Genomic DNA, 826,252 nt, shown 5'->3' with positions numbered 1-826,252 from the left:
ACACTTAATCACTTATCATGTAGGAAACGTGTGTGAAATGTGGTTCACGTACAAAGTTTAGGAAAAAATTTCGCCGTTAATCTCCCGAGATCACAGTTCCATGTACAAAGTTCCCCTTCATGACGCAATTTAAGCGGTACAGAGAGTGTGTGGGTGTACATGGACGGCGTTTTGAACACATAACACAGGGAAGTTAATTTTGTTGTTTTAATGGAGTGATACTTGAATCGTGTCTGAAAAATCTTGTAGCGCGTGACGGTGAATCATGCAGTTTCTGCCGGAAGCCGGGGAGTGATTATTGCGTTTAACTTCGTCAGTGAACGTCAGTATATTAACGTTTACGGATAAGATTGTACAGAGGAGAACACGGGAAACGCAAAGAAATAGGATTAAAAACGAATAATTAGAGAGATTTTAATGATAAATTGCACTAGAAAATTAATACACAACAGAATAAGACGGCATGGCCACATGCTGGTCCTTTAAAACTCAAAAGAAACCACAATATACTGCATACGACAACAATTAATTATTGCATTTTACCCAAAGATTGTCACAATTTCATATCATTATCAGAACAAACAGCGATTGTTTCCTTAAACAGCATTAACCAATTAATCTTTGAAATGGAACAGAATTGTGCTTCCTTTCAGGAAGGGACTAAAGTTTTAGGTTTTGCTTAGGACAGATTCAGTTTCGAAGTGTTGACAACGAATAAAGGGAGACTCCCAAAGAAGGCGATCAACATACACTAAAAGAAAGACCCCGGAGACCAGAGATTCAGTTGGAAGCAATAGATTAACATCGATGTCACAGAGAATGGATGAAGGACGTGGGTAGAAACACAAGAGGAGGATTTATAGGAAGACAGAGTTAGATGGAGAGGCGACCCAAACGAAGTGAAAATGTAACCGAGAAAAAAGGATAATAAATAGCATAGCCATCGTAATTTAATCATTAATTATGAATCATTCAGAGCATTTAAAAAGACTAGAGCAGGGCGCTCCTTTCGGAGCGCATTCTCTAATCTGATATTTTACTTCTTTACCTCGCTGTTCTTGGTAAGTCAACTTTCTACGTCCAACTCTACCCTTGCAAATGTTCGTCTGTTTTTTTCCCCTTCTCTTCTTGTTAAATAAGTTTTTCTACGTTTATCAATGTAAGTCTTACTTAGCTTTCTTTCTTTGTTAATATTTTCTCTTCGCTTTTTTTTAATTGTTAGATAGGTCTGATGTTTAATTTTTTACTTCGCTATTTAAAGGCCAAATGTTCTTGGTCAGTCAACTTTCTACGATCTATTATTCGATGAAGACGTATTGTTTCTGTTAAGATACTATGAGTAATAACGGAAGGGAATTTTTGAAGGCAATATACCAACACAACAAAGAGAGTAAACAAATGACGTAACATTTTTTATTCTATGATTTTTTCGAATAATAAGAGTGTTACACTTTTACATTTATCGATAAATTTTCTAGATTTTGTAATGTGGTTATCGTCGAAGATAATCCATTCATCGTTATAACGTCGCCACGCCTTGAAATGTCCGTCGTTTCCAGTACCGTTAATGTCCACAAATTCTACCGCACTTTGCAATTTCCAATGTTTTCCATACATTAATTGGTTGTTTTGTCTCATTTTCATTATTTCAAATGTGCGTAGTCCATTTAGAGTCAATATATTTATTTCCAAAATCATGTACTTTTGACGGTCACCAACAACAATTTCTGTCGTTCCACGTATGTAGTGTTGTTGACATTCCGTACACGTTCCGTTCACATCTGTTTTGGTTTGATACTCCAATAAGTCTCTGAAGTTTATCACGTTCGTTTGTGGTAAGTTCATGAACAATATTTGATTTCTATAACGTTCTTGAAGTTGATGACCATTTCTACATGTTTTTGTATTCACCGTCTGATAGTCAAACATGTTTTGCATTTCAATTGGTAATTCCTCGAAAATGTTGTAGATCGTTTCGGACACACTTTGAAAACCTCTTCTCAAATGTTCTTTCAGTTTTTGTCGTATTGAAATGACATTATGTAAGTTTTGAGGATCTCTGTATCCGTTTGCAATCTCGGATATCAATTGTGCACCATTGTTATCGCTGTCGTATTCATTTAATATCATTTCTTTTAGACTTTCGACGAACGTAGTAGCTGAATGCAACATGTTTAGTGAGGAAATCAAAAAACAGTCTGATCCATTGGCATTCTCGAGTTTCAAATGTTCGACAGTTGGTACAATTTCACGTGTAGTCGTCGTTTCATTCCGCTTCACTCTCCGTATAGGTTGTTCATTTTCTTCATGAGTTATTGTTCTTTTTTCCCCTTCAACTTTTACACGTTTAACTGCATGTTCAACTGTTTCACTTTCAATTTTGTCAAGATTAATTTAAAGTTTTCGCTTTCCTTCTTTTATTTTAATGTCTTGTGTTCTCCTGTCACTCATACTCTGTTCGTTCAATATTTCTCTATAGACAACGTTTTTAATGAGATTATTTTTTCGTCCCTTTTTTAGATAAACAAATACACAATTGTCGCTTAGTGCACGTGAAAATGCGACGTAGATTTGTCCATGTGCGAAAGCATCCTGTTCCAAATAAATGCCAATTCTTTTAAACGTTTGGCCCTGAGCTTTGTTGATAGTGATTACGAAGGCAGGCGTTACGGGGAATTGGCGTCTCTACATAGTAAATGGGTATTCGCTGTCACAATACAGTTTTATACGTGGAATGAAAACAGTTTCCCCGCAATGATCTCCCGTTATGACCATACATTGAAGGAGGTTGTTGGTCATCTGCTGTACTAATAAACGTGTTCCGTTAACTAATCCTTCGCAAACGCTTAAGTTACGTACCAACATGACAATAGCGTTCTTACGTAGACGCAAATTATGTGGGGGCAGTGATCGTGGTCACAAAGTGTCTAAGTATTCGGGTGTCACCATTTCACTGAACTTTTCTTTGTCCGAGTCTTCGACACCATCAATGCTCGAGTAGATTCGCTCAGTCTTTTCGTCTAGTAAGTCAACAACTCTCTCATTTATTTCGTCGACGTCACAATTTCTTGCAGCAAGGATTGCGGTAGTTTCGATGTCATTGTTTCTTATGATATCTCCGCAAATCTTTTCGACTAAATCGTCCGTACAAACCATGTTTTCAGGCACTTCTACCATGTCGTCGTGGTCGTTGAGGCGTCCTTCGCCGAGGTCGAGTAAGAATTTAGTCCATTTTATAGCTTGGGGTGTGGCGCGCATGTTTTCAGACAATGACGTGACCTTAAAGTGTTTCCACAAAGGCGAATATTTTATTGTTGAATACAGTGTTGACGTTTTGTTTGAATTGCGTAAGACAGGTAAAATCTGTCTAAAGTCTCCACCGAGCAACATAACTTTACCTCCAAAGGGTAAGTTATAACGTGTGAAGTCTCGCAAAGTTCTATCGAGTATATCCATACAATACCGTGGTGCCATTGGTGCTTCGTCCCAAATAAATACGTCTGTATCTATCAATTCTTTTCCTCTGTTATCCGTTATCGAAATGTTGGTGTTAGAGTCTGGCAAAACAAAAACGGGCTTTTCTTTATTTGTTAAATATGTCTGATGTTTTAGTTCTTTACGTCGCTGTTCAGAGGCCAACTGTTCTTGGTCAGTCAACTTTCTACGCTCAATACCACCCTTGCAAATCTTCGTCTGTTTTTCTACATGTGTCGTTAATATGGTCTCGTCTATCGATGTAAGTTTTCTTTCGCTCTTCTTTATTTCTTAAATAGGTCTGATGTAGTAGTTCTTTACGTCGCTGTTCAGAGGCCAACTGTTCTAGTTCAGTCAACTTTCTACATTTATCAATGTAAGTTTTCTTTCGCTCTTCTTTATTTCTTAAATAGGTCTGATGTAGTAGTTCTTTACGTCGCTGTTCAGAGGCCAACTGTTCTTTTTCAGTCAACTTTTTACGTCCAGCCCCACCCTTGCAAATCTTCGTCTCAAAATCGATCATAATCATAATATATCGAATGAGTATCACTTTACCTTGTTGGAGTTGGTACTCCAAATACTTGATAACGTCTTCTTTCACTTTCCTGATGTTTTAGGACAACTGTTAGTCAATTCTTAAGAATGCGACGTGCTGTTTCTGGAGCAGTGATAATGCGACTGACTTGATATTCTTTGATTTCTTTTGTTGTGAAGCGTTATTTGTTTACTCGGCATTGTTGTGTCAACTTTAACAATGCCAACATATATTTGTTTACACGGCATTGTTGTGGAACACAACAATGCCGAGTAAACAAATATCTGTTGGCATTGTTGATTACGTCATTTTTTGAAGACAAATTGGTTGAAGACAACGACTAATCACAAATTTTTATAGTACTAGAGCAGGGCGCTCCTTTCGGAGCTCCTAGGGAGGGTTGCTCAAGTTTGTAAAACGCCACCAACCTTGTGTAAGAAACTAAACTAACCGCCCCGAATGGGGGGTTTAAACACTTGACCACCACTTGATAAGTTTTTCTACGTTTATCAATGTAAGTTTTACTTCGCTTTTCTTTATTTCTTAAATATGTCTGATGTTGTAGTTCTTTACGTCGCTGTTCAGAGACCAACAGTTCTTGTTCAGTCAACTACTTACGTCCAGCCCCACCCTTGCAAATCTTCGTCTTAAAATCGATCAAAAGTCATTTTAAATAATACTTTCGTAATCGTAATATATCGAATGAGTATCAGTTTACCTTGTAGGAGTTGGTACTTCAAATACTCGATAACTTCTTCTTTCACTTTTCTGATGGTTTAGCCCAAGTGTCAGTCAATATTCAAGAATGCGATGTGCTGCTTCTGGAGCAGTGATAATGCAACTGGGTTGATAGTTTTTGATTTCTTTGTTGTGAAGCGTTATTTGTTTACTCTGCATTGTTGTGTTGTACTCGGCATTGTTGTGGAACACAACAATGCCGAGTAAACAAATATCTGTTGACATTGTTGATGACGTAATATATTGACGACAACGAGGAATCACAAATTTTTATAATAGAAGACTAGAGCAGGGCGCTCCTTTCGGAGCTCCTAGGGAGGTTGGTCAAGTTTGTAAAACGCAACCAACCTTGGTTAGTCCCGAAGAGGAGTTAGTTTAGTGTCTCATTGAAGTGTTTTAACCCCTGAGTAAGAAACTAAATTAACCCACCCGAATGGGGGATTTAAACATTTGAACAACCCCCCCCCCCCGAAAAAGGTTGGTTGCGTTTTAAAATCTTGAGTAAGACACTAAACTAACCCACGTGTATAAACAAATATAAGGTGATATTGTTGATGACGTCATTTTTTGTCGACAACGATGGCTAATCCTTTCGGAGAGCTTCCTGTAATCTGATGTTTCAGTTCTTTACGTAGCTTTTCAGAGGCCAACTGTTCTTGATTAGTCAACTATCTACTTCAAACCCCACCCTTGCAAATCTTCTTTTTTTTCTCTTCTGTTTTTTGTTGAATAGTTCTGATGTTTTAGTTCTTTACGTCGCTGTTCAGAGGCCATCTGTTCTTGATCAGTCAACTTTCTATGTCCAGCAACACCATTGCTAATCTTCGTCTGTTTTATCTTTTTCTTTTTTTTCTCTTTTTCTCTTCTGTTCTTGTTGTATACGTTTTTCTATGTTTATCAATGTAACTCTCCCTTCGTTTTACTTTATTTGTTAAATAGGTCTGACGGTTTAGTTCTTTACGTCGCTTTTCAGAGGCCAACTGTTCTTGGTTAGTCAATAATCTACTTGCAACCCCACCCTTACAATTCTTCGTCTGTTTTTCTACGTGTGTCGTTAATATGGTCTCGTTTATCAATGTAAGTCTTCTTTCGCTTTTCTTTATTTCTTAAATGTCTGATGTTGTAGTTCTTTACGTCGCTGTTCAGAGGTCAAAAGTTCTTGTTCAGTCAACTTTTTACGTCCAGCCCCACCCCTGCAAATCTTCGTCTTAAAATCGATCATAAAGTCAGTATTCATAATAGTTTTCGTAATCGTAATATATCGAATGAGTATCAGTTTACCATGTTGGAGTTGTTGGAGTTGGTACTTCAAATACTTGATAACGTCTTCTTTCGCTTTTCTGATGTTTTAGGCCAACTGTCAGTCAATATTCAAGAATGCGGTCTGCTGGTTCTGGAGCAGTGATAATGCGACTGGCTTGATATTTTTTGATTTCTTTGTTGTGAAGCGTTATTTGTTTACTCGGCATTGTTGTGTTCCACAACAATGCCGTGTAAACAAATATATGTTGACATTGTTGATGACGTCATTTTTTGACGACAAATTGGTTGACGACAACGAGGAATCACAAATTTTTATAGTAAAAGAAAATATGTCTGATGTAGTTCCTTAAGTCGCTGTTCAGAGGCCAACTGTTCTTGGTCATTCAACTTTCTACGTCCAATCCCACCCTTGCAAATCTTAGTCTGTTTTTCTACATGTGTAGTTAATGTGGTCTCGTTTATCAATGTAAGTCTTCCTTCGCTTTTCTTTATTTCTTAAATATGTCTGATGTTTTAGTTCTTTACGTCGCTGTTCAGAGGCCAGCAGTTCTTGGTCAGTCAACTTTTTACGTCCAGCCCCACCCCTGCAAATCTTCGTCTTAAAATCGATCTTAAAGTCAGTTTTCATAATAGTTTTCGTAATCGTAATATATCGAATGAGTATCAGTTTACCTTGTTGGAGTTGGTACTTCAAATACTTGATAACGTCTTCTTTCACTTTTCTGATGTTTTAGGCCAACTGTGAGTCAATATTCAAGAATGCGGTCTGCTGGTTCTGGAGCAGTGATAATGCGACTGGCTTGATATTTTTTGATTTCTTTGTTGTGAAGCGTTATTTGTTTACACGGCGTTGTTGTGGAACACAACAATGCCGAGTAAACAAATATCTGTTGACATTGTTGATGACGTCATTTTTTGATGACAACGAGGAATCACAAATTTTTATAGTAAGACTAGAGCAGGGAGCTCCTTTCGGAGCTCCTAGGGGGGGTTGGTCAAGTTTGTAAAACGCAACCAACCTTGGTTAGTCCCGAAGAGGTGTTAGTTTAGTGTCTCATTCAAGTGTTTTAACCACAGAGTAAGAAACTTAATTAACCACAACGAATGGGGTGTTTAAACACTTGACCAACCTCCCGAAGTGGTTTGGTTGTGTTTTAAAATCTTAAGTAAGACAATAAACTAACCCCCGTGTATAAACAAATTTAAGGTGATATTGTTGATGACGTCATTTTTTGACGACAACGATGGCTAATCTTTTCGGAGCGCTTCCTGTAATCTGATATTTTACTTCTTTACGTCGCTGATCAGAGGCCAACAGTTCTTGGTTAGTCAACTTTCTACGTCCAACCCAACCCTTGCAAGTCTTCTTTTTTTCTCCTCTGTTTTTTGTTGAATAGTTCTGATGTTTTAGTTCTTTACGTCGCTGATCAGAGGCCAACAGTTCTTGGTTAGTCAACTTTCTACGTCCAACCCAACCCTTGCAAGTCTTCTTCTTTTTTCTCTTCTGTTTTTTGTTGAATAGTTCTGATGTTTTATTTTATTAAATCGCTGTTCAGAGGCCATCTGTTCTTGATCAGTCAACTTTCTACGTCCAGCAACACCTTTGCTAATCTTCGTCTGTTTTTATTTTCTTTTTTTTCCCTTCTGTTCATGTTGTATACGTTTTTCTATGTTTATCAATGTAACTCTCCCTTCGCTTTTCTTTATTTGTTAAATCGGTCTGATGGATTAGTTCTTTACGTCGCTTTTCAGATGCCAACAGTTCTTGGTTAGTCAACTTTCTACGTCCAACCCAACCCTTGCAAGTCTTCTTTTTTTTCTCCTCTGTTTTTTGTTGAATAGTTCTGATGTTTTAGTTCTTTACGTCGCTGATCAGAGGCCAACAGTTCTTGGTTAGTCAACTTTCTACGTCCAACCCAACCCTTGCAAGTCTTCTTCTTTTTTCTCTTCTGTTTTTTGTTGAATAGTTCTGATGTTTTATTTTATTAAATCGCTGTTCAGAGGCCATCTGTTCTTGATCAGTCAACTTTCTACGTCCAGCAACACCTTTGCTAATCTTCGTCTGTTTTTTATTTTCTCTTTTTCCCTTCTGTTCATGTTGTATACGTTTTTCTATGTTTATCAATGTAACTCTCCCTTCGCTTTTCTTTATTTGTTAAATCGGTCTGATGGATTAGTTCTTTACGTCGCTTTTCAGAGGCTAACTGTTCTTGGTTAGTCAACTTTCTACGTCCAGCAACACCATTGCTAATCTTCGTCTGTTTTTTTCTTTTTTTTCCCTTCTGTTCATGTTGTATACGTTTTCTATGTTTATCAATGTAACTCTCTCTTCGCTTTTCTTTATTTGTTAAATATATCTGATGGATTAGTTCTTTACGTCGCTTTTCAGATGCCAACAGTTCTTGGTTAGTCAACTTTCTACGTCCAACCCCACCCTTGCAAGTCTTTTTTTTTCTCTTCTGTTTTTTGTTGAATAGTTCTGATGTTTTAGTTCTTTACGTCGCTGTTCAGAGGCCAACTGTTCTTGGTCAGTCAACTTTCTACGTCCAATCCAACCCTTGCAAATCTTCGTCTGTTTCTCTACATGTGTTGTTAATATGGACTCGTTTATCAATGTAAGTCTTCTTTCGCTTTTCTTTATTTCTTAAATATGTCTCATGTTTTAGTTCTTCACGTCGCTGTTCAGAGGCCAAGTGTTCTTGGTTAGTCAACTATCTACGGGCAACCCAACCCTTGCAATTCTTCGTTTGCTTTTTTCCCTTCTGTTCTTGTTGAATTAGTTTTTTTAGGTTTATCAATGTAAGTCTTCCTTCGCTTTTTTTATTTGTTAGATAGTTCATATTTTTAAGATTATACGTCGCTATTCAGAGGCCAATAGTTCTTGGTTAGTCAACTTTCTACGTCCAACGCCACTCTTGCAACTCTCCGTTTTCTTTTTCCCCTTCTGTTCTTACCGAATACGTTTTTCTACGTGTGTCGTTAATATGGTCTCGTCTATCATTGTAAGTCTTACATCGCTTTGCTTCATTTGTTAAATAGTTCTGATGTTTTAGTTATTTACGTCACTATTCAGAGGCCAATTCTTCTTGGTCAGTCAAATTTCTACGTCCAACCCCACCCTTGCAAATCTTCGTTTGTTTTCTTCTGCTCTTCTGTTCTTGTTGAATAAGTTTTTCTGCGTTTATGAATGTAAGACTTCTTTCTCTTTTCTTCATTTGTTAGTTCAGATTCTTAAGATTTTTCATTGCTATTGAGAGGCCAATTGTTTTGGTTAGTGAACTATCTACGCCCAAACCCACCCTTGCAAGTTTTCGTTTGTTTTCTTCTGCTCTTCTTTTCTTGTTGAATAAGTTTTTCTATCTTTATTAATGTTAGTCTCCCTTCGCTTTTCTTTATTTGTTAAATAGGTCTGATGTTTAAGTTTTTACATCGCTGTTCAGAGACCAACTCTTCTTGGTCAGTCAACTTTCTACGTCCAACCCCACCTTTGCAAATCTTCGTCTGTTTCTTTCCCTTCTGTTCTTATTGAATAAGTTGTTCTATGTTTATCAATATAAGTCTTCCTTCGCTTCTCTTTATTTCTTAAATAGGTCTGATATTGTAGTTTTTACGTCGTAGTACAGAGGACAACTTTTCTAGGTCAGTCAATTTTCTACATTATTCAATATAAGTCTTCTTTCGCTTTCCTTTATTTCTTAAATAGGTCTCATGTTGTAGTTTTTTACGTCGCTGTTCAGAGGCCAACAGTTCTTGTTCAGTCAACCTTTTACGTCCAGCCCCACCCTTGCAAATCTTCGTCTCAAAATCGATCATAAAGTCAGTTTTTATAATAGTTTTCATCATCGTAATATATCGAATGAGTATCACTTTACCTTGTTGTAGTTGGTACTTCAAATACTTGATAACTTCTTCTTTCACTTTCCTGATGTTTTAGGCCAACTGTCAGTCAATTTTGAAGAATGCGACGTGCTGTTTCTGGAGCAGTGATAATGCGACTGACTTGATATTCTTTGATTTCCTTGTGAAGCGTTATTTGTTTACTCGGCATTGTTGTGTCGACTTCAACAATGCCAACATATTTGTTTACACGGCATTGTTGTGTTCCACAACAATGCCGAGTAAACAAATATCTGTTGGCATTGTTGATGACGTCATTTTTTGATGACAAATTGGTTGAAGACAACGACTAATCACAAATTTTTATAGTAAAGAAGAAACGTGCGGTGGTATCATAACGCGTAGGTATGCAATTTTACGTGTGTACGAAGTCAAGAATGTTACACTCTGTGTTGATGAAGAAGCAGATGTATTGGTAAGTAGAACGTGAAATGAATAAGGCTGAAACACACACGAAACAAAAAATGTTCCTCAGTTTTCTACAACGAAATTACAAACAAGTCTTCTCGTGTATATAAACTAGTGTCAGTTGGAGGGAATATCGGAAAATGCTTCTACAAATAATAGGGATTTATTGGGTTTCGCTTACACAGGCAGTGTGCACACCGAATGAATCTTTAATGACTGTTAAGACATGTTCTGCTGTCAGTCTTCTTAAACAGGCCATCTGTATATTTCATTTCAAAAACTCAGATCAGTAATTTACCCAGAAAGATCTTCACCACGCTGAAGAGTTAGCCAATGGAGATGGCTGTCTTCTGGATTGTTGCCCATGTAGTCTGGTAGAAGTTTACCGACGTTTCAGAGGCTTCTGGACCAATTTAGCAGACAACCATCTTCATGTTTGTCGCCGTTAGAACCTGAAATATCACAAGTTCTCTTGATCCTGATACATTTGAGTGACCAGAAATGTATTTGTGGATAACGAATTCTTCTCGGGCTACCAGCCGTGTAGCGTGGTTTGATGGAGAAAACACCAGGGAGGTCTATGAGGACGAGGGCGAAGATGGTTCTCGAAACTTTGTTGTTTTCTCCATTAAACCAACCTACACGGCCCGAGAAGAATTTATAATACTTAGTCGCCGTAAAAGCTACAGATCATACATGTATTTGTGTGTTTCTTGTGGTTTGGTTATGGTCAGTGAAAATTCTTGTTTAATCTCTGTAAAACCGTCTTTTGGTAAAGAACAATTTGTTCGTTGATGTGAGTGAGATTTGGGTTTCCATTGAAATTCTTGGAAATAACAGAGTCGGGTGAACTGAATACATGTCATCTGGTACAGCTTCCTGTAAGTGTGATATTGTTAGAAATTATGATATCCCCATTAAGACTGGACCGAATAAGATATTATCCCCAGAGAGGGAAATTATTTTGTTCCATATCAGTGACGTTTATTCTATTAGTATTAAAATTATAACACTGTTGCAGCTTAGTTAACTAATTATTTAGTCACTCGTGTTTATTAATTTAACTTATTTTGTAAGTCATTTATCAAATTGTTTACTTTGTCAGCTATTTTATTTAACTTATTGTTTATCTAGCGTGTATGTAGGTATTTATTTATCTCATTCAGTTAATTATTACTTCCTTAGATAATTAAAATCAGTTTCTTAGTCACATAACCAGTACGTGAGTCTGCCAGTTAAATTTTGTTAGCTAGTTAAAGTTATGACGTATGACCTTGCCCATTCTCACTGTCCAACCTGCCTGAATGGACTAGCTGCTTGTGTGATGCGAATTAACTTCAACCAAGACGAGCGTTAAACAAGCCACCAGTAAATTTAATGGTAATGGGGGAAAATGATCTACGTATACGCCGAGTCTAGTTATACTCGCAAAGAATTCCTCCACATAATAGCAAGCAGCTTCATGGCAATGCACAAGTAATATAATGTTTTACTGTCTCCATTCTGAGCGCCAAACCAATATTTCTGGGAGTAAAAGAAATTATCAAAGTAATGTGAGTAAACAAAAGATGAGGAAGAAGTTAGGAATACGATTCACTAAATTACTGCATTTAAACATGCAAGAGTCTAGAGCATATAAAACACTATAATTTCATCTACAAGGCCTGGCAATAAAGAGCAACGGAGTGGAATAATCGTTTGTCAAAGTTTGGTTGTCTGTTAAATTTCTTTCGACATTTTATATCCTTCATCTTCAACAGCATTTTATTCGCTAACTTTATACATTTTCATTAACCGAAGTTCCTCCGTCCTATTACAACATAACAGATAAATACTGAGACGTGATTTTAAAGCGAAAAAAACAAAACAATTTGCGTTGCCTTTAAACGAGTATAAATCCATAAATTACTCAAAGTTATTTTTATCTAAATTTAAAATTACTCAGATTGCTTTATGTACTTTATCACTTTCAATAACGTTCATATAGCAACTGCAAATTACATTTCACAAGCCGCTCATATGCTGTCGCTCATAAATGATCTTCATGAAGGAGTAAGATTATAAAACCTACAGATTTTGTGTATACGCAACGAAGAGGACCAGTTATAGAAGATAAGTGGTTCAACATCCTTTCTCCCCCTCCCCCATAAATACCCTTAGATTCGTCCAAGGAAGTAAATTATCCTAAAAAAGAAATTATTAGATGATAATGGACTAATGCTGGAAAGACGAAAATTTACACCGAATAATAAAATATTTTTTTGTACGTAACAACACGTTATTTTATTATTTATTTAGAGAAATACGTCCTAGGTAGCTCCTTACTGTGGTTACTGACAACACCTGAAATATTAAATAAAAAGTTCTTTGGATATTTTCCATTGTCTAGTAAAGTAATAAAATAGAAAACGATGTTTCGGAGATGGGACTCCGTCTTCAGGTACCTATTCTGTTGGGCCCAGTAGATAGAGCTAATCCCTATTTCCGGACTCCGGAGATAGAGCCCCATACTTCAAAGACTTTCGAGATGATGCAGTGTTTTAGAGCTGTTCTCCCAGCTGGAGGGTAGTTTAAGAAGATTACGTAAGGGTGGCGTCATTAAGGGAATGGCTACACTTCAATGAAGACAGCGAGATAAGACACACTGGAGATAACTCGATTACTTTTTCAAAACAGTTGGCAATAATATGAAGAGCATCCATCAAGGCAATGCCGTCTATACTCGAAAATGCACTTTATCGACCATAAGAAGGGAAAGTCCGTCTTCAATCACTTCACGTTATACAAAGGATATACAGCCACAAAGCTTTGCTTAATACCCCGCGATAGTAAAACCTCCCATTCACGAGAATCTCTTTCCAGGGTGGCTTTTGGAATATTGTTATCGGGATTAGACATTTCCTACGCGAGTCACACAGGCTTCGCCGAAGTCAGAGCATCGATCATGTTTCGAACAGCTCGTCACAGCACTGGGACGTTTGACATGTATCTGAGAGGTTCTCAGTAAGTTTCCTTGACAGGGAGGAGATTATTCAGAGAATATCTGTGATTACTCTCTTTCGAAGTAAACTGCGAGTCAGAAACCCCCCCCCCCCCCTCCCAAAAAAACTGACAACTTTCAAACCATTCTTTCAAATCAGCTAACTAGACCAATACACATTTTCATTTATATGCTACCCAGGGATTTAATTTGCCAAGACGTTACTAACATTTTAAAATATTTCAATATTATTGGTATTTTAAGTTTGTAACTAATTGTAATTCTAAGCCATAATACATAGAACATTATCTGTAGTGGAGGACAACGTAACAAGGTGTTATGGTGGGAAGATGCCGTAGACGGTCCATTAATGATGTTTTCCTCTTAACTTTTTTTTTTAATTTGTAGTGTTCTGTCTGACGACAGGTCCATATATCATGAACAGGATCCTTCCAACCTCTTCAGGTTGTCAGGGACCTGCTCATACATATATACATTCTTGGCAGAGATGATCAGAAGTGGTTTGCCATTGCCTTCTTCTGTGTGTGAGTGGAGTAATTGTTGGGATGCCACGGAGAAACCGGGGAAGCCCCCGGAGGAAAACTCCGTGATGCTTAGACCACGGCCTTGCCCAACACAAGTTATAAATTTGAGCACCACCGGGAATTGAACCCGGGACCCCAGGCTTACAAGGCTAGTGAAAAATAAACAGAGTGGCATTCTGTAATGATTGTTGGAATGGTATAAATATAGAAGTAAATTTATTTTATAAATAATTTTACATAAGAAGATGGATGTCTTCTGGGTTGTTGCACCGTGTAGTCTGGTAGAAGTTTACCAATATTTCAGAGGTCTTTGTTGTCTCCTTCATCAGGGCAATGAGTGACCAAGATGATGGTAAACTTCTATCAGACTAAACGGCGCAAGAATCCAAAAGACAGCCATCTTCGGACTCACCGAAGTGAAAACCTCGTATCCTACTTAATTTTTCATAATATTTCAATTATAATCCACGAGTTATAAAATTTACGGAGACGTATAGACCTTTTTCGTTATGAAATATCTTTTCTTACGGTGCATCAGTCCTGATATATGTAACAAAATTCGATTTGAACTTTTTACATAAAAGGAATACAGTTTTAGATATGAAACATTCTGGCGTACAAATAGAGACACGGACCAACATAATCTCCATTAGGCGTGAACATTAACATAAACAACACTTAAAAATATATCACTATTTACTAAAGTCAGATGGATGATGATTATTGTCTTTTCAAGCGTTTGTAAATGAAGAGGAGGTGTTGATGTTTTCTGTGGGTGATTGTCCTTGCTGCTGCCAAGACAGGGAAGAAACTGCTAGGGCTGGGAATTATCCTCCCTAAGCAGACTTCACACACAACCCCTTCCCCCGCCTCCCAAACCAAAATGTTTTGTCAAAGCTGAAATTTCCCACAAGACTTGTACAGTTTTCCCAAACATAATAAATTCATGAAATAATGTAAATTTACTGTACAAGGGCTACCCTGGAAATGGAAGAAAAGAATCTATTGTTAATAGTTGCGGCACTATGTGGACATTACTCAGAACAGAAAGCTGCATATCATGGGTATTAAAACAGACCCTAAGTAATTAATACATTTTTCCTTCTTCTTCTTTTTCCGGTTTAACAATGTTTATACATTTTCCGGTACCCTTCACAGGTCCTCAACTTTTCAGTTGGCTTGATCTATGGACATTCAGTAGGATTCCTTGGACGAGGGATCGGCCCGTCGCAAGGCCTCAATCTATTTACAGGACAGCACAACACAGAAAAACATTCATGGCTCGAGTGGGATTCGAACCCACGGTCCATGTGACCACGCCTCAAACCCCCACTGCGGACCCCACATTTTTCCTCTTATCACCATGTTTTCTCTGAAGATTTCATTCCGTGTTATAACAATTTACTAAAAACCTAGCTGAGTCCATAGAGAAATCAGCATCCTCCGACTAAGAATTATAAGTCAGTCTCAACCGAAGTGTCAGGCGAGCTCTTAACTGATGTAGCACAAACTTCAAGCTACAACTCAGTCTCACCTGAATGTGAGCCACAGCAAAGAAGATCAGTGGGTATGAAGTCAAGAATTTTAAGTCTCTTCTCAAAAGTCAATTAGATGCAAGTTTAAACAAATAACAGTAAATTTAAGTGCTGCAGTAACTCACTGTAAAATCAACATCAAGAAATAAAGATGGCTGTCTTCTGGGTTGTGCCGTGTAGTCCGGTAGAAGTTTACCGACATTTCAGAGGCCTCTGAAACATCGGAAAACTTCTACTGGACTACGTGGTGCAACAACCCAGAAGACGGCCATTTTCCGATTCACCGCCGTGAATTCCTCAAATCGTACAACTTCAAGACGTGGCAGCAACAGGTTTCCTGTCATTTTTCTGAATTTTGTCTCTTATCTGAATGGAAGGCACCAGAGCGCTCCGGTCAGACGACAGAATGAACTGTCCCGCATACAATACCCACCTAAAGATGACTGGATTGAATGCTGCGTCACAAATGGCGCAACATATCTAGTTCAAGCTTTGAAGGCAGGACATCAAACACGTTATATCTGAAAACTGACATCTGAGAAGCGATATTTCATGCTGGGATGATGTTGATTCAAAAAGTAAATGATCTTTCAGTCTACTTTTATTTCGAAATGTATACTAATTATGTATTTTAAACTTTATTTTTGTCAGTTTTCAAGACGTCTCATCGTACAACTTTAGCTTTTGGGGATGAGGCACGTCAAATTCTGAAAGTTTAACAACATTTTTGCAAAAATGCACTGCTGTTGCGATCTTCAGGACGAATGTGTGTTGGTTTTAGGAACAGGGATGTGAAGAATCTGATTGGTGGAACAGAAAAGCAAGCTTTTATGCAATCCAGGATGACCACGTGGTTCAGGAAAGGAGGTGAAAAAAACGTTTTTAGGGGCCACAAGCTGAGAAGTAACCAAATGATTTTAGCAACCACGTGGTTAGGAGACAAGGTTATAGAAAATGGCTCTTTCCAGGGCCGTGTGGCAGGAGAAAAGATGATAAAACAAGTTTGCTTAATCTTCATCTTAATTCACAGCTGCAGTTGTGGGGGTGTTTATTAATTTTAATTGCTACCCTGATTACGTGGGGATGGTATGAGCAGACGTTGGATACGACTTCTCCTCTGTGAAAGACGATGCTGTGTTTAGTTCCTGCACGATGTTTGGCTTCGACAGAACAGAAGTCACATCCAACATCCGCTCATTTCTCTGCTCCACGAATCAGATCCTCCCAACCAACACACTTTCACTTTAAAGGCTCATCCCCAAAAACTGATGTTCGCCAAACACCAGCCATCAAAACCGAAGGACAAGAATAATTTGTCATTATGTTTACATATGAAGGAAACTGTAGGTACCATTTTCCAACTCCATTTATGCCTACCTCACTTTTTCAACGCCTGTAACTGGTCGTCCAAACCAACAGTTCACTAAAATTTATAATTATGCGCATTTGTCCCACTTCTGCCACACACAGGCAGAAAGTACATATTTACCACATTTGAATGTTATGGCATTTATCGTTATCTTTATTTCTTTTCACGATACAAGCTGTTAACCAGAAAAAAACACGGACGAAAGTATTCGTAAATGAAAAATAATTAATACTGGGCCAGTATTTTAGCTTCCAGATGCTTCTCAAATGTAAATGAGCGCTACATCTCCTTTACTCTACAACTAATTGGTTATAATATTTCTCACTGACTGAATTTCATATGTTCATTTGTTTGCAACATTGATGAGTAAGAATTGAGTGAAACTGTCGTCTTTAGCTATTTCACTGATTTGTCTGTTTCTAATTTATTAGAAATTATTTTAATTCATCCAAGAATGTTTATTTTTTATGAAAAACTTCAATTCAGAACAATACTGGAAAGATGTACTCGTCAGAGTCCATGGCCTCCTCAATTCTCCTCTTCCATTCGGTACTCTGTTAGGTCTGTCTGTCCGAGGCTTTGATCGAGGTTTCGAAACATCTTCCTTTTTACAGTGCAAGGTTGTTAGCCTTGCGACCAACCCCCAACCTGGAGGACCAGGGTACATCTTTCCAATCATCAGAGTAGACATTTCAAATGTGTTCTTCGTGCCACATGTCATTGGGTCATTGTTTAGCAACAATATTCATGGGTCACTGTCGCACTGACGTGATCTGAAGCCATTGTTGCTCACGATGAGTCCCAACAATAAGACAATGATTACCACCCTGCACAACAATGACCCTTGTCATGTCAGCTGCCTACCTCTTATGAAAACACAACAGAAAAATATGGAGAGGCCTATAACGTGTTCTTTGTTCACGCTTGAGAGTAAAAAATACCTAAAGCAGTGGTCCCCAACGCGGTGCCCGCGGGCGCCAGCCAAGGCTTTTTTTGGATGCCCGCGTTGATACAGAAAGAGGTTATACTGAATAATGAAGGCCGTTCAACCACGAACATTATAAATCAAATCACAGATCTCGACCTACTGATGCCCATCTTGATGATTGTCTGCGAGCAGCAACATCATCCTACACTCCCAAATTTGAAAAACTGGCCAATGAAATGCAGCGCCAAATATCACACTAACTTCCCACTTGAGTAATAATAATTGTACTTATAAAAGTACATATCTTTGATTGCGTGGTTTCTTTTATCATTAAACATCATATTGTTTTGCGTATTATTTGGTGTCCATATCTTATTTGTCCAGAGATAAGAAAATTTGGCTTTGTTAATTGGTTGGTGCCCACCACGATCTCATAAACTCTCAAATGTGCCCATAGGCACAAAAAGGTTGGGAACCACTGACCTAAAGAGACTATTTCTATTCATCCAGAGGATTTTCTAAGATACAATTAATAAGAACACACATAGTAATTAATCGGTGAACGCAGAAATTATCTTTTCAACCACGTCCACAAATATGAGCTAGAAAGCTCTGTCGAGTAAAACACACAAAATTAACCCACTGGAGTCAAACAACGAGCTCTGCTTGTGGGTAGCCACGTCATCTGTAGAGCTACACCAGAACCAGAAGTAGTGTTCCCTTACGTTGACCCTGCAATTTAAGGCCCAACAGCAGACAACTTAATAGTCTCCAATGGGTTTACAAATAGGAAAGCCAGTGTTAGCTTTTTTAATATTTACGCTCACAATATTTCAGTCTTTCTTCTTTGGTTTCTTGGGGTTCCGGCTACGTGATTTGGCCTTACACAACGGACAGATTGGCGCATTGCGGTGAATCTGCTGATGACAACTAAGGCATGATTTCATGGGTGGTGGTTGCTGCCTGCAAGGACATGGAAAACAAACTTCAGTTTTTAAAACAACTATTTCTCAAGTGCGTGTCGCTATTAGAAAACAAACGAAAAAGGTAAAGATGTCCCAATACACACCATGTAAGCGCTTGGGGGAAGAGGCGGTATAGCTTCTACTCATTCTTAACCTTGGCACAAGACAGGGGTGAGTGGTCAGTGTCATGCCCCGGCAGCACTTTGCCCCCGGGAAGGGACCCCGGTACCCATTGGACAAGGAGGTTGGGTGGGCCCCAGAGCTGGTCTGGACATAGAGACTACAAGAAAAATCCTTTGACCCTTTCGGGGATCAAAGTCCAGTTATCCAGTCTGTAGTCAGTCACTTCCCTGGCTCATACTATTAAAATTAACTCAGTAAATTATGCTTCTATGGCCTCATATAAATTAGTATCAACGTACTGAAAAAATTAATATTAATTTCAAATATTTCATTAAGACAAATATGTACAGGGAAGACTTTCCTCCTCTTTCACAGGAAAGAACTCTCTCTGTTAAAGAAACTACGAGATTCTAGAACATTTTTACCATATTTACCCTACTCAACTCATTTTCATTCAAAAATTACGGGATAACCTAAATAAAAATCAAATACATGACATAAAGGTTGAGCAATGCGTTGTTACAAACTGACATATTCTTTCCTCAAAATAAATCATTGAACAATTAGTTTAGAGCTCACTCATCTGCCATTATTGTCGCAACTATCTATTTATCTAACATTCCAACCAAAAATAAAAGCCCAAGGAAGCATACTTCAAATCACACAAATAAAATAATGGAATTTTCTCCACATGAAATGTAATGTTTGTATTGCCCTGACTTGGGTTCAAAGTTCACCACAGAAAGTAAAATATAAGAAATTTCATGCCTTGTCATAATAAAAAGATAATTGTAACACAACAAATTTAAATGAGATTAAATTGGAACTTTCTTATATTCTAATGCTTGAGGACGTTCTACCACAAAAAGCTCGGATCACATTCTGATGCTTGCGTCTCTTACCTGAAAGTAGGCGCAGGACCTGGTGCAGGTGGCAGAGGACGTTGCTCGGGTTTATTTGAACTCTGCACCAACTGCATCGGAGGCTGAGTAGGGGCAAGAAACGCTGAAGCCGCTCCTTGATGCGCTAAAGCCAGAGTGGAGAGGGTCGGTTCTTCCCTCATTTCTGGACGCCAATCAGATTTGAAATGCTTCTCAAAGTAACTGCAGAAAGAAATCGTAGAATGAATAAATATTTTGAGCACAATTTCAACTTTAAAAATAGCTGTACTCTGGTTTACGAAACAGTGTGATCTGGCAGAAGTTTACCGACATTTCAGAAGCACATGTGTGATGAAATACAAATATTTCTGAAAGAAACAACTATTCAATGATATCTTATGGCTGGGTATGATGACATTTAAAATTTGTATCTACAGTAGGGCACCACATATACGGCAGGTTAGGGACCAGACCCCCACCGAAAAGCGGATCTTTGCCTTTTTTCAATTGCAAATGCATATCAAAGCCTAATAAGATGTTTACACTATCATATAGTAAGTGCACAATAGTGCTAGGCCTAAGAAAAACGATATGAAAGTAAAATGAATATCAGTAGTAGCTGTAAACAGACTGAATCAGCGACGTTAAAATGGTGCCGGACGCACTTCTCTGACTCAGCTGTTGAGCGCGTGGGGCATATGCACGCAATTGAAAAGCGCCGTATTAGCGGATCGCCGAAAAGTGGGGCCCTACTGTATCTGAATGGCCCGAATTTCAGCATTCGAAGATAAACTGTAACCCTTTTCATAGTTGAACGTACAATTATGAAATTAGACTTGTGTTCAAAACACTTCAGACATTCAGTGATTTTGTTACAGCATCCAATGACAACATCTCTGCAGGTTATGGTAGTTGAAGCGGCCCATCCACGTACGAGTTCGATTCGCGAGTCTGGCTCGGCGAGCTTGACTCTTGAGCCAGGCTCGGATATATTTCACCACACATGCATAGCGGACTCGGCTCGTGACACCCCACCCACAGATAAGTTTGGCTCAATGGAACCCGAGCCGAACCAGACTCGTACGTGGATGGACCACTTTAGATTCTTATATTATGTTAACTTTAAGCTTTCACAGTGAGTTAATTAAAGCTGATCCTGCTGACGGGTGTTTGTACCATGTAAATGCGAACTGAGTTACTAACATTTCAGAGAAATATCCTCCATCATCAGGACTTCAAACCTGATGATGGAGGGAGTGTGTTCATCAGAAACATCAGCAAAACTGCCCACATACATATGGTGCAAGCACCCAAAAGTAGGATCAGCATGACAACGGCTAAGGTTAGTTTCAGATTTTCAATGCATGCACAGTAACAGTAGCGCGTAAAAGTATTTAATGCCATTCCCCACGACATATTTAAGCAGCCTGTCTGAATAAAATCAAACTGCACAGACTGATTTTTGATTAAAACTATCACTTATCCTCTAATTTGGAGCATAATATCAGCAAACATTAAACATTTGAGTTTTTATTCCATAATTAATTATATGGGTATTTTACTTGATTGTGCAAGATGGCAGAACGAATTAAATTATTTAACAAATACAATTTGACATACAGATAAAATTGCTAAAAAATGGGATATGTGGAGCAAAAATAATAATTAAAGGGCTCCTTGGTGGTGAAGAGGTTCAAAACAATTATTATACTTCAAGTATATTCACTTCAAAAGGTACAAAATCGAGACAAGAGAAATCTACGTACAAGAAACGGTGTTTCTTACTCTGGTGTAATTAAGTCTCCCTCTTCTTCATGAAGTTCTGGAAGTCTTTCCAGACCTAAATACTCGCGCCTCATACGATCAATGTCTAATTTGAGCGGTCGATACTCTTCGTGTATACGTTTGGCTGTATCAAGCGCTCTGTTACGAGATTCTTCCGCCTGCTTTATTACAATCTCCATCTGTAAAAGAGAACCAAATTTAGGTTCCTACATGTATAAACATAACTTTTCTAATTACTCATAAAAATACTGGACATTATTACAAAATTTCTAGGTGCCACGCCAACCTGTAAAGTAAACTTGTCCCACTACATGTGATGGAAGCATTTGGGGGAGAGGAGATAAACATGCTCATCATTCTTGAACTCATCACTAGATGGAGGTAAGAGAGAAGTTAGACTTTACCCCCAGGGAAAAGAACCCTGGTACAGAATGAATAGGAGGTTGGGCAGACCCTAGAGCTGCTCTAAACATGAAGACTGGGGGGGGGGGGGGGGGGGGGGATTCTTTTACCCTGCTGGAGATCATACCCTAATCATCCAGTCCATAACCAGATGCTATACTGATGAGCTACCCCAGCTACTGCCAAGGCAAACTGACAACCAGGATTTGTCAAGCCTTGGACAACATGATAGTATTACTCACCGAATTTATATCTGCATGAATTTGTCTTAATTCTTCCACATGGGCCATCTTCTCTTGCATTAACAAATCCATCTCTTGTTTATACTCTGATAAACATTTGTCTTCCTGTTCTGTAGCTTCAACTTCATGTATTATTCTAAGTTTCATTTTCTCCAGCTGAAGTGTTTTAGCCCTGTAAGAAGCATTTTAAGGCAAGCATTCATTGTAACGTCTACTGAGCCGCTATTGTTGCTGCAATTATTACCACTGGCTGAAATATGCATGCTTTTGGTTTCCTGACATTGAGCTATTATCAACATACTGATAATAAAACTACAGAAAAGATATATGCTTTCTCTTCTCAGTGATGATGTGTTATGGTGTCAGAATATTTAATTATTATATTAATTACCAGAGTATACAGTAACACAAAATACGATGATTGCCATGTACTATCACAAATTTAACTTGTTGTATTGTTTATTTAATGTTTCATGAAGTCCACTATTCAACTACAGCCACAAATGTATTATCTGTTCCTATCAAAAATACCAAAATGGCAGCTATACAAACTTGTGAGGTGGAAACAAAAATAACAGAATTCAGTGTAGAATATGGTATTAAAACTGATTCTTTAAAAGATATTTCACAATGGTAAACTTATTAAAAGAATACTATGTTGGACACTGTACACTGTGTGAGGTATATTTAATAAACATGATGCTTCAGCTGGCTCTACCTTCATCTTCAGGTGAATGTCATTACACTGACAGATATTTTATTCTTAGTAATGGTGACTGGGATCAAACCCAGGTCCTTTCAAATATAAAATTGACCCGTGGTTAGCATACAGGCTTAGTATTTTAAAGGTCCCATATTAATTCCCAACCACTGTCTGGTTCTCACAGTGATGAATAAGAAGGGCTGTCATCTGGGTTGCAGTGCTGTGTAGTTTGGTAGAAATACAACCGTGATGCAGAGGTCCTTCCTGCCTCCATCATCCGGGCAATCAGGCCTGATAATGGAAGCAGCAAGGACCTCTGAAACATTGGTAAACTTCTACTAGACAACGCAGTGCTAAACTCCAGAAGGCAGTCACCTTCATGTTATGTGCAGATGAAAGAATCACGGCAAACAAAGGCCTCTCTTAACTACCGCCTAATCTTAAGCTTTCTTATGATAACTATGCACAACACACTCCCTTCTAACACATCAAAACCTACCAAATACAAAACAGTAGCCTGTATAAGACGTACTGGGTAAAAGCTTTAGAACGGGATACAATTTGTACATCGGTATGCAGAATGTTACACGTTACTCCTTTTCCATTAACTGTACTTCTGTATACTGATTAAATTAATCCTCTTTGTAAAGTGCATCTCTTTAGTAAACAAAATATTACTGTAACCTCGTAGTGGTCACTACGTAAAAAACAAACGCTATTACGGGCATCACTAATTTTGTTACCGGATAGAACAATGAACAATTTTCAGTGCTGCAAAGAAACGGATGTCTGCAGCATCCTGATTGTGCCCCTTAGTCTTTCAGTAATTTCTCACCTAATTTCCTTCAGTGCTTCCAGTTTTACGAATATAGTTCTTTCGTCAGTAGTCATATTTGTACAATCAACAAACAAGTATTTATTAAATACTTATTGCAATCAGTGTATACCACAAACAAACTTCCTACACACACATACAGAATATAATCATTTTCTTTCTCCTTCGTCCTAGGCAGGTTATCTATTGTCCTAGACTTCTGGTTTCCATCACTTCCGTATTACACTTTTCAATCAGAGAGAATGCGCAATGCACAATTTTCTTTGCTATAATCGATCAATGATTTCGTTCATTCCTGCCAACTAAACTATTCCTGGATCAGAGTCGTTTACAAGTTGGTAGTACAACACAAGCAATTCCCTTCTTTTATGGAATTTGTGTTCACAAGAACCCGTCGACAGTCCAAATCCTAAGCCATGTGAATCCAATAAACACCCTCCACCCCATTTTAATTTTAATGCCCATCTATGCCTACAATTTTTATGGACAGCCATCCAACACTTACATCTATAAACATAACCTACTGTTATCATTAACGCTCAACAAATTTGCTAATCGTCACCTCAAAGAAAAATAATATAATGCATTATGGCTATATTTTACATTATTCGTATAATACAATACGAATTGTGCTTCTGAGTTCATTTCTACATCTACTTGTATTTATGTATTCTACATTATCCTTCATGTTTTCTAAAACTGTATAGCAAGTCATAGTAGTGAGAGCAGCAATGACATGGAGGAGTTTTCAGAAATCAAGACACCACAATTAATCATGGCTATGAGTGTATTTCCTAAGTGAACAGAAAGTCAACTATGGAAATGAAGTTAATGCCTACTACTCTTGTTCCAATGGGGAATTTCACAACTGTGCTGGCAGTGTTTTCAAGCACTTATAATTCATTTCACTCCATTCTTTCCCACCTTAAATTTTGTAATTTACAGGCATCAAAAATTCCCCTACACACAAGCAACCAAATGCAGCAGACTCCTTCCACAAAAACCACTAGTGCACTCAGTAATAACATAAGACCATCCTTATTGCAAACACTCAGGAAATTACACATATACGGTGCACCTGCAGAAATATTTGCAAAATTCAGTAACACAAGTAATAGTCCATTAAATCTTTACAGTGCTTCACAATAAAAAAGACATACTGCTTTCCACCTAACCAGATACTGAATGCTAGATGGATCCACATATAGTATTTACTGGTTACAAATTTTTCCTAAGTCAGAATTAATTTAACACAGGCCTGAAGATGCAAATACTAAATATGGTCACAGCCATAGTTGAGCAACTACTTTAAAGGGCGAGTTCGGTAAACTCTAACATCAATTCAAACAACCCAGACTGAAAGAACATGCATACTAATAAGCACATTACTCATAAGCTTGTCATAAAGTGATTACAGACAAGTCCCTAAATAATCTACATTAGAAAGTCTGTACAATGAGTACTCATAGGTAATCCTTTTAACCCACTTCACAAAGCCAGACAAACCAGCAAACATAACAAAACAGAAACATAAAAATGAACCAACGTACACATAAGTCAAATATCCATTCACGCGTCCTGCAGTTTCTGAAATTATAAACAAAGCATTTTTATTCATACTAATGCACAATATCCACTTTCAGGAGTTAATAAAGGGGAAAGGGGGGGGGGGAAGCTAGAGTACCAACCTTCAGCCAGTGCTGCATGTAGGTAGGGTGTAGGACCAGTCAGATAGTTGTGCAAATGCTGCACCACACAGAGCAAAAATCATATATATCTGGTGTGCTCATATGGCAGATAAACAAACACTGGAACAGCCTGAAGGTAATCCATGACAAACCAACACGAAAATTCATCCCTACACCACATAAAGCCAAGTCATGTGCAAGACGCACAAGCGACTGGCAAGCCGAACCTGCTCTTTACCAGCAACCAAGCAACGATTGCCTGTTCTTGTTGCTCATATCTCAGGCAGGAACAAACAGACTTTGATCACGCTTCGTTCACTACCGCTGCAAGTTTGTCAGTACTGTTTTGAAAACTGCATACAAAATTAATTAGACTAGAAGATGATGTCCAACCAAATAGTGCTTATAAAAATTAGTCCTCAAGTTACCTGGTATATGAGAACCTCCTACATTCTATTAAGTGAGCAAGATATATCCACATATGAAAAACATCTTGCTTCATATCAATCTAGATAAGTGGTATTCAACCTGGGGTACTTGAAGACATCTTAAAGGGTATGTGAAATTTAAAAAAAAAATTATGATAAACACTGAATAATCAGGGCCAGATTTAATACATTATTTTAGATGTATAACTTGAATTATACACCAACATTGGGGGTACAAAGTTGAAGAGAAATTATATCTGGGGGTACGCAAACAAAAAAGGTTGAATACCACTGCACTAGATTATACTTCATAATGTTCTCTTCACAGACATGTCGCATTTCACTCCAAATTATAGTGACTTTCAAACAAAGACAATTTTTCTTCAGTACTTTATATTATAGAATCAAATATCACAATCAAGACACTTACATCACCACTTCGGGTGCACAGTTCAAAAGACAGGAACATAATACTTAAAACAGTAATTCACACAAGGGAAACCAATACCAACCAACAGCTGTTATGAAAGCAACGACTTCTCAGTCTCTCTGTACAAAATATACACTGTCCTAAAGTGAATCCTATTGCACATTTATGGAACAGATTTATCAAAAACAATGTATTTGGCAAGTAATAACATGGTAAATAAATTCTATACACAAATACAAATTATGTATGTGACACTTTACAATGGTTCAAAGTACAAATGGGAAAATTCTAAATGTGGGACTGTAACAGAACACTGACAGATATAAAAAGAACACAAAAATTGAAAAACCAACTCTGAATCTTGATTCAGAGTCCAACATTTTGTATCTTGCAGTAATTAAACCAATGGATAGCTTGCTTGACTAGCAATGCCACAGCTGTTATCACGGTTGCGGGCCATCTTCACATAGCCCAAATCGCCCCAAGTTGTGCCCCAGGAATTTTTAACCAACCAATAGTCCTCACCAGTTTCTATATCCGAGCCATATCCAACCACAAGCACGCCATGGTCAAGAGCTGTGCTGTTGCACTCTGGTTCAAAATAGACACCTAAGTGGAAAAACATATTTCAGAATATTACAGAAGTGAATGTTATATGCAGCAACTTAATGAACCTGATGACTAATTTTAGTCAAAACACAGTTTGATATCAATGAACACTTTAAAAGAGTGTAATAAAGTGACGGGGGTCCGCAGTGGCCACGCGGTCTGAGGCGTGGGCCTTGTGCCGCTTGGTCACTGGGACCGTGGGTTCGAATCCCACTCAAGCCATGGATGTTTGTCCGTGTTTCTGTGTTGTGCTGTCCTGTGTACAGGTAGAGGCCACACGACGGGCCGATCCCTCGTCCAAGGAGTCCTACCGAATGTGTACAGATCAAGCTAACGAAAAAGTTGGGACCCACAGTGCTTAGGCTCTTGAATTAACGGGTCGTTCCCAGTATCCCCCCAGTAATAAAGTGATAAAACACAATGATGTTAACAGGTAACAGGTGACTAACGAGCAAAAGTTATGTAGGCCAAAATTCTACAATGAGAAACACACATGGTAGATTTCTTTAACAAAAAAGTGAGGAAACTAGGCAATAGTGCAGCCTGCTTCAGAGCAACTTCATCAAACTTTAATTCATTCAATTTTATGACATTAGTAAAAATGGCTATGAAGAAAACTGTAAGAAATGAGAAGCCAGTAAAAAAAAATTCAATTCAAATTCTTCCTTTCAGGTAATTTTCTGGTCAAAAAAATTACAATAATAAAATCTAATATAACATATAACAAACAATTTTGTATATTTCAGAGTGCACATTTAAAGGTCACCAAGGGAACAATCTTATGCATAAAGTTCAAATTTTGAATATGTTTCTATTTGTTCACTTACAGTTTGAGAAGGAATAAACCAATCTGCACAAAACTCGGCATGCTTATTCCTTTAAACCAGTAAGAGAACATAGGAGGGTCAAAACTGGGAAAATGTCACGAGTTCACTGTAGCTCAGAAACCAAGCACAAATATTTTAAAAATGAGATTACAGAAACTAAGGTCACAAATTGAAGAACAGTCCTATGTTCATCATGGCAAATGTGTTGGGTTTAGGGATATTTTTCTATAATAATCAACATGTATCGAATAATCAGGCCTATGGAAAGCTTTTATGCAATACAGGCTGGCAAAAAGTATATTATTTCTCAAATTTCCCCACACTCTGGGCATTACTTTAGGTGAATCCCTTTGTTGTATTTTGTGAAATTCATATAAATAGTATGAATTGTACTTTATAATATGTATTGTATTGTATTGTGACGTGTCGTCGTGAGTGCCGCAGATTCGCGCAGGAGGGGAGGGGCCACCTGACTTCCAGGCTGCCTGGTCTGGATCTTTCAACATCTTGGGAGGGGGATTATAAACAAAGTCGCATTCCTGGGCACGGCCAAGTGCAAGCTAGTGAGTAGAGAGTAAGCTGGAGGGCACAGCGGCAGCTAGACTGAGCAAAGTACTGAGCATGTGAAAAGTGTGTTGGGTCGTATTCGAGGCAGCAGACTCCAAACAGCAAGGGTTGACAATAAAAGGCATAATTACCAACCTATGTCACAGTATTATTATTATGACTTTTTCCACATCCTATTGTCATCTGACTCGTGGATCCACGGAATGTAAGAAAGATGTATGTACTCTGCTAGTTTAATAAAATATTAAATCATACTCAGTTAAATATGGAGAAATGACACACAATTTGTTATTCCAAGAAGACATGCCAATACCGTGCACTTTCTCGGATGCTGAGGACATTGCTGCCACCTCTAAACTACATCTATTTACTTCTAAACAACGACTGTGGCAGGTCACGTATGCCAGATAATCATTAAAAAAGTCTTGAATAGATTTCTACATAACTTCTTAAAAGCCCAGATGTTTGGATGAAGACATCCTATACTGAAACGGCAACATTAACGGTGCATGTTTATCCACCTCATCTCCATTCGGAAAAAAGAGATGCGACTTTTTCAGGTTCCTATGTATTTCCTTTACATCAACAGAAAAAGAAAACCTTGCAACTGTGAAAGATCCGACCACAAAAAATATTTCGTTAAAAAAGAAATGCAATCTGTATGAGAATTACGTTGACTGTACTACAATGGACATCAAGCCATTTTACTTTAACAACACAAAATTTGTAGCATCCAAAGCATAATAATAAATATTTGTAAGTTTTGAAGGGAATATTGGAAAACATTTTCTACAACAAGGAGTTTGAAAGGAATAAACAATGTACGTGCCTTGCTTGGCACAGCAGTGACATACGCACCTTTTTTGTAGAACTGAAATGACTCGTGACTGGCATCAATAGCAACAGAAATAGGTCCAATAGTAGCCACAGCCTCTTTCAGCTGCTGCTCATTGCCTTCTTCTATGTCTGTGAAGCCAACATCAGTAGCTCCTGAAGCACCAGGATTGTATCTGCACTTATCATTCTGAAAGAAAATTATAATTAAAAGTTTTCCTTTATCACGCTTACCTCACACCTGCTATAAATACAATACAGGCACACTTTGATAATTGTCGCATTGTTTTCTAGACATAAAGCTATTGCACACTTAATACACTAGTGTAAAAATAACTTTTATATGCACTGGGAAACCAAAAAAATGTGACTCACTTTATTGCTGTGGTCTGGAACTGAACCCGCAATATCTCTGAGGTATGCCTGTACTACATTGCTATTACTTCTACCATTATAGACTTTTCTAACAAGACTAACCTCGGCTTCATATGGATAAGACACTTCAGTATCTATTCCCTTGTTGTCCCGCACATACTGGAAGGCCTGGTCCATTAAGCCGCCATTGCAACCTTCATTACCATACTTTCCAGAACAGTCTATTAGGTTCTGCTCACTCAGGGAAACGAGCACGCCAGTCTTTCTGAAGTGTTGACCTTCAAGAGATCCTGTCTGTAAAATAAACATATTTATTCTCCAGAACGCTGGTGTCAGTACGTCACAAAGTATGGGGCATATCATGTTTGTTACCGTCACAATTTCTATCGTTAAACGAATACCTACTTTCCTACATATTGCGTTCAACACTTCTTTTTAAAGAATAAACTTTATGAATTTCATTGATTGTAGAAATGGAAGTACACTCATGTGGAAAAATGGGAGGAGGGACATTTATGTGGCAGATTAATTTCTTTATTAAAAATAATTCAGCCTGAAACTAATCTTTCAATTGTCTACTGTCTACACTGACTTACAAATGTGTTTTCCAGAACATCATATTTTAGTCCTGATCATACATTTGATTCAAACCGAATGATTTTCTGAACTTCGAAATAAAACAGCAATGGATTTGATAAACAACATGAGTCATAAAATGCATCAATTATTCTTCTACAATGAAACATTTCTGAAAATCTGATCACACTTAATGTGAACTTCAAGAAAAGTAGAACAGATACAGAATAAAATTAAAATCCACCAGATAAATTGCAGTGCAGATGACAAATATACTAAATTTAAAAAATATGAAACACAAATGGACATACCTCAATGTGCGCTCCAAAGGACATAAGCGGGGCACTAATTATGGAATCTGATTGAGTGGAGATCTCAGTTAGTTATTACCTGCATTACTGATAAGCTCTAGACCTCTATGATCTAGAATAGTGTTCTGAAAGTATTTTTATAACCTTCACTATTAAAATTTCTTTTTTAAGGTATGCAACGCTTGTTCACCGGAAAAACTATAAAAACTGTGTGTTGCACTCAATATGATCATATTAACCTTTATCTTAATAGCGTTCCCAGCCTGGTAACGTAAGTTGTGTACTCAGCCCTACGAACGTTCCTGGAGGGGACCTCAAAACTTGCAACATTGTAAGGAGACTTCGCTACATCTTTTGGCCTCTTTTAGGGGCTGCAAATATTCTCTAGGGTTCTGACAAGTTCAACCTGAGCTGTCCACCTGGGAATTATAACCATAAACAGCAATAAACATTGTTATTGTCAAGTGGGTTTCGGCTATGTTTTCAGGCCCCTAATCAAAGCTACTCATATTCCTCGGCATGATGGGTGAGAATAATGTGTATCCACTGAAGTAGGGCATACAAATTTTTCTGTGTGACCATTAGTTCACAACCATGTCAAATGAGCTTCAAAAGAACAAAGTAAAGTTACTAAGGCCCATTTAGGCAATTAAGATATTAACTGCATTTTTAAAGAACTCTTATGTATTCTCTGTTCTATTCGAATAAATATGGCTTTTATTTTGTCAATTTATCATGTTTACTTTAGATAATATTAAAGTTTTCCGTAGAGCGTGCACAAAATTTTAAAAACCTGCAAAGAAACTCCGTAGGGCTGCTACCACTTTGCCATTTAAATCCCCGTCATTTAAAGGTTAAACATTTTACTGATAAGGTCTACATTTCCACTACAAATGTCACTTACAGCACTGAAGGACCAGCAGGAGCCACACTGTCCCTGATTTTTGACTGGCGTAACAGCACCCTTCTTACGCCAATCTACAGACTCAGGAAGTTTGACATTTGCAGGACTGATGAAGGTTGCTCCTGCTACACCCATCTGCCGCATATATTCTCCTCTTCGTATTGGGTTGAAACCATTCATAATGTGTGTAAATTCATGGTGAAGCTAAGGGCATAATCAATCCGCTAGGTATTAGTTCAGTATTTGGAAAAGTATTAAACCCTGATGAAAAATAAATCAATCTGCACAGTACTGAATATTCATTCAATTGGCAGAATTCAGACATTTAACTAATATTTCATCTACACACATACCTCACCTTTATAACACAATTCATTCTGAAAGCATAAATTTTGTTTATTTATTTTTATAGGATCTGAGGTTTTCATGGTGGATAGTACAAAGATGGCCATCTGCTGGGCTGTTGTGCTGCACAGTCTGGTAGATGTTTACCATCATTTCAGAGGTTCTTGTTGCCTCCATCATCACCCTGATAATGGAGGCAGCAAGGATTTTTGAAACATTGGTAAACTTCTATCATACCACATGGCACAACCCAAAGACAGTCATCTTTTAACTTAACTATTCCCTGTAGAATTTCTAAAAAATAAGAAATTATTACAAAACTATATCAGTGTTCCACAATTTTTTTTCACTTGTGGCACACCCTTATTCATCAGACAGAAAAGGGGGTACACAACTATAAAATATGTATCTAGATATAAATCCTTGGTACTTGTGGGTTATCGGGACACAAAATGGGGGAGTCAAATATCTGGAGTTGGATTTTCACGGAAAACTGCGCAAGCGTATTATTGAAATAAAATATAATAACTTTCAAGTATATGTCATTTATCCACACACACTGACCTAAGCTAACCTAACCTAACTTAACCTATTTTTAAAGCGATGTGTCCCGATAACCCACAAGTACCAAATTCTTTTCCTACAAGAGTATAGGCACATGAAAACAAAACAAAAAACATACTGGATAAAACTATCGATGAACCAGTGTGTATGCTGTGTGTGTGTTACTAATTCCAATTACGAAGCACAAGATAGTGCCTTTTTTGAACTAAGAAAAATTAAAGCTGTCCCACTTTTTAGTACTTTTTTAATTTTTCATATGCTACTACAGCACATATGGAAGAACACACGAAAATAAATTTTTGTCACTTAGTAAATAACAGCCCTCATTTATTTTCACGCAGAAATCAAATCCATGCTGAATTACCTAATGCAAATTATGCACAACCAGTATACAAAGAGATCTGATGATGACATTCACATCTGCAAATTGTTTCAGTTGTAGAAAAGTGTTACAAAAAGTCTATTTACAGAGTGTATGGTCTTCTGGCAGAAGAAGGGATTACTTATATATGTGATTTAAATCAGAGTGTATTATAACAAAAAACTACAGCCCATTATATTTACAAGGACTTCTTTTTTAATTGGTGAAGTAAATTATGAATAAAGATACCAGTAAGATATGAAAGAACACTGGGCAGAAGATTGCGGTCACATAAAAAAAAGGAAGATACTTTACTCATGAGGGAAAAAAGTGAAAGATTTATTAAAACTATGTCTAAGAAGCATTGATGAGGAAACCAAAGACAATCTTGGTGCAAGGTCTGAACCTGGTCAAAGTGCAACAAAGACAGCTAATGATGTTGATATTTCAACCAACAGACCTCAATACATGGCTTCAGTTTTTAAGACATCGTAAAACTATGTTTGTCAGAGCACTTTCTTCCTCTCTGCCCAAAAACTCCATCATCAGTGATGTGGTACTAATGTTTCCTAAACATTTCTTTGTTGTCAACATCAGTGATTTGACTATTTATAGTCTGTTCTCCAATTCATTAAGATTTCATCTATTAAGATGCTAGAGATAATTACAGATTATGATCATCTACAATAAAAAATGCTAAACTCTATGCCATATCAGAAAAATTCCCAGAAGAAACATTGCATCAGAAATATCCAACTGCAGTCCCAAATGTGTTAAACATGACTTTGAACTTCCTTTTATAAAGCGAGCCCGAGAAAGTACACATACTATACATCTAGCAGTGTGTTACAACTACACAGGACATCTGCTTTCACACTTGCAATAGAAATTACTCTACACACACCAGCTATAACTGACACACAAGTCGAGTTTAAAAGTTTAATTTTGGAATTATAATTTTTTAAGTTGCAACATTAAATGAAATTTTACAGTCAACGAGTTTCATTTACTGTGGTAGTTTTGAGAATTTTTTATCACATTTTGAACGCTTTCATGGCAATTTATTTGCATGTGGAACTTCTCAACCAAGATGCAGGTCACAACACTTAATAATTCATTATTTATCTTGTTGTATTCTAAAGTGTAATTAATTCGTGCCTCAAAATCTAATAAATTAAAACTTTTTTTATAATTCTCTAAGGTGAGACAAAAGTAATTTCATCTATAAAATGCAGTTATGGCCAGAAACAGCAATCATATGAAAAGTCATTCATCCAGAGTGAACTGTAACAATGAATTTGTTCAGAATTAAACCTGAAATAAAACAAAATTCACATAAAACCAAGGACCACATGACAAATGATCTGCAGCAATGGTGAGAATGCATTGATGAGATTATGAATTATATTTACCATGTCTCCAAATTCATTCAGTCCAAGCTTGAATTTTCGATTTCCTTGTTCAAAAGCTGCATTATGTTTCGCAATTTTATGTTTGTTTTCCATGTAGATCTTCATGCGAAACTTGTCTTCAACATCAGATTTATATTTCTTCCCATGTTCAAGCTAGAATATAAAAATTATCTGTCAAATAAAACCAGCTGCAAAGTTCTCATAGCAACAAACTGCATGATGTCTCCTTAATCACTCTTTTCAAAAATAAAACTCCACAATGTTACTCTGCAGATGTCACTGGTGAATATTTCATAGAAATAAATAATAATGATGATGCTAAACTGAGTGGCTGATTCATGTTTTGGGCACTGCATCAACTGCATAAGTTACTTAGCACTAAATGAGGTGATATAAACAGATACTTGGAAAAGAAGGGAGAGAAAGCAGTACTCGGCAAAAACTTGAAGGACTAATGTAAACAATTAAAATTAAATCCCCATTTTAAATAACTGGTTCTTGGCCAATACTTGAATACTGTACTTCACATATATAAATCAGACTGCTGCTGCTTGCTATATTGCTCATCATACTCTTTGCTCTATTTCTTAGGATGGTATCATGGCCATTCATACTGTGCTTATAAGTAATAGTGGTATATGAAACACAATAGCTCTCCAAATATGTTAGAATTCTGTGTAGCAAAGAAGCTGAAAATACAAGGTTCTAAAGCAATTCCTACTTCCAAACCATAGAGGCAGGGTAGGGGGGAGGTAAAACTAAATATTTTTAACAATTGCAAAGGAAAAAAATCTTCTTTCTTAAAACAGAATTAACTGAAAAACACTTTGTACAATAACCTCACACAGAACAAATATTTCAACTAGTTCAAATACCTGGTTTGAGCAAGTCAAAATTAAACAACATACACAGCCTTCATTCTAACATTCTAGCAACACAATTAAAGGATCTTACATTACAAAATTACATTTGTAGCAGTTCTACAATACTGTTTACATCATACCCGATCAAATGGCAATTCCGGACTGAATTTTTTGTGAATAAGTTGCTCTTATATGCCCCCCACAACCACAAAATTTCTATTCTCTTTACCAAGCAATCTCTTATCTATTCACATTACACAGTGGATTAACGCAAAAGAACAATTCATTATCAGAAATTATCCATATGTAAGAAAACAAACTTTTGACGTTTTTGTATTAATGTTTTTTCGATCTTCATATTGACAAACGCAAATGATATTCCAGTTTTCTCCTACAGTGGCAATATTAATAACTGGCATTGGAAGAACCGTTTTAGTGTAGACTAGTGCAGTGTTATTGGTTTTCTCGGTAAACTGTTCAATTTTCCGTCTCTTATAACAAAGGTATGAAAAGTAACTACGTTCTGATATAATTTATGACGACTATCCCGTGAATGACTCATCGTCACATGAATAAAGGAACAGACCTCATCACTCTGAAAATCCCTTCCCATGACATCATGATGCATTTTATTAAGCTAGTCTTTGAGGAAGGATTTTTATTATTGTTGCTTCTAAATGTCTGTGGACTTTCCCCTAGAATTAAAAACAACCGCAAAAAAAACATGCTTACCTTAAATGTTTCCCATTCCTCTAACACAAGGTCAATGAAAGAAATTGCCCGACAAGCTGCCACAATGAACAATAGGATTATGAGGAACTTCATTTCCGCAATTAAATCTGCAAAATTACAACAACAAAACTCATTTGGAGGCAAAAATTGTGTTACACTTCTTCGTCATACTATACTTCCTAAGTTCCGAAAAACAATTTTCAAACTTACTAACTTCCTTAACAGACTTACCGCTTATAAAACACAACTCAATACCACTGAAATCAACGAACAATAACTAGTAAACTACTGCGCCTTAAGCTTTTGTCTAGGCAGTCTCTTCCCCTTCCATAGACAGTCGGTCATGTGCTTCCTTGTTGCAATATTTGCTTTTACAACAGCTATTGACCAATCACAATTTAAATAGCCCCACACATCAATTTGTTTGTCTTCAGGAACTGTGTCACATTTATTGGACGTCATCCAGTTGTATATTTTCATCAGGTGGCAGCACTGAACCCTCAAATAAAAAATATTGGATGCTTTTTCCACGTATGGAACAAAATGATTAACAGTATAAATTGCACTTCAATTAATACTTCCCTAAAAATACGCCGTGTCGAAAAATATTTTCAACAAGAGTTCCATGTAGATCTCATGTATTTGCTTTGTAGTATAAAATTAATTAACTTACTTTTTATATTTGATGAGATTTAAACATTTTGAAATAGATTTCAAACCATGCAATATGTGCAGAACTTTTAGTTGCGATTTTAATGAACAAATGAACAGTTTATATGCCTCATATCATTCCGGCACGAATCTAATTTTGAAATCCCTCATAACTTCTCATCACCCCGATGATGGGGTTAGCAAGGTTCCCTGAAATGTTGGTAAACTCCTACCAGACTACACGGCGCAAGAGCCCAGAGGACACCGCCGTGAAAACTTTAAATCCTACTTCTAATAACATGCTTAGTTGTATGAGTATTGCAATGAAAGTTGCGTGTGTGAAATAAAAAAACGTTTCCTGAAAGTACAATTTATTCATATAATTTAACAATAAAAAATCCTAAATAATACAGGTGAGAAAGGGAATGTTTATTTTAAACGGGGAAATTAAATACGGTCACATACGGGATCTACGTACGTTGGTATTAGGTGTATAACCTATGGAAACTATCAACACCATTTACTTTGGATTGATTCCAGGCGATAGGAATTGTCGTGGAAGTTATTTAGCTGTTTTATGAATATTAGAAGTGATAAATACATATTTATTTGGAATTATCTATTCGTGTTCATATCAACGCAATGAGTATAACGATATCATCAATTCGTCTCAGGACGAGTATATTAGATAAGTCGTTGAGCAGGGGCAGGGGTGAGGTTAGCCTTAGTTGTTTTGCTTTGTTGTTTTCTGAGCTTGTGCAGTACTGTCAGAATCGCGTATATACTGTTCAGGAACTACAAAACAAGTAAGTTCCGAAAGGAGTTTTCTAGAATGGAAGCAGGATGGTACGTAGATTTCTGTCTTCTGAGTTGTTGCGCTGTGTAGACTGGTCGAAGTTAACATCGACCAGTCTACACAGCGAAACAACCCAGAAGACAGAAATCTTCATTCTCACCGCTGTGAAAACCTCAAATCTTACAGGATGGTACGTGTTCGGGATTAGGTCTGCTTTTGATCAGTTTGTCTATGAGTACCGAATCCGTATACTAAGCATTTCATGTTTACATTTAATAATGAGTTACATTTGATGTCAAAGTAATGTATGTTGTTTACATGGTATTAATTCTCCAAGGAATAATGATAAACTATTCTCTGCATTCGATATATACATTTAATCTCAGGCTAATACTTGCTGTTTACATGTTGTTAATAACAAATAATGGCCTTTAGTGGTGTTTTTATATTATTTCTGCATGTATTTGCACCCTGAACATATTTCCATTCTTTGACTAGTCAACATATACTAGTAACGATTTAGTAGAAACCAACATGTTAGAGGAATATACTGCCCAGTTGTCAGGGTAAAATACCAGCATCAACATCCTCACTGCTCTGAGAACCTCAAATCTTGTATAGTCATCCACTTCCATTTAAAAATTAATAGTAATCCCTGGATTGTTTCTTGAATTTATGACATGAATGTTTTATTTGAAACCATTCTTATCAGAAGATTGTTCACCCATTCAGGAACCTGAGGACATGCCATATCATGGTGTCAAGGGACACGCTTAACATGGCCAAACTATACTCATGTAATCTGAAAGATTTTACTGAAATTTTGTTCTTACTGGGACCATCACTACACTTGACATTGTTCCAGACTTGCTGATATGGGACGGGAAGTGGGTGTGAAGGTAATTGATCTTCTTTTTGTTCGAGAGCGGAACTGCAAACGGGAGATAAAGTTGTTAAACATGCTCCTTTTCATCAAATCAACGCTGTGGAAGGTAAGTTAAGTCACAGTATATTGTAACATGTGGTAATAGGTTGCGATCTATGAAAGTTATTAATTATTAGTACCGAGACCATCCAAATAACCTTTATTTTAGAGCTATTACTCCCAAACAATCATCATATATATGTATTTTAACCTCAACTTTTCTTTCTTAATACCACATGACAGTAAGATCTGCACTTGTTCACATTCCTCCATTGTAGGTATTCACAGTTGTTTTATTTGTACACCCATGCACTGGATCCAGCAGTGTAGATTATTTTCTTTTAAATGCATGTAACAGGCCATTCCCATTCCTGGCACTCTTAAATAACTATTTAAAGATGATGTAAGACTGAAAAATGTAGTAGTAGTTGTGTATATGGTCTTATTATTAAATAAATTCTACTGATCACAATGGGATACAAAAATTCAAGTTAGGTCATGATATATATTCTTAAGTTGGCAAACACCAAAAGTATTCAGTTCTAAAGCCTTACATTTAGGTAGCACTGAATCACCTATTAGTCATACGGCCAAAGGTTAATGATTCTCCTTGCTGATAGTTTACAGCATGCATTCTAAATGAAGCATAAATTTAAGTGGCACTGAATCACATATTGATCTTATGGTCAAAGGTTTATGATTCTGAAGATGTCCCTTACAGATTGTTTTCAATATATCACAGGAAAAGGTACAGTTCCTATCTTCTTATTAAATGGTTTCATTTACATAGTAAGTTAATTTAATTTCAGGTAACACAACATTGCCTCCCACTGGACAAGATCCTAATCAATTTTAATCTCTCTTCCTGTTTTAAAATTGGACAGTGTAGTGTAAAAGTCAATGTATGAAAATCTCATTAAGAGAGGAAAAAATTTATTTCACTTACACTGTTCAAGCTAAGACTCTGCCATCTTGCTCTCCCCTGCCCTTTCCAACTTCCATGTTTGTCTTTCAGTGATGTATGCGAAGCTCATACTTATTCTGCATCCAACATAAAGTTATGCATTTGTTATGTAATGTTCTCTATTCCATGCTCCTCAAGTCCTAATAATTTCCCTGAGAATCTTATTTCCAAAATACTTTGCAATTTACTGTCATCGTTTAAGTTCAAAATTTCTACACATTTATTTTTGTATATGACTCTTAATATCAACCTGAATGTTGTTTACATGTCTTCATGTCTGAGAACATACAAATGCATCAACTACTGATGTAACTGCCATTATCTTTTAATTTTCAGTCCCTATTTGGAAGGGAAGCTGACAAGTTGGAACATGCCAATGATGAAGAAAGAACATATTACATTATTGAGAAAGACCCTCTAGTGAACAAATTCATTTCCATACCCAAGGATAAAGGAAGTTTGAATTGCTCTGTATTCACAGCCGGTATAATTGAAGGTGTCCTTAATGGATGTGGATTTGTAAGTAACTGAAAAAACTCTTTAAAGACAGACATCAATAACATTTTCTCGAGTGATCAGCCACATCAGATGGCTAAACGATGAAACATCGGTTTCATCGTTTAGCCATCTGACGTGGCTGATCAGCTGAGAAAATTTTATTGAGTTATGTCGCCGCAAAAGCTTTGAAACAGAAAAATATTCTGAATCTTAGAAAAATTGATAAAATTTTTGCTGTCAGATTAAATAACAATGTTTTAAGTAACAACAAAGTAGACATGTTACCAGTACCTTCTTTTAATTTTATGAAATTTGATTTTCATCGAGCTCTTTTTTAAACCAAGAGAATTTTTTTATTGAAATTATTCTTATTTGCAGCCTGCGAAGGTAACTGCTCACTGGCATAAAGGAACTACATATATGGTTAAATTTGAAGATTCTGTGATTACCAGAGATAAACAACTAGAAGATAGATAATCAACAAGTTTGAAGAAACAAATGTCTGTTAGAGATCATGTTATATGCCAATTTACATACCAATAGAAAACAGTTTTGGAGAGGGGGAAAGAATTCGTTGATGGTAAAAGTATGAGGCCTAAAATGAACTCACTTTTTACTGTGGTGCATGATGTATTATTAAATTCAGCCATAAATCCTTCCCATTACTGTGTGGTATTTTTATTGAACACTAACAGCTCGCTGAGATATCTAGTTAAATGGGATAGAAGGTATAAATTCTGCTTTGCAGTATTTCCAAGCTATTGCACTATTTAAATCAGAACCACAGTCTTCCTTTTGATTCATTATCCTTCCACATTTTGATTAATACTACATAATCTCAGCTTTGTAAAATGACTAAACAAAATGATCCAAGTTTGTTTTTAGAATAAGTCTAAGGGTATGACCAGACCTGGATATTTTGTTATGATACACTGTATCGATTCTGTTGCAAGACATTTATTCCTGTGTCTGAGACATTTTGCACTTGTATATTGTTTTAAAATGGTCTAGAGATAGGATTTGAATGTCTCATATTTCCCATTCTGGATGGGAAACAACTCTATTGGAACAGAAATATTTTCAAACTTGAAACTGATGGACAGTAAATGAATAAGTTTTGATGAATTCATTAATTCTCTTCTTTAAGCGTGTTCAAATTGAAAAGCTGCAAAAATGTGTCTGTTCACGTTTCCACGTCTGTCTGTATGTAACATCTTGAGAATTGCTGAACAGATTTTCATGAAGTTTTGATATTGGGTAGTTTTATGAAAATTTGTCAACATATTCCTGTTTTGGTTGGACAATAACAACAGGCACTTCATATGAAAACCTCATGCTTTTTTGGGTAGAGAATATCCACTTGTGGATACCTTGGAATCCTGTCAGCTGCAGTCAAGGGGCAGAATCCTTCATGATGACTTTGTCACCAAGATCCCACACACACACAAACATCACTGGCATTATTCGCAAAGGTCAAATTCTGGGGAACTAGCCAGAATTATTATGCTATGCATTCGTTTCTTTTCATTACTATTAACTGTGAATTAACTTATTTTTATTAGAATAAGCTATGTTAATTGGTTCATTGGAAGCAGGTGGTCTGATAATTATAATTGGACAACTGAATGACTTTAAAGTCTTGACTGTGTACTTCAGGAATTTTCAACTTTTCCAGACCAAGGGCCAAATTCACACTTGCTCAGTATCAACTTGTAGCTCAGGAGGTTATAAATGAGGACAGTTTGTTGAAATTCATGATAATTTATGAAAATGCTATATAATGTAAAAGGTTGACATATCACTCAGTTTTCCTTCCATTCAAATGTTCATTAGGAAGTTCTCGATTTGACATTCTGCATTCAGCTGAACAGTTGCTCACACCATTAGTTATTGCTAAATACTGACGACATGAACAAAATATGAATTGAGAACCCCTAGTATACATTAACTAATGAATATGTCACACTGGCCAGATATCTCAATGTAACTGATACCTTATTTTTGGAATTTTGTAGTTTGATGTTTTATGAGCTACTGACAGAATTGTTAACTAAATTACAAATAAGTATTCTACAGATACTGAACCATGTTTTTAATTCCAGGTTCTCAGGACTGTAAACTTCTAGTCTCTCATATGTCATACCATTATCTTTATATCTAGTCCCTTCTAGAAATGTCCTCGTCCACTGATGTGTTTGCCTCACCTACAGCTTCCTTTTCCTGGACACAGCACAAACTGCACCAGTCATAAGCATTGTTTTATTAGCTGCTTTTCCTGCTGATAGGTGCAGACAAGCAACATCATTTAGCAACTGTATTCTGATTCTACTGTAGTAGTCCCAATACAAAATCATTGAAATGTGTGATACAACATTTTGAAACAAAGTATCCAGGTCTGTACATACCTTAAAATATATTAGGTCTAAGACTTTAAGACATACAGAGCATATTCAATCATACTAATGTGAATCACTTATGCAAACTTCTGCCTGGAACCATTATGGAATAAAACTGCTCATTATCAACACACAACTGGAATGTCACAGTTGTGCTGGATTTTGTGAGATCTTATCAGTTTGAGTATGAGACCAGCTGTAAAGTTTATTAAAAGCATTTGCCATTGATGTACAGTTTCTTCTTCTGTGGCTTCACGGTCCTTTTAATTTAACCTTAGCCTCTCTCTTGATAGCCATTCAACCATCTCAATTTCCGTCTTCCAATATCACGTCTACCTTCGGGTTTTGAGACGAACACCTTTTCAGCCGCGAAGGCTCCATCTCCTGACTTTTATCTCCGTTACATGCAGTTCCAAGTTAGTCCTTATTCTTCACACCCGTTGTTCACATTTTGGTCCGTATATTTTCCATAACATCTAATGTACAGTTTGGACACTAGAATTATAGTGTCAAGAGCAACATCATCTCCATTAACCCTTTGAAGCTGAAGCACATCTAAATATTTAAGAATTCAGTCTGCACCACAAAGAAAACACTACACTTCTCCATTACAAAGATCAATTGGTTAATGCTGTTTACGGAAATAATCCCTGTTAAAAATGAGAATTGTATGAAACCCATACATACAACATTAAAAATTACTTACTGTTGAAGTTGGTGGAACATAATTACCACTGGACTATAAATGTTCATGTGATTACCATGTTCTTTTTCCAGAATGAGATATAGTTTGAGTTTTATTTTATATTATAGTTTGAGTACTTTATCAGCCCATTTTAAAAAGTTTTGGGAGGGGAAAAAAATTGTACTTAGCCAGGAGATCTAAAAAAATGGACAGTGACTTTTAGTCTCCATACTTGTAATGCTGATGACAGGGAGAGTAAAAAAATACCCCAGTGAGTTGACTTTCAGTAGCATGATCAATTAGTCATAGTGAAATCTAAATTTTGAAATGATTGTAAAAAGAGAACAATATCTCTTCTAAATCCTAATATGAAGACTGGTAACTCCCATGATGGACCACTGTCTTATATATCATTCACCAATTTTTTTAGAAAACAATTTTGGTAGGGAAAAAATGCAGACATCATTTCAGGCCATATCTGAGCAAGAACCTCACGAATACAACAACAAAATTGGCCACTCAACTACAACATTTGACTGTATGTAGACACTGCCTCAGATGATATAGAAAATCCATATAAAAGTTGGAAAAAGGGTATGAAGGTAAAGCTTCAATGTAGCCCTATGCCTCTCACAGGTATAATTCACAAACAATTTTAGAAAACATTTTAAACCACAATGAAGTCCTGAAAGATGTGAAGTGCAACAACAAATTACATTTTCAGACTAGTTTCAGTTATGACTGAGGATAACATATTTTGATGTTTGCTCCCTTGGATCACTTGGTACTTCATTTAAGGGGGTTATAACCATTTAAGCGGTATATTTCTGGGTTATCACTCCTACAGTGGGTATCTAAAAGACGTCTGTTATAACAGCCATTTAACTTCAGTATTTCTTTTAAAATTCAGTATTGCAGTCATTTGTTATTACTACAAAATTGTAAAACAAAAACTCTTTACAAAACCAGTTTTTATCAGATCTTGTATATACATATTTTCAACTATAGAGCTTTTGCATAAAAGATGTTTTACTTTTTTTCTTTCCTAATCGAAACACTCAACACTTTTAAGTTCATACTTAATAACCAAGCCACTGACAATGTCAGTTGCAGTGTATAGTGGCCACAGATGTACTGCTGAATGATGCACACGTGTGTTATGTAGTCCTGACCAAAGTCTAGTATTTAGAAATGAAACAAAATAAGATCTTGGCAAATACATGGGTCAATAAACAAACTTATAAACACACTGCTGTAGCGGAGTCAATGATAACATTGTATAAGCTTTTGTGGGTCTTGGTCGTCTACTATTCAGAGGTTTCCTAATCTTTGAAGTATGCATCTGTGAGTAGTGAGTGACCAACCCACTAACTCTGCACAATCCTGATTTGACTGCAAGCCATCTAGCAGTTAATCAGGGGACTTGGGTGAGAAATGGCTGCTGAATTTTGCTTATGAAATATCTCGTTCATGCTCGTAAGGTTCTTTTACATGCCATAAATCTACGACATGGGACCGCTGGCTTTACTTCTCCTCTGAAGGAAGTTGTGATAAGGAATTTTATCACCCTTAAAAATCCATTGACCTCAGTCAGGTTTGAACCCTTGAACCTTGGGTACACTGGTGAGCATGCTAACCACTAGTCCACTGAGGGCAACTGTGTAAGCTTATACTATCACTTGTACTTCTTGCTCTATGTATGGAGCTGCTGTAGATGAACAAAAGAACTTATGTTCTTCATGATGTCTTGGTACTGAACTCTAGAATCATCATCAGCATTAACTCATAAGTCAAATATATTTCCTATTTCATTATCACCATGGACACTTTCTTTCTGTGCTTATTAGTTTGTCAATCTCAGGTATAACTGACAACTCACAATATTCAAGTGGCTCCTAAATCAACATTTAGGTATGATTTGTCACTAAGTGGAAAATGTTATCATTCAGTGCTGAACTTTCCAATGTACTTTGCTCCATGTCAACCTTCGTTATTTATTGACTTATCTTCAACATCAAAGCTGACTCTCTTAACTGTCAGAATTTTCATATTTGATCAGTATCACCATTATAATCCACCACTACATTAATATCTTGCAGTAGTACTTTTCACAGGCCCTACTATAATGTTAACTAGCACAGATTCAAATTCAGGACGGTCTGATCATACTAGTTGTTACTGCCGTGCTGAAGATTGTCATATCTACTTCAGTGAAGTTGTAGAAAAGGCATGGCATGCATAGACATCATACCGACAATAGTAAAAATAAGATGTCAAAAAGTCATACCCACTTTACTCGTTACAAGAACTCATTCAGTGCCACAGTATTGTGGCTGTGGTATTCCTTTGAACTATTATAACATAAACTTGTTGATTCACATACCCAAGGAGTGAGGGTGCTCATATTTAGTCTTAGCTACATTATTCTGGTATTAAATTTTCTTCCTCTAAAGTTCTGTTCTGTTGATCATTAAAAATTTTTACTCTTCAGAGAATGTTTCAATGTGGATAATATGATCAATATTCTCCCCATCCATGTTAGAGTATGCCAAATGTTTGTACAAAGGTCAAAAGTCAGAGTGACTCTAATCTGATCTTATCATAAGTAACCTTTGACAAACCAATCATACAGAAGAAATGTATTTATTTGGATAATACTTTCACTATTATGGTGCAACAAAACATAGCCTTACATAAGTATCTCTCTACAATCTGAAAGAAAATTTAAACAAATTTGAAACGTCTGTCCTTGTAGGCAACTTGACCAGTTCGGTACTTGTGCTCTTGAGCATCCTGTACAAAAAGAAGAAATAGTTCATTTAGAGTACATTTACAAACAACAGCTGTACATACTCTAGTCTCTTTACACAACAAAAGGTACAGCTTTGTTTTTGTAGTTAATATCAATAATGCCTTCTAAAATCCAGTATAAATAAAGAATAATGTTCGAATCATCTATAAAGTACTGAATTATTGATAATTTAAGGCAGTGGTATTCAACCTTCGCGTACCCCCAAAGTTGTTGTATAATTCAAGTTATACATAGTATATAATCTACATACAAAATAAATTAAATCCAAAATAATGTATTAAATAATAAGTTTTAAATAAGGAAAAGGAAAATCAAGCTATTAAATAACAAAAACATTACTGTCTATCATATAAAAATTAATAAAGGAACAAAGGTATTTTAGCAAAGCAAAATAATATGTTTAAATATTTTATAAATTATTAATTAATGTGGTTCAGACCTGTTAATGAGATGATTGAGCTTGTTTCTGCCGCCCAGATAAGAATTACATAAAGGAGAGAAAAAAATGGTGCTCCTTACGTCCGGTTCTCCTGTGGCTAACCCTAAATCTGGCCCTGATTATTCAGTGTTTATCATAAAATAATATATATACATTTTTTTTTTTAAATTTCATGTACCCCCTAAGATGACTTGGCGTACCCCAGGTTGAATACCACTGATTTAAGGCATGTTCTAAATTACAGTTACAACTTTCCTCTTGGGCAAAATGTCCAGGATGCAATGTTGTTGAAATGTTGGATAATTCTCAACATTCAACGTGGCTCACACCCAAAAGCCAAAGCTGAACTCCAGCCATGAAATCCTAGTGACAAGAATTCAACTCTATTTAGCCGCGTTTTATGTTTACGCTTTCCCAATGTTTTGGCAAACAACGCAGTTGCTATCTTGTCCCATTCCCTCTGCCACGTCACCATAAAGATGGTACCCGTAATGTCCACCAAAATGGAATAGCTTCAACACACAGCATGACTACACCCTGAAAGCTGGAGTTACCCAAAACATGTTTCTAGCGGGTGACTAAAAGCAAGTCTATATTACTTGACTCAAATATGTTTTTTAATGGTAAGTTTGTTTCACAGTACTACACTTTAATGAGATGTATAAAAAAGGAAGACAATGTAAATTATCAGTATGGCCAACATCAACTGGCAAATAAAATACCACTAAATAAATGAGTATGCTTCTGTAGATGACAGTTGAAGATTGAAGGGATCTTTTATCACTGAATAATCAAGTAAATAAAAAAATTATTCTTTGAAACTGTACTGTGATTTTAAATATATTTAAATGACTTTTCACCTCAAAAAGCTAGATATGTTAAAATAAATGATCTATCTATCTATATATATATATATATATATATATATATATATACACACACACACTATGCAGTTGCAATAATTAAAATTTCAAATCCAGTTAAAGAAAAAACTCTAACAAAAAGGCAGCGTTCTCATTTATTGGTATATGAAGGGAATTTATAATGAGAACATCCTAAATAAAATTCTAGTATGATCATGTTCACTTTCCTGTGGAACAGGTGAATTTAAATATGCAAGCCTCTACTGGTAACCGTCATAATAAAATTACAATATATTATTACCAAATTTCAGATATTGCAAATCCTTCTTAGGCAAACTTGGCATGCAAAATTATCACAGAATTTTTTAACAAGTATTTATGAAAGCCATATGGCTATTTTTATCAAATTTCTCTTACCAGAACACACTACAGGAGATGTAACATTTGCAAACAATGCAAATATTTATAGTTAAATACAATATTGACCAATGTGTGAATGAAAGCATTCATTCATGTTCCACCACTTTTCCCCAGCCTTCACTCTTCACTAATTGCTACAGTACAGTTTAATTTATCAATCAATCACCATGACCATATTTCAAAGACAACACACATACTACTTTTCATCATAACAAAACAAATGTTTCCATGGGAAAAATTAGGTTTACTCAAAACTACTGTAATGAAATAATGCATTAGTGTGCTTCTGATAACCTTTAACTTTTAAAAAATAAAAAGTCACAAGGAACACAATACTTATCTTGTGTCAAAGTTCAATAAATGTGGACCATAAAGCAACTACAGTACTATCTGTGTCCCAGCTCTAAGACCCCAGAAAGAATGCAGAAACTATGGGCAGTGTCGAAGAGAAGGAAATGCACATACTGTTCAAATAAAAATAATGGCCAAGTCTGCCTTTGCTCTGCAAAATCTACATGCTGATTACCAAGGCATTTTAATATGCACCTTCCATATTTGCTGTCTTCTGACTAGTCTCTTCCCTGCAGGCCTTCCTACCAAAATTCTGTACATGTTACTCACATACCTTATGCATATTGTTTTGACCACTGGTGAAGAGTACAAATTATGAAACTCCTCATGATGCAATTTTCTTCAGCCCCCTGTCACTTCAACCCCTTTTTGATTCAAATATTCTCCAAAGCACCCTGTTATAAACACCCTCGATACGTGTTCTTTGATTTTTTTTGCTTAATGTGAGAGACCAAGATTTACACGCATGCAACCCTGTGCATATATACACACACAAAACAACAGTTACAATTACAGTTTTGTACATTTGACTCTTTCTGAGCCGGAATAGCTCAGTCAGTATAGTGACTAGCTACGGATTGGACGGCCGGGGTTCGATCCCCGACGGGGGCAGAGGATTTTTCCTCTAGCCTCTGCATCCAGACCAGTTCTAGGGCCCACCCAGCCTCCTCTACAATGGGTACCGGGGTCCTTTCCCGGGGGTAAAGCCGGCCGGGGCGTGATGCTGACCACTCACCCCCATCTAGTGCCGAGGTCAAAGGAAGAGAGGAGCTATACCTCCATTCACTCCAAGTGCCTATACGGCACGTAGCAGGACAAACTTTACTTTACTTTACATTTGACTCTTTCTGTTTTTTGATATCAGATGGGATAACAGCTGATTCTGAACTGAATAGTAGCATTCCCCATACTTAATCTGTTCTTCAATAGTTCATGAATGTGCAATTTTGATTGGTATTGTTGTCACCAAATATTTTAAACTGACCACATTTCAAAGGATTTATTAGCTATGATTATGTTATGACTTTGTCATACTCTCTGGTGATGCCTTTAAGTCTCATGTGATATTATCAGTCAACTAATTAAATTGTGCAGGGATTGATGAATCATATGACAATAAGTTTTTCTGTTAACACTAGCATAGAAAATAGCCGAGTTAGCAACAAAAAACACTAATTTTACCACCCTATATAATTTTAAATGGCTTTCAGTACAGATGTAAACATACAGAGAGAACAGTTTATCTATGAGCCAAGTGTCATAAAAATGGTTTCATTGCCATACACTCTGACAGATCACAGCTAAGAAATCACTACTTCCTTTTCCCATGGAGTCAAAATAACTTCCACAACTTTACAGACAATCCTCGAAGTGCCAGTTTTCCGTTTCTCAGGAGGCCTCACATCTTGAGATAATAATTATAGACACATCAGCCTGATGGCTAAATTTAATTTATTGTATGGTAGGCGATTTACTAAACTGAGAACTCTAGACAGTGGTTGCTTAACATTTTATGAGGTTACGTAACCCTCAGAAGTTGAAGCTCGTCTAAGTGATATTTAAATCAGGGCTGTGGAGTCTGAGTCAGTTTTAGGTGGAGTCGGAGTCGGTAAAAATGTGCCGACTCCGTTATAAAATCTTAAGAAAATACCATTCTAACACTTTTGCTACCGTATAAGCCGCCCCCGGCCTCACGCTTAGGGAGATTCAATGACACGTTGAGCCACATGGTGTGGGAACTTTGGGTCTGGCACCTTAAGAATACAAACTGTCTACAAATCAAACGATTACTGCAATAACCATTAGACTTATTCTGTGAATCATACAAAATCCATAAACTGTGAACAAAATGCAGAGCTACTGATTGGTACAGTATGTGGTCTGTATAATTATTGTGGGTCCTCAAGGGTTAAACACAATCTGAAAACATAAAATTCTGTACAAATTTAGTTGTGTACGGGCTCAGTTTTAACAGTGCCATTGTAGTTTCAAAAGCAAAGCAGGATTGCTACGCTACATCATTTTGGTGTTTCCTTTTTGGTCATTATATGCTTTTTACAGAAAATACTGTATAAGAAAACCCTTTGAGATACGTGAAGTCTGGAATACAAAGTGATTAATGTACAAATACATGCTGTTCTTAGTAGCTACTGACAACACAGTAATCTGAGAGTAAAACCTGGTCGAATGATAAACTGTCCTCCTGTTATAGTGTTTCTCAGTAGAAGTGATGGCTGAGATGAGTTCTGCTCTTTGAGAGTGACTAATCAGTGCATAGGAGGTCCACTTCAGAAGCTGTATGACAGAAGTATCAGCAGCCAAACTACACTGTCAGTTCACACTTGTTCCTTGTGTTGTAACCTTATTTTCTGATACAGAAGAAAGTTGTGGATTTGTATAGCTAAGCTCACAAATTAAAAAACAGTATGAGTATTTGTTTATTTGCATTAATATACATGCAACAAAAAAATTGACATTCACTGGAAACCAATGTTCCAGTGCTACATTTGGCATCAATATGTTCTATGTTTCTGTGCCCCCTCCCCATTTGTTCCTTCCAATCAGAGTACATGTGATTAGTACATGCTTCAGTCACAAGTGCTACTGAATATCACTACTATAATAGTTTATTTTAATATGTTAATTTCATATCATGAATATCTTACCCTAGAACTCTTCAACATGTAGCCATATGCAATGATGGGAATCACAACGAAGCCTAAACCATACAATGAAGTTTTGGGAGTTGCTTTGAAGTGGTCATATTCCGTTGCCCTCATGGACATGAATCTCTGTATCCCCGAGTCAAACTGAAAAACACAAAATATGTCACTTCATGTTAAATGTGTTAATTCAAAATAAGATAACCGCTAATTCCAATAAAATGTCAAAAGAATTTTAATTTCAACCTAGACATGTTAATAATGAAAAGAAATGCCACAGCAAATAAAAGAGATACACTTTGCCCATCGTCTGGTATTCAAAGAACACATTTCTGAAAAACAGATCCAGTTTCCGAAACGTGTTATTTTGAATATCAGACAATGAAAAAGTTAAAGAATTTAGCAATCTCAATTGACAAGTAGAACTAACTCATTACAACACAGGAGGTAAGTATAATTCATAACAGACCATGTATTTACCAATTAAAATTAAAGCAAAAGAGTCTACTAATATTAAAAGGAACTATTTTGTTTCATAAGAAATACACCAGATGATCATTAGATAACTTTTCAGTCCAGTAAGAAACACACTCATTTTATTTATTAATGGTGGCCACAGTGACAGGGGCCCCCCCCCACAAGAGAGAGAGAGACATATTACACAATTCTGTCTTCTTTTACTATAACCACAGTTAAAAATGAAATTTTTAAAAGAGGGAATGAAGCAAATACTAGGGCTGTCATAAGTAGGACTTGAGGTTCTCTAGGTGGTAGGTACAAACATGGCTGTCTTCTGGGTTGTAATGTAATCTGGTAGATGTTTATCAACCTTTCAGAGGTCTTAACTGCCTCCATCATCAGGGTGTCCCAAATGGATTCAATAATTTATGATGTGGAAATGTATGGTATGTACAAGAATAAAAAAAATTTTCATCATAGGTTAGATGTCATCAAACTCATATTTTTGTATGGATTCAACATGGTGTAGGGGCACAATCAAAGTCAAGAAAGATGGGCACAACACCAAGCCTCTGCAAAATCATGCAATGATTATCAAAATCATTTTCTGCAATGGCTTGTCACATATTCATGAACAGTACATGTACATTGCACCTTGAAAATACATTTATTTACAATGAGTGTAAAATATATTTATGGCATTAAAGAAGTGTAAACTGACACAATTTTTCAGTTGTCAAAACAGAGAATTTGAAACAAAGATGAAACAGGCATTTAATGACCATACTTCAGGGTTTTTGTCTGTTGAACAAATCTGTGCATGCACAACCATGGATATTCTTCTGACTTCATTATCATAACTTGAAAATTTAACACCCGAATTTTATTCATTAAAATTTTTGATGTAAAAGATTTTATGAAGGAGCCAAAACTTGTGCAAACAGAATAGTTATCTTAATCTAATATTTTTCAAAATACACCCTCCCCCAGATACACTACTAGTTATAACTAAATCCATGATTGGTATGTAAACTTAACAAGAGTTGTTGCAATTATGACTATGAAGAATGAAAATTCAGAAATAAAGCTTTATTATGACTGTCTAAGTCAAAGAAAATTCTGCCTCATCATTGCTCATGCAATTACAAGTAGAAATTCATCATAGAAGATTTATCACTCTGACGTCACAGGATGAAATCAAAGTACACCATTTTTACATCACGTTCTTGGACAGTAAACTTACTGACGATCTGATTTTTAGTCAGGCATTATCTATGACTGATTAGCTTAAACATTCTGTATGAACACAAAACTGACTAGACCAAACCTGGGAGCCATGCATTCTAAGGTGCACATGTTTATTAATTGTTCAAGCAATGTAATCACTGGTTCAAATCACATATTTGTATAGGTAGAGGCCTAGAAACACTATGATCCACCAAGGAATTCTACCACTTGTCTGAATATAAATTAGGAAAGATTTTACATCATGTGGTCAAGGCAAAAACTAAGTTAGAAGGCCAAGGAGTGCTTATGCAAAAATATAGCAGTCCGAGAATAAGGTAATGATGTCCCATACCAGATGTTTCATATTTCAGTTTCAACCACCTCTGGTGTGGTTTGTATTTGCCAACCTCAAACAAATGCGCAAAAAAAATTTTTGTGAAAGTAGATATAAGGCTTCACTATGATATGGAGCCCATTATAAACTTTAGGTCCCCTATTCAAACTATTACAATAAATCAAAAATAATCTTAAGCTAAGGCACGTTTTGAGAATAGTAAAACACAGAGGTTGAATCTGTAAGTCTGAATACATCTCACTGCCCCATAACAATACAATTAAGTACAGCTATGATTCTACATCCCGTTATTACTCAAAAGCTTTAAGTTCTTAGGTATGCTTCCATGTAACACGCTCAGGTAACCAATACAAGCAGGTAGATTTATAGTTACATAATACAAAATGTGACTGAATATGGATTTATGAAAACCAACACATTTCGTGAAGACGATCTGTACTTCTATTCGAAACGGAAGAAAAATTATCACATGACCTATGTCTCATGAAGATTAAATATGGCACGACAGATTTTCCTTACTAATATTCCACCTTCTCCTGTTCCATGCCTATGAGGATTTGTTATCTGCTTAATATATTCCTCACGCAATGCTACTCTCCTTTTTGAATATGCTTCAACAGCTCTTTTCTCAGCCGGTTTAACGTCCAACTGCTTATCCGCCATATCCTTTCCGTACAACACAGATACCAACTGATAATCAACATACAGATCGGTTGGCAATGCACCACAGCTATGAACCTATAATAAAAGCGATCTGGCGGTAACAGTTAGTATCAAACTAAAGTAGCAGCCTATACCAGAAGCTCGATCGGTAACAATGTACACCACAACCCAACATCTTCAACCCTAACCACCTTACAATCTTAACACAGAATAACAAACTCTACAAATCTGAAGATGGCTATCGCCTTGGATATTGTGCAGTGCTGTTTGGTAGAAAGTTACTGAAGTTTCAGAGTTGCTTACTTTCGCCACCATCAGGGTGATGCCCTGATGATGGAGGCAGAAAGCACATCTGAAACGCCAGAGCAGTTAATACCAGACCACATGGTGTAGGATGCCAGAAGACAGTCATCTTCATACCCACCACTTTGAGAAACTGAAATCTGAGCTTTACAAATGTTTTTCCTGACACTGCAGAGGAACTTCCACAGCTTTTATAACTAAACGTATGTAAACCAATTTTATCAGTATCACCACACTCATAACCATCATAAGAAAGTTTTTGAGAAGTTCCATAACCTCCATCATTGAAACACCATGACTGAATACTGTACAAATTTGTTAAAGTTAGTTGCATAGCAGTGAATCATGGATATGTGAGAACTTCAACTTTATAAATGGTCATTCTGTAATCATATGTGAAAAATTGAATTCTATTCTAATTTGTTTTAAACAATTCCAACACCTCTGTTGCCATAATCTGACTGGAATCAAAAACCTCTAATTACCATGCATCCTCTGAAGAAAACAAAGCTATTCAATGATTTAACTTAATGCAAAATTTAAGTGAAAATGCATAAGTACACTTTTCACCTCAGAAATTTGCAAGACAGCCATTCTGATATTATGAAGGATATGGATTAAAAAGTATGAAGATGAATTGTCTCTCAACAGGATGTTGGTCATCACAAGTTAATAAAAAGAGAGAAATTAAAATTTAACGTCAATGGAAAGGATGGACAGACACAAACATGCAGTTAACCAAAAGGATTCTGAAGAAGAAATAGATAATAAAGAGCAATAATCCACTGACATACTAAGAGGCAACTTTAAGTATTTCGCTATTTACATTTTATATTTTGTTTGTGTGTCTACATGCCCTCTTAAATGTGTAGCATCCAACTTTTAAACACATATTTATTCTTTAGTCTAAGCAAATACATTCACATAGCATGATTTCTTACAACCACCACTACACAGTTAAATGGAGAACATTATATTTTCTTTTATAGGACCCATTCCCTAACTCAAATACAATTAAAAATTGGAAGATGCAACTACAGTAACACGTTATCTAGTCCTCACTTGATCCAGCCACTCAGTTTGTAATCATGAGCCACAAGTAATGAACTGACTGACACCATGTGCCCTAGTAGATAAGCAGCAGTTACACTAATGAGACGAGTAAAGCAAGCGATAGGAGAGAACATCACTGGAGAAAGCAAGTGACCACCATGCAATAAAAGCAACAAACAACTCCACCTGCTATTGCACTTGTTAGCAAACTCCACACCTGAGTACATTCACTACATCACCTCTGGTAAGTGATCATCTAATTTTTATTTGTGTCTGTTTCCACTAAACCCAGAAATATATACTGAGTAGTACCATTGGTCACAATGTAATTTCTTTCTGTCATCATACAACAAACTGTTATTACAGACACATGTATGATATATAAAAATTTGTGTACCATATATTATCTTGATTAAATTTCATGGAATACATATTGTTCTAAAAGTAGCACATTTTCTTCCCTTCTTCTTCTATGGCACAACAGTCCAAAATGGAGCCTTGGCCCTATCCCATGTGGGAGGTTTATTTGTCTTTCAAGTGTGCATTTTTGAGTAGTGAGTGACAAGCCCACTGCCACTGCACGATATCTACTCAATCTTGATTTGTCTGCTACAGCCGTCTAGTAGAGAATCAGAAGAGACTTGGCTGCTGAATTTTGTTTATGAAACATCTCGTTCATGCTTATAAGGTTCTTTTACATGCAGTAAATCTATGATATGGGAACGTCGGCTTTACTTCCCCTCCGAAGGAAGTTGTGTCACGGATTTTTATCACCCTTAAAAATCCATTTACCTTGGCCGGGACTAAACCAGTTAATCTTGGGGTCCGGTGTTGAACATGCTAAACACTAGTCCACCAAGGGTGACCATTTTCTTCCCTATAAGATGAAAAATGTTCTTGGGTTTAGGGATCATATTTCTTTCCATGATATTCAATGACAAGCCTATCTGTCAGATTATCAGACCTATGATAAGCTTTGCGGCCAGATAGCATGATAAGAAAATGTTAACACTTCTTAAATTTTCCACAGTAACACTTCAGGCACCGTGTTAGTTGTCAATATGTTCACCACAAATTTCACATGGCACAGGGTCTAAATCTAAGCTTCTAAAAAGCAAAGATATCCCCGGTACACACAATGAAGGCAATTCGGGGGGGGGGGGGGTTCCAGGAGGTACAGCTCCTAATCATTCTTGACCTTGGCACTTGATAGGGATGAGTAGTCAGTGTCATAGCCTGGCTGGATAGGAGGCTGGGTGGGTCTTACAGAAGCAGAGGCCCATCATCAAGGTTTATTAACGATTCACAAAATCCTGCCACCAGATTCTATCCTGAGCAAGTTGCATCTGTCGATTCCTATGTCTCTAAGATTCATCTTAATGTCAGGCTCCCACCTATGCCTAGTCTTCCCAGTGGTATCCTCCCATCATGCCTCCCATCCAATACCTTGTAAATACCCCTCCCCTCCCCCATGCATGCCACATGTCCTGCCCACTTCATCCTCCTCAATTTAATCACCCTAACAATATCAGGTGAGGAGTAGAGGCTGTGAAACTCATCATTATGCAGTTTTCTCCATGGTCCATCTCCCTCCCTTTTCGGTCCAAATATCTTCCTCAACACTCTGTTCTCAAAGACCCTTAATCCATGTTCTTCCCTCAAAGTGTGAGACCAAGTTCTGCACCCATACAGCACAACTGGCATTATTATACCTTTCTATATTTTAATGCTTAGTTTTTATATGAGATGGGAGGACAAAGGATTTTGGACTAAATGGTAGCGAGCATTCCCTGAATTTAATCTGCTCTCAATTTCATTATGAATATCATTCAGATTTGTTAGTGTCGTCCCCAAGTATTTGAATTTTTCAGTCAGACACTATACTAACTAAACTACTCCAACTGGAATCTTAGTTCCTGTGAGCACTTAACTACCTGAAAAATGGATTAGTGTTTACCCAGTAAAATACTACAGTCCACAGATCAGGAGAAAATCCCTGCCAGGAATTCGATATACGCGCATGCACAAGATTTCGCGGTGAGTGATGACCAATCCTAAAAGCATTCGTTCCACAACCACTGAACGAACAACAGACGACAGGCTTTCATGTGTTCTAATATGTACAGCTTTAAGATTACCACACAGCGGCACAGTGATTTAATCTAGAATATTATCGCAACACCCGCAGAACACATTAGAGGTGCACTCACTACACGCTACTCGTAATGGCTTGATGTTTTCAGTCTGTTGTAGTAGTGTAAAACTCTGATATATCACACTTCCCACCAATAGCAGCCCTCTAGTCCAGCTAATAAGTAACATTCCGCCTGCACCGCACCAGAAACGACTTCCCTCAGCAGGGTTTTTCTCGTGATCTGTGGACAGTAGTGTGGTGTGCTACACAGTCTACATTGAGGGGGAGGAGTATTTAAGTTTTAACTTTCATTATCTGTGCATTATAGCTTACATACAATTCTGATGACTGTGCATCACATCAGCATACTGCTAAACCATTAACCCTGAATTCTGAATTCAGCCAGCAGCCCCAGAATTCAGTAAGTTCATATATCATGTTCTCATCCAATAAAGGTTAAGATTTAGCTACATTTTACAACATAAGAAATGGCACTGCTCTCTTAAATTTACTATATTCCTTTATTACGAGAACTCTATTATCAAAAGGAGCAAGGAGTCAACATCTCAGCTGAAGAATTTTCAAGTATGAGGGTCTGATCATAAGATACTACAAATACCGATAATCAGCATCAACCAATACTGAGTTGGTCAATACACTTCATTAAATCCATTTTCATATGGTCTAGTTTAATATTATCTTCCCACGTCCATTTCATTCAAGGGATACTTCAACCAAAATTCCATTATTCACAATTAAAAATATACTCTGTAGTGACCTACTGCCATTTAAGATGATAAAACACACTCACAACTTGAAAACACAACAGAGACAATAAATTAAGAACAATGAATATATCTGACTTATTCCAAAGAGCAGTACTTGTTCAGCTAGCAAAATACTTCCTGCCTTTTATGAAATATGATAATTAATTACTGTTAACACAGGCTGCTACTGGTCCCAATCCTGATCCAGATGAATCCAGTTGACTTTCTTATGTCATCATCCATGATAAAACCATCACTCTTACATAAGTGATAAAAAAAACTGCATGTTAAGCTTCAAGAAAAAATAAAATAACAACAAAATACTGATAGCAGATGATAAATGTTAGTAACTGCTGTACACAAACATGCAAAGATATGTAAACCTGCGGGTGATATAGAAAAGTTCAAAATATCACTCCACTCATGTATTTTAAATGTCATGGTGTGAGATGATATTTGATAAACATTTCTGTAAAAATGTTTAACAGTAACTGCTCAAGCTGATTATAAATGTTTTCATATGTGGTCAATCAATCACCCAAACTCACAAAAAAAAAAATCAGGAAAGATTATGGACTGTACTTAGTCAAAGAAGAGTTTTCTTATTTATGAAGTGAAGGACATATACAGAAGATGCAAGCTACATTAGTTACTGCAGAAACTAGAAACAGAATCACTAATTTCTAGTGCAAATAAACAGGTTAACTTAGTTCACAACAAGCTTAAATACATTCATGATATTTAGATTTAAGCCTGCTTATGTTTTCCCCAAGTTCACTGTACTAAGCCTCTAATTATACTAGTTTGTGCTTCTGAATATAATTCGATCACTAGCTGTATCCAGAACACTGCACAAGAAACAAAATAACAGACCATCCTGTTGCACTTTTTTGGAACAAAAATGTATTTTTCATCAGTCATTATGCAACTCAAAAATCATTATATTATTGGCACTGCTTACTCCTTTAAGTGTTTAATTACAAAAAGCACATTTTTATGCTATGATGATGATATACATGTTCTGACCTTATTTAGCCATCTTCAGGTAAATAACTTACATGTTACTATAGTAGTTTTCTTCAGTTGTTTGACATCTATAGCATCAGCAGACTGAAGCCAGCCATGTTATGACTTTGGGCACCAGGGTTAATTGCCTGGGCAGCCTAGTACTAAAGTTAAAGAAGTTCTAGCAGACTGCATGAGACTTGGCTTCAATTACTTGACAAGATTACATTTTTTATTATACCTAAAATATCTTGTTCAGATTGTAAAAGTATATGCTCATATCAGGACCACTCTGATCTTGAGAAATTTCACAGCTAATCCAAAGTAGTGAATGCATTAAAAGAAACTCAGTCACAGAACAACAGATACTATGAAGATAACAAATTAGACTGAGCAAAATACTTGCATAAAGTAGTAACAATTTTGGTGTATTACTACATGTCAGAACTGTCTTTAATGTCTGTTCTATTAAGCAGGAAGATGTCTGGACCCAAAGTGGAAAAAATATCTGCACCTGTGAGCCTTGGCGAAGGGCCTCACTGGGACCACGATGCTGAAACATTGTATTATGTTGACATTAAAGGCCCTACAGTCCACAAGTATGTCCCAGCCACAAATAAACACACAGCAGTGAAAATTGGTATGTGTCACTACTGTTCCATAATAAAGAAGTATTAGTCAATAAACAAAAATGTAAAGAAGATGTACTATGTAAATGCTCACGACACAGCATCAGGAACAAAAATCATACCATTATCTGTCCAAGGACACACCAATCTCCCAAAATCTTAAAGTGTGTGTGGCACTGAACAGGAAGACATGACGGCAGTCAATATATGTCTACTGATTACCTATGTCAACAGTATATTTGTGAATGCAATAAATGAACATCAAAATGGATGAGGTACAAAATTTCAAAAATAATATAAATGGAAACTGTGGTTTTGAAGTGGAATGCATGACTGCATTCAGCTTACACTTCTCTCACTTGCTACAGTATTGTTACATCATACATTAATGTATTCTTCTGCTTTGAAGGCAGATTGATACAATTTGAAACGTTCTGCTTCATAATAAATGTTTCTATTCTTTCCCCCCAGCTTTTATGATCCTCTGCTACACTTTTCTCTTTACATTCAATATCATTCATTATACAGTTTAAAAATAAAGTGGAAATAAAATTCCATGTGTTCTTAACTCCAGTACTGAAGTGAGCATTCAGCTCATTTGACCACTAGGGACTGAGTCCCTGGTAACCACTGGATAGAAGGGTCGCTGGGATAGGGTGGCAAAAGTTATATCACGACAAATCATAAAACTAGCGATAGAATCACCTCAAAACCTTAAAATCACTGCATGAAATGCTGACACATACCTGCAAAACCAGAAATAAAATTAATCTTAATTTCCACAGCGATGTACATTTATACAGAGGTCTTCATTACATCACTTTTTAGACTTGGTAGCAATTATTGCTTCTATGACAGTTATACAGATCAGTGTGAAAATGAATACATTAAGGAACTCCAACAAAATATTTACCATGTAGTCCTATTCTTAAATTCTTTTAAATTACTGAATAATCCTTCAAATATGTATGCCACTGTAATTTGTATAAATGTTTGGACAATCCTTTAAATAATATTTGTAAGAACATTCTGAGTTGCCCAAAATCATAATCCAGTCCTGCTAAATAATATGGCCATAAGTCAAATCAGTGATACCAATACTTAGGTTTATTGACCTCATCCTGCCCATCCTGAACCGCATGGAAAAATAACACATAATCAATATGATGTATGAGATGTCTTGCATGATTAGTCATTTCCACTTTTATGATTCTTTCAGATGGTGTCCATGTCTCACTTGTCATTCCACTTGAAGGGACAAAAGACAAGTTCGTGATTACTGTAGGGCGTAATGTTGCTATACTGACATGGGATGGTGAAAGCAGCACTCCTACAGATGTGAAATATGTTAGTGCTGTTGACAATGAAAAAGAACTTCAGGGTAATAAGCTAAATGATGGCAAGGCAGATCCTACTGGTCGACTCTGGACAGGTATGGAATGAAGCCAGATGTATCATGCATAACATGCTGTTAATATGCACTGAATTTATAGTACTTACTTAGGCTACTTAGGCGACCCATTCTTCAGTTATTAATAATTAATATTCACACTATATGATAATATATAAATGTATCTACCTGTTCTGAACTTCACATTTTCCTAGCTTTTCAAAATTTAAAAGTCTGGAAATATTTGATATGATACATGTTATATAATGTATTTTATATTATCAGCTTGGCACTCATTCATCAGTCATTAATGCTCCAAATGTAGATAATAAAACAATGCTGAAATTCCTGATAGTAGCCTTCACCAAGCAATGAACTCAACTTGATACTATATGAAATGGAAAATCATATATTAACAATATGGGTTTAATAAGATAATCTTTAAAATCATGAAATGCATAATGATCTCACATGAAGTTCACAGCTTAATTTTCTAACACTCATTTATAATGATGTAGTTTAGTGTGGTAAATTCACTGACAGTCACCTTTCAACAGTAATAATATTATTTTTAAAAGGGTAGTGCTTCTAATAGATTTGCAGATGGCCTCTTTTGTCCACTCCCCCACATTACTCACTTCCAAGAAGCATTGGTTTTCTGAATTTGTTAGGTGAACATGCAATAAAATACATTCTCTAAGGTGAAATTATTAGAGATCAAGATTCAACAGAATTTCTGAAATCCAGAATGCAGTAGAAACATCGACAGTCCCCATAAGCAAATAACTTGGTAAGGAAATGGTTACCATGTACTTTGATCATCAGTGAACCCTAAATAAGCAATTTTCATATCTTCAGGCCTCTGAAGAAGGCGCCAATTCCAGATGTATACAAAAGTGAAGGAAGCTTGATTTCTATCGCATGTTATACACTTGTATCATTATTCAGTAACATTGGTTGCATAGCTGACACATGTACACTTCTATCTTGCTTCAGCTTATAAAATAGACATCATTCTGTTTCTTAACAGGATCTTTGGGCCCAGATACAGGTTCGATAACTGACCTTCCTCCAGTTGGGTCACTTTTCAGCTTCTCTAAGGATTGGAAACCAACAAAACATGTGACAAAAATAAAAGTTGCAAATGGACTGGCTTGGAATGAACACCTAAATTTAATGTACTACATTGATTCCCTAACAAGGAAAGTCGAGGCTTTTGACTTTGATGCTGAAAGTGGAAAAATTAGTAAGTAACCATGTTTTATAAATTTCTATAAGAATGTTAATATCCAATTTATAATCATATTACTCCTTCTCACTATACAAAATTTTATCATATTCACAGATTACTATAATCATATCAAATTCAAAAGTATTCTGCTTTCCATTTTGAATCACTGATATGATCATAACTCTTGACCACAAAGTTTTTATAGTTTACAAATTGAAAACAATATTTTTTAGTAGTCTGTGTGTGTCCACTGGGCAGAGAACGATTCGAAGAGAGAAAGCTTGGAGACAGATAGGTCTGCTTTTTGGGTTGTTTGATGTAACTAGTCGTTACCCCGACTGGAGCCTGAGCCTTGGGAGGTTTGAGGGATTTGTGTCAGTTTGTTCTCCTTTTGAATTTATATATTTTTTTAAATACATTTTGGTAATTTGGCAGTGGATTTATTTTGTATTTTGGTTAACCCCTGTGATAATCCTATGCTGTACCACCTCCCGGCCTCTGGGATTATTTTGATCCTGTCACGGTTGCCGGTAGGAGAGAAAGCCTGAGTAACACAGCTCCAAAAACAGGAAACACAAGGGGTTCAGGCTCCAATAAAGCAAGCATGCTGGGGAATGGCCTGGGTATGAGGGGTATTACCTGGGTCTGTTCCCAAGGGATTCAGTCCCTGGAAGCGGCCTAGCCCTGTTTGAGTCCTCTCTCTGAGGCCTGAATAATATACTCTGTACCACAGCATCAACAAGTGTGTTCAACATAGTGAAGCCAAAGACAAGGAATAACAACAAATGGAACAGCAATGAAAATATTATCTGCAACAATGACCCCTCGTCAAGCAGGTCTCCTACCTACCTCCTAGGAAATATGTGACCGACAGACATAGACAAGTCCATAACATGTTTTTCACTCATAGTAGAGCAGTAAGAACACCTAACAACAACTAGAGGAGTGTGTAGCATAGTCACAATTGCAACCAACCAAATATGTCCGACTTATGTAGGAGTTAATCTTATGACCACCTACATCCTAACTCAGGAATGAAACTGCATTTTATTAGTGAATTATAAACTAACATTACCTAGTATATAACAACACAAGGTCTGCAGGATTGGAAGTTTGTGCAATATGAAAGTAGGCTTTATGAGTTCTTCCTAGAACTACTTGTTTCAAAAGTTTAAAAGAGCAGTTAATGATAAAACAACCAAACTAAAACCTGTGTGTTCTCAGCAACAGAACTGATCAAGCCAGACATGAATGTGAGGCAAAGACATACATGGAATCACATATTTATATTGTTTGTTTTCTTGGCTCTACAAACCGGTTGTGGGTTTTCGTCGCCTCCTGTTTCAGAGGTTTCTTGGTCTTGAAGTGTGCATTTATGAGTAATGAGTGACCTGCACAATTTTTACTCAATCCTGATTTAAATACCAGAGACTTGGGTAAGAAATGGCCGCTGAATTTTGCTTACGAAACATCTCGCGCTCGTGAGGTTCTTAAACACGCTGTAAATCTACGACATGAGACTGCCGGCTTTTTGTCCCCTCTAAAGGAAATTGTGCTACAGATTTTTATCACCCTTAAAAATCCATCGACCTCGGCTGGAATTGAACCCGCGAACCTTGGGTCCAGTGGTAAGCATGCTAACCACTAGTCCACCGAGGGCGACACATATTTATATTAATACTAATATAAACATCACTTTCATTTTCAGCCAACAGACGCACAGCCTTTGATTTTGAGATAAATGAAGTCGATGGATTTCCAGATGGAATGGCTATTGATATTGAAGGAAAACTATGGGTTGCTTGCTTTGGAGGGAGTCAGGTAAAGCGACTAACATAGTATCAAGCTATTCAAATAGTTTTATCTGAAGCTTTCATGGTAACTAAGTATAATGAATTCTTCTTGGGTTACCAGTCATGTCAAGTGGTTGAAAGAAGAAAACACCAAGTTAGTAACTTCAGTACCTTGAGGATGATGACGAAGATCATTCTCAAAATGGTGGTGTTTTCTCCTTTTAACCACTTGACGTGGCTGGAAGCCCAAGAATAATTCATTGTATAAATAGTTTACAATGAAATGTTGCAGAATTTGGATGTATAATTCTTGTCATATAAGTGATAAAAAGATGGTCCTACATTTATTCTTTTTTCTTTACTGGTATCAGCAAGTTCATTAAACTTTGGAAGATACAAATATTTAAATTACTAATTCTTATCACAAGTAATTTGATGGTGGTTGCAGTGTCACATGACAACAGTGTACATTTAACCTTGGATGTTCAAATTAGTGAATGTTAATTTCTTACGGATATTTTTATCTAGATATTTTATCTACAAATATTCAAGTAGAACAATTTATCAGTAAAAGTATCATATGGGTCCTGTCTATATGTGTTTTAGGTGATTAGAGTGGATCCTGCAAGTGGGAAACTGTTAAGTCGCATCCCTATTCCAACACCACAAGTGACATCTGTTGCCTTTGGAGGACCACAACTTGATGAACTTTATGTCACCAGTGGAAATATTCTCTTGAATGAAGGACAGAAGGAAGCGTACCCAGAATCTGGTGCCACTTTCCGAGTCACAGGTCTTGGAGTCAAAGGGCTCCCTGGTCAACCTATCAAATTGTAAATAATTGTGTCTTCCAACATAAAACAATGTAAAAACCAGTGAATTCGCCACCACCTTGGCCTATAACTTGTACATCAATTTTCTGGGTACACTTTAGCCCTTTGAAACCAAAACTCACCTAAATAATATTTAACAATTAAGTTTATACCATAAAGAAAACCTACTCTTCACCATTACAAAAAACAACTTGTTAATGATGTTTAAATATAAAAGGAAATAATTGTAGTTTACAGTGAGAATTACACAAAATCTGTAAATATAAAATGAAGAGTTATTTATCTTTGAAGCAGGAGGGAAATAGAGTATCCACAATTTATTGATACTGTATTATCTATTATTTTGAAATGATCACTAACATCATTAAACTGGGCTTACACACAATAAAACAATTAAATCAATGATGACGAGCCTTTGTTTCACAGCTGAGGAATAGCAAAGCAAACAACCAATGTGCTGATAAAAACATGGGAGTTACAGTAAATAAAATGAAATGTTCTAATAACCTTGATTGGATTCATAACTTATTCCTTTGCTCAGGAAAAATGAGCAATGATTACGCTGATGATGGTGGCAGCAAACACCTCTGAAATATCTGAAAATTTCTACCGGACTACACACCACAATAACCAAGAAGACACCCATTTTGAACTTCTGATAATGTTTATTTCATGATGCTTTTTCTATTATATAAGCTACATAGATCCTAGACTTGACCAGCAAAGAAAATATGTTTCTTGTATTAAGATAAACTTACAAATTTTTCTAGAGGGACTGCAGGAAAATAAGTATAAACTTCAGGAGATCCTCTCTCCAGATTCTAATTTGAACGCTGTATCTAAACAACACGATGCCATACAAGTACACCCAACAAATGAAATCCATAATGAATAAGTTCAAGTGTCCTAACAGTATTGACATTATGTAAACTACTGGCAAAATATACAGAGTGATAAATGTGACAAAGTAGGTAGGATAGGAGATGACTATGAGTCACTAGCTTGTAGATCTTACAGTATTGTATTCAGCTCTTTGTTGTGATGCACAAGTCAATGAGTGCCCTGATCATGAAAGCAGCAGTCACCTCTGAAAAATAGAAAACGCTCTACCAAATACACAGAACCATAATCCAGAAGAAATCCATCTTCATATTAAGCATCACGATAACCAGAAAGCCTAATTAGTGAAAAAAGTTACTTGAGGTTAAGAAAGTCTGAAAGAACCAAGTATCACAAAAATATTATTTCTGTGACATTATGCACAGCCAATGGTTTATACGGTGATGGACACATCCATCAGTGCTTTTAATTGTGATCTTTCGCATACATGCATGTGGATCCCAATGCAACATATTTAATAAATTTGAAACTACATAATTCAGTTTCTCCTCAGTTAAAGCGGAAGTCACAGGCACTGTAATTCCCAGAAATTTATTGCATCTGAAGAAGTTTCTTTCCTACATTTTGTATGACATCTGCTTGAAAAATACATATGGTTACTCTACAATCCCGTTTCATTTACCATTGGCGTAGCATTTAATGAGGTACAGGGCAATTATAAATGAAAATTAGGACAATTATGTGAAGAAAGAGGAAGTAATCATGGCCTATTTTAGGACACTATTGTAGCATTCGCCTGGATGAAATTATGAATATCAAGAAAGATGCCTTAGCCTCCATTCCAAAATTTAAATTGTGTACCTTCTGAATGATAAACTCTACCTCTAACTTGATAACTGGTATATGTGTGAAGCAATCATGAAGTCAAACTTGATCCTTCAAGATATAGAACGATAAATCACTTTAATCAGCATCAGATATGTTATGTAACAGTAACACAGTAGTGATAAAAATACATTGTCAAGATTACTGAATGGTTTTGTATTGAAGCTGAGAAAAGATAACAGATTTTTCACATCAGAAGCAATCTTCCAAGGGTCAGAGAATATGAATACTTTAAGTTACTCTTGACAGAATACAAAATTATGATTTATAAAAACAAGGGCAATACCTAAAGATGGGAAGATTGGAAGTTGCTGAAAACTGAGTGGGAAAAAGAATGGAAACTTTAGCAAGCATTTTGCATAATTCTATGGAAGCACTAACCTTTACTAGTTGTGCATCACAGTTTATGTGTGGTCCAGGTGGCAGCCCCACAGTCGTGTGGTTTAACTAGTTAAATTAGTAGTCATCATCATGTTAAATAAAAGTGAAAATTTTTACTCTGATTTGGAATCTACAAAGTTTCAAAATGCATTCACTACAAGTTTCCACAACTCATAAATGTGCAATTTTATGTTAATTTAAAATAGTCTTGAATTAGGTCTGGTTTTTTTTAGCAATTCTTATGATATCCTAATTTTAGAATGTAAAAAATATTAAATTATCCGTGATAATGAAATTACTAAGTTTTTGAGACCATTTGACAAAATTTATCTTTCAAAGTTCTTTCTTCCAAGGAAATGTGTTTGTGTTTAGAAGAGTGCCTTAGGCTTTTCACAACATGTAGCTGTAAATTTAGCAGTCACTGAACCAATGGCATGATCATAATCAGTCCTCATGTTACTATCAGTCAGTAAAGTGACTGACTACAGACTAACAACCAGGTTTCAATCATCAATAGAGGCAGAGGATTTTTCTTCTAGCTTCTGCATCCAGACTGGCTCTGGGGCCCACCTAGCCTCCAGTCCATTGTGTACTGGGGTAAAGCACAGTCATGACCATTCACCCCATCTAGTGCCAAGGTTAAGAATGAGTAGACAGTATAGCTTCTCCTTATTAAAAGTTCCAAGGTTTATATCATATTCATTGAATCATGGTATTTTAAATTTATAAGCCTATGTGCTACAAGGATAAAAATTATATTAAAGGTTCAACATAACCAATTAAAATATATTACAAACTCTGTAAATCATCAAGAAAACAAAAATAACAGGGTTAAAATTATAATTTGCATAACTGAAAAAGAAGGGAATTCATATCACTATCATATTAATAAAAACTCCTTTATAATTAGTGTTCTGTCAATGTTCATGTATCTGTACAAGCAGTATGCCTTATCAATAAAATTTATCTCTCCACAAAACATGGTCTCAAACAAAATCTAACACACCTTACAGTCATGACTATAAGAATATCTTGTGGTACTTTCTATCATGAACCCTTAATTGGTCTAGTTTTATCAAAATAAAATTCCTAAATGCCAACAAATGTAATACTGCACCAACTATATCAATTTCTCAAGCCACTCATGGCTTGGTCACCCTTGTGCACTGTTCTGACCTCATGATGTGGTAGCTGGACAGTTGTTATACTAATGATAAGTGAAAGGAGGGGGAGGGAGAAAGAGAGAAGTTAAGAGAAAGTGACCATCATATACTGTGAGCAAGGACCAACTCCATCTTCCATTACACTTGCTTGCAAACTATATGCACTACTACCTCTGGTAAGTGATTATTAATTGTTTGTTACTTTCACAAAGCTCACCCAAGCAGTGAATGGCGCCTTTATACCAGTGTTTCTCAACTGCCAGTTAGCAGTACATTTTTGCCGAGCCACACACTTGTAACTACTAAAGATCTACAACTTCTTAAAACTGTTGGGGGGGGGAGGCTGATTCCAAGGTTAAAAATTAATGTGTGAGAAAGCACGGCAATCACATTATTGATTTGTACTTTATTTTGATTTGTTGAAGAAATAAATAAAACAGATGGCAAGAATAAAATTTATTGCGTATTTAAGAATTTTATATCTGCGAATTGTAATGTTGATGGCCCATGGTAGACATATTTTACCAGTCTGCAGTATAGTTTCGGTTCAGAAACACTGGTCTAAGCTACCAAATATGGAATGTAAAATAATAAACCAGGTGTTTCACAAAACAGATTTAGGGAGTAAAATTAAAAATGTAATCCCCGTTCTACTAGCTGTTCATAAAAACATTTCATCTTTATTGGATTACCATTCATCGCACAAGCTATTCTAGGTTAAGTTACGAGAATTGATTCTAAAATTATTTTATGACTGTTTCATCTGCCTGGTTTATATGCAAATAATTGCAAGAAATCTCAGTCAGGACAGCAGATGACTTTTCTGAGACTATATCCAGGAACATCGAGAATATAAATGGAAGCTGTTATGACTCTATGAACCTGTTTGCGAAATTCTGTGGAAGGGAGATTGAAATCTTTCTTTTTGAATATGGTAACTGTTTAGAGCATGAGATAAAGCAGTTGTCAAAAGAAAGGTCCATCAGACATGTAGCAATTCTTTAAATTTAAGGGAAGAATGATGATAAACACAAAACATTATCAGGCCAAAGAAAATATTTTAAAAGTTGCCGTGCCACTTGTTCATTTTGGAAATCATTGGAAATAATGTATCGTTCGGGAGTAGAGGAAAGACGAAGCCTTGTCGGCCATGTTCATCATAGGACTTCATGTAGTGCTTTGAAACAGAGCAACTTGCATTTATCTTACTTTGACTATGGAACAGCTCCCCCCCCCCCCCCCCATGGAGTTTTCTATTTGACATTCTTATTAGCCTGCATTTTCTGTTTCCCCGGCCAGTATTTAGGTCTTCTACGACATTCATTTTGAAAATGTATATGTCACTTGTTAGACATCGTCTTCTTTCAAAGAGGCATGTAAATCTTAGTTGTTGGTCTGTTAGAGAAAAGTCAGCTCGTAGAAAGCGTGGGAGAACTGCAGGTATCCGCTGCCATCAGTAGATTTGATGGAAAATGTTACCAGTGCAACTTTGCACTGGACAAATTTATCTCTAATTTGTATTATCAAGCAGTTCATTAATGTTTTGTCTGTCTGCATTGTATAAACGTTAAGATTAGATATGCCTTTGCGAAACAAACTCCACTTTTCTGAAATAGGTGTGAATTTTGGTTTCAGATTAAGGGTGTTTAAAAACATGGTGCTGGGGGAATATTTGGGCCTAAGAGGGGTGCCGTGACAGGAGGCTTCAGAAAATGAAGGCGCTCCATAAGTTGCAGTACACTTCACTGTTTTTTTTTCGATGACATAAAGGTCGATGAGATTGGGGATATGTAATTCGCTTCCGTAGTAGATGCGAACCGTTGGTATGAAATCCTAAAGGGATTATAGCGTTCGAAAGACCGAGACTTGTATGTGAGCCCAATATTAAAAAAGAGCACTGAGATGGTTAACTCTCCTACTTCGCATTCACGAAGACCCGGGTTCAAAGACCGGCTACAGTGACTGATATTTTTTGTGGTTTTCCTCACTCAATCCTTTCCAATTCATTACTCACTGCCATCCTCTTATTCGACGCTACATAGTCTGAGTTACATAAATAAACAAATATACACTAGCTCAAGTCATCAATATTTCTATTTAGTGGAGCTATCCCAAAATATGGGTGTACATGTTTGTGGAAATTATAAATTTGTAGAAATCCCAACTACTGCAGTGTTTTGGTTCCAGTGAAAACAATAATTCAGTTGAGCATTAAATTTGATTCTCCTGCTCTCTACTAGAATGCCTTAAAAACCAGTCAAATGAAGACATGCCCTCCTCCCCCACATTACAGTAATTTCATATCTTCAGGAGAGTTTCACTCAACTTAATTTAATATTGATGTCTGAGGTGTACACAAGCCGCAGCCTAGTAGTTATGATACTTGGATGTGAAAAAACCTATTACTGACTGAGATAACATGTTTTAACTGAAATACCTTCTCAGATTGTAAAAAGCTATGCTGGAACCACATCTGATGGTTGAAACAAATTTATCAAAATCAATTAAATGAAGGAAAAAAAAAAAGTATGACGTTAAGACACTATGGGAATGACAACCAGTGAGACAAAATAACTTATTTATTGTTTCTTCTATTATGCAGATAGATGTCTGTGCCTAAAATAGAGCAAATTTCTGCACCTGTGATACTTGGTGAAGGGCCTCACTGGGACCACGATGCTCAAGCACTATATTACATTGACATTAAAGGCTCTACCGTCCATAAGTATGTTCCTGCCACCAATACACACACGACAGTGAAAATTGGTAAGTACTGGTTGTTAATTAATAGTGTCAATAAATACAAATTTATTATGACTTTAACTATGTAGCTGCTAAAGACACAACAAGAGAAGGGAATTCTATAAACAGACATTACAAATTTTGTTCCATCACCTATGACCATAATGCACCACAATCTTCACACATATTTGTAATAATAATAATAATCCGTGGCGTAACAGCCCTCTGAGAGCCAAAGCCGACTAGCTTGACTGCTGGCCTCATGTTCACATGCCTAAGCAGAGGTGAACAATCATCCAACCAGATACAGGGTGACGTGTGGTCAGCACGACGAACCCCCAGCCATTGCTAGTTTTCATGACCGGATTACGCTACCCATTGTAGCTCCCCAATTCCCTCACGATGCTGGGTTGGCACCAGTCGAAAATCTCATGAGAAATTTCTTTCCCCCGAGACTCGAACCAGTGCGCATTCCGTGTCACCAGTCCGAAGCACGATGAATTTCACAGTCACAGTTAAAATGGCTAACAGATATTTGCATAAAACCATAACCTAATTATAGATTCTGCATGGCTAACAGAATTTTAAGTTACAAAATAATATATCATCAGAAAATTCTATATCCTATGTTACTAATATTTATCTAGTTTAATTTATAATTAAATGTGACATAAGGCAAAATGTATACAAATGCATATTCTGATATGCTTTTTGTTAGTTTGTCACAAAGTGTTGTTTAACTGAAGAAAAAACCCATCTGTAGTCACTGGAACTTGCTTTCAAATCTGCACTTGCCTAGGTATCCATGGTTTTTAACTAGATAAAGTCCCTATATAGAATAAATACATAGTCCCCTTACTGGAAAATGTTATGATCGATATGATGCATGTTTCTGTTTCCAACTTTCCAAACTTAGAATGTGGCATATGTATATTATTTGTACTGTTTTATAGACGGTGGTGAAGTCTCACTTGTCATTCCACTTGAAGGGACAAAAGACAAGTTTGTGATTACTGTAGGGCGTAATGTTGCTATACTGACATGGGATGGTGAAAGCAGCACTCCTACAGAAGTGAAATATGTTAGTGCTGTTGACAATGAAAAAGAACTTCAGGATAACAGGCTAAATGATGGCAAGGCAGATCCTATTGGTCGACTCTGGGCAGGTATGGTATGAAGTCACAAGTAAATATTGTAATGATTTTCAGGTAATAAACTGTGGGTTTTTGTTTGAAATCTGGGTTTATTCCACTCACTATTTGTATAACTTTGGGTTCTGGGGATGAAAACCATTGAATGTTTAAAATTACCCAGTGTTTCAGTTATCTTCAAGGTGAAAGTGTTCTGGTTGTGGGAGTGGGATATAATATACAGATTAGCTGAGAGGAAGAGCTGGCTGATATCAATTTGGTAACAAGCACATGGTAGAGGAAAAGGCTTTTAAGGGGCAACATGGTGATAAAAGAAGTTTTGGTGACTACATGAATTGGAAAAGGCGATAGAAGATGCTACTTAATTTTTAATATTATTATTTCCAGTTTTTTATTAATAAACCAAGAGGATGGGACAAGAAGTGATGGAGAACTGTAATTTCAGAGCCAGGTGGTAAAAGAAGAGGTGACAAAGACGTTCTGCTGAATGTTAGCAGAAAAAAAAATCTCTGAACTGGTACATGTTAATTTCTTTAATTCTGTTTTCCTATAGGAACGATGGGTGCAGAGTCAGATCCAGAAGACAAATTTCCACTAACCTTAGGATCACTTTTCAGTTTCTCTAAGGATTGGAAACCGACAAAACATCTGTCAAACATTACAGTATCCAATGGCCTGGCTTGGAGTGAAGACCTAAAGTCAATGTACTACATTGATTCCCCAACAAGGAAAGTTGAGGCTTTTGACTTTGATGCTGAAAGTGGCAAAATTTGTAAGTATTCATGCTTTCATAGACAGTATTACAATCCACATATTCTAATTCTTTACAGCATTATGTCCAAAGTGACTTTGGGGCATATCCGCTTCCATCTACTATGGTTCAGAATGTGTGCATTTTCTTTACTTCCACATAATCTGTGCACTTTCATGACATGGTGCTTAGACACAGGGACAACTTTATCTCTTATCTAACTACATGAAGCAGAGTACTTCTTGAGTAGCTAACAGTACAATCTGATAGTTAAGCAATTCCCTCCATTGTATGGAACCTGAATGTTCATTCCACGATACCAAAAGCCCACCACTGTGAGAAGAATCCAATCCATAATCTTCCAAATCCATCTCCCTTTTAACCATGTCTCAATCTTCCAAGTATTCCCTTCCTTACAGGCTCTCTGACATGCCTTCCCATCTAATCCTCCTTTATGTGATCATTGTAATAATACTTGGTGAAAAGTATAAATTATCGAGTTCCTCTTATCTTAGAGCCATAAATCACAATATACATGTCAATTAGCACCAAGAACTACTTAACAAATAAGCCTTAAAGTGTTGTAATATATTTTATACCTAAATAAATGCAACATTTTTTAAAATCACTGTTGTCTTAGTGCATATATATATATATATATATATATAAATATATATATATATATATATATATACACACACACACACACACACACACAAATATACACACCCGCCCAGAATCTGTTAAATCTTGCAACAAAAGTCATTTTTATATATGTCTAAACATTTCTTAATTTTTCTGTCAAATATTTTACATACGCAAGAGTTCACCGTCTGCTTAAAAGTATCTTTTACATTACAACAGAAGTGATAAAATATCAGTTCTAAGTGGTGAACAATGAACATGTTCGCCCCTATGAAATATGCAGAAAAAAAGAATTACTGACCTTGCAACTGCTGGTCAGATTCAAAAGTCAAGAGATGAAACACCAAGGCACTTTGCATCCTCATGTTGCAAATGGAGGCTGTAAATACACTGAATAAGAAGTAGCAAACAGTCAACAACTGGTGATCCTCCAGTTTGTGGGTTCAGTGGGGGCCAATAATGCCCATCATAAACGTGGCTGGAAGAGTGTACTCTTGGGAGTACACTGATTTTCCAAAGCTATTCCTCTCGCAAAATCATGTAGGTCACTGTTGCACTGCTGTGATTCAAAGCCAGTGTTAAACAACAGTGTCACATTGTAACCAGGCTAATGGTAGCAAAGGGGTGTCCAGGCCTGGTGGCCTGTGGGGCAAAGCACCTGGATCAACAATTACTGGGAACCAGGCCCCAACTAAGCAAGTATCCTGGGGTAGGGACTGAGAGATGAAGCCCCAGGTACCCCCAGTTGGGGAAACATGTAGGAAGCATTAAATGAGGTGCCCCAAAGTGGGATAGAAAGCCCAGAGGCAGAGCTCAAAGAACAGGAAGTTCAGGGGGCTAGGCCCCAACAAAGCAAGAATTATGAGGGCCTGGGTAGTAAAGCCAAAGGGGATAAATAACAAACCTCAGTTGGGACTAGGTGTGGGGGAAATTACCTGGGGGTGTTTCCAGGGGTTGTAGTCCCTAGAAGTGGCCTAGTCCCATTGAGGATGAAGCCCCTTGGGGGTAGTCTACAGTAAAGAAAAAGCCAGGGAATAACAACTGGAACAATAATAATAGTGATAGGAACAACAATAAAATTAACAATAACAATAAGTTTCCATTATTGTACAACATATCTCATAGGAAAAATGTAACAAACAGGCAAACATGGACAGACCCATAAGCTGTTCCTAACTCACATAAGAGCATGAATAATGCCTAATGACAACAGTAGTCTGTAACACATTTATAACTGCAAGCAACCAAAAAGGTCTTACTCCAGTAGCAATGTGGCAACATTAACATAATTTTTTACTACTGGAAATGCACAAAGTGTAATGCCATAACATCTTGTCCTAGGTAAAAAATTTCAACACCTGAAAATAGAAAGACATAATTTGCAAGAGCACTTCCCTCCTTACATTTTTCCATACTTTCCAAATAACAGAGTTCTCCTATGGTCTCAGACTTACATGACATTTGTATCTACAGTATTATAAATATCACTTTCATTTTCAGCCAACAGACGTACAGCTTTTGATTTTGACATACACGACGTTCTTGGATTTCCAGATGGAATGGCAACCGATACCAAGGGAAAATTGTGGGTGGCTTGCTTTGAAGGAAGTCAGGTAAAATAAATAACATAGAATTAAGTTCTACAAATAATTTATAATATAATTACAGAGTTTGGATACTCATGTGTATCAACAATGTTACAGTTCTGTATTTTTAAGGTATCTGTAACTTTTCCTTGTAACATTAATTTTTTTTTTTTTGTGGCATACAGTCAATACTAATAAAACTAAATATATGAACGCAACAAGATCACAAATTGCCAACATAGTCATAATTTAATTATATTTTATAATTTGACAATGCTTAAGAATATAAATAAGTTACATGGGAACAACAGTAACAAATAGAAATTAAGTTGAAGATTTCTGTCTTCTGGTTTGTTGCGCTGTGTAGTCTGGTCGATGCTAACCAACGTTTCAGAGGTCATACTGCCTCCGTCATCAGGGCGATGAATATTCAAATTCATCGCCCTGATGACGGAGGCGCAACAACCCAAAAGACAGAAATCTTCATACTCACCACTGTGAAAACCTCAAATCTTACAGAAATTAAGTTCATGATGAAATTAAGAGAAAAATAAATTATGGAAATGCTTAAACTAAAGCTGACCTGCTGTATGCCTTGTAGGCACTAGTGGGGAAAGGAGGTATAGAGCCTACTCATTCTTAACCTCGGCACTAGATAGGGGTGAGTGGTTTGGTCACGCCTCGGCTGCACTTTATCCCTAGGAAAAGACTCCGGTACCCATTGGACAGGAAGCTGGGTGGGCGCCAGAGCCAGTCTGGATGCAAAGGCTAGAGGAAAAATCCTCCACCCTGTAAGGGATTGAACCCCAGTACTCCAGTCCGTAGTCAGTTACTATACTGACTGAGCTACCATGGCTATATGGAAATGCTAATGCTTGTTCTCATTTAATTGAAAAACTGTCAGGTCTCTTACTTTGAGGAAAGAACATTTATTACAAGTGCAGTGCTGATGAAAACATTTGGAATTAAAAGGAATGAAGAAAATAGTTAGGATATTACATAAAATGGAAATTAATTATTTATATGTCACCAGTACCATTAGAATAGTAAAATCTAAGAGTGTTTAATGGGCTGGATATGAGATTAGTATTAAGGAGATTAGGAATGCACACAGCATTTTCAAGAGAAGCCCATCTTTGAAAATGAGCACTTTGAAGACCAAACAATAATTTATTCATGTAGATCTGGTTTGTATGTGTTTTAGGTGATTCGAGTGGATCCTGCAAATGGAAAACTGTTGAGGTGCATCCCTATTCCTGCATTAAAAGTGACATCTGTTGCATTTGGAGGACCACAACTTGATGAACTTTATGTCACTAGTGCAGATATTTTGACTGAGGAACAAAAGAAAATGTACCCAGAATCCGGTGCCACTTTCCGAGTGACAGGTCTTGGAGTCAAAGGATACCCTGGTCAAGCTGTCAAGTTGTAATCTTGTTTTCCAAAACAGTGCATAAGCATTGAACAGTGGATACACGATCATCTTCCTCTTTTCACTTGTGTAAAAGTGACCATGTTAATACTGCATATTATATCTAACTTGAATTTAGTGTTTATTCTCCACATCTGATTTATAGTTCAACAAGAATATTTTCAGGGCAAAATAAATGGTAGCAGTCGATCACTAAAGTTTACAAAAAGTGGGATATAGAAAAAAATTGATGTTGTTGAATGTACTATGGATGAAAATTAAAGTAATGAATGCTGCCAAAAGGAGTTGACAAATCCTAGGAAATATCTTTATATGAGAGTTAGTCAGAAAGTTTCCACAATGATTTATTTTACAGCTTGTTATGATGGCTGCACTGTTTATTCTGTGAGCGGATAGAAGCATGAACACACTATGTTACTGTTAAATACTTTTGACCTTAACCGGCCAGTTGTGGTGTCGTTTTAGTAGAGTTAACGTGGATGCTCCACTTTCTGTTTGCACCAAAGAACAGTCTGCTAAGGCCTACTGAACCGTTAACATAATGAAAGTCACACTTTTTGAGGCACAATGTCACTGGGGACAAGACGTGGATCCACCATTACGCCCCAGAAAGCAAACAACACAGTATGGAACGGAAACATCCGACATCACCAGTCACAAAAGTGTTATGTTGACACTTTTCTGGGATGTACAGGGGCCAATTTTGGAACACTACGTAGCAAAGGGCACAATAGTAAATGGTGTCCATTATACTGAAATGCTTTGGGACCAGTTGATGCCAGCTATTCAAACCACATGCAATTGAAAAGGGTGGGACTATATAAAAAAATAATGCCATGGAACATACTCGTTGTCACTGAATTATTTAATAAAAATTTAATTGCAGAAACTTTCTGACTCACCCTCATATACAGTTAAAGTGCAGAAATGAATTTTTTTATACCTTTAGGCATGCAAATATAAAACAAGCAAGTAACAAACATATGAATGTTATAGAAACATTAAGACTCGAGATTGTACACGGGATGAGAATCTGATTTTTGAATATTCATAAATGAATAAAGCATGACAAGTTGTTTTTTAATAAAAGCTGCCAAGACAAACTCTAATTACCAATCATGAATTCTTCCACCATCAATTTTAAATATGCATGACTTGTGCTGTTTTTAACTGAAGAGTTTAATGAATAGTGCAGTTTATTTGAGGTGTGGGTTGTTGATTCAGACCCTATATGGAATATCTGGCCCAAAATGGAAAACATGTTTCTGTAAAGAAACATTTGATGGTCAGGTTAATATGCTTATGTTAACTGTAGATTTCATTTGTGGATATATGTAATAAAAAACAGATCTTGTCAAATGATCTTTCAACAACCATACACTGAAACAAAATCGTAAATACATTACTGATAAAATAGTTTTATAGTTTCTGTTGAGGCTCAAGGAGATGATACTGCACATCAGGATTATGAACTGTGAATGAGGAAGGACACAGAATAAAGCTATTGTGATGAAATTTAAGGGACCATTTGAGCAGTGATCTATAAGGACTCAGAAGTCACATACAAAGTAACACAAAATGTTGCTTCATACATCCCTCTAAGCACCATTTCAAGAAAATTAACATATCAATTATAAAGATGTTCTGAATGAAAAGATTACGCACATTACCAACCTTTTTATCTAAAGATAAGTTGTTCTACAATTTACTCTACTGCAAGCCTCAAGTGGATACATGTTGAAACTCTGTTTCTCACATAACACATAAAACATTTTACAAGAGGGTGTGTTCAGATATTTCAGTGAGACGATATGACACCAAGACATAAAATATCTCAAACTTTGCATATAAAGAGTACTAAATGCAGAATTGTCTAATTCTATCGTTTCTGGTTCTGTTGAAAACTTACCAGTAGTTAAGCTGTTATTTTGTTACCTGTGGCACTAAGAACAATTCCTTCCTCTCCATTCTAAATACCGCACAATCAGCTAGCTTCCTTCACTGAACTGTATTGTGACAATCTCCATTCCTTTCCCATGAACACAAGCAGTGATACAAGAACTGCAACAAAACAGATTTTATATTAAGACTTACATTAGGTATGTATCATGGAAATTTTCTTCACTAAAATAGAACAGTGACTACAGAATATTACAGCTTTCAGAATATTTAGAAAAATGGAAATTTCTGCTGTGCCTTCTCATACTTTTGAGAATGGTGGACTGATTTTGCTAAAATTTTATATCAAAGGTCCTTGCTCATCCAACTTGTATGTTTATAAGAGAGCATCCAAAGTTAGCATTCATGAATTGAAAATCTAGAATGTGCCAGAAATTTTTAAGCTATACATATTGTAACCGCTCATCAATCCCCTTGCCGGGGTATGCTATTTTCTTTTGTTTGTACTTGTAAGAAACCCAAGTTTTGTCTGCTAGGTAATAAGGTTTTGGTATTATCCACTTATTGTCCTGCTACTCTTTTCTTAGTTTATGATTTCTGTGTATTTCATTTATATTCAGAACTATTGTAAGCTTGGGATCGACTATGGACAGCCGATGCTGAGTGATGTAGCGGTACTTGAAGTACGTGGGACCGCAGAGGTCTTGGGAGTTCCCAGACTTGGAAATTCCCTTGTATCTGAATTACCTGCTCTTAGCCTAAGTGGGTTTTGCAGCTAGTTAGCGATGCCCTTTTGGAATTAAAAGTGTGGGAGGGACTCCCTGAGGGTTGAGTGAGAAGGGGGAGGTCTTTCGAACCGAACCTGGACCCACACCAACAGGAGTTGAGGTTACGTTTCCTTTTGGGCAAAGCTGGGAATTTTGGTTGTGGAGCCGTAAAGGGGCCTATGGTATAAAAGGGACCATTTTGGCCGCAAGGAAAAAATATATATTCTTTCTTCGATTCAATTCCGTTCCATTCAATAAACATTCTATATTCCATATTAAAGATTATCACGATTTTATATTCAAGAGTTCTGATAGTAAGAAAGGAGGTAATTGTTAAGTCAGCATGTGGTTGTGCAGTTGAGAGAATTGTAAAATCTACAAAGTGTAAAACATCAAGGATCACGCAGGTCCTAAATAAATACTGTGTTACTACCAAACAATCTGAGTATTCAATACAGCTGTTACGAACTGGCCGTGACACCAAATGAGAGCCAGTCGATGCAGACCGACTAGCTGAGCCGAGCAACAAACCCTGAGAGATCCCAACAATCCCAACCAACAACATCGTAGTAGAGCTTCTTGTGGTCAGCGAGGAAGGAGGAGAACGGTTACAATATTTAACCTAACTAATTTTTCTACAACAAATTTATATTTATATAAAGACAATAAAAATACAGATTGCATAACAAATGAGAGACTTCCTGCTTTTTTTGTAACAATTATGATTTGCTGAGTATTTAATGACACAAACATACGAGGTGTGATCGGAAAGTTTCAAGACTGTGTCAATAGAGGGCGAACCAGATGTAGTACGAGCTTCTGCCGCTAGGGGGTGCGGCCTACATTCATAGTGAATCAGTGTGCCAGCCGGCATCATCGAATTAGCATTTGTTTCTTAGTTACGGGCGTTTTGGTAGTGCATTACACCGACCCTCCTGCGATTTCGGAATGGCGTGTGCATCAAATTTTGCCAAAGACTCGCCAAAACGGCTACGGAAACCTATGAAATGCTAAAGCAAGCATTTGGGGAGTCCGCAATGGGTCGTGCACAAACTTTTGTGTCGCATTCACCTTTTAAAAATGGCCGAACCTCTGTCGATGATGAGCGTTCTGGACGACCATCTTCGAGCACAACGCCCGAAAATGTTACGAACATTCGGCAGGCCATTCACTAAGATCGAAGTCGTACCATCAACGACTTGTGCGACATTGTTGGGATAGGCTATGGGACCTGTCAGCTGATTCTAAAGGAAGAACTCCACATGCGACGCATCATGACAACGCGCCAGTGCACACCGCCCTCAAAGTTCGGCAGTTTTTGGCCTCAAACACCATGGCCGTCATCCCGCACCCTCCTTATTCGCCGGATTTAGCTCCGTGTGACTTCTTCCTCTTCCCAAAGATGAAAATTCAGGAGATTTGAGACGATAGAAGAGATTCAGGCAGAATCGCAGATGGTGCTTGACAGGCTGACAAAGAAAGATTTCCAGGGATGCTTCCAGGCTTGGCAGCGGCGCTGGGATAGTTGTGTTCACTCCCAGGGGAACTACTTCGAGGGTGATGGATGAATTTAATACCTGAGATAAGTGTACGGGTTTTTATAGGCGCAGTCTTGAAACTTTCCGATCGCACCTCGTAACAGCTTACTTTGGCTTTCACACAAAACAACCAAAAGTGCCAGATAACATCATTTCAAATATGTATTTTTAAGAAATTCCGCATGACACATCAAGATACAGAGATGGAGTTTATGCTTTCCTTTCAGACATTAATATTTCATTCTTCATTTTAATAAATTCACTATTATGGGCAGAGCAGAAATGGATATAAAGGCTTTCATCAGCTATTCTCTTTAGTATTCAGTACCATGCTTAGAGATACAGTATTTTCATATTACATATGAAAACTTATTCTGAACATATGTAAAATAAACGGACAAGTAGTACATGAATTTCTACCTTGAATTCCATGTTAGAAGTCCTTGAATGTCTGCTACAGCACTGCAGTACCTTGTCTTAACAGAAGCAGACAAAGTGTGACCGTCTAGATTGCAATTCCAGTTCCATACCGTTATTCGTTGATCTATTGCTACACTTATCAGCACATTATTTCCAAGTTTAAGCCCTGTTAAAGACACATCAAACTAAGGTAAGTACATCAAAAATCACATTCACAGAGTCCAAAATGTTCTTGTTTGTGTAAAACAGAAGAGAGACCTCAGTTATAATGACAACCTGATTACAAAAACAGTAGCCATTCCTCAAACAAATACATCTTATAGAGTTCTTATTGATTTATTGTTAGAGTTAATATTAACATTACAGACATACAGTAACTAAATGTTCTGATGATGCATCATCACTAGGTATAAGGGTTCAATATATGGACAGATTGGATAATAGAAATTTTTATCTTCTAAAAACGCAAATATGGTGAACACAATTAAAACCAACCAGCTGAAATGGGCTGGGCATATTATTAGGGAGGATGATGGAAAATCAACTACACAAGTTAGGAAATACATGCACAATTACAACATGTTTGCTGCAATTTGATCTTTGTAAATGGCGCCAGTAATATCACACATGTATGGAAGGCTGGGAATTCCCCAGGTAACTACAGTAACCATGGTAATCAAGGTGATCCACTCTCACCTCTTCAACAACAGTCAAAAGGGGGAGGAGGTGTTCAGTTCTATATGTTGTTGGTTCGCTTGGCCCACGCCCCTGAAAAGGGAGTACAGTAGGGCCCCGCTTTACGGCGATTCGCTAATACGGCGCTCAACAGCTGAGTCAGAGAAGTGCGTCCGGCGCCATTTTCTCGTCGCTGATTCAATCTGTTTACAGCTTTTGTACGCTCCGCGTCTCCGTATTTCTGGCAATTTTTCAAAGTTATTACAAACTGTATATTTATGTAATATTTTTGTGTTTCTACAGTGTAATTACAATGGCGTCAAAGGGTAGTAGCGATAAAAAGAGGAGTCGTAAGCCTCTTACTTTAAATACCAAGTTAGATATAATAAAACTTCGTGAACAAGGCATGTCTATGGCCGAGATAGGACGTAAGCTAAGCTTAGCTCGCAAAACTGTTAGTGCCATCGTGAACGCTAAGGAGAAAGTGTTAAAGGAATTAAAAGTGCCACACGAATGAACTCTTAAAGTCATAAGAAAAAGAGATAGCCTTATTGCCGACATGGAAAAACTTTTAGTTGTGTGGATTGAAGATCAAACCAGCCACAATGTGTGTACTACTGATATTCATTTTATTTCATATCGTTTTCTTAGGCCTAGTGCTATTGTGCACTTACTATATGATAGTGTAACATCTTATTAGGCGTTGATATGCATTTGCAAGTGAAATAAGGCAAAGATCCGCTTTTCGGCGATTTTCGCTTTATGGCGGGGGTCTGGTCCCTAACCCGCCGTATAAGCGGTGCCCTACTGTACTCAAAACAGAGCCAAGTACAATCGAAAATAAAACCATTTACTGTCTTAAAACAAATTATAATACATGCACATTACACGGGGTCATATATTGCCCTACTACGAACAAAGAAACTAACAAACAAACATACAAGAACAAACCAAAAGCCTCACAACTCGGCTCGCTCTCAGCAACCCTCAAATTCATCTCCCCGGCCTTGACCACCCCGAGGGACCAATAATAACCGAAAACAACACGGTAGTTGCCCCGTCCACCAACACAACAAAATAAATACCTTCTGGACGGGCAACTACAACATGAAAACAAAATATAAACCACGGTAGCCTTGAAGGGGGGGCCCAGCCGGAGAGACGTTGCCGACCGGATCCGTAGCTACAGTCTGAGTGAGTCCGTGCGCTGGCGAGAAGAGTCCAGCCCAAATCAGTCCCCCTCTCCTGAACTGGCCTAACCTCCCCACACGCATGCGCACCCCTTTTGAAGTTTCGCCATCACAACATCAGAGTCGAATGTAGTCGGCTCAAAAGTATCCCAGGGATTCCCCACCTAGTCACTTCTACTCACATGTGGGTCTTCTTGTAAAGTTCCCTGCCATAATATTTTAATTAAAAATGGAATGTTTTGACACATTTTAGTAACACTATACCTTATATAAAACTTTGTTAAAATTCAATCTACCATTCTCAAATTATACATATAAACAGACAGGCAAGCTAGTAAGTGTATCTTTGAAACTTTAGTTGCAAACATGCCTAATAATTGATTGATAAACCTGACGGGAAAATTGTGTCTGTAAATCAAAAGCGAGACGTACAAAATGATCTAAGAAATCTGGGAATAGACACAGAGCTGTACTTGAGGAATACAACACTTGAAAAGAATTGTAGCATCACTCACCAGTTATCTGTGAAGCATGTGCGCAGTTGTCTCTCCACTGCAGAACAACTTCAGCCTGCATATTTTCCTGAAGAGTTGGTGAAATTATCTGAATTAAACTTAGTACTAAAGCTCTATCATCACCTCCTGTTGCTAGCAAATATTTGTCTCCTTGTAGCTGTAGCCAATCAAAACTATTGATTCCTGATTGATGTATTTTAACAAATGAGAATGGTCTATGGCTGTCAGCAACTACTTGCCCATTATTGCCATTGTCTGCCGATACTGCAGAGCTGCTGTTGGAATGTTCTGAGCCTACTAATTCTTCAACACATGTAGTCAAGTCCCACAGGGCCACTTTCCCATCAGTAGCCATTGTAAGAGCTATATGTCTGAAGTTTTCTGTCTGTATAAGAGAGACTTTCAAGATACAACGGTCATGAAAGGAATATTTACCTAAAAGTCTAAGTTCGCTGCAAAGCGTATAAAAACCAAATATCCTGTGAAAAAAGAAATGAGACAGTTGTACCATAAAATAAGCTGCTGCTGTTGCTGATTTGGTGTATACATTTAGAAAATTACACTTGTTGGCAATTATCACTATCAACTTCAAGCAAAAGGTAAACAGCAAAATCTCCATCTTACATTTCCATAATTTTAACTTCCATGTTAAAAGCAGTACCTGGGTCTCAGAAAGACACAATTCAATAAATTTCTAAAGATTTCAGTTATCACACACCAAAGTGAACTTATTTTCATGAAAACGATATGAAAGTAAAATGAATATCAGTAGTACACACATTGCTTACCTTAAATTAATATATATTTAAAATACCTTAAAATATTTGTAATTACACTGTAGTAACACAAAAATATTATATAAATATACAGTATGTAATAACGTTGAAAAATTGCCAGAAATACAGAGAGACGTGGAGAGCACAAAAGCTGTAAACAGACTGAATCAGCGATGATAAAATGGCGCTGGACGCACTTCTCTGACTCGGCTGTTGAGCGTATGGGGCCAAAAAAGCAGGGCTCTACTGTATATGTATGCAATTGAAAAGGGCCATATTAACGGATCGCCGAAAAGCGGTGCCCTACTGTACTCTACTTTTAAGAACAAATAATTTTGAAAAAAAAACTGTTATACATGAGTAAATATGGAATGGAAATATGGACCTTTTTCAAGATAATACTCTATTATACAATTTTTCATGTTAAGTTGTGAATATTGATGATTTTGTTTGTTTTTGTTTAAGTGACAAACTGGAGCATATTACACAAGGTCATTCATGATTTATACAGGCCACATAATATTTTCAAGCAGATTATGATCAATTGGAGAAGTAGCTCAGATTAGAAAAACAATAAATTCATACAGATTTTGATGAGAAAACATCTTGGAAAGTGGCCATTTAGAAAAAGAAAAAACACACACACAAAAGAAGGATGACTATATTAAAAGGGACCTTAGGGAAAAAGGTTGTGAGATATAGGTCTGGATGATATGCTAACCTACACATATCCCATGCACACAGCTTACACATCTGGTGGCAATGGGGTGGTTAAGGATGGTTGGCATGAGGCAGCCACATGACTTTCAGGCACTGAGGGCCTTAAGAAAATAGATTCAGCAGTAAGTCAGAGACAGTAAATGTAATGGTATGTCTCATAATGTTTAATCAGTTTTGTGTTTACTTGTAGGAATAATTATATAATGTATAACTTGAATACTGTATGTAACATTCTATTGAAGCTTTATAAAAAAAGTCATAAATTTAATGTTTCATAATGGTGGTTTAATTTGTGCTTATTTATGACAGGCATACTCTATCAATATTCCAAGAAAAGGATACCTGATACTTTTTTATGTGGGGGCAGGCACTGTATACCATATGTAGCATATAGCTTAAACATCTGGCTGCAATTGGTAAGTTAACAACAGACAGCACAAAGCAACTACGCAACTTCAGGCACTGAGGTTCAAAATTTATTTTTCTTTTATTTCTGAAAATATGAACATTAATCTAGAACAGGGGTCGTCAACCTTTTATACCTACCGCCCACTTTTGTATCTTTGTTGATGGTAAAATTTCCTTACCGCCCACCGGTGCCGCACATACTGCCCACCACCATGAAAGAAGTACAGCTCGAAGACTGAGTGATAAGCCCGCCGTCGTTATGTGCACTAAACTCGTGCCTTTGGCTACAGAGCTCATTTGTTGCTCCCTCATCCACGAGTATACTTCGAGAAGTGTCCGGTGAATTATTATCTATATTCAAAGTTTAGAGATGGAATTCCAAAGTAAATTGCAAAAGCATATTTTAAAAAGTCAAACTCGCGAAGTTGTTAGCAATGTATTCGATATATGGAAGAAGAACAAAATTTGTAACAATGGACAAAAATCCACATCGCCCACCATGAAAGCTTGAATCGCCCACTAGTGGGCGGTAGGGACCAGGTTGACGACCCCTGATCTAGAAGCTTCACTCTAAGGTTGTTTGATTAAAAAAATTAAATCCGTGGCGTAACAGCTACAGAGAGCCAAAGCCGGCTAGCCTGACTGCTGGCCTCACATTCACATGCCTAAGCAGAGGTGAATGATCATCCAACCAGATATAGGGTGACGTGTGGTCAGCATGACGAACCCCCAGCCATTGCTAGCTTTCCTGACTGGATTATGCTACTCATTGTAGCTCCCCAATTTCCTCAAGATGCTGGGTTGGCACCGGTCCCATACACTGGTCGAAAGCTCATGAGAAAATTTCTTCTCCCCGGCGACTAAGGTTGTCTGATATTTTTGTAAATTTCCACAGATATATCAGTAAAAGGTTAGTATTCCCTACCTGAGAAAACCATCTGAACATCCAGCAGCTAGGAGAACAGCTGTTCCTCTCTGATCTGTATCTCGAAGTTGTAGGGCTACAGCACACAGATCCATGTATCGAGTTTCAGGGTCCACAGTTCGTTCTACTGACAGCCATGGTTTCTTGTTTCTCTTACTAGGGTCCCTCAGCATGTGGGATGTTAACTCTTGGCATTTGACTATGGGTATAAATTCTGTAATTAAATACATCATGTATATTATTTAAATGACAAGTAAGACAAAAACATACTTGATAGAAAAAATGCATTTAAAAACTATGACAGATTTATTTTTTACTTTGTTGTTTAATAATGCTGTCTCAACTGCACAGATTATATAGCACTGAATAAGATGGAAAGATGATCATGAATTTGTAAGTAGGTAAAGGATATGGAAGAAGGCGTCACATCCCATTTCAGAGTACCTATTCATCATTCACATGAAGAGACACAGTAAAGCTACAAAAACCTTACAGTACAACCAGCAGCTTGGCCAAGATTCAAGCAAAATACCTTGCAAATACATGTGTTATTAGTACACCAATGAGGAAAATACACAGTTTCTGGACTGATTTAATTACTGATGAAAGGCTGGCTCCATCTGTTGAGTTTGTTCCTAAGGGCACAACTGTAAATGGAAAATATTAATTGAAAGTTTTGAAGCGTTTAATGGCAAGAATTCAAAGGGTTCACCCACAGTATCGAGAATAAGGCAGTTGTTCACTCTTGCATGACAATGCCCTGGCTCACAAAGCCGTTGTTGTTCGCAAGTTTTTGGCATCCAAAGGTGTCGTGGTTCTTAATCACCCCCCCTTACTTTCCTGATTTGTCACCTCGAGACTATTTTTTGTTCCCTAAACTAAAATTTAAAAAGAAAGGCATGAATTTTGATGACGTTGAAGACATTCAAAAATCTGCAACTGACTTCCTGGAGGCTATTCCTAAGTATGACTTTCAGCAATGCTTTGAAAAGTTTTATGATCATTGTAATAAGTGTATTGCTGCAGATGGAAAGTATTTAGAATAATATACAATAAAAATGTAATAACTTGAAGATAAGTGTTTTTTTTAAACCAGTCTGAAAATTTTTCAGACACTGTGTATAAGGCAATGTCCTACGTAAGCGATAACAAGCAAGCTATGCGAGCTGCATAAGCAGCATGGGGTGTCATATGAAGCGGGGAATCACTTGTTGTGTCCTACGTGAGAGATCGCAATAGAAGCACACGGCCTTCCTGCGCATGCACCTTCCGTGTACTGCACGGTCAGAGCTTTCTTGCGCATGTGCCTTACTGGCCAGCACAGCGACTCGCGCGAAAATATCAAAATATTTGATATCGGACTTTGGCCGCTGACCACTTCGCTGTAACCTAGGACAGCGCCATACAAACAGCCAGTTTGATATTTCCGCTTCACCCACGCAACTCGCACCGCTTGCATTTAGTCGCTCACGTAGGACACTGGGTAAGAGAAGGACTAAAATAAAAGAGTGAGAGGAGAAATAAGATTAAGAAGAAGATATGATAACATTTAAAATTCAGTTACTTTTGACTTTCGGTATTATTCATGAAGTAGCTGGTTGGTGGATAAACAGGAAATGCTGGTTTACTGCACACTTGCAGTCACCATCGTCCAGCTCACTGTAAGCGTAAAATCTACTTCACCAACTTTTACTTTCCTGTCATTCCTCGCCTTCCCTTCATTATAACTTCCCACCCACCTCATAAATTTTCATGAAACCTGTTAAGAAATCATGCCAGTAGATGTCTTCCCATCTTTCTTCACTTTACAGCAATGTATCATCAATAATACCATGTGGCTGTTTAGGGAATGTTCAAGAAGGGAGGGTACCTGCAATGATTAATTCTTAAATTTTATGTGGTGGTATAGGTTTGAAAATATGCAACTTTTTTAAATGAAATTTATTTGTTCAATATAAAACATCAACATGGCCACCATGCAAAATCTATATTTAGTATTCACTTTGATGGTAGTAACTAATGAATCATTGCAGCTGGACACATAATTTTGTAAGGACATAGATCACAAACATATCCACTTTGCTCATTTACTAGAAGGAAAAGCAGCATGTTCTCATGTTATGTTAACAGTTCCAAATATAGGAGCAATGTGAAACTCTGAGGTTATATCTGAATAGAAATTACAGACCAAAATGGGGCCTTAAATTATATAATTATTAATTCAGAATTCCTTCAGAATTTGAAGGAAAGTAGGTATCATAAGTTCCTTCCAGAATTTGTTGTTCTTAGTGATAAAATTTAAACCCTAATTTCACTTTTAACTAACCTTGTGTTGCATGTATAACAAGCTTCCACACTTTCAGTTGCGCTCTTCCACCGCCAGAGAACACCAGGACACTGTCATGTAACTGACAAACAGCTAATGTTCGCACACTTGAAATATGACTCTGAAGCACAGTCAAGGTCTGTGGAACATTGGAATGACTGATGACTGCCAATCGGATTGTTGTATCTTCACTTGCTGATAAAAGCAAACTATGATTGATGTTGGCTTTATCCTTCAGCAATACTTGTCTAACACAGGTAATATGCTTTGAATGGAATCCATTCTGAAACAAATTAGTACAAAACAAACACGTAGTATGAGGAGGTAAACAAGGTGAGATCTTTACACACACTCAACGATGAACAAACTTTCTCACAGAACCCAGAAGTCAATTTAAAGGAAAAATTAGTTGCTCATCTGTTTTTTGATACAGTTAGTCTCCGCATACCCACTAGGTCTATCAGTGACAACACTACCTTTACCGTACATTGTAACTTCAAGGCCATACATAATTCACAGTGCCTTTTATTTGCTGATGACTTAAAGATATTTCGTAGTATTAGCGATGTTGATGACTGCAAACTGTTATGGCACGACATCCATTCAGTGCAAAATTGGTGTCTTGTGAATGGGATACAACTTAACTTAAGTAAAACGACTGTTATATCGTTCACCCGAAAGACAAACAGTATTTACTTTAATCACAAATTGTATAACAACCTGGTGGCACACTCCCATTATGTTAGAGATCTTGGTGTTCTATTGGACTGTAAGCTTTATTTTCACCAGCATATCAACTATATATTCTCACAACGCTTACAAATGCTTGGTTTGATTCGGTACATTACTTCTTCCTTCTCCACTATTGATAGCTTTTTGGTTTTGTACCTTAGTCCATTCTAAAATTGAGTACGCATCCGTTGTTTGGAACTCTATTACTAATACTGACTCCTTTAAACTGGAAAGGATTCAAAGGAAATTTGTAGCTCTATGTTACACTAGATTTTTTAATGGCATTTGTGTCTATAATTATGATGATATATTAGTCAGATTAAATTTTTTATCGTTGCATTTAAGGAGGAGGCTTTTGAATGCGCCTTTCCTCCTTAATGTTTAAAGGCAAAATTAGTTGCTCATCTGTTTTTGATACAGTTGGTCTCTGCATAGCCACTAGGTCTATCAGAGACTGCTCTACCTTTTCGGTACAACATAATTTCATGGCAATCCCTCCACCAGATGTGTTTCTGCTGCCAATGCAGTCTGTAGGAGCGTCGGCATCTTTAACAAAGATCGTGTTTTGCTTACTGATGTCAGTCAGCTTTTTAAACAATAATCATTGTTTTTTTATTGTTTACTTAGTATAACATTTTATTTTGTATGTTGTTTGTCCAAAAAATTACTGTTTTTTTAAAAAGATGGCATAAGTATAGTTCCTGAATGAATAACAACAAAGCACTTGCTTATTCATCATTTTACCATGAACCTCATTTACATTTGATAATGTCATTCCCATATACATGAATCTTGAAACAAAAATAATTTGTTACAAATATCAGAAATTTGTTGCAGATTTGGTTGTATATTAACATATTTTTAGCTTATTTATATTTACTTATAGACCAGTTTCTAAGCTAGGATGTAAAATCATTGCATTACGAAAGTTTTACTGCAAATGTATTACAATTATTTATATGCAGTTTATTTAAGAATGCAGCAGCAAACCATGAAAAACTTCAGTCAGGATTATCAGCTAAGATTCAAATTGGTTGCCTCCAAATAAACTTTTGACATTACTGATAAGCAAGAACATATGAATTTATGAATTATTAATTCTTAGCACAATAACAAGAAAATAATATAATCCCTCACCTGTATGACTGGTTTTACAAACTCATCCATCATACATGTGTACATGTGGACCATCTTATCCTTCAGATAAATTAATCTGAATGTGTGTCCTTCAAATATCCAGTCCCAGGAACGATGTCCACCTCCACATGGTACGGTCAATAACGTGCGTCGTTCTGTATGACTCCACACTACAAAGTTAACCTGTATTAACAGATTAGAACAACATACACTTAATATTGAACAACAAAATCTCTGTATGGTAAAATTCATGGAATCCAAATCACTGCATTAATAATAAAGCTTTATATCACTGGTACTGTGTGTGTTTTCTATAGTAAAATACTGATATTATGCAATTACTCTGCTTCTGAAGGTCTTTGTTTCATTAGGAATGCCTTAACTTCCCTACTCAATTTCTTATCTCCTAATTTAGAACCTGATTTGTGGGTAAAGTGAAAGAACTAACCCACAATTCACACTCATCAACACTTTCTTCTTTGGCCACTTAAAATGTTTACCCAGTGTCTTTACACTAATCAGAACCGCCAACAGTGTGAACAACATACATTTTATCAATCAACTTTTTTTAACTCTAACATAAAATCTGTAAATAAATTGCAGAAAAATACATTCTCATTCCCAAGATTAGGCTGTGCATTTAGTTAAGTAATTAAAATAAATGTAATTTGCTAAAACATATATTTCTTTATGACAATTTATCATTTTGAAAGAAACATAGAACAAGACTAACAAGGACTCATCTGTTGAAAATGTGCCCATACTAAACACTATATACCTACTAATGATTAAAATCACCTGTAATAAAACCACCGAAATGGTGTGGTATTGAAGAGCTGGTCCCTTTCAAAGCCATATTCTGTGAACATTTTGCCATTGCTGACAAGATAAATCCCTGATGTACCTAGTTAAATTAAGGTCTACCTGTCCAATTCTCTGTCACTTCATTTGTTTTTATTGTTACAGTACTTTACTTAATGGTGCTGTGTCAATTACAGGTTAAACAACATTGAAGGAGGACTGGTGGTAAGATAATATAAGTAAATGATGAAGAATGTTCAGGGAAGTGGTTTTGGCAAGTGTAAGGTACTGTTCTGGCTTAGTATGGATTACCTAAAGAAAATGAGACAAGTTGTGATCAAGATAAATGAAGTCAGACTCCTGCCTGATATATGAAGCAGAATACTCTGAGATTCAGTCTGTTACATTACTGACTAGCTTCAAACAACTGTCTAACATTACTTAAGTGAAAATCCATATCTTAATAACACTTCATTTTGTACCAACACTTCCATGCTCAGAATCGAATCTGTAAATCTGTTTACATATTTTCACAAGGAATACTTCAAAATACGTACTGCTCTGAAACCAAGTACCAAGAGTCCAAAAGCTGACAAACTAGTAGCTGCAGGCCAATCAATCTGCAGTTTATCTGCATTCAGACATTCCAACCTACTCTCATTCTCCAACATCATATAACATCGCAGAGCTCCATCACGTCCAGTTGAATACAAGTAGTTTCCATACCAAGTCAGCGAGCTCACTCCTAGGTGACCGTGAATTTTATAGAAACTTTGAGATGGAAACTGTAAAACCCAAATCAATATTTTATAAAATATGCAAACAAGTGAGCTAGTTCAAAGAAACTTTATACATATTTTCCTTTTACAAAGTGCATACAATGAATGTATGTTGGCAAGATCATTTTTGTTCTTTAACAATCTTCCATCTCCCACATTCTGATTAAATATAAATTAGTACCAGTACTGGAGAGAGTCTATATTAAAATTTGTCAGAATTTAACTGTACAGTTACAAAATTGTTGATAAGAAAGAGATATTACTCACTGTTTCTAATGCCGGTATTTATTGTTCAAGTGACAAAGTTGGTACAGTTCATAAGATTTGAGGTTTTCACAGTGGTGAGTATGAAGATTTCTGTCTTCTGGGTTGTTGCGCTGTGTAGTCTGGTCGATGTTAACCAACATTTCAGAGGTCATACTGCCTCCGTCATCAGGGCGATGAATGTGACAATAGGGCGCGAGTAGTAGCAAATCCTCCAAGCGAGGGGATGAGTCTCAACAGATCGCAGCGTGACAACTGCTCCCATTGGCTCAGGGCAGGCTACACCATTCACATTCCGGCACCTATAAACCTAGCCCCACACACCCTATTGTATGGCCCTGATGATGGAGGCAGTATGACCTCTGAAACGTTGGTTAACATCAACCAGACTACACAGTGCAACAACCCAGAAGACAGAAATCTTGGTACAGTTTACCTAGTATAATACATTTTCGAAAATTTCTACCGTCAACATCAATGCACTTTGCAACTTGTGTGAGGACATGGCGTGTTGTTTGTCTCAGTGTATCTTGACGTTCGTTTATGCGGGCGATAACAGCCAATAGGGAAGGACAATATTGGGTGCCAAATCCAAACTACTATACAGTGAAACAGCTCTATCTGAGAAACCATTCAGAATAGGACACATGTACATATACACTTTTTTGCTTAGAATGACCGATACTATGACCTCCCAGAATATTGACCTTTCCTCCTGGGACACCTGTATTTTTGTTTAGTGTAACACATGCCTTGCATAAAGCACACCACTACAGAAGTTTGATGAAAACCAAAAGGAAGATATTGAAAAGACACCAACAGGGAGATAGTTCCTGCCACAAATATCATGATATATATCAACTAAGAAATCACAGAGACTGTCTGAGATTCAAACCAGGTACATCCAAAATATGAACCAGCTAACCACTACACAGAAAGTATTGGCCCTTGTGGAATAAGACACAAGAAACTATCAAGTTTTTCTGTAAGAGGGTAAAAAAAATGTCACACTCCTATTTTAAACATTCTTGTACATTAAATCATCTTGTTTGAGAAGTAATGAGTAAGAAGTTGAAAAACAAACTTGTATACCTGCACACTGCAGCTCTGGTCATCACTGACCTCAAAGAGATGAATACTACCATTTCTGTCACCACATACAAGAAACTTCTCCCTCAACGCAGCTGCTGAAATCCACTGTTCCTTGCTTCTTGGCAATTCAAACTCAGCAACCTTTTTCATCTGATGTGAAAAGCCTACAACAAAAATTAATTGAGCACAATAAAGTGAATGGGAATATGCATCACTTCAGAGTAAGTGATTTTTATTAACTATTATTTTATTATCACTTTACAAAAATCGCTTTTATTGAATGAATGGCAACTGATACTTCTTTAAGGGATTAAAGTCATGACCTTCACAGCTCAGCTCTTTACCCTTGATGTGTTATATTAGGTATTTTATAATGGTATCTCTCAACTGAAGGACCACAAGTTGTGCATAAGGGGTACATCAGTAAAGTAAAGTCTAATCGTTTATTTTTTAATGGTTTGAAGTTCATTTCATTGCATTTTCTACTTCCACAACTGAGCATAAAACATGATGAGAAAAACTATACCATCTACCTATATTTTAGTTAGTCTATATTTTATTTAATCAAAATGTGTAAGAAATTTTGTGGTTTGATCTGTGGTACCAAAAGGGTTGAAAACATTGTTTTACAAGCTGCAGATAATAAAATGTGACGGTTATATTTGACACACAAAGCATATGGCAGGCATGGACTGATGATGATTTAACAGAACTGAAACACTTCTACAGTATAGCAGAGCATTAAAAAAACTGTAAAGTTCTGATGGACCAATTATTACATAATAAATATTAATTATTAAATTAGACCAAAACTGACTTCTTTCCACAGCCTTTCCATTGAATCATTAAACAACTCATCATTCAATACCCCACAATCCTAGCTACTTATATTATTCAATAAACCATAACTAGCAATATTTACAGGCAATATTTATGGAATTAAAATTTACATTCATTTTGGACACAGCTGACAGAATTATTTGTATAATATATATAATGGAAGCTTAATGAACAGCTTTTAACCCTTTCCAGACTGAGTTACATTTACAAACAATTCTGTTGTTTGTACGTATCGACAGTAATTTATACATAGTTTTCGATGGCAAAATAATTCAAATATATATAAAGAGAAATGTACTTTTATAGACAATTTAAAAAATTAAATTTCCAAACCAAGTGGTCAGTCTATTCAAGTGTGTTATAGCATAGAAATAATTAATTTCCTGACAGTGAATATGTTACAGTACTAACCTAACAGCATGGACAAACTAAGGAACATCATGCAAAATCTTAAATCAGGCATGTTCTAATGTGAATCTGGAGTGCTAACCACTACATAGTGATGGTCAGTTAGCTTTAAATTGCTTACCTAACTTCCACATTTCCAGTAATCCATGAGGACCACAACTTAAAAGGTTGTCTGATGACAACCAACGAAGAGAGAAAATTCTTCCTGTTACTGCCTTTTCTTCATCACTGAGAATCAGATATTTCCCTTGTACAGAAGAACAATCTTCTGATATGAAAAGTAAAGAAACAAAATATCTGTATAAAGTGAAGCTTTCGCGGTGACTGAAGCTGATGAAAGACTCTCGGGTTACAAGTCGCATCAGGTGGCTGAATGCTGAATAAACCATATCTTCTGCCAACATTTTGAGAACAATCTCTGCTCTCATCCTCAGGGCTGCTGCACCTGACATGGCTTATAACCTGAGAGTCTTTCATCAAACAAAATGTCTTTTTTTAAACTGTCCATAACAACTGTACTGGTATGTCATACCAGTCGAATATTTCTAAACCTCGTCACTATTATCACGATGATGTCCATTTTGAAATTATCCACAACTGTTATACCAACAAATACATCTAAACATAAGGTTATTATTATCAAAGAATAGATTACCTTTAAAACTATATTCTCCTTATTTCCAAATGGACTAAAATGTTTCTTTTACTTTCAATTCTAAAAGAAGTCCAGAATTTAAATGAAGTACTTTCTATTTTTCCTTTTAGTCTGGTTTATAAAATTCAAACAGCCTCATATTATTATTATTTGGGAACAATCAATTACCACCTACATTTGCTTTTCCTTAATCCACTATCATCCATTTAAATTATTTCCATTCTTGCTCTACATAATTTGAAATTACTATATCATCAAATTAATTACATTTTTAATCTTATATCTTAATTGCATCATGCTTGTGTTCCTCAATACAGTACTTTTATTTTCCGTCGTTACACAAGCTTATTGTTAAAATCATATAAAATTTTCACATAAAATTGTTACATTTTAAAATTGACGACATGTTTCGATATACAATTCTATCATCGTCAGGTCTATCAAAATTAAAATTAAAATCTGGTGTATCTGTTGCTCTGCTTATATTGCTTATGTTTTATCCGTTTTTATTACATCTCCAGGCTTCTTTCATTTAATTTTGGAGACGCGTCTGGGTGCCTATATCGGGTTGTGTGTGAGGTGCGTGTCCGTTGTTATTGAATGGCAGACAGCAAGTTGCTGTCTGCCATTCAATAACAACGGACACGCACCTCACACACAACCCGATATAGGCACCCAGACGCGTCTCCAAAATTAAATGAAAGAAGCCTGGAGATGTAATAAAAACGGATAAAACATAAGCAATATAAGCAGAGCAACAGATACACCAGATTTTAATTTTAATTTTGATAGACCTGACGATGATAGAATTGTATATCGAAACATGTCGTCAATTTTAAAATGTAACAATTTTATGTGAAAATTTTATATGATTTTAACAATAAGCTTGTGTAACGACGGAAAATAAAAGTACTGTACATTTTTAATATATAATAATTTCAGACAATCCTCGTGTAGCAGTGTACTATGAATGCAGTTACAGCTTTCTGATAAAGTTGCTTTTTATTCATGATACTTTACATTTCATCTTACTAATGAAAGAAATATTATTTGGTAACATATCACAACTCTTTCACTTTATAAATGGTGTCATATAACAACCCTATCCTGGAAAATAATATGGCAGCCAGGTTCACCTCTGTCTGAGGAAGAATCAAGCTTTCTCTCTTCAATAACACATGCAACTGGAGAAAAAAAGGAACTGTGAACACTGATGTGTAATGAGGTCCTTAAAAGATTAAATAACCTGCCTACACATCAAACTGCAGAAGTACAAAATGCAGGATAAAGGTTAGCTCATAATACTCGAACTTACCTTTAAAAACAAGTATATATCCATCCATACTACCCAGGGCCACATATTGTCTGCAAGGGGACATTTCCAAAAGACAGTAGCTTGCCAACTTTTCATCTTGGTGAATGACCTTCCAGTTTCCTTGTCCACTGTCCAACAATGTACAGTATAACAGACATCCATTGCCTGTTATAGCAACAATATTATTCTTACTAGTCAGTCCAATTCTTCGAGGAAAGTTTTGATTATGTCCTTTCACACTAGTGAATTCTTGACCATATAAATGTTCATGGAAAGCCAGCAAATTTGGAACTGCTCTGTCTGTATGAAGTGGCCACAAGCTGATTCCTCCATCTGCTCCACCAGTGACCTGAGACAACACCTATATGCTTTAGAAAATATTATTATTAATTTTATAAAACTGTCTTTATCTTATATGATATTTGAAGTTCTCATAGTGATGAAACTGTTGACAGTTGTCTTCTGGGTTGTAACACTGTGTAGGTAGATACCAATGTTGAAGATTAAAGAAATATATTCCTCCAAAATGGTGGTATCTACTTGTAACTCCACATGGTGTTTGAATAAAAATTGTGACCTATCAACAGCACATACATGAGAGCAAACTCATTGTATATGGAATAACTTTTCATCATTTTTATTTATGTGACTATCCTGAAAAGCAGCAGTCAGAAATATTACACTAATATTTATCGCTAAATTGAGTGTGGGACAGCTGTTGACTGTATGCCATTTTCTTATTTATGATATACACCAATACCAACTGAGTATGCTGATAATCACTATTTACATATAATACACGTTCCATTTGTTTTCAAAGAAGAATTTAGAATTATTGAAATATTCACTGCCTAGTATTTAAATTGCCATTCAGAGGGTAGCACTGTTACATTCATCCATTAGATGAAGGGGCCATCTTAATTTTCCAAGGCATATCAATAACTTACATGACTACCAAAACAAATATTAGTTTCATTCCTATCTAACACATTAACATTATCAACATGCACAAATACCTAATAAAAACAACTAAATTTCAGCCTTTCCTTATGGGGTCATCTAAAAAAAATTAAAATGTAATGGGGATAAAGCAACTGTTTAGTCCATTCAGAATTATAATGCATCAAAGATAAACTATGCTGGACATCTTGTGCATCTCTAACAGATAAATCAGGATTGAATAGAAACTGTGCAGAGGCAGTGGGCTTGTCACTCACTACTCATAAATGCACACTTCAAAAGACAAAGAAACCTCCCACATGGGAGGAGGCCAAGGCTCGGCTTTGGGCTGCTGCGACACAGTCAGTCAATGAGGAAGTGTATGTGACAAGAAAAATGTCCACCATCATACAATGTCTACAGGTGAGATGCTCTGCAACACTGAAGGAACATTAGCACGATCACTGCAGAAATCTTTGAGAAGACTGTCCCAGCAAAGTGGATTATCTCAACTGCTTTGGTGTTTGGCCACCATGATCTCCAGATCTTACCCTACCAAACTTCTTTCTGTGGGGATTATCGAAAGAAAAGAGTTTTATTCGAATAACCCACAAAGCTTGAAATAAATGAAACCTAATATTGAACACTGAGTCAGAAACATTCCAGAAAGCCACAAGAAACATAGTTCACTGTGTAGATGGTGTCTTAAAGAAGTTGGCAGACATTTTCTGCATCTGCTATAAATATGCTGTGTAAGTTCTTCCTAACAAATGAAAACTTAAAAACAAACAAACAAATAATTTGTCTTGTTATATGTCAACAAAGCTTACAAATAATATGACAGTTAGGGTTGCATTTGAAATGGAACACTCTGTATATCTCCAATCACTTAGGGTTAAATCTTACTATTAAATTTTTCTCCTTACTACAGTCCACACTCCAGACACTTGCACCCTGATGAGTCTTCCAGTATTTCTGCAATGAACCATCAACACTCCACACACACAAACATGAATCCTGCAACACAATAAACTGTGCTTCAGTTCTTCACAAAGGCTTGTAAGTAACAAATGACAAAAGCAATGTGCACTGTAACAGCCACCATTCTGATCCGGGGCAGCCACCCTGTGCCTCTTCCAGGCCCTGTGAATGCCCACTATGGTCTATCAGGCCTTTCAATTACTGTCATCTATCCTTCCCTCTTGTTCTAACCAGCCACCCAGGATAGGAATTCACCAGAAGATTCCTGCCTGCTAGGTTTATTTCAAGCACTCCCTCTCCCAATAAGATAAGATCAGATCTGGAAAGGACCCCAGTACCCACTGGGCAGGAGACTGGGTGTCTGGATGCAGAGGCTAGAAGAAAATCCTCTGCCCCTGTCAAGAAGGATCTAGTCCACAGTCAGTAACTATATGACTGAGCTATCTTGGCTCCTCTGTATACGTAAACTATATGCTTTTTCACTGTTCCATTTACAGCAGTGAAGCATTAAAAACTTACCTCACCAACACTGATGATTACATCATCTACCATGATGTTCCTCCAAACACGAGCAGTATGACCATACATACTGCGCAACAAAGTAATTTTTGCCTCTTTCCATTGGGTCACACGATTACTACCATCAGACAGTTGTAAATCTACAGACCATAACCTCACACTGCGATCATCAGATGTTGAACAAATATACTGACTGGCAGCATCATATGACACTGAGAATATCACTCCCTATTGGAAACAAGATAAAGGCAATATTAATCCATCTGAACAAACTGTTATAGCTATAGGATTTACAGGAGGGTGGGGTAGTTTAATATTATTTAGTAAAATAATACTAACCCCATTTAATGGTACCTGCACCTTGTTGTGGTGGTGGGGCTTGAGTACCTCAGTGATCATAAGAGCTATGCTGGCAGTAGCATAGCTACTGGTAGGGCCTCCCTAGCCAGATTGGTCGAGGGGGAGAGGTCAGACCAAGACAGGTACCCTGTTCCTCCAGGTTGGGGGTTGGTCGCAAGGCTAACAACCTTGCACCTTAAAAAGGAAGATGTTTCGAAACCTCAATCAAAGTCTCAGACAGACGGACGTAACAAAGGACTGTGAGTGACAAGAAGTGCATACATGCGTATGTGGGTGACTTGGCTGAACTTCTGATCTTGTGAGTGTAGTTACTGTAGGCCAAGACACAGTTCATGATCATAAACAGCATGGCAGTGAAAGCATCGGTTCTGAACAAAGGGCTCTCTATCAGAAGATATAAATCACAAGCTGACATCCAGAAGGTACACTCTGTAACTTACAATAGCTACATCTATAGCGTAAGAAAAGTTTCAATCAGACCATTGTCTATAAAAAAACCATTTCCATGCTCTGACTTAGCCACTTGGCCAAGTGCATAGGGATGAAACAAAACAGCCATTTTAGGCCCTATGTCAGACTCAATTTTGACTTTTTGAAAGACGTATTCAAACCAACCACTGAAATTAGTCAACAATTTTAAAATCCAGAATCAATGATTGGAATTAAACCTTATGCTCAAATAGACCACGACTGGGGTCTTTTGTTATAACTCAGTAGCACATTCGGAAAATGTCAGATTGAAACCAAAAATTTTACAATTCAAACAAAATAAACTAAACATAGTCAGAAATCACATATTCAAATAAGCTGGCATGAGTCACTTAAACATCAATGAAAAGCATAAGGTGATGTATCAAGTATACCAGATACAAACATCTCATTTAAATTTCAGATCAATCTTCGGACTAACCATTCTGAATAAACTCTTCTTCTCATTTTATTATTCTGTGACAAACTTGGCCATGGTAAATGGTTCATAATCTATACTCATTCTTTGCATGGGGAAGTCTGTAAGGTATAATGTTTGGCAGTGTGCAATGTGGAAAAGGTGATTCGTTGTCTTCAGATATTTTCACTGACAAATAGTTATTTGTAACAATGGGTAGCAGTGTATAACACTTACCACTCACCCCATCTAGTGTTGAGGGCAAGAATGAGTAGCCTGTCCCTGTAACCAACTTAAAAGCGCTTAATGCAGGGAGAGGAAAATAAATCTGAGACTGTAACAGTTTTAGTAAAGAAATATAAAACAAGTTCAAACAACTGGAGTGAATACAAGTATGTATGAAATTTGAAACAGGTAATGATACGCAAGCAGGAGAAATATAGCTTCTAGTTATATGTTTTATATGACATAAATAAGTTGATCAGATGCTGTGCTGTTTACAAATTCCATATGGAGTATATATTCACTATCCTGTGATAGCAACTCCGTGTTTTCTTTTTTTTGTCTTATTGGGAAGTTAAATAATAAATCAAAGGAGATAAGACAGAAGTGTAAATATTCTTGAAAGAATTAAAAATTTTCCATTCTTATTAAGCGACACAATGCTGTTCAGTTCTCAATACATAACCATCACTTTATTTAAGTGTCTAGGTAGAGTTTACTTACTTTGAGATAATTCTCTGTCAAAATTGTTGTGTGAGAAACTGACCCTAGGCCTCAGATGTAAGGGCTTCATGAAATTTAGGCTTGTGGATTGAATACATAAGATAAGTGAAACAAATATTGGTACTGCAAACTTTTAGCAGTCCTTCGAGTAAAGTAATTAGTGACATACATCATGGCCTTTCAGAGTGTGAAGAACTGGGCTAGCCACTGTTTCTGTCTCCAGGCTTGTAGGAGCCCACACCAAAATTTGTTGAAATACTGTACCAGCAAACACCAGAAGCTCATTCCATGATGACCCATTGAGTAAGGCACAATATCTTATGTCTATTAAGGAAACATAAAATTCAGAGTTTTCACAGTGGTGAAACTTAGGGTTGAAATCTTCTAGGTTATGATGCAGTGTGGTCTGGTAGATGATTACCTATGCTATAGACGAACCTACTCTGAAGATGGAGACGAGAGATTCCTCCAAAATACTGATAACCACCTATAAGACTGAATGGTATCATAACCCAGAACACCACCATCCAAAATAAAATTTAAGTTTATAGATTAATTTTTACATCAAGTTAAATACAAAGTCAAGTGCATGTATAAAGTAGCTTTACAACTTTAAACATGTAAACATTTAGTGTGACAGGTATAATAAATTACATACATTATAACAACACAACACACCAAGGTTTAGTAGCTTCAGTGGCATTTAAATGTTGCCACTGGTTGTAAAGCTCTTTTGTACTCGTTCTGTACATTGTCAATATTCTGCTGGTACCAACCATCAGTAATAATGGACACTGTCTGCATGCATGTGTGTTTTTCCAAGGTGGGCATTAACTGATTATGAGCATGATGCAGAGCAGGCTAATCAGAAATATGATACACTATGAAAGTAATGGACAGGTTTCAATTATTTAAATATCACAATTCATTTGTATCTGTGCATTATTCACTTACTGTGCAAGAAAATATTTTAATTAACCAAATATTATGCAGGAAAATCCAAAATGTCCAAAACTACTTTCAATAAAACTCAGATAACTCTAAAATGCATACAAATAAACACAAAAATCTAATATCTTTACTTTTCTTGTTAACTTTCAGCTTTATCTTTAGAATCCTATTAGGAAGTTGCATATCTTTCCATTTATCTCTTCTGCCTTGAAAATTTATGGATGGTTGGTACAACCTACAAATTCACACAGCATCGCAACTCATCCATACCTTCAACATCATGAGAACCTCAAATGTCATATTAATATTAAATACTAACTGACCAGTTTTCATAAAACAGAATATGAAGGCACTGGATACCTTCCTAGCCTGTTAATTATTAACATTCTGTAATCAGCAACATTTACTGTATGTCCCCACTGGGACTCCATAATTGTAGGTGTCTTGGCATGACAAACACATTACAGTGATTGATGACATTGAGAATCTGCATGACGACACATATCTGAAAGACACACACACTCTGATATGTCAGACTTTTCCTCCACATCAATGCAGCTGACTGTCTGAGAAGACTACAACATCCTTTGAGGAGTTTAGAATAGGGGGTCCCTACAGGAGTGTTGCAACACTGTGGTGTGTCATGACCGTGCAATGTTACTGATGATAGTGAAATTTCTGTCTCCAGTTCAGATGTTGCGAATGAAAACATTAGATAAAAGTAATCCATAAACCTAAGCACCTTTTGTGAGGAAGTGTTTTGTCAAATCAATCAATGGTGCTGAATAAACTTAAACAGCATTTACAAGCTAACCATTCTGAGTGTTGTCATTCGAAAAAGGTTGGGAATCACTGGTTTACAACCTTCACACTAATATTGTGGTTGCATCAGTAGTGCTTTTGTTTTGTATTCAGAAGGTCTCTGGTGCAACCCTCAACCCAGAGACTGGCTATCTTCACTGAGGTTGTTTGTGGTTTTTCCTAGTCCTTCCAGTCAAATGCCAGAATAGCACCTTAAATTAGGACAGTACTACTTCCTTGCATATTATTTATAATTCATAATTCCTTATCACCTTTATATTGCAAACTAATTATATTCAAGAAACAGTTCCATATACAGTTTATTGAGGCAAATAACTTTACTTTTATGTAATCTAATACTTGACAGTCTTTAAAGGATACAAGATGGATTTCACCTCACAAAATATTTCCTTCACTTTCTCTCCTGTTCTGCTGTTCCACAGAGAGACAACATTATGTGCAGTGACAATGGCAATGTTGTCACAGTCAAGCCAATGCAAATACTGAATCCAGTCATCAATGGCCCATGCTGCAAATGATGAAAGCCTGTGAAAATCACATAATTATTAGCAAATGTCCATCCAACCATTACGGTCATAAACTCAATATACAAAATGGTTCCCAGAAAAATCTAAAACCCTGCAAATGCCATGAGTTTAAATCCTAGCAAAATTCTTATTTCATACTGTTTGCATCTTTGAAACATTAAGTCAAGGAGATAGATGGAAAAGATTAAACATTTTTTAATTAAATATTGAATATTTCACATACAGAGTGAGAAATGTTGATTACCTATTCTATCAGTCAATTAAAAAAGTGTTCATGAATTGACATTTCAGACCTGCAGAACTACACAAACATCAGAAATAAAAATATAAAACACATTAGTACTAAAATATTACGGGCTACCAGATGTCTTTTAATGATAACTTCAATTATGATATTTGTGTTCATAAGGGGTCTGTACCTTTCTAATGTAGCAAAGGCTTCATAAAGTATCAGTAAGATAAAAAGTAATTTGTCTCACTATACAGCTATTATTCAGACAATACACTGTTTAAATAACTGAAAATCAGAAACATACTCACTTAAAATTATCTTCTGTTTCAAGTTTAAATGTCTGGACCATCTTTCCTCCAATTATTGCTATATTCTGTTTTTTATCAACAAAAATATTATGGACCCTCCGTCCTTCAAAAATCTCTTCTTTGGTGATAAATTTGCCAGACTGTGTTTCAAAGACATAGACACACCCTCCAATACCTAAAGTGCCATCAAAAACAATCAAGAAAATATCATAAGCAGTCAAAACTAATCTACTTTTTGGTAATAGATCCTGAATATTCAATAGTACTAGGCAGTTCAAGCCGGTTCAGAACCTTACAACTTACTTTTCTTCTAAGACCCATTTTTATGTTAAACTCCCATCTCACTGGTATTCATAATAGCTAACTTCAAGAGGCTTTCGTATCAAAATTATGTAACCATGTCCTATTTATCCAATCTAAACACATGTGTGTACACACACATATTACAAATTTAAATTTATGAAGAACTTTCCTGACTGCATCACAATGATCATACAAAGGACTGACAAACAATTAATGTTGGTCAAAAATCTTTCATGACATAAAGAAGCAAAATCATAAAGAATTTCCACTGAACTTCAAACTCTATACAAAGTCAATTAGCAATGTGTAAGAGCAATCTGAAAGTATGATAGATTTATTTAACGACACTTTTTCAATAACTCTGACTATGCGGCGTCGAATGAGTGGATGATGGTGAAATGGAAGGGATGTGGAAGAAAGTGTGGTAGTTTCCAGTCAATAATTTCAGTATCAACCCATATGAAGATGTTGCCTCATGATACGCACAACAAACCAACTTTTGACTAATACTGGGAAGGATGTTAATGGTGCTTAATGTGAAGTCTGAAAACCAACTGCGTTTTTCAATCTCATTTTAGGTTAGGTTTGACTAGATTGTATACAAAGCTAAATTCACCATAGTAGCAATTACCTGCAAATATCCACTGTCCAATAAATTTCACGGTCGTAACGTCCGTTATTATGAATCGTGGTTTATATATCACCGTACTCATTTTAAGTTTCTACACGCCAAATTATACTGACATACCAACATTCTTTAGCACAAGAGCCTCCACATCTGAACTTAGCGGCATCTATCACTCGCGACATCCATGTAGTTATATGAACGAAGTACACACTACATACGAAAGCTGTCGCTGTCTCTTGGCGGAACTAATAAAGAAGCAGCAGCGTATTTCATTCTGAGCACATACCACACGTCAGTCATCTTCTTATTTTTAAAATTAAATGTTTCGGAATTATGGCGGAGACAGAATGAATGGTTAACGTTGTTACGGACTAACAATCAAAGTTTTTAAAGTAATTTCACTACAGCTACGGATAGGTGGAACTACTAGCATTGAGTTACCAATCTTTATGTTGGAATAATCTATAGTCGGCTTGTGCATGTCATGAACTCTGGTGGAAAAAAGTGGTAGTAGCATAAAACTACCATAATCGACCATAATTGTAATGGTGAATAATTGTTAGCTACATGTCATTGTTACCCAAAACACTTTCAGGGAGTTCAGGGGGACTGAACCTCCTTTGCAGGGAAAATTACATAATCGTCTTCCTTAATGATGGACTACGAATTCAAACTGAAAACAGCGTCAGAACGTGCCAAAGTAGAAGATTTGTTTGATTACGAGGGTTGTAAAGTTGGCCGCGGGACTTACGGTCATGTTTACAAAGCTCGGAGAAAAGATGGGTGCGATATTTTACTTTTCTTCATAAAATTATGTTATTTCAAGTTGTTATTACGGTAATGCTGCTATGTGCATTTAGGCAAAGCGTTTATATAGCTCGATACAAGAACATAACCTAAAGAAAGGTAACAACTTGTAAAATCCTACGTACGTAAAACGTGCCAAAACATATTCATTGGCATATATTTAAAACCTTGATTAGAAAATCTTATTATGTGTGCTCTAGCTGTAGGAACCTGCAACTATGTGCCTGGTCAGTCCAGTATTCAATGCTCTACAAATTCCTTTGCCCTCATTATGCTATGCCCGCCCATTGAGTATGTATGTAAGTATCGTAAAAGAGTATATCCGTTCACCTTCTGGCCCAAGTTTTATTTAGTAGTACACTTCATGTGATATTTGTGCAGAGATAGATTTTGTTAGGGTCCTATGTGTGTAGTTTTCATTCTACCATCATCATTCCATTAACATAAATCTTGGCAATTAAATGTGTCTTTTAACCAGATAGTACTTTATTGAGTTCTGTTTTATCATGCAATATTTTATGGCTTTGGTACGAACATTTATTCACAGTAATAATGGTAACACTAAAGAACTTTTTTTACAAGTTAGAAGTACAATGTACATTTTCAGACATTTTACAGAAACTTGTCATGGGATTGAAGTATTTGGTAAATTGTTGGTATTTTTATTTACTTTATAGGCCAAGCTTAGTAGTGTAACCATTGTTAACAAGAAAGTCACTATTTTATTATTAAATGAAGCTTTATATATGTTACAGGTCTGATCCAAGAGACTATGCCTTAAAACAAATAGAAGGGACAGGCTTATCCATGTCTGCTTGTAGAGAAATTGCTGTGAGTAATTATTTCTAGTGGTTTACAAACAAAATTAATCTGTTGAGTGATCAATACGAAGAGGATTAATATGGAGAGTGATAAATCATACCATTTAACATACTATAGCACTGTCCCGCAACTGGTGTGCTACCACAAGTTTTCAGATGTGCCACAGATTTTTATAAGGAATTGTATATTTGCACATTATAATTAGGAAAATGCAATATTTTATCTTCTGTAATTAGAATTTGTAATACATACACACACATACATATTGGTTCATCATCGACAGTTTTATTCAACATGTGTTTTGTTTCGCTATGCCTACATTCTTGTAAGGTAAGGATTTATATATAGAGACATATTTATGACCATGTATAGTTTGGTACCCCCATTTCGTGAGGTGAAATTCTGTGGTGTGCTGTCATATTTCTTTAACAAATTAGGGTGTGCCACAAGTGAAAAAAGGTTGTGGAACATTACTGTAGCATGATGTTGGAAAGCCATCATATAGTTAAACACAGAGTAGTTCAGAAGTACAGTAACAGCAGAAAAATAAAGACTAAGAAACTGCGTTACTTTTATTTTTAATCTCTACCGCCTTTCCTACAATACTGGGTGTAAAAATATCAATGTATGTTGTAGGACAAGTTCTGTAGTCACCAGTTTTGGTTAATGAATTACACTGAATATAACATAAAAATGCAACATATAAAGAAAGGAACTAATACTAATTTAGTACAGTGTGTTTGACCATGTGCATTTGTGGATTATGTTTTATTTGCCATATGCATTGTATCAAACAAGATGCCTGATGCAAATAATTCTCTTTTCAGTTGCTACGTGAATTAAAACATTCAAATGTGATAAACCTCATAAGAGTCTTCCTTTCTCATAATGACAGGAAAGTCTTTTTGCTGTTTGATTACGCTGAACATGATCTATGGGTATGTAAAATATATTTTCGTCTAATTTAATTACAAACTAGGACTATAAACACTTGTTATCACATAGTGTGGAGAGTATATTGTTTACATTTCTGTAGATTATTTAAATTTAATTTGGATTGTGGTCTTCTGGGTTAGGTAATTATGAACATTTCAGACAAACATACTCCCTTTCTGAAGATAGAGGTGATGTGTTCCTACTAAATGTTGGTAACCACCTCACAGTCAAGAAAAACACAATCTAAATGTTTACTACCATTAAAGCTCTTGTTTAGAATTATAAAGTTTTTGACTTCTGTGACCCTAAAAATCAGTAAATACCATGTCTCAATAACTATTCTTGATCTTGTTTTTCTCTTACTTATAACACATTTGTCAATGGTGGTTAATTAAACTTGGTAAAACAAATATTAAAAACCAGTACTTTTATTGTAAAAAATGCATACATTGTAAATTTTAAAAGCTGCATTAGCTGCTGATACACTATTGACTGTACTGTATGTGTGGAGAGAGATGCTTTGGGATTCCCCATGCAAGCTTACAGTGTTGCCAGTTCTGATAAATGAATTTATTACCAGCTAGCTACACAAACATAATAATCTGTATTTGTTAAATTTAATTGGCACAGAACATGTAGCATAAAAGACCAAAAATTTGCATCATCCTTTGAAAATGTTTTTAGCACCTGTGTTCTTTTTCTTAATATTTTTTTTATTTACTGGTCTAACATATAAAAGCTGTCAAAGGTGTAACAATAACTTTTAGATCGCTATCTAAAAACAGTGGGACTAGCAGAGTTGGCTTATGTGTAATTTCATATTTAACTATTACTTTCTGAACCTCACTTATTTTATTAATCATTGTTTATCTTGTCTTTCCATATTATATGGACCCTTTGTTACCATGTTATGGCACTGCACACCATGTCATTGGTCCTTAGATTATGGATGAAGAAACAGCTTATAGATACAGGGTAGCTGCAGATATATTGGCATTCTTAAGCCATGTCTACACTCGTGCCCTTTTACATTCGTCAAGGGCATGCGTTATAGAGCAAGCAATAGGGCACATAATGTATGCATCGACACATGCCTGAAAAAAGTTGAACAGAAACAGTTTTAGCAGCGCATGCCTCATTGCACGTGTTCCCAGCCTGAGTGGGTTTTGTTTCAACACGCCGTGCGTCTCGCGTCTCCTTCCTCTACAAGATGACATCTTCAGAAGAAGAAACTTTGTTGTTTATCGACATTTACAGGTCGTTTCAACTATTATGGGACCATTCGTGTAAAGGTTCTAAATATAACCTCTTCACCGACTTCCAAATCCTTCAGAATTCCAAAATTCCGTTTCTTTAAATAATCCTTCATCCATATGCGTCTTTGTTTTTCTTGCACCTGTGATAACTAAATATGCTGCACTTACACCAATAAGTAAAGTTGCGTCTGACATGTTCCTCTCTCCTATTAACAAAAATGCCCGACAAATGGCAGCGTAGTGTGGACAGCTAGGGGCATGCTTTTGACGCATTCAACAAAGGTATGCCCTAAACGAGAGTTGAATTGAATGTTGAAGCACAAGTTGAATTGAAAGTTGAAAACGAAAGCGCACGAGTGTAGACATGGCTTATGACCGTCAGCAAAGAATGATCCTCCAGTTAGAAAGGTTAACCTCAAACTCAGAAAAATTCTTATGCCCTGAAAACACCAGGGTTAATCTGCAAAGCTGAGATAGTCAAGAATCTGCCATAGCCTCAATGGATATTACTGTCAGGACTTTTACTTCTGTGACTGAAATGTTTATTCATTAAGTTCGACTTTAAAATTATAGTTTTTGTTTATGTATTTGTTTTTTCATAACAGTTACTACAACAGTCTTTTATGAGTTATATTTCTTTTCTAGCATATAATCAAGTTCCACAGAGCAGCTAAAGCAAACAAGAAACCGGTAATGGTTCCTAAAGGAATGGTGAAATCCCTTCTGTATCAGATCTTAGATGGAATTCACTATCTGCATTCCAATTGGGTGCTACACAGAGACCTGGTAACACGTTTAATATATGTACAGAGTGATTTGATGTAGTGCTTTTGGAAGTTTGGTAAGGTGTACCGAGTGTTGAATTTGCTCATTTCATATTTGTATGTACTGAAGAATAATTTAAGCAGCATTTTAACATTAAAAGTAAAGCCATTCAGCTACACGCCATGTAGATCATTTGGGGTGTAGCTCCTACTCTTTCTTGACCTCAGGTGAGCGGTCAGCATCACGCCCTGACTGTGCTTTACCCCCAGGAAAGGACCCTGGTACCCATTGGATAGGATCGAACCCCAGTCGTCCAAGTCCGTAGCTGACTGAGCTATCCCAGAACAGATCATTCTTAATGTAATGGAATATGCATTTGTAAGATTTGAGGTTTTCACAGCGGTGAGTATGAAGATTTCTGTCTTCTGGGTCGTTGCGCCGTGTAGTCTGGTCGATGCTAACCAACGTTTCAGAGGTCATCGCCCTGATGACGGAGGCAGTATGACCTCTGAAACGTTGGTTAACATCGACCAGACTACACAGCGCAACAACCCAGAAGACGGAAATCTTCATCGCCCTGATGACGGAGGCAGTATGACCTCTGAAGCGTTGGTAAACATCGACCAGACTACACAGCTCAACAACCCAGAAGACGAAAATCTTCATACTCACCACTGTGAAAACCTCAAATCTTACAAGAATTTATAAGGCACTATTCTTTGATCTTTGAAATGTGTATGATTATAATGATATGCAGTGAAGTTTCTTAATTGTTTTATTTCAGAAACCTGCAAATATTCTTGTGATGGGTGAAGGACCAGAAAGAGGCAGGGTAAAGATTGCAGACATGGGTTTTGCTAGACTCTTTAATGCACCATTGAAGCCACTGGCAGACCTGGATCCAGTAGTTGTAACATTCTGGTACAGGGCTCCTGAACTACTGTTGGGTGCTAGGCACTATACTAAAGCTATTGGTAAAGTACATGTTTTTATTTGGCCAAAACACTTAAGATGCATTTGCAGACACCAATAAATTATAGCTTAGTTCACCAAGCACTTAAAAATTTCACATGTAAGTAAATTTCCAAATATTTCAGTAGAAAATAAAAACAATGTATATATAGTACATGTACAGCATATAATGATTTAATATACTCTAGCCACAATTTTTCACTTGTCTTAGAAAATAAGAGAGTCCTCAGTGTGCACTATTGAACAGTTGAAAACAACATTATAAGTACACTGTGTGTATTTCACAGATATAATCATATGTAACAGTTATATCACTGCATAAATGACATAAGGCTAGATGTGCATGTGGGCGACAGAGTGTCTGGTATCTGTTGGCTTCCAGCTGTCAGTTTTATGTGTACAAACATTTCTGATATAATCTTAAAACAAATACCACACTTTAGAAAAATCATGTAAAAAACACTGGTGATATAAATTGTCTTTTTCAGACTTGACACTGCTACTAGAGGGTTATGCACTGAGGAGAGTAGCTGTGGGATGTGTGTATGAAAAATGGACTCAGAAGATGACTGTCTTCTGGGTTGTAGCATCGTGTAGTCTGGTAGGGGTTTACCAATGTTTCAGAGGCCCTTTCTGCCTCCATCACCAAGACATATGCTGATGATGGAGGCAGCAAGCATTCTTGGAAAACTTCTACCAGACTTCGTGGTGCTACAACCCAGAAGACAGCCATCTTTATACTCACTACCATGAAAACTGCAAATCCTACTTAAAAATGGAATCAGTTCTCTGAATTTTATGAAAATGGAAACATCTATGTGCTCTATACCATTCTACATTTCCCACCAGAGAACACGCACAGATTAGATCACTTTATGCATTACAAGCAAATTATCAAAATATGAAATAGAGACGACATAACTTTTACTTCGAAAGTTAAATTCATCCCTGTCTTCAATAAATGAACAGTGTTTATCTTAACTCTGCTTCACCTTATTAGTTATTGTAAATGTAGCACAAATTAATGCGCCACACTGAATAGGCTCAATCAATCACAGACGAACCGTCTGTGATTCTGAGATCTTCTGCAGTTGCTGTATTTTGCAGACACTAAGTGGTGGCATTACATGATAATGAATGGGTTGTGTTCTGCTCTCTTCTGACCTTAGAGATAAACAGACTTTCTGTTCAGAACCTTAAAGTTATTGACTTCATTATTTTTGCAGACATTTGGGCCATAGGATGCATATTTGCTGAGCTTTTAACTTCAGAACCTATATTTCATTGTCGACAAGAGGATATTAAAACTAGTAATCCATATCATCATGACCAACTAGATAGGATATTCAATGTGATGGGTTTTCCCTTAGAAAAAGACTGGGAAGATATCAAGAAAATGCCAGAACATCCAACACTGCTCAAAGACTTCAAAAGGGCTAAGTATGTTCATAGTACATGTATTTGATCCTTGTGATGATTTTGCATGTTTTACAAGGGTCATTCGGAAATCACTGGTACTTGCCTGAAATGCATGCTCGAGAGATAATGATAGCCACGTAATCATACTTCAGAACATACCATATATTCCCTGCTGAGATCACTGCACCATTGCCACCCTTCTGGGAACTTCCTGATGGATGCACAGCAACCAGTATTTCAGAACAATATGCACCTACTCATGGATACCACTCTGCAAGTTGTTGCTATTAGGAAATAAAAGCAAATCCATTCATGATGGAAGTCCTCGACCCAAGAAATTTCTGACAGCTGTTGACAAACATATGGCCATAGCCTTTTGAGACATGGAGGGCGCCCTGATGGTGGAATGGCTTCCTGAGGGGATGACAGTAAACAGTGTTGATTCCTGTGGCATCCTCACATGTCCTTGTCATCATCCTATTAACACAGTAACATTCACAAGTCGTTGCATACTGTCCCAAAAGACTGGTTTGCTACATCCATCAGAAAGTTACCAGAAAGATGGCAACAGTGCACTGACCTCAGTGGGAAGTATGTGGCTTGTGTCGAGGCGTGATATTCAGCTCGCAGCCTGTATTTCAGGCTAGTCCCAATCATCTCTGAATGACCTTGTACTTACAGCAGTGATACAAACCTTTCTCAAGCACCTGTAATGTTAAGAAGTTGCATCTGGCACCCAGAGAAGTCGTACTATAAGTGCTTTTGTACAAGAGAGGACATATTTTGTTACAATAGTGATATTTTTTGGGAATAACTTTACAGTATGATCATGTACTTGAATCTCTTAACCACACATCCATCAACCAAACTTGTCTCAGAATTTGTGTTTATGGTTATCAGACCCAACACAAACATAATGAATAAAAGGTAAAGATAAACTTGTTTCTGTACCTAAACACCACATTGTGTAAGTATAAAGGAGGCAGTAAAGTTTAAACTCCAAACATTCTTAAATTTCATGCTACTTGAATTTGAGTGGTCAGCTTTACATTTTGGCTGTTTTATCCTAGGCCCATTACTCATTGAATAAGAGGTTGGATGGACAAAAATCCAGTCTGGACATGGTAGTGAAAAGTTATGTGCTGGCCAGTCATCCAACATACATGTCACTGACTCGGCTTAGAGTGATTGGGGATTACCATTATAGTATGACTGGGTTCATTGTATCCCTGTCCCCATTTATAAATTTTTAAGTAAATGATCAATTTCCACAGAAATTTTGTATGAATGTTATGCCATTGGAGGCTAGCCATGCCTTGTGCTTTTTAATTTTCTGATATTGGTAATAACGACATAGCTGTACAAACTTACGAGGTGGGAGTGATGCTGGTGCCACTTAATGTAGGTTACTCAAATTATGTATGATAATAGAGTTTAAAAGAATTGCAGTTTATGTTATGGTAATCTTTTCGTGGGGATTTGGCAGACAAAGTGGCACTGGGACAGCTTTCTTTCCGAGTTCTTTGGATTTCCTCTGTCAGTATCATTTCAGTGCTGCTCCATATTTATTCATGTATAATTTGGGGGATGGACAAAGGTCCATTTCCATAGTCTCACCTCATTGCAACAATAGTGATAAAGCAACCTTTTCTTTTTTTTTGTAGAATTTAAACTGACAACATGGCAGCCATTTGAAAATTATCAAAAACTTTCAGGTTGTTAGCAATAATTAATGAACCACTGAAACTAGAAATTCAAAATTTGGTATAAAGATAAATTATAAACATTCACACAATTTATGTATTATATCTTGTTTGTGAGCAACAGAAATTACTGACTAATAGGATTGGATCTAATAACCATCTGCTCATAAGCCCAGCGTGCTGACTGAACACTAACATTGCATTTACTTTTTAGAATGTTAACTTAGAATTATCTAAATACCTCAGGAGAAATTATTTTTGCCCGTATTTTATTTTTTCTCTATTTAGAATTAATTTTATCCATAAGAATTTTATATTTCTTTCTCATTTTATGGAATTGTATTACTGCCTTATTTAAATTTATTATTTTAATTAATTTCATATGCATTCTAGAACACTGATATGATGCTTTAATTTTTCATTACAGTTACTCCAATTGTTCATTAGTAAAGTACATGGATAGGCATAAAATCAAACCAGATAGCAAAGCATTCCATTTGGTAAGTAATGAAGGAGATAATTATATTACTACCCTTGTAAATTTCTTTTGTTTAATTCATATCATTATGCCCCTTTGCTAATTGCCAGTTGTTGACAGACATAATGCAAGATTGATCAACCTGGTATATTCCTATTTTAGAATTGTAGGTAGTTCTATGGGCCCACCCTTGTCTGCCTATCATCTTTGATCATATTTTTTACCCTCTGCTTGGATATCTTTGTTGTCTTTTTTTTTCAGTTGCTTTACTGATGTCATCACTCCTGACATTTTAGTGTACTCTCACCTTTCCACTTGTTGAGGGTTATGTTGTCCTGATTGTTATATTTTGAATAACATTTCAATGATATTGATAACAGAACTCCTCCCACAGAAGATTTGGTCTAACTCAGAATTTGTCTACAACAGCATTTCACTTCATTTTATATTGCTTGAATCTAAAATAAGAAAAATCACAATGTGCAATGTCAGACAACCCACTTAATTCTTTGAATCTGAAGCTTGTCTAAATAATATTTAAGAATTCAGTTCATAGCACAAAAAGAAAACACTTCTCCATACAAAGATCAATTGGTTTTTGCTATTTAAGAATGTAATATACAGTTTACACTGAGAACCATTTGAAACTGAAAAATACAAAATTAAGAGTTAATGATTGTTTAAGCAGGTGGGACATATTGGGTTTTAAGGGAATAAGAAGAAGAAAAAGGAGGTGATGAAGAATAACACTGTGCAAGGTTCCTCCAATTCTTGATGTTCAAAAAATCTACAAATTTATTTCTATGATTGTGTTACAATACCTGTTGTTTCTTTATAATAAATTTTTCTAGGGCTACCAGCCGTGTGAGATGGCTTAATGTTTTCTTCGTTAAGCCACATTACATGGCTGGTAGGCAGAGAAGAATTTATTATACTGAACCCTACCGGCTCTCGTGACTATAACCAAATTATCCCAGAGGCTGGGTGGTGGTACGGCATAGGATTATCACAAGGGTTAACCTAAATACAAATAAAAGCACTCCCAAATTACCAACATGTATTTAAAATATATATATATAAATTGAAAGGAGAACAAACTTCCAAGGCTCAGGCTCTGGTCGGGGTTACGACTAGCTACGCCAACAACAACAAAAAAGAAGAAGAATAAGAGAGAGAGGGAGGAGAAGAAGAAGACCTATCTGTCTCCAAGCTCTCCCTCTTCGACTCATTCTCTGCCCTGCTGTCCCATTAGGGCCTTGAAGCCAGCGACTCCAAAGAACGTCGAGAGGGGAGATAGGCCACTTTGAGCCATGAGGCATGGCTCAATACTTAGTTGCCCTGAAAGCTTCAGATCATACACCTGTTGTTTGTTTATTTGTTTGTTGAACCCACCCTTCCTTTAGTACATTTCATTTGAGTATGTTCTGACTGTAGAGGCTTATCCATTGTTTTCAAAATATAATATATTTGTGATGAAATCTCAGTTATCCATCTATTAGCCATTATTTATGCATTTGTTATAATTAAGACACCAGGGTCATGGTAGATGGTATTGGGCAGGAGCTATGTCATTACTGTGGCGAGGCTATTGAAGAATGATTTCCCTAAAGGCCCGTCACCAGATATTCACAGGCGACAATCACATACTGATTGTACCGGTTGTGATACTGTGATGGAGAAAGCAACGGGAAACCACTCCATTATAATTCCCTAGTACAATCAAGCATGGCAGAACTCAAATTGCTATGCTGATCACCAACATCCGGAAAGGATAGGCACTTTAAGAAGAAGATAATTAAGACAGTGAAATTTTTCATTTTTGCACACACACACGAGATCATTTCAGAAATTTCCTTTATCAGTAATTAGTGCTATGGTACAAATACAATAAGTCCATAAAATGTATATTATTGAATAATACTTGAATTTATCCTCTACTCAGTGTAATCACTACTAAGTTTGATAGAATTCTATCATCCATCAGTGTGCTATCAATTACTATATCTCGCTGCCTTTGCTAATGTTTGAAATGGACATGGACACTGATCAATGTTCAACATGTGGAAACCAGTGTGCACAGGTCTTTTACTTTACCAAATATTCAATAAAAATACTAAGCACACTTGCTAGCATATTCACAGCCATTGTTAGCATTCATCCACCATCAAATAGTTTCATATGATGGGGCATGGTTCACTTAACCTTTCTTCATTAGATTATGACACATATGTGGTGTTTTATTGCAGACTGCAGGTGGGGATTGACCTAATCCACAGAATTCATGTTTTTTAAATTTGCTTATACTATTTCTTAGTGTATATCTTAGCGTCTAAAAGAAGTTGTTTTATGTGAACCATTATATACTGGAGCTACAATACTGGAAATTTCTGGAATTCTACTTGTAAATATTTGTTATCTCTAAAACTCAGTTTGTATCTAGAACTTCATTTACTTTTTTTCCACAGATAGGAGGAATTTCTCAAATGATCAGTGCTATATAGACTTAACAGTGTAATGAAATAAACTATAAATAAATATTTTCAAAAGAGAAATAATTTGGCATTTCATCACACTGTGGTTCTGGCTCAACATTGTACTGATCTGCATGCAGAATAGTTTAAATTAATAATGGAAACTCCTGCAATATTTCATAGTGTCCCTGGCCGTGGCTGTACATCTTACAAACAATGCATTTATTTGAGTTCTGCGTTACGAAATCAAGTTATTCTGTGTCGAAACATAATTTGCTGTTGCAGCTTCAGAAATTACTTCTGATGGATCCCACAAAAAGAATCACATCTGAACAAGCCATGCAAGATGCCTACTTCCAAGAAGAACCACTCCCAACTCAGGAGTAAGTTTGATCCTGTTCTAATAGACCAGATGCAAGGTTTATAAATCATAAATATATTACAGATATGGGTATGAATAATCCTGTTGCTTTTTTCTGTGTGTGGTCTGTACACTACAGATGTCAAATGGTTGATATATAATGTGTTGAAAGGGTTCTGGGTTTGATCCTGATCATTTCCTTATATCTTGAAAATAAAGTAAATAAAACTGTTAGTATATTGAAAACCAATAACCTGAATATGGGAGCACAGTTAACTCCTGAAATAGAGTGTATATCAGATTTACATAAGATAATTGGCAATGTTGAGCATAATTGTGGTATAATGTTATAAGATATGTAATTGCTTGGAATTGCAGTAAATAACAACCATTCTAAGTGAACTTCTGCCAGCTTACATCTATTGTAGAATGGGCCAGAAAAGGTCCAACCTTTTCTGTCAGTCTGTATGTCATGTCTTTCAGCTAGCCCCAAACTAATCACCCCTAGGAACTATGCATCCCCCAGGGGTTCCCCAAGTGGTGAAGTGATGAAGTGATCCAGGTTCTTTCACTCCCAGGGTTCTTTCAAACACACACCCCCCAGGCTTCTTGTGGGTTTTGCTCCAGTGAGGCTCTTTCTTCCCCAGGCCTGCCCCCTTTAGGGCTTTGCCTACAAGACTTGCTACCCTGTCACTTGGTCCCCCCTTTTCCCATGTATTTTATCACACTGACATCCCCTGCCATGTTTATTTCTCATGGATTGGCTTCCAGGGATGGCCCACCTCTGGGCTTTGTCAGCCCTCTCCCGAGGTTCTGTTGACAAACTCTGGCAGCTCGCTCCTACATTTTGCATTCTGGATATATATTCTTCTTTTTCTTCTTGCTAAGACATATCCATTTTAAATGGGCCAGTATTTTGCCAGGTGAATATTTTTCTTTATTGTTATAAGTTTACATTGTATTCATCTGTTAACCCTTTGAAGCTGAAGTTCACATAAATAGTATTTAATAATTCAGTTGTACTGCAAAGAAAATATACTTCACCATTACAGAGATAAGTTTGTTAATGCTGTTTAAGGAAATGCTGTTTACATTGAGAATCATATGAAACACAATAAAAATTCAGACTGACTTACTGTTAAAATCAGGTGGGGCATTATTTACTACTTGGCTTTAAAGGGTAAAATATGTTATGAAAAATGAATGTTGTGTGGTAGTCTAGTTTAGTTGTTTCATACACATGAGTTCCCAGGTTCAAATCTTGGTCATTCTGACTGAAATTTTAATGCTGTTCATCAGTTCTGATAGTATATAAAGAAACATTCACCTTTTGTTTTCAGTGTTTTTGCTGGATGTCAGATCCCTTACCCAAAGAGAGAATTTCTTACTGATGATGACAACGAAGACAAGTCAGAGAATAAAGCTCGACAGAATCAGCCTCAAAACGTGAGTTAAAAATTACTTGAAGTCATATAATGGGACAAAATTTAAACAACAGATCCAGATGAGACAGTTATAAATAAAAACTTTTCAGTTTCTGTTCTAATATATGTGCATCAAAATTCTGCTCAGAAGGCTTAACATCCAATGACATCCTTTATAGGAGCAAAAATTACCTCTTATACAAATATTAAAAATCCATTCTCTGAAAACTCCTAATATGCTTCTGCTGTCACATGTTTTCTTAGTTCTTTATGTACTGTCTCTTGTACCAGTAACCTTTCCATACTTAGTTGGAGTCTTATTAAAGTGAAGTTGAAAGGGCTGCCAATTTTTGTTGTAGTAAATGTCTATTTGTTCTGTTGAAAACTGGTGACTCTTGAGTATGTATTTGACCATAAAAATAGAGAAAGCACATAACAATTCTGTGTTCTATGAGGATTAATAACATTTAAAAAGTGAATTCAATTGGGATAAAGGCCTCCCCAAATGGACCTTCCCATGACTTAACGGCTGAGGGGTTCCCAGTTTCTTTCTTTTTCTTTTTTTGCTGCTTCTAGGATCTACTGTTTCCACACTTACAATATTGTTACAGTCAAGTGTTGACAGATACGGGGTTACTTCAAAAGTCATGGCAACTAATTTTTGGGGGACAAACACGTTATATTGAAGAAAGTTCAAAATATACATATGTAAGGGCACGATATACTCCTCCGATTGGCATAGTCAGATCAGGTAGGTGTGAATGGGTGTAGGTATAATAGGCAAGAAAAAAGGCAAATTGCGGAATGACCGTTTTAAGAACCTTTTACGACGTTGGAAAATGGAAGTATTTATTGCCTGAAACCAATGAAATGCTATGACGTAGCATACTAAAATATGTACAGTGAAAGCTGAAGATAAATCTGGAATCACAGCTACCGGAATGAAATGAATGGCTCAGATACCGGAATACACATGGAAACGCTACAGACGCAACCAAGATATTTTCGTTGAACTGAAGCTGGAATAATTATTTGAAAAGCTTTTAGACTGGAGACTGGAGTCAGCAGAATGCAGGGAGACAGAAATAATGATGAAGTACAGACCAGTTGGATCAAGATGCCAAAAAAACTTTCCATAATCACATCTTTCATTCATTACTCCACTTAAAGGAGTGATAAATATAGAATAGGTTACACACAGCTACAGCACCAGCGTTAGAGCAGTACATAGAGAAATCTAATTGGGCTTTTCAATGTCCAGTCAATCAGCAAAGTGATTAAGTACAAGAAGACTTTCTGTATAAGGGTCTATTACCACAACTTACAGTATTTAAAAGAATATAATTTAAGTAACTGGGAAAATATGTTATTATCTTCACAAGGTCTAGTTTATATCATGTGAGGCTATATAATAATCTTTTACAATCAAAATGTAGTCATATTTGCATAAATTAATGTACTGTGTGTGCGTGAGCGCACATGGGGGGGGGGGGGTGGAGGGGGACTTAATCAGGTCAGAAGAAAATTAAAGGATAACATTTTGTGTGTAAATGTTCACAAACGAGTCCGACTTTGCATTAATTTATGTGCGTGAAGTTAATTTTTGGTGACACTGGATGACAGATGTTTACTCTGAAACTACTACTGTTTGATCTTCCTTCATCGCTTTACGATTTACCAGGGTAATCAAGGAGGCCAAGGGGACCAAGGCAATCACAACCACAATCACGGCCCTAATGCCAAGCGTGTACGTCTGGCTCCGCCTCATCCTGTCAGCACGTCGTCTGGTATATCACAACAACAACAGCAGCAACAAACAGAATTCCATCATGTACAACAGCAGCAACAGCAACATGTGTCTCAGCCAGGCATGATCTACAACTCAACATCTAACACCCAACCAACACCTAATTTTGCACAGCGGTTCTAACATTGTTATCTCGTGACTCAGGTAATGTCCACAAAAGTGACTTTGCTATAATGAAAGAAGCCTTGCTTCCAGATGCCAGTAAGTGCCAAATATTGGACATTGGGTTAGCTGCATTCTTATTCTGCTGTCTGAGATATTTTCCAGATACAAGAGCTGTCCAGTTTGTGAATATAGGATTGTGAAATACATTTAATTTGTCACTGAATGGCAGTTATCAGCTGAAATTTATGCATTTATGTGTACAAAAAATACTTTAGTGAGCATGTTAGTTTTCTTCTTCTTCTATTTCCGGTTTAACAATGTTTATACATTTTCCGGTACCCTTTTACGGGTCCCAACTTTCTGTTGGCTTGATCTATGGACATTCGGTAGGACTCCATGGACGAGGGATTGGCCTTGTACGCAGGATAGCATAACACAGAGAGACGCGGACGAACATCCATGGCTTGAGTGGGATTCGAACCCACGGTCCCAGCGACCAAGCGGCACAAGGCTCATGTCTCAGACTGCGCGGCCACTGTGGACCCCGCATGTTAAAAATTTTGTCATTGGCATGATAGTGCTTATCAATATTTCTTTATACCATTAGACTTATATTCTGAAGAGACATTGGATGGAATCTTTGATTTATTCACTGCCATTTCGGTGTGGACTGCATTTTGGTTTGGTTTAGACAAACACTTCTATCAAATATGTTAGAAAACCAGTTGTGGAGGATTTACAGCAATAGAATGTTTTTGACAAAACATAAAATATTTCTGTGACTCATCCTATTTTAAGCATAGACTATTGCTTTTATAGCAGCAGCCCAGGTACAGTACAGACCAAAAGTTAAATGCACAGTGAGCATGATGCAAATGTATTATGATGATCAAAGGGAAAGCAGCTTAAAACAAAACAGCTAAAACTGTTATGTTTACTGTGATTCACTTCACTAATTTTTGTAGAAGAAACATAAATGCATCACAGGTGGGGTATGAAAATGGAGAATTATATTTTTTTATTGGTGTCTTCATTGGAAGTGAAAGCCCATAAGACGGCACTGTGTATTCTCAATGCTCGATGAACCACAGACTAAGCTATGATGTCATTGTCAGTGAATATGTTAAAGGAAGGAGCTGGAGTCATTAAATGCTTGGGAACTTTTGACACGAAGAGCTGAAAAAAAATTCTCCTTGTTCTCAAAAATTAAGTTTCACCCTTACAAGTTGTAACTACTGTATTAGGCTAATTTCAGTGACATATAATTTCTTATTACCTACTGAAACAGTCAAATGTACCTAGGTGTTCAATCATCCACTTTTGTAACAGTTCATTGGGTACAAAACTACAAGATAAAAATTATTGCATAACCTTAAAGTGATAGGTGCTAATTATTTTTTAATACTAATTGTGGCTCATGTTTTTCTGAACAAATGGGGCCAGTACCAATACAATCTACAGACCCTCCCCCCACCCCACGCATTTATTTAAAAAATGATAAATCTGCTCATTTAAATTTTCATTATTTTAAAAGTTCACAACAATAAAAGCCAGACAGCGACTTTCTTCTTTCACGTGCAATCAGACATGCCTTTTTTAGGTCACAGAGTACAAACATTTTTTATTTTCGTATTTTCTTTAGTTATTTCTGTATAGTCTGAAAAAAGCACTGACCTTTTTAATGTGTATCTTTTCTTCAGTTGTCAGATGGGAAAACAGAGTTTCTAATAAATTTTCAAGTGTATTACTACTTCAAAATCATCATTCAAATATAACCCCACATACATATATGTGCGCGTGCACACAAACAAACAAACAAACCAATCACACTGTCTTAATTACTTAAACAAAGATATTTTCATAGGGTAAATATCAGATGGTAAGACAATTCCAAGAGAGTAAAATATATGCAAACTTCTCGTTAGGTCTGTATGTCCTGGCCGTTGCAAGCAGAGGGCATGACATCTGTTGATGACCAAAAGCCAATGGAAGTAACTTTGATGGTAGACGGTGCTCAACTAGGGCCCATGACATAAAGCACTCCATGAACTTTTTGATAAAACCTTTCTATGCTATATTAAATCTAAACAAATTATTATGAATGTGTAACCCTATTTTTTATGCATCGACAAATTAAATGTTGTTCTTTATTTAAATATTTTATCATTGCATTCTGATAAAATACCCATAAATCAGAGATTTTGAAATGTTATTGTTTGCATCACAATCTCACGCCACCATAAAAGTGCAAAATGGAAAAGCTCTTTGCACTTCTGTCTTTCTAATAATTATATAACCACTATTAAATCATAATAATGTATACAGCATTAAGTTGAGATTTAAAACTTCTGTGTATAATATTTTTCACTCATATTTCTAACATCAGATCGTTCAAATAAATACAAAATTGATTTATTATTGCTTTGAGATTCATATTTCTAAAAGAAATTTGATCAGTAGGTCTTATTAAGGTTTTCAGAATACAAAGTCTTTTAAGCATAAAATATATTTACAATGATACTTATCAGCCACTGGATTATTTAGCACCAACAAATATAACATATAATGCGTAGGATAACTCGGTGAGTAGAGTTGCAAGAATTTCAGTACTAGAGCCAGAAGACTCGACACCTCTAGTTCCAAAGTTTGTCACTGAACATGATCCTGAACCAGTTCAGTCTAGTACACTTTCTGTCTCTCTGAGGTACAGTTTAATGTTATCCACCCTTCTCTTTCTAGGTCTTCAGGTGGCTGATTCCAAGAAGTATCCCCAACTAAATTCTGTATTTTCTTCATCCTCACTAGCTGAAAAACTGTCATAAAGTGACAAGCCTCGATGGTTTAATTATTTCTGAAGTTGACATATCATAACTCAAACATGAGATGTTGCAGTATGTGCAAGATGATATTTAAATAAGCGGTGTAGTTTGAAAGGTTTCCGTTTTATTTGTCAGAGACATTTTTTCTTTTATATTGTGTTATATATATATATATATATATATATATATATATATATAATTCATTAGTGACTGGAGTTGGTTTATGAGTTGGGGAAGTAAGAATTTTATTGATGGTGGTGTTGAAACCATTCTAGATCTAAGAATTAAACCAGAATAGTGCTGAATTTAGTACACTTTGATTTAAGAAGAGGGCAGAACAAGAAGAGTACCATAAAAAACCCCGCAAAGGTGGCTGTACTCAATTTTTTTTTTCTGTGGAAACAACAATTTTATTCTAGTATTTGAAGTTTTCACAGCGGTGGGTATGAAGATTTCTGTCTTCTGGGTTGTTGCGCCGTGTAGTATGGTAGACATCTACCAACGTTTCAGAGGTCATACTGCCTCCGTCGTCAGGGCGATGAATTGGCTAGGATTCGGCTACTCCATTCACTGTCTGGTCCCTATAAACCTAGCATTTTCCGATCAATTGGCTCATTCATTGCCCTGATGACTGAGGCAGTATGACCTCTGAAACATTGGTGGACGTCTACCATACTACACGGCGCAACAACCCAGAAGACAGAAATCTTCAAGAATTTTATTCAATCTGGAAGTGAAATATATACAAATGACTTTTTTTTTCTTAGCTCTGACATACATTACTTGTGTTAAAATATTTATTTTATTTTATATCATGATAAATATGCCCTGTTTTTTTGTCTTATTTTTACATAGTTTTGTTTTTGTCAAATCTGCTTGTTTTATTTGTGTACCTGCTCCTCGCACCAATGACTCTTGCATGTACGTGATGAAATACATTTTAATACAGAGTCACGCAATGAAGTTTTGGAATATTTGATGTCAAAAGAACAAAAAACGTAGCAAATCGTATAACTGGAAACGTGAGTTTTGCTGGCATGAGAATCTGGTGTAGTAATAAGCTAACTTTAACTTGTCCAGACTGTATACATTAAGCGGTCCATCCACGTACGAGTCCGGCTCGGCTCGGGTTCCATCGAGCCAAACTCATCTGTGGGTGGGGTGTCACGAGCCGAGTCCGCTATGCATGTGTGGTGAAATATATCCAAGCCCGGCTCACGAGTCAAGCTCGCCGAGCCAGAATCGAAAGTCAGACTCATGTGGATGGGCCGCTTTAGTAATAAACTCAATATTTATGGCTGTATGAAATGTTAAGTCCTCTTCTTTTTTACTCAAATAATAGTAAATTGTATATTTTAAAAATTATTAAGTAAAATTCTGCTATGAAATAAAGAACTGTAATTATACAAAAATAGTGTAGTTAAAATGCCTAGTGAGACTGCACAATGTTACCACTGCAAAAGAAAACATGTTTTGAGCACTCCTCGTAATTAAGCATTTGTGTGTGTGTGTGTGTGTGTGTGTAATTAAAGAATTTGTAAATATTCCCCAACTGCTCCGATGGCAACAGTGGAACAGACTTCAAAAATAATTCTCAAAATGTATGAGTCTGAAATCTGTTTAAAAATGTTATTTTACTATGTATTAGTGACAGAGAATTCTAGACTACTATTCTGAATTACCATTAAGTGAAGATGTATCTCAAGGCAGACGGAATGGCTCAGATAATAAATAATACGATGATGGTGTTTTATTCTTATTCCTTGTGTGTAGGTCAAGAATGCTTAATGGAAATGATAATTAACATTGTAGCGATACAGAAAACAATTGTGGGAACTGTAACCTCATAACTAGTTTTTTTTCTAAGTATTTTCTCTTATGTTAAGATAATGGGAACAACCCGTTCTTCAAGTGCCTGAGCACTGCAGGTCCCAACTTTTCGTTGGCTTGATCTATAGACATTTTGGTAGGACTCCTTGGACGATGGATCGGCCTGTCGCAAGGCCTCTACCTGTACACAGGACAACACAACACAGAAAAACGTGGACAAATATCCATGGCTTGAGTGGGATTCGAACCCAAGGTCCCAGTGACCAAGCAGCAGAAGGCCCATGCCTCAGACCGCGCGGCCACTGTGGACCTCGTTATGTGAACATATAATTAGAATAACATTCAAACTGAACCTTAAGTGAACGTTATGACATAACCTAGACAGCTGGTGGATGTTAAGCTTAAATTGCATTATTAGGATAATATTTTTTACTTTGTTTTCATACAAAAAAAATTGTATTATGAAGGAAAATTCATAAAAAAAACATGATTTTATGATTTATGGGAAAACATGTTTTGTCATCAAAATTGCATGCCCAAACAGTAATTTTATTAAACTTGTTCAGGAGTTTTTCTGAGCAAAGGAGTAGCCCAATTAAGAATAGTTCCCGTGGCCATGGAGGTAAACATGTACTTGAAGAACCAGCCAATGAATCACCATGCCCTTCCATAACATTAGCTAAAGTTACGTCTCTCTTTGACACCATAGGATTGACTATTTAAAATCTACATAGAACAAGCTTTAAGAAAGTGGAAGAGGAAATGTCGAGGTACGCGAAAAGAAAAGAGCAACAAAAATTATACAGGGCTATTCAAAAAGATTGTCGGGGTTTTGTGAATTTTTGTGGGGCAATGCATTAAACATACGTCTATTATCATTACACCCGCCCGCCATCCAGTAGTTACGCGTTTGGCCGCCAGGTGTCAGATTTTGCAATATGGCGGCTAACGGTAAGGAGAAGGCTTTTTGTACTCTCGAATATCACCAAAGTCGGTCCGTTACCATTGTCCAGTGGCACTTCCACACGAAATTTGGGAAGGATCAAGTCTTTGTCCTCCCTCTACCTGCGACTATCCTGGATCTGAAGGTGCGATCGGAAAGTTTCAAGACTGTGTCAATAGAGGGCGAACCGGATGTAGTACGAGCTTCTGCCTTTAGGGGGTGCGGCCTACATTCATAGTGAATCAGTGTGCCAGCCGACATCATCGAATTAGCATTTCTTTCTTAGTTACGGGCGTTTTGGAAGTGCATTACACCGACCCTCCTGCGATTTCGGAATGGCGGATTTTCATGGACAAAGAGAGTGCATCAAATTTTGCCAAAGACTCGCCAAAACGGCTACGGAAACCTATGAAATGCTAAAGCAAGCATTTGGGGAGTCCGCAATGGGTCGTGCACAAACTTTTGTGTGGCATTCACGTTTTAAAAATGGCCGAACCTCTGTCGATGATGAGCGTTCTGGACGACCATCTTCGAGCACAACGCCCGAAAATGTTACGAAGATTCGGCAGGCCATTCACGAAGATCGACGTCGTACCATCAACGACTTGTGCGACATTGTTGGGATAGGCTATGGGACCTGTCAGCTGATTCTAAAGGAAGAACTCCACATGCGACGCATCCTGTCTGAGGACCAGGAGCTCAAAGATCTTGCAAGAACCGACCCCAACTTCCTTTCTAAGCTCCGTGTGACTTCTTCCTCTTCCCAAAGATGAAAATTCAACTAAAGGGAAGGATATTTGAGACGATAGAAGAGATTCAGGCAGAATCGCAGATGGTGCTTGACAGGCTGACAAAGAAAGATTTCCAGGGATGCTTCCAGGCTTGGCAGCGGCGCTGGGATCGTTGTGTTCACTCAAGGGGAACTACTTCGAGGGTGATGGATGAATTTAATACCTGAGATAAGTGTACGGGTTTTTATACGCGCAGTCTGGAAACCTTTCGATCGCACCTCGTACGTATCAGAGCCGCCATTCTAAACATCACCGCTGACACGCTGGGGTGTGTGTGGGAAGAAATGGACTATCGTGTAGATGTCTGCAGATTGGCAGAAAGCGCACATATTGAGCATTTATAATGCATGTAAAACAACTTTGAGAGTTTTGCTACACAATAAAACAAGATTGGTATTCCTACATCAATTGTATTACGTGTAGTGATTTTTTAAAACCCCGACAATCTTTTTGAATAGCCCTGTATATGCTACAATGTGCTAACGTCCAGGTGTTAATAGCACAGGATAATGAAGACCTAGAATACATGACATGGAAACTGAAAGACGAATACATAGAATGGGAGTTTAACATAACCAAATATCTATGCATTGGAGGTCCATCATAGAACTTACATTTGAAAGAAAATGAAATAATATTACCAGCCGAAGAAAACAAATACCTGGGAATAAAAATACATAAAGATGGGAAAGATACACATGAAATAAAGCAACGAACAGCATATGGTAGAACCACAATCAGAAGAATCAGAAATCTTGGCCTATAATTTTCAACCTTTAGGCTACGCGAAACATCCTGATAAACTGCGGGGTGCTTCAAGCACAGAGCAAGTTCGTTTAAGTGAAATCTACAGAGGAATTTACGAATGACATTTATTGTTTACCAGAGTTTGAAATTTAAAAATGCTATATTCAGTGGACTGGAAGGGGATTGAACACACAGCCGGTAAGACGAACAAGCTACACCACAACGCTTATCAAACAATAACTTTCTCCCAAGATATCTGGGAAGTTATAAAAATTCTGAAGAGCTCACGACCTTTCTAATGATCTACAAGTAATTGCTGTACAACAACCAGAAACTGATCTATCAGCTAGACTCCGACTTTTTTACATTTGGGCACAATTTTTATTTTTTACTAACTGCGTTTATCACAAATACTCATACTTTAGGCAAATGTGTCAATGAGCTTTTGGAATGTCGGGTTGCTCATTCCCGCATAATAATCCGGGGACCTAATCCATGCATAGGGCAAGGCCGCTGTCTAGTGTTAGAAGTCCAGCCAATGAAATTTAAACCACCGAGTCTGCGAGGGGGAGGTTTTACTTGGTTCTTACAACAGATCGGAAGTGTCTCAAGTCTTAACTACTGGTAGTTACGTCGGCATTGAATTCTAAGTGATTATCAATGGGTGTAACCACGGCGGTCACTGCACCAGTGTTACCAATAAGGATCGACACTTGTGTGTAGTTATTGAAGAAAGGGAAGCAGTACCACCATCATTATCATTATCCCGCCACCGTCACCAGAAGACAGAAACCCCAAGTTCCTTCATGTATAACCCTGAGAAATACACGCTCCACGTCCTCACACAAAACCCTCTAGTCCAGCGGTATTCAACCTTTTTTGTTCGCGTACCCCCAGACATAATTTCCCTTCAACTCTGTACCCCCAAAGTTGTTGGTGTATAATTCAAGTTATGCATAGTATATAATCCACATCTAAAATAAATTAAATAAATTATATCCAAAATAATGTATTAAATAATTGATAAGTTTTAAATGAGAAAAAGGAGAATCAAAACTATTAATAACAAATATATTAATACCTATCATATAAAAATTAATAAAGGAACAAAGGTATTTTAGCAAAGCAAAATTATATGTTTAAATCCCGCCCAATAGTGTTCAGTCAGGTTCCAAAGCACTATGTGGAATAAAATGAAACTAGCCGCCTAGATAAGAATCGTATAAAGGAGAGAGAGAGAGATGGCGCTCCCAAATCGAATGTCCTTACGACTGGTTCTCGTGTGACTAACCCTAAATCTGGCCCTGGTTATTCAGTGTTTATCATAAAATAATATATATTTTTTAAAATTTCGCGTACCCCATGTTGAATACCACTGTTCTAGTCCATCCAGCCACTGAGCGCCAGCCGAGCATCCAACAAATCGTCTCTTAACATAACTACCCTTCAGCTGAAACATCAGCGAGCCGACGATATAGTGTGGACAAATCGCCTGTGAGCCAAGGGCCGCAATGGAGTGAGTTGGGAAACGAAACGGAGGTGAACTGTATTTAAAGTAGTTTAGGAATTAACCAAAATAAAATTAAGAAAGTAATAATAAACTCAGCAAAAGTAACCGATTCCTGTCGGCCTTCAAACTGCGTGCACAGATGCTTTCCAGAGATACCTAAATCCTCATTCATACACTTACAGCATTAATTTGACGCGAAGTTTAAGCAATGCTGTGTCACAAACCATTTTAAAATGAACCGGAGATAGTAGGCTTTCATCAAAGCTAATATATACCTCGAAAGATGTGAAAGGCCCTCATATTCTCATTATTTCCAAGTATTTTTGCATGGTGTACCACGCTTTACTTTGACTTCAGCTGGGATATCAGGTACAAAAAGTTTCAGAACCCCCGATCCAATCCATGAAAAAACGTTACACTTTGTTCTTCGTCAATTCAAGCAAATGGTGATTTCAAAGTGGCGTAACGCGCGTGCGCGGTGATGCGAATTTTAACTACAACACATTCCAATTTTGAGTAATTTCTTTCGCACCCTTGCACAGCATTTCGGCAGCTGAAATGTTGTGTACAATCATGACTAGATGGGCTCTGTAAAAACGAGCAAAATTTCAAGCGAGGTCTCGACATGACCAACCCTTGTGAGACAGCATATTGTTTGTGGAGGATGGAGAAGGCAGGTGGATTGATAGTTATATATGGGTACAATTGTGATATGTTGTCTCTAAAATCGTGTTATTATGCCTGTTGTATTCATTAATTTGTATTTGTTTTTTACTAATTATGAATATATTGTATTATTTTAATCTTCTAGTGGATAATTTTCACCTATTTAATCATCGACAAATCTATGCTCATAACTATTATTTGAATCGAAGATGTACAATGGCTTGGATATAATCTGAGTGAACCTGATGAACCATGAAATTCTGTATTAATGAACACTTGTAATTTTTCTTTCTTTCTTTCTCTATATCCTCTTTTACCCGCAGGTGTCGAGGTTTATTTATTCATTTTTATTGATGTTTGGACAATGGTAGGACTCCTTGGATGAGTGATCAGCCCGACGCAAGGCCTCTACCTATACAAACACAAAGACGCGGACAAACATCCATGCCTTGAGTGGGATTCGAACCCACGGTCGCAGCAGTCAGTCGCACCATGACCATGCCTCAGGCCGCGTGGCTCTGCGGCCGACTACACTTATAATGGAACAGTAAAAAGTTCATGAAGAAAAGAGGCAGTGTCAAAAAATCAAAAATACTTCATACGTAGAACATTTTACAGCGAGGGTTTTCAACTCTCGGGGCTGTGTTGTTTTGTGCGGACCGCGTACAATTTTCTCCACTGTGTCGCTCTATATGACTAAAAATAGTAATCTTATATCAGAAAGCGCGTTTTCTTAATGTCGTCAGTATCCATCGCTGCGAGAAAATGTACGCCACAGCTTAACGACCAACGTCAAATCAAGAACGATGACGCGTTTTACCTATGCACACTTGGAATGATGCATACGTATCACTGACTACGAGAAGAAGTGAAGTAGCCACTGAAAGGATGGTCATGCAGAAAAATTCACACACATCTTACGTACGATTTATTTGTCAGGAAAACGTTGAGTGATATGTGAATCGAAAGTATTGAGACAGTAGGTCGAATTCAGTAGCACTCTTAATAAATTGCCACAAAGTTTAAATAAATTGTCCTTTGTATAAATAACAGCGTTGTCGGCGATTCGTTAACAAAGGGTGAATATGGTTCCAGGTCTGGAAAAGGTTAAGAACCCCGGATTCTCAAAGTGCTGATCACAATTCTATTATGTGTGTGTATTCCATACAGGGTTGAATAGTATGGCAAGATTATCATGAACGTGGCATATGTCAAAGAACTATTCCATCTTTTACCTGCATAATCTACGGAAAACTCAAGTCAGGATAGAAGCTATCTTAGTTGAGGTTCAAATTGGGTAAGGTTAAAAGTAAAATTGTCCCTTCTGCTTAACTAAGCATCACGTCATGAAGACAGTGGAAGAATAGTTCCATTCTTTTTTGATCTCGGCACTAGACAGAGGTGAATGGTCAGCTTTATGCCCCACTATTTGGTCGGTAAACCAATTAATGGCATCACAAAACATATTTTGATAAGAAAGGTAATCCCAGTGTTTAACCCTCATGAGGACACATAAGAAAGTTGATGTAAACTCTGGGCTCACTACATACAACAAAAAGCATGCGTGAGGTCACATTAACAGTGTGACGCTCCAATGGTTGCATGCTTATGACCTGAGCTAAAAATATTTACCACTTACCTGCAGCTGTCTTAATCATTGATCTGTAGTCCGACGACCCCACATAATTCTCCATCACCGTCACGACTAAAAACACTATTCTTTCTGCATGCCACTAAACACACAACATGTCACGACAACTGCCAATGTCGAAGTGAATGATTTGTGACTACAGACCGCAGAACACATGCGCAGTACGATAACGCCCTCACAAGCGCTAGGTTTTGTAATGTTCCCGTGCTTCTAGATATAGTGGGCCAGCCCACTGCATCGTCACGTAGCCTGATTCATCCATGCTCTAGATGGGGGTAAATAGTGAAATTCGCACACCGACCACTTTAACAGCGAGGATTAGCTTCTGGTAAACAGTGGTTAGAAGTCAAATTAGATCCGCGAGCATGTTAGAACGTACCCACAAAAGTCGACGCCAGTGTATGCCTGTGAACTTGGTTTCCTGTGCTGAAGGAAAAACCGATTGGGACATGCAACACATGAATGCATAAAACTGACAACTCGTCCCCAGCCAGGCTGCTTTCTTTCTAGTCGCGGCACTCGGGCTTACCATGTCCTTTATCCCATTCGAAATCTGCACCCGTTTCAAAGTTAGTCGTTTTTATCACTTTCTTTCGGGTAAATACGACAATGTAGAGCCTTCACATAATTCGATGCCCACTTCATGTTGGAATACAATGGGGTTAACGTTTCAAACAATGAATATGGCGTTCTTGCTGATTTTCCTTTCTGTGGTCCGATACACCCGAAGTTAGGGTTGGCAAGACGCAATACGGTAACAGACTAGCTGTGTGAGATCTTTGTCTTGGGTCTTTAACGTGCAAGAGTGGCAATGGCGTATCCGTCAGAAAAATTCACTTGGGAACTCCGGAAAATGACATTCGGTGTAAGATTTGAGGTTTTCACAGCGGTGAGTACGAAGATTTCTGTCTTCTGGGTTGTTGCGCTATGTAGTCTGGTCGATGTTAACCAACGTTTCAGAGGTCATACTGCCTCCGTCTTCAGGGCGATGAAGATTTCTGTCTTCTGGGTTGTTGCGCTGTGTAGTCTGGTCGATGTTAACCAACGTTTCAGAGGTCATACTGCCTCCGTCATCAGGGCGATGAGTACGAAGATTTCTGTCTTCTGGGTAGCTGCGCTGTGTAGTCTGGTAGACGTTCACCAACGTTTCATAGGTCATACTGTCTCCGTCGTCAGGGCGATGCACTATGACCGTGGCAAACCCCGTTCTCCTGCTTTCTCAGCAAGTCAAATTCTCCCCTTAACAATCCGTAATGTTGGGTTATGTTACTATTTTCTGAATTGATGTCATTATGCTTACGTTCTCTCACACGTGTCGCCCACATTTTCGTGTTTTACTGTACACCGTTTGCTCTATCTGGAATATTCTCACCATCTTGAGCATTTTCTCCCAATATCTGCATATTTTCCACACATGTTAATGTTGTTACTTTTTTTCGTCAAACGCCACATCCTTTCACACGCTGCCCTACCTATTCCCATTCTGTATAATTTCATCTGAATTACAAACCTCATTATTTAAGGTAATTTCGTTTATAGAGTCCTGCAGTTCACACTGGGTGTCATTTCTTTTGTTGCTTTGCCTTTTACCAGATTTGAATTCATTTAGACAGCCAAAAACAATTATTTTCCACATGCATCTTCTAGCTAGGATTATATTTAAGCAAGCCTGCACAAACTGAAAGTACATGTGGGCACAATGAAAACTACAGAAGTGCTTTGGGCTGCAGTCTCGCATTTCTTGAATTATAATTACATCAGTTTAAACTATATAAACATTATGCATTGTGTAAATTAATACATCAATGCATTATATTAATTATTGCGTTAATTATTTTACTATTTCAATTTGCAACAGCATGAAATCAGTAACTAACAAGTCATAATTAATTAATACTTTGATTATTAGAAATTACAATTTTTTATGATAAAATGATTTATAAGGTTGCATCACACATGAACCAAAGGAAACCTTAAAAAAATGTTAATTTACTTTTATCATACCCTGTGCAACATTAATAACAGCATAAAAGTTTTTATGTTTACTTGTGATTTGTGAGACACATCACACATCTTGTCTGCAATTAATTTGTTATACTCACGAACCATATTTGTTGATGTCTTCAATGTATCTTCCAAATGTTAATCAGCTAAGAGAATATCGCTGTTTGGTTTTGTTCATGCTCATTATGGAAAACATTTGCTCGCATATGCATGTACTCCCAAATACACAACAAACTTGCAGAGTAGAAAATCTTATGTCTTTTAACTTGGTCACATCCAAGCTACTGTAGATCTCTGGAAGGATGGCTGCTTTCCCTATCTTTATTTCGGTAAGCTGACAAGCTCTGAAGTTCAATAAATTCCACCTGTAGATTAATCTGGGGTTCTTCTGCATCTGACGAGAAAGTTTATTAATTAACCTTAATAACGTGTCTTCCACTTTTTGGAAAAGTCAGTCTCAGTAATTCGATATCATTCGAGTATGTTTCCCACAACTCTGCAAGTTTGCACAGAAGAATACGTTTCTTACAAGTAGGAAAAAGATCCATTTCGCCTCTAGAGTTGACTTTTGAATACTTGCAATTTCATTTTGAAGGATGTGAGTGTTAAATTATAAGTCAAGCTTTTCTTTGAAGCTGTAAATGAAGCACATTTAAATGACTTGTAATGTCACAACGAAAATACGGGTCACTGTTCTACTACTCGTCGTGCAGCTCTGGCTACAAAACGTTCGAACATTCTTCTGCTGCCCAACCAGCGAACTTCGGTGCAATAGGTCAAGGCAATGAAGTTCGCGCTAACTACTTCGAGAAATGCTAGAAACAACCCGCGTGTCAGTCACCTAGATCGAATGAAGTTTACAACTTAAACCACCACAGACATCACATGCTCAAAATTTAAAACAATGCTACATAGTAATTGCTGCTGGATAATACAGTTGGTTTTCCACAAGCCACTGCAATATTTTTGCCTCGCACAGATGGAGCGCCATTAGCAAAAACGGCCACTTAGTTGTTGAATGTAAGACCTAATTTTTCAGTCACACACTTGTTAACTTCACCTGCAATTTCTCTCCTGGCTGCACAGCCCTTCATAGAACACAAACTCGCTGGTTCCTCGGTGACTGCAAAGTTTTCATCAGTGACACAAATTAGAATTAACAGTTGCGCAATCTGTCTCGTACATATAACAGCCGACCAATGTCGTTTGGTATTCAATCACTGCTGATAGTTCAGAAATACAAATGTTATAACTAGGTTACATTCCATCCTACCGTCAAAAGTAATCAATTTTAAATATGTTTCTTATTAGAAGAAAATAAATTTAAAAATAATTAAAAAAGGCATGAAGAAAAAAGCACAATTTCATCTGAACTTACTGTACAGCAACACAACACGTCACAATTACAAAAATTAATGGGTTAGTGCTGTGTATGGAAATAATGGCTGTTCATACTGAGAAATGTATGAAACACATAAGAACAAAGTGCTGAGTTATTGATCCTTGAAGCAAGTGGTACAAAAAGTTACCTTTGAGCTTTAAAGGGCTAACGTGCTATGTGAGAAGCATATTTTATAAATGGAATAGATGTGTTTCTTCTTAACAGTTTTTGACCTAATCAAATTTAATATGACCCAGTCCAGTGCTCAAGAATGTATAATTTTTCATCTTGTTTCAAAATAACATACATTTAAGTTACTAATTAAAGTGGTTCAACGTAAGGAATGTGACACTTGGAATAGTTACAGATACAAGTCATATATGCTACATCAGTGGTCCCCAACACGGTGCCCACGGGCGCCTGCCAAGCCTATTTTTTGGGTGCCCGCGTTGATACGGAAAGAGGTTATACTGAATAATGAAGGCCGTTCAACCATGAACGTTATAAAATCAAAGCACAGATCTCAACTTACTGATACCCATCTTGACGATTATTTGCGAGCAGCAACATCATCCTACACTCCCAAATTTGAAAAACTGGCCAATGAAATGCAGCGCCAAATATCACACTAACTTCCCACTTGAGTAATAATAATTGTACTTTCGTGTATTATTTGGTGTCCATATCTTATTTGTCCAGAGAAGAGAAAATTTGGCTTTGTTAATTGGTTTTTGTCCGCCACGATCTCATAAACTCTCAAATGTGCCCATAGGCACAAGAACGTTGGGGACCGCTGGACTACATTATACCTCAGATTGTGGCTAGTTTCCTCTTCAATCTGTTACATCTTTCTTCTCAACTCTTGGTGCTTGTAATCAGATGCGCATGTACAAACACTGGACTCGATAAATTACATCTTATACCAGCATCTGAAGAATACAAAGGATGCTGTGACTGCCACGTCAACAATGCAAAAACCAATAGGAATAAAGAATCCCCCCCTGTTATTCACTGAGGAATATCTCATCTAATAAAATTAACTAAATCTGCCAGAAAATTCTGTCAAGCACTACCCAAGTCAAGCGACAAACTATTTTAAAATATATCTTTCATTAAAATTTCTATTTTAAAGTGAGATTTCTGGATAGCTACAAGTTTCAAATTTTCTCATTCTATCAACAAATAAATATTACATAATTCTACTGTTCAAAAGCTGAAATAAAGAAAATGTTCTTGTCTATTCTACATAGAATTAAAGTCTATTATCTATTGTAAAACTTTCAGGATAAAAGGGTAACAAAAGATACACCATAGTCACCACTACACTGAATCCCGACAGTGTAATTAAATGAGCTTAGACATAAAAATAAACATCACCAGGGTAATCAAATTTGCAGCTTTGCAGATTATTAGTAGTTTTCATTAATTTAATGAGCCACGTTCTACCCCATGCACAAAGAATTTGTTTTTACAAGAAAAATTTCCATTTTTCTTGGTCATGATATGTTGATAATGCCAGAACAGATGCATCACAATTTGAGCTCACAGATAAACAGTTCTGAATTTTTAACGTACTGTGGTATTGTCTACAATGGATGGTATGGAAACTGCATACAGAGGAACCACAGCTCGACAGCTGCTGTTTTTGTAAACATAATATTTTCATATTTATATATATCTACCATTTCTTTATTCATGGAATCAATAATTTTACAAATAATTGCTATATGATGACCAGCTCCACTCCTACAACCAACAAATACTACACTTGACGTAAGAGGAGATTCCACATGCACTGTCCCAAACCGATGGTTCCTCCTTAAAAGCATAGCTACCAAATGTTCTATCTACAGCAACGAACAAATTTAAATGTACACCAGAACTTGAGGTTGAAATGGAGCTATCAAGTCTTTAAGTGGATAGAAAAGATTGTGGGTACTGTTCACACCCAATTAAAAACATCTGATAAATTGAGTTATAAGAAAATAAAATTGAAGTAATAAAAGATTATAAATCTAACTTAGAGTCATTTTAAGACTTTCTTGGTATCTCTATCATTACAGGGAAGGATATGTGCCTTTTAGTGACAAGTAGTCATCTCATGGGATTATGATTAGTGTTTAAAGTACCATGTTTGTGCAGTTCACGAAGGGAAAATACTCTTCTTTCAAAGAGGCGAGAGCGACTCGTAATCCACACTTGTAATTGTGTTTGTGTGTGAGACTACTCATTCATCCTGCAATCTTAAGTGTCTTGCTTATTTACATTCACTTGTTACATCGTAATTATAACAATTCCCTAAATATATTAACCAATCTGCCAATTGGCACGTTCAGATATGTCAAATAAGATGTGTATGGGAGTCAAGATCAAAGATACAAATTTTAAATTAGTGATATGGCAGTTGTGCAATTTCATTTTGCTCTTTTCTCTAAAATTGTCCACCACTGGAACTATCTCTTGATCTAGCAGTTCCATTATTTGGTCCTTTATCTTGTGCAGCACGTACTCTTCAAAAGCTCTTCAGACTGCTGACAACTCTTGCAGTAGTTGTACATGACATTTATCAAACACTGTCTGATGGTTTACCCAGACATCACAAAGATTGAATCTGCCTCTTGTCATGTAACTTTTAAGTGACCAGGTCAACATAGTATTTTCTGTCCCTAAAGCTTAATTTTCTACAAAGTTTTTTAATATAATTATCATCACTTACACTTATTTTTCTCTACCATTATGCAAAATGTAATAGCATTTTATAAAATCATATTTACTTAGTAATTTTAAACAAATATTGTTACACTCGTAAGTTGCGCCTATCATTACTGTGAATTTGTCAAGGGAAAACTCAATCTCTGAAATGCTAAAAACATTAGACATGTACCATGAATCATACTGCAATAATCAAAGGAAATCTGTGACTGAATGTGACTCGATATTTCACTCTACTTTGGGCTGAACCTTGCTGAGGCGTGCAGCTCCTCGTCACTGGGGCTGGCTGACTCAAAATGTTGGTCTTCATCAGTCATCACTGTCACCAACTCGCTTACAGCTTTGCCCAAGTCTCCTGGAGATGGCAGTCAAAACACATTTAGGAAAAGTACAGTTCATAAGGAAGACAACCTGTCTTCCTCATCAGATGACAAAACTAATATGAAGAACTATTATTATCTACACATGTTATCTTACCTTACATATTCCACCCCTCCATCAAATTCAGTTGCAGAAAAATCAGACACTATGCAAAAAGTTATATTCCTTAGATTTTTACATACTAAGACAGTCATGCTTGAAAGGAAATGTGATGTTCATGTTCAGTCTTTCTATGTTCACCTTATACTGACATGTCATATAATCAGAGAGTTTCAAGCAGAGTGGTCAGTTAAGTCCCACCAACTTCACAAACAATACATCCGATACATATAAAACGTGCACCGTTATTTTTTTAATGAAGAATTATGTGCCTCCAAGAGCAATGTAAGAATTGATACAGTACTGCCAGAGTGGGGCAGCAAATGCACATGAGACAGTTTGTTTTAGTTCCTGAAGTGTGTAGTAACATGTATGGACCATTTCTGTCTGGTACACCCCCATGATATACTCTCACAACACGAGAGGTTTTGGCTCGTCTCAGAACACATCGTTGAAGAAAGGTTGCACGCTGATATCAAAATGTGGGTGGCCGTCTTGTTCGTTGATGGAAACCTCGAAGAAATATAGATAAACCACATGTGTGTGGTAAATATTGCTGCTCAAATCAAAATACGGTTCAAGTTTTGTTCCAGTTCCATTACGCCATGTGGATAATCCTTGTTCCAGAAATAAAACATTTCTAATTTTTTAACTGAGAAAACTGCAGCCATGAGAAAAAATTTCTTTCACATGCAGTTATCACTGTGGATAACATGGAAAAGAATCAAACATATATGCAAGAAATGAACCAATCTTCAGACTCACTGCCATGAAAACCTCAAATCCTACATGAACATTACTTCCAAGTGCCAATGCTACCCTCACTATATGCCAGAAACAAGTGCTCTAAAGACAAATAAAAATTACTCAATAACCTTTAATCTACCATTAAGAGATTCTCTCTTATCTCACTCTTACTCTGCAGAAGAATGTACTTTGAATACCCTAAATATTTCTTTGGAGTAATTACATGCTCTGTTGATACAGTATCCTTATAAAATACAATGCCTTTTAGGTGTAACAACTGACTATGTTTGTTTATATTTATATTTGTGTGAAGTGTATCTGACATGCTTCATGAACTTGGGTCAACCATATGAAGAATCTAATTAAACCCACGAAAGACTCCTTTATGAGAATGTAAGAGTTACTCAGCTAGCCAAAAAATCTTCTGCCTTTTTGTGGATCGAAATGGCTAATTAATGTTCTCACAACAGAGTAACAATGACATAGAGGAACCATAGAATGTTAATACAATTTACTTCTAACTCTAAAAAATTAATTTAAAAATCTAAAATATTCTATACTGATATTACCACAGACAACACTACCCTACTTCAACACTGCATTTACAGAGAAGAGGCTGAACATATTCAGGAACGGATATGTGAAATAATTAATAAATTTTCACTTTCTACTTCTGCATTATTACTCTAACATGATGACATGTTTATACTTTACAAAAATGTTGAGAAATTATTCATGTAACTACTTCACATATAAAACTGTGACGTATCCGGTGATTTTTACATTGTACTAAAAGTAAAAAATGAGCCCAGAGATTTCATCTAGCGAAGTGGCTGATTATGGTCAGGATGATAATAAGCAGACCTGCTCTGGAGCCCATCCAGATAAGTACTATCAACAATTTCTCTAGTGGTGAAGTGGCCAGGGCATGAAGTTGATAATTCACCTCCATCTTCCATCTAGTTCCACTTCTACACATGTCTTCATAGCATGGCACTTAGACACGAGGATATCTTTATTGTACCTTACCTTCTTTTCCACCCCCAAATATTTCCATTTTATGTGGGTCACGCCTATGCATCTATCTGTGTCTTCTCACAACTCAAATTTTTCCTTACGGTCTTCCATCTCTCTTCATGATATCTTTCCTAAATTGTTGTTCTCACTGAATCTCAGCACCCTCTTGAGAATTTTTCATCCACTTTCATGCTCAAAACCTTTTATGGCAGGGGTTCTCACCATTTTTCACTGGCATACCACTAATTCTAATTTAACACATTAAATGTACCACTAACCAAATGCATTCAGGGAAAACTTATGTTAATATTATATTTTGATTTTCTTATTTACTTTGCATACCACTCAAAATTTGCTCGCGTACCACCAGCGGTATGTGTACCATAGGTTAATAAACACTGTTCTATGGAATTCCCTACTCATTTATATAATTAAATATGTCCATTACCATCTCATTATTTTTTTCAGTTTTTCCTTTCATACTTAAAATGTTTATCTCTGCTGGCAAAAACCTACTGATATTTGCCTTGGTCCATGTTCAAGTTTTTGCTCAATACATTAACAAGAGCTGCAGTAACTTTGAATAGTCAAATTCTCCTCTTTTTAAGCATTTCCACAATTTTCCTAAATTTCTTATTATTCACGAAATTCCTCCTTTCATACTTCCATTTGTCACTGTTTTACTTCCTAAGCACATACATCTGCTTCTTTTCTTTCATGATATACCATGATTTATCTTTAACATGATGACTGTCTTCCAACTTAATTTCTTAGCCACACATTTATCTGTATCAACTTTTAATCCAAAATCTTTAAATGCTGCAAAAAGCTTTTTTGGAATTTCTTCTGTAAGGTACTATGTTGTCTATATATACCATAATTTATGGTAATCCACTTTCTTGTCCTGTTATTCTTCCTTTCGTCTCATCCATTACCATGTTGAACAGCACAGAAAATAAAACAATTCCCAGTCTAATCGCTCTGTACATTTGAAAACTTTAAGATTTCTTGTCATCTATGACCACACTGCTTTCACATTTGTCATAAATACATGAAAAGTACAAACAACTGAAAGAACACTCTGTCATGCTAAGGCATGCAACTACTCAAGCAGAAGAGAAAAAATAAACTATCTGAGCGGCAAGCTGATTCTAATGTTGCAAGTGTTTCATGTCAGAGCCTATTCTAAGTGCAATTTAAAGATGCAGACAATTCATCAACTGACTGACCTATATCCTGCCTGCTGCTGAAACAGTTGAAAAAATAAGAAATAACACACTAGTAATATTGTTTAAATGCTGGTATTCTCTGACTCATCTCATATTAATCAGATAATAAAATTCCTGAACCAATGATCACATAACAACACTAATTATCACACATTTATAAAGAATAAGTGAGGTAGACGCAGAACTGTGTTTCCTTTACTGACTGACCACCAGCTGAGCATTATGCGGAATAATTAAGGAAACCATGACACACAGTGTAACAATGAATCTTGCAAGCTCTGCCTTCATAACTGAAAACTGTGATTTTTGTACATAATTTCTCACATAAATAATATTATACTTTGTGAACAGAAATTTCTTTTAAATAATGATAAATCTTAATATCTTGAAGAGTAAATAATTTTCACAGCATGAGAAGCCTGCATGTTACATGCAGATTCTATAAGCTTGTAGTTGGTTTCTATTTACCATTTACAAATATGAAGTATGAACATTATGCACAACCTTCATTAAAATAAAATTTTCACATTTATGTCAGTCACAGTATTTTATATTAATTACAACATAACAAGTTTTAACTGTTCCATCATCACATGTGCTATATAATAGTGACACATGTTTTTATTTCAACTTATTATGCTTAGACATTTATACTGTGTTAGCATTGGTGCAATATTTCATATTTCTCACATATACCCATACTGTTATCATATGTACACTACCATTCTACAACACTATCAACATTGTAAGATTTGGGGTTTTCACAGCGGTGAGTATAAAGATTTCTGTCTTCTGGGTAGTTGCGCTGTGTAATCTGGTCGATGTTAACCAACGTTTCAGAGGTCATACTGCCTCCGTCATCAGGGCAGTATGACCTCTAAAACGTTGGTTAACATCGATCAGACTACACAGCGCAACAACCCAGAAGACAGAAATCTTCACTATCAACATTCATTAACCATTAGAACGGAACATACAGTCTAGCACAGCTACACATATCTGAGCAAGGCTACTCATCCTACAAGAAAAATTAAGAAACATACTAAAATGCACGAATAATTCATAATTATAAGTGCAGAAATGTCACTGATGCTCAGTATTAAAAACAATAACAGAAGCAGATGGCTATCTTCTGGGTTGTAACGCCATGTAGTATGGTAGAAGTTTACTGTCACCCTGATGATGGAAACAGCAACAATCTCTGAAATGCTGGTGAACTTCTACCAGACCACATGACACTACAACCCAAAAGACAGCCATCTTCAAACCTCAAATCCTACTTAATAACAAATTCACATATTTTATATACAAATTTTGTAATGTAAGAAACAATTTTAAAGTTTAGACAAGGGGTTCTTAACCTTTTCCAGACCTGGAGCCACATTAATCCTTTCTTACTGATCTGCAGGTAGCACAGCACACAAGATAATTTTACTGAAACTTGATGGTAATTTAGTGCCTACTATTGCAATGGATTTGGGTCACACATTACTCAGTTTTCTCTAACAAAAACAGTCATGAGTTACATATTTAACCATACCTTGGTTCAGTAATCTTTTAATACCATGTTTAATTTCTACTTTTGCATTTCATATGCATTCCTCCAGCAAATGTTCTGGTTCTTGATTTGAAGTGTTTAAGCCTACAGCCGCTCACAGCGAAAGCTATTGCCAAATACTGATGACATTAACAAAATATGCTCTCTGATATCAGAAAGCTATTTGCAACTGTGTTACATAAAAGTACACAGCCTACACAAACACACTGATAGATTGCAGGCTGAGAACCCCTGGTTTAGACAGTAATGTTATGGTTAGTGGCAGCCGATAGTGCGATCCAATGGCGGTGCAAATATAGTAGTAATATGTTAAAAATATGAAATATTATACCTGTGCAACCATAGCAGTAATGTTTAAAGCATGTTAATTAAAAACCATAAAAATCAGATGAAAAATTATAAAACATGTGCTATAAATAATATAAAATACTGTAGTTGTATTAACTGACATAAACGTATATATTTGAATATGTACATTTAAAGATTATAAATGTAAATAACACTAGTTTGTCTACTAATTATGATAGATAAAATTTAGAACTGCCTTAATCTTAACTATAATATTTTTCATGGGAACAGATGTAAACCCCTGTACAATGGTTAAGCCACCCAGATGTAACTCTGGGGATAATGGTTTAGCAGTAAAGCACGGTCAGCTTGACCACGCGTAAGTAGTAACACTCAAATGATGATGCTTAAGTTCTCTTGGTACTGTGAATAAAATCATCAAACAATAGCAACTCTTAATATATCACATGACTGACCAGCATCACTGCAGTTTTGTGCACTTATTTCAGGTGACAGAATGGTACAATACAAAAACCATTGTTCAAGTATTTTGTGCTAATGCAGAACAGTGACGATGTTGAAGGGACAGAAAGTAATCACGCAGGTAAATAATTATCCTTTGGAAATTAAAGAACTGGAAAGCTTGGGCTGGAAACATTCAAGAGTTTTTTACATGAGAGACAGAAAGAGTGACATTCATGCAACATCTGGGCACAGGTTCTGAGACAAGTTGTATACACCTTCTTCAAATAAGAGGGAAAATGATTACTTTCACAAATAAATACAAGAATTTATAATTCAAAACTCATGCCATTGTAGTAGCAGTTACCATTAAACTTTCTAGTTCCTGACCCAGTAAAACAGTCTAGTTTTTCACATACAACTGTCCTTTAACCTCACCTCTACACATCTTTACTGTAAATTTTTTGCATTCGTTTCTACATGGGTCATCAACCAGTGACCTGAAGTCCGAAAGACTATACAAATGCATCTCTGAGGAATAAAAACAGAAATGCATCCTTGCCATATTTTGTGTGTGTGGGGGACAAATCACTGAAGTCCTGACAAGATACAAAATGTCCAGGTGCGGTTAACAATCATTCCATAAATCCAGTTCCTCCCTCAAAGAAAACATTATACACTTTTGACAACTTGCTCAACGCTGCTAAGAAATAAGGATATATCAATATATAAAGTGGTTATTAAAACTATTCAATCTATAAGAATGTTGAAATGCTTTGACAACTTTCTGTTAAAATCCCCCAAAATGAAATTTTGTGGTAACCTATTCAGCCATTCATATATTACATGCAGAAATACAGATGGCCAAATTGATGGATGGAGTAATTTAATAGGCATTCCGCAGGGTTTTCAACATGCCAACAAAATGTTTCAGATGAAAACTGTAGGTACGTTAAAAAAGTCGCATGCTAACTCCAATGATTCATCACGAAATCAAAAGCTAAATACATGTCGTGAATGGGTACCAGTTTGTTTTACAACCCTTATACTAAAATGACAAGAAGTTGTTATTTGTATAACTTGTCTGACAAAGGAATGCATCTGGTGGTGTGCCAGGTTACATAAGTTGATATTTGTGTAGGATACATTCCACACAACAAAAAGTAAATGTTGGGGAAATAATAAAAATACAATAATAATTGAAAGCACATACTTTATAGAGCTGACTGCTCTATCAGAGGTCTGCAATAAGTGCAAGGACCATGCAATAATGCAGTTTTAGTGCCTGAAGAAATGAAAAGAGAAGAGAGCCATTGGCAATTAGTTGCCAAATACGGACAGAACTTGTCACAATTACATGTGAGTGAATAGACTGAAATGCTTACATAAGCAGCTGAACCAGTGTTATTGCTGCAAACAAGTAAGGCCATTCATCCATATTCACAAATAAATAAAACATGAATAATGCTCAAGCAATGATTCTTGGAAACAGTAGGAAAACTTCTGTGGAAATTGCTGAAAGACTAGGCATTAATGCTGCTTGTCCTTGGTGCAAACCTCTGCTGTAGCAACCATCTTTGTCATACTCAACACAGACTACAACTGAACCACACTCAAACAGTAATATCAATAAAATTACATACTTAATCAAGAAGACACCATATTACCTTTTTAAATTTAAAACTGGGAAATATATTTAATAGCACCCAGAGAGAGAGAGAGGGGGGGGGGGGGGGGGTTTCAAAGACTCTTAAATTTTGAACATATTCCATCTTAAAATTATCATACTTATTACTGGAAGAATATTTATTATTTTGTTCACATGATCACAATTTATGGAAGAAATTTTCACATGCCATAATGACAAACACATGGTAGACACAATTTTTCTCGCAAATGATCAAAATTTCCAGTATCATTACAGAAATTAATAGAAAACACATCAAATAAAAGCACTGTCAAGGCCATCAAATAAGCACGTCATGAACATAATTACAGGATAATAAAATCTTCATAAATAAAGTATAATGTTTCTTGGATAAACTGTAATGCTAGTGTTTAATGACAAAAACAAATTCAGACAAGAAGAAAATGTAGTGGAAATCCATTACAACAAGAATTCATAACAGCATGAAAAAGTGACACCACAAAAACACTTGTTACAGGCAGCAGAACTTGGAAATATAAAAATCATTCCAAAAACTAAATGGCTAATATCTGAGGTTATCCCACTGTAACCAATCTGCCAGTGCAAAAAAATGATTTTGGGAAGAGATCAGAATGTAAAAACAAACAGGAGGAAAGGTGAGAAAGAGAAATGTCACAAATTATGCCTAAATCAACTCAAATAAATTCAATGAGTTGAGAGCTGAATGTTTAGTTTAAGAACTCCAGCCAAGCAATCCATATCTACACTATATGACTAAAGATTCTCTCTTCATTCCAAATACTGCAACACTTACTGTAGTAAGATTTTATATAATGTTGTGTCTGGGTCAATGAAAGTTATCCTGATTAACACAGAACATACAAGATGTAAGAAGGAACCGTACAGCACCCACCTGCCATGTGTAGCAGATTGCCTACATTCTGAGCAGCAGCAACAGAGGAAGATGTGCCGGTGGCTGCAGCTGCCATGTTGTGTGAAACTGGAGGAGGTGGTGGTCGCATATCGCCAACACGATCCAGCGTGCTCCTACCACCTTCCACCCAGCGCCCACCTACACACACGCATATGCAACAAGCACAGTGGGCTAACTAGCAAGCAATGGAAACCCAGCACTATCCACTACAACACTACTGAAGTGCCAATATGAACCCAGAAACAGATAGTTGCATACAGAACTAAACTGTGGAGCAGAGAATAAGAGGGGTTTCCACCAACCAGCCAGACCAGAAATAACTTCATTTTTATACGGAATAAGTTAGATATTAAGTGAGGAAGCATGGTACACAACAAGATATGATAACAAACATGAGAATTCTCAGAAAAACATTGGTTGATGGCTAAACAAAGACTGACGGAGATATAATTCTTGATAACAGAAACTTGCTCATTTTTTATTCCAACCAACATTATGAACAGGATCCTTCCATCCTCTTCAGGTTGACAGGAATCTGTTCACATGCTTATGAGGCAGGTGATACAGAAGTGGTTTGCCATTTCCTTCTTCTGTGTGAATGGAGTAATTGTTGGGATGCCACGGAGAAACCGGGAAGCCCCCCGGAGGAAAACTCCATGTTGCCTAGACCACGGCCTGGCCCAACACAAGTTATAAATCTGAGCACCACCGGGAATTAAACCCGGGACCCCAGGCTTACAAGGCTAGCGTTCTAACTGCTAGACCACCGTGGTGGTTCCAACCAACTTATCAAACCTCATAACCAACTTTCTATCCAACAATCGGTGCTTTTTGCATCATAGTGTTATTGCTGTATATTCTGCAACAGTTACAGTAGTATTTTCTGGGGGGTATAGGTAAAGAAGTAAAATCATGATTATCTTCATGCCTCTAACCATTAATTTAGGAAAGAAAACAGTTGCTTCAAGAGGCACAATGGAAGAAAACAAGAGCAACTGATTTATGTTAAAAATATGCTTCATGAATTCAAAATTTTACTGTTAAACAAATCAGGCTCTTGCAAATCCCCCTTGTAAAACTTGTTTTAAAATATAGCAATTTAAACAAATCTTATACATCAAAACCCATAAAAATACACAGTAACATAATTGCTCCATATTTTCAGAGTTTGTGAATGGTTGAGTGAATAAAAGTTCACTGCTGCTTTTGAGAACTCATTATATGCACATTTCAATCTACCATTCAACTATTCATAAACCTGTCTCACATTTTATACATTTTCTTGGCAACATTTTTTATTATACCTGGCTGATCAGCACATATTAATAAGTATGTCAACATTTCTGTACTTCTTACCTCCTGTAATGTACATTACAGAATGGATGCTTTTTGAATACAAATCCAGGCATGAATTATGTAAGCATATTCAGGTCAGAAGCAATTCTATAAATGTGACGTACTTTGAGTTTATTTCTGTCTAAAAACATGGAACAGACAATAAAAATAAACACTTTCAAGCATTTTTGGTATGCAAGCACCGATCAATCTCATAGGTGCTACAGCTAACACACCCTATATTAGAATTTTTTTTTATTACTTAAAAGTTTGTGCTTACTTCCAGAGTCATGATAATGCCCATTCATTTTAGCAGGTGAATCTGTGGCCAACTGAGATGCTGTCACAGATCGGGTCTGCAGAGTTCCTGTCTTGGAAGGAGAACTGGAACTCGGCTGTGGAAAGAACAGAACATTCATGTCTTGTGATCACCCTAATATCATAAATCAGAAAGAATAAATTTAAAACCTCAGTGCCATTCAAGAAACTCAGTTGTCAGGCTGACACAATCCAATACAATCAGTATATCAGTGACACCATAAACTTTGGCCTGAAAAGCAAAAATATGTACTTTCCATCCCATTTTTATAGTTACTGAGGGTAGCAAAAAAAGTTAAAATACATATTTAGCTGACAAAGTTTTCTATTCCACTATCAGGTAGCTTAACTGACACCAGACAGCTTTGAAGCTCGCAGATTATTTACCTGGATATTCTATAATGCTATATCAACTACTGTGATTAGGTAGTGCCAAATTATAAAATTATGTGTGACAAGTATGAATAATAAGGTGGGAAGAAGCAACCACAGTACACAAAACAGTAAGGTCACCTGGAGGGACAGAGGAAAATCACAAAAATCTGTCATCATAGCTCTCATCCACGCAAGATTAACCCCAAATCCTACTTCATTGGTGACTCACTCAGTAGATGGCAGATTGAGTGATGTTAATATTTCTTCAGCATCTGTATGTCTATATACAGTTATAGTGTGGACACGTCCTCAAAAGGAGATTACGTCCTTAAACCCAAACTTATAGTTTGTATACATTTACCTCGTCCAATAACTGTCTAAGTCGCTGAAGCTGAGCCTCCAACTGACGGTTATGGTCTTCTAATATCTGCATGCGAGCCTCGAGTCGGCCTTTGTGCTGGCGCAACAGCTTTGCTTCTGCCAGCAATTCACACTCAGGAGGCCTTGGGCCACCAGGCAGATGTGCGGACTCCTCAGGCGTTGATCCAGGTGTCTGCTTGGCTCGCAAGCGCTCATATTCTGCCTGAAGGGATGCATTTTCCTCCTCCAATTCACTGTGAAATTATATTCACAATAGTACTCTGTTTTATCAAAGTTAAAAACAATGAGATTAGTCCTTTTTAATGGACTCTGCATTAGGTTCCTAAAACAGGAAGAGAGCCAGTTTCTGGAATTTTCTTTATATAAAACAACCAAGACAATGGAAAAAGTCCAAAAATTCCATGCAAACTATAAAGCTTCATAAAATAATAATAATAAATATATAATTTTCCAAGCCACTGATTAATTGTATTATAAACCTGTGAATTTGGAGATTCCAACAAGTGCAGAACAGTGTTTGAATTCAAACCAGAAACTTACCTCTCCCTGTCACCTACCAACCTGCCCTCTGTTTCACTATGGCCTTACCCTGTTCCTAATTAATCCACTGAGTTAGCTAGGCACAAACAAAACCTATGAACCATAAAAGAGAACTCAGCAAGAGCTGAATAAGAGAATTTCAGAATTTTGTGGCCAATTGCAGTGTAATCAATAGCGGGGTTCTTCATGTGTGATCGACTACAGTTACTTGGTCACTCAACATAAGGTCAATTACAGATGTGACACACACAAGAATCAAGAATAAAAATTTATAAGAGAACCGTTAGACCAAATTAACACAATGAGGAAGACTGATGAGTAAAGACCAGCTGAAATCCATTTCATGAGATAGCAACATATATTTCTTAACCATGGCAAAAATGAAGTAAATAATTTATATACCACTACAACTTTGAAGAAACAAGTAATAACATTGTTAGGATTCCATCATGCCAAAAAATAAAATATCAAATAAGAGGAAAATGACGATTTAGAAGACTTCAGACAACTAGGCCCAATATTAAAAAAATTATGAAGGGTAATGGCCAAAAAATAACAACAAAAATATTAATTTATGAATGTATCATCTTAGCACATAAATCCAAAATAAATTTGATGATTGCACCAACTAGCTCATGTGACCTATACTTGGCAGAATTTAGAATGAGAAGAAATTTGGAAGCTGACTTGTCAAACTGTCTGTGTGACGTACTTACCGTATCATGGCTTCTAATTCCTCACGCTGTTCTTGGTCGATGGCAACCATAATCTGAACTGGACTGCGGGGCACTGGAACTGTATCACCTCCATTCAGTGACTGACAGTACTGGGCAATCAGCTGGTGCTCATCATCTCTGTGATATAAACAAAATAACTCTCAAAAAGATTGTATTGCTACTGCATGGTAACCTTGTGATGGTTATGTGTACATTCTGTGCAACAAAAATCAAGTATTTAAAATTTCAAAAAGTCCAAAACCTGAAGTGATGTAAACATACAGCTGGCATCATAATACCAATCATTCATAATTTATTTGTATTTGTCCATAAGTGGCTTTGCTCCACCTTCTGTTAATTGCATTTATTTATGTCATTATGTCTGTTAAGCAAAGGCACCAACATGTCTGTTATTTGGGGGGGGGGGGGGGACTTTTCCAAGATATGTGACTATAACATTATGAAGGCAAAGAAAGACTATACTTTGTTTGGACATCCATATTTGCTAGTACACAAGTTGATAGGATACATGATGTGAAGGTCAAATATACAAGTTCAAGTTGTAATTATCAGGATATGTATTTTTAATGCATATGCTATATTCAAACAACTCATAAACTCATAAACTATGAAGCTGTATGTTATCCGTCTAGGGCTATATGTTTCAAGGTTTCCACATCAAATTCACCAACAGCAACTGTAATAGATACTGAAATACGTAGATTTTAAATTCAACAGCAAATGTATAATCATCATTTGTCTGTAAAGCACGTTAAATCCAGTAACTTATGTTAACGAGAAATAAGCAAATGATATCAGCTTATTATCGTCCACATTATCACTGTATTATTTGTGCTTTACTGGTGAGGCTAGAAGTGTGTAGGAGGTAGGCATTGCGTTTCTTCTCTCGTGATTTCATGCTCATCGGCATTGAGACTTAAAAGGTTTTATGTTCAAACCAGACTGTGGACTAGTAATTTTATTTTTCAAAATATGAATTCGTAGGTTAGCGTCTTTAACAAGGTTTTCAGAATCCATCAGTCTACACTGAGAAGAATGACATCTGTGGCTGCAGCTCAACACCAGCCTCCTACTCCACCAACTTGTCTTCCAACTAATATAAATTTCAAAGAAAAGTAAAGTGTTCATTTTTCTCTTACCATCAATCCTAGTCTTATATCTGGGAAAAGTCATGAACATTAATTCATGCTTTTCTCCAAATTAGACAGGCATATTTGTGTCGCTACTTAACAGAATTGTTATAAATAACTGTAAGTAATAAAAGTTAGAGAAAACCCATGTTCTAAAAATTGGGATTATGATGTCACTTGTATTCTCTATCGCTTCTAGTTATATGAGCAAGAAAATTGTAACCACTTGTCTTTTGTTGCAGAGTGACGTACACAGCAAAGAAAAGTAAACTGTTTCAGAGGAAATAATATAGAAAGAATGGTATACAAAATTCAAAAAAGGTCTATATAAAAACTTCCTGTGCTCTGTGCAATTTATAATATACATACGAAGATGTAATCACCAATCCCACGATCTCTACCACATACATTCTATAAAAATATCATCAGTTAAAATGGATAATTACATTAAAAATTTAGAATTGATACCATTTCTACCACCGACACTTTCCTTACTACATTAACCACAGCAAGTGCAACATGTAAACAAACAAGTAATTATGAATTTATTTCACGTCATTCACACAATATGAAGTACATGAATAAGTTTTAAAGTTTTGTACTGCTTTCATCTTTCTGCAACACTTAGGCATCAAAGAAACATTTCTCTATGTATTTACCTCTTTGTTAAATCTTTATAATTTCTGTACATTACTGTGCAGGTGTGTGTTTATGTGATACATACGAGTCAGGGGTGGAATTACTCCTGGTGCGCAATTCCACCTCTGCGAGCCGCGATGCGTACATTTCTAGTCGTGAATGCATGTCCTGGCTGAGAGTGGAGTGTTGAGGTGAGGGAGCAGGACTCTCCAGGGCATCTCCTTCTAGCACTGTCTGCACAGGCAAGTAACCCACTCGAGGATGCTTCTTAAAGTAACGTTTTGACTTAAACTTGTTGCGGAGTGCTCTTGTGAAGTCCCTGACATCTTCACCAGAAGTAGTCTTTGTAAAACAACAAAGTGAACACATTTAATTTCTTACACATTTATTACAACATTATATAAACAATTGAGAAACAATAAGACCAACTTACAGCTGTGCAATATTCTTGCATAGGGTGCGTAAGTTTATGGTTCTTTGCTTTCCTCCCTGAGAAGAAACAATTCTGACACATGTCGAAGTTAAAACACTTCAAGCAGCGATATCTGAAACAGAACACAATGTGTGTAAAATAATTTTATCATTCTACCTGCAAATTCATACTTTTAATAATTTAAGTAAATTTATGCAGTTCACCTAATTACCACAATCTACTTTAAAACCCTAATTTTCTACCTTGACCTACAGTTGTGGTTCAGTATACACATTGAGAAAATACTGCATCACAAAAACCAAGCAACTACTTACAAACTATTTCTCAGAACAAACATCAGCTGTGTTTCTGATGTTTTGTGAACAAACTAAACAAAATATTTTGATTATAAATGTTTTTTTGATTATTTATGCATCTTCTCCCCTTCATTATCCCAGATACTCTGGAGTCTACTTTACTAATATTTTCACAGCTGAATATTTAAGTACAATTTAAACCTGCAAAATGTATGTCTAAAATTGGAATATACTAAGTTTTGTGAAGTTTCTGTGGAAACTGAGTGGCAATCGCTGGGCAGAATATTAGATTATTGACATCTAAATAAGACAATACGAATGATCAAAGTCACTTTGTGTAAAAGCTAATTTTAAGTGAAACAACAGGCCCATACCTAAACCCTACTATTGGGTATTCCTTGCAGATGTTGCACTTGGCCTGATGTTTCGCTGTCTCCGCAGCAGATAGCCTGTGAAGGACTGGAAGCCACACCATGCTCTGTGGCTCTTGCTGCAGCCAGTTGAGGAAATGGATGGCCTGTAGAATACATCCCATAAGCAGAACAATGGGAGAGATTAATGGCTGGAATCTGTTTTGTGGAACAACCTTTCTGATCAGAAAGTAAATGTAGACATACTTGCACTATTACATATTTAATACGTAACAGTTTTAAGACAACACTTCAAAATAAACTGGAATGCAAATGTTGAAAGGATGATTATGATGGAATGTAATTATTCCATTCCAGCCTTAACTTCAGAAGCATGACTAGTAGTTAAAAGAAACAATTTTGAATAAGACAGAGAGAAAGAAAGAAATCATTATCAAGGATAAAACTGTAAGTAATTCCCAAATTTTTAAAGGATCCCACAGAGTCCCTTGAACTTAATTATACATAAAATAAAATTCACCTCTATGGAAGTTTTATCTTTCCCTGCTTTTTCAAAACAGCTGCGAACTGATGGTTCTATATTGGAGCCTCCAAAAGCTGCTACTTCACCAAGTTGGCGTGGCACCTGAATGCAGTCATGCAAAAGAAGACCCAGTTTACGCTGGTCCACTAATCGGTTTGGATCCGCAATCAGCCGGAATAAATCTGCAAATCATACAATTTAAGTCGCTACAAAATTACTGTCACTGAAATAATAAGTTCTTGGAAATGAGAAATTTGATTTGTGGCTTGGGAAGGGTTAACTGATAGCTGTTAGAAGTACATCATACTCACATCTATACTTTTCTTCTAGATGTCCTTTGCAGAGTAAGACAAGTCCAACTTTGAAAGACAAAACTCGAATCTGTCCTGTGCGTTGGCTGAAAGGAAATAAGATGAAAGATATACACAAACATGACAAACTAATTTATTCATATTGAAAAATGATATTTACTTTATCTCATCATAGTCTGCAGAGAATACAAATGGCTCACCTGTCATAGACATTGAGCAGCCAGTTTATGGCGAGGTCGAGGCAGAGTGGCACATTAACAAGATTGGGGTTATCAGCCGCAATCAATTCATACAGGGAAGTCAGAACAGTCACCATATCAGGAACATCAATTAATTTGTCATTCTGCGCTCTCAAACCATGAGAGTCAAATGACTCCAGAGCAGCTGCTAGACTGAGGAGATCCACTAAAAACAAAAATAAAAAGCATAATACCAATAACCAGCAGTTCCATGAATGAATTAGTTTACAAAAAGTACATGGCATTATTATACTGTGTATCTGAATCAAGAAGACATATTCTGGGATATTGTGCCTTGTAGTTTCACAGGATACTGTGCTGTGTAGTCTCATAGACAATGACCAACGTTTCAGACGTGTTTATTGCCTCCATCATCAGGGCAATCATGATGGAGGCAGACTTGAAGAAGCCTAATTTCTATGATCAATCACCAAAAAGTTCACGACAATGGATAGATCATTAAATCATGTTTAATGAATTAATTTATGCTAATTTAATGTGACAGCCCTACAGATAAGGTTAAAAAGTGGCTAAGTGAGACTGGAAGTTCTCAGTGCAGCAACCATGAAGATAGCCGTCTTCTCGGTTTTTGTGTTATGTAGTCTGGTAGTAGTTTACTCTTCACTCTGATGATGGACGCAGCAAACACCTCAGAAAAATCAGTAAATTTCTACCAGACTACATGGCACAACAACCCAGAAGACAGCCATCTTTAAAAGTAGCTACTTGCATCATATACTTACAGCATAATCGTTTCTGCACGGTTCGAAGTTTCATAGCTGTTCTGTATGCTGAGAAGCGAACTTCATTCAGGTCAGAGAGAGAATTCATTAGCTCAATCATTTTGGGATGGTCCCAGTGTGTAGTTTCCAACTCATGACTGAAACAAACAATACATACAGGTCCATAGGTTTTCACAGCTGGAATTCAACATATAATTTCAGCTTTCAGGTGACATGATGTGGCACTCTCCCAAAAGCCAAAGTTATACAATACATACAAATATCAGTGTTGGTCTTGTGGGTTGTGATACCATGTGGACTTGTAGGTATGTACCAATGTTTCGGAGGACCACGTTTCCTTTGTCTTTAACCAACACACAACAGAAAACGATGCCAAAATGTTCTAAAAGTCATACTGTACTTCCGAGGAAAGTGGCAAACTAACCCTCAGACGTGGTTTTACGTGTACACACGCGGGCATTTAAATTAAAGTTCTTGTGGATTTACGTATAAACACGCGAGCCTCAAAGCCTAATTTAAAACGCCCATAAGTATGGAATAAATAACGCCAGCGCGATGTGGTTTGTTCTCGCCAGTTGTGGAAATAAAGCTCTATGTGTATACATGTGGCAACAGTGGGACATTGCAATGACCTGCAAGGGACAGTCTAAAAATAAACGCCTGACCTGGTAGTTTACAAGGGCTCTCTCCCTTCGACTAGTTGTCCTCTGATGGAGCTAGACCAAATACAAGTTTTAAATGAAGTTTTAGAAGATGATAGTATAAGTGAATATAGTTCGGACGATGATAGTGTATTTGACATTGATTACACACAGTTTGTGACACCGGGAACTGTCGTGTTTAGCGATAGTGATTGTGATAATGGTAGACGTGGTCGACAGGACGACATCGTACATGCAGGTGTGGTTTCCAACAAGATTTTGTGGGAAAATATAGACTCATTTCCTGCTTCACGAGAAGCATTTTGTAATGTATGTGGATTCCAGTTCGACACTGCTGAACTAGATGTCGTGAGTTTATTCGAAAATATTTTCGATATAGCACTTGTGCAGCACATTGCTGATCAAACCAACAGATATGCTCAGCAAGAAATATCAAAAAGTGCCAATCCTCTCACATTTCGCTCTAGGATTAGGAAGAGGCAAGATATTACAGTGGACGAAATTTACGTTCTTTTGGCTCTATTTATATTGATGGGCATTGTGCAAAAGCCTACACTTAGATCTTACTATTCAAAGAACCGGCTGTTGTACACTCCGTTTTTTTCTGAAACTAAACTTCTAATCGACTTGCTTCCACTGCTCACACATCTCATCTTATAAGGTAAGATTATAAAACCATCTTTTAAGAGGATTTCAGTGAAAAATTCATAATTATATCTCATATAGTTCAAAAGTTATGAAAAAAAGAGTATTTTACAGCAAAATTTAAACGGGCATTTAAAAAATACTACCGCAGGAACAGCACGACAGCAGTATATGCGGGTATTTAAACTACCACGTCGACGGGCTAATCAGCAATCAATAAGTATTCATGATGAAACTAGAAGGAAGAACATGTACAGGTTGACATTTTAATGATTTTATGATTAAACATAATAAGCCTTAACATAAGCCATAATGAACAGTGATAGTTCATAACAGTAACTTTCAGCTGGAAGACCAGGATTAATTTCCAGGCAGAAGAACTGTGACTATCTCTGACTTCACACCCAAAATTACTCCCTATCCAGCCTAGTATTAAATATGTATCACAGAATCTTCTCCAGAACTTTAAGGCTGCTATACAATGAAGCAGATCACTCAGCTCTATGGTGTTTCTGTCCAGAACTCTTGAACTCCCCTTCTATGCCTTCATATGCCTCATGGTATGGTATTTAGGAACATGACTATGCCTACTCGTTGGCTTATTTCACAATACGCTTATAAACAAGAAAACCTAACATCACCACACTCTAATTTACAAGTAAATCTGTGGTGTAGCACCACAGTGTGTTATGTTGATATTTAATGGATAATAACAACAATATACCCTGTATAATCATATTGTTTAACTTAGTGATACTGTACACAGAACGTCTGATTTATTAACTCACAATTCCAATGTACAAGAAAAATTATGACATATGGGGCTTGAATGTGAGTTCTATAGATTAAGATGACAGATGAGAAGAAGCTGTGCAATGGCACCCCCTTCAGAAAAAATTGCTGTAAACAAGTGATCGTAACTTATGTATCATATTATACTGGTATCTACTTCGAGGGAATGAGGAAAACAATGAGAAGCCTCAGTATGATATATTTCTTATGTAAGAAAATGAATAAAGGTAACCTTCTGATTCTTTATATCCAAATATGATGAATTCTCACTAAAAGATGGATTTGTTAAATCAATACCAAGCGAAAATATCAACACCATTTACCAAGTTCTACGGAAGGCAGCATGAACACATTCATTTTATATCTGAAAATACAGTTAATCAGTAGTGCTGTTAATTTTCATGTATGTTTAAACCGTATTTATAGTGATTTATTATAAATCTAACAGACCATTCAGTGAACACCTACTTACTGCTTTTGACTAAGAGCAAAACATCCAGAAAACTAAGAGAAACAGCAGGACGTAACCTTACAAATGCAATTCAGCAACATACTTAATGTAGTAAGGCACTTTGTTTGCAGTGATAGCTCGTTCCCATGGAGGCTCAACGGATGCTGACAGGAAGCCCTGGTTTGGTGGGGATCCCTCCTTCCCAAAATTATTGAGCTGCTTATAGCGGTCATCCACAGCCATTTGAAGGAATTTCCACCTAAAGCAAGAAACAGATAAGCAGAAATGACATCCTTTTAAGCAGTTCTTCAGAGGTTAGGAAATACAAAGTCAGACTGAAAGACATTGTGGGTTTTATATCAGAAGACCAAACGATGATTGGGATAAGAAGATAACAACTAGTCCAGTGACAGAGACTAGCCCTATCTAAGGGACCCAACAGAGTAGGTACCTCTCACCTGAGGACGGAGGCAGAACCAGCCTCCGAAATGTTATGAATTTTAAAGAACAAATGATGGAAAAAGTCCTGACAACAAATAATTTTAAGTGTAAACTACCGTCGTCAAAACCATTTAGAATTGAATCAATTGAACGGTTGAATGTACCTTGTATTGAGATCCTCTAATCGGTTCAGGTTGATATGTGAAACTAAAACGTTGTTGGAAGTAAATAAAGCTGCTTGGTCATTAACATCCTCTACTGTTCTCTGTATTGGCCCAAGTCGTTCACCAAATTTCTGTAAAAAGTCAAGATCATTATTTGTAATTATCTCTCATCACTTCATGAAGAAGAGTCCTTCTACAGGAGCTGACAGACATGCACAGCTAGTCAATAAATTCCACATCTTTTATGGAACACAGAGGTTCATTACTACATTCACAAGAACCCGCCAATGGTCCCTATCCTGAGCCAGATGAATCCAGTCCAGATCCTTCCATTTTATTTCCATAAGTTATATTTTAGTATTACTCTCCTACCAATGACTGGAACTTCTCAATGGTCTTACCCCCTCAGGCCTTCCAACCAAAACAATATGCATTTGTCAGCTCCCCATGTGTGCCACATGCAATGGCTATATCATAAAAAAAGTTGCATAACCCATATTAAAATATTTACTGATGGTTGCAATTCAATACAATTTCATTGGATTAATGAACATGCAACATTGCTGTGACTACGCAAGTCACATCACACTGTAACGCGCTCATGCCTCTCCGTCAACTGTGAAAGGATGTCTTTTTCACAAGTGCAACGCGTGTTCATTATCAAACATTACCTGGCATCTCGTTCTCAATTAACTTTCCAGACCGAGTTCAGGAAAACATTTCCCAATTCTCCCGCACCAAACAAATCAACAATATCTTGTAAGGTGAACCATTCCTGTGACACTAAAAGCATTCAGGACACCAACCATTCCTATTCCTGTCTGCCTTCAGTGTTAATGCATGCATCACTGAAAGTGGTGGACACTTCCAACACACAATATAACTTTTTTTTCCATTTATGATTTAAATGTAATTTATTTTTTGACAAATAGGATATGCTTCAGAAATGGGTTGTGTGACTTTTTGATTACCCTGTACAACTGAAGCAACTCAATTTTCTAATGCAAGCTAAAGTTCCCTTCTGAGGGAAAGAACCAAGTATACAAAAGAATAAAGTTGCTCAGTTCTTTATAATCAAATTGAACATTTATTATTCATGAATCCTCAGTTTTTTCCCTACTTTAAATTCTGGCCTAAGAAAGTAAGCTACAAAGAATATATTTGGAATGTGATGAAGAATGAATAATATGGACAGCAGCAAACTTTACAAAACAAATTTGTTCAAAGTCCGGTAATAAAACAGAACTTAAAATTGAGTGTGCGGTGATTCTCCTGACAGGAGGGAAGTCATTAAAGCTACTGAAGCAGCAGTTTGTTCAAAATTTAATTTAACTCTTGAAAATGTACAAGTCTTGGTCCTCACTTTTTGTGGTCAATGAGTTGTCTACCACTACAATTAAAACAAAGCAACATTTTCAACACTGCTACCACGCATGTTACCAACTAAGAAGAATAACTTAGAAAAGCACACTTTGATTATTAGGGTTCGATTATTGACAAAGCTGGCGGTAATAATTTTTCTCCCCATCAGTTCTGGGACCCATCCATTGGGTAAGTGGGGACAATGTTCCTACGTATGAAGAAGGCCACAATTTGAAAATTAACATTCACCTCTATTTAATGCTGAGGTCTAAGAATGTGAACAAACTAATAATTATTTGTACAATTTTCTGTGTATCCTGTAATATTTTAAGTGTTGGAAGAGAAAAAAAAAGTATTTGGACATTTTCCAACTGCACTGTATGCATAGTGTCAAGGGTAAGATGTTTGTAAATGATAAATTGAAAAGTGAGGTGAAGTAGTCAAGACATACTTTAAGGTACAATGCCAGCAATTCCCTGGAGGAACAGAAAAAAACAAAAATTCAGCCATAATAGTAAGTCTCTGAGCTGATACTTGAACCTGAGACCTACTGAATACAAAGCAGATTTGCTAACCACTCAACATCTGATTGTCGGAAAAATGAAGAATCAGACTGTACCCGTAGTTGTTCCAGCATTTCACCCACTTCAGTCATGTCATTTGGAGTCTGCCAGCTGTTTTTCATGGCATCGGCTGCTGATATACGACTGGACAAGTCCTCCAGATTCTTTTGGAATAAGCGCATTTTCTGGAAACAGATAAAAATTGCACATAATACACACAGCCTACACCACACAATTAATTTTCATTAGAAAAGCAACATTTCCAAGATAAATATGTCCAATGACTTTAGACTGGTTTTAATGGTAACATATAACTTGATTTGGGAGATGCGTGGTTAAAGTCCAGGAAGGATGAGGCACAGATAAATTCTGAGGCTTTCTCTAGGTTTCCTCAGACCCTTCAGGGGGAATGTTCTTTAAAGCAATGCTTCCAAATCATTCCCTCACCTTGTGTCATCCTGAAGTAGTTTTACTACATAACCTACAAAACAGCCAACAATGATTTTAAAGACAGGATGTCATTCATTTCCAGGTAAACTCAATAAATTAATGACTAATGATGGGGACAGTTTACTCCTCTGAAATGTCAGTCAGTATCTACCAGACTACATGGTGCAACATCCAAGAATACAGCCATCATCATGCCGACTAAACATCTAACAAATGTCATGGAACATCAAAGTCTTATCAGTGATCAATGAATGAGATGCATAAAATGAAGACAAGAACTCCTGGAAGGTGCAGTGTGTTTCTGTCTATCCATCTACCTCCTTCTTTCATGTATGAGACCTACATGAAACTGGATATTCAAGTCTACACTAAAGTTTCTCTATTTCCTCTCAAGACATTTTCACATTGATTGAGCCCATCTGGCAACCAGTCTCTTCATCTAGCTGTGTCTTGCCACAACTCCTGCTCCTTAATTTATTCCCATAGCCTTCCTTTTCTCTGTGACATCTTTCTTAACTTGTTGTTTCCATCTTGATCTCAGTTTCCCTCTCGGGTGCTTTCCTTCTACTTTTACATTCAAAGCCTTATATGGAATTCTGTCTTCATTCATTAAGACACCATCTCATACCTGTTACTTGTTTGTTTGCCTTCCAAGGTATTTATCACTAGTGTTCCTATTCCTTATACCATGTCCTTTGGTTTCTCCTCCCATATTTCTCAAAAATCTCATCTCTATTATGTGCTGACTTTCTAGTTCATACATTAATATGGATTATTTCTCCTTCTCAGGTATTTCCCATTTTGAGAGTACACCTCTCACCAGGTGATAAAATTTCCCTGTTTCTGCAATTTCTTCTGTAAAAATTTCATTTGCCACTATTTTGCTTCCAGAACACTTTAAGCTCTCCACTTCTATTATTTTGTGCCACGGTAGCTCAGTCAGTATAGTGACTGGCTACAGACTGGATGACACAGGGTTCAATCCCTGATGAGGGCAGAGAATTTTTCCTCTAGCCTCTGCATCCAGACTGGCTCTGGGGCCCACCCAGCTTCCTATCCAAAGGGTACTGGGAGTAAAGCGCGGCCGGGGCGTGATGCTGACCACTCACCCCCATCTAGTGCTGAGGACAAGAATGGGTAGGAGCTATACCACTGCCCCCTCCACCCAAGTGCCTACATGGGGCAGTTTTTTTTTTACTTTAATTTTACTTCTTTTATTTCATGATTATTACATTTTATCCTTACCATGACCACTGTCTTCTGACTTATTTTTATGACCACATATTCATCTAAACTGACTTTTAAACCAAAATCTACGCATACTGTAACAGCATTAACAGATAATAAATAGTAAAACTAATGAGTGCATGCAATGTAGTAACTCTATCGCTGATTGGATATACACCTAAAATAAACAAAATAACGAAGAATGCACTTGCAAAAAAGACATCTTGGAATATTGGTTCTCTAGATTATGGAAATGATTTGATCCTTTTTACCATGTTTAGTAACAAAACATGGAACAAAGTTAAAATGAAAACTGATCAAGAATAAGGTCTGTTTAAAGCATCTTTTGGATACCCAATGTTCCTCCTAGGAGTAATAGAAACAATAGCGAATAACAATATAATTTCATAACAAACTGACTAGTACTGAATGAATCCACATATTCAATGGGCATGATCTGACACTTGACAATTCCAGCCGCTTGTTAATATCAACTATTACCTTTGTCAAATGAAAAAAGGGAAAATCTGTAATAATACTAAAAGATTAAAACAACTAAAGAGAATCTAACAGCGACAAGGACTTAACACATGACATGGCTGTGCAATTAAAATTAAAATTAAAAATCCTTGATTACCGAGAAACATATTCACTGATATCGCGATTTTTAAGACAAATGTGAGCCTCCATTTTCATAATCTGCTTTCACTAGAAGCAAAAGAATAAATCTCTGAATTAACAGGATCAAGCACCGAAGATGAAAACAACAGCGCTAACAAGACTTCAACTGATCCCAGTGTCTGTGGTTTAATGCGTACATGAACTTGGTGACATAAATAATGTGGTCCCAGGATTGAATCCCTTCTCAGGCATGAATTCTCCCCGTCATAAAGAAAAATGTATATTTTCTATATCCTCAGATGTGAATTTGTGAAACGTATAAATACATCTTTATAAGAAGAGTGGATGGATGGCTAAAAACCATGTTTTCAAACATATTATTCATTAAACAGTAGCATTTTGCTTGTTTTCAGCAACAAAGAAAACCATTAGTGACAAAGAAGGCAGTTCTACTTCCTTGCGTCACGGAAACTGGCAGAAATAAGAAAAGGACCGGAAAGAGATAATGATGGATCAAAATCAATATAATAGTAGAATGGATAAAAAAGAGAAAAGCGCTGCTTACCACTGATAATGCCTCTTTTCAACTGAATTTGCAACAATACATGTAAAGTTAGTTTTTGCCACTGTACATTAAATTTTGGCCCAGCATTAGATAATGTGACGTCTGACATGTTCAAAGTATGACACAGGCAATCAGTTCGCGTACCACCAGTAACTTCTGTGAGTATATGAATGTACCAGACGTGGACAATGAGACAATCTGGGACTAGGGTGCACAATGGAGTCTTGTAACAGAATCTGTAAAATATTTCACAGGCCAGATCTTTTCTAAATGACGTGACTGCAGAAGAGAGACTGTGCATTGTGAATATTGCTCCCTAGATTTTATTAATTTCCCTCCTGGTTCTCCTACTCAAACCTGCCATCAAAAGAATGGTAGCCATATATTCAATTGAACTTCATACAATAAATTTCTTAAAGCACCATAAATTACATAAATTATTAACTGATTTATGTGTACCTGTTGCTCAAAAATAAATTTGTCCATCCATATTTTATTTCATTATAATGTAACAAACATAACAAAGCAAAAGAGTTGTATAGTACCTGGTCCATACAATGAAAAAATGAACTTGCAGTCAATTTCATGAAACTTTAAAGTTGGATTTCTGATGAAACCATTCACTTTCACTACAACACAAGTTTGTCAGCCTGGCTCTTACAACCATTTAGAGAAGCACAATGGAGTAAGAAGAGAATGGAAGAGAGATACTGTCACTCATTCAGTCAAGACAGCTTCTGGGGAAATTAACACGTCGTGGCGCAGCTTCAAATGATACCAGGCCACTCAATTTCCTCTCTGTGGCTTATCAACTGCCTTATATAACTTTACTAATCAACCCTACCTCTCCTGCTGATGTGAACACCAATCTCACAAACACAGGTCTGTGTACCAAATTTGCCATCAACTGTTTGATTTTGACTGCATAAAGTCACATCATGATTGCTATACTGAACCTCAAACATTTCTTAAAAACCAATACAGACAGTGGTATTTGATATGTTATGGATCTATCTCAGTATTCACGGAAAAGAGGGGCGGGAGGGGGAGTTGTGGCATGGTTATGTTTCTAAAATTTAAAAATGAGACTAGATAATAATAATAATAATGACAACAACGCATTCGCCCTTTGGACCATCAGTTCACCACTGAAGCCCACTTTTTTTCTCACGGCTTCTTCCCTACCTTTTTAAAATATTTTCCAATAAGTCCTTATTTTTATATTTCACTTTTGGAATATACCCGCAAAAATGAAATCATTATGTGTTTTGATACAAAATGTTTTTGTGTAATAATTTTTATATTATCTCCGGTCACTTTCCATTGTTTGTAAACAATGACTTCACATTCACAGCACAGAAAACAACACAGCAACTAGCACGAGAACTTACGACACGTGCTACAGACGCATAGCAGTCTTTCTACTCGCGTGCGATCTATCGTAGAAATACATAAACGCACGTAACTTATGAAAGTGCAGCGGTCCATCATTTACTGACATCTGTAGTCTGATACGTGTATTTAAACACCATTAAATATATACAAATAAACTGTGCTTGAATGAAAAAGACTGTGACGTTCCACATGGTCGAAAGTCTTCAACACCTCAATGTCAGGTATCACTATTACAATTGGGCGCAAAGATACAAACATACAATAGGACTCTAGCGAACGGACACTGGTGTCTGCTGTCACCTGAATTATTTTGAGATAATGTGTACAGCGAGAACTCTACCTGTGTATTGTATTAATCGGGGAATATACGGAGAACGCATGACACAGCCCAGGGAGCAGGTAACACGCCTCACATTCGGAGGTAGGCCCTACAAAGCCTAGACCCAGGCGGGAACTGCTTTGCTCCCTGAATTTTTTTCGATATTCATGGTTCCATTCGGCTAAGACAGCACTTAAGCCTAAAACAGACCACATCAGACATCGCTTCCGACTCATCGCGCATTATCATTCTTGTATTTGCTTTGACGTCCACGTCGTCGCAACAAAACGCACATGCCGTTTGCTGTGACGAAGGATATTTTGATATTCGTATTACCGAATTACATTTTACATCGTACGGAGCTGCAATCCGATCACAAAATGGCAGCAAGTCCACTCAATGCGTTGTAAATAGTTTCCATTTATTTCAAGCTTCGTAAGTATTTTCCTAGTTACGTTCGTTTTGTATGATTTTACCGACAAGGAAAAATATTCATTACGTAAATAAAAAGAACAAGTTGGTGAATAGTGGACAACGTGGGTGTAGCTCCAAAGAGATCGGATGTTTTCGTAGTGAAACAAAATACGAATTCAATAATGTATATAACATTTATGAACAAAGTTTTTATACTATTTCTTCTTCTTCTTCCTCCACATTGGTTTTACCGATTAGGATTCCTGGTCTGTTAAGATTCATAATTAACTGTGAAATTACAAATCATCAGGCGCCGTAGAGAATTAAAACAAAGTTCATAAAACAGATAATAACTTCGTCCGCCCTCTGTGTGGAAACACAGGAACCTACCGCTATACATGGCGCAACAACCCAAGTTAAATTTAAACTTTCATAAACAACAAAGGGATCTTTCCTCGCTAAAGACTACTCATGCACTTAAAAATATATTATTTTAAACCTTAATCTGTAGTTAGCTGTCGTCTTAAATTTACATAAATTTTTGAGCTAAATCTGCCCCAGGCCTGAACCGTGAGTGTTCCAACGTCTTGCCTGGTCCAGACCGCACGCTTCTGTTCAAACGACAACGAACTTTATTTTAAACGAAAGTCACACATTATTTTAACTACATGTATAACAATTCTGTGTGTTCAGTATGACACAAATTTAAATTTAAATTAATTATAATATAACACAAATGACCGTTACTGATATAATGATTTTCTTGGAGTTAACCGATTACATGAATGGTCAGAATGATATTTTATTATTAATATTAAAAATCAGCTAACTAATAATGAAAAGGTACTCAACAAGCGCCGGCTTACTTATCGCCCTGATAACAGAGGCAGCAACAACCTCAGAACTGGTCGTAAAATTCTCCCAGACTACGCGGCGCTACAACCCAGAAGACAGCCATCTTCATATACAAATACGGCCCATTCAATAAACATTAAGCTTACAGCCGCCCGTACAGTGCACCGACATCCTCCGATAGGGTAATTTAAATGCCTCACGAATTTATATGTTCATCCGCAAGCAAAGGTTAATTCCCAGCAGTAATCATTTTTAGCTCGCACTAAAAATTTGTATGGTGCAGTCTTAATAAATAATGAGTTATCTGAGCCTTTTAAAGCCAGAAGCGGACCAAAAGAGCGAGATGCACTACCGTGTACGTTATTTAACATTGCCCTTGAGAAAGCTGTACGAGCATCAGGTACAGAAAAGAGAGGCACAGAATACCACAAATCAGTGCAAATACTTGCCTATGTCGATGATACTGATATTGTCAGGTGACCAAAGAGGCGTTTGAAAATTTAGAAAGAACTGCAGGAGAGGTGGAAGTACGGGCAAATACATGAAAATAACAAGACCAACAAACCATTACGTGTTTAAGATGAAGAACTATGAGTTTGTGTGTGAACGAGTTTAAATACTTGGGCACCCTAGTCGCGAACAGTAACCGGGTAACTGCTGATATTAATCACAGGATAAGAATAGCAAATCGCTGCTACCACGGATTAAAAGAACATGCTAAAATCCAGATACCTTAAAGGGAAAACCAAAGGCAAGCTCTATAACACCCTAATGGAACCTGTACTTGCATATGGGACTGAGAGCTGAACTTTCACTAAAGGGGATTAGCAAAAATTGAGGATTTTTTAGAGAAATGTATTACGTAGAATTTATGGGCCAACAAGAGAAAATTAAGGATGATAAATGAAGTGTAATTGTGAGCTATAAGACTTATACAAAACCCCTGAAATAGTGAAGACTGTCAAATTGGGGAGGCTCAGATGGCTAGGAAACCTAACGAAAGCAAACGAAACATCTCCATGCGTCTCTGTACGCTTTTTTAAAAAAACATTCCGCAGAAATGTTGTGGATTCGTATTCCTCAAACAGTTTCATTTCTTCGGCAGTCCACATCTTCTTTGTTCTCTTTGCGTCTTCCAATTATGCTCTCGCGAGAGTGAATAAAAGTCCAGGTATGTTGAACTTCGTAGAGGAGCTCTATTTAGAGTTTAGAGTGGTCACGGGCTCCATCGTTGTATGGTCTACACGAGGAGTGCTGTCCTCTGCTTAGACTTTAGACTAAGCAAAATGCCTCCTTTCGCGACAGTTTACACAGACACCTGACTATAATCTCTAACTCTATTCTCTAAACTCTCGCCGTGTAAACGTAGATTAAGACAATGCGATCACAAAAGCCAGCTTTAAAATTACTTCAGTATGTATTGTTTCCAGCAGGTTCATAAAAATGATGCCACATCCGTTTCGCAACAAACCCTTCCACTGTAAAATAACGTGATTTAAAAACTACATTTAATTTCTGGGGGACCATAACTCAGAAAGCCAAGGAGGGAGGGTACAGCATACTGACATGACGAGGTCTCATTTCACAGTCTGGCCAACTGACTGGATTGCGGAGTAGGCGTGTGTGCGCGCTGTCTGCCAGATACAGTTACGGCAAAGAGAATTTAAAGCGACAGTGTGTAATTATGATTACGCTAGTGCATTAAATATGGTATGTTGACAATTTCCGAAACTGGCTTCCCTTATCTATACTTGACGCACACTCTGACAAAGCGGGGAAGAGGGGGAGAGAAAGCAGCAGCCATGAAGGTCTACAACCTATGACCACGAATATCAGTTTACATTTTAAAGGGCAAAACTCATCTGAAGTATATTTTAAAACACGGTTTTTCCCACCAGGAACATACACAGACTATCATTACAAATGCCAAGAATACTCACACCAAAGTTATAAAACAAATATTTAAACGATCTTTATGAAAAAAATTGTTCTCTATTCTTAAAATCGATTAAAACGTTGTGGAATTTGTAAGTGACATAGTCCTCAGACAACGTAAACTCAGATGGTATAATTGTATAGTTATTGAACGGCATTAAAGTCAGGCATATTAATTTTATTATCAGGATTTGGGGTCTTCATGGCGGTGAGTTCAAAGATGGCTGTCTTCTTGCTTGTATCGCCCTATAGTCTGGTGAAAGTTTCCAAATGTTTCAGAGGCCCTTGCTGCCTCCATCATCAGGGCGATGACTCATCGCCCTGATGGACCTTGAAACGTTGGTAAACTTCCACCATACTACGCGGCGCTACAACCCAGAAGACAGCCATCTTCCTTAATTTTATTATAGGCCTAAATCTATTTCGGCAGTATTCTTATCTTATCACCAAACTAAATTATTAAGGAACTGCATTATAACATGGCAGGGCCCGTAACTTTCATATTTAAGTCGCAGTTTACAGTCAAAATCAAAATGACAAATGAATGACGTTCCACCACAAAACATACACCCCCGGTTTCGAATCGATGTGCTCCGAGGATCGAGGATCCTATTTCATAACGACTATATTTTATGTTATATTTCATTGTAATGTTAATTTAATGTAAAACTACAGAGTGAAATCTGGGACTCTCATTAGACTTCTTCTCAGGGCTCGGTGCTGGGCAAACAACGTAGCTCTCTCTCTCTCTCCCACTGGAAGCGAAAAAAGCAAGCACGCTTTAGAAGGCAAATCTAAGAACAAAAATTACTGACACCCCTTCATAAAAAAACGGCATGCCGAAGATTCCCGTATGCAGAGCAGAAGCAAGGCAACAGACCGACACTACAAATCCATTACGTCTCACAAGCACGACACTGAGTCACAAAGCTCTGAGCTGTGAGTACTCCGGTTAAAACAAAGCCCAAAGCGACTATATTCGTTAGATAATATCAGTAATATCGATACACACATGCCTCAACTAAAGCTAACACAATGATCCAGCTATTTTCTGTAACAAGCATTACAGTACACAGAAAGTTTAATTGGATTGGAATTACAGCTAAAATAATGCCAGAATACTCTTCTCGATTGCCGACAAGAGATGTCACTGTATCCGCCCGTTATTGCGCCCATAAAGCCTTATTTCAAGTGATGGCCGGAATGTGAACCCCACCATCTAGTGGCGTGTAGCCACAGCTACATCTTCTCTATCCCACTGTCGAAGACCATGCTCTACCCCAGTGGTATTCAACCTGGGGTACGCGAAGACATCTTAGGGGGTACGTGAAATTTTAAAAAAATATATATTATTTTATGATAAACACTGAATAATCAGTAATGTAATTTATTATAGATGTAGATTATATACTATGTATAACTTGAATTATACACCAACAACTCTGGGGGTACAAAGTTGAAGAGAAATTATATCTGGGGGTACACGAACAAAAAGGTTGAATGCCACTGGTCTAGAACTCTGCTTCCCAAACTTTTTCCTTCATTACCCAAAACCGCTTATCAGTAAGTCCTTTTTACCTAATGTAGGTAAAAGACTAACTGCACAGAAAACATGCGACAAGTAAAAAATTAGGATTTGAATATTCATTATATTATTTTAAATAAACTAAAAACAATATAATGAGATTACCTTTTCCAAATGTGTACGGCGCGATTTATAAACACAGCCAGCGTGATACATACCTCACACCGCCATAGCTAGCAACACACTGCACCTAAAGTTTAGACTAGACAACTACACTCACTAACTTTAGTTTAGGGGGGCGGTACGTGTAGACGTATTTTTTAATTACCCACGTGCATGCGAGCGCGGCAAAAATGACTGAATTTAATAACAAGCATGGCGTATTTATTAATTAGCAAATAAATACTTGTTAGACTGTTTTAGAGTGCACAGTGACTGATCGCTTTCTTCAGAGTACTTTTACGGTAAATTTTAATGTGTATTCCGAGGTGTGTCGTTACCCAAAGAAAAACCATTTTTACCAGTTTTGGGTAATTTACCCAGGTTTGGGAACCACTGCTCTACCCTATGCGTCATTACATTGTTGTGCTTAAGTAAAAGACGAACTTCATCTATGTTTATATCATATACGCCTGAATGCAATCAATTTAACTTGCCAAGATGAAATAGCTCATTAGACACGACTATCTGGCCAAATCTTCAAGGGGTTGAAGAACTATTTGTAATTCCCCACTCTTCACAAACGTAGAACATTATTACAAGTTTTGGAAGCTGAGTTTCATGGCTCTATCGTAGTTTTCATCCCAATAGTTTGTGCTGTAGTTACAAAGCGCTAAGAATTATGTTGGAGAGTGTTTGAATGACGTGCGTATGCTGATACACAGTATCACGAAAATAAGCCAGTCAAAGTGCCTATAATATAAATTTACGTAACTGAATAGAAGCACGGACAGGAACATGTATTTCGTTAATAGGATTACATGACATTACGCATATATCTCGTTAAGATCAACAACGTTTGGGCCCGTTTAGAGCATATGTCGTTATGGTGAGTATTTAGCAAAATACAAGGAAACAATATTTGATTACGCAATATATCAGTAACTTTCCAAGAACGTTTTTGTATCTGCAATAAATACGCATGGCGGGTAATCAGGAATGCAAAATAGTGAAACACTTATTTGGAAACGTGTATAAGTTACGCCATGTAACAATTAATCCGACCCAAATAAAGCCGCGGTCTAAGGAGACGAAAAAACGTGGACCGCCCGAAAATTACACGTTTGGCGTGATACCATTTGAAAAAAAAGTATTTGAATAAACTAAAATCAACACCAAAAAGACATAGAGCAAGGAACACATCTGAAAAACGTCTGTCGTGGCCAATTTCAGTTTTGAGTAGACTTTTTAAATGTTCCTATTATTCCCCACTCTCACTACCTAATGTAGCCTCTCACTCAGTCATCAATGAAGGCAAAATAATAAAAAATCAATTACAGAACTCGATTAAATTATGAGCAAAGCAAGAACACCTAACATGAGAATGAGGTATAATAAAAACTTGGTAACTCTTCCAGGAGATTAATGCAATTTATAACACGTAATCTGAGTGCGGGTCAAGCCCGCGCTAGAGCACCAAAGTACCTCCATTTTCGTTCTGAAACGCTGATAAAGCGTGGTCAGGTGCAAACAGGCAAGGGAGGATAATTAATGCTGACGAATGGACCTTCTGCATAGTCCAAAGGCCCCTGTTTTATTCTGTTATCTCAACACGATATGTAAGAAATCTGCAGTCACGCGGGAAATGCGACTTCAGTTCTAAGAAACGTTGACGATTTATATAAATTAGAATTCACATTTAATTACCATAAAGTGTAATTCTTCACAAGAGGGAAAAGTGTAACCCAGTTTGGAACCCGTAAATTTTATTCTGCGACTTTGTATAACTTACTGTTTTAATATTAATTTACTGCAGACTCAGTTCTTGAAATAAACAAGCAACAGTAAGGAGACAATATTCTGATTGGAACCGTAAATTCGAACGTAGATAAAAAATAAACAAGACAGAACACAGTGCACAGAGAATGAAGAACCCTGTCCTTGTATTCCATCAAATACGCAACACAAAGAGAAATGCTTAAAATAAAAGTTCCGTATGTTAGTGAGCCACACACACCCTAAGGACCACCCATTCTGCTACCCAGAACGTGCAATAGGCTCCCTCCCCCCACGAGTCAAGAAGCACAAGGAAACTTCCCACCTCCATCTAACGCAGAGGTTAAAAAAGGAATCGTGCGGCTTGCCTCTTAAAGGTACTGTGCGAAGTACAGAGACAACGCTTACGGAGATCTGTAGTTTATGTCCTCAACAAAATCTTTGTTTGATGAGCTGTTCTATTAGACATTCCACGAACTCTGCGTTGAAATTCATGTAAAACTGAGATTATTATTGAGATTTGAGATTTTCATGCGACGAGTGTCAAAATATTTTCTTTCACTCGGCCACGACCACATCCTCCCTAATATTTCGTGTTCACTGTATACAATCGCCATCTCATCCAGCAGGCACTAAACGCTTGTGAAGTCGATGCAGCAGCGTTACACAAGCAAAAATTGCTTCTCCATTTATTTACGGAATTTCAAATGCGTTCCTCAGACGTTGCAATGGCGGGTGAGATAAGGTAAATCCGGGAGAGACGCCGCATTTTCTAATTCGGTGGGTTCCGTTAATTCTATTCCGATGTCAGTACATGTCCTTGTTCAGTGAGCCAAGAGAAATGTTGTGAGTGGACGCAATGAAAATCAGTGCTGTTTTGCGAGAGTTATAACTGATTTTATGCGGTGAGTTTGATAATTTTATGCTCGAAGTTATTTCTATTGTTCATAAGATGTGTCTTTATTAGTTCCAATCGAAGTAACTATGAAATCACGATACATTGCAGGTTCCCAGCGTTGCTGGTCTTGACTTTGCACGACGTGGCCGCCATGTTGGTCATTGGGTAAGGCAAGTGGGAGGGCGCGGCGTCTCTCCATGAAGATAAGGAGAGACGCCGCAAGAAATTAAGGGAGAGATGCCGCACTTAAAAAAATACCGCATCTGATTGAAAAAATCATACATATACAATATAGGGTACTCAAAAATGCCTGGTCTATTGCATTATCTTATATTATTGAGGAAAATTAGTCCAGTGTTGAAAATACCGAGAAAATAATCAACTGCAAGGAGGCAACTGGATTCTGTCCTCACTGAAACAACCAACATAGAGGAAATGCGAAAGAAGCAAAGAGGAAAAAAGCAAAGGTGAACAGTCCGAGTACTTCAGGTCTACAAGGTTGAAAAACTTAAAAAAGAGACCCCTGAAAACTGTAACACCAACAAGTGCTGTGAGTACTGGGAAAACTGTTGCAGAAACTGGCTGCATGAGTTCTGCTCTCCCTACAAATTTCATTGACTAACGCTTAGACTCTAAATTCACTGGTTTGCACTTAGACTCCAAGCAACCTCTGAAACATTTTTCTTTCAAGTTACTTGATAATTGAAAATTCATTTGAATATTCGTTAACTTTTCAATTTTAATTGGTATTCACATATTTTCTCCATTTTAATGTTCACATTAATTCATTAGTTTGAATAAAGTTCATCAGTTTTCATTTTCATATGTTTCTTTTTGAATTCAAGGATGTTTTCAAAGAGCGGCATCTCTCCCGGCATGTCCGGGAGAGACGCCGCAAAGACAACTTTTTTTTATCGCCCTGTATCTCTGAGAATTAATTTGCATTAGATATTTTGTTTAAGAATTGCTATAATAGAGGTCTTAAATATAATATCTCTGAATTTTCAGCCGTTTTGACCATTTTCGGATTGAGTTAGAACAAATGTTGTAAAAAGTGCGGCATCTCTCCCGGAATTACCTTATTCCTACAACGAAGCGCAATGCATATCTCCAAGACTCCATGACGTTTCTAGCCGAAAATACCAGAATGAATGACGCAGAATGGAATATGCGGTGTAGGGTCTATTCTATTCGGAGTTAGTCCAGTAATATATGCAAAGAAGATTTAGATATTCCTTCTTTCAAGACTTACGTCAGGCAAATGTCTGTATCGTTTCGTTTTTTATTCTGCAGAAATAAGGTTCATACTAACTAGATGGTAAAAGGTAGACCGATCATAATGTTAGACACTAAATATTACAGAAGGATTGAAGTGCCTTCTATAAGACTCCTCGTCCAAGGAGTCCTACCAAAATGTCTATAGATCAAAGCCAACGAAAGTTGGGACGTGCAGTGCTCAGGCACTTGAAGAACGAGTCGTCAAAGTATCAAGTATCTATGAGACTACACTAAAATGTAAGACAAAGTCCCGCCTGCTTCTCACGGCACGGCCTCGAGTTCAGCCAGCTCATGTAGGATTTAGTAAATCGACACCTCCGTATGACTATTATAGCACACAGAATGTGTTGTGTGTTAGTCTACGGTCAAAACGAACAAAAACGCTGCATAATATAAATATGAGTTCCCGTTTGGCTTCAGTCGTTACACGACCGAGGTCCACGTGTGACAACGCAAGCTGCCTGAAGTGGTTTGGTTAACACAAATCGGAAAACAAAAACAAAATAACATGGACATCCATGACAAACCGAAGGCTACGAGCGACGGTGCACTGCTGTTCATTGTAAAAGTCACACAGAATCGAGTCGATATGTCATTCAGTATCGATATATACCGTAGTTCTTTTTTACTTTGACGTTTTTTCAGCAACACAACGCAGTGAAGGGTTAACACAAGCCAAAAGATAACTATAAGACCGAGAAACTTACAGAAGATAACAAGATAAATTCAGAACAAATCCGTGGAGTAAACAGTCGACTGATGTGATGCAAACGAGAGTAAATGGAATACTGAGCGGCGTTTCTAAATTTTGTCACCTGATGGGATCGCCACAATATAAAACGGCGGGTTATGCAGTTATGCGAGGTTAGGTTCTCTCAAGAATACATGCATATGTTACTTCCTTGTAATTACCATTTACGTAAAATTCTAAATAATAACAAATAAAAGGAGTAACGAACAAACCATGACCGGACTTCCATACAATGCTTCAAAGTACATTTGTATTGCCACAGGAGTTCGCGGATGACGGCTTGCATGGCAGGCACTTTACCTTTAAAATTACATACATTCTAGTCTAAGCGTTCATGCCCGGAATAACAGAGTAGCTGTATATACAGGGTCCCTGTATCGGGGTTTGACTATAATATAAAATACAGGCCTAGGCTATAAAACCTAATCATACCTCGCTTAATTTTTTAAATCTATCACTTTACCGTGAAACCGGAGATTAAAAATTGTGCGGAAGTAAACGATCGTTGCCTAATTTAAAGTGTTACTTAGGTCTAGACAGCAGGATTCCATGCCAAAATTTTAACCCATGATATCAAAAATACGAAGCAGGAATGCTAACCACTCAGCCGTGTTAAACTTAGATTTAGATGGTAGGGCAATATTTTTAAAAATCTTGGAGACACAGAATGTGCTGTGTGGATTAGATTAAGGGTCACATGACACGCTTTTGTGTACATGGTGATGAGCCTTTGGGCTCAATAAAACAGAGAGTCTCTAGAACAGTGAAGTAAATATCAAGTGTTGAAGGAAGAGCTTAAACCGTGTAAATAGTAATTGTAAAAACTAATCTGAATCAGAATACTAAAACACAACGTATCAGCCCAGACGGAAGAAAAGTTTCCGAAAACCACCGGAGACATGGCATGAAGCAGGATCATGCCATGCGGCCTAATTCCTAGCAGGATAACGATAAATTTGGAATACAAGGTCACGCTACTAGGAGCGACTTCAAGCAAACTACCTTCAACCGACACGAAGCGCCCACTTACCAGCTCAAACACAGCATCCGCCCCTCCTAGTGCCTCCACCCACATTTACACACACATTATGGCCGCCCCGTGCCACAATCGAGACTGGTATGACCACCTAACACCCTCGACTCCAAGCTCTCGTATCGGCCCTTCGCTGCAAACACTCGCGTGAACGCCATCTACACAAGACTGAGGCACGCTTATTAGACCACTACACAAACTTAGTGGACGAGTTCTTCGACGTACGAAAATTGTTGCATGCCATTAAAGCACAGAAACTGTGCTGGTTCACGTGTCCGGACTGCAAACTCTTCAAAGCATCATTCTTAAAACACACAGACTATAGCTCCTATCATTTCTAAAGTTCGCCGTAATTTAGATTCTGTCATTATACGCAAGGAAGCTACAGTATTAAAACCGTATTAAACACGTTTCGACTTCGTTATAAAAACATTGCTCCAGGCAATATGCTATGTAAATGATAAAAAATGCAAAATAGCAATGAATTATCCATCACAGAAACACGTAATGTATTTCTGAACACTAAAATAAGCAGTAAGAACTACGAACGATGTGGTCTAGGTCACAAAAATTAAACTTACGACATTTTAAATTATTTTCAAGAAACTATCAGTGAAAAGCAAAATTGGAGACTAATAGAAGATTCTAGTGTATATAGTTTCCTTACGAAGCCCTGAATTCTACAACTGTTATGATAGAAATTTAATAGAGAACTAAATGTGTCTATCTTTCCGACCTTTCCGATTCGGAAACAATGTTGCAGACACTAAGAAAATTAATAAAAATTCAGTGTCAACATCAAGAAAATTGAGGTAAAAAAAGTCACCCTACACTTAAATTCCCCGTTTAAAGAAACATGTAAAGAAGTCTGGAAAGAGACCGGTGAGACCAAACAAAAAATGGTCGCGAAATTATACATGATACGATGGTAAACATCTTAAAAATATTCAAATTAATGCAGCTTCAGGGAAAACAGACAACAGAAAATTTATGATATAGTATACGGCAATTCCTGACGAACCGTAAACTTGGTATGTGAAATCTGAGTCGTGACATGTCAATGGCAGGTAGTACCAGCGATATTGACACTTTAGGACATTTCATGCCATTTATGTGCAAAATATAGCAGTGCGTCGTGCTTATTGTGTGTCGAACTGCCTCCGTCATCAGGGCGATTCATCGCCCTGATGACGGAGGCAGTATGACCTCTGAAACGTTGGTAAACATCGACCAGACTAAACAGCGCAACAACCCAGAAGACAGAAATCTTCATATTCATCGCCCTGATGACGGAGGCAGTATGACCTCTGAAACGTTGGTAAACATCGACCAGACTAAACAGCGCAACAACTCAGAAGACATAAATCTTCATCGCCCTGATGACGGAGGCAGTATGACCTCTGAAACGTTGGTAAACATCGACCAGACTACACAGCGCAACAACCCAGAAGACAGAAATCTTCATATTCATCGCCCTGATGACGGAGGCAGTATGACCTCTGAAACGTTGGTAAACATCGACCAGACTACACAGCGCAACAACCCAGAAGACAGAAATCTTCATACTCATCGCCCTGATGACGGAGGCAGTATGACCTCTGAAACTTTGTAAACATCTACCAGACTACACAGCGCAACAACCCAGAAGACAGAAATCTTCATACTCATCGCCCTGATGACGGAGGCAGTATGACCTCTGAAACGTTGGTTAACATCGATCAGACTACACAGCGCAACAACCAAGAAATCTTCATCGCCCTGATGACGGAGGCAGTATGGCCTCTGAAATGTTGGTAACATCGACCAGACTACACAGCGCAACAACCCAGAAGACAGAAATCTTCATACTCATCGCCCTGATGATGGAGGCAGTATGACCTCTGAAACGTTGGTTAACATCGACAAGACTGCACAGCGCAACAACCCAGAAGACAGTAATCTTCATATTCATCGCCTTGATGACGGAGGCAGTATGACCTCTGAAACGTTGGTAACCATCGACCATACTACACAGCGCAACAACCTAGAAGACAGAAATCTTCATACTCATCGCCCTGATGACGGAGGCAGTATGACCTCTGAAACCTTGGTTAACATCGACCAGACTACACAGCGCAACAACCCAAAAGACAGAAATCCTCATACTCATCGCCCTGATGATGGAGGCAGTATGACCTCTGAAACGTTGGTTAACATCGACCAGACTGCATAGCGCAACAACCCAGAAGACAGTAATCTTCATATTCATTGCCCTGATGACGGAGGCAGTATGACCTCTGAAACGTTGGTTAACATCCACCAGACTACACAGCGCAAGAACCCAGAAGACAGAAATCTTCATATTCATCGCCTTGATGACGGAGGCAGTATGACCTCTGAAACGTTGGTAAACATCGACCATACTACACAGCGCAACAACCTAGAAGACAGAAATCTTCATACTCACCGCCCTGATGATGGAGGCAGCATGACCTCTGAAACGTTGGTTAACATCGACCAGACTACACAGCGCAACAATCCAGAAGACGGAAATCTTCACACTCACCGCTGTGAAAACCTAAAATCATACAACTACCAAGTCTTTCAAGAGCGGAACCTACCATAGAGTTCGATACTTCGTAAGGGCTAGAAGGAGACTAAAACAAAGCAATGATATATGAAAAGGATGATAACGAAACGCGGATGTGACTGCAGCGGCCACATTGTCCCAGCTCCATATTCACCATCGTTCATCATCATTCACCCAAGAAATTCCACACAGTAGTTGTATATGGTCGGCTAGGACACCACTATTACCAATGTTACCAAAATGTAGTCCATTATGGCAAACGCTAATCTGGATATCTTTCATCCGGGCACACGCCGTGTGCTGTTTGTTCAACAAACTGACGTAACAGACGATATCTCGACACACAATAAGCATGACGCACTGCTATATTTTGTGCATAAATGGCATGAAATGTTCTGACGCTTTCCTGCAGACACCAACCATTTTAAATTTTTAAAGCACAGTGAGAACTAACCAATCAATAGCATTTTTTTTGTATTTATGGGTTTCGCATGATTCTCATTGTAAATGGGATTACTTCCGTAACCAAACATTAACAAATTAATCTTTGCAGTCGTGAATTGTGGTGTTTCTTTTGCGTTACCTATTAAATTCTTATATATTATTTATATAAGCTTCGGCTTCAGCTAGTGAAATAAATGTTACGAGTAACCCGATTCAACTAGTGAAATGTCAAACAATATTACCAGGCTTGTTTAGGTTGCTTCCAATTTCCCTCCACATTATTGTATCCGGTTGTTCAAGTTGAATATCCTGTTCTGAAATTAGGATTTCATGCTTCTATGTTATTTTTGCTATCTGAATTCTTAGTCAGCCGTAAGAATTTGCCGGTGGTGGATTGACTACAGACAAAACCCGAGGTTCTCACGGCAGTGAAGATTTGTATTGCATTCTTCTGGATAATGACTACAAGAACTTACTAATGCTTTCGCCGAGGAAATGACTGCCTCCATGTTTTTACAAAAGTTTTCTACGCCGGACATGGAGGCGATACTTCCTAACACTGGTAACCGGCTACAAGATCACATGGCGTCACAAGACCAGTAAACCACAATCAGAGTACATACTACAGTTATTTTAAATAATTTTTACTTGCGAGTCTTCGTTTGTTAAGAGCTCGCATCTGTGTAATATCCGAGAACGTATTACTAAATCGCGTCAACAACCAATGAAACATGAATTTACGTCCTATATTACGACAATAAGGCCTAAAACTCTGTAGGATTTGAGGTTTTCGCGGCGGTGAGGCTGAAGATGGCTGTCTTCTGGGTTTTCTACCAGACGACACAGCGCAACAACCCAGAAGACAGCCATCTTCAATGCCTAAAACTCGTTTGCCGACCCAGCACAATCCACGTATCTGAAAGACGTAACGTAAGGCTTGTTCACACGCCAGACAGCATTTCTGCTCCTGAAATTTGGTACAGAACAGTAAATATGCGAACTCGGATGAATAGTAACGGACTTGCTGGATCACAGATCAGTGCAGGAAGAGGCAGAACGATCCATGCGTGTTTGTTCGTCGTAATCTTCAGTGGACTCAGGTTTCATGTGAAGCCAGAGTTGACCGTTTCCGGGATCAAGAGTTCGAAACTCACTCACTAAACGCATACAACGACACATGAAGGTTTCATTTAACGTTTGACTATCTCGTTTCCACTTCGTCTCCCAATTTTGTGTCTGATGTACCGTAACACAAAAGCGTAAAACTGAATCCATACCGACTTCTGCACATACTGTTCACTCGTCTAAATTCCCACCACATTAATTTGTCAGATACAAGGTAACCTCAAAGTTTCCCACCGTCGGCCAAGAGTTAATAAACCTAGGCTTATATAAAATATCGGTGGTCTAGCGGTTAGAACGATGGCCGTGTAAACATGAGGTCCCGGGTTCGATTCCCGGCGGTGCCCGAATTTATAACTTGTGTTGGGCAAGGCCGTGGTCTAGGCAACACGGAGTTTTCCTCTGGGGCTTCCCCGGTTTCTCCGTGGCATCCCAACAATTACTCCATTCACACACAGAAGAAGGCAATGGCAAACCACTTCTGCATCATCTGCCAAGAACGTATATGAACAGGTCCTAGTCAGATAAAAGGATGGAAGGATCCTGTTCATAATGTCGCCAACCTCCTTTAAAGGAGACGGCGTAATAAAGCAGATATAAAATATCGGTCATACAAATTCTTCAGAAAGGCACATGCTTATATAATAACGACACACAACTATCACATACCTAGCCAACCAAACCAAGAACTACATATGAAATAATGCTGTCGTTTTACAATCTAAAAAATAAAATAAAAACCTTACTAGATGCTACGTGGTGACAGTGTCCTTCCCACCCGAGAAGTTCTGTGAATTGAGAAGATAAAGATGGCTGGACACATGGACAACATATGATACACATACCGTTCCTTATAAAACACGAAAGCTGGCGAACAATGTTCAGGAATGCATTATTATGATGCTATAAAATAACTATAATCTTGAAAGAAACACCATATAATCAATGGCAGAAGCCTGAACGACGTTAAGGTATGAGAATAACACATTACAGATTTACATTTGTATTTCGTACTTGTTGGTAAACCAGTGCACTTGCAGCGGTAAAGTGAAAACGGTGGCATATTGTGGCTTCTTCCTTCAGGGCACCCACAATATAGTGCCTCGATGGAAGAGCATGAAGACAATGTCGAAAGATGACTTTTGCCTGTTCTCATCAACATCAGTATAACAATTTACAGATTGTTGATCATTTTGAAATCATCCTTGCATTATAATTATCATCATCATCATTAACATATTAACGCAATTTTACAGTGTTGCTACGAACCAAGATCATCATACGTTTTTCCTCAGAGGCAGAGAGAACTTTACGAAATGTGATATTAAAAGCCATTCATATACAGTGCATCTGAACAGCTTAGTATCGTACTCAGTTTCAAGAGTTCTGATATCGGCAGGTGTCACGAATAGATATTGACTCACCGTAAGACTGTCGTCCAATTTCCGCTGCCACTGGTCCGAGCGGTCGATGAGTGCGTTCCATTTTTCGGACAGTTTGTTCACCTCTCTGCGAATACTTCGGGTTAGTTCGCGGGCCTGCTCCTCCGCGCTACGGTACCCGCGGGAGTCTGCCTCCACTTCCCGTCCCACTGAAACCAAAACCACAATGAAACATCGATACAAATCAAAATGGCACAAGAGCTGAAACGACGTCCAACACACCTGATATTCTGTGCTTGTTTAAAATCGTCCAGACTTAACATGCGACGATGGAGAAATCACATGTACACAGCACAGTCACACAAGACAGAGGAAGAGAATATTCAAACGGCGAAGCAGTAATTATATAAACACGCGTAGACATTCACGACATAAAGGCAAGGATGCCTAGCGTGTTCCCTTGCCACTTTCTTAATTATACGGCCTTTCAGTCTCCTGTTAGTATACTGTCCACTGCTCAACATCTGTCACAATCACCATGGCAACGAAGCGGCCAAATTCGCCCAACCTGCCGTTTACTTAGATTTGCTACGAAGCTGTAACAATAAAGTAATACTCAATTTAAAGCCTACTGCCTCTCCTGCATGACTATTGTGGTTTTCTCATTATCTCCAGACGAATTCCGGGCATAGTACTACCTTCTTTGAAATCTTTCAGTGCTCACCATTCTTGATCACATTCAAACCTACAGAGTTGAAATGCCACTTTTAAAAATAAACTAGTAATTTCCCCCGAAATGGCCCAGTGTGTGCTGTAGTGCAGTGGTATTGAACCTGGGGTACGCGAAGACATCTTAGGGGTACATGAAATTTAAAATATATATATATATATATATATATATATATTATATTTTGATAAACACTGAATAATCAGTAATGTAATTTATTTAATTTATTTTACATGTAGATTATATATTATGTATAACTTGAATTATACACCAAAAAATTTGGGGATACAAAGTTGAAGAGAAATTATATCTGGGGGTACGCGAACAAAAAAGATTGAATACCACTGCTGTAGTGGATCGGCTGGTCATTCTACTTCCTTGCAGTACAAGGAAATACGGAGCAGCGCTCCGTTTCTACAACCTCGTCGCGTATTAAAAAGTCCGTGCTCATATATCATTCCTGACCTTCGCCTCTCTACTTTAAAATAATCGATAATTTATTCTTCTCCTGCTCCGGCTTCCCGTCTTTTCACTATAGTCTTTCTCTCTCTCTATGGGTAACACACCAACATCCCCCAGAGTCAAATTTCTTAGCCTATATATATATTATCAAGAAATGTACTGACATAGATCAAATTTTCCATTTGACAAAACCTAATATTCAAATAAACACGGACATGTTTGAGAATAGACACATGTGTGAATCTTCAATTGACCTTGAAATTGTCTAAATCCATGGAACAGAGCCCTTGTTTAGAAGTAAGCTAATAGTCACTCAACTAAGTGGTCACGAAAATGTCCGCCATTTATACAAGCAGAAGGCTAATTACTGTGTTCACCCCAAAGACCCTAATATGACCCAATTTAATCTGGCCCACTTTATCACAACTAAATGTATTTAAACTTTAATATCTTCACAAGCACGCTTAGGTCTCGGAAACGATAGTTTCCCTTCAGGTTTTTCGACCAAAATCTTGTATACATCTCATGTAGAAGACGTGGTCAGTTATTTCACCGAGGTCGAAATATGATAACGAAGACGATGGGGTGCCGTCATCTGTATCATACTTGTAGCTACTCTTTCAGTAGATACTCTTTCCTACGATCACTTATTCGAGCGGTTCGAGACTACAGTGACCAGCAGAAACTTTCGTATCTTTTAATGAACCATTATATTAAATTCTCGACTAATGTCTGTGCAAAATTTACCTTTACACTGACATACAATGTATATAATATTAACTGTTTTCATTGTTATGAGATATGTCACATCCGTTAACCCGTGATCTAATATTTACGTTTAGCCAAAATAATTCTGTCTCAAACTTTATTTCTTAACACTGAAATCGAATTTTCCATTGCTAGTGCCTCCACTGTTTTATAAAACAATAATTTACATATTTATACTTTTCTCTCTTCGTTTATTTATTAGTCGTCTGAAGAAAAGTTTTGTGACAGGGAAAACGCACTTACCAATATCTAAATCAGATGTTTAATTACAAGCTTCATTTCTTATGAGTTGTGGGAACCACAGTATGATCACAGGAGCATTCCAACGTCACTGTGGTAAAAAGCTGCTTGTAATAAGATTATGTTCACTGTAGATTCACAAAAATTCAAGTTACTTTTCTATGCGTATCTTTAGTATCATTACGTTTCGTTGTGATTCCAAAAAGCTGTTCTAAACTAACAACTCCGAGATTCAAGTCATATTAAGAACGATAAATACCGAATACGACAACAGAGCGAAGAGATGAAAATAAAATAAGTACGAATCCAAGCATGGAAGAATCCATAAAAGCAGGGCATAGTCCCTGCTGTTTTCTTGCAGGTGGCAGAAATACATTGCTATGCATGTCCGATTGAGGAATAAGGGATCCGAGGTCAAACGCACAAGGAAAGCTGAAATGAAAGCAAACGACGATAATCTCTATACTATGCGAAATCATGGGAAAGTTAAAAAATCCTGCCACAGCCTTAGATGGAATTGATGTATGGGAAGAGACAGGTCGAGTGTGCTGGCCTCGAGCAGAAAAGCGTCTCACTTGCATATATTTTGAACCTTGGGTTTTAGTTGTGAATTTCTCATTCACCCTGTTCCTTCAAACAAGCAACAAATGCCACTCACACAATATCTAAACCGATACAAAATAACTTAGAAGTTGATATGGAGCCGTTAAACACCGAATAAGGAAACAAAAGTCCGATACTAATTGTGATCTACTGGAGCATTTCTATTGGGTGATATCAGTAAAAAAAATAGTGGGCTTAATATGGCTGTATTCTGGGTTGTTACATCATACAGTATGGTAGGCGTTCACCGCTGGAAGCACCATTGAAACGTCGGCTAACTTGCACCAGACAAAAGAACAGAGACGAAACAACCCAGACGACAGCCATCTTCACATTCGCCGAGTCAGTCTGGGCAATCCATATCCGCAAAGACGTACAGAAGCAACTCGCAAGAAGCGAAATACAGCAGTGATGACTGAAAGTCTGTGTTAACTGTTTCATGACTTGTGACGTTTCGCATTTTATGCGTCAAAGTGGTACTACACCTTTTACATGTTAAGACTACCCTCAACAAAGCTCCAGAGTCACGACGTAACTGAATCCACTTCAACAAAACGTCACAGTATGTTTCACGCAAGTAATTTATAGTTGCCACCGGTTTCTGTTATGCCGCACTGACTACAGGAAAAAAATATTTCTTGAGACCTGTATCTAATTTTTTGACTACACCAATTTAACATACATCACTCGCTATTAAAGCCAAAATACTTCTTAAGATGGCTGTCTTCTGGTTTGTTGCGCCGTGTATTCTGGTAGAAGTTTACCGACGTTTCAGAGGTCCTTGCTGCCTCCATCATCATGACAACAGGGCTACGAAGAGAGACCTTTATTCCTTCGGAGTACTTGATACATAGTCCGCTGCCTTACGCATTACAAAAGTATAGGTTTTCTGGCTTCTCCGGAATAAGGTAACCCATTTACTTGACTGGTTTCCACTCATTTGTAATACGAGCTTCTCTTGTTTCCACCAGCTGTTCAACGTTCCTCAATACATTGTCTATGGTATCTAGAAATGGAAAACGGAGGCAAGCCATCAACGAAGGCAGTCGATTACAACCGGTTCGTTACCGCGATCACAAGCGACAGCAGACAACAGAACATCAGAGTTCAATAAGTTGTACGTGCAATCCAAAGGGGTTTAAAACTCTTTGCTCTTGGATTTTAATTTTATAATGCCCGTTTCATCAATTCTCATAAAGAACTGGGTCCCATTCTTTTCTAGGACGACATCTAGTTGTTTTGTCATTGGGTTTATGGAATAGTTATTTATCTATTTCTTTGCGTTCTTTCTGTTTGCTTTTTTTTAAAATTTCATCCATGTTTACCTCGCAAACATGTGCTCTGATACTAATATTTTAAAAATTTTCAGCTTGCTAGTTTCAGAGCTTAATGAACACCAAAAGAAAATCATGTTCACATTTCCACAAAGTTTCAAACACCAAGCCATTTCTAGAACGTATACTCTTAGCCATTCTCGTATTTACATTTTTCATCGCTGGCTTAAAGTTTGCAAGATACATTTTTCGCGAAAATATTTCTGAAAAACAAATCCTGTGGTTAATACATTGAAGAAAGGTCTCAATCCACTTGAAGAAGATAAATAAAATAAACATATACGGTAAATTTTATTTTTATTTCCGACGTAAAATTTACTGTTCTGACGAGGGTACTATCCCATATTTCTACTCACTTTTACACATATAGTCGAAACATTAATATTTTCTACAGTTCACGGATTTTAAAGTATTCTGCATATTAATGTCTATTGTTCTCAAGCTGTAAGTGTATTAGAAACGCAAAACGAACGAGATGGAATTCGAAATTGCCGTAAAGAGTTTAAACATACAAATGAGAACATACACACATGTCGAAATTTGTCGGCCGTCACTATAGAAATCAATTCCTCTGCCAAGAACAACGAGGAAGTCAAAATTATTAAGAAAACACCGAAACTAAACGTCTTCTTCAGTTATCATATCTACTTATCTAACTTCAAACTCTCAAACAATCCTGTGTAGCTCACTTCAAAGTTTTGGGCCACAGATTCAATTTCTCATCAGTAGGGAATTATATTCATTTTGGATTCCTAAGACAGACTTCAGGCTAATTGTTAAAACGGGGCAAAGTAAATCATCACAAATACGCGAAATACTCGTAAATAGAATCGAATGATATCTGCTCCAAAAACAGGAATAAAGGTTGGAGGCGGTGAGCCCCTCCAAAATATTTGTCGATATCTACCAGACTACACGGTGCAACATCCCAGAAAACAGCCTAATTCTTTTTTTTTTATTTTTGTGAATCTCACTAATGCCAATTGTACCGGAAAAATACAAATATAAGACATGAAACTTTACTAGATTTATACTAAAACCATTACAATTCATTTCTAAGGTAAGCATTTTTTGCCAGTTTTGTTAAATTCAAGTTAAGAATCATGTAAAGTGGAGTTTTAGTGTATCGATAGGAGCCACGGATTAACTTTCCGACAACGGTTCTTATATATTAAAAATATCGTAAAAAGAACAAATATAAACATCGTGTTACGTAGAATTAAAAATAAAAATGAAATAATTAATTGAAAAATTTACATAACAATTATAACGATCAAAATGGGACGAAATGTCAGACAAGAAAGAAATATAATTATTCCTCAAAATCAAAAATAGTGTGTTCATGGTCTTGGTATCTCCAGAATGTCTGTGACCGGAATTATATTGCGCCGCCATCATGAAACGAAAAGAGACTGGAAAGAAGGTACTGAGCAAGTCCAACAGCAAAGCGGAAACTTTTAGTTTAATTTCCTTGCGTTCAAAGCCCCAATAAAGCTATAATTTGTGCAACGATGAAGTTATGGTAGATAAGCCACCATTATATGGCTGAGTATTAGTTTGATATCCAAGAGGCAAGCTTAAATACAAATCCCATGATTTAGTTGGCTTTGAAACTGCCCAGCGTCCAACTCAAACTTCTGAATATCTTCGACTGTTATATTCTCAGCGCATTGCAGTCATCCACACCAATAAGCACTACCCTGACGGCCTAATATTGGCATATCTGAAGATTATTTACGAAATGTTGTATCTTTGTAATTTCTCTGCATGTCAACAGAGTCTGCTACATCGCTTTCAGTTCAAACTTTGGAACTGTTCATTGTATGACTCATTGTTGAAATACTGGGGTTTAAATCTGACGACAGAGGCCACTAAATATGAAGATTTCCACAGCAATTTTTGTTTTATTGATAAACGTATTTGATTGCTATCGTTTCTAAATTTCAAATTCAGTGAAAGTTAATTTACATTGGGGATAATAAAATGAAGTTGCAAATGACTGAACTTTGAATCAAATATTTGCCTTTTCAGAAATAAGATCTGATTTGCGATTGGACGTCAAAACGAGACTGATGAGTGGTGACACAGAAATTCTGCTTTCAGTTCTCCGACAAAGCTAAAGATTTCGTGAAATTTCCCCTCAAACGAATTATCTCGAATTTTTGCCTACGTTCAGAATAGCTACGTTTAGCGGAAGAGTGATGCGGATATTTCGTGACGCCAGTCCACTTGTCACAGTGGAACGAGAAGGAAGCGATTTGTCCAGGGAATTGAAGCAGTCCGGACCTCCAGACCGTCCACCACAATCTTAGCTGGTATCCGCCGACAAGTCGAGACATCACACGCCAGTGCACAGCGCAGTAAAATTTTATTCCTTTTTGATCTATTTCGGCACTGAGACAACTGTAAATATCGGGATGATGACCAATGATTCTATTGGTTTGTGACAATGTCTGATTTATTAAACCAATATGTTGTAAACTGTCCACTATTAAAGGTATAAGCTTATTTTATATACAGGTCGTTTTGAAAGTTAACCGTACTTTTACCATCATCTCCGAAGCTCATACCACCAATACAATAACGACATTATATTTTGTTCTACTTTCACTGTGTAAATACAGCATTTATGACACAAGATTTGTAGAACTGAAAGTCTGCAATATGAACGCAGATTTTATGAGATCTCCCTGGAATTCTTGTTTTATATCCTATTCTACCCGTATGATGAAGACGTAATTTCAACTCATCATCAGCCGTCTTCGAATACATTTGGTATTCTTGATCACGTACACCTATATCCATGTCTGATGTTGATTTTGTTACCTACTTGCAACTTCCTGTACTCTGCCAGTCTTTCTTAAGTGGGACCTACACATATCCGAATAGACAAAGCATCCTAGTAATACCAACGGATAGAAATGTTGACAAGCTGGGATGTCATCCTAAAAACAAGACTCAAGATGATTCCAGACTGACAGAAACAAGCATGTATCATGATACAATGCATGTCCTCCGTGTTACTTAGTTGACAATTCCGCCTTAAACAGAGGTCGGAAATTAAAAATAAAACCAAGTTCTTTATGACTTGTAATACATAATTTATTCTTATATTTCTGGAGGTCAACAATCAGTACCTCGTGTTTTATACTAACGGACACAATTATTATTAGGACACGATGCCTGTTTTTGGCACCACTGTACTCAAAAAAAGAGTACCGATGCTCTCAAAAACACGAAGGGGCAGCTATGACTCCAATACACACATCGTCGAATCAAATAAAAAATTTTCTTCTACCACGTAATATCTGTTGTATCATGGTACCAAGTTCTCCATTCCTATCCGAAGAATTTAAACACTCCTAGCAGAAGTTAAGTTTGGATAGACTCATGCGTACTACCACAGTCCTAACTGAACTATCAGGTCCATGGTTGTGGCGGAGAGCTTGATTCAAGAAACACTGCTCCAATGGCGTATACAACATCATATGTAGCGGCGAACAGCAGTCAGCGGAAGATGGAACTTTCCCATGGGAACTGGAGACCAAGATTTACTGGTCTGTGTGATCAATGATACATTCTGGAATGTCAGCTCAAGGCTGAATATCTGGTCAGACTGTTGGATAAAATTATCAGATTTGCAGAGTTGATTGATTGAAGACGTTACGCGTGGATCGCGAAACTTCAGAGCTGACAACCATTACAGCGCAAAAAAAGGGTACAAGGTGTTTCACAACCGGTCTGCCAAACATCGGATGGTAATTTCGAGTAAAATATGTTGACAGGCCTAAAACATCGGTCCTATTTTCCGCTACAGCAAAACTCTGGCGATTTCAAGATGTGCGAAGGGAAAAATAAATTAGTATTAATCAGAAAAAAATATTGGTACATTTTATGAGATGCATCTCACTGTTTAAAATGTCCGACAAGGTTTCCAATGCACAGCCCTTCTCATTCCGAACAACAGTTTACTGCCTGATGAATTATTTCGGGGTGCTTCTTACACACAGCAGCAGTGCCAATAAACCAACTCACGGCATTGCGTATGTCGGTCCTGTAGGTCGTCTCATTTATTAGACGCCACAAAAAATAAAACGGAGTCAGGTCCTTGGCGATCAAGGTACTGGCCCTCGACGACCATTTCAACGATTTTCGTAAATCTGATTCAAGTTCCACCTTAATCTGAAGACCAAAACGCGGAGGCGCCCCGTTGTGGTCAAGAAGTTGCCCCGCCATGTCTCCGAAAGCACGAGTAAAACAGTGGACATATTCCTCAGTAAGTTTCACCAGTCTCATATTATCAAAACCTATTTTTACATGAATCAATTTAATGTCATCCAAACTCTCAGTTTTCTCACTTCTGGTTTGTCGCTTTGGAAATGGTTTCCCCACGCATATACTGTGTGCATTTAAAGTCTCCCCCACCTGAGCAGCATTTCCAACCTGACGACTTCCGTATTACGCGTTCATTTGTCCTTGAAGCAAAGAATGCATAATATTCCAAGTCATCAAACAGGCACTTTGCAAAGTAGCAATGACTAGAAGTGGAGTCGTAAAAACGACACACAGGTAAACTATTCTCTAAGGTCATAATGAGTGCGCATTCAAGCGACTTCTGGTCAAATTCGTATAGTTTAATGCAAATAAAACAAACGCATGAAACTTAATGGGAATGGCCACATTGCTTGCAGGCGAGTTATGAAAAATCCCGCACGACCAAATATATCTTTCAAAACCCTGCAACCGTCTCTATGAAATACGGTTTACGATAGTTTGATTCAATGTTTTGAACAAAGGAGTAACTGGGACCACAAAAAAAAACAAAAAAAAAACAAACAAACAAACCGCTACCCCAATACATTATTCAAAATATTTTTATTTAAATTAAACACATTATGTGATTTTGTAAGTCCAAAGTACTCTTTTCTAAAATATAACTAAAGTCCCATAGCTCACTCGGAAATATGCGAAAAAAATTTAGGGTTCTTTCATTGAATGCGGAAAAAGTTTCTCTCTTCATAAACAATTCATGAACCAAGAATTCCTTATCTTCTTGGAGAAGCAACAATTTAATAGCAGTATCCCCCAGAAATCCCACTCAACCATTACTTGCAGCCTTCACGCAGTGCGAACATCCTGGCCGTACGAATACGTAGGAGGAAACTGGAGCGACCAGTAATCGCATGAATTCGCTTCCGATGTAACTATGAATTAGGTAAGAGGAGCTATGGCCCACCTTCGCTGTCGCTGGTGTCAGAGAGCGGTGGCTCGTTGGCGATGTACTGACGTCCGCTCAGCAGGTTGTTCTCGATGACGGGTCGCTTGTCTTCCAGCTGACGCCGGAATGCGCGGTGGTCGTCCTGAAAAGCACAATCAATAGGTAACAAACGGATGGAAACTCAGGGCTCACCTTGTTTGGGGCGTGGGTAGGTAGAGACCGTGCGATAGGCCAAAGCAACACTTCAAAATACAAGGTTTCATTAAATACAAACGTCTACACCGACAACTAGAAGTGGTAGAAAGAAAAAAGGAAAAAAAAAATACAGAGAAACAGAAAAAACAAATAAAGAGGCGCACAAAGAACGAAATAAACATTATGAGCTGGTCTTCACGACATGCAATCATCGATCTTGTTATGAAAGTTTAAGATAAATCCTCAACTAAAATAAAGAAAATTAGACAAGCATGATATATATTTAATTTGGGTAACCTAAGGCAAAATGACCATACTGGCGTACAACACTGCTGACGACCCTTTGGGTTCGTAGCTTAAATATAAGATAATATATTTTTAACTGGTCACAAGACCACTGACAGATGGCAACACGAGTACTCCATATGGCCACTGTTAGATAGCAGCACGACTTTTCGGCTGAAACACGCGTCACACTGATGGAAATGAGGTGCCCTAAGACATTTTTTCGCTCACACTAAAGAAAAAGTCTGAATGCGATTGGTGTAAATGTTCTTAGATTTTACGTAACTCCGAAAGAATTATGGTAGATGGTATAAATCTATCGCTTTGCGGACTGCGAAGTATATAACACCAGACCACATTAAGTAAAATGAGAAACGTATGCAACTGAACGCTCCATAGTCTGCGCATGGGGTGAATAATACATTGTACTGAAAAGAATCTCTGGAATCACAACCAGATCACAGCCTCCGTAGAACACTTAAAAATAAAAAAATCATGGTTTAAACATTTTATCGGATTTCATATATGTTTATCTCCAGAGGGAAACGAGGAAACGAATTCCCAAACAGCAGATAAAAAAGGTGATCACAAAGCCATTCCGTTCAAACAAACAGCAAACGAAACGGGTTAATTCCCTTTAGATCGATACACAACACGTTTCCAAATTCGGTTGTTGAGTTACAGACATCCGAGGAAACTAGGCGCTACACACAGAATCGTACACTACAAATTTACATGTAACAGCACATTTCAGACCTTTAAAAAAGTTACTGCAAGGAATTAGTCCATATCTGTCTGCTACTTCAACAAATTCATAACTTTAATCTACAAGCCTTTGAAAACTAAACACATTGACACCTAAACGCGATGCAGTGCACTGGGTATTAGGATATTAGGGCCTACACACCTCGGGACTTCTTGATTTATGAACGCTGCATAAGGTTATCGGAAATCGAGAAGGTTAATGTCACCTAGTATTTGCCCTACTTATGACTTGAAAAACAAACATCAAACCAACATATTCACCCTGAAGATGGAAACTGCAATGTTTGCCGAAACGTTGGATAGCTTTCAACATTCGACGCGTCTCATACCCAAAACCTACGTTTCACAATGAACTACAGTCACAAAAACCTAAGGACAAGGACTAAACAAATATTATTTTTACATAACTGAAAAGAATTTTCCACTATTTTCCAGAAAACTCAGAAAATGTCTAATGTACTTTAGGAACATAAGACAACCGCAACATGAGACAGTCATTTTGGAGTAACCAACGAAGAGACCTTTGGTTTCATTAGCCTACTAGCACAGACACAACTACGCTTGTTTAATCACAGAATTAGGCAGCCGAACACAGCGGTGGGGCAGTTATCAACCCCGCTTTGTGGTCTGGTATCTTAACTAAACCATCCGCAACCCTTCCCCCCACGTCATCATTTATATATAATGCTCATTTTTGACGCAGTATAACACATGCAACATAGAAAACACTAATCCCTTGAAGCACGAAGATAATCTAATTAATAAGAACATCCAGTTCCTACCACAAAAAAAGACATCACTAATACATTACAGAGATCAATTGGTGAATTCAGTTTTGGAAAATAATCGCTGTTTATTCTGAGAATCACATGAAAACACTTTGTGAAAAAAACACTGAGTTGAAGATGGCTGTCTTATGGATTGCAGCGCCATTTAATCTGGTAAAAGTTTACCGACGTTTCGAGGGTTATTGCTACCTACATCACTGTTATGATAATAGAGGCAGGAAGTACCTCTGAAATGTCGGTAAACTTTTACCAGATTAAATGTCGCTACAATCCAGACGACAGCCATTTAAACAATCGACGCCGATAGAATCTCAAATCGTACAAATACAGAGTTACCGAATGTGCTTTAAAATGTCAGATAAGTTTACGGTAAAGTCCAAAGGAAAAATTGGCATGTTCTTACTAAATATCCAATAAACTATATCTTTCTGTTCAAGATCATGAACATTTTATCCGAAACAAGGGCCTTGGAGCAGTTCAGAAAACGCCTTCAAAAAGGATGCAACATCTACCAGCATTAGCCACGCTTTAGTAACGAAACCCACTGCACTGTGCGAAAATTCAATAATTTTCCCTCTCTAATTGAAATCCACAAGTTCATTACCGTGCGCACAGATGCCCACCACCTAATCGTAACTTGTTTCAATTTAATCCACAACCTCACACCGTACTTATTACGATCCATTTTTAATATTATCCCCTCATCTATGCCTACATCTCCCATGGGGCTTCTTCCTTTCCTCATGTTGCCCATGTCCCGCTTGCTCATCTTTGATTTAATCACGCTAATAAAATGATACGAACATTAGGAATTATGAAACTATCCTTTCTTATTTCCGCTATCTTAGAAACAAGGATTCTCAGCGTCCGGTTTAAAAACACCCTGAATCTCTGTTATACATTTAGAGTGAGAAACAAAGCACTTATTTGGTACGTCACCTACCTAAATCATACAGAGGAATGTTTGGGGGGAGGGGCAAAGCGGCCGAAGCAGACCACTCACTTCCACCTGGTACAGAGATCATCAATATGCGAACCAATACCTTAACTTCCGTCAAACGCCTTCAATACGGTGCTGAGACAAAGGACTTAACACAATGTCACAGTGATAACGCTTCAGTACCTCGTTTGGGAGGGACCCAGTTTGGATCCCGGCAAAGAACCGGCTATCGTCAATCGTACACACATTATTTTCCCCAAGTCCAGGTGAATGCTTTGATAATACCTTACAACAACCTATGATCACCATTCGATACCAATTCATATTCATCACAATAAAGTTGCACTTTCTTAATCGATACTACATAACCTCAGGCACTGACATGGCGTCATGGAGTAAAGGAATAAGTTAAAATTATGAACAAACGGAAGTTTACGTTTAAAATTTACCATCTCCAGTATTTTGATTACAAACACATTCACAAATATCAAGTGTGACATAACCCAATGGTATGAAATGCGTGGATTGGCGTCTCTGATTGCTCGGAAATGTAACGATTAGATTTCTTCATACCATTTACCGCTGCAAGACGCAAGTATCGTAATTACTTTTTAGACCATGTATAAAATTCTGTATATCTAAATTAATTCAATTCCAACAGCCAACTTCATTGATCGACGAGGCCTGATCCTCTTAAAGATAAAGAACAACTCGGGAGACGGAATAAAAAAGATTATGGATTCAGTTAACTGAAGGTGACAGAACGGGGCTTATAAGAGCTGCCTCTTCCCACGACGAAAATGAAAAGAATGTAAGGAAAGTGATGCTTTTTTCGTGTTACAAAAACCTTCAATTTGATTAAGAGCAGATATTGGAAGGAAGAATTGGCATATTACAAAAAGTTTTCCGTTTTAATCTATTCAGCAGCAATATAGAGCTCAGTTGTTTTACATCTCAACTTGAAGAAGTAGAAAGTAATTCACTTCATAAGAAAATTAAAAAGGATACGCATTCCACAATAAAATCACCAACTATAAGATGCAGTCAGTCACAATTTATAGTACATTTCAACACTGAATGGACCAGCAGATTCAACATTATTTTCAGATTGTTGATAACAATTAACCCAACTTATTTCAGTCATTAACGACCATCCTAAGGGGTTCCTTTACACTCATGGTAAGCCAACGCTTTAACACATTACTTCAACACTTACGTACTAAAATCTAAGAAGCAAAAGTGTCATGTCAAAAGCTGGATAATAAAATTATTTCTAATAATGCACCCCTTCTGCAATATAAAACGATCCATGGCAATTCTGTTCTATGCTGAGCACTAATTACCAACACAAAAATTAATAAAATATTCTACGTCATATTTCATTCAGTGTTGGAATACAAAAATAAAGACTGCTGCTGAGATGCGGTAAAACTAGGTCTCTGTTGAACCGGACCTCTAACGGGACTCTTTGTCCACCCCTCCCCGAGATGATCTATGAGCGAGTATGGAGCAGCGATAGAATGATATGACAGGGAAAAATCGAAGAACTTGAGGAAAAACCTGCCACAGTGCCACTCTGTCCACCACAAATCCCACATGGGCTGACCTGGGCGCGAAAACGGGCTTCGACGATGACAGGCGACTAACCATCAGAGCTCTGTCTGGGCCATACGACGGTACAGAATACTAAAGCATTCCCAAACCTCTTTATTAGATGACAAGTACTCAGCACGTCAAGAAATTATTTGTTTTTACATACGGTTCGTAACACTGAATTCAAAATATCACAACGGAACCCTATAACATGCCCTGTTCAATTTAGTCCACGCCTTGACAATATCCTAATTCAAATCCATTTTAATATTATCCTTCCGTCCGCGATTGGGTGTAACAAGTTTTATCTTCCCTTGAGGTTTTCCAATAGAAATATCGTATAAGTCGCACTTCTACATGCATGCTACACACCTGGCTCATCCCATGCTGAGGATATTGGGTAAAAACAGAAATTATAAAACTCCTCATTATGCAGTTTTCTCTGTCTCCCGGTTCCTTCCTCTTTCTTTGGTTCAAATAACCTCTTCACGCCTTTATGATCACATTACGTCTCAAGCCGCAAGACGAAATCACAACAAATACGAAGGCCTAGTTATTTAAAGCATATATATTTCTAATCAATACAAATTACGAAAGTCGCATAAGTATTTAATTCGAATTCCAACGGGAATCAGATTTAGAGACCGTTATTTTCTTGAATTTACTGCCAGGAAAATGAAGAGGTAGTGATTTACAAGGAAAAGTTACTACGCCCTCTTCCGGACTGATCAAAGACGCAGCTTCAAATTCATTCCTTCTCATTTTACGTGCTGACAAAAATTTACAATTTCAGGAACTGACACACATTACTCTCACCAACCACACAACCTCTTCTCATTACTACCAACTTAAATTCGGAACAGCACCATGCGGGCTGGACTATTTACCGCTATATAACCTGTGTAGTACAACAACCAATAAAGAATTATTATAAACACATCACTTTCTGTGTATTTTTTCTTAAACCAAGCTGAAGGTTGTTTTACATTGTTGAACATTTTGCATATCAGACTTTCATACGCCGATCGCCAACGTTGTCCTTTGTCACCCGTGAAAGTGGCTTAAACCTTAACTCTCGAATAAGGATTTACGAAAACTCTACAATTACATGCGGCCAAGTCTCCGAACGAGGCTGATACGTTTATGAAGAATGCCACATGGTTCGCGCAGTGGTAACTGTAAAGCCAGCTGCCATCAAATTACACAAGAGATTAGCGCTGGCGTTGAGATTATGTCGGGAGAGATAGAACGCAATGGGCTGGAAGAGCCATGCATGTGCGAAACAGTTTTCCTGGGACAGGGTCAATCAGTGAAACTTGGGCGATGTTAACTCTTTGTGTGTGTGTGGGGGGGGGGGGGGAAGAAGAAGAAGAAGAACAGTCACAATGCAACTAAACGAGAAAAACAACCATACAGGGAACAAAATGAAACTGATTAAGTCTGTGAGTAAGACAGAAAATTTGGAGATGCAAGGACGGAAGAATAAATTCAGTGTTAACTGATTCCTTTAGGAGATTGAATTTGTGCGTTGTTGTAGTCTGTTCTATGTCGAAACAAGAAAAAGTTAAGCAGAGGTGGAACACTTATTTCCTCAAAGAATAAACAGACGTCACAAATTTGGAGGAATCTGTAATCCCCCCCCCCCCAATTTCGTCTTCGACCCTTTTAACCGTAATTATTTTAACAAGCGAAAATATTTTGGCTTTTTTAAAAGTATGAAAGCACAGTGTACACCTCAAATACACAGTTACAGAAAGCTACAGAAACGTGTTTATAAAATAGGCGGAGCTTTAAAAATTAGACAACAAGCTACTAGTTTCGTCATGTCCGTCAGTAACAACACCCAAATGAAATGACCTTTTCCTTTCAAAACTTCGTACGACACGTCAATAGCAAATGTTATCAAATCATTTTTATTTTAGTTCAGTTGGGATTATTTTAAGAACAACTTTACCTAAAAGCCTAAATAACTGCGCACCGTTTTATCTCCTAATAGATTTCGATGAAACATGGTACTGACCACGCTTGTCTGACTGTTCGCGTGAGTCGACTAGATAACCGATGGACGGATTTAGACGAAACTTGGTATGAAATTTATGCCATTCGGGTCGCCTCTAAAGTCCTACGTTTTAATTTCCTATAAACGATAATACCAACATGGCGGACGAACGAACTTGTGAGGTGGGTACAAGAATAAAGGATAATAGATTAAAAAAATACACAACTTTGGAGAAATGATGCTTTGTATAATGCAAAATAACAACATGGCTGCTGCAAGAAACAAAAACGTTCACTAACGCAATTCTATAGCATGGCCTGATTCATACGAGTTCAATACGCTGTCTCAGACCTAACTTTCAATGAGTTAAATTCATACTCGTTAACATTACTTAAAATGACGGGAACAAAATCATTTGAATTGTTCGTAATTAAATTTTTCTAACTAATATAACTGTCGTATTTAATTAACAACTAACCTGGTCAAGATACATTTAAACATGCATCGTAAGTTACTCATTGCATTTATTGATCCGTTTGTTAACACAAAGATCTTTTACGACGTAAAACAACATGGCACATGCGCAAACTTTACACCAAACTCCCCACTTGATGGCGGTAACTACTCAAACATAGGAACTAGGCATGTAAAATTATTCTTGATAACAGATTATAAATATAACTACAAATTATTACAAAACATATGTTAAAAATTTCAAATACGAGGACACCGAGAATCTACTTAGGTTATATTTGTAAATGTTAAGAATGGAAAAAAATTACGTAAATTGGACAACTACACCGGAAATTATTAATTGCTGGCCCTTCACAGTTTCACCAAAGGAAAGAAATGCCTGAGGTAAAGCAGGGGCCATACGTCCTTCCCAGAACTCTTAATAAATTGATTCCGACAGATGGAATAAATAGGCTAATACAAAACTGGATACACTGCAACAAAGTCCTATTTACGAAAGCTCTCCCGCTAAGCTAATTTACTCTGTGAATTAAAGTTTCGTGAACAATCGCTCCAAAAAAGAACTTAATATTTAAGAAAGTTACCTCAACGGAAAACAGGAAGATAAAGGATTGTACCTTAAAATATAACAAAAGTGTTTACTTATAAATGGACCAATATCCTGTCTTGCCATACATAATAAATCTCGTCAGCTGAAACAGTGCAAAAAAGAGGCTAACTAAGCTGGAAACGCGTTCGTCACACAAATCCATAGTTCGTGAAAGCAACTGCGATTTCAGAACTGAAATGCATCCTCAGCCATGCCGCCACTGAACAGCAGTGAGCAGCAGCCATCTTAATTATCACTGAGCAATACAGAGCTTCAGAAGTGTGTAGCATCTCGTTCTAGCTCTCTCTCTCTGACAGACAGACAGACACAGGGCGGACTTCAAATGCAAATTCATCAACAGACAAAAAGCACAAAGCAAAACCACAGCCAAAAATTAATTACAAGAATGTTTTCAAAAAATCTTGGCAAGAACATGAAATGGATGGACTGTGAAAGACTTCTTTATTCGTTTCTTTTTGCACCAATCTGACAAAACACGACTTACGTACATCACGAATGTCGCTAAAGAAGTAATTTTAATACCTGTCAACTCAGTAACAGAATTCGCGTCAAACAGAACAAAGTGTTTAAGTTTAATACATGTACACGCAGCATACAACTTTCCTACGAACAGACCAACCCTTCGACAAAGACAAACGCATTCAAAGAAAGAAATTAATATTAAATTATTTTAATTTATTAATATTCTCTTCAGGGATCGGCAAGCTTTTCACTACCGAGGGACGCATTGGCTATTCACATCTTTGTTGACAGCAGCAGAAAAACGTCGTGTACATTAAAGAAATTTCTCAACTTAAAAAGTGTCAATCGAGAATGGGTAATGGCGGTATTTCTCCGTACAACTGAGTTTAATGCAAAACCGTCGTTTCTTAGCCATCAAACAGTTCTGATTTAAATTAATTGTTAATTTTATAGGACTTCAGTTGCTAATACCATATGATGCTTTGTTAAGTTTCTTGTACAGTGCGATCACTGACAAGGTTAAACAACTGTCACATCCCGGGTCCCGGCAGGAACTGCATGACTTACCGCCAACAACGGTCAATTTCTACCAGACTTCACGGTGCATATTCCAGAAGACGATAACCTTCATACTCGTCGCCTTGAGAACCTGAAATTTCAACTACCACTATGACTCATTACTGTTAATACTGAAACCCGAAATTACGACCCTGACAGACAATCCGAATTCTCTAAACCAGGGGTTCTCAACTTTTTACGCTGGTGTACCACTAATTATAATTTAACACATTAAGTGTACCACTAACCAAATGCGTTCAGGGAAATCTGTTATTTATGTTAATACAAACTTTTGATTTTCTTACTTAGTTCGCGTACCACTCAACACCGGCTCGCGTAACAGCAGTTGTACGAGTACCATAGGTTGAGAAGCGCTGCTCTAAACCAATCTTCTCATCCCGTCTGTCTTCGAAGTGAACACTCTGTAAGAAACTTTTCAAATAAAATTCTGTATGCATTCTTTGTCTCCCACACGCCATGTCCATAGCGGCCTCTTACATTTCACTGTGCTAATAACAGGCTACAAGGTGGCCTGCATTTCTTATAAGTTTCGGATGACTCTCAATGTTAAGAGCGATTATTTTTTTAAACATCGTTAACAAACTGATATTTTCATTGCTGAAGTGTTTTCTTTGCGGTGCGGACTGAATATTAAATACTATTAGACGAGCTTCGGCTTCTAAATATTCAAATAAGTTTCATACTTCCGTCACTTTGCAGTAACTGTACAACACAAAGATAAGACCAAGTATAACTAACCAACTAGATGGCTTACCGAACCCGATGTTCGTCACCGAATTAACCAAAGCCCTCCACCAGACCCTGTCCTGGGCCAACAAAGTCCAGTCTCCTTCAACTACTATCTCCCATAGATCCCGCCTGAGATTATCTTCCCATCTACGTCTAGGTCTCCCCAGCTGTCTCTTTCCTTCAGGCTTCCTGGACAATACCTGGTGCACACCTCTTGTCCCATCCATGCGCACTACATGCCCCATCCATCTCATTCTTCTCGACTTAATCACCCTGACAATACTGGGGGAGCAGTACAGATTTTTAAGCTCATCATTATGCAGTTTTCTCCATGCCCCATCGTCTTCTCTCCTATGCCCAAATATCCTCCTCAACACCCTATTCTCAAACATCTGCAATCTATGTTCCTCCGTCCAAGCATAACACTAAAAACATTTCTAAAATACGACAGCTGAAAACAACTACACAAGAAGTCGAGACAAAGCCTCGAGATAAATTCCCCGGACATTCCAGTAACTCAGAACTTGATTCATTTTTCAATAATAGCAGCTTCCACTGTCTGGGCCTGCCTGCAATTAAGATTTCCTGTTCAGTGTTCGCAGTTACTGGCGTGCGTGCTTTATTAAACCCGCTACTTCTGAAGCAGTAATAAGAGCCTTTGAAATTAAGTAACCAGGCATGCATAAACTGCTATTAGGACGAGGATTTCGGGGTACACCAGCGGTGATATTGCTCCCTGTGTAATTCAGTGATTTCTCACTTCATTTAAGAGCTACTTTACTGTAAGGAATTGGAAACTTGCCGCTGCAACTGTTTAAATGCGTGTTTGTGCATAATTTATTTATGATTCACATTTTACGTTATTAATTTATACAAGTGAACAGGATTCAACAAATATTGGTTCAGTTCTCCACCCAGACAATCTACATGCCAACATTTCCGTCACAAGAAAATCGACGCCAACCTCGGCCACTGCGATCGCCATGCTCCGGCCTTATTTACTATCTCAAAATATACAAAGTGCATAAAATACAATGATTTTTGTCGGAAAACAACTGATTTTCAACAGACCTGTTGAATGGAGAGTTAAGTAATTTGGTAGTATAAACACATTTTAGTAACTTACACGTTGAACAGTAGAAATGAAACAGCAACAATTAATTCACACAGCTATTTATAAAAATAAAAGAAGAACTGTATTTCCCTTTAATATTCTCCCTACACCCAAAAGTTCAATATGTCGCCATTTACGAATTCAATGGGGGGAAAACATGAACAAAACAATCAGCCTTTGAAGCGTCGGTCTTAATTTTCCATTAGTCACAGAAGAGCGGACGAATTAGGTTGTTAAATTCTGCACGTAAATAAACAAAACAGAGATCAAGAATTCTTATTACTTTTAATAAATTTGTTGGTCTCAATGTCAAACCTGTTGACAAGAGTGACATGATATATGAGGTTTCGACGGCAGTGAATATGTGGATTGTGGTGTTCCGCGAGGAAACAACCCAAAACACAATAGTAACAATCACAAATTTCAAGGTCACAGAAAATACAACTCCTTCAAAACAGTTTACGACCTGCGGGGCGTATAACTTACTGTCCACAGATGACGAGAAAAACCCTGCTGATGAAAGTCGTTTCTGGTGCGGTGCGAGGGGAATGTTACTTATCAGCTGGACTAGAGGCCTGCTATTGGTGGGAAGTGTGATACGTCAGAGTTTTACGCTACTACACACAGACTGAAAACATCAAGCAGTTAAGAGTGGCGTGTAGTGAGAGCACCTCTAATGTGTTCTGCGGGTGTTGCGATAATATTCTAGATTAAATCACTGTGCCGCTGTGAGGTAATCTTAAAGCTGTACCCATTAGAACACATGAAAGCCTGTCGTCTGTTGGTCGTTCAGTGGTTGTGGAACGAATGCTTTTAGGATCGTCGTCACTCACCGCGAAATCTTGCGCATGCGCGTATATTGAATTCCTAGCAGGGATTTTCTCCTGATCTGTGAACTGTAGCTGTTCCTTGTTCAATTACGGCAATCAACCTACGTTGACGATGCTGACAAAGCTAAGTTCCGTTCATGGCATGTTGTTCAAGACTTGATAAGATACGTTACATTTACTTAGCACTTTAACCTTGAAAACTACTTACGTTTCGGTGTGTATGAGGAAACTTAATACTTTTGTGGCTATGCCCTAACTACACTGATGTGGAAAAAATGAATTTAATATTACGTCGTTTCTTATCCATTGTCTAATCTTAATTAATTGCCTAATATAATATAATCTAATATTTATGCAGTTTAAACGTGTTTAACTTGTGTGATTTGAGGTTTTCACAGCGGTGAGTATGAAGATTTATGTCTTCTGGGTTGTTGCGCCGTGTTTAACTTGTTTTCACATACTACAGGTGGCATTAATGTCCTAGCACAAATTATTTCATGACTTATCTCTCGTTATTTACAACTGAAGGTTCTTCCGTGAAATTCGATGAGGATAACGAAATGGAGGCCTTACTATCTTTGTACTTTCAATGCCTTGTAATAACAAGAACATGGAAGCAGTGCGAACTTGGTGAAGTGAAACAACACTGGTATATATTGACATTCTGACCTAGCAGAAGCATTATTTATTGACACCAATAAGGTATAATCCTTCGAAACAATCACATGTACCAGCCGACGGTGGCTTTGACAGATCTCGCGGATGAAGTTTCAAACACTTTAATGATACCAGATAATTCATTATCAGACTGACCATTAGACTATCATGAATTGTTGAATCCACTCCGTATTTTCGAATCCTATTTCCCTAGAACTTGCGTACGTCTAATTCAGCTTAACGCTTTCATACATGAGCAATGTCCTACCTCATATTATTACTGGTATGCTGGAACATTACTTTGTAACTGCTGGATATATTAGTAATCATAAGGCTCAGCGTAGCTACAGTCGAAATTCAAAGGAAATGTTGGTAATGTAAGAACAAGACTAGCAAAACTAGACCCTTCATAACGAATAAATACCGTTGCTTTCGGTCGGTCTTCAAAGACAAAATTACAGCTGTAGCGTAAGAAGTCAGTTCACAAGTGAAGACATTCCCGTACATAAGGATCCAGTTTCCTCTGAAACAGTTCTGCGCAATACTCAAGAATTCGTAGCAACGTGCACTGCACACAAATGGAGATACGCAATAAATAAACATAACACGCTGTTCTTGTTTGCAATGTAAAGGAGTACTTGGAAGAAATTAAGATGCTTTCTTTCATCGAAATGTTTTCATCTCAGTGGAGAAGCAAAGGGAAATTATAAAACGAACATACAAAGCTTTGGCAACGATCTGTCTGCATGTAATTTTAATACACTAAAATGTTTACACCTGTTTCCAGGCGTACCACCACACACAGTTAGGGAACTGCAGGAGTTCATCAACAACCACAACTCGCGCTGAACGAAGACCGAAATGAAGAGCTCGTGTCGTTTCCTTATTTTGCCTTCAGTACAAATGTAACTTCAATAACAGCCTACCTTAGACTAAAGTATTTGAACCTGTGGTGATTTCAAGTCGAATGGCATTCAAAACAACTTTAAACAAGAATCGATCAATTGGCAGCGCATTCTCTAAGACGGAGAGACTGACACCTAAGCTCAAACAAGCACGACGTCTTCCGGTTTGCTAGAAATGCGACATCCCAGGTCTCTCAGGCATTTACTTAACTCATGCGTATAATGGCTTTGAGCAAAGTTTAGAATCCGTTTTTCTTTTAGGAAGATGGTGTCAGGATTATTTCCAGGGGCTTAAACTTGAAACAGCAAAAGGGATTCAGTTAAGTCAATGAATATCCGATGAAAAGAATGAATTGCCGATACGAAAATGAGTTGGGATGGTGTAGTTTAGCGTTTATCAACCTATGGTACTCGTACCACTGGTGGTACGCGAACTAAGTAAGAAAATCAAAAGTTAATATTACCATAAATAACAGTTTTCCCTAAACGCATTTAATGTGTTAAATTAGACGTAGTGGTACGCCAGCGAAAAAGGTTGAGAACCCCTGGTCTAGTCCATTCTTGCGATCTACACAGAGAACAGCATATGGATTGAGGTGAAAGTTTTTGTATTGTCAAACAATTCCGATTTATGGACTCTGTACGAAACAATGCATTTAAAAACACGATATTTCTACTGTTTCATTGGTCTCAAAAGACAATAATGTTACAATAATATATAATCAAAATAAAATTGTAAAACAAAGGACGCAATAACAAGACAACTATGGCTTTTGCTTCGAAGTACGAGAAGACGATGGGCAATTCACCACGAACTTTCATCTATCCCTGTGAAGATACACGGAAAAATGCTTATTTAAGGTGAAATTCTTTCTTCGTGCAAATGACAACACACAGTTTCCCCTGTGGTGCGTTTTAGACACAACTTGCTAAACATTAGTTCTACCCTGGTGTTGTTAATGTAACTGGACCTGCTAAATTAATTAGACATACGTATGTTGCAAACTGCTGTCCGGGAACTTGAAATAGTAAACATTCAAAGTGACAATATGATACAATCATAAGCGAAAGAGAACAACTTTTGGAAAACTGTAGGATTTGAAGTTCAAAGGCGATGAGTAAGAAGATGCCTATCTTCTGGGCTGTAGTGCCGTGAAATATAGTAAACTCTTACCAACGTCTCGGTCCTGATAATGGAGGCAGCAAGGACCTCTGAAATCTTCTGAAACTTATTGGCAGAATTAATTATCGTAGTCTATGAGAGGATAACAGTTAATTTGGGAATCCTGTCTCTGTAACACGCCCGTTTTCGAGTATTACAAATTAAATCATAATATAAATAGATTTACAGATTCTCTTCTGAACTATTGTCTGTGAGTTAAAGTTCATCACATGTTCCTTACTTCAACACAATGGGGAAAGAAGGAAGTCACTTGTCGCATAAATGGTAATTCAAGTGACTTACGACTCACTGATTACATTACGGAATTTATACATGGGAAAGCCTTATTTTGCGAGGCAGAATGTGTCGATGCATAATTACGAAAAAACAGCCATGGGAAAGTAAGTTCGGTAAATATTTAGGTAATATGTGAATGTCCTTTCAATCAGAAGAAGTAGTCATTTAAATCGACCACAGTTTTTAAAGCACACAGTGCCCGTTTTAAATACAAAATATTCTACTAGTTTCCCTCACCCAAAAGGAAGATGTGCGAACTCTAATCGACAATGGTCACTCTGTCGTAATCATCTGCCTATTGTACATCCTTCACCAAAGAATTAGCTGCATTTGTTCCATCAATTCCCAGGTGAGAATTCTTGCCTCCGAAAATTATAATTCGGAAAAGAACAAGACGGGCATGAGCATTTGGTCTGAGATACGAACATTATTACAGCTACACCTGAGCACACTAGATTTCACTACATCCGGGTTCAAAAAATGACTTCTAAATCGAAAAATAAACTCAAATAAATTTTGTTTGAGACATTGACAATCAGATTCCGAATCCAGATAATTAAAATTAAATTTCAACTTCTTGCAACAGCTTGGCCTTGTCAAGTCGAATAAAACAGCATGGCATGCTGTAACGTTTTCTCCATAACAGCAGTATTAAACCACATGCAGTCCCATTATCAGATCTGCATATTTCAAATATCGATAAATACACTCAACTAACTTAATTGTTTACTTGTAAATCTATATTTAACAACGTTTCTAAACAACACACAACTGAAAGTTCAATAGGATTATTCTGACTGACAAATTGGAAATAATGATTTATGTAAGGAAGCGATTATGAAATATCTATGTCAATATTCCAGCTATTTCTTCACAGGAACTGAGAAAAGTCACGAAAACCCTATCACAATAGTCGAACTCCGATCATGGGACCTCTGGTATATAAACTAATACGCAATGGGCATTATTTCGTTAATGTATTGAACATTTTAAATGGTCAGATTTGGCACACTCGTCAAATTAAGTTCTACATTTATTAAATTTGTGTTTATAATAATATTATAAATAACAAGCGTTTAATCAATGGCGATTATGTATCGGGTCACAGCTCGAAACCTTTTTGAAGGACTCTGATGTCAATGCACTGATAAGTCTAGTATAATTCACATCCAGCAAGAATATTCAAACGCGATGTTCAAAATCGGACGCTTCAAGCACAGATGATTACTCCGGGAGTCGTCATTACATATGTGTGGTGGCGGTGGTGGGGGGGAGGGAGAGGGATGACTGCCTACTATTACCAGCTGCATGCCAAAGCCAAAGATATATTTTTTGTTTCACTATTTTCCGAAAACCACACACAAATTTGAATTACTCTAAAACACATTTCCATTTCACTTAATTGAAATATAAAACAAAGCACAAGTACCTATTGTATTTCGAAATGTACCAGAAACTTACAAGTTATTAAAATTCGGACATTTTGGTCCACACGCTTTAATTCAAGAACCGAGTAGGGCATCATAAAACATAGAAGAGTGACGTATAATTGACATGCCTGACAAAAAATTAAAACGAATTACGAATGAGTAGTGATGATGTTCTTCGACGTACGCCGAAATCTGGTCTTCGTATTTTCACTCTGGAAAATAATAAACACGAAGGAGACGGAAGGGTTTTATACATGTAGGTATACAGGATGATTCAAAACGTTAGGGCCAAACTGAAGGAGCGTATGGAGGAACTCAGAGAGAACAATTTTCGAATAGGAATCTATGTCCTCCGAAGTTATCCTGAGTCAGTCGAGGCCATTGAAGGCAGGGAAGTCTGATAACATACCGCTAAAATAATTGTACTTTTCTATTCTCCTACTAGCTTAATTTTGTTTTTTATTAATGTACAAGGATTACATTAGCAATCTTATAAACCAAATTATTAGTTGTTTTCTCTGAGTCCCTCTATACGCTCCTTCAGTTTGGCCCTAACCTTTTGAATCATTCTGTATATCCCCTTGTAACGCCCAATAAACTAACAGTTAAGAAAAGACCAGTAAAGAATTTAGGGGTATAAAACGAGTCATGGATTTTGGCTATCATGTATAGGCGTCTTTCATCTTACATCGCCACTGCTTTCCATTAACAGGCCTACCTGCATCACTACAAAAACCAGTGACAGTGGGTAATGAATAGAAGAGGAAATGCTGTATGGGCGGTAACTAGAACCACTGAGGACATTAGCATGAACAGGTGTTCAGATTACACGACTAAATTCGAGTACTGGACTACACTTCACAGTTCACACGCACTCTCTCACGCTTTTAATTCTCCTTCTTTGCAACCCTTTTATCTAAACCTTTCGATTTATCTTGAGTTTCAATTAAACCTGTGGCCAGCAACAATATTAAGTCCGTCTCTTGTCACCACGTAACCGCGAGCCCTTAGCTTGCAGATGGAGTATATGGAAGTTAGTTGCGAATACATGAATAAGCAGTTGCGGTCAAGCATTCAGCCGCCATTTTGATATTTCACAAGCCGCCGCGTTGTTATGTGAAACTAAAGTTGTATATTTTTCAACGACAACATACAACATTCCCCAACTGTATATTAAGTATAGGGGTCGCTCATTTGATATTACCCTCACACTCTGTTAAAATTTGTATCACTTCTACTTCACAGGAAACATTAAATAATAGTAAGAATCTAGTATGATGGGCAAACGAATTTCTTTTCAAACAAGCGGCTATAGACAGTATAGGTTAGCATCCTCCAAACGATTGCCAAACACAAGACAGCCACTGAGGTTAGCTACTACAAATTAAATTATTCACGACGGTTTCCTCAGTCACGCCAAAGGAAAAGTTTACATAATATTCATATTGTATAACGCTCAGTGAGGAATAAAAGAACATTATTAATTCTTCAGCTCAAAGAACGCTGCCAATGACAAGCTCTACTGATCAACGTTTTTAAACGGTTAGTATCATAAAGCAGAAGGGAATGTGTAATGAAAGTGGCTTATGAAAGAAGCTTGGTGAAAAGGAAAGATTCCAGCTATGAAGTAAGGAAACTTTAGCGGCGCTATTATAAACTTTTGGCCGTTTACGCGAGGATATTGCAGTGTCAGATGACTTACGACCATCGAAGAAGCCAATGAAATTACCACCTTCTGACCCCGGACGTTTCCAACAACTAAACACGTCGTAAAACACGATGGGGTATACGTGAAAACCACAAAGAGGGAAACGTCAAATCCGTCGTTAAAAAAATTACGCTCGTACAATTTTAAAGACTTCGAAATGCAATATTGCTATTATATTTATATAGTTACGTGCACATAAATTATATTTAGAAATCTGATGGACGAATATTACAAACATCGAATAAGTTACTTGTTTTACAGAATATAATGTGTACATTTTTCATTGTTGAATTCACGTTATACTGTGCCCCTATGCATAAGCACTAGAAGATGAACTGAGGACCTCTGTACTGACAGAAACGAGATTTACTAATGTGCAATTTATTTATATTCCTACAGCATATACGATAATGTTATTATAAAGACAAAGAAATGTGTGCTTTAAGTCAGAATTTCTCAACGTTTAAAGACCCGAAGCCAAATTCACAGAATACTGACTCATGAGTCGTCAGATTATAAATAAAATCGGTCAAAACTTCATGGAAATTTATTAAAAATGCCATTAACAATGCCAATGTGGCTCACGTGTTACTCATCAATATCCTTAAACAACCCGGCTAATTTGTTATTTATATAAATTATTCTCAAAATTAAATATTTAATTTAGGTAGTAATACACGAAGTAATACAATATTCCACAAATTTAAGCTTTAGCGGGTCACACAAAAGACACTGGCTGGCCGTGGGTTTAGAGCCCACGGTCTAACTGCTACTGAGAAAGTTGTCTCAAGCGGTAACATCCTTAAAATCTTTTAAAGTTCACCAAACGCGATCACCGTATCATGTCATTCGTCGCTTAAGATCTGCAGCAGTTGATACAGCGTTAAATAACCTATTATCCATCCAGCGTATTACGCTGTTTCTGGGATTTTTTAAAATGGGCAAAGGCACTAAACATCCGTCTACCCAGAGCAGCTGGAAAAGTAGGTCCTGCTCCAATTCCCCCCCCCCCCCCCCCCAAAGCGTTGTTTGCAATTCTGCAGAAAAAATTCCTTATTTGTACAAAGCTAATCACAGTACAAATACCGTAATACTCTCACAAATTATTTCCTTGTATTTGATTAAGTACCCACAACAAGATTATATAAAATCTTTACAAATAAACAGTATTTCAGGTTCTGACGGAAGTTATTATGAAAATGGCCGCCAACATTAACTTTTCTGGTGTGCAAGAAATGAGGTGTGACGTGAAATAACTTTACAAATGTCTAATTGTAAAACCACAGATTTTGCTATTCACTTTCGACAGCGGGAGGATAACAGGGCCCCGTGTTACATTTTTATATTAAAAGAAATCTAAAAAGCCCTCGGTGGAATAGTGGTTAGCGTGCTCGCCACTGGTCGATGAATTTTTTAGGGTGATAAAAATCTGTAGCACAACTTCCTTCGGAGGGGAAGTAAAAGAACGTTGCGATCATGATAGGAGATGTTTCGTAAGCAAAATTCAGCGGCCATTTCTCACCCAAGTCTCCTGATTAACTGCTAGATGGCAGTCAAATCAGGACTGAGCAGAAAATGTGCAGATTCAGTGGTCTGGTCATTCACTACTGTAGAGCCAAGAAACAACAAAGAGTTTGAGCGGAGTCTGATAGCTGTTAAACAAAATGACGCAACATTGAAGTATATTAAGAGAACAAATACTTATTACTTCGGTGTATTTTACCTGTTGTTTCTGTAGACAGGCCACGTCCCCTCCAATGGGTCCCAGTCCAGTGAGTTCCGTATCCTTACGGATTACCCATTCGATGAGTTCCCTAAGAGACAGTAGCAGTGCGTTCCAGTGCTCGGAATTGCTTTCCAGCCTGTTCCTGGAACACAAAAATGCACTTCAGCAACGCCATCGAACCTGAATCACACACACCTGCACAAAAACCCAACGAGTACCTCACAACCCCACAATCTAATATTCTAAAATGCGTGTTAACTTATAATTCTTACAATGGATGCAGCAAATCAGAAACTGACCACAGCCAACCGACTCCGACAGTCACCAACTGACGCTGTGGGCAAATTTCGATTGAACTGTCCTGAACACATTTAATTTATTACACGGCTAACAGCCAGTAGCACGCTGAGAACAAAAATCAAGCGCTTAAATGTTTAACCATACAGCTGTAGACTGTTTAACGACATCTTCTGATACTGTTCATACATTCGTAAATGTGTACTGTGGGCCTGAAAGGAATGGGAGGAATGAGGAAGTGATCGTGGCCTATTCAAAGACTATCCCGATATTCGCATGCAAGTTCCGAAGAACACAGCAAGAACACGGACGCAGGTAAGACTTGAAGTAGGTACCTCACGAATGCAAGTCAAACGCGCAACCGATCCAGATGCATCGGTAAATCGTATGTACATCTAGTTTATATTCATGCAACACAGTAGCTCTCGCGCACTGCTTGATTCAAGCACAATGACCACGGGACTGTCAGTACACACTTCAATTACTAGAACTCTCACTCAGCGTCTATAGAAGTTAATTACGGCTTACAGCTATATCAGAGTTTGTGCACAGATCAGGAATTTACTGTTTGGAACTCTGAACAATTAATGCAGAGAGTGAAAATGAAAACCACAATTTATTGCTCTGTCTATAAGTGCCTGGGAATCATAAATCCAAATATTCGTTAAAATGAATTGCAGTGGAACATAAATATGACAAAAGAGACGCTGAATACCATGACCATTAAATGAGAATGGATTCGGTCAGCTCTGTGTGAAAATACAGATAAGGGAACAAGTCAAAGTGAAGTGTTAGAAAAGTACCATACTGTACGATGTTGGAGGCTTTCTTTGCCCTAGAAATCGTAAAGAGTCAATGTAGGTTAATGTTTTCAATCACAACATTGCCTCGATTTTAAGACGACGTCTAGTGCAATACGCATCCTTAGCTTAATAATAAGTTAGCTGGAAACAGGAATTGTTAATATTCAAATATAAAACGTCATCGTAAAATAAACCAAAATATTCTTTTTTTATATCTTTGTGTTTAACAGACATGAAGATTTACCTTGCACTTTAGTAATACGATATGAATTTCTGATATCAATTCTTAGACGTAAGATGCCCCTAAATTTCAGAAAATGTAAGATGTAGAAAGTGATTCTTAAAATCGAAGAAATGCGACTTGTGGAATTCCAAATAACTTAATAACTCAGTACAACAAACACTACTGGATACGCACTTCAGAGAGGGACATTTGAACACAGAAATCTAACGGCCTACGTTTGAGACAAAATAAAGGTCACTCAAAAGACCTTACACAGCGAGTGAAATAATTAATCATATGAATTTCATAACAGCGTAATTTACGCATTGGATTAAAATAATTGATATGCGTATGTCAACAAATCCACTGTTTTGGAATGGACTTCATGCTGTAGAGTTAAATTACACTAATTATTTTCAAAATAAGCTGTTAATATCCGATCTCCAAAAATCGAAATCATCACTGGACGTGTTTCCAAGCTGACACCTACAGAACTCCTGGCGGAATGATAAACTATGGGTCACACTGTCTTACAGTAATGTTAAGGGAAACCCTAAAAATACGAACCCACATACCGCACAAGAACTTTTAGGAAGAGTATTGGCAACATAAATTCTACGTCTGACACTGGGATATTATTTTATTTGAGTCATAACTATGAGCAGACAAGACAGTGCCACCTTGAATTTTAAACCGACGATAAAACGGAACATAAAACTGTCTGCACTTAATTCCCATCCATCAAGACAAGTCGAAGTTTCCTGACGTACAAAAACATTTACTGCAAAATGATGTGCAATGCGATGCAGTGGAGTAGTCACATGCTGTAACTGAATTAGACTATTTTATCCCCGTCATAAACGAGGATCTTAGTTCTGGAGTAACACGTAACGCCCGCTTCCTTCTAGTACGTAAAAATAGACATACAGATGGCGCAAAATTTAAGACACTCTGCCCATCCCTCGAATACAATCTCTCCGCGGAAGACGGCCATATTGGAAAACGGCACTTCAATTAAAATTTATGCGAGTGTTTGTTAAGATATTTATAGGGAGAGACATGAAAAACGATTAAATTAAATACAAAATCGCAAGGAAAATAACTCATACGCGTTTTTAATTCAAGACTTTTGCACAAACACATGTGTTCTACCGTCCGGTAATGCCCATGCCTCCAACACATTTTCAAACAGAATGAAGGTCATAATATATATATATATATTTATTTATTTTTATTTATTTATTTAGTGTTCTGTCTGACGACAGGTCCATATGAACAGGATCCTTCCATCCTTCTCTCGGACTGGGACCTGTTCATATACGTTCTTGGCAGATAATCCAGAAGTGGTTTGCCATTGCCTTCTTCTGTGTGTGAATGGAGTAATTGTTGGGATGCCACGGAGAAACCGGGGAAGCCCCCGGAGGAAAACTCCGTGTTGCCTAGACCACGGCATTGCCCAACACAAGTTATAAATTCGGGCACCGCCGGGAATCGAACCCGAGACCCCAGGATTACAAGGCCAGCGTTCTAACCGCTAGACCACCGTGGCTGTCCATATATATATATATATATAAAATTCATAAAATGCCTACATACGTTCCTCCGACAAGATGGTAACAAACTACAAGTCTACACGGCGTTATCACAGGACACCACAATCCAAAGTTTGCTAAAAGTAATTTCGCTTCCTATCGCTCTAACGCTATCTCAACTTTACATGAAATGCAGAACACAACAGTCAGAAGTTCATCAGATGAAATTTTGGTTCCCATCGCTCCGCTATAACATCCACTTTACATTAAATTCAAATCGCAACGTAATACATCCACAGCGCTGGGCACATAACATCTCTTTCACTAAGATTTTCACCTTCCCTTTGAAATGCTCCTCTATATGGTGCAAATTTAACAAGGTGGGGAGATTGTGTCTAATGTAACATAAGGAAATGGAGCAGGGGAACAAGTCTGTACAAAGTCGAAAGCCCAATACCGCTAATTTTAAAGCTAGCCACTGGAGAAAATATTTAGCAACTTCGTCAAGAGCCCATCTTCAGACTCTGTCTCCTGAAGACGTAACATCAAAAGCAGCGGTGGTGGTGTGTGATTCAAGGAAGGACTCCGAAGATGGAAACAGTATTTTCCTCCGAAACGGTGGTATCCACCTACAAGTCAATATGACGTTACAAACAAGACGATCACAATCGATACCTTCAACGTTTCGAGAATCTCAAATACCATATAAATGGGTGTTTTTAAGATAACAGACCTTTGATTCTTCTTGTATACATTGTCACGTTGGTAATAAAGAGAAATCATGACCTTGTTGCTGGTTCTGGTTTCGTGCTATCTAAACATATGAACGTGGCAGTATTCTTGCGTAAAAGTCTGTCCCTCTACGCTTCACACATTCTGCAGTTCTAGGCCGTAAACTTAAAATTGCCTTTTTTGCCTGTTTAGGCTACTATGTATCAAACGCAGGCGGCGCACATCTGCAGCCGGAGTGGCTTGGCTGCTCGGCAGACCATATATTCTGCACCGGACAGTTGAAACTACCCCGCGTTTCCTCCAACTGTGGTCCAGTGAATAGAGAGTTATGGGCGGAAGACAGAAAGGTAGAGAATACAGCCCTTAGTCCACAATTTTCACAATTGAACTATCTGAACTGGCACCTCTCACAGCTAGCCAAAAACTTATAACGCTTGTTACAGACCACACGAAGGAAACAAGAAAGACTGCCAAACCACGAAGGGTTGCTGCTGTCTAGTTAAACAGATGAGTACGGAAGGGACCTAAGTTTTCATTACAAAAATATTTAATTCTTACCGCAGAATAGCGGACAGTCTGATCATACCGAAACCACAGTTCTTTTTTCATAACTTCCGGTGGCCGCCCTCATGAACCAATCGGGGTGTGAGGTTCTTGAGTTCGAATCCTGTTCAGGCCCAGGTCTTATGCTCACGTTCCATATTCGAAAGCAAGCGACGGATTTCGAAAACTTCGTACCTGTGGGATGTGTATTATAATTTCTGGAAATCGTTTTAATTTTGGTTCAAATAATTTAAGAAGCATAACCCAAATTCATCTATTTACCAAAAAGGCCAGAAAGCATTAAACATCTCTTCATTACAAAAAGTAAAATGTTTAAGTTCCATTTGAAACATATTAGATTTCATGATATTTTACTTGGACATTGTCCAGTGTCTTTTATTCAAATGAGACAAATTATAAAAATTGGAAGATTCTAAAGTTCACTGTATTTCTGAGACTAGTTCTGTCTCCTTCAGCAATGACATAAATAATATATTGCTCTGTAGGTCCTTCAAGGGGCTAGACAAAACAGTTCTTCGTTAGCTGGCACAGAAGCAGCCAAGGACGATACATTTACACAGGAACAACCTTTTCATCCCCAAACGAACCCTTGCACTACTCCATCTATCTTGAACATATCATGCAGGATCCAAACCCATTTTCTGAACATATCTAAACCTGTTACATATTCAGAAGTTTCCAATAGCATTCAAGAATCCAGTACGTCGCTCATATTTTACAAAATTGTAAGATAATTTAAGATCTTTAACTTTTAAATTAGACATTTTCCATATGATGTGCATTTAATGAAACATGTTTAAAATTATCAATACTTCTATGTAATGTAATCTCTGTAAACGATGTAATTAATGATTCAATGACGTGTAGTATTTTCTCTGATGATTACTTATACAGAACACATCTCTATATGTAACAAATGAAGATCATGACTCCTAAGGTTCGAAAGAGGTGTTTTCAATTAAGGCAAAGTCAAAACAAAATGATCGATGCAATGGAGAAACCATGTTAATGGCATGTTTACCAATTTCCTTCTCTCCACGAACCATCTTAATGGAAGATCATTAATTAACTCCAGTTTACACAATGTTATCTTCTTCTTAACATAACTAACTTCAATCACAACACTTAATAAATTTTGCCTTCTTCACTGCAGTTAATCAACGACCTCCTTCTTTACCCACAAACCAGCAGCGGCAACAAAGCTTAGAGCGCAGACCACGAACACATTAAACGATCAGATTCGTGGAATTTCTTAGTCACATATTTTATAGTAAAACTCTAAATTTCGATATGCGCGATCAAGTGCCTCAAATCCCAGTCTATATATGCCAACTCGGTGGAGTATAATTCGCTCCAAATAGCCTTCCTCTTTACTGTTCCCTTCCTTGGAGCAGTCTTGATGCAAAGGTGATAGGCAAAAGATGTCGCTTCTGCAATTCTTCAATCACTAAGGCCCCTTTAGCGGGTTCGCCAGGCGTGATGGGGTGTACCTTGAGGTTAGAAGCATCTTTAGACAAATTGCTTTTGTACTTTCCGGTGCCTCTAGATTCTTCACCATCAGAAGGTCCTAAAGTCTCCACTTTATATATCAGAAAGCCTATTGAAGCAATTGTCACCGTGTACCGTCATTGCTGTTTCAAGGGATACGATATCCCGGCCAGTGTTAGACCCAAATAATTAAATGTATTGACTATTTCTCGTTTCTCTTGCTTGAAGAAGATTGTGCCATTTGCAACTATTCTGCCCTCGTCTCCTTTCGTGTACATCATTACTGGTTTCCTTTGGTTAAATTTAAACCCATCTGTATGAGTTTACAGAAACATTCTTGCAGACATTCTTTGGGCCTCGATGTACCATAGTCTACAAAGCCTACATGTGAGGTAATTTATGGCTGTGATCTCCTCCATCACATCGGCCGTTGCTATACTGAAGTAGAGAAGGTTGAATCATAATTTTTCTGCTTTTTTGCAATTGCTAATGTTACGTATTATAAATAATGCTAGTATATTTCTTACCATCCTTAACTAATGATTTTACGTATGATTTGAAGCTTTCACGTCGATTAAGTATAATAAATTCTTCTCTGGTTACCAGCCGTGTAAGGTGTTAAATGTGAAGACACCATTAAACCACCTTACACGGTAGCCGGAGGAGAATTCATTATAAGTTATCTTATCTTCCAATCTTGTCTTCAAGTTTACAGATTAGTTTGGTCCTGTTTAGGATGTCGAAAGGCTGTGCATACTCAACAAATATTGTATGAAACAGCCCTTTGTTCAGTCGCAAAGCTTCCTTCATGTCGGTCAGCTGATTGGCCACAGCATAAAACGTTGACTTTCCACTTTAGAATCCAGAACTGGGATTCTGGTACCATAACAACACAACAGCTTATACATCCCTGCCTTGAACGAGACCAGAACGCCTCAGACCAATCAGAGATTTAATCTGCTTGAGAAGTACTTACTGAATGTATGAATACATGATGTGTATTCCAAGGCCTAGCAAATCTAAGAGCTTAAGTGTGTTTCCGAACCATCTGCTAGTTTTTAATTTGTTTTGTTCACCTGTATCGTTCTACTAGATCTCTGGGTATTTATTAAATGAAATATTTTTATTATTTACACTTCAGAAACGGTGATGACAATCATACAGAGTTCTTGCAGATTTCTCTTGTGACAAAGAAAAGTGTTTTTTCGTCTTCGATGCAGAAACGTCCGTTTACTGAAGCATCGTTATCTACAATCTCTGGAGGCCGAGTCTACGTAGTCTAACCGCAAAATGCCAACAATTTAAATATGAAACGAAGCTAGCGGCACAGTCTCTAACTGCAACATAAAATTAGAAGCAGTCACAGAATCATCATGAGGAGAGACAGAGCTAAAGCTGAGAATCCAGTCCCAGTACATCGGATCCATTCACAACTTCAGGTAAGAACAAAGGCACTGAAGTTTAATTTGGGAGACAAACAAACGCTGCCTAGGGAGACAGACGCGTGTGCAACGATAATGCATTAAGTATGTCAGGTAGAAGAACAGACACCCAAAACCACAGCGCCACCTTTATTAAAGAAGCGGAAATGTATTTATGTGAAACTTGTAAAGGGAGACTAAAACTGACGGATGCCACTTGAATTCGACACAACATAAACAGAAACTGTAGTGAAATGGAAACTAAGTGATGAATATTAATGAGTTCGTTGCAACAGCCAGCGGGTGAAAGTTACAATTACCACGATATCACTAACACAGCACAGCATATCACTGGCATATGCACAGTGCACCGCGACTCGAAGTCAGTACTTCTGTGGCGTACTTTTTTTAGTCGCTTGGAGACAAAATTGTTCAATCCTCAACTCCTACTGAAGTATACTCATTCAAACCGCGCAGCTGCAATTACCTGGGTGGCCTACTTGGTGAGCATACTGCTGCGAAGAACTATTAGTCACTACTTTGAGCCAGTTCAATCCAGTTCACACACCACAACACTATCTTTAAAATCCATTTTAATATTATCCTCCAAACAGACTGTTCCATTCAGGTTTTCCGACCAAAACTTTATGTGTGGTTTTCATCTCTCCCATGCATTCTGCATGTCTTGCCAAACTCGTCGTAATTGAGTTGACAATCTTAACAGATATTTGGTAGAAAACTGAAACTTGTTTTTAGGAGTAAAGAGTAATGAACACTGGGCACTAATAAAATTCCAAGAGCAAAAACAGAAGAATAACAATGGCCGTTTCATACTTGCAGAATAACAGACCAGTCAGTATTTAACAATGTGCACCCGGCTATTGGGAGACAGAGGATTAAAAAATCCTGCGACCAAACGTGCAACGTGGCAAGGATATGGAGCTGACGGAAAAGCCATACTTGATGTGGCAGAATCCGGTCACCAGTCACAGTGGCCGCGCGGTCTGAGGTGTGGGCCTTGAGCCGCTTGGTCGCTGGGACCGTGGGTTCGAATCCCAATCAAACCATGGATGTTTGTCCGCGTCTTTCTGTGTTGTGCTATCCTGTGTACAGGTAGACGGGCTGATCACTCGTCCAAGGAGTCCTATCAACTGTCTAAACAGGCCAACAAACCTCCGAAAGGAGGATCGAAAATGATATAAGAAGAAGAAGAAGAATATCATGATGTTGCAAGAGGATGTCTATGAAATGTACGGGGACAAGCATCCTGCGAGGTATACGGCCAACCAACAAATTTAAAACCTGCATACGGACCAGAGAGCTTAGTTCGCTTTCGCAAGTTAAAGAATCTTGGATCTTATGGCGGTTGTACTATGCCCAATGCTAATGGAACTGGTTTCTTATCTCACACTGTAAACGACTTTGTTCAGCATGTTAATACAGTCTTCCGTACAAATTCAATCGCGTTAACTTTGATAACAGTGTGATCGAAAAGCGACGGCCAGTAGAAAAGAGCCTTTTCCCTAGAGCATGGGTGGAACTAGAATCGCCACTCAAGAGTCCACGTATTTTCCGGGGGTTTAGATCCGTTAGCTACGCTGTGAAGTGCAAGACAACCTAAACTTGGAGACGAAGTGTGTAAACATATAGTCCATTAGATTTAAGTTACTCCAAATGCCTTCTTTACGATTTTACATAATTTAATGGTCCCAATGCTCATTTACGCCACACACAAATCTAGCACAGTACGAAAATTTCCAACCGATTTCTTCCTGCGAAGTATAGAACCTAAATGTTCACGAATGGATATTTAGGCTTGACTGCCCGTACCGTGAAGTGAAGAAGCCAAGTCTATAACTGAAGATAGGCACCCACTGTTGCAAAGCTAATAGCACGACAGATAACACAATGTAACCCATAAGTAAAAATTGTTTGTCTTTGCATTCAGTTTTATATTTTCAAAATCGACTGTTTCAAGTAAATTCTGAAGATCATAATTAGACCCATATTTCACGTAACGTACCAATTTTTGTAACATAAGCCACATTTAAGTACATTAACAAGTTTCGTTTGAAATATATTCGCGCGACCAAGTTAAGTAGAGACATCCAGCTCAAATAAAGTGGTTTCGGAGGTGAAATATGCCATTGTTAGAGGGGGGGGGGGGCTACGAATTCCCCATTATGCATTTATTTCATATACTTTAAGCAACGAACTCATAATAACGAAGTACACAGGTAGTAACATCAGAGTTCTGAAAGCAGCTATCGCAAATGCTGAAGCCCCTTTTAAATATGAACTGGGCGGTTCACTTATTTTTCGACGCAACATCAACTGCGATACTGTAATCGGGACCAATGTGATAGACCGGGAACATTTTTCGGGTCGTGCATTTGCTGATAGCAGAAAAATGGACGCCATTAGCTTGTGCTCACGTAATAAATACACTCAGTATATATTAACATTTCCAGGAAGGCCTAAACGGATTTTCGACATGAAAATGGCTGTCTTCTAGGCTGTTGAGTCGTGTAGTCTGGCAGAAGCTTACAGACGTTTCAGAGGTGCCTACTGTCTCCATCACCAGGGAGATAATGGAGCCAGTAAGCACCTCTGAAATTCGGTCAATTTCTACCAGACTTACGCTCAAGCTACTTGTCTGATGTCTACGAAAAAGACAAAGAGGATATAAGAGAAAATTAAGACCGCAGAAAACTGAACATCTAAATTCAATACTATACCAGACTCTACGAGCCACAAAGAATTCAAATTTCGAGACAGGAAATGTGACTATTCTACCCACAGTGCACCTCTGGCGTTCGTTTATATAAACCAGGATCTTTAAAATGCGTCGTTAAATGCACAAAAATAAGAAATACTTTTAATAATTATCGAATACCTAATCAAACACCGAGTATTGTAGGGATGCAAAGAGAAACAGTAAATACCAGAGGAAAGTTGGTCGCGTTAAATATAACAAAGATTTGGGATGGGGCCAACTGACGATGGTGAAGATACAAGACAGTAAAATACGTCAGCGTTTATACATTCGCCTGAAATTAAGAATTAATGATCGGATGCGATCCGTGAAATTTTAATATGGCCTACACGGAATAAAATACGGTGTACGGTAACTGCAGTTCTAATAACGTTTTACTGGTTACTTGCACTTCCCAATGCAAACTTCTTCGTTTACTCAAATGCTGCATATACACAGCTGCAATAATCAGTTCTGCTTCCGTGAGCTGCGAAACTTGAATGTACTGAAACAGATGATAATGGATAATTTCTGTCTTAGAAACTTGTATTTACGAAACGACAGCTGACTTAATATGCGGCGCATAAATAAAGTTCTCCCGAAGCCCTACACTGAATCTAGTCGAAGTTTTCATGCTTTAACGGTTAACGTCGTATTACCCAGCAAAAGAGGCCTGCAGAGAACCATATTTCTTTTGCGCTATGCATCTTCCATACGGACCGATGGCTTAAAGTGGCTTCACCTCCAAACCACCAGAGAACATTTATCAACACAGAAATTGGGAGAGAAAACTCTTATTCGGGCCTTAAAGAACAGATAACAAGGTACGTGCGTCAGTTTTCCCGTTTACTGACTCATTTCAGGCACTAATTGACTAATTTTTATTCATTTACCAGAAAAACATCAATACTTTCACTATTTTAATTAATATTAATCTACAAGTATTCAATTATAAATTTTTAGTAACATTATTCTATATAGATCGCACATGTGTACCGCGTTTCTGTTCATATGTAGATTTTATAATATTATTTTATCTTACTCTGTTGTTTTTAGTGCTTGTTTGCAACTGGCTGTCGTCAAGATCATGAATAAATGAACTGAATTATTTTTGTTGTTAACCAGCTGGCCGTACTGCCGGTAGCCTGCCACTGGACACAATGGCCTAAGCCAGCTCGATTCAACTACCACCCTCACTCACAACTAATTTCTCTATGATCCATTTTTCATTTATTGTTACGATGGGGTGATGATCTGCGACGGCTAACGGGACCACTGCCCATGAACACAAGTGAATACGAAGCAACGATGGGACGATAGATAAAATAAAATCCTATTCCAGTTTCTATTTTTCCAACAAAAAATATCACATGGTCTGACCTGGGAGCAGCCTGGGGTCTGGCCTAAGAAATGAAAGGATAACATAAATGTCCCTTTTCATCATTCTCTAACAGATTTCCCACAAAAATTCCGTATGTGTTATTTTTGTCCCCCCTCCCAGCCACATGTCTAACCCATCATCGACTCCACGATTTCAATATTCGAACAACACGCTTACCAAATTACCTGTACCGGACTATAACACCTTAAGTTTAATTTATTTGAGTACAGAGCAAATATTTTTAATTAAGTTTACACGAAATGAGAACAAGCATGCCACTTAGCAGGCATATGATAAAAACACAATGATTGTACGGGAAAAATAATCATATACTAAAGGATAAAACTCACTTTACAACAATAGTAACAGATAAAATAACTTTAAATAAATTAATTTGGCTTAGGACATGGATATAAATGTTATCTTCTGAGAACAAAGTACCGAAATTCGGATTAAAGAAATGAAGGTTTTTATAACCGCCTATTTAACTCTCAACTTTTAAGGGACCACTTTCACCATGGAGAAACGTATCACAGACTGAAATCCTTTCTCACTTAAGGTCTTCTGGGCTATTACACCGTGTAGGTGTTTTGATAGGTGGTTACCAGCGTTTAAGGAAAGTGAATCGTCTTCGCCGAACCGATGGGTACCAACTAAAAGACAATGAGGCGCACATAACTCAAAGACCAGAATCGACATCTCCACCTTCATAAGAACCTCAGATCTGATACTCTTTCCCGAGTTTACGACAAGCTATTAACTTTAATAGACTAAGCAATAAACATACGACAAATGAAGACATCCAGCAAGAAACTTCCACCCTTGCATAATTAGTTCTGAAGCCTTTTTAACTGGATTACTACAGAAAGTTTTCGTGCTGCAGATGAGAACAGCTTCAGAAACGGCAAACGTGAGTGGTAAGGATAATTTTTCACTACTAATTTCAACAAGAACTGTTATCGCCCAATTTACATCAAGTGCTTTAACTCATATGTTGACATTATCTAATAATCTATTTATATGCATTATTTCCACTGGTAAAGTACCACGCTACCTTAAACGTATCAGATATACGCCAAATCTAAAACTCAGGCAGGCATCGGCGAAATGTTAGCAAATTGCTGACATGTAACTTTTAGACTATTTCAAACAGAACTGGACGGTATGCATATGATCTATCTGCATACAAACTTTCACAAGCCTAGCTCCAACGGTTTATTAGTAATCGTCATCAAACAGAAAGCTAAATTGTCTGTGGCCAACAGACTGTCCCTTTAAATCACACAATAATAATCTTTAGATAATCTGCACATTATTTATTTTATATTTATTTAGTGTTCTGTCTGATGACAGGTCCATATGAACAGGATCCTTCCGTCCTTTTCTCGGACTGGGACCTGTTCATATACGTTCTTGGCAGATGATCCAGAAGTGGTTTGCCATTGCCTTCTTCTGTGTGTGAATGGAGTAATTGTTAGGATGCCACGGAGAAACCGGGGAAGCCCCCGGAGGAAAACTCCGTGTTGCCTAGACCACGGCCTTGCCCAACACAAGTTATAAATTCGGGCACCGCCGGGAATCGAACCCGAGACCCCAGGATTACAAGGCCAGCGTTAGTATTTAGAACATGTAATTATTATCATAGAATTTCTGAACTCTATATTGTGTCGCTAATATACTCCATATACCTTAAAAAGTTAGCAAAGTTATCTTTTAAATATCCACTTACTGTAGAATGGGAAAGAAAGTTAAGTTGCCTCACTAGTCGCCTGATATTCGTACCGAGTTTCGTGAAAATTAGTGTGTTCGAACGTAACGTTATTAAGGTGGGGGGACACACGTGCATGAAGATACCACAGTCGTAACTCAAAACATCGGCGTTATATAGGCCTATCGTTATGGCCGTTCAGAAGAAAGAACAGAGCCCCAAATGCACGTACAATATCCGCGAAGATGTGTGAAAATTATGAAAACACATGACAATTTTACACAGACTAATATTTGCTACCACGAGCATGTCAGCCAGTGCATATAAATACACAGAGCTTAGAAGAGCCAATATGTTACTAAATGTTTTTGAAAATAATTGTTCTCCTCCAAAAATGAACAATTCTGTTAAATGATGGGTGGCAACAATATCTACAACCTTGACAGACTATGAATAACAATACGATAAGGTTCGGGGCATCTTACGAAAGGAGCCAGGCGTTTTGAATTCCAAGCAAAAAATTACACATAATGCAGGCTGCAGAATATGTCACAGGCAAAATAAGACGATATTACAAAGTCATCCGGAAACATTTATTATCTAAAACAAATTAATCAGTAAAATTAAAAGCTGAAATATACTAACAAATAAGTCTAACGCCGTTTCGAAACCAGGAATGACATTCTTTCCTGTCTGACACTAATTCTTTCGTGGCGCTAAAGTCGGATTCGATCGTAAAACAGATTTTTACCTACAGATTCCATAATTTAAGTTCAAACAATCCGTGGTCGGACACCTTATACTGGAGATCAGCTCACCGGAAGGCACAACAACAACAACAACAAAAAGTGCAGACCGCCACCGCTTTGCTTCCCATTGTACTCACCTAATAGCCATGCTCTTGGCTTTGAGATGATGCCACCGTTGGTTCATCTCATCCAGGCGTCGCTGGAGCATGACGGCATCGTCCTGAGATGCCAGACTGCTAAGCAGTTTCCTTCCAGTACCGTTGAGCGACGCAAACACATCCTTGTGGCTCTCGATTTCAGACTGCAGATCCTGCAACAACAGATGATAACAATGCAAAAACACTCTTTTATCAATATTTGTATAACATGAATAATTCATCAAATCATATCCTAGAATTAATTTCATACTTTTCATAAACGAATTTGTTGTAAGCCTATGTTACTGAATATTTATGCATGACGATAGGACCCAGCAACGCGGAAATATCGAACAGTGACTAGAACAGAATATATCGAAAACAGTAGGATTTATCACGCTGGCAATCACAATATAATTCCTGGTGTCATGGTAACGTCACATCAGCGTTATCCAGAGACCTCAAACTATTGTGTTGCAGGTCTTTCCTTTCAGTGAAAAGTTCTACATCGTCAAGCGGGTCTCAGGTGTTTCTAAAAATACTATAAAACGCCAAAAGTAACGAACTTCAAGATGACGGCCCACATCTTGAGACGTCTTTCTTCACGAACAACATAAATAAAATTAGTTCACTTATGTGATTCTGAAACCCCATAACTGAAGCTCCTTACTTATTTTTGAACATCCTCAAAAATGTTAGTCAAAGCTCAAGTGGCAACGGAACAATATACGAAAATAACCCAAAAATAAAACTCTATTCATAATGGAAGTTATTTAAAACTTTGTAGCTGTTTAGAGTTTCTGACTCGAGCCTTGGCCGGGACTAAAGTTCTTCGGAGATTTGCTCACTCTTATTTATCACTTGGTACATAAACGATTGTACGGAAACAATTCACGAAATTAGCCCATATGATTTAGTAAATGCTTGTTTTTCATTCGTGCTACAAAAGCCCGATTCACCCTTAGCCTTCTTTAATGGAAGCGTCAAACTCCTTGGACACCGGATAAAAACATATCCGCCATCACGAAAAATAAAAATCTTAAATGAAGATCGAAGTTGGGACATCGTGCTGTCGGCTCGGGTCTGTAGCATTACAGTACATTTCAGTGATGATGGTGGATTTATGATTAGCAGGCCGACTCGGCAGAAACCCTGCCTTGTGCCAATCTGTCCAAAAGAAATCCTTAATAGACTTCCTAGATTCAACCCGGTCCTTAGTGGTAAGAAGCCTCCTAAGTCTTAATGTACTTAAAAATGATGTATATTTAAAGATATACACAGGAAATAATACATAACCTCTGCATGTTGTGTACCCTAATATTCACGGGCACCGCTGATTAGATCTGTGAACAGGAGGACTTAAGAGTTTGTGAGTAATACAAGGGCAGCAAGATGAACGACGAAGCAGAATAGCAGAGTTCATCTTTCTGCCAAAAATGCAAAGAGCGTCGTGTCTTCTTCATGTCACTGGGTGAAGAATTCTTCGCGGTCTTCATTGTCTGGCGAACTCCTGTAACGTCGCTAGTAACTCTGTTGTAAATGCATGGGCGTCAAGAAGTTATACTTAGGTCTGCACTTTCAGCAGAACAATGCAGCCAGGACTCTGTGGCTCATCACAAAGGTTAAGGATAAATTGGCAAATTTACTGTTGCAGGCGACAGCAGAACGCTTGGATTCCGAACATTCATGTATTCTAGTTCTTGATAAAACCTGCAGATATTTCAGTAGTTTTACATAGCCATATTAAATGTATAAAGAGTGACATGTTTTCCACAGATTAAATTAGTCTACTTACAACTTCTATCTGCCTTAGCTACTAATATACATAGTTACAAGTACAAAGAAATGTCATGCCGTTGTTAATATACTGGATCGGCCTATATAGTAACAATATTTCGTCAAAATCTAACTTCTTGTGCGTAATTTATTCTACTAGCAGCCTACATGGCATTCTTAATATATTGGAGGCAGTAAGCTCCTCTGAAACATCGGTGAAAACCATTATATTCTACAATATCTATGGTAACTTTACCAGAAGACAGCCATCTTCATACGCGTAGCCGCGAAAACCTGAATCTCACGCATTGTCTCTTAGAACACTACTCCTACATATTTGAGTGAGGCATTGCGCTTGTGGCCACAGCATTGCGATATTTGCTAAACGCGCGTGGTGGTAGTTTGGCAGAAGCAAAATTACCCATTCTGCTGAAAAACACGAATTAACTTCAAGAAATCACCGACACCTCTTTTCTTTGGATAGCACAGTACTGCACTTCAAATAACCACATGCACAAGCCATGCATTTGCTGTAGTGGCTGTTCCTTCCACCATACACTACCCCGCTAATTATACAACAGAAATACTGGATGCAATTCAAACATTTAAATAAACTCTTCACACTAGTAATGTACTACAAATTGTTTAAAATACATTCTTACGAAACACAGTCGTACAACAACTCTCGGTTTTGTAAATGAAAACATATCCATAGAGGGTAGCAGAAATGGAAGTAAAAGCTCATAAGGACCCGTGCTTCACTCTTATCTGGATTGTTTATAGGTTCACTGCACTATGAGATTCCCTCAAACCCCTCAGTTGCCGCGTCATAGTTTGTTCTGTCTGTCTTGTGCGTGTGTCGCAAGCAGAGCACACAGGCTACGTAACGAAACAAAAGAAGACGCTAAAACAGCAGAGGAGAAGAGGGCAAGAGAAGATCCCATCATGCACTGGAACTAGCACGAGACAACAGAGGAATCAATGCGCACTAATATGAGCAATAACTTATACCCTTCTGTGTTACGTAAATTATGTACGTCAGGAGATAAGGCGTATAAACTTATATTAGAAACATACTCCTATAACGTTTTTAACAAACAGATCTGCAACCAAAATAACAGAGTTAATTTTTAATGTTGGAGTGAAGCTGCTGTGACAGCTGTTGAGAGCCTGATGATATAACTGACGAACAGAAACTGAATGACTGTGATAAAAAAATGTTTCTGATAGGCCTAATTCGCAAAAAAGGATAACAAGCCTACTTTTACGAGCAATAATTTACAAATAGAATCCTGGAATCCTTTCTGGTGTATTGTGTCTTATGAAATGATGCTGATACGCCTTCTGGGCTGCTATGGATTTAAACAGCATACACTAGTAGCAATATTAATGATAAAGAAGGTGTTTAATTATTTTTTCATATTAAATATATTAATTTCGGATTTTATCACGGTTCATGCTTTCCACACGTTTTTAAAATTGATTCCATTGAACTATACACAATCCATATTTCCGTAGCCTCCACCTAGAAGACTTCACATAGGCATAACCCAGGGAACTGCAATCCAAATTTTCATCACCCTGAAAAACAAAAATCCCGAAAGCAAAAATTGCTTTCAAAAGTACAATAATGTGATACCACATAAACTAATGCGAAGACAGACTTATTAAACGGAAGGCAATGACTGATTATAATAAGGTACTGATTTTGTTCGTCAGCACTCCTTAAAAAAATCTTCATATCTGAGTCTACACACGTTAACATCGGGAAAAGTACGAATATCTACAATAGAAATAGGAACACTCGGCTTTTACCTGTTCAAAAACTATAAGATCTGCGAGTAACCGGAAATTGATGTGGATGTAGCGAGCATCTTCCAACGACCGGGTCAGAAACGGACGCCTGCCGATGCTGGTGCCATCTTCTGAGGTCCCTACGAGATGCTGCCGCTGCTCCTGGCCATTTTGGCGCAGGCGCCCTGGCCACGTCTTCCTCTCCGGGCTGATGGCGTTTTGAGGGTTCAACTTTCACTTCACGCACCCCCGACACTACACCAACCCATGTGACAGGTCTTCAGTTAAACACAATCTTCACCACTCAATTCACCTTCGCTCCTACACGGCAAACACTACGGTTATTCATGACACTTAAAATCCGTCAAAAGATATTCTTAATTTCATACTCAATCAGAAAACAGGATCACAGTTATTCTTCCAAAACTGAGCACACACCCACATAAGTTCAGCCATTTCCAGGAATACCAGGACACATATACATCCGAAGTCATTTCGAGAAATATCCTCAGCAAAGATCAATCAAGGCTTCCAAAATTCTTCGTCCTTCCACCTGGATGTAGCACATACCGCATCTCCTGAGACCCCTAATGAACCAGAAGTTGGGGTAACTATAGCTACCACTAATTCATCAACAGACAATGAAACTATATCTGGCGTCTAAAAGGTTCAGCTAACAAGCGTACTTGGTTGGGAGCCCGCTCTCTCTCTCCTTCATTTACCAAGACACCATTCTCTGTATGAACAGGCTCTCAACCGTGAAAGCCTGCAACTCCCGCCTTTCCATTGTCCAATTTGCATACATTGAAGAAGACTTTAAACAAACACGCCCACTGCATTGCTGGTCGCTAGGAACCGATCAAATTAAGAACGCGACGAGAAGGCTGCCAGCCTTATTGAATTAGGTAATGGATAGCTCATTCCGTTTGTACTGCACACTTTAACGGATAAAAATTGCATTAGGCTTTACTGCCTTGAACAGGAACGATGCGTTAACAAGATACGAAGTATTCTCCGAACATTGGGGAATGACAAAACTGGTACGAGCCAGCAGCATATAAAAGACGTTCTACGATTGGCCCGTTTCTGACTTCTGCTTGGGAGAAACAGGATTCGAATCTCGGCCCGTATTTCTGCTATCTTGAGGTCTTTCGTGGTGTACCTCAGTCGTTATAAGAAAGTGGTGCGATATGTCTTGTAATACCAGGCAGCTTTTTCTATATTACCTTACAGTTCACTTACATTAATCATCCCCTAGTCGTATTTGACGCCAAATAACTTATTTCAGTTTGTAAAACGCTGTTACCAGTAACTAAATGATCATTTACAAAACTCTATTATGAAACAAAGATTACCGATATGAAATAATTTATGTTTGCGAGTACCAGGACGTGTGTATAGTAACAATATGAGACACATAACACTGAGCGTCCACATTTATATAATTGTAAAATTACAGGGAAGGATATTGTATTTAATAAACATTTGAATTAAATCGTCTGTGCATATTAACATAACTCTCTACATAAAGAGCGGATGTGAAGAAGAGTTTCGTCAGAAGAGAGAACTCCAGTCTGTTCTACTGCATTTCGAGATAAAACTTAATAAACCAGAAATACAACGGGACCGAAGTGATACATTTAACAAATGCAAATGTTTTCACGCAGAAAATATAACTTCGTTACTATAATTTCGGATCGTACTTGCCCTGATCCTCCTGTAAGTATGAACAAAATCTCTCACAAAAGAAAATCCATTTTCTGCCACACAAAATAATTTCCAAGTTCCGTACAGAGCAATATGGAATGTCTCACCTCTAACGAAACGAGAGGATAATCTAGTTTATCCCATCACTTAACAGACAGCTAAATGAAAGTTCCAACATTCACAGACTCTTAATCTACCACGAATAACGAATCAAAATACTGTAGGAGAGTTAAACTGTTGGTAAGTCTCAGTTGTACTTCAATCACAAGATCACACAATTAAAAAAGATAATTATTTACTTCTTAATTTGTCTACATAAATACTAGTCATAAAAGTAAATACAACATAAAGTCTGTATTTACATATGCGGTTGTAAATTAAGTACTCTGGTTTAAAATACGTGTGCCACAACAATTCCTCATCTAAAAAAAACAGTCTCCACTCAGCCGACAGCAACACGGACAGAAAGACATACAGCCAAAAATACTAACTTTTCCAACCAACCCTGAATATATTTTAACACAATGCAATTATTGACTCCAAGTATAAATGCAGGTACCAGACGCCAACAAACCATCTCATATGATACAGCAGCAGTTAGAATGCCACTATTGGCGTACCCAGTTCCGGTCATCTGTGCCATCGCTGTGAAAACTAGCTAGAGTTGTGAAACACATACTTTAACGACTGCTCTGTATCGGTCCTGTAAAATTCCATTCCATGAATATCCCAAAGCTGTCTCATTACAGGCAGCCATTACAAAGAATCAATACCTGCGACCCGGTAGACAGACACGTCGAGAAATAGCACATCGAATTTTCACTTCATCTTCCGTAAATTTTATTTGTGGTTTATTTAACGACGCTCAGTAGCTCAGATTATACAGCTTCAAATAATAGAAAGATTAATAAATACATTTTAATGTTTTCATTCCAACTCTGGTCTGTTTTTATGTTACCGGAAATATATGAAACGCATCTGACGTAGCTTGTCCTAGGCAAAACTAGAAAAGGTATTTCTTCCTGAAACGTAACGTAACCTAATGGTGACAAATGGTGTTCTTAGTAATATCTAAGTATTAACACATCCTTGGGAGAAAAAATACGCTGTGACAAACTAGTTTAGACGGATTTCCGGTAACAAACACGGGGAGAAAGTGCGGAAGAAAACACTTTCAAGCAACTTTCAAACTAACAGTCCCCGAAAGCAACAAAGCACAGGAGGAGAGCGTTAGAAACGAACTTTAATGGAACGGCTAACACAGCCAAAATGCTTTTAATCCCACCATCGCGTTAAAATTTCACTTCCACAATTCGAGGTATTGTGTTAAAAGCGGATCGTAGATATGCGTATAGAAGCAACAGCGCATCCATTAACATACTTAGCTTCAACCCAAACTGTCTCGAGAATGAAACTACATAAATGAACAATGTTTTATCATTATCAATGGGAAGTCTGATTTACGGTCGAAACATTCCACAGATTTGATTGCTGATTTAAAAATAACCGGGAATATGAAGCACAAAACAACACAAAGAATGGATATGAAAACGTTAAAAGATGTGTTCCTAAGTCAACTTTCAAGTTCGCTTGCCCATAATGATCGTATTCCCAAACACAGAAGTCATTATGGGGATAATCTTCAACTGGATGACTGCAATACTAAGTTTAATAAAAATTAGTCACTTAAACACAATCCCAGCACCCCAAAACAGGACAAATATTAACAATGAATCGCCTGGAAAGCTTAAAATCAGTTATTATATGAATAATTACTATCGTTATCATTGGAGCTACAGCCCACTACAAATCGCGGAAGGCCGGAAAAGCTTTCGGAACATTTTCTTTTTCAATATGTGATACGATTCAATGAACAGAAGACATTCCCCACGTTAGGCCCTGCCTATACAGAACAGACAGCAAAACACAAGAAAACAATATAAAATAAGTAAACAAACAACTATTAACACTGTAAAAAAGACATATTGCCATATGCGTTTCAACCTCAAGAGGTCATCATCAGTGGCATCAAGATGAGGTTGAAACGCGTATGGCACTAGTGTCTTTTTTATAGTGTTAATAGTTCGTTTGTTTGCTTATTTTATATTCTAAAGTAAAGTTTTAACAAAGAAAACAAGGATGTACAACGATGCATGCAGGATTCGAACACACAATCACAGTATTAGAGTGACCAACGCCCACGCCTTAAACCTCGAGACCATTGTGATTGGCGACAGCACATGTACGGCGCTAATACGATTCTAAGGGAGGTGTATTATTTGTTGGAAACCCTGAAAAAAATTCTAACCACGGAATATCTAACATAAAATCAATGCGTCTTGCTGCAAATTAATGGCAGAAGACCTCTCCGCGAAATGACCACGAATATTTAATTTAAAAAGGCAGCTGATACTTATAATGCTGCTCTCATCACCCAATTACAACTGATATTTCGAGACAAAATAAAGATCATAATAATAACATCATCCCATTCATAATGGTTTTCATAGGTTGTTGAAAAAATTGACAGTGGAACCACGGTTCCGGAGAATTTGACGTAAATACGTTTTTACCAGCACAAAATTACCTAGTCCACGACGCACTTCTTCTACAAACGATTCACAGCCCAGCTCTTGCCGCAATAACGAAAGTAATGTAACACAACAAGCAAACAGATGACGTTTCCTAGGTAACATAACAATGCATGCAAGCTGACCACTGTTGTCAGTCCATATTTACGAATTGTTGATATTTCCTAGGTAACCATCTTACACAATTTTCTTACACATTTTCCTGTCACTTTTTCGTTACACTTTTTTGCGGAATGACCCTTCCGTATAGACGTATTTACGTCAAAACGAAAAACATTAATTCTGATTCAGCCAATAATGCGTTATGAGAAATGATAGGCCACGTGCCTGTCCATGTTAGAGGCGGGTATCATATAACACACAGTGTTACCAACATGTTAATAAAATTACCGTCGACGACTCTACTTCCCAAAATGTAGCGTAACTTTCTCTTTCACTCGCTGCGGACAACGAAAGCGATGCAGTTATTCGTAATCAACCGTGTTAGTGGGATGGAAACCTTCACAAACCCTGTAGGCTAATTACCAGAAAGTTTACATTAATTTACGTAACTAATTTAATATATAAGTTAACATTTTTGAACACTGTTAAGTTGCAGCATTTCCTTCCTCCGTCCATCACGGCAATGCGCTAGTACATACAATTGGTATGCTTTTTTTAGACTTTGCATACGTCATTGGTCTAACTACCTAATAATGAAGCAAAGCTATGGTAACGGTACGTTAGTGTTCAGTTATTAATACGTAAAGATTCCCTGCTTTTATGGAATTCGGAGGCCTGTGACCATGATGAAGAAACTGGTACATGCCCTGAGCCAACTGCATGTAGGCCACGCCTCTATATCCTATTTCTCTTACAACATCCATTCTGACAATATAAACCTTGGTCTCTCAAGGTGTATTCCCTTTAGGCTACCCGGCGGACATTTTACATTTCCCTTGTTCCTGCTATATACGAGGCTCGTCCACAAAGTAAGTTTCCCTGGGGCCGTTTACAGAAACAAAACACAATTTCATGGAAATATTTATTGCAACAGATACAGCAAGTGTCCAGCTATTTTTCAACATATTCGCCACCGGAATTGAGACATTGGTCATACCGTGGGACCAACTTTTGAATACCGGTGTCGTAGAAGTCTGCCGCCTGGGATTGGAACCACTGTGTGACAACCATCTCCGCCTCTCTGTCATTCTCAAAACGCTGACGCTGACCGGACAGGAATTTCTTGAGGTGTAGGAAAAGATGGAAATCACTGGGAGCGAGGTCCGGGCTGTAGGGTGGATGATTAAACACCTCCCAGCTGAACTCCTGCAGGAGACTTGCTGTCCGTCGAGCCGTGTGCGGCCTAGCGTTATCACTGACCGCACTTCACAGTCGGCGGGAGCTGGAATAAGAACCTCCATCTTCAACAGATGCAACGATGCTACTGTGAGAACGCGGGAAGTACCGTTAGTGCATGCGCCATGCTACGTCATTGCTCTATCACGTACGCACAGTCGCTTCGCTCAATATAAGGTTTGCTAGCTGTGGGACGAGGGGGAAACTTACTTTGTGGACGCGCCTCGTACATCACGATCAGCCCATCTCATCCTTTCTCACTGCTTTCCTTGTTCATGTAGTGCAAATAATTACCGTTGGCGCAACTAAACAAATCAGACTTCGGTATGAGCGAATGTGCTTAACAGAAGAGATATTTCACTGTATAAAAGCAATGTCAATTATAGACACATTCTTAAAATCGGAACTAGATGGAGGTGAGAAATAAATTATTGGGGCGTCCTGTTGCCGAATATGATAAAATATTGTTAAATTGCCCTGTGTCCAAAGGACAATATAGTGCAAATTCATGTGAACACTTATTAATACACGGCATACTTTACATTACGGTATCAAATTCATCCTCCGACCAGTTTAGGTCTCGATAACAAGGCCAAAGTGTCCAGCTGAGAGGCGATGGGCTGGGTGGGCCCCAGAGCCGGTATGGGCGTTACAGTCGAAACAAGAACCCCTGCCATGAAGCCCGTGGCAGTAAATTTCCTGGCGAGCTATCACAAAATAAATAAAATGAACTATTAGACATAGTATGAACAGACGAAGCGTCCTCAAGTTGTGAGTCGAGATTTCACCGCGTGCGGTCTGCACAACGCGACTCCGCACTTCGGCACCCACTGTGATCCAGCGCCGGAAGCAGACACAAATCAGGGGCTCAAAAATGTATGTTCCCATGTTCATGCAACTGTCTGCATCTTCAGGGTTGATATAAATTTGTTCCTCCATTTCCAAAACATCGCCACTTCATCCCTGAAGATGGAGACAGTATATTTATCTGAAACGCTGACATCTACATGACGCCAAAACGCAAAACAACATTACACGGTGTTACATAGCAGACCAGCACCGATATCTTTACATCCGATCATTCATCTATACTAAGAATTACCTGATTATTCAGTTCACGGTCTCCATATTGCACACGGTCTACAACACACGAACTCAGCTTCCTGTATCGGGCAGACCACATAACAAAATTCTGATCCATCTATACAAACGAGCTTCATCATACAGAAAAGTCTTCAGCTACTCAGCTTGTCATTTCCTGCCTTTATGACTCACTGCTGTATTCAGATCCAGATGCAATCTTCATACCTGCATAATATTTCTAGACGCTATCCTCCGATCTACGTCTAGGTGTCTGACATTGACAATCCTCGACTAAATTTGTGTAAGCATTTCCCATGTTTGATAAATGTTCCTCGATTTAAATACCTAAATAAAATCAAGTTCGAGTACAAATTACTTAGCTCTTCAACAAGTAAGTTTTTCCACGAGGAAACTCAATAAGGATACCTGTCAGTTGGACCAATATTTGAACCGTGTATTTCTCAGCACGTCTGCGTCGTGACAGTTGTACCGTCCTAGAGGCCAAGACTGAGTCGGTTTCTAGCGCTATATACAGAGTGTCCCAGGAGGAAAAGTCAATATTCTGGGTCATAGTGTCGGTCATTATAAGCGAAAAAGTCTACATGTACATGTGTCATATTCTGAACGGTTTCCGAGTTAGAGTTATTTCGCTGTACAGTTGCAAAATTGTTGATAAGAAAGAGATATTACGTACTGTTTCTAATACTGGTATTTATTGTTCAAGTGACAAAGTTGGTACAGTTTACCTAGTAAAATACATTTGCTTAGAATGACCGATACTATGACCTCCCAGAATATTGACCTTTCATACTGGGACACCCTGTATTCTATCGACATGTAAGTGTTTACCCGAGTGTTAATCAGATGGAGATATTCGAATTCACTCCGGTGTCGCGTTACACGTGGCCAGCGTGAGTTAGAAACAGTATTCATGCTACACAGATTAAACACGATGACGTAAGGAAAAGGCAAACACCATTTTTCCACTATGACAATTTGTGGGATGGCACAGGCCCCTATAACATTGCCTGCCTTATGTTGCACTAACAAATACAAAATATCAAAACAAATGTAAAAAGCTCTAACCTAAAGTAACTTAACCTAACCTAACCTACCAAAACCTCAGCATATCGTAAGACTAACTGCATAAAAGGAAGGCTAAATCCGTTCGTCTGTTCATTACGTTACATCTGTACAAGTGAACGGAGTAGTCTAGAGTCGATCTGTATCGTTTAACTACGTCTCTACTTTACGCAAAGCTCAAATCAAATTTGTATTGCATTTCTAAAAAAATGGCTCATATTAGGGCATATAAAACACACGTAACAGCATAAATTAAACTATAAACCTCGTCATTATCGACAGATTTTATTTGGGACATTTTTAAAGAAGTGAGGAAGCAAACCAAATGTTAACAAAACCTTCTGAAAATAAGCCTATACTGGCATTTGGTATGGGCCAATACGACGTTTGTGTAGTTGGCTCGTATTTCCCCTTCAGATTTTACGGATTAGGCATTATGACCCGACAAACTGATCTGCTTTTATTAATTTTATATCACGATCAGTGGGTGACGGTTGGTATCGAAGAAAAATAATCTGTATAAACCGTTGTCACAAAAGTTTGGGGATCACATTCAAGCTTAATAGGCTACTAAATCATAAGAAGACATGAAATACTTTAACTCATATTTGATGGAAGTTCAAAACCGTACAACAAACGAGAATCGTAAAGACTGATATTAATTAAGCGACTTTTCACTTAACCGTTGCGGCTAAATTTGCGAAATAACGTTTTGCATTTTCCCGAGCTGTGGCTCAGAGAACTGCTGGCTTCCATTCCCGTTGGCTTATATTAAAATTCTAACAAATCTGTGCTCAATGGCCACTTGCGTGGTGCAGAAGTAGTCTTGCGACTGTCCGCTGCGGGCAGGCCTACAGTGTGTGTTATGCTACACACAGTTAATATGCACTATCAAATGCAGGAATCCAGAGATGAGCGACCCGCAGACGGTGAGAACCTAATTTGCGGAGACCAGAACACATCACATGTATCTCTGACCCGAGGATGTGACGTAAGGTCGGATCCAAACAAAATTGACTCTTCCGCCGAGACAAAACCGACAAAATTGTGATCTTCCATACCTCACTGGTCTTACTGTTCATTTATTAAGCCTTTTGTATTTAACTGGAACGAAGGCACAGTCTATACACAATAGTCTATTTTAACACCAATTGCTGATTGTACACAGTAAATTAGAATAAAATGCAATTCATTCCAGCGACATGTTTCGACTATACACGCACAATCTAGATGGAAATCTATAATAGTGTGACTAATTTTAAGTGCCACTTTATGTAAGTAACTCGATAAACTTTCGGGCGTATCTTTCAAAGTCTTTAAAGCTGCTTATCATGTAACTTCATAATCGCCAGGGTTCTGGACAGCTTTTACGTTATGCGTCAGCAAGTTTATCCCGTTTCAATAATAAACACAAATAATATTGGCGGAGTTAAGTATGTCCCCTTGTCAGCAAGGCATGGTGTGGGTATGGCGAGGGACTAATATCTCCTCACCGAAAGAGAGAGAGAGAGAGGGAGGGAGGGGGGGACAGGGCCTTGGATTCTTGAGAGTCACGTATCATGAATAGAAGAGACCAGATATCGTACAAAAGTTGATTGGAAAGCCCAAAGACAAGAGAAGATTCGGAAGGCCTAGACGAGTAGGAATTATGTTGAAATAAATGTTGAGGGAACAGGGCTTGAGAGTATATACTGGATTGGTGTGACTCAGAATATGGACACATGGCGGGCTCTTGTGAACAATGTAAAAAACGTTAGTGCTTCATAAAAGGTAGGATAAATTTCTTGACTATCTGAGCTACTAACAATATCCAAAGAACACTGATTCATGCAGTCAGTTTGTTGAAAACAAACCCTTTTTCGAAACAATCTGTAAAAAGAACATGATTCTGCAGACCACCCTGCTGTCAACAACACCAATATGCCAGTCACGCGCACTCATTTTAAGTTGGCAACAACATTAACAGCACTTAATGAAGGGGTTTTGAAACGGTAATCACAAACCCGATAATTGCATAACTGATTCGTGTTTCATTTTGTGCAGAATTTGTTTCAGAGCTGCATGCAACGCGGTGAGCACAAATTGTTCGTGTAAACTGTACTCAAAAACTGCAATCGCCTCGCAAATTAAGAGATCAGGGATTCTGTTCCAGATGACAACAAAATTAAAAAACCAAACCAGAAACGCTGGACGGGAAAAGAGTCCCAGCTTCTTAAAGAGAGGCCTACAGATAGCTCTGTAGTGGCCAGCATTCGGCTTCGTATTCCAGAGGTTTCTGGTTTGATTCTCCGCAGAGATTCCGACAAACTTCGTTGTCTTTCTTTCGTCTCTCCATGCAAATACAAGGATATTAACATCAAGTACGCCAAGATCATAACACTAGTTGCCAACTGCGCATTTGTAATTACCGTGCTATTTCTTACAGAGAATTGTTAGATAAATTAGGAATTACTAAGGCTCATTAAACGAACACCGACAACTTTCTTTGTGAATACATTTATAGCAACGAAGAACTAAACTTCCAGCGACATTATCGAGTATTTCAAGTCGTACATGATTACACAGGAAGTACAGTGAACAAATCAACGTCTGTAACAGTAGAAGCTGCTGTCTATATATATTATGCAAACTCCGTTAGCTGAATTAGACTTCTCTCTGCCCTTTTCCTCTTGGGTGTACTTTAATCCTGCATAAGGTTACAACGGACTCACACTTTACCTGAAACACTCTACATTTGTCATCTGTGTTAATTCAGAACTTTAAAATACGTTTAAATTTTAAATCATCTACACACAGAGCGACTGCACTCACAGTGCAGATTGGGTCAATGTGGCTGGTCCATCCTGTACATGGAGTTCATTTGTTTCTTTGCAGCTCACAGCCAACACGGACCGCGGCGCTGATTCACGAATTTTGAAGTTGAGCGCATTCACCTTCTGAACTTTAATTAGACGATATGGACCTTCTACTTAGAAACGTAAATATTTTTATAAAAATATAATTAACCACGTGTTTTTACGGGTGTAAAGTTTGAAGAGGATGTGCCATCTTGGCGATCTGGGCGAAAAAGATCTTATGGCGTAGATTTGAAGTGGATTTGACTGGTTCATGGGAAGAATCAGAGGTATGTCTTTCACACATATATTTCAAATTTTCGTATCAATACATTACAGAATTTATTCGCCAGCTGAGCGACTACCAGTTTCTCATAAAGGACTTCGTTCAATTAAATTAGCTAGGTTAGATCTATACAAAAGTCTATTAAATCCAAGGATGACTGTGAGTTGGGAATGATGTGGAAGGAAGTAGTCATATTGCATTTTAAAGTGATAAGTTAGAACTTCTATGGAGGATCTTGAAAAAATCACGACGCACCTCGCTCAATTTACCCGACATCTGGGGCGAGGTTCAAATACCTGGCCTCAGGAATACGAAACCGCAGCACTAAGCAGCCAACTTACCAAACGAGTCAGAGTAGGGTACATTGTTAAGCAATTCAGTATCCTTCACACTAAAATGGTGATCAACTGATGACCGAGCAATTTAGTCGCTGCATGAATATTCTCTGGTTACGAGTTTAAGACAAGGCGACTTGCAATTACAAATAGTGGCAGTGATTTGCAATGGAGATGTTAAGCGTAGAGAACTTGGTTCACAAGTGATAAAATCAACCAAGTCCTGTCAACATCATTGTCCCACATACTACAACGAATCTTACATGGAAATCCAGGCCAGAAATAACACCATCCTCTTCAATAAATTTACATCCAATGGCTTCAACGTGAAACCATTACAGTGTCGCTCATGAATCACCATGAACATCTTAGTAATCGGGGTTGGGGGAGGACTGTAACACCCCCGGAATTACAATACATCATTAAGTAAACGAAGCACACCCGTCCTTTCTCCCCTCGAAACCCTCAGAATGCCTATGGTATCTTCCTACGAGGGATGAACATAAATTATGCATACCGGTACCTGAAAATGTCTGTACCTTAAAGAGATGAAATGTATGGCGAATAGATGATATCGCATAATAAGGAACTTCAAAATTTATATAGCCCACTTACTACCAATAACGTAGGATGCTACGAATGGCTGCTGAAATCGATATCTTGGAAAGTGTCCACCTGAAGAACCTAAAGGATGATGGAAGGATACTATTACAAGTTTTGTGCTTCATTCATCAGTACATTTCTATCAGCTGGTACAGAAACGTAAATTATTAAACGCGTTGCATTATATCTCGAGGCTGTTAATGTAATTATTATTACATCATCACAACGTAACTAACACATGAGGAAAAATACAATGGCCAAACAAGATAATTTACCTAACACCTGCACTTCATGACGTACATCCCATAAGCTGTTCGAAGACCTCAGCAAAACAGTTCACAGCCACTAGATACCGGACAGCTCTAACGAACGGCTTTCCGTTCTAGCAAGCAGAGAGGCATTGTCGCCCCCTCACAAACACTGATCTTAAATTAAGAAGAGTAATTGCTTTCGGTTGACCTACTCGCCATTACCTGTCCTCTTCCCTTCTACTACCTGGACATGATCACAGCAACTGGAAGATCCTACACCAGAAAAAGCTGAGGAACTTCGTCACTACCCACTCAAGACAGAAACAAACCGTCTGTGGAATTTTTGGATGCTATGAAGATGGCTGTCCTCTGGGTAGGGCAACTACCCTGATGATGGAGGCAGCAAGAACCTTGAAACTTCGGTAAACTTCTACAAGAGTACACGGTGCATACGAATCAGAAGGCAGTCATCTTCATACTCGCAGCTGGGTGGACCTTAAATCTCACATTAGGGTGGTATATGGTATGAATTCTAGCCAAAAACCGCATGTCCTTCGGATTTTAGAGATTCATCGCCGTTCATTCAGGCCACGACATCATTCTTTCGATTCAGACCATCTTATTCTACGTCACATAGTAACACCAGCCGATACAGAAAACATTCCACTTTAAACAGAAATGGATGGAATCATTCTTATCGTGCCCACACACCATGCAAGCTACTGAACCGATGCCTCATCGCATCAAGAACTCGCAGTTATTGCAAAGACGTTTTAGAGTTTAGCAGGCATATGTTTTAAAATTTCAGTAACTAAATACCGTATAAAACACAAATTTCACATTTCAACTGACAATAAATCTTCATTTATAAACCAAAACATGTTGCTCGCTTCCTATTAAACTGAGCTGGGATACAAAAGTGATTGGCAATCAGGGTTCGCTTCCGAGAGGAAGCGGAATTTTTCTCTTTGCCACCAATTTCAGACCCCCTCCCACCCAAATGGTGCCAGCTTTTTCCGTTGGCCACTCACCACCATACAGTGTCGAGGGTGATTATGCATGGACCTTTACATTCACTTCCTCAACGTCTGCGATTAAACACAGGACCAACTTTACTTGTAGCTGGTCATAAAATTACCTCGATACAGGTTGTTTCGTTTAAAAAAAAATCAACTTGTTTCAAGTAGGGAAGACTTTGAGAGACAGAATCAGAAGCGAGGGCATTCGAGCAGGTTGTGACATACAGCCAGTATTTGCGTGGGTGTTGGGAGAAGATACTGGAGTGACCACATCAGATGAATGGATCCACAAAGAATCTGCAAAATTACAAAAGACAAGTCGCCACATGGAAAAAGGGACGTAGGGAGACACGCGAAGAGGTGGTCTTGAAGCTGTTGGAGTACCATCAACTGGAATATAAAATCAGTAAACTGATCTTATTTACGACACTTGGAAAATTTAAAATTTAGACTTTCTTAAAAGTAAATGTGTCAGCTGTAATTTTTTGTTTTTAGGCTGATGCCAAACTCGAAATTTTGTTGCTAGTGTTGCTAGTAATCGAATTTTCTAGCCTGTCCATATTAATGTGTTTGGAACTGGCTGCAATCCGAGAGCTTGGGTATAATACGCGAGGGGGCAAGGTGTCGGGATACGTTAATTGTAATTTCCCTCGGCATGGCCTCCGTCACGCATGGAATTTATGCTACAAGCAATTACAGAGCATGGTACACTGCAATTATAAGCAACAGACTGTAAACAGTAAGATATAGAACGGAAACAGGATACTGGGTAATGTGTGAGGTGCGGCAGTTGAAAATATTGGAAAAATAAAAAAATAAGGAGAAATGAACTTATTAAGAGATGTCGTAACTTCTCCATTTCGGCCTCTGGAAATGACTACTTCAAGGCGGACTTATTATTTACCCTTTACAGGAAGCTGAAGACAATATTTGGAGGAAGAATAATAAAGAGATAAGAGCCTGGATAAAACTGCATAATTAAGACCTCAATTATCTGTACTCTCTACCAAACGTTATTATGATGGGAAAGGATGGGCCTGGTATATAGCAAGAATGGGAGAGATTGTAAATTCTTATAAAACTTGGTTTAAAAACTTGAAGGTAACAGATCACTCGGAATACATATTGCTATATGGGAGGATAATATTAAAATTAATTTCAGGAGATGGGAGTCCAAGGACTGAACTACAACAGGGTAGGGACTGAAGGCGGGTTGCTATGGACTTGGTAATAAACAAGTTCCATAGAAGGCGATGAATTTATTGACTAGGTGGGCGATAAGCTATCCTTAAAAGGAGACGGATCAATGATGTAGTTAATGCAGAGATCGTCTGTATCTGCCTCCGTTCGTATGTTTCATCAGCTCCTCAAAATGGCCAATTATATAAATATATAATGGAAGAAAACATTAACAACCTTATTACGAGGACTCGTCTTCACCAACTAACTAACTAGATTGCTTAGGGAACCACAAAGTTCGTCACCGAATTAACCAAAGCCCTCCACTGGTCCAACAAAATCGTCTTCACCAACAGCCACGGACGTCCGAAACACGAACAATTATTTTATTATATTATATCAAAAGTGCCTATTAATATTTATTTAAGGAATTTCCTTTCAAATTAATAATTGCGACACACACATTTGCGAAATGCCCGAACACAAATTGAAATATTAAAACTCACCCATCGTAATACTGGAATATCATCAAAACACATCAAAGGACTCATGATAAATGTTCACGTAGTAGTTATTTAGGCCCTTAAATAAAATACCGTAAACTGGTTACAGCGAATAAAAACACGTGGCCAATACAGGTATAAAAGTGCCATGCATCGAATATGAACAAAATTCGTCGAATTATTAAAAATATAAACGTAAAGTTTAAATTAGGTCCTCAAGCAAGGAAGTAAAGTGGCCATCAGGCATAAAACAAATAAAGTGAATAAATCATAACAAACAACGGAAATCCTAGTACATACAAGTGTTTTTTATCAGACTGACAATTTTCAGAAGTGGCACATAAATGCTTTCTTAGGTCTTAAACTTTACAGAAGCAAACGAAAACCAAAATAGCTGGATAATCTTAGTGCAGACCTACCATACGGAATTTAATAGATATCGAATCAACAGTTTTGGCGGTCCTACATACGGATTAATGGACAAACATAACGAAACTAAATGTTAGTATTCATTTTATTTAGAAATACACGTAAAATGAACACTGAAAGAATCTTAATTCATTTTTCCAGTTATTTCTGTGACAGTCACGACAAAGGATATTCTACAGTAGGCGGGAGAACGTTTTTGTGATGGGCAGGTCTCGAAAACATCGCATCAGAATTTATAGTACCCGGGAGTGCCAGTTGCGGACATTTTCATTGCGTATAATCAATAGTAGAGGCCAGAAAGTCCCGAGGGGAGTATTAGAGCTTGCCATTTTCCGAAAAGCCGTCGGCCACAGTTAAATTACTCACGCCATGGGAGTCCAGACAGACCTGCTTCAGTCTGATGATCTGACACTTAGCATATCACTTGTATGTACCATCGTGCAACTGAAAGCCTACAGGTTAAAACAGATAAAACTATACATTTATTGGTTTATATGAGTGTGAAACTCCGCCTCTCGCTCTGCGGGATTTATATAGAAACTTCAGTGCGTGATAAAAATGTGCTGAAAAGATTGATTTTATTATGGTTTATTTAATGACGCCATTAGTACTCAGACTTTTCACCATCGAATAAAAAGATCGTTAATGAATTATATATGATGAGGGTAATGAAAGAAGCTATCGTGGCATTCACACGGACGTACTAAGGAAAACCACGAAACCCTATCAGAATAGCTGGTGTCCAGGTCGAGATTTCAACCAGGGGACCTACGAAGTACGAAGAAATACAAACAGCTAAGGTCTACTGAGAAGAATATTCCGGTTTAGTGAAAATAAATTTAACAGAGAAACAAGAAAATATGCCGTCACAGTGGCCACACGGTCTGAGGCGTGGGCCTTGTGCCGCTGGGACCGTTGGTTCGAATCACACTCAAGCCATGGATGTTTGTCCGCGTTTCTCTGTGTTGTGTTGTCCTGTGTACAGGCAGAGGCCTTGCGACGGGCCGATCCATCGTCCAATGAGTCCTACCAAAATGTCTATATATAAAGCCAACGAAAGTTGGGACCCGCAGATGCTCAAGGCACTGAAGAACGGGTCGCCTAAGTACTCTAAGTAAGCATGAGAAAATACATAACGATAAGTAGCATTGTTAATCTCATTATGTACATAGGAATTATAACGTCAATATATGTGAAAGAAACCGAAATACACACTACAATGTGTGAAGAAATCTCTTCGGGGACCAGTGAACAATGTCTTGACCTTTCATGTTTGCGTTTGAGAACACATAAGCTACGTACAGATTTTTATAACGAATGGCTGGTTTACAATTATGAAAGGTAGCAGCTCTCGCTTTGAAGACAATAAATGGATCTAAGCCGAGAGAAAACAGACTACAATCAACTGTTTCATTAACTATACCAAACCAACAGCAAAGTGTACGTACTTCTGATAATTACAAAGACGCAGCAAGATCGTAAAGAACCGAGTCCCTTGTCGTCAGGACGTGGATACAGGAGACAGCCTCCAGAAATGGAGCCGTCCCATTACACGCCATGGAAGCGTTTGGGAGGAGATTCGCAAAGGACATGTAAACGTTTTGTAAGTTTGTGATAACAGCGTTCACAAGTGTTATAAATGACTGAATCAATAGTTCTGTTACATCAAAATACCTGGCGTGCTTTATTGCATCGAACGTAACAGACGCGTTGTTGCGTGAGATTCTTTGCGGCCGTGCGATATCAAACACTAATCCAACCGAGTGGGCAGGTGTCACCGTAGCGACCCAGACCTAACGTTCTCTCAGGCCAACGCGGTATGATACAACGGTATAAAGTTATAGACAGCGTTAAATTCAGGCGTGCACACTGAACGCCAGATTGGCCTGATTTAACGCTGTAGCGCTGTATCGCATTGTACCACTACAGCTTCCGGATTCTGCGTTGGTTTCACTGAAAATTTACGCTCTGGGGGTAGTATAATTCAAGTCTCAACCGATTACCCCGAAGGTTTTCATTGACATCTACAGGCCTTCGAGGAAAATACTCTTCAAATCTTTATGTACAGGTATACCTCGTTTTATTGCGCTTAGCTTTATTGCTTCACCCCCCCCCCCCCCCCAATTGAAGGTTTGTGGCAACCCTGCGTCGATCAAGTCTATCGGCGCCATTTTTCTAACAGCATGTGCTCACTTCGTGTCTGTGTGTCACATTTTGGTAATTATCGCAATGTTTTTTTAGACATATGCTGTTTCACACTTAATAGACAAGTGTAAACATAACTTTTATATGCACTGGGAAACCAAAAAATTCGTGTGACTAGCTTTATTGCTGTGGTCTGGAACCGAACTCGCAATATCTCCGAGGTATGCCTGTACCTCATATTTATGATCCTACTTCCTCATTCAACGCTATGCAAGAATAGCGACGTTAAATAACAAGTGACGGTCATGCTGAGTACTGAAAGCAGATGTTCATGTGAATGAAGTGAAATGAATATTAAAAATTTTGTTTTTCACTCATTTCCTGTAGCACGTTTGTACTGCAAGGCGACCAGTGAACCAGACATCGGACTATACTGACCAGTAGTTACAGAAACTGATGTTCCAGCAGCGCTGAACAACCGAAATGTCGTCGAAGGTATATGCTACATAACGGCAACCTGCTGGAGTATGCTACAATTTAATTCAATTACTCTCCAGGGCTCGATGTGTAGTTGCTGGTCAGACATTACATGCTCTGCAACCTCGTAGCACTAAAATACAACCGAACCTCGTGGTCGACTGGTAAGCATATATTTCTGTTCAGGAGCTACTCGGCTATTCTGCGTCTGGGAGCCGGTTATGATTAACATATCGTGGTCTTCCTCAGTCCATCCAGGCAAAGCTTATACTATCTGAAAACGAGCATCGGCTACTGATGATGATGGAGGAAGCGAGTACCTCTGAAACGTTCGTAAACTCTATCATATTACACGGAGCTACAACCCATAAGACTTCTACTTCTTTCCAAGTTTCATGGTCATAATTCCATGTGAAGTAATGCAACTTAAGTATCTGTAAAAGTGTACTTAAATTAAATTAAGTTAAATTCATACTTAAACACAACGGTCAGCCGTTAAGAGGATTTAATACCTACTGAACAGCCCAAATGCTAGACGAAGTCATGCATATTCAGACTATACAAAAAATAAATTAGATTCGAAAAAACGATGTTACTAATCTAATTCGACCTGGTTTTCTGGAAGGCGAACTAATATAATTCTAACTACAGTTAACCATATCATTTAGTTCAAATCGAAAAAGCAAACTTCCTAATCATTAGATCCCTGAATGGGCAACTCGTTCCGATAATAGCTTCTATGTTTAGAAGGTGGTCCTGTGAGTTGTAACGCCGATGGACTTACAGGTGTACAGCGACACATATCTCATAGTTTCATGGCTTCTGAAGATAAGGACTACAACGATGTACCCCATATGCAGTCAAATTACTGTACGTTTACGCGCTATGATCGCTACCACTTTGTAAAGTGCGTGTGGTACGAGAACCAGCAGATCAGTTATTCCAATTTAACCTTCCCAGCTGACAATACGGTCCACACGCTCCTTCGTATCGCTAAACAGCACGCAACTCTAATAGGATGGCAGGAGAGACATTTAAGTATCACACACAGCCTATACGTTATTACACTAATCACATTACACCCAGACAAAAAGGCTATTTAACTATTACAATAACAACAATAATACGTAAAAAATTACACAGACAAAAGAGAAGAGGGAAGAAGATACCTGTCAAATACCTGTACAGCTTTGACTCCAGCCTTCTAACTCCAATCAAAGGGAAATATGCATGAAGAAAGTCCGGGCTACATGAAGTTAGCCAGTCGCTTTTAACGTTTTAATTCCGATAGATATTAAATTACAGACGAGAATGCAACATTCATACAGATAATAACTTGCTCTGCTAATTCGTTGACCACAATTTAAAATGCTTCTTTCTAGAAGGCTGACACGATACCTGTTTTCGAAATCTTGAAAACCATTAACAATGCTACAGGGGCACCATAATCCAAAACAGAACAATCTAGCCTCACCGTCGTGAAATTCTCACACTTCATCTTCCTGTTTGTTTAAGTACGTTTTCTGAACTGCAGTCTCTTCAATCTAGTCTACGGTTAAAAGGGGGTGTAAAACATGTAATAATGCCTCACGCGAAATCTGTTAAATGCATATAACACGTATTAAAAAAACAAAATGTATTTCAGAAATAGCTACCTACGTCAGGGGCAAGGTTTGTCTCAGGTGTAAAGAAGTAAATATCCTGTAAAATGGCGAATAGATGGAATAATTCATTTCAATTCTTTATTATTAGTGAACTGTATCAACATCCAGAAGGCCAATTACAGATACAGCACAGAAGATAAGCACACGAACACAATAATAAATATAGAAAGGTAATAAATAATAGTAATAATAATTACAAGAATACAGGAAATCGGAGCTCGCTCTGTGAAGTCAGCTCATGAACGGCTTCGTGGTTACAGCATCCTTCGTCATCTGCTTGGCTTATTCATATCGCATTAGTTGGTTTTGAATTATTTTACGCTACTTCTTCATTTGCTGACATTCGCGTATGTAATTGTGAAACCAGATATGATAATGAAATGTATTGCAAATGAAAAATTACGAACGATGTGAGGTAAAGAATTTGTGACCTGTTTTAAGTAGTTCCAGCATTTGCCTGGTTGAAATGCGATAGCTAACAAGGAGCGCCCGAGGTTCAAACCGAGTACCATCGGGGCACTATTCACTCAGACGCAATTAATTCCGTAAGCGTGCCGTTCAATAAGCGGCAAGTCTGTCTGTTGTACTACAGACAACGCATCGAAATTGTCTGCAAGTTGCTGGAAGTTGTTGCTGTTTGGGGACATGATGATGTTGGTCGTCATTTCCCCAGTTAGGTCATTACGGTAAATTATACACGAGATTAAGCTGTTACATACTCATACAGGAAGCTGACAATACGGAACCGCGGTTCGGTTACCTTTGTGGTGACGTATTGCAGTTGGGGACATTTCTAATCGTCTGTAAATGTAAAGGAAACAGTTCATCCGAGTAGTTTTAGTTTCAAATAACCTTGAAATAGGCTTGGTTACTGTTTTAGGTACCAGCAATGAAGGTTTCTTCAAAAGTGGCCCAAGTATGGAAAATACATACATACTGCAAATGCAAGTTATATTGGTTACTTGCTGAGGGACGAACGGAAAAAGATTACTGTAACACTCCGGCAGGAAACACCTGCATCTCACCGATTCGCTCAAAATACTGCATGCGGTGACACACGTCAGCAATGGCTGACACCAGTACAAGCAGGTTTAACAACTGAAGTCACAGAAGTAAAGACAGTGCGGTTAGGTTTACCTAACAGGTAGCAGAACAGCTACTCACGTGGCAGAAGAGACCACGCGACAACTAGGAAGGCAACTCTCAATATAATGTGGGTACAATACTAATGTGTTTTATTTCTTGTTTACACTTTGTTCATTTCTGCGTCAGAACAGACAGTGACTTCTATGTGCATGAGGTTCAGCGTTCAAGTATTTATATGTTACGACGTGACTCGTACAATGTGGGTCCAGGGTTAGAATGATAGCTAAATAATGACTTCTCTACGTGAAGGCAGTTAATACGGACAGTTTTGTTGTGGTCGTCCTCAGTGGCTCCAGATGAACACTGTTACATCGTCAATGCTGTGAGCATATAACCTTTCCCTGCGTCTGAAGTACTCTGCGCTAAATTACTCTTCAAATTAACTTACCATTCTGCTGGTGGGTTACCATGTTTAAAACTCATTGTGAATAGTAACCTCGTCATATATAATCAGATGATGTAGCATCGTTAAATGGCCTAAGAAGAAACCGAAACATTCGAATGATATACCTTCTTGTGAATGGCTTGGACCCCATTTCGTTTCTCCCCGCGCCACTTACGTCAGGCTCAAGAGAAATGACCGTAACCACTCAGGTTCAAACATCCGTTACGGCCCGGCCCTCTCCCATTCAAAGGCAGAAGAGTACGGCAATGAAGGAGGTGAAAAAGGAAGTAGGCAGCGCGGCCCCAATTACGAAGTACAGTATGATGGTCCATTTATTTGACGGGCGAAACTGCGGTTCCAAGTCCCTTTGTACATGTAAGATTTGAGGTTTTCACAGCGGTGAGTATGAAGATTTCTGTCTTTTGGGTTGTTGCGCCGTCTAGTATTGTAGGTGTTTTTCATCGCCCTGATGACGGAGGCAGTATGACCTCTGAAACGTTGGTAGACATCGACCAGACTACACAGCGCAACAACCCAGAAGACAGAAATCTTCCCTTTATACATGTTTGGGGCAGAAACTGAAACCAAATTTCAATACTGTTTTTATAGTGGCGTGTGCCTGGGTCAGCAAATATTCAGTAATTGATATTTTAAATCTGATTTCTTGAATGTGACACAGCTTGAACACCAGAAACCAAACAGTTTCTGATATTCTTCAGTGTGACGCCGTATAGTATTCTACGCTCAAGATAAAGACGTTAAATTCATCTAAAATGCTGGTTACCACGATCTATCGATGTTTTCCCTATTTCAAAGTCAAACATTGCAGTTGTTTTCAAAATGTTACTTGTTTCTGTAGAAGGCTGTTTGCTTTGCATCATCCACTCTTCTACACGCTGTAGCTGGCTGGCTGGTGTTTTCGGTTTCCAAAAGGTCTATCCTGGTATGCCGCATTCTGCTTTGCGTTAGTCGTTTCAATTATCCTACAAACTTGCCTCCTTCATAACGTTCTACTCCCTCTTCCATACGCTGTATGGCATATTTTTTGGTTCAATCTTTGGGTTTTCAGGATGTCTGTACTCGTTTTCCTTATTGTTTGCCTTAAAGTCATCATTTCTGCTGCTTTCGAAATGTGCCGCATTATCGAAATTTGTTCCATACACCAATACTGACGTGATGACCCTGCGGTTAACTCATTACTTTTGAGTTTCTACATAAATATTTATTCTTCTATACAACTGGCCAACAGCTGAGACCTACGGTTTTCCGCGGTTCTTGAATTTTATATCTAAATACATTTATTGTAAATATTTAGGACGGTTGTATGTGTTGATTGCTGGATCAGTTTGTGTGCCGAAGTGAGTGTCCTGTCAGTCAGCAAGCGGAGTGGTTAATTAGATGTTTAATGAGAGTCTGACACGCGGACGGACTGAGTCAGGGTGACGAGAAATGTAGTGTTATCTGTATTTACCGGTTGGTTTGAGGGAGATACATATGATTACTCTGGCTGCGATGTGCGCGGTGTTTATTATCAGCAGGGGTGCATGTACCTGAAACCAGGCATGTCGGCCTCAGCTTAGTTTGCATATAGATGGTGCATTGTCCCATAATCGACAAATCCGCCTTCAGGCTCTAGTCACGTACTCTTGATTTGTATTCGGTTATTCATCGACAGTTATTACAGTTTGATTAATTTAATTCGTTTATGAACGATGCTGTTAAATCGCAGACATTTATAGATTATGAAGAAATACATGCGACGTAGCTTACAAATTATCAGATTTTATTCCATTCTGAAATAATATAAAAATTGTGCCCTATGATTTATCTCATGTTTTTAAACTAGGCCGAAAAACCTCATTAAACTGAAGTTAAAATAATGTCCTTTCACATACATACGAGTACCTTTATCATGCCCAAAATTATGCGACATGATAAAAATTGTAATTAAATTAACTGAGTTGTATAGATAGTGAGCATAAAGTTCTGCTGTGTTGTTGAACACTGTAGATAGCATTAAGAAACGCAGGAAAGAATCAGATTGTGGTTCTACGAACTAACGTCTACGTGTTGTGGACTGTCACAAATTTACAGCCGAATGAAGTACGATGTGGCTGATATAAAAAGAATTCTATTTGAAATTACCAATTCGAAAATGCATACGGAGTATACCAGCAGGTTGATGCCAAACTTGTCGGAAATGTCTTTTTGGTAAATTTGAGTGGAAATATAAAACGTACCTCAATCCGAAGTTAAGCAGTCAGTGGACATACGGAAAGGAGAAGATTTAGAGTGCGCTGCTCCGTCCGAAAATGGACTTACTGCCACATGAGAATGTACAAGAATACATTCTTGAGATGAGGATGTTGGCCGTGTAGTCCGGTAGAAGTTTACCGACGTTTCGAAGGTACTTACTGCTTCCATCATCAGGGCGATGGAGTAGTAAGCACGTCTGAATCGTCGTTAAGCTTCTAGCAGTGAGAAGCTGATATCTCGCCTAGTTTTGAGTCATGGGGTGTTTTAAATTGTTGTTTTTATGACATTCACGCCTAGTGTGTGTTCTTATGATTGTGTTGCAGATTCGAAGGCGGTTTTACGGTTCTTTCCAACTCCATTAACAAGTAGTGTGTAGTCCATCCATTTTTGCAGCCTTCTGATTCGGATCGGGAACATTAATGTTTCAGGCAGTAACTGATTTTCATCAAACACTTTATAAACGTAATGTCACGGGAAGTGACCCGATCTTATTCTCCGTGTGAACAGTACCAACATGGCCTCTAATATACGGTTCTAAAGTATCGTGTGTTTAAAGGTTTCTTCAAAATGTTTACATTTTATTAGAACAATTTCTTATAAGAACTAAAAATAGCAATCTGGCAACCGCCTAAAATTTTTTGGTCCTACAACTTAAAAAAATGACGAACAATGGCTAAACTTCGAATAAAATTTTGCACGGTGACAAAAAGTGCTTGCAGTAGTAGGCCTGCTAATAGTAACGTTAAATCAATCACATGACGTCCATTGCTTCGTAATTTAAAAAATCTACTGTGCCAACAGCAACTGGGTTTAATACTGGATTCAATTTTCAATAATCAGCAAATAGACATTTAGTCTACCATTTCAGAAACAGGATGCAACAGTTTATAGGATTCTTCGTCATCACGACGGTGTGACTTTACATTGAGGTCTTCAGGATCGGACTGAAGTTTAAAAATGGAGGCAGAACGTTCGAAAACAAGCAAAGGCTGCACAGTGGAAGAACCCAGAATACCGCAGTCTGAATGTTGTAACTTTAGTTCCTTGAAGACAGGGAGAAGCGCCTCTGTCATGCCGCGCGGAGTGGCACATCTTATGTTGAATAGTGAAGGAAGTTGCAAGCCGACTGGTAATCCGTCTTGGTTAAGAAGCATTTTCGTGGAGTCAGAGTTGCTGTCTGTCTCCAAGTTTGGAACAACATTGCCTCCAGAGACGTTCTTGAAATATCTTGGTTCAACGAAACGTCGTGTGCAGCTGACGTAATATATTTCATCTGCACTTCGATTTTCCTTCTGTATTGACTGGCAGCTAGCCACTACTGCCACTACACCCGCTGGAAGAGGCAAGTGACAGTTTTCTTCATACAAACATTGGAACCGGTGATGTAAAGATGAAATAACTCAGCTTCAGTTTACGAATAAAACTATCACCTGAACAAATGGCGTATGTGTAAATACCAGGGAACAAAAACTGTTAGTTTCCAAATATGAACGGCTTATCTTAATAAAGTACATACAGTCCACAGAGCAGGAGAAAAGCCCTGCTAGGAATTCGATATACGCGCATGCGCAAGATTTCGCGGTGAGTGACGACCCATCCTACAAGCATTCGTTCCACAACCACTCAACGAACAACAGAATACAGGCTTTCATGTGTTCTAATATGTACAGCTTTAAGTTTACCTCACAGCGGCACAGTGATTTAATCTAGAATATTATCGCAACACCCGCAGAACACATTAGAGGTGCACTCACTACACGCCACTCTTAACTGTTTGATGTTTTCAGTCTGTGTGTAGTAGCGTAAAACTCTGACGTATCACACTTCCCACCAATAGCAGCCCTCTTAGTCCACCTGATAAGAAATATTTCCCCTGCGCCGCCCCAGAAACGACTTCCACCGCAGGGCTTTTCTCCTGATCTGTGGACAGTAGTAAGTGAAGATGGACTAATTAGATGAATTTGCTTTTGCCTGTGCTTAGTTGATTTAATATACTTAAAGTCTTCTGAGACCTTTCGCGAGTGATCATATACATAAACGTTGCCTAGACTGGGTATTCGACACTGGTCTGTGCCGGCTAGGGTTCCGAAGGTTTAATATTCGAAGACTTTACACTTCCATAATAGGATTTTTTTAGATACCCGAGTTGTCAACTGGTCAGAGTTTAGTATTTAAACTATACAGTTTGTTAGAAAACACTAAGGTTTAAGGTAAGATATTAAAGACAAAGATATTCCGCAGTGGTTAGACAGAGGCCTGTCTTGTTTCCTTCGTAATAATCCTGACTTCCAATCCGTTTATTCTTTGGGCCCTAAGCCATTCCCACTTTTTCTGTGACTACTGCTTATGTAAGGTCCGATTTCATCAGAGCCTATTATTCGATTGTCTCCGGTGCGCTGATCGATTCGCTTGTTGAAACGTTTATCTGCCATCTTCCTCAGTAATATTAACATCATACCATATGTTAACTAAAACGATGTTTTATTTTCTTTGCCTTCTGTATGCGACACTTAGCTTCTCTGTTTACTTCTAGTTAAACACAGTGAGTTTGCTGGTCGATTCGGAGAATAAGGATCTTAACCACCGACGTGTCGTAGGCTAATGCTATAGAATAAAGCCCTGTAACTTTTTTAGTTTGCCCTTTGACCTGTGTGCTGCAGGGGGAGTACCACGGAGCACTTGCCGCTAAGAGGTACCACGTGGTGTTGGTTGGATGGCTAAGTGCCCACTCTGCCAACTACCTGCTGACTGATCGTGCAAGGATCATTACCTCCACTCCACATTAAATCCAGAAATTCTCCTTTCCTGTGAGTCAGTTACAATAATTCACTTTTATTTTGCAACGGTCTGAACATGAGTCTGCATGATGGCCTCCTACTTCCAGATTTCGCCGTACCTACTCTGACCCTCCGATTTAAGATTTGATTTAAAGTACTCACACTTCGCACACATCCGATTACGCCTATAATTCACAGTTCTGAGAGCATATAAAATGATTTGTGACTGCAGAAAATAGAATCTTCTCTGGCGTACTATGTGAAAGAAGCAGAATATAGGCACAAACGGGTTTAAAAATATATGGAAACATCGGATGTTCAAAATGTCAATGTAGAAACACCACAGTAATTCTTTACAGGACATAGAAATTATCGATTGGCCCAGCCTCCTATTCAGTAGTTACCGGGGGATATTTATCCGTTGATAAAGCGGCCGGGGCGTGAAACTGTTGGTGCACTCCCGCAAACATATTCATAGCGTAATATTTAATTGCAGGAACAACTTTTCCTTTACTCTAGTTTTTCTTCGTGGTTATTTAGGACCCAAAGAGATACCGAATGGACTCTCAGGGGCTTCCTACTGACATTTTTTACGAAAGAATTATCTCGGCTACTGGAGAATGAGCCATTTGCAACGACTCTGTGGCTTGTGAATAACTGAGCTCTGTTCTTACTACCCCCAACGTAACGCACTTTTAAGCCTCGCCGGATAGAACGAAACGGGCTAGTTTTATGGCCATCGTGATCGCCCGATCTCACACCTGCGACTTTTACCGTTGAAGCCATCTGAAGGGCGTAGTTTACTAGGAAAAGGAGGAGTAGGGGCTTTGGCGTTTGGTTGAAGTTTCTGCGACAACAGTAGGACGCATGAGTGGAATTTTTCAGCAAGTCAGGAATTCTTGACGTCATAGCTTTTACAGCAACTTTTGTAAACAATGAAACTCTTATGTTTAGACTTAATAAGTAACTGCTGCTTAGTCGATATAAATGGAGAATAAAATTCGTAGCATGTAATTAATTATATGTCGCGGAAGAGGGCGGGCGCGCATGAAAATTAAGTTATTAAATTCTTGTATTGGAGTAGTAGAAGAGTAGTGTAAACAAAAATACATACACAAGAGCTGTGGACCGCAAAAAGTCGGCGTAAAGAGCACGCAGTCTTGCGCAAATACGTCAGAACTCAACTTAATAAATATTATAATTACAAAGTAAATAAGCGTACTACTTATGCTAACACGTCTTAATATGCTGTTGATAACATAAGTCAATAATCAGTAATGATGCACAGGGCTTACAAGTTTCTATCGTCCACAGTGAATGTACTTAAGTGCGTTTTGAAATAGAGGTATCTAATCATCGCACTGAAAAGGAGTGTGGAGGTCGTGGCGGTGAAGCTCCACCCAACACTCACACCGGCACCAGAGTGTTAAGCATCACACTCATGTCGCTTAATCCTGGGTAATAGGCATCCGGTTTATAAACGGCAAGAGGGTCTTTGAATACAAATGAAAGATTCTCCCTGGATTTGGCAGTGAAGAAAAAGTTCGAACGCTCCGACAGCAAATCGCCTTCCCATCATTTTATTGACTAAGCAATCACTTTTTTCAAGAACAAATAAAAGTTACAATCATCTCACAGATGTGTCGGGGAACGCAGAGGTTTCGTTAAAGATTGTAATCGATACTTTGACGCCAGTATATGTTTTTTATCCGCGACATATTATTGAATGAGATATTTCTGACGCGGAGTCGCACCGTCGTCAATAAATTGAGGACCCATTATTTTGCTTCGCGTTCCAAGTAATTAAATTTCTTCCGTAAGTCTTACAGTAGCAAAACAAAACCAAGACTCCGATACAATTAAAGGAAAAGTGAAAATCATAGCTCTCAGTTTTCTTTAAATGATTTGAAAGCATTATTCTGTTAACTGTGAAGTTTTCTCTGTACGCTTAATGAAGGCCTACGCCATGAAGACGTATTGCAAGAATGGAACCTCTGCTACATTATATATGCTTAATTAATAAATTGTAGGACATAATGTTATTTAGCTAGCTCTGACGGAACAAAGTTCATAATTTTGAAATGAGAAGTGCAGAAACTCCAGTTTGAAACACCCGTACGTACCCTTCATAATATTCGAGGTCCTCGCGCCTGTGAAGATGTTGATGTTGGTCTTCCGGGCTGTAACGTCGTGTGGACATATAGGTGCATACCAACGTTTCTGAGGAACATACTGCCTCCACCTTCAGTCAAGAAGATACGCATAAGCCTATCCGGCTTTCCAATCTATTTCTTTGCTTTTTTACATGTTCAGCCCCCACTTTTACCTCAAATCTTGTAGCTGTGAAGTTACATTTTGTTTCTTCTGGTTTCTGATACTTCTTTGAAAGATAGTGAGCTCATCTGCTTCAACGGTAGCTTGTATTTACATCGTTATGTTGCTTTATAAGCTAATACTGTATTGAATCGCGGCGGCAGACGTTCGTAGAGTCATTAACATCGATTAGGCCGGCGTAATTTCGATTTACGAAGTTAAGTCGCGTCGAAAGTTGCGTATTATTCGAAGTTTCAGTAAGAACTGCCGTTGTCATCTTCAGAGTGAATGTGTAGTAAGTAAAGCAAAAAGTAAAGTAAAGTTGTCCTAATATACGACATGTAGGCGCTTGGGAGGGAGTTGTGCTATAGCTCCTACTCATTCTTGACCTCGGCACTAGATGGAGATGAGTGTGCTGACCACGCCCCGGCCGTGCTTAACCCCCGGGAAAGTACCCCGGTACTCATTGGACAGGAGGTTCGGTGGGCCCCAGAGTTTATTCAACAACTCGTTACTACGCCTCGTAGTTTTGTACGAGGTTACTGTCATTTTGATGGAACGTATTGTCTCCATATCAAATAAGCTGATTGTGGATGATGAAACGACTGTGGCCTGTTTTAAGGTAGTAACTCTGTATTCGTTTGCAATGACTGAATAAAGAGTATCCGTTACTCGACCGAGATTCAAACCTGGTAGCTTACAGTGCGAGTCAGACGGTTTAACGCTCGATTACAGCACATAATATCGATAAAACTTTGTGTTTGTGTGTAGAGAGATATGAAAGAAGACAAAATGACACTAATTTGCAACACCCTTACTTTAATGTTTGCCGTTCTTTATAACACGCACATTGTTAGCGGCAATTGAAGCATGGATACGACACGGCACAGAAACCTGCGGTGAGCGAGCGTCAGTCAATGTTTTTAGGCGTTATGTTGGCTGTCTGGTAGTCGAATGGTTTGCGCGCTGCCATATGCAAGGCATTAAATCCCGTAGTTGGCTGCAATGGGGGTGAGGTCATTTGCCAATCACCGCCAAACATGTGACTACCCGACGATGCTGAACGAAACAGGATTAAATATTTCAAGCGGATAATCCTTTCCTCCGCAAATCGTTTGTTCCTGGCCTCAGTGCGCGCTCACAGATTAATGACTACCTGATATGTCGAGTGATGCTTAATACCACAGTTGTTTGTGTAGACGATCACAGAGGTTGGAAATAAAATTACGACATCGGCATTTCTTGATACCGTAGTTTATGGTCACCTTTCTTGTCTCTGACTGATTATTCTGTAGTTTTTAACATCGATACGGGTGCATTGGAGTAAAATCCTGTTCCATTTCATTCTACACGATTTCCAATCATCGAACATCGCGGTCGAGCAGTTAGCATTCCTGCTTCATATTTATGGAGTTCCTGGTTCCCTTCCCGGCTCGGATACCGATTATCCGGTCTGGTGTTATTCGTGCATTTGCTTACTTCCTCAAGGTAAGTGCTGGAATGGGTACTTTTATTAGGCCAATACCGTTTCCTTCCACATTCTTTGCAATACATTATTCGCTAATCAGCCCATCACTTGGCACTATATAATCTGACCTATTGACAGCGTCGTTAAACACACATACGGCAACAAAAATTGATCCACGGAACTCCGCCTCTTCTGTCTGTGTTAATCTGTGGATGATAAAAAGTGTGGAAGTAATCTATGTAGTTCACACAATAAACGTTTTCACTGCATTTACAGACATATTTGTCGGACCGCGTTGAACACCGAGTTCTCAGCCTAAAAGATAATTGTAGTCGATACTCAGTTGTGTTCATAATGGATCAAGCATATTATCGAAGTTGAGGAAATTAAAAGAATCCACCAGACAAACATATTTTAATTTTACCACTGGGCTTGTGTGTAAACCTATACAGTTGCTTTTCATGCGATCATTTGGACTTTACAACAAACGTGTAATGGGGAAATCATGTCTGCTATCTGCACGTTAAATTCCCCTAACCACTTAACACGTTTGGATAAGATTTGTTTTCGGTAGTTTGCACTATCATTGGTTGGATTTAACTGCTGGCCTTATCGGTTCTCTGCGAATTTGACCTACATGAAACTCAGATCCATCTTTATGGAGTTCTCTCAATATTGTTTATCGACTGAAATGGGTTCGTGCCAAAGTAATACATACCTCTCTCTACAGCTAAGGTTAGAATACTAATAGAATTTTTTTTAATACAATATGAATATCCACAACATCAGTGGCATTGGAATGGAATAAGCTACAGATGCACCATATTTTTCAGACTCATTTTTGTATAAAACGTTACAAAATAAAATAGGGCAGGTCTTTGTGCAGTGTGTTTAACCTATCTCGGCTGTTGGTCAACTGTATCATTAATATAATCTGCTGTAACTAAATACATGAAGATAATCGAGGGGTGGAACATGGCAAATGACGCGTTTGAAACTGTGTAACCCACACAGCAGTCTCTTTCATGCAGCGCGTGACAGCTGTCTGCAGATGCCAGACTTCTCATGACACCGTATTCTCACGTTACCAAATATTTGCTTCTGAGCACATGACGCACTCGGCCTTGTTCATGTTGCGCTGAGTTCTTCCTTAACGTGCTTCAAGTAACTTCGAGAAGATATCTTTGCTTGCTCATGAATTCGCAGAAGAGTTTCCCTCTCAAGTCGTGAATTTCTGCAAGCACTCAAATTTTGCAGATGATGGCCTGTCTTAGTTGCAGTTATAAACATCGTCTTATTTCCGCTACCGACTTCTCTCGTAACGGAAATTAGGTTCCTATCATAGGTCTACTTTTCTTTACTTTACTCCTATGCACCATTTGAAAGAAGTAAACCAAAAATGGGGAGAGTCGTTTAGGCCCAATGCATAAGACAATGTAAAAGTTTTAAAAAAATTATAAACAGCCCCACTTATAGATGACGTAATGGATATAATGTTCATTCAACAGGGCGATTTCTCTGGTGATGGAAGCAGCATGAACCTCTGAAACGTCGGTAAACTTTAACCTGAGTACAATGCTCAACAACCTAGAAGACAGCCATCTTTATACTGGCCACCTCGAGACCTCAAACCTCACTGCATGCATTTCTTACGCGTGGCGAAGTACATTTTTATTCCAAGCCACCGGTAATCGTGTATTATAGAAGACAAGACGTTTTAGGCAATTCCAAACCTGTGTTTGAAAATATTTTTAATATATCTTACGTATCTCTCCAGAGCAACAGCCTTCACGTAAGTCCTACGGGTTCCCGTCCTCGCGGTTTAAAATCCGTGACGTCATGTATAAACCGAGTGGTGGTAACGCCTCGTATGTGGGAACTAAGTGGTTCGAATCCCAGCCGAAATTTGCGGTCTTGCCAGATGTTTTCTCACCACAGGAATTCTGGGAAAGTGCTTTAATAAGCTGTAAGTGCTTCCACTTTCCCCAGTCGTTGTTCATAATCGGACTGTTTAACTTCGTTCAGTGTTACACAACGTCTGCAATTTATACAGTTTTGTAAAATTAGCAATCAAACTCTAGTACACATGTCTACACGTAAGGCCGAACAGAATGAGCTCTGTTGTTTTAGACAGATTTAATTACCTCACGAAGATGTACTGTTCTTGTTACAGGCTTTGCAACTCGTTTTGTGCCAAGAGGGTTAAATGGCAGGTGCTAGACTCCTTACAGGGCGGATCAGTAAACCGTGGGATATCCATCTTCTCATAACATCACAGAAAACCGTTCATACCCTCACCGGGAGTGGAAGGCAGGATCCTGACATGTAGGTTAGTATAGTCTACGAAAGGGAGGCTATGCGTGAACCACCTGAGTACGCAGGTTCATCGGTTGTCCTTGTACTGTGTAACATGTGATTCTCAGTCATCTTGTAGCACAGTCTAGACTTATGTTACAGGCAGAGCGTCAGCCGGCGGGGGAGGGGGCGTGTCACATACTCTGTTGTGACATCAGTCATCTGCCTGAGCACATTATTTTACACGTTCATTATCAAAAGAGAGTTGTTTCCTTATTCCGTGACGTGACAGCACCGTAATATGAAAGTACCACCAGTCAGTCACTGTTTACTGTTGTATGGTTATCAGGCAGACAGCGGCAGATGACTTAGAATTGTCGCTTCCCCTTTGTTAGTATCATAGTCAAGTTACTAGCATCATGTCTGACATCGGTATGATCACATGCCAACACGTGAATCATGCGAGAGTAAACGGATTGGCTGAAAGGAGTCGAAAAAATTGGTTTCTGCGTCGAAGCAGGAATTACTGGAATCTAATATACAATATGTAAGAGCACTCTCTCTTATTAAAGGGCCTCTTTCTTGTTGTAAATACTTCCCACCAAAACCACCGTCAAAACAGTACCTACAGTAATATTTCAAAATGTCTTCGCTTTCTCTGGTTCCTGGCACCTCTTTGCATTTTGTTTACATGCCACCTAATCTCATCTTAAATCCCCACTCGGTTTATAATATACTGTATATCCCAATCATCGCCCTGATTACGAAGGCAGCATGACCTCTGAAACGTTGGTAAACATCGACCAGACTACACAGCGCAACAACCCAGAAGACAGAAATCTTCATCGCCCTGATGACGGAGGCAGTATGACCTATGAAGCTTTGGTAAACATCGACCAGACTACACAGCGCAACAACCCAGAAGACAGAAATCTTCATACTCATCGCCCTGATGACGGGGGCAGTATGACCTCTGAAACGTTGGTAAACATCTACCAGACTACACAGCGCAACAACTCAGAAGACAGAAATCATCATACTCATCGCCCTGATGACGGAGGCAGTATGACCTCTGAAGCGTTGGTAAACATCGACCAGACTACACAGCGCAACAACCCAGAAGACGGAAATCTTCATACTCATCGCCCTGATGACGGAGGCAGTATGACCTCTGAAACGTTGGTAAACATCAACCAGACTACACAGCGCAACAACCCAGAAGACAGAAATTTTCATACTCATCGCCCTGATGACGAAGGCAGCATGATCTCTAAAACGTTGGTTAACATCGACCAGACTACACAGTGCAACAACCCAGAAGACAGAAATCTTCATCGCCCTGATGACGGAGGCAGTATGACCTCTGAAACGTTGGTTAACATCAACCAGACTACACAGCGCAACAACCCAGAAGACAGAAATCTTCATCGCCCTGATGACGGAGGCAGTATGACCTCTGAAACGTTGGTAAACATCAACCAGACCACACAGCGCAACAACCCAGAAGACAGAAATTTTCATACTCATCGCCCTGATGACGAAGGCAGCATGATCTCTAAAACGTTGGTTAACATCGACCAGACTACACAGTGCAACAACCCAGAAGACAGAAATCTTCATCGCCCTGATGACGGAGGCAGTATGACCTCTGAAACGTTGGTTAACATCAACCAGACTACACAGCGCAACAACCCAGAAGACAGAAATCTTCATCGCCCTGATGACGGAGGCAGTATGACCTCTGAAACGTTGGTTGACATCGACCAGACTACACAGCGCAACAACCCAGAAGACAGAAATCTTCATCGCCCTGATGACGGAGGCAGTATGACCTCTGAAACGTTGGTTAACATCAACCAGACTACACAGCGCAACAACCCAGAAGACAGAAATCTTCATCGCCGTGAAGACGGAGGCAGTATGACCTCTGAAACGTTGGTTAACATCAACCAGACTACGCAGCGCAACAACCCAGAAGACAGAAATCTTCATCGCCCTGATGACGGAGGCAGTATGACCTCTGAAACGTTGGTTATCATCGACCAGACTACACAGCGCAACCCAGAAGACAGAAATCTTCATACTCACAGCTGTGAAAACCTCAAATCATACATAAAAATATGTATCTTCCGACGCAAAACTTAGTTTCTGTGTTGGAACAGGGGCTCTGCCCCCGGAATAGGTCATGCAGAGAAACACGATAAAAACAGTTTCATAGAAAATGCCAGTTTTTTAAGTAGGGAGTCACGCACAGACACACAAGAAGCGGTTGTTACACAACTGTTAATACTAAACTATGGCTGGTCAAACGCAGAGGAAGCCATGAAATCGCTTGTGTCTACGTTTCACGTAAACAGTTTCTTGCTGATAGCATGTAGGAAAAAATGCCATGGTTCGTTCCACATCTCATCAAACAAGAATGTACTGATACTCTGGTGATAATGACTTCGACGTAAAGGAGAAGACGAAACTGGGTACATCAACTTGCGGCTCAGTGCACACATGTTGATAAATAATGTTAATGAATTTGGTGCTACAGAATGAGTGAGCACTCCTTTACAACTTTGTGTGTCTGGTTGGAGCAAAGTTGAAGAAACAGGACACCAGCTAGTTCCCAGGAGAGGCTTCAGATTGGGTGGGACATCATTTTTGCCTATTATTCAGTATGTCAATATACAGCACGTACCTCCACAGTAGCGTTGCATGTGAAACTAAAGTTGCATAGAACCTTTCGGGTTAGTTTCATGAAATCCTGTGCGTACAGCTTTAAATAACAGCATTTTCGTATGAAACTGTAATTTCCAGAGTTTTGTTACCCATTTCGTGCAACTTATTTCCTCTTGTGTGTGACCCGCCTTTGCATAATGGGTTCCAACAACTTTAGTTTTCGTCCGGAACTCTGCCGTGGATGTAATGTACGTGCTTTACAGTAGGAACCATTACATTCCAATAGGAACACATTGCAAACTGCCCCCTAGCGGGGCAAGTTGCAACATAATATTTAGATTCCTAATGGCTGTATTTACTTAGAATAAGCAGAGATTAAACATCAGATTAAACATGTACGTGTTTCCTAAATTTATATGTGAAAAGCGGTTAATTTGTTCCGTGTTCTATCAAAATTTATAAACAACGTCCTTCTATTACATTTACAAAGAGCGTTTCTGTTTCATTCAAGTATTTAAAACATTAATACATTAAATACGCATTTTAATACAAATTTAAACAACTAACTCCCTTACTTTACAGTACGTGCAAAGCCAGTCTCAACAATGCATGTTGCAACGTCACTGTTGTAGACTAAACCGAACGACTTACGCAAACGAAGAAGAAAAAGTCGTCTGTTGAGGCTACATATAAGACGCTCCTCAGGAACTATGAACAACGTTACATTGTGTGAACCATTGACAAGCTCTTCGACATTGAACAGGATAACCAAAGTTCGCTCGCCATGCGTTAAATTTGGAAAACTGTTAGAGAAACAACGAACGTAGCAAAGGTAAGTTTTGAGCACGTTATGTTGGAGGCACTGTGCCCCTCTTTACCGTATTATTTCATTGTTTATCAATATTAACTTCTTGTGGATTGTCGCCCATGCATTGTTCTCTTTATTCAGTTTTGAAATTGTAATTCTATACCGCATCTGCTTATTAAATTATTCATATTATAAACTCATATCTGTATTTCATCTTATGATCCCACAGCAAAATACTTAAAAGGAAATGTGGCTACAGCATATCGTCTGAGCCACCATACAGTGGTTTCAGTTTGAAGGTGGCTGTATTATGGGTTATTGGGCCTTGTAGTCTGGTACTCATCGACCTGATGATGGACGCAGTAAGGACCTCTGAAACGTCGGTAAACTTCAACCAGACTACACGGCACAACAGCCCAGAAGAAAGCCATCTTCAGACTCACCGCCGTGTAAACCTCAAATCCTAATTGGTTCCAGTCCTGATCGGCTACCGGCTGTTGTTAACATTTTACTACGAAGGAGTGGGTTTGGGTTCTAAATCCTTGTATTCGGACGTTGTAAAGCACTGAAGATAAATCATGGCTGCTTCCTCAATATCGGTGATTATCCATTCATATCTCATTCGATTTATAATTTGATCCTAAACAATGTAGTATCTTTGTTTATCACCTCTGTAAACAAATTTGTGTTAATTTAGCTTTGTAAAAAGGACACATTTTTCCAATGTATTAAATGGAACCATTCGGTCGGTTCCAGTTTAAGAAACCTGACTGTGAGGTTATTCATAGTCGGCAGTGCGGTAGATTGAACCGTAAAGTTCCTTATAAAAAATATTATAATCGTTTCCCTAAATCATGACCGTTCTGAAATTTATTTACCAGGCTCGGTCAGTTTCCAAATATCTTCAAGTTAAAAGCGTTTCTATGTACCTGCCCCAGCGAGAGGCTGCAAATCTCTTCCCACCTCAAAGGATTTTGTGGTAGACGGAGTGAAAGCACGGTCCCTCCCAGCACGAACCGCCCTCTTTTCATCTGCTGTCATATGTAACTGCCATCTAACCTCGGGTTGAATTTCGATCATATACAGTGATATTGCTTTCCTAATGAACACACACCTTTGTAATATTATTCCATCTATTCACCATTTATAGGGTATTTACTTCTATGTGCCTGAGACAAACCTTGCCCCTAAGGTACATAGTGCAGCACCTACTTCTGAAATTATTTTTTTTAATACGTGTTACATGCATTAAACAGACTTCGCGTGAGGCATTACATATTTTACATCAGCGTCTTTCGAATGATATATGATGTTCCTAGAATGACGATTTTGTGAAGTTCCCTAATGTCGTGGTCGCCCGGGATGTTGGCCAAATATTATTTGAGTGACTTGGAGACAGTTCCAGTTGCTCCTATAAGCGGTCTGTCTCAGGCTAATTGCCATTATTATTCCAAACTCAAGGGAGATGCCACCTACCTCAGACAACATATAGATACTGTTGGCAGCAGTGGTCTCCTAGACTTAGTATTTACAAACTTTAGTAAGTTACGTATTAATTTTATTGGCAATGGTATTGAAAAGTCTAATGTTTATCACCCGCTTTTGTAATTTATGTCTTCCTGCCCTTTGAAACAAGTAAAAGTAATTGTGAATATTCGTACCGCAAATTTGCATCTGGGAATTACACCTTGTTGCACAACACTCTCTGGAGTTATGAATGGTCTTTTATGTACAATGTCACCGCTGTTGATGATGCTTTCGACTGCCTGTACACGTTATAGATCTAAGTTCGAGTACGCCACGGTCGTTTGGAATTCTGTTACGACTACTGATGCCAACAAACTGGAATGTATCCAGCAGAAGTTTGCAGCCCTTTGCTATAATCGTTTCCTCCCCCAAGTGCATTACAGCTATTTTAATGCCTTAGAGCAGTGGTATTCAACCTTTTTTGTTCGTGAGCTCAGTCAGTATAGTGACTAGCTACGGGCTAAACGACCGGGGTTCGATCCCCGATGGGGCAGAGGATTTTTTCCTCTAGCCTCTGCGTTCAGACCGGCTCTGGAACCCACCCAGCCTCCTCTACAATGGGTACCGGGGGTAAAGCCGGCCGGGGCGTGATGCTGACCACTCACCCCATCTAGTGCCGAGGTCAAGAAAGCGAGGAGCTATACCTCCACTCACCCCAAGCGCCTGTATGGCACGTAGTGGGACAAACTTTACTTTACTTTACCCCCAGATATAATTTCTCTTCAACTTTGTACCCCCACAGTTGTTGGTGTATAATTCAAGTTATACATAGTATATAATCTACATCTACAGCAAATTAAAAAAATTACATCCAAAATAATGTATTAAATAATTGATAAGTTTTAAATGAGAAAAAGGAAAATCAAACTATTAATAACAAATATATTATTACCTATCATATAAAAATTAATAAAGGAACAAAGGTATGTTAGCAAAGCAAAATTATATGTTTAAATCCCGCCCAAGTGTTCAGTGTCCAAAGCACTATGTGGAATAAAATGAAACTAGCCGCCCAGATAAGAATCGCATAAAGGAGAGAGAGAGAGATGGCGCCCCCAAATCGAATGTCCTTACGTCCGGTTCTCCTGTGGCTAACCCTAAATCTGGCCCTGATTATTCAGTGTTTATCATATTTTTTTTTTTTTAATTTCACGTATCCCCTAAGATGTCTTCGCGTACCCCCGGCGGTACGCGTACCCCATGTTGAATACCACTGCTTTAAAGTATTTAAAACTCCAGACCCTGCGTAAGAGAAGGCATTGCAGTGATGCACTGTTCCTTGTTCAGGTTTACCGCGGCTTTAAATGCTGTCCTTCCCTTCTGGAAGCTGTCGGTCTCTGCATCTCTGCTCGGAATCCGAGATTTTTCATTGTTCAGTTGGAGCCCTTCGACTAAAAACAGTCCTCCTGCTAGATGTGCATCAGCTGCTAATGTCTGCAGGGACTTGGATACATTTGAAACAAAACTTGTCACACTTCATCACATTGTATATTAGTCCAATTTACCTAATTTATTTAAATTATTAATACAAATATACTAATATATTTAGTAGTGATTTTTCTTTGTGTATTAGCGTCCTCTGCGCTCGTGTATTTTTATATTCTCTTTGTTGTTGCCTTTCTATATTTATTATTTTGTTCGTGTGCTCATGTCTTGTGCTGTACCTGTAATTGGCCTTCTGGCTGATGATATAGCTCACTAATAATAAAGAATTGAATTATTATTATTAAAATTAGAATGTTTTATAATCCTTAGAATCTTCACACTTTCTGTGCAAGGTTGTTATTTTTTCGGTTAATTGTTACTAGTTTAAAAACTCCTCCCATTCAAAAACAACAGGAAGAAGAAGACGAACAACAATAGCGTTTCTATTTGGAATCTGGAAGATTTTCCAGCTAGGCACGATTCAGCTGCAAATGCCGTTGTAGAAATAATTTGCTTTACTAAAAAAATTTTCAAACTGAACTGTTATGGCGTGACTTTTCTATGTTTTAGCATGTAATACAGTATAATTATGTAATTTCTCTGTTATTTTATTATTATTTTATGCATTTTCTGTAATTTGCTTTACAAATGTCGAATTATCGCACTGATAATATAGACGTCAGGTTATTGTTGACTAGTTAAGAGCTTTCTCTTGCCACATGCAGATATGTAGAGAATGGGACTCATTAGATGATGGATCATCCCATCACAGGACCACTGCCTCCACATGACAAACAGAACAACCATGCCAAGAGGGAGGTTCGAACCGTCAGTGTTTACTCGGCGTAACACATCGTGGTCACCAGAATTGTTTACGAGCTGAATGCGCACAAACACACATATAATGTGGTCACAGAACTGTGTAAAGTACTTCGAATGTTCTAACCCATGTCCTTACGCAGGACATCTTGCTGCTTTTAAGAACTTCACTGTCATTCGTAAGACAGTTCTGTCGCAAATGTGCCTGTAGCTAAAGTTTACAACAGCCGAATCTGTCATTTCGCGTAAGCCGTTGATAATCCACAGGTTCTAACATGACTTCACAGCGCCAGGACGCCAGGGATTTAGTAGACAGATCGATGTGATGTGAGGTATTGATATTTGATATGCGTCTGGTGCAGCACTGTGTCACTTTGGTAGTAATTGGATTATGTTTCTTTGTGTCCTAACATGGAATACAGCCTGCCAGTATTTTATTTTTATAAGGATAAAGAGAACGTGTTCGGTTTCACTGAATACATACATAAAATCTTAGAAGAAAAACGAGTGACTGCCAAACCACCGGGCCCTTAGAAATACCGAAGTTGCAGGAAAGATGAAATATAATTTTCTACTGCTTACTGTATGCTTCAGTTGAAATACACAAGACAGTTCTTTTGAGAATCTCACAGTCTTTCAGCTGGTAAAGTAACTTTTCGCCGTTTGTGGGTATCTGATGGTTTATTATCATGTTCGCAAGAACCTGAAACTGGTCCCCACCCTGAGCCACTTGAATCAAGTCCCTTCCTCACAGACCATTTATTTTATAGCCATAACATTATCCCCAGTCTACGCCGAAGTCTCCCAGATGGCACTTTCATCTGGGTTTTCCAACCAACAACAATTTTAACTTTCATCTCTCATCTTTCCCATCCTCCTTTTTTTCAGTCACTCTTAATATCTGATGTCCTCGGTGGTTAGCGTGCTCGCCACTGGACCCAAGGTTCGTGGGTTCATACCCGGCCGAGGTCGATGGATTTTTAAGGGTGATAAAAATCCGTAGCACAACTTCCTTCCGAGGGAAGTAAAGTCGTTGGTCCCATGTCATAAATTTACGGCATGTAAAAAAACCTTACGAGCATGAACGAGATGTTTCATAAGCAAAATTCAGCGGTCATTTCCACCTAAGTCTCTCCTGATTCACTACTAGATGGCTCTAGCATACAAATCAGGATGGAGCAGAATTTGTGCAGAGGCAGTGGGCTTATCACTCATTACTCATAAATGCACACTTCAAAAAGAGACAAAGAAACCTCCAAATGGGAGGAGGCCTAGGCTCGGCTTCGGGCTGTTACGCCATAGAATCAGTCTTAATAACATTTGGTGAACATTACAAATTATGAAACTTCTCGTTTTCCACACTATCCTATTACATTATCATAATGTAATAAATATATTTCGTGTCAAAAGAGTCTGCCGAAGTCCCAGGCCTTTTGTAGCATTTCGTGACTTCATTTATAGTTCGACTGGTTTTCAGAGCCCCTAAGACAACCAGATAGATCACCCCTTGTCAGCAGTCACTCAGTGCTAAGTTCCAAATCAGAAAGTCGTTTCCTTCAACTGCAAACTAAGAACGCGTCATGCCTTGTAGCAAAGAGCGTCTACACACAACAATATTTTGTCCTGATAACGTAAAATGTTTCGGCCAAAGTAGTCATGAGATGGCCGTCCTCTGGGTTGTTGGGCCGTGTAGTCTGGTAGAAGTTTACCAAAGTTTCATAGGTTATTTTCTGCCTAGGGCGATGAGTAAGCGGCTTATTCATCGTCCTGATGATGGCGGCAGCAAGAACCTCTAAAACGTCGGTAAACGTTTGCTAGACTACACGGCGCAATAACCCAGAAGACGGCCATATTCAGACTCACCGCCGTGAAAACCTCAAATCCTATGAAGTAGTCGTCTTTGTGGCTTAGAAATATCAAGAACTTGAAATGCAAGCGAGTTAAATATAGGCCTATTACGTGAATTGATAAAGCAGTGTCCTCAGATGTACTAGACACTCTTAACACTATTTTCAGCTGATGCATTCACGACGATGGTGTTAAAGAAGCCAAATACGCATAATGAAAGCATTCATAATTAATTCGACGCGATTCGGTGCTCTGGAGATAGGAGCTACTTATTTTAGCGCAAAATGTGATATTAGTAGATACATTTACCACATTTCCCCATAGGTCAAATAACAGTGGTTTGTTATTTAACGGGTCTAAATTGTCTGCACGTTTGTATGTTTATGCTAATTTATTTCAGCTTTCTATTGTCCTGGAAATATTTGATGTGTTAATTTTTGTACATATGTGTATACAATACATGTTTTGAAATTCAATAAAAATACTTCATTTTGTTATGGCTTAGGTTTTTGCTGCATGGAGAACAGACTTGTATTCGAGAGGTACTCGGTTCGAGTCCTGCTAAACTGTTCATAGTTCTCGATTCTCAGTCAATGAATATCAGTCCTCAAGGTTTTATCCTGTAAACCCCATCATCTTCTACCACTGGGCGGTAACCATCTCGGTTCTGTCAGGGTCATTAAATCGGTTTACACTATTGAAATGTCTCCAAGGGCACTAACGAGATATGGACTTTACGTGAGAATTGATAAATAGTGTTATGTTACATCAACACATTTTCGACAGACGTATTTCACTCTTGAAAAGTGTACCACTGCCAGGGCACTATAGTAGCCGTTACCCTTCAAGGCCACGGAAGGACTTCTTCACCCTCTCATTAAACGCTGCCCTATGTCAGCAGTACAGCGTTGCTAGCTTTGCTATACTGAAAGTTCTGTACTGATTTCACTGGCATGGGCTCAGATGTTTGTGTTGCAACGTTGTACGATTTTACTGACCTTGAAACATGCAGTCTAGTGACTGCTATTATAACGTTAGCTCTCTTCATATCTGAAGGAGATACCTTCACAAGACAGGATTCGAATTCACGATCCTGGTGTTCGAGTGGTAAAATACCTTGAATGCCTTACACTTTGCGGCCACCGGGATCGGCTTGACTACCGATCAGGGTCAAGATATGAACTACGAACCGTAAGATCCGTATCCAGACAACTCTGACTCGTATTGCAGGAGCAGACTGTCCATTTGCGAACTCCCAGCTGTGGAGGTGCAAGACTACAAAATTTACTATTTCTGTGGACTTTTAACCATTATTATTCTTTTTGGTGAAATATTTCATTTGCCAGTAAATAACCCGAGCCCGTGAATTAGATTGGTCCGTGGCGTTCATTTCACGGTTACGTGGTCCTTGCGCTGTCAGCGTTCTCTCATGTTAACTGTTCCTGGTGATAACGATTTTAAAATTAGTCGCGTAATTGCGCCTTAATTATTTTCCACGTTATTATCGTGTTCACGACCGTAAGTTGAGTTGTTGGCGCCACAACTTTTGCACCTGGTGCCATCTGCTAACTCAATGCACAAAATGAAACTGTGCTTGTGGGGCGAGAAGGGAGGGCTCAGGAATTAATTGAGTCATAATTGTGGAGTGGATTAATAAGAGTGGAAGATGCACTGCTCGGAGTTTACAAATGCGTTAACTTCGATTTTACACACTTCAGTAATCTTAATTTTCATTTACTGCAGGTATAAACGTACTTCTTATACACAAGCGATATCAGAATTGTACTTCCGGAGAATTTTTAACCAGCTTTACGAAATCGTTGGTGAGAGGACACAGACAGCGCAAAACATTTTCATATGCGTGGCAGTACAACGGAGAAAAACGCGGTCACACATTTATGCTTCCTAATGAGATTCGAGGTGACCGTGGTCGACCAGACACAAACCTAATGCTAAAAGAAAAATCTATATTATAATTAGTTCAATGGTAAAATTTTTACCAAAAGTAATAAAGACGAAAGAATACTGAACTATTTTACACATTCTTACTATTCATCAATCTATCACATACAGCTTTAATTAGGCCATAGCTACAGTACGTCTCAGTCGTATGGAATTATATTATGTTGATTATAATGAACCGATAAACATGCAAAACACTGCTAATTTATTCCAATATCGTTTTTAACTTTCGTATTTCTTGTAATTATAATTCGATTTTCAACTGTGTAAACTCTCTAACACCAAATTTCGGACGAGAACATCTTGAGGATCAATTTCTTACTAATATTTTCAAGAGAGAAATTAACTGCCCACGAGCCGGGATAGCTCAGTGAGTATAGTGACTGGGTACGGGCTGGACGACTGGGGTTCGATCCCCGATGGGGACAGAGGATTTCTCTTCTAGCCTCTGCGTCCAGATCGTCTCCGTGGCCCACCCAGCCTCCTATCCAATGGGTACCGGGTCATTTCCCGGGGGTAAAGCCGTCCGGGGCGTGATGCTGACCACTCACCCCATCTAGTGCCGAGGTCAAGAATGAGTAAGAGCTATACAACTTCCCACCAAGCGACCTACACGTCGAGCAGCGGGACTGCTTTACTTTAATTATTATTATTATTATTATATCCCATGTATTCACCACTTTATGGGGTATGTACTCCCATGTACCCGAGACAGACCTTGTCCCTAAGGTACATAGGGCAGCAGCTATTTCCGGGATCCATATTGTTTTTAGCAAGTGCCACATGTATTATAAAATATTTTACAATACATGTGACACCACACTACTTCCTTCATTTCTTCTCTTGTCCAAGCCACTCTTGTTTTTCTTGATTGATTTTCTTGTGAGTCTTGGGAAAATTATTATTATTATCGTCGTCGTCATCATCATTATCTGTAACTTGCCATTCGGCTGTTGATGCAGCACTGAATTACCGTGCCCTCACTGAAAATAAGAGGATATTCTACTTTCAGCGTGAGCACTGCGTAAGAAAATAGTTCTTCAGCCAGTTGCATCACTGCTGCAAATAACGTATTCAGATTTTTGAACACTCCTATCAAAAAACATCTCTTCTGAGGACACTCCCTCGATACTAGAAAGTGTTTAGATGATAAAATGGTCTTAACTCAGTTTCATTTCTACAATTTTGTTGTTTCTTCATTTTACATTTATATTAATTTCTTGAAGTAAACGTTGTCATCAAATATCATCACTATAATGTATCTTTTCAGGACATTTTCTCGATTCCGAAAAGTGTAAAATTTGATTATATTTTAGTTTAATTTTGTTATAATATCAAACTGCTTCCATTTTGGTGCAATTTATTTGTATCGTACACCTTTATTAGTGTTTGCTGTTGGAAGACACTAATAAAGGAATTGAACTGAGTTATAGCAGTACTTAGTTCTTTAATTATCTGTAATTGGGCATTTGGCGTCTGATGCAGGACATTAAAATAAAGAACTGAATTCTTATTATTTCGAAGTCTACGCCCATGTTCGCCAAGACTGAGAATTAATTTCGAAATGGCGAATGTTTCTGACACGCACTGGGAATCGTGACCTTTCAATTGAAAACTGCCTTGGAGAACTGAGACAAGAAACCTCGCTATGGGCAATGTGCTCTGCAATCTACAAACCGAACAGCTGACCCGTTCACAATTCAGTGTATAAATAAAACGCCCCCGATTTGTGGACTCAACAGAGTGGATGAGTTTTAGACTTGAAGCAGGGAGATGATCACGGCATTTGTTACAGTTACAGTGTTGGAAACGACGCTAACCATGAAATATTTACGTTCCAACTCAATGCGCAACCAAAATGGTACACATTTAATCGGAAAAGTAAATTAAACAATCCATTGCTAGATTAAAAAGACAACGCAATATTGAAAGTGTAAACACAACTTGTTTAATATTAGTATAGAGCGTTAAATATGGAATGAAATATTGGATGAACGATATCAAAATGGAACACGAATCCAATATAACTCAGATACAAAATAATAATGCTGAAGACTCCTGCGTCAACGTCCGATTATGGCTCAAAGTATGCGTCGAATTATATGTTTCATATTCACGTCTACGTACACATTAAATAAGAGACAGCACATTTCATCTTCCATCAACGCTTAGTTTCCCAAGAGGCTTTTCCTTTCAGGAAGTCAACTGGAATTTTGTATATACCTCCGGCTGTGAATATTCACAATCACAGTTAAGACAGGCGACATTCTTTTAAGCATTCAAATATTAACCTTGGGGCTCATTCGTTTTATTATGATTCTTACTAATAAGCTACAGACACGACGCGAATTAATCAGTCTCGCTACAACAATTCAATATTTCTTGATATTTATCTAAAAATATTTCATCCGGCCGTCACGTATTTTTCTTGTTAACGTAAAGAAACTTGCACATTTCTCTGAAAATGGCCGATTAGATTTTCAAGACCTTCTCTCAGACCTCTTATCACACTTAACAAGTACACATGACATGAAACATCGCGAGAATTATCTATTAGGTGTGCATAATGCTAGGTGGTGGTGATGGAGGGGGGAAAGCGACACGCATGCGCAAAGGCGGAGGTCAATTCTTTCGAAGAAGAAAAGTAAAAATTAATATTTAGCAGCCTATACTAATAAACTGAACTACAATAGTGTCTGAATCGGTGTCGGGACTCAATTATTTAATTAAGCACAGACTTAATCTTCTTTTAAATCAACATTCTGATAACAAACAACGGTTGCTATTTTACGTGAAACCTGAACAGCTCAAATAGGCGATGATAAATAATTACACGAAAAACACAAATAATACAGAAAATTCATTCGTAAATGCAACCATGACAACTAGCAATTTAAAGTCGTGGGTTTCGACTGAGGCACCAAATCATTGAAACATAACCCGAAAGACAAAAGGTATAATCCCTTTGCAGTACAGTCTCTACATGCGCTCCTTAATGTTCATTTATTCAAGACCTAAGTGCTTATTAACAGCAGATAAATAATGTTGCATTCGGTTACACACTGTTTCCCTATGTTACGCTATGCAATATTGAAAAGTATTCAATTAAAATTACACACAGGAATGAAATATACAAGAGGTTCAAAAACAAATGAACAACTTTAAAAATGTACAACTCAGGAGCCAGTATTGACACAGTAATGAATTATAAGCTACAGATCGCGAAAAGGACTGATTTTGGTCGTATGATATGGACCCGTCCGAAGCACGCGCTAGAGGGGTGTCAGCTTCAGTCGATTTGTAGCTCTGGCTCTGTTTAGATCTTTGCGTCACCGTAGCAGATCCATCAGGACAGTGAATATTTTCGTCCGACACTTCTGGGGTTATGCAGCAACTATCGTAACTGGGGACAAGAACTTGACGGTTTTTACAAACCTGACTACGGATCGTTGAAAAACTTTCTGATTAGCAATACTGAAACTTATGGTCATATTAACAATCAATTACGAAGCAAAATGTTTGCTGCCAGAAATCCAATCAGTCATTTGTCATAATGAGGTTTTGATAACACTACACTGTCCCGAAGTATTAAGCGGGTAACACTGCAGCAAGCCAACTGCACTACTCCTGTGTAAGACCAGTAAAATAGCAAATGCGGTCGGGCAGTTCAACTTAAAACAAATTGGGTGTAAGGAAAGGACTTCTCGGACAGGGTAAGAGAATTTATAGAGTGCAAAATTTTAAAAAAAAAAAAACTGCTATAATACATTACCGCATAGGGAGCTGACAAATAAGTGAACATCACATTTTACTGAACAAATCTCCAAATTAACCCTGTTCTTCATATACCCCTTAGAATGATGAAGGTGCCTTGTGGTACCTTCATCACAATTAATCTAATCAAATACTGTCAGAAAAGAGGCCCCTTGGTGAAGAAGAGAGTCCTTAATCCTGCTAGAATATATTCAGTGTTTCAGTATTACACACCGGGGGGGGGGGGGGGGGGAAGCTGAAGGGTTGTTACACAAAAAGTCTTCATAGCTGGATCTCATCTTTTGCTCATGACAAATTCTGTGTAATTAAGCAGTTTGCGTTTGTGCTGCTGTTTCGTGCTGGTTTTTAGACTCTATTGCAGAGGGCCATCTTCACGGTGCAACACATGCAAACATTCAACACTTGAACGAAATTCGAAACCGCGATCCCAGAATGTATAAGTTCTAAACCCATGTGTGTCCTGAGGCCACATGAACTGCAAATGGCAGGTTGGTTCGGCAGTAAAGCAAGAATGAACGTACACATTAAAATGGGATCAAATCAGTAGCATAATCTACATGTTTCATTGCTTATAACTATAACGATAACCGTAAACCCTCTGTAATGAACGGAAACCAACTTTGAGTTTTATACTAAATTATACTCTGGGGACGTGATGGTTATATTTTGTGCTATGAAGGAAAAGTAACTTTGCAAAAAGAAAAAAAAACACTCCCCATTTGAGTTTACGGCGCAAAACTTTATGTTCTGTCGTCATTTTTAAGGCCTGAAGCTCTCAAAAACTACTTGTCCATGCGATATGCTCTACAATAAAATGAAGTAGGAATAAGATAACTTTGCATATATCTCTGGTCTGGCTGTTCATTTATTGCGGGCATAAATTTAAGTTCATCCTACTACAAATGTCACACTGCGCTGTCAGATACTGCTTTTGTTATCATTTCTTAAATACTCGTTATAAATATGGAGAACATACTTTTAATGTTACTGGCCTGTACTGATTTTCTGCACCAAGCCGTATTTTCGAGGAATATGACACATTTAAATTTGGACCTAACGTAAAACAGAGGAGAACAGTGCAAGCAAAAATTAAATTCGTAATTTAGTCACGATAATACACCAAATATCATCTGAATCAATCGAGTAGTTACGGTAGCGAAACATGAACACTGATTAAAACGGACTCTACGACTGTATTATGCGTTCATTTCATGCACTCTGTGCAAATAATGTATTCAGAGACACGCTATTCTTTCAACACACTGAGACAATTTAATCTTATCTCAGAACTGAGTATTTAAGAAATAATATATTAAAAATATTAAATACAATTACGGAGGCTGCTCTAGGAACAGCCACAGAGAACATTAGTAAGTAATGTGTAAGTTCATGTCTCGTATCCTGAATTCATGACAAAAATGTAAATATAAAAGCAGTCGCCCGAAAATGTGACAAAATTAAAATATTTGGCGAGAACAGTAAAGATCAAAATTACATTCACGACTAGGCAATGAACGGATACAATTCCGGGAATATTTGCTACCACTCCTCTCTAGCTAAAGACGTAAATATTAAAATACAGAGTTACAAAATTATAATTTCACCACTTTCTCCACACTGGTATAAAACTTGGTCTCTCATCCAGAAGAGCGGAGATAGAAGGTGGATGAGAACAAAGTACTGAGGAAAATTCATGGACCTATGACAGAGAAAATAATAGGATGACGGAGACATTTGCATAAGCTACAGAACAGTTTCGTCCTTTGTGTTCGTCATCAAATACTCTTAGAGTAATTAAAGCAACGAAAATTAAATTGGCGGGGCATTTAATAAACATCGGAGAGATAAGAAAAAAATACATAAAATTAATGGAAAACGTGAAGGGAAATACTACTTGAGAGAATATGTTAGATGAGAGGATGATATTAAAAAGGGTCTTAAAGAAATGTGACCTAATATAAAAAGAATTTATGTGGCTAAGAACAGGGCTCAGTGGCAGGTCCTTCTTAACATTGTAATGAAACTTAATTGTTTTATAAGAATACTTTATGAGGTCTCTGACACATTCGTTACATTAAGCAATCTCAGGCCAGTGTTTCAAGTTAGAAACACCTTTCACTATGTGCCCTACTAGACTAGGAGAGTTCGATATAATCTTACATGTCTTAACGATTTGTTAACTTGGACATTTAATGACGCCGTATTAACTGCTACGATTATAAATGTTGAATGAGGTATGAGTAAGAAGTTTCCTGTTGAACCGAGCTGAATACCTGCTGAATCCGAATGCGATACATTTATTTTCTAGTCAGTTCCACAGTACTGCCTATAAGAGTACAATACAAATTTGACTTGAACGAGTTCCTTAACTTGTAACTCGTTTAACAAAGTTGTGTTATTGTCAGGAGACGTGTTATCACAAACAATGTCAACTCAGATTCCGAACCGTGTCCTTAGGATTTTTTTCACACCTTCAAGCTCCAACTGCGCAATGGAGAACGTTATGCTAATTTAATTCCCCGTACCAAAACCAGAAACTAGAGTAGACTCTGTGTGCCTAAAACACAAAGACTCTATTACAAATGGATGCTATGTATAAGGGCAGTGCGCCACTCACGTCTTGTGTAAAACTAAACTAATTTCTCTGTTAAGTCGGTTACCGACGCCATGTCAACTGCATGTCACACAGCGGCAAGATATAAAAAGATTATTATGAATGTACTGGATTACGAGCTTGAAAGATGGCTGATGTGGCATATATGAGGTTCTATACCGGTATTCGTCTCGAGGGGGCCGGAAAAACCACAGGAAAGTCAATCAGAAAACTTGTTGATTACTGGTGTACAGCGTCACTTCTAACGAAAGTCCTGACTGAAGAATAGCAATAATTAATATTTCCAGACGCTGAAAGCAGGCACAGATAAATCTCCCGGGAGACACGCAGTAAGTTGCTACAAACTGCAAGATGCAATTTCTCTTAAAGTATTCGCAGGACTACAATGGAATCTGAATATAAATAAATCACTACTTCCATATACTTCATTTTCCGCTACGTGGCTGAAACGAAAATTCACATTATGTAAAAAGAATTAGACTGAAAACATCATGAATTCTGGGGAAAAAAATTATTTGAAGTAAGGCACCTTCTTCCCTCCTACACAGATAAAATGCAAAACCAGTTTAAACTAATTTTATTTCTGAAATAAACCCACTTAAATCATTTAAGAGATATAAGATTTTACGTTTTCAAGGCAGTGAAAATGTCGATGATGGTCTTTTGGGTTGTAACGCAATGTGGTTCCTAGGTAGATACAAACTTTCTATTTACAAGTCCATACCATTACGAGTAACAAGATCAACATCGTTAAATAAAGGATATCTTGGAATACCATGACGCAGCTGAGAGGATAATATTTAAAAGATTCTTCAATAAACGGGCTGTGCAGACTGCGTGGGATGTGACAACGATCTACCAGCGACTGGCCGGCCGGGAGTGTGAAGCTATTTCCTGCGTGTGACATGGTTTCATCGATTACCTGAACGGTGTTGGTTGGAGGGATGTGGGTCTTTCCACCCGAATGTGGCTTCGTTTTCATAGACAGGATACAAAAAGCAAACTGTAGAAACAGGAATCCACCCTAAACGCGATATCGTCCTGTTACATATTTCCAAGTAGCGAAGCTTCGTGGAAATCGGGTTTAGTAGAAGCAGATCTACGGATATCAGTTACTGAAACGTTCAGTATATTGACACGAGTATCACAGAAATGGTCCAAGATAAACGTGTAGCTTGTGGCTGGATGGCTACCACGAAAATGTCTGTAGTGGGAAACACAACATTAGCCTACAATTTCAATATTATAAAAACCAATAATTAAATACATAAAAATACAGCTCCTTTACCAATTTAAAGACACTAGAAAAACAATTTAAGTTCAGAAATTTTTGTTCTTATGGAGTGTGATATTCAGTACACTTATAGAGGAACATGCTGTTTTCGTTTTCAGATTGACTTCTACCTTGAATATGGAGGCAGAATGTTTCTCCGAGACGTTGGTAAACACCTGACGACATGGTATCATAACCCAGACGACCACAATGTAAAATATCATCATAGTGAAACCTCAAATCTGATTTTAACACGTCAATACAAGACAATACAAGGTAGACCACTAGGAGGGACGCCATTTACTCTCACTAAAAATGTTACATAAACTCAGTGTAATGTCTTTACTACACCGACGCAGTACGAATTATATGAAATAAAATCTAATATACAATCATTTTTTAAGCACTTTCAGCAATCCGAACTTGTTAATTTGTCGTTAATTGTAGTGTCGTTTAATTTAGTGGACGATTCGTCCGTTGGATATAATCGATTAAATACACATCACAGTGGCATTAAACAACAAAAATTAGTCCCAGTAAAATGCAGAAGGAACGAAAAAGCACAACTTACATTTATCGTTTATTTTTCGTGAGTACGTGATATTTAAATACTATCTTGGTTCTGATATAGATATCCAACAAATTCCAAGCGGCAACCCAATCTCATATATAGAAGCAGGATAATACTTCTTAGTTGTCATTCAACAAATGCGAGATATTTATTTATAACATAAAAAGGAGCAATACTCAATCAATGTGTACTACCACAGTTCAATTTATGAGGTTTCTATTAATTAAATAATATTTATATTTTAACAGCTGTTAAGGATTCTGTATAACTGTGCACTTGAGAATATTTCTAAAACAAGCCTACAAACTAACTAACTAAATGGCTTAGGGAACCCGAAGGTTCATAACCGAATTAACCAAAGCCCAAAGCCCTGCGCTTCCAGCAAACATCACCCCAAGTGTTCGGCGAGCAATGATTGGCTGAGATCTAGATCGGTGTTCCGTAAAGTATGTGTTGCGGGAAACTGGTGTTCGGCATTAGGTTTCAGAAGTGCATCAAATTGTTACAAGAAACTGTACATTCGCACTTTATAATTCGCAAAATGAAATATCTTAGTTTTAGTAATTACAATTCGTAACGCACGCGCACACAGTTTCATCATCGTCAGTTTTATTCAACACCTGTTATATATTTTGATATGCCTACACACTCACACGGAAAGTATTTATATGTTGATGCATATTTATGGTCATGTACAGTTTCATAGCCCCTTTTCGTGAGCGAAATTTCGTGGTGTGCCGTCAAGTGTCTGACAAATCAGGGTGTGTCTCGGGTGAAAAAAGTTCGCGAAACGCCGCCCTAGATGTAGGTGGCAAACAACCGTTGGTACCAACTGGACAGAGGGCAGGTCATCGTAATGGAGATGAAACGAAAAGTTCCTAATTCCCTTGCCCGGGTAATAAAAGTCAAGCTCTTAAATGAGCCTTCAGAGGTTCAATTTGATTGAACTAAATATTAGAGTGCAGGGCCGCTTGAATCAATTTAAACACTTTTAAAACCATTAAACGAACAAATTAACGAATCTATTTTGAACCTTTGTGATATACTGAAGCAGATGTCATTGAATTACCAGATGAATTTACCTCATGAAACGAAGAGTCGAGATTTTTAAAATTTACCATTTGTATCTGAACTTAAGTAATTTAGTAGCAAGGCAAGCCAACGTAAATCAGAATGGGGGGCGATACAGATAGTCCAAGTTGATCTTGAACCCAGCTCACTGTATCTCAGCATTATCAATGAACTATCTTTTTCAATAATACTCGTCCGTAGCTCTAAACTTTTAACATTAATCATTAATTCCTTTGTTGTCAATAAGAACGCAAGCCCGTAATGCATCGAGCTCGCCTTTTGAATTCCCATTTCCCAGAATTCCACCTTGTTATAGATATACAATGAAAATAAACACAAAACCATCGAATTTCAGCGGTAAAATAGACGGCGGGCTATTGATTTTCCTCCACAAATGACGAAGTTCAACCACACCGCAGATAAATAGCAGGTTAAGTTGTAAATACCAGACCCTTAACACGCAGGCGGCTAGCCTATTTGTTCCACAGCATACTGATGTACGGCCAGACACAAAGACCTCGGCGAAACAACATTATGACTGCATGAAAGACTCCACATTGCGACGGCTGAGTTAAAAGGCGGTCAATCGCGCTAAGCTGTGTCCTTACACTTCATTTGCAAGGAGATCATAAAGTACAACATGCATCACGGCACTGTCTGCCCGCATGGCTCATCTCCTGAACTATTTAACGGATTTAACAAGTTCACACCAGAAGTTGCCCAGCAAATTTCAATTTTATCCACACACGTGCAACAGGCTAGATTATATGTATGCTTACATGACAGGTTATCACCGTCTCAGTACAGTTTAACGCCGTATCACTAGTAATGGCGAATGAATAACGTTGAATAATTACTCAAGACGTAAATTAAATGACCGTGGGTTGGACGACCTGGGTTCGATTCACAGACGGGCAGAATGGTATGAAATCAATAAGGGCTAACTCGTACGAACCATAAAACATACCACGCCACTGCTAGTGATTTTAATACTGCCACTAATGTGTCAATTTATATAACAAGATTATAATTTTAATTAATTGATTAATGATTAGCAGCCTGTAGAGAATGTAGTCTGTTTCACGAAAGATAACTCTTCTGCGTTTGGCTCACTTTCGCTGTGCAGACACTATAGTCTAGAGTAAATTTAATCATTAATTTATATTCCACTAGCAAATTTGTTATGGCTACACGAAATGGTACACAAAGTCTGAGCAGTCTATATACATGTGCTCTGAAGCAAGACTCGAAATGCACCACATCCATCATCCTTGTCAAACCTGTGCGCTCGAGTTCCAAGATTTCCACATCCACAAACAGCACATCAATGGTTGTTACTCCGTGCAAACCTAGCCTCCGGTGTGATTACTCTTGGGCAGACAGACAGAAGACGAGGTACTGCAGAGAAACACGAGTGAGCCAGATTTCACCAGTAACTGTAAAGCTAATTTATCTTAGTGGCCACCGGCTAGTGATAGTTATCGTCTTCCCTTACGGTGAGAGCACTTCCTTTGTTTCATTCATGTAATTGGTAACTCTTAACGGTTAGCAAAATTGCAGAAAGCCTACTCGCTTTAGAAATCTAAGCCCATGGTAATACTGGACGGCTGCAGGAGACAGCCAGCCCTATTCCCAGAGCCGGATCTGTCAGATCGCACGCAAGGCTTCAGACTGCAGCTCACAATCGAATTCACTCTGCTCTTGCGGATCTAGAAGTCGGACAGCTCACAGCTGAAACTACTGGGAACACGAGAAGCGAAGACACCTGCACGATGGCTCAGAGGTAACGTGTCTTAACAGTGATCCAGGGGTGCCGGATTCATATTTCGACCGCTCTATCGTGTTTCTGCCTCAACCCTTCTCGATGAATGCCATTCAGCAGTGAGTTTTCCAGGAAGAGTAGCGGTTCGGCCCGACTTGACAGAATATTCCAACACTTCCGACTGAATTTGCATTCGCATAAAAACACTATGACCAAGACCAGTTCCTCGTTCATTCCAAATTACTGCATAGTACAGTGAAGAGTATAATACAGTACAACCACAAGTGCAATTAAATTACAGTGTATACACAAAAGAATGGTGCGGAAAGCTGGTTGTTACCCCAACTGAATGCCGATTAACTTTTGAAACCGCACCATTCTTTTGTGTATACCCTGTATATACGAACCCTCGTGAAGTGACACACACCAAACACTGAGATGCAGTATGTTACAAAGCATTCGGTTGCTTGATTTCGTATAGGCCCATAACGTAATACAGATAAATATGTTACAAGGAAACATGTTCTAGAACGTAATCCTAATTGTTAACGTTGAGTCTATGGAGTCTATTTACGCGGAGTTTTCAAGGAACGCAACCGGAGTGCTAAGGAAAATGTTTCGCCACAACTACCTCTTCTTTAATTTTTCACAAAATACCGTACATTGTAGGCTACAGAATCGACTGACATTACTAGGTTCCTGGGCTTTGCTCTTTGTCTAGTATTCCTGCATCTGTTTTCATTACGTCGGAATACTAGACGATGGACAAAGTCCAGAAACCCGGTAATACTAGCTGTAATATATCGTCATCAGAATCATTTACGACTGATATAACCTGCTATGCTGAGCCAGCCAGGCCCATGTTTCGAACTTCAACTGTCGCAACGGCTGGAAAAGATCGCTTCAGAGGCGGACTAAATGTACTACTTCACAAGCAACATTAAATAAAATATGGATACACGAATCGAAGCAAATTTTAAATAACTTCAGCAGGACTACAATTCTGTAAAATTTACCTGAAACAAAACGAAACACCCGACAGGCCGTTCACATTCTTAAAAATCTCAATACACGACTTCCCATCTAAAAGTATAAATTATTTTAGAAGGTGGTTTACTACAATCGCATAGTCTCAATGTCAAACGATGGCTCACATCACGTTTTGCGTTTGCATCATAAATGGAATACCACACATATAACTCTAAAATACAACAGAACAACCCAAATTATAATTTTTGGTAAAATTTTCTTATGATAATTTTGGATCACACAACATCCGTACCTCGCCGCCCAACCCTCTGGGACCTTTGGCGTTCACACCAGAGGCTTGCGAGCTGCATTATGGCAACCACTGCCCATGATTGGTTGATTCTTGGTATTTATAGCACTTTCTCAATTACAAAGCTTGTGTGGCGTCAATTATAAGAGTGATTATATAAATGCATTGGTCAGATGTGGATAAAAGCTGTTCTAGCCTATACTAAGGTATTACCGCAATAACTGCCTGGCGGAAATAACACCTCAGACACAAAATCCCGAAATGTGGCCGAGATTCGAAAACAGAATCTTTCGAATACGAGGCAGTTGGTTATTGAAACTGAACAAGGGACTAACTAGGACGAACAGAGCCGGGTTTTCCTCAAAAGGGTTGGAAAATATCGTATCTTACAGAACGGTCTATCATTTTACAGAAGAACTGAAAAGACAATAAAACAAAAACAACAAAGCATACGACACGGTTAGAACACTAAGAAACACTACCTCCATCAATATAATCCGAAGAAGGTTAGAAGTAGCCAAGGACAATGGGAAAACAGATAAAACCGTCTTAATCCTACCAAGCGGAAGAGATCCAAGAACTTAATTAGCGATGTTGACGATGAAGCTCATCATGATGAAATAAAACGGAAAACAAAAAATAGCCGACACCGATAATCGTTCGAATATGTCTGGTGGAAACCTGGTGGTACAAAACAAGAAACACCCCAACTACCATCCCGTTACATGCCAATGTTGGCAGTTGGGGGAGAGGACGTATAGCTCCTACTTATTCTCAACCTCGACGCTACAATGGGGTCGTCACGCCTAGGCCGTGCTTTACCCCCGGGAAAGGAACCCGGCGCCCACTAGACAGGAGGCTGGGTGGACCCCAACGAAATACGAGATGCTAGAAGAAAATCCTCTGCCTCGATCACCCAGACCGCAGCCAGTTACTATACCGATTGAGATAGCCGGCTCACACCACCGAACACACTACTGTATGGAAGAATACAGTAAACCATCGTTTGTCACGCGGGGAACATTCCTTGAAAGCGGCGCATTCGACGATATCGGGTTGTCCAAACTTAATATTGTGTGGGATTAGTAGGGATACATTGTGTAATATAATAAAGCGTAAACGGAAAGTTAAGCATTAAAGTAAAATACGTATCAAAGGAGTGTTGGGCCAACTGCACAATTTAGGCAGCAACGACCTCTGAAACATCGGTAAACTTCTCCCAGGCTACACAGCGCAACAATCCAGAAGACAGCCATCTTAACACGACACGAGTTAACACGGTAAATTTTAAAGCGAGATTGATACCGCGGGTTACATGCAGTTCGTGAGACGAATCGACGCGCGCGGGGGGTGGGGTGGGGCTGAAGATCGCGATATGACAGTTGAGCTGAGTATTTATACTTGTACATATGCTGAATAAAAAAACCAAGTTTGTTACGCAAAAGCTAAACAATCTTCAGCTACCTAACCAGCAGTAGTATTTTTCGTGCAAAACTAAAGCGTGTTTGGAAAACCGCGTATAATCGAATTTTCCAAGCTCGGCAAATAATTCTTCGCATTTACTATCACGAGTGTAACAGAATCCGCGTTGCAGGAGAGTTTACTGTACACCTTGCCGTCATGCATAAGTACACAACTCCCCACCGGCCGCCGCCATTTCGGTGGCAGTAAATCCAGCACCAAACATCATTTCAACAACCAACTGGACGCTATTTAATTATTTGTTGCGAGTGCTGTCCCATGCGGGTCGTTCCGCCAGTCCACTGCTGCGCGGTACCAACGGACGAGACGCAGCATATCAACTCTGCATTCTTGAGATGCTACAGGAAAGACGGAGTACAATCCGAAATGTCAAGTCATTTTCCACAAATGAAGTTGCAATGTTGACATGTTTAAATAAAGATGGCTGTCTTCTGGGTTGTACCGCCCTGTAGTCCGGTAGAAGTTTACCAACGTTTTAGAGGTCACTGCTGCCTCCATTTTCAGGGCCATGATGGAGAAAGCAAAGACGTTTATTACGCCACGGCCGTGAGAACCTTTAATCCTACATGCGGGATTACCCAAACCAAACATTTCCTCAGCGATGGGTCAGACGAGGAGGGTGGATAGCCTGGCCTCCACGCTCTCCAAATCTTACCCCTATGGATTTTTATTTGTGGCATGATGTGAAGCAACAAGTGTTCTATGTCCAAATAACAAATTTGGACCATATGAAAGAACGGATCACTGAAGCTGTTTCATCTATCACACCGGATGTTCTCGGTCGTGTATGGCAAGAGCTTGAATATCGTCTTGATGTCTGCAGGGCAACTAAAGGAGCGCATATCGAAATCTACTGAACAGGCAAGATTCTTGGAGAGTTTCTCTTTATTTTGAAGTTTATTTCATGTCTCTATCTTACTCTGTTCCAAAACTATGACTGTTTGTTACCCCACCATTATTTTACGGACATACTTTACATGTTAGGAATCACCTGAAAATACCTCATGGTCGTTCCTCCCGAAATTTTCCGTATTTTTTTACCGTTTTACATGTTCTAGTTCTAATTTTATTTCCGCACAACCATGCATACTGCTAACGTTTAGAAAATGATTGGCATGAACTTATTATCACTTACTTTCTTGAACTCCATTCTGGTGATAAGACATGAATATGGCGTTATGTTGGGATGTCTCATGTTTTCGTTTGTATTTATGTTTCTGCATATTGAATTAACATAATTATTACAGAACGCACGTTCATGTCGTGTGGGCATTGTTGTGCCGATGAGTCGTCGCCCTGATAATGGAGGCAACAAGGACCTTTGAAACGTTGGTTAACATCGACCAGACTACACAGTGCAACAACCCAGAAGACAGAAATCTTCATACTCATCGCCCTGATGACGGAGGCAGTATGACCTCTGAAACGTTGGTAAACATCGACCAGACTACACAGCGCAACAACCCAGAAAACAGAAATCTTCATACTAAGAATCGCCCTAATGACGGAGGCAGTATGACCTCTGAAACGTTGGTAAACATCGACCAGACTACACAGTGCAACAACCCAGAAGACAGAAATCTTCATACTCATCGCCCTGATGACGGAGGCAGTATGACCTCTGAAACGTTGGTTAACATCGACCAGACTACACAGTTCAACAACCCAGAAGACAGAAATCTTCATACTCATCGCCCTGATGACGAAGGCAGCATGACCTCTGAAACGTTGGTCAACATCGACCAGACTACACAGTTCAACAACCCAGAAGACAGAAATCTTCATACTCATCGCCCTGATGACGGAGGCAGTATGACCTCTGAAACGTTGGTAAACATCTACCAGACTACACAGTGCAACAACCCAGAAGACAGAAACCTTCATACTCATCGCCCTGATGACGGAGGCAGTATGACCTCTGAAACGTTGGTAAACATCTACCAGACTACACAGCGCAACAACCCAGAAGACAGAAATCTTCATACTCATTGCCCTGATGACGAAGGCAGCATGATCTCTGAAACGTTGGTAAACATCGACCAGACTACACAGTGCAACAACCCAGAAGACAGAAATTTTCATATATATATTGCTGCTGTAACTGAAAGGAGGAGGGGGGGGGGGGTTGAGGAGAGCAGCAAGATAGTTACAAGCCGCCTCTACGGTAGTCGTTTCACTTATGTGAATGGTCCATTAACGTTTTCAAAACAAGCACTGAGAAACTCGAGGGTGGGTGATGATGCTGGAAAGGAGGTTCTGTCTATATATAGGTATTTCATTAAATAAAATAAACAAAGAATAAACGTTAAAAAGGGAGAGAAAAATTGCTCTAGTACCCGTGTTTAAAATATTCTTAAAGGCGTAGGAATTAACCTCTCCAAAGAAGCATCTCACAAACATTTCGGACACATACAGCTAAAAAATCTTACACACAGGAATTCTGCAACATGTAAAGGAAGTTCTAATGGAGATGGATAAAATATGCACAAACTAGGTGGCGAGAAACCCAAGGAAACGAATGGAAGGATAATGTAAAGTAACGAGAACTTAAGCAGAACTTGAGATTCAGTGGTTCAGACTGTAATGATGTACGACGGGTCTCAAATCCAAGCAGCGATTTATGAATTTTTCACCATTCCATTAACAGCGTCAGAGTTGTTTAATTCCCAATTTACTTAACGGCTCTTTGTCAACTGTTATGGCTAAGTAGTGTGAATTTATAACTGCGGATGATGAATTGTAAAGGAAGTGCGAGGCAGTTGCTATTTCAGATATAATTTTACCATCAGCTTGCAGGGAATGAGACAAACAACGGAATCCTCTGCCAGAATAACGGATTTCTCGGCCCAGGATCGTTGGAGACCTTTACAATACGAATGCTAACCACTAAAAAGTAGCTGAAGATTAACTAATGATAATTAATAAAGTACGGCTGACGATCGGACTTATTCCCGCATTATTGTGAGAGAGAAGAAAATAAAATACTTTTATCGTTTGAAAGACGTCACGCCATTAAAGCAACAGGATTCACTGTTCTAAAACTCAGAGATAGACCTCAACACTAAGCAGAGATCAACGACCAATTTATTCGTAATCACAGGTACGCACTGTGTAGGAAAAATGGCCTCACAGCGAGCCTTGACGTGGTGGTGAGAAGAAGAATAATTTCTCAAACCTAGAACCGAACCCCAGCCACAAAGAAATAATCAGTGCTTAACGAATTTGTAGACAGAGAGGTAACCGGCTTGAAATATGGTTGAGCTCTAATAATAATAATGGAAGTTCGTATGCTAATCTATCTTCCAACTTCCATCTTGCACCGCAGTTCGAAACAACCGTGCACCTTACATTTCACACCACATAAACTGGCGGTCCGTGTACCATCAGCAGCAGGGACTACGTTTGAAAATTTCGACCTACCGATCCGTTCCGTTCCGTCCGTCCCTCTTTCCAACGAAATTTGGGCGTCCAGTGAGTCGTACTGCCCCACTGTTGCTTAAAAATGGCTTCTGGTTCCATTCTTTGCACATGACAGACCCAATCAAGTCTAAGTAGGTTTTGAGGTTTTCGCGGTGTTGAGTCCGAAGATGGCTGTCTTCTGGGTTGTTGCGTCGTGTGGTCTGGTAGAAGTTTACCAACATTTCAAAGGTCCTTGTTGCCTCCATTATCAGGGCGACGACTCATCGGCGCAACAACCCAGAAGACAACCATCTTTCCAATGAACTCTTACCCCGAAAAATATAATTTACATTAAACATGTTGAAGAAGTCAGTGGCAGCGCAGTCTAAGGCATGTCCTACGTAAGCGATAACAAGCGAGCTGCATAAGCAGCATGGGGTGTCATATGATATAAGGGAATCGCTTGTTGTGTCCTACGTGAGAGATCGCAATAGAAGCACACGGCCTTCCTGCGCATGCCCCTTCCGTGTACTGCACAGGCAGAGCTTTCTTGCGCATGCGCCTTACTGGCCAGCGCAGCGACCTGCGCGAAAATATCAAAATATTTGATCTCGGCTTTTACCGTTGACTGCTTCGCTGTAACATAGGACAGCGCCACACAAACAGCCAGTTTGATATTTCCGCTCCACCCACGCAACTCGCACCGCTCGCCATTTAATCGCTCACGTAGGACACCGGGTAAGGCGTGGATCTTGGCTACTCGAATACTGAGATCGCGGATTCGAATCCCGCTCAAGGTATAGATATTTTCTTTCCTTCGTCTTTCTGTGTTGTACCGTCCTGTTTGAGAAGAGGCTTACCGCCGGGACTCATTACTTATCCAACGAGTCTCCCAAATGTGTGAAGTGATTTATAATTTTAGAACTAATTCTTGATGATGATAAAATATGTTGAATTCATTTCTAATTCTTGTTTCCAGTTTGAACGTTTAATGTACAGCCAGTGAAATTACCAAATAAATTTAATTTCTGCAGTTTCCTTTTGCAAATATCCATATTTAAGAGCCGTATGCTGATGTTAGGCAGTACCCTAAAAATGGGCTTATCGTAGGGGTGAAGGGGGCTAGATGTTATATTTTAGTTTAAAATCACTCATTTGCAGCAGAATCTCACGAATCTCGTATCTATTGCGTCTCCATTGTAATTGGTATATTGTCTGTAATTAATTACTTAATAAAGGTCTGAATTGTTCCTTCTGTTTACTAATACAATGTGCTGTAACAATTTTCCCCTTCACTGTAACAACTAGCACCATAACAGGGCGCATTGTTACAAACCGCCTTCTCTTAAATAAACAAGTTTTGTGATGAAACAAAAATGAATAGGCCATTGAAAAAATGTTATTAATATAGTCGAAGAGCAGTAGTACCTGAAGCCATAATTGCTAACTTTGTAAATTTTAAGAATAAATGTACAAAAAATCGTAATTGAAAATTGTAAGAACTAGCACCCTTCTCCTATATACAACAATTTTTATCTTACACAGTGTTTTCCTCTAAACGTCACAATCATGATCTTGTTTATTGATATAGTTAAATTACAATCTTTAGCTTCTGTACTTATGTACCTTTTACCAATTTCTTGTTACTATCACCTGATCACGGGCAAATAACGCCGCAGTAGACACATAGAATAATTGAACAACAAAAATATAACTCAAGTTCCTAGGTTCAATTCTAGAGCATGACACCCACTCGAGAATCAAACCATGGAATGATAATTGCTTCGTTCTCCTATTTTCAGACTTCACTTCGGCTAGAAAGACCACGTGTGGAGACTTGAATCCTACAGATGTGGGATTTTAGAAAAATGGAGTTGTAATAACTTACACAGTTATTGGCTGTGAGACCAAAACTCGGATGATTCAAGTTTATCAAAGTCAGAGCTTGGTGTGGCCTACTTACAGATGAGTTTAATGCAGAGTTCAACTAAGGTACTTACTGGTAGAGGTCCGATATTATTTTCTATCCATTGACACGTTCTTTGAGTCAGGATTTCAGATAAAAGACAAATCTAAATAATAAGACAGGAGTCAGCCAGCCAGCCAATCAGATACTGCCTTTGGAGGGGAGAGGCTATAAGGTATAACATACCAAAAGACAGTTATCTTCAAATAAACATCGTGGGGGTATGGAATGGATTAATATGGCTCACAACAGGGTTTAATGGCGAGTTCCTCTGAAAATTATAATAAAACCGATTTCCAAACAATACCAGGAATTTACTGATTAGCTCAGTGACTGTAAGAATCTCCGCAACCAAATCCAACGATTTAAAAATAAAAGTAAAAAAAACAAAAAAAAAACACATATACCGCACACACCACAGAAAATTGAACAAAGAAAAACAGAACGCTTAACAATCTCGTCCTGAGCTTTTCTAAACTTATAGGGAGTTCGAATGGTCCACCGACATGCAAGGTCGTTGAGAGAGATCAACAGACCCCTTCCTGCAAGAGCACACTTTATTATACGCGGGATATTTGTTCCTTTCAAGCTGACACCACTGCTCACGAGCTCGGTCACGAGCACAATAACGGCGGCTACTGAACTACAAACGAAGCATCACGCAATACGTAGAAGGGAGGGAACAGTTCCTCGTCGATCATGAATAATATTCCTTGGCATTTACATCCAATAATTTATACACGCCTTCCTGATAATCAGAGAAGCCGCACACAGCCTCTGCTTGATACATAATTTAAAAACACCGTAACAAGTATCACTGTTAACATCGTAACATGTATAAAATGTGGTTACCTCCGGAAATGGCACCAATAGAGCCAGTACGTTAAGCACGAAGCGCGAAATGGACTAAGGTGGTTATAATCCAACATTTAAAAAAAAAGATTCAGAACAGACCCTGAAATTCAGCACAAATATGATCACATTATCCAAGATCTAACAACGTCATTACACCATCAGTGTGTGTTCCGGTCCATATGACCAAATTATCGTCGTTATTCACGGTTGTGACGTCACGTAGACTCGTAGGTAGATATCAACATTTCAGGAAACAAAGTGTCTACATCTTCAGGAGTGAAGATGGAGACAGCACCTTTCTTCGAAACGTTGGTGTCTACCTATGAGTCAACGCGGCATCAGAACCCAGAAGAACGTAGACATCTCAACCGCCACCAAGAACCTCAAATCTCATACAAGGCCAAATGGTTTCTAGCTTAAAAGGTGTTGGCACCAGTGGTCCGATACCCAGATGGACAGTAGGGATATCTTCGCCACGACGTACAGTGCCTCAGCAGAATCATTTTCAATGGCCAATCATTTATGATCTGGTATTTAGCCAAAGGAACAAAATAACATGTCTACTTAAACTGCATGTCTGCCTTCTTAATATGTCCACCCAAAGACACGCATTTAAGAGCAAATCGAATGACCAGAGTCAAAAAATGTTCGGAATGTGCAATGAAAAATTTTGCGACGGCTAGTTATAGAATCTGGATGAGAAACACGAAATACACACACTAATTCGTGGGGAAGACCGGAGGATAATATTAAAATGGGTCTTAGGAAAACAGGCTGCAACATAAAGCAGACTGAAATACCCAATGACAGGACAGTGTCAGTTGAACAGACATGATTGGGGCAAGTAAAATGCAAACTGTTTTGGCAAAAGAAAAATAATAGCTGAGGAATTTGACAATACAGTTGCTAAAAATGGCATTTCTTACCATCCGACTAATAGGTTACACTATGGGCATAAATGGTTAATCTGTTGAATTCTCAAATTTTAGAAAGACCCGAAGAGTCCGCATAAATATCGAAATGGACCACTATGACATTTACCAGTCAATAGGACGCGTTGTCGAACTATGAATTCCAGTTTCAACTGCTACGATCCCCTTTCCCCATTTCAGGGCCATTTTCCACATAGGTTTCCAAAATCAATATCTTTTATCAGTTTTCTTCATTTCTTCTGAACATGTGGTGGAACCAGATAAAATTACTTAGCTTTGCCACTTTTATGTCGTAAGTCACGTCACTGGCTCGGGGAGTACGCGAGTGTTTGTGAGAGGTTTGGGAGTGAGGAGTAAAGGTTAGGTTAGGTTAGGTTAGGTTATAGCTGGACTAACAGCAGTAAATGTAAATGTGTTATGACCACTCAGCGACAACGACTTCAGTCAGGATGGCCAGCCTCCGACATAAAATTTGAATCCGAGATCTACCGAATAGGAAAAAAAGACTCGCTAACAACTTTTTATACATTTCGATCTTTCATTTCATGTGAACCACACAATACAAATGACAAGAAATTACATATCTGTTCTGTTTAACTTCTGAAACGTTAAGTTGACTCCGTTGTTAGTACACGAAATATAAAATAATAAACATATTACCACTTCCAATTTTCTGTGTATGTGTGTATATAAATACACACATACACAGAATGGATTTCGTTACAAACGTCCATCCTATGATTGCTGAAAAGTAGTTCCCGAATAGGGACTTTCCTCCCCTACAACCTTAGCTATTCCATCTTGTTCTTTTGAGGAAATGTACGTAGTTTTTAATATTAGTATATTCTGCCTGGTGATCACGTAATAGGCTGTGCCGATTACAGACCATATCAGATTGCGACGTTCGGAGGGAAAATAGTATCTGTGCTCTAAAATGCAGAGTTTATGTTGTACTGTTCAGTATAACTACGTCTATTTGAAAAACTGTACGGTTTCTTCAAAGAAAAAAGATTACTTGAAGAAAATAACTGGATGGGGAATTGCGGCGCGTGCTATATGATACTCGGATTTTATTGGCAAGTCGATAGATATAAAAAGGCGTAGCGGATTTCAACGCCCGTAATTCACTGTTACCTCCTTCCGGAGAAGATAAAAGGGCATTTCATACTGACAACTGCAAGTACAGACGGACGTTATAAATTATTGTCCTAATACAGACGTCAAATAAAAGCCTACTGGAAAAACTAAATGGACAGTTGGACGTATTTCTTCTCTTATTTCGGCCTACAATCATATTTGGGTCAGCGTCTCTTCTACTGTAGAGTTGATCTACTGAACCATTCGGCGTAAGTTCGAACTCCAAACGTCAGGGATTCGAGTATCGGGTCGGCTACTGTGACTGAAGCATCAACGAGTTTCCTCAGTCACGTCCGATCCTTTAAACATTATTTTCAATTCAAAATCAGTTAGAGTTTTACAACCCATGCAGCGTAAGAATCGTAATATGAGTAAAAAAACAACATACAGTGTAATTTATTCTTAACAACAGCAATATAATATATTTTAGGTTGAAAATCAGTAGATCGCGATCCTCTGCCATTAGAGAACGCTTATAAATGCGGGTGTACATTCGAGACACGAGTTATTAAGATCTTAAATTTCCAGTTCATTACGTAATCCGTGAAAAATAATTTTACAGGTACTATGAGTGAAACACAATAAATAAACGTCAAACTCCTAACAGCAAACATCCAAATTCTTCTATGTTCATGCTGGTTCGGCTGTCTTTCTGACAGCGTGTGTGTCTGAGGGTATGAAATAAGCGCACTAACGAACACACTAGGAGAAAAAACACTAAAGAAATATGGAGTTGGAGATGACACAAGTCTCGTTGGGAAAATGACCGAGGACTAGAAACAGAAACACTCGGAAAGGTCGCACATACCCAGGATGTTTAATACAGAGGAAGATTCAAAAGTCTTCATACATAGGGAAAATCGTCAGTTTTTTAACAAACTGTCACTTTATTCACAAAACATGCTCTACATGGTTGCCATTTCTTTAAAAACACATACGGATGCGTCTCTCCGACTCATGGTGAACTCGCGTTAACACATCTGGTGTTACGCACGTAAATGCATTTCGAATGCGTTCCTTTGAGTGATTATTCCCTATGTATAGAGACTTTTGAATCACCCTGCATATTTTAGACAATGAGAAGCGGCCTATAAATAAATGTATCATTCGTATGCACAAACAATAAACTTAAGACACCTACTTACTCATCAACCGACGATAAACATGACAAACCGCAGGCCACCACAGCACACAAGGAATTGTAATTTTTGCACGAATCCGGTTAACTGGCTGGATGCAGTGGGTTTGTATGTACACAGTTCAATACAGTGTACGCAACAAAATTACGTAGAAATATATTATACAGTGTAAAAATTTAAGCATTTTAACTTAGCGTATTAAATATAAAATATAGTAATATTTCTCTCTTAATAAGAAACCCCTGCAGATGAACAAGTATCATGAAACAGACGACGTTTACACGGTCCGAAAGGTTGTATTATGGGAGTTGTTAATAAAGGTTTGTATGACAAAGAACGCGACAGCAAATACAAAAGGAACACGAAATAAACTATATGAAATAATTTAGAATTATTCTATTTATGATTCGAATATTTGTATTCATAAAATGCAAATTACTATCAACATCAATAATAGCAATCACATCACTGAATCTCTCAATTCATACTGAATTACTTCATGTGCATTCCACATGTACACAAAAACGCGAAGTCTCTAATACATTCATCAAAAAACACCGATTAATTAACACTTTTCGAAAATCAGAGTAGCTTTTCAAAACCATACGAACTTACTGATTTATTACTCCCTTCCTGATTATTATCGCCATAAAGCAATTGACGATGTTGTAAATAGAATAAGCGATCAACGAAAACGATAATAATTTTATCAGCAGCACAAATAAACTACTGCATAACACATGAATAGCACGCATAATGTACTTGAGCTTCAGTTATGTAATTAACTGTCTGCTGCAAACATCCGTCTATAATTAAGCAATAATTAACAAACTACAACGGACGGGCACGATCGACATCAAACGGCGACAACCACAATTACACACAAAATAAACGAAATTAAGTTATTTTAAAAGTGGAGTGTCCATCCACAAACATAAAAATGTGACAAATCCTCGGCCGACTGCAACTGTTACAAAGAGTCTCTGTAGCCAACGAAAATGCACCTTCACTTGAAGCTCCATCCTCGCCTTGTGGCCACACCCGTCCACACTATGTTAACTACAAAGCTAACAGAATAATTTATACCCTAACACCGTATCTTGCCGTTAAGGGTTTACTCTCAACTCATGCTTCATATTCGTGAGATTCGGGTTACAAACTCGGCCTGGGGACAGGATAATCTGATAATTTTCGTGGTATTCCTTACTTCTAGGTAAATTATCGCACAGTAGATTAAATTATGCTATGGCAGCTTCCTCTAATACCCTTTCCGACATAAATACAATTGTAGTGGCTACACTGGTTCGACAAATTACTTACCTTAATCCTGATGATATAAATCTACAAGATATTCACTACGATCCTATGTCACTGCAGAACAACTCAGCTCAAACTGCAAAGCTCCTCAGATGCACTCGAAGGGTAGCTGGTTGGAATCTCTGTTGGGGCATCATGACTGCTTTCGAGCGTATTCTCAGACCCTCAAAGCAGATGACGGGACATTACGTTCAAAAAGGTCATGACTGCTACCTACATAATCCTCTGAAGTTGATCAAACGTCGTCATTCTATCGTATTATTGACGCTGAATAACCCACTATCCACCATATTTTACTATTCCAGAAATAACAAGTAGTGGCATCTGAAATGTCCTTAAACCACAGCATGAGGAACCCAAAATATCTTTGTCTTGTTCCTCAGTATAAATTATTTCCGCGTGCCTGCAACTTCCAAGACAAGAGCACAAGCCGGAAGCCAAGAACACACATCTTCCGGCTGCAACGCTGTCTCTTTATGGCTTGTAATTAGAACATGGCTGTGTAATAAATTAAATAGAACTGGCATATCTTACAGGAGCTGATAAATATATTCAGTTCTACAGTACCCACTGACTCCTACAATTTACTGACGCTCTATTCAAGTTTTAACGCAGTTTGGCTGCAAAAGTGAACTTCAAGCACAGCGCCACATTTCAGGATATTTTCCGAACGCGCTCTGTAAAATTTCTCATACGTTATTCGTCTCCAATACATCCTGTCATATCGATAGCTTCTATACATCAATTCCTGAGCAGCGGTCAAAGCGACTAGTCGAATATAATCGAAACAACCCCACCCCCCACAAAAACATAACTATCAATTTTATATTTAGGACTTTATTTTTATCATACACATATTTTTTTCTTTTCTTTTCTGGGTTTCGTCGATTTTGAAACACGAATTGTATTTGCATAAAATAATAGCACAGTTTCAAAGCAAAACAAACTCGGTAGCATAAACCAGGGTGAAGACAGAATCCCTCAGATTTCCTGAGAGAACTATCATCACAATAAAGGCCTACAGACCATCCACCAGCATTACCATTCTACACTAACGCTCAATAATATGTCTGATTCTTTAAAAAAAATGGTGTTCTCATCTTTCGGTCGAATTTCATAATAAATGACATCGCTTCTCTCAGATCTGAAGCAAATTGCGCAAAAAAGAAGTTACATAGGACGAGGATATGATGTTCACCGACGCCTACCGTGTGTTCTGTAACAAGAAAGACCTGTGACGTCGCCCTAAAATGCTTCCACTCGTAAGGACACCTTCCTTCTGCAACAGTGACGCCGTCTAAAGGCTCAGATTTCTTGAACTACACGTAAGCAATTTCTGTCCACATGTCAATGCATGGTTTGGGACTGTGAGCTACGATACGCATACCGAGCTGCTGAGGAATCTACAAATTAATTGCATGAAAACACACTGACTGATTTCCACTTCGACATTTACACATGAGACAAGGAAGCGATCCACTGCATTCAAGCGTATTGGTTATATTGGTATGCTTTAATCTACAAAGGGTTTCATACAAGGCGAACAATTTGTTGTGTGGCTGAGCAGCTATTAACTTTCCAAAGGTGCACCAAACGTTTCGGTCCGATGGTTAACACTCCTACTTCGTATTCGGGAAGTCCCTGGTTAAAATCTTGATCCTCCGGCAGGCTATAATAAGTTATTTTTTCGTTAATTTCCTAGATCCAACGTGACAAATGACGGATTAATACCTTAAAGTTGGCCACAAACGTTTTCTTCCACATCCTTTGTAATTCAACTTCGAGTAATTTATCATCCTACCATTCACACCTACGTAGTTTGGGCTATTGGCTTCGTCGCTAAATAAACCATAAATAAGCACATATATAATTAAGGACACTTGTCCTTGCAGTTACGTATGTCTTAAAGGATAGCCACAGGACAATGCTACCGGTGATAGCTGCGAGCACAGTAATTCAAAAAATGATAAGGAGTGCATGTCAGTCCAATTCGTTACACGTTAAATATATGGAACTGTTTTATAACGTTGTTTCTCCTTATTTCTGACTCCGGCTGTCATGTTCTGAAGTGCAAGTTGCAGGCATTGGGATCGATAAGTCGAGACGGTGAACCGAGAGTGAAGCTGTCAGGAGAGAATGCCAGAATGCGTAAGATAGTGCATAGTGGAAGAGTAAGGTAGACAGAGCTAGAGTGAGTTTGAGAAACCCTCATATTCTTAATATTTCAAAGAATTATGGGACCGAGACAACAGACTTACTGAAGGAAAAAAGTGATGTACACGCCTGACGCCAGAAAAAGAATTCGAGAAGTTGAGAATCTTCTAAGTTCAATCTTATGTCTACAACGTAAAGATCGTAATGCAACTTAACAAAACTGTAACACCATCTGTTCTACACGAGTGCAAAATTTCACCTCTGATTTACTTACTTACTTACTTCCTTGTAAGTGGTTTATTTAACGACGCTTCCAGAAGCTTATACCATATAGTATCGAAAAATAAGACGATTCACGAATAAAAAATCTGGAGAAGATATGAAATAAATCGGCCGTGGCCTAGTTTAAGACACCATCCCAGCATTTACCTAGCAGGTCTCTGGGCCGAGATTTCAACCCCCACTCGGTCGTATATTTTTAAGACGAGGATGAACATACTGTTTAAACTTCTACCAGACTAAACGACGCAATAACCCAGAAGACAGCCATCTTCATACACTGTTTAGTTTCCTTCGATTTTACTTCTAGACCAGTCTTCTTACTAACGTCGTTTATATTTCATGATTCACAACTATCCCGCTATTCGATGCTGAACAACCTACGTAGTTTATAAAGCGTCGTTAAATAAACCAATACGTATCAGCTTATGGCGATACTGAGAAATTAGGCCTACAGCGAGGAGCGAGATTTCATATTATCATGGAGGCGAGTATGAAGCTGGATGTCTTATGGAATCTCGTAGGAATTAACCGACGTTTCTGAGGCCGTGGTACAGGGAGCAGGGACTTATGAAACGTCGATAAACTTCCACCAGACTATAAGGCGTTACAACCCAGAAGACAGCCAACTTCATAGAATAAGTATCGCCCCATCATGAACACTGCGAAATGTTGGGTAACTTACCGAAACGGTTGAAGAAGAAGAAGAAGCAGAAGAAGAAGAAGAATGAGGAGGATAGGAGTGATATTGGGATTCACGGGGAAAGTCTAACGAAACTACAAACAACTTTGGTGGTAAAAGGATGGAGATTCAACTAGAATACTACAGAGGTAAGAGTTTAGAACAAAGACAGATGATCTCTGCATCTAACAAATGATCCCATACGTAGATAACCAGCTATATCGCACAACTCTGTTTAGTTAGGTCCAATAATCGTGTTTTATCCTGAAATGGAAGTCTTCGTCATCAGCCATAATGGATTAGCCTCCATCCATCTTGCACCCAGTCTGCATGTACAGCCCGGCTGATGACCTGACGCTGAGAAATTAATTACCACCCAAAGTGCCCGATCCTAACAGCACAGAAACGGGCAGTTTCGATCGCGTAGGTAAGGAATGGTTGGGAAAACAACAGCGGAACTTGTAGTAGGCACAGGCTGTGGTCAGGAACAACGCGCCGCCTTGCACGGTAACAGTTTGTAAGAGAAAGTGATTCATAAATCAGTACACTGTCGTGCTAAATATTTCTGAGACAAAAATATATCTATATATTACATCAATCACGGCGATATGTTTCGTAACGTTCTGTTGTAAAACACTAAAAATATAAGTTATAGCGGGCGTTATACGTATACTCAAATACGTTTTCAGTCACACTAGACACTATTGCGCACTTATACTTATAATATGTGATTTTTTTTTAAATAATTAAAATTATCTATCACATCTTAAAACTTTGACTTTCTAAACAAATTAAAATATCTGAAAAATATTACATTTAAATTTCGCTAAAATTCTTCGGTTGTGGTACATTCTCATTTATTAAAACATATGCACTGGTTATTTAATTAATATGTGACACAGCTTATTTTACATAATCTTGTTATCACGTTCTAACTGCTCTTGGTTTACTTGTTTACAGCCTTCCTCATTGCTTTTATCAGAATGCGTCACTGGGATGGGAACCTTAGTGGCTTTTACGAGTAATAAACAAATTTCTATATTTACGTTCACTTTTTGTAACATATTACTACCAATTACGTACAATGTCATTACCAACATGAACATATTTCTACTACTCTTCTCTCCTGTTGTCCATCACGTGTTACGTATTTATATCTTTCACTTACTTATTTGCAAGTACAGTTTTATTTTGATGCGCGTATCGCCATAATGGCTTCGAGGAAACCTACTGACTGCTCACAGACTCTTAAGGTCACTGAAGTTGCATGCTGGCCATTTCTTTTGTTTTTATAAACGTGAACAATATCTGATGTAATTTAAAAGTATGACATACGTGAACACAAGCTAACTGCCAGACTACGTGACATGCAATAACCAGAGCACACTATCTTTCTCGTAAGAATTTCTAGTCGATCCTCTAATTAGTAAATTCCTCCATTTATGGTAGCCAAATGTTCATTACCGTGTTCAAAGCAGTCCGCTATTGGTCCCTATTCCTAGCCACATGAATGCATTAAACACAAACTATATTTCTCTACAAAGTCGTTTTAATATTTTCGATCTACCATTGAAGAAGTATTATATTCTCTTCAGATTTACTGTCTAAAATTTTGTATGAAACTCTCTTCCCGAGAAGTTTCGATCATATTCAACATTTCACATTTGTTTCTACCAGTTTGCTGATTACACGAAAGCTTCCCAGAACCTCTCGCAGTTGCTTTAGTAATCGGATGGGATGTGTCACAGCGGTACATGTAGCTATCAACCCGGAGGGTGCAACCCCTAAGCATATTCCTTATCCTGTATCGAGAAATGCCAATCAACCCTTCCATCCCTATCCCACGGCGGTGGTCAATGTTGGTGTACCGAGGACCAATATCACACTGAGTTATTTACCGGCCTGCACACGCAATAGCTGTGAAATTGTAGGTCTACCCATAAATATGATACCTTATAAAACCAGAAATAAAATAATGAATTGTGAAAACAACAGAAGTACAAACAAGATCGAATAGAATCGTCACGGTAATGCTTGGGCTGAAAGCTTCTCTCAACTTACCCTGCCCCTACCCGCCCTGATCACGGAGGCAGTATGACCTCTGAAGCGTTGGTAAACATCGACCAGACTACACAGCGCAACAACCCAGAAGACAGAAATCTTCATCGCCCTGAAGACGGAGGCAGTATGACCTCTGAAGCGTTGGTAAACATCGACCAGACTACACAGCGCAACAACCCAGAAGACAGAAATCTTCATCGCCCTGAAGACGGAGGCAGTATGACCTCTGAAGCGTTGGTAAACATCGACCAGACTACACAGCGCAACAGCCCAGAAAACAGTAATCTTCATCGCCCTGAAGACGGAGGCAGTATGACCTCTGAAACGTTTGTTACCATCGACCAGACTACACAGCGCGACAACCCAGAAGACAGAAATCTTCATACTCATCGCCCTGATGACGGAGGCAGTATGACCTCTGAAACGTTGGTTGACATCGACCAGACTATACAGCGCAACAACCCAGAAGACAGAAATTTCATACTCATCGCCCTGAAGACGGAGGCAGTATGACCTCTGAAACGTTGGTTGACATCGACCAGACTACACAGCGCAACAACCCAGAAGACAGAAATCTTCATCGCCCTGAAGACGGAAGCAGAATGACCTCTGAAACGTTGGTTGACATCGACCAGACTACACAGCGCAACAACCCAGAAGACAGAAATCTTCATACTCTGATGACGGAGGCAGTATGACCTCTGAAACGTTGGTAAACATCTACCAGACCACACAGCGCAACAACCTAGAAGACAGAAATCTTCATACTCATCGCCCTGATGACGGAGGCAGTATGACCTCTGAAACGTTGGTTAACATCGACCAGACTACACAGTGCAACAACCCAGAAGACAGAAATCTTCATACTCACCGCTGTGAAAACCTCAAATCTTACATATGTTAAAAATGTTAACTGGACTGAATCATTCCACGCCTGGGTAAAGTGACGGGAATGTTCATACTGTATTGAAACTGCAGGTTCCATAAAAGCGGAAAACTGTCACGCTGCAGATGGATACTCGCCACAAAGGGTCTAGTAATAACACAGACTTCAGCCGGACAGCTTCAGCGAGACGCAGTTGCATGAGGTTGCTTGCTTATACTACCACGCGCTGCACAACACAATGAATAGACGGACCTGATGTGACATTTAATCCCATTGTTGATGTCGTCTACATTCCACCAGTAAGTCAATTAGACGATGACATTAAAACATTGTTATACTACATGAATTACAGTGGTGGTATTTCACCAGTGCTATTCAATCTCGGTGCCACATCCCGGTATAAATCACATTTCTGGGCAGTTAGTTATCGGAAAGCTATTATAGACGAAACAGTGTCATTAGCATCTCATCTTCTATACAGAAAATTAAGAGGTTCAATAAACGATTGATCATTGAATAAACGATACCTAACTTAGTGGAGAACAAGTTTTTAAGATACGTTGGTGACAGTTTAGCTTGGCAAGATTCATTAGCGTGCTCACAACACCCAGCGACTGATCCATACACTCAGCCAGATAAATCCAATCCGGAATCTCACATCCATCCCCCCCTAATTCAATTCTCCTGGATCTTATTGCATTAATCATATCTGGTGACGAAAATAAATTACTGAATTCCTCATTAAGCAATTTTCTGTAGCCTGCATTTACTTCCCCACGAAAATTCCAAACATCCCCAATTCCTTCCTCACGGTGAGAGACGAAGTATCTATCACACATATTACAAGACAACACGTAAAATCACATGGATGCCAATTAGACTTACAAAGGAAATATTAGGAAATGTGTTAGCAAGTCAGAGCAGGAATAAGAATAGCAATCATTACGTTATTAGAGGACACTGTTTAAGCGTACGCGTCAGAAGTTATATAAAGCATTAATAATATCAAGAAGACAATGCATTTGGAAGGAGACGGCCGCGGTTTATTTTATGTTACTGTCCCAGCATACAGAAAGAAAACTGAAGAATATCACGAGTAGGAAAGCCAGTCACTCGGTAAAAATTCGAACTGGGGGCCTTTAAGCGTCTCCGGCACATCAATTAGCTTTGTGTAAATTGCAAGGGGGGTCTATGCAAAGGAAAGTAGGTGGACAAAAAGTTGTGTCATACCGGAGGTCTGTAAAACCAGAGAGTAACAGGTAAAATTAACACAGAAGAAATAAATTGTTTCAGATGTTTTACGGGTGACTAGGCGTAACCGGGTGTCAGATATAATCGATGGACGAAAGAGGTACATCATTACACTACGCACGGCAAGAGAAATAACACAGGAATAGGGTTCGCTGAAACAATTAATTGACCACTACATGACACACGTGAAAAAGTAGGGCAAAACATGTGACACCTTCAAGAAATAGGCCATGGAAGGAATGAGAAGAGAGGTGAGGTGTGTGTGAATGAACAACAGTTACGAAACTCGAGCACCGGAAATGTACAGAAATCAGAGAACCCAAAAGAATAAAGGCTCACTAACTAACTAGATGCCTTACAGAATCCGAAGGCTCATCACCGATTAACCAAAGCCCTCCACCGGACCCTGTCCTGGGCCAACAAAATCCAGTCTCTTTCAACTCCTATCTCCCATAGATCCCGCCTGACATTATACTCCCATCTACGTCTAGGTCTCCCCAGCGGTCTCTTCCCTTCAGGCTTCCCAACCAGTACCCGGTGCACACCTCTTGTCCCATCCATGCGCGCTACATGCCTCGCCCATCTCATACTTCCCGACTTAATCACCCTGACAATATTCGGGAGTACAATTTTTTAAGCTCGTCATTATGCAGTTTTCTCCATGTCCCATCGTCTTCTCTCTTAGGTCCAAATATCCTCCTCAACACCCTATTCTCAAACACCTGCAATCTATGTTCCTCCCTCAAGACCATGTTTCGCACCCATACAAAACAACAGAATGAAAAATTGTAACCATCGTACATACACATCTCGTTTGCAATCGAAGTGGTACGATGACTTTTTCACAAGTACAACGAATGCTTATTGTCGAACACTGCGCGACTGGTTTTTATTTAACTTGCCAGAATGAATTTAGGGATAAGTTTCCAGATTATCCTGTGCCAAACAAATCGACAATATCCGTGACACGAAGCCTTCGCTGAGTTGCATTAAACACGAGGAAAAGAGTTAACGCATGGATGGAAATTTCCAGCACTTAACTATAACATTGTTTTCTGTGCAGCAAGCCGGTGGAGACCACTCCACCTCGGTACATATCATTTCTCTTCAGTCTGCAATACCAACAATACGGTAGTGTGGACTTATGTGGGAACAATACTACCTTCGTAAACAGAGTCCAGAATCAATATTTAAGAGCAAACACGCCCTACAGCACAAAAAGAACTTTAACAGTTCAATATATATGACACAAAGTAAAAAAGTAAACGGAATTTAAATTTGCCTCAATAATGATGCTGAAAAATGGTGGATGTAAACAGTATAAACCGCCCCTCATATGCATATAATGCCCAGAAGGTCAGAGAACCAGCGAAATTTAGAAAAGAATTACAGATCAGTACAGCAATACTTATATGAGCCGGGATAGCTCAGTCAGTATAGTGACTAGCTACGGGCTGGACGACCGGGGTTCGATCCCCGACGGTGGCAGAGGATTTTTCCTCTAGCCTCTGCGTCCAGACCGGCTCTGGGGCCCACCCAGCCTCCTCTACAATGGGTACCGGGGTCCTTTCCCGGGGGTAAAGCCGGCCGAGGCGTGATGCTGACCACTCACCCCAATCTAGTGCCGAGGTCAAGGAAGAGAGGAGCTATATCTCCACTCACCCCAAACGCCTACATGGCGTATAGTGGGACAAACTTTACTTTTTACAGCAATACTTATAAACGAGCTATAAAAAAGTTTGTGAACGAGCGGAAAGAATAATACAAGACAAAGCTAGTGTTGTTGTCCCTTAGAGTCTTTTAAGTTTTGCTAATTCAAGAGGCAGGAAAACTTAGTTGGTGACACAAGCCGCCACAGATAACGGTAAATATCCGTGCTCCGAGGAAGATTCGAACCCGCGATCAAAGTGTGTGCGAACCTGGGGCTGGTGCAGCAAAATTCATGAAAGCACGCACCCAAAAGCACCTAAATACCTGAAAATGACAGATCTTTATGTATTTACAGTGTTCAGTACTTCAAAGAAAAACATACGAGGTGCGATCGGAAAGTTTCAAGACTGCGCCTATAAAAACCCGTACACTTATCTCAGGTATTAAATTCATCCATCACCCTCGAAGTAGTTCCCCTGGGAGTGAACACAACGATCCCAGCGCCGCTGCCAAGTCTGGAAGCATCCCTGGAAATCTTTCTTTGTCAGCCTGTCAAGCACCATCTGCGATTCTGCCTGAATCTCTTCTATCGTCCCAAATCTCCTTCCTTTTAGCTGAATTTTCATCTTTGGGAAGAGGAAGAAGTCACATGGAGTTAAGGAGGGTGCGGGATGACGGCCATGGTGTTTGAGGCCAAAAACTGCCGAACTTTGAGGGCGGTGTGCGCTGGCGCGTTGTCATGATGCAGCAGCCAGTCGTGGTTCCGCCACTTTGACGGCCGCTTCCGTCCTTTAGAATCAGCTGACAGGTCCCATAGCCTATCCCAATAATGTCGCACAAGTCGTTGATGGTACGACGTCGATCTTCGTGAATGGCCTGCCGAATCTTCGTAACATTTTCGGGCGTTGTGCTCGAAGATGGTCGTCCACAACGCTCGTCATCATCGACAGAGGTTCGGCCATTTTTAAAACGTGAATGCCACACAAAAGTTTCTGCACGACCCATTGCGGACTCCCCAAATGCTTGCTTTAGCATTTCATAGGTTTCCGTAGCCGTTTTGGCGAGTCTTTGGCAAAATTTGATGCACACGCCATTCCGAAATCGCAGGAGGGTCGGTGTAATGCACTACCAAAACGCCCGTAACTAAGAAACAAATGCTAATTCGATGATGCCGGCTGGCACACTGATTCACTATGAATGTAGGCCGCACCCCCTAGCGGCAGAAGCTCGTACTACATCCGGTTCGCCCTCTATTGGCACAGTCTTGAAACTTTCCGATCGCACCTCGTATTAGTCGTCAGGTTCGGCCTAATCCAAAGCTGAGAGATGAGAAATTTCCATTCCAGAACTAAGGAAACCAATTCCAACTGACTGCAATCCAGAAGTAACATTCACGTCTTTGGGATACACTGCTCTGTGTGTCACTCATGCTACCGTGATTATGTGCTACGTTAAGTTGTCACTGTGCCCTAATTTATGGCCCTGCTCTGCCCAACCCCAGGAGGCAGACACAGACAAGAACTAGCTTCAGAGGAAGCCGAGGCAAAAAACACGCTCTTCACAAACGTTTAATGGATGGGCTAAGCTCTAGAAAATAACGAAGGGCAAATGGGCGAGGGTGTAGCAAGAAGATTATTAACAGTGACTTTTACTGGACACAACGTTTGTAGCGCCGTCCTCTTCTCCATCAGCCGCACACTGTCCAGCTCAGTAACTAACGCAAATGGCTGACCATGAGAACATGCCTACAAGAGAAGAGGCACCTTATATATATAACCTCATGCGACGGAATAGTTTTGCAAAAAGGCCAGAATTAAAAGCGATGGCCCTAAACCGATTCTGATTTAGCCTACACACACTATAAGTTCGGTTCAAGACGAGTATGACCACCATGGAAGTGTTGGTATAGCGAATTTTTTTTAAAAAAAAACTCGTCGGAAATATTTGTTCTCGTTCCCTTTTGCGCTGTCTTGTGACAGTACAGGCCTCAACAAAGCTGTTGAAAATATTCCACACCTCAAAATTAATTCTGAAGCGAGAAATGCCAGAGTGTGTAATCCGAAGGAGGAGGAAGAGGTTATAAGTCTGAATCCAATATTGTAAAGTTTAAACAGACTTCCTGATCTCTAAATCAGCTCAAACTAACCTCAAACTCACTACCACTATATTTGCAAACCGTCGCAGACAAAAGTTTTTCGTTTGGTATTCCGGACGGGAAAATAAAGGAAACAGATACAGCATAAGCGAATGGTTAGATGAATTCTAAAACGACAACGTTGAAACAAGGTCACATAACAAAAAACGTTATGCTAAAATTGTGGCACGCTAAAACATGTCGTTTGAAAGCCCGACCCGAAGCGCAATCTGCTTTTCTCCAACTGGCAAACCGCATACACACACGATACGCCCAGCGCATTGGTCTGGAATGACATAATCTGAACACGGTTCAATATGACAACAAGCAGAACACAAAACGGGGTGTTAGGCGGGCGGATACATTACATATGCTCACACAGCTGATAGTACCAGTGTCTTACTGGTGCTACGAAACTTTTATTGTCATACTGCCCTGATGACGGTAGCAGTATGACCTCTGAAACGTTGGTTGACATCGACCAGACTACACAGCGCAACAACCCAGAAGAAAGAAATCTTCATACTCATCGCCCTGATGACGGAGGCAGTATGACCTCTGAAACGTTCGTAAACATCGACCAGACTACACAGCGCAACAACCCAGAAGACAGAAATCTTCATACTCATCACCCTGATGACGGAGGCAGTATGACCTCTGAAACGTTGGTTGACATCGACCAGACTACACAGCGCAACAACCCAGTAGACAGAAATCTTCATACTGATCGCCCTGATGACGGAGGCAGTATGACCTCTGAAACGTTGGTTAACATCGACCAGACTACACAGCGCAACAACCCAGAAGACAGAAATCTTCATACTCATCGCCCTGATGACGGAGGCAGTATGACCTCTGAAACGTTGGTTAACATCGACCAGACTACACAGAGCAACAACCCAGAAGACAGAAATCTTCATACTCATCGCTGTGAAAACCTCAAATCATACATAAAATAATAATAATAATAATCCGTGGAGTAATAGCCCTCAGAGAGCCAAAGCCGACAAGCTTGACTGCTGGCCTCACGTTCACATGCCTAAGCAGAGGTGAACGATCATCCAACCAGATATAGGGTGACGTGTGGTCAGCACGACGAACCCCCAGTCATTGCTAGTTTTCATGACCGGATTACGCTACTCATTGTAGCTCCCCAATTTCCTCACGATCCTGGGTTGGCAATGGTCCCATACACTGGGCGAAAGCTCATGAGAAAATTCTTTCCCCGAGACTCGAACCAGCGCGCATTCCGTATCGCCGGTCCGAAGCATGATGCCTCAGACCGCGCGGTTACTATCATTTATTTGAAAAGAAATCCACATGCAAAATGTAAATGGCGAAAAAGGTCATGGCGAATAAACAATTAAGTTTAAAATGATAACTTTTATTATCAACTACGAGACAGGCCCCTAATCAATCATCCTACAGTCAACGAGCGACCGCCTTTATATGTTGAAATAAACAACGCAAAGGATACGAAAACTGAAAACGGGAGGAAGTGGGTGTATTGCAAGACGAATGCCTGAAGAAAGAATTCAGATTTAATATAAAGAGAAATTCAGACGGAAGGCGAACGTATAAGCAAGGAACATCTAAACTAACAAACAGAAGTGAATGCACTACTTTGTATTTCTGAACCTCGGAAAATCCACAACTCATGCTGAGATATAAACAAATATTAGACCGACAAGCTCTCGTGGCTAATGGGAAGCGGTTTAAGATTGTGAAGGATTATAGTCTACACAGCAGAGACGATTTAAAACTAATCCTATCATTATATTTGAAACTCTATAAATCAATAACAATTAACTGCTGTTGAGTATTTATTCGGTTTCCGATAAAATGGAATTGTTAGCGATCTGCGTGTATGTCGGTCTGTACGTTGATTAACACAAAAAAATAATGATATACTAGACAATTGGCCGATTTTCGTGAACGTTCATGCTGGAAGCCACCTCATAGGCCTTTCCGTATTCTGAACTGTCTTAAGAAAACTGCTGGCTCGGTCTGAAACACGGTTCCCTATTGAAATACGATATGAAATATTGCAGGGACTGTGAAACCATTGTTATTTAAAGGCAGCCAACACTTTTATAACTAGTAAAATTCCACTATACGCCATGTAGGCGCTTGGGGGGAAAGGCGGTATAGCTCCTCATTCTTAACTTCAGCAATAGATGGGGTGAGTGGTCAGCATTACGCCCCAGCCGCGCTTTACCCCCGGGAAAAGACCCCGTTACTCATTGGATAGGAGGCTGGGTGGGCCTCAGAGCCGGTCTGGACGCAGAGGTTAGAAGAAAACTCCTCTGCCCCTGTCGGGGATCAGAACCCCGGTTGTCCACTCAGTATCCAGTCACTATATACTCACTGAGCTACGCCGGCTACTTTTATAACTAGATCTGAACAAAATGCACTTAATTAAAAGAGGCTGATGCTTCGGTGACAAGGAGAGAAGCCACAAATGAAATAAGCTGCAAGTTAGGCCCAATATATATCGAATATCTGTAAAACTTTTAATAAAAATACTTTTCGAAAGAGTGTAAAACAACGCTCGGACGTCAATGGCTCGACTACATACGTGGTGTCGACTTGAGAGCGGAGAATCACAACCGCGCTCGCTAGTCTGCTCTGAAGTTCTGTACGGTGACACATAGGAGTACATGAGAAATTTATCACTTTCATTAAAACAACTTTTCTTGGAAATATAGATTAACAACGCAGTAACCACTAAAATTGCCCTGGGGTACAAATGACGCCCCACATTAACTCGATATCTGAAGTTATACGATGCCACGATTAAACACAGTACTTTTAGTAGCCTACTAGCGATATTAAAATCCTGAACCTGTTATCTTCCAAAGCCTTATCAGGATTAACATCAGGATCGTCGAAGGTCGCAGTCTTGTGGTTAACAATGGCGTCGTGTTCGGAAGGTCCCATATTCAAATCTCAGCACAGATATCGGCTATCCTGACTGAGGTTTTCCGTTGCTTTCCTCAGCCACATCACACAAATTCCGTGATCGTTACTCAAATTAGGCTACGGTCGCTCCCTTAGATACCGTTTCCAATTAATTACTCATGAATCGACCTATAATTCGAGGCTACTGTCTAAACTACTGCAAGCGTCTTTAAATAAACCATGAACAGAAATAAACACCCGAGTTTCATTTTACAAGAGGATTCTGCTAGCTTCGGGAGAATCAAAGGAGTTCACCCACTTCAAGAACACAAAGACAAGTACGTCCACCCCCCAGCTTATCGAATACAAAGGCCAAACCGGAAGGATACATGATGCTCAAAAATATATGAGGGCGACGAGAGGAAGAATTTGCTTGTGAAGAATCCCACATATGTAGGGGGAAGGGAGGGATGTAGCAGAAGAAAGAAAGGACCCAGTCAGCAGAAGATCAACTTTCCATCGACAGCGTAATTAAAGTAAACACGACACGCGGCTTCTTGTAAGAATGAATATGAAAATTTGCTAAAATGAGTCTGTTTATTTATCTCAAAATATACCACTCTGTATAAACTATTCCAAATGCTCGTCAACACATTGCAGTATACGTTTGTTATTATTACTGTACTAAGATAACTGAGAACAGTGATTCGCAAATTACGGTATAGACTATAAGCCTGTGTACTATCTTAACGAAGCGGAGGCCTGTGTTATTCCTTTACCTATTCAAAGCTTCGGCTCCACACATCCACTTGCGTTGCTAATACCAAACTACTTTTTATTATGAAGATGTGGGTGCTCGAAAAAAAAGCAGACCGAAATACTAAACTTCGCGAGACAGACGCTGAAAACTGATGCAGCGAAACGTGGATTAGATGCAGAGACGCTAGGCCAAGCTCGCGAAGATTCACCACGGGATAACGGGCGGTTGACAGCAAAGTCGAGGATTTGCGCCTAGGCTAAGGAGGAGCGTCTTGTATACTTACCAAACTAATTAAAGCACAAACAAATGGACTATAGCTGTGCATTACACCCTGTTGTGTATTTAGGCTATTAAAAGTTAAGAATAATCGGTTATTCTCATATATATATTATTCTCATGTATATATTAAAAATGGACACTCATATTTAGCGAACACAAATGTCAAAGTAAAACACGCGAGCTATTAAACATTGGAATGAGGGTTGAACCAGAAATAAAACAAAGAAAAAACCCTTCGACATAATGTTTCGTATCTTCGTCAGAATGGAGAAAAAAATCATAATGTAAAATGAGACTAATAAATAAATACTCTGAAAAGGTATAAAAGCACAGATATTTAGAAACGACAATAATATATCATATCGCTAATTAAAATTCCGAACAAATTACTAGCAGTTAAATGCGAGGAATGATTGCTATTATTTATTAACTTTAAAATGTTTCTCTTTTCGGTGTCATACCTAGATATTAACGAGGAAAGACAGGCTGATGAGAATTTTGCAGTGGCAACCTTGACAGTCTGTATTGTTCACTGAGTATTATTAGGATAATTATCAAATCAAGGAGGATCGGTGGGCAGGGAATGTGGCACGAATAGGAATGATTAGAAACTAATAATAGTATTTGATTCGGAACGCCAGAAAGAAAGAAAGACAGCCCTTGGGAGACCCAGGGTTTGTGGGAGGATCTTGAAGGCTATAGTTAGTGGATAAGGACTGGATTAATTGGATTCAGGATGGCGTCGAGTGGCGGATCTTGGGAGCACGGGTCATACCGTTATCTATAAGTACGATATGTATTCTCAGATCACTTTTTCTCTATTATTATTTTATTTAGTGTTCTGTCTGACGACAGGTCCATATGAACAGGATCCTTCCATCCTTTTCTCGGACTGGGACCTGTTCATATACGTTCTTGGCAGATGATCCAGAAGTGGTTTGCCATTGCCTTCTCCTGTGTGTGAATGGAGTAACTGTTGGGATGCCCCGGAGGAAAACTCCGTGTTGGCCTAGACCACGGCCTTGCCCAACACAAGTTATAAATTCGGGCACCGCCGGGAATCGAACCCGAGACCCCAGGATTACATGGGCAGCGTTCTAACCGCTAGACCACCGTGGCAGGCTTACTTTTTCTCTATTAACCGTTAAAAGCTAAATGTAACTGGGTGTCCCGCCTGCTTCAACAATCAGTAACCTTTGTGTATTCATTGGTTTCGTGCGATTATCTGTGCATACAGCGATTATTTCATTGAACAGCATTAACTATTTGATCTTTGTAATGATGAAGTGTGATGTTTTCTTTGCAGTACGGAATGAATTCTCAAATGTTATATACACGAGTTTCGACTTCAAAAGGTTAAATTAAACAGCCATTCATTTTGCTTAACAAAAGGTTTTAAACAGTATGCAAACCTTTAGTAAAACGAGGAGTCACTGTAATTTCTTATAAATGTCATATATATTACGTATTAAATCACAGAATGTATGAACGTAGTATTAATTCAGAAGGCACAAATTATTATGATGACATAATCTCCAAGAAGAATGTAAACTTTAGCGAATGTAAAGAAAAGAAGAGACAGATATCTCTGCCACCTTGACGTGCTGCACGGAAACTTACCTCGCAGGTCAATTAAATGTGGAGTATTAAGACAAATAATCACAGAGTTAACAATAACGACATACCACACTGTCTCCGAGTTAATGTTTTTTAACTGAAACGTGCCACAGCATCTGTTTACTGCAAAGTCTAATTGCGATGCTTCATACACGTGTGAAGATGATTTTAACAGGTGTCGAACAATTAGGTGGGTGGAGTATCACATTTTAATCGACAAACAAATGAGTTAGCTCAAGAACTGCAACTTTCGAAGCGTGAGTAATGCTTTCAAGACAAATATGAAGGCCTTCACACAAAAAAACTCGTTACGCAAATTTGGCATCGAGCAAAGGGGAACAAAGGTGATATTTTGAAAGCAAAACCTGCGATTCTCATTGGCCTATAGTATTCATTCTTGGGTATTCGGTAAGAAGACTGCATTTGACTTAAGAACTTTTTACCAAGCACAAATAAAGGCTGAACTCAGATCGATGACATACCAACAGTTATTGAAAAGAGCTCGACACAAATCGATACGTATCACACCATAACTTATCGATCAAGCGATTTAACCTACAATGACACATTTATTCATACACAAACATACATGAATGCATGCATGCATAGATCAGAATTTTCACTTCCTACACTTAATTACTACGTCAGTAAACGAAATGTTTCATGTTTCATCCCACAAACAAACGTTACCATGACGATGAATCTATAATAGGACATCCAAACAGGTTCTACTAAATGGTGACTACCTTATATCCCTGACACATTCAACAATATCCTGCCATAACCATTCCAAAGAGCAGAACAATGTTGTCTGATATGCCGACAGAATTTCCAAGCTGAACAGCATTTACACTATTCACGTAACTTCGGCAATGCCATCTTGTTTCCACTACAACGAGCAAGGAATTAACAGTGACAAACACAACTTCTTCCTTTCTCTCACTTGGTAAGCTCACACACACTTCTCACTGAACACTTGTAAACAAGCTTTCTGGCGTGCCTGCACACCAGCACAACATTTAACGTAATCTGGTCGGTCTAAATGAACTAATGACTCCGTACGTTCCATAATTCTAATGTGTTATCACGCCACCTTTTTTAGTGGCCCCGTATATAATCAATAACAACTCTGTCCCTAATACACATGACGTATATTTTCATGATATTAACGAGAACGCTTCTCTTTATTTGAATATCGACACACCACAGCATGAGGTCACTAACACCGCTCTCAGGTGTCCGTAGGGAACGCGCAACAATACGGCCCGTCGCGGCTCGCAGGTCGCGTTGTACTAAGCGAGGTTGTACCTATCTCTCTTTCACTGTCATGACGTCTCAGCTCGTGCCTTCGTTCCTGTACATTACCTCTGATCCGCCACGGTTATTCTCACACACTCAGGATCTAGAACCAACGAATCTTCCAATGCTAAAACTTGCTGCAGCTGAGAGTCCAATGGGCGGGCACACTGTCTCCATCCTATTTCAGTTCTTCCCGTATCAAATTCAATCCAGCCACAACGAAATCTAAAACCGTAAAGTGACTGCAATTTAGGGAGTGGCGGTTTCTGCCGACCCAGCACTTTTGTCACAAAATGACACAGTTTAAAAAGTGCAGATGTACCTGTCATTTGGATACCAGGCAATGAAGACTTATGGGAGTGAGGAGGTAAATTTCCATGCGGGTTTAAAACCCGCTTGTCAAATGGATTGTCTGCGATTCCGTGATTTACGATGGTAAACCGTGCATCATATGCTGATTGTCACTGAAGCAGTGAATACACATTTAGAAATTATTCCTAGGTGGACAAATAGAACACTCTTTGTCCGCCACCAACATTGGTGTTAAATCGGGGGCACGGTAAATTAATTCTTTTGTGTATTTTAATTTCTTAGTGCATTATCGTGCCACATGGTGTAAGGCTTCATGTAGTTAGAATCTTTACGGATAAATGAAAAGGATAAACTGCAGTAATATCTGTATTATTTAATAGTAGTACCGTATACAGCTGGCCTATTCAGTTTTATTCCAATATCATTTTTTGAGTAAAATGCCAATATTTGTATACAAAAGTTGTCACTCATCTACTATCAAAGTATTTTCGTTCGCTGCTTAACAGGTTCATCAGTTGGCGTTCCTTTTATCGCATTCGCTTGCACTATCCAAACAAGTAACATATCCTCGAGTCCTTCTAGTTTTGCGCCCTTCAATCATGCCACACTTTCGTATCTCATCCTTCCACTTCTATTCATGGAGAATATCGCCAATAGAGTGGCGACTGGTGGATCGGTTTACTCCATAAAATAGTGAAATAATTAGCAATACTTTGCTAGCTTGGACCTAGATAATGTTCTTCGCAGGCCCACACGTCTTCTTTCAGCGAGATTAATACTCTACGTAAAATATCTGCGAGCCTGAGCTAAAGGACGGTGGATGGAAAGTTCTTGGAGGGGGGATCACGAAAACTTATGCGCTATAGCTTCCCCTCCTGCCCCTTACCTGGCAGGCTAGCCACCAAAGCATGTGTTTGTAACGGACAACAAAGCTCGGAGATATCTTGCGACAAGCATTCCACTGTCATTTTTCCTATGCCACAGACATGTAAATGAATGCAATTATACGTATCTTTATCTGTGAGTACTTTACTTCCATGTCAATGTGACCAGTCTGGCAATTATATTGAAATTGGAAGTGTATCTGTCCACTGTAATTAGTCATTCAATAAAAATGTGCTGGAAACACTTTTATTATCAAAGAATCTATTGGCCACTGAGTGGATCTGTAACTGTTGTACCAGAATTCTTGGAATTTTACCTGTCACTATAAGCAGCTTATTCTTGATAATTCTTTTTAAATTTTAAAATCACCGCCTCTTCTAGTAGAAGATTAATTTACTGAATGTCGCCATTTATATACCTGAACTCCAGAACGAGTAACAATCCAATTTCCCCCCCCCCCCCCCAAAGGACGCTACAGGTGGTTTCTTACCTCAAAATTTTTATTTCTTAATACCGAATCTGAAGTACAGTATTTTCACAATTAAACATTTAACGGAGTTGTCTGTAGAGCCAGTGGAAAGAAAAAGGTATGGCGCTGTACCGAACTTTGTTACGCTGCTTAACAGTACGTTGAAATTGCCAGATTCTGGCGGATGGCGGCTAGCAAGGGTTGCACATTATCGGTAGATTCACTTTGCAATTATACAGATAATATATATGTTCTGAGGCTTTCTTGGTCGTGGGTGACGGTATGTAGTGAGGCGCTGTACAGGAGCTTGACCTATATACACTTCCTACAGTTTAACACGTCGTTATATAACTAAAAACTAACTTTCTCCAACATAAATGAAGTACATCCGGCTATAATCTACTTACGCACAGATACATTCCAAGGAAAGGGTAATCATCAGTAGCGTCAAAGTTGTAGGTCTACCTGGAAACATCCGGATATGAAACACGTCCGACAACAAATGTAAATGTTTGCAAACCGAACGTGCTTCATACCATGAGAGCTGCTAAGTGTCCTGTACTGTTAATGATTTCGAAGGTTAAAACAACCATGCTAATTGTCATGGACAGTTCAACGTTTCAGCCGTCACACTAAGTAGGATTTGAGGTCTTCACAGTGGTGAGTACAAAGATGGCTGTCTTCTGCGTTGTTGCGCCGTGTAATCTGGTGAAAGATAACCAACGTTTCAGAGGTCCATGCTGCCTCCATTATCAGGGCGATCTACCACAATACACGACGCAACAACCCAGAAGATAGCCATCTGCAGAGGAACAATTTGTAAGTTAATCAACGACACAATATCGCTTATAAAGTATTGAATGAGATGGAAGGATGATATTATTCAAGACGAACTGGGAGGGACTGGAAAGAATATGAACGGCCATATTTCGTTTAGCTGGACGGACTGAGAAATACTACGGAATATCTCAAACAGGACAGTAGGCATCCAGCCCGAGAGTCTACATGAAGACGAAGACAGACAATTACTAACAGTAACGTATGCTGCATAGATATTCATTTATTCGCGTCCATGCACACGTGTGCTGAGAGAAGGGACCACATAACCCTTCACGATATACCATGGACATTGGCGTGTGGAAATATCCCAGGAAAACTGCCAAATCTATCGACTTGGGGAAGGTTATGAGGACGAAACAACGCACAGTTCGCCTACTTTCCTGTTAAGTCCGAAAATTCGCTAAAAGGAAGTTTGTTTGTCTGTTCAGGAGGTGAGATGCAACAGAAATATGAGCTCCAATGGCTAAAGGAGACGTAGTGACAGAGATTTCTTACGCCCCTAGAGTAAAGACTGTGAGGTTAATGTGAGATTTCCAGTGCTTCGCAAATGGACGTATCACTGGTCTCTGGTCGTTGAAGAATTTTGCCTCGTATTTATGTCACTCGGGACAGGGTACAGTAGCGGGCTCTGGTGAACACGGACATGAGAATCTGGGTTTCATAAAAAGCGAGGCATCTAACTATCTGTAGAAATAATGACCAAATATTACAAGAATGAAAACTAAGTCATACGGTTTACGTATTTGAATTGTGTGTAAAGATGATGGAACCAAACCATTACTGTTCAGAGCTTCCAAGCACATTAATTAACTGGATTTGAATAAAAACGGCGATGAATAAACTGGATATGAGATCAGAACACTTGAGACTTTAAAAAGTACATGAGCTACTTTCATAAAAGCGCCAACAGCAAACCAGAGACAAAAATTCAGAACCGACAGTGGGCACAGAAATCAGTGAATGCAAAAAGTTTAATTTGATTGAGAAAGACGGTTGTTACGTTGAAGAGGAAGAACGTTAAAATCGGCAATGTATATTAATAACTCCACATCAAAAGTAGAATAAGTCTAAGACTTCCAAGTCTTTGAAGAGAATACATTTCAAGCCAAGTGAAACGTTATACGAATATCTATTAGAACAGTAAACCCATCAAAATTTTAACAGGTTTATCAATTACTAATAGTCGATTAATCGAAAGACTCAGCGGTTAACAGAAAGTAAGTGCCACGAAAAGTAAGAGTAATAACAGAGGGAAAATTCACAACTTGCTTGAGTTGCAACGCCTCACATGGTGCAGGAGGTACAGAATCGTGTCTGCGAGAGGGTGACAGTGTATTTGCTCTCGTTTGTCCGCATAAATGTAGTGGAAACTCGGGGGATAACTACGTGAAAAAAATTATGATGTAGGCCGGCAGCGTTCAGACAGACATTCTCTGGTTATAATGAGCGAAGGTGTTTACCATAAAGCAACAATAATATGCAAGACGGTCCTTAGAGCTTCATCGAAACACAGACTAAGGTACGGAAAATACTGAACTCAAACACAGACATGGCATTTCGTTAGCAAATTTCTACCAGACTACACGGTGCAACAACCCAGAAGACAGCCATCTTCAGAAATTAAGACGTGTAAATAGAATTTACAGTAAATGACAAACATGCACATAGTACAGGTTTAGATTTTTCACCATTCCTCTGTAATAATAAACCCGAAACATTTTAAAACGGAAGCAATCAAAGCGGAACATTAAAGCATTAGCGGTTCGGAGAGTGCGGAAATTACACATACTAAATGCAAGAAAACAACACAAATGTATTTGTAGAAATCATGTTTTGTGCCAGAAATATACGAGAAAGACATAAGTAGGTCACTAGCCGCTTGCTTGGGAGTTTTTTAAGTTTCTAAAGTGTTAGAACTTGGGTTTCAATAACAGCACACACAAGAATAGATGCGGTATAGTCGGCGCAGTAGTTTTTGGCCGGTGGAATTTTCAAGGGAAAGGCTAGGAGCGAGTCTCTTTTGCGATAATGCTGACTGCGCTGAGGAGCTTATCGGACTGAACGCCCAAACAAAAGAAATGCACTGACCGTGCGGCCTCAGGTACACAGAGTAGGCCCGTCCGCCAGCTCCGCTAGCTTCTCCACCGGCCAAAAACTACTGCGCCGACTATAAAACCAGACGTCACACGCCATGCTACAACGATACATCTATAGCCATCAAACTACAGGACTTGATGGTACTGGCAGCCTGTTAAGTTTCCGTTATTTTAATAAACAATGTTTAAATATTAATACTTACCACGACACAAACTCCAGGCTGATACTTAACACGTACTCCGAATGAAGTGTCGTGTTTAGGACGTCAACATTCTAATCACTTTGCTATTGTTCAGTATTTGAGGTTAAAATGTAGTCTTAAAGCAACGTGGGGTGGTATTCCATGACATGGGTTCTGTTCACACCGTAAGTCATGACAAACGGTCGTCTTTAATATTGATCTCCAAAACAGACTTACAGCTACACCGAGATCGTTAAAACGTGACGAACACTGCCCTGGGCAAGCTACAGAGAACATACAAGCTGAAGAAACTAAGATGTCGAAGATAAAAGAACGTGGAAGCCTAGAGCCAGATAAGATATAAAGAAAAGCAATCCATAATCATAATTTGCATAACAGACTTGCTTCTCGGGTAACATGTTATAAATTTACATGTTTCCACATTTATTCCGCCTGAAACACGACCTGACCACTGCTTCAGAATTCGTCCTTCCATGGACAGGCAGCCGCCATCTTCACAACAAGCTGTGCGAAAAAAGTGTTCCCTCCCCTTTGTTTTCCCATACCCAAATCCGTTTCCAAAGGTTCTCGCTGTACCATGGTACGAAATGTCAAAGGGAAGGATGATTACAAAGAGGGGAAGGGAGAGAAAGAATGGAAAACATTAAACAAATGCTGACTATGAAACGAATATGGCGGAAGAAGTGGAAACCCCATCACGTCTGTGATGCTTTAGTGGATAAAAAATAAAGCAAGTCGACGCAAAGAAAGGCATAAAGGGAATGAATGGCCTGTAAGAAAATTTCTTTGCCCTTGTGTGGTACGCAATGCCATAACGCATGCGCCCATTAAGATTTAGAGTGCTACAGCCCCTGTTCATCATGCCCCCTACCAGGGTTGGCTGGAATTAGAACGAAACAGACCTCAAATTAGGGGCCAAGGATCTAGAGAATATCACATCAAAAGCGATAAAGGACATACTAGGAGCCTAGCACACAGACCAACAGAAAGAAGAATTTATTTACATACACAGCAGCACTACATCAAAGAACAGGCATTCGATTTCAAGTATTTTGTTGTCCTGGCAAGATTACAGAATTCGTGTTGAGAACCATCAATTATGTCCTGAAAAGGGTGTCCAAGCTTTTAAATTACAGTGTACGGAACTCTGGCACGCAGAAAATGTGGGCGGTAGTACCCATTACCATCCTCGGCCATGAGCTGTTTTGTATCTTTTCTCAGTGCCTTTAATAGGCCACGACTGATTCATCCCACATTCTCTTTTGACGATAAATACTTTCTGCAGTGAACACAACGTCGTTAAATAACCCACGAACCAACAATTAGTCAAACAAAACATAGCAGTGATCTGTGTTTTGGAAATAATAAGGAATATTTCCTAAATTTTTACCTTTTTCTTTACTTGGCCCAATTTTTGTTCAAGTGTAGCTCGTGTTATATTTTCAATAAACTACTGGTTGCAAAGCATTTTATTTCAGACCACTTTAATCTGGATGCTTCTGTTAAAGCCTCTGCTACCTCAATTACATCCTCATCTCCACATGATTAAAAAACGAGGTCCTTGCGACAAAGCCATGGTGCTACAGGGATATCAAAAGTCACAAAACCCATTCCTGACACATGTTATAATAAGTGTTGGAAATGTCGCCTGCGTTCAGTGACGCAACACCTTCAGAGGTCGGCCTAAACGGTTTCTGTCCTACGCGTCCAATACACAAAAACTGTTTACCAGAAGAGATGCTGTCGGCGTGTCTGGCACGGGAGAATGGGGTAACGTATGTCTAAAACTCATTGGGACAAGATAAGAAAGAACGAGGTGCCACTAGTAACAATGAACGCTGGTTGCACTTCTGAAAAAGACATCCTTGCACTTCGACTCTTTTGAGACAACTGACAGACTGGCGCGAGCAGATTACAACATGGCATGACCTGAATGCGCCCTTGTATAGTCACAGCGATACAGCACCTTTTTTAACACAATCTAATTGTGTAGAAATGCAACCGTAAAATATTTTAATATGGATTGCGTGACTTTCCGATCACTTTGTATAACCAATGTATCTGTAGCGAAAAGAAATCCCACAAACGCGATTTCGATTTTAATAAGGTACTTGTGAAGTTGCTACCCGAGACGACTACAAAATAATCCCACATCTTCGGATATGCACGTGACTGACGAGGTACAATCGGACGAAAAATTAGAGTCAAAACAAATGGATGTCAATAAATTTACGAAGCGTTGTAAGAAAAGGGGTTAGACTTATTATATTGACAATTACGGAGAAAAAGAATGGGAAACCTAAAAAATAAATAAATACAAAACAATACAATGAAATAAAATAAATGTTCAAGTCACTGGGCATTTGCTTCAGAGGAATGTAGTTAACAAAGAGAAGAGAGAAACTCTTAATTGTTCCTGGATGTAACCAACTAACACAAATGCGAAGCGAAAACGTTAACACTGAAGTTCATATTAAGTTACTCTGGCGGATTGTGTCCTACATAACATCATAGTCCACAAGCCCCGCACTAAAGCTCCATACAGCGGTATACAATTCCTGCGTCTGTCTGTTTGTGCGTGTGGACAAACTCTAATTACGAAAGACAAGACACTGCCTTCTTCTGACTATAGCGCGCGAATATGAAATTTCTTCCACAAATTCACGTGAAACACTGATATAGCACACAGATACCGCTCTGGTTACACCCCGCTGCGGTATTCAATTATTTTCAGAGAGCAAAAACGAAAGAGAAAAACATCTGAGAGATAAAAACGGAGATATATAGCAATACACAACGATTTAACAAAGTTCGCACAGGCTCTATCCATAATTCCTTGCGGAATTTAATTTCTGCTGGGCAAACAGCCAGCACACAACTGAGTTAGATTTAATAAATACTTTTTAATTTCCTTTTAACACTCTCCGTAAGCGAAGAAAAACAATTCAACCTTATCATACACCGACACTTTACTTGGTCCCCAATTAGGAGTTTGCGGTGCTTAAATTCAAATCGTTTCGCTCTCGGTGGACTAGTGGTTAACGTACTCGCCACTGGACCCAAGGTTCGCGGGTTCAAACCCAGTCGATGGATTTTAAGGGTAATAAAAATCCGTAGCACAACTTCCTTCGGAGGGGAAGTAAAGCCGGCGGTCCCATGTCGTAGATTTCTTAGACTATAACGTAGCAATATGGTGACCACCCGAAATACAAATATAGCTTCTGATTTGACGGTGATAAGTAATTAATCACGCACTGGCGTTAGGCATGTGACTACCTAAAGTTCAGCAGAACATACTGCTTACATGTCAACGATTATTCATATGTATCAGGCCAACAATACCTGATAAATGCAACACCATTTTGATCAGTCGACCTACTAATGGAAACTATGCACTTAAATTGACCATTAAACTGAATAATTATTAATAGAAGCCTATAAATGCTTATAGTCTCACCTTTCTCAAGAGCACCCATACTGTTAAATTCTTCCAGAACTTCTCAATATTGACTCAATTCACGGAAGGTTTCGATGACGAGTGTCTGTCTATGGTGGCCATTGTAAAATGATAACCAACAGAAAAGAGATTATTTCTTGGCTATTTTATGGTGTTTGCATCAGCTACCTGTCCAAAATGTGATCAAATGGAATTAAACTCAACATAGTATAGATAAGGCATGAAATATAAACTGCCGAAAAAATAGACGAATACATAAATATGCCACAAAGCGAAACATCTTATTGTACGTCCGTAAGGATGGTTTGTAGGGTAGGGTGGGGACAAAGAAAACAATGTTCATATTCCGTCACCTCGAAAAAAGTTATCATACAAAGACAACTAAAAGTGAATAAAATTTACTTCAAACTACAATATGTGGAAGTGAAAGAAATATAGTAAGAATAAACCACATTCATAGAAATGTCAAGATCCGATTGGACATAAATTCTGGGAATGTTTGCTGCCACGCAATGCAGAATCTTCTGTTTTCGGTCTCCTATCTACAAGAACGTAGAGAAAACTGATTCTCACAGCATACCAAAAACTCTGTAAGAAGAGCACAGGTGTTTTACAGTAGAGTGCTTAGGATAGTAATCTTTATAGATCTTGAGAGAGAAACTAACAAAATGGCTGATAAAGTGACGCCTGCACTATGATGATATTCATCAGATTATTGTGGTGATCGACTCAAGTAGACTTTTAGCACATGCGAGAGAGAAGTGAAAAATACATAAAAGATTTTCGTCGGAAAACATGAAGTTAAGGGACCACTTGAATGGACTAGGCATAGATGGGGACAAGTTATTAGATAAACAGGGCGTGGGCCATATTAATTTGGTTGAGGCTGGGTTTAGAGGTGGGCATCGGAAACGATACTGTATATTCAGGTCCATAAATGACGTTATTAACGTTACACATACTGAACTATTCGAAGATAACGCACCTCAACCAAACCTACTCATATAAGGACTGACCACTGCGCATGGTCGAATGCGCATTAGTGTTATTAACCTAACCTAACCATACTTCACCCAATTCGACCAAAACTACCAGTGACTACTGTGCCTGGTCGTGGTATAGTTTATAGCAGCTTCAGCTTGAAGATTCTGACAAAAACCATGAGAAACCTCAACCGGTACAGCCCGTCTCCGGACTGAACCTTGGATGTAATTTTGTTGAAACGAATTAGGAATCCATCATGGCCTAATTCAAATATCTGCCTACAGAAATTGAAGTAAACTACTAAACACTTTAGTAAGATTAGTCTACAGATGTTTTGACGAAGTTGTCATACTAAACTAATCTCTACTCTTGGACGTTTTCTTTCGTTCAGTTACAAACTACGTTTCTGTCCTAAGGTAAACATCATAATCAGGTGGATCCACTGGGGAATGATATTAGCTTCTTCAAATAAACCCAAATGACTGGGTTCTTCACCTGATGACAGGAACACCTTCCGAAATGTTGTGTACCCTTCCATAAGAAGACGAAGGAAAATATCCAAGATTAGTAAATAGTTTATCCTCAATAGGTATTTTAACCGTGGACCTCTTGAAAGCTAATGCGAAACGTTTTCCCTCAGTAGAGCGGGGCTGGATCGAATGCATTTGAACATTCGCGACGAACGGTGCCAGGGTTAACGGGTACCGTAACTTAAGAGAACTGCATCCTGTCTGACCGGACACGTCCTGGCGGAAGGAAGCCATGTAACCACCGCAGAACGGAAGTGTGGGTCAAATAATTAACACGGGCCGGTGTTGACGCGAATTAGGACGATACCAGCCGACGCTACCGCTCTAAATTGGTTGACATAGAACAGTGCTCATGCAAACTATTCGCAATTTATTTTGCATTTATTTATTTACACCTATAGGCGTACGTGCACACGGAAGAAGGCAACGCCAAACCACTTCTGGATCATTGTTCATAATGTCACCAGAGGTCGGCTCCAACCCGACGGTACAAAAAAAAAGGCGTTTCGCTTCGTGAACTCTTAATTATACAACTGCTGGTAAAATATATTATTAAAATAAATACAGTAAAGTCCCCGATTACTCGATCTAAGCGGGACCGAAGAACGGTCGAATAATACGGAAGACAAATGAAAGAGTGTAAACATCAACTAAATTCATATTTAAATTTACGATGTTATTAAATTATGAAGGAAATAAATCAAATGACAGAGCGCCGGATAAAACGGAGTGTGGATAACCGAAGGTCGGATAATCGTGACTCTACAGTAACATAATATCACGGAGAAGAATATTTCTTGAAAGGATATCACTCTGCTAGTCTGTAAATTTCTAGCCTTTCATGGAATATGTACGTTCACCACCATGTCCACATCAGCCCGCCATAGAACACTATCGTAAAATAGTTGAATCCAGCCCATATCTTCAAACACAACTTCTTCGAGATTCGTTATAACATTAGGTCCAGCCCCTCGATATGTCTGTTGCTTTCAGCGTTCTCGAATAAAAATGTTACATAAAATCATGTTACATCCAGACCTAGTCTCCATCAAAAACTTTCCTTAAAGAGAACTTCTACTTTCAAATCCTTAACAACATTAGGCCTGAATAAGTTTTTAGATGTATAATATGCCAAGATTCCTTTCCTTAATTCCGATGCCAACCACTTAAATCACAAAGCAGAATATTACATAAAAGTCTGTGTTAAAATCTTTCTTCACAAGCTAGATCATATTTTAAAATCTTAATATAACGCATACAACAATAATACGCTCCAGTATGGAGAATATATGAATCCGACGTAATGGTATCCAGCCACTTAGAAATGCAGTGTAATACTCAAAATCGGTCGTGTTAGATAACAGACCTGATAAGGTAGCAACATTACCTTCTTGGAAACGAGACATAGCTCAACAATTAACAATCCCAGTGCATATCCATACGAAATATATCAGACAGGAAAGCCCTACCTAGACACGAGGACTAGGAGATGTCAAAGTAGCTGTTCCAAATAACTCGCTCTGTTTCAGTCCGTGAGACAGCTCTGAACGAACTGATGATGCGATTTACGGCCACTGTAAGCACTGCGTGTTTCTACTACCTGCTGACGAAAGGATCGTTTAGCAGTAAATAGCACGGAACAGCTAAAAAAAAAAAACTTTTCTGTTCACAGCTCTCACCACTTACTCAGTCTCGATACATAAATTGTGGACGGCTGAGGAAAAACGGCTGAAAATATCTGGGTCTAAGGGAGATGAAGTGATCATCTCAGCAGCATGGACTAGCAACCTATTAGTCTATTGCAGTATCTCCCAAAGTGTAGTACGCGAAAGGATTTCAACGAGCACGACAAAACAGAGAAGAAATTATCTCCTATCAGATGAACTCTAACATAAAGAAAAATAAACAAGCGTCTTCAAGACTGATTACATTCGTACCTGACGCTTAATCACGTAATGACACTGCGCCATCTGACAGAAAACCCAAAGGCAGAGGTCGCTTGAGGACTTCATAGCAAGATAATACGTTTAAAAATGTACGCAAACGGTAACAACTGTCGCACGTCAGCCACAATTTGACTTCGATCTTTCCGGATGGGGCTTGTGACGTCAGAATTGTATCGGATTAATGCTGTTTGCGTGGGCAGTTTCCTAGCTCAATGACGTCATCACAGTAGACTCAAACTTGCATTCTGGGAATTTTTAACATGGGGATTCCCCACACAGTCTGAAGAAATGCAAGCAGTTCTTCGTGTGAAGTCCCCGTTACTGCAGCCCAGTTTCAACGAGAATTTAACAAATTTCAATTACAGCCTCCTCCCCCCAATATCAAATGTAATGAAAGTTCCTTCGATTTCTTACATGCCGACAGAAGAGATACACACAGGATGAATCTATTCGACACACTTTTGAAACGTTACTTGGGATCGAGACTAAACAGGCTGTGAAAGAGAGAACAGGATTAAACTGGCTCCGGATAACATCGAACGTAAATGAAGACGTTTATAAAACTTTGTACGCGGTGCAACAATTTTTTCTTTCGGTCGAATAAATATCGACAGCTTTAGGAAGACTTCAACCTAGCTGCCCTTTTTTATTCAACACCACGCCATAAGCGGATCATAAATTCGGTGTTTGTCACAAACATTTAGGGACTCTTGCGGATTTTAGAAGAAGACAAGCCACCATTTTCTTTTTTGTTTTCTGTTGTGTGAAGATACCTGTGTCCAATCAAATGAGTCTTATAGTTTGTCTAAATACAATTCACAAAACCTGTTTCCCCTTTGCGAAAGGCAAACATTATAATCAAGATTTAATGACACGACCAGGGAAAAAAGAGCGTCAAATGCGGCAGTCTGTCCCGTGCAGGACTCCAAACAAAGCGCACGTTAGGTACAAGAACAGCGCCCTGGTAACATTTTATATGTTCTGTTTGTTCAACTCCTCAACCGCGTGCCTTAATCTTCTGACACAATGAATAACCTTCATTACTGCAAAGTGAAAACCTGGGAACCGTGAGCGAGGTTTACGTTACAAAGACGAATCGGATAAAGTCATGGTGGATTCTCTACTGCAAGAAATGGACCATAGAAACAAGAATCAAGAATCTCTTACCCACTGTGTATAACTGCTGTTTACCATGTGATATTTGGGGATCTCAAGGAGGTGACGATAATGATGACCCTCCGGGTTGTGACGCCGCACGGCTTTTAATCAGACTCTAAAATGCATTTCACTTCTTATCCTTAACACCATCAGTACATATACAATAAGTTATTAAAGATAATAATTATTAATACGCATACTTATAACGTTTCCATTTTGGGTTTATAAAAACATTTGATCTACAAAATTACTTTCCTGAGAAACGTAGCCAATATCCTATCTCGCTTGCATGATATGAAATTAAACATAGTTTTGCCGTTGTCGAATCTATCATTCTACAAATTAAGAGCAGTATAGTCTTCAACGTTGTAACGCAGAGCAATGACAACTGGATTCATAAATCCCTTTACGTACGTATATAAATAAATAAGAATTAAAACTATAATCATGACGCCTTGGTTTGTACTTTGACTGTAAAATTGAATTAGATAATTTATTTTCCCCAACTCATGTAGCAAGCTTCTCGACTCGTCACAAAAAGTGTGAAACGTGATAGCAGCTCGGACACCATTTTATACGTAGGTATGCAAATGGCTCCCGAGTTCTATTTCAAGCCAGTTCTCTTTTAATAATAGAACAGAATAATGACCCAGACGACAGTGGTATCGATGCGGTCTGTAATGCACAGTGAACGCCCTTCTCCTGAAGAAGGGCCTCAGAGGATCTAGGTCTGGTATCACAGACGACAGATCATTAATATTCATGACCCGAACCGCAGCAGCGCGCAAACATTATAACACTTGTCTTTTGGCTTTTATTCGTTTTATTTACCTTCCCCCGTAATGCTTACATCTACTGTATTTAACAACTGGAACTACATTATTTCTACTCCAGCCTTCGTCTGACGGTCATACAACAAACTTGATTCACAGCCATAAGCTGTACGAGTAATTACAGTTTTTAAACACTACGGCCAGGCGAACGGAGCCAGATATGAGGTAGCTGCTACCAAAACTAAACAAATAGTTCTCTTCCTATGTTACAACTAGTTAACGCCCAAGTGGTAAATTTTAAGGCATGCGGGAACTCAAACATGGCTGCTGTGCCCGAGTAATCTCCACTCTTTCATCGAAGAGCCTTGGCTTGACCAGTATGGACTAGAGTCAGAATGAGGCGAGGCCCCGGGATCCAAGAGCAGCAGCAGTGACTGTCAGTCTCCTATAACTCAATCAGTTCCCAAGCACGCGGCTTACTTATCTCCCTGACGATGGAGGCAGTAAGGACCTCTGAAATGTTGGTAAACTTCTTCCAGACTGCACGGCCATCTTCAGACTCACCGCCGTGAAGACCTCAAATCCTACTCTTCTCAGTCTGGGCAGTGCAGTATCAACACCAGTGGTGACCATATTAACTTTATTCTTCCGGCTTGTGACGCCGTGTGTGATATAAACGTTGCAGAAAAAATACCGTATCCATCTTCACTTTAAAAAATCTGTATTCCTCCCCCAGTAATGTCAAGGTGTTTAAGTCGAGAAGAATGAGATGGGCGGGGCATGTAGCGCGCATGGATGGTACAAGAGGTGTGCACCGGGTATTGGATGGGAAGTCTGAGGGGAAGAGACCGCTGGGGAGACCTAGACGTAGATGGGAGGATAATGTCAGGCGGGATCTGTGGGAGATAGGAGTTGAAGGAGACTGGATTTTGTTGGCCCAGGACAGGGTCCGGTGAAGGGCTTTGGTTAATTCGGTGATGAACCTTCGGGTTCGGTAGCCATCTAGTTAGTTAGTTACTTAACCATCTTCAATCCTTAGCACCTCACAATCCGCACGTATCCTCTGAGATGCCTATCATCACGGCGCCTTTGAGAGACGCCACATTTACCGCAAGCGAACTTCCGGATTACATTGAGAGCGGCGCAGGAAAGCCGGAGCCGAGAAATGCAACGACGATCTCTGCGTGGCCGCCAAAACTAGGCCATAGTTAATATTGGTGAACCTCGGGATGCCATTTTACACTTAGTTGCAAAATCGACGACGATCGTCACCACGCCCCCACAGGACGCCACATTCGACACAAATAAACCTCGGAATGCCATCGGGCAGAGACGGTGGAAAACTGACAACACTCGCGACAGCAATCATCGTGAGAACGTGGCTACGCCTAAGAACACCATATTTAGCGCAGATGAGACTCGGAATGTCAGTGCACAATACGTCAGAAAAAGGATGCCGAGCGTCGCAAAGCCTAACGCCCTGAAACCGACTACTGAATGTAAGTGAAGCCAACAGAAGTTTCTTAACGGAATATAAGATTCTGGAAAATCGACGTCGAACGTCACGACCTCCGAAACCATACATCTCTAGAAAAAACCACGCCGAGCGTAGCGATGAAAAATGTGATGAGATGCGGGTAACCTTTAAAGGCCGCCATTCACGATCGCTCCAGATGGATGACATCCGAATGGATGGCGTCCAAACGGATGTCGTCCAAAGAGGTACTACATTCACGGTCGCGTCACGCCAGTCGCGGTTTGTTGTCACTCTGTGAAGTGCGTGGTGTTTGCGATGGACGAAGAATTGGTACTAGCTACGGCAGTATGCCTGTATATTAAATGGAAAAAACCAAAACGAAAGTGGTCAAAGCAATGGCTCTTAAATAGAAGCAATTTAAGTCCTTATGCTCCTTTCTGAAGCAACTTCTAAGGGAATTTTCTTTGTTGGCGGTAGGATCTTTGGTTTTAAATAAAACCACCAATTCTTCCATTGCTAAGCTTCTTTTAGCTTTATCATGATAGTCTTCATTACTTATCTGCCACAAACATGGCAACTCTCTATATTTCTCAATCACCTCAATGACAAACTCACGACCCGACATTATACAAGTTTGGACTTCACTGGACGAAGGCTCGTGGCAGACTGGCATGAGAATGGACCACGTTTCCGCCACTCACGATCCGATTTGGAGTGGCTCGATCGCCGATTCCCCCATTCACGATACGATGGCGCGATGGAGTGATGGAGCGATCGGATGGATTATGGCTCGACAGAATATCCAAACGAGCCCACCACGCCACGCCAATGGACTTCAGTTTCCGCATTCACGGTACAATTTTGGAGCGACACCGCGCCATTTGGACGAATGGAGCGATCGTGAATGGCGGCCTTAAGACACATAATGAAACGAATCCAACCAAAACCTAACCTAATCTAACCAAACCAACAGCAGCACGCGTGTATTCATAGAGAAAAAAATTGTTAAGTCCTGACAAATATATTTTAAATGAATTGCTGTAGATAATACTGTAACGAGACAGTATTTTTGTATGATATTCAACTATAGGTCTAAGTTTCGGATAATCAGGAACATGATAAGCTTTCGGGCAAGAAAAATTAAAGAGAAAAAACGTTCTAAGAATCTTCCCGCCGTAACTGTGAGGGCACTCCACTTTTATTTTAATAATTCACTCCGTACCGGAAAGAAAACACAACACTTCATCATTAAGAACATCAGTTTGTTAACGCTGTTGAGGAAATAATTGCAGTTTACCCTTAGAATTATATCAAATATAAAAATGTGCAGTCATAAATTGTCAAGAATGTGCGCCAAATATGAACCACTAAGCTTTAAGAGGTAAAACATAGTTTCTCAGTGGTTCAATGAGGACCTCGTACATACACCAGTGTAATTACGCAAATAGGTAACAATCAGTTTGAACATCTAGTCACCACCAAAATCAAAACTCCTCAATTTTGAATTTGACAGTGGTGGTGATGTAAATTTCGAAAATCACTAGCACAATTTAACAAACCTGTTGGTTATCACTTTTATAGATCAATTTTAACACACACACACACACACAAGCGCGACATTAAAAAAAAACATAAATACCATACGAAATATTTTCATAACGATGATGATAATGCTGATGAATCATAAGTTGACACACATTTAACTAAAATATAGTCAGAAAAGTATTAGATGCATCTACTAGTACGGTAGTATTAGCACGGCTTAATGTTAAAACCAATATTAAAACGATTACCCTCTACACTGCCCTGGACCTGAATGTAAATGTTACAATGAGAAAGAAAATAAATCCCCACAAAATGGAGCTTCAATTCATTGTTTTATGATAGTAACTTACTTGCGAACTGCAGAATGACCAACCCACTAGATGACGTTTTCTGTCCCTGTTCACTGCTTTTGTGAACTGCATTTGTCAGTCGCACTGGACTTATCGTACTTTCCTCTACACACACCATCCAACCGCATTCGCTTTTTAACAGGTTCGAAGTTGAAATCTGTCCATCCAACTTTCTATCGTCTAAAGCCCTCGCCCGCTTCCTTTCCTACCAGTACTGTAGAGTGGACAGGCGAACAACGCCCGTCTTACTACAATGCAAGGTTGTCTGCTTGGTCGGTTATCGGCTGCCAATCCCAACAGACACGTGAAGACGAGCCAACCCCTCCCCTCCATGCTTCAAGCCCAAAGCCTCACGGCCTTCAACCTCAGGTAAATTGCAGGTTAGAATTAAAGTTACGGGCGTACGAAGTTACAAACGTCACTCACGGTGAACAGAGGGTGACTATGTAAAATCTAACATTATAAATATCAATATTTTTATATTAATATCAATTTACCATTCGTAAAATGGATTCACCAAATAGGATGTACGGATCTTCAATTTATGCGGTAACGGCCATGCTTGCATTGCGTGCTCGGCCGGGTGCACTGTTGGTGTGGAAGAGAGAGATAGCGTGTTCTTCCCGTGAGTCACAGGCGAATCAGTTTCAGTGCCGCTAGTAACAGCGAACTACGAACATTTCTCATCACTAATACATGTTATTACATTAATTGTTATTACCTTAAATCACAAAAGATGTTCAAAGTGACTTACTTGTGCTTGCAGGTAAGCTTCACATCTCGTTAACATATTTCTAAATACTCGACGAAGCTCTTCTTGGGAAATTGCCGAAATGAATTGTCGTTTCCTGTTCTTCTTTTTATCCAAAACTGATCGCGTACTACGAATTTTTTTTACTAAGCTCTCTATCATGGGCCTGCTAGGAACACTTTCACCAGGAAAATGTCTGCGATATTTACGGCGGCATCTTCCGTAGGATGAATATTTGGCATATGTTTCGACTAAGAACACACGTTGCTTAATACTATACACCATATTATCAACGTCAATCCGCGACGAGAGACGCAATGAAACTGATTCGCCGGTGACTAACGGGAAGAACACGCACCAGTCTGCCGACGTCAACAGTGTACCGGCCGAGCACGCAATGCAAGCAAGGCCGTTACCGCATAAATTGAAGACCCGGTATGTACGATATGATAACACGTATGATAACACCTCGTGTTACGCAGAATTCGTCTATCTGATCGGCGAGTGTGACATGTGCTTATTCATTTCAGGATTATCATAATTCATGCGATATCAGGCGTGCCCCGTTAAAAGACAGAGACAGACAAGAAGAAAATAGTGGAAAGAAATATGTAAATAGAAGATAAAGATGCAAAAAGAAGAAACAAAGAACAGGGAGAGAGAAAATAAAGGATGGAAGAGTAAAACAATTGAAAGCGATAAGGGAATACGGTAAGAAATTCACAAAAGGAAAGAAGAATGAAATATTAACAAATACGTCTTAATGACACGACCACCGTGGAAATTATCCAGCCTGCATATGGTTAAGACATTTTCTTTTTCAACAACAGATAATAGCTTACTTGACACGTATTATCATGGCCCACGGCCATGATGAGAAACTATCTGACGCTTTGGCCCTACACAAAGCAATGCTCCTTTTAACTGCACAATCGCTTCCAGCAACGAGAGCTGGGCTTAAAGCTGTTTTAAGAAAGCGTATGGTAAAAGCCAGAGACTATGACAAGAAAGTAAATACTTCAGAGACCGCATTTGACTGACGTTCTGTATACTGGATCCACAATAACAAAACATCAGACGATCTACGTTCGCGTTTCAAAGTCAGCCTTTGAATTAGTCTCCAACTGTATGGATTTACTTCGCTTCCATTTATGCTAAATTAAATACAATTAAATTGCATGACCAGCGGTAATTTCAAACAAACGACACCCTCGCGTGTCGCCGGGCCAACAGCGTTCCTGCAGCTCGGATACCATTTAATCCAGGAATGATGAACATTCGGTCCGCGGATCGCATCGAGCCCAAAAGGTCCATGACGGGTTTCTTTAAAGACATTTTCAACTTTTACGCAACCATTCTGTTACTCGGTGGTTTTCCTTCAACTTCGCACTGCTAGATACACACTACTAGTCTAAAGTAAAGTAAAATTTGTCCCGCTGTGCGCCATGTAGGCGTTTGGGGTGAGAGGAGGTATAGCTCCTCTCTTCCTTGACCTCGGCACTGGATGGGGGTGAGTGGTCAGCATCACGCCCCGGCCGGCTTTACCCCCGGGAAAGGACCTCGGTACCCATTGTAGAGGAGGCTGGGTGGGCCCCAGAGCCGGTCTGGACGCAGAGGCTAGAGGAAAAATCCTCTGCCCCCGTCGGGGATCGAACCCCGGTCGTCCAGCCCGTAGCTAGTCACTATACTAACTGAGCTATCCCGGCTCTGCCGAGTGTATAAAACAGTTCATCACAAGATGGCTAAGACAAATTCGAAGGTTGGGGGAAAAAAAGACGGACGGAAATGATCAAAGCCGATTAAGAGTTGCGACATCTAACATTTCTGACGAAGAGTAGCAAATAATGACGGGCATTTTTCAACTGAGACGAGTACAGTGAAAGATACAGTTACCCCAGGAGAAAGAGCTCCCAGTAAACAGAGGATGGAGTCTAGAGTACCAGAGTCGGTCTATAAGAGACGGAATCAGTTGATAGGCAGTTAATTTACTGCCTGATATGTCCCTACTTATCATACACATGAATGACTTCACTGCTAATTACACGAGAAATTAATTACAAATTTATAATTAATTCACAACGCTACCACAATTTTAAGTCATTCATATCTGTCGATATATTTTTGTAATGAACCGTGTGACTTTTTTATTACGCTGTACAAGAAAAGATATCGATGATAACGTATGAGTGTGTCAGCTTGACCCTGACACGGCACTGGACATAAACATGATATCATTATATCACTACCCATTCCATACATAGGTCTAGAAGTTTGAATGTGGCTATGCTAAGACGTGCATGTTCTTGGACCGCTCAAACACTGGGATAATGACTTTCAATCCCAATCAAGGGAAGGATTTGGATCCATGTCAACGTGACTCTGCTGAAAGTTAAATTCTAGCAAGTATCACAAGACACAACATGTTACGCGCGCATAACAATGATTATCCATTTAAAATCGCGATAAATGTGACAGAGAACGCTACGTCAAGCAAGTAGCGTGTTAGCAGTCGAGGTTTGGCTAACTTAATAGTTTGGAAAGTCACGTAATACATCCTCTCCTCAAACCAGCACTACATCGTATATCTTTTATATGCGCATACGTAAACAAACGGGGGAACACAAACCTCGAACGAGGTGGCTAACATGGACTAGTTAGAGCTGTTAGACGATGGATTTTATGTGCTCGGTTCTGCCGTGTTCCAATGTATCGAGTACCAACAAACTACAAAACAAGATTATTATTCGTTTCTCAAGTGTTAGCCGGGCTAACATGGTTAACATGCATGTTCCACCCATGCTGTCCTGTATAGGTAAAGGCCTTGCGACAGTACATCCAACATTCATGAAGTCCTATAACATGTCTAAACGTATTTACAATTTCAAAAGTAAATTCTGAATTGGAAAAAGTTACAAATCCTAATCCGTAAGTCTGAATAATACCAAAACGACTCTGTGAGTAATTATCAGGTAGGGCCAACTGGTACAAAGTTACTAAGCATTTAAGATATTATATATTAGGAAAATACGTAATTTGTTGAGAGATTTTTGTTTTGTAACATGTAAAATTACAACACGGCTGCAGCGAGAAATGCATATATGCTTTCTATTTGACTGCGGTAACCAGCAAACCACTGAAGCTAAGAATATGATATTTGATACGAATATCGACCAAAAACATATTTACATATCTTCTATAAAGCGTAGGTATAATATTTTATGTTAAGATGAGCATATAGGGAGACGACACGAAAGTTTAAACTATATGGGGCACATTTGACATTCATGTAATCCGCATGTACAAAAATTAATAGTACGATAACATCCTTAATCCATATTAGCTTCAACACACTGGGCGTTCGTGAAGCAAATCGGTTCTTAGATCGTCTGGCAACACTCATTCTTTACAAGTAAACTAATCACTCATGTTGCACATTTTTATTTTTTTCCCGCCGTATCGTATTTAGACGACAAATTACATGGCATGCTGGATCTTGCGTAAACGGACGCTCCATTTTCAAGATTCCTCGTGCCCTTGGGTGGCCGAATGTATTGATTCACAGCCCCGTCATTGAAGCATACATTATGCACAGGGCACTAGGAGTGGATGAACGGATTCATCTGCCCCCACCACGTGATCACATCTAAAATGCATGACTTTAGCCCCACACATTGAAACAAAAATACAAACTAAGTTCACCCGCAAGAGACACCCCAAGCCTCACGAACTCAGCACTGATGACCACCAGCACATTTCTTTAAATTATGGGGCTTTCAAGTTGCATGCCGCTTACAGGCTTAAAAAAGAAAAATGAAACTACGGTAAACCAATCCATTTGCTGCAGCCTTCGTCTCAGTAACACGTACATTTTTTATGCGCTTCAGTTACAGAAATCTGACTGCTTGAACTCACTCTACATTAAATTAGACGCAATTCTGCCTGCTCATCGGCACTTAGCAAACACATGAAGGGCACTAATAAATTCTCTGATTCACATTCGTTTCAATTTGGACCAAAACTGATTACGAAAGTATTGAGTATACCGCTTACAACGACACCGAACCACAATGAGAAATGAAATCAGAAACAGGTCCTCCCTTGTGTATTAATAACAGAGTCTTTCCGAGACTCGAGTCAAGGTCATATCTGTTACTAGGCCGTTGCTAACGCCAGTTGCGTACAAGCTGTGCAGGTGCGAATATGGCGTGTGTTCATTCTCTAACATAACTTTGTTTGCTGCTTTTCATGAAGCATTTAGCAATGCAGAACCTAACAAGAAGTACCGAATAAGACAATACACCGATTGGTAAGACAATTACGGACACAGAAAGTGACAATGTGAAGAATGCTCATCGAGCGACAATGCGTGGAAATCAGTTGGATCACTGGGATACGACAGCAAGAATTCATATTGGCAATGGTTTCGTCTTTTGTAAGTGTAGGGGTTAATGTGTAATAGTTAGGGTAACGTTTTAAATGTAACGTCGTGTATTTGAGAAGAAATTTCTATATTTTTAAATAACAGGGCACAAGGATGAAGAATTGAATGGGAATGGCGGACACGTTATTCAACGGTGACAATCTTATCTGTTAAAGATAAAGGAGGTTATGACCGGCTGGACGTCTAGTTGTAATGGGGAAAGACACGCGTACAGAATTTCATCGCGAAATGTCTTGGAAATAAGTCACTTGAAAGAATGACATGGGAGTAAAAGAGACGTATTCAGGCGGATCTTAAAATAAATTACAGAATGGGAGATACAATGAAACAGCACAGGATGCTCTGAGTTGGAAAGATTTTGTATTCAAAATTTGGAGTCTACTGCTAGAACAGTGTGGGTCAGAGAGTAAAATGAAGAGAAACGAACATTCAGGTATTAAAGTGATTTGACAAAAGTTAAGCTAAGCTAAGCCCACTTCCTTGACTCGGATTTGTGAATTTTTGTTACATTTTCCTACAAAATGAAATATATTTAGTAAAAAGCATATCTCTCCTGATTCCCCGCTAGATGGCTCCAGCAGACAAAAGTGCAGAGGCAGTGGGCTTGTCACAGACTACTCACAGATGCACACTTTAAAGACTAGGAAACCTCCACATGCGTGAAGGCCAAGGCCGTAATCGGACTGTATTGTCATTGGATAGATGAAATTAAATTATACATATATCCATATATCAAGATCATGGCAATGTTATTATAGTCTATGTCTCAAATCCCCATACATTTTCACACCACGGTGCTTAGATAAGCACAAAGAGAGCTTTACGTTTTACCAATATCCTTATGTGATACTTATAATAACAATTTTTCTAATGACAGAAACCATAAGACTTCAACAACAATAAAACAACATACTGTTTCATCTCAGCCAAAAATCTACTTCAGTCTACGGCAGGGGTAGCCAACCCGCGGCCCGCCTTGAACATTTTTCCGGCCCGCGAGATTCATCACACTTTTACAAAATATATTTATTTTATAATGGCCAAAGTAGTGAAAACCAATGTATTAAAAAAATACATTATTTGTGCATCCATATATTCAATTTAAGAAATCAAAATGTAACAATTACATCAAATATGCAAAAGAAATAAGAAAACTTACAGCTGCTTTTGAAAGCCGATTCAGTAATTTAGAGTTAGACAAATACAACAAAATTTTTGAAATATATTCATATCCCTTTCATGTTAAAATCGAGTCGGCCCCAGAATATCTCCAAATGGAACTGGTTGACTTACAGTGCAATATTGAATTAAAACACATTTTTGAAACATCAGAATCAAAAATAGATTTTTATAACACTTACGTCACAAAAGAGAAATTTTCCAATTTGAGAAATCTGGCACAAAAAGTTGTTAGCGCTTTTGGTTCAACTTACACCTGCGAATCGTTTTTTTCGAAAATGAAATTGACCAAACACAAAACACGCTCAAACATAACGGACGCTAACCTGCAACACCAATTACGATGTGCAAATACCCAAATTGAGATCGATTTGCAAAAGCTAAGTGAAAGAGTGGAGAAACAAATATCGCACTAGTAAAATAAATATTTTTTAATGATTTCATTATTTTTATTTCATTCATATTTATATATTTAATTTTTAGTGCTATATATTTCTTTACAATGTACGCTTAGTATCATTATTATTATATTATCTATGTTTACATGTAAGAATAATAGTAAACACAATAATAATAACTCATTATGTTTCAATTTTTCACTCCAAAAAAATGTCTATAGTGTATCTAAATCTAATATGGGGATATATAATTTTATATGTGGCCAGCGGAGTTATGATGCATTTCCAAAGTGGCCCGAAAGATCATTTGGGTTGGCCACCCCTGGTCTACGGTAAAATCAATAATGGTCCTTGCTTCAAACATCAATAAAAATTCGGAAGCCACATCATGTCTGATAGTGACTTTAATTCGGCAAGAACACGTCTTTAATTTCTAACAATATGTTCTTTTCATGGTACTAAATTCGTTAGTAGTGCTTTCCTGAAATTTAATGGTTATTTGCAACAAAAGTAAAGGCAACTCTCGGTTTACGAACGAGTTCCGTTCCAAGACGTTGTTCGTTATACGTTTGTGTTCGTTATGTGTATCTTGCATTCCTGAGCTTTTACGGTACGTATCGTATACGTTAGCAGCCATTTTAAAGCATTAAAACCATGCACTAAACATAGAATGGTCTGTACAATACGTTTTCTTATAATGTATGCGAGAAAACATTCTACGCGGCGTGGCATGTAAACCAGCGTTTATATACTGGCTACGTTAGTTTTATTATCCAAGAACAGTTCCGTATAATTATCATATAATAATTTTCTGATAATTATTCCAATAAATACATTTATAAAAGTTGATTTATTTAAATCTTACAATTACGTTCATTATACGTTTGGCATTTCGTTTTATAATGAACTCTTATCTATTCGCGACTTCAAGAAATTTTGAATGAATTGTGACGTTCGTTATAGCAAATGTTCGTAAACCGAGAGTTGTCTGTATCACAGTAAACAGCACTTGTTGTAGTTCAGGCTAAGGTACTCACCAATGCAATGACGAAACTACAGCAACGTGGAGTAAAGGATTATGGGCTCTTACCTGAAAACAGAGAATTTACACGTTATAGATCGGAGCTACGTAAAAACTGCATTTCTTTATTTCGAATGAGTTTCAAAAAGGACTGCATTTCAAAGAATTAGTGTTCTGTACATTAACTGGAATCGAGTCTATTATTTACATGACTGCCTGGGGTGTCACGACTAGACCAGTCACGAAGGAGGCCTTCATTACAAGAAATAAATATAAGGGTTTAATCTCAGAGTCGGGCGTTCTCAAACATTCAAAGACGCTGAACGATCACGTCCATCTAAACCCATGGTTCAGAGGTTCTCAACTTCTTAAGCTCTAACCCTGTTCGTAACCTGCAGATGCCCTACAAAATCACTCCGTCCGTCCGTCTGTTTGCGCACATAAAACAACTTAATAGCTCAACAGATTTTAATGAGCTTTAACATTTAAGGAGGTTTACTAAACGTTTGTAAACATTCAAATTTTTGTCAACGCTGGACAGCAACAACGGATATTTTACATAACGACCAACATAAGTTTCTGCGCTCCAAAGACTGGATGAGAAATTCACAATTCACAAAAGATCAAATGTCAAACTCTAGCGAAAGAGCCAAAATTGTTGTTATTCATTTACACATTTATACATCCCCAACTTGTAACTCTACTGCATAATACACCATTACAAAAATATACACGCGGCGCATAAACCACATCGGCGGAACCCGGTCTGATAACCCCTGTAAGTCATTTAGCAAACTTTACAGTTTCTTCGTCAATGGAACAGCCCCCGAAATATAAGCCACTGACTGCCCAGTCACGCAGAAAAAAAAAATGACGTTGAACCAGGATAATCAGCAAAGTAATTGTGTGTGGGCCACCGAAACAGGGTCATTTCCAGCAGGTGCATTATATCACAGTCGTTCCCGGCAACGGGCAAGCCTCTTATCCTATTAATAGCAGGGGACATGCAGCCAGATCTTAAAGCTTACCATTCATTTCGATGATTAAGAATGCGAGGAGCTGTATTCCGCTCCTCAATACGCCCTCATGGCGCGGTATTCAAATAAATATAAACTAACTGCATAAACCAATAAAATCTTCTCGGGTAATCAGCCGTGTTAACTGGTTACCGTAGTAAACCGACGTTTCAGGAACAAATTCCGCCCCCCGGATCCTCGGAAGTCGCCTGGCGTCTTCCGAGGATCCAGTCACATCAGAACCCTGAAGATGGGAACAGAGTTTGTTCCCGAAACGTCGGTTTACTACGGTAACCAGTTAACGCGGCTTATTGCCCGGAAAGATTTTATTGATTGTACTCGCCGGGAAAGTCTCAAATCCTATAACTGTATAAAGTCTAGATCAATGTCAAACTGTGAAGTCAAGACCAATGGCAAATCGTGTGGCAATACCAAATCTAATACATAACTAGGCAACTAATTAACAGAGAAAATGGTTCGAAATGAGCCTCCGTAATATTTGGTCTTAGGCAGTCAGAGTTCTGGACTTGCGGGTCGTCATCTCACATGATGCAAATACGGTCCATTCTTGTATTCGTCTGCAATGCCAGAGGCCCTATAGGCTATCCTGTAGGCTTAAAACGTCTCATGGATTTGGAAAATTTCTACAACTACAAGGGACCAAGGCTCTAATTGGGATATGGGGAAAAAACAGAACGACAATGAGAAATTGGGAAATATTAAGAATTAAATGGATCAAGCTATGAGCATAATCAGTAATGAAAGAAACAGCAAAGTGTAAGTTGCATTTAAAAAAGAAATAAGGCATCAGAAGTTTAATGCAATCGGAAACTCCACATGTCGGAAGGATTTATTTTTTACTTGATCACTTGAAAATGTTAGAGAGCACAATGGTTACGATGTAAGCGTCAGCTAAAAAGTTCCCTAACGTTTTCAAACCAACCGGAAAACTGTAGAGACGGAAACAGATTTTACCAAACTGTAGAAAAACTGCTGCAATTAACGAACACGACATAACAACATCTATTTCAGTTGTGTGCAACAGTGCATTTAAACGTACTTACGATCGAAAACGGGGAAAAAAACCTCACAGAACGAACAGACGAGTATATTTCTTTATTTACGGTTTATTTAACGACGCTGCCAACAACTTTAAATTATGTGACAGGATCAGAGGCGGAACGTGACCTTTTCATAAGTGTTAGCCAAATTCAGAGGGAATTGTGAAGAATTTGGCATCTACACACTCAAAGACAGCTAAACAGATGAGCTAAAATGAATAAAGTTAAGGAATAAAAGAGAAACGAAAAGTGAACTGAAAAAAAGCAAACGACCGCCGATTTTACCCTTTTATTACACCTTGTATTTCAGTTCGGTGAAACAATTTTTTTCCCCAGTGAAAATATCTGTGACGGAATCACCGAAGTTCGAAATGTTTAAATTGTCTTCAAGTTCAGTTCTGTACACAGTATCAGAGAAAGGGCGTAATTTATTCTTTGAATGTTTCACCATTTTTGTGAGAAAACGAGTTGGTCTGCTATTTCAATTATATTCTCTTCCATAATGCACAATCACAAGTCATAACACGGCGTGCGCGTACAACAAAGTTCACGAAATTCAAATAGCGAGAAATGTGATGTAGAGCGCTAAGTCAAATTCTAGAACACAAGCAAGCAGCGTGTTAGCAGTCGAGGTTTAGTTGACATCTTTGTTGGAAAGTCAAGCATTCCCTTAGCCCCGAGAATCTGTTGCATCCTTGGATTTCAGTTGCCTCTTCTAAATGCACCTGCACCGGGGATAGGTACCTAACAGTCAGAACAGCTAAAATAAATACATTTTTATCTGATCGATTCCCTGTGTTCCAGTTTATGGAACATCAATGAACCACGAAAGACTCTAATTTCTGGTTTTTTAAAAGTGTTAGCCCGGCTAACACAGTTAACATGAGCACTTCGCCCCTTGACAGGATATCAGTGAAAATTAACTGAAAATGGAGGATAAGAAAGCGCTCGTGGTATTACAGCGACATTGCTAGAGGGACTGAGGAAACCCACAAAACTTCATACACGACAGCCTGTCACCCGGCCGAGATTTGGACCGGGGAGACCTCCCAATCTCGAAGCATGAGTGCTATCAGTCAACGCGATATTCACTGAGCCTATGAAATAATACAAACTATCACGTTTCAGAATACCTTTCGATGCCAAATGCAATTTCTCGTAAGGCCTGTAAACCTATGTGTAAATCCCATGGCGTTCCTTTTTCCTCTAATTGTAAAATATTTCTTTCACCTCATTAACACCTTTGATGAGAAACCAATAACCTGTAAATCCACCACATTCGCAGGACCGCCAAGCAACGGCGGAAAACCTTCCATTCCCTGAACGGATCAGAATCACCATGAATCAATCACCCCCCCCCCCCCCTGCTCCATACAACGCGCGGCTAACAACACCAGAGTTCCGCAGTCGAAGCACTGACTAAACCACAGTAAAAATCACAGGAACATGTTCATGGAAGGACATAACCCTGCCTCCTGCAAGTAAAAAAGCATGATCAGTTGGACGCACGTTGTCAAATATCTACCCACACATCAAAATAGACGATATTTAACCTTCCCTTACTCGTAACGCACGTTATAAATAACAAAGCACACAAAAAGAATTAGTAATAGCAATTTAGCAACGGCATTATATCCCCTCTTTGAATTCAGGAGATGAAACGAACCGATGATGAATGTTCTAATTTGTTTACATGTGGTATATGTAAAGACTTTACTGCACGTTCATATGCCAGTAAAATTTAACAGCGTTTATTCGAACGCTTTTTGAAGGTGTCTGTAAGTTTCTAAATACAAAAACTAATAACCATTGTCAAATACCATTACTGTTCATTAGTTTTCCGACTTCAGTTGAAAACTTTTCTAGTACAGTCGTCTCTTTATTTATCCATTATCTATAACCGCGTTCTGTTTACAGCTGATGAAGAATACCCTAGTCCCACTTCTTTATTTACGCATTTTAGTTCTAATTTAAACGCTGTCAGTAACAGGTAACATAGCGGACGACCGCACTAAGTGTCGAGCATGTAGAGAAATGGCGAAAGTCTCAAAATGTTAACATGACATTCGATAAAACTGTATAAACATAGCATAGATAAATGTCAATAATTCTTCACTATTTGGGAGACTAAAACCTGTAATGGAAAAACATATCTTCATTTATATGGTAAATAAGGAGATAAATCTAAAGTGTTAACAGATAATTACCTCTGTCGGCCAATCAGAGTTCACTTAACATGCAGTCTTTAATTTCAGAGATGTACTCCAGGACGTTGACGCCACTTAAGGCAAGACGCATTTCAAATTTTACATCGGAATCGTGGCCCTTAATAATCAAAATCATGTCGCCAAGAACAACACATGAACATTGATTCCCCTTTACAGTTTATAAAAATACTATACATGTATGTATGATAATTTTAAAATTTCGAATTGTCCGCAAAGCATGAAAAAAAAAATGATACTGCATGTGACAGGATTTATAGAAGATTCTGTTCATTACATTCACAACGAACAAACATGGCGGATATGTTGCCAGTTATTGTTTTATACAGTACAATGAAGTTTGCGTGCAACCGTTCTGAAGTCTGAACTTGGTTGGAGTTTAGATATAAACCACTCATTAGCAAATTTGAAACAGTGAGAAATACGGGTGAGAGGAATAGGAGGAGGGTAAATAGCTTGGATCGTATTCGCGTCACTATTAAAAAAAACCGAGAGAGGAATTCGTTTGCAAGATGTGTAGTTTTTTTTATACAGATTTGAAATATTTCAGCTCTAATCTACACTTGGATCGCTGTCACTCAGTCAACGTCACAGAACCGTGGCTGCTAAATAATAGGGACCGACATACACTGGGGTGTGAGGGGGTGGGGAGAGAAAAATAGTAACAGTGGGTCTATTACTGCGCGAACCTTTCAGTTTATACACATCTAGCCCTGCGAGTAAACGGAAATTAATTCGCCAAGTCAGACTTGCTCAATTTTTAACTGCCTACCCACTTTTGTATTCCCGTTTCGTAATTCAGCCCTCATTCTGAATTAATTCATCTGAACGAAAGACATTCCAGAGACTGCAGCTTCAGACGATTTTGGCAACAGCCGTCTTAGAGTAACTTATATACAGCCATTATATTTAATAAACCCTCGTTTATATAATGGCGCTTTGAATTACTAGCTTACATGTCGTCGAATAATAAAATGATTACTGAATTGGAGGGAATGTGGAACAAAGCGGTTGGGGTCTAATTTACGGTACTTCTCTGGCATTTACTTCAAGAAACTGCCGAAATTACGCAAAACGTAGGTCAGAACAACCAGTCTCGGGGACAGGATTCGAACCTGGACCCCAGTATACGAATCACTAAAATGCAACGTACATGCAAAAGTCTTTTGACTGCCTGATGTACACCCAATGAACCTATGTGATTGAAGTGTTTAAGGCCAAAATCGACCTGTGACCGCTGTCTGTTATGTAATACTTCAATTCATTTTAAGATGCTTTATCAACTGCACAAGTGTGGAAGAGGGTCTGAAGACAGCTGACATCTGAATTGCTGCGCAGAGTAGTTTGGTAGATATTAACCGACGTTTCAGAAACGCATGCTGCCATCATAAACTCCTCATCGCCCCCATGATAGGCGCTACAAGATCCTCTGAAACGTAGGTGAACATGTACCAGACTACGCAACACAAACCGGAAGACAACTATCTTTGAACAAATGTATGTTTGCACGTCTTAATACGCGGTAAAACTGAGAATTACACAAACCATGATCATTTACGATTTTATGCACACCCTTTCCAATTCATTATTCACTATCATCTCATTCGACGCTGCATAGCCTGAGCTATATGTAAAGCGTCTTTATATATATTATAAATATGCAGGTCTACAAGTTTCAACTTTGCAGTTTCTTCCGACTCGCTCCTTAGTTATAAAAATGCCTGCAGAAATTAAACTTGTTACACAAAGGCATAATTGTAAGATAATGGCCGCCTGAAGCATGTACTGTGTTAAAAGAAAGTAAACGTATCAGGATATTACACAGAAGTCTACACCAAATATCCTAAAAAACACTTTACTTCTACGGAAACCTTTTGGTAATAAACCATTTTCGCAAAACCCTTGAAATTAACAAATATTTTGTAAGTAGGCTTCTTATTTGTAATGTTCGACTCTATATGCAGAAATAAGGACATAACATCCATCTCATATTGCAGGAAGAAGTTTATGTTTTACTTACCCAATGATACAGATGGACCTGCTTCCTGGCCATAAGGAAGCTGATGTCAGGTATACTAGAGGCACGCTGTACCCTCATGTCGTCTACTGAACTAAGCTTATTTCGGTGTTCCACTTTTGTTGTTGCATGTCTTGAAAACGCAGTTTCACACATTAATGTACACGGAAACAGAAGTGACTTCTCAGACGCATGGAAACTCCTACTTCAGACCAGCCCAAAAGTCAATCAGAGTAATGCTTGTGTATCTGTCTTTCAAACCAGTGCCCGAGCATTGTCAATCTATCACACTTTTTTGTTTTATTAACAACATTCCCTCTGTCAGACGAAGATACATGGTAGGATTTGAGGTTTTCACAGCGGTACGATTGCTGCCTTCTAGGTTGTAGCGCTGTGTTGTCTTGTAGAAATTTACCAACGTTTCAGCAATCAACCTGGTTATGGGGGCAACACGGACCTCTAAAACGTTGGTAAACTTATTCCAGACTATACGGAGCTATAACTTTGAAGATACATGTGTTTGTAAACTGTATAAAGAATGTACACACATCTTCTGAACAAATCACCCTCCGTTTTTATGTAATACTGACGAGAATACGATCCAAGCTATCTGCCCCTTCTCCCAGGGATGAGTGGTATGTATGTATGTATATGTGTGTGTATATATATATATATACATATATATATATATATACACATATATATATAACGTAACCACGTCAAGGCTTCAGAATGTTTCTTATAGCCGCATGCACTCCACTGAACAAACAATTTCAACCCATCATCTTTAGTTCATTCCTGATAAAAGTTCTACCACAGGTGGAAAATATTCATTCACTGTAACTTACATATTTATATATCTCGTGCATGTCCCATTATATCGGCAATAACTTCATAGCTTCTCAGATTATGAAGTCATTTAATGAGAACATTCAATGTATTTTCGATGCGTCTTCAAAAATTCTACTTCGCAAAAGAAATGCTAAATTTGTTCACGTGCCGACATAAATACGGCTGTGGTATCACGGAGTGATAAACTTAATTCACTAATTTTTGTAAAAACGTCTGCTAGGTATGCTACCATCTTAAGCGACATAGTCTCACACAGACGTAAGGAAATTTGGGAGAGTGGTCAACAATGAATAACAAAACTTCAAAAATACACGAACAAAAACTCTGCCCCGAATCTGCATATGATTGAGTAACTGCAATCCATTTCCTCACCAAGTACACCGAAAATGTTTGAATTCAAACGTATTGATTTTATAGAATTTACAATCTTCACAGCCTCTTCAGATACCATTTTCAGTGAATTTTGAATGTTTTACACAGCCAGAACTTGACGAGGAACGACAGAGTGGCCACGAATGTATTCTGGTATAATAGCTGCGGTAAGAATTGCAATGAAACCTGGAGCAAATATCAACACATTGTTTCCAGCTAAGGCCTTTTCAGCCATGTGGAGGTCAATTCGATTAAAAACATCTCCTGTACTACGAGTAGCCAAAGGCTTTTATATAAGCACTCACTACTCAAATTCAGTGTCATCTCAAATGCATAGAGTACAGAGAGATTGACGACGTTGGTGCCTGTCAACTTACTCAGCAAAACCCATAATTTAAAAACGAAGCTTTTTAAATGCTTCACACACTTTTCCATTTTAACCTTTGTGAGATTAGTTTGAAAGTGCCTTAGTTAATCGTATTTACGATTGGAAACAAGATAATACGTTTCTTTTGTAATTTATCTGATAGAAAATTACTCGTGGTTATATTTCTTTTCTTGTTATCCTTACCGATCGTACTGTGTTTTCCATCCGTTTCCTTATAAACTTCCCAGTTTGAGCCACATATCAATTACAATTGTTCAAGAAATGAAAACGATATACTACATTCATTAGTACTCTCATTTATGCAAAATATTAATAAACAGTCAAAACAATTCAGTTACCAGTCCTAACTTTATTAAAACTGGACGCTGCCTGGCAAAATGGATAGGAAGAAGTATCATTCAACAGTAATTCCAAATGTTGTCACAAAAGTACTGCCGTGTTCTTCCTAAACGTGCATCAAGGTTAATTACACTATTTTGACGGAAAAGGCGTTGCTGTAAAGACAGTTTCGCAGAGTTTTGAGGACCACAGTTTGAAAAACATTAGTCTAAACCAAAACTGCCGGGTCACTTTGCCGTACCGGTCCGATATAATCAGTAATTTACAGGAAGCTAAAATCGAACTGTAGACCTATGGAATCTATCCGAAATCGCTCATCATAAAAAAATGGGAGCATGTCATGACATTTTAGATCTCATTAAGATCTACAATAACTAGGTCAGGCATTGGTTGATATGGCGTACTATCGATATACGGAAGTAGTAGAAGCGGATTGACTCCAAACAGTGTGATATCTACAATAAATCGACATCCGAAGAACTAAACTAAATTAACTTACCACCTAGTCAAGAAATTCCCCGTCTTTTATGCAACCCGTAGATTCATTGCCGTGTTCATTTGAGGGATTGGTCTGAATCCTCAGCCAGACGCATGTCCAAACCCACAAATCCTATTTTTGACTCGTCTCTCCCTAAAATGTTATATGTATTTTTCACGTCTCCCATGCGCTAGATGCTCCACTCAACTAAAGTAGCCTACATGTAAAAAATCCCTTTACACTTTCGTCTCTCGTTACAAAGAATTCTAAAACTACGCTACTGACATGCAAGAATTGTACCTCACAACACACTTCCTCTATTATAACCAAAGTTTCTAAAAGAAATTCTTCAATGCCTTGGATATTTTCTGGCGGCAAACGCTCTTTTAAATACGACGCTGCATGAAGACTAGAAATTGTCCAGAATTTCCCTGTTCTGGCTGCAGCAAAGAAGAAGGACCCCGGGGCGATGACATTTAGTTCAACCGCCACTTGCAGTTATTTCGCCGAGGCACAAATGGTAGATAAGGCAGTTCACCCGGTCGACAAGAGACTTTGGAAATAAACAGGAACCCACAACATGAATATGTAGGCTGTACACTTGACATCATCTAAGTCTTGGTCTCTCTATTCACAAATAATGACAGACTTTTCGAGAAAAAAAAAATTAAAACTACCGATTACTTTCGTCTTGTAAGTCCAGCAGCGCGCATACTACAAGACCGATTTCATTCAAAGTCCGTATGACTTTCCTACACTAAATGTCGTTAAACCACGTGGATCTTAAAGTACTTGTGTAAATTATAAGGACCACATTACGTAATGTAACAAATTATATTTTACGTATTGCCCCAATTGTAGAATCGTTTTAAATGTTTATGAAACTTTGTGTAGGCCCACGATACTAGCATTACACTTGTATCATCGTGTACCAGGTTTGTCCACCTTCTTTGTTTTGGGCTCAGATATCTTAAGGATCTAAATATATATATTGGACATATCAAGATGCGCAAAAACTGCACCCAACACATTTTGTAGCGAGCCACAAATATACGCATCAGTCACAGGCCTATACAATATTTACATAAAGTAATTTATTTAGAAAAAATCACGAGAAACATAACGTGCTACATGTTTATACAAGCAAAAATAAATGCGGAACATAAATGTCAATCTAGCACTTATTAGGTCACTTTACACTGCTAATCGGTAGAACCTTCCAGCTTAAGCTTAAGTTCTGATGCATGAGTTCAAATAGTGTTCAATGACTTTGCAACTCACTGCTGTGCCTCTGGACACGATAAACGCCTTTTTCTCTGAAGCTGCAACGTGTAACATGACGCAAGTGAGCACTGAGCACCATGAAATTCACTATCCACAGCACATGAGGAAGCCTGGGTTTGCTTACAGAGTAGCCTATGTGGTTCCCAGTGACTTAACTCTGTTATTTACGTCAACAGATCACGGGGACCTTAGATTAGTTGCTGACACCCGTAAAACCAGCAGTCGAAAAATAATACCTCTTACGGTAGTTTTCTTTCTTGAAGTCAGAGCGAAAGAATAATTACTAGTCTGTGGGGGATGACAGAAGACCGAGAAACTATTTTAAAAATTCCGTTCTGAATATCTTTAACACGGACATTCCCCTGAGTTACATTCTTTAATTTCATCATCAAATGCAGTTACACACTTTAATGCAAAGACAGCGAACATCTCAAGGGAAAAAACACGATAAATTGAGTTTTAGAATGGCGCTGTTCATAATGTATCTAGCAGGAACAGTACGCCTTAACTTTCCCTTAGATTTTATGCACAGGCCTTAAAAACTTCTATACAACTTTCTGGGTGTTTGTACAGGCACACAGCTATATCCAATATGCAGCCCGCAACACTCGGCCTATGAAAGATACCCGCTTTACAGGCAGCACTTTTTATATTATAAAAGTAGCTCTATGAAGATGATTAATTGCCCAAGTTTAAGCTGTCATACACTTCCAGCATACTTTATTAACTACCCTTAATTAACCAACTTCGCCATTTAATGTGTCACTCTTTGATAACGCAATTTGTTATTGATTATTTTGGTATTCCAGAAATTATGAGACTCGTGATGAGTTTTATGACATATGAACATTCAACTGTTTTTCACTGGGTTGCTGAATCTTACACTATCGATTCTCGATATGTAATGACGTCAGTTGCTATTCGCACAGACAAGCAATGTTTTTTCAACTACAACTTGTTCTCTTCTGTTAAGTAATCCCGTCTCAGAATCAGCTGCTCCGGAATAAATCCTCGTCCTTCGCTATTTCTTCCAATTCATCACCGCCCTTTCATTTCGAAGAATGCAAACAACAATGTAGCTGACACACAGCTGTCAAGCACACGAGGAAAAGTATTATATAAACATCCCTTTACTTAAATGCAGACATACTTCAGATACTTTTAATCAACTTTAAAAGGTGTCTAAGACCCCCGGCAACGCACAAAGAAGTGAGCTTATTTTAAGGTACAATGATATTGTGGAAAAGAAAAAAATTATGTTTCTGGATTACAGAAATTTCTATTGCTATCGTGTTCCAGAAGAAAATGCATGGATTCATAATCCCAGCAAAACCTGTGACACTGAGCTCTGTAATATTCGTTATCGCGGCACCCAGACCTGGCACCAATCAAGACGGCAGTGACACTTACAGGCGGGGGGGAATTTACTTTTGGTCACAAAGTCTACGGCTGCCATGCACCGGGGTTTAACGCCATACAGGACTACGCCAGTCTCTATTTCACTGCTAGTTCTTGATGTCAGTGTACAACAGAATAGTAACTTGTGTGTGTATACACATATTCACAATTTTGAAAATGGTATGAATCGTCCATGTTGGTTTTAATGTTCCAATAATGTTCTGCGTCCATGAAGTACAGTTCATGAGAAGGTTAGCGTATCAAGAAATCTCCTATGTTTTACTGAATCGACTATGCATTATTTTCACAAGATCTCGCCACTGTACCTATGAATCCAAACCCACCCCCACCCCCAAGACGTAATATACAATTTATTAAAGATATATTATTATTATCCTCCCGTGTAAGCCTAGTCATTTTCATTATGTCTCAAGTTAGGTAACCAACTAGCTTTCATTACACTTTGCAACAATACATAACTTGTGCGCTAGTCCGGAGGATTTCGACCTTTTGAGAAACCATCATCAGTGTCTTGTGCTTATGTTCATATGTCATAACACTGTAGTACTATTGGTATACCTATAACCTGGTGTTTATCCATTATCTATTAATATTAAATTTATAATTGACACAAACAATTCATGTCGGACAAAGTGACACGAAGAGAACGAAGTACAGTGACCAAGTTGTTGTATGTACACCAAGAAAGAAGAATATTATTACAAAAATATGGTGGGGCTGGCAGAATGAAAGAAGAGACAACACTGCAATTGATGCTAAATAAAATGTATTGGTATTTACAACTTAGTCTCTGGAAATACAGGTATGAACTGAATCTATCAAACTATTTTATTAATGAGACATTAGCAATTGTAAATACAATATTAACAGAATATTCATAAATGCCAGGTAATACGTAGACCAACTACAATAGACTGTTATGACAGGTATGAACATTAGCATGGGACATTGATAATGATCTGTCAGAAGGTCGAAACGCGGCTACCCAGTGTATTGAGATTTGAGGTTGCCATGGCGATGAACATGACGATCTTCTTCTGGGATCAAGCGTCTACCGAGTCTACACGGCGCCAAAACGCAGCAGATGAACATCTTCAAGTTATATACTGCTGACAGAGTGTAATAAAAGCTAATTGGTTAGCTGACTTGCGACACAGTATGAGAAATCACAGCTTTTCATGTTCTCCGACTGAAACGTGCCATTTCCCATTGCCTCTATACGCCCCACCAATAACATTCTTCTTTAATTAATCAGCTTGGACCTCTCTTTTACCGTACGAGCAGCGTCGAATGTTGACAGTTACCTAACGATTCGCAAACACTGCAGTTGCCATGCTTAATGTTAATATGTACAAATTCACACGCCTATGCCACATGCAACTTCAACGTTTGTCGAAACGTTGAACAAGTTTTAACATTCGACGCGGATGACTCCCTAAAGCCAGAGTTGTACAATGAATTCCAGCCGCAAGAAGCTAAGAACAAATATTTCACCCCAATGTCACTCGTAGTTTCTGAGTACAACCAATGAAGATCCTCGGAATCTAATTCTGCCCAGTATCTTACATCTCCTCTTTAGTGTTGTTGTTGTATCTTGGCTCTACAACCCGGTTGTGGGTTTTCGCCGCCTCCTTTTCGGACGAATCTGGGTCATCAAGTGTGCATTTATGAGTACTGAGTGACCAGCCCACTGCCTCTGCACAAATTCTGCTCAATCCTGATTTGTATGCTAGAGCCATCTAGTAGTGAATCAGGAGAGACTTATGTGAGAAATGACCGCTGAATTTTGCTTATGAAACATCTCGTTCATGCTCGTAAGGTTCTTTTACATGCCGTAAATCTACGACATGGGACCGCCGGCTTTACTTCCCCTCCGAAGGAAGTTGTGCTACGGATTTTTATTACCCTTAAAATCCATCGACCTCGGCCGGAATTGAACCCGCGAACCTTGGGTCCAGTGGCAAGCACCCTAACCGCTAGTCCGAGGGCAACCTTCCTCTCTATTACATCAAGATATTCTCCTCAGAACCTTGTTCTAAAACCCTCTATCTAGTAAGGTACAAACAGACCTATGAAAATATTTTTAAAATACTATCCTTGTAGCGATGTCACGAATTAGAACTTCTTGCCCGTTCCGAATTATAATTAACTCTGCAACCGTGAATCCATACCCATTTAATATTATTCCTTGCATGTACGATCGACACACAACAGAGAATTTTCTTGCAGGGTGGGATTCGAAGCCAGAAGTTCAGTACTCGAGAGGTTAAAGACCGTACGTGCCTCAAGGCCACACATTTTGGCGAGTAGGGGGAAGAACCGAGTAGTATGACAAAACCGTCAGAAACTTTGTTTAACTGTGAAACAATACCGTATCAGAATAAGATGGCTGCCTGAATACGCGGCGCAAAACCCCAGACGACAGCCATCTTCGGGTTCAACGCCGTGAAAACCTCAAATGCTACTGTCCACAGATGACGAGAAAAACCCTGCTGATGGGAGTCGTTTCTGGTGCGGTGCGGGGGGGGGGGGGGATGTCACTTATCAGCTGGACTAGAGGGCTGCTATTGGTGGGAAGTGTGATACGTCATAGTTTTACGCTACTACACACAGACTGAAAACATCAAGCATTTAAGAATGGCGAGTAGTAATGTGTTCTGAGGGTGTTGCGATAAAATTCTAGATTAAATCACTGTGCCACTGTGAGGTAATCTTAAAGCTGTACCCATTAGAACACACGAGAGACTGTCGTTTGTTGTTCGTTCAGTGGTTGTGGAACGAATGCTTGTAGGATGGGTCATCACTCACCGCGAAATCTTGCGCATGCGCGTATATCGAATTCCTAGCAGGGATTTTCTCCTGATCTGTGGACTGTACTTAGTACCGTATTACTTACAAGTACATAGCAAAATAAGCAGATTTTATACACCTTGATCACGATTCTCTGGATTTCTCTTTCATGCGGTTTCCACTCTACCCTGTTGACCGGCTTGCGTGAACATCCAGAGGGAACAATAAACTTGCTTCAAGCTTTCGTTATTCGGTCTAGACTGTTAGGTCGTCTGAGACGGCACATACAACAAACGTCTTAGTAACATGCAGTACCTTCCCCGAAATACACGTGACCAAAAGCGGGTCATAACATGAAGATACAACTTTATTACATTTCTTAAACGTCGCAGAACGCATTACAAATTTTTTTGCAACATTAATTATTAACCGGTGTTCTATAAATTAAGTCCGAAACTCACGCAGATATCATGAATACTTTATCAGAAAGGTACGAAACACAGAGACAAGTCGGTAGGTCACGTACGCAATGCGCATGCTCCGAATATCTCACAGTAATTAAAATATGCGATCCTAATTTTGTGCTCTGCTGTATGTCAAAACTGCAATGCGTAATCTGTCCATTATGAGGTAAACCGAACGGATACAGAATTTTGGAGAAGAAAATTCTCGAAAAGTGAGAACTCAGAAACTGTACTGTAAAAAGTAATACAGGGAGTAGTTTACAAGGATGGAAAGTTGATGACAATAAATCAGAAACGGAACTAATGACGGTCTTTGGTATTAGCGATGTTCAACTTTCCCAGTTCTGATAGAGATGATTTTGTTAGAATAAACGTCATGTAAAATTGGGTTCCCCCTTTAATCAACTTTCCTTTTATAGCCTATATTAGATAATTTTGGGTGCAGGTACAAATGCGTTTGTTTCCAGTAATAAGAGAATCTTAATGATTTTAATTAAGTTCGGTATGAACATCATGCTCCTGGAGGACATCTGATGAGCATCTCCTTAATAACAACGGCATAGTGGCCATGAGAAATCTGAGTGGACAGGAAAAATAATATATGATCCTACTTAGACCTCTGTAAGGTAAGAGACAGTTAAGTGCGTAATTCTCGAGGTGGTCAAGTCCTAACAGCTATACAAAAAAACAGCATTTTCGGAAGTTTCTCACAAATATTGTTAAATGATCTTCCCAAAAATGTATAGAAAAATAATTACACAATTTAAACTTAAACTTAAAGCTGAAGTGATAGTTTTGCTCCATTACAGATAGACTAAACGTATCAATCATGCTTCACTCGTAATGTTTGTACTTCCACCCCTTTACCCTGGCACGGTCCAGTTATTGCTTTTTAGTACGGAAACCTCCGTATATTGACAGGAGCACTTAAAAATGTATTTCTTGACACTTTCATTTTGTGACATCTACTATTGAATGATGGACTCTGAAATAGTGATTAGGGAGAGGAATGCATTAACGGATTATCTGAACATTCTCCGTTCTTAACAGCATACGACATTCCTGGTACTACGACGTAACCAACAGCAAGTTTCAGGGTCGTCACCGAATTCATGACAGGTGCTCAAATGGTTACGAAATCTTCGGTTTTTATTAAACTCAAAGGTTTAATACAGTGTTCTCAAAAGGTCCCCATTTGCCATTATTCCGAGCTAGCAGAATTCAATCACACCTTCACACTGCAATTCACTAACGTCCATTTAAACATTATTCTTCCATCTAGGTCTGCGTCTGAAAAGGTTCTCTTGAGTTTTCCGACAAGAATCGTGCACGCATTTCTCACCTGTTCCCCACCAAACCCTACTTGATTTATCTAATTATAAGAAAATAAATTAGTGCACAGTACAAACTAGATATACCTCTAATAATTCAATTCAACCCAATCGTGGTTCGAGCCGTGGCTACAGTTACACCTGGTCTGCAAGCAGTCGAGGTAGGACGGCCAAAGGTCCGAAGTTTGTGGCTGTTTGTGGACCGACCAACCAACCAAAGTAATTAACTAACTAACTAACTAACTACTACTACTAATAATAATAATCACGAAATAAAAAACAAAGTGTATTTCAAAAATAGCTGCTGCGCTATGTACCTCAGGGGAAAGGTTTGTTACAGGTACATACAAGTAAATACCCTGTAAAATGGCGAATAGATGAAATAATATTAATAATAGTTTCGCCATCCATTATCCTCAAGCCAGATTAGTACCAGAAATATGGGAAAAAATCGTGACTTTTTATTACTTGATCTTAACAAGGGCAAACGGGTTATTTAGTTTATATGCAAAGAACACGAGATGATGGTTTATGGGTCCCTACGGAGAAATCATTCTCGCGATACCAGCAAGTCAGTCGGTCAGTAATAACAGACGCTTCTGCCCCTTTGTTAAGAGATCTCAGCACTGTATCAAAACGCAAATGTAATGCAGAGAACAGTCTAACTACTAGACCTTCCCATCTCACGTTACAACGCTCGTCAAAAGACTCCATACAGATAAGGCAGCCAGTAGCAGGAATATCCCCCATGCAGCGTGTACGTGTAACACAGGACTTAACGATTCATGTCAAGTCATAGTAAAAAAAAGTTCAACACACAGTATTAGGCATAAATCCAGCGAAAAATCTATGAAAACCTGCACAGGCATAATGAATTGGAATACAGTTTCAGGCTAGACTGCGCGTTCACACAGTACTTTCATGTTTGCCCTGTGACAAATTCTTTTGGATATAGGACAGAGATAAATGTGCTTTATGATTCGATTCTGTATCCAACGATATCAATAAAGATAGGGATCTACGGAACATCCCAGTATAGGCCACAGTACCCCAGACTATACCTCGACAGTATTGCTATTGATTTATTCAAACACAACGATAGTGCTTATACGAATAATATAATTTGTAATTCATTGTGGTAGGATGACAGTTCTTGATTTGGTGTCAAGAATGCGCTTAGAAACGCGTCTAAGTTCTGGCTGGGTGCAAGTACAAACACAGACACTTGAAAATACTGTCGGCTCATTTAATGAGGTCTATAAGCTCAACACTTTAATTAATAATAACCGCCAAAACACGACGTATTCGGAATCCGCAAGCTGGTACTAACTTCTATGCTGTTTTTGACTGCCAAAACTAAATGCATAAGAAGATCAGCTGTATTTCTTTACTCATGTTACGTCTTAAAACCGAACAGATCTCAACCGATTACAATTAAATTTAGTATGGGATCTACATTAGAATATGACCATAAATTAATTTATATCTTAATTGCGTCATGTTTGTGTTATATCAATACATATATTTATTTTTCAGTCTATACACAAAACTTGTTTTAAAATAATGTTGTTTAAAATTTTATAACATTTACAATATAAATTGCATTATGTTATATTTTATATTTTATGGCGCTTTCTGTGTCGTATAATATTACATCTTTCCAGCGCTTTTGATTTTTGACGACATGTTTCGATGTTTACCACATCATCTTCAGGCTTATCAATACATTCATTTTAAAAACTATTGTACATTTTTGTGCATTATATTTATTGATTTTTAATTTTCTGTCTTCATCTTGATTTGGAGTATGCATTTAGATGTTCAGTTTATCGTCTCTTGATATCGAACGTGCGATACATCACAATATAACTCGATTTGAGACGATAGAAGAGATTCAGACAGAATCGCAGATGGCGCTTGACAGGCTGACAAAGAAAGATTTCCAGGGATGCTTCCAGGCTTGGCAGCGGCGCTGGGATCGTTGTGTTCACTCCCAGGAGAACTACTTCGAGGGTGATGGATGAATTTAATACCTGAGATAAGTGTACGGGTTTTTATAGGCGCAGTCTAGAAACTTTCCGATCGCACCTCGTATATTACAATATGAAGTGTACTTAACGAAGTACAACATGCTTTGTACACTGCGGTATATTTAATGATGATAAGATAGACCTATGACGCAAATACAATTTTAGACACTGAAAGGAGCACTGTATGCACGCCCATCAAATGAACAGCAAGGCCAAATAGTATTCGGAAATACGATATGAACGGAACTAGATAATACCTTCACTCATCTATAATCAAATCAAAGGCAAGGACTTTTATGTGTCTGTTTACAATCACCAGTCAATATACTTATCACGAATCGCCAGATTATGCTAACGAAGTAAGTGTTGGTTTCACTCTTCTGCGTAAATAACACAGTGGCTGCGGGCTTTAAAACAGAATGGGGCTGGTCTTTGGCTATTCACGGCTTTATCCCATAATTCGCCTGGCAGGATAGAGGAAACCCACAAAAGTTGTCAGTGGAACCACGGTTCCGGAGAATTTGACGTAAATACGTCTATACGGAAAGGAAGTTTATATATTGGCTTTATTCTAAATATTTCCTTTATACATGCTTTACAATTGAGATAAGTTTGATTAAGACATTGCTTATTCAACTTGAATTAGTTACGCTTAAGATGGGTCTGTGGTAGCTGAATGTAATGTAAAGTAATGTCTTGTAATGAAATGAAATGTAATGTAATGTAATGTAAGGTAATGTAATGTAATGTTTTATAAGTAACAACAATGCCGAGTAAACAGTTGACGTTTCCTAGGTAACAAAAATGCTTGAATGCTTAACTTCAATTAGTTACGCTTAAGATGGGTCTGTGGTAAATGAATGTAATGTAAAGTAATGTATTTTAATGTAATGTAATGTAACGTTTCCTAGGTAACAACAATGCTGAGTAAACAGATGACGTTTCCTAGGTAACAACAATGCCGAGTAAACACGACATTCCCTAGGTACACTTGTTTGCCGAATGACCCTTCCTTATAGACGTATTTACGTCAAAAAACATAAGACAGGATATAAGTCCTTGTCGAGATTCAAATCTAGTACGTTCAGAATAAATGTCGTAAGTGTTATAACCTGAGCAATACTGCACGTTATCAACACGATCTCACTAATAAAGAGTCGTCAAGTCGAATACGATTATACATGCGCCTGGTTTCGATCACTTTCCCGTCATCTTGAAAGATAAATTGCTGTGCATTACGAAAATATTCCATAACAAAGTCCACGGGGTTTTAAAGTAATGGACGACGAGACGAAGCTAAATATCGGCTGCATTAGAAATGCGCATACAAGAGAACTAAAGTTCGCATTTCTGTCGCCTCACCTACTACACAAAAATGGGGAAGCAGGCAGGCAGACAGACAGACGTTTTCGTTTCTTAAATAATGAATGTACGATCCTGCCACCGCCAACACACATAAAGGTTCAATTCGAATGTTGGCAGGGAGCTGTCGGGGAGAGGAGTAAAGAAAGTTTTTTACGCGTTCTTTGCACAAAGTCCTCGACGAGAAGGCAAACATGCAAGGTTGTACCCGTCTGTCCGCCCGTATGTTCACGTTTTTAATCTATAAAACTACTGGATGAAAACTTAAACCACACGTTTCCTTAAAAGATTGTTCGGCAAATTTAATTTTATCAACCTTGCAAGAAGCCCAAATAGAACGACAAAATTTTTATAAATAGCGAATAGCACAAAAAATTGACACATGCTGTTGCCCGTGTTATTTATCTTGGTTTCTTAAAGGAGACCGGGGCGGAGGGTGGTTAATATAACACGCATAGTACATAATACCGTCTAAAATAAAATTTCTCCGTTGTTGGTTATGCGCAGTTGCAGCAGCAGTGTGAACAAGTACACAGGAATAAACATTAGACAGCAGGACGTTATTTTATCGGTAAATACCGTTCAGAACGCAGTCCAATAAAAATCACGCGTAGTAATATATAACCTGCCCCGTGATATCCGAGTCAAGGTCATTCTGATTTCGGGGCCACTGCTCACACCAGTTGCGCAAACGCTCTGCACGTGGACACATAGTGAATTCACGAGCAAAACATGTGAACATTACTTCGCATCGAAATCATACGTTGTTGTTCGTAAATAATTTAGCAATTAGTGCCCTGACAAGAAAGTAATGAATAAGTCGAAGACAACATTTCGGGACATACGAATTGTACTGGAAATCTGCTGTAAAGCTGTTCTGTCAGTTCTCCACAACAAATAAGAACTCGTTTGTCTCGTTATGTTGTTGTCACAGAAGGTCTGAAATAGAACACTATGTAAACAAAGTAAAATCACTACTATGGAGTGGATACGCCAAGTAAACCGACGAGTGCAATAAACTAATAACTTTAATTGGAAACATTTTACAGTATAGCGAAAATATAACGAAATACAAATAATTTATGGCTCTTTCCATAGTGAGAGCATCTGCACTGTTTAATAGCTGTCGGCAACAAATAACCTCAAAGACTGGTGCATACAAAATAGTAAAACATTTATTCAGAAAATATGTGTGCATTTCTACGTTTGTTTGTGTTCCGTTGTGTGGTACAGAAACAAGACAGATGACCCATGAAGAACGCTCAACTTTAAGATGGCGAAAAGCGTCTTTTTCGACGCGATAGTACCATATATATTTAAATCCTTTCTCGTTTTTAATGAGAGTAGGCAGAATGTAGGGAGGGGTAAAGGGGTAGCAGCATTAAAAACGCGATCAATCTGGGCTTTAACCCAGCACAGCCTGGCTACAGAGCTCAACTGATGGAAGCAGAAAGACGACAACGACGACAACAACAATAATAATAATAAAAAAGACTTCCCTCCCTGCATGCGTATTGTGGTGCATACAACAAACTCTTGTCGTTGAGAAAAAACTAAACGCAAATCTTTATACATGATTTATAGCCTGAAACACTCTCTTCACCTCTCACGGGAAAGCAGAAATTGACAATTTTGTGAGTGGTCATATGTTTGTTTCACGTATGTCCAACTGCTACCACAGCGTCCCAGATTAACACCTTTAAAGGTGATAAAGCTATTTGCAGTTCCTTTCATTTACATGCCGTTCTTTAAGACAAACGACACTCCTGTGTTCCTTTAACAATTTTTATTAACAAACAGAAATACTTACATACTAGATGGTACATATATAACGTCGCAAATGAGCAGATAAAACTACTTCTTTATCTACTCCTGGAGTGTCTGAGTATACCATACAGGTAATACAATAGCCCGCCACTAGACACAATCCTCAGCCATACTTCAACGACTTGTCATATCACCAAGATCAGTCTTAAGGTTATCCTCCGATATATTTCTCGATCAAGGAGGAAATTTACCTATCAAAATTCACACCCCCTTCTTGTGACCTATCCTAGCTTCCTTGATGTAAAAATAACAACATATACGTCACGAAGTAAAAATAGTTACAAGCAGCCAATAGCCAACACTGGAGATGGCTGTCTTCTGGGTTGTTGCATCGCGTAGTCTGGTAAAACTTTACAGACCTTTCAGGGATTCTTGCTGCTTCCATCATCAAGTTGATCGCCCTAGAGCTCTACCACCCTACACGGGGCAACAACCCAGAAGGCAGACAGACACGCTCGCCGGCGTCAGAACCTCAAACCTCACTTGACTATGGTTATTCCTGGTTAAGTCAATCATGTCCACTTCAACTGTAAGATATCCCTGCATAATTCACCCATAAACATCCCAACACGCTACGTAACATAAATACAAAAATTTTCAAATTCTCTTAAAACTATATTGTTTAATATGCCAGGCATGATAATTACCTTCTCCTGTCACTAACGGTATTAAGCTGATTAGGGTGCGATGGTTCTGACGCCATAAACATCTTAAATGCACTGACGTAGCTATTTAAATGTACCCACTGTAACTAAACGGAGTCCTGCATCTAAATACTAGAGACGCACAGTACCTGTGGTACGATCTTCGAAACCTGTGTCATTGCACAGGCTAACGGCCGAATGCTTCCAATGTGCTTAAGGAAGAGATAATATTCACATATTAATACCCTTATGTTCCAATAGTTTATATGCCCTAAGGGAGAAAGGGCAGATGGCCTGCGGCCGCAAACACGAACACGAACACCAACCCAAACACACGAAGCAGTTTCTGGCATAAGTCGAAAAGCCTGGGTACTGCACACACTTCTAAATCCACAAATCTTGTGCTGATGTTACATTTACGTAATTAAGTCTATAATCCAACCACTACATGCAATTTAGTTCATCGGTTAGCGTATTGGGTTCAGGATAATGGCCATAGGAATGAAAGCGTCACGAGTCAGAATTATTTTACTCCTTAAAACTGTAAATACACTTGGATTATTATTATTAAATAACTTATTACGTAAATACAAGCTTTGTGTATGTCTGATTAATCGGAGAAAACCAAAAAGTTTCAAACTGCCGCCATGTCTGTAATTACTGACTTCAAACATCATATTTATAACAGAATTTGTATAACGGTTTAAAATCTATCTTCAAATCCAATTTCTTATCCCTAGCTCCAAATGGCCCATTAGTTATCGTTAACAAACTTAAAGCAATAGAAAACTTTCTCATCAGGTTGTTTTATATTATACAAAATAAAAAATACCCGAATGAAAGTTATCTATTACTATGCATCAATTCAGGACAATATTAAGTGGCGCTAGTGTCGCTTCTACCTCAAAAATCCGTGCATCCGCCATGTTGTTATTACTGATTATAGGAAATTGAATAGAATGATATTGGGGTGGCCTCAAATAGCATAACGTTCATACAAAATTTATTAAAATATGTTACATAGTTCACAATTGAAAATACTCACACAGCTTGGTGAACTCATGAGCCATTTTTGCATAACAATAAACCGCCTGGGATATCGGAAGAATAGCTAGTTTCTTGTTCAAATCATTTTCGCAACAGTTTGCTGCAAGAAACGAGAAACCAAGAAAATCGAACAAACAATGGGGCAGATATCTCCAGAACCCTTAATTTTAGACGGACGCGATACAGCGACACCATAATGCTCAAAACAGCATGAAATGAATGTAAATGTATAATGAAGAAAATATATGAATTAAATGACACTTTGTTTTAAAAATGGGTACAGAGAATTTAATCGGATTTCATTTAAGCGATTACCCTACACTGCATTTATCGCTTCCATTAAACATTTAATCGACGTTGTCAGAATCCACGTCATAAGGTGCAGAGCATAATTTCACATGCTGCTTTGGCCGGTCAGCTGACAGTTATAGCCGAGAATCAATAACGGCATATGCTAACACGTAACTAAGCCAAACTCTGACGCATTTAGGTCAATCAAACGATCATAGCATGCCTATAAAGTTCTCTCCACCGTACCTGTGCCAAATTATAGCGGCAATAAATGATTTGTGTGTCCTTTAAGCACTTAGGTTTTAAGTGATAGTTTCCTTCCAACACTATTCGTTCGCGAGGGCTAAAAATAAATTAAAGTTACATATTAGCGAAGTTGTTACAGTAATGAGCCGGAACACGAAACGAGGAATGAGTAACGATTTCTTAGTTAGTCAGAGGCTACTATGGTTCTTTCCTAGGGTATAAATCGGCCGGAGCGTGAAGATGTCCACTCACTCCCACCTAGCGCAGAAAAAAGAGTGTAGATTTATATCAATACTCCTTACACGCCTGGAAAGAGTGGTTCGTAGACACGGGGACAATTGTGCGTGACGTGACTATAATCGTACTAGAAGAAAGAAATGGGGCTAAAACTAAAGTATTAAAACAGGAGCCCAATTCTTATTTTATTTGACACAGATGTTACACAGCATTGAAAGAGAAGAGACGGTCGAGAGAGTAAGAATGTGAAAAAATCCGGTAGTGTCCTACAGAGGCACTAACCCAGTAACAGCCTGCAGAGAGAGGAAGACATTGGTTGTTCCGGTTTCGAAGCGCGTACCTCCAACAGCCAACCCGTTAGAGGACAAAGAGGGGTAAGGGGATGGGTGGAGAGTAGAATCAATAAACCCCGCTCTCTAAACACAGCCCTGCTTTCCCGGCTGTCACATTAGTTTTATTCTGTGTATAAAACATTCAAAGAGGGCGAGGTAAGACAGCCATAACAAAAATGTGATGAGGACTTACTGTGTACCGTTGGCACGAAGACAGTAAGTTCTGATCACCAACACACACGTACAGACTGCACATTGGCCGAAAGAACAGCGGAACGTAGAAGCACTATTTCAGGAAGTAGCACGACAACGAAATATCACGAGTAGCACAGTGGATTTTCGAAGAAAAGACAGCAGGCAATTGTTTGTTTTTCAAGCGAAGAGCCATGGAACAATCAGCAATAGCTACAGAACCAGAAATGTTCACTCACATATGAAAATGTAAATGGCATGACTCAGGCATACCTACGAACCTTCAAATAAACTAATTAATAAGGAGTTTTTTCATCATATATTTGTCATAAAACTATGAAGAACTTCACGACGTATCCTGTTAACTATAATCAGATATTTGTGAGCCATGATTATCAATAAGGATTAACAGATCATCACCAGCTAACTATTGCTGCTCCCTGAGCGACCATGTTGCTTATACACCCTTTCTAACAACTGCAAAATCAAAATTTCTGTTTATCACTCTAGACCTACTAATTAGATTTTCCCGTCGAAATTTTTCCAGTATTACATCACACAGAGATTAATTTTGAACTGTGTTCTAGCTTGTATTTAACAGTTAAATATACAGGTTAATTTCTATGATACCACATTATGTGAAAACATATCAGGAGATTAAACTTTAACCACAATATTCAATGTATAAAACTGCTCACCATAGGGGGGGATGGGAAAACTTAGGACTACATGGAGGTGAACAGACAACTTTACGATCCGGGAGCTTTAACACCCTCCACCCCAAAAAGAAAGAGCTGCCACTGTCCACTGAAGAGTATGAGTGGAACTCAGAGCTCATCTGGACGTTGTGGCGAAAAGAAAATTCCTAAATATATCTGTCTTCTGGATTGTGCACTGTGTAGTCTGGTAGAAGTTTACCGACATTTCAGAGGTTCTTCCTACCTCTATTATGATGGAAACGTCGGCAAACTTCTACCAGACTACACGACGCAAGAACCCAGAAGACGGCCATCTTCAGACTCACCGCCGTGAAAACCTCAAATCCTACAAGAAAATTCCTGCCGGGATACGATTTCCGGTCGTTCAGTCAATGGAAGTTACACCATGAACTCGACAATGAGCTCAGAAACGCACAGAACAATTCTGATGGGGAAACCGCTTGGAAAACAGTCACTCGGAAATAAAATTATCTGTGACTCACGACTGTGACAAATGGCGGACCATCGTATTATGAATGATGAGACTACGGATTCTGCCAGAGTAGCTCGTCAGTAGTCCTAAAGGTCAAGCATTTAAGAAACAGTCCTACTAATGGAGTTGGCGAGTTCATTATTTCGAAAGAGCATACACAAGACCCAAAAGTTTTAAGCAAAATCTGACGACAAAACGAAGCAGGAAATGAGACAGAAGTTGTTTCTAAGTTGCGGTGTTTTGGTTGCAGTCGGGCGGCTGAAACGGAGGGGTAATGGGAGTCAGCGGAGGTGACAGCATAATCATCGTCACGTCAGCTGGCCAACCAGAGCGTCCACGGAAACAATGTCGCTCCAAAACAATGCAGGGAAGGTACAGAAGATGCAATCAACATCCACCGGGCATTTAAGTAATTGTTTTCATACTCCTGTTGTCTCTCTATGACAAAGTATCTGACAATGGCATTCTCATTAGTGGTTCTTAAGGACTAGATCTTCTGAGGCCAACAACGCTACCACTACAATAATCCAGCAGCAATAAACTCACTAAAATATATTAGATGACTGCCACATTGAAATTTTCAAATTCCTATAAAATTACATAATTAAAAGTTGCACATTTTTTAATACGTGTCTATATACAAAATGTCAGTATGTCGCATTGAATTACCAGAGTAATGTACTCAAGTTCAAATTTCCCATGTTGCTACTGTTACAAAATGTATTCCAACAGAATACCGTCACAGTGGCCGCTTGGTCACTGGGACCGCGGGTTCGAATCTCACTCAAGGCATGGATGTTTGTCCGCGTCTTTCTGCGTTGTGTTGTCCTGTGTACAGGTAGAGGCCTTGCGACGGGCCGATCACTCGTCCAAGGAGTTCTACCAACTGTCTAATAGATCAAAGCCAACGAAAGTTGGGACATGCAGATGCTCAGGCACTGAAGTATCCTAACTAAGTAAGTATTCCAATAGAATAAAAATGACAAAAGTGAAGTAACGCAATACTGTCATTACTGCAAAGGCAATGGCAACCAAGTTAATGCAAATGAGAAAAGTTTAATATTAATTAATTCCACCAATGTTTCAACGCTGCCATCATCACATTTGAAATAACTAAAACTGACTTTGCGTACTTTTCCAAGCATACTAACGTACTGTACGCAGACTTCAGATTCGGGAGGTAGTTGTGGTCGGAAACAGGTGGTCTTGAGCAATCTACCACATCAACTTCGCTTGTGCTGTACAGCACAGACGCTCGTTGTCGTACTTAGCTTACCAACAGTAGTAGCAGACTGTAGAACAAACCTGCCTTAAATCTCTCATCACTCTGTGAACAACAACTGGTTCGATATTTCGATGTGTGGGTCCAGTGAGTAGTCACCAAGATTTTAAAATGGTACGCTGTCAATTTATAAGACATCAATTACTATAACGAAATCAATCACCACCCCGAATTGCAATTAACTGTAAAAAGAAGCGCCCGAAGATCACAAAGCCTGATAGATCTCGATCCTGCAAAACACAAACGCCTACCTCCACGAGTGACTCGCTCAACTGACGTGGCGGAGAAGTTGCCTAATACGCAAGGCGACAACACAACAAGCATTTGTCTATCAAGTCGTTTCTCTTATTTAATCCTGTACTAGCAACGATTTGAAATACGTTCAGCAATCCTATCGCTTTGTTCGCAGAGTAAATTTAATTTGGTTTCAGACTAAACAATTGTTTCCCTAAACATCATTAACAGACGAGTGTCTTATGGGTTATTGAGCCGTGTAGTCTGGTGGCACTTTACCGACATTCCAGAGATGTTTGCTCCCACCATCAAAAGGGCGATTAGTTGAAACTGGGGCTTTGTTTAACACAGGGACGAGATTTTGAAATTGGTTCCATTATGATAAAACAACTACACTGATCGAATTACCTATCACTTCACAATTACAGCAACACAAAAGCGTCAACATGTCATACTGTTTTAAACATTAAAATTAAAACTTTCTTGAATTTGTAGTAATGTTATTACATTGCAAGATCATAATTCTGCATATTATATCTGTTTTGTTTATTTGGGGTACGGATATTCGTTTCAAAGACAACAGTTTAAATGTTTCGAGTGAAACACATAAAATTTGTTTGATGTTCTGCTGGATAAATGCCATCTTGTTTCCACATCAAAGTAGCAAGGAAAATGAACGAAATATCGAAGATCTTCATACACTGCGTCAATTGTGAGCTGTAACTTCAAGAACTGGTACCTGCATCGCCCTGATGATGGAAGCAGTAAAAACCGCAGAAACGTCTGTAAATATCTATCACACTACACTATGGTACATCACAGAAGACAAATATTTTCATACACGTCACCACGAAAACCTCAAATATCACAACACGGAAATGATTCTAGAAGACTTGTATGTATTGTTGTTGTTATTATTATTATTATTATTTCTATTACTATTATTTCTACTACTACTACTACTACTACCACTTCATCTTCGAAGCCCGTAGCTAGTCACTATACTGACTGAGCTATTCCGGCTCATGTATTGTCAAGTATATCATAAATAAATAAATAAATAAAATAAATAAATAAATAAATATAGAAGTACATGAACAATACACCCATGTGTGTATGTACTATCTGCGTTTCCAAACAAATAACAATTGTTTTTGGGCAATTACTCATGCACGGTTTGTGAATAAGAAGTAGTGTCAGTTCATATGAAGGAGGCCTGAGATGATTAAACTATTCAATAATGTCATCCTGCTATACAATCTTATTATAAAAATTTGTGATTTCGTCGTCGTCAATAAATTACGCCATCAACAATGCCAACTATAAACAAACTCGGCATTGTTGTGGAACACAACAATGCCGAGTTTAGTGTCTTACTCAAGATTTTAAAACGCAACCAACCCCCCCCCCCCCGAAAGGGGGTTGGTCAAGTGTTTTAACCCTCCATTCGGGGGGTTTAGTTTAGTTTCTTACACAAGATTTTAAAACGTAACCAACCCCCCCGAAGGGGTTGGTTGCTTTTCAAAAACTTGACCAACCCCTCCGAGGAGCTCCGAAAGGAGCGTTCTGCCCTAGTATTTAATAAAACTCTGGAATTAAGGAACAGATTAGTAAAAATTTTCGACATATTAAATGCTGAATAAGCTCTGCAACTGATACGTCGTCATAAGATACCAAACCATTGAACTAAGTACATGGTGAAACGTCAGTATACATACAGTAAAGAACATTCAGTTAGAACAGGCTTTGTAACATCTAATGTTACAAAGTAAGTGTAAGTCCCCAGTCTTTTGGTAAAGCACATCTACAAACGTAATCAAAGACATAAGACACGATAAGCGTGCATTTTTAACCCACAACTAAAACGACTTCGTAGAAATGGTCCGAAATCGTCAAGAGGAAGCCAGTGCACTTTCAACACGCTCTGAAGGGATTGAAAACAGAATAATACACCAGACAAAAACATACATATAGTATAATTGAGGGAGTTTCCACGACAAAGGGCCTTAGAGTCTCTGGAATATCTCCTTACCCTGCATACACAAGAACAAGTTAGTGAAATAGGACTGCACTACAACACGGCGCATTAATATTCCTCTCATCTTGTTGTGGACGCCATCTGGTCGCGAAGGGCACAGAGCGTCCCGTGTCGAGTTTCCTCAGCGAACTGACCGTTAGGCGGAAGGCCTGGAGAAGACACTTTCCTGATAAAGGCAAACTACTACTAACTATTCAAGTTGTAATCGTGTTTCTTCAAACATTACGCTACAACGTGGAGCAGTTCATGTGTTCTTGTAGATTATGTTTAATCAGTTGTTTACTGTATCGATCCACTGTAAGGTCTGTATATTGTAACACAGTGGTACCCAACCTTTTTGTGCCTACGGGCGCATTTGAGAGTTTATGAGATCGTGGCGGGCACCAACCAATTAACAAAGCCAAATTTTCTTTTCTCTAGACAAATAAGATATGGACACCATATAATACGTAAAACAACACGACGTCTAATGATACAAGAAACCACGCAATCAAAAATACGTAGTTTTATAAGTACAATTATTATTGTGTAAGATTTGAGGTTTTCACAGCGGTGAGTATGAAGATTTCTGTCTTCTGTGTTGTTGCGCCGTGTAGTCTGGTCAATGTTTACCAACGTTTCAGAGGTCATACTGCCTCTGTCATCAGGGCATCGACCAGACTAAACGGCGCAATAACCCAGAAGACAGAAATCTTCACAATTATTATTACTCAAGTGGGAAGTTAGTGTGATGTTTGGCGCTGCATTTCATTGGCCAGTTTTTTTCAAATTTGGGAGTGTAGGGTGATGTTGCTGCTCGCAAACAATCGTCAAGATGGGTGTCAGTAGGTCGAGATCTGTGCTTTGATTTATAATGTTAATGGTTGAACGGTCTTCATTATTAAGTATAACCTCTTTCCGTAACAACGCGGGCACCCAAAAAAAGCCTTGGCGGGCGCCACGGCGCCCGCGGGCACCGTGTTGGGGACTACTGTTGTAACATATCTAAGTGTACAAGCACTAGCTATCTTTACATCACAACATGTGTATGACCGCAAGATGAACTTAAAAAATCAGAAAAAACGCATAGCCGGCGAGTTCGCCCTGTTACGGCCACATCAATTTCAATTTGCAAAGGTTTACTTCTGATGCTGTCAATTAATTTACAAATAGCGTATAATAGGCGGAACCGGCAAGCAAGAATCAGCAATATAAAATTGTATCAGTCTGGTCAACGGTTCTCAAGTTACGAGACGACACAGCATAAGAGTCCCGTCTGTTTAAACTAAGAAAATTACGGACAAATTGTACTGGGAACAAAGTACTTTTAATTTAACTCTACAAACAATTTCGAATCTATCTACATTTGGCGAGCTGCGTTCGAAAATTTTAGAAACGCGTGTAAGCCGTGTTACGCGTCCGTCACTGTTGTCGTATTTTACCGCAAACTGTCGCCGCATATTTCCGTGAACCTCCCAAATATATATTTCAGATAAAATCGTTATGCGATTCTCGGTTTATTACATGCTGATGGACGGACGGGCAGACACACTGATAAGCTGAGAAGTGAATTTTAACAATTTTCATTGGAACGTGCAAAAACATTGGGTTATATCTGTACGGTGCATTTTACAAAATCACGTATCTACTGTCGATTAGTGCATAATTCACTGACCTTACAGACGCTGTAATAAAATACAATCTGTGAATTAAGCAGTTAGCTGTTAGTTACAATGGGGTGAGACCACGTCTCTGTGAAAATGGATTCCTAACGAGTTCACTGTCCATTCCCCAGATGATATATGAGCAAATATGGAGAAGCGGATAAATGATACTGACAGGGGAAAACCGAATGATTCGCAGAAACACCTGCCCCAGTGCCATTTTGTCCACCACAAATCCCACATGCGCTGACCTGGGCGAGAACCCGGGTAGTGAGAAGCTGGAGTCTAACCACCTGAGCTATGGTACAGCCAAGCAGCCTTCTACAGTATCTTCAAAAAGATAACACAAAATAACATGTCCCAAGCACGATTCGAAGCAGCGGCCTCCTAAGAGCGAGCATCTCAGTACAATACGTATGGGTATAGCGTACAGTATTGGATACATTAAGCGTTGCGGCAAGAAATAATATCCAAACGCAGCTAACCCAGCACCTGACTGCGAGTAAATTAAAAGGGCACACCAACATTCACCCAGAAGAAATAGATTTTTTGTGTAGATGCTACAAGGGAGCATTTCTCTTGATCCATTATATTCCGCTGCAGATGAGAATCGACTGTCCCACTAGTAAATGTGGCGTCGCAGCGGGGATAACTGAGACCTCGCAGGGTCGCTGTACAATTTAACTGTAAACATCGTGAAATTAGTGACAACTCAGCGAAAGAAGTATGAAAGCAACACAAAGGAAAAGGAATGTTGAAGACCAGAGATAAACGGGACGTACACAAAACAACGGAAGAATTATGCCGTCTACAGATCTAAATAGAGAAACTGTATTCTAACAGTGTAGTATTTTTTTTCATTATGCACCAGAATGAAAAAGTGTCCAATATAAGCTACAGGTCTTGACGAAAAACTGATCATTTAAAATCGTAGACAAATACAAAACATTGCAATTTATATATCAGTGTACACTCAAAACATTTTTGTGTAGTGACCCAGGGCACATTTCGTGGACAGCTTCCGAGATCCGAGATCTGCCAGCCCACTACGGGTCTGGACGAGAATGGAAATAATGAAGGAATTCTTAGAAGACAGAAACATGTAGGTGGGATTTCAGCCATCCACAAACCTGGATGTGACCCTCGTCTTATTTTGTGAGATATTTTTCTTAAAAATACGAGGGTTACTTCAAAAGTCATGGCAACTAATTTTTTGGGGGCAAGCACGTTATCTTGAAGAAAGTTCAAAATATACATATGAAAGGTCACGATTTACTCTTCCGATTGTGGTAAGTCAGATCAGATAGGTGCGAATGGGTGTAGGTATAGTCGGCAAGAAGAAAGGCACATTACGGAATGACCTTTTTTTCCATTGTTTAATCCTTTTACGACGTTGGAGATGGGAAGTACTCCACCATACTCCATCCTTTCGCCATGTGACTATGACTTAATACCCAAATTGAAACAGCCATTGCGAGGGAAACGATTTCGTACACGAGAGGACATTACCAACGCAGTTCGGCGCGAGATGGCAATATTTGGAGATGGTGAAGCTGATGGTATTCGTTGGCATCGAGTACTTGATACACTCGGAGACTACTTTGAAGGTTGCTAGTCTTAAAGTAAGAATTCTGATTTAACTCACATTGAATTTTTTTTAAACACAACTGAATTTTAATCGGAGGAGTATATCGTGCCCTTTCATATGTATATGTTGAACGTTCTTCAATATAACGTGTTTGCCCCCCAAAATTAGTTGCCATGACTTTTGAAGTAACCCTCGTATGTATGTACGCACGTCTGTAAATCTGAAATTTAGTCACTGCATTCGCATATAACCTCAGTTACGATACAGAAACGATAACGATAAAGAAACGCAAATTACAGAAACAATCAATATAGTTTGTGACGCAGTGAGAAAATGACAAGCGAATAAGCATAGCCCCACAGCAAGAAATGAAACATAAAAACATTTTCCTAACGAGTTTTTATCAACAAGTGAATTTCAAAAATTGCACTAATAGATGTATTCCTTAAGTAAAAACCTGTCCCACTATACGCCATGTAGGCGCTTGGGGGGGAGGTATAGCTCCTACTCTTTCTTGACCTCGGCACTAGACGGGGGTGAGTGGTCAGCATCACGCCCCGGCCGCATTTTACCCCCGGGAAAGGACCCCGGTACCCATTGTAGAGGAGGCTGGGTGGGCCCCAGAGCCGGTCTGGACGCAGAGGCTAGAGGAAAAATCCTCTGCCGCCGTCGGGGATCGAACCCCGGTGGTCCAGTCCGTAGCCAGTCACTACACTTAAATTAAAGAGTTAAAGATATGCAGCAACAGAAATATCAAGAAAATATTTTAATTTCCAGTCGTAGCAATGCAAACAAAACAAGATGTTACCCGTTCGAGATATGGATCTTCGTCTGTATTTTACTGTGCTGCTCCGTTCTGTCACAATTTCGTGCAACTGACAGATCCGTCATACACAGTCCTACCACTGCCGTGAATAAAGATGTAGTGCACGGAAGCAACCAAAATTCCTTCTCGTAATAATTTCTTCATCGACTGACAACACACGTCAAGATTGAGCCCACGGATACCGAAGACGCTTCATTTTAAGCTATTTCAATTTGCACACGTTGCTTGTCTCAAAAAAAGACAATTTTATATCAGATTTGTATAATATTCATGACATACTGTGTCCAAAACTTGAAAGTATAATAGGTCCCATAAAGTTAAGACAAATAACAAAATTCATTAATCGTTTAAAGCCAAGATAGAATTAGGAAGGACAACAGAAGAGTATAAGCAAAGAGAACAATTATGGGGAGGAGAGGGGGAACCTTATTTCTGACGGGGGAAAAAGTTTTATTCTTAGAAGGTTCCCAGCCATTGTCCGTTCGTCTTTCTAATAAACATAGAATACTATTGAGGACGTTAGTGTGATAAAGCAGTGAGAGATTGATAATAGATAACTTAGACGTTCTTATTAACGAAAGTTCAAATTAAGAAACTCGTCAAAATAATATTTAAGAATTCAGTCCGTACCGCAAATAAAACCCGACACATCATTACTGAAAAGATCAATTCATTAATGCGGTTTAACAGAACAATCGTTCATAGCGAGACACACAAAACACACAAATACAAAACATTGATCAGACTACACAGCGCAACAACCCAGAAGACAGAAATCTTCATATTCATCGCCCTGATGACGGAGGCAGTATGACCTCTGAAACGTTGGTAAACATCGACCAGACTACACAGCGCAACAACCCAGAAGACAGAAATCTTCATATTCATCGCCCTGATGACGGAGGCAGTATGACCTCTGAAACGTTGGTAAACATCGACCAGACTACACAGCGCAACAACCCAGAAGACAGAAATCTTCATACTCATCGCCCTGATGACGGAGGCAGTATGACCTCTGAAACGTTGGTTAACATCGACCAGACTGCACAGCGCAACAACCCAGAAGACAGAAATCTTCATACTCATCGCCCTGATGACGGGGGCAGTATGACCTTTGAAACGTTGGTAAACATCGACCAGACTACACAGCGCAACAACCCAGAAGACAGAAATCTTCATACTCATCGCCCTGATGACGGAGGCAGTATGACCTCTGAAACGTTGATTAACATCGACCAGACTACACAGCGCAACAACCCAGAAGACAGAAATCTTCATACTCGTCGCCCTGATGACGGAGGCAGTATGACCTCTGAAACGTTGGTTAACATCGACCAGACTACACAGCGCAACAAACCAGAAGACAGAAATCTTCATACTCACTGCTGTGAAAACCTCGAACCTTACAAAATGCAGTTGCTGCTTATTAGAATAGCTGGAATATGTATTCAAAACACGGGTTAAAGGGTTTAATATTAAACAAGACACATAGATCGCGGTTATATTTTAAGCTCGTCCAGCTCCACACAGTGCAAGTAAACAGCTAAATTGACAGCAGAATTTCTGAAACACCACTTCAAAGGTGACCACAAACTGGGGCTCTTGATGGCTGCGCATCAATCTTGTGGTGCGTCGTATCCACAGTAAGACTATATTGCTCCGTGATGCAGCTTTCAAGATGTGGTTGTGTGTACTCCTCCCCTGCTAAACACAGCCATGATTAAATGATCCCTCTCTTTACGTTGCGAAAAGTTTCTGTGTTCACTGCTCGTTGTAACGAGTTTAAAATCCTTCAAAGCTTCTTTGTTGTAATAATAACAGCTGCATGCTTAAGCACACAAGGAAGAGAGAAAATGAAACTAGGCAGAAGAGCAAAGCACAAGACCATCCTTAGAAAGGACTAAGGAGAACTACTCTCACGATAACTAACAGATAACGGCAAAACTTTGGTGATGTCTCAGTAAGCTTATGTATGTGGATTCTATTATGATGTAAAATACGAAGTCAAAATAAAAGAAAACACCAGCACACGGCAAGTCAATCGCTGCGCTATTAAAGCAGTTTAGATATGCCTTTAATCAGATATAACTAACTTCATGGGAACAGAATCCTTCTTGAAAAGTTGACGGTCGCTAAGATAGGGAAAGAAAAAAAAAAGACTTTCACAAAACCCGGTGGCTCGTTACCATTCTTTCAAGAACGTGTAAGTACGGGGCCTTGTGTAATATCTCGTATTATTCTGAATTTATTTCTACGGAAAAGAGTTATCGCCCCTGTCCTAACCCCTAAGGTAGAGGACCTACACTTGTTGGCTCTTCGAGACAAAGTATTGAGTACAGTCGCAGTTATCCTCCACATCTGGAAGCATTTCCCCCCACCCGCAACCTGACGTCATGTCAAGCCATGGTGACAAGTGTCCCATTTAACATGTAGTCCACACAGTTATAACCGGTATTAGAAGCACTCACTGGTTGGAGTGGAGAAGTTTTAATGGATTAGTTATGCAGGCATCTAGTCTGGGGTCCGCAGTGGCCGCGCGGTCTGAGGCGTGGGCCTTGTGCCGCTTGGTCACTGGGACCGTGGGTTCGAATCCCACTCAAGCCATGGATGTCTCTCCGCGTTTTTCTGTGTTGTGCTGTCCTGTGTACCGGTAGAGGCCTTGCGACGGGCCAATCCCTCGCCCAAGGAGTCCTACCGAATGTCTATAGATCAAGCAGGAGTGCAGTGCAGTGCTCAGGCACTTGAAGAACGGGTCGTTCCCAGTATCCCAGTACCAGTATCTATCGTACCAGGACCTACCCATAAATACCAAGGTCAGCACATCATTCATCAGCGATCGACATTAAGTTACAGAGTTACGCCACATCGTTAATCAAAACTTTGTTAAAATACTAGTCCCAGAAACAGTATATTGACCTTTCCATACAACACTTTCGACAGTTCTCATGTTGGCATTGCATTGTTAATGATACAGAAATTACAAGATGGAGTAGTCTCTAAAGATGCAACACTGCTCAGTCAGTGTCCGTCTCTAAAACACGGATAAATGGGCAGAAGGTTAAGACGGGTCAGTTCATTACCGTTTCGAAGATAGACGGAAAGGCACAAATATTCTTGCGTATAAGCACCAATCCTTGAAGGCGTGCACAGAACGGGGGTAAAGCACCACGAACCTCGGCACTAGATCGAGGTGAGCATTCAGTAACACGTTCCGCCCGACTACAATCGGTGAAGAAGCCGTCGGGACAGATGCATGAGGCTGTTGGATCTCCATAGTCGGTCCGGGCGGAGGGGGGGGGGGGGGGGAAGAGAGAAAAATCTTGCCTTCCCAGAAAACCTATTCTATTCCCATAAGTCCAGTCCTTAGACAATCACTTTACCGACCGTGACATCAGTTCCTCGTAGCGCACTACCAGTCCAGTGAAAAGGGAAGTCGCAGATCGCTTTGTGTAATTATAATCGGGAAACAGTTTTAAAGATTTTTCAAAATAATGTCACTAAAAAGTTAGTTCTAAATTCGGGCTGTAAGAGGACGGTAGGGCAATTTAAGACACTCAGTATTCTGAAATGTCATAATGAAACTAAGAGAAGTCGATGGCAAAAGCCGTGACAAGACAATCAACTATATTTAAACAATGACATGTCTGTCAGAAAAAGGAAAATAAACGCACAATGTCGATCTACGTATGCAATATGGACGCCTACACCTATTTTGTTTACTGATCTGGTAAATGCATAAACAACTGTATTGGAAATTACCGATACACATGCATTTATTCACAAACAATTGTACATTCAGCATCAGGGAATAATCAGCAATCTGATGATCAGCTTTGACATGTTTTTTTTGACGGCAGCAAAGAACTGGCATGCGAGATCCACATGAGTCATAAGGACTAAATAATGAATTAATAAATGAGTAGATGGTCATGTCCCTTTTCAATGTGAGGACGGAAGCAGATTCAGCTTCCGAAACGTAGTGTTCTTTTCTTTAAAAATACAGAGACGATGGACACAATCTAAGAATTTAATGATCCCGATCAAAATTATGATATGTACGAGATCCCCTGCACCTGTGGGAAGGTGTGCATTGAACAAGCCAGCCGTCACATTTCCATCAGAATTTCGAAACACATCAGACACGCCAAATTGGAAAATTAGTGATCATCGTAAGCCTAGCATTGCAGCAACCCAACACAGCATCACTGGCTTCGACAGAACAAAGTCGGAGCCAACAGCAGGACCTACCACCCCCGCGCAATCAAGAAAGCGACTAAACTATCCCCAAGAATTTCAACCTGGAAGATGGATACAGATTAAGCAAAACCTGTTTTCCCCTTCAAGCCACCCACCCAACCACCTTTTGTACTGTGTCTGAGCGGAGAACTGACTCGACATAGATGCCATGACGTCAAGCTGAATGTTGTCCTAAGAACATTGCTCCTCCTGAAAACATTCCCACTGTTGGACCAATCTGCATGATATTTCATCATATCGGTATAGTATCAGTGACCCGAATAATATACTAAATTCTATATTCACCAAGAAATACAGAGAATATAAAAATGAGACGAAACACCAAAGAACTAAAAAGTAATGAAGAACTGAAAGTCAGTCTATCTTTCTTTTCCGCGCATTAGAACGGCTGTGCGCCTGCGCAGATGAGTACTGTCTCAAGACCGAGTCAATTCTCTGCTCACACACACGCACTCTTCATCGAATGGATAGCAGCCCGGTCTGTTCTGCTGATCAGATCCTTAACATTCACGTCACCATCCACTACCTGACCTATATAAGACTTCTCACAGTCCCCAATACAAAAATTCAACATTCGAATCGCCTTATCCACAAGAGCCTAAACTGTACAAATTAACACAGTGTAACATGCACAGCACTCCCTTCCTTTAGCCCAAAATGGCATTCTCACATCCAAACAACTCAAAATCTCAGCAAATGTTATCATTTTGAATCCCCTGACGACATTCACAGCGAAGTAACGGCAGTACTGAATGCACACTCGGATTTCTAGTGACAGACTGTCAGACATGCTGCACCTGAACGCAGGCACAATTAATAACGATTAATATTTTCAAAAATGCTTCACTTGCCACAACGGTCTACGGAGTGCACTTTTATTATCTCTGTAGCGTTTTGAAACGTAAATTTTCCTTTAGGAACCGAGTAAAAACCAAACCGAAGCGAGGAGACGTAAGATGTTGACTTTTAATGCCCGCCAGAAAGTCGCTTATCGCCCATGAGTTTTACGATTTTCCTCAGGCTCCAGGTATGTGCCGGGACAGAATATTAAACTATTCCAAGGTCTATTATAAATGCTTTTAAAATCACTAAAATTAATTTTGTGTTACCCGGTAGCTACACGCGTTCAGTCTCTGTAATGGAAACAGTGTCGTTAAGTACGATAATATATATATTGAGATTCTACTAATAGCATTCCTCATGTTTATTACATTTTCAGAAGCACAATAAGGATTTGCCTACCGTCATACAAACACACGTCGAGTTTGATCGGTCTCGCTTACAATGAAACGTTCAAAGCCTTGGCAGTAATGCGACAGAATTTTCAATAAAGCCTAATATATTTTCATGAGAATAAAACTATAAAGGATACTATCAGCAAGGGTTCTGTAATGCTGAAACCGATGACGTCTTCTGATCAAATGTCAGAGTTCTCTTGAAACACCCGCCTCGTTTAATTAAATACTTAACGAGTATCGTCACTGCCACTTCTATTCTGAAAATGAAATCGATGTCCCCTGTTTTATGAATACTGAATACATAATCCATAACTTAGTTAACTGGAAACATGTATTATTGTAATGAATGTTCCAATGAATATTTAAAACGTCACAGTTACACACCAAAGCTTACGAATGAGACTATCTCGCTGTAGATGGTTTTCTGTATCAAATACACGAGTTAACTAGCATCCTCGCAAACGAGATGACAAATACAAGGATAACTAATGTAAATACCCGCTCTTTCCTGGCGGTTTCTCAAAATAAACTGTAAAAATAATAAGAAAATTAATTATAAGAAGTTTTTAAAAAGTTCATTGCTTTATTATGTTATTATTATTATTAAGTGTTCTGTCTTACGACAGGTCCATTGCTCTGCCCAAATAGAGCTCTCCAGTTGTCCCTATTCTCGGCTTCTCGCTTTAATTCCTGGAACGTCATCTTCTTTCCTTGTTTAAGGTCGTCTTTATTATGTTACTACATATATGTAGTATATTATAAAAATGGTAAGGTGATAAATGAACGAGCAGTCAACCGTTGGCATTGACAAGGAAGGTGATAAAGCCTTAATACACATATTTAATAAACTCTTAATTAATTATTTTAATTACGTGTATGCTTAACTTATATCAAATTTTCCTTCTGCATGCATCTTTAATTAACGTCATAAACACTGTGTGCAACAATGGGGCACTTAAGGCTCTGAATTGACACACGAAATTTAATGCGACGGAAGCCAATGAGTTAAGCCATTCTTACCCATCACCAAATTCATATTCTAAAACGAAGACGCTGTTACATTACACATACTTGTACTGCCGTAGTACCTCATGGTGAAAAGGCTAATAAGTACTAAACGCGTCGTCTTATGCATTAAACCGCGTATGGATGCCCGGCAGGGAAATGGCGGCAGACATAAATCGCTTTATGCATTAAACCTTATATTGTCTCCCAGATATAAAACCTGTAAGACAGACTGAGGTAGCGGAGACGGAGGATTTAATACAACAAAGAGATGCACTGGGATGAAACACGGAGGATGAAAGCGTGGCCTAATTAAGGTCGGAATTTGACTGCATGGAATTAAAAATCAATAGCCGCCCTCAGACTCTACATTCCACGGCTTTGTAAATGCAGATTATACCTGCTTAAATAATCTTGTTTCCTTCAATTTGTCTGTTCTTTTGTACGTGAGTACAGTTCATATGTCTGTACATCCATCCGTTACATTCGCGTATCTTTCGTCCTTCTGAGGTGTAAAGTCTGCTAACTAACCAACTAACTACATGGCTTAGGGAACTCGAAGGTTCGTCACCCAATTAACCAAAGCCCTCCACCAGACCCTGTCCTGGGACAACAAAATCCAGTCTCTTTCAACTTCTATCTCCCATAGATCCCGCTTGATATTATCCTCCCATCTAGTCAGGTCTCCCCAGCTGTCTCTTCCCTTCAGGCTTCCTTACCAATACCCGATGCACAACTCTTGTCCCATCCATGCGCGCTACATGCCCCGCCCATCTCATTCTTCTCGACTTAATCACCCTGACAATACTGGGGGAGGAGTACAATTTTTTAAGCTCATCATTACACAGTTTTCTCCACGCCCCATCGTCTTCTCTCCTAGGCCTAAATATCCTCCTCAACACCCTATTCTCGAACACCTGCAATCTGTGTTCCTCCCTCAGAGTGAGAGACCATGTTTCACACATCAAGTCTGCTAGACTTCTAAAAAAATAATAGGCCTATAATATTCCTGTATTTAATTTAACTCTCCTTTTGTTAAAATCAATGTTTCCACTGAGTACTAGGGCACCCACTTATTTGAGTAGAGGGTATATTACTTTAAGTTACATTTTTCACAAGCAGCGTGTAATGTCAAACACAAAATATCAACGATAGAAAATTCTGGACATGAAACTACCCTGTAATCCATACGTAAGAAAGAATAGAATATAGATCTATCCTCCTTAGAAATAGCTCAGTATGATTGCTTCGTATTCCGGGTAACTTCAAACCACATAACCACTTTTCAATCAATATACACAACCTCGTCAACAGACATTTCATAAGCGACAGTATCCAGAGATCTGACATTTTGAAATTCCATTGTTAAAATGGTCACTGCGATAAGAACGTCATTCGGAGTTTCAGATATGGGCCCAGGACTGTCAGTACAACTGACATGACAATTATATTTACTGCAGTCATGCGACAGCGCTTTGTGAATTTGGAGGCGGTCATTTAAAGTCAATACGCTTACTCAAATGAAGCGATGAGTGAAAATGAGGAGATTCACTGAAAGCGAACAGCCAAATGCTGTCCACCTGTGAAAAGACCAACAGGAGTGTATGAAGAACCGAACAATTGAGGCAGGAGGACCAAGCCTATCTAAAAAACAAAAGCCATCGCAAGGCGACTTTGACATGGTACAGGCAGGACATGCGGGTAAAGGTAAGATAAGGGGGCAGTCCACCAAATGAAGTAACGCGTTAACAGACTTCTCAGCTCTTACAAATGTCAGAGGAAACAATGGAGTGCTGACAGAAAGTTTTGTGATGACTGCTTCTTCATAGTCTCTATTAAGCATAAAAGAGACGCTGGATTCAATTCCACTGTTAAAAAAGACCATCCAGCGTTTGCACAATCAGTTTCATAAAAGGAAATACGAAAACTGTGGTAGTCACACTTTTAGTTCAGAAATTCGCGGTTTTGCAGTAACGAACTTGCTGATGGATCCGTGGAACAGACGAAGAACGTAAAACTACGCGTATATTTTCAGAATCGTTTTAGTTGTTTGTATCATGCGTATTCTTGCTGTTGGCAACGATAAGCTGATTCCAGCACTTATTTATTTGTAGTTAATTAGAAACAGGGATATACAGGGTATACACAAAAGAATGGTGCGGTTTCAAAAGTTAATAAAAAATTTATTTCTCACATTACACGGGCACAACATACACCGTCAGCTGCCATAATAATTTTTTTATTAACTTTTGAAACCGCACCATTCTTTTGTGTATATCCTGTATAATACGATAATAATACAGTAAACAGAAAACAGTGGAAAGGCATTTAAAAGCAAATAATAAAACCACGCCCCAAAGGTGTCCATATACGAGCGGGTCTTGACCCGACTCGACTACGCTCACAGCACTGTTGGAACAAACAGTCCGAGTAGCGGTCGACAGACACCCTGCTAGAATCATAGTCAGACTACAGTCTATCCTGAGTTTCCTGTAGTTTACCTCAGTATCTCCAAGGGCAGGACGGAAAAGTACCTTTAAGTAGGCCACTTCTGCAACCTTTAAAATCCTTACCTATTCAATCTACATGACCACATATTTTAATAGAGTCTGCAGGGAACTTCTTTTCCAGGCTAAGACGACTGAAGCGAGACGGATAATCGGCCTTCTACCAGAGCTACCGAATAGCGGCGCGACATGCAAGACCTCCAAGAACAGACGAGTGGCTTAATTGTCTGCGAACGCGGCTGATCGAGAAGTGGCAATATGCTGCAACACGGTTCGTGATCGATACTGTTATAGGCCTCGTCATGATACAGAATGCGGTCTGGGACACTAATTAACACGGCCGTAGCTGGGCTGGCGCGGTAGCTGATCCCAAATCAACACAGGAGCTGCGACATATTCATGATGGCAGAAGAGAGGGGAGTCTCCATGACACAATGCCAAGCCAACACGAATTTCCAACAGCGGGTCTACCAGGACTCTGACACTCCCGCCACCTCCCCATACATCCTAACTTCCCATACGTTTTGACATCAGTAGGGGTAAAGGATAATCAATTCTGCAAACATTGGCGACAGAATTTGTTTACAGAAGATGAATGTAGAAATCATTCTATTTTATTAGTTAGTATATATGTCGGGTTTTAGAACGTGGCCCCTTTCAACTTACATTATTTTCACAGAATAAATATGAAAATATAATATTTTATATTATGCTACAGGTAAAATTAAACAGGCCTATGACAGCGTCATAGTAATAAACGACTAAAATAAGGGAATCTGTTGAGTCCAATCCATTTCCCATCTCCTAGGCAGTAAGAATGAAAAAAATACGCCCACAGAAGAAATACATTTTCTCTACTATTTCTGAAAATATAAGCAAGTGGTTGCGAAAAAAGCTTCTCGTCTAAAACGTAACCAGAGGAATAAAATTAAATAAACGTATTCGTATCTTTCTGTTCCATAAAATGGATGTGAAATTGATACGTTAGAAAAAAAACGGCACAGCATGCTTAAAACGTACGTTCGTAGAAAATAGACCTGAAACCGTGAGTTACAAGTACAAATTATTTAAAACAATAGAAAATTACGTTAACACTTTCAAATTACAATCTAGAAGAATACTGACGGACAGAAACTCAAGACAAGATGGAAAGGCGTATTCAACTGTTAAAGACGAAACAAGTCGGAGGGCCTAATCACTGTGGAAGAGAAACAAACATACACAGACTACATTTTTAAGCATGTTCGAAAAAGTAACTGGAGTTTCACTATTTATAGATAAAATATGTGATTCGGGCTTAGGTGCATAACGTTCTGTAACATCTAAACATAAAAAACCCGCAAAGAAAGAACACTGTTTACCTCTACTAACTAAACGGATGTTAAACGTGAAATAAACCAAAATATTTGCTATAAATTCCTGGCGGTGGAAATATCTGCAAATATTTTAAGACACTGTTGCATAAGTGCAAATTTACTAGAGAGAATTCGATTGTTTGTATCTTAATCTCCAGACCAATGTCTTCTCTTGTTTCAAGCTGAATTTATAATTCGTTCGGTTACCGTATGTTCATGCAATAATTTAGCACCAGGAGCAGAAGTAGCTGAACTGTTCCTTCCAGTTCCAAACTGCAGACTCTCTTGAACTTCCAATATTGCTGTTTCTTTCAGAAAACTGCCAACTGGACACTTAAAACTATGACTGCTATAATAATTCCCCTACGTCAGTACAGTCACAGATGTGTTTCTGTGATGGCACTTCGTTGTATCGACGATAAAAGTCAAGAAGGGCATTTACACTGCGTAAGGGGTTTGCTGTAAAGGGGGTTGCATACCCACTTGAATTACGACCACTTGGGTCTTGGACCGTTAGCAAGATCGGAGGATAGCACAGACTGTCTAGAGGAAAATAAAATAATAATAGGCGAGGTGTTAGAGTCTAAGCATAAAGTACGCCTACTTTCCTGCACTCTTTATTGGAAATCAGCGGACATATTGAAATTTTAGCATGCTTCTGCGTGTCAGTGACTGAAAGAAAAGGGTACAAGAGGTCTAGCTACGTTATTCCATTTTTACTCGTACTTCATTTAACGATAATACCAGTAGCTTATCATATAAGTCGGATGACAGAATGGTAAGTGAACGAAAAATTGGAAACGATACGGAAAGCAGCTTCAGGGGTTTGGTTAAAGTGCTAAACCTGCATATGCTTAAAGCGACCGAAGAAAACCACGGAAAGTGTGTCCATATAGATGGTTTCCGGGCCAGTGAGGATGATTAATATCGCAGCTCATCTTTCCTCGAATGCGCAAAAAAAATACTTCAGCACAACCAGTAATAAACAAGACGATAATGCTCAATATAAATGTTATCGTATGTTGTGTACTTAACATGTAACTATTCCTTCATATTCCACGGATTATTAAGCCTGGTCTCTTCCGCCTCAAAAATTTTACTTGATATCGAATTATATCGGTATGAGGTAGAATCGCTCGGATGACAGACTAGACGATCGCAGGGCCTTTAACATCACACATGACAAAGGGCAATGTACAAAACCGAGGGCAAAGGTCTATGAATGGTGAGGAATTCCAATTCGATTCCATGCGCCTCAAATTTTCCCGGCTTCAAACCACATATAGTACAGGTTTTCTAATAAGAGTTCATGATCCGAATTCCTTTCACGAAATTGCAATAATCAAACACAGGAATACAGCAAGTCTAGAAAACACTGTTATTGCTTGTGTTCCAATAAGGTGAGATTATCTCTGTGGAACTTGGCCACTAGCAAACCCACACCCCAGACGCCCATTCTTCAGATAATACACGAGAGAATATCGAGATGAGATAAAATGATATTGACAGGGGAAACCAAACGATTCAGAGAAAAACCCATCACAGTCCCACTTTGTCGACCACAAGTCCCACATCCTGGGCCCGAACCCCGACCTCCGCGGTGAGAAACCGGCGATTAACTGCTTGAGATATGGCACGGCCTTTTCTTTATCACTCATCAAGCCTACGTCTTCATCGCACGGTAAGGAAGCTCTCGCAGATGTCCCAGAAACTGTCATTCGATAACCCTACGGAACAGGCGGCATTTTCTAAGGGATTTGCAGGAAAACTTTCGTTACACCAACAAGATTTTAAATCAAACATATAGAACAACTGGTTACTTTATTCAGATTGAAATAAATTTGTACTTGTCTCCTCAGACGCAAAATTATTTTTGAAACACCGTATAGACGTTTAAATGCCTCGGCTGTCTATAAGGGGAGAAAAGGGCACGGCGCGCAAGGAAGACATTTTCGGACGAAAAGGAGCTGACTTTGTATACAGAGCTTCGCGTACTCTCACTGAGAAACACTGGGTCCACAGCTTTTAAATTATTACAGTAATTTCTGCTCAATGTTTTCAAAGCCACATACAGCATAAATGTACAAATCTCATCTATATCAATAAGAAATGTTTACCGCCTACTGTTGTGAAAAACTAAACCGGAATAAATGCCGCTACGAACAAAGAAAAGGTAAGATCAGACGTACACTTGGTTAACAAGACGCGGGCAGAGAAGATGACGTTATAACAGACATAATAAGATATTTAGTCCGCGGTCACAAACGCCCACCTGTTACTCAATCGATCTATTTTTCACATCATATCCAGGGTCATACAGAATCCTACCCCTCCAAGTGGTCTATCAAAATCCTGTCTGCACATCTAATTAACCCCACTACATCTGTACAATCCACCGTAATCTCGCTGATCTGACTACCGTACCAAAACCAATTACAGAATTCTAATCAGTAAATCGACAGAGTCAAAGCAATCGACAAGAATTTTCTAACCTTAATCAAACGTCCATACATCCTACTGGCAAGAAATCCGCCTTCAAATACAAGCCTCTGCGCATTCAGGTAAATAATAAAGTATGCTTGCGGAATCATGTTTTTTACAGCTTTAGTGAATTTGTTTCGTCTTCTGTTACTGACGATCGGAACAAGAGATCGTCACTGTACGTAGGGTAAGAGGCGGCAAATGTACAGGGAAACTATTTCATGACTTCACCCAGCACGAATTTAGAAAAACAATTTTTTAGGGCGGGCGTCTAAGTATTTGAGAGCCTTACACAAAAGGCAAAACGCTGTGTTGAATATAAACACATGAGAACAATTCAGATCGTACTTCAACATTTTGCTAGTCCTTCCTCTCCATTTATTTTCAACACCACACGAAGTTTCTTACATGAATACCCATAAGCGCATGTAACTTAGGGGTCGCTTTTGAGCGGAATAATGAGCTGTTTACAAATAAACAAAAGCAGAGAATCTATAAAACACAACAATGAAACTACAAAAACTCCCTTCACTGGCGGATAATCGACAGTATGTCTCTCATTATTATTTGTTAAATATACACCAAACACGAAAATAATATAGATATTTAATATATCTACACAGGCGATAGTTAGCCATATAATCCTGAACTGGTCGTGAATAGCAGAGAACGCGAAAAAGGTCATGAACTATTATAAAAGGGTGAATGTTTCCAATGAAATGACGATAAGTGTGGAACATAAACAAGGGATGCCAAATTCGCGAGGGTCTAGTTTACTACAAAAACAAGAGGCGCGGAATGACGCAGAACCTGGCGTAGGCGTGTGGGAGAGAAGCGGAAAACTTGGGCGAAGAAGCAACAAGGGAAATTTTTCAAACAATATTCGTGAAAATGTACTGCGGTGATATCGACAGAGATATGAACGGATGACTGCGCTTTATTTCAGTACTACCACTTTCTTGACGAAAAACCGCCTTTGATAAATTCGCAACGTTCCATCTCAACTTGATTTAAAGCATACAACTTATCACAGCGATTCGATAAGATAAAATTAAAATTCATCATAAAAATGCGTCACATTGTGGTTCGGACAAACATTACAAACCTCGCTATTGCACAACTTGCGGATTTAATGTTCAAAGTCAATTACAAAGACAAACCAGAAAGCAGAATTTATTCTCTGAATAAACCGTTTATACGTTTTAGTTTATAAATTGGAAAATACTCTCTAGAAAGGAATTTTGTGATATAACGCAGACCCTCTATTTCGAGCTTTCTTTGATTAAAACATTGAACAATTTGATTTTTTTACAGAAAGTTTGCACAGTAACGCTTCAGTGAACTCATCAAGAGAAGGAAGATAAGTACTCAATCAGCGACAAGCGTGACTTGATAAGAAAATCAGGAAAATACCCTCTAAAATGGCCAAATAAAGTCTTTGATGATAATGAGTAGAACAATGAGGTCTCGAACTGTGACTGCTGCAGCGATTACTTCAGTAATTGTTTCTCGCTGCACACAACACCCTCTGTCTGCATGGTGTCTCAACCATTTCGGAAGCAAAACTTAATTTTCAACAGTCTACACTTCACAGTTTCTGAAGACTGCAAGAATTCTAAGCACCAGAACTATGAAACAGCTTGAGCGGAATTTTAATAATACAACAATCTCACATTCCTTTCCTACATATAAGAGCGAACTAAGAACTCTTAGTCGACCCGGATGCCAGAAATGTTCAAGAGACTGCATATTTCTACCTGTATTTCTGCTTACTCTTTTGAAGATAGGTACCTTCAGATTTGCATACATCATCAAAAGATTCATACCACGTGTCAAAAAATTCAATGTGCACGAATAATTTTGAATAAGTACAGTCCAAACTGCCTACAAAGTGAAAGAAATATAAAAATTTAATGCACGTTCTGCGACCAGAAGATTTTGAATGAAGTAGATACAATTTTGTGTATTCGACTTAAATGAGCAATGTAAAGGGGCACAGCGGTTCAATAACATGAGTGAAAAATCAAATTTCATTTAATTTCGTGATGATACAGTCAAATACAAGGTCGATTTCAAAAATGCGGACTGGAATCGATGGACTGTGTAGACTTATAAGGGACAAAATTCCGTTATGAATGTAGCACATGCTTCAAGAACACGGGACACTATGGGAGCATAACAATTGTCAAAACCAAATCAGAAACTAGAACCGAATTAGAAAGACAAACAAAGAAATTCACATTATTAAACACATTTTTTGTACAGACCATCTTCAATATCATCCTGAGTAATACAGCCTTGAAAAGCAAGAACATATTAATCGATAAGAATCCAGACACGGCTCACAACTACTCGAGACAAGTGAATATCAAGGACGATACAGACTATTGAAACATTTAAACTGCATATCTGGAGCCTAGCATTTATGCCAAATTCTTCTTTAAAAAACCGAAATTAGCAACACGGACACGGGGACAGATATTATGACAACGAAATACAATCATTCATCCTAATACAAATTTTCGTGATAAGCTTATAAAAAAATCAACTACCAGTAAATTTTACATCAGAACATACACGATATTTTGCGGTCTGATAATAGTGCATAACGTGGATTCCCAGGTAGCATACACCACAGGGGCTTACTTAACTCTGTGGTCACAGTAGGCTACACGCAAACAGTACGTCAACTGCTTCAACAATTTTCACATTTAAGACACAAGACTCCATAAATAAGGTATGGGAGTCAAAACCAACCGACTCGGAAATTCTTCTCGTATGTAGAGTAAGCCACGCAGCTAATGATTGGAGCCAGCAGCCTCTCTGTAATATTTAGCTTCCCTCGGCTCAATACACAGCAGCTGCACGCCACAACAAAGTCTCACGTATATGCAGCGAATACGGAATTATTCAATTCGTATTCGATTACGTTAGAGAAAAATGTATCAAGAGACTACTACTACAACGAAAACGGCGCTATTTATACGCTAACAAGGCAGAAATATAAAACGTTCTACTAAATTCTAATGCTCTCTACTTGGGATGGAAGCAAATATCAGTAGATTCCCCGGAGAACATCTACACCATTATTAGAAGTATCAGCAATAATGGCTATGCCCACAGACTTCCCAGATTCTCCTTCCACACAAAGGTCTACTTTGTTAAAAAAAATTCTGACGGTTTCTAACGATAATGCGTGACTTAAATGTTGCTGCTCTTTTCTGGACTTCATCCATTCTTCAACATTCAAAAACAATGCACTATGTTTCGGAAGATGGATCTGATCTCATCCTCAGGTGGAAATACATATTCTGTTGGCTCCTATGACCAGAGACTGGGATTATCCCCGTCTATCGAACCCAAAAGAAAAGGAATTTTCACTGGAGGGCTGGAGCATAGTCAAAACTCGAAACGCAGTTGTCTAGTTTTATAATACTGAACGACGGATCAAGTCCAGAAATGAAATATACATTTTAAAAGAGTAAACTATAGACCTAAATGACGGCAAAAATTCAAATCATAGGTTATTTGTATCGACATCAAGTAATTTAGGTCGACTGTACTGGTCGTGTCAATGTGATGTGAATGGTTTAAAAGCACAATTATCATTGGTGTCAAAATGGTTGATGTGTACATTGGTAATGCATCTGACTTGTATCCGATTCTAATCCTGGAGGGACAGTAGGACATCATACTACATCTCACTGCTTCCATCCTAATGCCCTTGAAGTAGGCCACGACTTATTTCCTCCATATTACTTCCTATTCACACGTAGGTCTAATTATCATGATCCCACAGGTGATTAAAACAGCTAGGCGATTAATAGATTGTTTGAAGCCCCGTAAAATTGAATTAACACTGCGATTGATGAATTAATAACAATACAATTTAATGATACATTTCTGGGAATAATTTAATCTACAACTTATTGATTCTACGTTAATGTTCCAACTATAAATCAAAGTTTCGTATCTTCGTCATGTTTGTACTTTCTAACAAAGGCATATAAATAATGTTTCCTTGCAGATTTTGTAGGTATTTTTATGACCAGTCCTCATAAGTTTAAGGTGTAACATTTCACTGTGTCTTGTTGACTGAATGCATTGCAAAACCCCATCAAAACTTTAATCACACTGAACTTGCTACTATAGCAGACGCATTTCGGTTACATTGGGCAATCTTCAATACATTTCTATTATACTAGACCACTTCACTTATAGCTACCATGTAGACCTCATACTATACATTAATACTTTATGTGCCATATATTGTAGATAACAGCCTCTTATCTTCAGTACTCGGTAACAAGGGTCTAAGTGAATACAAACTGTGTTAGACCTAAGCCCTACTTAAAGAGCACCAAACATACGGGCAAAAAAATTAAATAGTGACAGTAACTCAGTTACTACGGATATTACAACTACGTGTTTTAATTAATTTAGTAATGTATCATTATTAAATGTATATGATAACTTCATTTGAAATGTGTGTAGCACTTAAGACGGATCTTTACAACCACAGCGAGAACGCTGTACTTAAAATGATCAACATAACTGAAATGTTTATGAAATTCTGTGCAATATTATAGACTATTTTCAAACAAAATATCACCGGCAGAACAAAGGGTTCACAAACTGTCTTCGAGAAACGTAAAGTTAAAAATATAAACTTATCGATAACATGTTTCAAGGCGTGAAAGAAATACTTCAACAAACTTATATTTCTGGAAGACCTTTAATTACACCAAATATCACGATAGTAATATCAGGGTGAAACCAATACAGCCGTCATGGTGGTAATACTGACAGCACAAAATTAACATTAACATCTGTTTTCATATTCATAAGTTAATGGGGGCACGCAAACATAGTGTTGCCAGAAGCCTACCTTCTCTTATAAAATAAACAAACCTAACCTAAAAGAATATCAACTCCGGTACGGTCGAGCAAATCATAATCCTGAATAAGATTGACGGCTGTCTTCTGGATTGTAGTACAGTATAGTATGGTAGACGTTTATCAACGTTTCAGAGGTCGTTGCTGCCTCCACCATCAGGGTGATAAATCCGCTGATGATGGAGGCAAGAAGACTTCTGAAACGATGGTCTTCAGTCCTACCTAAAATACATTGTTTCTTAAGTATGACCACGTGAACTGATGCGTAAGTATAACATAAGATTTTATACTGTACTTAGTTATAATATTTCATTAACATCTTCGTTATTTAACGAAGTTGTCATTGCCCTCGTGTAGAATGACGTGTTGCTTATTAAATAATTGGTAATCGCGTGTAGAAGCAGGCACTAGCCCGGCATTGACATGGTGGGACTAAGAAAAACCACAAAAACCTCGGTTAGTATAGCCTGTCTGCAGACAGAGATTTGAACCCAGGACCTCTCATATATGAAGCAAGAGTGCTAATCACTAAATCGTGACGGTAGCCCATGTTCTAACCGGGTTTAAAATTTCACTACTTTAAAGACTCTGGAAGAAGACAATTCCTTCACAACGTTATTAACAAGCTGCATGAATTTGTCCGTCCATCCATGGATTCGATTACGCACATCACTATTGCGTCAACTAATTGACAGGTTTTCGGCAATCTCGATATGAACATGCCACTAAAGGCCACCCCACGTTGTAATTTTGTTAAATCCCTGTCAACACTTCCAATATGGCTGCTGCGCGTATTTGTGAGGCGGAAACACCATTAGCGCCATTCACTTACGACCTTGATGTTTAATGGCGATATCCAAAACATTTGCAACTATTAAGATCCCTCAACTCAGTTTTTTTTTAGAAATATGAGAAATAACAGTGTGGCTTCTCGCAAAATATTATGCTGTGATGGCGATAACTGATAAATCATTATTATCTGAGTGTTACTAACAACATTTGCTACAAAAACCAGTTGAGGTTGAGAGCAAATTATAATATGATATATTATTACGAGGAACTGTTCTCGTCACCTAATGTAGTTTGATATTGATAAAAAAAGTCACGGGAAAATTCTGGCTTTATGGGAGGGTAAAAGTGGATCTTACAAAACAGGAAGTGAGAATAGGAAATATGAGTAACTTGGCTCAGGACAGATTACAGTATCGGGCGTTTATGAACATTTGAGTTCTTCAAACACAGAATATTTCTTGCTTGACTGAAGAAGACCCAGTACCATAAGGCAAATGCACAGTGGTGTGGTACTAAGACCATGTACTTCATAATATGGGCCACGTAAAACTCGAGGGCTTTTAATACTTGAGCAACTTGTCCGAATTTCCTCAGAGCTTGCAATTTCAGATAATCGCAATTAGATTTTGCCGAAAGACTCGGTGAACGCTTTCAATTACACAAGATAAGATGAGTTAAGTGCGATATCATTACGTGGTCACGAAAGTGTGAGAAGAACAACGAACCATAACTACTGAAAATATGGAGGATAAATTCAAAGCAGCATAACTTGCGAGGACCACCAGATAACCTTTAATTCGAAAATATAACACCGTTACTCTATGGAACCCAATTGGCCTCCAAGATGCAGAGCCGCAAATCAAAACTTAAAAAAAGAAAAGAAAAAAAGAACACAACGCATGTGATGTTTGTCAAGCGCACACAGGTACATTATAATTTAAGATTATCTGTAAAGACCTTTATATTATTATGAACGCTCGTCCACGGTCTAACCTTTGAAATAATACTGAGTTCTCACGTTAGCTGGAAAGAATTTACTATTCCTACATTCAATTTCTTCAGTAGCGCACACAGAAATTACATTAAGTAACGCAGCTAAGAGAAAGAGGATAAATTATATCTCTTTGCTTGAGTGAGGGACGTAAAGACGATTTAAATTAAACAATTCTGTCCGAAACCTGAATAAACCTAGTGTAGTGGGTGTGAGTTAAAGAAAATACCATTAACTTTAATAATATAGTATATAACTCAGCCTAATTAATGCAGGCGTACAGATGTTTTATTCTAGCGCCGGTGCATCCTTTGACGTGTCTATTCTTGAAATACAATTATGTTCTAAGGTTGATCGTTGTAACCTGGTTCAAGATGTTTCTTCAGCAAGTCAAGGCAAAGAAGCAGGCTGATCAATCAACTGATTCATCAGAGGACACAAGATTGTGGCTACAGATAATTGAATTTTAACAGATATAATTAACACAAACCAAAGCAGGAGGGCTGTTTACTCGTGACAGCAAAGGGAATTCGGGAAACCACAAGAATTCATCAAGAGGACAGCCTGACTCTCGAGTCTGACCAAGTCAAGACAGATATAAAAACCGGACGTGTTGGAGGGCCAAACTCGTGATACACCAAAGACAGACGTACTTTAGTGTGGAATATTGGTAAAAACATGCCAACAAAAATAAGCCTATTTGGCCCCATTACCAAATACGCATAAAATTATTATGAATGATTAAACTAAATGAAGTGGTTGGCTCAACTGCAATCTCTGCTCCAATATTTTCATGCAGACACCGACAAACTTCACTAAAATGTTAGCACAGCCGGTCACCATGCCAAGATTCAAGACATTTAGAACGCAGATTCTGCGACTCCTGGTACAATGCATAGTGCTCGGGTGAAGAAGGGGCGCAATTTCAACGAAATTCTGGCGATTTTGCGCCGCCGCCACTACGATTTGCTCCCACAGCAAACCGAAATGTCTGCAAGAGAAATACAACAAAGCACGCCCACCTCAGCAGTTTATGCATCTTTTACGTTTCACGCTGCAAAGGCCTTGATACCCATTCGACAAATACACTGATTCTAAGCCTATCATCTGCGTATAACATTGAGTAGACAAATATAAAATTCTGCTCAATAACGTTTTACGTAGACCACCAAAACACAACGTAATAAAAATACACTGAAAAACTGCAGGGGAAAACTACGCGGACAGACATTTCAATTCAAATCATGTCTTTATTTTATGCACTTCGTGGAAACAACGCAATTGCATGAACACTAAATGAACTCTAGTTGTGAAGCTCACAAATCCTCTCCATAAAAGTTGTTCACAAACGCAAAGCATTTCCATACTCGTGTCTGAACTTGAACTACTAAGGGAGGGAGAGAAATATCCACACAAATGTAACAGCTGTCTCGCACAAGCAATGGCATCTCACAGTGTCACTGACTAGACCAAACGGCATGCTGCAGAGTTCCCATTCATTAAATGTCTGTCTTTTTCATTTCCACCAAAGCACAGACTCGGATATATTTTGGTGACAGCTACCCATAATTCTGATGAACAGATTGCACGTCATCACGCGAACATCATCAGTGTCTTCACTTGTCTAAATCGTATAAAGACATACGTATTAATCATGAGGGATATCATGAACGCCCATCAGCATCAAGGATTAAAAGCCCAGAGCCTGTTCCGGTATGCAAGGATTAAAATCCTTCCTTCCACCCTTTCGTCCGACGTCTTATACCCGCAGCCTTTGCTTTATATTCCGGTTCGGAACTCGGTTACCAGGCATCGTTTCCAAATACCGAGCTATTTCCGGCATTATACTTGCTGGCTGAAAAGTGAAGACGGGAAGTAGCTAGTAACAACAGCCAACAACAGCGTCTTAACGCATTACTGGGCGGCCCGAAGGACATTTGAGAGGAGCGGCTGCTTTCAACAGGATAAGGATCATCCCACTCACATTTATACTCGTATCCTCAATTCGCGTTGGGGGGAACGAATCGCAGGTCATTTAATTACACTGTATCCAGTGCGGAAAGATATTAAACTTCTAATCATATGAGGTCACCAAAATCAGTGAACTTCAAAGGTCTGGCACAGAGATAATTTGGCACATCTTGGGTATTCATACAAATGAACTGAAAAACACTAACAAACATTTCACTCGGGATAGTCAATGTCCAGACCGAGATTTGAATTGGACACCTAACGAATTCAAATAAGAAACTTGCATTTTGAGCTAGCTTATTCGGTTGATCGCCTCAGATTAACGACACAAAAATTAAAGAAACGCTGGATAACAGATGTGGACCTAGGGGAAGAAGATGGATGTCCTCTTGGTTGTTGCGCCGTGTAGTCTGGTGGAAATTTACAAAGGTTTCAGAGGTCCTTGCTGCCTTCATCTTTGGACTCACCTACGGGAAAACATCCAATCCTGAGACCTAAGGGAAATTTAAGTCACTCACTCCTGCCTTCCGTTAACAAAATCCTGCAAAACCAACAAAGTTCGCTGAACGCCTTTAAATCCATTATCGCGCCGAGAAAAAGAACTGCAACTTATAATGGAGTCTTCAGGTAGGCTATAACCAAAGGGGGACAAGCACAGAATTGAGGCTATTACATATTCCGCGAAGTTCCGATTAATTTTCTTCTCGTCATGCGCTTGTATTATATCAAAAAAGAATACGATTCGGTCCCGGGCTAGATAGATGTGCACTTTCCGATCAAGATATTGTTATAACTTTACCTAACTGAATATTCAAAGAAAGTTTCTGCATATAAATTACGTCTGGAAATATCACTTTGAAAAAATAAAGAGGCAATAAGTAGAGCCTATAAAGAGATGCGTTTCGAAATACCAGAGGCAATGTGAAGATATAAGCTACAGCGTACACAAAATTGATTTTGCTCGGAGCTGCGTTGGTCTATATAGTAACACGAAGTCTCTTCGCCCACACCATTACGCATGTGCCTAGGAGATTCTATACAAACAGATCAGAGTGTATACAGAATTCGTGTCTCAAATAATAAACCGCTTATTAGAACCTGTAAACACAAACACTGAAAACAGCACTTCATGTCCAGGAGAAAATAATAAGCAATACAATGATTTTCAAACATTGGGGCGTAATGAAACACAAAATACTAGCTCTTCAGGGCCTGTTTATGATACTGAAGTTTCAAAGAAGAGGCACGAGTCACAGGAGTTATATTTTCAAAATTCTGACAGATTATTTTCTGCCAAAAACATAATACGTTATCAAGTTTCATGAAGGTGCTAAGCGGTATTCGTGCTGGTACATGGGGACAGACGCAAGGAGAATATAACAGGCTCAATTATGAGAGAGAGAGAGAAAAAAAAAACCCATAATAAATGGTTTCATTACAGCGTGCCTAAGTGATGATAATGGTGATAACTGTTATAAGGTTACTGAGTGCTGACACAATTCCGATTCACCTTACACAACAAGATGCCAGAAAATATGTCAGTTTGCCATTTTAAGTTGTAAGCTGGATGCATACAAAGTCTTTCGTCAGCAGCTGCTATTTATCTAATCAAGAAATGTCTTGTAGGATTTGAGGTTTTCACAGCGGTGATTCCGGTATTGCGCCGTGTAGTCTGATAGATTTCCACCAACAAAGGTGGAAATCTACCAGACTACACGGCGAAATAACCCAGAAGACAGCAATCTTAAGAAATCTCTTGTTGGTGATGGTCTTCTGAATTGTGTAGAATTCGGAGGTAAATACTACCTCAATTTTCAGTCTTTCAAATCAACATCGATATCTCCACGAGCATGAGAATATCACATCCAATAAACAAATTCCTTGTTATTAAATGAAATGTTATCACAAAAACCGATTACTAAATCATCGGAAGCCGGTTAAATACAACTCACATCTCCAAGCCCTATTCTCTAAGACGCATTCTGATATTTTCGCTTCTGCGTCTAGAATCCTGAAATACTATTTCCATGAGGTTTTTGGAAAAGAAAAACTGTTTGCTTCCCCCAAACGTGCTAAATTTCACACCCACTATGATCCCGATTCAATGACACTAAAATACTATGAGGCGAAGTGGGCAGCTCTTGTCAATAAAGTAATTGACTACATGTTGGAACACGTGTGTTCGATTCTAGACAGATTCTGAGATTTCTCTCTTTTGCATTATGTTCAGACCAGTTTCAGTTCCGGTGTCCACTCAAGCTCTCATCTTCCTCTAGTGCGTGTTCTACCTCCATTCCACCATACACCTTTAAAGACACAGATTGTCAACTTTCTTTCACTGACAGTATCCATATCATATTTCCCACCATTAAAATTTTGAAAATGAAATACTTGACAATCCTGAAATGATTTAGATGCATCATTGCAGTGAAATTAATAATATTAAGTACGACAAGCCAATTAAAAACATAAAAATTGAAAAAAGTAGAATGTTTAAATTTCTGCGGGACTCCTGTAGGGAACCATTTATACATAGGAGCAAATTTAATTTTATCGCGCATTTAACAAAACTGTGTGAAGAGTAAACAGACCATCAGGCTAATAAGAGTCGGTAGGATAATTCCTCAGAAATCTGAGACTTGTATATGACAGACTAAATAAACATAGCATGAACTAACAGCAGTGAATAATAAAATGACTCGGCATGACTAAACATAAGCTCATATGTGTTTTAGGATGAAAATGGTTTATCGAGGACAGGGATTAACAACTTACAGCAAACTTCAATGCCTGTGAAGGGAAGACAGTACGTCCGAAGAACAGCGGAAGAACACTGACCGATAACTTTCAAGTATCTTAGATATCGAACGTCCTGGAATGGACAATTTCAGTCCTTCCTCATGCCCGCGAGGCAATCAATTCGAATCTCGGTTGCATGGCACATGTAGAGTTTATCGTTGTTTTCCTCAGTTATTCAAAATAACGATAGAATGATTACTTAAAACAGGTCTTGAAAACTCCGTGTTAAAATAATTTCAGCTGTTGTCATCACAACATCATTCAAATCAAATATAGAATTTTCACAGCATTGGTAAATAATTTATAATACTTGACCTTATGTTTTCGCAAGACGGAGTTTAATGCAAATCTTCGGCTTTTGGGGAGGAGATGCATCGAATATTTATAATAGTTTCACAGTACAAGAGACTCTAAAAGCCTACTTCTATTTACTTCATTAGGTCGATGCTAAACCCTACACCGAGGGTCCTGAGACGGATGTTTACTCTCTGGGAGAACACGTGTGGACAGTACGTTAAAATAACACTACTCTGCTTTCTGTCCGCACTTCGTGATTCTTCACTCTTCGCCCCTCTGCCGCTTAAAATGGGATCCATTAACATAACAGGAACACGTGTGCAGAAAAATCCCTGCAAGAAGAATTAATGTATCTGCACAGTAACTGCGCCGTGTTTCGGCAAAGCAATTGCGGTGTCCTTCAGGTACTAAAGGATAATTCCTAAATAAACAGAATCTGTTCTTCAGTCCTTCTAATTTACTGTGTGTAATTATTTCTTTGTCACGACCAGCGTAACATCTCTGCCCCTAAATAACTTCTGCGGTTGTTAGAGCTACGTTCAAATCACGGCCCACGCCACGAGAGGCATCTACGGGTTCACTTCAGCGGTTCTAGTAACGGTCGTCCAGTTTTACTAAAAATGAACACGCTGGAGAGAGAAAAGGGCAAATAGTGAGCGAAATTAAGAAAACATAAACTTTTATAATTAACATTTGTTATCTATTATCGTGTGTAAAGAAACATTTTGCGTTAAATCCACTCAACACAAATCTGACTTCTTAGTACATGGGCAGTTTCCGTCCAATAAAATAACAACTATTAGCGACTTCCGATTAGACTCATTTCTACTTTTGCAATGCGTATCTAAGTCATGGTGCACATCCCATTTCTGATCATCGAGAAATTCTCGTGGCATCTCAATGTGCTTCACTGACTGATGCATGTTGATGGGCGACTGTTATCAGATAACGGCGTTCTCCATTACCTGCCCGGCCACCACCCCGCACCGCACACCACGCAACAAACAATGCGTACAGTTGGAAATAGATATCTAAGCAATGTCACTACAATCCAACTACTGCAACTACTGAGGTGGCGCACCTGCTCGAAGCGCTCCTGAGTGTCCAGGATCTCGAGGAACAAGTTCACCTTGTCGTCCAAGGTCCTGAACCCGTTCCGAGGATGTTGCAGTAACAGCTGCTGCAAGGCCTGCGCCGTGGAAGCCACCGTGTTGCTGGGAGTGGTCGCCGGGGTGTTTGTCTTACTGTTTGGGGTGTGCAGATGAGTACAACCGAGGAAGATGGGGTTGCCATTTGGCGACAACCCACATGTTAGTGGTCTGACAGGAAGAAAAGGGAGCCCGTGGAAAGTGGGACTTGGCCTTGGCGTCTGCAAACCCAGGGCCACCTGTGCCGATGTGGATGGGAGGGAAAGGCGCCTGGTGGTAGAGTTGTGCGTGACATGCGAAGAGTTGAGGATCTGGTAATCGCTCGTGGCTGGCGGCAAAGAACGGTAGCCGGAGTCTGAAGGACTAAGAGTAACTGGAACAGAAGTTGGTGTTGCTGCAGTGGTCGCCACCCGCCGCTGCTGGTTGTTGGACGACGACCATGTGTGAGAACTGCCCGTAGTAATCATTGAAACGCAGGAAGGTGTGGCGGTTGTGACGTGAGGGAGAGTGGCAGAGGAACTGGGTGTAACCACCACGCTTTGCGGACGACGAGGAGTGTGTTGCTGCATTGAGTTGCCAAGTTTTGCTTTCGGGGACGATGTAGCAGACGGAAGGATAGGAACGGAATTGGAACTGGGAATGAGCGGTCTTCGAGGTATCTGCTGTTGTGGAATATTTTCTGTCCTCGTGCTGGGTACGGATGGTGTTGGTGGTGTGATTGCGATTGAAGTACCGATACTGTGAGGACGACGCGGGATTGGTTGGTGCAGAATACCGTAGGAAGAAGATAATGCCACGGGACCATCTCGGGGCCGGGCGCTTGGAACACCTGGTCCTTTGGAAGATACGGGACTGGAAGCAATGCTATGAGGTCGCCGGGGGCCTGTCTGGAGACAACTGCTGTCAGCGGAACACCACGAGTAAGGGGACAAGCCAGTGGCAGAGGCAGTAGGAGTAGCTGCCACGCTATGAGGACGCCGTGGTGCGATGCCAACACTGCTCGCAGTGGAATGCAACTGAGATGAAGTACCAAGAACAATGGGCTCGGGCTTCGTATAGAACGGGAAAGGAGATGCTGCACTGCTGGGACTAGAGTTGGCCACGCGCCTGGGGGCGGCCTGCACAGGGCCGTTGCTACTAATTCCGTTGCCTGGGCGCCAAGCAACGCCTTGTGACCAAGTGCTGGAATCCGAAACTGTTGCGGACGTTCCAGCTGTCCGGCTGCGGTTATGTTGCAGATGGCGATCATTGAGACTGAGACGTCCGCTCACGTTGCGATAGAATGGACTCGGACCGAGAAAGAGTGTGCTGGGAGGTTTGTGCTGTTTGTCACTCGAAGGGCCGGCAGTAACACCAGTGATGACAGAGGGAGTGGAAATGATTTTACTAGTTGCCGCTTGTTCATCCATTGAGCTTTACACTTCACTGAACAGTTCTGGTGGGGTGCCGCAAAGGATAAAACTCCAGAACAACACCTCCACCCGCTGCATAAAGTATTTACAAGTACATGTTTTATTACCTAGAAATTGCCACACACTGTATGTGTTCATTACATTCCACGAATAGTAAACTTTAGGCCACGCTGCCACAGAATTAAAGCAGTGATTGAGCTTACAATAAAGTTACCAAGGTCAATCATTATGGAAAACCAGCAAACTGATATAGTCTTGGTGCTACACACGAACACAGTACCGAGAATCCGCACACAGCGACGCGAAACGCGTCGGCCGACAGCTGAAACCGAGGAAGTTTTCGAAACAGAAGGGGAGTTGCCGCTGTACGTAAGCTCTCGCCGGAGAGGCGGGCCTGGCAGAGCGGCGTGCGAGGCCGAACTGGAAGGAGTACTATACAGACGGACGACAGAAGGAAGCGCTGTAAGCGGGTTGCGCGTGCGGCAGGCGCAGTTAGCACCACGCACGCAGCCACAACACTTACCTCTAACATTACGCGGAAGAAAGATACAATACAAGCCTGTTCTTTGCAATGAAAGACTAGGGAGAAATGAATCCCCGTAACTCGGAATAGGAAATATGCTGGTTGGTCAAGACTATCGTACACCTCACGTGGCGGTAATAGATCAGAATGAGACAATGTTTACACGACAACTGAAAAACTCTCGAGTAAAACTTGTTCCAGTGTCATTCATTTAAGAATCTCTCACTTTAAGTCACCCAGGACTAACTCTGTGTATCCGGGATGAAAAACCACCGTCTAGCTACAAAAACTTTGGCAAGGACTTCTTTGCGATAAGTCGTATCAAAGAAAATGAAACAAAAGAACAGTAAATGCGACAACTTTTTAATTTACACCACAAACATGAACGGCATTCGTCGAGTAGCTTTGAATACACGGAATTTGTTATTTATTTAACATTGTTCTCGTGCACGATGTAAACAAGGATTGTAAAAAAGGCAGATATTCTGAGTGAAGCAAACAGTTGATAAAATTAAAATAAATTATTTCGTGTTCTGAGGACTGCTAACACTTCCGCAAGCGATTCACCATTTCGTTTGCAGGGCGTCTCAAAAGTCAAGAATCGTACGGAAAATAATTATTAAATGACTGTTTACTCACATATATTTGCTCATTAGTGATGCCCGAGTTGTTTAAAAAACTTCATAGAGTATTTAAATTTTTCCGCTTAACTTTTCTTTCAGAATATCATTTTGGAATATGGCTGAAAAATAAACTCCGAACAAAAAGATGACCAATTATTTATGAAGACAACATGTTACCAGGGGCTCATCTGGCAGTCACATAGCACAGGTGGTCAGTAGCCGGTATCTCCATCGCGGATGCCCTGGTTCGCACCTAGGGCAGTCCACGAGCGATTTATTCTAGACAAGATGGAACTACTACAGGCTTCCTTCCGAGTTCTTTTGTCCGCTGTCAATATCATTTAACAAACGCCTCACATTAACTTGTCTATCATCTGGGGGATGGACAATGGACCAGTTCCACAGAGACACATTCTCACCCCATCGTAACAATAAAAAAGCTGTCATGTGTAGACTGTTTAGAAAAATCGACCGACTACTTGGCGCGTACACAAAAAAACAACAACTCGGATTTATAAAACCAATAACAGCAGTTGACAAAACTAGACAGAAGTGGAAAACGGCGCATGTCTGAAACACGTAAATGGTACCCGGCGGTTGAAGTTTGCTGTCCTATCCCGAAATTAGCCAGCGGTAAGTGAGGATAACCAAGGATACCTCGTGCTGTACCTGTGATTCAAATCGGATAACTCCTGAATGCAGCTGAGGCACATCACTGGTGGAGCCCACAGGAAATATCATGCATGATAAGTACAGTGAACTTAATAATTCAAATTATTTGAAGTACAGGCACAGCTATGCATTTATAAATATGCCTCCGGAGCATTCTACACTCCGCGCGCCTGATAACCATCGCGCCAGACTCTGCTTGCCCTCAAGTGCGCCGAAAAGCGGGTGGGAGCTATTTTTGACACACTTGATTGGGGTGTCTGCAGGGCAGATGCTACTTCCAGCCGCAACAGAGCGTTGCACGTAGGAGTGTATTCGCAGGATTGAATTTAACAACTTTTAAAACTATATAATAAATTCTATCCGTACTGCAAATATAACACCAGGTTTCAAAATTACAAATATCAAATTATTATAGACGTTTACGGAAATAAGGAATCATCGCTGTAAAAAAATGCAGAGTTACAGGTTGTTAAAACAGGTCATACATACACTTAGCACACATGGTAAATATAAATTGCACTTTTCACCGAATATGAGCTTGCTATAGAACTCATATAAAGATTTTTCCCCCCAAATCAGGAACTGCTTAAGAAATTAAGCTGTCGACAACATCGGTCAATCTGAGCGATCGTGAGTGGACTCAGCAGACGTCAGCCTATTAGTGACGCCCATTTGTACGCGTTTGGACCTCCACAGGGTTTGTTTACATTGTTTGTTGTAATTTTTTTGAGTAAATAATTGCTTTACTGCGTTTGTTTCAGTCCTAAAAGAAAGACATCACAGGAAACCCCAAATAAGCATGCTCCAAGATGATATCGCGTCTTAAATCGGACGGCCATGGGGGTCGGCGACGAACGGTTTTCGTATGCACGAAGTTAAATTACACGGAGCTAGTGAAAGCGCCCTGGGACTCTGTCCGAAATGAAGTTTTGTTTTAATACAATCCTCGATAATCACGGGTCTGGAGTAGAGCAACAATGCGTCAACGGTTTCGGCAATCTGCCGCTACTATTATTGCCACTGCAGACAAATGAAGGGAAGCCTGCACATGATCTAACACGAGCTGAATGCAATCTCTCACACAACAGGGCATTTGTGACACGAGGACGGAGAGTCTGGGTAAAGATAAATACGAACAAGTAAGTTTCAACGAAGTTATCTAGCGTTAATTTAAGATTTCATGCCAGGCGTGCTTGAAAATGACAGTGGCAAGTTTAAATGAGACTCATAGTTAAATGACGAGTATATTAACACGAGAAATGCAAAATACCACGCGCATCAGAATCCTCAAACTTTTCTTACTCTGCCTTAAAACTTTACGTGACATGATTAGCCTAATAATCTGAGCTTCAACTATGTGAGTGTCTTGTATGCATGTGTTGCTATTATTATTTTAATTACGTCACTTACAATCTCCCACATCATACAAAAAGAATTCAAGTAAATATTAACAGTCTCGACTATAACAATCGGGTAATATCTACAAAATTCTTATACTCCTTAGATTTAGAGATTATGAATCAATCTATCGCGAAGACACAATTGGAAATATAAAAATGGGGAAACGTATTCAGACATTGGAGCACAAAGAATAATATATTGAATTTCAAGTATTTAAATAAAAACACTTCATCTACGAACCTAATTTAGATATTTGTCTTCGCGTATAGGCCTATACATCACACAGCAAATTTTTCAGCCTCAACATTTTTGGAATTCAAAATACCGCTGAAATCTTAGATCTTAGGTTCTAACGGCGGTGGAGATGACTGTGGTTTCCGGTGATATTATGACGTCGTTTAGTATTGTAGGAGGTGTCTAACATTTCTAAAGAATTATTTGCCCTGAACACGGGAGCAATACTCTTCCAAAACGCAGGTAACTACCTACAAGACTACAATGCGTCACAATCCAGAAGATCATAGTCGATAAAAAGGTAAATGTGTGCTTCACTTAAAGGTACATTCGATTCGCATTCACGTTATACGAGACTTTATATACCACTTGGTCTTTGCAGTTTATTACAGATAAACAGCATGGTCGAAGAAACTAATCAATAGCGAGGGCTACAAATTAGTTTTCCTTGTATATCCCTGAATAGAGCGACATACCGTATCGTAAGCAGTTTTAGACAGAATTTCAGACCTTAATGACGTACAATTGACACCAGACGGATATTATCTTACCATAGTTTATTATGGATAAAATGGATAAGTCTGATTTCAGACTCACGTTAAAAATACATTATATAGGAAAGAAACAAACCACACAACACTGCAAAAAACGTTTATCGCGTAAGTCCAAAAGGACTACCAAAACTTAACATAAATCAGTTCGAGAGATGAAACAAGCAGATGGACGATAAATTTAGCATCGCGCATTCACTTAAAACATGTACAAATAATCCACAAAGGCCGACTTCCTGTACCTAAATCAATGTTCCACTATTTTTTTCGCCCGCGTCACAGCGTAATTCCTAAGACGTATGGCGGCACACAACAAAATGTCGCTTTACGAAAAGGAGGTACGAAACAATACATGGCCACATATGTGAATCTATATATAAATACTTGCCCTATAAGTGTTCAAGCATATAAAAACATAATATCGAACATATTGGATGAATCTATCGATGATGAACCTGTGTGCGTGTTACGAATTCTGATTACGAAAGACAATATATTGCTTTAGTCCAACTACAACGTGAAAATATGTAATGTGTCACAAAAATTCGAGGCACACCTTAAACCTTGTGGTGGCACACCAGTGTGCTGCGACAAACCGGCTGTGGAACACTGACCTAAACGCCAGAACCACATACAAGAATCCCCATGCATTGAATTTTGGTGGCTTTATACTACATGACAGACTGAAGAGATCAGCAACCTGGAAGCCGAGGGCCGAAACAACAGGACCATTCATTAACATGGAAAGCTGTGTAGGGCAGTAACAAAAGCCGACATCACATGTCAGCCCCTGATTTCAATATTTAGTCTACATCACGACCAAGAAACAAGTCGACACCGGGTGACAAACTTCACGAACAACCAGTGCTGTAAGAAAAAATCTGCCACTTAGTGTTCAGAAACGAAACTTGGTTCAGTTCAAGGGGTAGCTGCTCGTAATTCAGAACCAAAGTGACTTTCTCGTACTGAACCACGTTTTTACGTGGCCCTGAAAACCAAACAGCTGCAGCATAACCATCAAATGTGAAGAAAGGTCACACACTACCAATAGTTTAGAACACCGTTACTCAATCTATGGTACGCATACCACTGGTGGTACACGAGCCAATGTTGAGTGGTAAGCGAACTAAGTAAGAAAATCAAAAGATAATATTAACATAAATAAGTTCTCCCTGAACGTATTTGGTTAGTGGTACATTTCATGTGCTAAATTAAAATTAGTGGTACGCCAGCGAAAGCGGTTGAAAACCCCTGGTTTAGAACATTTTTAAAGAAGATCCGAAGCAGCCTGTCTGAGATGTTAACCGTCTAAAACACCTTGTGAAGTTCACTTCCGTCACTGCCGCTTAAAATCACGATTCAGTAAAATAATATGGTAACAGTTCAGTCCAGGCCCTCTGAACACGCTTTATTAATTTAACAGTAACTTCTTACCATAAGAAAAATTAATTACGAAACTAAAATACCAATGTAATTTCACTTTAAAACTATTCACAAACACGAACAAGGTAATAAGATAAACAAGAAACACCATTTAAACCTCCTACCAACAACAATTTACGAATCTGATGTGAGCGGACAAGAACATACGTGGACACGGCGTGCAAAAATATAGATTTGTGCATCAGTCTGTCTTGTAGGGGTGGGTGTACAACTTTGTAATTGGACAGCAAGATGACATCACAATCTCTGTTCATAAATATCTCACAAAGTCTACTCCTCCGGGAAATCGTCGGTATAAACTATGTTATTCTATCCTTGTCAACATTTCTCGATCAATGTTCGCGTTTCCCATGCAGTTTTAAAAATTAAATTCCAGTCTCGTGTAGAAATCAAGTAGTGTCTAAAACTTGTAACATATTTGTAATAGAAAATTGACCCTATTAGCAGACAAGCGTAACCCAATCCCCTTAATTAAAGTTAAATTAAATAAACAATTGGCGTCAACACATGACCCCCGACCTACAAACAGTCCCAGACGCCACTCTCAGCGCGCATCGGATTGGGGGTAATTCTATTTGTTGGCTGAACTGGAAGGCCTATCAGGTGTGGCATCCAACAGGGATATTTGAAATGGAAATTGATTAAACTCCACCAATATTTTTCGCAGGCTTCTGTGAAAGTATTGTGTGATTAATTCAAGAGGCGTTGCATCCAACAAACTAAGTTCATCCACTACAATTTACATTTCGGGAATATTTGCATGAGGGCAGTGCGCATATCGGATAATTTACAGGAACTCTTAAAATAATACCAATAGTGTCTCCCATAAATACTGAAACAAGTTCACACTATTTGGACGAAAATGGATAACTAGAATAAGGACATTAAATACACAAACTGTCAAGCCCACTTGCGCATTCTGACTTTCTTAGAGATTACACATTTTAAGTTTTAATAACTCTAGTAAAAATTAATATGATTCTTAGTCATCATCAAAAGATAAAAGATATTTCCCTAAGACTCCAAATTGTTATTTTTCATTTCCCTAAAGCAAAACTGTTTTAATAAAACTTCCTTATTTTTCACAGCTCTGACATTTTACAAAACACTCAAGACCCTATACAGAATGTCGCTAGTTTTAATCCTCATTTCCAAAGTTCGCAGGTCACCCGTTTGTCCTTTTCATGAATCAGGGTTAAAGAATATCTACCAATAATTAATTATTCTCGGGCTACCAGCCGTGTCAGATGGCTGATGAGTGTATACACCGACGTTTCGAGACCATCTTCAGTACCCTGAGGACCACCTGACATGGCTGCATTAAACTGTTTTTGAAATTAATGCCAGAGACAGATTTAAACTAACTTTGTCTCTAATGGTGTATATTTATTTCATTTATACAAGTTAAAACAATAAAACACAATGCAACAGTACTTCTATATAAAGAAAGCGAGAATTTTCCTTTAGGATTGTTACATCATAGGTATTTAAAAAGACCAAAAATTAAAATCTGAAGAAAATACAAGAGCTCGCGCCACTAATTTTGTACTTTAAGTAGCAATTTAGGTTATTATTAATAAATAGCCGCAATTATGTACTTAAAGAGCCCATACGGCTAGAAAACCGCCGTTACGTGACCCTGAACTACTTTATTTATAGTTTACCACACGGTGCTCCTAGTATCTAGACTACACACACAGCGTCGAGTGATAGGATGGCAGTAAGCGATTGGAAAGAAAGCGGAACGAGGCGGTGAAGGTAATACTCTGACATTTGCCTGGAGGAACTAATAAAAACCACGACAATCCTAAATCAGGGTAGCCGGTCTCCAAGACAAGACTTGAAACCGAGACCTCCCGAAGACGAAGGAAGAGTGATAAGCACTCGGCCACGACATTCTCTCCGTGGGTTAGGTCTACTTCTTTCTGTGCGCGTCATTGGAGATCAGATTCGCTGCTGTCCGTGTTAATAGGGGCTTTATTCGTATAATAACTGAATGACTAAATAAACAATAAGCAAATTACTTAGGGCTTGCAGTTTTAATCAGCTCTACAAGTGTCTTTCCGTTGTACAAGCACGTACTAATATTTAAATTTTAACACGCAGTCTACAAACTGACGTTTGTAGGTAGGCTACGCGTTTCAACACTACTGCTTAACGCATACAATTATTGTTATGCTCTGTTGAAATGTTTTTTTAAACTGTGTCGTCATTATTATGCGTTTTTACGCGAAGTGCATAGGGAGAAGGCATTATGGATTGGTCATGTCTGCCCGTCAGGGCGTCTGTAGTGGACTATACTCGAGAACCACTGAACGGATTTTGACGAAATTTAATGTGGAGGTTATGCTACTCTGCATGACCTCGAAATTGCACTTCTGAATATCCTACTAGCGGTGATAACATAGTAATGGATGAGAAATGTCGTGAGGTGGACACTGAGATGCTGAGATCTGGTGGCCAAAGTGGATTGTGGATTTAATGCTTTTAAATGCACGTTGCAAAGAACGCGTGATTATATTATGCGTATTCCGGGACGGAATTCACTTTTTGAGCTTGTGTTATTATAGACAAATGTAAATTCAAAGCAGCGCCGCTGTGAAAACCTCAAATCCTACATTCAACGCAGCAGGTTAGAACCTTCATCGTTAGAGACTAAAACTGCACTAATGCGGCTGGAGCTTGCAGATTGAATGGATTACAATTAAAATACGTTAATGAAAGAACGATGAAACAACGGAAAGGAAACAAAGAAAGAGATGTTGAAAGGAAATATTACTAACAAATAAAAATGTTTTAAATTACATGTTCATCACACTGCAGGGTATGACAGAATCAACAGTATACATGGCTACACAGTGTAGTAATCTAACGTTCTTCAGGTCTGCCAACAGCAGATTATCATCTGGAATAAACACTCCTAATGATACACGACTAGTGAGAAACTGTAAGAAACGCGTCTGGAAATTGTGTGCCCTCCAAATTGGAATACAACTCTTCAGAGTCTGAACTCGGGCTTGCGCGCGAGCACACCTTTGCCACGTCATAATATTGGAAATTCTACATTGCTTACTCCTCAAGGCTTAACCAATATAAAACAACATTCCTGTCATATCATCCACGTTAAAATTTCTGAAGGTGGTATCGGAATTCATATTAATTCGCTCAGATATTTCGGTAATTTCAACGAACAAAACATTAATTCGCTATTTGTACCTATATATGATGTAAACCCATCATCCATATTATTTGCATAACTGAACCGTCTCCCTGACATTCCAGACAGAATTGTTTCGCTCAATAAATATATTTTGCACGTGCTTGTCATATGTAACAGTTTACTGTTTCAAAAGTCAAAATAAGGCGCTTTTTAAGCTACACTCACTTCAGTATCTTCGAATCAAAACGTCATATCACAGCAAAACGACCACATTTTCTACACAACGCATGGTACATCTTGATATTTATGATTTTTGAGACTTTCATGGCTCTGAAAATATAAATTATGGAGTTCTGTCCTGAATTTGAAAGAGGAAAGTTCCTCCAAAGCGTTGATAACCACGTGCAAGACTACGCAGTAATATAGTCCAAAAGACCAGAATCCATATTCTCTATTCTTATACAGGAGGTTTATTGAGAATCACAGTTTCGGAATTTGCTTGTTCTCAAAACGATTGCAAAATATTAAAGTGCATTAAACTGCGCTAGTGTCGTTTAGAGAAAAGAAAATTCGTATTATTTATGACAATAAATATATGTAAAATGGCCTACAGTGGCACCACGCTTATACGAAATTTGAGAAAAATGCGTCAGCTGATTTAACAGATATTATGGACGATAAAAATACATTATGATGCTATAAGCGGATATATCCTCTTCAGGAGAGGCAGTTAGCTAATAAAAATATATTCCTGCAAACACGAACAATAATGCAACACACTAGTACAAAAAATCAATAGCAACACAGCAGATAATGCTTTTTGCATGTAAGATTCGGATATTAAAATGTCATGAAGGTACAAAAAAATATAAATTAAAGCAATGAACATTATCTGCAATCATTAACGATTTTAATATATTCACTGAGCGTTTCAACGGAAAAATTTTCCAGATATTTACGACCGACAAGTAGGGAATATCGTAATACACATTCGATGCTTGAGAGAAATATGGCGTGGAACTAATTACAGAGGTGAAAATATATCTGTGTAATCAAATGCTTATAAAATCACAATGTTCTTAATTAAATACAGTCCTGTGCCTAAGCACTGCGGGTCCCAACTTTTCGTTGCCTTGATCTACGGACATTTGGTACAAGACCAGCCTGATCTAGACCATCAAAATGTACCCCACAGACACTGGAGTCCGACGATAGGAATTTATAAAATGCGGAATTGCTGGAAAACTTTTGACATTTCTGTACAGACGACATGATACAGCATCTTTAAGATAGCAATATGTGACTCCTCATTCCTTAAGATATCACTCTGACAGAAAATCAAAGTCGTGAAGTTACAAATCGGTGATGTTATTAAACAAGCCACTACAAAACCTAAATTCTACCAAACCGAATATTTAAGATGACGTTTGTATGCACTAAATAAATACAGATTTCCTGGATGGAATGAGATTCGAAATCCTGATAACGTATACAATATAAATTTGAGGGTACAACTAAAGCCTCTAAAGTGTTTCAAAGAAACCATTCCTTCCGCATACGAATTTCGTTATGTAAGACTTCGAGATTCCAATCGTAATGGAGATAAAACGCAACATAAATTAAAGCAACGCAAATTCTCTGAAATCATTAATGTCTTCATTATACTAATTTTATGGTTTAATAAAAACATTTACTAACATGACAAGTGCTGAATGACACAGGGAGATAAAAATGGCGATAATTTAGTTGCAAATGCCGGTTTCCAGATGACGTACTGCTGCATGTTCGAGTATCCAAATACACGCGTTCATACATGCCAACGGGAAGCAACACTTCTACCCCAGTGGCATCAACGAAAATTCTCAGAAAATCGTTTCTCAAAAATTGCAACAATCTTAACCCCGATAACAGAAGAAAAAAATTAGACAGCGCTTCATATACTCCTATTCCTGTGATTATGTATTATTCAAGACGTCTAATGCCATGTGGCCAGACTATCGGTATTGATTTACCTGTTACACGTTACATTTACTTCGTGAATTCTGCTGATGCAAGACGAGGTCATAAAAAATAAGAGAATGCACTAAAATTACATATCATTAAAAGTTCGAAAACCGTTAATGGCAAACATTGTGCCCTCATGCAGTCAAACAATAAGATGACGCCACAGCCCATGACGTAATGCAGAGGCGTCACTAACCTAACAAGCTTAAACAACACCAAGGTAATCTGCCCTATTAACTGGTGTCCTTCGTTCAATTTTCGTGACAACAGAATGGATGGAAGGAAGCTATTAAACATCTGAATGGACATCATGCCACAGGTATGTTAATCAAACTTGTACCCTTTTATTTCATAAACTTTGTAATGTTGTTCCTACAAAACATCAAATTTCCGAGCTAATACTGGTGCGCAATCAGCCACGATGACTACAAACGTATCTCAAAACATGCATGCTAATATTCATTCAGATTTCTTCAATATTGTCAATAAATCTGGATCAACTCGTAGTACAAATAGGTCATGACTGAATGGTGGAGCCACTGTTCGACTCGCGCATAGAAAGTGCCATATCTAGACAAAATTATTACGAGGGTTTACATACTCTTGTCAAGAAATAATTTTGTGATGTTTAGAAATATACTAACCAGATGCCTTACAGGACCCGAAAGATCATCACCGAATTAACCAAAGCCCTCCACCAGACCCTGACCTGGGCCAACAAAGTGCAGTCTCCTTCAACTACTATCTCCCACAGATCACGCTTGATACCATCCTCCCATCTACGTTTAGGTCTCCCCAGCGGTCTCTTCCCCTCAGGCTTCTCTACCAATACCCGATGCACACCTCTTGTCCCATCCATGCGCGCTACATGCCTCGCCCATCTCATTTTTCTCGACTTAATCACCCTGACAATACTGGGGGAGGAGTACAATTTTTTAAGCTCATCATTATACAGTTTTCTCCACGCCCCATCGTCTTCTCTCTTAGGCCCAAATATCCTCCTCAACACCCTATTCTCAAAACATGCTATGTATGTTCCTCTTTCAGAGTTAGAGACCATGTTTCACACCCATACAAAACAACAGGCAAAATTATAGTTTTGTATTTTTCAATCTTCATGTTCTCAGAAATCATACGGGAATACAAAATATTTTTAACTAAGAAGTAGCAATCATTTCCGGAATTTATTCTTCTCTTATATCCTCGTAAATATAATTTTGATTTATTACTGTTGTTTCCAAATATTTGAACTTAGTCGCACTTTCAAAGAGTTTATTAGCCACCCTAATATGATTTTGCCCACCTGTCTGCTGACGGAATACTAACATGTACTTAGTTTTTTCTGAATTTACTTCTAGCCCCACCTGTCTACTAGCCTCTAGTAAAACTTCTGCGTTCGTCTTTATTGTATTTATAACGTCGCCCAATAAATTAACATCATCAGCATATGCCAATAGCTGAAGTGTCCCATTCAATTGCAAACCCACCTGCCTAACTTGGACTTTCCTGTTGGCTTTTTCTAACACAAAGTTAAAGAGCAATGGAGACAAAGCATCTCTTTGTTTCAGACCGTTATTGATAATGGCTCAGATAAATATTTACCTATACGAATTTTGCTACAGGTTTCATTTAAGCACATTTTTATTAGACCCGCTACTTTCTTCGTTATAGCAAATTCAATGAGAATAGTGTATAACACTTCTCTCTTAACAGAGTCGTAGGCTTTTTTGAAATCTATAAATAACTGATGTACGGTCCCACCGAACTCCCATTTTTTCTCTAGTATATGGCGGATGCAAAAGATCTGATCAATTGTTGATCTGTTACGTCTGAACCCATACTGATAATCCCCAATATTAGAAATATACTGTATTATTTAAAATTCTTAATTGTTGAATAGTTTAAAATATCTGAGTCAAGATAACGCAGTATTTAGCGGACTGATGGCTATGGCTTCCAGTATATTTGAGCCCACAATCGAGAGATGGCGGAATGATAAATGCCTCTTCTTATACCGATAATCCCTCTGCATAACCATTCAAAGCCATATAAAACTTACAAGCTACTGCTCTCTACCGGAATTCACACAGAACATAAATTTAAGAACAATATTCGCAAGTCAGTGTTTCCGCTATTATTTAAACGTGTCATATAAATTTCGTAACCAGTAAGCGAAATTACCTTCAGTACTGATTTTACGTCTCATCGATCTTTTCACTTTCCGAGAAGATTTCTTACAATTTAATTTCGTATGGAATTATAGGGTGTCTGGACAAACGACAGTAAAGTTCAAGGCAGGACGTCCTTCGGAAACAAAAACAATATTAGTTGTCTACTTTAAATATTAAATAAGAATGTTTCGTGCATTACAGTTGAGTTACAAATTTGTTGAAGATGACGTATGAAAAACGGCGATTAGTGAAACCGCTGACGTAAGGATTGATTATTGGTGCATTTATAATTCGAAAATGTGTTAGCAACCTAAAATATGTGTCGACAGGATATACATGTTCTCATTATCAGACGTTGTAGAGATACTATCAACACGAAATTCACCTACAGAAAATTTGGTACCGTACAAAATCTGGAAATGTGTATCGTTTAATTACAACCCTATTATGCCGCTGTAATATATACATCAATTGCGTAAAATACAAGCACATCCAATTTTTTGAATCTCTAGCATGTGTGCCATCAACACACATATTTCAATGCATGGACCACAACAGAAAGCCCACCATCAAAATCACTTTAAAGAAACTACAGGTGACAAAACTCACTCTCCAATTACATAACTAAATCTCCTATGTAAGCAGTTTATTGAAATATCATATGGAAGTGACGTCACAGATAATAAAATTTGCCACAATTCAATATATCAATAATGTAGTAAAGCGTCCCGCTACACGCCTGTGGAGGTATAGCTCCTACTCTTTCTTGACCTCGGCACTAGATGGGGTGAGTGGTCAGCATCACGTCCCTGCCGCGGGAAGGAAAGGGCCCCGGTACCCATTGGACAGGAGGCTGGGTGGACCCCAAAGCCGGTCTGGACGCTGAGGCTAGAGGAGAAATCCTCTACTCTTATATCAATAATTATTATATATCCTACATATTCCGACAATCCAAATGCCAAACACTGCCTTCAGGTAGTCAAGTATAATGACACAACTGCGCATCACGTACTGCGCAGGTGCGTCACTAAGCTGTCAACTCAAACAAGACCAAGGAAATCTGCCCCATTAACAACCGACATCCTTCAGCCGATTTTCACAAGGGAAAGGATGGTTGGAAATTACTGAAAATTTTTATGGACATCATGTCACACTGATGTTAATCAAGATTAAGCAATTTTATTTCATAAAAGTTTTAATAACGTCCCTAATAAACATCACAGACGAGGGGTGGGATAATAGTGCGCTATCAGCCACTGCGGCGAAAAACATATCTTAAAGCTGACTATATATGCAAATATTTATTCATATTTCTTAAATAGTGAGTCTCTCTGAAACCAGCTCATAACACATATTACGTTAGGGTTGCATGAAGGAACAGTTGTTTCGTGTGAAAACACAGCAGGTAAATTCGTTTATCTAAAATCATTGCTCCTTCAGAGGTAGTGAGTCACGCATAGAAAGTTTAATATCAATTACCAGTAATTGTACATTACTGTAAATGAATAATTTTGTGAAATTTAGTAATACACTGTGTTACTTAGAAAGTTCAACCTGAAAATATTTTAAAAATCCTTGCATCGGGATAATGCGGCATGTTGCTGACAGATGGCTATGATTTCCAAAATATTTAAGTTCATAGACTAAATATGGCGCAATTTTTTCTGTGTACATCGTTCATGACATGAGAATCACCTACAGTTCACAGATCAGGAGAAAATCCCTGCTAGGCATTCGATATACGCGCATGCGCAAGATTTCGCGATGAGTGACGACGATCCTAAAAGCATTCGTTCGACAACCACTGAACGAACAACAGACGACGGGATTTCATGTGTTCTAATGGGTACAGATTTAAGATTACCTCACACCGGCACAGTCATTTAATCTAGAATATTATCACAACACCCTCAGAACACATTACTACTCGCCATTCTTAAATGCTTGATGTTTTCAGTCTGTGTGTAGTAGCGTAAAACTCTGACGTATCGCACTTCCCACCAATAGTAGCCCTCTAGTCCAGCTGATACGTAACATTCCCCCGCACCGCCCCAGAAACGACTTCCCGCAGCAGGGTTTTTCTCGTCAACTGTGGACAGTAGTGCAGGACAGAGTCCGGTTGTTGGCTTTTGTTATCAATACGACGAACCTTATGGTTCCATAAAGAAAGTGGGCTATTCTTTCACAAGCTGAGTACAAAGTTGACTTTTCAAAGGATTTCCTGCGCCACAGAGTGAGTGCATATCGTTAAACCTGTATTAACTACTGAAAGGCCTACAAATCTATGCTACTGCCCTCTACCGAAATTCGCACAAGACATAAATTAATAAACTATACTTCCAAGGCCGTGTTCATGTTATTTTTAACATGTGCCAGATCAATGCCGTAACCGATAAGTCAACATCAATCAAGATTGATCTTACGTCATAAAGATGTGCCCTACGTGTAATTACTACGATGGAATATAGATTACTGTAACTGAAATTTTTGTGGTCTTTAATAATTCAATGCATTAATTAAAATGTTTTATTCGAAGATTGCTTTAACCTTTTTTGCCAGGATAATGCGGCTTGCAGCAGCAACGTGTTCGTAGTCCAGAGCCGGAGCAAAGCTACAACCTCTTCCTATATCGATAATCCTTCTACGTAAGTATTCGAAGACCTGCAAAACGTACACGCTGATTCTCTCTACCGCAATTCACACAGTAGATAAATTTACAAACTACATTTGCAAACCAGTGTTTCAAACTCCTCCTCTATTGTATAACATACGCAATATTTTCCCGAGAAAACAACAACACACACTATGAAAGAACGTTATAACATGCGTATATAATAAAGATATATGTACGATGGTAGTGTGCACGTATGTAAAACAAGGGATAAGAATCAATGTTTGCAGAAGAATGCATAATATGTACACATCAAAATGTTACAAGTTTGTTATCGTCTCACAAGTCTTGTAAATAAAGTGACACAATTTAAAGTACCATTAAAAATATACTGTTACACATTGCTTTATATCTGTTAATGAATTTATAATGTTCACAGGCAAGTCATAATGTTACTGAAGGTTTCTTGTCTTCATGTAACAAAAATGGATAATATAATTTATGTACGGAATAAAACGGATACATGTATTTGTGACATATCACTAATTATAGCAACTCTTTTGTTATAATACGAAAATGTTATAATAGTATGAATTATAATTTGAGTCAATTACTGTACCAATTTACAATAAGGGCGATAAAACTGATTGTAGTGATTATCGAGGCATATCACTGACACCAATTTGATACAAAATTTTAACCGACATCTTTCTCTCAAGGTAAAGTCCGTACACAGGCGAAATTATTGGGGATCGTAAGTATGGGTTTCGATGTAACAGGTCAACTATTGATCAGACTGTTTGTATTCGTCAGATACTAGAAAAAAAATGGGAGTACAATGAGACAGTACATCAGTTATTCATAGACTTCAAGAAAGCATATGTTTCATTTAAAAGAAAATATTGCACAATATTCTCACTGAGTTTGTCATACCCATGTACTAGTTTGACTTGTTAAAATGCGTTTAAAAGAAACTTATAGTAAAGCTCGTACAAGTAAACATTTGTCTGACAAGTTTCCTACTCAAAATGGCATAAAAATTGTGCATCCTTTATCACCATTGCTTTTTAACTTTGCTTTAGAATTTGTGTTGATGCAAACGTGGACATTACTATGAGGTTGCCTATTACTTTAAAGATGCGATATTTTAATATGTGCAATACCTTGCGTACATTATGATAACCTAATAATGGCCGTTTTTGGTTGAAACACGTAGTTCAGTAAAAATGAATAATTAGAAAGCAGTGAAAAATGTTTGTGCAGGCGACAGAAACTGTAATATTATAGCAATACACCGGGATACTACAGTAGAGAACACACGGTATAAAAGTCAATTCTGATTGAGACTCAATCGATTAAAAATTGATAACGGAGGCCCTTCGGAGAAATAAGCTTGGAAGGCCACTTTGAAGGTCGGTCGGTATTTCAGCTTTAAAAATGAGCACGCAGCTGGTCACATTCCGAGAGCAATTGATGTGAACAGTGGAGAAGTAGGCAAAAATGTCACGGGGTGCTACATCCTCTAATGGAACCCTGCTTTGTGAGAGATAAGAGTCCCGGGTAATTGTTTAATGGAGACACATTCTAATTCTTATCGTTTTGCCCCTCCCCCTCCCACCCAAATCCTATCCGTTTTCGACGACAACTGGTAAAGGACGTAAGTGAGCGAAGTCTGGGAAGAAATTGCCTGCATTAAATTGATTCGGCCAAGGAGGGGGGGGGGGATACCAACGAAGTGAATCTTGCAACCGCTACTAGTTTCCAGGAGATGTTTACCTTTGCGGATGGAAATACAACATGTGTACAAGAAGCGAATCTGTAAGAGTGGAAACTCGTACCCGACTTAGATTAAAGACATCCGCCACGCATATCTCGGTATTTTCTTTAATCTACTGCAGGCACGGATATACATTTTCTAGAGCTAAAACATAATACATCATCCATTCTAAGCTGGGGTACGTGAACTATCATCAGGGGGTATGACAAATACATTTCGCAAAACGGTCAAACAGATCAAAAGCGTGCGTTGTCATACACACATACGATCGTCTGTTCGTTACGTATGAAACAACTCGAGAATGGCTGAGCAGATTTTAATTTTATTCCATAATGGGAACTTTTACTACAATTAACTAACTAACCAACTCCTTGGTAGCAGAACCCGCAAGTTCAACACCGACAAAACCTAAGCCCGCCACCGGCCACGATCCTGAGCCAACTCTATCCATTTACCATCCTCACAGCCCTTCTACCTAAGATCAATCTTGATGTTATCCTCCCATCTCCTTCTCGGTTTTACCAGTGGTCGTTTTCCAGAGGGATTCCCTACCAAAATCCTGTATGTACCCCTTGCCCCCCCCCCATGAGTGCTACATGTCCAGCCCATCGGAACTTCCTAGATTTCGTTATCCTCACTCTGCTAGATGACCCGTACAATTCACGCAACTCATCGCTATGTAAAATTCTAAATTAGCCACTTATTTAATCCCTTCTAAGTCCAAATATCCTACTATAATTAGTCGATAGAATACAATTTTGGTTAATATCGGAAAAGAGTAACGATCACTGTGCATGAATTTTTACATGCGTTTCTGCGTCAAAGTGATTTTGTGGGAAATCTCCACGTTGCAATGGTCAGCGTGGTTATTTTGGCTACTTTTGTGAAGTACCAAAAGACAAATTCTCGCAGCTTAGTTTAGTTATGGGTATTTATAAATATGTTCTTTCGCTCACTAACCAATAAAAACGCACGGCAATACGCTATTTGCATTTTTATCTCAGAATAAAAGAAGTAGTTCCGAGTAGAATTCACAAAGTCTACTTTCCTAGTCCTACAACTTTTAATGTCGTATTCACTGCACATAATGCAAGTTTATAATTAAACGGGGTTTACAGCACAAGACTCATTCATAATCTAGTGAGAATTTTTTACTACATGCAACTGGAGTTAGTAGTGCAATTATTTCGTTTTTGTAAAAATGTATTACTTTAGTACAGATTCTACGTGTAATTTGTCGAATATCATAAGTTTCGCATAGTCGCTATTACCCCATTAACTTACTTCGTAAATCATGTGCATATATCTTTACAAACTACCATGCAGCTATTTTACATTCTAAAAAAAACAAAAAAACAATACCAACACCAATAGTTGAATTTTAAAAATATATTGCCACGTGGAACTACTGCGATACCTTCTCCTCGCATTGCACTTTTCGCTCAACTTCTGTAATCTGTACAGCAACATGCGACGTCCATTTCCGAGATGGAAATCATTGACCGCAACCACAGACACAATATTTATCATTTCAACAATATTCAAATAACACTTTTGAATTCTATCTTATCTTCCTTTAAACTTTAACATACATCAACAAAGTGATTTTTACCCTATGTAATAGGCAATCCACTTTTATATAATAAAACATTTAATCTGACGACAAATAATCCTGAATACGTCCTCTGTTCGGATATGCCCGACACAAAGTCCTCGTGAGACTCGATGGTTTGAATGACCTTCGAAAGCTTCATTCTAGCAATATTTGTCAACTGAGGCTGACAACATCTAAAACAATCCGTTTCGTTAAAAGCCCAGGCCTGAAAAAGGAGGCAGTATGCTTCTCCGAAACGCTGCTAGCTACAAGAAGTCCACACAGCGTTACAAACCAGAAGATCGACAAATATTTATCCAGCATAAGACGTGCTGCATTTCCGCTACCTGCCACTCTTGCGGTCCTATACGTTATGCGACGCCATGTCCGCTCATCAGCTATACATCTGACGCTCCTGCCCCTAACCTCCCATGACCCCCAGAGATACAAGAAAACTCTGGACCAGCAGAGAGCAAAGGCGTGAAAGCATTCAATTAAAATCGTGTTCACAGAAAATGCATTATGCACGCGCGTTGAGCGTTTCTGTTTCATCACACACGCTAACTCGCTGTAGGCTGTGAATCGGGAGAGAAGAGAATGATCCCATAAAAACATTCCTCTAATGACGGATTCCACTATTAACACATTTAAACAAAGTAATTAATTACAAATCCGTCAGTGGGCTGGTCACTCACTACTCACAAATGCACACATCTAAGACCAAAAAACCTCCGGAAAGGAGTCGGCCAAGACCCACAACTGAGTTGTAGAACCAAGAAACAACAATTAATTATACATCCGAGGGACAATCCTGTATTTGAGTAATGTTAAGCCAAGCCCTTGTTTAAATGCGAAGAAAATAATTATGTGGGTGCTTTTTGGTAAAACCAGATTCTTTTAGTGCATATCTATCACTTTCAAGTGACAGATGGTTTTAATTTAAAACATCAATGTCTCATTAAGTAAGGGTGTGAAATGTAAAGTCTCTCCGGCCCCAGTGGTAACCATAACTTCACATTGTACATCTCGTTATCACAAACAGGGCTCTGATGACAGAATCATGGCGAGAAACCATTACAGATGGTCTGTGGAAAACGATAATAAAATTAAGTTAATGACGTTTCCGACTTCGTTAATATGAATGATAAACATATTTTTTACAATCATAAGTCCAATCTGAGTGGCATTACGCTCATGAATCAATCACTCACGTAAATAAGGCTAAAACGACATAAGACAGTGGGGACTATTTGGTATCATTTCTGATTCCAAAATAAAGCAATGGCTCAATTAGTCTAATTATCCCTGTCAATCAATTTGAAGGATACTCATAGTAAAAATGTGCAGAGGACACTTTCTGACAATCTTCTGCAAGCAAAGAAGACAATCATTCAGCTGTGCGTAATAGCAGATCCGCTGCCTTAATTCCCCGCGTTTTTCTATTTGTGCGGAGTACAAAAACATCTTGCCATGTTTTTACTATTCTGGCATTTGGTCAGTTATGATTTAATCAGTATTTGCGAATGCATAAATGGTTCGGCGAACAACAACAAAAACTGGAGAAACACAGAAACACCGTGTTGTCGCCAATCCGCAAGACAGCGTGATTTTATTGCAAGGATTCCGTGTACAGTGTCTGTTACGTATTTTTTCACTATGAACATTGAAAACCACTGCACAGCTGGGTCATAGGAAAATTTAGATCGGCATCTACATACCATGCGTATAGAGTACAAGCTGAAGTTTGTATTTTTGTTGTTTTGTTCTACCACACTTATTACTGGCGTTATTTAGTAGCGTATGGGACGCAGCAAAATTAATGCAAATCAAGCGGAGTGTGGAACAAAGCGGTGGTGGCCTATTTGAATCCTACTTCCTGTTATTAATCACAGTCGGGATTAGTGTACAAGTAGGGACCTCACAGATGCGAGTCAAAAGCGTCATTTCCGTGCAGTTCCTGTATAACATATTGTACAGACACGGCGCGAAGGATAATTCCTGTCTCACACACACACGACAGATACTGTCTAGCTGTTCCAGTTCTGAAGTTGTACGTCTGTTGACTTTTCGCTCTCTGTGGAGTCCAGTTAATTAAAAGCGGAAGACAGCCATGTGCAAACTCGTCGCCCTGAGAACATCGTATCTAGTCCACTACAGTTTCTCAGCAGCTTAATTCAGTTTCAGGAGCGTTCACTTCAGCGCGGATCGTAATCAAATCGCTCGGTCTGTCCGTCCATATGCATAAAACAATAACATAAACCGGCTAAACGCAATTTCATAAAATTATATATCCGACAGTTTTACTGAAAGTCTTCGACACGTTCCGTTTCAAATTCGTCAATAGAGAACACATTATATGAAGACCTATAAGCGTTTCTGCCCTCGAATGTGAATGGGTCAGGAATCTCCAGGTTACCTTTGTTACCCCTACCATCGTTAAAGGTCAAGTTATCGCGAAAAGTCAAGAACTGTTACGCAGTGTACATTTCCCAACTCTTTATTCTGCAGATTAACATCGTCGTATGTTTCCATAAGCAAACGAAGGCATTAAAATGTCTTTTACAGTTCACCTGATTCACAAACATTTGTCCTGGATAGTAATCACGTGCATAGCATCGCTCTCTGCTCAACGAATGGTAGGTACTTCCTACGCTGCTGAGAGGGATGGCCAGAGAAAATCCGAAACAGCAGAAGCTGCAGCTAGCAACAGCTGACGACTGCAGTCACAAGGAATTTTTTTCATTTTCTCCGCTTGGCGAGCTTCCTCAGACCTTCCTATTTCTTCTGGCCACTTCCTCTTCTACGTGACATCTCCATAGAACTATCGGCTACGTCGTTCCAAAACGGCAAGGAACACAACCCCCCCCCCCCCCCCGAGTCTGATGTACGACCACACTCCGTCGTCTATGCATTTAATTTTCTAGCCTGAACTGGAGACGAAATGAGCGCCAAAAACAGGGACAAGCCAATAGTAAGTTCAAAAATCTAAGTTTACTGTTAGTTACTGTAACGCTCGTTAGACAAAATGAGACTATCATGAAGTCTAACGAAACAAAGAACAATTCTGACAAATGCGATCGAATCAGGGAATCCATAGTTTCGGGTCCGACGAGACTCGGTCCATCAAATCTTAAATCATCTCAAGTAAATAATACATCAAATTCTTTCTTCAATGTAGGAATCCAATCCACTGGCTTTACATCATGGTTTATTAAATTTATTACTTATTCTGTATTTCCAGATTTTGAATGAGTTAATTATTTTTATTAATAACTATTTCATAAGCAATAATAATATTTTGTTCCAACGCGGAATCATCGATAATGCGGCAGTTTCCTCTGAACAGAATAAAATACAGCCAAATTCCAGAAGTTTCAAGAACGTAACTAAAATAAATAGCGGGTTTCCTGTCTGTCCGAACCACAAATTCCAGTCTGAACAACTCTTGGAACATGGTGGTTTTCACAAATGTCTCCAAAATCGTGGGGCGCATTGAATGCTTTTCTTCATATTCATCATTTTATGGATCCCGAAAATTCATTACGTCATCACAAGCGTCCATCACTACACCCTGTCCAGGGACACTTAAATCCAGTCCACATTAATCTCATTTCTTTACTACCCTCTTTAATATTAACCTCTCATCAACGCCTTAGTGCCCCAAGTGGTCTGGTTCCTCAGATATTTTGATTAAAATGCATGCATTATGCATCTTCCCCCCCCCCCCCAACCCGTTCCACATTCCCTACTCATCTTATACTCCTTGATTTGGTCGCTCCAATAATCCTTGCCGTACTCTGCAAATTAAGAAGTGCTTATTAGGCAATTTTCTGTGTCCTCCATTCTCGATCTTCCTAAAGTGTGTTCTATCCTTAAGGTGCGACGAAGTTTCAAGACGCAAATTTATAGAGTGTACATACACAATATTTGGGAGCCAAGGCAGCTCAGTCAGTATTGTCACTGACCACGGATTGGACGACCGGGGCTCGATCCCCGACTAGCGCAGATCTTTCCTCTAGTCTCCGCGTCCAGACCGGCTCTGGGAGCCATCCAGAATCCTATCCAATGGATACCGGGATCCTTTCCCAGGGTAAAGCGCGGCCAGGGCGTGAATCTGACCACTCACCCCATCTAGTGCCGAGGTCTAGAATGAGTAGGAGTTACACTTCCTCCCCTCCAAGCGCCTACATGGCGTGTAGCGGGATAGCTTCACTTTTTTACAGATTAATAATTACGTCTTCAGAAGATTTTTGGGAAGATAATGAGGATTCTGCACTGAACGCTACGAAGAATTAATCTGTTTAATGTAATTTTGATTTGTCACTACCGTTCCGAAACACAAACTTCTGCCACATTTTTAAATGGTTTAGGTAGGTCTTGGGCGAAATGCCTTTTTAGATAAAATTGACACTGAATTGCGAACTCTACTATAACTTAGTGAGAGTGACCTTACAACATCGAAGGGAAAACAATGCTTTTAGAAGTCTTAACTACGATAATCATATGATAATTGTTTTCATTCCACTTCTTGATAACATCTTTCTTACTTTCTCATTTCTTCTAGTCTAGTTTGCTCCACCCCTTCCTTTTCTTTCTAGTTTATTTTATCTGTATTTTGCATGGTCCAATCTGCATTTCCACTACAGTATCTTCTGGTCTTCTCTTTACCAATATACGCACATCAGCTTATTTAACCGATTCCCTGTTTGCTTTTCCGATTCTTTTAATCTCTTCATTCCTTTTGCCCCAAAGCTTCATCTGAATTACGGCTTCTCTGTAAATTAATATTTCCACTGCTGTTGCATGAAATAACATCTCATTTCTCACTGCAATGACCATCGTCTTGTTCTCATTTGTAAACCACTGAAACTGTTCTGTTACTAATTGTTCCAGAAACAACTGTAGGTTCAAGCTATAGCTGATTATAATAGTGCAGCGAATTTCAACTGAAATTCTACAAACGCAGCAGAGAGCTATAATTTCTACAGCCTGCGAGTACCAGACGTTCTATAGCTTCCCATGTAAGCTTTGCTACCAACGGATAGGCTGACCCCACGCGGTTTTATCCTTGCCCTCACAAACTCGTACAAATAATTCCAACGTACTCCCTCGATGGCTCTTTTTCTCACTGCAGTATATTGTTTCTCGTCGTCTTCCAGAATTAAGGCTAAGCCAAACAGCCAACTTCCATTACCAACGACCTTTCTCGCTGTGAACTTTTCATTTCTATCTTTAAAGAAAAAAACATTTCTCACCTTTGACAATAACCACTACAAACTACCACAATGAAAACAACTAGGTCAGTCGTCCTGTGGTCAGCAATGCAAACCATAAGGCCTAAAATCCCTTAACAGCGTTACCATGGCAACGGTTATGATAATCTACGAATAACACACACAGAGTCAAAAACAACATCCCATATGGCCAAAAAAAACCCTTAACGACGTTACAGTGGTGACAAGCATAATAATTTATGCACAACACACACACATTCAAAAAAGTCACCGATGATTGACTATACTTAAACTCCCTTTTGTCTTTGTTTATAAATGAACCTTTCTTACTGGCATCTAATAAGAGTTTCTGTGTTTTTCTTAGCCCTGTGATATATAAGTTTTCGCCAAATAGTACTGCTGCTGCTACTACTACTACTACTACTAATAATAATAATAATAATAATATGCGGAAAGCTCATGTGTGCCGACGAGTTCTAATGGCGCCTACCCCCTGATTTTCTTGGACTTTCCTAGCGGTGGAGTACAGCCTATTCTAAAGCGAAGTTAAAAACAACTATTCCTATTCTGAATCAGAAATAATAAGACTACTTACACTTCAAATAGATTTTATGCTTATTTTATAATTTACATTATAAAGTACGCGAAGTGTTGGTAGGCCTATACAATCGAACATCTTTCCTGCCTGAATAACCACCCCATCTATCGCTTATGGCTGCCATTTCATAGCACAGAGCTTGCTTGGTACATGAGACCTGAGGTCTTCAGGATGGTCCATATTTCCTGTAGTGTCTTTTGGGTGTAGCACACGGTTGAAGTGGTAAATAGTACGTAAGTGTAGAAGCGGTGGAAGACTTTCGAACTTCAAGAAAGGAGCAGCAAGTTCCTCTCAGGAAAGGGTAATTCTTTACTGTCTCGATAAAGCAGGCTACATCAGGAAGATTCTACAGTACTACCTCAGAAAATCATGTAAAACTACCCAGAGCTACGTTATTCATGCAGAAACGCAGGGACACAAAAGTGATTCCTAATGGGAGGAATTCTGAATGTTCATGTCCTTGTTATTTGCAGAGCCGTTGCTGCAGTTCCATAGTTCCACCATCATTTCAAACACATCGTTTGAAATGCGCCCGCTTTGCATACACTCCTACTTATTATATTTGCTTTAAATGACTAAGCTTTTCACAGCTTTGCCTTTATTCCTCTTTCATTCTATGAAAACAGAATGGGCGCAGAAAGCTTTGTATTCAGGCGGCACAATCAGAGCGCATTCCAACAGAAACCTCGTTTAATTTGAACCACGTTTCTACGTGTAATCTCGGCGGATAGTACAAAACATTACACGCTTATGGTCCACAGCCGACTGATATACACACGAAACGCTTTAAATAATTTGCTAAAACGTGGGCAGTATCTAATTCTGTGCCACAGGCACAGGATTTATCTCCTTCTGTCGCACTCTTTTTCCACTGCAATTTTGTTACCATTCGTTGAATACTTTTGATATACAAACGGCTCGGGATTTGGGAGTAGCATTCCTGTTTTACGCCCTTGCTTCCAATGTTGTCAACAGACAGCATGTTCTAGAATGTTTTTGTTTCCGCTGACCTAGAAATATTAGGAAGACGTCGCCCTCGGCGGACTAGTGGTTAGCGTGCTCGCCACTGGACCCTGGTTCAAACCCGGCCAAGGTCGATGGATATTTAAAGGTGATGAAAATCCGTAGCACAACTTCCTTCGGAGGGGAAGTAAAGCCGGCGGTCTCATGTTGGCGTGAACGAGATCTTTCGTAAGCAAAATTCATCAGAGGGCTTGTCACTCACTACTCAAATGCACTATACACGACTAATAAGGATAGGTTTCCTTAAGCAACTGTCCGGGAACGGGCCAATTGCCCATTTCTTGAAGATGAAATTAATTAAAACAGGCCAAAACAACCCCTTAACTATTAAACTAGTCAATACGACAAAAATTTGTTTCGAATGGTTGTCTTTAGAGCGGGACTGCAGCTGTCACAACGAACTAGCATTTATCTGACTTCTGGGTTGTGGCGCCGTGTGGTCTGGTAGAAGTTTACCAACATTTTAGAGGTCCTTGCTGCCTCCATCCCCTTTCCGTGTTACCAATAATAATCGATAATTTCATTGTCCTTCTGTTCGCTCGAGAAATAATAGATCACAGTCGGTTACTGTGTGATGTATCAACTGCTGACGCTACGTATCGTCGCAAATAGTAACAGGATGATAATGAAAGGTGGGTCGAGGTGGAAATTTCCTAGAGTGACATTGAAAAGCATATAATCCTGTAGCTTAGCCGGAAGTGTTTAAAATCATTTGGGCTCTGAGTGACTTCATATTGCACTAACTTTGGCAACACGTAAAGAAAACTAAATACTCCTATTTCAGCGGCTGAATCTACCCGGACTCAAATCGGAGCGATCATTTGGACACAGAGACAGAAAATAACTGCATCCTACAGCGTCTTGAAACTGGCAATTTTAAAGTATGTGAAATACGCCTAAAAGATTTCGCACAGTGAGCTACTGTATTAGACAATGACGTTATTCTGTGTCGACTGGATGTTCAATGAATAGTACAGAGGAAGAATGGACGAACAGGCGAAAATTGCTGATGGTCCAGGGAGAGCAACTTGAACCCATCAGAAACAGATTATCTACAGCAGGCAACACAGACGACCATAATGAACGCGTAAGGCGCTCAAGAGATTTAAGAACAGGAACGAGAAAATGAACCATGGGTTGAGGGTTTACTTCACAAAGATGTTCGCTGCGTATCTTTCTGCTGTCTACGTGCACAAAATCGTAAATTGAGCGGGAATCTGCTAGATAACATGGGTATGGGTGACGTTTCCATACGCAGGGCTACTCCTGTTAGTCTACACTCTCTCACGTGCGTACTTAGACACGATCTGCACTTGGTTCCTTACGCAATGTGTCCTTTAAATGGTCTAAGTAAATGAGCAAAAATACTCTAAAATAGAAGTGTTATATATCAAATTTCTTGAAAGTCTGTCATGGGACAGTAAAGATCGACGTAATTGACAGCCTTAAATAATGTGGATCTTAAAATGCGTTACATTAAGCACAAAATCAAAGCGGGCCCACAAAATGTATTGTACATTTTCTACACCAAGTCTGGTACAAATCCGTTCCATAGTTTTAATTCGGTCGCTTATAAAACAACACGATGGTGGCTCTGATTAAACATAAGAAGCCTGATGGTTTAAACTTGAAGCTATTTTATTCTAGTTCTCATTTAAAAACTTACTCAATCGAAATGTAAATTAACTATCATCGAAACTGGCTCAGTGACCAAGATCCGAGTTTCTTTCTCAGTACCTCGAGAAAACTGATGGGACAGTATATAAAATATGCCTCGACCACTTACTCCCACAGCCTTCTCAATTCAACTAAAACCACATATCTTATTCGACGTTACATGGCCTACGAATGCTTGAAAGTGTGCGGTTCAATAACTAAGCAAGAAAAAAGGCAAAAGAAGAGTGAATTACCTTTTGTATTTTAGTCGCGAGTTTTTTGTTTCAAAGGTTCAGAACTGACTCGATGTGAACACTTGCTTCGCGCATTATTCTGGAAGCTAACGGAGACTGTGGGACAGATTTTGCCTCATCCCCAACAAACCGTGGTTTATTTAGTACACACCGCGCTGTATCGATTTTATTTCAACGTGTCACACAGCCTTTCCAAGGGTATAACTGACACGTTTTAAAATTTATACAAACCACTCTGGCCCACTTGTTTTCAGACAGCAAGCGGACTCCTCGGTGTGAACTGTGACAGTGCGAGGCTGAAATAAACTTTAGTTTACGTTTTGCTGTGTCCTAAACATATCAGACCTTTGTCGGATAAATTAAGTTTAATCTTTTCACAAACGATGAATTTTACAGTAGCAACAAAATTCAGCCCTTGCCCTTGTACTCCACTGGAAACAAATCTAGGCAAGAGCTAAAATGCTTTCTTTTCAATTTTATTTATTTCACAAACCATCGTGGTCGTCAATGGATTCATTCTTCATGTCAGTAAATGAATAATCTGTGATATAAATCCTATTCGGGAAATATCTCTGAAATAAGCCGAACGTTCAACAATCTCTTCGCTTATCCTTTAATTGCTGCAGGAGCAATGCAATAACGAAACCTATTTGAAACACCTCCAAGATAAAGATTATTATTATTTAAAACAGAGAAGCGCTAAAGAGAAAGCGAGGAAAGTTAGCAGAGATGGATGGGATTAAGTGGGACAAGCCTTTACCACGATCTTCGAGAACAACTCAGACGAGAAGGAAGAGCATGGCATAAGCCTGTAATAAAAAAAACGTTGCCCTTCAACATCTTAAAGTACGAAAGACGAGCAATCTCCATAATAATGGAGAACAGCTTTAGTAATATAAATACTCCAAGAGCGTGATATACATTTTAGTTACAGAAGCATCAGTCTTTTCAACACTGCTTATAAACACCAGAGGACTAAAAAGTACTGAAGAGCACAGCTTACTTGATTAAAAAATTGACATCAAAAAATACATCGTCCAGTCACAATTATAATACAGTTTTAAAATGTGTAGATTGCGTGGAACTTCGGTTAAGGTCAGGAGAGACAAATTGTGGGAAATACTGGTATTGGGAAGTACTCCATAACATTAAATTAAATTACAAAATATAGGCTATACACAGAAGGGTTTCATTATCTGTGTATACATTTCCCTCGCTGTAGTTATTTCTCAAACTTCGCAAATTAGAAGCATAGGCCTACTACAGAGTCCAATGATGTGCTGTAGTATCACTTTACTGAACACTTTCAATTCAATGCAGATTACCACTACATGGCTGACAAATACTTTGGAGTCCCAAATCCGGTTTAAATTAACACAGAGCACACCCATCTCGTGCCTAAGACACGGCGAAATGCCGACATTACTAGAGTAACCAACAACAAATGTACAGGAATACCTCAGAGATATTGCGGGTCCTGTTCCAGACCACCGCAATAAAGCGAGTCACACGAATATTTTGGTTTCCCAGTGCATATAAAAGTTATGTTTACACTCTACTGTAGTCTATTAAGTGTGCACTAGCATTATGTCTAAAAAAACAATGCGAGAATTACCAAAATGTGGCACAGAGACACGAAGTGAGTACATGCTGTTGGAAAAATGGCGCCGATAGACTTGCTCGACGCAGGGTTGCCACAAACCTTCAATTTGTAAATATATATATATATATATATATATATATATATATATATATAAACAGCAATATCTGCGAAGCGCAATAAAACGAGGTATACCTGTAATGTAGGGCCTAAGGAACACTAGGGAAACAAAAATAAAATGGACTATAAAGTAACGAAAACTTTATAAAACCAAATCAAAACCTGCCTAACGATTCGATAGATTACATTACATTTAAATCATCTGTTCACGCGGTTCAAGAAATAACAAGGCAGAAAAAAACCAGAACTGGACAACATTTAGTTTTGGTCTTCCATACAGAGTTTAATCAAAATCGATCCTGGAGTCTAGGTGATGTTAGGGGCAGGATGAAACTGATGGGTGCTCTGGAATAACATAATAGGTGCTTTCCGAATAGAATCAAAAACTAAATGTTTATTAATACCGATTTATGCTGAATCTGTACATAGTAACTGAAGGTTATTTTATGAACGCTTCAAGCTTACTTCCGAACGAAAAGCCGAGCTTCCAATAAATCCGACAGTTGCTATTTTAACATGTCGGATTGGGTCTAAACCGTACGTTTCAAGAAAGATAAGTGACCCCGACAACACAGTCAATGCATTTCGTATCGGATTCCAATTCCATTTGGCACATAAAAGAAACCAAGTGAGAATAAAGTTAACATGAAATGTTTTGTTTATCTTCTGTACGTACAATTTTTACTACGACTTTCATTCGACATGTTTGGACCTACTGATTAAACGCGACGTGATAAAGTGCAACGTTCGATTTTATAATGCGCGATCTCGTTGGCTGGGAATATAAACACGCGTTCTCAAGCACAAGAGCACTGTACTGAATTAGGTCTACTATTCTATACTCAGCCATTGCCCTTAGGTTTCCGTTGACTGTAAACTTTGTCGAGTCTATCCACAGACACGTAACTTTCAGGGGGTGTAATGGATTAGTTTGCTGATGGCTGCAAACGACCAGGTCCAGTTCCGTGACTTTTGGCAGGTGATACTAGCGAAAATAAAACATCATGTACAAATGTCAGGTCGAGTGAATACATTTAAGATTAAATAAATTACATTTAATCATATTCAGTTCGCCCGACATCCGAAACTAGTGCAAAAACTAAACAACCTTGCATAATACTACACCGGGGCCGTCTGATGGTAGTGATGAAAGATATTTTCCACCAGATCTGTATCTGCTTTGCCACTGTCACTCCTCTTGCTACCCACATTTAAACTTACAGTTTCAATCCCCCCCCCCCCGGCCCCATTATTTTCCTTCTCTTTCCCCCTTAAGTTGTCCAAAGGTTATCATAAAATGACCGCCCACAACACCCGTATTGGAAGCAGAGGCATCGCGAATCTCAAACAAAATATGCCCGAAGCTGACACTAAAATGTGAAGCAAGGAAGACATCAAACAAAATGGACTTCAGGTTAAACTAATCGGGAACAGGGGACTGATGATTTCTTCTTCACTAAATACAGATCTGCAGAGAAAACACCAAATTTTCAAGATTATTTATTTCTCTTCTGAAACTGGTATTCTGGTGCATTTTTGTGGCTGACATAAACACAAACATTTCTATCGTAATGACGTGTACGATCATGTGGTACGAAATTCAAATTCTTGATGTTATAACGTGAAGAAAAATAAATAATGGTCCTAATCCTCAGAGCTGTACCTTCATGAACTGAAAGAGCTATGAATCCTATGTAAGTAAATCCCTGTTTTAAAGCAAAGTGGAAAAATATACCAAGTTCTTTTTAAATATTTACATACACCCTAAAATAATAAGAATGGACGTGATCTTCTTTGCTTCAATCCCCAGAAACTGCACTCAAAAAGAAAAATATGGAACGACGGGTTTTCTGAGGAAGAAAACAAATCTGAACTGTGCCGGAACGCGCAAGAAGAACGTCACTGAACGCGTCTTGTGAAAGATGGGAACACATCACGCGCAGGTCCACCATTATTTCACTTCCTTTTGTGCCTGTGTTTTCCTGGTTTCTTTCTTACGGTGACAAACCATTTGTTAAGCAGGAAACCTACTTTACAAGGGAAGGTCAAGAGTAAAACAAACGAGCAGGTCTTGAGTTTGCAAAACGCCGAAACAAGACGACAATCGGGCGTGTCTCAACCGACTTGCCTGATTCTAGGTTATTTAACAGTGTTGTTCCAACCGCAACAGATGGCTATATGTCTGAATGATAAATCGGGAGGATAAACAAGGTGAAGGGCGTAACCTATTTTACGATTACTAACCCAACACTATTTAGAAAGACCGCGGAAATTCCAGAAGAATCAGAGCCGGAAAGGCACGTTTCAGGGCTCGATTCGAAACCAAGATGGGGTCTGCGAGGGCCCAGGCCTTGGCCTGGCAGCACAGATAATGTTCGGGCCCGGGCGGGTTCAAACGTTATATAGAACATTTCGGGCTTCCTACCTTTTTTCTCCTATATTCGTAGTTGTGCTCATCCTATGCTCGTAACATCTCTGTAACGATCTTCATACGCCAAAATAGCTTCAGATGTTCTAACAGCGTCGTCGAATAATTAATTAAAATTGCTATAATTTCTGCAAAAAATGGATTAAAGATACGATGAGGTATGGAAAATTGAAAACAGATCAGGCTTCATTCGTGATGGAATGAAAGGAGAGGTGGGTTAAGGGATATAATCGAAGGTACACTTCGGGCTTGTGCTAGGTCGGGCCGAATGGTCCTCGGTCCGAGTCGGACGAAATTTCGACCCGTGCAGACCTCTAACCAACGACCGCGTGACCTTATCATCACATGGGCTTCAATAATTACGTCAGCTTTAAATTTATGTCACTCCAAAGGCTAAGAATAAATAATTTTGTTTGCAATCGCACGTTAAAGATTAACCCCACTTCATCATTATATCCACTGCAGTGTAAATCGGATTTTGAGCGCCACCAACATCGATGACAAGTAACTTATAAGTTCTTTTTCTAACGATTCAGATGTGTATACCTCCCAGACATCAATAATCAATATCTGATTGGTCTCAGCGCATATACAACAAGCAAACCAAAATAAAAAAAGACAGGGAAAAAGTCTCTCGCAAATGCACAGCCATTTTGGTTGCAGAATAGAATCTTGGTTGGTTCAAAGGTTTCCTTAGGAGCTGTATAAAACTGAACGCTATACAGCCAGTTTATTAAACGTCCGCGGTCTTCAGGGAGAGTCGTCAGAATTGGTCTTCTTCTCATCTTGAAAAACGTCCGCCCAACATTGCCAGCCACCAAACTGCAACGTTCTTGAGGATGTCATATAAGAGTTTAGTCTCGGACGGGGGATAAGTTGTCACGTTCAGTGGTTCAGTGGGGCGAAAGATAAAATAATATTAAAGACGACTTCTGGAAACACAGCACAACAATGCGATATGTTCCGGCAGATATGTAAGAACAATGTCACATTTACTGGCCAAGACAAAACAACGTCCTGCAGATGAATGTGTAAGAATCCGACATTTTCCGGTCGAGTTTCAAAATAATAAAACACTTGCCGATCGAGATGTGCAACAACGTGATGGTTTCCGGCCTAGATTTAAAATAACGCGACATCTTCCAATCTAATGCAAAAGTGTCATTATCCGGCCGATTTTAAAACGAGGTCCTTACATTGTCGATAGAGACATAAAATAACACGGCCCTACGACACTGACTGGACTCCACACCTTGCTTCCAGTCTTCAAACATGATCAGCCTTTCATACAGACTCATCAAACATTCTGTCCACGCATCTGGAAGCTATGTAATGCGCCCTCTTGCACTCGTACTCAGGAAAATATTTTATGCGGTTCTCGTAATAAAACAAACATAAAACTCGAAGAATACAACAGGATCTTGGGTACCATGGGACTATGAGAATCTCTTTAATCCGTAAGTATGGTTGCACGGCATGTGATAGACACAAACCTGGCGTACGACATTTGAGGATTTCATGGTTTGTGTGTGTGTGGATTATGGTATTCAGAGTTATGACACCGTGTAGTCTTTTAGGAGGTTACCAAGCGATAGAACCTTTTACATGCGTTATCAGGCCATCTAACTTTCCCGACATCTGAAGATAACGTAGAAAAACGCAACAAACATAGACCGACATGCCCAGAACGGATTTCAGTGCTCTAAGTGGAAGCCTTACATCACAGCCAATGGAATAGATCCATTTTGTGTTTCATTAAAGTAACAGACCGGTTATTCATAAAATTCAATGTATCTTGCACTTAAAATTCGGATTCTGGTGTTGGTAATGAGTGGGTATCTCCATAACCAATGTTCAAAGCAGAGACACTAAAATAAAAATATTATTCGTACATATCCTCCCTTGGACTTCATTCATATATTCATATATAAATTCTGAGACGTATGAGGGGGGGGGGGAATTTAGATTTCCGGCAGAAGCACAGATTTTTCTCAACTGCATCCAGTTCTGATATGCCAAATGCGTATCGGGGAGCTGTTTTCTCGGGAGTGAAGAGGCCGGAGCGTGAAGCTGACACTCACCTCTATCTAGTACCGACGTAAATAATGCGAGGAGCCATACCTCCACTTTCCCATACGTAATTTTAAATCCTTGCAGATAACCTTTTCTCTGGCTGCAGAGAACAAAGACTTTTGAAACTACTGTATCACCCAAATCATTAAAATGAGACGCACTATACTGTACAGGGCTTCAACAAAAAGAAGTGACTGACTTCACAAAAAAGAAATATAGCCTGTAGGCGGTTCGTGGAGCAAAAAAGGGTAGGACTGCAGTTAAGCTGTGGAGACGACAAATCCTGCATAAGTGAGTCTACTCAAAAAACGACGACATTGATTTTTGTAGCTGTGGCATGGTATGCGCATATACAATATTCCTGCGTAGGTTATAATAATGATTCATCCAGTCGGGGCGTCCGTCCTGGGAGCCCTGAGGAACGACCCGTGAGCTAGTAGGGTGGGGCACAACATTCCCCAGATTCCTTGCTTCTGCAGACAGTGGTTTGGGCCAGAAAATATAGGCTGTATCATCCGTCAGGGGTTTACGCTCTTTGCACGACACAGATGACCACGGTTTCAATTCCCTCTTGGCCATCATGTCTACAGCGGGCCTTCAGGGCACACAGCCTCCCATTCACAGAACACAAGGGACTCTTACCACGAGGTAAAGCGGTCGAAGCATGTCGCTTAACACTCGGCTGTTGGAATGTGTGGATATTTATCTCCACGCTTCCATATTCAATGACAGCCTGGTGAAATTTGTATGAAGTGTAGAAATTAAAGCATAAGAGCGGGGTTAGGTCTGCAGTCTGCTCATCTGCATTTTAAAGTGCCTTATAGTAAAGACCAATTTACGAATTTCTATTTAGGTCGTAACTAGTATTGGGGTCTACATTAATCGTCTGGCGAATTCAAGTTTCGTCCGCATTGGTCAAGAAAAAAACTCAGGTTACTTAGGTCCAACTATATAAAATTTCTTATCATACACGAAATGGGTCCAAGGCAAAGGCCAAAGTCCTGCATCTAATTAATATATATAACTTAAAGTGCATAATTTTTCCACAAGTCGTTTTAAACATACATAAGAAAAATATACTTTGTGTCTACACTGAGCGTAATATCTTCACAACGTTGACTGACTTATGAAGAAAGATATTTCTTATTGTATGCCAAACAGCGTGTTTAATTAACATTAATCCGTTACCACACATGAAACTAATTCCATCAACCACAATCCTTATTGAGAAGGCGATAAATATTCAAATCCTCGAATTCTACTTTAATAAATTCTCACCTTGTCAATAAATTCCGTAGCTTTTATGGATCCCAAACATTCATTAACCTGTTCATCAGATCCTGTTGAATCCAGATCATTTAAGATCCATCTTAATAATACCATCCCATCTACGACCAGGTCTCCTAAGTGGTGTCTTCCTTTCATGTACTCCAACTAACATTTTGTAAGCACTTCCCGTCTCCGGGTGCAATAAACGAATATGCTTTCAAGACAAATACGGGATGGAAAGTCACAAAGAACGCAGGCTGCCAAGAGACTAAGGCACAGCGTTCGTCTTTCTTCACTACACAAATTACAAATTACATTTCTGTGGCCCAGTTCAAGGCGAGGAAACAAGGGATCGAATCTTTTACGCATCCGATCGAAACAGTTCCGGATTTCATGCCGCACAGACACGTAGCCGATGCACGTCACACGCTGGCCCACATCGGAGTTACGAATATACGGATTCCTCTGTTAAATTCCGGCGAACATCGGCAAGGAACCAGACTGCACTCTGCCAAGGAAGTAAGGAATGTACACGTTGCGGAGAACATAATTTTAGTCGCAGTAATAAAGAGGAATTAAAATTTCCAAATTCAAACGCACGCTGTCAAATAAAAATCAGATACGCTATTTACGAAAAGGACGTCATAATATTTGAAACAAAGAGAATAGTAGCTATGGACGTGTGATTAAACCAAAACCTCGTACAACGTCATTGCAAACGTAGAAATTCTTAGACCATCACACGCTGCTGTACTGTACCGAATTATACCTTCTATGGACTAGTTTTTCTTTTTTCTTTTTTTCTTTTAGATTACCAACTACAATTAACATCCTGAGAGCAGAAGACGCTAAAACTAAATCATACTAAACCAGCCACTGGACAGGACAATTAATCACTTTCGTCCTAGAACATTATTACCTTCCTCATATGTCTTAGCCTCATAGGTGACCGGTTTCGAAAAGGTTTCCGCACCAAAATTCTGAATGCATGCCTTGTCTTCAACATACAAATTCCAACTCCAAGACCTTTTGCCTGCTGTAGTTATAATAGTATTATGTAATTAGTTATTCAATTCATTTATTTGTTTGCCAACAGCAAGAAGCCAATAACAAGCAAACACTGATTCAATTCAATTCAATTCAATTCAATTAATTTATTTACGTGTTTGCCAACAGCAAGAAGCCAATAACAGGCAAACACAGCAAAAATAAAAATATTACACATTAAATATTACATAAAATAAGGAGTCGGCAAAATCCCTGCCCTAAAGAAACTATAACTTCGCAATTAAACTCAGAATCACAACGGTAGTGACGCTTAAAGCTATCGCTGACTCAGGCGGAAGGCGGACGAACCTCCCGTTAGGTCCAGCCGATCCTTGACGTTTAAGTTCGATTCACGGTTGCGCTGTCAAGGGAACTCGCTGAATATACAGCAATATTTAGTCGATACTCAGACATCAGAGTACATTCTTTGTTTTCGTTTCGTTCTCAGAATGAATTGAAATTTGTTATCCTAAATGTCGACAACAGAATAATAATGGTAACAGGGGTAGACTTTTTTTTTCTTAAGACAGACTCTCAGGTTATTTATTGGAGTCGTTTCAGCTGTCGAGCTAAAATAGCACTGAAATAAATGAATGACTAATCGTGAACGGGGATGAGGCAATGATTCGGAAAGAGTTGTCATGGTTAATTTGAAGGTATGATTCCAGTATTCTGACTTGAGGATATTCGAACCGGTTACCTCTCGAAATACAAGAGTTACCTTACAAGCAATCTCTTCAGCCCCGAGATTTCGGCGTAAAGAAAACCTAACTGCACTTACGAATGACAGAACGTCAAAACCAGTTAGATGCGTCGTAGCATCCGGCACGTCTCGTGTCGACAACCCCAGATCTCTATCGCCTGATACACCAACATTATCTCAAAAACACAAAAGGGAAGACGAATGACAATGACACAAAGAAACACAAAAACTTTTTACGCCGCCACTTCAAGGAGCTTACTTTTAGATGCCCTGTCAGTCAGGAAGAACGAGGATTTTAGATAGACGCGGAAAAAAGTACAAACAAATGGAGACTTGACAAGCCTGACAATGGGGAGGCCTGCATGAGTGGCTTATGTAACTGAAAATTAGTAGATGGTCTGAAAGAATTGGAAATTCGAAGATGCCTAAAATAGACATCTGTGAAACCTGAACACTAGACAAAGAAACATTACAACTTACACAGGATGACATTACTCTTCCTATTGTTTCTGCAGTTCCACGCCCGTCGTTTTCTTTCTGTAACTTTCAGTAACGACTCCGCAAATTCACGTTAAAGAAATGGAACAGAAGTAGGTACGTATATACACTAAGGCCGCAATTTTGCAATGTTCACTCACTTGCGCAGTGTTCAATAGCCTATTCACTAACTTGTATTTACTTACTGACGAACTTGGAATTCTTCATGAAACTGTTTCTTTTGGACAATCCTGACGACACACAAACAAGACTGGAAAAGTACGATCCATACGCGCATTCTTTGGATGCTTCTGGATGAAACCGTTTTTAAACAACTATCAATTAAAGACTGCGCCAGCTATCTTACGCGACACAAACCACGTAATTTTAATGTGTTCTATAAGAAATGTAAATTAAGGCAAAGACGTCAAAAATGCGCGTCAGCTCTGTGGCAGCTCGTATGCTTCGGTCACAGGCTCGAAACCTGGTCAGATCAAAACTTCTTCTTTCATACAGCCGTCATGTTGTTACACTACGCGCAGATATACCATTCCAGAAATCTATAACCATAAATCATTGTATGGATAGGGGCACTAGCGTCGTTCCCACCCTACATGCCTGTTCGCTCGCCATGTTGGTATTACCGATTGTAAGAAATTGAGAAGTACGACTTTAGGGCAGATCAAAGTGGCATTGTGTCCACACCAATTTCCATCCAAATCCGTACCCCTTCCGAAATCTGTCTTTTGTATCTTTCAGAAATTCTATTAACATTTCAAACGAATTCCTCAACCTCTCCCCCACTCACATCAAATATGTATAATTTAGGTGAGCAGGAAGTTAAAAAACCACCATCCCCTTGAGTGATGTCACAATTTTGGCTAATTATCGTGAAAATATGTGCAACACGTCACAATATTGCCCACTCAAGCACTCTTATAACATTAAAAACCTGCATCTGAGTAGGAGAAGATTGTGGTTACATTATTAGGACATCACCAACAGACCGCTGTGATTGTTTATCCATCTTGGTACGAAATAAACGAGTCTCAGTTTACGTAAATTGAACAACTGATACAGCGTGGCTAAATAATGTAAGCCACAAACGAAACACAGAATAATTTTCACGATATTTTAATACGAAAAATCGAAACTAATCATTCGATACAAGAAAGAAACAGATGCAATGAAATTCAAAGGGCCGTGCTGACTGCTCTTGTACGATGGCTAGTGCTCCGCCTCTGTCAAAACATTACTTTTTTCACATTGAGTAGAGGCAAATTTCAATTTGTTTCTACTACGTCACAGTCTGTGTAACGAAGCAAGCATTCAACTGTTTACTCCTACTACATGTGTTTATTTTCCGCACGATATCTGAAAGCATTACGGGGAGGTTCGAACGTTCACTTTCTTAACCCTTTAACGGACTTGGCAACTTTGCCTAGATGATGGAGTCAGCAAGCACCTCCGAAGCTTCGGTAAACTTCTACCAAGACTACACGACGCTGCAATCCACAAGACAGAAATTTTCAAATATAATCAGCATTAGTGAACACTGGCTGGAGTATTGTAGAATTTCCAAAGGCGACTGGAGACGACTATATTCTTTGCAGACTGCTACCAAACAAATTGCCTTCCATGTATTTTCGTAGACAAATAAAATTAAAACTCGACTCTTTTGGAAACATTCCATACAATTAGTGACATATATCTGTACATATATTTAACTAGTACACATCTTCACTACCACACATGCTGGTCCATCAGACGAAACCTCAAAGGTTCGACATTTTTGTAATAATTTTTAACATGGAAGCAGTTTCATATGCAATACAAGACAATTCGAAAATATCAGACGAAACATCACTTTCCAAGTCAGAGAGGCAAAAGGTGTTGGTGCCAATTTCTATGACGGAATAAATCAACGTCTGTTCATGGTTTTTATGAGACATGGACGAATGTCCGGCACACAGAAGTGGATAAAATCTGTAAAATGCTTTGCGGGGTAATTTCGATGAATCGGTGTAAAATTCTGTGTTATATTTACAGTTTAGTCTAGACGATCAGAAAACGAATCAGGATCCGATATGGAATAAGGAGAAATCAGAGTACAATCGTACTTTATCTAACAAAGTCCTATTGGTCGTCTAATTGCATTACGTAAAAGTCTTCTTGAGAAACTAATCGTGGCTCACCAGCTCAATAAATTCATTGGAACCGAAAGTCCATTACCCAATTCACAACATTCCGCCAGAGGTCCCAGTCCCTTGCCTCAGATCCAGCCAAAGAATTTGTCCAAATCCTATTCCTGTCGTAGCTTTTCTACCACGTACTTACAGATGAGTGGTTATATACCACTAACCCAGGTACAAACCTGCACAACAACCCCACTTCGGCAGCAAACTCCCGACCTGTAGGACGTTCCTTACACCACAACCTGAGAACGTGACATACCTTGGCGATAATGGACTACTTAAAAGGAAACGCTCAAAAGCAGTGTGAAGTGCGCGTGTGAAAAGATCGGAAGATCGTCGGACTTAAACCGAGACAGAGACGTACTTCATGTTGGAACAGGCGGTAGACCTACCAGTATATTTAAAGAACACAACGAAGCACAAACATGATAGGCCGGCGAACAGACAAACCACTTTTCTGCAATCGAATATAATGGGGATCCAAAGGATACGAAATGTCAGCGCCGAGTATTAAATTACATGTCGGACACCCCCCCCCCCCCCGGACTATGGAGGTGTACGTCATCTCGTTAGTTTCCGAAAAAGAATGTTTTACCTTAACAGGCGAGCGGGTTGGTACCGGCATATCAAAATACACAAACAGGACAAATGCCCTTAACGCTTCTGACAGTAGCTGCTTAGTAAAACACAACGGTGTTGAAGAAACAAATATTACTGGCAAACTTATCGCGTTCCATTTACAGGTTGGGTGGTAGAATTCGGAGGCAGTCATAAGTAAAGGGCCATGGTAAACAGAGAAAAGTCCTAAAATAAACAAAGAACATATATGATGGCAATAGAGCTCAGTTATCCCGAAAATACATAACCTCTATTTAAAAGCGCGAGGTTCAGCTCTTTCAACTGCAAAACTTGTGTAGCGTCAAATGGCAGAACGCCTTGTGAATTTTCGACTAGAAAGGATGTGAAATGAAGTGCGTGTGGCCTATTTGAAAATACTTTGGGCCACAGCTTAGATGGATTCATGTAAACCAGGGGTGTCCTGACCCACAACTGCCGGTCACCATGCCCAAATTCGAAACAAGAACCTCCCGATCTTGAGACAACCTTTCTTCCGCGAGGTTCGTTGGAGAGTGGGTAAGAAATTGGAACAAGGTGATTTTGAGTCTTCTACAAAGTACCATCCTGATATCGCAATGATAATGGAGGGGGGGGGGGGGTACAAACATCAGGAAAGATCTCTGCAAGGAACCGTGTATCGCCCTAGATACAAGCCTAGGTACAAGAATGATCGAACAGTTTTTATGGTTTCAACGGGTTGTGTTGTTCCTTGTGCCAAGCTTGAGGTAATGCACTGCGATCGATCAGTTTCCAGACAACTGTTTCTGATCTGGCGATGGCGGAATGTAAATGCAGTTCATCACGTATCCGTTCTTGATCTCGGTAGCAAGACTATCCACAGAAGTTACAACAAACCGGGTAGAATATCGGATTATGTACCGTGTGTGTGTGTGTGTGTCACCGTAATAGAATCGCGTTGTTTTCATACCATCTACAACCACGTTTCCTCATTTTTTTACTATGTTCCGTTCCACCGTCACGTACATTACATAGTTATCCCAGTCAAACTGAAAGCCGAGACGTTTTCACACAGTCACCATGTAGTTTCTTTACATTCCACAAGGAATTACCTTAAAATCTGCATATTTTTTTGCGTCCTACATAATTACCTTAAAAGAGGCACATTCTTAATTTATCCCACAAACTTTTTCATGTCCCTATATTCACCGGCGCTAGTCAAAGGTTCTCGCGTCCGCCATGTTCTTACAACCAACTGCAGAATATTAAGCGTGAGTTTGGAGTCGCCCCAATGGCATAACACCATCTACAAACGCTCAGTGCTTCAAGGCCAGTCAGGCTGACAGACACGATCGCATCTCTTTGTCTTCATTTTACGCACATCGTGCAAAGAACGCACAATAATCACAGTTACTGAAAACCTGAGGAGAAGAGGAATTTAAAACATTAAAATTTATTTATATATATGCAGTCTTGGTGTTACGATGAGCCTCAATTCCAGTCCATATTATAACCTGACTTATAAAAGCATAATACTCGTCATTACTGTAACGTGAAGTATTCTTTTATATTTATGAAAATGGTGGGGCTCTGTGGAGTCCTTCATGAGAAGCAAATACTCAAGACATTTTACGCTCTTTATGGAAACAAAATATTTATTCTACCGCGTTCAAAATATCCCGCCAGCGGTCCATATCCCGAGCCAGATAAACACAGAATCCCCCCACCCTTACAGCAATTCGCCTTCTTTACGATGCATATTAAAATTGTAATGCCAGTTACGTCATGGTCTACCTTGCAGTCTCATTCTTTCTGACTTCCCAACCAACATTTTTTATCGTTTCTGTTTTCCCGTGTGTGTGATACATGCTCTGCCGATTACATCTTCGTATTTCAAAGTGGGCCGCGCGCGCACACAAGAACTGAATCTGGTCAGTCAAGACTTTAATCACTCAGATGCATAGCAAGGAAGAAGGGGCCGGACGCTCACGTTACATCAAATAAACGTGGTGCACCATCTACCGCGGATTTCCCAAACTGAAATTCTCCGATAAGTCTGTGCTGCCATCTAAACTACATTTCAGACACTTGCTCACAACAGCATTCCTTAAACAGCGATGTATTATCAAAGGTTCCATTACTAAAAAAAATCTTGGGGAAGTTCAGTACAGAGTTGATTGCACATTTATTTACAGGAACTGACATAGCTCCCCTCTGCTTAATAAGTACCACATCGTGCAGACTTAACTTCGTTCAAATACGAGTAATTTTATGAATCCATACTGAATGGAATAATTTTTATCGAAACGACTACCAAACTTCAGGTGGCTACTGATTGGCTTATTGTGAGTGAAGAATGTTGCATCAACATGATTCAAAATCTCAATCAGTGCGTATTTATGATGGATTAAAAGAAAGAAAACTTGCAAAAAAATGCAGATTGAACTGAATAAATTAATAATGTACATGGGAACTGTATTCTACTTGTGTTTGATGTGTGCTGTGACATAACATACATCTTTAGCTACTTCCTGTTCTAAATGACCTCCTGCATTGGCTATGCACGAATAAGATTGTTTTAGAACAGTGTTCGTAACTTTCTGCATGTTTTCACGATTCTTTTGTATGAGAGTAGCCTCATTAACGATAAAATAACCTTCCATCTGCAATTTATGGCAAACAGTACTGCCAAGATTGCGGACCACCACGATCAGTCCAACAATTTCTATAGCAGGTGCTGGGTGGACCGTAGACAGAAATGAAATAGAACACAGTCATGTTACTTTTTATATATGTCCCTTTAAAAAAAGCCAAATTACTTCAACATTAACAAGATAGCGCCACATGTACAAGTCCTCTAAAAGAATGCAGGGAACGAAGATGGGAGAATAATGGGAAAAGATTTATGAGATAACAACATAACAGCCGAGATCCTGACCTATCTTGATAGAACATTTTTCATTCAAAATAAGCCAATGAATAACCACAAAATGTTTGGCAGACATTTCTTGGGATACTCTGTACATATACCACTATGACACTAAATGACGTTCTGAATAACACACATAAGAGAATTGTGTTGATGCAGTTAACGTGACTGCTGCATCAGGTCATCAACTTCCTTCTTTGCACAGTTTTGTGGTATATTTTGAGCTGGGATTCTCAAGAGGGCAGAGAAGCATATATAAACTAAACACAATTACTAAAAAAAAGTTTTAGGTACCATGACGAAACTTCTAGGTGCCATGGCAAACTGAAATATGGGAACTGTAAATACCCAACACATTCTTAGACCTGACCTCCTTGATTACAAATATTCTCATGTTTCCCCTGAACACTTCGTTATATCATATTTAATTTTCTGTAGATCTTTACCTCGGTTATGGAATCCATTTTATAATGTATGCATCTATCAATTATTCAATAACATTTAATGCAAGTTATGAAATATACACACAGTGTAACAATTCTAACATATATGCTAGAATGTCACCTTTCTCTTTTCCCCAAAATAAAAATAGTAACCATGGTAACCAAAGTAGCCTGAGGATTCCTAACCCAGTAACTACAATGTGCACCAACATATAGATCTTCATGGAAAGAGCCTGCTACTGCTGTCAGATCTTAACTTACCGACAAATTTTAATAAAGTTCCCAATATCAAAATTTATAAAATATCACTCTCATGTAATTTCATGATGGAAGGAAGCAATAAAGAGCTTCAGAGAAAGTTCAAATTTTCTTGCAACTTAAATGTTATAATTATTGTCTAATGTCTAATATTAAATCCCAAGAAGAAACTAAAGTTTTACTTCAGCGAGAACAAAATGCCATATACATAAATGTTAGATTATAACCTGCCCGGATTTTCTTTTAAACTTTACTGACTGCATCAATGCTTACAAGCAATCTAACAAGTTGTATCTTGCAGTAACACAAATGTTAAACTCCACAGTTAAAAGTCCAGCTGGCAGCCACTGGGTTCAGGGGCATGAATCCCCTATACCCCTGTGATAAAGGTTTCGCTGTATATTGTAGAAGCATCTGGTACTAAGAACTTCTTGTTCATGCAATGTATTGTTTTACGAGTGTTGCACTCAATAAGAAAAACAAAAACACCTTTCTTCAGTGTTAAAGGCAACATACAATTCACTGCTGAGAAGAGGAACAGAATAATTCACGTTAACTTAAAAAACACAAAACCTGATGACTCTTCATTTCACCTTACAACATAGTAATCAGCGCAATACTTGAAATTTAACATGTAATAAGTCCCACTCAACCCAAAATAGTTTAAACATATGTTGTTTCTTACCTTGAGCTGATGAAGGGGCTGTCGCAGGAGACCAGGATCTCTCCGTCCTCCAAGTCGATCAGTCTCCGCTTCCACACACTCCATCGAAGATTCAGCTTCAGACAGCCATGCAAGGAACTTGTCTAACGACCGGTCAAAGTTGTGCAGGGAGTTCATCGCTGAGTGAAGCAGCTTTCCTCGAAGGATAATGCTGTTAACATTCAGTTAATATTTCATCGATTATCCCAAACACCTTCCCTGCATTATAATTAGGAACAGAAATGGGATTATTTTGCCTTTATGTAATGCTAGACATATTTGCCATGGTTCTCACTTCATGTAGTCTTTTGCGTACCGAGTCACGTTCATATGACAAAAAGCAGACTAATATTTCAGAGTGCCTGCAGGATCGACTTTGAAAGGCACAGTTCATCGTGTGAAATGCTGTGACACTTTCATCTTTCTAACATGCCAGAAAACCCAAAAGACTGAGAAACAAATTTATAGATTCCACACACACATTCAGTTCGGTACACTCAACCTGAACTCGTGTATCTGGAACTAGACACTATACAAGAACCTACATCCAAAAATAACATCAAGAAAATGGAGAAGTGAGAGTCAAATGTAAGTTGTATCAAACTCAGCTCAGCGAGACACAATTTCTGAATGAACAAGAGGCATTGTCTGTCTGAATAAAAGATGAAAGGGCAATGTGAATAGAGAAAGAAACTGTGGTTACAGTAATGGATAACTTAAGATGGTTACAGAGAGTTCTTAAGGCTGTTGTTTTCAGACACTGAACACAATTATGTGTCTCACATATTTCAATGATTGTGTACAAATTAAAATACCTAGAACATTCAGCAACAAAGTTCTAAACAACTATAATACCACGTGAACATCAGCAATTACAAAAATATCTACTTCAAACACAGTGAAACAGAAAGATGATCAGAATCTGTATCTCACTGATATCTCAAGCTGAAAACAAATTTAATATTTTAATATTCTAAAACTGCCTATTATATGCTTGAAAGAAAAGCACACAGCCAATTAAAATAATAAATTTCAAAATATCTACAACGTAATTGTATGGTGTTATGAGAAAAGAAAGTTTCCCCAAAAATGGGATAAACACATCAAAAAATTTTCTTTCTTAGGATTAAGTGAAAACAGAGATATGTAACCTAAGAAAATTGTTCTCCATTCAGTGATACAATGAAACATTGAATTCTGTATCTTAAAACTTTGCATACCGTGTAGTATATTAGAATATAAAATAAGCAAACAAACAAACTGTTAACACTATAAATGACACTAGTGCTATTTATAGCGTTAAGAGTTTCTTTGTTTGCTTATTTGAATTCTGTATGTTAACGCACAGATATGTAAAACTGTTTCAACCCCTATTTCTTTTCTGAAACACTGCAAAATTATGATAAGGTATCATTTTATATTTTATGAGATTTGAGGTTCTCATGGCAGTGAAAATATGGACTGTGGGCTTCTGGGTTGTACAGATGTAATTTTCCATAATGCACCCACAACAGTACATGGTAACTCAAACCAAACACAATTTATAAATACTGTTACCGCTGAATGCCCAGCATATTATTAGCAAATCCATGCATTATTTTTTTTCATATCTTATGAGGCATTATTCAGATACAAAGAGCATAATTTTCAAACACTATGTATCACTGCATGTTTTAACCTTTTAATTACATACCTCAATTTTAACAAATTTAACATGCTGTCCATACTGGTGGTCTTATTTTAACACTGAGGACCTCTTATAAGGCATAAGTTAATTTCAGTACTTCCAGTATGGGTTCTAGTTACCTGAAAATGGCCAAAATATGTGAACCATATATTCAAACTTGTATTATAAACATTAACAAATAATTAATAATGTTTAGGAGAGTATAAAGCATATAAAATAAGTAAACAAACAACTATTAACACTAATGATGACCTCTTGAGGTTGAAACGCTTATAGCACTAGTGTCTTTTTTATACTGTTAATAGTTGTTTGTTTACTTATTTTAGATTCTAATACACTACACAGTATGCAAAGTTTTAAGTATAAAGCATGTTATTGTTTGCGTGCTGACATACCAAAGTTAGAGAGTTTATTATCAATAACCTGCTTACAATTTATAACGACTGATCTAGATCAACATGACATACTTCATACATTCTGAATATATCAATTCTCAAGTGTACCCACAAAACACTGTCATCTACTTTGTCTAAAATGATGGTATTTGCTTCTGAATGCCATGGTAGCGTGTTGTGTGCGCAAGCAGTGACAACTGTCTTCACTCACATCATGTGACAATTGAAAACATTTTGATTGATAATAACAAATACAAAATTATAATTCCTTTACTTACTTACTAATGAATTAATTTACTAACTCCTAGTAGCAGAGTTCTTTTTGAGAATCTGATGGTTACCCAGCTAGTAAAGATATTCTTAGCATTCTGTGGAATCCAAGGTTCAGTACTGTGCTCACAGGAACCTGCCACCAATCCCTATCCTCAACCGGAATATTCGAATACACGCCGTCCAAACTGTTTCATTAAGATATGTTTTAATATTACCCTCTTACTTATGCCGAAATCTTCCAACTGGTATCTTCCCTTGCAGCTTTCAAACAAAATAATATAAATATTTCTTGAATTTCCCATGTTTTAGGGGTTAATGAGTTGAATGGCTGCCCATGGCACCAAGCAAAAGGGCTGAATTTTGGGATGTTATGTGTTGTTGTTTTTACTATGTGAAGCAAAATGTGAATAACACAATGCTATGCATGTGTTCTTTTCTTCACTTTTTAGGTCTTCCCTGTCCTGTACTATCCTGACATTTGACACACACTGTACTTTAACAATCTCATTTAGAATTAAGATTAGCAATTGGTTCAACAGAAGGAAAGATTACTTTAGTAAATTACTAGACGTTCAAATAGTTGATCAATTTAAAGAGCCTGAAGTACATACAGCAGAGCCCTTCATCCTGGAACTGAGCCTTAAGAAGATGAAATTGCCATTGGGAAATTAAAACGTTATAAATCTCCAACAGAAATAATCTATGCAGGTCGTAGGACACTGCACTCAGAGATATGTAAGCTTATAGTCTCGATTTTGAACCAGGAAATACTACCATAACAGTGGAAAGAACCAATTGTTGTCTCTATCCGTAAAACAGGTGACAAAACTGAGTGCAGCAACTTCCGAGGTATCTCGCTTTTGCCAATGTCTTATAAAATTTTTATTGAATATTCTTCTGGCACGGTTTACGCCATTTATGAATAAAGCTATTCGGGGTGATCAATGTGGAATCTGCCATATGTCTACTATTAATCAGATAGTTTGCATCTGACAAATATTAGAGAAAAAGTGGGAATATAACGGATCAGTACACCAACTATTTGTGGACTACCAGAATTCTTATGACGCAGTTAGAAGAGAGGTACTTTGTGGCATTTTAATTGAGTTTAGATTAACAAAGAAAATTGTAGGGTTGATTAAGATGTGTATGGATGAGGTATCTACTAGAATTCATATAGTAAGCCTTCTGTTGGATCTGTTCCCAGTGTACAATGGCCTAAGACAGGGGAATGCTTTATCCCCAATGCTTTTTAATTTTGCTCTAGAACATGTCATCAGGAAGGTTAGAGGGAATCAGGAAGGGCTCATATTGAATGGTGTGTTCCAAGTGCTTGTCTATGCTGATGATGTCAATTTGCTGGGGGATGGTGTGGGTACCAGAAACAAGAAAGCAGAAACTCTCCTACAGGCTAGCAAGGAAATGGGCCTAGATGTAAATGTAGACAAAACTAAATATATGGGAGTAATAAGGGCTCAACATCAGTAAGAATGCCGGAATATAATTATAAGTAAGGCTCCACTTTTTGGTGATCCGCTAATACAGCGCTTTTCAATTACGTACATATACAGTAGGGCCCTGCTTTTTCAGCCCAAAGTGCTCAACAGCCGAGTCAGAGAAGTGCGTCCAGTGCCATTTTCTCATCGCTGATTCAGTCTGTTTACAGATTTTGTGCGCTCAGCGTCTCTCTGTATTTCTGGCAATTTTTCAAAGTTAATACATACTGTATATTTATTTAATATTTTTGCATATCATTTTCTTAGGCCTAGTGCTATTGTGCACTTACTATATGATAGTTTAAACATCTTATTAGGCTTTGATATGCATTAGCAAGTGAAAAAAAAGGCAAAGATCCGCTTTTCGGCAGGGGTCTGGTCCCTAACCCGCAGTATATGCGGTGCCCTACTGTATTTGGTTCACGGGGCTTAAACCGCATGTGGCATAGTAAACTGTAAAATAAATACTAGTTAGCGATATAAAAGATTAAAAAATTTTGATAAATTGCTAAAGGACACAATAAAAATCACAAATACTGCAAACATGGCAGCCACAGACCCACCTTGTGTTTAGGTTGTTGTAGCGCTGATTGATTGTTTCCGTCATCTTCTTTACCCTGGTGGTGTCATCTTGTTGGTAGACAGCAATTAACTTCTGAGTGAGTTGATTGAATAATTCAATATGGTGTTTGTACTGGTGCAGTTCTGCATGATATGACTGAAACAAAACAAACAAAACTGTTTAATTCCACATAAACAAATTATTATTATTTTCATTTAAGTACTTTTACAAGCATATTGTCTGACAAATGGATTGTGAATGTGATGAAAATTGCATCAAAGTTGGCAGTAATAACATCAATTAAACACTGTGTAGCTGGTAAACCATAATTAAATTAATTTAACATTATTAAGAATAAGAGTCATGAATTGGCACTTTGGTTTTTCCAAAATACAGAATGTTCCATTTAAGATGCAACCGTGATTATTTCACAAGAATTCCTTCATGCAAAGAACAATCAAAATAATAACAAAATTGAATCCTTGCAATCACATTCCTTAGCTGAAGCTGATGCACTGCTTGAAATTGGTATGGTCATAGTTTCAGATATTTTGTTACTCAATAAGCATTTGTCACAGACAACATTTCTGAGTCTAGAAATGTATTGTTGTCTTATTTAACACTTCCTTGCCAGGAAGCCTCTAAGTGCTTCATGAACAGCAGCAAGCAATTTCCATGCGACAACACCACGTTTGCACTCCCTAGCTTTTGCACAAGTGGCATGAGCAATCATGGTGACCTTGACTCGTGTCACGGGAGAGGATGGGAGAGTGTCTTAGATGGCATGAACATACTCCTGATCAAATTTTTTAAATGTATTACATGATTGTTCTCTGCATTTTAAATGATACACCCTCAATTATCCTACAACTTCATGAAGGATCTTAGTCTGAACGTCCAACAGAATACAGTCATTTTGCAGCCATTCTCAAATTCACATAGATTGTGCCATCCGAAAATTGTTTTGTTTCCCTTTCACTTCAAACATTCATGTGATGTACAACTGAAACAATGCATATTCAGAGTATCCCATAACCTGAAATAATTAACGGGAAACAGAGTTATCAACACACATTTTACTGGTTTTAATCCATTCATGGCATTGGTTGAGGTTAACTTCTAAACTGCTTTCTTCTACACTAAGTAACTCACAGAAAAGTACCACAAATAATTTACTGCTTCTTTACCCAGAGGTCAGTGACCCTGACAAGTACCTGTGGTTCACCACAGTTAACGTTCAATGGTCATTACTCTCGCTTCATATAAAGGAAGACTCTAGTTCGATTCTCGACCCAAATACAGGCAACCAAATCAAGTTTTCATGGTTTTTCCCAGTCACAACGTTTTCACTTGCTATTATTTGGAGGACTTCGATTCCATCCTCAACTTATAGGCTACCAATACTGGTAGGTTTCCATGGTTTTACTCAGTCACTGCAGGCAATGCAGTAACATAGGCCACGACAGCTTCCTTCCACAAGTGTTGTTAGGATGACAGAAGACAAAGTTGTTCGATACGGCATGAAGACATACCGGAAGCGTAGAGGTAAAGTTGCACGTGTTCTTAACCTCGACACTTGTGACGGGTGAAAAATCGGTTTCACGGCCCGGTCGATGGCTTCGAGCAGTCATCTCGCTGTAACCGCTGAATACGAGGCTCAGAACGTGGTGATTAAAAGACCAACAGACTCCAAACCACAGACTGTATGATAGGTGCAAGGTCAGATTTAAACATGGGAACGACAACGAATGGGAACTGGATGTGTTAATATTCGCCATTCAACTGTGGCAACTAAGGATAATCGTTCATGGAGTTAAAAATAATAGGTGATAATCAAAGCAGTAAACTTCTCGGTCACTATCTACAAGACTACACAGTGCAACAACCAGAAGGCAGCCATCTTCATAACCGTCGCTGCGAGAACATTAAATCTCAGTAATATTTAAATTCATTAAATGGTTACGTTCCAAAAGGGCGCTGTTCTGAACTGAAGACTGCCGCATGGGATGGGAATTATGATCCCATGTTCGATATGAGTGACCCTCGTGATATTGGCACTTCGAGACGTCCTTAAGAGTGTGGGCCTACTTATTGGTCTATATTTCAGTTTACTGACACTGGGACATAAAGTACATTTTTACGGAGACGATGATGACAGGCTTGTTGATGTTGATGACGACAGCAATATAATAAATATCGACTCGCCGGAAAGTATGGCACTGTACATTACTAGAATTGACAGTGCGCTTCACGCAAAGGTGTATGAACTTTCTGACATGGCTTGCACGATCCAGAAATAAAAGCAAGGCCGGGACTGTGGTACAAAACCCACTATATCCTGTCGTAGGCCAACAACGCGGATTGTGTTTTACTTACATCCGAACTATTTTGGTACCAAATATTTGTTAAGATTGTTAAACGTTTGGGTTGGGAAGAAAGCAGATCACTGTATTTGAAGTCACTGACAACAGATAAGATGATACCAACACACGATGCATTTCTGCTGTACTGATTACCACCAACATGTCACGGACATATATAAAGGTTTGGAAGGAACACCAACACCAAACATCGATTGGATTCATGCTTCGATCGCCTCCACTTCTGAAGAGAGAGTCGACCGAAACACGTGGGTCGAAGGAACAATTCTGGACCAGCATATCCAAGAATAAATATGGAAAATAAATAAAATCAGAAGCTAAGATATTCCGGCCGCAGTTTTCCACATACATGCTTATTCATTATTACAAGTTCTCAAAAAAAACTGTTTTCCACGGAAAACATTCCATAATGACGAATTTCATTATCTATACAAAACAATATCGAAATCGTTAGTACTAAAGATGACCCCGTTCCTTAGCAGCCACTTCTCGGGTGGGTAACTTATCAAAAGAGTGGAAAATAAAAATTATGGCTGGCATTCAAATAGCAATAGTGAGAGACGGAAAACTAGATTTTCAGTTACACTTGAGTTACATGAGTTTTTCACTGACAAGACGCGTATGAAATATATTTCAGTTTCAGTGATGCCAAATTGTAAAAGGAAGAAAATTCACTTCTTTGATTTGACATCATATCACAGTGTGAGGGTAAGCTATAAATAACATGACGGTATCAACATCTCAGTTTCGAAATCTTTATCCACCATGAGACTGCAGCTCGCTACACTCAGCCCGGGAAAGCAAGTCAACTCCTGTCAAACTGTAGGCCTAATATTTGTGCAGGAAAGAATCACTGTGAAATTGGGATCTGCTTTATTTTAAGTTCCCTCAGCTGTCAGGATGCACCGTCTAACTGGGCTCATTTATTTACCTTTTGTTCCCGTAGTTGTGCCTCCAACACGTCGGCGGTGTGTCCCACAGATCCCATGCGTTCGAGTCGCATCTCCATTCGACTCAGCCAAGCTTCCACCTCCTGCCGCTTGCTCTCGTAGCGCTGACTATCCGTTAGCATGGCGTCCAACTGAGTCTTCCTCTGCATCACCTTGGAATTTGTCTCGTCCCAGTGTTCACGCAATTTTGTAACTGAAACACAAAAATTTACCCACAGTCTAGAGATACTAGGAATTCATAATTTCTTGACTCGTTTAGCAAACACTTTCACTACGCATAAAATTAACAGAAACTAAAATTCTTAAATAAAAATGTAATTATAACAATTGCTATCAGCATGTTGGCAGAATCTCTGACATTTTCCCGAAACTTAAAGCAACCCAGAAAAGAGGATAGAAACAGCAACAGCCCAACTAATCTAATGCTTCCAAGGATTGTGATGTTGGGAAATACACTCTACTTCCTTACATTATGTGCTCAATACAAGAGCTCATTTGGCGGATATTATTCCTTAAGCATGTCATGCAATTATTACTGAATTTTCATTTACACAGACGGAGATTTTACAGCAGCTGCTAGGCAACGCTTCTATATCTAGCTACCTCTGACTTCCGTTTTCTCCTCAACGGATAAATTCGTGTTACAACTCAAAGTGTCCAGTCATAGGGAGAATGGATCTTGTCAATCCAGATATAATATACAGTTATTTTATCGTATCTAATCAACCGTGACAAGTTAGGAGTAAGTAAATTACAATCATTACAACACAGTCAATACCGTTTGCTTGCAACTGTATTATATTCACTCAGGGTTGTATTTACAGGACTGGTACTAGTGGGCGGTTACGACTATATGATGAAAAATCCGGGCTGTCAAAAATAAATTACTAAGAAAATATATCGGTCATTTTCGGTAGTTGAGTGATAAGAATTTTTGACATGTACAGACTCATTTATGTGTGTGTGTACACACGCACACAGTATAAATGTTCAATACCTTCGAATCCTTTATGTTAAAAAGTCACGCACAATAATCGTTAAACAACCTTACTTGGAAACGCCAGTTTTTATTTCGTACTGATGCGTGTGTTCAAATTGGTAACCTTATTGGGGTTATAATTACTAATATTAACATTACTATTTCTTTCATCTTGTATCTTATTCCATACCCTCATTTCTGTACGTCACTACACTCCAATATATTTCTATACAGCCTGCATGCAATCAAACCAGGAATTGCCTCTTAGTCGGTTAAAACACAAGAGATTTTAATAGGCTGTGCAAGACTGCATAATACAACAACTTCGAAAGCATTGAACATTGGCCCTATAATAGAATATAGCCTCGTTAACCTAAACAATTCCCTCGCCTGACCAAATGTCATTACATAAGCGAAGACCAAGCACTTACACTCGGTGTTCACTGCACCTTAGAATAAAGCATCTATCCAAGCACACATTTGACAAAGGAGTTTTGCAGTAGTAACTAGAAAGTGCTAAATATCTGCACGTAAGAAAAATGCGAGACACCACAGCCACGTAACACGCAGTATCACACCGAGTGTACGGTAGTTAATCGCACTCCCTACACCTGTTTGCTTGTGGATTTCCACTTGCGCCGACATACTTTTTATTTCTATTCAAGTGCCGATGCATGTGACCTTGTGAAATGTAATCCCTTACACAGATTAACAGTGTGTGTGTGTGACAGAGAGAGAGCTGTTAGAGGATCTTTGCCACTGCAATATTCACCCATTCCCATTACGATCTTCAGTTCATGTCACCCCATGCAGTTACAATGTGCAGGAAGACAGGAAGGTATAGTAGTGAACTGCAAAGAAAGCTGTTCTCTATAAATCAAAATGCACAGCATCGCTTAGCTTGGTTACCTTTTAGATATGTCCGAAGATGATATAAGAATGGCGAGCAGAGAGAATCAGACAGTGCTGCAGACAAGAGGAACAATCTTGACGTCAGACGAGCACAAAGCACAAATAATACAATTCATATGATTAATATTATGACATTAAAATTTAGTAAAAAAAACGTTATAACAAGACTGTAACATACAATTTGTTTCAGAGATGATGTAAGCAAAACATCTCGGGAATGAAATTATGCACAAACATTAAAAACTTTTACCTCTTGTTGACACAGTATTACATAACACTTCATGCAATATAATATTTATACTAAGATCGTCAGTGCTTCGTTCCGGGATTGTCAGTTTGCCCTGAATAAACGAAGCGAAAACGCCAACGAAAAACACACGCCTATCAAAAATCACAGTTTTACAGAAAGACAAATAAGACGCAACTTGCAACACCAGTTGTTTGTATTTTAGAACTGAAATTAAAAATTCGTTCAACTGAACTGAAAAGGAGAAAGTACGCAACTAAAATCCCCAAACTCATGCAAAAGCCAATTCTCGCTTTCATGTAACAAATTTCCATGCATCAGAATTTCGAAAACTCCAAAAAGTCTTGTATTAATAATACGATGTAATTTCAAAGGCAAATAAAAGCAAATACTAGGTCTGTCAGATAACGTATGCAAGTTTTCTTATAATAATTTACTGAAAAATAAACAAGTTTAAGCATGCACATGTTTCTGAACCAGAACTATGTACGTATCTCATCAGAAATTAATAACATGTTATTAACTACCCCCAAATATGCCTCCCTCATCCAGAATAATAAACAGCTTTCGAAGAAGTCGGCTTGCAGGAATAACCGACAGTGTACGTAAGTCCCTTACACACTTGATACGTTCCCAGCCTTTTACGGAACCTGAGGCCCATACCTCACACCAACCATTATGCCCTTTCCCGAGACAGTTGGAAGCAGTTCAACCCATGTTTAAAACCCATTTTAATATTATCCTCAACACACACCTATGCTTCCCGAAGTGGTCTCTTCCCATCAAGTTTCCCAAATAAAACTGTTTAAGTCTTTTTTTCTGTATAACACGTGCCATATGTCCCGCCCATCTTATCCTCCTTGGTTTGATGACAAGGGCATAAATTATGTCCAAATATTCTCCTAGCACTTTGTTCTCGGGGAAGTTTAATTTGTGTTCTCACGTAAAGATGAGGGGCCAAGTTAGATGCAGTAGAACAAGAGGCAAAGCTGTCGTTGATACATTTCAGAATTGACAATTTTGGATCGGAGACGGGAAGAGACATCACTTACAGACGAAGAGAGTTCTGCGTAAATTATCGTTCGTCCCATCACAATTTAATTTAAACATATCTACGGCCTGTAAATTGGTAATTATATTCTCTGGTGCGTTATAAAGGGAACCTGGCTACTACTTCGCAATTAGCCTACAAAATGTTCTTAAAGAATCTTCTAAAATACCAAAGCCCGATGTCGTACACGCATTTCATTAAAGAAACGAAATGTACGCAATTTCATTCCAGAGTGTCACTGTTACTTTAGTTTTAAACACAAGACACGCAACAATTAAACTCGTCAGAAGTACACACACTGTAACACAAACAGTAAACACATTAGCTGAACCATTAAAATTGTATGTAAATTATAAATTACTGGTTGGAATTTAACAACAGAAAAATGCAACTCCCTTATTTTTAGTCTTTCTTTATTTTACGACGCTTTCAAAAGCTCAGATTATAATCTGTCGAATGACAGGATTACTAGAAAATAATGAATTGGAAAGGATGTGGAAGGAAGCGGTCGTGGCTTAATTTACGACAGTCCCTGCAACTGCTCGCGTGGACAGAGGAAAACCCTCAGTCGAGATGTTCGGTGGGTGGACTGGTATACAGGCGGCTGCGCTCAACAGTTAGTTGTCCCAGAACAGGAAAGCAAAAACAACAGCACAGAATTAATTCATTAGCATGCGAAGATACAAGTAACACGATGGTTCGGTAACAATCGCAGCAATAACACCTGACAGTGCAACTGAAGTTAAAACTGTAAGGTTGCGAAAATGAAGAGCGGGCGGTTAAGACTGTATTCTAGGTTATAAATTGGTCTAGCAATAAAATTAATTCCACTGTATAACATTATTTACTACAAAAATAAATTATTAACATTTTTCATGCAAATCAGAATTACAAATATAAGGTAACACAGCATTTACTATCGTTTATAAACGACACCACACAACAACGCTCAATAATCCTGTGTTTCGAGTGGCAATCAACAAGTTTCTAATCATAATTAGTTGTTCAAAAGTACACATCAATTCGACACATTACAATACCGTCTTCAAAATTTGCCAGACTGATTCAAAAAAATTCATTAGCATAAAAAGGGCTATAGACAAAATTTGCTGTGCCTCACAATAAGAATGACATCTAATTTACTATCCATACGGAATTTCACACGACACTATCACTGCAGAACTTAACCTGCAAACTATAACGCTTTACTTGCGACTTGGATATGTAACAGTTGTACTGAGGACATGAAGTAAAGAGACTACATAGCCCCACCTACACCGAGATCTTTAATTTCCTTGCTCTTCACTATGGCTGTATCGTTCTACGAAAAACTGGAAAAAAAAGATTAGAAAAGTGTATTACACTGAAATTACAAAGGTATTCTTCACGAGACATCAAGGGCAGTGAGGGCCGTCGATTACCATAGGTTAGGGGAACTATGGAGGTGCACCACTCTTTCTAGAACAGAATAATAAATCCAACAAAGGCAAAAATGTTATTCAAGGTCACTGCTGTGGTCCGAGGTAATTGTAGTGTTCCAAAAAGATGTCGGCTTCCGCTGTTGTAACAACGTGTACCAACGAAGACCTCAGTTCCCACTGCAACGACTGTTCCAAAAATGCTATATGTTCCCATTGTTACAAAGAATTGTTAAAACTATGGCAGTTCCATTATTGCAACAATGCGCAATGCGATCCAACATCGGGTGACGGATGTCGTATAGATCCTAGAAAAAACGGAACTTACAAACAGGCATGGACGGGCCCATAAGGTGTTCTTCACTCGCTCTACAGCGTGAAGAACACCTGAAAAATATTGAAAACAAATGAGTGGAGACCATTCACTCCACTCCTGAAGAAGGGAACAGTATGTCTCTCCAAAACGTTGGTATCCACGTACAAGTCCACACGGCGTTGCAAACCAAACGAACACCATCGACATATCCGAAGGTTCATTACCGCATTTACGAAAACGTAACCCCTGGTTTCTAATCTAAGGTAGTTAAATCCAGTTACACTGTCAAATTCCGGTTCACTGAAGTTCATGTTACCAAATTCCCCCACACGCTTTGACTACTTTGATTCCGACCAAAATTATGTGTGCATTTTTGGTCTAGGTGTATATCGTGAATTTCATTCTCTTTTATTTAAACACTAGTCGTAGGGTACGTATTACGCAATTATCACTTCCTCTTTCTTAGATCCAATTATTCTAATCGGGAATTTGTTCTCAAACACCACACAGTCACATAAAGCATAAAAAAACAGGCATATTACATACCGCTCGTGTTCGCCACTGAATTTCACTACAAAATACCCGGAAAATAGATGTCATCTGCTTATATACATCAGAATTAGACAAGGATTTTTTTCGACAAGTTTAAACGAAGGAAGTTAAAGTGGCATTATGTTTTCTCTTTTCTCTAGCCACGAATTTATAGCCCCAACGTGGGTGAGTTGCCCATGTTTTAAAATGAAGTAGTGGTAGCAGAATTCCATACTAAAAGTATACGGACAGCAATACTTCACCAGAAATCCTCTTAGAGTCGCGCGCAAAATCTGAACCCCAAATAAATATAATTGGGATGCGCTGTTTTATCTCAAAGACATCGATTCCTTTTAAGATGGGGCGTTGCGTCGTTTTGCCTGGTGGAAGTTTATAAATGTTTCAGAGATGCGAGGCAGTGAGTCACCCTGATGATGGAGTGAACAAACACCCCTGAAACGTCTGTAAACTTCTATTAAACTACACTACATAACAAACCAAAAGACAGCCAGCTTCTGAAAGAACATATTCCACCTTTCACAGGTTTAAATATACTACTAAGCCGATCCAGTTAGTCATGGGTTCGAATGCTATTTGGGGCATGAATGCCTGTCCTAGTTTCGCTCCTTTACACTGTAACGACGGTTCTATTTCAACATACTGAGATATTTTTCACAGAATTTTACCGTGGTACGTAAGAATTCACTGTCTCGAAAAACAATTCTAGGTAGGAACGATTCAGAGTAGTGTAGCCCTTGACAGCAAAATAGAGGTGGTTCCCCAAACGTTGGTTTCTTCGTGTAACCATCTGACGCGGCTGAATGCCCGAGATGTTACTGAATTTAGTCGCCGCGAAAGCTTCAGATCATATAATAAATGTTTTTCGTTCACTACACTACAAACTGTAAAACTGAAAGTGAAGGCTGTCATAGCCACAGACCGACTTCGTTCTCGTTGTTGACAATAACAAATTACGGCGCTGTTACAGCAAACACGAGAACAAAAAATTGTATACCGACAGGACCTACACGTGGTCTAACTTAACATACGAACGTATCATGGCATCACGTGTAATTTATGTCAATTTACTTAACACATATGCATTGCGTCTTCGTACAGACTGTGTTCTTATAACCTCTGCGAGAGAGTCTCATCTTGATATTTATGTTATTATAGAAAACTGGAAGCGGTTAGGATGTGTCCATGGTAGAACCTCGTTACTAGCAGGACTGGTAAGTAATTAACTGATGCGTGGCCTATAAATGGCAGCTGAACGGAATATTGTGATTGAGAGTAAATCATTTGAAGAAGGAGGTACGGTACCGTACGAAAATAAAGGATCTATGCGAATGGGGAAACTCAAAACAGCATAAGAAGGGATCACAACATTATTCTGGACATTTAAAATGCGTCACACTTGTATAGGAGCGCGTAATTAATCATCTGTAGGAAAGCGCGGGAGTATCATAGGCGCCGTCAATGATTTCTTGGCTTCAGTTCTTGCATCAGCCGAGTATTGTATGGAAAAAGAAGTTATGTCCTGCGTCATGATTCGCTGCAGCCGATCTGATGTTACAACTTCAACAACTGCTGTATGCTGCTGAATTGTACAGCGGTTCATAATAATTACCCAAGCCCCTACTTCATTTATTTAAAAAACTAATAAAAATCCAGTTATTTCAAATGGGATGATTAATTACGAGCCGCCCTGTATAACTGTGGGGTTTCGCCTTGCCTTCATCTAAAACTTAGTTGTGTTCTTTGCGGGATGTCACTGATGGGCTGATGTCGAGAAAATTAGAATTAAGAAACATCGCACTGAGTTTCGGAACAGAATCTATTTTCTATCGACGCATTCACGTGAACTTAAACTCAGACTCGAAGTATTAATCTGCCCACTGACTGATAAACAAATTTTTAATAACTCGGCGAGCAGAGAACACGGAGCTTCGTCGAGCCAGTAGTTCTAAACCTTCTGGCGCTCAATGCACACATGCACTTTTTGCGAGGCACTGCCATTAGCATACAAAACTAAAATTTATATGAAATTTAAATGTGAAACGTAATGAGTATACCTGTTTTAAATAATGTAATTTATTGTACAAACACATAAAATTACCGTAAAACAGAAAGATGAAGTTTTGATACAAATATAAATTTAAAATGCTTACGCAAATGCAGTGCCTTCCAAACTTTATATAATTGTTTCCAACACAACATTTGTAAGAACTGAGAAACACAGAACCTCGTGTACACAAACCCAGACTTCGTCAACAAACTGAGTCCACCCGAATTAATTTGCGGCAAAGAGTGAGGTGAGACACCGTCACAGCCACTGTTGCAACAAACTTCTAACAGTAACTGCTACTATCGTTCTCACTAATCTCTTCTTCCAAGTTTAAAATATAAGTTTGTTGATATTTATTAACTAATTACTAAAATACGGGTACTGTGAGATTAAAAATTATTTAAATTTTTAATTTGCATGTTTAATTTTATATAACCATTCTCCTGTTCAACGGCTCGTGACGCACTTGTGTGTCGCGGAACACCGGTTGAGAACCACCGTAAGCTCACAAACATGAGAACTGTCTCCGAACTAATTGTAATGGATTACGGTCCAGAGCGTTCATGTGACTGAGGAAATTAAAATCGCAATGCTATTGTGGTGGTCTCTTTTAAGATACTGACCCAGCCATTTGTCTGGGGTGAGGGGAGGGAGAAAGAGAGACTGAGGTCACCTCAACCAGAACAGTCAGTCTTGTGGCCGGGATTCGAACCGATGGTTTCCCCCACGACAGAACTGAATTCCACTGTCTTTCCCCTTCCAGATCTCAGTGTGTGTGTGTGTGTGTGGGGGGGGGGGGGGGCAGGATATTTTGCATGATAAAATGGTCACAAAGTTGTAATCTGTAGAGAGAGTTGAGTCCGACAAAAATTTGCTTTTGCGAAATTTTATTTCTAGAAGATCGTTTGTGTACGGATGTTTACGTCACAGTGGCACGTTGCTACACGGTCCTTTGGGAGATCTTTGTGACTGGAAACAAAAAGGGCACTGCTGTTCGCTCATTCCATCAACTGCTCACTCACCCACTGTTTCATTCTTCAAACCAGAAGCCCTTTCCTTTGCCAACTTCAACACAAATTCCTCCTCTCCGTCGGACACCCAACTCTGCCCCTGTTACTGAGACACCCCTTTAGCCACTCACCAGATCACTCAATCTTCATCATCGGGAACTACATCACAGCAAAATGGCTGTGTTGGTTATATCACGGCTACACAGAGCTCTTAACAAATCGGAAATGCATTTCCTCGTTCCAAAAATGTCCCTGTTTTACAGAGAGACGGGTCTACCGCTAAATAACATTACTAGCATCTTAATGTGACAAACGGCCGGATGCAAGTATAAACGATATGTACAAACGACTTATGGAAAATTGTTGAAGCTCGGGAAAAACGTATTTCAGCAAGCAGACACAATCTCACACGACAAATCACTTTTCTAGAGTTTCAGATTTACTTTATTAACTGGCATTTCGTGCGCGTGCGCTGATGTGGGACGGCCTGTGTAACCAGCGCCTCTAAACTACATCATGACACTACGAGGTGCGATCGGAAAGTTTCCAGACTGCGCCTATAAAAACCCGTACACTTATCTAAGGTATTAAATTCATCCATCACCCTCGAAGTAGTTCCCCTGGGAGTGAACACAACGATCCCAGCGCCGCTGCCAAGCCTGGAAGCATCCCTGGAAATCTTTCTTTGTCAGCCTGTCAAGCACCATCTGCTTTTCTGCCTGAATCTCTTCTATCGTCTCGCAGATGATGCTTGACAGGCTGACAAAGAAAGATTTCCAGGGATGCTTCCAGGCTTGGCAGCGGCGCTGGGATCGTTGTGTTCACTCCCAGGGGAACTACTTCGAGGGTGATGGATGAATTTAATACCTGAGATAAGTGTACGGGTTTTTATACGCGCAGTCTTGAAACTTTCCGATCGCACCTCGTATCTAAGCATTCGCCTGCAGAACGTGAGGGAAAACCACAAAAAAGTGTGTTCGGACAGTCTGTGCTTCGACAGGGATCCAAACCGGGTACCATCCGGATAAGTCTGTTGCAGTCATCATCATCTGTGGCTCTACAACCCAGTGTGGGTCATAACCGCATGTTTTGGAGGTTACTTAATCTATTCAAACATTTGGTAGGACTGCTTGGACGAGTGAGTCTTTTACAACTGCAATTAATCTCGTCGGTCTACTAACGTGTCATTGTACACAAATCAGTGGATTTGTGATGACTGACTCCAACAACACAGGCTATTATGTCCACGTAGCAAATCAAATTTCAATTTAAACCAGCATCTAATGAACTAAAAAGTGAAACAGCTTAATACGCGTAGCAGGGAATATCACAGCTTAGGACAGCCATATACGTAATCTGTAAACAACAGTTCACAAAATAAAAAAACATACAAAAGAGCAGTGTTCTTCTGCAAGTTCTTTAGCGATGCAACTAAATCAGGTGAGCCCCTGAACCGGTTATGCAAGTATCCACAGATGAACAATCTGCTAATGGAGGAAGGAACTGTGACGACAGATCGCCAGCGACGCATTCGTCCTACGCTTTAACGCGTCTGGCAGCGCACACAAAGAACCCCCACTTTTGATAATTACAACTCCACCGTCCTCCTGCCACGAAGAAGTCGCCTGATAACATGTCGAAATAACATCAAGTAGGCAGTATTATACGAATTTATTTCTTTAAGATTCGAACAATACAAAAGAAATCCTGGACAGGGCTCGATTTCTTATCGATCCATACAGGATTCGCAGTACTGGAATACGTTTTGTATGGCTTTTATACTTTCGCTTTCGTTCGTTCTACCTAAACTGTATTGAGAGAGACGATTCAAGTGCCTAACCTTCACCGTTCTTGTAAATGTCTGGAACAACACAAAATAATAAGGACGGCATCACACGAAGCTCTGTACGTGGAGGTAGGCCTATGTATATCTTAAAAATAAAACAAAAATTAAGGCAATAAAAATGAACGTCTTTAATTTCCTTAAGAGAAAAAAGTGTGGTAGAACGTTTCAAGGGTTTTGAGGAAGAATTGAAGAGTCAACGATAAAAATGGAAGGAGAAAAAAACAAAGAAGCAGAAAGACTCGTGTTGTTGACACTACTCACTAGGGTTCTGTACCTCCTCGCTTCACTCTCCATTCCCGCCGGGGGAGATACCACGCTTCCCTTCCTTAATTTCCCACTTTCCCATAATTCCCTTCTTCATTCTTCATACCTTCCCATGATTCCCTTTATTTCCCCACCTTCCTATGCTTCCCTTCCGTACCATTTACTTTCCTCAATCCATGTTCCTCTCTTTCCCCTCCTTTGATTTGGGGATAAAAATGAAGAGAAATGAACTTGTCAATAGCTTCTAGAGACTTATGTGGAATATGCATAAATGCCGAGTCCATGTCGAGAAAAAATATATCTGTTGTTGAAGCTCAAAGATTCTGTGTATCTTATTAAATATTCCAGGTACTGAAAGCACCCATTTAAGGACCAAATACAGTAATTTAATTTTTATAAGTATATATTTATTCGAGAAACAAAAACAATTCTAAGGTATGTTTTTGCAAACGAAATCGTTTATCTATTATCAGAATCAAACACGGGAACTTTAAATCAGAATGACGACGTACAATGTCATGGAAAAATAAAATAAAATATTCGAACTTGCAAACGTGTCCTTCGCATGAACGCCAGTCTCTACCATGCCCATTGGTCCACGAGGGAATATCGGCAGCACGTACAGAAGCTTTCGCAGGACTCAGAAAAGCAATTAACGCCTTTTTTTTAAATTAGGCAGCCATATTGGTCTCTCTGTTTAACAGACATCTGGCGTAAGTCATTGTAGTCAATAGGAGGCACAGAAAAACCACATATGGACAAAAGCAAGAAAATTACGAATGACTGAGTTATGACCCCGGATGTACGCTTACGTCACTTCTGGTTTCGGACTTGGAGAATTTCAAGCCCATTATTTTTGTTGTACGGATTGCATATCCTATAGGTTACATGTGTAATGCAAATGCTTTTGTTCCCTGTACACATGAGAATTGTAAACAAATTAAGAAAATGTGACAAAGAGTTCCCAACAGATGACAGACCCGATCTCTCGTCAGAGACGACAAAGACTCTAAATTTCAAAAGTGAGACTAAAATATCGACACCAAGACAGATGGACTGACAAACAGTCGTAACGTGATTAGGACTTGAGCACGAACCAACCAGAATATTTACACTAACGATGGCAGTTGTAATGTTTGTCGAATAGTATCTTCCTCTTTTTTCGAGCTGCACCTGGGTTCGATGCTTGCCCACTATTGTAGTCATTTGATGTCGTTCTATACGAAAGCGGCAGGCCTATTTGAAAATGAATCGGAACATCATCGGGTGACGCAAATAAACATCACGATTCGAGCGTAAACACATCCCAACATCCCCTTGTGTAGGAGTTGGCTCAGATCACACGGCAACCGGAAGAGATCTTAAGAGTTTGTTCAGCCTCGTTTTGGGGTTTACTTTTGATCTTGTTTCTTTCAAGACGTAAAGTGTGAGCGATCACTGGCCACTTACGTTACTCCTTGAAGGTTACTGGATGCTTGCATCGAGAATGCCTAATGGGGTAGCTGGAAGTACAAGGCTTATACTCGTTCATCCGAGTGCAAAGCGAGGGAGATCAGAAAGTAATTGGAATGTATTATCTTCTCGGATCGCGTGATTTGACTCGCAAATGGAGTTTGCGGGGTATTTTAAGCCCCATTTCTGTCTGGTACAAAATACTGAGCTTACACCGCTTCAGATGATATCGCAAGTGGATTACAAATTTGATGTGAAACTCACGTTAATTACCACGCAACAGTTACAATAAAAACCGTCTGTGGGTCGTTTTCCAACATTTTAAGTTCGTGTACAACATTCTTCGAGCGATGAACGTCACGTAAGCAGTCACTTGGCGTACACACGGACAGTTAAGAATTTACATTTCGAAATATAGTTAAAGTAAGAGATAAAGTTCTCTCTGTGCTTGGACACGACATGAAAGCGTTCCTTAACTACCGTGCACTGCGCCTTCTTAGGTTCAGCAGTGGACAAAGATGATGTGAGGTTCACGCTCCGGCTGATTTATTCCCAGGAAGAATATCCTCAACCCACTGAACAGAATGTGCGGTGCCTGGTATAGACATTGTGGTGATGACGAGAACAGTTCGTCTCTTGGCAGGAATCTAATCCTGGCGGGCAATCAAGTAGCAAATTAATCTACAGATTCCGCTATCCGAGGTACTCTTCCCTTTCGATGTGGGAATTATAAACACACTTACATGAATAGAAAATGCATCAATACACTGCAGTCACAATAGATGTAAAAGTATTTTCACAACGCGACAAAGGAATCCCTCGGTCTTTCACCCTTCACTTTTAACTCTGATTATTACCGGCTTATGTAGTACAAGGCTCTCAGTATCTCAAAATATGTACGATTAATAAAGAGATAAAAATATTTAAAAAAAACTCGGCCGTGGCCTAGTTTAAGACATTGTCCCAGCATACGCCTGGAGGGACATAAAAAACCATGAAACACCTCAGTCAGGATAACCGGTCACCAGATCGAGATTTGAACCCGAGACCACCCTAGTGCTAACAACTCGGCCTCGACGTTCGGTCCATTTACTAACAAATAAAGCTGTATTAGACACATTCTAAGACAATTTCAAATTGAAATCTTAAAATGAAACCATAACAGTGTGTAATGCGTAATGAATATGACCACAAAACATGAACGTGCAGAATCATACAAGAATGCTTTTAGATTATTATTTACGTTAAGTGAACAATACAGCCATTTTATACGCTGCATTCGTCTTGGAAATGCAATGGGATAAGCGCGAAATTACAGAGAGAAAACTGTGAGCGACAAATCGCGTTGCAGGTGCTAACGGTACTACACATTATACCGCACACGTCGGTATGTGTTTTATTGTGAAACTGCACATTACGTTCGAGACTATTCTTAAATTACCGGAAACATAAAATTCCCACAAGTTCATAAAATCTTTATAGGCCGGAGAAAATTCGCGAACAATTGTTCAATGTCCAAGGTATATTTGAGAGTACGGCGTCTCTGGAGATGGCTCTATTTTGGCTTCAGGTGTGCGGCTGCAAGACCTTTCACAACCCTTCCAGTTTTAGGCCTAATACTGGGATCACGCGTAGGAGCGTTGAATAGCAAACTAGTAAACCGCCAAGGGATGTTATAACAGATATTCGAGCTCTGTAAGGGCTCGAGGACCGAACCTGGGCCCAGAAGCACTGTTAATAATGCTCCGGTTTAAACCCGATTAAAATGATAGGAATCAAAAATTAGATAGAACATTTCGGGCTTTCTCTGAACATTCGTTTTTCTCAATTAAAGAGCTATTCGTAAAGGCGCTCATTTTACACTCGTAGCAAAGCCCGGAAATTAATCCCACCGACTTGGTTTTCTCGGGAATTCTTATAGCTGCCACTTCCCAGAATAGTTAGAAGCAATACCTTACAAACTTACATTACCTCATGATAACATACTCAGTTGTTTAAATGAATACAGACCACTTCCGTTTCCTAATAATCCAGTGTCCTAATTTTTAGATAATTTCTGTTTACTCCACTGTGGCTCTCATTCCTGGAGTGTTCTGCTATTTGTCTTACGTGTATGTTGTATAATTCTGTTTTTAAGTGGACTTTCTGTTTCTCCCGCATTCGCATGTTTAAAACCATGTTTATGTTGCACAACATAAAATAGTCAGTACTTCGTAATACCTCCCTTTCGTCTTTTAACGCACATTTTGATAACTGGCAGTCTTACAATAACATACCCCGAATTATTCTCTCAGCTGGAGAAGTTACCTACGTCCACATAAATCCTTGATGACGCAGGCAGACAGACCGAGAAGACTTAATTACATTCATTCGTCGCATAAATTTCAAACTGTATCTGCATTAATGTATTACTCGGGGCTTCGCCACTGTTCGCATCCCAGGCCCAGGCGGCCCCACTCTTCCACAACGCTCCCTTTTCCTTTCAACCTTTTATATCACCACGCTTTCCTTCCCATCATGTTCGTGATTTGGGGGGAAACATTAGGAAAATAAATATAAAATTAATTAACCTAACAACAGATGAAACAGCTGTTCTTGTTTTAAGAATTCAAATAATTTAAAAACTTAATTGTAAACACCTTTTAGCAGAGCGATCTGCCGGAATAATAGGTACCACCCAAAATCTGCGAATGCAGGGCTTCGTAGCTCTACCGGTAGCACTGTTCAACAGCCAAAATATATCGGAGATGAAACTAACAGGGTGACAAATATAAGTGGTGTATATGTGCAGATTTAAAAGTGGTGGCTATCATACTAGGCCTTCAGCAGGGTTACACAAAATATTGCTGCTTCCTCTGTGAGTGGGACAGTCGTGCAAGGAATATACATTATGGAACTAAACAGTGGCTCCTTCGACAGAACTTGGAACTAGGTACTAAAAATATTGTCCGTGAACCACTGGTAGATCAAAGCAAAATAATACTGCCAGCATTGCACATTAAATTGGGTCAGATGAAAAATGTTGTAAAAGGAATGGATCGAAATGGAGAAGCCTTTAGGTACCCCTTTCACAAATTTCCCCGACTAAGTGAAGCTAAAATCAAAGAAGAGGTTTTCGTAGGTCCCCAAATAAGAAACCTGATTGTTGATGAACATTTTGTTGACATTTTGGCGGGAGAGGAGAAAATTGCATGGGAATCCTTCAAGTCAGTTGTTAGGAATTTTCTTGGAAACAACAAGGCGCCAAACTATAGGGAATTAGTAGACAAATTGTTGATAGCATACAGTAAAATGGGGTACAATATGTCTCTTAAAATGCATTTCCTCCACTCTCACTTGAACTTTTTTCTCTGATAATCTTGGATCGGTTAGAGATGAACATGGCGAACGATTTCACCAAGATATTTCTACTCTTGAAAGGCGTTATCAGGAAATGGAGCGCATCAATGATAGCTGATTACTGCTGGTCGGTGGTAAGAGATGCCCCTGAGGTAAAATACAGAAGAAAGGCCAAAAGACGTCTATAAGGTAGGTGAAATTCTTTTAAACATTTGCATATCATATGGACGAATTTATTGGTGATATTTTACAAAGCACAAAATATCTTCAAAGCGCGAACTAACTAAGTTTTTTTGTCATTTTCGAATTTAGCGGACGAAAATACATAAGAATTTATTAGTTTCATTTCCGATATATACAGCTCATTAAAATTTGTTGTCTACAGTCTGCGTTACACATAACGACTACCTTGACATCAAAAAAACAATATTATATTACATTAAGTTCAGAAAATGTCCACCGCGTTCAGCTATGCATACATTCACTTTTTTCCCTTATGTTTGATGCAACGCAGTTAATAGTTCCTGTGTCACTGAAACGGGTCACCAGACAAGATACTCTCGATTTGTATGGCACAGGAAAATCGATAAATGTATCCCTAAAGTCATTCTGGCAAATTAAGTAAGAACAAGATGTCAGGTAGTGTTCGACAAAGAGCACTCGTGTTAACTTGTGAAAAAGACATCCTTGCAATTCGACTAATGACAGACAACTGACGGACTGGCGAGAGTAGGTTACAACATTGCATGACCTGCGTGGGCTCTTATATAGACACAGTGATCTCGTGTGTTTAACAATGTAATCGAATTGCAACCGTCAAAAACATTTAAAGAAGCTGTGTAACTTGTCTAGCATTCTGTATAATCTCACAATTTAAACACATAAACATAAAGATTAAATATTTATTACATACGTCATTGCAGATCACGTACAGCCCCAGATTCAGCAAGTAGCCAACATTTTCGTCATCTTTATTAGAAATACTTCTAAACGGAGCCCAATGGTAGCGCCACTCGTAAAACAGAATATTTAGTCAAGTGGTGTAATTAATGATAACTTTCATGCCTCTAGGAGCGTTAACACACGTACAGAGGCAGAGTCACAAACCATATCCTATCATAAATAGGGTATTCTAATCACGCCCAATACCGAACGTTATCAATATATTTACGTGTTAGATAACGTCGAATACGAAATACACAGAGTGTGACAGCCTTCAAATGTTAAATTAATTTTACGCAATATGTGCAAAAAAAGGCATAAATATTAGTGTACGAAAAAATTGCAAAATGAAAAATACATTCATCATTTTAACACAGTTAAAATTAGAGACGAAACATGCTGGGAACTTTATCCCACTGTATTTTTCGCGCAAATTCAGAAATCTAAGGAAGAAGATTAAAAACTGCAAACAGCTTACGACAGTTTTGAAACCCTCTTGGATAGCTTACAAATCTGGAGCTTAGAAGTTAGTTTCTTTTATGAGATTTCGAGACTGAAAGTTTCCTTCAAAGTGGAGGATCATCGTTGAGAAAATTCCAAACGATAGTTTCTGATTCAGTGTTAAAGTTACAAAATCCCGCAGACCGTGTGCTACAAAAGTTCCAACAAATGTTTCCGTCAAGAAATTTGCACCTCTCCCTACAATTTCAGTACATCAAAGAAAATATCATAAATTGTTTCGAGATGTTCAGCGAACAGTTACAGAATCCAACCAGGAAACAGTTTTAGAGGGAGACGGGGCACAATGCGATCACAAAATTCAAACATCACGTTAAACAGTATGCGTCAATTACAATCCTTCATTGCCTCCTGCACACACCTCAGTTTGAAATGGCGCGTCTTCAGGTTGCGGGTGTAGAAGATGGACTCCCGGTAAGGACAACAGCTGCGAATATCTTAAAGAGCCACAGACAGTCGACAAAGAGCGATCATTCGATGCAGAAGTTGGATAAGGGCTAAACCTTCCTCGTCTTGAAAAACCTACCTTGTAAGAACCAACTCCTAGGAACAGAGTTCTTCTTGCGTGGTTAATAATCGCTCAGCTAGCCAAGATATTACACTAAAATGTTAATTACCGGGCTCTGCCATTGGATTGTATTCTAAAACAGACGATTCAATTCGTATCTAAAAACCCCAATGCTTTAAGATGCACTTTGTTATTCTTATTAAATTTATTCAAAGGTCTCATCAGTTGTCTCTTCAATTCTAAATTTGTATTAAAATGTTTACTAAAATCTGTGTTCGAAAGTTGGGAGTAAGTAACCAACTTCACATGCCCCTTATTTGAATCTCAATAAAACAAATGAAAGCCCGTTAAGAGCTTTCCAATGCCAGAGCTCAGGCCTAGGCGTTGTAACTTCAAATTAAAGAAGTTTGTAGAATAAACGAAACTTAAAAAATACCGCCAACATATTTAATTAATATGTTTCATAAAACAACACACAGTAACATTGTCCTGCTAAAAGAAACAAGGAAAGCAATAATTATATGATTAAAAAACAGTTGAGGATTACGTAATAAAAACCTCAATTTTGTGAGTAAATTACATTGATGATCCGAACTTTCCTGTAACAAAATTATAAAATCTACCCACACCTTTCCTTTACTCAGTCAACGGACATCTGAAACGATGAACCACACAGAACTTGACACTGATTGATCCCATTTTTCGAGCACTGATATTTAAAGTTCATGTTCTCAGAAGGCGTTTCTAGAAGATTATTCAGAGTAAGCATGCGCAGATGGTACACGCGGCCAGTACTAATGGATTGGGGGTGGGGTGGGGGTGACGCAATCCGCGAGTTCTATAACCACCACTTGACAAAACGGGTAGTTCTGTGCTGAAATTTCACCATCACATGCGGAGGCATTTCATTTCTTCGGTTCTAGTAAGAAGGGTTTTAGTGAAACACGACTTATCCTGTTCGTACCAAACACCGAAGATTTATATAACTGAAATACACATAACGACCTACGACGTTCAGCCAAACAGAGTAGTGCTAATTGCAATAACGTGTTTCAATTTCAACACCTATACCCAAACAGATAATGATTATAGTTTCTGTTGTTACAATAAATTAATATAAACAGAAACAGCTGTTAGGACCAGTAGTCCTTTACGTCATTCTTCAAATGCGTCGTATACGACGCATAATTCAGTCCCAATGTGATTAAAATACAGGCCTTAACACAGGGGTAATATACGTGCCTATCTTATGAATACAGGGGTGTAGGTATATAAAGTAGAAGGTTGTCATTTTTTACTCGTATTTGAATGAAAATCTTTTATGTGCACTAAGGAACAAGGCAAAATAAATTAACGTTTTCGAAGTCACTAATCCCATGATCATGTCAGCAAGGCGTTTACGGAGTTTCTCCAATGTATTTTAAATCGTCTCGCATCTTCACGGTCGACTGAATTTCCTTTGACGACACCAACGAAGTGACCTAAATAATTCTGGGGCTTGATCGGGAATCACTAACGTCTTCACTTGAATGCCCGCGCGACAAAGTCGCCTGTCCACAGAGGGGCAATTCAACCAATGCATTCTGCGCTGTAACATGGGAACTTCAAATGATTGTGTTCTGTGAACCATGGTCCAGTTTGCCGTAACAGCAGTGTCCAGTCTAGCACACAAACTTGCATTCAGAAACTTCTACAGGATCAGCGTAGGTTATGTATCGATAATATTTTAAATCTAATAGACTTTTTCGCTCGTTATAGGCTCGTAGTAACTACACCTGCCACCTTACGGTTTAGCTAAAAATTAAATTAATTAATTTGTTTAGATTTACATAATAAATAATAATTAATTAATTTCCCCTGATCCCTTAACCGGCATTAGTTACAGAGAAAAAATCTACTTTGTTGGAGGTAGAAGCCAGACTCTAATGTAAACCTATTAAGGTGTAACATATTTCAAGTAACAATTTAAATATACAATGTCCCAATTCAGTTGCACAGTCAGATTTCGATGCATTTGATGTTCTTCTAACTAGAAGTTGTTATGGCTCAAACCGTGACATAGTTAAGGCGGTCAGTCCATGTTGAACAAGTAGAGGACTTTTGTGGCACTAGAACAGGTTTTTGGTCTTTCTCTGTCAATATCATTCCACTTCTGCCCCATATTCACACGCATATCTGGAGTATGGACAAAGGCCTAGTTCAAAAACAGCCTCGCCCCATCATTACAATAACACCCTTCCGTATCCACTACGTAGGAGCGTGGGTGCGGACAACAGAGCCAAGAAGTTGCGAGCAGAACTCACAAACGCCTACTTAGTAACTGTTAGACGTTCAGGCCTGTTAATATTATATACTATACCGAGATAATGTAAATTGAGATCTCAACTCTAATATGTAATATAACGCTCTGAGCTTGTGAACAGGTGATATAGGACACAAATACCACCGGAGTCAGTACAACTGACCGCTTTAATTCGTAAATACATAATCATGTAGTGATGATTATTTAAAAGTAATTATTACTATATAAGGAATTTACTCTTCGGTGCAAGTTCTAAGTATAATTCGTCAGATCCTCAATGTTTCACGCCTTCGTCATGTCTCTAATTTTTGTTCAGTTGTATGCTATACGTAACTTAAAGGAATGCTTATACACTATCATCACGTCAAATTTCATACCACTAGTTCGTCATCGCTGTCAAACTATTAGATAAATGTAAACATCCGCATACATAAAAAAATACCTAAACAAAAGTTGCACATAATTCGAATATCTATTACCTAATTATACGTTTATCTGATCATTTACCAACACTTTATCAACTTCTATACACATAGCTTTCCAAACGACAGAACGGTTATGAACTATTAATTTGGAAGGTGTTGTCTGAATGCTATCTTAATGTTAATGCAAATGGACTGAGTACAACCAGCAAACCCCACGCTCTTAGACCTACAACCGGTTCATGGTTCGAATACGAAGTTGCCGCCATTGTGCCACTACGATCGGTATTGGTAAAATAAATAAAAACAAGTGACCTGTACAAGCACCTTACGAAAACAGATAAACAAGGTGAACACGTAGCGAAATATAATCTTATTCTTCTCAAAGAACCCTCTATTCACTTCAAAGGAAAGGCGTTAAAAATGAGACATACGTAACGCAATTTCAGAACAGCGAATAGGAAAGGGTCTGTCGAAACCCGGGTCCTTTGTAACCATCTCGGATGTCGATTCTGTTTGAGCTGTGAAATTTGGTGGGCGTTTCGCTTATAAAAACAAGGCACTGCCAAACCACTGATACAACACACCTTGCAGTGTACAGTTATTACCTCGCGATTCCAATTTTACGCATCCAGCAATAAGACACTGGCCGTAAAATTTTAACTCTGATGCTTGAGAACGAATATAAATACCACGTCACGTTGCCAAATAGTAATTCAGTTACGACATTTGATATTCGACTAATTTCAGAAAATGTTTAATTGATCAAGCCAATGAAAATCATGGTTACCCATAGGTATGGGATCCACGATTAAAACCACCAACTTGTTATTCCTTTAAACATATCAATAAATAAAATCCCGTACATTACACCAATTATACCGTAAAATTTATTAATTTAATTTTGTCACAGCTTGTAACATTCTATGCAGAATTTATTCCCGGGAATTTGTAGAACATTTATAACAATTATCCATTACAAATGCCCAGAACTAAAACCAAATTTCTGCACAATTTTCTCTTTTTGCGCAAGATATTCCGAAAAAGCTCTGATAATGATTCGTCCCTTGTGCTTAACCCGTCAATTGATCATTCTGCCCACTCAGTAGATGATGATTTTCGATTAGTTTCATGTGCAATATTATCAAACGGCATCCCAGGCATAATTTCTTTCACGTAGCGTACATGAACATATTTTGTTCACATCTTATTCATTTGAACAATGTATGTTTCAATACCATCCGTCATCTTAAGTGAACCCTTTTCATCACAGCATGGGGCGACCTGAGATTGTGCATGGAGGAAAACACTTCCAGATATTCAGGTTAGATGTTAAACAGTCGTGAAATCTGACAAGGGGTGGTCATTCAGCTTTGAGGATGGGAAACGGGCCAATAACTCCCCGTCATAAAAATCAGCATGGTACGAAGTTCTACAGTCCTCGGAATTGGAATTCATTGGTACGTCCTGAGCAAAATAAAATAGGCATGATAATTGGAATGTAGTAAATGAACAAAATAAGAGTCTAATACGGATAAATTTTATCTCAAGAAATTAAATCATGCATAAGTTTAGAAAGAGATACTATTAGGTCAAATTCTAAAAGAAGTCTGCAGCTTAGGAAACCTTAAATAATAATGTGAATATCAATATGGTTTCAGAAAATATTAAACGAAAAGTAAATTTTTTTAGCTAAAGCGAGTCCTCAGTCAATAAAAATAAAAGCAGCATAAACTATGATTTGACGAAAAACATTCAAAATTATGTGTGAGAAAACAGGATACATTTCAGAGGGTACAGAATCCAAGCCAAATTAATGTATATTTTGAAAAATGTAAGATGTGAAAATAGTAGAAAGTTCCAAAACTACAACAACAACAAAATATTTGGAATACAAATTTAATGCGGGCAAAAAGATATACTCATGTACAGAGATATAAACAATTTTAAGAAGAGTTACCGGCTTGTAACTAGCAAAACTTAAGGATGATGATAAACTTTACTACTCTGATAAGGCCGGAGAATTACTACTGCCAATTGCTGACTGCACATCGGGTCAACTATGATAGGGAGTCTAAATAAAATACATGCAGCTGAGCCATCAGTACCTGGATTTAGTTCTTTTGAGTTTAAGAGTGCTACAGAGTAGCCGAAACTTTATACATTTGGAGATGACGTCAGGTGGAATGAAATACATACAGCTCAACCATCAGCGCCAGAGTCTGACTCCTTTAAAGCTAAGATTCCTACGAAACGTTTAAAAGGTTCAAACAGGGAGACGCTGATCAAATACAGACAGAACTGACTAAATCAGATTGCGGCATAGTACGTTATTCTTAAGCCTACTAGGAATAAGAAATTACTAACATAGCAGTGAAAGAAACCGGTTACTGAGCATACCATCGGCTCCCCAAGAACGAATGACATCCATAGAGCTGTTATTAGTTAATACTTTTAACGTAATCATTTTTACTATTACTGCGAGCCACCATACAAAGCAAAGCGACAAGATTGTATAATGCCTTGTATAAGATCGTCTCAGTTAGATGAATATTATGTGATTCGTCGTTCTCCACCACTTCAGCAAATGTTATTAAACTGCTCAAGTTAACTTCAATTACTTAGATGCGCAAGATGTGGCTGGACATGGAGACACCACAATGACACGAGATTCGTGAGGAGGCAGGAAAAAGCAATATTGGTGTTGTGCATGCGATGGATATTTGCTCCCTTTATTGCCGAAAGGCGCGTCAATGCGAAATTCGTAACACTTATTCTGATGATATTTATTTGACGTCTTCCGTATGCCTGCGTCATACCAACTCCATCTACAGTCCTTAATACGATCGCACAGCTAGTCAAGAAATTTCCCGCTTCTTGTGGAATCGTGTTCAGAAGAACTCACATCAATCAAAACCGACACAAGGTGTTAACGTTTTGTAAGACATGTTACTTAAGGTGAGTTGTTATCCACCGTCCAAAATCGAAGCTAACCACCCCATCGGCTGTTTGCTAATGATTATCGAATACACTGGCAAGTAACGCATAATACTAAGCCTCTTAAAATAATTCATTGTCAGGACTTTTTCCATCATTTGTTCTTTAAAATCACGACGTTTCGGAGGCTGGTTCTGCCTCCGTCTTCAAGTGAGAGGTACCCACTCTGTTGGGTCCCTTAGATAGAGACGATGGAAAAAGTCCTGGCAATGAATAATTTTAAGTGTAAACTACCGTCGTCAAAACCCTTTAGAATTGAACTACACCTCTTATAATGATAATCGTAGGGTATAACGATTTGTCTGAGAATATGGCGATGGATGTCTTCTGGGATGATGTGCCGTGTCGTCTGATACACAATAACGAAGTTTCAGAGAAGTTCACCCTGATGTTGGGATGAGGAAACTCATCTGAAACGTCGGTGAATATTCTACCACATTACACGGCAAAACGTCCCAGAAGACAGCCATCTTCACATTCGTCGCCGTGAGAACCTGAAATCTCACCTTTTAAAAACACTTTTATATGCATAGGCCACATTTCGTTCTTGTACGGTGAGTTGTTATCAGGTTCCGCCCAGCAATGAAACTTGGAGAAGAAACCATAGTGGGAAGCCCATAAATATTTATTGAATACACTCGTAGCCGATGCATAACGCAGAAACTTTAGGGGCCTAAATATTAAAATATAGCAAAGTAATAACATGATAATAGCTGGAGTACCACATCTTGTCGGATGTTCGGAACTGCTTACACAATGCATTCGCAGCCACACGTGAAGACGTTATAAATTAAAATATTAAATCATTGTTTCAAGCATCCCTTTTAATTTTTTTTCCGTCCATAATACTTTTATTCCTAACAGTGCCTTATTTCACCACGCCATGTCTGAGTCTACTCTTACCATCTTCAGGTGCTACATAAAAAAGTTATACTGAACGTCATGATTTTTTATGTATAACGTTTCCTCTGATTAAAATACACATAATAAAATAAAATGTAAAATAGTAGCTGTCATCCACGCACAACATATGTGCTAAATACTACGTGCAAAACTCAGATAAAACACTAAAATAATAAATATTGCAACACTTTTAACTAAAACCTATGAAGTATGAAAAATAATATGAAAATAGTCAACGCCTATACATATAAATAACATCAGTTTATGTTAGATACTACGTGATCCGTTGTGCCGTGTTATTTTGAACCACATTATAGTGCACTGTCACGAAGAATGGACCGAGACACACTGCGTCAGATCGGATGGTAGGTAGAGACTGACATCGTTACATTACCAGAAGGCTGCTGCAGCTGAAGGTGACGATGGTGATGGTGGTGATGGTGGAGACGGTTCTGATGGTGAGGGGATGAAGATGGCACGGGTGATGCTGGGAGAGACCTGCGTCTAGGCGGCGAATATTGCACATATTCACGACTATATTGATAATGGTGGTGATGAGCCATTGTCACTTATGTGATCACCAGTACAAACAAATATCACTGCATCTGACAGTTTCAACCGGAATGGCGTAGGGTGTAGCGTCGCGACGCGTCCACCTCCAACGACAACAGGACAGAAACTGGGTGTGTAACTGCGCGCCAGCAGCCGTCCGCATCGCAAACAAGTGTCACGTGCTTCCACACTAGCAAAATACACCAAGTCTCAAATAAATGTGGCATCCTGCAGGCGTTTCATTGTCAGAAACCAACACACAATACAGCTTGGACACTGAAAACTGCGCTCCTGCTCAGATTTTAAATAAGAAAACAGGACCTCTGACATTTTGTTCAGTATGCTTGAAATGCCAGTGAGTGTTCTATTTTTTCCTCGTTACGAAGTATCTTCCGTTTGAAATACACAACCACCGCAGATGCCTACATACAACTTTTATACAAGAAAGAGAAGGCTAATGTATAAACTATAAATTTTATTCGTTTATGGTGTATTTAAAGACGCAGTCAGTATCTAAGACTCTAAACAAAGTTTACAAATCAACATCTCCTTGCCTCTGATTTCTATTTACAATTTTTAGAATCATGCCAATGTATTACATTACCATCGAAGGAAATCATTTCGAAATGAAATCTCTTAATAAGAGTCCATAAACACATTGAATAAACTAAATTATTTATTTTTACTTATTTTATACGACCCCGTTCAGCATCGGCGGGTCCAAACTTTCGTTGGCTTTGATCTATTAGACATTCGGTAGAACTCCTTGGACGAGTGATCAGCCCGTTGCAAGGCCTCTACGTGCACACAGGACAGCACAACACAGAAAGACGCCGACAAACATCCATGCCTTGAGTGGGATTCGAACCCAAAGTCCCAGTGACCGCGCGGCGACTGTGACGGCCATAAATTAATGAGTGCTAAATGTCATCTGTAAACATCCGACCAAAAAGTATGGTGCTTTGAAAACATATGAAGTTACATCTCTAAAAATTTGTAGTCGTTCTGAAAAAAAAAGCTGTGAACGGGCATCGCATAGCACGGAATTACTTATTTATCTGAGTATGGGTGTATTCTGGGTTATTGCAAAGATTGCCAACGTTTCAGAGGTCATCAGTGCCATGAGATTACTCATCGCCCTGATGATGGAGGCAGCAAGGACCTCTAAACGTTGATGAACTTCTACCAGACTACACGGCGCCAACAACCCAGAAGACAGCCATCTTCTTACCGCCGTGAAAACCTCAAATCCAACTTATTTATCTGTTTCCAGCGCTGAAAAGTAAGATTTATACGGTCAGACAACGGCTGGAAGAACACGGCACTAGCAGATGTTTATAAGGCATCGGAAAATACATTCCACCATATAATAAGCTCTTCAGGATTTTCGAGACCAGTTTACGAGACTCAATCGACGATCCTGAAGATACACAGAATCACTTCCAGCCTTGCGTGAAATGCATGTTACGAATCTCTTTCACTCTACGGTGGTGACAGCGGATTGTAACCTGACAATAGCCAACCGAAAGTGGGTAAAGAAACATTGCAAATCACAAAACGCTGAAACTGTCAGTGGGAAACGAATTGTTCGAGAATTCTCATTCAAGCAGTACGCCTACCTATGTCAGTTTACGGCGTCCCCGGTATATAGGATGCTAGTGGCTCAGCTGCGAATGCTCATCATACACCAAGTCGGGCCAGACATGTTAGAATAAGAATAATAATAAGAATAAGAAAGGCGATAGAGGTATACGATCAGAGCTCTAAAACGCTTCCAAAGAATTACCCTTCTCAACACCTTTTCTGCAGCGACTGATGGTGTTTGTACGTCAGAAACCTTTGGCTATCGACTAGGGCGATCAATGATTTGTTTCCGGGTTTCCTACATCGGGAACCGCGAAACTATAGTCTATTGGAACACATATAAATTACCATGAAAAGGCCACATTAAATAACAAGTATAATTTAAGAGAAAAAGTACTTCATTTCATTAGTAATTATTTTTAAATTGTTAAAATAATATTTAAAGATTTGGTGCCTAACATCACATCAGACTAAAAGAGTTTGGAAACCGTTCGTTGATTGGAAAATTATATAACACAGACGGCAGAATATATATAACATCTTTCTGAATAAAATGGCGGACATCCTGGGCACTGATAAGAATACGCGTGTCTTTAGTTCCTCTCTGTAAAGTAGACTTTATTCACGGTAAAGAAGGCAATTACTCATCGCGTTATTCTGGTTTACTGCTCTTACTTACGGGACGGAAGTTACGAAGTTATTTTAAGACAATGCCTATGTGCACACACCTGCAATAACTCAAACACTTTCAGAAAACGTGTAATACAGAACGTTTCACTTTACGTAGAACTCTCCAAGACAGCAAGAAGAAACTGCAGCAGCAGTGAGAGAGCGGCTGGAAAACAAGTCTCTCGCTACGTAGAACACAGCCGACGCGTGCAGTACGTGGGTTCTGCGTTACGTTGGACAGTGTACTTGTTCACACACGCTTCGCGTATGTGTCAATGAAACGCCTTGATACGATACGTCCCTAATAACAAAAGCATACACACTTCATTATATGTCTAACGTGCATGTACCTAACGCGGCCTGTAAGTTGTAAAGTGTTTTGGAGTAGAAACAGTTTCCACATACGTTCTATGCACCTTCGCATTCTGAATGTTCAAAGTTGTTCCGAATAGCTTTGATTGTTAAATAAATATGACCATAAATTTTAATGTTTATCTTTTGTATTTCTCCTCTAGCGATTTTTCCCCCAGAAAATGTAATAGTTTCAAAAAGTGGAACTTGCAATTCACGAGATACATAAAATATATGTTGACATTTCTCGTAACATATTCATTCCAGAGAAAACTCTTCACAAAACAAAATATCCATTACGTTAATTAAACAGACAACTTTTAATTAAAACATTAGAAATTGGGTGTTTCATAATATTTAGGTAATGCAGACGACGAATGGGTGTTTAGCTCTGGGGCTAGCATCGTGGATTTGTGTGCATATGGTCTTTCGACTGAATTCTGAAAAAGTCAAAATACTTTACTGCTTGAAATTTTAAATATGTATTATTACTGTTGTCACAGTTATTATTATCTTGGAGATCACATACCTATGTATGGGTTTTGTGTACGTCACTGTAAAAGATTCATACTGCCGCCAATCTTTACGAAGTAAGCATATAAAAATGTATTTTCACAAACACTAGGAAGACATGTTCATTATCTGTAACCATGCAAAATTTCAAATGTCCCATTGCTCCACAAGAAATCGCCAACACGAACGTTAAATACGGATTTCATGCAACCGCCATTTTGTTGTATAGTATTCTACAAAAATACTACATTAGCAAATGGTACAAACTATTCGAAAATCTGTTATAATATTTAATTTCAGGGCCCTACATTAAGTGACGCTAGTGTCGCTCACATTACAAAAGTTCGTGCGTCCACCATGTTTCATTACCTACTATTTTATGCGCAATGTTGCTCAAAGTAACCACGATAAGCTACCTACAGTTTTCTGTGTTCTGTCATGCACAGACATGCCCGATGTTTTACTCAGTTCTCCTGTTCTTATTTAACTGAAAATGCTGTAAAGTTATACGAAGTTTTAAGAAGAGACAATATTCAGAGGCATGTTTCAAATAGTTAATAATTCGTTTAGCAATTGGTATTACTGGGTTTATGGACTCTTCATAGTCTAGAATTCCATACAAAAGGCAACATTTCTGCACCCATCTACTGCCGAAATATTGTAATCCGATGGGTAACATTAAGTTGCATAAATGTTCTCCAAGGACGGAAACAGATCCTGCTTCCGAAATGGTGCCTTCTAAACGGAACACTAGACGATGCGTTAAGCACAGAACAAAGGAAAGAAAAACAGCGAAGTATTTGCACCCAAGTACGAAAGTGAAGCGGTTGAATTGTAAGTCAGTAAGTCTAAAAAAATTCCGGGCTCTTATTTCTTCCGCCAAAGTACTGTTTTGACATCAATCAATCGGAATTATGTCTTTTGAGCCACATAAACACAAAGACAGCAACAAAAATCCTTGAATACATCAGAATGATAAAATAGTGTAATTAATTATTAGCATATTCAAATCCTAATTTAAATTAGATTGCTAAGGTAAGCAGCCTCTCAAAGTACCCCATTCTTCGGTAATACAGCACGTCTAGGTTATTTGGGACGTGTTAATGCCACTACTATCGTCAGTGTGTGTTAAGACATCATCACATAAATTCCACGTATGGGTCTACATGTTCATAAATTTTCGTAAGCAAGCAAAACACGTCCCAAAAAGGTAACGTCGGCATAATTTTTAAAATCGGTTAATAACAACACACAATGGACGATTCAAACTTCATAAATTAGCATTAGCATGGTTGTCCTGTTGGTATCATGGTAGGAAAATACAAGGCTGAGCATAATATTCATATCGAGTTTTATGAAAATCGGTTTAGTAGTAAATACAATGGCTCTGACAGGTAAACCCAGTTCCCCAAGAAGGGTCCCTATAGCACGCCACTCTGTAACCTAAATTTCCATCTGTTATTATTTCAGGGATCTTATTTCTTATTGGTCCGTGGGCAAATCCACAGTGACCCAATAATGAACATGGTGCAACACCAAACCAAAAGCGTGTGTCCATTAAGATCTTCTGGGTTACGACCCTCTGCACGTTTATAAGCATTTTAACAACATTTTGGAGGAACCCGTCTAATACATTTTTACTTATCATAAAATTGCATGCGACATGTTTCTCCGAAACAATGGTAACACCTACAAGACTACATTCCGCCATAACCCACAGGATCACATTTGATATATTCTCCGCTATGTGAAAAAGAATAAATCAAACTTTTAATAAATATGCGGTAACAGAACTCCAATACCAAATCTCGCCGCCGGGCAGTTTAATCCACTTCATATAAAAATTTCAATTTAAATACTGTCTAAGACGTACGGAGTTTTTCTTTTGAAAATTCTACATAATTCATCTTTTCCCCAGGCAAATTTAAATGTCCAGGCACACATTTCGTCCTGAATTTGACTACGCTGATTTTTGTTTCTGCAGATACTGAAAATATTAGAGACCCGTCTAAGACGCGTTTAGGCCCCAACAACTCGATGCATGAAAGTAAAGGAACGCCCGCGTTCTATGTACTGTGTACCCCGTGTACAAGAAGGCCCTGAGATGTGCCGTCCTTAGTTCAAGGAGTCCTATCAAATATGAGAACAATATGTTCTCTTTTTATTCCGAATTATCAACTAGAACCTGTATATGAAAAACAAATAGCTACATCATACACTTTTAACCTGCTCTGAAACGAGAACCTAAAATCTGTACGCATATGTTAAAGAGAAGACTGGTAAAGTCGCGTATCAGTTTATTGGCGGCTTTGCTAGACGTCAGATGTTAACGCATTCTCTGGTTACTCAGGAAATAATACATTCAGCAAGTATGCCTAGACTGTCGACTAAATCAATACGGCCCTATTGCAACTCCCACCCAAACATATCTGCCTCGTGTGAATTTGTCGAGGCGAACCAGTGTGGGGATATTACCTGTGGGGCAGAGGCAGGCACGTTGTCCGAGTAATGTAGCGCTCTGCTCGGAGACAGTCGCCAATACACAAGAGCACAATGAAACACGCGTTTCGGGTGTCTTCCTCAGATACTTCATGCGACAAACCTTGGGGCAGGACAAGACAGCTTACTAAATTGTTCCTTCCAATGCATCATCCTCACAACGGCTACAAAACTAAACCTCTGCAATTGATACAGCGTCTTAGAACAAACTAAGTACAACTCACTCACAATCGCAGAACAGCCGAGTCCACTCTTCCCATGCATTTACAGAGTGATCGAAAATCACGCAACTCATATCAAAATATTTAATAATGGCTGGAATTCAATAAAATTCGACTGGATAATACTCTGAAGCCGGACGAAACCGAAGCTCGTGTAAATTACATTTAAGAATTCAGTCACTATCTGAACAAAATACAATATCTCGCCAATACAAACTTCATCTTGTGAATGCATTTTATTTATCAAGAAGAATCATAGATAACTCGCAAATACAGAATGCCGTGTTACTGACTCTTGAAGCAGGTGGTACGTATAGTTACCACTAGATTTAAAGGGCCAATAAGCACAATATCGCTGCGAGTGAGTATTCAAGAAGCCAGGCAGGTCACGTGACGCTGTAACCTACACGCGCCAGTCCACCAGTTGTCTTCAGACAGGCGAAGTGCAAGAATCTCTCTCACCCGGAATCTGATCACTGCAAAAACTCTTCATCGGGTTGCATCAGACATGATGAACAGAGTGAATGCATTACATCGCTGAACGCGGTGGACATTTCCAACAGGTAATACACTTTCTCATTTCAATGTAATTATTTTTTGACAAACAGTGATTTCCATCTTCCTGTAAATTAAAATGAGTGTTTGATTTGTAAGCCTGTTTTGATAAACGATGTCAACGTATTCTCTTCTGCAATTGGAAGATTTCCAAAATGAAAATCAAAAGATTGAAATACCAAATTCCGATTACGTCATAAAGATTGGTTCTTAGGTTCCTTACAGAGGTTTGTCAGCTGTAAATTATGAATTGGAAATTATGGGGAAGCACGTTGATAGTAGCATATTTTCAGTGCGAAACAGACAAATATGACATAATGACAAGGTCAGGCGAGACCCTTGACACCTGAATGATACAAGACAATTAACATGTGTTATTTCACCACCACAGTTTTAACAACACATGATTGCAAACGTCTGCCTTAATTTTTACAAGCACAGAGGAAAAACATAAGGCACTAATAATAATACACCCGTCACAAACATCAGCAAAGCATTTGTCAATTTCTTGTGCCAACTTATTGCACAAAACTGGCTGTGGAAATAATTGTTTTCATTTTATAATTAAGGACAACACTCTCAAATAACGTTCTTAAAATTAAATGTTAATTACCGATGTAATAACGAGGAATCTCGTGTCCACTCTTCCACATGTTTAATCTCCTAACAACTGAACGGATTTCGATTAAAGTTAGCATTGAAGACTACACCAGAATGTGTTGGGAAAATTAAACTTTGGTTTTTAATCTGTCCAGTATAACGCCCAATTATACACCACGTCAAATTTGTAACTTTCCTGAAAATGGATTTTGTCGCGAAACGGTAAGCTGTTTCATAACACAAAGCCTAGATCATACCGAGATTTGCAACATTAATTTAAAATAATTTCCATTTGGAGAATGTTGTAACTAAACATAATACCAAATGTTCCTGAATCTATAATGTGATGCCTGTAATATGATTTTAAATTCTCAATAATATATTACTGTCTGGAATAATGAACACAAAATCCAATAAGATAATACAAAACTCAAAGAACGCTTTTTAAAAATTCATATACCCCAGGCACTACCTATCAGCTGTCGCCACATCAGTGTAAACACGAAAAACACTTCATCAAACACTAGAATTTCATGTTATTTGTTGACACTGACAAGAAAATTTGAATTAAAATTCAACAGAAAACAAGTATGGGACTCCTGCTAAAAGGCAAATATGAACGTGTTTTCAATTTGTGCATTCTTGTGTATTTTAAACTATTATAGCTTGAAATGTATCAGACCAGCAGACCAAAATGTATTTTTCCAAGTGTAAGAAAACACTACATGCCACTGTGCCTTCAGTACTAGATCCGTTCCGTGTTTATTTTAAAGCAGAAATACTGAAAGCACAGCTTTAGGAAGTGGATATGTACGTCACAGTGATAAACTCACTACCACGTGGTGCATCCCTTTTCACAAATGAGGCTCGAGTCCAAACCATGGAGAAAATTCCATGTACATTAAATTAGTTCTACGTGTATGTGAACTGTTATTAACTGTGCTGACATTCCCGAATAATCAGAGCAATGGAACAAATGTAAGCTAGCCAATTATTCAGCACACTGTTCAAATTCCATTTAAATGTTCCGACACGCTGAAACGATACTTCCTGCAGCGACATTAAGTGACATCTGACATCTAAATGTGCTGACCTGTGGAATTTACAAGAAAATGTGTACTCAGATTGAAATGTGTGTATATAAGTAATTTACAAATACGTTATACGCGGTTTTACATACGTCATTGATAATTTTAATGTGGCCGTTAGACTTTGAAATAGTTGCTCCACTGCATGTCGAAAGATGCGTCAAATTAAATTTTCATAACTTAATAAGACGTCATGCAATGTAACGATATCCGCACTGAAACTTTTTTTTTAGAAAATAGACGAAGTTTAATTTGAGCTTCATATGAAAGAAAAGGTTGTATTAGATCGACACGGGAAAAAATAAACTAGTTCCACAGCTTTTAGTGTAGGCATAGACCAAATTTCAGTGAAATCCGTCATGTATATCCTCAGACAAAATATCCGGATGGATCAAAAACAATTATGCGTTAATTGTCGCATTCTGTTGAAAAAACAACAAAGTTTCAAGATCAGAAAACTAAACTCCATAACACAATGGACTTGGTCTTATTCATCATGGCTACTTCTGATGACCGCCATTAATAAAAGTTTTAAAAGCACAGTTATAGAATTCTCTAAAACTTACCCCCGTATACATAGAACTACACTTTCTAGTGTCACGATCAAAAATCAATTCCAAAGGGTTTTTTTAAAAATTCTGCCTTTGAATGTTCTCGTATTGGGCCCCATCATACGAATAGCCCGGAAGGGAAAAAAGGTTAACCAAATACGGTATACATCAACAGTTTGGACGACATTTAAAACAGACTTTTAAAACACATTATAAAGAGGTAAAGAGCAATGTTGGTTCTTCCCCGTAATCGAATCGAGTTACGTTGTTCTCGATACGAAGCGACTGTGGGGAAGAAAATAAAACTTCGAAAAAAAACCCTATTACGTTGAACTACAAAGTAAACTTTCATATATCTGGAAAGTACACGAAACCTTTTGAAATGTTCAAAGCGAGTAATGAAAACGAACAGAGTGGTAACCTACTTGACTACGATACAAAATACATCTACCATTGCATTCCTCATCGAAATTCCGTATCCCAGCATTCTGAACACTGTACGAAACTAATACAGTCTTTTGCGTCTCCTACTCCGAATTTCATTCAGTTGAGTTCCACACCTGATGCTGCTATCGTCACAAAGAACTAAACCTGACCTTAAAATTGCTTACAAGGTTTGTAGGGTATCTACAATATATTAGGAAGAGAAATCTTCAAACTCACCGCTGTGAAAACCTCAAATCATACATCTAACTAAGGCCCTCTCCATTTAACAAAACTGCGAGCCACCAAACTCAATCCAGGTCAAAAATCTCTATTCTTGTAGCATACGTTCTTCTGATAAATTAAGTGAATAACAATAACAAATTCTCATACTGAAGTGCATGTTCCTTATCAGCGAACTGCTGTATTGAAAGTTGTTGATATCAGATGAATAAAAAAAAGTTTTGTAAAAGTTGCAAATGAAGTTCTGTTGATTCCACTATTCTATTATGCAATTTCAATACAGAATAATATAAAAATACTTGAACGAACATTCACTTTGCCTTTAACAGACCGTGTAGCATACAACAGGAAAATTTAAGAAACAGTAACGGAACAAAGCAAAATGTAAGCTGACGAGAAATGAGTTACAGAGTAGAAGACATGACAAAATGCATCCTCCTGCGGCCAGCAAAAACAGAAAAATATCACAGTTTCAACTACACAGAGGAATAAATGTCTAGAAACTCGACATAATATGGTCCGACCAACTATGAGTCTCGAAACAAGTCCATCTGACACCATCTTTATTCCCACTAAAGATAAGTTGGTACAACATACCCAGTAAGCTACATTTTGTTGTTGTCACATCGCAATACGCATACCAAATCAACAGAAACTAACATTTTACAGAGAAGCAGTTCTAAGTTCTGTGCTGTGTATATAAGAGCTGGAATCTTGCAAGAACGTAACTGATAGGAGGAAAACCACATGCCTTGCCGCGGCCTTATTACGTCGTGTTAAACATATCTTCGCGGTGAATATAGTTCCATAAAACATTTTCCTATCCTTCTTAGTAATGATCTTATTACTGTAAGTGTGCAATATATAAGTGAAGACGCTTCCAATGACAGTGACGACAACCTACTGTAAAAAAAACGCCAAGTAAACTGCGCACGATGTAATCATATATATATTTGATTAATACATACACAGGAAGCTTTATGAATAAACACCTTGGTATTCCTAACGACAAAATGCGTGATCGTACATGTTCCCATAAGCCTTCGGAACAACAGATCGTATAAACTCCGTAGTTTCGAACAGCCTCCATGTCAAAGTTCCTTACAAATTTTCAGTCATCTGCAATACACGTTCATTTCTTTTAAAATAAGTAAGTGCTGGTTGTGAAACAGCAAAAAAGTCAAGTCTGTAATTTTGTGTCCCTTCTCACAGCACATAATAACCATTCATTTTAAAGGTAATAATACATACCACCCCTAATTGGTACTTACTTACTTACTCCATGGAGCTGGGCCCTCCCTGAGAAGCCAACAGCCGCTCAGCCACTAAAGAAATTCCCGACTTTTTATGGAACACGAAGGTTCATTACCGTGTTCACAAGACCAGCCACTGGCCCCTATCTTGAGCCAGATAAATCCAGTCCATACCACCCCATCCTGTTTCTCTAATATTCATTTTAATATTATCCTCCACCTACGTCTGGGACTTCCTAGTAACCTCTTTCATTCTGGTTTGCCCACCAAAACCCTGTATGCATTTCACTTCTCTCCCATGCGAGCTACATGCCCTGCCCATCTCATCCTCCTTGACTTGATCTATCTAATTATATTTGGCGAGGATGCAACATATGGAGCTCCTAATTCTGCCACTTTCTCCAGCCTCCTGGTATTTCGTCGCTCTTAGATGCACGTGTTCTCCTCACCACCCTGTTCTCAAACACTCTCAGTCTACGTTCCTCCCTTAGTGTCAGAGATCAAGTTTCACACTCATAAAAAATACAAGTAAAATTATAGTTTTATATATTTTAATCTTTGCTGTTTAAACAACAGACAAGAAGACAAAAGATTCTGAACTGAATGTTAGCATGCATTACCAGAATTTAATCTTATCTTAATTTCCTCATGAATCAAGTTTTGATTTGTTACTGTCCATCCCATACACCTAAGTTTGCCACGTTTTTAAAGGATCCAGTAGCTATATTTATGTTACAATTTTGCCCTGCATTCTGGTGACGAGACATCAACGTATACTTAGTTTCCTTTTTATTAACTTCTAAACCAACCTCCTTACTAGCGACAATTAGAGCTTCAGTGTATTTTTATGGTACTCATGTTATATCCCAATAGATTTACATCATCAACACAGACCAGAAGGTGATGTGTCGATTCAATTTAAGTATTAAATTGCATATTCTAAAGCAGAGTTGAAAAGCAGCGGTGATAAAGAATCTTCTGGTTTTAAACCATTCTGAATAGAAACGTGCCAGACAAATGTTTAACTATACGGAATTTACTATAGGCTTCTTTGAAACACATTTTAATAAGCCTAACTAGTTGCACGGGTTTGCCAAACTCAAAGAGAACATTGTGCAATATTTCCCTTCTAACTGAATCGCAAGCTTTTTTGAAAACTGTGAATAGCTGATGTACTGTCTCACTGAACCCCCATTTTAACGACAATATCTGACGAATGCAAAAATCTGATCATTTGTTGAACTATTGCGCCGAAACCGAAAATGATGATCCCCAGTAATTCCGTCTAGAAAGAAGGGTGTTGGATAAAATTCTGAATTAAGTTAACAAGAGTGTTATGCTTCGATAATTACCACAGTGCTTTCAGCCCTTCTTGTAAATTGGTACAATAATAGGATCCTTCCACTTCTAGGGCAATTCTTTCATTTTCCAAATAAAATTAAGGAGTTTATGGATCTTAGAATGCAGTGTTTCACCTCTTGCTTGCATCAGTTCTGCCGGAATTTGATCACTTCCTACTCAGTACATCCAGTTATAAAAACGAGGCAAGTATTTGTTTTAAATTAACGTTTACTTAACAACGCTGCAAACAGCTCAGCCCTCGCAGTGCCCAACGACAGGATGATTAATAAATAATGAACTGGAGAGGATAGGGAAGGGATTGGTCTTGGCCTAATTTATGGTGCAATCCCGAAACTTGCTGGAACGAGCTGAACAAAACTACAGAAAATCTTCCCCTATTAGTTAGATAGAAGATCACGGGCCTAGATTTGAATCACGTATATACCGAACACAGAGCTGTGCTAACCAGTCGGCCTCGACGTTCGATCTCAAACATTCCCATTCATACCTCAGATTACTGATACGAAAAATTTAACTCCGTTAATCTGCTTCTAGGGTATTGTATAAGATTATGGTTGTCTGGACTTCTCGCGTTTTCTCCGGAAAAGAAGTAGAATTTGATGACCTCACGGCTGCCAGTATGAAGATGGCTGTCTCCTGGGTTGTAGTCTGGTAGACGCGTACCGATGCTTCAACCTAACCAAACATGACCTTACCTTTCCTAACCTAGGAATATAACCATTTAATTATGAAAGCTTTAGTCGAAAATGCAGATGGTTAAATTCCACTGGCATACACACACACACACACACACACACACACACACATATATATATATATATATATATATATATATATATATATATATATAGAGAGAGAGAGAGAGAGAGAGAGAGAGAGAGAGCAGTCTCTTACTGAAGCCTCATGAACTTCCACAAATATTTGTGGACAATTCCAAACTTCCATTCTCATGCGCCTGACACGTGTTTGTTTTATCAAGAACATGCAGAAAATAAATCTCTGAGCGCCGTGGACCTACATTTTGTAGACTGATCATAATCAGTAACTTCTAAAACAATGAAACGTTCAACAAACATGCGAATACAATACGCGTATGTTACACGCACTTTTCCTTTCTTAATAAAAATACTTTCCACGATTTCCTCTTGAGTTTATACACGCATGTACAAACACATTAGTAACGACTTATACTGTAAAAGAATATCAGTATTCTTTATAATATCTGTTCCTCAGTTTATGAGAAAAATTTAGTTTTTAAACGTGCACGTTGTTTAATGTCAAAAAAAGATAAAGTACAGACTATCACTAACAAATTTCCACCAGAAATTATGACAAAGAAAGATAAGAAATTATTTTTGCCAAAGACCAAGTAAATGGCAAGGGCTTAAATTCTGATTGCTTAAACAGTTAAATGTCTGGAAATGCTTAGTTAGGCTCCACAAAACGGCTCTTTTAAGTACCGTAACATATAGGACACTCGCAATGTTTCCCTAAACAAAACTGAACATGATAACACGTTACCCTGAACCTCATAAGCAAACCAATTACACGAAAAAGGACCAAATAACACGACAAACAGCAGGAGGCATTGTTCGCTCCTACAGCATGAGCGTGGTTTGTTTAGCTTTCAAGAGAACCAGCGGGCGGACGGTGAAAGGGCATGAGAATCACGCAGTCACATAGCCTATTCAGAAGAAAAGCCGGCCAAGCGTCAACTCGAATCCTGATTGAGACGTGTCATACCACGCGTCTGTAAGAGCGGAGTAAGAACCTACCATCCAAAAATTCCCCAATTTCATGAATATCGAAGGTTCATTACCAACTTTCCAACAACTCATAATTTTTCCCTATCCTGAGCCAGAAGAATCATGTGCATGTCATGTATCTTTAAGATCCGTTTTAATAACGTAATATACTCACCTCCGCTTCTATTTCTCAATTACACAATTTTGTATACAGTTTTCATCTTTACGATGCGTGCTATAATGCTTGTCCATCTCAGTCTCGCTAATCATATTTTTCTTCAACATCCTAAATCCGTATTCTTCCCGTAAAATAGTTTCAAGACCATACAAAATAACACGTAGATTACAGTACTGTGCATTTCAGTCTTTACATTTTATGATGGTAGATGGAATACAATCAACTCTAATTTCTTCGTGAATGTTATTTTGATCTATTGCTGTCATCCCTAAATATCCGTTCTGCGCCATATTTTGAAAGGATTTAATCAATTCTCATGACAAGACACACCATATACCGTGTCTTCTCTGCGCCCACTTCCGGACCAATCTCCTTACTAGCGTCTATAGATTAGCGTCTATAGATTTCCTGTGTTTTTGCGGTATTCGTGCTTTTACCCAATAAATTGACTTCAGCACCAACAGTGATACGTTACACGCAACTGTAAGCCTGTCTTCCTAATGGCGTGCCATACCGAACAGAAAACGCAGGAGACAAACGTCAAGGCGAAATAAACAGACGTGAATAATTAAATAATAATAAATTGCGATAATCTGCTATCTGCGGGAAGCATGGATACATTCGGCCTACTCAAGGTGATACAATTTCATCGCTTACATTGTAAACGTCTGTGACTGCCAACAGCAACAGAATAACAGTACTTGATAAATTTCTACTGCGAAGGGGTCGAAAACCTGCGGCCTGTGGGCTGCATGTGGCCCTCGTAACCTTTTATGAAACCCGACACATGATTTGCCAATTTGCTAATGCGATGCTGATGCCCAGGAATATTCATATCTAAGCGTAAGGGCACAAAATGACAAAAATCTGCTTTAGGAAACAAACATTTTGTATATGTAAGCCTAGAATGTTAAAATCACATTACTGCGCAAAGGTACATTGTTCCGATGTTCCAACTATACGAAATTAAACAAAACAACAAGAAAATAAATGTGGTGTGGACAAATGAAGTTTTATAAAAATTATAATGACCTAACAAACGTTTTTACAATAACCTCAGTCGTGCGGAGAAATAAACATTGTCCGTCTTCAACTGAATACCAGTTCGAAAGTTGAGTAAATGCCGTTTCGCTTGCTATCCGCGGCGTTATTAATTTTTTGTGGTCCTCGACGAAGACATGGAAGGCCAACGCGGCCGCGTAAATAAAAACTTTTGCCGACCCCTGAACAAAACCATCTATATTTAATGCATGTACGGGACATCTTGTTCTACTGAGTCATCAATCTCCTGGCTGAATCACCATTTATCATTTACATTTTATATAAGGATATCACAACAACCTGCACACATGTGGATAACTCATTTAAGCAAAGTGACTGGGTACAGACTGAACGACCCCAGTAGGGGTAGGGATTTTTCTCTCCTCGAATGCATCCAGACAGATTCTGTTGTCCACCCAACAGGTAAAACGGTGAGTGGCGGAAAATTTTGCCTGGGGATAAAGCGGCCGCACCGTGAAGCTAGTCCTGAGTTTACAAGTTTTGTGAGGTAAACCCCATTCCTCAACGTCTTCATGATGTAGGCCTAGAGTTTATCAAGCACAGGGACAACTCTGATGTCTTTGTTATCATGTTGCGAGATATTATATTTTATATATTTTTATACCACAATCCTATCACATACTGCGTATCCTAGGCCTACTTATATAGTTATATAGTTCCATACATACTATTTTATATAATAATAGTAACAAAAATAACAGCCTTCATAATGTAAATGAACACGTCAGAAAGATGATGGATTTCTGGTGTTTGTGAATTCCGATCACGAGACACAGGCCGAAAGGTAGAAAAGAATAAATAGCGAATACACAATTTGGATGCGGTCAATCATAATCGACATTATAATCATCGCACTCACAGTCATCAAGATGCATTTAACTGGAGAGCTGGCTCTAGCCTATCCTTATTTGCATTCCTGAGATGTGCCTCCAATTATTTTTGGCTATTACTTCGAAAATGAAACCTTTGCGACCCCATGTTCATAGGAACATTTTTTCTTATTTTTTATCCTGGAACACGCACACAAAGTTTATAAACATACTTCTGACTCACCATGTATATATGTATGTATGTATGTATATAATGTCGTCTGGTTGTTTATATAACAATTCTAAATTAAATGCATGGCCCAAAAAACGATCTTAATGGCTAGAACTGTGGCAGGGCAAATGCAGTCTAATTGGCAAACAATACGGTCTCGATATCAACACAACGTAAAGGTCTTCGTCTACTTGAACGACAGTATCAATCTATCTATCTGTCCTGTTACGATCCATAAACTTCTTGGACGCATGGTACGGCCGCATTTATGGGGTATTAGTAGGCTGCAATACTTCTGTCATCATAACACAACGCGATAAAACAGTGCGGTCGTAACCCGTGACCTGAGGGCAATCTGCGAGACCATCGGAACATCATGCGGGAAGATCAGAGCCAACTGAAAACGGGGGGCACACTGCCCCTGCTGTTGTTATTATTGACCTTCTGGCTCTTTTACTGCAATTAATTACTAGGTCAGTTTGAGGCTGGTAATTATATAAGTAACTGGCTAGTTAAGCTAATAGTTAATACATCATTAATATCACAACTGGAAACCATAAAGAATCTACAGGCTATTGCAGTTGTGCCTATTATAGCTGTTTATGCAAGTATGTGTATAACTTTATACTTATGTTCTGTGCCTATATGAATGTTATTGGAGCAATTCCAGTTGAAGAAATTACTATTGCCACAAAAAGGCTCGTTTATCTCGTTGTCACATTTTCTGAATTCCTTCTGCTAGAGGTTCATAATTCTTGTGCACAAAGTATATTTGCCACGGAGATGTCAATTAAGTATGTATTTTCCGTTCTCTTTTCCGTAAGTATGACATCTAGTGTGATATGTGATGTGTGATGGTTTTACCACAGATGAAGCCTCTGTCCCACAATTGAATGGTGTCCTTTGTAATACTGTTCCAGGCACAAACTGGTACCATGGTACATCTGATTCCCTATGACTCTTCTTATATCTCACTGAATGTATTTGTTCACATTATCATGCCTATAATTATGTATATGTATCTATGTATATATATGGTGCTAGAATTATACGCCCACTTCTAATGTTTTGTTGTCTCATGCTGGCTTAAAGTGTTTCATTTTCTACTCACATTCCCTCAGTCTGTAGTGTAGGATATTATTTGTAAAGTAGATTGTATACTCGGCTTGTCAAAGAATAGCCCACTTTCTTTATGGAACCCGAAGATTCATCACCGTGTTCACAAAACCCCGCCACCGGACTCTTCTGCATCCAGGTCACTCCATCGATTCAATCTTAACGTTGTCCTCCGACCTACGTCAAGGTCTTCCCAGCGGTTTCCTTCCTTCAGGCCTCCAACCAGTACCTTGTAAGCACCCCTCCCCTCCCACATGCCCGCCGCATGTCCCGTCAAACTCATCCTCTTCGAGTTAATCACCTTAACAATATCATGTGAGGAGTACGGGCCGTGAATCTCATCATTATGCAATTTTCTCCATGATCCGCCTTCTTCTCTTTTAGGTCCAAATATTTTCCCCAACGCTCTCTTCTTAATCTGCGTCCACCCCTTACCCATACAGCACAACTGGCAAACATACACTTTTGTGTATTTTGATCATAAGTCACTTTTATATAAGACGGGAGGACAAAAGGTTTCTGGCTGAATGATAGCGAGCGTTCCCTGTGTTTAATCTTCTATTGATTTCGTCATGAATGTCTCCAAGTACTTGACTTTTGTCACATTTTCCAACGATTTATTAGCTATTCTTGTATTCTGGTTCTATCCTAAATTCTGATGCCGAAACATGATCACATACTTTGTCGATTCTACATTTATTTTTAGACCAATATCCATACCACACCTTAAGATTATTTCTGTATTCATATTATCGCCCAACAGATTAATATCTTCAGCTTAGACCGACAGCCGATGTGTCCCATTCAATTACAAAGCGCCCTGATTTTCTTAGACTTTCCTGATGGCATATTCTAAGGCAAAATTGAAAAGCAGCAGCGATAGACATTACTCAGGACATTCTGAATAGGAAATGTATCGGATAAATGTTTACCTGCCCGAATTTTGCTTGAGGATTCATTTAAACATGTTTTAATTAGCCTGGCTACCTTCTAAGGCACACCAAATTCAAGCAAAATATTGTAAAGGGCTTATATTCTAACTGTTCTCCGTAGAGGCCTACTGTGTCTTGATCAAGTCATTCATTTGATACGTCCTAATGGACACGATTCTGTGAAAGCTGAGTGGTTTATTTTCCTTCATTCTCTACTTTCTGTTCAATAGTAGTTATAAGGTGACCAGATTATATTGTATTGAGTTCAATCACAATAACGATATTTAGGTACTCACTTCACGCATTCGTTTATGAAATTTACTGTTCTCAGGTTCCATATACAAAGTATTTTTCACTAGTGTGCAAGCATATTTATAGTATCAACTGTACATTATCCTTCCTCTCTTGGAAGTGTGATTCATTCTATGGCAGCATGAATTCAACGAGATATTATTATTATTAAACTTATTCGCCATTTTACAGGGTTTTTACTTCTATGTACCTGAGACAAACCTTGCCCGTGAGGTACAAAGTGCAGCAGCTACTTCTGAAATTTTTTATACGTGTTACATGCATTAAACAAATCTCGCGTGAGGCATTATATATTTTACATCAGTGTATTTCGAATGATGCATGATGTTCCTAGAATGGCGGTTTTCTGAAGTTCCCTAATGTCGTGTTAGCCCGGGATGTTGGCCAAATATTTTTGAGTGACTTGCAGACAGTTCCAGTTGCTCCTGTAATTATTGGGATTACTTTATTACTATTATTCCATCTATTCACCATTTTACAGGGTATTTACTTCAATGTACCTGAGACAAACTTTGCCCCTGAGATACATAGTTCAGCAGCTATTTCCAAAATACATTTTGTTTTATTATTTTATGGTTCTAAGAATCAGATGTAGTGACTTTATTGGGAACGCTTTCATTAAGAGCTTCAAAATGTATCGAATTACGGAAACGTGGCTAGACGATGCTATATTAAGTCACAATTAGCATCCCGATTGATATCCTGTGTTTCGTACTGATAAAGAGCACTTAATAAAACCCTCATGCAGAGTGCTAACTGCACTTTCCAAGCCAGTGTATCAGTTTAAACGGAGATATGATTTGGAAACCACTAACAACGTGAAAGGATTAAAATTTCTAATGGAAACAACCACGGTTTACTTATCAGCATTATTTTCCACCTGACTGATTTTCGATCTTGATTTAACAAACATAAATTAACTGCGTTTATATACAATCATAAGATATCGTATCTGATTACCATCAATCGCTACTTGATCTTGAATTCAAATGAACCTCTGATAATCAACACGCTTCCTTGTTTCAGCGGCGCAATTATGGTAACGCAGATTATTTAGGATTCCAGGTTCTCACTGCTGCGACTATGAAGATGGCTGTCTAGTAGGTGGTACCGCCGTGTAGGCAGACTACACGGTGGTACAACCCAGAATGAAGGAGAATGTTACTTTATGGTATGTTTTATTATCATAACTGATCATGTGTTCCTAAAGAAAGTTCTTTAGATTCTTCAGTTTATAACAGCGATGATTCAGTTATGAGGTTTTCACGACGGTGTAGATGTCGATGTTGATCTTCTGGGTTGAAACGCCATGCGGAATCGTTATAAACGTTTCGACCATCTCTAAAGAACGATAGAGTATATTTCCGAGAAACATCAACGACATTGAAGATTTCTGTCTTCTGGGTTGTTGCGCTGTGTAGTCTGGTCAATGTTTACCAACGTTTCAGAGGTCATACTGTGATTCATCGCCCTGATGACGGAGGCAGTATTACCTCTGAAACGTTGGTAAACATCGACCAGACTACACAGCGCAACAACCCAGAAGACAGAAATCTTCATACTCATCGCCCTGATGACGGAGGCAGTATGACCTCTGAAACTTTGTAAACATCGATCAGACTACACAGCGCGACAACCCAGAATACAGAAATCTTCATACTCATCGCCCTGATGACGGAGGCAGTATGACCTCTGAAACGTTGGTTAACATAGACCAGACTACACAGCGCAACAACCCAGAAGACAGAAATCTTCAACGTCGTAGATGTTTCTCGGAAATCATACATCTACGACGTTATAACTGCAATTATCAACATAAATTATGAACGTCTCGTTAATATTTTTGAAGCCTTTCCATATTTACGTGTTATGAAATCTGGGGTCCACAGGAGTTTTACTTTGGGACATTCACTATATTTTTATGCATGTATCACAAAAGAGTATGTAAATGAAAGTCGTAATTTAAAATTAAAATATATAGTCAGAAAATACTTCAAATAAAATATGCAGATCTTAATAAAATATACCATTTCTGCAGATTAGCCATGACAGTTTAGAATCACTTTCTAAACTTTCTGAAACTGTCCTTGCTTCCGTAATCACGGGTTGGCGCCAATGAATCAAAGAACACTGTATTCAGCAAACTCGGTGCATGTGAATTACAATGGCTTCAAAAGAAGAGCCCCATCGTTTGGGTTACTCACCCAGCTGGTATCAGTGTTCACTGTTAACATACTCCTTGATCTTACGGGATCGTCAGTGAAGTGTAACCCAATGCAATTTCCAGTTCATAACATCAAACCCTGCTTTAGAAATGAATTTTATCTCCTATCTATGTTCAGGTCTCTCCTCTTTCTAGCAAAACTTTAAAACAATTTCTGTTTTCACTGCTAGATACACATTCCACCCTCACATCATTCAGGACTTAATTACTAGAAACGTATCAGCTAAAAATCACAAATTTCAAAGCTCCTCGCTATAAAATGTTCCCCATTCTCTAATCACCTGCCTTTCAGTCCACATGATTTCCGAAGAATATTTTCTCAAATATCTGCGACACGATTAATTTGATTACAGAGCGTACAACTATTATAAAACATTCTCTAACCTGGCTGCAAAATATGCAAACTAATTTGCTTTCGCATTTCACACTTGATGACAGGCAGAGGAGAGCTTATGATTAATGCAAATTAAAACGGGACTGAAGAGAAGTTGTATATCCATTTAAATGCAACTTGCAGCTGTTGTTAAAATATTCCAATGGAAAACAAAATTTATCACTTAATTCCGTGAGTACCGAACATCTGCAATTCATCTGCTCTGATATACTTTTAGAAGCTTGTGGTTGGTTTTCTTGTTGCCCAAGGATAAAACGGGGTCAAACAGATTTAGATTTCACCGAACACAGCAACGATACCGTGACAACATGTAGATGTTTGCACGGGTCTATGTTGATTCTTGTATTCTTGTTTGTTAAGCCGTGTATAGATTTTGGTAAGTACTAAAGTTTCAGGAAAAAGGCAATGCACGGTGTCACCACAAAACCACAATCGACATCTTCATTATCATCAACACAACCTTGAATCTCATAGTTGTTGCAAGTTTGTTTGGTTGGTTGGAAGCGCTTAGTGTCTATTTGCTATGTGCAACAATTTTAAAAATGTGTAAAATTCCTCCGTGTGCGAGGTTACACTCAAAAAGATGGTTCGCCACGACGCCCCATAATAACGATAATAATATCGCCAGACTGACAGTAAACTCAGGTGTAATTACTATTACTGTTAACACCGGTATGTAATGAACCAATATGTACAGTTACCAACAGAGCCAGTGTTTCGTGTTCTGTTAAAGCAAGAAACACAGTCTCCTCATACTTGTTCTTTTCTTCTTATCCTCTTGCTTTTTATTCGGATCTTCCTATTATATTTCCCTCATCCCACTTCCAATTCTTTGCTCCTTCGTTTCATAATTTGTCTTCTCGTTTGCTTTATATTAGCATTATCCTACCCCTAACGTATTTCCTCATCAATATTTTGCCCCTGCTCCTTTGGGCTGTTCCATATTAAAAGGGACACGGTGATGGTAATCCATAACTGCATAACTTTACTTAAATTGCTTACATCGGTCGATAAATTCCATGTAAAAAGTTACAACTGTATATGGAAACCTATTTTCAAACTTTCATGAACAAATTAACTCAGACAAATTATAAGACGAAAGAAATTTCATTTCTGGCTCAGTGTAAAGAACAGTCAACGAGTCACAAATTCAACATCAATTATTTTTATCTAGATCAGCATCAATAATAATAATAATAATAATAATAATAATAATAACATTGGTTAGGGTCTTTGTTCAAGTCAGATCACAAAATTTGTAACAAGAAGAAATTTCATAATTTCCTGTATGTGATCAGCACATGCTACAGATAACAAGATATGTAGATTCATATGTAAGCGCACAAAACAGACAGACAGACAGACATGTAGTGCATCGAAACTATGAACAACAAGCACAGATTCTGACACAAAAGGATATCCACAGATGGCATTAAGGTTTATTTGTAATTATCTTTCTTAAAACAGTAAATCACATTTTAAGTCATTTATATCGTATGTACACGGGAAAGGGAGTCTGAATATTCTTTATTCACATTAAGGACGCCGCAGAATACAAGAGCTTGGGAATCACTGGTCTAACTGAACGGGAACTTGACACTATCCCAGCATTCGAATTACCAGACTAACAAAAAGCGCATAAAACTCATTCAGGATTGCCAATCATCCAGGGAAGATACAAACCGCGTACCTAACAAAAGGAAATTAAATGTCTCCCTGGTAGGGTAGACCTATTTATTATTCTTTGGTATTGACACCACACAAAAATTACACGAAAGTATTAGATGCAAGCAAATGGCAGCGTATGAACTGAGAAAACCGACACACATTTACGTAACATTTCCATCAAACAGAATGTATGGGAGGATTAAGTTTTCAGCATTAGTAAATATAGCAGTCTTCTTCTTCTTCTTGTGGCTCTACAACGCAGAGTGGGTCTTCGCCGCCTCCTTTCCGAGGTTTCTTGATATATTACGACATTTGGTAGGAATACTTGGACGAGTGATCAGCCCCTCGCAAGGCCTCTGCCTATTTTCTACTCAATCTTGATTTGTCTGCTAGAGCCATCTAGTATAAAATCAGGAGAGACATGGGTGAGAAATGGCCGCTGAATTCTGCTTACAAAAGGTTCTTTTACATTCCGTAAATCCCCTCCGAAGGGAGTTGTGCTACGGATTTTTATCGCCCTTAAAGATCCATTAACCTCAGCCGGGTTTGAATCCGCGAAACTTGCGTCCAGTGGCAAACACGCTAACCACTAGTCCACCGAGGGCGACCGTAAACATAGCAATGCCTGAACCAAATTCTAAAATACCAGAAGAACAAGGTTTTAGAATTATGAATTCGAAGGAGAATTACCTGCAAAATGCCGTAACAGCTAAGCACATAGGACACGCTCTCTTGAATCGAATAGTTGGACAGCGGGTTCAAATCCCGCTGTAAGTACTGATTGCGTGTAAGCGTTCTTTTATGTGCTGTGCTATCGTGTGCTAGCAGGTAGAGGTTAGCGGTAATCTGATTCCAAGTCTAAAGAACCACAATTTTAAAATTAACTATGTATCAGAACAGACGAGAGGCCTAGCAGGGCCTCACAACTGGGTAAATAGGTGACGACACGCGGAAGCTTTCGAAATGCCGACATTATAAACGTACTGATTTTCCCGAGAAGAAGGTAATAATTAAGACCAAACAACCAAACTGGAGTAGCTAAGAGTGTAAACATGATGTACGGATAATTTTATTATAGAAACATCAATGAATAATACCAGTTTCGGGGTTTCAAGGAAAGTAGTCTTCTAATTTCATTTCATTTCATTTCACAGCTTTTGAAATAGTTTAAATGTTATTTTAGGCAAAGAAAGAATTATTACAAACGGCAATATATTACGAACAAAATGTAATCTAGACGTTGAGACGTTTTTGCAAACACTCCAAAGAACATAACATCGGTTCTTCAGCAAAAAGACCAGTAAGCGGGAAGACCAAATTTCTTTTGTGTACCTCTGAAAACATGCCAGATTAGGGGATGACAGGGGAATGCTAGAAGATGATAACACATTTTCTTATCTTTTATTTTAATGTCTGTTGAGATCAAACAGTGTGCCTATCGTTTTAACAGACAGTGTCAAACATAGGATAAACCTACACAAACCGCATAAAAGCTACACTCTAGTTCGCAGCGCACACTATCCACATGCGTTTTGTGTGCATCGGATCACTTATGGTCACCTGTATCAGCTACAATTTACAGTGCCGCAGTGCAGAGTCAAAAAGTTTATCATAAATATAAATAATAAGAGCTATAAATACTATCTGGAAGAACTAACATGCATATGTCATCGTTCCTTGCATGTCACCAAATTTATACCACACCAAAAATTGTTAAGGAGAGATTATTCCGAATCGATCTATACACTGTGTTTATGCGCCAATCCTTTGCGTTAACACACAATCCATTGACAACGTTCTCAAATACCCTCAATCTGTATTACTCCCTTAACATGAGAGACCAAGTTTCACACCCATAAAAACAAAAGATAAACTTATAGTTTTGTGTTTTAATCACCATGTTTTTACATGAAGACGGAGAAGACAAAATTCTGAATTTCACGGTTGCAAGCATTTATCGAATTTAATCTGCTCTTAATTTCCTCGTGAATAAAATTCTGATTTTTTAACGTCGTTTCCAAAAATCCGAACTTTCCCAAGTGTTTAAAGAACTTGTTTGTTCCCTTAATATGGTTTTCTCGTGTAGCCTTTACTTTTCTCAGGGTTTACTTTAGACCAAGTTCCTTTCTGGAATCTAATAGAGCTTCAACGTTTCTCCTCATGATATTTACGTTTCCACAAAATGAATTAACATCAATAATGAGAGTTACCGATAGCGTAGTCAAATAAGCAGATAAATAAAACCATGCCCGCGCTGAACATTTCCAATGCTTTGTTACGAGCCTGTCCTGTCCATTGGCATTGGTCTTGACTGGAAAGGTTGAGGGGAACCATGTCCGCTCAGACCAACGACGTTTTACTTCGAATATCAATGAGCTCTCGGCAACACAGATTAATCTGTTACCGGAGTTCGACCAAATAATTAATCAATCTCAGTTGTTCGATCTATCATCAATTACATTCCCTCTTACTGGGAACCTTGATCAGGACAGTGAAGAGTAATTAATTCAGATTTAAACCTCGGTTCCGAAAGAACTGAACGCGCTTACGGAATAATGAATGGGCCTAAATACATGGTAATATGTTCAATTTACAAACTTCAATCGATAAAATTATTTTACTAATTTAATTACAACAAATAACAAAGGCAACGTTCACAAAGTATGTGCATAAAAATATAACACATGCAAATGGCTGAAGTTTCAGCTCAACACCAGAACGTAAAGACATATCTCGGAAAAGTTTCTACATTTTGAATATTTGGGCGGTTCAGAAAACTGGTAGCACCGGTATTTAGAATGCCTGGGGGCTTTAACTGGAGCAAAACCATGCAATGAAACACTTTAGCCTTGTATGCTGACATGTTTTACGTTGGAAAGGTATTTTGTCATATGTAACTGTAAACATGACAGAAGATGGCGTCTAAATCTGAGAAAGCGAAATGTGTGTTCGAGTCCCATTCTACATAACACATGACCACCCCAACAGGGTTATCGGATGAAGTTTCGTAAAGTCCACCACGTGGGATTTCGATTCGCCTTTTTGGTTAGAGTTACCATTTTCCAGATGATGAAGGCAGCAAGCACCTCTGAAACGTCGGAAAACGTCTACCAAATAACATGACGCAACAACCCAGAAGACAGCCGTCGTCAGTGATAAAACTACCAAAAGCTTGCATCTCGTTGCAAATCAAAGCCACAGACACGCCATACAAATTTAGAACTGACTTACGCCTAACGGGCAGAAGGGAACACGAAAATATTTACTGGATAAGTATGAATGCAAAACACTCATAGCACGGAAAGTGAGGACAGAGCGAACGACGAGTCCTGTGTGTATAGGCCACCACACTCGATCCGTCTGCTGTCTGCCTACCACCGCCCTTCGACGTTTCCTTCGCGCATCCCATTTCCCCCTTACTTTTCTCTCTTCCAACTTTACCCTCTGTTCCTTCTCTTCTCCCATACCACAGTCCCCATCACGAACCAACCAACCAGGGATCGATACGCCGGAGACGTTGCCAAGTCTAATCAAAATGTAAGTCAACGTCCAGACTTACGTAAGTTTGCATCTGCGTTTATTTGCAACGTCCTCAATAATAGTAATTGCCAGTGCGGAGCGCTGAAAAGGCAGCGTAACTTCATAGTTACACTTACATTACGAGTGGGCGTTCAAAGAGCCTTTTACTAGGCCATAGTAATCCGCAGAGTTAACACTTCACAGCGGAACCTTTATTATCACGGCCAACTATACTTTTTACGTATTCAATGCCATTCTAAATGAGTAGAATACTAACCCATTGCGCGCACAGGCCATAACAATTTAATTAATTTCTGTGGTATTAGTTATCGTTTTTGGTAATGAATCCATCAACACTTTCTACACGGAGAAAAGACCTTGAGAAACCAACAGTCCCTCAGTTGTCAAGGTATTCTCCGTCTTTTACGAAACTAGTAGATTCAATAACAAGTTCGCAACAGCCCACTACTGGTCCTTATCCTGAGCCAGATTAATCCAGTCAACACCATCCCAGCCTACGTGTCCCAAGTGGTCTCTTCCCTTCTGGTTTTCTGACTAAAATTCAATACGCCCGTCATCACACCCTTCCACGACACACGACTTACAAGGGCAATAGCGTGACTCACTTATGATTGGAAGGTAACCTGTTCAAATCCGTATCCTGACTGATGTCCTCTACGCATGATTTTCCTCAGTCCATCAAAGTGAATTCCGGGTCCAACTCCAAGCAGCAGAGTCCGTAAGAAATCTACACCTATTACGGTCTATTTATTTACTCGTAAATTATTTTCGCTTCCCAGATCATTTTCAGTGCCGAATTATTGAGCGTACTTAGACATGCTTAATAAGAACGTCATAATACATATCAAGAGGACGGCAAACAAGGCTTGAATAATTGTATTGAATAATAGAACTTCCTCCACTCAATTTTCATTGTCATTCATTCAATGACGTTCAGTCAACTACATAAGACATGCAAAGGAAGTGTGAGGAAATTGAAGCGAGTTAAAAATCGGCCACGACAAAAGTTTGTACAAAAGAGTTGCGAACTTCAAGAGAGCTGGTCAATGGCCTGACATTCAAAATCAGTTGTTCCCAAATGCGAAAGAGGTGGTCAAACCACTCGTTCGATCTGTAATAAAACCGCTGGTTTGCGTGCGTAACTAGTAAGAGACACAGCAGGCGATGCGCCACAGAACAGTATTTGTTCACCCCTGTGACCCAGATATGTTCATGATACCGCAGTAACATTTCGTAGCTTCCATCAGTAAGCTGACACACGGGGTTGCGCTACAAACCGCCACACACGGCACAGCGTAACATCGATTTTAATGCGAATAATTAATTACGTTTTATTCAGTTTTCGTGACCCGCTCAACCGTACTGGCGAGCAGGTAGTAAACCACACACGTTCAATTTAAAACTACGAAGCCAGACGTACTGATCGCCGTTCTGAAGAAGGAGTGGGGAAATGCGGACGAGTTTCAATGCGAGACAAATCGTTGGCGGAAGAACAGAAAATAGTTCGGTGCAATTACGCTTTTTTCGCGTTAAGTATACAAAGTGAAGGTCTAGCTGAGAAGGCACGTGTGTTTATACCTGAGTGTTCCAATCTATCAGTTTTCCCAGTCATGTACTTGCTCTCTCTTAGATGTACGCTGACTACATGACACCTTTTTATAGAGAGCGTCCAACGATAATGCCAAACTATTTAAAAAGAATCTTTAAAAACTCAAACGTGTTAAAGAACTGTGACTAAATATGACATGAGGTGTAACACTGAAATATGTGCCCATTTCACTTTATCGATATTTGTCCGACATGACCACATTTTACATTAAGAAGTTACTTAATTCGTGACCAATATATAAGACGGGCAAATCATCAACGTCTTTTATGTTCCTAACAATACCAGACAAATATTAATTTTATTAATTATTACACCGGCTTCTATTCCGGACTTAATTCTGTTAAACTACGGGCAATAACTTACTTGATATGCAATATCACGCCCCGCGGCCATGATGAGAAACCTGGATCCCATCCGGGATAACTTTATAGCATAAAAATGGGAACATTGATTATATATATCGCACCATTTATTGCAAATATTTCTGACATGGCATGCATTTAAAGTTTTACCACTAAAAATAAATTGTATACTGTGCATTCTTAAGGAATAATCAATTTTAAGGCCTAGAGTGTGGTATAGTCATAGTTAATGGGTTCCTAAACAACATATGTACCCGCAATAATATGATCAAGACGGATGAAACACTTCAAAGAAATCACATAAAGCAATCTTGTTCTCCTACCTGGCAATGCACTGTGAAAAGATGAGGTAATTCACAGAGAACTGATCATCCAGTAGAGCTGAGCTGAGACAAGTTTTGTTTAAATTCGTTAAATACTTTTTCACTCTGTTTTTAAGAAAAACTTAGTGACAATTAAACGCCATTCAAAATGTTAAAACTTACATCTCGTTACGAAACATTATTCTTCACTTATATAAATTACCTTTAGGCGTACTGGTTAGCCACTATCCTTTTTAGAACACACAAACCAAACCTAACTGTGGGTTTTCAATAATGCAAATAGTGAGTTACAAAACACATGCAAAACCAACAAAACAATTAATTATCCTAAAGTATTCGGCATGAGACGGGTTACAAGGACGCCTTTCTTCGCCGAGTACCTTTATAAAGAATCTGTCTATACGTTACACTTATATTTCCAGGAGTTTTATTTATTTCTTTAAGAATGTTATATATAAACCATCTACCTCCAAAAATGCGGTACGAGACACCTGTTACAAAGAGAAGGGAATAGAAAATGGCTAGCACAGCGTATGAAAAACCATTATCATAAAACGTTTCTTTGGGGAAGACATTTTCTGAACAAGCAGCCTATTCAATGCTATATTGAAGAAGGGGGCTCAGAGACCCGTTCCACGAGATTTCTCTGTCGGTAAGGATCGATTTACAACGGGCTGCCAGAATATCAACCACATTCCGGAAGAATCATGAGGGAAGTTCGTGAATGCAGCAGTGGAATAAAAAGGAAAAGGCTGAAGAATAAATGGTACAGGCAGGAATAAGTGAAAGAAAGACATTCTCATATGAGACTCGACGTGCAATTCTGCAGAATGAAAAATTCCATCAGAAAGGAGCTCCTTATTTATGTTTTGCGCAACAGCTGGTAGCCTGCCGAAAACAGGAACCAAAACAGAAAACTCAGTACAACCCCATTCACCCTTCAGAATGGACATTCGGCTCAAAGTGGATGGTGGGCGGGAAATAAATAATGCTGTGGGATTTTTATTCTGACTTAGGCCATTGCAGTTCTACCCCCATAACTTGGGAGGCTCTGGGTTAGAATCTGCGCCCGAAGACCAATCATCATGAGACCTTGTGTGTTCCTTCAGTCCTTTAGCCCAACTGTCGGATACAAGATTAAAACAGGCCACGGCAGCTCCCTTACATGATTCTAGAAATGTCCTTATATAAACCAATGATAATCATCATCCACCATGGCAATGTTGGTGGCATTCATTTCCACAGTTACCGCTGCATGCAGTTAGAAAATTGTGTGGGTATGCGCCCTTTTCTTCAGTGCCACCCACATGACCTCCAACAAAGTTCAATTTTATATTACCTCAGCAGTTGATATAACGAAATTAAAGATACGGTGCATTATGTTGGTCCTGTAGGTTGCGTATGCAAACAACGGGCCTCGTATCGACCTGGTCAGAGCAGGGTGGTCACATAACTACCAGTTCCTTGCAGTCAACAGTGAGTGGACGAATTATCTAACGAAGTCTGGAACAACTGTAATTGACATAAGGATTTCATTTCTAGTGTGAGAACCGCAGGTTCATAATCGTGATCAAAAACCTCCCACAGCTTTGTAGGATTTGAGGTTTCCACGGCGGTGAGTTTGAAGATGGCTGCAATAATTCACTTCAATAATTTGAAGAACCGGACTACTTCAGGTACTTTCAGACTTCGAAAATGATACTGTGATCTGTTTTGACTCAGAGGGCGGATTCCTTGAATGAGCGACAGGTCCGTTGCAGCGCCTCCAGGCGACATGACACACAGAGTGGCTAATGTGCCCCGGTATGACGTTATGCCAGGAGCTGCAAGGCAAGCGAGCGTCGGTGGGTAGACCAATCGCAGCAGCCTGAGAACGCTCACGGTGGCGTACACTAAATATTTGGGCCTACTGTCAAAATCAATTAACTCCATGGAAAAATTAGGATATAACGTGCGTTTATCGTCACAACTTTTATATAGATAATTTTCTCTAAGAGAGATACTCTTATAAAGTATATTTAAGCCTCTAAACAATGTAAACCTTGAAATAAATTAAACCTTGGATACTAATAACAACATTTAACAAAAGTGTCGTACATTCAAAGTAATAGGTCACAAAACTTCAAATGATACATTAGTATTCCATTAAGTGTTCATTTAATCCCTTAAAGAACCCACAAATCACAGTAATCGAAAATAACAACGAACCGATAATATGTAGTGCAGGTTTACTATACTGACTCTTGCAAGAACAGTCGGGAAAACATGACGAGATGAACAAGTAATCTTCGAATTTTCTTCTGTAATGCAATTAAAAAAGACGCTAACAAATATCCACGCCCCGTTCAGAATCCGAACTTGTGATCCCTGTGTGTATGCCTTAAAGACACGACCACTAAATTCGACACTTTTCAAATAATCTATACAATACGGTAAATAGTAAGAGGATGGATTAATAACGACCATAAATAAAGAACAATAAACCGACGAACACATTCCCTGATTTTCACGGAACTCATTAAGATGAGAACATTCATTATCCACACATCTTCATCTACAGCTAAGCGTTGGACATTAGCAACTTTGGATGAAACATATGGGATTTGCTATTCTTTTATTGTAAACCCTCTTATTGGAAGAAATGGCTACGAATGTTCCATTGATCTTCAATTTTTTTCAGAAAATCTGCTGCCCTGTGACAGAATTCTTTAATTATCTGCTGAATAATTAGTACAGGGAAACTTACGAATCTACTACAATCTCGTTTTTTTTCTGGATCACTTATAACGAGTAGAAATCGAACATAAATAACATCAGATTTCATTGCTGCAGCCTGAAGCTATGTGAAACTCAAGTAAGGAGTCTAAACTATGAGCAGTCGACATAATAGAATATCACAGCGAGCATTATACACATATCTTTTCAAACGCTCTGTATTGTGCAAGATTTTGGACATACTAGTAAATTACCCATCAAAAAAGACGGGAAATAAAAAGTATTAAACACACATTGGCATATTACGTCGTGTCACATAGTAAGAAATCATGATCTCTTCTGATCAAGCGGCAATTTATCTTGCGCGGTTGAATAGCATGACAACAGTTTAATGGGGAGAAGTTTCGACCGCTTTCTGTAGTACCGTTTGCAGCTGCTTTTTGTCTGCAGGAAGTTCGTCCACTTCTTAGGTCCAAAACTATTTTCAGTTTTGTCTTAAGATTAGTTATGCTTTTATTTTCGTTGAATATTTTTCGCCCGATGACATATCTAAGCAAATGATTGGTGATCAATTGCTGTTAAGTGATTTTGGGCCTGGTGGGATAATATTCCTATTATTTTTTTTTAAATCCGGTAAGCATGGAACAGACGTTCAAGGTTATCATCATTATGTTCTAAGGAACAAATTTCCTCTTGCTACCACAGACCAGTTCCAGCCCTGTTACTGATTGCCACATTCACATCACACTTTTCTATCTACTGTATTACACTGCATTTAAATGTTTATCAAGGCATTGTAACTTAACGCTGTTTTATAAACGCACTTGTAATGTTTATAAATGGATCTTCAGCTCATCGATTATTTTAGATGCGTACGCACCCCTAAGGAGCTGGCTGGGAACAATTAAAGTCACTCCACACGTCACTCTGTCTGCCTCTCCGTACAATTTCATGAAACAACTCGTGAACAGCTGTCTGGACTTTCATGACATTTACCTGCGCTTATGGGCTGATGGAACTAGATGCGGAATTTCCAGGCTACTTCGGTTACCTGTGTTAAAGTTCATAGGTCAGATTGTGGCCAACGCGCCGGAATTGTTACGCCATGCCTATATTTCCTAGTTTATTCTTATAGCAACCGAAACATGGAACTAAAACATGTATTTAACCTGTCTACAGATGGAACCAGACACCCCTTTAGATGAATGCCAAATAATATTAGCTGAACAATAAGAACAGAGACACCCTCCTTTACTGCCCATTCTCATGTTATTTGAACGTCTACTCATTTTATCTACAACAAAAGACAGATTCCTTTAATGCGCAGATAACCAACTCCAATTCTGGTGTGACCACTTAATAGTCGCTCAGTTTATACGGCGATGTATGTTTAAATGCTAAATGTATGTAACTCTTCTCTACGTTTAAAATTTCTGAAGTGATTAGTATATATCTGATCATTATCATTAGAAGCTTTATATAGAGTGATTCAAAAGGTTAAGGCCAAACTGAAGGAGCGTATAGGGGGACTCAGAGAGAACAGGAATCCATGTCCTCCGAAGTTATCCTGAGTCAGTCGAGGCCATTGAAATAATTTGGTTTGTAAGATTGCTAATGTGATCCTTGTACATTAATAAAAAACAAAATTAAGGTAGTAGGAGAATAGCAAAGTACGATTATTTCAGCGGTATGTCATCAGACTTCCCTACCTTCAATGGCCTGGACTGACTCAAGATAACATCGGAGGACATGAATTCCTATTCGAAAGTTGTTCTCTCTGAGTCCCTCTATACGCTCCTTCAGTTTGGCCCTAAATTTTTGAATCGCTCTGTATAATACGTTTCGAATGTGTTTCTTATACTGTTTCGTTGGGATAAATCCTTTTGGTTTAATCAATATGCGGTATATATCTAATCATTATAAAACAAAACATTAAAATTCTCTGTTTTTGCTTTCTTCTTGGTATTTCACATTAAACGCAGTAAAGAAAAAACACAGCCATATTTCGTTGCACTAGAGATACCAATTTCCAACGGATTATTTGAGAGGAACGGAAAGGATTCCGATAAAGGAGAAAATAAGCCACACTAGGCTTTTTTTTTTTTTTTTTTTTTTGCTTTCTTCTTGCCAACTTAATTCATTTCCCCCTCTTGTTCCACTCTGTTGCTTTCCTTTTCCTAACTTCCTGCCGCTGAGAAATCTCCTATCCTTCCTTTCATTTCTTTCGGAACACATACTACAAGTCTATTCCACTTTACAGACTGTTACTGACTCAAAACCTTGTGACTAAAACCTGTTACTGCTAGAGCGATAAAGTTCAGACGGGTGGTACATGTAGCAAGCACGGGGAACAACAGATGCATCAAGAAGCCTGGTTATTATTTAGGACACCTGGGAAAAGATGGAAAGACAATACTGAGCTTAGAGAACAATAGCTATTAAGTATCCTATTAAGCGTTAAGCACTGTTGCCTGTCCTGCTTGCTGTAACCATTATTAATAATGCACTTAATTATTTTACGAGCAGTTACTTTGAACGTTGCCATCAGCATGCAAAGTTTCTGTTCCACAGACGGAGCTACAGTACAGTTACGTTTCTAGTACAAGATGGCAGCGAATTTAATATATTTCTACAATGTGTTTAAAGTATGTTACGGCTTATTTCAACACACGGTTGTCTCAATAAACTTCTCCGTGTTTATTTGAGGCAAAAGTTTGGGCTACCATCCAAAGCAAGCTTAACAATTAATTATTTAATTTTATGTACTGTATTGTACTATATTTCGAAGATAAAGATTCGTCTATCTCAGTGTTTCAAGAGAGATTTTCTGACTTAAGCAGACCTACCTAAATATCTAATTTCCGATATACCTTCTATAAGCCTTGTTAAAGAAAGTTGACCAAATATGTTGTTCTCTTTTGGAACTGCATTAGTACGTCGATCTAACCACCATGATTTACTCTGAGTTTAAAGTACACAACAGACGAAATGATAACTGAGGCTCTGGGCTTGACGAAAGAGGTTCGATTTCCGCTACAGAAGCTGATATTTCTCATCGTCTCCATTTTACCAATACTGTGAGATCTGAACACTATCGGAGTCAAGGCGTCGAATTAACACCATCTGGTGACAAGTACTGTAGTTTTACTTCCCTGCCATCTATACTCTCTCATGGCAGTCTGTATACTGGAGTCACGTCGACTGCAGCAGACAGTCAGCAGAACTGCCATTTAAACATGACCCAGCTACATAAACGCGGCGTGGAATTTTGCCCTGTACATACTACGATTATCGCCCGCTTTATTCGTCAGATTACCGTACATTCGACACGACTGTTACCATAGCAACCCCCTAAATTCACATGTACACTCACTGGCAGAGTCTGTCTGAAAATTATATGCTTAAACCTCTGAACGTAATGATAAAACGCAGCATGGATTACTGAGTATTTGGACTTATCCATCGTCTGGTATTCCAAAGACACAGAACGTTTCAAAGACCGGATGTCTTTGTCCTCTGGTGTCAGGTGGGAGGGGCAGCTATTCTGTTGAGTTAGTTAAAATAGGTGCTTCTCTTCCTCATACCTGAAGACGAAGGCATCCAGTTTTCGAAACGATGCGTGTTTCACAATAACAGACGATGGACGAATCAAGAAACTCAGTAATCCACATTGTAAAACACCGTCAGAACCCTTCAGAATCGAGACAATGTGTGTACAACTCTTTATCATGTTGTAATTATTTCTATCGTGCAAATCACAAACACGAACATTTTTTTAAACCCTAATCAGCAAACGACAGGATCACATAGTACTATAGGCTTTTAGGGTAATAACAACAAACTACGTTAGAATTAAGACGCCTTCCAAACAACGTAGGTGCCCGACAAACTGTAAAAAGCCCTTACTCCATTTCATCTCCCCATTTATCCATCAATTCAATCTACACGTAGCTGGCAACGAATTCACAAAAATTCAGACTGGGAAATGAGTCAGAGCAATAACAAATGCAATCCGCTTCGAATCCATTCCGATAACAAAAATAACTTGTAAGATTTGAGGTTTTCACAGCGATGAGTATGAAAATTTCAGTTTCCTGGGATGTGTAGTCTGGTAGATGACGGAGGCAGTATGACCTCTGAAACGTTGGCTAACATCAACCAGACCACAGCGCAACAACCCGGAAGACAGAAATCTTCATATTCATCGCCCTGATGACGGAGGCAGTATGATCTCTGAAACGTTGGTAAACATCGACCAGACTACACAGCGCAACAACCCAGAAGACAGAAATCTTCGTACTCATCGCCCTGATGACGGAGGCAGTATGACCTCTGAAACGTTGGTTAACATCGACCAGACTACACAGCGCAACAACCCAGAAGACAGAAATCTTCATACTCATCGCCCTGATGACGGAGGCAGTATGACCTCTGAAACGTTGGTTAACATCTACCAGACTACACAGCGCAACAACCCAGAAGACAGAAATCTTCATACTCATCGCCCTGATGACGGAGGCAGTATGACCTCTGAAACGTTGGTTAATATCGACCAGACTACACAGCGCAACAACCCAGAAGACACATCTTCATACTCATCGCCCTGATGACGGAGGCAGTATGACCTCTGAAACGTTGGTAAACATCGACCAGACTACACAGCGCAACAACCCAGAAGACAGAAATCTTCAGACTCATCGCCCTGATGACGAAGGCAGCATGATCTCTGAAACGTTGGTAAACATCGACCAGACTAGACAGCGCAACAACCCAGAAGACAGAAATCTTCATATTCATCGCCCTGATGATGGAGGCAGTATGACCTCTGAAACTGTGGTAAACATCTACCAGACTACACAGCGCAACAACCCAGAAGACAGAAATCTTCATCGCCCTGATGACGGAGGTGGTATGACCTCTGAAACGTTGGTAAACATCGACCAGACTAGACAGCGCAACAACCCAGAAGACAGAAATCTTCATATTCATCGCCCTGATGACGGAGGCAGTATGACCTCTGAAACGTTGGTAAACATCGACCAGACTAGACAGCGCAACAACCCAGAAGACAGAAATCTTCATCGCCCTGATTACGGAGGTAGTATGACCTCTGAAACGTTGGTAAACATCGACCAGACTACACAGCGCAACAACCCAGAAGACAGAAATCTTCAGGAATAATTTGTTCTGGATAAAATGAGAATAAAAGGTGATATAATCTGGCCATTAAAGTTCGTTACACGCCTAGACGATTTGTTACATAAAACACGAATTTATAGGAAAAGAAAAGGAGTTTGAGAAAAATAAGGTTAAAGAAATTAAACAGAAATATTCGGAGGTTAAAGTACTGTTCTGTTACCTATCTCATTTGCCGAAAGTGGAGATAAAGACAGCTCATGTTCGAGTTCCTACCAAAAATCGATACAGTGAGAACATTTTCGTAATCTCCTTTTCTTTGCCTCAGATTAAAGAACGAGAGCTCCGACAAAGTAGGAAACTAACGAAGAATATCGCAACGGGTACTTGCAATTAAAATGCAGTGAAAACGTCGTATGAGGTGTCCATGTTCATAGCTAAAGCTGGAAAACCTCATACAATCGCTGAAGGACTAATATTACCAGCTGCTAAAGCCATGGTTAGTGCAATGGTCGGAGAAAAATCAGTGAAAGATTTGAATTTGGTGTCACTGTCTAACGGCACAGTAAACAAACGAACTGTGGATTTCAGACAACGTAAGAAAAACAGTCAGAATTATAGCCTACAAGGTGGATGAGAGTATGGACTTAACAAACAAATCTCGTGTATTGTTAAGTTAGATACGAAATTGAGGAAAAAATAATTGAAGATTTATTGTTCTGCCGCTCTTTGACACATACCGTTGCTGAAGAAGGGTATAAGAGTTGGAATTAATTTCTGACGTCAAGTGGAATTCAATGGTCGAAATGCGTAGGAATCAGCACAGATAGGGCAGGTGCCATGTCTGGGAGACTAACTGGACTCATTGCACGAATAAGGGGAAATATCCCTTCAGATATATGGCATCAATGTTGCATTCATTAGACACTAAGAAGATGCCAGAAGAATTAGGCGAACATCTTCGCTAATTTAAATGCACTCAACTGGAGCATGCAAGTAGATGGCATCAGAATTTTTAATGTCAAAGGCAAGATCGAGGGAATGATCAAAACGCTGAAACCGTGGGCTCGTCGCTTATCAAAATGAAATTTCGATTCTTTTTCAAACCTAAAGACCTCCCTGGAATCTGCTGATGAAAAATTATCAAATAAATTCTTGGAATTTTTTAGCCAGCGTCTGCAAGATCTGCGATGGAATTTTCGCGAGTACTTTCCACCTCGAGATGAAAGTAGAAATTAAATTAAAGGTCCGTTTAAAGTAGATAATGACAAATTAACGGGACTGACAGCAGCAGAAGAAAATGGCTTATATTAAATTTCTATTGATAGTGCACTGAAACTTCATTTTAAAAAAAAGTCTCTGGCTGCATGTACGAAACGGATTATCCCTAATTATCGTAAAAAGTAACTGAATGTTTTAATTCCATTCCCCACAATCTATTTATGTGAAAAAGCTTTCTCAGCTCTTTTGAACCTAAAAAATAAATATAGAAAACCTCTTTATAAATTTAGAATCTGACCTCAGAATTAAACTCTAAGCAATAAAACCAAATTCTGAAAAGCTAGCCGCTGAGATGCAGCATCAATCTTCTCATAAAAATTAAAATTCCGATTTTTTGTATATTTTTCGCATGTGAATTAAATAAAATATTTCGTAACTGTGTATTGTTTGGAGACTCAAATCGTAAAAATGGCTCATGGGTCCGCGGGTTCCAGTAGTGATTCAGTGGGGGTACGCTGGTCTAACTTCATTAAATTCATCTGTCAACAAAATTTACGATTTCGGTTTCAGTTTTCAATAACCGTTACTTAATGACAAACAAATACAAGTAAATTAAAGAATCGACATTACAGGTTCATTTGTTATATTTTTTATTTTATCGTATCAAAATAGCTGACTTTGTATTTCAGAGCGCGCATTATCATTCGCTGAATGATCTTCTTCTTCTTCTTTTATTCTTTCCCGGTACCCATACAAGTATTATGGCGCTGTGAATATTATTTCAAACGCGTTGATCTTCAGCCTGTGCTTTTCTAACCACTTTCAAGGCTGCAGTGTGTCACAACCTATATCACAACCCGTATATTCAACGCCGTCAAAACCTAAACTATCATCAAGTATACCTGATCAACACCTTTAATTGGTAGGCCTATATATTATGAAATGAACTCGCCGATTTTACCCTGTTCAAGAAACAAGACATTAATGCAATCTAAAAACACAAGAATGTTTATAATCACACCACGCAAAAATTTGCTGATATAAACGATGACACTAAGATAGATTTATCTCTGAGCCCTTCGGTTTCCCCTACTACTATAATTTCAAAGATGCTTCATATTAATTCATGTATAATCTGTGTGAAAGACAATTAGGCGGCCGCAGTTAGACGGAGACACATTTTTTACACATCATAAAAAAGATGGGGCACAATGTAATGGATTTGTAACTGGTCAAAATAGTTGCGCAGTGATTAATATAGATTTTAGGTCTTTCCCAACCCTGTTACCGCCACAGTAATTGTCCAGTACTGCCTTGGGCAGTTTATTATTAGCTTACTTCAATACAATAAAAGTACATTTTTCTTCCAGGTTTAGAGGCGTATCATCTATAAAATTACCTATAAGAGCACATTTCCCCCTAACAAGGTGGTCAAGTCGACACCACAGGTGTCGACTACCCTGACTGAATACCTCTGAAACGTCGGTAAACTTGTACAAGACACATGGCGCAAAACCCCAGAAGACAGCCATCTTCAGACTCACCGCCGTTAAAACCTCAAATCCTACTTCTCTTCAGTTGTAAGGCAAGCGGCGGGTGTAATTTAAAAGGGACACGGCTCGCCTACTACGCAATCATGAAGGCTCTTAGCCAAAGCTACCCCAACCCTTCCGGGTACAACTCCCAGACACCCATCCAACCAAAGTTTCGCAAAGGACACATTGTTTGATGAGATTATCCTCCCTCCAGCAGCAAAATTCCCTAGTCTCAACACGTCAAGGCCTTCAACTAAGACAAAATCCCGTTAGCGTATATCCTAAGTTATGGTTGAAAGGCACCGTATTCCGGGTCCAGCTACGCGTTTCGTACGCAGAAACGGTGTAACCTAGAAAGGATCAACGCCTTGCGCTTGCGCAAGACGTCTCCCACAGTTAACTTTTCGGATGGTTTTCAGCACATTTGGTAAGTCTTCCAAGTTTCGAATGGATGAGTAAAGCAATTAAGAAGCTGTTTAACAGGATATAACGCAAAGGCCACTAATTTAACAGATAGCAGAGATGTGACTCAATTACTGTGTAATAAAGTAGATAAAACGACAATGAGTCGTTATTACGTGACAATCTAAATGGTGATACAACCATGCACTGATATAGCAACATTCTGCAAGAATACGGCATTAAGACAAGGGGCAATTCTCTTTTGGAAAATTACTAGGATTCTATGTATAATTTGAGGTTTTCACAGCGATGAGTATGAAGAATTCTATCTTCTGGGTTGTTGCGCTGTGTAGTCTGGTTGATGTTTACCAACGTTGCAGAGGTCATACTGCCTCCGTCATCAGGGCGAAATCTACTAGGATTCTGTTCCGTGACCAAAATGCTTCATAAAATGGAAAGTGTTATCATGAATTCTGAACGCCCCTAGCTGAAATAAAAACTAAAAATCACCAACACACCACGCCATCGTCAACATTAGTATCGATCGCATGAAAGCAGCAAAAATCTCAAATAGTGTAAAATATCAGCGGATCTCTTCAACATAGGGTTCATTAACTTACTTATCTGCTTATTCACAAAATAAATAGAAAATTGTACTGCAACGTACATATTTTCCACTATTATCATTAAAATGCATGGACTTGCGTTTTAGATATTAAATGTCTTCTCTGCTGATTTATTTGTTTGTCGAAAACTGATTCTTGAGCGAAGTACGTAGATTCAGAGGGCCCTGAGTTCGTAATGCAAACTGATCAATAAATTAAATATCTAGCCTATGCTATAATATCTGTTGACTTGTTAGTTTTAAAAGAACAAACAGTAGTAAAAGTTGATTCCACTCATCTCACTTACATTACTTTAGTTTAACATCACGTGTTCTTAATGTCTTCTTTAAGTAATGTAGATCAATAACAATGTAGCTCTGTCTTAGTATTTTTTGCTCATACACACTGAATCACAAGATTCAATCCTGGTGATATTAAAATATTTTATGCAGCCTTTCTGTTCTTATTTTACAACGTAAAAGCATACTTTTTACAGTGTCCTGTATTTCTTGAAAGTCTACATGGCCATGCATAACTGTATGGCCCTACTGTACAAGTGGCGCTAGAGTCGCTGCCACCTCACAAGTTCGTTCATTCTCCACGTTGGTAGTACGAATTATAGGAAATCGGAAAGTACGAATGGCATAAAATCTATACCAAATTTCATCCAAATCCGTTCAGCAGTTGTCAAGTTGAATCATGTGGACAGACGGACGGACGTTAGCCCCTTTATGTACACAATACTCAATGACGGTAACTGTTATTTAGAAGTTAATAAGTTCTCTAATTACCAGATTCAGCACGAAACACTAGAACGCTGACCTGCCACTTCGCACAAATTTCTGCGTATTTTGAAACTAATATTAAACTTGGATTTCCCCAACTCCACCTTCTAAATTCAGTAGGGACTTTAACAGCTGACCCAAAATACAGTGTTATCCAGAATGTTTGTGAATAACCTGAGATATTGAACAAATTTCTGCATGCCTTATAACAAAACTTGCGTAGAATCTGAGCGTCCGCAACGTTCAAAAATCACTGCCGACTTTCACAGTGGACCAAGCACTATTTGAAACAAAACAATTTACGAACAATAACCTGAAATTATCTACGGACTTTCACAGTAGGCCTAAATCATAACGTATTCTCGATTAATGTTTTAAACGCTGATAAATCGACTTTTCGTATCCTGAATCAAATACTATTCGATCTCAAGGGCGAATTAAAAATCTATTAATCTGTCTACGCCGGTAAGTTACTGATACCGATACTTGCGTAAAAGGTAGTTAGTATGCCCGTCAAACGATCTGTTACGGATTAACCGATGTCAAATAGTTCGATATAAATCAGTGAATCGTTTTCTCAGTCTCTTAGTTACAGAAAGCTCGATCACATTTTGATGGGCAAGGTAATTTAATGGCTCTGTAGGATTGTGTGTTACTTACTAACAATTCACAGAAGAAACCCACAAGTGAACATTACAAAGGAAACTCAAGACAGTGCAATTTCCAAGTGAAGGTACGATTGTCCTACCTTTCCCGTGTAGTTGCTGGCGGTTGGAGTCCGCTTTGAGGTTCTCAGCCGTGTGGACAAGTTCGTCCAGCTGCGGCTTCTTCTGTTCCAGCTCCCGCAGGACGTTCTGCAAACGAAAGACACAAAGTTACACACCACAACACTTCCACTGCACTCACTCCACACTACGGTAACGTGGACGTATCTCTGGGCTAACGCACGAAACCACAGGGAAACAGTAAGTAATACGCATTTTTAGCGTCGGTACCAGAAGATAAGTGGTCATCTCGATGATCATGCTGCCAATATTCGCCCTTAAGTATCCCGAGGTGCCGCATGGCTATCAGACGGGGTAGCTTTAAACACATTCTGGACGTAAAAATTGGCAATTCCTCTTCTGCAAATGGAACTCAGTCTACTTACTCACAATTACAGCTCTTACGTGTCACTCTAAGATAGAATATACATTATGAACATTCCCAAATAATTCTGCCACTTTGGGTTCCAAAGTATCAAATCTGCTGTCCTCCAATATGATATCCGACGTCTGTCACGCTGAATGTCAAAACTAAATAAAATAAGTATTATGTTTCAGTGTTCAAGTGATTTTCTTGTGCGACTTTTGAAGGTGGTCACAAATCGCATAACCCCTGTCACAAGCCACAAGTGAGTTCATTATTTTCACCTCCATCCGTGCAAATGTTTGTTAAGAGTAATTTCAAGATTTATACACCCTTAAGGTTTTGTCATTTGAAGTAAAGAAGCATGCGTCCTTGTGGAATCAAACCCATGATCGCCCTTCGCCTCCTCACAAAATTAAGTCTAGTCTATCTTACGGTCGTTGTGTTTTCCGTTTCAGATTGGCAATACAATCGATTCCGGTTAATTGGGACGCATAGGGACTACAACCCTTGTCCAATTAAGCGGCTGCCCCGATTATGCCAAGTTCCACGTAAAGAGTTAAAAAGGTTTGTTCTTTAAGATTTGTTCCAAATAAACGGCTGCCCCGATTAAGCAATTTATCGAAGGTAGGCCGACGTAATTTTACAAGGCTCAACACCATACATCATTTACTATTTATGATCCTGTACTGAAGGGCGCCAAAGTTTCTGTCACCTCACAAGTTTGCACGGGGGACGATACTATTCAGTCACAAAATCATACAATGTACCGCCTTAAAGGCGTTTTCGTTTACTGTTAAGAATCCTGGCTAAACAGAGAATCAACAACGCAACAAAAATACACCAGTAAATAAAACAGGATCGTGCAAAAGCAAATATAACTGGGGAGATAAAATTCTCTTCCGAAAATAATGATGTTATGGAAGACGTCGCAGCACAACAAAGGAAGAAAAGCAGATACACGGCTTCGAAGTGTATAAAGGAAAGGTGAAATAGGAAATGCCGAAGGAAGTGAAGCAGAGATAACGCCAAGGAACAAAGTCCGGGAAAGGGAAGGGGAAGGGGCCCGCAATGCGCCAGAGAAGGGTCTCGTTAGGAACGGCGGTACAGGCCCATAAACCAACAAACAGAGCCATGTGAAGTACAGCCTCCACTGCGGCCCCCCAAGGATTGTTAAAGGCTACTTAAAAAACACTGTAGGGACTAATAACATGCGAGGATTGTGTACGGTGAGTGGAAATATCTTGCATGGAAGCGGTTGTGGCCTGTTTCAAGGTATAACAGCATTCGCTTCTAGTGTCAGAAGAAATCAAACCCCGGCCGCTACCACAACCTTTAGAATTCAGGACAGCCTCTTCATTCTGAAATAATACACGTAAAAACACAAAGACCCAATGGGGAATATTTAAGCAGGTGATTCATAAAGAATCAGCATTTTTTACGTTATTATCAAAAGACGAGAACCACGGTACTAAGTGTAACATATATGTAGAATGCTGCTAGGCGAAATTAAATCAGCTATTTGAAAAAAGAAATGCACAGTGTTATTCTGTTGCATGACAACGCCAGACCTCATTTTCCTGTCCATGCCAAGGAAACCTTTCAGGAAATGAAATTTGAAGTTTTCTACTACCCATCAGACAGTCCAGACCTTGCTCCTTCCGATTTCCATCTGCCTGCATTCTTTAAGCAGGAAACAAAACAAGCTACATTTTAACACATTTATGCAATATATTAATCACAACATATGACTTTTGCAGACCCTCAAACTTTATTTATACGTGCCCATAAATGATATGTGGTTAAAATGCCTCATGAGTTTTAGTATAATCACTAAATACTAAAGAGAAAAATAAACCTAATTTTGTTCCAACGTACCCCGGTCTCCCCTAACTTTGCAATAAAGAATCTTTAGCAAGTCTGCAGCATCTAAGCACAGGAATCTTTAAGCGAGTCTACAGGTATCAGTGAGTAACACTACACGAAAATTCACTGTAACAAAGAGAATCAAAATCTATGCAGGTCTCCATTAAGAAAGTGAAGACACTTTTAGTTTACGGTAACCAAGTGAATTACATTTACGCCAGGAGCGGTCACTGTGATAAAATCTTAATGTACATCTCCACTGAATACGTAAAGGAATCTGCATTCAAGTGTACGTTATCTAAACGATGGAATTTTTATAGATGTCTACAGTTAACAGTGAATGAACCCTTCTGTGAAAATCTACGGTAACTAAGGCAAGACATGTTTATGCAAATCACAGCAACTAAGCGAAGGATCATCAGGTTAGACATCCTGTAGTGTGATATTGTATAACAATTATTATTTACCGTCTGCACAAAGAAATATTAAGCCAAATCGTACAGCTGTGAAAAAGTTAATAACTGAAATGTCTGGTATATTATAACGGAATGTGCGTTATATTAATATCGAAAATGCTACTGGTAACCAAATCCGGGGGGGGGGTCCCCCATCTGCGTTTCTTTGCCAATTATGGAATATGTAAACAACACTTGGCTGGAGGCGTACACATGAATTTGAAGACGTGGCTGTTTTATTGCTCTAATAGTGAATATTTTAATCTCTTAACACGCATCATCATCATCATCATGGACCTATCCGGCTTAGGTCTTTAAGAACCTGTTCCATTATTGCTCCCGGTGGTGTTTTGGTCTTCCCATCTTTGACGTGGTCGGCCCAAGTGCCTCTTTCCGCCAGGTTGATATCTAAATGTCAGTTGTGGGATGCGGTTGCTGTTCATTTCTTTTCAGACAATGTATTAAAATATATCACACAGCTAAATTTTTACCTTTTAATCATAATTGTACGCCACATAACTGTCACATTAGACAGAAATATGCTGTGGATATACTGCAGCAGCTGTCATTAATATATAATTAATATTCAATAAATGTGTTGCGTAGACGGAAATATTACTTATTATAACCGAATGAGTATTTACGAAAGTCTGTATTGAATTACGGAAACTTTATATACGACCATAGTAACTAGGCGAAAGAATCCTTCTTTGTACGGGTCTGAACAATTCATGACTTGGCGTCGTTCATAAAGAACAGCCCACAGTTATAAAATCAAGTTCAAATTAAATTAATCACAGAACTCATGTGAGAAGGTGAACAACTACAAATTAAATTCGTCTTAACATGGCTCGTGTTCTCGGGCTATGTAACTTCCTATCGAGCGTCTGTTTCATTAAAGACGACACGGCGGCAATCCCAATGAGGTTTCTAACCTATGGAGCGCATTCATAATGAAACAGCTGATGAATGTGCAACAACTGTCATTATAGTCTTGGAATTTTCTCAAACACACAATTTATACTGGGATCAGGCTGAATGGGTAACGAAATAGAAGCGTCTCTTCCTAATTACTGTAACAGTAGTCAAGAAACGACGACGCCACCTGTTTAGCAAATACAATAACCTGAAAACTTTATTAAGATGTATTAATCATCAATCAAAAATGTAGCAAGGCTAATAGTGGGGTTTCAGTAGACAGAACCAGAGCGGGATGTACAAACTCTTTTCACTTTAGATTGCCTGTACAATTCTGTCCATCTTTCTCTAATCAACTAAAATTATGAGGATTTACTTCCCTATTGCACAAGAGTCACTATTATAAACACATTGCGTCTGAAGCTTAATTTAAGCAACGTGACTTCATAATCCAACAATAAGATACAATTTAGCTAATGGGTTACCGTGCTCATGCGTACGTAAAACTCAATCGAGTCAGAATTTCTTCTATCGCTTCCAACTGTGAATGTGGTAAGTCTTCTTATTTTTTCATCTTTATATCCTTTTCGTTGATGTGTGGAACATAGGGGCCCACTTTCGGAGGTTTCTTGATCTATTTAGATGGTTGGTAGGACTCCTTGGACGAGTGATCAGTCCGTCGCAAGGCTTCTACCTGAATACAAGACACCACGAAACAGGAAGACGCGGACAAACATCCGTGCCTTGAGTGGGATTCGAACCCAAGAGCACGAAGCCCACACCTGAGACCGCGCGGCCACTGTGACCGGCAATGTATTAGTGACAGTAGTGACACATTATTTTCGGAAAGAATTTGTAACTTAAATTCATATTCTGTCGACTTTACACCATGTTCGCAACTGTCGACAAAGGAACACATAATTTATGTTTCTGGAGCGTAAATCGAATGATAATGAAGTTTTTTCACTCTTAGCTTCTCTCATTTCAAAATCTAGATGGGTTTCCAAAGGAGGTGGCATACCCAATGTTTCAGTATTGTTATTTTGTGATAACGTAAAACGGGGAAAATTCATACACAGGGATAGTCTAAATTATGTTCCCGATTTGAAAGACATGCTACTCACGTTCAATGAAATTCAAACGCACAAAACTGGTACCGATGGAAAGAGAAACTCTCCAAGTTTTGTTTCAGTACATCACAGGTGTTCAATGTGAGCCCCCTTGGTAACTCGGCACACATCCAGCGGGCTGGGTGTGAAACTTGCACGGACCCGCTCCACTGTTTCCTCGCTTACTGACGGGCGGCCGATTGATTTTCTCTTATAGATGCAGCCCCTTTTCTTAAATTCGGAATACCACTTACGAATTGTATGCCCACTGGGTGGATCTGCCGCAAACGTGGTTCGGAAATGCCGTTGCACACTAATAACAGACCGGTGAACGCGGAAATCCAGGACACAAAAGGCTCCCCTGTCTTCGATGGCAGCCATTTACTCTAATATCGCCCCTGGCGGCGAAGAGTTTTACTACGCGGCAGCGAAGTATACCAACATAAACTTGGAGAGTTTCTCTTTCCATCGATTCCAATTTTGTGCATCTGAATTTCATTACACGTTAATAACATGTGTTTCAAATTGGAAACATCATTTAGACTAGCCCTGTATACACGCAGCTAAAGATATAAAGTTTCGACTTATAGCGGAGCAATGAAGGACTGATGCAAAGGAAGTTGAAGATCATAAGATGGTGTTTGACACAAAACAAAACTGTAGCAAACTTCTACTGATTTATCGTTCTGGCGTCAGCTACACTGAAAACAAATTTCACATCCAGGAAATATATTCCTACAGAAAAACAATCCAAAAATATAAGCTTCCAATAAATAAAATAAAATTGTTCACATTGCTAACGTCAGCAACTGAAAATGACAGGCCTCTAATATTCTTGCTTTCAATTATCTTGAACAAAACTTAACCTAAGATTTTCTTTGGACACAAAAACACCATGTTCTAATTCCATTAAAAAAAGGCTTTCTTTTTAAAGACGTTGACAGTAGATTATTTAATCAAGATATTCCCTGTCTTTTATGGAATCGGTACGTTTATTATCGTGGTTACAATAAGTTTTTCTGGGCCAGATTCATCCAATACACAATTTAAAACCCTAATAACACCGTCCCATTTCATCTTTTCGCTCTCGTTCATAAAGAAACGTTAGGTTTCACGAGTATCCGAGGAACTGATAACAATCTAATGGAAGGCAATGCCGTACTCACAGCAATTCATAAAGGAATAAGTTTCCGTGGAAGTACAATTAACGCAATCGATTTGCTGGATGGCACTGATCCTTCATCGCTGTACGACGATAGACAAGACGAGTTCACTTTTCGAAACGTCTTGTCAAATACAGCACTACAATCGATACCTATCGATCAATAATAAAGCTTGATTATTCCAATAACACACTCTCCTGAAATTGCGAATTCGTGTCATTTAATAATGTGGTGAAGCTGAAACCAGCTATTCTTTACAAAAACATAAATTTGCCCCTCGCTTAAGCAACATGTCATGAATGCGTATGGGGAATGGATGAGACACTCCACAAATTCTTAGCCTTGGTAATAGATGGAGGTGATTTGTCACCTTCAGCTACCGTTGCTCTTTTTCCCAGCGAAAAGCCCTTTATTCCTGCTGGACTGGAGGGTCTCAGGAGCAAGCCTATTCGTAGTGGCGGAGGGAAACATTGCCACTCTTTACCTATCATCTTTGGTGTTATTACATCAAAGAAGAAAAGGGTAAAGTGTGCGTAAGCGAGCATCATGGACACATAGCAGTATACAGGTAATCCAAAAACCACGAAACCCGTTATATTTGTCAAAAAATAAATTACGCTGAAACCAAAAACAATATTATATTAAGTGTTGGAAATGTCCATCGTGGTCAGTGATGCACGCATGTTTTATACAACCCGATGAAGAGTTTCTGCAATGAATTTTAAAACACACAGCTCTATATTCTGTTCAAGAGATAAGATACTGTAAATCTGTTTAGCACGGAAGAACGGGGTAATGTATCCCTAACGTCATTCTGGCTAGTTAACTAAGAATGAGATGACACGTAGTGTTCGACAACGAACACTTTTTGCACTTGTGAAGAAGACATCCTTGCACTTCGACTGTTAAAAGACAAATGACAAACTGGGTACGTTATTGTATAGTCACAGAGATATCGAGAATGATGCATTGTAAATAACGATTTAGAAAGCTGTGTTTCTGTTTTGCAGTACATACGTTGTTATTGTGTGTTATAAATAAATAATGATACAACCTTCAAATCATACGCTAATTTAAGGGCACCTGGTATTTTAATATAGGTTGCGTGACTTTTCAGTCATCCTATACATTAACTTTCCCCATCCTCCTGCTTGCCCCTCCTTCCTAGGTCCGAATATTCTCCTCAACACGTTTTTACCAAAAACTGTCGATCTCCATTTTCCAAAAGCAATTTAAACGACGCGCATGCGCATTGCATGATCATACTCAACGGTGGCTTCCTGCCAACCTAATAACAGTAACAGCAGTAAAACATAAGCGTAGAAGAGAAAACTGCATCGCGCAGACGGTTAAAACTCTTATCACACACAACAATGCTCAGAGACCAAGGCACTAAGTAATTCATGTTTCGCGTGCGTTTGGTTATGCAGAAAGTAAGCAAAAAATTTCAAACCAGTTCCCTGCACAACGGACATAGATAAAATGATAAGGGACTTTTCCACCCCTCTTTATCAATGCATGGCATATAAAGGTATGCGAGCGGGAAAAAATATTGGTTTTATGCAGCGAGATAACAGCGCAATTTATACCGACAATTTGCTCTGTTCGTCATAGAACCATGCATTATTTTTTTAGAAGTTCGTCACGTAGATTTCATGCACAGCCAAAGTCCACAGACATCCCTCTAAAGCATATACCGTGATAAACCTTTATATGTATGTGTATAACTAATTTTAAAATTCATATAACACCTGGCGACTTCCAGGTTAAAAAAAATTCCATTCATTGCTGTAACAATGACCGTGGTTTCCAGATACAGTGGGCGCCAACTGCCTCAAAATGGATTCATGAGCGAAGGACAGGTCCACTGGAGGGGTCTTGTGAACTCGATAATAAACTTTCGGACATTTATTGAGCAGATGAGCAACTATTAGCTTCTCTGAAGTACTCATAGGTCGAATGATAGGAATAGTGATTATGAATTAGACATGTGGAAGAAAATAAATGTGACCTAACTTAAGATACTATTTAACGCATTCTCTTGGAGAGACTGAGGAATGTCACGAAACACCTGACTAAGATATCTGGCCTCTGTGCCGAGGTTTGAATCTGTTTCTGGATTTCGATCAAACTGGGCTGCGACAGTCGCTTCATTTTTCATGGTGTTAGGACGAATTCAGATATACACTTCTGTCTCACTGGTGAACGGAATTAAAGCAGATAAAGGCTAATAATTCAATCAGCGCTAGTGAATGACCAGTACGGGCATGTTACTAACCCATTCTCAGTAAACTTTGTTAACATATAAACAGAACCGTCCAACAAGATTTCCTTTCTCCTGCTGGACCTACGCCATGCATGGAATGATGAACGTGGAACAATGTAAGCTTATTGCTGATAAGCAGACGCCAAATATGAAAAGAAACCAATAAAAATCTTCTCGGGCAATCAGCCGCGTCAACTGGTTACCGTAGTAAACCGACATTTCGTGAACTAACTCTGTCCCCATCATTAGGGATCAGGGGACAGATGGTTCCCGAAACGTCGGTTTACTACGGTAACCAGTTGACGCGGCTGATTGCCCGAGAAGATTTTATTGATTGTACTCGCCGTGAAAGTCTCAAATTCTATATCATGAAAAGGAACGTCTTCACATTTGTTTTCTTTAGTGAATGGGTTTAAAATTCCAGTCAAATATACGCCCTAACGACCAGACGTTGCAGAAAACAAGGCTTCACCATCAAAATTTGCTGTGTTCTTGTGAGATATTTATGTTAAATGTTGAAGATTTCTGTCTTCTGGGTTGTTGCGCTGTGTAGTCTGGTCGATGTTTACCAACGTTTCAGAGGTCATACTGTCTCCGTCATCAGGGCGATGAAGATTTCTGTCTTCTGGGTTGTTGCGCTGTGTAGTCTGGTCGATGTTAACCAACGTTTCAGGGGTCATACTGCCTCCGTCATCAGGGCGATGAATGAATGAAACGCCCTGATGACGGAGGCAGTATGACCTCTGAAACGTTGCCTAACATCAACCAGACTACACAGCGCAACAACCCAGAAGACAGAAATCTTCGTACTCACCGCTGTGAAAACCTCAAATCTTACATATGTTAAATGTTATTTATTAATAACATAAGGAGAGCAATATGTGCAATGTTGTTACACGAACTCTCTATAACGAAACAAGAGACACAAATGTAGGTTCGATTCTGATAAAGCAGATCTGGAATATTGCGTGTATACTTTCAAAATCAATTAATCAGGAATATCTCGAGCAAATCTTGTGGCTGCAATGGACGCTAATATTTAACTACCGCTGTCAAGACTAGAGGAATTTATTATTTTCCCAGACTATTTTGTTAAGTGTCTGTATACAACAATCAAGAGAAGGCAAATTGGTGTAAATCATCAGTTTATATTTGAAAATAACAAAATATTACAATTTATTACTTACTTAGAGTCATCAATTTGTGCTGCGTTCTTGTAGAAAAAAATTAATGTTATAAAGCGCTCGCTTTGAAGTATAAACACCTTTACAGTCGTCAGAAAAACTACATTTTTACTTATGTCGTTAAAGCCCAGTGGAAATTATTGTACCACATACTTTAAAAGCTTTAACTAGATAATCTTTGAAACTGAGAAGTGCTGTGTTTTCTTTGAGGTTCGGACTGAATTCTAAAATATTTAGATATTTTCAGATTAAAATGGTTAAACATATTCTCTAACAAACAATGTTATAAACAGTTCTTGTAGGTGAAGCAAACTACTTTCTGTGCATTATCCATCGTCCCAGATTTAATAAAACAAGGCGTTTCTGATACTAGAATCTATCCCCGACTTCAGGTAAAAACCTACTCTGTTGGGCCCAGTCGATAGAGCTAGTCCCTACCTCCGGACAACAGCAGTATTGAAGATACCGAAACGTCGTGATTTATTAAATCTGGGACGATGGATAACGTCCAGAGAGTAGTTTGCCTCAACAAAGTACTATCGTCAAAAACCTCCAGAATTAAGTTCTTGTAGATGTTAATCAGACACAGGCCTACTAAATTCCCTTTTGTGATGTGATAATTTGGAATCGCGTGTTAAGAAGCTTATGCAAACTTCGTGCAAAGAAATATTACTTAATGCAAATGTTGTATGAATCTCCAAATGCAAACAGTTTAGTTTGCCGTGTACAGCAGAACTTGTCTCATTCAGCCCAAGCAAGACGAAAACTGAGATCTGACGTCGTGACGGTAAATAAGTCGATTTAGATCTTCTGGGCCGAAGATGGAGAGAGAACATTTCTTCGAAACTTTGGTATTTACCTGCAAATCCACACTGCGTTACTACCCATAAGCCCAATACTGACATATCAAAATTACTTCAGAGGAAAACAAAGACGCACACGTATAAGTTCGGGAAACGCAATCCAGAGCCGCTGTAACTTTATGTTGGATTGATTAAACTACATGACGGACACATTTTAAACATTAACATTACTCACATTTCTAACAGACGTGTTTATAATACGTCATTAATCGCAACATGCGTCAGTTATCATCATCACATGAAAATATTCCGTGTTATTTTCCAACTTCGTGGAAAGATAATACATACTATAAAGTAACATGCCGTTCAAAGATCTCTCAGCATACAAAGCATCAGTTTCATGCAATAAATGTTAAAAGTACCGTAGAATAAGCACCAATTTGGTATTCTTGAAGGCAGGAAGATAGTACAACCAAGAACGGGTGGCTCAATCTCATGACGTATTTGTGAACTGAGAGGAGCGTCGTCTTCCAAGGCTATTTATGCAAAAAAAATGCCAGTCGTGATTTTGAACAGGACAGCGAGAAATAAAATGGAGTCTGTTAAGGGGCAGATGCAAGTCAGCGATCTGGCTCTCATTTTAAATACATTGTAAGGTTTAATTACAAAATGAACTGACCGAGCGTGGCACGATTAAGAATAGGCCTATCAAGAAGATGACGTGGAAATGACGGAAGTGTACCTCCGTAACTCAAATCAACTGAATTGTCTACTCCTACAATCCCTCTAACACTACACTTAAAGCTGCTAGTGGATAACAACACGTCGCAATGGGACAGCAGTCCACTATACAACAAATTAAATACCGTGTGGCTGTGAAATGCGGTATCTAAGTATTAGATAACATAAAGTTCTAACGAAAATGCTGAGTTGACGACGAATGATGGAAGTAAGGAAAATGTAACGACGAGGAAGTGCGTATTGGCAGGCCAGTCAATATATTTAACTACAAATGCCTGCGAGTGTAACTAGAAAGGGGCAGACAAAATTTTGATGGGGAAACGTCTTGAAAGGTGGCGGTTTCCTCCCACATTCTTGGCATGCCCTCCGCCATATTTTTCCTGGATCTCAGCCGATGTTACATATCGCGTCCTGTTGGTATAGACTTCCTACGTAAAGTCTTCCAGGGACTCGGTCAGACGACGCGCGGTAAATGGACAGCGTGTTTCACGAAAGCCTCAAGACACGAGGTTCTGAACGTCGCGACTCAGCGGTCAAAACTCTAGTTTTATATTCGGTGAGTGCAGGTTCTGAATGTCGGCTCGGGGACCAACAATCCTGACCGACAGCATCAATATTTTTAATGCATGTCCTCCTTCACACCCATCCGAAATTATTCATCCAAATTATCCTGTCATCGAGTACTATATAAACTCTGCTGTCAAAAACAACGTCGTTACATAACCCAAAATTAAATCATCTGAAATTAGGTGGTAAGACGTTGAAGAGACCAGCAGATAAAGACATTATTTTCAACATTCCTTAATAAAAACACAATGGAGCACAACAAAAAATCTTGATGTTTCCGCTCAAGCGTGCAAGGAAAGAAACTCACTACAGACGGTCTTACCCGGCTAGCTGAACGAGAATAGGAAAGGGAAATTATTGTGTGTGAGGAGGTTTATGGCGAATGCTACAGGATATGTGATGGCACGGAAGTTCGTTTCCATTCCAAGCATTCCATTCCATTTTACGCCAGGTACGATACGTGGTCTTCGGTCTGGGTAGTGACACATCATTCTCATATTCACCATCTAACCCTGATACTCGTTTGATCACGTCTCTTTGTGTTCATCCTATTCTATTAAAATTCATTTCTTGCTTAGTAAGAATTTAAGTGCATCAAACTCCTGCCCAACTAGCAAACATCGTTCTTATCTGTCACTCTATCAAATATAAATAAACGCTATTTAAAGTTAAGTCATTAGATTATTATGTAAAGTGAGATGGAAAAAATGTTGGTTGATGGATTTAATGTTAGCCGCGACTATATTACACAAATTAAACCATAAATTAAAACCGAAGTGTGAGTTAATTTAAACTCAAGTTTTCGTAGTGAAATTTGTAATCTGTGGACTTTTGCTCCAAAGCAGGCATATCGCCATTACTCCATCGAGGGAGCTAGTTGAAACAGTGCGGTTATTGTGCGTAGCGGCCCTGCACGTCCAAGAGGAGCGGAAGAAACAGCCCGTAGACAGCGTGTTTTCTCGGTGGAGTCACCACCGCTGAAACCCAGCAGTGGCAACGCGCACAGACACTTCAGGAACAAGTGGGGTGGGTTCCGGGCCACCAACACCTGGATAAACAACTAGCCCTGATACGTGCTACTCTCTGCCACCGTTTTTGATGAATGGCGTTAGTTAGACGCTCCTCTGCCAACCTCGATCCTCGCTAAGTAAACCGCAGCTGTCAGAAAGGCGAAGTCAAAGGTAATTAGGTCAGATCCACAGATGTCGGATGTCAACGGATGGATTACAAACCTACGTATCTAATGGATGCAGCACAATATTAGTACAACAGACCGGATTACACGGGTCGCCAGCACTAGTTTGGATGCTGAGACCCACTACAGGCGAAGGTGGTCAGTGGGTAGACTGAGAGGGGTGCATGAGAGCTGGACGATGAAAGAGCTTACCGGACGCTACCCCGACGAGGGAGAAGGGTGGGAACCTAATAACACGCTGCTACCTTTATGTGGTATTACATATTTTCCACACTCTCTCACTCCTAATACTGAATCATGTGACTGAAATCTCTGTAAGAAAACCAGTTCCTGAATACATTAAAGTAAAGTAAAAAAGTAAAGCTGTCCCACTATACGTCATGTGGGCGCTCGGGGGGAGAGATGGTATAGCTCCTACTCATTCTTATCCTCAGCACTAGGTGGGGGGTGAGTGGTTAGCGTCACGCCACGGCCGCGCTTTACCCCTGGGAAAGGACTCCAGTTCCCATTGGATAGGAGGCTGGGTGGAAAAACCCTCTGCCCTCGTCGGGAATCGAACGCGGTCGTCCAATCCGTAACCGGGCACTATACTGACTGAGCTACCTCTGCTGTTCCAGTTCGTAAGTAAACATAAAAAACTGTTCCCACATTTGAGTCAACGAAACAGAGTTATGGATTACAACACCGAGCATTAAACAGATGCGTTACAGCACTAGAGCACTCACCTTCACGGTGTTATAGAAATGAGGAGTAAGTCACTAAATAATTTTTTTCTGTAAATGGAAAAACGAAATCAAGAGGCTTCTGCAGTAAACTGTTCAACTAGCCTTTCTCTCGATTCTACAAATCAGAACAATTTTTTGAAGCACTCATCTCAGTTTGATCAATTCTTGGTTGAATAGATTTCGTAGCTTAACATACATGGGTGTCGATCGTCCTGGGCTCAGGTGGGCGATGAAATGGGCCCATGGGGACGATTGGCCGACCGATCGATCGATCAAAGAGCTCCGGACGTTCCGCAAATGCGGGGGGGGGGGGGGGGGTTGTTGTTCCTCCTCGTCGATTAGGACCTTAACGAAATCGTAGGGTTTGTGTACCTCTCTGATCTGAATAAGCCAGATCAAAGGCAGTTCGAAAGAAATAGTCAGGTACAAAGTAGCTTAACTTTCGAACGGAAGCAGTTTCTGAATGTGATAAAAGGACATGATACGCCTCAATGCTACCAACTGGAACAGTTTAACGCCCAAAACTTACGACGCTGATTTTGCAAACATGTTCGCATACTACTCAAACTTTTTTAATAATTCCCTTAATTATTAAATATTCTCTTAAGGTGGTAATTTTTTCATTCGAGTTCAATGTAGGTTTGTTTGTTTGTTTGTCATCAGCCTTTCGACTGGTTTGTTGCGGTTCTTCATTTTTGTCCATCTTGCGCCAATCTCTTCATTTCCACATAATTTGTACGGTCCACATCCTCAAAAATCAGCGTGACATATTCCAATCTTTGTCTCCCTCTACAATTATTCCCTTCAACTGTTCCTTCCATTACCAAATTAACCAATCCTGGGTGCCTCAGAATGTGTCCCATCATCCTATCTCTTCTTCTCGTAAGATTTTCCCATAGACTTCTTCCTTCGCCTGTCCTGTCTAAGACCTGCTCATTTCGTACTTTATCAGTCCACTTAATTTTCAACATCCTTCTATAACACCACATTTCAAATGCTTCTATCCTTCTTCTTTCTGGCTTTCCCACTGACCATGTTTCGCTTCCTTATAGCGCTGTGCTCCAAACAAATAACTTCAGAAAAATCTTTCTTAATTCCAGGTCAATGTGACACTTCCAATGTGGGTAAGCGAGTAGAAAATAATAAATCGGCGGGCCGCAGGCTGAGAACCCCTAAACTAATTTGCACTGTAACAGTTAAGGGGTGTTTCCTGGAAGACAATGCTCTATGAACGAGGAGCCAATTTTGTACTCTAGGGACAAAACTGAAGTGCTGTAACATGTTTCTTTCTCTATATAACGACTTTTCGGTATTATGTAAGCTGTGAAGCATTGAACTGGTGGATGACTGTGTATCATAAACTAAGAAAAACGTGGAAATAATTGAGCACATTTTGCAACAATATTTCAGAATTTCTCTGAGAGGCTTTATCACCATCACCAAAAATATCAGTCAGGATAAAAGGCCGGAACACGAAATTCAACGTGGGGGCATTCATAACCCGGAGCAAGAGTGCACTCTGCCGCCAGCTTCGCTCAACTGCATTACGCCATTAGTCCTTTTCAGGAGGCCTAGTTGTGTATGCCACACGTCTACACAATTAAACTGCTGCACGGTTGTTAGGTTCGGGCTCACTCGTTTGTGAGATCGAAACTTGGTTTATCGATCCACAATAAATCGCCTCTTCGTAGGTTTCCCCCGTTCGCCTTGAGCTCCTTGTGTGAACAAAACGCTGTCGAAGGTTACGAATTGAAGGGTAGGTGAGAACTGTTCAAATTCTCCCCGTTCTTTCACTGGACGGCATAAAAGTAAGAGAGAGGTCTGGCTGATCTACATGTCCTTCGGAAAGTTTAAACTCCGAAACCACTTGAACGCAGTTACATGGGCCTTGGTTACGAGGTCCACACTGAAGCACAAACCGGTCCATTAAACCCGTTTTAAAAACATGCAACTCAAACGAAAATACTCAGATTTTCTCAATACTGCCCCTGATTGGTAAGAAATATTTAAATAAATATAAGTCTTAAACGTGTTTATCCTACTAAACTGTCAACATGGTAGAAAGGGGAAGACCAACAAAACTCCAGATTCTGTATTGTATTCGATCCACTGGAGGCTTTCTGTGTCGTAAACGTAATTTGATGTCCTCGGTGGACTAGTGGTTGGCGTGCTCGCCACTGGACCCTGGTTCATACCCGGCCGAGGTCGATGGATTTTTAAGGGTGATAAAAATCCGTAGCACAACTTCCTTCGGAGGGGGAGTAAAGTCGTTGGTCCCATGTCATAGATTTACGGCATGTAAAAAAACCTTACGAGCATGAACGAGATGTTTCATAAGCAAAATTCAGCGGTCATTTCTCACATAAGTCTCTCCTGATTCACTACTAGATGGCTCTAGCATACAAATCAGGATTGAGCAGAATTTGTGCAGAGGCAGTGGGCTTATCACTCATTAATCATAAATGCACACTTCAAAAAGAGAATAAGAACCCTCCAAATGGGAGGAGGCCTAGGCTCGGCTTCGGGCTGTTGTGACACAGAGTCAGTCAGTCAAACGTGATTTGATATCAAATAGAAATATATTAAAAATAAAGGAAAACGCTTCTTAACTTTGAAATTTTGTCAACTCAAATTCGCTTACCTTGTAAAATAATGTTGAGGTCATCATACGAGTCTGATCCCACAGCAGCACTTTATCCAATGAAAATAAATGACGAAATGAAAGAGCAGAACATAATGTGCAGTGATGTAACTGAGGCAAAAGCATCACAACATGACAGCGACTATCGGGTGCGACCAGCAGTTATTTCCATGCAAAACACAGATTAGGAGCAGAAGTATGCACAGTTAACTTGTTATCAGCTTACATTCCAGTCTTAGTTATATCTTCTGTTCATACCATGAACTGGCAAAACTTTCATGACAAAAATATGTCTATATATTTGTTTAACGTACTCCACATGAAAGTTATTATTATAATTTAATGATTTCTCCAAATTAGAAGCCTGCGTTATAGTCAAACATCCTTGTTTTAGACTACTTCGAAGCCCAGCAAAAACAAATCTGGATTATTAACAACGCCGACAAGAATATAAATCCGAGATGTCTATATGACGAACGCACGTATTTGTCCACAAACAAGGCGAACTTTGCTAACTTTTATCCCTCATCAGTCATGGGGTTTATTCATCCATACAATATTTGAGGAGTCAATTAACTACACAGGTACCATACAGCACAAGGTTTGGTCACAATCCCCTTGTCTGGTAGAAGTTTGCTAATGTTTCAGAGATGCTTACTGATTTCACCATCATCGCCCTGATAATAATGACAGCAATGTCCTCTGAAAAACGTCGGTAAACTTCCACCACACAACACAGCTCATCTCAGACTACAGTCATGTTTATAGTAGCCGCCGTGAGAACTAGAAATGTGTCTTCGTGACTGACTCGCCAGCCGTCGATTTATAAAAGACAGCAATTCGTTCGCATTAATGGCAACTCTTAAGTGTTCCTAACCTCTGTCGCGGACATATTTACAATGGCATCTCACACAACAACTGACGAACCTCAATCTCGTATTAGCAATCTTCCAAAAGCACGTTTAATTTATCTTCATGCGATTCGCATGCATCCGTCAAAGTCTTCATCAGTAAGGCAGATAACAGTTCTTAATTCTCACGTACTTCAACAAGCTCAACAGTTGCTCGAAGCGATGTTCTGACGGAATAACAAAATCTATTTCTAATATCTGGTAACTGTTTTTCATCACAGGCCTAGGATGATACAGTTTATTACCAAAATGTGCAGATGCTGCACAAAACATACCGGGGGGGCCTCTATGTGCGGTCTCTTAACTAGTGAATAATTAATTAATAATGAACAGTAACGGATATGGAGCGCAGCTGTCGTGACCAAATTTAAGTTGCTATCTGGGTATCTGAACGGTCTTTGTAAGACTACAAAATAGTCGTACAATAGACCTCCAGCTTGATACTTAAACCTGGGGCCTCCTGAAGACGAAGCAGCTATGTTAGACCGTGGCCAAGACAAAATGATACTCGTGCGACAGTTTCTACCGTAAACCGGCAACACACGATATAAAAAACTCACTAGTTTTGGGAATAAATCATACGGATTGGCATTAAGTCCTCATTATGCGACAATTTTATGCGCTTCGTGTAAGGCATTGTCGAGAAATCTTTTGTTGGAACCGCTTCTTGTGAACATTTTCTTCTCAGTATATATACATGATACTTTGCATAGTCTGCCGATAGTCACCATCCACGACCCTGAGATTGAAACATGGAGAGAGGCAGGCCACCCCTGCAGTCGGGCAGAAAATCAATGGCGCAAAAACTTATTACCCCCAGCCAAAGAGAAGACTATAGCAAAGATGTTACACAAGCCACGCGAACACACGTTCGACTGATTATTTCGGTTCCTAAGTAAAGTAACAAACTAACTAACTAGTTCCAAACATAAAACTGAAACACGGATACGATAAATAGTGTTAATTCATGTATCAGAGTTAGCTGGCGGCACTTTGCTGTTAAGTTGGTTCATGAGGGGTGGGATAAGCCGAAGAGAACTTCTCTATGACGGATAAGAAAGTAGAAATGTTTAATGTCGGCAAAAAAAACTGGACAAAACTGGATGAAAGAGAACAGGGTACCTACTCTTTGTAGTACAATGTTCTTTACGCCACACGATGCAAGTCACTGTTGCACTAAAGTGATCAGAAGTAATTGTTGCGCTTTCGGTAATTCTTGCAGAACTGGGATCCAAGGTCATTTTTTTTCTAAATAATGTATTGACCAATTCCGGCGATGCGCAGCAATGTATTCCAACAATGACCCCCAATCATGCCGGTTGCCTACCTCAGCAGGATAACCGCGACAGACATTGAAGGTTGCAGAGCGACGAGCAAATACAAGCACAATACATCTCACTTAAAAGCAAGGGGTTAATTGGACTGTGGAGTACTGAGTTGCGATGCAGTGTAGTCTTGTAGGTGGTTATCAGCGTTTCACAGAAACGTATCGACTCCATATGCCCTGAAGATGGAGGCAACAGGTTTCTCCGAAACGCTGGTAATCACCTACAAGAATACGTGGCGTCACAACACACAACGCCACTACCAACAGCTTCAATAAAGTTCAAATGTCACGATCATTGTTAATGTACTTACAATTTATATAAAAAAGTAAAGCTGTCCCTCTATACGGCATGTAGGAGCTTGGGGGAGGGGGCGAAATAGCTCCTAGTCATTCTTAACCTCGGCACTTAAAATTTATAAAGAATGAATTATATACAAGAAGACTGTAATGAATGCATTCTGAAATTAAGTCTGTGTATATATTGGTGCTAGGTTGAGAACATTTATTTGGGAGGAGACAAAACATAAACCTCACACTTGCGGGTTTCGTGTTTTCTGCAAAACCAATTTGCAGTCTGTTGTGTATGTGTATTAATGGACGGGAAATAAACAGTTAACATATTCCGAGGCTGTACAGTCTTCTGTATACACTACGGAGTTGAAATGGTAAGAATCAATGACAGTTCAGAAGAATTCCCGCCTTTTATTCCAGTGTCTGCAACATGTTATATGGGCCCTCAGGTCTTCGAGGCACCGACCAGCATTCACAGTAGTCTCTTGTGAATCCACCGCAACTAAACCGTAAAAGACACCAGCCCATATAAAGTTACAAACAGGACATAATACAAACGCAGAATACTATAGGTCAAACAGAGCAGCAGCTTGAAACTAAAACAACACAAACTGCACGCCGAAGACATGCAAACGAGTGCAAAGTTAATCTGTACCATGCATACTGCCCTTACATTGAAGCGGTGCTGGAGAGTATTAGATCCTTGCCACATGACATCAACTGAAGCTACAAACAACGACTAGCGGCTGACTGACTACTCACTAAAACGTGGCTTGCTGCTCTATGTGTTACTACACTACTCTTGCTTCTCCTGACAGCCCCAACCGACTACCGCTCGCCTAGACTGCATGCTTCCAGCGACGCGCGCCTCTCCAAACACTTCAAAACGGAAAGATATCTCGCTTCATCCAGCAGACCTCCATTCTAGTCAAACTTACAATCAGCTTATTCGCTTATTTTACATTACTGTAAGAACGACAGAGTTTCTCTAACAACGGAGGCAAAGAAAGAAGGGAAGAACAGGTAATTCCAACACAGACAATATTTCTATTCTACTCAGTCTAAACTAACCAACTATATGGCTTACCGAACCCGAACGTTCATCACCGAATTAACCAAAGCCCTCCACCGGACTCTGTCCTGGGTCAACAAAATCAAGTCTCCTTCAACTCCTATCTCCCACAGATCCCGCCTGAGATTATCCTCCCATCTACGTCTCCCCAGGGTCTCTTCCCCTTAGGCTTCCCAACCAATACCCGGTGCACACCTCTTGTCCCATCCATGCGTGCTACATGCCCCGCCCATCTCATTCTTCTCGACTTAATCACCCTGACAATACTGGGGGAGGAGTACAGATTTTTAAGTTCATTATGCATTCTATTCAGTCTACACAAAACAATTTATAATAAGATAAGTTTTCAGAAATGTTTTATTTCATGGATTTTGTTTTCGTATGACATGTTTCGGGCTACTTACCCATAATCAGATAATACCACATTCCCTAATTTGGTGACATATTAAAATTTGAAATACTTGTAATGTTATTTATCCTACTCTGATGATATACGTAATCAGAATTTCGGCGAATCATAATACGGTCATTAAAATGTCAGGTGTCATGTCATAAAAATTTCTCGTAATTAACACAAAATAACATAAAAATAAAATAAAGATAAAACTACATAAAATGTGCCATACATGTTTTGTCTTGGATCATCTTACTCACCCTGTCATACTTTGCATGTAACATATTTCGTAATGTATAATTGATTACATAATTTTTCATTATTTTATACTGTAAAACTTATCTTCCAATTATAAAATATAAAATATAAATGCATCACACATTTGTTTGTGCACACTTTAGGTACAATATTGTGTCGTTTCGAGTCATCCGATTTCAAAGAAGCGTAAACAGAATTCACTTTCGGCAGCGTCGAGGCTTTTTCCATCGTCCACTATCGGATTCTGCTGTTGAGGTTATGTTACCTGTGTCGTGCCGCTGCATTAATGCACATGGCGTTATACGCGATTTTGAAGGAATACAGAGATGATTCCAGTGTGCCCACTCACGTCACGAATTTTATGTGGCTCCCCGTCAAAACCTGGTTATTAGCATGTGACGGTGAAGAAATTATTCCGTTGTCTCTGTTCCAAGGTACATACTGTAACGTCTTCTGCGGCTACTTGAATCAACCGGGAGAGATCGTCCCACGCGTTGCAAATTATTTTCTGACGTATAAAACGTGTCACGTGACTTTCTGATCACCTTCTATAACCATGTTCACAGATGATTTAATGATAATACTGAATCCGAAATTACGTAAACGTACGCTACGGATATATCGATTAAATTTTCCTGTCATCCATTACATGCAATTTTCACACACTTGTAACCAGGGCTGTGGGGTCGATACTAAAACCTCCGACTCCTTCATAAAAGCTCAATATGTATTAATGATGGTAAACCTACTAAAATGGTACCACAAGAGATTTCATCACCACCACGTGAATCATCAGGCTACTTTTTAGACGTATAACCTATATTTAAATATAAGTATAATTGTTATTGCAGAAATCGGTTTATTTGTAGACGGTTTGTATTCTTCAGGTACCGGAGCCAAAGTTACAAAGCATTATTCCCACACCATGTGGCTCAACGCGTCGTTGAATCTCCCTAAGGCAATGTCCTACGTAAGCGATAAGAAACGAGATGTGCGAGCTGCATAAGCAGAATGGGGTGTCATATGATATAAGGGAATCGCTTGTTGTGTCCTTCGTGAGAGAAACACACGGCCTTCCTGCGCATGCACCTTCCCTGTACTGCACAGTCAGAGCTTTTCTGCGCATGAGCCTTACTGGCCAGCGCAGCGACCTGCGCGAAAATATCAAAATATTTTATATCGGCTTTGGCCGCTGACCGCTTCGCTGTCACATAGGACAACGCCACACAAACAGCCAGTTTGATATTTCCGCTTCACCCTCGCAACTCGCACCGCTCGCATTTAATCGCTCACGTAGGACACCGGGTAAGGCCCGTTTCACATATACACGGCGACCGTCCAAACGGCTCCGTTTACCGACGGCTCACACGGTAGCGAAAATGTTAAAATAGTATTTTCTTACGATTTTATACCGGAGTCGGTACATTTTTACTGCTTTAACACGTAATTGTATTCTCGGTGAATCTCTTCGATATTTGGTGTTGTCAACATTATGTTGGGTAACTTTACGTGTGTATACTTGAGTTTGTGCACTATTTCATAAACAATATCAACCTTGTTGCCTCCTATCATGTGACCGAAGATACGGTAGATGTTGTCTGGTTCAGCGCCTTGTTCCTTTCACGAGTTTTCAGACTGCAAGTCTTATTCATTACGTAAACATGTCATTTGTGATAAATTTAAGACAACACATGTTGAAAGCATCTAACAATGAACATCAACACAATAAAAAATTATAGATGGCCGTATTAGGTGTGCATAAATGTGGGTACCACACAGTGCAGATATATACACAATCAGTCCGATGTATATTATTACACGGTCACGAATAAAATAGATGATTTATCATTTCGTTTGGTAAACTGATTTTCCATGAAGTAGTATCTTTAACAAACTTATTAAAATATTTCAAGCTTTTATTTCTACTAATGACTATTCGTGATGGTTAAAAGAAATATCATAAATCCACAAACTCTGCTATACTTTAAAATCAGGACAGCAGAAAAGTTACCTTTGAGCCACATTACGCATGTCACAGTGAAGACTACGTGAACTATACAGAATCAGTTGAATGTTAATGACGCGTACGTCTGCTGTATGTGACAGTACATTTTCCACATACGCGCCACTGGACATGGCCCTAAGCAAGATTAATCGCATATTTTAACTCTAGAGTGAAATCTATCGTCATCCACACATCTCGTTTCCCCCCAGTATTCGAAGTCTTCGTACGAAAATTCCGTAACAATCTGTTGTGTCCCAAATAGGACTATGCTATACATGGCTGAAATTTTATAATCTCGCGGCATAGAACATCGACATTCTGTCTTACCCTGATGATGCAGATCGTATGTTTCCCCGAAACTTTGGTATGCACCTAAGAGTCAAAAGGGAAACGACCAAGAAAACAATTATCACAATTCGGTAATTCCAGATAAGCTAAATAAACTGCACATACTCTTATTATGTAATATCCTTACTTCGGATAAAATCAGTGGCATGGACGGGAAAACAAATATCCTGATTACCTGCAGTAAAATCAGTGACACTACAGGATCAAAAGAGCGAGGCTGCTTCTGACAGTTCATCAATTCAACTCACGCAAAGTGCTGGGACCTTTCACTTCACAGGCCTTTCATATACGTCGATTAAACGTCATTCCCCAGTCACTCTGAATATCCCGTTGATAATAGACACAACTACAATCACCACACAAACGCACGGTTTAGGTGCTAACCTAAACAAAGGGACAACAGATTTTTTAGAACACAGAAACTAATTTCATGCAGAATACAATTTTTCTTGTCAAGCTAAACAGTACACTCAGCTAGTCATGAGATTCCCCACCTCTAACATAACACGGAGGTCCATTACCATGTTCACAAGAGACCACCACTGGCCCCGGTTCTACGCCATATGAATCTACTCCACACACACACACACATCCTACTTTCCTAAGATGTGTTTAATACTCGCTCAAAGAACTTGTCCGCAAAGAATCCTGACATTCCACATTCCAAGACTTGTGTCTATTATCTGTTTCTTAAGTTGTTTCAAAGAATCAGTCCACGTCAGAAGACATAATTTGTAACATGTCGGTTTCCTTAAAGGGAGAAGTTCTCAGCATCACTCCAAACCCCCAGTCAGGATGACCTCCCATTATCAGCGATGATTTTCAAGCTGAGCTCCACAGCTGGAGGAATTCTCGTCCATGTCCAACCTGAATAAGCGTCATGCCGAAATAACAAGGCACCCATTTCTCTTCCTACGACTTCTTAAGACTACACATTACTGCCATTAGGTGAGTAGATTATAGGCATTCGAAGTGATGCACTCGAGTCTCACATATCCACGACTATACCAAATCAAACAAACAAAACAGGTTAATCCACACCGGAGATTTTGTAGTCCTTATATTTTACTTCATTTTTCTTCCTTAACAGTCTTAAATTGCGATTAACAAACCTCAAGGACCAATCATTCCTAAGAAGCTAGTGGTCAATAAACTTCGTTTTATGGAACCCAAAGAATCTTTACAGTGCTCATAAGAACCCGCCACTGAACATGATCCAGAATCCGATAAATCCAGTCCACACCCAGAAATTGTTTCTTTCACCCAGTAAGCCTACTCTGAAATCCACCGATCTAAGCGCAATTTTCAGAATTCTTGGCTAAAACTGTGTATTTCCCATCCCCCCTACGCGCGTTGCATGTAATTTAATCCTCTAATCCTTGTTGATTTATTCGCCTTAATAATTATCTGCAATTTAAACTTTCATTTTGTTACCAAACCCGGCTGTCACTTCACTGATTCACTCTTGTGCGTCTTTCTTCCTTCTTAGAACAGAATCAGTTCTGAGGAGCTCCCAGTCGTTCAACAAATTTATGCTATCAAGAAATTACGCGGTGTATTGGCAACGCTAAATCGACATCGATTACTTCCTCCTACGGCATTCAGTATCGATGTATCTATATCATTTGATATCTCAACCATATAACCAATGTTCACATTCGATGACGTCACGACGAAGACAAAGGCGCACAGAGTAAATCGAATCAACTGGTACATGGACGAAAAATAAACGTTTGTTATGACTACTACGCCCAATAATCTTTCGATTTATATCGAAATTTGGGTGGTGCGGCTAGCATGAAAGTTCAATTCAATAACACATCTGGAGAAAGGGTTAGCAAAGCAGTAATGCGTATTTCGTAGCCTGAGCGAATTCCCCATATGTGAATGACGTGGAGTTTAACCCATAACAACAGAAATGCAATGACTCGCATCATTTGATATGAAAGTAATATGATGCGGCTTCTGCGGGAGAGAATTCCCGTCGTGCCCAGACAAAGGCCGGCAGTACCAACATTACAATTCTTATATATGCTGAGGGGTTCTTGCGATGGTGTAATACGATATGGACTATTGGATATTTAGACTTCGTCTTCATTTGATTAGCTCATTCTAACGGAACCCACAGAGAACGTGCCCTTCCCGCTCACTACAACTGAAGAAGACGGCAGATCCTGTACTTAAACTTTCTGTAACTTTGTAACACCAGACGATAGACAAAGTCCAAAAACCCAACCATCAAGATCTCGGTTCTTCTTTAGCCCCGCTTCAGCAACTCCCATGAACCTAACAACGAACGAATCAACCACTCAAGGAAAGAAGAAACCAACAAAGGAACTAGCCAACGCACAAAAGAAACAAACGAGGGATGATCGAACGAACCAACCAACAAACGAACCAGAAAGCCAAAGGTAGAACCGAAGACAACAGATACCATCAAAAACAGAACTAAGCAACTTTATGGTACTTTATATAGTTGCTAAACTAATCAAGAAAGTTCTCGCCAGTCGACCCAACCTCAGTCGGCCTACATGTTATTTCTGTAAATCACGTTTTAATATATCCCCCTATCTATGCCTTACCTAGATTACCCAAGCCGAATCTTGACTTGAAGTTTCCTTCAGTTAATTTAGTTCCAAATATTGTCTTCACACTTTTTTCTCAAAACATTTGTCAGGTTCTCCGCGTAACGTTAGACAGACAGTCGCTTCTAAACGGTTAGCATTTCTTCTGTCCCACATTCAAATCTCTAATCAGTGACCTGCGATCCTGACTTGAGATATTGAGATATTAAACAGATTACCTCAGTCCATCGAGATAAATGCCGACCTAGTGCCATAAAAATATGCCATGGCCGCTTTGATTAAAATCCCATCCAATTCATTATTCACTGACTGTCCAATCACACGATTTCAGCTAAGAAAAACCTTGTTAAATAAACCACATGCCTACATAAATAAATAAATGTAGTCGGTAAGAGGAAACGAAACGTCGAAAAAATATCCTTCTAAAGAAACCAATACACATTTTTCAGATGTGGTAAATTCGGCCTGAAGTCTACGTATACCTGTGGAATTTACGGATCAGCATAAATTAGGATGTGCGTAGACAGTGGTCCGAGGACCAATTGTTGAAAAACATCACTGCACAGGTAACAATAGCCCTAAGACGTACAAAACAAAAGAAGTTGGATCAATAAGAGATACGTGTAATAATATTTCTATCTAAGTCGGTGGATGAGCCGGGATAGCTCAGTCAGTAGTGACTAACTACGGGCTGGACGACCGGGGTTCGATCCCCGACGGGAGCAGAGGATTTTTCCTCTAGCCTCTGGGTCTGGGGCCCACACAGTCTCCTGTCCAATGGGTACCGGGGTACTTTCCTTCCCGCGGCCGCGGCGTGATGCTGACCACTCACCCCCATCTAGTCTCCCCCAACGACCTACATGGCGTATAATGGGGCTGCTTTTTTTTCTTTTTACCTAAGTCAGTGGGGGTCCAAAACGTCGGCGATCTAGAAACGTCTAGGATTTGTGCAGGTCCCATTTATTGTATCAGGTCCCCCCCATTCGTGAAGATCGTACAGATAATGTTTACTGCAGCTCTACAGTTTGACAGACCGATTCATCACACACGCATTAACAAGTGAGGAGGACCAACTGCATCACTGGATAATGAGACCATTTACAATGCGTTGCCTGTGCACTTCATTGGGCTCAACGTGTCGTCATTTTCTCGTCAGTTTAACACGGGAGCGAGTTCTTGAGACCTCATTTGTATTGGACGTCACGCGCGTCCTGTGACCACGTCCTCAGCAACCATAAAACCTGGGAACGCGGGGGGGACAATCCATGCTGCCAACATGAACGAATAAATCCTCCAAACTACAGCTATCATCTTCGATGTAATGGTCTGTTCTTGATTATACCAGGATCCTCGTGAAAGTTTGACAATATTTTTTCCTGCCAATCGTAATTATTACGTTCTTCCATAATTGTAGTTCGTTATCTTTATTTGTGGCATACTTAACACCGCTTTGAACAGCTTGATCAGTACAGCGTCGAATAATAGGATGAACAGTGGATCATTCAATGGAGAGGTAACGGAACGCGCGTACGAGTAGCGCACTCAGCCGCTCTACAGCGCAGTCGCAAGACACTCACTAGCCAGTAGTTCACCCAATTCGTCCTAGATGGCACAAACAATAATTCTCTAAAACGTATTCCACGGAAGTCTGCTTCACTCCAAAATCACCCGCTATTTCCATGCAGAATCTGTTCAACACTTTTGGGATCCATATCATCAAAATGTTTAATGTAAAAGAATTCTGGCAAAAACACTAAAGCTGAACACCGCTAATATGACACAAAGCTCATGATTGGACACGATACAGAGGCAGCCGATTGGAATGTTTAATTCATCTGTGGTTGGACCACCTCCCGCAACACCCTTAAAACCTATCGCTACATCCAATTCCACAGAGCAGCTTCCTTGGGAAGCTCAGTCGTTCAGCTAATCAAGAATTTCCCCACCTCTCAAGGAAACTAGACGCTTAATTGCCGTACTGAAAGTCGCCCGCCACCGATCGCTATCCTGAACCATAACATTCGAGTCCACTGTCTCTAACACAATTCCTTTAAATCCATTTTAATATTATTGTCCCACCAACGCACAGTCTTACAATTTATTTCTTCCCTTCAGGCTTTCCAAACAGAATTCTGCACACATTTCTCATCTAGCCCATGCGTGCTACATGCCACGCCCATATCAATCTCCCTGATTTGATAATCCCAATAATATTCGCCTAAGTGTGAAGGTCCCCGTTATGCAATATTCCCCAACCTCCTGTCGCTTCATCCAACTTAGTCCCAAATGTCTTCCTCATCACTAAAGTCCTTTGTATTGTAAATTCTATTATCTCCGCAGTCTACAAAACATCTGCCAGCAGAACTGCTTATAAAACTATGCAACACAGTTCTTAACGGTTTCCGTTGAGACAACATCGATCCTTCTTGTTAGATAGCTTTTCGTTATTGTCGACGAACAACTTACGGTGCCAGTTTGTATCAGGAATGAAAATGCACACGAAACGAGTACAGGCTTATAAATATGACAAGTAAAATGATGGAAATACAAGCTAAGAGATCAGAGACTTTTATCAGAGGAAGGGTTTACGAGTACAACGCTTCGCCTCTCATCCTGAACGATATGAAATATTCTAACAAATTCTGTTACAAGAAAACGATTTCATTAAAAGGGGGCCGCAGTTATTCTATGCCAAAAACACATTCATTGTTTCGTAATAAAACGCAGATTAAGTTAAACGAATAAACAAGCAGTTCGTCCTGATATAGGTTCATAGGACCCAACTCGGTACACTAAATGTATATTTAAAGTTCATGAGGAAGAAACATCCATGAAAAATATACGAATCACAAGCGAGGAGGCAACACCCTCTCAGTTAAGCAGGCTAAACTTCTAACGAAAGTGCTTTGTGTGGACCTGGACCCCATTCAACCACGTTTATTAACAGGAAAACCTTATAATGCTGCAGCATACAATGTCCGCTCACGAGGACGAAGGCAGGTATTCTACGTAATACGCAAAACAGATTAAACTAAAATGAAGCGTTACACTGCGTACCTTCCAAGTTCAAAATCAGGCCTGTTATATAGTTCAGTCAGATGGAAGGACGGTGTTAAATAAAAAGTGGGTAGGCTGATGAATGTGTAAGAATTCGGAAGACGATGATCATATATTTTTGGAGATATTACCTGGCATTCGTCTGGAGCCACTGAAGAAACCCATGAAAAATATCAAAGAGGACAGACGGTATAAGCCCTAGATTCGAACCAAGTACATCCCAAATACAAGTCTAAACTAATGCCGTTCAGTCACTTTTGCTTCGCGGTCGTATCAGTCTTTTCAATAAAGATTCCACAATACGGCCTATAATAGCATTCCATTCATCTCCACATGCCAGACGGAGACTAACGATGATCATCAGACAACTAAGGAATCTTTCTTCAGAAGTCCATAGTAGCAACACTAACAAAGAAATACCCCGCCTAAATTGAACTCGAAGGTTCAATATCGTGTTCTTGTAAAAACCCGCCAACGATGTTTACACTGAGCCAGAATAATTCAATATACGCACTCCAATATCATTTCCCTAGGATGCATATTAATATTTTCGTCCCATCTTCGCCTAGGTCTTCTGAGGGGTCACGTGATTCCATGCTTTCAATCCAGAATTTAGTACGCATGTTTCACCGCCGCCATTAGCGTTGCAGCTCCGCCCATGTCATGCTCCTTAATCTGGTGAATGGTACAAACTGTGGAGCTCCTAAGTATAAACTTTTTCTCCCCTCTCCTCTGACATAATCTCTCTTCGGTCTAAATATTCTCCGAAGCATCCTGCTCTCAAACATTCACTCTGTCTTCATCCCATAGAGTGAAAGTCCAAGTTTCACAGCAAGCAGTCTTCGGACTCACCGCCGTGAAAACCTCAAACCCTGCATCCTTTCATGACTTTTCGAGCCTGATGATGCAGGCCCAATGATGACTGACAAAGGATTCATAAGCTCTCGAAGACAAACATAACCCACTGGCACTTTGCTCACAATAAATGTCTAATAGCTTACCCTGGCTTACCTTCAATCGAGGCTTTCGGAATTCTAACCGAATGTGTCATACCACGGCCTGTTATCTCATTCACAAACAAAGCCGTCATTACGTTTTAGTGTGGTTAAAAGCATGGTCTTGTGTTTGAAGATTTCATGGGTGATAACTATAATGTATTTTCATGATTCTTCCGAGATCTCCCAGCAGAATACAGTGCCACCTTCAAAAAACCAAAGACTTATATTATCACTTTTATAAATTCTTCCTAAAAGTGTGGGCCCTTATGACCCGCCCCAAGGTTATACAAACTTTTCAAACCATCTCATCCGTTGTCTTCATAAATCATGCTTTCCTCGAGGACTATAGTTGAAGACTCTTCTGAGTAAGAAGTTGACTTTCGCCCTTCTGAGCAATCTGTCGTCTGGCATCCGATGAACACGACTTCTCAATTTCTCCTGGTATTCTTTGGTGGCATCGGTTATTTTGTTAACCTCAAATAAATTCCGAATATTCTCGCTTCCCTGTCTGTCCCTCAAAGACAAGTCATTTACCACATATAAAAATCAAATTCTGTTTGTCTACAGATCTAAAGACCCAACATTCGATTTTTCTTATCAAGCTTATTTCTGAGGGCACATTATAAAATTTGACAACTGGACAGCCTTACTCATGTGTCTATTTTAATGCCCCATTATTTTTATTAGGCCTATATATCTTCTAAGTCGCCCTAGGTGGACTAGCGGTTAACGTGCTCGCCACTGGACCCAAGGTTCGCGAATCAAATCCTGGCCGAGGTAGATGGATTTTTAAGGGTGATAAAAACCCATAGCACACTTTCTTCGGGGGGTTAGTAAGGTCGTCGGTCCCATGTCGTAGATTTACGGCATGTAAAAGAACCTTACGAACATGATAAGAGATGAAGATTTCCGTCTTCTGGGTTGTTGCGCTGTGTAGTCTGGTCGATGTTAACCAACGTTTCAGAGGTCATACTGAATTCATCGCCCTGATGACGGAGGAAGTATGACCTCTGAAACCTTGGTTGACATCGACCAGACTACACAGCGCAACAACCCAGAAGACAGAAATCTTCATACTCGTCGCCCTGATGACGGAGGCAGTATAACCCCTGAAACGTTGGTTGACATCGACCAGACTACACAGCGCAACAACCCAGAAGACAGAAATCTTCATACTCATCGCCCTGATGACGGAGGCAGTATGACCTCTGAAACGTTGGTAAACATCGACCAGACTACACAGCGCAACAACCCAGAAGACAGAAATCTTCATACTCATCGCCCTGATGACGGAGGCAGTATAACCCCTGAAACGTTGGTTGACATCGACCAGACTACACAGCGCAACAACCCAGAAGACAGAAATCTTCATACTCATCGCCCTGATGACGGAGGCAGTATGACCTCTGAAACGTTGGTTGACATCGACCAGACTACACAGCGCAACAACCCAGAAGACAGAAATCTTCATACTCATCGCCCTGATGACGGAGGCAGTATAACCCCTGAAACGTTGGTTGACATCGACCAGACTACACAGCGCAACAACCCAGAAGACAGAAATCTTCATACTCATCGCCCTGATGACGGAGGCAGTATGACCTCTGAAACGTTGGTAAACATCGACCAGACTACACAGCGCAACAACCCAGAAGACAGAAATCTTCATACTCATCGCCCTGATGACGGAGGCAGTATAACCCCTGAAACGTTGGTTGACATCGACCAGACTACACAGCGCAACAACCCAGAAGACAGAAATCTTCATACTCATCGCCCTGATGACGGAGGCAGTATAACCCCTGAAACGTTGGTTGACATCGACCAGACTACACAGCGCAACAACCCAGAAGACAGAAATCTTCATACTCATCGCCCTGATGACGGAGGCAGTATGACCCCTGAAACGTTGGTTGACATCGACCAGACTACACAGCGCAACAACCCAGAAGACAGAAATCTTCATACTCATCGCCCTGATGACGGAGGCAGTATGACCTCTGAAACGTTGGTAAACATCGACCAGACTACACAGCGCAACAACCCAGAAGACAGAAATCTTCATACTCATCGCCCTGATGACGGAGGCAGTATAACCCCTGAAACGTTGGTTGACATCGACCAGACTACACAGCGCAACAACCCAGAAGACAGAAATCTTCATACTCATCGCCCTGATGACGGAGGCAGTATGACCTCTGAAACGTTGGTTAACATCGACCAGACTACACAGCGCAACAACCCAGAAGACGGAAATCTTCATACTCACCGCTGAGAACCTCAAGTCTTACATGATAAGAGATGTTTCTTAAGCAAATTTCAGCGGTCATTTCTCACCGAAGTCTCCTGATTGACTGCTAGATGGCTCTGGCAGTCACATCAGGATTGAATAGAAATTTTGCAGATTCAGTGGGCTGGTCACTCACTACTCATAAATGCACACTTGATGACCAAGAAACGTCCGAAAAGGAGACGGCGAAAACCCATAACCGGGTTGTAGAGCCAAGAAACAACAACATATATATTCTAAATCTTTGTTTGCTTCAACATTAAAAATTCGGCAACCCAGGTAGAGACACAGAATAGCCATTTGTAATAACACGATCGACTGGTACACCTGCGTAATCTTACCAAAGAAAGGAATATCGTTCCGGATTCTACACGCCACGATTTTTGGTGGGCTTCCATCACCCACGTAATGAGATAAATCTGAATAAAAGCTTACCTTCTGCTTGTCGAGGACCTGCAGAATGTCGTCCACATCCCCAACAACAACCGCTTGCTGACGGAGCATTTCCTCTTCTAAAGTTAACCAATCACGAATCTGAAAAGTATACAACAAGCTTTGTAAGGTACAATTTTTAAAAGCGAAACAAGCTTCGGCCTATACCGTGCTTAACTCAACTTGGTCACAAAAGAAGACGTTCATTAAGACAATGGCCTTGAGGTTTAGGCGCAAATATTTAAATTCGATAAAATCTATGATGACAAACATCTGAATAGCAACTAACAATATAATGAATAAGAAGCAGTGTACAGACGATAAGGAGTGGTACTTCAACATAAGAACTCCTCTGACTTGTTCCGCGCTTTCTCAGAATAGGACAAAACCTCTTGTAGGACACAAACAACAAAAAACCGGAACTCGACTAAACTATCTCACGATACGGGCCAACGGCAAACTTTTGTCGTAAAGGCTACGAACTTTCGAATTTACAAAACAAGTGAGTTTAGTTATCGGATGAAGCCAGCTACTGAACGGATACACTCTAGCATAGACTGAAAGTTTCACTCTTAGATTCTTTGAATGGCGGTAATGAACCTTCGGTTTCCATAAAATGTTGGGAATTTCTTGAGTGACTGAGCGACCGTTCGCTTCTCAGGAAGAACTTGGCTCCATGAGTATGTAAGAAAGATTCTTTGGTACTGTTTCAACTCGTATGTTATAAAGTTTAAATTAGGTGGAAATATTATGAATGGCAGTAGGTAAGAATTTGAAAGAACGCGGTCGTGACCTATTTTGCCTAGAAAGCCTGAGGAAAACCAGTCAGGATGGTCTTAACCATCCCAGCGGACTACTCGTTGCGCTAATAGTGCTACAAAGCCTGGCTTACCACGAAATTCAGTTTAGAAAAAAAGTACATCACAAAGTGAAAGGAAATGTTAGGTATAAACTGCACAAAAGTTCAGACCAAATTGTCAAACATTTCCATTTAAAATAAACACACAACTCGTCCGTCCACTCATCGTAAACCCATCTGCAAAAACGGCCGTGTGATCCGGATAGTGGGTGAACTTTTTGTACAAATCCTACGGAATGTGTTTGGACCAAGATGGCTGTCCTCTGTGTTGTAGCGCGTGCTGTCTGGTAGACGTTTACCGCGGTTACAGAGGCACTTGTTGCTTACCGATGTTTCAGAGGTATTTATTGCTGCCATCATCAGGGCGCTACAACCCAGAAGACATCCGTAGCTGTACTCGCCTAACTAAAAACGTCGGTCGCAGAAGTCGCAATGGCGTCTGTGTCACAAAGTGGTACAGTGGGATACTGAAAGGAACGATTGGCGAGTGAGGTAATAACGGAGCGCAACAAACAGCGCCTTCTATTTAATTCCTGTATGGCGGCTTGCCCTTTGGAATTGAGTGCAAACCATTGGAGAGGGTAGGTGTGCTGCTCTGTAGAAGGGGCGACTGTTGACAGCGCTGTTTGTCGGATAAACACAGCAAGATGTGTCGGCGAGTGACAAACGCACGTTCCATTCACTCTGCATACAGACTACATTCTGCTCGTACTAAAGGCCCCTGTACAGAGATACATTGCAGAATAGTGGTTAGGCTCCTCGATGCAGAGGCGTAAATAAATGATTCACAGTGGCGCCCGGAACGAATAAAACACTGATAACGCCCAAGCACTGACATTCTGCCTAGCTCCCAGGATGCTCCAGGTTAAAAGTGGAATGTTTTGTGAGTTGCCTTATGTGTAGTCCCCATGGAAGTCGGCTCTCTAAAACCAGTCCTAAATATCCCAACAGTCTGTGCAGAAGGCAAAGAGCTGTTGAGATGTCGGAATACACCCATGACTCGGCATAAATGGATACACGTGGTATTCGCGACCAAAAATGTAAACTGTTTTCTTTATTGACAACCGGTTGATGCTTAGCTGGGTTGTTCAGTGGCTGGGGAAGAATGGAATCTGTAGCAAATGACGAAGTCGTCAACATTTCGGGAACACATGACAGGGTGATGTACCCTACTCGTGATTCCATTTATGGCGGTAGAAAATGGGGTGATGGTAAGAACAGGCCCTCGAGGGATGCCGTTCTCCTGCGTGCGTTGATGGGATACCACAGTGCCAGGACCGACTTGAAATCATCTATCTACTTGACATGAACGTCTGTACGAAGTTCGGCAGTTGGCCCTTTAATTGCCAGTGACCAAGGGTTCTGAGAATCACGTATTGAGAAGCTGTGCCACAGGCCATCGCAATGTCAAACGAAAATCCCACTACATGCTGCTTAGTTAAGGTTTGTCTTGTTTGTTACTCCAGGGTTACGACGCGATCCACCAGGGAATTTGTGCGTCGGAAGCTGCAGCGGTATCTCCACAGGAGACCTCGACTCTCCAGTATCCAGACTAGCCTAGAGTTCACCATCATCCCAAGAAGCTTACATAGCTTGCGTGCCCAACTCCTCAGCGTTCTTCAAGTCTCAAACTCTACATAATTCGAAAATGCAGACAGAGTAGTTAATCGTGCATAAAATTGCCACGACGGTGGTGCATCTTCCCATCGTAGTGTTGGTTTCCAACCTACATACAAATTTTCTGTCTCTAGCCAAAGTGTTAATTCACTATCCGCTGCATGATTTACCCGAAACCAACGTATTCATAACGCTGAGGCTTCAACTTAGTACGAATTTATAATTTAGTTACAAAAGCAGCATTAGGATCACTTGACATGAAAGATACTTCAAGAAGGCGACAGTAATTTCTTACGAAACGCTGGTAATGTATACAATTTCGAGACGGTTACTCTACGAGACTCAACACCAAATTAAAAACTTCTTGTTCATCATAACACTGGTTCTGCAGTGAAGTGTCTCAATTTTATAAAACACTTGTCATTTTATAAAATATCGTAGTCAGTATAACACGATACCAGGGCAAAAATACCACTTCACCATAATTAAATCCAAGGTGAAAAAATGTACATAAACTTCACACTGAAGTTCATATAAAACGAGTTTGTAGACATTTGAAAGACTACATAAGAGAAGTGAAGGAATATCTACATTTCAGTGTGTTGGCAAGTCCATCGTATAATCGCCAAACAATTACAAAAGGTTACTTATTTTTCTTTCATTGCTGAATGCCTTTAACTCACCGTACCATAGTAAAGTATGCTCCAAACATTGTCACTCAAGATCCGACATTGGTCCTGGTATTATTTAGGAAAACCAGTTAATTACTAAAAATGGCTATCTTCTGGGTTCTTAGTATTGCCCTGATAGGAAGGCAGCAAGGACCTATGAAACGTTGGCAAACTTCTACCAGACTACACGGCGCAACAAACCAGAAGACAGCCATCTTCAGACTCACAGCCGCGAAAACCTCAAATCATACTGTTAACTGCTGAATCACAATCGATTCCACCGTATCAGACCATTTCCATTTACCACGGGTGCAAACTATCGGATTACAGAATGTTGCAGATTACCTACTTCATGTAGTTTTGTATAATACCAACAAAAATCAGGGCACAAATAGACACACAAATCAAGTGACTTCCAGTTTAAGCTGCGCGTAGCGCTAGAACACAGTTCGACAAAAATTTATACAAACACTAAACAATTCATAATCAAGCGAGATACTTTACCTCGTTTTGTTTCCCACGTTACATTGTTCACATTTATTAGAGATAATTTTGCCCTGGGTTTAACTGCATACTTTCAGAACTAGATTAATTTTCATACAGAGTTTTCCATCCAACCCAAATCCCGTTACAGACAATTCTAATGTACATGCCCGACACTGAACCATTCAATTCCATCAGAAAAATCTGTTAACCATGTGAATATTATAATTTGTTATTCATACGCCAACACGCGTGTCTATATTCTAGAACTTCGGAGAAAAATCTGATTTTAGTTGTAGTAACCCTAAATAAGGATAAAAAAGAACGAAAAATTCGTGCAGATTTGTGTGAGGGTGGAAGAAGATCTGGATAAAACCTTAAATGAAACGACATATTTGTTATATTTAACAAAGAAGTACAAATGAAGTCTGGTTTCTGTGCAAACTTACAGTCAGAGAGCATGAAGAGCCTTCAAGTTCGCCGATGTTATCTTCATCAAGTTGCCCCTACTGTTCATTTCACAGTCGTAATCACATTAAAAAATCAGATGGTGACAGCGCTGTATTATAACAAACTGAAACTAAACTGCGTTACGTCTATTCAGGAGACAGGTCGTCCTATAGCACATGGACAGAGTTTGGATCAAAGGAATTTGCTCTGATATGGTAAATCAGCAGTACACTCGCAAGTTGTAATTCGATGACTTAATAAAGGTACACGTCATTACCGCAGGCAACATATCTGTACACCACACAAAGTGGTCTGTGCGTCTATTACATCAGTTGGTAACTACAAGTTCAAACAAACGAAATTCTATAAACAATGTCTGAAACTGGAAACCAGTATTAGCTATATACAGATTGTCCCACGACAAGATGTCCATAGCTTAACTACGTGCTCTTGGGATAATGTTGAATCGAAAAGTTCAAATAAACGCGCAACGGTTTGTACGGTAATTGTTCCGCACTCTCTATGCATTGGCTGTGTTTGAGAAATTAGTTCACTAAGCTCCACACATGGCGCACTTAGGCAAAACACTGGGCAGTCAGTGCTTGGAGACCTCTTGGTATCTCAGCGCTACTTGCGGTTCCTACAGAAGCCATTGATGTTGGAAAATGTTCCTCCGCTAGCCAGGCAAGAGATATGGCTGCAGCAAGATGACGCATCTCCTCATTTTAGTAGACAAGTGACTGCATTTCTGAATCAACAGTTTCCAGACCGTTGGATTGGCCGAGGTGGTCCAGTTGCTTGGCCAGCGAGATCACTAGATCTTTCACCTTTGGACTACTTTCTCTGGGGTCACGTGAAATCCCTTATGTGTGCCATCAAGTCAAACAGTAGGGCTGAGCTACTGAATCGAATAATGGACTCCTGTGCAAACATCAAAAATTATCATGACTCTGTGAAGAGGGCTGTTACTTCAATTACAGGAAGGGCTCGACTGTGCGTCAACAATCAGAGTGGCCATTTCAAGTCACGTAAATAATGTGAGTGATTGAAAATGCTACTAATTACTGACGTGTTTAAATCAAGGAATACCTGTCATGTACGGCGCATAAGAGAGACGAGTAAAAATTGTAATCGAAGTACCTTAAGAACACACCACTTGGGAGACCAAGACGTAGATGGCAGGATATTATTAAAACTAATCTTTAATACGTTATTAAGGTGTTGAAGTGTCCACTATTCTTACTACAGTTATAGATCTCTATGTAACAGCCCACTGGTAGCCACAAGATGATACATAAATGAGTACGGAGCACGGGTGGCGGGGGGATCAACAAACCGGGAGGGAAAGAACTATCTTAATGCCATTCTGTCCACCACAAATCCCACGAGAACTTCCCTGTCGTAAACTCGGTTATCCGCGGTGAGCAGTCGGTGACGAACTTCCTGAGCTGTAGTGCAGAATAAAAGTTCGCTCTTTATTACTTATGAAGTTTCCTGAACATGAACGTAGAAGATTAATCTTCCGTGATCATGGAAAAACAGCACGAATATGAACACTGGCTGGGTAAAAAAAACAAGCGTTGATACGAGAGGAGAAACATCCTAGAACATTTCTGAATCCAGGATACTCAGTCACGCAGCCGAGACTCAAACATGTGACCTTCAACAGGGTCGTTCATCCCGTTCTATAGTGAAATTGAGTGTTGCATTCGAGAAGCGTAAAGAATCTTGTAATTGTTAATCATTTGTACAATTCATGCTTCCAATTCTGTGGTCAACATAAAATACCAAAACATTACTAGAACGCCCTTGGGTACTCCTAACAACCAGCTACGACTCTTAAAGAAGTCACAAGTTGCTTCTCCGTACTTCAGTTCTGCTCTCAATCGTCGGTTCAGTAATAAAGGCATCTCCTTTGACACGACTACATAAAAGTGTGATCCTAATTAACCTCTGAACATTTTAACGTAGCGACGAAGCCCTATATTACCTCTCGCAAAAACACAGGCATAAAGACAAGGCCTGGGGCCTTCGTGCTACACGGGCTTTGAATCACAACTGAGCAAAATACGACCTGACAAGCGAGAACAAACAAATATCATTAACATTCTCAGTGCCTAGAGACACAAATTACAAGGCATTAAACACAACTTTTCTGTGCCCGACTTATTTGCAGAGTATACCCATGAAAAGGTTCATCTGCAGCTGCCATGAAAGCATACAAATCCACCCCCCCCCCCCTTACACGCACACACACGCACAACAGAAATTAGTTAGCTATGACTCTCCAAGAACCTCAATTTGACAAAATAATATTATTTCCCTCAAAGCACAATGTGAACTCACAGTAGGGATGTCATTTCCGTACAACCGTTCATCCACACGTATCATCAGCCGAAACTCCGATGAACATCTACACTAACAGCCACAAACAATATAATTATTTGTGTCACAACTAACTCCGCCTTACTTCACATTTATATTCAATATCAACTAATCCTTCAGAATTGGATCATAGTACAAAACGTCGATAAGTAATGTAAAAAACAGGATGATTTCAGGTTCTCATGGCGGCGAGTATGACGATGGTTGTCGTCAGGGTTGTAGCGCCGTGTTGTGTAAACACTGACGTTTCAGAGGTACTTGTTCCCTCCATCATTAAGGCGATGATGGTGATGATGATGATGACAAGTACCTCTGAAACGTCAGTAAACGTATACCACACAACGCGGCGCTACAACCCAGAAGACAGCCATTTTCAATCTGAAGGATTAACTTTAAGAGAAAAGCAGTGGTTTCACAGAACAGAATCTTAAATATGTAAGTAGTTAAGTTACAACAGACATGCACTTAAGTAGACTGAATCGATTTGAGGATCATGTAGAGATGTATTTTAGTAGATCGATACGACGTAGGGGAATTACAGAATTATGACAATCTTGGTTAAACATCTGGACCATTGTTTCTTGTTACAAATAATTTAAGTTAGGCCTACGAATCCCAGACTCGTTTGATTGTACGTCTCCAGAAGAAAAAGTGGGTAGGACAAAGCGTAAAAAGTTGACAGTGGAACCACAGTTCCGGAGAATCTGACGTAAATACGTCTTTGTATTTAAATTATATTTAATCAATAAATACAATGAAAGGAAGTTTATATATTAGCTTTATTCTATATATTTCCTTTATACATGCTTTACAATTGAGTAAAGTTTGATTAAGACATTGCTTATTTAACCTGAATTAGTTACGCTTAAGATTGGTCTGTGGTAGGTGAAATACGTTAAAAAATTTGTACATTTTAGAGTATCAACATTTCGTGCAAACACCATATCTATACAAGGTTTTGATCTAGTAGTACTACATTCAGGATTTGACATCAGCATTAAGCCAAACGTTTCCTCCATAAATGTGACAAAGCTTTGATTTTCCTCCTTCTTTAAATCAATGTTAAAATCTCCTGTCAATATTATGGGCATTGTTTTACGACCTTCTGTGGCATAATTGAAAACATCTCTGTATATTTGGGAACAAAAGTTCAGGTTCATTATTTAATACTTTTATTTTTTTACATTTTCTGTACTGTGTCATATATTCTGTATTACGGATTCTTTTAGCTTCAATGTCATCCATCTTGTTATCTCTACATAGTATGACGCAACACACAAACGCAGCAACAGATTTCTTAATAATTCTTATATAAGATAAGTACTTGTGATATTCTAAAACCTTTTTACCAGCACAAAATTATCTACTCCACGACGCACTTCTTCTACAAGCGATTCACAGCTCAGCTCTTTCCGCAATAACGAAAGCGGATTGTTGACGGCAGTAATGAAACACAACAATGCCGAATAAACAGATTACGTAACAATTAGTTTTTTGGGTAACATAACAATGCACGCAGGAGTTCATATAAAAGCTGACCACTGTCGGTCCAGCGGTCCTGACGGGATGACCTCCCATCAGCAGCAACGGATCCCAGTTGTAATGGTCGAGGCTCCCGCCACGACGAAACCCCGTTAGCGTTAGCAAAATTTCCGTTTTTTTTAAATTAAGACCGTTTACCATTTCCAGCAATGCGCCTTGTGCGCAGGAATGGTTTCACCTAGGTAGGGACGATGCTTGCGCTTGCGCAGGCCTCCGCCCTCAGTTAGCTCTTTGGTTGGTTGGTTTCCAGTGGTCCGATGGACAAGCGGCTTTGAACCGAGGTAGGAGTGGGTCCATATTTATGAGTCGGCTAGTAAAACGTTTTAGAAAATCGAAAGTGCTTATCTTATATAAGAATTATTAAGAATTCTGTGACTTGGACGTTGTGGTCTCTTACAATTGAACAAAGTTTGAGAGACATGGAAGGAGGTGAGCTGGCCTTTCTGAAGGCCCACCTCCCTGAAGTGTTCCAGCAGGTCCAGAAGCAGATCCTGGACGCCATCGCGGCGGAAAAGCAAAGACAGCGGGCAGCAGTGGCAGCAGCATTAAATACAGCAGCTACGGCAGTGGTCGGAGGGCCTACTCGAGCCAACACTGGCAAGAGGAAAGCCAAAGAGTTGGAACCCGCATCCAGGCGCCCGGCGCCCGGGCCACTGTCCGGAGCCCAGTCCCCTTCTCTGCCGGCACCGGCAAAAGTTCATCGGCCCGATGGCCCGTCGGTACCAGCATCATCATCCACCGCTTCCATGAGCAGGACAGTGCAGCCCTCAGCCAAGGGACCAGGCTCTCAGCCGGGACCCTCTTCCTCGATGGAGGTGTCCGGGGACCTGTCCGGGCCGCTCACTGGCGTGTCATCTGACGCCGCTTCTTCTTCCAACGCTCAAGTGGACAAAACGGCTCCGGGGGAGCGCCGTAACAAAACCCCGGTGTACGTCTCTGGGGTGAAGGACGTACGCAGCTTCCTGCATAGGATTCGCGCGGAGTTGGCCTGCGGGATCGTGGCGCAGATGAAGGGAGACCTCCTGGCTCTTGTGCCTGAGACCGCCGACGGGTTCCGGGCCACCGTCAGGGTCCTGCGGTCCCTCGATGAGGGCGAGGGTGTGAGTTTTCACACATTCTCCCTCCCTGAGGATCGGTGCGTGCGCCTAGTGATTAAAAACCTGGGCGTGCGCATGCCCGAGGCCGAGGTACGCGAGGAGCTGGCCGCCATGCACATTGCTGTGCAGAAGGTCATGCAACTGCGATCGAGGCGCCGGGCCATGGACCAGGACAGTGACCGTACCCTTACGCCACACTTTATAGTGTCGGTAGCACGGGGCCCCGACGTGGCGAAAGTGCGTTCCCTTACTGAGATCTGCGGTCTGCGGGTCAAGGTAGAAACATATGTTGCACCGAAGGGGCCCATGCAGTGTAAACGGTGCCAACGCTTCGGGCACACGCAGCGGAACTGCGGTTATGCACCCAGGTGCGTGGCCTGCGGGGACGCTCACCCATCCGGGTCGTGTGCCACCCCCAAGCAACAACTTAAGTGCTGCAGCTGCGGAGGCAACCACACTGCGAACTATAGAGGTTGCAGTAAGTGGAAGGAAGCCAAGGCGGCCGCTGCACAGCGTGCGAAAGGGGATCGCGGCCGAAAGGACGACGTCTCCACGCGCCTGCCAGCGCCCAAATCGGCGCTAGCTAAGCCTTCCCTCGAGCAGGAGAACTTGGGCCCTGGGTGGAACCACGTGGTCTGTGGTGGCCGCGTCGTCAAGGCTGCGGCTATGAAGAACCCCGCCCCAACGCCAACTGGAGCCATTGCACAGACTGAGCGGCAGACTATCCCCAAGGGCGGCCGTGCCAAGCCCGCTCGTCCTGTGGCGCCGGTGGCAAATCCCACTGCACCTGCTCCCACGAAGACTGACCTCACCCCACCCAAGGGTCAATCACCGCTCCAGGACATCTCAGATGTCCTGGAAACCCTCTCGCCACGGGTCTGCATTGAGTTGACACGCCGTCTCCTCGCCGCGATCCATTCACTCCCCCCCGGGGGGTCTCGTCCGCGAGCCCTCCTCCAAATCGTTCTCCTCTTCATGGCCGACAATGACTGCACGGCCTAGAGGACACGGTAGCAAGGCCTTGCGGCTGGCTTACTGGAACGCCGACGGTGTCCGCGACAGGAAGCTGGAGCTGGAGCAGTTCCTCGGTGACTACGGAGTCGATGTTTGCCTCCTGAACGAGACGCACCTCACGTCGGGTCGGGCCTTGAGGTTCGCGAACTACGTTTGCCACCGTACGGACCGCCCGACGCTAGGGGGTGGCACAGCGATCCTTGTCCGCAGGGGCATTGAACATTACCCTGTGCCGGTATCGGGTCTACAACAACTAGAAGCAACCGCCATTCACCTGGTACTGGCAACCAGGAAAGTCAAGCTAGTGGCGGCATACCTCGCACCCACCCGGCCATGGATAGAGTCGGACCTGACCGAGTGCTTGAGCGGGGGTTTCCCGGTCCTTTTGGCTGGTGACCTCAACGCGAAACACACGGACTGGAATTCTAGCCTTATCTCTGCTAGGGGCTCGCTCCTGCGTGATTACGCCAACAGAAATTCCTGCTTCATATACGGGCCGGATTCTCCAACCACGGCTCCCTACACACACAACGCCACACCTGACGTCCTTGATATTGTCCTCATCAAGGACTTCGTCCTACCGGTGCACCTGACTGTCTGCCCCGCACTCAGCTCAGATCACCTTCCCGTCCTCGTCGACACCACGTGCCGATCGTCCTTTCAAAACCTGCCTGATCGCCCGGACTTCGCGAGAATGGACTGGGCTGCATTCCAGGCTTGCCTCGAAAGCAGACTCCCGGGGAATCCCGTGGTAAACGACGAGGAGGAAATCGACAAGTGCGTCGAGGAGCTGACCAGTGCTATCCTGGAAGCCACAGCAGCGTCCGCTCCCAAGCTTCGAACCCGCATTGACAGGCGACCGCTTCTGCCCGCTAGTATTCGAGATGAAATACGCCTGAAGAACCGGCTGAGGAGGCGATGGCAGGTCACAAGAGACCCCGCTCTTAAGACCCAGGTCAATCGACTCCAGAGGTCGGTGACCTATCGTCTCAACGAGTGGCGGAACGAACAGTGGTGCGACACGCTCGAATCCTTGAACTGCGAGGACCAGTTGCTTTGGAAAATGACCAAGCGTGTGATGCGAGTCCCCACTCCGTCGCCCCCCTTCTTAGTGCCGGGAGGACTGGCTCTCTCGAACCCCGAGAAGGCAGAAGCCCTAGCCGACAGCCTTGAGGTCCAGTTCCAGCCGGTAGACAACCCGTCGGACCTGGCTACAATTGACATGGTTAACGAGGCGATGCGAGCATACGAATATGCCCCTGCAAATGAACCAAAATTAACCAGTCCATCGGAGGTCGCCCAGGCCATCAAGGGACTCAAGCTTGGCAAGGCTCCGGGCCCCAACGGTATACCGAACAGGGTCCTGAAACATCTCCCACGACGCGCGGTAACCTTTCTCACGAAAGTGTTCAACGCGGTCCTTCGCAGGCAACACTTCCCCTCGGCATGGAAACACGCTCGCGTGGTGTCCATACTGAAGCCGGGGAAGGACCCCACGCTACCTTCTTCCTATAGACCCATCAGTCTTCTCGACACGGTCGGCAAACTCTGCGAGAAAATTCTACTAACGAGGGTCCTACACGAGGTCAGTGAACGCGGGCTGCTGCGCGACGAGCAGTTTGGGTTTAGACCCAGACACAGCACATCGTTACAGCTGGCTCGCCTCGTCGAAAGGGTCAACAGAAACCTTGATGAGAAGCGGCTAACCGGCGCGGTTTTCCTGGACGTGGCCAAAGCCTTCGACACAGTCTGGGTCCAAGGCCTCCTATACAAACTGACCGTCCTCAACTTCCCGTCGTACTTGATAAAAACCATCTCTTCCTACCTCGCTGACCGGACATTCCAGACATCCTTCCAGTCGGCCACGTCCACACGTCGTGCCATGCGGGCTGGAGTTGTGCAGGGCGGAATTCTCTCCCCTGTGCTCTTCAGTCTGTATGTCAACGACATACCCACACCGTCCCGCCACGTCGAGTTAGCACAATACGCGGACGACACGGCTCTAGTAGTCACGTCCCGTAGCCCAACGCTTCTCGTCAGGTATCTGGAGACCTACCTCAGTAGACTTGAGCTCTGGCTCAGGGCCTGGAGGATTGCTATCAACGTCTCGAAGAGCACCGCGGTTCTCTTCATTTCCGCGAGAAGACACATCCAACAGCCTCGAGCAGTGTAGTTCCTCGGACAGCCGATCCAATGGGTCAAAACAGCACAGTATCTGGGGGTCACCCTTGACGCCGGGCTTACTTGGTCGGCGCACGTCAACCAAGTGGGAAAGAAGGCGGCGCAACGATTAGGTGTGCTAGGCCCGCTTATCAATAGAAGTGGCCTGTCAATCAGGAACGGTGTACTACTCTATAAGCAGCTCAGCCGTCCCATAATGGATTACGCATGCCCGATCTGGAGGTCAGCTGCCCGCAGCCACGTCCGGAAGCTACAAGTTCTGCAATCCAAGTGTCTTCGCATTGTTACTAACGCGCCCTGGTACGTTAGTAACAGGCAAATACATGAGGATCTGGGGGTACCTTTCTTTGCCGACCACATCAGAGCACTAACTGAGAGGTTTGACTCGAGGTTAGCTGGTGTGGGGAACCCCTTAGTTCGGCAACTCGGAAGGCACTCGTGCCGAATGAGGGCTGCCAGAGGTCGCATAAGGGCAACCGAGGGCGACTGATGTTCAACAGGCCAGCCGAAGCCGTCCCCAAAAGACGACCAAGTCAGCACAACGAGTGGTTAGACTACTCGGCTACCCTGACTGAGGTTTTCCGTGCTTTCCTCAGTTGTAAGGCGAATGCCAGGGTATAACTTAATAGGGGCACGGCCCGCCACCCTTCCCCCCGATCATGGAGGCCATCAGCTGAAGTGATCTTCCCCCCATGCCGCAGAGGCCTTCAGCCGAAACGGCCCCTCCCTCTCTGGGTTCATACCCCAGAGACCCAACCAACCAAATTCCTTCGACAACTTGCCTGACGGGATAACCTCCCATCAGCAGCAACAGATCCCAGTTTGAATGGTCGAGGCTCCCGCCACGACGAAACCCCGTTAGCGTTAGCAAAATTTCCGTTCTTATATTACGACCGTTTACCATTTCCAGCAATACGTCTTGTGCGCAGGAATGGTTTCACCTAGGTAGGGACGATGCTTGCGCTTGCGCAGGCCTCTGCCCTCAGTTAGCTTCTTTGGTTGGTTGGTTTCCATATTTACACATTGTTGATATGGATATTACACATCTTCGTAACGCTGTTTATGCCGAATGACCCTTCCGTATAGATTATTTTCGTCAAAAAAACGCGCTCTCTCACGCGTGCACCGTATTTCACCAAAACGCCGATTTGTTATTCTTCATTTCCCACCATATTTCACTCGAAACTACATGTATGGCATGAACAGTCGATACGGAGTCGTAAAACAACCCAAAACCCAGTCCGATGACAGATCTCTCACACAAACAATCGCTTCTAAAATCAGCTGTACTGAGAAACAGAAGTCACTGTGTGGTTGGGATGGATCAAAACGAACAACAAAGACAATTGATTAGGCAGAGTTTCCAAAAAAACACGTATCAGATATAAATATTTACTGAACCCTGTTGACGGGACGACAAAACAAACCGTGACCCAATAACAACAGGACTTACGTATAGTACGCGACTGTAATCTTGAGACTTGCAAGGAATGCAGAAAGTCCAAAGCGTTAAAGGCTGACGCTCTTTCCTTCGTCCTCCTTCACCCCACTTCCACACCCCGCAAGTCTCCAGATTACAGTCGCGAACTATAGTTTTTTGTAATAAAACTGTCCTCTACATCCAGTTATAAGTGCGGTATCGCACTAGGATGCCAACGGGAGGCCATGGCGCAGCTGCCAGCATCTCGGCCAAACTCAATATAGTATTAATTTAGTAGTCATATATCGCACCTGGCATCCGTCTGGCAGCGCTTCCAACTTGGCATCGCTGCCAACCACGATGCCAAGTGATAATGTTACTGGCATCGCTTGTGTTCTTTCAAACATGGACAATTTCGACACGGAAAGATTGGTAATTGAAATTCAGTCTCGACCATCATTATGGGATTCATCTTGTATTGAATACGCAAACCGGGACTTGAAAAAAAGAAACTGGGAAGAACTTGTGGAAATATTTGGAGGAGATTTATTTACAGTAGAAAAGAAAGAAATAGGTAAAAAGTGTTTCTATGGCTTTATTTGTGCGGCCGCTTTCCAATATGGCAACTTGATTTTTAAGTTGTTTTTTTTTGTTTAGCAATCTATGTGTCTATCTATATATATCACAAATAATGTGAATTAAGAAGAAACCTACTTTTATAATGTTTTATTAAATAAAGTTTGTTCATGTAATATTACATGTGATTTGCAAGAACTGAAATATTTCAAATTCAATAATGGTATGGACGTGCAAAGTGTGTGTATGGAGAATTTTTTTTACTTATTTCTTTGTTACAGAATTGAAATTCACTCCAGGTATGTAGTTTTGATAAAGGTAAATCTCATTTCCTCAAAAGTGATAAAAGTGGACATTTCTCCTTGCTAATAGCCCTTCATTTCGTGATCTCCTAATGTCGATCCATCTGTTCGCTCGACTGGCGTCGAAAGCTGGCAGCTTGTCTGGCGTCTATTTCTGGCAGCTGGACGCCATGGCATCGCTGTTGGTGTCGCTGCCATGGCATCCTAGTGCGATACCGCCCTTAGTGACTGTGTTTCACTCCCTGCGCACCCCATGAATATTACACCACGCCAATTACACAGCACAACGTCCGTTGCGTAAGATATATTTAACGTACATGACGTGCAAGGATTTGTGACTATTCCCATTTCTAGGCGAATGGTTACAGCGGGAGCAGATGTTTCTACTGGCTTTAATGTTATTACATGCAGCGATAGGAATCGAACCCGAAACCATTTGAAAGTCTAAACATATACCTAACGACTATCCTGCAATTAGCAACGTCACGTATTTGTTTTCGGGACTTAAAATTGCCAAGTTCATGCGTTTAATTTGGAATTTAATATCACAGTGAAGTAACCGCCCTGAACGTTCTCATGGGTAAAATGGCTGTGATGAGGATTCAGGACAAGGCCCAACTTGGGTTTGGCTGTTGGAAATGAAACAGGTGATTTTATGTTTGAATTGTTATTTGCTGTTCTCGGCAACACTACAGCACGCGTTACCACGGAAAAGTAGCTATTCTCCTCTTCAATCCCAAAGTGCCAGATTATAAGGATTTAGAAATTTTAGAAAGGTACGTATTTAGGCTACATGTTTCCTCCCTAGGACCCTGAAATACCCTGGAAGTTGTGCAGAACGAATCTCTGCGTCCGGTCCAGATCAGAACTTTCAATGAAACGGTGGATTAGTTAAAGAGCCATAGAACGAAGGGACACAATGCAAGCCTGCAGCAATTTCCCTACTCGTGCCTTAAACGGAGTGACGTGCGATATCCATTCCGTTAACAACTACATTAATCCCGATCGTGTGTTGGCACAGAGCTACTTTTGTCAAAGATAATACTGCTGGCGTATGTTTGAGGGGTAACTATCTCGAATGAACAGCTTTTCTCTTCAATGAAATTAACAGTGAATTTCAACAGGTTTTCCAGACAACTATTTGAAAAGTACCAATACTGCTTCCTTACATATTCTTTCGAGTTCACCATAAAATATTATGCTCAATGCTAACTAATTTAAGTGTTTGGAACGACACTACATCTGCAAAAATACTAATCTCGGAATGAGACCTGAGGTTTTCAAAGCGTGGAATACGCTGATTATAATGTGGGACACTTGCCTTGTATACAGGCGGTTATCAATGTTTCGGAGAAACTCGTCGCCCCTTAGATGGCTGTCTTCTGGGTCGTAGCACCGTGTAGTCTGGTAGAAATGTACCAACGTTTCAAAGGTCCTTCTTGCGTCCATCATCAAGGCGATAGCCCTGACAATGGAGATATTCTGGGTTGAAGAGCGGTGCAGTCTGAAAGAAGCTTACCAACGTCTCAGAGTTCCATGCTGCCTCCAACATCAGTGCGATGAGGAGGCATCAAGGACCTCGGAAACGTTAGTAAACTTCTATAAACCTACATGACGCCACATCTGTCTTAGGACTCACCGCCGTGTACGTAAACCTCAAATCCTACATGTTACGCCTTCTTATACATTGAATACGTGGAAGTGTTAACAAATACGGCAATCCATAGTCATACATGCGTTCGGAACATTCTGATTATGCATCAGTTCGTAATATTTTGATGAAATAATTTCGTCACATATAAATTTCTTCAGCGCTTCTAATTCATTCTTTAAACGCCTGCTTTTGTAGGCCATAACGGGATTCTCCCCAGCGGTGAGCTCAATATTCCGTGTTCCGTTGCATGAATTTGAGCTAATTTGTTAATCTTGTCAATCGTAAGAAGTCCACGTGATTTTCTGGCGTTAATGCGAAATTCCCGTACCACTCCCACCCCCCATCCCCGTTTCTAATTCTGGCGTGGCTTTCGCTCTATCCATCGATTTGGGTACTGAGAAAGCAACGACTGTTGTACGTAGACGCTAAAATGACCTGGAGCTTATTCATAAGTAAAGCAGTTTGCGCAATGCCAATGATAAACAGACCAGCAATTGTAATCTTGTCGTTAAAAAATATAAATAGGGGAACCCCTGAGAGTAGAGTCGATAGGTCGTAAGGTTTTATGAGGAGATCGCCAATTATTCCGGCCCAAATATGCATTATTTTAAACTGACACTGCGTCCTTGCGCAATGTTGCCATGTCTAACTAATAAAGTGGTTGAGACACTGCGTTCATTGAAACTTTTGGCTTGATTCTATGATCGTTATATTTATTTATTTATTTTCATTTTATTTCATACGACCCGTTCTTCAGTGTCTTTGATCTATAGACATTTTTTGTAGGACTCCTTGGACGGGTGATCAGCCCGTGTACCTGTACACAGGACAACACAACGCAGAAAGACGCGGACAAACATCCATGCCTTGAGTGGGATTCGAACCAGTGACCAGACGGCACAAGGACCACGCCTCAGACCACGCGGCTACTGTGACGGCATCCTCATATTTATTGAATGTAATTAAGAATCAACCACTAAGTACATACTGGTTTTGTCTGTTTTAAAAATGATTAATTACCGTCTCTTAAAGATGTATAGTAAAAAGTTACAACAGTTTCATTTAATTTCAAAAGGTAGGGCTCCATTATTTTCTGGATAACGAGAGAACTCCTGGTTATGAGTGGAAGATAAATTAAAGTCCGAAAGGAGTAATGGAAAATGAATGGACACATTTGCGGAAATGTTTTGGCTTCACTTATTATTTTTCGTGTAGTGATAAGACGTAGTATCACCGGTACATAGAATGTCCAGTGACTTCATGCCACTACTTCACGATTTTATTTCTGAGGGCATTCTGAGTGAGAAATGTCATTAGACAAACACGGGTCCTATTCTCAGCGGTTACTGAGCTATGGAAAAAGTTGTCAGTGGAACCACGGTTCCGGAGACTTTGACGTAAATACGTCTATACGGAAAGGAAGTTTGTATACTCGTATTGGAATTAATCTAAATATTTCCTTTATACATGCTTTACAATTGAGATAAGTTTGATTAAGACATTGATTATTTAATTTGAATTAGTTACGCTTGAAATGGGTCTGTAGTTTTTTTATTTGTAGTGTTCTGTCTGACGACAGGTCCATATATTATGAACAGGATCCTTCCAACCTCTTCAGGTTGTCAGGGACCTGCTCATACATATATACATTCTTGGCAGAGATGATCAGAAGTGGTTTGCCATTGCCTTCTTCTGTGTGTGAGTGGAGTAATTGTTGGAATGCCACGGAGAAACCGGGGAAGCCCCCGGAGGAAAACTCCGTGATGCCTAGCTGAATGTAATGTAAAGTAATGTAATTTAATGTAAGGTAAGGTAAGGTAAGGTAAGGTAAGGTAATGTAAGGTAAGGTAAGGTAAGGTAAGGTAAGGTAATGTAATGTTTCCTAGGTAACAACAATGCTGAGTAAACTGATGATGTTTTCAAGGTAACATAACAATGAAGTTTGACGTTTCCTAGGTAATATAACAATGACGTTACACTTTTTCGTTTCACTTTTTGCCGAATCACACTGACCCTAAAATATAGACGTATTTACGTCAAAAAAGGAAGACAATTTGACACACACAAGACAATGGTACAGTTGTACTTCTAGCATAACTGGCACCTCCTCACTCCATTAGACACGTTATAGAATATTTATATGAGCAGTTCCCTGACCGATGGATTGGAAGTGATAATTAATAAAACTGGCACAACACGGTCACCGGACTTCATTGTGCTAGATTTCCATGTATGGGTTACATGAAAAATACGGTGTTTGAATGCAAGGCAAACAGAAGAAATAAGTTACTTCATTTACTTTTCGATGATGAAAGACGCATGAATAACCTTCCTCTTAGGTTAAAATTATCCTGAATTTTAAACATCTATAGCTTCGTCAGCAAATTAAAATATTCAAAACAATACATCTGCCTGTTGTTTTGTATGGGTGTGAAACATGGTCTCTCACTCAGAGGGAGGAACACAGATTGCAGGTGTTTGAGAACAGGGTGTCGAGGAGGATATTTGGGCCTAAGAGAGAAGACGATGGGACATGGAGAAAACTGCATAATGATGAGCTTAAACATTTGTACTCCCCCAGTATTGTCCGGGTGATTAAGTCGAGAAGAATGGGATGGGCTGGGCATGGAGCGCGCATGGATGGGACAAGATGTGTGCACCGGGTACTGGTTGGGAAGCCTGAAGGAAAGAGACAGCTGGGGAGACCTAGACGTAGATGGAAGGATAATCTCAGGCGGGATCTGTGGGAGATAGGAGTTGAAGGAAACTGGATTTTGTTGGCCCAGGACAGGGTCCGGTGGAGGGCTTTGGTTAATTCGGTGACGAACCTTCGGGTTCCGTAAGCCATCTAGTTAGTTAGTTATAGCTTCGTCACCTTTGAAAATCCGACCCATGTCCACATAGCATTTATGACTGGATATGATCTCAGTATTAATATGCTGAGGTACTGACATAAAGCCACAACCTAGGCCTAGGAGTAATTCGTGAATTAAAACAAATCTTACCTGCAGGATGGACTTGTCGAAGCTGGCTAGGAGACCACCAGGAGTAAGTCGAGGTCCCTGATGGCTGCTAGTGGGAGAAGCAGGAGGGGTCTGCACTTCCACCGAGCGCACACCGGGGGAAGCGCCAAGCCATACTTCTGCAAAACACAAGAATTATTGGCCTTCGTAACTACAGGTTCCATATGGCCAAAGCATTCACTCTCGCCTTTTGGCAATGCACAGTAACAGTGCACAGTTTAATTAATTAATTAATTAACCCAACACAGCAGAGTCCTTCACGAGCTCAGCTACTTCAGAAACTTCGAGCCTGTTTCGGAGTCAAAAGATCTTCACAACATCCAGTCATCGGACCCTACCCTGACCCAAGTGAATCCGATTCGTACGTCCAAACACCGATATCCCGAAGATCGGTTCTGACTTTCTAACTAAAATTTTGTGTGAATTCCTCGCCTCCCCTACGCGCGCTAAATGCCCCGTAGATCTCATCCTCTTTGATTTGATCACCCTAATAACATTTACCGGAGTAAAACCAATGGCACTCATTATGCAATTTTCCACCCTAACGTCAGATAAATGTAAACTGACTGTTGAGAGAAAAGCATCGATCCAAAGGACCTTGACTTTGTACTACAAACCGATCAATAAATGCAACGCACAGCTTACGATATATCTTGAAACGTCCCTCAATCTGTTATTTTAAAGGAAAAGTATTTATAAAAGATAACGACGAATTTTCAACGCGTTCTAAATGTATTCTTGTAAGTGTTGTAAATTAACAGCTACACGCCACAGCGCGAGTTGCCTCTGTAGCGTTAAGGATTACTACTCAGGGAGTCATCGGACAGAATCCTGGTCGAGTGAATTCTGTTTCAATGTTTCACGCAGCCGCCACGTTGTTACTTTACATTATAAATAGAATTTCTGTACCAAATTTGTGTACTTTTCGTAAGAATATTAAAGTACATCACGGCAAATGGCGAAACTGTCGATCCCACCTCGTAACTTAGTTCATCCGCCATGCTGGTATTACCGATTGTAGGAAATTTAAAAATGTGGATTTATGATCCCCTCGAAAGGTATAACGCCCATAGCCAAGTCCGTTCCATGCACATAGCGCAGTGAACGCAAAATATGTAATCAGTTCTAAATCGCCGACACCAAAGCCTGCCTTCGAACACCACCCTGAGTGACTTGCATCTATCTGCCAATCAACTCACACCTCACTTCCCTGAAATACAGCCGACTTGATTTCCTTCAACTCCTTTCTCGGTCTTCAAATTGGCCGCGTTCCCAGAAATTTTACTAAAAGTAGCGGTCGAGTGGTTGGCACCTGCTTCGTTTTCCGCAAGTTCCATTTCAATTACTGGCCTGCAGAGACTATTATGAGGATATCTGTTATTTTACTCAGTTCTTCCAGGCAAATCCTCGGACAGAACCTCCTTCAACTAATCCCACTACCACTCGCGTCCACAATTTTGTGATCATTATTATGGCAACAGACTCTAAATAAGTAATTTAATGCGTCTTCAAATAAACAAATAAGAACTAAAATCCCAAAGATTTTCTTCTCTGCCATCCTAACTAAATTACTGTAAGTGTATCCTCTTACAGTTCACTATGCTGACAAAAGTCTGTATAAACCATTAAGCTCCTCGTTAATTAATATCCTAAACCGTCCATTGCTTCATTATCCAAGGCAACTTGTTTTCAAAGAGTTCGACTGTATATACTTACGTCAGAATCAGAGATCACGTTTCACATCTTGATGAGAGCAGGAATCACTCACTGTATGTGTGTACGTACTGAACAGTTCTCAGTTGAGTGATCTAATTTGTTCCAGTAAATGTAACTTTGTAACTTCATGAACATACCCCATTAATTTGATTTCTGTTGCATGCATGTAAATCATTATTGGACGGAATGAAAGAGTAGCAAGCTGTTTCAGACCTGAAATTGGAAGATAACTACTCGAACCTCTGCCGGAACCAGCTGTACTAATTACGGTTTTAATCAGTCCCTACAGATAAATACACACATACATCCTAGGATGGACAAAGAACATCATCCGAAAAATAAAATGCTGCCATATTTTTTCGACGTTTAGTAATATCTGTAACTGAGACAGCAAAATAATTAAGATTTCTAATCAAATAAAGTGTCTTATTCTAAATGCTAAAATTTGGTAAGATTAATAATACCTGCTTTAAGATCTGGGTATTGGAATCAGCTCGCCTCTAAGGGCCTGCATGAGAAAACAGTGATCATCAAAAAAAGTTTGGTACTGACATTGTTGTTCACTCAATACCATAACAAAGTTACTGAAGAAAAGAACGGAACGATACAACGATTAGCCATCCTGATTCATTCTCGAAAAGCCCCAGGTTTAGGTCTCTGTCAGCACATATACCCGCACCGACTGAGTATGCAAAGACCCTTGCATGGTGTCTTGGAAATAATTTCCATTGGTTTTACTAGCTTTATGGACGTTGTCCACCGACCAGTGTTCCGAGCATAACATGTTTCGGAAACTGGATGTTTCCATTGCAGATAAAACGTAAAGGATAGCAGAGTCCCTCAGAAAGAGGCTAAATTACTGTGATGAGAAAGTACTTTCTCAAACCACCTTCAACTACTGGTCTAAAGATATACAATTTAGGCCACTAGGATTAACTTTAATATTTTATGGCATACTGTGATATATTGTTCGTTATATTTGGTGGATCTTAGGTGTTATTCACACTCAAACGTGGACGAAGACTTCACGAACTCGTCGGTGTCTGTACTCCAAAGAGTACACCTTTCCAATCTTGTTAAGGAACACTACGAATACAGTTTTATCAACTGGACATATAACAACAAGTGAGCGATTAAAACTGCACAAATGCTTATTAAGATCTAAAACTACTATAGATAAACCCAAGCTCAGAATACATGGAGGAAACATCGCTACGCTTGAAACTGGAATGGCTAGAAACAGCTACTTACAGCCAACCCGGTGGCAGAAACAAATTAAGTCCTACCGACGAAAATGACAGAGCTTAAAATAAAGAACTTATAATTCCTAAAACTTGCTAATCTGTTTGCTGATAAGAGGATCTCAAACGAGATAAATTTTCTACTACGTTGGTTGATCGGATTAGTTAAACCCATGTGGTCATCGCCTTTATACAGATATCTTAACTGTAAAATTTCAAAAGACTACAAATATTTTTGAACTGGAAAAGAGACGTTAAAGAACCAGAATCCAATAACAAATACAACTTCGCATTTTCCCAGCGAACAGCTTGCAACATACTGGGTATCCCAAATGAGTGCACAAGCCACGGTTTGGGAACTACCGACTTACTGTCCCAACATCTATAGTACGGAGTCAGTCATTGCGATTACCATGTCAAAGATCTATTAGCATCGGTTTGCGTTTCTTTACAGTGAGATCCGAGTTCGGTTAAAATTCGCAGTGAAAGCGAAGACCCGATTGACTGTCACTGGCTGTTTCGATTTCCCTGAACTTCTCCGATGCAAATACACTTTGACTACGAAGGAAAGGAAAGACTCCCTATAACCGGAAACGGCATGTCATCAAAAGGCAAAAAGGCCTGGAAGAAGCCGTGTTGTAATACAGAAATCCACTGCCCACACCAACTGTCAATGTCTGATGAAAAATCGGGTATTGAGGTGACCACGTCCACAAGTAGCATTCCTCAAAACATAACCTAATTGCCTCTACCTTCATTAAAGACGAAGTACTTAATAATATGCTCACAAATTATACATATTCAGAAACACACTAATTAAAGCAATAAAATCGCCAGTTAATTACTCATTCAAATTCAATTCGACGGCACACTAATTTAAGCGCTGATGGAACTCCACTGCATGGAAACCGTGATAGGTAACACATGAGGAAGAAAAGAGTTCCATGCATACCGAACAGCGAAAAGAATACAAACCCCGAGCAGTTACATGCAAATGGCGAAACAGAGACGCCATCTCATGTGTCATTGCTGAATACATTTGGCGTCCAAACACGCCACCTTCTGGTGGCCATCCAGAACATTTGGAAAACGAATCTGATTGTAGATCACAATTTCGAACAAATTAACAATGTTCAAGTTACGCAACTGGTTTACATATAAACAACATTTTGTATTCGTGTATAAGGAGAGCTTATCCTAAAGAACTATTTCAAAATGGGGTTAAGCGTAGAGCTATTAGCTATGCCGTTTTAAAGAACACCTTAAATAACAGGCGAGATGACGAAAGATCCTGAACTAAATGGCAGCGATCCCCCCCCCACGGACACTACACAGTGTTTCTCAGATCATTTATCACCAGGTCTATGGGTAGATGCTGTGTTAGATGAATTCCCCATTCCCTCACACACCGAAGACACAAGTATACAACTTCCTGAATAAAATTTAAAAAGCCCAGTGATTGTTTAAATAAAACTAATCGGGATTAAATGATAAACTATTCGCCAATATTTTCCACAAGAAACATATTAAATGCACATAAACACAAATGGACAGAACACATTCCTACAGACGTAATTAATTACAAAGGAGAATAAAATAAGTTACATTTCAGGAGCAAAATGACACTGGAAATCTTCCAAATCTCGGTCTGAAGCCGAAATAGGCTCGTAGGCTTTGTATGAAAAGATGAATAACTCGGAAAACGACAAGAATTTGAAAAGGAAACCTGAGCCTCAAAGGGGGAACGACACCCGGTCACTTGAATTAGAAGCACGTCACTTGACTTTTGTCCTTGGTCTTCCACTGCCGTTGAATAAGCGAATAAGCTTACAGTTTGCACTCAGGTGGTAAAGTCGGCAAGAATCGATACATGAAGACGTGCAGGGCAAGAAGGGAAAGTTCGGAATGCTAATATAACAGGCAGTGCATAGAAAGCAAATGAACGTCAAGTTTAGGAAAACATCATTAGTAAACATACAAAACAGGAACCGAACTGACAACGTCAACACTGTAAGCAAGAACTGTGGACTTAGTCTGTTCCATCACGTTCGCTTCCTACAGAATTTCTATAGGAACCTTAATGCGAATGGTACAATGGTAAGCCTAAAGGTGCAAAATGTGTTCTTCTCATAAATATCATTTAGAATAATTTTGTATGATTTTCTTGTTTCCGAATGGGTGCTACAAACCTCTCATCCCATTCTTAATTATGTAATTCCAGTGCCAAAGTATTTAAGGTTATGATTTTTCATGTCTGTATTTAGAGTCACACGAAAATTCTTATCAGTTTATGAAAACAGAACCTGCCACCTCAAACAAGAATATTTTTCCGGATTCTTCTCTGATGAAGTGGTTCCTTTGAAAAAAGCCTGGGAAAATTAAATATCGTTTTAAACCATGCTGCACAGACAAACCCAAAATTTAGAAAACGTTTTACGAAGCCTCGCGGGTAATGTACGCGTTAAAATGATGCATTTAACTTTCAGTACTAAGGCACGTAACGAGACAGCTAGATGCTATGTTTTGTAGCCAACTAAAATTGTAAATTACCCCCCCCCCCCCCCAGATAGACTTTTAATGTAGTCAAATGAATTAGGCAAATCTCCTTTTATGTTTAACTGAATTTCCCTTCGCCCTGTCTCCATCTCCGGAATACTTCGAAAGGTCGCGACAAACATTGTCAGACAAATAACAGACGATGACTGTAACAACCTTCATTAGCATGCTTAAATTATTATGACAGGCGTTATATATAAGCCTGCAGGAACCCGTTCCATTTACTAGGCCTACACACTTTTACTCATTTACCGTTCTATTATTTCGTGCCTTTATCACCTTTATACTGTAAACTTAATTAAAACGACAAACGTAATCGAATCTATTCCATTTTCTGGGTCTATATATTTCGTACTTTATAGTCATATAATCTGATACACTGATCAAAGCAAAGAATCCAGGAACTTATTAACTTTTGTTGGAACAAAGATAAACTACCAGAGTAATGAAATTAATCTATTACTGTACGTTCAGTATTTATAATAAAGGTGATCAAACAGACTGCAGTAATTATCGAGTTATGAACTACATACAAAATTGTATCCAATATTCTTCTGTCGACGTTAACGTAGAAAAAATTACCGGAAACCGTCAGCGTAAATTTCGACGTAATCGATCAACTTCTGACCAGATATTCTGCATTCGTCTGACAGTGGTAAAAAAGGAGTACAATGAGACAACACAAGATATTTACAGACTTTAAGATATCCTATTATTCAGCTAGGTGAGAAGTATTATACAAAAGTTGTTCAGTTCTTAATAACACTGATATGACAGAAGGAGATGCTTTACAAGCAAGTGGTTGTTTTAGGATGTCATCAGGATAGTCAAACAACACAAAGAGGGGTGGAACCGAATGGACCACATCAGCTTCTGGTCTACTCTGATAATGTTAATGTACGATAATAAAACATAGAAGCTCTATTAGATGCTAGTAATAAACATGGTCCACAGAAGTAAATGCTGAGAAAACTAAGTGCATTTTCGCGTCTCGTCACCCGACTACAGAACAGTATCTTTACAAAAACGCAGCTAATAAATACTTTAAAAATGTACCAACTTTCAAACGATGTTAAAAATAACATTCTCGGGGAAATTAAGATCAGACAAAAAAAATGCATGGTAGCAAAGCATATATAAATTTCGTGACTCAGAATCTTTTGTCCCCACGGCTGTTGTGTAAAAACATAAAAATGAAAATATACAAAATTTATAATTTCACCTGTTTTGTTGAACGAGTGTGAATCTCGGTCGGTTACGTTAACGGGTGAAAACAAATATTAAACGTTTTGCAAACAGAGTGTTCAGGAGAGCGAACGGGAGGCTGGAGAAAACTGCACATGAGTAACTTCATAATTTATGGTCTTCAAATCAAATCAAGATTGACATACGTCCGAAATACTGGTTGTAAAGCCTGGGAGGAAGAGATCACTCAGCAGATATGTGGAGGATAATACAGGATGATTCTAAAAGGACTTTATAACTTTGAAAGTGTATAGAAATTTAATCAGAAAGCTTACAGAATCGGTTTACGTATCATTCTGTAGCAAAACAAATCAAGTTTGACTCACGTTGTGCTGTAGTACCGAATTCCGTCACTGCGAGCGCAAGTGGCAGTGCATTTCAAAATGGCTACTTTCACAGGTGCGGAGCGCGCTCGCTGTGTGCTGTGGTTTGAAGAAACGAAATCTGCGACAATGGTTCAACGGAATTTTCGCACCCAGTACGGCAAGGATCCTCCCAGTAGACCTACAATTTACTCTTAGCACAAGAATTTTGTAGAGACTGGTTGTTCTGTTCGCCATGACAAATCTCCAGGTCGCCCGCGGCTTTCTGATGCTGTCGTAGAACGAGTGAGGGAGAGCTTTGTCCGTAGTCCTGTGAAATCAACGTGACGAGCGTCTCGTGAGACTGGCATTCCACAACCGACCGTTTGGCGCGTTACGAAAACGTTTGCACTTAAAACCATACAAATGTACCATTGTGCAAGAAATTACTGACGAAGATAAAGTGGCTCGTCAGGAATTCTGTGCAGAAATGTTGCATCGGATAGGGGAAGACGAAACATTTCTGGACTACATAATCTTTAGTGATGAATCGACATTTCATGTCTGTGGTAAGGTGAACTCCTGCAACTGCAGGATTTGGGGCAGCGAAAATCCACGTGCATCTCTGGAACATGTTCTTGACAGCCCAAAGGTGAATGTGTTTTGTGCCATTAGCAAAGTTCTTTTTCCATGAGAGAACCATCAACGGTATCGTGTATCTGGATATGCTCGAAAATTTTCTCATACCACAGTTAGACGAAGATGATCAAGAAGGACGCAATCACTTCCAGCAAGACGGCGCACCACCTCACTACGTCACAGAAGTCCGGGATTTCCTCAATAACCGTTTCCCAGGTCGGTGGATTGGTCGAACAGGACCGATAGCATGGCCACCTCGCTCTCCAGATTTGACACCTCTCGATTTTTTCTTATGGGGTTTCATTAAAGATCGTGTGTTTGTTCAATCCTAACCTGCCAATCTCACTGAGCTCAAAGCTCGAATCATCGCCGCAGTTGCAGAAGTGACACCGGATATGCTGGATCGTGTTTGGCAAGAAATAGATTTCAGGTGTGATGTCTGCCGTATCATCAATGGGAATCACATCGAACCAAAATGACCGTTTGAAGTAAAACTTCATTTGTTTTGCTACAAAATGACACCTCAACCGATTCTGCAGGCCTTCTGTATAAATTCCTATACACTTTCTAAGTTGTAAAGTCCTTTTAGAATCATCCTGTATAGAGTGCGGCAGAGGAAACGCATGTTTTTCAAATAACAATAACTCAGTTGGTTTTCAAGTTAAAAAAAATTAATTACACAGAAAGAAAGGTTTTACAATGCAGTTTTTGTTGAACATTTTTGAATTACTTCCGAAAAATAACGTCCGTCAAGTGACGCCCTCCCGTCTGCACGTACTCTTGCAGCCTCTCCTCGAAAAACTGCATTGCTTTTCCCAACATTTCTTCCCCCACAGTAGCGATTTCCTGGCAAATGGAATCTTTCAGTTCCTGGATGTTGCGTGGTTTGTTTCTGTAGACCTTTGATTTGAGGTAACCCCACAAAATAGTCACATACGGACAGGTCAGGGGAGCGAGGCGGCCGAGGGATATCACCGAAACGGGAGATGACGTGTTGGGGAAACATGCCACCTGCATCGATGCTCTCGCCGTGTGCCGTGGCACCATCCTATTGGAACCACATTTTCCGCATATTTACCCTTCGTCTGCGCAGTTCTGGAAGCAGGAAATTGTTGAGCATTTCGACATAGCGCGCCTCGGGCTTCTGAGAACTGCCAATCTCACTCTCCCAACGTTTTCAGGGGTACGCACAGACGCGGGAAGGCCGGATGGTTTCCTCTTCATCACAGACCCTGTTGTCCTAAACGTATCAACCCACCTGAGTATCGTCTTACGATCAGGGATGTTTCCACGGCGCTCCACATTGAACTGTTTACGGAAAAGGCGCTGAACGGCAATTACGGATTCACCACTTTTGATATAATTTACAACTACAAACACCCGATGCTCCCGGGTCCACGGTGCCATGGCTACTGAAACAGCATCATCTAAGCTGTCTACTAGCATGGGGCAGAAATCCCCCACCCTCCTCCTTGCCGAGTACTAGTCATTCTAAAAACATGCGTTTCCTCTGCCGCACCCTACAATTGGCCTTAAGGAAATCGAATTTGGAGTTTTTGATTGTATTCATCTGGCTCGGTGGCGGGCTCTTGCGAAAACGGTAGTGAAGGTTGGTGTTCCTTGAACTTCAGGGAATTTCTTAACTTGATGAACGAGCTACTAGCTCCTCTGATGCATGGAGTTCAGTTATGAACATTAGGCCGGTACTGTAATTCTGTTAAATATAAACAAACCAAACTGAATTTATTCAGGCTAAATTTATGCTGTTCCGGACAGGACGTTCTGTCATAAAGGTAGTTTACCTAAAGAAAATGACTACATGATATGCAAGAGTCAGCATCAGAGAAGCGTATTTTTAAGTAGTGTTTCAAATGTTCGTAAAAGTGTAGTTGAGAGGAATCTATGAACGACAACCATAGCGACCAAAGAATGTCATAAAATTTTAAGGCCACGTAAATGTTTGCGATCTGAAATCGTGAAAAGAGTTGAATGGGGTAACTAAGCTATCAGGTCCACTGATCATTACAGTTATATCCACACGCACCGGAAAGCGGAGAGGTAGAAATCCAGGCATCTAGCCTTCTTGGGCTTTTGGGGAAAAACTGAAAGGAGACGCAAATATACCAAATATCAATACCAAAAAGAGAATGTATTAAAAATAATTCTTCTGAGAGGCTATAATTACTTTTTTCTTTCCTCGGGTAGAGAATAGCTTTCACATTGGAACCAAGTGCCAAAGAAACTCCTCCTAGAATTTTTTTTAAAAACAATAGCCAATTATCGTTGTCTGTAACAATACATATTTAGAAACTACAAATTATCAAAATATGCTAATATTCAAATATAAATTATAACATGTGCACAAACGTAAATTTAAATTTGCTCCTGTAACAGCTTGTATGACTCAGCTGAATTTGGGGGTGGTAGTACTGTGGGACAAACCGACTTTATTTTGCTTCAAGTATTGCTTTAAACATCTCTTCTCGCAATTTACTTCCTCGTTAGATTAGCAATTTGGACTTTCCTCTGAATATATCAACTGGTTTCATACCTACTGAGCCGAGAGTCAATTTCCAATCACATTTCTAGAATGCTTTTATTTTCGTATTTTATGGGGTCTGGCGTTTGAAGATCCCCTTCAAAGCCCCTATTTTTCCATATGTTTTAATCGACAATATTCATAATTCCAACTGCCTCAAGGTTTGGTTACTTTAAGAAACCTTAGTATGAAAAATGTTTATGACTTCTGGAGTGAGATATTGACTCCGTGCATAATTTCTGTTTGTATACCTCAACACAAGAAAAATTACGATTATAAGTGTGTGGAATCTGATGTTCTCACGGCGGTAGGTATGAAGATGGCTGTCATCTAAGTTGTAGCGCCGCTTACCTACATTTCAGAGGTACTTGCTGCCTGAGGATGGAGGCAGCACGGATCACTGAAAAGTTGATAAGCTTCTACCAGATCATACGTCTCTACAATCCAGACAACAGCAATCTACAAATACAACCTTTGCTCGATAAAAGAAAACATTTAATTGCAAATAACCTTACAACGGTTACGGAGATCTCGGAGATTCTGTAGGTGGTCTCTGTTTCCTACATTTTGTGGCGAGTTTTCAAACGTTAGTTAGTTAATTCCTTTTAGTCCACTTGAGAACATGGGGCTGATGAGTTTTCAAAATACTGGGTTTAATTTCCCACATTCAGCCTTAGTTTTCTACTACTGATAGTCTTTTGACTTTCCACAAACATCCTGGTGCAGTATAAATTTCAGTAAGCATCCCTCGCTGGGACGCCACTTTCTTGATAAACTCCTCTAAACTTGAAATAAATAAAAATATAAAGATGTGTGCATTGGCAGAATTTTCAGTAACATGTGTTAACATATATCGCGACATATTATTTAGACTGGATCTTGTATTATTTCATTCCAGTCATTTTAACTCCCTGTTTCTCTTCAACTTTTTTAAAAATAAAAATTAGCTGTTGTTTCACCCAGAATTCCGTTCGTCTCGGAATTCCTGCAAAGTTAATCAGAAACGACTATTTATTTAATGCACATAACAAATAAAAGACATGGGACAGCTCAGTCGGTATAGTAACTAATGCAGGGCTGGGCAAACAGGGTTCGATTGCAAACAAGAGTAAAGATAAAGGACCATTTTACATTCCGCTTTACCTGTCATCACTACAGGGTCAATGCCTCACCTTGTTGCGGTCAATAGGCCACATAAGGGCTGTATTTCGCTCGCTGGCGGTCTGCAAATTTTTATTTATTTCATGTTACGAGAAGTCCATCAACATGGCGTTATGTTGTGATGGTTAGGTGGGGTTGAGTTTGGTCACTCTGACTTTGGTTAAGTTGCGTTAGGTTTGGGGCCCCGGTTCGGTGTGCCGGAGTGTCCCGGGCTTGGAACATTTAGCACATGAACGGGAGCAACATAACTCACTTGGGGAGGGGGGGGAGAACCAACGGGATAGGGCAGAGTCCCCGTCCGAAGCGGAGTCCCTGGATGGCGCTATGTCCTCTGAAGGGGCTAAGTGACACGTACAGGGTTAGTTTATTATGTTCGTTGGAATAATGCAAGTCCATTTTGAGCAACACTGAGGTCCGACAACTCTCACTGTTGCGCAACAATGGGCTCCAAGAATGGGTTTACGGTGAAAATCCAGTTTTAGGTAGCAATGGAATCAAACAAATCGTGCTGATGGAACCGATTATTCTGCAAAAATGGGACTTCGGATTACAACAAAGAAAAATTATCTAAGGTCATTCTTGGAAGAAACTGTTGGGCAACAATAATTTGGGCAGACATCAGGCAAGAATTATAAAAGACGTAAGAATTACCTTAGTGCAAGAATAACATAGGACACAAACATGTACCAGGAACAAAGAACGATGTGTGATGTAGCGAAACCAAACCCTTTGGAACGTTGGCGTACTCCAAAGAGTACGCCTCTCTAGTCTTATCATTTGTGTGGCCATCGTAAGAGCATCACGTACGCAAAGAAAGTTAAAGGTGTATCGGACAAGAGGGGAGAACGGGATGGTACGACTTAATTCCTAACACTCCTCGGATTTCTAATAGGTTGAGGCGCGCAGCGCGTTGTATGGAAGCACAAAACCAACACTTCGAACACTTTTTGTAAGTTTCTGTTGTCACAACTTTAAACCGCAAGCCTGAATTCAACAATTTGTAAATAAACTTGTAAGTACGCAAACTGTTGTGGTTTGTTACCCAAGTGTAAATCCTACCGTCATACACAAGGTCATGCAAGTCATTATGGATGTAATTATTATATTACTCAAATTAATGTATAAATTACTGCGACAGGTTTCGGCCATAAGTGGCCATCTTCAGTTCAGCCACTGCAACCATCAGCTACATAATGTATTTTGTGTGAATCATAATTGCTATAAAATCATGTAACTAATACAGTAAATCAATAATAATAAATAATGTAATTCAATAATATAAATTACAGCCCACAATATACACGGTGATTTAGTGTTGCGTTTAATAGTTTTAACCACATGTTGTATGACCACAAAGAAGTAAGAAATGCAAAATAAACATTAGACCGGAAAAGTGTCGATTTTCATATACAACCACTTCAAGTTCAAACGCGGCACGTGCTGAGAGATTCACGGTCGGAAATTTCTTGGCCAGTGTGGTAGCCTGCTTGTCTGCGTTGGTTCTGCTCTGATCAGCTGTGGTTTGTTATGAGTTCGGATGCCGGTCGGCTCCTCAACTACGAGGAAGGAAGGACATACGTATGATCTCAGACGCCGGTACCTCAGATCCGATATGTGAGATTCCATTAAAAAAACCTGTAGAAAAAACTACGTCAAATGGGGAACGTACGGATATGATGGATCTTATCAGCTGAGGCAGTACGGTTGTATGCTGAAAGGTTCCCCAACCGCCGGACAGCCAGCCGTCATTTTTAATACCAGCAGTTAATTAGTACATTTATATTTATTTTACTTTCTTATCAAATAAATAAACAAATTACGTTTTCTTCATTTTTCATTTTGTGTAATACCTGTGTTCTTGAAACGTTCCAGGTCTCTACTACTAAACTTTAAACTAATACACGACTCAAAAATGGCGTTATAACGCTGTAAAAGTAATTAATTGTAGTAGGAAATAGTAGCTCTGCTTCAAGAGTAATACGAGGGTTACTTCAAAAGTCATGGCAACTAATTTTGGGGGGCAAACACGTTATATTGAAGAAAGTTCAAAATATACATATGAAAGGGCACGATATACTCCTCCGATTAAAATTCAATTGTGTTTAAAAAAAATTAAAAATTCAATGTGAGTTAAATCAGAATTCTTACTTTAAGACTAGCAACTTTCAAAGTAGTCTCCGAGTGTATCAAGTACTCGATGCCAACGAATACCATCAGCTTCACCATCTCCAAATCTTGCCATCTCGCGCCGAACTGCGTTGGTAATGTCCTCTGGTGTACGAAATCGTTTCCCTCGCAATGGCTGTTGAAATTTGGGTATTAAGTCATAGTCACATGGCGAAAGGATGGAGGATGGTGGAGTACTTCCCATCTCCAACGTCGTAAAAGGATTAAACAATGGAAAAAAGGTCATTCCGTAATGTGCCTTTCTTATTGCCGACTATACCTACACCTATTCGCACCTATCTGATCTGACTTACCACAATCGGAAGAGTAAATCGTGACCTTTCATATGTATATTTTGAACTTTCATCAAGATAACGTGCTTGCCCCCAAAAAATTAGTTGGCCATGACTTTTGAAGTAACCCTCGTATTATGTATGAGGACTGTTAAGATGGGATGACTTTCTCCGCGTTATTTGCAACTCATATCAATTTCAAACGGCTCTATTATCTTACATCATACAAGGACACTTATTAAGTGACGCTGATATCGCCCCACCTCACAAGTCCGTCCGTTCGCCATGTTGCTGCTACCTGTTGTAGGAAATTAAAATGTACTATAGTGGGGCAAGCCTCAATGGAATAACGCCCATACAAACTTTCGTCCGTCCGTCCGTCCAGAGGTTCTAGAGTTCAATTGTGAGGACAAAGGGACATGGCGGGACCTACTGCGTTCATTTCGAGCACATCGTTCAAAGAAGGTGTAACTTAACCGAATTAGCATGAACAGTCACAGAGGAGTGTGAGAAATATTCATTACTGAAGCGTGCATATTTTGATAAAGACGCACAATGTAATTCTTTAGAATACTTGTATAATGTGCTTAGAATCTGTAGCAAACATACGGGTGACGCACCAATTCAATTATCCTTATCTCAATGGCTATCAGGTAAGTAGGAAGGCAAAACTTCGAACATTTCGTGGATGCTACCCGCTCATTGATCATACCTCTGGAAATAACAACATCGTTCTTAATCTAGCAACTTCAAACAGTTCAGTCTGACTGTTCCAGCGTCCTATAAAACCCTTAAAACCTGCACATTATAATAGGAACACCGAAAATTAACAAGCAAACTATCAGGCATGGCAGTGGTAAGGTTCCTCAGATAAACAAAGCCATGCTTAACACGGAGCGGTAATTTATTACCATATGTAGTAAGTTGCCGGCGGTCTGTACAAATACTTAAATTATAGTACTTGAGTATGAATGGTGACTCATGAAGTGTATGTAAGGAATCTGAGTAGGCCGGCCTACAATTTTGTTATTCAGAACACCGTTTAACAGGAAATCTGGTTTCGAGACAGAAATTGAACTGCGTCTCACCAAAACGCCAGCGACTTTCATCAACACTGTCAGAAGCTACAAAAATCGACCAGGTCTCGAAATTGCCTGTAACAGAAATCATATGTTCCTAACAGACAGATTTTGTGAATTGCCTACAAAGCTTCAAAGATATGGCATTTCATTATGTAATTTCAACGGGCATCCTTGCCACGCGGAACGTAATATGTCACCCGCATGATAGGCAGATAATTGCAAAAAGCGATTAAGCCAACTGAATTGTGCGCCAATACTGAAATTTCTTGTTCCGACAATCTGCTAATAATGGAAAGTATGGAACATGCCAGTGTCCGATTCGTATAATTGAACCCACATTCAACGCAACAAAAAACAGTCTGTAGTTTAAAAACTTGCCACAGATTAGCACGTGGCAGAACACTTAGAGACTCAACAATGTTCTAAATATGACAGAACAAAACTTCGAGTCAGCATGAAAATTTTAGATCACGTGGTTCTCTAAGAACCACGGAGAAGGATACAAAGAGTGCAGAATTATAAGGCTGCTGACAGCTTTCTATTGAACCCTATGAAAGAGAAGCCACTGGTAAGTTACGAAACTGCCTAGCAAAGAAGCGTTTGTTTATCACTCACAGTGCTACAGACCAAATATCAACGCAGGCTACAACACGCTTTGTAGTCCCACTGCACCCACAACCTTCTCAGTCTTGGCATACTCGTCTTTTCCCTGTTATTCAATACTGTCAGCAAAACAGAGAACCAATAATCTACAAGAACATTACTGTAATATGAATGCTGTACTCACGGACATGAACACGTGTCTATCCGGCAATGAAACATTGTAAACAACTCACACCCTAAAATGAAAGTATCAATTGACACACCGCACGCACGCACGCAGTCCGCTACTGAGAAACTACCGGCAACTACTGCAGTGACAAACACACAGCGTTACACAACCCACCCCCGGCAGGACCTGAGTTCGGAGCGTCGACCCAGTGCGAGAGAGAGAGAGGGAGCGAGAGAGACACGTCGTCTGGTGGGCCAGAGCGCGCCCCGGTTACACGCATCCATCGATCGGCTTGCTGCTGGATCCATCCCACTACTCGGCCCAACTCGGCTGATTTCGGATTAATTTCTCTCACTACCCCCTCCCTGTTTACACACTACTATTTTTTTTATTATTTCCCTCACATCACCGCATCTCCGTCATCCATGTGTCATTTTCATATCCCAAAAATATTTACATGTTCACTGATCTGCCTTAAGCAAATGTTTACTGAAACAAGCAGGGCAGCCTCAAGGAAAGAAGAATTCTAGATGACATGTTTGGGCTTGTCCATTCAAATGCAGTCTGCCAACTGTTGTCCTTATTATTATTCCTTTTTTCACATATTTCTCCTGGTGCTTTACCTCTATAACCAAAGCTGAGCCCCGCCTTCAAGCTTCAAATTGCTGACTGCAACAATTTCTTTCAATGTGTGATGTTAACATCAGAGCTGTTTTAGTATATAATCTGTTGAACACTTTCCTGATATTGTTCCCAAAATATTTTGGTCTTTCAGTTCCAATTTCTGTGCCTCCAATGATTCATCATCGTCATTGGCTCTACAGCCGTGTGTGGGCCTTCTTCAATTCCTCCTCATTCACGGACAATCTGTTTGCCAGTCCGCCGCGAATGAGTCCATCTGGCAGTTGCTTCATCTGATTTCGTAGCAAGTTGCTTTTTACAGGGTAGGGTTGTCGGCGCCCCAACCTGGAGGACCAGACCTCCGTATTTACAGCCCCGGGAGGTTGGGTGGCCCAGCTATGCCCCCAGGCACTGGGTAGCTCGGGTACCTCGGGTGGTGGCAGTCCCCATACCCACTGATGTGGGTCCCTGAGAGGGCCTCCAATGACTATCCTTTGAAAATGTGGCAAAGTTCAGGTAACTGGGAGTATCAATACAGAATCAAAATTTGATTCATGAGGAAATTAAGAGGAGATTAAATTCTGGTAATGCTTGCTACCACTGAGATCAGTGCCTTTTGTCTTTCTGTCTGCTGTCTAAAAACGTAAAAAATAAAATATACAAACCTACAATTGTGCCTATAGTTTTTTATGGGTGTGAAACTTGGTCTCTGACACTAAGGGAGGAACGTAGACTGAGAGTGTTTGAGAACAGGGTGGTGAGGAGAACACGGGCATCTAAGAGCGACGAAATACCAGGAGGCTGGAGAAAGTGGCAGAATTAGGAGCTTCATATGTTGCACTCCTCGCCAAATATAATTACATAGATCAAGTCAAGGAGGATGAGATGGGCAGAGCATGTAGCTCGCATGGGAGAGAAGTGAAATGCAAACAGGGTTTTGGTGGGCAAACCAGAATGAAAAAGGTCACTAGGAAGTCCGAGACGTAGGTGGAGGATAATATTAAAATGGATCTTAGAGAAACAGGATGGGGTGGTATAGATTGGATTCATCTGGCTCAAGATAGGGGCCAGTGGCTGGTCTTGTGAACACGGTAATGAACTTTCGTGATCCATAAAAAGTCGGGAATTTCTTGAGTGGCTGAACGACTATTGGCTTCTCAGGGCTCCATGTAGGTGGCTCCAATGATTACCGGTATGACAAAACATTTCATGTTACACGTTCGCTGAATTTCTGGATTTAAATTTTTGTATTTTCTTTTCAGACTCCTTCTGCATTGCATTCTTATCCAATGGTATTGCTATCTCTATCAGCAAGCATATTTCATCTTTCTTGTTTTTAATTATCGTGTCTGGCCTATTTGTCAGAACCTCCTGTCTGTTTATAGCCCTTGATCCTACAGCACTGTTATACCTTCGTCTTCACATACCGACTTAGGTATGTGCTAGTACCTTCTTCTTCTTCTTCTTCTTGCCCCAACGCCTAAAGTTTTCCATATAGAGTTATGTAGATGAGTGCAGACTTTATCATGTATCATGTAGTATATTATTATTATTACATTTAATGTAATTATTATCATATCCAATATAGATTGATTCGACTGATGAGCATGTCTTGTACCACGTGTTACAATAAACATTTATAAATAGGATTTCGGGTTGTCAAGGGGTTAATTCGAAGATGGAGGCAGCACGGAGCTCTGAAACGTTGGCAAATTTCTACCACACTACACGGCTCTACAACCCAGAAGACAGCATTCATAATGTTTATGTACGGACGACGCTCGACTGATATGTAGAACAGAAATATCATCACAACACAATTAAAAATTGACAGTGGAACCACGGTTCCGGATAATCTGACGTAAATACGTCTTTATATTTAAATTATATTTAGGCAATTTACTGATCATTTTACATATATGTTACATTACCGTTACTCATACCATTCCTGAGGAATGAACGTTTAAAGGTGACTCGGCGCTGGATCTTACACATCTTCGTAACTAAGGCTGTTTTTGCCGAATGACCCTTCCGTATAGACGTATTTACGTCAAAAGAAGACAAGCCTAATTCTCTTACAAGAGTTCACAAATGCAGATGAAAACATTAAATGTGATGAACAATAATAATAAATAGGAATCCCTTACCTCAAACTTTGTTCGATTGTTAGAGACCACGATGTCCACCGGCAATTATCAATTTAATCAAAATTAAAATGGAGAGAGTGGAGGGAGGTATCACAGATTTCTTAATAATTCTTATACAGAATGATTCTAAAAGGACTTTACAACTTTGAAAGTGTATAGAAATTTAATCAGAAAGCTTACAGAATCAGTTGAGGTGTCATTTTGTAGCAAAACAAATCAAGTGTGACTCACGTTCTGCTGTAGTACCGAATTCCGTTACCGCGAGCGCAAGTGGCAGTGCATTTCAAAATGGCTACTTTCACAGGTGCGGAGCGCGCTCGCTGTGTGCTGTGGTTTGAAGAAACGAAATCTGCGACAATGGTTCAACGGAATTTTCGCACCCAGTACGGCAAGGATCCTCCCAGTAGACCTACAATTTACTCTTAGCACAAGAATTTTGTAGAGACTGGTTGTTCTGTTCGCCATGACAAATCTCCAGGTCGCCCGCGGCTTTCTGATGCTGTCGTAGAACGAGTGAGGGAGAGCTTTGTCCGTAGTCCTGTGAAATCAACGCGACGAGCGTCTCGTGAGACTGGCATTCCACAACCGACCGTTTGGCGCGTTACGAAAACGTTTGCACTTAAAACCATACAAATTTACCATTGTGCAAGAAATTACTGACGAAGATAAAGTGGCTCGTCAGGAATTCTGTGTAGAAATGTTGCATCGGATAGGGGAAGACGAAACATTTCTGGACTACATAATCTTTAGTGATGAATCGACATTTCATGTCAGTGGTAAGGTGAACACCTGCAACTGCAGGTTTTGGGGCAGCGAAAATCCACGTGCATCTCTGGAACATGTTCGTGACAGCCCAAAGGTGAATGTGTTTCGTGCCCTTAGCAAAGTTAAAGTGTACGGCCCGTTCTTTTTCCACGAGAGAACCATCAACGGTATCGTGTATCTGGATATGCTCGAAAATTTTCTCATACCGCAGTTAGACGAAGATGACCAAGAAGGACGCATTCACTTCCAGCAAGACGGCGCACCACCTCACAACCTCACAGAAGTCCGGGATTTCCTCAATAACCGTTTCCCAGGTCGGTGGATTGGTCGAACAGGGCCGATAGCATGGCCACCTCGTTCTCCAGAATTGACACCTCTCGATTTTTTCCTATGGGGTTTCATTAAAGATCGTGTGTTTATGCAATCGTTGTCTGCCAATCTCACTGAGCTCAAAGCTCGAATCATCACCGCAATTGCAGAAGTGACACCGGATATGCTGGATCGTGTTTGGCAAGAAATTAGGTTTCAGGTGGGATGTCTGCCGTATCACCAATGACATCACATCGAACCAAAATGACTGTTTGAAGTAAAATTTGATTTGTTTTGCTACAAAATGACACCTCAAGCGATTCTGCAGGCCTTCTGAATAAATTCCTATACACTTTCTAAGTTGTAAAGTCCTTTTAGAATCAGCCTGTATAAGATAAGTACTTGTGATATTCTAAAACGTTTCTAACAGCACAATATTATCTACCCTACGACGCACTTCTTCTACAAGCGATTCACAGCTCAGCTCTTTCCGCAATAACGAAAGCGGATTGTTGACGGCAGTAATAATACACAACAATGCCGTAATGATGATGTTAACACCACAAATCAATAGCTCAATTAATTCTATTAAGTATACCTAACACGATCAAATTTTAACACAACGAAGATGGTAACACTCCGATTACTGACAAAACTGTTTTACATAGTAGATAGGTTTTTAATTTGGCATGATATACGTTACATTTTGCCATCTCATAATACGTCATACTTATCCACAATGTATTTGTTATTATTGCTGTCGATTACCGCCCATATGCAACCCATGCCTTCGGCACTGTTACAGACCAAGAGTCTTCACCTTATCAGACGTTCGTCCATTGTACAAGGTCTATATGCCTGTGCCCTGAGATGGATTCGAACCCATAAACTCGTTCTATGTGTACATTCATTCATGGAAGCAGATGCCTATTCATTTCTGATATTAAAAAAAGTTTTAGATGCCAAATCGTTAAATCTTTCATACCCGAGTAGTCAAACAATGGAGTAGAGAGAGACAGAGGAGGAAACGGGGTGTCCCTTCTTCCCTGAACTCGTGTAGGCATACCGACCTCCCCCTCGCCTTTGTTTCTCGATGTTCCCCTCACTCTCCCGCGAGCAACAGATGCTAAATTCGTAGACGCTCGGGGAAGCGTCTTCCTGCTTTGCGCGAGATCTTTCCTGCGTCCAACCCATTTTAAAAGCAAAGTAACTCGCTCTTTCGTAACTTACAACGAAACACCCTGAACCCCTGCAAGCTGAGACGGTTTGTACTGTAATCGGGGCGAACCTGTGCGCTCGAGATCCGTTATAAATAAAAGACAAACGACATCAGGGCGATTCATCGTCCTGATGACGCAGGCAGTATGACCTCCGAAACGTTGGTTAACATCAACCAGACTACACAGCGCAACAACCCAGAAGACAGAAATCTTCATCGCCCTGATGACGGAGGCAGTATAACCTCTGAAACGTTGGTTAACATCGACCAGACTACACGGCGCAACAACCCAGAAGACAGAAATCTTCATGTCAGAAATATATTAAAAGTCAGAGGAAATAAAGTTAGTACCGAACTAAAATGGACCAAGGGGCTTAACCCACAAAAGCCTTGGAAGAACAAAAAATTAAATAAAGAGCAATTAATCATCTTCCATAATGTTGAACTTTAATATGCTACTGGTTGTAAGGGAAGCAAAACAATACCTAAAAGAGCATAACATGTAACTGGAATTAAGGATGCGTGACATAAATACACAATTTAGAATCTCTGAAGGCAACTGTATGGAAGACCGATCTTCAGAAGTAAGGGCTTGAAGTTCCAAATGGTTACTTTCAACGTCGGGCTTTTGATATTAGCAGTGATATCAACTGAATCAGTTACCTAATAGAAGATGAAAGTAATTTCTCTTTTCTTTCTCCTCGCGCAACCTCTAAATAGCACGTAATAAAAACAGAACCGGTGAATGTAGCATTTGCGATAAACCTGAGTCGTAAAGAAAGTAAATCATTTGGTAACTGCACATTGCAAAGGCTGATATCCTTTAATCCAGCGGGATTTCTGACAAAATAATCATAATGTTGTCCATATAGCAGTTGTGGTAAAAACAATGGAGAAGGAAAATTTTCCTTTCAACAGAATAATGCATGGGGGCGGTATATACCCGGGAGAAAATGCAAGATACTCACACAATTTGCTACATCACAGAAACTGACTTGCAAAGAAAACCACAACAACCAACATCAAAGGAACGACCACAGACATGGAACTCTTTAGGAATGTCACACAGAAATTCCAGACTGTCCCTAAGCGAGAAGCCTGCAGCGCCATCAGAAATCAGACGCACAACTATTTCCCTTGACACCCTTCTAAGATACTGCAACTAACTGTTACAGTCGGACTTGTTTCTAGGCAGAGAAAATCAGAACTTAATGGCAAATGGTGAATGCGTTTGCGCCTACTGTATTTTAAGACAGAACTCCTGATATTTGTACGTATCTGCCTCACCGCAATACGTGAACATACACGCATGCACACGCAAACACTAAGGATACAAACCCCTAAGCACGGGAAGAATGTAGACTTACATTTCATGCTCATGCGCTCTAACCACAAATGACGGTTACAGCAGACCAGTATTCCAAATCGAGAACTTCCATACATGATTTATGATAAAATTAAGTTGGTACCATATTTACGAGGCCTTTACTTATAATTATAAAATTGATGTTTAAGTAATAATTAACGGTTCATCACATTCTACTAGGACTAATATTTTATCACTGAGTTCACACATTTCTGCCAAAAACACTATTAAGCAACATGCTTTTAACATACAGAGTGTCCCAAAGATACGTATACACCGCAAAAACTTTGTTGGTCGCTTGTCAGCCAGTTGCTCACCGCTGTCAACTGTACCACGAAGCTAATGGTGATTCTGAGACTTACACTACATTCGCTAATTCACCAAGTGCCAATGCTGACGTCTGTAATGGTTTAGTTTATTAAAATGTAATTATTCCATTCATTGAATGCGTGTACACACCTCTTTGGGACACCCTGTTGGCCCAGAGTGTATTGCAGAATCAAAATATGAGGTACGAGGAATAAAGTTGACAACTGAGGATATAATTACTCTGTGATTGTCACCACTAACTAGGGGATATTAGCAAAATATGAGCACTGTAGATAATAGAATGCTTTTAGCTCTTGTATCTGCGTATCTATGAGGTAGTGGAATTTTATGGAATATCGTTCATGCTGTTGGCAGCTCCGATGAAGTGTTACGGCTGCTTTATTTTCTTATAAATCTGGATTGAAATGTGTTTATTACATCAGAGAATTAGTTTTGCTTAGCTAGAATATTTTAATTTAGAACAAAGAACTCGTGCTGTTAGTAATGCAAGATTAATACTGGACGCCAAACCCGATGTCTTTGGCTACAAATGCGTGGTTGGTTCGAGTGAAGTCCCTACAGCTGACAGTGTCACCAAATTTTGAAATCAATATCACCGTTCCAGGTTAACATGATCACTCCACGTGAAGGTAACAGGCCTACGAGAACAGTTTAACATAGGGAATTATCTCTGACGACTGTAATAAAACATTTAATGAAGTCACTATTATCACGATTAATGACATTTAGCGGATAATTAGTGACGGAAAGAAGTATAATATTTAGAGCGTAAAAATATTGTGAAACATGTAAAGGCCTGTACGCACTAGGGCACATGTCGCGATACAAGTTGAGCGACTTGTATCAGGGGACATGTCGCAGCGACATGAAACACCGATACATCCGTCCACATTGTATGTTAAGATGTCGGAAGAGGAGGTGCTGTTGACCTGTGCATTTAGCTGAAAAGAAATCGAAGCACAAAAAAGAGTGTGGGTAAGAAACTTTTTAGAAGAAAGGGATACACGTTGTGTACTCTCAAACCTACAGATGTCAGACGAATCATTTTGCAACTTCACCAGAATGACGACTGATTTCGAGGTACTGTTGCAAATGGTTGGGAGATCGATTGCGAAGACTAACACAACATTTCGAGATTCAGTGAAACCAGAGACAAGATTAGCCATAATCTTTAGATTTTTGGCTTCTGGGGATTCCTATACATCTCTGATGTATACATTTAAAGTCTCAGTGAAATAGTGCCAGAAGTGTGCAGATGCGACATATTTACTTGCATACAGCTCTTTCAAAGTCTCCCTCACGCTATTTAATGTGTATGGTCCAGTAACATTGTCTCCCGAGTGACAATGAACCATAAAGTCCAAACTGACTTTCGACATATTGAAGCCATAAATGTCAAAGTGTGACACTTGGGACTACAATCAATTCGCGACAAAACCAAGACTTCCGGGAACCAAAGGTCTATCAATTTTAAAACACGATCGTTTGACCATTGTACATTCGTTGTTGGTCCCGCGACACGTCCACACTGCACGCAAACTGTTGCAACACTCGACTCGTCCTTTGATGTTCCTTCGTGTTCCCGCCTCTCGACCGATAACCGGGCACATGTATCGGCACATGATTTTTGTTGCGGAACACACTGCGACTTGTCGCGGCACATCAAGCGACTCTGTGCCGATACAATGTGCCGCGACATTTGTGCCCTAGTGCGTACAGGCCTTAAGAGAAAGCGGGTTCACTAGATTCTTGGAACAAAATTACGATGGGCCAGACATGTAGTTCGGATTGAAGAGACAAGAAAAATTTTGTGCGAATGCCTCCTGGAAAGCTGTCGCTTTGAACACCGAAAAATTACAAGAATGGAAGATGGATGGAAATGGCTCGCGGTCATGTTGCAGTGAAGAGACTCGGTATAAAACCCGGTGGATCTTGGCGCTTTACAACCAGACAGCAATTTTATGCCGAATTTTCCAGTCACGTGTTAACACAAACTAGTTCGAGGTGAATCTGAAAGAAATGCAGGATTTGTTCCCTTCTTGCACAAGATTTATACAGAGTGGTTAGCACTGCTGCTTCTTATAAGGCAGACCCCAGTTTCAAATCTATCCCGCAGACAGGTTTTACTGACAGGTTTCACGTGGTATTCCTCAGTCCCACTGAAATATGGGTACAGTACAATTTGGACATAACCGCTTCTTCCAACATCGTTTCTTGTTCACTGCTAGTAAAACCCACCATTCGAAACTACAAACTCGGAGAAATTAAAAGCGCAGTTATATAAATCATGCAAACATAAGAAGTTGGTCATATATCCACATCTTCGTTCTTTATGATAAACAAACTCGCGAAACAAAGGGCGAGGAAAAGCACATTTTACTCTTGGCTTTCAAACAAATCAGCTGACTTAACTCAGCGCACGTGATCTCATGTCTTCTGCGTGGGCATGCTACCAAACGGTATGAGTAGCACGTTGGGTTGCATAGCGTACAGGGTATAGGTACTTCGTTTGCAACTGAGGCAATACTGAAATCAGGATACAAGAAACTAAAGGGCAAAGCAACACAGCATGGTCTTTCTTCGTCGCGTATCTTGCAGTGATACAAAACCCTGGGCAGATGAGCATGTCAACAGCGGTCACCAGGAGGAAGTGAAAGGACGAAGGCAATACAAAAATACATTACACGTACATCGAAATCTGCACTAATAATTCGGCGTTCAATCCAAGAGTAAACCAAAGAAACTTGTTAAAAGAGAGCAGATATTATGTATCTCGTGAGCCTGGGGGCCACGAAATGGATATTTATAGGGGCATAGAGCCAAGGAGTAGAGAGCATGACAACGTGACTCAGTCGATCACGAACAACGAACATGGCATGAGGGTACGCAGTAAATATCCAAGTATTTTTAACCGCGGAATTACACGAAGGTCGGTTGTCAGCATCACACCAGAGTCCCTTTCCCTACAAAGAAAGAATTCTAAGTGATCTTCTGATAGCAGATTCTGTGGATCTCAAAGAAAGGCCTCAGTGGTGGCCAACAGAAAACTCTGTTCTTGTCAGAAGTGGAGTATGATTGCCCAGGCAGAAATTCATTTTACTGACTGAGCTACCTCGCTGCACCATGCCGTATTTGCCGCTGTACGGATGGTAACCCATCCCAGAGTCCACACGATATTATGGCTCACAAGGTCTAAGGCCGAGCGCATAAAGAGGCAGTCTGTCTTTTCTTATCAGCAATCACTGTACTATTTACTAAAGACCATGCGCGAAAACAGGGTAAACATGATGTCCTTAACAGAACTGGTTAAAGAATTAACAGCAATGACAAATACACTCGGTTCCATGAGTAATCCACACCTGTGATCTGACATTACTGGGTATATGCTTTGCAGTAAGGACAGCAGTGAACACAGACTATTCATTAAGCGTGTATCATGATTGCAATCTCCAGCCCAAATTGAACATTTTAATGCTGTAATCCCAAAGTATTCTCATAAACAAGTCTAACCTTTTTGCGTGTGACTTTCATGTGACAATGGGAATCATCAACATAAAAATATGGTTTAGGGCAAAGAGACGATATAGACAAATAGAAATAAAACAAATGAGCACTAACAATGAAATAGAGCCGGGATAGCTCAGTCAGTATAGTGACTAGCTACGGGCTGGACGACCGGGGTTCGATCCCCGATGGGGGCAGGATTTTTCCTCTAGCCTCTGCGTCCAGACCGGCTCTGGGGCCCACCCAGCCTCCTCTACAATGGGTACCGGGGGTCCTTTCCCGGGGGTAAAGCCGGCCGGGGCGTGATGCTGACCACTCACCCCCATCTAGTGCCGAGGTCAAGGAAGAGAGGAGCTATACCTCCTCTCACCCCAAACGCCTACATGGCGTATAGTGGGACAAACTTTACTTTACTTACTAACAATGAAATGCGCCCACAGCCTGAATAAAAACGTGGAGGTTTTGAATTGCTAGTTTTCTGGACTCTGTCCTACGCCTGATATAAAATTACACAACATTTCGAGTATTGGATCCGTCTGTCTTCGTCCTCTGGTGTGGTGAAGGTGAAGGGCCAATGATGGCGCTAGCAGTAGACGGACATGATAGAGGAGGTAATATTTCGTATATCCCTGCACTAGTTTCCTGGATTGTGTGGTTTTGGTTTTGTTGCGTTTTAATATAACATAACATAATCTGACCTCAGGTGTTTATATATATGTACACATGCAGTAGTTTTCACCTAGACTGTCGAGATAACCTCTCATCAGCAGCAACAGACCCTACTTTGACAAAACCCCCATTTGGGTAAGCACACCCCCGTTTTAGTGGTAAGACACTTTACCATTTCCAGAAATGCGTTTCGTACGCAGAAGGGAAGATGTATAGCGCTTGCGCAGGACTCCGCCCTTAGCCTTTTTTGGTTGGTTGGACCGAGGTTGTCTAGTGACTGAAAACAGCTCATTCTAGCGGAATGCGCTCTTCCCTTTCACCAGCCTGAAGATGAAGACAGACCAGTCCTTGAAACGCTGTGTAATTTTATAACACCACAAGATGGGACAAAGTCGAAAAACCTAACAATCCAGATCTTATTATACCATCGTCAGAGCCCTTTAGAACAGACACTGAAGATTTGTCTCCCCCCCCCCAAACAAAAAACACGTTTCTATGCCTAAACACCGTATCGAGAATACAGATGTGAAGGGGAAGGGGGGATACTGTGCAATTAAAAGTCCACGCACTCTTGATTTACGTAACAGACAGACCAAGCGGGGGATAAAACACGGCCGCCTGCAAATTAGCCAGGGCAATCCCATAAACCTTTCTAAACGTAGTACAGAAGAGAAAGATCCCAACGCTCCCCTAACGAATCACATAAGAACAAGTCTTCCCGCAAGCAGGCAGTTTACCGACCGATGTACTATTGCTGTCTTAATTGGGTTAGTAGCATCTTACAATCAAATCTCTAACCTACTCCAGTGTGTGATTTGTGTTCGGGATGCAACCGGCCGTGGTTCAGCTATTTATTTTTTACTTACTCTAATAGGCAAAATTAAAAAAATAAATGTTAAATCAATTAAGTATTAAGGAAATAAACAGTCGATGTTAGCATCTGCAATTAATATACCTTCAAATAAGCTTAGAAGATACCTATACAACTACTGACGAATTTTGGAGGAGGACTGATAATAAATTAATTTATTTCGAACACAAGGAATAGGATACTTAGGCGACCCGTTCTTCAGTGCCTTGAGTAACTCCGGGTCCCAAATTTCGTTGGCTTTGATCTATTAGACAGTTGGTAGGACTCCTTGGACGAGTGATCAGCAAGTCGCAAGGCCTCTACCTGTACACAGGACAGCACAACGCAGAAAGACGCGGACAAACATCCATGCCTTGAGTGAGATTCGAACCCACGGTCCCAGTGACCAAGCGGCATAAGACCCACGCCTCAGACCACTCGGCCACTGTGACGGCCACAAGGAACAGATCATATCTTAATCCCGCGCGAACTATCCTGTCTATAAGCATTGTATGCGGAAAAGTGGAAAAAGAAACCTAATATTTCTGCATACGCCTCCTACCACATACGTTCTTATGTATCGCTTGAAATTGTAAACTAATGGTCCGGTACTTCACAACACATCCCCAAGTAGACTGTCACACTGTCTGACGTCACAGGAACCCGCTAGCTGCTCTGCGTATCAACACCGTGGGTCCTGAATTTAACCTTTTAACAACAAAGGTCAAATTCACGAGGTCAACCTGACATTTGAAGGTTTTCAACCTTAAGTGATGACACAGGTATACTTTATGTATGCGGCATTCCAGGTAAGTTGAGATGCGATGTAAACAAGTCGTGTAAGGGAGAGTGCTGTTCCGGCTTCCTACCTCATCCGGTGTCATTTATTGTCAGTTTTTGTTTGCTTTTTTTAATAATGGAATACCATATATATATATATATATATATATATATATATATATATATATACTCTATGCAGCGACGATTTAAAGCGATAGTATTAACACATAAAGAGTGTTAAATGTTACATTTATAAATGCTGCTGAAGTTCCTTCCGTACAAAAGACTTGGGGTGGGTGCGTAATTATAGGAACAGAAAGTTCGCGAACTACCCATGGCGAAAAGATTCTTCCGTGAGTTGTGTATGTTGCAGCAGTAACTTTCGTCAAGTCACACCTATCAAGTAATAATTTGTTTGTTCGTGAGTGTTTAAAACAGTTGTATGTGTATTTATAGAATGTGGTAGGCAGGGAATATTTCAATTAACAGAGAAAGTGCATGAATGATTGCAGCATATGTTTACAAGACAAACATTAACATAGATACCAACAGGAGTGGGAGGAGAAGGCAGTTTGTTTTGACTGCCTATCAACTTCGTTGGGATAAAGTAGAAACAGTAGGGAATTCGACAAACATTAGAGATAACACTGTACATTACAGAGATGAAAAATTTATGACACGCGAGGGACCACTGAATGACACGCGGGCAGGGCATTTTCTCGTGCGAATAGTAATAACAGAATCGTAGGTTGTCAACCCTGCGTTTGACGTTAGGGAGTTGCACATGTCGAGTGGGTAACACGTGACAGACAAAAAAATACCAGTACAACCGCTCTGACACAAAATGTGCGTTCTTTGATTGATTGCTTCTGCGTATTAAATTTAATGGCGTGTGAGTGTCTCGACAATATGTCGCTTTTGACGCTTAAAAAAGCAAAAACTTGAACCGGAAGCGAGTAAATGCGGTTATTGAAGTACGTGAAGAACGCATTAATGACATTTGGAACAATAAAAAAATCTGGATACTCGCAGTAGAAACTTTTTAAACAGGTTACTGCTATGGGAGAATAAAAGATTCCATGGATATGCTCCAGATAAATAAAAAAGGGCTGATTTCTGTACATATTAGAAAAGTTCTATATTTACGTAAATATCGAACATAATACGCACCTCAGCGATATATACAATGATACAGACAGTTTCGTTAATCTTCGTAAGAGTTTGTCCCACCCTAAGTATCAATAGAAAGCAATTCTGACTGTGATGTCCGTGCTCCTTGGCCTGTAGTGCAGAAGAGAAAGAATGTCTTTCAATGGCCATGTGAAAATTAACTATTTATGTGTGATTTCAGTTCTTGTTGGGTGTTGTAAGTAACATTAAGTTTTATTAAAACATTCTACAAGCATACCTTGTATTATTGTTCTTCGCAAATATTGCGTTTTTTACAAATTGAAGGTTTGTGGCAACCCTGCGTCCAGCAAATCTATCGGCGCCATTTTTCCAACAGCATGTGCTCACTTCGTGTCTGTGTCACATTTTGGTAATTCTCGCAAAGTTTTTTTAGACATAATGCTATTGCACACTTAATAGACTAGCGTAAACATAACTTTTATATGCACTGGGAAACCCAAAAATTCGTGACTTGCTTTATTGCGGTGGTCTGGAACCGAGACCGCAATATCTCCGAGGTATGCCTGTACGTACATATTTAAATTGTGCAGGACTGTATTTGTGGTCGTATTTTGAAGCATTTTCAATCTCGTGGTACATGTGGCAAGGAAGTGATTAGACTCTAATCACTCCTCTGCCACTCCTTGTACGCGGATCGTTTACTTTCTGGAGTTTAACCTGCTTCAAAATACGATCACAAATACAATCCTGCACCACCTAAATATACACGTACAATGTTTTAATAAAACTTAATGTTACTTACAACACCCAACAAGAACTGAAATCACACATAAATAGTTAATTTTCACATCGCCATTGAAAGACATTCTTTCTCTTCTGCACTACAGGCCAAGGAGCACGGACAACACAGTCAGAATTGCTTTCTATTGATACTTAGGGTGGGACAAACTCTTACGAAGATTAACGAAACTACGAAAGCAATGTTTGCTTCCGTTCCTTCCATGCACGGCGCGCCACTGAGAAAACTCAATATACGCCGTTATTCTGGCACACACCACAGCTGACAGTACACCGGAACGATTCACAGAAATTATAACTTACATTTTTCAAATTATTTTATTTAATTTCGAAATATGGCCGACACATGCATTTCAGGCCTTTTCAGAATAGGAAACACCTACATCACCATGTCAGTACGGAGAATAAAAAAAATAGCACTGCTACAGTAGTGCTAAATACACTGTAAAACAAACATATTGGCACTTATGATGTGCAATAAAAATAAAATAAAAATACGGCCATTTATACACAGTACAACTAACTAACTAACTAACTAGATGGCTTACCGAACCCGAAGGTTCATCACCGAATTAACCAAAGCCCTCCACCGGACCCTGTCCTGGGCCAACAAAATCCAGTTTCCTTCAACTCCTATCTCCCATAGATCCCGCCTGAGATTATCCTCCCATCTACGTCTAGGTCTCCCCAGCGGTCTCTTCCCTTCAGGTTTCCCAACCAGTACCCGGTGCACACCTCTTGTCCCATCCATGCGCGCTACATGTCCCGCCCATCTCACCCTTCTCGACTTAATCACCCTCACAATACTGGGGGAGCAGTACAGATTTTTAAGCTCGTCATTGTGCAGTTTTCTCCACGCCCCATCGTCTTCCCTCTTAGGCCCAAATATCCTCCTCAACACCCGATTCTCAAACACCTGCAATCTGTGTTCCTCCCTCTGAGTGAGAGACCATGTTTCGCACCCATACAAAACAACAGGCAAGATTATTGTTTTGTATACTTTAATTTTCAGGTTCTTAGAAATCAGACGGGAAGACAAAATATTTTGGACTGAGAAGTAGCAAGCATTTCCGGAATTTAGTCTCCTCCTAACTTCCTCACAAGTATCATTTTGATTTGTTATTGTTGTTCCCAAATATTTGAACTTTGTAACCCTTTCAAAGGATTTATTAGCTACCCTAAGATAATTTTGCCCGCCTGTCTTCTGATGACGAGATACTAACATGTACTTAGTTTTTTCTGAATTTACTTCCAGCCCCACTTGTCTACCAGCCTCTAGTAAAACTTCTGCGTTCCTCTTTATTGTATTTATATCGTCCCCCAATAAATTAACATCATCAGCATATGCCAATAGCTGATGTGTCCCGTTCAATTGCAAACCCTCCTGCCTACCTTGGACCTTCCTGATGGCGTATTCTAGCGCAAAGTTAAAGAGCAAGGGAGACAAAGCATCTCCTTGTTTTAGACCGTTCTTGATGAGGAATGTCTCAGATACATATTTACCTACTCGAATTTTGCTGCAGGTTTCATTTAAGCACATTTTTATTAGACCCACTAGCTTCTTTGGTATACCAAATTCAATAAGAATATTATATAGCACTTCTCTCTTCACAGAGTCATAGGCTTTTTTGAAATCTATAAATAACTGATGTACAGTCCCACCGAACTCCCATTTTTTCTCTAGTATCTGACGAATGCAAAAGATCTGATCAATCGTTGATCTGTTTCGTCTGAACCCACACTGATGATCCCCAATAGTTTCATTCGCATATGGGGTTAATCTTGCCAAAAGAATGTTGGATAGAATTTTGTATGAGGTTGATAGCAGCGATATTCCTCGGTAATTACCACACTCAGTCTTGTCCCCCTTCTTATAAATAGGAATAATTATGGATTCCTTCCATTGATGTGGCATCTCTTCCTTATCCCAAATTAACTGAATAAGCTTATGGATCCTCATATGCAACCCTTTGCCACCTGCTTTAATTAATTCGGCCGGAATCTGATCAATTCCTGGAGATTTATAACTTTTCAACTTCCCAATGGCTAGTTCCACTTCATCTAAGCTAGGTTCTGGCACCAACAGTTCAGCTGTATGCATTTTAATCTGTCTAATATCACCAGTATTATGAACATTTAAGAGCTCGCTAAAGAAATTTTTCCACCTATTCACAATTTTTATTGGATCTGCAAGCAAATTGCCACTATCATCCTTTACCAAATTAGTCTGGGGTTGATATCCTTTCTTAAAGTTATTAATGCCTCTGTACAGGTCTCTGATGTTTTTTTCCTTATTATTTGTCTCAAGTTCAGCAATTTTGCCCTTCAGGTATTCCCTTTTCTTAGTCCTAAAGGTTCTACTAGCCTCACGTCTCACGTTACATAGATTATCCGCATTTGTTTTGTTTGGGTTCTGCAACCATTGAAATTTTGTTTGCTTCCTTCGATCTATTAATTTTGAACATTCTTCATCAAACCACGGTTTATTTTGCTTTCTCCTGTAGTATCCTAGTTTCTCTTTTGCTGAAATTTTGATGCAGTTTCTGACATTTTCCCACTCCCTGTTGATGTCCACACTTTCATTATCCTCATTTGTCTCTAAAATTTGAAACCTATTCGAAATTTCAACTTGATATTGTTCCTTTGCCTCTCCCTCACTTAATTTTTTCAAATCAAATCTTTCTGTGTCAAAATTTTGTTTAGTTCGTCTACTTACTGAAAGCCGCTCCCTCACTTTTGCTACCACCAGATAATGATCAGTGTCGCAATCTGCTCCTCTGAATGATCTCACATCAATTACATTTGTCTGCCTTCTCTTATCTACTAAAACATGATCTATTTGATTGTGTGTTCTGCCATCTGGGGAAGTCCAAGTGTATTTATGAACATCACGGTGTGGAAATTTTGTACTTTTTACAATTAAATCTTTTGACGTAGCGAAGGTCACTGCTCTGACGCCATTATCATTACTAAGTGCATGGAGACTCTCGCTGCCTATTGTGGGTTTGAAGACATCCTCCCTCCCAATTTTTGCATTGAAATCTCCTAGCAGAATTTTCATGTGATACTTGCCAAATGTATCAAATACTGATTCCAATTCTTCATAAAAGCTATCCTTGATATCATCGCTTTTGTCTTCAGTTGGGGCATGAACATTAAAGACAATGATGTCGCACCAACGTCCTTCCAAAATTACGTAAGACAACCTGTCACTAACAAATTCTACTCTCTTAACTGCTGCCCTAATTCTGCTATGAACAAAAAAACCCGTCCCTAGCTGATGATTGTCATTCCCCTTTCCATAGAAAAATGTAAAATTGTCCACTGGGATCGTGCCCTCCCCCTCCCATCGCACTTCCTGCACTGCCACTAAGTCTAACTTATAATTCCCTAATTCCCTACACACTGATTTCAGTGCCCCAGCCCTATAGAGGCTCCTAATGTTCCAGGTACCAAATCTCATGTCCTTTTTCAATTGCCGTGGTCGTGCCAAAGAGTCCGTCCTGATCCGAGGCTTGGTTGATTTTTTCGTAACACATATTTTTTTTTAAAGGTGAAAGGTTGTTAGCCCTACACCCAACCCCCAACCTGGAGGACCAGGGTATCACTCTTAGTCTAGCGCATCTCCTTAGACCTGTCCGGCTTGGGTGACCCTACCATGAGCCGAAGCTCAGGCCGGCATAGCCCTAAGGGTCATTTGAGCACGCAAGCCTCCTCACCCGGCAATACACAGTACAACAATAGTGTTAATTTTAACATGTAACTTTAACCTTGGACACACTTTCCAAAAATGTGATATTTGCCGGTCCATGGAAATGCGGATAATCGTTACACAAAGCATATTTCCTAGCAAATGGCATGTAAAACCAAAGATCTGATGATGGCACGAGATATGCAGAAACATGTAACCCAAGAAAGAAAATATTATAATGTGTATTTCAAGACAAAATGGTTTGAAGGATAATAAAACACCTAATCATATTTCAGCAGGTCCTCGGTTCGATAGCTAACCCGGAAGCCGGTCACCTTGATGGTTTTCGTGGTTTTCCTCACACCTCCAAGCGAATACTAAGATAGCATCTCCAAACAGGCCACGTCCGCGTCAATCCATATTATTCATAATTCACAACTGCCCTTCAATTTGACTGTGTGCATGCAACGTTATTAAAGAACGTCGCTAAATACACAAAAGGAATCAAGGATAGCGGCTTAGTTATTCGGTTAATGTACAATGCCATATCAACTGACGAGGACACACAGTATGTTAACTATGCTCCATGCAGTATTAATAATGCTATGTGGTTGGTTGCTCCAAGTGCCTGGTGAAAGAACCTGGTGACCTATTGATCAGTACGTGTGTATGTGCAATCCGACGAGCAGCGTATAGTAAGCCCCTCCCTATGCTAAAATCAAGGTTCGCTCGCGACATTTTGCAATGCATTCTGCTCGTCCAGCCTAATTTTAGTACCTCGAACAAGTAAGTAACTGTTCACAAATTGTTTAATAATTTGCGTCAATAAATTCAGGCGTTTCTGTTGAAAACATAAAGACAAGGCAAACATTCTGAATGACCAATCACATTAATTTTCAACGCTAACCTCTGCCTGGTTATCGGCTGTACTGACATATTATTTCGTGAGTTTCTTCCGTCTCTTCATGCAATTGACACAACAGTAATGTCTGCTCCCAACGCAGTTCATGTGGGATGTGTAGTCAATAAATCGGCAGTAGGAAAAGTTTTTCTATAATTTCTTCGGTTTTCACCTAAAGCATGGGCAATGGGCCGGTTAGCGGCCGCAGTTTTACTATGCCGTAAGAAGAAGGCAAAAATACACGAATAGTAGTGAACATCATTCAACTGTGAAAGTCCTGAGATTAGATGATTGCTTAAAACTGTTCATGGCGACTGCTGTCTTGTGGCACCCCTGAGACGTCAGTCAATATCTACCGGACTACAAGACATCCCACAATACTCGTCGCCATGAGAACTTGAACCCTCACCTACTGTTCATGACGATGTCTCCTCTAGCGGAAATGAATGTTGGTACAACTTTGTGTTTCACTGGTGAACTAAGAAAACACTTGTTGATCCCTGTTCATCGTAAAATAGACTCATGTAATTAATAAATATAAATCTCATTAAGAAGATAATAAGTGTAATATATATACTGTTAATTAGCTTTATGCACTGTAGTACCTCTGCTACTGATTATCTCAGGTCAACAGCAAATTTATATTTGCATTAAACGTCCATTAAAACTGATAAGGTGTACTAATTCACAATAAACTCATTCGTAGAATACGCGTATCACAGGCTGATATTAGCCTACATCTTCCAGCTGGTTTTCTGCAAGAGAGAGATTATGTAGGTTTCTGTCTTCCTGTCTGCAATGCCGTGTGGACTCGTAGGTAAATACTACTATTTCGGAAAACATACTGCCTCTATCTTCAGGGCTGAAGACCCAACGTTTTGGAGGAACTATCGCCTCCACCTTGAGGATGAAGTGAATATGCAAGCAATGCGCTTTTATCAACGTTGACAACGCTTTAGACCTAAAGAAGGAAGGAAGTTGGTGTCTAATGACAAGTCTACACTGTGGGATTTGAAATTTTCATGGCGGTTCGTCTGTAGATGGTTGTATTTGTTGCGGTGTATAGACTGGTAGAAGTTCACCAACGTTTCAGAGGTCCTTGCTGCCTCCATCACTGCCCTGATGATGGAGGCCATAAGTACCTCTGAAACGTTGGTAAACTTTTACCAAACTACACGGCGCAACAACCCATAATACAGCCATCTTCAAGTCTACACAGTGTTAAACCAGAAGTCGAAAGAAGACATGTTTCCCGCCAAGTGACCCTCAAGTGTGATAAAAGTATAAAAATATTTTCTGCAGTAACCGTACACTATTTCTGTTCTTGTGACTTCATTCGTTTTGGTACTTATTGTACACAAATGTATAGGTTAATTCCATTTTCATACACTATGTTTCCTTTTAATGTTAATATATATTACGTCGATCGCGGTCTTATCGCTGCTGACAAACGATTTCGAGGAATGTATCGCCTGCGTCTTTCATTCAACCCCAATATGGAAGCGATGCGTTCCTCACAGGAAACCACACGGCGTCACAACACAGAAGACCACGACTTGACGTCTTCAGTGTCGTGAGAATTTAAAATCTTAAATGCAATACGGTAATTCATGATGTTATCTACAATTTGTACTCTTATCTATTATATGGTAAGCAGTGTTTGAGAAATTTTATAAACTTTCATCTATGATTAAATGTAAAATGCCAAGTAGCGGTTATAGAGAACCGGTAAGACCACAATCAAAACAAATTAAGGCGCCTTCCAAAGGCCATCGAAATCTATTTAAATGTTTTTGGAGATAAAACGTGGTAATATAAAAATATTATCTTCCTATTATGCGTTCACTTTGTGGTAATAAGACGCAGTCTAAAATTTCAAATTTACTAATGATACGTGTTGCCAAAATTATTCATAAACAATGCAATACCTGGACTTTCGACTTTAATACAGGACTGCGCGCTTACAACAACTTTATTTAAGCATTGTATAAAAAATAGAATATTTTAACTCCAGAATTGTTTGTCGTTAAGTGTGAACAATGTTGAAGAGCTGTAAAACTTAATTCATCGCTTTTTATAGAACGGATGTGCAAAATATGTTTCCTTTTATAACAAGTTTCATGCTCTAGCTACCATATAAAGAGAACTCAATTCCTCGACAAAGGACAACCAACATCCATCACCACCTGCAGGCCCGGGGCATTAACAAGTGACAGGTAAAAAGAAAGCAAACGCGACTTGATACTTGTGATCCTTGCACTCGACTGTCATTAGCCGGTGGATCATCAATTTTGTGGAGGTGACATAATGCCACTCGTTTATTACAGTCCCTATCTACAGCTACGGTGCCTGCTAATCTTATACGAACCACGACTGGTGACTAATTACAAATGATCTGACCTGACGGCATGCTTTTTTAACGACAATTGCTCCAGCAATTCCTATTCTTTGCCGAACATCGCAGTACAGCTGGTTAGGATTCAGGTGATACAAAATTCCAAGCATGAGCCTCGAAGTACCTTAAACAAGATACGATAATTTTCAACCACTGTTATCTGATGCTATGCAGCTTTAAGCGGCTGAAGGTTTCGTCGAGTATCCAAAGAAGCAGTAAGCCTACAGACACTGTGTGTTTAAAACAAAAGAGTAGTAACTCCCAGTCACGTGAGCATGATTTGGCAATATTTTCCCGACAACCACTGGTAATAAAGAGTTCGCCTTCCTGGAATACTTCAACACCCTCAGCACTACAAACATGATGTAAATGTAAAGTGAATTTAACAGATGCGTTATTTAATGTCGAGTTTTAAATTCGTTCAATGATATTTTTAAATACGCTACTACTAAGTGTAATTTCATTAGGAAAATGTATCAGACCGATATACAAAACCGGTCTGAAAGACTTAAGACAGTTTCACTTCAGAGGTACAGTAGAACGTTTCGAACAAAGGCCCATCTTCTACGAGTAATACAGACAATGCAACAATGGACCTGTGCTTCAGTGGAGACTCCTTCCAATTACAATTATTATTATTATTATTATTATTATTCCATCTATTCGCCATTTTACAGGTTATTTACTTCTGTGTAGCCGAGACAAACTTTGCCCCTGAGGTACATATTGCAGCAGCTAATTCTGAAATACATTTTGTTTTTTTAATACGTGTTGCATGCATTAAACAGATTTCGCATGGGACATTATATATTTTACATGAGCGTGTTTCGAATGATGTATGATGTTCCTAGAATGATAGTTTTCTGAAGTTCCCTGATGTCGTGTTCACCCGGGATGTTGACCAAATATTTTTTAGTGACTAGGAGACAGTTCCAGTTGCTCCTATAATTATTGGGATTACTTTTGATATTACTATCATTATTATTATTACGTGTGCATTTTCGTCATGGTTACAAACAAACTCCTCATGCGTATCGGGATCATCTCGCTTCACGCACGGTTTAGTACAGAACGGCGCAGAGCGGTGGACGTGTGCTGGGAACGCACTTAAAGTAAGCAGTCTTGTTGAAGACATCGACAGCTGCGAGTGAAAATATTTATCTCCACACGCATCCGTTCTTTACAGATTGACTCTTGTCTATGAAGGATAAAAAAACATTCTGTTTCTGCGATTCTATGTCACGTCGAGAAACAACGAAGTTTAAGCTCCAAGTTCTTTTACATCCGACGATACGTGATATCACCCCTGAACGCATTATGATAAATAAATTTTCTATTACTGCAATTCTGATTCACTTTTTTAAATTCAGCCTCGTCATATCCAATACCGAGAAGGTGAAAACCAATATGATAATTTCGATAGAGTACCGATATGAAAATAAAAAAAGGTTCCGGTAAACCACACCGGCCTATACCGGAAATGATTGGACTGAGAATCTGATTCAGGGTAACTGAGATGCATCCAGCACGATCTTTCTAACTTCTAATCCCATTTGCCACTACGTATCGCTCTGAGAGGTCCGCTCTTCTGCAATGGTCAACTTGAAAATGAAGTCAACATAATGGAAGTTCATGACTTCAGATGTGCACTGGATGTAACAACACCTCTTACCTGCAAGCTAGTCAAACATGAGTGGTATCAACCATAACAATGAGAAATTCATCGGAGAAATGTTATTTATGATGCATTTTCGTTGTTTGATTAACAAATCTAATGTGCAATAAAACTGAAATACGATCAGTGTACAGTTTTGCTCAACAAATAAATGACGAAACAGAATACAAAACAAAGACTAATTGCCATTTTCTTTCTGTCTATTGCTGTGGTTCATAACCTATTTGAAAAACAGATTTCACTAACTATAAAAGAAGAATGCGTAATTTTGGTTTTATGGTTTAGTGTAGGGACGTCAGTGCCAAAGAAGTAAAATTCATTGATAATTAAATAATTCCAATCTACTTATTTACCTCAAGTATTACACTGAATCTTTCGCATTTTGGTGCAGAATATAAAAATGATTAAGTACGCTCTCCTTTCTAATAAAACGATTTAATTGACATTGGTGTACACCCCCTGGAATATTATTAAATCTATAAAATACGGAAATTTCTCAAAACCCTCTACTTCAAGGGAGGAAAAATTAGACTTCGGCAGCTGTAGGCAGGGGCGTACATCAAACATCATTAACCCCAGACGTCACTGCAGATATGGTCAAAGGTCAAATTACAAATTCTGGCGCCAGTGCTGTAAGACTGTTACACGTTGCGAGTACTTGGTAACTATGGCGAACCATCAAAGTATGTGAAAATGGACTAGGTGTAAAGCGGACACAGCTTCTGTGTAGAAGTCTCAACTAAATAAACAAAAAAGATGGTTGTCCTCTAGGTTGTAGCATCGTGTACGCTGGTAGAAGTTTACCGACGTTTCAGAGACAGCAAGTACCTCAAAAACGTCAATAAGCTTCTACCAGACTACACGTCGCTATAACCCAGAAGACAACCAACCATTTTCGTGAAAACCTCCAATCCTAATTATCAAAGCATACGTTCTACGTTCTCTACTATCGCGCCTTTGATAATTACAACTCGAAACAGAACCATACATGTAGTGTAATTCTGATTACGGACGAAGAGTGCTGAACATTTTGCCGTTCCCCTGAAGACTCCTTCTTGAGGACGAGAGTGCCATCAGCATGCTCTTCTCATAACGTCAGCCTTCTAGTCATGTGCACGAACCAATTCTCATACCCCCCCACCCCCTCCCCATATTCTAGTAGAATCGATTTTCAATAATTACCACTGCACCTCCCATCTTGTCGATATAATTTTCACAGATTTACTTCACCACTCTCTGGAACAGCGACTCTCGATATTTGCATGAAGCACAACCCGCCAATTTTATGTGCAATAATAAAGTCCGTACCAGAACAGTTTGTCGCAGTGTCCTTTCAGCTCTTCGACACGTTCTTCCTAACTGCGATTTCTTTTTGCTATTTCTGTCGGCTTAAATAAAACTATACTTATGCGACCGTACAAAGATCCTTGATTTCTTAATTTAATCATCGCATCCAGGGAATGCTTCTCAGCCTTAAAAAGCCTAGTGCCAAAACTCAGTCATCGATACACAGCCAATATCTGTCACGCATGTGAAAAGGTCAAAATAAAAGTTCTGCCGGCGGCGACTTCGGTAGCAAGAAATTCAAACGAGGCTAATGGCGAGTCAGGCTGTCGGTTTGTTTTTCTCTAAATCTTTGTAAACGGTCTTATATAACTTTCTTTGTTACGGGCTTTATCGGTAGTTTGTTTTTAAAAAGCTTTAAAAATCTTAAAACCAAAAAAATCAAAACGTTTCGAAGGATGGGCCTTTCATCGTTTACATGTAAACGGGAGAGAAGCCGGCGGTACACAGAACTATTTTCGGTCTTGTCATGAAGCGATTGCTGGATGGGGGGTCCTTATATATTTTTATGTGGAACTAATATCAATGATGAGCCGGGATAGCTCAGTCAGTATAGTGACTAGCTACGGGCTGGACGACCGGGGTTCGATCCCCGACGGGGGCAGAAGATTTTTCCTCTAGCCTCTGCGTCCAGACCGGCTCTGGGGCCCACCCAGCCTCCTCTACAATGGGTACCGAGGTCCTTTCCCGGGGGTAAAGCCGGCCGGGGCGTGATGCTGACCACTCACCCCCATCTAGTGCTGAGGTCAAGGAAGAGAGGAGCTATACCTCCCCCACCCAAGTGCCCACATGGCGTATAGTGGGACAGCTTTACTTTACTTTTATATAAATGTTTGAAACACAAAAGTAAACTTCCACACAAATGACCAAGTCCTGGTACTTTGCAAATTGTTAGTCAGTCATAAGTTCTTATCAAGTCATATTCTTGTAAAGTAATAGAAATAACAGATTATTTAATGATGGTGTAAAAAGCATCTAATAACTGTATGAAACATGTCCAGTAACTATACATTTGTGAAGACTTAATTTCATAATACAGAGAAATTTTGTGATTTTCTTTATGAATAAATAAATAAATGAGGATTCCAAAAATGTATGGTGATTTGGATTTCAATAAAATCTACAGATTTTATTAAATCTTGAATATGAAAATTTCCAAAAGTGGCCAGTAACTACACAGTTCCCCCTTTTATATCTAACTTCATACAAAATTTCATGGCATAAAATCCATACAAAATTTCATCCCGATATGTCCAGCAATTCTCAAGTTTAATCATGCTGACAGACATACAGACAGAACTGGTCGGCCATATATGCATTAATTTCATGCACTTTGTGCCACGACACACATAACTTATGAATGAACCAGCAAGACTCGGCATAAAGCAACGACTACCCATGTTTTACGCTGGGCTTGTAGTCCTGGGGTCCCGGGTTCGATTCCCAGTGGTGCGCGGATTTATAACTCGTGTTGGCAAGGCCGTGGTCCAGGTATCACGGAGTTTTCCTCCGGGGCTTCCCCAGTTTCTCCGTGGCATCCCAACAACTACTCCATTTTCATCATCATTAGATACGAAACACACAGAAGAAGGCAATGGCAAACCATTTCTGGATCACTTGCCGAGGAAACATATGAACAGGTCCCTATCAGAGGGAACTTGTTCATAATGCCACCAGGGGTCGGCTCCGACCCGATGGTACAAAAAAAATGTTTTGATAAGAAAAGACACTGTTACAAATCAAACTGAATAATGACTTTTCTAAACAGTAAACACAATATTTAATATATGCAAACATGCAAATAAATTGCATAACAAAAGTCTTCTTTCAAATTTCTATTTATACAACTGACACTGATTAGAAAAGACATTTCAGATTAAATTTTCTCTCTTACCTGTGTGAACGTTAGCTGCAGATGCAACGGATGCTGCAGTTTCTCTGGTCGTAAGTGCTGCTGCTCCCTGAACATTGACATCTTGTAACAACACCTCTTCTCCTCTGTTCTTCACGTACTGCCAGTCTTCACGAAGCTTCTTTATTTTTTCCTGAAAATTTGGGTTAAAGTTCACACATTACAACACAAATATGCACTAAATATCATACAGTTTTATACAAATATAATATTCTGTTCATGGAAACTGAAAACGTACTCACCTGTAATTCTACAGACACAAGATGCTTTTCACCTTCACATTCCTTTTCCAAGTTTGTGAAGTTTTCCAATGCCTCTTTTACTTCAGTCTCATGGTCATAGACAGAATTCTAGAAGATGAACAAAGAATTATGGCAGCTTCGACACAGGACATTCCCCTCATTCGCTTCGACTACGTAAGCTCACGTATCAACATTATATTTAGAAGTCGAAAGATCACGCATGTGACTTAATGTGGGTTTCACACTGATAAAACAGTTGAATGTGAATGTCTAACCTGGTTTAAATTCAGTGAACAGACTATGCTGTAACCATCCATCTCCAAGAACACATTTTTTCTTGCTAGAACTTCAACTCATCATTACTTTCCACCTCATACTTATCGAGTAAAATGAATTCGCCATTAAAGCATTAAACAAAGACATGACTTCGACAACCGCAAGGTGATCTGATACAAATATACAGCATATTTAGAAGGGAATAACAGAAAGAATTATCCTTGTGATCAGCTTGTTGCAAGGCCTCTATCTATACACAGGACAGCACGACACAGAAAGACACGGACAAACATCCATGCCTTGAGTGGGTAACAAAATATTCATATATTTTCTAAAAATTTCCTTAGTATCTTGTAACAAGCTAATATAAGGAAAAGTCAACACTTTTAGCACTGCAACCAATCCCTGAAGTGGTAGAACTCCAACTTGTAAGATAATCTATACGCTTTCTCAGGGCCCAGATGACAATTTATCCCAGGATTTTGAAGACAAACAGCCTGAGTGAGTGTCTTGCTGGTGTACCATGTGTGCTGCCGCATGAACACTAACAAAGACAAGAATAAGAAAATGCCAAATTTCATGTGGCATAAAAAGGTATGTTTCATTTATATATGATGCCTGTTTGTTGTCTTGGTATATGAATTTGCATTACTATTGAAACCATGTGTGCATCTGAAAGATTGCAGAAACTTGGGCAGTACTTTGTTCTAAAATACTTTCTTAAACCTGACTGAAATTCACACAAATGTTGTATAAGACACAACATTTTTATTTTTATGAACACCTATTCAAGACAGTTCTTTTTCAGGTGAATACTTAGCAAGATATGGCAAAAAACTATTGTTAATACTAAATTAAAGTAAATTAAACTTAATATAACAATTTCAATTTCACACAAGTGCAGTAATCAAGAGTCATTAAAATGTCATCAAAGTACAGGGCTAGTCTAAATGATGTTCCCGATTTCAAAGACATGCTACTCACGTTTAATGAAATTCAGATGCACAAAATTGGTACCGATGGAAAGAGAAACTCTCAACTCAAAATATACCTCAACATAATTTAGAGTATATGTACCATCCTGTGTTAAATATAAATCTGTCCCATAATTTGGGTACTGTTACATTCCATCTGATCACGGATTCCTGGTGATGAACTTCAGAAATTCTGCCTTGCCTTCATAGTATTAAACATAAACCTCCCCTTTGTCGTCTCTGCTGTCTTGAGGAGCCTTTATATGACATTCATGAGTGCCTTCTGACAAAACAGATAGGATATATTTGAAAGCACATGGACTGGCATAATAAAACTTACAAACACATTCAGGAACTTAATAAAGTCAGAACTGTACAAACATTCAGTGATTTTTAATTTGAACCAAACTTACCTTTACCATGAATCTAGTTCAAACAAAACATTTTATGAAAGACTCTCGGGTTACAAGCCGTGTCAGGTGGTTGAATGGTGGATAAACCATTCAGCCACCTGATGCGGCTTGTAACCCGAGAGTCTTTCATCAACTTCAGTCGCTGCGAAAGCTTCACTTTATACAATACATTTGATGTTTTCATTGTTTATGTCTGTCCTTATATGAATTCTAAAATTCACTAGAGCACAGTGTCACAGTGGAAATGAAGTGACTTACTGTTAATACTGTTTGGTTATAGATGGAAACTTGCAAAACAAATTGATAAGTACAGTAATGTACAGAGCAATCCTTTCTGGTTACAATTACATGACATGTCATGTGTGCATGTTATGGTTGCCTATAATTGAATGCAAAATTTTAACATAATGAATTGGTGTTTTTTGGAGAACACGCCACGTCCCATGTAAACAAAACGTTCAAACAGCTCAAAGAAACATGTTAGGCAAAATGTCTGTAAGTCAGTCAGTACAGGTTATGTGTGACAGTTCTCACTGCAGAACAAAAATGTGTGTGAGTAGATATGCTTGAGAATTAAGATGAAGGATTACACACATTATCTGAAATAGAAGATAATGTTGTCATCTTTTAGCCTGATGTAACTCCACAACTTTAGGCAGATTGTCTGTAAACCATTAATAATTTTCTGGAGCATAGTATGGAAAGAGAGTGGAAAAAAATTTTCCACTTAGTTTTTCAGATATTAGTCGTCAGAATCAATTATTTAAACCATCTGAATCTGCAATACAGTTGGGTCCTGTACTTAGATTTTCACTGTTTGAGTTCAAAGTACAACTTCAGCCTTCTAGGATAAACTGCATTGAATGTTGAAAATATCCGGAAATTTGGCAAACAGTACAGTTGTCATATTCACCCTGAAGATGACAACTGCAATGCTTGCCAATACATTAACCTTAGAGCAGTAACTAAATTTTACGTTTACATTTACACTTTCAGAATGCATAGTCAGCTATAACTCATCTTCCTTACCATGATGTTGTCTATAACCCTCTTCTTCTCCTTGTCAGGAAGTTCCTTGCTTATGTTGATTCTTGTTTTTGTCTCCATGACCCAAGCAATTACAGCATCCAAATGACTTGTATATTTCTTCAGGGACAACAATTTGCATTCTATGTATTCATGGTGGTCTGATAAATTAGATGAAGCCTATAAACAAGAATTTCAGTTTATAACAGTAAGGAGAGTAGGATAAAAGAATGATCACAAAACACTAAAAGTGCGGGCCCATTATGAATTATGAGAAGGTAAAAATAATTAAACAAATTAATCAATCTAAACTTTTTCAGGAGATAATAAATATAATGTATCTCACATACCTTCTCCATTGTAGTGCTAAGATTCTTTAACTTTTCAAAACTTTGTATCTGCTTATATTTATGAAATTTTTCCATTTCTTGCTTTTTCTCAGCTAATTCTTCCTCACATGCCTATAAAGAGCAGAAAAATGACTTCAGTTACAAATCTAAGATCCAAATTAAAAAGATCACTCAATTATAAATCCTTCTTCATCCTGTTGTCATCAGCTAAGTACATCACCTTATAATTATTCACTGACTCAATTAATTAGTCAACTTCTCAATAACCAACCACGAGTGACACATAATTAGTAAGTGTTCAACAGGCTACAGAAAACACTTCAAAAGCAGTTAAAATGAAGAAAATAAAAGAGAAATGTATACCTGAATTGCATATAATAGATACTGATGACAAGTTCACTCACTTAACAGCAAGTTTCCATCTCATGTACAAATTTTCTAATCTCACACTGAGACTTGCCTGAAGGTTCCCCTTCAAAACAACCATTCGAAAGGAAAACAAAAACACGCCGGATGCCACGCCGGCCACAACGTTTTATAAAACCCTACCATTTAGTTTACAATACTATTTATATCACTTGGCAAACACCTCACAGAGACACTACAGAGTTAGTTTCCCTCTTGTCTAAACCTATCGCCACATTCTCCCATATCCTAGTGTACAGTTCTTATTTTACTTGGCACAATGACAAGAATGAATATCCAAACCATCACTAAGCGTTAAAACATGGGATCACATCCAAGCCATTAACAAATTGTCACCACAAAATGTTCACATTGCTTGAAACTGAATTAAAATTTTAAGCAATGAAGTTATAAATATGTTGCATATTCTAGTCAGTACTCCAGACTTCAGAAAGGTCCATTATAAAATAAAGTCTTAATTGTGACAGACCTACACAATAATCTCTGCACAATAAATAAAGAGGTATAGCATTCACTTGCATTTTGTAGTTTAGGTGATAAAATTCTCTTATGCATAAATTTGGGCACACAATGGCTAATAATTTATTTATTTATTTAGTTCTTTTGAAACAATCCACCCCTTCAAAATGAGATGAGTATACATGTTTTCAATTTCTTTCTCAAATTTATCATTTGGTTGATACCAATGTTTCCAGAACTTAAAATGTCTGTGGGCAGTAATGTGTGGACATCTCCAAAGTTTTGAATACCAAATTCATTTTAAAGGTCTCAAAAATTACATCATAGGCAGACATAAAAGAACATGTAGATATTCTCTATTTCTAGTAACTAATCGGTAACATTAACTGTCAATAACAATGCCAACCAAAACTCTCTTCAATCCACAGAACACAATTCAGAACAACTGTGAGGAAACAAAGACAATGTTCAGACATACCTTTACCATACTAAGCCTGACAGCAAGGGACATATCATCTGAAGTATTAGCTGTTGACTCCAGTAAAGCTTTGACTTGATCCAAACAAATCTGGGTTGAGTCCAGAAAGTGTTTAGCTTCATCCTTCAGACTGGCAACAGCCTCCATGGCAGTGATCCTACCACAAAAGGAATCTAATTTAAATTCTGTCTGACAAATAACACTACATCCAACACAACAAAAGCATTTCCATCCTTGCAGATGAATGAATGTCTTCTGGGTTGTAGTAATCTGTCTTTGATGTTAATATTTCTTGGTGAAACCTAATAGTGGTCTTAATAAACACAGAGGAAATAAACTGCTAATTAACTACATATACACTGCTGAACTCTGCATGAACTCAGGACTTCACTGCAAATATATATATATATTACTATTATCTCATTTATATTTTGTGATTGTGTATTATTATTTGTTGCAGATACATTTTATCATCTTGCAGACCTCACATTAAGTTATGACGTGTATAAACGTAACATTTCGGGTTCTCACAGCAGTGAGTATAAAGATGGCTGCCTTCTGGGTTGTAGCACCATGTAATCTGGTAGAAGTTTACCAACACCTCAGTGGTACTTGCTGCCTCCAACATTACAGCCCTTAATGACAGGAACTTGTAAAACATTGGTAAATTTCTAACAAATTATATTGCATCACATCCAAGAAGTCAATATCTTGTTAATTAGCAGTTTATTTCCTGTGTGTTTTAAGACCACTACTAGGCTTCATCTAGATTAGGCCACCTAAGAAATGTTACCATCAAAGACAGACTCAAAGGTACAAATGCAATTCAAATCATAAACATACAGATACTAACAAAATACAGTAACAACTGAAAGTGCTACAAATTCTTTGTATTGCTTCTCACTTATTTCAAGCACCAAAATTGTTGGTACCATACAAGTGAAATCAGACAGAGAAAATTAATATTCCATGTGTTCATAAGAATATGGGCCCTTAAAAGAAATTGACAAAGACAAAGAATAGTCAGTTGCACTCTCACTACAAAATTCATTAATAATTCCCACTTCTTTCATCAACCACATCAGTATTACTGTGTGTTTGAGTCTATAAATGTCTTAACTCCTATTTTCATCCTTATATCAAATCAATACATTTACACTATGCATATTTATGAACTTATAATAGCAATAAACATAGAGAAATACCACAGAAAAAAGTATGTTAATATAAACTACTGTTAAGTGGTCCCACTGTAACAGCTTTTGCAGCTAATTCACACACACACTGCACAACAGTTTAACCACTTGCAAACAGCTGTGTTATGAAGCGAGAGGGGAGTGGGAGTTCAGCTCAACCCAGTACTTAAGTGGAAAAAAAGAATGAAGTTTTTTGTGCCAGCTACAGACATGCACATGTGCTGTCATCAATTCAGAGGATCACATAAACACGGGATTGGTCGATCAAAGAAACAAGCATGACTAGCTTCCATGTTACATAATAATGCCTGTGGGGGTGGGGGTGATGGAATCCTGCTTACGACCCATTGGTGTTGCTTACTTTGCTGGAGGTTCAGATTCACCAGACCTGAACTCATTTTCATCCTTAATTTCTAACAACCATTCATTACTGTCCATTCGCAGAAATTTCTTGTATTTTACTGATCTGATCTTGTTTAAAGTCTTATACACTAAAGGCTTATTGGACAATGGACAGTTCAGAAGATAAAGCAAAGCCACAGTACTGACCTGTCATGTCTACATTTTACAGTTTTTTCTGACCCATCTCATCTACATATCAAATCCAAAACCTTCGTTAATTTCTGTGGCTGTAGTTTGAATCAGTATAAAGTTTTATGTGACACCTTCGATTATTTTGCATTTTTGATACCATTAAATATTAGAATGTTCAACTAAAAACAGCATACCACCATACAATCACCATTTCAGTAACACTCACAGTTATAAATAAACATGCTCAAAAACTTAGTTTAAAAAAAAGATTCATTACGTGGTCTGTCATTAGTTCTGCAACACATCTTTGTTTTGTATAAAGTGAAGCTTTCACGGCGAACAAAGTTGAAGAAAGACTTTCGGGCAACACGATGCTAATACCTGCCATCCGCCGCCATTTCCCATCGGTGAGCACGCTACATAGGACCAGTTCCTTTTCGCAACTGCCCTGAGAATGAAAGCAGAGATGGCTCTCAAAATGTTAGCAGAAGAAATGGTTTATTCATCATTCAGCCACCTGATGTGGCTTGTTGCCCAAGAGTCTTTCATCAAATCTTTATTTTCATCATCAGAATGATCATTTGGTTCTTATTCAGAACTTATATCCATGCTTCCACTTAGTTTACAGTAAAAGCTAAATCATGTGTTCCAGATCATTTACTTGAACTTGTGCCTACAAGACTATCAAAAATTTCTGTATCTCTCATTTAATATGAAATCAAACTTTATGCATATAATTCACACAAATAAATTCATATTCTAAAACTTTCTTATGCAAACCCATGTTTAATACTGATGAGAAAAAACAGAGCACAGAACTGCATCACTGATAGCGATATCTTGCATATTTATTGTGTTAAGGGGCAATGGGGATGGAAGGGGTTATGTTTGTTATTTAGAAACAAACATTCTGCCTCAGGCTGCTAATAACTTTGAGATGACAAATGAGAAAGATCGCCACCCATAAGTTTGGATGATACAGCACAATAACATCAAATTATGTAACTATTAGAAAGGTATGGGATACACAACTGATGTTATGTAGTATCAACACAAGACTTAACACTAAATAACCAGGTAATTGATTTTTAAAAGAGATACCTGTACTGCATGTGTAAAAAGGCTGATTAGTTAGTTAATTACTTTAATAACAGTAATTTTTTTGTTAAAATATGTGATTTTTAAGTTTATGGCTAAAAAGACATAACAAAAGCTTGCTAATGTAATTCATAAGCTTTATTTTGAAGTTCAAGCATTTCATGTCTATTCATATAGTGGTCTTGCAGGTGGTTACCAATGTTTTAGAGGAACATACTGCCTCCATCCATTCCTCTGAAACATTAACCACCTATAATACCACATGATGTCACAAGCCAGGAAAAAACAACCTTAACTCTCACCACTATGAAAACTTTAAGTCTCATATGTCACATCTGTTCCTGACATGGGCACAGCCAGTGGTCAAATAAGAAGAAAAACGAATAAGTACAGTTTCAAACAAGTTCACAAGAAATGAATTAACTACATCTGTACTCACTTATCCCTTCTTGTGGTGAGCTCTGCTAGAACAGCCTGCCATCGATGCCGCAAATCATCAACCATCAGCTGGATATTTGTGCTTTCTGGTGGTTGTGTTTGCCCAACAATTTCACGACTTGCTATTCCAATGTTCTTCATTGTTCTTCAAAATTATAGGAGAGGAATGTAAATACATGCAAGACAGCAACACACCATATAAAAAGAACCAAACAAAATATACCAGTCAGAATAAGAGAAAATGTAAAGCTCATAAATCAGAAGACTATATTCTGTTATGCTGATTCCACATCAGATATTTGCCAACCATATTCATGGGCATCTGAACTGCCTCTAAAACTTTTTGTACAAAACTCAGTGTTTGATATGAGACTGTCATGGTAAAGATGTTGATGTTGGTATTCTGGGCTGTAATATCATGTGGACTTGCAGGTAGATACCATCATTTCAGATAAACGTACCATCTTCAGGACTCAAGAAGGAGACAACATCAACACACAGATTTCTGGCTAAGCTAAGGCAACAGTTGCCCTTAAAGGTCACATGCCTAGAAAAAACAATGTAGTCCAGTGGTGGGTGGAGGCATATAGACAAAGGGCTTACATTATTATATTTTGATGTGGTAAAGCCAGTAACCAAATTTTTTAAAAAAAAACTAAGACCATCCAATGCATATTATCCCTATGATGAATCAGTTAAGAAAAAATCAAGCATGAAGACTCTTGATTCCCTTATTTTGCTTATATCCAAACAATGACACACACAATATGGCAGTCTGTTCCAAGAACCATTTTCCTGGGGTAAACTGTGTCCAAGAAGGTGAGCATTGGGCAAGGTAAATGGAGGCAACAGGAGATGGGGGGGAATACCATAGCATGGCCAGAAGAGGACAGGTATAGCTCAGACATGCAAGACAGAGTAAAGAAACAGCCCTTGGGGACCAATAGGAAGATCACCAGACATATGGAATAAGTGTAGATGGATGCAGTGAAGGATAAAAAATAAAATATACATGGAGAAAAAACTAAGAGGGCTACAGACTAAATAACATAAGAATTGGCAGAGAGGAAATAAGAAACTGGCTGGGACTAGGACAATGTCCTGAAAAGGTCAGTGCGTGGGGTAGTGGTATCTCTGAAATCTGTCAGACTACATGGCACTGCAACCCAGAAGACAAAGATGGCTGTCTTCTGGGTTGTTGCACTGTGTATTCTGGAGGAAGTTTACTAACATTTCAGAGGTCCTTGCTGCTCCATCATCAGGACATCAAGGACCTCTGAATGTTGGTAAACTTCTACCAGACTACACAGCGAAACAATCCAGAAGATAGCCATCTTTGTCTTTGTTCTTGGCAACCTTCCTTGAGACCAGTGTTCTGCAACTGGTGTGCCATCACGAGATTTCAGGTCTGCTGCAAATTTTTATAAACAATTACATATTCGCACACTATAGTTATAAAAGGCAGTATCTTTTATATAAATATATATAAAATTAGAATTCATAATACACACAAACATATACACTCTTGTTCATCATACATTGTTTTATTCTAGTGAGGTGCTCTCAAATATTATAAATGACCCAAACGTTTTTAAAATGAATAATGTACAGGATATACAGGTATGGAATATTTATGTACTTCACTGTAAATACAACCTTTCCATTATATTTCAAATAACAATAATCCCAACACACAATCATATAATAATTAAACTTTATCATACAGGAATAGGGGACTTTAGTCCCCATTCTCTTGGATGAACTTTAATTCTGGGATCAACAGTTTATCACTATGCTAATGCAACAACAACCAGCTGGATCATGCGTAAAATGTAATGTGTGCTTGATAAAGGTTAATGTACCTGTGCTTCATGGTGACTTGCTTCTCCAGGTCTTTCTGTTTTGCTTTTGCTTCAGAAAGTGGTAGATCGGCATTCTGCCATTCAACAATTATTCTCTCAGCAGTGCTTAACCACTCTCCAAATGCCTGACAGTTATTATGAAGGTTACGCCATGTATCCATACATTTTAACCATCGGCTGCAAATTTGAATATTTATTACATTTAATTTTATATTTATTATATACATCACTTTAAATTTCAATAGTCTGTTGTAATAAACAAATGTTAGACAAAATAATAAGTGAATTCAGACTGAATTAAACTGCACAGAAAAGGAGAAGAAAATCAGAAACAGATCACCATTCCATTTCTTATCCTAAATGATACTCATAACTGCAATAATTCTTCATACTATACTAAATCATCAACAGCAAGTTAACAGAAGACATACAGTTTTTCAATTAATTCAGTTGCCATGAAATTTCAAATCTTCCAAGGACATTAATATATGTTTATAACAGCTACAGATATTTTAATTTTTAAATTCAAACAGCCTAGAACAAAGGTAGGCCTGTACAAATTTCCTGTAAATTAGGGAGACACATTCAAGAACTAGAAGTCAGTATATTAATATACTAATACAGGAGAAGTTTGATATAACTAGTATGGCCTATAACAACAAGAACACTTTTATGATAATTTTTTTATGCACAGTTAATGTAATAATATTAAATATAAATATATTTTTCAATTGTAATGTGAGTTAAATTTAATTACTTTTGATGCAATGAGTGTTTCACTTTCTACAAATGTTGGATTGTCATTTACTTTTCGCAAAATGAGTCTCACCATTTTCTGCAGCCATATAAAATTATATTTTGAAATGTAACTTAGACACTACTACTACAGCCAGCTGCATCCCACTGACAGCACATTACTATCACCAATGATCATTTTTAAATGAAAAATACTCAATTATTTTACAGTTGCCAACTACTGTTTCATTCATCTGTCAAACAATACATTTCATTCACTTTGTGATATGACTCAAGAATACAAACAGAAATTAACATGAATGTTAACACACTTGTATATCTACCATTCACATAGTAGTAATGGGCGTAATGCAGCAATTTGTCTCCAGAGAATCACAGACACTTCTGCAGTGACATGACATATGGAAATGAAAGGAGTAATTTGACAAATTAAGATGTTTTCTGCAAATTGTAACATGGACTTCTGATTAACAAAGTTGATATGAATCCACCCCTCCAGAACTGCCTCTCAGTTACACTCACAACAAATCATGCTCAATAAATTGCCTTTGTTTTTGACAATACAAATGGTTTTATTCTTTGCATCTGGTGATAAAAATCATAGCACAACTTCCTTTGGAGGGGAAATAAAGCCGACAGGCCCATGTCGTAGATTTACGGCATGTAAAAGAACCTTACGAGCATGATGCGATATGTTTCGTAAGCAAAATTGAGCGGCCATTTCTCACGTAAGTCTCCTGATTAACTGCCAGATGGCTCTGGCAGTCAAATCGGGATTGAGTAGAAATTGTGCAGAGTCAGTGGGCTGGTCACTCACTACTCATAAATGCACACTTCAGACCAAGAAACCTCCGAAAAAAGAAGGCGGCGAAAACCCACAACCAGGTTGTAGAGCTGAGAAACAACAACTCTTTGCGTCTGTTAATCTTTCACTACTGAATTAATGCTTGTTATTCTCTGCAACTGACAGACATTCAACACTTGAATTGAATGTTCATCCTTACTATCAGCCCCTTGCAGGAGGAGAATCAATGCTATTTTCCTTTATCTTCTTTACGTGGAGTGTGCTACAAAGATTAGCATTGTGGGTTACAGTGATTTAGCAGTTAATATAGCAAACCTCTTAGGTGTTTTTAAATAAAAGTTTTAAAAGCCTTACACCATTAAAAATATAAAGCACTAGATAAACATTGCATGTTGAATGCAACTGATATATTTCAATTTGTATCTTGTCATGACCTGATTTAGAGATACTGTGTTACTGCTGCACTATGTAGACACCATCTTTGTTAAAAGATTCATACTAATATTCCTTAAATAGGGATTCTAGAAGTTATTACATAAGGAAAAATGTCTATTTTCTGAACAGAGTATAAGTTGTTAGTATGATAAATACACTGTTTTGGTACTATAGAATAAGTATATATAATTACAATTACTGCAGCACAAATGGTAGAATTTTAATTACTTGCTATTTGATTCTTTGGGAAGTTTTACCTTACCAGATTTTTTTTATGTTTTTCATTATAACAACTTTTTTCTGAACACTGTAAACTCTCATAATAATGGACTTTACTGTGCTAATTATATCAGAAATGGAATGTAATGGCATGTAATGAAGTAAAATTTTCACAGATAAGACCACAATGTAATCAGAACTACATTGCACACATCTGAAAATGATACATAATAATGTGCAAAGATACAGAAATATTAAAATCACTTAAATTTTAGGCACTATGACAACCTGTCACCTGGCACTTGTGCAGGCCTGGACAAAGGTATAGCTGTTAAAATTAAGTGCAGTGGTGTTGACTCAAGTGTGTGTATATATATGTATTAACAAGTTAAAATCTTATATCATGACTTAACGCTACTGTTTCATTTCATCATGCTATTCAAGGTGTTAAAATATCAAGAATTCTGTGGTATACTTACTTGTGCCTTTCAGTGTAACCCCTGTTGACCTGTGACCACTCCTCTCGCAGTTTATCCACAATGCGTCTCACTTGATCACCCTGTTCTCTTTTTGCCCATCTCATCACACCATCACGGTCATATTCGATTTCATCTACACTAGGTTTTAGGGCACTAAGATTTTCTTTCACTTTCTGCAACCAGATTGAAGGTCAACTACACTTCATTCCATAATTAGATTTAAGAAACAGTAACACTAAAATTCAGTAAACCTCACATCAAAATATCTGATTATTCAAACAAAACCTGGTAGAAGACATACAATGATCCATGTAAAAGGAGAACTGTAACAATGAAAAGCTTAAAAATACCAAAGACAGGAGACTCAGTTACTTGCTTCCTTGACTTCTTAACATGAAACCTACAATAAATCATTGTTAAAGCCAAAAATATATGCACAAAAGCAAAAAATACATTTATTCTGTGTTGATTCATGGAGATGTAAGATACAACAGGGACCACCATCCACATGTCTTCTGCAACCATAAGTAATTAACAGTGCAGCAAACAAACTAATGGAAAACAGAAGAGTCTTAAACAGTATTAAATCAATGTTAGATTAAATTAATGTTAAGTAAACTGAATGGATTCTTGATTTATATAAGAACAATGTGTAAAATTTGTCAAATGGATAATAATTATCATTAATGACTTGGAAAGAATATGGGGGGGTGGGGGTGGAAGCAAATAATTTATATATGTACTTACTATAGAAGGAATTTCCTGCAAGGACCAAGAGAAACGTCAGTGAGGGCAGTGGATCTGCATGCCAAAACTAAAGTTTGGGCCTTCCAAATTTGGCACAGGAATGCTTACCAATTTACTGTGTGTTCAGATACAGACAAAAGCAAGAAACTGCTAGGACTCTGTGGGCCACAGTTGGTGAATGGGAAAATTATGAAAAAAGAGCTATGCAGGCAGTTTTAATGATACAGTAGTATAGATGAGTAGTGATAAAGGCACTCATGTCTCTGTGGGTTTTCACTCTGGTAAGTAAAGCACCTTTCTTTCTGTTTCTTTTATTCAAATTTCCTTATAAAGAGCTTAAAAATGGTAAAATTAATATTTTAGTCACAATATTATGTTGTTAAATTATCTGTTTACACCTGATCTACCTTCTACCTGTGATAGACTAAACAAATAACTGCTAAACCCTGAGACTATACTGGAAATTTCCAATTGCATGCATTTAACAGGGGAAAAGTATGTCATATGTTTCTACACATGGTTGTGACTGAAACAATCATACCTTCAAGCACTCTTCCTGGGCAGGAAAAGACTCATAATCCCATCCAGTAAGTGGAAAGGAATTTAGCTGCCTTGATATAGTTGAAGCAGCTTCTCTGATCTTATTGACCCTTGTCACAAATTCTGCTGCACGATTTCCTCCAATATCCTAACAAACAAAATAAAATTCATATTAGGCAATTGCTTGAGATCCCTAACTAGCTTTTGATTGCAAAATAAAATAAGAAAGATAAATATTTAACCAAGTGGATTGAGAAGATGGCAGTCACTCAGCAGGTCAATAAATTATACACCTTTTACAAGTTGAATCCAATCCATACATACTTACAGCCTATTGCCTGTTCTCCTAAAAGTGTTCTTCCTTCATGTTTCATGACTAAAATTTGGGTGCATTCCCTATCTTCCTCATTTGTGCTACATTTCCTACTAAGCTGGTCCTCAAAATTTTAAGTTTGGATTTCTTTCATAGTATCCCTGAACTGTGCTCGAAGCCAGTCCATGGGTCCATATTCAACATATTTGGACTAGAATTGATGAAAAACCGTATCTCCTGCCAGAAGATATGGTTTATTCAGCATTCAGCCACCTGCCACGGCTTGAAACCTAGGAGTCTTTCATCAACATCAGTCGCCGTGAGAGCTTCACTTTATACATATTTGGACTACCCCACCACACCTGGTGGAACACCCCATCTGCCACCAAGGAACTATATCCTACACAGAAGAATGCTTAAACCTTTCTGATTATGCAATCTATTTTTCCAAAAGACTAACAGTCGATGAATGACAGAAACAATCACTAATTCAACAGCTGTAAAAGAATGTGTTACACTACCCTCTAAGATCAATCTTAAGAATAATATCTGGAGTCAAAACTGGACAAAAACAGTCTAGTCCATGATGATAAAGATGAAGATAATAAAGCATTTAATTATTAGATGCTACACACAGACATTGAAACAAACAAAAAAATTTCTAACAGAATTTGCACAATTAGACACTACATACCACTTTGCTGTCATGAACAATCTTCTCCTTAGAGTCTTTCTGGAAATGTTGAAACTGTCCACATACATCTTGCCATTTTTCATTTATTTTTGTAACTGTACCCTCAGTATCACCACAACCAATTTTCAATCTCTGAAGTTCTGTACATTTCTCATTCAGTCTTGCAATCTCTTTTTCTTTCTTTTCAAACTCCTCCTGGAAAGCCTACAAAATGGCATATGTTGAAGAACAGTGTTGTATGTTGAACTTGGCAAAAAATTACAGTGCTATAAAGAATAGGTACTACCTTCAACTGAACCTCCTCATTATTTGCTTGTTCCAACCTTCTTTTGGCATCCTTTAACCACATCTGTAATTCAGCCACTAACTTGTTGTACTCTTTTAATTCATTCTCACATTGCTGAGCCTCCACTTTCCTTGCCTACAGACAAAAATAAAGAAAAATTAAATACAAATTTTGTTCTAGCATACAAACAGTTTATAATGTAGGGGACTGATGATTCCTGTCTTTGCCCAATGTTCTCCTACTGATTCACTCCTACAAAAAATGTGCCGAGATCAAACAAAATGTGTCCGTGTGCATGTGTGTGAGTATGTATGTATATATTTATTTATGTACATACAGTACACAGAGTGCCTCACCTAACTTTGCAACTTCAAATATTTATCAAATTTTAACACGTACAGGAAAAGGTTTCAAATAAAATGTACACAGTGTCTAATGGGGTATACATTAAGTAGTAAACTATTAATAATGGAAGTGTTGTTAAGATGTTGTGTCATTTTTAAGCCAGAATTACAGCCAGATTTGAGATGAGTTCACACAACAAATTCATGTTTGATGAACCATTACTGATGCCACCACTCAAAGTATGAGACAAATGCATCAATACATGTCTACATTGAAAGTTGTAATGTTCATACAAAATTTACAGTAATAACTATTCAAAATGGTAACTATTGTTATAAATACACTTTCAGATGCATTAAATTAAGAAGGAATTCACAGACAGCAGAGTTTAGAGGTACAGCAGGATATGCTGCAAGAATGTGTTGTTGCTTTCCTTCTGTTGTGGTTTTGGTTATATTGCTGACTCACCTCACACTCTGATTTCACTTCCTGCCACTTCTTTCTTAGTTTGTCCTGTGATGATTCCTTTAGCATTTCAGCTTGAGTTGGATCAGTGGAATGGACGGTCAGGATTAAACCATCTCCTCGACTGATGAGTGTTGCAATATCAGGAGCCAGGAAACTTAATTCATGTTCTAGTACCTTCAAAAAAAAATACAAATACACCATTATATCACACACAAAAAAGAAAACAGAGAAATTATGTTGCTTACTTTCCTTCAAATGCTTCCATCTATATGGTGAGCAAAGCAGGAGACATTACAAATCACACAAATTAGTTATGTATTTCTGTGCAACAATCAGTTTAGATACCAACTGTGTTAAATTTACCACATACAACCTCAATGTTTCACACAGTCACAATACTTGTACTTTCTAGCTTTAAAATAGCATTTGTAGGTATGTTATAATACATTCAAAATCAAATTTTATGTGTCTTATGTCTAGCTACAATTGTGCCCCATGTCATCACAGAATGGTGCATCTTCAGGCTGCAGATGGAAGAGACAGCCTCAAAATATGTAATGTAGCTGAAAAAATACTGAATAAGCTGTTGTGGCCAAATGACAGTTTTCTCATTAAAACTTTCATATCAACAGTACTTCTCTCTCACTAATTTCCTGTTATGAACTACTACAAATCAATTTCACAGTATCCTTCAGCATGAAACAAGCTACAATAGGAAGTAGACACCATGCTTTTCAACAACTATGCTTATAATCACTACAGTTATGATTTCATCACAGTGTCAGTAGTTTGACAATCTGCAATGGATTGTGTGATTCCTTCTCTCCTCCATTAACCCAGTTAACCGACAGCATCCTTCAATACCTCCAACCTCCTTCCTGGATCCTTTTCACTGCCAACTCCCTTTACAGTCACGATCATCACATCCATTCTCTTCATCATCTGCTGTGCTGCTTCTTGAAATGCTGCCATCTCCTTGGCAAGAGGAGTGGACACCATCTCTTTCTGTCCTTTTGAGGTTCGTGGAGTGGGTTGCGGTGGACTTACGGTCACTGATGTATGGACAGGTAATTTGGGGACCTCACTGCTTGTTACAACTGCTCTCTGTGATGTAACAGGATGAGGCTTTTCTCTGTGCTTGCTGACATAAGCTTCCTTTCGTGAAGAAAGTATCGCCTGAGAAATAATAAATATTTCTACAGCAGTGGCATAGTTTCAGTTTAATAAAATTCCAACACTTACATCATGTTAAAACCTCTATATAATATTAAAGAATAACTACAGAATAAACTTTATATACTATAATCAATAAACTGAATGTTTATTTAATTTGTCATTCATCAAAACCAAAAACAGATAAAATATATTCAGACACACTGTGACTCCATATTCCCTTTTATTGCACCCACCTTGTCAAAGTGTTGCATAACTAGGTGACCAAGAGATGGACTTTCATCATCTGAGCTTGAACTGTCTTTCAGTTCAAGAGGAGGTTCACCATCATCAGAAAACTCTATAACATCATCAGTCTCTTTGTCACTCCCATAGAAACTGTTGTAGTCATCATCCAGAACTGAAGAGGTGTCTCTTAACTCTACTGCAGCAGTGTTACAAGAAGGATTTGGGTCACTAAAGTTGCCAATTATTTTGTATGTTTTAGACACTTCAATTTCCTTTTTAAGAATTAATTCTTTTAGATCAGGAGATGTGTTATGTTCAGATCTATGTCCATCTTCTGTAACAGCAAACTGTGAAGATCTACCCACTATTTTCACACCGTTGTCAGCATGTGAAATCTTTCTGTTAGTTGGATCTAGAATTACATATTCAGAATCACGCCATGCAGTTACAGTGGTCTCTTCTGTTTTGTTGACTCTGTCCATCATCTGAAGGCAGAGTGAAGGTAGGTTATCACTTGGGCATATGGCTGGAGTTGGTGGTGGGGTTGGAGTTGCATGCATTTCCACACAATAACCAGGAATGGACACTTTAGGTGGGGAATCATTCAATTTATCAACTGATTCTGTTAGAAGTTGAGTTACACGGAGACATGCAGTTGGATCACTACTAGCAACTGCACTCACCCTGATAATTTCTTCATCTGATAATCGTTGAGATGGTGGTTGCTCAACATTTTCCAGTGATAATCTAGCAATTTTTTTGTTAGAGATAACAGTGTCAAAGTCGTCTTCTTGATGCTCAGTAGCACCTCCCTGAACATCATGCAACTGTAATGTTGACGGCCTCTTCCTTGTGTCTCCTTGGACATTAGTTGATTTAACAGGTGACTCAGAATCGGTCTCTGGTGCAGACTCCTCAGGTTCTGTTTCAGCGTCCTCAACGATTTCCACCATTTCAACAGAATGGGGGCCAAACTCTACCATTGTTTCTATGCTTCTGCTGGGGTATACCACATGCTTAATGGGTTCCAAAGAAGAGACTACTGACTTTAAAATTTCTATTTCCTTTATCTCTACTACTTGGCAAGGATCTGCCTCTTGCTCGGAGCCTACATGCTCCACCTTGGCATTACTGGTCACAAGTGTGTTCGTTGACACTTGAGAGAAGAGTATACTGTCCTTTGCCAAGCAAAATGTATCCATTTCATCAACATCTTGAGAAGCATATGCAGAAGATTCTAATGTTTTCACATTATCCCCTTGGTTTGGATCTGCAATAACTCCAGTTTCAGTTGCATTGCCTACTATGCTATTTTGATCTTTTTCTTCTCGTTTATTTACAGTTATTCCAACTGTTTCAGGTAATTCCACTGTTCTTATTTCATCTGGTACTGCACTCACAAAATATCTATGCTGAGTATCATCATAAATGACAATTTCCGGATATTGCCTTACTTCTGCTGGTGGTTCAGATTCCATTCGATCCTCAGGTTTTTCTGGTGTGTTCCCTACAAGAGGTTTACTTGCTTCTTCACCCTGAATTTTTGTAACTTCATCTCGGTCTAATAAATCTTCAAATACAGGATTCAGGTAGCCCATACATTCCTGTTCTACTGCTTCATGTTCAATAAATATTTTCTGAACACTTTTTTCAGCTTCAAGATTATCATTTTTATGCTGTGTAACCAGACACGACTTTGGTGCAACATGCTCTTGTGGTTCTGTCACAGGTACATGATATTTTTCCTCCGAAACTAGAAATGAAATTTCTTGTGGCTCTCTCCCCCTAGAATCTCCAGATGAGGGTGTAGTTTGCATGTCAGTTGTTAAAGGAATATCACTAGTAGTGGCAGAAGGACTCTTGGTCAATACAGTAACTTTCTGAGCCCAACCCTGTAAAAATAAGGTTCATGCCACTTGTATTTTAATCAGAAAACAATGGACCTTACATTTCTCGCATGAAATAATTTCTATATTACAAAGTCAATGGTTTAGAAAGACATAAGCTCTATGAAAATATTTTGACCAATTTATAAGTTCAACTTTTAAGATAACATAATGAAATTCTAATGAGCTGGAATTATAACATAATAAATTATCAAAATGTTTCTGGGAAGTTTATATGCAATATGCAAGTGTATATGCAATATGGCATGCAGAATGAGACAATTGTGCTCATTCACCATCACCAACCGTGCACTCCAATAGATCTCATCATAGCCATACCAATTAGCAGGTCAAAATTCCTACAAGCAACCGCCATCCAAGGTAACAGTCGGATTTTTAGCGTTATTCACATTCAGTTCATGTGCAACTTTGCAACAAACACAGCAATATGCTCTCTAAACTAGCACACTTATTTTTATTACAAGTAAAATTAACATACTAATGAGAAGCTTGCATGGAGATCAGGGGAGAGAGACCAATTCCAGGTTATTATTTAGCCCTTTTGATCATCAAATAAGAAATTATTATAAATTTACAGTGTAGGGTCTTAAACCTGCAGTCTGAGAGTTAATTCACATCACATATATGTCATTCACCTGCACCATGGCGTAATGCAACACACCCACAACCTCCACGTGACACAAGAAGGCCGAAAATGTTACCACATTGTGCAAAAACCACAAGCAACCAGTTCACCAGTCAACAAGCAAAGTTCTTTAGTTTTGGTGCACAAAGGTAGAAACACACATACTGCTACATACTAAATGCTAAACAAATACACCATAGCCATACACCTAGAATAGTGAGTGCAGTCATAATAAACCTAACTTCACAGTGTTATGTACACAACATACACAGAAGTGTTCAGTTAATGGGATGTCACTAACAGCAGCAATTATATTCAAAATCACAATACAATTAGTTTGGCAATACTTTACAAATGCATAATACAATGCTAATATTGTAACATTATTTTAATTAACACATTATTTTGTTACTAAATAATCATTAAGAGTTGCCAACTGTTGTGCAGATACAACAATCTTTGCATATGATGCAACACTTTACTAATTGAAGGCAAAAATAAACAAACATGTAAATGTCCTACAATCTAACAAATCACACGAGAAGCTGATGACACAATACCTAGTATAACATTAAAATCAGTTATGTTTACACAGTGTGTCAAAACTTCACTTTGTAAAGAACAAAAGCTTTGTATAAAAATAAGATATTAGGATCGGCAGAAGGTAAGGTTTAGCTTCCGATTTGCTTTGTCAGAAAAGCAAGTACTGCACAGGTCTTAGGAACTCAATACAATCTTATTTTGATATTCCATCATATAGCATTATTAGGCAGTTACACTGCAGTCTTGTAATGACTACTGGTTAGGTTTCACCATAAAACTTTTCCTTCAGTTTTAGATAAACCAAATGCACAAAAACAATGATTGTAACATGCAAATAAACACATGCATTTTACATATGTATATTCAGGTCATAAACTTATGGTGGAACTTTCAAGCTTTGCTACAAATGAAAACAAAAACTGTGGAGGCTGAAGTTCATTGAGAATCCTACTGCTCTGAACACATTCACTGTTCCAATCCTTGCCACACCTGACTGAGAATATCAGAAAGTAATCTTCTCAACTGTGTTTCATAATTCTTCACTTCAAATGGAAATATAAAATCACCAAACACTGTTGACGACGTTCAAAATAAGTATTTTCTGAATAGTAGATTAGACAAGGAGATCTAGCATCTTGGGTATTTCTGCATTAGACTTTGGTATCTATGGGACCACTTAAAAGAAGCACAAATAAAATCTTATAAAGTGATGGCAGTGATTAACTTACAGCTGTGTAGACTGGGCAGTTAATCAAATTGGGGGGGGGGGGGGGGGGAAGAATTAGCCAGCTGAAATGAAATTCCTAAGATCAGTGGCAGGATTAACCCTTCTAGATTTTTACAGAAATATATAAATATGGAACTGCTTAAATATCTGTAATCTGAATGAGAAAATAGAAAGCCAGAAGAGAAATTGGTATGGACATACAGTATAAGAATGGATAAAAATGTAATTCCAAAGACTATTAAATTACACACCAGGACACAGAGGAACAGGAAGACAAGAGAAGACAAAGGAAAATAATATATAACGAAGTGATACTGTTAAGTGAAAATCAACAACAATGGACATTTAAAGCAAATTATAAGACAAAGTGAATGTGAACTCCAGATTCTTAACAGACACCAATGATGAGATGTGTGCACAGTAATGAATGAGTCTCACAACCAACTTCACTAAAAACAATGGTAAATTGTAACAGATTATCTTTAATTCTGTGTTTCATTTTCTAGCATTAACTGTTACAAAATAGTACCAAAGCTTAAAAACTACACCATAATTACTATATGTTAAGATCACTTCTGAAATTAAGCATATTATTATAAACAATTTATCTCATTAGTGCTAAAACATATGTAAGGCAGATTTTACAGTCTTTCTAATGAACTTTATATGTAGCAGAATTATGATTAGTCCGTAACAAGATGGGGCACCCCCACATTACCATCATAATATCAGGGCCTATCTTTGCGACACTCTTCCCAACTGATGGAAAAGATATAAACAGTTGAGTCCCCCCCCCCCCCCCCCCACAATTGCCAGATTTAACCCCACCTGACTTTTTCCTGTGGGGTTACTTCATGGATGCAGTGTACAGCACAAAGCCAGTAACACTTCAAGAGTTCTGGCAAGAAACTGAATGGTCTTGCGCAGCTGTCCCAGCAGCAACTTTCATAGCCGTTTATCACGGCTGTCAACTGCACCACAAAGCTAACAGCGGTCATTTTGAATACCTGCACTAGATTCATTAATTCACTAAATACCAATGCTGATGTATGTAATAGTATAGTTCATTAAAATGTATTTATTTTATTTATTAATTCGTGAATCTTTTTTGGGATGCCTGTATTTGATGGATAAATTTTAGAAAAAAATTTCAATTTTATAGAAACCCATTCATTAATACTTGTGTAAAATGAAAGCAAATATTGTATCCCATGCAAATACAGTATTTGCACATGCTTATATTTTACAATTGTATACATTACAACATTTTGCTTTAGCAAATGTTCTTAACATATTTTCACAGTCTTCTTACATTTTTTATAATAGAACTTCACTGTTCTTTGTACATATATATTTCAAAAGAAAGACACACACAAATAAACACCATTATGCACAGAAATGAAACAAAATACAATTAAGAAAAGATATTAGTTGTAAATGAACTGAATATACTTTACATTTCTTTTTTGCATATAGTTTTTACATTCTACAAATACAGATATGCCACATCTGAATACAATATTTGGAAAATCCATATACATGCAACGGAATAAGTGTTAAATCCAGACGTTTGCCTTCTGGGTTGATACAGACACTAGGTCATTGTAGAATCAGTATTGTATTATACTGCAAATATGTTCTGCATTGCACCTTCACAGAGAAGATCAGTTCAAAACAAATTCCTGCTGATGTATACTTCATAACATGCCATGATAAGGATGTGAAATTAAGAATCTACCATATTCAAAGCATATGGTAAAGAATGACTATTTGCAACATCCTTCACATACCTCTAAAAATGTATTCCTAATGGCATAAGTGTCTTATGTTCAATTAGTAAAGAATAAGAATTATTTACTGGCTAGAAATATTTGTAAATGTTACCAGTTATAAGATATGTTTGACAGTGAATGGCACTTTTGAAACTGAGAAACAAAACAGACAATATACAAATAGCTCTTCATAGTCTTTAGTTTACTAAAATAACTTCTCTAAATACTTAAAACTGCTCTATGTGCAGATGTTAGCACCTACATATATAAACAGCTTATTCATGTAAAAAAGTACAGTACTTACACAAATCCTATGCAAAAGCTCTTCCCAACGGTGATTAAGCTGAACTAGTTGTGGTTCTATAATGGCCTTGAGTTCTTGTTGATGCCATTGAACTGTCATTAAGTCCAGGGCTGTGTCTTTCAGGGCATCCACATCACCTTTATGTGCATACATAGAATTCTGCAACACCTGAACATTAATTTTACTTCTGTTTATTGCAGACACAAATCAACTGTTATCAGAGTTAATATACAGTAAAAATATACACTCCATAAAATAATATAATGTTGACAAACATAAATGACAATAAAAATATGACTCCTTCATTTCATTAAATACATGCAATATCAAAAATTGTTTCTGACATAAGTTATAAATCTTAATGAAATATATAAACACTTCATTTAACTGACTTCAGATTTAATGGACAGCATCTGGTGTTGTCAAATTTCTTTAAGGGTGTAAGGCATTAGTGGACATTTTTGGTGTTAATGGACTGCATCCGTTTTAACCGAAAGTGTCCACTAATGACCATTGGATTTTTGGTTTTATCTTAATTATCTCTTTACACTGTAGTGTTTTAATTAATCTAGAGTAATTGTAGGTGCCCATTTTATTTGACAAATCTGTTTAATGGTGTTCCTAAAGGAAATGATCATCTAAGGATCATAAAAGCAACTGTGAAATTTAATGGACAATCAGCATTGCTGCAAATTCTTTCCCCCCTATTAGCCTGTTAAATTTAGGGTTTACTCTGTTTTATGTCACCTTTTATATCCTTTCTACAATGAGTTTCTTCTGACAAATTTGATAAGGTTCAATTTGATGTATGTTAAGGGTACAGTGGACCACACCTGAATGAACTGGACTTTTTCCTACAACTTTAAGAGTCATACAGACTTCCAAAATCAACTAACTAACTAAATGGCTTACAGAATCCAAAGGTTCATCACCGAATTAATTAAAAAGCCCTCCACCAGACCCTGTCCTGGGCAAACAAAGTCCAGTCTCCTTCAACTACTATCTCCCACAGTTCATGCTTGATACTATCCTCCCATCTATGTCTAGGTCTCCCCAGCTGTCTCTTTCCTTCAGGCTTCCTGGACAATACCCGGTGCACACCTCTTGTCCCATCCATGCATGACACAAGCCATATCCATCTCACTCTTCTTGACTTAATCCCCCTGACAATATTCAGGGAGGAGTCAAATTTTTAAGCTCATCATTATGCAGTTTTTCTATTACTCATTCTCTTCTCTCCTAGCCCCAAATATCCTCCTCAACACCCTATTCTCAAACACCTGCAATCTATGTTCCTCCCTCAGAGTGAGCGACCATGTTTCACACCCATACAAAACAACAGGCAGAATTATTGCTTTGTATATTTGAATCTTTAGATTCTTAGAAATCAGATGGGAATACAAAATATTTTTAACTGAGAAGTATCGAGCGTTTCCAGATTTTAGACTCCTCCTAACTACCTCTCGAACTTCATTTTGATTTGTTATTGTTGTTTCCAAATATTTGAACTTTGTCACACTTTCAAAGGATTTATTAGCCACCCTAATAAGATTTTGTCCACCTGTTTGCTGATGGGATAATAACATGTACTTAGTTTTTACTGAATTTACTTCTATACCCACCTTTCTACTAGCTTCTAGTAAAACTTCTGTGTTCCTCTTTATTGTCTTCCAAAATCAATCTTCATGAAAATTCATTTAATCAATTAAATGGAACATATGAATAAACTAACAGGCCCACTTGCCACATTATGCACTGATTTTATGCATTTTGTGTAAAGAGTGCATAACAAATAAAACTGCATTCATTACAGTTGTTTTCCTCAAAATCATCCTATCTCCAAATGCTTAATTCACTTATACACATCATGCACACAATAAATACATTTTTTCATATATTTATATATATTGCATAATTTCAAGCAATCAGATATCAAATAGAAAAGAAAAAAAGAGCAATGGTCAGAATAAGGACTCACAGGGTAAAGGAGAGATGCAAACTTTGCAAATTATCACAATATGCATGAAATGTTATTTTTATAACTTCACTTTCCATATCGACTACGACAAATGCTCACTGTACACAATTAAAAATCTGGAAAGATAAGAACTGCCTGAAGAATCAAACAGCAAGTAATTAACTTTATTTCATGTTACAATTTGTACTGCAATAATTATAAATTTGTATGTGTTCTAGAGTACTAACAATTTACATTTCATTCGCAAAAGACAGACATCTGTGCTTGTGTACTAACTGTGAGAATTCATACTTTAAACAGCACTGATGTAAACCTTGGATCAAACACGACTTCTACATTCTAGTGATACGAAACAAACATGGAATTTAAACACCATGGCAGTAATATATCTCCAATCTAGGACATGACAACATATACATGTAGACATATCAAAAAACAGTTACAAATTAGCAGCATGTTGCTCAATAGCACAGTCTTGTCATGTAATGTTTATCCAGTGCTTTGTGTTTTTAATGGGTCCAAAGCTCTTACAAATGTTATACAAATTAATCTAACAGGTCTGCTCAATCACATTTCAGAAAATTGTTTATTCTACGTGTACTGGTATTTTATACTCACCTTGTATTCTGAAATATGTTTCTCTGAAAGCTGATCTACAGCAAGAGCATCCAGTTCATGGACACTTTTCTCTATCTCATTCAACCATTGATTTATTTCTGCCATTGAACAGTTGACTTGCTCAAGTTTGCTTTTAGCTGCAGTTGCATTCTCCTTAACATGAAAAGCAAAGAAGCAAACATATGATTATCTACAAACTATTTGCTTTTATTTGACTCTGGCCCCTTCTCACTTGAGATATGTACTTACCAGCACGGCAGACACGTTCTTCAACCTTCCATTCAATTTCTCCCATTTCTTCATGCTGTCATTCACCCTTTCTTTTAATACTTCCAAATAAACAGGATCACAGAGGCCAGAAAATATTTTATATGATGATTTTATACTCTCTTTCTTCAGATTCCACTTTGGAATATCCTCCTCTAATATTTTCTGTCAACAAAGGAGAATCACATGAAATTTCAAGCCACAAAAGCTAACAAGAAGTCAAAGGAAATAAAAACCATACCTTCAGATATGCGACTTGTAAATCCAAATTTGTATCAATTCCTCCTGTGGCTTCAAATTCATCTAGCTGGACTTCAACATTGTTAATCCATTCATTCAAAGCTGGAATATCTCTCTGCAAGTTCTGTGACAGTCCTAAAGCTGAGTTTAATGTAACTTTAGCATCTGTTATTTGAGAACCCAGCTAGAAAAATAAACAAAACAATGTGAAAATGATGCTCAACATTACACAAAATCTTCACGAAACACCAGCATAAGAAAATGTCTATAATGAAAATATTCTGTTAAATTGTTCTCTTAGGCTTTGTCCACTGTCCAAACAACAAAATAATAACATTACATTGTTCCAGAACCTGAAATCTGCTTCCATTGCCAGGTAAAAATGGAAGAGGACAGAAACCTTGTATGTTGGGCCCCTGGTTCAGCTAGCCTCCCTACAACAGCAAAATTCCATCCCATAAGATGCTTACTTATGCATATTATTACAACACAAGCTCTTACCTTGTTATACAGTTCCTTCAAAGTGTCAATCCTGGTCGTGAACTTCTGAGGGTCTGGAACAGCTTTATCTTCCACCAGCTTTCGACCTGATTTAATTATGCTCTCCACTTCTCCCTTTATATCAGCAAGTGTGTGATAAAATCTCTGTAAAGTAAAGTTATCATATGACCACTGAAATTAAACACTTGCCTTACAAAGTTTTTCAAATGTCACTTCAGTTCAGTTTTGTTAACTTTAAATGTATAGTAATGCAAGTGAGTCATTCTTAAAACACTTCATGATACATGAAAATCTTCTGCACATGAACTGCTCCATTATTATCCCAAGTTATCTCAGACTCTGCTTAGATGTTTTTTTACATGGCTGGCCTGAATTCTTTACTTCCACCCACTGTGTAAATTGTACGTCTTAATATGAGCCTACAATTTTCACTACATACACAGATATCCCACTTCCAGGCTAACAAACAGAAATGTCTTCCATATCACCACCATAACTTTCACAGTCGCTTTCACGTGCCTTAACCAAAAAATAATATGCACATCATGACTGTGATCACAACTGCTTGCAAAAACAAAAATACATGTATAATATGAAAGATAAGAATACAAGAAATCTGCCAGATGTAGTATATCAGTAAACTACTTATTACTAACTCCATCTAGCATTAAGCAGCTCAAATTATTGCTATGAATGAAATAAAGTTGGGTGGGGTGCAAACCACATCTCACTATAAAAATTAGCATGTCACAAAATGTTAAAAAAACCTCAATGAGGATATGGAACAGCACTAATGGGTTTGTTCTTATCTGTACTTTTCATCACAAGAAAGGAAATTACTCTGAGTTGAGATTTTATGTTCTCACAATGAGTACATGAGCTTGCTACCTTCATCAGCATTGTAATAAGTATGTCATCACCCTGATGCATGCTCCTCTGAAACACTGGTCAATATCTACCGGACAACACATTTGCAACATCTCTGAAGGTCAGCCATCTTCTTGCTCTGAGTTCTTATGGTACTTATACATTCACAAAGAATATATATTCTAAAATATGTGAGAAAAACAAACTGAGAAATGATGGTACTTAAATTAATGTCCCCCTGGCTTCTCTATGAATTTCAACAAACACACTGGTGTATGTAAACTAAGTGCCCTGGATAATCAAGTCCATAATAATATAGATCTGCTCATGATTGTGCTCTGTATCACAATTTTCTGTTTTCATACCGTGCAATGCTTAAGTTGTCCTTCAATCCCTTCTGGATCATCAGATGCAAGTTCCAACAGGCAAGTTGCCTCCTCCACACCTCTCAGTTCTCTCAAAGCTCTTGCAAGCCGGGGCTCTAAGTTCGATGGGGATCGGAATCTCTGGAACTTGAGCTGGACTTCTGAGAAGCGCTTCTGCAAAACATAATAATGCATGCCATTATAACAACCTATCAAGGTTCTCAAATTTGTAAACATGGTTATCCTCTCCTACTGCTGGGTCCTCTCCTCATGCAGAGTAGTGGCAAAATCTCTTAGGAGCTCTGGTGAAGGGTCTGCTGAGGGTGAGGCTAAAACAGGTATCTTGAACCTGACCATCAAGAAGAAGAATCAGGCTGGCTTGCATTATGAAAGGGGCAGAAAGAGGAAAGGTTTCCTTGGTCAATGTGGGATTCAGAGTGAGGATGCAGATACCTTGGATAAAGGGGGGTCAAGAATGTATAATTTGAGGTTTTCAAGGCGGTGAGTATGACGATTTCTGTCTTCTGGATTGTTGCGCTGTGTAGTCTGGTAGATGTTTACCAACGTTTCAGAGGTCATACTCCATTCATGGTCCGGCTCCTATAAACTTATCACCACTCACCCAACTAGCACATTCATCACCCTGATGACAGAGGCAGTATGACCTCTGAAACGTTGGTAAACATCTACCAGGCTACACAGCGCAACAACCCAGAAGACAGAAATCTTCAGGTGTCAATAAGTTTATTCCCTGGTCCCAAACCAGCTATTCAGTCTCACCAAGTGTTGGAAGGCTCATGGTTATAGAGTGGCTGCAAATGAGGCAGCCAAACCTCCTCATTGGAATGCCTCTGGACAAACTATTATATGGACCTACTGGATGTGGAGAGAAATAATGTAGGTTCATAATGGTTGTTAAATGGGCATTATACACTGAGGTGTCACCTATATGTATATTACCGAATTCTCAAAAACTGCCACATGCAAAAGATGTGAACAGGAGGAATCGTCCTACAATATACTCTATCAATGACCAGCACTGGGTCGACAAAGATTAGTGATATTCAGTTCTACATTTCTAGATCCAGCACACATTAGGAGGGTCTCAGTCAATCGTTCCGACAGTATCAGTGTGGTCATGGTTCTTTGAAGGACCCTAACATGATCAAGAGCACACAATGTGTCCAGTAATGATCCACGTGCCTGGGGCAACTTAAGTTATCCCGCCAAGATCAATGCCAATACTAAACACGGCTTACCTGCAGGAGGAGCATTTGTTCCTGCAGTCTGGCAGCTGCTTCATGCTTTCCTGCAGACGTGTATGTCAGCACCTGCTCTTTCATTTCCTTCAGTGTGCTTTCCTGGGTTTCAAATTCTTCAACAAGTCTCTGTACATATCACAGGAAAGCAATATATAACTCTTATAACATATTTACACAAATACATTTCATATATATTGGTACAAATGATGGACTGAACAGTTTATAAGGACACAAGCATCTCTCCTTATGCATAACTCATATTAAGCTTATGTATATAAGAAGTGTATACTTAGGAAACTAAAACTGTCTAAACTGTGAAGTCTGAAGGTTTCTGGTGATGGTGCATTATAATGCGTAAAATTATTTTTTTGGACTTTGTCCTTCGCCTAAATTATACAATAATAAAATCACAACATTTCAGAAACTGGATTCTACTTCCATCTTCAGGCAGAAGGGGGGAAGAGAGCAGAAGCTCTATCTGTTGGGTCCCATGGTCGACCTAGCCTAATAGATAGGGTTCTGTCCTGTAACCACTTTTTTACCTGAAGAAAGCAACAAAATTGAACTTCTGAAACACTGTGATTTTATAATTTAGACAATGGACAAAGTGCAAAAAAAAAATTCCATGCCGGAGTTAAGGTTCTCATGACAGTGAGTATGAAGATGGCTGTCTTCTGGATTGCACTCAGAGGTCCTTGCTGACTCCATCATCAGAGCAATGACTGCCCTGAAACACCAGTAAACTTCTACCAGACTACATGTGCTACAACCCAGAAGACAGCCATCTTCATAATTTTACAGACTGCCTAAAATGTTTAGTTAATAAGCATTTCTTCCAGCAAAGTGCAATCTGACTGTGCATTTTTTGTACTATTCAACAGCCAGCATATGACCAGTCTAAAAGGGCCATGAATATGAAAGGCAAGACAGAGAAGGAAACAACCTCCAAACAACATTCAAACATATATGGATGTTAAAAAACACATAACCAAGTGCAAACCAAAACCAAATAGCAAACAGATATCCAAGAATGGTCCAAGCTAAAACAAGAATTATATAAAAAGGAAAGTAAAGATGTCCCACTAAACGCCATGTAGGTGCTTGCGGGGGAGAGGAGGTATTGCTCCTACTCATTCTTAACCTCAGCACTATGTGGGGGTGAGTGGTTAGCGTCACTCCCCGGCCACACTTCACCCTCGGGAAAGGACCCTGGTACCCACTGGATAGGAGGCCAGGTAAGCCCCAGAGCCAGTATAGACGCAGAGGCTAGAGAAAAAATCCTCTGCCCCCATCGAGGAACAAACCCCGGTCGTCTAGTCCATAGCCAATCACTATACTGACTGAGCTACCCTGTATCTATATATCTAGTGTAATGTAATTTCTCTTACAAAGTTTAAAGGTTGCTGTGTAAGCGAGTGGAAATGTATATGGAGTCTGAAAGACTAAATATAATTAATTCATCAACACAAATTACAGGACAGAATTTAGCAATTAGTAAAACTTTTACTAGTGAATACCATAACATACTGATAAGTGTAAAAGTTTCAGCCTATAGTTAATATCACGGCTGTACACACAGCCACACTGTTCACATTCTTGCAGTTTAACAGCTTTCAGTAGAAGGACAAACATGTTTGGTACTGGTGAACACTTTTAATTACAACTAATACTTTTGCTGCAATGTCAACGACAATTAAAAAAACTGGCACAAGAACAAATATAAATAAAAGCTTTCTTACTCAGACTGGTGAATAAATTGATACATATCAGAGACATGAATACTGAGACCATTCTTCTGATCATGTCGACAAAGTATAGAGTGTGGCAACACACACCTGATCATCATCCGGCAAATCGTCGGCGGTGAGGTCGTTTTCAACACGTGCTGTTAGTAGTGCGTCTACATGAGTTACCCATTCCTGGAACTCTAGGATATGGCTTTCCGACTCCTGAGCCTCCTGGACAGAGTCCTCAAGCAATACGGTACGATCCCTAGCCTACAAAGCAAGATGCAATCAAGCCATGGCCAGTGCACGCCTTTCAAATTCCAATGCAATGCCAAATGTAGCACGACTTTCAATAAAAGATAATCATTACAAGGCACAGTAAGTGTGATCCCAAAATCCTAACAAGCTGTCATTTTATACTAAAACACATAAGCTCCATTAGTCCCTCATGCTATTATCATGAAAGAAAAAAGTAACCATATTTATTCCTCTGTTAATTTAAGAATGCTTTGTCATTTTCGAGGAATACTTATCATAAACTGGCAGGATCATTGTAAATTATAAATTGTAAAGAATACAGCAATACCCAGAGATACTGAGGAAAATAATAAAAACTGAAAAGTTAGGGTAAGCAGTTTGGATCAGATTTGAATCCTAAGACTTTAAGATTCAATGCAAGAGTAACAACCACTTTAGTAATCTCTGATAAAAAAAACCTTTTGCAATTCTTCAGAAAATGTTTCTCTCGCCTAAAATTTGTAGTCTTTATAAATTCAAGTATGCCACACCAACACAGGAAACCCACTAATCCCTTCCTCACTTTATCTATCAAGAAACATTTTTCATCATATTGGTCTTCTTTTTCTTCTTATTATTCTAGCACTGTTTCCATTTTTGCAGGTTTATGTCATCACTTTAATATTTGTAGTAACAGGCACAATAAATCTGTAATTTCAAACTCCCAAACAAAGAAGCAAAAATAATCTAGTCTTATTGCTGGTTTGTCTTAATCTCATGACTCACACAAAATCATGTATCATAAATGATGACTGCTCTCTTGAATTGGGATCACACAGTACTGCTGAATTTAATTAAATGCAAAGAAATCTCACAAGCAAGGAAATATTGTAAATCTAAAGAAAAGAAGAATTAAAAATGTACCCATCTATTCATGTTCAGAACAAGCAAAATCACGTATGACAATGCAAGCTGAACATTCAGGTGTCAAGAGAATGGGCAAAGCAATAAAAAACTATTGTTCAATAATCTTAAAACTTTGCATACCGTGTAGTGTATTAGAATATAAAATAAGCAAACAAACAAACTATAAACACTATAAAACACTATAAAAAAGACACTAGTGTCTTTTTTATAGTGTAATAGTTTGTTTGTTTGCTTATTTTATATTGTTCAATAACATTTCCTCCTCCAGAATAGTAATGGATGTAAGAACCTTGTAAAAAAATTGCAGATATATGTATGTATTGCATGTATACATCAATTCAGAAACTATTGCTTATAAGTAATAGAATCTGAAGGTATGTTAGAATTCTCAAAATGTTAATATAAACATTACATCCATAAGCAGAGTTATTGCAATATTGATTCATGCAGTTACTAACATTATTAAGCTCATGCCACAATGTGATGTGATGTACAAATTGCCACATACAAAACAATGTTAATTGCAAGAAACAAAGCCACATAATCACAAATTCTGAGATCTAGATCACTGTGGTTCCATTGATCATCATAATTCTAAAGAATTCTGAAACTGTTGAGCTGCAATAAGCTCAACTGTTATTTTGAACAATCTATCAACTTAGTTATTTGTTAAAAAAAACATGGAACATTTTGGAGACTGGCTCTGTCTCCATTATCTGGTAAAGAGAAGAGTGAACAGTGCCTACTCTAGTAAGTCCCTTAGATAGAGCTAGTCTCCATCTCTGAACACTTACTAAAGTTAAAGCCAAGTAATATGCACTCAGCATTAAATATAATCTGTGGGGAAATAATATGTAAAAAATTGCTGAAGAAACAATGATTCACGGAATAAGAATCCCCTTGTAATCACATACAAAAACCTTCAAATCAACACTAAACACAACCTTCAAGCTTAAAAACCATCCAGTTATCAGCAATGATCATATGACAGACTCTCAGGTAAAACAAGCAAAACACACCACAGAATCTGTGGTGATGAAATCTGAAGGAATAATCTTGGAATGGCCGCAATGCTGGAATGTTAGTTTGAACCAAAAACCTTGTACCCTGCTAATCTCCTTGTTTATGAGGGGGGTCCACAAATAATCAAGATGACAGATATGTCAAAAATAGCAGATGAGCTTACTGATCATGTTTCTCAATCACGGTTTACCTGTATGAATCAGATCACTGCAACCAATGACAGACTTTACACTGACATATATCAAAAACTGTTTGAATTATATTAGTAACTCATTATATGAACAGAATGGTTGCTTTCACATAAAACAAAATTGTAAATATTTAAAACTATATGTTCTACAATATTTTTACATTTCCCGCAAGAATACAAGTGCTTTGTTAATTATTCAGTTAAGAAACATGCTCATGAATCACTAATTTTCAGACACAATTCAGAATATGGTATAGCCAGAAATTCATTCCTTTCATTGACCTATACATCCCAAATTGCAAGCCTTCACCAACATATTTTAGTCAGTATTACAGTTTTAATTTTATGCAAATTAAAAATGTAAATGTAAGTTAAGTTTTGTTTTAGTATATATTGCACTGCTTTAAATAATGTAAGTGAACATAAGCTGCACAAATAACAAATTAAATGCAACCAATTGTAGTATAACTCCTTTGTGGCATACATACATATTTTGATTTAATATTCAGATAGGCCTGTCTTTCGCAGTGACTAAATTCTATAAAGTCTTCTTGGGTAATCAGATGGTCACAAAAAAAACTGGTATTTCAGGAACCGTCTTTGTCTTCATCATGAGGGACCTATGTCTCATTTAAAATTAAATGAAGAACACATCCCCATTTGTTTCTTTATGGGTGAAAACATTTAGATGTCATATTAAGCATCTGCTTAGAGAGTAACAAAAGGTTTCATCTTTGATGAGCTGTGATATGTCATAACAAACTTCAGCGTTCTTATACCACAAACTGTTGTTAAAAACAATGCAGTTTGTTTCAAGTGACAATAATACACACTGATTTAAGCAGACTTCCGCATTCCCTTTCAATTTTCACTATTTTAATTATATTGTATCAACTATATAGACTCGATGAGTTTGAGCATAAGGAATGTTATGTACGGTGAACTGGAAAGAGAGTAAAAGAAATCAACTGTGACATATTTCAATAAAACTGCTATCTCACTCTTCACTGGAATGATGAGAAAACCTCAGTCTGGACACCTATAACCAACTTCAGGATGAAGATTCCTGTCTTCTGGATTGTTGCGCTGTGTAGTCTGGCTAATATCAAACAGACTACACAGCGCAACAACCCAGAAGAGAGGAATCTTCATACTCACTGCTGTGAAAACCTCAAATCTTACAACTTCAGGATGTGAGCCACATATAGTGGTATAAATTTTTCCTATTAATTATAGTTAATACATTCATTCCTCACTTTTTTAAGGCAGATATTCCTTTTTTACTGCTACATATGTAAAAATGAATTTCACACTCATTTAGAGAAAAATTATTATTGATATGGTAACATGATACATTCATACTGAATAAAACCTACAAGTAAATATGTAGTACATACACATTTAATAAAATGAATACTGCTAATTAATTTGAAAAGAATGATTCTAATTAAAACAAATGATATTAACAAAAAAATTGTTATTCTTTAACCCTCTGCTCCTCAGACAGTAAAAGAAGAAAAACACAGTGAAATCTCACCTGTAATTTTAAACTGGGTTTAAGGCACCACAAACTACTGTTTAAAATGTTTTAAAAATAAATTAAAATGGTGGCATTTGACATCAATATATGACGATTCACTTATGGGTACAAGTCGATTGTTGAGGTACCAACTGAGAAGCTACTATGTACCACAGTTTGAAGAAGCTACAGAATGAAATCCGCTTAACTTGTTATTTCTGTTTCATAGAGATCCTTGTAACAGCAAAGAGCATTCTCAGATTTTTTTGTTCAATATTTTGACCACCTTCTTTGAAAATCTACAGCCCACTGAATTAATGTAAAAACTTGTGACAAGCTTTACAGCAAGATATTTTATCATCAAGTTTCAAAACCAATGTATTCAGTTTTCTGTGTGGCCATCTGTTACTCAGTTACGAGGTATTAATTTGCCAGATCCTCAATGCTTAAATCCAAACTTATACAAAACGTTGTGCCACTTTGGTTCAGAGAACTTTATTTCAAGGTAACCATCAGAATTCCCTCCCACGGAAAGACAGTCTGAATATTGTTCAGTCTCCTGCTGGACAGAGGTGCAAGTGGGATACTACAAGATCCAGTCCTTATTTCAGCTGTTCAGAAAAAAATAAGCGTATAAAAAGAAAGAAAGAAATAAAGCCTTCTAATCTCAAGCCAAGCAAGTTGGCTTAAGTGGAGTTCAAGAGGTGCACAATTTGAATTTTGACCACGGCACAAAATATCATGAGGATTTTCACGGTTTCCTTCTTTCATTCCAGGTAAATGATTGGATAATACCTTGAAATAAACCATGGCTACTTCCTCCCCATTCCTTTCAAGCTCACTGATGTCACAAAACAGATGATATATTGTTTATATGTAATACTTGTACAGACAGAGCCCAGTCAAAGATATGGTCCACATTAGAAATCTTAAGAAGACAGACACTGTCAACAAAAATTTATCTTATAAGACAAGGAGAAAATTATGACAGGCTGTGAAAAATGATGATGCCAAAGATGCACATGCTAAATAGAACATCCAGCTGAATGCTTAGCAGTGGACAAGGACTTTCAAAAATACAGATATACACAGATTCAGATAATACACAGGACAGGAACAAAAAACAGTTATGGATACAGATCTAAAATTTGCAACCCAAATGGACATTTGTAAAACATGAACGTTAACAAAGACAACTGTAGGTGCAACAAAGATGTTCATCATTTGTATAGGGTATGGATAATTTATTATCCTCTCCTGACTGGGGAGACATTTAGACAGAGCAAGGTATTGTATCACCTGTCTGGAAAGAGTAGTAAACTATAGCATGTCCTACAGTACTTCAGTATGATACAGCTTGTTTTTATGATATATACAACTCCTCAAAAAGTTTATATCTTAACTGCGTCATGTTTGTGTTTAATCAATATAATAATTCATTCACCGTCCATACACAAACTTAAAATGTTGTTAAAATTTACTTAAAATTACATAAAATTACAACATTTTTTAGAATTAGATCTTGATACATTTTACATTTGACGACATGTTTCGGTGTATTACACCATCATCAGGTCAATCAATTTAAAAACTGTTTTAAAAGCTGTTGTACATCCTGCTCCGCGTATATTGATACGTTTGACTGTTTTGATTTTCTTCCTTTTAATGCTTGGATGTTTATATCTGTAAAATTAATTTTCAAATCATGATTTTTGGAATTGACATAGGAAATATAAATTTACAAATTTAAAATTTAAAGGGTTATTACCGTAATATAACGTAATACAATGTAGAAGAATCATAATATAGTAGTAGATGGTAGTAAACATACCGGGTTGTAAGTGATGCGTTGTACGTCCGATATTATGGGGCTGTAGATTGCAACTGAGCTGTGTGTGTTGTGTGTGGCTATATATATTGAGTGAAAGTTGTTCAGGTGGTTGGGTCGATGGACTGTAGAATATTAAATATTGGATTGTTTGCGTAGATGTTGCTGTCGTTTAATGCTATGTTTTGTTTATGTGTTCTTTGTATATGATATTTCTCTATTGTGTCTCTGTGTCGTTTGTTTTGTACTATTTTTATAATGTCCATTGTTTGTTCTATTTTGTTGTATGCATGTCCCGTGTTTAATATATGCTTTGCATATGCTGAATAGTCTTTATTGTGTTTAATTGCTGTTATATGCTCTTTATATCTTTGACTGAAAGTGCGTCCGGTTTGGCCTATATAGGTTAACGGGCAATCATTGCATTTTAACCTATATATGCCTGGTTGTTCATATTGATTTTTTGTGTCTATTTGTGGCTTTTGTTTCAAGATGTTTTTTATTGTGTTTTTTTTTGTAAATGCTATTTTTATGTTATTTGTTTTAAATATTTTTGTTATATATTTGGTTTCTTTACCTATATATGTGAATGTGGCCCATTTATTTTGTATATTTTCGTCTTCATTTTCATTTTTGTTGTTTTCATTGTTTATTTTATTTTTGGGTTTTAATTCGTAATTATTATAACCGTTTTCTATTAGAATTTGTTTTATTATGTTACATTCAATTTGTTTGTTTATTGTGGTTATGGGATATGTATTTTTTCTGTTTATTAAGTAATTAATAGCCATTTGTTTATATTCATTTGGATGGCATGATGAGGCATGAATTATGGTGCTTGTACTTGTAGGTTTTCTGTATATTTTGAATTCAAAATTATTTTCATTTCGTATTATAGTTAGATCTAAATAATTTAATTTATTATTTTGTTCTGTTTCTAAAGTAAATTGTATATTTTGATTTATGTTGTTAAATTCATTTAAAACATTTTTTATATTTGTATTTTTTGCATCAAAAATCATGAGTATATCATCAACATATCTACTGTAGTATTTGATTTGATATTTGTTTAATATATTTACTATACAATCATGCTCGAGATATTGCAAGAATATTTCGGATAATATGCTTGAGGTGGGGGCTCCCATGGGTAATCCTGTTTCTTGTTTCCAATATTCATTATTGAATTGGAAATAATTTTGGTTAATGATAATATTAGTTATATTTGTAATTTCATTTATTAGATCTGTATTTATATTTTGTCTATTTAGAATATCTCTTACAATATCTCGTCCATCAACCCAACCACCTGAACAACTTTCACTCAATATATATAGCCACACACAACACACACAGCTCAGTTGCAATCTACAGCCCCATAATATCGGACGTACAACGCATCACTTACAACCCGGTATGTTTACTACCATCTACTACTATATTATGATTCTTCTACATTGTATTACGTTATATTACGGTAATAACCCTTTAAATTTTAAATTTGTAAATTTATATTTCCTATGTCAATTCCAAAAATCATGATTTGAAAATTAATTTTACAGATATAAACATCCAAGCATTAAAAGGAAGAAAATCAAAACAGTCAAACGTATCAATATACGCGGAGCAGGATGTACAACAGCTTTTAAAACAGTTTTTAAATTGATTGACCTGATGATGGTGTAATACACCGAAACATGTCGTCAAATGTAAAATGTATCAAGATCTAATTCTAAAAAATGTTGTAATTTTATGTAATTTTAAGTAAATTTTAACAACATTTTAAGTTTGTGTATGGACGGTGAATGAATTATTATATTCCTCAAAAAGTGTTCAATTTTTTCCCAATAAAAAATGACAATCTCATAAACTCATGGGTATTTTAGGTAGAGCATTCCCTCAAATATATACACAGAGTCATAATGATATAAACAGAAGCATTTTAAACTGCCTTTAGATTGTTTCGTCTGATTTTGACATTCTGTAGGAAAACAAAAGAAAAACCTTCATAAAAAATTCTTTTAAATATTCCAAATTGTTTGCAAATTTCAAGTGAATGTTAGTTTGAGAATCCTTTTCTTAAAGTGGATGATTATGTTGCAAATTAATTTTTGACATACTGTTAAGCCTTAGAAGCATTTTGGACATACATAGTGCTATTTGTCTGAATATATAAACATTATAACAATATCATGACACAACAGTACCATATAGTCCTATTCAACCAACCACACACACAAATTAATGGGACACACATCCCTTTCAACCCTTAAAGCTTAGGAACCTTTGTTCACACAGAGCACCACTTATATCTTCCAGTAACCGAGACCTTCAACAAAATGATGCACTCCAACAGAATTCAATGGATGTCATGGTATTGGCCAAATTTTATTTTAATTGCATTATTCTTATTACCAGCTGCCATACTGCCACATCAGGCTGGTTCAATTTCACTGTCAAATGAGATTACTTCATCAGAGACAGTCTTCAAAATTAGCTGTTCTCTATTTCGTTCCTCAAGTTACAATTAACATAACTTCAATACATATGTCAATTTCTGTAAACATACGATGTAGGTCGGTTCCAGTATTCAAACTTCCAACAGTGGCCTGGTCTACTCCCCCCGCCCCTTCCAAACACACCCAATGCCTTGTCTCCTCACCTCTGGCAAACTATAAACATTATATGCAGTAGAAAATGAACACATGATACAGGTCAGCATCTGTATTCAAAACTTTTAATAGTGACCACTCTAGTCTAACTCCCCCCACACACATTCACTGTCCTATCTGCTACAAACATCACGCAACTACAAACAATGAATGAAGTATTATTTGTTGTGGCAACATTTTGTGTTTCATCTAGCTCACATTCAGACGTCACTGACAAGACACTGAATGCATGACAATATCATGCCCATGTGATCTTTTGGTAAAAAATAACCTTCATAGGGTTGATAATCTTAATTTCAATTGTGGAGTTGTGTGTGTTTGCTTATGATTCAAGAAAATATATTATAATTCATAACAAATTTGAAGTGTTTCTTCCTTGAAACCAAGAAGATATTTTAGAAAAGTCAAAACTCAGTCCTGAGTTTGAGTCCTGGTGATGGTGCTTGGAAACTAAACATGAAAGGACAGTACCATGACCAAAATTGCTTTTTTCAATGAGCAGATCACAGTACAAATGGCTGCAACTCCAAAAACAGAGATACGGGTGAGAAATGGCCACTGAATTTTGCTTACAAAACATATTGTTCATGCTCATAAGGTTCTTTTATATGCCATAAATCTAAGACATGGGACCGCCAGCTTTACTTCCCCTCTGAAGGAAGTCATGCTACGGATTTTTATTACCCTTAAAAATACATCAACCTCGGCTGGGTTTGAACCCGCAAACCTTGGGCCCAGTGGTGAGCACACTAACCACTGGTCTGCCAAGGGCAACTTACAAGTACAATAGTCAAAACAAACTGGTAAGCAGATTAATACAGAGCAATCACATTATTACACATTAGTTCAGACTTTCATCTCATCATGCTGACTTAAGAAGCAATTAATGAATTCCCTATTCCTACCTGCTGACTCAGATGACTCCACCTTGATGTAATAGCCTCCACATCTGATTTCACTGTCTGTGACATGATGCCATCATCCACAAAATGACGTCCAATATCCTGGATCTTGGCCAGGCGAGCTTCTGGATGATTCCGAATGTAGTTTTCAAGGTCCTTCAAAAGAATTTTACATTATCCATATACTAAATTATTTACTTTCACAAAACATAAATGTAGCTATAATGACTTTGAAAGCGATCCAGGAATGACACTTTTTAAGATATAAGCCAAAAGACTGATCATTTGCAGGGGATTCCATAATCTTCAAACACAACACTATATAAATTGTTTGTCCTTTAATCTGTTTACTCATCAAGGAGATGTACAGAAGACTGAAATAAAAATTATAACCTTGCAAGCAATCCTGAAAGACCATTTCCTCAAAACTCACTCTGATCCATAAATTTCAACAAGAGATGTGAAAATGAATATAAGCCTGTTCAGAAAGTCACTGCCACATAGCATGCAAAACATAGCTGCAAATATGGAGTCTTCTCGAAGGTTCCAAACTCAGTTATTCTGACCAAGGTTTTTTGTGGTTCTCCTTAGTATTTCCACATAAATACAAGAAAATTACCCTAAAGTAGACTCTCCCCTTAACACTACCATACTCCTATTCATTCAGTTACGAGGAAAAAAAATGTGTTAATGCCTGCACTCATCATCTTCACAATAAACGGTCTACATGCATTATCCCCAAAAGGTAAATTTCAAATTCACTGTTACAGACATGTCTGAATATGTAACATTTGAGGTTCCCATGGTGACAAATCCAAAGATGGCTGTCTTCTGGGTGGTTGTGCCATGTAGTCTGGTAGAAGTTTACCAACATTTCAGAGGTCCTTGCTGCCTCCATCATCAGGACAATGATCACTGGTAAACGTATACCAGACTACATGGTGCAACAACCTAGAAGACAGCCATCTTATATCTGGTCATCTGACTAAGTGTAAGGGGAATTAAATAATGCATTACAGAAGGAAATGTCAAGTAAAAAGTTATACTTACATCAAGTTCATCTGAAATTTCTTCAGCATCTGCAGCAGACTTCGGTGATTTCCTTAATCGCTTCTCTAGTTTGTCCAACCAATCCATTTCTTGGGCAACCAAGGCTGAACAAAGAAAATTCTCATATTTTATTCAATTACAGAAATTTCAAAAAACAAAAACAGATGATAGCTGAAAAGAAACTACAAACTCTTGCCTGACATACAATATAACATAAAGTCACCTGGTAATTATACAATATCTGACTATTAAATAACACAAGTAACATTTATGCACACTGAATGGAAACATAGTGAGTATGCATATACTAAAATACGTGATCACGTTATTTTTATTTTCACTACTTTCTTAAAAAATAATGAATAACTGTTCTAAATCAAACTATTTCAGTAAGCAAAATGACCACATTAACTTGGAATGTAAGAAATAGCTGATTCCCTCAGGCACTGAGTTAGGTATGCACAATCACTTACAACGGCAATTTCTACACTTACCTCTAAATTCACCATATTCATGTGAAGCTTCTTTAAGGATCTTAAACTTATTGTAGATTCCATCTGTTACATCACTCCATTTGGCATTTAGATGTGTGAACTTTCTTGCAACATTCTGAACTGAGTTTCCTTCACTGCTCAGCAACAGATCATTTCCTGTGAAACACAAAAACAAGGAGAAATAAAAAAAGCTGTACATATAACAGAATTATGATGCCAGTTCAATAAGTTCCAATAATAAAGTTACTGCAGCAGTCATGGGCACTGAAATGAGAAACTAGTAATTTTTTATATGAAGAAGCATCACTGGGAAACATGTAATGTGCTGCATATGACACATGCTTCACAAGTATGTCCGCTAGACAGTGCTGAAGAATAATGTGCTTAATTTTTATGTCAGTCTGGCATTTTTGTAGTCAGTAGTCAAAATGTCAACATTGGGGATATTAAGGTGACAGTTCTGCCACACTCTCTACTCAACAGACCTCTTGCCGACAGCCTTTCACCTTATCGGGGTTATGAAATCTCAGCTGAGGAATGACATTTCAGTGAAATGGATGAGGTAAAGACACAACAGCTGCTCTCAAGAACATTTTAGAAAATGATTTCATGCAGTGCTTCCAAGAACTGTACAGCCAATGGCAAAAATGTGTAGTCAACCAAGGACAATACTTTGATGGTTGTGTTGCATTTTCTCAAATTAGCATCACCAGTTGACAGCAATCAATACATTACTGAAACTTTCTTAACTAATAATATTAGAGAACACAGTTTCCACAAAACAATTTGATTTTAAAATCTGTACATATACTTTTGAAAAGTAAAAGGAAAACCGTTTTCTTCATCAGTATTACACAGCATTATATTACTAACTCCTTCAGAAAAGTATAAAAGTGTAATTAATCTTGTTTGTGTTACAAAGTAAAATTATTGTAAATTATAAATAAGACAACTAACCCTTCTCATTGAGATTTCTGAATTCTTCTGTCCTCTTGTCTACTTTATCCTTGAGTGTCTGGTATTTACCCTTCAGCTGGAATAGCTCTGCTGAGGATGTGACGCTACTAGTGTCTGGTACTTCAGTCTCCAGTTTGCATAACCAGGACGTGAACTCCTCCACCTGTTCAATTACCTGCAATATATGTTTATATACACACATACACACAACATTAAACTTCATCATCTGTATGTCACACTGTTAAGTGTGTTCCAGCTGTATATGCATTACCTTAGCATAATGCTAACATAGCCCTTTATTTACAACCATGATATAGCAGACACAACACTACAAACTGTTTCACTGCTTGACATAGCATTCTGTTACATTTTCCAACTGTGATTTATTATCACTACCCACCACATGAAGGTCATGACATATGATCATTTTTACATGTATTAAGATATTTATATTCTTATGATAATATGAATCAACCAGACAAAACTAACAAAACTATAAATGACACTTTTAAAATAAGATCTCTCTTTAAAACATTCAGTGACACCCATGTCAAATTTTACAACCCATCAACATTCAACATTGGGCTGTTCAAAAGGTGAGTTATATTCAAGTAAACATATCTGTTGATTTATGAACATAATTCATTTAATAAGAACTGTTGTAAGGTGAAAATTCATATATCAAAAACTAAAATTCTCATTAATTTCAATGTAAAGACAAATTCGGACTGGTTCATCACTCCTGGAAAATCACTAAATATTTTTGTATGTGTGTGTGTGTGTGTGTGTGTGTGTGTGTGTGTGTGTGTGTGTGTGTGTGTATGTGTGTGTATTAGACTACTATACAGTTACAAATATTAGAACAGCATTACTTCTTTTTGATAGTATTCAGCCCTGTAAAGCATTGTTAAATCAAATATTTTTACTGTTGTTACAGTATGAACATCAGAACTTATGTAAATAAAGAACAAACAGTTGTCTTTGTTCAAATGCTTAGCCCTTACACAAATGCTGGTTCTTAATTGTAGTGAAAATAATGTTCATAAATTTAAAAATTGGTGTAAATTTACACAGTTCATTGTGTAATACATTCCTAAGAAACATGAATGCTTTGTTATAAAGATTTATAAACTTAATGACATGACTGGCTACGCATGTGACAGTGAAAAATCTCACTAGGAGAGTAGAAGTGGTTAGCAATAAACTTTAAGAGGAAAATCTTTTCTCTTCTATGGACTTATGATGACCTTCACACAAGAGGTATCAACAACTGTACAACTGTCAGTCAGAATCATACAATAATGACAGGGGAACTTTGGTAATTAGACACTAAAACTGAAATGGAGTTATATATGAGCTAGGATGGAGGTGTCTCAACAGAAGTGATATGGAAAGGCTAGCAAGATGTGAGCATATTAATACTTCTTATTATCCAAGTACATGAAAACAAATTAATATGTTTTGTTAATGGAAATACATCACAAACACGTGAAAATATTTAACATGTTTTACAAAATATGTTATAACATAGATCTGGATATATGTTCAAATATTTGTTTTTTACATGGAACATGAAGTACAGTAATATGTATGTTCAGGGTGCAAATCTCTCAATTTAATTGAAAGTTTACAATCACACGCACAAAGACATATGCTTCCATCTCTATTTCCCTATGAAATGTGGTAATCAGTGGTAATGTTGTCACTCACTATCACAAGGTGAAATTTTTAGAAGTGCAACTGTTAACAGCATTATAATAGGTGTGGGAATATCCAACTTACCATCTTACTTCTCTCTAAAGCATCCTTCAAACAAATGTTTTGCTCCTTTGCTCCTTCTACCACCTTCTTCCACTTCCCAACCAGTATCTCAACTTGTAATTGTAGCTCTGCTGCAAAGTTTGGGTCAGCATTATTCAGCAGTTTCTGTGATGTACTCTCTATGTTGTTAACATTTGGCTGCAGTGTTTCAATGTCATCTTGGAGAGCCTGTATAAAATTTATAAAGACTCCACTGTATTTTCTGTATTTGTCTTACTATTCAGTTATAAAATTCACAGCTACAATAATTAATTTATAAGGGTCCTGGATAGAAATCACCAACATTCTTCTCTCTGTAATACAGCCTCTTCCTTCAGAAACAGAAACTTGTTCAGCTGATCATAAATTTGAATATTCTTATGAGAGTTAAATACTCACCACTGTGATCACAAAATCCAGTTATTTATTCTGAGTCACTTCAAAGCAGAAGTCATTTAAAGAAATCAATATCAATATAATTACCCCCTTTATGCCTCTATTCTCCCAAAGAAATATACCAACATTTAAAAATATAAAAAGGCTACTTACATTTGATTGCTCCAGCTGTGCTTCCAGAGTCTCTATGTCACCAACTGGCACATCTTTCTCAGCCTGCAAGAAAGCTTCTACTTCTTGTAGCCATGAGTTCAAGCCTTCCATCTCATCTCGAAACTGGCGCAGCAATTCAATGTCTAAACAAAAATACTGTTTCTCAAAATATATGTCATTCCTGTCAAAACAGCTTCATATGGTTTAGCAAAATATATACTTTTACAATCACAGTAAACAGTGCCATATAGCATTTAACACACACGTTTCCTACTTTGAATACAAGTCAGGGGACTGGATAATATGACTGAGCACCAAATGTTTAGTCGAACTAGGTATTATTTATTCATTCTTACTTCAGTCTTAGTATAAACAAACATAAGTGGTTGGCAAACATTCTCACTGGGCAGTTGCCTGTCAAGTTATACATGTACATATATGTATATCTGTTATGATGTAAAGAAATAGTACTTCATTTCAATATCCATATGTTAGTATGTTTTGAGTCTCTGCATAAAGGACAATTATGTATGAATTAAATAATACAGACATACTCCATTATAATTAAATTAAGATGCTATTAACAACTACACCAATTACTTTCCAGTAACATTACATTACAGTCTGTTCCTATGAGAAAGCAGTTGATTTCCCCCTATCACAGTGTTAAACCCAATTTTACTCCAAATAAAACTTAACAGTTTGAGTCACTGATTAACTGAGAAAACATTTCGTTCAACAGAAATGCTGTGAAAATTTAACTTGTGAGAAAGATTAAAGGGGATTATAGATGATCCTACCAACACAGCAGACCATGTGAATGCAAGACTACCACTATATCACTGCAATTTGAAACTGATAGGATTGTTAAGAAGCCAGATGAAGGATACAAACACTGTGGGGCACAAGAAAACACTCAGACTTCTGAATTATCACAAATTACACCCCATAGATGGAACTTTGCTTCTAACCACATCATTAAGGATGCAGAAAGAAACAATGTGTGAGCTTCATTGGCTTTTCATACCATCATTGACTGGTTTGTTATCAACACAGACAATGCAGAAACAAGTAGTGACAAAAAAATCTCTGTGTTCTGGCATGGATTCAAACATGGAAGGAATCCATCCCCTGCCTGGCAGATTAAGTAAATAGTGACAAGTATATGAGTAAATGACTATAAATGTGTTGTAATAGTTCGGTAATTCTTGATAAAATTGCTAAAAATTTTAAGGTTTATGCTATTTCATAAAGTCTTTTAAATTAAATGGGTCATCCTGTACTTGGCAGGATGAAAAATGTGTTAGCACCGAAAATCATATGGCAGTCTGGAAGGATATGAACTGGTTTATGTTAGAACTGAAGAATGAACAGACTATAATTTGCAGTATAACGTATTAAAACAACCCCTGAAAATTCACAATCATCCTGCTCCTCTTCATGAGCACATTAAAATTTGTCACATAACATACCACATGTCATGGGTTTATTTTTTTAAGAAAAGACGATGGAAAAAGTCCTGATAATGAATAATTTTAAATATAATTTAATTCATCAAAAATCTCAAAATTTCAATAATTATGTGTACTTTTTCATTAGTTAAGTTCCTTACATTTTATACATGCAACTGCAACTACTGCAAGAATTAATGGCCAAATTATCCCCCCCCCCTTTTCAGAAATGGAGAATCCAAAGAGTATCAAATCTCAACCAGTTTCATGCTGAATAACAAAGAAGAGTAGCACAAAATAAATGTGCTTTAAATAGCCACATTCATTTACACATAAATGTATGTAATTTCATAAAATTTTTAAAATGGTATGGCAAATAACAGTACAGAATTTATTGATTTTTTTACACAGCAATACTCAACTATTCATAAAGAATCAACAACCATCTATAAAAAAAACAGCTACCTTTCTGCAGTTTCTTCTGTCTTTCATCAAGGATTATTGGAATATCACTCCAACGAGTGTTGAGATCTTGTAGTTCATCTTTTAGCCGCTGGCTCTGAGTCTCTGAACCTGCTCTGTGTATCAGTTCTTGGCCAGTAATGTTGACATAATGAAAACTGTTTTGCTGCTCTTCAATTGTCTTCTGGAGCTCCTGAACAATCAATACAGGTAAAATAATGTTTAAAGATGTCAGTCTTCTGGGTTGTAGCAGCCATGTATTCTTGTAGAAGTTTACCAATCGCCCTGATGATGGAGGCAGTATGACCTCTGGAATGTTGGTGGACATCTACCAGACTACACAGCGCAACAACCCAGAAGACAGATATCTTCATACACACCGCTGTGAAAACCTAAAATCTTACATTAGTAAACTTCTACCAGATTATATGGTGCTACAACCCAGAAGACAGCCATCTTCACACTCACTACTGTAAAAACCTAAAATCCTACTAAATAATATTTATATAATTTGTATGCTGTAGCAAAACAATAGTATGACAGCATTACAGAGAACTATTCCTTGTACACTTGAAATTGAATAAACCACAACCTTTTTAACTATTCTATATTAATTTTGCTTATTGCCTTTTACCAAACCACCTAAGTCTTAAAACAAACAGATGACCCTTTTATGAAATAATATTTCAAAACTTTTATCAAATCTTGGGGTAATAAATTACTACAAAATGGTTTCTTATGTAAATGTGTTCTTTTTTCACAGAAATAATTAAAATTGCATGTGTGTTTGTTGTGAGACATTATATAAGTTTAGATTGCGTTCAGTCAAAGAAGAACATGAATAACAACAACTTAGCTCTTCCTTATGCTCTTAGAATTTCAATGCATTTTATAGCAATCTAATAGAAACATTCAAAATTAAATAAGTAAATGTGTGCAATCACTGTGCAATGATGATGATGAGCATAATCAAACAGAAGTCCTGCTGACTGGCTAAAGCAAGTGTCATAGTATCTGTGCTTATTAGTAAGCCTTGACAGGATTCTCTGTGAAATACATATTTTTAACTCCAGAAAAAACACAAACTTGTAGTGGATAACTGATACCAATATATAAAATACATTTAAACATATAAGCAGTTTTCTTGTTCAAGTTGACCAGTTAACAAATATGGAACATGTAACAAATGCATACTATTACAGTTACTTAGATGACTTACTTTGAACTTCTGCAACTGGTCCTCCATGACAACTGTATCTGCCACTACAGCATGTTCAGAAAGCAATACTCCTTCCACATTATGAACCCACTTCATAAGCGCTTCCATGGCTTCTAAGTATTTTTGGGGTGGAGATTTGTCCACTGCATTACTCAATTCAGTCTGTTTTTCAGCCAACCTATAACAAATGAAGTACAAGTATATTAATACAAAAACTGTCACAATACATTACCAAACACAGCAAGATCTCCACACAGCAAAATTCACATAAAATTTAACCCATTTCTTTTCTTGCCATAGAAATAAATAAAACTCAAACACCCCCCCCCCCCTTTCCTCATTGTACTAATGTACAGAAGTAATATTATCAAGACAAGTATATATAGGAAACCCACCAATGCTGGGTACCATTCTGGTACACCTAAATTTGCACACATAGTTCAAGGCAAGAAATATTCAAATGCACAAAAACAGAGCAAATAAAGATAGTGTGAATGAAAAAAGAATTATACCTTAGCAACGGTCAGAAATAGAACCCCGCCAACCATATAGCCATTAAAGGGACCAAGATCATACCAGATATCCAGGTCAGAATAGAAATAATTCACACAATCAGGAAAACAATTTGAAGTACAAATAGCATTCAGATCATTGAAAAATGTGATGCAGCATCCTCAAAAAAGACTAAATAAAAAATAAGACACAGGAATCAAAAAACTACATATATAGCTTTCTATGTAAGTGTAGAAGGAAATATATAGAAGAGAAAGGAAAACAAATTCAACCCACAATCACTAAACATAATGCAACAAATATTCAAATTTAAATTAGCAAAACATCCCAGAATGAGGACCATGGAAAACAGAGTCTAATACAGAATAATACATATTCTAGTATGTATGCTGTGGTTAAATGTATATGTGCACATATGCACATGCATGTTAGAATGAAGAACAAAAAGAAGAAAATGGGATCCCAATGAAATGAGTTAGTATTCATCAGAACAATCAGCCAATCAAATACAGGTGAAAGTTTCATGTGGCTCTTTGTACTATATGGCAAGAAATAACTCTGTGTGCAATTACAACAACAATCACTCCTGGACCAAAAGACCAACTACATGGTTGAGGGGCTAGCATACCAGCCCAGTATTCAAAAGATCCTGGGTTTGATCCCAACTGTCACATCTAATACAGAAAACAAGTGTGTCAGTATAACGATAACTAATCAAAGGAAGACAGGAGTAGAATCAATTCCTGAACACTGTGTACATCAGAGAATGGATCATGTCTAACAAAATATTGATAAAATCATACTGTGTTGTATAGAGTAAATTCGCCATGTTAAGATTTATCAAAGTTAACATTTACAGTACAGGAACCGTGTATTTACACAACCATACTACTAGAGTGCTGGCTACAGTTTAACACTGAGATTTAACTAGTAATGTCATTACAGTAGGATTGAGAAAATTATATATGAAACTATCACAGCTAGAATACTGCAGTAAAATGTTTTTGTATGTTGTATATTTTTATAGTACAAAATATTTAATTTACAGTACATAATATGTTAGTAAATGTTTGACACTGAAACAGAGGGTTAATTTAACCAAACTAACTAGATGGCTTAAGGAACCCGAAGGTTCATCACTGAATTACCCAAAGCCCTCCACCGGGCCCTGTCCTGGGCAGGTTAATTTAATCAAGAATAATTAATTGTAATTGTTACAGTAACTGTAATAGTGTAGAGTATAGACTTAAATCTAATAGCAGCACACACCTGAGCATCAGTTCTCCCCATCTCTCCAAGAAGTAATTCACATCAGCATTAATACTGTCAGCATCACTTTTGGCCAGTTGACACAATGACAAGTCTGCTGTCCGTTTCTTCATCTTATTGATGCTGTCTTCATGTGACTTCATTGATTTGATCTTCATTCTACAGTGTTCAAGTTGCTGTACAACATTTAATTGCCTTGAGGGAGAACATTTTGTTCCTTCCAACCATTTCTGGTAGTTTTCCAAAATCAAATTTAAACTCCTTACTTCACTGTATAATAGTTCCTTTTCCTTCAGAAAATCTATCTGTTCCTTTCGCTCTTGCAGTAATGCGGCCAGACTACTCCAGCGATGCTGTGTCTCTATGACTTTATGTTCTTCATCTTTATTGGATTCATTTTCTGAAAATTTAAACCATGATAGTAAACTAACGCAAAATGGTTTACAATTACTGAAAACAGTTAACAAATACAACACATCTCCCACTTTCATTGTAGGAAGAATTTACAACATACTGTGTAACCCTTTCACTGAAACATTTTCAAACCACTATACATTACATCCAGATACCAAGGCAAACTTATTTCTGTGTTATCACTCTTAGTAATAATCTGGGTATGAACACTCTTGCTCTTTTCAGAGGTGCTTACTACCTCCATCAATGGGGCAATGAGTGACCTGATAACACAGGCAGCAAGTACTTTTGAAATGTTGGTAAACTTCTACAAGGCTACACAGCACAAGAATTCAGAAGATAGCCATCTTCCTACTTGCCACAACAAGAACCCCAAATCTCACTCTCATGCTTAGCTAAAGAGCTAAACAAGAAGCATACTTATCACCAAGCATGCTCAACAGTTTCCATAAAAAAATTAATGTTCCTTTGGGCTTGTCCCAAAGTAATATGTTGGAAAATCTATACTAATATCTGAATCCACAATAACATCTAAGCTAAGAACATAATACAACATGAAACAAGAAACAAACATCATACAAATAAACAGAAGCACATAAACTTGCCATGAGCCGGGATAGCTCAGTCAGTATAGTGACTAGCTATGGGCTGGACGACTGGGGTTCAATCCCCGACAAGGGCAAAGGATTTTTCCTCTAGCCTCTGCATCCAGACCGGCTCTGGGGCCCACCCAGCCTCCTGTCCAATGGGTACCGGTGTCCTTTCCCAGGGTAAAGTGCAGCCAGGGCATGACGCTGACCACTCACCCCCATCTAGCGCCAAGCTCAAGAAAGAGTTGGAGCTGTACCTCCACTCCCCCCAAGCTCCTACATGGAGTGTAGTGGGATAGCTGTAATTTCACTTTTACATAAACTTACCACTTTTAATTTCCTCCACGAGATGCTTCCCCAGAGAAACTACCCTGTCCACTTCTTCCTTGTGATTCTGAATGTCTGTCTCCATTTTCTTGTACATCACAAGCTGTTCCTCCACACTGAGGCCATCAAATGCTCCCTGTTCATTTTCTGTTCTCCTGAGGGATAAAGTTCTTTCCATGTACTCCATCCAAGAGTTGACCTGAATTAAAGCTTCTTCAAATTCCAGACGAGTTTTACTTCCAACACGCCGCTTCTTTGATTCACTATGATGAAACTGGTGAAAAGGGAGGGATTCAGTAGTCAAATGTGTAAATAATCTGCCTGGAAAGACTGAATTTCAGAGCAAAACAGAGGTTTGAAAGTCATGAAATTTTTAAATAGTTATATTGTTATAAGTTCAATCTAAAAAAGAATTACACAGCAATAATGATACAAGAAACTTAAAGAGTTAAAAAAAACTTAAAATTTGAGGTGAAAGACATTTCTAAACTTCCATATTCCAAGTGAATCTTAAGAAATTGTGTTGTACATGATGTATAACTCAACTAATTCATTAATGGCATTATTACATGAAGAATATGTAGCTTTTAGTGTTACAACAATTACCATGTTCTCCCTGATCATTATCACACAAGAATAGGAAATTAAAACCTTCATATTAAGGGGGTGCTAACCAAAATAAATCTGGGATTAACAATTTATAGTTATGCTAGTGTGACACATGGTCAGCTGTAGAATGTATAAGCTGCAACACACCACTGATAAAGGTTAAATAAATATTGTCAATTTCTACACCATCACACAAATATATCATAAGCCCATATAAGAACCAACAAAAGTCTCTACACCAAAGACTTACTTCTTAGAGTGATCTACTATAAAAATTTGTGATTTATCGTCATCGTCAAAAAAAATGACGTCATCAAACAATGTTACGTTATATTTATTTACTCGGCATTGTTGTACCAACACAACAATGCTGAGTAAACAAATGACTTGAGTAAGACACTAAACTAACACCCCCCCCCAAAGAGGGGGTTAGTTTAGTGTCTTACTCAAGATTTTAAGACTCAACCAACTCCCCCATGTTTTAACCCCCCATTTGGGGGGTTAGTTTAGTTTCTTACTCAAGATTTTAAAACGCAACCAACACCGCCCCCCCGAGGAGGGGTTGGTCAAGTGTTTTAACCCCCATTTGGGGGGGGGGGGGGTTTTGGTTTAGTTTCTTACTCAAGATTTTAAAAACTTGACCAAACCCCCAAGGAGCTCCAGCCTTGACAAGCAAGCAATAAATATGCTTCATTATTTACAAATAATTAGGACAGTTTAAAACTGCCCCTCACATTAACCAAGATAATATATTGTATCTTAAACTAAGAGAACACATGAAGCTCACTTTCTGACTGGTAACTGTTGTGACTGTTTCATTCATTTCCCTCTGTTGTCCTAGTGCCCTGGCAGTGAATACTTCTCCTGATGTTGGTGTCATGTTGAATTCAAAACCAGAATTTGATATCTGAATGGAACAAAAGCAAGCTTCATATCAAACAAAAGCAATTCTTTTAGAAGACTTCCATGCAGATGATAACTGAAGCATAATATGTATAAGTCAGTTCCCAATTCAAGAACCAAAGTGCAACCTTACCCTCTGCCCCTGGGCCTCCATTATCTGAATGAGTGCATCCCAACGATCCTGTAGATTTTCTACTTTTTCTAGCATACTGTTGCTACTAGACAAATCAGAACCAGACAGTTGCTGTACAGAATCCTGAAGGACTAGAATTTTTTTTTGCTGTACATCCATTTCAAGCCTAAGGACCTGTAATAATAACAATAACAATTAGATGGAGATGAACAGAACTCAAAGAAATATGTAGAACCAATAGCATGTTAATCACAGTTCAAGTTTTGTAAGCAACATTCTGATCTTTAATACCCTGCTATGTAATAAACTGAAACAAAATTTAGTTAAAAAAATTTCAAGATTGTATTACATAAAACATTACCTCTTCTGTCTCTCAATTTCAACTATAAAATATGAAAATTAAGATACGATGAAACTATACTATGAGCTGCAAAGATTAAAATTTAAGAATAAGCAGCATTACTGGTATACAGACTTCTTCAATAAAAGAGAAATTAAAAATTTCACAAGAATCCAAAATGTAATTATCAGAAGAAAATTCTACTATTATGAAAACAGATTTCTACATGCCGATAAAATACAAACTCACAAACTAGAAGGAATAGAGTTTAATCAAGGGCATAAATTACTAATGTATGTAATATGATGTTGAAAGAATTGCCTGCTGTCTTCAACTTGGACACATTTATCAGAATGTGCTTGTAGCTAAATAGATTATCAGTCATATTTGAAATCTGAGTTAAAAAATAGTGACTGGAGAAGAAGATGGTGTACTTTACAACATAATACTGAACCCTGGTGGAAATTTTGGCAAAGAAGTTGTTTCCTCTAAGATATATTATGACAGAAAATTATTTCACCAATTACAGAATTACTGCATACAATTTTATTAACAATTTTACCATTTCTTCATAAGATGCAGCATACATTATTTCCCAAATCAATAATGAACTTCTGTTTTTAGTTATAAAAATTTCCTGTGATAGAAGTCAGAATGAAATACAGGGCTTCTGACATGGAGTATGATAAACCAACCTCATTGCTAAAAATCTATTTTAGAATAATCACAAATGCTTTATTGTATGGAAGGTAAAACTGAACACAGAACACACCCTTCTAACATTCTAAAATTTACACAATATAGTAAAGTCTTAGTAAAACTAATGCAAGTATAACTAAATTTCAGTATAATGAAAATACTTTTATCCCTTACAAAAGTACCATGCTTGAAAAATATTTCACAAAAACAAACATTACTGTAATAAAATTTCAATGTAACACAGTAAACCTACAATCCTGTTTGAAAAATAAAAGCTCAGTTTAAACAATATAAAGTGTTATTTATAACATGTCAAGCACATAAATCTCTTCATGTTCTGTAGTCTAAATGTCAGTTTAGTGAACTAAAATATGAAAATATTTTGATGACAATTGTTGCTAGGATTAAAGCACACTGAGAAAATCTTTCAACTTGTAATTCCCCAAGGCACAACATGGTGCAGAATAAAGCAACTGGTGGTGATGAGATCTTTCATAAGTATAATATAGTGATAATGATTACAAAATTGGTATTAATCATGAATCTGATTAAAAAATTGGCAGACAGGGAACAAAGCAGCAGGAAAATAGCTGAAGTTGTCAGTATGTGTTATGATGTGAAATGGCAAATTAAAATTAAAATCTGACTCCTGGGTGTTTCCCAATGGCATGAGGTCCATACCATACTTCATCAGAATACTTTGGTACATGTGCTTGGGCATAATGCATAATAACATATATATAGAAGATGTACTATAAGACTGCCAAATGGGCTTTAACTTTCAGTTTAAACCATTAGCCAGTATGCTACTGTGATGTATGGCCAGTTGGACCATGTGCAACCCTTAATGCACAGCTAATAAATAATAATTTACACAAGCATTAGATGATGGACAATTTACATAATGGTGTAAATATTAGACAGCTCATCCTACTATACTTAGTGACAACAGGATGAATGCTTTTCTTTACACCCAAGAATACCATTACAAACATTTATTTAATTCAATTAATGCAATTTATTCAACAAAAATGCATTGAAATTTCTAAACACAAATTTTATGCTTTTATCACAACAAAATGTCATTGTTATGAATATAATTTTCCCCAAAATGTTTGTTAAACAGATCATTTGGTCTGCAGGTAAATTTATGGTTATGAGACAGACTATTCTTTCCTAAACTGACCTCAGCAAACAAAGTAAGATGTATGTTAAGTGTCATGGAGAGGAAGGCAGTTCATATTGGAATTTCTGATTGAAGACATGGCTGTTTGTAGTGGCCACAGCTAAGAGGTTTCATTTTATCTCCTAAAGGCCTTTGCCAAATTCCAGCTGTGAATTAGCTTCCATTTGCTTCTTTTGTCTCCCATTGTCTAGCAACAGCTTGATTGTCTTGCCTTACCTGAAGCATTTTCTCTCGACAAGAACGTCTCCAATGTGCATAAGGTGTTGGATTACATCTGCTTAAGTTAAGTCTGCCATCAAACCAAAGACATACTACTGGCCTTACTTCAAACTTGTTATTACCCAATCAAGAACTACATCAATCTCCATCAGTGTGCTGGCTTCCACTTGCTTGAATTGTCTCCTTGCTCAGTCATAGCTGCACTGTATGGAACTTACCTGAAGTTTCTTTATCCTATCAAGAACTTCACCAATCTCTAGCAATGGATTGGCTTCCAGCTGCTTGAGTTGTGTCTCTTTGTTGTTCAGCCACTGCTGTATTGCTTGGAATTCATCTGTCACTTGATTCCACTTCACTGCAAGGTTCTGAAGTCTGTTGTATCTTTCCTCTGTCCAATGACAGATATGGGCCCACCGCTCACCAAGAGCTGTCAGCTGGTCCTCCATTTGAGAATATGCTATAAGTAAAGAAGACTGCTTCTGCATGAAGTTTCAACAAATACTTTTAATAGTATGTACTCTTTGCACAAAGAAAATAAAGTTAATTTACAAAAGGGAGGTGTGTATGTCTGTCCTAGCCACTTATTTGTATATTTGAAGTCTATAAAAAGTGGATGTATTTTGACAAACTATTATATTTGAAGTTTCATCAGATCCATCTACTAATTCTAATTTTCATTACCAGCTGACAATAATAACAACCATTTCATATAAACACCAATATACATTATGAAACATAATTGACAAGAATCTCACTAATTATTCCTCTGAACAAAAAACATTCTGGAAAAGACTTGTAAGAAATAATTGGATACACATTTTTATGTAAATTTAATTGTCTGGTAAATTATAAAATACATAAAAACATAAGACGCGTAACTTCAAAATGTCTGTAGAAGTTGCTTACACTATCACGTGTTCTTTGTCATGTATCTTTTTTGATTCATAAAATAAATATGTCATGTGGAGATTATGTTATCTGTCAATATGTCCATTCACATGCTTAATGTCAAAAACTGCTTGGAAGATTCTGATGGCTGAATTCCAATGTTTGGAGTTTCCAGCAAAAGTTGTCTTCAGAATTTAATTCTGGTTATCATCATTTGAATATTATTTCTACTTTACACAAAACAAAAATTAAATTTTCCTAGTAGCTTATCATATAAGAAGTTCATGCACGATATAATATGTACTTTCCACTAAGTTCTACACCTCTTATTAGAACTATTTTATATAGTATACATTTTATTAAAAAAGCACAGGTAATAATTGATGTCACTAGTGGAATAAGTGTATATTCCAAAACTACAGCACACCCCCTACTCTTCTTCCTTTATTCTTTTGTAAAGTAATAATAAATCATTTTTGTCTTTTCCTATGCCAATCAGAGAGCATCTGTATAAGAATTATAAACAACTTTAAATCTAGCCTTATCATAATACCTATTTACTACCTATTTCTTGCCTAAATTAAATCAAAATCAATGTTTAAAACATTTTAGATTATTCTTATTATTTATTTACTTTAAAAATCAGAATAAGTAAACTGCCCTCATACCATGGAACAAAAAAGTACTTTCCTAATATCTCACCAAGAAAACTTAATTTCTACTTGTTAAATTTAAATTTTAATCAGATTCTATATCATAATCAATGGCCAAAGAAGCTAGTGAGTCTAATAAAAATCTGCTTAAATGAAACCTGTAGCAAAATTTGAGTAGGTAAATATGTATCTGAGACATTCTTCATCAAGAACGGTCTAAAACAAGGAGATGCCTCGTCTCCCTTGCTCTTTAACTTTGCGCTAGAATATGCTATCAGGAAAGTCCAAGATAGGCAGGAGGGTTTGCAATTGAACGGGACACATGAGCTATTGGCATATGCTGATGATGTTAATTTATTGGGGGACGATATGAATACAATAAAGAGGAACGCAGAAGTTTTACTAGAGGCTAGTAGACGGGTGGGGCTAGAAGTAAATTCAGAAAAAACTAAGTACGTGTTAGTATCTCGTCATCAGCAGACAGGTGGGCAAAATTATCTTAGGGTGGCTAATAAATCCTTTGAAAGGGTTACAAAGTTCAAATATCTTGGAACAACAATAACAAATCAAAATGATACTCATGAGGAAGTTAGGAGAAGATTAAATTCTGGGAATGCTTGCTACTTCTCAGTTCAAAATATTTTGTCTTCCCGTCTGATTTCTAAGAACCTGAAAATTAAAGTATACAAAACAATAATCTTGCCTGTTGTTTTGTATGGGTGTGAAGCATGGTCTCTCACTCAGAGGGAGGAACACAGATTGCAGGTGTTTGAGAACAGGGTGTTGAGGAGGATATTTGAGCCAAAGGGGGAAGACTATGGGGCGTGGAGAAAACTGCATAATGATGAGCTTAAAAATCTGTACTCCTCCCCCAGTATTGTTAGGGTGATTAAGTCGAGAAGAATGAGATGGGCTGGGCATGTAGCTCGCATGGGTGGGACAAGAGGTGTGCACCGGGTACTGGTTGGGAAGCCTAAGGGTAAGAGACCGCTGGGGAGACCTAGACGTAGATGGGAGGATAATCTCAGGCGGGATCTATGAGAGATAGGAGTTGAAGGAAACTGGATTTTGATGGCCCAGGACAGGGTCCGGTGGAGGGCTTTGGTTAATCCGGTGATGAACCTTCGGGTTCGGTAAGCCATCTAGTTAGTTAGTTATCATAATCAATGGAATCATTGCTGCATGTTTACACAGAAAGCTGAAAAATAAATGAACACTTCAGTAAAGTTTTAATTTGTATTTGTTTTACCAACACTTCACTGCATTATACACACCACTTTCAGGACTGTTTTCATCTACAACCACGACCATATTTGAAAGAGTATCCACAACTAGTTGCTGTTGCTCTAAATCTCGCTGCAGTAGTTTGTGTTGTTCTATCTGTTGTTTAAGAGTCTCATGGTTGGGACAAGTTTCTGCCATGAGAGATATTCTGTCTTCAGTGGATGTCAGCCAGTGCCGCAACTGGTCTATCTGCTTCTGCTGGAGGTCCATAAGGGCTTCATGAATTCTACAAAACAAATACACAACTTGAGAGCTACTCCACTCAAATCTCAGTCTTTTGATCAGCTATCCTGACCATGTTTATAATGTAAGATTTGAGGTTTTCACAGTGGTGAGTAGGAAGATTTCAGTCTTCTGGGTTGTTGCGCCGTGTACAGTAGGGCCCCGCTTTTCGGCGCTCCGCTTTACGGCGATTCGCTAATACGGCGCTCAACAGCTGAGTCAGAGAAGTGCATCCGGCGCCATTTTATCGTCGCTGATTCAGTCTGTTTACAGCTTTTGTGCGCTCCGCGTCTACGTATTTCTGGCAATTTTTCAAAGATATTACAAACTGTATATTTATATAATATTTTTGTGTTACTACAGTGTAATTACAAAGACGTCTAAGGGTAGTAGCGATAAAAAGAGGAGTCGTAAGCCTCTTACTTTAAATGCCAAGTTAGATATAATTAAACTTCGTGGACAAGGCATGTCTATGGCCGAAATAGGACGTAAGCTAATTCTAGCTCACCAAACTGTTAGTACCATCGTGAACGCTAAGGAGAAAGTGTTAAATGAAATTAAAAGTGCCACACGAATGAACTCTAAAGTCATAAGAAAGAGAGATAGCCTTATTGCTGACATGGAAAAACTTTTAGTTGTGTGGATTGAAGATCAAACGAGCCACAATGTGTGTACTACTGATATTCATTTTACTTTCATATCGTTTTCTTAGGCCTAGCGCTATTGTGCACTTACTATATGATAGTGTAACATCTTATTAGGCTTTGATATGCATTTGCAAGTGAAAAAAGGCAAAGATCCGCTTTACGGCGATTTTCGCTTTACGGCGGGGGTCTGGTCCCTAACCCGCCGTATAAGCGGTGCCCTACTGTAGTCCGGTCGATGCTAACCAACGTTTCAGAGGTCATACTGCCTCCTTCATCGCCCTGATGACGGAGGCAGTAAGACCTCTGAAACGTTGGTTAGCATCAACCAGACTACACGGCGCAACAACCCAGAAGACAGAAATCTTTATGTTTATAATGGTTTACCCCAGACCTTCAAGGCAAAGTTGGAATAATATCTTCAAACAGACCACAAGTGTCTCATTCCATATTGTACACCAAAAATACTAACCTTTAAATCCCCATACTAAAAGGCTGTTGGCTATACTTTAACTCTGAGGCTTGAGTGCAGCAGTATGCTAGTGCAATATGGTCAACTCAGGCAGTTAGCTGCTGGCTCCTCACCATGGAGGCCAATGTTCATGCCCAGGGCAGTCCATTTTTGATTTGTGATGAACAATGTGGCACTGAGACAGGTTTTCCTCAGAGTTCTTCAGTTTTACCCTTCCATTATCATTAAAATGCTGCTTCATACTCTCTCATGTATCAATGGTCAATGGGCCCACTAGCAGCCAGTTTCATAGAGACAGTAGTAACAATAAAATCATTGCTAGTGTGATTCACGGCCAGCTGGACCATGCATGATACACGATGCATGGCCAATGAAGGTTAAATAATATTAACCTTTATCAATAATAATAAGGGATAAAAACCACTGTACTACAGGGCTGGCAACCAGACTAACTCCAGAGTTAAAAGTTTAGTAGTATGCTACTGTTAGGAATGACACACTAGATAAAATGTAAGCAGTAGCACACAGACAAAAAAGGTTAATATAAGTAATGTTCACAACACAGTTATTATATGAAATTATTAATTATGAGGCTAAAATATCCAAGTTCCAAACTTTTGGTTTGAGACGAGCCAAGCCGTACTTGGCTCACATCCAGAAGCTACCAGCTCATCTCTAGTAGAAAGCAAATAAAACATTTTCCTCTCTTCTCTCAAAGAACCTCATACAGTTGACTGTCTTGGATTTTAAATACAAAATTTTCTGGTTCCATGCTGCGAGTGATTAAATAAAATCTCTGATAACACAAGATAACTACAAACAGACATAAAGCTCTCTTTTATGTTTGGGAGTACCTAGCCTGCCTTTCCATGGCTTTAATACGAAGATCTTCCCACCGAGAGTTCAGAAGCCTCATCTGGACCCGCACCTCATCTTCTTCATCCCTAGAGAGTCCACCTTCAGAAAGCATACGGGCTCCCTCTTCAAGTACTGCTCCAACACCCTCCTGATGGCCTGCTAGTTCAAGCAGGAAGCCCTTCAATGTCAAGAATAGAGTTGAATCACAACTCAGTGACTTAAACAAACTGATACAGAACTGACCTGTAGGTTGTGTCTGATCCATAAATGATTTAGCATATCTCCATTTGCAACTCTAATATACACAAGTTTAGGACATGTGCTACAAAGTATTAACATCTACTGAACTTCAGAATGTCAAAACATTTCACTGTCAACAAAATTAATACTGCTTATACACAGATCCACAGTTATAACTACCTCATGAGAGTGAAACTGCTCCTTCACTGATTCCAGTCCACCTTCAATCAATGAGGAATTACTGAGCTTGTCTTCAGCCTCCAGAAGCCATGTGAGTACTTCTTCTAAGGCTACCTGATAACCACCAAGCTCTACAGAAATATTTGTAGCAAGGCTGATTGGACGAGATGATGGAACACTAAAAACGCCTCCCTAAAATCACAGATGGCACAACTGAAATTAACATCAATAAATCACCATAACAGAGTTAGTTATGACAGTTTTTCTCAGCCTTTCTGTTAATATGTGCCTCTTCAACTTTGAATATTTTTGTTACTGAAAGCCCCGTCCCCAAAATTGTCATTATTTCTGATTAAATAGAATATAAACTAAAGGAAATATTGTATTTTTCATGTTGTCAATAATTTTTCTAGCAGTAATGATAAAAAATAGATAAAAAACCTTAAGATTAAAAAGATTAACAATCATGGTATTATAATTAAATAGGTTTTACCTCCACTCCTGGAGATGCTATCGAACTGGAGTCAGAATATACTGAGGCTTCCAAATGGCTCATATCCATCTCTGAGTGAGGCAAAGATTGGAACAAGCACATTACATACATCATGACTGACTTCTTGTCAGGTACAGATGTATTTACATCTGAAAGAAGGAACACAATGGAATATTGCATAGTGCTCAAAAACTTTCATAACTCATTGAAGTTATTAGATTCATTACTGTAAAATATAACTCTGCACTTTGAGAGGCAACTTTTGGACAGATGACTTGTTAAAAACTCAGGAATGCAAGGTATGGTATTCCTCTCATTTTCATTTAATAATACTCCATCAACTGTTTCTGCTACAAACAAGTAGTAGGATAATTGTAAATTTTTAAAACAGTATCTCAATGTCTAGAAGAAGACACCATACTAGTCCTATTCTTAATACTGAGTCATCTAAAATGGGCACTGATGAAGGAGTTAGTGGAGCTGGTGGATGAACCTACTGGTAATGGCAGGCTATTCGTTTTGTTTCATCTGTCAATCTGAGAAGGTCCTTAATACTATCATGGTACTGTCGGCAACAAATATCAAGTAGAAGAAGTGAATTCTATGTTACATTGATTATGACACCAATACATTCAAAATCAGATGCCTTGATGAAAAGAGAAGATGTTTACATCTTCTTATATCTATAATTTTTAGGTATGTTAAGAGATCCATTAGTGTTTTTTAATAACAAGTTTCTGTGGGTGAAAAAGTGCTAGAAACAACACACAAAACCATTCAATAAAATGTATAATCTCTAGCTAGCCTCTTTCATTATACATACCCGAAAAGAAGAACACAGCACCATGCTTGTGACTTAAATGAAGACAATTTTTTTTTTCAAAACACTGAAAAGTTTCTCATGCATTTCCTTCCAGTTTCCTGTGTATTGTTTCCATAAATCTGTGGCGTAACAGCCCTCTGAGAACCTAAGCCGACTAGCTGGCTGCTGGCCTCACGTTCACATGCCTAAGCAGAGGTGAACGATCATCCAACCAGATATAGGGTGACATGTGGTCAGCACAACGAACTCCCAGCCATTGCTAGTTTTCATGACCGGATTACGCTACCCATTGTACCTCCCCAATTTCCCCATGATGCTGGGTTGGCACCGGTTCCATACACCGGTCGAAAATCTCATGAGAAATTTCCTTCCCCAAGACTCGAACCAGCGTGCATTCCGTATCACTGGTCCAAAGCATGATGCCTCAGACCGCGCAGCTACGTATTGTTTCCATACTACTTCGAATGTTTAATAACACCAACATACCTTCAGGATCCAGAAGTCTTTCAATCCCCAGATGTTCTTGTGCAATATGGAATGCATGTTCTAATCTTGCATTAGGGTGTTTTCTTGCAATGTTGTGAAAATCAAACAGCTGTGACCTCCAGTGATGAATTAATGCATTGAATGCCAATCCATCTGACCATGAAGTAGTGAAGTTCTTCACATCTACACCAGGGTAATCCTAAATAATTACATTTTTCATTAACATTATTAGCAATGTTTACTACTGCAAAGATACAGATATATTTTAGTAAGCAGTTGGCTTCACTGCAGTATGCTTGGAAGTAATTTATTCCTTTCATGTGTTAACTTTCATTAAGGTCATGTAATTTCTTGATAACTTGAGCATTGTTATTTAGTTGTATATTATTTTGTTCATGTGCTGTACCTGTAATTGGCTATCTGACTGTTGATGCAGCACACTAATAACAAAAAACTAAACCAAACTGAATATTCTTAAATAATGTCAGATTTTAATGTGTGACAGCAAATTAAAACACTTCTAAAAATTAGGTCCTAAGCAATAAGACATGAATGTGTGGAGGAAAAGCTTCATGTAATCTTAACCTCCCCTAAGACACCGAATTATATGGTCAAGTTGTTGCATATAAGGTACTGATCTCTGACAAGAACTGGTAGGAAACTGATTAGTTCATGATTGGCTGCTTCACTGAATCCATGACCTATCATTATTAAGCCTTAAGTTAAATATGCATTATATAAAGTAGCAGTCTGAAATACATGTAGGTCTCCTAAGAATTTTGGTTAATAAATTCCACCATAGTAACCAAAGTAGAATTATTGACACTTCATGATATTTGAGGTTCACATGGCAGTGAAGATGTCAATTTTGATCTTCTGTGCTCTAATGGAATTTGGATTTGTAGGTACATACCAGTGATTTTGAGGAACATACAGACTTCATCCTCAGAGGTTAAAATAGAGGCAACATATGTTCCTCCAATATGCTGTTATCTACCTACAAATTCTGATAGTATCACAACCCAGAAGTCTAAAAGTGACAATTATAATAAACATTTCACTTCTACATTTTAAATTCTTACCATTTCTAATAATGACTTTATGGTCAATTCTTGTTTTAATGATATGCTGATTAACACTGCACAATATACATAAAATGTGGTTCCATTTATTCCAACATCATTATCCAATGGTGAAAATACTAATGTGTCCAGGCTTTTAGCTGGTGGCACAGTATGTTATGATTGGTGGATCTGACAGTACATATATAACAACAGGACACTAACAAATCACATAACAGGGCTTTACCATAGGCCAGCCAATGGTTTGCTATACATGTGACCAAGTATATGGTTAATCCTTTTACTGAAGACAGAGAACGAAACATGGCTGAAACATTAGCAAACAAGCCCATCACAACATGGTGTCACCACCCAAAGATTAAAACACAAGAGCAAATAATAAATATTCCTAACTTGTTTGCTTAGAGCTCTAGATGCATCACTTACCTTTGTGTTTTGACGGCACCATGCTAACAATGTCTTCTCTAAATTTGTCTGCTGCAGTTCTGACATTAAATCTTTCAAGTGATAATGAACCTGTAACATTGATTAGATATACTACAATTATTTTTGATCAGAACAGAGTCAACACTAATGTCAATGCATTGTACTATTCTTAACCCCAGTATATATAAAAATATTTACAAGCATAAGCAAAGGTCTTGAAAATACAATTTTTAACCACATATTTTTAAGATCCAAGAATTACTCATGAGCCTTCAATATCCTAAAAACTACTGCATATTCAGAGACAAGTACACACTACATATGATAACACAGAGTGTGAATATACGGGGATGGCCAAAAGTCATGATCAGATTGTGCAGAATGCATAACACAAGAGCATGGGTTTAGTATGGAAACACTTTAATTACAGAAACATGATACTAATATCAATCCACATATTATGTAATGAACAGATGTCACATCAATCAACACAGCACTCAGCAGTATAACTGATCAGTATGGTTACCATCATTATAAACACAAACTTGTATTTGTCATCAACAGTGCCAGGAGACCCACTGGAATATTACTGGTGTGATGGTGCTGAAGATATGTTGAAATTTGCTTTTTAACTCAGTAACAGAGTGCATGCAAATTGTACCAAGATGCTCTTTCATGTAATACCAAAAATGGTCAGGTCGGGACTTCTGGGAGGCCAGATGAGAGGTCTATGTTGTCCAATCCAAACTTGAAATTAGTTGTTCAGCAAAGTATGCATGTCAGTAGCATAATGGGATTGTGCCCCAACTTCTTGAAAAATTACACTTTTTGGAAGGCCCTAATTATCAAGTTCTGGAATTAGCCAATGGGACAACAGCCCCAGATAACTTTCATCAGTCTTAATGGTTCACTGGTGACTCCAACTCACATCACAATATACGCTGGACACTGCTACTTCTTGAAATAAACGTGGATTTTGTTTAGCCTGGACATAAACATTTGAAACCTTGCACTGAGATTGAATACTGTACATTCATCAGTCAACATAATGTTTGGATGGGATGCCAAGTTTGGTAAGGTATGTAAAAATGTGCACAAGCCTGCCACCACATACCACCTAATTCACTGATACATGTGGGACAGTATTTACAGTAGCCCTCCTTATCAAAGTCATAAGGAGGTTCCAGAGGTTCCTGGTATCTGGAAATCTGCAGAACATTTCTTCATGGATTTTCTGGGTGATCAAAGAACTGAATCTTCAAAATGAGTACTGACATCCACATCTTCATATTTTTTTGTTGTCCTCCACTTCATTTTCCATCTAACACAGAACTGGTTAGAATTTTCTATTCCAGTTTATGTAAATTAGCCTTAGCTGCTGCTACTTTAGTAAAACACAAACCAAAGTTAGTTCTTATTCTGTCATACCTCTGGTCACTTTATCTTTTCCCATAAAGACACATGCTTATGAGATACTCCTCAATGGTAAATAAACTTGTATCTGCCATGTACAAAGTCAGAACACATTAAAATACAAGAGAAAGTGTTTATATATATATATATATATATATATTTATTTATTTATTTATTTATTTACCGTCGGGTCAGATTCGACCCCTGGTGACATTAAGAACAGGATCCTTCCATCCTCTTCAGGTTGACAGGGACCTGTTCACAAGCTTACGAGGCAGGTGATACAGAAGTGGTTTGCCACTGCCTTCTTGTGTGTGAATGGAGTAATTGTTGGGATGCAACAGAGAAATCTGAGAGTCCCCCAGAGGAAAACTCTGTGTTGCCTAGACCATGGCCTTGCCCAACACAAGTTATAAATCTGAGCACCACCGGGAATTGAACCCGGACCCCAGGCTTACAAGGCTAGTGTTCTAACCGCTAGACCACCGTGTTGTGTAAAATATGTTTATAGTAGCACACTCATGATAGGAAAATCCCCCACAAACTTGGAGGTCTTCACTTAGCACTCCTGCTTCCGGTAATCTCCCAACCACCCCTCATATTCATCAGATGCCATACACAAAGTCATTAAAACATATATTTTCTCTTGGGATTTTTGTACACATGATGAATCTGTTAAATATCTTGTTGATCAATTGCAACTTATTGGCCATCCCTGTATAATGTTAGTCCTTAAAATTTTCCATACCAATAAAATATTTGCAGATATTTATATGTGCATTTTATGTTTTGCACTATTGTTAAGAAACCTGACTTTCCAGTATGTAATAACTGGCTTTATTATTTTAAATAACACATGGCACGTTTCTCAAATGTGCAAACGTCAGTCTGAAGCAACAACAATTCTAATTTCTGTGTTGTCCACCAACAGCCTATCATTTGCCCCAAGTTCAATTTACACAATATGAAAACAAATGCACAGAATAAGCAGATCAGGAAGTTTAATCAGTGCATCAGAAATTGACAAAACTATTTAACTATGAGGATATTCCACACATGGAAAAAAGAGTGAGCATATGTATTGCATGTAATTGAAAAGAAAAGGTTCAGAGGCACATGATTTGTCATGCAATCTATTGATAAACAGCACTTTATGGTGTACTGGCATTGGACCATCAGATTGTCATACTATCAACTTACAACATACAAATATTATTTTCAACAGACATTACAGCATGTCTGTTTTCTCTGTACCCTGTAAAGTACCTCACTTATTATGTTCTGAAACCATTCACTATGAACTGTACTATTACAAATCATGTGTTTTTGTTTGCTACCCACAGATTCATTACTACATACACAAGGTATATGACATTAATACATTCAGTCCTGGCCACAAATTCATCAGACTACTTGCGATGTGCGTGCTTTTGCAGCAGAGACAAATTCTCACAAACATGTTTATGAAAGTGCCTTCACAAATCCTTCAGTCAGATTTTCCTTTTCAATACTGTCTTATTTTGACAGCCACCCAAAAACTGTTAATACAAACTGTATGAACAACTACTGCACATTCCAATTGTGGAAATTACCTGAGGAATGCTGTTTGACTGTAGGTCTGAATGTGTTAACATATACCATAAGCCAGTGGTCCCCAACACGGTGCCCGCCAAGGCTTCTTTTGGGTGCCCGCGTTGTTACGGGAAGAGGTTATATTGAATAATGAAGGCCGTTCAACCATGAACATTATAAAATCAAAGCACAGATCTCGACTTACTGATGCCCATCTTGATGATTGTTTGCGAGCAACAACATCATCCTACACTCCCAAATTTGAAAAACTGGCCGATGAAATGCAGTGCCAAACATCACACTAACTTCCCACTTCAGTAATAATAATTGTACTTATAAAACTACGTATTTTTGATTGCGTGGTTTCTTGTATCATTAAACGTCGTGTTGTTTTGCGTATTATTTGGTGTCCATATCTTATTTGTCCAGAGAAGAGAAAATTTGGCTTTGTTAATTGGTTGGTGCCCGCCACGATCTCATAAACTCTCAAATGTGCCCGTAGGCACAAAAAGGTTGGTGACCACTGCCATAATACAAACTTTTGATGCAGAAGTATACAACAGTATTGAAACTACGCACCTGCCAATGTAAAATGATGCTCCACACCAGTCCTAGGGTCAGCTTGGGATTGCCATCCACTATGTCATTATTACTTATGTTCACCAACTTCACCTGGTGCATAATATTATAAGGCAAACATGGCAAGTCAGTCAACAAAAAGTAGTTATGAGACAGTGAAAAAGCACAGAAAGTGGGAAAAAGACAGAGAAATGTGACAATTAGATATTCAGGTTAATCACAGACAACACAAATATAAAAGCAGTGTCACAGTGTTTGGCAGTATGGCAAATAGAGATATTATTTTTCATTTTTTGTAGATCCTTATCCCATACTGTCATCCAGTGCAACATTACCAAAATGTCAAAATTACTATAGGAGATATCAGTTACTTGTAAACTGAAAGATCATTACTTATAATAATTATTGCAATATATAAATGGCCAAATCATGACCAACAATTATCAGGTTCCCCTTTATTGAATAACATTTTATTCCAACACATAAACAAAATTCTTAGAGATTTTATGGTTTAACAAATAAAAGTTCACAGATAAACTACAAAGAAAATAATTTGCAGTAATCCATCCATACATGGAGTTGAATTCTAGTTATGGCAGAGTACAGATGTGTTTTCATGCTGTGGCAGGAGTATGGGTGTTGGTACTGAAACCTATCAGATCAGAATTGGCACCTTCATGACAAAATACACATTAGTTTGCAAGACAATGGCGATGGAAATCCAAATTTGGTTTCTGGGACTGGTGTTAATGGTGTTGTTGGTGACTAGAGGTGTGCAGCTGAATCTCGAACCACCAGTCAATCAGGGAAAGACTGATCGGATTAAAAGTTTATAACAGACTCACAACCAAGAAATTAAAAATGTAACTCAGGACCTAGGCGCAAAATCTGATAAACTAACTGTGATGATACAAGCAAGTTAGACAGTGAAAGGATGGGAGGAAAGACAACAGATGATGGACAGCAAAATAAGTCAGCTGGAAGAAGGGCATAGGAAGAATAACACATTGATTTTTGGAGTGCAAGAAAGGAAGAATGAGGGATACTACGATACATTATAAGCTGCAATGAAGTTTCTGAGAGAGTTAATGATGCTCAAGGTAACATATGGAAGCACTGACTATGCAGCCAGACTGGAAAGGAGAGGACAATGACCCTTATCAGTAAAACTGGGGTGCTAAAAGAAATTATTTTAACATTCATAGTTCAGACTTTAAATTGGATGAATAAGGGTAAATCATTGCTTAGTGGCCATCAGCAACAAATGGCTGGTTTGTGGAAAAAATAAAGACCTAAAGATGGAGCAAACTGTTTTCTGGACATTATCCATCGTCCAATATCAAATAAAATGAATAAAACCATGACATTTCAGAGATGGGACTCTCATACTTTCAGAACTGACCTAAAGATGGACTCACAGGACCAAAAATATCATTATAAATCAGATATTAAGATGTGCAAGTGCACATATTTACAAACTTGCTGTGGTGAGATAATCAATAATAATATTTATAAAGTCCTTTGTCCATAAGACATTTTGGAAACTTTGTTATGAACCTGGAAACACTGTTTTACCAAGTGAAATAGGAAGTTATCTGTTGAATATATCTGAAAACAATGTAGTCATCTTGCACTCTTTATAACACAAAAGTCCTGGGATCCTATTAGGGCATGTTGTTTATTTCTCTGTTTCTTTAACTTACAGTCATCTTACCTGGGTGTAAAATGTCTATTTGAAATGCATTTTGCTGTGTAACATCATAAGTGAAAGCAAAAATATATTTGTATATATCACATCTCAATTAGTGACAGACTCAGATATGTGATTCCTCTAACCTGTTATACTTACATTGTTTTGCTCCAAGATCTGCAGTGCTTTGTTGACATTGTTTAAATGATGTACTCTCATATTACCCTTCTCTCGTTTCTAAACGTTAACAAGTGAAAATCAAAATTAGACAAACATACACCTTCACATATATAAAAACACTAGGTATGAAGATTTCTGTCTTCGGGGTTGTTGCGCTGTGTGGTCTGGTTGATGTTTACCAACGTTTCAGAGGTCATACTGCCTCTGTCATCAGGGCAGAATATGCCAATAGGGTGTGTGGGGCTAGGTTTATAGATCCCATTGGCTCGGGGCAGGCTACTCCATTCACATTCCGGCACCTATAAACCTAGCCCCACACACCCTATTGGCATATTCATTGCCCTGATGACAGAGGCAGTATGACCTCTGGAACATTGGTAAACATCGACCAGACTACACAGCGCAACAACCCAGAAGACAGAAATCTTCATACTCACCGCTGTGAAAACCTCAAATCTTACAACACTAGGTATGTTCAATCCCTCCTCTAATAACCAATAAGTCCCATACATTCTATGGACAAATGTACTCATTATGATCACATAAGAAACTGCTCATTTTAAGAACAAGTTGTTGTTCCCTCACACCATGGGTGTTATCACTCATCATCAATCACAGGAGGCTTAAATTTCATTTGTTACATCAAACAACATATTTGGTGGAAAAAAATATGAGAAATTAAAATGTTGCTGAAGATTCAACATTAAGTAGTTTATAATATAATGTGTCATACATTTATTCACCTGGATTATGGAATTACTGCATGATATGTTTGGTACTTGTTAACACACATAACTCACGTATTGTTTTCCTGTGAGCAACTCCAGAAGTGACAACAGGCGGTTACCATCCTGCAGATCTACAAACAGGTCAGCGATTGGAGGTTGGGAGCTCTGTGAACAAATGTTGGCCATGTTACATCATGACAACTTTCATTATTACAACCACTTAGAAAAATGTTTCTCACCTCAGAATTAACATACATACTCCAGTAGTATCAGATTAACTGTGATCCTGTTAACTTCAGAACTAATCGGTCTATAAAAATAAGTAACAACACTTTCATGGAACAGAGTCCTCATGTGAAGATATTCACCCGTTAAACACAGTCCCTACTATTACAGAACATAAAGACACAACTGTATTCATAAAAGTTGAATACTGAACCATATGCAAAGTTGTAAAATAATGAAATCCATAAATGTTTACATATATCCCATAATACACAAACATGGAGGCATGGGTACTGATTTTTCAAAACTTCAGGAGATGCTGAGGTTTGAATTAAAAATTCACCTAGCAGGTAACCTCAAAAGATTTAAAACACAACTGATAACAAATTGCTGGCACAAAGAATAAAGCAACAAATGTAGTGGAACTGCAGTGTGTTTCTTCAACTCCAATTACGCTTTTAAATTCCACGAATCTCCTTTGTCAAAATCAAACTGACCACATACAACTTAACCAGACCTTCTTCTATCTATCAAAAATGCAGACGCAGGAAACATTATGGAAAACATACAACAAAATTTTGAGCACCCAATCGAGTATATACTCACGTTATTACAGAAATAATTGTGGGGAACTGGTCTGAAATTGAAAATAAGGATGAGGGAACATTGGGGGTGTTCAGCAACCTATGATATTGTTCAGTGGTTGACTGAGCCACAGGTTACCCACGCTAGCAGGTAACCTGGTGAAAGAGTATGGCTATATGAAATTGCTAAAATTCTTACTTTTATGAGATTATTAGAATGTTAAACATAAAATTTCCAAAGTAAAATAAAATGTACCATAACAGAAGTCACTGTATTATGGGTATTAAGGTCATTTACACAAACCTGAAGCTACAGCAGTAATTAGGGTTCACGTTAACGTAAATTACAAGAATAAAATAAACTAGGAAACTTAATGACAGAATATTAGTTTAAAAAGAGCACTCCCTAGATACAATGGGCTACTTTCCATTGTTTGGAAAAATTAACTTTGTCACACATCACAGACATGCGTGCAGCTAGCGTGGGAACGTATGACACGTACTGTAAAAACATGCAACTCCTATTCCTGTGTGATGCAGCGTAAAAATATATAAACGCAAATGGGTTATGAGAGTACAGCAGTCCGTCAGTCTACATCTAGTCTGGTGGTGTATTTTATGAACGACCCGAATTAACTCATTTTTGGTAAAAATCCACCTTCAGAGCTGGCCCCTGGTATCTACCTGACAAATCCACACGGCGTTACAACCCAGAACAACAAGACTAGTTCCACCTAACAGTTCGTAAGTTTTCATTAAATTATTTTTAATACCAATAATCTAAATGATCCAACGATTTAAACTTGACTGCTGATCGTATCGTGATCAACATGCAATGCAGTATGTATTATCGGTGGTGGAGCCAAAGAGAAATGGAGGGATAAGGACGAACCCCAAATCAGAAACTTATAAAATTCTGCACGTAACATTATCATAACAGACAACATGAAATAAACACTTTTGGTACAAGTACGGTGTCCATATTCTTACCAGTCATCACTATTTATTAAGAATAAAATTAAGATTGAAGGATGTTATTTAGAGTAAACATACGATACGGACATGAGGGCGGATGCCGACACATTGCGAGACGGCAGTACAACCAGGCTGGTATTTCAACGTTCATACTTCAAGAAAGTTCGCGGTCTTCACTTTGTAAGTTCAGACGCTTAGGCTACAAACACATTATTTTCAACTGCTTACATTTCTTTGGTAAAACTGTCTGGGACGGAATGCAACTGTGTTATTGTTCTGTGCGACTGACAAGTGAATAAGCGATATATCATTAATTTATTTTTTAAGGACCGTGGATTAGACCCTCCAACCTACACTCCTTTAAATTTTGAAACCATGAATCTTTCAGACAAGTGGTAAGGTCCCTATGGTAGAGGAGTGGCCTGTCGCAAGCCTGTGCCCACGCAGAACAAAACAAGATAACAATAAATGTGAGTATACATACATTACCTGAGCGAGATTAAAAACCAGCGTTCGCAATGTTCATGTGGTCAAAGACTGAACGGAAACTACGATCCGTAATACTAATGATAAGTTATATTCGAAGTTTAGAGGTTTCTGATGATGTGTCAAATTGTGCTGAATCGTTCTCTTGGACTTTGTCCATCGTGTAAATTACAGAGTTCTTTAAGCTAGATCAATCAGGGGGTCCAACAGATTGGTTTTCTGCCCCCACCCTGCATTTTTACCCGATGATGAAAGCAGAATGAAACTTTGGAAACCTTGTAATTTTATAATATAGACGACGGACAAAGCCCAAAAGTGCAATTTAACACCAAATTATACATTCAATAAAAGACCTCAGCCTATCGCAAGCGAAGATGATTAAACAACCACACTTAAAATAAATTTGCTTAATGTAAACTAATGCGATCAGAACATACCGTAAACATCCTGATCATGATACCTTGAATAAATATGTGTTCATTACTGGTTGTTTAGTGAAATTAAAACTGACTCCAGCGTTCTCGACAACACATTTTACTGATCAACGACAATTCGTCAAAACAATAGCACACGTTGTGTCCGAAGGTGCCTAAGTTGTGTGCAAGAAACGAGGCAGCCCCGAAAATCATTCAAATACGCATAAATTAGTGAATAAGTAAGTGACTCAAACTGAATAGAAAATAGTTCTTGCTCCAATATTTTGGAGAAATTTCATCACACATATTTTCCACTCCATCCACTACCACCATAAGTCGTCTCCCATGCAGTCAGCTCGTTAATTCCGAAACGATGGTCCAAAGCTTAATTTTCACGTGTCCGACAATTCTACAGCAGTAGTACCCAGTCCAGGTAGGCGGCCTCCATCATGTTATAAGGAAGCCCACTGACCTGTTTATGTAGCCGTTGCATCCCAAAAAAATGCATGGTGGTGTGCGCTCTGATGGGCCTATGTGAATTATAATCGTTACCCCATGTCCTCCAAGTCGAATCTCTTTCCTTTCTCCAATAAATGTATGTCAATTTCAGAGAAACATTTTTTTAATAGGATGGAGCTCGGCCAAACACGAGTGGTCCTGGTCCCCACACTCTCCAGGTCTGAACCCACGCGATTATTTCTTATAGGTCTTTAGACAGATAACGTTTACAAAAACAATCCGCACACATCGGAGAACTGCAACAAGAAATTTTGGCAGCAGTGATCAGCGTCAGTGACGAAACTCAAGAGTGTTACTGTAACACAGAGACGTTTTCGTACGCATTTCGGTACCAGGTGGGCTCCTGCTAAACAAACACAAAGACTCAAGACGCAGTTCGAACAGGAGAGTTCAGTGTTGGAGCGAAAAAGGCCTCGCGCTCCAAGTGTCCGTACTCCGGAGAACACGGAAGCCCTCAGAGTGGCAACGAAGCGAAGCCCGCGTAAATCGACGAGAACAGCATCAGGGGAACTGGGGATTTCACGGCGTTCGCAAGATGGAGCCAGGCCACACACTCTAACGTGGTCGTTGATTTTCTGTACGAAAGCTTTGGTCCCAGAGTGTTTTCCTGGATGCCATGATTGTGGACAGGGCCGGCCACCCCACAGCCCAGACATAAATCCATGTGATTTCTTTCTGTGGGGCTTCATGTACTCAAGGAAACCTGGTTCATTGATGGAACTCAGAGCCATGATCATCCAGCTGTGCTGCACACTTTCAGAGAACACAAACGTACAAGTTCGTCTAGAGGTGATGAGGCAGAATGGGAGTCACATCGAACATGTTCTGCAGTGAGAACAACCTCCCATGCTTGTGTCCTTTAGTATGTATGCGAAACGCAACACTTTTGTAGGAAATATAGATTTTGTACAGGATTTAAAAGGGTATAAATTTCGTGCTCCACCCTGAAGTTAGGTAATTATATGCAATTTAAGTGTGGCGTCTTTTTAAAAAGACCCTATAGATTACACTGGTAAAATATATTTCAGTCAGGGAATTCCAGACTAATATACATTAATTTTCTGTATTTTCTTCAAAGAAAGTCTGATGTCACTGAGTAAACAACTTAAACAACTTTCTCCATTTAATGGCTATCAGTAATGTAAGACTGTGCAACCAAGTTCACTTTAGCCCAAACATGGAAAACGTTGCTGTGAACCGGCCACCAGTATCTCGCCACCATTGTGTTATGTATGGAGGAAAAACATGACAGGGCACGCAAGTTGCCAGCTTTTAAAATCGAGTTACCGATCTGTGTCGGTAGTCTGTGTTATTTAGTGATAACATGCTCGGCCTAGCGGAAATAATGCATAATACGTTGCAAACATAACTTCTTGACGTGCTCTCAGTAAGCTGTCCCACTATACGCCATGCAGGCGCTTGGGAGGAGAGTGGTATAGCTCCTACTAATTCGTGACCTCGGCACTAGATGGGGGTGAGTGGTCAGCATCAAGCCCCGGCCGCGCTTTACCCCAGAGAAATGATCCCGGTACCCATTGGACAGGAGGCTGGGTGGGCCCTAGAACCGGTCTGGACGCAGAGGCTAGAGGAAAAATTCTTTACCCCCCTCGGGGATCGAACCCCGGTCGTCCAGCCCGTAGCTATTCACTATACAGACTGAGCTACGCCGGCTTATGTAAGAAAATATTAAAATCGTGAAGCTCATTCAGGAATACACTGTACAACTCCATTCGATCACAACCTATCAATTTTAATTTCAAGGTTATTTTGTATTCGAACCGCTTAGCGCGCTGGCGTACTCCGGGCAGTCCTGACTCTCCTACCGCTAACCGGGTCAATGCGAACACGGTACAAGAAAATAATACTCGCTTTGAGATAAACTCACCGGTCCAGAGGAGGAGTAAACATAAATTATAGCACGACAATACGCTGCAGCGCCTGTGACGAAATCCGATATATTTCTTCCAATTCATGTAATGCGTGGGAATTTCTCTTTCAAGCTACCCCACAAATAAAAATCGAACAACATGAGGTATGGGAATCGAACTGGCCATAAACCTTCACTAATAATTATCACAAAACACGTCACCGTTGTGCGCCTTTGCCGTCTCTGCTAAAAAGTAACCGCACGGTCTTTCCTCTGTTAACTCAGTGAAAAACCTGTTAAAATCAAATTGGTATACCTGTCTAAGTTAAGCGTATCCATAAAAGATAGGGCCAATTATTCGCCTTGCACTCCTTCCACACCAAACACCAACTTCGGAAGGATTCTAGGGTTTTCCGAGAACCAGTATCGGTCATGACGCGCGTTTACACACCCATTTAAATAAAACCAGGCTACGCCAGCAAGAACAATAATTGTGGGTAAAATGTACCTTCATTCGCTGACTCGATACACTAGTTGCAATTTTTTTTTCTTGTAGCTAAGTCTTGGTCGCAATGAATACGCTTGTGCTACTTTACAGGAGCGAAGTTTCAGTAATTCTGTAACAGTTCTTACTGAGGGGACCAAAACGTCAGCTTGTTGCATTAGTTTTCCCGGTGATCTTCTTTAGTTAATACGTGGAGTCTTTTATTTTTATAATTATTATTATCATCAACTTATCCAATAGCCGAATTTATGAAGCAAATAATGAATGAAAGGAGACCTTGCAGGAATATCAGCACGGGATTATTGCCCTTAGGTCTTCGCGGCTGAAATTCAATGTATAACTTCGGCTTTTGGGCGTAAGCCGCGACGAATGTATTAACCAACGTTACGGCAAACATTTTATTTGCCATCACCTTCATGGTGGCAACTGCAATATTTGCCAAAACGTAATTTTCGTTGAAATTCTCTACGACATACACGAGCTCAGTATCTGTTTATGTAACTGTCGTAGATCAAAACGCGTTGCTGTATTGAGTACTTACGTACAGTATCATCTTGACACTAACCCACACCCATCCTGGAAACAAGAGTAGCCAGCAAGCCCGCATGTGAAAGGCCTCTTACGTACTGCAGCTTTGAGTCATAAGGTAATCCTAATAATTATAGGAGCAACTGGAACTGTCTCCAAGTCACTCAAAAATTATTTGGCCAACATCCCGGGCGAAGACGACATTAGAGAACTTCAGAAAACTGCCATTCTAGGAACATCATATATCATTCGAAAGACGCTCATATAAAATATATAGTCATATCTAACAATAAATTATATAACACATGTAGCACGTGTTAAAAACAATATGTATTCCGGAAATAGTTGCTGCACTATGTACCTTAAGGTACAATTTGGCTGCACGCGACAGAGACAAGCGACCGAGGCAGGCGACAGAGACGGGAGACGGACACATCGCAGCTTGTCGCCACACACTTTTGAGGTGACGACCGAGACATGCGGTAAAGTGTTTGTTTTCTTTGTTTTGTTGAGACATACGTGCACATATTCTGTGAAAAATGAGTACAAAAATGCTTCTAAAAAGGTTACTCGAAGAATAAGAAGAAGATGATGTGTTGCTGTGTTATTTATTGCGAAAGAAACAAAGAAAACCTATGAGTTCAATATTCAAAACCAGACGTGAAGAAGGATCTTTCTGCCTGTTAATAAAGAATCATTTATCATTTTCTGCTACTAATTCTACCAATTGCTCATCTTGGTCACCAGTAAATTTAATTTCTGCCATTATTTTACTCAACAACACACGTGCTGCCTGAGCCCGTCGCGAGACACTACTGGTCCGAGAGCGGTCTCCTGTGCTTTGTCTCTGTCGCCCGTCTTTGTCGCCTGTCTTTGTCTCGCGTTCGTAATTGTACTTCATACGATTGTACAGACAGCAGACAGGAAGCGACCAGTCTCGGTCTCGTAACTCTGTCGCCTGCCTCGGTCGCTTGTCTCTGTCGCGTGCAGCCAAATTGTACCTTTAGGGACAATGTCTGTCTCGGGTACATGGAAGTACATACCCCATAAAGTGGTGAATAGATGGAATAATAATAATAATAATAATAATAATAACCCTGTACCTTTGTAATCACAAAGTGTCTCCATTCCTCACTGATGTATTGTGCAAAAACTGTCCCAGCTAGCACCATGCATTCTCATGCAATACTACTCAAAAGTGCTTCTTAAACTTAATTTAATCTCACCTTCAGCAGCTGTGAATTAATCCACTTGGCAAATGTTTTCTTTTGTACGTCTTCTCGTTCGTCTGTAACAAGAAATTTAAAATCAGTACACTGAAAACTCCGGTTTGAGACAGAAGCATTATATTCCTGCCTTCGGTAACGAAACAAAAATAATAAATCTGATCGGATGCCTCAAACCACAGCGGATATTTTTTTTAACCGCCTTGATGGAACGTATTGTTTCAATTGGCAGCGGGCGCACGTGCGGTTGTTTTACCGCTGCGTTTTTCGAACGCAACATGCTTTATTTTCGACGCGGTGCGGTGGCCGCTCAGGGATTGGGGGTGGCAATGGAACTCAAAGAACCCAACCAGTGTTTGCCCGAGCTTGGTGGCGATTGTAGGCGTCGTGAAAAGACTGATAACTGCAGAGGAGAAAAGGCAGGCACTGTACAGTTAGGCCATATCGGAGTACAGTTACAAAAACTGTAAAGAAAACTGTGGATAGAAGTTTGTGAAGCTACTGCCGAACTGGAGTCAACTAGACAAAAAAGAATGTACGTTCATAGCAGCAAAGCGAACACAGCGACCGTATCATCAAAATCCATGCCTCGATTTATCAGCCTAGAGAACACACGAACTGTATCCACAAATTTCAGCTCCCAACTGAGAAGAAAACGCAAATATTGGCGTTTCTTTCACCGCCCACGCACATAGCCAACAGGAATCTATGGCCGCGGTTGTTTTACCTCTGTGGCGAAAATACCGCTCGTGCGCGCTAGACCTTATTCTAGAACGGCATATGCACAACCAGAGGAAAGCTTGGCTCAGAAGCTGGTCCACAGATATGCCTCGATTTATAATACTGTTAGGTTTATGGAAAAATCGAGTAACGAACTCCATACAGCACAGTCCCTGAGATGCAGTCAAGAAATTCCCATCTGCTTACGAAACCTTTAGCCCGAAAGCTAATTTTTATACCCCATTTCCGCCTTTCTTCCAGAAATTGCTGATCAGATAAAGTCTACATGGAATCCAGTACGAGACAATTAAGTCGATAATGGATGTATGACCGGGGTTCCAACCCGACAGGATATGTCTCTTCGCCACAGCGTCCACACTGGCTCTGGGACTCCTCCCAATAGGTACCGGGGACTCGTTTCCACGGCGTAAAGTGGCCGGAGAGTAAAACTAATTATTCACCTTCATTTAGCACCTCCACTCCCCGCTACGCTGTCATGACTCGATGCTTAAGCATAGACACGTTAATGTAATGATAGTGTATACTGAATTCTTCTCGGGCTACCAGTTGTGTCAGGTGGTTGAATGGAGAAAACACCAACGTTTCGAGAACCATCTTCGTCCTCAGAGTACTAAAGTTGTCCATTAAACCACCTGACACGGCTGATGGCCAGAGAAGAGTTCATTATACTTAGTCGCCGTGAAAGCTTCGGATCATATTTATAGTGTGTACATTTAATGAAATACAAGGAACAATAATTGATTTCTTAGATAGTGTCTCCACTGGAGTTTAACTTTGTCGGCAAAACTGTGTCCTGCTTCGTATTTGGAAGGTCCCGGCTTCAAATCTTGGCCCGAAGAACGGGTATCCTGAGGTTTTACTTGTGGTTTTTCTCTGTCCCACCGGGATAAGACCTTATATTATGCCGAAAATACTTACTTCCATATTATTTCTAATTCACCATTTATTAATATCCCTTTGCCGCTACGTATTCTGAGCTATTAACGGCATCGTTAACTAAACCTTAAGCAGAATACAATTAAAATATATGGGTGTGGTCAGTGGAGTCAACCTGCAGACAAGATCTGTAAACACCAAAAATATTCACTAATTCGCCAAGTACCCATCCGGAAAATATGTGTACTGTTATATACGCATCATGTTGTGGTCGTATTTTTACAAAAATATGTTCTCCGTCTCCACACCTCAGTGAGTTGTATAAACTTTATAGGTCCATACACGTATTTTATTCTGCAATACTGGACGACAAATTTCTTTAGTTCATCAGGCCCCTGACTTGTTAACATAAACTACAATTTTAAATGATTCTAGAATAATTATTAAAATATGCTCTGAGCGTCGTTTTATATCTTGAGTAGCAGCCACACGGTCTGAGGCATGATTCTCGTGCGCCTGGCTGCTACGACCGTGGGTTCGAGTCCCACTCAAGGCATGGATGTTTGTAAAAAGGGGAGTGAAGTCAGTCGTCTACTCGTGCTGCCGCATGTTCGCTAAAAACGACTGGCACTTATCGCCTTGTATATAGACTAATGGCTGAGTGGCTTAAGTCTGGCGTAGGAAAAAAAAATCTTGAGTGGTCGTCATATGTGCTATGTGTGCGTGGCGTGTGTTATATTCTGCTGTTGAATTCCGTTGCTGTGGAGGATAGATACACGCCTATTTCTCTGTCATATACCATTAAAACATCAATTTAATGAGTGCCCGGTGTGTCCTGCGTGTGCTGGTCTCGCAGGTACTGATTAGTCCACTCACAACGTTTCCGATTATCTCAACAAGCATATCCATTGAACTTGGAAAACCTCTTCAGATAAAACTATTGCCTTCCAGAGTTTGGGTTAAGCACAAACATTAACAGCAGAATACTGTCACTGCCAAAAAGTGCATGGAAACCCAAATTCTTTTTTAACAAATGTTAATGTCGAACTTGAACGATGTTTATATAGTTATCCAAGCAGTCATTTCGAGACAGCATTATTAGTTGTTTACTTTGACTGAAGAGGGCAAGTACAAAGAACACTGTTAGTCTATCCACCAAATGTATATGTAGCCATTCGTATCTCACATTACGCGCCCGTGGTCAAAAAAAACTTGTTTTAACGAGATTGAACCTGAGTACACAGTGCGTTCTTTACAAATTTTGAATTCTTAATACACAGCCTAACCTATCCACCCTAGCCAAATTCTCTTTAGAAATAATGAATAATAATGACATACATATATTTAATAATTGCGTAAATTCCTTTATCAATTGGTAATGCACTTATTCGCCTTCTGGTTTACAAAAAGGGGCTATAATTGATCCATCTTCCAGAAAAATTCATATATATATATATATATATATATATATATATACACACACTAAAAATGTATAAAAATAACCCATTAAATCTGTTCCAATCTACTCACCTCATACCGACCATGCGTCATACCAAATATTGTCTATCCTTACCTACCTTAACCACTCCTAACCTACCCGAACCCAAGTTCACCACGGTCACCCTGATTACCGCTGGCTGGCAGACATGGTGATCTACACATATATGTCTTCATTAGTTTCAAATGTGTATTACTGGGCTCTACCCTTTCGTACTAACAAAATAAGACAGAAGATGACTGTCTTCTGGGTTGTTGCGCCGTGTAATCTGGTAGAAGTTTACCGACGTTTGAGAGCTCCAAGCTGCCTCCATCATCAGGGCATTGAGTAAGCCGTGCGAGTACTCAACGCCCCTATAATGGAGGCAGCATGGACCTCTAAAACGTCGGTAAACTTCTACCAGACTACACGACGTAACAACCCAGAAGACAACCATCTGCAAACTCATCGAAGTGAAAACCTCAAATCGTAGTAAATAAGACAGCTAATTTCAGTTCAAATTGAGGCCCCGTCTTAAGTGTGTCAAATTAGGTAAAACGTTTGAAACCCTCAGACTAAACGTTTCACTGTTTAAAGATTAATTCTGAGTACGAACAGCCCAGAGAGTCTAATCCTTAACAGATAACGACAAATAACAAACTAGACTTCATCGACGGCTTGCGATTGCATGTTTCGGTACTTGAATTTAATAATGGTCATGAATGAACGGAGACCTTGCAGGTTACGTTGCAACTTGCCTGAATAATAATAATAATTATTATTATTATTATTATTATTCTGCGAGGCAAGGGTTGACAACCTTTTCATCACCGCCGACCGCATTGGCAAGTTACATCTTTGTCGAGGACTCCAGAAAAAAACTAATACTGTGGTTTGTAGTATTCGAAACTGCGTTCCTTTAACTCAGAGCATAGCGGATTTTCACTTGAAAACTGAAAACAGCTGTATTTCTCCACACAACCGAGTTTAATGCAAAGATGTTGTTTGTTAGTTCTCAAATGGATTTGATTTCAAGTCACTTTTAATTTTATAACCTTCAGTTATTAATAATCTTCACAATGATTTGTTTTATTTTCTATGGTTCGAACAACGGAACAATATTGGGCCAACTTAGCGCAATAATGAGATTTAAACGTTTCGGACTATTTCTACATAATTCTTGTTTCAATGAAATATTTATTTTGTTATTGTTTGCCCTTTCACTTTCATGTTTTTCTCGGTACTCCTAAGCAAAAGAACATTTCTGCCATTCTCGCACTGGCTGATTCCCGAATCATGTGATGGGCCGCATAAAAAGGTAAAGAGGACCACGTGCGGCCCGCTGGACGCAGGTTGTCGACCCCTGATTTAGAGGATATTCCAAAAAAAATAAATACGCTACGCAAAGATTGCAAAATGTAAAGCAGTCATCGTTACAGAACCATGAGCTCTCTGCTTACGTAGACTTGCAATAACAAGACAAATTAAACACGAACTATGTTGAAACGTCAATGGGTAAAATGGCTGGAAGGGTCATCGAAGTGACGCCACCTTCTTAATGACAAAATTAAACATTACAAAAACAACAGCCAATCATTACATAAATAGACAACGGATTGAATATTTAACCTGAGGCGAATCGCTGGCACTTCCCTTCCTCCTAACTTGTTAAACTTCTTTGCCCGCCTTCCAGAGAACTTGACGAACTGAAACCGCGAGTCCGTCACCTTCCCAGTAGTTTCGTTCTGAGCAACTACAAACCTCTGCCTCTTACGGCGGAATAATATTCAAGTAGAACCAGGGCATGTTCGCCTCCGGTGTCACGTAAAGATCTCGTGTTATGCCTAGACTAGCTGCAAAAAGAACTCCACTCTTACACCGTTCATATACTTTCCGCGATTTCTGATCCTTTGTCACGCTGCACATGGCTTAAAAAGACTGTAGTTGGAAACGATGTCTTGATATTTGCACAGAAGGTGCAACACCAATGTCTTGGAAAGAGCGTGGTGTTATTACACATGTTACAGCCATTACTGTATCTGTCTTACATTTATTAATTCATTGTCAAGATCTTTAGTAAAAAAACTCTAATCACACCGAAAACGCTGTCAGACGATGTTATAAAGATTAACATTGCATTCAAGAGTTTTAAATTCACTCTACAACGAAATTACATAACGCTGCTGCCGCAATGGAGATTTGAATGTATCACGAGCAATACTACCCCGATAAGCCAGTAACATTTCTTCCTTACTCACCGTCAAGAGAGAACCTGAATAGAACCAGGGACCAGTACACTATCATGAATCAGACTTTCCTGCTGTATGATTTTCAAGCAGGGTTGCAGTTTGGGAAAAATCTGGCAAAAGCAGTGACAAACACCATTGGTGTATCCCAGAAGGGTTCGGATCGCGACACTGATATATTAAATATAGACCAACAGTCCATACTGCATAACAATGGTGCCTGTGGTAAAATTTTATAATCCGATCCATATAATAGCATTCATATCTAACATTTATAACATCCAGTGAAAAAAGCTGAAGGCAGTGGAACGATACAGTCGTTCTAAATGTGATAAACCGTAATAAAACAACTGAAACTACTGGGAACCTGAGCTTCACTGTGTAAACCACGCGCTGGTACAGAAGAGGTAAGCAATGAATTCGTTTTCCCACAGAGGTACGGGATTTTCCTCCAGACCACCAACACAATGTCCATAACAGCCCTGAGTGAACTCAGCTTAACAAATTGCCACCGGATGGGACAAATATGGCCGGAGCGTGATCATTCATCTGTAACTAGTACTTCCTCATTTCCAACATATGATGCTCGCTGAACCTGCTCCTCTTCGAGAAGTTCCGGGTTCGATTCTCGGACCCCGAGAATGACCCCATCAGCGACTATGTTTCTTCCTGGTTTCGTTCTGTGACAGTAACTTTAAAACAGACTACGATTAATTTCTCAAACGTACTGTCCAATTCATTAATAATAAACACCTCCCAATTCGATTCTATCAACATCTGCAGCTGATAAAAAGCATCGTTAAATATATAAACAAACGTGTAATTAAGCTACAAAACTGTGCGCTTCACCTACATCACCAGCTTGCGGAAAGAAGGCAAACGCATGTGAAAACCAAAGACATCACCGATGTAGCAAATGAGGCAGTGAGCAACAAAGTGCTACAGCTGGGAAACAATATTTGTTGAACGGACAGTACATGCTTTCCCCCACCAACAGCTTAAATCACCTTTTAGTTTACTTCTAATTTGTAACGTGGAACGCACAGATTCGTCCCGACTACCGTCCATAAAGTTTGTTATTGAAGCCCTGTGAGATGGAAACATTGTATCGGCTGAAGGTCGTCATGTGCAATGTAACAGAACGGACTGCCATTCAATTCAAAGAAGATGGTGATTATTTGAATGGCATGTTGATGGGACTAGTCTTGCAGATAAATCTGAAATATCAACTATCATTACCAGCTCGATAACAGCAAAAATCCCCTCACATATGTTGTGGTACAGTCTATTTAGATTGCGAAGTGGTACAAAACTAAATTCCAAAAGAATAAACAAACACCTGGCGGTAGGATGGTCGCCATTCCAACGAATTCCATCGCATACAAAAAGACTCACTGTCTCAGAATCAAATGACTCGGGACGAATCCGATTCTGACAAATCGAATCCGTCGGTGGAATAAAATAAGAATAAATAAATCGTCCAAACAATAACGGAAAAGTTGTACAATCAGGTACAATGCATTTCTCTCTAGTAGCGACTTCCAAGATTTGTAATTTTAACAAGAACGTGTATTCTACACTCCCCACCCCTTACTGTGGTATTCTTCAGATGCAGTTTGCCTACTTGCACAATAAAACGCGTTGTGCGAGAGAAGTTATAAGGGTTGTTAACGGCAAACACACAATACCAAAATTACAGACAGCAAAAGTGAAAACCAATTCAAACAAACCACTTATTTTGAAATTTATTAAATTTTGAAAAATATTAGAAAAAGTAAGCAATACCACGCCTCTTTATTCAGTTAGACAATGTCCCCCTTGTCTACAGCCAGCATCCGCCCTCCCACAATAAAGTTATAAAAAAGTCTGATGTTGGCTTTCTTCTGGGTTGTAGCGCGTGTAGTCTGGTATAAGTTTACTCATGTTTCAGAGGTGCTGATATCAGAGGCGGCAAGTACAGGCATACCTCGTTTTATTGCGCTTCGCAGATATTGCGTTTTTTCCCAAATTGAAGGTTTGTGGCAACCCTGCGTCGAGCAAGTCTATCGGCGCCATTTTTCCAACAGCATGTGCTCACTTCGTGTCTGTGTGTCACATTTTGGTAATTCTCGCAATGTTTTTTTTAGACATATGCTGTTTCACACTTAATAGACAAGTGTAAACATAACTTTTATATGCACTGGGAAACCAAAACATTCGTGACTCGTTTTATTGCGGTGGTCTGGAACTGAACCCGCAATATCTCCGAGGTATGTCTGTACATCTGAAACGTCGGTGATCTACCAAACTACACGGCGCTAAAACCCAAAGGGCAGCAAACTTCATACTTGCGGCAGTGAGAACACCAAATCCTTCAACAGCTGGGTATGCTCACCTGCCAGTGGCTAGCTCAGGTAAGAGGCGGCAGTCGAACCCAACAGAAAAGGCATGTAATTAAAAGAAAAGAGGTCTTAAAATACACTACGGGTATTAATCCATTGTGATGGGTTCTGACGATGGTGTAATACAATCTGGATTGTTGATTGGGTTTCAGTACTCTGTCAGTTTGATGTGCCATTTTCATAATGGGGCAGGTCAGGAAGTCCGCTGTATACCCGATTAAGGATCTGAAGGATGGACCTCGTCTTGACCCGGACACACACACACACACACACACACAAACACTCTCTCTCTCTCTCTCTCTGTGCCACTCCCGTTTGTCGGTCAGTATTAGACTCTTTCTCTCTCTCTCCCCTCTCTCTCTCTCTCTCTCTCTCTGTCTAACCAATAATATCCCAGCATGTAACAAATTAATTAGCCAGCCTCGGCATGCTTCCAACATAACTAAATGGTGAGTAGCGTTTGAAAACCTCCCTAGACTTAACAAATTGGTGGTAAGCTGTTGGGTTTGCATTTCCGGGGCTTTTTTTTTGCGGAGCCCTTTCGGTTTCAAAAACTACAAACGGAACCCAACAAACATTCTAATTGTAACCCATTCGCTCCTCCGCCTTCCAAATTACAACTCAGTTGCGTGGTACTGTCTGTCTGAGCGGAGAATTGAATCGACCTTGAAAATGTGATATGCTGAATGCTGTCCTTAAAAACACTGCCTCTTATAAAAAAAATTTCACTGAAATCTGAATATTGCTGCCATGGGTCTGTTACCAGTTATCTAAGTTATACAAACTAAGAAATACTGGAAATACAATAACGAAACAAAATATTAAAAAGCTAGTAATCTAATGGAAAACTGAGAGTCAGCCGATGTGTATATTCCGCGTATTGAAACGGATATGCGCATGCCCAGGAGAGAACATCTGTTTGAAGGTCGATTCAATTTCCACTCAGTTAAGTGTCACTGCTTCTTTCCTTGCCCACTGAATAGATTCTGGGTCCACTTGTGGAGACAATTCTCTGTAACCTATTCCGGGATAGAACCCTAAAGCTGCAATGTGTATCCAATTACAGTTTATTAAACAGAATAAGTAATCACCTAATTAACCAACCAAATGATACAGTCCTTATTCAAGTAATACCATATGATACTATTATAAAACCTAAAGCACATGCATTATCACGAAAGCTTGCAATTGGATGCTGCTCTAAGCCAGTTCAATCCAAATCACATCTTCGTAGCTTATTCATCTAAGATCGATCATCCCATCCACGCCTTCTCCATGCATGCTACTTGTCTCGCCCACATGACTGTAAAAATCACATGAAACGACACCACAAGCTTCATTATGATACATTCACTATTTTCAAATTGAGGTTTTCGATAGACATGCCTGACCAGATATGTTTTAAGTAAGGTCCCCTCAAAGGTGTTGTACATATACCCGCACGCTTACCTCAAACTGTTTGATATAGTCACAATACCAACACTACATGAAAAGGGTTCCTCTTTACATAACTTTCTCAGTCAACTTGTAGCATCGGCTCAAATACCCTTATATTTGTACTTCCTTAAGTGTGGGAGACCACTTCAATCATATCACTGTTACATCAAAGGTCAGAAATTCCGATGCAACGGCTTTCCTAACAAAGCCACTGTCTCGATGTCTGACCACATTCCTTTCTCTGCGGAACTACGTTTTGTCTCGGTGGCACTCAACTTACAGCAAGGCTGATCCACTTCAAGTTACCAGAACTGTACACACAAAATTAGTGGAATGGCAAACGACAAGTTGACAATTTAAAATGTCAGTAGCAGCGAACATAATGCCAAATAGAGTACTGTTTGATGGCATGGAAGCCTCAGGTATGTACCGTTATGTGCAGACAGGCCGGAGGGAGGGATACGAAGAAGGGAACAATGCACAGAGATGGACGAATCGTTCGACTGCAAGGCAAGTCCTTCTAGACACAACTATGAAAGCAACAAGCTGCAAACTGCAGTTGATAATTTGTACAGCAAATCAAGAAATGCCCCGTTCTTCTGGGACCTCAAGGTTCATCTTCAAAGCCCCAATAAGAGTATACAAAGACAATTCCATGCAGTCCATTCTAACTCGCGTGCATTTTAATATCACACATCTGACTTCTGAAGTGATCTTACCCCATAACGCTTTCCAAGCAAGATTCTGCATGCATTTCTTGTTTGACCTATGCGTGCTACATATCCCGCGCATCATAATTTATTTTAATAGCTTTATTGTTGGATTTGCAGTACAAATTGTGAAAACAAAGATTCCTTCCACAACATGAGACACCTATTTGCACACGCCCATTACCAAGGTATGAATAAACAGACGAGATTTTAAACTGGTGTTTTGTAATATCCTGACTGTAATTGTAATTAAAGAACTTGTAATATAACGTAAAATAAGCCACGACCGCCATTATAAATCGGACAAATCGCTGAACTGTTAATGTTAAAAAAGAAAAGATGTAATGCAACGTGAACCCAGTAAAGAAGTTATAACATATGAGACTAGTAATAATACACCTAATATTGTATTTCTTTGTCGCGTCTAGCAGAGGAAAGAAACATCTTCCCCCCCCCCCCAAATCAAGAAGTATATGAATACAAGCGGAACAGATCGGAGAAATGAGAAATTCTTATAGTATTGGTAGGATACCTCAATAGATAACAGCACTTGAATGACCTGGAGAGATAAACCATTCGAAAACCAATGTTCGTCCGTCTGTCCTCTTACAAGCGCCAGAACAACCCTACCAACTTCGATCAATCTCGATATGATACACTGACACTAATTTTGTTACGCCATTTTGAAATGGGTTTTTAAGGGCCACTTTACTGACGGGTACCTATAAAGATACGTGAACTTCTTGTCTTCATAGTATTTCTGTTAAATCTTGGTACAATTTATACAAATCACCAACATAATAGTAATACACTGAACTGTAAATGCAATAGACATTAATGTCTAAAGCATGAAAAAATTAGAAGTAATAAAGTCTTCTACATATGTGTCATGTAAAGAGTTATCCATCATTTAATAGTCCTACTGAACTTCTCTATCTCATTTCACAGAGCCTTGTTAAATACAAGGCATACCTAGACAGCACACAGACAGCATTAGTAAACAAAGAGGTAGGCTTTTTTTTTACTACCACAGAACAAGTGCATTGGCCAGCTATTTTTGTCTTGATCAACAAATCTGCAAGGTGAGACGTTCTGGAGATAGTGCAGTCACACACTCTCTGCCTCCTGGATCAGACGTTGATGAGTTTCAGAGAGAAAACTCTTCAACCTACATGGCTTAATCCTTCGTAAAACAAAAAACTCACCACGACTTCGCAGTGAACCAACATCTAACGTCATGGTATTTATCTTTCTGGAAGAGTTTTTCAACTATTCAGATTATTAAGACACTCCCCTTTGTTATCGCCACCATGATCACAAACGTCTGCCTCTGACCTTGTCCTGAGTCATATGAATCCAGTCCCCACCCACAACTGCTTGATCAGGGCTACAGCACGCCTCATGGGGCGGTATTGATGATGATTAGTCCGAGAAACATCTACTCCAGGGCAACTTCGTTCACCAAGAATTTCACTGATCACCAAAGACTGAAGTCGATGTCACCACTGTAAAGCAACTGCCTGTGATATGGTACGGATCCAGTCTTTAACGATGTATCTGAATGTTAATATCTTGACTGCGTACACTACATTAATGCAGTGAATATACTTTCGAGCCTGGCTAAATTCTCTGCATTCAATGATTTATTGAAATTCAAGGATAGAGTTTAGTGACATTTCGCAGGCAGAGTTTAGCTGGTAGGATGCAACTTTTAACTTATTTAACTATCATTATTACTGGACATCTGAGAGGAGAACCGTGCAATGACATAGAAGCAGGGAACTTAACCTGGTAATGGCCACACTGGTTCGAAACATGTTATTCAAGTGAACAGAGTAAAGAGTGTGTGGAAAGAGACGAACAGAGAAACCATGAATCAATATAACACATCGGGATACTACACTACAGACTCGATGCATAAAACATAAATTCGTAGCAGAGTATAATTTTATCTAAGCAGTAAAGAATAATTCGAGATACATGGGAAATGTTTTTCATTTATGAAAACAATATAAGCTGACGCAGAAAATGCATTATGAGAGTATTGTTATATTAACAAAGAAATGAATAGTTCAGTAATCGGAATTTCCCATTGATATTACAAATGAAAATGTTGCAGTAGGTTGAAGTGAGTAGTATCGCAAAACTTGCAATTCGCCTGAGCTACGCTGTTCGTGCTGCCACGTTTTAATGACAATCAGTTTTTCAAGTAAGACTCTGGACCATGGAGTTCAGGTAATAACAATAAAAGGTGTTACGCAACTATGTACTGAACAAGGACGTTCTGATCTCAATACTCAGGATCGTCGTCCAAGATCGTTTATACGCGTCCTTTGAAAGCTGTGCATAAAGTGACTTCGATGCGAGTCACATGCATCTGGGAATTTTATCTCTAAAACGACTTCAAAGGTTTCTTTAATATTTGGCTACTGCGGGAGAGGTAGGAGGATTGGTTTCTACGATGAAAGTTCTTACTCAAATGTCACTTATGTTTATATCGGTCCAATGTTAACTCCTACTTCACATGGACCTTTCTGTCGAATTTCTCAAAAACGGTCTATAGCTGAAAAATTGGCCTACAGCGTAAAACATATAGGCTTAGCTCAGTAATATATATAACTCTGTATTTTATGTGTACATATTGTATACCTAATTCATGCCGCTGTGTGCCATGTTATAGTGTAAATCTTTACGTGGATTAATTAAACCTGTATTTCTGTATCACCTTCAGGTACATTCTGCAAACAGTTTTTGCTTTATGTTGTTGAGAGGAAAAACAACAGAAGATAGAGAACGGAGTACGAATAAAAACTATTTGGAAGAATTATTAGGGAAAGGGGGCCAAAATCCAAAATTACCTACATGACGATTTATTATTGGAAAGGGAGTACAAACCAAAACTTCCTGACAGAGATTTAGTAACAGAAAGCACAAATCAATTAGGCAAATGGGGGCACAAATCAAGCCTGCAGGCAAACTCTTCCTTTACTTTCATGATACAACTGAATGTTGCTAACACCAGACATTTAAAAACGAGAACGAGGAACAGCAAACCCTACACTCGCCTGTACACAGTGACACAGTTTACTCCAGCTTCGCCAGCGGCAGGCATTTCCGTGCAACTAAATGTTGGTCCATGACGTCATGTCGCATTTTAAAACGAAAATAATATCTGAGTTAGCAGTAATTTCCTTTAAGCAAAATAAAACCTATTTCAGAAACGTTTTTTAGCAAATGTTTAAATGAATACCACAAAACACTCTTATAATAATGGTGCGATCAATGTAACTGCTATGTTTCTAGGCAACTGACTGCCTCTTTGGTAATTAACAAACTAGAAGGTTTAGGGAATCCGAAGGTTCATCACCGAATTAACCAAAGCTCTCCACCGGTCCCCGTCCTAGTCTAACAAAATCCAATCGCCTTCAACTTCCATCTGCCATAGATCCCGCTTGATATTATCCTCCCACCTACGTCTAGGTCTCCCCAGCGGGAGGCCATAATTTAGAGGTTCTTGAAATACAATATTTTTATTGTGAACCTGCCCTGCATTTCAACATTTTGGAAACAAAGCATAAGTTTGTACCAGTTTGAACATTTCAGCTACTACGTTCATCGCTTTGTGCGATAATTACTGGGGACAATGCACCCAAGTTCAGGTGATAATAGTAGACGACTCAGAAGTATGAGGTCTTCCTCTACAAGGTGCAGAGTATACGCACATGGTCGACCCTTATCAAATCGCTACTGTGGGAGATAAAAGTAAAGTAAAGTTTGTCCCACTATACGCCATGCAGGCATTTGGGGTGAGTGGAGGTATAGCTCCTACTCATTCTTGACCTCGGCACTAGATGGGGGTGAGTGGTCAGCATCACGCCCCGGCCGGCTTTAGCCCCGGGAAAGGACCCCGGTACCCATTGTAGAGGAGGCTGGGTGGGCCCCAGAGCCGGTCTGGACGCAGAGGCTAGAGGAAATGAATCCTCTGCCCCCGTCGAGGATCGAACCCCGGTCGTCCAGCCCGTACCTAGTCACTATACTGACTGAGCTATCCCGGCTCATACTGTAGGAGATACGTTGCAAAATATATTAAGAGTACAAACCACTCCCCTCTTTCTACAATATACGACTATAGTAAGAAATATATTAAGTAAATTGAAAAGTGCACGAAGCCACAAGGCCAATACATACATGGTGATTAAAAATTAACTTTACTGGGAATCGAACCGCAGCCGACCGAATCGTAGGCAAACACGCTAACAAGGTCAGTAAGCCTGCATTTATGAGATAAATGGGCAACTATGAAACTGAAAAATAAACTGTGCATTGCAAAGAAGCAGTGGACTTTCGACAGGAAGTCAGGATGATCCATTGCCATACAACTGAACCGGAACCGAATCGGAGGGTAACAACCGAACTGGTTCTCCTGTAATATAAATCAACCTTTCTGATGTCTATCCCACATAGCCAATCAGAAGTACTTAATGAAACCCAGGATGAAGTGAACAGAAGGTCGATTAACAGTAAAGCTGCTTCGTCTCTATGTTCTAAGCCCATGCCGAGACGAATGACATCCGATTCATGTTTTGTACAACCGGAAAACTTTAAAGAACAAAAATACTTCTGAAATACCTTTTTTTAATACAACTATTTATCTATTATTAGATTTGAACGACGACGAACCTTTTAATCAAAATGCCAAATGAACGAGAAACGAACCCCAGTCCTCTAAGCCAGTATCCCGCAGCATGTCCTAACTTCAGACACGTGACAAAATTTCGCCTGACGAAAAAATATATGACCATAAATATATATCAACATATAACAGTGTAGTTGTAGGCCTATTAGTGTTAAATAAATCCACTACGTAGTCACTGATTACGTCAGAATATACAATGTAAGACTGCAATCCATGTAAGTGGTTCCTCGTTTATTAGTATAAATCCGCTGGTCATAACCTTAAACGTCCTGGGGGCGTACTCTTACCAACCTTTACCATAAAAAAAGGGTAAAATGACAACAAATAAAAGTCGCTTTTATGTATTGCCGTTCTTATATCCTATGTTATACCGTACCGTGTAAAGTTAAAGATATACTTGAAACTTCTGTACTCCGAAGAGTATAACTTTTCAACCACGTTACTTTTGTTAATTTTCATACCTTTACTTCTTGTTATGCTTTAATTTAAAGGCAACCTATGTCCTTTATTTCAATTATTATTTCTTCAGATTTATTCACGAAGACGAAAAATCTGCTACGTCGTACCGCTTTTAGTTATATCATTTCACAAGACATGGTGATTTTAATATTTGCCTTCTACTTATTAGTACATGGATTTCCCCGGTCCCTGCAATATGCAACACAGTGAAAACATATAGAACTACTGTATATGTCAAAATAACATCACAGGAAATTTAAAAAAAGAACAGTTGGCAAAACAAATAAAATACGGTGCCCAATAAATCATATCTGCTGATATGGTTACTAAGAAAAAGAAGTGAACAGGTAAAATTAATCCTATAATGTCATAAAGACTGCCTACATAACACATAATAACAATTGAGGGTTTGGATTTCCCGCCCTTCTTTTCCTTATTGACGCAAAGTTCACTGGGCAGTCCAGGCTAGTATTAAACAATTTAGCATTCAGTAAAGTTTTCGAATAACGTTCCTAACTTTCTTGTTTAATTTTTTCGTCTTGACGTAATGACAGAACCTTTCATAAAAACTACACATCGCAAGTGATGTAAAGACAAAGCGAAACAAGACAATCTAATACTTCTGGTACACACTCGTTATTACACATCAAGAGCTGCCGTTGGACAATTCGCTTCAGGGTCTTACAGTTTAAAATATTAGCAGTCAATTGTTTTAAAGCAGTAAAAATAAAATCCACGGTCAACTGTTTTTCCTGGGCGTATTGTTAGCATTGATCCCAACGACACGTTCCATTTCTCAGTCACAGCCGTTTTCGATGGTCAAGTTCACCACATCCTATTTACCCAAGGGGAAAAAGAAGCTGGTATAAATAATGTAATGGCCCTGGCAGGATTCGAGTCCTCGCCTTCCAGCCCAAAGTCAGTAGCTTCACTCCCAGCTCTCTTCAAGAACGATTATGTTCGGTGAAACACGACGTTAATTCCTTTCAGACAGCGTTACACCCACGAAGCAAACCGCCACTCCACCCCACCCCTCAAACTCGTAAGCTCACCACATAAGGAAGCAACAGGTAGGATCAGATAGTGAAAGCGAGCATAAGAAATGGTTTCCTGGCAACCCATGCAAACTACTCGCCTGCAGAGCGATGTTATTAGCACACTTCTTGGACGTACTCAGGAAAGAGCGGCGTACGGTATCATATCCCCTTGACATTACCCCTAATGACTTTTTAAACAAATGGCAAATTTTCCTAAAACGCTGTGATCAAGACTACTCCATTTCCAATTAATCTTTAGTTTGTATAACATAATACAACGCGTATATAAGAAAAATAAATAAATAATCTAGAAACTCCACTACATATTTCTATTCATTCATCATCAGTGAGTCATACCCATAGAAAAGCCACTATCTAATCATAACATACAAGTACAGTAGGCAACGACCTTACTGGGCTGCATCCATTTCAAGCACGCCTTTTAATCATACAAATGCCTACCACAGACACACGCACAAGGTGTCTGGCCAACATCTGAGGTCGAATAAACATCTGTACCATATAATATATGGTCTTGAAATTCTGTGTGGTAACAGATGTCCTAAAACCACGCAACTCTTGAAAGAAATTTCTGTACAATGTAGAATAATCAACTACAATGTGGTCATATGCGGTCTGTTTGATAGCAGTTAAGTAATGAATACTGAAGACAAGCATGTAAAGTTCGGTATGGATATGCATCATAAAGTTACCTACAAATTATCTATGAAGCATTTAGATGGGACGACAAATTCAAACACTGCGATGGTACGAAATATTTTAAGGCTATGAACTTATCTGGCAAGATTTACGAAGTTGGATTGTGCACCAGAAGAAATTTTGCACAGAAACTGTTGCATACTTATTAATATATACTTCTTACTAGTCCCATCATATAGAATGAAGTATCGAAAGGAAAGGGAGCGCCACAATTTTTCCCAGGACTTTCTTCAGAGTTTCTTCGTATTTTCCAAATTCGCTTAAACCTAGTACTCACTTTGCAGAGCTATAAAGCTTTTTTTCCCTTCTCGTAGTGAAGATGGAAGACAAACATCCATCTGCTGGGTCGGATTCGAAATCGAAACCCCAGATTAGTATGAAAATGTTTCAGTTAATCACATTTACGTTTAAAAACGCAATAAGTCTGTCTTTGCAATCGACATGCTTTGTATGTTAATGCTGTTGTAACTAATCGGGAACCACGGAATTATTCCCTGAAGTTTTGTAGTAACAGTATTCTCTAGTGGAACCCCTTCGCAGAACTCTTGGGATCGGCAGAACACACTTCGAGAAACGCTGGTCTAGACCTGTCATTAAAGATTAAAATGGAAATTTGTGTGAAGAATCATACATAGTGAGTTATCATATTGTTTACTACGGCGAAGCCCATAAGACTAACTAAAATGCAATCATACCTTGCGAATGAAACATGGTTTCCTGTGGGCTTGAAGTTTGTTGAACTATAAGGGTTCCACTTTCAAATTCTAAAGTTTCGAGTACAGAAGGCGTGAGTTGACATAACAAATTTGAGTTGATTACACTGATTAAAACAAGTCATTCTTTTGTCACGCAAGTTGATGAATCCACTGACGTCATCAGTCTTTCTGTTTCGCTTTCATTTTTAATGGATACATAACAAGTTGAATGAGCCGGGATAGTTCAGTCAGTATAGTGACTAGCTACGGGCTGGACGACCGGGGTTCGATCCCCGACGGGGGCAGAGGATTTTTCCTCTAGCCTCTGCGTCCAGACCGGCTCTGGGGCCCACCCAGCCTCCTCTACAATGGGTACCGGGGTCCTTTCCCGGGGGTAAAGCCGGCCGGGGCGTGATGCTGACCACTCACCCCCATCTAGTGCCGAGGTCAAGGAAGAGAGGAGCTATACCTCCACTCACCCCAAACGCCTGCATGGCGTATAGTGGGACAAACTTTACTTTCCTTTTACATAACAAGTTGAAGAGGAAATTCTTATGTGCACAGCTCCGCCTATTCACACTACAGGATGCACGTGGCTTAAAAATCTTTGTTAGAAATAATTTGCTTACGTTTGCACAGATGGCACACAAACTACAGCTGGCAAAATGCATGGTTTTTGGGAAATAAATATTCAAAATGCACTGAGAACAAGGTTGTAAAGATTGTAAGTTTTATAAAATAGTGACCACTGAATTCAGACATTTTTTGTGTGTCTTGTGACAAAATGGACAACAGATGCAGAGCGCTGTGTAGTGTAGCCGAAGTAGGAGCCATTCCTTAATTCAGCCAAGAACATTCATGACTCAGAATTTGCAAAGAACACGTGAAAACTTCGTGTATTGCGGTACGGATTACACGTGTCCAGTCTTGTTCTTCCAATATTTCATTATTGATAGTAGTACACCTCGTTCAATATTGTAATTACTGTCACGTCAGATTTATTTATAGCTAGGACGTTGATGAGGAAATGTTTAATAAAGTTCCATCTAAACTTCATATGACCGATATGGACATACGCAGTAATATTTTACCAACACCAAATATCAACGGAAAAATTCAGTTTCAGTTTAGACTTTAGCTAGTGCCAGACGTCCTTCACATTACCATTCCCTTCTACACACTTTGTGTCAACAATGCAGAAACGTCCATTCTGGAGATACTCGATTCGTGTCCACGACACGAAACCGCTGTTTTCACTACTGAAGGTGACTAGACCGTATTCTCAGTTAGATGAATCCAGTTCACAACCTAATACCATATTTTCCGAACATTCGCTTAAAGATTATTCTCTCATCTACACCTAAATCTCCAAGTGGCCTCTTGTCTTCAGGTTTCCCGACCGAATTGTTGCACGCATCGTGGTTAATTTAAGAATTAGGAGCTCCACAGGACTGCGCGACATCCACAGTCTCCATTTTCACCAATTTTAATCACAAATACGATAATTTAAATTTTTAATTTAGTTCGTTACGAAGAATTAGATTTGGTGTACACAGCGTTTTTTGCACTTTTAAATCACTGTCGTAAGAACAGATTAAACTGACAAACGCCTCCAAAACCATACCCCATACGAATGCACCGACACACGTGCGCATATTACGCGCATATATTCATAGGCGCCATGCAACAGTTCTGACGGCTGTTTCATGTGTGTGCGAAACGTGGCCTCTTGTTCTGAGAGAAAAACAAGTTAAAGTACATGAGACAAATTTCTCGATAATTTATTTCGACAGAAAAAAATGTATGCTGAAAGTAAATTGGAGTTTCGGATATTACAGTGTTGCATCGTACAAGCAGTACCTCCAAGTAAACCTTCTTTATTAGGGGCCCAGGCCTACATTTAACAAAAACACACAGTTCATTAATTCAGAGACATATTAACAACACACGCACTATACCATTTTAACATCAATATTGTTTCTTACTAGGCTATTTCCACCTTACGTACGCGTTTCCCGCTTGACTCTCACTTTTAATAGACGTTTCTACAACGTTGAAGAATATGTTGCTACAATTAATGGTTTTCATAAGAATTCAAAAGTTTCCTTTGTTACCCGGGCCACACTTTCGTGGTTTCTCGAGGTGAAAGCCACAGCGCCCCCTTCTTTGACGTATAACAAATAAAAACTGCATTAATATTACGAAGCTGCTCCGGATTAACCCTGTGAAGCACGAAGTGCATCTAAATAACACTGTATATCCTCGATTTTAAGAAGCACTTTTTCAGCATTTTAATATTTCTGAAATCGAGGTGCGTTTTACATCTGATGCCGTCTAAGCCTCGATATAGCTTTTTTCCCCCAGAAAACCTATTACTGACTCAAACGTGCGTCTTACAATCGATGGCGTCTTAAAACTGACGAAACACGGTTTTCAAAAATTGAGTCCCTTCCTCAGTGAAATTCCATTACAAACATATTGGTTAATGCTGTTTAGGAAAATAATCGCTGTTAATTCTGAGAAGTACACGACGCCCACAAATACGTTCTGAATATCAAAACGGGTAGCACACACAGTAGAGAGGCGACAGACGCTGCCACCCGTCCGTATTACACAAATCGCTGATACAACAACGGTTCTCAAGGTTTTCGTTCTCTTGTCAGTAAACAAGAGTGGATTGTTAAAGGACCGTCTTTCTCTCACTGGCAGCGGGCCTACAGACTATAACAGACTATAAATCGAATTATAAACATGTTGGCGACAGCATGATTATTTGTAACACAGAAAATGGTAATAACGTAGAAGACTTCTGATCGCAGGGGCCGCGCAGTGTAAGGTGAGCCTGATCTTGGTTCTTGATTTATTTAGCGCCGCTTTCAACTACAAAGGTATATCGCCGACAAAATAATAATCAGAAAAGATGTAAAATGAAATGGGGGTTGCCTAATTGAAGGTATTATTCTGGAATTTACATAGTGGTTCCGAGGAAAAACAAAAAATATATACGGATAATATTAGGACCGAGATACGAAACGGGCGTTCTAAGCATTCAACTGTTATGTGGACTTCGTACAGTGTCGCCGTAAAGAAATAGGTCTTAAATTGGACCGCTTCATTGCGCAAAAAGTACGTTTCAAAAATTCTTCTTAGTTGGAAGAAGCTATGTACTCGTCTAACCCACAATAACTTATGAAGAAGGAAATTCCATATGAAATAATTTAGTCATGCATGTCCTTAACGAATCCTTGGGTGTGTGTCATTTCTGATGGATGCAAAGACAGACCCCAAAAATCCTCGTCCCTTTCCTCTGCAGTTTACCGTTCACATATTAAACGTTTCAAAAGCGATACAGGTTTAAAAGCTAAGTGGTGCGCCTAATGTTAAAAAAAGTCGCTTTAATCTCTAAAAGGAGACAAAAATAAACACACAGTTCATTAAAATTCGAAACGTTTCCATCTGTCGTGTTCTACGATAATGCGAAACGCAAAGTACAATTTGCGGACCGGTATAAAACCACCAGCTGAAAACACTAAACATTTTTAGTGAAAAAGCTTAGGCTATCTGCTTTCCGCAGAATATTGATTGAGAACAGCAGATGCAAGAAATTCAGCACGTCTATTGTGCAGAAGGCCCCTCAGCTTATAGCTATTGTTCTCTTCCACAGCGCCGGTGGGACTGCGCCAGACCCTAAGATAAAAACTGATGTCCTTATAAAACTTAAAAATACCGCATAAAGATTTATTAACAAACACCAACGACGTTTACTTGTTTTATTATATGCGCAGATTTAACACAAAGAGACAATTTCAACGTACATTTCAGCTTTTCAAAATACTGATATTTCATCCCAATTCTTTTTGCTTCTGCGGAAACTTTGGATCTGAGGGACTCCTCAAGTGGGAAATTGATATTAAATCAAATTCTCAGTGTCTGGAAGCCCTAAGCTCTATCATATTTGGCTGGGGCTAATCAGGCACTAGCTGTTACGCTGCCATGCAAGGTGGTTTTATCTGGCCTAATCGGGGCTACATCTGTCATACAAACAACTTTCATGTTCAGTTAATTAAACGAATAAAATACTTTTATTCGGGATATTTATTTTCCATAATGATTGCACAATTGGGCAGGAACTCAACTCACAGGAACCTGACAACGCCGAGTTGCTTGTGAGTTGAGATCCCGAATTTAACCTCCATTTCGTTGCAACTGCGGTAGAATTTCCTAGGAGTACAATGCGCCATATGACTAAACGTGTTTAGTTCACTTGTGGTGGAGTTGAAGAGGAACTGAACCTGCAGTTTCCAGTTACGTTGGTGTACACCCGGCCTTCTCACAGTCCTGCTTACTCTACTCAGAACAGTCGAAAGAACAGACTTCTGCAGTATCGTCATATTACACTGAACGAAAGAATCATAAGATGAAGGGTACTCCATATGCTTTATTTTCAATAAACATACCACAGTGGTCCTGCGTTAATTTATTCCACATACAAGTCTTGTGTTGTCAGACTTAATCAACAATATAACACTACAAAGTCTGAAGGCGATTACACGAAGGAAAGCTAACTGGCTGGGACATATTATGAGAAGGAATGGGTTACTGAGTGATATCATCGAAGGCCAGGTTGAAGGAAAGCGAGGACTGGGAAGAAGACTGATACAGCTAAGGTAACCGACGATCTGAAACAAGGAAAGAAGATGAAGTTCCAGGAATTAAAACGAGAAGCTGAGAATAGGGAAAACTGGAGAGCTCTTTTTGGGCAGAGCAATGGACCTGTCGTAAGACAGAACACTGAATAAATAAATAAATACATTTTTACGACCCATTTTAAAAATCAACAAATCTAAGGTTAGATCTTTCAAAGTTGTCTCATTCCCTTCAAGTTTTCAGAGCGAAATTATGTATTTATTGGTCGTCTCTACCATGCGTACTACGTGTCCTTTCCATATCATCCTACTTTATTTTTTCGCCCCAATATTTGAAGAAGAGACCAAATTATGAAGTTCCTCTGAGCGCAGTTTTCTCCGGACACCTGTTACTTCCGCCATCTTGATCCAAATATTATCCTCAAGATTTAGTTCTGAACCATCTTGTCTACGAAGATTTACACCCACACAAAATTACCTGTCTTAATTAACATTAAAATTAACTAGGTGTTCAAAGTCTCAAAGAACTTGCTGCCTCCATCATCAGGGCTATCGCCCAGATGATGGAGGCAGTAAGCACCTCTGAAACGTCGGTAAGCTTCTACCAGCCTAGACGGCGCAACAACCCTGAACACAGTCATTTTCAGACTCACCGCCGTGAAAACCTCAAATCCTAAGGAGATGAGGATGTTCTTATTAATACAAATAGTACCCAATGTTGGAAAATCAGTGACAGACGTGTTCCGTGTCTGCTCAGCTACTGTTATCCTTTCCTGAATATTATATACGAAATCAGTGATGACATCGAGTGTTTCAAAAAGACAAAACACTGACATAATATGCAAACACAATCACAAGAGATGCTGTCACTGCCCAACCACTGTTGAATAATACAGGGCCATTCCATGCCAAATAAATACACTTTAGTGACATTTTCATGTCCCTCCTTGATTCTAATAAAATTTTGCTACCTTATATGTTCCTTCATTCTTTCCCCACCTTAAAAAACATTAAATTCCTGTAGTCAGTTTAGTCCATTCTACTCCTTTTCAACTTTCGGTCGATAAACACCTCGAGAATTAACGACAATTAGCGTCGTGAAACTCTACGTAGGCTGTTTGCATCTTTTCTCTGAACCCGAGCTGTAATCTAATATGCCGGTCACTTTGCGTAAGACCGGTTCGGTTTTCACCTTTTGCTTCGCATTCCAATCTAAGGTTAGAATTTTCATGGTTTCCTTCAGTACCGTACTCCGTTTTCCGACTAAACATTTCATAACCACTATCAAATTCTGTTGTTGACACTATGCTAATAAAATGTTAGGGAACAAACAAGCGGACAAATGACATACTTCGCTCGTCCTTGAGCAAAACAAGTGTTACAGAGGTAGAATCAGTCTTACTTATAGCAGGTGTTCACGGTGACTGTTTCAAAATCATCTTCACTTTGGGCGTAATAATGGCTTACAGCACAGCAGACACTTTTTTATTGGAGACAACTTTATTTCATATGTAGCAAGTGTCTGCATAAAACGTAAACGTTTATTTCAAACACATAGCAGCACGAAAGCTGCCCAAGCACTCTGGTAAAGTAGTTACTACTATAAATGAAACAGAAATATTTAAAATAGAGTTTGTGCTTCGATGGAGAAGCTAGACTATAATTATTGGCGGGAGGGGAATGTTTTGGAATAATCGATTATCAATTCCACGTGTATTTATAAATCAGTTAATGTTTGATTGGTCCCTAAAACACTTTATTTTCTCACAATTAACACAGCTTGTAAAAACGACACTAATTTTTAAGTAGTACAAATACGTATTTCATGGAGACCAGTGGGCCATAAATCTTACTTCCTATGGCCCAGATGTAGTTATACTACGACGCCCTTTATTAGGTCTGTTTCTCACGCCGTGTAAAATAATTTGCATTCGATTATTATACAACTCGGAATAAAATTATATCGCAAAGTTAACTGTATACTCACCAATATAAACGACATCCATCTTACTGAAACTGGAAATATTAATTATGGAGAGAAGTCGGTTGGACCACACGACAGAACAGAATGGAATCAAAACATCACACACATGTGAGAGAACTGTTGTCTGCAGTCACCAACAAATAGCGATCCACAATAAAACCTTCTACCTACACAAACATACTGTACTGTATTTTCACTTGGCTGGATAAGGAAACATTCCTACAGCACTCTGACAAGTATCACAATGCACATAAAACGTATTCCACGTCGTTAATGAAGGCAGGCTACTTGTAATCCTAGTTGCCAACTTCTGAGACGAGACAAAACACTGACTGGCGTAGCCATGATGCAGCAAGCGACCAACTGCAGGTTCCGGTTTCCCCTCGGGGCCATAGCAGTTTGTCACGTGACAAGAATTCAACCAGTCGCCGCCAAACTATCTCCAAATGCAGTACGTATCTGCTGAACGCGGTGTAGATACTCGTTCAACTAATGCTCTTATGATGTACAGGAACGGTTCGCGTTGCAAAATGTAACTATGGAATACAACAGCGTTCCGCAACCGGTAAGCCGCGAATTTTTATAAGTTGGCATTCGTGCACACATACGTTCATCATCGATAGTTTTATCAATCTGCGTTATGTTTCGTTTTCATATGCCTGAACTCTTATAAGGCAAAGATTAATATGTGGATACATGTTCATGACTCATGACCATGTAGTTTTCTACCCCCTTTTCTTAAGCCGAAATTCTGTGATGTGCCGCGGGTGTGAAAACGTTGCGGAACTCTGGAAAATATCACTTTATAATTTTCATTCTGAATTTATTCTAATGACTGGAAAATAGTGAAACGAACCGTAGCCTAAACTTATCTATCTAGTAGGCCAACTAAATCTGATCGAATGTTTCTTTCTTTCTTTCTTATTACATATTGCAGAACAAGTGCTCTTGAGACTTCAATTTAGGCGATTACCAATTGGCATACCGAAGAAATTAGTTGTTTTATATCTTGATCATTGTCTTCATTAGCAAATTAGTTATTGGCTTGTTATTAATTATACATTTTATGAAGTTCCTTTCATCAAAATTTACAGGCAGGCTTTTGGTTCCGAACCATTTGTTTACGACTGTTAAGTTGTCTGATAAGATTATCAGACTATTAAGGTGTCTGATAAGATTATGCGGTCTTATTTCCATAAGACCGCATAATCTGGTTCATTCGCAAATAAACGTATGGCGACTGCGTTAACACAGTGGCGGCGAAGGGGGTGAGCAGTCTCGTGCCTGAAGAGGCCTCTCGTGTCTCACACCTGTACTTCTTATGTATCGGAATTGCCTTTTCTCCTATGTTGTTGCTCTAGTAAGCATTTTCCATGTACCCGTATTATGGCGGAAGACAATGAAGAAGGAATCGAGATAGTTTTCGACAAAATCCTGTGAAGAGTAAACGACATTTTTAAAAAATAAAATGATATTGACGGTAGTTTGATTGTGTACTGTTCGGTCACATTATCACTACTCAAATATGTCGTTAGTGCAATTATTAACCCCGTTAAGAATTACAGCTGATAAAATTGCATAAATGGGGCGAGTCAGCTCAGTCAGTGCAGTGATTATCTACGGACTGGACGACCGGGGTTCGATCCCTGACGGGGTAAAGGATTTATTCTCTAGCTTCTGCGTCAATACCAGTTCTGGGACCCACCCTGCCTCCTATCCAATGGGTACCGAGGTCTTTTTTCCGGGGGTAAAGCGCGACCGGGGCGTAATGCTGACCACTCACCCCCATCTAGTGCCGAAGTCAAGAATGAGGAGCTATACCGCCTCTCCCCCCAAGCACCTACATGGCGTATAGTGGGACGCATTTAATTTTTTATCATACAAAAATATTCAATATGAAAATTCGTTAATTAATCTGCCGTATCGACGGTTTTTCATGCATAAACACAGTGTTTCCGCACAGTTTCCACTACAGGGAATCCTCAATTTTCTTTTTTCAGTAAGAAGCGATCTATTTGCTGTACCACCAGCATGGCGTCTTTGTTTGCTAATTCAACGTCCAACAAATCGTTCTGGACGAAAATATAGCAGACGTCGGTTGCTTTTCATAAATATTAAGTGGGAGACAGTTATCAACAACAGCTACTAAACGACCGTCAAGTAGAGGCTTTAGATAGCCAACTTTTTAGATGGTTAGTTCAGAGGATAATAACCCAAAGCTGAAAGCACAGAACTCGGTGTCGAGTTAGAAAACTTGCCCAAATTTCTGATAAGGTCGTTTCCAAAATGCACACGGGACTTACGGTCATGACTGTCCTGGCAGGAGGTGGATAGCGTCTTCTGTAATTTATCTTCATTTGGTTTTACCTGCACTGTGATACATGGCTGATGTACAACACAGTTTACGAGTTAAAGCATTTCTTTTCCGTATGAACTGCCTTTCTTCTCTTTTTTTCGTTAATTGTGCCAAAACTTAAAACAATGCCTTCTTTGTTCCGTGCACAACTTTAGTTCCCTGCGTTTTGTAAATATCCTAAGATCCAACTTGAGATTAACGTCTTCCAACAAAGCTCTGCGTAAGTATTCGGCGCTTGGACACTGGAATGGCGGAAGCTATTCCCGGATGGATGTTGGTTTGTCGCTTTCCGTGGTGTTGTGTTGTTTAGCCAGAGGCCTTCCAACGGGCTGATCGCCCGTCCAAGGAGTGCAACAAAATGTCTATACAGATTAATAATTTCTGATGTAATTCAGAATTGAAACAGGTCAAAAGTCCTGTACGAGATGATGATAATTACAAATTCATTCTCATTTTCTGCAACCACTGTTCTTTATTCCAGTAAGTAGGAAGTGTTTGATACAAGCATTTCTCAACAGAATTGCCAGTTGCAATGGTTTCAGAAATAACATTTAAAACAACACAGATGTCTGAAACATATACACCTGAGCTATCCAAATACTAACACCATATTCATATTCGGTAGTATTTAGTCTGCGTTTGTCGACAGAAATATATATCTAACGTATTTTATATACGAGCAAAAATATTTAGCATTCTATTTCTTAGACTGAATCTGCCCCTAGCATGACGTCAACTGAATTACTTCCTCACCACAATTCTATTTCATTCTATAAATGCAGCTGTATGATATCCAATATTTAGGAAAGGTATTATGACAATTTCGTCAGGATAAATGCCGGTATGAAATTCACAGACAAAAATAAGTTCTGACCCATTTCGAGCATTGGATATAAGCCGTGTTCCTGGAAACACCCAGCGTTGATCAAAACATCAAGTGAATGCAACATTGCGAAAGTAATATCAGTACGCTTATACCAGATTTTGAGCCCCCGAGCTATTCCGATGCCCCACCCACGTCCATTTTTATTTACCCCCACCCTTCTCTACTGATTACGTCATCAGGGTGAATGACCGACAAGGTCGTTCAGTTCAAGAAGCGTTCTAGTCTAAATCGTAATTTTTATAAAGATATATTGCATTTTATGATATTATTTACACTCGTCTTAATCGGAATCGTTTATAATACATAATTAAAATAAATCCTTTAATTAAATTAGTAGTAACGTAATGTTGACAATTTGTTTGTATTACATTTCTCATACTTATCTCCTTGACTGCCGTCTATTTCATTCCGTCCTCTGTTCCGGAGCTATTACGTCACCAAAAATTCTGCATTACTTCACATGCAAAGTGTTGTCACTGAAAACCCCCTGCCACTCGCAAAGCCATTACGACATTCAATGTCATATAGTCGATAACGCGTTCATAACATTTCAACAACGAAATCTCTCTCAACTCCACTTGCATGAAAGAAAAACGAAAACTTCGTGCTAAACACACCGCGTGTCATGTGAAGACCATAAGATCAAACACAAATACAACATGGCGCTGTTGACATTTGCTTTGCACAATTACAAAAATAAAGAAAGTCTGTTTAATGCCCCGTTCTGGCCGACTCCCTTGGCGACCTCCCAGCTCATCCATCCAAAGGTCAGCCCTCATTAACACAATCGAGATCCTTAGCAACATTTCAAAAACTTCATGATAAAAAATTGTTTTATTGAACGCCAGTAATATTTTATGAGTTACTTTGAAAAATACAGTTCATTAACGAAAGTGTATCTGAAGCTTGAATTATGCATTATTCTTTAGTACATATGTCCCTGAATGATAATCAGAAACAGTTACAAGAAAATATTATGTTTGAGTTGAAATAGTTTATAAATTATACATAACTTTCCTGTGGGACTATTTTTAGATGATAAAAATCACACGAATAAAAATTGACAGGGGAACCACGGTTCCGGAGAATCTGACGTAAATACGTCTATACGGAAAGGAAGTTTATATATTGGCTTTAATTACAACAATATTAACAACAATGCCGAGTAAACAGATGGCACAATGCAAGCTGACCATTGTTGTCGATCCATATTAACACATTGTTGATATGGATCTTACACGTTTTCCTTTCACATTTTCCTTTCACATTTTCCTTTCACTTGTTTGCCGAATGACCCTTCCGTATAGACGTATTTACGTCAAACCAAAGTCCGCTTTTAAAGTGATTGTTCTCTGTTATCTATTGTTGTTCGTTGATTTCTGTTATGAAATTCAATGTCGTTATTTTCATACTACCTTCAGAACGTACCACACAAATTATATTAGACGTTAGTGCGCCATTAAAATAACAATTAAATGGAAGTGTGTCGATCCATTCGATTGCTGGAGAAGAAAACAGCTTAAAGCCTTTTCATGTCTCTTTCAACACTCCGTTTACAATTTTCCCCAACAGCTGGCAATGAACCGAGGGTTTCAAAACTACAGCGGAATGATCCATCGTGTTCTTCGTCTATTTTCCGAATTAATGGAAGGGTACAAATTCAGTCGACTTTCTAAGCCGAACAAGTTCAAGTAGGATTTGTGGTTCTCAGAGCGGAGAGTACGAATGTGGCTGTCTTCTGGGTTACAGAGCCGTTTTCTCTGGTAGAATTTTACTAAAGTTTCAGAGGTCCTTGCTGCCCCCACCATCGGCCTGGTGATGGAGACAGCAGTGACCTCAAAAACGTTGATAATCTTCTACTAGACTACACGGCCCTTCAACCCATAAGGCGATCAACTTCGAATAAATTCATACGACTGTTTGTAAATGCTCAAATAATTCCAGGCTGTAACAATTAAACCATTCGAATGTTCATACTAATAGCTTCAAACTTAAGTATCTACAGGTAAAGTGTGGCTTAATAGCAATATATAAAGTTAACTATTCTTTTGAGGTAACAAATATATTTTGAAATTAGACCGTAATTAGACAGTATTTTCTCGCGGAACGCTTGAGATTACACAGCTTCAGACACACTGCTCTGTTGCATTTGGTGGCCTGATAGTTAAAGCCTCAGACCTGTTCAAGGACTTCTAATGTTTATTTCATGGGACACTTCCTATTAAACTTCATATTTTATTTATCGACAGGAATACAAAATGAAAATTGTTATTCTGTTCTGCTATATACGCACATCTCCTTGAGTAGTATTTTCATTTGAGACTACTGTCACCTGATCCCCTGCAGACAATAATGTGAAATCAACTGAAGAATTTTAAAATATAATAATTATTAATACTTCGTTAGTATAAATACAGTAGATTCCGGTTAATTGGGACACATCGGGACTAAAACATTTGACCCAATTAAGCTGCTGCCCCAATTATGCCAAGTTCACGTAAATATTTAAAAAAAAGGTTTATCCTTTAAGATTTTTCCCAGATTAACCGATGGCCCAATTAACCGGAATCTACTGTATTTCAATGTGTAGGTAACATACCAATGTCATAACGCAGAATTAATTAACCATTTATTTATTGTGGTCTTCTCGGTTATGACACTGTGTAATTCTGTGGGTGGTTACAAAAATTCAAGAGAAAACAACAGTCACTGAAACATTGATAACCATCTGTACTGTGTAATAACCCAGAAGACAACACCCCAAAAAATCTCAAACAGGATTTGTTTTGTTTTCCTGTGTTACTTCCGGTTTAACACAATTTTTTGCTGTGTAACATTTCCCTGGATGTCCTGATAACATTTATTTTCTAATTAAGGTCAGTCACAATATTCTTCCTAACGCTGAAGACTACTGTAGGTCGTGTGTGCAAGAAGTCTTAGGTCGCTCAACACTTTTCGCAAAGTTTGGCCATGTTATACTTCGGAACACAAGCACGGTAATTATACCTGTACTGTTGAACTTCTGATACAAAGCTATTAATTATGCTGTACAACAGAGGCCGCCAAAATGTGGTCTGCAGATGGTCCGAGACCTTCATTCGAGTGGTCCACCGAACTGAAAAAATAAGAACGTTAATAGAAGGTTGTTGTCTTCCGGGTTGTTGAGCCGGGTAGTCTGGTAGATGTCGACCAACATTTCAGAGGTCAATGCTGTCTCCATCATCAGGGCGCTGGTGGATATCTACCAGACTACACGGCGCAACAACCCAGAAGACAGCAATCTTCAGACTCACCGCCGTGAGAACCTCAAATCCTACAACATTAATAGATATACATTAAAAAGGCAGAACATAAGTGTCAAGGCATGTGTGGAGCACAGTACCAATTTATTTATTCTCATTGTTAGTAACTATAGCACAGCGCACTGTAGCGTCACAGGCAAAATAAATCATAAATCGGTCCAATATGCATTGATGTACGCACTTATAAGCCTTTTCTTATAACCACTTTCGCCAATAAGAACGCAACCTCCTCACCTGTTGAGGCATATTAGTTGCCTACGTTCACGGCGTAGAAATTCTTCCTCCTTGACGTCCATAGCTGAGGCACTCAGTAATCCGGAGACAATCCCAATTTGTAGAATTAGCTTTCTTAAAATACTCGGTAAACTTATAACGTATCGACGACTGGCCTTGTCGAAAGACTTTAGCAAATATAAATAAAAATGTTTACATACAGATACCTTTACCTAACCAGCACTACTCTGCACTTATTCTATCGTTCTTCAGAACACAGACAGAAAGCTTATCTACTGAATGCAAAACAACGCACAATTTAACTGGGTCCACGTGGATTCACTTCAAGCTGCATTCTTCTTTAGTGTACTTGAGGCCGCGAGAGTGCGACAGGAAAAACAAGCAGCGTCAAATGGTGTTGACGGTGAGACGCTCCTCAAAGTTTAAGTAACACTGAAAGACATCTCGTTTTCTTCTCATATTTAAGTCATCCAAGCTTACGAATACTGTTATGGTTAGGGTTGCGTTTTCAATGAAAAATTCTGTGTAACGATTCAGTTAAGTCAAAGCTTGAGTACGCCATTGTCGTTAACTGGCTAACTCCAATAGAACTGAAAATGTGGCAAGAATATTTGCTAATTTGTGTCACTATAATATTTTTCAGTTTGATATTTTACTTGATTATAATCTAATTCTGAAATACTGACATTTTACAACATTTCATTTAAGACGACATATCGATGCTATATTTTCTATGAATGCTTTAACAAGCAAACAAATTTGCCATTTAATCTTGAACACTCGGTATTCGTGTGTGTACAAGGTAAATAAGAAAATCGCATATTTTCAGCGTAAGCATTTCACTTGCACACAGTCCTTCAGTTTGGTATGCAATGTCTCCTCTGAAGACACTTCTTTTGTATGGAAAATTGTTTGGATTTATTATTTATTTTAGTTTAATTTTCTTTTAATGTGTTCAATCTACAGTGTATAGTTCATCTATATACTTGCTGTTATTTACCTGTCATAGCCTCTTTGCTGTTGGCAAGCAATTTAATATAGTAAGTGAACTGGAGTTTATGATTATGATTATTATTGTTGTTGTTGTTGGTGATGCGTTGAAAGCAAACGGACGTGACCTATTTTCGGATAAAAGGAAAATACAGTTTGGAAATTCAGAGAAAAACCACAATCTGGTTTGCCCAGCTAAGCCAGTGAGCAAATCATGCGAATATTCGATCTTTCTTTGAATCGGGACCTAGGCACAGCTACACACACACACCTATACAAATCTCGTCGGGGTACTCCGTAGAATAGCCTACTGTAATTATCAGGGGCTACGCCCCTGCTCTTAATCCCACCGCACCGATGGGCTCCCGTCCTTTCCTTCCCTCAGCCCGTTTGTTTCGTCTAAGCGTGGTTTTCGTATTTGTGTCCTGTGCAAAGGGATCAGTAATGTTTCCCCATTATGTGTAATTACTGTCAACGAAGACGGCATACTGGTCTCTTACGTAAGAAAAGAGAGCGGTTTTATTATCACAAATACAGATTTATCCATTCTGTGATTTGCTTGTCCGTAATCCGTGTTGATAAAATACTTGTATTATATCACTGACTACCTCCATTAAAATGGCCGTGTATCATGTTAAACGAAGTGGATACAGTAGGCCTAGCGGATATTTTCGAAAACGTCTGGCGTCCTCTGTGTTAGACTTGGTTCCAGCGTTTTCTGCCACTGCGTTTTGTGAATTGGAACCTCGGAGTGAGTTACTTACCAGAACGGGTGGCAGGAGGCAGCGTACAGAACACTCCAAATAAAATATCAGCACGGTATGTAACACAGGAAAGTCGATCTCACTACACTACACATCACTAGAAAATTAACACTGCAGAGTGTATTAGATAATTTTATATTCCACACAACTCTTCGGTCCTCTTTCAATTCTTCCACTCCTCAAAGACCTTCGCTTTCTGACATATCACTCGATTCATCACTGCTGCCGCTCCATTATCTTCAATTATTACGCGTTCAATAGCGTCTTCGATTATACCTTCTTGCTCATAATAAATTTATTCTAGTTTTTCCACATACCAACATACATTCTCACATTCCTCTTGCCCAATTTCTTCGAATCTCTGGCGACACATTTGCTCGACGTCCTTAATTTTAAATGTTGTGTTCTTGCTTGCAACCCATTGTTTCACATTTGCCCAAATACGTTCAATGGGGTTTAAATCGGGATGGTAGGGCAAAAGTCTCAGCACAGTATGCCCTTTGTGCTTTGGCTTTCAACATGTTGTCACAAAATGGGATGTTTCTTTCCATTAGCCAGGCTTTCATTTCGTCTTTCTTTGAGTTAGATGTCGGTGGTTTGTTTATCTGGGTGTTGTGATACGAGGCGTTATCAATGACCAGAACGGAGTTTGGTGGTAAATTTGGTATTAGCATTGTTTTTAACCAGCGGGCATAATTTTTACTGTCCATTTCATTGTGATAATCTCCGGTTTTCTGCCTAGATTTATACATGAGAAGTGCGTTTGAAATAAAGCCTGCTCAACCTCCAGCATGAACGATGATAAGTCTCTCAACTTTTGATGTTGGCGCCAACAAACCGGAATCACTATCGTCAGTCCAATTCATGAATGTAAGTCTCGTCTTCAAATATGATTGGATGTCCATCGGCTTTGTACTTTCTTAGTGCAGTCAGGTACGATACGCGCATTGATCGTATGTCGTGCCTCTCAATGAGCACCCCTCTGTTTGCCCTGGTCTTCTTCTACCTAAAACCGAGGTCCCTAACGATTCTTCTGAGGCTTGAACATCTTCCTTTAAAATCAATGCTCTCTTTGTGATTTACAAGTAATTTAGCAATTGTTGGAACAGTTCCCTCCTGTGCAAAGAAATTGTGGATGGTGCGCCGAACAACACATTTATCAAAGTCGTCTATTTCAGTTATTCGCTTAGGGACGTCGTGCTTCTTGCCAGGCGTTCCAAATGAAGTGCCTTGTTCCTCGTGTTCTTCTCGCTCTTTCAGATTCCTTCTAATTGTCCTTTCGGACACACCAGTAGCTTCTGACACTCTTTTCAGCACTTTTTGTATTTTTTTAAAGTATAGTGGCGAAGTGACTTTATCTTTCCTTCTTGGCTCTCTTTTCATTAAATTGCAGCCGTTCGTGACAATTTCTCGGCTCTGACTGTGCAATATTTTGGAACCTAACTTGGAACGAACAGGTGGCATGTTAACACAACACAGTCGCAAGACAACAATATCAGGCTTCCAAAATGCTGCACTGACACAGACTGTACTGACTAACGGAAACAAGTAAAAGTAAAGTAAAATTTGTCCCGCTATGCGCCATGTAGGCGCTTGGGGTGAGAGGAGGTATAGCTCCTCCCTTTCTTGACTTCAGCAATAGATGGGGTGAGTGGTCAGCATCACGCCCCGGCTGGCTTTACCCCCGGGAAAGGACCCCGGTACCCATTGTAGAGAAGACTGGGTGGACCCCAGAGCCGGTCTGGACGCAGAGGCTAGAGGAAAAATCCTCTGCCCCCGTCGGGGATCGAATCCCGGTCGTCCAGCCCGTAGCTAGTCACTATACTGACTGAGCTATTAACGGAAACAAGTAGCAATCTTAATTGCTTACCTTCCTCCCCCCTCTGCTTATTATCATCATTGAGTGGTCTGCATACTGGGCTCTCCATACAAGGTCAGCGGCCATAAACGCTGAATAATTCAATATCAGTCAAAATTCAGTTTTCAAAAACAAAGGATATAGAAGCATCAGAAACTTTTGAAAAGTTTGTCCTTTCTCGGTTATAAATGCTAACACAGTACAATGTTCACACATTTACATGTTAAAATAACATTTCATTGAAAATGTTTTCTGCACAACATCCAGTAACTTGTCTCAGTCGCTGAGACGCTCGCTGCCTTTCCATCTCAGCTGCATTCATATTAGTCTCACGTCTAAAATCTCATACCCTTTCTGAGAACGATTTATATTTGTCACACTCCACAATCCCAACACAGCCAAGCTATTTCGATTTTGTACCATCGGTGACATTCGCGCTGTATTGTCCCATTTTTTCTACCGTTTTCCTAATAAAAGCGCGCTTAATCCTACAACAATCTCGAGGACTGTAATTAATGTTTGGTCATATTGTTCGCAGTCACCTACCGGATAATTAGGTTCTACCACTATTGTTGACAAGGTCACCTGTTGAGAGCATGATTACTTTTTTAATATATGGAGACTTTTTGGTCTCACAGCTATTATAATTTCGGTCTCACGAGTGACTCCTTCAAACATGAGGTGAGTAAAATGAGAGTTACTTCACAGCTCAATGAAACAACTTTTTACGCACAATGGTCTCTCACTGAAATTCATGAAATTTGCCATAAATGCAGGATTTCAGAAGAGGTGTCAAGCTGAATTTTTTTCCTCAACAAGAACCATTTGGTTACCGAGATAAGACGAGATGGGCAGAACAGGCAGAACTCTTGAAGAGCGAGAAATTAATAGTTATTTTTTTCGAAACCTGAAGGGTAAATACGCCAGTGTACAGAATAATAAAATTTATCTTAAAGGAAAATAAGGTGTTAGGTACAGACCAGACTGAAGTGACTTAGGATAGAATCCAGCAGTGGGCTATTTAGAATACTGTAATGAAAGAGGGTGTCTTTTTGACTAGCTGACTAACTATCAGATTTTGAAGACGATCCTGCCACAATGAAGTTAGCACTGTGTCAACGATTTAGGCCTTTAAGTCGATAACATTCTTCTGCAGACGGTCAAATATGCATCTGCATAAAGAAATTAATATCCCAAGAGTGCCGTGAACACTAAAAGATTGGAAACCAGCTCATGCTTAGTACGGTCTGTTACATTACACACTTTTGGGTGGTCTACGATTTTCCTTACATAACGACCATCGCAAGGTTGTTTTCGGGAGGTATCAAGTTTAAATCTTCGCTTGGGCACTGGCTAACCTGACTACAGATATCTTGTGGCCACTGAGCCTCTCAGAACGTATTCTGGGTTGCCGCCTTACAACAGGCGACGGCTGGAACGACGTCCTACCCAAGAAAAGTCATACCATCTTTCGTCGCCTGAAGGAGAGTGATACTCAGCCTTTTGGTGCCAGTGGCACAATTGGGATATTCAGTTTCTGCTAGACACTAGAACTAGAACAGAGAACTAAAATTTATATTAAATGTGCGCTTATTTTATGTAATTCCATTTATTGTGTAAAAATATAAAATTATCGTAAAACAGAAAAATGACGACGGTTTAGAAAGCTTAAGTATTTGCAGTGGTGTCCAAACTTAATATAGTAGTGCCCAGTACGCTTAGCAGACAACATTGTACCCCGTCCTTCTTAACTTTGTGCGTATTCGTGAGTATAAAGTACATCTTGATCACTTTTCTCATTTTAAAATGAATACATGTTGGGTTTCTTTACCAATTAATAGCACTTACCAAGGTTTTATAAATATTATTGAAATAATTCACTTGTGTGATTAATGAAACTTTCGTTGATGCAGAAATGATCATCTTTTTTGGAGAGGTGGGTCACGCTGAAGTCACCCATTTGACTATATTATGTTTATAATGGAGCACCATATCGACTAACGCTGATATTAACTATCTGTAAAATCCTTCATTTCGATCCATTCCATTTGCAAATTGGTGTAGTTTGTTTCATGTTTCCAAGGTTTTTAATTCTAACCTTTTTGTACTCGTTTCATTCTTACGCAAAATCGTAAAGGAATGGTGGACTTTCGATCAGTGATAAAATACAAAACACTCTCATTTTTTTGTGATTCAGAATATAGCAACCTCGTTTGGAGACGGCTCCAATTGCGCATAACAATTATTTGATTTCTTAATTTTCATATTTTATTTTATATAATCATTCCTGCATTCAAAGTCTCGCGGTCCAATTGGCAAAATGTCGCTGCACACCAGCTGAGAACCACTGCTGTAGGCTATAGTGCAGTGCTTCCAAAACCTGGGTAAATTACCAAATCTCTGATAGTGTTAATGGTTTTGGAGCGCAAATGACGGAGCTTAGGACAAGCAGTCAGTGCAAAATGTTATTTGAAGGGAAAAAGGACCATTTGGAGTCTTTCTGGTTAACAATTCACGATGAATGTCCTGTGGTAGCTGGGGAGGCCGTGATGTAATTATTGCAGTTTCCGAGCACCTGCGTGTGTGAAGTGGGATTTTCCACTCTTGTCTTCATAAAGAGCACGAAACGAAACTGTTTCCTGAACCCCGAATACGTTGTGAGGTGTGCTCTGTCTCCAATTGCTCCCAATTTTGCGGAACTATAAATAAGATGAAGCAGTAGAATTATACTCATTACCTGGGACCTGGGTGACGAAATATTCATGGTGAATAATTACCAATTTTTTTGTGGCTGATGTCCCGCGCCACAGCCGCGCGGTCTGAGGCATCATGCTTCGGACCGGCGATACGGAATGCGCGCTGGTTCGAGTCTCGGGCGAGAAGAAATTTTCTCATGAGCTTTCGACCAGTGTATGGGACCGGTGCCAACCCAGCATCGTGAGGAAATTGGGGAGCTACAATGAGTAGCGTAATCCGGTCATGGAAACTAGCAATGGCTGGGGGTTCGTCGTGTTGACCACACGTCACCCTATATCTGGTTGGATGATCGTTCACCTCTGCTTAGGCATGTGAACGTGAGGCCAGCAGCCAAGCTCTCTGGAGCTGTTACGCCACGGATTTAATTTAATTTTTTGTGGCTGCTAAATGTTTAAAATAAAGACATTGCATCAAACATCGTTTGCTTCCTATGTTTTACCGATCTCTCTTCACTTGTCACATGTTTTCTGTGCAGTTAGTGTTTTACCTACATTAAGTAAAAGGGACTTTCTGATAAGCGGTTTTGGGTAATAAAGGAAAAAGTTTGGGAAGCAGTGCTATAGTAACGTAAAAGCCATCCAGTATCGTCAGCAAAACTCTCTGCCGGACACAATTCGGCCGGCTGTTGGGTGACTATACAGCCGCAGTTACTTACATTGCCAGTTATCTTCTACGATTTGCATGGCCTGCTTTAATTGATGTCTGGTGGGTGGAGATGACACAGCCATGGCTTTGTTATGCGCTGCAACTCGTCTCGACACACCTTTTACTCTCGTTTCACATTTAACACACAATGTGACATTTCGCTTTGTATATTGATGCACCACACTACGTACAGAGAGCCCGACATCTTCAGCAGACTACAGTACAACAGATAACATGTCAATGATTACCAAACTTCCTTCTGATAAGCCACGAAATGGCTACTCATTCTGGCGACTGAAGATAACAGCAAGACGTCGGTTCTCTCAAACATCGACTAGTTCACAAGTATGAAAGGTTTTTAGGGCGGCAAAAATTTAGATTGAGGTTCGTATTGGTAATTAATACTCAACATAAAAGAGGTTATCAGGCTGAAACCAATTATTTCCATCTATTTATCATGCAGCCCTTCAATGAACCATGAAGTTCCTTTAGATGTTTTGATTAAGAATCACTGGACTGCAAATTAATTAAATTAAAGGCCTCAAGCTATCTGCAATTAGTGCCAAATAAATTCACATTTGCTCAATTTAACGCTAATATCTTATATGTCACGTGCTGAAAAATTGGTCAGGGGGGCCACTGATGGCCGAAAAGGAACACAGATACTTCGTCAGACGAAATTCAGTGTGAGAATATTTGGAATACATTTATATCTATCTGAAAAGTACCTATAGTTGAATTTTTAACGCACTCGGGAATTTAAATAGTATGCATGCATCTTTTGGACATTAATTGGAAAAAGTGGGGGAGGAATAACAAAACAGCTAAGAAAATAAATAATTTATAGGCAGGGGACTGTAATGATGGAGTAACAGAACGAAGAACGTATGAAAAGTATCAAATCCTTAGCAACAAGAACAAGCATAATTAAAATATATATAAACAACAATGATTAGGTCTTATGAACATGCCAGGACGTTGACGAAAGACTAAATAGAAATATCATCTCTGACATCCTTATCAGGAACCTTATGCAACACGATGATAACGTAAAATATGTTGTACAAATATGGTATAAGCAACCGCCTTCTTCTCTTTTAGGCATTAGACCCCCTGGACTATTTCGACTCAGAATAATTTTGACAGGACTCGTTGGACGGGGGAATGGTCCACTGACAGCATGTGCCACAAATTTTTCGGTATGACCTGCACTGCTACCTTTACAGATTGAATTTGTTGACAAGTTCTAACAAAAATTAACTTCTGCACTGCACTGAACGTATAAATGGTATTCCAGTTTAGCCTGCTTTCCCGACATGAACATCCAGATGAGGTTAATGCAATACACCGTTCTATGATCTGTTTTGTGCTTAAAATGAAACCGCGAACTACATTGATTCACTACACACTTTATCCGGCACTTTGTATATCGTTTCAAACATCACTCGTTTGTACAAGACGCACAGAGCACTGCTAATCGAGACACAAGAGCAGAATGTCGTATTTGCTCATATTATTGATCTTTGACTCCATAGGCTTATTCTCCTTATCGCAAAACAAGCAGAACATAAACAAATCACAAGGAGCGTAATGGTCTTAGAGCAATAGCTGAGGAACTGTCTTTCATTTGTATTTCTGGCAGTTGGCAACTTTGCAAAGGCAAGAAGTTTCCATTAATAATTCCTCTAACTTAATATCTTTCGTTAAAATAATCTCGCATCATATAGTTTTTTAATTATCGTCATGTTCCTTGTTTATTTTTCTGAAAAAGTTTCGCGCTCTCAGAATTATATGTACTATCGCTCTGCGAAATGAGAATCCAAGTTTGGAGAACATCTATTGTATTTTCACCACACTCGATCACAAAGAAAGCAGAGGGGTTATATCTGAACCAAAAAGGCTGACGGCCTCCGGTCGCCGGAACTGTTATGCAGTTTTACAAACTACACATTCTTCAACCCTTCACGTTTACAGACACTTTCATTTATATTGTTACAAACATATATTTAAAAAAATGTCATAAATTATACACTGGGGCGGAAAAGCCACTTTTGCCTAACCCGTGATAAATATATTATTCCCATATCAGCTGATTACCACTAGAGACATCCCGGAAGCTGCCACGAGAAATGTAAAGCAAAAATATGAAGTTAGACACCGCCCATTGTCTGAGACACGACGTTTCGGAGGTTGGCTATACTACCGCCTTCAGCTAACTGGTCTTGATTTTACTTTCTCGTCTGTTCTGAAGATTACTGGTAAAGAGAGAAATCGGATCCAGTAGCTTTTAAACTCTATTGCATTATCTAATATACGGCAATATGAAAAGCACGAATAAGATGGAATATAGAGTGTCTAGTTTATCTTGAAACAGACTGCAGAAGAGTGAGCCGGGTAGCTCAGTCAGTACAGTGACTGGCTACTGGCTGGGCGATAGGGGTTCGATCCTCAACCGAGACAGAAGATTTTCTTGTTTGGTCTGCTTCCAAACCCTCTCTGGGGCCCAATGGGTACCGGTGTCCTTTCCGGGGGTAAACACGGCCAGAGCGTGCTACTGACCACTCACCCCCTTTTAGTGCCGAGGTTAAGAATGAGTAAGAACTATACCTCATCTCCCTAAGTGCAAACGTTGGTATGTGACTAGATTACTTTACTTTTACCCCGCCGAACATTTTATTTCAGTTCTCATAGTGAGTGAAAATTATTCACACATACTTTATCTTTTAGAGTGTCACATAAATAAAAGTCACAAGGATTTAAACCGGGCGAGCAGACGGGCCGTAGTCTTTTGCTAACCCATTCATAGGATTGTACGTGTAGCCTAATGGTAGCCGACGTTTCGGCTTCCTCTCCTAGCGACTATTACAACAACGTTCTGGTTGAGGACAGTCCCCCATTCCTCTTCCGTGACCTGCAAATGTCCGCTTCGGTCTGTCTGACTTGGCGATAACTCTCAGGCCCTCAATCCCCTCCTCTCCCTGAGTTAATTTGTCCTATTGTTCTCCGAACACTAGATGCGCACCATACACTGACTTTCACATCGTTTACAAGAACTTCATGAACAGAATGGGAGACTTTCACCGGACCAGTATCTGATGTTTTGGCTGTTTACGTACCCTTAAAACTTTGCATACCGTGTAGTGTATTAGAATATACAATAAGCAAACAAACAAACTATTAACACTACAAATGACTCTAGTGCCAAACGCGTTTCGACCTCAAGACGTCATCATCAGTGGCAATAGGGAATTAATTCATATAATCAAAATCGTTTAAAAATGAACTAATTCCCTGTTGCCACCGAAGATGACCTCTTGAGGTCGAAACGCGTTTGGCACTAGGGTCATTTGTAGTGTTAATAGTTTGTTTGTTTGTTTGCTTGCTTATTTTGTATGTTTATGTACCCGCTTATCGTAAAGCATGCTACATCAGAATAAAACACAAGTTCTGGGACAAGATGACCATTAAACCGATTTATGAATCCACCTGCAATATCAAATTCGTGATTCACAGTCTGGAGGCAGAAGGTTAGGCACAACTGTGGTTCTGTCTTGCTTGCTGATCAAGCATGAATATCATCTAGTAGTCATGTTGCTACGTGTCTTTTTCAGGTTTTCTTCTTGTATAATATGATCCCGTTGCACAAAACTTCGCCAGTGTTTTGTAAGGCACTATACTATCTGGAAATCAGATTTCAAGGTCATCGGTCGCATGATAAACTAAATTCTTTATTATATAAACAAAATTTATGCACGCAAATATACAACTTATATCCATTGAACTGGTAATCAGTATGATGCCATAAGATCTGGGAAAAGCTGGATGCATGACTGACAATCTTTTGAAAAGCAACCTGCCCACAATCAATGATTTGTTGCAATGTAATCCATTGTCCTTAGTCTCCCCTACAGACGCGTGGAAATTGTCAGAATCTGCAAATAAGTCAAAAGAAATTTGCTGAAGATGAAGCAGGTCCTCTGATTAGAGATCCTTCTTGCAAATCCGTCAACTGACCATGAACTCTCCCGTTTTCATGGAATCACAAGATTCTATTTCGTATTAACAAAAACCCCTTCTGGAGTCATACGAATCCACTCTATCGTCACTATTTCTCTAAGATCTTCGTCTCATCTGGCCTACTCAGCAGAACACAGAACTATAGTCAGATTTGAGTTGATTAGAACCGTGACCCCAGTAGCTTATGACCGCGCGACGTTTCCTAGTAGCTTACTTAACATCTGCCTTCGTCGCGTACCGTTCTGAGCCATCGGCGGATCGTAATGATATGCGTTACTGCAAAACAGACTCGTGACATTCTAGCGACAGATTACATAGTCTCAGTGGTCATTTGTTTCTTTATAATGTGAATCTGAGTAATATTCTTTTGGCTTTAAAACCTGCCTTAATATGAAGGGAAAAGAAATGTTTAATGCGTTTGAAAAACGAGTACTGGAGATATTGCATGAAAAGATGGTGATAGGGGGATGAATATTACGTGACTCACAGCTGATATCACTAAATTGATAAATCAGGCAGGATAAGATTGACGGCATATGTAGCATGTATGAGGTGAAGATGAATGCACAGAATATTTTTGTCGGTTATCCTCAAAGAAACAAACTGCTTGGAAGATGTAGGAGGATAATTTAAAAATTTATGTTAAAGAACTTGGTAGGGGTAATAAGTGATGAGACTTTTATGAATACCGTAATGACCTACTTACTGGGTTCCATAAATGCGGGGAATTATCATGGCTAGTTGAGCGACTATAAACTTGTCAGAACGCATAAAAATTTGTACTTACCAAAAACTATTTCTTTATACTGTAAGCTTATGTAACCTGGCTTCGGAATCAACTATAGCTGGCATGAAAATCGAAAACATGTCGAAAGGGTTGAACAGAATTAAATTCTTAATCTTAAACTTCACATAATTCAATAATTTTAAGAAATGGTTCCAAAACTGTGGTTCTTGAATCACTTGCGGTTTAAGCGAAACATTTTAAAGAGTCCGCTGGAAAATTTGCAAGTGGCTGACTTTTGGTTTTTATGATATTTTAATGCACACGATTATCTGTATGTTTCTTTTCTATTTATTTTATTCTCTTTCCAGACTGTTCCAGCTGTGCAGTTGAGATAAACTGCTACGAGAGAGAGAGAGAAAGAGAAAGGAACGAAGTAGGAACAGAAAAATGAAGAAAGGAAAGAAGTATATACAGACAGGCAAAGATATATAAAATGGGTAAGACAGATAATATGGATTGGCTTAGATTATATCAGATTATATTATATTATTTTACGTTGGTTTGTTAAATCAATAGGCAAGATGCGTAAATACTGGATAGATGTTTAGGTAGATGTTTTCTTAAAAGTTTATATATACATATATATCTTACATTCCCAATTAACTATCCCATACAGACAGACAGATAGAGAGACAGACAGACAGACAGAAGTTACAGATTCGGATGTTTCCTCCGTGCAACTTTAATTCATATGACCCAACTAACATGATAATAAAAATTTGCGTCACACAGTGAAATTGCAACTTCTTAAATTTAGTTAATGATGGCATCCAATGCGACAAATCAATATTCCATAAATATTCCCCTTTGGAAGTCATTGGAATCCAACTCAGGTCTCTTGGGTCGATGACAATGCGACGTAATTACGCATTTTTAGGATATGTGTGCGAAAGTATAAAGTTTGGTAACTTCAAGTGAAAAACTGTGTTTTTTAAAGAAATTTTGTTTTTCTTACGCCCTTAACTTTTCTCTCACAGGAGATTCATCATTATTCTTAATCACTACAGCATACAAACACAAAGTCAGCGAGTTTTACAATATTTATACAACTGTCAACCATGGTAATTTTATTTTAATTTATAACATATTAATATTGACCTCACTGTTAAGGCCAAACCATCAAGGAGCACATACTTGAACTAATATAACAACATTGTTTACTGACGATGGCCTCTTATGTCGAAATGCATATGAATTTCGTATTAATCTAAACTAACAATAACCAGACTCTGGAAAAATGTTGTTGGTGCATAGTTTTGTTTATGTTAATACCTGACGGAATGACACGTTACAGATTCATATATCTAATGTTTTATAACCCTCTCAACAGACTTAGTGTCGTAAATTAACCAAGGAAACAACCATTCATTTACAAGAAAGGTCTTCATGGTAACAATTTACACAGCTACGAATCGCGTACCGACATTGTGTTGAGGAGTTTCCCCGGAACAAAGATATTCGTCCCCTGCGGCGGAAGCATGTCGGGGCCCAGAATAGCTCCAGGAACTGTGCCAGGACCTCCACTCCCGTTTCCGTCACTTGCTGACACGGTAAACAAACAGAAACTGACAACACAAATTTTAAACTTCGTAGCAACAGCCAGCAAATAAAATTGGGAGCGAAAAGAGCGGCTGTCATCGACGAGGACAACCAGTGCCTCTGAAAAGAGTACCTGCAACACCGGACGTGAGGTGAGAGCCACCTTTCTGCGGGGAAGAGAATCACTCTCTTACAAAGCTCCCATTCTTTGCCAGCTCGTCATCCTGATATGGGTCATAAATAGAGTGAAGTTACTTGGGTGGTAAGATTAAATAGTAGTTGAGGCAGAAACAACTACATTTTTGCTATCTCTGTAATTAAAGGTGAGGTGGATAATTTGAAGAGATAAATACTCCGTATCACGAGAAGAGGGCTGCATTGCTGCATTAGAACACTTGGAACTTGGTAACTAACATAGTTAACGACCGGTCGGAGGACGTTCCGAATACGTAATGCCTACTAAGCAGAAGTCCGGCAAACAAAAGATGATATAAGTATCCTAGGATTTCTGTACCATATGCGCCGTTATTTTATCGATAATCTGAATACATAACTTTAATACAATAACACTTACAAACTCCACCGGGATTTATCCGTTTATCGTGATGGACGTTGTGATTAATGCTGATAGAGAATGTTTTAAATACACCACCATCGCTTCTAATCACATATTCCGAATTTCATCATGCGTGGGAGTTTTGGTTCTCACGGAGTAGAGTATGAAGATGACAGTCAAAATACAGGCAATAAGCACCTCTAAGACGTTGGTCCATTTCTATGAGACTGCACGGCAGTCACCTTCATAACTGGTATTCCTCATGCCATTTATAATTCGAGCACGTACTTTGCCTATAAACAATGCAAAGACGTCACTTTTCAAGCAAGGATCAAACATTGCTCTCTAAAATTTCGCTCGCTGATTCATCAGCTTTTGACTACCTTCATGTTATAGTCTCACTAACCTATCTTAATTTATTTTATACTGACATGCAACTACTGCAGTGTAGTTTGTTCGCTTAGGTTCTACTAGTTTAGAATATTTGTAATTATATTACGATATACTCTCCCAAGGTTTGTGATATACGTACTAAACCATCAGTTTAAATATTTGTTGAATCTGGGTGTTCTGTTAGGCATTCTGTTAAAACTATGGCTTCAGTTTATGTTCTCGACCCGGAGACTGGCTATGCCTAAGAGGTTTTTCGTGTCTTTCCTCAGTTCCTCCAGTCAAATGCCGGGATAGTGCCTTAAATGATACCACTACAGCTTTCATCTACATCTTTTCGAATTTATTATTCATCAATCACGTTATAATTTGACGGTTCTTGTCTGAGCTGCTGACAGCATCGTTAAATATTGCACGGATAAACAGACACTAAATAAAAATACCAACATACGAACGGCAGGATTTGCAACAATTTTTATTTAAATATATCTATTCTTTTTTTAAAATTCTAATAATTAATTTCATGAATGAAATTACCATGTAAATATTTAATTACTGTTGCAACTAACCTGGGAAGGCAGAAAGAATTTAGCTGGTATTTACATTCGGTCGAAATAACTCTACAATTCTCTCTCTTCAGTCTCTTCTCTGTTGTCAAAATTTCTTTATCGCCACGAATCCATCACCTGAGGCTCTTCCTTTATACTGAATCGTTATTGTACAAAGAATATGCGTTAGTTTGATGAGCAGGTACCCCTATTTATACACTTACTGGGAAAAGAACATTCCCTTCATTATGGTGGGACTGAGTGTTTTTTATTAAATAACCTGTGGTACACAAAATGCAAATTTGTTTAGTAATTACTCGAGTAACAGAAATAAAAACAACATAGTTCATAACTGATGGAAAATGACTGTCGAATGGATTCATTCAGCCAAAAAGAAAGTTTTAATGACCTTTGTGGGCCCTCAGAACCGTCGCCATACGTGTGCACGGAGACTAGTTAAAAAACAAAATGGCAAAGAGCATTACGAGACGTCCCCACTCCTATTTCAATGCAGTTGGCCAACAGCAGAGGGTGTTAATGTGTTCATGCAACCTGTTAATTACTTTGTCACTGAAATTCACTTTAAACCACACATATGATTAAAGTGCGATAATTAGCTTAATCAAAATCTAGTATTAGTGGAATAAATTATTTTAATACAGAATTCAACTGTGACGCAATGTATAAAGAAAGTATGTGTCAGTGATAGGTGACCGGAGTAGAAAGAAAAACTTAGGCCTACATTCACAGCGTTGGACATCTGTAGCGCAATGTGACGTGAACCCAGTTTCCCCACTCTAAATCGCAGGCTTACAAACTATGCTTAAACAGGGAACTTTATTAGTACTTACCAAAGAATTAAAGCTGAGTTGGCGCTTATGCTCTCGTATGAGTGAGTCTGGCTGACAAAAGCAGGAAGGTATCTCTGAAGGCTCTTCAGCGACGAAGTCGTTGAGCTAAAATGCGACACTTCTCTCTGCATCAAAGTATTACAGAGGAAAAATTATTGTCGGCTTTATTTGCTTCATTATCTCTGTCGAAAGAAGTGGTAATGGTCCTAAGACATAGCTATAGCTTCAGAACATGCTAAGAATGGTTGTTTCACAGCTACTGACCAACTTACTCACCGCGATGAAACTAACTCAACAGTAGAGAATGGTATTCGAAAATATTTCAGCTGAAAAATAAACTTCCCAATCTTATGGAACCCGAAGAATCATCACCGCTATAACAAAATCCCGCGAGAGGGCCTTATCCTCAGTCTGAGTCACACCTTATTTCTCCAACACCTACTAACCCCATGACTGCTACAAGCCCCCCTCCCCCACCCACCCCCGCGCGTTTCATTCTTACTGATTGAATCACACATGCATTAAATGAGGATCTCAAGTTAGTACGGTCCTCGTCATGTTTTTATCTCCAGTACCATGCATCCGGGGCAATGGAACACTCGATTTCACGAGAGAATATAAGTCTACTTGAAGATGGCTATCTTCTGAATTGTTGTGCCCCGATGATGGAGGCAGCAAGTACTTCTGGAACGACGGTAATGCAGAAGACAGCCATCTTCATATTCGACGCAGTGACAATCAGGAATCTCACTAAGTGTCTATTTGCTAACAACCGAATCGCAGAATTTCAGCTTAGTTATTTTGGGCTATGTCGTTGTTTCGTAGCACAATCCAGGAACCCGCGAGAAATACAATCGTTCATGGGCAAAGACGTGTTGGTCAGAGTGCAGACATTGTTGTGAGCCTTCTCAGAAACGCACAACTTATCATTTTGCTGGCGTGTTGCAAGGCAGGTCGTGCCGTTAATACACAACTTCAGCTGCACAGATATATGACGTAATAATGGGCAAGTTTGAGGAAAAAATGAATATGCAAAGCGAGACCAATTTCATTTTGACTGTAAAACAGAAGGAGCTAAATTACTTGAAGCACCAGAACGAGTTATGGAAATAAATTTTATTGCTAGATCGTATTAACATGTATTGGTTTGAAGCCAAAACAAGTATCTTCAGTAGTGGTCAGTGCACTTTGTGATTGTAGGACAAAGAACACAGAACTCTGCTGCTGTTGGTTCGCGCAATTCACACTGCGTTGTGAATATTGATGTCTTCAGAGAATGGCACAACCTAGAGTAAATATTAAGAAAAACGATCTGAGAAGGTATACGTGATTCATCTAGTAGAAGAAAGGGTAGACATAAATCCCAATTTATGTGTCATATTTTGTTCGTTTGTTCGTTGAAGAATCCGAAGAAAATAAATTTTACTAATTTAAGCAGAGTTCTTGTTCAATCTCAGAAACTGGCCGTGGCTGACTAACAAAGAGCGGGCATGTGTTGATAACGCTATCTCTCCATCTTCTAAAACTGATCTCCATAAATATCCAAAATCCCTAATATATGCCTGATAAAATATTTTCATAAATATTGTTGTTAAGTGAGATTTTGGGTTCTTATGACAGCAAAGACCTATGATACGTTGGTAAACTTCTACCAGACCACACGACGCAACCCAGAAGACAGTCATCTTTATTTTTGCTGACCACAAATATTATTAAAATATCTCAAATGCAAAATAATTTTTAGTGCGGTATTTATAGATGCTATCTTTAAAATGTCTATGAGCCTGTGTAGTACAGTAACTGGCTACGGACTGGACAACCAGAGTTCGATCCCCGACCGGGGCAGAGGATTTCTCCTCTATCCTCTGCGTCCAGACCGGCTCTGGGGCCCACCCAGCCTCCTATCCAATAGGTACCGGGGTCCTTTCCCGGGGGTAAAGCAATAATGCCAGGGAAACTTATACCAGGCCTTTCTCCTCAAAACGCCTCTCAAAACATTGTTTATATACACATTTCATTATATTAATATTTAGCGCCATTGTTTAAAGCGATTCTTTAATTTTCTCAACAATCGCGCCCTGGATTTTAGCAACCATTCAAATTATAACATAAATTATTTAACGCTCTCTTTAACTAAAGTAAAGCTGTCCCATTTACGCCATGTAGGCGTTTGGGGGAGAGGCGGTATAGCTCCTACTCATTCTTGACTTCAGCAATAGATGGGGTGAATGGTCAGCATCACGCCCCAGCCGCGCTTAACCCCCGGGAAAGGACCTCGGTATCCATTGGACAGGAGGCTGGGTGGGCCCCAGAGCCGGTCTGGACGCAGAGGCTAGAGGAAAAATCCTGTGCCCCCGACGGGGATCGAACCCCGGTTGTCCAGTCTGTAGCAAGTCACTACACTGAGCAACGTCTTTCAATATAGAGTTGAGACAGATCCAATTGCTGAAGTAATAATAACTCACTTTATCGAGCAGTCCTTAAAAATCTGATAGCTCAAGTGGTCACGGCACGTCCCTCATCGCCCTCGCCGGACCCAGCCTTTCATTATGGTGTTCACAAGGTTCCCTCAGCGGTGCCTGTCTTGAGCGATAAAATTTAGTCAATGCCACCATTATCATTTACTTTAACTCCCCATCAATACCCAGACCGTGTCGTTGTGGGGAGGGATGGGGAGATCTAACTGAAATTTTGCAAGCATTTATCATCTGTGTATGCAAACTATTTATTCCTACCATCACATTTTCCTTCATTTTTTGCCCTGAATTAGGGTAAAAGTGTGTAAATTACAAGACTTTATAAGGCCCAAATATCCTCCTCAGTTCTTCGTTCTCAAACACTTCCAAATGCTCTATTTAATATATTTTACAATTAATTTATTTTGATAATATAAGTACGGTTTAGTGAAATGATAACAAAAATTAGTGTGACACATTACATATATAATATTAATTCAAGATTAAGTCGTACGAATGGTAACAAGATATACCAACGGAACAGTAAATAAAGCACGTCGTTAAAGTAAAGGAATTAATCCTGTCTCAGAGTGACATCCTAATAAGACTTCTATCAGTAAGAACTAGCTAATATTTTGAATAAAAATTCAAGGATAATAAACCACTACAAGACTTTCACTATCAGTTTCCACGAGTTATGCACAATCTCGAAGAAGCAGGCCTAATTTGGAGATCTTTGTATACCTAACTAACTAATTGGATGGCTTACGGAACCAGGAGGTTCATCACCGAATTAACCAAAGCCCTCTACTAGACCCTGTCCTGGGCCAACAAAATCCAGTCTCCTTCAACTCCTATCTCCCATAGATTCCGCCTGACATTATCCTTTATACCTACCAATTAAAAAACTTCCGATTTACAAACATTCGCTACAATCTATATATAAAATTTGTGATTTGTGATTCGGTAAACTTCTACCAAACTACACGGCGCAACAACCCAGAAGACAGCCATCTTCTGGGTGATAATAATTTTCAACTCGGCAGATTGTAACGGGTCTTCTAAATCACAATCTAGTTCAATAATTTTCCTGTTTGTTCAGCGACATATTTGCTTGCAAACTCGCAACGAGCCATTGGGCCATAAAGAGTGGGTGAGGGTTAAACAACATTTATTTCAGAAGACGGCAGAAGATGGCTGGTTAGTTTCAAGTTCCAGGTGCTTTATCCCCTAAGACAGAACTACAATTATCCATTGGAGATGAGGGTGAATGGATCCCAGAGATCTACTTTATTATGTATTTAACGAATACTTTTTCAATAAATAGCAAATACTTTATAACTACTCAATCATCCAGCCAACCTAAGTAGTCACCTACCGAGCCACAAAAAATGTGGTTAATTACGGACAGATCGTAGACAATGAAGAAGGAAAAGAAGAAGAGAAAAAATAGATAGAAATAATAAGAAGACGAGGAAGAAAGGGAAAAGAAAGAAAGGCGAAAGAAAAATTATTTTCACTATCTCAGCGGTGATGACTAAGTCTTAATTCTTATGACTCAGCGTCCAATGCACCGTCAATTTTCATTTCCCGTAACTTTAATACTTTTAACATCAATATCAGTAGTTTGGACATTTAACTATTCCTCTTCCAAAGTGTTGTCCGTGCTAGAGGACAGGGCATTTTTTAAACAGAGTTAAAACTGTTACAAAGCTGTCTTAACACATTGGCATCAACGAGTTCCTAGTCCTCGTAGTCTCTTGCTGCCAAACTCGATAATAGTTGCAGTGGCAGACCTGCGGTCTGCTCCTGCAAGCCTTACCCTCTGCACTCGATGAGTCATGTGCAATTAGAATTATCAGCGAATTGCTTTATATTGATTTCTGCGGTGGTCCAAAGTCAATTAGAGGGCGGACATGATGAATGACGGTGACTAAATACAATTCACAAGATGTCAGCAACCCCAGCGTGTATTTTTGGACTAAATTGCTTAAACTCGTTGATAACTGGTGAAATATTCATATATCCTCTTGATTAATCTCTAAAGCTACTCAGTGGATTATATTTATAGTCGCATAAAAAGTTTGCATTGAAAAGGGACTATATATTGAACTCAGTTTTGATGAATATGTCTCACTTACCTCGTAATTTGCTGGAAATGTTCCATTATTAAATGATAGGTATACCTGGATATGTCATATTGTATCTAATACCAAATTTTGTGGATCGGAGCCGCTTTTCAGAAGCTAATACACAGTTACTAAGAGTCAACAAATTCCCCACCTTTTATAGAATTTGGTTTTTAGCATGTGGGACAGTATTCGGACTAAAATAACATTCATTTTTAAATACTACATGTTCGTACAGAATTTTATGTGTAAAAGGATTAATATACTTTATTGTTTCAATATTTTAATTACATCACTTCTTCTTAACACGTTATCTATCTTGTGGCATTATAACACTCTTCTTATGTTATGATTGTAAAGTAAAGTAAAGTTTGTCCCACTATACGCCATGTAGGCGTTTGGGGTGAGTGGAGGTATAGCTCCTCTCTTCCTTGACCTCGGCACTAGATGGGGGTGAGTGGTCAGCATCACGCCCCGGCCGGCTTTACCCCCGGGAAAGGACCCCGGTACCCATTGTAGAGGAGGCTGGGTGGGCCCCAGAGCCGGTCTGGACGCAGAGGCTAGAGGAAAAATCCTGCCCCCATCGGGGATCGAACCCCGGTCGTCCAGCCCGTAGCTAGTCACTATACTGACTGAGCTATCCCGGCTCTCTTATGTTATGATTAATGTATATAAATCACTTGAGTACTTCTACATTGGGTTCAAATGTACCTGAAGACGGCAGCTAACGACCGACACATGTAAACCACATATTCATACCTGTATTATGAGCATTAGTAAATAAATTATGTAAAGAATATTGTGTTACTGTTTGCTTGTTGACGGATGAAAGAGAATTTTATGGAAATCGAAGGCACATTACCTTGTTCACAAGAGCCAACCTCTTAACTTTATTGTGAGCCAGCTGAATCAAATCTACATTGTCACACCTAATTTACATCTGCAATTTCTGTTTCAAACGCTTATACATATTTAATAAGAATAAAATTATATCTCTGTGCAATATGTTTCCAATGTTATTAAACCTTACAAAGGACTTTTATCTGTAATTAGTGAACGCAGGAATACACGGGTGCAATAAATAGCACGCTCTTTATTTAAAATTATAGTACCGTATTTAAATACCTTCTTTTATTTTATAAGAATTCGTTAATATTCTGAATTTAAGGCAAGACACCAACTTCACTTCTGGAGAAACAGAGTCGCTGGTCTATCCCACGTAATTATTAATAGAAGACATAGTAACGGAACACCACGTTATTTAGTAGTGGAAAATAGGAATCGGCGAAGATACAATGCAGTTTTAGGGGACTCCATTGTCTCGTTTTAAAATATGGACATCACTGGTAAAGTACGAGGTGCGATCGGAAGGTTTCCAGACTGCGCGTATAAAAACCCGTACACTTATCTCAGGTATTAAATTCATCCATCACCCTCGAAGTAGTTCCCCTGGGAGTGAACACAACGATCCCAGCGCCGCTGCCAAGCCTGGAAGCATCCCTGGAAATCTTTCTTTGTCAGCCTGTCAAGCACCATCTGCGATTCTGCCTGAATCTCTTGCCAAAGACTCGCCAAAACGGCTACGGAAACCTATGAAATGCTAAAGCAAGCATTTGGGGAGTCCGCAATGGGTCGTGCACAAACTTTTGTGTGGCATTCACGTTTTAAAAATGGCCGAACCTCTGTCGATGATGACGAGCGTTCTGGACGACCATCTTCGAGCACAACGCCCGAAAATGTTACGAAGATTCGGCAGGCCATTCACGAAGATCGACGTCGTACCATCAACGACTTGTGCGACATTGTTGGGATAGGCTATGGGACCTGTCAGCTGATTCTAAAGGACGGAAGCGGCCGTCAAAGTGGCGCAACCACAACTGGCTGCTGCATCATGACAACGCGCCAGCGCACACCGCCCTCAAAGTTCGGCAGTTTTTGGCCTCAAACACCATGGCCGTCATCCCGCACCCTCCTTAGCTCCGTGTGACTTCTTCCTCTTCCCAAAGATGAAAATTCAGCTAAAGGGAAGGAGATTTGAGACGATAGAAGAGATTCAGGCAGAATCGCAGATGGTGCTTGACAGGCTGACAAAGAAAGATTTCCAGGGATGCTTCCAGGCTTGGCAGCGGCGCTGGGATCGTTGTGTTCACTCCCAGGGGAACTACTTCGAGGGTGATGGATGAATTTAATACCTGAGATAAGTGTACGGGTTTTTATACGCGCAGTCTTCAAACTTTCCGATCGCACCTCGTATATATATTTATTACAGAATGACAGTGTAAGATTTGAAGCTTGTATGGTGGTCGAATGGAATTGTGATCCAACGTTTTGGAGAGTTTGTGGCAGACTTGTTACAGCCAGAGTTTGGAAAAAAATTGATACCAAATAGTAATTTTTAATACTATAATAAAATCAGATGCAGCTAAGAAGGCGTTCTTTCTCACTAAAGCGTTACGCTTCAGAGGAAGAACATGTATAAACAACATCGCAGAAGAGGATATGGAATATTCTAGGACCATCACGAACTTTGGTTTGGGCAGTAGAACAAGACGGTGTTGTGCAATCAAAATCGGTAGCACAAAATAAGGACAAAGATACCCCTTGGTTATAGGAGACTGGGAGGGGGCGAAAATGTAAATTCCGATAATTAGTCAGAGGTGTTTAAACCCCTGTAACGAGTAGAGCAGGCTTTTTGATCTTCTTTTGCTTTCGCCTTTTTAGAACCATCTCTCGGACAATCTTGATATATTTAACCCACGTAAATTCATAATTATGAGCCGGGATAGCTCAGTCAGTATAGTGACTAGCTACGGGCTGGGCGACCGGGGTTCGATCCCCGACGGGGGCAGAGGACCTCTGCGTCCAGACCGGCTCTGGGGCCCACCCAGCCTCCTCTACAATGGGTACCGGGGTCCTTTCCCGGAGGTAAAGCCGGCCGGGGCGTGATGCCGACCACTCACCTCCATCTAGTGCCGAGGTCAAGAAAGGGAGGAGCTATACCTCCTCTCACCCCAAGCGCCTACATGGCACATAGAGGGACAAACTTTACATTACTTTACTTCTAAATTCATTATTAAAAGTGTTTTTCATTCAATTTACTAGAATGAAACTAATGATCTTGCGAGCAGTGATATAAATACAAATACATATATACGTCAGATCATACTCATTGTGTTTTATAACGGACGGTAGAATTAATTAGTTAAAATGTGCGATAATTAGATGGGGAGTCAAGCCTATGTTTACGTGTGTTTCTTTTACAGGCATCGCCTGATAAAAAATCTTTGAAATATGAATAAACTATATACTAACTGACTATAAATACACAAACATATATATGTTAGCCGACAATCGCTACGTGTTATTGTCATTATGGAAGAAGGTGAAAGCGACCCACATTCAGTCAGCACATGACAAATCTTCCACCGACCTCAAAATACTCTGCGTTATCGTCAGAGGGTTATATTGGGCGGGTATTTTGATTTTTGTTTGGGGGGGGGGGGGGTCGTCCATGTTTCTTAAAGACAATGTCAGAATAGTTTATATGAGCGATTCCGTATTCAGACAATGAACCAAATGTGGTTAAGCGTTTCATTATAAATGTTCGTACAAGCGAAATTCCGTAATTCGTATCTTCATAAGGCGAGGGCTCACTGTACTTACTCACTTATTTATTTATTATTAACTGCAAATGGGTTTTTACCCGGTGGCAGTGGTGCTACAATAAGACACAACAAAATAACACACCACATTTAAAATAAAACAACTCCTAAGATTACAAGTATTTAAAAACAACAGATAACCTAAAGTAGATAACTTAACAATTAATACCAACTAGACATAAGACAGTAACAGCACATACTTCTGTAGCTCACGTGATGGCCCTTGCTTTAGAGCTGCATCACATTTCTCGCGATTTTAATTGCGAAACCTTTGAAGTACTCAATCATCAAGGAATATAACAATTATGATTGTGCTATAAGGACAATGATTTTCATGAAGGGACTTTACTTTTTAAAAGTCACTAAAATAGGCAGACAATCCCCTTTTGTCACAAAAAAGATGAAACAATCAAAGAACAGTTACGCCATTTTTCTGAATCTTGTTAAAAGAAACTCGTCCTGGCTGTGTGGTTTTAAGAAAATTTCATCACTCTATTGTTGGCCTTGACCACTTTTTCCAACAGAAATAAATATTTGGACAAAAAACTGTGTTAGTGGCACTGCTTATTATGTCTATTATAAAATAGCTTCACTATAATTCGTTAACACTCGAATTGAAGGTTATTTTAGCCTAGCAAACAGAATATAGGATATTAATGAGAAAGTCAAAGCATATGAAATCATACTAAAATTTTACAAAATTTATTTTGATTGCCTTCTTCTGAAAACTGTACTTTCCCTCTTAGATGTTTGATCACTTCAAATCTGAGAACGACATTACTAGAAGTCATAAAATTATTTGCCTTGTTATTAACCATTCTAGCAAGTGCGTTTCTTGAGCGGTCATTCTCGGCTTTGAAGAAGGTTGTACATGCAGCACGCAGAAACAGGAGTGACTCACTACATTATCATTAATAATAATAATAATTGAGAAGAGAACTGAAGACATCAAAAACAGTCCGAACTTCTGTGACTCCATGGCAGATATTTTTAATGAAAAATAGTAGCATGGAGCTGAAGTACAGTCAGTTAGCGACTACTTCATAGGATTTGAGATTTTCACGGCGGTGAGTCTGAAGATGGCTAGCGACAACTTTCTTAGTTTACATTTCCTTCCTCTTCGTTTCCTTTACTTTATTCATTTTAGCTCAAATTTGCATAACTGTCTTGTACGATTTATATACCCAATTGTCAACATTTTCAAGACCGCCTCGTTATTTAGCTAATAGTTTCGAAAACTTCACGATCCGTCACTGGGGAGAAAATATCACTCTCCAAAAGTAAAGGAAATAATCTGATTAATAAGTGACCAAAGAATCATAAATAAATAAATAAATGTAACGATAACATTTTAGTAGATATCAAAGAAGTTTAATGTATCCGAGCACTGGAAGATGGCGAATTGCTTGAACATGTAGAGCAAACATCTTATTACTGTAATGAAAATAAACAGTCGTATATTTGCGATGACTGTATATTTAAAACTTGAATTAAGGTGCCATAAAGCACGACGGTTTCTAGTTTTTTTAAGTAGAATTATCTGCTTTCAGGTCATCAAACCTCGCGATACCAGTCTTGTTGCCAGGTGCGTTTCTGGGTTCGGCTTAATAATGCTTTGGAGATTACACACATGCATATTAAAAACATTACATAAGAGCATATGCTTTATGCTGCAGTGCGATGTTCATTACTCGCCTTCACATTTCTCCATGCATGGCCTTGAATCACTGAATATTCTCTTTGTATGGTGGTCTGTCACAGATAAATAATTTGCACATGCCTAATTTAGTCGCACATTTTGATCTTCTGTACACGTTTCCAAATCTTCAATTTGTTTCATAAAGTAAGTTCCTGGTATAAAAAACATTATTCGCAGTAAACGAGCAGTAACTAGGGTTTAAATTTAACACTTAAAAGGACAAATCTCATAGAAATGATATTTAATCATTCGACTCATACCTGAAAGAAAACACCACATCACAATTACAGATTTTAATGATATTTACGAAACGTTTTCCTGTTTATTCTTAGAACCAAACCAAACTCATAAAGCGACTATGTGGGCGACCTGCCGCGTTACTACACATTAAAGCAGGTGGTACATATACTTACCACTCTCCTGTAAGGGGATAAGTAATATTTTAAGTATCTGAAAAGAATGAAAAGAGACCGTCTCCACAATTGGCAAGCTGTTTCCGACAGAAGGGGCAATCAGATTTAAGAACACCAAAGCGACGATGGAAAGACGAAGAAGAAACAGGCCTTAAATTTTCAGTATGTAACGAATAACGGTTATAAAGTAAGAGACGCTTTTCAATTTCTGTACTTGATCTGTACCAGTTTCAGAGCCAGTGACATTTTTTCTTCTAGATACGTTCTCCATTACTGTTATTACAAATGGTCGAAACTTTCCAGTAAATTTTTGAGCCGAGACTGTACTCGGCTAAGCGGGAATCGAACTCCGTAATTCGATTAAAACACGTGAGACATTTCTCACTCGTGTACTCCCCTGATATTTAAAGATAAACTGATACAAAACATTATTTAGAATGGAGCATAGTTCATGTATGCAAATATTTTACGCTGTTCTTAAGTACTCAGAGGCACGTCTGTCTAGCTTAATCACACCGCTGGAACTAGTGAATTTTTCTGATAATAGATATTTGACAATTTGGGTATAACTTTACAAACACCCCCCCCCCACACACACACACACACATAAATATATGCATTTACAGCATGTCCCAAAAATATGTATACACAGCAGCAACTTTGATGGCCGCTTGTCGGTCAGTTACTTACCGCTGCCAATTTTGCCACGGCGTTAACGGCGATCAATTTGAACATCAACATTAGATTCGGGAATTTACTGAGTGCCAGTGCTGACGAGTGTAATGACTTAGTTTACTACAATGTCTTTATTTCATTCATTGAATGTGTGGGGCGTTGTGTACAAAACAAGTATTACGCTACGCACTATAGGCTATGTCTCGTTTAAATAACATTCTCCCTTTTAGACGGGATGTAGGTGATGTTTGAGACGATCAATGAAAGAAGCGTATCTTGTCCTACCTCATCATTTTAAGCCAACTAACAAAGTGTGACACATTCACCATTAGAAATTATACGGGTCTACATCATAATTGGCGCAATGCACTAGGAATCTAATCGAACTGTGAGCTTCAGGCTTCGAGGGGCACTTCATCTCTGACGTCCTGTATCTTTATCTCGTGTGCTTTTAGTTCATATTATGATGAGACACGATATTACTGGATACCATTTTTCTTAAAATGACATTTTTCAATTAATAAGTGTAAGTCATCGTCCAGTACACAAAACACTCGTATTTATGATACCAAGATTTTGCGCACTGTTTTTACGGTCTTTCTCTTTAGAAGCAAAAGAGTACATGCATCTTTGTATGCTAGGTACTTATTGAAGTGTTACATTTATTATATTAGGCTTTCGTTTTAAACCGCATCCAAAATGCAACATACAAAACATGTAGTGGCCTTTAATTACAAACAAGTATTATTTAATTAAGACTTGATTGTGTACACGGTCAGTACTTTATTATGTTATAATACACAACATGATACCTCAGTTCAAGATTAAATATCAGGTAAGACTTTACCTTAGAAAAATTGTGCGATTAAATTACTATGTAACACAACAGCGGTATTAAGATTATTACTTAAAACCTAGGCACTGCTTTACGATTGCTGGGGATTTAATAACATTGCACTTCAGCATGAGCGTACTTCTTAGACCAGTGGTATTCAACCTGGGGTACGCGAAGACTTCTTATGGGGTACGTGAAATTTAAAAAAAAAAAGTTGTCAGTGGAACCACGGTTCCGGAGAATTTGACGTAAATACGTCATACATGCTTTACAATTGAGTAAAGTTTGATTAAGACATTGCTTATTTAACTTAAATTAGTTACGCTTAAGATGGGTCTGTGGTAGATGAATGTAATGTAAAGTAATGTAATGTAAGGTAATGTAAAGTAATGTAATGTAAGGTAATGTAAGGTAAGGTAATGTAATGTAATGTGAGGTAAGGTAAGTATGTAGGTAACCATTGTTGTTTATTTGTTGATAAACAGATGATGTTTCCTAGGTAACATAACAATGAAGTTACACTTTTTCGTTTCCCTTTTTCGTTACACATTTTTGCCGAATGACACTGACCCTAAAATATAGACGTATTTACGTCAAAAAATTATGTTAAACACTGAATAATCAATAATGTATTGATTTAATTTATTTTAGATGTAGATTATATACTATGTATAACTTGAATTATACACCAACTCTGGGGGTACAAAGTTGAAGATAAATTATATCTGGGGGTACGCGAACAAGAAAAGGTTGAATACCACTGCCTTAGACCACTTGGCCCACACCTGGGATACAACATTAAGATATTTCAAAGAACATAAATGATAATATGGATGTGAAAATCCGAAGCATAATAAAATATAATAAAGACGATTCAGCGTCATATTACTTACACATGTCATCATCCATGTTGTCTGCTGATGTGGTAGTTTTTAGTTGCGTTACTGAAACTTCTTGCAGTGGACAGAGGTAACACTGTGTTCTTTAACACTCCCAAGAATTCACTTAAACTAACTGGCTGAGGATTTTAGGCTGACAGCAAGATTATCATCTCACAAGAGCACAGGTCATAAGGTCAATCAAAAGAACAGCCCATGACTCGTATTTCACACGAAACCCGTGTCGTTTGCCATTCGTCTCATGCCACTCGCCGGGAGAGGCATGGGTCGCCAACTGGAGCAGGACGAAGCGTCGCGACGGTTCTACGCATCTCCCAATCATCACGCATGCGCGTAACAGTAGGCATGAGACACAAAAGAGTTACGTATGCAAATTAGATTTCTTTTGTACACTTCGGAATCGTGTCGACTGCTTACCAATTATCGTAATTTTAATGTCCACTTACACCTTTCCGTTTTAAATCCACTCAACACGCACCACACAATTGATTAATCCAATATGGTGTAGGCCAGGGGTTCTCAACCTTTTCTAAACATGGGGCCACATAAAACCTTTCTTATTTACTTGCTGGCCCACAAGGATATAAGAGAAGACAAACTATTGAAACGCCATGACAATTTAGAAAGAGTGACCCTGCAGTAGGAATACTGTTAACAGGTTCAGATAAAACTTAATATTGTCTTCAACATCATCAGTTGTCGGTGAGATATTTGACACTGCTTTTGTTTCAGTAATCTTTGAGTATAAGGCTTTAATTTTTTGTTGCGATTCGCATGTATCCCGCCACGTGTTCGTTAGTAAGACGCGTCCTGTTTGTTGATCTGACGTTCCTTAATAGGGTGAACAGCGATAATTACTGTCATACAAAGGAGATATTAACGAAGTGTATTTTATGATAACAAGTAAGAGTTGTACAAGGGTTACACAGTTACACAATACTACATAAGTGTACGCTGGACGCAAAAATAAATATCAAGGTGCTACAAGTTATTAAGCTGTAGAGTAGGCTATTCTGGCTGTTAAATAGTGTAAATTTCTTCTCTACTGGAATCGTTAATATTATAGACGTTTGGATGGTTCAATGAATAATCTCTGTGGTGCAAAGTTTCTAGAACATTTGATAGTTCCTAAGGCGGATAGGAATATTCAGTGCATAAAAAACTCGGGGTGTGGCTGTGTCGGGGACACGGCCGTGGGTTTTACGTGAATACGTCTGCATTAGCGGGTAATATTTTCTTTGGGATATGGGAATGAAATGAAAGTAACGAAATGGATACATGGCTTTTATTTAGCATAACAAATATACAGACATATACAGAGATAGAGTCCCATCTCCGAAACGTCGTTTTACGTTTTATATTTACTAGACGATGGATAATATCGAAGTATTACATCCATTCACAATTGCAACTCACTGTTCTTGAACATAGCTGTCTTATTGTGCCATGTAGTCAGGTAAATAATGACCAATATTTCAAAGGAGCTTACTGCCTCCATCATCATTCATATGATGGAGGCAGTACTTTAATGGCTTAAATCCACAGATCTAGACGTGATCTTTCGTTTGGCACCAAAATCAGCATGCTAGCACATCGGAGTCGCGAGATATACTGCCCGGAAATTTTCGCCCACGCCCAAAATGGCCGCCAGTCGCCGCAGGCACCCCACCCGCGCATCGCACATGCGCGGCGCCAACTCAAGGTCATGCTCGCATCGTAGTCGTATGCCCGATCGAACGAGACCACATTTATTTCAATCGTGTTATTAGTCACGAAGTTATAGTGTCGGAATGGATCACCCTGCAAACGTTGCATCGCCGTTTCCGTCCTGGTAACCCATATGTCGGTCTGATTTTAAAGACGTATTCACGTCAAAATCCAAAGGTTTCTTAGAGTGATCACAAAAAACCTAATATTTTCCTGTATTCAGATACTGCAAAATCCAATTAACATCTTCATGATTTGTTTCTCTTTAGGCCATTTAAATATTATCCTCTCATGCAAGGTCACGTCTTCCTGGTTTTAAATGAGACCGGGCCTTGCACAGAAAACCATTTCAGTTGAAAGAACCTCCCACCCTGAAGCGGTTTACTGCGTATTCATACAAATAAGGCAGGCAATAAACTGCTTGTCCAAGGTGACACGTCAGCTGAATTGCAACGACGTGTTGACGGCGAAATGCGTTTGGTGAAAGGAAAAAAGCGTCCTTCGGAAAGAAAAGGAAAGACAGGAAGGGAGAAAGATAGAATACGCACAAAGCAAAGACTGGTTAAGAAATTAAACAAATAAGCAAAGAATAGTTTAGGGCCTATAGATTTTCCGAATAAAAATTAATTATATTCTCACTGCGGTACAGTTGTCGACTGTCGTCTTCTAGGGTGTGATGCAGTGCAGTTGTCAGTGGTTCAATCCCGTAGATGGCAGCAAAACGATCTTCCGAAACAGTGGTAACCACTTAATATTACATGTCATCACAAACCAGAAGAACACAATAGACATTTCACCGCTGTGAGAACCTCCACACTCAGATATTTAATACATATACACCACACAGAATTTACTTCAACCCTGGAGATAAAGGTGATATGATCCTCTGAAACGTTCGCAGCCACCTTTAAGAACACGAGGTGTCATAATCCAGAAGATCACACTAGACAAAAAATGAAGACAGTTAACTAAGCGCAGCTTGGATTTAGTTTTGATCTAGTCTTTGATGACGCTATGAAGGAAATGAGCCTGTACAAAGACATGGATTGCTCAGTTCAATTGTCAATCTGAACAGAAAGGACTGCTTTACTTTTAAGGATGCTGCCGAGAGCTATCAAGCCATTGGCATGCAGAAGTTCACTGACATTGTCTAGGGTTTGTTTCTTAAGCACTCTTTGCACAAAGTCCATAGAAGGTGCCCGTAATTGTGGAGGTCGTGTCTCTTTGCGCGCATGTTTCCTCTCGAAAAGTACTGAACGGTTTTTAATTAAATTTGGTGTAAGAATCTGTATTATAATTTTAACGCTGTAAAGTACAACGTCTATTTTATATGAAGCTCAAACAAAATATCATGTTTCTTTTCCTCAAAAACAGCTAATCGTACAGAAAATGGTACATGGCCAAACGAGAACTGATATAAGTTAGATCTTACCAACTAATATTTTTATGTGAACATATTTCTGTATGGTGCATATGTAACAAAATGAAAGAAAAATGACAGGCTTACATTATTATATTTCTTGTTAGGTCTACCAAAAATAGACTTAAAATTTGTTGTACTTTCCAAATTTGTAGTCCGCATTTCTGACACAAGAGTTCAGCTAAAGATGACAACAATACTGCTTCATATAAACAAACAATGGAGACTGTTGAGGAATTCGATATTGAAAATGATGACTTTGGAAGATATTTAGTTTCCATGGAGCACAGAAGCTCATTCTATACTGTACAATAGATTAAGTCATCATATGCGTGCTAACAACATATTAGTTCCAGAACAATTTGGCTTCAGAAAAGGTGTATCCACTGAAGATGCAGCTTTCAAACTAACAGACAATGTGCTAAAATCTGTTAACCAAAAAATGTATGTTGGAGGAATTTTCTGTGATTTAGCAAAAGCTTTTGACTGTGTAAATCATGAAATTTTGTTGAATAAATTGCATTTTTATGGCATTCAAGGAATAGCAGCGCAATGGTTCAGATCCTATTTAACAGATAGCACCTAAAAACAAACGAAATTTTTTCTCAAACTGGGGAACAATAAAACATGGAGTTCCCCAAGGTTCAATTTTAGGGCCCTTGCTTTTTATAATATACATAAATGACCTTCCTCCAACAATAAAAATAAAAACAATAAATACTTTAACAGAACCCATAATATTTGCTGATGACACAAGTGTCATAATTTCAAATAAAATTTTTGATGATTTCTGTTCAACATCGAACATAGTTCTGTCTCATATGAGTAAATGGTTTACTGCTAACAAGCTGGCCCTAAATCTAGATAAAACGAATATAATAAAATTTATAACAAATAACTCACCACAATGTGCTTTAAGTATTGGTTATAATGGGAAGTATATACAAGAGTCAATAAACACAAAATTCTTGTTTTTGCAAATTGATAATCACCTAAATTGGACAAATCATATTGATAAACTGGTACCTAAGTTAAGTGGCGCATGTTACGCAGTTAGATCTCTGTTGCATGTCAGCAACACCGACACACTCAGATCAGTATATTTTGCCTATTTTCACTCTTTAATGAAATACGGAATAATTTTGGGGGGAAATTCATCACACAGTAAAAAAATATTCAATTTACAAAAGAAAATTATTAGATTATTGGCTGGTGAAAAACCTAGAAATTCATGTAGAAGTCTATTTAAGAGATTAGAGATCTTAGCTCTTCCTTGTGAATATATATTCTCATTAATGAACTTTATTGTAAATAACCAAGAACTCTTTCAAACTAATTCTGCTGTACACCGTGTCAACACAAGGAATAAAAATCAGCTTCATAGACCAATTGCCAACCTCTCATGTTTTCAGAAGAGTGCATATTATGCAGGGATCAAAATTTTCAACAGTCTACCATCATATCTCACAAGTCTTGTAAATAAAAAGGCACAATTTAAAGTAGCATTAAAAAGATACTTAATTACACACTCCTTTTACTCTGTCGATGAATTTCTAATGTTTACAAGTAAGTCGTAATTTATCTATTGTATATAGTGGGTACCGCCACGGTGGTCTACTGGTCAGAACGCTAGCCATGTAATCCTGAGGTTCCGGGTTCAATTCCCGGTGGTGCTCAGATTTATAACTCGTGTTGGGCAAGGCCGTGGTCTAGGCATCACGGAGTTTTCCTCCGGGGGCTTCACCGGTTTCTCCGTGGCATCCCAACAATTACTCCACTCACACTCACACAGAAGAAGGCAATGGCAAACCACTTCTGGATCATCTGCCAAGAAAGTATATGAACAGGCCCCTGACAACCTGAAGGGGATGGAGGGATCCGGTTCATATGGACCTGTCGACAGACAGAAAACTATATACATAAATAAAGGATCAACCATAAAATCACATTTCTTAACCTTTCTTCTTTCCCATTCTTGGCGAATCAAATTACCTGAAACATAAAAAGTGAAAATTACAAACAACTAGAAAAGTAATTACATCATCATTAATCAACATTATTATTCTTCAATTTTGATACCCATATCATTTATTCATTAGGTCAAGTTAATTCTATATACTTTAACATCAGCAATACTTTTGACCTTATTCCACGTCTTACTTAATGGTTACACAATTTTATTTCATAGTTCCTTAACCAAGATATACTGAATGCCCATTATTCTGGAGCCCTATTGTCACCTTATAGTGTACTACAAGGATGTTTTGAGGGCATAGCTTTCTGTTATTAATAATTTATGTAATGCATTAATTACCTTATTTCTGTTGAAAACATTAAAATTTTCCCTGCGAAAGTCTCGTGCTTGTTCTCGACTTCAATCTAATATAAACTCTGTAAGTGGTTGGTGCACTGCCAATTTGGTCTTTGAGTACAAACTTTGTGAATCTTATCCTGGTCATGCAAATGTACTAATCTAACAAATCAGAAGCCAGCATAAATTCAGGTTCAAACTCCAGATCTGAAATGGATCAGATGTTGATTCCAAATCACATGCTCCTTCAGGCACTGGTAACAATGCCAAAGTAAAAGCCCTCTTAACCAAAATTAACCATATTTTTACATCTCCATACTGGTGTATTGTATGTACTGACTACAGCCTAGTAACTCTGATCATAAAACAAACTGTCTGCTTTATTCACAAGAAATATTTAATCTACAATATGTTAAGACATCCTAAGGGGCTATTTTACCATTGTGTTTACTAAAACAGAATCATAAATGAAACATGTCACTGAAGACCGTCAACATTTGTAAACTGTTAATTATATTAGAATAAAGTTAAGATTTTCTGTAATGCATAGTTAACCCTCAAAATAAAATTTGGCATAATCAATGATGCAAATAAAATTAAAATTACTACAGACTACAATAAAAACTGACACAATCATAAAATCAACCACATTCTTTTTCAATCCATTCTTATACATACAGCTAACATTAACCATTATTTTCCTTCCTTTGTTCTTTTACTTACATACAAACACATTATGACATTCCTTAGATCCATAAGTTAGACACATGACAATAGGATGTGGAATAAGTAATAAAAAATTGACAGTGGACAGATGACATAACAATTTACACATTGTTGGTATGGATCTTACACATCTTCCTAACGCTTTTTTGCCGAATGACCCTTCCGTATAGACGTATTTACATCAAAATACAATATTTACATACAAGTGCAGTTCAAAATATTATAAACTTTTCACATAGAATAAATAAAGATTTCATATAAAGTAATAAACTGTTTCAAATAAATCCACATATACACAGCATGATATTATTGGGGATCATAAGTGTGGGTTCCATCATAATAGATCTACAACTAATCAAATGTTCAACCTTCATCAGATACCAGATAAAAATTGAAAAGTGGGAGTACAATGGGACAGTACATCAACTATTTATAGGCTTCAAGAAAGTCTTTGACTCAGTTAAAATCGAAGCATTTTGTTTGACTTTGGTACACCTAAGTTAATCAGGCTAATTAAAACATATCTCAATGAAACCTCTAGCAAAATCAAATTCTGGGAATGCTTGCTATCATTATGTCCATTATCTTTAAATCAAGAAAGATGAAGTGGGCAGGACATGTGGCACACATGGGGGAGGGTAGGGGTGTTTATAAGGTAATGGCTGGGAGGTGTGAAGGGAGGAGACTGCTGGGAAGATGATGGACCTTGGTGAGACAGGAATCAATGGAGCAAACTGGATGCAGCTAGCTGAGGATAGAGTCCAGTGGCAGGTTTCTGTGAACACTGTGCTGTACCTTTCGGTCCCATACAGAAAGTGGGCTATTCTTTACCAAGCCGAGTATACAATCGACTTTTCCGAGAATATCCTGCACCATAAAGTGGGCGAGTGGGGAAATAAATTACTATTGTGAGGTAAAGTCATCAACAGAATAAAATGAGTGTGAATTTAAGTATCTTTTTAATACTATTTTAAACTGTGACCCTTTATTCATAAAACTAGAGAGACTAGATGCTGAACGTTTAGATGCCAGTATAGCGTGCATTTTTTTGTTTCCTTTGTTGTCTTTCTTACTTCCTCTCCGTTTTCTATTGACCGAAGTTGGTTCCACAGAATGTATAATGTTGGCAAACTTAAAAACTAAGTATGTTAAAACTAAAAAGACACTAAAAGCACGTTATTAATTACAACTCACAAAACTTCTTCATACAAACCTACTTACAAATTTGTTACACATCACACATTTATTGCAGGGATGTATACAACTGTAGCAATTCCACAGAAACATGTATTGACTACATCACAGAATATAAATATCCAGCAAACATTGATGGACTATATTAAAGACTGTTAACTGCTCCACTATAACCCAGGACCTTCGTACTTCTCGACACAGGGTTACAAACTGTGGTTGCAAGTAACCTCGAAAATTGTAAGTTCCTTAATAGGCATAGATTGGGGGATATTAAAATTAAACAAAGAGGGGGGGGGGCTGTAATAATTTTGCGCACATTAGGGACCATTGGCAAGTTCCTATGAACCCTCCGCTTCCATAAAATGTAACTTCTTGAAAAACTTTTCTATGAAATGTTTCTCATGAATGTAAGTAAAGCTGTCCCACTATACGCCATGCATTTTACTGATTTACATCTTACGAAGTAAATGGAAAACTATATATGTATTGTGTGAGTTCACAGATCCAGCACTAGGATTTAAATGAGTACATACTAGAAATTATGACATTAATTGACAAATTTGTACATTCTCCCAAAACATTTTGCCAACAGATTAAGCTACCAACATTCTTATAAAATCTATGGGGGAGAGGAGTTGAAGGAGACTTGATTTTGTTGGCCCAGGACAGGGTCCGGTGGAGGTTTTTGGTTAATTCAGTGATGAACCTTCGGGTTCGGTAAGCCATCTAGTTAGTTATGTATAAAAGATTAAAAGAAATTGATACCAATGGATTATGTTTATTCTGTTTGCATAAAAAGTTTATTTTCCACTTTTTTTTTACACAAACACAAAACTATGACTTTATTTGATTTTATGCACCTTTCACATTCTGGATTAATGAAATTCTATCAATCTGGCATATAACAAAAAACAAGAGAAACACTTTCAACATAAACAGTTGATGTTCAAACGTGATACAGATCTGAAACTAAAATCAAAACATCACAGTCTAAAAATCTTGAAAAGAATTTGAATACACATACAATTTCAAACTGATTTTCACAATAAGGACATGTAGGACAGTAATGCACTTGACAATTTCCGAACATTGGTGTTATGTGGTTAGCATTCCTGCTTCATCTTTGGTTCAATTCTTAGACCAGAGTCTGGCTATCCTGAGGTCTATTCATGGGTCCTCTCAGTCTCTCCAGGCAAATGCACCTTTCACATTCTGAATTGATGGAATTCTATCAATCTTTCATATAACAAAAAACAAGAGAAACACTTTCTTCAACATACACAGTTGATGTTCAAACGTGATACAGATCTGAAAATAAAATCAAAACATCACAGTCTAAAAAGCTTGAAAAGAATTTGAATACACATACAATTTCAAACTGATTTTCACAATAAGGATATGTAGGACAGTAATGCACTTGACAATTTCTGAACATTGGTGTTATGTGGTTATCATTCCTGCTTCATCTTTGGTTCAATTCTTAGACCAGAGTCTGGCTATCCTGACATCTATTCATGGGTCCTCTCAGTCTCTCCAGGCAAATGCTAAGATAATGTCTTAAAATAGCGGTGACTACTTCCTCCAAATCTTCATAAATCGGTTTGTCACAGTCATCCTCCCCTTCAATGCCATACATGTCAGTATAGTGACTGGCTATGGACTGGACGACTGGAGTTCGATTCCATATGGGGGCAGAGGATTTTTCTTCTAGCCTCTGCATCCAGACTGGTTCTGGGGCCCACTCAGCTTCCTATCCAGTGGGTACCAGGTTACTTTCCAGGGGGTAAAGTGCAGCCAGGGTATGATGCTGACCACCCACCCCCATCTAGTGTGAAGGTCAAGAATGAGTTGGAGCTACCCCCCCCCCCCCCCCCCCCCCCCGGCCTGCATGGCATATAGTGGGACAGCTTTACTTTAGGGTCATCCTCCCCTTCAATGAAATACAACATATGAAGCGACTTCAAACTTATGCAGTTACCTATAACTTTAATTATAAAGAATGATGACTGTAGCAGTCCTGTGTCTGAAGTGTTCACGAAGTACTTCTGACTAGTCTTGCACATCTGACATTCTAAGCAATGGTTTTCCTTAGTCCCCTGCAGACAAATGGTACCTGGAAATAAGCTATGAATGGCTTCCATCCATTCCTTTCCAGTTCACCTTACACAGTCCTCTCAGTTCATTAAATGATAACCACAAAAGCGTATAAACTGTAGCTAAACCGTTGCAACTGAAACAACTGAACTATCTTTAATATAATGAGAACCTTCATATTACATCTCATGCAAATTTCCATTATGTGCCAATTATAGAAATAATGTCTTCACATGCACCAAGTTTCCATAATTTGTTTAATTACTGCCAATAATAAACACCCGAGAACAGCAGTAGGAATTAAACTAGGATTCAGCATTGGACACTTCACAATATCTCCACCAATCTCGAGGGAGGAAAAAAACTTGGGAACTTATGTGAAGAAAATCAATGACCAGAATAAAATCTTAGTTTTCACATGTCTTTCTTACAGGAATAATTTACATACTTTAAATCTAGATCTGGAATTTATGTTACTTACCTTTCTATACAAAATACATAGGAAAGTCCTTTATAATCGCTTTCAAAACAGAACTTTCAAAGTACTTCCTCTGTTTATTTGCAAGATTTGTCAATGTTATCTTTCTCCTGAAAAGAGAAAACAAGATGATTACTTTCATATTTTGTAGAATAAAAATATCCTGTACTAAGTGATCTGCCACCAATATTCCAGTCTCAGGACATAACACAATGGGGAATTCCAAGGTTTAATGGTAACAGGAAAGCAGATCGCTATTTAGGTTAATTTTTTATGGCATATTTTCTAAATATTCTTCTGAAGGGTAGCTTCACTGAGTCACATAACCAGGGCCGTGGAGTCAGAGTCAATTAATCAAATGGCATAGGTCTGATATCTTGACTACTTAACTGCTCTAAACAGTGTGACTATCACGAACTCAAGATCCTTCAGACTGAGAGGAGCATTTTGAAAATAAACTAAATAATTCTGTTTTTGGTCACTTACATCAAAAGCCAAATGTTCTGTAGAAAACAGACCATAGGTAATATAAGACCCACAGTCTTAAAGTTCATAATATCATTGATAACACTAAATAACACAATGAGAGCTAAACCATTCCACTTGTTTGCTCATGACTGTAATTTTAAGCAATATTTTATAAAAGCATAACTCCTGAATACATCCTTATACCCAAATGATTTAAAGACTGTAGAGGAATTCCAATGGAATATTTAGTACCAATTACAAAATCACCTTCATGTTACCATCATTACTAGGATATAACTAATTTTTTCTCAGCACATACAATACATAGATTTCTAACAGATATATTCTTCCTAATAAAATATTCTTACTGTTTCTATCACTGTAACTAGCAAATTCACTATTACTGTCATCATCATCATCATTAGCATAGTTATTTCCTCTCAGATCAGTCACTGTGTTTTTTTTAAGTGTTCTGTCTGACGACAGGTCCATATATTATGAACAGGATCCTTCCATCCTCTTCAGGTTGTCAGGGACCTGTTCATACATATGTACATTCTTGGCAGATGATCCAGAAGTGGTTTGCCATTGCCTTCTTCTGTGTGTGTGTGTGAGTGGAGTAATTTTTGGGATGCCAAGGAGAAACCGGGGAAGCCCCCGGAGGAAAACTCCGTGATGCCTAGACCACGACCTTTCCCAACACAAGTTATAAATCTGAGCACCACCGGGAATTGAACCCGGGACCCCAGAATTACAGGGCTAGTGTTCTGACCACCATCTAGGATTGTGTTTCTTAGTAAGATTTAAATGTTCTCACAGCAGCAAATATGAAGATGGCTGTCATCTGGATTGCTACACCATGTAGTCTGTTAGAAGTTCACTAATGTTTCAGAGGTGCTTGCTGCCTCCATCATAAGGATGACGGTCTCTTATTAACTTCCCTCATATGCAATATCATTTAATGGTCCATTTTGACTTGGTTAAACTTTAATTTTTGCATTTCCACAATTTCACACCACCTACATGAAAATATCAGACCACTGTGCCTATAAGAGCTCTGTTAATAAAATTATTGTAAATCATTTCTGATAAATATTAGGACCTTGATCCTATATTTGTCAATACTTTGTTAATAAAGTGTCAAGTGCCATTTTCATTCACTTTCCTAATTAACCTTGATAATCAAAGTGGATAATAACTATACCAAAGATGTATAGATTTTTCAGGCTACTCATTTCTTTTAATTTCATAACAACAGTTCTATACTCACCCATCAAGGTACACACGAGCACGAGATGCAGCCAAATGTGCATTGTATGTGGGAGCTGGATAGGACACACTGCGTGTGCATCGTGAGAACATATGACATAAATAATATGTAAGCTGTTCAAGATCATCAGTTGTCATAACATTATCATCATTCCACAACAAATGATACTTGGTTGGTCGACTCACACCCTGCAAAAACACATTAACAGTAAAAGTGAGATAGACTGTAAATGATAATGTATTCCAATACCAGTGAGAATATTATAAAAACATTAATTTTAATAATTTAATTTAATTATCATTAGTCCATCTTTGTGTGTCTGCAATTTTCCTTTAAGCTTGGCATTAACCTTTTAAATACTTGTGGCCAGTATACTGGTCACCTTATATGAAGTTCATAGATGTATATGGCCACTTAACTGGCCGAAAGCTTAGGCATCCCTTACTAAAACTTGGTCTAATTGAATTGTACATTGGAAATTTAAAAGAATACAGTAAAGTTAATGAGTTTGACACCAAAAATCCCAATCTAGCAATTTCTTACTGTTTATATACGTATGTAACATAGGGAGGAGTATAAAAATATACAGATGCAACAAATAAAACACAATTTTATGTGGTTATGTGATATACAAAAAGACTAGTTACTTTATATCTTCATATACAGGCAAATAAAATCATTCTTAATAACTGAGTTTTTATTTGGAGGTTCTGGCTTAAAACATAATAATACAATTTATTTTATAGTATTCTGAACTTTGATACCTTTAAATGGTAATTTAAACCAGTGGTAAGATTATGAACAAAGTATTTAAATTCTATGCAATAAAGGTTAATAACTTCTTAAACAGTGTAAGTCCCTAATGATCACTAAAGAATAGCCAAAACCAGTTGGCTGCTGTTTAAAATATGTTCAATTTGATGTTACTGAAGTAATTAATTATTATACTGAAATATACTGGTAATGGAAACTAATACTAAAATATATTACCTGTATGCTGGCATGGCTCACTAAGAAAAAGTCCAACTCAACAGGCTGTGTGATCTCAGAGTCAACCACAGTACCTGGGGGTACGTTACGGTTCTTGCCATCTTCATCCTCCCTAAGTGTGGGAAAAAATCTAGTATGATGTCGTTTCTGAACAACAAGAAATGTCACCATTGGTTTGTATCCTTGCTCCACTGAAGAACAGGCACGTCTAACAGCAGTCACCTCACTATTCAAAACCTGTAAAATAATAATGTGAAACAGATAAGCTTTTTCAGTAAAAATTTCTTCTTGGCCAAACAACATAGACAGCAGTATTATAAAGAAAAAAGTTGTTTAACCAAACTCCATATTAAGAATAAAACAGGATAGCTCAGTAAAATGTCTGGATTCAAGCTCAATGACTGGGATGCAATCCACGGTGGCAATCAAAAACAGACAACACAAATCATACAACAATACTTATTTCATTTAATTCTACATTGTATGTTTGGTTACAATATAAAGAGAAAAGATTTAAACCTTCAAGTAAAGTAGCAAATGCAAAATTCTCTCCCATGTTCTCTCAACCTCATATCAATCCCTCAATAGGAACACCTATACAACAGACAATTTACCATATTTACCCAATTATAAGACAAAGTTATCTTACTTTATTCTCATTAAAAAATAGAGGTATATTATAACCATAAAGAAAAATGTGTAAAAGACTGATTCAGTGATTTCTGGGAAAACAGACATAATATAAAAACTCACAAACAGAATACTTCATCAATAAGGATATTTCAGAAACAGAAATCATTACATTCTGGTTACTCTTACTGCCATACAAACTAACTAACTAACTAGATGGCTTACCGAACCCGAAGGTTCATCACCGAATTAACCAAAGCCCTCCACCGGACCCTGTCCTGGGCCAACAAAATCCAGTTTCCTTCAACTCCTATCTCCCATAGATCCCGCCTGAGATTATCCTCCCATCTACGTCTAGGTCTCCCCAGCGGTCTCTTCCCTTCAGGCTTCCCAACCAGTACCCGGTGCACACCTCTTGTCCCATCCATGCGCGCTACATGTCCCGCCCATCTCACTCTTCTCGACTTAATCACCCTCACAATACTGGGGGAGCAGTACAGATTTTTAAGCTCGTCATTGTGCAGTTTTCTCCACGCCCCATCGTCTTCCCTCTTAGGCCCAAATATCCTCCTCAACACCCGATTCTCAAACACCTGCAATCTGTGTTCCTCCCTCTGAGTGAGAGACCATGTTTCGCACCCATACAAAACAACAGGCAAGATTATTGTTTTGTATACTTTAATTTTCAGGTTCTTAGAAATCGGACGGGAAGACAAAATATTTTGGACTGAGAAGTAGCAAGCATTTCCGGAATTTAGTCTCCTCCTAACTTCCTCACAAGTATCATTTTGATTTGTTATTGTTGTTCCCAAATATTTGAACTTTGTAACCCTTTCAAAGGATTTATTAGCCACCCTAAGATAATTTTGCCCGCCTGTCTTCTGATGACGAGATACTAACATGTACTTAGTTTTTTCTGAATTTACTTCTAGCCCCACCCGTCTACTAGCCTCTAGTAAAACTTCTGCGTTCCTCTTTATTGTATTTATATCGTCCCCCAATAAATTAACATCATCAGCATATGCCAATAGCTGATGTGTCCCATTCAATTGCAAACCCTCCTGCCTACCTTGGACCTTCCTGATGGCGTATTCTAGCGCAAAGTTAAAGAGCAAGGGAGACAAAGCATCTCCTTGTTTTAGACCGTTCTTGATGAGGAATGTCTCAGATACATATTTACCTACTCGAATTTTGCTACAGGTTTCATTTAAGCACATTTTTATTAGACCCACTAGCTTCTTTGGTATACCAAATTCAATAAGAATATTATATAGCATTTCTCTCTTCACAGAGTCATATGCTTTTTTGAAATCTATAAATAACTGATGTACGGTCCCACCGAACTCCCATTTTTTCTCTAGTATCTGACGAATGCAAAAGATCTGATCAATCGTTGATCTGTTTCGTCTGAACCCACACTGATGATCCCCAATAATTTCATTCGCATATGGGGTTAATCTTGCCAAAAGAATGTTGGATAGAATTTTGTATGAGGTTGATAGCAGCGATATTCCTCGGTAATTACCACACTCAGTCTTGTCCCCCTTCTTATGAATAGGAATAATTATGGATTCCTTCCATTGTTGTGGCATCTCTTCCTTATCCCAAATTAACTGAATAAGCTTATGGATCCTCATATGCAACCCTTTGCCACCTGCTTTAATTAATTCGGCCGGAATCTGATCAATTCCTGGAGATTTATAACTTTTCAACTTCCCAATGGCTAGTTCCACTTCATCTAAGCTAGGTTATGGCACTAACAGTTCAGCCGTATGCATTTTAATCTGTCAAATATCACCAGTATCATGAACATTTAAGAGCTCGCTAAAGAAATTTTTCCACCTATTCACAATTTTTATTGGATCTGCAAGCAAATTGCCACTATCATCCTTTACCAAATTGGTCTGGGGTTGATATCCTTTCTTAAAGTTATTAATGCCTCTGTACAGGTCTCTGATGTTTTTTTCCTTATTATTTGTCTCAAGTTCAGCAATTTTGCTCTTCAGGTATTCCCTTTTCTTAGTCCTAAATGTTCTACTAGCCTCACGTCTCACGGTACATAGATTATCCACATTTGTTTTGTTTGGGTTCTGCAACCATTGAAATTTTGTTTGCTTCCTTCGATCTATTAATTTTGAACATTCTTCATCAAACCATGGTTTATTTTGCTTTCTCCTGTAGTATCCTAGTTTCTCTTTTGCTGAAATTTTGATGCAGTTTCTGACATTTTCCCACTCCCTGTTGATGTCCACACTTTCATTATCCTCATTTGTCTCTAAAATTTGAAACCTATTCGAAATTTCAACTTGATATTGTTCCTTTGCCTCTCCCTCACTTAATTTTTTCAAATCAAATCTTTCTGTGTCAAAATTTTGTTTAGTTCGTCTACTTACTGAAAGCCACTCCCTCACTTTTGCTACCACCAGATAATGATCAGTGTCGCAATCTGCTCCTCTGAATGATCTCACATCAATTACATTTGTCTGCCTTCTCTTATCTACTAAAACATGATCTATTTGATTGTGTGTTCTGCCATCTGGGGAAGTCCAAGTGTATTTATGAACATCACGGTGTGGAAATTTTGTACTTTTTACAATTAAATCTTTTGACGTAGCGAAGGTTACTGCTCTAACACCGTTATCATTACTAAGTGCATGGAGACTCTCGCTGCCTATTGTGGGTTTGAAGATATCCTCCCTCCCAATTTTTGCATTGAAATCTCCTAGCAGAATTTTCATGTGATACTTGCCAAATGTATCAAATACTGATTCCAATTCTTCATAAAAGCTATCCTTGATATCATCGCTTTTATCTTCAGTTGGGGCATGAACATTAAGGACAATGATGTCGCACCAACGTCCTTCCAAAATTACGTAAGACAACCGGTCACTAACAAATTCTACTCTCTTAACTGCTGCCCTAATTCTGCTATGAACAAAAAAACCCGTCCCTAACTGATGATTGTCATTCCCCTTTCCATAGAAAAATGTAAAATTGTCCACTGGGATCGTGCCCTCCCCCTCCCATCGCACTTCCTGCACTGCCACTAAGTCTAACTTATAATTCCCTAATTCCCTACACACTGATTTCAGTGCCTCAGCCCTATAGAGGCTCCTAATGTTCCAAGTACCAAATCTCATGTCCTTTTTCAATTGCCGTGGTCGTGCCAAAGAGTCCGTCCTGATCCGAGGCTTGGTTGATTTTTTCGTAACACATCTTTTTTTTACAGGTGAAAGGTTGTTAGCCCTACACCCAACACCCAACCTGGAGGACCAGGGTATCACTCTTAGTCTAGCGCATCTCCTTAGACCTGTTCGGCTTGGGTGACCCTACCATGAGCCGAAGCTCAGGCCGACATAGCCCTAAGGGTCATTTGAGCACGCAAGCCTCCTCAAACTAGCTAACAATTTAATGAAATTCTGTATTTTTTATGTCATAACTATCAGAAGACTGATAACATTATCACTCGTGTTGTCACTTATCAGAGATCACAGAAACTATTTGTGCTGTAAATTATCAGCAATCTGGCTACTCAGCACATCAGGTAAACACAGTATATTGTCACCAAACCTGAGGAGTCATATAAATTCATTATGTAATTCCCCTCCATCCTGTAACTCTGAAATATACCTTTGCAAACTCTCCCTCACTGACACCATCTCTATAAAATATTATCCTCTTTGGCAAATAACGTGTGAAATCACGGAAGTACAACAGCTGTTCCTTAATAATATCTTGCAAGTCTTGAATGATCTCAACTTTAGGAGGCTGCAGTCGAATCTGAATGTTGTATTTGAATAATGCTTTTGGATCATGACTGCATAAGGTACAGAAAAGTTGATTAGATTAAAACAGGAAAATTTCTACAGATATCAAAGCAAGACCCCAGATGATCTAACAAAGTACATCATCTACTGCACACTTCTTTTTTGCTTTATTTAACAATGCATCATCAACTTAAAAAGAAAAGTTTGGGTCTGAAATGAAGTTTCATCTCATAACCAAGGTTAAGTTTATATCCTGGCTAGTTTGGCCTAACTCTTCAGGAATCATGAAAGGAGCAATGGTGCAATGACCATCAGCAAGAGAAAAATCAAGAACTTGGAGGAAAGCCTATCATAGTGACCTTTTGGTATCAATTTCAATTCTATAGTGAATGAAGATACTGCAAAACCATTTATCAATATTTGTTTTTAAATCTTCTTGTAATTTACAAATTTTACCATGCCAACATATTCCCTGTATAGTGTACACATACAAAACATCCATAAAGTTCTATGCAGTGCATTATCATCACAATGAGTCTACATGTGCAGCATGGCTGAACATCAGTTTCATTTCTAATCCACTACACTTGAATATCGAGTGTGTCACACGAGACAAGACAGCACCCATTCTGTGCAACATCAAGGAATACTTATGATCATTTTTAAATATCATAGCCTTCAAGTTCAAGTTTGCACCAACAACAAGCATAAGAAAATAATCTCTGAACTTCAAACTTGTTGATCTTGTAACTTTATTTTGGATAATATACACAAATAAACATCAACATGAACACAGGAAAATAACATCACTGCAAATTAAGTGGCCAAGTAACTATTTAAATGCCAACACAAGGTGTTAAAAGATGAAATGTATAATGATAAACAGATAAATGTATATTATATTCCAATATTTTAAAATACATTGAAGCAGCATTTGATATATTTCTGTCTGGCTGATTTCTGTCCTGGTTCTTTAAGAAGTTCACTAACTCTGTTTCCAAGAAGATACTCATATTTCTGCTGAACTAAGTGTTGCATATAAGAATCTTTGTAGAAGGAAAGGGAATTTTATGCTTGTCCGCTTGCTTACATTTCTTTTGCAGTGACTTCCCTAACAACTTATAAATTGTATCCACAAAAATGAGCCAGAGTTTTACTGTTCTGATATTCACAGGAAAAACTCTTTATTTTTGATGACCAATCAAAAGGTTAATGCCCATATAAATCTGATAAATTCAATTCAAGAAAAAAATACAGACTGTGTATGCACATACTTACAGCAACAACAGAGGGTATATCTGTTTGATCAGGTGAAGGATGAGTCACATCAGCTCCAACTATCATTACAGGAGATTCAAAGAATGACGGCCTGAGAACAAAGGAACACTGTTTCACTCTTGTTATCCAAAACAAAAAATTGACAGTGGAACTACGGTTCCGGATAATCTGACGTAAATACGTCTATACCGAAAGGAAGTTTATATATTGGCTTTATTCTAAATATTTCCTTTATACATGCTTTACAATTGAGTAAAGTTTGATTAAGACATTGCTTATTTAACTTGAATTAGTTACGCTTAAGATGGGTCTGTGGTAGGTGAATGTAATGCAAAGTAATGTAATCAGACTGTTCATCCAGAATAAATAATGAATTAAGGTTATCAAATTGGAAAGCCTATGCTGAAATCTTGTATTCAAAAACTTCAATGTGCTACCTGTGAAAGAAGACCTGTGTCATGTATTAAGACACAGCTCTTCATCCACAATAATGCTAGGCCACACACTTCTAACAGTGAAAATTATTGTTAAAGTGTTACCCTACACTTCATGTGGCACTACATGATACTCATTTGTTTCCAAAGCTTTCAAGGGTATGACATGTATTTGGATAATGATTTTCACATATAACAGCAGCACTTCAGAATGTAATAAGTGAGGCTATAAACAGGTACTTACCACTTATATGAACTTATATGAAGCACTTGAAGGGCAAGTGATGGCACTGAAAGAGGGTACTCAAAGGGCAATAAAGTGGCACTGGGAAGCAGTAATGACTAACAAAGAGATGAGAGGTATTGTGCACAAATTAAATGAACAACCCAGGGTCTGATGCACACCTCAGAGATGGCAATAGAACAGATGAGCATTGACAAAATAATTAGTGGCAGAACAAAGACAAAGTACTGAGTGCAAAATTTGTAATACTACCACTCTGTCCACAACACACATATGGACTGTCTTTGGATTGAAACTGGGCTTTCATGTTAAAAAGGACTTCTGTTCACAAGGTAGAAATCGTTTCAAAATTTAATTAAAAACAACTATTTATGCCCAAAAATATTACTGCATCTCTCTAGAGAAGAAATACAAGAGCTCATGTCCCAGTTTCCTTAAAAAATGTTACACATATTTGCAGCATAGTAATTGGCTCATTTTATATTCAGAAGGTTCCAGTTTCTGAATATGGCCTAGAGAGGTATTCCTCACTGAGGTATTTCTTAATTGTCCTCTATCCTTATAGCATAAAACAACAATTTTACCTTAAAAAATAGACTACAGAACACTTCCACATCCTTTTCCAACCCACAATTATCCCACCACTTGACACTACATAATCTATGCAGTTGGAAAAGTTTCAAAAAGTGAAAGTTGACTCAAGTATTTAACTGGAACTTGGAAATAAACAGTACAATATCTTTTCCTGTGGTAAATACACTGTAATTTCAAAACATTAGTCAGAATGTAGTTAATGTTCAGTTTGAGATACTTTACTTCAGTCAGAAAGGAAAACAAACTGGAAGTTTATGAGCAAGTAAAACAGATAAACAAACAGACAGGAAGAACTAAATCTTATGGTTATAGTTATGGATCTCTAAATTTTAAATATTATGTAAATAGGTAATATTATGCTAAAAGTTACTTCATAAATGAGATTTACCTTGACACAGATGAAAGTGTGTGATTCACTCCATTCAGTTTTGAATTGACTTTCAGAAGAATATTGGAACATGTAGCTGGATTCATACGTTGCATTGTTCTTGACTTTATACATTGAGTTAACACTCCAACATCTAGTTCTGCAATTTGCTTAACCTTGGCTACAACACAGTTGAAAACAAATGTTAATTCTTACAAAAAAACAAGAAGACCACAAAAATCTTTTTTTTGAATATAAAATTTGGCAAGTCTTCTGCAATGTCAGTAAACTTTTACCAGACTATACAGCACAACATCCCATACAACAGTAATCTTTATGTTCATATGTCAACAATTCCAAACTTTGAGGTTATATCAGACAAAATTAAAATATAAAATGAGCAAACAATTATTAACACTATAAAAAGACACTATTGCCACACGCGTTTCAACCTCAAGAGGTCATCATCAGCGGCATCAAGGAAATTAATGAACAAATGAATTAATATCCTTGATGCCATTGATGATGACCTCTTGAGATTGAAACGCGTATGGAAATAGTGTCTTTTTATAGTGTTAATAATTGTTTGTTTGCTCATTTTATATTCTAATACACTACACAGTATGCAAAGTTTTAAGACAAAATTAACATATTCAACATGTGTATCAGCCAAAATTATATATATACATGGAACACTAAAGTGTATAATTATTAATTTAGTTCCTGCTAGCCTCACCATACAGATCAAAACATTTGAACAGACAAAAGTTAATCAAAGAATCTCTTATTTAAACAAGGGTGGAAGAGTACTTTATTCATATAATAGACCTCTTACCATAACTGTTTTTCACATCTGGAATCACAACAACAATCAGATCAACTCTCTTATGTTTCATTGAAGTGAAGAATGTCTGCAATTCAGATGTATCCTGTGCTGGAAATTGCAAAATTTTTGATGTTAATGGAGGTGGAATATTCATCCCATACTTCTTCCCTGTTTTCTGCATTTCTTCTCCAAAACACCTGTAAATTTTAATTTGAAACATACAAAACCATTAATGACATTGAAAGAATGGGATAAATGACTGTAGACTGAGTGGTAGTATTACATAAACAGAAGACAATAACTAGTTTTCCAACTGAACAGTCACTTTTTAATGATAATTAGTAATCATTCTATTCTTATCACAGTGTATTTCAAATCATCTGATTTAACTTCATCTGTGCTGTTTTAGTCTCTGGAAAGATTTTCATGAAATAAAATGAAGGGCACGCCATTAAAGGAGACCCCCACCTACTTTTTAATTTCCTACCGTCAGTAACACTGCCGTGGCGCAACAACTTCTGAGGCTGGGGTAACAGAAGCACCACATATGCAGGCACTTCAAGTATTGTGTGCCATTTAATGTTTAAAAAGTATTACTTCTATTAAGGCATGTTTCTTTAATGTTCAACAATAACAGGTAAGTTTTGCAATATATATATTTGTTTTGATGCCTATCAGTTTATTAACTATTGGAGATGGGCATGAGGATTTTTTACTCATTTGTCATTTATTTAATGATGCTTTGTGCTGTGAGGAGTTCCGATTAGAAAACAGATAAATATTTTATTCAATTATTTTCTTTATAAAATTAGTTGATTTGACATTGTTATTATCCACTCACTTAAAAGTACATAAATATTACATGGTAACTATTTTTTCATCATGCAGGGTGATACAATAGTACCAAAAATGAATGTGTGCCATACAATATATATCAGCAGGCTGCAAGCTGTGAACTATATGATTTTATTCTAATTTGCATTCAACCTATTTAGAGCAAGGGGTGGTGACTTGCTCTGGAATGAGATAAAACTTATATTAGACCAACACCGATATTTTTATGTCCCATTGTTTGCAATGGGCTGCTCTCCCAATTTTTAATTTACAGTAATGCTAGCTTCATCATACAGAACAAGAATTTGATGGAAATCAGGCTTCATAAATTCTTCCAAAAACTTCTTATTAAACAGGCTTCTACCTAATACATGTAAGTTCTGTAATAAAATAAAATGTGTGAATTATAAGTTGACAGTGAGTCAGATGACTCTTAAAGTATTGCATTAAGACAAAATTTAAAAAATCATTAGATGAAAAGTATTGTTTTGTCTATAAACTATTATCATCATACTCATTTACTGATATTTCAGCAGTACTTGCAGTCTTACAACAAAGCTTTCTCACCTCAATCTTATGTATCACATTTTATTTCATAATTCTCTGCTAAATTCAAAGCAATAAAGTTGCCACCACATTTGGTTAATACTCACCGGAGTGCATCTTCACTTACAACATAACTGTCTAAGTTGAGAATTATCCAAGATTTCAAATTTCCAATGCTAACAAAATTTGATGCTCTCCACACACCACTACTTGGTATTGTAGGAAATCTCTGATTCTGAAAATAGCAATATTTCTTTAAGTCACATTTATGTAATTTGTGTTAAAAAAATGGGGGGAAAACTGAACTGGAAAGGATGTGAAAGGACATAGTCATGGCATAATATAAGGCACTATACCTGTATCTGCCTGGAGGGACTAAGGAAAACCACAAAAAACCCAGTCAGGATAGCCAGTCCCCAGGCCAAGATTTTAACATGGGGCCTCCCAAATAAAAAATAGGATTGTTAACCACTTGACCATGATTTTCAGTTTAAACACTGTCAATGTATGTTTTTAAATATGTAACGTATCTCATCTACGTGTTTAAAAATGAAAACTTGTAATGCTGGATCCAACAAAACATTGTTAGCCTGTATATTTTTAATATTTTATTACAACTTACTCATAGCAAATTACTCTACAATAATAATCAGAATTATATAGTGACCTTCTGTTTCACATATTTTATATATTGTAAAATAGAAGCCTGAAGATGGTCTATTATACTGAAACATGTTGCTCAAAAACATACATCTGTGTTAAAAACTGAATTATTGTTGTATGTGATGAAAGACTACAAGTTATATTACATATATTTCTGTAATGAACCCCCAAAATAAAATGCTTGAATATAATATGGCCTTGAAATATGAACCATGTTTACAAGGAGACCCACTATATGAAGTTTCAATTAATTTACTCACTTTATACTCCAACTGCGGAGCATCCAGGATCCGAGCGCTTACTTCTTCAAACTTTTCTCCAACAGAGAGACCAAATTCTCTGACACATGGGTCGTCATTGAATCTCACTCGGCTCAGCTGAAATAAAACCAAAACACACTAAAATATGTAGTAAATGCTGCATAGCTTGAACAATAACAAATTATGCAAAATTTTGAGGATGTCAAAGATACAAACATTACGTAAGTACGTTCTCAATCGAAGCAACCCACAATATTTTTGTATATAAAATACAACAACCACATATTACACTTCATTCGATATGTGTGTGAAACCAACAAAGTTAAGTAGCATTTGAGGCTTTCATGGCGGTGAGTCTGAAGATGGCTGCCTTCTGGGTTGTTGCACCATGTAGTCTGGTAGAAGTTTACTGACATTTCAGAGGTCCTTGCTTCTTCCATCATCCAGACTAAACAGTGCAACAACCCAGAAGACAGCCATCTTCCAATATAAAGTTGTTGAAATACTAATACTGTACTTCATCACATAATTCACATTCTCATTTTTATGTTAAAGCAACACCAAAATTGAAAAGTAATACTCTTTGGAATGCACAAAGGTTCCAAAAGTGTACTTTATACCACACACTGCTTAATATTATCTCCTTAATCATATATAGGAATAATATCTGATCCTTCCATTTGCTATCACTATTCTTTCCACACACACACACACACACATTTGTACTCTTAATCTGCAAAAGTGATACAGTTACAGATTACTCCACAGAAATGCAATACTTAATTTTTAGAGAGCTCACTAATTCACTTCCATCCACAGAACATACTTTCTTCTGATGTTACTATAACAACAAAGTAACTTAATACATTATGCTGGGTTGTCAAGCCACTGACAGTTTGCAGCATAAATAATTCATATTACTGATAATAGTATAGACAATTATGTCATCAGTGCTGCTATGGACATCATAACAAATAATTCATGTGACCACTGATAGGTGGCAGCATGAAGAGTTTGTATGATCACTAATCACATAAATGCCATTATGCCATCGTGGGTTAAGAGCAACTTGAGACAGGACCATCCTCCCACCTTGTGACTTCAAACATTCATCACATTCGTATTAATCATTACAAGAACTTGAGAATATGGCCTCTAATCATATTTAACTCCATGACAAATTATGATCAGCCCTTCTCAACTTATATGGCAGAACATAAAAGTTCATACAATAAGAGATACATGGAACCATGATCTTTGCTGAAAAACATGCCAGAGAGATGCCAACAAATTAAATTTCAAGGACAAGCTTGGGTTTGGGTTAGATCATGGACTGAAGCTTGGTGAGAAAACCCAAGGGTATCCTCAGGGGGTATACACCCCACAGGTTCTCCACGCCTTTCCAGCTGATTAGATGTGTGAGCACACATAATGTCCAGATCTGGGGTACCAAAAAGCCACACACTATTTATCCAGAACGAAGGTTTATGGTCAGATCTTTTTTTGCAGAAAGCACAATTACAGGCATCACGTATCTCAACATATTGCAATAGTGGTTAATGCCACAGCTGTCAGAAGATTTTCCACAACAGAATTCCTGGTTCCAGCAGGATGGTGCACTGCAACTCTGGCATTTTGAAGTCGGTGACTACCTTTATGAAAACCTGCCTTGCACGTGGCCTCCCAGAACCCCTGACCTGACCCTAATGGGGTTATGCAAAAGATGCAGTTTACTAACCTCCTCTACCACACATAATTCAGGAATTAAGTACACATATCCAGGCTGCAGTGGAAGTTGTGACACCTTGGACAAAGTGATGCAAGAACTTAAATAATGCCTTTATGTTTGCCATGTGGTAAATGGCTCCCATATTATAAATCTCTACCTTGATGCAAACTAGAAGGGTGCCTTTTTCATCTGTAAGTTGTTTCATTGTACTGTCACTTGTAGTATTTGTTCAATAAATTTATGAAATGGTATCCAACATTTTGAATAGTCCAATATAGGTAAGAAAGTACTGGCACAATGAATGTGCTTTGGGCTGCTCATTAAACAACACTTTCTTAACTGCACAGTTTATATAGTGCATATAGTGCTGAATGAGAAGATAAAGAATTTTGAATTGTGAAGGATGTGGAAGGAACTAGTCATGGCCTTGTCTTAAAACACTATCCCAGCACTTATGTGGAGAAGTTGAAGAGAATTACTAAAATCTCAAGCCACGATAGCTAGGCCTTGGCCAAGAACCTCCCAAATATTCAGCAGAAGTACTATCACTCAAGTGCGACGTATGATGCGTGTGTTTCATTTTATGAACATGATAACTAAATGTGTGTTCAAGTCATGTACAAAGCAAAAATTCAGAATGCAAGACATACTGGAGGTAATTTAAAAAAAATAAAGAAAACAATTTCAACTACAGTAAGAAAGACAACCAAGATAACATACCATTTCCATTATTTTTCTTTTTCTCATATCAGTGCTTGTTGCAGTATGCTTTATCATTGCAGAAGTCTGTTTCTCACTCATTTTCTTATTAATCACTTGATGTTTTGAGATTGAACACAACTGTAAAAAAGAACTGCATCATATGATCACAGCAGATTCATAAAATCATGAAATTTATCAATACATGTTCATATAAATCACAGGTTTCAAGCAAAGTGAAATTCAGTAATATGCCCAAAATGTAAATCTTAAACACATACTGCTTTCCAAGAGTATCCCAAATAAAATTCTGCTTGTATTTTTTGCTTTCCCATCTGATCTACTTTCTCAGTCCCCTGTAACCAGTGCTTTCTTTGTGGCAGCATGCACCAGTAAGGAATACCAGCAATTTTGCTTTAAAATATAAAAAAAGATTGTCAAAACATGTTAAAATTGTCAGACATGCCATAAAAGCACTGCCAATTCTTTCTAGAAATATGTCCTGGTTTTAACTAACCTAACAATACAGAAACTGTATAAATCATTATATAACTCAGTTCAGAAACCACTAAATATATTTTTCTTACAACTGATACTCTTAGAACTCTGTTTTTAAATATTTGAAATTAAGCACTGTAAATATGAGTAAAAAAACACAAACACATGCAAAATAAGTAAATTAATGCTTTATAATCTAAACCTTCCAGTGTTTTGAAAAACAGACTGGGAGACCAAGCATGAAGACAGGATAAGTGACGGAAGACATACAGATACAAGAGGAGAGTGAAGAATGGAGAAGGCTTTATTATAAGACAGTTCACACCAATGAGAGGAAATCCAAGGATGAATCAAATACAATAAATTGAAAAGTAAAATTTACAATCTCTATGGAAAGGAAAATTCCTTTTTACTACATAAAATGACACTAATGTCAGCTGTATTAAGAAACAATGCAAATACAGTCAGGGAGTAATCAGTCCCACTCTGTTTTATAGGGGCTGATTTACAGTGCATAAAGAACCATCTATCAATTCAAAATAAGGTTTCTTACAGTGTAAGACTGTAATCTTGAGACTTGCGGGGGTGAAGAAGTGGGGTGGAGGAGGAAAGATAGCATCAGCCTTTAACGCTTCGGACTTCCTGCATTCCTTGCAAGTCTCAAGATTACAGTCGAGTACTATACCTCTGGTGGAAGATATATTGGATTTTTTCTGTTAAGCGAACCAACATGAAGGCACGGAAGATGTGGATATCTCAGTTTTATACACTTGACACGGGCAAAATATTCTTGAACTGATATCCTTTGACCATCATCCAACTGAAATCTTTATAATAAAAAAACATTACATGTAAAGCAAAATATTCCTGTAACATCATAAAATATACTCATAATGCAATCCCAGGGAAACTGAATTTTTTCCATTTTAAACAATTTTCTGTTTAAAACAGATACCTATTTCCAGACGAAAAAAATTAAAAAAATTCTAAGAGATTTCACCAGATGGTAGAAATTATCATGGCAAACTTGTAGCTAACATATTCCTCATTTCATATAACTGCACATGTGAAGTCAGAAACATACCTATACATTCACAGCTATCTACTGATGAAAAGCATGTGAACAAAAATATATGATTGTAGCTCACAAAAGATTGAACATACCGTAATTTTGCTGGACATTCAGCAATTGTGTTTACCCTGAATGTTCGCTTGCTGGTTGGATTGTTAGGGATCATGTAATCAACCTTTAAGTCTGAAACAAAAAAAATTCAAGAACAACAACCTATATACTTTTAGACTGTTACATATAAAACAAAAATAAACTACCCACCACACACAGTGAAGGCACTTGACAGGACAGGACATAAAGATGGCATTTGTTCTTGACCTCTGCATTACATGGGGATGATTTGTTCAGCTGCATGCCCTGGCCAAGCTTTACCCCTGCAGAAAGGACCATCTAGTACCCATGGGAAAGAATTCTGGGTGGGCTGGTCTGGATGCAGGAACTTGAAGAAAAATCCTCTGCCTCTGCTGGGAATCTAACACTAGTCATCCAGTCCATAGTCAGACTGAGCTAACCTGGCTATATTAATTTCTAAAATAAGTTTGTTTTAATAGAAGCCTCTGACTGCAGGTTTATTAAGCTTTTAGAAATGCTATTTAAACTAGAATTCAAAACCTTCATGCAAAAAGGAGATAACTCCTATGTACCAAATCATGTTGCTGTTTAGTAGGACTTAAGATTTTCAAGGTGATGAGCATGAAGATTACTGTCTTCTGGGTTATAGTGCCATGCAGTCTGGCAGAAGTTCACAGAAAACAGCCATCTTCATGTTGTTGGTTATCTATATTATTCAAATAGCTAAACCAACAGTCAGATGTTAGAGTGTAAGGACACAAATCTGTATGTACGTTAACAAAAAGATAAATAAATTAACAATAGGCCTACAAACAATGCTGAATATTTAAAATACCTTTGACCCTCCTCAGAAAAGTATATAATGTCACTTTTCCTCTTTTCACCAAATTCTTCAATTGTACTTGTATGCCCACAATTTAAACGAACAGCATATGGTTAGCACAGCCCTGTAGTTCAAACACCTTACTTGAAAAGGCCACATTTGAAAACCTTATGAAGTGAATTTTAAAGGGAAATGGTGGTTCCTGATCAACAGTTTTTTCAACCATATTATTTTCTTCATAACTTTAAGCCTTTGAAGTCCAGTGTTAATTACATGTTCCACCTTTCTTAACAAACAATAACTCTTATAATTTGCATTTATAGGTTTCATGATTCTCAGAATAAACAGCAATTATTTCCTTAAACAGCATTATCCAACTGATCTCTGTAATGCTTTTGTTGTGAATAGCAATGCTGACAATAAATGTTTTGTAGTTTCCTAGCAACTTGTATTAATTGTGTTCATAACTGTTTGTTCTTTGGAGAACATTATTTTAAATGTGAAAATTCAATGTTAATTTAAAAATGTGTTTTGTAAAATGAACGTTTTAGTTGCTTTTAACAGCTCATATATGAACACAGTTCTCTTGAAAGTTTAAATTACATTTCCAAAGAAAAATATATCTCTTAACTACGGGTCTTCCTTTTCAAACAAAATGGCTTGGCAGTCTTATGGCATAGTTCCATGTACTGGCTTGGTACTAAAAGGGATAATGCAGTGTTTCAGTAACTATTCTCACCCTTACCACGGATATAGCTCTCGAAATCCTCCTTCTGATCTTTGTTCAACTCACAGTCATCTTGAGGTCTGCAGATTTAATAAATGGCTTCCACAACTCTTTGTGGTAATGGAAAACCTTTATGTGTCACTGTCAAACATAATTATCATAATTAAATCAGAAATAAACGTAACAAATAAACTTAGTGCTGCAGTATGATTACTTCAATATTCATACTCTTCCACTGATTTTACAGTTCCACTGAAGGGTTCTACACAACAGATAGCCATTTTTTTAAAAATGTACATGACTATAAATTATTTTATTTTACACAACTCTGAAAACTTTATCAATCTTCTCAAAATGAGCAACACATACAAAAACATTTACAAGTAATACATATATCCCATACACATCTACAACTTTTATTTCAAATCTTTTTTCAATATGATATAATTTTAATTAAATACAAGGAAAAATAATTTACAACTTTATGCAGGAAACCTGTAATGTCATAAGTTTTCAGCAATAAATCTGTATAAGCAATAAATCTGTATAAGCAATAAACAAACATAAATGCCAATTATGGATGCAAAATCACATAATTGGAAAATGCATAAAATATACTCTACTGTATATCTTCTGCTGTTGGTTATATAAAAATTCAATATTATTTATAGGACTTAAAAAATCGTGCCAAGTTCTAACTTCAGAGCTAAAAACTGGACCACCAACCCAAAGCTTTTGATAAAAAATGGCTTATTTGTCACCAATTATGTGCTTAACCCCTTTGGTTCCAAACTATTTTAAAGCAGTTGTACAAACTAATGATAATGAGAATGATTTGAGGTGTTCACAGTGGTGAGTATGAAGATTTCTGTCTTCTGGATAATGAATTTCAGCATTGGAAACAATTTTATGGCCTGGATTATTGCAAAAAGAAATGATAGGCCTTTTTCACAATTAACTTTTATAAAATAAAATGTTATTCACAAGAACAAACAAAAATGAAAAAGGGAACAAATACCAAGAATTGATAACAATGGAAAAATATTGTTTGTTTTTCGTAAAAAGCTCATATATATTCTATGTTTTCAATGCCTGATGTATTTTGTTTCCCAGAGAATGTTCAGCAGCCTGTAGTACACATGGCCCATTAATAAAAACCATTACCATAAATCTTGACACACCAGCTCAGAAAATCACCTCATCTTAGGCAAACAGAAAAGTGTCTTTTTCAGTACCTGGTTATGTATTTTGGTGCACATGTGATTGTGTTTAGAGTTGAAATTTAACTTGCAAATATACATTCTAACAATATCTGCAATAAATTTTTCAGGGGTTTGAGGAATGATGTCCAACTAAATAAGGTACCTAAAAATATATAGGGCAATGCTAACACTAAAACAAGCCCCTGTATTAAGTACCAAGTATTACCAACCATTAAATATACTGACCATCAATGTTCACAAATGGCTTCCAGCCCAAAGTAGCACTTTGGAACACTCCATACCACATTTCTAGTCCATCACCGAGTTTCAAAATTCTACCTCTTGGAGGAGTATAGAATGAGCGTCCAACTTGCACACACCTAACAAAATATACATTAATACCATTACCTTATTAAGCACAGACAAACAGTTTCAAATTAAATTCTTCATGCACCTCAACAAAACAGCAACATCAAATATAATCATCACTAAAGTGAACTTCAGGGCTGAAGTTCCAACAGGTATGAGACTGATAATGTCCTGCACAGTCACACACTGCACTGACAGTATGGAACACTGTTTAATCAATAACTGACAGGATACAACAAAAGAACTCAGAAAAAACCCACTCCAGTAACACTTTATCCACCATAAATCCCATGCAGACCAAGCCTCCATAACGAAAAGACAGCATCCAAATGTCAAAGAAAAACACAGAATTATCTTCTTGTTAAATGCCTCATGAACTGCATATATTATACAGTATTCAGTGAAAGAATTAATGAAATTTGGAAGTAGTAGTTCTGACATATGTTAATGCATTATATCAGAATTTTGGTGGAAAAACTCAGGAAAACCACAAATAACTTAGCCAGAAACCAGGCTAAAGATTCATTATGAACTCACTTCAAACTGTAATGGATTTGATTTATTTCTCATGCTTCTGCACTTCATGTCTACTGCACACTTTACAGAATTATACTGTGATCACATCATGAATTCTAGATGATTTATAGGAAGCAGTAAGGCCCTATTTTTAAGTACCTTGTTGGGAAAATGAAAGAAAAATATTAATGACATGCCAATAATGAGCTCATTTCTGGTACTTCATACAATTCTTGTTTCTAGTTTGACATCTGAAAAAGCAGAGCTAAATTTTAGAACATTAATTTATTTACTGTACAGTGTTTTAAGCCTTACACTTTTGTGCTAAAACTAAAATCAAACAAAATTATACTCCAAGATAATACTGACATATAGCTGAAGCAAGGAACAAATAAACAGAGAAATTAGCAGTTTCCAAATACACTTTAAAAAGGGAAAATCCTTTCAGAATTCTAATAATTTATAGTCATATAAGATTTGGAGAGATAAAACACAGTTTATAACTGGTCTAGCCAATGAGTCTGCCATGGACCCCTGAGTTCAAGCCCAGGGGGGAAGCACACACAACTAAGCTATAAAACGCAGGTATCTATATGCACTCTGTACACCATATACCTGCTACTCCTTTGAAACACCTAAGTACTGAGCAGTTACTTTCCAGGAATCCTTCAGTAAAAAGAGGGTAGGGAAGTGGCAACTGGTAGAAACAGTCCCAAACACTTGGGAATAACGAGTTGCAAAGTGGTCTAGTTGGCAGAAAGCTGAGAACTTAGAGTGGATTCATCCTCTTTGTAAAGCTGGCTGTGCTCTTTCTGATAAACATTGTGTTGTACGTATGAGAATCATCTTGATCAACATTAATAAACCATATACCATATAGTATATACCAGTGTTAAGAACTGTGGCAAAACTTGACACTCCTGCAACCTCATCACTTCACAGCAATTGTCTACAATCCAGCTGGTGATCACCTTTATTCCCCATGTTAACCCTGACAGGAAAAGAGATCTCACCAATAACCTCTTTTCACCTGCAGAAACCCAAACATACCTACCAATGACCCATCTGACCCTGCACAAACAGCACTATTGTAAGTTAAAAATTGACAACTGTCTTCCAACGCTGATTCACAAAAAATGTACTGATCACAGTAAAAAATACTTTGAACAAAATCAATTGGAATTTTATATCACAGACTATTATTTAAAAATGCCATAAAATTTTGGAATGAAAAAGTCCAGTTTTATCATCCAGCAGATTAACCCTTAAACCAAAAAATCTCTCTACCAATAATAACTAAATACATGCAGAGTTTTTATAACACTCATATCCATTTTAACCAACATTCATAATTATTTTGCAAGTTTTAAAATTAACCAACAATTATCATGTCACAATTCTCCTCAAGATCATGATTAAATATCAGCCAGGTTTTCTGGCTACCATGATTCAGTGCTTTCTAGGTCTTCCTTGGTCCCTGCAGGCAATACCAGTGAATATCTTGAAGTAGACATCACCATCTCTTTTTTGAGTGTTTACATACTCTCAATTCATTATCTACACACTTCATTTGACACTAAACAATCTCTGTAACTGAAACAGTATTGATGAATAACTTACAGACCAATCAGATGTTTCTGATACACCAAGAGTCACAACGTAGCTAATTAACTACTTACCCACACAAAGATGGTGCATTGCGCAGCACAACATCTACAGCCTGAATAGCTTTCTGTGGGATTTCCAGTGTACTGTCACTACTCATATATGTAGAGAGGGATCCCAAATTAACTTGAGATGTATATGTAATAGTAATCTCACACTGCTTAACCCCACCATATTCTTCATCTTGCACCATGACACTATCAGTTTTCTGGAGGGAAAAAAAAAACAACAAGAACACTTTAGTACTTTGCTACAGAGTATCACAGTACCTCTTTCAATAGTTGTATGTACCATAATGCTCAGAACTGAAGACTTACAAATATTACAACAAATACACAGGGAAACAAAGTTAGTGCTACAAAGGGAAACTAACTTTTTAAATTAACTCTGATATGGCAAAACTTGAGACTTTCACAATGATAATTATGAAGATGGCTGTCATCTGGGATGTTGCACTGTGTAGTCTGGTAGAACATGATCAATGTTTCAAAGAAGCATACTGCCTCCATCATAAGGTTTATGTCTTTACATCCACATCAACATTACCAGCAGCAACAGCTTACTCTTGTTAAATTAAACCAAACATACCTCTGGCAGCTCTCGAGTACTGTACAAGTTTTTCCTCCCATCAAAAGCTGGATATCGATCAGGAAAATTTATCCGCCTGAATTCTTCCATTGCAAGTCTGAAATAAGAGAATATGTATAATTACACAAAATGTTATACAGTTTCAACAGTAATTCTAACAAAACTAGAAACATATGGAAACATGATATATTCATAAGCATAAGAATTCAATACAACATAGACAATCTGCATAAAATACATATTTATAATAGAAGTAACCTAGTCTTCTACACTGTGCAATAATATTTTAACACCTTTAATCTACCAAGATTCTACTGAGGCATTATAAAAAAGCAAGATTTTTGACATTACAGACCAAACTACCTGGGTCTTAACAATGCTAGTACCTGGAAATGTCATTAACTTCAAGAAAACTAGATGTTACATAAGTTTATATTTCAATTTATATAATTTGAATCTTTATTGTTATACAAAACAATGTACATAACCTCAAATCAAAATATCTCTTATGACAAATAAACATAGTTTATATAAAGCCCATGCAATGGATCCACACCTGTAAATGAATTAATATATACACATAACACGTCAATCCTATCTTTGTTGTAATAATTACTATACATTTAGTATTTACTACCTTAAGATCACCTGGTATAGTAGAAACATGTCAAAACAGAAAAAATTCATGAAAGTCTGACTGAATAAAGCTGTGCAAACAGTTTATCATTAATAGCTTTATTAAATACACACCAGGATGGAACTGTTCTTATCAGATCACTACAGTTCATACACTAACCAAAGATCCTGATTATATCCTCCAAGTGTGGTTACAAATGCAACAATCAGTGAGGAAAAGGTTAAGCTTGTGACCCTTTCAAGGCACTCTCACAATTCATTCTAACCCACAAGTTCAAAACCACTGGACCAGAGCATGTATTGTTACAAAAACAAAAATTTAGGATTTTGAAACATCAACAATGAAGGCAATATTCTTTAAGCTTCATACATAATGAGAAATCACACACAGTAATACTCTTCAGTCAGAGAAGAGCTGTACAAATCAATACATCCTCAAAGTTAACATGCATCTACAAATAATGCTATAATGGAGGCAGCAGTCATTAATTCAAAATCACAATGAGAAAGGACCTGCTTGCAATGTACTTTTACATGTAGCAACACCTGGCAACCACATTACGTTTGGTCCCTAAAGTTTTGGCTAGCTCCTAAAATTGTAATGAATTTTACCAACACTGACAATGTTGACAATAACAAACTGTAATCAACATCTGCCTGTAAGTATATAAGCAATGCATTGATTCTACCAAATTGTATAAATACAAAACATAACATTTAGCCTCCTACTTATTAACAACAACATAGAAATTAATGTGAGAAAATTAACATCATAGTATTCTGAGTTATCAGAGTAGCAAAAGGTCTGTATTACATGCAAGTCATTAAAAGTTTTAATATTGTTCAAACTGACCTAAACAAGACAGACAACAGGTAAAGGCCAAGAAGAAATTCATTTTTGCTGCTAGCTAAACAAATATCCATGGATGTCCAAAGTCTTTGAAGGCAGAAAAGTTCAATATTTGTTGGATTCAAATGTATTGCTATTATAGCACACACATTTTTCACACGCAACAAATCTTCAAAACATCGTAAAAACTGATTTAGTTCTTAGATTTGTGGGTAAAATAATTAAAAAATAACAGTGTGCTGAAATATGTACAATTAAAATCCTACCTGTTACCAAAACCTGAAAACTGCAGATCAGAGTAAATTATTGTAAAACCATTTTGAAACTAACGTTAACATAATTATTATTGTTTATCCCATAAAAAATCATACAAAGTTTACCTGTACATATCATATGCAAAATATAATGGGGCTATACACACCTCAAAAGCCTCTTTGGAAATGGTGAAGGTTTAAATTCCACATCATAATGAATTGCAATTTTGTTCCGAAGCTTTGACAAGTCCAATGACAAATAGTTGGTTTCTACTGCAGTTTTTCTTCCTTTAGTCCCACAACCTGTCCTATTTGGGATTTTTAATGTCTGAATTCCTTTAGTTATAGCTGCAACATCAGCATCTCCAGTCTGTTGCCTTACAGTGCCTGCAAGTTCATCAATGAACAACAGAATACATTTTAAATTTATAAATATTCTTTATTCAAGAATATAAAAACTGAGATCAGTTCAACACAAGGATGGAGTTCCAGGCAGAACTCATAAAGTTTACTTTAGTAATTTACAGAATTTAATAAAGATCAGTCTGTGGTTCTGTCAGCATTATGAAAGAAAAAGACTCTAATGTTACGTTTGTCAAATATAACCTTGAAGATTAATATTATCACTACATTTGCACTTGTTGATATGCAAACATTTTGCACAAATTTGTAGGTACTTTCAAACTAATACTATTATTCCTAGTCCCAATGCTTCAGCTGCTATCATTGCCAAACTGAAAGCCAAAATAAAATGTTCACATACTCACTACATTGTTTTACATTCTATACAGAATATCCATAGATCTATTTCAGGAATCTCCAAAAAGTGATATTAGTGTTGCTCCTACCACATAACGTTTTGTTTATGCCCTAATGTTGTTACTGATTACATAAAAATAAAATTACAAGGTGGTAGTTATCTCAAACAGCATAACATTAAGACCAAAATTCATTAAAAGAGATAAAGTGGTTCAAAACACAAAACTAATGACAAACAGGTACACACACACACGGACAACATGGTAATCTAGTGAGTCTAATTTTGTATTAATTAAGGAATGAAAATAGGCCACAAATCAAACCATTGTGTGACTTATTATTTGAGCTGAAAAAGTACAGTTAAGTTAAAAATTATTTTAAAATTAAATTTCCACCACAAAACTTTAATTTTAAACTTATCAATCAAACACCATCCTGAGCACAATATCAGAATTTTTTTAATGAAAATAAAAATGTACATATGGATACAACGTAAAATATACTTCAGGCCACCCACATTTTTGGACTTTGTAATATGAAGTGTCTTAGAGTGTGGGTAAACAATTATTTTTACTCACATTCCAGAGGCAGAAGAGCCTCACTAGAAAAATTCTGCAGTCTAATAATGGTTAAATACTTATTAATTATCTGCATTGATAGAACATACAATATGCAAGAATTAGGCCATGACCACTTCTTTCCACATCCTTTCCAACTCATTATTTACCATCATCCTCTCATTTGATGCTATATAGTCTGATTGTGAGCAACTGAAAAAGTGTTGTTAAATAAACTGTAAATAATAAATAAACTCAGCTGTATCATCAAATACTGCACAATCTTTGACAAATTGAGGGCCATCATAGAAGAAGAAAATTGAGAATGTTATGAACATATGACAAATATCTGAGATAATAAAAATTACGAAAAAAATGTTTAAATTTCAGTAACAATTTGTGAAGTGCTTTTGTATAAAATATGAAAGGCAGAACACAGAAAGACGTGATGGGTTGATCTAGGAGTAAAAGTGTCTATACTAGCTAAAACTTATGGCAGTTGATATTCCAATTTGTAATTAATCTACAGCCTGTATAGTGTTGACAAGAATTCTTCTGCAGCATTAAGATAATATTCAATAAAAAATGCAGACAAACATTACATATTCACAAGGCATTCTACATCAGCCAAATACTATAATGTATAATGTATAAACCCAAGACCTTGTTTCAAGTACCTGCTCGGGGGTTTCCTTGTCCTCTTCCTCTGCCAGCATCGTAAGTAGGAGGATTCAATGGCTGTTGATTCTGAGGTTGTGAACAATTTTGAGGACCTTGATCCCTTTGTCCCTGTGATTGCTGTGATGGTCCAGCTATGCAACCACTTGACAACACTGGGGGTGCCTCGTGTTGCTTTTGATGCTCATGTTGTGATGATCCCACTCGCTGCCTAATAGTTTTCATCTGAGGCTGACCTTCTGCTGCCTGCTCCTCTCTCTGTCCACTAGATTTCTTCCCTAAATAAAAATTTTATATTAAAATAAGATTTTGCTTGATTAAATCCATGGAACACAGTCCTGCTTGTGAAGTTTATGTCACTCAACCTATCAAGGAATTCAATGCCATTTATGGAACCTCAAGGTTATGTTCACATCAGCCTGTACTAGTCCATGCCCTGAGTTTAATAATTCAGGAAAAAGTAAAACAATTAGAAATCTTTATGCTACAACAATGGTTGCCAGGATGCCAATGGCAAAATTATACACCATGTTACTTATAAATATATCTCTTAAATAACAAAAAAAGTTTAAAGAAGTAGATGTTAAAACTGTCTGAACTAATAAAGATTAAAATAGCTTGATGCATATAGACAGACAGGCAGACAAGCATGATTCTAATAGGTGCTCCATTGGATTGCATGATCCTGAAAAGTTAATGTCTCCTTCCAAAATTTCTGGGCTAGCTCCTAATCCAAACAAACATTTTCACGACCTACAATAACACCTTCCTTCCACTACTCTGATAATTCTTCCTTTTTCAGAATAAAACTAATAAGTCTGCAGATCTGAAAACATTACTAACTGTAGCTGTAACTACTGCAAGAATCAACTGTGCCAGAATCTGATCAGTACATGGTGAGTTAAGCCTTTTAAACTTTTAAATAAAAATCTCAACCTCTCACAAACTATTCCTAAGTTATAACTCAGCTGTATGCATCTCACTTTGCCTAGCATCATTAATTTCATGCACATTCTCTAAAATATTTGAAAAAGTTATGTATAAGAGAGTAAGTGATTTCTTAAACTCAAACAACATCCTTGCAGGTGAAAATTTGGATTTTGAAAAAAAATATCTTAACTGATAAAGTCCTGTTCAACATACAGATGAAATCTTAAGTGCACTAAATAATAAAGTGCATGTTGGTGGAATATCTTGTCATCTTCCTAAAGCATTCAATTGTGTATATAATGAATTATTATTATCAAAAACTAAATTTTTACAGAATTAAAAATATAGCTGGTCAGTGGTTTAAATCACACCTTCATGACAGAAAGCAACAAGTAGAAATAAAATCATCAGATTCAAATGATAGATGATGGTGTCAAACATGGAATGCCTCAAAGTTCAATACTTGGTCCTCTGCTTTTTCTTGTATATATAAATGATCTGCCCCAACCATCAACTCTCAATCTAAACCTATACTCTTTGCTGATGATAGTAATATTATTATTTCACATCCAGAAATTGACTGTTTTCAAAATTACATAAATGATGTCTTTGCTAGATTAAACAAATGAATTGAAGCCAGTAAACTCATATTAAATTATGACAAAACAAATTTCATGAAATGTTGTACTAACAGCAGAACTTGTGTAAATCTAAATATATGGTATTATAAGTAGATAAAATAATGGAGGAAATAGAAACAACTAAATTTCTTGGCCTACAAATTGACAACAAATTAAACTGGAAAACACATATTCAATACATCATCCTTAAACTAAGCTCAGTATGTTTTGGTTTAAGGGTAGTTGCAGCACTCATGAAAACAGAAACTTTAAAATTAGTTTATTTTAACCTAAAATCTGAAGTAACAGTCCACCTCATAGGGCCATATCTCAGAAATGGTCTCCTTCACTATTGCAACGGTAGACAGTGTAATTAAACTAAATATAAACAAGAACAGAAACTGTTTTCTACCCACTAATAGATAGGCTGTAACAAAATATACAGCTACTTGTGAAAGTTCTCAAAAAGTAAAAGGTCATAGAAAACTGGGTCTCCTTAATATTATATCAAACAAGACACAAAGTGGAAATAGCTTACCTTTCTTCTTCACCATGTCAGAACCAGAATATCTATAAAAAATATAAAATAAATTTACAATATAAACATTTATTTATTAACTTTAAACTTGTTTCAAACCGTAATATTAAGTGCCAAGAATGAAAAGATCTCTCAATAACATGGCTTTTAGATTTAACATTTTTCACACTTCTCTGAGCAAATTTTACATTGCTAAAAAATAAATATATTGACATGGAAACCTTTTAACAATATTAATAAAATACCACTTAACCAGGAAGTGAGTACAGACTGATAGATATTTGATACTCTCACCACAAAGATGTCAACTGTACCCTTCAAGTGTAATGACAGCACCACAACCCAGAAAACAACATGCAATCCATTCACAATCAAATGTGACTAAGTCCTTACCACCCCACCTCTATATTTTGAGTTTCTGGTTCAAATTTTTACCAGGTTAACTGTTATGACATCTTTTGTGGGTTTCCTCAGGCAGCAAATGGTAGGTTCTTCTTCTTCTTCTTATAGCGTTATAACCCTGTGTGGGTCTTAGCTTGTTTGATGAATTTTTTCCATTCTGTCCTATCATTCACAATTCTTCTCCATCCCCTTACTCCCATCGTCCTCACATCCTCCTCCACGTCGTCTATCCATCGTTTCCGTGGTCTCCCTCTCATCCTTCTTCCCATCGGTCTCCATTCCATCACTCTTCTAGTTACCCTGTTTCCTTCCATTCTTGCAACATGGCCAAGCCAGGCTAACCTTTTGCTTTTGATTAGCCTCACGATATCTGCTCCCTGTATGATACAATCTAGTTCATGATTCATCCTAATTCTCCAGGAGCCATCACTATTCTGTATTGGACCATAGATTTTCCGCAATATTTTGCGTTCAAATATTCTAAGTTGTTGCTCATCAAAGCTAGTTAATGTCCAGGCTTCACATCCATATGTGACTACTGGTCTTATCAGAACTTTATAGATTCTCAGTTTAAGTCCCCTCCCCAGTATTTTAGACTTCATTAAATTCTGATAGGCATAGTAACACCTATTACCATTCACAATACGTGCTTTAATTTCATTAGTTACTGAATTTATAGTATTAATCTGTGAACCCAGGTAATTAAAATTCTGCACATGTTCAAAATTATAATGTCCTATTCTCAATTTATTTGTGACATTTCTTGCTGCTCTTGTAACTTTCATATATTTTGTTTTCGATTCATTTATTTTTAGCCCCCTTAATTCTGTTTCTTCTATCAATTTTAATACTGTTTCTTCCAGTGCAGCTTTATTCCTGCTAATAATAGCTAGATCATCTGCATATGCACTCACGTGTATTGATTTGATGCCTATATGTCCTGAGATCTCAAGTTTCCGAATAGATGCTTCCAGCGTCAGGTTAAAGAGCATTGTCGAGAGAGCATCTCCTTGTCTAACTCCCATATTGACATTAAATGGTTTAGTTAGCTCACCATCTACTCTTACTACAGCCTCGGAGTCTTTCAACGTCGCTCTGATGAGCCTGACGTATTTAGATGGTATCCCTAATAGGAGAATATCATTTAACATTTGGTCCCTATTGAGACTATCAAATGCTTGTCTGAAGTCCACATATAAATGATTTAAGTCAATGTTATATTCATAGGCTTTCTCTTGAATCTGCCTCAATACAAATATCTGGTCTATCGTTGATCTATCTGCTCTAAAGCCACACTGATACTCTCCTAACATCTCTTCTACATATACAACCAATCTATTATATAGAGTACTTGACAAGATTTTATATATTACATTCAGAAGTGTAATTCCTCTATAATTGGTACACTCCATTTTATCTCCTTTTTTATGTATAGGTTGTATTACTCCTAGGGTCCATTCCTCTGGAATCTTTTCTTCTTTCCAGATCAACAATATCAGATAATGTATTCTCTCCCATAACTTGACTCCCCCCTTTTTTAGTAGTTCAGCAGTAATCCCATCACTTCCGGGTGCTTTACCATTTTTCAGACATTTGATTACTTTTTGCACTTCTTCAAACGTAGGATCTTCAATGTAATTATCCACAGTATAATATGTTGGCTGCCCTGTCTCAATTATATTTCCGTTCAGGATACCACTAAAATACTCTTTCCATCTATTAACAATATCACGGTTCTCTGTCAATAGATTTCCTTGACTATCTTTACATGCTACAGCTTTCGGTCTGTATTCTTGTGTTACTTCTTTAAGCTCCTTGTGAAATTTTCTACTTTCATTTCTACGATGGTGTTCTATCATACTGTCGATCTTTCTTCCTAACGCTTCTATTTCTTCTTTCTACATATTCTGGTGGCCAATATCCGTTTTTCATTATAAAGATTTCTATTAGCTCTCGTATTTCGCTGTAAACATTTCATTCTAGCTTGCTTCTTCTGTTTGACGACAAATCTACATTCATCATCATACCAATCTTCATTTCTTGATCTTCTTGTCTCTCCAACAGTTATATGTGCTGTTTTTAAAATGGCATTCTTTATGCAGTTCCATTCATCTTCAATATCAGGCCCTTTTTCTATCTTTTGTAATTCTAAGTTTAAATTACATTGATACTCCTGTACTGTACCCCTATCTTCTAATTTGTCTACATTCCACCTTTTAATTCTTTCCATTTTCCCTTTCATAACCATACATATTTTTGCTTCATTCTAAACCCAACTAAATAATGGTCCGAGTCAGAATTTGCCCCTCGGAATGTGCGCACATTTTCTACATCTGTCGCCCATCTCCTAGATACCAATATATGATCTATTTGATTAAAATTATTTGTTCCAGGAATTTTCCAAGTACCCTTATGAATATCTTTCCTTGGGAAGTATGTGCTCATGACCCTTAAATTATTTGCAGCTGCAAATTGTGCTACCCTTAGGCCATTATTATTAGTTTCTTCATGTAGACTATTCCTTCCAAATAGTTTGACATAGACTTCTTCTTTCCCAAGCTTTGCATTATAATCACCAAGTACTATTATCATGTCATGTTTCGAAATTTTATCACATACAGACTGCAATTCATCATAGAAACCATCTACTGCCACCTCTTCTGTCCCCTCGGTTGGTGCATAGACATTAACAAGTGTTATATTATGGAGTTTCCCTTTTACTCTAAGTGTACATATTCTTTCACTTACTGGTGTAAAGGCCAGCACAGCCTTACGCATTTGCCTGGTAACAATAAATCCTACTCCACATTCTCCTTGCCTATCGTCTTTCCCAGAATAATATATGGAGAAGTTTGCCTTATTTATTACTCCCTTATTTTTCCATCTAATTTCTTGTATAGCGACAATTTCCATTCTATATTTTATAATTTCATCAGCTATACCATTCATCGCTCCTACTTGTAGCAGAGTGCGCACATTCCATGTTCCAATATGTAGTACCAAATTCTTATCCTTGTTCCTTGCTAATGTTCGTCTTCGTGAGGACAGTCCGGCTTCATTCATCAAATTATTCTCAACTTTATTCTTTTTTACGATGCAAGGTTGTTAGCCTTGCGACCAACCCCCAACCTGGAGGACCAGGGTACCCGTCTTAGTCTGACCTCTCCCCCTCGACCAATCTGGCTAGGGAGGCCCTACCAGTAGCAATGCTACCGCCAGCATAGCTCTTGGGGTCACTGAGGTACTCAAGCCCCACCACCACGACAAGGTGCAGGTACCATTAAGTGGGGCAAATGGTAGGTTAGTCATACATAAATCTTCTACAAATTGGAAATATTAGTAAGATGTAAAATATAATTTAACTACTATCTTCATACAAGCGAGTAGGGAATTAGAGAATTATAAGTTAGACTTAGTGGCAGTGCAGGAAGTGCAATGAGACAGGGAGGGCATGATCCCTGTGGACGAACAAAGCAAAATTTCGACACAGAAAGATTTGATTTGAAAAAATTAAGTGAGTGAGAGGCAAACGAACAATATGAAGTTGAAATTTCGAATAGGTTTCAAATTTTAGAGACGGATGAAGATATGGAAAGTGGTGACATCAACAGAGAGTGGGAAAATGTCAGAAACTGCATTAAAATTTCAGCCAAAGAGAAACTAGGATACTACAGGAGAAAGCAAAATAAACCGTGGTTTGATGAAGAATGTACCAAATTAATAGATTGACGGAAGCAAACAAAATTTCAATGGTTGCAGGACCCAAACAAAACAAATGCGGATAATCTATGTAACGTGAGACGTGAGGCTAGTAGAACCTTTAGGACTAAGAAAAGGGAATACCTGAAGGACAAAATTGCTGAACTTGAGACAACTAATAAGGAAAAAAATATCAGAGACCTGTACAGAGGCATTAATAACTTTAAGAAAGGATATCAATCCCAGACCAATTTGGTAAAGGATGATAATGGGAATTTGCTTCCTGATCCAATAAAAATTGTGAATAGATGGAAAAATTTCTTTAGCGAGCTCTTAAATGTTCATGATACTGGTGATATTAGACAGATTAAAATGCATACAGCTGAACTGTTGGTGACAGAACCTAGCTTAGATGAAGTTGAAAAGTTATAAATTTCCAGGAATTGATCAGATTCCAGCCGAATTAATTAAAGCAGGTGGCAAAGGGTTGCATATGAGGATCCATAAGCTTATTTAGTTAATTTGGGGTAAGGAAGAGATGCCACAACAATGGAAGGAATCCATAATTATTCCTATTCATAAGAAGGGGGACAAGACTGACTGTGGTAATTACCGAGGAATTTCGCTGCTATCAACCTCATACAAAATTCTATCAAACATTCTTTTGACAAGATTAATTCCATATGCGAATGAAATTATTGGGGATCATCAGTGTGGGTTCAGACGAAACAGATCAACGATTGATCAGATCTTTTACATTCGTCAGATACTAGAGAAAAAATGGGAGTTCAGTGGGACTGTACATCAATTATTTATAGATTTCAAAAGAGCCTATGACTCTGTGAAGAGAGAAATGCTATATAATATTCTTATTGAATTTGGTATACCAAAGAAGCTAGTGGGTCTAATAAAAATGTGCTTAAATGAAACCTGTAGCAAAATTCGAGTAGGTAAATATGTATCTGAGACATTCCTCATCAAGAACGGTCTAAAACAAGGAGATGCTTTGTCTCCCTTGCTCTGTAACTTTGCGCTAGAATACGCCATCAGGAAGGTCCAAGGTAGGCAGCAGGGTTTGCAATTGAAGGGGACACATCAGCTATTGGAATATGCTGATGATGTTAATTTATTGGGGGACGATATGAATACAATACAGAGGAACGCAGAAGTTTTACTAGAGGCTAGTAGACAGGTGGGGCTAGAAGTAAATTCAGAAAATACTAAGTACATGTTAGTATCTCGTCATCAGAAGACAGGCAAAATTATCTTAGGGTAGCTAATAAGTCCTTTGAAAGGGTTACAAAGTTCAAATATCTGGGAACAACAATAACAAATAAAAATGATACTCATGAGGAAGTTAGGAGAAGATTAAATTCTGGAAATGCTTGCTACTTCTCAGTTCAAAATATTTTGTCTTCCCGTGTGATTTCTAAGAACCTGAAAATTAAAGTATACAAAACAATAATCTTGCTTGTTGTTTTGTATGGCTGCTAAACATGGTCTCTTACTCAGAGGGAGGAACATAGATTGCAGGTGTTTGAGAACAGGGTGTTGAGGAGGATATTTGGGCCTAAGAGGGAAGACGATGGGGCGTGGAGAAAACTGCATAATGATGAGCTTAAAAATCTGTACTCTCAGGGTGATTAAATCGAGAAGAATGAGATGGGCGGGGCAAGTTGCGCGCATGGATGGGACAAGAGGTGTGCACCGGGTATTGGTTGGGAAGCCTAAGGGTAAGAGACCGCTGGGGAGATTACGCCAACAGAAATTCCTGCTTCATCTACGGGCCGGATTCTCCAACCACGGCTCCCTACACACACAACGCCACACCTGACGTCCTTGATATTGTCCTCATCAAGGACTTCGTCCTACCGGTGCACCTGACTGTCTGCCCCGCACTCAGCTCAGATCACCTGCCCGTCCTCGTCGACACCACGTGCCGATCGTCCTTTCAAAACCTGCCTGATCGCCCGGACTTCGCGAGAATGGACTGGTCTGCATTCCAGGCTTGCCTCGAAAGCAGACTACCGGGGAACCCCGTGGTAAACGACGAGGAAGAAATTGACAAGTGCGTCGAGGAGCTGACCAGTGCTATCCTGGAAGCCACAGCAGCGTCCGCTCCCAAGCTTCGACCCCGCATTGACAGGCGACCGCTTCTACCCGCTAGTATTCGAGATGAAATACGCCTGAAGAACCGGCTGAGGAGGCGATGGCAGGTCACAAGAGACCCCGCTCTTAAGACCCAGGTCAATCGACTCCAGAGATCGGTGACCTATCGTCTCAACGAGTGGCGGAACGAACAGTGGAGCGACACGCTCGAATCCTTGGACTGCGAGGACCAGTCGCTTTGGAAAATGACCAAGCGTGTGATGCGAGTCCCCACTCCGTCGCCCCCCTTCTTAGTGATGGGAGGACTGGCTCTCTCGAACCTCGAGAAGGCAGAAGCCCTAGCCGACAGCCTTGAGGTCCAGTTCCAGCCGGTAGACTACCCGTCGGACCTGACTACAATTGACATGGTTAACGAGGCGATGCGAGCATACGAGTATACCCCTGTAAATGAACCAAAATTAACCAGTCCATCGGAGGTCGCCCAGGCCATCAAGGGACTCAAGCTTGGCAAGGCTCCGGGCCCCAACGGTATACCGAACAGGGTCCTGAAACATCTTCCACGACGCGCGGTAACCTTTCTCACGAAAGTGTTCAACGCGGTCCTTCGCAGGCAACACTTCCCCTCGGCATGGAAACACGCTCGAGTGGTGTCCATACTGAAGCCGGGGAAGGACCCCACGCTACCTTCTTCCTATAGACCCATCAGTCTTCTCGACACGGTCGGCAAACTCTGCGAGAAAATCCTACTAACGAGGGTCCTACACGAGGTCAGTGAACGCGGGCTGCTGCGCGACGAGCAGTTTGGGTTTCGACCCAGACACAGCACATCGTTACAGCTGGCTCGCCTCGTCGAAAGGGTCAACAGAAACCTTGATGAGAAGCGGCTAACCGGCGCGGTTTTCCTGGACGTGGCCAAAGCCTTCGACACAGTCTGGGTCCAAGGCCTCCTATACAAACTGACCGTCCTCAACTTCCCGTCGTACTTGGTAAAAACCATCTCTTCCTACCTCGCTGACCGGACATTCCAGACATCCTTCCAGTCGGCCACGTCCACACGTCGTACCATGCGGGCTGGAGTTGTGCAGGGCGGAATTCTCTCCCCTGTGCTCTTCAGTCTGTATGTCAACGACATACCCACACCGTCCCGCCACGTCGAGTTAGCACAATACGCGGACGACACGGCTCTAGTAGCCACGTCCCGTAGCCCAACGCTTCTCGTCAGGTATCTGGAGACCTACCTCAGTAGACTTGAGCTCTGGCTCAGGGCCTGGAGGATTGCTATCAACGTCTCGAAGAGCACCGCGGTTCTCTTCATCTCCGCGAGAAGACACATCCAACAGCCCCGAGCAGTGCAGTTCCTCGGACAGCCGATCCAATGGGTCAAAACAGCGCAGTATCTGGGGGTCACCCTTGACGCCGGGCTTACTTGGTCGGCGCACGTCAACCAAGTGGGAAAGAAGGCAGCGCAACGATTAGGTGTGCTAGGCCCGCTTATCAATAGGAGAAGTGGCCTGTCAATCAGGAACGGTGTACTACTCTATAAGCAGCTCATCCGTCCCATAATGGATTACGCATGCCCGATCTGGAGGTCAGCTGCCCACAGCCACGTCCAGAAGCTGCAAGTTCTGCAATCCAAGTGTCTTCGAATTGTTACTAACGCGCCCTGGTACGTTAGTAACAGGCAAATACATGAGGATCTGGGGGTCCCTTTCTTTGCCGACCACATCAGAGCACTAACTGAGAGGTTTGACTCGAGGTTAGCTGGTGTGGGGAACCCCTTAGTTCGGCAACTCGGAAGACACTCGTGCCGAATGAGGGCTGCCAGAGTTCACCCAAGGGCAACCGAGGGCGACTGATGTTCAGCAGGCCAGCCGAAGCCATCCCCAAAAGACGGCCAAGTCAGCACAACGAGTGGTTAGACTACTCGGCTACCCTGACTGAGGTTTTCCGTGCTTTCCTCAGTTGTAAGGCGAATGCCAGGGTATAACTTAATAGGGGCACGGCCCGCCACCCTTCCCCCCGATCATGGAGGCCATCAGCTGAAGTGATCTTCCCCCCATGCCGCAGAGGCCTTCAGCCGAAACGGCCCCTCCCCCTCTGGGTTCATACCCCAGAGACCCAACCAACCAAATTCCTTCGACAACTTGCCTGACAGGATAACCTCCCATCAGCAGCAACAAATCCCAGTTTGAATGGTCGAGGCTCCCGCCACGACGAAACCCCGTTAGCGTTAGCAAAATTTCCGTTCTTATATTACGACCGTTTACCATTTCCAGCAATGCGTCTTGTGCGCAGGAATGGTTTCACCTAGGTAGGGACGATGCTTGCGCTTGCGCAGGCCTCTGCCCTCAGTTAGCTTCTTTGGTTTTGGTTGGTTCCATATTTACACATTGTTGGTATTTGAGAAAACACAGGAAGAATTACTCTAACTATAATTTGGTTACATTCAGTCATGAATGTAAGAAGTCAATAACTAATAATAAGTACTTTCCCAATAAGAAGAGAATACGCGTACATTTAAAAAGAATGAGAAGGGACATAAGAAGAAACTGCAATTCCAGTTGCCCTTATTTAAAAATAACGTCCGGTATCAGTATCATTGATTAATTTGAAAGATGATTTTTGAGGGGCCCGGGCGCTGGGCCAAAGAATATGTTTCCTTCCTTCGAATCCCGGGAAAGATATTTTACGTTGTTCGGACAGCAAGCACTAGGGAAGAATGGCGCTACAGCAAATTCTGTGTTTGTTTCTGAGAAATGATTTGACTGACTAAGGTCATAAGCCCGAAAACTGTCTGGACCCAGAAGATGAATTTGTGAGAAACTGTCGTATTTCCAGTTAGTAAATACCGCAGAGTCTACTGGCTATGTGTGACATTTCTTTACTCGTTCGCTTGCAGGTCGTGAAGAAGAAACATTGCGTTATTATTCCTTAAGACAAACGACAGAACACTGGAAGGTCAGAACTCTGGTGAAAGTGCCCTGAGTTCGATTTCCGGCGAGGGCGTTTTCTTTAACTCCGAAACTAAGCGAGACAGAACAACGGCGCCAGGGTCAGAGATTTTTGCCTCGACACTGTTTTCGACTCCTGACAAGAAGAATGGTTTCTGTTGACAGGAACGCAACCGCGATAAAAGAACGACGCCAAGGCAAAATTTTACGTTTCAGAGGGGAAATAACACAATCTAAGGTCACATACCCGAATACAGTCCTTGGTTCCAGTCTCTCTTAAGATGTTGAAGCAAACTATTTTTTGGACCTAATGCATAGTCCAAGACCAAAAAGCAATAAAAATGGCGTTTTGGAGATCGGAGTCTTTCTCCGTCTCCAGGTTAAAATCCTCTCTCTGAACCTAGGAGTATCAAAAAGCTGAGGGCAAAAAGGACAGAATCCTGTGCAAGTTCATGTCATCGTCCCTTGCTAGAAAACACCATTCCTGCGTAAGGAACGCTTTGCTGGCAATGATAAACAAAGCCTCATAACTAAAACGAGGGTTTTGTCGCGGAGGAAGCCTTGAAGGTCTGTTGCTGCTGATGAGACGTATCGCGTGAGGCAACTTGTTCCTAATGAAAAGGATTTTAGTTGGAGAGTTTCTGGAATTTGAACCCTTCGGTCGCTCTGCGAATTGCGGGGAAGTTCACGTCAGCCGAAGGCCTCAATGATTTGGGGTTGGCGGGCCGTCATCCTTTTGAACTGAGGAAAATCTCGGACAACCTCACTCATCCCCAAATTTCTACTAGCGTCAATTAAAACTTCTGTGTTCTTATTTATCAAAATAGTCGTTACCAAATTAAATTCCAAATATGTCTAGTCCAAATGTATCATGTCTCGGGTCCATCAAAATTTTTTCCGGCGCATTTATCAAAGCAGGATCACATACATTGACCTTCGACGATTTTAATTCCCGGAAACAGAATTTACGTTCCTTCACTACGATGCCTGCAGTTAATATGAAGATTTCACACTTGTCATTTGGTTCATCATCGCTTAAATATGAAAAGCAACAAGAGATTGTTGCTACTGTTACGCACTGAACTCAAGGAAAACTTCTTAGTTTTCACGACACTTGGAGTTTTAGTCCGTGCATGTACCATCGGCTTTAACATCTTTTAACGCTGCAATCTCTATTTATGGTTTGCACTGTAAGGAGTGGTTATTAGGAGTTCTTAAACAATTTTAGACCTTCTTCGGTTTAAAAGAGTTACAAAATTTATTCACGAGATTTTTTCGTATTCCTGTAAAGTTGAAATACCTACAATAAATGCAGAAGGTATTTGATGTACAACCAACTAGTGCTGCAGAAAACGGTTCAATGGCAATTCTACCTCAAATTGTTTAGTATTCGTGACAGCACAAATAAAATCAGACAATCGGGCGTTGCCAGTAACATGAAATAAATACAACTAGCTGCTATTCTCCCTTAAGGACGAAGGTGGCTACAGAATTCCTCCGGTAGCCAACATTACAGAAATATAGTCCTTTAAATACAACGAGATCTTCCATATGGAGTTGCTGGCATGTGAATGTTTAACGATTACACACCAACCCTCACCATACCACAGACAATCAAAAATACAATTGCAAATAATAACAGTAATAATAAATATGAATCACTTACCTCAAACTTTGTTCAATTGTTAGAGACCACGATGTCCACCGGCAATTATCAATTTAATCAGTAATAAAATAGAAAAAGTGGAGGGCAGTATCACAGATTTCTTAATAATTCTTATATAAGATAAGTACTTGTGATATTCTAAAACGTTTCTAACAGCACAAAATTATCTACGACGCAGTTCTTCTACAAGCGATTCACAACTCAGCTCTTTCCGTAATAACGAAAGCCAAACCAACCAACCAAAAAGCTAACTGAGGGCGGAGGCCTGCGCAAGCGCAAGCATCGTCCCTGCCTAGGTGAAACCATTCCTGCGCACAAGGCGCATTGCTGGAAATGGTAAACGGTCTTAATATAAAACTTAAATTTTGCTAACGCTAGCGGGGTTTCGTCGTGGCGGGAGCCTCGACCATTCAAACTGGGATCTGTTGCTGCTGATGGGAGGTTATCCCGTCAGGCAAGTTGTCCAAAGGAATTTGGTTGGTTGGATCTCTGGGGTTTGAACCCAGAGTGGGAGGGGCCGTTTCGGCTGAAGGCCTCTGCGGCATGGGGGGAATATCCATCCAATAACGAAAGCAACCAAACAAACCAACCAAAGAAGCTAACTGAGGGCAGAGGCCTGCGCAAGCGCAAGCATCGTCCCTACCTAGGTGAAACCATTCCTGCGCACAAGACGCATTGCTGGAAATGGTAAACGGTCGTAATATAAGAACGGAAATTTTGCTAACGCTAACGGGGTTTCGTCGTGGCGGGAGCCTCGACCATTCAAACTGGGATTTGTTGCTGCTGATGGGAGGTTATCCTGTCAGGCAAGTTGTCGAAGGAATTTGGTTGGTTGGGTCTCTGGGGTATGAACCCAGAGAGGGAGGGGCCGTTTCGGCTGAAGGCCTCTGCGGCATGGGGGGAAGATCACTTCAGCTGATGGCCTCCATGATCGGGGGGAAGGGTGGCGGGCCGTGCCCCTATTAAGTTATACCCTGGCATTCGCCTTACAACTGAGGAAAGCACGGAAAACCTCAGTCAGGGTAGCCGAGTAGTCTAACCACTCGTTGTGCTGACTTGGCCGTCTTTTGGGGATGGCTTCGGCTGGCCTGCTGAACATCAGTCGCCCTCGGTTGCCCTTGGGTGAACTCTGGCAGCCCTCATTCGGCACGAGTGTCTTCCGAGTTGCCGAACTAAGGGGTTCCCCACACCAGCTAACCTCGAGTCAAACCTCTCAGTTAGTGCTCTGATGTGGTCGGCAAAGAAAGGGACCCCCAGATCCTCATGTATTTGCCTGTTACTAACGTACCAGGGCGCGTTAGTAACAATTCGAAGACACTTGGATTGCAGAACTTGCAGCTTCTGGACGTGGCTGTGGGCAGCTGACCTCCAGATCGGGCATGCGTAATCCATTATGGGACGGATGAGCTGCTTATAGAGTAGTACACCGTTCCTGATTGACAGGCCACTTCTCCTATTGATAAGCGGGCCTAGCACACCTAATCGTTGCGCTGCCTTCTTTCCCACTTGGTTGACGTGCGCCGACCAAGTAAGCCCGGCGTCAAGGGTGACCCCCAGATACTGTGCTGTTTTGACCCATTGGATCGGCTGTCCGAGGAACTGCACTGCTCGGGGCTGTTGGATGTGTCTTCTCGCGGAAATGAAGAGAACCGCGGTGCTCTTCGAGACGTTGATAGCAATCCTCCAGGCCCTGAGCCAGAGCTCAAGTCTACTGAGGTAGGTCTCCAGATACCTGACGAGAAGCGTTGGGCTACGGGACGTGACTACTAGAGCCGTGTCGTCCGCGTATTGTGCTAACTCGACGTGGCGGGACGGTGTGGGTATGTCGTTGACATACAGACTGAAGAGCACAGGGGAGAGAATTCCGCCCTGCACAACTCCAGCCCGCATGGTACGACGTGTGGACATGGCCGACTGGAAGGATGTCTGGAATGTCCGGTCAGCGAGGTAGGAAGATATGGTTTTTACCAAGTACGACGGGAAGTTGAGGACGGTCAGTTTGTATAGGAGGCCTTGGACCCAGACTGTGTCGAAGGCTTTGGCCACGTCCAGGAAAACCGCGCCGGTTAGCCGCTTCTCATCAAGGTTTCTGTTGACCCTTTCGACGAGGCGAGCCAGCTGTAACGATGTGCTGTGTCTGGGTCGAAACCCAAACTGCTCGTCGCGCAGCAGCCCGCGTTCACTGACCTCGTGTAGGACCCTCGTTAGTAGGATTTTCTCGCAGAGTTTGCCGACCGTGTCGAGAAGACTGATGGGTCTATAGGAAGAAGGTAGCGTGGGGTCCTTCCCCGGCTTCAGTATGGACACCACTCGAGCGTGTTTCCATGCCGAGGGGAAGTGTTGCCTGCGAAGGACCGCGTTGAACACTTTCGTGAGAAAGGTTACCGCGCGTCGTGGGAGATGTTTCAGGACCCTGTTCGGTATACCGTTGGGGCCCGGAGCCTTGCCAAGCTTGAGTCCCTTGATGGCCTGGGCGACCTCCGATGGACTGGTTAATTTTGGTTCATTTACAGGGGCATACTCGTATGCTCGCATCGCCTCGTTAACCATGTCAATTGTAGTCAGGTCCGACGGGTAGTCTACCGGCTGGAACTGGACCTCAAGGCTGTCGGCTAGGGCTTCTGCCTTCTCGGGGTTCGAGAGAGCCAGTCCTCCCATCACTAAGAAGGGGGGCGACGGAGTGGGGACTCGCATCACACGCTTGGTCATTTTCCAAAGCGACTGGTCCTCGCAGTCCAAGGATTCGAGCGTGTCGCTCCACTGTTCGTTCCGCCACTCGTTGAGACGATAGGTCACCGACCTCTGGAGTCGATTGACCTGGGTCTTAAGAGCGGGGTCTCTTGTGACCTGCCATCGCCTCCTCAGCCGGTTCTTCAGGCGTATTTCATCTCGAATACTAGCGGGTAGAAGCGGTCGCCTGTCAATGCGGGGTCGAAGCTTGGGAGCGGACGCTGCTGTGGCTTCCAGGATAGCACTGGTCAGCTCCTCGACGCACTTGTCAATTTCTTCCTCGTCGTTTACCACGGGGTTCCCCGGTAGTCTGCTTTCGAGGCAAGCCTGGAATGCAGCCCAGTCCATTCTCGCGAAGTCCGGGCGATCAGGCAGGTTTTGAAAGGACGATCGGCACGTGGTGTCGACGAGGACGGGCAGGTGATCTGAGCTGAGTGCGGGGCAGACAGTCAGGTGCACCGGTAGGACGAAGTCCTTGATGAGGACAATATCAAGGACGTCAGGTGTGGCGTTGTGTGTGTAGGGAGCCGTGGTTGGAGAATCCGGCCCGTAGATGAAGCAGGAATTTCTGTTGGCGTAATCACGCAGGAGCGAGCCCCTAGTAGAGATAAGGCTAGAATTCCAGTCCGTGTGTTTCGCGTTGAGGTCACCAGCCAAGAGGACCGGGAAACCCCCGCTCAAGCACTCGGTCAGGTCCGACTCTATCCATGGCCGGGTGGGTGCGAGGTATGCCGCCACTAGCTTGACTTTCCTGGTTGCCAGTACCAGGTGAATGGCGGTTGCTTCTAGTTGTTGTAGACCCGATACCGGCACAGGGTAATGATCAATGCCCCTGCGGACAAGGATCGCTGTGCCACCCCCTAGCGTCGGGCGGTCCGTACGGTGGCAAACGTAGTTCGCGAACCTCAAGGCCCGACCCGACGTGAGGTGCGTCTCGTTCAGGAGGCAAACATCGACTCCGTAGTCACCGAGGAACTGCTCCAGCTCCAGCTTCCTGTCGCGGACACCGTCGGCGTTCCAGTAAGCCAGCCGCAAGGCCTTGCTACCGTGTCCTCTAGGCCGTGCAGTCATTGTCGGCCATGAAGAGGAGAACGGTTTTGAGGAGGGCTCGCGGACGAGACCCCCCGGGGGGGAGTGAATGGATCGCGGCGAGGAGACGTCGTGTCAACTCAATGCAGACCCGTGGTGAGAGGGTTTCCAGGATATCTGAGATGTCCTGGAGCGGTGATTGACCCTTGGGTGGGGTGGGGTCAGTCTTCTTGAGAGCAGGTGCTGTGGGATTTGCCACCGGCGCCACAGGACGAGCGGGCTTGGCACGGCCGCCCTTGGGGATAGTCTGCCGCTCAGTCTGTACAATGGCTCCAGTTGGCGTTGGGGCGGGGTTCTTCATAGCCGCAGCCTTGACGACGCGGCCACCACGGACCACGTGGTTCCACCCAGGGCCCAAGTTCTCCTGCTCGAGGGAAGGCTTAGCTAGCGCCGATTTGGGCGCTGGCAGGCGCGTGGAGACGTCGTCCTTTCGGCCGCGATCCCCTTTCGCACGCTGTGCAGCGGCCGTCTTGGCTTCCTTCCACTTACTGCAACCTCTATAGTTCGCAGTGTGGTTGCCTCCGCAGCTGCAGCACTTAAGTTGTTGCTTGGGGGTGGCACACGACCCGGATGGGTGAGCGTCCCCGCAGGCCACGCACCTGGGTGCATAACCGCAGTTCCGCTGCGTGTGCCCGAAGCGTTGGCACCGTTTACACTGCATGGGCCCCTTTGGTGCAACATATGTTTCTACCTTGACCCGCAGACCGCAGATCTCAGTAAGGGAACGCACTTTCGCCACGTCGGGGCCTCGTGCTATCGACACTATAAAGTGTGGCGTAAGGGGACGGTCACCGTCCTGGTCCATGGCCCGGCGCCTCGATCGCAGTTGCATGACCCCCTGCACAGCAATGTGCATGGCGGCCAGCTCCTCGCGTACCTCGGCCTCAGGCATGCGCACTCCCAGGTTTTTAATCAGCAGGCGCACGCACCGATCCTCAGGGAGGGAGAATGTGTGAAAACTCACACCCTCGCCCTCATCGAGGGACCGCAGGACCCTGACGGTGGCCCGGAACCCGTCGGCGGTCTCAGGCACAAGAGCCAGAAGGTCTCCCTTCATCTGCGCCACGATCCCGCAGGCCAACTCCGCGCGAATCCTATGCAGGAAGCTGCGTACGTCCTTCACCCCAGAGACGTACACCGGGGTTTTGTTACGGCGCTCCCCCGGAGCCGTTTTGTCCACTTGAGCGTTGGAAGAAGAAGCGGCGTCAGATGACACACCAGTGAGCGGCCCGGACAGGTCCCCAGTCACCTCCATCGAGGAAGAGGGTCCCGGCTGGGAGCCGGGTCCCTTGGCTGAGGGCTGCACTGTCCTGCTCATGGAAGCGGTGGATGATGTTGCTGCTACCGACGGTCCATCGGGCCGATGAACTTTTGCCGGTGCCGGCAGAGAAGGTGACTGGGCTCCGGACAGTGGCCCGGGCGTCGGGCGCCTGGATGCGGGTTCCAACGAACCGCTCGAATTGGACAAGTCCAACTCTTTGGCTTTCCTCTTGCCAGTGTTGGCTCGAGTAGGCCCTCCGACCACGGTCGTAGCTGCTGTATTTAATGCTGCTGCCACTGCTGCCCGCTGTCTTTGCTTTTCCGCCGCGATGGCGTCCAGGATCTGCTTCTGGACCTGTTGGAACACTTCAGGGAGGTGGGCCTTCAGAAAGGCCAGCTCACCTCCTTCCATGTCTCTCAAACTTTGTTCAATTGTAAGAGACCACGACGTCCACGTCACAGATTTCTCAAACTTTGTTCAATTGTAAGAGACCACGACGTCCACGTCACAGATTTCTTAATAATTCTTATATAAGATAAGCACTTTCTATTTTCTAAAACGTTTTACCAGCACAAAAGCTCAACTCCACTGCTTTTATATGAACTCCTGCGTTAATAACGAAAGCTGATTGTTGACGCCAATATATACTAATGCAACAATGCCGAATAAACAGATGACGTAACAATTAGTTTCTTAGGTAAAGGAGTGGATTGCAATACGGTTCATTCAGGCAATTATACAGCATGCATAATAAATTAGAAAATAGCTTTACGGCATGCTCAGCCAAGATTTTTGCAGGCGTATGTTAGAAATCCCAGTACTTTTTCTTGCATTGTTATGCACGCAGGTGTTCACGTACAAACTTACCATTGTCGGTCCATATTTACACATTGTTGGTAGTTGAAAAAAAAAAATACAAAGAGAATTACTTGAATTTGGTCATATTCCATCCTAAATGTATTCTGAAATCAGTTTTTGGCGTAAATACATCTATATTTTAGGGTCAGTGTCATTCGGCAAAAAGTGGAACGAAAAAGTGTAACTGCATTGTTATGTTACATAGGAAACTTCAATTGTTATTTTTACCTAGGAAAGTCAATTATTTACTCGGCATTATTGTTACCTACGAAGCGTCACCTGTTTACACGGCTTTATTGTTACCTACGAAACGTCGTCTGTTTACTCGGCATTGTTGTTACCTATAAAACATTACATTACCTTACCTTACATTACATTACTTTACATAACATTCAGCTACCACAGACCCATCTTAAGCGTAACTAATTCAAATTAAATAAGCCATATCTTAATCAAACTTATCTCAATTGTGAAGCATGTATAAAGGAAATATTTAAAATAAAGCCAATATATAAACTTCCTTTCGGTATAGGCGTATTTACGTCAAATTCTCCGGAACCGTGGTTCCACTGACAACTTTTTTTATGTACGTCCATATCTTAGATAATTACCTTGCAGATTTATTTTACAAAACTCCTGTCTACTTTATCCTGAAAGAAGAAATTTGTAATTCATTCACCATGACGAACAATATGTTCAACTCTATTGATAATAATGTGTTACAGAAGGAATCTATTGTTTTTATATTTTTACTATAAAAATTTGTGATTTATCGTCATCTTTAAAAAATGACGTCATCAAACAATGTCACCTTGTATTTGTTTACTCGGCATTGTTGCGTTCCACAACAATGCTGAGTACAGCACAACAATGCCGAGTAAACAAATAACACTTCACCAACTACCCAGCCAGTAGCATGATCACTGCTCCAGAAGAAATGAAGAAAAGTGAAAGAAGACCAACACCAACAAGGTAAAAGTAAAGTAACGTTTGTCCCACTATACGCCATGTAGGCGCTTGGGGTGAGTGGAGGTATAGCTCCTGCCTTCCTTGACCTCGGCACTAGATGGGGGTGAGTGGTCAGCATCACGCCCCGGCCGGCTTTACTCCCGGGAAAGGACCCCGGTACCCATTGTAGAGGAGGCTGGGTGGGCCCCAGAGCCGGTCTGGACGCAGAGGCTAGAGGGAAAACCCTCTGCCCCCGTCGGGGATCGAACCCCGGTCGTCCAGCCCGTAGCTAGTCACTATACTGACTGAGCTATCCCGGCTCATCCAACAAGGTAAACTGATACTAATAATAATACTCATTCAGTCATACTGCTCATTCAATATATTACGATTACGAAAACTGAACTAACCCCCCCACCCGAAGGGGGGATTAGTTTAGTTAAAACACTTGTTTTTAGCCCCTGTTCGGGGGGGTTAGTTTAGTGTTTTACTCAAGTTTTTAAAACGCAACCAATCCCCCCCCCCCCGAAGGGGGGTTGGTCAAATGTTTTAACCCTCCATTCAGGGGGGTTAGTTTAGTTTCATACACAAGATTTTAAAACGCTACCAACCTCTCCTAATGTTGCTTTTTAAACACTTGACCAGTTCCCTTGGTTGCGTTTTAAAAACTTGACCAACCCCCCCGAGGAGGTACATGTTTCTCTCGTAATTTCAATCAGGATGAAGATTGCTTAAAATTCAAGATGTTCCAATATAAATTGTAAAGACAACCATCTGTTGCTTCTCTTCATCCATAGTCATGCATTTAAAATGTAATCAGAAGAAAATACAAACTAAGTAACTAATCTTTACTGTGTTCCTTATAGAATTATTGTTTAATCGGTGAACAGTGGTCTTTGGGGGTTGTGGTTGAGATGTCACATAGCTGTGAAGGTGGTCACCAACATTCCAGAGGTAAACATTACTTCCTTGAATAAATAGCGGCATGACAAACTACAGTTTTTTTCTTGTGTTCTGTCTGACGACAGGTCCATATGAACAGGATCCTTCTATCCTTTTCTCGGACTGGGACCTGTTCATATACGTTCTTGGCAGATGATCCAGAAGTGGTTTGCCATTGCCTTCTTCTGTGTGTGAATGGAGTAATTGTTGGGATGCCACGGAGAAACCGGGGAAGCCCCCGGAGGAAAACTCCGTGTTTCCTAGACCACGGCCTTGCCCAACACAAGTTATAAATTCGGACACCGCCGGGAATCGAACCCGAGACCCCAGGATTACAAGGCCAGCGTTCTAACCGCTAGACCACCGTGGCTGTCAAAACTACAACTACACACAAAGAAAATCATGAAATATGAGCTGCATGCTTTTATTCCACGATAATCCATTTACCACTTGGCCTGTTTGATCAAAGGACGAAGGGTAATAACTGCACACAACAAATATGCACATAACATAATATTTATTTTCTCAATGTTCATAGATCTTTTATGAAATGTGAATTATATAGTCCATGATTGTAATCTTGAGACTTGCTGGGTGACAAAGTGGGGTAAAGGAGAAAAGATAGCGTCAGCCTCTAACGCTTCGGACTTCCTGCATTCCTTGCAAGTCGCAAGATTACAGTCTTACTGTACCTAATTATCTTATCAGAAGGACCATGGGGAAGAAAAACAAACAAGAAGTAATTACCTGTGTATCGAGATTGCTTTCATCTACATCTTCCTCACCTTCAGGAGGAAACATAATCATGCTCAACATCTCGGGTCTGTAAGTTCTAACCATATCTACCAACCAGGACAGTAGACCAATGACATTAGGCCACGAGTGAGACGAGTTTGCTGCAAATATTATACAAATTATGTACATAAACAATTACAAGACTTCCTGTACTTCAGTGTTTGCAACTGAAATCCAGTGTACAGCTTTGGCTTTCAGTGATGTCCATGTTGAATGATGAAAGCAATCCAACATTTTCGTAAACACTGAATGTACCATTTTCAGGGTGAGTGTGTATTGGTATGTTTATGGATTACTTAGTAAGTGAGATGAGACAAATTATATTGGCGGAAATGAAGAGCTGGCTGGTACACAAATGGTAACAAGTAATTGGTTATGAAAATGGAGTAATGACAATTTGTTTTAACTTGTAGGTTACAAACCTGTAATTAGCCAGGATTTCTTAACGCTGCCTGGAAATCCGAGCCTCTCGGTCAGGTGGGGAATTTCATCAGCGTAGTTACTCATATTTATAATGTGTTTCTTTGAAAAGTTAGACAGCAAATGATATACAAACTCCACAAGCGAACGCATGGTTAAGGACTTTGAAGTGGTTAGCTTCAAATCTGTGTCATCAATTTGATGAAGATAATTCTGGATCTGTAACAGACAAATCAGGCAACTATAACCGTCCATCTTTGGTTAGTTGCTCCAGCTAGCTCAGGGACTCAGGTTCGTTTACGGGGATCGAATGTGTAACGGAGAGATAATGATTGACTGTTAATCTAATTATATCTTTATTATATATTTTCTTCGAAACACAACTTTATAAAAGTCTTAACCTCTACCGTCAAGAAACTTTCCACGACTGATCTTCCCCTAATCCCATGAAGACGGTTTCGTAACTCGAAAGATGTCGCCATAAGTGGATTTATTTAATACAAGACGCAAGGTGAAACTGCTGTGTGTTGATGGATTGTAAAATTAAACGTCAGTAAAGTAACTTATTTCAATAAGACTTCTTGAGCAGAAAATAACGAGAAGAAATAATTTTTCCTTGTTTGCTGCAAACAACATTTCTCTTTTTATTTTTTGTAGCTCCTACATCAATTCCTAGTTTTCCACATAATTTTCGTAAGGAAAGTACTGATTTTCCCAATCTAATATTTGTTTACATTTCTCCTCTTCCTTTTTGCGTTTCTCCTCTTCCTTTTTACCTTTCTTCTACTTCGTTCTTTGCGTTTCACCTCTTCCTTTTTTACGTTCTTCTGCTTCTTTTTTGCGTTTCTCCACCATCAATTTCTATCTGGGTTTGTAGGCGTAATCGTTTGCTTTCGGTAGGTTCTTGACGACACATATCGACATATAAGATCTATAATCATTCATGTCTGTCACTTTGTACCTGCAATTTGAAATACTAGAAGTGAAATCAAACCCTTTTCTATCATCCATCATTATTATCTACACTCAAGATAATTTTTATCAGAAAATATGTATCTCTGCATGCGATGATGTAACTCACGAAGGAAATTGTTTTCTACCATAAATAATTTATTTAATATAAATTTAACAGAAATGTAATTTGAATGACGGTGCATTTATGTAAATAAATTATCCATTTTCTTAAAAATATATATACTTTTGCTTCTGGGTTTTAAAATATCAGAGATTTCGTTGTAGAACAAGTATAAAAGAATTATCTTTGTGAGTCGTGAAATGTGTTGACCTAAAAATATCCATGTCTGATGGGCTGGCTCTGTCTTTTGGTAGAATTGTAAACTGCTAGAATCTAAGAGCACAGCTTCCACCGAAATGTCATTGCTTATAATTTGTTTCCGGACAACCTTAACAAAAATTCCCCCAATGGGACGTCAGTGTACGATTCCCACGTGATCTTTCTTTCACTCATGCACATAGAACCCCGGCCAACGTTCTATTATAACGTGATACATTTTATTGCATCAAAGTATTTTAGGACGCTGTCAAACGACTTGTGTTCTGCGCCAGCTAAGTTTCGTACACTTCATTAAGCCAGTACCTTCAGTCAGAATAATAAATTTAATCACATGCTTTCTTTGGAGAGATAAGCGTATCTTGTTTGAGACATGCGTCCATGAAAATATTTACCTCTTTCAGCAATATATATTCAAAAAAATTTTGTCCCACTAAAAGTAGTTCACTTCACTGCACCCACCCATGTATTCCCTTCACTTCACCTCATTTATCACTTTTCTAACCTTCTTCCTAAAAGCACTTGGTTTACAGGAGAGAGTCCCTAAAACATCAGGAGGTAGCTGGTTCCAGATTTGGATGGTCCTATTTACAAAGGAATATTTTCCGATATCTGTTCTTTGCTTTCTGCTCCTAATTTTCCGAATATGATCGACCCTGCTCAGATAATATGGCCTTTGCAATCTGTTACCTATAGCTTCTCATGCCCGTTCTCCCGTGTACACTTTGAAAAGAGCACACGGATCGGAAAGTTTCAAGACTGTGTCAATAGAGGGCGAACCGGATGTAGTACGAGCTTCTGCCGCTAAGGGGGTGCGGCCTACATTCATAGTGAATCAGTGTGCCAGCCGGCATCATCGAATTAGCATCTGTTTCTTAGTTACGGGCGTTTTGGTAGTGCATTACACCGACCCTCCTGCGATTTCGGAATGGCGGATTTTCATGAACAAAGAGTGTGCATCAAATTTTGCCAAAGACTCGCCAAAACGGCTACGGAAACCTAAGAAATGCTAAAGCAAGCATTTAGGGAGTCCGCAATGGGTCGTGCACAAACTTTTGTGTGGCATTCACGTTTTAAAAATGGCCGAACCTCTGTCGATGATGACGAGCGTTCTGGACGACCATCTTCGAGCACAACGCCCGAAAATGTTACGAAGATTCGGCAGGCCATTCACGAAGATCGACGTCGTACCATCAACGACTTGTGCGACATTGTTGGGATAGGCTATGGGACCTGTCAGCTGATTCTAAAGGAAGAACTCCACATGCGACGCATCGCAGCCAAGTTTGTGCCAAGGCTCCTGTCTGAGGACCAGAAGCAGAATCGACTTCTCGTTTGTCAGGAGCTCAAAGATCTTGCCGGATCGCCGGATTTCCAGTGATGCTTCCAGGCTTGGCAGCGGCGCTGGGATCGTTGTGTTCACTCCAAGGGGAACTACTTCGAGGGTGATGGATGAATTTAATACCTGAGATAAGTGTACGGGTTTTTATAGGCGCAGTCTTGAAACTTTCCAATCGCACCTCGTACGTCCTATCTTTCTACGCTGTGTCAGGGTTTACCAGTTCGAATCGCTCCTATGATATGCACATTTACATGCTTTCTTTTGCACCCGTTCTAACTCATTTATCTGTCTCTTCCTGTCCCGCCCCATATTCCAGAATCGGACGCACGTTGTGTTCAAGGCACTGAGTAAGCAGTAAGAACCTCTGAAACGTCGGACTGTTTCTACGTCACTACACGGTGCAGCATCCGCAAGATCGCGGATAACTTGACCGGAAATGATTCACATCCTAGAGCATTTCGAAAGTAACAGTTTGTGATTATACAGTCCTGAACAAACAAACAAAGAAACAAACCATCGATTTTCCTCGTATTTGTAACATGCGTCGCCATAACGGATGACGAAGATCATATCGTCGATGACTTCTGCGTTTATGTTAATAAATTTGAAGTCCATGTCAGGGATCTGGGTCCACGTGTCTTCTGCAGGGTCATACTTTTCGGTACTGAGCTCGTCTGATATCCAGTTCCTTCCGCCTGCACACACACACACACACACACACACACACATTCCGTAAAAAGGTCAGAGCATATAAAAATCTGCCAAAGGGAACTTATTCTATCCCCATAAGCGGGGCCAGTTTCCTAGGTAACCATTGTTGTAGATTTGTTGATATCGATCTTACACATTTTTGTGACCCAACTTCGTTACACATTTTCGTTATATTTTTTTGCCGAATTACCCTTCCGTATAGTCGTGTTTACGTCAAAATGCTGTTCATAAAATCTCAGTCACTCAAAGAAAACCAGGGAAACATTTCACAATAGCAAGTTCTGTGAGAAGGATAGAGTTGCATCAATCAGAATGTCCAGCGTTCTCACCTAGGGCGTACAGATAGCCGTGGAACGGGACGCAAGCAAACCACCTACGTTCAGAAAGCATTGGTGCAACGAACGTCCATCGGTCGGTGTCCGGGTCATAAACTTCCACCGTGTTTAGAAAATCCGTATCATCAATTCCACCAGCGACGTATATTTTGTCTGTAAAAAGAAATTACCTATATGACACGAACTGTACACATATTTGGTGTAGGCAGAGGCATTATACCGGATCATGCAGAGCACAAACTTGGGACAATCCGTAATTAAATTTGTAAATCAATTAATGTCCCTCTTCGTGTCACAGAAACTGCACAGACACGGCTGTCTCTGTTCATCTGTTTCTTTGTTTCGAATGCAGACAAACATTTTGTGTCAAAGTAAACGAGTTTAAATGATAAAATTTAATATAAACAGCATAAAGTACTTAAATTAATGCATAATGGAAATGATGGTAGGTTACAACTTCTGAGAAACGAATTTTATTAAATTTGGTGCCAGAGATGTACGGTACGAGCTGCTCTACACTTATAATACAATGTGCTATTTACATGAGATTATTTATTAACTGTCTCAAAAACTTATTACATCTGTATTATATGAGAGCCAGTTTGATAGTTTGATGGTTGTTTGCATTCACTCCTAGTGTACACTAAAAAGGCAGAAGAGGAAGAACAGAGACAGCCTACAAGAGCAGAAGAATCCATCACGCACTCAGAACTTCAAGCCGTTGCAGTCTGTGAAATAACGTAGTACGTAGCACGGATAAAAGAAAGAGATAATAAAAGAATATGGGACAATGGAGTGAGGGAAACTACGAACAAGAGCGAAGGGGAATGCCTTGATGATAAAAGCATAAAGTTCGTCTGAAACGTCGGCAGAAGCCAAACGACAGCTATCTTCGTTCTCGCCGCCGTGAGAACCTCAAATCCTGAGATTCCTTCAAACGTTTTTGCGTTTTTACACGCGGACAGACAGACGCCTCGCTTTCGGCACTAATTCACACATTTCTGTTTCACAGCATTTACGTACCATTCAGTACAGCCGCTGCTGCACTGGCTCGCTGTGTGTTCATGGGACTGATGAAAGACCACTGGTTCGATTTGCAGTCGTATCTTTCAACCGATCTGTAAACCAGTCTATAATGTCGACCGCCCATGGCGTACACTGCACCTCGCAGAACTGCCACCATTAACCAGCATCTGAAACGAAAAAAGTACATGCTCTGCTAAGCTCATTTATTGCTGATTCAGATGCATTTCCTCTCGCAGAACGCAATTGTTCGCTCGTTATTGTTAAATCATAATTCAAATGAATTAACAAGCAAATCGTATTCTTAAAACCAATATTGGCGCAAAAGTCCTCCTACCTATTCACACTTTGCATGATGCTCCTGTATGTGAGTGGTATAATTTTACAGCCCCTGCCCACAATTATATCTTGAATAAGAGAGCAACTATCAGCTTTTGAAGATGGACTCTGTTCCAAGGATTTCCTTAGTTATCAAGCTGAATCTTACCTGCGTACATACATAGGCTCCACCTCGCGGCATGTCTTCGTAAAAGCGTTGAAGCAGCGACATGATGTTAAAGTTCTAGAGACGAGGTCGTAACCACCGATGACGTAAATGTCGAAACCGACTACTGCCGTGGCATGGCCATCTCGCGGACCGATCGAGTCGACCCCCTCCACCTGCAGGAACGACAGGTTATGGGTTTATGTTTCTTTGGGTCACTTGGTCTATCGATTTAAAGTCCTTACATTAGTGTCCAAGCGATCAACCGCCGGAGCAGAGGTACAACCCTGTAACCGTCCAGACATTAGAGTTCTGTGGAGCAACTCTGCAAGGGCGAGCTGGCCGAAATTCTTTAAAAACAAAGGGTCGGCTGTGTTAAGTGAGAAAGTAGGGGGAGGACTCACATGTGGTCTTTTGGGGGAGTGAGCCAGCAGCAGGAGTCTTGAAGGGTGTCTGGGCAGTCGTGGAAAGTTTCTTGACGGTAGAGGTTAAGATTTTTATAAAGTTGTATAACGAAGAAAATACATAATAAAAGTATAATTAGATCAACAGTTAATTATTATCTCTTCGTTATTCACTCGATCCCCGTGAACGACCCTGAGTCCCTGGCTAGCTGGAGCAAACAACTAACCAAGGACGATTATAACCCCCAACAGTGGACCGAAATTGCTACACCGTGGTAGGTGGCACTCGACAAAAACCGTGAGAAATTAACTTGGAGCAATCGTGGAATTATGAGAGGCGGATGAAACAGGGAGACCCGAAGAGAAGCTCAAACATTACCAGTGCTCTCGTTAAGTACGACAGACAAATGTAGAATTAATTTCTGATCAACAGCTGACATTTCAGCTTCGTACGATGGTAAACAGAGATGTTGGTGTTTTATCGACGCAAAGCTGGAGGAAGCACGTCCCCCACCGCACCCCAAACAGTGCCCCTTCTAATTCACGCGGTGTTACCACGCAGATAGCCAACATCGACATTATTCGCTACTTCATTTATTACGTTGAAATCCACTGACGATTAACGATGACTTCGTTTCATGTCTAAAATCAGCAGACAGGTTGCCATGACAGTTGATGTAGGACGCTTATTGTAAATGGTAATTAAGGCAAACTTCATATCCTTCGTCGATTAGTATTAGAACTTATATTGTACACGAGACTCAGCATGTGAGTATTTTATGTACTTCTTATTTTTAATTCAGTCTTTCGATCTTCTTTTAAAAAAGGGTTGACTGCAATGGAAATAAACGAACACGAAATAAAGAGGCTAAGAGGTCCTTGTGATTAAGCTTAAATAAACAATTACTTAGTGAAAATAAGCAACAAAAGAGGTAAAGTAGTTTTCCTCCGAGGAGTCATTTAACAAGGCACGGTAAGAGTAGAAATGCATGCAACTCACCACACTCCACCGGTCTGCTCGTGCGTCGTACGCTTCGATCAAATCTGTCGGACTTCCGTAGCGAAGACCACCAATACCAAAAAGAATGTCCTGTATGTTTCGCGGGCGGGCAAACCAAGGTGTCACGAAGTCCTTGTGTTCCTTCGTCAACCTTTTCACGCCCTCCAGGTATGTGAGCGTCTCCGAGATCACGGGTCTGCACTCCAGATTTTGTGTCACGTATCGGTTTTTTGAAACCTGTTGAACAATGTGGACCTTATGAAAATTTAGTAAGGTGTAATAAGAGACGCAAGGCAGTAAAATTAAAAGTGTAAATATTATTATGACAACATTGGGTGGCTCGATTCTTAGGCGATGACTAATGAGGAGCAGAGGCTGCTTGACTTAAAAATGCACACGTGCCTGGAACACTATGACTTTATTCAACTCTAATGTTTCACCACCACGTGCAGACTGTTATAGCCCCACTCCTTTGACCAACGCCTAAGAGCAATATTAATACTCATGATGGAAGTAATGGAGGACTCTTTTTATAACTTTGAATCGCTGGATACAGTACATTGTTTAGAGTGCTACTAGGCACTTCATCTACATCTTTTAATAAATTCTTTCTCAAATGGACTTGTGTTTTTGGAAGTTGGAAAGACACCTCTAATTCTCCTTGAGCCGGATTTAGCTCCGCTCCATACCTACAAATAACCCATTTAAAAGAATTATTCAACGATCAACATACACAGTAGGATACTCAACTGAAATCGCAAGGCATTTCAAAGGGATGCCATGTTCCATTGCAGAGGACACAAGAAATTCACACATAGTTTGGTTGGGAACTCGCCGTAATAGACTATGATATATACAGAAAATATCTTTTTTGGTTTATGTAACGACGCTCTTAGCAAATGCAAAGGTTGTGCAGAGAAGCGAAATCAAGTTAATTCGATCTTAGAGAAAACTATTGAAATGTGTTTCAACCGAAAGATAAATACTTCAGTAAGGGTTGCAATTTGAGTTACATTCAAAAATGTAACTAATTTCTCGTCTGTCCTGTTCGAGATGCACGCTGAGATCACCACATTCTTTTTGATTCGATAACTTTAATTAATCGCCAAAATTACGGATCATCGAAAGAAATTTATGACAATTAGATGCTTCGAGATTCAAGGGAGGTATCCTGCTACATATTGATGGTTGGGTTATAGGTGCGTCAACACAACAATGTGTGATTATGGGCTCGAAGTCTATTAAGAGCCATTGCATGTTTCGACCTTAATTGGTCATCATCAGGTGGCTCTCTTTAAGTGTTCGAAACTATTATAGTAGATACGAATGATAAATTAAAAGGCATTGGAAACAGATAGCATTTTCATAAATCCGTGCGATGTTTCACACGTATTCGTAAGAGGTGTTGTAACCGTCCACTGCTCGTGGCCTCGTGACAGCTGCCGTATCAGGGTTGGTGTTTGACTGCCTCCCCTGCCGAGGGCTATGTGGATATCTCAGGGTGTAGGATTTTTAGGGCCTAGCCAATCGGTAGGTAGCTCTTAACTCAGGTCGTGTTAACGGCCTGATCACACCAGCAAATAATAATTCAGATTGAAGTTTGAAGTCATTACTATTTGAAGATATCCGTCTTCTGGGTTGTTGCGCTGTGTAGTCTGGTTGATGTTAACCAACGTTTCAGAGGTCATACTGCCTCCGTCATCAGGGCGATCGCAGTATGACCTCTGAAACGTTGGTTAACATCAACCAGACTACACAGCGCAACAACCCAGAAGACGGTTATCTTCATACTCACCGCTGTGAGAACCTCAAGTCTTACATCATTACTATTTATTGCCCTACAATTTACAGCTTCCCGTGGGTCTCTAGCACCTTCGATATCGCGACTTAAAACAAGAATGCCCCTACCTAATTCTTCTCGGCGCAAGAGTCCAGGGCTTTGTGCGAAGCAACTCCCCCTCCCCGCTCTCATGACAGAGAGAGACCTCTCACGGACCGCACAACGCGATCTTCCACACTTGCTCTTAAAAGCACTTCTCTGTCTGTCGTACGCAGAGTCGAGATCGGATATTAACCAGATCCCAAACATTCCTTTCTGCTCAGATGGCATAAACAAGACTTCTGGCTCTTAGGGCTAAAGTCCATCCTTGTTTTCGGCAAGTGGTGCTAAGATCTTAAATTTTGTTAATATAAGAAAGGTTTTGACATACTGGAAACACACAGAATCAATTAATAAAACCAAACTAATTCCAGATGAGCGGTTACATCACTCCCTAAGTGTAATATCGCTGTTACAAATTCTTTGGAGCCATCGAGATTACACTTACGCCCATCATACGTGCTCATCTAGTCACAGCTGATGGCATTATAATGCTGTTTCACCCTTCATTCTGGCGAAACGTCATTCAAAACTTGAGGTGTCATAAAACCTCACTCTCTCTCTTTCTCTCTACAAATTATCAACTGGTTTAAGAAGGTCTTCTGCCTCCTACCACCATTCATAACAATTGGTTATATTCTTATCTTAGTATAAATGAATCCTGGTTCTAGTGTGTTCAATACATCACATTTTTTTTACATAACTTATTCACTTATTAATCACATAATCATTTTCAAGCAATATGCATTTCATATCATATAGGTATCATACTCTAGTGTGTGTAGGGCATTGCAACTCAGTTCTGTAACTACTAGTTTCGTTCGCACGTAACAATTCCAATGGTTGGTGCACCAAGGAAAGGATTTATTGATCAAACATAATTAAACTCATGGATCCTAAAAAAAATAAAAAAAGGGAATAGACGTATTCCAAATTAGCTTTCTTTCTGTTAGTCAACCCATCATCACGCGACATTTGAAACGTAAAAAAAACAATAATAACCTGATCTGATTGACTCAATCTAAGTGCCATCTTCGCTCTCTACGAACGGCTTAAGCGACCTCTTGTTAAATCGGCCACGAACTCTACCGTCTTTATCGGCTATCGCATACGTGGAAAACGTCGTCGACATATGTCACGACAAATCCAGCGGTATCAAAAACCCAGCACCAGCTGTAGAGCTCTGATGAAAGCAGACATGGAATTTTTGAATCCGTAGGGAGTACGCTTGTACTGAGAAAACTGTAGATTCGAACAGAAAGGCGGTGTATGGCCTTGATTCCTCTTTCAAGGGGCGGAACTCAGGTCTATGGAGGTCATATATCTAACCCCATGGAACTTCTGTAAAAGTTCATTCAATGGTGGAGTTCTAGCCCTGTCAGGAATGGTGACGTCATTAATTTTCCTAACGTCAACACATATCCTCAGTGCCCTGTCTTCTCTAGGAACAACAGTGAGCGAGTTCAAAAATGGTGATTTGGAAATTTCAATTATATCATCCTTCAACATTTGGTCTATGTGCTCTTTAACCAGTGGCCTTAATTTGAATGGTATAGGCCTAACTTGACCTACGAAGGGCTTGTCATTGACTAGCCTAAATTCATATTCAAAGTTTCTACATCTGCCTGGCCTGGAGGTTAGAAAAGGGGAATATCTCACTAATAGTTTAATTAAAATAACCTTCTCGTCCTCATTTAAATAACTGTTACTGTTAACCAGATGTGAACCTCTGCTTCGCTGATAGCACGTGGGTCAGGATGTTCGCTTCCTAATGTATGAGTATTGGTAGGATTCAACTGGCTACTCCCTGATCTACTTATCATCTTCCCTTTACCTACAAACTGCCTATCTCTCAGGCTACTTCTAACTTCACAAATATGCACATATACTTTTTCATCAATACTCTGGCCGTATTTCAAATTCGTCGGTATATAGGGGACGTTGCCCTAACACATTAGCATCATCAGCTATAAAAACACTTAACTCGTCTCTACTCTCTAGGCTCACTGGGATATCAGCTGTTCTCTTGTTAGATTGGGACGTGCCTTGGTCGAGTGTAACGACCTTGGTTGGTTCTGTCCGTGAATTACATGATTTTGAAGGGTCAATGTTATTCTGCCTGCACTGACTATTGCCACGTTGCGGGTTTCCCTTCACCAGCTCCATCCTCGAGGCTTCTGTCTCGATATCTTGGTTAAAACCAACAGATCTTTTCACTCCTTGCTTTGCATATTCAATGCATCCCATTTTAAAGTTAAGAACAACACCGTGCTCTACACAAAATTCACTACCTAATATCACTTCCGACACTAATTCAGGAGACACGAGGAATATATATTCGAACTCATCCTCTCCTAACTTAAACTCCAAAAAGGCCTGGTTCCTAACTCGTTTAGACTTCGTTCCAAAAGCATTAATGAGTACCAAACTCTGAAGTGGCAAAACCAAAACGCCTACACCTGCCGTTACTAACTCATTGTAAGCTCTCTCTGACAATATGCTGGCCTGTGCGCCTGTGTCTATGATGCTAATAATTACCATGTCCCGAACAGAAACTTCTACACGCGGGCAATTACTCAAAACAGAATCGTTGATACTACAAACAACCAAAGTTTCTGCTTCTCCAAGGTCCGAATCATCATCAGGATCCTGAAAAATTAAATATTCTGCCGAATTAGAATCTTGAAGATTACTGGATGCAAAGTGGTGACCCTTAACTGGAATACAATCGGACAGAAGTAGGGTCGCTAATCTGTCACCTAATGGTTTTCCGACGCTGGGAGGGAAGTGACATTATTCTGTCTGTTATTGTCCTGGCTTCGATTCACAAACTCACTCGCAGAAGGGTTCAAATTGCGCCGCTCGACCCTGTGTTGCTGGCCTTCCTGTGACCCATGACCATGGGGTGATCTCCAATTACGGTTGTCGTTCCAACGATTGTAATGTGACCGTTGCTGAACATAAACTTGCCTAACTTGTTGACTCTGCGGCCGTGTCCTATTGTTACTGCTGCGATCATTTGCGTTTCCGTGCGACCTTACGTGGCCCTGATTTTGCAAGGTACCGGCTAAGTTTAACCGCCGTTGTCCTTCGTGCATTTCAATCCCTTCAAGACGCTTTAGGAGATCCAAAGCGTCCTGAATGCAGGTTAGCTGAGCGGCAGCGAAGCTATTTTGGACGTATATTGGGAAATGAAACTTCACCGCGTCTATAAGTTCGACATCGGGCATCTTGGGTTCAAGGTAGCTCGCTAAGACTGCATATTTTAGGAAGTGCTCAGACATACGTAGCTTGCAGCCCTTCTGATATCGGTCCTGATAAATGGAACACTTAACAATGCTTTGTTTATTCGCGGACCAAAAGTTTCTTCTGAAGGCTAGTTTGAATTGTTCATAATTTTGAATTTGTGGAGCTACAGCAGACAACCAATCAACTGCTATAGGTTCGGTGATCGACTTGAGCGCCATAGCGAGCTGGAATAGAGCCGGCACCGCTTTCAGTCTCATGAAGTCATCTAATTGCTTCAAAAAGTACACAGCGTTAACCATATAGCTGTCATGAAATCGTGGGAGGGTCAAGTCAGACGGAGCGATGAAGCTACTAGCGTTACAGACTTGAGTTGTTGGCATGCACACACTTGCTTCACTCTGACCTCCACAAGACACGTGGTTGTTACCTGATTTTGGACAATTTACATTAGCACTATCAATAATGGTACAGGGTGCGATTTGTATGACATCACCTTCAAGGGTGTGGGCAGAACCACAAGTAGATTGGTCAGCACCTAAGTTTCCATCAGTGGATGTCAGCGAACCGGTATTGCCAACCACTGCTGATCTCTCTAAAATTTTCACTTTTATGTTATCCAAATCTACATTCATTTTGTCCAGCCTAGCTTTACATGATTCGAATTCTTTCATCTCTTTATTAACCTGCTTTCTTGTTTCGCTCTGCCATTTGGTGACGTCATCCCTTACACCAGATTGTACAGCCTTGATATTAGCTTCTAGCTTAGCGAATCTCTCATCAGTTCTTTCTTTGCTGATTACTATTTTACAAGTTACCTCGCTAAGTTTTTGATCCACCTCGTGAATGAGTTTTTTAGCTGTCTCTTTAGTATTGTCCGTCACTTGTATCACCTGTTCATTAACCTGACTAACCAAGCTATCGAACCTATCCCTTACTCCAGAAAATTCCTTGTCAGTATTGTCCTTGACCTGCTTTATATTTACATGCAGTCTGGCAGTTTCACTTTCCAGTCTGCCTGACAATTCTTTGCTCAACTCCTGGTTCTCGCGTTCAAACTTCGCGATGAGATTCTCATTTTCTAGCCTTATATTCTCTTCAATGTCCTGAATTTTCTTACTCAATTCCTTACTTAATTTGGCATTGTCCCTTTCAATTTTCTCGCACAACTTAGTGTTATCTTTGGTTTGGCTTTCTTTCAAATTACGGAACATATTAGTTATGAAATCGCGCAAGGAGTCCGTGCTTTCATGGGTCGTACTTTCGGAACATACGGTCACCTGCTTAAGGCCTTCCGTATTTTCCGACTCCTCTACGGTATCTACAGATTTGTTGCTCGGCTCGACAGCCGTCTCCACCACTGCATAGCTCCTGGCCGCCGGGCTACCTGTCTCACTAAAACGATCTATTTGTGCACAAGGCATCTCAGTGTCCAAACCATAATCTTCAATCATATCTGAATTGAATTCGACAGTCCTATTCCGCAACTGCCTTGCAGTCATAACGTCGTGCGAGCGTGTTACCAACGGGTAGTTGTTGTAACCATGGAAACTAAAGCAATCTGGGGTTATCTTTCGCAGCAAATTTTGCGCGGAATAAGGCATTCAAATTACTGTGTAGTTTTCACGTTGTTATTGTAAGATTTTAGTCAGAATCGGAATGTGTCAACAGATTCTGTTAAAGCTCATCAGTATTAAAATCTAATGAACATCCATTTAGACGTTCTCAAGCTGGAACTGCGGACAGACAGACAGACAGACGGGCTTACACGTGACCAAGAAAAAGGCTCACGATTTGCATTAATTGGTTACGAACACGTGTGAAAATGGAATTGAAAATGCGGGTTTCACTTCCCATAAACATCCTCGATTTCAGGGGCGTACTGACCTTCTTCTTCAAAAATTTTGTGCCCAGTAGTCCCAGTCTGACGCCTTTCAAAAGGCCCACGATTTGACCTTTCCTGTTGTCCGGGTCGTGGTTGATCCACCGGAGAATGCATTCCCAAACAACTCCCTCGTCCTTCACGTTCAGTTCATCCGACTCGATTATCTCTTGCAGTTCCTCTACAGGCAGTTCCAGCAGTTCTTCGCTCTTCTGAGACACTTGCACGAAGTAGTCCAGAACAAAGCGACGAGCGTGAGACTTGAGGTCGGCGCAGAAGTGACACCTGTCACAACGAGGGTAAGAGATGAATCGATCTCTTTCGGACTCTAACACAATGAAACACTGCAGCAAGAACTGCATTCTCAAGCATTTGCACACCACAGTATTTCGCCTGCAGTTTTTACCTTATCCCTTCGAAGCCCGAATGAGCGAGACTGAGAGCAGACACGTGGAGAGGCAGCGATGATTAATGCTCCGTTTAACCGTGGCAAAATAGAAAGTTTTCGGCTCTGAAGTTTCCCAGGCAATTACCGCTCGTCCTCGTGATAAAGTTATAGGTTGAAACAAATGCATGGCGTACGCAAGTGAAGAAGGCAGTGAAATCAGAAGTGTAGAATTTTGAATTCTGCCATTAACCTTGGCGAAACGACATTGTGTCAACTGTGAGTGTTAATCCAATGAAACTTCGTTTAGCCGGACTATATGGGGGGAACCACGGGTCGGATAAGCCTATAAGACGGATGTGCGAGGGAAAGGGGACGTGGTCATGGATATGAACAAATAATTAGAGACTCAATAAAGATTTTCCTCGTCAAGGATGATGCGGGCGTGTCGCAGGCACAAGCCGATGGCAAAAGTCAAACGTGACCGCTGTTCGAAGGAGTCCCTGTACTAAAATAGTGAATTTATCAGTCATTCTGTCCATCGCGTGAAGGGGAGATTCTGGTGTGATTCTGCCGATGTCAGTGATTTGCTTGCTATGTTGTCCTGAACGAGACGGACCAGGGCTTCATCTTCTATGGGAACGAGCGGGTTCTTTTCTGTCTTTGCCCGATATTAACCAATTCTCTAAATGTCTTGAATTGTTCATAATACTCAGCAAAATCTGGATATATGTTCAGATCAATGAACTGTACCGCGTGGACATCGCTTTAAACATTCTTGCCGGTGGAAACCGATCGCAAACTATCTGGTTGAATTCGGTCGCTTAATTGGATAATCGAGGGTCGGCTAACAGAGGTTTTACTTTGTGCAGAAACATTTAAATTACAGAGACATTATTAGCAACCTGCCAACGCATTATAATCCGCCCAGTCTTTAGTCAGAGGTTGTAATATCCTACTGCTCTCTTGAGTAAAGGTGATTCGCTCCAGCGTCGAAGGCTGGCGTCACAGCAAATGACAAATGAACATCAATTACCTCGCGACAAGCAAGATGCCGACACAGTTGTCGATGTCCGTCGCTTTCTTGAGGAAGTCGCAGCAGAGCTCATAAACGTCCAGAATACACAAGTAGTCAGCCGTCACGAGCAGCTGACACGCATTGTCTGAGCCGATGTCCACCTCGCGAAAATAAACATAATCCAGTATCAGGGTCATCATGTCAGAGCTGACTTCGTGGAGGAGAATATCAGTTTCCTCAATTGTGTGCAGTGTTGTCGTGAAGTGGGTCCTGAAACGTCGATTTGGAGAAACGGTGAGCAGAAAATTACAAGTCATGCGCATAAACTTTAGGTTATTATGACTCACGTAGCCAAATAAAAATATCCTTTTGTCAATGTGGTGGATGAATTTTTGTTATACGAAGACTTCAAAAATTCCGAGAACGTGTACTAATGGGACCAGATTAACTGCGAGAGGGTCAGAAGCGGGCATAGGCTTAACAGAATATAAGTTACAAATCGGATAGGAAGAAGCGAACATTTGTACTGTAGAATGGACTCATTCAAGAGATATCTGAGCTTATAACAACTACTACAAAAATGTTAAAGCCAACCAGCAAATTAACACAAATATTTCAACATACATCGCAGGCTGTACATTGCACTCATTGATAAGTTCGTAACATAAAATTATTTGTTCTGTCAATATATTTTCCCGACAATAAAAAACTTAAGAGAAAAGGCGATGTTTCTACGCGGCCTTTAAAAAGTGATCATCAACCAGCAAACAATTTTATACTATAAATTAAGGGCTTTGTAATGCAAGACAAACAGAAAGATTTGATTGTCTGAAAACTGAAAAAGGGGCACAGCTCGTAACAAGACATGAGAAACGTCTCTTGGAGACCAGAAGCAATGTTTCACGGTAAAAATTCATTTCTCATTTCAAGAACTCTAAGCATCTTTATTTAAAACACAAGCAGAATAACGTATGCACAAATTATCGAAAGATTCCCTCCTAACAATGAAACATTTCTCGCAAGGTTCTTTGTTACAGTTTATTATATTTGAGACAGAGCAACACAGCAGCTTTCGATGTTACGGACAGTGACGTGACGAAGTTCAACTCCCAAATTCCTTCTGGACTTTGTCGGTCGTATTTACATATTGACACCAAGACTTTTGGAAATGAATTGATTCTATGTCTCCCTCCAGATCGATTGACTGTCACCTTGGTACAACCGCAATTACAAATTAGAACAAAAATAAAACACGTACGTCTTCTGGGACGTTGCGTCGTGTTGTCTTGTAGAAATTATCGGATGATTCAGAGGTGCTTACTGCCTCCATCATCAGGGAAAAAAGACAGTAAGTACGTCTGAAATGCCACTCAGTTTCTAGAAGACATTAGTCTGCTTCCTCACCGTCGTGCGATTTTATGGCAATGAATAAACAATAAAAGTTTATATCTTAACTGCGTCATGTTTGTGTTTAATCAATATAATAATTCATTCACCGTCCATACACAAACTTAAAATGTTGTTAAAATTTACTTAAAATTACAACATTTTTTAGAATTAGATCTTGATACATTTCACATTTGACGACATGTTTCGGTGTATTACACCATCATCAGGTCAATCAATTTAAAAACTGTTTTAAAAGCTGTTGTACATCCTGCTCCGCGTATATTGATACGTTTGACTGTTTTGATTTTCTTCCTTTTAATGCTTGGATGTTTATATCTGTAAAATTAATTTTCAAATCATGATTTTTGGAATTGACATAGGAAATATAAATTTACAAATTTAAAATTTAAAGGGTTATTACCGTAATATAACGTAATACAATGTAGAAGAATCATAATATAGTAGTAGATGGTAGTAAACATACCGGGTTGTAAGTGATGCGTTGTACGTCCTATAATATGGGGCTGTAGATTGCAACTGAGCTGTGTGTGTTGTGTGTGGCTATATATATTGAGTGAAAGTTGTTCAGGTGGTTGGGTCGATGGACTGTAGAATATTAAATATTGGATTGTTTGCGTAGATGTTGCTGTCGTTTAATGCTATGTTTTGTTTATGTGTTCTTTGTATATGATATTTCTCTATTGTGTCTCTGTGTCGTTTGTTTTGTACTATTTTTATAATGTCCATTGTTTGTTCTATTTTGTTGTATGCATGTCCCGTGTTTAATATATGCTTTGCATATGCTGAATAGTCTTTATTGTGTTTAATTGCTGTTATATGCTCTTTATATCTTTGACTGAAAGTGCGTCCGGTTTGGCCTATATAGGTTAACGGGCAATTATTGCATTTTAACCTATATATGCCTGGTTGTTCATATTGATTTTTTGTGTCTATTTGTGGCTTTTGTTTCAAGATGTTTTTTATTGTGTTTTTTGTTCTAAATGCTATTTTTATGTTATTTGTTTTAAATATTTTTGTTATATATTTGGTTTCTTTACCTATATATGTGAATGTGGCCCATTTATTTTGTATATTTTCGTCTTCGTTTTCATTTTTGTTGTTTTCATTGTTTATTTTATTTTTGGGTTTTAATTCGTAATTATTATAACCGTTTCTATTAGAATTTGTTTTATTATGTTACATTCAATTTGTTTGTTTATTGTGGTTATGGGATATGTATTTTTTCTGTTTATTAAGTAATTGATAGCCATTTGTTTATGTTCATTTGGATGGCATGATGAGGCATGAATTATGGTGCTTGTACTTGTAGGTTTTCTGTATATTTTGAATTCCAAATTATTTTCATTTCGTATTATAGTTAGATCTAAATAATTTAATTTATTATTTTGTTCTGTTTCTAAAGGAAATTGTATATTTTGATTTATGTTGTTAAATTCATTTAAAACATTTTTTATATTTGTATTTTTTGCATCAAAAATCATGAGTATATCATCAACATATCTACTGTAGTATTTTATTTGATATTTGTTTAATATATTTACTATACAATCATGCTCGAGATATTGCAAGAATATTTCGGATAATATGCTTGAGGTGGGAGCTCCCATGGGTAATCCTGTTTCTTGTTTCCAATATTCATTATTGAATTGGAAATAATTTTGGTTAATGATAATATTAGTTATATTTGTAATTTCATTTATTAGATCTGTATTTATATTTTGTCTATTTAGAATATCTCTTACAATATCTCGTAGCATGACTGTTGGAATATTTGTATACATATTATTGATGTCAAAAGAACAAATTTGTATATTTTTATTATTATGAAAATTTTATTGTTGGATTTCATTTATTAATTTAATAGAGTTTGTTATGTTAAACGTATTTGGTAGATTACAGTATTCTTTTAAAATGTTTGCTATTTTTATTGCTATTTTATATGCAGGGGCTGATGTCCAATTTATTAATGGTCTGATAGAATATGGGTTCTTATGTAGTTTAATTTGTCCTGTGATAATTGGTGCGGTAGCGCTGTGGTTATAGTATTGTGTTTTGGGAGGGTTAAAAATGTTATTACATTTTTGGGTTATTTTTTGTATTTCTTTTTGGTATTTTGGTGTTGGGTTTTGTGTTAATTGTGTGAATTAATTTTTGTTTATAAATTGAGTAATGTATTTTTGGTATTGTTCTATAGAGAGTATTATGATGGTTCTACCTTTATCTGCCTGTGTAATTGTTAAATTGTTAAATTGATTGACCTGATGATGGTGTAATACACCGAAACATGTCGTCAAATGTGAAATGTATCAAGATCTAATTCTAAAAAATGTTGTAATTTTATGTAATTTTAAGTAAATTTTAACAACATTTTAAGTTTGTGTATGGACGGTGAATGAATTATTATATTGATTAAACACAAACATGACGCAGTTAAGATATAAATTATATAATTGTCAAATAAATTGCGTGTATCAATTTTTAAATTTGAAACGAAAGGTACTGAAATGCAACGCGAATATTAGATTCAACAAATTATGTTTAAAAGAAAGAATAACACCAAAATATGTAAAAATAAAAATACAAGGAAATAATCCTAATATACAAATAATTAAACAAAAGGCAGAAACATTATATATAAAAGCTGAAATCAAACAATTATACAAAAAGAAATACAAATTAAACTTATTAACATATAAAAAACATTTAGAAGCTGCAAACATATGGAAGGATGTATGGATTGACATAGAAAATGAAATAACACAAAAATTAAAAACTGAATTAACTAAATTAACTAAATTAAAAATCTAACAAATATTCAATTCACACAAAACGAATATAATTTACTAAACAAAGGTTTAAAATACAATTTACATCACAAACAAAAAACATGGATCACAAATCTAGCACTAGAAGCAGAAACTGCAATAAATTTAATTCCTATACAAAAACAAGACCACATACGACACATAATAGCTGAAAAAATTGAACACCTAATTAAACAAAACAAAAAGAACGATCAATTTAATAAAACACATATTAATGAATGGAAATTAATAAAAAATATCAAACAAAAATTACAACAAAATAAACTAACAATTACACAGGCAGATAAAGGTAGAACCATCATAATACTCTCTATAGAACAATACCAAAAATACATTACTCAATTTATAAACAAAAATGAATTCACACAATTAACACAAAACCCAACACCAAAATACCAAAAAGAAATACAAAAAATAACCCAAAAATGTAATAACATTTTTAACCCTCCCAAAACACAATACTATAACCACAGCGCTACCGCACCAATTATCACAGGACAAATTAAACTACATAAGAACCCATATTCTATCAGACCATTAATAAATTGGACATCAGCCCCTGCATATAAAATAGCAATAAAAATAGCAAACATTTTAAAAGAATACTGTAATCTACCAAATACGTTTAACATAACAAACTCTATTAAATTAATAAATGAAATCCAACAATAAAATTTTCATAATAATAAAAATATACAAATTTGTTCTTTTGACATCAATAATATGTATACAAATATTCCAACAGTCATGCTACGAGATATTGTAAGAGATATTCTAAATAGACAAAATATAAATACAGATCTAATAAATGAAATTACAAATATAACTAATATTATCATTAACCAAAATTATTTCCAATTCAATAATGAATATTGGAAACAAGAAACAGGATTACCCATGGGAGCTCCCACCTCAAGCATATTATCCGAAATATTCTTGCAATATCTCGAGCATGATTGTATAGTAAATATATTAAACAAATATCAAATAAAATACTACAGTAGATATGTTGATGATATACTCATGATTTTTGATGCAAAAAATACAAATATAAAAAATGTTTTAAATGAATTTAACAACATAAATCAAAATATACAATTTCCTTTAGAAACAGAACAAAATAATAAATTAAATTATTTAGATCTAACTATAATACGAAATGAAAATAATTTGGAATTCAAAATATACAGAAAACCTACAAGTACAAGCACCATAATTCATGCCTCATCATGCCATCCAAATGAACATAAACAAATGGCTATCAATTACTTAATAAACAGAAAAAATACATATCCCATAACCACAATAAACAAACAAATTGAATGTAACATAATAAAACAAATTCTAATAGAAACGGTTATAATAATTACGAATTAAAACCCAAAAATAAAATAAACAATGAAAACAACAAAAATGAAAACGAAGACGAAAATATACAAAATAAATGGGCCACATTCACATATATAGGTAAAGAAACCAAATATATAACAAAAATATTTAAAACAAATAACATAAAAATAGCATTTAGAACAAAAAACACAATAAAAAACATCTTGAAACAAAAGCCACAAATAGACACAAAAAATCAATATGAACAACCAGGCATATATAGGTTAAAATGCAATAATTGCCCGTTAACCTATATAGGCCAAACCGGACGCACTTTCAGTCAAAGATATAAAGAGCATATAACAGCAATTAAACACAATAAAGACTATTCAGCATATGCAAAGCATATATTAAACACGGGACATGCATACAACAAAATAGAACAAACAATGGACATTATAAAAATAGTACAAAACAAACGACACAGAGACACAATAGAGAAATATCATATACAAAGAACACATAAACAAAACATAGCATTAAACGACAGCAACATCTACGCAAACAATCCAATATTTAATATTCTACAGTCCATCGACCCAACCACCTGAACAACTTTCACTCAATATATATAGCCACACACAACACACACAGCTCAGTTGCAATCTACAGCCCCATATTATAGGACGTACAACGCATCACTTACAACCCGGTATGTTTACTACCATCTACTACTATATTATGATTCTTCTACATTGTATTACGTTATATTACGGTAATAACCCTTTAAATTTTAAATTTGTAAATTTATATTTCCTATGTCAATTCCAAAAATCATGATTTGAAAATTAATTTTACAGATATAAACATCCAAGCATTAAAAGGAAGAAAATCAAAACAGTCAAACGTATCAATATACGCGGAGCAGGATGTACAACAGCTTTTAATACAGTTTTTAAATTGATTGACCTGATGATGGTGTAATACACCGAAACATGTCAAATGTGAAATGTATCAAGATCTAATTCTAAAAAATGTTGTAATTTTATGTAATTTTAAGTAAATTTTAACAACATTTTAAGTTTGTGTATGGACGGTGAATGAATTATTATAAACAATAAAAGATAAATAGCCGTATAAAATTACAGATTTCTGCAACAAAGGGAATATAACGTTTCACATACGAATTGACGTCTATTATGTCCTTATTTCACATGTTAATCAACCACGTCAGTAAATGAACAAACCTGAAATATGCGCTGCGCATCGACAGAATCAATCTGTGGACTGGAAAGACGCCGCCGTCATCCAAACTCAACACCGCGTCACACAAGAGGTTCTTCTCTCTCAGCTCGTTCAGACGGACCAATGCTTCGGTGTACTTGCACCTGGCGTCGACTTGAAAACAGCTCCGATATTGGTTTGACTCCATCTCCTGAAAAACAGTCCATCGCTGTTACAGGTTTTTCTTCATACTTACGCGTATACACATCAACTGAGAGTGACTGAGAAGGAACACGGTATTGAGAATAATATCTGGTCCTGCGAGAGAGTTACTCACAAGGGAATGGTGAAAATTGCATAATATGGAGCTTTATAGATCTCTTCACTGATTAATAAATTGTAGGCTGTCAGATCAAGGGTAATAAGATGGGTGGTTCATGCTGTAAACATGGCAGAGACAAGAAGTGCAACTTTTTAATCGGAAGACCTGAAACGACAAAGTCACTTGAGAGTCCGATGAGTTACTGGGATAATATTAAAATGGATCTTAGAGGTTGAGAATGAAGGTGTGGCTTGACTTCGTCTGCTTGTGGATGTGGCTTAGAGGCGGGGTCTTGTAAACACGGACATGAAACTTCTTGTTTCATAAAAGGCGAGGCACTTGATTAAAGGGGCTACTGTTAGATTCTCATTAGGACTTCTGCTCCATGCACTCAGTTTGTTTCTTTGTTTTAGAAATGCCTGTTGATATCCAACACAAAATGCCAAAGTTCTAAATGTGACTAATCTAACTAACCACCTAGACGGCTTACGCAACACGAAGTTTCAACACCGAACTAACCAAACCCTCCATCAGACCCTGCCCTGGGACAACAAAATCTAGTCCCCTTCAACTCCTATCCCCGATAGATCCCGCCTGAGATTATCATCCCATCTACCTCTAAGGCAGTGATATTCAAACTTTTTTGTTCGCGTACTCCCAGATATAATTTCTCTTCAACTTTGTACCCCCAAAGTTGTCGGTGTTTAATTAAAGTTATACATAGTATATAATCTACATCTAAAATAAATTAAATAAATTACATTACTGATTATAAAGTGTTTATCATAAAATAATATATACATATTTTTTTAAATAAGATAGCTTCGCGTACACCTGGGGGTACGCATACCCCAGGTTGAAAAACAATGCTCTAAGGTATCACCGGCGACCTCTTCCCCTCAGTCTTTCCAAAAATACCCAGTGCACACCTTTTGCCCCATCCATGCATTCCACATGCTCCGACGAACTCACTATTCTTGGTTTAATCACCCCGAAGATGTGACTGGTATGGGCAATATTAATTCATGCCGCGTGTTTGTCATTACTCGCATAAAGTTAAATCTTCTTATATGCAAACTATGTAGACATTACTTACAAAATATCAATGTAATCTATAAAGTCTTAGATGCTTCTACTCTCGTGAATCGATTTTTAAAAAATACGACAAAATTATGCCATAGAAATTATCTGACCTTTGATGCAGAACCAGACAGGCAACAAACAAATTTTGGAAAAAGAAAGCTACGCCTTTTCATAAGCATAACATTTTCGAGTTCTTCTTTCTCTGTAGAACTAAAAGTGCTTAAGAGCTTACTTGATTAAGGACATACATGCCAAAGTCACACATTTATATACACTAAAAGCACAAAATGTAATTTAAATTTATCAAATGAACGCGAGAATTACAGTTGGAAGTTCTATGTAGTT

At 38.8% G+C, this 826,252-nt stretch overlaps 10 protein-coding genes, 5 long non-coding RNA genes and 1 pseudogene across 45 annotated transcripts; 5 read left to right on the top strand and 11 right to left on the bottom strand.

The window, feature by feature from the left end:
- Positions 1-5,446: 5,446 nt before the first annotated feature.
- Positions 5,447-23,848, bottom strand: LOC110836279 (zinc finger C4H2 domain-containing protein). Of its 3 annotated transcripts, XR_015534527.1 has the most exons (7): positions 23,609-23,848; positions 22,071-22,242; positions 21,427-21,605; positions 19,663-19,863; positions 18,500-18,635; positions 10,614-10,767; positions 5,447-10,348 (listed from the first exon to the last, which is right to left on the bottom strand). XR_015534527.1 is itself a non-coding variant. In XM_087346509.1 (6 exons), exons 1-5 carry the CDS (start codon positions 23,662-23,664, stop codon positions 18,506-18,508), a joined length of 738 nt encoding a protein of 245 aa, XP_087202635.1. In that variant the 5' UTR covers positions 23,665-23,848; the 3' UTR covers positions 10,460-10,767; positions 18,500-18,505. The 3 variants fall into 3 exon arrangements, 2 of the variants coding, with proteins under 2 accessions (XP_087202635.1, XP_021933034.1); XM_087346509.1 differs by lacking the exon at positions 5,447-10,348 and having other exon boundaries at positions 10,460-10,767; XM_022077342.2 differs by lacking the exons at positions 5,447-10,348; positions 10,614-10,767 and having other exon boundaries at positions 16,875-18,635.
- Positions 23,849-26,095: 2,247 nt separating this feature from the next.
- CtsL1 (cathepsin L) lies at positions 26,096-35,824 on the bottom strand. Its single transcript, XM_022077341.2, has 7 exons — positions 35,666-35,824; positions 35,435-35,541; positions 33,840-33,992; positions 31,158-31,361; positions 29,469-29,660; positions 29,016-29,181; positions 26,096-26,763 (listed from the first exon to the last, which is right to left on the bottom strand). Exons 2-7 carry the CDS (start codon positions 35,525-35,527, stop codon positions 26,552-26,554), a joined length of 1,020 nt encoding a protein of 339 aa, XP_021933033.1. The 5' UTR covers positions 35,528-35,541; positions 35,666-35,824; the 3' UTR covers positions 26,096-26,551.
- A 744-nt stretch (positions 35,825-36,568) lies between these two features.
- Positions 36,569-41,892, top strand: Trs31 (trafficking protein particle complex subunit 31). The gene is made up of 4 exons (XM_022077343.2): positions 36,569-36,891; positions 37,747-37,873; positions 39,107-39,289; positions 39,647-41,892. The coding sequence occupies exons 1-4, from the start codon at positions 36,728-36,730 to the stop codon at positions 39,743-39,745; spliced, it is 573 nt and encodes a 190-aa protein (XP_021933035.1). The 5' UTR covers positions 36,569-36,727; the 3' UTR covers positions 39,746-41,892.
- Positions 41,893-44,976: 3,084 nt separating this feature from the next.
- Positions 44,977-52,650, bottom strand: ND-B15 (NADH dehydrogenase (ubiquinone) B15 subunit). The gene is made up of 3 exons (XM_022077340.2): positions 52,458-52,650; positions 49,901-50,044; positions 44,977-45,142 (listed from the first exon to the last, which is right to left on the bottom strand). Exons 1-3 carry the CDS (start codon positions 52,599-52,601, stop codon positions 45,074-45,076), a joined length of 357 nt encoding a protein of 118 aa, XP_021933032.1. The 5' UTR covers positions 52,602-52,650; the 3' UTR covers positions 44,977-45,073.
- Positions 52,651-53,989: 1,339 nt separating this feature from the next.
- Positions 53,990-64,245, top strand: LOC110832073 (regucalcin). 4 transcript variants are annotated; one of them, XM_022068712.2, is made up of 7 exons: positions 53,990-54,201; positions 56,420-56,512; positions 58,340-58,503; positions 59,712-59,924; positions 60,913-61,128; positions 62,822-62,934; positions 63,513-64,245. In XM_022068712.2, exons 3-7 carry the CDS (start codon positions 58,344-58,346, stop codon positions 63,741-63,743), a joined length of 933 nt encoding a protein of 310 aa, XP_021924404.1. In that variant the 5' UTR covers positions 53,990-54,201; positions 56,420-56,512; positions 58,340-58,343; the 3' UTR covers positions 63,744-64,245. The 4 variants fall into 4 exon arrangements, with proteins under 4 accessions (XP_021924404.1, XP_021924405.1, XP_021924402.1 ...); XM_022068713.2 differs by having other exon boundaries at positions 58,337-58,503; XM_022068710.2 differs by lacking the exon at positions 56,420-56,512.
- Positions 64,246-67,059: 2,814 nt separating this feature from the next.
- Positions 67,060-76,418, top strand: LOC110832074 (regucalcin). Of its 3 annotated transcripts, XM_087346507.1 has the most exons (7): positions 67,069-67,184; positions 68,644-68,831; positions 69,611-69,774; positions 70,704-70,916; positions 71,455-71,673; positions 73,798-73,910; positions 75,088-76,418. In XM_087346507.1, exons 3-7 carry the CDS (start codon positions 69,615-69,617, stop codon positions 75,313-75,315), a joined length of 933 nt encoding a protein of 310 aa, XP_087202633.1. In that variant the 5' UTR covers positions 67,069-67,184; positions 68,644-68,831; positions 69,611-69,614; the 3' UTR covers positions 75,316-76,418. The 3 variants fall into 3 exon arrangements, with proteins under 3 accessions (XP_021924409.1, XP_021924408.1, XP_087202633.1); XM_022068717.2 differs by lacking the exon at positions 68,644-68,831 and having other exon boundaries at positions 67,060-67,184; positions 73,852-73,910; XM_022068716.2 differs by lacking the exon at positions 68,644-68,831 and having other exon boundaries at positions 67,060-67,184.
- Positions 73,931-130,309, bottom strand: LOC110832071 (tRNA (34-2'-O)-methyltransferase regulator WDR6). Of its 7 annotated transcripts, XR_002543818.2 has the most exons (17): positions 103,683-104,107; positions 102,749-102,923; positions 102,042-102,206; positions 100,078-100,225; positions 97,937-98,164; positions 97,343-97,453; positions 95,498-95,846; positions 93,649-93,795; positions 92,280-92,443; positions 90,702-90,929; positions 89,344-89,526; positions 87,475-87,757; positions 85,149-85,362; positions 82,320-82,798; positions 79,940-80,105; positions 77,251-77,376; positions 73,931-76,580 (listed from the first exon to the last, which is right to left on the bottom strand). XR_002543818.2 is itself a non-coding variant. In XM_022068704.2 (16 exons), exons 1-16 carry the CDS (start codon positions 130,003-130,005, stop codon positions 77,304-77,306), a joined length of 3,168 nt encoding a protein of 1,055 aa, XP_021924396.1. In that variant the 5' UTR covers positions 130,006-130,309; the 3' UTR covers positions 73,931-77,303. The 7 variants fall into 7 exon arrangements, 5 of the variants coding, with proteins under 5 accessions (XP_021924396.1, XP_021924395.1, XP_087202630.1 ...); XM_022068704.2 differs by lacking the exon at positions 103,683-104,107 and adding an exon at positions 129,951-130,309 and having other exon boundaries at positions 73,931-77,376; XM_022068703.2 differs by having other exon boundaries at positions 73,931-77,376.
- Cdk8 (cyclin-dependent kinase 8) lies at positions 104,144-123,572 on the top strand. 3 transcript variants are annotated; one of them, XM_022068708.2, is made up of 11 exons: positions 104,144-104,462; positions 105,242-105,317; positions 106,136-106,246; positions 108,146-108,286; positions 109,050-109,239; positions 110,464-110,677; positions 112,787-112,859; positions 115,594-115,691; positions 117,010-117,115; positions 118,775-119,044; positions 119,396-123,572. In XM_022068708.2, exons 1-10 carry the CDS (start codon positions 104,332-104,334, stop codon positions 119,021-119,023), a joined length of 1,389 nt encoding a protein of 462 aa, XP_021924400.1. In that variant the 5' UTR covers positions 104,144-104,331; the 3' UTR covers positions 119,024-119,044; positions 119,396-123,572. The 3 variants fall into 3 exon arrangements, with proteins under 3 accessions (XP_021924400.1, XP_021924399.1, XP_021924401.1); XM_022068707.2 differs by having other exon boundaries at positions 104,145-104,462; positions 121,745-123,572; XM_022068709.2 differs by lacking the exon at positions 104,144-104,462 and adding an exon at positions 104,567-104,585 and having other exon boundaries at positions 121,745-123,572.
- A 4,705-nt stretch (positions 130,310-135,014) lies between the features above and the next one.
- Dys (Dystrophin) lies at positions 135,015-744,248 on the bottom strand. Of its 12 annotated transcripts, none has more exons than XM_087346492.1 (73): positions 723,724-723,981; positions 722,516-722,720; positions 684,609-684,670; positions 677,350-677,442; positions 676,529-676,606; positions 674,680-674,772; positions 671,116-671,205; positions 669,608-669,806; positions 668,299-668,447; positions 667,806-667,997; positions 667,382-667,563; positions 665,180-665,415; positions 662,583-662,821; positions 659,921-660,094; positions 659,672-659,791; positions 658,276-658,549; positions 656,945-657,344; positions 655,163-655,340; positions 653,947-654,136; positions 652,031-652,173; positions 651,464-651,670; positions 649,682-649,856; positions 648,725-648,880; positions 648,231-648,334; positions 647,184-647,336; positions 637,991-638,152; positions 636,153-636,281; positions 634,894-635,067; positions 633,662-633,805; positions 633,162-633,344; positions 632,903-633,085; positions 632,654-632,806; positions 630,058-630,225; positions 624,188-626,071; positions 623,643-623,954; positions 622,779-622,952; positions 621,966-622,100; positions 621,680-621,883; positions 620,674-620,820; positions 619,386-619,558; positions 616,692-616,868; positions 614,831-614,974; positions 611,564-611,720; positions 610,201-610,311; positions 609,854-610,030; positions 607,162-607,269; positions 606,902-607,052; positions 564,783-564,919; positions 545,530-545,628; positions 513,546-513,651; positions 449,291-449,347; positions 447,384-447,595; positions 444,073-444,227; positions 439,641-439,830; positions 220,982-221,154; positions 207,189-207,333; positions 187,962-188,085; positions 178,634-178,800; positions 157,930-158,058; positions 155,949-156,079; positions 155,447-155,602; positions 152,794-152,930; positions 152,012-152,216; positions 151,812-151,897; positions 151,498-151,682; positions 150,981-151,123; positions 150,311-150,422; positions 149,963-150,219; positions 148,088-148,225; positions 146,812-147,064; positions 146,038-146,152; positions 144,402-144,560; positions 135,015-136,414 (listed from the first exon to the last, which is right to left on the bottom strand). In XM_087346492.1, the coding sequence occupies exons 2-73, from the start codon at positions 722,586-722,588 to the stop codon at positions 136,293-136,295; spliced, it is 13,203 nt and encodes a 4,400-aa protein (XP_087202618.1). In that variant the 5' UTR covers positions 722,589-722,720; positions 723,724-723,981; the 3' UTR covers positions 135,015-136,292. The 12 variants fall into 12 exon arrangements, with proteins under 12 accessions (XP_087202618.1, XP_087202623.1, XP_087202624.1 ...); XM_087346497.1 differs by lacking the exon at positions 723,724-723,981 and adding an exon at positions 139,533-139,549 and having other exon boundaries at positions 722,516-723,232; XM_087346498.1 differs by lacking the exon at positions 723,724-723,981 and adding an exon at positions 139,533-139,546 and having other exon boundaries at positions 722,516-723,232.
- LOC147874250 (uncharacterized) lies at positions 223,448-311,940 on the bottom strand. The gene is made up of 3 exons (XR_015534530.1): positions 309,746-311,940; positions 224,573-225,138; positions 223,448-224,338 (listed from the first exon to the last, which is right to left on the bottom strand). It is a non-coding gene; the product is annotated as an uncharacterized LOC147874250 (long non-coding RNA).
- On the bottom strand, positions 532,479-533,132 carry LOC147874249 (uncharacterized). Its single transcript, XR_015534532.1, has 2 exons — positions 532,761-533,132; positions 532,479-532,589 (listed from the first exon to the last, which is right to left on the bottom strand). It is a non-coding gene; the product is annotated as an uncharacterized LOC147874249 (long non-coding RNA).
- On the bottom strand, positions 712,771-718,995 carry LOC110836114 (uncharacterized). Its single transcript, XR_002545174.2, has 2 exons — positions 715,492-718,995; positions 712,771-715,070 (listed from the first exon to the last, which is right to left on the bottom strand). It is a non-coding gene; the product is annotated as an uncharacterized LOC110836114 (long non-coding RNA).
- A 983-nt stretch (positions 744,249-745,231) lies between the features above and the next one.
- LOC147874248 (uncharacterized) lies at positions 745,232-751,508 on the bottom strand. Of its 2 annotated transcripts, none has more exons than XR_015534529.1 (2): positions 751,339-751,508; positions 745,232-749,606 (listed from the first exon to the last, which is right to left on the bottom strand). It is a non-coding gene; the product is annotated as an uncharacterized LOC147874248 (long non-coding RNA). The 2 variants fall into 2 exon arrangements; XR_015534528.1 differs by having other exon boundaries at positions 751,347-751,508.
- LOC147874247 (uncharacterized) lies at positions 751,497-761,954 on the top strand. The gene is made up of 2 exons (XR_015534531.1): positions 751,497-751,556; positions 760,479-761,954. It is a non-coding gene; the product is annotated as an uncharacterized LOC147874247 (long non-coding RNA).
- LOC147874246 (protein argonaute-2-like) lies at positions 754,515-782,916 on the bottom strand (annotated as a pseudogene). Its single transcript, XR_015534526.1, has 17 exons — positions 782,845-782,916; positions 780,756-781,034; positions 778,930-779,149; positions 777,023-777,119; positions 776,449-776,642; positions 774,131-774,264; positions 772,701-772,823; positions 771,153-771,243; positions 770,674-770,815; positions 769,512-769,631; positions 767,063-767,179; positions 766,247-766,374; positions 764,769-764,956; positions 763,955-764,114; positions 762,295-762,385; positions 756,620-756,856; positions 754,515-755,817 (listed from the first exon to the last, which is right to left on the bottom strand). The product of XR_015534526.1 is annotated as a protein argonaute-2-like (transcript).
- Positions 782,917-803,152: 20,236 nt separating this feature from the next.
- On the bottom strand, positions 803,153-825,004 carry LOC110839904 (kelch-like protein 10). Of its 3 annotated transcripts, none has more exons than XM_087346487.1 (9): positions 824,526-825,004; positions 817,733-817,984; positions 816,317-816,596; positions 809,305-809,541; positions 807,904-808,076; positions 807,417-807,586; positions 806,388-806,546; positions 805,862-806,042; positions 803,153-803,675 (listed from the first exon to the last, which is right to left on the bottom strand). In XM_087346487.1, the coding sequence occupies exons 1-9, from the start codon at positions 824,708-824,710 to the stop codon at positions 803,576-803,578; spliced, it is 1,737 nt and encodes a 578-aa protein (XP_087202613.1). In that variant the 5' UTR covers positions 824,711-825,004; the 3' UTR covers positions 803,153-803,575. The 3 variants fall into 3 exon arrangements, with proteins under 3 accessions (XP_087202613.1, XP_087202614.1, XP_087202615.1); XM_087346488.1 differs by lacking the exon at positions 824,526-825,004 and adding an exon at positions 819,588-820,271; XM_087346489.1 differs by lacking the exon at positions 805,862-806,042 and having other exon boundaries at positions 803,597-803,675.
- Between the last annotated feature and the right edge of the window lie 1,248 nt (positions 825,005-826,252).

This window comes from Zootermopsis nevadensis, unplaced genomic scaffold (assembly GCF_977971745.1).
Source record: "Zootermopsis nevadensis isolate Lab colony 2312 unplaced genomic scaffold, Znev_1.0 Znev_ptg000010l, whole genome shotgun sequence".
Classification (NCBI taxonomy): domain Eukaryota; kingdom Metazoa; phylum Arthropoda; class Insecta; order Blattodea; family Termopsidae; genus Zootermopsis; species Zootermopsis nevadensis.
The sequence above is the reverse complement of the archived record's forward strand: the minus strand, read 5'-3'. Positions and strand labels throughout refer to the sequence as shown.

Excerpts from the sequence above, each read along its gene's own strand:
- LOC110836279 (XM_087346509.1), bottom strand. The coding sequence starts at position 23,664 with ATGACTACTGACGAAAGAACTATATTCGTAAAACTGGAAGCACTGAAG. Across the intron at positions 22,243-23,608 it reads GAAGCACTGAAGGAAATTAG|GGCTAAAACACTTCAGCTGG; the intron begins GTGAGAAATTAC and ends TGCTTCTTACAG. Across the intron at positions 19,864-21,426 it reads GGAGACTTAATTACACCAGA|TTACTTTGAGAAGCATTTCA; the intron begins GTAAGAAACACC and ends TTCTTTCTGCAG.
- CtsL1 (XM_022077341.2), bottom strand. The coding sequence starts at position 35,527 with ATGAAGTTCCTCATAATCCTATTGTTCATTGTGGCAGCTTGTCGGGCA. Across the intron at positions 29,182-29,468 it reads CTTATCCATATGAAGCCGAG|AATGATAAGTGCAGATACAA; the intron begins GTTAGTCTTGTT and ends ATTTTCTTTCAG. Across the intron at positions 26,764-29,015 it reads ATTTCAGTTCTACAAAAAAG|GTGTCTATTTTGAACCAGAG; the intron begins GTGCGTATGTCA and ends TTTTCCACTTAG.
- Trs31 (XM_022077343.2), top strand. The coding sequence starts at position 36,728 with ATGAGTATAACGATATCATCAATTCGTCTCAGGACGAGTATATTAGAT. Across the intron at positions 37,874-39,106 it reads TCAAATCAACGCTGTGGAAG|TCCCTATTTGGAAGGGAAGC; the intron begins GTAAGTTAAGTC and ends TTTAATTTTCAG. Across the intron at positions 39,290-39,646 it reads TCCTTAATGGATGTGGATTT|CCTGCGAAGGTAACTGCTCA; the intron begins GTAAGTAACTGA and ends TCTTATTTGCAG.
- ND-B15 (XM_022077340.2), bottom strand. The coding sequence starts at position 52,601 with ATGGCGGATAAGCAGTTGGACGTTAAACCGGCTGAGAAAAGAGCTGTT. Across the intron at positions 50,045-52,457 it reads CAGGAGAAGGTGGAATATTA|TTTGACTCGGGGATACAGAG; the intron begins GTAAGGAAAATC and ends TGTGTTTTTCAG. Across the intron at positions 45,143-49,900 it reads ACATGTTGAAGAGTTCTAGG|GATGCTCAAGAGCACAAGTA; the intron begins GTAAGATATTCA and ends CTTTTTGTACAG.
- LOC110832073 (XM_022068710.2), top strand. The coding sequence starts at position 58,344 with ATGTCTGGACCCAAAGTGGAAAAAATATCTGCACCTGTGAGCCTTGGC. Across the intron at positions 58,504-59,711 it reads ACACACAGCAGTGAAAATTG|ATGGTGTCCATGTCTCACTT; the intron begins GTATGTGTCACT and ends TGATTCTTTCAG. Across the intron at positions 62,935-63,512 it reads CTTGCTTTGGAGGGAGTCAG|GTGATTAGAGTGGATCCTGC; the intron begins GTAAAGCGACTA and ends TATGTGTTTTAG.
- LOC110832074 (XM_022068716.2), top strand. The coding sequence starts at position 69,615 with ATGTCTGTGCCTAAAATAGAGCAAATTTCTGCACCTGTGATACTTGGT. Across the intron at positions 71,674-73,797 it reads TGCTGAAAGTGGCAAAATTT|CCAACAGACGTACAGCTTTT; the intron begins GTAAGTATTCAT and ends TTTCATTTTCAG. Across the intron at positions 73,911-75,087 it reads CTTGCTTTGAAGGAAGTCAG|GTGATTCGAGTGGATCCTGC; the intron begins GTAAAATAAATA and ends TATGTGTTTTAG.
- LOC110832071 (XM_022068703.2), bottom strand. The coding sequence starts at position 103,764 with ATGAGTACGGTGATATATAAACCACGATTCATAATAACGGACGTTACG. Across the intron at positions 100,226-102,041 it reads TGTGAGGTGAAATCCATCTT|ATATTGTGCCTTACTCAATG; the intron begins GTATCCTTTAAA and ends AATAGACATAAG. Across the intron at positions 87,758-89,343 it reads TTGTAAAACCAGTCATACAG|AATGGATTCCATTCAAAGCA; the intron begins GTGAGGGATTAT and ends AATTTGTTTCAG.
- Cdk8 (XM_022068708.2), top strand. The coding sequence starts at position 104,332 with ATGATGGACTACGAATTCAAACTGAAAACAGCGTCAGAACGTGCCAAA. Across the intron at positions 105,318-106,135 it reads CTGCTTGTAGAGAAATTGCT|TTGCTACGTGAATTAAAACA; the intron begins GTGAGTAATTAT and ends TTCTCTTTTCAG. Across the intron at positions 109,240-110,463 it reads GCACTATACTAAAGCTATTG|ACATTTGGGCCATAGGATGC; the intron begins GTAAAGTACATG and ends TTATTTTTGCAG.
- Dys (XM_087346492.1), bottom strand. The coding sequence starts at position 722,588 with ATGGCTGTGTCATCTCCACCCACCAGACATCAATTAAAGCAGGCCATG. Across the intron at positions 658,550-659,671 it reads CAACAGTTACCAGTCAGAAA|TTTCATCATAGTGAATCAAA; the intron begins GTGAGCTTCATG and ends CCTTTTCACCAG. Across the intron at positions 647,337-648,230 it reads AAATTTCAGATGAACTTGAT|GACCTTGAAAACTACATTCG; the intron begins GTAAGTATAACT and ends ATTCTTTTGAAG.
- LOC110839904 (XM_087346487.1), bottom strand. The coding sequence starts at position 824,710 with ATGGAGTCAAACCAATATCGGAGCTGTTTTCAAGTCGACGCCAGGTGC. Across the intron at positions 808,077-809,304 it reads GAGCAGACCGGTGGAGTGTG|GTGGAGGGGGTCGACTCGAT; the intron begins GTGAGTTGCATG and ends TCGTTCCTGCAG. Across the intron at positions 806,043-806,387 it reads CGGCTATCTGTACGCCCTAG|GCGGAAGGAACTGGATATCA; the intron begins GTGAGAACGCTG and ends GTGTGTGTGCAG.